Consider the following 1,153,433-nt stretch of genomic DNA (forward strand, 5'->3'; position numbering starts at 1 on the left):
CATCCTACGAAGAAGGAAGATAGCATGGACCTATTTTACAGATGGGGCATTGGGAGCAGAGAAGAGCCCAGATTTTAGCTTTGGAGCTGAAGGAGGTGCTCAGGACACACAGAAGTTGATGTAGTCCCAGGCAAAGGTGTCAGTTTCAAATAGGCACTCCCACAAAGATTAGGGATGGGGAGGCAAAAGAGGGAGATGCCGAAAGACACAGACCAGGAGCTGAAACTGACCAGCTATGCCCCCAAGTTGTATTCCTTTCCTCCTGGGCTAGACTACACATCCCATCTTCCCAGCTCTCAGATGTGAACATGTGATTGAGTTCTGGCCAACGGCATGTGGGCAGAAGGGGAAGTTACAACTTTCCAGGCCATTGAAACCTCTTACAACACTCTCTGTGGAGCCTCCAAAGCGTGGGTCTCTGCATCTCTGAATAACCGCGTGGAACAGAGCACCTCCTACCCGCCCAGCTGATCGGGCTTCACGGATAAGGAATAAACTTCCATTGCATTAAGCCAGTCTGCATTCCAGGCTGTTGGTTGTGTCGTTAGTTTACTCTGAGTAATACAAGTGAAGGGTGAATGGGGGCTGGCAGGCACTCTGGGTTGCATTTTGATCAGGGCACTAGAACATCCACTTCTTTGTCAGTTCTTGTGGATTTAACTTTGCAACTTACAGAGGCAAGAGTTTTAGCTGAACAAAATGCACAACCATGTGAGCCCCACATCGAACAGAGAGGCCGCACTGTGTCACTGAACGCAGGCTGCACAGGAGTCCGCCCAGGACGGCTGCAGAGCTTGTGCTGAGCCAGAGTTTCCTCGGAGCTAAGAATAAACAGAAGTTCCGGCGCATGGTGCCAACGACGGGCAGGGCTGGCTCCAGGCTGGACGAGCCCTGAGCCCGGAGCTCGGCAGGGGTCAGTTGGTGGGATGGGACCCGAGCTCCCCTGGGCCCTGGGCCTCGTGGCCCAGCCCATCTGGAAGCATCAGTTTTCCCTAGTGCCCATCTCAGGCAGGAGGAAAGAGGGTTAGAAAGCCAGGGCTGAAAGTTCGGACAAGCCAGAGTGGTCCCTGCAGCCACGAGGGTGGGCTTATGGAGACACTGGGTCTTCAGCCTCCCTGCTCAAAGTACTTAGCTGGGACCAGGGTGGGAAAGGCCTTCGTGACACCAAAGTGCTCTTGAAGGAGGCTCAAGAGTTTGGTGCATCTTGACTCCAACAGGGTCAGAGAAGACCGGGGCTCTCAGGAAGAAAACTCACTGTCTTAGTCCTTAAAGAGAAGGGAATGTGAAACTGGATGTGAAAGTGCCCGGGTCTGCAGCTCGAGTAGGACTGGAGGGCACTGGCATCTCTCCTCAGTGCCTCCCAAGAGGGGAGGGCTGACATCCAGCCAGTGCCCACCTGCAAGGGTGAAGCTGGCGGGTTATAGTGTGACTGGTGGGGGCCTGTGCTGTATGTCGATCAGAAGGGTCACTCATGGTCCCTCTCTCCATCCCTTGGAGACGGCCAGCTGCACTGCCCGGGATTGGATGGCTCAGTCTCGTTTGGCCTCTGGTTAGAGCCATATTTTCCATCCAGCTCCTCCAGGCATAAAGCTCACATTTTGGTACGGGGCTCCTCCCTCTGTTTCTCAGTCACCTCAGGATTTGGAGGGGAAAGGAGGCTGGTTATTGAATTTCTTAGGAACCCCACCAGGCAGATTAGGGACCCTGAGGCTGAGGCTCTGTCGGGCTGGTCCCGCCCTGCAGGTTCTGAAGACAGGCCTGGCAGGCTCAGCTGTCCAGATGCCCCCACCACGCTGGAGGTGGCCTGTCCCTCTGGCTCATCTGGGAAAAGGCATCTCCACAGCACCACCCAGAAGTCTAAACCCAGCTGGTGGTGCTGGGCGGGTGGCCAGTGACCCGGACAAAAGCCAGAGAAACCGGCCTTGCTCAGCACAGAATCCGCCCTCCCTTCCTCTTCTCCTGGAGGGTCCTCAGCTTCTCCCCGTTCCCAGGGACACTATGTGCCCACAAAGACTTGAAGGGCGATCTCCCCCTCCCCCTACATCAAGAAGAGAACATTTTAAAAATGTTTTTATTTAATTAAAAAAAAGACAGAACTAACAACCCAAAACCAGTAGTAGGTACAGAATTCACAGGTGCTTAACTGGTGAAACACACAGGGGCTGGATGGAGAGGGTAGGGGTGGGGGGAGTGTGAGGAAGGAGGCTCAGACCACCGCCTCCCGCCGTGGGCACAGAGTCTCTGAGTGAAGGGCGGGGGAGCTAGCTCCACTCCCTTCCCCAGGGAGGCCCCTCCGAGATGCCCGGGATGCCCGAGGGGAGGGGGTGGACCAGAGCCCGGGGCGGCGGTGGGGAGAAAGGCTGTGAAGACCAGAGGGTCTGAGGTTGTTCTGCTCCCTGCTCTTCTGTCCCTCCTTGTCACTTCCTTCTACTTTCTTGGTCCCTAGAGTGGGCCCCGCGTTCTCTGCCTGGGACTGGGCAAGAGGTAGGATTCATTGGAACACAGCTTTCTCCAGGAAATGATAGAAATTTCCGGGGCAGCAGGTGGGAAGGTGGCTGACGCAGAAGAAAGGATGAGGCTGCCTGTTTTTGGAAGTGACAGAGGCAGAGTCTCGGGGCCTGGCTGGGGGATGTGTCCCCAGATGTCGCCCCCATCCTTCTAGCCCAGTGAGATGGTGTCATGGCATGGAGAGGTTGAGGGTGGACAGGTGGGGGCGGGACGGGGTGGGCCCACAGCAGGGGCGGGCCACGAGCCCTGACACTCCAGCATTCACTGCTGTACATGCTTGAACAAACCACACAAAGCCAACCTCAACGGGAGGGAGGGGTTTCGAGCAAGTGCAGAGGGGCCCCCGGCACGCAGTCCGTTGGGGGCGGGACATGTGGAGATACCCTCAGTGGGGCAGAGGAGGATGGCGATGACCATGACCTGGATCTGAACTCCTAGGGGCCGAGTCCACCCAGGGGGGTCCGGGAACAGATGGCTGAGGTAAGAATTTGCTTGTCACTTCTAAGTACGACAGCTACCGGGATCACAGACAACTGCTCGAGGATGATTACCAAGTCTCAAAAAGTAAGAAAGGGTTTGTCTTTAGAAAGCACGTGTTTTATATAAAAGAAGGTCAGCTCCATGTTCAAAAAGGATGCTTTCCTTTTGAACCCGGACATGCTTCCACGTTCTCTGCTTGCTTCCGGAGGGGGAGAAACGGTTGGGAAAACGTCAAACGTGGGACCTGCCGCCTGGCTTCCCACGTGCTGGGACGTCAGGTCGGCCTTGCATTCAAGCGTCCTCGCTGAGCCCTTTCAGGTGGTGGCGGAATAAATCACACTCATAGGATTTGGGGCAGGTGCTGCTGCTGCTTTTTAAGAGGGGATGAATGTAACTTGCTCTCCTGGTATTTGCAGTAAGTCGGGATTAGTAACCACCCAGGAAATGGATGTTTGTTCTGATTCTTTTTGGTTGCCGTTCAATAGGCCATGGGTTCTGTTCCCAAACACCATGGGGAGGGGAGAGGGTCTGTCTCCACAGCCCCCTACCACCACCATGAGGGGCAGAGCCACTCCTCAGGCCAGTGGGCAGGGGTGGGGAGGATACAGCAAGAGGCCACTTGGCCACCTTTCCTCTGACCGGTGGAATCTTCCAGACGCTCAAGTACAGTCAGTGTGTTCTGCCCTTTCTATGTGAGGCAGAAACTTCCAGGAGCAGAGAGGAAAGCCAAAGACAGATTCTGGCCTTTACCTCACGCCCAGGCCAGCGAAGGCCTCCCCCTTTGCTGAGTCCTCCATGGGCCTCGGTGTCCTCAGGTTGAGGGAAGCCGGCCCAGGACAGCACAAAGGCCAAAGCACCAGTTGGCCACAGGATCACTGTTATTTCGACAATAGGCCACTGCCCGAGAAAGAGGGACAGACAGACAGAAGAGGAAGGGGGCAAGCTTCAGCATCCTCGCCTCCAGCTCACAGACACAGGAACTTCAAGTTCAAAAGCAACCATCCAGCATTCAGAGGCCCCCTTGTGCCCCGCGAGGCCCTCCCCGTGGCCCAGCGCCCAGGCTGGGAGGGAAAACCCGGAAAGTCTGTTCTTCCGCCAAGATTTGCTTCCAAGAGGAAATAATGGCTCGATTTTGCTTTACCAGGTTGCTCAAGGCTGCACAGCCTCAGGAGAGCTCTGGGGCCTCCTGGGAGATTTCAGAACCGTGGGGCATCCCAACACCCTTTTGGGGGATAAAGTTAGCCTTCTCGCTTCCAATTCCCGTCTCCGGGGAGGGGGGGGCTTCGCTCCAAGCCAGCCCGCGATGCATTCTGGAGACTGGGGAGGGTGGGGTTTGGCTTCAGTCCGTCCGTCTTAAGGGTCGGCCCCCCCTGCAGGATACAAACAGCCAATCCGGGGAGAGGCCGGCGCAGAGAGGACAGGGCGGCTCACACCGGGGTGGTCCGCCGGTTCAGCATGCTGATGTGCACGCCTTCCTTCAGGTCCTGCTGGAAGAAGTCGTGCACCTGTAGGAAGCCGGCCTCCTGGTCGGGGCTGTAGCTGGCGGCCGTGGTCACTTTGAGGGGCTCCCTGGACAGCGTGTACATGGACAGCTCGCCCATGGGGATGGCCCCGGCGATCTTCAGCCCTACCGGAGACGCGTCCCTGGAGGGAGAGGCCTCGGTGGACCTGGAGCTGGACCGCGAGCGCCGTCGCCGGTACCTGTAGCTCGGCATCCTGGCGTAGGGAGACGAGGAGGGAGCCTTGAGGAACTCCCGTTTGGTCTTAAATCTCAGCTCTTTGTTTTTCTCAATGTAAATGTTTACAGCCAAGACGCCCACGGTCTCGGCCACAATGAAAGACAGGGCTCCGAAGTAAAAAGACCAGCCGTAGTTGTAATGGTTTTTTTTGTCTTCGTCGCGTTTGTCGCTGGGGTCGCCTGTGTTGCTGGAAATGTAGACGATGATGCCAATGATGTTACTGAGGCCTGGAAGGGGAAGCAGGAGTGGGGCGGGAGGGAGAGAGGTAGAGGTTAGACCCCAGCTGGGCCGGGGGGCGGGGGACGTGGCGGGGGCCCGTGGGCAGGGCAGGGGCTGTGGGCGTGGCGGGCCCGTGGGCGTGGCGGTGGGCGGGGCTGCTGACCCCTCCCCGTTTGATAGGTATTTCTTTGTTCTGGTTGCTACCTTTTAAGTAAAAGCAGTTAATTTTGAATGGGTAATAAAGTACAGAGTTCTGGTGAGTATAAGGTAAAACACAGGCTCTTAGCTGCCCAGCTCCCCTCCTGAAGGCAGCTACTGTTAATCTTCGGTATATATATCCTTCTTATAACCATATCCAGTCTCTCTCACATACATTTATTTTTTTCTTTGCACAGTACTCTTTAGCCCCCTTTCTTTTTACTTAACAGATAACCTGAGAGACGATTCCCTATCAGGACACGAAGCACTGTCTCTAACTGTACACGGCATCCGCCGCAGGGACATCTAACCAGCCCTCTGCTATGAGACAGCCTTGTGGCTACACCATTCCACACACGCACGTACAACTGTGATGAATTCCCTGAAGAGAAACTGCTGCCTCATCAAGCGTGTGCATTTAAAAACAAACTTTTATTTTGGGATAGTTTTAGACTTACTGAAGAGTTGTGAAGTCAGTACAGAGAGAGCCCCTTTCCAACTCCCCACCCAGTTTCCCCATTAACTTCTGACATGCTATGTCCACGTGTCACAACCAGGAATCCTGCCTCATACATTCCTACTCACTTACCCTCCAGCCTTTCCTCGGATCTCACTGGGGTCTCCACTAATGTCCTTTTTCTGTCCCAGGATCTTGAGTTTAGTTATATTTGCATTCAGAGTCCCCGCCCAAGACCCCTCCATAGAGGCAGAAAATACCTCAACAGCCTACAAGTTGTGCTATCAAACTTCTGGATCTTTGCTGATGTGGGAGGTGAAAGCTGTTGTTGTGTTTATGTGATTTTCTCTAATTACAAGTGAGGTTGAGCAGAACTGAGCTGCCTGGGGGTGAATCCAGGTTCTCCCAACTCTCAGGTCTGGAACTTTGGACAAATGACCTTTCCGTGCCTCAGGGTCTTCATGTGCAAAATGGGAATACCAGTGGTGCGCACTTCACTGGCTGGCTGTGGAGATCCAATGAGTTACTACGTGCAAAGCACTTACAGCATGCCCGGCACACAGGGAGCCTGCTTTAAGTTCTATTACAGGCTACTGTGTTGTATCGTAAAGTAGCGTGTTGTGTTGTCTATGCCCTGCCCAGGTCCTTTGTCCATTTTCCTACTGCACCGATCTCACTGTAGATGGGTTAGCATGTTTCCTGCTAAGGGACCAGAGATCCAGCCCTGAGCAAACTGGCTCTAAGTCTGGGCCCCTTGCCCCTTCTGCTATGTTCCAGAAGAACCCTCCCCGACATGGGCTTTCATGCTCACCGTTTGCTTCCTTCCCTCCCTCCTCTCTTGTCCCTTCTCTCCCTGACTCCTAGCTTGTCTTTCCTTTCCCACCCCGTATTCTACACAAGTCACAAGAACGCTCCTTAAGTCACATTCCAGCGGATTCTGTGTTCCCAGAGAAGTTGCTGCATCTTCTTCCGACTCTCCCAGCCTTACCTCTCCCTAGGCTGATCATTCCCCATCTGGAATTCTTCATAGGCCTGTCTCACCTCACTGCTGGGGCTGGAGTGGCCTGGGGCTGGGCCCTGCACGGGCCCCAGGGCCTGGCTGCCTCGGCCCACAGTCAAAGCTCCATGAACCAGGGAGTAAATGGGAACAAATGAATGTCCCCTTGCTGGCCTGCCGCGTCCTCTCCTCTCTGGCTGGATCCTTGTTTTTAGCTGAGTGTCTCTGGGCCCTGGGCTCTGTAGTCCCTCTGGTGATGTGGCACCTCTGAACACACCTTTGAAATGATTCCTCCTGGGGGAATGGGCAGCAGTGGGGGCACCTCACTTTGAAGACCGACCACCCTGGCCTCAGCAGTGTCTTTGCCACCGTGTGACTTCAGGGAAGCTGCCTGAGCCACCTGCCTGCCTCCTCAGGAGCTGGGATGAGGGGCTTGTGCTTACGGAGTACTGGGCACTCGTGTTAGTGTACGTCCTCTTTCCTTTCCTCGGGAACGGACGGGGGCAGCATTCAAACGTCACAGCAGGGATTTCCGTAAGGGCCCACACCTGGAGAAATCTGACTGCTTCAAGGAGAGGAAAGAAGGGATGGGGCAGGGAAACTGCGTGGAAGAAGGATGCTGCTTCTTGGTAAGGAGACCCTAACTTCCCAACACATGCGTGTGCGCACACACACATGCACACACACCCTGACACAGACATCCCCCCTCAGATACACACACGCATACATTGACTGCGCTGGAAGGGGACGACAGCTGAATGGGTGTAGAAGAAAGAGCATGAGAAGCACAGCCAGGAGCCCCAGCTCTGCTGACCTGCCTGGGAGATCTTGAGCCGGTCTCTGAATTGCTCTGGCCCCTCAGGTCCATGATGCAAAAGGAAGTCATCTTCCTTCTCCAAGGGAACACAAGAAGAGATGGAGATGGGATGACCTCTGGGGACCTACAAGGGCCAGGCACCTTTCGAGGCCCCTCCCTGAGCTCAGCAAAGGAGGCATGACCACCAGCTACTGGGATTCTCATGGTCACCCTCACAGTATTAGGATGCGAGACCAGATGCACAGAGGGCACAGGGCCTCGGCCCATCTCCGGCCACCTCCCCTGTACTGCTCCACCTCACCAGTCCGATGCAAGAAAAAAGAAAGGTGTTTTAAAAGCACAAATATTGTTAGGACAGTGTAAGGAGCTATGGCAACAATTTAGGAAAGAATTGCTGAGCATCTTAACATTTCTCACATTTATTCACTGGAATGAGGCCTACGAAGTCAGATGGCTCCTGTTGCTCCAGACAGGACAGGGACCTCTGCTGCACTGTTATCTTCACTCCTCAGGAGCCACCCAGAGTCCCAAGGATGCCACTGGCCAAGCTTTGTCCCGCAGACACCTGCTCCACGCACCCACCACCCCAGCCACTCAGGCCAGAAAACCCAGGTTCTCTGCTGAATGGTGAATAAACACTGACCCATCTCCTGCCTGGATTTCTCCCATGTCTGCAGTGTGAGGGGAGAGGGGACAGGCATTGAATTGTCTGCATCCAGGCTTGGAGAAGCAACAGTGTAAAGCCATTTTGTTTGGTTTGGTTTGGTTTTTTGGGGGAAGGTAATTAGGTTTATTCATTTATTTATTTACTTACTGGAGGTACTGGGGATTGAACCCAGGGCCTTGTGTGGGCTAAGCAAGCACTCTACCACTTGGACTGGGAGTGTGTTACTGTTACCCACAGCTCTGTGGGTTTTCATTGGGTCGAGATAGGGGTGGCATAAAGGTGTTGCCGCCCATCTCTTAGCCAGGAGAGTTGGGCAATCAAGATGGCCCCAGTGAAGGGGGGGGTCTGCCCTGCTCCCGCCCCAGCCCTCTTGCTCACCCTGCCCCAGGCACACTGGGCTTCTCTGCTTCTGCACCCTTGCTAGCCCTGTCCCCCCCTCACCCTGTCTGCAGTTGCTCAACTCCTTCAAGTTTCCGTGAGTCCCTCTGGGTACTTCCCTGACGCCCCAACTCAGCCAGGCTCCCCGGTACAGGCTTGTAAGGCACTAGGACTGCCCTTTTGTGGCATTTTGCACACCTTATTATTTTTCCAAATTGAGGTGAAATACATATGACATAAAATTAACCCTTTCAAGTGCACAATTCAGTGGCATTTAGCACATTCACCGTGTTGTGCAATTACCACCTCTACCTGGTTCCAGAACATGTTCATCACCCCAGAAGGAGATCCTCATATCCATTAAGCAGTTGCTCCCCACCCCCTGCCTGGCCCCCTGGAAGTTTGATATTAATGACGCCCAGTGATCTTATGGTCGACCCGCTCCCCCAGCAGGACCAGTACTCAGTACAGCGGGGACCAGAGTGGGCAGCTCACCTGCAGCCACAAAGAGGATGCCGGCACTGAGCACGATGTTGTTCTTGCGGCTGTAGAACCTCCCAGCGCCGATGCAGAGCCCGCCGAGCAGGAGCAGGATGGTGCTGAGAATGGGGAAGACACTGGAGGCACGCACGATGCCTGGGCCGACGGGAGACAGAGCAGACAGGGTGGTGAGACCAGCTGCCCTCTGGGGCAGGGCCAGGGGCGTTGGCCAGAAGCCCCAAAGCTCTCAAGGCCCTTCCCCTTGACTCTAAGACTCCCGGCTGGCCCTGGAGACCCAAGGTGGATAGGGAGCCGAGGCGGGGACAGTTGGACCAGATCCAAGTGACAGCCCAGGCCTGCTGGTCACCCCCCCGGACGCCAAGTGGCCTGGAGTCATATCTGTCCACGTCTCGCTTGGCCTCTTCTGGGGTGTGGGTCACACTTCTGCCAGCCAGGAGGGAGGAGTCAGTGCCACCAGGGGAGCCACCACAACAGCCAGGAAAACACAGTCGGACAACACCTCACAGCCCACTAGGCCCTTTCCTGGACACCATCTCCACGAAGCCTCCAGGAGGCTGGGGAGCGGCAGGCAAGACAGGCAGCTGCAGTGGGTGGCTGAGGACACAGGCTTCGCTTGAGTGGGTCTGGGTAGCCTGCTTTGTGACATGCTGGCTGTGTGGCTTTGGTCACATCACCTAAAACTGGGCTTCCCTGTTAGTGGAAAGCAGTTCATAACAGCACCCACATCCTGCAGCTGGTTTTGCACACCTAAGGGGCTCAGCACAGGGCCTGGTCTTAGCATGCACTTCTGAAGTGACAGCCTTTAGCGCCATTGTCACCGTCGTCACCCCAGGGGACAGACGACGATGCGGAAACTCAGGACCTCCTGAGGTCACAGAGAAGGAGGCAGCTGGCCAGAGTTGGAAATCCATGCAATGATGTCCAACAGAGTAAGATCTGCACCTTTGCTCTGCTGCTTCCTGGTGGGGTGGGTGACCAGGGCATCTAACTTCTGACCACCTCGGTCCCCTCTTTTATAACCGGGGGAGACCAGTAATACCCACCTGTAGGGGGCTGAACTGTGGCCCACCCCTCCCCAAAAGCTATGTCCAGGTTCTAACTGACGGTACCTATAAGTATGACTTGAGTTGGAAAAAGGTCTTTGCCGATGTGATTACGTTAAGGATCTCGAGATGACACCATCCTAGATTAGGGTGGGCCCTAAATCCAATGACAAGTGCCCTTATGAGGGAGGAAAAGACACAGGCAGAAGAGGAGACACAAGGGGAGAAGCCATGTGAAGACAGAGACAGAGAAAGAAGTCATGTTGCTCAGGACAAGGATGCTGGGGCCACCAGAAGCTGGAAGAGGCAAAGAAAGATTCTCCCCTAGAGGCTTTGGAGGGAGGACAGCCCTGCCAACGCCTGACTGAAGACATCTGGCCTCCACACTGTGTGACAGTAAGTTTCTGTTGTTTTAAGCTACCCACTCTGTGGTAATTTATTACGGTGGCCTTAGGAAAAGGATGCACCACCTGCGAGGGTTGTGGTGAGAATTTGATGGAATAAGGCACAGAAAGCACTTAGTAGGGACCTAGGGGATGCGGGTCCCCCTTCCTTAGCATCTGGCTGGGAGGAAGGGCGGGAGGAAGGGAGGGGGCATGTGAAGAGGAACCCCGAGCTCAGCCTCCCTGCCGCGCCTGCATCCCAGCCCAGGAGAAGTCCCGGCTCCGTGGACCCTGGGTGGTCCCGGCAGGGGACAGTGAGTCAAGGAGCACTGGCAGGCCCCCCTCCTGAGCCAGCTGAGCTGGTTTCAGCCTCTGAAGGCAGCATTTGTCTCCTTCTTTGTAAGCCCACCAGTGTGTGCCCCTGCCACACAGAGAGGGGTTTGTTTGGGGCATTAAATGAAGCTCTTCTCTCTGCCACCTCCTCCTCCTCCCCTCTCTGCCTTCTTGAAGTTGTGGGCTCTGGGAGGAGGTTTCCTCTGCGCTTCTGAAATGGGCCTCTGAGCTGTGCTGGCCAGAAAAGGAGGATCAGGTCCCCCTCGATGCCCTTGTTCTGCAAACGGGTCACAGGAGAGAAGGGAGACTGGACCCTCCAAAATCACTGAGGTCGGGCTGGGCTCAGAGCCGCCCATCCTGCCCAGGTTCGTCATGTGAGCGCTGTCCTTTGCCACATGAGCTCATTCTGGGGCTCTGGGTGTGCAGGCGCCAGCCATTGGTGCAGGCTGGGTCTTGCGCAGAGCGGGGCTGATGTCCAGCCCATGCCCTGGGGCCATGTCAAGCCCTGGCGAGGACCTGTGTTTGCTCAGAGGATGAGCATCTCCTTCTAATTCACCCGCAGGCACACCGTGGACTCCCAGTAGCCCTGACATGAGCACTCCTGAGGCTTAACACAGAAACCATCCACCCAACCAGAAAAGTGGAGCCTGGAAAAGGGGAACCAGGCCCAGGGCAAGTGGGAAGGAACTCCTGAGGCCAGTGGGGCCGGTGGAATAGAAATGGCAGGGAATCAGGGAAACACAGATCGGATGGCCGCGGTGCCCGAGACCTTGGCCTGTCTTGGAATGCTGCCTCCTCCCTCTGGCTCCAAGCTCACAGGCACCTGCACTCTGAGCTCGCTTTCAGGCTCAGTTCTCCCTGCCTCCGCAGCCCCTGAGTGGAGAGTCGGCTGCACTTTCCACCCCAGTTCCACCAGCAGCCGACATCACACGCCCCGAAGCCATCACCCCTCCTCCTCCTTGAGTGTCTCTGGGCTGGTTAATGAACCCAGTCGGTCTCCCCACATTTCCTTCCCAAATGAGCTTTAATTGCTGATGTGCTGTCGCCATCATTTTATTTTGGAAAATCACTGCTGGGACCCTGCCACCCCCCCAGCCCTCACGCCCTGCCCCAGGACACCACTGCCAGAGTTTGAGGACAGCGGGGGCCTGGAGCTGGATCGGTGAGTGTGGGGCACATCCTTGCTTTGCTCTTCCAGATCCTCGGACCCCCTTTCCCCATCCTGCTCTGGGCCCAGGGAGGCTGATGCCAGGGACCAGATCATCGGGGTCCCCTCATTCTGGCTTGGAAGGAGAGCAGGGGAGACGGTTATTCCTCTGGCTCCCTTCCTGCGGACAAGGATGAGTGGCTGCATTCCTTCATAAAGGCCACACTCCTGCCAGGCGGCCCTGTCCTCACAGCGCCCTTCGTCCAGGTGACTATACCTGCTTCTCCCACCTATTCAGGCCGAGGGGTGTAGGGCTCCTTCTGTTGCTAACCCCCTGCAAGTTTCCCTGAGCCCTGCCCACCCCTCTGTAATGAGTCCTTCACTAAATGACCTTTCACCCCATTTGAGCAGACCCTCTGCTTCCTGCTGGGACCTGGGAAGCCGTATCATCTGACCTCTGGGCTGATGTGTCATGAGGCCCATCCACCAAGAGATTCCTGTACCCTGGAGACCGTGAGGGGACAGGAGTGGGGAATAAAGAGGAAGAACCAGCAGAGGCAATTCCCATAACCTGGGGCAAGTTCAAGTGGGAAGTGGGAGAGAATGGTTTGTTTCTCCAGTGCTTCCTTCCCCACAGTCCCAAGGCTGGTCGCTGGGGCATATCTGCCCTCAGAGCCTTAAGAACCACCCAACTGCCCTGGGGGGTGCAGAAGAAGGCAGGTTCTGAGTCAGGGTTGGTTTTCAATTGAGCCATTCTGGCTGGGCTGAGCACCAGCAGCTGCCCTAGATGGCTGTGCAGGCCATGCACTGTGCAACTCACGGAGTGTTATTTATATAATTGTCTATGCAAATAACATCCCTTGAATTGTGCAGTGTGCAACCTGCACAACCATTTGTGGCAGCCCTATGGAATAACATTTGCTTGGTTTAGTATTGACTCCCAGAAAGCAGAAAGAGAGGACAGGTGGGAGGAAGAGGAGAAGGTAAGGGAGGAGAGATAGAAGGCAGATCTGGCCAAATTATTTCAGGTTCTGGGCCTGGCCAGAGCATCCTGACACTGCCCCAGGCTCCATGGGAACCACACGCTGTTTCATTTCACTAGATGACTCACAACCAAAATCCTTTCTCTTAGAAAAAACGATCCATAAGCAGGTGCAGAGTGGATTGTGCTCCCTCTGAGGATGCTGGTATCGATTCTCCATAAATGCAGCTGGCCCCAGCCCCTGGGGGAGCTGCTGGGAGCAGCTCTGCGTGTGTCTTGGCTAATGCAAAAGGGAAAAATGACTTCAAAACGGTGCTGATTTTTCCATTTCCAGGTTCATTCCTGGGCTGTGGCTCCATCCTTCCTCCCAGGGAGGTGTCCACAGGCCCAGGGATGAGATCAGGATTTAGGGCATAGTGCTGTTCGTCCTTTGGGGTTCAGTATAGTCTGTGACTTCTGGGTTCCCATCTGGGGGCCAGCCCAGCCACAGGACCCAGGCAGGGGCAGCTCACGGGCAGACGTGACAGCTCGACCAATTGGTGCTGGAGACACTGAGGACCCCCATGTCCAAGGCTGGTCCTGCTACCTCCCTCACCTTCTTCCACAGGCTGCCTGGCACCCACTGGGCTTCCTCAGTGTGTGACTTAATCTGGGTTTTTAAGAGGAGAATGCTGGGTGGTGTGGGGAGGGGTGGGCGATCCAGTGCTGGCAGGGCAGTGTCCTTGGGGTGTCAGAGCCCCCAGGGATGCTGGGACTGGGCATGCCTGTCTCTAACTTGCTTGCCAGGACTGGCTGCAGCAACCACTCCTCTGAAGACAGCCATGCCCAGAAGCCCCGGGGAGCTGGGATGCCCCAGCCTCATCCCCTCTTCCCAGGCCCCAGTCTCCCCGGGCATGATCCTATCAGCCAAGTAACTCCACTGGGATGCCCAGCCTTGAACAAAACGCCATCCTCTGAATTAACAATTCTGAGTCAGAGAGGGAGTGACAGGAGCACCCAGAGAACAGCACCCCACCCACTCCCACGGGTCCATCTCTCCTCCAGCCGCCTACCCGCCACCCGCTCCTGCTCGGCACATGAAGGAGGGATTCTCGACACTTACGGAGGAGATACTCCGAGCTGTCGTGGTCATAATCGTTGTCCTCTGGGAAGTGATTGATCCGGAAGCAGTGGCCTTTATAGATCCCTGGAGGGAACGAGAGGAGAAGAGCGTGGTCAGTGTGCGTGGGCTCCACGTGCACGTGCTGCCTGCATGCCTGGCTCTGGGCGCGGAGGGAGAAGAATGATCCGGTCAGGGGTCCTCGGGTCTAGTGGGGGGGGGGGGATGGGCACACACAGAGAAGAACTGCAGAGGGGAAAGTGCCCAAAGGTGACCGTATCATTTCCAGTCCACATTTGGACACCTATGAGAGTGAGGCCACCATCAGTAACCACGCAGGGACAAGAGGACTCAAGCAGAAATTCCTGGGCCAGCAGGACAAGAGACCCCCTTATTCAAGGGGGCTGCAGAGCCAAGTCTTGAAAAATGACAGTTTCCCAAGGGGATGGGGAGGAGGCCTTCGAGGCCAAGGAAGAGGCTATGTATTTGCCCAGGGTGGGAAGTTCTGGAGCTGAGAAGGACCTGTATAGGGGGAGGGGCTGTGACTGAAGGTGGGGCGGATGCTACGGGTCAGGTAGGTCAGGATGAAATCTGCCCCCATGGTGTCTGTCTGTCTGTCTTTCCCTCTCTCAAGCACACAATTATGGTGAATCCCTCCTAAGTTACACATCAAATATGCACACAGTTGGCAACGTGATTCTAATCCCCTCACTCAGTGTGATAGAAGGAAGAGAAGATGGAACAAGAGAAACTGCCAGAAAAGTCGAGACCCTCTCCTGCCTGGCTTCCCCTCCCCGCTCGGAGAAGTTGCCTTACAGGGTGGGAGGCAGGGTACCCTGGATAGTTCTGCAGGAGGACCGCCCAGTCCTCCCTTCCAGAATCTCCCATCTAGCTCTCCCAGCCCCCACTCTCTTGCTGTCTGGGAGCGGCCAGTGCAGAAGTGGACACAGGTGGAGGGGGTGCTTGGGGGGTCGGGCTCTGCCCGGCCGGCTGACCCCCTCACGCCAGGCTTGCCCCCAGCTCCTGCAGTGCCCGAGTGGGGTGGGGGGCGGTCTCCACCAGAGCCAATTCTTGTTCTGCAGCCGCTGCCAAGCGTCTCACTGGCCTTCCCACGCCCAGCCCGACCTCCTGGTCGGGAGCACAAGGTAGGGAGCAGGGCCTGGGCCAGACCAGCGTCCGTCTCGGTGCTTCCAATCGGGAGGCCTCTGAAGAGCTGGGGGCTGGCTGCTCTTCCTCCTGTTTACCAGTCAGCCGGCTTACCAGCTCTCCCCAAGCTCTCCCCTCTGTCCGGCTCCTTAGCTGCTGCCTTCAGGGAGCTGGGGTGCTGGGTAAGGACCCCTGCTTCCTGAAGACCCAGGGGCCTCCAGGGCGATTGGTGGGCAGGTGGGGCTTGGTCAGGGACAGCGGAAGACAGTGAACTCTGTGCCAGGTTAAGTAGGAACAACTTAGTTACTCCCCCTCAGTCTCCTCATCTGTAGAATGGGGATGACCACAGGCCTTATCTCCTAGGCTCTTAGGAGGATCACCTGAGGTAATACTTGAAAGGCACCAAGACGATTCTTGGCCTCAGGTGGTGGATCAGGGAGGCAGGTTGCTAAGGGACTCAGAAATCCCCCACTCTTTACCCAAGGGGTCTTACTCTTTTGTGAGTGGTTAAGTTGATGGAGAATCATGAGCGTCTGTGAGCAAGAGGAAACAGAACCAGGACAGGCTGGTGTCAGGGTGGCCAGAGGTGGCAGATGCAGAGGCTCGAGCGGGCCACACCCCAGACTGAAGATGTTCATGGAGATACTGAACAAGCATTTTCCAGGGGCAAGTGGGCTAGACGGAGCCCTCTGCCCTTCCTCCCTCCTCCCCTGACCTCTGCACACTTTTGGGGCTACCTTATGGGTCTAAACAAAATCACCAAGTCCCCCATGCTTGTTGGAACAAGTCGAACATTAAGAGGGTGAAAAAGAAAAAGTAAACAATCCCTCTTCAGAGTTGTTTTGCAAAGGTCAGCAGCCTGCTGTGTCTCCCCACATCTTTCTTTGTGATGTGCACCTACACGTGTGCATGTACACAAGGCTTCCCCTTGTTTCAAAAAAAAATTAATATTTTTACATGGAGATGTTGATTTACACACAGTTGTAATAAACAATACAGAGAGATCCCACATACCTTTTTCTGGGTTTCCCCCAATAACATTTTACAAAACTACAGTATCACAACCAGGATACTGACACTGTGACAGTCAAGAACATGCCACCAGCGCAAGGATCCCTCATGCTGCCCTTTTACAGCCACACCCACCTCCTTCCTGTCCCCTGCCTTGGACACTGACCCATGGCAACCACCAAGCTGTCCTCCCTTTGTATGGTTTTGTCATTTCCGGAAGGTTCTATAAATGGAGTCACACAGCATGTGACCTGTTGGGACTGGCTCTTTTCACTCAGTATAATTCTCTGAGGAGTCGTCCAGTTGTTGTACATATCAATAGTCTGTCCCTTTTCCTTGCAGAGCAATATTCCATGGCATGAATGTACCAGTTTATGACACCTGGATTGTTTCCACCAGTCACAGCTGTGGCTTCCAGCTGTTTCTCATAATGCTGCTATGAACAGTCATGTACAGGTTTGGGGGTGAACCTAAGTTTTCATTTCTCTGGGATGAGGGCCCAGGAGTGCACTTGCTGGGTCATACAATGGTTGCACGTTTAGTGTGATAAGGGCCAACCTCACTGGTTTGTGGAAGAGCTGCCTCCCTCTTGGAATTATTCAATACACTTTACTCTGTAAACTGCTTTTTTCATTTACTGATGTATACAAACTTCTCTAGGTTATACCCATAGATCTGACTTTAAAAAACTTGTCTTCAAAAAAACCCAGTAAGTTGATACTAATCCAAAAATTGCTGGAAATCTTAGAAGGAAATAGCAGAGGGGCTTGGGGACCAAAGCTTGCTCTAACACTGATAACGCTAAAAGAAAATGGTGCTTTGGCAGAGATGAGGAAACCATATATTTATATACTTAATCGGAAAACAAAACTCAGGTTTTGACACATTCGCCTGCTTATAGACATGTGAGTTCCAAACGTCCTTCCAATACATCATGCTAACCTCCACTCTGCGTTTAGGGTGATATTTTGTATTTGGTAGGAATTGTAAATAGAAATCACACTGTCCAACATATTAACACATTTTTAAACACATTCTTTTTAGAGGCTGCATGACCATCCATAGTTAGGGTTTATCAGTTTGATTACACGGTAGATGAGACACTTTCCTTTCTCGGGGCTCTGGCTCCCTCCACGTGGCGTTCTGCTCAGAGATACGTTGACGGCACATATTCTGCCTTCGCTCTTCCCCTCAGCAACGCCTCTCCTTTTCTTTCCTTTTTCCTCTCCCTTCCTCCTCCCACACCAAGCTCTTCTGCACAGACTGAAGGAACAGGCATCGCTATGGGTAGAACTGTGTCCCTCCCACCAAAACTTTTGCGGGTGTCAGAACCCCTGGTACCCATGAATGTGACCTTATTTGGAAACAGTCTTGAAGATGTAATCAAGGTAAGACGAGATCACACTGAGTTCATGCAGCCCTAAATCCAATGACAGGTGTCCTTACAAGAAGAGGGAAATCTGGACACAGACATACATATGGGAAAAGCCCAAGTGAAGACACAGATCAGAGCGATGCGTCTACACATCGAGGGATGTCGGGGACCACAGGCAACCACCAAATGCTAGGAAGAGACAAGGAAGGATCTATCAGAGACTCAGAGAGGACAGGGCTCTGCAGACACGTAGATTTCACACTTCTGGCCTCCAGAACTGTGAGACAATAGTAGTCTGTTTCTTCTAAGCCACCCAGTTGTGACAGTTTCTTATACAACAGCCCTCGGAAGCTAACACGGGACAGGAAGTGCGGCGGGCCTCGTTCACTCGTCACTGGAGTCCAGCCTTGCAGGAAGGCAGACAGACCTGTTAGGTCTTCCTGTGCCCTGTCAACTGCAGGGGCCCTCAGCGATGTCTAAGAAGCCACATGTATGGGGCATCTGTAAAAGCATCTTCTTGTTGGGTGTACAGCAAAACTCATGCACTCTCTCGGGCTTAGGCTTCCAAAGCACTGGGGAAGGTTCCTGAATCCTCCCCCTCTACTTACTTCCAGCCAGCGACGGGGACCTTACCACCTTCTACAGCATTCTCTTTTCAAACAGCTTTAGCTTCAAGTTCCTGAGAGGCCATCTACTTCCACGAAACTCCATCCACAGGGATGACTTATCATCCCGGGGAATAAAAGTATCCATCACCTATCAAGTGTCAACTCTTCAAATCACTGAAGAGAGGAATTGTATCCAACAGCATGGAAGGACATGCTAGTTTTCCAGCCGTCCAGGATTTGCACAAAAAGTGAAGCTCAAAACTGAGGACCAGAGGTGGCTGGCCAGCTGCCAACAGTTGGGACCAGATGAGTCCCCCAGCCAGACACTGTTACCAGGCTGGAAGCCTGACCCCACCCCCATCAGCCTCCCCACTACCCCCATAAGAAGTGGGGGCTATGGGAGAAGGGCAGGAGTCATTTCGGCACACGGAGTGTGAAAGAGATTGCTCCCCACCCCTGGAATCAAGAATGTAAGCATTTCCCTTAAATGAAAGTCCTCCCTGGGTCAAACATCTTCATTTCCTTCAGCCATTTCATTATTGAGGGTTCCAGATCTTTCTCCAGCCCCATCCCCTCCTCTGGGTCAGCTCCCAGCTCCCAGTGCTCAGAAGCACAGCACTCACCACCAAACCCAGCGTTCCGGGCTGGGTCTGACCAGCCCAGAGCACAGCAGTGTTGTCCCCTCCTCTTCTCTAGACCCCGTGCTTCTGTTAATGGGACCTGGTGTTCCCAGTGACTCAGTCTCCTTGGACTTTTTTCGCGAGAGCTGCCTCACTTCCTCCAACCTGTTTTTGTCGAGTGGAGTGTTCAGTCCTAAGGACTTCACATTTATCCCTGTCAAATTTAATTTTGTTAGTGTTGGCCTCAAGGCATTTAATAGGGAGAAAATTAATGGCTGATGTGAGAAGTAAGAGAGAAAGCCGTTGCCCATCCACTTCACGTGTGTTTTCTCTCGGTGAACGCGCCATTTACTGTGTTCTCTGTCAAGTGACATTCAGGGCGGCTAATTTTGAGATCCCGGACTGGCCACAGTGCAGGAGTACCAAGGTGTGCTGAGGTCGCTGGCTTGTGCTCCCAGAGACCCGGCGGTCCCCTCCTCCTGAGGGTCAGGAAACCACTCGTGTGATTTCTTTATCTGTAAAACTCGGGAACCACACCAGAGGGAGCCCCTCCTGCTCTAGGATTCCAGGACTATTTTGTGGAGAAAAAGTCCAGGAGTCTGTGCGTGTGTTAACATCTCTATTCATTGACATACGTCCTGTTAAAGGTATTTCAGTAGGCATAGGAAGCATCTGGAAAGAAATATCCTAAAATGTATCCACAGTTTTACTTCCGAGTGAATTGAAATTTTCTCCTTTACATTTTCTCTGTATTTTCTGAATTTTCTACAACGTCTGGAAGTGAACCAGCCAGGCTCACTGAAAGTGAGAAAAAGAAACCGAATCTTTGATTGTAAGGCAAGTGTGGTGTTGTGTCTGAAGGAACCACAGGTCCGTCCAGATGTGGAGGCTGGGGAGTGGGGTGGGAACCGAGCGTGGGTGACATTTTAGCCTCCACGGGTGAGTCTCCCTACTGATTTCCTTCTGGACTGTGATGATCATGCCCTGAGGTTAAGCCCTGATACGCAGCAAGGGTGACCGATCCCCAGGACTCAGGCAGGCATGGGGACGCAGCACTGTCAGCGCTGAAACCAAGAGAGTCACAGACAAACCAGGACAAGTTGTTCACCCCATGAGTCATTTCAGCATCTGACTTAAGCTTCCATAATAGGCCACCTCAGAGGTCCGTCGTAATTCAGGGAATCCTGGAGAAAAGAACGTTAGAGGGAGGCTTAATAATCATGGCGCTCACTCGTGTAATTCCTTATCGCTTGCAATGCATTTTCACAAGCCCTACTTCATCAGATCCTCACCGACACAAATGGCAGCAAGGCACACCCATTGAAAGCATACTTTCTGCCCCACCTCCTGCGTCTCTGCCCATCGTTTACTCCAGCCATTCCTCAGTGCAGCAGTCAGCTCCATGCGGGTGTCACCTGCTGCTGTCTCGATTCAGCTGCTCCAGTTATTTCTTGCTTTTTGCCCACGGCACTGGGTAGGTTGCCCAGGGGAGCTGCAGCGCACGCATGCGCGCAGGTGGAACTGAATTTCGAGGGATTGCGCACCGCCCCTCCCCCACTGCCCCAGGGTAACCTCTGAGCTGGAGGATGGGAGCTGGTGGGTAAATGTTCCCTCAGCCTCACTCTCCCAGCCCTCCCCCATGCCGGCTCCCCAGGATGGCCACCCAAGACACAGCGCCTGCGTGCACGCCCTGGGCTCAGGCTTAGATGAAAACTAATGTGCCGAGCACGGTCAGTGCATCAGCCCATCTCATCTTTGTAACAACACGCCTTTGAAGATGCAAGAAAGAGGCTTAGAGGTATTGAAAGCCCTGTTCTCCCAAGCCCCAGCGCAGAGATCCAGCTCTGAGCTCTGAGGCAAGCTGCCTAATGCGGTAAAGGAAAGACTTCTTTGCCCCATTTTCAAGAAGAGGCTCAGGGGATGCCCGTGGCAGAGCGGCAGCCCCTGGAATCCAGCTTCTTGATGTCTCCCCAAGTGTTCTTCCCACAGCACCCGAATGCTGCCTTTCCAAGAGCCCTCAGTGAACGCAGGAAAGGGTTCTGATGCAGCGTGGGTCACTGGCCTTCCTCCCCAAGACAGATCAGGAAGTGAAACCAGGTAACAATCAAGGGTGCTGGGTAAGCTTCAAGAGGACAGTTTCCTGACGGTGAAGCAGGAGGCAACGGTGTCTCCAGACCTTGGAAAAGGCGGCTCTGGGTCAGTGGGGTACATGGAGCTGGGGAGGGGCAGGCCAGGCATGGCAAGGCCCCTTTCGGCTCCAGGACAGGGTGACTGTGACTAGAGTCGGCCCTCTGTATCTGCAGGTTTCGGCTGGTATCACTTCCGGGGGCGATACGAGCTGGATAGCCGGAGAAGGGATACGAGATGGTTTGGATCTTAAGTGGAGGCTGAGCTCAAAGCCAAGGTTGGGGCTCAGGTGTGGGGCCCACATCCGGGAACAGATGCTTCTTCGGGGGTGGCTGCTCAGACATGTGATTTCAGAACATCCCCATAACCCTGGTCAATAAGAGGCATGGAAGAGCCCAGATGAGGCCCAGCTGCTGATGGAGGCTGCCTAGACTGGAGGAGGAGGTGAGGGTGGGAACCACATGTGGGGCCAAACCTTCCACCAGCTTCGTTTGAATCACATGTTGGAAAATAATCAAACCACACTTATTTTTCTAAATAGCTATCGATTTGGATTTTGTAATAGTTCAAAGTGGCCATCTCGTAACTAGTCCAGATTAGGATGGTTTCCCTGGACTGTACACTGTGAGCTGGGTCATCTGTGCCAGCCACAGCCCTGGTCTAAGGGCCAGATGCACCAAATCCACATCTCAGGTGGGGCAGTGGGAGGAGCTCAGAGCCTGCCTGCGTCTCCCACCTGCTGCCAATCACCTGCTCGAACGGCTCCTCCTCTAATGTTTTCCCAGGGCTGCTTAATGTATGAGCCTGGTCCCCTGACCCTAACGTCCCATGGGAAGGATGGGAACAGCCCAGCAGTAGGGCTGTATGTTTCCAGGAGGATACAGACCTTTTCAGAAAGGACCCAGGGCTTTGTGGAAGAAGTGAAGAACTGAAGGATGCAGGGTTTTGGCTGGAATGATGGGAAAGAAGGTGGAAGGGAGAGTGTTATCCTCACAGTAAGAATAATATCAAGGATTCCCTTAGCATCTGTTATGTGCCAGGCTCTGTTTTAAGCACCTGACATCTATGAACTCCATACTAGCCCTACAAGGTGGATAGGATTACTGACACCATTTGCTACTAAGTGCCCTAGCTGGGGTTTGAACCCAGGCTGCCCGGCTTCAGAGTCCATGCCCTTACCTCCCACACTGTGGAGGCAGAAGGGCACGCTGTGTTCTCAGAGCTACAAGCAGTTTTGATTGGCTGGAGCATGACGGGAAAACATGGGTCCCTGACACTCCTTATTGGTGGGAAAACTTGTTTTCCCAGACTTTGGGGCTAAGGGCACCGGCTCATGTTTGAGGCTGGGTTAACCTTTTATTGAAAGTGGAGATGCTGGAGCAGGAGGGATGGCAATCCAAGACCCCACACAGGTCAGGACAGCAAGTGGTCAGGGATGGATGGACATGAGAGCAGAGCTTGCCCATGGCGGCAGGTTGATTTTCCAGAGGTGCCGATGTGGACAGAGGGGCGCTACAGTGGTCCGTACAAGCAAAAGGTACAAAAGCGGGCAGGCAGGCCAGCCTTGTGCTCTGGAACCTCAGGTGGCCTGGCCTGGCCTGGCCTGGGTGGAGAGCAGCAATGGAGAGGCAGAGACAGAAGAGGCTGGGCTAGTGGTGGTGTCCTGCAGGTGGGCTGAGGAGATGGGACTTCGCTGTGTGGTCTCCACGAGGGTAACCTGGGGTTGAGGCTCTGTAGGGACAGCCACTCCCGAAAGGAGCTGCACGGGGTAAGGGCAGCAAGGAGGTATAAAAGAAAGGCAGCACAGGGCAGAGCAAACAGGGAGCTTGTTTAGGGAGACCCTGGTTCTTGTCCTTAGATGTGTTTACAGAGCCTGGGATGGAAATGAATGGGCCAAGATCATTCTGGCACGGAGAGTCAGCGTGTATTGTTTCCAGAGCTGCCGTAACAAAGTACCACAAACCAATTCAGTGTTTCATGGTTCTGGAGGCCAGAAGTCCAAGATGAAGGTGCAAGCAGACTTGGTTCCGTCCCAGGGCTCGAGGGAGCATCTTCCAGGCCCCTCCCCTGGCTTTGGATGGTGTGCTGGCAATCGTTGGCATTCCTTGGCTTGTAGACGCATCACCCTGATTTCTGCCTTCCTCTTCTGCACACGTGTGTGTGTGTCTCCAAATTTGCCCTTTTCATAAGGAAGCCACTTACATTTGATCAGGGCCCACCCTAAGGACCTCATTTTAACTTGAATAATCTCTATAAAGACCCTATTTCCAAGTACAGTCATATTCTGAGGTACTGGAGTTAGGACTTCAACACAGGAGTTGGAGGGGACACAGTTCAGCCCATGAGACAGGGTTGGGGCAGAGGCCCTGGCCAGGCATCTGGTACTCCAAGCTGCCACCAACAAACCCAGGCTCCATGTCTCTCCCACCCCTCCAGCTCTTTGCCCTGCCTTGACTCCAGCCCCCTATAACTCCCCCTCTGAGCACCCTTCATAATTCCTCCACTTCCATGCCAGGCTCCAGAGGGCCCTCCTAATCACTGTGATTTCCCAATTGGCACACGCTGGTGTCTCCTAAGAGCTGGCCTCTCTCCAGTTGCGAGGAGGCAGTCGGCTGGGAAACCTCTCCAAGGGTTCCTACAGAGAAACTCCGGGCTTAGAGCGGCAGCCTGGGCTGGGCTGGGCTTCCTTGTGGGAGCCTTAGCTCCCTGGCTTGTAAGTGACTCTCTGTAAGACCCCGTTAAGCCATGATGACCTTCAATTCCTTCATCCAACTTAGACTTTGGAGCACCTGCTACGCCCTAGACGCTGGGGACTCAGAGATGTGGCAGAGCATCTGCTCACTCAGAATGCAGGCTCTCTTCTTCTTGGGCACATGGCTACACTCTGTCTCTCAGCTTCCTTTGTAGTGAGATGGGGCCATGTGACCAAGTTGGCCAATGGGATGCAAGCAGAAGTGATGTGTGTCCTTCCTGGAGAAGGCTCTAGAGAAGTGGAGGTGCCTCTCCATCTCCACAGCGTCCCTCCACCAGCCCAGGGAATGGTGGTGCCACAAGACAGGAGCAGCCTGGGTCCCTGAATCCCACTGTGGAGGAAGGCCATCCACGAAGAGGACTACCCACTTTAAACTGCTCCACGAGCGATAAACCCACTTCTATTACATTTCAGACAGTCTACATTTGGGCGTGTTTCTGTTACAGTGATAATCAATAATACAAGGGGACAGCAAGGCAGGCAGGGTCCCCACCACCCTGCAGCTTTCCCGGCGCACAGCCACTCAGTGACCACTGAGGAAAGGAGGAGGCCAGAGTTTCAGAGAGCACGTCGTCCCAGGCTGCAGAGTCTGGAGAGCGTCTCCTGATCTGGAATATGGAGAAATGTTTTTAGATCTTTCAGAGCTGAAGTGAGGCCCAACGAGCCCCATGTAGGTCAGAGCATTTTGAGAAGGTTCAATCTTGATGATGCGGAGGGTGAGGATGTAGTTTTTAACCCCTCGTTTCTTGGAGATGCCTTCAGATGAGAGTGTTTCTGGACTGTAGTTTGGGGAGGAGCCCTCCGTGTCCTGTCCATGGCCAACTGCCTGGGATTCAGAGCCCGGGCAGTCTCTTTGGGCACCAGCTCCTGGGGTAGATTCCCACATGCTCTCTTCTCCTTTCTGAAGTGAGCTTATTAGATCATTGAAGTGCCTCATTGTCCCTCCAGGATCTGTTTGGGGTCTTTCTTTTGATGGAGACGTGGCTCATCTATTCAACACTTTGCCCATTCTTTTAATTCAGTATCCATTCATCTATCGATGCCAGGCTCTGTGGGAACCCAAACTTGGGTCCTGCCAGCGAGAATACCTAGCCTGGCTGGGGAGGTGAGTGTCCGCATCACCTTAGAACAGGAGAGCCAGTGACACGTGCTATGAGGCTTTCAGAGAAGGAGGGCTAAGTACTGGACAGGGTGTCTGGGGCAGCTCTGGGGAGCGGTGAGGAGTGGGTAGGATTTGACCTGTGGCAGCCCAGGTGGGGAAGGCGGGAGGGAGAAGCCCAGAGGTGTGTCTGGGGAGTGAGCTTCTGAAAGAGAGCGTGCATGGGGAGTTGGTGGGGGTGGTGCTGAAGCTGAATAAAGCAGGTGGAGCAGCAGTCATAGAGGGGGTCTGGATCACCCTGGAAGGATCCTGGATTCAATGCCATTGGCCCCAAGGTGCCGCTGTGACTTTCCTGAAGCTGGAAAAGTCTCCCCATGACTAATTCAATGACCGCCAGTCCCCCAAGGCTCTGCACGTCTCCGATTCTATTCCCAGGCTGGCTCCGTGGGAATGCGACCTGTTAGGTTTGAGGGCCCTACCCTGGGGCCTCATGGGCATCTTATTTCAGTCCCAGAGGAGCCCAGCTGCCTGGGAGATGCAGGCTCGGCTCTCCCAGGATTAACAAGCTCTCCCTTTATTGCTCCCCCTCTCACCGCAGCGCCCTGGGAGGAGGGACACATTTAAACTTTGGCTCAGAGTCACCAGCTTCCTGCAGCTGCCAGACAGACTGTGGCATCCTCAGTGTCCACGCTGCCAGGAGCAGGGAGCGGGGAGGTTGGCAAGGGACCTTAAATGCAGCCCGCCTCACCCCTCACTCACTGTCAGTCACAAGGAGAGAGCGTCTTGAGCAGTGATGGGCCCTGACTTGCACTGTTTCTGACCCAAGAGAGGAGAGTGGATTCCCCAGAGACCTGGCCCCTCCTTCAGCTCTAGTCTGTATCCAGGTGGCGGACAGGGGGTTCCATCTCTCAGATACTTCGTCTCCTCTTCAGCAGTCTAGGTGAGCTATTAGGTCCCTAAGGGTGTTTCCCCACTGGGACAGTCGGAGTGGGGCTAGAGGAGGATTTGGGAAAGAAGTCACCCTTGTTGTCATCAGCAACAGAAGAAAGATGGCACCCGTTTCAATGGAGCTGGGCTCTAGTTCAGTGTCCAGCGGAGGACTGGGGGTCTGTCTGAACTCGTTCCGGTTCAGGCTTCTTCCCCCAGGATTCACAGAGAGAACTCTATTTCTGCCCCCAAACTCTGTCTCTTTAAACCTGGAACCTGGAGATCACAGTTAGTCTGGTAAATGGAGGCACCTCTAGAGGTCTTGGACGCCAAGGATATTATGCTGGGACAGCTGGGCAGTGACTCAGAGGGCAGAAGATGGGGAAAGAAGGGGCGGGCCATCGGCTTGGTGCTCAGCCCATCCTGAGTCTCTGATGTACCCCTGGGGTACACCTGTGGGGAGCCCCTTTTTCTGGGAATGTGTCTCTCACAGAGTCCCCCCGATGGCTGCATCGCATGGCCCTGCTCCAGGCACACACCTGGCCCAAGCTGGATCAATCAGATGCTCTCTTAGGAGTTTGGAGTTTGGGTCAGAAGCAGAGGAGATTCAAGGGCTAGGAGACTCAGGGGAGCTCACAAATGAGGTGTTCTCAGTGGTCCATGATGCTAGTTACGTAAGTTTCTGATTCTCCCCTTCCTCAATCTTGACTGTTAAGCTCCTTTCATCCCTTTGGACTCTCCGCATTCTTCCAATAAAGTCTTCCTTTAGGACCAAGTAAGAGGAAGTTGGTTTCTTGCATCCAGGAGAGCCGTAACCCCTAACCACCCACACCTTCATCGGGGGTTCCAACCAAGAGATTCCAACCTAGTTCTCATGGGCCGGGGCCACACGTCATTCCTCAGGGCGGGTCTGTGATGCTCTTACGAGGTGTGAAAATGAGTGCAGGTTCCCAGGAGACCACAGAACCCAGGGGAGGGGAAGGGGACATAGTCTTGGGGAACTGGAATGCTGAACGCCAGTCTCCATGTTCCCACGTGGAACCTGTGAATTTCAGCCTCTTGGGAGCTCAGTCACCTGGGAAAACCCTTGCTGGGCTCATCAGTTAATGGTTCCCTGTTTCCTCATCTATTGAGTGGGGATCCTCACAGACCTTGTGCAGCTGCCATGAGGCATTAGGGAAACAAAAGCATGTGAGGCCAGCACAGAGAAAGCTCCCATTCGTGGTGGTTTCTCCCCCATCCCCCTAAAACAAAGGCTTCCTACCTGTTCCCCTGAAACAAAGGCTTCCTACCTGCTGGCGGCCCACGAACTAAGCCCTTGACCCAGGTCTCCTCCCACAAACGTGACGCCACTTCAAGAAAGGCCTGCTGTGAGGACCTGAGAGATGGCTCTCAAGCACGGGAGTCCCCATCCTCACGGCCCAGTTCCCTGGCCCTTGGTGGGAGGTGGGACCTCAGCCTCACTCTCTCACCATCCGCTATCCTTCATTTTATTTTGCAAATTCTCCAAGAACACAGAGCGCCGGCCTCACGCATCTTCCAACCCCTTGCTCCAGAGCGGACGGGATTTTCCAGGCTTCCTGCCGAGATTCATAATTGAATGGAGTCAGAGAGATTTCCCCAAGAGCTCGTTTCTCTCCCAACACAGGGAAATGAGAGTTCAGTTATTGTCTCTCTGATTTTTCTACTTGATTTTTCTGCTTGATAACTGCTGCCTGTATGAAATCTCAGTACCAAGGTTTTGGTTTTTTTCCCTTCTTCTTCGTTGTTTCTTTCATTCTTTTCATGAGCAAATATGAAGCTCCAAGGGGCGAAACAGCTCTGCAGGTTCCAGGCTTTTCCAGGTTGGTTTGGCTCTGCAGATCTTTGGAAAGCTGTGCTCCAATAACCTGAAAGTTTTAACTGAAGGGCTTGCGTGAGGGAAGGAGATACACAGAGCGGAATCATAAACTTCTAGAAGGAGACCTTGGGACCATCTACTTCATCCCGCTCACTTTACACGTTAAGAGCCTGACCCCTGGGGAGATGAGGGGCTATTTCCAGAGGGACAGGCTGGCTGGTGACAGAGCCAAGTCTCTTGACTCCGAGTTCAGTGCTCTTTGGCCCACCCCGCACCGCCTGCTCCAACGCAGAGGTTCCCAACCAGGGAAGAGTTTGCCTCCTGGGAGATGATGCCTGGAGACAGTTTGGACTGTCAGAACTTGGTGGAGAGGGGAGACTGGTACTACTGGCAACTAGTGGGTGGAGACCAGGGGCGCTGCCAAACATCCCATGGTGCACAGGACAGCTCCACACAGCAAAGAATGGTCCGACCAAAAATGGCATTAGTGCTGTGGTCTGTGATACAGAAGTAGCCTGCACAGACCTGAATCCTCCCTTCCTAAGCCCATGGCAGACGTTGCTTATCGCTCTTCTCCCCAATCACAGTCTAAATTCCCAATGCCGTGCCCTGTGCAGGGGCTACAAGTCGAGATGATACCTTTGGATCATCCCGAGGCCAGATACCATGAAGATGGTAGGTTCTGAAATCATTCTCTTGGGTCTGAGTCCTGGCTCTGACATCTACTAGCTGTGTGATCTGGGGTCCTAATTAATCTCTCTGTGTCTCACTTTTTCCCATCTGTGAAATGGAGATCATAAATGAGAAAATTTTCAGAGGGCTGTTTAGGGGATTAAACAAGTTAAGGCAGTCTTTCAATGTCACCGTGCCTGGGACAACGTGGAAGCTGCTATGAGGGTAATCAGCCCTGCTCTAGTGACAAAGAGGCAGCTGGTCCTATCAGAAGGGAGCAGGCCAGTTTTGTGCCCTATCAGGACTGACACGGACTCTTCCTTGTCCTCAGATACCCATGACATAGCGGCCTTCAAAATGGGCAAAGCCCCCTGCTGTTAGAAGGCCCAGCAAGATGACCCAGCTGTCCCTTAGTCCTGTGACCAGTGGGCTGACAAGAGCTGGTTTCTGTTCATCACGGACTCCCTGCAAAGCCCCGTGCTAAACTCTTTACATTTTCTCGTTTAAGCCTCAAAATAACCTATGAAACAGGAGCTCCATTTTACACACAAGAAAGACAAGGCTCCGAGAAGGCAAGTAACTTACCCGAGGTAGCAGAGCCTCAAGCAGCCAAGTTAGGATTCTCACCTGCTCCCATCTGGCTCCAGAACCAGAGCTCTCCCCACGGTGCTGCCCTGCCTCCCTGTTCTGTTTGAGAACCATAGACGGGAGACGGGAAACAGGAAGATGGGAGGCAGAGAGAGCCAGTGTCTTGAGGGGCACACGCTTGCTGGGTCACCAGCATTTTCTGACAGGCAGGTGGGGAGGGATGAGGGGCAGGCTGCTGGGAATGCAGATCCACTTCCTGTATCTCCCCAGGGTTGGGAACAGCTCCTCCTGGTCAGCCAGAACCTGGGTTCCAACCCAGTTTTCAAGTCCCCTGTCACTGCCGCCGGCACCCACAGTCCAGAGTGCCAGGTTAAAATTCTCCCTCACCTGCAGGGACCCTGATGCTTCCAGGTCACTTGGTGAGGAGACACCGAGCCCTGGGCTTGGACGGGACTCAGCACCTGGGCTATTCAGCCGCACCCAGGGCCCTGTCTCTTTGTCCCCAACCCTCAGAGCACCGGATGTCCTGACTGTGCTCGGTCCACTGCCTGGTGATGTTTCTGGAAGGGCTTCATTATTGCTGGACCTGGTACCTTCCATTCTCTCTGGAGCCAGAGAGAGCATGTCAGTGCCATCTCCCCCCACAAGGACCCCTCCAGTGCTGGTGGAGCAGCTGTGGATTGACAGCCATCCAGTCCCCCCTCAGTTCAAGTCAGCAACCACCGTGCCGAGGGCCTACCGTGTGCCAGGCGCCAGGCGGGACACTGGGCCACAGCGGGGAGCGAGCCAGACTCTCTTGACTTGGCATCACCAAAGGTGCTGGGGAGCCTGTAATGGGGTCAGGGAAGCTGCCCAAGGAACTGGCACTGGAGCTGGGTCGTGAAGGACGAGCAGGAACCGGCCGCGGGAAGACAGGGTGGATGAGCTCCAGGCAGAGGGACTGGCACTGCTGAGGCCCGGAGGGAAGAGGTAGGCGGTTGGAGCACATCTGGGGAGGTCAGAGGAGGTCCATGCGGTGGCTGGAGGTGGAGGGCCTGGGCTGGGGGCAGAGATGGGAGATGGCAGGGTCTCGGAACCAGAGGGAACCTTGAAGTTTTGAGAAAGTTCTGTCCCTCTGCATGGTGGGGGTACAGAGCAGAGACAAGAAGGCAGCTGGAATCCAGGCTCTGGGACGAAAGTCTCACTCACAGTCACCTGCTAATTTGAGGCAGAGAGGGAGGATTCCCCAAGGTGAATTCATGCCCACCCCTATCCGGCTTTAGACTAAGCATCCATCGCCCCTGGAAAGCAGCCTTGGCTCAGGGACACTAGTGCCCTCTCCAAGTGGCCTCCCCGGGCTGCTTCACCCACTTCTTTCCGGCTGTGCCCAGACTCAGGGTCTGGAGGACGTGGCCACTAGCCCCTGCCAGTCCTCCTGTGCCCCTCCCTGTTCATCCCAGAGGCCACACCCACACCCCTGTCTCTGTTGCCAGCTCCGGGTTCCAGGGCACATGTCCTGTGCCTGTGGTCCCTCCCCTGCCTCCTGGACCTTTCGTTCCCAGGGACAGCTCACTTTCCTCCACTTCCTCCAGGAGGTTTGGAGCTGAGGCCTGGGGCCTTTGCTTGAAGGCAAAAGAGAAAAGTAAACCAAATGTAAAACCCAGCTTTCCTCCCTCTCAGCACAGCAGGGCTGGTGAGTGGGGCGTCGGCGGGCTGGGCCTCGGCGGTTACAGGCTGGCTGGGAGCGAGAGGATGATGGAGAACCCCCCGGGAACAGAGCAGAACAATTGTCGCTGTGAGTCAAGCAGGCTGTTTATGGGGAGGATGAAAGTTAATGGGAAGCCGTGCTGCAGCTCCTCACTATTAAGCAAGAGAAATGCTGGCGAGAGACACAGAGACAGGCGGGAGCGGCTTGGAATGCAGTGGGATTCTGCCTGGAGAGCGCGCGGGGTAAGGCTGGTGAGGGCCCATGGTCCTCACCTGATGAGGAAGCAATCTGTGTTTGGACATCACTAAATGTTACCTCCTCTCTGGGGGCTTCTGAATCTATTACCCACCACTCCGTCCCAGGCCCACTGAAAGTCGGGGGAGAAGTCGGCCCTCTCCCTAAGTCATCGACATAAAGCCTGGCTCCCCGGAGGCCGCCCAGTCAGACAGCCTGAACTGGGAGCCTCCGCTACCCTAACAGTTGCAGTTGCTCTGGTTTCTTGCTAGACTTTGCAGATGCACAAGGGACACAGGACCAAAGCCTGCAGAGGGGAGCCTTCTGGGGTCAAGCAGTTGTTCCTGTGCTACCAGAACTCCTGTGACCACCAGCAGCTAGCACACATCAGTTAGTTAACATGCTTATCAAGTGTTTATGTTTTAACTCATTTTGTCCTCACTACAACCCTCTCCTGTGGGGCTGCTATTGACTCCATTTTACAGATGGAAAAACTGAGGCCGTGAGCGGTTAAATGACTTGCCCAGGGCTGCCCAGGGTAGAACACAGGCAGCCATCCCTCAAAGCCTCAGCACTGAAGCCACTCAGCCCTACTGCCGTCACACACGCTCTATAACACATTCGTACAGGCACCAGCTGGCCAGGAGAGGGTTGAAGGAGGCCCAGCCCATACAACGGAATGTCCCACCAGCTCCCCGGACCACCTCGGGAGCGCCTGCCTCTCACCAGCTTCCGTTTCAGGCCAGGCCAAGTAGACAGAGATCCGCCCGCTCTCCACGACCTCGCCATGGCTGGGCTTGCATAACCTTTCTCTTAACTGGTAACCTTGTCACTGCCTCCCTTGAAATCACCTTCCTTCTGGTGACACGGGACTCTGACCACAGCACCATAGATGATTTTCCTCCTCCCCCAGGAACAAGTCTGGGCGTGCCAGCCATCATGGGCTGATTCCTGCTGACCCCGCGTCTCAGGGCTGACCCCACGAGGATTCCTGGTTCCTGTCATGCTCTTCTGAACTATGTTCTGCTTTCGGTTCTCCCCCTGGCCTGGAGTTTCCTCCCCCATTCAGCCTTGTGAACTCCCAATGTCATCAGGGCCAGGGCCGCCCCTTCCAAGAAGCCCTCCTGGACCTGCTTCCCCCTTCCTTTTGAGCACTATAATGTGCACTTCCCTATCACTGCAACTTCCTGCATTGTATTTAAATTGTGTCTCCCCGCCTGATTCAGGGGGCCAGGTCTGAGAATTGTGTACCTTTGAATCTCCAGCTCCTATTCCCATCTGCCTGATAACATGCCAGAGGAACGGCACTGAGCTTCTGTCTCCATAAGGGGCTTCTGTGGGGCTGGAGAAGTCGGCGGGCACTGCTCTCTCCTGGCTCCCCCTGGTTCCAGGTCCACGTGGGAAAAGTGGAAAGAGCATCCACTCTGCACTGTCACCCGTCTTCCACACCAGCGGGTGATCACCCCAGGGTTGCCCCCAGAACGCCCCATAACAGAGCTGAAAGGCACTGGCAAGAGTGAGAGATGCCAGAGAAAGGCGCTGCTTGTCATCGACCCTCCTAGGTCAACACATCACTCCAGGAAGCACAAGCCGATTGTAATATGATAAACACGACTGTTCTAGAGAAGAACGCCCAGGAGCTCTGCCCTCAGAGAACCACAGCGGAGATCCAGTGTGACCGGCTGTCAGACAGGCTCCACTTTAACCCACTCTAAGACCAAAGGTTGAAATGATGGCCACAAGGAAAAAGGAAAAACCCCAAGGTCTGTCTGGATCCAACACACACTGTCCTAAATTCCCAGAGTCTTGATGTTTCAGAAAAAACGCTGGCCCCCACGGAGAGCGGCGGGCAAACGGCAGTGTGGACTCTCAAGTCCCGCCCCTGCCCGGCCTGGAAGTCCTGACCCTGAGCCTCCCACCCCCCACTTCCCACCCCTCCCCATTCTTTGCCGGAGCCGCCGAAAGGCCCCTGCCTCCCCCCCCACCCCCCCCCCCGACCCCTAGCACCGTGAGAAGCCGCCTTGCGCGATGGCAGGGCACTCATCACTCAGTAAGCCATTTCCCTCCCAGGTGAAATCTGGATCCAGACATAGGAACAGCACATGCGTCAGCCCCCGGTAGAACCTCTCCCTGTCTGCGGACGGAAACCCGGGATGCCCACTGCCAGCGGTTCACACGACAGCCGGAAAATGAAGCTCGTCCCGGTGCCTTGACCCAGGGCAGCGGTGGCGCGAGCCACAGCCGGAAGCCAGCACCACGCCCGCGGAGGCCTGAATAGTTTACATCTAATGCCTCTGAGTTATGGGCTTTATACCTTTAGATACCAGAATAAACTTGATTTGAAATCGGCCCCAGGGGACATTTGTTAAAGAGAAATAAAGATGTTAGATTGAGTCTACGGCACTTTGCAAAGTGGCTCTCTCCACTGGCGTCCACTAGGCTGTGAATTTCTGGATAATCTAGGGGAAAGGTGGTTCCAGCCCTCGCCATATCAATGCTGTGACTCCCCAGTTCCTCACCGCCCCCATCTGGGAAATATCACTCTTTTACTCACCCCCTAACCCCCCATCAGCCTCTTAGAAGGAAGGATGGGGAACCCGCGAGCTGGCTGGGCCGGTGTCGGCCTCGCTGCTGTCATATTTGTTGCCTGACATGTCCATTTCACAGAGGAGGAAACTGAGGCTCCAGGAAGTGCTATGAAGAGCAAGTGGAGACAGCCAGGATTTGAATGCAATTATCTGGTTCCATAGTTGCATTCTTTTACTTACAAGACACCCAGCTCCGTGGTCCATTCTTTTACTTACAAGACACCCAGCTCCGTGGTCACTAGGACTAGGCCACTCTGAGGGCCAATTTGGCAGTCGGCTGAGTCTATCACAGGCTGTTCAAGTTGGGACCCTCTCCATGCCTTGTTTTCCTGCTCCAAATAGCCAGGATAACCCCAGGACCCTCCTCTGAGGGTGAAGATTAGGTAAAAGCACGAGAGGACCTTGGCACAGTGCCTGACGCACCTGCTCCGTGTGTGTCTGCCCTTAGAGGAAAAACACTTTGTAACATTAGCCTTGATCTTAAAATGCTTCTTTCTTCGAACGACAGGATGTGTCAAGCTATCTGTGTGCGGACAGGCATGTGGGTGAGAGGGTGCATGGGAGCTCCAGCTGGGATGGTGATGCGGGGGAAAGGTGGATGGACGGGTGTGCACCTGTCCCAGGGCCCAGCCCAGTCCCAGCGAGGGTGAGACGCTGCCTTTTTCCCCCAAATGCATGCTCGTCGCTCTGAGCGGACAAGGATGTCAGGGTGCGACCCACAGCAGGAGCAGCCCAGAGTGTCTTCCAGCAGCCGATGACAAGCCCCCGGAAGCCAGTGGCCTGGCTGGCCCAGCCTCTCAAAGCCCATGTCTCCAACTGAGCTCTAATTCACAGGGCTGCTGCCAAAGCTCATTAATAAATGATGGAAAACCTCTCAGCAAATGTCGAGCCCTGAAACAGTGCCGTGCGGCCCCCACGAACGGCGCCAAGCAGCCTCCGGGTGGTGAGGCCAGCAGGAGATCACTCACGACCAGTCCAAGCCTGGGCAGTGAACCGGGGCCGGCTGTTGACACGTGGGGCCGCTGGACCCAGGGGTGGGCGTCCCCTCTGGGGCTTCCCTTGGGGAAGTCAGAGGCAGCCAGGTTCAGATGCGAATCGGGACTGCCAGCTGGAATCGAAAAGGTCAGCCTGATCAACGTGTTCTCTGACTTGTCTGGGGGGCCGGAGAATCGAGCAAGGAGAGGAAAGACTCACAATCCTCACTGGGAGACCCCCTGCCTGGCCTGGGGGCAGTGAGGGTGTAGGACCAGCAGGAGGCATCTCCAACTCTCTCCCTAGAGACCGGTCCTGTTTCAGCGCCAGAAGCCCACTGTCCCTGTCCTCACAAAGCCTGATGTAGGGAGGCCTGCTGGGGGCAGTGGGCTCCCCTCAGAGGTATGCATTTACATTCTGAGCCCCTGAACCTTCTTTCATAAAGGGCCTCCAGGTGCCCCCACAGACAAGGACCCCATCTTCCCGAGAAGTCCTGTTTGGGCATGGTTTTACCCATGGTCCAACCAGGACAGATCCAGATTTTGTTGGGCCCTGAAGTTTGCAGTTCGACAGGCCTTAAAAAGAACACAGTTACAAATGCACAGAATCCAGGCCTAGGAAGGGAGTCTGCAAGGGAAGACCTGAAGCTTTGGCCTCTTGAGCATCACGGTAACCCCACTTTGTGCTGATTTTGTCCGGAGAAAGCAATGTAAACAGCACAGCCCCCCCCCCGAGCTGTCACCTTCTCACCCCACATCAGGCTCCGGGGAGCCTCAGGATGCCTCAGAGGGGTGCACACCGGCAGCTCCTGTCTGACCGCCGCCCCCCCAATCCACCCATTGTAGGGCTGCTTCTCGCTGGCTTCTGTACACAGACCCCTCTGTCTGAGAAAGATCAGCATGGTGGCAGGCAGGGCTGGGTCCCTTTTGAGCAGCTGGGAGGACCTTCTTATTTGATATAGACCCTGTGCCTGGGAGAATCAGTGCTAGGTTGAATGAATGAATGGAGGAATGAATGAATGTGGTTAAGTCTTCGCGGGGAAGGCTGCCTCTAGGTGAGTCTTGAAGGATGCACCCAGTGGGGTGGGCAGGTGGCTCCCCCCGGGGAGGACCCACGGGCATCCCAGCAGGCGTGGTGGGAGGTGAGGCTGGAAACACAGAGCAGACAGTGGGATCTTGATGTGGGGCCCTCCTTCGACGTGGCAAAGCTCAGCCTGCAGATCGTGACTTCGTACCTCCGATTTTTGAGTGCTTCAGCATCAGGACCAGTTTACGCCCTAAACATACAAGGTTTCTGGCCCTCGGATGGCAAGATGCCTGGCTGGTTGTTCAACTCCTCCAAGAATCATGAACGTGTGGTCAGGAGCTGTCAGGTCCTCTCCTGGACTAGCGTTTGGGGGCTACACGGGGGGGTGGGGCCCATGCCCCATCCAGGTGGGAAATCCCTGCTCCGTACGAGACTCTCCTGAGGGTCACAACAGAGAACATGCTGTAAGTGCCAAATGGACAATGAGTGGTGACACAAGAGAAAAGACATCGGCCACCGACCCACACTCCTTGCACCACCGCCTGGCTCGGCACCTGGTGGGAAGTTCGCCCCCCACCCGCCGTGGGATCTGGCATCTGGGAGGAGGGGAGCCACGCTTCACACTGTTTGGGGAGGTGGTTGTTTTGTTTGGGGATCTCATTTCAGCTTCACTTTTCTCCAGACGAGCTGCAGTGATTCCTACCACTTGGGAGCAGGGGAGGGGGCAGCAGAAACTGTAAGACAGGCGTGCCCTGCTGGCGATCAGGCTGGAGCCCGGCCAGGCCTTCTGGCTCCAGGGCCAGGTGCCTTCCACGTGCTCTGCCCATCCTGTGTTTTCCTTTGTGAAGGAGATACTCTTGCAAGGGGAGGGGAGGGAGCCACCGTTTCCCGAGCTCTTAGCAACGACCAGTGCTTGGCGGTCTCCCGATCCAATCCTCCTAACACCCCCTTGAATCAAGTACTATCATCCCGCTTTTGTAAATAAGGAGAATGAGATTTAAAGGGTGTGAGAGAAAATTCTCCAAGGTCACACCCCAAGTCAGGGCCAGGGCCAGGCCCCCAAGGCAACTTCAGCTTGGTCTCCAAGTCAACTTTGCCTGACCTTGGTTGGCAGAATCCTAACATAGTTCCCAGAATCCATACCCCTTGGTGAGCTCGCCTTGAGTGTGAAAGGGGTGATTAGGTCATGTTATATAAGGCTCCACCGTGGCGGGCTGGAGGGGGAGCAGTTAGAGCGACACTCCTGCCGGCCTGGAAGAAAGCATACTGCCATGTCGTGAACAGCCGGTGGGGCCGTGTGGCAAGTTTCCGTGGGCGCCCCCAGGAACTGAGAGGCCCCTGGCTGATGGCTGGCAAGAGAACGGGGCCTCGGTCCTACAGCCACAAGAAACAAATTCTGCCAACAACCAGGGAGCATGGGAGAGGACCCCAAGCCCAGAAAGGAACGCAGCCCACAGACACCTTGATTACAACCTTGGGAGACCTGAGTAGAGGCGCCAGCTAAGCTGGCCTGGACTCGCAACCCACAGCAGCTGTGAGATCCTCGATCTGTCGTTTTAAGGCACGGAGCTTGCAGTAATTTGTTAAGAAGCATCAAAAACAAATATATTTCTCATCCAAACAAGCCCGTTTTTGCCTTCAGCAGCCCCAATCCAGCCTTGAAAACAGCCCTGGATCCAGAAAGAAAGAAAAATATTCACGTTGCCTCAGGAAAATTGTTTCATCTCTCTGAGACTCGGTTGCCTCGATTGTAAATGGGGATAAGACCGGTCCCTACAGCAGAGGGTTGGTGGGAGGATTAAATGAGATGATGTGTCTTTCTTCTCAGCCTACGGAGTGAGCTCTTAACACACAGTTGCTAACAAAACTGACTTTCTTTTCTTTGAGGTTACCCCCTCTCGGAGGGGGACACGGGCAACAATTCAGGAGGCTGGCTGATTGGGTGGTTATTCGCAGAGTTGAATGAATTTCCGTCAGTCCTGCCGTAACAAAACACCAACAAACCAGGATGGCTTAAAACAACAGAAATGTATTCTCTTCCCCTTCTGGAGGCTAGAAGTCCAAGATCAAAGTGTTGACAGGGCCCTGCCCTCTCTGAAAGGTCCAGGGAAGAATCCGTCCCGTGCCTTTCTTTAGCTTCTGGTCCTTGCCAGCCGTCTTTGGTGTTCCCTGGCTGGTAGCTATACCACTCGGATCTCTGCTTCTGTCTTCACGTGGCCTTCTCCCTGTGTGTGTCTCTCCACTTCTTCTAAGGACCCAGTCTATTGGGATTAAGGCCCATCCTGATTGAGTATGATCTCAACTTGATCACATCTGAAGGACCCGACGGCCAAATAAGGTCTCGTTTACAGGTACCGGGGTTAGGACTTCAACCTTTTTGGGGACACAATTCAACTCACATCACACCCCAGTGCTAAAGATGTTGGGAGTAAAAAGCCCTCAGCTTCCTCCTTTTTCCTCCTCATCTAACTCTCCTGCTTTTTCAACGCTTTATCCAGGACAGAACCCGAAATGGGAAGCCTCTACCCAGAACTTTCTTGAAAGTTCTGTCCCAAGAGAGGTGAGAAGCTTCAAATCCCTGGGGACCCTCTGAAGTGCAGTGGGGACCGTGAGCTGTTCGGTGCGGTCCGAGCGATGGGAGAGGCAGGGGCCAAATGAATCAGAGAGACGATGGGCGGCAGGCCCTGCAGGGGGCCCGGCCGACCTGCAGGCAACAGGCAGACAGGGCAAAATCTCCACTGACGGAGCTGGATTTCTAAGGACACCAGAAAAGCGGCCTCCTCACTTCAAATAAAAGCTGGTGCTGCAGATTCCGGTGGCCGCCTCCTCTTTCCCCGGCTCCCCTGTCCTCTGTCGCGCAGAGGGCAGTGTGCAGGAGCAAGATGGATCTGTCCAGCGGCTCAGATGGCCAGATTGGCCGAGCCGCGGGGCACAGCGGAGGAGAGCGCTCTGAGCCTTGATGCTTGTGCCCCAGCCTGGTGCTCCCACCGCGGCCACGGTACAGGGCGGGCTGCAGGCAGATGCCTTCCAGACACTGTCACACAGTTCAGGCACCGGCACACGGGGACCCATGTGGTCAGGCTGTGTCCTGTTGGGCCAGTGGCTCTGTGGCCCTACTGTGTGCAGTTGCACATGCCCTATGCACACACAGGAGTGGTGCGATCACAGGGCAGATGCACGCATGTACTACAACTCTGCTTCCTCCCTCGCTGCAGAGCTGTGGCGTGCACACGCCAGGGGCGTGGCTCATCTCAGCACGCCGCTGCCGTACACGAACCTGCACACGCAGACCAATGGTAGACACTGCTCACCATCCACACGGGTGCCTGAGAGTCCCTGAATCCCAGGGAACTACACTCCCCAGGCTCCCTTGCCCTTTGCCTTCAGGGTGTGGCCAACCAGAGGCTCTGGAACATGAGAGGGCAGAAGGTAAGGAGAAGTCAACATAATTTCCTCCTCTTCTTTGGGTGGTGTTTGCGGCAGCTGCAGCATCTCTTCTGGGGGCCCAGTTCCTTCTGGGAAGTCCCTCTCTCTGTGGTCTCATCTTCCTCTGTGATCTAAACACCTGCTGATGGCCTGGCCTCTGGACACTGGTGAAACCACCTCCTCTTGCTTTCTCTCCAGTGTAGGGGTGGCAGGTGTCCCATGGTACCGGTATTAGGCATCTTAGCTCTTCCATCACCTGGGGCATCAGCTCCCTCTATTAAGTTTCCTCTGTCTAAAGACACAGAGTGGCCTCTGTTTTCCTGGATGGCCCCTGGCTGATAAAGGAATAGTAACGGCCATTTACTAAGCACTTAGAACATACCAGTGACTCCTACACGCATTATTATCTCCTTGAATTTTCACATGGATGGAGGATGATGTTGATATATGGACTCCATTTTGTAGATGAGGAAAATGAGGCTGAGAGAATTTAAATAACTTGTCTGAAAAGAAACTCCCATTTGAACCCAGTTGTAATGGAAAGAACACAAGCTTTGGGGCAAACCTCATCTTGCCCATTTAGCGGCCGTCTGTACGCAGGCAAGTTACCTATCTTTCTAAGCCCGCATTTCCTAGTTCCAGGACATGTCCACCCCCACCAAAGGGAAACCCTGTACCCATTAAGTAGTTACTCCCATTCCTCTCTCCTCCCAGCCCCTGGCAACCACTAATATGCCTTCTGTTTCTATGAAGACGTTGGGTATGTTGTATAAAAGGAATAACACAGTATGTGGCAGGTAAGCGTTGGATTGTGTCCCCTTTCTGCCAAATTCAGATGTTGAAGTCCCAACTCCCAGTACCTCAGAATGTGGCCTTATCTGGACATAGGGTCATTGCAGAGATAGTTAAGGCCCTTAGGATGGGCCCTAATCCAATATGATCGATGTCTTTATAAGAAGGGAAAATTTCACAACGCACACAGGGTGAGCACCCTGTGAAGATGAAGGCAGAGACCAAAAAGCCAAGAAAAAACAAAGACCCCCAGCAGCCACCAGCATGTCGGGGAGAGACACAGAGAGATTCTCCCCTACAGCCCTGGGAAGGAGCCAACCCTACTGACACCCTGATTTGGGGCTTCTGGCCTCCGGAGCTGGGAGACAATACATTTCTGTGGCTCAAGCCACCAGCTGGTGGCCCTTTGTTACAGCTGTCCTTGCGTTTGTGTGTGACTTCTTCCACGTAGGGTAATGTTTACAAGGCTCATTCACGCTGGAGCGTTTCCTGTCACTGTGCTCCGGGTCCTCCAGGGCTTAGTTCTGGAGTGTTGATAGCTAGGGCCGCTAGACCATAAGCGGTCACTCTCTCCTAGCGAGCACTGCGGGATGGAGACGTGACCTGCGTGGGGAGGCCCACTGGCGTGCACAGTCCTTCCAGGAGACACAGCTGAGGAGACCTCAGTAAGAAGCTGTTTCTTCATGGTCACACCTGGGGGGTCCTGGGGTGCAGAGCTACCCCATATGCTGCTGAGAAACAGCTTCCAGCCTGCGTGGCTCCACTCACTGCCCCAAAGAAGTTTCCACCTGCATCCAGGGGGTAGGGGTCCCCCTAGGGTTGCCTTGCAGTGTGTTGGTCTGGAGCTTGGCCTTGGGAGCCAGACTGCTTGGGTTCAGATCCCAGTGCCAGCTCTGCCACTTGGGAGAGTGACTGTAACTTGCTGTGCCTCAGTCTTCCCATCTGTGAAATGGGTATAGTTAAATAGCAAAGAAATCAGCTCAGACATGAAAGCCTTGTATGGTCTTCTATAGACCAGCTGCTGTACAGGGCCCCGCTGTTCCCCAGACACGCCCTGAGCTCTTGCCCTGGAGCTGGACTTTTCAGTCCCACTCATAAAGTCCTCTGTTCCTCCCAGTGTCCTGTCTTGCTTGGTGACACAGCATCCACCCTGTCACCCCAGGACGAGGTCTCCCCTCTCCTCCCCGCGTCTCCAAGACAGATCTCACATGCATCCTCTCTGCTCCATTCCAGTGTCCTCGTTCAGGGCTCATCGCCCCTGGGCTGGACTCCTCCAGAGTTTTCCTCACAGGTCTCCCGGCCTCTAGCCTGGCTCCCTCCACTCCATCCCTCAGAGCAGAGCCACTCCTTGCCCGGAGGTCCGAATGCAGGCTCCTGACACGTGTGAAGGACGCCAGCTTCCAGCCCCACCTTCCTCCCCGACACTGGCTCCTGGGCCTCCTCCTATACTGGGCTTTTTGTTTCAGCAGACCCAAATCTCTTCGGCTTTTAAGAACCGACTGTGTCCCATACCTCCCAAGTGGCTCACTCGGGACCTGGGACGCGGCAGGCACGTGCTAAGTCTAGAACGCCTGAGCACATGCCCGCTTCAGACCTTTGCCTGTGCTGGTGCTCTGCCCGGAACCCTCGCCTCCTTCCTAGTTCCTTAATGAACTCATGCTCATCTTTCAAAACTGGCTCAGATGACTTGGCATCTAGAAAGACTCCTGTGCCCACACCCCGTGCCTCGGATGGCCTCCCTCTCCCCACTCTGTGCGACTACAGCTCCTTGGATCTGTGTGTACTGTCACATTTCCGCACGGAACTATAATGGATTTGGGTGTCCTGCTGTTTCCCTTCTGATTTCTTCGAGGAACAGGATTCTATTTTTCACCAAGGTGCTCAATAAAATGTCTGTGGAATGAATAAGGATGAACAGATGAGTGAATGAATGTGTGAATGAATGAAGACGTGACTGCACGTTCAGCTCCCTCTGCCTGCAGACTCCTGCATGTTCCACAAGACACAGAGCAAATGTCACCACCTCTAGGAAGCCTTCCGTGATTTCTCTCTGGAATGGAGAACAGCATGACAAGCTTCTCTTAACCAAGGATCCCAGAAGAGCCCCATCCACTTAGGGACCATTAAAGGGCAGGCCCTACCCTATTCACCATGGTAGCCAGAGGGATCCTTTTGGAACCCAGGTAAAAGCACGTCAGGCCTCTGCTCCAAGTCTTCCACAGCTCCTCCTTCAGAGTAAAAGGCTAGGTCCTTACCAGTGGCCCCTCTCTGACCCACATCTTCTGCTCCCTGCTCCAGACACTCAGCTCTTGAAGGCCCATGACACCTGCTATTCCTCTGCCTGACCCAACTGTCCCAGACACCTCTGCAGGGCTCACCTCCTCACCTCCTTCAGGCCTGTCCCTTCGAGGCCCACTCCAGCCACTCTATCATCACAGCCTTCACCCTGATGCTCCCAGTTTTTCTTGATTACTGTGTGTCTCCCCTGTGACAACACAGTCATTAACACGAATCGCTCTTCTATTTACTGCTGGGAAAACTTTCCCTACTACCTAGAATGCTGCTTGGTAAGTAGCAGGCACCCAGAAAATGTTTGCTGAATGAATGAATGAACTTTTGGATGCCCATGATTCTGTCCAGGGGCTGTTTTTTCAATTCTCAATGAGTATTTGCTAGATTTTAACACAGACTCAAAGAATGTATGGGTGGAGAACTGGGGGAGGGGGCAGGATGAGGACTGATGGCAATGTCTCCGAGGGCAGGGTACCAAACAGTTTTTCAAAACCACAGTTGCAGAGTCGAGAGAGAACAGTCTCCCAAGGGGTTCTGCGGGTTCCACGAGCGACTATCGACCATCAGGCGCATACAGGTGGGAGGTCTCGTCATTCTGAGCAGCTCTGAATCACGCAACTCGCTGAAAAAAGGAACATCATTTTCCTTTAGCAGGTCAAGCAGACCAAGCACAAAAACAGTTGCTGAATGAATGCCTGAATGAAGAAGTGAATCTTCGCATCTTCAGAACTGAGCACGGGTAAGTGCACACGCTCCCGATGAATATTTGCTGGATTGACGAGAACTGAAGAAAACAGAGGCCAGGAGGTGGGGATGGATGGGGGCAGGTGAGGGCTGGTGGCAGGCCACCTGAGGGGGCTTTGTCACCCCAGACCTGTACTTGTCTGTTTTTAATTTTTATTGAGGGAGAGCAATCCTAAGAGTGCAGTTTGATGGTTGTACGTCTACTCTGGGTAACCATCACACAAATCAAGATATAGACCATTGCCATCCCTCTTGCCCCCTCCCAGTCCATCCTCCACAAAGGGAGCCACGTTGCTGACTTCCATCACCCTAAATTAGTTCTGCCTGCATTTCAACTTGATATGAATGGAAGCATACAGTATGATCAGACTCTGTTTTTCTATCTGCCTTTGGTGAGTCGGGAGTCACCACGTGAATGCCAACAATTGGAATCTGGGTGTGAAAGCGTGCTGGCAGGTGGCATCCCCTGCAAAACGTGGGTTCCGGGGGTTTGAAGTGCACAGTTACTGCCTCCTTAAAGGAGCTGTCTTGAGCAAAATGATTTTCACCTTCTTTGCTGAGAGCATCCCATCTTAAGAGCCGCCCTCGGTCTGACAGCAGAATCTTTCCTTTCCAGGCTGCATGAGTCAGCCCCGAGGCCCGGCATCGTGCGCTGTTCTGGTCACGATGCTGTGCCCACCTCTTCCGAGAAGCCTGCCGTGCCAGCCTGGCCCACAGCCAGCGTCTGGCAACCACTGAGCTGCACCTGTGGGGATGGGTCTTGCTCTGTCTTCACATGCAGCCCTCCTCCTCCCACCTTCCATCAGCATCAGCATCAGCATCAGCAGACTTCGCTGTGGCCCCTGGGTTCCCAGAGTCACCATGGCAGGCTTGGGATATTTACGAGACACTGAGCCACTCCACAGCCCCTCCTCAGGGAGACTGCTTCTCTTCCCTGACATGCAGCAGGCACAGGAGACTTTTCAGCATGGGACTGGAGACAAAGCTGGCCATGGGTTTTAGAGTTGGAGCCCGGGATGCAAATGCTGGCTGTGTCCCAGTCCAGAACACCTGCCTCAGTCTCCCCGCCTCCCACGAGGGAAGTGTTCCCCGTGCTGTGTCGTAGGGATGAAAGGAACTATGCAAAGTGCCTGCACATGAGAGGATTTCAGATGTCACAGCTATCGCTGTCACGGCTCAGTGAAGAGGAGGATGAAATCTGAAGCTAGATTGCGTGGATCTGAATCCTGAGTTCAACACGTGTTTGCTCTGGGGTCTCAGGCAAGTTGTTTAACCTCTCTGAACCTCAGCTTCCCCATATATACAATGGAAGTAGGGAGAGTATCTACCTTATGGGGTGGCTGAGGATAAACTAAACCATGAATCTATCTATCTATAAAGTGTTTGGGACAGTTCCTGGCACATAGTAAAGGCCAGATAAGCGACAGCTTTCTCTCTATGCAGATGCCTGATTAACTAATAGTCTGCTAGATAATTAACAGAATTCAATCATAGTTGTTACAGGGATGACATATGGAAAGGTCTTGAGATTATACATATAGTGCTCGGTACACAGTGAGCACTCACAGATGTTTGCTCTGATTTTAAAAAGAATCTGTGCTGTGGATCCTACACAGAGAAGTGAGCAGGAGGGTGTGGGATGGATAAGCAGGTAAGGGTGGGGGTCGGGGGACAAGGGCTGTTAGGCTTTGCAGGGCTGGCCTGGCCCCCTTCCTGCTTGTGGGCAACTTGACAACCCACCTCTGATTAAGGGGAGGGTCCCCCACGGAGCTCTGGACCCCAGCACCTCCTAGAGCTCTTGGCACCAGCAGCCATGCCTCAAAGGCTTGTTGCTTGAAACCCAGAAAAAGGAGCTAGAGAAAGCACCCAGGTTTAAAAACAAAAAACAAGAGAACCAGGTAAATTTCCTTCCCGACCCTCCAGAAATGGGGAGACCGAAGGACGGCATAAACACCACTTCTAAGCAGATGAAGGGCGCTCAAGGCTGAAGATGAGTGCTTTGTTTTCAGCTCCGGGAAAAACTGAACAAGAAGGAATAGACCTCGCCATCAGAGGCGTGGAGATTTTGATGAGACTCGGGAAACAACTTTCCAGCTCAAGTATCGAACATCTCAGCCGCAGACTGCTGGACGTGGATGCCTCTCTACCCATGCACTGGCGCTTTTATCTTAACTACGACTGCGGCTAACGGCTAAAAGCAGCGCTAATGAGCACCTGGCAGCAAGGACCCCTGGTAGCTGATTCCTCATCATTGATTGGCATTTGAAGGGTCAACTGACTCACCGAGACAAAGAGCAAGGGATGGTTCACAGCAGCGGTGCAAGTCACAGCTGACACCGCCTTTCCTCCAATATTTGCCAGGCAAAGACCTTTTCTAAAGAATTTACACAAATGGAATTGGCGATGGAAAAACTCTGAGACAGAGGAAGCCTTTATCTTACAGCATTTGAGGTTTTTTGTTTTTTTTTTTTTTTTTTTTTTTTTTGGTTGGTGCAACGGAGCATGCTTAAACTTGCCACAGGGAGATTTTTCAGGGAAAAATAAAAAGCAAGCATCTTCTGTTCAAACTTCATTGGATTCATATTTTAAGAAACCTTGGCCTGTCTGGTTCAGGCAGAAAGATTCCCCCGAAGGAAGATTTCATGGCAGAGTTCTTATATTAAGTGCTTACTTTTACATATGTGATAAAAGTTTGTAAGAGCATATATCTGGGTTTTATTTGCTGTTCACTTGTTGTAGTGGTCACTTTGGGCAGTTTTATTGTATGAGATGGATTTCTAGGAACGGAAACCCAGTGTGTAAATCGTGCTTACAGGAAATAAAGATTCGACGGTGGATAGCTTGAAAAGGCTTTCATCCAGGAATCACTTTGGTTATAAGTCAGGGGTGGCCTGTAATCAAACACTGACAAAAGGTGACTGGGCGTGATGCCTGGAACGTGTTCCTGGATGCGTTTAAGATTGAAGAGAACAGACACCATCAATGCTGAATGAACGTACAGACCCATTCATCTGCCTGAGGATTGGCGCTTTTTAAAATTAAGTATCGGGTTTATATACACTCCCTCCCCAACACAATAGAAAATTTGAAAAAGACAGAAGGCGATAAGTCACTCAGAGTTCCCATGACCATCATTTAAAAAATTTCTTTTGCTGAATTTTTTTCCCAGTATTTTTTTCAGACCTCATAGAACAGCCACAGCGGTATTCACATCTATTCTGTACCAGGTGACCTTTAGAGGTTTCACATTTGTGGGTTTTTGATTCACTCAATTTGCTATTTAATAGAATTCCCCTCATGTTTAATAACCCTCTTAATAATCAGGGAGTTAAAAGAATACATTTTTATCTACTCAATGTCTCCAGAACTTTCAAAAGACCGCCTTGAACAGGAAGTAAGACAGGGCTTGTGTGATTTAAATATGGCAGACCAGAAAGGAAAAGGGGGAGGAATAATTAGAAACACAAGTTAGAAAGAAAGAAAAGGAAGAGGGGGAGGGAGGAAGGATGGGGGCTGGGCAGGAACAAATGAACCCATAGAAGGGGGCCGACTGGTTGACCAGGTGGACGTTGTCCTGGTGGGGGCAGTGGAAGTGGAGGGAGCCCAGACAAGGACCCTTGGGCACATCGAAAGCCACCAAGTTGGAAGAGGAGCTGACCAGCGTGAGGATGGGGGACAGGCCAGGGACCAGCAGGCAACTGCCTGAGAGATGGAACCCCAGGACCATGACCACCAGCCCCAAGTGGCCGCCAAGGTGCAAGAAGGAAGACCCTCCAAATGGTTAAGCAAACGGGGCCTCTCCACCCACCAGGCATCTGGCCTTGACTCACACGCAGGAGTCCGTGGGCAGAAAGATAACGAAAGCTATTTTTCATGCAAGAGGAGTCGGACATCAGGAAAAATCAGAGCCCCTTTGTATGACATGCCAAACTGCTGAAGCGAGAAAATGTCTCGGGCGAGGGCTCAGATGCGAGCCGGGAACAGCGCGCTCGCCCTGGGGAACCCGGCCGTCAATGCGCGCTTGTTATCGGGCCGGAAGCAAGCGCCGGGCGGCCTCCCCCCGCCGCACGGCCGAGACGAGCTGGTGACACGGCCTTGGCTGGACTATCCCGGCCCTGGAAGGAAGCCTGGGTGTCCTGAGATGTCCTCAGGGAGTCTTCGGGGAGCCACGCTCTTCTCCCAGCTTGCGGTGTGGACTGGGGGCTGGGGTCTCCCTCTTCTGAGACCCCCCCTCACTGTGGGCCCCCTTCCCCTGTAGCCCCCGCACAGCGCATGCTTTGCGTTAGCAAGTGAGAGTAGCCACCAGGCTTCGGGCACCGTGCTCCAGCCCCAAGCCAGATGCTGACACAGCTCGCCTCGGCTCCTGCCAGCAAATCTGGTAGGTGTTGCTAACACACCCATTTTGCAGAGAAAGCAACTGAGGCTCAAAGAAGGTGAACTGGCTGGTTGGAGGTCTCACAGTTAGTAGGAGACAGAGCCTGGACTCAAACCCTAATTCGCTCCGGGATTGGGGCCCTCCACCACCACAGCCACGGCCATGTCCCCCCCTCCCCACCCCGCCCCAAGACGCCACTCATAACAGCTGCTGTGTATTCAAGTCTATCCGGAGGCAGATGTACGTGGAGTCCCGCGGGCATTTCCCATTTCCCAAGACCCAAAGAGACAGGCCTTGTTAGAGCCCCCAGGAGGAGGCCCTGACATCCAGATGTGTTCTGATGCTCTGCCCGCACCCTGCACTGGATTCTGCTGTGTGTCTTTTCTCCTGCAGGTTCCCCAGAACCAGACAGTAAGTTCCCCAAGACCTCTCTGTACCCACAGGGCCCAGCACGAAGCCAGGCACTCAGCAGGCCGCCCATAAATGCTAACAGAGTGACGGAGTTTTAAGTAACATTGCTCTCCATCTCCAAGGCAGCCCCAGGCCCTGCATACTGGTTGTGGTGGCCCTCGGAGAAAATGAGATGGTTCCAGCACCCACCTCTGTTCCCTACCCCAGCCACCAATTTCTGTGCACTCAGGACCCTCCAGTATCACCTCCCCTCCAGTTCCAGCTACCCCTGCCCCATCCTTCCTCCAATCAAAGTCTTTTCTCAGGATAGAACAGGACACCCAGGCCTGGCTATGTAATTTTGAGGGTCCAGTCCTGTGCAAAATAAAAAACATGGGTCCCCTTGTTCAAAAATGATGAAGATTTTCAAGATGGTGACAGCAGAGCATTAAATGATGTGTAATGTGCATGAATACAGCCCTGGGGACACCAATCATTTTTTCACATGACCTATTATTACTCAGATCTGGATTTTTCTAGGGCAGTCTTGATTTAAAATTTTCTGCATCCCCTGCCTCCTCCTCTGCCATCTCGCCACCAAAACTAAGCATGTCAACACTTCAAGATCTCAGTAACACCTCCTATATTGCCTCTCATATCTACAACAACACGAGAAAATCTGTCCTATGCTCTTTTGTGTAGAATTTTGGTTCAGAAAAGACAAATGCCACAGTGCCGTTCATCCTGTTGGGGAACCAGAGGCAGCAGGGTTCAATGGTCCAGCCTGACATCTCCTCACAAGGGGAGCTGTCTCCACCCAGCCAGCAGGCGACCCCCACATCCGTGTCTGCAGGCCAGCCCTGCCTCTGCCCTGTAGAGAGAGGGGTCTCCCAGCGCTGTCACTCAGCCCATCCAAAGCCAAGCTCTCTTGTAACTCCCCACCCCCAGGACACTCCTCCTTGGTTCTGTGTCTTGGGGAATGGCTCACCGCCATGGGGTGTCTACCATAATATCTCCATCTTACAGATGAGAAACAGAGGCTCAGAGAAACGAAGGAATTCGCCCAAGGTCACAGAGCTAATTCAGGGTAGGTTGCAAATGCAGGTTTCTTTGACCCCCATTCCCACCCCCAACCCCGGTCCTATTAACCATCACATGGACTTAGTTCAGCGATCACCTTCCCTGACTCCCTCCTGGACAGGGAAGCCCCCAGTGGGAGATGACAGAGAGGTGTGTGGGGCTAGATCTGCAGGGCTTCAAAGATCAGGGAACGAGCCTGACTTTATCCCAAGTGGGATGTGGTCCCATTGATGGGTATCGAGCTGGGGAGTGACATGATCTGATATACACTTTTATAAGATCTTTCTGGCTGTGTGTGAAGAAGGGCTAGCAAGGGGGTGGGCAGGAGGGACAGTGGGAACACCGGTCAGTGGGGATGCCCACTACTTGGGGCATCCAGGCGAGAGATGACAGAGGCTGGGATCCAGGTGGAGGGAAAGCCGGCAGGTCTGGGGAGGGCTCTAAGGAATCACGCCAGGATGTCACAGGAAAGGGGTTATTAGTCTTGTCTCTGTGGTGGCCAGCACTGTGCTGGGCACAAAGCAGGCTGTGGGAGAGGCAATGGGATGATTCTGGCGAGGTGAGAACACACTAACCAGCAAAAGTGAAAGCAATGGCTGAGGCTACCTCAGGCTACCTGAGGTGTCAGGGTGAAGGGGGCCAAGCCAAGTGTTTCTAAGAAAATGAGCCTGAAGTCCTATCCCCTCTGCAGTGCCTCTATGAGAGCACAGCCACGCTGTTTTCCACAGTACTTTGCCAAGTATCCTCTCATCGGATATTCACACAACCCTGGGAGGGAGGAGGAGGACATGGCAAGGATGGAGGAAAGAGGAGGAAGAAAAGATGGAGGGAGGAAGGGATGGGTAGGGGGATAGAGGCAGAAAGGAGAGGGGAAGGATGGAAGAAAGAGGGAGATGGAGGTAGAGAGGAGGGAGAATGAGGGAAGGATGGAGGAAAATGTAGGAAAGATGGAGGGAAGGATGGAGGAAGGGAAGGAGGGAAGGATGGAGGGAGGAATGAGGGAAGGAAGGAGGGAGGAATGAGGGAAGGAAGGAGGGAAGGACAGAGGGAAGGATGAGACAAGGATGTGGGGAAAGACAGGTATCATTTACCAATCTGACAGCTAATCAGAGGCTCTAGGAGGCTAAGGTATATGCAGAAGATTGTGCAGATGGTTAGTGGCAGAATTAGGACCAGACCACAGGTCTCCTGACTCCCACCCTGATGTTTCCACACTCAGCTCCCCGTTCTCCTTTATCCTCGACACTGGAGTTCACAGCTGTAGTCTCTGTGCCTACCAGGAAATGGGATGAGGGGATGAGTGCCTGGGTGGCTGCCATCACCACCCTGGGCGCTGCCTTGATGCCAGACCCTATTTCAACTCTTAACTGAGAACCCTCAGGTTCTGATTTTATGGTTCCCAGAAGCCATTCAGAGCAGCTCTGCCTTTGAGAGGTGATGAAACAGTGCTGCGTTCTACACCGGCTTGAACATCCCCAGGGATGCTCAGCTTCTCCCATTCCCAGACCTTGGAGGCCTGTGAGCTGACCTGGGGCCTCACTCAGCTCAACGGCAAAGGTTGGCTGACTTACTTGTTCTGGGAAAACTTCCAAGTTTCAGGAAATATGGAAATAGGGAGAAGGCAATCATACCTTGAATATCTACAAGATGCCAGGTGCCATGAGGGTTATTTTGCTGTGTTTTCTTATATTTTTTGCAACAATGCCAAGGATTGATTCGATGATGATGCCCCCGTTTTACAATGAAGGAACTGGAATTCAGAGAGGTTGGGTAATTTACCTGAAGACACACAGCCAATTAATGGCACAGTCTAGACTCAAAGCCAGGTCCACATGACTTCAGTGCTAGATATCTGATGCTGCCACTTCCATGTGGACTAAAAAGGGTTGGCAAAAGTGAGTTGACACAAGCACGCAGCCCGTCTGTTTCCCCAGGGCCAGGAGGTGACAGAGAGGCTGACGGCAGGTGAGCTAGGGAGGCTAACAGTGTTTAATTATTTGTTTTTCTTCCAGGCTCTGGAGCTGAATTTGAGTCCAGAAACTCCCCTGGATCCTTCCATACTCTCTTCTGGAGATGGGGCAGCGGCGGGGTGGGGGTTGAGGCGAGTGGGGAGACACACAGACGGCACTTGCTGGCCACCCCGCCTCTGTGGGCTTGGCACGGTCGGAGGCACAGAAGGGCTGGATGCTGTAGTGGGGGGGGTGCTTTGCTTTGGGTCTGCAACCTCAGAGGTGGGGGAGGGGAGTAATAGGTGGGGGAGGGGTGAGAGCAGCTCCAGTTAAAGTCCAAAGGCCTTTCCAGCCCAAGGCCCTTTGTGACTGGGGGACCTAAATGCTTGAGGAGTCCAAGGACAGACTTGGGGTTGACTTTATGGAGGACGTTGACTTGAAGGACAGATTGAAGTTCAGGGGAGGATGTGTGGAAGGAGGGATGATGGAGAGATCCTGACGTTTTGCAGAGCAAAATAATCAGAGGCTTCTCCTGACCCAAGCACATCCTTGGCTCCAGCAGCCCAGCAGGGCGGCTCCCCTGCCTCCATCCTGGCTCCAGGGAAGAGGGAGGGAAGGAGGAAGAGGAGGAAGAGGAGAGGGCCTGGTGCCAAGGCCAGGCGTGGCTAAGGGTGAAGTCACACCCTGCATCCTTGGGCCGGCAGGGAGCCTCGAGTCTTCAAAAGGAGGCACCATCTGCTTTGCAAAGACCCTGGAGCTTCATTTGGAGGGTCATCTGGACCCCAGCCCCGTCTTGATGCTGCAGGGGCATCAGGGAGCCCTCAAAATGCAAAGGGGCAAAGATGTCTAGCCTATGCCTGGACGGCCACCCTCACATCCCCCACGTGTGGGCAGTTGGCAGCTAACTTCTCCGTCTGACTTGCAGCCCCCACCCAGGAGCCTGGGGGCATAAAGAGGCCCCGGCAGACTCGGTTCCACCCAGGGTTCTCAGAACAAGCACACCATTTGGGGAACGCCTACTCTGTGAGTGTGTGCTCGGTACTTCCACGTTCCCTGCCTCATTATTCCATCTTCCAGACACGTAAACAACTCAGAGAAGTTGAGTAACCTACCCAAAGCTACACAGCTACCTGCAAAACTTGGATTTGAACTGAAGTCTTCTCTCCCTCAAACCTGGCCTCCTTCCTGCATCTCATGCTGCCTTTTCAACAGAGTCCGTCTTAATGGGACAGAATGTCCCTTCTACAAGGAGATGCAGGGCACATTTCTTCCAGGCCTCTGTATCCGAAACAGCGTGGCTTCTCTTGAGCCATTATTTCCTTTTATTATACGTGCCCCGTGGCCTTTACCCCTGGGCACGTTCTCCTCTTCGTCCCAGAGGCGAGTCTGCAGCCCACCTCCGACAACCCAGCCAGCCTTTACAGCAGGTGTTTTATGCACTGACAGCACTCAGCCGTCATCTATTTTCCTTATTTCATTCTAACTTCCATCCCAGTCCCTCACCTGTTTCGTAATTTATCTTGTCCTTTCCTTCCTTCCTTTCTTTTTCGGTTGGAGGAAGAAGAACTAAACAAACAGAGTAAAATCATGTGATGTCATGTTCACGGCTTCAAAAAGTTTCTCATATGAAGAAATTGATCTATTAGGAAAAAACGTCCTTGGTCTGGTGCCAGGTCCTGATTTGCAGCTCAGAAAAGATGGTCTCATGCAGTCCTTCCCAGAGCGCCCTGGGGGTGAAGAGTAAGAACTGTGGGGGGAACTTGAGGGTGGACGTAGGCAGGCCCTGCCTGGCCCATCCTTGGGGGTGAGAACCAGTCTGTTCTCATTTACAAGCTGTTCCCTGGAGAACCAGCGTGCGCACACACGCTCGAGACTTAACCGTGCTGTGGCAGCAAAAGGCCCAGAGGAAATGAGTTTCTTCCTCTTCCTGCACTTCTGGCTGCCTACCTCGTGCTACAGTGGCCTGTTGCCCAACCTTCGCCCAGGTGCCGGCCCGAGGGGAGGCTGTGCGGGCAGAGCCCTAACCAGGCAGCCCCCACACCTGCTTCTGCTCCCCGCTCTTACTAACCAGCCGTGTGACCTTGAGTAAGTCGCTTTGTCTGTCCAGCTTTGAGGTTCCTTTGCTTGCAGAGTGTGAGGATTAGGCCACATCAGCAGTTCCCATCCCCATGGGGACACATGCTGGGGTGTCACAGGCAGGGTGAGCTGGGTCACCGGTGATTCATTACTTTTAAGAAAGGAATGGAACTGGGCGCCCTTGATACCTCCTAAAGCTGATGCCAGGTCATCCCCTTAATAGAGATGCTCCCCGCCCCCCGCTGGCGGTCCATGCGTCTTCTCCAAGGAAAAAGAAATGAATGGAGTTCTTATTAGTTACCAGGAATTAGACCTGCCCTTGCCTTTGACCTCAATGATGCTTCCCGTAGAGCAGGGGGTTCTCCATGGGGGGCAATTTGGCCCCACCCAGGAGACATCTGGCAAAGTCCGGAGGTATTTTTGGTCGCTATAACTTGGTGGGGGGCACTGTAACTGGCTTCCAGCTGGTGAAGGCCGGAGACGCTGTGAAGCCTTCTGCAATAAACAGGATAGCCTTCACAACAAAGAATGATCCAGCGCCAAGTGTCAAAGGTACCCAGGTTGAGAAATCCTGCCCTGTCGTGAGGGGCAGTGGTGACGAACCCACCACACTTGGACTATGAGGAGTTACTGTGGTTCTCCTGAGTTGCACTCCACTCCACTCGGCCCCAGCCTCCCAGTCTGGGCACCCGCAACAATGTCCAGACTGGTCTCCTGGTGGCCTCCCCTGCCTTCCAGAATCTCCACTCCCCACGCGCAGCCAGCAGATCTTCTGAAAACAGAAACCAGATCACTTTACTCTCCTGCCCAAAACCCTCCAGAAGCACTGACCCCTCATAATACGAAGCAAATAAAGCAGGCTCCTGACCTTGACCTGGAAGCCTCTTGCAGACCCCTATGCAGTGATGGAGCCCCGCCCACCCCTGCTCTTCGCTCATGCTCCTCCATCCTCACCAGGTTCTTTCCTGCCTCAGGGCCTCTTCCTCTCCCTGGGAGCTCTCCCGCCAGCCTTCCTCTGACAGCTCTTTCCTGTCCTCTTGACCAACAGCCACCCAGCACACCCCCCTGTCTGTTTTTGTCAAAACACTCATCAGTACCTGGAAGTGTCAGCTACCCCCTTAGAATGTCAGCTCCAAGAGAGCAGGGACCACGTCTGTTCTGTGCCCCCTGTGACTCAGAGCCCCACACGTCTGACACAGAGCAGGTGCTCAGTGAGCATGCACGGGGGGAATGAATGAATGAATGAATGAATGAATGAAGGATGCCCAGTAGGCAGGTGACATATCCTTTATATGTATGTCTTAACAGAGAAAAGGTTGAGAGCCACTGAACTAAGTAATCTCCAAGGCTCTTCCAGCTGGAGAACCCAGCTTTCCATGAATCCACTTTGAGGCCACGCTGAACCTTGTTCAACCTGGAGGCTGTGGGTGGGGGCTCTCTGGCAGGGGCTTGTGTGGCAGAAAGTCAATGGTGGCAGGAATGTTCCTGATCAACCAGGCTCCACTTTCAGATGAGGAGACAGAGGCCCACCAGGCTCTCCAACACTCTGGATCTGATCATCTGAGGCCCCTTCCGACTGTGCTTCTGGGACTATGTGCAGAAATCCCCACAGTTTTGGCTGTCTAAGGAGATGGATACAGGAGATTTATTTTAAACAGCTGTTGGTTTCCTACTGAGCCCTTCTGAAGCCCCTGACATAGGGCTCCTCCAAAGCTGGCTCTGCAGTGAGGCCATTAAGTCAGACTGTGGTCCACCAAGATCCCCAGCTTCTCTTCACTAAGTCAGCTGGCTCCAGCTGGTTTTTCCTTATAAGAAGAGAGAAAAGAGTAAAGGACACAGGAGGGTGAAGAGACAAAGCAGACACGAGAAGGGACTGCCAGGGCCCCTCCTGAATGATTAGAGAGTGAGCACCAGCCGTAGAGCAGGGACAGGAATGAAGAACGTCTGTTATAGACTGAATGTTTAGGTCCTTCCCAAATTCATATGTTGAAGCTCTAACTCTCCAGCGGTATTCACAGGTGGGGCTTTGAGAGGTGACTAGATTTAGATGAGGTCACGAGGGTGGGGCCTTCAGGATGGGATTAGTGTCCATTCAAGGAGAGACCAGAGAGCTAGCTCTCTGTCACATGTGGACACAGGGATCAGGTGGATCCGTTTGCAAGCCAGGAAGCAGCTCTCACCAGGAACTGAACCGGCCAGCACCTTGATCTTGGACTTCCAGCCTCCAGAACTGTGAGAAATAACGTCTGTTGTTTAAGCCATCAAGTCCATCGTGTTTCATTACGGAGACTGAGCCAAGACAACCCCTCACCTGCCCCCTCCCAAATCTGTTCAACCTCAACTGTGATACAGACAGTGGACAGCATCCCTGGTGCCAGGAGCCGTGGCCTTCTTAAGCCTCATTTTCTCCACTTAGAAAAGGCAGGTGATTAATATTTACCTTGAAGACTTGCTGGCAATTACATGAACGAATGCTACGTCCTGCTTGAAGGTCTTCAATAAGTGATGGTTGTTATGATCGACTCGGGAGGGCAAAGGAGGGCCCGCGGGTGAGGTAACCAGCTGGCAAGCTCGCAGCTGTGGGAAGGAAGCCTGCTTTCTGCTCTCACCCACCTGAGCCTGACTGGACAGGCTGCCTGGGAGTTATTGCAAGAGAAAATGAAAGCAAACACAGACAGGAAAAGCACCCAGCCCGGTACCTGGCCTGGAGCAAGTGGGGAAAGGATGTTATTTGGATCCAAACATCCCTGAATGATCCTATGTCGGGAGTGTGGTTTAAGGCAGGGCTTCCCAGTGGACCTGTGTGAAAGGGTTCCAGGTGTGCTGGAAGAGTGGGCCCCTACCCCCACCTCTGGGGACCTGGGCAGGTGCCCCTGAGGTAGTCACGGATGGTGGTCCTCTCCATCCCCACCCTCACGGTGCAGTGTAATAACTTCTCTTTCTCTGTGCCGCGGTGTGGATAAAGTCTGGGCACGCTGGTGTGAGAGATGCTGCCCGGGTAAGGGAGGTGAGCATGACTGGGGCAAAGGACCCTCTCACTCTCTAAAATATCTCTAAACCTTTCCCAGTTAGTGCCCAGGGCAGAGCAGCTACGGGGCGGGGCCATCAAAGGCTCGGAGAGCACTGTGAGTGTGCTGGGGAGCATGGAGGACATGGGAGGGGAGGGGTGCTGCCTAGGCTGAATTTTGCCAGGACCATTTATTCTAGACCCAGAGCTCTCCAGATGGCAGCACAGAGATGGTCCCATGTGGACCCTGGTGTCCAGCAGCCCAGGTGAACACTCCGGGGCTGACATGGGTGTGGGGGCTTTGCACGCTGATATGAGCTGCTACCCTGGGGCGCAGGGTCTCCTCCTCCCCTCCCATGTCTGTATGAGGTCTCCTGTCCCTGACACATAGCGCATGCTCCAGAATGCTTCTACCTTCTCTACCTTGCCTAATTCCAAACTGCATTCGATATTGAACAAACATTGGTTGGTGGTAACTTTGATCGAAAGTCCACAAAGATTGATGCCTCCTTTCCCATGGCCCCAGCTTTGGGCTCAGTGTCACCAAAGATACAAAGAAAGAAGGAGGTGGGGGTCTAGAGGACAGAAGGAGCAGATGGCTCACTGTGGTGGCAACAGGCTAGTCCAGAACACGGTGGAAGAAGAGAGAGAGAAGAAGAGAGCGTGTGTTATGCAGTTTCTGTATGGGTTGTACAGCCTCACTTCTAAGTGCCTTCACACTGCCGCAAGCCACCCTCAGAGCTGGGCTCCACTGGGTAGTCAAGTACTTGGTTCTATTTTTAATGGCAACCCAGAAGATGTTTGGGGAAGGGCAGGATGACATGGTGGGAAGAGCTTTGTAGTGAGACAGAGCCTCAAATCTGGCCCTGCAGCCTCTGGGCAGGTGCCTTGCCTTCTCTGAGCCTGTTTCTTCAGCTGCTGATGGTGGGGAAGGCAGCTTCCTCTCAGGGCTGTTGTGAGCACACCGTGCGGTAACACTCACCAGGCTCTGTGTCCTGGAGGATTCTCACACTTGTCTACTAGGGGGGCAGCGGGGAGACCTGGCTTTGGGGGCAGTAAAAGCTGAGGTGATGTCAGCCCTGGTGAGGCTGGGAGGAGCAGTTCTCTGCACGCAGCCCTACCAGACTGTGTGGAGGTCTTAAGTACATAGAGGGCTGGGCTCTCCTGACCCCGCAACATCCTTTATGGGAAACAACCAAAGAAACTGGATCTGCTGTTTGTGAGTTGCTAGCAAACCCTTCAGCGTCCCGCTGTCACAACTGGTGCTTTATTAGCTGCCTGCTGCAGTATTTCCTCAGCTTCAGCATAGAGGTTTAATCTTTTCATCTTTTTCCAGCTAATGCTTTGGGGTACTTTGTTAGAGAGCGGGTGAAAATAATGCATCGTACACACAAAAGCCAATATTGAGGTTGCCATGCCCCCAGGGAACGGCCTGGGGTGTGTGTGCTGTCCGGGTCTCAGCCTGGACGCTCGCTGGCAGGTGGCAGCATCATAGATGTCAGACGGCTGTTGGACTCTGCGATGGGCTTTTATGAGATAAGCTGGCAGGTTCCACCCAGGCTGAGGGACTGTCACGATGATTCTAGTGCAACAGGGAATCCGGATCCAGCTCTCCCAGCTCCGGGTTGGTCTGAGGATGTTCTGGCCCTTGGAGGTGGCCCGGGTTGGCCCTCAGAACCCCTGAGCTCTAGGTGTGTGTGTGTGGTGGGGGGTGACAGAAGCAGCCCAGTTCTTTCGGCGAAGTCCCCCAGATGGCAACTCCCCACCCTCCCTCTGCCAGCGGAGCCAGCTGCCCAGATCAGCTTGGGGCTCTCTTGATGAACATCGAGTGCAAACGGCTCGAGGCAGCTGGCAAGATGCTAAGTGCAGCATCAATCCTAATTAGGATGAGAAATTAATAAAGGAGGCATTCGAGCCACTCTGCAGAGGCCAGGCTTGCCGGTGTGGAAGAGTTAGTTCCAATTTCAACTGGGAAACTGGAGGGCCTGGGGTCCCCGTGTGTGTCAGGCTGATGACAGTGGCATGACTTACTGGACCACATACACAACACCGTGGAGCCTGTGTGGTAGAACAGGAGGGCCCCGGAGCCCCTGTTCTGTGTCTAACTCAGGTGCTGTGGCAGGTAGTGACGTGGGTACATCCTCCAGATGAGAGGAGTGGGTGTTCATGATCTTAGCAACTGCACAGCAAAAGTGATGTTTTTCAAAAGAAAAGAGGAGGATGTGATTGTCGGCCCACCAATCCTTTGTGTGGCTGTATTTCCTAAACTATTGATTGCACATTCTTGCTCCTGGAAGACTCCACTTAGCCCTGGCATTAAGCTCCAAACTGCAAAGGGCAAAGCCTCCTCACTTGGGAGCAAAGGCGGGGGGCAGAGAGGGGGCAGGCCTCCAGGTGAGAACAGGCATGATCTAGGGGGCAGAAGAAGGGGGCAAATTCAACCTCACCAAGCCAACCCAGCCAGCTTCACAAAGCCTCTTTTGACATGACTCCACATGCGGCCAGAAAAGGGGCCATCTCTTTAAGAGCTCCCTTCCAACCTCCACGAAAATTCAACCACGCTCAACTATTTGCAGAGGCTGTAACTGCAGTAAGGAAGGCTAGGTGTGTGGGAGAACTTCCCGAACAACTGAGGGGCGGAGTTAACACTCGGGGAAAGGTTGGAGAAAAAGAGAAAACGCTGTCCAAGGATTTTTGAAAGGAACGTTCTGCCAGCTTCCCCCATCGCTTTTCCAATCTGAAAGCCAAGACCAAGCGGCGGACCCGTCCACAACCTGGCTGGGATCAGATCGCCCCTGAACAGCCACCTGTTAGTTCAAGTTCCGCAGCAGGGCGGGCGGGAGGCGCTTAAGTCGGGCGCATGTCGCCATTGGAGGCGTCCGGGCCCCTCCCCCGGAGGGAGCGGTCCCCACAGTCCCAGGGCACCCAATCCCGGCCCCCAGAGGCATTCCATCCTTACAACACGCACCTCTCGCCGTGTCGCGCATTTGGGGGGAGCAGCGCCCCGCCCCTCTGTCCTGGACCGGGCGGCCACGCCCCTCCCAGGCTGTTCTCAGTCCTAGGGTCACCCCTGCGCATTCCTGTTCTATTGCTGATTCCCTGCCTTGGGACGACGACGGAGCGCTCCCTGCCCTGGTCGGGGGAAGACTCGGTGACGCTCTTCTCCCTTTCTCACAAAGCAGGGAGGAGCAGGCCATTGGCTCCGTGGAAGAGTAGGTGGCGGAGCAGGGTCTCCGGCAGGCGTCAGGCTTGGGCGACCTGGGTCTCTCAGAACCGTTCGGAGCCCAGTCCCCTACTCCCACCCCTCGGCCCGGGCCTGGAGCGAGCGCGGAGCAGCCCCGGAGCTCCCCGCCCCCGGCCGGCCCCGCCCCAGGATGGCCAGTTCCCATAGCAATCGCACAGACACCGGTTGCCAAGCAACCTCTCCCCCTCCTCCCTCCCCTCCTCTCCCATCCGCTCCCCCCAACCCCAGCGTCCTCCCGCCCCCTCGCCAGCCTCCACCTCCCCCGGGGGCGCCGGCGCGGCCCCTCGGGATCGCTCCGGTCTTGGGCTGCGCGCGCGCGTGAGTTTCGGTGTGTTTCATTGTGTCTGTGTGCGAGGGGGTGTGCGTGTGCCAGTGGAGAGTTTGTGGGATCGGTGTGTTTGGGGGCGTCCGCAGCCAGGAGGGCCCCCGAGGTAGTGCACAGCTGGCCGCGAGGAGACCTGCGGGTTCGCTCTGGCTCCTTTGTGTCTCGCGTGGAGCCACTGCCGCGCCCACCCCCTTCCCGGCCGGCGCCCGAAGCAGGGTGTGTGTGTGTTTGTGTGTGCGCGCGCGTGTGGGGCGGGAGGTGGGGGGTGCCAGGGCCGGACGTACCTTCGATGCAGCACACCCGCCACAGCCCCGAGTGGGTGAGGTCGCCGCGGGCGCGGCGGGGCGGGGGCCCGTCGTCCATGGTCAGGTTGGTGCCGTTGCAGATGTGCGCGCTGGAGTAGAGCCAGTAGTCGGTGCCGATGGCGATGGCCATGAGCGAGAAGGCGGCGAAGGCTCCGGCCGTGGTCAGCAGCATCTGCAGCCCGCGGTCGCATCGCACCATGGTGGGCGCCTCATAGTCCGCCGCCCGCCGGCCCGGCCCGCCGCGCCCGCCCGCCCTCCTCCCTCCGCGCGCCGCTCCGGGGGCGCGGGGGCTGGGGGGCCGAAGGCCGGGGGGCGGCGCCGCGCAGCGCGCTCCGACCCCGCGCCCCGGGCGTGCCTGCGCTCCGGCCGCTCCGGGGCTCAAACTCCGAGGCGCGGCGGCGAGTGAGGGTTGCGCGGGCCGCCGGGCGGGTTGGCGGCGACCGGGGGCTCCTCCCTCTCGGCCCGCCCTCCCGGCTCGGCCCGCGCCTCCTCCCCGCGCCCTCCGCGCCGCCGCCGCCGCCGCCGCCGCCGCGCTCCCGGCCCGCGCCCCGCTCCTCTCGGCGCCGCCCCTCGAGCCTCGGCCCCCACCGGGTGTGCGCTCCCCTCTCTTCCCCTCTTCCCCCTGCCCGGATTGCCTCTCCCTCCCCGCCTCTCCCCTCTCCGCGCTCGCGCGCGCTCTCTGCTCCTTTTCCAGGGTTCATTCACATTATCAGAGCGAAGGAAGCCGAGGCACGGGTTCCCCAGGAGGATCGAAAAGAAACCGCTTTTGCAGCCTCCCCACTTTCCCAACCCAGGACACCCCGCCTTTCTTAAATGGCCCTGGGGACTCTTGAATATGTGGCGTGTGTATGTCTCTGTGTGTGTGTGTGTGTGTGTGGTGTCCCTTCTTCCCTATGCACGTATCTGTGCTGCTACCTGGTGATGAATGTATAGGGTGAGTGTGGGAGTGGGAGTGTTCAGGTCAGAATTCCAGAAGCCCCAGATGTGGGTCACAGCCAGGAGGCATTACAGGCCAAGCCAGGCCCTGGCCACTTCCCTCCCCCACCTAGGTGGCTCTTGCCCCCACCAGCTCCTCCAGATCCGCTGGCAGGGGCTGCAGGACCCTGACTTTGGGTTGAGGGAGAAGGGAGGTGTCAGCCAGAGGTCCTTTGGGAAGAACATGAGATCCCTGTTTATAGAGGGTTGGTGAGGCTTGTTGAAGTCGAGGCTCTCCTCCATTACCCCACTTTTGATGGAACATTACTGCCAGCCCAGGAACACCCCAGTTGTACTGGATTCCACCATCTCAACCCCCAGCTGGTTCCCTCTGTCTCCCAGCTCCCTCTTCAGTACTTTTATTTCTTTTTCCCTTTCGCTCTACTCAAGCTTAACTGGCTTTCCCTCACCTCCTCCCTTTATTGCCAGCTTCTGCCTCAAGCACTACTGACTTCACTTAATTGTCTTTGCTGCTGGCGTTTTCCCAATCTAGACACACTCCCTTCTCCTCGAAACCAGTCCAGGCTCCTCCTTCAAAACCCAGCTCCACACTCTCCCCTCCAGGAAGCCCTCAGAGACCAGCACTTGTGTGTCCAGCGTGCCTTTACTTCATACCTTCCCAAAGCTCAGGTCGCATCACTGATGGATGTCTTGTGGCATACAGTGCTGGACCCCAGGAGAGACTGTATATATGGTGAGCTGCTTTCCTTTTGAAAGATGCAAATTTGACCTCCTTTTGGCACTGTCCCTGGCCCCTACTACCCAAAGGAAGTTAATTACCCCACGCTAGAGTTACTGGTTTCTCTTCCATGTGATTGTGAGCCTTTCCCATATCTGACACATATGAGAAGTGTTTAAGAAATGTTTGCTGAGCGAGAAGTCTTTCTTGCCCCCTGGAAAATTATAGTCTGATTGGAGAAAATAGAGCATATAATTAAGAGGGGGAAAACTCCAAGAGAACATAGCCCGAGGAGCAGACTGGATACATTACTTAGCATTTGTTGACCCCTTCTCTTGCCTTTGGGGGTGTCTGTTCTGCCTCCTCCAAGTCTCAGAGGACAAGAGTCATCACCTGTATTTTAATTCCACCCACCTGCCACCTGGTCCAGGGTTCTGCACCCAGCAGGTACCCAATGTGTGTCTGAAGGTGTGCACCAGGCATGAGCTGACTTGCTCTGACTCAGAACAGGGCTGCCTACCTCTGTCCCTAACATCCACAAGTATAAATTCTGGGTTCTGTTCTCAGAGGCTCCCAGAAAGATGGATTTCAAACTTCTCTTTTCTTCTCCTTCTTCTTTGAAAGGAACAAATCTTTGCTTCAAATTCAACCTTAAACAGAAGGCCAGCATAAACAAACCAGGTCTCCCACCAGTGAGCTCTATAGGTAAGAGATGGCATTGCTCTGGTTGAATGGGGGACCCAAAATACCCATATCCGTCCACCCACACCACCCCTGGCAGCCCTCAGAGCAGCCCTGTGAACCTAGGCTTCCATGAAACATGGAGTGAAAACTGACATCCTCAGTCAGTTCCTGGGTCACTTGGGGACAACCCCTCCATGCTTGCAGGTTTCCTCGGGGACCTTGAGAGAAACAAATGAAAGCCAGATAAATGGATCTGATCTGTGGGGGTTGGTGAATGGGGTCGGTAGCTTCCCTCAGTATCCTCTTAGGTCAGAGAGATGACACCAGGGTGGTGGGGTCCTCCTCCAAACAAGTGACCTTTGTATCAGACCCATGAAGACACAACTCTTTATCAAAGCCCTGTTAGACCAGCTCCCACCCCCCTGTTCTCAGAGGGGCTCGTGGGAGAGTTGAAAAAGCAGGAGACTAAGAGCCAAGACTGTCACTGTCTCATGCTGACTCCGTGACTGACTAACAGGGTGATCTTGGACAAGTCAGAACCACCTGGGTGAAAGAAAGTCCCCAGCCCCCCCTTTCAGAATTGTCTTAAGGGTCAAATAGAGTACCTTGCACACCACATACACTTAGCAACCCTTTGTGGAATGAGAAGTAGATGTTCCATTTTCTACCTTTCTTTGGAGAACATCAAGCTAATTACTTAACTTCTCTGTGCCTCGGATTCCCTGGGAGTCAGCAGGGGGATAACAGTTAGAACAGCGATACATGTAATATACAGCCCCTAGACCGCGAGTCACTCATTCAAGATGCCCCACCTTGGAAGATCCTAGCTCAGATCCCAATGACTTCAAGGCCAGAGATTTCCAAGGACACTCAGTAGCCTCTTGGCTCTTGTCAAGTGGTGCTTGACAGTGTTATTTTTACCTGTTAATTCACTCGAGGGCAGGGGACTCCAAGGGGGGCTTGGCGGTTTCCCTTTTCTCTCTGTGGACACCCAGCTGGCAACCATGCTGAGTCCTGAGATTGTGAGGATGTAGACTGTGGAGTCAAATAAGGTCTTGACCGCCGGCGAAGGATGCTGGAGCAAACTCAAGACTGTCTGAGACCATTCATCATGCCTGGGTGAGCACAATTTAAATCTGGAAATTTCTGCTCAGCCGGATTAGAGAACTCTAAATGGCAGTATTTAACTCCTGCCTGAGGTCCTTGGAGTTTCTCCCATGTGACATTTCTTGATTAGGGCGTGGGGGGGGGGGGAGGTGGGAAATATGTCCTTCACTTGCTCGGGAGAAGGCTCTGGATTGCTCTTCTTCTGGAGAGGCTGGATGCTTGGCATCATTCCCCAGGGAGCCACTCAGTATGTTTTCCTCTTGGGGGAGGGGATAAGTCATCATACATAGTATTAACTCTCTGGACAGCCGAGACGGTGGAGATATTTAGACCAGGCTTTCAAAGCCATCTTTTGCAACACAAAGTGGTTTCTATCCCCCTCACCAGATCATTTGGGTAATTACCACAATTCTTCGCTTTACTTTGGTTGTGAAGATAAAGCTTTAATGAGCTCAGAACCCTCTGACAATCCCAACTCCAGGGTGAAGCAGCCGGGCAGTGGCTGTGGGAGAGGAATACAGTATTAGGCGGCTCATGCTGTGTAACATGCATGTCAAAGCCGCCAGGAGGCTGCATTTGCAGTCATGGGGAGGAGGAAGGGAGAAGCCCTCCACCGGCGCTGGCGAGGGGAGCGTGGTCGCATTCTGCAGCAGCGGCTCCTAAAGCCTTTATTAAAAGCTTTGCTTTCTCCCTTTGTCCTCCAGAAATAATGACCTTTGTGTGGCAACTTTTTGTAATATCTCATTTCCCTGCCCCAAGCAGATGGTTCAGCTGATTTCGCAAGGCTTAATAGGGGGATTTGGGGAGCCTGGGAGAATATCTCTGGTGAATAAACAGAAAGAGTGATTTTGAGTTTCTATAGCAAAGGGTTGGGGATGAGTCTTAGAAGGTTCCGGGGCTTGGCTCAGCGTGGAGGCTTATCTGCAACCCATCCAATCTGCTCAGAATCCAAGAAGAATGCCTCCAGAGCCTAGACCTGCCAGCCTCCCCTCCATCAGATTATGCACACTGCAAAAATGACTTTTTTCTTCTTCATCTTCAATATTCCAGCAGATTCCTTTGAGGGAGATCAGAAAATGGTACCTGGCCTTATGTATTCAAGTTTATTCCATTTCATTTGCTTATCACTTCTGTCCCATACAAGGTGATTGGAGCTGAATACGCAGCATTCTGTTTTAGCTCTGCCGCATAAAGCGGTGGCAGGCTCACGGTCTCCATGCCAGGCCAGCCCCTAGCAGTGCAGAGGGAAGGGAAGCAGCATTTAATGAGTGGCCTCTGAGTGGCAGTCCCCCTGTGTGCATCAACTCATTTAATCGCGGCAGCAACTGTAGAAGGTGGATGCCTTTCCCCGCACTTTGTAAAGGATGAGCCTGCAGCTAAATAGAGAGTAAGTGACTGAGCTGGGATTTGAACCCAGCTCTGCCTGAGCACAGCCTGACTGTCAACTACACACTGCCCCGAACTCCTTCTTCTTGTATTTATCCAGATGAAATCAAGTTCAAAGTCATATGGGGGTGGAGAGGTTAGGACATGTCTCTACCTTGCAACCCAGGTTGGGTGAAGCAGGCTTCCCATCTCCTGGGAAGGTAGGAGTGAGCTGGGCTGCTGGCAGGTGCTGGAAGCCACCACTCTCCTCCTCTTCCTTCCTGGCTCTTACCCCCAGGGTCCATCCTGGTGTTGGCCAGAGTGGAGGGCAGGGAGCCACCCTGATTTGGGGCCAGTGGCTCCTTTGAGACAGCTCTGGCCTCAGACTGCCACCCTCCTGGGCATGTGGGCTAATTCAAAACCTGTGTGTTTTCAAACTGGACTCCATTAAGACTGCGTTCGGGGTGATCTCCCCAGCTAGATTCTGTTCGGGAACCAGCCCCATTGGCAGGCATATTGATATTAACAACCTGACTCGGCCAAAGCTTCCGGCTCAGCACGCTTGACAGTTAGCGGGTTATTCTGAGAACCTTCTTTTCAAAACACTCGACAGGACAAACAGGCTGAGAGGTTCCTTTGTCCGCAGCCAGCCTCTGAAACTGAGCTGAGGCTCAAAGGGTTGAGAAGAACTCCAAGGAGGAAATTGCTGGTGCAGGAGGCACAAACGTTTGAGAATGGGGGTGGAGAAGGTGGTCAATGATGGCACCTTCTGCAACTAGCGCAGATGGTTAGTGCTTTTACCAAAGTGGCGTTTTTAGTCTCTAAAATATAATAGCCTGGTGCAGGAGCTCGAAGAAAAGGCTGCATTTCCTGCAGAACTTTGCTGCCAAGTGCCCTGCTGCTGAATGAAAGGTTTGGATCCGGGTAGGTCTGGCTACTTTCGACTTCTGAACGCACCCTTCTTTTCATCGCCTGCCTCCTGCGGCTCCAGGCTGCCTGCTGGGGTGGGGGCTGCAGCCACTCGTGGCCTTCTTGGAGCTGTGCTTGTCACTGGATGGGAGAGTTTGCTTTCTATGGCAGATGTCTTTCTGAATCATGGGAAGCAATGGGATGTTTGCACTCTGCCTCCTCTGTTGGCAATTCCCACTTACTTTGTTTTACTGAAGAGCTGCTGAGTCTTTGCTGCTTTTCTCTCCAAGATCTTTTCTTAGGAGAAGGAAAGGGAAGGTCATTGGAGTCAGGTCAACCCAGCTTTCTAGTTGTGCTTTGCCATGTGCAGCTGTGTGGCTTTGGACTAGTGGCCGCACCTCTCTGGGCCCCTCTAAAATGGGGAACCAAGCATCTGCCTCCTGGGTTGTTGCACAGATTAAAGAAGCCCAGGCAAGGCGTTGACACAAGGATGCTAATAACTAATGGTTCCTCAGCACCCCATAAACACCAGGCTCCATGCTAAATGCTTGCTGTCTATTAACTCATTTGATTTTCCCCAAAATTCTTTGAGGTAATTACTAGTATTGGTCTCATTTTACCGAAGAGGTAATGAAGGCATGGAGAAGGTAAGTCATTCTCTAAGGACTGTGCTGTGGGGAGCCCGATTTTTTTTTAATTTACTTTCTTTTTTATTGAAGAATAAACAATCAGTTTACAATGTTGTGTCAGTTGGGAGCCCGATTTTGAACCTCAGAGGTCAGGCTCCAGAACCCACACTTGACGTATATATGTACTAAATAAATGGTAGCGTTGTTATCTCGCTTGTTAATCCTCCCTAAGAATTAAGTTGAAGTTACTCCGTCAACAGTCACTGACTTCACCAGAGTCGTGCTCCCTTTGGAACAAAGACCATCACCTGTTAATTTATGTAATCCAGAAATATAGGATTGCTCTCCTTGGGGCCCTCTCTATTGGTTCATTTTGTCCCCTTGGGGACCTATGAATGTGGATCATCTTGGTGACAAAGACATTATTAAAATCTTTGCTGTCCTTTGCCAAAACCCTCTTCAAAATCTCCTTTTGGCCAGAGAGCTGGGCTGGTGGCAGCCAGTGGTGTAGGAACAGATCTGATGTGATGTCCTCAATGCTCCTCAGCCCTTGTAGGGCTGTTGTCAGATCTGAAGGACTTGATGTGTGAGATGTGTGGTCCCAGCTGACACAGGCCAAGTGGGTGGTTGGACATCAGCAGATGTCATCACTAGATGGACATAACATGAAGTAAGAAATACTATTTACTGTCTGGATGAATGAGGCAGCCGGGACTGCTGGGTTCTCTCGAAGTGGTCTGTAGAATCACCTAGGTTTTCTTAGGTGTGTCTGCCCAGAATACCTGCTTCCTGGCAAGAGGGCTGTGCACTGGAAGACCTTCTCCATCCTGCCCTGTCTCAAGGCAGTGCCAGGCAGAGTAAATTCTCAGACACTTGCATCTGGCTCCACATTCAGCTGGATCTGATAATGGACCATTTCCAGCTAAACAGAGAATGGAAAATGAATTGACTTCCTAGAGGAGTTATTTTCAATGCTCTAGATCTTTTAACATTCAAGAAGTATTATTTGACTGGTGCTGTATCTCTAGAGAGTGGGGATGGCACCTGCCCCTGCCAGGTGACTGAATTGCCTTCCCACAGCTTCTACCAGAGGTTCTGTGCATCTCAGCTCCCTGACCTGTTGCCCTGTTGGGTTCCTCTTTGTGTTCAGCTTCAACAATCTCTGTCCCACAAGATGAGTTCATGATGGAATACGATAAACAGAAGTTCTAATTTATTGAACAGTTAATGTTCCCAGCACTTTATAATAAGAAAGTTGTTATCCCCATTTTATAGATGATGAAACTGAAGCTTCAAGTAACTTATTCAAGGTATCAAGGCTAGTAGATAGAAGAGCTAGGATTCCAGGCTAGGACTGGCTAGAATATTCTTCCCATAGGTCATTGGTTTTCAACCCTAGATACCCTTGGCAATGGCCTAGGGGGACTTTAGAAATACATGCCCCACTCCCAGAGATTCTGACCACTCTAGATATGTCTTGGGGCATCAGTATTTTTTAAAGTTCTTAAGGGATTCCTAATGTACGGCCCAGGAAAGAATCTGGGCACAGGGCCATGATGGCTTTGGACCCAAGTTCTCCTGGAAAGTGTTTGATTTTCAGCTGAATTCATTGTTGGCACGTACAGCCTGGCTTAGTCTGTGTGATAACTAACAGGGAATGGTGGGCTGGGGGCTCCTGGCATCAGCTGGGCTGGCTAAACCCTCAGGTTGGCGGGGAGGGCAGCTGTTAATCTGGTGCAATCTGGGAGATTCTGTGAAGCTCTCCCTCTGCTCCCAGGGTGGGTCATGCTGTCCTGCCATTTGTCTGCCTTCCCACCCAGCAGGTGGGAAATACTCATCAGGGAGAACAAGGGAAGGCTCTGCCTCCAGAAGGCCTCCTGGGATGGGAGAGCCTGGGGGCACAGGGACCAAACTAGCACCTTCCCCGCTAGCACCCTGCCCCACTGGTCACTGGAACCTGCTCTGGGGAGCTGGTCACCACCCCATGGTTTACCTGGGAAAGCCGAGGAACGCTGGCTTCAGATCAGAGGGCTTGAAGGATGAGAGGCAGATGGGGATGCTTCTGAAGGTCTCGTACTTGGCTCGCATGGGCTGGGGGCTGTCAAGTGGACGTACCCTGCTCTCTCCGGATGCTCTGACCCTGTCCACGGGGCATCCCAGAGCCAAGTGCCCGGGCTGGGGACTGTGCGGCTGCCGGCCCCGGGCTCCTCCTCCCTCTGCCTCGGCCAATTCCCAGCAAGCTGCCCGCTGCACTTGCCAATGGAGCCAGATGCTGCTTTGGGGAAAATACCTTCTGGAGTTTGTTGTCTGAGCCCTCCCAGCTGACACCCACGGTGGAGAAGATGTGTCAGGATAAATGGAAAATCTCTTCATAAATATTTGGGAAAAAAAAAGCAGAAAGGAAAAGAAAAAAAGAACTAACCCCAAACTCCGAGCATTCGGGAGCACCTTAGTGGTTGCTGTTAACAGAAGGGGGAAGCAGGTCCTTCACGTTCATCAGTTTGTAGTAGGATCCCAGCAGGAGCAGCCGGGGGCCGGGCCTGGTTCGTGCTGCCAGCAGCCAGGGACCCCTTGGCTTGCCCTGTGGCTCGGGGGGCAGGACGGGCCCGCCCGGGTCTGCGGTAGAAGCCATGGAGCACACGCAGATCCTGAGCTGCCCTTTATCCATAATGCATAATTGTGTCTTTAAACCCAGCCACCTTGGGACTTTATTACAAGCGGAGCACAGGCTAAAGTGGCTTTTAGGGGAGCCCCCGGGAGAAGAGTAAGGAGGCCCGGTGGGGGGGGGGGCGGGCGGAGTTGCTCACAGGGCGGTGCTGATGCCCCAGAGAAGAGAGCCGCACGTCCCATGGGGGCTCGGCTGCAGGAGACCAGGAGGAGCCACCGAGCACATGCAGACGCTCAGCTGCCCTTTATCCGCTGTGCTCTCGCTGCCCACATCCCCGCCTCCCTGCTTCCTCCTGGCTGGGTCACCGTCCTCGCTGCTGCTCGGGAGGACTGACGACCCCTCCTCTAGCTAAATTATCTCCTTCCTGCGCCCTTGCGACCTGCATCCTCTCCAGTGATGCCCTGTCCCCTCGACAGCCGGAGGGATCTGGACCAATGCTAATGACTTCACTCCTCCGATGGAGACCGCATCCCAGCCTTCCAGGCACTGAGAGTCAAACACTAAGGCCCAGAGCTGCCCCCCGTGGGCCCGGCCCTCCTGCCGCCCTGAGTCACACTCAGCTTCCGTTGAGGCTGGCCGCGCTGGTCCCCTTCGGTCCCTAGGACTCGCCAAGCTCTTTTCCAGCTCAAGGCCGTCACCTACCAGGCTTGCTCTCTGTCTACAAAGTTCCTTTTCTACTCGTGGGTCTCAACTCTTTGTCTTAACTTAAATGTCACCTTCTCAGAGAGGCGCTTCCAGACCCTCCAGCCTGCTTGGAGCGCCTGTTTCTTTTCCCTCGTGTTGTCTTCTCAGCTCTTACCCGCACCAGGACATAGGGACTGAGGGGTGAGATGTTTCATGTCTGTCTTTTCCACATATGGTGAACCCCATGAGGGGAGCAGCCACGTCTGTTCCCTTCGACTCTGACTCTCCTGCAGAGGTGTTCCGTGCATGTTTGCTGAGTGAAAAAATAAATGAATAGCTTCCCTGAGCCACGTGGAGGAGGCGGGGAGGAGTAAAGAAGAGGTAACATTTAGGTGGCAAACTTCTCCCCAGTTCCTCTAAGTTATTATCTCGCAACAGCAGGCTTGGAAATGTAATTACTTTGTTTTTATTTCTCCTCCAAAAGCCTTGTTTTTCAAGTGTTTTTTTTTTTCTTCCCTTCAGAGTAAATATGGGCATTAACCTTCATGGCAGCAGATGGGGAAAGGGTCGAGGGTTTAGAGCGTGCTTGTGAAAGTCAGACCGCCGCCCCCCCACCCCTGGCCGATGGAGCAACTTCTTGTCACACAGAACATTTGATGAAAGTTAAAAAGCACTTGCAGAAATAAATTGGTTGCTGTGGCAACCAGTCCTGGTTCTCCCCCAGAAGGAAAACATAGAAAGAGGAAAGGAAACAGAAAAAAAAAAAAAGTCAGCTAACTTTGGCCTAAGCTTGAGAAAAGGAACTGTCCAAATAAAATTATGGGACAATATTGTGAAATGTCTCACATGAACAGCATAAAATGACGCTGGCATGCTTGCCTCTGCTTGGGCGATGGGCTGTCTTCCCCAGCCTGATTCGTCATTTGCATGGCTTCCCCAGCTGGCTCCTGTGCGCAGCAGAATGTTCGATGCCCACCAGATTACGCCTCCTGACCCTCTCAAAGTTGCATAGTTTAATACAGCTCTGTATGAAAACGCTCCCTGAAACTTGCTCTTCAAAGATACCCTGTGCCGGGTCCTTCGGGCATGAGTAATCAACTTCTAAAAGCTTCTCGTGGTAAATTCAGATTTTTATCTATATATGGTTTCCCAGGATGGAATCCACCCACTTGTGCTGGGAGAGTTCACCGCAAGTGTCAGAATGGGGAGTGAAGTCTCAGAGGTGATTCTCGGGGGTGCATTTGGGGTTCATGGGGAAGGCAACCTACTTGTGGGGGGACGGGCAGCAGTGGGACACCAGGGGCAGGGCTGTGGAAGGATGGGTGCAGGCACCCCCACCTGGCCATGTTGGTGATGAAATGCAGTGGACCTAGTGAGCGGACAGCCCAGCCTCAGCTGGTTTTCTCCGAGCTGATTATCTGTTGAGCATGTGATTCCAAAGACGCACTTTTAAGGGCTTCCATAGTGATCAAAAGGCACAGAGAGTGTTGTGTTCGTGTTGAGGCTCTTGGTGGGTGGTGGTCCGTGAAGTTTGTAGGCTGATGTCACTCTTCCGCTTCGTTCAGTGTGCGTTTACTGAATCCCCTCTGTGGGAGACAGAATAACTGTTCCACAAGGAAGCCCATGTCCTAATCCTTGGGACCTGTGCGTATACACATCTTAGAAGATAGAAGGGATTAAGGTTGCCGATGGAATGAAGGTTGCTAATCAGATGACCTTCAAATAGGGGGATTATCCTGGATTATCTGGGTAGGCCCAAAGGAATCACAAGGGTCCTTAAAAGTGAAGAGGGAAGCAGAAGAGGAGGTCAGAGAGATGCGATGTTAAAAGGACTCAGCCCACTGCTGACTTTGAAGACAGGCAGGGACATGAGCCGTGGAATGTGTGCAGGCAGTTCTAGACGCTGGAAAAGGCAAGGAAACAATTCTCCCTAGAGCCTCCAGAGAGGCACATGGCCCTGCCTTGATTTTAGACCAGGGAGACCCATTTTGGACTTTTGAATCACACAACTGTAAGATAATCTGTTGTTTCAAGCCATTAGGTGTGCTTTATGACAGCAGCCCCAGGACTCTGATATGCCTTCTAAGTGCCAGGCCTGGCACCAGGTTCTGGGGAGACAGAGTCAGGGAAGTGTGTTCTTATCCTCCGTGGTGGGAGGTCACCATCCAGAGAGGGGGATCGCCCAGGAAAATCAGCAGTTGAGGCCCTATGAGTGGGTGTGTTCTTCGGGGGGTGGGGGTGGCAGAAGGCGGTGCTCAGGGAAGCTTCCCTTGGGGAGTGGGGTGGATGGGAGGATTGGCCACTGAGAGAGGGGCGGGGGGAGGCAGCCCAGACCAGAGAGGGGATGAACCAGAAGGGCTGACCAGGGCTGGGAAAGCCGCAGAGAGACACAGCACTGTATCTGGCCTGGTGAACTCTGCTAAGTGTCTAGAATTTCCTCCCAAGAGCTGCAGGGGAGCCTCTGAAGGGTTTGAGCAGGAAACTGACATGTTTTGATCAACCTGACCAGAGAAATCGGGCAGAAGCAGAGCAAGTCAAAAACAGAGCCAAGTGGACCAGAATAAAAGCTCATCAGGGCACTGGGCTGAGACGGGTCGCCCTGCCTTCCTCGGAGGAGAGTGAGGCCTTTCTCGCGGGAGCCCTACCTTCCCCTCCGCTCCCCTCCTTTCGGTTCCCATCCCAGCTGAGCCTGCGTCCCTTGGAGGTGCCTGACCTGCTTCAAAGAAGTCGTCAGAACTCCGCAGGCCGGCCAGCTCCCCTCCCCTCCCCGCACTTCCCTCTTCTCATCAGACAAGGGCACCGAGGAGGGAAAAAGGCAGTGGAAACGCAGCTGTGGTCACAGGCTGAGCGCTGGGTGTGCCGTCCCTTCATGAATTAAAAGTAAACTGTAAAAGTTGATTATTTAAGGCATAGTTGCCATTATTTTTCTAATGTGAAAAAGCAGGGATGAACGCTGGAATGGATAACCAGCCAGAATGGAGAGAGGCGTTTAATTCATTTCAGGAGCTGGCTGAAAAAGCAATCTGCGTGGAGGGGGCGCTGCCTCGGGCCACGCCCGGCCGCAACTGGCTCTCCCAGGCCGATGCCCCAGGCCTGGGTCTGGGTCTGCACGGGGCCAGGAGCCTGTCCTTGATGGGCTGAGGTCCAGGCGGCAGGAGCCTGGGAGGAACAGCAGGTCGGTGCCCTGGTGCTGCTTGAGGGCATGGGCTGGGCTCTCAAGCTGGCTCTGGCTTCCTGTCTGGACCTGCCTGGCAGCCAGAAGGGCCAGTTGGACAAGTGGGAGATCAGTGGAGGACCTCCATCTGGGCTCTGGAAGGTTGAGGTCAAGTGCAGACAGCTCAGCTAAGCTTCTCGTCCTCAGCCAAAGCCACGGGGCCCACTTTAAGGAAGAGCCCAATTCATTCCTCCCGTGACTGAGCTCAGGGACCCTCTAGTCCTCCAGTCCTTTTGAGCAAGTCCCCACTGTCCCCTTTGGCTCTACTAACTGGGTCCTGTCTTGTCACTCCCTTTCTAGTTTGTCCAGGTTCCTGGGCCATATGAGGACAAAACTGAGTGATTTAAAACCCACGGTGCCCCCAGGTACTCTGTATCATACATACAAGCTCTGTACACATGTTCTCCTTAAATCTCCCCAACAACCCTGCGAGGTGGGTATTCTGATTTTACCTGAGAAGCTTGAGGCTCACAGTGCAATAGGCCAGAAGAAATCCGCCTCCGTATCAGGTCTGCTCCTTTAGCTCTGACCCTGCGCTCTGTTGCCTGTGCTTAGCAGTGCTGGTTCGGCACCTTTTGGAAGAGAACGTTGCCGATAGCGTGAAATATACAGGACTGTCCATTCTTATGGCCCTGACCTTTAAGAGTATAGCACTTTTCCATTCATACAGAGATAAAAAGTTGCAGAACAGACAATAACATTTGTCTTGTTGGAGCTTTACAGGAACACTGTGACCTGACCTACCAGGACAGCTGCAAGGTCAAGGGATTCTGACCCCCAGAAGTTTGCAACGACAATCCCTCCCCTTTTTTAGTCTAAAAGAAGCCTGCATTCTGGCTTGAGTAAGACGGTTCTCTAGGCCATTAGTCCCGCATTTTCTCGGTTCGCTGGCTTTCCAAATAAAATTGCTATCCCTTGTCCTAAAAACTCCTCTCTTGATTTATTGGCTGTCCTGCAGCAAGCAGTATGAACTTGGGCTCGGTAACAAAGGGGTTAAGCAGCTCTCTATTTACATGTTGTTAGTGGCAGAGCCAGGATTCAAACCCAGGTCTCTGTCAATTTCTAAGCCAGTCTCTCGCTTCTGTGCCACTGGCCACCATCCCAACCTCGACACCACGGTCCCCAAGGGTCCTCCTTGGACCAGTCCTGGGGTGAGGCTGCTTTAACTCAGAGGGGGAGATTTCTGGTGTTTGGTGCAGCCATGTTCAGAGGCGGCATTTTGCGGCTGCCTTCAGAGCTGGGTGGTCTCCCAGCCAGACCGGCGTCCCAGGTCATCACCTGGCTGCCAGACTGACCAGCAAAATGCAGCTGGAAGGACTGGCCTTGCTCCTGGGTTGGGCTCTCTCTTTCCCAGCCCTTCTCTCCTGTCTCCATCTGGCTCATACATCTCTTACCTGCACCCTGTAGCACCAGGCCTAGAAGACACCCATTTCCTTTGCCAGAAGCCCCATTCCTTCATTCGTCTGTGCTACAAACAGCGATTAAGCTGAGCTGAAGATACTAGTCAAAGGCTGGAGCCTGCCTTTAGAAAGCTCCCAGCCAGGAGGGGAGACATAGAGGCAAACAGGTGATAGCAAATTCTATGTACAAGTGCTGTGATGGGCAAGGACAGGGGCTGAGGGATTCCAGGCTGGGTGGAGGTGTGAGGAGGCAGGGGACACTTCCCAGAGGAGGGGACATTTACACAAACTTCCCACATGACGAGCAGAGCATAGAGGAGACAGCACGTGCACAGGTCTACACGAGGAAGGGAGGAACGTTTGGGGAACTGCAGGTGGCTGGGGGTGGGGGAGTGGGGTGCAGGCTGGCAGGAGAGGAGAGGGCTGAGGCTGGCAAGGAGTTAAGAGCTGGATCGTAAAGAATTTTGCATCTTTTCTTGAAAGGGTGGGATGTCATTGAAGGAACTTAGAAGCAGGAAACTAGTGACATGAGTAAAATTTTCAGAGATGATGCTGCATCAGTGTGGAGCAGAGAGCAGAGGGTCCCAGAAGGAGCCCCTGAGCTAGGAAGCGGCAGGCATCCAGGCAAGAGAAGGTGCTGGCGTGGGCTGGGCGGGGGCAGTGGGGATGGAGCAATGGGAAGAGACTTGAGCTTGTACGGGGGTGGGGGGAGGTGGGGGCAGCACTGAGAGTTTTTCTCTGATAGAGATTTCCATAAAGCTGACCTAAGAAGGAAGCAGAAGAGAGACAGCAGCCACTTACATTCCAGACCCCTTCCCGATCCCTTCTGGTCCCCAGGACACGCCGCCGTGTTTATTTTCTTGCCCTGCCTCCAGCTCTCAGGACGCGTCACTTGGAACTGAGTGAGCAACACCCTCCCAACACTTGTGTGATTCATGGTCCCTGTGACGGGCGCCCGGGAAGCTGGCGTGGCCTCTGTGGCCGCTGGCGTCTAATTGATTTAATACATCAGCTAAGGAACTGCTGTTTCCTGAATGGAACCTAAAATTGCATTGACTCTCCAGCTGCAGCTGAGAAGGACTTCACTCCAACAGTCCAAATGCATCAACAGAGGTGGCGCCGGGGTTGCTGGGACTGTCACTGGAGTTCATCACTGCGCCTTTGATCTGTTGTCTCCTGTATCTCCCCAGGGGGAGGCACAGACACAGGAGGAAGCAAGGAGCTGCGTGGGAGGCTCTTTAGAGGGTGACAATGGTCACTTGTAAGAAAACAGGTCCTCCCCATAACCCAGCGCGCGCGTGCGCGTGCACATACACACAGCGGGGCTAAGATAATGAATGTTCTATCAGCAGCTCTCATCTGAAGGGAACTAATTGATTCCAATTTTCATTTCACCAGGTCCCATAATTCTTTATTATGCCTTCTTTTATGACTTGGGAGGCTTTGGGGCCGTGTGGCTATGTAACAGGAGGGCTGTGTAATCCACACGATAATCATTTATTCACCAGCAGGACAAATGGTGCTTTGTGTCATTAAGAGGATCCCTGGCTCTCGCCTCATCACTCTTTCCCATCGGAGACAGGTGTGTCAACCTCAGAGCTCCTTAAGCCATCTTTCCCTCTGAGAAGGAAGAAGGGAGCAGGATGACTCAAAGGAATCTCAGAGATTCATCCAAGATCGCAGCCACCTCTCATCCAGCATTCAGAGACAAACGGTAACGTTTCTGAGAAAACCATGCCTCAAGATGGTTCAGCAATGGCAGGTGGCTTGAAACAAAATTTATTCCAGGAGGAAGGACTCAGCTTTGTCTGCACCTTGGCAGGGTGTTCTGCTCCCCAGAGCTGCTGGGCAAAGTTCCAGGAAGCCGGGTTATTAAGCAAGTTTTCCAAGACTTGGGTCATTGCTGTTCTCACTGCAAAAATACAAAATGTCAGCTCCTCCCTGCAGCTGACTTCACAGGTTCCTGAATGCGTGGCCCCATTCATTCACTCACTCATTCATTCTCTTACTCCACACACATTTATCAAGTCCCTGCAGTACGTCAGGCACTGAGGGGACAGAGATGAATAACACACGTGGCCCTGTTGTCAAGGAACTGACTTTCTGGTCAGGGAGGAAGGAAAAAGCAAGGCAGTAAAAGAGCAGTAGAGTGTGGTGTGAAAAGCGAAAGAAACAGGTCCAGAGGAGGGTGTGACGAACCCACCGGGATCTGGGCCGGCCTCCGCGCTGGGGCTGGGGGAACAGAGTATGCGAAGGCCTGGGGCATGTAGCCAGGTGGCGACTTTAAGGAACTGTTAGCAGAAGTTCAAGCAGAGGAATGACTGAGGTTTGGTGAGCCAAATCATGAGGGCTGTGTCTACCTTGCTAAGCAGTTTAGCTTTTATTCTGGAGGCAGTGGGGAGCCAGTACAAGTTTTGCAGCCAGAAAGGGACACTATCCAATGTGCACTGTATGCATTTTAGAAAAAGCCCTCTGGCTGCAGTGGGGTAAGGCTTTGGAGAGGGAGATGGGAAGGCATGTGATGTGGGCAGTGAGCATGCAGAGGAGAGGAGGAGACGAGATACCAAGGAGACAAAAATCGCCAGGACTTGGTGACTTCTGAGACATAGAAGGTTGAGGCGGGGCATGGATTTCATTCCTGGGAGTCTGGTTTAGGAAGCTGGATAGATAAGGTTACCCTTATTCATTTTGAGAATGCTTTTGGCAGCAAGACATAGAAACCTAACAATAACTTAAGCAGTAAAAGCATTTAATTACCTCACATCCTGAGAAGTCTGGAGGTGAGCCATCTAAGGCTGGGTTAGCATCTCAATAGCATCATTAAGGATCTAGGTTCTTTCTTTCTGCTCCCCCATCCTCAGTGTATTGGTTCTTTAACTTCATGGTTGCAAGATGGCTGCTGCAGCTCCAGACATTTCCCTGGCATTCAAGACTGGAAGAAGACGAAAGAAGTAGTCACAGCAATGTCTATTCCCTTTTATTAAGAAAAAATTCCCAGAATATTCTGCCTATAAGTCAATGGCCATTCGTAACAGCAAAAAGGTGGGGAAAATGAGTTTTTAACTTTTCCAGCACCAGTAGTGGAGGCAAGTATGGAAGAAAGGGACTGGGAATGGGTATTGAGTTGGCAGTGTCATCAACCAAGATGAAAAAGTTAAGAGGGAAAGGCAGCATGGCCCCATGCCCTGCAGTAGGTGGGCCGTGGGAGAAAAAGCAGCTTCTACCCGAGATACGGGTTCTGGGTGGAGGCGCCTGGAGCACTGGTTTCAGGTCTATTTGCCTCCCATCCACTCCTTACCCTTACCCTGCCCTGAATGGCTGTGATTCTCTGGCTCCCAGTTCATTCTGCCAGTGGGAGGCATTGGAGGAGACTGGAGGGCCAGAGGAAGGGCGAAGTCAGGGTCTTACTCCTCATTCCTCTCTGTCTCCAGGGCCTGCATCTCCTGCTCTGGTTCCAGGGTCCCCTTGTTGCCACCAGGCCCTGCTCTCTGTCCGTCCATCCCAGCAGTGGGGGTGACTCCCCCCTTGGCTGATCTCTGGGTGCCCTGTCCATCACAGTGTGGCCTCTCAGCTCTTCAACCTCCTGTGTAGCTAATTCCCTGGATTCAATTCTCTTTATTTTAGATACTCAAAATGGTTTATGTTTTCCAGGAACTTATCGGAGCCACCTGGCTTTGAAGAGGCTGGGGGTATGGGCAGGAGTTTGTTTCCTGAAATAATGTCACAGGAGGCCCCAGTAAACAAAGATGGGAGGAGAAGGTGGCGGACGAGGCTGGGTCTGAGGAACAGGGAAGAGGGAAGGAGTGTCCTGGGGTTGACGGAGATGAGCGGCCTGATGGAAGGAATTCACGGTTGGGAGCATCAGTGGGTTAGGGGCGGGGGATGCGGGATGCAGATCCAGCTGCTTCCGGGCTGTACTGGAGTCTGTAGTCCTTTGACATCCTGGAGTCAGTGCTGATGGAGCTGCAGCCACTCTTCATATGCAGAGTGAATTCAAGATGCTGCGACAGCCCAGCATGCATTGATGGACGGAGCAAGGAAACAAGGCAGAATTTCTACATTTGCATTCTCTGTTTGGTGACCTACGCATTTGCTTCCTGAGGATCTGCTAAGATGTGGTGACAAGAATAAGACCATGGACATCTCTGACAAGGCTCTGATAAGGCTCTGGTGGGGGAATGCATGCTCGATTATACTGTCAACACAAGCAACTCCCAAATCTCAGTGGCTTAACGCCACCCAAATCTCACTCATGCTATGTACCCACCTGAATGCTGGAAGGGAGGGCACTTGAAGAGTTCACACAGGGGCACTGCTCCTCTGCGTCGCCCAGGGACTTATCTGGTCACTCGATCCATGAGCACTGCAGCTGTGCACTGGCTTTTAAAGCTTCTACCCAGGACACCTGTCACTTCTGCTCATATTGTGTTGGCCAAAGCAAGTCTCATGCACCCAGAAAGAAGAGAAGTGGAATCTTTGTGAACAGACCTAATGAATGCACCCCATCCCAACAGAAGTGCCCTGGAGCTGCCCACCCATCTGCTGCTGCTTGTGGAGGTGAAAGTCACTCACACTTTAGTAACAATTAGAGCACCTACCTTGTGGTAGTGGCTCTGCATGTGTCCACTCGAATGTAAGCGGCGTGGGGGCAGGTGTCTCCATCTATGTTGATCATTGATGTATCTTAGGCACCCACTGTGACCAACATGTTAGATGCTCAACAAATATTTGTGAGATGAATTATTAACTCATTACACGGCACAACAGTCCTGATGAAGTAGAGGTTATAATCATCTCCATTTCCCTGGTGAAGAGGCTGAGGGTCAGAAAAGTTAGTAAACCCCCGGGACTCAGAAATCAGCGCCGGAGCCCCTGTGGGTCTGGAGAGCACATTTCCTCTCCTTTGTGAACGTTTCTCTCCTTTGTGGCAGGATGCTGCTGCCTCCCTGTATCAGTCTGGAAATTTCGTCCGGTGGGGGATCACTTGGCCATCCCCATTCACTTGGCTTCTGTCAGGGACCTGCTGTGTGCTGGGCACTGTGTCAGCGCAGACCTGGGCCCTCCAGGAGTTCCCAGCAAGCAGGATCCTCCAAGACAGGGCTATCTGGGGATGAGGGAAAACCCACCCCACGGAAACGATGATGGGGAAAGACAGCATCTCAAAGCCTTAACAGCGACTGGCCTGGTTTTCCCAGATAGTTTATCATCTTGAGTAGAACCAGAAGTCCATGCTTTCATACCTCTGGCACATCACCCAGCGGGTAGCCGTCTGCTGGTTTTGCCCCTGTGGCTTTTGCTCCCCATTTTGTGGGGTCACAGCACCCTGTCTCCCCAGGAGGACCTGGTCTCCCCTGATTGCAGCCTGGTGGGGGGTCTGCTGACCTGGGTGCCCTGCTCTCTGCTGGCCAAGGAGTGGGGTCTCCTGAGGCTGATGTGAAGTCATGGAACCCCTGCTGGTGCTGGTTCCCTGGGGCAGGTGTCAGTGGTTTCCCCTGACCTCCCCCCCCAATTTCAGACCCTCTCTGGTTCTTGTTCCCAACCCCACTTCTGCGAGGAGCCCCCCATCCCTCTCTGCAGTGTTCAACCAGAGTTTCCAGTCTGCCGCGTGCAACTGGCTGATGTATGCAGGGTTGCTAATTCCAGAGCCAGAGGGCGCCTCAGAGACCATTTGATCCAACCTTTTATCCTACAGCTGAACAAATTGAGGCCCAAGAGTAAATGGAAGTGTGGAGAGTGGACCTGATGGCAGGTTGCCTGAGTGCCTTCTATGACTCAGCGCTTTTTCTGAGCATACCGGACAACTCAGTAACCCAATACGGGGGCTAGTCCTCCCATTCTAGAGACAGGAGGCCAGAGCACAAAAGTGCCAGTAACTCCCCAAGTCTCACGGCTGCAAGGTGGCAGGGCCAGCATCTGCGTCCAGGCAATCTGCTCATCTTCCTGTTGTGGCTTCCCCGAGGCAAAAGATGGCACAGAGACTGGCCCCCATGGCTCCTGTGTCCTGCACAGGATCCATCAAAGGTCTTCATCGAATCTGTGGTCCACAGGCTGCTGCCAGACTCATCCATTCCTTCCCTCCCACCCTCCTTCCCGCCCTGTTCCTCTGCGTCTGGCAGGGCCCCTACTTCTCTGTTTTGAAGGTCATTTCCTGAAAGCCTGCTGAGCAGTCAGGGAATGGAGTTGTCCACTACCACCATGGTTGAGAGACCGTACCCACCCCCACATGACCAGGGAGCAGCCCTGAGCTGCCCCTCGGCAGGGGGCAGGGGGAGGGCTGCCTCCTGAATCTGTAGGAGCTGGAAGGCCGGCCAGATTTCGAGGGGCTTGTAAATCGGCTGAAGCTGAGAGCAATGGGATTCATTTACATATTTTAAGCAAAGGAGGTGGGAGGTGAGTCATTCTGGGTAATGTGTGGAGCTGGGATTGGCAGTTGCCAAAAGATGGGAGGAACCCAAGTGTCCATCAGTGAGTATTCTATCCCAGTGTATGTATAAACCACATTTTGTTTATCAATCATTCTTCAGCTTGGAAAAGCAAGGCACTCTGGCACATGCCACAGCATGGATGAACCTTGTAGACATTATGCTAAGTGAGATAAGGCAGTCACAAAAGGACAAATCGTGTATGATTCCACTTACATGTCAAATCCATAGAGACAGAAAGTAGAACGGTGGTTGCCAGGGGCTGGGGGTGGTATTGGAACGGAGAGTTAGTGTTTCACACGCACGGAGTTTCAGCTTTTACAAGGTGAGAAGAGTTCTGTGGATGGGCGGTGATGGTTGCATAACACTGTGAATGCACTTAGAGCCACAAAACAGTACACGATGGTTAAGATGGTAAATTTTACATTATGCCTGTTTTACAACAATTAAAAAAATTTTTTTTAAAAAAGGAGATGGTTACAGGGGGGAAAAAAGGTGTAATATCCTGGTTTTGATAAAGTAGGACCGATATGTAAGATGTTACCCCTTGAGAAAGCAGAATAAGGGGTACAAGGGACCTGTCTGCAGCAACTTCTTCTGAGTTTATAATTGTTTCAAAATCTTAAAAAGGTGAGAAAAGGGGGAAAACAACTCTAGAAGAAGGGTGAAAGATAAACCCCATTCCTACCCATAGACTTTCGCCCCCTGGTCTCCCCAGGAATCCACTTCAGTCTCTTACCCATCCTTCCATGGCATTTTTGCATATGCAAATACAAATAAAGATGATCGTTTTTCCCTAATGTTTATACAAAATGGTATATTAACATATCCTTCTGCCCTCGGCTTTTTTATCACTTAATAAATCCTAGAAATCCTTCTATTTCAACACACTGGGGGCTTCCTGGTGATCTTTAAACATGCATATAACTCCATGGCATAAATGCACCGTAATTGATTTAACTAGTCCCCTTCGGGTGGGTGCCTAGATTGTTTGCTGGTTTAAACAGCACTGAACAAACAACCTTGTGCAGATGCCATCTTTCACTTCTTACGTCCCCAAAGTGTCACAGCTGGGTTTTTTTGCTCTCTTATCTCATGATCGAGGGGTGGTGCTCGGGAAGGCTGCCTGCTGCTGGAGAAAGATCAGATCGCCCTGGGTTTGAATTCTGGTTCTGCTCCTCACCAGCTGTGTGACCCTGGGCAAGGGCCTTCCCCTCTCTGGGCCTGGTTTCCTCACCTTAATGTGGGCGTTGATACAGGACCTGCCTCTCGGGTTGCCCGTCTGTCCTCAGCATGGTGCTGATGTGCGTGTATCACTGTGGGCGTAAACAGGATGCCAGACCTTACTGCCTCGGTGTCCATAGATGTTTCTGAAGTGGTAACTGTGCATGTGACGATTTTCAAAGGAAATCTCCAAGGACCTGCTCCACCAGGCTGGAACCCTCTCATCCAGCCAGATAATAAAACACCAACGAGGGACAGAAGAGAGACAGCCCTCTCGTAGGCTGCTCAGCGGGTGCCAGCCCACCTCACTCTCCCTACCAAGGTTGCCCACACCAAGGATTTCCCAGGAGCCTCCTGATTTCAAAGGGGGGCCCCCTTGTCAGACCTCAGGTCTCGGTGTCAGTTGGAAAATATGCTTCCTGAATTCAAAGCTCCCCCAAGGCAGGATTCCCAAGTCTGTCCCAAAGGGAGGGGAACTGGCTTTTTCTTTTCTGCCTGATATCAGAGGCAGGATCTGAGACCCAGAGCTGTTTCAGAGGACGTTCTGGGTCTCTGTCAAGCTGGAGGATGGCACAGTGTGAGATCATGAGGACTGGACTAGGCAGACCCAGCAACACATCCCTGTGCACAGTGTGACCTTGGGTAGGTCACTTCACCCTTGCGAGCTTCATGGTTTTTAACTGTAAGATGGAGACTACACTACTTGGTACCCTAGGAATTCAGTGCATCACCTCACTGAATCCTCACAACAGCCCTAGGAGACTGGCATCTTCAGCAATCCCATTTTGCAGATGAGAAAACTGAGGCTAAGAAAGTCCTCTGGTAAATAGCAGATGCAGAAATCCCACCTAAGTCTGTCTGACTCCAGAACCTGGGCTCCATCCCATTACAGGCTTTTCCACCAACCGAAGGTTTTATTCATCATGAAAGCTAAGTCCACGTGGCCAGCAGGTGGACAGTCGGCCAGAGGATGGAAAGCAGTTCCGAAGCCCATGGGCTTGGAGCTGCCTGCTATTTCTGAAGGTGCCGACCGACTCCAAACAGCCAGAGTCCGTCCCCAACCCTGGGCCGGCTGGTAGCGAGCTGAGGAGAGATACAGTTGGCAAAACACATTAGCATCTTCCTCTCTGCTAATTAGTTTTGTAAAAAAATTATTTATCTATTTATTTTCACCAAAGAGCAAGTGAGGCTGTGGAAACGTGGTGACAGATTTCTACATGAAAAGGAAAGGAAAGGAAAATGCCACTTCACCAAGAGGTGGGAATCAACTCCCACGTGGATAACGAGCAGGGGTCTGGGAGGCCCACGTGCAGGGGGGTGACTGGGGCAAACAGCAGCAAAACCCAGGCATGAATAAGGTGGGCTCCACGCCCCGGGGTCTGCAGAAACATGCCCACGCCTTGGACAATGTTTGCCTGACGGTCACGTGGCAAACGGATGTGGCTTTAAAGGCCGTTCCCCACCCCCATGCCCAGAGTCGTGCTGTTCTCACTGCCTGGAACACTCTTCCTCACCTGTCTGCCTAGAAAATGCCTCTCCGTCTCTCAAGTGCCAATTCAAGCAGCATCTCCTCTGGGGAAAGATTTCAGACCCTCAGGAGTAGAATACAGCCTCCCTCAAAGTTCACTTCTAAGTCCCTTTCCAGGCCGTCCTAGCACTTGTAAATACATTAACCATCTCTGGATTCCGGGGGCGTCTCATAATTGCTCTGCGTGGTGCCTGGTAAGTGCTGGTTGAAGAAGGGACAACTGGTACAAGGCGATGGCTGCAGGCTGAGCCGGTGAAGGAGGGCACCCCAGAGGAGGGGGCTTGGAGGTAGGTGTTGTGATTCTGGGATGTGGCCTGGTGGCAGAGAGGGTACAGCTTAGCACATGGCACTGGCTGGCTCACAGACCCAGGGTCTTCCCCACAACAAGTAAGCTTCCTGAGGTCACCTTTGACGGTGTATCCCAGTCTTGGCACTGGCGTTATTTGCATAGCTGTGTTTTTGAGAGACCTCACCAGCACAGGTGTTCACCGAACATTTGCTAAGGAATGAACGAAGATGTGGTAATACCACCAGAAGACACTCGGCCAGGAGTCAGCCCAGGTGAAGATGCTGGTCATGATCTTTCACTCTGTGTGAGGCTGGGCCAATCCTGTCCCCTCTCTGCGTCTCATCTGTTGATTTAAAGTGCCAGACTAGGTGCAGTCTCTAAGATTCCTTGTGTCTGTCATGGTGAAGACAGCCCCTCCTATGCTTGGAGAGCTTCCTACGTTATGAGTTCCCCTCCCCACCGCCCCAGGTAGAAACCAGAGCTCACGTTCCCAGCCTCCCTTGCACAGAGAGGCATGGCTTGCAGCTGTCATTCGGTGGAGAGAGGTGGAGATTTCAGGGGCAGCAGCGGTGCAGGCCCTGGTGGTGGCGCCCATGCAGGGCACTCCTGTGCTGTGAACATCTCTACTGGAAGCCAGTGATGGAACTTGCTGCCTCCTCCAAGTCTGATTCCCCAACCTCCTGCAGAATTTATGATTTGCATAATAATCCTTAATAAATTCCTCTTTGGCTGAAACCAGCTAGAATAATGTCCCGGTGCTCACACCTGAGAATTGTGATGGAAGTGCCGTCTGACTCAAAGACTCCATCACTCCAAATAGGAGCCGGCGGTCTAAGACTAGGTTTTATAACAGAAACACAGAGTAGCTACTCCACTGTATTGATTTACAGCAGGTCTGTTACCCAGCTCTCATTAGCCATTAGCACATACCTCCTGGTCATTTTCAAAAGCTTGGGTAGCTGTGTCTCTAAGAGACCTCACCACTTCAAATCATCAATTTGGAGAAAATGTCTGAGGCCCATGATTTCGACCTTCCCATCTGACTGAGGGCCAGGGCCAAGGCTATCTAGTTTCCTGCCGAATGCGATCAGTTCACACAGGACCAGAGAAGGACATGCATCACCTCTCTAGGAAAGCTCATTTCTTTACACATACAGGTGTCAAAGATGAGGTGCTGAGCGGGGGCTGAAAGCAAAGCTTTTGGAATTTGATCGCCCTGAGTTCGAATCCCAGCCCGACCAACCACACACAAGCTGTAGAACCCTGGCCGCGTAACTTAAACTTTCGGAGTTTCGATTTCCCTGTGTACAAATCAGGACGGTAATGCCTGCTTTGCTGGCTGTTATGAGGTTGTTGATTGTTATTCAATGTGTGTGTATCCTGCAGAGCGAGTTTCTGAAAATGAGCAAATATATTTTTCCTTTTTTTTTAACAGAAAAATAACAGCACACTATAAATGGTATTCTATATCTTGCTTTCAAAAGACTTACCTATATCTCTTGAAGATGATCCAATTTCTGTGTATAAGATCTTTCTTATTCTTTTTTGTGGCTGCATATTATTCCATTAGATGTGTCATAATTTGAGTCCCTGTTGATTGCCCCTCATCTTTAGCCAACACAAATAATGCTGCATAATCTTGTACGTACGTCGTTTCATATGCGCTCAGTTCTTCAATGCTGATAATGGGCAGGTGCATTTGTAATCTTGATGGATATTGCCAAGCTGATCTGTACAAGGTTCTACCATTTTATGTCAATGTAAATTTTCCCACATATTATAAGAGAAGATTCATAAGAGCTTTCAGTATTCCTTCTCCTGTGAACTCTCTGATCAAGCCTTTGCCTAGTTTTCTACTGACTTGTAGGCTATGTTCTTATCGACATGAAAGAGTTTTACCTTCAGTGGGGAGTTTGCACCCTTGCCCTTTGATCGTCTCTCATTCCTTATTACAGAGTCTAGAAACAGGGCATATTTAGTCTTCTGGCCAGAGTTGTCCTTCTCCCAATGTTAGGACATCCAATTAACCAGGCAGATCAAATAGTGGACTTGAGGATTCATAAGGACTTCTTAAAATCGTAGAGGAAAGAGCACATCACTCTGCTGCCTCCCGATATAGAGCAAGGACACCAAAACTCTTTGCTCGGTGTGTCCTTAGAAATGTGCTTCCAGGAGTCCGTGGGGCTGGTGCTGACTTTTCTTCGCAGAGGCCTTTTGGAGTCATGGGCTCTGTCCCCATCTACAGAGCAAAGCTTGTCACATTTGGGTGCTTAACGCACCTTTGCTAAGCATACTTTCTCATCTCAACCCACCTGGAGGCTGGCTGACTGTTACAGCGGAGAAAGATTAAGAAATTAAGATTCTGAGCGTTGGAACAAAATAGTGATGGTTTGGGCACGGTTCCAAGTGCTTTGTATCATCTCACGTAAGCCTCTTAGCGACCCTATCAGCCTTACTTTACAGACATGGAAACCAAAGTACAGAGAGATCAACACTCTTTCACAAGTTGTCACAGCCGACACACGGAGAAACCAGGGTCCAGCCTCAGGAAGTCTGGCTCGAAAGCTGGTTCTCTTTTATACTATATAATTCAGCTTATCCTGCCCGGCGGAATATTTTTGTCTTTGTCCTCAGGAAAGAGAATGACTATTCTAGCAACTGGCGAATAGGGTTCATCACGTATGCAAACTCTGACTGCTTAGTTGGGGCTGCCTGGAGCACTGGCTTGAAAAAGACCCAGGCTTGTTGGCAGGAGGTTGGTTGATTGATAATGTCTGCCATTCAGAACAAGGAAGTGGCAGGAGGTTGCCTCATATTTGCTGTCTCTGGACTATTCCATGGAAATGTTTAGATCCCGGGTTATCCCATCAGCCCCACCTTATGGTGGGCAGTCTGAGCTCCCTCTCCCCAAACGTAAACCCTCAACTCCCTGCTCTCCAGCAACCATACTCACCGCTTTTGCATTTCTGTGCTCCCTGAAACAGTCTCTCCCCTCATAACCTGACTGTAGAACTCTTGCCTCCCATGTGAAATTACCCTCAACCCCAGTGATCTTTATTTTCTTGGAATCTCTCTGTGTTGTGATGTGTGGTTCGGCATTTCTGTATGTAGACCACCACTGGACAGACCCCTTAAGCCGGGAGCCAGTGGAGGGACAGGAATCCACCCTTAGTCTCTGTCTCCCTCAGAGTCTAGCACGGAGCCTTGTGCAAAGCAGATACTCAAAATATACTTACAGAATAAGTGAAAGAATGAATGGATGTTGTTCTTTAGATGTTTCACATTCATGCATCTTGCCAACTTTTTGTGAACTGAGGTAGTGTCATCTAATTCTTTTGGGTTTCCCATGGAACCATGGCATGGACAATAATAATTTCTTAAAATCTGTTGGGACAGAAACTGAACCAATAAAACCTCCTTCATGGGGTGGTTATTGAGTAATCTGAGTGAGACGGAGAATAATAAATGCTTATAGCAGGAACTCAGTAAATATTTGACTGTTACAAATAGTAACAATGATAATAATGCCACTTATTGATTTAGTCTGTCTTGACTGTACAGAAGCTATTTATTTCATGTATTATTCAGTGCTTTTATTTCACTGTCAATATTAATATATAATTTATATCAGTTAGCTCTGGCTGTGTAACAAAACCCCTGAAATTTAGTGGCTTAAAACAATAATGATTTATAGTATGTAATTTATATCTCAATAAAGGTTAAAGAAGCAACAACAGAGAACCTATTTTTTGCTTAACAAATTAGAAAGTTTTTGGTTTTTTTTTAAAGATAATGTTCTAAGGATACCCAGGGCTCCTTGAGACTCTTTCAGAAAATCTGGGAAATCAAGATTATTTTCATAATGATTTTAAGATGCTATGTGACATTTTCTCACTAGTGTACTATGGAGTTTTCCAGAAACTCCATGATCTGTGATATTGTGATATAAAATCCAGACATAAGAATCCAACATCTTTCATGAAGTCAGATGTTACAGTTGCAAAAAAATGTAAAACAATGCACTCTCTTCAGTAATTATTTTTGTTTTATGAAATATTTATTTTTCATTAAATGTATTTTGTTAACATTAAATGAATTTATTGTCATTATTTTAAATGAACTGATATTCAAAAAATCTCTGTGCTTTAATTTCTAAGATGGTTAGTATTACTAGAAATAACACACATCAACAAAAGCTGTTTGGGATCCTCAATAAATTTCTAAGAGTATAAAAAGTCCCCCAAATCAGAAAGCTTGAGAAATACTTCTATACAGCAAAAACAAAACGTGGTCCAAAGTCTTGAAAAATGGAGCTTTTCTTTAATTCAGCATTTCCGTTTTAAAATAATTTGCCCTAAGAAAATAATCAAGGCTATGTCTCAAACTATCTCAGCAAGTATATTCATCACCATGCTATTTAAGAAGCAGCAAAATGTAAGAACAGTGCACAAGTCCATCCATAGAGGATTGTTTCAGGAAATTACGACAATGTAATACAATATATACAGTTAATCAAAAAGAATATTGCAAAATAGTATTTTTTGGTAACAAAAAATGTTCATAATTCATTGCTTTAAAAAAAAGACATAGAAAACAAACTTATGGTTTCCAGGGGGAGGGGGATGGGAAGGGATAAATTGGGAGTTCGATATTTGCAGATACTAACTTAATATATATAAAATAGATAAACAACAAATTCATACTGTATAGCACAGGGAACTGTATTCAATATCTTGTAGTAACATGGTGGAAAAGAATATGAAAACAAATATATGCATGTTCACGTATGACTGAAACATTATGCTGTACACCAGAAATTGACACAACATTGTAAACTGACTGTACTTCAGTAAAACAAATATATTTACAAAAAAATACGATGCAATTCAGTGTGTGGAACGTGATCCTATTTTGAAAAAGTAGCACATCCAGATATGCATAAAACTAAGAATACAAAATGTTAACAGTGGTATTATGTACTTCCAAGTTATTCCATAAAAACACGTATTGCTTTCTTAATTGAAAAGCTGGGGCAAAATACATTATTAAAGATTAAAAAAACAACCATGATTTCTTTAGGCCACAATTTTGCAACTTGGTTTACCTCAGCAGCTCTAAGATCAGCTGGGTCAGACTCAGCTGACCCCGGCTGGGTCTGGGTCAGGCCCTGGCTGGGCGTACTTCGGGTGTTTGCTCTTAGCCACCAAGTAGCGAGGTGGTACTGCCTCTGGAAGTCAGCTGGCATTTGGACGGGGTGAGGGCGGTAGCCTGCGTCTCTCATCATCCAGCGGGCTCCTTCAGATGATGGCTCAAGTTTCCAAGAGCTGCAGGAGTGGAAGGACCAGAAGGTGCTAGACCTCTTGAAGTTTAAGCCTGAAAATCACGTGTCACTTTCATTGTATCCCAGTGCAAGACCAGGCCAGCCTAGATTCAAGAGGCAGCGAAATTGATGACGTCACCTCTTGATGAATGATGCTACAAAATATCGTGGTGCTTTGTGCAGGCTACCACCCAGTGATGCCGAAGACCCATCCATCAGACAAAGATTTACTTTGTCATGCACTAGATACATGGTCTTTCGTTCCAGGCGGGGAGAGACACACGCATCTCCTCTGAATACAAGTTCACACACCCCAAGTGCGGAGCACGCAGTAGATGCTCGGGAAAGGAGAGACAGAGCTGGTGCGGCCTCAGCTCCTCCTGCCGACCGCACTAACAAGATTCACTGTTAGTCCCCTCGGCGTGGCGTGCCACATGGCATGCGCAAGTCATTCAGACACAAATTCACATGAAAGCAAGGAAGGATTTCTTCTAAGACGAACAGACAAGATGCTGAGTTGTCACTGGGCGCAGCCTGATCCAGTACAAGGAAACTGCTGCCTGCTCCACTTTCTAGGGGAGAGAAAAAAGCGAAGATCTATTCATTTAGGAGAAAATCATTATTCTGGGTTTAGACAGAAGCAGACAAGCATATGAAAAGAATACATTTCTTTGGTGTTGCCACTGATACCAAGTCTAGACGCTCCAGAAGACAGCCTTGCTAGGCTGAGCTTCACAAACAAGCTTCAGAGAGAGAGGGAGGCTGGAGAAAGTGGGGGGGGGTGCAGGGAAGGGAGGGAGGGGAAAGAGGTGGGAGGCGTCAAATCTTTTCACCTCTGGGAACAGAACACAGAGTGCCTCTGAAGATATTGGTTTACTTTGGGTTTTTTATTTATTAAAAAAAAAATCGATGACTTCTCCAGGGAGAAGGTGTTTGGAGCAGCTGCTTCTGGATCTGCTGTCTGCTTCTGCCTCTCCGCCCTGCGCCTTCCGGGGCAGCCACTCATGGAGGCAAGACCACACAAGCGTGGTCACAATCTGTGCCACCCCAAAACCAGACTCTCCCTCACTCTCAGCAGAGCACAGTTTCCCATGGAATACAGACAGATGCCCAGGGAGGACCCTGTTCTGTCCTGGTCCTCCTGTGATGGATAAATGCAGGACACCCTGCGTTTCTGGCAAGGAAGGAGGAGGGGGCTGGTTGGGAGGAATGGAGAGGATGCAGGCTGATGAAGCCCCCGAGGCAGGACTGAGTGTCGTGGTTCAAGGGCATGGACTCCAGGCCCTGACAGCTCTGCCACTTACTAACTGGGTCAACTTTGGACAAGTTACCAAAAGCTGCCAGCCTCCCTTTCCTCATCTGTCAAATGGGAACAGCAGTCATATCTATTACCACCTAATAATTGTACATTTAGTATATAATACTAAGTATTAAAGCATATACAAATGGCTCAATAAACAGCGGTATTACGGACTGCGTTTATGTACTCCCCTCCCCAAATTCATATATTGAAGCCTTAACCCTCAATGGGATGGTAGGTGGAGGTGGAGAAGTAACTCGATTTGGGTGCAGTGATGGGGGTGGAGCTGCCATGATGCGACTGATGCCTTTACAAGGGGATGAAGAGAACCAAGCTCTCTCCCTCCACCACACAAGGAATCCTGGAAGAGAGCGCCCACCTGAACCCACCACGCCGCCATCCGGCACTCAGACTCCGCAGCCAGCGGGAGTAATGTTGGATGTTCAAGTCCCCCAGTCTGAGATATTCTTATAGCAGCTCAAACTAAGACAAGTCGTCACAGTGCCATAGGACACTGGCATGTGTTAGGGTGCAGAGAGGGACCCCAACATTCAGGTCTTTGTGAACCGCCTTGGCTTTGGGTTCTCCCCCCTAGACATGCATCCTCCTCACTAATCCCCCAACCCCAGGGGTGGGAGGGTTCCAGCTCCAAGGACACAATGAGATCAGGAAAGGTGGTTCACGTGTTTATGCCACGTTTTATCAACGGAGAGCTCTTGAGAGCAGAAAGTTATTCCCTTGGGTGACAGTGCGCATCCTGTCCCTGGGGATATTCAAGCAGAGGTTGAGTAACCAGTTGGCAAGGATGTGTAAGGGGGAGTTCAAGATGGTGGGTGGATAGATGGTGCCTTTCCATGTCTCGATCCATAACTAGGGAAGCAGTGCCTGATGTTTAAGTGTTTCTTAACTGATTCACATCAGTTTTACTGATTCATGAATATAACTTGTGCTTCCCTTGTTTGCATCTGAGTCCTCACTGCCAGAATTTCTCCCCTCCATGAGTTTCTCACACTTGTCCCTCCCCCATGAGCTAGTGATGAAGGCCTGGAAATGTCCACTTTCACAATGACCTTGGAAAAGCATCATTCTTTGCTTCTTTGTTTTGTTTTAAAATTACAACTAGCACTGTGTTTTCCTTTGTGGGGAAAAAAATATTTTAAATGGTAGCTAGGATCGCAAGACATGTTAGCAGCATGGTCCAGACACATTGCAGGTTAACCCCGGTTTTGTGGGCTGGACACAAACCACAACTGAAGGAGACCGAAGAATATTGTAAAGGGCCATTTCTACTGGAAAATGTTTTCCAAGTTCTAAACCTGCCCCAGATCAGTCTGTTGGAAGGCGGGAAGTGTCTGTAGATGAAGTTAGATACAGAATTCAGGTCAAGGTCATGGGTTTCGCACTTGAATGGCCCAGTTGACTTTTCTCAAACCACAGGAAGCTCCTCTAGCCTAGACTAACATCTTCCCAAGAAGACCCAGGCAAATGAGTCCTAGTGGCTGAGCCCATCTCATGTGTCCCATCCTATCCCTTGCCAGCCCAGCTCAACCCACCTAACCTTGTCCTTCTCCTGGAGAAATAATTTTGAGCACCTGCTCTTTTGGGAGACACTCAGTTCCCCAGACCACCAGCTATCAACTGGGCTCACCCTGTCCCTTAAAATCCAGATGAGATCTGCTTGAATCTCCATCCCACCTCCCCGAGCCTTTTGCAATTTTCTTCCGACTCCTGGTTTCCTCTTGTTATCTCATAGGATCATCTGCGGCATCACCCTGAGCTTGATCCTCATATAGATCATTGTCCTTTGACCTGGGGTCCTTCACAAACGACCACTCACGGGGGTCACCTATGACATGGCCTTTGGTGCTGTACTCAGGGTATTGCCAGAGGAAGGCACATCTCAGCAGTGCCAGAAAGATCACTGGAAGTTGGCTTTGCTGTTTTTAGTCGTTTCCACTAACTTGAGCTGCACCATCCTGCCTCTTTCATGCACCGTGGTCCCCCACACCCCTACTCACTATGCACACCCACCACCAGACTTCGTTATCCCTGTCTAATCATTCCCCTGGTCTTCCTCTTCCTCCCCAAAGTGGTTGATCCCAGCGCTTTCCTAGTCAAAGGCAGCTCCTCCTTCCCTAAGACCAGCTCTGTTTCCAGCCGTGGAGTAAGTGTCTTCCCCCTCTCCGCTACCACCGCACTTGGGAAGAACAGTACATAACAATCAGACATTTACTGGTTCCAGTGTGGCTTCTGGGACAGTAAATAAAATTGGATCTCTGCCCCAGACTGGTCAAGGAGCCTTTGGAAACACAGCTCCCATCCTGTGCCAGCAACCACCAAGAAACCAAAGGATGACCCACGGTCCACGTGCCCCTTTCATGAGGCTGGCCAAGAACCAGCACCCAGAATGACGAGTTAGAACAGAAGATCCATTCCCTTGGGGTCGTGGCTGCAATTGTCTAAGCATTTGTTTCAGACACACAAATAACCAATTAAGATGCCAGAGTAAAGGCTATGGGGACTGAACGGGTCATGTGATTTCCTTTCTTCACAGCCTAACAAGTTATTAATTTCATCCCAATTAAGGAGCCATTATTTCTTGAAACCCAAGTATGCAGGCCTCAGCCAATTTCCAGCCCATTGGTTGGGCTCTCTCTTCACTATATTACCTGTTAGGACCCCCCAGTTCTGTGGGGTCGCCACGTGGCTTCCCTTTCTCCCAATCACATCAGGCTCGCCCTACACCTTCACTCTCCTCTGACCAGTTAGGGGCCCTCACCCCTTGGCTCTGTGCCCAGCTCTGACTTCTTCACCAGTATTTCCTTTAAGTGTCATAGCAGGGCACCAGGCAAGGAGAAGGAATTAAACTGGTTTTCTGCCAGCCAAGACCATGAGTGGCCAACCAGTTTATTTCTTATCCTATGGGTGATATAGAACTATTGGAAGTCATTAGATTTGTGTTGTGTGGGGGTCACACTGATGGAGACAGAAAGGAGGGACTGGAATGGGAACACGACTAGAGACAGAAAGGCCCAGAGGCATCCATGGATATATCATAGGATCAGATTTGGCTAAAAGGAATAAAGAAAAAAATTCAAAATAATAGTTTAACAAGGTAGAATTATACTTCTCTTTCATAGTCCAGAAACCTGGAGGAATGGCTAGTGTGGTTCTCTTGGTGTCAGGGAGCCAGATTCCTTCTATCTTGTGGTTCCTCTATAGGTGGTTTCCATTCGCAGTCATTTTGTGATCCAAGATGGCTGCTGGAGTGCCAGGCATCATGTCTACATTCCAGTTAGGAGGAAGAAAGGAAGGGGAAAAGGAAACACACATCATCCACTTAAGGACACTTCCTGAAAGTGAAAATTATATACGCCACTTCTGTTTTGAGTGGAACTTAGTCACGTGGGTTTTGCCTTGCTACGAAGAGAGAAGAGGAAATGTCGTCTTAATTCAAGGCAGCCAAACATCAAGGGTTCTGTGACTGTGGAAAAAGGGAAGAACAACAGACCTGGCTTTAGCTGGGAGCAGCTCCTATTACCTTGACCAAAGGCAGCCCAGTGAACATATGCCCCTTCCTCCCTTAGAGGACATTCTCTCCACACAAACAGGGCTGTGGAATCCAGTTTGATCTTCTGAGCGAGTGCTGGGCACCACAGGGGATAGAAGATGGACAGGAGGCACGCTTGATGTCTCATCTTGTTCACAACTGCATGTCCTGCCTGTTGAAAGAGCGTAGGTGGGCAATAGATGTTTTGTTTTGTTTTGTTTTAAAAGACTTTTTTTTTTTAAAGAAAGTTTTAGGTTCACAGTTGAAAGGAGGGTACTTTGAGGGGAGACAATAAGAAAAATTACTCTGGCCAATGTAACTAGAGAAAACCTTTCAGAAGGATATTAGGAACACGGGGTATTTGGGGAGTGCTGAGGAGCCGGGTGCCAACAGACATCCCCAAGGCCGGGAAGCCGCCTCGGCTCTGGCCTCCATCTGCTGCCTGGATGTCTCAGCTTCTTTGTCTGCCTGGCCAACTGGCTGCTCATTCTCTGTGGTTCCAGCCCAAGTATCCTCTCCTCTGTGACCCATCCAAGTATCTCTGACGGTCCCCTGGCACCCAGTCACTGTGTCACAGCATTTAACAGCGAGAGCGGCTCCCCCGCCAGCACTGGACCGTGGGCTCATGGAGGGCAGGGCCTGCAGGTGCTTTTTTCCGGCTGCCCCTGGTCCAGCACAGCGTGGGACACACTGTCGGGGCTGCCGCATGTTTCCAGACAACTGCTTCTCAAGCACCAGCAGAAATGATTCGGATTAATCCTAGAACGCCACCCCCTGACTGCTCCTGGACTGTCCTGAAGGTAGGTCTTGGTTCTGGGTGTTGGGCCTGAGGGAGTGGGTGATGTTGAGGTGGGAAAACCAGGCGTTTGGAGTGGCGGTGGGAGGTGTGCTGGGTTTCTGGGAGGGGGGACGCCTGCCTTGTGAGGTGTGTGTGTCTTCAAAACGTCAGAGCAAACTGGGACCAATAGTTCCTAGAGAAGACTTCGGGGACAGGATCGCGTGGCGCGGGTGTGCCTTTCTGGACAGGGGTGAGTCTGAGGGTGAGTCAGACCCCTGGGGCTGTTCTGGGCACAGGAGCTGCAGACATGCAAGTGTGTGTGCTTGTGGGGTGGGGGGTCCGGGGGGTAAGACGCCAGGCTTGGTGCTTGTGCATTTGCTTCTGTGCGGAGGGACGAGGTGGGCATGCCCTTCGTATGTGCAAGAGGGCCGGAGAAGGAGGGGCGCTTGGTGGGGGGTGGGCGGTGGGCGAAGCAGCAGCCCCGGAAGAGGAGAAGGAGAGATTAGGAAGGAGCAGAGAGGACGCACGTGAACTCAGCCTGTGAGAGGCCGCTGTGAATCAGGGTCTGCACAGAACCTATATGACCTTTCTGAACGTGAGAACCGCTGGGCTCTGTGGGTCCTGTGTAGATGGTGGATGAGCGGCTCCTTATTTGGGAGGTAAATTCGTCCAGGTGTCGTGCAGTTTGTGCACAAAGGGCACGTTCCTGCTGTGGGTCCTGGTGGATGAGCTGAGTCTCGGCTGGACGCCCCGCAGGTTCAGGCGCTGGAGACCCCGAGCCGGAAGGAGGGGCTGCTTCCCCGCCCGCCTCCCCGCCTCCCGCGCCGCCCGAGCTTACCGCGGGGCAGCGGCTCCCTCTCCTGGGCCCGCGAAGCCCGCGGGAGCCCAGGCGGCGCGGGGTGGGGGGGCTTTGCTGGGAGAAAGGGGGCTTTCACGCCAGCCCTGCGCTGGAGGCTGCTCCAGCCTCCCTCTCTTGCCGCAGGGCCTCACCCAGCCTGGGGCGCTGGTGCCCAGGGGAACCGCGGGCTGTGATGCCCCCAAGAAGCTCTTCCAAGCTCCCCCAGGTCAGGCCACCCTTTGACCCCCTCACCCTCCACCCCAGCCAGCTCTGAGAGGTAGGCAGCCATTGGGCCAGCAACAGCTGGGAGCTTCCTAGGAGTACCAAATCTCACCTCCTCCCCGGACCTCTGCATCAGTACCTTAGGTGTGCGGTCCAGCCGTCTGTCCAGCCAGCTTCCTGGGAGTTTCAGACTCTTGGTAAAGTTTGTGAAGCGCTGTTCTAGACAGCCTAACGGAAGTGCAGGGGGGTGAGGGCGCTTGCCCATGGTTTCTCACTCACTCACTCATTCATTCAAGATTTGCTGAGGACCTAATATCTCCAGGAACTGGTCTGAGCACAGAGGATACACATCAGTGAGCAAAATGGACAAAAGTCCCCAGCCTCGTGAGCTTATATTCTGGTCAGGGGGAGACACTCAATGTAGAAAATTAGAAAGCAAAGCGTGTAGAATGCTAGGATATGGAGGAACTTGGACCAGGGAGAGGAGTGTCTGGGCTGGAGAGGCAATTTTCAATGGGCCGGTAAGGGAAGGCTGGCCAGGGTAGTGAGGAAAGTCTTAAGGAGGCAAGAGGAGAGGGATAAGCGTGGCAGATATTGGTGGGAAGAATTTTAAGGAGAGGAAGCAGCTGGAGCAAAGGCCCTGGGGCAGGAATGCTGAGGGTCAGCAGAGCGGGGAGGAATAGCTAAAGGGGGAGGGGAAGAGCATGAGGTCAAGGAGCTAACAGAGGTGCAGGTGCAGACTTAGAACTGGGTCTTACCTTCTCTTTGCCTCTGTGTCCCATCCAGACCTTGGACTTGTGTGTTTGGGGACAGCCTGGGGATCCAAGCCCTGGTGTCATAGACCATCAGGACCCAGAGTGAGATGGGAGGAGCAGCATGGACGAAGTTCACCAGGCTCCTGTTTGTGCAGGGTGAAAATGGGTCTGCAAGGAAGCTGGGGTGCAGACGGAGGCTACAGCAATAATTCAGGCAAGAGATGTCAGGTTGGTGGCTGGGACCAGGGTGGGAGCAGTAAAATGGATGAGAAGTTGTCGGATTCTGTTTTTTCTTTTTAATTTTAACTGTGGTAAAACCCATATAACATAAAATTTACCATCTTCACCCTTTCTAAGTGTACAGTTCAGTGGCATTAAATACATCTGTTATGCAGCCATCACCAGCATTCATCCACAGAACTCTTTTCATCTTGTAAAACTGAAACTCGACCCATTAGACACTAACTCCCTGTTCCCCTCTCACCAGGCTCTACTTTCTGTTTCTGTGAATTTGACTACTGTGGGCACCTTATATAAGTGGAATCAACTTAGTATATATGTTTTCAAGTTTCATCCACTCTGTAGCACATGTCAGATCTCCTTCTTGTTTAAAGCTGAATAATATTCCATTGCCTGGATGAACCACATCTGGTTCACCCATCCATTTAAGTGGACAGCTGCTGGATGAATTCTGAAGACAGAGCCAAGAGGACTGGATTGAGAGAGGATGGGGAGAAACAGAACAGCTAATAGTGACCCCAAGGATGGTGCTGGCATGACCGAGATGGGGAAGACCAGGAGGATTAGCCTCCGGGGGAGGACAGAAGTTCAGTTTGGGGCAGTTACATGAGTGACGCCTGTTAGCTCTGCCAGTGGGGGTGTCAACCAGGCAGTTGGGGTTTGGGGCTCATAAGAGCAGTCCCTGGGGACACACATGTTTGGGAGGTGTCAGTGCATGTACATACGTGCATGGCAGGTGGCGTGTAAATCCGTGAGACTGGGTGGGGTCCCCAAGGAGCAAGTTCAAAGAGAAAAGGTCTAAGAACTGAGCGCTGGGATGCTTTGGTGCTTACAGTTCTCAAGAGGAGGAGGTGGAGGACTCAACAAAGGAGCTGGAGATTGAGTGGCCAGGAAAGGGTGGTGTCCCGGAGCCAGAGGATGGACGTACTTTGAGAAGGGAAGCTCTTTAAGTCCCATGTATCCAAAGCAGTTGCTTGATCTGAAATTCTGGAGCCACAAACCCTGAGTTTAAAAAGGCGACTGTCAATCAAACTAAAAAACAAGTCCTAAAGGTGTGAAGGGAGCCCCTGTTTGAGGCCCCTTGGGAACATAGGTCCTATTTTCATAAAGTTTTTTTATTCTATGCGTGTAGCCATTAAGAATACATGTGTGTTGGAGTGATGATTATATTCAAAATAAACAATTGCAGATACTATGAGCTCAGAATTAGTACTTGATAAACATACATCAACGCTGTTGCTTTAGAATAACATTAAAAAAATTAACAGACTCTGGTTCCCTGACTCTAACAGACCTGAAAAGACTAAGTTCGTAATATGTAAAACATTATGTAAATATCAGTTATTAACATTACTTTCTCTTTTTTTAACACCTTTATTGTGGTGTGGTTCCTGTACAGTAAACGACACATATTTCAGATGCACAATTTGATGAATTTTGGTAGATGTATACACCAGTGAATCCACCACCACAGTCAAGATAGCTAACATTGCCTTCACTCCGCAAGAGGTGCAATTTTCGAATTCCCGATTTATCCCTCCCCATCCCCTTTAACTCCTGGTAACCATAAGTTTGTTCTCTATGTCTGTGAGTCCGTTTCTGATTTGTAGATACATTTTCATGAATGGTTTAAAGCAGAGGTTCACAGTCCCCAGAGGGACAGCGACTGATTGGCAGGGTCTCCAAGTCCACTTGGAGAAGCAGTGGCTGCCGCGTCCCGAACATACAGGCAGACCTCAGAGATGCTGGAGGTTCAGTCCCAGACTACCGCAACAACGCGGATAACGCAAAATTGGAGATCAAAAAATACCTATTTCCACAGACTGATGAGGAATGAGGTTGTGAAATGAATTTTGAAGAAGAATTGCTCTTGACAACTTTTCTGAAAGTTTTACTTGGAAATTTACATTTGTCAACCTAAAACTGCTCTAAGAAATGAAGCCTATTAATTGAAAAATGAAAAATTTTTAAATTCAAAAAAATTATACTGGGGTTATAATTTCTTTATTTTCCCCTTGACTACCAAATCATAATGCACACATTCAGTAAAAAGAACCCAAAGAATCATCTATATCATTCAGATTTATTTTAAAGCTGCTTTTAAAGAACGAAACAGTTGTACTAAAAGAGGATTTTTGTGCCCCTTAAGGGATGACACTTGCCTCCCCCAGGTGCAGAAAAAGAGCACCTAGTTTCTGGTTCGTGCTTGGTTAACCTTCTAGGGCCTGGGCAGGGGTAGGGGATGGGTTTATGGTCACCAGGGCCATTTCCGGTGTTTGTTATCAAGACTCCATGCCCTGGGAAGCACACACATGCAGTCATGTGTTTTTGGAGCCCTTGGGGCATGTCACAACGTTAGCTGGAGCAGGGGCATGACCTTAAATAATATCCCATCTCCATATCTTCTGTCCCTTCTGATTAAGGCAAGCCTCAGTTCTGCTCCTCCAGCTCTGACATCCCAGCCGCACTTGCCAACCTGCCCCTTTAACAGAGCAAGGCCTGGTGTCCAGAACTCTCAGGAGGCAGCAGTACCTGGCCATAAATCAACCATGAGATTTGATGTTCCCTGGATTCAGGTTGATCCTAAATTTCTACTTCTCTTGTGCATGATATTGGATATCCATGTACCGTATGGCATTGATGAAAATTTTTCTTTTAAATGAAATGCATTTAAGCAAACAAAGTTGGTTTACAGAAAAAATAGCATTTCAAGTGGTATCTAGACAGGGCAAAAAAAATACATACACATGTACAGATACATATGTAGTTTGGAGCTATTTATTTACCTAGGGGTTATTTATTTGTTTGTTTACTTATTTAGGAGTTGAGAGCACCTACCTGTACAAGTACAGTCTCTGAATTGCAGGGGCTTTAAAAGAATTGCTTTTCTCTCTTACACCTGTGGACGTTGGACGCACCAAGTCTGCGGGCTTGGTCCATGCAGTTGCCAGATCTTGCCACTAGATGGGGCTTCTCCCTTTGTGTCCGAGCAGGAGGCCTTGACAATGGCTCTGCACTGTGTTTCTTGCTCAGAGAGTTATGCCACCATTTTCTGAACTTAATCCAAACCTTTATTACCAATAGGTTCCACAAATGTTCCCTACCATACGGGGCTCAACCCAAATGTCCCCTCCTCGGAGAGGCATCCCCCCCCCCTTCCGCCTGATCTTATTTTATTTTCTTCATGGCACCTGAAGCTACCTCCAGTGGGTGCTAAGGTGGTTGGTTACTGGGTTCCATCGCCGTCCCCAGCCCCGCCCACTGGAAGGCAAATTCCCGGAGGGCAGGGGCTCTGACTAGAACAGCTTCTGGCACGCAGTAGGCACTCAGTAAATACCATTCAATGGCTGAATGGGTGACCCTTTGGTAAAAACTTAGTTGAAGTTGACAGGTGACCCTGGAGGATGGGTGTTAGAGTCAGGTAAAATTGACTTCAAACGTGGGGCTCCTCCACCTGCTAGCCAGGTGGTTTGGGACAAGTTGTTCGGATTCTCCAATACTCCATCTTCTTGTGAGTGGAATGGGGAAAATTGCCATTATTTCAATGGGTCATTCTGAAAATAAGATTGGAGACCACGGACCTCAAGTGGTCCATCCAGTGTCTGACACGTGGTTGATACTTCACAAATGTGAGTGATTCTCCACCCTTTTCTTGGGGAATAATTCAGAATAAACAGAAAATTCATGCTGAAAATGTGATAGCATTTTTCTCTGCTGCGTTCTCTTGCGGAGTGTTCAGAAATAGACAATTAACTTAGAATACCGTTTAAAAAGGACAGATGCAGACCCTTGTGAACTAACCTGTCTGGCTTGGGCAGAAGTTTTGACTTGATCATTTTTACGGAAAATGGTTCGGTAAGATGCTTTTTTCCTCTCCAAAAATACCAAGTAGTGTGCCCAATTTTTATAATCTGGACCCTTCCTCCAACCCTAACCTCCATCTCTGATGTCCCTCCACCCTCCAGCTTGCTGTCCTGGGCTTCCCTCAGGTTCTCAAACCTACCTCAGAGCCTTTGCACGTGTCAGTCCCAGCTTGGAAACATCTGCCTGAGGTCTTTCCCGGGAACTCTTATTCATCAGGGCTAGGCTTAAATGCCACTTCCCCAGGGAAGCCTTCCCTGATCTGAGCCCATTAGATCAGCTGCCCCCTTTAGGCTCAGCTTTGTTCAAATTTGTATTTACTTCCTCGGTGTCTAGCTTTTCCATTACCTGTTGACAGATCACTTGTTAGTGGACAGTATCTGAATGTGGAAGCGGTCTGGTTCTCAGCCGCAGTCAGAGTATCCACAGCACCAAGATGGCTGCTGCAGAACAGCAGGGTAGTTATGCTGTACCCCAGAATATGCCAGAACCTGCCAGAACCCACATCTGTGCACTGCACGTTTCCATGGCAACCAGCTGGGTCGTGGTGCGGAGCACTCCTTTCCCTAAACGGGCCCCCATGTTAATTACAGATGTGCCTCTATTAAGGCAAGAGACTTAAAGCCATGGTTTGTGAGTTCATACAACTGGATCCCACTGTCAAGAAATTCATTCTCAAAGACAGAAAGACTTGTCTTCGAGAAGGTGAGTGCTGCGTTCCCAGGTGGAGGGTTGGGAGCCCCCAGATAGGAAAGCCTTCAGCCCTTACCCCTGTTCTCAGCCTCCTCTGACGCTGCCTCAGACACCGGGCTCGCATCTGATGCCCAGCCATGCCCTGCCCCGGCCTCTCTCTCTGTCCAGTCCTTCCCTGCTCTCTTCCTCATTCTCAGAGTCCATTGGTGGTGAAAGCTTTTGGAGGTAATTGCTAGATTCTCCACGTTTTTCTTCTTTTCTGGTTTGGATGATGGGATTTCAGAGCAACCTGCAATGTTCTCTGGCCAAAGAAGTGTCTCCATGCATATTTGCAGCTTAATTATCAGCCTCCTGATTGCAGCGTTCTCCCAGCGGGAAACACCTGTTCTGCCTTTGGAAGCTTGGCATTTGGGTGTGTGTGTGTGTGTGTGTGGCAGCAATCTTTTTTTTTCCTGCTGAAAATTTTCTGTCCAGGTAAATGCGTTTGAACAGTGGTGATGCATTTTGGTGCTTCATCTTTTAAAGAAATAAATTTCAATCATCTTTGGTCTGCTGTCCCAAAGGAAAGCCCTTTCTCTTAGAAGGAGTGTGTGCCAGTGATTGCAACTAAGAAATACCATAGGCATGGCTTTCCCTCCGTGTTGGTACAGGCCAGCAGACTTCCTGGGAGCTGAGATCAGGCTGGGGATGCTTTCTCCTCTCCCCAGGCTCCCCAGGGGTGGGTCCCCCTGAGTCTGAACCTCAGGATGTGAGTCCTTCCTATTCCCCGTTGAGGACACCAGGAATCAACAGAAAGGTCGTCTGCGCTCAGAGTGAATGGAGACACCTTATTCTGCCTCATTCTGTCCCTTCCTCCTCCCACCCCACGCCCTCCAGCCTCTCCCAACTCCACCCACACCATCCAGCCCATCTGATCCCTCTTGGTCCACCCATGGCCTCTCTTTAGTCTCTGCCTCTCAGACCAGCCTCTTGACTCAAAACTGTTGACCACTCTGCTGGGTTCTGGATGCCAGCCTCCCTTCTGGAAACTTTCTTCCCCTTAGCTCCCCACCCTGCAGCCGGAGAGCCCACCCTGCCCCTTCCCAGTCTCCATCCAAGCTCCTGGAGCCCAGGCTGGCATTCTATTTCTTAGAATTTGCTGATTGAACAAATTGTCGGTCCTTAGACTGGCCTCTGATGAAAGTGACTCCTTCATTAGGGACACAGATCTTTCAAGAGGTGTGATGACATTAGCTAACATTGATTTTATTCTGTGCGGGGCCCTGGCTAAGAACCCTTTACAGGTGTCTTCATTTAATCTCCATGACAACGCATAGAGTGATGCTGATTACCTTTTTGTGAGGCGAGGAAGGGAGAGCATGGTGGAGCCTAGAAACACAAGCCATCTGATTTCAGAGAGTCCAGAAAACCGAGATGTTGTGCGTCCTGAGGGCTGACCTCGCGATGTTGCTTCATTTGGGTTCTCAGATCTGCATTTGGACAGGTCTCTTTTGACATCATTAAGGGGATGCGTGTGAGTTCCTCAAAATTCTTTAGTGTCTCGTCCCAACCTAGGTCTCCACTCTCTGTGCTCCAGCCTCAGCGAACTCACAGTTCCCAGGCACATGGAGCTCCCCCACCCTGGGAGGTGTGGCACAGAATGCCCCCTCCCACCAGGAAGCTCCCATTCCCCCTTCACCTTTGCAGAGAGTCCCAGTACCTCGCCTGACATTTCCCTTCTTTTGTCCACTGTGGTCCTTTATACTGACCTCCACGGCATCACTGTTTATTCCCTATCGTGCTGACTGCACTGGGCTGGGAAGGGCCCTGCAGGAAATACACAAGAATTCAAGGGTGATGGGGCATCAAATCACCAACTTGCTGGCTTAGGACCACAGTTTCCAAACTGTGTCCTGCAGTGCCCAGAGTACTGCAGGGAACTCCTGGGTGGTTTTAGGGGAAACACAACATCTGTCGGACTACTGCTATTAAGCCTGCCTGGAAATGGCCTTCCAGCTTTGCTTGGGGTCTCTCTGAAGCTGGCAAAGCAGGGGCCGTTCTTGGGCCATTTAACCAGGGCAGACTCCTTAGAGGAAGCTTCTGATGTGTTTGTTTAATGCCCTTTGGAGCAGAGGGCAAGCCGGAAAGCGCAACAATGTTCATACTCACGGTTTGGAGATCTCTCTCGAAAATGAAGATATGATTAAAGATACGAAAACGAAAATGTGGGAGGGTTGGCAAAATGTTCCTAGTGGATGTTTTTGTTGGAATCAACCCAGAGGTCCACAGGGTTTTCTGCCTTCGTGCAAGCAGACGTGTTATTTAGAAGCAAATGCATGTCAGTTAGTGTCAAAGCCACTAAGGGAGTTAGCTGGCTCCACTCCACCCCAAGGCAATGTTGTAAAGAGAAGGAAATCAATAAATTGGCCATAAGAGGGCAGAGTTGTTAGCTTTTTTCTTTGTAAAATGGGGAAAACATTCAAGATTTGAAAAAAAAATGTTTCTTTGTGGGTGCACGTTCTAGGTTGAATGGACAAGTGCACAATTTGATAAAGGAATGGGGTAAAAGCCAAGTGCAGACTTTCAACTCCAAAAAACCAATATTCCAGGTACAGGCTGGTAAAGACCAACTTAAGGCCTGGAACTCAACTTAGGTTACAAGCTTATGTCATTTTCTTAACAAACCAAACAGACAAACGCACGACGCACACACATTGAGGGAAATGGTGGTCTCCAGCAGTTAGCACTGGAGTTTTGAATCAATTCTGAACATGACATTCAAAAGAGACATTGCCATCTGGAGGGTGTACAGGGGGCAGTGACCAGGATGATGAAATATCCCAGAGTCACAGCACCTCTAGATTGGGAAGGGGACGTGGACATAGTTTACCCGGAGAAGACATGACCAGTCAATGGGGACCAATGGCTGCCCTCAGATGCAATGCTACAAAGCTGGATTTATTTGATGTCATCCTTAAAGGCGGAGCAATACCAGCGGATTGAAGTGACTTGAGATAGAACTATGTGCAGCAAAGAGCATCAGCAATTTTAACTGTCCACCTCCAGAGCTGCCTCTGCGGGGCGGGTGGGTGCCGAGCGGGAGGTCAGCACCACGTGGGGGCGTCCTGATATGCGCGCCCAGGGAGGCAGCTGCCTGGCGTGTGAAGTCGGTGCAGACTGTGCTGCCCTCACTGAGGTGGGCTGGGGGCAGGGGACTCCCCACCTCAGCCCATCCGGTGTGAGGGACCTTAATCGTCGCAGCTTGAGCGCCTTCCCCACTCCCTGACCTGAAGAAGAGGAGCCGGGGCGCTGAGTAGAGGAAAAGGGAAGATGTCCTCTAAGGCTCGTTTCTGCGGCTCTGAGAATCCTGTCGGCCAGGCTCACGTGCAAGCACCCTTGGGAGATTTTAGCAGGGATTATATAATTATAGCGAGACCCTGATGCAGGTTGGATTCCCAGGGGAGCACGGCGAGAAAGAGCGGACGTGCTGGCAGGAGTTGGGGTCGGGGGTGTCCTTGAGCCCAGGGTTGGGCGGGGGTGAGCGCAGCGGCGGCGCAGGCGCGACCCCTAGGGGGCGCTGGAGGCCGACCGGCCCTGCGGGGTTCCTGAGTTGGCCCCGGATAACCAGGCCTTTACAGTCCCAAACGGAGCTGTCATGGATGTGGGCTGCCCCAGGAAGGGCATGACCGTGGGTGAGGCAGTTCCCAGAGTAAGGCGCTGGTGGCTGAGGGTCTGGCTGCAGGCCTCCCAGAGGCAGGGACAAGCCCTTCATCGAAGGGGGACCCTGGCGGTGCGCACAGGATGACCGCTTGGTAGTAACAGTCGCTGTCGTCATCATCACAACTGCCCTGCTCAGCTGTGAGCTTCGCAAGAACAAAGGGAGAAGATCTTGGCTTGACCACTGCCGTCTTCACCCCCAGCTCCAAACCCGAGCTTGGCTCTCTGGGGAAGGCCCTTGATGGCTGTATGCATACAGACCAATGACCACCTTGTACCTACAGCCTTTGCAGAGTCCTTTGTTATGTCTGTAGCCTGTAACATAGAGGCAGCATCATTCCTTCCATCGTATGGACGAGATGGAGGCTCAGAGAGGTGAAGGCACATGGTCGAGTCAGAACGAGGACCAGGCTGCTGAGTGAGGACAGGGCCCCGTGTGCGGCAGTGCACCTGCCCCTGCCACCATGCGGCCACCCTCACCAGACAAGCCAGCCTGGTGACCAGATCTGGGCTTGGGCCACCCCTTCCTGAGCCTCCATCCCCCTGCCCTGGCCCAATGTCCTCACGCCAACTCGCCGGGGAGCCAAGCCCCACCTCTCCTCCATCCCACCTGCTCTGCTCTCCCACTAGAGATCCTGGCCCCGGGGCCGAACTGAGGCAGTGGACAGGCCACAATCAGGGACACACAGAGCCTGCTTGGGACAGGGCCAACTCTAAAAGCCATCATGCCACAGGCAGGTACTTTGATGTGAGGTGTCTGTAGAGAGAGCGGGAGGGGGAGGTTGGGGGGATATTGGTCAGAGGAACATTCAGAGCAGGGCAAAAAGCAAAGGACAAAGGGCATAGGTTTGGGGATTGGTCAAACCCAGGCTTTCACATCTACAAGCCCAGTGACCTCTCCTGGACTCAGTTTGTTAATCTGTCCAATGGGAATAATGGCACTTCATTCGATTTTTCCGAGGATTAAATGGAGTTCCGTGTGTCAAGGGTTTGGCACATAGTAGGTGCTGAAGAAATCTTCATTCCCACCCTTTTCTTCTTTCCCAAAGAAACAAAGAAGTTCTGGGAGCTTGCCGGGGGCCTCTTTCCTCTGCAACATCTTGGCAAGAAGGAAGGAGAAGGCCCACAGGAGCAGAAGAGAGACAGCCCTGTGTTTAGGGGGGCACAAAACCGCATGGGGAGCTCCAGATTGAGCTACTGTATAGGAGTAATTATGGCTGCTATTTTTGCACATTTGTTTAATAACGTTAATTCGGCGACAGCCTGATATTATAACATCCTCCTCCACACAGGGGTGGCTTGAGTTCCTGTTCACCGGAATCCATTTGCATTTTTCCTATGGGGTTTGGGACTCGGGAGCTGGTGACTCACAGCTGGAGGGGGCCTCCAGGAAAGGCCCCTCTGCATATGGGGGCGGGGGCCGTGGGGCGTGAGCTCCTGGCAGTGTTGTCCTGTGACTGGTGAACTTGAAACCCATCCAGCCTCCCTGGGAATGGCCTTCTAGCCTTGCTTGGAGCATCTCCCAAAGCTGGCAAAGAAATGGCCATTCCTGAGTCATTTAATCAGGGCAGACCACTTAGAGGAAGACTTGAGATCCGTTGGTTTAATGCCCTTGGAGCAGAGGACAAACACAGGGACCAGAAAGATTAGCAACATGAATATTCACGGGGCGGAGACTGGTCTTGAAAATTAAGATAGGACCAAAGCGTAGCTCCCACAGGAGGGTTGGCAAAACATTGCTAGTGGATATTATCAGTGGGAACAACCCACATGTCCATCCGTTGGGGACTGGGAACATCTAAATATATACATATATATGTATATATATATAAATAGATCTATAGATATATATAGCTGCAAAATGATGGCTGAGGTACAGAAACCAGAGAGCAGATGAGGAGAGTTTTCTCTGGACAGCAGTCTTTCAGCTCATCAATGAAGAAAGAGTGAGATTTGACAGCCAGCATTTTGCAGCCACCAGTAAAATAATGGACCTGAGCCATGACTGTCATCAGCCACCAATGTCACGAAGGAAAGACAGCCGGATGGTTCGTGCCTCCTGAAGGAGTGTTATTGCCAACAGATCTGACCTGCATCCTGTCAGACCTCAGGGTCCACGAACTTATTTACAGAAGGAACAGAAGATAATATTCATTGACACCCTGGGGATACAGTCAGATGGGAAACTCTACGGGGCAAGTGATGGGGGATGAGATGGAGAAACCTACAGATAAAAAGAAACGTGAGGGACCCGAAAACCATCTGCAGCATGAGGATACAGTATGGTGCTTAATAAACGGAGAAACACAGATACTTACGCCTGTTTTAAATAATACTTGGGAAAATCTGAACATTGATCTAGGTATGTGAAAGAATTAAGGAATTATTAATATTTTAAGGGTGCTATTAGTCGCATTACATGGTTTTAAAAGAATCCTAGCTTTGCAGATACACAGTGAACTGTTTACAGAAGAAACAGTGTAACGTTAGGGATTTGTGTGGTCAAATTAAGTGCGCACGTATCCTGTGAGGCATGCATTCCACTTTTTGGTTTATCCCCCCCAAATGGCCACACGGATCTGTAGAGGAGACCGATGGCTGTATTTTAGCATCTCTGTTTGTGAGTGGTGGGGAGTCAGAGGCAACCTGACCCAAGCGGAGTTGCTGGAGGAATCAGGGTTGGAGCTTGGAGATGAGTTCACGACTCCGACTTTCCAATCCCATTTTCCTGGTGTCTGTCACTGGGATTTCTCCCTGGGATTTAGGCAAAAGACAGTGGATGCCCACTGTGGTGTATTAGGCGGTGGTTAGAACAATGGACCACAAGTTCACGGAACAAAACAGAAACGCCATGAAGCAGTGCTGATGGAAAAAGCGAGAAAAAGAATGTCGTACAACAGGCAGTACCATTTATTCAAATTAAAACACATACGCAAAAATCAACAGTGCACACTTGAAGAAGCACATATGTCTAAAAGCTGCATTATTAAACACATGGGAAAGGTTGCTCACGCGGTGGGAGGGGAGCGGAAAAAGCGAATGAGTGAATGAATGAATGAATGAAAAACCAAGAGCCCTGCCTTGCGCGGACCAGTGACAGCTGTGCACCACGAACTGGAGAGTATGATTAACTCAGACTCTGCTCTGAGGGTTGGAACAAATAAATAAATCACGTAGGACTGCCTGGGGTAGAAGCTGGCATATAGTAGATACCAAATAAATGGTAGCAATAACCAAAATAATAAGTAGGACTAATTCAATTATTGTCGGTAAGTCCTCAGGGTGAATTAGTAAGAATACTTTGACTATTTTCCCCACCTCTTTCCTCTGCCTCCAAGCCAGGAAAGAGAGGCCGTCGCGGTGTCTCTAGGGACGCACAAGGGCCATATGGACTCTTCCCGAGGGGGCAGGTTGGAAGGAAGTCCTTGGAAGAGGTCAGGGAGGAGTGCCCACTCTGGGGACAGCCCCCGTGCCTGGGAAGAAAATGAGTCAGAAAGTGTAACTGGTGGTTTCCTGGGGTCGTGGGGACCAGGGTTCCTTGCGGGGCCTCGAGAGATGCTGGCGCGGTATTTCTGAGGACATTGGACACCTGCCTCTCTGAGGACCCTCGCACCTCCCCTGGGTCGGGCTGTGATTTCCACCTGCCTGGGAGCCTCTGCACCCACTCCCCACTGGATTTCTCAGCAGCCCTTGGGGACATTGAATTTCCCACCACCAAGCTGAGGGGCTCAAAGTGAGATTTCATCTGATTTAGAAAAACAAGGTGACACTCATCACATTTAAGTGTGGTGAAGGCAAATTCATTTACACTCCACTTTTTTTCTTTGCACCTCAGCCAGCCACCAGGATGGAAACTCACACATACGGTGCTTCAGATGTTGTGCTGAACAAACGGAAGCATTCCTTCCTCCTCGCCAGCTGATGGGCTGAGACTGCCGGAGTCTCACCTCCCACGGCACCCCCACTGGCCACTTGCTTCATGGTGCCCTGGGATTCAGCCAGGAAAATGGGATTCAGAGACCAAGTCTGAGCGCAACTTCTCAGCACTCTGCCTGGATCAGGTTGTTGGGATGCGAGAGGTGACCCCTGGTCACAGCCTCCCCTGTCAGTCCACACACGTGCTGAGCCTTCCTCCATGTGTCAGCAAGCAAGGAGAGTGTGGTGAGTGTCCACCCCTGACTGGACCTCAGTCAAGAAAATCTGGAATTGCTCTGCAGCCATTTCCAACATTGCTTGTGTGAAAATGGAAAAAAATATATATGTATTGGTCTCTGCCCCCAGTTGCTGGCACGGAGCTCCTAAAGGCCTTGGAACTTCCTGGGTGATAGGAGTGTCTTTTGTTCTAATGAGGTGACTCTGGGTGGGCTCCTGGATGGCTTCAGGTTGCGGGGCTGGTCACCTGAAACCCCAAGCCATGATCAGAAGCTTGGAACTTTCAGCCACCCACCACCTCCAGCCTCCAGGAAGGAGAGAGGGGCTGGAGGCTGAGTTAATGATCGATCACGCCTAAGTGACGAAGCCTCTGTAACAATTCTAAGGGACAGGGTTTGGAGGGCCTTCCAGGTTGGTGAACACAGCCCCGTGCTGGGAGGGTGGTGCGTGCCAACTCCAAAGGGACAGAGTCCCCTGGGCTCAGCGCCCTTCCAGATCTCACCCTATATATCGCTTCATCCGATTATTACTCTAAATCCTTTTTCATATTCTTTATTATATAATAAACTGGTAAATGGAAGACAGTATTGCCTAGAGTTCTGGGTACTATTCTAGCAAATAATCAGATCCAAGGAAGAGTCATGGGAGCTTCTAATCTGTAGCCAAGTCGGACAGAACTTGTGGGTAACCTGGGGACCTACTTCTTGGGATTGGCATCTGAAGTGGGGGCAGTCCCTTGGGACTGAGCCAGGAACCCGTGGGGTCTGTGTGTCGGCTGTGAATTGGACTGTAGCACACCCAGCTGGTGTCACCAAGAATTGCTCGGTGTTGGGGGAAAAAACCCACACATCTGGTGTCAGAGGTATTGTGTGCGAGTAAAGGGAGAAGCAGTGAGTTTTTCCTACACAAGTTGGCATCATGTGTAGGGAGGGGAGACAAGGAGACGGGATTAATCAGTAGCTTTCAGGGGAACAACAGCTCACCTTTCTTTCCCGTTTAATGAGAGCTTTCCTTCTCCATCTATCTTTGGATGGAACCCATTTCTCTGATTATGGAAGTGGGTGCCTTGGCCACACTGGGCATTTAGAACTGCAGACAACATTTGAGACAGCACTTGCCAAGCACTGCAGATATTACTGACTGTGATCGTGAGCAAGTCCCTACCCATCCTTAGGGCTCAGTGTCTTCCTACGCATAGAACTGAGACTGTCAAATGAGATCGTGCTTGCCAAGCACCTACTACGTGCCAAGCACTCTAAGAAGGGGGCTGTATGCGTGTTGATGATGTGGACATCTGTGATGCCTCCCTGCTGGAGCTGAAGCTGGAGTCACAGTGTCTAAACTGACATTTGCGAAAAACTGTGTCTTGATTCAAGATGGCGGATCCATTTTCCCCCAAACCTACAGCTGACCTTGTAGGACGTCGTCTATCTGTTGCTCGTCCTGGAACGAGCAGGGCAGAGGGCCTGTTGTATGGAAGACCCAAGGGCAGGGCCCCCCAAGCAGAAAGTCTTTGCTCCAGAACAGACAGGGAGATCAAGCCTGACGTACACGTGAGGTGGGCCCTGGGAGGGTGTGTCCTGTCCAAGGTCACAGAGCAGAGGTCTAGGATCCCAGCACAGGGGTATGTGGGAATCCAGAGACCTTATCCTGCCGGAAGGGGAGGGGCTACAGCCGGGAGTACTGGTGCTGCAGGTGGCAGCCACTGAGCCACACCACCATGACTGAGCTCACACGCACAGGGCAGGCTGCGTCCTGGCCTGTCTGGGCCTGAGCACAAGTGCGTTCTGCAGAATCCACTCATTCATCCACTTTTGTGCCCACTCGCGACACAGAGTACGTGTGTCCCAAAGGCTGATTAATTTCCCAAGGGTCGTATTAGCATATGAGGGTGTGGGTCTCATTTGCAGGTCCCCCAACCTTGAGTGTGGGATGAAAGTCAAGGCTGGGGGTCCTGCAAAGGGGACCCACACCGCCATCAAGCAGATGGCCTCAGCCCAAGGGACAGCCCGTGAAGGAGCAGTGCTCCTGTTGTGGCTATGCACAACTGTGCATAGCTGTGCTGACTCCCCCCACCCCCACCCCCGCCACCCGCCACCCGCCACCCGCCCTGCAGTTCTCAAGGCGGAATGCTATTTCCCCTGCCCACCTTTCCCTTTATCCACTTGTGTTGGTTAACTGCATGTGTCACCTTGGTTGGGCCGTGGTACCCAGATACTGTTCTGGCTGTTTCTGTGAAGGTGTTTTTCAGATGTGATGAACATTGAAATCAGTGCACTCTGAGTAAAGCAGATTGCCCTCCTTAATGTGGTGGGTCTCATCCAATCAGTTGAAAGCTTAAGCAGAACAAAGATTGACCTCCCCCAAGCAAGAAGGAAATCTGTTGGCAGACAGCCTTCCACCTCAAACTGCAACTCTTCCCTCAGTTTCCACCTGCTGACCTCCCCAGGGGACAGATTTTTGGATTTGCCAAGCCTCCACCATCACAGGAGCCAGTTCTTTAAAATAAACCTCTCTATATGTACATTCTGCTGGTTCTGTTTCTCTGGTGAACCCTAATATGCTACTTTTGTTTAGGGATGAAGGATAGTTACCCAAACATTAATAGAAGGGCTCCCTGCCATACAGTCCTCAGGAACATCACTGATACACTGGTGTGGTGCTGCCCCAACTGCTCCCCCTCAACTCCGTGCAGCCCTGATAACAGATCATTTCATTGAAGGTCTTCTCTGAGTGTCTGTCGTGGAGGAGGCGGACATCACTGACTAACCCCTGGAGCAAGAAAGAGGCTGGTGAGTTCCAGGAGAGAGGGAACAATTGTCAGAATTGTTTGAACCACCCGGCTGGTAACCCCAATTGGTTTTCTTCCATAATTCATCAGACTTTGGTGTATTAATGTCTCCCTCCCATATTTTGAGGGTGAAAAAATAAAAAATCGTCAGTCTTTTTTTTCCTCCTGGGGAAATAAAAGCTCAGAAAATGTATTGGGGAAGGTGTCCTAATTAATGGCTTCTGAGTTGAGGTTATACACTTCAGTGTTTGATAAAATCTTGATTGTGGAGGGGCTGCCAAGAGGCCCCAGTTCTCAGCTTATAGACAGAAAAGAAACTGTCACCATTGCACAGGAAGTGACACATTCACCCATCCCCCAGGAAGGAAGACAAGGATCCAGAACCTGTTCCTAAGATACGTGTAAATCGCACATTCCCAGGGTGGGAGCTGCCTGTCTCAGCTGGACGACAAAGACCCACCCGAATGATGTCACAGTCGACAATCAGCTTTGTTCAGGAGTGGATTCTATTTTTTTCCATGTGCACAAAAACAAACCTGGTACAGTGACAGAGAAAAAGTGCTTTAGGGAGAGAACAGTGCATTTGAGGAGCTAATTACATTGACAAAAATTGGAGTTGAGCACATCTGAACAACTGTCCAATTTGGAAATGCTACCTAATGGTCTCCAAGGACACTCAGTGAGTCCTTTGCCACGGGGAAGAATGTGGTTTCCGTATTAATCTATAAATGGGAACCAGGGAGTACAAGTCACGGCAGGTACCGACGGAGTGGAAGTTGGGGATAGACAGGGGGTGAAAAGTCACATGTGGGGGCCACGTGGTGCTTCTCCATGAGGCTGAATCGTTAGAGTTGGGGCAGGGAGGGGAGCTTGGAAATAGTTTAGGCCGAGTCCCTCAGAGCAGAAAGGCGTTGCCCAAGGATCCATGCTGAGATAGTGGCAGAACAAGGACCAGAGTCCACATCTCTCATGTCTCCTCCACTCTCAGCAGAATACTCCAGAGGCGAAGCAGCCTGCCTGGTCTGGGCTGAACTGTGCCCCCCACGTGCCCCATGTTCACATGTTGGGACCCTCCCCTCCACGCTTGGAATATGGCTGTGTTTGGAGATGGGGCCTTTAAGGAGGTGATGAAGTCAGAATGAAGCATCAGGGAGGGTTCTTAGCCAAGCTGACGGGTGTCCTTATACGAGGGTATGTGGGCACCAGGGGCACGCATGCACGCAGGCAGGAAAAAACAAACAAACAAAAAACGATGTGGAGACACGTTGAGAAGACAGCCATCTGCAAGCCAAGGAGAATGGCCTCAGAGAAATCAAATCAGCTGCCCCCTGGATCTCGGACTTCCGGCGTCCAGAACTGTGAGAAAATAAATGCCTGTGGTTTAAGCCTGCCAGCCCGTGGAAGCCCAAGCAAATGAATGCCTTGCCCTTCCGAAGTCTGCCTGGGCCAGAAATGCAGTTTTCTGTATTTCTTTCCAGAGCCCATGTGTTGCCCACGGTGGCTTTTTGTGCCGAGAACTTGTCTTAAAGAGAGCAAGAGAAAGGGAGAAAAGCTGGCATGGCAGAAACACACGGCGGAGAGCCCAGCGCTGTTCTGTTACTCAAAACCTCCAATCCAAAAGTGGGAATGCTGAGAAGATGCTTGGAGATCTGAGGGGGGTCCCGTCCTGCCGTGGTCCTTTCACCAGTTTCCCTCTGAACTTCATGGCAGGTGCTACATACCTCCCAGCTCAGGTTTCTTACCAGGAAAATGGGCATCACGCCACCTCGTCTTCTGGGGAATCTGTATGCCCCATACCCAGGGAGCAGACGCTACCCTGTATCAGGATTAAGTTGGCAAACCCCAAATGCTGACAGGCATCCTCAGGAGAGCAGCTGGATCATTCTGAGTCTGGCTTGTTCAGACTCAGGTGTCAGCAAATCCAGCTCCCAGTCCCAGGCAGCCTCTTTCAAAGCTGCCTTCTCCTTAGGTGGTAAAGACATCTGTCTACATGATTATATTTCAGGGTTTTGGACTGAAAATAGTGCTCATGGAGCAGGGACAGTATCTCTAGCGCCTGAAACAGTGCTTGGTAACATTAACTAGGACCAGCCAAATTTTGAAATTCTCATGGTCAGAGTCACCTCTTTGGGTTAAGGCATGAAAGACCCGTTAAATCTGTTATCAAGGGGCCAGTCATATTAAGACATCATCAGCCATTAACACTTCTTTGTGACTCATGAGAGTGGCCTCAGACCCACCCTTAGCCCCTTAGGGACAGAGGCTGGGGCAGCTGAGTTCTACCGGGAGAAGAAGGAAACAGATTCACAGGCTGTGGGGCAGAGGGGAGGTGGAGAGCACAGACAGGCATGTTGTATGCAGGGATGTGGGTGACAAGAAAGGAGAAAGGATTTCACGAGGAACACTGCTTGACGATGCTGAACCAGTCAGACCTCACATCAGAGTCACCTTTTGGCCCAATGGCCCAGATCATGAACGTGAGGGCCAGTACCCAAGTCCAGCTGGGTCTCTTTAAGGGTCTTGGCATCTCGGAGCTGGCCTTGGCCGGGACCATGAAGCTGGGTGTGCGGGGATGAATTCATAGCCGTCACACCCACCTCTCCCAGGAAAGGAGAGAGCTGCTGGAGTGATTGGCACTCAAGGGGGTGGGGCTACACCCATGCTCTCAGCCAATCAGCTTGCTCGCTGGTTCCAGGCTCCTGATATCCATCCTGTGGTAGTTGGACCTACTCTAGGGGAAGCAGGGAGAGGACAGGGGTCAAATGACAACAGCTAAGCATGGGGCAGCCTGGGCCTGTCAACCAAGGGCCTAGGGCTCACAGACCGACAGGGGAGCATGGGAAGGCTGCCTGGCCATCCGTAGTCCATGGAGGGAGGTGGCGGCGAGCCTCAGCATGGGGAAGAGGACATCTGGTCATAGTCAGGGCACTTGAGCAAGGCTGGGTAGTTGCTGTTCATCTGCAGGGAGGCATCGCTGGAGATGTCGGAGGGGCTGCGGCCCCGGACCCAGGCGTCCGGGTGTAGGAACTGGCCTGAGTAGTCAGAACAGTTGCTGAGACGCGGGCGGTAGAAGCCGGGGTGAGGCCTGTACATGTCATCGGCGGTGTACCTCTTCATGAACAGGTACACGGACATCACCCCGGCACTCTGCGGTGAAGAGAGAGCAGAGGAGAGCTGGCTGCTGGCGGGGCTGGCCTTGGACACCGCCAGGAGAGCAGACGCAGTGGGGACGAAGGGATGCGGCTGGGGGATGTCCCAGGGAGGAGTGTGACAGAATCTTGGGATGAAGGGCAGTGGAGTGGGCGGGTCCAGGAGGCACGGAGCCTCTCCCTCCTCCCCGCTCAGCCCGGGCAGTGCCCAACTCCCCATACCCCCTCCACCTGTTGGAAGGGGTTTACCTCTGTTAGAAGGAAGGAGATGGCAGCGAAGGCGAACGACCAGCCGTACTTGTAGTTGAAATAGGTCTCTGTGTCCTTGGTCCTGTTCAGCATCTCGTCGTTGATGCTGGAGATGTAGAGCACCAGCCCCACCACGAGAGACAGGCCTGGCCGGACAGCGGGGGCTCAGCGCAGAGGCCTGGGGAGTTTGCGGCCGGGCACCCCCCCACCCCCGCCTCCTGCGGTTCAGGGAGGAAGCCACCAGCCTTGTGGGGACCGCGAACTCATTCTGGAGTTCAAGGGGAGCCAGAGTTCTTCTCCTGAGGACTCTCTTTAGACCATTCCCTTCTAGAAAGCGGACAGCTGCAGGTAAGAAAGCTCCCTGTCCAGCCACCTTCTGAGCCACGGGGAGCCCGATGGTCCTCACCCCGCCTGCCCACTAGAATCACCTGTCAGACGTCCATGCCACAAGCCCCGCCCCCAGACATGCTGAGTCCCGTGGCCTGGGCCCGGCCTGGGCACTGTACTGCCTTGAAAGCTCCCCAGGCAACGCTAATGTGAACTAAGGGTGAGAACCACTAAGTTAGCAAGTGACTTTTGCCAAACTGAGGAGCAACAGGCTCTTCAGCCAGGGTCTCCAGTCCCAGGATAGATGGTCACGTGACCATGGAGACCATGTGGTCCATGGAGACCATGTGGTCCATGGCCGGTGCAGCCCACCCACCACGGGTGTGCAGGAGAGATAAAGAGGGTTCATCCAGGTTCTGAAAAGTGTCCAATCAGGAGGCCAGTGGCACCCAAACTCCTGCTGCCATTGTGCAAATGACCGATTCAGGCATCCATCTCATCAATTACTGACTGTAATTGAATCAGGACGTAATTCATTACTCTGTTTTGCACTGTTAGGGTGTAATTCCATTCCCATGATTAAATGAGGGAATTCTGAAGGATGAATGTTAAAAGAAAACAGCTGGGATTCAAGCCGTCCCCGGCACTTAACTCACGCTGGAATCATTGCTGGCCCAAGTGAACCCTCTCGATGGCTCTCATGAAAACAGCTTCATGGGACCCGGCTCCCCCTGAGATTTCTCATTCTGTTGCCCACGGCTGAAAAGACCTCAGGTGCTTCAAAGCTACTGTGTAGCCTTGACTAGTGTGAAATCCATAGAAAGATCAGGGAAGAGCTTAACCCTGTCTGTACCTCCTGGATTCGGTGGAAACACAACCATGCAGAGGGTGGGCTGAGGACGTTGCAGGTGCTCAGTAAATATTTGTTGGATTGATGGGTGGAAGGATGGATGAATGGATTAATAGATGGAAGAATGGATGGAAGATGGGTAGCAGGGTGGATTGAAAAAAAGATGGACAGATGAATGAAAGAAAGGATGGATGGATGGGAAGGAAGCAAGGAGAAAGTCAGAAAACCTCTTGGGCATCAGGTGTTCTGATGCCACCTGGCTCCCAAGCTATACTGACAAGAAAATGTTGGGGAAAGGAACCTAAAGTCGCTTGGGAGTCAGGGGGCAGTCAGAATGCCTGGTGCCCAGCAGCTCTTTATCCTCTTCTCTTTCCATCCATCCATCCATTATTCAGGCCATCCCTCTACCCATCTTCCATCTATAATTCCTCTCTTATCAACAAGTCCAAGGCTCCAGGGCACCTAAAATACATGCCCTGAGAGCCACGCCTTTGGCTTGATCTCCAAAAGAAATTCCTCAAGAAATTGCACAGGTCACCTTGAAGGGGAGAAAGAGCCTAGCTTCCTTTACCACATTTCCTTCCTGTCTCACTCCCCACACTCCCTGTAGTGATCTCTCCCATCCCTGTGGTTCCCTCCCCTACTCGCTAGGCTGATAGCTCCACCGCTGTCTTTGGTATCTTTTGAAGTCCATGAGCCCCAAACCTTGACCTCTAGCAGCCTTCTGCCTCCAGATGTCACGTGGACATCTCAGGCTTTGCATTTCCCACTCTAAGTTCACGATCTCTGCTCCAGATCTGCTCCTCCTCCTATGACCCCTAGGTCAGTGATGCAACTCATCGTCCACCTAGTGTCCAAGCAAGAACTTGGCACTCGCCCTCGACTTCTCCCCTGAAATCTTAGTCCTACTCCTACTGAGTCTACCTCCCAGGCAGGCCTTGAACCCTCTCATTTCTCTCTTCTCTCATCCCCTCAATCTGGGCCCCCATCCCCTCTCCTGTACTATTGAAACAGCCTCTCACCCACTCTCTCTGCCCCCTGTCTTGCTTCCCTCCCTCCTGTCATTCCCCAGAGAGGTCATTCCAAAATCCAAATCTGTCATGCCATTCCTCAGCTTAAAATCCTCCTGAGGCTTCTCACAAAGTCCCAAATCCATAAGGCGACCTCAGGTACCTTCCCCAGGCTCACCTCTCACCACATCCCGCCTTGTGCTCCCACCGCAAGGAGGAATCATTACGCTTCATCTCCCCAAAGCTTCATCCTCTCTCTTCCCTCCAGGCTCCACCCCACCCCAATCTCACACTCTTTACCTAATTCCGACTCAGCCTTCATCTCGCCTTCTCCTGGAGTCCTCCCTGGCCGGCACTTGGTCTGAGTTCCAGCCACTGCTCCTGGCCCCCACAGCAGTCCTTGCTGACCGCTGTCACAGCCTCTTTCACTGCAGAGTTCATGTTTCCTGTCCACTTGTTTCTAGCTCCTATTACACTGCCCTTCTAGTAGACAGTGATTCCAGCTCCCAGGATAAGGTCTGGCAGATATCACAAATGAATGAATAAACACATGGATAAATGAAAGAAAGAATGAATGATGCAGTACAATCTGGAGTCGCAGGAAGACAGATCCATAAAGAAGGAACCAGGATGGGCCCAGGCTATGGAGAACAGGGCATCCCTGGAAAGTGAAGGGGAATTTAGGGATCTCCAGGGGATGGTAGAGGTCTGGGAGGTGAAGAGGCTATTATTCCAAAGGCACATTGTCTTTCTCTTTCACGCAAAAACATGAGGACATAGCTCTTCAAAAACAGGAATACTCATCAGTGGGAACTAAGGAGGAGGGGTGGTGATGGTGCAGAGTGAGGAGGACCCGGGGTTCTAATCCCAGCTCTGCCCGGTGAGGGGGCCGGTCAGGTCACTGCTCCTCGGAGGTGCGGGACAGGCCCACGGTCATCAGCAGCCTCCTCCACTCTGACTCAGTTCTGCCTGGACCACTGGCTCAGCTGGTCCCGTGCCAGGAACTGACTCACCGCCGTGACCAGAACTTCCCAGAGCAGAGCTGGTTAGGAATCAAATGTCACAAGTCCAGAGTGCATGAACGAAAATGACACGACTTACCAGAGAGGATGAAAAAGATGCCGGAGACAAAGGCCAGGATGGTCCTGTGGGGACGGATGTGTCCGATGTTGCTCAGGATAAACCCAATGAACATGAAGAAGAGGCTGACCAGAGGGAACGGTGTGGCTGAGCGAATCATTTCTAATTAAGGGAGGAAAGGACGCTGTCAGCCTCAAGTGTCTTCCCCGCAGCTCACCCCTGTGAGTCAAGTGTTCCTGGTAGTACCTGCCAGCCGGTCCCCAAAGCCCCCACCCTGCATGGGCATCTTGGTCTCCGTCCCCTCCTCGGGTGGTCAGAACCAGCTCTGGTGAGGCAAGGCTGTGACGTCAGTCTCACTGGGGACCAGAGAGCTTGCTTCGGTTCCCTGGGTGCTATGGTGTGAATGTTTGTGTCCCCCACAAAATTCATTTTGATAAACCTAGCACCCTGTGTGATGGTATTTGGTGTTGGGGGTCTTTGGGAGGCACTTAGGTCATGAGGGTGGAGCCCTCATGAATGGGATTAGTGCCCTTAGAAGAGACCCCTCAGAGTTCCCTCATCCCTGCCTCCATGTGAGGACACAGCAAGAAGGCACCGGCTGTGAACCAGGGAGGGGGCCCTCACCAAAACGTGAGCACGCTGGCACCTTGATCTCAAACTTCTCATCTCCAGAGCTGAGAGAAATTAAATCTCTGTTGTCTCTAAGCTGCTCAGTGTGTGGTATTTCATTATAACAGCCCAAACGGAGGAAGACACAGGGTCCAGATGCCTTCTCATTTGCTCAGGTCACAACACTGGGAGACTCCAGCAACCTGGCACCACCACTGGGTAAGTAAGTGGCAGAGCTGGCTCTGGTGAGCTCAGGCCAGCACAGCCAGCTGAGTCTAAGGGCATGAGCTCTTGAGAAACGAGCTGGTCACCCTGACTCTCCCCTCTGCCCGGCTCTGCTCTGCCCACCCCATGGCCTGGGCTGGAAAGTCTGAGGCACCTACTTAGAACGTTGACAGTGGACTCGGAGGTCAGCTGGGTGTTCATGGGCATCACATACTCTATGGTGAAGCAGCGGCCCCGCTCCTCGCCTGTGGAGACAAGCATCCCTTACATTTCCAGTTCCTCCTTGAACATGGATTTGAAGTTAGCAGATTCAAGTGGTATTTCCAGATGCTTCTAGGATCTTTGACCCATTGTGTATTTATGCCTGGGCTGGATCCAAACCCTAGGGGGTCCTGTCCCTGGCTGGTGGCCCCCACTGGGGGCGGGCGCCCATCCTGACAACATATCTTTCCTGGAGAAGCACCAAGAGTCACGTGCAAAGCAGTCAGCACTGCAAACTCAACACGGAGTCAAAGTCTGGTGGCCGACTCGTCACTTTGGGACAGACTCCACTGATGACGGCACATGGCTGGCTTGGGTCCCCAGAGCGGGTGTCATGGAGCAGAACCCCCAAAGCCTTGTCAACCACTTTGGCGGTGACTTCAGACTCTGCTTCAGATTTAAGCAGAGACAGATACACACAGTTTAGGGCAGTGGGAGGGGAGGTCAGTGTCAGGTGCCATTCCCAAAGTAGACTCAGCATGTCGCCAGGAGGCTAGGCCTTGAGGTGTCCTCTCTGCTAAACACTGGTGGGCACCAACCACCACCCCATCCCCCAGGGCCCGACCATGACGCTGGGAGGACCAAGCGCTCCCTCTGCCCCGTGCTCACATCGGTTTCAGAGCCCTCCAAGAAGGGGTCCGCGACCCACGACCCTGCGGTGTTTCTGGCCAGTCTTACAGGGCGCGGGATGCTTTTCTTGTGCAGGCTGGTTTGGGGCCACAGGAGCGGATAAGGACAGAGCACTTGGAGTAGCAACTCCAAGGGGTCCAGAGAAGACCTAGCAAGCGGGTGGGAGGCCCAGATGGGTGGAGTCCAAACCCACACCATCTTGCCGGGAAGGCCTGCACTTGTGTTTTCTCTCTGCCATGTCACGGACACAGGAACAGCGAAAGTGCTAAGTGTTTCCCATCCTGCCAATGAGTGGAGACAAGTGGCACTGAGTCAAGGAGATGGTACTTGGAGTTGGGGCCTTTGGGATGTGTTCAAGTCATGAGGGTGGGGCCGTCATGAATGGGTTTAAGGCCCTGATAAAAGAGATCCCACAGAGCTCCCTCGCCCCTGCCGCCACGTGAGGACACAGCGAGAAGGTGCTGGCTACGGAGCAGGAAGAGGGCCCTCGCCAGAACGTGCCCATGCTGGGACTGCACCTCCCTGAGTCCTCATCTCCTCGTCTGTAAAGCGGACATGGTAACAGGTCCTGCCTTGCAGTGCCGTGGGGAGACACTGAGGCCCACGATTCAGCGAGCTGAGGCGTGCAAGGGCGTTGGACCTGTGCGACGGCTGCCTCACAGCCGGGGCATGGAGCGTGGGGAAGCCGGGGTCACGTTCCCCTTTCAGGTGGGAAGACCCAGGTCCCAGGAGATGAGAGGACTTGCCTAAATGGACATCAAACACTGGGGCTGGAGTTTGGACTGGGTCCTGATCGCTGGCAGGAGCGTTGGCGGGAGTGCTGCCCGGAGTTCATGAGACTCACGCGGTGTGAACTGCCTCCTCCTAGCAGGGACATCTCTCCCCCGGGGGGGGGGTCTCATAGGCAGGTTTTCCTGGTGGCGGTTGCTGCTCTCTTGGGGTGGCGGGGAAGGGCTGTCCCCAACCCCAGGCACCCTTACCTGCAAGGAAGCAGACTCTCCAGAGGCCAGAGTGCAGGGACATCTTGATCTCGGTGCTCTGGTTCTGGGGCAGGACCACGCCCTCCTCCAGGTACAGCCAGTAGTCGGTGCTGACGGCGATGCCCAGGAGGCCCAGGCCACACACGGCAAAGACGCTGCTCAGCAGGGTCAGGGCCTTCCTTCCGCAGGCACTCATCTTCCCGACGGTCAGCGTGCGGCCCGCAGCCGCGGTGCCAGCCGCGGTGAGTGGGCTCTGGGGGCAGAAGAGACGGTGAGCAGGCAGTAGCAGCCAAGGTTCTGAGGAGGCCACGGTGAGGGGCCTTTGGAGGGTAACTGAGTCAGCCGGGCCAGGCCAAATAGATGACTGAAAACCAACAGGCCAGCTCCCTGGATGTCAGGCCATGGTGCCACCTCCTCCCCACTAGAAATTCACAGCTTTCTTGACAGGCCACTGCAAGGGGCTGCCTGGTTCTCTCTGGGAGACCCCCTGGCTGGATAATGCCATTCATTCACTCATTCATTCAGCAACCCATTGTGCCCGACAGGGGAGACAAAAGGATGAACCTGACGTTATCCTTGGCCTCAAAGAGTTCCCATCTAGAAGACAAAGGCACCCTCAAGGCAGCCGGGAATGCAGCTTGGTGGGGGCTGTGGGAGAGATCTGCCCAAGAGCCCGGTGGGGGGCGGGCAGGGAGGAGGGATGGAGGCATGAACTCTGCTGGGGTGGGCTTCCCTGGGATGAGAGGGACTCTGAACATGAGTGCATCCTGGCAGAGAGCAGCGGGGCCCAGGCAAGGAAGTGGCAGGAGTCTGGGGGAGAGGCTGAGGGGTAAAGAGGGCAGGCCTCCAGGAAGGTGTCTTCCTCGTGGATTCTGATCAGCTGCAGACCCGGGTGGGTCATGGGAAAGAAGCCACACCCCAGGCCATGTTCAACAGGCCATGTTCAAACCCACCTCATTGTCTGACTCGTGCCTGCCCAGCATGCGGTGTTGGCAGGAGCCAGCTCTGAGCCAGCCACAGAGCCGACACAAGGTGAGCCACATGCACACCTACTGATACCTGCCTGGGCCAAGCCCTGGGCTCAGAGATGGAGCTGGGAAAAGTGAGGAGTAAGGCAAGCAGATGCCGCCCCACAGAGCCCACAGCCCAGCTCAGAGCTTCTGAGCTCTGGCTGGAATCTGGAATCACCCGGGCAGTGTCTAAAAGTCCTTAATGCCCGGGTGCCTGTCTGAGAGATTCAGATGTAACTGGGCTCGTGTCAGGGCAGTGGCATCGTTCTGCTCCCAGTGGTTCTAATTGCAGCTCAGGCTGAGGATTGCCCTTTGCTGTTTGAAGTGTGGCCATTGGACCAGCAGCATCCACATCCCCCAGAAGCGTGGTAGAAATGCAGAATCCCAGGCCCCTCTGACTTTCTAAGTCAGAAGCTGCATTTTAACACGATCCAGGTGAGTCGTATACCTGCTGAAGTCCCAGGAGCACTGTGGCAAGCAAACAGGTGACTACGGTACAGTGTCGTGACTGCTGTGGCCAGGAAAGCTCAAGATATGGTCAGAGCCCAGAAGAGGGTCACCCAGTGGGGCTAAGTGAAACAGCAGAGCTATTTCTAGAAGAGGGCAGGGTCTGGGGAATCTCCCTTAAGCCGGTCATGCTTGCAACAAATGTTGCCAGGCTGGGAGCAACTTTCACTGGCCCCTTGCAATAATGCAAAGTCAGAAATTTTGCAACAGGATGTTAATGTTCAGGGAAGAGTCAGGTGCCACAGCACCTGTGATGGGAAGGCTCAGGCCATCACCCTCGGGGCCCCAGGGGTGGCCCAGAAGCCCTCCCCCAGGCACGGCATCGAATCTCAGCTGAGGAACAGGTGGCTCTCGGCTCAGCCAGCTTAAAGGGGACAGAAACCACACTCACGATGATTGATTCGTCTGCAGAGTCTGAGCTTGCTGGAAGGGCAGGGAAAAGATGGAAGGGGAGGAAAATGGGTGCTCTTTGCAAGAAGAAGGCACATCCTGGCCTAGATTCCACAGCACCAACCCTGCTCTATCAGCTGACAAGGGAGAGAATGACCCCCGTGCCGGCTTCCTGGAGGCATGTGAGTGCCTGGAAGCAAAGGCACGCACCTACCAGTCCACCAGGCTGGAGAGCACAGGGGTTTAATCCAAGCCCAACCCTCCTGCACTGACTTTGACAAAGAAGGGGAAAATAAACTGCAAAACAGCCAGCCCTCCCCACTAAGCCAAGCCATTCTGCATGCAGTGGTGGGGGAGGCGCAGCTGGATAGCTTGGGCCCTGACTGGGTTACAAATATCTCATACAGCACCTACGGTGTGAGGTGCCCTGTGATGGCGGCCATGGCAGAAGCGAAGGAATCAGAAGCACTGTCAGAGTTCACAAGCCAGAAAAGCATGAAATGACTGCATCACGACCATGACACCAGCATGGGCAGTATTACAACCGGTGGAACCTTGGGTCCCGAGGAGGACGTGAGGGGTGGCAGGGCAGGCTGTCTGGAGGTGCCTCTGGGAATCAACTACATGGACTGCTGGGATGGGTAATGACACGGGTCATGATCATTAGGGTTTTTCTAGCAGTGTCCTAAGTACTTTCACTTATATTTGAGGCTCACGAAACCCCAATGTCTGCCAGAAGGAATGGAGGTAAGGGAAGGAGAGAAGAACAAACGGGTAAGTTGCCTGAATGAGAGTAACAGCCCCATAAGCGGCGAAGAGCCTTGAACTGAGAGTCAGGACACCTGGACCTAATTCTTGGCTCTCTCACTAAGTAACTGTGCAACGTTGGGAAATTTGCCTTTCTGGGATCCATTCCTCTCCCAGGTAACCTAGAGGAAGAGGATAATAATAAAAGCTAAATTACATTGAATGTTTATCATTGCACTCTGCTCAGCACTTCATTTTAATCTTTACAACCTTCTTATCACCCCCGTTTTATGGGTAAGCAAACTGAGATTCAGAGAGGTTGAGAAACTCGCCCGAGATCACTCAGCCAGCAAATGGTGGTGCCTACATTTAAACTTCATCCTGCCTCAGTCTTGAGACCTTTCCAAATGAGGGTCCATGGGGCAAAACTTCCATGGAATATTCTAGCAAAAGGGACTCTGGTGAAAAAAAATCTTGTGGAAACACTGCATCTAGATCTTGAAGAATCGCACTGCACAGTTACAGGTTAAAGGCTTGAAAAGTCTGTTTAGCTTGGCTCATCCCAGTGTTTTCCAAACTTACGTGACCACACAGTGGTATTTCGTTCTGTGAAATCCACTTAGGGGACAGTGCTGTCCCCCCTTGAAGAATAACAGAGCAAAACTGCTGGGAGAGTAAATGCAACAGCAGAGGTGGACGTGCTTTGCAAAACCTGACGCCCAAGCCTGGTGTAAGGCATTGCTATTAGCCAACAACGGGCAAAGCCCCTGGTTTTGCAGAGTCGACAGATCAGGGCTTCTAAATACAACAGCTAGCGCCGGTCAGAGCTGAACAGCCAGTTTTAATGGTAAGCTTGTCAGACAGAAAAGATTCAGATCTTGGAGATTTGGGAAGGTGAAACTGGGGAGAAGATTGGATCTGAATCTGTAAAAGCAAGAAATAAAAGAAAAGGCCCAAGTTGACCCAACCTGCCAAACTCTATAATAGCCAAGCTTGAAGCCTGGAGTGAGCTTGGGAAAACCAAAAAGTCCCTTTCCAGAGCAGGGAACCCATTTATGGAACTCCACACAGAGCGGAAGATAACAACCTCACTCATTAAGCAGTTGAATTTACACTTCAATTAGGAAATATTTTTTATTTGTAAATCAATCATCGTTGACTGAGTACTGAAGAGCCCTTTACGGTACAGTATCTCATTAGGACCTCACAACCACCCCATCAGTAGGGAGTACTGGCCCCATTTCATGGATGCGGAAACTGAGGCTTAGAGATGCTAAGCAGCCTCCAGACATCACGGGTGCGTGGCAGACTGAGGATTTAAACCCAGGTCTCAGTCCAAAGTCTGTGTGGCAGCTACACTGCCTCCCTACAGAAGAAATAAACAGGTTCAAGAAGTGTTGGGATGAAGAGGCACCCCCAGGGTGGGCCACTAGGGAATCCAGACACGTACGTGACACAGAATTTTGGAAGACTGTCTTTGCCAATGGCCAAGTGCTACTCAAGATCTGTTTCTTGATCCTACTGGGCTTACTGACGGGAGTCACCTGGGCGTATCTTTTCATATCGATTTCCTGGAGGTGCGTTCTCACTCAGCACCTCTTAGGGAAGGAGGACTAATATTTCCCTCACACCACACAGAAAGAAATCAAGGCCCAGAGGGGAGACTTAACCTGCAATCACGCAGGCAGTTCTGTAGATGGAAAAGAGTGTGTGCTGAAAAGAGTTGGAAGGCTGATTCAGTGCTTTTTTCTCTGTGCTGCACGGAAAAATCGTAAGGCAGAAGATGAAAATGACTGGCGCCACCCCACGCTGAAATCAACACCATTATTAACATCTTAGGTCACTGCCTTCCAGTCTTTCTTCTTATGTAACTGTGCACATATTTTTCTACCCAATGTCCTCAGTTAGTGGGGGCAGGGACAGGAGTCCCCACAAAGATCCTCCACTCTAGAATGAATTCCCTGTTCCCACCTAATCATGCTCAAGTCTTTCCTTTCACATCGCTGTTCCTTCTTTTCCCATGAATTCCACCCCCCTCTCTACAACAGTTATTTGATTTTTCTGCTGGGGGAGGCAGGCATATTTGGTAAGTTGCTGCCATAAGGGAAGATGTTTATGTTGTAATATTACACAAATAAAGCTGGATGTGGAAGCACATATTTAACACAAACTCTACTGTGAAAAAAAATTCACAGACTGGGAAGAAATAAACCAAAACATTGACCGTGGATGTTTCCAGGTAATAAGGTTATATATATTTGATTTCCTCTATACTTTTCTGGGCTCAACAAAGCTTCAAACAGAATACGTATTATTTTTAAATTCAGAGAAGAAAACTAAAGGCTAGATTTGTCAATTCTCCAATCACTGCCCTGGTAAACAAAACGCAGTCCCAGCTCCCAGGGGAGAGATGCTGAAATGTAGTGTCATCCTTTGGAGCTTGGGGCCTCGAAAGCACGGCAGCTTTGAGCCTTTTAAGATGATTACCCAGGTGCCATTACCTCTAAGTATTAGCTTGTTAATTATCAGGAATTAATAGTCACTAATTACCATCCATGACTAGCAATTAGGGACAAATGTCTTGTGGAAATTAAATCACAAATGGCACATTTCCCTGCCCAAGCCAATAATAAAAGGACTTGCAATGAAGTGCTTAAGTACTTGGAGGTAGGTGAGGGTACAGGCGTGAGGGAGGGCCCAGTTAGAGACCAGCAGAGAGGAAGGATGGGGTTTAATTGGAGAGAAAGGGGGAAGAGATAGAAGGACAATCCTAGGCAGACACCCTGGTCTCCATTTCCAACTAGCCCAGAGAAAACCCAGTGACATTTGATGAAGGGTTTGGGGTCCAGGGGTTCCTGTCAGGGCTCCTCAGCCACTTACACCTGCTGCTCCTGTGAGCTGGTCTAGTGACTCAGTGTCAGCTTGGCCAGCTCCCAGCAGGAGAACCTGGTGACCAGGGCAACCCCCAGCAGTCCTATGATCTGCCTGCTTCCCAAGGTGCTGATCCCGTTTATTCTATGATGGTTAAAAAGTGACCGCTGATTCTCTGACTCTCCTTTCATTGAGAGATGGGGTCCACACACATCTCCTCCACTTGAGTCTAGGCAGGTGTGTGACTGCTCCCACCAGTACACATGCTATGTGACTTCTGAAGCTGGGTCATAAAAGGACATGCGGTGGCCACCTAGTTCCCTTGGGAGCTCAGTCAAGGGGAAGCGGCACCCAGGTAAGAAGTTCTACGACCCCGAGACCCCCAGCCTTTGGAGCAGGGTTTCTCCACCTCGGCCCTATTGACATTTTGGGTTGCACAGTTCTTTATTGAGGGGAGCTGTCATGTGCTTTGCAGGATGTTAAGCAGCTCCCCTGCCTCTATCCACCAGTTACCAGCAGCACCCCAAGTTATAATCAATAAAAATGTCCTGGGAGGGGGCAAAATTGCCCCTGGTTGAGGAAACTGCTTTGGTAACCATGCACAGGTGTTTGGTTGACAGCCCTGATGAGCTCCCAGCCAATAGCCATCTTCAGCTGCCAGCCCCAGGATTGAGCCATCCTCGACATCCAGCCCAGGTGAGCCTTTGGATGGCTGCAGCCCCAACCAACATCTGACTGCATCTGCATGGGAATCTCCAAGCCAGAACTGCCCAGCCGAGAACTTCCCAAATTCCTGACTCAGGAACTCGTGAGTGGAATAAGATTGTTGTTTCATACCACTATATTTTGAGGCAGTCTGTTATGCAGCAGAAGTTATCAAAATAATGTCATTACTCATTTATTAGCAACTCCTTCTCACTGCCTAAGTACAATATAAACCCCAGGTGTGACTGGCCAGAATATAATTTAGTAGTGGGGGGCCTGAGGGTCACAGTTCAGTCCTTGGAATGGACAGCTCTGTCAGGGAGTGAATGGCACACAGTTTGGGATCAGGCGAATCTGAGTTGGAATGCTGGCTCTCCCTTTCACATCCTGGACATGTCATGTGATCACTCTGAACCTCAGTCTCTTCCTCTGCAAAACAGGGATAGCTTTATAAGGGTTAGTGTGAGGATTTATAAAAGTGTAATCGAATAAGGCTGGGCCACCTCATGCCATCTCAGCACAATGCTGCAACCAGAAGGTAGCACCACTTGACTCCCAAAGAGCAGTGAAAAACACAGTGGATTCAATAGGGTAAATCTGTTTCTGAAAAGGGGCAAAAAGGCCCAGAGTTTCTCATCATGGCAGTTGGTCCCTGCAAAATATTCCTAATTCCCCCTGCTCCCGGCCAATTTTCAGCCCCCCGTCTCCTTTTTCATCTCCAAACCAACGAAGGCTTTTGGAATGGAGAGATTTGAGGAGCAAAATTGCTCTGCATAATGATGTAAAGGATGTCTTCGTAGGGGGCACAGAGCCATCTCCGTTAACATAGATGTTAAATATAGTATTATCAAACATGTATCAAGTGCTTATGAAGTGTCCGACACAACAGAGGCTCAGCACCAGAAGGGAGTGCGTCACCTGAAGCCTGGAGACCTCCAGGCATCATCACTATTCCACTCTCCCAATTTGGGATCCTTGTCCTCCACCAAGTGGTCATGAAGTTGCTGGCCGGGGGTGGGTGAATGGCCTGTTTTCCATACTGGCCCCACCAAGCTCTCTCTCCGCCACATTGCTGAGGCCCTTTGGAGAATGTGAACATCGCCAGGCAAAGATTCACTGGCCTTTGACAAAAGCGAGACCCAAGGAGTCTTGCGTTTCAAGCACTCCCTGCCCCAAGAAGCCACAGCCAGCCCATCCACCAGGAGTCCAGGCTATAGAGCTGAGGCTGCAGAGCTGCGCATCCGAACCTCCTGGAGTGAAGGTCAGTGTCTAAGCAGACTCCTCTGGCCCTTGGTTTGCCAGGGGGTTACTGACGGGCCGGTTTCCATAGAGGACAAAGAGGCATCATGACCACTCACCAAAGGTCACTGCTCTTCCTGAAAAAGAAGCAGCTGGAGAGACTGTGGCCAACACTTTATTAAGGTTCAAGGGGCCTCTTAAAGGACCCGCAACGTTTCTCCAAAGGCGTGGCCACAGGTACCAAGTCAAGTGGGAGAACACGGAATGCTAATTAAGTAGTGATAATGGTAACCATATCATTGGTATTATAATCTCTGCAGAATTCTTCTACGTGTTGAAACAAATGTGGCCATACTGCACACACCACAATATAACCTGATTTTATTTTACTTAATATCGTCAATATTTTCTGTATTAGTAGCTACAGAATATACATTCTTTGATTTGGATATACCAAAACTGATATGACCACTTCCCTACCATGGAATGGCTAGGCTGTTTACACAAATTTCCCTATTGTAAACAATGGTGCATAAGCATCTGTATAGCTAATATTTGTGGACATCAGCAAGTATTTTCACAGGATAAGTTTCTGCATGTGGAATTTCTGGGTTAAAGGGTATGAAATGCCTTGGCACTCTTGGAAGTATTGTCCAGACTTGCTGGAAAGATTTCAAAGGCATTTTCACCCCTGCTACTTAAGGTCCAACATCAGTTCGCCTGTGTGGACGCAGAGAAGTCCAGACTGTCCCGGATAGAAGGAGACCCTCCCCTATCTCTGCTGAGAATAAAGGAAGCTTTGGAACCTGGGCTCAGCTCAACCCTGATGGCTATGCTTCTGCACCAACCTGCTTTTCAAGACTAAGGCTTCTGTACTATCACTCTAGGGCTGAGCGGGGTTGAGCCTGCACTGGCAAGGGGACTAGCAGGGGTGCAGAGGGCGAGTAGTCCATTCTCCTCTTTGAAAGCCCAGCTCTAAGTCAGGGTGTCTGTACCCCTCAGTGGCTCTGCGTCTCTGCCCATCAGCTGAGCCCATCCGGGGCACCTGGGTTAGGACAGGAGTTCCTTTTCCTCTATTCTTTATTTCCCAGCCATCCATCCCTTCCATGGCTCAATGAATCAGATGATTTCAGATTCAGCTTCTGGCTGGAGAGGCACCCAGTTTAGCAAGCTGTCTCAGGATTTCATTAAATGATTCAAGTGAAGACTCTACTTCACGTGGAGCCTCCTCATCTGTAGAATGGGACTGCAGTAATGCTTTCTCAAAGGGTGGCTTTGGGTACTAGTGAACTGATACATGTTAACGCGCTGAGACGGGAAGCACTTGATAAGGGAGGGGTGTGGGGGGTGCTCCTGCTCGCGGCTGGCTTAGGAGCTTGCAGATAACGGAGACCGTTATTTTTGTTTCACGTGCCTGCATTACGAATCCATGCCGGGCACAAACATTTACTGAAGACTCACAGAATACGGGCGTTAGAACAGGACAAACAGTGATGGTGATGTGAGAAGAAGGATGACAGTTGCTGCCCTCTGAGCATCCCTAATCTCCTTCTGATGCCTGCCTCGCTAAGTCTCATTATTATTCTTTTCTTACATCGAGGAATCCGAGGCTGAAGACGTGGTGGTCACCCAGTTCCTAAGCAACAGAGATTCAAACCTGGGTGTGTCAGGCCTCTGAGTACAGACTCTGTGCCTTTCTCCCCCATGCAGAGATGGAGACCAGCCCTGTCTTCCGTTTCATCGATACATTTAAAAAAATTCTGCCTCCTCCCTTCAACAACACAGACGTAGGTTCTTGAGCAAGCCTGTCTGTACCTGGGGCTTCTGTCCTGCCGCCAGCCATGAACCCTCCCCTCCGCCCAAGTCACACCCTGGCTGCTTCGCACTTCAGGGACCGCAGCAGCAGAGGAGACGCACCAGCCCACCAGCAGATGTCCCGTCCAGTCCTAAAGCCAATCCCACAGTGAAAGGAACCACCCCCCTCAACTTTCACCCCAACAGAAATAGATTTTTTATCTTGCAGCATTTGTGGAAACCAAAAATCCCCTTTAGAAAAGGTAGGGAGGGTTGCATGCTTCCTTTTTCCTTTAGATTCCACTTAAACAGAGGGGCGATAGGGGTTGCAAACTACATAATTCAGTGGCGTGAAGTCTTAATTGTTGGCAATTAGAAGCCCGCTCGTGCGGCCGCCTCCACCCGGCTGCCGGGTGCGATAAAAGCTGGCAAGAAATGAAAAACAATTTTGTTCCCTGTGTCTTAATATGTGTAGACAGGAAAAATGTTCCGACTTGATCTAATTTTGGTGACACTGGCCATCCAACAGACCCAGGCTGCAGAAGCCCGCGGAGAGAGCTGACCCAGGGTTTTCTCCTTTCTCAGCATCCTGCTTCTCAATCTGCTGCTTCCTTCACCTAATGGACACTCTTGCCTCCCCGATTCCTGCGGGCTGACGGTTATTGGACCCAGGGAATGTGCCAGACGCAGCGCATAGCAATTTACACACGTGACTTCACTTAATCCTCACAACAACCCTTGCAGCAGGCACTGTTATTAAGACGGGGATATTTAATACTAGTAACTTCTTCATACGGTTATGAGGACTTAACGAGCGAACACATGTAACCAGCTTAAAACAGGGGCTCCAGCCTGGTGCAGAGTGAGCGCACATAGTTCATCTTAACCGCGGTCATTATCCCATGACGGGCTTGGTGGTTCAGCCATCGGTCTAAGTTCATCCAGTTAGAAAGTGAGAGAGCTGGGATCTGAACGCCGCAATCCGGCCCTGTTACCCGCTATGCTAAACCGCCTCTCCTCCATCTCTCAGCCTGGTGGGCTGCTCAGGGAAGTTTGCTTAGCTCACCACGTTGGAAACTCTCTCTTCCAAAAAGTCCAGATTCCTGGCTGTCAAATGGAAATGTCATTCTGTTTTTTCCTCAACATTATTAGCCTCTTGCCCAAGATAAAAGGGCTCAGAATTTCAAGTCTTTTTCTCCTTGGCCTTTGCATCACTTAGGTGGATGGACGAACCAGATATCTTCCTAATAAAATAGTGATTATGGAGGAGGAGGGGAGGAGGAGGAGGCCAGGAGAGGGAAGAGAAAGAGGAAAAAGAAAAGGAAGCAACTGAGCGTGTCCTGCCGGACCCGCCAACCGAGTTATTCCTGGTTACACCCAACCCGTCCACGCTTAGAATCAGTATTTATGTTTCAAGAAAGACATTGCTTTTTCTGCTGATTCCTCCTTCTGGGAGAAGGGAGGACAGAGGGTTGGGGAAGCATGGGGAGGAAAAGCAGTCTGGCGTTAGAGAAGCTACCTGGACCACACTCAGCAGCCAGCTCGGAGCCCCGCAGCGGGTGTGCCCCTCAGGAGAGAAAGGCTGGCGCAGGGGGACCCTCGCAGGGCGATTACCGTGGCCTGGCCATGTGACAAAGCACCAGGATGTGCTTCTATAAATACCTCCTGCCAGCACCGTTTTCCTCTCTTCAGCACATTTTACCGTAACTCGAGATGCTAGTGATATGGAGCGCACGCGCCCAAGCCTCCCCTCTCTCCGCCACCCCGTGTCCCCATCCTTCTCCCAGATACCCCAGCCCTACTGCCTTGAGTCCCAGGCCCTGAGACAGACAGAGAGCTGGACAGGCTGCTGTGGGTCCAGGAACAACACCCACAAGCCCAGCACTCCAGCCCTCCCAACGTTAGTGCGAAAGGGAGCTGCCGTGCCAGCCGCTGGAGGGTGAGCACCTTGAGCAAATGGGCAAGGAGAGGAAAGCACAGGACAGCGAGATGCGTTTCACTGAGGAGCTCATCCTCCGCATGAGGCGTTCTGCTTCCTCCTCCGCCCACCCGCAGGACTTATGATGAACAATGTCTGAGCCAACCCAAGCTCCCCAGGGGCCTGGTTCTGAGTGTGCTGCCTCGGCCCTGGATGGTAGCCCGGACGCCCCTGGAGGATCCTGGCATCGACCCCACAAGTGTGTGTTTCCCGCACATGACTTGTGACTCTCAAGAGCTGAGAGCAAGGTGCTGACAGTGGTTTAAAGAGGCTTGAATATTTCCTGACTGGATGACAGACATGAAGGCCTGGGAAGGGAACCAGGGCCAAGAAGAAGGGGTTTCACCATTTGCCGTGCCCCCACCCCCAGGAGATGGCTGATGGCAAGCGGGGGAGGCAGGGTTCGCTGCTCTGTATGTTTCTCAGCCAGGGACACCAGCTCACGGGCCACTGGACATGGAAAGGCACTGGTCTGGAAAAAGAAGCAAGACGCAGGACCGGCTTGAGCCCGGCTGTCCCACTCATAACCCCATCAAGCCGGCCCGCACGCCCAGGCTGGCTGGTCTGGCTTTTTGTCCTGCCTCTGCTGCAAGAGCCGGGGTCTCTCAGAGCCTCATCAATAATACAGGGATGACTGTTTCCTTACAGAGCAGCGGTGAGGATTCCACGACGTAAAGTAGGTCACGGGCTCTCAGCAAATGCTCATCTTCATCCCTTGATCCAGAGAGGAAGCAAGGCTGCCCACTGAGGGGGCTGACCCCAGGGCAGAAAACACTCAGGGTAATGAGCCAGGGCAGGTGGGGGCGGGAGCAATGGGGGAGGAAACTTGCGTGCAGCTCAGTTTAAAACCAGCCTGGGTGACTGAACAAGGCAGAGATCGGGGTGGGATTTTGCAGGGCCGGAAGCACAGAAACCCCCAGAACCGCTAGATCGGAAAGTGCCTGCTCTCCAAGAGGTCAGGTCGAGGACTGAGAGGAGGAAAGGGAGTGGTGTCCCCAGGACCTCCCCCAGATTCCCGACAGGATGGGACAGGATGCAACCCCAGGCCTTTGTACCAGTGGGCCAACCCCTGCTGCCCATCAGAAAACTAGGGAAGTTTTAAAGAACCCCCAATACTTCCGGGTTGCTTCCAAGACCAATTACTTCCAACCCTCTGGTGAGGGGGGGAGGGGGGGAAGGGGTGGGGCGTTCGTGTTACTTTTTAAATTCCAACATGCAACCAAGGTTGAGAGCCACTAACCAGCATGGGGACCCTCACAAGCCTGGAGATCTGCAGACCCCACATTCACGGCTGGATTTCAGTACAGTCTGGACTAGCCGATATGGCGGCCACTAGCCACATGCGGCTCCTGAGTGCTGGACACGTGGCCAGTCTGAGTTCAGACGTGCTGTGAGTACAAACACACACAGGGTTTCTAAGACGTCATGTGAGGAAAGCATGTAAAGTATCTCATTAATGATTTTCTAAAAGTATCAGTTACATATTGAAATGGTATACTGAACTAAAAATATATTCCTTTTACCTATGTCTTTATAAATATTTTTAATGTAGCTTTAGAGAATTTTAAATTGTATGATGTGGTTCACATTATATTTCTGTTGGACAGTCCTAGTCTAGAGACTAAGTCAAAATGTATTTTTTATAGTTCTTCTATTTGTAACTTTGTTACATCTATTTTTTGATAATAATTTTCCTTAAACTTCACCTCGTGATTCCATCTGTATAACATTCTTGAAATGACTGAAATAGAGAAATGGAGAATAGATTAGTGGCTGTGGGAATCAGGGACCGGAGAGGGGAGGTGGTTAGTGTGGCTATAAAAGTAACAGGAGGGAACCTTGCGACGTGATAAAAGTAACAGGAGGGAACCTTGAGACGTGGAATATTCTGCCTCTTGACTGCATCCTTGACAATACCCTGGTTGTGCTACACTTTTGCAAGATGTTACCATTGGGGGAAACTGAGCAAAGGGTACATGGGCTCTCTTTGTATGATTTCTGACAACTGCATGTAAATCCACAATTTACCTAAAAAATAAAAGTTTAATTAGAAAGAAAAAAACCACCTCACCTCTGAAACAACATCTTTCAGGCTCTGCTGGTAAGAGAATTAAGTAGTGTACCTTTTTGGAAACCAGTCTGGCAACGTGCATTGGGTGTTAACCATTTCATTTCTCTTGGTCCCAACAATTCTACTTTTGGAAACTGCCTCTAAGGAAACAGATATAAATGTAAGTACAAAAATACACAAAGATGTGTATTCACTGTTGTCTGTAATAGCAAAATCCTCAAAACCACAAAAATGCTTTTCTGAAAGAGAAGGTTTGTATGAACTATGGTTTCTCCACTCCATCTACGATTATGTAGTCATTGGTGGAAAATGTTAAATGATAAAAAAAAAAAGTAGATTACAAAATATTGACAGCTTGCTGAATTGTAAAAACAAAAATCTGTTAGCATGTGGGATGACAAATATAAAAATATTTGTAGTCGTTGCTTTGATAGCAGGATTAAGGATGAACTTGTTTTTCTGTTTCTTTTATTATCTTTTCTACATTTTTTGACACAACATGTTTATTTTCCTCCCTTAGTCTGTTAATGAGGTAAGCTATGTGAATAGATTTCCTAATGTTAAATTGTTCTTGCATTACTGGTGTAAATCTTGTTTTTGCTGTGATATATTGTGTATTTGTATATATATGTGGGTGTGTATAATATATTTATTTTCATATATAGTTTGTTAACACTATATTTATGACATTAGTATTTCTATTCATAAGTGACCTATACTTTTTTCCCAAAGTTCTGTTTAGTTTAAAAACACAATAAACCATTACACACATACTATTTTGAGGCTAAAATTAAAAAGAGAGACAATGCTAAGTGCTGACAAAGATTTGGAGCAGCTGGAGATCTTACGCATTGCTGGTGGGAATGCAAAATGGTACCGCTATGTTAGACGTTCTTATAAAGGTAAACATGCCCTTGCCACACAACCCAGCAATTCTACTCCTCCGTGGGACTGCAAGAGAAATGAAAATTATGGTCACATAAAGACTTCCACTGAATATTCCTAGGAGATTTATTCGTGATAGCCCTAAACGAGAATCAACCCACTGTCCATAACTGGTGAATGGATAAACAAATCATGGTGTATTCACATATCACAATGCTACTCAGCAATAAAAACAAATGAACTACTGACACATACGACGTGGATGAACCTCAAATGCGTTACACTAGGTGAAAGAATCCAGCTGCAGATACGTACTGTACGATTCCCTTTATGTGAAATTGTAGAAAAGGCAAAACTGTAGGAATAGAAAGCAGATCAGTGGTGGTATCTCCTTGGTTATTTTAAACACATTGGACTTACAGACTTTTTCATCTGGCTCTACAATCAAGTTCAAGTTCCACAACTGAGGTGCTAACGTCCCCATTTGCTGTCTGTGCTAACTTCCCTGGGTAAACCATGTCCTCAGTGGTTTGTAGTTTTTATTGTGAGCTCATCTTCAGCAGGGCTTTTTTTTCCCTTTGTGGGAATCCTATGTACTCTGGGCCTGGACAAGCCCTGGAAGGCAGTTTTGAATCTGATTCAGCTGGGTGAGTTAGGGATTCTATCAGTCCAGGACCTATTTTTACAGTAAATTTTAGTTGAGGATTTCTCCCCTTTGAGGGTGTTATAAATTTCAACTTTGTATCTATGGGTAGCTCTGTCTTTGCCCTTAGATTTCTTCAAGGAAAGAGTTTTCTCCCCTGCCTGGAGCATCTGGACAGAGTTAACATCCTGGCAGCTTTCTTGGGCCTTTTTCATGGAGTGGTCCTAGGGGCAACTTTTGGCCTTGTCAGGGCCCAAGGTCACATCTTCCTGTCCCCGGGTGGGCATTAAGACTTTAGATTTAGCTACTATGACCTTATCTGGGTCCAACACACCCCGTCTCTCTTGGTGTCAGCTTATATGTTCGAGGCTTGGAGTCTGAGTTCCTTGAAGATTTCCATCTTTCTTTTGAGGCAACTATGTATTTAAAAATCTTCCTAAGTGCTGGCAGTTGGATGGGTATATGTTAGCTGAGCCTGCTCTGTTGTCAAAACTGGAATTCTCTAACTCAGTACCTACTTTTCATCGCCCCTTTTTTCCTAGGAGTGGTACCAAAGAGCTCCACCCCCCCCCCCAGCCAGCACTATGGAGTCAGGAAGAGGAGGGAAGACTGTCTCTTCTTCTTCTCTGAATTTCACACCGTGCTAAAACAGGCACAAATTATTTTTCCGATTGAGGTGTGCGGGTATGTGTGCATATAAACTTTCATTTAAAGGTTAACAAAAGATGACCTATATATAAAGAAAAAAAATGTATTTTAAACCAGAGCAGCTTCATGACATAGGAAGGCTGACAGTGAATTCCCCCCACGCCCTCCCTGAGACAGTCTTCCTGCTTCTTCCTGGGGCATCAGCCAGCCAGCCCCAGGCTTTTGCAATGTTCTATTTTTGTTTTCATTATTTAACTATGTCCCATATACATGGCTCAGTGGAGTGCTCCTATAGCTTAATGGACAACTGACCTCTGTCCGCAAATTCCCAAAAGCTCAGCAGGCCACTCATGGGGTCCTTGGGCAACTTACCCCAGTCAATTCCAGTCCAAGGCTGCAGAGCAGGGATGGGGATGGGACTGCCCAGGAGAGACCCAGGAAGGGGTGAAGCAAGTAGCACACACCAGAAAGGGAGAGCTGAGGACAGAACTGCAGACCTGTGGGCAGTGCGCACTTGTAGCTTGCGCTTAGGGGATGAGCGGCTGGAGGCTGGCTGACCATCAACTTGTTTTTGCACCTCTGTTGGTTTGCTTATGATTTACTGAACTCAGCTCCTGGCCTGGCTGGCTAGGAGCTATGCTGAGATCCACCCTTTGGAGGATTAAGGGGTTTTAATTCTTCTTCTTCATCTCCTTTCTAAAGTATTTAATTGCTAGACCTTCCCAGTGATCTCAACTGTATCTTCTGACCATCCAACCCCATAAAGGTCACACACTTGGGAGCTTGGAAAACAAATGGGTGAGTCATCAGGCAAAGAGGAAGAAGCCATGGGGCAGGAGTGTTTGTTGATTGACTGATTGACTGCATTGACCTTGACCCTGGCACTAAAGATGTTTTACTAAATGCTTTCATACGGATTTGTGACCTCATTAGATACTTCCATCGAGCCTGGGACGATGCTGTTACGGATGGCAGGATCCATTCTGCAAGTGAGAAAACCACGGCTGAGACAGGTGTCCTGCCCAGGGAGGCTAGGGCAGGACCTGAACTTGTGTCTTCTGAGGTCCAGGCCTCTGCCTGTGTTCACCCCATCCACCCCACTCAGCCTTCTGTACCCTCAGCTACCTCTCTGAAACCTTTTTACAGGACATTGCTCCAGATCCCCCGGGCAGCCCCACCTCCACCCTTGCTCTTCAGCCTTGAACTGAAATTGACTAGGGTAAGGTGCCTGAGGACCCTGTTAACGGCCTGCTGAGCTCCATGTGACTTGGGCATTTGCAGACAGAAATCAGTTGTCCATTAAGCTATGGGCTTATATCTGCAGGAAAGGTGGGCTCGGGGCTGTGGTAGTGGTCCTGCTTCTGTTTATATGACCCCCTCCCTCATCAGCCCACCCAGATGGTGACCTGTGTACAGACCCTGCTGAGAAGGTCCCAGCATCACGAGCAGAGAGGAGCCAGGACACCCCAGTCAGATAAATGCATGGCCCGTGCACATTGATTGAGAACTTGTTGTCAACCCCAGTGCCAGCAGGCGATAGCTGGCCATTAAGGGAGCACCACTGGGTTCACCAAGCTTCAAGATCAATTAATATCAAAACCGCAACCAACATTTTTTCCATCCTGCCTCCGCAGAGGGAAATGAAGCACAGGAGGCACAATATAGAGACATCATTCTTCCTTATTGATTTCCTCCACTCCCTCTCTATTCCCTCCGGATTGGAATGTCTGTCTCCCTCCTGATGAATGTGTTGTTGTGGAAAAGATGAGGAACACGCATCGTCCGAGGGGCCCAGGGACCCACACTGGGCACAGGCGGAGGGGGGTGAGGTCAGCCAAGGGAGGGAGGCAGGAGGGGCCCGCCTGCACTTAGGAGGCAGCAGAAAAACTGCCGCAGGCCTCCCGCCTCTGCCGTTCCCACCCTGGGAAAGGGCCAACCCAGCCTGGATCGGCTCCAGGGGCCCCCGACCCTGAGTCCTGGGGATTACACTAGGGAGTCCAGGGCTCTGTTCTGGGGTCTGCCTGGGGAAGGCACCCTGCAGACATAAAAATTCCTACCTGCCTTGGGCTCAAATACCTTCAAAGCTGAGCTGAAATCCAAGTGGTACAAATAGCATTATCAGCCAGTAACACTTTAGTCTGAATTTGTGGGCAACTCATGCACAGAGCCCAGTTCACACCTGGCACTGCCATAACCTACTCTTAAAGCCCAGCTCTGGCCTTGGCCCTCCAGCCCCCCAACTTTTTTGGCATCAACTGTTTTTCCAACTGTGTGCTCTCAGCTGGACATTTTAGTTAACCCTGCAGGGCCTCCATCTTCTCATCTGGGCATCTGAGATAATACCCCTTGGTAGAGGTGCCAAGACAATGAAATACAGCAGTGTATGTGGGGCTTGGGGCTTGGTACAGTTCCTGGCACACGGCAGCTGCCCCCACCCCAAGCTTCTAGAAGTTTCTTATGGGAGTGGGATGAGGCGGGGGGTTAGGGGTGTCTGGAGATCTGGAGCAACCTCCCGTGGAAAAGTTTCAGAGGCAGCTGAGGGTGCAGTAGGCTGAGTGGGGTCCTGACCTACCATGTGCCTGTGACGGTGCTCAGAGCTGGGGACTCAGAGGTGGGGCGCCAGGCCCGGCCCCCACCCTCAGAGAACCGAGTCCAAGTTTGCTGAGCCCCTAGCCTGGGGTCCTTCTCTTCGCATCCTTGAGGGCAGTCAATGCCCCCAGATCAACGGAAGCAGCATTATTCATAATAGCCAAAAGGTGGAAATAACACAAATGTCCATCAACTGATGAATGGATAAACAAAATACAGTATATCCACACAATGGAATAAGATCCAGCCATGAAAAGGAAAGAAGCTCTGATACACTCTACAACACGGAGGAACCTTAAACATACCACGCTAAGTGAAAGCAGCCAGACACAACAGACCACCGATTGTATGATCCCATTTATAATGTCCCAAGCAGGTAAACGCATGGAGGAAGAAAGCAGACAAGTGGTTGCCAGGTACTTGGGGAGGAGGGAAGGGGGAGTGACTGCTTAATGGGTGGGTTTCCTTTTGGGGTGACGAAAATATTCTGGAACTAGACAGTGGTGACAGTTGCACAACATTTGAATGTACTAAATGCCACTGAATTCTGTATTTTAAGATGGTTAAATTGGTAGATTTTGGTTATATATATATTTTACCACAATAAAATCTCTACAGATTGCATCTATTTATATCAAAAATAAGACTCACCACAATTTAAGGAGCATATACCAAAAGTGTGTGCATATAAGCAATTATGGGGGGGGTTGCCAGGGGCTGGGAGGGGATTAAATGTGAGGTGATTGCTCAGTAAACTTCAGCAGTTACTCCTCGTGTAAGAGAACTCCACTCTGCTGGCCACACCCTTTCCACACTTCCCATCGTCTGCCATCCCTGAGACGCAGGTGGGATGGGTTTTTAAGGTCTTGCACATTGTGCACATTGTGGAGCAGGCGATGCACTGCCTCCTGGAGCAGCCTGAGACCCAGGCACAGGACTCTAGAACTCGCCTTTCATGCCTGGTAACTGACCCCTGCCAGGGGGCCGTGATCAGCACCGGCAAACACAAGGTCTGTGGGTCAGGGCAGATCCACAAGGGGCAGAGGAAACACCGGGCAATGATTTCAGAGACCAGTGGGAGGGAATGCTGTCCAACAGCAGGCAGTGAGCACCCCCTGGGGAGCCCTGGCCTATGAGGTAGGGGAGAAGAAAGAAATGCTGGCCGTGCTGGGGGCAAGTCAGCTGATGTGGGGAGGGGTGATGCCGCAGAAGCACAAACAAGGGCCTGGAGCTGGGAACATCTGGGAGGAGGTGACACCTGAGCTGAGTCCTTCACATCCCCTGGTCCCTGTCTGGAGAAGCGTTTGGGTTTTAAATGAAGGGAAGGAGAAGGGAATTTTGGAAGAGTTGGACCCTGTGCCCAGCGACTTGGTTACATTTTCCTTGTACAAATCCCAAGGGTCTCAGAAAGCATGTCAGGCTCTTTGGGTTCAAATCCTGGCTCCGCCATTTATGAGCTGGGTGACCAAAGGCAAGTTACCTGAACTTTCTGTGCCTCAGTTTCTTCATCTATAAAATATGGTTCATGACCATGACCTCCCTGAGTTAGATAAGGCCAGTGGAGCACTGAGCATGTCCCAGGGTTGGACATATGCGCAGGAGCTACTGTCATTGTACGCACTCCCTTTACACTTGCCCGTGGCTTTGGGGCCAGGGTCACTGACGAGATGGTCTATAAGGACCCATTGGCCTCCTTCTTTCCCAGCCACAGACTTCAGCAGAATCCCACTCAGGCATCATGGAGAGGGTGATGGGTTCTGTGTCCACAGGGCCAGGAAGACAAAGCAAGTGGCCACCATGTACAGAGCACCTCGTGTTGCTGCTTGACGTCGCATGAGGTTTGTTGTCTCCCTTTTAATCTTATCACTGCACCAGCCCTATGTGGAACTCTCCCCCCTTCACTTTAGAATTAAGGAAACTGAGGCTCAAAGAGGTAAAATAAGTGACCCAAGGTCACACGGAGCGGTCGAGCTCCAATCTGTCCACTGCCCATGGTTACAGCCCCACGCCAGTGCTTCCCGCCCACCCTGATTCCTGGACATGACAGTGAGGCGTATCTCGTAAGGATTAGACAGCAGGAGGCTTATGCAAGACTTCACACACAATAAGCACCCAATGAATGTTAGCTTCTATAACTACCTTTGCGGCCAGCACAGCTGCCTCCTCCTGGCGGGAGAACGATCCAGGGACCTGTGCTCCCCAGGGGGTCTGTCTCTGGGAGGGCCAGTGCAGATCTGCCGCCCGGCTCATCATCTCAGGACCCCACGGTGTGTGGGTGCCCCACTTCCAGACCTAGGCTCTCTCCCCCAATCAGGATCGTCCTTCCTGCCCAGCTGTGCCCTCCCCCACAACCCCGTGCCAAGTTGCAGAGAGAATTCCTAGGGCAGCTGTCGGACCTCTGCTTGAAAACCCCTGCTGGATAAGCGATTCCAACACCGGCTTATTCCAGGGGCTCCTGCCTCCCCCAGACTCAGGACCAGGCTGGCAGCTGGCTCCTGCGTAGGCAAGGGCGGCACCCTCCACACGACCTCGGCTCCGGTGCCAGCTGCCTCAGTGTCTGCCCTCAGGCACGGGTCTGAGTCTACAGCACCCTGTCTCCCTCCAAGAAGGGCTCATGGAAGTCCAGGCTCTGGAGCAGGAACGCCTCCTGCAGCATCCCTGCTGGGCTGTGACCCAGGCGGCCTGGGCTTGGCCTCTGGGAACATGGGAACCGCCCCCCTCACTTCATCAGGCGACAACACCAAGTGAGCATAACTTTGCCCGAGATAATGCCAGGGCTGCTCCCAGTAACTTCTTTTTCCTGCCAATTCAGATTCTGCTCCTTGGAATTACACACAACGGGGCCCAAATGTTCTGCCATAAACAGGAACTATTTCAATGACGAGAAATTAAAACAATAAACAATGAGGGTCATTAAAACTTCAGTCCCCCTCCTTCCAAAATGTAGCTCTTGAAATGTCCGGTCTCCCCTCTCCGCTCCAAGTCTTGTCTCCCCCTGATCAAGGCCTGCACTTGCTCAGGGAATGGCTTGCAGTGGCACAGTGAAAACTTGCCCCTTTTAGCTTTGCAGAGACCTAGGTTCCATCCCTGCTTTGCCACTTATCTACCACGTGGTTTCAGGCAAGTTGCTTTCTGCCACTGAGCCTCTGTTTCCTCATCTGTGCAATGGGGATAATAAAGCCCGCTGCCCAAGACTGTCGTGGGGATTTAATTAAACACTGCAAGAAGCAGCCGGTACAAACCAGATGCCGCAAAAGTGGTGGGGACTATCTTGAGCCACTATCTTCTGGAAATGTCCGACATCAGTCTCTTTCCATTGGCCTGACATGTGGGACTGAAGACCATACTTTAGAAAATTACACGGCCTGCTCCTGGGCCCTCTGTCCCACTCACCCTCTGGCCTGCCTGCCTGCCCACGGCCCCTCCCTTTTCTCCAAGCACTGCCCCTCTGCCCTGGGAGCAGGCCCTAGAGAGGCACACGGCTGACTGGTGTGCTCACACCCTTTTAAGGCCTTCCGTGGCCCGTGGTCTGCAGAGGACATGAGCGGGGGAGCCTGGGTTTGGAAGGGCTCTGAGAACCCCAGTCCTGCCTCTCCCTCCATTCCTCTCATTCCAGGTCCTCGTGAAATCAGACCTCAAGTGCCATCCCTGGGCTCTAGGACGTGCCTGGGGCCTCTCCATCGACTCCTCGCTTCCGCTTGAGCTACTTGAGCAGAAGGAGCCCTCGGGCTTTGGCCCCTGAGAGACCTGGGTTCAAATCTCCAACTGCCACTTACTAACTGGATGACTTGGGTGGGGGGTTCAGCCTCTCTGAGCCTTGAACTTCTCAGCTGTCAAGTTTGTTCGTGACCAAAAAAGTTTTTTAAAGACCCCACTCACCCCAGACGCTCCCTATAATTTTATTACTGTCATCTCCATTTTACCAAGGAGGAAAGCTGAGGGAGAGCAAGGAGCTTGGTCGAGGTCCCTCCACAGTGAGTGGTGAGGCCAGTGCAAACCCTCCAAGGCCGGCGTGCAGCACCCCCGCCCCCCACCGCCCAGCATCTGTACATTTAAGGATGCTTCTGCAGACCAGCTGCTAAACCCCGCTGACAGTGCGGGTGGGGGCATGGCAGGTGGTTAGTGGGGTAGAGGGGGCCAGGAGAGTGAAGGCGCCCCTAAAGCACACAAGGGAAGTGGCGCCCTCTTCTGGCCGTTGCTTTTTGCGTAACGAAGCCGCCTTTGATTTCCGTGTCCCTCCCTCCACACCTCCTGCTCACTGGTGCCTTGTGTTCAGGTTTTTTTGTTGTTGTTGTTGTTTTGTGTGTTTTTTTTTTTTTCAGAGTCAAGGCCCCGTTGAGCTCTAGAGGGACTTGCCTAAGGCCACACAGTAAGAGTAGCTGGGCTCCAGCCCCGGTCTCCTGATGCCCACCCCTAGGCCTGGGCTGTTCCCCCTGACTCTCCTGCCGCGGCAGCGGAGATGCCGCTGGGCAGGTGCAGAAAGGGCCGTCCACCCATTCTGCTCTTCTTCAAGTGCATCAAAGATTCCAGCAGCGAGAGTTCGGGGCTTCTGCTGGGTGGGGCCTGCCTGGCCGAGTCAGAGGGCCTCGGACATCCCATCATCCCGGGAACCACAGACCACGGGGAGGACAGAGCCACCTCCGACAGCCACTTGCCCAGGAATCGGACGGGGCAAATTCACAGACACACCACACCCCGTGGGGCCGATATACACACCTCCTGAGCGGGGCTTCACACCCTCTCGAGCACATGTCCACACACCTGTGTGGCCGACAGTCCTGGAAACGCCCTTCCTGGGGTCTCCCATCACATCCCCAGGGAAGACGTCCCTGCGCATGCGTGGACGCGTTACCAGGGACTCGGCTGCCCCTCCCCTCAGGGCTCCTCTTTTCTTAGCTGTCAACTCTCTGGGGTAATTTCTTTCCCCGAGTCCTCTACGGAATTGAATCAATCATTTTTAAGGGCAGCCAGTGTCTTCTCTGGGGTAATTTCTGAACCTACCATTTTTGTTAAGAACCTATTTCTGACATGAAAAAGTGAGAACTTGCCAATGGATTCACTGAGACTCTCTAATGCAGAGTCCTGGGGACTCAGGAGTCACAGAGTCTTGTGTCAGCCGCCCCAGCACCTGCTCGACCACACAGCAGGTCTGGAGCTTGAGCCCCGCTTAGCTCCCAAGAGGAGCGAGGCCAGCATCCTTGGAGGAACTGGGCAGAGCCTGGCCCCGAAGGCCCTGGGAGATGATGACTTGGAAAGGGTGATCCCTCCTCCCCAGCTCTCGGGGCCAGGGAGGCAGAGGGAGCATTTAACTTCCCTGACCTCTGGAGATTTCGGCTTTGACCTCACCAGATGGTGTTGCTGCAGCTCAGCGAACAGATGCATGAATCCGGAACAGGAGCCCATGGCTGAGGCTGGGAGGAATGGGGGGGTGCTGCCTGCCCTCTGGCTTCCTGCTGGCACAAGAGCACGGACGGACTGGGAGGCCCCACGAGAGATGGCACAGACAGACAAGGGGACAAAGGACAACGCACCACTGCCTACAGAAACCGAGGCTAGTCCAAGGCCACACACAGCTAGGAAGTGACTGGGCTAGGATTTGAACCCACTTCTGTGTGGCTCCAAAGTCCTAGTTTTAGGATTAGACAATAGAGCATGGAATGCTCGAGTTTATGTCCCAGTGGTACCCCCCACATCACTTGGCATTTCTGGAAATAACACCCACCTTACAGGACTGCTGCGCGTATGCGTGGAAAAACATCTGGGATGGTGTTTGCACCTAGCAGGTCATGAGTGCACCCTGGCTCTCCTTTACACTCACAGACAAAGCTGATGTCCTTGCAGGGCCCTCATGCCCATGGAAGCTTGTCGGACTGCTCCCCACCCAGCCACGCCCACCGCCTCCTGTTCCTGCACTCTCTCTCCCTATTGCCTGGAAGGCCCTGCCCCCAGGTCTCTGCTCCTCCTCCCCTCCTTCCTGGCTCTGCTCTAGTGCCACCTCACCAGGGAGGCCTCTCTGAGTCCCCTTTGAAAATGACACCTCCCCACCTGACCCCAACACACTCTAAACCCCAGCCCCGCCTTGTCTTTCTCTGTAGCATCTGCACCACACAGCCAGCCAGCTAGATTCCTTCTTTAGCATATGTGTTGTTCGCCTCCCCCTTTGGAATGCTTGCTTCTAAGGGAACAGGATGGGATTTGGTCTATTTTGTTCATAGTTGTAGGCCCAGTGGTTCTCAACAGTGGACGACGTTGACTCCCAGGGGACATCTGGCCATGTCTGGAGACATTTTTGGGTGTCACCATGCGAGGGGGGTGTTCCTGGTATTCGGTGGGCAGAGGACAAGGAGGTTTCTATAGTCCTACAACGCACAGGAAGCCCCCCAATCCCTCCCCCAAATGCCAATGGTGCCACAGCTGCAACCCTAGTACTGACAACAGTAGCCAGCCTGTACACAGTAGGTGCTCAATAAATGATTGATGAGGAACAAAACTACTACTATCATTGTTGTCACCATTATTATTATTTAAGTACAGATACAGTTGAGAGTGATCATTTAGGAGTTCACGGCCAACGGGCCGTCCTGGTGACCTATAACTTCTTCCCTCTGGTCTGAGCTCCGCCCTCAGCAGCACCCACAACGGGCTGCCCACGGGGCATGGCTGGGCCATCGTGGGGCAGGACCAGTCCATGCTTCAGGCCCGCTGAGAGCCCAAGCGATGCCAGCCTGCCCCTCCTCCCAGCAAGCCTGCCGTGGGCTCCTTCAGCGGACACCATCAGTTCTCACCCCCACGCCCCCCCCCACTGGAAAACTCAGGACCGTGTGCCCAGCTGGGCCAGGAACCACTTCCACGAGCCTTTTAGATGATCCCATCCAAACCCTGCACCCCTGGGCCTCCCACAGCCCAGGAGACTGAGTGAATTACGACCCTGTTTTTGCTCTTTTCACGATAAGGTCATGGGAGGGGTGCGGGATGTGGAGGGAAGCAGAGGCGCTAAACCCTCTGCTGGCCCAGCTCAGCCCAGGCCTCTTGCAGACCTAACAAATTACCACTGACAGTTTCACCAGCGCGACTAGCCCGGGCTCTCCCTCTGCAGAGAACACCACCAGAGAACATATTAAGCACCATGCGGCTGTGTTCTCAGGGGAAGGGAGAACAGCGTGAAAGCGGAGGCCGCTTCGGCCTGGGGCCTAGTTCACGGCCCCACCCCAGCCACAAGACTGGAAGGCTCCTCCGCTCCTTTGGCAGGCCGCCCACCCCGCAGTCCCGCTGAGAATTCCCACTTGAGATTCACAGCTGTCCCTGCCTGCTGCTTGCCCCCTGCCCCACCTCCCCAAGCTCTTCCTTCTCCTGGGGGCCTCCTTGGGCTCACAGCTGATCTGCAGAACAGGCTGACAAAGTACCATTTCTCTCCCACTCTCTGCACCTTCTTTTTCCTCCCCTCTCCCTCTCCCCTCACAGGTCCTGAAAGCTTTTAAACAAGTCACTGATGCTAAGGTTTAGCAGCTGACTTAACTGGGTACAAGGCTGTCAGCCGAAGGAATGAGTCTCTAATGGTGGAATATTAGGCAGCAGATAGCTAAGCTTGGGAAAATAGGGTGACTTTTGGTGGGCAGGGGTTTTCCTGGTGTCCCTGAGGTCACATGGAGCTGGCTCCAATTCTGCCAGGGAGGAAGGCTGACCCAAAAACCCAGGATGGAATGAAGGAGCAGGTGTGTGCCCAGTGACCACCCGGGGAATGAGCCAGGAGGCTATGTGGGACAGGCCCAGGATACTGATGGCTAGAAGCCTGAGTCAGAAGTGCCAGCTCCCCCAGAGGTAGGGCTGGGTGGAGACTGGGTTCCGACTCTCCCATCCGTGCTTTCTGCAAATCCAAACTCAATCCATGAGCTACCCTGATGCAAAAACTCATGCCCCCCACCACACAATCCAAAGCTCTGAGGATGGCATGCGGGATCCTGGCAGCACAGTCATCTCTCAAGTCCTGTGCCTGAGGGTCAGGCTAGGGGCTGAACGAAGCAGAGAGGACCGGCCCTGGTCATGTCCAGGGAGCCCAACACTGACATCTGTGTCCTCGATTTATACCACACCTCTGGCCTTGGTCTACAGATGAGGAATGAGCCTCTGTGACTTGGCCCAGGTCACATAGTCAGTGACCCAGCTGGGGTCGGAGCCCACATTTTCCACTGTGACATAAAGCCTGCCTCCTTAGGCCAAATGTGACCGATTCAGGCAATCTTCCCCAGCTTTCCTCTCCCCTACACTAGGTCATGGAACTTCAATTCATAGCCTGAAAATGACCAAGGTCTCAAAGCCTGCTGCCAGCTGGGGGGTGGCGCGGGAGCCAGAGTGTAACCCACCCGGATGCCAGGCGTCTCACAAACAGGATGTGTGTGGACAGGGCAGCCCTGGCTCTATCCTGCCCCTCAGGGCATCCACAGCCTTCCACACCTTAAAGGGAGGCTGAAGTCTGGGGTGGAGGATGTCTCAGGTGCAGCTACAATTTTCACCCTTTGTAAGCACCCTGGGAACTTGACCCATGATGAGATGTCCCCAGATATCTCCAGCTGCCAAATTAGCAGAGGAATAAGACAGAGCCAGGCAGGCAAGAGACTCTGGGAGGGAGCGCTGGCTGGGGGGTCAGCAGAGAGGAGCAACCAACCTGTCACCAAGATGCCCGTGGTCCTGAGATGTCCTGAAGGCAGGACATCAGATCTGAGCCAAAGTTCCCCCACATCTACTTTCAGTGCAATCTGGGCTGTTAATTATTCAAGCCCTGAGGATTGTGGAGATGACAGAGTGGGCCTGAGATGGCCGAGAGGGAAGGTCCTATCTTGTGCTCCCTGGGACGGATATGGAGCAAGAAGAGCCAGCACTGGTGACAGCTGGAATGTGACTTCTATTAAACTAAGACAGGCTCCCCCTTGGAGACCCAAGGGTCCAAGGCTGCCCTTGTCCAGTCGCTGATAATTCAGTATAAAGTGGGCGAATCCCTGCCCTTTCCTGAATGAAAGCGTCCTCAACCATAAAAAGGGACACTGATGTGCCTGGCAGGTCCTAGGGGCCAGTGAGAGCACACTGCCCCACCACTGTGAGCAGGCACCAGGTCAGCACTGGAGGGGCGCAGAATATGAGCCTCTTTGGCCCCCAGCCAGGTTCCCAGGAATTATCTCTTCAGTCCCTTTCAGTCCTGGGAAGTGACAATCTGACTTCATTGAAAAATTTCAGCACACTGCATCTTCATCAGTTGCCAAATTAGGATGAGGGCAAAGAGACAGGTCAAGTCATTAAGATGAGGAGTGAGGCTTTGGAGTGACTGAGGAAATACTTCGGTGTGTGCCTGGGGGGTGGATGTCTTACACTCAGCATTTGCCTGCAGGTCCCCCAGAGCCACCACCCCTTTCTCCCCTGCGAGATCGTCTCTGTGCTGTGGCATCCAGCAGGGACACTTCCTCCTACCCAGCAGGACCGGGCATCCTTGCCATCCCCACAGCCAGGCGGGAGGCGTCCTGGGATGGTCGGTGGGACCGCTGGGGAAGTGAGGCCACTCGGCAGGTGGACAGCCTAGGTCAACAGGTGGTGGTGGGCTTCCCCTTCCACGCTATACAGATAATTGCTGCCAGTCCTATTGAAGTTTGTCGTGGGAGTCTGTCCTCCGCTTTGCAGTGGGCAGCCCAGCAGGGTCCACAAAGAGGGGGTGTCATCACCTCCCTCGCACATCCCCAAGACAGACAGACACACAGACACACACACACACACACCGCCCAACCCTACCCCTTTCTTCACCGCGATGGGCTAGGATGCCAGCACGCAGGGGACAGTCTGGCCCCAGCCCCTGGCCCCACGGTAACCGGAACGACCCGGCGCAGTGGCCGAGGCTCTGGCGGGAAATCCTCTGTGGGGCCCCCAGGAGGGGAGCGCGGGTCTCTCCCGGTCTCCCCGGCTCTTACCTCGCTGGACCCGCAGGGGCACCTGACCCTGCTCGAACGTCCCTCGCGGGCTCGGTACCGCGCCAGGCTCCCGGGGGCGCCCGCCCCGTCGCGTCCGCACGAACCGCTCCGCGCCAGTGACCGTGGCTGCCACCGCCGCTCGCGCCGCGAACTCGGGGAGGGAGGGGCAGGCAGGGGGCGGGGCCGCGGGCGGGGCCTCCCCACCCCTGCGCCACCCCGGCGCCACCCGGCGCTGCGAGCTGCCGGCGGGCTTTGAGACCCTGCGGACGCCGGGTTCCGCCCCGGGAGGTGAGCGCATCTGGGGGAAGCACCTAGGTGGGGTTTGCAGGTGGAGAGCTGGGGGCTGAAGTAAGGGAGAGGAGGCTTTGGGAGGTCGCACAGAGCTTGGCTGGGATGTCCCTGGCTTGAGTTGGACTTACCTTCAATTCTCAGCTGCCGCTGCTCCGTTCAATCATCATCATTGTTATCATCGTCACCAAAACAACACCCCCACCACCACCAGCTAGTATGTAGTGATCACGTCCTGTGCCCCAAGCACTGTTCAAAGCACTTTGCACCGATGAAATCATCCCTCCCAAAAAATCCCATTTTACGCATGAAAAAACTGAGGCACAAAGTCATGAAGTGATGTGCCTGACGACAAACGGTGGAAAATGGAGGAGCCAGCGCTGCAGCTCAGATCTGTCTGGCTCCCGGATCTGTACTTTTGAAAACATCACTATGCTTTCTTTCTCTGTGACATTAGGTACATAGTTTGCCCCTCTGAAGTACAGAATGGAAATATGTGTACAGTAAATGATAGCAACCCCAATTTTTTAATTTCTTCTTCCTTCAGTGTGTGTCTCCTTGATTCTCTGGGCTCTGGACACACAGTAGGTACTCAATAAATGTTTGTTAATCTATGAGTAATCTGAAAGCTGCAGCTGGAGCCAGGGTGGCCTGTCCAGCCAGGTTGGATGGTAGAAGCCAGCAGTTAAATGTTTCTGGCCTGAACACTTGCCCATCTTCATTTCTCTGTAATGACAGCCTGTCTGACATCCTTGTCCTACACGTTTGTGTGGCTTACTTGCAGACCAGCAGCGTCTGCCCTCTGCTATGAGCGAGCAGGGTCACCCTGCAAGGATGAGCTTCCAGGAGGTAACCCTGGTCAGCCAGGCCATGGGGAGCCTCCACTGGAAGGTATGTAAAATCTCTACAGACCATGAAGTAGTCAAATACATGGAATGTGCATATGTTTGAGGACAGAAGTAAGATAATGAGACATCATCAATGAACATATTTGTTGAAAACTGTAAGACAGCAGCCCCACCAGAAGCCCTTATACTGCTAAAATCTCCTGACCTGGATGTCATAGGACATTGTCACATGTGAATGGGGTCATGAGGAGTTGGGACAACCTAAGGTCTTTGGAAAGAATGCACCAGGTTCCTATTCACAGCATTTTAGGCCTAAAAAATTCCCAGCTTTCTCTCTCTTCTCCCACCTTTCCCATGAGTGTTCCTTCCTACCTCCCAGAACCCCCTAATGGAGAGGCCTCTCACCCCACTGAAGGTGTTCACATCTCTCAACTAGGATGGGTTCTCACATTTCTCAAACTCTCAACCCTCATCACCCCTAAACTCTAGCAAATGTGTAGTTTCTTCTGCTTGGCTTGTCCTCTTCACTACTTGGAAACCTTCTATAGATCCTTCAAAACCTCATTCTGTTTGCTCCTTCTGACCCAATAATTAACTTTTCGTTCCCTCAGTCTGGCCCAGGAGCCTCTTGACTAGCTCTCCCTTGTTTAGCACTGGTGAGTTTATTGTCAGTCTCCCCAGCTATGCTTGTGAGTGCCTTGAAGGCAGAGGTGTGGCACATAGTAGGTGCACAGTTAATGCACTGCTGAATGAATGAATCTAAGTAGGATGAATTTCCCAAGACTGAAGTTGTCAAGTCAAGGGGAAAACCACCCAGCAAAGCAACTGGTGGAGCTGGATGAGTGATACGAAAAGATGAAAAGTGGGCATAGCAGCCAAGAGATGTGCCTTTCTCAAGATCTGCATTTAACATTCCCAGCAAAGGCCAGAGACAGTTCACCAGGATAATGTTTGCACAAACATCTAACACAGGGGCTGGCAAAGGAAGTTATTTTCCCTTCCTCTGATGTGGTCTTGAAGATGAAGAGAAGGTCACCCACTAGACAAAGCGACGGGAAGGCAGTTTCAGGCAGAGGGACTAGCATGGGCAAAGGTATGAGAACATCAGTTACACTCAGGGAAGTGCAAATGGTCTGGGGCAGGTTGGTGGTGGAGGGCGGAGGAAGATAAAACTGTGCAGACACGTGGCGCCCAGAGTGAAAGGCTTTTTGTTTCTTTTAAAGAGTTTGGACCTCAGGCTTGGAGGCCTGTGAGCAGAAAACCCCAGGAAGGGAAGGTGGGTGGGCACCAACACCAGCGTTATTATCTGACAGTCGGCTGGGGGCTGGTTGAGCTAATGAGACAGGCAGTGGATGGTGGCGTGGGCGGGAGCCCTGCTTGCCAATACAGCTTGTTTGAAACGCTCGCTGTAGACATGATGGGGAAATGCTGTAGGTGTTAAACCCAGCAGCTGTGCTCGGGGACCTGGGGACTCCGGGCCTGATGAATAATGGAGCAGCCCTTCCTCTCTGGGCCGCTTTTCTCTCGGTTCAATAATTCATGCATTCCCTTGGTTGAGGAGTTTATAAAACCTCAGCCTTTTCTGAATCCTGAGCCAATCTGAGCAAATCTGATGGCTTCATGCATTAGGTCTTAATTAGAAACACACATACATGGGAGCACACTCAGCAGCACGCGCCTTGTGTTTACATCCAGTAAAATGCCCAGCTATGCCTGCGAGGACATCAAGGAGGGGAGGAGGAGGAGGAAAGGTCTGGCCAGACCCCTTGGCGGTGGAGGTGGGGGCTGGCTGCCCTGAGAGGGACGGGTTGGTTGGCACGGTCCACAGGAAATACATTTTTGGGGTAGGAGGCTGTTTGTTTTGATGCTCAATACCCTTTGAAGTCAAGCTGGTCCAGGGGACCTGCTTTGGCCAAGAAATATGAGCAGAAGTGACATGTGTCTCTTCCTGGTGGAAGCTGTAGGAGCCCCTGAGTGCTCTGCCATCCCATTTTCCCTGCCTTTGGGATTGTAGAGACACGAGTCAGGACGGAGCATCTGTCACTCTGAATCTCCGAGTCATTACACAGAGTAGAATTTCCCTGCTGACCTGTGATATACACACAGCTTGAGCAAGAAAAAAGAAAGTTTGTTGCGAAGTCACTAAATTGGAAGGGTCGTTTGTGGCTGCTGTACAGGGAGGTCTAACCTGACTCAGCTCTCCTGCCCGCCTTCCCTTTTTTGTGCCTTCTAGGGACCCCTGATCATTCACTCAGAAGCATATGGGTTATGGTCTCAGTGTCATGAGGCAATGGTGTGGGGACCCCGCAATTCCAGGTCTAAGTGGTCACGAACACTGGTGGGGATAATGGGTAACAGACAGAGGAAGGCTCCTTCAGAAGTGTTGGGATGGAGATCAGAGTTTCTCAGCAGATTCAGATGGAGTTTGAAATGGGCATGGACTCAAGGCTTGCGGGGTTTCCATGTGTGGGTGTTACGGGGAGAGGGGCAGTTGGAAGGAAGGGGAGAAGGCCCGGTAAAAGTGTCAGAGGGTGGGTAAGGGCGTGGGCAGAACTGGGCAAGGCCAGAGAGAAGGGAACTGAGCTTGATGTACAGTTGCTCCTGTGGAGGGCTGATTAATAATAATAATGTTAGTATCTATTACCAGGAGTACCAGTACTCTGCTAAGTACTTTCCATGTGATGGCACATTTGGTTCCCACAACAACCCTAAGAGCTAGGACGTTAGTGCCCTCTATTTCCAGATAAGGAAATGGAGGCTTAAAGAAGCAATTTGTCCTAGAAATGGCAAAATGATAATGCTCAACGGAGGATGGCATGTTCAGGCTCCACCTGTATCTGTGTCGCCCATGTCATGAGTGGGGACCACAGCCAGAATCTTTAGGCTGGATGTCAGGGCCCAGGCATGCAGAATCTCGTCTCAGCAGGGAACTCAGGGAGCTGTTTGGGACCCACACGTTTCGGATGACTGGGCAAACAAAGAACGCTGGGGTGACAGGGTCACTGGCCACGAGAATATTCAGGGCTCAAAGGATACTGGGCTCCAAGAAGCAAGAGACTGAGTCTCTGTTCTTCCTCAAGGGGGATGCTGGGCCAATCAGCGATGCTTCCTGGCTAGCTGGTCGGCAGGACCTAGAAGGCGGGCTGTGCTGAACCGCCAGGTGAGATGGCTAACTCACCTGCTCTTTCTTGCCCACGGATGCGTGGATTCAACCCCGTAAGTTTCCCTCCTCTCCTCCTGGACTTGACTTTGCTGGTGAAGGAAGGGTTGACTGGGACATTGGGTCTGCCTCACCCAACCCCCTGTCTTTCAGACCTCACCACACCCCTCCTTTTCTATCTCCTCTCTCTCAGGTCAGTCTGAGCTGCTTTCCGCACTCCCAGCTCGTGTCCCTCTCCTCCACACAGTCCACCAAGTGGCTTGTCAGGTTTTCCAATGAGGCCTGCTAAGAACTGACATCTTTTCTTCAGTTTGGATGTGCTCTCTCCTCCTCTTGGTGCAGCGGAGTGTGAAGCCTGGGAGTGTTCACACGGCCGTTCATGTCCTTGCCGGGTGACCGAGCAGGCGCCTGTATTCCCCCCACTGGCCGTTCTCCAAGCTGCCCTCCCTGTCCCCCAAGACCAGCTGTTCAGCCTCTGCTCTCATAATTTGTCCCCTTGGCAACTAGATCATTGCTTATAAAACAGTTCCAAGGGCAGGGGAACCCGTCAACCAAATGAAGACTCTTCTCCATTCTGACCGCTGAGAAAGTTGCTGGGTGTTAAAGGAAATGGCATTAAAATGAGGGTCCTGGTTGGGGCTGAACACAGCAGGGGCAGGGCAGGCAGAAGAAAGAAGACCGTGGCAGGAAAAGACTGAAGGTGGCCCCGGGAAGATGGCCCTCAAACACCTGGACAGGTCCCTGCAGGACTCAGGAAGCAGGTGGTTGGAGGAGAATCTTTGCAGAAGGTAGTGATTGCAGCCCGATAGTCAGAGACTTTTTCTTGCTCTCTGCTGATCCCAGGAAAAATTCTCTGCCTGGTGACTCGTGCCCTTGGGCCTCAGGGAGACAACAATCTCATTTGAAAAGTTAATCCATGCCAGCATCAGTGCAGATTCACACGGGCTAAGGTGTTAAATAGGCCAGGTGACGTATGCACATTTCCTTAGAGAACATCCAGTGATTCCATCTCCATGAGAAGACCGACTACAGTGGTTGGAAGTGCAGCAAGCTTGTGGATGCTCCCCGGGCAGGGGGCAGCTCAGCTAACTGGGCAGTGGCGGGGTAGACAGCCGTACGTGGTGTGGGAGGGCACCCACTAAGGTGGCGGGAGGGGGTGGTGAGGAGAAAGGGAGGCCAGGAAAGGAGAGCTTGGCCATGCATTTCAGAATAAAGAAAGCAGGCCCAGGCTCCAACCACCTCCCCTCTTACCTGGCTCCTGAAATGACAGAAGATTGCACTTTATATAGCTATTTCCTAGCTTTGAAGTTAATGAAAAACAAAAAACAACAAACTTTGAAAGACAGGAGGGAGGTTGGTTTTCTAAGCAGGCAGCATCTCGGAAGGAAGCAGTGTGGGTCACTGAGGAGCCAGCCAGAGGGGTGGGGGCCAGATGGGCCCCCTTCAGCCGTGACAGTGTCCTCCAGCCCTAGGTCTGCTTAAGAGACCCTCTGGTTTCCGTCCTGGGCTGCGTCAGACCCCCTCCCCAAGGCAGTGATTAAAGTCTGAGGAAAGAACAACTTTCTGGGGGGCAATCTGGCAGCAGGTATCAAAAGCATTGAAATTGTTAGTGACCTTTGACCTAGAAATCCCTCTTCTACGAATCTAGTGATCAGTATTCATCACAGCCTTATTTATGATAGAGAGGAATAGGAAACTCCCTAAACAGCTACTATACAGGAATCAGTTAGGATAAGCATGTTTATATATGTGTATATATATATATATATATATCCCACAGAATGGAATACTATGCAGCCATCAAAAATCAAGTTTTCAATTTAGAGACACAGAAAATACTCATAGTTTCTAAATATTATTAATTACATATATACATATATATATAAAAACACCACATATATATTTATTAGTTAAATAAAAATCAGGGCACAAAAATATTTATATAATATGATCTACTTTGTGAAAAAATAAAATTATACATATACACATGCTGTGAAAAATAAAAAGGATTCAAGGAAATACACCAAAGTGTGCACAATTATTAATCCTGGAAGAAAGGGTATGGGTGATAATTATATTCTTCATACTTTTCTATATTGTTCAAAAATTTTTTACTATGAATATATGTATATTAATATTACAATCAGAAAAAATAACATTTGCTGTTATTATTTTAAATTAAGGTTAAAGAATGCTTTACACAAAATGTACCATTTTCACCATTTTAAGTGTACAGTTCACTGGTGTTTGCTAGGTATATTTACATTGGTGATGGGGAACCATCACCAATCATAAAAAAACAACATTCTTAATGTAACTTGAAACTTGAAGTTTTCTGTTTAGATTGAGGCAGAAAGCTGGAAGCTAGAATTTTCAAATTGCAACATGAACCATCTCCTGAAGTGGACTCAGACATAAACTAGGGTCTGCTCCACAGAAACATAAAACTGACTGTAGCAGTCAGGAGTGTTCTGGTGGCAAGTGAGAGAAAACCAGGCAAGGGGATTAACTGACTTATGTAACTGGCATCTGGACTGAGAGAGGATGGTGGCAACGGGTCCTCAGAGGAAAACCTGGGAACAGACGCTGGAAGAAGGGGCAGATGTTTTTCAGCAAATCAGCAGATGCTTGCCACACAGACGTTAACAGAAGAATTGTTTGTACAATGCCCAGGCTGGTAGAACTATGTCACTAACAGTTTTAAATAAGAATTTTTTATTATTGAGGTGAAGTTCACATCACATAAATAAACCATTTTTAAGTGAACAATTTGGAAGTACATTCACAATATTGTGCAGGCACCACCTCTGTTTAGTTCCAAGACACTTTCATCACCCTTAAAGGAAACCCTGTACCTATTAAAAGCAATTGCTTCCCGGTCCCCCTCTTCCTAGCCCCTGGCTACCACCAGTTTGCTTTCTGTTTCGGTGGACTTACCTCTTCTGGACATTTCATACAAATGGAAGCTTCCAATATACCGCCCTTTGTCTGGCTTCTAACACTTAGTATTATATCTTCAAGGCTCATCCACACTGTAGCATGGGTCAATACTTCATTCTTGTTTATGATTAATATTCCATCATATCGCAGTCTGTTTATCCGTTCACCAGCTGACAGGTATTTGAGCTGTTCCACCTTTTGGCTATTGTGAACAGTGCGATTATGAACGTGCATGGACGTGTATTTATTTGGACACCTGTTTTCAATTCCGTGGGGCACATACCTCATAGTGGAATTGCTGGATCTTACGATAATTCAATGTTAAACTTTTTGAGAAACTGACAGACTTTTCCACAGTGGCTAAGCTGTTTTACATTCCCCTCAGCAATGTATAAAGGCTCCAATTTCTCCACATTCTCTCCATTTTTAAAACTAATTAATTTTTTTTTTTAACCATCGCCATCCTAGTTGGTGGGAAGCATATGACGCTGATTTCCAGGACGAGGAGTCTGAGGAGATGGGTAGCAAAGGTGGAAATGGGAATCAGCAATGGGCAGAGCTGGTCCCAGAAATCCTAGCAATGCTGCTTTGCCAGCGGCTCTGGCTGTCCCTTCACAGTAGGCAAAGGTCTGCAGGATTCACCTGGGCTTGCTTCTAGCAAGTGGGTCTCCCTCTGGGCACGACAAATTGGCCTCTCAAAAAAAATAAATAAATAAATAAAATAAAGGACCTGCTTCAGGTTACCTGAAAGCCTCTAGATTCTGGAAATCTTGATTAAAAATGACATCAGCCATCACTTGCAAAGGTCATAGATTCTGCTCATATATGGGGATAGAAAAAATAAAATCTCCTTTCTTTCAGTCATTATCACCTACTGGCAAATGTCTAAAATTTCCTGGCGGGTCTTCTGTGCGTTGGTAGGAGAAAGTTTAGCTCAGACTGTGTTTCCCGCCCTTTTTCAAGATGCTGATAATTACGGGTGGTCCGCTCGGTTAAAGGGACGAGTCCATTATCCACAGAGAAGTGTGAGCATGAGCCCTGGTGTGAGATGGGTCTGAGATTAAATTTCCTCTGTCTGCCACTGGGTGACTTGGGTAAATTACACGATCCTTCTAAGTTCTGGTTTCATTATTTGAAAAATGCATGTAATGCCTACATAACACCACCTCGAGGGTCTGTTGAGAGAATAAAAGAGTCAATATATTCAAAGTGTGCAGCACAGGATCTGGCAAAAAGTAGCAACTTTTTATTACTATTATTTAGATTTTGATGCATGTTCAGTTATAAAACCTCACAGGGAGGGGAGTGTTTCTAGATTGTTCATCTACTAAAGTGCCAGACACGTTCGTGAGAGCAGGCGTTGGCAGCCCGGGAGCACGGGAGAGGCAGGGAGGGAACGCGGGGAAGCATGCCCTCTGGGCACCATTGGCCTACTGGTACGGATGCGCCAGGACCCCTCTAGGGCCCCCTGGGAGGGTGGGGGCTGGGGAGGGAGGTGGTTACTCCACCTAGAAGGAAGGGTTAGGGATGTTAGCTTACATCTCTCCCGGTTGCGGTGTCTCCTGTCAGTCTGTTGGCATCGCCGAATGCCAGCCACCTATGACTACAGTCGGAAGAGTCTTGCCTTGGGTCAGAACCATCTGGTATCTTCCCTAAACTTCAGAAGTGATGGTCTTTGTAGGAGGGTAAGCAGTTTTTCCACTGATAAGTCAGGACAACCACAGAGGACAGAGAATCTCTAAATTACTCCTTTATTCTCATGCTGTCAGGGGAGGATGCAGACCGCCCCCCACCCCGACCTTCCCCAGGGGGAGGAGGAGGCAGCCGCAAGTTCCCTGGAGGGGGACAAACCCTAGCGCCTCAGGCTTCTGAGGGTTTCTCAGCCTCAGCATTACGACACTTCCCAAAGGGTGGGGTGGGAGGGGTGGGGCAGATGGCAGCTCTCGCCAGAAGGGCACAGATTGCCAGGGGGCCTTTCAGCCCCGTCTGCTTTGGGAGGCCCTGGTTTACGTCCTCCTCGGCAGCAGGATTAATAGATCTCTGATTCACTTTTATACGTGACCTGGTGTGGACAATTAGTTACATAGTCACCGTATCACCAGGCACCAACACCATCCACCGTTCCCCGGACAAGGGGACAGTGTTCTGCTCCTTTTGAATCAAAGCCAGGGGACAGGTGAGCGCCAGGTGCCTGGGGAGGGGACGGGAACCTTCACAGAGACACAGAAACCACTCAGGGCCTTTGGGACCCAAAGCCCCTCCTGACTCCCCAGAACCATGACTCTGTGTTTTCCCAGCCGAATAACATTTCCCAACACCTCCTCTCTGGCCTGGAATCTTCTCTTCAAAGTTAGTTTATGAGTTTGTGGGGTTTTGTGTGTGTGTGTGTGTGTGTGCTGTTTTGTTTTGCCATAAATTGTTCTTGCTGCAGCAGCGGGTTTTGTCAATGATCTCTGGCTAAGAACTTCTGGAAAAATCACACAGAAAGAGGCTCCCTCAGACCTGAAAAACCCTCAGGAGCCCTTTGATGTGGAGCTGTTCTCTCCTCACCGCACCCCGCCACCCCCCCAGCCCAGGGTGGTTTGCACAGGCCTTCGGAAGGTTGTCTGAGACGGTTCACAGGATTCACGGTGTCTCAGGCTCTCGCCTAAACCAGCCCTGGGCAAAGGAGAATGGAATTCCCGTGACTGGCTTACACCGTGGACATCCACCCCCCGGGGCACTGGAGGACCCTGGGAGCACATGGTTACCGCCAGATCAGCCCCAGACTGAGTTCGGTTGGCAAAGAAGAACACAGAATGGCTCTCAGGCAGGCCGCGGACGTGAACCGTTTTTCCCATGGGTTGGGGGGCAGCTACACCAGTTAAAGCCCATGCCCGGCCCTGGCCTCTGCTCAGAGGAGGCCTTTCTCTGCTCATCTCTTTGACAACAGGGTGGGCTGAGGTGGCCGTTTTCAGTCAAATGGCTACTCCCCTCAGTCACAGATGACTGGACCAGATGTGGGCACTTGACTCCCCCAGCTGCCACCCCACGGGCTTGTTGGTGACCAAGGACATGGCCTGACCTGAAAGAGCCTGAGCCCACTGGTCTCCCTTCTTGGGTGGGGGAGGCGTTCCAGGAGAGACCCGCTGTGGAGGAGACAGGCAGAGGTGTGATCGCCTTACAGTTTGAGAAAACAGACAGAAGAAGCAAAAAGCACAGTCAGAAGTTTCCATCCTGTGGGCTTCCGTTTATGTAACACTCTTGAAGTGACAAAATTATAGTGGTGGGGAAAGAGCAGCGTTGCTAGGGACTGTCGTCGGGGGAGAGGGTGACTATGACGGAGCATGAGTGAATATTTCTTTCCGGATGGAATAGCTCTTGATTAGATCTCAACTCTGGTGGTGGTTTTATGAATCTATGTGTGTATTAGAATTTCAGAGAATTTCTCACACATACACACACACACGGAGCATGTAAAGCCTGGTGAGATCTGAGTATGGTCTGTACTTTGGTGAGCAGTGCTTTGCTAGGTCGATGTCCTGATCTGATGATGTGCCGTGGTTATGTAAGACGGCATCATGGGGAACACTGGGTGATGGGTATGTGGGAGCTCTGTATTATTTTTGCAAATTCTTTTGAGTCAAGTGATTTCAAAATAAAAGATCTTGAAAGAAACAGAGAAGCTGAGATGCTAACATGAGTGACAGGAAAAAAAAAATCCACCTCTTGGAACTGCCTAGAATCCAGAGATTTCCAGGTCCTAGGTGGGTCCATGTGTATATTTATTGCAAAGCAATGTGTCTGAGCGGAACCAAATCCTAGTACATTAGCCTTCATGTGCATTTTTGATTATTTTCGTAGGGAAAAAATAATCCCCCGCAGCTAGAATTGCTGTGTGTAAGCACATTTTTAAGGCTTTTGTTACTTCATGCCAAATTGCCCTCCAGAAGGATTGTACCAATTTATATTCCTACCGCAGTGTCTGAGAAGGCTGGCGTCCTCAACTCTTGCCAAAATTGGGTTTTAATCTTTAAAGAAGGCTTACTCTTTGCCAAATTGATAGATAAAACTTTGAATCTCATTGTTTGTTTGTTTTTTTCCTCCAGGAATTCTAAATTCTTGGACCAAGTTGGACCAGATAATCGGCTACTTACCTGGAGATTTGGGTTTATTTATCTTTTTTCTCGGTCACTTTCATGATGTTGCATTTCAACGTTAGCCCCTTAACTTGCTAGAGGTCACCGAAAAACAGGGCACCATGTGAAATGTGCTGCTGCATTTATTGCTATAAAAAGCCCAAAACATTGTTGAGAACATCATTTCTTATATTGCTCAGTCTCTCTTTTATTTTATAAAATCACACCTGAGAAATTTCCTTTGGAATCCAGTGTGAGGAAAGGCTTTCATTCCTGGAAGAGCATATGTGCTTCCTCCTTTCCAGTCATGAGAACTCTGTAACTGAGCATCATTTTTTCTATAGTCTCCAAATTTTCAACAAGTATGCATTTTATAATAAGAGCCTTGATTATAAATAGAAGAGAAAAAGATACGAAGCAGTAATTTGTCTTCTTGAAACGCGTTTTAGAATGAGAGTATCCCTGCATCAAAAAAGCAGCTGAAGTGGCTTCTTGCCTCTCTCTCTTACAGCAGCAGGGCCCTGGAAGGCTCACCTACCTGCGGTATGGTGTTTTCAAAATACCCTAAATCCAAAGTGGAGTTTAATTCCTCTCCCCTTGAGTAGGCACCGGACTTAGTGACTTGCTTGTAAGAAATAGAGAATGGTGGAAGTGACAGTGTGTGACTTCCAAGATTAGATTGTAAAAAGCCTTGTTTCTTCCTTAGTATGTCCTGGATCAAAGTGGAATATTATACAGCTCTTAAAAATAATTGTGTGGGGAAGGGGGTGGGAAGGGATACATTGGGAGTTCGAGATTTGCAGATACTGACTCATATACATAAAATAGATAAACAACAAGTTCATACTGTATAGCACAGGGAACTATATTCAATATCTTATAGTAACTTATGGTTAAAAAGAATATGAAAATGAATATATGTATGTTCCTGTATTGCTGAAGTATTGTGCTGTACGACAGAAATTGACAGAACATTGTCAACTGACTGTACTTCAATAAAAATGTATTTTAAAAAATAAAATAATTCTGTGGAAAGATCTATATTTTGTAGTGGAATCTTCTTTAGCTGATGTCCACCAAAGGACCTACTGGATTAACCGACCATTTTTTTTCCCCTCCGCAAAACGCTAAATTATTCCCATGGCTGAACATGGAATAATTCCCATGCTGAACATCTTATTTTCTTCAAATTCCTATTTTCTCGTAACTCTGTGCAATTGTGTTCTCACTGGGACTTGCCGCAAGTCAGCCAATTCGCTCCGCAAACATTCGATGCTGCTATATTGTTTTTCAGTTAAGTCATTTAGCAAATGCCACATAACACTGAAGAAATACAAGTGCAAAGAATAGAGTTGTTTCAATGAAGACAAAATAGAATGTTTTAAGAAAGAGAATAAGAATGAGTTTATTTTTTTAAGTGGCTCTAGAGCTAGGTGTGGGCAAGGCAACCAGAGAACACTAGAAGGTATTGCCAACTTCCAGAAGGACTTTGCATTCAGGTTGCTTTGTGAGTATTTTATTCTGTTCAGAGAAACCCAAATTGGCAAATTTAAGTCGGGCACAATGGGTGTAGTTTATGCAAGAAATGGGTAGGGCCCTGAGAGAGAAGACCTCATCCTTCCTGAATGTTGGGCATTTATAGGCTCTAAGGTACACTAAAATGTTTGAAGTATGCACGTTTCGGCATTTGCTATTCCTGCTTTAGGTGACCAGCTGCACATCCCAGTGGAGCCTGATACGAGGGCTGCATTGTCCCATCGTGAAAAGATCACAAAGTAATGACAGTTAAGTGAAGTAAGCAAGTTATCAAGCATTTCAAGTATGACAGTGGTTACCTTGGGATGGGGGAGATTTTCTTTCTCTTATCTGTATTAGCTACAAGAATCCAGTGTTATTTTTTATACATTTTCAAAAGAAGTAAAAACATACCCCATAGCCCTCTGCCCCACTCAAGTCCAACCTTTCCTCCCTGGGCTGCCCGTGGCCAAAGAACTCAGCCCTTCTGTTCGACCAGGGTCCTTAGTCACTACATGATGCTCGCCTCGCCTGGCCAGCCTTAAACTCTCCCTCCCTGCACTCCCTGGGATTCACCCGCACTCATGGAATTTCGATTGTTTTTGGCTTCTGGGGGGCCCCCAGCCAGGGCTGGCCAGTGGGTGCAGGGTGAACCCCAGGGCCACCCAGCCCTGCCCACCAGGTTTCTCCTTCCTCTGGGGCCTCTCCGTACCTGCCGGGTTCTGAGAACCATGGTGCTATTTTTCTTCCTCCACCCATACCTAGACAGCTCAAAAAAAAAAAAAAAAAAAAAGTCAGGTGAAGGCGGGAGAGAGGCTTCCAGAAACGGTTCCAGGAGAGTTCCAGAAGAGCCTCTGGTCTCATCGGCCTCAGACTCAGCTGAGGGACGGAAACTTCCTCTTGGCGGTGGGGTGGGCTTTGAAGGAAGCCATAAAGGGAGAAGGTCGTGCACCCCCAGCCAGGCCACCTCTTTGGTGAGGTCAGAACTATTGGAGAAACCTCGCTGTGGTGCTTAAGAGTTACGTAACTGGAAGCTGGTCAGTTAACTTGGGCCTCAGTTTCCCCACCTGTAAGATGTGAACTGTGGCTTCTATTCCGAGGAGTTGCCATGAGGATTAAGCGAGATGATTATGTGGAAATCAATGCAGAGGGTGCCAGAGAAGAGTCAGTCCTTCCCCTCCCCCCTGTTTACTGACTTCTGTATATTTTTGATCTCCCCTTTCCATCCTTCTCTCCATCAGACCACAGCCTCCTGCCCTCCTCCTCCAAGAAGTCCCCCTGCATGGCTCACATCTATGCTCTTCCAATTGGCTCGGTTTGCATGGTGTTGCCCACCCGGAAATCGTTACTTAACCTCTCTGGGCTTCACGTTCCTCTTCTGTAAAATGGGTCTGATAACTAGGACCCATCTCAAGCAGCCACTGTGGACTTTAAAAAATGCACGTGAAGTAACCAAAAGAGTGCTTGGGGCGCGCTTTGGCCCTCACTCGTGGGTGTGTGTGTGTGTGTGTGTGTGTGTGTGTGTGTGTATTTGTGTGTGTGTGTGTGTATTTATCATCTGCATTATATCTGGTTTTTTTTTTGCCACTTCCCCCTCTGCCTAAGCCCATCACTAGCTCTTTCAGTTCTTTAGAACCACATTGTACGTTCCCTTCTCCTGCCTAGAATAGGTCTCTCTGCAATATATTTATTGAATTAGCTTTTTTTTTTAAAAAAAAAAAAAGCATCTTGGGGAGACATCCAGTTCTGCTTTCTTAGGGCCAAAAGCACCACTTGCGTACTCCCTGCAGGCTCAGCCTCGCTCCCTGTGATGTGTTCTCGGAACGCGGACAGACTGTGAAAGCAGATGGGTTTGGCCTTTGCTCATGTGAGTTAGCATTTTAGCCGAACCGCAATTTCACCGCCGGAGCACACAACAGGCCGGAGGAAAAGCTCAGGGCTTTAAACAATCAGTCATTCAAATGTAGCCGCAGTAGCCACTGCTTCTAGATACTGGTGGATGGCAGAGATTGACAGTGTGGGTTTCCCTGGCATCAGCTCATGAAGAGTTTTTGAGAGCTGATCTTTACTTCATTCTTGTGTGTACATCTTGTCTCCCTAATTAGGCTGTAAACACCATGAGTGCATGGTTATGGTTTGGGTAACACCCCGCTAGGCTCAGGTCAGTAGACCAGGCAGGAGGCTCCTGCGGGAGTCAGGGTGCGCCGTGGACAGGGCCTTGGACCCGCCAGGGGTGTGTGAGTGTGTGACGGCGGGGGAGACGCAGGTGCAGAGGAGGGACATCCAGCAGCTCTTGCTGAAGCTGAGTCTAACGCCTTACTCTGTGTTCCCTGAACTGTATCCTGTCTACAGGCCTGCCCCGCAGGGAGCCCCCTACCTAAGCAAACCCTTAGAGACCCTTCCGCCACCCACAGCAAGGGGCACTGCTCATCATTTCAGGGCAGGGTCAGGTAGATGTGGAGCCTCTGCGGCCAGAGTGACCCAGGCTCCAAGTCATCCACGTGTTACAATTTTACCCTCATTCTTTCAACAGACGTTCACTGTGCAGCGGCCCGGGGCCGGCCTGGAGCTTCCCCGGCTGCAGAGGGGCCGGCCGGCTGGGGACTGTCCCCCCGGCACTCATCCTCCAGGGGTCTCTGACTTTTCGGCCAGCAGAGCTGGACCGGGGGCAGCTGTGCCTGTGGGTGGGGCAAGCTGGGCCTTGGCAGTTCTCTGGTCTTCCTCCCACGCTGCTCAGCTGTTCCTTCGTGTGAATACTGAATTCCTATTTTCAGAACAGCCATCTAAGCCTGCCGGGGTGCCCGCACGCCCCCATTCAGCTCTGTTCCTCGATGCTGAGGTTGGTTCATTAATTATTCACACCAGGAATCCCCCAATCAGCTGACACATGGCCCCCTTTCTCAAAAAGGGCTAAAGGAGAGAAAAACCCTACTGTGCTCTCTCACTGCAGTGTTACCCTCTGCTTGGTCACAGGGGGACTGCGTCCTGTGCTCCCACCCTTGTAATGAGAGCTAACACTCCCTGCGTGGGAGGCTCTAACGCTCCAGACAGATTCACGTCCAGTCCTCCCCGCAGCCCTGTGCAGCAGGCACCATTACGACGATCTCCTTTTACAGACGAGGAAACGGAGACACAGGGAGACACAAACAACTCAGCGCCCATCAGACAATTACTAAGGGGGATGCCAAGCAGGATGGCTACAGAGTTTTGCTCATAACCACCACCTGGGCTGCCTCTCCAGAGATGGGAGGCACAAGGGATGAAGCGATGTGGGTCTATGCGGAGGAGGCGGCCACGGGGGCCAGGCCCACAGCCAGGATCTGGGCACGACGGGGAGGATGTATGTGCCGGGAAGTACAGGACCATGTCAGGCTGAACCATCTTCTGAGTTGGTGATGACCTGCCAGCCCAGCCAGAAGCTGACCTGGGTCGGACGTGTCAGCTGTGAGTGGGAGGAGGAAGGGACGGGTTTCCAGGACAGCTGGGAGTTGCAATCTCGAGATTAGTGGTGTATCACATGCCGATGGGGCTGCCTGGCTACCTCCAGGTGTTCAGGTCATCCCCTTGGCTTCCGTGGGGCCAGGAGGACCAGCCCCATTTGATGGGGGCCTCTGGGGTCGCCCCGCAGGGGTAAGTCACAGTCACTGGCTGCTCACAAGGGCGCTTTGCAGCGAAAAGGAAATAAAACAGAGCTGAACCAGACGCACAGAAAATAAAGCAGCCCACTGGTGGGGGCCGAGGGCATGCTGATAAAGCCATTGTAAGCCATCCTTCACACCGCTACTCTGCTAGGCAATGTGAAGCCGTATATAGATGTGAAAGCAACCAGCCCCCAGTGAAGTTCAGGCCCCCCCTGGAGCCAGTGACCACACACTGCTCTGAGGGCGCTCAGTGTGCCTTGTGCTCTCAGAATAACTCTCCCACTGGCTCTTGTGTTGGCAGCGGAAAGACTCTTAACTTCGGGCAGATTCAGGGTGACCATGGCAGCTTGGGGACAGAATATTAGCTCGTGGACACTGGTACTTGGGTCATCTACTTCATGGGCTGGAGCAAGGCCTTGAGGAAAGGGACCGCAGGACAGGTGGTCTGGTACAGCATGTGGGGAGGGGCAGGACGGGGGGGCTCTGGGTGGGGAGGGAGGAGGTGGTAGGGGCATAAGGCCGTAAGTGTGAGCATGTGAGCAGAGAGGAGCCCCCCAAAAGGAGGCAAAGGAGCCAGCAAGGGTGACTTTGTTGAGCCTGACCCTTAGCTTTTCAAAATAGTTTTCTTTTTGTGTTACTGGTTTTTAATTCTTTTTGAGGCTAATCTGGAATCTTCCCTGTTTCGCATTTGAAAATTTCCAATTTTCCACCCGTGAACAAATACAGGACGAGGGCTGCTGACACCAAAAGGGCTGACACCCTGATGCCGAGGGCACAGTGCAGCCAATGGGATGTGTGAGAAATGTCCATTTCGAGAGAAACATTCCCAAGATTAGAACTGAATTCCTTCTGGCACCCCTCCTCCAGTGGAAGGGGGTTATCCATCTTTGGACGATCTCCTCACCAGCTGCAGTGTGCCCTCTGCAGTTTGGGGGTGCAGGGACGCAGGCTCCACGCAGGCAGGAGCTAGGCCAACCGTCCTCTCCAGCACATGCCCATGCCGGGCACAACTCCATGAATGATTAAATGACCTGCTGCTTTTTCATCCCAGTAACTGTTTGGGTTTCAACTCAAAGCAGGATGTATTTGAAGAAATACAAACAGTGAACCTCAACGAAGAGGCATGCGTGACTCAGGAGAGAAGATGGGGGTGTCCGCAGAGTGTGTCCAGAGTCAACGCTACACTTGCTAGATGAACACTTGATGAAAAATAATTGCGAAGCCACAGACGGATGCAAATGAGACCAAGTACATGAAGGAATGATCATTATCTTTATTCATACGCACTGGCTTCCAAACTACAATGAATGTATCTAACAAAGCATAGCATGCAAACAAAGATTAGAGGTTATACGAATTACAGCAATGCAGTAATTTATACATCCATTTCGCCTGCTAGAAACCAAATGTTATTTGACAGTTGAATGGCCTCTACGTTTTGTCGGTAGGTGCTTACACAGAAGGAAAAACTTCAACCTCCATCTCTTCCTCTTCCTCCTCCATACAAACTTGGGGTCTTACGTTTTTCAATGAATGACTTAAGCATGACATGTCCTTCTCCCCCCCACCCCCAAATCATGTAGCAAAAACAATGATTTCAAATGTTTCTGACCAGCTATAAAAAATATTCTGAAAAACCCTAAGAGAAGAGATGAGAAGTGAATTTTTAGACTCAAAAGAATAACAGCCTTCATGTACGATTTTGAATCTAATTCCCTCAAGAAAGGAATCACATTGTTCCAGGAAGAGTTTCAACAAAAATCTATAAACAATCACAGGAATAAATACCCAGAGGAGACAAAGACACAGTTGTTTAATCAGAAATGCAAAGCCACCGTTTTGTCTTATTTTAGAAAAAAAGGGTTCTTATAAAGTGGACTTGATACCTATTTTCTGAAAAGTAGGGTTCTGTGTACTCACATAAGGGGTGACCGTGCAACAGATGCCGGCGGGTGCACTTCCTGCCGCCTCTTCCTTCCTAGGGACATTGGAGCATTTTGGAATTACCCAGTGGGCAAAATCCTTACAGGGCATCACTGAACTTCCACTGAATATGAGATACCCGGGGACCCGAGGGGAGAGGAGACAGAGCTGAGGAAGCACCACCCCTCCATGCCAAAAGGGGGTTGCAGACCTCACAGGGCAAGAAAGGGGGTTCCAGGGGCCCCTGGGGAATGTTGTCCTGGAGCTGCACCTGGAAGGGGGACAATAAAGCCATCTTTCCTGTGGTCCCAAAGTTTCTAGACTTTAGACAGTTGTCCTCAGCATCTACTGAGAACACGAAGGACATCATTCTGCCAACACGTTCCACCTGAACTCCCAGTCACGGTGATGTGGACTTCATACCCTACTGGTACAGGAAAATCCTGCAGTGGGAGTGCAGGTCAGGGGTGCTCTAGCTGACTCCAGGTGAGTCCCCCTACAGGCTCCATGTGGTTGGAATCTTATGAAATTGTCAGTAGTTTTATTTTAAAAACTCATTTTTAAAGAAGAACCGAGTTATTAAAGTTCTCTATAAAAAAGTACAAATAGCCCAGTATATTCAGACGTTCTATTGGAATTCACAAATTAATTTCTTCCATAAGGTTTAAAAAGTCTTTGGAACTTGTGGGCCTTAGTGTAGGGTCACTGTAAGGCTATTTGATGACCGAGTTGGACCTGCACAGTTATCAGCTGACACCTGATCACACAGATCAGAGGCCCTGGGATCCTGATTATTCAGCTTTTAACCCTCCCGAAGAGACCCCGACTTGACAGAGTGAACAGCATTGTGGTTGACGCCATTTCTAGATGGCTGCCTACGTCCACGTATAACCCAATTTTCCCATTTTCCGTATCTTCCAACAGCAGAAACATCTAGCATCCCCTAGACGTGCTGTCTCAGCCTTATTGGGAAATGACAGAAATATTTACAGTCTGGTATATTTCATAAAAATGTAACCCAAGGAGCTCAAGGAAATGTTTAAAAAAATATCCCCAACACTCCTTGTCGAATTAGTGTGGAACCGGAGTGCCCCTTTCCGTCACTGGAACTGCCGTGCCCTCGCTGCTCCCGTAACCCTTAAAGTCATCACTGGTGGGTCCCTGCCGCAGCATCATGTTTCCCGACCACGGCTGTTCAGTGTGCTCAGTGGGGGAACTCCTGCCCTGGCTGGGCTTAAAGAAACAGGGAACCGTGTGGCAGGCACACACGAGAGACAGGTGCTTCGTAAGACCAAAGTGAGAAAATGACGGTCAGGTGGTGTCTCCTTTCTGAGGCTTTTAAAAGCATAAGACTCTCACTTTGCCCTCCTCTTCAGGGCTGAGAAAACAAACCCTAGTAAAAAAAAAAAAAACCTCAAAATTTCTCCTGCTAAGTGGACCCAGGGGGGAACTGGGGTGTTAAGCTGTTCCCGTGACGTCTCCGTTTCCATCCACCCTCAGCTGCTGTGATTCTCAGCAAAAAGCCACGGGGGCAAGTATGGGGGAACCTTCTTGCAGGACGGCCCAGAGAAATGAGAGCCACTTCAAAGGAGGGTGCGGAAAGGGGGCTTCTGGGAGCAGGTGAGGATGCTGTTGGCATTTGGGAGATGTTTTTTAAGGAGGAACAGACGTTGTCCCTGGCAACAAGCTCACTCTCAAGGACCAGCAGACAGTGCCTTTCATCTACACCGACAACTTCCGATGGAAAGCCACTGGAAACAGCAGCTTCCTTTCCAAACGCCCGCTCCCTCCTGGCCTCCTCCTACTGCAGGCGTCCTTCTGCAGTCAAACCCCCTCTTCTCGAAACTCATTACCGACCTCAGCCTCCAGCAACCTTCCTTCTCAGAACGTCAACAGGTGGTCCTTGGACGGCTGCACCCTCCTTCCAGCAAGTCACCATGCTCTGCTCAGGCCTGCGGCTCAGAGAGGGGCTCAACCACCATTTGCTGGCCTCTAATTTCCTACCAAAATCTCTAAGAAGAAAGCCTGACACATCTCTGGAGAAGAGACGGGCGGTGACTCTGCGTGAACATGTACCAGGTCATGGGGATAAAAGAGGAGTGGATGTGACCAACAGCAATCACTCCGGTTCCTGGGGTCTCCTACCAACCTTTTGAATTAGCTCCTGCCTCGCGTGAACTTCCCATTAACCTCTGAGGGCCACACCTGGCAGGACACTCCAGCTACTTCATTCAAACCAAGCCCCGGGTGGGTTTAGACAAGATGCCAAGAGAGGAGGGCAGCCAGCACGCTGCCTGCAGCCACAGAGGGAAGGCCCGCCCTCCAAGGGAAGCGAACACAGGGCAGTTTGAATGGCCTTTCAGAGTCACCATGTCTGATGGAGACCCGGATTGCGCTAGGTTATCCCAGGGGCCTGGACTTCCACCAGCCCTGCAGTGCTCAGTGGGTGGTACTTCCTAAGTGTCCCTCAGTGACTTGACCCTTCAAGGCATCATTCTTATTCCAACTCTTTAAAACGGCAGCTCCTTCCCTGTTTTATTTCACATGATGCTCAAGAAAGGGAACCATGCCTCCGAGTTTTATAAATCGATTCTGCTAACGGTTACTCGCATGATGGATTCTTTCAGCAGAACTGTCATGGGCTGCTCTGATTTTAAAGCATTAGCTTTTATCTAAATTCAGGACATAGCAACGTACCAAACACACTGCAGCACGTTAACACTGGCCCTGATTTTTACTGTTTTCCCTTCAACTTTGTCCTCAAGCCTGATGTCTCTCAGGCAAAGGGCTGGGCCCCACCCCTGACAGGGCATCATCTTTTAAAACTTTGCCACAAATTCGGAAAGGATAAAAACCAGCTGAGGTACTGAGCATGTTCCCGAGAGAAAGATGAATCAGTTGGAAGTGTACTGGCTGCTGTGTGAGTGAAACCCGGAGCCTGCTGCTGGCTTAAAGCAAGCAGGCAGCCCGGGGCTCGGGGATGGATGGTTCACGACCTTGTGAGCTCCTTTCTGGGACCTTCCTCACCTCCAGAGCTGGGCTGGGGACCCGTCCTGCTGTGGCTCTGTTCTGGGGCAGGGGGACAGGCTCTTTTGTTCCTTAGGCTCTTTCTAAACCCTTTTCTATCATACCCAATGCGGTTCATGTGGGGAGGAAGTGTCCCCGAATGGGCACGGCCCAGCAGGACTACAGCGCTGGATGTGCTCGGGCCCCTTTTGAGACCTGAAGGTTACGGCCCCTAAAAGATGGCAGAAGAAGTTGCTCTTTTCTGGTCTGACCCATTCCCTGCTCCATCTCTGCCTCCGATCCAGCGTTTCCAGCACAGAGGAGGCCTCTCAGCTCTAAGACCCCTCTGTGGCTGTGGGCGACCTGAAATCCAGGCAGAGAGCCAGAGAGTAAACATGAGAAGATGCTCTGCCGGGAGATACTTCGGGGGAAACAAGGGGAAACAGAACAGCCCCTGCAAGGACTGATAAGTGTGTCCACTGTGAATTTGCTCTAGGTGACTGGCTCTGTCGAGGACCTTGTTGGGATGGTGTTTCGTTACAGAAATGCTCCTCGCAAGGCCGGAATGGCTGGTTCTAGCAGCAGCTGGGAGAAAATCTGCAGCCTCCCAAGAGCGTGCATGGACAGCCCCCGGGGGCTGGCTGTGCCCAGGGGCTGCCAGGGGCCGACAGCGGCGCGCTCCGGGGCAGCCAGGCGGACCGCGTGCTTCTGCTGCGTCCACGCACCAGGGAGGGAAGCTGCCTGTCCCTCCTGCCCTGACTCACCAACAGCCACAAAGCTGAAAGGCAGAAACAAAACGGACAGAGTGCAGCCCAGGGGCCGTGACAACACGGTATCTACACAAACATACTAGGCACACTGGAGTCAAACGTTCCCCGCTGCCCCCGAGGAAGAGTGCTACGGGGGACCAGAAGAGAGGACGGCCTTAAGAAGCGAAGAGGGAGTCTCATCTCAAAAATAATCCCCTCAAGCAAAACTTCTGTCTGCAGATAGAATCAAATATTTATATATAGGTGTATGATTAAGCCTAATTGATCAGGTAAAGTAGCCATTCATTTTCGAAATGAGATCTACTGCAATAAAAAATTAATAGACCCGATCCAGCGCCAAGGCAGGGTACGTACGGAGTAGGGGCGGAGGGCGGGAGGAGGCACGGCAGCAAAGAAGGAAGCTAAAACTTAACCATAGAAGCAGATTAGAAACAAGAGCCTTCACAAATATAGCACAGTGGTGTCTTATAAAATTAGTATAATACTCTCTTTATACTTGATACGATTATATCAATAATATAGATTCCACTTGTTATTAAGGTTTATTATAAACATGCAAAATCCATTGCATGATGCATTTGCAAAACATATTAAAATCCTTCTAGCGATAAAACATCTTCGAAGTGATAACACATCCAGGTTTCCTGAGTCTACAGCTCCAGGGGTGTCATTCAACATGAACTGGAAATGGGGGACCAAAACTGTACCGCTGTCCATCCCTAAGAGGACATGGAGGGCTGGAGACGGGAGGGCAATCAATGCTAGGGACTGAGGCTAGAGTCAACACTTGGATGAACTTACTATACATCGTACTCTCATAAACGACACCACAGCCTGTTAAATAAATAAGTACAAAAGGGGGTGGGGCGTAGACACGTCGGCTTCTTAGGAAGCAGGTAGCAAAATACCGGTGTTGGGTTGGGGTGCAGGGGGGGAGGTTGGCTAACAACACTCGTGAGTAGTGGCATGATTGCTGATGGCACCCTGGGTCCAGAATAATCTCCCAGAGATTAAAATGAACATTACACACACACTGGTTTAGCCTTGATCTGAAATGATTTCACATGCTCCTTTAGCAAAGTCCTCAGAAGATTTGGCCTCTTAAAAAGAAATGCAAGTATCAAGACAGTTATCAGCCACGTCGGGTACAAGACGACTGATTCCCCCAAAACCCATCTGAGGTTTTCTTCCTCTCTTTTTTCTTTTTTTTTTAAAACTGGTAACCGCTGGACCATGATTGGGTTACAGCTGTCAGTGTCTGGGAACAGCGAGCGCGCAAGTGCTTGCCAGGTGGATTCAGATTCATCCCGGCCTCTCGGATTCTAGGGACTGTATCCATCAAGGCAGAGAACAGAAGCAGAGGGTGTTTCGAAGCCTCCCCCGCCCCCCAGTCCCACCTTGCCCACTCCCTGGGCTCCCCGCTCTTTTCATTCCAAAGATGTCTTGGGTGGAGATGCTTCCAGCTCCCTGGACTGGGGTGGATTCATTTTAGCATCTCTGGTCGGGGAATCTGGATGGTGAATATCAGCAGAGGATGTGGGGAACATATCAAATTGTACCAAAGAGGGGGGGCAAGAGCCCATCTGCTTTCCAGGAAGGGTTACCCTACAGCCAGATGTGACCTCTACATGATTAAACTGGACACTGGACATGAGATCACCTTCCGTTGAGATAATGTTTTCAGTTGTGAGAGAAAGAGACTCTCAACAGCTGATCACATCTGGACTAACAACCCTACAATTTTCAGGCCTCCATCTGGAACAAAAAACAAAGCTGTGGCCTTAAAATTTTAGGGTTGGGGATCATTGCCCACGGCTGGGGCCGGGGCCGGGGGCTGGGGAGGCGTTTGCTCTCGGCAGTTGCGTTTCATACTGCGCTCTGGAGGATGGGGTGCACAAACTGGGGGTTGACATACGAGAACCCTTCGAAATCAGACTGGTCTATGTTAGCGATAACCAGCTGATCAGGCGGTGTTAAGACAGGCTGCCCTCGCGTGAAGAACTTGTCAAAGTTTTCTGCTCCTTTGCCGCACTGTGGAGAGAGAGCAAGAAGGAGGAGAGGTCAGTAAGGGAAGCCAGGCGGCCGCTCCCCGGGAGCTCTCTGCAGGGAGGGGCGCGGCCCCGGGGGGGCGGGAGTCGGGGCTGGTTAGGCGGGAAGAAGTCTGGAGGACCTGCAGGCTGACCGGATTCGAAAGCCAGGCACAGCAAGCAGTAACCGAGAGTCACGCGGCTGTAAATCGTCAAACACCCCTGGAACTGAAACCCTAGGTGCGCAGGCAGTGCCGGGAAGGCAGCAGCAAGGAGACAGCCTCTTGCCTTTTGCCTCCACCTCACAGAGCCATGAGCTGGGTGTCCCACGCACAGGGCCATCGGTCACGCTTCTACATCAAAAGGCTGGGATGTTGGTGGGAATAGGGGCTGTTACCCCCGAACCGAGAGGCTGAGAACACTGTCTCACGCACGTCGGGTCCTTCGCAACCATGTTTGTAATAAAGAAAAGCCGTGTTATTCTTGTCTTCCAACTGGGAGGTTCTAAAAACCTCAGCCCCTAAACTAATCTTCAGCCGGCACAGGGTAGGTGCAATGGTAAGCCTGGGCTGTCTGTTCTCAAGCTCAGCCGGAACTCGGCGGATCGGGGTTCATCTGGTCGACTAAGAGACAGGTGACCACGGAGCTCATTTGTTGGTGGTTTTTGCTGGAGGTCTGCACCGGTGCCCTGAGCGGGCAGCGTCTGCCGCCTGTCTCAGATATTCCTCTCCTCCTGGGTCCACCAGGGTGCTAAATGCAGGTGGGGCTGCAGGCAGAGCTGCCCTGGTGGGGCTGCGGGGTCCGAGAAACACAGCAGCTGAAGCGGCACTGCTTGAGAACCCCACCCCAAACAAGAGTAAAGGTGTCTGCTCACTTTCCCAGCCACCCAGAAGGGTGTGGCATGCTGGAGTCCCAGGGTCCCAGGGTGGCTGAGACAGAGGGTGCTGGGAGGGGACCCAGTGATACGAATCACAACTTCCCACACATTGCAAAGGACTGACTTCCCTCCCTCTCCCCTGGTACTGCAGGGCAACATGAATTGATTCTGAGTTAGCAGAAGTCTTCCACTAGCCAGGCATTCCTGCATCTTCGACAGAGGTTAGCTCGAGGTAAACTGTGAAGTGGGGTCCGCCCCGTTTTACCTGCAAAATGGGGGGCATGGTCGTGCCTCCCTCTCTGGACTGCTACGAAGGTTGCACGTACGGTGTTTTGTGTTTCGCACGGAACCCAGCACGTGGGGAGAGCATAGTACCTCCTGGGGTTACTGGGCGATGCCAGCTGAGTCTCACAGCTCACCTCCTCTGCCACGTCTCTGCCCCATCTTCTAGAAGGTTTCCTTGAGAATCCAGCTTCATTATACTCTCCCCATCCTCTCATCATTAAATAAAACCTGCTCCTAAGTCCCTGCCTCGGAGGAAAGCATGTCACGATTTCCAGGTGAGGTCTTCATACCAATAGCTTCCCTTCCTGCGGTGGTTTTCATTTTCGTAAGCCACCACCTGCTTCTTAACTGGAGGAGAGTTCAGACCGGTGACTGTTGGGTGGGGATGTGCAGAATGAGAGGGGCAGGGGGATGGTTTTCGGCCCCTCCAGTCACTCTGTAGAGGCCCTACTATCAGCCCTGCTCATCACGCAGGTCCTGCCTCCCGCACAGGGGACGGTAGGCCTTTCGCTTCACGCTCCACGTTTCCAGGGCGCTCTCCTTGGATGAGCACAAAGCGCCTTCGAAGCAAAGGTACAGCGGAAGCCGAGCCTGCAGCCTCTCACATGCACAGGCCATTCCGAACTATTCAGAAGGCTGTTCAAGGGAGAGAGAGGGGCGTGATGTTTCTTCCCATGAATTCATCAGGGGTCTGCACTGGATTTGTCAGTAAAACCAGCCAACCAACAGCAACCAACTTCCACAGAGCACCACATTCAGACGCGGCTGCTAAGATGATAAAAGCCAGGGACGCTGCTTCACATCACCCCCCACAACAAAGAATTGTTGGCCCAGAGGTCAACAGGGCTGTTGAGAACCCTGAGATACACCAAGAGGGCGACATGAGGCTGAGTGGGTCCCAACGTCAGTGCGAGGACAGATGTGACAGCCAAACTCGGAAACTAGCCATACTTGAGACCAGAGAAGGGAGAAAGTGCAGAAGTTACAGGCAAAAGTGTCGTAAGCAAGTATGACAGCCTTGGTGGAGTTGGCTTTGAGTAGAACATCGTTTGGGAGCCTGATTATTCAACACCCATTGCCCGGAAGACTTCACGTGAATCTACTGGAGGTGCTCCCCGTGGCTGGGACATGTGCTCCCTTAAAAAGGGATCACTTGCATTGCTTTATTGATTCCTGGCCTTCACTAACTATGCAAAGATGAGCAAGAAGGAATTTATCAGAAACAAATAAAAGGGGAAGTCTCGAAGAGGAAGAGGACGGTACGGTATGATCTCTCTCCACTAGCTGGAGATCTGTTCGTGTAGCTCTGGGTTTGTCCATCTGTTCCATGAAAAGACTGCACAGGTCTTTGTGCAATCATAAGGGTCAAAGGAAAGACTGACCCTTTCCTCTGAGGACCACCTTCAGTGTACTCACAAATCAGCTTCCAAGGGGAATTTCTAAAAGCCATGGCTTCACTGCCGAAGAAAAATAAAAGACAAAGTAAAAGAAGAGATCCTAGGATCTTAAAGGGGGACCACATAGACATCGACACCGAGAAATCTGGTGATGGGGATGACACTTGAGGACATGAAATTCTAAGGCTGGTGTCCAGAGGAGAGTTGCTCCCAAGGGCCACTGTAGCTTGTAAAGCCAAGTTTTGTGACACGTGGGGCAGAAACCCTCACTGTGTCAGGCTTCGTGCCGTGACCGTGCAGCTGGCTGGAGCTCAAGGGGGGCCGCGGAGACCAAGGCAATCCCAGCATGGCTCCGTGACCGCCCTGCACGGGAACGCGACCGGTGGTCTGGAAACGGCACCGCCGCAAACCCCCTCCCCTTCTTTCTCACTCTCGACCACTTTGGAATTTCCCCTGATCCCAAAGAGAGAGAGAAATCACGTTTTAGCCAATGAAAATCTCTGTTAAACCTGCTCACTTAGGTGGAGAGGAACTGAGGTGGGGACAGGCTTAGCGCAAGCAGAGAGCAAAAACTCGGTGTCCGTGAGTGGATGTCAGAAACCAAGGGGGAGAGCCGCCCCCACCCACGTAGCCTGAGGATCAGCTGGGATCCAAGGACTTTTTACGCTGAGAGAGATCACACCAGAAACAAGATGCTCCCCCCAACCCCAGCGGGAGAGGCGTGGGAGAAGCATGGCTATTTTTACCGCAGGTTCAGCTGGATGAGAAATAGCGCTTGTTTTTCCACCACAGAGGGTAGCAATGAGCCCTCCACAACCCCTACTGAAATCAGGCCAGAAATAGACAATCTCCTTTAAGCCAAGTTGGAGACCCTGAATTACTTGTTTTTCGAGATATCTGTGCAAAGAGCTGCAACTGTTCTTGTACTGCCACCACCACCTACTGAACGGGATAATGAAAACCAGTGCTCCTTGGATCCTTGGGGGCATCAACAAGCTATCGTCTTCTGAAGGCAGAGAAGATTCTTCCGACCACCTGGGAGCCAGCCTAACACAAGGCCATCCGCTTGGTGGGCAATGGGCCTCAGGCGTCACCTCGAATCTGAGAGGGAGCAACAAGAGGGACTAAAAGGTTTAGGGGGGATGGTCTAGTGGAACCTGTGGATGCAAGTGACCGGGTGGTGGTGCCAGCGAAAAAAGAAGCTGGCCTGATTGCAGACATTCTCCTGGTGCCCCTCGGGGATGAGCGGGAGGGTGATCATCGCGGGAAGCGCAGCGTCCTCTGCAGTCTGTGACCGCAGGCAGGTTGGGTGGTTCGCGGCCTCAGAGCTCCAGGCCCCCTGACAACCCCCAGCAGCCAAGGACACACTCGCTACTTGTGAGCAAAGCCTCATGGCTGGGTGTGCACTGTCTTCAGCTCCAAAGACCACCCTCACCTTTCACCAACTGACGCTTTTGCCCCCCGGAAGGCGAGGCCTGACACAGCAGGTGGGGGACAAAGATGTAGGGGAGGAGGGCGGGAGGAGGCAGCCCAGATCCGGCTGGGCCAGCACATGAGCCCGGGAAGCTCCTCTGATGCTCCCTGAGACCAGATGACGTCTGTGTTAGTGCCGTGTGCGACACCCAAGGGAAAACGGGATGAGGCGAATCACCTACCAGAGGCCAAGAGCCCAGGGAACGGCTTAGGGCAACACACTGCGCCCCTTTGTGAAGATAAAACGGGGATGTGAATGTCCACCTTCCGTGGCGCCGTGAGGGCCGAAGGAACGGTGTGGGTGCGACCCTTTCTGAACGATCAGGTGCGATCCAGACCTAAGATGCAACATGAGCGGCAAGTGCCTGGCATGTAAAAAGGCACGCGATTAATATGTGAGAGATGAACGAGCTAATAATGACCTCCCTGCCTTAGCTCTGAGTTCAGGGCTTAACTCTTTTGTTCTCTGGATGTTCCTACCCATTTGGTAAATTCACCAGTTAGCAAAATGAATCCAGGGGAAATCAGCCCAGGAAGAGATGGGCCCCAGGTGGAAACTGAGATTTCAACGCTCCCCGATCCAGAGCCCCGTGTGGCAAACGGGCCACTCTCAGGCCTTTGCGTTCTGCACGAAGAGCTGCGGGGAAGAGAGTGAGCCAGCCCCGCGGACGCCGGCCTCTCAGCTGTGATTCTCACCTGTGAGAGGTAAGGTACAAGTGCTGGTCACAGTCGTGTCCTTTACACCTTGCTGTCTCAGTGATGCAGAAATTAACCCCACGGTCACTGGCGTGGGAATCACAGGGAGTGTGAGCAGCTCGAAAACACTGCCATTTCCAAGCAAAACACCAAACCAAACTCGGGAGGGCAGGAAGAAGGCAGAGCAAAGCCAGAGGAAAGGTGAGTCGCCAAACTAAGGGGAAAGGAAACTTATCAGGGTGCGGAACGCCTCTGGGGATTACCAGATGCAGCAGGGATTAGGGGAACCTTTACCCGAGTTCCGTGTCCCGGCTTGGGGAACTGGCCACAGCCCTGCGCCGCGGTCTTGGCCGGGGGTGTAGTAAGAACACCGCCTGTGTCTGTGTGTGGCTCCCTGATTTGCGGTCCTGCGCTGTCTTCCTTTGACTAAATACTCAGCGACATAAATGAGCATTCTGCTCTGAGCCTCCCGGGAAGTCTTGTCCACACTATAGAACCGTCCAGCGAGGGGGCTGGGCCCCTGGGTGGCAGCCGGGCTCTGCCCTTTCTAAGAAGATCAGCATGCTCTGGGTGGGAGGAGGGAGGGGGGCCTTCCGTGCATGACCAACGCAAGCAGGAGCACACGCTGAGGGTTAAAAGTGAGGTTAGTTTGCTCATCAAGTCACCCAAGATTCTGCAAATGTGCTCACCGAAGGCCTGGATGCCCACTGAAGCCAGTGCATTTTGGTACAGAAAGTCTGGAGAATAAGAACGGACAGAGGAGAGCATTTGGAAAACAAGTCAGTGCCTGGCCTGGGAACAAAAGGAAAGGAGCGGCCCGTGCAAAGGATGCTGCACACCCACGTGAGCCGGCGTGGCGACGCCTCCGGGGTGGACTGTTGCGTGAAGGATGCAAGGTGTGCAAAACAGAGCGCGTGGTACCACCTCATCCGTGTGTGTTTGCCCACATGGACAACTTTCTAGACAGTTACAGAAATGATGGTGAGCAGTTGGAGCGGCCACTGGGGAGGGGGAGGGACCGTTTTCTCATTTTATGTCCTTCCCTACTGCGTAACTGTCTGTTCAGCACACAGAGGTTGTATTTAATAACTGTTCAGAAAGGGACTGGGACCCCTTTCACCTCCTGCCAGCGTTACCTGGGATGAGAGACTGGAAACAGGCTGTGGTTTCTTAGGCAAAATGAGACAAGACTCATCTCACCTGCCACCTTCGAGCACATCTCCGAAAAGGCCCATTCTGGTCTGGAGGGAGCTGGTTTCATGGATGCGTTTGCCGACAGACACACGGTTAAATGAGCGGGTTCTTGCAGGTGTGATAGCCCCGTGTGTTTGAGGGCAGAGGCTCTGCCTTGTGGTGGCCTGTGTTCTCTGAAATAAAAGCACGCATCCCACTTGTTCTTTCCTTATGCTAATGAAGGGCTTTAGGGCGTTCAAGGCTCCTTCTCCAGGAACAGCTGTGGTAATGCCCAGCCCTGGGGGAGACCTTCGCTTCAGACCACGGGACTTGTCAGTTCACACAGGGTCTGCCTTACCCTGTCACCCTCCGCGGCAGCTCGCTGGGCCGTGCGAGAGAGCTGCTTGTTTACATGGATGGTTATTATAGAAGTCTCATTCCTTCCTGTTTTTCCTTCCAGCAGAAAAGCATTTGGGAGAGTGATTACCAAGGAATGGGAAGGCTTCTTGCATCTAATTAACCAAGTCGAAGATGCTGTCTTCGACTGGTTTCGAGGCTTAAATCAAGCCAAATTACATCACAAGATGGCAGACTGAAGTCTCCCAAGGCTGGTTAGTGTTTGTATGTTGTCGGCGAAGTTCCCTGAGTCTTGAGAATCTTGATTTTAATTAGCATCACTGCCGCGGGTTCCACGGAAAGGCCAAGAGAATGAACCTACCTGCTAACCTGGAAGAAGTGATTAGATGCTGCCCGAGGCCGCCCACGGACGGCACTGATCACTTGCACAACCACCCTGCGGCCTCCCCTCCCTTCACCTGGGTAGCCGCTGCTCCGTATAAATAACTTTTCGGAGCCATTGTTAAAAGAACATAGGACTATGAGATGTCCTTAGTTCTAGGAGACACACACGGAATTACTTAGGTGTAAGGAGGCATTCTTTAGGTGTCAGTCTGCAGGTTACTCTCAAATGGTTCCAAGAAGAAATTGCGCGTATGTCTGTACCCACACGCCCTCATCAGAGGTGCCGGGGAAGAATGACACAGCAAACGTGGTGAAATGTTAACATCTGGGGACTCTGGGGAAAGGGGACGCAGCAGCTCTTTACACTGTCTTTGTAACTCTTCTGCAAGTCTGAAATCAACCATTATTTCAAAATAGATTTTAAAAAAAAAGTTAAAAAGGAACACTGCACTGACTTTGATCATCAAGCCATCATCAAAGTCTCTAAACAAACTAATGATCCTGTGAAATTAAGGACCTCGAGGCGATCAGGAAAATGAACTTTGCGCATCTCAGCAGAGAGGCACCAGCGCTGGGCTCTCCAAGTGCCTGTCTCCTTAGGCTCTTGCTCCAAGGATGACAACGATCCGATGAAAGTTCTTTTCTTCTTCTTTTTCTGTCTCTTTTTGATAAAATGACGACAGCAACTTCCCAGGAGGGCTACCTGTGAGAGGCAGGCCTATTTCCAAAGTGCTCTGCTCATCCATCAATTCTGGGTATCATTTCTTGGTGTAGATTAATTCCTCTCTCTCTCGAAACTATTTAAGTACAGTGAATGGTTTTGGCCGGCCTATGAACTGGCTGGTCTGCTCCTTGGTGCCAACGGATAAATTTAAAAAAAAAAAAAAAAGAGCCATCAATGAAGCCTCCACTTCCAACATCTGTATAAACTCTTACTTATCGTGGACGGGCCGAAGGCTGTTGCTGGACGTTCTATTCCCGTGAACAGTAAATCAGAATAAAAGAATAAAAGAATAAAACTTTGAGTTTTGTAAAACTCAAAGTGACATTGGATCCGAATCTCAGGCTCACGTGTGCCTCTGGGGGCAGCCTGCAGGGACCCAAAACCCGGGCCTTTTATATTTTTAAGGCAAAACAGAAAGAAAGAGCTTTCCATCTTCAGGGAGTTCTCAGGACGCTGGGATGGACACAGGCTGGCGGCATCCTTCTTTTATGTGACATCCTTGTTGCAGGATGCCACGGGAGGTGGCCCCGACCCTCTCATTTCTCACTCAGTAACTGAACGTTAACACTTTCGAGGACAATATCCTTTTTAAACTTGAAAAAAAAAGGATCCTTCCTCCATGGGATCTTCTGGACACGAAGGAGCCTCTTTCTGTTGACTTCAGTTTGTCGTTCAGAACATCAGCCAAGTGCTAAGAAGGGTCTTGCTTTGCTGTGTTTTCTTGAAGAGAAAACTGAAACCAGCTTGCTGTGTGCTTGTTTTCTTGTTTCTGTTTTCTTCCCCACAAAGGAGGAAAGGAAGTTAGCTACGTGGCTCCCTCCTCTCCAGGAGAGAGAGAATCACAACACAGCTGTCTGTTTTTGCTTTGGCTTTTGTTTTTCAAGATAAACCGGTACACACAAGGGATGGCCCTGCTGTTTAGAAAATCATCTTCACCTTCACATGGGGACGCGGGTTCTCCCACTGTGGGTGGCCCCAGGGCAGGCTCCTCCCTCTCGACTCCCACTTCTGTGCCTGCGATGCGAGCAGGTGCACCTCTGAGCCTCTAGACCTGCACCCGACCGAGGGGGAAATGGCCACAGTCCCACCTGACCCTGGTCACCCTCCGCTCTCCACCCTCCTTTATGTGTGACCTTAAACAGAACCCAGGCCATGGCTGCATGGCAGATGTCGCTGTGAAATGGAATGGTCTGCGCGGAGCCTCCTTGTTCATCAGGTACATCGTGAAATGCACCTGGGCGGCAGAATTCCGCACTCTCTAGGCAGTTGGGTGTAGCTTCAGTGATGTCACTTTGGTAGGCAGGAAAATGAAAAAATCCAGGACACTATGGAAACCTCAGTCCGTCCAGACAAACTCTGCCCAGGGAGCGAATGCCTCTACTCTCAGAGACAAGTCAGTGATTTCGGAATAATCTTTCACTAAAGGGTCAAAAAAAAAATAAATCAAAAGTAAAACAATGAGACTCCCAAGCTTACAAGCACAAACTTGATCTCCAGACGCACCCTGCAGATAACCGTGGGCACCTGAAGTCTTATGGCCGGTATTGACAATAACCAAGGCCTTGATTTCACGGGAGCCAGGAGCTCACTGTCCTTAATCCGATAAATCTCAGGGAAGATGATTCTCCAGCATTTGCTATGAAAGCATGGAGCAGGCTTCACCAAGACAGCCAAGTGTAGCCAGCCGGAGCTATAAACTTGTAGAGCAGAGGAGAGCTGCTCTCTGAAGTGGGTTCAGCGCGCACGTTAAGCGAGGGCCTCTGGCAGAAATCGATCTGCCTGGCTGTCTGCCTGCAGCGACAGCCAGGCTGCTGCCTCTCTCTCGAAACACCACAACTGCCTGTCGGAGAACACTCAGCTCTGGACCTTCGCTAGAAACGCTTCTGAATTTTTAATTAGCTCTGGAGGAGGGAACTACACTTTTTTATTGAGGAAGTTGGGAAACCACATCACAGGATAACTCAGAGGCAACTGGGTCTCTTCTGCTGCGGTCCTGCTAAACCCGGCAAGCTGGGCAACCTCGATGGCGAGCTGACTCAGCGTTGTCTTCTTCCGGGGCGAATGGCCTCTGCTGCCCCTCGGACTGCTCCCGGCACGTGGTGTTTCCGCCTCGGCCTGGCACACGTCCTCAGAGTCTGCTGAAATGCCCCGTTCACCCGAGATTAAGGGCCACGCTCTGCTGCCACCAGGCAGGGATGAGCTCTCCAGGGACTCCAGGGACCAGAACTTTCCCACGCTACCCCCTCGCCCTTGACTGGCTCCTGCTTTGGGACAAGATGTCTGCCGCTCACTCCTGCAGTCGCTGGCTCCCAGCCTCCACCATTGTTTCTGCCTCCCTCTGGTCCTTTTGCATTTTTTTTTTCCCCTAGCTTCTTCCTTTTCCGTGTACAGATTCTCCAGCGCAACGTGGGCAACTCACTGTGAGCGGAAGCGGTCTCTCCCACCAGAGCTCTCGCCAAACAGGCCTTTAACCTGAAACCTTCGGTTTTAGGGCCTCTTCCCATGATTTCTGCTTCTGTGTGTTTCTGGGGGGACTGTTTCTTCACGGCCAGAGGCAATTTATTCTTTATTTAAACCAGCACTCAGTTGGAAAATGAGCAGCAGCAGCCCTCCAGGAGTAGGCAAACACACACGGCTCCCGGCTCGACTGCCTGCCACGGGGTGTGACTGCGTGTCCAGGGACTCCTGTGGCCCACAGCTGCCGGTGCCAAGCCACCTTCCCGTTTCCCCTCCACCTGAGGTCAGGGCCACAGTATCCACAGCGCGTGGGAGGTGATGCAAAGAAATCATCTCTTCTGCAAATGCAGTGGGAATAAATGGAAGAAGACGTATATCATAGCTGACTCTGCATCATGTCATTTCTTTCCAGAAAGTGATGGACAAGTCGCTGTGTTTTGCTCAACACGTAAAGCAGGGTCAGTGGGGGTCCCTACAAGGCTCCCGTGGAGAAGCTAAGCCGCCTGTAAGATGCTGTTGTGTACCTTCCATGTTTAATTTGAGAAGGCTAAATAGATATGAAAGGGAAGAAGGAACAATCCCAACAGAATGTGCTACTGAGGCGGTTTGCAGCATCATTCATCACTGTCTTCATCTTCCACCCCGTTAAAACCAGCTTTTGCAAACTGGAGGGCTGGGATCCTAGGAGGGCCTCCTGCCATCAGCGTCCAGGCCTGGCTGCAGAGGGGAAGGGGTGGCCGATACACAAGGGCCTTCCTTGAAGTGATGATTCAGGAGGAAGTCAACTGACCTGATTCATTTCAGTTTTTCTTCAGTTGATGCTAAAAATATCTCGGAAAAATAAAATTCGTGGGCTTGCCACCAGCAGTTTTATTCTTGGAGGAGAGGATACATAAGCAGATTTGACGAGGAAGTTGCTGCTCTAAGAATAAAGCTGTGTGCCACCCACTCGGGAACTCAGCACCCCGGGAGGGTCCCCTTTGCTGGCTCATGGGCACCTGTCAGAGGAGACAGATTTGGGCCAAACCCCAAAACCAGGGATGCTTCTAAAGCTGACTGTGGAATAAAGGTGCTCTCTGTGCAGTCCCAGGAGACCACCCAATACTGGCCAAGACGATGGCAGAGCTGGAAGGCACGGATGCACTCGGCTCTTAGAAACGGGATGCAGGGAAAAGCAGCCTCCTTGGGAAGCACTCACTGCAAGTGGCAGGCGGCGTGAGTGAGGGGGCTGGTGTCTTAAAGACTCTCAGTTTATCTCCAGAGATATAAATGTTAAGACGAAACCTTGGTGCAGTGGCGAAAGGATACCAGGGCCGAAACACTGGAGTTTGCAGCCAGGTTCCACCACCTACTAGCTGTGTGTCCTCAAGCAAGTTGCTCAGCCTCTCTGTGCCTCACTTTTCTTAATTGTAAATTGGGGACAACAGTAGCCACCTCCCAGGGTTGTTGTGAGGGTTAAATGAAATAATTTGTAAAGCACTGAGATCAGGGCCTGGTGCACAGTGTTTGCAAATAAACAAACAAAAACAGGGGCGATTTTCTAGGAAGTCATATAGGAAGAATCTGAATGAAGGTGGCAACGCCAGGGACAGTGGCTGACATGCAGGTAGTCCTTGCAGCAGGGATGGTGGCCAGTGTGGGAACTGAGCCCAGGGCCCGCTGGTGGGCTGGCTGAGACTGAGTTATGCTGCCATCCATGTGAGGCAAAGCCAGGGTAATTGAAGACAAAGGACAGGCCCTGTCAAGGACTCAGGGCAAGGAACGCAGCTCTGCAGGGCGTGCGAGGCCACGACGTCCAATCCCCAAAGCAGGCCTGCCCTGGTTCTCTCATCGTGCTGGGGGCGCTCGGTAGCCCTACTGGACGGCATGGTGGCCACAGGCCCCCCTTACTTTCAAAGTCAGCAGGAGTCCTGCTGCTCAGACCACAGGAGCAAGGCTGGTACCTGGCCGTTCTTTTCAGCCTGCAGAAGCCAGGGGTCTCCAGCCTCCTCTCTCCAGAAAAAAGGGTAGGTGGGACCCCATACCCCGAGATTTGGGGAAACCAGGCTCAGGCAACAGGCCGCATCCCTGACTCACCACTTTGGGCTTAAATGGCGGCTGGATCTCCCTGTTCTCTAGCTTCTCCCAGTCGATCCTCCGGAAGAAGGCGTGTTCCCGGACGTCCCTCTCTCCCTCCGGCCCACAGCCCAGCCGCTTGCCGGGGTGCTTGGTCATCAGCTAGAAAGGAGGAGAAAGAGGATCTCATGGGTAATGTGGTGACCAGAGTTGACAATACTGTATTGTATAACTGAAATTTGCTGAGACTAGAACTTAAGCGTTCTCACCAAAAAAAAAAAAAAAAAAAAAAAGGTGATGTGAGGTAGATGTATTAACTCCATTGTGGGAATCCTTTCACAATGTATACGTGTATGACTTGATACGTATATCAAATCATCATGCTGTATAAATATATTACCATTTTATTTGTCAATTACACCTCAATAAAGCTGGGGGGATAAAAGAAAGGAAAACAAAGGATCCACCGAAAAAAAAAAAAAGAAAAAAAAAGAGGAAAATGGAATGCCAGATGATAATGCTTTCCCTCTTGTCCTTTGCCACCAGCCCCAACAGCCACCAGCCCCAAAAGGGACGCCTGGGCAGCGTCGCAGGATGCCTAGCAAGAAACTCAGTGGCTCCCACCGAGGGATGCCAACTCACAAACACAAGAAGTGCGGGCCTTTCTATAGTGATTTTCCTGTTGTGAAAATGGGGAAGCAATCTGGACCCACAGCCAAACACAAGAAGAATTTAAATAGCTATCTTTAAACACTGTTTCAGAGCTAATGCCATTCTGTATGTATATTATACGATGTATATAAAAAGGCACACAATCACTAAAAACTGTGTGTGCTGCAAGGATCACAGGCCAGCATCACGTAGGAGGCTTTGTAACAAGCATCGGATGCCTACTCACCGCCTGGACTCGATCAAAGATTCATGGTTTGGAAAAGTAGACGCTGTCACAACACAGGTGACGAGTTAATTTCAAACCCAGTGGTGTGGGTAGGTGGTGCCTCCGCCATCTCTCTTAGAAGCGTGGGGAAGCCATCTCCCCTGTTGACCCCCTCGGTCCATTATTATAAAAGGAAGCCAGATCTACTCACGCCTTTGCAGATGGAGACAGCCTCCTTGGACAAGGACTTTGGATACGAAACGTTGTGCTCCATGATGGACTGAAACAGCTCATCCTCATCTTCGCCATCAAATGGGGGCTGTTCCCGGAAAAGAGAGGGATGGGGATGGGAAGATATCTAGGCTGAGTCATCATTCATTACCACGGCCCCCGAAGATCCAATTCAGTGTGGAGAAACAGAGCGGGGGTTCTCTGCACGCCACGGGCTGCAGGTTAGCTCCGTGAATCTCTGGTTAGGTTGGCGGCTGTGTGTGTTTTTCATTTTTTCCCTCTGTCCCTTTAATTATCATGCCTGGGGCAATCCAAACCAATCTTGAGGGAAAATGTTTTTGAGTAATGCTTTTTAATGATTTGCAAATAAATTATAATCAGTCCAAGACTCTTGTAATTATGTGTTAAAGAAATCTAATTACGATCAAGTGAGGTTACGGAGGGCCCTGGGTTCAGAAGGTGGGGGAGGGTGGAGAGTGCTAATGCCTTTGGATTCTCTAGGAGGTGGTGAAGAGGACTTGCCCTGCCCCAGGTCTAGGAATTCACACCAGGGCCCTTGTGATGCAATGGGGAGCTGCTCTATAGGGGGCCTGACGCCTGCACAGAGGCAATGAAGAGAGCTTAGCTTCCACTGGACACCTCTGTCCGCTTCTACTGGGTTATGATGCCCACATGGAGAGCGAGAGGCATGGTGCCACGATGGGAGGTCATGGCTTTAAAGTCAAGTGGATCTGGACCAGAATTCAAGCTTTACCACCTCCTAGTTGGGTGGCCACAGGCAAGTGACTCTTTAAGACACAGTTTTCCCATTTGTAAAATGGGACTCCCTGGTGAATCTGAGCCTGATATTTCGTCTTATGCCCAGTAAGTGCCCAGTGAAGGGTGCTTAGAGGTCCTGGTCAGAAGGCAGATGAACTGCCTTGGTGGGGGCGGGGGTGGGCTATCAGGGTCTTCAGGAGGAAGAGGTGGGCTCAGGATGCTTTCTAAGCTTTATCCCCCAGCACGTCTTTAATCCCAGAGGTCTAGCAAATTACCTGTCACCTTGGTGGGATGGCACACAGCAGAAGTGGGTTTATGGGAAATGTCTTAACATTCCTCTTTGGCTCGGCTAACCTTGAGCTGAGCGTGAGACATGCAGACCCGGGGCTCAGCCCTGTATAGAGATTCCCCCTAAGTTTAATCTTGTTAGATTTTCCTTCCATTGGAAAAGAGGACTCAGTCACTTTGGCTGACATGGTTAGGGCTCAGATAATGCCAGTGCCTGGCTTAATTTTAAATGACATCATGGACCAAAGACAACATCCAGCATTTCGCCCTGAGTAAGAGAGAGCAGCCGAACCAAGCAGAACCCTCCCTACAAGCACTCAAGGTCTTTCCAACCCGTTCATCTGACCTCCAGCCTTCTTCCTCCCTCCCAACCCCAGCCCTGGATAGGAGCTGGGAGTGGAATCAGCACACAGGAGCCACACCCACCCGAGGGAAGGAGGCTGGGTCCATAAAGAACTCTACCTGGGGACCAGGTATGGGAGACCGGGGCTGGCGCCTCTTACTTTCTATTTATTTTTGTCTAGGCATATAAATAAACAGGTCTCTTTTCCAGTTGTAAGTGCCTGGTGTAAAGAATGTTTAATTTGGTCAAAGTACTCAGGTGGCTGACATCTAAAAGTGGCTGGGGTGTGAATGACTCAGACCAGAGTCGAAGACCAGGTAAGCTTCCCTGGGCAGAAGAAACAGGGCGCCTGGGGCGCCCACAAGGCAAGCCAGTGCGGGGCAGACACCCCACTGGGGAGCGCAGGCTGTGTCACTGGCGGGATGTGTCACTCCCACGGACAGAGCGCAGAGCAGGACAGGCAGGGGTGGGGGGTGGGGCTGTACCCCGCCAAGAACTACAGCAGACGCCAGTCCCACTGTCCATCCTGCCACATCTTCTCTGCCTGGTAGCATCCACCTACTTCTTCTGAACACCTGTTATGTGACTCCCGAAAAACAGGCAGTTATTTTCCAGTTACACTGTATAATTTGGAGTTTCTTGCTTTTCACGGACTGTTGCCAACACATTTTCTCTGTAGCTATCAGTGTTCCCAGTCAGGTTAACGCCGTCACCAGAGACTGACTCATGTGTCCATGGGCACATGTCTAACTGCTTCCAGCACTGTGTTCTCATAACGAATGCTGCTATAAACACCTCTGCACGTATCATTTTTGTTTTCTTCTCCGAATTAGTTCCTAGGACTAATTTCCCAGGTGTGGGCTTATGCAACCAAAGAATGTGAACATTTTTACGGCTCTTGTTAAATCTCTCCAGGTCACCCCTGGAGCATTCTGACAGGTAATCGCTTGCTCTCAGGCCCTGGTGTTGAAGGCAGGTCAATGGTGAAGTGTGACCATTACATTCACTTCCAGCTCCTGAGCCTGGGGACCACAGGGGGTGATGTAGGATGGAGGTCTTCAGTACAGGACCATTTCGGATTGCCTCCCTTCCCCACCCCCCAGTCCCTATGATTCGTTCTAGATTCCCACCAATCTGGACTCAGTGTTTCAAGCTAAGTTCCCTGTTAGCGATAGACTTGGCTCAGTGTAAAAAATTTCTGAACCAGGGGTGTCTTCCTTAGTGATGTGTAATTTGTGGATTTTAAACAGGTTGAGGGGTGATGGTTCTTCACTCTTCCCAAAATGCTTCCTAAATCACTTCCCTGCCGTGTTTACGTGCAGATCACCGATGACCAGGGGGAGGGGTGCGAGGGCACCCAAGGACACTTTCGGCTGAAGTTCTGGGATAAGGGACCCATTACCGATCCATCAGGAATGAAGACAACACACAAACAGCCCCGGCAGAAAGGCACATAAAGAGGAGAAGGCCGGTCCCTTTATGATGGATGCCCGGGAACGCTCTGAGCTGCAAGACGCTCATTAGAGGGCCGGGTAAATACTGTTTATGCCTGCAAGTAATCATATTTGTCAAGCAATCCAGGAACTGAAGGAAGACTCAGGCTGCTTTATACTTAACTGTCCCCTTGTCTGCTGACAATAAATAAACCAAATGAGAAGAAAATTGCAATAAACTATCTTTTTTTTTCCTCTTCTGCTCATCTTCAGCCCTCTGTGATGAAAGAGGACACATTTAGACCACAACCCTGACAACAACTTTAAAATTAATCTTCCTTTTCCATAACAGCGCCCCTTTCCTCTGCTGGGCCTGGGGGGGCTCCTGCAGCTTCGGGGGGCCGTGGGTAACAGTCCCTGAGCCTTCGTTATTCTTTCTGGGCTGAGTCATGGCCCGGGAAGACGTTTGTGTGTGCACTGAGGAGTCAGAGAGGAAGATAAGGAGGGGGATTCTGAAATGGAAAAACTGTCCGTGGCAGGATTTAGATTTAGAGGAACCATGATTGTGCCTGAATGTGGGATGCCTTTAAAATGTCATAATTAAAGAGTGTCAGTGTTTTAAACAGAGATCACGAAAACCTGAAGGGATCATATAAGGCAGGCTGACTGAGAAACTGGCTGGGAACTAATGAAAACATGCCAGGGTGTTTTTAAGGAACCACTGGGTGCAGGAATCTTCAAGTCCAGGACCTAAGGGACGGTCTGCAAATGAGGCAGGACTTGAAAATGCACCCCAAAAGGGATGTCCCTGCAGGAGTGCGGCATTTCCTGGGCTCCCCCCCAGGGAATGAAGTCCCAGGAAGGCCTGTGGAGGGAGGGAGGGAGGGAGGCCGGGGCGGAGGGTGCGGTGGGGGTGACTGTGCTGCAGGCCTGGGTTCCAGTCTCCTGCCGGCTCATTTTCCATCTTGTAAAGGGCCCTTGGAAACAGCTCCGCTTGTTGGCATATGCAGATGTGATCCTTAATGAAAGCAGGGTTTGTTTTCTGGGCTCAAGAGTCAGAGCATTCTAGTGGGATCAAGGAGGGGAAATCAGCTTTTTTTGTGTGCCTCCGAGAACAGCAGAGCTCCCAGGGAGGGGCCAACAATTCAGTCACATTTTATTGTCAAAATTCGAAAGAGGGGAAATTAACTTCAGGAGTAGGCAACTTGTGTTTTCCCAGCTACTGTCTCACTGACGATGGTTCTATGTAACCTGCTTTTCTGTGTTTACAAATTGAGGAGGTATTTAGCCTAAGAAGAATGATTCACTGGGAGGGGAAAAAACCTAAATAAATCATATAAAAATAATTTAAAAAAAAAAACAGCGAGTCTTAACATCATTGAGAAATAAAGACCAAATTTAGGTAGAACCTACTACCTTTCAATACCAAAAAGACTGCTTTAATACCTATAAGATGTTAGACATAATGAGAGAGAGAACGGAGAGGTCACCAGGGGTCCCCCACCCAGGATGAAAGCCAACGGTCTTGGGATGATCTCTAGGCTCCCATGACCTGGTGCCCTTCCTTCTTCTCTGACCTCAGGCCTCCTACTGCCACTCTGCTCCAGCCACATTGGTAGCTTCCTCTCCATTCCTTAAGCATAGCTGAATGCTTCTGCCCCAGGGCCTTTGCACCTGCCATTCCCTTTGTCTGGAATGCTCTTTGCCCTGACACTTCTGGTCTTCACTTCATTTTCTACACGAGGCCCTCCCTGGCCATCCTAGCTAAAAATTCAACCCTCCTCCAACACAGCATCTTCTTTCCCTGCTTTGTTACTTTTCTTCATCACTGTTACAGGCAACCAACTGATCAGAATTTTTTTTGAAAATCCAAAACATTTTAAAAAGCACAACTTGAATTTCCCACATACTGGCAAATGCTTACATGGCATTTCTATTTGGACTTACAACCATGTGTATAGCATTTACATTGCATGAGGCATATTAAGTAATAGAGAGATGATTTAAAGTATATTAGAGGATGTGCACAGGTTAATGCATATGCTACGCTGTTTTATATAAGGGACTTGAGCCTCCAAGGAATCTGGTATCTGTGGAGGGGGTCCCAGCACCAGTTGCTGCAGGTACCGAGGGATGAACGCACGCATTTTCCTCATCTAAACTGTCTACTCTCTTTCTCTAGAATGTAAGCTTCATGAAGGCAAGGATCTTTGTCTGTATTGCTCACAGGCATCACCGTGCACATTCAATAAAGATGCACTGAATGAATAACGGATGAGTCAACGGATGTAACATGTCAGAAAGTGTGACTTTTTTTCAGGAGCAAAGATTCAAAGATTTCTTTGAGGGCAGTTCGGCTGCTCAACCTGGGGACTCTTTTCCAACCTCTCTTACGAGGACTCTTAGCCATGGAGCATCACACACTCTGGCCGACCTGAGCGCTGGGAGTTATGAAAAGCCGCCGACAACGGAATCCTTTGTAGGGAATATCGGCAGAGATCCGACGGATGCTCAGCACACCTGCTTCTCCGTGCTGAGCTCACAAGTACACAGCACGTACTTCCCAGCCGCTTGTGTCTCAGCGGGGCTGTGGGGCCGGTGGGACACAGACGGGAGAGACGCCTGCCACCTCCAGGTCTGGCCCCTACAACACTCCAAGCAACTCTCCCCTTGCTCCCTCTTCAGGAGGCTGCAGTAGAGGAGTCTGAGGTCCTAAAAGATGCTGGAGCCAATGGATGGAAGAAGCCCAGGTCCTGGAATGATCCTGGGATCGGTGCTCCCCCTCCCCCACCTAGGACTGTGCCAAGAATGTAAAAGACTCTCCTGTTGTTAATGCACTGAGAGTTGGGTGGGTGGCGGCGGCGGGGGGGCAGTGTTTGTCAAAGCAGCTAATGTGACTTACCCTACTAAATGCAGATATTAAGATATGAAGGCTGTTACATTAGAAAGAGCCACGTCAGGCAGTAATGCACTTGGTTATCTGACGCATGTCACACTGCTAGGAGAAACCTAATTTGCCTTTTTCCAACTGGAAGTTCAGCCTCACTGGACTTTTGTAAAAGTTACAATGAGCTTCCAAGGGAGAGATAAGGGGAGATGGGAGAAGCTGTTAAACACTTTAACTGGCTTCTTCCCCTAACAATAGAACCGACTTTACACATGGGCAGCAGCTGGGGTAACTTCTGCAGAGAAACTTGCAGTGACCACTGACCCAACCCCAGTTCGGAGATGCTGAAAACTGAAAAGGCCACCGTCCTCATCAACGTGCAGGGAGCTTGTGCGTACGATGCGAAAGCTGCACTGTCTGCACTCCACGGCGTAGCTTTCAACTCGGGTTTTCATGATTAGAAGGTAACTTTTGTACGTACTGAATATGATCCACTCTCAAGGGGGAGTTTCTCCCTCTTTCACCTGGATCAGGACATTCAGACCAGCATCAGACACACCACACTGCCAGGCCCGGCTAGCACAGTTCCAACACAGCCGAAGTCTTCACGGCGTATGGCAAATAGAAACACGAAAACCCAGTGAAACATTACCTGCCCAGCCAGCATTTCATATAACAGGACGCCATAGGCCCACCAGTCCACGGATTTCCCATATGGCTGATAAGCGATTATCTGTGTGAAAACAAACACACCAATTACACATTTAGTGGCCAATCAAAAAGCTTGTGTTGGAACAGGTAAGTCAAGCATGCAGGCATTTACACACTCAGTTCATGCACACGAGGTGATGCTGCAACATGTGTCCTTGAGTTTTGAAGAGGGCCCTTCCAATCAGACGCATGGAGAACTACCCGCCCCGTGATTCACTGCTTGAAACCTGCTTTGGGACCCCTCTTCCGAATCCACCTGGAGATGCCACCGCACTGTTGGAAGGTAGACTGAATTATCTTCCTGGGTGAAAAATATTTGGGCACTGAGGTGGATTTAATTCTTGGAAAAAGCCAGAGGTCATTCAGCGCAAAGGTCTGATGAAATAAGATGATCAAACCATGCAATAGAGTTTTGCTGGAAGCAATAAACGTGATGATGATGATGATGATGACGACCAAGAGGAGGAGGAGGAGGAATGACTGAAGGAAAAATTCTAGTTTCCTCGTGTCGCACGACAGGTACGAAAACATCTGTGGAAGGACTGAAGTTTCAAAATGTTTTAAAAAGAGACATAAAACATGATAATCAAATGGAGTATCTGGACCTCATCTGAATCTTGATTCAAACCAATCAACTGTAAAAAGACATGGTGAAAATTAAAATGCGGTCTTAATTTTTGATTTTTTTTTTATTGAGGTATATAGTTGGTTCACTATGGTGTGTTAATTTCGGGTCCACAGCATAGTGATTCAGTTATACATACACACATACTCCTTTCCATAATTCTTTTTCATTATAGGCCGTTACAAGGTATGGAGTATAGTTCCCTGTGCTGTACGGCAGGGCCTTGTTGTTCATCTAGTTTATATGTAGTAGTGTGTATCTGTAAATTCCGAACTCCCAGTTTACCCCTACCCCTCCCCTTTCCCACCCTGGTAACCGTAAGTTTGTTTTCTATGTCTGTGAGCCTGTTTCTGTTTTATAAATAAGTTCATTTGCGTCCTTCTATTAGATTCCATATATAAGTGACACCATATGGTATTTTTCTTTCTCTTTCTGGCTTACTTCACTTTGGTCTTAACACTTGATGAGACTGAGGGATTATTGCTAATATAGTTACATGGGATAAACAATACGGTGATTGGTTCCAAAGTGTCCTTTTCAGTTAGAGATGAAGTACTCATGGGTTAAATGACAGGATATCTTAGATTTGTTTTAAATGCATCAGGAAAATGGGTGGGGGAGGTCGAGACGAAATAAGTTGGCAAAGTGCAGGCAGCCGGTCAAGCTGGGTGATGGGTCCATGGGGACCTTCCCCTGTGTTCCCTCCTCAACCTCTGTGACCATCAGAAGTACCAGCGTGATTCTATAACCTCTCCTTGTGGAAGACGGTGATACTGACTTTGGTTTCTAAGTGTGGCGTGGTTTATTTCCACACTGGCTTCGCTGGCAGACAATTTCCAGACCTATGGATCATGCCCCAGGATTCATGGGAAGGACATACTGACAGGTGCTCAGCGCAACCATTCTGCCATCTTGCATACAAACTGGACTTTGGAAAGTTCCAGGGTATTTTGTTAAATGGCTCACTATGTCTAGTTAAATGTCCTGGGACATAAGCTAACTTCCCGAATGTCTGCCCATCTCCATTCCTTTAACGTATCACTATCATCTCTCCCGATGGCACGGGAAGTACACGTTCCCCGGACTTGCCTCCGTGCGGGCGGGAACAAGGGGTACATGTTTGAATTTGGAAGCTTGATAGCTCGTTTCCTTGACAAGAAAAGGATTGCCAGAGGAACCTACAAAGAGGCCTTAATTTCTTTTGAAAACTACATTTGTTCTTTTCTTAACACTTGGAAAGTACACACAAGAAAAGCCCCAGAAGCCTTAACAAAACGAGGCTCTAATTTATTCCCTAATGACATGAAATGATGGAAGGCATTCCAGTTCCCAGACAAGACATCACTGCCTCAAAGCCTACCTGGGCCAAGTAGAAGAACAACAGAAATTCTCCTTGGGAGAGTAAAGGTGCACTTGCCAAGCACCTACGATATATCACTCTACACACATTAGGTGTAATCCAATGAGGCAGAAATCATTATTATTCTCATTTTACAGGCAGCAGAACTGAGGTGGAAAAGGCTTAAGAAACTTGCCCGAAGCCAATCAAGTAATAAGTCGTGCTCTGAATATTGACGTATTTGTTTTAAAAATACAATGTATGGCTTTCAAATACATGGAATTACTCACCTTGGGATTAACAAAACATAAATCAAAGGGCTCTGAGGGTTCGTTTCATGAGATGTGAAATCATTTCAGTTGGTTGTAACTCGTATTTCAAAAGCACTTGAATGAAACTTGTTCTTGTAACTATATTAAAACCAGTCCCTGCCATCTGTTTTCATTAATCAGTGGTTTAGTTTTTCTTAATGTTTTAAAAAAATTGAAGCGCAGGTGATTTACAATATGATGTCAGTATCAGGTGTACAGCAAAGTGATTTGGTTATCTATATATACATGTATATATCTATATTTTTCTGATTCTTTTGCATTATAGTTTATTACAAGATATTAAATATAGTTTCCTATGCTATACAGTAAAACCTTGTTGCTCTACTTTAGTTAGTTTGCTTTTAACACAGGCTGAGCTGAGGCACCATTTCTACACATATTTGTCTTACTGCCCAGACCCCTCTCTGCTCTGGTAGTGGAAGGTGCCCCACTGAGTTTGGAGAGCTGTCAGAAGTCAAGGGTGTGGAAACCGTGTTTCCGGTCAGAATGATTCACAAATCCAAAGAGTCATGGCCACCTGAAGTGTTTGTTTGTTTTGACTCTGTCAGTCTTGGTCCAACTTGCTTCTCATGTTCCATTTCCACAGTGTTCCGCTCTCCTGACTGGTGCTGATCACACCTGCTCCTTCCCCTCCCAGGCTTACAAAAGCAAAAGGCCAAGGGCCAGTGGCTCGTGTTCCTTGGTGACGGCGTTCGTCAACCCCTACAGACTGCCAGCTCTGCATCGAAACTACAAAGTCCCTCTGAACATCGTGATGCCTTCACCTGTTAATAATGGGATGAGATCTAGAATTGGGCCGGAGCACTTCCTCCTGGGGAAGTTCATAGTCTATCACCCCTGCCTTGTGCACTGAATGAAAGGAGAAAATTCAGAGACCTAAGGTACAGGGGATAGGGTGCAACCTCACCACTGCATATAATTCATGTTTAGAACGAAGCATACTTCCCCTCAATGATCTGCTACTATTAATAAATACCTCCAAATTACCCAAAACCTCACTGCAAAAGGGGAACAGTGTTAGAGAGCCCCACCAAAGAGAAACATTTCAATGCACCTGATTTAGGATGTTGGTTACACTGTGTCTTGTGAGCTCTCTAGACCTGCAGCATCCAATACAGTAGTTACTAAAGCCACATGTGGCTACAAGCCTTGGAAAGGTGGCTAGTGCAAATGGAGATGTGCTTTGGGTGTAAAATACACATTTGAGTCGGAAAACTTAGTATCAAAATATGCAGAATAACTCACTGATAATTTTGCATTTTGGATATACTGGGTTAAATGAAATATATTAAAATTAATTGCACCTGTTTCTTTTTTAACTTAAAAAATGTGGCTGTTTAAATGCAGTTTTGGCTTTGAATTTTAAAATTTCTGTTGGACAGTGCTGGTCTAGATGGTCTGAGTTCCACTGGCCCCTACAACGCACTCTAGTTCCCCAGCTCTCGTTGGCCTAGGGAGGCAGCTTTAGGCTAAAGACAGGGCTCAGGGACCACAGAATGGATGGGGAGGCTCTCCTGTGCCTGTTCCCGATGGGGACAGGAGCAGGTGTCTCTGGCACTTGGAAACTTGCAGCCACGCCTGGAAGATGCCTGACATCCTGCAGCCCCAGGCAAGGGGCGCCACGGCAATCTGGTTCCCACTGCAGAGAAACTCACAGAAGGAGAGCCAGGCTTGGCAAAGAGGGCTCGAGCTGGCCGACCTCCCTGTGGCACATGGAAGGCTGAACTTTCGCTTCAGAGACAGACCCCCCAACGGGGCCACTGTCATTCAGTTTCACTGCTGTTTGTCATTATGATCATTATTATTATACTTCCAGGAGCCAACTGCCCTGGGGGGATGTCAGGATGTTACAAATGGCTGCCTGTCTTGTAAAAGTGAGATATGAATGAGCTTTCTTCCAGCCCGGGCACAGGACCAGGGATGAAGGGGGCGGAGGGCAGCTTCTGGTCTCTTATGAGGCCAAAGGCCTACAGCAGCTGGAAGGATGTCGCTCCAGGGCCACCCACCCTTCCACTTTCTGCCAGGGCTACACACTCTGAGGCCTCCCGAAGCAGACGAGGCTTCAGCAGCTTTTCTGAAGAACCTGGGGGCAGCGTGGTAAGGCCTAAGGTGCCCCTGGAAATCGTTAACACTGACTGTAACCAACGTCACCATCACGACTTTCAGGAAGTGCCAGGTTCTTTCGCTCCATTAGCTCACGTAGCCCCCACGAGACCTCAGTGGGGTGGGAGCATTCCACTTCAAAGATGAGGAAACGGGGTACAGAGAGGTTATGTAGTTTGCCCTAAGGCTACACAGCTAGTAAGTGGCAGAGCCGGGATGAAACCCTGGTCATCTGGCTTTGGCATCCACAATTTGGACCATTTTTCTAAACTGAAGTTTCATCGGCTCTTGCTGTGGTTCCCTGGACAGCTACGGTGGGAACTGGGTGGGAACTGGCCCAGTTGAAGTGACTCGTGCCAAAAAGGGGTTCAAATGCTTAATTGGGTCAAAACAGCCAAGATGCCCACTTCAATCCGGAAGCCTGGCTTTGAAGGCTTTGTCATAAAGGACCCCGTGAGACTAACGTGTGCGAGGAGGCCCGCGCTCCCACGCTGGGCTGCACTGGGCTGCTCTGCTCTTCCCTTTCACACTGTGTTTACTCACTGACCGCCCCAACCCCGAGCCCCCTCTAAAATAAATGGTCTGACTGCAGAAGGCCCTTTGCAGGCTGCATTACAAAATAACACCAGCTTTTACGCATAAAACCTGTTCAAGGCCTCTTACTGTCTCAGGGAAACAAAGACTATTTCTTCCTTTCATCAAAAAAAAAAAATTTAATGGAAAAATTATGGTTGTTTTGAAAAACATCCCAAGGCGAGAACATGGGAGACTAGAAGCATTCTTCATGTCCCTGGTGGAGACATGGACATGTCAAAACAGCACCATTTGGGAAGAAAGATGATAAGCCTGAGTGTTTTCTGGGTGTTCTGTTCTGACAGTTTGGGGACCTGGAGTTCATTAACCGTCTCCTCCACTCCCTGCTCCGGGCCCACAACCCCAGGGCCACATAGATCCTGGAACCTAACTGAAGAGAAAGAGACAAAGATGGATAAATACACTAAAATATGATCTTACATATCAAGGATCTTAGAAATATCAGCAGTAATTGAAATCTTCGGACAAAATGCATAATAGAAGCATTAAAATAAAACCAGAAACTGCCACCAGATGGGAATGGAAAGTCTGGACTCCAAACTATATATTTTCTATTTAGACAAAAATCGTGGCTCTATCTAGGATGGAGCGAACAGAAGATGACTTTGCCAAAGGTAATGAAAGTGCTTTAAGATCTATTCATAGCAACCACCCCTTGTGCCTTCACGGTTGTTCACTTTATACCCCGAGGATGGAAGGCAAACAGCAGGACGGTGTAAAGTGTAGGCTGCTCCCCTCAAAGGTGACAAGAGGATCAAACGGTACAAAGATGGTTTATAATTATTGACACAGGTTTTAAATAGCAATTAACACAAAAGAGAAAAATAAAAGGAAGGAAGAAATGAAAAACACAAAGTTGAAGGGAGGAGAGAATGGGAGAAGCAGAGCTCAAAGCCTGGTGGTTACAGACCATGTTCCCAGTTCTACCCCAGACCTTCTTGTGGCAGGGAAAGACCACACAGGCTGTATTTTTTTTTTTTAATTAATAGATAGTTTTAAAGAGAAGTTTCAGGTTCACGGCAAAATTGAGTGCAACCTACAGAGTTCCCATACACGCCTTCCTCCCTCTCCACCCCCACCAAGTACAACACACCACGGTGGTACCTTAGTTACAAATGATGAACGTGCACTGACACATTGTTATCGCGCAGAGTCCAGAGTTCGCATGAGGGTTCACTCTTGGCGTTCTATGGGTTTTTGAAAACGTATCATGATATGTGCCCAATGCCGTACCATTAATATACATAGTAGTTTCATTACGCTCTGCCTTCTAATTTTTTTTTTTGGTCTTCCTAGTTTTGCCTTTTCCAGAATGTTCACAGTTGGACTCATACCATCTCTCCAGGTTGTACTTCTCTGACTTAGTAATCTGTACTGAGGTTTTCTCCACGTCTTTTCATGGCTGGAGAGTTCATTGCTTTCTAGTGCTGATTTAATATTCCACTGTTCAGATGTATCTCAGTTTCTCTGTCCTCTCACCTACTGAAGGACATCTTGGTGGCTGCCAAATTTTGGCGATCATGAATAAAGATACTACGGACATCCGTATGCAGGTTTTTGTGTGGACGTAAGGTTTCAATTCATCTGGCATTTGGGTAAATACTTAGGAGCACAAATGCTGGATCGTATGGTAAAGACTATGTGTAGCTTTGTAAAAAACTGCCAAATTGTCTTCCAAGGTGGCTGAAGGAGCCACAGGTAAAATTCTGAATAAACTGCCAGCCTTCTGATCAGGCAGAAAGATGGCCCCTGCACCTGGTGTTTCCCTGATTCTGGAACGTGCACCAGCCAAGTTGGAATGTGACTGTCCCTGATCCTCAGATGAGGCATTAATCACACTGATTTACTGGGTGAGAAAGCATTTCTATTTCAAGTCCTTGTGCAAAAGCTCTAATCTCTTACTTGGGTTAATCTCTCTCCAGCTTCTCTGCAACATTTGCTCGTCACGGAAGAAGTCAGGAAGGTGACAATGAAACGACCGGGGCTGGGAAAACACCATCTCAATAGACAGGTTACCCCACTGCCTGACTAACGTCTATAATTTCTCGTTACATTAAAAAAAAATGAAATAACTCTTTAGATAATTTCCTCCCAACCTGATATGTTTCAATAACCTCCTTAATAGCGAGACACACTGGGGGTGTGATGCTAACAGGTATAGAGGCCAAGTTGGAATCCCACCCAAGCCGCACGGTGCTGGGCACCCCTCCTCTCTACCCTGGGGGCGGGCGAGCTCACGCCCAGTGACCACAGAAGGAACGCGGCAGGGCCAGGATTCAGTGGCGCCCACTCTGTGTGAGCCAGAGCCAGGAACGGGACATCTGAGGAACTGCCTCTGACCTCAGAGACCTTTATTCACTCCTCCTTCCTGTTCTGCTTGATAAGAGTGATGCTGCTGCTGACTGTGAAAATGTACAATATGTGCATCTTGGTTTGCAACAGAATTCACGTGGTCCAAAGCCAGGACACCATCCCGGTCTTGGGGGTCGGGGGAGGACGCTGGGGCAAGAGGAACAGACGCCGACATGCCACTTGTCTAAATACGCTTGTTACAAACTGAGCTACCAACTATTAAACATAACGTATTTTTTCCGACCACCCTGACAAGCCTACCCTCCCCCAGCAGTCTGCTCGGGCCGCCGTAACAGCGCACCACAGAGTGGCTTCAACAGTAGACATTTGTTTCTCACAGTTCTGGAGACTCAGAGTCTGGGATCAAGATGCTGGCAGGCTGGTTTCTGGTGAGGCCTTTCCCCCTGGTTGCAGGTAGCAGCCTTCTCACTGTGTCCTCACCCGGCCTTTCCTCTGAGGCCCCCTCCCGGTGCCTCTTCATCTTCATTGCAAGGACATTGGTCCTGTGTGATTGAGCCCCGCCCTAACGACCTCACTTAGCCTTAATCACCTCCTTGGAAGCCCTATCTCTATATACAGTTGCACTGGGGTTACCTTCAACATACAAATTGAGGGAAACATAATTCTGTCTATAATCCTTCCCAAAAACCGGGAATTCACGGACCCCTGAGATTCCAGTATGTGAAGCCCTGGCCCTCTCTCCTTCTCTTCCCAATCCCTCTTCACATCTCCGAGCCTTCTGCAACCCAGCCTGGGTGTCCAGGCTCCGTCCCACTGTCCTTTGCCAACGGCCATCCACTGAATTCGCCATCAGGCAGAGGCATGCACACACCTCTTCTACATGGAAGAGGCCCATGCAGGTCCTGGAAGGGAACTCTCAGGTCCCGGGTGGGCATGTCCCTCTGGCCCTCCAGCTCCCAACCCTGTAAGGAGAGCTAAGGCTGAGGAGGGCCAGGGGGAGCCCTCTCAAGTTAGGGGCGGCAAACTTCAGCCAAATCCAGCCTGACTCCTGTTTTGTACAGCCTAGGAGCTAAACATGGTTTTAAAATTTTCAAACGCAAAAGGAAAAAATGTAAAAAAGACTGTCAGCTTTTTGAGCCTTTTGGCAGGAACAGTTGCTCAAATTGGCAACATCTAAAATTTAGATTAAGGCGAAGCCTAAAATGTGTACTCTCCAGCCCTTAGCAGAAAAGGTTTGCTGATTCCCGCTCTAAAACACAGTCGGTCCTGTGCATCGTCGGGGATCGGAAACCAAGGAGCGGGTCTGGGCGGAGGCAGCTCACCTGCACCGGGAGGAGTGAGGCTTTCTCCACGGAGCGGCTGAGCTGACACCTGCAGCGCCTTCCTCTGGGGACCACAGATGCTGCAGGGAAAAGCTGATCAGCCCTGGGTTCAAAGATCAGATGTGCCTTGAATTTGAGCCATGGGAAAAATTAACGACTCTCTGCACCTTGGGTTCCTTATCTGGAAAATGGGGCTTGATGACACCAATTTTGCAGAACCGACTAAAGGATTAAACAAAGTCAGTGAGGTGCGCTGCACGCAGCAGGCATCTATAAAGGGGCAGCTAATCCACAAGGAGCTGGCCATCCACGGAGGAAGGCCTGGGAGGGGGCGGAATGGGCTGGAATTGTCTCATGGACCACAATATCACAGAAGGTACCAAATGCTCCAGAGAACAGGGCTAAACTCATTAAACTCTGAGGCCAGGAGAATGATGAGACAGTGAAAGAGCCGCGGGCAGACAATAAAACATATGAGATAATATAACCAACATAATTTCGAGAAGAGATATATAATTTAAGGAAGACCCACCCCCTCAACCCCACTGCTGCCAAATGCCTGGCCTTGGCTCTTTAAATATTTCTTGGAGGGAAAGTGGCTGCTTCATTTTCTCTTGCAATGCTGGACTCATTGGACCGTGACCTTACATAGAGCGAAATTGGCCTTTGATAGAAAGAAAGCCGCCTTTTGGTTTATCATTCTCTTTCTTTAATCAAGTGTGTTCTCTGCTCCCGCCTGCGCTGGGTGGGTGTGGGGTCTGTGGGGCTCGGAAGCCGATCTCAGAGGAGCCACCGCTGGCCCTGATTGGCTTCTCTCTCCCTTTCTCTCCATCTCATTTCCCCCCTTTCCTCTCGTTTGGCAAGTGCTAATTTACTGCCTGACTGCCAGGCTGTGTGCACCAAATGAGTCCTTTTCTCATTTAACTTTCAGATCCTCTTTTATTCTCTACCCACCTCTACAATCCTTTCCCCAAAGGTCAGGAAGTCTCCGGGTATGTCAATATTTTGGCACTTTGGGCTGTCTTGGGGTTCCGAGCTGATCTCCCATCAACCTTCAGACGCCCAGGGCCCACGGCACATGGCTTTCTCCAGTGGGTGAGGGCAGGCGCAGAGCCATTCTCTGCACTCCATCCCCTGCCATCAGCCTCTCCCCAGCAGTGGCCGGGGGATCACCCATCCAATTCCTGCCTTCAGAGTCCCTGACCCTTCAATGCCACAGCCTTCAGCTCGGTTCCACTGTAACATCTCCTCTGCCACCGTCACACCCAGGAAGGCAGTGTGCAGTACCCGTTCATCCCAGATACAGCCTGTGCCAGACCCTGGGGTAGGGGCCCATCAGTGAGCAAAAAGACAAAGATTCTGCCCTGTGGGAGGGACAGATAAGAAAGAAGTAAATACTTGAGTACATGACGTGAGCCACGGAAGGAGACCCGGGACAGGGGGTCAGGAGTGCCAGGGTCGGGGCTGAGGTTTGCAGTTTTAAATAGAGTTGCCAGGAAAGGTGACCTCCCTGAGGTGACATCTGAGCTAAGGCTTCAAGGAGGTGGAGGAGGGAGCACGCTGACACCCAGGGGAGGACATCCCATGTTGAGGGGAAGAGAAGAGCAAAGGCCCCGAGGATGGAGAGAGTGTGGCAAGTTTCAGCGGGCGGTGGGAGGGGTGCGGAGTGGCGGGTAGAGAAGCCAGGGCAGCTGGTCTCGGGAGATGGGGGTGGGGGAGGTGAGGTCAGGGAAGGAGAGGAGGCCAGACCCCAAAGGGTCTTGGGCCACTGGGAAGACCTCAGCTTCTCCAGGATGCCTCATTCAGAAATAAACCCCCTCCCCAGCCCCCATGCCAATGCCCTACCCTCTCTCACCCTCATCCACCCCCACCCCTAGACAAAACAAATTACCTCTTTAGGACTTCAGTTCTCCCATTCTGATGGACACCCGGCCCCCTTCCTGCCTCACTCACTAGTCCCACTATCTGGTCAGTCACGTCCAGGAGACTCTCTGAAGCATCTGGCCTCGCCCGGAGAGGCCCCAGCCCTGAGCAACCCCCATTCTCCCTGCTCCAGCATCTTACCCCCAGGTCCGCACCCCGCATCTCACTCTCTGAAGATGCAGGCCAGCCAGTAAGGATGACTGCAGCTCCCCTGCCACCCTGACCTCCCTGGCCCCCTGCACCTGAGGAGGAAGGGTCTCCCTACTCCCGTCCCTTCCTGGCATGCAGTATACTCATTCATTTATTCATTCATTCATATTCTCTCTGAGCATTTTCCCTTCAGCCTAGAAATATTCTCAGGTTTCTGCAGCTTAAATTCAGCTTCCCTCCTCTTGCCCTCCCTGAGTGACTGCTCACATCCCCCCCTCCCATTGCCCATAGAATCCCTCAGCCTGGCTGCTGAAGCTTGCACTTAACTCCATGCTGTCTGGCTTCTGCTCCGTGGTTACTGACACTGCTCTCAGGGACCGCTGAAGTCTTGTGGTCAGATCCACCCCCTCACCTCCTTGCGCTCTGCAGCCCTGCCACCTTCAAAGTCATGAACACTTACCTTTCTGGGTATCCAAGACTCTCCAGCTCCCTGCACGGAGCTCTCCTCCCTGTCTGGACATCCCTTGGTCTTCTATTTTTCCTCCCATCCTTAATATGCGACTTCCCCTCACAGGTGACCCATGACCCTTTCCAGGAAAGAGGTCACAGCTGATGGCCCTTTGGCTGAATCTCATCTGCCTGCATTTCTCTTAATATATACTAGAGCAACTTTGAACAATTAGGCACATTTACATAAAAACGCAATCTTCTGGCTGCCGTCAAGGGCAACACTAGGCTGGCATTCCCACAGGGCTGGGAGGAGAGACCAGGACCCCCTGGGAGAGGTCCCCAGCTCTCTGGACTCATCCAGCCCCCAACACCGGGTGACGAGTTTGCACATCTGTTTATGGCCAGCTGGCAGCGGGGGCGGCAAGCTCGCCCGCAAACTTCTCCCCCTGTGATTTTAGCCCTGGTGGAGTGCCATCTGTCACCGCCAAGGGGAATACTGTCTCATCCCCCTCTCTAAACTCACGTCTCTCCTGGGCCGCCATGGCCCACTTCTAACTGGCTCCAGCCCCAGCCCCAGCCCTTCCCCTTAGGCCCCCCTTTCCTGCTGAGCATGCCTGGACACTTGGTAGGCACTTGGAGGACGCCTGACTGACTGATGTCACCTCAGGGAGAGGGGCTTAAGAGTTGCTGGCTCGCTCTGGCTTCTGAGTGATCTGGCCAGTATTAGCAGCTAGAATCCAATCCTCACTCACTGCATCAGAGATGAAAGGATCTGATCGTGACTCAGACCCCTGATTCCAGTTCAGATGCATGCATGTCCATTTTCTCCTAGAAGACGTTAAAGAAAGAATGGTCTATAACATCTCAGTGCTCATTTTTAACTGCTCCTTCCCTCAAGGGGTTTTCTCATATCTCTGGAGATGATGCAACATGTGGAAAGAATACATAAAGTCTGTGGTCAGGATGTGTCGGGTCCAAGTTCCACCTCTGCCTCTTACCAGCGGTGGGATGTAGAGCAAATCGTGTAACCTCTGCTCGTGTATAGAGTGGGACAAATCAGAAGACGAGTTCAGAGGGCTTGGTACGGAGTAGACAGTCCCTACGTGATGGGTGACACCCTCCACCTGTGGTCTAATGGGACCCCTGCCGGGGTAAGTCTGCCCGGGAGGATTCTACCCCGTCCACTTTCAAAGAGCATCGGTCCCGCTGCAGCAGGAGGGCTGGCAGAGGGCAAACACTTTCGCTGCTGCTCTCCCCTCTCCCAGACAACAGTGGGCAACGCTCATATTCAGAGTCTGCTTCTTGGCTGCTGGGAGATACTTGACTTGTGATTGGATCTCGCCCGCCCAAAATAACTGACTTTCAGGCAGGGGATTAAATCCAGAAGAAGCTTTTGTTCGGCTTTCTCAAGGACTCTCACTGACCTCGAATGATTCTTTCTATGTCAAAGCAGAGTCCCCTTCATGTCAGCTTCATGTCAGTTTCTGATTAGAGCCCCTTTCGTGGGCGTCCACCTCAACTCCACACTCGCGTGTTAGTGCCATGTTCCGCCTTGGCTCATCTTCACTGGTTAAGGAGAGGCTGCAGCATTAATCCATTTCAAGGCTTTTGAACAAACAGCCATAAAGATTTAAGCCTTCACTTTGCCTATTAAGGAAAATGCCGTCTGAGATAATTGTTTTGTCCTTGCCTGACAGGAAGATTTACACAGACGACAGGATTATTTCAACCTCTGAGCAAATTCAGAAACTCTGAACCTGGATGGTCATTCTCGACATCGCAATTATTCCTCTGGTGAAATCTGCCACATTCCTGGACCTTATGAAGAAAATGCTTGCAAAACGCGAGACAATCTCAGTTATTATCGATTGAGTTCCCAAAGGAGTGTAGCTGAGTTTTCAACGAAAGTCACCTGGGATCTAAATATAGATTTTGGCTCCTGTTTGTGTCACCTCTTCTAAACTGCAAGCACTTCCAGGGCAAGGCTCCGGTGTGATCTGTTTCTGTACCCCACGCAGAGCCATGCTTGGCACCGCAAGTGTGCAGAATGCTCTCTGAATGCGTGAGTTGCTAAGAGCTTGCGTAGTTTAGTGTAGTGGGCAGTGCAAAGGTCTGGAGACAGCCTGAGCCTGGGGTTGAAGCCTGCTTCTGGCATTTTTCAGTTACGTGGCCTTAGACCATTACTCACTGCCTCAGGCACGTCATCTGAAACGCGAGCCCGACGTCATGTTCCTCTGCGGGGTTTGTTACAAGGACTAACAGAAGAAAGTCTACAGGTGCCTGGCACATAGTGGATACCCGATAAGTGGAGGGCACGCCCTGTATTACTGCTTGCACAGAGGATATAAGGAGAGGGATGAAGGCTTGCAGAAACTGAGGGGAGTCAGAACCAAAACATGTTATCCCGTGTGTATTAAGAGGCCCAGAGTTGATTTTCCACAAATCCCTCTCTGACGGCCTGTTCCCTGAATCCCCTTTTCTGATTACGTGTTTCCAGCATCCCTCCCTTTGACAGACATTCTCAGGATCCTTCTCTCTGATGGTCTTCCTAACATCCCTCTTTCTGAAGGATGTTCCCAGAATTCCACTGACTATGTGTTCCCGGCATCCCTTCCACTGAAAGTGTTCCCAGCATCCCTCTCTCTGACAGGTGTTCCCAGCATCCCTCTCTCTGACTATGTGTTCCCAGCATCCTCCTCTCTGACAAGTGTTCCCAGCCTCCCTCCCTCTGACAGCAGGTCCTCAGGCTCCTGGTGTGACACGGCCAGCCCCATGCAGGTGCAATCTTCTAAATAACAATCAACTTCTCAGTTCCAAGCGTCTTTTGCAGGCCAGCCTAGCCTCTGCTGTCCCCGAACAAAATGACCAGGAAGAGAGCAATGGCCAGAATCTTCTAGGAGAGGCTTCTAGAAGGCTGCAAGAGGTTCCCAATCCAATGTGGCAAGTGAGTCACGTGAACTGTAACAGCGGCAGGACCAACCTGCCTTTCGACAGACAATACTCCAAGTTACAGCCAAGCGCCGTATGAGGTAGACACTAGTATGGCCGTTTTACAGGCGGAGGAAGCGAAGGCATAGGATTTAAGCAGTGTGACCAAGTGGTAGGAGCGGTGCTCAGCAATCACGACTGCAGTTCTGGAAAGTGCCCAGCGGGGGGGAAAAACAATCTCAAAAGATTACATACCGTATGACTCAGTCATAGATCACTCTTGAAATGACAGCATTTTAGAATGGAAAACAGACCAGTGGCTGCTGGGGGTCAGGGATGTGGGGCAGGAGGGAGGCGGGGGTGGCTGTAAAAGTGCAGCAGGAGGGGCTGCTGCAGGGACGGAGCCGTACTGCCTCTCGACTTGGCGGTGGAGATGTGAACCTACACGTGTGGTCAAGTTGCACAGAACGAAAGAAACATACACACAAATGAGTTCAAGTTAAGAAGAAAAAGGGCCCAGAGTTACCAAGACATGTTAGAAGCATGTTCAGGTGTACTTGGTGGAGGAAAGTGGGGAGGTTATCACGTACTGTAGTTAGAGAGAAGGCCACCGTGAGTGTGGCAGGCTGAATAATGCCCCCTCCGCCAAAGACAGGCACGTCCGAATCCCCAGAATCTGTAAAAGGAACTCTTCAGACGTGGTTCAGTTAAAGACCTTGAGATGGGGAGATAGGTCTCGATTATCTGGGTGAATCCCATGTAGTCACAACCCTCCTTATGAGCAGCAGGCTGGAGGGTAAGGGTTAGAAAAGGCAGGGAGAGAGATTATAAGATGCTATGCTTCTGGCACAGAAGACAGAGGACGGCACCATGAATCAGGGTCTGCAGAAAATCCCCAGGGACTGGAAAAGGCAGAGATTCTCCCCAGAGCTGCTGAAGGGAGCGCAGCCCTCTGCCAACATTGACATTAACCCTGGGAGACTGATTTTGGGTTTCTGACTTCCAGAACCGTAAGATAATAAATTTGTATTGTTTTAAGCCACTAGGTTGACGGTTGTTAGGGCAGCAATACGAAATTAATACAGTGAGGAGCCTTGAAAAAAAGAAACTTCAGTTATTCGTAAAATTTCACTTAACGTGAAATGCTGTCATCTCTGGGGATATCAGACGGCTGCGGTGTTACTGAACATGGGACACTATGTGTTTGATCAGCGGAGACCTGGTCTTAATGGAGATGAAGTTCAAAGCCACCTTTATTCCTAAAACTGCTGCCATTCCCTGCCAGCGAGCTTCTACAGCATCTGGTGGGTGTTCAGCAAAGCTGGTACAGCTCATAATCACAGCCTGTTTAATACCTGTCAGCCCGTAGAAGGCTTCACAATAAATACTGCACCCGGAGATTGTATTTTGTACTGCAGCATCTCTCTAGCCGTCATGTTTGAAAAATATGACTATTTAATCTCATGTTATGCCAGGAGATACTAATGTGTGAGTTCTCAGGGGGCAAAACCCCCAATAGATTATGTATCCAAGATAACATGTCATCTTTGACCATGTAATTCAGAATTAAAGTTTCTAAGAAAGCGTTCTAAGCCTCTGTTTCCACACTGTCTAAGAATATAATAAGCCAAAAAAAAGCCCTTAACAAAGGAATGAAAATCAGCTTCGCTTTTGGAATACTGCTTATGACTGAGGGTTTACCAGGTACAAAACACTGTATTAGGCACGTTGAGTCCTCACCGCAACTCTACAAGGAGGAGAGTATTGTCCCTGACTTGCCACTGTAGAAACGGAGGTTCAGAGAGGTTAAGTAACTTGCCTGAGTTCCCACAGCCTGTAAATAATACAGTCAGGATCGAAGCCGACCTTTGTCTGATTTCCAAGCTCATGTCTTTTGGACTATTGCTACTGCCTCAGAGATAAATGCATGAGGCAGTAGGTTGAATAAATTGTGTAAAGCCACCCACAGACAAGAGGAGAGCTCTGCAAAGAGCTCAAGGTTGGTCTAACTTGGAGTCCATCACCCTCCGCCACGATGGACCTCAGTGGGGAATAGACGCTGTCATCCGCAGGGCTGTGTGTGGACAGAACGTTGGCTACATGGGGACCCAGGGTTATAACCCACCCAATCACTGGCATGCAGGGAGCTTCGTGAAATAGGCAGAAGATTGCTCAATACATGTCATAACAAAGACGAAGCAGCATGGTTGCTCCTGTAAACTCACAAATCCTGGAGCCACTCTGCTTAGAGCCACACGGACGTGCTCTTCCTAGCTTAGATGCCACGATCTACTCCTGTGTGCCGCTTAGATCACTGACCACTCTGATTGCAGAGAAAACAAACTTAGGTGACCAAGGGGGAAATGGGGGGATAAATTAGGAGTTTGGGATGAGCAGATACGTACTACTATATATAAAACAGATAAACCAAAGGATAGCACAGGGAACTCTATTCAGTATCTCGCAATAACCTGAAATGGAAAAGAATCTGAGAAAGAATCTACATAGATGCATGTATGTATGTCTGAATCACTTTGCTGTACACCTGAAACTTACACAACATGGTAAATCAGCTAAACACCAATAAAAATAAACAATAACAGAACAAACAAAATCACTCTGATTTTGCTAAAAAGTCATCATCGGAACCACCTTCTGACCCACTGTTTCCACGAAGAGTACCCTCACAAGCAAGACCCCTGCTTCCCCGCCCCACAGTGGTCCTGAAATTGGTTTGCCCATGTAAGACATACAGTTGCCCTAGCAACCACCTTGCACGCACGTAACAAAAACGGAAGTTCCATGAGACGAGACACATCCTTACTACACGCGAGGAGCTCTCATGCGTTCTTTTTCTATGTCTGCTCCACACACATCAACGGAGTGACTCACGGATGACTCTCTGTCCCACGAGGGAGCTGTGTCTGTAGTTTGAAAGCACTGAAACAAAGGAGAATTGGGGTCCTACCTCTGGGGCGATATAATCTGGAGTCCCACAGAAGGTCCTGGTCGTGACCCCATCCATCATGTGTTCCTTGCACATCCCAAAATCAGCAATCTTGATATGTCCTTCCGAGTCCAGCATGACGTTATCTAACTTCAGGTCCCTGCATGAGAGCGGGAGCGCGTCAGTGTCCTTCCCACAACAGGACATGGTTTGCTCTGCAGCCGGTGAGGTAGAGGCGCGTCTGAGCGGCTGCCATCTCAGTGGCACATTAGCTACAGGTCCCAGGAGCATGGGGACCTGGAATTAGTATCTACTTATTTTTCAATCTCTAGAGCCTAACTTGTGCTTAGCATACAGTAGGTACTTAAAAAATGCAGACTGAATGAATGACTAAATGACCGAACTGGTGATTCCCAGCCTGGGCTGGGCAGGTGAATCACTAGAGATTCCAATTTAGAGGGTCTGAGGAGATCCCAGTCGTTCAGTTTATCAGGATCCCAGACACAGAGAGGCTCAGACACACAACCAGGTTTGCAAAATCCTGGGCTTAGAACATCCTTATTGGGTCATACGTGTTCTTTCCATCCTGCCCAGTGCTGTATGGCCTTTTAATTACTTTTCAGTTACCACCGAAGACATTCTCCCTTCACTGGTGCCAGACTTTCACGACTGGAGGAATTTAATTCAGTCATTTCCTCTTGCCTCTCCCCTGCTCCCCGTGTTCTTCTGCTAAGCATCTACAACAGAAATTCAGTTTTCCATTGGTCCCTGACCTCCATGCCAAATAAAAGGCAGAGGAACACGCTGGCGGGGGAGAGAGAAGCATGTTTCCTTGGGGAAAGCAGAAACGAGATATAAAATCTTTTGAGGTCCAGAAATCACAAGGTGGTTCGGATTTGCCTGGAGGCTGCAGAGAATGGTGGGTCCCAGCAGGTCTCTGTGGCTTCGGGGGTTATCAATTCCGTGTTTTAAGTCCTCATCACAGGACCACAAGCCCACAGAGGTCCAGAGGTCCAGCACAACTCTCAACCGTGCTGCGGGCAGCCGAGCTTTGATACGCACCTGTAAATGATTCCTCTCTTGTGAAGAAAGAACAGCCCGATGGAAATCTCTGCTGCGTAGAATCTGCAAGAGAAAATGCTTGTCAGGTCGCTGGCTTGCTTCCTCTGGACTCCGGGGTACTTTTTACCCTCAAGATCAGGCGCTGAAAATGTACAGGAATGGAAGAGCCAGGACTGTCAGAGAATGCACCGCCCTATACACGTCTTCCAACTCTGCCATTTTGTGACTCCAACTTCCCCAAGGAATGATACAGCTAATCAAACCAATGAAGCAGCATTACTACCTGTCCACAAACAAGTGCTTCTTGTCTGGGGGTGGGTGGGCAGGTCATGCACTGCTTAAGAGAAATTTTGAATATGATCTTTTAAAGAGTGGCTGTCTGCTAGGAGAGTCTGTCAGGACTACGGTAGATTGGAGCGGATTTCCACTCTCCTAGTCATGGACAGAACACGTTAGTGTTTGAAAATACAGTTATGTCCTGGCAGACAAAGGATGGGGTGTGAGGAACTCTGCAGCTAGTTTATTCATCCAGCTAGTGCTGGGAGGAGTGGGACACACACCGTGATTCCTACCTGAGTGCACCCTTTGAAATAATTCATAATAAAAAAGCAGTTACTTACTGCCGTCACACTTCCAAATTGTTGATAGGTTAATATCTGAAGTTCTAAACAAATGCTGAAGGATGTTTTAAAATGTGCATAGTGTTTAGGAGCCTTTGAAGTTGAGAAGCCACAGAAGGTACCTGTGCAAACATCACACCCAGGAGCCTTAAACACGTGTGTTTACAGCAGCAGAGAAAGAACCCATAATGCTAAGGACTGAACTCTTAATGGGGTGGGGGTGGGGGCTCTGAGGACTGACAGGAGAGGGAGGGGGTGGAGGGGGGAGAAAAGAGGTGACTGTCACATGATTTTTCATGCTTTTCTATATTTTTAAAATAAAAAGCTTTCTGGCAACACAAATACAATGAAATAGTTCTAAACGAGACACCTGTCTGCTATGTCATGATGGAAGGTGGCTATTCTGCTATTTGCTCTTGACAGCTCTGTGTTGCCAAAAGTTTCTTTTATAATCCGAGCCTTTTCATGCTTTGTAACTAACAACATGAGAGAGGGGAAAAGGGCAGGCATTTCGGAAAATTGAGGAGTAAAAATAAAAATGGAATTCCCCTCCCCTCCTTCACGTGCTTTAAACTTGCCCGGCAAGAATTCCCTATTCTGCTTCAGTGAGTCTTCCCAGGGCAGATGATCCCACACACGCCAAAAGTGCTTCAGATTTATCTTTTAGACTGGACATGGGCCAGAACCCGATTAACATTTGCTAACTTGATTAATCAGGGTACACGCCCACTATGCATCCTCATTGAGGGGAATAAAAGGAATAAAACAGCTGTTTGTTTAGATTTGCTTCTGTTGAGTTTCCCGTGACTTCCTGGCCCCTGAAAAATGGGATGATTTTTCAGGTATCGAAGTCCCTCCTCTGGACAGATGACTCTCCGTCTCTCTCCTGTGCTGCCGACTCCTGCATCCCAGCATCCAAGATGTGTCTCACTGAGACCTTCCCAACTGAGCTTGTGACTTTGCCTCCAAACCACCTCCACCTTGATGGCTGCCCCCTCCCAAACCTAAAAATGGGCATCACCTAAAGAGGTTCCTTTCTCCTTACCCCCAGTCACCAACTTCTGGTTTTCTTCCTCAAGAATGTTTCTCCAAGACACTTGCTACTCTTTGGCTCCAAGATCAAGCCTTGATCACAGCTCCATTCTTTCTCCTCTACACAGACTTTCAATAACCCCCTTGCACCAGCCCCCACCCTCCCTCCCACCCTCTGGCTCCTCTTGGCCAGAGGGCTCTGTGAAAACTTAACCTGACGCTGCCAGCTCCACTGAAGCCCCTTCCAGCCTCTCCGGTTCCGCAGCCAGGCCCTCCACAAGGCTCGTCACCCAGAGCCCCTTTAGTTGTTCAGTGAGTGAATGACTCAATCAAGGGGGGTGGAATCGGGCGGCAAGGGGATACAGACACCTGCATCTCCAATTTACTGGAAGCAGAATAAACCTCTTCTCAGGAAACGTTGAGGTGGACCCTGTCAATCAACCTGCCCCCGCCCCTGCCACCAGGAGGTCACAGTGCTTCATCCCAAACTGGACAGAGCCCCCCCTTCCAGGCTTCCCCCAGCAGAAGTATCAGGTTGGGAGTCCCGTGTTGTCTAAACTAAGCGACTTAAAAAATTACTCACACTGCTTGTGGTTCCTTAAACTTTCCCACTTGTTGGATGTGGTACATGAGGTCCCCGCCGTTGACATACTCCATGACGAAGTACAGCCGGTCCTGAAGGCCAAGGGGAGACACGTGAGCCGGGCTCCTCCAGCCGCAGGGCTGGGCTTTGCCTTCTCGTTAGTAAGGCGCCGGCCGCTCTGGCAGGTCTGCTCGGTGGGGCCCTCCACAAGCCCCCACCCCGATGAAGAACAAGCAGTAAGCGCTATTGCATGAGGGCCTCGGGAAGCCTGACGTGTCTGCCCCTCTGGTTATGTACGCTGCCTATTACGGGAACGGCCTCCAGCGTTCTTCCCAGGACACATTTCTAAGTCAGGGACGGCGTGAAGAATCCACAAGGGCCAATTATTTCATATTAACTAGCGCGTCTGATCCGCAGGGTCTTGGAACAATGTAGTAGTAATGTATAGTAATAGGTTTGCCTGGATGCTTCTGAGAACAAATCTCATGAGTTAGGTTGGGCTTACAAACAATAGATGCTCAGTATTTACTGAGGGGGATGGGACTATACCTGGAGAGGTTGATCCAATGTTCTTCTGCATCCATATTATGCCCAAATATTGCTTCTGATTCTCTCCGTTGCTGATACGCTAAGTGTTGGCCCCATGAAGAGCCAACATCACAGAATGAGAAAAATCTGCATATTCATGAGGACACTATGCTGGGACAGATGGGGAGACTGGGGGGGGGTTTAACAGGGAAATGACTAACAGCACAGCAAAAGGTAAAAGCTGACCTCTGCTCTCTTCCAGAAACCATCACCATTTCACAGGGGTTATTAAACATTAAAGTAGCGCACAGGGAGAGAAAAAAAAATGATGGAGCTGGTGCTAACAGCCAGGAAACAGCCCTGGAAGCTTCAGTCTCTCACTTTCCTGTTAGGAACTTTAATTTTAATTTTATTTCTCTGCTTTGTAGCTTTCCAGAGCTTAATCAGGGTAACCAGAGTCACCGGATCCGGGCTGGGATTTTTTCCCCCTCTTCTTTGCATATTGCTCTCCTCTCCACTATGCTACTTGGGAGCTGCTGAGAGCCGGAAGCTGACGGGCTGCCAGCGCCAGGCTGACATGCAGTGGTGGCGCCTGGCTCTGCAGCCCCGCCACCCTGTCATTTGGAGATTCTAAAGTTCCAAAGCATTGAGGGGCGCTTCTGGAGAGATTTTAAAGGGAGACGTAAAAACAGAGAGTCAATCTCTGGCCAACAAAAATTGAAAGCAATGATGATCATAACAATGACAGCTACTGATGACTGAGTCCTTAAAAAGGACAGCCTGCTGAGGAGGGGAACGCCCATCTCTGGGAACATCTCCCTCTGGTCTAAGTGTTTATATTTCTTGTAGGTTACCTGCAAGCACCACGCCAGGACCCTGGCCCTGGCCTTGGTCCCATAATCGGCTGATTAACGCTTTGCAAATTTTTTTCTCCCCTATTTAGCTGAACTAGATGACAAGGTTCAGTAAACTTTTTCTGCGAAGGGCCAGACAGTAAATATTTGAGGGCTTCATGTGTGTATCTTGCAACCACTCAAGTCTGCCTTTGCAGCCTGAAAACAGCGGATGCCAGGTCAGTGAAGGAGCAGGGCTGAACCCCAGGAAAACTACCGATGGACCCTGAAATCAGAATTTCATCTAATTTTCACGTCACAAATAGCATTCTTTTTTTTTTTTTAACCTTTCTCGGAGCTCATAGACCATATAAAACAGGCCAGACTGCCAACCCTTGCTGTGTGCACTGAACAAGAACATACTCTTTCGTGACATAGAGTCCCCAAACCATCCAATGCAGTGGACCAGCGGTCTTAAAAAGCCAGGACCGTGACTTACGGTTTAGTATCTCTAAGTCTTAAAAACGTGTTATGTCTTTCCAACCTTCCTCACGGGAGGAAGGTGGACTCAGACCCTGAGGACGCTCTGGTTAGGGGCAGCTTTGAGGGCACGCTGAGTGCTGGGGCACAGATATGCACCCCCAGGGTCCTCACCACTGTCTGGAAGCAGGAGTGTAGCTGCGTCAGGAACGGGGGCTTGTCGAGCAGGGCCAGAACTCGCTTCTCCACCATGGTGCACTCCACGTCGTCATCCTGAATCACCACGTCCTTCTTCAGGATTTTGATGGCGTACAGTTCTTCTGTCCCCTTCCTGTCCGCCAGCATCACCTGAGAACACATGAAGGACAACCTGAAAACTCGGCACAGTCGTCTGGGACTGGGGATGGGAAGGAGAACCAGGTCACGTGACAGTTCAGATTTGTAAATGCGTGATGTGAGAAAATCAATAAAGTCCCACTTCATGTGCCGATCTTGAAATACTGCACATCACTGCCAACGAAATCCTACCCGCCTCGCTGTGTAATTTCTACGCTCTCAAGATGTGGACCCTGTAGGCTGTTGCCACACGATGGCGCTATTGTGGCTGCCGAAAGGAATACGCAACGTTATCTGGATTAGTCTTGAATTATGCACATCTTTCAGGAGCATCCTCTGAGCAAAAACGTGACTGACCTATATAAGCTGGTTCACAAGTTAGGAACCAAATCAAAAAAAAAAAAGGCAGGATCAGAATCAGTTCCTGGATTTATCATGAGATGTGGGATCAGAGAAGCCAACGTCGACATACAGGCTGATTGCTGTAGAAACCCACTTTGGTCTCTCCTTATTTTATTATTTTTTTTGGACGGGAGGGGGGATTAGGTTTTTATTTATTTATTTTAATGGAGGTACTGGGGATTGAACCCAGGACCTTGTGCATGCTAAGCACACACTCTACCACTGAGCTATACCCTCCCCCATCAGTATCTGTCAATTACTGCAATCACTTACTACAAGTGAATATATAAGTTTTAGTCGCGAAAATTATTCGTTGAACTAACATTCTGGAGCACCCACAATGTTCTGAACCCTGAAATGGGGACACACAGTGAGCCTTCTGTAACTTTTTTCGATACAGTTGTTTTTAATGACAGAAGTAGGAAACAACTGAGCTATTTGTACAGGGGGCAGGAACACCCAAAGGGCTGCTCTGGAACCCCCAGGGAGAGCAGGAATGATCCCAATGTTGTCTGCAAAAGCCGGGCCACATCACAGACTACGGTCCTCTTACCTTCCCAAAGCTGCCCTTCCCCAGCACCATGAGGAAATTGAAGTCTGTGAGTTTCACTCTGTCAAGGTTGTTGGAAGGCGGTCGCCTGTCTTCAGAAGGACTGATGACTTTGTTACCAGCAGGGCCAAGCTTGGCTTTCTAAACAAAAAGCACACAAGTGAAAACAATCAGCCATTTCTCCCCAGGTAAAAAGTGACAGAAAACTTCCTGACTAAGCTTGATGCCGCCTGGAAGGCGCGAGGTGGAATGCGGTGAGAAAAGGAATCTGAGGGTGATGAAATCTCTGTTCACACTCACCCTAAGGGCAACATTTGCGAAGTTGCAAAAAATTGCCCTTACCTCTCACCAGACCCCTCTTTTTATAATGTAACCAAGAATCAAGTCATGGGACTCTGTCAAGTGAAGGGTGACTCTCATCCTGGGATGTAAAAGTTAACTTCTTGGGGAAAATGGGGCTTCGCAACAGTTAACGTGATACAAGAAATAAACCGTGTACTGATGCTCTTCTTGTTTGTAGATTTTCCAATTTAAGATTAATCCACATAAAGGACACTTGTACCCATGCAAACAGGGAGAGGAGTGTCTTCTGGAGAGGCACAGCTTAAGTGTCGCCCAGAGAGACAGGCTGTGGGGAGAATGTATTGCTACTTTAAGAGGCACAGTAAGAAAAACAGACTTTTTTTTTTTTTTTGCCAAGAGTTGAACTCATGAGAGAATATGAAAATGAATACATGACTGCATATGCATGACTGGGACATTGTGCTGTACACCAGAAATGGACACATTGTAACTCACTGTACTTTAACTAAAAAAAAAAGACACAAAGAGATTAACTTTATTTGATCAGGACCTTCACAACAATGTCTGAAAAAGACTCAAATGCAATGGACCCGTTGCTCGGAGGTGCTAGAAACAGCTGAGGAGCATTTCCGCCCGTGTGAAGCTGCAATTCGGGCCGCCGCTATATGCTGGCTTCCCTCCATGGTGCCGTGGTCCTGCTCACGTGGCATTGCCGAGCTGTCCCTGCGCCTTCCTTCTCTGACACTTCAACTCCACAGTGTGGGAGGGAGCCTGGACGTTTGGACGTTCTCATGTAATCAGTGCTCCTTCTCTCAAGCCGTCACTGGTCAGGCTGGGGCAGCCACAGGGAAGCGCAGGGAGGTAGGTCGGCCACACAGTGACCCTCCCCAGAGGCCACGCCCGCCTGGCTAGTCCAGCCGGCAAGCCGAAACCAGGCCCTGGGAAGAGTTTCTCTGCAGGGACACTCCTCTGATGCGAGGACCTGCCGGCCCCAGACCCGGCTGGGATCTCTGACTTCAGAGCAGCACTGACCTCTACACTGACCATTTCTTCCTCTGAGCTTTTTGATGGACTGTTTGGCAACCGGCCTCCCAGCAGGACAAATAGACCTGCCCTTCCTGGCTCGTATGCCGTTGACAGAACTCCGGTCGTCATGAATGTAATTCAGACTTCATCAGGAGTGCAAACAAAAATCGATGTACCAGGGAGAAAGCTGAGGCTGAGAGCCTGAGGGCAGAGCTTTCGGCAAACCCACGGAGGCGTCAGAATGAGTGCGCTGACATCCTTCACTTACAGCAACGCACACACAACCTGGCCCAGCCAGATGCCCTGCCAGGGGCAGGGAGCAAACGGGAATCCCACCACAGAGACTGAAAAGCCGGATGTCTCCTGAAGCTTGAGATTCAGGGGAGCGAGGACATCACCTGGGGCTGCGGATGTGAGGGTATCAGCCCGCTGGTAATCCTCCTTGCTGATAACGATAAAGCTCAGATCTTGAGTTCGATCTCTCTCGTCTTGAACAGCCACATAAAGAAAGCTGATGGAGGCTCAGCTCTGAGCAGCAGCTGATGGGATGGAGATGCGAGGACTGCAGAGATGCCACCCTCCCGAGAAGCCCCCCGCCCCCGCCACAGGTGGGGTGCCCTCTCAGCCTTGATGACGTTTGTTTTCCTCTTTAGAGAGCGGCGGCCCAGAGTTCGAGGCTTGAATCCCAACCTCATCGCCCTGTGTGTGTGGCCGTGGACAAGTCCCTTAACCACGCCAAGCCTCTGGTCCACAATCTGCAAGACGGGATGGTTCTGCCGGCCTCTCCACCGGGCTCTCGGGAGGAGTGGATGTGAGAACGTCTGACACAGTAACTGGTACCCAGCAAGGGCTCAGTGCCTGGTACCTCATTTTTCTTCTATTCACCTCCACTTTCTCAGGAGGGCCTAGTGGAGGCAGCCCTGGCACAGAGTCTTTGCTCAGCACACAACTATGCCTGGACTCACGGGTCCTCATGTGGGAGTTTAGAATATGGTATCGTTTATTCTACAAATATCTGTGCGTCCATCATGCCCCAGACATGGGGCCAGCTCCTGGGGAAACCAGGTCAATAAATAGCCTCTCCTCTGAAGAACCTGCAGTGCAAAGGTACCTCGATCTACATCCCTGCTACTCAAAGTGTGGTCCGTGGACCAGCTGTATCAGCATCACCCGGTGGCTTGTCAGAAAGGCAGACTCAGCCCCCATTCCAGATCTACCAAATCAGAACATGCTTTTTTAACAAGACCCTAAAGTGATTCCTGTACACGCTTGAAGTTTGAAACATGCTAGTCTGAGACAATTAAGACTGTTTCTCCCTTAGACTCAATGGTCCCAAGACCGTTTCCACCTTCAGCAACTTTCAGTGATCATATAAACCAATGGCAACTCTGGTAAGAGCCCCGGACTTGGAGTCTAAAGAGCTTGGATCAAATCATGGCCTTACCCACGTTTGCTGTGTGACTCCGGGCAGATTACACCGCCTCTCTGGGTCTCGGGTTCCTCATGTGTAATATGGTGATGACAAGACCTCTGCATCCCTGGGCGACGCTGAAGATGAAATGAGGACTCCTTTTTGAAAGCTGCCACCCATCCCAGCACCTCACAGCACACCCTTCGCCCTGGTCCTCTTTCCTTTGCCCCAGGAAGGAGACACTGTGCTTCCCTCGGGCCCCTGGCACACAGTTGCTCCCTGACCGCAGTCTCAGCTCCAACTGCTCACCCTGATTTCTAGAGAATCCTCTGCAGCCCCCTACGAGGCTGGGTTAGGGCTAGCTAGTGCAAAAAGAGATCTCGACTTCTTAAAATGGCACAGAAAGCCTGTAAGGAGGAAATAACTGGAAGTGACGACACAGTGTTGCAAAATAAAGGGACTTCAAATATTGAAGTCTTAACATGGCTTTTTTTTTTTCAGTTAGACTAGAACACAGCGTGGGTTACTGGCTATGATTAAACAACTCAGAATCCAGGCTCCTTAGGTTCCTTGAAGGGTGGCAGATGAGCACGAGGCCAAGTCTGGTGCTAAGTGATGACTAGGGTGTGAGAGCGGGCAGTGCCTCCCCGTCGGAAAAGTTACTAGCAACCAGCACGTCTCTCGTTTCACACAACAGATGTATTCTTGAAAAGCCCTAACAGTTTGCCACCGCTGAAGGGGTTCACGGCATTTCTACAAAGCAAATCACACAAAGTGAGCTCAACTGTTGCAAATTCAGATTCCTTCTCAAAGGTTGGCGACGAACTATGTGCCGGACGCCTGTGTCTGCGGTGTCTGTGTGGACTGCTGGGGGGCTCTCCACATTCAGCTCCCTGTTGGGGACCAGGGGTTTCAAATTAAAGTCAAGAGGAGGGTGTACCAAATCGTGATGCTGTGTATCTATGGGGGGATGGGAATTTCGGGAGACATTCATTTTCCACTAGGCTGGACCACTTGCAACTCTGAGCTGCATTCTGACCTGCAGGAGTGGCTATTCCAAACGGCTTAGCCTAACACCACAGATCTTCTGCAACGTTTGCATTCTGTGTAATTATTACACATACTGGTATTGGTACGTGGGAAAATGGACGAGGAAAATACGAGGAAGCGTACATTCCTAAACTGCCCGCCTCTAACACAACAGCACCCCGCCTAGCAATTCTTCTAAGAGGTGCTGACTTATCTTCAGAAGGAATCCAAGCCCAAAGATCCTCCTACACTAAGAATGTAGAGTCTCAGACATAATTCGGAGGCTCCCAGTGGGTCTGTCCTGTAACCACGGGACCTTTGGGTAACCCTCTGAAGTGAGCTTTAATGTTTAATTATATTCCATTGCAGATGTGTCCATCTGTACCTATTTTGTGAGTGTCTTTTCAATAACAAAGTATTTCCTAGTATAAAAGAAAGACGTGGCTTTGGTGAAGGTTTTTATCACAGATGTTTGCAAAGTGTAAAGAGATGAACGTGACAATAGAAGGTTCTTCCTACTTTCTCAGATTCTGAAGGCCAGCAATGAACGGACATGGGAACAGACAGATGACTGTAAACTTCGTCTACAATAAACACATTCTGTTTTCAGGGCTTAACTGAACATCCCCGGCAACATAAGACTGATGGCGCTTCGGTGCTGTTCCATAAAGCAGGGCACTGGTAACAGAAGCAGCTATGCCGTATGTAACCCAGGACCTCAGCGCAGCATCTCGCCTCTAAGGTGACGTGTTCAGCTGCACCCACTGCGACGTTAGCTAATAGAAATCAGATGGTTTCAGAAGTCAACCACAAAGGAAGGCGTTTTCAACGGCACCGTTAACAGAGTCTGCCCTGCGTACTTCTAACGAGCCACGAGTCACGACATCTATTACCGCCTACTCAGTAACCGGGCAACGGGTTAAAACGATGCTACTTAGTGGGCATTACAGCCTCCTGGGTCTCAGTCACAGTAAATAAAATGCCTGCTGTTCTCTGGCTAGAGAATTTCTCATCCTCTGGAACACGCCAAGCACGCTTGCTGCCTGAGGGTCTTTGCGCTCTCCGCTTCCTCTGACCCAGACGGACAGGGACGTTCCCCCATCTCTGCTCCGGTGACCCAGAGGCTTCAGCCCGGCCCCCTGTCGTCCCTCGAGCTTTTCTCACTACCTGCTTATATATTTCTCTTTCTCTCTCTGCTGAAGGAGCGTGGGAACCACATCTGCTCTGTTCACGGATGTATCTCTGGGGTCCAGGAGAGAACCTGGGGCACGGTGACCCTCAAATACTTTTAGAATGAATGGATGAATGTGTCCAGAGGGAAGGAAATTCCTTCAAACATAAAATTTTTAAAAAGGCAGAGTTATTGCTTCTAAATAATTTCTGCATCAGTGCTGCTTCTTGTTGTAAAGGTAACACATGTTCATTTTAGAAAATTTGACAGACATAGATAAGTCAAAAAAAAAGAAAAAGAAAACAATTTAAAATACCTATTATTTTATCACCCAGAGATATCTACTGTTAATACTTCAGTGGATATGCTCTTAATCCTTTCTCTTCATAGTTTCTTATTTGACATACACAGATTTCTATTGTTTGTAACCTGTTTTTTTTCCCTTTGTATGATGAGAAGCTTTCTAAGCACTTCCACCGCCTGATTTTAGTGACTGCGTGATGATACTCCACTGCAGGGGATTTAACCATTTCCCTATTGTTGGACACTTAGGTTGCTTCTAATTTTCACTGTCATCTACATGCAGATGAAGAATTTTGTCGTCCAAGTCTCTACCTACGTCCCAGATCTCCCCAGGAGAGTTTCCTGACGTGGAACTGCCAGGTACTGGTTTGCAAAGACTGGTGCACAAGGCGAGACGTTCAAATCTGAGCACAGAAAGTCAGAGAGAAGAGGAGGAAACCCAAAGAGTCAGGGCAGCTAATTCCTGAAGGCACAGTCTTGGTTTCTTCTGGGTCCCGTGTCTAATTCTGCACTCGGAATCTCTAAAAGCACTTCTTTCTCACATCGGGCTTGGCGGATGTGTTTTATATCAGATGCCAAAACAAAAGCACATCTTCACTTCCACAATGTGGAGAGCAGTCTTGGAAGAGAGCTTAACAGTGATTCTTAGGTAAGCAAACCCCTGAAGTCATCCCCCTTCCTTCTGACAGCATTTTTTTCGGTCACACAGTCCAATCTGCAACTGCGACCCGGGGAGGCGTGGGGCCAGGTGAGTCCTGCCACACGCCTGCGTCGACACCTGCCCATCGCAGTTTTCACCTAGCGTCGGGAATCACAGGTGACCAGCAAATCACAGGTGTGCATCATTCGACTGCAGGGAGGGCCTCAGAGCCAGAGACCGTCAGCCAGAGAAGGGTCTTCGAGAAGGGCAGACCTGCCTACAGCCCAGGTGAACATGCTACTGTCCAGAAAGCTCACGCTGCTACCCAGGGCCGCTGAGCTGGGCCGTGACTGCCGTGCAGGGGGAAGAGAAGGATGCTTCTTTCCTCTAACCGGTCCCTGAAACAGGACCCTGCAGAGGGTCGCCCCGCAGAGGACCATTCCCTTGCGCTGAGAGCGGCCCCGTCTGGGATGGCATGAAGGAGAGGGAGCTTTTAGTCTTTGAAAGGAAGCTGGAAATAAGCTAATCACGGCCACCCCTGTTACAGATGATGAGGCTGACGCCCAGGGGGATCAGCTGATGTGTCTAAATCAATTTTCCTCCCTGGCCTCTGAGTCCAGAACTCCGGTTTTTGAATTCAGTGCTCATCCTCCGATATCGAGGGTAGGCAGATGTTTTCTGTAAATGGACAGGTAGTGGATATTTTTGGCTTTGCCAGCCAAATATGGTGTCTGTCGTGACTACCAACTCTGCCGTTGGGGTGTGAGAGCTACGTGGATGGAAGAATGAGCCTGGCTGTGTTCCAACAGAACCTTATTTACAAAACAGGCAGCAGCCAGGACTTGGCCCGTGGGCTGTAGTCTGCACATTCTTGCCCTGTACCATGCAGGTTCCCAAACCATTCATCCTCACTTGTAGTTAGACTTAAATAAAACATCCATCTCTCCTTGCTAAGCTGTCAGAACAGCAACAATTAAGAACCTCACATGCCCCTGAGTTAAATTACTCTTCAGTCTCTTCCATTACGAGCACAGGAAAGAGCTGTTTTGCAGTCAAACAATGTAGTGAGTTGGCAGAGCAAAAATTTCAGGGAAACAACATTAAGTCATTTTCTGAATGAGCAACGTTTTTATGGACACATCCACTGTCCACGGCTGTGGCCGCTGCTGAATTCACAGGCAGCCAGCAGGCCTCTGTTGTCATGGCAACCGAGCCATACTCTCAGGAGGAACACCGGACCCGTGACGTGTCAGCACTTTGCTAGATGTGGAAAGTACAAAGCTCTTGGTTCTTCTTGCACCGAGCGTTAGACACCTCTCATGTCCAGCTGTGTCATCTTTGCAGCCAACCTAGCCTTCCCCCGTCTCCCAGATCTGTCCCCGTGCTACTGGTCTCACCTGCCAAAAAAGTCCTGAAAAGGATGTTGTCCCCATCTCCCCAGTGGCTGAGAGTCCAGACTCATGTGAGGATCTGGGACCAGAATCTTTATCATTTCTAAGTTTTTCCATCTGGAAAAAGGCTGTCTTTCTTTTACTAGAAAGCACACCTTCGTCCAAAGCCCACCCTGGAGGAAGGCCTAATGGCCGCAGAGATGGCTGTGGTTATTGTCAGAGGATTTGGGCATTTAGTAATTTTTTGAAACCTGTATCCCTTTTCTGCTAAAAATGCTCCCCTTTGGGATTAACGCCAAGCTGGCTTTATGTTGGCTGCGGCGGGGTCAGGAGCCGGATGAACTCACGATGCGATCAAAGTAAATGGCTTTCCAGGCTGCCAGCTTAAAAGTGGGAAATTCTCTGCGCTAAGAACACAGAGCAGACGTGAAATGGGTTGGGCTCGAGAAAGCCAAAGTAGCCTGAAGGAACCTCTGGGACCTCGAGGAACCCTGGGCATCTTACCCTTGCAGCTTCACAATGAGTTCCTAAAATCAAGGGAGCACAGTTGTTTCCTAAAAACAACTGGGAGCACAAAATGGTAACCCCACCCTCATGTCCGTCAAAAAGTAAAGAGATGCAGGCACAAATTCGTCGCTATCTTTTGGGTGCAGGTGCAGGTTTTCATGGAATCTTTTATTTGCAAATCTTGACTGCCCTCTTGTGGTCATTATTTTCTGGATCAATTGCATTTTGACTGGGATCTTTAAGCAGAAACACACCCAAGGTTTACTACTCTGGCCCGCAGAGGTAAAGTTCACATAAACGCTGCGAAACGGCACAAACAAGACCCAAATTCTATCCTTCCAGCTCTGCCTTTATAGAGGATGATTCAAGTCTCTCACATGAGAGCTGGGCCTTTGCGTGATGCTTACAGAATGTGTACCTATGCCGGAGTGTGTTTTAGAATCATGGCGTGATTTCTGGAAAACAAACAAAACCCCAACCACTTCTAGACGTCTCTTGTCTCCTGAATCTCTTCCCAAAGCCCTGTCTGGACCCAGACTTTGTAAGTCACAGATGCAAGACAGGCAGTGAAGGCTGAGAGGGATCCTGGGGTGGTCCCAGAGGGCTGCTGTGTTTATCTTAAAGGCAGAAGCACAGAATAATCTGGGAAATAACAAAATGATAGTCACATGAGGGCAGAATTCAATGAAGAAGCCACCACTGGGGAAATTCAATTGGAGCTAAATGATCACATCAGCTTCTGAAACAACAAAACCCAAACCAAAACTAGCTCCCTGGGGAAAGTTCCAGACATTTGACTCCACTGCCCTTCAGCTGCTGCAGGAAAGGTGGGCAGGACCGGGCACCTTGACCTGAAACTTTATCCTCACGGAGGTTAACAAAAACAAAAACAACAACAAAAAAATTATGATCTTTTCCCCAAAATGCTGAATACGTTTGCTCAATTATTCAATTAAAATTCTTTTCCTAAAACACCTCTAATTGACAGCAGCAAGCATTTTGAAAACGGGGCCAACTGCAATTAAATTTAGCACAAAATTTTCATAATCGTTGATTTTATCCCATCTTCACTGAGTGTTTTTAAACAGCACCAGTTTTTTGTTTTGTTTTTTAAAAAAGAGGGACCTAATTATAGCTCGATGGGACACCTGCTTCCAAGACTGGCGGCAGCTGCGCGGTTCTGGGCGGTTCTGAGCTGTTTTCCGACAGCCCCCCTCCACTGTGGGAATCGGCTGATGGGGAAGCTTGAGGGTAACGTGAATGGTGGATTTGGGGCCCACCAAAGTGGATAAGAGGATGGGTTCCGGTAGTGCTGACCTCTCCGAGGCTTCAGTTTCTCCATCTGTAAAATGGACTAAGATCCCCAATCTCCTCCGGGGTGGGGAACACTCCCTTTCTACTCAGGAGCGGCTGCCAAGGCTGCAGCATCAGAAGGAAGATTCCTCTTCAAGGAAGTGGCAGAGAGGAGCAGAGATGACACAAAGGGACTAGGAGGACCTCTCATGAATGATGGGTGTGGGGGTGGGGGGGTCCCAGTTGCCCCCAGGGGACATGGCCGAGCAGCCCAGGGCATTTGCCAACAGAGTCTTGGTCTCCAGGACGGGAGGAGGCCTTTGAGGAGGAGCTTGGGGGAGGGTGTGTGGGCATGAGGTTGGGGGAGAGGGTGTTCCCTGCCTCTGAAGTGGATGGGGGCCTTGTGTCAACAGGCCAGGGAAGCGCCAGTAAAATGTAAACAAATTCACTTACTGTGACCCCACAGGTCCCCACAGGCTGCTGGGACCTGGGGAAGTGTGGGTCACAAAAGGAACACATCCCATAAGGAATGAAATCATGGTTTTCCCCACCCTCAAAGCCATCAGTCCTGTGCCAAGCTGGCTGCCCACCCGTGCCCACCAGCTGGAGTTGTGGACAGAGCCCCTCCAGCATGTTTCTTCTCCATCAACAGAGACCAAGGGTCCCCGGGGGCTGGCCATGGACTGATTACTGACAAGTCTATTTTCAGAAAAAGCCACAAGGAGAAGATTGGTTCCTGAGCCTGCAATGCTGCTCTGAGAAGAGCTGTGAGTGAGCAGGGAAGCCCACCTCCACTGCCCAGGCCAGGGTGAACCCCCACCTTCACTGACCGGGACAGGGTGGACCCCCACCTCCACTGCCCGGGCAAGGGTGGACCCCCACCTCCACTGCCCGGGCCAGGGTGAACCCCCACCTCCACTGCCCGGGCCAGGGTGGACCCCCACCTCCACTGCCCGGGCCAGGGTGAACCCCCACCTCCACTGCCCGGGCCAGGGTGGACCCCCACCTCCACTGCCCGGGTCAGGGTGAACTTCCCGCATACAGGGGATATTTTCCTTCTCAGGGAGGATAATCTGTTTCTTGCTCTGAGACCCACAAACAAAGGCACAGGAAACATAAAAACCATGCTCAACACGAAGCGTGCTGAAAAAGGCCTGCTGCCCGGCACCTCTTGATCCTATTTTTAAGTGAACTCGGGACGGTCTCGCGGCACTGCTGTGGGCGGGCTGGTGGGGGCGCTGTTCCCCTACGAAGGGTGCGGAATGCAAACCGGGGTCTCCCAACTGGGAGGCGAGTGGTTCCTTTAAATTGGAGATGGCTTCTCAGAAAACAGTGATGCCCAGCGGCTCTTCCGCGAGGGATGGACCCCGACCTGGCGATCCCTGGGGCTGGGAAGTAGGGAGGATGCTGAGAGGAACAGCAGCAGCAAACACTTATGCAGCCAGGCTTTGCTGTAAGCACTTTTTATATTTATCCCTTTAATCCTCTGAACAACCGAGGAGGGATGTACTCTAACCAGCCCCATTTCAGAGATGGAGAAACTGAGGGGAGAGAGAGGGGCTAAGTGGCCCCAGGCCACACATCTCGGGGTTGGTGGAGCTGGGATTTGAACTCAGGCAGCCTGGCGCTTCGCCACCACCCAGTGCTGCTTCCTTGGGGGTGACAGTTGAGAGTGGCGCTGTCCAGCAGGGGGGCAAAGCGGGGACAGCCCCTCCCCGGGGCTGGAGGGACCACCATTACCTGCCAGGAGGGGACCCAGGGAGGTGAAGCCCTTGCCCTAATCCTTTTTTCTGTGTTTTCTCTAATTCCCTTTCCAGCCACATTTTTTTTTTTCACCAGCTTTTCCTACATGTTGGGAAATACAGCCCTAAAATACGTATATTATTTGTCCCTGGAGTAACAAAATTTCCCACAGTAGCAGAGACAAAACCATGTTGTACAGGCACATTGCTCCACACAGGCAAGACATGTTTGGGTTTGGGTCACAGTTAGGATCTGTGGACCCAAGGGTGAGTTCATTTCATCAGAGGAGAGGTGTCCTCTGAAAGGACAAGGTATCAGGTGATGGGTGATTTATTTGCTTTTAAGCAGGCACCGTCTCCATGTCCTGGAATGGTCAAGAGGTGTCTGCCTGCTCCGAGGACGCACAATGTTTTTACTCTGAGGGAAGAAATCGCCCAGGGGCTCAGTGTACTCAAGAGTGGCCGACTTCTGGAGACGTGTCTCCACACTGAACACATCGTGTGACAGGGTTTTAAAGAACAAACAACAGGAGGGCAGTGACAAGAGGAGTCTTGAAAGGCAGACGTTCTCACACATGACAGTTACCACACTCTGTAAGATTTGTGAAAACTCAAAGAGTATTTTTCTTCTTCCTCATTTCCAATAACTCAGGGCTGCTAACCTCTGGTGGCCCCTCCAGGGGACATATTTGTAGTGTCACATACAAGTTTTAAAGATGAGAGATGGTAAAACATTATTTAGATGTTTTCTTTAGTGCAGTGTTTTTGAGAGTCTATTATCTGTTGATGCTAGCTTAGGGAAGGGGGTGGGATTTTCCCGTGCAAATTCTCCACCCAAGTATTTGAGTGATTAAATTCCCCTCTTGGTTCCAACACGAATGTGCTGTAACAATCCCCAGCCGATTTTAATGATTAACAAAAGCAGTGCACTGAGAACACAGCTGGTGCGTGGCCCCCCAGCCAGCTCCCCCAAAGGCAGCGGTGTTGTCAGAAATGACAATCGACCAGATTTTTAAAATAATTTACATGCAAGTTGCACAGTTCCATTGGGTCGTTTGGGGGAATAGGATGGTTGATTAGGTTACGACAATTAAGTGCGTTGGGAAGAAATAGAAAAAAATGACAAAAAATGAAATGTAGTGAGTAGCATTAAGCCAGCATTAAGAACGTCAGGACGATCTGATGATTTCAGCCCGTGATGTATTTACACTACACCTTCCAGATCGACGCACACACGTGGTGTAAGAACACCGTACTGATTACATGCTAATGTGGATGTGTGCTTGGTAAGACTGAAAATGAGTCAATCTGTGATTAGAAATACATATTAACAAAAAGGAAGGTGTGCTGTCAATTTAAAGATGCACTCTTTCCGCTCGTTTGATGCTTTCAAAACAGACTTGAACTTATCTTTCATCTCTGGTAGGAGATTTCAATCTTTCCTTGGTAAAATTTTAAAGGAACCTGATCTGAAGATGGGGGAGGGCTGGGCCACTCCCTGGGTGATCAACACACAAGGTTTTCCTGGCTGGAGGGCCGTGGCCGCCTGGACGGGAGCACACAGATGAGGACAGCAGTGGGTGTGAGTTTTCAAGCCACCAGAACACACAGCACATCCTTAAGAGTGGAGCGCACGGCTTGGGGCTCAGGCTTGGCAGGGCTATAAAAACCAGGGTGGACGTTTTTGTGGAAGGAAAGACGGAGAAGGACAGAGTGGTGGAGGCACTACCTTCAAGGAGCGGACGTCACAAACCTGGAAAAGATAGGAGAGGGAGGAAATGCTGCTAGGTGAGCAGGATGCTGCTCAGGGCTCGCCAGCTGCAGGGGAGCTGGGGCCCTTGCAGGGGCAGGAACGCTTTCCCGTGTGAACAGTGTCAAGCCACACGGGGCCAAGACCCTTCCCTCTTCTTCCTCGTGGCATTTCTACGGCCAGACATGGCGTCACGTCAACAGCTCCACTACATGCGTGTGTGTTTCTTTTGCTTCTGGCCAGTCGATATGGTGGGGTGATGAGGTACTGGGGAACCGGTTAATTAAGTGTCTGCCATAGTAACAGCCAGTTACCTTGACATAGATAGCTGTTATTCCATAAATGAGCATAAAACCAAACCCTCTTACCATTAAAGCTATTTGTAACAAAATCTATTTTTTTCTCGATGATGCAGAAGGCTCTTCAGAATCTGGAAGAGCCTGAGATTACTGGTGAAACATGAACTGGTTAGCCAAGCCGAGCAGCTGGTTAACCAAGCTCTGGTTGACCGAATGCCAGGTAACCAAGTTTTCCTCTTGAGGTATATACTTCTTGTAATCTTTTAACTTCTGTCTCAAATAACCCACCACGACTGGATAACTTTACTTTTTCAAGTACTAACGTGAGAAGAGCAAGTTGAAACCATCTTAATGGAGAATTCTATACACGCAGTCACAAGTCTACAGGTTGAGACAGTGCGTGTATCAGCTCCAGGGAAAAAAATGTGAGAGAGAGGCTGATCTTCTGACCCCAAATTCCACATCCTGAAAGGGCCACAACATCCCTGAGCCTGAGCAGAGAGATCAGAGACAAGCAGATTACACTTTGTACTGGGAAGGCTGCTAAGATAGGATGCTGGTCAAACTGTGAATTTCACATCTCTTTCAGACAGGTCTGAACCGACTATCTTCTATTACATCTTATAATTATGGTCCTTTAAATCTGCAATCACAACGTCTATTTATAATGATTCTCTAAATAGGCCATCTTTTTCCAATCCCCAAAAGCTCTATTTTAGGCTAGAGATCTTAATCCATGTCAAGATTAAAGGGAACTACCAAGAGCAAGAAAAACATCCTTACTGGAATCCTGGGGTTGGAAAGAACCTCAGAGGAAGCTGAAGCGTGCCTTTCTCCTGCACTTCTCTGATAGAGTTGCCTAATCTTGGCTTGAATCCTCTAGGTTCCGAGGTCTCCGGACTGGCTGAGATGCTTTGAGATGCACCTAACATGGCTTTAGAAGGGCCCTACCTCCGACTCCTGTCTGCAATAGGTCTCCTGATTCTACGGGAAGACAAAAACCCTCCAGCAGGGACGGACACTTGCACACACTTGCCCTGCAGCTTCGCAGCCTGCCAGCAGCCACTGGAAAGTTATTCTTAGTCTTCAATGGACCCAGAAAGAACTCTAAGCTGTATTCAGGCTTGGACATAACAAATCAACCCAAATCTCCTTCCTGGAAAAAAAAAAATCAAAGGGGAGGCTTTTGAAGTGAATCAGCCTGATTCCTCTGCACACACCTGCAGGAGCTCTGCGGGAACACTTTCCGGACCACACGCCCGGATGTCGGGGTGGGAGGTGAGGAAGCAAAACCCCTCTGCTCCAAGCGAACAGGTCAACGTCAGCCGCAATTAGCCTAAACGTTAACTACCTGGTCTTCAGTGAAGTGCTGAAGACACAACAGCCGCTGAATTCACTGGGTTCCTGAGCCATGACACTCCAGGACCCCACGTGGCTGGTTTGATGCGCCGGGGGAGAAGCACAGGCAAAGCCACAGTCTTAAAGCGCTAGGAGACCTCATTTAAGAACACGAACAAAAACCATCAAGAAAACTGAAATAACCCCCCCACGAGCACCCCAGCCACAGGCTCCCAGCCTCATCTCGGGAGCTGCAGTCTTGAGTTCTCCGAAGCGTCTGTGGTCCCAAGTTCATGCCACGTCACCTATGCGAGCCGTGATCTTTTCAGCAGTGGGGCTGGATTCATGTCCCTGGAGCTGGAGATACTGGTACCTGGACAGGGAACCGACTGGCGGCCTGAGTCAGATCCCTGCTCACCTATGTTAGCTACTGGGTGAGAGCTGAGCAGACAGTCTGCTCTCCCTCCATGGTGGGAGTCGGGAACATTATCCACACGGCGCAGACAAAGTAGAAGGTCCCACGTCCCCTGTGACTACTCAGCAGAATTCTTAAGAACAAGGTTCACGTCTTAACTCTCCACCCCCGGAACAGTGCTTGACACGGAGCAGACGTGGGGTTCACCAGCTGAGATTTCCAGAGCCACCCATTTCTGTGGCCACAGAAATGTGGGAAAGGAGCTGGTCCATCTCCAAGAGCGACCATATTCATCACTAGACGGGTTCTCCCTGACTGTTCAAGGGATCTGAGCGTGTAAGGGGAGGGAGGCTGTCTCCGCCCTGGACAGCTTCCACCACCTCCCTGGGTACGTGGGCTCGGACATCCTCCCCTGCGATGTGGAGGGAAGTCATTGAAAGGTGGATTCCTCACAGGGCCTGATGTTTAGATTCTGAAGCATTTGGAGCAGGACCCAAAGTTCTTACTCAGGAAACATGAAGGTGACCCACCTTACAGGTGTGTCCGGCAAGTGCACAGTCTTTAGTTTTGCATTGGGAGGTTTCACACCAGTTTCAAAGGCTTGAGAATGATGAAAAATGGGTAGGAGCTGAAGAGCCTGAGACAGAGGGAAGTGGAGGGGAGGGGAGGGTCTTTCTGAGGGACCATAAGTAAGTTCTGAGATGCTTGAAAGAGCATGAGGTGTGGTGGGCGGGGCGTGGGAGAGGTGAGGGGGGGTGCCCAGCGGGGCGTGGGAGGGGTGTGGGGCGGGTGTGCCTGGTGGGGCGCGGGAGAGGTGGGGGGGAGGTGGGGTGGGGCCCAGGACCAGGAAATGAGAGAGAAGCCTCATCCTAGACAGGAGAGCTTGAAATTCCTTCTGTGCTTCTGTTTCCCCACAAATAAAGATGGTTTCAAGCATCCCTCCTGGTTTTAATATTCCATTACTTCATTATTCCAGGGGTCAGTAAACTTCTGTAAAGGACCAGAGAGCACATATTTTAGGCTTCATGGGCCACAGTCCCCATCACAGTGACCCAACTCTGCTCTTGTAGCACGAAGGCAACCCCGGCCAGTAAGGGACTGAAGGAACACGGGTGTGTTAATAACACTTTACGGACACTGAAATTGGAATTTCATCTAATTTTCAAGTATCGCAAATACCACCCTTCTTTGATTTCTTTTCCCCAACCACTTAAAAGTATTTAAGCCATTCTTGGCCCACAGGCCATACAAAAGCCGGTGGTTGGGTGCAATCCCCGCACTGTTTGATGTAGCTACGGTCGGGGGTGATGGGGGTCTGTCCCACCGTCACATCCACTCTACCGGCATTTCTCAAACTTAAGTGGGCACAGGAGTCAATTTGTTAAAATACAGACTCTGACCCATTCAAAGTCTAGGATGGGGTCCGAGATTCTGCATTCTGAGTAAGCTCCCAGATGCTGGCCCATGCCCCACACCTGGAGCTGCAAGGATCCAGAGTGCCAGGGTAGCCACCGCTTCCTTTTCTGGGATGCCCAGGAGTTCAGGATCCTTGGGATCGACATCTGTAGGGACCCCGCCCCTCCATCCTAATTTTTTGTAGGACAAGTTCCTTGGGAAAAACATCCTGTGTGATGTCACCCTTACTCCAGGCTTTTCTCTTCAAGGGCCTTTTAACTGCTTCTGAGGTGCCTGAGGTGGACTGAGAAGGACCCGTGTCCCTGCTGAGTTGCACTGTCTGTGTTATGTTAACGGACACCTGCTCTAACTCTTCCTTCCAGCGCCTGTCAAAGGGAAGCATCCTTGGTACCTGCTGATCCCCTGTGGGTACCAGGGCCTGGGTCCACCTGGATACCTGCTTCTAACATTTACCGTCAGGAGTGCCCTGTTTCCTCAACCAGCAACGCCCACCCACGAGGCCAGCCCCATAGACACAAACACAAGGCTTTTCATGCCATTTTGGGAATTCATTTGATGGAACAGATGACCGGAATGCACTTTCTTTTTTTTTTTTGGTTTCCTAACTGAAACCACTTCCATAAGAAAATGTAAACTGAAAACATGCTGCCCTGCTATAGCATCAGTGTGTTCACCCTCCCTTACAGACTGATAACTAATTCTGTTCAGCTGCTCTTGGAGGCTTCGCGTTTGCTCTGTGGAGTGGCAGCGTTAACCTCTGTTGACAATGAGCTAATGAACGCGTGAAAATGATTTCCGACACTAAAGGGCCTTGTCCTATTGCAGTTTGCGGTTTTGCTCCTAAGACAGAGCTGAAGCACAAAGAGTGAAATAAAATCTCTTTTTAACTGTTGTGCATTTTATAGATTTTTCCCCCCTTAACATCCACACAGTTCAGAAAGTAATTAAGTAAGGTATTTAGGCGGTGAAAAAAAAAAAAACAGAATCCATAACAGGGCAGATAGATTTTCTGTTTTGTGTCCAAAGGGCAACTGAGACGTATTCTGGTTTCCATAGTAACAGGGGCAGGCCTGATCAAATCAACAAACAGCTACAATTTATCTGAGGGTCTCCAATGAGCTATTTTTTTTTTCTCATCCGAAGACTATTCTGAGTTAGATAGTCTTCAAAGACAATGGAGGCTTTTGGAAAATCCAATTTCAACAACAGAAAACAGAAGAATCCTTGCTTATATAACCGAGAACTTAGTCTCAAATGCAGTGATTTAAATATCTTAACTGTAATAGTAATTGGATCACATTTTACTTGTTAATCAGTAACAAGGAAAATCTTCAGACATTTCCCCCGAATAAAAAAAAAAAAAAAACGATCTATAGGTGACCTTCAGGCACCTGCAGCATCGCCAGGGTGGTGCTTCTAGGAGTTTCTGAACCTCTATCATGAACCCTGCAAAGCAGCTCATTCTCATAGACTATGATTATCAATTTTATTTTGGCTTCTTTTGGTTTAGACCCTGAAAAGGGTTCTGCGTGGTCACAAACACAAGAAACTGTGAAGACACAACATCACACGTTACTTTGACAGAAGCCATCGCTAATCCAGCTTTAGGTTCCGACCAATGGACATTCTGTAGAATCTGTTCAAACAAACCTTTCAAGCAAGATATTTCAGCCATGAAAAGTTAGTGGCACCAGTTCCCAAAATGCCTGTTAAAATTAACGTAGCTCATGCGATCACAGTCCAAGGTCCCACATTCACTATAGTCTGAGACGTAAAACGACTTTGTGTCTAGAAAGGCAGGCCAGAGGTGTTCTCTGAGCCTTCACTTCCGTGGCCCTCTGACCCTCTGCTCACGACTCTTCAACTAACCAGAAGATCTCAGTAGACTTCATCAAGGCATTTGGGATTATTACTAGAAATGTATATTATTAAATTACTAGATACCCCAAATATCATCCCAGCTTTGTTACATCCCTGTCTCTAATACAATTACTCAGCCATGCAAAAAAAAAGTTTATTATCTGTGCCCAATAATGGGCTCAGAACCTTGAGGGAATCTAACCTTTTGAAATCCAAGTCTCTTGGAAAGAATTGGTTTCTAAGCCTGGGGAAAATACTGTATATTAGAAAGTCATGGGTTTTGCATTTTAGTCCTCATCTTGCAACGAACTATTTTTCTTCATTGGGAAGAATGTTCTAGACTAGCTCTGTCCAATAGAAATACAGTGTGACCTACATATGTGTGACGCTGGGGATGGGACTCAAGGAAGGAGCCTTCCTTGTCTGGTGTTCCAGGCTTCTCTCCTCTGCTGTGGGGTGGAGGTGGGAGCAGACCACAAAGTGAAGGAAAAAACAGAGAGAGAGCTCCTCCTGGCAGAGGTACCTGAAGCTTCCCCCAAACCCCAGCTTCCATCTTTGCACTTCATCACCTTAAGTAGCATGAGGCCTCTTTGGGAAGAACTTCATTATTCTCATACATCTGTATTTTTTTTAAGAGCAGAGATTGCAAGCTGGTCCCCACTGGCCGAATCCTCCATGTGTCTTAAGACAATAGATGTGTGTTTGACCTACACAAGGTTCAAGCTTTAGTTAGCTGCTAAAAGCAAAAGAAATCAGAACACGCTGTATAATAATCTGGACATTTGGCTTCTCTTGAAGAAGCAGATCTGGCAGCCGTGACCCTCCCTCGTGCATGGCCACCATCAATCGGTACTGAGTAGCCAAGGCTGCCACCTTTAGATGGGCCTGCACTCGCCAGTCCTGACTGCACCCAACTGTCCTGCCAACCCTGAGGCTGGCTGTCAGCTGCCATTTATTTACATTCTCTCATTTATGTTCCTGAAGGCATCCAGACTCAACAGCCCCCACCCTCAAGTACTTGCCATCCACATCCTCTGTAACTAAGTATCAGTGAAACAAAGCACCGTGAACATTGTTATGTTTTACATCCTTTGGGATTCATTCTATCTGGATATGACTTACGTGCTTCTTGGGGATAAAATTTTATTTGGGAGAAGGAAACAACAGCGGGCGGAAAGCAGGACCATCAGAAGCCGGTTAGTGTCAACAGTGCAGTATCTCTGCGCACACACGTGCACATACGCACCAGAGGGGAATTCCAGGGAGCCCTAGTAAGCCTGAGGAAGGGAAAGACTCCAAACGGAATTGGCCACGTACACAGGCTGAATCTGCTACTATCGGAATCCCTCGAATAGCCAACAGGCAGGGGAAAAATTGTGACTTAGAACATAAGGCAGGTGCTCAGAGAAAGAATGTTCGTTAAAGCTGACATGCCTGGTAAGTAAAGAAAAGTAGGGAGGGAGATGAGAAGAAAGAGGGAAGTGAGGAGGGGAGAGGGGGAACCGAAGGAGGGGAGACAGGAGACGAGTCTGGGATGGAAGCAAACACAGATACCCCCTGGGAGGGAGAGAAAGAGCCGGCCTTTTCGAAAGAGCTGCAGCAAAATTAAGATGCTTACTTAATTACACCCAGACGACCTCCCAGGTTAAGACCCAAATGCCCTCCTGCCACTTGGAGGAGCACAAGCCGCTCTTTCTAATGAGAAGACTGCACGGACAACCTTGCCCGGCTCCCCAGTGACAGGCAAACCAATTTCTTATGCGGGAACCAACCATGCTCACTTCTGGGATATTTCCAATCTCCATTCTCTAAACGGTAATAGACACAGAATGTCAACAGCTTGCAAAGGAAGGTGATCATGCGACATGTATGCCTTTGAATAAAGAAACAGATTAACATTTAAATTACTTTTTGCCTTTTGGCCGGGTGACTGCAAAATTCTGGCCCCTCCCAACGTTAGGTTTCTAAAAGGAAAGGCGGTTCCAGTCATTTCTGCTGGTCTCCTCACCTCGAACTTCTGCCTGAGCTCCACGTTTCCTTCTTCATCCCCTTCCGGAATGGGCACGTTGTAGTACTCCCCTTCCTCCTGGTTAAGCAGCTTGTACCTTTCAGAGACACGGGAGGGAGGGAGGGGTGAGAGCCCCGCGCCGGCAGCGCCCCGGTTCAACCCCTCCCCTCCACGCCCCAGCCCGGCTGCTTCTGCAATCCATCCACGGGGAGATTACAGCCAGACAACTTCATATTCAGCGGTCCCTTCAGACCTGAACCAGCTCGTTTTCTGAATCTCCAAATGCTCTAGTATTTTCAGACGATGAACTCTTGGCTGACACACACGTACTCGGTCTCAGGCTTCCTTACCATCCACTGGCTGGCATCTTCATCAGCTCTGAAACTCCGAAGGAGAGGGACCCCATGAAGTCGTTCCTTGTTGTTCGATCCCAGTCCCAGATTTCTACGGACAGTCGTCGGTCTTTATCTGAAGGTTTTAATTTGCTACGAAAAAACACAAACACAGACGCATACGAGGTTATCTTGACTGTGTATTTGGGGGGTGACGTCACATGCTCACGATCTGAGCTGGTGCCTCTTTTTTTTTTTTTTTAATAATGTGTTCAGTTCTCTTCCTGTGGTTCTCCATCAGCAAAGTTGCAGCCCCTTGGCAACCAAAGCTCCAGACTAGGGCTCAGCAAACTACATTCCACAGGGCACATCAGAACCACTGCCTGTTTCTATAAATAAAGTTTTACTGCAACACAGCCATGGCCATTTGTGTAGGCACATGTTGTCTGTGGCTGATCTGACTCCAGAACAGCATCGTTGTGTACCTGCAACAGAGACTGTATGACCCATAAGGTCTAAAATATTTACTATCCGGCCCTTTACAGAGCAAAGCTGGACAGCCTCTGTTCTATACACTGGACAGCTACCTTCTGGTTGTGCACAGATAAACCGCTTCCTGTGTTCTAGTCTACAAAGAGGACCACTTGCTTGAGCTCAGCTCACTCAGTGTTTTCTGACCCCTACCTTATTCATGCCATTCCCTCCTCCCTTCCCCTCCTCCCTTCTTCTCTTCTACCATCTCTACCTCTGAAGTCCCAGCACTCCTTTAAGGCCCACTTTAAATGTCACCTCCTCCAGGAAGTCTTCCCTGCTTAGAGGTAAGAATAATCTTATTTCAGTGGCAACGGCCACTTCTATGGTACTCAGTCCATATTTTAAAATTTATTATTTAAATTCTCACCTACACCCTCCTCTAACCCTCAAAAGAACCTAAGTCCATTGAGAGCTGGGACACACTCTACATTTTTATATCACCTGTAATGTAAAAGAATTTTTTGTATAGAAGTTACTGATAATAATTGGTGGCCTGCATTGTGTAACTTCCTGGTAAAACAAGTCTCTATCCACGAAACGGGGGTGACAACAGCTCCCTCTCTAGCTGGAGTGGGAGAGGGCTTAGGAATGAAGCAATATTTAAAGACGTTTGTAACAAGCGCACATCATCATCTCTAACAATGTGGAGGGAGGAAATCCAGCCAGGAGAGAGGACACACTTACAATGTAAAGGATTCATTCCACTGGGGGTTTAGCGTCGAGCGGATGGTTTTGGTTTTTTGTTTGCTTTCATTCTTGGGATCAGGAATAAGTTTCAGCTTCACATAAGGATCTGAAAGCCCATTTGGATCCATAGGGATTAGATTTTTTGCATCTCGTACTGTGGAGAGAGAAAGAAGAAAGATCAAATGTTACAGAAAGAGAACAGACTGTATTGCCCAGTGTCCTGCGTCAGGACCAAAATGGATGAGAGACATCAAGATGGTGTTTGAGGGAGAGGACGTGAGGACCAAAAGCCTCTGACCCTCAACATGGGAAAAGCTGCTCATTGCCACCCTTGCCAGAGAGAAAGGTCCAGCCTGGAGACCCAGCATCCACCTGGTCCAGAAGGACCTGGGACATTTGGATGCTTGTCAGAAATGCAGACACCTGGGCTGTACCACTGCATCACTCGAGGCTCCAGAAGAAGTCATCTCTTTCCTGTGTAAAGGTCGGTGATTTCTAATCTGGCTGTACATTGGAATGGTGTGGGAGGGGGTTTAAAAATTCCAGTGCTTACAACTCAATTAGAATCTCTGGGCGGGGGGTGGCCCAAGTTTTTAAAAGTTCCCCAGGTGATTCAATTGCGCAGCAGAGGTAAGAGCCATTGGCGCTCACAGCTGGAAGGCAGGCTGTGCTCCGCGGGTGCCCTATGGTCGTGCTCCGCCAAGGGAGGGGGGCCCGCGTCCGAGCAGCACCTGGAGCGTCACCTGGGTGCTCAGGAGACACGCAGAATTACACTCAGAATCCTCAAGGTCACAAGACCCCCCCCACGTGACACTAATGCACATTCTATCTTGAGAAGTGCTCGTATGCAAACCCACAATAATTAGGAGGAAAGGCCGCTTCACCCACAGAGATGCAGCTGGCAGAGGCTTAGGACAGTGGGAGCTGAAGCCACTGTGTGTCAGTGAAGCCCCCATCTACCACTCTGAGGAGAAGGGACAAAGGCCTGAGTCTGCACACCCCAGAGGTCTTCCTCACCATCTTCCAGTGGCGTCTTCCCAACATGGCTGAAATTTCCCATCCTCAGGGCCCCTAGTTAGCCAGACACCCTCAGTACACATCTAACCAGGACCAGGCTCTGTAGCCTAGTGGCTTATACAGTGTGGCTCCTGGACAAGCAGCATCACCAACTGAGTCAGAACTCGGGGGCGGGGGTGTCGAGTGACCTGTGTTTCCCAAACCTCCAGCTGATTCTGATGAAAAGTTGGCGAACCACTACTCTAGCCTAAGTTTCGCTGCTAAATTCAGGATTTTAAAGAATTTTTTTTAAAAAGGTGCTAGAGTTGGCAGTGGACAGGGACAGAGGAGGAGATGGAAGGATGCTAAAGATACTGGATCTTTGGGCACAGCCCTGAGAGCATAAGTTCCAGATGGCTTTGTCCTTACCAGTCTGGGGACACGCTGAGTGCTGCCACCTGCTGGCCAGCAGCCTTACATCTTCCTTGCCTGGAAGCCGTATCGCAGGAAGGGGACAGGTGGGACCATATTCAAATGATCTGGGGAGAGTGGGCTGGCTCAGGGCGACTAACCACAGACAAGCCAGGCATCTGTTCCTGCTACTCCACTTATGCCTTCCAAGGATTTTTTTCCCCATAAGATGACATCTAACCTCATCCAGCTGCGTGTGGACAGAACAGAAGCCAGCATGCACGTGTGTGCTCTGCCGCTCAGCCCACCTGCTCCCGCATCCTGCCTCTATCAAGTAACCCCAAGTTCACGAGCCTCTGTTTCTCCATCTAGAAAACTGAACAGGGACATATTTCCAGTGGTCCAGGACTGTTGGGAGAATTAAATAAAATAATGTGTATAAAGTGCCTTATACTGTTGGCAGTTTGGAAAATGGTGGAAAAGAAAAAAAAAAAAAGATTGCAATGATGTGAGTGCCCACTTACTACGCCCCGGCCATGGTGTTTCTGACACACCCCACTGCCTACAATTTCAAAGTCTACAATGAGGTAGGAGGTCTCTAGGAGACCTGGCCACCTGAGAATTCCCCCAAATTCATGTAGGTTTTTAATGCGATGCAGAAAGGTCTACACTCTTAAAACAGCAACCCAAGTATCACAAACGATGAAAAATTTGAGTATAAAAATGAAGCTCTCCCACAATGGGCCAAAAGTCTCCCTCCAATTAAGCACTGGAATGAGAATCAGATACTTTTTAAAAGGCTGAAAGAGCTCCGGCACGTCTACCACAGAGGCTACGTCCCAGATAAACTAACGAGGAGCCATCAAGGCCGCCCAGAGCGCCTCCGGATGCAGAACGAATGCGGGGGCTGGCGTTTCCACCTGCAATTGATAGTCCTGGCAGCCGGCACACATCAAACAAGGCTGACCTCTTCTGAGTGGTGATGAGTTAAAATCTTGATGGGATTTAAAGCTGTGGGCTTCCGACTGAGCTATGGTCACTGAAGTTGAAAACATAAAGAGTTCTCAATTCCAGCTGTCACTGAAGTAGACCGTGGATCCAAATTTCAATTTCTTATCGCAGCGGAGAACAGCCCACCTGACGTGAGCCGGGACACCTGGATCAGGATTGGGAGCGACCAACTTCGCGTCCCACCTGCTCAGAATGTGGACTCTGGGGCCAGGCTGCCTGCGTCTGCATTCTGGCTCTGCCATTTTGTGTTTGTATAACCCTGGGCAAGATATTTAACCTCCCCGTGCCTCAGTTTCTTCATCCGGAAAACTGAGAATTATGTAAGTTCTCACATGTACAGTGCTCAGCACGGTGACAGGCACAAAGTACGCGCCCCATAATGATGAGGATCGTTGTTGTTGTTAATACAAGTTTCCGGCAGAGAACACAACCCCAGACACTTTGATGTCCAGAAACTGGACTGTCGGCTTAGGAACCGGCAGGCGAGAGCCGTGAAGAACAGTATGACGGGGAAATTTTCTCATGTGGTTTCAGCGGCGTGGTGTGAGCAACGTCTTAATCTACGGAGCAGCGCTGGAAGGTCGGACGCACAGGAGCAGGTGTGCGGGGGCTGGGAGAGGGGAAAGCTAGGAAAGAGAAAAGGAGAGCAAAACAGGTGGGGCAGTGGGTGAGACGTGCGAGGCAGGAGGGAAAGCAGGAGAATGTGATGAAGACGTGGCGCCAGAGGGCAGTGAGGATGCTGCCTGGCCTTGGCGCCTCGGGGCTCATGGCACTGGGGTGGGGGTTCCCCACCTCAGCTGTGCCCTGGAAACACCCGGGATGTTTTTGTCAAATACTGATGCCTGGGTCCTGCCTGCAGAGAGCCCGATTTAATGGGTCCAGGCTGAGGCCCAGGTATCAGCATCGCCCAAGCTTCCCAGGGAAGTCCTGGCGGTCGTTCTCAAAGTGTGGTCCCTGGGCCAGCATCACCTGAGGCATCATTTGCATCATTCAAGGACTCAGACTAGCATTTACTTTAACAAAAAACTGTACTGGCTTTTTAACACTCTATATTTTAAAACGTATTACTCGAAATTTATCACTATGGTAAGTGGAAAACCAAGACTGTCTGTCATAAATAGAAAGCACCCATACAAATAAATATGATGAAAATCCAAGTGTCCCTAATTTCTCCGTGGCCTGAGGCCTGCTGTCTCTCAGTTACAGAGGGGAAATTAACAGGTGAGAGGGTGTTAAGGATATTCCAGCGCCAGATGGAGTCTTTCTCCCGGTTACAACCAAGACTGAAAGAAAATTGAAACGGTAATCATTTTCTCACCATGTAATTTAATGCTTCTTAATGTCAGTTGAGCATCTTCAGAAATCGTCCCAAGTATGACCAAAAGTCAGAGCCCCTCACAGGCCCTGTGTCCAGGATGTGGAGTATTTCACAGCCCAAGAGCACCAGCAGATCCAAGAACTGACCAGCACAAGTCCCACGACTCATTTCCTGCCTCTCGTCTTCTACAAGAACCAGGATGTTTTGACCCCCAGAATTAAGACAGAAAAAAAAAATCATGCTCCCTTGATAAATTATTGAGAATGAGAGTTTTGGGTGGGGGTAAAGCTCTAACGTGCCAACTCCAGTTGGAAAGGTGGATGGTCTCTGCACACTGCAGTAGAGAAGCAGCCAGTCTCCCCTATAAACTCAGTGACACGACACTAATTGTGCTCCCCAGGGTCCGGCAGGCCAGCCCAGAGCCCCGTGGGGGACCGCACGCGGCAGGCGTGCTTCTCCCTCCCCATCTCGTTCGTCAGTTCCCCAGCCCCTGTGAGAAAAACACACTTGCTAAAGAAATACACCTGCTCCATGGCATTGGCCATTTCAGAACGGAGGTCTACTCTGTCACTGCCGAACTCGAACAGAGACAGAGAACGCTAATTCCGTCACCATCGTTTGACTTGAAATGATCAACTGTGAAGCCCAGCACTGAGAAAAACCAACCCGGGGCTGAAAGACTATAGAATTTCCTGATAATGTAAAGATACCATCTCTGGACAAAGTCCATTCAGATAAAACTATGGAGACTGAGAAATACCGGCCTGGTGCCCCAGAGACACCTGACATAGGTGGCTAGGTGAGCCCGGCACATGTGAGTTTTGAGTAAGCGTTTAGGCCTGTGCGCTGTCTCAGCGTGAGCTCAGAGGACTGGGCAGCCCTAGCCGGGCTGGGGAATCTAAATCGAAGGTGTAGATGGAATAGCCAACACTTAGGAATGAAGTCAGGGGTTTGGCCCAGGGCCTGCTCGATGGAGGGGAAGCAGAGGTGTGGATGCAGGCTGGCGGGCAGGAAGCAGCGACCGCCACGCTTTCTCAGGGAGAGGCAAGCGATAGCCGCAAAGACTTGCCGCCGAGTGACTGTCTAATGGGCACGGGAGGACGCACGGTGACTGTCAGGCCCACTCTGCTTGGGCACAGGCTGCAGATGGTGGCCGACTTCTTAGGGGCAGGATAACTGAGTGGCCAGGAGCATGGGCAGCTGGGTTCAAATTCTTGCTCTCGTGCTAATTAGCTGTATGATTTTGGACAAGTTACCGCACTTCTCAGTTTGTTCATCTGCAAAATAAGAGCAATAAAAAGTGCCCGTCTCATAGGGTTGCTGGGAAGATTCAATGAGGGAATACACACAAAGCACTTTGAAGAGGGCCCAGAGCAAATGAAGTGTCATGGGAGCACCTGCCGTTGTCACTCACGGTCATGCTAAAAAGTGTTTGCTGTCTTTCTCATCATCGTTGTCACCACGAGCACCATCATCCAGTCCTCCTGTCTGGTCCAGGAGGCAGGGTGTTTCCTCTGGGTGAAGAAACCAAGTATGCTAAAGGGCCACGTTCGCACAGGATTGGAATACCTAGCCCTCAGGGCTAAGCCAGAGTTCAACAGTCAGCTCCCAGCTGTTCCAAAATAGTTTGAGATTAAAATAACAAAACAGTTGGGTGCAATCCGGGATCCGTTCAGAGAATGGTCCAGATTGTCTCTTGATCCCAAGAAAATATGGAGTATAACTTACCAAGTGTAATAATGACCCGTAAGCTCATCATCTAACATGAAAGCCAACACCGCTGGACACACCTACCGTCCCCCCGCCCCTGCAACCCCACCTGCCTGCCTCCTGGGGATTGTTAACCTCACGCTGGGATTGCCGGCTGGGCTGGGCACAAGCCAAGTGGAGGCTCTGAGGGCTTCGTCTGCCACACAAAGTAACAGCCCTCTTGAGGACGCAGCTCCATCCCCTTCGCCTGCAGACGGGGATGGTCTTCACTGACCCATAGTAACCTGGCCCATCACAGAGTTTATACACATCTGGACGGCGACACTGTTCCGGGATGCACAAAGAAGTCAAGTGCCTCCAAATTCAAGGACAACACAGACCTTCAAATGATCTGTTTTGCTTTAGAAAATAATTCTCTATTTTCAGTGCCCTTTACCCCCCTCTAAGAGCACCCTTCTTCAAGGCTTCTGTTTAAAAAGCCAACAACACGCACAAAGGCTCAGAAAAGGGACTTGCTGCCAAAGTCTGGATCGTTCAGTGTGTGCTGACCCACGGACCCCCTCCCACCTCCATCCTTGCTCCACAGCAAAAGCAAGAGTAAAACAAAATTCTATAATTCTACCCCACATCATGCAAAAGCCAAAATTATGTTTCTGGCACTACCAACCCCTCCCCCCACACACAAACTCTTCTTTGTTTAAAATTACCAAGGGCAAAAGAGACATGAATGCAAAAATGCTGGGGGGACAGGTAAGCGCAGAGAACAGGTGAAGGGTTAGTGCCTGTGGTCAAATGAACCTGGTGTCTTTTAACATCAGGCGACAGAGTGATGGAGGCTCCGCAAATCCATCAACCGTGCCTTCAAGCAAACACAAAGCATCGATTTTGACAGCTGTAGCACCTTCTTTCAGAGAACTTTAGACCCGTAAGTTAATTTCTTATTAAAAATATGGTCACATTTGAACATAAGTTTCATGTCAGAGAAATCTGATGAGTTATTTTATTCCTAAGAAGTTTGCCTTTAAAGAGAAGGCAGAGATGAGCAGCGGAGTGTGTGAGCTCTCTCGTTTCTCCACTGAGAATGGCTGATTTCAATCACGTGGCACTGAGGGTGTAGGCTGGTCCCTGACTCCCTGGTACCCAAGAAGATAAGGAACGTGGTGGCGATGGGAAGGGACCACATTCCTGGAGAGGTTTCTCTGCGGCTGACACTGTTTTCAGCTAACTTTACGACAAAGAGAGGGATGCTACTCCAAGCCCATTTGCAGACGGGGACTTGGAGGCAGAGAGGAGAGGGGTTAGACCTGCGTGCGACACAAAGCTAACAGGTGGCCAGGCCGGGGCAGGCTTGGAAAATCCAGCTTTCCCTTGTTATTGGGTTAAAAATGACCCCAAACAAGACAAAGTCCCAGGGAAGAGGTAGTAAAACTGGCCTCAGCTAGGAGGGGATGGGAGAAGTCTGCCCAGGGGGATGGGGAGGGTGGGAAGAGACCACAACCCCCTCCACTGGAAGGGGGAAGGCCACAGAGGGCGGGGGGTTCAAGGAACACACACTTTGGGTTGAGCTGTGGGTGTGGCGCAGGGGCTGGTGGGAAGGAGGATGAAGTGCGTATTTCTGCCTTGGTGCCTTGAACCCAGCTGAAGGGACCGTGGCACCTGACTTAAGGACGGGAGTGAAGTGGCGTCTAGGGCGCCATTTTAAAATCACTTAGAACATTGGGGTGTTCTGGTTACTAAGTGATCTCGACAGCTGGGCCTCTGGAACACGCTGACACCTGCCCGAGAACCAGGAGCTTAGCCCTGGGCTAAGTAAGACCACAATGTCACCGAGACTCAGGGCCCAAGAGCATCCAGCGGTCGTAACACCAAAGAGGCCACCAGGGAAGGCTCTGCCTAGGCACACGCAGGAGCGATGCTCTGCATACACACGTCCTCTCTCATCTTTGCTGAAGATACCAACTCTAGGACCAACAGCACACAGAACACACACGGAGAAAAGGCAGCTGCAGTGGGTGTAGAGTGAGCCGAGTAAATCTGCTCTCAGGCAGAGATTTTTTTTTTTTTTTAACATCGCAAAACAAATACTGAAACTCGGGAAAATGACATTCCACAAAGCAGCATGAAATGTGTCCAAAACAGCGTTCGCTCCCCCCCGAGGGACGCTCAGAACGCCCAGCGTGTGCATGCCACGAGAGGCCTGCTGAGTGGGTGGGCCGTGCTTTCATTTTTTCTAATCCAATAAGCATTCACTAGCCTTATGCAGGAGAAATGCAATGAATGGAGTGGGGGAAAGGTTTGGGTTCATAAAATGTTTAGGTCCTGCCAGGTTAAAGCCTGCTGGCTGAGGCTAAGTGGACTGTATCGAAGAGCATTCTGCCTCAGTTGAGAGTCTAGAACTTACGCCCCCACTTCTGCCTGCCTTTTGCCAGTAGGATGGCACAGGTTATAATCTTAATAGGTATGGCAGAATTAGTTTCCTGTGACGGCTGGAATACACTGTCACAAACTTGGTGGCCTAAAACAGAATTTCACAGTTCCAGAGGCCAGAAGTCCAGCGTCAATGCCACCAGGCCAAAATCAAGGTGTTGGCAGGACCACGTTCCCTCCGGAGGCTCTAGGGAACAACCTGTTCCTTGCCTCTCCCAGCGTCTGGTGGCTGCTGGCACGGCGGGGCTTGTGGCCACATCACTGCAGTCCCCGCTCAGCCTCCACGCCAGCCTCCCGTCTGCGCGTCAGATCTCCCTCTGTCTCTCTTCTAAGGATGCTTGCGATTGCACTGTCAGCCCACCTGGATAATTTGCAATATTTTCCTCATTTCCAGACCCTTCACTTCAGCACATCTGCAAAGACCGTATTTTTTTTTTTCCAAACAAGGTTATATTTACAGATTCTAGGGATTAAGACCTGGTGTCTCTGGACGGTCATTATTCAGCCTCCTGCAGGTAGCGTTAAGGAGTCTGCTTTTTGGGGTGATGAAAGACGTTCCAGAGTTTGATAGTGGTGATGGCTGCACAATCTTGTGAACATACTGAAAACCACCAAATTGTACACTTTAAAAAGGTGAATTTTACAGTATGTGAACTATCTCTCAGTACAGATACTAGGTACCACTCACTGACAGATTACCACGTGCCTTACTTCACCTGCTCACTTCATCCTCACAATGTTCCTGTGAAACAACGACTCAGACGCCCATTTTCCAGATGTGGGAACCGAGGCAGAGATGTTCAGTAACTTGCTTGAGGTCAAGCATTTAATAAGCGATGGATTAAAGTAAACAATCTTATGGTTACCAGGGAAAGGAGGGGTAAGAAGGGATAAATTTGGGAGTTTGAGATCTACAAACGTTAGCCACACTATACAATAGATTTTAAAAAGTTTCTGCTGTACAACACAGAGAACTATGTTCCATATCTTGTAATAATGTTTAATGAAAAAGAACATGAAAGCAAATAAATGTATGTATATGCATGCCTGGGACATTGTGCTGTACACCAGACATCGACACAATGTAACTGACGGTACTTCAATAAAAAATAAAATAAAATAAAAATAAGTGATGGAGTCAAGAGTACCACTGAGTCCTGACTCGGCCTGAGCCTCCACCCCTACTCTGTCCTCCCGAGGCAGCCTCTGCACCCGGGGACAGCTGTTTTCAAAGAACAGGGGTAGCGGACTTTTTCTCTAAAGGATGAGATCGAAAATAATTTAGGCTCTGCAAGCCACAAAGCCTCCAGTGTGACTCCTCACGTGTGCTGGGGCATCGTGAAAGGAGCCACAGGCAAGGCGGAAACATAGGAATGTGCTGTGTTCCAATAAAACTTTATTTAAAAAAAAACAGGCTGTGGGCCAGATCTGGCCCTCAAGCCATGGTTTACTGATCCCTGACATAGATCCAAGACCCCCACCCCTACCCCTACTAGCCCCCCACTCCCGTCACCGACAACACACTGAGTGAGGAGAAACTGACACGGGAGAGGAGCTTCCTCTTCCTGGTTAGGACTCCGCTTCCTTCTGGTTCCTTCTGGGCCTCTTGAGCTCCGACCTTGTCCTGAAGCTTGGGAGGAGTCCGTGGGGGGGCGGGGTTGAGGAGAGAGGGTGTGTCTTCTAGCAGGAACTAGGATCCACTGTTGTTGTCCTCCGTCGCCCTCTCCAGTCTCAGCAGACCCTTCGGAAGCCGAACATCGCTCACATGTCCTGACGCTGGCTTCTCTTCCCCAGGCTGTGTTAGGCTTTCTTCCTATTCAAACCTGATTTGCAGCCTCCGCCCTGGAACATCTGATCAGGCCATGACCTGCTGCAATTTGCCAACCCCTCCCCCCTCCCCCACCACCTGCCAGTTTCACACCTAAGTGCAAACAATAATAAGGCATTGGCCGGGGCCATTCTTCAGTCATGCAGCAGCTGCTTCGGAAATTGGAATTTTAAAGGCGTGTGTGCCCATCAGCACTGGGATGCGAACAAGCTCCTCTGTTAGACGAGAGCCTGGCGCCGTCAGAGAGGCCCCGTGCTTTCTGGTCAATGTAGCTGCACCTCCAGAGCTAAGGGCTCGACCTGCTGAGAAAGTTGCCCTCCCCGCAGCCTAGGTGACTAGCTCAGGAGCATCTCAAGTGGCCGATGGGCTGCATCAGACAGAAAAAGGGAAGAAAGCCTCACTGCTCCCCGCAGCCCAGAGCAACGGTGGAGCACAGTCACACCACGGAGTTCTCGTGCGGCCTCTGGGCCAGGCTTTCCCGTTCACATTTGTAGGAAGAACGCCCTGTTCTCGAGGTTTGTTGTCGCCTTCACGTTGGGCCTCTTCTGACGGTGCTGCAAGGGGAGAAACCGTGTCTCAGACGCTGCCAGTTCCCTCACGCCGCTCCAAGTCAGCTCTGTACCCGGAGCCAGGAGCCAGACCTCCCCGAGCAAACGCTGGTGGGGAAACTGGTGGCGAGACAGATTGCTTCCGGAACAGGATTTACCGAACGTCCTTCCCACGAGATGTTTCGGGGGCGGCCAAGCTGTCGAGCAACAGGCAACGTTTTGGGACCGGGGGATCTGAGCTCCAGCCTCTAGACGCATCAGGGAGCCGAGCCCCAGCCAGAGGCGGGGGCATGTCACAAGGGAGCCAGGGACCCCGGGAAGGACCTGAGTCAGCAAGGCGGTCAGGTCAGCCCAGAAGGTCACCGCGGGAGAAGGGCCCTGGGCGGGCTCCAGCTGGCACAAGGGAGCGGGGAGAGCGAGCGAAAGCTCCCGAGTCACTTCCCGATGCACGCGGGTTTCAGCGCTGGGTGGTGACACGTCCACCTGAACACATTCTGGGCCAGAGATTCTGCCTTCTCTTCAAGCCATAAGCTCCTTTAACACAATATTACAGCTTCTAGGACCATTTTAGGGCACTTGTGGGTCCTGGTTGAGGACCTTAGCCGAATGTCTTCAGAGCCCGGTTCTCCAAGGACTGAGGGATCTTCCTCCTTTGCCCACAGCCTTTCAGAACCTGCAGACGGAGAGTGTTCCTCTGTGCGGACTCCTACCTCGCTGGGGGTGGGCAGAGGTCTGGGAGCGGTCCTGGCAACGCGGAGCAAGAACCGGCTGGGAACTGCTCTTGGGTGGGGGGCGTGAGTCAGGAGGTCTGCCCAGGGTGGCCGCACGTTTCTCCATGAGCTCGTGGGCGCCTACTAGTGGTCGAGCTCAATCTGGCAAAAGGAGGTATCATTTCCCCAACAGTTCAGGATGAGGAGTTACTAAGGAAGGTGAGAGCTGATGGTGAACGCATCAGACTGGTTTGGCAGAAAGGCTGCTTTGGCTAGCAGAAGCAAAAAGTCGCGCCCTTCCCTCACAAAGGAATCAGAACTGGGAGACTTTCTATCAGAGCTTGAGCGGCACAGTATTTTTGAGGCTCCCAATCTAGAGAAGAGGCCGAGACCCTGTGCTCTCTGTTATTTACCCTAAAATTTCTATCTGGATTTTAGGGACACTCCGTACTCCGTTCCACATTCACCCAGTGATGGTGGCAAGACTTAAGAGCTGGCAGCGGTTCTGAATGGTTGATTGTTAAGTATGTTACAGAGTTAACTGCACCCAACCCCTCACATCATTCAGTACTTAGGGAAACCCAAAGACCCGTTCACGCCAATGAGGCCACCAGTTATTCTGAGCCCCTACGGCCTAGTGCAGCACTGCGAACAGACACTCAGGGACTGTTTCCTAAATACCTGAATCTCTGCGCCGCTCCTGTCCTGGGCTTCTGGGTACACCCCTCCACCCTTTCCTTGGCACAAGACCCATCTTCTCTGACCTTCCGCCCCACCACCAGCCCAGCCCATCTCCACAGACTCACAGCAACTTGGGAGCAGGGGCTGCCTCATAGCTACCTGGGTATCTCCCCCGACCCCTGGGGAGGGCAGCACAGGGCCAGGCACAACTTGCGAGCGCCCCACGGACTCCTGCTGGGCTGGAAAGCTAAAGCACACAGGAAAGCCCGCAGACTTCTCGCGTCTGGGCTGCAGTTCACAAAGCATCCATTTGGAGGGACTCTCGGACAGGAAAAAACCTCACAGGCCTTTTCAATGGAGAATAAATCCAGGCCCAAAAGGAGTCCGGCATTTTTTTTTTTTTAACACTGCTTTGAAGGAAGGGTCACTGAGCTCACAAAAGCTAAAGGACATAAGACAGGGCTCCAGTTTTATGGGGAAGTATACCGAGAAGAGCCATTTACACTTGGGAAAGGGCCACTGCCACGCAGAACTTCTGCGGACTTCAGGGCAAAAATGCGAAGGTGTCATCAACCACAGTGAAGAATTTCTGTCTGGGTAACAATCAACTGTGAATCTGTGAACAATGTGGGTGCTGCCGGGTTTGCCCCTCTTGATCTAATTACCTTGTGTCAAGTCTGCAGATACCATCTGTGTCGAAACTCACAGAATCTCTGGTTTGAGCTCTTCCACGTTAAGTGACCCATACATTTGGTATTTGTTTCCTGCATTGCTGAAGCCAGAGGCGAGAAAAATGAGATACACTAAAAACACACCAGCTCAACATTCCCCGCCCCACTCCACATCACCCACCTATAAATCAGGATTCAGGGACACTCGTCTCCCCCTTTAGGGCCTATTTATTGAATGTTCTGTCTCATTGGTGAGACTCACTGTTCGGGGATAAGAATGTCATCTCGGTCCCAGTAAATCCAGTGGCCAGTCACATACCAGAAAACCTGAGTCAGCAATTCTTCGACCAGAGTCCCACAAAATTTATGAAACAGAACTTAGAGGAGTTTGGTGTGAGATGAGAAAAAGCAACATTTGGTCCTTGGAAATGAACCATAAAACGTTTCACTACTTTTTCTCCTACAGTTAGTGAAAATAACAATTTCTATTAAAATTCTAGAATGCTGACGTTCCAAAAGGAAGTGGAATCTGGTTTGTGTGAGGGAAATAATACTTTCCAGGTTATCAGAGCCTCAAGTGAGTCTGCATAAATATTATAGGAAGGCTTAAGAAATATTTATCTTTCTTATTATGAGAGTAGTGGATACACCCATCATACAAAAATGGAAATACCTGAAAGTATAAAGAAGAAAATTTAAATCACCTATACTTCTGCTGGCAGAGAGAACCCTTGTTGGCATCTTGGTGTGCCAGTCTCTTCCTTTGCATCTATCTATACTATTTATTTTTACAGCATTCACATCTAGGAACAACCTGCTTTATACCATAACAAGGCATGCTTTGAAATCATTTTAAATGTCTAACATTCCATCTTCCAGCTATATCATAGTTTATTTAATCCATTCCCTGTTTGGGGCCAATTTGTAGTTTAAAATTCTCCACCTTTATAAATGATATGGCAACTGATCATCTTCATGCATAAATAAATATTCATCTGAGTTTGATGTTTTTCCCCAGGGGACATTATTTTACTAGAACTGGGTCAGAGGGAACAAAACCATTCCAGACTCTTGACATACAGTGCCAAATCACTCCCCCCAAAGTCAAGCCGCCCAAACCAAACCTTAGGAAGGGTGTGGGGACAAAAGTTAAAAAATAGCATTGTGATTTTGACTTCCTTGATTATTTCTGTGGTTTAACTCCCCATACCCCACCCCCACGACATGGTTATTTGGCCGTTAGTGTTTCTTTTTCTTTGATTTACTCCTTGTTCAAATTTCCTACAGGGTGTTAAAGAATTTTCCCACCAGGTCAAAAGAGTTCTTTGGACGTGAATGAATGGCAGTGGCCCTTTGTTGTATTGGCTGCAGACTTCATTTAGATTTCATTAACTGCGCTTCTAGAAACACAGTGGCTGACGTTTGTATACAGTTAAATCCATCACACGGTCCCTTTTTCACTTTTTCCGTTTCTTTTACATTTAGAGGACGGCCTTTTCTTGTCTTCCCTTGCCTTTTCTGAAATCAGCCACATATTCACTTGTATTTTCTTTCATCAATTTGTTTCTTTTTTATATTTCACTTTTAAACCCATTTGAAGTTTATTTTGGTGCACAGTGTGAGGCAAGATCTGATTTATCTTGTCTTCCAAATGTTTAGACAACTTTCCCAGCAACATTTGTGACGTGAATCTCCACTGGATTCTGTGGCTTCTGCTGGTTTACGCTGGGCCATCTCTTTGGTCATATTCAACTTTCTGTTACTTTTGCCACAAGCCTACACTTGACATTGTTTCAAATTTCCAACCCGTTGTGAAGTACAGCCTTTTGCATCAAGGTGCCTAGTTTTCATGGCAATTCTCTCCTTCAGCTGCTTTTCCTCTGTTCACCTGAAAGCTCTCTGTCCATTCTTTATTCTTAGTGTTCACGGCTTTTGCTTTAGGTTTCTAGGGTTCAGGACACTTCCATCCCCAGAATATAACATCTTGGCATATTAAATTGTTTCCAGCTGAAGGAATCTGAGAAACAGCTGATGCAGAAAGGACCCTCTGACCTTTCCCATCTCCCATCTTAAAACCTTCACGTGAGACGCGGAGGCAAGAGACACCCTTATTTCTGAAAACAGAGGAACCCGGGCAGGGATGCAAATGCAGGGCCTTGCCAAGTCCCCTCTCTGAGCTCACTCATCCTTCTGTCCTAGATTTCCCCACAACTTTCCACTTTTCGTCAAGCCTAGGACAAAAACAGTCAGGTTCAACAGTTTCTTTGGGTCTTTATTTCCTTATGAAGGCTCCTGGGTCCTGTAAAATGTATATTAAATAAATGTGTATGTTTTTCTCATTAGTTATGTCTTTTGTTACAGAGCCCCAGCTACGAACCTGGGCAGGAAAGAAAGAAGATTTTTCTCCTTTCCTACAAGATGTAAATTTCACTAATAGAATATACATCACTGAATTTTTGTTTAAAAAGGTCTGGAAACTCTGGGCAGTTTAAGCCTGTATTTCTGAGCACAAGTATGTACCAGGCAAAAAATGCTCAGGACTTTGGATCTATTAAGCCCCCATAATGACCCTACTTGGAATCCACAGTTTACAGACCGGGAAGCTGAGACTGGGGGGATTACGTGGTACCTGGCACAAGGTTACTCAGCTAATAGCGGGCGGGGAGGGGGAAGACAGGCAGCTGGATTCCATACACTTTTAACGCCTACACTGAACTGCCTCTCCCACTTTTTTTTTTTTTTTTCATTTTAGGGAGGGAGGTAATTAGGCATTTATTTATTTATTTAAATGGGGGTACTGGGGATCGAATCCAGAACCTTGTGCATGCTAAGAACGTGCTCTACCACTGAGCTCTACCCTCCCCTCCACCTCGCCCCACTTTTGTTTTCACTCTTTACCTAACACCTTATCCAACTCTGTTACCTAACATCTCCTGGTTATTTGTTTTGTTTCCAGTCCTTTGTTACATGGTGTTTTATTTTCATTAACCTTTCCCAGAAATTTTAGAACGTATAAATCTTGCTTTAATTCCACTGATGACAGTCTTAAAGATTCAGGCCCAAACATTTTTTTTTAAATTCTGTTTCTCCAGTCATCAAGGAAAAGAGTAAACGAATCTTCGGAGCCCCTCCCTCCAGCGTGAAGACCTGCATGGCCGTGGTCTACTCCCCTATCCCCCCACACCACCACCCACCCCCATTTCTCAGTTTTGTTACCGTAAAACTACCTAGATTATGAGATTCTTAATCATGGTTATGATTGTCACATGATTGATAGTTTTCAATAAATTATTTTCCACATCAGGATGTCCAACTGATTTTAATGCTTACTGCTTATCCTTCTGTCTTAGGACCTCCCCATTCCTGAAGTTTTAATTTTGCCTCATTTTTGTCCTGCAGTCTTCTTTCGCTGGCCTTTAAATAACTTCTTTTCAAGAAAGGCATGCAGCTGATGTATATTCTGAGCCCTCGTATATCTGAGAATGTGCGGCTTGAATGGCAATTTGGCTGTGTGAGAAATTTGGGGGAAAATACTCTGTTTCTCCAAACTCTTTAAGTGATGCTTCCTTCTCATTGAGCTTCATTCTGGAAATAATGCCTAAATGGAGGTGGGGGTTCATAGGAGGCCTCAGAGAGGATGGCAGCTGCGGCTGCTCTCCCTCCCAGAATGTAGACACAACATTTTTCGTATAATTTTGGAGTCTTCCCTGACCCCCTAGAGCTGGGATGGGGTAGGAGTGAGGCTGGGGGTGAGGGGGGTACACCCACAGATCTGAAGTTCACATAAACATTCCTCCTCTACTACTTGGAGTTATTTCATCCAGATCATCTGGAAAGACGGAATCAGATTTGGGGAAAGATGATTTCTGCAGAGGCTGAAGATGAAGGAACTTGAAACCTGGGGCTATGATGAAGCGACTCCTCTTTCCTCAGGAAATGAGGGAAGCAAGAGTCATCTCTGGGAATCGACAAACCCCCGGCTCCTTCAACACTGGGTCAGAGCAGAGCTCTGCACAGTCCTCTGAAGGAGATGAGTAGCTCCTAGACTTGTAAGAACAGCCAGTGTCTGGCGTGAAGATATTCAAACAAGAGAGGAAAAGCAGAGACACTGAGGCCACCACTAGGAGAATCTGTGAAACTGGCCCCGGGAGAAGGGGCTGAGCATTTATGTTCAAGTGCTTCTGGCCCCAGGAGCACAGCTGCCTCTTCTTTGAGATAAATGTTAAATCTTAGCCTGACGCCATTAAACAGTTACCCGATTCCCTTGTCATAACTCCATCTTTGCCTGGCAGTGTTCCGAGTCCCCTGACGTCTGTCTACTGGTCAAGAAGGCAAGACCCCAGTGGATTCCTGCTACTGGCAGTCTACGGGACAGTGTTTTACAGGGCAAATCAATAAAATGGGTTTGTTATGAATTGTCTCCAGGTATAGCTTGACTGCACTGCAGAGAGTGCTTTGATCAAGTCTAAAGACACATACATGGCCAGTTTCCTTTTTCTCTCTAAATTAATAAAGTGGCATCCTGGGGTACTACTCATCAGGACTGTGTTGGAATTGGTCTCCAGGGGCCAGGGCCACCACTGGGTGAAACTTGGTGCCTTCAGAATGGAAGACCAGAATTGGCATCACCTGCGCTCCTGCCTTCAGATGCCGCTGCGTTTCCAACATGTATGTCTGTTTTGGGTAACAGAGTGCTCTGATCCTAATAACCAACCCTCCAACATCATCCCAAACATATGGACACTTTTTTTTGTTTTTGTTTTAAGAAAATTGAATCTGCCACAAGACTAGAGCTTGAAATACCCAGATCTGTGGTTTTCAAACGTTTCTGTGCATGAATCACGGTGGAGAATTCACGCACAACATACGTGCAGGTTCCACTCTTGGAGGGCTGGATTCAGGGTGTCTGGGGTGGGGGCAGCAGGCTGCATACTGAACAGCATCAAGCTTTGCAGCCCTGGTATGGAGGAGGGAGTGGCCAACAGACCCACCGGTCGGACTGCCATGAACCATGAAGGACACCTGAGCCACCCGAGACCCCCTCCGGCCAGTCCTACCCTCAGCCCCAAACCCGGCAGGGCTCCCTCTTCTCAGAGCACCTCCACCTGGAGGGGTGTGGGGAGAGCCACCAACGCTCATGCTCATCAGCCTGCACCAGAAACACTTTTGGTTGTGTTCTCGTGGAAATTCCCGGGACATGGAGCAGAAACGTTCTGCTCAGATTCAAGTTCGAGCTCCACCTTGTCACCTGGCACGTCCCTGACCCTCTAAGCTTCCACTTCCTCATCTTTAAAACGGAGATAACAAGCGTCTCACCCAGTAGGAACTCTAAGTATTAAACGAGATCATGCAAGTCAAGCCCTTGGCATAGTGCCCGGCACAAAGTAAGCAGTTAATAGCCCCCAGCTGGTGGTAGGTGTTCTTATCAGCATCATTCGGGAAAAAAGCAGTCGTCATAGGGACATGCTCTGAGGCCAGCTCTGTGCCAGGCACCCTTGGAGATGCAGGGATTCTGCACAGGAGGTAAGCCTCGTAAGCGCCCCGGGCACACGGGACCAACACTCCAGGAGGGATGGACCCTTCCACGTCCGGAGATGGCATATAAAACTGGGAAAGACTCTTGTTCTGAATCACTCTTGTTAGCAAACCAAATGCACACTCTCAGGGGTCCCCCCAAGAGCAGTGAATGACAGAGTGGCCTTGGGGACACTGCTCCCGGGCTCACAGCTGGCATGACAGCTCCAGGGGACAAGACTTTCAGTTCTGGGTCTCACTGAGGGAGCGTCTGTCTCACGCACTGACTAAGACAAAACCCATCAAACTGGGAGAGCCTGGTATCCTGCCTCTCAAACTCCTGATCGCACAGCATCAGGGCACTCCAGAGAAAAAGAGCTACAACAACACAGGGAAAGACAGTAGTTTGCTAAGAAGAGAAAGGCAGGGGCCGAGGGAAGGTGCCATGCTGCGGTCCTCTCCTGGCACTAGGGAGAATGGCTCCGTTTGTCATTCTGGCTGCGTCATAGTCTTCTCCGCGCCACACCCCTCCCTGAGCTGATGGAACACTTCTTTACTCAGAGAAACAGGGTGATGAGGCTACAGGGGAACTCGGTGGGAACTAGAACTTGGTCTGGCAGACCTGTCTCCATGAAGTCATTCACTTTCTCTGGGGAGGGGTTCAGCGTGAGTAACCAGGGAGGGGAGCGGAAGGGACCTCCTCCCTCTCTTCCTCAGCCGCCCCCTCGGTCTGATGGCTTCCCCTGCATCCGTGCTTAAAATAGACTGAGCTGAACTGAAAATAACCAAGGAGATTAAATTAAATTAAATCAGGCCTGGCTCCCAGGCAGCCGCTAATAAAATTATAAGCATGCACGTCAGCGTGGCAGACAGAGACAAAAGTGCTTGTTGATTCTTAATTTTTTTGCTCTGGAGTCGCTGAACCCTCAAGAGACAAAGCCCAATGAAACCAAGCTTCTTTCTATCGCCTTTACAAGAGGGGCTAAGTGCAGAAGAGTTTGGGGCTGGTTATAAGCAGGAATTTGTTCTTGGTAGCTTGCCTGAGGGAGCCCCATCTTCCGGGGGCCTCTGCTGGGCTTCCCTGCCTGGAATGTGCTGGCTGAGCATCGGGTATGACGCCTCGTTAGCCAGAGACAGTGCTCCTGCGAGGGCCTTGCACCCTCGGTTGGCAGGGCAGGGACCAACCGCCCCGCCCCGGGGCTGTTCCCATCACCTGCAGGACCAACGGCTCTCCTGGACTTTCCTGGTCACCAACAATGGGCTCATTGCTCATCAGGGGCTATTAGGGGCGGGAGGGGTTCATGCCAACCAGAGGCTGGTATTAGCACTTGTCTCCGGAACACCACAGTCTTCGGAGAGAGAGAGACGATAGTAAGTCATTTCCCTCCAGACTTTCTATCTGTTCTAATATTGCAGCCTTTAATCTGAGAACACAAAGCTGAAGATAAATATTCATTAAACTTACCACGGCAGGGCTAAGAGATTTTCACCTGCCAAAGCCTCTTATCACCTCACCCACAGTTTTCTTGTTTTTTGTTTTTTTTTTTTAAATCTGGATGTTCTCATTCCCATTGGGATCTTTCTCTGACTTAGCCCATCTGTCAACACTTTCGATGTGCGCAAGGCGACCACGTGCATCAAACCTAATGTGAGACTAAATTAACTCTGAAAAAGGCAGGACTGGGGGCCGAGCATCTTGGATGTAAAAGTTTTAATCCAGTGAGATGATGACCCAGCTGTTTGTGCAGCACTGAGCCGCGGTGCTGAGGCCATCAGCGAATCGGCACATGTCAGGTAGAGAGAGAGAGATGAGGAGGGAAGACAGCCAGCATGGGAGAACCCACGGCTCAAAGACTCTGCACAGGGCGAGGATTCCATTCCCCGCGAGGCTTGACGGTGGGGGCATCAGAGATCCAAGTGCTTTGGGGAGGACATAGCAGGGAGGGGACCTGCCACTTGGAGCAAAATCGCCACAGTTTGCAAACCGAGCAGGAGACATATCACTTCCCCGCTGGCGAGAAGGACTGACGGATGGCGGGGATTCAAGGGTAAAATGTCCCTTGCTTTTCTTTCCCCGGCTGAATGGAAGCTTGGCCTTTCTCGGAGAGAGAGGCGAAGAAACCAGAGGCATTGTTTGTGTGTCACCAGGGAGTTCGTTCTCACAGCTGGAATCCTTCACGAAAGCAACAGCTTTGGGGGTGAGAGGCGCAGGGCTGCCAGGAGCAAATAAGCAATCAGCCTGCAGGCGCTGCCCGGGGAGGGGGGGCGGAGAGTCGTTTCAGGCCAAACAGCCCCAAATGCAGGCTGGGGGGCTTTGCCCAGGTCCCAGGCCCTAATCAAACGTTTCCACCCTTCCTGGCCACTTGTTCTGCATTCTAACTGTGGCTCCATTCAGAGGACTCTGCTTCCTGCAGCAGGGACAGCCATTACCTCTTCTCCATCAATATCAGTGATGCTTACAACCTGGTGGGCTGTTTCACAGCTTCTAAATAAGAAGGGTGTCATTAACATGCCAGGTGGCTGGACTGGACAAGCGTTACCAAATCAAAATGTTTTCTTTATCTTTGCCTGTTTCTGGAAACTGGCCAGGCCCAGAATATGTTCGTTGGTTCCAAAGGGACTTAGGAGTCATACCCAACTTTCGTACAGAAGCTCAGCCACTGCCGCTGCCCTTTAGCTGTTTCACACATGTGCAACACAGCTGAGGGAACAAGGCATCGAAGGAGAAGATAGTGTCCTCACCCCCTAATCAACCCTGGCGAATGGCTTATGGAAGTATTGCAGTATTTGTTGTTTTGTTTGCTTGGCAACATCTGCAAAATTTTCTTCCCCCGCCCTTAACTGCCCTCTTATAAAACCCTGCCCTTCAGCCACAGTCCATGGGTGCAGGGGTGGCACACGGCCCGACCTGAACCAGTGAATCCTTCCCTGGGACGTCTGGATTCGTGCCCGACACCACAGGAGGGAGAGATGAAGCTGTAAGAGGCAAAGCTCGGGCCGTGCCTTCTGCAATGCGGAGAAAGTTAGCCTGCTATGAAACAGACAAACGCCAGCAGGACAGAGAAAGAAGAGGTGGGATACAGAAAGCCAGCCTCCGCTTCCAGCCGCTCCTATGGTCCCACAGAACCATATTCCCACCCCTGAGTTCATACGACACCCCAGTTTTCTCTGGATGGCTCTCTTTTCTAAGAGGGGGCTGAAACTTGGTTTTGCCCCTCACAACCCAAAAAACCCCACCTAATAGTCCAGCTCCCTCTCTGAGCCTTGGTTTTTATACAGGACCACATCGCGGGACCAAACGCATCCCAGACCTCATCCAGGTGCTGGGTTCCTGGAGTCTCCAACTCTACTGTCAGCTCCTCAAGAGGGCACACGCCGCCGGGCACCAGTGTTTAGCTCCTTCCTGAAATGACTCTCACGGCAACCCTAGAGCTGAAGGAGGCCTCGGGGTTCATACAGGCCAAGTGCCTTCGTTAGAATTTGCAGATGAGGAAAGGGAAACACAAAGTTTAACCGACGAAGCCAAGGTCCACAGCAAGTTAGAATCTTTAAGGTTCATCTCCTCAGCTTAATATGCAACCGTTCCACTCGCACAGGGCTCTTGCAGTTCAGAGAGTGATGACTCCACAGTGAGCCGTGGGCCGTGCTTGGGAGACATGGTAAAGGGAAAAACAAACAAAACCTCGGATGAGATGTTCCTGAGTGTAGCTGGAGTCTCACTGGGGTTAAGGTAGGTCACGAACAAGTCAGGACAGAAAGAGCTAATGTGTCAATAAAGTGATACACTCCGATTCATTGAACAATGTAACACAAATGTGACCGGGACAAATGTGGCTTATGCATGGAGGAACGGTCCCTAATACTGAGCATCAGTTGGTGTTGGAGCTGCGAGTCAAATCCAGTCTATCTGACTCCAAAGCCAAGGCCATGTATCCTCTGAAACCAGATCATTTTCATGATCTTTTAAGTCCACTGCATCCTTTCTTCACGGAGTGTTAGTCATCGAGTGGGTACCAGGAAAATTTTTTTTTCAAAAATAAATTGGCATCCTTCAGAAGCTGGAAGTTCTGAGGGTAACCAAGAGTCCCTGTTCTCTCTGGGTGGGGGATTGAAACAGAGCTCAGGGTCATCCTGAGTAGCTGGGAACGAGGAAGAAGTCATGAAGCTGGACCGTGCTGTTGAGAACGTGTAGTGAACACACACTTTTCTTTTTGGCCTCTGGGTAGATGCCCATGAGCAAGAGTTCTTCTGCAGGTGGTCACCCAGGGATCCCACGAAACGAGAGCGGCACATACAGCCAAAGAAATATGCCCCCACTCCCTGCACCCCGACTCCCAGCAGGGGGTGGCTACAGGCAGAGTGGCTTCACACAGGGAAAGAGATGCTGGTGAGGTATTTTCCAGAATAAGAGCCCTCCTCTCTCCACCTCCCCGCAGGGTGTTCAGCAAAACCAGAATTTCTTTCTTTGGACGACTCTCCCTGCCACCAGTGAGTCTAAGCGGGTGAGGCAACACTCCCTTCTCCTGTGACTTTCCCCAAATTCAGCGCCCCTGCCTTGAAAACTTTCACAGGAAGTTTGCCTCACATCTGTTCTTGCTTCATTATTCTAGGGGAAAAAAAATGCCTACTTTGGTTTCAAAAGGGACCCTGACGGTCTTTAATTAACCACAAACTCTTGCATTAATTACCAAGGAAAGTGGGTGGTAACATACAACTACTGTTCTTTTCAGGAAAGAAAGTCCCCCGTGGGGGATGCTCTGGGGCAGAGCTTCCTGCAGGTGGCCGAGCCCTGCTCTATTCATCAGGGATATTTTAGAACAACCCCAGGAGCTAACTTATCTTGTATTTTCCCCGGAAATCTGCACACTCTTTCCAAGTGGAAACGCCTAGGAGCTGAGATGAATATAGCCTGGTGTTTCTCTGCACTATTTTGGTGCTGATAATCAGAGTACGTGCATACCGTTAACTGGATGATTCCTTCAGAAAGCATTTGAAAAAAACATGTTTGTGGGATATCAGAATAGCATAATATTGGAAGGGACCACAAGGCAGTGGCTGCCTCTTCTAGCTTCTTGGTGGACCACCCTCACTCAGCCTTGAAGATGAAACAAATGAAGAGAGGAAGAATCTCTGCGTTTATCTGGGGACGTTTCCAATGGTGAACCGAACACTGGGTGCTGATGCGTTCCAACCTTTTGGTGGGGAACCAAAGGGACACTTATCTGCTTTTGTTTGCTCTCCCATCCTGACCCTCTTAACATTGCCTCCACTCATCAAAGAGTTAAAAGAAAGCTTCAGTGCAAGTGATTAAAAAGACATCATTTTCAGGCTTCTAAGAGATTCCTCACTTGGCCAATGCATTTACTTTCTAGAAGATGATCGAGTTCCTTGCAATACATTCATGGTAATTAATCTTGTGCTTAAATGACGATCCTATAATTAGAAGCAATTAAAATCCTGCACGAGAATGACCTGCTCAGTCAGTGTCAATGTCCCTGTATGCTAATGGGATAATCTTGAAAGAGGCCCCAGAAATAATTTGTTTCTCTTCTTTATGGGGATGCAGGTCTTCAAAGCCCATCTTTAAAAATGCTTCTTCATGTCAGGAGCCATTGAAGTCAAAGCGGGTGGAAGACTGAGGCCCCTATAAAGATTCCAGGGGCTTGATATCATCTTCAGCAGGAGAAAGAAGCCATGTCACTTTGAGCTTGGATAGATTGTACCCCAAGACAAAGGCAATGCCACATGAAGGAAATGTCACTGGTGACCCTTACCCCATCACCCTGGTCTTGCTGCCTCTCACAAACACCCAGGGATCAAGCACCCGGTGTGAAAAACCATGTTGGACCCACTGCGCAGAGAACCATGCAGGAATAACACTCCAAACCACAGGAAGACAAACTGCGAGTTAGTAGACATGTGACAGTCAGCTCTGCCACTGATGGGTCAGGATGAGGTACCACAGTCAGGATGTAAATAACGACACGTCCCTTTGAGAAGATGCAACCTCTTTCTTAGCAGATGTGTGTTTCTCCAAAGGATTCCAGAAGTCCTTTGGCTTTATGAACGAGGCTAAAACAGAATCATTTAAATATGATCCAGAAAGAGAGTTAAAAATGGGAAGAGTTACCTGGATTTAGGATGCAGGAACACGGTTTCAAGCTGTATATATATATATATATATATACATATATATATTTAATATATATATATAAACATATATATATTTATATATATATGTATATATATTTTTATATATATTATTTATATATTTGTATTTATATATATATTTATATATATATATATATTTTTTTTTTTTTTACACTGTGTCCATCATCATCATCATTCACTCAACAAACACGTCTTAGGCAGAAACTCAAGGCACGGGGCTGGGGTACAGGAGAGAAGACACCATCAGAGGGAGACCGACATGTAAATAAACACATAAGTGAAACCACATTATAAATGTTATAAAGGGCGTGGGGAGAAAGTGGGCCATTTGAGGCGGGGCATGAAATGTTAGGAGAGGTGTCATAAAGGGAGCTAGAGCTGAGTGTTAAAAAAAAAAAGATGTTCCTGGTGGAGCAGGGTAGACAGCACAGGCAAAAGTGAGGGGGTAGGAAACAGCCCGCCCCCTGGGGAAACAGCACGTAGCTTTTCCTTCTATGGGAGCACAGATCGCCAAGGGGTTGGGGGGTGTGAGGGAGGCAAGGTACTGGCTGTTGAAGGGCTCACACAGACATGTGGCCCCTGATATTAAGCAGTGTCCAATCAAGGAAGAAGACAAAGTAAACAAAGGCTTGGAAACACACCAGTCACCACCTAGAAGCACACGCATTTGAAAGGGGCCACGTGCAAGCACGCCTCTGGGACAAGCACGCTGCTAGCGGTTTTTCGCTTAGAGGTAGTTCCTGTTTTCTTTGGCAAAGGAAACACCTGGATGTTAAGCACTGGCAAAGCTAGAGGTGGGTTCTTCCGAGACTGAGAATTCGAGAGCAAGGACGAGGCTGCAGTGGGAAAGAACCAGGGTGGGTAAGAAAAAAACAGAGATGGCAGGTTGACAAGGATGTGGTAGGTCACACGTCGGGCCAATTCCCGCACAACCAGCACACGTGCTGAAGGGGGCTTTGTTTCCATTCTTTGTTGCTCATTTTAGGTCTTTACTTTAAGGCAGGGAAGAGGTCAGCCGGATTCCCTGCTGCTATTTTTATTTCTAGCCATTATTTCTGAGGGGAAATGACAGCAGAGTCTCACCCACGATGGCGTCCATGGCACTGCAGTGATTCCAGGAGCCATCGGGCCATCTCAGAGTAGTCTCAACTACTAACCTCAAGATGGAAACACAAAATTGCAAACCCTTTAGCAACAGTGTGGGCCACGTCTGTACTAAAGGGAAGGGACTGTGAACGGGCACATAATCTCTTATCCAGATCCAGGAGTCAGCTGTGTAAGCAGGTGGGAGGCGAGTGCCTGGGGACTGGGGACAGAGGGTCCTCCCCCCAGCAGCCGTGTGACTGGGGGCAAGTCCCAGGAGCTCTGCCAGCCTGTTTCCTTGGTTATAAAATGATGATGATGGTGATAGCTCTTTTCTGGAAGGCTTGTTGTGGTCATCGACAAGAAAGCATCCTGGTACCTGGAAGGTGTTCAATCAACGTTGGTTTCTCTTCTCCTAGGACCGAGGCACTCAGTCAATACCAGCGGCTTCTGTGGTTTGCACTGATGTCCCCTGTTCCCACATCTGCCCCCTGTGTTCTGACCGGCTGGCTCTCCATCAGCATACGCATCAGGAGCCTGGATGTTGGCTCACCTGCGGCTTCCTTCAAGCTGAGAGTGACTCCCACAGAGCACCTTTAACTGCTGTATCCACTACAACAAAAATCTCCAGCCTAACATAGCCCCACTTTTTAGAGGTTTGGTTGGTTTGAAAATTTTCACTGATGATAAACATTGTGTCACACGTGCCTTGTGTGTATGTGTGTAAACACACGTATTTTCAGCTTTTTGTTTTTGGTTTTTGTTGCACCATTTGGAAGTAAGTTTCAGGCATCAGAAAAAAAAAATCACCCCTAAAATATTCCAGTATCCCCTTCATAACTGCATTGCCATTACCACCCAGAAACGTCACGCTGATACAAAAACATGATCTCAAGTGCAGTCCAGAGCTGGACTCCCCCACTGCTCCTCAACTGTCTTATTTTCACGACATTCACATTTTTGAAAAGTCCGGGCTGCTTACCAAGCAGAACATTCCAATACCCGGATTTGTCTAGTTTTCCCTCACCTCATGATTTGATTCAGGTTATACAATTTTAGTTACAGTATCAGATAGGGGTACGATACTGTGTACTTTCTACTCCACCCCTTCAGACGTTGGAGTCCTATAATTTTCCCACTAAAAACATGCCAGTATTCCTTAGAGACACGGCTGAAGCACAAGTTGAGCCCTTCTGTTCCCAAAAGAAAGGAAGTATCGGAAAAATGGACGGGTCTCGTCAAAGGGACATGACGGGAGGGGGCTCCCACTGGCCACTTTTCGAACCATTTGAACAACAACAACAAAAAGACAGTAACCAAAGAACTTGTGAGCCCAAATGGCAGCTTTAAAAAGATGTAGGGGAAATGTAAAGGGAAAGCTTTTCTCTCAGATGAATGCCAGCTAATGAACACAGAAGGGATTACAGAGTTAGAAAATCACCACTTTGCAGCCATCCATGTAATAACTGCTTAAGGCTCGTCCGTGGATGCTAAAACTATCGGGTGAAAGGTTGCTGATCTCCAAGTATGACACCCAGACTTACTGATCATAAATTAAAAAGGTGCCTTTGCAGTGGAGGGATTGGATGAAGACACCTTAACTGGGTGGTCAGCTGCATCACCAGTAACGGACAGTCCGGAAACACTGGCACATGAGCAGCTTCCAAGCCAAAGGACCAGCCACACCAGCTGCATCCCTTCTGTGCTCCTGAGCTAGACTGAAATCCCACAGCCAAGCTTTTATTGACTAGAAATTACCTCCAACTAACACCTTTTTTCCTTTAGGCAAGTGGCTTGGTCCACCTCCTCCTCGCTGGCAGCCCCACACTGGTTATTACATTCCACAAGCTTAGTACAGGGGAAAGGACCTGTACTAAGCTTTCAGGCGACCATTGGGCTGCCTGCTGTGCCCCCTTTCCCAGCATCAACAAAGAAAGTCAAGGGTTGCCGTGAATCTCAAGGTCATGCCTGGAGGTCACGGTAGGAGACTGATGCCCTATTCTTGCTGAAAACACAGCCACCTGGAACTTTACATCCTCCTGTCTGAAAAGGAAGTGTGTGACTCGGAACTATTACCACGTGACTCCTAAGACCCGCGCCACCTGTAAGCTGGGATGACTCTCGCCCTAACCCCTGGAAGATGGAAAGACACCTCCCTCCAGCTCTCCCTACTGCTCACTCAAAATCCCTGGAATCTTGCACTGCGTCGAGCTTCCTGAACACACCACACCCTCCCATGGTGCTGCATCTTCACCTGAAGTGGCCTCCGGCTCCACTGTCACTACCTGTGTGACGCCACCTGCAGCTTCCTCGGGGCAGGTGGGGCACCATTCTCCCAAGCTCCCACCATGCTTACAGGTCCTGGGTGCACTGCCCTGTCATTCTTTTTCATGTCTTAACTCCCCACAGAGTCCACACATTCCATGATAAAGAATATATCTTAATTATCTTAGCATCCCTGGCACCTGGCAGAGAGCCTGACACTCGGCTAATAAATGTATGACAAATGCTTGAGTCAAAGAATGAGTGACTGTCATACGAAGCTGCGTCTCACTGCCTTGATTCCGCTGCAACTAGGCTACAGTAAGGTGGAAGAACACACTCAGAGAATATTACTGTTATTTTTAATCCACAACAATGCGATGGCAAATCTCAACAGCTGGGGCGGTGAGACAGAGACACTGAATCCAGAAGGTCGAAGGAAGGATGCAATCTGCAGTTTGCAAGGAGCTTCAGAACCTGCGGGAGGTCCTCCCCTCCCGGCTACGGAACCCGTTTTAGAACTTCCACCTCCGTGCCAAACTAGCAACCCAAAGCATCTGAGAAAAATCAGACTCTTCTGCAGAATAATCCACTTGTGGGAGAAACGTGTTCCTGAAACAGCTGTAGAGCATACAATATTTCTCCCATTTACTTACAACATTAAATTGAAAATTCATTCCCATGAGGGATTTTTTTTACCACTCCTCCAAACCAAATAAAAAGCACACAAGAATGTAGAAAATCTATTAAAATGGCATATGGATAGAAAAAAAAAATGAAACTGTTCAGATAACATCGCACCACTGCCCAAAGGCAAAAAACAAAAATACACCACGAAAGCGGAGGCCGTTCCCATACACACTGCACCAATCTCAAAAGCAAACTGATCTCTGATTTCAAACGGGTGACTTCCAGCCCAAAGCAGGAGTCCGCTGGGAGTTTCTATTTTGGGAATTCTTTTTCAGTTCGAGCAATTCTGCACAGGTAGAATGGAGATGGAACCAATGTAACAATTAACACAGCTGCTTAGGGTTTAAGTGGATTTTCCAAGAAATCACTTGCACGTGTACCATAAGCTTGGCTCACTATGGTTTATTGTTGCTATCTGTGTTTTCATCGAAGCCAGGCTAATTCCTCCATCCCATCTCAGCCCTCTGCTGGAGCTCTCTTCACCCTGGCCTCTCGAGTAACTGCCATCCTTCACCCTGCTTCTCTGTGGAAACCTTCCCTCCCTCCCTCCCGCTTCATCACCCCCTAGCACCTCCCAACTGCATGCTATTTGGTTCCCACCTAATTGAGTACTTAATTATGTGTGGACTTGGGTTGTTCTTTAATTCCTCCATGTGTTACTCTCCCCTCCCCTGGTTGTAAGTCCCACATTCAGACCTGCCATAACCCCAGAGAACCTGTGGAGTGCTCAATATGGGTTTAGCAAATATTTATGTGTTTCTCCAGGAGACTCTTGAATAAAAGAGACTTGGGAGGGTCCAGCCTGTAGGTATAGGAGTCAGACCTGGGCTCAAGCCCCAACCCTGTCACTTTCTACATCATAACTTGGAGCCACTTCCTTCCCTTCTCTTAGCTCGTTTGCTTATCTCAAAAATGAGAATAACATTACTCTGTAGGGGAGGGGCGGGGAGGGTACAGCTCAGTGGCAGAGTGTGGGCTCGGCATGCCCGTGGTCCTAGGTTCAACCCCCAGAACCTCCTTTAAAAAATAAATAAGATAAATAAACCTAAGTCACCTCTCCCCACCAAAAAAAAAAAATTTTTTAAAGGAACTAGGCACTTCAAATTAAAAATAAATGGAAAAGGAAAAAAAAACAAAACAAAACAAACCACTCCGTGCTGGTGTTTTTGAGGGGTCCACGAAACAATGACTATAAAGCACTCAGCACAGAGAAAGATCCAGGCTTCTGGACAGTAAGTACACAGTAGGTGGACTCAGTCAACGGTAGCTGTTGCTACGGAAACCATTCTCAGGACAAGCCGGTGCCTGGCCTGCCGGGCTGGGAGGCCGGTCACGTAGGAGGGGCTGCGGTGCTGCTCAGCCTGGGACTCCGTGCAGTCCTTTCGTACTGGCATCGGGAAGCCTCGTGTCTTCTCTCTGACTCCTTAGAACAATTTTGAGTGACTAACATAGGTACCAATTGTTCCACAGATTTGTCAGGCACTATTTTAAAATGTGACTACTTTGATTCTCACACTATGGTTGTGGAAGAATGTTATGTTTAGGGGGTGCTGGGTGACAGGTGCACAGGAACCTGGAACTACATTGGCAACTTTTTTTTTGGACCGTAAACTTGACTCTATTATGGTTTCTTGTTTATATTTCTCTTCTCGTTGAAGCCTGGCTAATTCTGATTCTGAAAATCTAAAATTAAACTAAAAGTTAAAAAAAAAAAGCTTCCTAATTAGTTATTTCCTTTAGTTTGGCTTCCTGTACTTAGGACTGCATTCCCCTCACAGAAATAACAACTGTATTTTAAAATTAGATTTGCTGCAGACCGAATGTTTGTGCCTCCTAAATTCGTATGTTGAAGCCCTAACCTTCTCAGGTGACGGTATTTGGAGACGGGGCATCGGGGAGGTAATTAGATTGTGAGGGTGGGGCCCCATGATGGGATTAGCGCCCTTATGAGACACCAGCCAGTTGCTTCCCTTCTCCCTTCCCCTACCCACAGTCTCCTTCTCCCCGCTCTCTTCTGTCAAGTGAAGACACAGCCTAAAGGCAGCCCCTACAAGCCAGAAAGAGAATTCTCTCCAGAAACCAAATTGGTGGCACCCTGAACTTGCACTTCCCAGCCTCCAGAACTGAGACAAATTCAGTCGACGGTTATTTGTCGTAGCAGCCTGATCTAAGACAAGATACCAATTCTTACTGGTACTCTCATGAAAACATCCCTACTTCTATCAATTGGATATTTATCCATTAAATTTACCCTCTGTGTGACTTTGGGCATGTTATTTCTTTGTGCCTTGGTTTGTTCAAAAAGTAAAGGGTAATAAAGTAAATTTCCACACAGGTTTAAATAAGTTGATTATGTAAAGTGCTTAGAAAGCGTCCCTTCTGTGGGACATGCTCAGTAGGCGTTAGCTGCTGTGGCCTTTATTATTATAAGACCACAGCTGCGTGCATATTCCTGGAGCAGAGCTATACCTCTGCACGAACGTACAGACTCGTTCTTGAGAGACTTGACCACCTGTGGCCACAGGTTGTCCTGGTTGGCTCTGACACGTGAAAAGTCCGTGTCTAACTCAGTGAGGCCGTCTTCCCCTAAGATGATTCTCAAGTTATGAATCAAGCTCAGCTCCTGGCGATGGTGGAGTTAGCCTGTGAGCCCTGCTGTCCCCACAGAGTGGGTGTTTTCTCTTGCACCGTGTACCCTGTGCCACCCCCGCCAGGGCATCTGGGCCTCTCTGTGCAGTCTTCCACCTGCAAGTCTCCTGGGGCTCACAGGAGAGACTGGAAAACTCAGGTAGCACCATACAGAGGAGGCAGGGGGCCAGTCTAGCACGCACAGTGCGTGTTTTGCTCTATTCAGAAGCATAACGAGAGCTGAACACTGGAAAACCCTGGCCAGGTATTCTTGCCTTACCGGGAGCTGTGAACCTCACAGCTGAGCCCTGACTGTTCACACGGGTGTCTATTATTCTGCCATCAGTAGCTCATAAAGCAGAGGAAAAACACTGCAACGTTTAGCCAGATGCTCCTCAACCACTTACCATCTATTAAGCCCACATTTTATGGTAATTTCCTTCTAACCGGCATGCTCTCTGCCCCCAGTACCTGACTGCTCATGGCTCCCAAGGAGTCTCCTTGCTCTGAGTGAAGGGTCCCCGGGTGTGTGCCACCCAAAAGAAGGGAGATGCAGGTGAGAACCACAGCTCCAAATGCAAGAGTGCAAATAGGATGGTTTGGAGTAAATAAACACCAAAGGTCAGCAGGCATGCTGCGTCTGTGATTGGGATTTCAAGCACCATCCGATCTTGACCACTAGCTGTACTGTGTCTGTTTCATAAGGTTTTCCAGCGGCAAAGCGTGTTAACCCTCTCTTAGCAACACCTTGACACCCTTTGCTTGATTTTCCCTGAATTCTTACCTGACAGGACAGCCCTGGGTAGAGAACTCGTCTATTTTTCAAAGAAAAAAAAAATGTGAGGATGTTTCCAAAAATAAGCTTTCCCTGGAACTGGCCCCTACCCTCCACCCTCATCTGTTTTCCTTAAACAGACCTTCTGCATCTTTTTTCTATAATAGCTTCAATTATTTACAACAACATTAAAGTCAGTTTTTCCATTTTTACGATAGCTTAGAATTCTCCAGTACAAATGGAAACATGGTATGTTTTCAGATCTAATGGAAACCAGGGTCCTCATCAAGGAAGAGGGAGTGTGTGGTGGTACTGGAGGGGCCCCAAGAGCAAGGAAACAAGGTTGACATCTGAGGGTCAAACCACACATCCACACGGCGGGTCGTCCAGTCACTGCAGAGACACAGAGTGGGTCCTGGGCCAACGAGACTCCAGGATACCTTAAGCGAGTGTGGACTTGGTGGGAAAACCAGTGGAAAACCCACCCCATGACAGTGCCCACCCAGACACGGCCCCGGGGAGGCAGCGTCCCAGCTGTGGACTGGGGATTCTGGCCCCGGGGACAGGCCGTCTGTGAGGGGTGCACAAAGTGCCATGAGTTGACACACAGGTTCTGAAGTCAAAATGCCTTGGTTCCAATCCCAGTTCCTCACCTACTCGGTGACACTACAAGGTTCTCCTCTCTCTGTGCCTCCATTTCCTTTTCTGGAAAATGAGGCTAATAATGAGGTAGTTGCGAGAACTAAAGAAATGAACCTATGTGAATTTCCTAGCACCGGGTCTAACACAGAGGTGGCTGCCGGTCTCATCACGGCGGACTCATCCGTCACGAAAGCCTGAAGCCCTCAAACATGCAGGTCATCCACCCAACGCCCCTTGTACTACTTCCACCTTCACCAATGGCACTGTTTAGCTGGCATCCCTGTCCCGTCCCCAGAGGGACAATACACCGGCCATGCTGCCAGAGTACCTCAAGCCACGTGGTGATTATGACTTTGATTGACATTGGGTATTCAGGAATTCGGTGGCCAGACCAGTCTCCTGGGAGATGTGTCAATGCGAATCAGTGGCTCTGCATCTGACCAGCCTGGGTCTCTGAGCCCTGCCTCGGGGTCAGCCTGGCCTTCACCCGAGTGCCCGCAGAGAAGCCACACACGCCTCAGAGCTGTACCGGCGCACCTCACACCTGTCCACGCACGCCTTACCCGTGACGTGGAGCTTTTCGTCGGTGACCTCGGCCTTCAGGTAGATCCGCCCCCTCTTCTCGGTGTGGTCCATCCCGCAGAGGCTGGGCACGTTGATGACACACTGCTTGTGCACGTTCATATCACAGGCTGTGAATCAAGAAAGTGAAGGGTGAGGCTGGGCATATGGACTCCAACCATCACTCCCTCGGTGTTTGGGTTGTACCAGCAGAAGCGAAAATGAGCTATCCTCTAACTTGATACTTTGCTATAATGTTTCTGGTGACCTCACGAACTGTCAGCAGATGTCCCTTCCAGCACAGGCTTCGTGTGAGTGACAATTTCCTTTAAATACCCGTACCGTATTTGTCCGGTCTTCACGGAAGCAAAATACACCCCCTGCCTGGTCTTCTGTGAATGCCTCAAATATTTCACACTGTATAAAATTCACACAGGTAAAGGCACACAAAGGGCAGATGAGTTAATATTTTATGTACACAGAGGCGAATACTATGCAAATTTTAAACAGAGGATTCCTTTTTTTTTTTTTTGCCAAAGAATTTATGCCTTTCTGAGCTCACCACTCAGAAAGAGAATCTGCGGGTTGAGTATAGAAATTTATGAAATTTTCCTTTCCTCGGCTAACTCTGCATTTCCAAGGAGGCTTAAGTAGATTGCCTTTGCTGCTGTTGTTGTTTTTAAAAGAACTAGTGTTTGATATTTGAAACAGGTCTTCAAATATTTAAATATTATTTCAAGTAAAACAAATACATGCCTTGCATGATAAGCCATTCCTTACAGCTGACATTCCGTGGGTGAGACGGGAGAGGGTTTAAAAAAAAAAAAGAAAAGATCGGCCTTATTGCAATGAACCAAAGAAACCCTGAAAAGAATCCTGTGTGCTGAAGACAAACATAAGACTCCGTGTAGGTGTTTCAGCTCTAATGTCCTTGTCCTTTCTGGCTTCCAGAAGGCGGAGGGGCCACTGGAACCCTCACACATCTTTGCTACAAGGCTCTTCTGTGACCTTTAAGGTGGAGCCTTCATGCCCGCTTCACTTTGAGTGTTTAATGTTAACGCGGTGAGGTTAATTGCAAGAGGCGTTGTGAATAACGGATATCTGCTACGACCAAACCAGGAAAATGGACACAATGAGGGAAGACTGATCAGCTGATTCACAGAAGTGGATTCTGTTCCCAAAGGTAACCGTTCAAAATCACATCCCTTGGATTCAGCCAATACAAAGGCTCTTAAAAAGCTGTGTGATGACTTGTGTTGATCCAATCCCATCTTCTGGGCAGAACGGGCAACTTAAAGGAGAGAAATGCCAGAGCCTCTGGAAAGGATACAGACAATGGGGGGTGGGGGTTGCGGGGGCATTGGAGGCTCGAGGGCCCGGGGTTGTATTCCTATCTTGGCTCTACCATTAGCGGCTTGTACCTCTTGGGAAGCTCATTTGCTCTCTGATTCTATTTCCTACTCTGCAAACTGAGCGGCGGGGCTGCACCAGTGGTTGCTCACTTTCTTTCCACCAAGCGGAAGTATCTGTAGTATTAAAAGCCTATAACGTGCAAGGGCAGGAGAAGAGAGTTCTTCTCTGCAGAAATTAGGGGCGGAGGTCTGGGTCCTGGCATCCACCTGCTTGTTCTCCAGGAAGGAGTCCAGGGAGCAGCCCCCCAAACGCTAGGACTGCAAGGAAAAAAACGCTGAAAACAAAACACACTGGTTGAGGTCAGTGCTTTTCAAAATATTTAGTAACAGAACCCATTTTATAAGCAAAAACTTAAGCACAATCGTCACATATAAACCAACTGAGCGACATATTATTAGCATACATTTAGTTAATAAATTCAAAGCTATACGTTGACTTACTCTAAAGACATCCCTGGATAACCAACAAATCCTTCTGATCCAAAACTTTTAAAATCAGCTGTTGGGGACGTTAGGTAAAAGCTCAGTTGCTAATTCATACAGAAAAGATATGCGAATAGTTGATTAAGGGCATCCTGGTCAGCTCTTCAGCTAAGTGGACGCAGCAGGAAAAACCTGGTGGCCTGTTCTGCCCCCTGCGTGAGGCTGCCAACATCAAGTCTCCAAGGTCACCTTCAACTTGTCAAGGTCAAGCGTGTAACACACCTGAGGATTCATTCTTCCTCTAAGTTTTTAAATAATTAAAAGTGTATTTACAAATGCACTTAGAAGCCACAGTGGCAGAATCCCTGAAAACTCTATCTTGGGAATCCCATGGGTGTCTTGAAACATAGGAAGCCACTGGCTTTGATGGCCACAAAGGTTTTCTTAAGGTATTAAATTCTGCAGCTCTGTAAGGTGAATCAGCCCTGTGTTGTGAGAAATTATCCACCTACCCTACAAAGTGCGTGTATCTTGATTTTTATGTACAGATGACCCTTGAATAACACTAGGTGGGAAGTGTGTAGGTCCACTTATACACGGATTTTTTTTTTTCCAATAAATACACAGTTGGTCCCCCATATCCGGAGGGCCGATTACGGGACTTGAACTTCTGCAGATTTAGGTGTCTGAGGAGGGTCCTGGAGCCAATCCCCCGTGGATACCAAGGGATGGCCATGTCTGCATGTCTTTACGTCAGGACACACATAAAGGCTTTCGGCTGTAAAAACATCGTCAATGAATGACAGTATGCTGATATTTCCATAACATTTCCCTGTTACTAGAAAAACAGGCTCAGTCATTACCTTTTCATGTCCTAAAAATTAAATTTTATTGAAAGAAATAAATGGCCTAAGGAAATCTTATTACATAAGAATAATCAAAGCAAAGAGTTTCCACAGACGTTTTTCTTTCCTCCCGGCATCGGGTGGAGAAACATACAGAACAAAAAGGCGGATGGAAGGGCCCCGAAGTCTTCCTCACTAGTGGTCTTCAGGGAGTTCATCTCTAGCTGCACCGACAGACATCTGATCTGTCCGTAAACACGCAGGGCCAGTGAACTTTAAGTAAGACGCCCTCCTCCTGGCTTTTCATTTTCATTGTGGTTTAAGTTTTAAGGAGAGCCTGCTGGATTTTTCCACAGTCCACCCACTAATTAGAGACACAGAAAGATAATAACTGTGGATGCTCAGTTTATTTGGAAGCTTAACCAAATGTGGAATCCGGAGGTGGGGAGGCTTCTTTCAACACTTGGCATTTGCTTTGGGGTTTGATAAGCCTGCATTTTATAGTGATGGAAGATTTCTACCACGAACAACTGTGGCAACACCAACTTCATTAAATTGAGCGCTTTTTCGGGGTTCATAACGAGGCAGTTAAGTCATTTAAGAAGCCACAACCTCGACAGTGGAGAGATTCTACGTTTTTTCCGTTGCGTATATATCTGAACGTATTCTACGGATGAGCTGGTGCTGAAAAGTTACTAAACCTTAAGTGCTCTGTCAACCCTACAGAGCCTCGCCATCTACCAGAAAAGAAAACTTACTTACTGTCGCATTTCATCCCCTGATGGATAAGTCCATACAGCAGTGACCCGCAGTGATCACAGAAGGTGGGGCTTCCGTAAGTGTGGATCTTAAACTTGTGCTTGCTCCTGGGGTCCTGCGGGGAGAAGAAGCACACCGCTCACTCTGGTCATGAAAGGACCACACTTTTGGACTAAGCCACGCTCAGGACCCTCCCGCCACCCCATCTTCACGTCAGGGTTCAGTGGTGCCAGACTGTGCACCATTCTCTGGGGTCGGACAGTGAGTGGCAGCAACTCTGCCACATCACATTTTAATAGGGTGCCCATTCTGAGCCATGTACCAGATAGCCACATTTCCGCTCCTTCTGGGGTGTAATTTGCACAAATCAGGGTTTCTAGCAAAGCTATTGCTTCTGGACTAGTGTCAAAGTGCGGGAGGGCAAGCACACTGTTTTGGACGCCCCAGTACTGCCGTATCCCCAGTGTTCAGCGCAGGCTGCAGCAGAGAAGGCACAGAACCAGGGTGCGTTTGTGAAGATGAACTGGATGACCCTGGATCCACTCAACAGAGTCTGGGCCATTTCCTTTTGGGCGAGGTTTCCAGAAATAAAAGACCAGATATGCACCCAAAACAACCGGGACATCTCTCTGCTTCTGCACTAATTCCCAAAGCACTACATGCACCGGCATGGGGGAAAGTCCAGCAGAATCCGATGAAGACTGTAAATGCCCTGGCAGGACCCCGCCCACAGCCTCCTGCTGCAATTTCTTTATCTTCTCCAGCGTGCCTTACAAATTACCGAAGGTTCAACCAGGCAGCCTTTTTTTTAAGGCAGTGTTTTTGTTCCTCAATCCACAGACAGATTATAGATAAGGAAGACAAAATTACACACAGCATACTGGAGTAATTAAAGAACAGACTGCCTGCATTCAGATCCCCAGCGCTGTTACTTCCCAGAAGCCTGACCTTGGACACATCACCTCTCCTTCCTGCCTCACCTATACAGTGGGAAATTAACAGTACTTGTCTTAACGTGGCTGTTCTAAAGACAAAACAAGTCGATCTTAGGCAGGTGCTGAGAAGGGTAAATCCACGGAAAGCAGGAAGCTCCTTTGCTCTTTGCACTCCTGTTTCTTAACATGTAAAAGTAGAGGGTGGAGCTAAAAGATCAATATATCCTACTTGAGCTATGAAACAATTTCACAGTCGACATGCCCCTATCAGGACCCGTCCTCATTAAATTCCTCCTCCCACATCATTCTAGTGGCCTGAGCTGTTGCCACTGACTGAAGGGAGATGGCAGGAAGGCTCCACTGTAGACAAGGTAAGCTTGAGGTATCCTTTAGGGTTTCTCAGATGCAAAGACACTCAAAGAAAGGTATTCTCGGCTTCTGACTTTCTATGAGCCTAGGCGCTGGTGACTGGCGGCAATCCCAAAGGTGACTTTGACTTCATAAGCCAACTGACCTTCTAGCTGACTTTGAAGGTCACCAATACACCAATGAATTATTGTGACAACTTTTTTAAAGACAGAAATTTTAAAATTCTGAAACATTTCAATCATGCAGAATCATATAAAGGATAGTGAATCAGACACTCATGTCACTTTGATACCTCTTAGCATCTCCTCTGATTTTTCACTGTATAATTATCATCCTCATTCTACAGAGATGTTACTGATCTGCAAAGTCACCTGGCTGGTGAATTTCAGAGATGGGATCTGACCAACCTCTGAGACTTTAACAGTGATCCCCCCACGAGAGCTTTCAGAATTCCACTCAGAATGAGGCCCTGGCTCCCAACATCTTTTTAAAAATTTGGATATTTCATAACACAGTTTTTCTGGGGAAAATGAGACCACCACCTGCTTTGTAAATAAAGTTTTATTGGAACACAGCCACACTCATTCACTGACATTTTCTGTGGCTACAATGGCAGAGTAGTCTAGACAGAGCCAACGTGGTCCACATCGTCTAAAATACTTACTAACTGGCCCTTACAGAAAAAGTCTGCTAATCTCTGCTTTAGGACCATGGTGTTCGAAGTTTGGTCCCTACATAGCACCAGCATCACCTGAAACTTGTTAGAAAGGAAATTATTTAGCCCCTCCCCAGACCAAGTGAGTCAAACTCTGCCGATGAGGCCCCAAGGTGTGTGTTTCAACACGCCCCGCAGGTGATCCTGAGGTTGGCAGGTCCGTGAAGGGCGGAGAGCCGCTGCTTTAGAAGGTTCCTCAACAAATACAGAGTAAGTGCCAGGTGCGCCCGGGTGTAAATGATTAACAGTGTTCTCCAGGCGGGTCACACGTTTACTTTTGAAATGTCTCTCAGGAGTGAAAAATCAGCACCTTCCCTGCAAGGTGCTTCTTCCTAGCCAGTAGCGGCTGTGAGCGTGGTCTGGAGAATGGGCTGGGCCTTCCACCACTCAAGCAGCGCACCGATCTGCCCAGTATCGCAGGACGTTGGGCAAAATGTCAAAAGCGCAGGCCAGTGTCAGTATCAATTAGAAGTTCCCACGCGGATAGTAAAGGTTGTAACCTACCGCGTGGAGGACAAACAGGATGCTCGGGGAAAGGACACAGCCGGTGTTCCCTGCAGGAGGAGGGCGCGTCAGCAACCAGCACTAGACAAATACGACGTGGCAGCGCACACGAGGCCCTGCGGAGCCTGGGCGCACGGCAGCTCCGGGGCAGCTGTCCTGCCAGTGGCCTGTCACGTTGATGTCTGTTGACGTGGCACACGGGTAACTTGTTTCACTTTTCAGGGAAATCTAAGGCTTGCTCATCCAACCCTCATCTGGCATCGTCAGGCTCCAACCGGCTGGGGGCACCGGAAGAGAGGAAACCATGGCTTCCGCCTCCTGCACAAGGCTGGAGAATGACCCAGCCTTGGAGTCCTCATCCCCTCGACATCCCATGAGTGGCCTAGGCTGGTGCCTGTGATGACAGTGACGACAGTCACAAGCAGAACACCTCTGCCTGCTCGTCGATCATCACTGTGTGCAGGTGCTTTATGAGAACCAAAACCTCTCCTACAAACAGAACACCTTCCCAGGATTCTGGAAACCTGTGTTCTGACTCCAGCCTTGATACAAACTCAGCAGCCTTGGAAAAGTCGTGTCATTTTTTTAAGAAGCAGAAATAAAACCAGTCTGTCTATGTCATAGCCTGGGGGTGAGGCTTGGGAACGTAGGAGAAAGGGCTTTGCAACCTGAAAAATCCCTGGACGAACACAAGAGAAGATTAATTCCAACAATGATATAATTGTAATAAACTCAACGTGTCCGAGATTTCCCAATAATACCTCAGTGACCTGGGCTTGAATGGGAAGGAACGAGAAAGCTAATTGACTCCAGCGATCCCAGGTGCCTCGAGCTGCGGCCGAGTCGGCCAGCAGGCCCAGGGCTTCCTCTGCGGTCCCGAGTTCCTGCCCTCTGCCCCAGGCCGGCCTTGCAGGGCAACGGCCACGCCGAGCGGTAAGCTGTGAGACCACCTGGCAACCCAGCCCGCCCGTGCACTGTCTCGGCGCTGGGGACCCGTCCAACTCCCGCCCCACAGAAACAAGCCTCAGGAGCATGGATGCTCTTTCCTGTCTGCTGCCTCTCACCCCGTCTGACGAAAGAAATCATGGTGAGCTGAAGAGCTGTGACTTCTGGCGATGTGCGGAGAGCAACTGTTAAAAACAAACAAAAAAACCCTTTCCAGCTCTCTGAGTTTCCATCAGTAGCCAGTAACTAGTGGTGCATTTTACTTCTTTGGGCCCTGAGTTCTTCATCTGGAACCTGAGGGTGTTGGATCCTGGATCAGGGTCTTTGGTGTGGGATTTGACAGAGCCCCCGAGTTCTGCGAGGTGCCTGCGGGCTGCTGAGGGAGGGAGAGGCAGGCCACCGCCAAGAGACAAACGTGAACATGACTACACTACATGATCGCTTCGCTTCTGTCTTACTTGGAGAAAAAAAAAAGGAAACAACAGACTTTACATTTTTTATTTCGAAATAATTGAAGGCTCACAGGAATCTGCAAAAACAGTACAGACTGTTCCCACACACCCTTCACCCCGCTCCCCGCAGCGATAACATCTTACATGACCACGGGACACGAGCAAAACCAGGACGTGGACACTGCTACAGTCACATTAATGGAAACAACAGACCTTTTTAGCATTTCTCCAGGTCTTCTGTGCATAATTCCCATGCGTGTGTTTTTACTGCACACTCACGAACTAAATACACTGTTTGCTGAATAGGAAATAGGGTAATATTTGCTGGGTGAATACCATGAACTCAACTAGAACACCATCAAAGGAGCATCTGTTGTTGGTTCATCAAATATATAAACCGCTGGATCTCAGGGGATGGGGTTGTGGGAGGACGAGTCTAAAGATTTATTTGAAAAGCAGAATCAGAATGCTATTCTCTAAGTACAGGGAGCACATGCTGTTTCTAACATTTTTTCTGATCAGTTTTCCAACACAAAAGCATTTTTTTTAACATTTTTTACTGATTCATAATCATTTTACAGTGTTGTGTCAAATTCCAGTGTTCAGCACAATTTTTCAGTCATTCATGGACATACACACACTCATTGTCACATTTTTTTCTCTGTGATTTATCGTAACATTTTGTGTATATTTCCCTGTGCTATACAGTGTGATCTTGTTTATCTAGTCTACAATTTTGAAATCCCAGTCTATCCCTTCCCACCCTCCACCCCACTGGCAACCACAAGTCTGTATTCTCTGTCCATGAGTCTATTTCTGTCCTGTATTTATGCTTTGTTTTTGTTTGTTTGTTTGTTTTTTGTTTTGTTCTTAAATCTGTTTTTACCTGTTCTATTTTCAATTACTCTCTTAATTTTTACTTCTTAATTCATTTCTATTTCTCTTGGGTTTTGATGTCCTGTTATTGATTAGACACAGGCTTCAAATACATCTATTCATCTCCCCACCCCCCCTTTTTTTTTAAAGGTTTTAAAAGGACGTCTCCACCCGATTAATACTCTGCTTCAACTCGCTCTTCTATTATTCATTATACACTGTTTTCAAACCCTCTTTCTCCCTTCTTTTAAAAATCTTTCTCTCTCTCTCTTATCATTTCTTTTTTTTTCTTTTTCCTAAGTTCTATTCATAAATAGGCATTAGATACACAAAAGCATTTTGAGGCACAGGCTGACTGAGGGCTCGCTCGGAGTGTGGTGCCAGCCCCCGGTCATGGGGCAGTGAAAGGTGTGTCAGCGATGGGCTTCCCAGATGATGCTCACAACCCAGATGGAAAGACCTCAAGGCAGGAGCTGTGCCCCACCAGCTCCACCGTAGGTGTTCTGACAGCCGCTGAGTCACACAAACAGTGAGTGCTGTGGTGTCCCCAGGAGGCTCTGTGTGGCCAGGGAAATGTGCAGAGAGGAGCTGAGTCTTAAGTGTCCATGGGCCACTTGTCCTCAGGTTGTGAGAGGCAGTGTTTGATGGATGGGGCCTTAGGAGTCATTCTTTCATCTATAAACCCTGACCTCCAATCCTTCACTTGGGTGATCCCCAGGTAGCACCCCGGCTTCTCTCATCGTGTTTTCACTGTCCCCTCCACCTGGTCTAACCATCTTATGCCAAGGCCCCATCTGCTGAAACACCTGAAAAGGCAAAAAAGAAGGCTGCTTCCTCTCCCAGGAAGCCACTCCAGACGTCAGGACCAGACACACTTTTCTTCTTTCCTCTAACCTTCCGGAGCATTTTATTTCCTTTACAGGCCACCTATGCATTCTGCTACTTATGACAGTTATTGCTCTGTCCGCCTCCTCCTTCATTTTCTCATCATTTATCACGCCCCCAACCCCCCCGGAGGACAGACATTGATGTCTAAAAGAGACGTGCTAAAGCACACTGCTGAATTTGCAACTGGACCGGAACCAAGGTTGGCAATTAAATTGCAAGCATTAGCATTATCTCTGGGCTTCCTGGAAACCAAAGCAAAAAGGGAAAAGAAACATAACACGTTCCTCTGGAACTAAAAAGCCTCTGGATGCAGAAATCTGTCTTTGCATCCTCTGAAGTCACTGTGTCTCACACACAGTGAACCCTCACTACCCATGTATGAAAGGAACCTCCAAATCTTTAACAGAGTATCCTTTCATATCTGTCCATCTGAGGATTCTTGATGGTCCTCCCCCATAGAAGGTATGGTAAGTCTGGCTGTACAAGTGCTCCAAAGACGTGTCTGGCTGGTATACACCAAATCTTCACTATGGCCAAGTTAGTAAGAGTCTCTCATTTAGTGCAACGCATGCAAGTCTCACTTTCTACTTCTCCAGGCACTGGCAACTGCTCATTAAGTGGAGTATGAAACCTGCTGTCTCATGTCACAAGCCTGACATTATACTATAATGAAAGCGGGAAACACTCAGCTCAGACACTTCTGTTGTACCCACGGCTGGGGGAAGAAAAGAAGTTTTTGATGAAACCGATTTTTAGAGGCACAAATGAAGTCTAACCCACAAATCTAAATCTAGATCTCTTAGGAGAAAAAATAACCAATGAAAATTTCAAGTTCTCCCGAGAGCCTCAGCTGGCCTGTTCTGCCTAGCTTAATTTTATAACATAACAACTTAACTGGAAACATATCTCAGCATTTCTACCAGGACGTCTCAAAGTCTTTCACCATCGTCACCATCAGCATCACCATCACTCTGTAACGTGCTAAATGCAAACCCACGGATCTTCGGTGCAGGATACTCTGGTGCTGACTGGGCTCTGCGTTTCCTAGATGTCTTCTGGTATGATCTACAGACATCCAGGAGGCATATTCCAGGCGAGTGTTAAGGTCTTCAGGGCTGGAGACTCACCTAGCAGAGGGCAACGTGAAAGCTCTACAAGAGTTAGAGCTCCCCCGACACCAGGAGGCAGGCGATCAATGATGCTTCTCCACGAGGACGTCGATACTGGAATCAAAATCGCTTCAAATGCCCTTTTAATCTGATGAGTAAAATAACGCCAGTCTTTGGCTAGAGGCTTGAATTTTCCCCCCATACCTGGCTGTCTCTGAAATGCCCCACGGGTTTCTGGTAAAGGACCGACAAGGCCGCCGCTGACGGCTGGAGTTCAGCCTCTGGGAGTTTCCGGGAAAGACCGCTTTTAGGGGAAGCCCTGGGGTGTGACCTGACTTTCTCAGTCGCACAGAGCACTGCGGCTCCTTCAGCTGCTCCCTCTCGGCACCAAGGAAGGATCCCCGCTTTCACCATCTGATGTGTTCTCACGAGTCCTACTTGTACGCCAAGCCTGGGTCTAAATGTCACCCACCTGCTGACTGCACAAGCAACACCGAAGACCCTGCTCCGAGGGGGAAGCTGGCATCATTTCTGTGATCTTAAATTTCTTAGGAAGCAGGTTTTTTTTTTAACTCTATGATTTAAAAAAAAAATCCCATTTAAAACTTTTTTTTTTGTTAACATGAGAGTTACGACCAAAACCAGATCATCTGATGAGGGCGATTTTATGTAACTTGGGTAGGATTATAATTATTACACTGGACACCGCGTGTCGGGGGAGCTAGCCTCCGACAGCCCTTCTCAGCCTTCGGACTCAGCCTGACCAAGTGGGCTCTGCCTTTGATTATACCAGTCTTGCTGAACGTTGTTGTAAAAAAGAACTCAGGAACTTCCATTTCTGGTGACAGTTAATCTCTGATCTTAATGTAACCCCATTTTTTTCTGATGAGTAACATTTACTTTACAGCTGGACTAACTTGTCAAACCAAGCTTTGCTGGTAGAAAGATTCTTACAGATCCTTTGCCCAGCTACACAAGATGCTGTAATCATTAAATGTGAAGCGACAGACTCTTTTTTTCCCCCTATATAAATCTCTACCAGCAAGGCTAAATACACCATAATTTACTTATATTATGGAATACTCTGTAGCAGTTAAATCAAATGAGCTAGGTCTTTTTGTAACAACACGGACAGATCTCCAAGATACATTGTCTAATGAAAAGAGCAAGCCACAGAAGGAAACATAAAATATAATGACATTTACGTAAAAAACAGATTAAAAAATAACCCCCAGACAGAGAACAATAAAACAGCTTTCCTCCAGATACAGCTACAAGTTAACTGCCTCCCGGAAAGTGGGGGGACACACTCGCTTCAGAGATAACAGTGAGAGAGAGGAGACTTTAAACGTGATCTAAAAGATTTAAGTTTAAAAAAATGAATTCATACATTATCTACGTAATCCACATTGCCATGCATCCCTGCTGAATCTATTTGGTTACATTTCACCTGGTTGACGAGATGCCATTAGTGGGAGAGTCTACACACGCGGAAGGAATTTGGGGCACAACTGTTACACCTGGTGATCAAACGGCTTTGTCTATAGCTTCTCTAGCATCTGCTGACATCACTGTGCAGATATCTGGTACCACCAGCCATCAATAAAGCTGAAATCTTAATTAAAAGCTCTACTGCAACCAACATCTCCCTACTCTGTAATACATTTCATATATTGTCATCATCTCAAGATGGACAAGCCGCCATCTTATCAATTACACCATCTTTGAAAGCAAGCCCCACACGGGGTGGAGATGCTTGTCCTCTGGGGAAGCTGCCAGCTGGCAATGACTGGGATCTTCCATCCTCTTCCAGGTGACAGGGCAAATGATGGGAACCAATACGCAATCTTTCACAGATGTTCCTTTCTTTCTTTATCTATATCATACACCTAGGAGTTCTTGGATTTCTCTTTCAAGGATCTACCATTATTTTTCCTTTTCCTAAAGTCATCCTGACTCTTCTCAGGGAAAAAAAAAATCATCTAAACACGATGTTTCTTTGTCCTTTCAATTAGGTGAGCTAATTAACCAGATTTATAATGAACCTGGCAGATGACAATCTTCCGAGGAAAATCTCAGGCTTAAAAGAATGTCCTATTTTTTTCGCTTTAAGTTTTTACTTTGAAATACTTTTAGACTCACAAGTCGTAAAAATAGTGCAGAGTTCCCAGGGAACCCTTCACTCAGCTTCCCTTCGATGAGAACACCTTACAGAACCATAGTACATGATCGAAATCCAGAAGTGACATTGGTACAATGCTGTTATGTGCATCTCACCAGTTTTTACCTGCACTCATGGTGTGTGTCCATGTGTACGGTTCTGTGAAGCTTACCACATTCACAGCCACAGCACAGAAGCGCTCCATCACCACAGAGAAGCTCCCCTGTATTACCTGCCTCTCTGTAGACAAACCCTCCCCCCATCCTTAGCCTCTGGCAACCACCGTTCTGTTCTCTAATAGATACACTTTTACAGCATTTTTTAAGGCATCAAACAATATTTATGCTAATGAAAGACTTGCTTAGCTCCAATGCCACAGTTTGAAAGGAAAACAAAACAGGAACACAAGGAGCATCTTAATTATGTGAACCCTTGCCAGCTCTGAACAGTTATCTGTCTCCTAAAAATTCATGGCCAAGTTTATACGACAATCTGAGAACAAGTCAGAGATAAATGGAAATGTATTTATTCAAGCGTCGCCAAGCTTTCGTCATCTTTGTTTCCTTTAGTAAAGACAGAATTGGGTTGTCGGCCACGTGAGGAACACTGGCTGTCGTTCTGAGATGGGGTGGGACAACTCTGAAGCCAACTAGTTGACCGAGGTAGACAATGTGCCCGAAACGCTACCCTTATTTTTGTCATAGACTTGAAAAAAATATAACCTTATTTGCAAGAAGGCTGATTTTTATGCCCCCCTCCCTACAATGTTTTGAGATTCCCACGCGGCCGGTATTTGCTCAACAGAAGAGGCAGAAGGTGTGTTCCTGTCTCTTTCGTGACGGCAAAGTCCAAGGCGTGCGGGATCCTTTCTTTAGGTGGCCGATTCCTTGTCCAGATTGCTTATTACTCCCAATAAATATTTCCCTAAAGGCAATCGCTCCCTAGCTATGTGAGATATTTACTTCCTGATGTTCAATGACCTCTGGGGCTACAGCCTTATTTTTTTTTAATGTGCAGCTTATGGTAAAATGTTAATTATTTTAATCACTTGATATTAGTAGTTAAATAGATTTCAATAGTCATTCAAGTATTCATTTATGTAGATAAAATCATATTTGTTATAATAATGTTACAAAACAGGAAGTAGAAAGAAAAAAATATACACCCATAAATATTTTGGTATGTTTCATTCAAGAAAGACATGCGTATGTGTGTTTTCTTAGGAATCATACTAGACTTGGTCTGCCATTTTTGTTTTACTTTTTTTAAAGCTAACAATTAATCTCAAACATCATTCCATGGTATTTAATATAAAGCAGAACCATATTGTGCTGTATGACAATTCATCATACAGCTGCACCGTATTTGATTTAACCAATCCCCAACTCCTGGACACTTAGGTTACTTCCAATTTCACTATTACAAACAGCATTACCACAAGCATCTGCGAACACACATGGTCCAAGTGTCTTATCAGCTTCTCGGAAGACAAAAGCCAGAAGTGGAAATCTTGGGCCAAAGGGATGAGCATGAAATATTAAATTTAAAAGCTATCCCACCGATTATAAGTGGGGGTCTGTTTTTGATCAAGACATTCTGGTTGTGCTGGATGGTTGCTGAACCTTCTAGACAAGCTTGCAAGTACCCAGTTTTCTGTCTGGGCTAAAAAGTGGCATGTGATTATTGCTTTTTACTTGATTTTTGTTAGGCGCAGGCATTTGTCCTTGAGTTAGGATTTCCCCATTTGCTCAGTGATGGCTGAGAGTTTCCACAGAATGATGGTTGACATGTTCTTGCCTCCAACAGCAGTTCCTCTCTCCTCAAGGATGTTCCTCCTGTTGAGATCCTTTCGTTCCTCTTCTAAAACTGGGAACTGACAAACAGCGATGGTCCAATCGTTTGGGGGGATAGTAAATCTCCAATGACTTGTCAGTTAAGCATGGCTGGTCTAAAGCCAGAAAGCAGCAGAACACATTACAAATTTAAAAAAAAAAAACCCTCAATTTCTAGCCTGCTAGTCTAAGTCTCTGGCACTTAGTTTTACACTGATGCTCTGGGTTCAGTTTTACAGATGTGACGGGGTGGCTCTGCCACCCTGACCTTCACCCTGACCTTCACTCAGGAAAAGCGCTCTCACAGGTGCAGCTGTGTAGTTCTTTTGCATCAAACCCTGCACAGCCCTTCCTCATTTTTGTCCAAGCATCTCTGCATTTGGCTGCTGTGTGCTGCCGGTTCTAAAGCATGCCCAGGTGTCCAGGAGAGGCATTCCTTTCTTTCTCGCTCTCCTTTTAAACAATAGGAGGCAACACTAATGCACTTTCCTCCAACTGTGACTTTAAGTGCATCCCAAGCAATGCCTCCTAGAATAATGACAAAATAGCGCTTGTTCACATATTGCCCAGGACGGCATCGCAGACCTCCATCCCCATGTCTTAAACCACGGGCATGTTTGAAGTTTGCCCTCAAAGCAGCAGAAACCTATGATGCATATTTGATTTGTTTGTTTGTTTGTTATTTAAATGAAACAAATACCTAACAAACATATCACTGGAAACAGGCTAACATTTCTACTCACAGCAATCAGTTCTAAGTGTTGCAAGTAAGGCAGAAACTCAGCGTGGGTTTGCCCTGACCAACGTTTAGCCCTCAGTGCTTACGTCTCCCCCTCTGCAAAGAGAGGCTGTGAGATGGAGCAGCAACAAGAAGGGGGAGGGGGCGCGGTATTTGGATGCACCTGCGCAGGTATCTCCTAGTGATGTTCTTTTCATCTGAGGATGCACGAACACTAGGATTGCCAGTATTCTAAAAGTTTTCCCCTCCCCCTGTTAACTGGCTAGAAAAAGTTCGCATTTAAAAGAAAAGGGGAAATATACCACAAGCAGATTTTTTTCGCCTGTGGTCTGCTGTGACCAATTTAAAGGCAGCTCCAGACGCCACTGTCCTCGCCCCCAAGCTCTACCTGTGTGCAGAGGGTTGGGAAATGGATTTCCAGTTTAACAGTTTATCCATCCTTTCTAAAAGGATGCTGTGGGGGAAATGGGGGTGAGGCCGGATAAATGTACAGAATCCAGCTTATGATTTCCTTTTATTTTGTGATATGGCCATGTAGGATCAAAGGGGGACGGTTCCCAGTTTAGAGATGAAGAAACTGAGGCTCGGGAAGGGAAATGATTGAAGCAAGATCCATGGCTAGTAAGTGGTAAACATCAGGATTTCAACACAGGCTTTTGACGCAACAGACAAATCTGACTCTGTACTCGATACTGAACCAAAAGCAGACAGAGACATAAATTGGGGGGAGGGTAGAGCTCAGTGGTAGAGCACATGCTTAGCGTGCATGAGGTCCTGGGTTCAATCCCCAGTCCCTCAGTTAAAATAAATAAGTAAATAAAGAAACCTAATTACCTCCCCCTCCCCAAACAAACAAACAAACAGGACATCAGTTGGCCAAGTAAGCTTATTCTGGTATCAGGATGAAGTTGATACATAGTACAGACACCCCAATTCTTTTTTTTCCCCCAAGTAACTCAAATGGATGTGGGGCAGAAGGCTGTTTTCCCCCGATGACAGGAAAAAAGATAAAACTTAAAGACGCAGTCTATCCTGAAGTAGAAATAAATGACAATGACACTTTCCATCCTTAGTGTCTCTACCACCGCACGTGTCCAAGCTGGAGTAGAAAGACAGATACCCTCGAATTCCACTAGAGGGGAACAGAATGACATCGAGGGATGGCAAGTCAGAAGGGTTTTCAAGGCCGTCACCATGAGAGCAGAGAGGAATCCCTCTGCCCTTGCTGGGCGGGGGAACTCGTGTTTCAGAGTGCGTGTGGCCCTCTCCTGCCCAGCCGCCTACTCCCAAGAAGTGAAGTCAGGCTGGAGTTTTATTCAGCCTCTGTGATACGTGCCACCCAAACATTCTGTTATTTCTGGAAAGCGATTTTTCTGTTATTCTTGACAAGGCACGGCATTTGATGGACAAACCGATGTCGTTTCACAAAGACTCTCATTGGTATTCTAAGAGGATGTGGTCTGTGCCAACAGGCATTTCAACGGGGAAGGCAGTTTGTGATATGGAACCCCACGGGAGACTTCCTCATGGTGTCCAGAAAGATGGAGAGTTTGTTCATCACACAAATGGAGGACTCCAGCCCAGGCGCTGTCCAAGGGAACCGTCTGCAGGGATGGAAATGCCTTCTAGCTCCCTGTCCAGTAGAGTAACCGCTGGCTGCATGTTGAGCACTTGAAATGTAGTGACTTCCACTGAGGAACTGAATCTCTAATTTCTGTTTACTTTTCATTCACTTAAATTTAAATAGCCACAGGTGGCTGGAGGTCTGTGTGTTGGACGATGCAAATTTAGAATGCCCCTCTCCAGAGACACTCTGTTCAAGACTTTGCTCCTTCTTCCTACTCCGCCTCAGAAGCACCGCGATGGCAGAGACCCCGGGAGGGAGCTTCGGACTCTCTGCAGGTAGCTGGACGAGCTAGACCGTTACTCAGGGGCTGCGCATCTCTCTTGAACTGGCTCTTTCAGGCGAACCCCTCCTCGCTACCCTAAGCCAGGCGTTCGATCCCCATAGCTAGTCCCCCAGGTGGCCGCCTTCCCACTCCACGGTCCACCCCGACTGGATGACTTGTTGTGACTCACTGCCCCCATACATCACTTCCCCGTTCAAAATGTCCTGGTGGCTCCCACTGCCTACGTAGTCCTGCCACGATCTAATTGTCCCACCTCCCTCCTCACCACAGACTCCCTGTCCACTACTCACCACCCCCAAGCTTGCCTTGGTGTCTTTGCTCACAGGCCTTCCTCCTCCTCTGGGAAAAGCATGGATTCTACACAAGCCTCAAGGCCCATTTGCAGGCCGCCTCCTCCCTGAGGCCTCCCTGACTGCCTCCTCCTACAGTTTCCCTCTCTTGTTACACAGCCTGCACCCACCCCGCCTACCATTTCCTACATGTTTATGAAGGATATTTGTCACTGATCAGTTCTCTGAATACATCCTTTATTTGTCTCCATCTCAGGGCCTTTGCACTTGCTGTTCCTCTGCTTGGAGCCAGGCACTCAGATCCTCATCACATGGATGCCTCTTCTGGTCCTTCAGGGCTCAGCCCCCCAACCTCCCCTCCTGCCCAGAGAGGCTCTCCTTCTCTCTCCTATCTAAAGGAGCCCTCCAGATACCCTGGATGTATTTCTTCTCATGACTTAATCAGAACTTGTTTTTCTTGTTTAGTTTTAACTTATTTATAAACTCTGAATTTTTTTTTCTTTAAAAATGCAAATTCCCTGTTGCCTTGTTCATGGCTGAGCCACTAGTACCCAGAACAGGGCCTGGCATAAAGCCCACTCTTTATGAACCTCTGTCGAATGAATGAATCCCAGTGGATGAAAAACTGAGCTCAGAGAGTGTATCTTATACTTTCTGGGAGCTCAATACATGTTCTCTGAGGATCATGACAACAGCGACACTTAACCTGAGCCACGGCCTTCAACCAACTATATCACAGGCAACACCCCTTTAAATGAAGCTACTTTTGTAAGTGAACCTTCCAGGGTCTCCAAACAGACATAGCACCTTTTGATATACATCTGTCTCTTAAAAAGCTGACCTCAAGTGTAGGCAAAAAGATCTAGCTAAGTTCAAATATTTCAGGATGGAAAATTAAGTAATAGTCACACTGTTACCCATTTAGGAAAATTCTAGGACTGGAAAATTCTAGAACTTTTAGCTGATTTCATTTCTGAATTTATGCCACTAAGAGTGATGACAGGTTTTCTGGGGGGAAGAGGGGGCACTTCAATCTTCGTTTACCAAAATAAATGAGGTGTGGTAAGGCTTTTCCACTAGTACAAGATGGGGAAGAAAACTGTTTCAACGTCTGCCCTTCAGGAAACAGAGAGAGAAGGCTGAATATGCAACATAGTTACAGTCTGGGCATTAAACTTCCTCGCAAATCAAGTTTGCTGGGAAAGCTCAGTGTTCTCCAGTTTATTGAGCCAATCGCCTGACAAATGTTCCTCTGACATTTTATTTTCTGGGGACGTCGGTTTCCCACATTAAAATGAAAACTGCAGTCCTCGGGAAAGACAACCCCATACGTCTTATGACAACTCACTTGAAGATTATTTGGTTACACTGTATTCCGTCCTTGAGCACCGAGGAAAAGAAATGAGCCGTCTTCTGGGCCACTGGGTCCGCTCTGCTGGGCTAACATTTTGGTTGTAAACATACCTATTTGTAATCAGCTTTCCTCTGTTACTGTTAACCTTGTTTCTTGGATTACAGATGGAGACGGCTATTGTTTGACAGCGTGCAGTTAACTATGAGCAACTCAGTATTCACACAGGCTGCCGATGTAGTGTTATGACTGTCAGGAAGGGTGTTTTGAAAGAACTTTCCCTTCTTTAAAGAAACTGAATTTAGTTTCAAACCCCTGCCAAGTGTTAATGCAGTGAACACCGCTGAGGAGCAGAAGTTAATTGGACACACCCAAACATCGCTTCAAATGAGATTTTCCTGACCATATGAGGAACCTAGATGTGGCTGGAGACGACATTTGTTTGTACCCTCACTTGCCATTCTCTGAGGTTTCTGTGACATTTTCTAAGAAAACACACCAGTACAAACACCAGATTAACCACAGGTATCTGTCCTCCTGAAAGGTGTATCCTATTTCATCAATGAAGCATCAATTTTTAATGTTTTCACTTAACTCTCACCCCAAGAGCCACAGACTTTGTAAAGAAATCTGGTTCTGTTGCAGAAAGATTTCTACTTCCTAAATGGAACAAAGGAACCTCCTGGTTGAAGCCCAAGTGGTCAAAACAGGTGGTATAATTTAATTGATTACACCAGGCTTTACAATAGTAAATTTAGAGCCAAGTACATCTTTAAGCATATGGGAAGAAGATAGGGTTTGTAGGTCCTTGGAGAAGAAATGATCATATTTTTAAATGCCTCTGTGGATAAAATCATGATTCTGATGAGTTTCTACCGGAAATGTTTAAAGACATCTGAATTGAAAAACTGTTATCAAGAAAATGCCATTTCATGGAACTCCAACATTCAGGCATCTCTTGGGCTGGCTCTGTGAGGTTTCAGAAACCTGTAGTCCCCCAGATTTAATTGCCTGGGACAGTTTGATTAATCCAAAATTTCAGGGAAAAGGGAGCCTCGTTTCATGATGAACAGCAAAATCAACCAGAGTTTTCTCATCGGAACTTTCAGCTCCTCTGCAGACAGGCTATGAGGGGTTAATATTGGTTAGAAGCAGATGCCACAGCTAGAACTAAGAAAGAGGCTAGCTAACCTTGTGCCGATGAATGGACAAAGACTCATTTTCCCTCCGCTGTGGGAGGACAGCTTCATCTTGGAACTTCTGGGCTTTTTTCAGACACTCCATGATAACATGGATTCCAAGCCTCAGGGCTATTTTGTTAGCTGCCAGATAGATCTATTTCCCTTTACAAAACACGCACAGAACAATTAAGAGGGAGGTTCGGCTGACACCGAGCCTCTCGAGGCACAGCAAATGCTCGTACACTTCCTCTGGACAGCTGCCAGGGAGATATCTGGCCAGGACACGAGCCGGTCGGTGTCAATGGGCTGTTGGAAACATGCTCACTTTGACTTCTCAGAACCACCCCGTGTCCACTTACTGGAACCTTGAAATCCCTCACAGCAGCAGACACTCCTAGGTCCCTGACCAACATCCATTCCTCCTCTTCCCCCTTTCAAACAGATCCCTGGTTTTTGTTGGAATGGCAGCGTGTGGAGCTAACAAAGCACGCTTCCCAGCTTCTCTTGCAGCTACAGAGGTGGCCGTGGGACGTCGCTCTGGCCAGTCAGACGTAAGCGTGAGTCTGCCGGCCATTTCCGGGACGGCTGTGCTTTCCCGTTGCAGGTGCGGCCCTTTCTCCGCATCCTCCTACCTGGAGGTGGGACAGTCCTTTTATGACCAGATGCAATGCTATTCCTCTTTGAAGATGGAGCCTCCTGGAAATGCGCTTAAAAAGGGAGCTGGGTTTTCTCATCATCCCAGAAAGACAGGCACCAGTGAAGAGAGGCTGTCTGGTGGGGGGCCGAGCAGTTCTGTGGCTTTTATCCACTTCATCCAGTCTTCACCGAGTCAGAAAGCAGCAGGACCGGTGCTTCTGCTTCTCTCTCGTGCTGCCGTTCACATGACAGCGGGACACGGCTCATCGAGGAAGCGCTGCTCTCTGAAAGCTGCAAGATCTGTTCCGTGTGGGACACACGTTTACGAAGCCATGTTCTCATCGACCCCATTGTGGCCATTTAAGGGAGCATGTGACAGGATGGCTGACTTGAAAAATTTTTTTAAATTACCCCAAAAAGCCTGTTTTCCTAGATGTTTTGGGCTGTTCCTAAGTAACAACTACCCACATCTCAATCTAGCCCCTTCCATTACATTATAACCTCATAATGGGATTAAAAAAGCAAAGAAAGGGAAAAAAAACCTCATAGTCTTCTGGACATTACACAGGAAGCTTCATTCTCACTTTCCTTCCAGAGGTTTAAAGGGGCTATAATAGACCCCTTAAAACACCTGCTTAATGAGGTTTTGCTTGAGACACCGAGTGGGGGGGGACTGGTTTTGACACAGTTGAGCTTTGCCAAAACACCGTGGCTCGGAGGACCCTGCCCAGCCTTGCCATCTTGAAAGGCTTTTATTTCATGGATGAAGATAAAGATATTCATTTGAGGGGCATATTACGCCCTGGTGTTGCATATACAAGCCAGTCTTAACGGGTATTTTAAAAAATGTCCCACAGGGAAGATAGGCCACCTGAAAGTGCCAGGCATCATCTGTTGCTCCCTCCCAGGGAGAAGGAAAAAGAGCAAAACAGTAATCCTAGTTAGATGGAGCCAGCCATTGTTCGCACTGTGAAAAGCTCTTCGGGCTTCAGCCTACACACTTGGCTTTTGGGCTTCCTCAAAACTTCGGCCCCTGGTAGGGTTGGCACCTGCCAGCGTCCTAGACCAGTTTAGAAGAGTTTACACAGATGACGAGAAAGAGTCGGTGAAAGAGAGGTTCCCATGTGCCTCCTTTGACAACCCGCTCATCCTTCCATAACCCGACCCTTCACGAGTCAGACTCAGCTGTGGTGGCCTTGGTGAGAAGCCACTCCATCTGCCATTTTGCAGCGTTACTCTCCTGACCCCCAGCCCTCTAGCGGACTCAGAGTACATGCCACAGAAAACTGCCACGACTTAGTTAAGGTTTTCAAAACCCGTAAAGCCTCCCCTTTCTCAGTTCCTGGGGGAAAGGTTCAGGGTATTTGGGGCTAATTACGCCCAAGGGCATCAATTTCACTCCTTCCTCACCTGTTTCCCAGGGAGAGTCTGAGGGTTCCAGGGAACTAAGATGATTGAAGGACGGTTGGAGGAATGGGAGGAAGGGGAGCAGGGAAGGAGGCAGGAACAGTTTCTACCCAAAGAAGGGGGCCCAGTCACTTAAGTTGTAACTTTCCTCTTTCCTCAGCAAAGGTCTAGGTCCCTCGCCCAGCCTCGCCCCTGTGGAAGGCAGACATGTAGGACAGGACATGAGCATCTCCCAGAACATGAAATCGTTTGAGTCACAGATTCCTCTATTAAAATTCACCAGGAGAGTCTCCAACACTGCAGTCCCTTGCTACTAGAGGTCTGCTGCTTACCTTTGAGAGCCAGAGAGCTGTTGAATGCCCAGAACTTTCTCTAAATTGTACCTGGTATTAATTTAACATTTTTTATCATGATTTTTTTTAAAAGTCATAATGGGTCCAAATATAATCTATTTGTTTTGTAACCAAAATCTTTGGAATCTGTCTTTATTGAGAACATAGGTGGAGAATAAAGATTGCTCATAAACAAAAAGGAAAAAAGTGAGTGCGAATGTATGAATAAACGATTAAGTTTCATGGACGCAATCTTAACATCTCCAGGGCTTAAAAATTAATGTAGCATTTCTTCTGATCCTAGGTGACCATGTCGGACCAACTGAACTTTCATGACACAATTATGTTTCCCGCGCCAGAAAGGTCCTGAGAAATTAGACCGCTGCCTCTTTGCCTGATAAAATCTCAATCTCGGTCTAAAACAATGAGAGTTTCCCTCTCACTGCAATGTAAAAAGTTCCTGGTATCTTGGAGGGTCATGAAGGTGATTTATTTCCAGAAGTCCTTTATGTTCTTTACAAGAACTTTACAAAGGCCAGCCCAGTGCTCATCCAACAGGCCTATGGAGTGTTGACCCAATTTCAATAGGGTTTTTAAAAAATGAGGGGTAACGATGTGCCCATCTATGGCCACAGCCGGGAGGCTGCCTTGAGTTTTCTTCCATATTTGGAGCCAGGTTTTGGTAGCTGGAGCCAGATCTGCCTGTGCTGGCTGCTCCAAGCCAGTTCACGCATAATTCACTCAAATGGATGGAACAGGCCCATGAGGGACAAACCGTGGCTTGTTTCCCCTGGTTCGTCATGAGATTTACTCTCTGTTCTGATCTCGGTGGCCCTGTAATCCTCCCCCTTTGATATTGACGAAGCTGGTGGAAGTCAGATAATGACACGAGATGTCTGGTGGCAGACGGACTGGGGCCCTCCTGAAGAACAAAGTTAGCCTTCAAATCCAGCCCATAAGCCGGGAGGGGGAAGAGCCCAAGAACTAGACGACAAACGTGAAGAGAAACAGCCCACACCTAGGTAGGTGGAAAGACATGAAAAGGACCAGATATTCCGAGTTTAAAACCCAGGCCATCATCCTGTCCCCATCAGGCCCTGAGATGACATAGCTTCTGAACATCTGTGCCCTTTGATCTTGGGCTGATTTCATTAGGAAGAGACTGAGAAGGACATGTGGTAATGCATTTTGGGTCACTTTTCAAGAGGCTGCAGTTTATAAATGTTCTGTGTTAATCAGAATTATAAGTGAGGAATTATTATAAAAATTTTTTTTAATATTGTGAGCTGTTCAGGCCTGTGTCCCTGTCTTACTCAACCTCCCATCCAGCCATGGGAAAGCTAGACTTCCTACTGCTATCAAGAGGCTGACCGTGGGCCCACCATTTTAAACTCCCCGGGCTTCCCACGGCCCCGGAGAGATTCTTCGCGGCCCCCAGCCCCTTCTCTCCTGCCTCTGCCTTCTCACTGCCTAAACTTCAGCCACTCTGCTCTTTCCCCCCCAGATGGATCCCTCTGGAATAGATGCAGACGACACTTACCACAGTTGTAACTAATTAATTAATAGTGTGATGATGGCTCCGAGCAAATCTGTCTCATTAAAGCGCACACTCCATCCAGTGGTTTCCACCACCTTGGGAGCGGGCTTTGGTAGCTGGGGACACATGTGCCCGTGCACGCAGCTCCCAGCCCAGTCTTGGCATAGATGGCAGAGGTGGACCGAACCAACCACCGTGCCTTAATCACCTGTGCTCCCCCTCACACCCCACCCCAGCGCCTACCACCGTACCCAAGGCACAGCAGATGCTCAAAAGACACTGAGGGAATGAATTGAAAAAATGAATAAATAAATCTCAGTGCCACAAAGGCTCTTCATCATCGCACCTCACTCATTCTACGTTCAGGGAAGGAGTTGATCGAAGACATTCAGCCCCTGGCATCCATGCAGAGCTACAATCCAAGTCTGATGCTTGGACGTACAATGTTTATCTACCCTCATTACTGGGATGGAGGTGGGGGGACAAGGACCCATACAGCCACCTTAATGTGCTAAATGAATTCTACATACTATGTGGATGTCTACATTTTTTTATTTCTCATTTCATTTCTTCTTACCCTAAAATTCATGGACAATTAGCAAGTAATGATGGGCTATGTATGGCCCAGCCAGATTTTCTGACTGGGCTCTCAGGAAACTGTGAATTATACAAAGATAAGTATATTCTTCTTCTTATCTGAAACTTGGATCCAGAGCAGCGATCAATGTCTTACAGCCTAAAATCTCACTCAGCAAAGTGGCTGAGCAAAAGCATTGAGCGATTTTTCTTAGTTTTGGATCTGTAAGTAAAACACTGAATGTTCAAGTCCAAGCAGTTTCAAGGGACCCTGAAGCTCGATGCTGGTCCCAAGTGCGGGGAAGCCAGCATGACATCTGGGGATAAGGGGTCAGGCACAGGGTCACGACTTCTGATGGTGCTATTTTCAATGCCTGTGATGCTCTGGTTTTGATAATTATGGTTTGTGGGTTTCCTTTAAACTGGAGGCAGCTCTGACAAAGCTTTGCTTCATTCTCCTAGAGCATACACAGACCTGAAAGGACCAACGGCTGCAGTGGGAGATGATCAAGACGGAGATGTGAATTACTCACTTTCTCTCAGGCTTAGAGCATAGATAGCCCCCCTTTATGAATAAAAAATCACTTACAAAGCTGTTGTCCTAAAGCAGGATGCTTTCACCCTAGGAACAGGGCTCCATATATGGTTCACTTCCCAGATCAGACTCTCAATCCCAAAGTGCTATGTTCAGAGCCCTTTTATAAAACATAATCTCATGATTACATACATTTTAGCTGGGCACACTGAGATCTGAAAGTAAACACTTCTCCAGCAGCTAAGAGTGGTCATGAGGTAAATGAGATATAAGTGAAGTGTTACATGGACTTCCTGAAAAGCTGCTTAAAGGGAGAGGCTTTTTTTTTGCCCTTCTGTGGCCTGCAACACAGAAATGTGGGCTGGAGCTTCAGCAGCCATTTTGGAGCAAAGGGGACCGTGCATGGAAGCCATGGGCTGAGATGGTGTAGCAGAGAGACTGAGCCTTGTTCCTGATGGCTGTGGAGCTGCTCTGTAAGCTCTGGCTTACCCTCCTCTATATTCTTTTCACATGAGAAAGAAACAAATACTCTTATTTAGTCTGCTATTATCTGAGATTTTTCTATTGTATACAGCTGCATGCAATTCTTAACTGATACGCCTATGAATAACCATGTCTTTATGGGAAAATGGGATGTCCACAATACATCTATTCCTAAACCTTCTCTGGCAGTAATGAGAAAAAGAACATGCACATACCTCTGAAAGAGCCAGGAAGAAAGCATGATAATAGGAACTGACAGTGTGGAACTCTTCCTATTTGACAAACATAGTATTTATTGGCCACCACGACTCCTCCCTTTACAGATGAAGAAGCTGTGAGGTTCAAGGAGCTTAAGAATCTGCCCCAAGCCAGCTGTTAGATGGCCAAGTATGAGCTACATCTTTGGCATGAGACAGACACAGATGTGGTTAACAGGTAGGAAGTGGTAACATTTTAAAGATCTTGCCGACAAATTTAGTAAAGTGCAATTATATGAGAAGCTAGAATAAAAAGAAGGTAACGTGACCTAATTAAATGAGATAATACATGCAGAGGTGCCTACCCTGAGGTAGATACTCCAAAAATAACAGCTCCCATCTGGATTTTTTTTTAAAAAGCCCTTTCTGAAACATACAAATACAACATTCTCCTCCCAATTTTAAGATATGTCTTATCAGATCATTTTGTTTGAGAAATAACATACATGGAAGCCCAAGATCACCTCTGTATCCGAAAAGTGAAGTGGCTAGGATTGCATTCTAGGTTGAATGGTGTCTCCTGCAAAATTCACGTCTATCCAGACCCTCAGGAGACCGTATTTGGAAACAGCGTCTTTGCAGATGTGACCAGTTAAATCAAGATGAGGTCATACTGGATTAGGACCTAAATCCAAAGGCCGGCATCCTTACTGGAAGAGGAAAGGACACACAGAAACACACACACACACACACAGAAGGAGGCCATGTGAAGGTGGAGGCAGAGACTGAAGTGGTGCAGCCACAAGCCAAGGGATACCAAGAATTTCTGGGGCCACCGGAAGGCAGAAGAAGCGAGGAAGGATTATTCTCTAGAGCCTTCAGAGGGAGCATGGCTCTGCCAACACCTTGGCTTTGGACGTCTAGCCTCAGGAGAGGCTCTCTGAAAGAGAATACATTTCTGTTGTTTTACGCCACCTGTTTGTGGGTACGTGCCACAGCACCCCTAGGAAATGAGTGGTCTGGAAACAGAGTATCAAAGAGCACTGACTAATGAAAGTGTAACACTAAGATAAATTATACTTTCATTAGTCAATGCCTTATATCTGAAAAATAACTCTGTCTTATGCAGACTGCTATGCACTTGACTTCTAGTTTCTGCACCTCAGCACCACTGCTGGGCTGTCCTTGACTCAACTCTTAGGAGCCCGTACCAGGCTCTAGGATGCTGGCTGAGAACTCTAAGAGCCAGTGTTCCACTTTGTTGGTGGTGATGTACTCGTTACTGAGGTAAGAAAAGGCTGTGTGTCAAAAACACCAGCAAACAGTGCTAATTAGATTTCGGGATAAGATTTGATTTCATCCCAGAAATATTGTGCACAATGGATACTTGTGTATGTTTGCCTAATTCTAAACTCCACGTTCTATTCTTCTGAAATGAACATAATCAACTTAAGTATACTTACGTTCGGAATCTCAAATGAATAAACATGACTGTGTACATACTCCATGGTTTTACGAGTCTGTGATGAAGAAACCCAATTATGATAATTTAAAGACAGAAACAATAATTTCCTGCAACTGTCTGCAAGAAAAAAAAAAAAAAGGTTCTCTTCCTCCGGAAAAATTCACAATACCCACAAATGAGATACTTGTCTCTTGAGCTTCCACGCAACTTACTTAAAAATAAAAATCCTCCAACAGAATTGTGAAACAGTCTCAACTGCACATATAAATTTCAAATTTATATAACATGTGAAAAATTCACAAAATATCAAAATGTTCTCAATGTTAAACAGATATCTCCACTAACTCAGCATTCCCCCCAAGAGACTTAGCACCTACCCTAACAGGCTGTAAAAGGACCCAGGATTCTATGTGTGTGCTATACTTAATATATTTTTGCAGTCAATATCTGATGTCTCCAATAACCAAAACGATTCCTAAAACTAGGTTATAAGGAACTACATTATAAGCCAATCAAACTTGCTATATCTCTTTGGTGTTTAAAATAATTGCTATCTTTCCATTCATTTTTCTACCCAGACAGAGACATATGCTTAAAACAAAAGCAGTACACTTAAAACTCCACAGTGAAAAGATAAACAACCCAATTATAATATGGGCCAAGGATCTGCACAGACATTTCTCCAAAAGAGACAGATAATGACCAATGAACAGACGAAAAGATGTTCATAATCATAAGCCATTAGGGACATAAAATCAAAATCAAAATCTCAATGAAAAACCACTTTCACACCTATTAGGATAACCAGAATCAAGAAGATGTGCTGTAGTAAGTATTAGAAAGGACAGAGAGAAATTGGAACTTTTATACGCTGCTGATGGGGCTGTAAAATAGTGCAGCTGCCTCAGAAAACTCTCTGGCAGTGCTTCAACATGCTAAACATAAGGTTCCCACACGACCCAGCAATTCACGTCCAGGTATATACCCCCTAAAACTGAAAACCCGTGTGTACACAAATCCTGTAATGTTCACAGCATTATTCACAAAAAGTGCGTATAACCCCGATGCCCATTGACTGATACCTGGATGAACCAAATGTGGTACCATAAAACGAGATATCATTTGGCCATTAAAGGAACGAAGCACTGATTCATGCCACAACACAGGTGAATCTTGAAAACATTATGCCAAGGGAAAGAAGCCAGTCACAAAAGACCATTTACGTCATTTATATGAAGTGTCCAGAGGAGACAACTCCATAGAGACAGAAAGTAGATTAGTTTTTGCTGGTGGTTTCCAGGGATGGGGAGAAGGGAGAAATGTGGAGTGGCTGCTAATGAGCGTGGAGTTTCTTTCTGGGGGGCTGAAAATATTCTAAAATTAGATTACAGTGATATTTGCACAACTCTGTAAGTATACAAAAACCCACTGACCTGTATTCTTTGAATGAGTGGAATTTATGCGAATTACATCTCAATAAATCCATGAAAAATAAAAAATGAATTGCTTTTTAAACTATTTATTTTTAACAAACAATAAAGCAAATTTTTTCATTCACAATTCAATTTTTTTTTTTTGCCATAACAAACACGGCTCCTATGACAATTCCTTCTCCACTCAATTATGGCATCTCCCTCTCTTTTTCTCATCTCTTTCTCTTTTTTTCCCCTTCCTCTCTTGGGGCTTCTGGTCAAATCATTCGGATAATTTGATGCATCTGCAACTGAACCGGCGGCTGCTTGATGAAGTCAGTAAGATGTATTTCTAGGACATGCAGCCTGACCGTGCATTTTGTTGACAGGCCTTGGAGAGTTCAGCCAGACTGACATTAGTGACCAGTGACTGGCAACAGGCTGTCACGGTCCTGCCATGTTAACTCGCCAGGCTGTGGCTGGTCTCTTCTGTTTCTGCTCTGGACCGGGCTGTTCTGTTCCTGAGACACTGCTTAAAAGAGACATGTGCTGCACCTCTACCCCATCAGTCATCCATTCTTCCATTCACTCACTTATCACTGGACTTTGATCACATCCTTTACCACTGGACTCAGCAGCAAAGGAGAAGCACCACGGTCCATGTTGGAAAAGCCCACGCTTATCCTGCAGACCCGCTGAACGACTGTAAACACATCTTTACAGAACTTTTGTGCAGAAACACATCTTGCCAAATTCCCCTGTGCTTAAAAAAACAGCTGAATCCTACAAGTCAGGTTTCCTAACGCTCTTTTAAATTTCAAGAAGGTTAGCAAAACAATCAGTTGAGGAGGCCAACAAGGCAGAAACATGAGTTCCAGGCACCACCAATGACCTAGGTGGCACCTTCACCTGCAGACTCCCACCTGTTGAGAGGAGAGCGGATTATGCCTCCCCAGCCTCCCTGATGATCAGGACCACCCGGGAAACCTGTTTTTAACCTTTTCATTTTGGAAAATTTCAAACGCAGGCAACGAGTAGTGCGAGCAATGAATGAGTTTATGTGATGATCTCTCGGCCTGTTTTGTCTCAGTGAGAACACCCCGACACCCTGCCTTCCTCCTGCCTGCCCCACTGGACAGCCTTGCAAGGACACAAATTCTGGGCCATACCCCATGGAATTCTGATTGATCAGGTCCATAATGGGACTGGAGAACTAATCCCCTCCCCTGAAAGACCAATGGCCTGGAAGACCCCTGAATTTCTTTCCAGCAACAAAATTCTATCAGCAGGGAATGTAAAAAGCAACAAATGCCAGAAGTCAAGTTTAGGAAACTATAAAAAAATTTTACATGCAGCGTATATACTGTATCGTGCATTAAGCCTTTGATAAAGAAGCTGATACTACTTGTTTCAATTTAAGTGTTAGACCTGGAGCCTCAAGAAAGAAAAGTTCTGCTCAGTGCAGTGTTCTAGAATTTAGAATTGCAAAAACAGTTCATTCTTACTGCTGGCTTGGAAGCAGAGTGGAGCCCACCAGCACCAAAGTGAAGATTAGGTACACGGGGAATACCTCACGGCACCCAGACGTCCGCATTAAACCAACTGATGCTCTTCACAGCATTCTGAGACCATCTGACAGAAGTCGGTACCAACATGTGCACGCAGTCGTGGACACCACCGCAACCCTGTTTATCGGCCAGGCAGAGAGTTCTGACTTGGTAGCTATTGTTATCTCCAACAACTTTATCTTTAAGATGACTCCCTATGACCATCTTAGCTTTCAAATGAATCCAACTTGCTGACGCAGCATCTTGTTCAGAACAAACCGTCCAGATCTTTACAGGTAGCTGCATTCAGAAGCCAATTCTTCAGCTTCCCAATAACTATATTAAGAGCCTCAGCAAGAGAAGATTTCACGCTGCATTCCTGCTCTGAAATCACAAAACCCTAAAATCCTAAAAATGAAAGGGATTTCAGGAACCACACAGCTACCCAAATTGAAAATGAATCTTTTCTTTTTAAAATACTGCTTTGAACTTCTTTTTAACTGGGGTGTCCGTACAATCCAAATGACAATCGTCCACTAAATTGAATATAAATGCAAAAGTGAGACTTGGTTGATCCTATGGGCATCCCAGACAACCCCTGTACTTACAGATCAGACGAGGCTGTACCCAGGGAAAACCAGGCTGCATGAGATCAGCTAACAGGAGGTGGAACCTAGAAGCAGCCGCTAAAGCTCTGAGCACATCCACCTACGAAGTGCCCTGAGCTGGCTAAGGAACCACACGTTGCTACAAGAAAAATTAACGTTTATATAGCTCATGTTCCTTGGCATCGATACCAACACATACAGGAGGAGAAAATGACATGACGTGTTTTCTAAACTGGACCTCAAGTGTTTTTATCTTTCAATAGGCAAGACTCCGATTTTTATTTTTACGAGTTTTAACAGAGGGGTTGGTATAGGCAGTCTTTGCTTCCCTCACCTCCAAAGATAAGCTTTTTCAAAGGTAATTCATAGCTCGCTTGCAGCAGAGTCTGCACTTGACTGATTATATGTCCGAATTTTTTTCCCACAAAACTATGCAAATTGGAAAAGCGAGAGAATCATTTAACCCTAGAATGGTTTGGCAAAGTAGAATTAATCCATGATGTCTTAAGCACATTTTTCTCATTAAGACAATACTGCTTCGTTCATCTTCATTTGCAGACCAGTCAAGGAAGCCTGCTTCTTTTGGTTTTTGCTGACTGAAATAACCTGCATAAAATAAATATTCTAGGGACTATATCTCTTGGAAATATAAAGTCTACTTGTAAAAATTTTTTAAAATGTTCTTCAAAAAGTGACTGCCTTCCAAAATAAGGAAGCGAAGAAAAAATTTCCCAGAATCCCACCCACTACAACACTGCATCATTCTTTTCGAAATTACATTTCCTTTTTGGTAATTTTAAACATGTCTCTTCTTGACAAGTTATACACAGATTAAAATTTTACTTTTTCATTTATTATTAGATGAATTTAGTCATGTTATCCCTGACTTTAGAATAAATTTTAAATGAATGCGTAAATGGGTCATACTTTGTGTCATTATTCTTTCATTATTGAAAAGTCAACACTGTGGTGGACATATTCGTGCATGTAACTCTACACTTCTGCATTTTTTTCTTAGAAGGTATTTCTAAAAGTAGGAAGGCCACAAGCTTCTTCGAGTTCTTGATATATACTGCTACACGCTTTCTAAGAGCAGTCCCAGTTTATGAAGCAATCTGAAACCTACTGAAATACTGCTTTGATATACTCTAATAGCAACTGACATTGTTGTTAAAAAACTTTTTTGCTAATACCTGAGAAATTTTTTTTTTAAGTTCAATATCTTTGTGAGAGGACCAGAATATTTTCTATTTATTTTTTAATTATATTCCCTCTATTGTGCACTTTTCTTTTTGAATTCTTTTGCCAATGTCTCTCCCGAAGTCCTTATAAATTTGTATAAGCTCTTTACTAGACTTCTTTAATTCTATTGTCTCCTGGTTTATCTTTGGTTTAGCCTTATTACACTTAACCTTTTAATCTCTCAAGTTTATTTTCATGCATGGTATGAAATGAGTGTCTAAATTCATTATTCTCCCAAATTACTAATGAGTTTATTCTAAATCTCATTTCTTTAGTAATCTTCCACTTCAATTGAGAAGCAGCAGTTTAGACAACAATTAAATTCAGTATCTTTTTTTTTTTCCTCTCAAGTAAGGTGAACATATCCTTGAAAAAACCTGAGTGGCACAGAAAGAAGAGACTGGAATCTTATTGCTGTCAATTTCTCACACAAACCAGTGACCACACTTACAGATGTATGCGTATGTGTATGCATATGTATCAGGCACACATGTATCTGTGGCTATATGTACATACATACATATATATGAATGTATATAAAGAGAAGGAAACATTTTGAGAGCAAAAATAAGAACTGGACAATAGCACTGACAGCCAGAACATTAGGCACGGTCTGGGTCTGATCAATAAAATTAAACAAATTGGTGGTGAGATGGAGAAACACACAGCCCTCTGATTTCAGCATCTGCATCATGTCAATTCACGTTTGTTATTGACCTGACAGATACTTAGCTTGAGACTTTCAATATTTTGTTGTTCCTCTTTTTGCCTTATTTTCTCTCCTTCACTATAGGGGACTCTATAACTTTGAAATCCATTCATTTGTTGATTCAACAAATATTTGCTTTTTTTATTTTTTAATTTTTATTATTATATTTTTTAAATTATTTTTTTAGTGGAGGTACTGGGGATTGAACCCAGGACCTCGTGCATGCTAAGCATGTGCTCTACCGCTGAGCTCTGCCCTCCCTGCTCAACAAGGGTTTGTTGATGCAGACTATGTGCCGGATACAGTTACAAATGCTGGTGAGACAAGACCAACAAGAACCCTGGTCTCACCAAACTTTCATGCGAATGGCCGTCCCCCCACTTCCCCCCCCAGACCCTTTAACAAGATGGTGTAACAGAGAATGACTTGTAATGCGGACAATCATGGAGGACCTGGGGACGGAAAGTAGCCTCTAAGTGTCACTGGACCACGGAGGGGGAGGGGAGATGGGACACAGTGGAGGTAGCTTTTCTGACCACCTCTACTTCACCACGACGCCTTCCTGACTGTGTGTCCCTGCCACGGGCACCGCAGCTCCTGCTGTATCTCTGCACATCTATTTTGTTCCCTGCTGCACGTGTCCACGCGCAGGCACCATGATCCTGGCCTTTCTCCAGGACCCAGAGCAGTGTTAGCATCCGTTAAGGGAAAGAGTCAGAGTCCCTGAAAGATGCTAAGGGATTCCACTCTTAAAACAGACCCTAACTGAGCTAAAGATCTAATCTGTTCTTAGAAACAATAATTAGTACATATATATAAACTAAAAAAAAGTGCAGTATACTGTATATATGTATTTACATGCAATATAATGTGTATGTGCAGTCGAAGTGTAATAATTCTACCTAATAAAACTGAAAAAGGAGAAAACAAAAAAAGAACGAAGAAACTAAAAACAGAACCTAACTGCACTGCCAACCCCATCTATGAAAACCCACATTTACTCGAATGCTGCTCAGTGGTGAGTATGAATGACACTGCTACGCTCATTCTTGTACTAGTTTTTTGCATGAATATATGACTTCACTTCTCTTAGGTATACACTTAGGAATGCAATTGCCGGGGCATATGGTAATCCTGTAATTAACTTTTTGAGCAGCTTTCAAAAAGGTTCCCATTTAATGTTCTCTCCAGAAGTTACGTGGGTTCCAATTTCTCCACATCCTCGTCAAAACTCGTTATTATCTGTCTTTTGATCATAGCCATCCCGGTGGGTATGAAGTGGTATCTCATTGCGTCTTTGATCATTAATTCTTTGGTGAGACATCTGGTATCTTCCCATCAATAGGGAAGCCATGTTCTGATGGGGAAAGCAGTTGCTCCTGGAGTCCCACTGGCCTCATGTCACCATTTATGAGTTGAGTGACCAGGAGGAATTCTAAAAAAGCTGGGCCACAGCTCCTCAGCTCTAAGGTGGTGCTAATGTCTGTCTCACTGCATTCAGCTCCTAGGACAGGGCCTAGCATGCAGCGGGCATCTAATAAGTGGTGGTTGTCATCATTGCCGTGCACTGGCCCTGTGGCTGGAATAAAATAATGCAGAGTCTGGTGCCCTGGGTGAATACAAGGGTGAATACAAGACAAGGTCGAGTCTGCAAACCCTGTGTGTACATGCTTCCAAGATAATGTTAAGGGTTCTAATGAGGGATTCACCCGAACTGTGGGACCAGGAGAGGAAAAAACGCCCACACCTGGCAGGGTATGACAGCTTCACGGAGTACTTCACCCAGACAAAAAGTCATGCTTTATCATCCTAGTTTCACAATCTCCATGCTTCTGCCAAAGAGCTGGCATCGCATTACAGTCAACACACTGATAAATTCAGACTCTGGGTGAGTAAAGGTTCATGAAATCCTCAAGTGAAATAAGAGTTGTAATTATTTTATTTTATTTTTCCAAGTTTATGTTTGAAGCTGACCCCAGATAGTCACTTCCTCAGAGGACACAGAAGACCAACTGGGAATTTCTTTTAAAGAAGTTAAGCCTGTGGGTTTGGCAAAATCAACTCGTTCTCAAAATCAAGACGATCTTTTGAGAAGCAGGTGCTCCTGGCGCGCCTCAAGGGAACGCTAATTAAGCAGCGTGTGAGTAGACTTGTACTTTGTCCCGAGCACATGCTGCTGAAGGGAATCCAGCCAACCATGCCTTCCTTTCACAGCCAGACAACTTCCACCCAGTAAAGGGGACAGGAGACCACCTTGGCTAATGCAAACACCCTTTGCTCCACTGTTTCCCTCTTACAAGTGAAAGCAACACCGGGCAAACAATATAACTGCATGGCCTTCGAAAATCAAGGTTTCTTTTAGTTAAGTAACTCCTACAACATTCTGGGATTTGCATACGGGTTTAGAAACACTCCGTCATGCCAGGAAGCCGTGCTCTCTCCTCGGTCACTTTTTTTCCTCACAGATGTCACCAACACTTCCCAGGAACAGGTTTTTCTTTGGAACTGATATCTGTTCTATTCTGCTTTCTCACAAAACCCTGGGAAATTCTGTTGACAGACATGGCTCACAACAACAAAATGATGTTCCGGGCACAAAAGCAGCTGGGGGCTATGGGTAGAATGGATGCAGAGGAAGGTCACAGCAAGAGGAGAAGGAAGGTGGTCACAAGCCAAGTGTCCACCAGCAGATGAACGGAGAACAAAACGTGGTCCATCCACATGACGATTATGATGGAGCCCTAAAAAGGAAGGAAATTCTGACACCTGCTACAAACAGATGAACCCCGAGAACAACGCTAAGTGAAAAAGCCAGTTGCAACAGGACAGACGTTACAGACGGCTCCTTTAATATGAGGTCCCCAGTGTTGTCAGATCAGACAGACAGAAAGTAGACTGGTGGTTGCCGGGGGCTGGAGGGATGGGGCAGACGGGGAGCTCCTGTATTAACGAGGACAGAGTTTCAGGTCAGGAAGTGAAAGGAGTTCTGGAGACGGATGGTGGCGATGATGGTACAACAACGCGAATGCACCTACTGCACCTCAACTGCACGCTTGGCGGTTAAAGATGGTAAAGCTTATGTTCTCTATTTTACCACAATGAAAGAAGAAGGGATAGGCCGTCAGCTCTCTCTGACTCCCCGTGCCCACTGCAGAGGCACCTCCAAGTGTTCACGGTGCTTTCGTTTCTAGAAGATCTAAATCGTTAGATCCGGGTGGCCTCTATGCTCTGTTAGTCCTCACACAATGAAGACCCTCACTGGCGTGTATTCCTGGCACCCACGAGACTAGTTATCCATCCGTAAATCCTGATTTAGGAAGGCGCCTCCTGGTTCCAGCCATGTACATCCATACCCTGGTGCCCTCAGTTAACTATAAAATTGTCCCCGTAGCCCCTCGGTGGTGTGGAGTGCAGCTGCAAAGGCTTCCAGATCATTGTTCCCCCAGAATCCCTGGATGTACATTACCCTGGAATGAGCTGATCCATTGATTTTTTTTTTTTAAAGAAGGCCTGAAGAGGGCTCTACTTACACAAACCTAAGTGTAAAAGGAACTAGATCTGAAATGCTTTACTTCTCAACCACCAAAGGAAACACAGACGAGGATTATTTTTCAGGCTACCTATCATTCTTGTCCTGAATAAAATATGAGTCACGTGAGGCCTTTGGGACAACAGAGTTCTCCTGCTCCCGGGCCCTCGAGGAGGCGATGTACTCAGGAAAGGGCTAACGGCCTGAATTCCAAGGAGGAGCAGCAGAGAACGATGCAGAGCAGCTAGCCCCGGCCTCCCAGGGACCCCATCACAGAAACACCTTCTGGAGACAGCTTCCAGCTGCTCCTAAAATATCCAGGGCAGGAAGGATTCCAGATGGCAGCATTAGAGTCAGAATCTCTAAGGTCCACCCTTAAACCTTGCTTCATATTCAAATTACTACTTTCTCTCATTCTATAGCAGCTAAGCCACAACATCTCTCGCAATGAAAAAGGGAACTGTTTTAAACATGGGGGTGCATGTTCAAATTATACTTCTCAAATTATATTTTTCTCTGGATATATGGCCAGCAGTGGGATGGTTGGATCATAAGGTAAGTCTATTTTTAGTTTAAGGAACCTCCATACTGTCCTCCGTAATGGCTGCACCAAACTACATTCCCACCAACAGTGTAGGAGGGTTCCTTTCTCTCCACACCTTCTCCAGCATTTATCATTTGCAGACTTCTTAATGATGGCCATTCTGACTGGTGCGAGGTGATACCTCATTGTAACTTTGATCTGCATCTAACAGTTAGCGATGCTGAGCATCTTTCCACGTGCCTGTTGGCCATCTGGATGTCATTTTGGAGAGATGTCTATTTAGGTCCTCTGCCCAGTTTTGGATTGGGTTGCTTGTTTTTTTGTTTTGTTTGTTTGTTTGTTTGTTTTTGATATTAAGCTGTATGAGAAAAAGGAACTGTTATAAGTTTAATATTTCTTTGGTTTCCTGCAAAGGTGAGACCACTTAATGGAAATGAAAATCTTCGCCTTGCCATGATGCATTCGGGAAGATGTCTATTACCCTAGAAAGGACAGGGATGTGTCGGGGCCAGCTTCACGGCACTAGGCATGAGGTGGAGCAGAGCTCTGAACAGCGGAACGGTGGAGGCAGGAGGGCCAAGGAAAACGCATCCCACGGAATCATACAGCCCTGAGTTACAGTTCTGACTTTCCTTGCCTGGTTCTTGCTTGCTTTTGTTTTGTTTTTAAACTTACCTTTATACGGCTCCAAGGAACCACAACAAACCAAAGGTACCAAATGAAAAATACGCCAGAAGGTACCCATCAAGAAGTAAGGTAACACTTCTCAAGCCCTGGGCGATGAATGACAGCCCCGCAGGCACCAACTAATCACAGAGCCTGAGAGCAGGCACACACGAGGGAAACGAGTGAGCCAGCTTGTTCACACGCGGCTGGGCAGACGGGGCTGCCCGTGGACGTGAGCAGGGGGCCAGCCACCACCCATCCCCACGGGCTGAGCCAGCTCACTTTCTGCCTCTTCTCATTTCCCAACTGTGAAAAACGAGCGTATTGCATTTCCAAGGCTCTGTGCTGTAAGTCCTTGAGCTCAGCAAACAGCGGGCTTCGTGGTAATAGATTCCATCTCTTTTAATGCCTGTTTGCTATGTTATTGCCGTGGGTTGAATTGTGACCGGCCAAAAAGATCTGCCCAAGTCCTACCCACTGGGACCTTGTGAATGTGACTTTACTTGGAAATAGAGTCTTTGCAGTTGTAATTAAGTTGAAGCTCTCAGGATCATCTGGAATTTGAGTGGGGGAGGTGCTAAATTCAAGTTCAGGGACTGATCTCTTTATAAGAGAGAGGAGAGGGAGATTTGAGATGCAGAGTCATAAGGAAGAGAGTCTTATAAAGACAGAGGTAGGGCCTGGAGTGAAGTCTCTGCAATCAAGAAATGCCGGGGACTGCCGGTCACCACTAGAAAAAGGAGACAGTGGTGGCATAGAAGGAACCAACTCTGCCAACACCTTGATTTTGGACTTTCGCCCTCCAGAACTTAGAGAGACTACATTTCTGTTGTTCTCAGCGACTGCACTGTGGTCACTTGTCATGGCGGTCCCAGGAAACTAACACAGATGTTAATTCCTTCAGTAAGAGTATTTAAAAAGGTTTCCACCTTGGTCCTTCATCTGGGGATGTGGATCAGTGAGGGAGTCACTAGCAATTTCATGGGCCCGCCTGGAATGACACACTTCTGTAGCAGAGCTGTAAGATGTCAGATGCTCTCTGCAGCGGAGATGAGCAGGGTTCCAATCTCATTTGTAATTTAAGTATTTCCCCCTGGAATTGGGGAAATTGCAAACAAGCCTGATCTTCCTGTGGTTTCCCCGAACGTGTTGGGTGATAACACGCTTGGTAACATGTCTTTCCTGGAGTGCCTGAATTCGCCCTTCACTAAAGTCACTCAGACCATCGGCATGAAGAAATAAAGACATTCCAGAAATTTCTTGCCAAACTAAAAATAAGGAAACCATCTGGGAGAGTCATCTACAGCTTTGTTCGTTCTGTCGAGCGTCATCAGGCAGGAGCTGAGTGCTGGTAAATATAGGTCTAGAACCTGCAGTCGTTGGACCATTCCACCCAGCTAACACGTGCCAGGACAGGCTGTCCCTGCTAACACTGGGTGACATCATCAGGTTTGGGAACTCGAGGTCTTCTTTAAACTGTGTCCTTGGATCTCCCCGTGAAATATGCTAGTTAGGAGAGCTGTGTTTGTGGGAAAGGGCAAAGACAATCCTCCATCACACCAGGCCTTCGGGTGGAATAACTGAGGTGGGACAGATGTGCTCTCACACCAACCATGCCCTCCTGGGCATCTGTTTTCCAACATGTGGGGGGTGTTTAATCAGGTGGACCGAAAATCGAAGCAGTCCAAGAAGCAGAAATTTCCTTTTCCCATTTTGTTAGAGGGAAAAATGATAAGGATCCAAAACATTTTTATGTCTATAGCCAGGACTGCTATTTGATTCCCCTCAGCAGCCATTCTCCTCTTCTAGTGATGGAAACCCCTCCCCAGTCCACCCCCAGCGTTTCAGCTGGCTGCCTGGCTGCTTGGCTAGGGACTCCCTTTGCCAGCCTCTCCTGCACTTAGATGTAGCTGTGTTCCTGGGTTTAGGCTGGAGGTGCTGTGTGAATCTTCTGGGTGTTGTCTTTAAGACATCAAATTTTAGTTTAGCTCCATCCCCCACCCTAACTTCCATGCAAACCAGCTTCAGCTCTGCAAACAAGGAAAGCATCCCAGCAAACGGACAGAGCATCAAGATGGCAGAAACTCAGGTCCCCGAGTGACCACGTGGAGCAGAGCTCCCCACCAACTTCAGGACTGCTACCAAACAGGGAAAGTAAACTCCCCTCTCAGCTTAGCCACTGTAATCTGGTATCTCTTGACTGGAGTAGCTTGGCGTTCACAACAAGTAATCCTCAGTGTTAGGCAACGTAAGCACTGAATAAATGCTTTTTTTACTTATAGTGTTCCTTCACTGGGAACAATTTAGGAAAAAACCACACTACTCATGCATCACAATTTGCTTCCACAAACTACAAGAACCAGAGTCTGTTTAAACAACTCAGTGGCCAGGAGCCTGGGAGGCTTAAAGGGAGCCTCTGAGGGCCCATACTCCGGTCTTGACTGAGGATGATTTGCTATGTGACCCTGAGCAAGTCACTGGTCCTCCTTTTCTTTATGGAGATGAGATCTCTGATTCCTTGGATGCACAGGAGAAAAAAAAATAAGAACAAAGGAGGAAGTTTTTCATGAAACCTAATTGATGCAACCCTTAGAAACATCATGAGCTTAAGTCCTTTCCCTTTTTCTTCCCTTCACCCCCACCTTGTTTTGAGGGGCAGTGGTGTTAAAAGGACTTTCTTTGATAAAACGGTGGTTTACCTGATGGTAACCTTTAATACCCTTACTTTAAAAAATTAAAAGTTGCCCACGCTAATGCTCATCCCATCCATTGAAAGATTGTTTGCTGGGCCGGGAAACTGCCAAATCTGGGACTAGATACCTTCAAGCCATAATACTCTGCGGTCTCTGGGAACACAAAGGCAAATTCAGAGAGAAGGCAACTGATGTTTCAGTGACAATTAAAAAAAAAAAAAAGAAAGAAAACCACATCTGCTTGCTTGTCAGAGATGATAGCTCTCTTGCCAAGGTGCTCAGATCTACATAGGAAAGTCCCTGTTCCCTGGAGAATCAGCCGTAGCCTAGCCCCGGGCCAACGCGGAAGGCACTCCACGTGGGGTGGGTGCCACTCGATGGAGTTTCTGCTCCCTTTCCTGTAACAGCAAATCACCTCTTCCAACCTGATGCAGAAAAAGCAAATCCTCATAAATTAAATCCCCAAAGCAGGGCACTTTTATCAGGAAGGAGCTATTTAGAAAGTTCCAGAATGATGAATGAAAACTTTATCTGAAAAGCAGAATTTGATTTTAGGCTGCTTTTAAGCTTCTAGGGAACAGTCTTCTTTTTTCCGTTCTAACAGTTTCCCTACAAGGATTAACAAGCTGAAAAATCATAATAATCATAAGAGCCTGCGTGAATAGGGCATTTACTACAGCAGGTCCTGGGTACGTACTTTATATGCCTCATCCCCCTTGATTCTCACAAGGCCTCTGGGAGCATCTAGATTTCATAGGTGCAGAGACTGCAGCACAGAAGGGTTAAGTCTCTTGTCCATAATTGCAGAGCTGGTACACGGAGAGCCGGGGTTTAAACCTGGGCTGTGTGGACACAGAGCTGCGCACTCCCCACAGTGCTCTGTGGAGGATGGTTCAGCGGGTCCTCATGACCGGCCACACCCCTGTTCAGTGGGAGACGTCCCATTTCAGGACCAGCATCCTCTCTAATGTCCTCTGGGAGCCGTTACTCATCTGATGCCCTGGTGCACACCCGAGGACATTAGTGATGCTGTTTATACAACATTTATAATAGAACTTGACAGCCAGCAAACCACTTTTCCATCCATCCCGCGACTTGAACCTGACATCCGTGAGGCAGATAAGGCTGGTGTCATCATTATTCCCGATTGACAGGGGTGGACGCTGAAACACAAGAGGTTATGTGACTCGTCTCCAACACAGGCAGGGCTGCACCTTTGGTCCAGGTAAACACTGTACGTGGTTTAGATAGAAGACTAAGGTGTGGTGAGGGCAGCTACATGGACCATCCCGGGAGAACTTCTGACTGTGACTGCCCTCCTCCCTTAACTGAAGACCAGCCTCCTTCCTCCTCGGGACAGTCCCCTCGTGTCTGGAGTCAGCCACCTTCCTAGTCACCTGCCTCTGCACCTGGGACCAAGATCACCTCAATCATTTCCATATTCCCAATTCACAGGAAATGCCTGGCACAAGACAGGTACTCAGCATGGATGAAGGGATGACTGAACCAGATGGTACCCCTTCTTCCTCCCTCATCACAATAAACAATTTGGGGCTATATTCCAAAGTCTTAGAAATGAGCATGGCTTTGATCCAGTAATTCCTAGTCTTAGATTTTTTTTTTCACACGGAAGTAAAGATACTCACAAATATCCATGTTCACTTCAAAGCTTCTTCAAAAAGAAAGAACGAAAGAAAGAAAGAAAGGAAAGAAAGAAAGGAAAGAAAGAAAAGAAAGAGCCTTTCTAATAATAAGGAATCTTTCCAAATCTCCAAGATATAAAGGAAAACTATGCAGCCATCAAAGCTGACACTGTAGGAATACATCCACTAGCCTAGAAAAGAGATTTCCAAAGTATTTAAGTGAAAAAGGTACAGTCTAAAACCATAAGTACTTTATGATCACTTTTGTTATTACATGATACTCAGAGTCATGCATGTACCAGAGAGCACTGAGCAGAATATTCATAGTAGTTGTCTCCTGGTTAGTAGAAATACATTTTTTGGTGGGATTTGTAATGAACATGATTGCTTCTGTATTAGGAAAAACCTGTCCCACTTTGGGAGGACGGCAGCTAATCGACCATTTGCTGGCTAGCCTTCATCTTTGAGAGGCCCCAGGAACTTATGACACTCTGAACCAGAAGCGGCCAAGCTTGTGTCCCCTGTGGTGTGGGTGGTGGCATCAGCAACTCATTACTGAAGCCCAGAGCACGTGAGAATGGAGAACCACCAGGGACAAAGGCGATGATTTAAAAAGGCAAAACAAAGACTCAGAAAGAAAAAAAAAAATGAAAACCTTGTCCTGATACCATCTCAATAAATAAGAACTTTCACAGTCCATTCGCTTCTTGTTAGCACAGCACAGACTGCAGGTGACCCCTGAACAACGCGGGCGTCAGGGGCACCAAAAATCCACAGGGAACTTCCAGTCAGCGTTGGTACCCCAGGTTCCTCTGTATCTGAGGGTTTAACTAGCTGAGGACAGGGCAGTACTGGAGCATCCGCTTCTGAAAAATATCTGTGTAGAAGTGGACCCACATACTTCCAACCTGTGTTGTTCAAGGGTCAACTGTAGTCTCAGAAGCAGAATAAACAGATCCTTTTACAGATGCTTCTCTTAAAGCTGGACTTGTTCTTTCCCATTTCTTGTTATTTTTTCATAAAAATACTTCAGTGAAAAATGTCAGGCTCTAGTCTAGATACTTGCAATTCAGAACAAAAAATTAGCACCCAGAATATGTAAAGTGCTTCTAACAATCAATGAGAACATTCCCAAAAGACTCAGAGAAAAAAAAAATATGCCAAGGATATATTTCACATAACAAATGTATGAGAAACTGCTCTACCTTCCCAGCCGTCAGAGAGAGGCAACTGCCGGCTACTCCACACCTGTCAGGCGGAAACATTTTGGTAAATCAGACAGAAAGCATTCACTGGTAGGGACTTGAGACAGCAGAACTCTTCAATACTGCTGGAGGAATGTAAATTGCGTTGGAAAGCAAGTTGCCAAACCCAGCACAAGAGACGCCCATCTTCAGGCCAGCAGTTCCCTCTCCAAGTGTGCCCTAGACCTAGGGAAATTCTCACATGCATGTGCAAGGAGGGCTGAAGAAGAGTGTACACTGAGGCTCTGTTTTAAAGAGCACGAACGCAGAAGCAGCCTAGCTGCCTAGCAGTAACGCAATGGATCAATTATTGCCGCCAGGTAACTGACAAGGACAGTGAGGGAACTAGATCTCTAGAATTCAAATGGATACATCGTAAATCTATACGTTTGGAAGAAGAAGAAAACAGGTTATAAAAGAATGTGTATCGTGTAACATAATATATGTAACATTAAAAACACAGAATGATGGTAGATAATTCGCTAGGACATTTATACGCATGTTGAACAGTTACACACGTGATCATGATGTCAACTTCAGGGCAGTGGTTATCTTGGTAGGAAGAGGGAAGGAAAAGAAGGTCGGGCAAGAAAATAAAATTTGCCCCAAGAAGATGCTGTTAGAAAGATGCTTCCCCAGGACTGTGGGAATGTGGGGATGGGGGGGGGCCCTCACGAACGCATCCTCAAGTTCATCCTCCACGGTTCCCGTCCAGGATCTTGCTCATTTTCCACCCCAGGAAGGTGGAAATCTCTAGGTTTCCGAGCAGACGCTGTGTGCTGACCAGACTCACCGAGACCATTTGTAATGGTGACATCTGGGCAACACGGCAGCCGGGAGGCTCAAAAGGGCCTTCTTCACTGTTAACTCTGCCTGTGTCTCCGCAACCCTCCGCTGTGGCCATGTGTCCGTCTAGGGTGCCAACGGCCCCCAGGCCCACAACCCCGTCACGACTGAGGCTGGCACGCTGTGGATACTTAGTCTGTAAAGTGGGATGATGAGGGATGATGACCGTGAAGAGCGTCAGACGTCACCAGGGTACCGGCAGCTCGAGACCACATCAACACCCTGCACTGCCCGGGGAGCAAGCTGCTGGGGGAACGTAGTGAAGTCCCTTTCTGTCATTCACCATCAGCACAGCCACAATCTCCAAGTAAGGGTGTGACCTCAGGCAGCAAAGGTACAAGTGGGGGCTTCTTCTAAACTAAGTTCTAAAGGGACCAGATACTGGTCCAGAGTTGAAAGGCTAGAGAAGCTTTTTTTTTTCCCTGATGAAAGGACAGTTAATTCTGTGTGCTGTGTCTCCTGCCGTGATCACTACCATGGGCTCACTTCTCGTCACACCAGCTAAAGATACAGTTAGGGAGAAATGATGCTACTTCTGCTCATTACCTGAACACCTGGAGTACTTTTTTTTTTTAACCAAGAGCAGTTTTTGAGGCCAAGCAGATTGAGTTCTTGGTCAACAGAGGATAAAAGCTATGGAAATTCAGGTGGGTGGCCACCTTGCGGTGGGTTTAGGTTCGACCTCCAGGGGCTCCCAGAGGCCTCCCTTCCACTGGCTCGGACCAAAGGGGTTATGTGCCACAGCAATGACAACCCCAAATTCCTGGCCACATCCTGGCCAGAACTCTCTGCAATAATTCACTGGGTCCTATCAGTAACCTGTGTCCTCTAGAGAAGTCAACTCCCCCATTTGTCCAGATTCTCCCAACAGAAGCATTAGCTGTCAGATGTCATCTGCCGGCAGACAAGAAAGTGAATGCTGAGGTCAAGGAGACGCTGGTTTCAGGTTCACCCACACCGACTGAGTTCCTGCTGGAAGCTGTGCACTGGGCCAGCGGCTTACACAGTCTCCCCCCGTTCTACCCGGAACCCAGTGGGGTAAGTAGTATCATCTCCATTTTACAGAAGAGCTGAGCCAAGGCTGGGAGGCATTTACTTAAGCCCTCATGGCCACAGGCTAGTGAATGGGGAAAGTGGCTCTCACACTTTTTCAAAGATAAGTCTGAATCCTAACCTCCAGTAACCCGGAAACATGACCACATGGCTGTCTCTGGAAAAAGGGTCTTTGCGGATGTAATTAAGGATCTTGCAGATGGGTCTTAAGTCCAATGACCGGTGCTCCCAGAAAGAAGAGAAGGATCTGACAGAGATACGTGAACGAAAAACACTGCAAAGCCATATCAGTAAACAAAGAATGCTGTGGCCATCAAGTCATCAGCTGCCACTGCCACCCCTGACGGTGACAGAGAACTCAGGATGCAGACAAGCAGGCAGCCCAGCCTCTGCAGCCACCTGCCCCCTCCAATGAGGGGACTTGGAATGTGGAAGGACAGGACACTGGCCCTAGACAGCTAGGTGCTTGTCAAGGAATGATTTCAATGAGCCCAGACATTTGCTCCCTCCCATACACAGAAAAGCACTAACCTCTTCAACTTGAGATGCCTGGTTTTTTTTAGTTAACAGTAATATTTTAATGTTCTGACTACCTGGTCTTTGTTGTAAAGCTCCTATATATCCTGGCTCCTCCCTGTCTCTTTGCAACAATCCCGCAGAGTGACTGAGAGGCTGTCATCCAAGGCATCCAAAGGGGTTTGACTCCTCAGACATGTCTGCCGAATAAAACATAACTCCGCCTTTAGGTTTGCACTTTTTTCAGTTGACAAGGCACGGGGAGAAAGCCATGTGATGACACAGGCAGAGACTGGAAGATGCTCTCACAAGCACAGAAACACCAAGAGCTAAAAGGGGCAAGGAAGGATCTCCTTGCCCTCCTGAGCCTCTGGAGGGAGCCTGGCCCTGCTGACGCCTTGATTTTTGGACTTCTGGCCTCCAGAGCTGGAAGAGAATAAATTTCTGTTGGTTTTTAAGCCACGCAGCTTGTGGTCATTGGCTACAGCAGCCCTAGGAAACCAATCACAGATACACCTCACAGATTTGCTTGAGGCCAAGCCAGAACCCAGTGGGGACGGAAGAATGCGGAGGGGAGGAGGGAGGGAGAGGCGCGGGACCTCGTGTGCAAACGCCGTTTTGCTTCCTCTCTGCCCACCCAGCAGACTTCGGCTTTGAACCCAAACCAAAATCAACCAGAGAAGCGAACAGCATGAAACGCCAGCACTCTGAAAATATGTTATCACCCGCTTCTTAGAATATTCTTAGCTAATTCGGGGCTTCAGGCTGTGGGTCTTAATTTTACGACATGCATCTCTGCAATCTTAGAGTTGCAATAAAGATACTTTATTCTGGAGAGAGACTATAATAGCTCTGGGTGCTTTTTTTTTTTATTATTATTCCCCCTTCCCTTTTTGAAAGGCAAATCCATCTTTTAAAAAAGAAAAATACTCAGCACTCATCATCCAACCACCTTAATGGGATTATTTCTCATTTAAAAAAATTATCTTTCAATTAAAATCATTTTCCTCTGCCCCTAACCAGGCAGAGTGATCTGTGTGTGTGTGGCTCATTTAACTAAACATTAACCCAGGAGTTGTTCGATTTCCATCAAGGATATGCAAGACCTGCACTGTAATTCTTTAAGAATGTTTCCCCCAAGGAAACTAACCATTAACTGCGATTTCCTTCAGAATGTCACTTTTAAGTCTCATAGGAATAAATTCATTTTGCACAGTACTTATACTTCTACCATCCATTCTTAACCCCTGCATTTTAATATCTTTATGTGCCCGCAAATAGAGAGGCCGGTTCAGGATAAGACATCTGGAGCTATAAAAAAATAAAACGAGACTGGATAGAAAACCATCAAATCATAAAGCAATACTCATGAGATATTTTCCCCCCAAACCTGTCATCCAGTATGTCACTTGCCTAGAGGTCATATACCTGAGAACCTCAGCTATCTTCACCAGGCAGCAGAACCAAGCAGTAAAGTACCCACATAGAAAACAAAAAATGAGAGCAAACACACAGGGCTTATTCTGTGCCTGGACTGTTTGAAATGTTCTAACACATATTCATCCATTTAATCCTCACAGCAACACTATGTGGTGGGCTCTTTTCTCCCATTTGACAGACAAGGAAACCAAGGAACAGAGAGGGTGAGTGACACAGCCCAAGACACACATCTCCTAGCTGGCAGAGCTGGGATTCCATCAGGCTGTCTGGCCCCCAAAGTCCATGCTCTTCATCCATATGTTGCATAAAACTCTCATTCCTAAGAGAACAGCTCAGGGTCTAATGCAGGGTCTCTCTTTGACTTTAGTTTTAGACTCCTCACTAGAAAGAGCCAACAGAGAGTCAACAGAGGGCTTTAAGGTAGGTGAGGGAGAACTTACAGCTCACATCCTGGTGCCACTAGGGGAATAGAAAATGATAAAATTTAGACACCCTAACACAAAAATCCTTGTGGTCGGGGGGAGTCTGACATAGAATCAAAGTACCCCTCTTAGCCATTTCTGTGGGAAGAGAAAAAGCAGTGACGACATACCAGGGAAATGTTGCAGAAGGGACAGAGAAGACCCCTGCAGGGGGAACATTAGCATCAAGGGTGATATTCAAAATATTACCCCCGGCACAGCCTGGGTACTGGTGCTCCGTGATCAGCCGGTCGGGATTCTGTCCATGAATAACCAGCACGGCCATCCCAGTGTGACCAGCTGAACATCCTTTCTGACTTTGATCCCCATTTCACAGGGCATGAAACAGACCCAGAGAAGCAACGGACCCAAAGAGACATAGTAACAGGACAGGGCCAGGGTTCCTACGCTGCATTGACCAAACCGAGTAAGAAAATGCCTCCAGCTCCTTCTGAGACCACAGATAAGCATTTAAAATTTTGAGAGTGATTTTCTTTCCAATACGGTTAAGGAGCGGGAAAAAAAAAAGGTGGAATGACATTTTGTGGCAAATGAACATGCTACGAACTTCACATCTCAGTGTCCATCAATCAAGTTTCCGGGAGCACAGCCACGCGCATCTGTGCGCGTCTGGTCCGTGGCTGCGTCTGTGTCCCAGCGGCCGAGTTTGGTGGACGCGACAGAGACCATATGGCCTGCGAGGCTGAAAATATTTCCTGTCTGGCCCCTTGCAGGAGTTTGCTGGCCGCTGATCTAGAAAATTTATTTCCAAGAATTACTCTTCCTCTGGTGATAAATAAGGCGGTAATGCAGTAATAAAACAATCGACAAGTAACACGCTCATTATCATTACTGAATTCCATCAATTCTAACGGGTGGCTTCGCGCCAAGCGTGTTCAGTTCTGTAATGAGACAAACTTTCCACTCATCTTGTTTCTATTATTTCTAGGAACATGTGCTAAATGGAGGATGAGAGGAAAAAAAAAAAAAACCCTCAAACACTCCCTGCTCCAAATTTAATCACACGCGGTGTGATTCCACCAGCATGAAGCTCAAACACAGGTAATACTAATCCAGGCCGTCCCTTCCTGGGACGGAAGCGAGCGGAAGGGATGTGGGGGTGAGGGATGCGGGATGCGGGATATGGGACGCTGGGATATTCTGGTTTTGGATCTGGTGCAGGTTACAAGGGTGGGTTCAGCTGGCTGAACACTGATACTGCACTTTCATAAAACACATATGCTTGAATATCAGCAAAAGCTTATACATAAAAATGGGCGGCCTCTTGCACTCGGCTGTGCAGATGCTAATGTGCTTGTTCGCAGACCTCTGAGAGGCTAAGAATGCATGGGACCCTGTGGTCTCATGCCAGACTGCACGGGCACGAAGGCCCATAAGGAGAGCCAGGAGGGTCAGCCTATTCCCACCCCATCAGGTCCCCCACGGCCAAATTCTGCTGGCTGCCAGAGCACAGCAAAGTCCTGGGGTCTTGGAGATCTGAGCAGGAATGCAGGGACCAGTAGGCTGTGCGTGGACTGGCCTGCTGTCAAGGAACCTTTTGACTCCTTAAGAATGTGAAGCTGGAGGAGGAATCCTGGTCACTTGTGCTATTAAGGGAATGGAAATTTTAGCTTTAATAACAGACTATGGGTACCCCACAGGGAATTTAATTTATTAAGGGTATAAAGTTCTTCACGACATTTGCTGAGGAACTGGCAGGGCAGACTCCTCCAGGGGACCACGGCAGCAGGTGTCAGGGACAGTGCTATGCGGCTCTGCCACCGAGGGGGCGAGACTGGGCTCCTGTCTGAATACGGTAAGGGAGAGCAGGAACTCACAGCCAAGGAGCAGCGTAGGGGGTCAAGGGATGGAAAGTTACTAAGAGGAGACCTCAAGGGTGGTGTGTCGGGGTTCTGGCTAAACCAACCTAATAGGATTCTTGCTGAAGGCAGGCCAGGGTGATCAGATACCCCTCTGGAGGATGGTGGGGGACAAGGAACCCGGCCAGATAATCAAAGGTGATCAGATATAGAGGGTGTGGACTTCTGGCTAAATTGACTCGACGGGATTCTTGCTTAAGCTGGACAATGCAGAGACGAGCCCAGAGGCCCACAAGTCAGAGCCTACTTGAGAAGAGAGTTTGGAGGAGAATGAACAGACTTCGGTCAAGGAGAGAATCTTCGCCAAAGCCACAGGTGGCTTACAGTGTGGAAGTCACATCAGAGTTGGGTTCCCCCCCCACCCAATGGTTTATCAAAGGCCTCACACCAGAGCCTTTAAGATGAACCTGAAAAGTCCAATCAGCCAGAGACTGGACTTCTTTGGAAATTAATTCTCCCTCTATTCCTTTAACCTATTTGAGCGCCCCCTGTGCGTGGGGAACCCTGAGAGATGGACTCGACAGGGCAACCCTGAGAACCCCAGCTTAGCGGAGGAGGGCCCCACACACAGACAGCGACCTGCACTAGGCTGCGGAGGACAAGCAGGAAGGGACCAGTGAAGGAAGGAGGGACATCCACCCCTCCCCATCTTTACCTGAACTAGGACGCGACAGCACGCAATTTCTCCTTGCTTCCCCTTCAATCCACTGCCGCCCAAGCAAACAAACGGGTCCCTTAAACGTGCAAAGTAGGTCGTGTTACTCCCTAAACTGCTGACAAGACTCCCTTGGCCCTGTCTCTGCCTTCCAGCCTCACCTCGCTGGTCTAAGCCCCAGCCACAAAAGCCTCTTTCAAGACCCTGACCCGCCCAACAGAGATAATGCAGTGATTACAGCATGGGCTTGGGATCCGGACCACCTGAGTTCAAATCCCGCCACCCTGCTGGCCGCTCTGTGCCTCCATCTCCACATCTGTAAAGTGAGCGTGAAAGCGCCTACCCTGGAGGGTGCTGTGAAGATTCTGTGAGTTAATCTAGGCTAAATCCTGAAGCCTCTGCCTGGCACAGAGCAAACCCCCGTAAGTGCGCGCTCTGACAACGACGGCTTCGGGCCTTGTCAGTCTCCTCCTCCAGACCTTCACATACCTCGGTCCTTGGTCCCAGGAAGCTCTGTCTTCAGACTCACACACCTCCCTGAACCTACTTCCTCCCAGAACGTCAGCTGACCCGCCACACCGCTGACTCCCGGGGTCTGCTGGTCACCTTCACGGCTCCTGCCACCACGTTCAGTTACGCAACAAATGCTGTGATGACCTGTCTGAAGTCTGTCTTCCCCACCTGTCTGTGCGCTCCACGAGGGGCAAGGCCGCTTCTGTCCACTGTGCCGCACCCCCTGCCCCCAAACAGGGGGTCACTTAGGTTACTCACTCTCAAACGTGGGCACGAGCGCAGCCGAGGTGAGAGCAGCAGCCCCGGCCGAGGCGGAGAGCCCTGAGTGCCCACAGCCCCCCTAGAAGTGCAAGCAGCCCCTTGCGGGGAGACAGAGAGGACACCCTTGGTGAGCGGATGAAGGTCAGCGTGGCGCGCCGTGCTCAGGGGAGCCACGGGAAGACCTGGAACTAAGGAGTCGGCGGGATGGCAGGTGTGAGCCACGGCGTGTGTGCTGGCGGTGGGGAGGGGAGACTGGGGCCGGCTGGGAGACTGTCACAGCAGCCCCAGACCTGGATGAGCACATGAACCACCCCTCTAGGATGGAGAGCTGGGGCCTGATCTAAAATAAAAGATGTAGAAGGGCTGGAACTTGGTGACTCGTGGACAGGGCTACTTCTCCAGACTCACTAGTAAAGGAAATCAACTTCATTTACTTTCTTCCCTATGGTTATATCTCACGCGGGGGGAGGGACAGTTTGTACAAACCATCCCAACCCCAAATGCGTGTGTAGCCTCACAGACATTCTTGTTGACCAGATGGCTGAACGGCTTGCAGAGTCCACCTTACCTAACTGGTGCATTTCCTAGCCTGTCATCATCTTAAGGCGATAAATATAAACAGACACAGATCCTTCTGTGCCGAATTCCTCTTCCACTTGGTCCTCCTCCAAGGACTTGAAACCGCATTAAATTGGAGGGTTTCTGAAGGCAAACTGTGCGGACGTGTCATGAGGGACGCCTGGCTGGGCTGCGGGGGGCTCTACCTGCCACACAGGTGGGGAGTCTTTCAAGAGTGCTGTGCTAGGTGGTGGGGGGGGGCGGTGCTACCCTGACTCTGCGATAAGATGAAAAGCAAATATCAAAGGGAGTCCAAGGATTGTTTTCTTACTTTGCAACAAATTCAGTCCGTCCCCATCCTTGCAGATGAAAAGAAAAATGGTTTGGGTCTGGTATCTCAGAGGGGACTGAGGGCAAGGGGATGGAGAAAGGTTAGTGGAGGAACTAGTCAGGGTGGAGGGGGCGTGTGACACCAGTGCTGCACTCGGGGCTGGGCTGCACTGCAGAGCAGGGGTGCAGGGCGAGTCGGCAGCTCACGAGGGGGCGCAGGGCAGCGGGGATCGGAAGTGAAGCTCACGGGATCAAAAACCATGACTCACGTGGCATCGGGGGGCTTGCTGGGAGTAGCCCCCTCCCTGCCCTGTCGCCCGCACCTTCACCTGGTGTCAGTCTCTGCTCTTAGGATAAACGTGACAGGGAGGGAACCTCACACTTTGGACCCCTCCTCCTTCCGCTCCAAATACATGCACACACACACAAATACAAAAAAAGGGGGGGATTTGAAAAAACATAGTCTACTCCCCTCCAAAATAAACATCTCCATGGGTTAGAAATGGAGCAGAAACCCAAATGTGTATCAGAGCTGAAGCCACAGGCCTGCTGGGTTCCAGGTCCAAAGGAGGCCCACCAGGATGGGCGGCTCCAGCTCCCGCAGACAGAGACTGACACGGTTTGGGTGAGGGGGGCGCTGGAGTGAGACCATGGCTGAGGCCCCTCCCTACCCCCTAGAGAACCCCCTGGCCCAGGCCACGACCCAGGAGGTCTCTGACTTCAGAGTCTTCATGGCTTTTATTCTCCTCTGGAAAGAGAGCTTGCACTTCTGAGGCTGGAACCAGGAGTGGAGCTCAGAAGGAGAAACAGAGGCCTTGACAATTGGACCAAAGGACGCAAAACTCCCCACCACTAGGACCCCGAGGGAAGACCCGCTGTGCCCACCCAAGTGCTCCGAACCCAAGGGTCGGTTTATTTCACCATCTTTTAAGCCCCCAGACTAAGACTGTTGAGCTCAAAAGCACATTGCTCTTCTCCACAGAGAGACAACTTGCCGGTCTGAGAAGGGAGGAGGGAGGGACAGCACACAAACCCCCCTAAACCCTCCGTAAGTGGGAAGAGCGTCTGGGGCGCCACACTCGGGAGTCAGCAAGGCTGCCGCCCTCCACGCCTCCCCTGCTGACGCCCCCACCCGCTCGTTTTTATTCGACTAGCCGAACTGTCGCATCAAATGAAATTTCAAGCCTGGTCAAGTCGTACATGGATATCCAATTTCTACTGTCCTGTGAGCAGCAGAAATGAAATTTTGGCATGTGGGGAGAAAAAAAAAAAGAGTCCTCGAGCACCTTGCAAAAATCAACAGGAAGCAAATTACATGCCGACGCAAAGAGCCATGGGCCCCGGCACTTCAGAAGGCATTTATTCCACATTACAGACAAGGTCCGGAATCATCCAAGCTCTTCCTTCATCTTAATGATACCGACAGCAGGGGCTTAAGTCTCTCTCACGCTTTAAATTAATTTCACAAGGCCAGAGTCCAAGCTGTTTCATGCTTTGTTCACCACCACAGAAGCGGGCGCTACTACTGTGAAATGAATTCCTTTCAGCTCACCTTCCTATGCACACGTCCTTCATACAGGTGCAACAGTGGTGCACAGCACGTTTGGTGCCGTTATGTTAACACTGTGTTGTGACTGATCTTCCGTGTTGTGGCCCCAGTCTTCCAGGCCACCATTTAGAATGGTGGCTGGCTTTCCCTCCAGTTAGGGGATGGCTCGGTGTTTCTAGCTTTAGGTACTGATACCAACACTAACGCCTAACATGGAGCGCTCGTTTATCCAGACGCTGTTCTTAAGTGTTACTCCATTTAATACGACAATATACAAGGTGAGAAGAGGCAATGTTGACTGCGTGTTTTCTGTGTGTCGGACAAGGTTCTAAGTGCTCTGCATGTTAAAAGTTCATTTGAATCCTCACAAAATATACTCAGAGGGACAGATTACTGTCTTCCCCATTTCAAGATTTAGAAACAGAGGCTTAGAGGTTGAGTGACCTGCCCCAAGGCACAGAGCAGGTAGACAGGCATTTGGATGCATGTCAACCGATGGACAGCCCATCCCCTGTGCAGCACACAGTTGTCCCCTGATATCTGTAGGGGACTGGTTCCAGGACCACCCCCCCACCTGCCACAGATACCAAAATCCATGGATGCTCTGGTCCCTTAGAGTCCACGAGTTCCACATCCCTGTCCACGGAGGACCCACTGCACCACCGCTCCACAGAAATGAGCCTTTCATAAAACAGCCTTTAAATTATGGATTCTTTCTTTAGTTAAGTAAACAGAAATTGCTAGGTCGAGACTATCAATACTAATGCTCCTGGAGACATTTTGCCAAATTCACTTCCAAAAAGACCAGATCCACTTACAGACCACAGACAAGACAGGAGGTTGCCATCTGCATGTCATCTCCCTCGCCGACCCAGGGCATTGCGATCGCACGGATCTAAGAAGTAGGATCCTGTTTCACACTGCTTTGGGACCCTTGGGCCCATTTTTCTAGATGTTTACCTACAAGTGGTGTTTCAGATTTGAGGATGTGGAAGATGTTGATGAGCTAGGTGTACGTTCTGGTGGGTGAATGTGGCCCTTCAACATGAAAAATGCTACCTAGGTAGCAACTCAGGAAAAACAGCGCCGAAGCATAAAGTCAGAGGAGAGTGCTGTGTTTTGTTATAAACACTTGTGAACATTTTTCGAATAATCTATCCCCTGAATTTTTGGTCCTTTTTAAATTTATTCTTCACATTTGTCACTGTTAGAATTTTCTATAATGAGCACAATCAGAAAAAAAAATAGGTGATTTCAAATGAGAGAAAAAGATGGCTGTTACTTACAGAATAATTTTTGCTTTCTGCTCTACTAGATTAATGGCCTGAGTGTCCTTGATTTCAGCACAATTAAGAACAGATCAAGAATTCTTGGGGGTGTCAGATATACAGCCAGATCTTATGGCTGTCCTTTCTTTACTAGTTCAAAATTCCTTTATCTTTTATTTTTATAACGTAAGGGCAATTCAGAAGTGTGGGCTCACCTGCCGACAGCTTGGCTCTTACATCAACCATTTGGAAGAAGAGTTGTTTTGTGTGTGTGTGTGTGTTTTAACAATTTTCTCACTTCCCACAGTTACGCCATTGGCTCAACTCATGAACCAAGTGTTTCTCTATAAGTGTCTTAAGAGATTCATGAAGAAGTTCCTCTGTAAACAGAATACAAGATTTTCCCCCCAAACTCATAAAAACAAGTGTGTATTTTTTTAAAGCTCCCAGGCCAGCAGTTCTCAAAAGCTTTTCAGACGTGGTGGAGAGATGTTACACTTCAGGTTAGGATTTCAAGAAAGCTGGTTCCATCTCGGATATGTTCCTAAAATTTTCAAAGCTGCTCAAACACAATATTCATTCTGGAAACTGTACGAATACAACTGGAGGTGAATGTATTAGCATGTAGAGGTACTAAGGGTTTAACTGATTTTTGTCTTGGGCCACAGGAGCACCAGATCAGAGCCCCAGTCCCCGAATTCCATCTCAGTTTTCATCATCATCAGTTTGCTGAACAGACGGTGCCCCAATTGGGACGGAATATCAGCGTACCATGAGCACACATGAGAAGTCTTCCCAGCACCGTCACTGGGAGTAACAAGTTACCCCAGCTTTCCACGGTGTCCAGCAGTCTCTTCAAATCTGAGTAGTAAAATATATCCACCCTCCCCACTCCCTGCTTCAAACAGAGCCCCCCTCCCTTTAATCTTTCTTCTATGCTGAGGTTCAATGGAAAGTTTTAGTTCCAGAAATGTACACCTGCCGCTAAACAACAATTTTAAAGACCACTGGCCTAGATCAATAGTCTATTTCCTGAGAATAACAATTTCCAAGGAATTCACTTAGGAAGGCTGTTCGATTAAAATCAGGTTGATTACACTGTGCTTTTTTTTTTTCTCCCTCTCAGTCCGATATATGTCTTCTGACCAACTTATTTGATGAAAGGTTCCAAATTAGCTTTTTCTTCCATCATGGAAAACATTCCAAATACCAATGATAAGAGTTACAATGATTATGCACCGTGAAGCATTTCCTCACGGGCATCATGATTTGCTAACAGGCAAATAACTGAATTGAAACGTATCTGTAATATACTGACAAAAATTACTTTAGAAATACGGGTGAAAAACCCTAGTCGATCCCTGAACCAGCTCCTCTTCTGTATGTTCAGCCGTCCCATGTGGTCTGCTAATAACAGGAAAACACAGAAATCAGTGTATGCAATTCTGTAATACGTCCGAGGTTAGGAACAGGAAATTTCTACACACTAAGATTTCCCCAGAATTCCTCCATCGCGTTGACTGGTTTTAACTGTGCTTTGGTTTCATGCCTCACACATCTACAGACATGCAATACGAAATCTAAGAAACATGTGATTAGCAGCTCCCTGGAACGTGTGAATTATGCAGCAGATTGCTCTCTCGTCACAATTTGCAAATCATGCACACAGACGTGACCCTGCTTTGTCTTCACAGCAGCCTTAGAGATGGGGGCTTGAGTTCCACATGTGGCTTTGACATCACTATCGTGGGGGTAGGGTGGATACCCCAGAGAGAACGGCCAGATGATCTGTCCCCGGTCAGGACTGGAAGCTGAAACTAGGCTTCTAGCCCAGAGCCCAGCCCACTGGATGCTGCTGCTGATCTGCTGGTGCAGATTTCATTCCCACCATCCGGGTTGAAAAGTTTATAAACTATTTAAGTACCAGCTCCAGACAAGCACAGCTATATCAAGACGTTACATATAACTGTAATAGGAAAACTGCCAAAACTTGTAAAGGATGGTGGGAAAGCCTGGAAAGAAGAGCTCAGCAGAGTCTTTCGTACCATGAGTAAGTGATTTAGCAACACCACAACCTCACTCTCCACTCCTTGGCATCTTTCACCAGCCTCCATCACTGCCCCGCAAGCACCGGGCAGACACTGTTGACAAACCAACCACAGTCGCCTGGGTGTTTGAAGGCATTTCTAAAACAAACTTTCTTTTAATCATGTATAACAGATTCCCCACGTGCACGTATTATAACGAACAGCCTGGTGCATTAGCACGTGAACCCCCTCCTGGTATCCACACCCCAGCCAATAGTCCAGAACCCCAGGGTGCCCTCCTGCCTCTTCTGGTCAACCACCCTCCCCCGCAGGGTAGTGGTTACCCTGAGGTCTAGCAGTATTGATGAGTTCTGCCTCTTTTTGAACTTTATATACATGTAGTCATAGAAAACACACAACTTTGGGCCTGGATTCTTCAGCTCGCTGTGATGTCCAGGAGAATCACATTTCTGTTGCGCGTAACAGGTTTTCATTCAGTGTCACTCAGTGTTGCACAGTGTTCCTTTGTAGGATCACACACCCACACAAATCCATTCTACCTGCAAGGGGCATGCGGGTTGTTTCCAGGTTAAGACAATTATGAGTAACGCTGCTCTGGACGTTCTGTACGTGATTTCCAGTACACGTATGTACGCTTCCTTTGGGTCAATACCTAGGAGTGGAATTGCTGGGTCACAGGGGTGGATGCTCAGCTTTAGCTGATGCTGGTGGTTTTCCAAAGTGGCTGGACCGGTGTAAACCCCACCAGCACCTCGTTCTCAGCACACAGCACTGCAGACCTTTTTATCTTGTTCTTGGGACAGTGGCAGAGATACCTCGTTATAGTTTCAATTTGCATTCCCCTGATGACTTATGAGGTCAAGCACCTTTTCGTATGCTTATTGTCCATTTGTACACCTTCCTTCACAAACTCTGCAGATCTGCTGCCTGTTTTTTCCAATGAACTATCTTTATCTTTTCTTCTTTTTTTTTTTTTAACTGAAATAGAGTTGATTTACAATGTTGTGCTAGTTTCTGGTGTACAGCATAGTGATTCAGTTGTGTGTATATATATGTGTGTGTATATATATATATATATATATTCTTTTTCATTATAGGTTATTATAAGCTATTAAATATAGTCCCCTGTGCTGTATAGTAGGATTTATTATACTTTATCCCTCCCTACCCTTTCCCCTTTGCTAATCCGTAAGTTTGTTTTCTAGGTCTGTTTTGTAAATAAGTTCATTTGTGTAATTTTTTTTATTCCACATATAAGTGATACCATATGATATTTACCTTTCTCTGACTTACTTCACTTAGTATGATAATCTCCAGGTCCATCCATTTGCTGCACATGGCATTATTTCATGCTTTTTTATGGCTGAGTAGTATTCCATGGTATATTACCACATTTCTTTATCCACTCATCTGTTGATGAACATTTAAGTTCATGTCTTGGCTGCTGTAAATAATGCTGCAATGAACGATGGGGTGCATGTATATTTTCAAACTAGAATTTCCTCCGGATATATGCCCAGAAGTGGGATTGCTCAATCATATGGTAAGTCTATTTTTAGTTTTTTAAGGAATCTCCATATGGTTTTCCATAGTGGAAATTGCACCAAATTACATTTCCACCCACAGTGTAGGAGGGTTCCCTTTTCTTCACACCCCCTCCAACATTCACCATTTGCGGACTTTGTCTCTTTTTCTTAGTGATCTGTAGAAAGTCTTTTATTCTGGACACAAGCCCTTCAGTAATTATAGGTGTAGCAACATGTTTCTCCATTCCCAATTTACCTTTCATTCTCCCAATGTTTTAATGCACTGAAACTCTTAATTGTATGTAGATTAATCTTTTCCTTCCTGGTCAGTGCTTCTTACATTCCACTTAAACACACATTCTTCTCTCCTTTCAGTTTCTAGACCCTTTCGTGTTTTACAGTTACAATGAGATCTAGCATCTATCTGGAACTGGTTTCCATGGAGAGTGGGACTTGGCAGGGGACGGCAGGGTGGGGGGTTGAGATTTCTTTTTTTTATATGGATATCATATGGACCCAGCCTCAGTTATCAAAAAAGACCACCCTTTTCCTCCACCGCTCAGCAGCTGAGGACATAGCTTTGACATGAAAATGTTGGCCTTCAATGTACACAAATTAAAAACTCCCGAAGGACCCAAGTTTTCAGTCTTCCATTCACCTAAACATCCTTGCCCAATTCCTGCAGCAACACGGACACAGAAGCCCAGACAGAAGGCAGGATTTGCTCTCCACTTTGCCATTTCACACACAGTTGTTCTTTTTCCTGACTGGCAAGCTTTAGACAACAGAATGGGAGGGAACGATTTTTAAATCATCTCAGAATGAAGTGATTATCATGTCGTTTCTTACCACAAGGAACTTCTGGATCTCAAAGCCCGTTTCTTAAGTTTCATTTTAAAAAACACCCCTGCTTCACTAATTCCACATCACTTCTTCCAAAGAGCTGTCTGAGGGAACAGCAGTTGGCTGAATGAGTTCAAGATAATCAGATTTCTGCAGTGCAGACCTTCTGGGTCTTTACTGTAAAATATGCATTTGAGTGAGATCCAGACTCCCCTGCCTTAAAGCACGGGTTCCTTCCTCACCTGCAACACCCAATGGCGTCGCCCAGCTCAGCTGGAGAAGCCAGTGGGGAAAAGGCTAACCTCCACAGGAAAGGCAGCTCTGTTTTTCCATTTTTTAATGCAGTTTAGTATAGTCATCGTTCCCTTTATGCATAGCGCTTTTTCTGGTCTATCAAGAACTCTCCAGGAAACACATACAAACAGGCATCTTCCGTGACATCATCACTGCTCTTTTTCCCCACCCACCAGCTCACTAAGACCCTGGTGATATCACAGTCAAGGCACGAACTGAGATTTTTGGACTCCTTCCCATCTGATTTTTCATTTCCAAGATATGAAGTGCTCCAAATATTTCTGAGATGAAGTTTTCCAAAACAGCATATCTTGGCATCAATTCCTCAAGTGTCTAACTTGGAGGTAACCTGGAATTCCAATCTTTATGTGTTGTTGTGGAGGGATCCACTTTTTATGTCATGAAACCTTGTAACCGAGGATAGGGCAGGGAGAGGAGGCAGTGAAGTCCTGGACTGGGAAAGGGTGGAAATGATGGTTGGAACAGAAAAGCTATCAACTACCACGTCCACCTTCCTTTTCACTGGAAACTCTGGTAATGGCATCAGGAATTGGTGTACGCTTGGCCTTGGGGACAGACCTGCCGTGGCCTGGTAGGACCTTTAACCCCCTTAGGGACTGACACCCTGCTTCATTCACATCCACAATTTGCTAACAACTCACCAGCAGGGGTCAGTGTCACTCACCAGACACAGCCGGACGGGCCTCTCCAGCCACACAGCCACGCTCTTCCACGTTCCAGAAGTGGTCTGGTGACGCTGTGCAACTTACTGGCCCACTTTGCCTTTTCACTTAGTCACTTCAGCACCCCTTCCCCTGTTTGCTCAAGACTGAATTTTATTACTTAAAGAAACGAGTTGCTTATACTCATCCTAAATTTTTCATACTGAACTCAATGAACAACTGTAGGCAGTTCACCGTATGGCATACCCAGCTCCCCTTGCCTCTGGTATTTACTTACGACAGCAGAAAGATTTGCCCTTTCCATGCTTTACATGTTAGGTGCAGAATGTACTCCCACTTGCAATGGAAAATGTTTGAACGTTAGATACTGTGACAATTTTTTAATGTTTCCACTTAGGCTTCGATGATCTAGGTGGTGACTTTCTTTTTTCTAAATTACACAACATCTTTTCATTAAGCATCTTCCCCCAAACATATCCCCTCTAAGTCCCTGGGAGGCTGGTGAGGTTGATACTCCACACAACCGAGCTCCCTTACCTTATTGTAAAGCAGGGTCCCAAACACTGGACAGCAAGGGTGCCTGGATGGACACTAGCAAAGAAAACCTGGTGCCAGAGAAAAGACTGAAGAACCAATTTGTAACTTCAATTCTGAAGGTGGTTCTCCATTCAGGGCTCATTGCTGAATTAAAAAATTAAAGATGATCGTAGTTCTTGTTGGTAAGATACAACTGTATTTACATTGATGATCCTTTTCCTTAAAAAAAAAATTTCCCCCATTAATCTAAGGCCCATAAAATGTAACATTCAGGAGGAAAAAGTTCTTACTTGCCAAAGCAGGAAAAACTGTTTCTAGGGGCAGCCATTATGGAAAACAGTATGGAGATTCCTCAAAAGACTAAAAATAGACTTACCATATGATCCAGCAATCCCACTCCTGGGCTTATATCCAGAGGTATCCTTAATTCAAAAAGACACATGCACCCCAATGTTCATAGCAGCACTATTTACAATAGCCAAGACACGGAAACAACCTAAATGTCCATCAACAGATGACTGGATAAAGAAGTTGTGGTATATTTATGTAATGGAATACTACTCAGCCATAAAAATTAATAAAACAATGCCATTTGCAGCAACATGGATGGGCCTGGAGATGGTCACTCTAAGTGAAGTAAGCCAGAAAGAGAAAGAAAAATACCATATGATATCACTCATATGTGGAATCCAAAAAAAAAAAAAAAAGAAGAAAGAAAAAAAGACAAACGAACTTATTTACAAAACAGAACCATATTCACATAGAAAACAAGCTTATGATTATTGGGGGAAGGGGGGTGGGAAGGGATAAATTGGGAGTTTGAGATTTAAAGATACTAATATATAAATATAAAATAGATAAACAACAAGTTTATACTGTATAGCACAGGTAACTATATTCAGTATCTTGTAGATACTTATGGTGAAAAAAATATGAAAACGAATATATTTATGTTCCTATATGACTGAAGCATTGTGCTGTGCACCAGAAATTGATAACACTGTAAACTGACTACACTTCAATTAAAAAAAAAAACCAACCTGTTTCTAAAAACCAGCTCTTTGTGTTCACAATACTTTCCTTCCAAAGAGTGGCCTATTTTACTGAATTATAGCTTTATCTGAAATTATGCTCTCTGCTTCCTCCCCCTTAAAACATAAAATATTCCTGAAGCAAACGGTACCCACTCCCTTCCACATCGACAGGTCATTCCATGAAGGAAGGAGTCCAGGGACTTTCAATAGATCTGAAAGAAGCCACAAGGAGATGTGGTCCAGGGGGCATCTTAGCCCAAGGGCGGTGAGGATGACACCCGCACAGACAGCGTCTAAGGACTCCACACATCTCACCCTACCGGCCGGGCCTCCCAACCCCTCCGGCTGCAGTAATTCATCTCAAATGTAAATCTGGCCATATCACCCCCCAGACATCCTCAGGGCTGTGTCACCAACAGCTGGGCAGGCCCCACGACCCTTTTGGGGGCTCCCTTTCCAGCGCCTGCATCTTAGCAGTTCCTCTAATATGACCAGATAACCTCTTTGTTTCTAAGCCCCTTGAGGACCAGGTCTGCAACTGCCAACTCTAAATTCCCAGGGTAGTCCAGTCTCAAAAAAAAGCATTAAAGCATATACATACAGTGGGAAGATCAGTGGGCTACAGTCAAAGCCTTAGCTGGAAACAATAAACAGTTTCCAGAAGTTTCTATGTACTGCTCTCTTCTCTCTCAAAGTATTGAGGCCCTTAGGCAAAGAAAAGAACCACCTGGTACAAAAACGAGGCTGCAGATCATAAAACCACCACTTTCTGCGAGAGCAATTCCATTTGCCTTTGTTTTGTACAGCCAGTCCCACATTAGAATTCTGCAACCACAATTCACAGTTTGCTCTTAGGAGCTGGGATTAAAACTCAGAAAGAGGCCAGGTGGGTGCCTCAGAAAATGGAGCCTCCCTGGGGACTGCTGGTGGAGAAAGGGAAAGGTCAAGAAATGTAAATAGAGAAGACACAATGCTCGCTGAACTTTACAGCAACTCCTTTCGCCTCGGAGCACCCGTGACACTGCACGGGCGGCTGCAGAGAGCCGGGCGCGCCTCTGATGAACTGGGCTGGAGACCAGGACCCCGAGGCCACAGTGCTCTCCCGGGGCATCCAAGCTGGGGAGAGTGACTCACCAAGTTCCTACTACAAGAGGGGAAGATGACGCATTCCCATTTTACAGACAGGAAACAGGCGGAAAGAGTAAGAAACAGCTGAATGACACAAGGGAGCATGGTAGACAGGGGCCAAGCATTGTTTTTTTTTTAGCAGACCTGCTCAACAGAAATATAATGGGAGCCATGTAGATAATTTAAATTTTCCTAGTAGCCACACTGGAAACATGAAAAGAAACCAGAACAGTGTAAACGTACTTTAATTCAGCATACCTAAAATACTATCATTTCCATACAAAAATCAATGTTAAGAAATTATTAATGATATGCTACACCCCTTTGTTTATGCTAGTCTTTGAAATCTGATGTGTTTCTCAGCACACACATCTCCAGTCGGACCAGCTGCATCTCAAGTCCCCCCACCCACCCCCGACCGCCTCATGGGGCTTGTGGCTTCTGGACTGGCCAGCACAGGTCTAGAGTCTGGATTATTCGGACCCTAAGTCCAAAGGGCAAAAAGAATGATATTTTTCATGGCCCTTCTCATCTCAGGATACCAAGGGTAAAATCAGGAAACCGAAAAATTTAAAAAGCTTACAGGATTTGGAAGCAACCAAGATGCCCTTCAGTAGGTAAATGGATGAACAGTGGCCCCTCCAGACAATGGAGTATCATTTGGTGATAAAAAAGAAATGAGCTCTCAAGCCATGAAAAGATACGGAGGAATCTTAAATGCATCCTACTAAGTGAAAGGTGGCAATCTGAAAAGGCTGCCTACTGCTATCATTCCAACTATGTAACCTCCTGGAACAGGCAAAACTATGGCCACAACAAAACGATCCGTGGCTGCAGGGAGTTGGGGGAGGTGGAGATGAACGGGAGCACAGAGGATTTTCGGGGCAGTAAAAATACTCTGTATGAGATTGTAATGATGGATACATGTTACGGTACATTTGTCAAAACTCACAGAAGAATACGATGCAAAGAGTGAACCCCTAATGCAAACTATGGACTTTAGTTAACATATCAATATTGGTCCACCAGTGATAACCGATGCACGACCATACTATGCAAAATGTTAATTAACGGAGAAAATTCCGTGTGTGGGTGGGTGGGGGCGGGGACAGTAATACGGAAACTCTCTACTTCCCAGTTTTTCTATAAACCTGAAAACACTGCTCCTAAAATAGTCTACTAATTAAAAAAAAAAAAAGGCTTACAATATGAGATAGCCACTCTAGTTACTGGTGTTTTAACCAAGAATCATGGGGAAGAAATTAGCATTCCACTTTGAATAAAAAAACGTTTTGTATAAAAATTTCCCAAGCTCATTTACGAGCACTTGGTCCACCCAGAGAGAAGATATACACAAGATGGACACACGCCCGTCCTTCACGCTGACTCCCAGGGGGTGAAGTCCTCACTAAATCCTCCTTCTGGTGCGTGTTACCACGTGTGTGGCCTCCTACAGCCGTTCTCCCCGCCCACATTTTGGTCATCTCCAAAATGGGGTCATAAAAGACACTTTTCAGGGTTGTTTTATTCAGAGCCTTTCTCACAGGACTGGACCGATAGTAAGTTTTTCAAAATAGTTCCACCTATCCTGGAAAATCCAGGACACCAGCTGGTCGACGCAAAAGACTCACGGGACCCAGAAGAATCCCGGTGAGCCTCAGGTAAGGGATGAGCTGGACCACTCGAGCCATTTCCCTTCTGCTTGTCCTCAGCACACTCTGGGTTCCCTCAAGGTTTCCCTCCCGGGCTGCCCTAAACGTGTCTCAGCAACTGCTATTTCCCTTTCACGGCTTTAAGCAACAAGGAAAGAATACCGAGAAGTTAGCCTGCGTTTCCAGGGTCGAACCCTTCCGAATTAGGGCAGAGGAGGTCTGTGGACACACCTGTCCTTTCACTGTTGTTTCACCTACCTTCTTTTTTTTTTATTGTGGTAAAATACATAACAAACTACCATCCTCCCCATTTTAAGCTGCTCAGTTCAGTGGCACGAAGTACATTCACACTGTGGCCCCACCATCGACCACCAGCGATGTCCAGAACTGTCATCTTCCCCGGCTGATACCGAATAAACACTAAGCCTTCAGTCCCCTGTGCCCAGCCCCTGGCAATCGCTGTTCTACTTGGTGTCTATGAATTTGACTCTCTAGGTACCTCAGATAAGTGGAATCATACAGTATTTGTCCTTCTGTGACGGGCTTGTCACTTAAGCACAATGTCTTCAAGGTTCGTCCATGTTGTGGCAGGTGTCAGAATTTTCTTCTTTGTTAAAGTGGAATAATATTCCATCACATGGACAGACTACATTTTGCTTCTCCGTTCATCTGCTGATGGACACTTGGGTTGTTTCCATCTCTTGCCTATGGTGACTAATGTGGCCATGAACATGGGTGTGCAGATCACCTCTTCGAGACCGTGATTCCAATTCTGATTCCCAGGAACGGAATTGCTGGATCACACTCATTTGTGAAAAGAGGCATCGTCTCTGGGTGTGGAAATGACACACCTTGAATGACAACATAAAGTCTCAAGGACTCACTCTCTTCTGATTGGAAAACACACATTCTCAGAGGTGTGATTAAAGCGTGGGGCTCACCCTGATTCAAGGGTAAAACGTGGCTTTTCCTGTTTGCTAAAGATCTTTAGAACTCAAAGTCGCATTGAGCGGTACTCTCTAGCTCAGTTTACACACTGACAAGGATATTGGATTTCTTCATTAAAACAGGCTAATGAGTTCTGTACTCAAAAATTTAAACTCCAGCTCTGTCGGTAAACACGAGATCTATTCTGCATTAAAAAGCTTGTGAAAACGACCGTTTTCTGCACATCTACTCTGCTGCTGCTTTATCAGATCAGTCTCATCAGTCTAATAGCAAAAGGTTTGGAATCATTTAAAATGAGAGGTTTTGAGGAAAACAGCAGCTCTTGCTCGCCAGAGGCCCACCTTCTCAGGCAGCTGTCTCAGCATTTCAAAACCTAGCAGGCTTTGGCTGAATCGAAATTTAAATGGAAGAACTTCCAGGGAAGATCTGGTAGAGGTGGGAAGTGAGGAGACAGTGGGAACCTGTTACTGGCTTCCTGAAGGCAGAGGCCAGGGTGGGTCCTTAGAACCCCCCCCCTTGGAGCCCCTCCCTCCCGGCTGTCAGACGTGAGGTTCTCAGACAAGCTTGCCCAGCTGAATTACCTAAGCGCTTTGAAAACCTCCAAGGCCTGGGTTTCCAAACCCAGACCAGGTGGAAGAAAAATGCCAGAGGCGGGGCTGGTCGGATTTTTAAGCTCTCCAAGTGATTTGAATGGACAGACTGAAGGTTAAAAAAAAAAAAAAAAACAGAGCTGGGAGATCTGTGTAACACAGCTCATAAACAGCTTTTTAGGTACATTCTCCTAAATGATTCTCAACTATTCTGTGTGCTCTGATGGACTGGGGAGGCTGTTCCTACTTATCAGATGGGGAAATGGAGATTCTGAGACGTCAGATGCCTTGCCCAGAGTCCTACAGGAAACTCAGTGCTGCAGGGTCCCAGCTCAGTGCCCTCCCACTGCATCACGCTGCTTCACAACTTGGGAAAACTTCCTGGTAAAACCCAAAACCCCCTCTAAAAAAAAATACACTGATGATGGTCCAGAAGCACAGACCAATTTTTGTCTTTTCCTGAGCCTGACTAGCAATACTTATGGAATATTCCTAATCTTGTCACAGAAATGGTGTCAATGTCAGTTTGTATTTTACATGTTCAATTACATTCTCAGTTGCTCATTTTCTTGATTTCCTTTGGGCCCAGCCAAGGCTCTCCTTGACAATTTCTTTACATCCTGGATTTAACCGTTACACGCTTCTTCTGGGCATTCAAATTCCGACTGCCCTCTGCGAATCTTCGGAGGAAGAGCCAGCCTCTGCCAGGTGCTCCCACCTTCTCAGCGCTCCAATTTGTAAGTGACTGATCTGTCGTTTATTTGGGAGAGCATATTCTCCTCTCTGAAGAACAGCCAACAGCCTAAATTAAACCATCAACTGCAAATCTGCAGCCGGAATCGTTCAGCTGTGACACCACCACCACAGTCCTCTGGAGCCCCCATCTTCATGCTCCATGGCTCTGTGGGCCATCTTACAGCTCAGGGCTTATTAAAGGGGGGAAGTAACACTTAAAAACACAGTAAATAGTGAATTCCGAAATCTCATCTGCTCCAGAGGCCAGGACTCGTTAGATCTGGAAACTGCTTTACTTCTCACAAGAGAGACTGGAGCTCAATTACCAGAGTCCGCACATGGGGGAAGGATCCTGGTAACACTGAGAGTCCTCTTTTAAGCTGTTTACTTGAAACAGCCCTGGGATTTTTGAGTGTCTTAAATAAATTAATTCTGAAACGATTTTTAAAAATTGGATGCGAGGAGGATTTAACGAAAATTTCCAAAAGTATCACTCAAAATTCTCAGTAAAACAAAGAAAAGTTGCTTCTGGTTTCTCTGCAGCTCCGCCCCTAACTGCGTGTCTTTGGTGAATACCTGTAACCTCTCCGGCCTCGGTCTCCTCAGCTCTAAGAGGACGGTGCTGGAGGGCTTCTGAGGCTTGCCCCTACTCAGTCTGATCAAAGGCTCCAAACGTGTGGGTCCCCGAGCTAGTCCCCTGCAGCCCAGAAGGATGCCCGGTGCTTGTGCAAATGTGAAGTTCCAGCGAGAGGGAGACCCTCCAGCATTAAGCCCCTCCTGGGGCTCTCAGTTTCCTGGCATTGCTTCCACCCTGTCTGCACTGGACCTGTCCGCTTGGCTCTAGTAAGACACTGTCGGATTTTAATTGAGAAGTGCGTCTGGCCCGAGGTGTGCAGATCTGAGCTGCACAGCGACTCCGCCACACCCATAATGACCCACAACGACCCACAACGTACTGACTGACCGCCTGTCATCTTTATTATCTTCTCCCGGAGCAACTGCCGTCACCCCACTGCTCTTCTCACATCCTCTCTTGTCCCGCCCTGCCCCCTTTTCCTCCAGGCAGTAGCCAGGGTCATCTCTTTGATAATCTCCCTCCCAGCCTAAAACTCTATAGCTGCTCCCTTCTGCTGCTCGACAAGCATCGAATCCTTCACCATGGCCGAAGAGCCAGGCACTTTCTACCCCTGCTCACCCCGCTCCTCTCTGCCCAGGATGCTCCACCAGGCCTGCTGTCCGGCTCCCTCAACCTGCGCTACACATCCTAGGTCTCAGCACAAAGGGCCCATCCCAGCAAAGCTGCGCCCACTGTCTAAAGGAAGCTTATTTACCATCAGTACACCTGGATGTTTCTGCCCATGTAGCACCTCACGTGACTTTAAATAATGTATTTGTTTGCATAGATGTTTACTGTTAGTCTTGTCACCTAAACCATCGACCCCAGAAGGGGAAGGGTCTGTTTACACTTCTCAGCGTCTACACGATGCCAGGCGTGGAGTTGCTGTTAAATAGCTGGTGCACAAAGGAACCACCAGGGAAACCACTGGCCTGGGCTTCAAACCCAGCAGTGAGGGGCCCGCCATGTTCCATGAGAACGTCTGAATGTGCAGCTGTTCCCATGTCGGCTCGAGCTAGAAAGTTCTTAAATATTTCAGCGTCTGGCAGCAGCGGGCTTTATTCAGAGGCGGGCGATGCATCACAAGGCTCCCCCAAGGCTCCCGCAAGGCTGGCAAATCAGTGCACTTGCTGATGGGCATCTGGACTGCACGGGGATGGTGCCCCCTGCCTGTTTAGAACATGGGCCTGCAACATGGGCTATTCAGATCCGGTAATACTTACTGTAGATGAAAAAAAATAAAATACCCACAAAAAAAGTACGTAGGGGAAATCATAAGGACAGTGGAGTGAAATATATAATTATTTTGCACATGTATATACACCAGGATCCAAACTGGCGTCTTACGGCATCTCTCCTGCATGTAAACTCAAAGTGCTGTTCCGTGGCTAACTCCCCACCCCGGGCCTGCAGAAAATCCACCAAGGTGGGGTCTCTCACCATTCATTAAGGAAACCAGTGGAAAAACAATGGCCAAAAATTCTCCAAATTTTGAGACTATAGGGAGAAAAACAGCACCTGCTGAAGAAACCTCTGTGGGCTCTATTACAAAGCACACTAAAAGAGATGCTGGCCCTCTGCTAAAATTGTTCAGAAAAGCCAAACCCTCATATAAAACAAACTGTATTTTGGTACCTATTACATGAGAGCTCTTACGCCAATGATTACACTTAACACAAGCATTTGGAAAGCCTAATGTGTCCCTCCCCACCCCAATTTTTAAGTCTTTTTAACCCATTAGACTGTGTATATCTTTTTTTTTTTTTGGCATCAGATTCTGTACCCATTCAAAGAGTAACTGTGGGACCATCAGTGATTTGTCTAGAAATGTCAAACAGGAAATCTGCTCTTTTAAGTAGAGTGCATGAATAAAATATATCACTAACAATTTTAGAACTGTAATTTGTATCAAGTTGTCTGTCTTTGTGCAACTTGCTTCGCAGAGCAGTCGCTGAATAATTCATTATGTCCTTACCCAAGTCCCTTAAAAAAAAAAACAGAGACACCACAGATAATATTCTATCCCTTAAATGAGTCCTACCCATCCCATTCAACCAGTTGAACAAATCTCCCTGCAGCACAAAGGGAAGGAAATTACTCCGTCTCTGAATGTCTTTGGAAACCAGAGGCTTAACAGCTTTGAGAAACCACCTAGACCAGTTTCCAGATCGCTGGCAGGTTTGCTGCAACAGTCACTCAAACTGGCTTCCTTCCTCGCCACCCTGGCCCTACAGGGTTCTTCCCTAGGGAGCATTCCGGAACACCCCGTCATCCACACCCACTGTCTTTCAAACGTCTAAAGACAGCTTTAAGGTCTTCACGCTCTCTCTCCCTTTGGTTAAATATTTCCATTTCTGTTGCTTCAGGAGTCAACTCTTTGTTTCTCTCCTTAAATCATGTATTATGGACTAAAATGGAACTGGATCGTTTTTGCCACCCAATGCCCAAGGAAACTATTGTCTTGACTTAAAAAAAAAAAAAGCAGGGGGGATCATCCTCAGACCACTGGCATTAACTCACTGGCAGAGGGATCCAGGTGCAGATGCATATTTAATAGATGTTTTCTGGTGATAAAAATGAAATCTTGAATTTTTAAAGTGCCTTTCAGTGAAAGACCCAAATGTGTTCAGAGTGGAAGGCTTCCAGGTAGTAAACAGAAACTCGATGCCTGAAGGTGTCTCCTGAGCCAGCAGCTCAGCCGAAAAGAACCCCAGTCTCAGGGAGGCGGCTCCCGGGACGGCTCGCCCCCGCCCAGCTGAGCTGGATGAACGTCTTCCTTTCCACTGAACTTTTTTTTTTCCCCCTTAAGAAAAAGTGGTAGGCAACCAAAAACTCATTTGGCAAAATAAAGAAGGCTCTGTATTTAATGACAGGAACAAAAAAATACTTACTAGCATTAACTGCCACGATATGATGAAGGAAATATTTTATGAATTCTTCCTGGATTCGTTAGTGTCATTAATGTCCCTGAATGTTACCAGTCATGATTATCTAAAAGACGCTGACATCCTCTTAAGTGCTCTGATGCATGGGAATAAAATACCTTCAGATGGTTTCTCTGCTTGAGAAAATTTACCAGCTGAGGTGAATATTCAAATCAAATCTGTGGTGGTTAAGGGTTCATTATTTCCGACATCAACGTGGAAAAATCAGCGTAGTTTTCAGGCATCTGGAAAACACGTCCACGTTCTTCCGTCGCTATTTGAAACTATGAAAATGACTCGACTCTCAGGCAACTTTCTATGAAAACTCTGGACAGAGAACTTACCCCAGAATTAATCATAATACCTAATAATGGAAAATTTAGTCAAAGAAGGATGGGCTCGTGTAGGTTTTCAAATTTATTTGGTGGGGGGTAATCATGTTTGTTCATTTATTTTAATGGAGTCCCTGGGGATTGAACCCAGGACCTCATGCATGCTAGGCATGCACTCTACCACTGAGCTATACTTTCCCCCTGGGTTTGTGCTGGTTTTGAAAGGGAAATAATTGCTCGACAGGTAGGTAAGGTGGGCTTAGCATGAGCTAAAGTACAGAGATGTGACACATCCATGTTTATTTAAAGGCAAAGAAATAGTACTTCAGTGAGAAATGAAGGTAGAGAGGTAGGTAGGGGCAAGATCATAGAGGACCCTGAGTGCCATAGTAAACTAATGAGATTTGAGACTGCTGAAGACAGAGGACAGGAAATAAGAGGCTTACCTTAGTAGCAGCAGGAACACAGGGGATATGGAGATGCTACAGAGGCCTAAGGCACAGCACTGGACAGAAATGAGGGGCAATGGAAGTAAACTACTGTAAGGGGCTTATTCTGTATGAGATGTAGTAATATTGGATGGCAGTCTGTGATGGGTTAAAGATGTACACCATAAATTCTAGAGCCACCGGTAATAAAAACCAAAGAGGTGAGGTTGTGGGTTGGACTGTGTCCCCCAGAAAGAGATCTTAAAGTTCTAACCCCAAGTACAAGTGAATGCGACCTTACTGAGAGACAGGGTCTTGAAGATGTAATTAAGTTCAGATGAGGTCAGAATTAGGGGGAACCCTAAATCCAGTGACTGGTGTCTTTATGCAAAGAGGGATATTTGGACCCAGGCACACACAGAGGAAAGATGACCACGTGAAGACAGAGGGAGAATCTGGAGCGATGTAGCTGCAAGCCAAGGAGCACCAAGGACTGTCAGCAACTAAAAGCCAGGAGGAGGCAAGGAAGAACCCTTCCCTGAAGCCTTCAGAGGAGCATGACCCTGCTAACACCTTTATTTGGGGCTTTTAGGTCTCAGAACTGTGAGAGAACAAATTTCTGCTGTTTGAGACATCCAGTTTGTGGTAACTAGTTATGGCAGCCCCAGCTAATAAGCCAACAAAGAAGATAAAAAGAATAATTAAAAATACTCAGTTATTCTCCCCAAGAAAGATAGGAAAGAGGGAAAATGAACTGAATGCACCATCACAGAGAGATGGCAGTGATCATTAAATGCAAACTACAATCCCATGTAAGTTAATGATAATCCCATTACACGTAAATGGTGTAAAGACTCCAATTAAAAGGCAAAGACTGTCACAATGGATCAAAAGGTAAGACCAAGCTACATGCCATCTACAAGAAACCCACTTTAAAGACACAGATATGTTAACAGTACAAGACTAGGAAACAATAAGTGTGTTAACACTAATCAAAAGGAAGCTAGAATGGCTATATGAACATCAAAGTCGACTTCAGGAAAAAGAAAAATAAGAAGTAGATTTCAGAGCAAAATTAACACACCTGAATAATATCACACAAGATCTAATTTACTTTTTTTTAAGGTGAAAGTAAATAGAGTATATTATTTTCTGATGACCTTACACATTAGTTCCTATTTTCCACCAGCATTTGCTGAATATTAGGATTCTTCAGGACACATTACATACTGAAGAGATTCCTAGAATGATCAGATTTTTAAATGTTCCCCTCTTCTGTGTTTGTCATTAAAAAGTTTTGCCTCATTTTCTTCCTTGAAAGTAAACAAAGCCAGCAACAAAAAGCCAACAGGCACTGACAGAGCCTGAGATGGTTAAACCATTTTTTCTCATTAATTCTTCCTTTACTTTAGCTCCGGCAGAGTAGCTATAGGTGCAAAACTCCTGTAGCTCATGGTAAGAAATGGATGATGTGATATCAAAAAAATGATGTTATGTCAAAAAAAATTACGCTCTCAATATAAGGATACAAATACATTTTTTCCCTTAAATTTAAAGACATAATGTGTAGATAAAGTCTCTATATTTAACTCTTGAAGCACTGACAAGTAGATGGAACAGTTTTGAAAGCTCAGAGTGAAAATCTTCTAATGTTTGCTAAAGACTAAACAAATGTCTGGCAATCCATAAATACTTGTTGATCGACTCAAATCATGTAATTTTGGGCAAGTAATTTACCATTTCCTCGTCTGTAAAATGGATTAAATAATAGGAATCCACTCAGGGCAGTTGTGAGAATTTACTTTAAAAAAATTATACTGTAAATTATCTTTGAATAAAGACCTAAAAAAGTACTAAAACAAGGCTTCATGTAACTCTTGTTGTAAGAAAATGTCCACATTTTCTGGATAATTATGTTTTCCCCTTACCTACTAAGTCTTCCTTTTAGGGTTTTTGTGTGTGTGTGTGTGTGTGTGTGTGTGTGTGTGTTTTGAGACAGCATGTGTACAAGTATTCCCAAAATGTATTTTAAGAAATCTGCTTTCCAGTGGGGCTTCTGTTCCTACACTAAGTGGCCTTGACCATCATGCCTCTGTATAATTATCAGGCCTGCTGAAATTTATTCCTGCTCTCAATGAGTCTACTATTTCCCTGTTCTCTCATTTTCTGCTTCTGACATAGGAAGCCACAGAATGGGCTATGTAACAGACTTTGGGTGCTGGCGATTTCTACAGTGTTGGGTGCATGGACTTCATGACCGCTCCTATATTTGCTAAATGTCTCACCTTCCCGCGTCTGACTTCTCCACTGCACAATGTTGCCTCTTATTAATACTAGCAGACATTGATTTCCTTTCATCGGTCCCAAAAGAGAGAGGTTGATATCATCAAAAGCCTTATCTCACAGTCACTTACATGCTTTAATGTTTTACAGTTTCTCATTATCTAAATAAGAAATCAAGCATGGCTTTGGTGAGAAGAGAAGGAAGAGCCACGTGGTATTTAAAGATTGCCAGGAAGCCAAGAGACGTTGGCATTCTCTTGAACGTTCGATTAGTACACTTGAGCTGTTATAAGGAAACTCCCCCCAAAGCATGTTTCATGTAAATACCTTCCGCTCCATACACTGCACAGAAATCTGCCATCACAGGAAAGAAACAGGCAGGTGACCATTTAGGAGGCAGAGTTTACGACACATCAGGCACTAAATCAAGCACACCGCATTGAGTATTTTACTGACTATAAGCAAGAGTAGGAATTACAGACATGTGTAGCTTTGGAAATTATGTGAAAATAACAGCCTAATTCAACTTTAATTGGACGCCTATACATGAAACAATAATTGACTCTTTATACCTGTAACTCTAAGGCATTTTATAACTATCACGTTTTTCCAAGTACAGTATTTTATTTGACAAGGCCTCATTGACTCATCAAATTCTACCGTTAAAATGCTACCCCCATTCTGAGAAAATTACATGCACACACTAGAATAAAATGACCTGCCAAATATAATGTCATTTAAATTTGATCAAACAAAAAATATCCATTAACCTGCACTTTATCATTTAATAGCATATTTTTTTTCCCAAGGGAGACAAACACAACATTTCACACACAATGGCTGGCGTGTGACTGTCAAATTTCTCCAAATCGTTCTCGCTCGCTTTTCCAGCCTTCGTCTCCTACCTACCACAGGCCTCTTTCGTGGAATCCCGTCCAACCGCTAGTTTTTGAATAGTCTTTGTAGTTTCTAACACTTTGCACCTGCCCAGAATGCTCTATCCTGCCCCCGGGCACCACAGTATCCCCTCACCCAAGTCTTACTGTAGCATCTTTGCAGGAAACCTTCTTTGGGTGTAAATAACCCCTCCCTCTCCTCATTTCCATGTACTCGGGGCTTCTTACATGGGACTCCTATGCTCTGGCTTTATTATGGCATGGCCACGGTTGACTGTTTCTCATCCACACACAGAAAGCCCTTTAGGCCAAGTGCCACCACTGTATGCCCACAGAAACCAGCACAAAACTTATGCACACAATGATGCTAATAAACATGACCTGAGTAAAATAACTGCAAATTGTACTATGGGAATCCTAGGCGTAATAAAAACAAAATATCCTATTTTTTATGCTTATACACAACAGTTTCTTATAACCTAGTAACTTTAAGGTTAGGGGAAAATGTTTGGCTTAGTCCACTCTGCATAAACTGTTTAAACATTAACTAGTAAGTTTTAAAAAGAATGAAATGACTCCTCCCCACCCCTGGGGCTTTATACAGACTCATAATAACTCCAGCAAGAGTTTAAGGCCTCTGTAAATGCCTGAAATTAAACTCCCACACAATGGCATTCCACATGGTGGATTATCAGCCTCACCTAGAACAAATATGGGCAGACTATCTCTAAAACTCTGCTGTGGGACCCAGAAATGTTTTAGGGGCTCAGACAAGCTTAAGGCTTTGACATTTAATTGATAACTGAGAAGCACACATTGATGGAAAAATTTTTTTTGAGTTTTATTTGGGGCAGTGGTAATTAGATTTACTTATTTATTTTTTAATGGAGGTACTGGGGATTGAACCCAGGGCCTTGAGCACGCTAGGCATGCTCTCTACCACGGAGCTATATATATACACCCCTGCTCCCACCGGAAAATCTTCACAGACTCAAAAAGTTATACACCACGTAACCATACGACGTTTCTACAGGGTGCACGTTTTTCTGCAGCCTCCAATAGTCAACATGGTATGAAGGGACAGTATTTTACCTAACTTTGAGCATAATTAGTCACTCCCTTGGTGGCTTTTGTGTACGGCAGGCACATGGAGTCTCCCGCACTGCCTAGGCCCCGGGAGACGGGGACTGGAAGTCAGCTCTGCCTTCCACACGTAATTCTCACAACTGTCATCTGCTGCCTCTGGATGTGCCTCTGTTTGGAGAGTGGCAATTAGTTTTCCTCCCTCATCCGAGTCCAGAAGGGTAAATGAGCTTTGATTCCCGGTTAACTGCTCTTCGTCTGTTGCAGAAATTAATTTAAGCCACAGAGGGAGAAAAAAACAGTTATGAGGGAGCTAAGCCTCCAACATCTTCCGGTTTCCCTTGGCTCTGCAAAGGTTCAGCGGTCCCTTTTAAGAACAACAGAGACAGGAGCCTGACTGGGAAGGCAGGGTGGCGCTGGCAGAAGCACCTTCCACCAGACCTTCTCACTGTGCTGCCATCTTCAGTTCACTCTTGCTTATCTCTGCCAGGCAAACACGGCACCCAACAGATTAAAATCTAGTTTTTAAAAAGAAGCCTCACTCTCGCATCCTCGTTCATCAGACTGTCTCATCAGAGCTATGACAAAGAACAGGCCGAACCCACCTGAGAGCCTATTAAAACCTTTGCCTTGTCTCGTGGCTTTAGATGTAGTTACTAACCAGCCCTGCGGTGGCCGGAGGAGGCACCCACGTGAGGCTAAAGAAACAGCCACTTCCTAGCTCTGCAGGGCTGTATCAGACACTTGCACAGGCTCTACCTTCTTTGGTTGTTCACCGCAAGGGGTGATGGTGGGGGGTGCTGCCATTTTTTTCGGCTGAGAAAACGGAGGCTCAGAGGGTTTAGGGTGCAATGTACCGGGATATACATCCAGTGGGTGTCAGAGCTGGAGATGAAACCACAGGCTAGTAACTACATTTACTACGCACTGGTCATAGGCCATCACCTCCACTCTCCACAAGGGAGGCTAGTCATCCCTCTTTCACACGAGGGACAAAGAGAGATGCAGGCAAGTGAAGGGGTCGGAAGTGATGGAGGCGGAAATGATTCGGCACAGGTCTAACAGACTCAACAGTCTGCCTCCGACAGTAAATCCTCAGCAAAAATCCTGACGTTCTAGACCGGCTGGCTTTCCACCCCTGGGGCCCTGGCGAAGTGCTGGAGCCCCCAGGGCTGCAGGACCCCCCCCACACACACACACCCCGCCCGCCGCCAGCAACCCTGCTTCTCAGCACAGCCCCCGCACCGCAGCAGCTCCCCAGCCGACGGCGCTGGGCTATTTATGACAGTCCCTGCTCTGGGAGGACGGTGTCGTTAGCTTATTCATTCCCCCCTAGGAAGCCAAACCAGCACACGCTGTCCGCTCAGCACCAAGCCCCGGAGTTCCGGGTTCTGCAGGCAGCTGCCTCCCTCTCCACCCCCTCACCGACAGTCAGGGCTCCTGACTCGGGCTGAGCCTGCTCCTCGCTGAATGTTACCCTTTGTCTCAGAAGCCCTGGGCTGGCTCTAACGGCTGGAAAGCCTGAACAACAATGATGAATCAGAGTATTTATTTTTGAGGTTTTCTCCAAGCTGCCTCTTCATCAGCCCTTAAATAGCAGCATTCAAGCTGCCACAGACGCTCCCAGAAGTTTGCTGGCCTGGGGTTCCCAACAGGGAAAACTTTGCCTTCCTGGCAATGGATGCAACAGTTTTCCGAACACCCAGTTAAAGGAAGGGTGCAAACTGAATTTCTCTAAGACAAGGCGGGTGGCCTATGTGTTTAAGCCGCTTTTTTAAAAAATTCTTTTCAAATCCCTCAGGATGCATGGGCAATGCTGGACTCCTAAGTGTGGTGACCTTTTCTAAAACTGTGCTTTTCACTCTCCTTTAATTGGAGCCACCTAAGACTATACGTTACATTTACTTGGTGCATCTGAGGCAGCTGGGGATCCAAGGCGAGGAAACACGTGCATTCAAATCAGAATTAAAAGCACCAGGCATGGGTACAATGCGGCTGTCTTCTGTGAAACTCTCGTGTAAAGCTGGCCATTCTTCTGAGACCGAAAGCTTAAATTCAATAATAAAACGATCAGACTTGAGAAGGGGAAATGTAGGAATAATTCACAAATTAGGTATCTGTTTTTTCTTGCTGCATCAACTGACGGTTAATCACAAACGGAAAGCTACTCTCCACCCAAAGCATTTATTTATACACACACCCCCCACACCCAGCTGGGTACTTTGAAGAGTGCAAAGGAGATTTTTAAAAGGAGGCGGAGATAGTCAAGGGGGAAAAAAACCAAAAAACCTGCACCGAAAATCTGAGGATGGCACACAGAACCATGATGATGTTGAAACAAAACAGCCTCCAATAAAAACTACTTTAGTACGTTGACCTATGCACAGATCAGCTCAGACGAATGAAGAGGTCAGGAGGGAGTGGACTCTTTTTCTGACAGCTTGCGATGATAAAAGGATCGAGTCTGAAGTCCAGCTGCTCATGTGCCTGTGCCTGGGATGAGGGCCCAAGAAAGAGAACATCTCGGCGGCAGCGGCTGCCCTGCTCTCTCTGGAACGGCCCTCCCCAGGGCCTGCAGGCACGTCGCCCTGCCTGCTAATTTGCTAACTTCAATGCTTTCTGGCTAAACGCAGAGTTCCGTTCTGCTGTGATATCTATTGCAGCCTACGAAAGGTCACACTGAAGTCTCAACCGCCACTCATGTCCATTCTTGGACAAGGACAGTATTGACAACTATGGATGAGACTGAAAAATAAAAGCAGCGACCACTTAACTATCTTCTGGACCTTCCACCAGATGCTCTAGGTCTGTTCGTTATTGAATTCTCACAGGGCCACCCCAGGGTTATGTATTACATCTCCCATTTTGCAGAAATAGGAAATAAAGGCTGAGACAGGTTAAGAGACTCTGAAAGAGGCACAGCTTTAAACGACAGAGCCAGGATCCCAAAACCACGTTCTCCACCTGGTTACACAGCTCCGGAACGGATCAGCCCTGGGCCCTCCCTGCTCCCAGAACAGCCCTCAGTAACATCAAGAAAAAGAAGAGACATCGTGGAGAGGCCCCTAGATAAGGAGGCCGTCTCTCAGTCAACAGAAAGATAAATATTTAACAACTCCAGAAATGGGGAAGTAGAGACGACTTCAATTTTGTTCAGGGAAACTTTGCTACAGCAAAGATGAGATGAGAAGATAAGGCTAGCACACACTGAGGAGAGTGCTCTCAGAACCGTGTCTCGTGGCTTCTCCAGTAACGCCTGTCTCTTGTGACATCTTCCCACGAATGCTGATTTTTAAGCAGCGCCCCATTTATGCAACATAAAGAAGCCCGACCACAGACCCCATCAAATCACAAACAGCACTTAGACTTTACGGATTTAGTTGCGATTCTTACCACCACCTCCTAAAATCCATCCTTGGAACAACAGAGCCACACAAGTTTAGAGTCCGTTTCAAAATTTTGTTTTATTTTCTCAGTGATTCTCACCTGTAAGATTATGCTCCCTGTGGCCTCAAATAATTTCTGCCACAAATTACAGTAATAATTTACTTTGGTTGAGGGAGCTTTGGAAAAATACTAATGTCAAAAAAGAAAAAAAAATTAGATTATAGCTTTCTGCCACTTCTGATATTGGGCAGGCAAGACTTCTTAACGACCTGGATGTATGCTCAATTACTACGAAGAAGAATGTTAAGATACGCTAAAATACTATAAACAAATTGACAGAAAAATAAACCCTTCCTAACCCCTGGGCAAGGAGGTGTGCCTTCTCAGTACTTTTTCCAGGACATTTAAGGCAGGTTGCTTCCAAAGGACAGAACTCTACTGGGTCTCATCTGAGGGAAGTTTTTCTAAAAGGTCTTGGATGTTTCCCTGCTCACTTGAAAGGACCGAGGGAAGGATCTGGAGAAAGGAGAGCTAAGCCCAGCACCCGTCGTGAGAAAGCACCGGGCAAGGCACTCATGTGTGTTTGCCCTTTAAACCCCATGGCAAACCTCTGAACGTTCCGTAGCTGAAGGATCTGCTGCTGCTGCTGCTGCCTCAGTGGTGGTGGCGGTGGTGGCGGTGGTGGCGGTGGTGGCGGCGGCGGCAGCTTCGACAGCAGCATCCCCCATCCTACAGCTCACAGGGGTTCAGCACGGAGCTCAAGGTCACAGAACCAGGAAGCGGAAAAGCCACTGCAACCCAGGTCTTCCGACTCTGAAGTTAACCGTGTTAAACGCGCTCCTAATGCCATCCCAGATACTTTAACTTGCATTATCTTTCTTTTCCCAGACGGTATAATCTAATACACACTGTAACCTCATAAAGCATTTCCTTAGGGGTTTTATTTTCCAAGCTGCGTGTTTCTCTGTGGCTCTCCTGTGAATGTGCCTTCCCAGACCCACAGAGGACCCGACCACATATATCCTACAACGGAACGCAGACGGGCTCAGTTAGCTAGTGCCCACCAAGAAGGTTCCAGCCTCTGGACGAAGAGCTCGTGTTTCTCAGACATCATTTTCCTACCAGGGCATTCTCAGTATCACAACAGCAACTGCCATCCGGAGCTGGGATAAGGAACAGGCAGAGGGGACCGCGAGAAGTGAATGCCAGGATTAGAAAAGTGGGACACATGCGAAAATTTTAAAATAAGAATTTTTTTTAAAAAGAGAGATGTCTTTAAAATGCAATGAGTCACGCCCAGGTAAGAAATGGAAATCCTGAGTATATAAATACCAGAGGGCATAAGCCATCGGCTATCCCAGGTCCAGGCAAACAGTGAGTGACCACAGGGCGGAGGCGGGAAAGAAAACCACCAACGCCGACCCCCCCAGCATGGCCCAGGCATGACACTATTTCTGGCACACATCTTCACTTTGATTTCCAATGCAGGCTTGTTTGTGTAAAGGAGGGTGAGTCAGGAAACAGGAGGTCTGGCCTGGATGACAACAGTCCCACTGTACGGGCCCCTCTTTAAAAGGAGGAGGATGGACCAGAAGCCTCCGTGGTCTCACCCTGTCCTGAGATCCAGGGACTCTGTTCTTCCTGTGGGAGGAAACAGAGAGAAGACAGTGGTCGAGCAGTGGAGGGGGGCCCGCAGGAACTGAGAAGGGAGGGACAGAGCCAGCTGGCCAGGCACCAGCTGCAAAGGAATTTGCAGAACCCCCTTAAGAGCCGTGTTTTGTGCCTCCTGCTCTGGTCAGGGGGCCAGCCCTGAGCTGATGGGGACATCTGCCAATAGGCAGAGGCTTATAGGCAGCAGGGGTGAGGGGGCCTGGGTCCACGATGGGGCAGGTTAAAGCAGAGCCCTGCCTGTTTATACTTCACTAACACTCCCTCAAGACAGCAACAGAGCTCTTTTCCTGCCATGGGTTGGCTGGAGGTAAGAGCCCCTGGCCTGATGAGCACATAGCTCAACAGATGGCCTGCATATACTCAAGAATATTTGAAGTCAGCCTCACCCTTGGTGAGTTCTCTCCCTCTGGCAAAATACGAGTGATGTGGAAGAGACAGGAGAGATGGGCAGTGACGAGGGGGTCAAGTGTGAATCCGCAAAGCAGACGGCTGTCACCCTTAGTAAATCCTGGATGAGTCCCTCAGTTTTTCTAAGCCACGGCTTCTTTTTGCTGAAAAGCAAAGAGGGTGATAGTGTAATCTCAGAGTTCGGGGACGACTCGAGGAACTCATATAAAACACCGAAGATGGCACCTAGTATGTAACACGCACAGAGTCAGCGCTAACTACGAGGACTTCGGATGGTGTTGGTATGAGTAACGGTAGTAAAGCGCTAGTGATAGTCTGGTCTCACTAAAACTGAAGCAGATTCAATCATTCGGATCAATGAGATCAGTATACGCCACTAGCTGATCCACGTCTGCCCCGAGAGAGTCTCCTTTATTCCATTGTCAGTGATAAATAAAACAGGTAGGGGTCAAATGACAAGTCTTGATGTTTGACCACTTCCCCTCATGCTAGAAATGTATTCTTCAAACACATTTGGCCCAGAAATTCAGAAAGATCAGAATAGTCCAAATACAAAACGCGAGAGGAAGTCAGACGTCGAGGGATGAAATGCAACTTTTATCAGATTTACAGAGAACTGACCAAAGGCCGTGGAATCTCCCCTCGTGCACCGGGCACCCCCGCTGTGCCCTTAGGAAGGGTACCAACTGCCCCACCGCAGAGCTCCCATTGGAAGGGAACATGCAAATACGAGTCTTTGGCTCCGACAGAAAATCACGGTCAGCTCCACTTAGAGAAGAGAGCAGTCCAGGTTAACGCAATCAAAACGAATCCTGCTCAGACGGGGTCGGGGGTGGCGGGGATCAGAGAAGGACCTTCATTTTGTCTCCAGTGACAGAAAAACAGACTGGAAGCTAAAAGTTCCACCTCCCACCCCTCCAAAAAGGACATGCTCAGTAAAGACGTCTGTTGAAGGATGAAAGGGTGGACTTCTGCCGCCGTCGAGCCCAGCAACCTTCAGACGACTTGTTTAAATGCCTCAGAAGCCGGCCTGTCTGGGCTGCCCTTTCCATCGGCCTCTGCGGTGGAACAAATGCCTCTGAAGCAGCAGAAATAAGCCTGAGCCATCGAGAGCGGCCCTTCTAAGTCAACGGCGGCCTCTCTCTTTCAGGACAAAGCTTGTAAGAGGAAACAGTTCTCCCAGGCCAGGGTAGGAGGCAGCAGGAAGAATATTCTCTGAGTCTTTCCTTGGCTGCTTCTGATCGACCCACTGGGTACTCAGTGAAAGCCTCACATGGGAAAAAGTGATGAGCAAGACTGGCCTGTTACTTAAGAGGAAGCAGCAGGAGCCTGACCCTTAAAACAGCCCTCCTCGGCATAGCCGGGTTCACAGCTCGTGGTGAGCCAGGGGCTGGCAGGCACACTCCCAGCTCCGGGTGTGAGCTATTCCAGGACACGTGGCCTAATAATCAGCAGGAGGCAAGCCCGTGGGGATCAGGACAGGCAAACGCTGAGCCTCAGAAAACAAGGGATGTGGCCAGATGCTCCATTGCCTTCTGGAGGCCAGAGGGGCAAGGCTCCTCTCAAGCCAAGGCAAACAAACCAGCGGAGGAAATGTTCCCTCTCTTAGGCAAACAGAAAGCAGTTGCATTGGTTATGAGAAGGTGCCAGGGGAGAAAAATAGCTAACTTCCTAAAGTGAAAAAAGAGCCTACCACTTTTCTGCATGGTTTTGGACATCCCTTTAGTATCACCTGGTAAGAGAGAAAGTGGAGGAAAGAAAAGGTTCTAAGAGACATGTCACCAAAAGCGTTAATGTTTCAAGTCTCTTTGGTGTTAAAATTCATTTTCAACGGGCTGAGGTGCTGCTGACCGCCAGAGGTTGAAGAGTTTTCCGGCCACGGATTTTCCTTCACTGAAACCAGGAAAGCAAACGTGTCTGTTTTGTGCTAAGAAAGCCCCGTTCCGCTCCACACTAGGCTGTGTGTGCAAACCGGCTCTACCCACGGGGGCAGTTTCGTCACTGGGGATAAACTGAATGTCACGCACCCTCAAAGGAAGGGTTCTTTAACTGCTGACTTTCGGGAGAGGCAGTGGAGGGGCTTGTCCACGGCCACAGCATTGACCGCCAGGCCACATCATCCGTGGGTGAGAACATGGGTCCAAGCCAGTCCTGAGAGTAAAGCCTTGTCCCCTGCAAGGAGGGGAGGCCGATGGGGTGCAACTGCATTCAAAAGACAAACAGAAGCTTATGAAAAAAGAACCAAGAGTACTTTAAAAAAAACCTTTTAAACGAACTTTTAAAGAACTGAGTCTGTTTGGTGAAAACCAGCCAGCATAAGGGAGGAGGAGTTACCATGTAATTTTTTTCAAAGCTCTGGTTGGCTCCAATTCCTTCTGCACAAAGAGGGTTGAGACTCCCAAGGGACTCCAGCCAGAGCTGGGTCTTTCGCAGAAGTGAGTAACTTGAGGGAGAAAACCCACCCCCAAGGGCAAAGCCATCTGCAGTGTTCCCTCTTGGAAATTCACCCTGACCTGCTTGGAAGCGGAACACAGGTCTCCAGAGGCAAAGGTGCTAAATGATGTGGGAATAAACCCGAGAAGGCGCGGGAGAGGGGGGCTACGTGAGCAAGGGGGATGCGCACAGTTGCCTAGCTCCTCCCCAGGGAAATCAAACTCCACCCCTGGAAATGCAGGCTCGAGGCTGTGAGAAGATCGCCCACTTTCTCTGCAACCCAGCTGGGAACAGGCAGACACCCCGACGTGTGGTACCCACTGGTTCCATGCGCTGAGCAAAAGGCCGAGACCGCTGATGCAGAAGTGGGCGTGAGAAGCAGCAGTCAGGACAGAAGTCCGAGACTCGGTTTGCCTCTGTTCCTGCTGGTGGGCAGAGGGCTAACCCCTCAGGGAGACAGCAAGGATGGGAGGCCACTGCAGGGTGGCTTGTGAAAACGTGGGCCAGGTCACCTCACAAAAGCTCAGGGAACCAACAGCCCAGCCATTATTTCTGCCTCCAGACACCAGGCACAAAAAAATCCATTCTCCTTAAGTTATGGAGCGAAGATAATTGAGTCTAAAGCAGAGCTTCTCAGCCTGGCTCCACATCAGGACCACCTGGGGAGTGCTGCTGAAACACTGAAGCCATCAACTCCCATGTCGGGGACATGGACTTAATTGATCTGGAGATCACGCAGGCCTCAGCCTTCCTTTTAAGAGCTCCTCGGGTGATTCTCAGGGATATTCAGGGCTGAGTAGCACTGGTCAGCAGAGCCCTGGGCAGGGATGGGGTGGAGGCTGTGCATCTGAATGTTAAAGGGGATCACCCTGCCTTTCAACTGGTTGCCCACCACACCGATGCACGTGCAGACCCTGCCAGGGGCTTCCCCATGGCGTATCTCCCCCGGCCCACTTCATCCTGTCTTTCTCAGAGCCCTCGGGTATTTGTTGAGTGAACAGGAGGCAGCCAAGTGTCCCACTGGGGCAATGGATTTTCCTGAGAAGATCCTAATCATCAAAAACCTAGGTGATCAATTAAGCTGCTGGAGGTGGTGTCAGGAGGACAAGAGAGGGCCCAGGGGGAGGAAGAGATAGAGAGATGAGGAGCCCGGCTGCTTACTCCACGGCCGGGGCAAGGTGGGGACACAGGTGATTTTTCTAGATCGCCACCATTTGTCCCAATACAGCTGTCCCTCGGTATTTATGGGTGATTGGTTCCAGGAACCCCTTCGGATACCAAAAACCACAGGTGCTCAAGTCCCTTATATAAAATGGCCAAGTAGTTGGTTGAATTGTGGGTACAGAGGACCAACTGGATTCTCACCTGTGAAAGGCGAGGGAGGAATACTAGCATTTGAGGCTGTGTGGCCGCACGGGAGCTGCAGCAGAGACCTAGCTAAGACACGCCTGGGTTCTCTGGCCTGGCTTAGAGAACGCCTGTGAGCAGCTCAGGGAGTCCGCTTCCCTCGTGCTTCGGATACACGCAGCCTGTCCCTCCAACTAAATCAACAAAAATACAGGAGATTTGGGAGTCGATGCCTCCCCTCACTTCTCTGCAACAAAGAACAGAAGATGCTGGGAAAACCTCCGTTTTATCCGTCGTGGAAACAGAGTCAAACCGAGGATGGTAAAAAACAGGCAACAGATGGCCAAGGTCCAGTAGTGCTTTTTTACCTCCAGCCATCTCTACGGCTGAAAAGATATGTTACTTGCTGTTTCTTCCGACCCAAGTATTTTTCAGTTTCCCCTGTTTTGGGGGAAGTCCAGTGAATGGCAAGGTTTACTCTGCCATCCACACCTGAGAACTGGAAGACTTCCTGTTGTGGTTCTTGGCTTAATTATATTCATGTGTTTATATCTCTTCTCTCCATTTCCCAAATCAAAAAATGGTCTCAGTTGGAATAAATGTATCCACCTTACATCTCCAGAGTTCAAAGTACTTGAAGACCTTCAAGGAGACAGTAAGGACCGGATACATCACACAGCAGCCAATCAGAGGGAACTTAACTTGTGACACTTACTTCCTGAGAACTTTTCATGGGTGCGTGAGATGGACAAATCAAAGCCATGGTTCCTAACTTGGGTCACAGTGACGGAAGGAGTTCTGCCTCCTCCCTGACTCAGTCTGCCTTTGCAATGTCGTGGGTCTGGGAGGACGGAGGACAGAGCAGGGGAAAGTGTGTGGAGTGAGTCAGCTGAAACATCATGTCTATTTGCTCAGCCGGCGCACCACCAGTATAAGCGGCAGCTTGTCTGGAGGCCTGAGAAAGAGTTTTGACTCTGAAGAATCCAGCAAATACTGGACCACAGTATTCAGGAACTTCACATGAAGCCACAGCCCCAGGGGACTCCCGTGAGGATGTTATCATAATGATCTTCACTTAGCGGCTCAAAACATGTAAAACCAGCCTTGGGAAAAATAAAAAGAAATGAAAAAAATTTCAAAACCTTCATTTTACCTGCAGGGCAAAATGCAAAGGTTCTGAGACTCTGGAATTTCACTTGCGGGCCACTCCCTGGAGAAGGAAGAGCTGGTCAGTGTGAGTCCACCTGCAGGTGCACGACCCTCATCAATGGTTCCGCCAGGCAAGGCAGGGGGTCCTTTCACCAGTGACGAACCAGGCTCTGCAAGGTCACAGGACTGTGGAATAGTGGTGGCAAGACCAGAAAATGGCTCACTGGCTTTAATAATCACTTGCTGCCTCTTCGTCTTAACCACTCAACCAAAATAAACTCATCCACCACCAAATCAAAACACACTAACCAACTAAAATATGTAAGTTTTGTTTTGTTTTTTTTTTTTACAACCTTCAGGTATCATTTTGAAACCCCTTCCAGTTACATGTGCTGTTTTAGTTGTTGCTAGAACAAAGGACAGCAGACTGAAAGGTTTAGAACAGCACAAGTTTATGATCTTACAGGTCTGGCGGTCAGAAGTGCGAAGTGAGCCTCTCGGGGCTATAATCCCGGTGGTGGCAGGGCTGTGTTCCTCCGGGGGTTGGGGTGGGGGCTGTTCCCTTACCTTTCCCGGCCTTTAGTGGCCGCTTACATACTCCGTGGCTCGCGGCCCCTTTCTCCATCCTCAGAGCACAGCATTTCCACCTCTGCTTCCCTATCCTTCTCTGAATTTGACTCTTGTTCTATTCTAATAAGGACTCTTGTGATTATTCAGGGCCCACCCAGAAAATCCCAGGATAATCTCTCCATCTCAAGAAGTATAACAGAGCCACCTCTGCAGAGTACTTTTTGTCGTGCAAGGTAACATTCACAGGTTCTGAGTGCAAGGATGTGGCCATTACTCTGTGACATACAGACGCATATCTATTACGTGGTTCCAACCATATACCTGCAGTGATTTCATATTATCTTTTTTAGGGAACACTGTACTGTAAACATTTTCCATACAGTTCTCAAGATTGTTTTTAAACTACGTAAAGTCCCATCCAGTTGAGAAAAATCCATGGTAAATATATGCTAAGGGGGTGGTAGGTATGATTATTTTTTTCTTTTAAATTTTCTTTGTAATATTTCACAAAAAAAAAATTTATTAATTTTTTTTTAAAAGAGAGTGAGAAAGATAAAAAGCAGCTCGAATATATGCTGACCCAGGAGGCTCGAGCCTCCCACCACAGCTTCGAAGCTGACGGGAGGAGGTCTGGGCAGACAAAAGTCTGCAGTATTTCTCATGGGAGCGGAGGTGAGCCGATCTGTACTTCACTCTACGCAAAACACAATCAGATTGTCTCTCAGCAGAACAGAAACAATCGCCCTATTGTCTCACACCATGAATGACCCACAGAGCCACAAAGCGCCAACAGTAAAGGCGGGAGCAGCAAAGGGCCCCCCCATCTGTATGCGCTATAGTCTCTAATTTGTCAGCTCGTAAACTGTGGTTTAAGGATTACAGCCTGCGGATGTAAACGGTATTGGCTGCCCCTGCCAAAATCCGGGGCCGGGATTACATTATCTCCAGATTTTACAAACTCATGCAAGAATCAGAATGCAACGCAAACTAGAAAAACCCTAAAAGGGCCTGGGTGGAGACTAGAGAGGTAGAGGTTATAAGTGAATTTGCTTCCCAGGAACTCTTCGGTCACATAATATATAAAACAGAGGTCAGCAGACTTCCTCTGTAAAGGGCCAGGTAGTCACTATTTTCAGTTTTGTGGGCCTGTCTGTTGCAAGCACTCACTCCACTCTGTTGCTATTATAGGGCCCGGGCGGCCGTATACAACACACACAGCGAAACATTTACAAAAACGAGCCTTGGGTGGGATTTGACCCAACCAGCTGTAGTTGGCAACCCTTGATACAGAAGGAAGGACAGGTGTCTTTTTGTTACATAAAGACCAAAGTATCCCCAAACTGTTTCTTCACCATCACTAAGGTCATCTTGAGCAAGTCCTGGCTGCTTTTAAGAGTTACTCAGATAACATGTTGTATTTCATTACTGGCCCCAACTCCTCCCTCCACCCTGTGTCCATGCCCTTCTTCACACGACTCTGGAATTCCTCCCATAAAGGTCAAGTACGTTTCCCTGCCTCCTGACACTGGGCTCAGCCAAGTGACGTGCCTCGTCCAACAGGAGGAGGCACAAATGCCGATGTGCCAGTTCCAAGCCCCGAAGGAAGCAAACCTGGGGTTTGCTTGCCCTCTTGGGCTTCTGCCAGCCCTGGGAGGGGCACACCCACGCCAGCCTCCAGCTCAAGGGAGGATGAGAGGCCCGTGGAGTGAGCCAACCCACAGCCCCATCCTGAGAGAGCAAGGTGCCCAGCCGAGCCCAGTGAAACCAGCCAGACCTCCAGTGATCTGCACACTGTTGGTGTTTCAGAGCCACCAACTTCCGGCGTGGTTTGTCAGGGGACCACAGCACATGCATATGGATCTATACCAATCGTAAAGCAAACCACCTCTTTATTTCAAACCCGCCCAATTCTCTCCGCAGAAATCATCTCCATATAAAGCCTCATTTCCTTCGATGGAACAATTTGCTGAATTAAAACGAGAAAACAAAACAAGAAATGTGACTTGTGGACAAGAGAGAAAAAAGCACATGGAGTGGCCCCGTCATGTTTCTGTTTAATTTATGGAGACAGATGTTCCTATGTCCCACTTTGGGCTGACACTACCAGGTCACCACCTTCATCAAACCTTCTAGTGAAGACACAAGTCTCAGTTTGCTGCAATCCTATTTGTCCAAAATAAGGTCAGGGGGTCATCTCAGACCCACGCCTTTCCACGGACACACCAACCCTCTGCAGCCCCACGAAGCAGGACCACGTGCCCTCGGAACCTTCTACCGTTCGATGACTGCTGAGTCACAGTCACCACCTCTGCTCATCTCTCTCCTCACAGAACGCACACACCGAGTCACCAGTGCTCAGGCGGCTCTGCTCCAGGAGCTACTCTCTCAGTGGATGATTTCAAACGTGAAAGTCACTTTCCCAAGCCAGCCTTCTAAGGACGATGTAATTCGCAACAAGTGGACAACACATCGACATCTCTATTAATACATCGCAGATTACAACTTTCAATTACTGACGATGAAAACAGTTTGTACTGATGCTGATGGTGAGCGTTTTGGGACTTTGGTGAAAACCGGTGCAGCCGCATCCATCTGGTGGTTGACTGAAACCAGATGGTCTACGATGACCTCGGTCACAGGCCTGGTGGACGATGCTGACTTGGTCTAGGGGGTCCTCGGCCAGAAAGCTCATTCCTGCTCCGCGTGGCCTCCCATCCTCAGGGAGGGTAGTGAGGGCTTCCCACTACGGCAGAAGTTCCAAGAGAGCGAGCAAGACTGGGAGCCATCAAGCCTCTCGATACCTCGGCTCATCACTCCCCACAGTGTCGTTCATGCTGCATCTGCTGGTCACAGAAAGTCACAAAGCCCAGTGTAGACTCGTCAAAGTGGAGAAACGGACTCCACCTCCTGACCGAAGACGGGCAAAATCATGTCAGAAGGACGCATGCAACAAGAGTGGGAGGGTTTGTGGCCATTTTTCACAATACACCATAGGTACCTAACAGTCACATATTCTGCTGTTTCTATGTAAAAGTGCTTTATAGTTTCCATGACCTAGGCTCCCTGCACAGTCACGTGGCATGGAGCCTCTGGGGAATCGAGGGGGAAATGATCTTGGATAAAGGAAGAACGACTCAGGTACCTGGGAAAGGTTCCTGTCACCTGGGACAACGGGGTAGGTACACTTCCAGGCTAACGGCACTGGAACACACACTCCATGAGCATGGGGATTCCGGTCTGTCTTGGTCCTCGACGGACCCACAGTGCACAGGAGGGTGCCTGGCCCACAGCAGAGGAGGAATGAAGGCCTGAGAAATCAAAGCGTGAACGCCTCGTAGGGGTTCTGAACTGAACGTGACGGAGTAGTTTCTCATGCAGGGGACATGAGAAGGACCAGCTCCTGACACGTGGGACGATACGAACTTACCAACACGGGTCACCTGAAGTCGACTGTTTACGAGTCAGGGAATTAGAATTAGAGCAGAGAAATGACACGCTAAGATGTTCCCACCTTAGTTTTCCCAAAGTGACATTAACAGCTTCTTGAGGCTAGAAATCCAACAAAAGCATAATGAAGTAGGCTTTATAATTCCAACGGAACAAAAATGCTTTTAGGAGTGGAAATTTCTATCTTTGTGACCTTTATAGTCACAAAGGAATGTGAATTTCAACCAACAAATTAGCGAAGTCCATGGTCTCCCACTGAACAACGGATGGCCGATAGAATCAGGGACCGAAAAGCAGAGACACACAACAAATGCTTTGGAAAGGAAGTGTGGCGAAGGTCACACTTTTCGCTGAACGTCGGATAGTGAACGTCGTCTGGTCCTCCTGCACCATTCCCCCGCTCCCCCCGCCACAACTCGCGCCAAAAGTGAGCCGAGGCCTAAGAACCTAGTTAGGGGCAGAGAGGGGACAAGAATTCAGGAGTTCAGAGTGAACTTTAAGCTCCTTCCACTGCACTCAGCTGACAGTTTTCAACGGTATAAACAAGCTTTTGACTATAAGCAACTAAAAATAGCCATTAGTCAGAGCCTTGTATTCCATGCGTTGACATCATCAGAAGGCAGATCTGCTCATTACAAGCCCCTCTGACGCTCACTCCGAAATGCCTCTCAAGTCACTGCCATCTTTTCTTCCACTGGCACCACCCTGTCTCCCCACCCAGGCCCACACTCTGTCTAGAAGGCTCTTGGCATCTCCCAGCCATCTGAAGGACATCACAGTGTCCCCTGGCCCCCAAAGCTCACCCAGTACTCAAGTGCATTCACGTTTCCCATTCGTCGGCATCAAGCATTTGTGAGAGCAGGGAGGGTGTTTTTCCTAATTCTTGTGCACGGTGCCCCAGGACGGAGCCGCTGACACACATTTAGTGAAGCACAATAGCTAATATTTACTGAATCATGACTCTGTGACAGGCAATGAGCTAACGAGCATTTTACATGCATTATTTCACTGAATTCATCCCCAAACTCTACAAATAAGTGTGCTTATTTACCCTATACACACAGATCAACGAACAGTGGTTCAGAGAGCTTAACTGACCTGTTCAAGGACACGACCAATCAGGGTGTCTGGAGTTGAGATTCAACACTGGGATGATTGAACTCTCAAGGTCATGCTTGCCAAGACCGGGTCCTTCCCATCTCAGACCTGCCTGAGCTTGGAGTGGGGCCCAGAGACTGCATTTTGGAAAGCACCCGGGGTGATTCAGAGGTGCAGCCAGGTGTAGGGGTGGTCACTGTCCCACCCTGTGCGGCCCTACACTGATTGACTGATCTTGCTTCTGTTTCCTGCAACCAGAGCGGTGTTGAAACTGGAGCCTGAGCCCAGGCCAGCCTGCCCACCTCTTCTCGGGTAGCGCAGGTCATCCACACCTCAGAGACTGCTGCCCTCTCTCCTGGACACCATCCCCTTCCACGAATCCTCCACCACCACTGCTGGAGACCGATGGAAACCAGAGGGCACTGGATCATTATTCCAGGAGTAGTCACAGAATTTAAGAGGAAGCAGCCTGGAGGGTCCCTGAAGGAAGTCCTGAGAGCACGGCCTGGGAAGGGAGCAGAGTTCAAGGCCCCGTTAAGTTCACAGTGGGTCTCACCACGGAAAATGTTCTAGGCCTTCTTTTGGGGCTTGACTCTTTAGTGAGCCTCCCACACAAGCCACATGTCAGCCAACGACAGACCCAGCCACACAGTCTCATCCCATTTTGCCAAAGTTCAGAAGAGACACTACGGTTTTCACAGCTACGCTCAGTAACCTGGGTATCATGAAACACCCCAGGCGTCCTTTTGGTTTGCCTGGAGCAGCTGGTCCCTCCTCTCTCTGCAGAGGACTCCGTGGGGTTCAGCACAAACCACCTGGAAGGAACTAATTCAGCCCCTTTGTAATACGAAAATACAATACCTACTAAAGACATATTTTCCAGGAGATCACAACCAGGGACTCCCAGTCGGTCCCGAGTTTTATCCTGCCCTCGGGCTCCCTCCTGCTCCCCCCACACTGTTCTCGCCTTTTGGCTCCACTGACAGCCAGGAACCGCTTTCTCCCCAGTATTGTTGAGACAGCCTCAAAGACTAAATAGTACTAACAGGAAACAAGCACAGGGATTTCAAGAAGCCAGAAAGGCAGGAGGTGCTTTATAAAACATAGGTGTTTGGTCCTGCCATGCTGGGTCACTGGCTCTGCCCCAGGTCACCCACTGTCCTGGGACGTCCCTCACCTCCTCCCAGGCTCATGGCCGCTGCTGCTTCTCCGGGCCCCCAGTCTGCCTCCACGTGGCGGAGGTCCATCTCAGGACCCCAGCAGCTCCCTACTGGACACCTTGAGGGATGTTCTGGTCCAGACCAAGAGACTCCTGGTCCCCCGTGTCCCAGTCACCCAGCAGGGGAGCTGAAATGTGGCCAAGGGAGGAATGAGAGAGACTGAAGGGGCCACGGGTGGAAGGAGGGGTTCTTTCAGAGCTAAATTTGCATGAGTCCCTCCATCCTTTCTTCACTTGAATATTTTATTTCAGAGAACATGCGGTATTTTGATGACTGATCTAAAAGTAGAAACCAGGCCTCCCGGTTTCCTAAGCCAAGTGTTCTCGCCTTTCACAGAGTAAAGAGATGAAACCATCCCTGACCCTGTTTCTTTTCTTACACACGTAGTATCGATCCGCGACGTCGGGAGGAGTGCATCCTCGGCGAGGAATATAAATCTGGCCGAGCCTGGCCTTCTTTTCCACATACATCCTTCTAACTTGGGGCTTCTTAAAGAATACAGACTGAGCCAGACTAGACTCATCACTGCATAATTGGATGTTTACTTTTAGTTGCCCTGATTAACCAAAAAGCAGGGGGGAGAGGAATCCACATTTCAAGTTTTCTTAGAAAAAAAAAAAAAGCTGAACCTCATCTTGTCATGTACACCATACTTAGAGATCCTAGAGACAGGACTGAAGAAAAAGGAAGGGTGAAAAGCAATTGAGAAATCAGAGGAAAAGAATTCTGAGGTCACACACTGCCATTGTCCTTACAGATGAGTTTACACTGGATGCTGACAACATGGGTCAAGACTAAAAATGAACTCTGACTTCGACGGTCATTGTACTCTGCATCCCCATCGCTACACTATACCATTAGGACCCTATTTGTACCCCCGCATTATATAAAAACATGAGTTAGCAGTTGCCAAATTCTTTCAGCGTCTGTGAATACACTTGCTAGAGAAACTGCAGACTGCTGCAGAAATCCTGCAACTGTCAAACATTTTTAGGACTTTTCTTTTTAAGGGGGCAATTTTCAAATCAAAATCAGCTGAAGCTACAGTTTGGTCTGTATCGAGCGGGCAAGTCCCCAGAGTCCTGACGCTGCTGCAGGTCACACAGGATCGGAACCATCTCATACATTAAGGCCCCTTGCCTCCTAACAGACCAGTGATGCCCTGGTCTGAGACTTTTAAATCACTGCCATTTAAACAAATAATACCGTATAGCAGATTTTTTTTTAAAGCAACAAAATTAGGAATGACAGACCCTGGAGAATTTTGCTGTGTCTAAAATAGCACTGCAAGTGGTATTGGAATCATTCTACTTTTCCTGTTAAGTCTGGGGGCACCAATCTAAAGCCCAGAAATCGATTGTCACGTAGGAACAAGAGTGCAGGGTACTAGAGATAGAGGGAAGTGTGGTTAATTGTTTCTGTAGCCCAAGCAAAAAGTAGAATAATAAATAGTAAATCTGGACAGCTGAAGTTTAGAAGGAAAAGGGGCGCTAAGTGCATTAACTTCAGTGAGTTGAATTTGACCTGCTTTTTGTCAGTGAGATAAATGCACAAAGCTTTTTTCATTCTCAGTGATCCTATCCTTCCTCATAGCTCAGAAATCCAAAGTCACCTTGCTCAATACCCTTCTGTACACGGTGGCAACAGCAAATTCTGTGAGTGACTGAGACTCTTATATGGCAACACGGACTGTGTCAGGGAAAAGCCATCCCCAGAAGCATGTCTGAGGGGAGGTGGTTCTCAGACAGAGCGCATCACCTGGACACGGATAGCTGAGCCCCCTTCCTGGAGTTGCCGACTCAGTGCATTTGCGGCACCTGAGTAAAGTCAGCCTTCCTCACCTGAAGGTCCTGCATCCACAAATTCAAGCCACCGTGAAGCGAAAATCTTAGGGGAAAAATTTTCCAGAGTTCCAAAAAGCACAACTTGAATTTGCCATGCAACTATTTATACAACATTCACACTGCCTTTACAACTACCTACATAGCATTTACACTGTATTAGATCTAGTGATGATTTAAAGTGATCTAGAGATGATTTAAAGTACAGGGGAATACAGGCGTAAGTTACATACAAATACTATGCCGTTTTACACAAGGGACTTGAGCACCTGCAGATTTTGGTATCTTTGGGGGTGGGGGGGTGAGGGATGACTGTACTGGCTTTTCTAACAAGTTCTAAGATGCTGCTGAAGAAACAGATGTGGGATCCCACTTTGAGAACCACTGCCCCTGGGAATACTGAAGGGCGTGGGTGAGTTAGCAGTTCCCAAGCACAAGGTCTTTTATCATCATCCCCCCACTTAAACCTCACTGCAATGGATGGGAGCATCACCAATTGATAGGTGAGGAAACTGAGGACCAGGGGGGCCATGGTATTTGTTGGCAAGTGAGAAGGCAAGAGACAAAAACCCAGGGCTGAGAGCCCACCACGCCTTCCAACTGCTCTACCCACCCAGACCCCAGTCAGTGGAATCACACACATCGTAAAAAAATACCTTCTGCTAACACCTGATTGGGCTACCTTACGATTTGCAAATCTGCCAGTAAAACATTCTAATTGGAAGCCTCGGAGCAAACAATGAGGCACAGCCGTTTCTCATCTCAGGAGCCAGTTTCCACCTCTAAATGGCTGTGGGGAATTTCTGCTGGAAATTTGGGAATTTCCAACAATTGTTTTAACTTCTGGCTTGCTCCTTTCTTGTACCACTCAGACTTCCAAAATCCTCTCTTCTCAGTAAGCCAACCCTAACTGGCACACAGTAGTGACCTGCCCCCAGCCAAGGATGTAACTCATCACCAGAACAGAAAAAAATATGTGCTCATTGCGTGTACCTTTTTCAAGGCTCCTATGGCTTAGGACCCTGATGTTTGCTTTGTTCATGGACGTCAAAGTGATGTCTTCTTTAGCGTAAGCTCCAAAAAAAAAAAAAAAAAAAACAGAGTTCCACGCTTTATACAACATGCATCGGGCACAACATTTAATAAAGGCTCTGTGTTGATGATATGACCTGCAGTAACTCTCCATTTCAGGGAGTCCCTCGCACTGTGTAACAAAGCAACTCCAAGATCTGTTTCCATGGCAACAGCAGCATCTCGCAGGAAAAGAGAGAGCAAGAGAGTACAGAAAGGCTCTTTTAGAAATTGCCACCAAAACACATACCCAGTTTAGGAGACTAAAAACAAAGATCTGGCCATGAGATTTGGGGTTAAAATCCTTTCTTCAACATACTCTCTAGTGACGCGCCTATTTTTAAACACCCGATAGGAACTGATTCAGAATACTATAAATACCACCCGCCTGCCAAATTTCAGGAGGTCTAAAATTAGGTTACCAGGTTCATCAATTTCCCTTAGAAGATTCTAGTAGAAATAGACCAAACCATTCTGGTAGCAATAACAGGGAAATGCTGATAATTCAAATCTACGGGAAATAAACTGCATTCATTTAAAAGCTTAAAAACTAGTAGCAAACTCCAGAACCCTAATTTCTCCCAAATAAAATTAAAATGGGAAGTATCTTATGAGAGAGGAGCTTCAGAAGGCCCTTCAGGTGATCTACCAAGCCACGTACAGAAAATAACTCACAGCCCTATGTACTATTACTAAATCACATCTTACAAATACGAGAGAAGAAAACATCACATTGTCCTTTTCTGTTGTGCTTGCGATCAGCCTCTGCCTGTGTGCCTTTCTCTCGTGGATGAGATGGAAATAAAATGAAACACCAAAACCATCTGAGTAGCCTTCTCCCCGCCAAATATTTTTTTTTCGAGCATAATTTTTCTTTCATGGATCAAAGAAAGAGCCTTCTTATACTAAAAATATCCCAGGACGAGAGTCAGAATTGGGACCTATTTTTCTTTTGCCTTAGCTACTGGGAGGTAAGGGTATTTCACACCTACGTGTGTACCAAGTTAATTTTAAAACTTGCCTTGTTTTTCTCCGGTTATTCTATTTCAGTAAACAAGAGGGGACGTGGCAGCCTCTTGCACTCACATTCACGCTGAGTATCCTGGCTGTTGCACGGTCCACACTGTGACCATCAACAGAGCTGCAAAACGGAACCCACATCCATAAGCCAGAATGTGGAGAGAGCTTCGAGAACACAGCTCGCGGGGAATTTTCAACCTCGCGTCACAAGCATGGAAGTCAGACGTCTAAGCTGGATGGCACTGGCACAAAGAACTGTGTGTCATCCGTTATTCTCAATAACCATCCATTCTGCGAGCTGGCTCAACAACAACCTGAGAGAAGAGTGTTGGTGTCAAGAAAGTCAAAACCGAAATCCTCTATAACATCAAGGCAGGGTCTCACTCATCTCTCGTCACTGACCTGCAAATTCAATCAGTGTCTGAGAGCCAGCCAAACCACCAGGTTCTGGGTGAGCACTGAGGACAGGGAGACAAAGATGGGCCTTTGTCCTCAAGAGGCAGCCACGTATGGGTGCAGACAGAGACAACTGCCACCCAGGGTTATCAGTGTCTTCACAGAGGTGAGCACAGGGAGAATGGAAGAGGGGTGGCTGAATGCGGCAGGGTAGACGAGTCCAGGGAAGGAGAAGGGTTGGTCAGGGGTACCGAATATGGTTCTTAAAGGAAGGCTAAGAACTGGTCGGGTGGCATGGGGGACAGCATTCCAGAGTGAAAACTCGGCATCCTTCTGAGCCTCACCTCAAACTTGAGAGAGGGTAGGGGCGCCATACTGCTCCTTCTGGGCAAAACAGAACTGGCCTCCCTTGCCCCACTCCTCAGGGCTCCCTGCTCCAGAAGCCCTCTTCTATTGCCAGTAACATCTACGCTTCGGAAGTTCCTCTTGGGGTTTACGCTAAACTCTACTTAAAACACCTTTGTCGTTGGGTCTGTCCCTTGGAGTTCCAAAGGCAAAAGTGTACCCTCTTTCTAGGATGGAAGGCAGCTCTTCACAGTGCCTACAGCTTATTCCTGTTTTTGTGCTGAATGCTCCTGACTCACTTTCTAGGTCTCTGTACTGTAGTTTCCCACCCATACCAGTTTCTCAGTACCTTCCTTAATGCCCGCTGTCCACACGGCACTTCATAATCCAAATGATTCCTGGTACCCATGGAGGATGCTCTGTTGCTACTCTGAATGCCCACAGCTGCTTCAACCAACAGTGACTGAAGCAAAGCAGGTGTATCACTCAATCAACCTTACTGATTATCAGAAACTATTATGTACTAAGAATATTATGACCGAATAAACACATTCTGGAAGCACAAAATATCTCACTATTAAAACAATGATGTTCCTTGCAAGGTAACTTAGAAGGACCATCACCAAACAGAAAGAACAAAGTTTTGTTTTTTTTTTTAAAAGGCAGCTTGTTAAAAACAAAACTTATCACAAGACGTCCTTATTCCTGTCTCCTTTCTCTGTCATCAACAGATCAAGAAACTCAGTTAACTGGATTGTATCGGAAATCCCTCCCAACATCACGCCAGTAACAATCCTTCCTGTGCTGAGATGAAGTCACGGCAACAGGATTACAGAAAAGGACGCGAGGCACCCCAGCTGGTGAGGGCAGTTATGTCTAGAAGGCAAGAGATCCTCAGCAACTTGAACACAGACTTCACCGTGAGCTGCCCACCAACACGCATCCTCCTCTTCCGTGTCACTGACATATCTTGATTTTGCTCTGGGTAGAAGTACAACTAGCTTCAAACAAAACCAGAACCTTCTGTTTTCTCTTCGGGGTGGTTATGTGATGCAGTTCTGGCCAACGAGATGTAAATGAAGGTTGTCGGACCGGGTTTCTTGGGGGAATTCTTGAAAAGAGAGTAGACTCAACACGCATCTGTGCTTTGCCCTGATCACCCTTCTCTTTCCTCCCGCTGGACACATGGAAGGGGCGGTAACGGAGCAGCCGTCTAACCACGAGGGCAATGAGGACGGGAATGGAAGGAAGAGAGTTATACGGAAAGAAGGATGAACTAAAAGGCTGGGTCGCTCCTGGAATCCCCAGTCCAGACATTTTGTTACATGAGAACAAAACCCCTATTTAGTTCAAACCATTGCTTGGTCAGGTTTTCTATTACTCATGTTCCAAATAGATACACTTAGCATGTGGCCGTCTAGACACATGCAACTAACAGCTCCGGCGTCACACTGCTGGGCAGAGAATCACCCTCAGACGGGCGGGTCTGCTGCATTCGGAGAACACTCTGGGAGACCACAGCCCTTGGCCATATTTCAAAGAATTATATGGATGAGACTAGAGAGGGGTGTAAACATGTCACATTAGAACTTTTCAAAAAACGGTACTTTTCCGACAAGATTAAATCCAGAAAGATAATGATGTCAAATCACCTTAGAAATCAGGATAACTTGATTTCAACTTCCAAGGGTCCTTTCTAGTTTCTGCTCCTCAGCACACAAATTCTTCCACAGTCCCCATCACAGGATTTATTGCCTTTATACTAAGCTTTTGCACCCAGCACCATACAAACATTTTCCTTGTCTTTATTATAATCATGATTCTTCATAGTGGCCCCTATTCGAATGCAGCTGATGTGTCATAATGTAGTTAACAGCTCCTCACTGCCCAGCAAGAATGTTAGGAGAAGAAACTGACGTCTGCAGAGGGAAATCTAAGAAAGAGGACACTGCACCCAAGCCAATACGCAGACATACCATCACCTGCGATGTGAACATCCTGTTAGATATAAATTATTCTCAAGGTTTTAAATTCAACGCTGATCACACTTAACTAGAACGACATTAAGAATCTGGTGGTTTAACTGGGTATTCCACTCCAGTAAGATTCATCATATACTTTTTATTTCCTAATGAATTTTATTGACCATATATCCTTAACGTTAAGATTATGAAGACTATGCTTTCTGTCCAGGGCGGGGAGATACATCCAATCACATAGCAGACTCCACTGGCGTGGTCCGTTTATTACTGTGTGTTGTGTGTGGCATTACAGTCATAGAAAACGAAAAATCTCCACTGATCCTGGGACGTTTCTTCTTAGTTACACTCTCGGAAGGAAGGAAACAAACCTTGTTAAGATTTTTCGTCTCTCTTGTACAAGTAAAATTAAAATGCAGTCATTCATCCAAGCAACAAATATTAACTGAGCACTTACTGTGTGCTAGATGCTGCTCTGGGTCAGACAGAGGAGTGAGACAACACCCCTGCTCTCATGGTGCTTCGTGCTGGTGGAACAGATAAGAAGTCAAAAAAAAAAGTTTCCAGCGGTGACAAGGAGGATCAAAAGTACATAAGGGAATAGACTAATGGAAAATAATGAGGGCAAAGTGGGATCTCCAGAGACCTCTCTAACGTGTCACCTGAGCAGAGACCTGAGCGGTTGTAAACGCACTTCAGGAAGACCTGGGCGTGCGCTGCGTGCACAGGGGTCCACCAGGGCCAAAGCCCCGAGGTGCAGATGAGCTTACCAGCAAGTCCTGCCGGCGAGGTGGACAGGAACCAGACCACAGTCACCCTGGGCCCTGCTGGCCGAGGTAAGGAGTGTGCATTTCACTCCGATGGTCGAGCAAGGCCACTGAAGGGTGCAGACAGAGCGATGCACTGATCTGATCTGCCTGACACACGCAGAATACCACCGGGCTGCTGCGTAGGGGATAAACTGCAGGAGACAACAGCAGAAACGAGGAGCCACAGAAAGATACTACTGGGCAAACCGCGTACTTGTTCAGAGGTTATTTCATTGGACTCTCCCATCGTTGGGCTCCCAGCTGGACAGACGCTTACCACATAACCAAACCAAAGCACATTATGTCCAGACCGACGGTGGGCACGTGGACTTGCAGAGAAGGTCTGTTTCATGTATGCATGTGATTCCTGTTAAAATTTTCAACGTGCCCCTTTTCTTCCCCTCTTTCAGCTCTGTACCTTAAGCTACTCTAAATTACTGGTTCAAAATGGGGAAGAACGAAAAAAACACCTGATTAACATGAATTACTGGAACCTTGGGGCATCATTCAAACTTAGCAAATGCAAAAGAAAAGCACCCTCCTTTTCTAGTTTTAAGGCCTGCTGTGTGAACTCCTCTTTTTCAAGCATCCCTGGTCTTTTGTGATTAATGTTAGTAACAGGAGAATGAGAACAAATGAGTCATAACACAGCTTCCTATCTAGAAACGTGAAATCAGCCTCCTCCTTCCATTTTCAAGTATGAAATTCGCATGTGTTAAACATTTCTGCCCCAAGACAACTCTGCAAAGCTTCCTGCCTTGAAAAAGAGGTGGGGAGGGACAAGCTAGGGACCTAAAATTACAGGCAACAAGCAACAAGGAAACTGCCCTGTCAAAGGAACTTGTCTCAGGTATGTTCATGACATGGGGAAAAAAAAACCCTCAAGTGTTGTAAAACGGTTTATAACCTGTGCATTTCAAAACAGATTCTTTCATGCAGCAACCTCAGAACAATGGAAGTTCCTCACCAGCATGCCTCTGAGTCATGAAGGGATTATTTACCCTGGCACAGGGACGCATATCACAGACACACACCTTTGATTTCAAACTGGAGAGATTAAAGGCTCCCAGACTCCTTAGCTAGCGGTTCTTCGCTTCCCCATTTCTCTTCCTCTTGAACTGCACATCGGTTACCAACCTCTCCACCTAGCAATTGCTTCAAGGATACAGATCTAAAACATGCAACTGACAAAATACGCATTTCTTTTTAGCAGGTTGTTTCCTCCACCAACGTTTAACCAAGAAAATGTTCACCAAGTTAAAAAAAAAAATTCTGGTCACACGCTCAGCAAGCACAGTTCAACGGGGATCCTGCATAATTTTATTAGGCTTAAATTGCAAGCACTGAAGAGTCCCTCAATACAAAAAAAAAATTTTTTTTCTTAAAGGAAATTCACTTCCCAGAGACTAATTTAAAATCAAGGAATGGCTGGTACTGATTCTGAAACACATGGAATATTTTACAGACATTTCACCCAAACCAAGAAAACTCTTTTTATTTTGGGATCAGAGAACTTTTTTTTCTTCCATTCACTCTTTTAACAAACAAAATGAGTGATCACCGGTGAGTGGTACACCTGGTGTGTTTATGTAGGTTATTCACTGAAGTAATCAAATAATCATGTCCATTCCAAGGTATGACTTCCCACCAAGGACACACTGAAGACCAAGACCACGTTCTCTCACCTCTGCATCTCATAGCAGCTGGCATGTAATACACCAGGCACCTCCATAAACATGCCATGACTTTTGCAGCGGAACTCCTAGCCCAGAGCTTCCAATGACTTGAGCTGTAAGTGGCAGGCTCACCAGACACCATCTCTCAGGTTCAGGTTAATTTGGCTGTTCGTATGTCATGAACTGTGTGATACTAGTAAGTCACTTGATGTGGGTCAGAAAAAAAAAATAAGGAAGCTATCATACCAATTTTTGATACCAACCAGTCAAAAGCTATAGCCCAAAGCCACCATTTTTAAAACTAAACTCCAAATAGGACAGTGGTTTGAAGTGGCTGTGGCGGAGGGAAGGGAAGCCCGTCAGGGGTAGCTCCCGCCCCCGCAAGGCGACGTAGCACCGAGGAGACATCTGTCCCTGAGCTGTGGGCAAGGTCAGTGCCCGCCTCAGGCCGAGCGACAATTAGCCAAGGAATTCAAGACCAGGTGAACACAACCGGGGCTCCAATTTGGTTTTCTGACCCCCGTGTGCTCATTCTCTTTGGTTCCGCAAATATTTCTCAAGGACCCATTCTGTGCCAGGCTCTCCGCTGGGCTTTTAGTTTTCAAAGAGAAGAGATACAGGATCTTGCATGAGGGAACAAAACTTTTTTTTTAAACCTGGGTATTAAGTAAAAGTGCCCCCGAGAAGCTGTACAGTGATTCCTTGGTGTCCCTCACTCTTCACACGCCAAGGTCCCCTTCAAACCTGGTGTCAGTTTATGAGACTTCCCCAAGAAAACCACTTTCCACCTTATCATCTGACCTTCTTTTTGACCAAAAATGGCACTACCCACTTTAAACACACCCCTTTTTTTGGATCTGGCTCCACTGGGCTTTTGGCAGCTTCCCCGAACAGTCTCACCGCCCTCTCAAAGGCTGACAGTTTGTCAAGAGTGGGGATTTTGCAAGGAATGTGCCCCTGGCCGTAGGTACCCGGTTGAGAGAGGAGGTCCAACGATGTCTGAGCAGTGGCAATGCTAGCCACCGGATTAAGCTGAAAAGCCCCAGGGGCACTCTCTTGAAAACTGGCATTCTGGTCCACAGGTTACAAAACGAGGCCCTGGCGGTCACACCACGTGGACACACCCCTGTCTTCTCACTGGCCACAATTCATGGGGGGTCGGGACAACGGAGTTCCACCCCTCAGCGGTCTCCTTGAGCTCGTCAGAACTGCAGATGAGTACACAAAAGTCCTGGAGGCTATTTTTAATTCTCAGCGAAATTAATTTGGCGCAAAAGTAGCAGGAGTCCCTTCCCTTGTAGGAAATACTTCTGTTACTGTGAATCTGGTACATAAAAGAATCCACCCACTGCCGAGCAGAATTAGCACGGGACTTTTTTTTTGTTGGGTTTGTTTCCCTGAAATAACTTCTTTTTAAGGTTCCCCGTGGCATCATGGCATGCGATGGAATGGTACCGGGGTGGGGGAGGGGGGAGTGCAGAGCGTGGTTTCAGGACCTGGCGACGGCCGCCCTCAGACGTCTGCCTGGGGAGATGCCACCGGGACGTGCAGAACACGCTGGGTCTCTGCTGCCTGTGCTCTCTGTACAGGTCCTCCTGTACATGCGTGTCACCTGAGTTTACATGCCACTGGATAGCAGCATTTGGCAAGAGATGTAACTCTCTGAAGCCAGGAGGGGAAACAGGAAAATACTGGCCTACTTGTTTTTAAAAAGAAATTTTGGAAAGTACTGAAATAAATTCTAAAAATGTCACCATCTTCAGGAAGCCTTCCTCATTCTTCCGCTACATAGATACTCTCCCTCTCCCGTGCCCACACTCAATAGCATTTTATTTCTTCCCCCACTAACGGCAGCTGTCACTTGCAATCTTAGAGTCTGATTATTTGCACGCTTCACTCATCCTTCCCATGACAGAGAAGGCACCAGAAGGGCAGGAATTGTCCTTTGCTCTTAATCTGACAGCATGAAGCCCTCAGTAAGTATTTGGTGATGGAATATTATTTAGGGGTGAAAACAGCTTTCAAGGCCACCAAGTTCAACCTTTATGTTGACAAAGAAGAACACCAAGGTCTAGAAAGGTTTTCAGTGACTGGGCAGGGCAGGATTCCCAATTCCCACTCCAGGACTCTCCTCCCCTCACCCTGAATTGTAAATGCCACTTTTTAGTGCCTGCGCGTTTTACAAAAATCTCACTTTTACTTTGTCGGTTCGGAAATATCAAGACATTCCAGACAGAACTGGGTTTTGTTCACAGAATTATCTTATTTCCCCATTAAATGTAAGCACACACTTTGAGAAAACAGAAGATTCGCTAATTAAATTTCTTTCTAAGTTTATTTTACATGTTTCGAGTTTTGTTATAAATGTAAAGGTTGAATTTTAAACAATCTAGCAGCCTCTTTTCTTTGCTCGGTTTCTAAGACACCGAGAAGAACGTGAGAACAAGAGAATCCTCGCGACTGTCATCAAGCTAAGAAGGCAGCTTTGCTCTCCGGACACACGGCCGTCTGCCCCGCCCGGCCGCGCACCAGATGCCGCTGCTGTTTGCAGCCGTTTGCGTAAGAGGTTCCAGCAGTTTTGGTTCTAAATCAGTCACTTTCAGTCGACGCTCTCAGCTGCTTCAAATGGCTCCGTTTCACGATCTGCACAGACTTGAAAAGCTACCCAGGTCAGATCTACCAAGTTCATTCATTCCTTCACCTGGATCCTTCCAAACATCCCGGCAGGTGCCAGCCAACTCCTGGCACCGCCTGTGCGGAGGCGGGCTGGCTCTCTCCCAGCTCAGGGACAGCAATGGCCCAGGATGTTACTTTTCAATCCCCTGAATCTACGCAACTGTGTGGCTCAGATGTAAGAAGTGCAAAGTACCGCAGGAATTGTTTCTCCCCAGACAGGACAGGGGCCCTGGTGAAAACACACCAGGCGAACAACAACAGAACAGCTGAACAAAACTGCAGACCAAAGCCCAGGGAGGCTTATTGCCGCCAGCGCTCTAAGCCTTTCAGCAGAGCACTCCCTCCCCTGCTCACTTTTCCAAATGTCCACACACCCAGCGCACAGGGTAAACCTTTCGAAGATTATGTTTCAATCGTTCAGCATTTGTGTCATTTTAAACACGTCAGCTAAGACTTTTTTCTCCCTACAACTTACGGATGGAAGGGGGCGGGGGGAGTGGTGTGTCTGGACACGATCTTCAGCAGCAGGACTGAGACTGGTGAGATTCTCTCCAAGGGTCATTTTGCAGCTTTTCTCACTTAAGGGGCACAGACTGAAACACGCTGAGCAGGGACTGGACGTGCTGCTGCAGGTGCACACACGCACACACACAGGCACATGCGTGCACACTGGAAGCCCACACGCCTTGTCTCTCTCCAGCAGGATGGGCTTCCTGAGCTGATGCAATTTAAGGGGAACAGAGATTGTTCTAAGAACAGGGAGTAGTTCCAGACTGAAGGACAAAGAAGCTAGTGAGCCAAAGTCCTTAAAAAAGGAGGGAAGAGGTCGGAGGAAGAGTCAGCTTCCTGGAGCATCCCCTCCGCCCCCCGACCCTGCCCCGCAACCCGCCCCTGGTCGGCCTCTTTCCATCACAGCCAGAGCAGGGACGAGAGAACCGTCAGGACAGGGGGTCCATGGCGGCTGAACACACAGCGGCACTTTGGTCCCGTTAGGAGAACAAAGTTCCAGTACTCACTCCCCAAAGCCAAACGAGGTGACACTCCCTCCACCTGTCCATGCCCTGGATCACATCTAAACTGGGGGGAGGGGGCGGGGGAGGGGGGTGGGCAGGAAGGGAGAAGAGCTATTTCTAAATATAGACCAGTTTTGTCTTATTCCTTCATCTTATAAGATCTTGTATGCCAGGCAGGGGTGCTGGGCAGAGCCCCGAGCTGCATTCTGAGGGCCAGCACCGGGAAACCCAAATCCTGCACCAACTCAAAATGCCTTTCCAACACCGAGTGGGAAGAGCGGGGCTTGTTCTGTGAGCCCCGGACCGCAGCCGCCTGCATCCCCGCTCCTGCTGTGAGTCCTGGCTCCCAGATTCACAGCATCAGTGAAGGAGTTAACTTCTCGTGTTCAGGTCTTTAAAAGTCTTTCCTTTTCCTTTCTTCTCCACTCAGGGTGCATGGGGTGGCACTTAAAGTCTCAGAAATCCTGGCTTTTATCTGCAGACATGCTGGTAGGAAGTTTCTGGGGTGGGGAGGGCTGAGAGATTGGCCTGACGATGTTCAGGGGGTCCCTTCCATTGAACCCAGAAGCCTTTTCTCCTCCAAGGCTCCCCGCACGTGAGCATCCATTCAGCAAGACTGCTCCTCGAGTCTTGAAGACTGTCTCTGCATGAAAGAGTTTTTAACTCTCTTCTCACCCGGTTACTGTCATCTGGGCAAGCTGAGCCATTTTTCAGTACTTCTCCTTTCCTTTCATCTTGAAGACGGCAGCGCAGGTGCAGTGTCTGTAGGTTTCACAAGGTTTGTCGCTGCTCTGGCCCCTCTGTGAATGCCTTGGAGTCTGCTGAGCTCGGCGGAGGCATTATAAAGCAGCACGTGAGCTGGGCATCTGAAGCATTCATCGTGGTATGAAAAAAGCTTTAGATTCCATTTTTAGAGGAAAAAAGTGCTTGGGGTAGTTTTTGCTCTTAAAGTGGGTTTCATTTTTCCTTATCCTTCCCTTTCTTCGACCTGGTCTTTCTCCTGCCCTTGAGCACTTTTCTAAACATTTGACCAGGATGGTCAATGGTCACACCGGGCAGTAGGTACCACTGTGCTCCTCTGACCACACAACCAGGTCAGGAACCTCTCTCCCCATCTCCCTTCATGGCCAACATCCTTGAATTAATCAGCCACAAACCTACCAGATAGTCCAGGGGCAACTTGATGCTGCCCTAGATCATTTGATTTTCTTTCTTTGATATGCCTCAGTCTCCACATGGATAGAGCATGGTTAACCTGGAAAATTCTTTAATGGCCCTTCCAGCACCATCATCCTGTGATTTTAAAACTTTCTCTACCATCCTTGGCTCAGCTTTGCGTCCTGACACCTTGCTTTTCCAACTTCCCCTCCAAGTGAGTTTGGTTTGGGCACCCTGCAGGTTTTTACAATAAATAAAAATCATCCTGCAACACCGATGGAAGTCACATCTCAGGCCCCGGCTGCAGAAAGCCCCAGTCACAGGTGTCTGAGCGCCAAGGACCAAAAGGCAGAACTTCCCCTTGGGAGAGAATGCACAGTCCTTTGTGAATCGTGGGAGGACTGGCTGATTTCTTCGTACTTTTTTAAAATAGTTCATGCACTTCTTTTTCTCTCAGATTCAAAAAAAAACAACAACTCATCTCACATCTTCAGTTCTGAGGATATTAAAACAGGAGGCTCAGCATTGAAGCAAGTTGACAAACACGAAGATGAGCAGGAACAGAACCCAGCTGATCAGACCGCAGGTGTAGCTCCCAGTGCATTTCAGAGCAGATAGCTCTGCGCTAGGCTTTCCACCGGCCCCGGGCTCTCCGAGCAGGGTGGCCGCCCAGGGATCATCCCCAAACAGGGTAAGAATTCTGAGCACGAGAGGGGTTGCTGAAGACAACTGACAGGCAGAAGGAGCAAGCAGAAGCCAAGGCTCTCCCAGGTAAACAAGTCTGCCCTCTGCAACCCGGCATGTGTTACCTGTCCAAGTGTGGAAAGCTAACAGAATTCATAACAAAATCACAGACATGATCGACCAGAGAGCTGGCCAACAGCCCCCTTCAGGAAGCGGATATGTCAGCATCTCACTCTCCTGGGTTCCCTCCCGCTTCCCTGCTGCTCCTCCTTGGTCCCCCCCTCCCTGCCTTCCTCTCCCGTCCCATCTGCCAGACGGAGTCCCTCGGAGCTCTCTCCTGCCTCGAACGTCTCGTCTCCTCCCTCTGTACGCTCTCTAGGCAAGATGATCCATCTTCTCCATCTTCCCCTGAACATCAAGCCTACCCTTTACTCAACCCATTTTCCACAAGGCAACCAGAGCAAGCCTGAGAAGATGTAAACAGGATCACATCGTTCCTACTTTAAAACTTTCCCTGGGTCCCCACTGCTCCTGAGATTGTCTCCAAAATCCCTCACCAGACATCAGAGGCCCAGCCTGCTCCATTTTTCTTATTCACTGGCCCCCTTCCCACATCAGTGCCATCTCAGCTTCCTCTCCCCTTTGTCTGGAATAGTCCTTTATAGGGTTCCTGGGGCCCCAGCACACGCCCACCATTCCCTTTTGCCTGGCACCTACTGACGCCTGAAGCCTGGTTTAGATGCTGTGTCCTTGGGGAAGGCTTCCGACCACCTCGAGCAGGTCTCCACGGTGAACCTGCTCAGAGCACCTGCATCCTGTTTAACGAGGGCTATCATAATGTCTATCTTCCCCCATACTTCGTCCTCAAGAAAGAGCACATAACCTCAAGAATGAACCAGTGGAAGGAGGGTCAGGAAAAACCCATTTAAACACCTGCCTGCACTCCCCACCCCCTTTCCCAGGGCCGAAATGGGAGAACACCAGAGAGAAGTGAGGAAAGATAAAATGGAAGGATGAAGTTTAGAGGAAGGAGGTGAAAAGACCACCACATGATGCTTCAGGCCCACCTTCAGAAAAGCTGGGGCTCTTCATTTGCATCTATTTTTATCTCCAAAAATGGAGACAATATTCTAGAACATTCCAGAAAAGGGTGGGGTAGAAGACACTAAATGGCGTTTTTTGTAGGTAACACTCGTGGTCCTGGGCTTCCTGGTCCAGGAGGATGTGAAACAGGATTATCTCTGAGGTTCCCTCCAGCTGCCACGTCCTGGGAGTCTTTGCAGAACGGCGGTGGCTCAGAGCCGGCGGCTCCGTCTGGATGCTGCCTCCGTCAGCATCTTCACTGAAACACGTCAACTGCCTCCTTACATGTGTCAAAACAACACAGAGCTGAATCCCTCAGACACGGGAAGAAGTCAGCCCTGCCTGCGTGGAGAAAGCCACTTGGAAATCAAAGTTTCCCGAAGGGAGCAAGTGCCAAAGGTAGGAATCACTTGGAGCAAATAATTTAAGCATCCGGGAGCAAAGTGATCCAGCGAAAGCAACTCGGAATAGAGCGTCTTCTCCCTCTGCCTCCCCCGCAATTTTTTTTTCCAGTTTAAATATGACTCCCTATGTACCAGCTTGAGTTCTCCACTCAATATACTTCACATACTTGTGTTTCCCAGGCCTCCAGACTGCTGATTCTGTTTTTTTCAGTCAACAAGAGACACAACAGGGCAGCTCAACCGAGACGGCCAGAATTAGAACACAAACACACGGAATAAGGTGTTCACACACTGGCGGCTTTGGAGACCGTTTGTTCAGTGAAACAGATGCTAACTGATTTAAGTCAATAGGTGCATTTATAACACATAATGAAAAGACACCAAGAATCCCAGGAAGCAAACTAGGAACAGTGTGTTACGTCCGCCAAGAGCCATGACGGCCCTATTACTTAATCGACTGTTAGAAATAAAAACGAAGGGTGATTTAGGTTCACTGTAAAACTTGTCAACACTTTCAGAAAAGAGCTGCATTGTGTTTGTGGAAGCTCTGAGTATAAATTGGGTGGATTTAGCCTCTGTGGGTGCCCAGCGTCAAAGTGTGCAAACAAGGTAACAGGAAGTTGTCTTCTGATCCGTAAGGAGTCTTGCCAGGGCTCCGAAGGACTCAATCTATTCATTAGTAAATGCCAACATTCTGTGAGACAATTTGGTAAGTCTTCCCATGAACAGGATGTGTCAGAACAACAGCTGTATAGGCATTCAAAAAAAAATTAAATTCGGAAACCTGTATTAACATAAAATACTCGTTTCCAGGCTACTTACATCAGTGTCAGGTCCTTTATCCGCACCCGGACAAGAAAAAGTAACGAACTCATGGCACCTCTTGTGAACCACAAAACAGCAAACTGGTGGAGAGAAAAGGAAAACAGAGTTAGAACAGCCCAGGTGGAACAGGCAAGCTTTGTTTTCCAAACAGGGCTACATGCGGCCCCAAGTCAGTTCAGTTTCACTACAGACAGTCTCACAAGCAGCGATTAGAAGGCATTTGAGACTCAGCAGCCTTTGGCATTGACTGGACTCAGAGATAACAGAACCACAAAATGCCACCACTGACTGGGCCCAAGGAGACCTGAGCCTTAGGTCCTCGTCTCTAAAGTTGAGACGGAGCGGGGCCAGAGACTCTAAGACAGTCTTCCCAACATATAAGGCAGGAATCAAAGTGTGAAGTATTTTGCGCTGTCCTCCACCAACACACATGGGTGTATCGATGTTCATACTTCATTGTGCTAACAGGGTATAACATTTATAAAGAGAATAACTTATTATAAATCACATGTGGGTATCCCTAAGTGTGGCTTGCAGAACTTCCTGAGCAGAATTCTGGGCTTTAAAAACTCAAGACATAAACCCAATCCACACCAAACAGCCCTGTGAAATGAAGAAAAGCTGGGGGACATCCTCACACCTTCTTTTATCTGCCTGCTTGCCTGTCTCCCACTGGGGAGTCCCCACAAACCTACCAAACCCGCTACATAGCACGTATTTTCCAAACCCAATATGGTTTTGGTAAGCATTTCTGAAGATGAGGCAATAAACAGACTATTACAGAAATAAGTCATCCGAGATGTTTATGAATAGCGTAATGTGGAGGATACAAAAAATAATAAAAAATAAATGACCTAGGTAATCCTTCCTCCAAACATGAGGTCTGGTTGCAAAGGGGACAACCTACTAGTCTACTGTTCTCTGCTGAACGCTGCCACACTGAAAGACAATGTACCCTGAGAAACGCTGGGGGAGCCCCGAGTCTTCACTGCCGGAGGGAGGCTAGGATTTCCCAGGTTCTTGGCTCTTTTCTTCTCCCAATGGTGATATTACAACTCCCGGCACATGTGTGTCAACGGGTGAAGTCAGCTGATGAGGGTCAACCACTTGGCTCGGTAGGAGAGGTGGGCAGGGTTGCCAGGAAGCCGAGATCCCATGAGGAGATCAGGTTCTGAGCCCAGAACCAAGCGAGGGTTCCGAGGGCCCCAAGTGGCCGGGAAACATTCAGAATTATTTCTGAGAAGCATTAGCAGCTACTGAGAGGTTTGAACCAGAGTAACCCGGACCAAAAGCAGTGCTTCTGAGGGGTAGATGGTGATGGCACGAAGAATCTGATGGAACAAATTTGGGCCATAAGGCCCATTTGAAGCCTCTTGCATAGTCTAGGAATGAAACTGATTGGCCATCATTATATCGTCTGCCAAGAAATGGAAGTGAGATGCCAGCCAGAGAAGGCAAAGAACTGATAGGACTTGCCAGCTGACCACAGACGCCATTGGCTGAGCACCCTCTTATGGGTCATTTTGATAGGCCATTTTACATGCATTATCCGCCAAATCCTCATAACACGACTTAATATGCTTCGACACTGACATTTTCTGGAAGGGAAGATACAGTACTGATCTCTAAGCATCTAGCATGTCATGAGCACATGATGTCTGCAGACAGAAGAGAGGATGAGAGAGGACAGATGGACGGACCAACAGAAAAGAGAAGGTCTTACGTAAAGTCACCCTCCTACTACATAGTGGAGCCATGATTCAGACTAAAGTTTGCTCTACCATGTCACATCCATTGACAGGAGCAGAAGAGATATCAAAGGTAATGCCAAGAGTCTGCACATGGGTAACAGGAAAGTGGGTACATGAAAAAACTATAAATGTATTTAATAAATATATGTAAGTATATATATACACATATGAAACCTAGATGTGGGTATGTCAGGAAAGTAAGATGAGGGATGATAGTTTTTTTTTTTAATAGTTTTACTTTTCTTTTTAAACAGTCTTACTTTAAGATGGTCATAATACAATGTCACTGTCAAAGCACACCTTTAAAAAAAAATTCAGGCATGGCATGAGCAGGCAGAACAGGACACAGGAGGGAGCCAACCGGATGAAGGTGAACGTCGCAGACCTCATCAAGAGCATCTCTGCTTCTGCAGAGATGCCCTGAGTGAGGGGAGTTCTCTGTGGCTGCCTGCCCCGCCTGAGCACCGCGCACACCTGGGCAGAGGGAGGTGACAGCACTGCACCAGAGCAAAGAGCCCCCCGGCTGCCCCGGGCAGGGCCAGGACACTGCAAAGAGCAGCAGTGTGCTCCCACGAGCCTTCAGCATGGCGGACTTGCCGCTCAGTTTCTGCTACAAGCATCTCCATTCCTACATGCTCCGTGGATGGCCGGCAGAGCAGCGCTGGGATGGCAGGAATTAATCTCATCTGCTCGCGCTCCCCAGACAGTCATCTTTCATTCACTGGAATTAGAGAGAGAACTCGCTAAAGGGAGAGGGTCATGGGAGCATCATTTCCTCATCATAGTTGATTACGGACATGGTGTTCTGAAGGGAAAAGCAGCTCTCTGATTCTCTACTTAATCGTTTAAACAATCAAGTCTTTCCTCTCTTTTTTTAAAAAAAAACTGCCTCTGCATTCAGGTGGGCACTTCAGAAAACCCATGTTTATCAAACCCCTTTGGAAGGCCAGTCTGCCTTTCACTCCCCATTTACCCAATAGGGCAATTATACGTCTCCAGCTGGAAGTACCTCTACTGTGCGCCTCAAAAAAAAAAATCACGTATCTGACTTGACCCCAAAAAGAGCGTGGCCCTCACTACACAATTTGAAAGAGCTGCTTTCCAAAAAAAAAAAAAAAAAAAAAACCCACCTTCCCCAAAATTACTTCTTCCCCAACCTGCCTTCCAGCCCCTCTCCTCCCACCTCACGTGAAGGTCACACATCTACCAGCGGCTGCACTTGGCCAGCAGCAGGTGGAAAGCAGGCTGCAGGTGACTGCAGGGCTGTTCTACATGAGTTACCTGGGGGAGGAGGACCCCGTAAGACCTGTTCAAACACTCAAGATTCAGACCAGATGCAGAATGAGCCCACGCAGTGGCCACGCCTGGGTGACTGATGGAGACAGAGCTGGGGACCTTCTCTGCTCACCCCACGCCCAGGGAGGGGAGCCGGCAAGAGGAGCTGCACATGGGCTGACTCTGGCTGGAAGCAGGGTTTGCCTGGGAAACGGAGCAAGGGCCACAGAGGTTCCAAAAATCACTGATGGAGGGCTTTGAACTTTGGTTTCAAGTTCCAAACTACGTTGGGTGATTTCCTCCTAAGACAATAAACGAGGAAAAGACTGAATAAAACAAGAGCATGCAGTGGGCTCACCTGGACTGGACAGCGCAGGCTTTCCTCGGGCTACAAATTAGGAGCTACTGTTTTTATCCTTTACTATTTGGATTTTTTCCTAATCATCTCACCACGTTATGTGGAGCAAGGGAATGGGGGAGGGGGCACGGGAGGTGGTACCTACCACACAGAATGCTTTCCATACTGATTTGCCTGACCTTGGCAGGCAAGTAGGAGGGAGTGGAGACACATGGCAGCTTCCTCCTGCTCCACGGCTTGTGTCCTGCAGCTGGACCCCCGGCCTGTAAACAAGCCTTTGCTGAAGCCTGCATAGGCTGGCCAATAAGACCAAGATGGAACCTCATTTTCGAAGACTCTGGGTCGCCTCTGATTGTGCAACCAAATGAGAAGCTTTAAAACACGAAGCTCTCCTGCAGCTTAAAGCCACAAAGTAAATCTTCAATTATTTTCTAAGCACAAAATCGCTTGCCTCTAATCCTCTGTGATATGCTTACGCTGCCCAACAGTGACGGACAACACACAAAATGCACAAGTCACACTAAGCAAATGACAGGAGAGGACAGGAAATAAGACCATGGGCCTGGACAAATAATGATTCTTAACAGTACCAGTTTTTAAAACTGAGAACACTCATTGCTACTGATCCACATCGCTTGCTGATCTTACAAAGTAAACTGAACAAAAGCTAAAGTTTTTGTCATCTGTCAAATGTATGTTTCAGACACAAAATAAATAAGACACCTGTGTTTGGATCAGGAATCCATAAAAATGGCTGCTAAACACAGGTGCGTGTTGTGATGCAGACATGTTGATGTTAATGGTAGTTCTCAATCAGGCATTAAAGAGAATAAAAACCAGCAAAGGGCAGGCTGAAAGCCACTCAGCGTGAGAGAAACACTCCCTCCTGACACTGGCCCCCGACCCGTGAAGTCGGTAAGAGCTGATTCAACCACAACGAGTCTTGGGCCATGAGACGCACGAGGTGGACCTGAGTGCTTTGTTTCTGCGTCAAATGTCATCACACAAATGGATGACCTGGGACTCCTGATACAGGACAGTGTTTCCCAGAGCATTCTCTTGGGCAAATGCTAAGTCCAGAAACATTTTCCGTATTCCATTCATGCACAGAGATTTACTTAAAAAAAACAAAACTAAACCAAACTAAAACCACGGTGAATTGACACTATATAAAAAGAAGTAACTTGTAATGACAAAGAATATGAAAACAAGTAAGTGTGTGTGTGTGTGCGTGTGTGTGTGTGTGTGTATATGTATATACATATATATGTATTACTGGAACATTGTGCTGTACACCAGAAACTGACACATTGTAACCGACTGTACTTCAGTTAAAAAAAAAAAAAAAAGGAATCAGCTGCAATTAAGTGCTTCTTGCTCCTCGATGCATCCATGCAGATTCCTCCCCAGGAATGCCACCAGCATGACCACACACACATCAAGAAGGTATAGCAATGGTTCTGACATGAGAAAAAAATTCAGTTAAAGGTGATTAGTCACCATGTCATACCCACTAGGAAGGCTATTATTAGAAGAAAAGAAACAATATGATGGTGAGTTTGAGAAGACAGGGAAGATATTGGAACCTCCGTCCACTGTCGGTGAGAATGTAAAACGGTACACTTGCTGTGCATGACAGTACAGCTACTTGTCTTAAACACAGAACTACCACCTGATCCAGCAACTCTCCTCCTAGGCGTCTCACAAAAGAACGGGAAGTGGATCTCACGCAGATATTTGCACGTGACGTTCACGCAGCATCACCGTGATAGTCAAAGGCAGAAACAACCTGAATGTCCACCAACAGATGAAAGGATTCACTATGGTCTACACATACAACGTAACATTATTCAGCCTTAAAAAGCAAATTCTGACCCACGCTACAACATGCACGAACCTTGAAAACACTGTCACGTGCAGTAAGCCAGACACAAAAGGACAATTACCACATGATCTCACATTTGTGAGGTACCTGGAATAGTCGAATTCATAGAGACAAAGGAGAGCAGAGGTTACACGGGGGGAGTGTGTGGGGAGAATGAGGAGTTAGTGTTTAACGGGTACAGATTTTATTTGGAATGATGAAGAGTTTTGGAAATGGACGGTGGCCATGATCGCACAGCACTGTGCATACTGAACTGTACACTTGAGAATGGTTAAACTGGTAAATTTTATGTTATGCATATGTTATCAAGATATAACTTAAGTAATGCATCAGCCGGGAGTGATACTTATACAATTATAAATAAGGGCACATAGTCTTGCTTAGGGGACTTTATGGTTATTTGTGTGTACAGTAGAGTTGGCTCCAAAACCAAGCATTTACTTCCATTTCGTAAGATTCTAATTAAAGTCCATGCCAGACTAGAATGGGGACACGCGGTAAAATTTGGTTTTCAGAGCAAAGGACTCCCATGATCGTGGGGGAATGGAGATGTGCTATTCTCACATCTCACACGGAGATAGTTAATGTCAGTAACAGTGATGGAAATATGGACCCTCACACTGCAAGCCTGGCTTCCCTACCAGATCCTTGAGACCCATGTCGCTTAACACGTGAAACACGATTACCCCCGTTTACACTTCACAGAGCCTGCCTGCCATGTTCACTGAGGGGAAAGAGCTGTATCGTTTTCCATTTCCCTTCAGACAATAATTTCCTTTCACCCTCAAGTCTTCGGTCTGTATTTCAAGTTCAGCTCATAGTCGTGTAAAATGGAGCATGCATAGAAACCCCGATATCCAAAACTAATGGGGTAAAAACCCATTATGTAACAAGCCCTGAATGCAAAAAAGGAACTTACTAAATTGAATAGTTTGACTTCATTTAGAACAGAAGACTGGTAGCTGAGCTGCTGCAAGTTCCTTTTTTTAAATACATAAATGGTTGCCACCGTGTGAGATGGTTTTAATTAAATTCTGCTTCGCTGGAAGGGATTAATGAAAGGTAACGTCACAGCAGAAGACAATGAAATCAACGTTGCTAAGGCAAAGTGAATTGCTTTCGGCTTTGTGGGGAAAGGAATCAAAAACTGAGCTTATATTATATTTGCATGTTAGGAGAAAATTATTGGTTTCAGATTCGTAACAATGAGAATAGTCTTCTTGTGTGAGACGCGTTAACGCTGTGTGAAAACAAATTAAATAAATGTGCTTTATCACATAGCGCAAGGAATGCCATTCTTCAATAGCACACTGATTCTGCCCCTAAGCATCTGGGCACGGATTCCGAATAAACCCTTTCAGAAACCCTAATACCCCACTTCTGACCAGGCAGCCCTCTCCGCTCCCACAGGAAGGGCATCCGTCACCTCCTCCTCAGCTTCCTTGTCTCCAATGTCACCAAGTCCTACTGATGCCTCCTTTTTTTTGCATTCCTCCCTGGTTGGATCTGAGATACATTTTGAAGAAGGAGCTGAGGGACTGAACACAAGGTAGGAAGGGGAAACCAAGGCAGCCCTACGCTTCTGGCCAGAGCAACAAGGCAAATGGCGTTGGCACTGTGCAGCCAAGAGGAGAGCCCTGAGGGTAGACAGAGCAGAGAAGACCAAGGAGGGTGAGAGAAACCAGATCTCGGTGCTGGCCGAGCACTCACCCTCCCGACCGCAGCATGCGACCCACCCAACACCCTTCAAAACTTAACTCTCTTTACATAGACCTTCACCTTCGTACACACCACATAATCTCATACACCTGGATACAGAAGAGCCTGTCATGCATGCTTCCTATGGTTCGTGACAGTGTGACCTGAGCTGCCCGTACCTGCAACTCAAAGGATTCTAAGTGACAGACGGAGAGTCGGCAGGTTGTGGAAGAGAATGGAGGAGACCAAGAGGTAAGAAAGAATTAACCTGGACTTCAGGATCCGCAGCCTCGGTCCGCCATTCACAGCGGTTACACTGCCTGGAGGAGAAGACTTTTCCTTGTGCTGTTGTTGAAACAGGGTGGGGAGTTCTGTTTCAGACAAGCTGAGCATGATCTCCTGGGGGATACCCCCACCCCGACAGGTGCGTCAGGCAAGCACGTGGAACTTCTGGGCTGGAGGTCAAGGACAGCTGGGACCACTGACCACGGGCTGAGGGGCATCTGCATGGTTGATAGCTGAAGGCAGGACCATGGACAAGAGCTCCCAGAAGCCGGGGGGAGTCCCGGGGATGGACGTCCACATTCATGGCTGCTGGTAGAAAGGAGGTGATGGTGGGAGAGGAGAGAGTCGGGAGAGAACAAGGGGCATGAAGGAAGGAAGAAGTTTACACAGGAGTTTAGAAGCTTCCTCCACAACCACGGAGAAGAGCTAAGCTCTGATGATGACTGGTCCATCACGGCCCGAGCCACACACATGGAAGAAGTCACACACATGACAGCATTGCACACAGCGACGGGTAACTGCCGACAGTCCCCCTTCGTGTGCTGGCTTCAGCTTCTTCCCATATTCCTCACTGCAGAACTGAAGGGAGTAGACTTTTCTGATATCAAATATCAATATACAATAATAAAATCTTAATATCTTAAGTAACTGTGGTATAAAGGCTTATCTGCTTTAGGGAACCACACACACACACAAAACTCTCTTAAAAGTGTGTCAAGTCATGAAAAAGCGTTTGAAGGGAAATCTGACGGTCTGATTTTGAAGCTTGAATCCTGCAGTGTTTCTGTGCCAATTTCAACATCACCTAAAATGAAACAGGATTGGTCAAAGTCAACAATTTCTGAAGCTGTGAGATGGGCATATGGCGTTTATCATTTAACTATTCTCTTTATTTTTGCAAGTTATTTGGAAATGTACATAATAAAAGGCTAAAAACAAGATAAAAGTGGCCAAGGTCTTTTTCTCCATCTATTGGTTAAAGGCCATTTGAGAAAGTATGTCACGATACTGACAGTCAATCAGAAAAACAAGAGCAGAGACTCGCACAATAAGTTTTTTATACCTAGCGTGTCAAGGATCATCCCACAATTCTTTCATACGATACAATTTATGATCTTGCAACAGTTGTCCTAGTCTGAAGCACACTCAGTGTAATTGAGTATTCTTTCTGCCCATCTCTCCTACCCTGAGTTGCCAAATGAAAGTGTCATCTGATCATTTCAGGCACTAGCAACACTGGTAGGGGTTGAACTGTGTCCCCCTAGCCCTGTAATTCATGTGGAAGTCCTAATCCCCAGTACCTTAGAACGTGAAGCTATCTGGAAATAGGGTTGTTGCACATATAATCAGTTAAAATGAGATCATACTGACATAGGATGAGCCTTTAGTCCAATATAACTTGTGTCTTTATTTTAAAAGAGGGGGGTGGGGTGTATTCAAACACACAGGAAGGATGTCCTGTGAAGATGAAGGCAGAAATCACGGTGATGCTTCTGCGAACGAAGGCATGTCTGGCTGCCAGGAAAGCATCAGACTTGGGGAGGGTCATGGAACAGAGTCCCCCTCACAGTCCTCAGAAGGCACCAAACCTGCTGCACCTTGGTTTTGCACCTCCAGGCGCCAGAACTGAGAGGCAAACTTCTGTTTAAGCACCACAAACTGGGGCAGCCCTAAGAAACTAATATATATGTGTCTGCCAATCACCAAGGCAGTTTCCAGAAAGCAATTCAATAAATAAAAACTGTAATCAGATGGGTGTGCGTGTAAGGAAACAGTAACACTCTGCTTCCCAAATGGAACCCAGGTTGCTAAGAGAAGGGAAAAGTCTTCAGTGTCCAGCTCAAGCTCCGTATGCAAGTCAGCTCCAGCTTTCACCTCAGTGACGTGAACCAGGGTGGGCTGTAAGGGCTTGGAGGCAATCTGTCCCTAAAGCTCCATGGGACAGCACATTTATGTCCATAAAACTTACCTACATCACCAAGGAAGACTGAGGACAGCTTTGAGTCCAAAGCAGTAACGAGCAATTAACAAACGAATGAATCAGAATTCGGTTCCCACTTCCACAGAGGGGATAAAAAAAAAAAGGTGCCCACAAAGATTATGGGCGACTGTCAGTAAGTCATTTCAAACCTACGTTGCTAATACGGAAACTGTGAAATTCAAAAATGCCGGAGGCATTTGTACAGACTCATTTGCTCACGATCATAAATGAGTTTAATAAAGTCACAACTCTTACAGGGTTCAATGCAGAAGTGTAATCAGAAGTCCCAAATTGAAAACACTGGCTTTTGCAGAAGTCCTGCCTCGTCCACTAGCTAGTATTTGCAGTCCAAAGCCTAACAGTGACCCTGTTTGTACAACGCTTGCTGGCTACACAAAGCCCTTTTCAGTCTTTGGAGATGACGCGACATACGTTTCCACACAGGTACAAAAGCGCCCAGAAAACAGACGCCTGGGATCCTCAAGGGACCAGAAGCCCAGGGAAGTAACCTTCAGCATTCATCTTCATGAAAGTTATTACCAATTCTAAAAGCAGTAAACGTCACTGAGAGTTTGAGAACAACAGAATCAGAGGCGACGTCAGGACGACCCTCCTGCAGTAGCTTTCAAACTGCGTTCCCTGGAAGTCTTCTCGGCGGGTTGGGCGGGTGAGAACTGAGGTTATGACTCTCCTCTGCCTCGATTCTTCTCTTGTTTAATCCTAGGCTACAGTTTCACCCTTAAGTCGAAGCTCTGAAATCCTAGCCGTTGCAAAAAGAGTCAACATCTTTAGCATGTATTTGCTCAGTCAACAAGCCGCTGGGTTGCGAGCTCAACGGCAGAAGCAAAGCTAAGAACCGTGTCTCTTTCTCTCTGGCTTGTAAATTTCACAACAGAGAACCAATTCACTTTCAAAGTAAAGTTGCACGCTCATCCTTTTGGCCACTCCTTCCTCAAATACTTAAGAAGCTCCCAATAAAAAGCCAGGAAGGCAGGCAGGCATGGAAGGACTTTAGGTTTAATAAAGCACAATTCTTTGGGGACCTCTGCCAAAAAAAAAAAAAAAAAAAAGAGAGAGAGAGAGATAGTGGGATGCATCTGAGAAGAGATGGAGAAAATCTTGAATGCAGTTTCAAGAAAGATGGTGTGCTTGGGTGGCCGGATGAGGAGTCAGCAAAAGAGCCCGGAAATCTGTAAGGTGGAAGCATCTCCGACAGGAAATTTTCCATAGTGTCTCTGTCACATGGAGTCAGGAAGAAGCTGACTGAGGCAAGCCTTATCAGAGCAGGGGCTGGAGGGCCACTGTCATGCACAGATCACGCTGTGGGTAGTGGTAAAGAGATACAAAATACAGGGGTTAGCAGAAAAGCAGGTAGTAAGGACACAGGCAGTGGGTAGGAAGGATTCCATTTAGTTCAGTTCTGGTCAAAGATTTACTGAGCACCAGCTACATCCCACTTAGGATGCAAGCCTCTGATGATGGTAAAGATCATGAAGGTTCAGGTCTCTCCAAGAGCTTCGAGTCAAAATTAGGTAATTTCAAGATCATAAAGTGAGTAAAGTCTTCCCAGGGTGGGCTGTGAGAGCCCCAAGTTCACGGAAGACTCTTGGCAGACATCACAGGGTTGTTGAGGCTGGAAAAAAAGACCAAAGGTCAAAGGACTTCCCCCCACCACATGAGGGCAGTCATCCGACAACCTACAGTAAAATCTATGTAAAACTATACAAAGAGGCCTGGGCCACTTCATGTGAACTCTGGAGACAGGCAGGTGGTCAGCGGGAAACTCAAGGGCTGATGGAACAGAACGTGATTCACATCAACCAAGAAAATACTACTTTTGGTCATGGTTCACAGAAGGAAATGAGGAAATTGTTCCAAATATTTTTGTAATCACTCTCAGAATCTAGCACTTTTTTTTGGTTTTTGGTTTTAACTATTACACGCAATTACAAAGCTCCCGTGGGTAAAGTTAGGGAAAAAGTGTTTCATATTTAATGTTCTTATTTGGCTTTGATTTCAATCAACATTGGAATGGGGGTGAGAACAGTCTCAGAATTCAAAGGAGGATGTTAACCTTTAGTTAGAAATTCAGGGTGTAATAAAAGGGAACATGGTACAACGTTACTTCTGAAATTAGAGGGCCACCACAATGCAGTGGCAATTTTTAATTCTTAGAGATAAATACATGAAGAAAGTTTCCCTAAATAAAATGCTTTCATTTTCTTGAGATTACATGGTACTTACAGGGACAAAAAAAAAAAAGTGTCCACATTATTATGTAAATTTTTACCCATCAAGCATTTCTTTCTGCTTTATCTTGGAGAACAATTCAAAAGAAGCCATAATATACTAATTACCTCTCTTTTATCAAGGATGTTGGGAACTAATAAAGCATCAGGGATGTGGAACACAACATAATTACAAAGCAATGAGGCCAGAAGTTTCCAAAAAGGAAAGCTGAAGGTGTCCAAGGGATTCCAGTGCCCCTGGGGAACTGTGGTGAACACCAGGGAGAGACTCGAGACAAAGGAGCTAGGAAAGTTTCTGTACAAATAAAGAAATGAGGCAGAGAGCAGCAGAGAAGGATAATTTTCTTTTTTTTTTTTTTTTAAAAAAGGCAACCTTACAAGGTGAATATTACATTTCCAAATTGCATGCCAGAAAATAGAAGGCAAAATAAGTCTAAAAATACGATAAATTGTTATCCAGAATTTTGAGACCAAATGCTTTTTAATCTACGCTTATACACAATACTTCAAAAAACTTACATTTGATAATAATTGTGATGGGGAGCTATTTATTGACTTTGACAGAGGTACTTTTTTTGCATGGGTAAGAGTCTATATAAAGACAGGCCATGCTGGTAAACGGGTTGTGCTTGAGGTGGTGTCTGTGGGAAGATTTTTTTCACTTATTTTTCCTTCTTGTTCATCTACATTTGTTCTAAGTTTTTCAACCATTAACTAAAAACACAGCTTTAAAGATGATACTCATAGCAACAAGCTATAAGATCCTGAAGTGCCTTTTGAATCATCATTAAGAGCACATTAGTAAGCGCCTATTTAGAATTGAGTTTGTCTTGTTACATTGTGAGCCTGCCGGGTATTTACCTGATCCAGTTCCATGACTCATGGAGCTGGATGCTCAGCCATGGGGGTCTACACAGAAATTAGAAAACAACTCCGAATGCTGGAGGACAGTAAAGGAGACAAGTACAAGAATCAAAAAGAAAAGAAGAAGACCAGAACTGTGATAACATCGAATTGTTTCCTGCTGAAAACCTTTTGGCTTCGCACACCAGCAATTCCATACTTTGCGATTAATTAAAAAAAAAAAAGATCAGATGTGCACAGAGCTGTGTGGCACAGAGATGTCTGTAACAGCATCCTATGCAAGAACTAAAATTTGGAAAGAAGCTAGAAGTCCAACAACAGAGATGTAGGTTTCCAGGTGTCCACCTGATGTGACACTCCACAGCCGTGAAGGAATCCTTACTGAAGCGGGTAAATGCCTGTGACACGTTACAAAACAGAAGAAAAGCTGGCTACAGAACAGAATGTCGCAAATTTTAAAATGCATGCGCTATTCAACTCATTGGTTGAGGGGACCGTTAAGTTGGTCAAGCTGGCTCAAACAAGAATTAACAGTCCACCAAGGAAGGCATTCAGGAAAAAGGTTTGCTGCATTTGAGAATGGGAGGCAGTCACTTAACAGGTTTCTTTTATCAGGTGATGAACAGTCTAACATAGATTGTGTTCCTGTTTGCACAACTCTGAAAAGACCTACTAGCAACCACTGGACCGTATACTTTGAGTCAGCTGCATATGTGAGCTACATCTCAAAGTTTTACGCTGTTTAACACACTATTTTTCTTTCAGTTTCATTGAGATAATTGAGATACAACATCATACAAGTTGAAGGTGCACAACAATGACTGGTGTTATTTATGACCTGAGCACTACAATGAGTTTAGTTAACATCATGTAGACACAAAAACAATTCTCCATGTAATGGAGACTTTATTTTTAAAAAAGCTAAAATCAAACAAAATAGGTACAACACCCTAAAAACATCGTCCAGGGGCAGCACTCCTGTGTAACGCTGAAAGTCATGCTCCTGACCTTTATGTCTAACACCCAGGTTTTAAAACGATTTTTTATAACATTAAAATGTTTTTATTCTTTTGAGATTTTTTTTCTCCCTTAGATTTTCTAGATTGAGCTTTTTTCTTCCCCCCAAGTTATCTGTGAAGTAGTTCTGTTCACGGAGACATGAAATGCGTTCTCAGGTGGTTTCCGCGGAGGGGGAGTTCGGCACAGAGTCTTCTCAACCTGGCAGGGCGGCGTCCTCACCCCCCCCCCCCGACTTACCGCAGCCGTGCTCCTGGGCACCTTCATTTCAGAAGCTCAATTCTCCCAACTCTTGAGATGGAAACGACGGCCACCAACCCTGCAGGGGTGTGAGGACCTGGCCTACGGGGCACAGCGGTCCGCTCACTGAGCTATCTGTCTTCTCGATCTCCAGATCAGAGAAAAAGCAAGCTCACAGCGGGGACGGGTCATTTCATGGGGCTCCACAACAATGTGACTAGACCGAGAAGGGAAAAGGGAATATTCTCAAAGGAAGGAAACCCAAGACAGAATCAGGTTGCCAAGGAAATCGATTGAGTAAGGACACAAAGTGAGCCGGAGCCTCGGGCAAGCGCAGCCCACAGAGGCCAGAGAGGGGGCTGTGCTTCCTCCCGCTCCTATAGAGAAAGGAGAGACACCAGGGAACCCAGACAGCCACCTCCTCCAGACTGAAGTCGGCAGGAAGACAGCCAGCCAGTGCCCCCCACCCCCACCCTGTGCCCAGGCCAGCCCCTCTCCACCCGAAGGCCAGGTGTTGATGGAGCCCGGGCCCAGCTGGTCTAGACCAGGCAGTGTTTTGTGGAGGCCTCCTCCCAGCCACACACAGCCTCCCCGGGAGCCCAGAGCCTCCCCAAAACCAGGCACGTCAGGAAGCTCGGCCAGGACAAGGGGAAGACGGGACACGGTGCAGAGAGGCACAGGCCACCAGCGACAAGCCGGCAGAGCTTGGAACCGCCACCCCATCCTCAACCCCGACAGCTGAAGGCCCCAAATGTGTGACCGTGTAAGCCTCAAAAAGGGTCAACCACCAAGGAAGGGAGTCTGAAACCATGGCCTCTTCCAGCCCAGGGATGGTGGAAAACCACATAGGATTAAACAAGGACCCGCCACGAGCAACTAGAGTATTTCCTTTGAATGTTCATGAACAGCAATCAGAATCTCTCACTGCACAGTTATATCTGGTAGCACTCAATTCCACAGACGTTAATCCATACCTATAATTTCAGCAAATACCTGTACCTGAAAAATAAGTTTAGAAGAGATAAAATGCATCGATTTTAGACAAGAGCTGGGAGGGAGACCGGCACAGGAGAGGCAGACACAGGTAACAGGCTTTGCCTTCTAGACTTGCCTGAACCCATGTAAGGCAAATGAGCAGAAAATGGGGAACCGGGAACGACAGTATGTGTCCTGGCCGACCGTTTAAAAAAAATCCCCAAATCCAAAACTAGACCAGGGTGACTCACAGGCTAGACCCTATCAAGATGACATCGAGTCATCAAGGTTAATTCAAACTCCCACACCTGGCTTCAAAACTACAGAAATGCAGAGAAAGAGAAAGGAAGTGGAAAGGCCAAGGCATTTTAACGGTGTAATTAACGAGGTGTGACTGCCCAAGGGCTACTAGGAGAAGGGGCTGCATTGACAGATGTGTATCGTGTAGGATGGAGGAGGCTGAGTTCCACAAGACAATTTCTTGTTCCTCCTGAGACACGGTTCAGGGCGCCAAGGCCCCGCGTTACCGTGGATGCAGTCTCTCCGGTTCGGGTTGTCTACAGATGAGGAAGGTGTGAGACTCAGAACCACGCCCTTGGAGGAACGGGGATCCCCTTCAAAGGGAAGGCTCCTCCTCCAAGCAAGCTGTTTGCAAAGACTTGACCGTCTGGTTTTGGCAGGAGGGATTAAGCTAGTTCTGTTTTTCCTTAAAGTGCAGAAATGCTATAGGACCAAAGAGTGGAAGTGGCAGGGTATCAGGTGTCAGCTAACCATAGGAGAGAATGATGTAAGGCCTGCCTGAAAATGGAACAGGCTTATGGGAGAATCAGGGGGTCACCAGAGCCGGCCGCTCAGGCGGAGCCAGGAAAACTGCTCGGCGCAAATCCTGGGGAGAGCGTTCCGCGACTCGGTGTGACCCAGATGACACACAAACTTTACACACAAATTACACACAAATCCTAAAACCACCAAATTCAATCAAAGCAATCAACTGCAATAATCCTATTCAGAGAAAGTTTTAGTCACTATTTAAACACTTAAGTTGAGAGAAATGAGCTTCTGGTACCAAAAAAAAAAAAAAAGCACATCTAAAGAGGACTCGGGGGGGAAATAAAGCCCTTCCTTCAAGCATGTGACAATACCTTGGGCACATTTTAAAACTAAAGGTAGAGTGTGAGTCTGGGGGCTGCAAACGTCATCCTTTTCCATCTGATTCACGATAGCTATTAAACGTGCTGAGACAATATTCCCTGGGCATCCGGCAGGAGAGCCACGTTGCCAGTGAGTTGCCCAGGGTTCCCATTAATTTTTAAAGCTCCCATGCATGCAAGCACATACACACAAGGAAAAAAAGAGACGATGTCACTGGAGATTTTGGATACCGTCAGTTGCACCACGAGTGTTATTTTTTCCTAATCTGGGCGTGTTGCCGCAGAAGGCTCTCCAAGTTAAACTGTGTCAGCGTTGGATCACTTGAACTGGTTGGTCACGTTTTTAAGATAAGGGATAAGAACAACAGCCTCCATAACACTCCAAGTGATTTCATTATCGATGAGGAAACAGCGCTTGGGGAGAAGGAAACCGCGGAGTCACACAGTTAACAAGCGGCGAGGCTGAGTTCCAACCCTGCAGTGTGGCTGAGGGCTCAGGCTTTTACCGGGACACCAGCTGCTGGGTTGGTAATCTCTCCATAACAGCAGTTATGGGGGGGGTCTTCCTTTTGGTGGTATCATGGTCACTGTTAGGCTCTGATTTTCCCCAGCTTCATGCTGGGATTGGAACAGCAGGATGGGGACAGACTGGCTGGGCAGAGGGGGTCCATGGTTACCGAGGGTCCGGGCAGCAGGGTGGTTCCCTTTGTAAAGAGCAGGCGTTCCAGCAAGTGCTGGAGCCCAGGTGTGACGCCAGGCCTGAAACAGGCAGAGCAGCTGCAGCGGAGAGGAGATGGGGAGCAGTGTCCCAGATGAGCAAAACCTGGACAAGCCCACGCGGTCCGCCCAGGTGTGACAGACCAGGCACGGGAACAGGGGGACCCCTCGGCCCAGGGAGGACAGCAGGTACAGGTACCAGAGCAATACGGACCCAAGGTCTAGGTGGAAGGCCTGGGGTGCAGGGGTGCAGCCCGCCTGTGTAGTCAGGTAGGGGTACCCGACGCTGGGGCAGGAGAGAATGGAGCATGGGGGACAGGCTGCGGGCAGCTCCCCCAGCTCTGGCCGACAGCCTCCCCTGTAGGAAAGAGGAGAAGACGTGGGCTTAAGGGCTCAGATGTGAGCCTGGTCAAGGACAAAGGGGCTCACCACCGCCAGCGATCAGGCAAGCCTGGGCTCAAGCACTTCAGATGGTGGAAGAAGCAGCCGCTGCCTCTTCAAAAGGCAGTTTCTCCCAAAACTGAAAAAACGACTCAGTCCTCGCACAGGTAACCTGTGATTCTCCAACTGCTTTATATTTGGGATCCACAGAGCTGGACCTCTTTTCCAAAAACCTCCTTTGCACGAAGGTGCCTGAGTAGAGGTTTTCTGCAGACACAGATGGGATCTTGAGTCTTGTTAATCTGAAGATGTTCCCTCCAAGCAACTTGACCTGAACTCTGCTGACTCTTCACTTCTTTTGGCAACTGAGCACTAAAACCCGGGGAGGAAATATGAGGTCAATTTTGTGGAAACACCTGATAATGGATTTCTGTTCCCTCGACAAAAAAAAAAAAAGGAAATTGGAGAAATGCTACTAGGATTCCTCGGCTATCAGTCATGATTTAGACTATTTCCACCCTGTAACCCTCAGTGAGCAAACACAGGGATGTGTGCACGCGGCTGGGTGGGCTGTGACCACAGCACCTGGAACCAGCGAGGCAAAGCTCAGGCCTTCCAGAAGCTTCCACCCCCATCCTGGGTCCTGTGGAGGTTGCCTCACTGGTGATGAACAAACTTCAAGCTTTATCCACCAAACTGATTGATTCAATTTTGATTCTTCTGGTCTCTCCTCTTTCTTCCCTAAATCCTTCAGAATGACTGAATCCGAGTTTGCCCCCGAGCTGCTCACAGTGACCCTAAAGGGAAGCCACCTTCTCACCCAAGGTCAAGTCCAACTTTGCCACACCTTTTTCATGAGAGCAAGTGGGGATGGGATGAGGAGGGCAACACAGCTAGACACGGTTTCCTCTGTGGATGTAAGAAATCAGATTTAATATCTTAGTGCTTCACCCCATTTTTTTTCTGAAAAGCAACTTTCATGGTTGTTACACATGCAAAAAATCTTGGAAAAACTGAACTATTTTCTAACTCATTCAGATTCACCAGTCCAAAAATGTGCTTTATGTTTGCCCTCCCCCAAAATCACAGAAGGCTGAAAAGCATAGCTCTGCTCTGTGACGGCAGTATTTTCCCGTGACTGTCCCGTCGATAACACATCACTGCAACCCAACTCCATTCAATAAACCTTTGCCAAATTCTCTTATGTGCCAGACGCTGGCCCCATGGGATGAGTAACGGACGGAGCACAGGCTCATCACTGTGCAGACAACACACGTTCCACGATGATCAGCTCTCCCACCGACGGACACGCTGTCCAGCGTGGCGGCCATCCATCACTGCCTGAGAACAGAGTTCAAGACCTATTTGCTACACCAGGGTGTCCAATCCTTCCCTGTGAGGTGTTACTTAGAGAAGCCGACACAAAATAAACTCTGCTCTGGTGAATGCTGCTCACAGAAATGCAAACATTAGGGAAATGAAATGTTAGGTCAGCAAACGCAAAGTGAAAACTCAAGTTCCAGAAATTAGAGGCCATGTCCAAAATAAGGTTCGAGTTCATTTATCCAACGTATCCTCATGCTCTAGAATTCATGGAACACTTTGTGCAAATATAACAAAATAAGCTAAAAAAATTGGTAACCAAATATAGGCCAGACACAAGGAAGGGTTTAGAAAAGGTGGTGTGTTTCCCCACTCCCTGGACATACAGCCTCCCAGGTGGTCTAATTTAGCCAACACTCAGTTGGAGGTGCTGGGGGCCTCCTCAGCCCAGGCGAGCAGATTGACGAGAAGGCTGCTTCCCGAGCCTGAGTCCATTCCTGCCTCTGACATTTGAGCAGTTTGGCGCTGGTTTCAGACTTGTGTGCTTGTCTCCCTCATCATCAAGTCCTCGAATGGCAAGTCCTTCAAGACCGTTTCCCAAAGGGCAGTTCTCGGTATTGAAATGGGGGGGAGGGGGACGTTCACGGTCTGAACTGTGAGACACACAGGGAATGACAAGGTCTGCACAGATCGGGGCCCCAGAGCCAGTGGGGGCAGGCAGCTCAGACGGTGCTCATCTCTGCCCTGAACACATGCAAACTGGTTCAGGTCTGTTAACCATCAGCGACTGACAGACGTCAGGGGACTTTCTTGGCATGTGACCCTGAGGTCTCACTGCAGTGCCTTCTTCCTGGAACGTGCAGCCAAACCTTGTTATCTTCTCCTCCTGTCCCCCCACCCCTCCAAAAAAAAAAAAACCTGTTCCCCACACCCCCCCAAAAAAGTGCCCATACGCAGCATGCAGCAACGGGCACATGCTGTGGTTCACCACCTCAAAGAGCGTGATCATTCCAAGCCGTCTTGAACCTTCCCCATGAAAAGCTACGCCAACAGTCTCTTCGTAGACTTCGAAGTTTACAGAGACTCAACAGACCCTGAGGCTGCTTTTGCCTCTAAGACTCTGGCCAGGAGGCACTTCCTGGCACTTCCCCTCTACTTCCAAAGCTTCTCCTTCCTAAAAAGCTATGATCACCTATGCTTAGGGGCTTGGAGATTTAACCCAATTGACCCTGTGTGTCTAGGACAGAAAGTCACGGCCACTCAATTCCAAGCTTATGAATATGCAGGCGGCTTCCCGTCCCACTTCCAAAAGCTTCCTCAACAGCCCAAGTGGCAGCATTAGGCAGCTTGGTGAACAATCTCCTGTGCAATATTCTCAGAAGGTGTCACAGCCTAGGAACTCTCCCATTTACAAAACCATACAATTGGTATGAACCGATGAAGTACACAGAATGATGGACTTCAAAACAGATGTTTTTTTTAAAAAAAAAAATTCAACTCCCCGTGCCAAGTGCTGTACTGTGGTTATCAACTGGCAGAGGGATTATGTTACTATTAGTTCTATTTTATTTTCTCCAATGAACATGTATTACTTAAAAACCTACATTAAACAGATCATCACGCTGGCTACAGAGCAACGGAAAATAGGGTGGAAGAAATGGGCTCCAAGCAAACCTTGTGAGATGAGAGCAGGTCACCTCTGTCTTTGGCCAATTCATGAACGACAATGAAACATCTGGAAGCCGGGGGAGAAGGGAGACTGTGCCTCTTCCCTGCAGCAGCTGCCACCAGGGGGCACTCCCTAGAGGAGGGGGTCACAGATCACCAGAACCTGGCCCCCACAGAAAGATGGGGGGGGGGGGAAACTGTGACCAAACACACTCTTGCACTTGGAGGAGACAAAGGCACCTGCAAGGGAAGTAAAACTAAGTGGAACCTGGTGGAGACTCTAATAAGACACCAGCCTCACATCCAAGGATGCTGAGCAGAAAGAGTCTAAACGGAACACAATGGTCCGACAGGGAATTAGGCTGAGCTACTCCCCCCCAGCATTTCTGCTAGGAAGAGAAACACAAGCAGAACCTTCAGGGACAGATGGGAAGGCAGTTTACGGAGGTAAGAGGAAGTGGTGCGTGGGAATCTGTGCTGTTCTCACTACGCATTCCACACTCACCACTCTCATGGTCCCTCCCTCCCCTCCAGGTCCCTTTCTTTGGGGCTCTTGCTGCCACGATGATGCCCTGGTTGTCTGGCTTCAGAGGACACCCTCCATTTGGAGAGTTTGCAAGTACAACCCTGGGCGTGGATTCCCCATCGGTTTCCCCCTGAAAAAAACTGTGCCCACAGGTCAGAAAACAAGCAGCCAAGGCCTGCAGGATGCTTGCTTCTTGGCCAGACACACTGTCACTTGCAAACACGGTGGACCTTAGGAAGAGACATGAGTCATGATTTGCTGGGGAAAAAAAACCCACGCATCCGCAGGAACAATTCAGCCAGCTGATTGCAAACTGCTGCAGGGAGACTGTCACCGTGAACCAGTGACAGCCGGAGACCCGCCGGCCACACCACAGGGGACACAAGAGTCCGCAGCTGCGGGAATACCCTGTAATGTGGCTGGAACAGTGTGTGCCAGGATACAAAAAGTAGTCTTTCTTCCAGCTCATTTTAAGAAATTGGGGGTTTGGGGAGCGGTATGTTATCTTCTCTAATAACTACACAGTGCAGACCCAGGAAAGGAAAAAGTCAGTCTATACTTTTATTTTCTGGAAGCCAAAATACCAAACGGAAAATCTGTACTTACTGGAGTAACTTTACCCTTTCAGAGACAGCCCATCTTCATCTTGGATTTTAGAGCATCAGAAGGAAAAAGTGTCACGAGACCGCCCAAGCTCCCGGGAGCAGCCAAGCAGCAGTGAACGAGGAGTTACTGAACGGAGAACCATTTCTGTGATCCACGTTTTCAGGCAAACGGAGCTACCAGCAAGGAGACACAGCTCACAGAGGCGATCCGTTACAACACTCCTCCGAGTGAAGTTTTCAAAAACTAGAGAAGCACAAGGATTCCACTTCAATTGTAAAATGCAGGCCACTATTCATGACAGGGTTCTTTTCCCTGCCAAACAGCACGTTGGCCCAGCTAAAGGGAGCCGTCATCCTCCAGGCATTTGGATCACACGGAAATCTAAGACGTCACGCCGTCACAAGGCCTCATTTACAGACGAGGACACGGAGGTGGTCAAGATGGGAGGGTCCCCTAACTCCAGGTCAGCCACAGGTAACACGCAATGAAGGCGCTGTCAGCCTCACCCACTCAACACGCTGGAGTCCATGAGACCTAAGTGCCCATCATGATGGGGTGGCCCCACGCCATGGCCTGGACGCGAGCTGGTGAACCGGGATGCACACGCAGAGATGGCCCCACGCCCACCTGGGAGCCAGGGCAAGCTGTGCAGTCCTCCTGCTCCAAGATGCTCAGAGAAAGAGGAAATGGAGTCACTGAATAGCTGTTTCTCTTGTGCATGTTCTGGGGGGAAAAGAGCTATCAGCCAACCAGTCTGACACAGAAGACACACTGTAAAACTTTCTTGCTATGATGATGACAAGTATGTATGATGTGGGACTAAAACATGATGCTGGACGCCAGAAACTGACACTGTAACTGACTAGACTACAATTAAAAAAAAAAGTGAATCACTCCATAGTACCAAATGCCCATCTCGAATTTAAACCAAGGACACGAGTAACTGTAGTCTTTTAATGAACGAAGAAGTCATAATTCAAATTCCCACACAGACTTTCCCTTCCCATATGTGGCGCCCTGTACCCTGAGAAGCGGAAGTAAGGTTGACAGTATTTAAAAACAATCGTCTAGATGTTTGTGCCTCACACTGAAACTAAGAATGCTATCTAGGTTTTATGTGGAATATTTATCAATAGCAGAAATTCCCTTTTTTTTTTCTTTTAAAAAGAAAAGACTCAATGTAACCAAATTCTGGCAAATAATACTTTGCCAAGAAGCCCATCCTGTCCTGAGTAGGGAGGAAAGAAATGGGAGGACAGGGAGGGAGAAGCTACTTGCTGCTTGCTCAACGGGAAGCACCTCCTGGAACACCTCAGGCCCCACCTCACCTCCTCAAGCGAAGACCAGAGGCTGAGAGAGGGCTCCGCAAGGCCACGGAGGCTCAGAAGCCTGCCGCTGGGACACGAGGCACCGCTCCGTCCCAGCTCAGCATCCCCGGGCCCGCCCTCCACCCACGCACGCGCTCTTCTCCCTCGTGCGGTTCACGCTCCAAAGCGCCACCCACCGAGGAGGAGGCGCGGGCTCGGGAGAGCGAGGACACCTGGACCCGCGCTGGCACCTCCAGTATTTCACGGACTCCTCAGAACAGGGCTCTGCACTGCAGTTACTCAAGCACAAAACGGCTGCTGGCGCGTGCTGGCTTCAGTCCAGAAGAGTGACAACAGCAAATGCTGGTAAGGAGTTGGAGCAACAGGAACCCTCCTTCCCGGTGGGAACACAGAATGGCATGGTCCCTGGGGAAGACTGACTGTTTTTGACAACTAAACCACACAGTTTACCGCACAATCCCGCAACTGCACTGCTTGACATACACCCAAAGGAGCTGAAAACCTACGTCCACACAAAAACCTGCACACGAATGTTTAGAGGCTTTCCTCAGAAGTGCCAACGCTTGGAAGCAATTAAGATATCCTTTAGAACATGGTTGGATAAACAGTGATACATCCAGACAATAGGATATTGTTCAGTGCTAAAAAAAAAAAATGAGTTTATCAAGCCACGAGGGAAAAAAAGGATGCAAACTGTATGAGTCCAACTATAAGAGATTCTGGAAAGAGCAAAACTAGGGAGATGATACAAGCATCAGTGGTGGCTGGGGTGGGTAAGAGGAAGAAATGAGTGGGACACAGGATTTTTTAGAGCAGGAACTATTGTATATGTTACGGTGGATACATGTCGATACATTTGTCAAAACCCAAAGAACATACACCACCAAGAGGGAACATTAATGAATGTCAACTATGGACTCCGAGTGATAACGATGTGTCAGTGTAGGTCCTTCGGCTGCCATCAATGTATCACTCCGGTGTGGGATATTGAGAGTGGGCTGGACTGGGGTGGCGGAAAGCGGGTACATGGGAAATTCCTGTACTACCTTCCTCTCAATTTTGCTACGAGCCTAAAACTATTCTTAAAAAAAAAAATCTGTTAAAGATGCTAGGGTCTTAAGGTTAAGAATTTAGGGTGTGGGTATAGCTCAGTGGTAGAGCATGGGCTCAGCATGGTAAGGTCCTGGGTTCCATCCCCACAACTTCCCATATAAATAAAAAATTATATGCGTGTGTGTGTGTATAAAAGAATTTAACCATGTAAAGTTTAATTTCCAGGTAATTACAAGTTTGCTCAGCCAGCTCACATGGTTCAAAGTTGCTGATCTGATTCACGATGGTTTTGCAAAAAAGTCAGGAAAAAAGCGATACATATGCCACGTCGGGTCCGACAGCAGTCTGATGTTCACGCTGCTGCTCTCCCGGTGACGGAGAAATGATGGAGAGCATCACGGAAATGTGGGCCGGAAGAGCTCCCCGGCTGCTGGGGGGTGGGTCAAGGTGAGTGAGGGTGAACAACCTCCCCTGACACCACCTCCAGAGCTCCTGGCCAGATGTGGCCGGCTCTTTCTAGTCTGAGAGTTAAAACAGATCCTGTGGAAATCATTTCTTACAATTGCCAGTGACTCGTTAAAAAATTTAATATCGGTATATGTGGGTGTGTGCACAGGTACATGTATGTATGTGTGTACAAATGTATGGAATTCTCCCTTCACACCCTACAGTTCATATTTTCTAGATTTTACCAACAATAAATCTCTGGGCTGTTTTTAGTAAGAAGATATATTTTTTTCCCCTTGAAGATGACATTTTATTCCCCTAAGCTATAAAACACTTAATATGTTTACAGAAAGCAGAAACTGTGGGTGGTAGGTAGGGGTGTTTGTGCTTCTGTACAAGGAAGTTGTCCATCACTGATAATGAAGACTTGTGTCTCCGCTTAGAAAAGAAGGTTCCTGAAAAAGACAGAACTATTTACATGCTTTAGTCAATTAAGAGAGAAGGTTGGTATAAGTGGTAAGTCTGTTATTTTGAGAAAGAAATTTGATATAATGGAACTGTTTATAGATATTACAGGTAAGGTTATAAAAACTAAAATCCCATGTCCTGCTGTGTCACAAGATACGCAAGTATTGGGAAAACGGCATTTCTACAACGAGAGGAATCACTATCTTCAGGTGACCGTTAGCTCCGGGACACCTGTTTCTGGTCTCCGCTTAAGCAGCACTCTCTCTGCCATCAGCGGACCCACTGGCTGCTTCTGGGAATGAGGAACCTTACGCTGCTCACCAGCCTCCCATTTCCGCCTTTGTGTCCTAGACAGAAGCTGTTTCCTGAGAAAATAAAAGGATATCGACAAAGTGGGCTGGGTCTCGCGCGCTCGTCTCGGAAACCACAGAGCACCCTTCACAGGAGGAACCCGCCTGCACATCCTCGGTTCAGAGTTAGGAGGCCTTAGTGTAAGAGTCACAGACGCTATCACACCCCCTTCGCCCACAACCAAGGTTTCGTTTTAAAAGATGAAAACACAGATTTGAGAAAGGAAACAGTGAAAACTGTTCATGGAAGACACACACCTCAGCCGTGCCCCACAAAACGTCCTCAGGCAGCAGGACGTCCTCACCCCACGCCTGGTACCCCCAGGCACCAACTCTGGACACGCCAGCTGCCAATAAGTTCACGTGCTACCGTGAAGCCTACAAAACGCTCCTGCATCAAGCCAGCAGGTTCTCAGGTCAATACGCATTAGTAATCTGCTATCGTAATGCAAACCGAAGGGCCGGCAAACGCTGCCTGCTATTAAGAAGAGTTAAATCTTTGGCTGTGTTTTCCCCAGGAAAATTTTGCATCACTTCTGCCGCTCAGCCCCTGCCTCGTGCATGAGCAGGCTGAACCTAAATTACCACATTGTGAGATGGGCACAAAGAACAATGGGGGCAATCACTGCACAGGAAGACAAGCTCATTCTCTCAGTCCAAATATTGGGAAATGAAGCCTGCCTGGAATTGCTCAGCACAGCTCACCCTCCACTGGTGTGTGTCCCACTGTCAGAACATCGGACTGTGGCTAGAGGGTTATCCACCTCTACCTTCACATGCAAGACAACACATGCACGTTGAGACTGAGCAAAACAAACCTGGAGGAAATCTGATTGGAAGAGCGTTTTTTTTTTTATTTTTATTTATTTTTGAACATACGGATAACACGTTAGCAGTTGAGTTTCTAATTCAGCACCTCTGCCTCAAACGTATTTGGATGTGCTTTTCTAAAGAACACCTACACCCATCAAGGCAATCTCAGGAAGGACTATACGTATAGAAAATATTTCTATTTCATAAAACCATTCCTGGGATAAGCCCCAGAGTAGGAGCTGGGACACGTGAAGCCTTTAGCCGCTGCTCTGATAATCCGCAGCCTCTCCCACACGTCAAATCCTGGGAATACTGTCCTGCCTCCACGGCAAGGGAGACGCTAAGAGCCTGATGGTCTGCCCCCCATCCACTGGTTGGGCTGGCACAAAACCAAGCAATTACATTCAAAAGTCCAATTTAGCTGGTTCTCCAAAGCCTGAGCAGAACAGATCACTGGGATGACAAGGCACAATTTCATTCCACTAACTCTCAGTAAGCACCAGCGGCCAGACACAGTGTGACTTTAGTATTTCTCCCCTCTTCCACTGCTGAAATTTAGACACAATAGAAATGCACAAAATACATACACACACAAACCCACCTTCTAGATATCGGGGTAAGGGATCAAACAGATGGCTTTGAAGGGGTGGCATGACTTAGTTTATTGGCCCTGAACGTACAATACTGCTCTTTTCAAACACTTTCATATACTTTCAGTGTTTGAACTGGATAAAATCTCAAGGAAGCTAGGTTTTCATTTTTTTATTTATTTATTTTTGAACACAGCAGTAAGCACTGTGACTACCCCCCACACCACGTTCAGCCCCGCTCAGCATTTCTAATCCATCTCCGTGAACGATCTTCATGAATTTCATTTACAGAATTCATTACATCCCATGATGATTGGTCCTGAGAATGCTCATTCTTTTGGACTCACTAAAAAAAAATACAACACTGGAGTTTTTATTTCAAAAATTATGGCAAACAGGCAGAGAGGAATGGTTAAAAAAATTTTTTTTTAAATCAACTTCGCTTGCACCCAGTGAGCGCGATGGAAAACCTGCTTTCATGAATGATTCATCCGTAGAGACTGCGGATGGATTACTCAAAGCCGGCTGACGTGACCCTTCCTGCACATGCCCCGTGTCACACAGACAAACACCACCCAGCAGGCCGCATGCTCTCACTCGGTAGCACAGAAAAAAGAAGTCAGGAAACAGGCAGAGAGCGATGCTTACACACCAAAAGCCAAAAAACAGCAGCAATGTCCCAATAGTGATTTGCTTAAAAGCACTCCTAAGAGAGTCAGATCAATAGGTACCATAAAAATAAGCAGAAACACCCTCCACCACAGCCGGCAATCACGCTTCTTCCTTGCCTCTCATTTCACCAAGGAAAGAACTGGACACAGAGACAGCATTGGAATCAAAACCAAACAAAGCAACATCTCATTTATCCAGCACCCTTAGAAGACAAGGCGTTCCGCCAGAGCAATTCTCCAGAAAACAAACATCCTGCACCCACCAAAATGTATAAAGTCACCTGGAACCACTAATCTTTCTAAAGAGCATTGCAGTGCACGCAGTGGGCCCCCTCGCATCCTTGGGTCCCGCACCTGCGGTTGACTGAACCCACAGATGCCAAAGGCTTAGTGTAAGGGACTCAAGCATCCGTGAAGTCTGGTGTCCGAGGCGGGTCTGGGAACCGGCCCCCGGCAGATGCCGAGGGGCTGTGCCTTCTCACACAGGAGGCCCAGAACACAGTTTCAGTGACTGCTCACTATCCCGTCCTGGGTTCTACTGTTCCAGTGAGCTCTTCCGTGTTCCCACTGAAGTCAGGCCGCCCTTGGTCACTATGCAGGTGTCCACACGCATGAGTGCGAAAGCTGGGCAGACGAGCAAACGTGCGTCCAAACCCCAATCCCACAACTCCGTAGCTGGGTAAACAACAAGTTACCTCACCTCTCTGAGCCTCTCCCTCCTCATGTGTAAACTGAGGGCAAGAAACCCCATGCAGAGGATCAGGACTCAGCAGGCTTTTAACAAAGGCCGCATCTCCCCTCCCTCCCCTCTTCCCTTTGTTTTCCCTTATCTGATGTAAACTGGGAAAGTCAGTAGCCAAACCTGTATGAAAATTTACGGTAGTGTAATTTTCAGCAGATTCTGAAAGGGTCCTTACAGGGGACCCTAGCAGTGTTAAGACGTCCCCTCAGAGGGCTTTATGACACGTGCTTCTAGTATTCAGTTTTTTTCATTCCAGAGCCGAGGCTCTGTTCCAGAAAGTTGTAGATTTTTTCTGCCTTCCGTCAATGTTTTAGACATAACTTTGTCTCAATGGCCTAAATAGAAAGCAGATTAATCCACACAAAGACCATAACAGAGGCAATGCCTCACTGTGTGATTTTCTGTGAGACGGGCTCCCTTTTACGGGTTAATAATATCTCACATTTTAAAAACTAAAATCGGTACCCCTCACCGACTCAGGAGCTGCCTCGCTGTGGAAGGCACCACCTTCATGACAGGACTTTGTCACGATTACAATACTTAGGTCAGGCTGCTTCTCCAAACCACCTTGATGGAGAGATGACGGAGATTATTAAGGACCCATGAAGGCACCAGACCTCAGCCCTTTACCTGTCAAGATGAAGACTGAGGTCTAGCAGGGTCCAGGAGGTGATCCTGGCAGCTGACTTCGCTAGTGAATGATAAAGGCTAACCTCTGAGAGCTCACCTGCGCAGCCTGGTGCCGTGCTGGGACTCAAAAGGCGTCTTACATCATCACCAGCCCATGGAGGTGACCCCATTATCACCACCATTTTAGAGAGGGGAAGATACTCCAAGACTCAATGAGTTAGAAGCCAAACCGAGCCACCTAGGTCCCCTAGATTTCCCGGTAGTAGGCCAACCTCTTCCCACCAAGAAACCCCAAACTCTTCACCCCAAACGCAAAGGTCCTACCCTCGGGCAGAGGCACAAATATGTACTGCTCTGATCCACAGAGGCCCCAAATACATGGCTAGGAACGCAGCTCTTCTCTTAGACAACTGCCCTAAACCAGTGTTGAGGTTACAAGCCAGAGAGAGGATCCAAGGTGACTCTACCCCTTAAATTCTTAGCAAAACACTACATCGCTCTGTCATTATGACTCTAGGCAAAAACGTTTTCCAGCCTAGTCACTCCAGGCACCCACACCAAACGCCTTGCTGGTGGAAGCCACTGGTGTTCAAGGCACACCTGGGGTCACTAAGCCAGCCTACAGCCCGTCTGTGTGTTCCCACTCTGCTCTCTCCTTTCAAGCACAGACCGCTGCTTCTCCAAGGCCAGGGTCTGCCCCTCAGCAGAACAGCGGCAGGCAGGGTGGAACAGCGGTGTGGTCCAGTTCTGTCCAGGCTCAAGCTGTCTGGTGCCCTAGTCTTGGAAGCCAGGGCTGGGGGGAGGAAGGGGGAGTGGAGGGAATTTTTTTGGGCTTTTGTCTTCTCCTCTGACAACTATACCTAACCTCGAAATCAGGCCCCACATCATCTCCAACAGCAGAGAAGGGAGCTTGAATCAAGCACAGAAGCTGAGGCAGGCACCTGGCCAAGCAGATGGCAACTTCCAGTCCAGACGCCCAAGATCCACGCCAACCCACTGCAGGAAAGACGGGGCCTCACACCTGGGCAGGGTCTCTGACTCTTCCAAACTCTGGGTCTGGGGACGCCAGCCTCCTGCAGCGACTCAGACAGGGAGGGCAGTCCGTGTAGGCCACCGACAGCGCTCAAACCAGGCGGGGCAGGAGGAAACCCAGCACCAGCAGCCGTGTGCAGCCTGTATCAGCAAGCGGGCAGAGAAGACACAGAACGATGGGCGGGGTGTTCGATTCCCAGGGCCGCCATGACCACACACCACCAACCAGGTGGCTTAACACAACAGGAACTCACCCTCATGACTCTGCAGGCCAAAAGTCTGAAATCCAGGTGTTGGCAGGACTGGTTCCCTCTGGAGGCCGAGAGAGAATTCCAGGCCCCTCCCTGGTGTCTGCGGGCTCCCAGCAACCCTGGGCATTCCATTGCTCCAGTCTACTGTCACGTGGCCTCCTGTCCTCATAAGGATTTCCTACAAGGACAATAGCCTTTGGACCCAGGCCCCACCCTAATCCAGCATGACCTCATCTTAAATTACACCTGCAAAAACTATTTCCAAATAAGGTCACCTTGTGATGAATTTTGAGGGGACACCATTCAAACCCAGCCCAGGGAGAAAGAAGAAAAGGGGAAAAAATAAAGTGCAACGTGAGGTTTATGTGAACGTCTCCCTCCCCTCCTCAGACATGCACTTACAGAGAGAAGGATTCGGGGGAAGGCGTGCACTGTAGTCTCTGCCCACCCGGAGTCTGCGGATTCTCGGTGGAAGGCAAACCCCACGCAGGTAAGCTCCCAGGCAGCCGCACTGCCGCGGAAGGGCTCTCTCTCGGAGGGTATTAAGACAGTGACTAGCAAGTTCGGTACAGCCAGACTTCCATCACTTTAAGAAGCTGATGGGTTATCTAAGGAAACCAGGGGGTTAAGATAGCCTTTGGGAACTCGGGAGTGATAAAACTTCCGGCCTGGCTGATGCTTCAGCATTTAACATCCCCCTGGCAGCTCTACCCCAAAGCGCCCTGGGGGACCCCTCTCCTCACAGCATCAACATAAAGCCTCCTGCTCTCAGCGCTCCCTGCAACTTTATGGTGTCTGTGCGGCGGTGAGAGGTGCTTTTTTATTTCATTTTTCTCAAGCACATTTGTGAAAATGCGTGGGGAGCTGACTAAACTTAATGAACTTTTCTCGCCGAAAAGAACTAGGTTCCAAATTTGGTCCTGTGTTGCCAAATAGTGTGAAAGAAGTCAGTGTGTGAAGAAAAAAAGAAGAACATTCCAATGGAGAAGTTGAATACAGGCAGTCCCTGAATTATTTATGCGGATCGAAAGATACTACTCATCCGAGAAAAAGAAAAAGTCCGCACCTGCACCCGGGCCCACCATCACCAGGCACCACTCAGCATTCCTCTGCCGTCTGCCTCCCCCCACCTCCCTCAACAAACCCCGTAACTTCCTGAGCCCACCGTCCCCCGGTCAGGTACCTCTCTGCCTGGCCCAGCTAACAGGGATGATGGAGGGAAAGGAGCCTTCCCCACCCCACCCCCCCAAAAAAAATCCTGTGCACTGGGACTTGGCTACACCTTGAAAACTTTAAGCTTGCCCAGATCCTGCATTCTCCAACCCCAAATACCTGAATCAGGGTTTTCCACTGATTGAGAGAAGAAATGTGTAGTCATTTATCGCCAAAGCCCATGCACTCACCTTGGTCTTCACCGTTCCCTGGCATTTTTAGATCCATGTCTGCCTTGCACTGGCCTGCCACGGAGGCACTGCACACCTGAGGCTGTCACCCCCAAAGCACGACCCCTAGGAAGCTGCCACATCGACCAAGGAGTCCGCAGGGCCTTTGCACCTGCTGTAGCTGCCATGTGGAAGCAGCTGCCCCAGTGAGGACAGCAGGCCTCGCTCGGCTTGGACAAACCAGTCAGAGGCTGAATGCAATTAACTGTACAATTGAGTCATTTCAGAGTAATTGAGCTAAAGCCACATCATGAAAACTAGGGCATGAGGAAGAATTGTCTGCAGAAAGAAACCAGACATAAATAAAGTCTCTGTAAGTATTGGGTTTGTATCCAATACTGACATCATAACAACTGAGCTTATCAATTAAAAAAAAAACTGACTTAGCTCGAATATATAGATACCACACCCTAGAAATTAAAACTTGGATGCCCTGGCTACTGGATCTGAAAAAAGAAGGTATTCCAACTCCCATTTAAACTAAATGATCATACTGAGAACCTCAAAAACATACCTGTTTCCATCTGAGAGGGTGTTAGGGCAAAATGGCAAGACCAGTGTTAGTCTAAGGAGAAGGAAGCCACAGTCTGATCTGCTTCCCGGTCATGTCCTGCTTTCAATCCAATTCAACCCAAAACAGATGACAGCAGTGGAACCGGAGCCAGCGGACTGATTCCCGACATCGTGACAGAGACAAGGGCTGATGGTGCAGAACCATGATGGGAGCTGAGTGCTGGTTCCCAGGCTCTTCTGGGATCCTCTCAAGTCCCCAGTCCTTACCACCCCCGGAGCCTCTACCCCAAACCACAGGATCCATCAGTGATTTCAAACTTGGGGTATTTCCACCTCCACGACCACCGAACCAATGGGAAGTGAGGGGAGGGATAATTTCCTGCTCCGTTTCCTAGGCCACAAACATCCCTGGCCTCCCAGACAGGACCCCTAACATGCCTCTCCCCGAGCCAACACGGTTAAACGTGGTAGTGGGCACAATACAACGCTTCAAGCACAGCAGGGGTTAAACAGGCCCTGTGGCTGAAGAACAAAGCTGCTGCACGTCCCATCATTTCTGAAGGACAGCTGTGTGCGCAGTTCAAGTGGTTACGGCACAAAGAGAGTCTGGAGCCCATTTGTGGGTTTGTGGACATCGTTTTAGCCAGGGGTGCACAGTCCCCATTCCTGAAGGTTTCAACGCAAGAGGAACACGCAGGGTGGGTTCCTATCTAGTGATGAGAACACCCCTCGAGGTTCCTGGAAGGCATTATGTCTCCAGGAGAAACGGAAACCTCAAGACAGCCATGTGGCCAGTTCCTCGTCCTGCCACATACAGCTGTGTTTCTCCCTCCTGTCCAGACTTCTCCCCTAGTTACACCTTCCTGGGCAACCTCACAAGGACACAGTACCCTTTCCAGGGGCGCCTAGCTCAAAGGCCAACCTCTGGAAACACCTGTGTTGCACCTGGACTCAGGTCCCCACTCCCATCCAGGCGGGGGTCCACCCTGGATAAAGGCTACACCGCCTGGGAAGAAGAGATGAAGGCTTTGGTGAGCTCACTGGAGGCATCCAGAGAAGGCGGCAGTGGAGACACTTCTCCAGACAACAATGAAACCGGTGGTTGTATTTTCAACACATCGAACCATCCAGGCCCCTGCGGACTGGAAGTTCACCTGACGCCTCCACTCCCTGGGTCAGTCTGAGAAGTGCCCCCACGACACGGAGGGGCCGTAAATGATTTCACAGGAAGGAGGGGCGTGCACTGTGAAATGAAAAGTCTGCTGGTGCCTGCGACGTGGGATGCCCTAATCAGATTTCCTTCCCAGCCATGTCCTGCTTTCAATCCAATTTTCTGGACAGTTCGATAGGGACAGAAACAGAAAAGGTATTTTCCAGGAGCAAATGACTTTGCTTTGGAGCTTTGGACTCATGAACTGGGGCAGATGGGCAGTGCTGTGCAAAGGCAGGCAGGATCTGCGGGTCCTCCGAGGCCTCTGCCTGGCTCCCACCCACCTTCATCCCCAGCTCCCGCCCTGCCATCACAGGGGCTTCACCTGCCAGGCTCCACTGGGAAGGGAAAAGCAAACATGAATGTGATCCAAGTACAACTCCTCCAAAATACCCGTTCAGCCCTCTAATGCTGCTAGAACACAATTAAAATCATCCTACTCTTGTGGACATAGCCTAATTAGAAAAAAAAGACGTGCGTTATGTTATTCAATAAAGTAACAAAATTCAATTGTATATGACCCGTACGTTAACACACAAGCCAAAACAAAGACCTCTTTCACTGAACTTCTCTCAGGGAGGAAAGTATTTCCAGTTCTGTACTTTAAAATTTTTTTGAAATTAAAGATCACTATTTGATACTAACTTCTAACATATTTTATCATGAGACTCTCCATTTCTAGACCAAGTCTGAAAAGAGCCAGTATTCACAGCTCAAGCATTAAGACTTAATACGTTGCTTCACCAGCCTGGCATGTAAACCTTCTTGTTCCTTCTGAAGATGCATACTAATGTCTAATTTTCTAAATTTCATCATTTTATTTAATTATTCTTATCTTGGCGGGGGAGGTAATTAGGTTTATTTTTAGAGGAGGTACTGGGGATGGAACCCGGGACCTTCTGCATGCTAAGCATGTGCTCTGCCCCTTGAGCCGGACCCTCCCCTTAAAATATCATTCTTTTAAATCAACCCACCACTTGGTTAATGAATTGAAGAGTCAAAGAAAGAAGAACAGAGATGGAAATTTCTTCTGAATCCACTGAACACCGGCTCCTCCTTTTCTCCCTGCCGCTCACCGCTGAGGCGGGCGGAGTAGGAGCCATGTGGTGGGTTGTTTCCCTTGGAGCAAAGCTCTGAAATTTCACTCAGCAGGAAACCTCCACGGAGCAGCTCCAAACAGAACCATGTTCTTCAAAAGTTAAAATGGAAAAGTCAAAATGTTTGACTAGGGGCACGAGTGAGTGGTTTTCAGTAAGTAAAGCAGCCCACCTTGTGCAAGACAGACGCAGAGCGGGAGCCCGCTGCCGGCCACGCACAGCGCCGCACCGCCGCCACCGGCACCCGCCTGTGCCCGGTCACCGCGTGACAGCAGGCGCCTCCTCTCCCCGGGGACCGCCAGGGCACAGGCGGTGCTCAGTGCGTGGATGAAGGCCACCTCGGTGGTAACTCATCCACCGGAGAACACGTCACCTGCCCTGGGACCTTCTTTTAATGCCAAGCTCTCGGCTCTTCAGTACCTCCTCTTCCTGGGACCTGTCTGTTCATCTCCACCCTAGAACCTTCTTGCACACAGAGCACCCTCCTTCCAGCCCCGTCAGACACTGGCCATCCCCGGGGGTGGTGCACAGCCCTCGTTGAGCAGACAGTGTTGCAGGCATTTCTGTCTTGTTTTATTTAGTACTCGGGACTAACCCTCTGGGGTGCTTCTATACCCACTTCATGGAGGAAGTAATCGAGACTAAGAAGGGATGTGTCCCCTTCCTCGGAAAGCCAGCTCCCAACATCTGCAGACTGGGTGGGATGCCCCACCCTAAGTCCTGAGAGCTTTCTCTCACTGTCCCCTTGACTATGTCCCTCTCAACGACATGAGGGCTTTGAGGGCACGGCATGGTACCCAGCATGTAACAAGCACTCCACTTAGTAAGTGGTTATTACAAGAACTAACAATCTTGTCCAAGGTCGCTGGTTTATGACAGACAAAGGTGTAACTCCAAAGTCCCTAGCCTTCCCATTCTTCCAGTGAAATTCCAGTAAGGCCGCAAATGATGCTTTTAAGGAAAAGAAAAAAAAAAAAACCTCACACTCCAAAGGATACTTCTCTGAAACTGAAAACCAAAGAAAAACGAGAGCTCGCTTCTTAAAGCGATCAGCACACAAATACCACACAGGCTGCCTCCAAAGTGAAGCCCCCGACAACAAAAACACACTCCCTACCCACACCCAAGGACTGATGGTAAGCGTTCGTTGGAGCGGGAGGAGAATTTCTCCTCCTTCCTCTGGTGCCACAGTCAGCACCCCCGCCTCCACACAGCATGCTGTGAGAACACACCCCCAAACATAAAAGCAACGGTCCCAAACCTAGAAGCCCCTTTTCCTTCCTAGAAGCCCGGCATTTCGACCCTCTCACCCGGCACCTGACATTCTGCTCTCAAAGGTATACAGAGGCCTCTTCCCTGGACTAAACTATTTCTGAATAATGGACCACAAACTTCGGCATCCAGCCCAGTGTTAGGGACACAGAGGGTGAGTTGCAGGGGGAGAAGAAAGGCCTGAGAGAACGGGAACAGGATCAGCACTGGGTGGGTTTGCGCCTTCGTCTGGGTGGTTTTCAAAGGCAATACGGCCAAGGAATTGCAAGAACCGTACCTCAGTTTCTCCACCTATCCATTCTGCAAGGCTCAAACAGCATTTTTAAATGTTTCGTGTTTTCCAAAAGCTGGGCGTCACTGTCTCCAGAATACTATGAACCATGCACAAAGGAAAAAAAACTGAGCATAACTGACAGATTCAATGAACTGAAAGTACTACTCGATTTGGTTGGTCTGCTGGCCAGAATCTCTCTCCCACTTGTCCACAGAGGTGCGATCTGACATGACGGTCACCGCACTTTTCAAAAGCACATTTTGGGGGTAAAGTATGCCTATTTTCATTGACTGCTTAAAGGGGTTTGGTTTTTTTCAAGGGGAGGGGGTGGCAAGAGGGTTGTTTACTTGGTCTCATTTTGGCAAATCAAAGAGCCAGGGAAACCCACAGTGAGGTCTCTTTGAAGCACAGACTTCTGTTATAACCGGAATAACCCACTCCTCATGTATTTGATCATGAAATTGAGATTTTTGGTGTACAACTAAATTTCAAAATAAAGGGTCAGCACAGAAGCACAGGGTGTTTCTAAAGAATAATGCATTTACGACAATACTCGCGCCATCCTAATTTGCCACCCTCCTTGCACGTCGCAGTTTAATGGCACTGAGCCTAATGGGTCTCAAAGAACATGACACAGCTGAAATGGCAGGCTAGCTTCCATCAGGCACCTCCGTTTCCAAAACCAACTTCCAGCTTTCACTAAGCTCCAAAAGCAGCAAAATTTACCGTTTCCTTGAACCAGAGCGTATTTTTGCAATACCACAATTATTAGGACAAACTGCAATAGGACAAAGACGGCTAATGATCCATGCACCCTAAAGTTAAGAGGCACTGAGTATGCACTCTAGCGCCGACCAGACAAAGTAACAGCGTGACATCAACAAAAAAAGGCACAGAAGGCAACAGAATACAAAGGCCATCTTCCACCAAGATTTCATTCTGAAGAACTGAAATTTTATGGTGTTCATTCAAAGGTTTAATTACATTCGATCCATTAACTTTCACCGAGTGCCTTCTCGCAGCCACACGTGCAGCAAAACTAGACACAAGAGCGAGTGAGGCAGCCTCACCCTGCGAATGCTCACTGCCCAGCAGAGGCAGAAAAATTACCAAATACTGTGGAAAGCAGGCAGAGGAGTGATTACTTCTGCTTAGGCCTTCAGAAGAGGTCAGCGGCTAAAGGAACTGAGCAAAGGGCTGAAAAATCTCCTCCTACTCAGAACTCACCTGGTCATGCCTAGACCCTTAGCCAAAGCTGCATGCGGGAGGCTGGGGGTAGCCTCCTGCTGGAGGAAAACAAAGTGGGACTTGAGTAGGACACACCTTAACTGCTTCCTTCTGTCAACACTCCCTCTCTAGTTAGCCCTGATGCTTCTCAGCTCTGTCACCATCCCATGGGCATCTCGAGGGTATGACACTTCCTGTCTACACATCACTAACATCTTAAGGTGCCTGTCAGGACACTCTCAGGGAACTAGTCCTCCAAATACAGGACTTACCCTCTTCATGATTTATTAGCCCATCTTTAATGGCTTGATATTGAAGCAATCCTGGAACTTAAGTCTACGGTAAACTCCTGGGGCATAAGACTACGGTAAACTCTTTTAAATTAAAAGGGAGGCATTTGCTAAGTGAAGTAAGTTGACAGGGAAATATCCTGTGCTCTCTTACATGTGGAATCTACATTAAGAAACCAAGCTCATAGATACAAAGAACAGATCGGTGGTTCCCAGAGCAGAAGGTGGGGGGTGGGAGAAATGAGTGAATTTTTTTGTGTGTTTAAATAAATTGAATAAATAAAGAGCAGTCTATTCAACAAATGGTGTCAGGACAACTGGATCTCCACATGCAAAAAGAATGAAGTTGGATCCCCTATCTCACCCCATATATGAAAACAAACTCGGAATGAATCACCTGCCTAAATGGTAGAGCTAGAACTATAAAACTCTTAGAAAACATAGGAGTGTATCTTCATGACCTTGGACTAGGCAAGGGTCTCTCAGATACGACACCCAAAGTATAAGCGACAGAAGAAAAAAAATGGACATCAAAATTTTAAACTTTTATGCTTCAAAGGACATCAATGAAGTGAAAAGACAATTCACTGAATGAGAGAAAACTTGCAAAGGTATCAGATAAGCGACTTACATTTCAAACATGTAAGAAACTCTTACAATTCAATAAAAAGAAACCAATGTAAAAATGGGTAAAGGATCTGAATAGACACTTTCTCTAAAGGAAAGACACACGTGGCCAATAAAATTGCAAAAAGATGATCAACATGATCACTAGGGAAAGTGCAAATTAAAACCACAGTGAGATACCACTTCACACCCAGCGGGATAGCTATAATCAAAAAGACACCAGCAAGTGTCGGCAAGGATGTAGAGGAACTGGAACGATCACGCACTGCTGGTCGAACTGTCCAATCGTGTGTGACTGCTCTGGAGATCAATTTCGCAGAACTTCAAAGAGTTAAACAGAGCTACCATACGATTCAGCAATCCCACTCTTCGGTATAAACCTCTGGAGACTGGAGAACATACGTCCACACGAGGGCTGTGGGCACCCTCTTCCACTGCCCGCCAGCGTAGGCTTGCCACCTCCTTAACTCGTCCCAACCAGTGCCTGCTTGGTTCTTTCCAGAAAAGAAAGAACACTGGGCAAGAGGCAACTTAATGAAAAAACTAACTATTAAGAATTTAATGAATGGATTATATATATGATAATAAGGCTGTTTCACTAAGAAATCAGTAAAAGTGATTCAAGAGTGAATTTCTCCAATCCAATTATTAAAAAGGATTTGCCTGTCTTTAGAGACACCTGTGTGATAGAGGAACAAGAGAGAAGTTTTTACCCTCTGAGCTCAGGGCAGGAAGATGACCCTCCTCCCTGCAACACACACACCCAGACCAAACCCTCCATTCACCTAAGCTGTCTCTTCATTCTGCAGATTCTGGGGGACCATCAGGCCCTGAGATGCCGCTTCACTGCAGCCCCAGGAGCACACTAGGTCCTCCGTTCCCTGGAGAGGTGTCCTAGGAGGCTGGACCAGGTGCTGCTGCCTCCGAGCGCCTGTATGCGCAGGCCCCTATGTTTCTGGATTCCACCCGACCACCAACATTGCGAGCAGTGATGAGTCACGACTTGCACAAACCCCAGAGCCCAGGGGAGATGGCATTCCGTAGCCCTTCACCGGAATCCAGAAGAAGGTTGGCCCGAACTCAGTCGTGTCAGAAATACAGCTGCTTAGGAAAACTAAGCCTCGATCTTTTTCTTAAACAGGATTAGACTGTATCCCCATCAGGGGCCAGTCAAGAGATGCTGAAAATGTCTGTCATCATCTTTCCTGAGTCAAGGTGACTAAGGAAGGATGGAGATTATTTCCGTCTTAGTTTAGAGAAGGTGGATCAGATCTGGGATCTCAACGCCCATGTCTGGCCACCAGGCTGGCCACAGCGGGGGTGACGGTCTCCATCACATCCCCGCCCCCACCCCGTCTTCTGAAGCGGGGAGGGCACTGGTGCTGGGAGGGATGGCTATCATTTAATAAAATCAGAAAGCAGTACCTTTTTCAGAGCCAAGGTTACTGGAGTCACAGAAAAAGCCAGGGCTCAGAAGTCCATCTTGACCCCTCACGTAAAGGTGATCCCAGCCCTGAGACAGACCGTTAAAACCACCACCACCCACAACGGAAGGCCCAGCCGAGCAGCATCCTCTACTAGTTACGGGGGACACGGGGATGGGCCGGGCGCGTGCACACTTCTGACAGCCCAGCACACTCAGAAACACCAAATGCAGGTTTAACAGGCATGCCGGAGCTCCGTCTCAGGTCCCCGGCCACACGCAAGGCGACAAATGAGCACTTCTGTGTAGAACTCGTGTGCGAGTCCTCCAAGGAGTCAGTTAATCATCTGTTCTCCCCCCAGGATGGTTTCTACCAGGCCTGTGCCCTAATAATGAGGGGAAGATTTCTCCTGATCAGGCCACCAGAAGCATCCCATTCAGAGGTAACTGTCTGAGTGGCCTCTCACCCCAAACAACTGGATTCCCTGGTGTCAACATCAGCCCAGACCCGCCGCCCCCAGCCAGCCTGGAAATGTCCGTGTCAGGTGCTCTTCTGTGCGGATCAGAGCTCGGTTTTCAGTCCCCTTTGCTTTCAGTCTTCCTTGGGGTTCAGGCCTAGAAGCGTCCCCCCGACCTGGACAAGTAGGGACTCAATTAAACCACAGGGAAGAGAAGAGAACCAGAGAAACAGGGTCATGGGCTTTATTTCAAGGCCCCCCCTCCACCCCGGCCAATGTCACAGTCCAGGCGGCAAGTTCAGGGGCAGGTCTCTGTCACCAAAACCTCAGGGCCCATTACATTGCCCGTTAGCACCTGCTGTGTGTGCCGTGGTTCCTGAGTAGCGGGGAAAGGTGCTCAAGGACTCCAGAAACTGAGTGGGATTTTCTCAAATGCTAAGAAAAGAAACAAGCAGGGAAGGAAATCATGTTTTGCTCTCAAAAGCTTTTTTCTCTCCACCAGGTGCAAACAAGGCTTTCAGAGGCGGGAGTACCTTTTGACAAATAATTCACAACCCCAAGTGCTAAAATTAAACTCCTACACGTGGGCAGACAAGGGAAAAACCCTTCCCAAAATGCATCGCCAGCACACTTCCTCCAGGCGGATCCACCAAATCCCGACCCCCAAGGTAAGCCTCTGCTCCCTGACATCCCCCCCCTTAACCGAAATGGCATAACACACAACCTCGTTACGTTTCAGAAAAACGGGGTGTTTGTTCCCTGAAGGTCCTAGAGGGAGGGCTGAGCCCGAGGCCTCATCCACACGGGCAACCGGCCTCTCAGGAGCTCTGAGAATCAGGTCACTGTCACCAGCCATCGAAAGACGCATCCCCAGAAAGAAAAGAACATCGCCAATCAAACCACAGACTGCTGGCGACAGTGAGAGGCCTCCAGATTCCAGGACATGGAAGTGCGAAAGCATGTGTCTTAGATCTGATGAGAGAGCAGGCCCAGCTTCTGTCAGAAGTTCCCGGGTTACAGGAACCAGACCTCGCGGGGCAGCCTCCGCACCCGAGAAGCTCACGGCAAATACGCCCAGGATGCCTCTTCCATCCGGCACCTTAACCCTCACCGAATGTGCGCCAAGCTCTGGGCCACGACGAGCACTAGGACTTCACATACTGATCCTGCGAGGGATCATGGTCACTGTTCCCCTTCCATGGAGTGGGAAACTGAGGCACAAAGGTTCAATGACCTGCTAAGGCCAGTGTGACTCCAAGCCCGTGGTGTCCCCTTCCGACCTGCACTGTGGGTAAGCCTGTCTCCGGGTGAAGCAGGCATCTGCCCACAAGCTCCCCGCCTTCCTGTGGCATCTCGCCAGCCCGATCCAGGGCTTTTCTGGCAACCAGGAAACCTCCTTTTTCATCAGGCTGTGGGTGGTCAGGGATTTACTATGAGCTAAACCCCTCCCCACACCATTCCCCCCTGCACCCTACCCTCTCTCGTCCTCTCGTTAAATGGGCACACGAGTCAAGCCGATTCCACTTAGCAGCGAACTGGCTACAAGGAACCGGTTCCCACCTCGCAGCCTGGTGCCAGCTCAGTTTCACGTATTCCCACAAGCCACAGCTCGTCCCTCACCAGGACTAAGACGGCTACTTGCAGCTGAAGGGAAGTGTATAACCCGTTTGGCGAGTTGCTAAGTTCCTCCCTCCACACTGTGGTGAGAACTGTCGGCAGCCAGAGCAGAAAGTTCGTTTCGTACACCACGACAGCTAAGGAGCCCAGCTTTCTTTTCCAGGCTCCGGAACCAAGGCTTGATTCCTTTCTAGGAGTAATTCGCCAACCACCTCATCAGAGCTGTCTCCCAGGTTAGTTCTCCTTCATTACATTCGAGTCAGAGAGCAGAGGGTGAGAGACCAGCCTGTGCATCATTGTAACACTGGTCTGGAGACCTGCCGAGAAGGGCAGCCATGCATCCGGCTGGAAGCAGAAATTCTTGATTTCACCCTCTTGTCCACCTCTTGCAACAATGGAGTGTGTCACTGACCGTCTCTGAGCTCCAGCTATTGGTCTAGTAAAACAAAAGCCGCCAAGCAATGGGCATTCCACGAGGTCTAACGAGACACAGTGTGGAACGGCCCTTTGAAAGCAGGACACTGACAGATGACCAGGCACAGGACATGGTGGGGAGGGTCACTGGCATCGTGGTTCTTGTGTTCAAAGCAACTCCAGTGACAGGTTTCCTGAAGTGTGAAAACAGTTACTGGCCCTTAGGCAAACAGGAATGCAGGAACTGCTCCTAGCCACCTAGTTCTGGAAGAGTTACCCAGAAAAGTGAGAAAAGCATGGGTACACACGTGTGTCGGGGGAAGGTATATGAGAAAAAGTAAAAATGGCGTACTACTGAGTACGTTAGCGTGTTAAATGTTGGGGTTCAAGGGTAAATACAAAGGTGGCTTTCGGCATCAGGAAGCCTGCAGTCTAACAAGGAGAGACAAATATGAATTAGATAATTATAATACGAAATACATCCTACCTAGGATGAACACCACGAAGAAAAAGTATGCGATGTTAGCAAATCAGAGAGGGACCCGAGATGGGGTCCAGGGAAAGGTGTTCGGAGAACAACGTGTCCACTGGGACCCAAGGAGAAGAGGCGGCCCTAACCCGTGAGCGGTGGGAGGAGCACCCAGGCTGATGGAAGAGCTCGCACGAAGACCTGAGACAAGGAGGAGGGAGCAGGGCACATTCACGGCACCTGCAGAGCAACGGAAGGTTCAGAGAAAGAGGGCAGGGGCAGATGACACGGGGCCAGTGGCGCACTCAGAGAATTTTGAACTTTGTCCCCAAAGCAGTGGGAAACATCTCAATGATTGTAAGTGTGGAGTGGGCCTGGGAGTTTTCAATATCACTCTCCAAAGTGGCAAGAGACTGGGGAGAGGGGGGCCAGGGATGGATGCAGGGAGACCAGCCGAGAGGCTGGGGGATTAGACCCAGCAGTGAGAGACTGACACGCGTGCTGTCACGTAAAAGTTACCCCTGCCAAAGGCGGGGCCGGGAAGATAAACTGGGTGGAACCTGGGGGGACAGTCCTGGGTGACGTTCCCGTCCATTCAGCCGCCCATCTATCCATCCAGCCAGCACCTTCCAAAGGCCACTGCACCTCAAGTGCGGTGTAGGATAAAAACCGCAAGAAGCCTACAGTCGGTTCTGATTCGTTCTAAGAAAACCTAGAGATTATGCCACTGGGATCTATTATGGTATAAATACACGCACCCCTCAGTCACCAGGGCTAAGGCACAGATCACTCTCGTGTGAATTAAGTGTGCTGTCTTCCCCTGAATTCACTGTGTCAAGAACAAAGACAACAAGGAAACAGGCTGTGTGTGGGGGAAAAAAAAACCAAAAAACAGCCCTGAAGCCATGACTCTGGCTCCACGGGAAGGCCGCTCACGGACACTTGCTTCCACTTCCGAGGGGAACGCGGACACATCCCCAGCCTGACCTCCAAACCCACCTGAACAGGAGGAGCATCGTTCTCTGGATGAGAGAGAAGTCACATGAAGCTGTACAAAAATAACAAACATTTTCAAGGGTTTTCAAAAAAAAAAAAAAGTCAGCAAACAGATGGGACTTCAGTTCATTTTTAGATACAGAAACAGACTTTGAAGAGAAAGAGGAAGTAGGTTCCACACTCAGGGAACAGCGTTCTCCTGTGCTAGAAAAAGAAGTTGGTGAGAGCTTCGAACTTCAGGACAGACCGATCTGGAAAGTGCTGGTGCCTTGGATTCCCTGGGACAGTGACACCATGTCATTTCACCCTCCAGCCAACGGGCCCTCAGCGGCTCTCACTGGACGCCCCCGCGCTCCCTGGCTTCAGGTTCCAGGCCTCAGGGGTAAGGCTCCCCCTGACACCAGCTCCAGACGAGGCTGTAGGTCCTGGTGTGTCTTAAGCTTCTATCAGGATTCCAGTTAATGGTTGAACGTCCACCTGCTGGCCGACTCCACATCCCGTGAGGGCATGGGGCCCCTTTCCTACCTACAGGGTCCACCGCGGGACTCCGGAGAATGCGAGTTTCAGAGGCATTTATTGGTCGGCTTCTTAAATGACCAGGTTAGTCAACAGTAACTAAGTTGACAAAATTTTTAATAATGGAAACTAGGTACAATCAGGCGTCTTTCCCATCCTGCAGCTTTGGGGGGAAGCTCTCAGAACTGTGGGGCCTGGACTTAGGTTCATTCTTTTGATTCACCTCTTCAGAAACTGGATCTTATCAACTCGATGCAGTCACCATCCGTCTCTGAGAGGTCAATGACTTCTGATACTTTAGGAGTCGATGTTTCTGGTCTTTCAGGGGAAAAGTACATTTTGGGAGGGAGAGGCGGTTAAAAAAAATAAAAAGAAAGAAACCCCAAGACCTTTATTTAGAAGGTACATATCAGTCGAGTTCTTTCTGGGAGTCATTCAGGGAACCCAGCAGCAGCAGAAGGCTATCACACTAATTACAGGATTTCCAGGGTACGTGGGAGGGATGACCAAAAAAAAATCCTTGTTGTGCTTTTTAAAACATGACAATGCTGATTCCCTTTCTCTGCCTCTGCTCATCAGGTCCCTCGGGTCAAATGGGTGAGAGGTTTTCTTGTCAAGGGATGAAAAATGGTGCTTCTCCCTGAAAAGAGCCTCAGCAAAAGGCTGTGTGCAACGAGGCCTGTCACAGCCTTTGGCGAAGATGCAGATAAGCAGGAACCCTGCTGCTCTGTTTCCCAACTCGGTGTCCGCAGACCTCGGACAGGAGGGACCTCAGACCACTCGGCACCAACATAAAAGGGCACCGAGAGGCCCCCTGGGGACTACCTAGCTACCTAAGAGAACGCATTTCAGAATGAGACAGCGCCAGCCCAGCAGGGCCATTTATGTCGAGAGAGCAGGAGAGACAGCTCTCCCACCTCCAAGGCGTGGGGACAGTAGCATCTAATTTATTACGAGTTGTTGGGAGGGTTGAATAAAATCAGGTCAGACACAATCTCGAACGACTTATGAGCATAATTGTTTCCGCACTGAGGTCCTCCCTAAATGCCAGTTACTACTGACAATAATGGCTTATCACTATTTGGGGGGGGGGCATTTGGTTCTCTGTTCTCCCCTTAATCTTCTCTTCTTGGTCTGGTTTAAATGAAGTAACGGTTCTAACAGTACAACTTCCCAACTTCCCATGGATGATCAGAGTTAGTCCAACAAAGTTCCCCAGACAGCCTGTCGTCTCTCTAAAATGCTCCTTTTTCTGAGCTTTTGGTAGGCAGGGAAGAGCCCAGTTGGACGGTGACAGCCAGCCTTGGGCTCATGATCTCACACGGACCCGGGTCCGGGCCATGTGCACACTGGCGACACCAGGGCTGCCAGCAGCCGGGGGCACTGAAACACCCAGATTTACCCTTTGCCCTCAGAGCTGCTTTGCTGATGGAGAAACTGAGAAAATGACAAGCGTCAGGGTCACTGCCACACGAGAACAGGACCCGGAGGGCACCAGACCCTCCGAACCTGTGGGTTCTTCTCCACCTGTCATGAGACTCGAGGGCCGAGAGAAGGGGACCCTCAGCTCTGCGGCTGCCGCCTCTGCCCCGTTTTCTCAGGACACTGCTCCCCGTCTCCTCTGAAGGTTCGGGAATTCTTTTTCCCCTCCCTTCCCCCAACAGCACGTCATCTAGAAGCCGGCTGTACAGCTGTACCACCACCTGATGTGCCTACTCATGGTGTCCAAACAGGAAGGGAGCCTGTTAAGGGGTATTTATAGACGTGAGTCGGTTCTTAGAAAGAACCGACAGATGAAGGATTTTCAGAAAACTAAAGATCAGGAGGGAGGTGAATTCACTTAGGGGTCTGGACTGTTTAAGGAAACACCCTACTTTTAGTCTCCTATTAAAAGGTGGAGAAAGGAGAACGTAGAGAATCATTCACTTCCTTTTAGGATTCATAGCATCCTGACCCAAGCTACTCTGGCGTTTCCTCTCCCTGAGTCCCACCTGCCCTGCTCCAGCCACAAACAAGGCACCTGCTGGTAGGAATGAGCAGATCCCTCTGTTTCCAAACTTCTATTTTCTAGGAGAAATGACTGCTTTAAAATAAAAGCTTTTAAAACTCCCTGAGTTACTTCCTTCCCAATGCTGGGAAGTGTAATGAATAAGAAATCTATTATCTGCAAAGAGGAAAAACCTCCAAGTTTAAGGTTTGAGAACCATCACCATCCACACCATTCGCAAATAAATTTTTTTTTCCTATAGAGAAAACCCATTTCCAAGGCCTGGGCTCCGGATGCAGCCCCCACCCCCGCACAGCCTCAACCAGGGCAAGGCGGCCCCTCGCCTGCTCACCTTGGCTCCCTCCTCTGTGTCATCATGCTGCCAGCGCCCCACCTGGACCCCTGGTAATCCCTACCTACATTTGTAGTTCTCATTTCTTGCCCGTCATGGGTTGCTTTCCACGTGTCTTTTAAAACACTCAACTCTCCCCTGTGGAGGGAGGGGCTTCTGTTAGCTCTGCAGCCTCGTCCTCTGCATCTCCCACCACGGTTTCCATATCCCTTGAACGCGTCTTCCAAATTATCCCCCAACTCAACTGCTCTGGCATCTTTAATCAGCGGTATTTCCCCCTGCCCCAATTTTCAGTCAACCCTTAGCGCCTGTTTTTAACATAAAAACCCCACTTCTCCGTCCTTGGTTGCCATGACAACACAGTCTCTTGATTTGCCTAATTCTCCACTTATTCATTGTCTGTCTTTCTTGGATTCCCCGTGGTCACCCACGAATCCACAGAGGGTAGCACCAACAGCACCATGTCCACCTCCATTTGGGTCCATCCCTCACTTATCAACCTTTGCCTTCATTTGTTAGCAAGGTCCTTTATTCTCAGTTTCATCATCTGCATCTCCCAAATCTAGACTGTCATCCTCATCCCTGTCTGATCCCCCACAAACGTCTCACATTTTCAGTAGGACGAATATGAACAGTGAAACAGCACTAACGTTTACTGAGTGCCAGACGCTTCTCAGCCTTTTGTGTGTGTTCTCATTTAGCCTCCAGAACCATCCTACAAGGTAGTTGACAGCTATCATGCCCATCTTATAAACGAGGAGACTAAGACAGAGAGGTACATTTAGCCACAACTGCACAGCTAAGGACGGGGGTTGGAACCCAGGCATTTGGAGTCCAGAGTCCAACCTTCTAACCAGGACATACACTTCCTCTTCCTCTTGGGAATACCTTCCCAAGTGACTCATTTCTAGCTTTCACATGAACTTCATCCAACATCAGTACCACCGAACCTCCTAGCCCCCAAGCTCTGGCATCCTGGAATTATTTCTCTTCCCTCCCTTTACTATTCACTTTTTGAACAAATCCTGAGGACTTTTCCCCCATAATGACTGGAAGTGGGACCCCAGCTTTTTGCTGCCAGCATCCCAGCCGGCCATCAGTTTCCTCTCACACCGCTGGGGCTGCTTCTTGCTGGTTCCCATCTGATGGAAAGTTCGCAGCAGGCGATGCCTCTCTTTCAACCACAGACTCACTCTAAGAGCTGCGATGGTTTCCCCTAATCCTTGGGGACAAATCTGCATTCTTATCTTATAACTCAGCCCCTCCAGTTCTAACCTCCCCACTGGGTTCAAAGCAACATGGGGCCTTCAGGGTGGTTGTATCAAGCACGCATCCTCCGCATTCTCAGCTCTGTACCACACTGATTTAACACGTGCCATTCAATCTGAAATGCTCTCTTCATTTTTACAGATCTAGCTCACAGTCACCGACTCCTACAAAGCCTTCCACGCTAGCTCATTAAAACCACTCTATGGGCTTTGGGCTTAAGTGCATATTGTTTTAAATATGTCTGTTCACATTTCTTTTGTTTTCCCAGTTTAAAGGATCCTCCCACTGAGGCTGCAGGCTGCTCTTCTGCCCTTTGCCACCACCTCCTAAGAGCCTCATCCATTGCTAGCATTTTTTTTAATGGAACATCGGAGGTGGCGTTGGTGGTCCTCTGCCTGTGAGCACACCTACACTTGCTCATAAGAACACAGGTGCACAGGTGCATGATTACACCAACACAACAAGCTGCCAGCTGTAAAGGGTCCAAGCCTTGTTATCACAACATCTGGGGCTTTTTGACAGCTTAAGTTGCACTTTGTAAAGAAGTCAGGGTAAGAAAGGAAAAGTCTCAGTTTATGCTAGGAAGTCCGTCCGGTGAGGTGCGGTTCCAGGCCCTTGAGTGGGTCTGATAAGGGACAGAACTGAGAAGGTGCATAAGCTTCACTGACAGTCCTAAGGTGGAAAGGAGGTCAGGACATGGCGCTCAGGCCGCAGACTCTGGACGCATCACTGGCCCATCTCCGCCCTAGTGTTTAGAAAAGTCTTCTTCTCGTTCTCAACTCAAGCGCACTGGATTCCACAGCAAGAGCCCGGCACCTGATTCCGCCTTTGTTTCGCACACACGTGGTCAAAGCTTACCCACAGGAACGTGGCCCACAGGAACGTGGCCGGCAAAGTACAAACAAATTTGAAAACGAGCATCAGGAAAATTACAGATCAAACCAAAAAGCCAAGCTGGAGACAGAAATAATGGAGCCCTGAGGCAGGGCTTCTTGGTGGCGGTGGCTGTGCTAACATTAACCGAACGGTCACCAGGTTCGAGGAAGGCTGTGAGAAGTCGGAAAGCTCTCACCACTGCGCTTTACCCTTCACAGTAGCCCAGGAGGAAGACGGTATTCCTCTAACTGAGGAATCGTTAGTTAGCATGACTACTGGGGGCCGTAACTTTAGCCAAGACACAGAGAAGTTAAGCAATCTGTCCGGGACCACACAGAGCTGGTCTGAAAAGGAGCAGCTACCAATCTGGTTCTGTATTTCCCAGTCACCAGAACAAAGACGGAACCAAATGCCAGAGTGGAGCACAGAAATGGGAAGCCAGAACAACTCCAGCAGTGGCGGCTGGGGCTGGAACGAATCGAGAACCCTCCTACTTCTGCACACACATCCCCACCCCGTTCACCGTGGACAGGAGCTACAAGACAAGCTCGATGCATCATCTCCGATTCACAAGCCATCATTTAAAGCCATTAATTTCCTTTTATTCAGGTCCCTCCCTATGCACTGTGGGGCTGTGATGTCTTCACAAGACCTGCATGAATCACATGATAAGCCACATTTAAGTCCAGAACAAAGGGACCAGCTTCCATTCCCACTCACAGCCCACCCCTTAAAGAGGTGAAACTGACAGCCCCACCAAGGGATGAGACGGCACAGTGCAGCCACTGTCCGTGGGGCCGAGCAAAGCTGCAGTCCAGATTAAGGACCAGCCTGCTGCCTTGCCTCCCGTGCAGGCTGCTCCAAACCTCAAGGCTCAAGCAGGAATAAGACCCATTTGCCCCCGAGCACCAGTGGCTAGCCACACACCCAGGATGGCCGCAAGATTCCCAGAAAAGTCTGGTGAGGAGACAAAGTGGTAGTGTCAAGGGGCCCCAGAAGCCAGGCTCCAACCCAGCTCCACCACCCCTGCACCAGGAACCCACCTTCACGCACCCCGCCTGCTCCCTCCACAAATGCAGGCAGCCTGACTCAAACAGAGCCCATTCACGAGGGGTTCTCAGGAAAGTTCTACAAAGACAACCCAGTGCCCAGGGCTCGCCATAGGAGGCTCTGAGTCAGACATTTTGGAAACACTCCCTAGGTGTCTGGGATGCGAAACCCCGGGGGAACCTGGGGCCAGAGGAACTCAAAGCCCATCCCTGTCTTCCAGCTCCTGTGTTTAGAATAAGCACGCTCACTCGGTGTTTCAGGGAACGGACCAGGGGAGAGGCTGGAAATAACTCAGCAAGGAGAGAGGCTGCTTTTGACTGTGTTTACAGGAAATTTCCGTGAAGGTAATTTCATTACGAGATGCCTCGAGGGCCCAGGGCAAGGGCTGAGGGGACGCGCTGAGCACTGGGGTTTCCTCCAGAGCACACGCTACTGGGAATATGCACACTGACTTACAGCCTCCGGAAAACATCCCAGTTATTGGAACACTTAATCTCTAGAGGTCTCTGCCTTTTTAAAAAAATGGAGGGGGGAGGGGGGCAGTAATGATATATCCAGATGAGGAAGAATTCTAATAATATATCCAGATTAGGAAGAATTCTTAATTCCAGCCGGCCACCTCCCTGTTTTCTGGGCTACCTCCTTCCGCTGGCTAATGACACACATCAGAGCTTGGCTTTGGACATTCCAACTTCAGTATCTTACAACATGCCTGCTTTCTCAGGCTGCCCCCTCACCCACTGAAAGGTACATAATATGCTAATCGGAATGGTGAAGGTTTGAGGGGGTCATCAATAGTGACTGGTCCCAGGCTTTCAGAAGGAAAATCTAACCTCTTTAGCAGTGGTGGTAGCCTCACTGTGTTCAATCAACAAACATCAGTTGCACACCTACTATGTGAGCAGTAAAACAAAGACTCACACACACGAGGCACAGTCCCTGACACTAAGATGCTCTACAGCCTGAGAACTTACGGGGACTACATTCTCCTATTGACCAACTGCAAGAATGTAGAAAAGCGACCTGACCTCCCTAAGCCTTAGTTTTCCTGAGTATTTAGTACAACAAAAACCAGACCCTTGCAAATCAAGTATTATCGGGGAGACTCTATAGGAAAGACTCTCCCTGGGGGTCCCTCCTGCAGCTTTGTCTGAGAAAGCACCAAAAGGAGGAAGGGGGAAAAAGGGCAGGGGGGGCAGAGCTGATCTCTAGTCATGGTGACAAGAAACCACCAGTTCAACTGATCATTGTCAACTCAGCCCCAGTACACACACTTCCGGGATCCCCACATCCTTGTCAGGAGGCCAGTCAACAGGTTCACCCACAAGACCTGGACGGTGAACACCCACTCACTCCCACCTGCCAGGGGCAGCCTGGCACCTCATGCTTAACACCCTCCAGAGGTGTTAAGTTCTGGCCCGGAGCACGTGTCTACACAGCAGAGCTCCCCCTTCCTTCCCTGGGTCATCAATCCACCCTGGTTCTCCAACGCTGAGTGGCAGGTTCTCCCCGCACTGTGCATCACAGAAACGCTTTCACCAACTTTTGGGGTCCATTACAGTCCAAGGAGGAAACGAGAAATGGACTTGAACGTGCCCTGGAAAGGCTGAATTGTTCCAAAATGCGAAGGGGATGAGAACATGGGGAAACTGTTACTGGTTTTCCATGTCCCAGGTCCTTGGGTCCAGCCAGTGCCAGTCTGGCTTTGCTGCGGATATAATTCTAATTCACTGAACTCCTGGCTTCCAGTGCTCACTGAAGATTAAAAACTGCCCAAGACGTGGGGCAGAGGGAAGAAGCTGGCACCCAGGGGAACAGAACTACATACCCGCCCAGCTCAGGAACTCACTCCATGTGGTCCTCAACTCTGTTTCAGATGGACTTCCAGTGTGACACAGTGAGGGAGGAGTGGGGAGGGTCCATGAATAAAAAATGTCAAGGGACCGGTGTTTGAGGGGTCAACCACAGCGACCCAGAGCAAGGCTTTCTCTGCAGGCCTCTGGGTGGCTGCAGAGAAACTCTGGCTAAGTATTTCTGATGTGATCACGTTTTATTCTGACAGTTTGGGTCAAGGACCACAGGAAGCAATGAAAAGTCAAATTGTTTCCCTGCAGGCAAAGGAAAAACACAAGGGCACCTTTCCTGAGAAACCTGGTCTGTTCCCTCAAGAAAAATATGAAAAGATCTGAAAGTATCAAAGGAAAGGGGGGGGGAGGCAGCAAAATGAATTCATTTCCACGACCACAGTCCAGCACAGCTGCACTGAACTCATTTACATTTGCTATTAAATGGCCCTAATAAATATGAATATCGCACCGCATAAAGCACAAAAGGTCCCCATTTGAAACATCTAAAAGCACGGAAAACAATGAACCAGTCCCTCAAGGAGCAGCGGTGACCTCAGATACATTGTTATTTTTCCCTCCCCTCGGAAAGACAATAAATTAACGGACAATTGTAACAAATCTCAGCCTTCGGAGAGCTAGTTATTAGCAGTGCGCAAACAGCAGTACATTTTCCAGTGTGGGCAGCAAGGGCCAGCAGTGACTGCACCGCAGACCTGCAGCCCAGACACCGCTCCCCAGAGCAGCGTCACCCTGTGAAGCAAATTAACATCCCACGTCTCCCTGGGTCCTGTGATTGTCCCCCAAAAGCCCTGCGCCAGGAGATAAGCTGGACTTTTCCTCCCTGCACAGAAGGTATAGGAATCATGAAAATGAACCAACCCAAGCCATCAAGCAACACCACTGGGAGCCTGGGCCTGTAACAGCCATCTTCAACTCTGCACCCGAGCACTTGGCCACTTCCAAGTGGCCCCAGGACCCACCCTCACTTCTCACCTGTGCGGGCCAAGGTCACAGGGCAACAGTAATGAGGCGAAAGTTAGCTTTGTTCCTGCGAGTTCTCTAAACCACAAATGGAAATTCAGCTTTACGGGAGGCAGACCAGGGATTGGCTCCCATCTGGAACGCTCCTCGGGACTCAGGGTGCCCCCGAATGCCCGCAGACCCAGCCTGCCCCAGATGCAGACCTCGCCCCTCAGAGAGAAGGCAGTGCTTGACTAGCACAGGAGGGACAGGGTGGATGCCTCTGTCAGCTCACCACCAGCCCAAGCAGCGCTCTGACCACACCTGGAAGATGCTGGCTCCCTGCAGCCAGTCCCCAGGGGCCTGAGGCACGGCAGGGGGTGTCTCTGGAATCTGCTGGGAGGCCGAGGCTAGAACCGCAGTGCGGCAGGGTCACACTCTGCTCCTGTATTTGGGGCTGCCCCCAAAGCCTAGAAGGTCAAGGGGCTTGTCATGAAGAGAGGCAGGAGATTTTCACTCCGCGTGAACTTCACCCAAAGCCTCGACAGGCACCGTGACAGGAAAAGGAAGATGAGGGCTGGCTGGCTCCCAGCAGCGCGGAAGTCATCTGGGACCGCGCTGGGAAAGAAACAGGAACGGCCCAAAATACAAATCTGTGTGTCTGCATTTTTATCTTTAGATAAAATAAAGTGTAGCCCACGGGTGCCTGCAGGATGCAGAAAAAAGCTGTGTTCTATCACACAGACCCGAGGGATGCTGGCCACAAACAGACGTATATTATACCTACAGTCCCTGAATCTGTGCAGAATAAGTTTCATTTTAGAAAACAGACCTTAAAGCACAAAAGCAGACAGAACCTCCCCCCACAACATGCCTGTAATAGTTCCTTCTCATCCATGACACACTAATTCTGCCATGCCACACTCTTAGGAACACGGACTCTACCATACTTTTGCCTGAATTTTGCAGGGAAATACAGGCTCGGGGTGGAAGGAGGGGAGATGTGTACATAGTTCCAGGGAGAAGAGCAGGGATCAGACAGGTGGCAGCTTCCTTCCATAAAAATAACCAGGAGCTGGACCTTGGGTAAGTACGTTAACATTGGTTTCCTCATCCAGAAGATAAACAGGCTGATGCAACCACAAGGGAGGTCTGTTCCCAGCCCTGACAGCCCATGCAGCACGCACACACCACCTCTCACTAATTGGTTCTTTAGATGACAATCACAAATCAAACCGCAGTAAAGTAGAAACTCCTCATGTACTAGAGCCATAATGATATAAACTCGGGTTCTGCTTCTGGAAACCCGTTTCATAACTACACCAGAAGTACCACGACAAGCAATGAGAAGGCAGCACAACCCAGCACATGCATTCACACAGGCTTATCAGGTTTACGAAATGAGCAGCATCAAAGCTGGGCTGTCAGTTTTCATCCTGGAGGGTCCTACTACTGTTACAGAGCTGGACTGACTGGGGCATCTTAAAATACAAGCCTTGTACAGTCAGGAGGAGTAAAACATTTAATTCTATATGTATTTATGGAGCACCTGCTGTATACCAAAAACCATGCCAGACGTCAGCTAACCCAAATCAGACATAGTCCCTCCCCTTAAGGAGTTTGGCCCTGGAAGAAAGTCCATCCCACGGGAGCAAAAAAAAAAAAAAAAAAAAAGGCATTCTTCATCACCCTCAAAGATCTTCAAACCACATTTTAATATAAGACACTCTCTCAACGAGCGTGAATACTAGCTCAACGTGCATGCGTACGGTTGGCTCGTCAAGTCTCTAGGTGATCTAAGCTCTAGCAGAAGTCGGATTGTGCCATCACTTCAAGAATCCCTTACTCCCTGTTTCATCAAAATTAAACACCTGTTGCTAGGAGCAGCCTTCCTCTTCAAAGGTTCTAGCTTAACTTCTCTGGAATACCTTCCAAGATTTTTTGAAAGCTCGTGTGCAGTTTCCCCTGAAAGCTGACGTGATGGGCACCATATCTGCCCCTGGACCAATCGAGTAAGTCATCCCTGGCGCAGGCTGCCCTTCCCCTGCACCTCATCTCACCTGCTCATCCATATCTTGAAGAGTTCAGTGCCTTTGCTACCATCCTTGCTTCATGCAGAGGTGTATGGATTCACCATCTGATCACACATCCTTGCCATCAAATCAATCTATCGGGTTCCCTTACCCCTGTTCACTCCAGGGCATCGGTGCCAACCGGCTCAGAACAGTCGCCAGCCAGAGAGTGGGACTGGCTGAAGCCCATCACAGGAGCTTGGCCACCACTGTGGGGACAACAGGTGCTCTTATTTACTATGAGAAAGCTCAGAAAAGTCAACGATCAAGTCAGTCATAAAGTTGGGGGAGGGAATAGCTCAGTGGTAGGGCACATGCTTAGCCTGCGCAAGGTTCTGGGTTCAATCCCCAGTGCCTCCTCTAAAAATAAAATAAGTAAACCTAATTACCTCCCCCGTCAAAATAAAAATAAAGAAAATAATCCTGGGGGGAGAAAAAAAACAGTCATAAAGTGAGGGTCTCCCATTTTCCTTCAGTCTTTGCCCAGTACCACAGGAGCAAGTAACACAAAAGCTGTAAGAATAATTTCACTCAACTTTGTCCTTGTCTAGGACCATCAGATTCAACATTACCTTTCGTATCTAAGATCAAGCTATGTCTTACTTACACGGCTGTTACATCTGGATCTTTAACTTTAATTTACGACAATAAACCTGCCTCCCCTTGGGCTTCTTCCTCCTTTTCATTTCCCTCTTCTGAAGCAGCTGCCCCTGGCCCTTGCCCTTCACCACCGTATTGAAACCGCAACTGATCTGAACTTGACACTGACTTCCCGTTCTTGGAAACTCTTTCCTCCTTGGTTTCTGAGGTCTGCTACTGAATCCCAAATGCGTATCTTCAGTCTGGACTCCACGTTTGACCTACAAAGCCCTTGTCTGTGCAGTGATCTCTGGTCAGCAGGAACAGAACAAGGCTAGCATCTCTATAGAGGTGGCGCTGGCTGCAGACAAACAGAAAAAACTCAAAATGACTGAAACCAGGAAGTCAGCAAGTTTTTCCTCTGAATGTCCAGATAGTAAGTATTTGAGAATATATGGCTCACAAAGCCTCTGTCACAATTACTCAACTCTGCTGTTAGAAAAGCAGCCACGGACAATATGATAACAAATGGGCATCGCTGTGTTCCTACAAAGCTTTAAGAAAAACAGGTGGTAGGTGGCCCATGGGTCATTGTTTGCTGACCTTTGCCTTAATAATGATTATTTATCTTACAAACAAGGAAAGCCTGAGGCAGGAAAATTCCACGTACGAAGGTCCTGTTTCCCTCTGCCATCTGACAAAGCTGGCTCTCCTCATGGTCACAAGACAGCTGCCACAACTCCAAGAGATACATTCACAGAAGGCAACATCCAGCAGAAACAGAACTGGCTTTTCCCTGTACCCCCTTTTAGGGTAAGAAAATCTTTTCCAGAAGCCACCTGTCCCACTAGCAGGGATCACATGCTCACCCCGATGGGATTCCCACGTCTGAGATCCATCGAGATTTACTACCGAGTCACGTGGGTAAGGACCCCGTCCCCCGACAAAGCTGGGCTCTGCCAGCACAGAAGAAAGGAGCGGCTGTCAGGGAGAGAACCAACACACACCGCGTCCACAGTGACCTTCCTCCTCAAACCAGCCACCTCGCCCTCGTAACCACCCACATCTTTCACTTTCCATTCTCTTTTATGTCTGTCTGTTCCGCCATCTCCCAGGCCTGGGCCTTCATTGCACACCTGGCACAACCCAAGATCTTGCTCCTTCTACTTCACTTTCCATGACAGGCCCTGTCTGACCGTTAGGAAACCGCACAGTTTGGGAGCTGTCCTAGTGTCTTTCTCCCAAACCCACCAAGGCTCCTGCAGCCAATAAGGACCAGCTCCTCGGTCTGCACTGGGGCCCGACCTCCCGCCAGCCTGTCCTTCCCCGATCCCACACCAACCCTCTGCTCTAGCAGGACTTGTCCGCCCACCGGCCCCTGCATCTCCTGGCTCCTCCTCTTCCATACCTTCACCCCTGCTGCTCTCCCAACCTGAAAGGTGCCCCCCTTACCCTCCAAGTAACTACACCTTTCGCGTTTCCCAGCGCGGGCACACGCTTAACAAGCAGTCACATGCAGGCTGTGAGGCTGGGCTGGACTCCCACCCGCTCCGCCGCTTGCTGCTACAGCGACGCCCTCACTGCAGCTGGTCACCCTTCTCCCTAAAAGCCAGGACCCACGATGGGTATTTCAGAGTCACTATAAGGACGAAATCTGCACCGGTGATACCAGCCCGGGCACGGAGTAGCTCCCTCCCATCCAAATCACATCACCTTTAAGAAGCCTTTGAAGACCATTCCTGCTGCTACAAATTGGCACTGTTTACACTGGGGTTAACCTATTGCTGGTACCTCAGGGCTTTCAAAAGCCCAAGTGACAGGCAAACACACACACAATCTGCTGTTCCGAATCACTGGGTTTGAAAAACACAAAACCTTTTCTAAGCCCCATGCAATCCTGTTTAGTTTCAGCATCAGGTCACCAGGCCAGAGAAACACTATTATTTTTTCCCATCCTCTACAGAAGGTCCTACGAATATACCTTCAAACCCATGTTTCAGCACAGCTGCCACTGTACAATCAGTGACACCCCTGACAATGAAAACAAACGGCCTCCAACGGCAGGTCGACAGGGAGCTGACAAATTTCCTCCACACAATAAGCAGCAAAATAGCAAGTCTCCTACCACAGCACCGGTGGGAAGTCCTGGCCTGGGTGGGCCGGACAAAGAAAACCAAAACCACCCTCAGGACAAAGTGCGCACAGGAAAGTGGACGGACCGGGAACATCGGTGAGAGGGCCTGGCGGCTACAGCGTTGATGTGAGATGAGTTTGGATGCTGACAGAGGTGGGAGGAAGAAGTCTCTCAGAGACGCCGCTTTTCCAAAGCAGTCAGGAAAGGGAAGGACCTGGCCGCATTCAGTGGTTCACCCAGAGCCCGTGCGAGTTACAGGTTTTATGAGCAACGGGACCAACACTCCACTGCGTGGACGTTCATATCTGAATGTCATTTACTAGCCTCTAACATAGAAACAGCACAGAAGTACATCGCTAAGGCCTTTACTTTGTATACAGGAAGAAGGAATCCTGGCGATGACGGATCCTTCATAAACTGATTTTCTGAGGTTAAGAAAGCTCCTTTCCCTATCGCTAAACTCACTCCAAGCAGTATTTTTAGAAATAGGGGAATTTCAGGAATGGGCGTTTATATCACATAAGCACAAAATCGGGGTCGATATTCAGAGTATCTGCTGTTCCTCCCCACCGAGATGCTGCTGAAGTGCGCAGGGCAAGCTGAGAAACAGCCCTCGACCAAGAAACGCCGCCTCTCCCCGAGACACGCAGAGGGAAAGCGCGGTGCTCCCCTAGAGCCTCCTCGCAGGAGCTCACGCCCTCCTTTATTTCTGCAAAGAGAGCGTTATCACGATGCTGCAAAGTGCCAGAGAGGATTGTTCTAATAAACAGGGGTTTTACGCTCTTAAACTTCAATGGGAACACTTGATCTATTAGCTAAAGTGCACTGCAGCTGGAGGAGGATTCACAGCGGAACGGAACAGCACGCTGTGTTTGAAAACTGACGTCGCCAGCACTTAAAAGACTGAATTCTTAAACACTTTCAGCTCCGGAGGAGCGCTCTTCGTCTAATTAGAGCTATCCACGTACGATTCTGGAGCTGTAAAGTGTACTTTAAATATTTTTTACTGCATAATGTGATTGTGTTTCTCAACTGGGGGGCAGGTCATTCAGATAAACCCTCATTATTACTGCAGACTACCTGGGAAGGAAGAAAAACAGGATGCATTAAATGCCTCCGTAACAGCCTGCATAAGGGTACACCCAGTGACCAAGACTGGCAGGCGGTGGCTCTTAGGGGACCATCTTGAGTCAGGTTAACGATTATTGAATGTAAATGATGCTTCTAAAGATACCTGGAAGCCAACGAAATCTTTCTCAGTCTTACCATTACATATTCATAATATGATCAGTAAACCCCTTGTTTCTAGACAATTCCGGGAGATTAGACTAAAAAAGCAGTCAAAATTCCAAACGTGTCAATCGCAAGTAATCAAAGATCCCCAAATATGGAGTCCCAATGTCAGGCACAGGTATTCACTACGGTGCATAAAAGGTTGCATCAGGCAGGAATCTGGGAAAAGAGAAAAATACTAGCTCCATTAACTACAGGGACAAAATCCTCTCTGCTCTCCAGGCAGACGGATACCATTAACCCGGTGTGATGAGTAAAAATGAAATTCCACTGTAAGTCTCCAACACCATTGCTAACAGAGGCCAGAGTTCCTCTCCTTCTCTGCAATATCACTTCAATCCAATGAGGTCAGAGCCCCATCTTACCTGTGTTTGCTGAATTTGAAATTGGCCATAAAGAATCCAACCGCCGTTTTAAGACTATAGCATCATGGTATATAAAAACAACTTGACACATGGTCTCCTCTGTCCTGTATTTCATGACGATGCTGTCAAGACAAGACTGGCTAGGAGACGCCTGTCTTGCTTTCTCTCTACTTTAGGATTCCTGTACAGAGCTCTGCAGTTGACAAAAATCATCACTGCCTTTGAGTTGGTTTTTTTTTTTTTTTTGCTGTTGTTGGTTTTTTGTTTTGTTTTTAACGAATTTGAAACTAACATGCCTTCCTGGCACACCTTTAACTTCCTTCCACATATGACATATATTTCTCCAACTTGCAGTGTCTGAGGGTTTACTCCATGGTCTCAGTGACAGGGACATCCTCGTATGAATAAAACAGACAAAATCAGGGGGAGGGCATAGCTCAGTGGTAGGGTACATGCCTAGCCTGCATGAGGTCCTGGGTTCAATCCCCAGTATCTCCGTCAAGAATAAATAAACCTAATCACCTACCCCTAAAAAATAAAAAATAAATTAATTAAAAATAAATAAATAAAACCAAACAAAATCCCTGCCCCGTGGAGTGTACGTTCTAATCCATGACACATCAAAGGATCATAAACTGAGCTGTTCTGAACTCACAGAATCCAAATTCAGGAGTCCCAGAACTACAGATTTCCAGCGCAGAAGTGAGCAGGGTAAAAAGTGGAGGATTGAAAAAAAAAAAAAAAAGAGTTTTAGAAATATTCATCCTTCTTAAGTCTGAAAGACACTCAGTAGATCTACCCAAAATTACCTTGGCTATTTACAAACTGACAATGGGGGTAAATGGTCAAAGCAAAGGGACGGCTCCTTCCTTCCAGAGAAATGAACCCTGAAGTCGGCCCCCAAAGCAGCACATTGTTAGAAAAGCCTGTGAACTTCTGTGACAGATTCTCCCCAAAGCCAAAGTTCCTTTTTCTTTGCTTTCCCTCTCCAAATTACTCAACCAAGACCTTTTGGTTTCACTTCTCTTCTTCCTGAGTAAAAGCAGGAGAAGGTGGTTTGCGTGTGAACTGAGATCAGAAAAGAAGTAAAAATAAGCTCTTTTGGATCCTGTGGCAAAATTCATTGTGTTACAGTGTTTTGACTGAGACCATAAGGTATTCACCTACCAGCTAAGAATATTTCCATTTTGGTATAAAATTAACATTATCAATAAGCTAGCATTCTGATCCATCCTTCTTTCAAGTTTAATTTCTCCTTGTAAGACTTTGAAACTCCAGAAAAAGGAGGGAGACAGGGCACAACGACATCACAGAATTCCAGAACTTCAGGCCAAAAGAGGCCACCTGTTTGAGTGCCATCTTGGTCAAAAAACTGGCCTCAAATTTTAAAGGCTTTGTCAAAATGGCCCATCAAAAATCTTCCGAATGCCTTCTCTTCCCTTTTGTTACTAGCTCTTACTTTCCCCAAAGTTTAGACAAAGCTGATGCTTTAGGCTCTAGGAACATATTCCCTAGACAGAGGAACAGTTTCCCTCATTCGACAAACACTGAGGATGTGGAATGTTCACTACAAACCTCTTGACAGCAGGAAGTGCTGGGCACGAGGGACCACAAGTGGAAGAGTGGATGGGTGGATATCTGCCTCGAAAACTTCCCCCCTCATCTCCCACGATTTCTACTTCCGTCTCCCAGACTTCAATAAAACAGGCTCATCCATGAGTAGAAAGTTCTCCCTCGGAGCTTTTAGAATCTAACGCAGAGAAACCCTGCAAGCCATCCCATCTTCTCTGATAAGCCATGTTCTTCCTTCACTCTGGCTCTTCCTTCCAAATGGGCAGATGTCACTTCCACACAAGACAGTAAAACACACACTTACTGAAATCCACAGAGGTGTGCGCTGAGCAGTCTGCACCGTCCATGAAGGGAAGGGACCACACTCCAATGTGGCTGATTTGGGGAACAGAAAGTATGTGCCGTGTCTGTGCAGGTCAATGCGGTGAGACAAAGAATGGCCTAGATTTCAACCCACTTTTTTTTTTTGGCCGTGAAGAGAGCTATTTTTTAAGATGGGAATTTGATAGAAGAACGTAGATTTCTATCAGGACCAGTCACATTTTTCACCTTCCTCCACCCAAGAGGCAGCTAAGCACAAGACCAAAACTTATGCCCGGGGACTGAGTCTAACAGGCAGCTGTCATTTCTCAGCGACACTGGAGGCAGGGGGACCCTCCTCACCTGGGCTGGTGTACAGATAAGCGAGCTGGGAGCTCTGCCAAGTCCAAGTCCGTTTGTTGAGGGCTCACTGGACTTAAAACCTCAGCTCAAAGCCATTAGAGGTAGAATGCCAAGATTCCACAAGTGTGGATGGCCAGAAGCAATCCTTGCAGCTTAGGAAAGGAGAGAGGCTGTTGCCAGGCAATGCAGGATGGGAACAACCAAAGGAAACACTGCAGGCAATGACAAGTCCCCTGCACGCGGCTGGGATCTCCCCAGGTAGGGACCGGAAGCTAGCACTCTAGCCAGGCTCTTCAGGGGCACTGGGGCAGCTACTTATCTATAGTTACACCTACACTGAATGATGCTATAAACTCTACCATGGATTTAATGATTTTCAAATTATCTTTTTATTGCCTTTGTTAAAAAAAAAAAAAAAGACCAGAGTTCTAGAACCTCTTCAGGCATGGTGACATGTGCACAAAGGTGATCCCAAACAAACCACAGTGGAGATGCTGGCACCTGAAATGGCAGCCCGTGGAAGTGGGGTACCCCATGCAATAGAAGGAAGGAAAGAGGTCAAGCACGCTCAGAGTCAGACTGCTGGAGATCCTATCCCCGCACCGCCTATTCCCAGTGATGTGGCTTATTCAGCTGTGTTACTTGCTTCCTCATCTGCAAAATGGGTCTAAGAACAGTGCCTGCTCAAGACTATTGGGCGGACTGAATGAATTAATCTATATTAAAATACCTGGCATGTGATCAACATTTATTACCCACTGTTATTACTGTCAGTCCTTGAAAAAGCTGGAAGGAGTCTAGGCAGGCCACTCTGGGGGTGAACGACCGGCTTACCTGGGAGTGCAGGTCAGCCCACAGCTGGCGGCCACAGGCAGCCACACCCCCACCGCTCCCACTCCTGTCACTTCCGTTTCTCTTGCCCCCCCACACCGTTCTTGTCCGCGAGGAACACACACGGGGTTGTTGCAATGCCGTGCTGTTCTACTTTCCGCACAGCCCACATCCCTCCCCTTTCTCTGATGTCCACTCTCAGCTGGTCTGGACAGCGGCTGCCCACCCTGCAGGGGTCCAGGATTACGCTGCCCGAGTGGTGGTCACGTGCAGCCTCGGTCACCCGCCTCAGAAAGCGCGAGTAACAGAGGTGGGCTGTGTCATGACGGGAGACTCAGCAAGTATTTCAGATGATTAAGAGAAACCCACAAATAGGGAGGAGATGCATCATCCATTCAACCAACATTTCGGGAATGCTTGCTGTGCACCAGGTTTGTGTCTAGAAGTCCCAAGGAGTCACCCGGGACAGAGGAACCTGACAGTGCAGGTGGCCTGACATTTATAGCAACCAGGCAAAGTCCCTGTCACTCAATCTCCACAGAATCCATCTGATCCTGGCGGCACAGGGAGGTGGGGCCAGAAAGCTTTTTTTTTTTTTTGTCTCTTTGAAGATAAACTGGCATTGTAGGAAGTTTAAGAAAATGTTTCATCTTTATGGAAATCAAAGAGAATGCTTTAAGAATGCTCTTAGAAATCTGCTGGTTTGGTTTCAGGACCTCTGACCTCTGACAAAGGTATTCCTGAATGAACAGCTTAAGACTCCCGGGGCTACTTTGGGCCCAAACGTTAATCATTTACAGCTGAGCAAGAGCAGGTAAACTGCCACTTTAGCGCAAGCTTCTCATCTCCTGTGATCACCGAGAGCTACAAAAGGCATTCTCCTCCAGCGTGAGCCAACCCAGAACCAACCTGGTGCTCATCTGACACACGGCTCCTCGAGGAACAAAGTCCACAGGTGGTGCTTTTCTACATGAAAAATTACACCGAAATTTAAATTAAGTGACGTGGGAGGGCATAGCTCAGTGGTGGAGTGCGTCTTCAGCATGCACAAGGTCCTGGGTTTGATCCCCAGTGCCTCCATTAAAAAATAAACCTAATTACCGCCCCTCCCTCCCAAAGATAGACTTTAAGTGACCGCATCTTTTCTCAATCACGGTTAAATGCCAACATCACTGAAAAACTCAGCAGAGATTATATGAACTTCACTACAAAATATAATTCATGTAATTGTCATTATGAGATCATACTGGTAGAAATGCAAATTATACAAAATATACCGGATTTCACGTCTAAAAAATTTAAAAAACAAAATACAGACGAGTTGGTCTAAAGAAATTTTACATTGCTGATTATAAAAGTAACCCAAGCTCATTTTAGAGAATTTGAAAAATGTATACAAAGGAAAAAAAAATCACACTAGCACCCAGAGACAAGCATTTTCCATGTTGGGATGTTTCCTCCCAGTCTTGTTTCCTGATATGGAAACATATTTCCTTTGTGGTCAATTTATCTAGACGATTGCATCCTGCCATTTTATTAAATACATCACTAACTCGTCCTTAAGAACAATTTTCGGTGGCTTCATACCATGTCATAATGCATTAAATCAGCCCCCGACGTGCCCTCTTTGTTTGTGTGATGCCTGGTGTCCACAGACTGTAATATCTGTTAGAATCACATTGCCACCCATAAACAGACACCAAGCAAACTTGGTAGCAAAGGTTCTGGAAGACTAGAATCACTGCCATGCTGGTCATATTACTTAAGAAATAAACAAACAGTAAAACGTCCCTGGTTACAAACATGCACAGCCAGGGAAGGGTAGGGGTGTGGGGTTTTCATAAGCTAGCCAAAACACAGAGACACATCCATCCTGCCACTGAAGTTAAGTGAGGCATGTGCCTGGCCAATTCACAATTCCACTCCACAAAGGAAGACCTCTGTCAGAAGTCAGAGGTTTTAAAACTCCCAAAGTAAGGACACCAGGAAGCAGAGCGAGCAGGGCTCAAACAAGCATCCCCACAGAAGCTTCTGGAACCATCGAGTTCCTGGTGGGGCTCCCCCATCCTCCTACAGCCACAGTTCTCAAACTTCCTGGGCTCACGGTGAATTCTACTAGCTACTCCTTGAAGTGACAGCTTAACTTCAATCATTAAAAAAAAAAAAATCTGACAAATGCGCAAGTCTGAATTACTAATTGGTCAGCCGCTTTTAAGTAGGTGATGTCTCAGGAGAAAAGCTGTTAGTTAAGCTGGTAACAAAAAACGGCTCGTCTTTTTTTTCTTAAAACCACCGTCCGTCAGCACTCAGCAGAGGTGCTTGCCACGTACGCCCCATTTCGTCACAAAGAATACCAACAACATGGAATTCAAGAGTTAGAGTCTAATCACTTTCATTATTTTTACTGCTTCACTGAGGACGTTAAGTGGAACTGGGCTGTTTTCATCATCACCACAAGCGTACGGTGGTGAATTTTACGACGGTGCTACTTGGCTGCAGTCTCAAGCCAAAGACCCAGCAGTTTTGTTCACTGCTACTTAGGCACCATCAAGGTAAATGTCAACACCATGAAACAGAAAAAAAAAACAAACAAAAAACCCTTAGTGTTACCAGGAAAGTAAGTTTGACCCTGAAGACCCTCTGGAAGGGTCTTGTAAGACCTCCAGGGATCCACAGATCATACACTGAGGACCTCTGGCCGGGGGGGGGGGGGGGAAGAAAACTAAGGCAACTTCAAGGTAGTTTTTCACTTTCTATTTTTACAGGGAGGATCTAAATAATTTTTAAATGTCTAGGCATATCTAAAAAGAACAAGCTAGCTCATTTTTAAGGACTGAAGGATTCTCAAACAAACAATCACAGAAAATTCTAACTCTACACATCGATCAGCTCACGCGGCTCAGTGAGAGATGGAAGCATCTCTAAGCCAAAAAAACAAAGCCCTTGGTGCAGAGGAAAGCACACATCTGAGGAAGTCATTTGCTGCCCAAGTTCAAGAGCTCAGCTACTCAAGAATGTCGATGAATTGGAACGAAATTTATACAACTGCTCTCAGAAACCAAGAATAGCAATAGATCACTTTTTTTTTTTTTAAGGCCAAGATGATGTTTCCTTTTACCAGGGGTATTTAATTTTGCCATTTTAGCAACTGTAAACTATCCTTCAAGCCAGGCAAGTGAAAACCTTTAGTGCACTTTTCAGTGACCAAGTCACAGACTAGCCACTTCCGGGTCTCCATTTGTGAATTCATTTATAAGGAGTTAAACTACACTGGGAGGTCTCCTGGCAATGCTTGCCAAGTATATGGTATAAAAATAATCCTCATACAAAGAAAAATGACCCTCAAATAATGGACATGTATATGATTTGGTAACTTTTAAAAAATTCCTTCTCCCACAAGACTGAGACTCCCAAGGCAGAAAGTCAGTAACATACAGGCTATGAGTTTTTGTGGAGGGGACTAGGGAGAAGCCGACCGGTCCTCACAGTCCATCCAGACTGCCACAACACCGGGCACATCGAGGGCGCCCAGCTGGGACTGGTGAGTTGAACAAATGCATGAAAAAAAATGAATGAACACAGATGGTTGACTGTCCAATAGGATCTGCCAACTGAGTCTGATTTCCATCTGGAGCTCTCAGAACACTAGGGACTTCTGATTGCATCTATTTAAAAAGGCCTGGAGAGCAAACATCCTTCGAAATAACGAACCTATTCTCAAATATTTAATTTTTTGGAACGCTGATAATTTCTCATAGTCCCAATACACGTAAGAGAGGATAAACTGTCTAGGGCTGTTGGATAGACAAATGGGCTATTGATTTCCTAAGTTTTCCTTTCCCAAGGAAGATGGATAACATTAATATAAATTATCATCCATCAACAGAACACTGTACACAGGATATCAAAATGAGGGTGTTTCCTGCCTGAATGCCACAGGGAAAGCAGAAGACACCCATGGTACCCCCTGAGATCTAGACAAGCATGCTAGATTTCCAGCAAATGAAGCAGAGGAGAAAGGGGGAAAAAACACTTAAGACTTTTTTTTTTTAAACCTCCTTTCACCCAACCCGTATTTCATGAGTGTTTTCATATTTTACAAGGGGACCTCAAAATGCTTTCTAAACTTCCTCCAGCCATCACTTAAGAGGTAACTCAAAAAACTCCCAAAAGGTAACAGTTTTCTGTTGTCTGCCAAATACTATTTCAATCAAAAGTGCTAGACTTCCCCCACATCAAACCAACAAGCAGCAAGCAAACTGGTTTGTATTTGACCTTCTCTTTCGCCCCTAATCGCTGGTGAAGGTAAAATAAAAGGGATATTTGCACTAAAAATGGATGCAGTAAGTCTAAAACCATTAAAAAAAAAAAGACAAACCAAAAAAATGCAACATCAGGTAACAAGTTATGGGCCTGGACACTTCCACCTGGACGGACACAAACACATGCATGGTGCTTTAACACCCAAGATGGATTTTAAATCACTGATTCCAATGACTGGCTGACATAGACTATGCGTATTCTCTCATTTTCACAAGCTAGTTCTCAAAGCTCGACTTGTAAAATTAAAATGTTTGACAACCTCCAGACTAAAATGCAGTGATGTGAATAAATCATACCATCACAAAGGTACTCATTAACTAACAATCAGTGGAATATAGTCAACAGAATCTCATAGCTCGAAGGTCTTTTAAACACTGAATAATCAGGTTGAAATTCTTTTCCTTCCAAATATTTTTCTTTTTGCATAATTTCAGGTTTACCTGCAAACAACATGTCATCAACCTATAGTTGCCTTTGACAGTCTACTTTGATTAGAGCATGTTTTCCAGTAAATCTTTCTTATGCCAAATATCATCCCTCTACCCAAAAGAGGTACAGAAAGTGAATGAGGGTCAATGCCAATTTTTATAATGTGTAATTGAGCATAACCTTCTTGGAGTCATGGGCGGTTCTAACAAATTAGATAAATGCTCAAACCCTTGTCCAGTCATTTCAAAGTGAATTTCAGCTTTTAAAATAATGATTTTGAACAGCCTACCCACTATTAAATTCTAAGAAACACACACAAGTGTACACTTATGTTCAAGACAGACCTCAAATGCTGCTTGGAATGTTCAAGAGCGAACACCATAATCCTTGGCATGTTAAGAAACAGTAAAATTCTGCTAATGTAACATAAAAGGCAACACTTTTGCTAACGTGCTAATTTAACTGTAAGGAAGAACTTTTTTTGAACAAGAAATGCAAAATATTCTCAGCAGAATCACACCAGCTTCTACATAAACTTTATTGATTCTCAGTCTAACAATTCCTGGGACATGTTTGGGTCCAAATAAATAGGTAGGTGGATAAAAACAATGAATAAAGAGATGACTAAAGATCACAAGTCATACATTTAACTCATTACAACAGGATGCCCACTGGACCAGTACATAATTAGTTTCATTGAATCTACACAGTAGTGTAAATACCCAGGCTTTCGTTTTCAAAGGAAGACCGTCTAGAGGTCACATGGGAAAGGCTTTCAGTCTCGAAATTCCTTTTCCTAGAAATAAAGTGTCCTCCACACATGAAGCTGCCAAGAATTCACCGTCAGTCAGAAGCAGAAGTGAGCTCTCCCTCCAGGCGTGATGAAAACCCTGCATGGTGTTCAGCTCTCTCCCGTTTGGCAGACGGCGCAGGGGATGGGAAAGAATGAAGGCGAATGGTCTTTACTTTGACCTCTTTGGTATCAGGCTCCCACCAACCACAGAAATTGGTGCAGATGATCAAATGCGTTTTTCAAATTTGACATCTTCACTGCCAGATTCCTACCTAACTTCAGCACGACAGATTCAGATCCACCAAAATCTTTTCTATGACACTGAAACACCCAGAAAAGCTCTACCCAGAAAATGTTTCATGAAGCTGCCTGGGCAGCATTCTCAGCCCTGCCATAGACTCCTGGCAGGAGAAGCTGCGTATTTTCCAGGCAGGATTCAGCAAGTGGTAATTAGCCACCTGGGAGCCAGTCTGATTCTGGATGCCAACCAAACCCTGAGGTGACCCAAATCAGCCTTTTGTTCATGGAGCGTTGTCAGCATCTGGAGTGTGTGTGTGTGTGTGTGTGTGTGTGTGTGTGTGTGTGTGTGACCCCAAGTCATTCTAGTCAAGAGACTACACCCATCAACAAATTTTTTAATTCAACATTGCTTTTCTTTCTTCACAGGAGATCTGTAGTCAAAAAGAGCAAAAAAACAAAAAGGGAAAAAAATCTAGGTACTGAAACCCAGAGGCAAATCTCTGTTATCCCGCTTTCTTAGACATCTGTAGCCAAAGTTTTTGGGTGTGCTTGGCAATTGGCACTCACTAATGGGCTGCTGCCAGCTCCCATCACTCAACCCGCTAACTCAATGTATGACAGAGCAAACTGGGGCAAGCATTCAAATCTGACAGCTGGCTGGAGAGCAGGGAAGGAATTTTTTTTTTTTGTAAAGAGGTGAGAGTAATGTATGCCAGTCTTCCTCCATACCAATCGTAACAAATGTCCAGAGGAAGCCCCCTTGAAACCCACGCATAGAAACAGCCACAGAAAACCTCTCAGAGCCCAGCAACGCAAACATCCTCCCAGCAAAATGCTTGACTTTTTCGAGTTAAAAAAAAATCGCTAAAGAATAGCACAGACAAGCCGTCTGCCAGGATTTTTCAACCTTCTCCCATTCAGACATTAGTGCCTATTGGAAAGGATTAATTTTACACAGGAAGGACAAGGGGTTGAATTATTGGATTACAAACCCTCAGAGAAATATGCAGTGCCTACCAGGAACTTCAAAATTCACATTTTTAAAGCCAACTAAATCTTGAAATGTCTGCTCTAACTGTGAAATTCAAATAGCAATTACACAGAGGGCTGGGGTAGTTTTTTTTTTTCCCTGATTATTAATGAATTTGCAGTAACAGAACACTGATGCTGGAAGATCTGGTGGTGACACTAAATATAGGCTGATGTTTCCCACGTGAGACAACGGCTGGACCGATGCAGAAAGCATCATAGCGGAGGATGGATGGTCCTTGAGTAAAATCCAAGGCAAACAGTAACAATGCTCATCACTGTGTCTATGGGCCATTTCAGGAAAACCAAAAGCGAGCAGCAAAACCGGGGACGTGAGGAATGCCACCTTAGGGACTGTGGGGCTGCCAGCCACGGAACCCTCCACGGCCCGCACGCGGCTCTGCCTCACACTCTGCAAGAAGCAAGCACTGGGTGCCCTCTTGGCAAAGTAACCAGAGACCATCATGCGGGCATTTGCTGTTCTGCGCCTTCCCTCCTGATCCGAGAGAAATGGATGGGCTGAAATTCCAGGAAGATGGGTTTCAATTACATCAAAGGAGGCCTTCTAGCTTCTGCAATATAGGGGCAGTACTAACAAGACCAACAGGTTTCAGCAATTGTGCGACATTATTGCTGCACAGAACAAACTGGCAGCCACCACCCTCCAGGAGCCCGTGAACGGCAACTTGCCCAAAAATCAATGCATAAAAGGCAAGCAAAGACCTGAAGAAACAGACACTAAGATGATTGCACAATCGCCCTTGGCACGGTCGGTCGGCAGCATAGCGCTGCAACGCATTATCAGAGGAAGTTGTTTTAGGCTTTTGTTTTTCCTGGAGAAGCCAAGAACAGGAAGTAGCCGCCTTGCCAGGATTATTTGAAAGATGGTGTTGCACAAGCAGAGGGGATGTTCTGCAGAGGCTTTTCCAGCAGGATAGAATGAAAGCTACCGACAAACAGTTCCTGAGCATGTCTTAATGCAGCGTCCTACCCTGGACATTTTAATTACATTAATGCCCATTACCTTCTTTCCAGGCATGCAGGACGTGAGTGTATGGAACAGAATGGGGGTGGAGGGTAAGAATTCGGGGTGAACACCGAGTTTGGTGCTTGCCTGCAGCCCTGCTTCTTGAAACACAAGAACAGCCAGCTGACTTTTAAACTCCTGTTCCCGCAGCATTGTGGACGCAGTGCTGGAAAAGCCACAGCAGTCCTTCCACCACAGAGCAGAAGCAGAGTGCTCTTCTCTGGGATATGCCTCGCTTTCCAGCTGAAACGACCACAATTCAACAACCTGCACAATAAATAGGGGAATCTTCTGGATCCACTGAAAATTAGTACTTATTCAAATTTATCATGCCCCATTTCTCCACGCATTCCATCTAAACCTCTGATTTCTTCTCATAATGTCATTATTGAAAACTAGCATTATGCTGCAAAGTCCTATTGCTTGAGCGGTTCATAAATGGATTTATGGCTGCTGCTGAGTTCTCTGAAAGACTCAGTACACTCTCCTCTCTCACCAGGAGCATTCATAAAGATATTTCTACATCCACAGTTGCCCTCCTGCAGAGCGCTGGGGTCTTTATACCTGGAAAACTTTCACTTAAACTGCTTTAATGGGTTCTAAGTAAAACACTACTTGCAGTGATTCATTTTTCCATTTGATTGGCCAAGGATGGCAATTACAGCCGACAGGGTAAATCTGTAAATAAACTGTGCTAGTATCTTAGCTGAGGGGTACAATGCAATATGAAACTCAGGTTTCTATTTGTCCATCACAGACACACTCCTACAGCAAGCACTCCCTTGCAGAGCTGTGCAGCTGTGTGCAAAGTAGTAAATTATCCGATGTGGGCAGCTCTTTCTGCACCCTCTCCCAGATCAAGGTCAGGAACACATCTCTGCAGGCTAGGTTAGAACACAGATATGTTTCGGGAGGTACAAGTCTCAGCATTTAAAACATGTAATATTAAACCACGTCACAATGATTTCAATATACTCCCAGCATAAGATTTGTCAGCAGGTATTGTCCATAAGAATGTCATGTGTGACATTGTTTTAAGTCACAAGACTTCGGAAAACCCCAATAGGTTCTTCTTGATACAACCCTGTTAAGGTAATAGTGCCACATCCTCAATCACAGCTCAAATCTCCAGTAAAGAAAATCAATCAATTCACAAATAGGAGTCAGAGGACCACTGCGTGCAGCAGGAGAAACCAAAACCACCGTTCCTGCAGAAGACATAACCAGGACAGGCGGGAAGGGGGTTTCAGCAGATGCAGGGGCCAGTGACGTCGCTGATGAAAATGAAGTCACGCCACAAGTGACTCATCACAAAAATTATCCTTGAAGCATCTTCCTTTAGGACTTAGTCCATCTATGTTTAGAAGCTTTCCTCTAACAATTCTGTGCATTTTACCCTAAAATGTCTCTATCATCAAACCATCCATCTTTAATCTCTTACAGATACTGATTCCACAAAGATTTCAGCCCACCCTCTCCACTGTCTTCTGTACCCCAGTTCTATGAATTACCTTTTCACCCTGTATCTTCAGCTTCCCCCTCACACCCATGAGACATTCTGAGTGCTGTGCTGAAGAGTGAGACGTCCTCAGGTTCTAAGGTGGGGCTCTCTTACTGCTTCTGCCACCCGGAGCCACTTAACCTCCCTGTGCCTCAGTCTTCTCATGAGTAAACTGCAGGTAATAACCACCTCTACATCTCCTAGGGTTGTAGTGAATCAGCAAGTTCATTCGTGTACAGAGCAAGCCCTCTATAATGATAATCATTTTAACAGTAACTGACCTCCGCCCTTCCCACTGAAAAGTGTATGAGTTAGGTCTCTCCCATCCTTTTAAAATAGCTTCCCCTGACCCTTTCTTCCACCTTTCCTATTTCCCTTTCCATCTTGGCTTCTTAAAAGAACACCTTACACTCAAGGTCTCTACTTACTCACTTAACATCTAACTGACAGCGGGAGGGTATAGCTCAGGCGCTAGAGCACATGCCTAGCAAGCATGAGGTCCTGGGTTCAATGCCCAGCACCTCCTCTAAAACTGAATAAGCCTAATTAACACCCCCCTCAAACAAACAAAAAAACCCATTTAACCGACATTAGCCTCCCACAACCACCAAGCCTCGAAAACTGAATCCAGGAGACTTGACTGTTGCATGTCTATGTAGCTGTATCCGAAGGAGCTGACCACCCATTCGGGAACGTTCCTATATTGTTCACCCCTGTGACTCTACACCCTCCTGGTCCACCCCTAACCAAAGGTTCACTCTCCAGCTCCTTTGACATCACAGGGTTTGGCCCAATGCTCACTGCACTGCCTTATAGGCTATTTTGAGGCTACCTAGTCCACGTCCATAGTTTTGGCCACAGACCACAAATCTGGGAGCTATCTTCAAATTTCCTTCCTCACCAACCAGCAAACGGCTGCTGATTTTTCTAAGTATTGTGTGAGCCCCCTCATTTCCCTCATCCCCAAGACCACTGCCCCAGTTCAGCACTCATCTCACCTGAAATTCGCCCACACTCTCTGCCTCCACCTCCACGCCGCCAGCAGAGGGGGGCGCTCACACCACTCAGGAGCTTCACTGGCTTCCCGCCTCTCATCAGGTCAAACCCGAGCTCCTGGACGTACACGAAGCCAACTTGGCGGGCCTCCCCTCCCGCCCATCACACCTCCTTGCCCCGCACTGGGGCCTCCCTTCCCTTCGCAGGCCCTCCCTTTGCTCTAGCGGGTCTGGCTGCAGGGTCTCCACTCACATCCCCACCTTAGCAAGCGAACTGCTCACTTTCCAAAGCTCAGCTCCGGCTTTACCTGCAAGAGGCCATCTTGATGCTCACTCTGCAGACTGACCTGGTTACCGCCACCCCTTCCCCCTTCTCACCTGGGCTCCCGCCTCACCCTTCCCTGCACACCTTCGTCTCATCAGCCCCTGGAGGGGAAGAACCGCGTCCTGGTCATCTTTGTGTTCTCAACTGGTACTCAGCAGGACTCACTATTTATGGGTCTGAGTATCTGCACCAAATGGTAAGTAAAAAAGTTAGAACTCCTTTTAGTTAAATACTTAAAAGAGGAACAATGCCTGGAATATTCTTGTGCAATCAGCACTCAGATACGTGTAGACGTTTTAAACACCCTCCCTTTGAGTCGGACAGCAGCAAATGTAGGTGAATCTCAAATGATGCTTTAAGACCTATTTATAAACATAAGGGAACTTGATATAATAGATATGAAATTACAGGTTGACCTCAAGCCCGCCAGGATGGCTATCACAAGACACAAAAAACAAGTGTTAGAATGTAGAGATCCCAACCCTTGTGCGCTGTTGGTGGGACTCTTAAAATCGTCCAGCTGTTATGGAAAGTAGTATGAGGGTTACTCAAAAAAATCAGAACTACCATATGATCCAGCAGCTCCACTGCTGGCTGTATATCCACAAGACCTGAGAGAGCCTCAAAGAGAGATTTAAATTCTCACACGCATGTTCACAGCAGCACTATTCACAACAGCCAAGAGGCAGAAGCAGCCCAGCTGTGCATCCGCGGATGAAGAGGTAAAGCATGGCGTACACATATAAGGAATATTATTCAGTCTTTAAAAAGCAAATCGTGATGTATCTAACATGGATAAACCTCGAGGACATTATGCTAAGTGAAATAAGCCAGTCACAAAAAAATACTGTATGATTCCACTTACGAGTAACCACAGTAGTCAAATTCACAGAAACAGAAAGTAGGATGGTGGTTACTCGGGGGCCAAGGGGAGGGGGGAGGAATGGGCAATTATTGTTTAATGGATAGAATTTCACTTTCACAAGATGGAGAAATGCTGGGGACCCAATGTGAACATACTTAACACTACTGAACTGTACACTGAGTGGTTAAGATGGTAAATTTTATGTTTTGTCATATAGAAAAGCAACTATGGGTTGAAGATTTGACAAATTCAAAGGGAACACCCCAAAATCTCATTTATTGCTTTAAAGAAATCATGCTTTTCGTTTGCAATAAAATTATATTCTTTAAAAAGCCGTAAGAAAATTCCACTTGATCACATGACCAGCAGTTCCTCACGCCCATTAGCATCATTTCTCTGTGCTTTCCACGGCCAAGCTGCCCATATAGTTCATCTCTAAACTGGATCTGAATCTACACGAGAAAATGCAGAACCAGGACACACAAAAATTCAACATGCAATAAAATTAAGTTTTTGGAAAGAGCACAAGTTTAATTTTTAAAGTAAACATAATGACTGTCTCCCTAGTGCACTGAAATCTCTGGAAGCTTTTAACAGCAGCAAGACCCTAATTACATAACCTTATTTTAAATGAGTAGATGAAATTATGCTGCAGTTTTACACATTACAAAGAGAACACGCGAGCAGCCTAACGCCACCCACCTCCCCGTCACCCGTCTGCCTTTCCCGTTCATTAATTACATGGGCTTAAGATTCTTCCTTGCTGGTTATCCTGAGCATGAACACGCGTCCTCCAAGTCACAGAAAGCTCCCGTGTTCCCGCCTTGCTTTCTAATCGCCTGATTAAACCACACGACGACCATCTAGTCCCCTACGGTTCCGACAGTTACTCATGGAACTTTCCTTCCCCATCTTACTTCTCTCCACACCCAAATGCCTTCCTCACTCCAACCAGCCCACTTCCTACCCACTTTTTTTCATTTACTCTTCCAAATTAGCCCAACATCAACTTTGATTTTTGTCCTAAGACATCCCAAAGGCACCCTGAGTCACCGTTTAATTGAAACATGTGACTGGGTTACAAGGGTGCTGTGGGACCACCTACCTGGTTCCCTCCGCTCCCCTCTGTGCCTGCATGCGGCGGTTAGAGTGTCCGGCTGGAATTCTCAGTGGCTTTCAGTGTCACTCAGGCTTTAATCTCTGCTTCATTTTCCTTCCAGTTTCAGGATACTGGGCCTGGACTTGGCACCATGGGCTTTGGAGTCAATTCAGTCCCCTGCTCTGCCCACTCATAGCTGTGTGATTCCAAGGAAGTCACCTAACCACTCTGAATTTCAACTGTATCACCATTAGACCGAAGAAAACAGAACACTGTTGCAAGGATTAGTCATGGAAATCAAGTGCTGAGGTTCACAGTCTGCTACAGAGCAGCCGAAAAAATGTCAGTGACAGTAGGCAGAAGATCCTCTGGGGAAGGAAACACAGGGGGCTCCAGTTCTCTGGAGCTTAGGACCGCAACATTATTCCAAGCTCCTGCATTGTGCAGAGGCCATGGAAAAAGGTACAGAACTCAGGAGGAACTACAGTCTCATCTTGAGGATGCAGCCGTCAACTTTGCATGAGGAATAAACGATACTATCCAGAACAGCCCCTTGAGCAGGTCAGTCTCCCTGTAACGTATTAGTGATCACATGTGTTAACGTCACCACAAAGCTCTAGGGTGCCTGGACGCATTCAAGTGCCCAGTATAAGGAGTTATCACAAAACTCATGTGGGGCACAGATGACTTACAGGAAAAAGCGATGAGAACCACCTATGACCCACCCACCCAGTATCTCTTAGTTACGCCTCAGACATTTGCTCTTGGTCAGTCAAGGTCAAGAGCTCCCAAACATAGGCTAATGGAAAAAAAAAGAAAAAAAGTAGAAAAAATGTCCTTCAACGTATTATCTTTTTTTATTTTAAAATTTTGCATCAAAATAGCATGCCTGTGCCTATCAATTTCACAAATTCCCTAAAAACTCTAAATCCCAGCACAGGTTGGACTGTGCAGAGAAATGCACACACACACACTGTAGGTAAGAATGTAAACCTGTGCTTTGTTTCTGGAAGGTCACTTAGCAGCACATTATCAAAAGCCCTTAAAAAAAAAAGCCTATATTGTTTGACCCAATAATTTCACTTCTAGCAATTTATACTGCAGTATGTAGATTTTCACGTAAGCTATACAGAAAGATGTTCACCCCAGCATTACTTACAATAGTGAAAAATGGCTAATTGGCCAATTAAAGTTAAATGGGTAAGTGATGCAGCCATCACATACTCTTGAGAAATAAACAAGAATGAGAACGTACTCCTGATGCATTAAGTATAAAAAAACTACATAAAATAGCATAGAAAGACAGATGTCAAGAGGTACAGAAAAAAGAGATTATGAATAATTTATTCTTTGGTCTTCTTTAGAGCCAGTTTGAAGAACATGTTACTTCTACACATGAAGACAGAGGAGGGTGACCTGTAAGAACTAACCGCCCTGTTTGCAAGGAGTTCCTTCCACTCCTTCATCCCACAATCCTCGTTTCCATCACACAGTATTTCCGAGACGTCCTTCACAAACCAACTCTAAACCAACTCCCTGGTTTGCGGCTGACCCAGAAAAAACTCAGACGGAAATGATTTTAATTCCGTTCAACAAGTAGTACTTCACCCAGCCAAACGGCTCTGCGGAGGTGGCACCAGAACTATACTTAGTAATCATGTCCTTGCTCAGGTTTAAAATTAATAGCTACAGTATTCAATGAAGAACGGTTTAAACCTGTACGGAAATGAAGCTAAAAACAGTCACGCTGCCAAGTGCCAGTGCTTCGTCCCAGTGGGAGACTTCTCAGGTTGAACATGCAGGTTGGTGGAATTTCTTCTCATTCAGGAAAGCAGTGGAAGAAAACAGGATCTACACCAACTTCCCTGTGCTCAAAACGCAGCCCCTGGGAGCCCCAGTGGTCCCTCCCAAGGACCGCGGTGCTTTCTGCTCCAATGTCACCTCCCGTAGTACAGAGGGACCTCTTATCGCCTGTCCTCGAGTATCCCATCCAGCGGTGTACAGAGCAAGACTACCCCCCCAAACTGTACTAATTATCTGAAATAAGATAAAAGTGACAATTCACAATGTGTAGGTTTATCGGCAAACAGATCAGTTGTAGGATTCTTCCCTTGTCCTCAGGGGATGGAACACTGCTTGAAGAGTGGCCACCGAATCTGAAGGGGACCCGAGCCGCCGCCCCCAGCACTCCGCACCTGCACTGTCCAAGGCCACCAGCCGCACATGCCTCCTGAACACTTGAAATGGGTCCAAGTTCAAAGGGAGATGTCACCTTGAGGTGACACACACACCAGATTTAGGAGACCGTGTAAAAAGAACACAATCTTTTTTCTATCAGTTATGTTACAGTAACAGATATACTGGATTAGATACAATACTGAAATTAGTCTCACTTGTTTCTTTTACACCTTTTAATGTGGTGTAATTTAAATTTAAATTTGCTTTGTATCTATTCAGCAGTACTTTCTTCAGAGCAAGCATCATCTGAAATGACCCTGTTCCACAGATGGATTTGCTGATTTACTGTGGGTCCCCTGGCCCCAGACAAGCCACGCTAGAACCAGACGCAGCTGTCCTGTCCACTGCTGAACACTCAGCACCCACGACCCAGGGTGCACGTCCCACACCATCAACAGCAATCAGTCACGGAAGGATGTGACTCAAAAACTAAGATCGATGTCCATCAGGCTCCCCAGGGCAGGCCAGCTACCATAACTTAATACTTCAGGTGCGAGTCTGTCCTCAAAAATCCACTCTCATGTTCTCCCTAAATGCCCCCACGCCCATCCCCGCCAGAGGCCCCAGGGGTGCCCGTGCCGGGTGTGGGAGGAGCACCCAGTCCCCATCCTGGCCCAGGATTTCTCAGCTTAGTCACCTCATGGTTTCTGTGGACCTTTGTGCTTAGAAAGAAAAGAACTTTTTGTTCGGGGTCAAATGCTAAACGGAGATCCTCCCCAAATAGCCTGTCTCCCGTGGTGCCAGACACACCCCTCTGGGGGCCCGCAAGCCCTTCTGAGCACAGCAGGTGTCTGTCAAGCGCTGGCAAGTCCAACCCCGGCGCTATCCTAGGGTGCCGGGTTCTAAAAGCCTATGACCTGAAAGGTCAGGCCCACCTCCTCCTCCCAGGTCGGGGCTCACTGAAACCTGGACTAGACACCTCTGGCACCTGGAGGGGTCCCCAGGGCACTGACGTGCGAGAGCTGCAGACCACCCCAGGTCACCGCACCGCTGGCCCCCACCCACTGGCCACCCACACTACACAACCCAGACTCTGGGGCCTCCAGCTCCAGTCGGTGGCAGGAAGTGGTGGCCCCTTCCTGTCCATCAGAACCACTCCTGTCAGTGGGGTGTGGGTGGGAGGGTTGCTTTTCTTTTTTTGGACCCCTACCGAACTAACAAGATTGCGAATTAGATTTGGGTAATAATGCAGATTGTCTGTGTCTGGGAGAAACACATCAATGAAGTGATGACAGCCAACGCCCCAGACCCAGAAGGGGCTGGACACCCTGAATGGACAAAGTACCCAGAAGCCAGAGCTGTCCTACGGTGCTCCCTGCCATCATCCCACATTTTCCCCATCTCCGGACCATGCCTGTATCTCCTCCCCGTGATCAATCGCTGGCTAGAATGCTGAACAGAGCCAGACGGTACTTACTCTCTCTTTATTCAAAAGGGGAGTTGAAGAAGTCAAATTCGAGACCCAGGTTTGCCAAGGGTGACCACCACTTCGCATGGTGCCCTGTGTTCCAGCCCTCTGGTCTATGTCTGGAATTAGCTCCATTTCACATGAGCTCTCGTTTCTACTCCAGACTAATATTACATAGTTACTTTCCATAATTTCCCCTCCATTTAGCAAAAAAAAAAAAAAAAGCCTCATTGGACTGACAGTGCCTTTCTCACTGGTCCAGTGTGTCTGCCTCCTGCTCACACCATGTGCACCTGCAGATATGAGCAAGTGCACATGGTGCTTCAGAGGAGGCCCTGCAGCTTCAAGGATGCAGTTTTAGATTTAGTAAAATTCTACATTCTAGACTAGAAACAGCAGAAGTTCTTACTGCTTGGAACCACCTACATTTCCTTTTACTGATAAATGTACAGGACTGTTAAGCATAACTACAAATTAAAGCCGCAGCTATTATGAAAATGCAGAAGGTGGATTTGTTCGCCCAGCAGACTAAACATGTTGCTGGTCTACACAGCCCTCCCCCCACCCCCCACACACTGATCAACGTACCAGTAAATGCAAGTGAAATTAAAGGCAGTTTTTCAATGACAGTCCCTGAGAGACTAAGAAAATAAGTGTGGTTATTACAGAACCACAGGAATCGTAAAAGCAGAAGCTCCAAATATGGTAAAGCTGAAGGAGTTTTTCAAGAAAGTAGTAAGCTCTTTAAAAAAAAAAAAAAAGCGTTGTACCTTTTCCCTGTTAAAATTTTAGACAGATACTGTAAACTTGCATCTGTGCATGGAGCTCAAATTGAATGTCACCTTTTCAATGAAAGCACTTCTAATTGTTCCAGCTTAAAAATCATTCTTCCAGCTCTGTACTCCCCAAGCACCATGTGTTCCTTGGCAAGATACCTTCTGATGGCGTCTCTTAGCCCTTTCACAAGGCTGAAATATTTAGGGGTGGGTTGGGGGCCACCGAGTCTGCAGCCTTCCAGACAATCTGGCAGAAGTAGGTATGTGTGCAGAGAGAGCTGGATGGATGGATACGGCAGGTGTGTCAAGTTGTTATGTCAGCAGACCCAGATAATACAAGTGTTTGCTACACTGTTCTCTCAAATATTCTGTCAGTTTAAGAGTTTTCCAAATGCAATTCAAAATTTTAAATGAAACCAGGGCTCAGTCACTGATTGCTAAATCAAGTAAAGAACTGTATTTCCCGATGACTAAATGGCCCCTTAGTGACAGAGTGAAGAAGACTACAGCAATTGTTCATTCAGTAAGCAGGGAAGCTCCCACCGGCAGGCACCACAGTAGATGCAGGGGATGGAACCATGAACCAGCCTTGGCGTCTGACCCCAGGGAGCACGGTCCACTAGGAGAAGAGATGGCCGTGATCACTAAGGCCCCACGTTCGCAGGTGGAGGCAAGTAGGAGGTGCTCTGTAAGGAGGGAGGGAGGAAGCACCACCTTTTCTTGGAGGAGGAAGAGGAAGCCAAGGGACACTCAAGGAATACATCACAGCCCATCAATATTGGCGGAACCAAGCAGTGGATGCATCACAGAGCCTGTGGAAGCTGAACGGTGTCTTGAAGCAACCAGCAGAAATGATCCACGTGCAGGGACGGGTGAGCAGCACTCCTGGCAGTGAGACCACAAGCAAAACCAGAGGGAGAAAGGCCTTTCTCCTCCTACCCGCTTCTCTGAAAGCCCCATCCCAGGACCCGACCACTCAGGAGACTGATGGAGAGCAATGAGCAGCAGGCTCCCGGCCAACAGGGTGGAGAGCGGGAAATGCCTGGAGGCTCTCATACGTACTTTTAATTCCCTGCTGAAAGGCTGGCAGAAGACGGGTCCATCTGATCTGTCAAAGGGGGAACTCCTGCTCCTCCCCAGGAGAATAAGCTCCTGACGGCTTTGCAAGTCATGCTGAAAGTTTCCAACAATGGAGAAGCCAATGGAAGCCCCTGGAAAACTCTTTTTGGGGGACCCCTACACAGGTGATCTAAACAAGCAGCAGCTAAGGTATAATCTTTATGGGACCAAAGGTAGGATCTGTCACCAAGAGGGTCAGTGTGATCATGACACGGGAATTCTGGAATCAAACTCCACAGCATTTGCCCTCTACCCTCTGCGAAAGTCACTGCAGGCGCTGCTGGCAGCCCAGAGCAACACATCTGTGCAGTTTAGTCTTTCTCTTTTTCAGATAAACAGCAGTGCTCCTTAAAACACAAAGAGCTGAGTGGGAGTCACTGCACGTTCTCCCTTTTCCTTCTGTTTGGCTGTTGGATCCAGGTTATCTCTTCCTTTTGAAAATTGTTTCTCATAAACTCATTTTCGGTTACTGTAGCCTGAGGAGTCCAGGAGAGCAAAACTATTAACATGAACGCTTATGTCATGACTGTAAGCATCCTAAGACACAGGAAATCTCTTGCAAAATGGTCCACTCTTCATGACTTGATATTGTTGCAAAGAACTTACTTTCACTTGGATTAGTAACAAATGCTTAAGCCATAATTTGTGTGCATTTCACGTGAGTCAACTCCTTACATATAACTTTTACAAAAGAATATTAAGGCTGCATATAAAAATGAAACTTTCAGGTGAAACTCGTGTCAGACAAATAGAGGACCGCCTTCAGATTCATCAGAGACCACCAAATGTGGTGGCGCTGTACCACCTTTGCTCCTGGGACAAGACAGACAAAGGTGGTCACACACTTCAGTAAGGACCAGAGCATCACAAAGCCCACTGGTGGTGCCAGACCTGCTCACTGCTGACCTCCCTGGCTCAGCATGACGATGCCATTAGTGACAGTAAGTGGTGATGCCAGTCACCATTTCCCTGACGTCTGGCAGGAATCAGATGCTGTTTTTCCATATTCATTCCCTCCAATCCTTGCAACAACCCTACGAAGGTGCCCTCCTGCCGAGCGGGACACCGAGGTAGAGCCCTCACAGGACACGGAGCTGGAGACGCGCCCAGAGTCTAACCAAGGCTAGCAACGCCCCTTCACAGATGCCCCACTGCAGAAGGCGTGTCTCCAGGGAGGCCCAGGCCCTAGGAGAGCCATTCGCCTCTCTCCCCTTCCGGCCAGCCTTTCCATCTATGCCAAGTTCAACTCCATATTTATCTCGGCACCTTCCATGCACAAGGCCTTCTGATGGATGTCCCAGGGAAGGTGGGGGCGGCGGTGGGGAGAGAAAAGTGGCGTTTATCTCAGGTTAAGCTCACAGCTTTAAGGCGAGCTGGATGGTGCCGCTGACAGATGGCTGTTCTACACAATGCTGTTTCTTAAAATTACGGTCACATCAATGGCTTCAACAAGCCTTTCACTGTGTACGTCCATCAATTCACTATTCTCTCCACCTTTTTCCTTCCACAGCTACTTCTTTCCTAGTAACGTCATCTGTTTGATATTAAATATCTTTCTGTTATTAGTCCCAGGTGAAGAATGCTGCCACCCTCCCAACTGAGACCAATGGCAGAGAAGGCAAGGCAACCAGGGCTCTGGTGACTGCTGGCACATTATCTCCAACTGGGAGATCTGGGCAAGTCACTGCTCCCCCTTGACCTCAGACCTCAGTGTGTAGGATGGGGTGGCTGCCCACCATGCAGGTGTAGACAAACCACAGGGGCGTGGGAACCCTTGAACTTGCATGCACTCTGTGTAAGCACACTGTGTGCATTTTTCTTAAGTACAGAGTTACAGTCTTCTCCCAATTCTGCAGAAGAACTACAACCAATAAGAGGTTAGTATTACTGACTCAGCTCTCTAGAATCCCATCTGTCTCTAAAATTCTTTAATTCTACAAAAGAATAAATGTCTATGATTCCATGGAAAGTTCAGCCTTCACCTCCCCCGCCCTTCTTCTCCACTGCACTCAGCCTTGTGAGGTCAGGAGGCTGACGGTCCAGGAAGCCACAGTGGGAGCTTCTTCCCAACTCAGGTTAATTTGCGCCTCATCCCAATCCAAGGTCACCTTCCCCACCCACTTCAAGCTCAGACACAGGGTTTCTGCTCCATTAGGTTAAAGCTGAGATGCCTGTTTCAACAGGAGACGACAGCATCACACCAAGAAAGGCTATGAGCAATGATGAGACAAAGGTCTAGACACCTTGGAACAGAGACAGTTTAGAGGAGGAGCCCAGAGCAACCCCGTCAAGGCTGAGCACCGCGGGAGGACGTGCTGAGGGCAAGGGGGTAGCAATCTGCAAAGTCTGCAGAGCAGGCTGGCTGTGCTCTAACCGCCGAGCCACTGCGTTCTCGGACTTCTGTCCACCTCCGCCCTGATCCTGGGGCTCCTTTTCAACAAGCTGCTACAATGGCTGTGGGGGTCCCATGGGGGTGGGGGGGGCAGACAGGAGTTCAGCTGCGAGCCCACAGCACAGCGGGACCTGGGGGGTCTCTGGGGAGATGCTGAGGACGAGTACAAGAGAAGTGGCAGCAAAGCCGGGGGAGAATCCAGCCTACAACCTCCGTTCTCTGCCAGAAGCTGCCTTCCCAACGACCCTGACCACCCCCAGCCCTGCAGGAAGGTCAAAATGAAGGGCCCCTCTGCTTGTAAGAGGGGTGTCACCAACTCTAGGGGACAGGAGTGCTCCCAGGATGCCAGCTGCTTCCCGGGGCTTGGCCAAGAACCCCTGGCTGCCTCTCACTTCTTCCTCTCCCCGCGAGTCTTCCCTTCAGTGGGGACAGCCAGCATTAGACCTGATCCAAGCCTGTGACAGGTAACGGACCCTGCCTCCCTGGGTGCTGCACGCGGAAACCTGAATGCTGCCCACATCGCTGCTCCGCTGTGATCCACCAGCTCGAGACACACATCGAACTGCAGTCTGGCGTTCCCCCCGAGTCTGCCCTCCAAATCTACCCTGTGAGGAGGAAAGTGAATTTAGGGCTGTTTTCCTGTTTCACCACAAGACATCCCAATGGGTCTCCACACTGCTCATCGAGCAGGACGTACCTGCTCACCGGCACACGTCAAGGAACTTTCAGCACGCAGGAAGGAACCTTCCCTCCCCTAGCCAAGCACACGGCACTGAAACAGCAAGGGAGCAGACTTCCACCCCGAGTCCAAAGATCGTGGGGATTCTCCGCGCTGTCATCAACTCTTCCCCCGGGAGAGCTGTACCATGCACTTGGCATCACAGCGGCACTGCATAAGCGTGTCATTATGGAGTCAAAACGAGACAAGCACAAGGAAGCAAGGAGGGAACTTGCTTGCTCGCAAGTCTTGTGTTTGAAAAAACACAGCTCTACCTTGTAAAGGTCAGAAGTTGAAGTACTAATGGATGAAACAGTAACTCAGGGCAACGTTTGTGAGACAAGCAGGAATACACATCAGAGTCTGAACTGCACATTTTGTTAACCAGCGGCCCAGCACATCCGCTCCGAGGGATTTATTCCAGGACAGTGTCCCGTGTGCACAGACGGACGCGGTCACAGCCGCAGCCAGGGCGGCGGGTAACGAGCGAGCACGGCCCACGGCCTGCGCTGAGAGCATCGTGAGCAGCAGCTCTTTATCCCTCTCACCCACCTCCTGAGGCGGCAGTATGACTGCCCCCACTTCGCAGACGGGAAGCCCGAGGACAGGGGGTAAAGCCACTTGTCTCACGTCAAAGGTCGAGCCAGGCCTCAAACCTGGACGGTCTAAGGACATCACTGCAGCTTTGTCTGACAAGGCGACACATAGCCCGTAAGGCCAGCGTTCATCCCTAGGCAGCTGCCGAGTCGACGGGTTACAGCGCACCCACAGGACGCGACAGTGCCTGCCAGACAGACTGCCGCGGGGCCAGGGGCGTCTGCGTGCGCATGCGGAACGAGGTCGGGGACCGGCGCTGCCGGGGAGAAAGCAAGTTGCGGGGCTGCAGGGCAGTCGGATACAACGTGGGTTAAACACACAGACGGAGAGTAAGACCGGTCTCAAGCACAGAGTTCTGACAGGACGCGCAAGAGAACTCGGCCGTGGTTCCACCTGTGCGATGGGCCTGAGACATGGGAGAGGGAACTTTCGCACTGTGCCCGTTTTTTTTTTTTTTTTCAAATCAAGAGTATGTAATCATTTTAATTTTTAAAAGTGTGTATACACAAAAGATGAGAATTGTATCAATGACACCAGAGAGGGAAGAACTTTGGGCTTCACGTTACAGCTATTTTGAGGTGAGGAAAAGGGCAAAGCCTTATAACACAACCGAAATCCCTTGCGTGTGTGTGTGTCGGACCCAGAACTGGCCAATCCTAGGTTAAAAATTAAAGTTGTGCACCCGACTCCCACAAAGACAGCATAAGCACTGCCTTCAGATGTCTCCTGGAGCAAATCAAAAACAAACCGGGAGTTGGGGAGGGTACAGCTCAAGTGGCAGAGCCATGCGTAGCATGCACGAGGTCCTGGGTTCAACCCCCAGTACCTCCTCTAGAAATAAATGAATAAATAAATGAATAAACCTAATTACCTCCCCCCTCAAAATTTTTTTAAATTAAAAACAAAACAAATCAGAGCAATCTCAATCCTTGAATAGGGCTCTTTCCTGTGTTAAACTCCAGGTTGCTGGGCTGAGGACAAAAAGCATCAGAAGGGTCAGTGAACAACACAAAACAAAGACCAGAAAGGAATGAACGCACAGGGACAGGCGGGTCCACGCCTTGTCCCCATCAGACAAGACACAACCCAGCTATGGACCTCAGTGAGCCCACCTAACCCTAAACACAGTCAAACTGCTACATAATTCAGAAAGACGCTGGACATGAAATAAGTTTTAAAAGTCAAAGGGGAAGGAAGTTCAAAATCTCAGGTCAGGCACTTACGAACGTCATTTAAGATGCTGGGAGAACCAAAGGGAAAAAGCCACTTTCAAAAACAAATATTGAAATTATCTTAAAGTTTGGAATGGTTCTCCCTAGAGAAGAACTAAAACTGAAGGCACATTAGGCGAAAGCATGACAGATGTTTTGTTCCAGAAAGGAAGAGAACAGAAACCAGAGAGAGGTTGTGTGTGTAGTTATCAGAAAGCAGACAAGAACATCCTTGCTTCTTGACAGTGCGTTTCTGAACTCCTGTTCAAGACAAATTACTATGCCGTAAGACAGGCTTACCACGGACAGTCATTTAATTGGGGGTTTTATTCCTAATTAACACTTTAAAATCAAGTTCTGTAAATTCTAACCAACACCAACAGCCCATCAAAAGGTAGCACTCAGCTATAACCCTGTGCCATCATTATAGCAGAAAACTATAAGTCCTAGAACGTGGGCATAAATTTATTCATTCGTGTTTAATTCATATTTGACTATTCAGCGCGCCAAGCAAATATACTCTATGAAACGCGGAAGACTGCTCAGTGTCCCACAAAGCACACAAATTACTCAAAACCAGGAACGTGTAACAGAACCCTAACTTCTAAATACGTTTCAACAGTAATTGTTTTGTCAAAAACAATTTTACCTTCTTAGAATTCAACAGGACTTTCCGTAATGCTTTCACTTTTTTTTTTGAAGTCATTTTCGAATTTAAAAGTCTTCCAAGAAAACGGGAACTACTGCCATTAATTTTCTTAGTAAACTTGCTTGAAGTCAAGCATGGGAGTCATTTTATTCAACAAAAATTATTCCCATAAAAACCTTGAGTAGACACAGGTGGTTGTCTCATGACTCCTAATGCGGGTGATGATGACTGTAAGGCCAGCGTGTCTTCCACAAGGTCTGGGAGAAAGTTTCTCCCACAGAACAGAACACTGTGAAAGGCTACTGCCAGAGAAATACCACTTTTTTTTTTTTTTTGGCCTATTGAATTCACAGAAAAAAGTAAGGCTTTTTTTCTGTAACACCAGTGCTTCATGCTGGCAAGAACACAGGCAAGCAGGAAGTCCATTCATTGCTAATGACGCTGAAATTAATACCACGTCTTTGAAAAGCAACTCGGAAATAGCTGCCGAGAACCACTGAAAAAATTCACCCCTTAGGAAAATACGAACACTTGTAAACCCTATCCTGCAGGAAAAACTAGACCAGAAAGAGCCAAACACACAACGTTGTTCATTGTAGTCATTCACAAGAACGTTTGAGTGCTCTCAGTACAGGACAGAAATACGACATGCAGAGTTTGGAAGACGATGGTAACCATTTTAATTAGGATGTGACACTTAAAGGTCTAGACACAGAAAACTAGGGACAGCTGACCCTTGAGCAACACGGGGGTAGAGGCACCAAACAACCCTTTCTACAGTTGAAAATCTGCGTATAGCTTAGAGTCGACCCTCCATGTACGCAGTTCCTTGTATCCAAGGGTTCTGTCAGCTGCAGATGGTGTAGCACTGTAGAATTTACTACAGAAAAATCTGAGTGAGCGCACGAAGTTCAAACCCAATTTGTTCAAACGTCAACTGTACAGAATTGTGTATAATGTGCATATTAATTAATGAAGGGAAACACAGCGACGTAACACAATTAGGAGTGGGATTATGCCTGTGTTGGAGTGGGATTCCTGCAGAATTCCCTAACCTCAGCACTCCGGGCATTTCGGGCTGGCTCACCCTCTGCTGGGGAGGGGTGGGGGGCTGTCCTGTGTATGCAGGATGTCAAGCAGCATCTCTGGTTTCTACCCATTGGATACCAATAGCTCCTCCCACACCCTTAGTAATGACAGTCAAAACTGTCTCCAGACACAGCCAAATACCCCCTGGGGGTGGGGGGGGCGCACAAAATTATCCCTGATGGAGAACCATTAGGTTTCAGCTACTTCCTTCTCTCTCTACCATCCAGTTTTTCTGTTTATTACATACATTTTAAAAAACAGAAATGGTACTATGAGAGCAGTATTTAGTGACTTATTAATTCAAAGCTAAAAGCCATTCCCTTTAATGCATCGCCTCCAATCAATAAGACTCGGGGTGGGGGGGGAGTCTCTCTCCTCCACCTTCAGCCAGTGGCCTCCTCGTCCACAAGCAGGACCCATCCCTCTCACTGCTCTGAAGGTCACGGCTTGGAAGACCGTAAGGTTTTTCTCCACCCAAGAAGCTCTCCCAGCATAGCCCTTCCTTGCTTCCCACACTTTCAAAAAATCCACATTTAAAAGTTTTTCCGTGATGGAGATGAACAGAGGAAGACAGGAAACAAACGTCACCATCTCTTTCACGACATCCAGGCTTTTGCATCTGTGCTCTCGGAGACCCTTATTCCGTATTGAGAAACCACAAAGTGCATCATCACGTCACCGGCACGCATTTCAAAAGGAGCTTCAAATCTTTCCCGAGTTACTATAGAGCTTTACAAAAAAAATAATGCAGTGGTATTCTGACCACATGCTATCACTTTTGAGTCAACAGGTCAAAGGAATCACAGAATTTCTTAAAAATGACTGTTTCTCAGAATCCAGCAAGCCGAGCAATAAAATGCACAAACTCTAAGACAGTGGGGAGAGTATTACATTTAATTTTAAATGGATGTATTGGCGAACTGGTATCTGTTTTGTTGCTCCATACTAAATAATTACATCTAATGGTAAATCCCTTTGAATAGCTTGTACAACAAAGTCCAAACTGGCCTCCAGTTACTTTTGCAACCGTATTACCCAAACCCTCTTCTCCTCCCTGCAAATTTAAACTTCTTGGCCCTCCTTCTCATGAGGCTTCTTGGTGGTCATCCTTACGTGGCTAAAAGAGGCTGGCTCATCTTCCACAAGCGTCCATCAGATAAACGCATCCCCTCCGTGGGGCGCCCACCCAAACGTACTCTGTCTGCTCTGCTCAAGTGGGAGCTCCTTGAGGACAGAGGTGGGAGCCCAGGCTCCAAGTGCTGACTTACAGTTGATCTCAAGCCAGCTCCCAAAAGCCCGACAGCTCCTCTAGCAAATCACAGCTTCTCGTGTTTGGGCTGGGAGAGAAAGAACACCTTCAAAGAGAATTCTTTCCTGAGTGTTCTTTTTTCTTTTTTTTTTTAATAATAAGGAACAAGTGTAAACTCCACGCCAGCGGCATGTTTGCCTGTTTGGTTTTGCTTTTAACCGTCACTGGCGCCATTCATGAAAACGCTAGCAGCACTTCATCAGTTACACAGATAGAAGGACAAGTAAATTGACATCAGGCCATTCTGCCGCTCAGTTCTACAACTAGGCCACTGGAACTAAGAGAAAAATATTGTGAAACAATGGAAACGTTATTATGACTTAAGTTATAAGAACTGTTTGTTATTCCTTTGCTGTTGGCAAAAATAATTAACAGAAATTCACCCAGTAATTCAAAGATGTTCTATTAGTGTTTCACATTCATGTGAGAAGTACAGGGTATACTGGTGGCCTAACTGTATACTGACAATATTAAAAATGGGGGGAGGGCATAGCTCAGTGGCAGAGTGCATGCTTGGCATGCATGAGGTCCTGGGTTCAATCCCCAGTACCTCTGCTTAAAAAAAAAAAAACACCTAATTACCACCTCCCAAAATAAATGTAGATTTAATAAGTACTCAGCATTTACTAAGCATCAGGCTCTATTCTAAGCCTTTTAATACATCAACTTGTCTAATCCTCACAACAATCCCAGGAGGTACGTACTATTAATTTCCCCATTAAAAAAAAAAGGCAATTATCCCCGTACACTGTTGGAGGGAATATAAACTGGTGCAGCCACTGCGGAAAACAGGATGGAGGTTTCTCAAAAAACTAAAAGTCAAACTATTACGTGACCCAGCATCTGGAAAAAAAAAACAAACAAACTTGAAAAGATACATGCACCCCAATGTTCATAGCAGCACTATTTACAGTTGCCAAGACATGGAAGCAACCTAAATGTCCAACCGCAGATGAGTGGATAAAGAAGTCGTCGTATAGATGTACAATGAAATACTACTTAGCCATAAAAAAGAACAAAATCATGCCACCTGCAGCAACATGGATGGACTTGGCGGGCATTACACTAAAGAATAAGTCAGAGAAAGACCAGTAATGTATGATACCACTTATATGTCGAAATTAAGGTATTTAACAAATCAGACTCAGGTATAGAGAACTAGTGGTTACCTGTGGGAAGGGGGAGTGGGTTGGGGGAGATGGAGATACAAACTAATGGGTGTAAGACAGGCTCAAGAATGTATCATACAACACAGAATATAGCCAGTATTTTGTAACAACTGTAAACTGAAAGTAACTTTCAAAACTACATCAAAATCAAATTTTATAGGCCATTATGAGGAACTTGAGTTGATGTGTTCCTTCCTCTCTGATTAAAACTACCGTCTATTTCTACAACTAGATGTGTAAGTGTGGGCAAACCACCAAGTCACATACTTTCAAGTTTTTCCCCCATGAAGTCAAACATAATTTTCTTCAATTCCTAGGAAGCAGCCCACATTAGCATTTACATTCTTGTTTTTCTGTGCTTTTTAATTGTTCACTGGGGGCAATGTCAAAACAGTTCCTAAAATGGATCTTGTCTTAGTAGTCAGCTCAATTTCAGGGAAAAAAAATTAATTTGAGACTGGGGAATTGATTTATTTCTCAGAACACTAAACCTGTAATTTTGGTATCCTGTGACTTGTCATTTCAACAGGATAGCTGAGGAGCATAATCCTTTTCAGAAGTCAAAGCTTTTTTTTAAATCCATTATAATACCTCAATAACCCTAACCAAAGATTACTTTTAATAACACAAGATAGAAAAGCCTCAAAATTTAACTCAAAATGAAGCCTAAGACCTAAGTACAACAGCTAATACTATAAAATTCTTAGGGGGAAAGAAATAGGAATACATCTTCCTGACCTTAGATTTGGCAATGGTAGCTTAGATATGACACCAGAGCCTAAGGGTCAAGAAAAATGCATAAACCAGACATCAAAATTATGTTTGTGATTCAAATGTCGCCAAAGATTACTTTTAACACAAGATAGAAAAGCCTCAAAATTTAACTCAAAATGAAGCCTAAGACCTAAGTACAACAGCTAATACTATAAAATTCTTAGGGGGAAAGAAATAGGAATACATCTTCCTGACCTTAGATTTGGCAATGGTAGCTTAGATATGACACCAGAGCCTAAGGGTCAAGAAAAATGCATAAACCAGACATCAAAATTATGTTTGTGATTCAAATGTCGCCACTCAGAGAGAAAAAACAGCTCACAAATGTTTGCAAGACATGTATCTAATAAGGGGCTTGTAGCCAGCATATTTACGAACTCTCACAAATCAAAGGACAAATAACCTAAGAACCTGAAGAGACATTTCTCCCAAGAGATGGTCAATGAACATGAAAAGATGCTCATCATCATCATCAGTCATTAGAAAAATTAAAATCCGAGCCGTGAGACTACTTCACACCTACTGGGAGGACTAAAGGACCAACAGTAACCAGTGTCCGTGGAACCCTTCCGCATTGCTGGTAGGATTCTAAAGTGGAGCGGCTTCCTTGGAAGATATTTTGGCAGTTTCTTGAAATGCTAAACATAGAATTAACATGACCCAGTAATTTTAGCCCCAGGCATGTCCCCAGGAGAAATGAAAAACACCTGTACGTGAATATTTACAGCGGCATTACGCATGACAGTCAAAAAGTGGAAACCACTCAAAATCCACCAATTGATGAATGGTCAGCGAAACGTGGGATCATCCACACAGTGGAATATTACTGAGCCATAAAAAAGAAATGAAGTACTGACGCATGTCCCTGATACATGGATGAACCTTGACAACAGTCTGCTAAGTGAAGGAAACCTGATACTAAAGGTCACATATTACATAACGCCATTTACATCAAGCATCCAAAATAGCAGATACAAAGAGAAAATGGATTCATGGTTACCAGGGACTGGAGGGAGTGAAGAATGGGAAGGAACTGCTAATGGGTGTGATGTTTCCCTCTGGAATGATGAAAATGTTCTAAAATTAGGTGCTGTAGATAGCTGTACAATTCTGTGAGTTTATTAAAAACCACTAAACTGTACACTTTAAAGGATGATTCTATGGTATACAAATTATATTCCAATAAGTCTGTTATTTAAAATTGGCACATGTGGCAGTGAAAAAGAAATCACAACTTTTACATTAAAACGTTGGGTAAAACTGTCTATCAATGATTAACTTTCCCTTCTACCCATTCACACCGAGCAGTGACTATCAGTAACAAGAAAGAAGGTGTGATACCTGGGTGCCACATCAGGTACCAGCTCAGACACTGGTAGACCTGGGACAATTCCTATTCCTCAGCCTACATCTTCTCAGAGGCCAGCAGAGCAGGAGGACAGACCATGCTCTGAAACCCTGAGGCTCTGAAACCATCATCTTTACCCTTCACAGAATTCGTTAACTGCCCAACCTTGAAAGCAACCAAGATGTCCTTCAGTGGGTGAATATATCAAATGTGGTACATTCAAGCAGTGGATTATTATTCAGCACTGAAAAAAGAGCTATCAAGCCATGAGGACATGGAGGAATCTTAAATGCACATTAGCAAGTGAAAGGTGGGAATCCAAAAAGGCTACCTACTATATGAATCCAACTCTGACATTCTGGAAAAGACAAAGCCATGGTGACAGTAAGAAGTTCGTGGTTTCCAGGGGGTGGAGAAGGTAGGGACCAAAAGGCAGAGAGGATTTTTAGGGCAGTGAAAATACTCTGTTATGATGGGCACACATTACACATTTGTGCAAATCCACAGAATGCATAACACCAAGAGTGAACTGTAATGTAAACTACAGACTTTGGGGATTATGTATCACTGTAGGCTGTTTTAACAAATGGACCACTCTGGTGGGGGATGCTGACAATGGGGGAGGCTACAGGTGAGGGAGGCAGGGCATGTATGAGAAATCTGTTCCTTCCTCCCAATCCTTCCGTGAGCTTGAACTGCTCTGAAAAAAAAATAATAAGTCTTTGGGGGGTGGGGGGGAACATTCTTTACAAGAGATTGAACTCAATCTCTCAACTGGCTTGGTATGTTTCCAGCATCTTCTCTGCCCCCTGTACCATCCAAAACCGGTAGGGGAGGGGGTTCAACTCACCGTTCCAGGTCCAGGCTGCTCTCCCCACACACACACAGTGAGGTGCCGTGCAGGTTCCACAACCAGAATGGGAGTTCACCAGCAGGCTCCCTATCCACCCTCTCCCAGATGCCCAGGACCGCGCATCAGACCTGCGTGGCTTACCCTGGAGCACGGAACCCAGCAGACCCACCTGCTCCCCTCTGCCACCACCTCCGCTATCTATGCCAGCTTTGCCCGAGGCTGAGCTCCTTATTTGTCTGTTCCCTTCCTCCTGTGCCAGGGCTCTAAAAACCGGAGTGTGCATCTGCTACCAGGAGGGTTTGCTCAGACAGATTCCCGGGCCCCAGCCTGGAGATGCTGGCTCAGCAGTTTCCAGCGGGACCTGGGACCTAGCATTTCCATCGAGCTGAGGCTGACTGTTCCGGGACTGCGCCCTGAGGAAGCAGCATATAGAAGGAACTCAGCAAATCTGTGTAAATAACAGAATATCTGCCAAGGTCATAAGTCATGCTTTACAAGTGCCCCGACACTTCGTGACCCATGACCTCATCTTACCTTCACAACTTAACACACTAGCCAGGCAGGTACCAGGACCCCTGTTCAGAGCTGTCTGAGCAACCCAGGCTTAGAAGGATTAAGTGACACATCAGGTCCCTGTGGTTCCAATGGGCAGGACTCGCCTGAGCGGCCAGGAACTGGGAGATTTCCGCCAGAACTACCTTGAGCCTCCATATCCTTACGTATCTCTCTTCCCTGCATCTGTGTTCCCCCAGTTTAGCATTTGGTGGACAGCCTGAAGGGTAAAACAAGCACAGAGGAAACACAACTATTTTAAATATGAGAGAAAAGACAACTTCAGGAACTTCCCCACCAAAGGCTTGAATAACACACCACCTCTCAAAGGAACGTGTGTGCCTTACACAGGATGCTCGGAATATGTTTGGATGCTTTTCCCCAAGACTTAAACCAGCTTCACCAAGGAGCCATGAGCTCACAGTGCAAAACGCAGACAGGTAAGGAGACCAATCAGGAGCGTGACTTGCTCCGTGTCTGGAAAAGCCACCCATCACCGCACGGCCCCCGAGTCATCATCCGTCTTCAGCCAGCAAGTCAAGCAGAAAAGCTGCCTGTTGTGTAAAGCCGGCGCCCTTCAAGTCTGTGGAGACTCGGGTGTTTCCAGGTGACAGGAAATAAATATTCATTAACCAGCCTTAGGTGCTCCTTTCCTCAAATGCCTATCACCTACAACTGGAATGAATTCCAGCTCTGCCCCGTCTTTCCCTCCATGCCTCGTCCTCCCAGGACCCCTCTGCAGAGCACATGGGTAAGAGCATAAACCCCGCCGTTCAGTGGGAAGTGCTCCCATGAAACTGCCACCCAGCTGGAGGCCACAAACCACGCAGAAGGAGGAAGGCTCAACACAAGAAGAATGAGGCTCACAGGTGCTGGGCACTCAGAGACTCAGAACGGCAGCTGTAACGATCTCATGACAAGACATCCCCACAGACCCTGGGATCCAGCTCTCCAACAAGGCCAACAAAGACTTGTTTGCTTGCTGGATTAACTCAAGGGGCTGAGGTGAAGAGAGGACTGGAGGTTGGAGGAGGAAATTAGATAGTGGAGGATCCTCTAGGCTGGACTGGTACCATGGTAACAAGTGAGCAAGAGGCCATGCGAACAGCAAAGGAGACCGAGCTGACATCTGCATGACCCCGACGGCAGCAAACCCAGGAGAGGAGCAGCAGGCCTCCAGCAGTCTTAGGAGGACCAAGTCCTCGGCGCGCCTGCAGAAGGGATGCGAAAGCCACACACGGTACCCTGCGCCACTCAGCACAGAGCAGGTGACACGGCAGGCCTGGGGGGTGAGGGAGCTGGGTCCAGCGGTGAGCGCTGCAGGTGGAGGAAGGGTTGGTGGGAAAGACCCAGGAGGATGCGAAGCACGCTGGGATGCAGCCTCACCCAGGCCGCACGGGTGGGGCAAAGCCCTCCCTGGCCCCAGAGACAGACGAGACCCGGCAGCACCCGCCAGGGGAGCACGGTCCCTGTAAGGATCAAGGGCACGCGCCCAATGCAGGAGAAGGGCCGGCGTCCCCACCGCGGGAGCCTGGCCCCCACACCCTGTCTCTGGAAGTGAAGCAGCCAAACAAAGCCACACCGGTCTCCTTGAACGGAGGACTGCAAAGGCCTGGGGTTCACTGATTCGATGCTAAAAAAACCCATTTAGTCCATTTTCTTACCTACACTCAAATATAGGTACCAAATGTAACAAACCAAGAGATCATCTGCCCTACACAGGAGGGAAACTGATCGTGAGAACAGGAGGGAAGATTTCAATGGCACCTCCTCTGCAGTGGTGAACTGGTTAGGCTTCCCTGTGATGGTCTCACGTAAACCCCTGAATGGCAGAGTAATACCGAGAATCAACCTGAAACGTTTAGAAAGCCATTAGGATTTTGTCAGTTTAAATAAGTATTACATTATTAAACTGGTGGTTGGGGGGGGGGATGACAAAATTCAGAGAAGCAGAGAAAATAAAATCACCACTCAAATACTGTGGATGTTTCGGCGTAGATCCTCATAAGGCCTTTAAGAAACGCTCCTATTGACGTAGGAGCAGTATCACACCCGTCAAAGCACAAGAGCTGTGGTGGCCACTCACGAGGCTGTGTGACCTTGGTTAAGTCCAATTCCCTCTCTGGACCACATGACCTCCATCAGCAAATAGGACTAACACTTCAAACTCATAGGTTTAGCGTGAGGACTCAAGGAAATAACCCATTTCAAGTGTCTGCCACACAGTAAGTACTCACTAAACAGGATCTCTGTTAATACTGACAATCATGTTCCTTAACCTGCTGTTCCCTTTACCCGTATATCAAATATCCTCCCCATGACGGCAGACAGACGTCTGCTTTTTCAGTTAAGAGCTCTGTATGCTACAGTACGTATGAGCCACAAATCGATCCGCCTCCCTCTGCTGCCCATTTAGATGGTTGCCACCTTGTCCCTGCGATACATAACGGGAGCATCTCGGCTCACCCGTCCAATTCACTTCTTAGGGGAACTCTCTAGGTCATTACTGAGAAAGAATATACTTAGTTATGTGGGCTTCGGCCTTTTTTTTTTTTTTTTTAGAGCGAGACTTAATGATTTCAGAATGAGTTAATCACAAAGAATATATCTAATAAAATAAAATGAAGTCACAAAGATTCAGTGAAGAGTCTCAGTTTCTTAAATGCTGCATAACCAAGTATCAACTCCCAGTAAAATGTGTGAGCAAATGTTATCCCTGCTTACATTCTAAAGAATCAGTGATTCACAAGTGCCACCCAGCCACCTAGGAATTTGGCTCCAAAATGTTCTTAATAAGCAGACTCAGTGGGTCTCTGCCTCTATATGCACCACATGCACATGTATCTTTAAGTCGTTTCCACTACTTCTCTATTTTGCAATTGCCCAGAAGCTGTACGAGCATGCAGGTAAACGGGCTGAAAACAGTGTTTCTCCATGTTTGGTCCACAGACCATCCGTGTCAGTGCAGACGCCTGGGTCCCACCCAGGCTGAGGCAGAATCTCAGATGCTGGGGTGGCACTTTTCAGTGATGCTCCAGGAGGTTCTCGTACACGGGGAAGCACGGCACGTGTCGCCCTCATGTGATGGTTAGCTGTTGATACCGCGCTACAGTCTCCATCTACATTTTCATCTTTCCAACTTTAGCCTCTGGATACAGCTTCTTAATCCTGCATTTGTTTAGATACTAAGCATTTCAAAATTCAGTTGCATTTAATAGAAGGTGTCAGATGCCTATTATGGGCCAGGGCTTGGGCAGGAACTTTCCAGAGGCCGCCTTGTGCCCCAAGGAGAAAAAAAATCCATCACCTGGGTTTTTAGGCAACATCACCGTATGTCCCAAAGACTTGGGCCACTAGACAGTAATTTTGTTCTACTGTATTGTCTGATGGCCTTTCCAAAGGCAGCATGTGAATCATAGATAAAACAGTTACACTGTTGCTCTGTCACCAGGCCCCATTCTAAGAACTTTCTATACTGGTTTAATTCCTTCGACAATCCCTACAGAGTTACTGGTATCATCTGCATCTTACGAAGAAACAGAGGGAGGTCCATGACTTGCCTGAGATCTAGGTTAGAAGTGGAAGAGCTGGGACTTGAATCTGGGCAGTCTGGACCCAGGGCTGTCCTCTCCACCGGGCTAGACTGCTTGTCTATGGTTCAAAGCCCGTCGCTACTTTCCACTGAGGAAGATCACTTTCAAAAATGGTCTCATGTGGATCTGAACTTCAGGAGAGTCCATCAGTTCTCTTCATTCAGGTCTGCTCAGCCTTGTTAGTGACTGCAGGGTGGGGCAGGCAGCGTGGAATCAGGAGATGAGAATTCAGGCTTCAGGGAAGAGGAGGAGGGAGTGGCTCAAGTGGTAGAGTGCATGCTTAGCATGCATGAGGTCCTGGGTTCAATCCCCACTACCTCCTCCAGAAATAATGAATAAAAAAACCTAACTATTACCTACACCAAAGTTGTTTCAAAAATAGTTAAAAAAAAAAAAAAAGAGAATTCTGGCTTCATTACTGATGCTAAGTGATCAACTCTCCATGGGTTTAAAAGGTCATTCTCTTTTGCCAAAGATGGGAGAAACTGGGAGAGAATAATTATAAAAATAATGCATAATCCTACCTTTTATTTACTACTTATATTATTCCCTCCTTCTATAATCATAAGTTTGTACTTCTTTGTTGGAGACAAATAGAAAATAATTCATTTTTCCCCCAGAGAATCACTAGGAGACACTCTTAAGGCAACACACAATCTGCACTCTTCTCTATGTCCCTGCCCCTCTGTCAGTGCAAACGGTAACACAGGGGCTGTGAGCTTCAAAATACGGCTCTGACCTAATGTCTGGGTCTGAACCCCAGCTTCAGCTACTTACTTCTCACTTTCAGGCGAATAATTAGCTGCTCTGTGCATCAATATTCTCTACGTAATAGAAATTGGAACCTAGAGTTATTCTGAGGATTACATTTGTCTCTACCAAGTGCCTACCCCACAGCTGATACCTGGTAAGCTCTCAGTAAGTGTTAACCACCCTGAGTTACTACCCCTGTCCCAAGTTCAGCAAGCTGATTTATTCACTGTTTCATCAACTGATGACGTCTGCCGATGGAGATACACAGGGACTGTCCTTACCATCGAGGAGGCTTTGATCAAGCACAGGTGACAAGCAGGGTGACCATATGTCCTGCTCTGTCTGGACAGTCCCAGTTTATGCCTGTTGTCCCAACTTAATTGCTAATCGTGCACCTCCCTTCACTGTCAGGAGTGTTCTGGTTTGGATGATAAATTACATGTTCACCCTCATGATAAGACACCAGAAGGAGAAAAACACTTGGCAATGTTTAACAGCAGTGATGTAAACAAGAGTTCTTGGGAGGGGGGTGGAGGGGGAGATGGACAGCAGGAAAGATGCCTGGAGATGGAGGAAGCCCAGGGGGCAGGGACGCAGCCAACTCAAAGGGAGGATGGAGCAGACCGACACTCGGTGCGCTGGCACCCCTCACTCCTGTTCTCCAAGAGTGGACTGTACCACATTCAGTGAAAAAGTGCAGTGGACTGCTTAAGGGTAAATGAGTCCACGGGTTCTGCTGGACTATCTGGGGGTGGGGATGGAAACTACGTGGACACTGAGTGAGTACTTCCAGGCCTCCAAGTTAAAAATGTCCAAGTTTATTAATCATTCATCTCAGCACCAGTTGCTTTAATCTGATCACCGTCTAGCCACAGTCAGCCCCTTACTAAGAATGCGAAGGGAAGAAATCACCTGCATGGGTTTCAGTTCAGCTCACAGGACTTCCCACCTCCCCAAACACCTCTCTTGCTGTTTTAGGCTAGAATCTCGGGACCTAGGACAATCTTCACATGGTCTTCCTCTGTACGTGCAAGGACCTCGTTAGATGGGGCTAGTCACGGAAGCTCCTTGAGGGGCAAAACCTTAGAGGATCTGTGATATCAAACCTCGGATGGAACCCCCATGTGACATGTTTACCTCGGCCTTCGCTTGGGGAGAACGTCTCAACAGGAGCTGAATTATAAACTATTTCCTCAATTAGAGATAAAATACGGCTCTGACCTAATGCCTATCGGCCACCCTTTCACAGCCTGTCAGGCAGAAGGTACCAGTCAAAGAACGATGGGACAGACCAGAAGGGCACGTCTGAGAAGAAAGGGCTCAGAATAAGCTGGCGAAACTCCCTCAATTGACAGACTAGGAAACTGAAACCCAAAGAGAGTGAGACTTTCCCTGGGTCAGATGATTTGGGCTGGGCCAGGAAGCAAGACCCAGACTTCTAACCTGCCCCCTCCACTCTAAAACCAACTAAACCAGCCAGGAGGCTCATCTCTTTCACAGTACTTTGTATTTCCATGGAACCTAACATTTTAAAACATTGTGTTCACGTGTCTTCCCTTCTAGAAAGAGGCACCCTTTCTATCTCTATCTTGTGAATGAGAAACATGAAATAGGTATGCCAAGGGATGCGTTCCAGGCCTAAAGACACTAGAATAGTCAACAAATGAGCCTCGATGGTCAAAACGGCCTGTGAGCTACCATCTGAATCAAGACACGTGGAATTCAACACAAGGCAGGAATTACCGGAACAAGCTTCACCGCCTTAAACACACGTGGCGGGCAGGACGGCTGGGACGCCGTGGCTGGAGTTCTGAGCTCACAACACTGACCCACCAGGACAAGTGCCAAGGATCGCAGCACGGCACCCTAATTTCAGTCACCCACCTACGATGGGGAGCTGCCCCGGGCAGGGCGCTTTATAAACCGGGAACTCACTGCGAGGGGACATCTCTTTAGGGTTTACTCCAAGCGTGAGCGTGCAGTCAAGTTTATGAAGCGCCTGTTCTGCACAAGGATCTTTCCTATCTCATCCCAATTTATCTCCACACGATTCTGAGTATCGTGTTGCAAATCGGTGTGGTCTCCACTTAGTAAGCGGGAACGCAGGACGCAGCTCGCACTAAGAACGTGCTGAGCGCCGTGAGGCCAGCAAGGGCGCAGCCCAGAGCCAAAGCTCATCTTGTGAAGCCAAGAACTGGTTTCCTGCTACAATGGCTTTTACTTAATCCAGCCAGTCATTTATTTAACCAGGGGAGAAAAATAGACTTTTTTTTACCCCACTTCCTACCAAGACTATCTTTTAGAATGACAACAGCTTAACTGACTTTGGAGGACTAAGAGCAGAATTCAGAAAGGCAACAAAAGGGCAAAGCCCCGAATTCTACACCTTCAAATTTTAAATTCATTTTCAGCTACTGTTTCAGGTGCGGTCGTGGCTTTTACTGGATACGTTCATCACCTCGGGATTTCTAGTTCACAGCCTCTGGCTTCCAGATCGTAATTTTTCACCTGCCCTCCAAGCTTCCATTAAGTCTTTCATCCCCCAGCAGCTTTTTCTAAGCTCAGGTTCCAGGCCGAGAAATTCTTGGCCAAGGGCCCAGGCACTTGGGAACAGTGAGTTTCTCTCTTTCTGCTCCCTAACATCGACTTCCCGCAAAGAACACTGGAGCCCTTTTTGTTTCCTTTAAAGAAATCAGAAGTTGTGAACTCAATATGGTCCTGTAAAAAACAAACAAAAAAACACTCACCACTTCCAAACTGTCTGCAAATTGAGGCCCATTATATGTGCTTTCCCTCTGACACCCTGAAAGCAACGTTTTCAGAAGATTTTAGTTTTGCCCTGACAAAACAATTCTGAAAACAGGGAGGGGAAGAGGGCCACCTGAGCCCATCACTTTGACATGAAAATTATTGTTACATAAAGGCCAACATGGAATAAAAGTCCCCAAAGCGCTTCTCCAATCATTGACTAATTTAGGTAAAGATTTAATTAAAAATTTTTGCTATGAAGTGCTTTTTTTTGAGACCGACTTTTGATCTTTCATAGGTTATCTCTGGCTTTGACCCTCAATCCTACTCAGGCAACAGTAATTTCTTCAGTCTACAAGAGCTACACGTGAGATTCTGGCCTCAGAGTGTTTTCCCTCCCCTCAAGGAAACCGGCCAACAGGGCCAGCCAGCTTCTGAGACGTTCGTTTTCTCCTCGGTGTAGCTTGCCTACGGGTCATTCATCATCCTTCCCTTTCCCTTCCAGTCCTGCCATCTCACCCCTTCCAATTCGTGGCTATTATTTAACTTCGACAAACTCCCTACAACTAATTCATATTCTTAATGCCGTTAATGGGGCAATTAGCGTCTCTTCTGGATTCACTGTGTGTATGATGCCTGGAGCAAAGAAAACTGCCCAGTCAGCTTCTAACCAGGCTCTGAAAATGAGAACACAAAGGCAATTTATTTTTAATAAGCTAGTCAGGTGCATGTCACCGTGAAAAGCCTAGCAGGGGGAGTTGCTTAAACCGAAAACAGCAAGTTTTGCCTCCGAGGACTCTGGCTACACCAAGAGGGGTCTGTTTCAGTTATTGAAAACCTTCTAGAACTTTTGGCTTCAAAAGCTTTCCTTCCGGGTTGCATCATGAACACAAAAGCCTCTGCGTTACTATCTAAAAGCTCATCTTTATAATAGTTGTCTCTAATACTATACATTTTTTTTTAAAAAGCAGAAATAGAGCTTTTTTTTCAGCTAGGAAGATAACGACAATCTGTGGGGATAGTTTCAGGGGCCCATTTATAGCTGCCACAGTCTTAATCATAAAGGCAACTGCCCAAGTACAAAGCATATAGACAAGTTTAACAGGTGTCTCCCGAATTCTCGCCAGAGAATTCTGTTCAGGACAAGACAAATGGCCTATTTCAAATGCATCCTGCACATAAACAGAAGTTACATGAGCGTGCATTACTGTCAAAGCTCAATTCATAACAAAGAAAAGCCATGGCTCAGATCATGTTAAACAGTGCGTAGTTGATCATTTATGTTAGGCATTGGCCTGAGTTTTACACTGGTGCTTAAGTAAGGAAGTGTGAGGTACTCAGGGAGCGTTAGCCGCCCGTAACTGCTTTCGCAGTGGACATACACTGAGTACAATCGATTTTCTGTCAAGGAGAATCGTCTTCAGTTTTAGAAGTATTTATTGAGCCTTTGGGATTACGTGAGACTTATTCTAGGCGCCATGAAGAATACGAAGAGAAAAGCAAGCGACAGTAGCCCTCAGGGCAGAGTAAAACCAGCAAGGAGGGGAGCCTAGCGGTTAAGAGCATGAACTCTTGAGTCAAGGGTGTTTATGATACGCAGCCTCCTCCGATGAAATAGGATTAAGCGAGATCATGTACGTCAAGTGCTTAGTCCAGGGGTCTGGGTCATCCGCTCACACCTGCTCCGTTTCCTCCTGTCCTTTAGGCTTTAAGAAGCCAGCGAGACGGGTAAACCTTCCTCCCCTGCCCCGTCCCCCCTCTCTTGCAGGGCTACTTAATGCCATGACCTCTTATCCCCACTGTCTTGCTCAACAGACACTACACTTTCAGCATGATGCTGATGGGGTCTTCCCACAGAGCCTGCCCTCACTCCCCCACCAAGCCTCCAGAAAACCCCACTGCAAAGGCATGAATCTCTTCCAGGAGCATCCAGATGCAAAGATAAATACTGCTTTTAAAATGCTGAGTCCCCTCTTCCAATGTTTGGGCTGTGTTTGTTTCTTATACAACTTAGAGACCTTTGGAGAGTCATGAACATGTACACAACAGAAATCACCACTTTTTAAATACCTGATACGATCAGATTTTACATTCCTCAGTTCTGAGGGAATCTGCAAGGGAGAAGGTACTTTAAACGGAAGGTCGCATGGTCTAAAATCCGAAGAGATCTGCCAAAGACCATGACGGGGCTGAAAAGTAGACATGAGAAGACAGAAAAATCACTGGCTGAGTGACGAGGTTAACCATGCACAAAAAGCAGCCAGCAGCCACAAAGTAGAAACTCCCAAATCCGGGGGAAGGTAGGAACGATCCCCCCTTGTCACGTGACAGCCTTGGCAGGAGGCAAACCCTCCTTGCTCCCACATTTCCTATACTTCTTGATCTTCTTCTAGGAGGATCAGCATCTTCCAGCCTCTATGCCTCTGCCTTCTGTTTGCTGTTCCCTCTCCTGCAATGCCTCTCTCCTTACACAGCTGCTTATTTAAAGTTCAAGTCATACCTCCTCCTCTTTGGGCTCCAAACCACTTTGGTTTTGGCCCCTTCGGTGACGTGCGCCATGATTTCCCTTTCGGGTTGTAGGTCATTCCCTCGCCTGTTACTCCCATGGAATTCTTTAAGAAGCCCATCCCTCACTTGTCCACGTCAGCACCTCTCCCTGCGCCTGGCCCAGCGCACAGCACATCAAAGATGCTCTTTAATTTACTGCGAAACTGAACTGGCTTTATTCGAACAGTGCTCCTTAATGAGTTTCCTCGTAACAAACACTATAAATTCACTAAATTATAGACAGTTTACCTCATTAAGTTGTGACATTACTTTTGGAATGTGAGCAGATGTTTTTACATTCAGATAGCTTTAAAAAAAACACACACACACAAGTAGAAAGGGCATGCCATGGCTTCATTTTTCTGATTTCCCACCATTATTGCTCATTCTTCTAAGATTCGTTCCATGCACTTGTCATGGGAAAAGACTGCCCCATGTAATGGGAACTAGTAAAATACAAGGGGTGCTGAGCAAAACACCAGCCAGCAGCTGTGCAATGCTTACCACACCCCTTGGACTAGCTGGTGCTGAATTCTGCAATGCCTTTTAATCTAAATGTTCATATCTGCAGAAATAAAACAAGTCTCAGTGTAACTGAAAGAACAAACTGCTGGGCACATCTAGACTGTCTCCAACAGATCATGTTTCTAGGACGGTATCATCACAAAACAAAACGACACGTCTGAGCAGCCTGCAGACCTCCAAGGCACCATGCTAGGATGAGGACAGAGAAACAGATCTGCCCACTGGGTAACAGTCTGTATTCACTGTCTTCTGTGTCCCAGGCTCATGAGACACCAAGGAAAGGCTTGTCCTCCCCCACCCCCCACCAAGGAGCTCAGGATGCAGTGACGGCATCAAACACCAGACAACTAGTTTTAGGACAGACGCCTCACACTAGAGGTTATGGGAAAACCGGGCAGAGGACAGGGAAATACCCGACCTGAAGAAACAAGAGGTGTCAACCAGGCTGAGGGCGGGGGCTGGGGCGGGATTCTACCCAAAGCAGCAGCAGTAAAAGGTGAAGGTGAGAGAGCTCAACTCCTAGACTATGTGAGTGGCTCAGCACAGCAGGAGGTGAGACTGTCAGGAGAGGAAGCCTCTGCAGCAGGACTGGGGAATCACCCCTCACTGTCCTGTGAGCCAGACTCCACGGAGTCGAAGGGAGCTTAGAACAGCGCCTGGCCCAGCGACCGTGCTATTGCCCAGCACTGCTGTGTGGACCACCACCATCCACACGGGCCCATCTGACTTACCCGATTTCTTAGTGGCAAGCTGAGGTCAGTCTACACATTTGGATATTCAAAAAGCAGGGACCACATTTAATAAAAGACAACTAGTTGAAAGGCAGAACAAGGAAGACCAGGTAGACTCCATGCTGTTAGCCAAGAGAAAAAAAAAAAAATCAACATGCCTGTCTCTAGAAAGAATGACAAGAAGGATAAAGAGATGATCTGTTCTGGCCTCTGAAGCCTCAAGATCCAAAAAGGATGCTGTAACCTAAACAGCTTGTTGCTTTCTGGGCTCCAGAGAGAAGTCACCAACAGACACGGGGTCAAGTTCACTCACTCAGACTGGCTTCCCTTTCGGGAAGATCCTCCGGTCTATGGCCCTGGGCCCAGCCAAGCGGTGTTCAAGGCCTTGGAGTCTTGCAGATAATCCTCGATGAAAACCACATAGTCACAGATCATTGATGGCTTACTATAACTTAACTTCCCTCCTATTTTTAATCATCCACTCAAAACAAAAAGGAAAACACAACAAAATGACGACTGTATCCCCGATTGCTTCAACCAAAAGAAGAAAGTGCTCCAAACTCATTCCCTGACCCCCTCCCTGCACTTCACTGAGACTCTTTCAAGTGTCACTTTGGAACCGACCAGCCACCAGCTCAGCTGTTCAAGCCCTGGGTTCAACTCGGAGCCGGAAGAGCCAAGAAGCTGCACCATCCGGTTCAGATGGACAGGGTGGCTTTGAGACGTTCCATGAAGATGTGCAGAGGAAGATGCTAAGCAGAAGCCCCCTTTATCGCTTCCGTCTGACCTGCCCGCGGGCTCGCAAAGCATCTGTGTCAGAGCCGGGCCTTCCCCGTCAATCACCCCGGCTCCCTGCCGCCACAAGCAAACGTTTACAGCGCCTCACCCACGTCCAGGTTTCTTCCAATCCATGTCCCACCTACTAACTCCTGAGTCGAGCTGGGGAAACGGGGCCATGACTGCCAAACGCGTAACAGAATACTGGGGCAAAGCCTACAAGGAAACCGCTGGCATTTCTCTTGTGAGCAACTAAAACTCGCCTGGAGGAATGATGCCTCCTGGTCTTTCCACCCCCAGTGTTGGACGGGGCTTCCCACCAACTAAGGGGACCTTGTTTGAATCAACCTCACTCAATACTTACCCTTCAGCCCATGCAAAAGGTTCTCAAGGTTTGCTGAAGTGAAACGCTGTGGAAGCTTTTCCAACTTACTTACTACCAAGAAGCAAAATCCACTTAGGGTCTTGGTCACCAAGCCCAGCAACATTTGAGAGGAAAAGTTATTTTTGAAAAGAAGGGCTTTTGTGCCGTTCCCACTACAGCTACAGAGATAACGAAACAGTCCCAAATCTACTCATGAATATGTCTGTCTTCAGAGACGTCCTGGCCATCACTGCTAGGTCTAAGGGACGTTAAATTTAAGGGGTGAAAAACAGAGCTAAAGAGACAGTTAAACCATGAGCAACGGTTTAACAGGAGTTAAATAGTCTGAGGCTACAAGAAATAATTACTTATTCCAGTTTCTGTAGAAGAATAATTGCAGCATGCCTGCTGAAAGTACTTTGAGTTTATGTGCAAGTTCATGCCTACTATAAATATTTCTATAATCCTTTTCTGCTCCCAACTCCCCGAGAGAAGCCTAAAAATCTGAAATATTTTTGGTGCTGGCCTAGAGTGAATTATAAGTATTTGGGACACAATTCACTGAGTTGTTCACCAACATCCTTCACACCCCTTATTCTTGCATAATCTGCACACCCCACCCCCACCATGGATGTTCTGCCAAATACAACCAAGTCTTCTCTTCAGATGACTATGAGCCCAAGAATAAAAGCCCTCCGGAATTTCAGACCCACATCGCCAGGCAGGGCCCCTTCTGTCAATGAGCTGAGGCCTTAATCCTGTCCGTTTTACAGCTACTGAGAGGTTTATGTCATTACACGGTGTGATACAGTCCGAAGGAGGCAGGGAAAGCAGTTTTCTGTGTATCAAATCCAGTTCTAAATATAAACCATGATTTTTTTTTCTTTAGGAGAAACTTGCTGGTCAGATTTAAAAATCACTAACAAATTCATCGTTTCTGATGAGTATATGTTTTCCAAGAATTAAAGTGAGACCTCTCCATGGCCACAGGCTGTTAAGGATGAAAGTTGGTGCCACTCAAGAATCTGGGAAGTTCTGTTTACCGAGGGCCATGATAAGTTTCCTAACATTGAAATTTCACACTTCTAAGTTAACGTGGCTCTTTCCAGATGCATGTTGGGAAAGGTAAACCTTGAAGAAAATTTTATACTGAATTTCCAAACAACTTTTCGTTTTAAGGTGAGCTCAGCAGAGACAAAGCCAACCACCAATGAGAGAGAGGACTAAGACTTTGTTGGAAGTTACAGCTCATGGCAAATTTTAGGCTCACTTCATTTGTCAAGGTGAAACATGTCCTTACCAGAACTGCTAAGGTCCTCTCATCCTAACACCCTGTTAAATTTCTTTCCAGCTCCTCAGACTGACATGACAGATGCACCTACAGAAATCAAGCAGAAGAATATGACTGTTCGTGTGAAAATATGAGACTTTTCTTTGTGTGAGTGGGGCCATTTGGACTCTACTCGTACCACATGAGTCAGCCACAGGGAGACACTGAGTTTATCTGAGCCGAGCAAATGTGCCATCACTGGAAGAGGGAGAAAAACAAAGTTTGAGAAGAACAAGGAGGTGCTGGTACACGCTTTGCATGCCGACGGCTGAGGAGCACTGCTGCATTCCCACGGGTTACTGAAATCTGTCGCAGCACAGAGAGCACAGAGGTCGTGCTTTTCTCACCAGGTTAGCTTGAGGCTTGTATCTTTAAGGACCCAGGTAGGCTAGTCATTTACCATCGATTCATTACTACGTGCAAAGAATGTTCTAGGTACCGGAAGGACAAAGGAGAACAAATCTGGTCTCTCACCTCAAGGAGCTGATTCATTTTGCAGCCACTGACACAAAGCATCCGTGAAGCCCACTTAGTACCCAAGATGACAGATTACCCAATTACAGTCAAAAGATCATCTGCCTTTAGGGAAATCATGTTTAAATTCAGCCCTCAAGAAGTCTAAGAACTCCACTGATGCCAACAAGTACATTTTACCAAACTTCTTTTCAAAATGTTCAAGAGATCAGATTATAAAATTGTAAAGTATCAAGTGGAGAGCAAAAACACGGTAGTTAGATTATAATTGTCTTAAATTCAAATTAGTATCATTATGCCCTAATTCTTGTTGCTCTTGTTTTCCTTCTAAGTTGATCAGAAGAAAATGTCCTCACACCAAGGAACTTACCTGCCATCACGCTACCGTTCACCGGCACTTGCAAGGAACCATTCAGAACCTCGACCAGGTTTCTCTTCCAAGCTAGAACAGACCATTCCCCGACACAGCATTCAGTGGGTCTTCAAATAAAACCATTTATTTTCTCATGATGGTCACCAAGTACGTACATATTAAATCTCAGTTTTCATTTATTATTTATTGGGATGTGTTGATGCCTCTGCTGCCTCTACTATCAGGACAGACCCGACTTTTACTCAGCGTTGACTTTGCATTCACAACTTAAAGCATTAAAAACTATAATGGTAATAAAAAACAAAGCTAAATTCAAGAGAGCTATTCCAAGACACAGTGTGACTGAGACCACAGGTGCCTTTGATGAGCTCCTCCCACCTGTTCTGAGCACCCACCCTCCCTACCTCTTTCCACCAATTCCTGTGCCCCTTGGTTAGAGTCCACACTCTACGGGTCTCTGAGACCCCACGTGAGAGCCACTAACTGGGAACTCTTACCTCCTAGCAGCCCTGTCTCCAATCACACAAGAGCGTCTTCAACACCCAAAAGGATTCATTTTAAGAGTTACTTTTATTACCCAAGCATCCATTTCTAGCTATGTCTTGTGCACTTTAAAATATCTATACAGTGTTTCATTCCACAAATGTGGTTCCTTTTAACAAATTAAAACCACAAAGACCGAGGAAAACGACAAAGTCAACTATCAGTTATCACCATTCAGGTTTCACCCGGAGATTTTTTCACCACTAATCATACCGCAAATATAATTTAATTTCTTGTAAGTGGCATGGTATGTTTCCATGACCTTTTTTTTCATATTTACCTTAAATGGCAATTTGGAGAAAGAATGTAGTCAACTTGAATGTACAGTACTGATCACTAAATCATTTCGGTTAAAACTGGACATAAAGGATGCTTCCCGTATCTTGCTACTTTAAGCAAAGCAGCAATGGGCAAGTTTATCACGCAAAAATCTTCCATAGTCAAGATTACTTCCTAAAGGATGATTCTCAGAAACTGCATAAGAGGGTAAAATGACTCAGAATGACGAAGATGGCCATGATAATGGTGCTGACAAAATATTCTAGAGAATCCAAAAAAACTTCACAGAATGAAGTGACATCGATGTACCCATCAGACTGGAATTTAGTGATGGGAATTCAAGACCCAGCAGCAGAAGCAGAAATACATCAGGCGTTGCAGCACCACTGAACACGCAGTTTCAATACTTAACTCCAAAAACCCTCGAAGTTTACCAGTCAAGCCTATCGGCAACAGCAGTCTCACAACCTCCCTTTCATTAGCACTTCTCTTGGTTTCCATTAGCACATTCAGCAGGGGTTTTAGAGGATCTGGGTTCACTGCCTGCTTGTGATTGAACTAGAATGGCCTCAATTTTAACGAAGCCTTTCCTGTATATATAAAAAAGGGGGCGGGGCAGGTATTCAATGAGAAAATTTGACCTCAGGAATTTGGAGAATATTGTCAGCAGATACCATAAAACGTGCTTACTTCAAATTAATCTTTCAGAAAATAATACGACATGCCAAAGATCATTTCAATTTTCAGTCTTTTCTCCCCCTCTGGCAACTAGGATTCATAATGGGTTGGTTAAAGTGTAAGCACGTAGGAGAAAGAAAGAATCCTGTTAGGAAGCTGCACACAGTACCAGTGATGACAATAAAAATTGTGTTTCCCCCTGACTACACTAGAAGATAAAAGAAACATCACAAAAAGGCAAAAGCATAAATGAAAACTAAATTTCTGCTTAATCATCCTTCTGCAGAGAAAAACATAAGCATTTTATGTGCAAGGCAGCATCATCTTTTAATAGCTATAGGACACATTACTATTACCCTGCTGCTTCTCGGCTGGAGAAATAGGATTAGTGGCCTAAGCAGGGAGAGCTTAAACTAATTACTCAAGTAGGCAGTCCTAGTGCAAAAAAAAAAAAAAAGCAGGAAAAAAAATCCCAGTCTTCTGTGGGGTAAGGAACCTCAGTGATCGGAGGCTGGTCCAGGACTTCAGACCACAATTAACATAAGAGGAAGTAATGCCATTTGCAGCAACATGGATGGACCTGGAGATGATCACACCAGGAGAAGTAAAGACAGAGAAACAAATATCTCAGCCCTTCTATGTGTCATCTAAAAAGTGACACAAATGAACTTATTTATAAAACAGAAAGACTCACCGACATGGGAAACAACGTTACTCAAGGGGAAAGGAAAGGAGACACAAATTAAAAGTTTGGAATAGCACATGCAAACTACTATATACGGAACAGATAAACAAGGTCCTACTGTACAGCACAGGGAACTATATCCAATAGCCTGTAATGACCTATAATGAAAAATATATATGCATAATGAACCTATAATGAAAGATAAATGTGTAACTGACTCACTAAATACCAGAAACTAATGATATTCTGAATCAAAACTATACTTCAATAAAGAAATTTTTTGAAAGAAACAAAGAGGGGTTTTAATCCTCCATTTTCAAAACAGACTCCAAGTGACAGGTCAGACTTAGGCTGGCTTGAGATAAACAACTTTATCTAGAGTTTCAGAATGGTCACCATACATCTATTTTTTATTCAACAGTATTCAGCAATCGCATTTTAGGCACTGTCTATATAATGATGTAGGACCCACAGCCCGATACAGGGAGCAGAGTATGTGTTGGTTTGGAAGTCAGAGACTAATTTTGCAAAAAAAAAAAAAAAAACCCTCTCATGTCTAAAGATGAGTATTAAGTAACTCTAACACAATCTAGAAACAGGCTGTGTTTGTGCCTATAATCCCACCCAAGAGCTCTTTCCACGAAAGAAACTTTCAAGAACTTGATGCCCGAAACGAATTTTTAAGACGGACCACGTGACATGCTTGATGGTAACACCAGCAAAGCTACAAGGGGCCTATTATCTATTTAACACTCTAACTCAGGACAACAGAAAGGCAAGTCTCACTGATACAACAATTCCCAGCAACTGAGGATGCTTCGAGGCCTGAAGTGAGATCCTAGCATTTGTTTTGAGATTCTGGAAAGAGCCAACCACGGCTGCAAAAACTCAGAGCAAGCCGTGAGAACCTGACACCACTATAATTCCTTCGCTCCAAATATTTTCCACATTGTTTCTGCTGGGGAATTCCTCAGTGCTTTCGTAACACGTCAGAAGGGAAAGCTAACTCCCGTTCTGAATCAGACGGCCCGATTACATCTGTTGTGTAAAGGAAGGGATACTGGTCATCAAACTGAGCGGACAGCCCAGAGGGGAGGTTACCGAGAGCAATTATAAAAATTAAAATAGAGATTATGATCAAAGCGAGCCATCGAAAACGGCTAAGCTTTGCCATGAGGTGAAGATCTGCCTGTACTATACTAAATGGAAAGGATTTCAAAGGTCAGATGTAGGACATGGCCCTTTAACCAGGGAACTTCATTGGTTTAATGCAATCACAGGTACCCAGCTGTTAAAGAGATCTCTTGAGAACACAGCATGAAAACAAAACTACCTTCCCTGCAGCCAGGTCAAGCTGGTTGACAATGTACATCAACTACAATGTCTAACATGATACTAAAAACAGATGACTGAAGGGTCACAGCTAAGAAATACTTCTGAAACATGAAGTGGGTGGATAAAACTATTTCCCCTGAGAAAACAGTGAATGTCCCTCATATACCATCTCTACCCGCTTCCCTCCTCCCCAAACCCCGATAAATGCACAACTCAAAAGACCAAACTCAAAATGTTCTTTTCCTTCCGGACACCCTTTTCCTCTCCTTTGCTCCAGAGCTGTCCATGGGAATTCGACTACTTTGACAGCATTGCTATTTCAACAACCCGTGGCATGCCAGAGCCCTTTCGGGCTGTCTGCACAACCAGGGGCCTGCTCTGAAAATCACACCCTGCACACGAGGATGGGTGTCCAGCTGGGGCTCAGGGCGACACGTTGAGTCCCCCAAAGGGAGCAGTGGGAAGCAAGTAGGAAACAGGGAACTCTGTGGCTTGCTCTGATTTCGGTCGCCTCGGTAGACTGTCTCCAGAATTCTGAGACGGTTCCCAGATGCTGGGATCTCACGTCAGTCCTTCAAGCTATTCATTCCCCAGACCCCTTCCCCTGTGGGCAAAATTCACCGGCTCAGGGTGGGCACCTGAGCTGGCTGGGCCAACCATGCTCTCTGCTGGGAATTCCTGTCAGCATTTGAACCTGGGGGCTGGCACACTCAGGACCCGTTTCAGAATGGGGCAGGGAAGTGAAAGAAAGCCCAGTGGCCGTCACAGAGAAGAACGAAGGCAGTTCAGGGAGGGAAGGGGACATGAGCCCCGAGGGACCTCAGGCTCAGCTCCTGGTGCCGTCAGATCCTGGTTCTAAGACCCCTGGCAGCCTGACAGCATTTCCTGTCCTTGACCCCCATCAAGTGCTCTGTGTGCCCTTACATAGCAATTCTACTTCCATGGCTTCAACTGGTTAGAGCAGGCATTTGTTTTCTGTAACCCACATGTCATCATCACATGCTTAATCCTTTAAATGCCAACATCTAATGACTTCTAACCCCAGTAGAAGAGCTTAGAAGACTGTTTCTTTAGCAGCATGTATTAGAATCTATTTGTTTTCAGTTTCAAAGTCTTTCATATTTCCCCACAGCCCTTTCTAAGACACGGTCACATGCATAGGAGGAAGTTTAAATAAGTATTAATAGAGTCACTCTCCCTGCCTTAAGTTGAGCTGTTAAAATCTGAAAGCCTTGGGTGAAAGGCTTTACTCACATCTTCAAAATTCAGGAAGAGTCTCTCAGGCTCGAAGCACATACCAAAGGAACAGATACGACGGTGAGAAAGCTCATTCAAGGCTCAGAAGCAGGGGCACCTAAGCAGCGGGAGTTCATACCATATGGCCTCTAGCCGTCTCCGTCTCGGCCCATTTGCTGGCGCCAACTGCAGCCTGAGCGGGGAGATCAGGGCGGCGCCGGGACTCTGTGGTTTCCCGGCCGGTAAATCTGGCTGTGCTTCTGCAAACCCCAACCCCTTCAACAGACAATGCGGCGACTAGCCCCCCGTGTAGCGGGCTCAGCGCCACGTAGTGGGGAGTACGGGGGCGATCAGCACAGACAGTGCCCACCAGAGCTTCTTCCATCAAACATTTACACTTTAGTAAGAGAAAACGGATCCACAGTTAAAATACACTGCAGCGTACGATGAGGCGAGAGAAGCAGGGTCCACTGCAGGACTGCAGAGAAAGAGCTGTCAGTTCCCCCGACTGGGGATGGAGGGAGGGGAGAAACCAGGACAAACCGTCCTCAGGACGCTCCGAACTTACTTATGGATGCGCATTTACCCGTAGTGACCACCCAGCCTTCCAAAGGTACAAGACAATCTTCCAATACCTTCATTTCATTTTTCTGTTTACTTTTAGGAAGAAGTGGAAGAAACTGTCTCCCCTGTCATCAACCTCCTCTGCTTCTTAAAGGTCCACTGACACCCACCAGAGGAGGAGCCCCGCTTCCTGTCCGGGTGCGCCCCGGGCTGGACGGACCCCTCACTCCGTGCGCACGCGGCTCATTTGGCCATCGGGTCCTGAGCCCTCCCTCTCATTGGAAATGCATGTTGCCTACTGAGCATCCAGGTTTTTCCCCTAAGACCGCCTCAACATGTGGAAAGCCAGTTCCCAACACAGAAAGAAGCAGCGTTATCACAAACTGCCCCATTTGTAACCCGGCTGGGCTGTAAGCAGACTCCTGCCAGCACCTGAAAGGCCATCGCTCCGAGGACACTGGCCCGAGCTTTAGTTACAATATCTCTTTTCACTGCCCAGCAGGTGCTCACCCCCCACCTTTCCCCGCACCCAGCTACCGGGTCGTGGGGCGGATTTTTTAACCTCTGTAACAAGACCTGAGAGGGCCACGGGACACAGAGCAGTGGCCTAAAAACCATTCGTTTCCAATTCCAGCAGCTACATACAGCTCACTTTTCATGTTTCACACACAGAAGACATGAACGAAGGCCCTAAAAATAAAGAGACACGGGGGGCAGCCAAAGAGATACCTAACACCCAATCAGAGCCGCGACTGAGGAGGGCACCAGCAGCTTTTGGGAGCCAGGCCAAACGCTCTCCTCCTGGGGGAGCAAACTCAGCACCGGTGCACAGTCAGCAGCCTGGAGACGGTGCAGGAGTGCGGGAGCCGGGCGACCCCGGGAAACCCTCCCTGACCCTGACCTGCCCACGGCCCCCACGCGGGCAAGCCCTTCACAGCCAGACTGAGTAGAGGGCGGTTCATGTGTTCCAGCCACCAGGCCAGGAGGAACATTAAAAGCAGAGGGAGAGAGGGAGCCAAGGATGTGACAACGTATTTGCCAACCTCTGGACAGCCCTGTACGCACTAAGACAGGTCTGTGTGGGAGGTTTCCTAGGAGCTACTGGCTGCCCATCCCTTTCCCAAGGAGTATGCAACCCTGCTGGATGCAGAGGTGCGTTCAGCCTCACGGGAGAGCGGCAGAAATGCAGCATCGGCGGGAACTTTGCCTCCTCTTCAAAGGTCTCATGAGAAACACTATGGGCAAACTTTAAATGGAAGGCACAAAAAAATATCTGCTCTACAATGCTGCCACAGGTATGACAGTTTATTAGACTTGTCCTCTGGACGTTAAAGGGGAATCAAATTACACACAGCAAGAGGGTCAAGTGTTCTCCACTTGATGGAAGCTCCTTTAGAGAAGAAACCTCAGCTCTTCAGGCTTTTTCAGCGGCTGGTGCACTTGGAACACTTCCTAAGAGAAGTTACTGATGCTCTTAATAAACTGTTACATTCCAAGAGACAAAAATTCCCAACCCCACCCCAGACGCATTCTCAGTTAAATACGACATTAAAAGTTTGCACAAAGTATCTATTTTGGAGACCTGTAATTTTTTTGACTGAGTAGTTTCGCTTTTCAACTAAGCGGCTGACTAAAGCAGGGAGTAATTTTACAACTCTGTTTCCCACATGTGGATGATTCACTTGCCAGATTATCCTAACTTCAGGCTTCCCACCCCCTCTGCTGTCCAACCTGCTCCGGAGGACATGTCAACTGCCTGCTCTTACAGGCTCAAGTGTGCAAACCGATGTTAATACACCAGAAACAAAAATAAAGGTGCGATGATGCTATGCCCTGAATGCATTTCTAAGATCAATACAAATCTTGAGTTGTGCACTGTTCTGGACAACTGATACAATTTCTATTAAGTAGGGATTTTAATGTGGTATTTCCAGATTCTTAAATCAGAGTCTGCTTCAAAGTATGAGTCACAGATCTTCAAGGATCCACGTGGCAAAACTATTTTCCTGATAACAGGTTATCTGCCCTCTTGCCTGTGTTGCCATTTGCCCTGAAGCTGTGTCAGCAATGGTGATAGGAAGACGGCTGGTACCTTAGCGTGAATCAAGGCAGCAGCCCCGTGCTGCGCTAACGGGCATGACATTCTATCCTACCATCAACTCACAGGATGTTCTTTCTAACGCCAGTTTCATATTTAAGAATGCCTTGATGAAGCATTAAAAATTCGATGATAATACCCTAGTGTGACGCACCAGGCACTTGAGCCTCACTCTGCATGTGATGGTTGTCACATCACCTCGTTTCAGGCAACACCACTTTTACTTGAAACAACTACCAAACTACGGTTATCCAGGCTTGGATACTTGGCAGATACCTCCTTGAAAATGGAGTGAGCCTGCCACTTGGGGGGAAATAACTAACAGTGTTTATTGCCAGTGATAAAAGTCAAGCTTTCAAGTGAAAAACAGTTTTAGAAAACTCACATTTACCATGAACCTGACAGCCTCCTCACACCTAGAGGGGTTTTGATCAGACTGATGGTAATGTTAACTAATTTTGATTTTTTTTTTTATAATGAAATACGTCGACGCTTAAAAGATTCGCAAGACTAAGTGAAGTAGTGTTTTCCAAACCAAAGAATGAGGTCACAGGCATTTCAAAGAGCCATTCAACACCCGATGCCGATGGGCACAGGTGGCCTGTTTCATACTCTGTACTGCAACTAACTTTTAAGAACTTGCCAACCATCACTTATCAAAGAACAATGTCTCCAATTATCTGAGAAGGCTGTTAAGACACTCTTCCGTTTTACACTTTACATGTTTGACGTGCACTTCCAACGCGACATTTCACAACACACTGAAAGCCAAATCAACTGAGTCCAAATGTGTTTCATGAAGTCAGAAGCAGACATTAGAGGAACTTCCGATGTGGAACACTTCTAAATTTTGTTTTGAAAAATGTGATCCTTTTTCATAAAATTACTTGATTTATCTCAGCATATAAAGGGTTTATCATTGCTATTTGTTATAAACAGAATTCTGTTTATTCTGTTTAATTCATCATTTTTAACTTCTAAGTTATCATTTTTAATGTCTAATATTGGTAGATAAAATCCACCTAAATAAAAGCTCTTTGGAGTCCCCACAATTTTTTAGTACCACTTTAGGGGTTCCTAAGACCTAAAGGTGTAAGAACTATGATCTTAATGTAACTTATATCAAAAAACTCAAAGTCAGTTCTTGTTTAATATTTCTAAATAAAAATGCTGTTCTGGTATCATAAGACAGACATGATATTTCTTAAAAGCTCGACTTTAACGTGTACTTTGCTCTTATCTCTTAAGAGTCTGTCCTTTTTCTACTAAAACCAACCCAACAATTTATATTTTACTGGCATTCACTTAGTTATCCATTCACAATGTAGTTATTGAGTCCTTTCAAAATGATCCCAGAAACGTAGCAATTCTGCCCTCGGGGAGCTTAAATTCCAGTGCCATTCATCCACCTGTCTCACTCAATAAAATGAACCAAGCACTATACTTGGCCTTCTCACAATCACAACACTGATACACCTGATGGAATTGCTCATGGGGGCTATGAATTTTCAGATGTTCAATTTTTGCTCATTTCCAAATTTCTTTGGAGTTTAGAGAGATCTTCAACCTAAATTTGCAGGCTATTGTTATATTTGTTTTTCCTGTCCACAATTTCATAATATAAGATAAAATGTCCTAAGAGGAAGACATCAGTTGACTATCAGAAGGACTATGGTCCATTCAGCTACTCCTGACGCTTTCTCCTCTTTTCCATGGTAGAGGAGTGGTCCCTTGCCCAGTAGCTCCGGGGAAAGCCAGCCTCTAGTTTTAGAAGGGGGACCTAGAAACCACCCATCTGTGCTAAGAGAAGTGGAGATTCCCTTACTTGGCAAGATGATCCAAGATGGCAAGGGTTTTCCTTGTCATCAGGCAAGTGACAGCATATATAAACCTTACTCTGCAAGTCATTAAAGCAAGATTCCAGGGAAAACTGAAAGGTAACTGTCCATTAGTCACACAGGCTGAACATAAATGAGTGCTTCGAAAATCCAACATTTTAACGAACTTTTTCAATCACAGCCTAAAAAAAAAAAAAACAAAAACAACCAAAGGCACTACCACAAACCTAAGAATTGGCTAGAAAACTAGTGAGGGAGGTGAGGACAGTCACACAAATCTCAAATCTGACTTGGGTATAGTAATTCTGTGAATCTCAGAATCTCAGTATTCTGTTTCCAAAGCAAGAGGAAGAGTTCCAAGGTATAAGAGTTTCTAAAAAATTCAGACAGAGAATAAAAAAGGGCATTTAATCCTACTCCTGGGGATATATATCCAGAGAGAAACTTAATTCAAAAAGATACATGCAACCCAATGTTCATAGCATCACTATTCACAATAGCCAAGACATGGGAACAACCTAAATGTCCACCGACAGACAACTGGATGAAGAAGCTGTGGTATATCTATACAATGGAATAGTACTCGGCCATAAAAAAGAATAAAACAATGCCACTTGCAGCAACATGGATGGATCTGGAGATTGTCATTCTCATTCTAAGTAAGCCAGAAAGAGAAAGAAAAATACCATATGACATTGCTTATATGTGGAATCTAAAAACTAAAAAACAAACAAACAAACAAAAACTAAAAAAACTTACTTACAAAACAGAAAGACACTCAAATATAGAAAACAAACTTACGGTTTCCGGAGGAGAAGGGAGTGGAAAGGGATAAACTGGGAGTTGAAGATTTGCATAAATTATTATATATAAAATGGATAAACAAGTTTATACTGTATACCACAGAGAACTATATTTAATATCTTGTAGAAATATGGTGAAATATATGAAAACAAATTTATGTATGGTCATGTGTTACTGAAGCACTATGCTGTACACTGGAAGTTGACACAACATTGTAAACTGATTATACTTCAATATATATATATACTCAAAATAAAAATTTTATATATATATACTTCAATATATACACATATATATATATATATACACATACACACACATATAAAAAAGGACACTTAGTTTACAGAAGAGATAGGAAATAAGTTAAAAGGGGTAATCTTACTTTAGGCAATTGCAGGGTCACTACACGAGAGAGACTAGAACAAACTGCAGGATGCTTAACTGGTATTTTCAGTAAAGATCTGAGTATAAAACAATAAAATACAAAGAACAGATGTCACTTCTATCAACAGGACTTGTCAATGCAGTGGAAAGCAGTGTGATTGGAGTCAAACAGACAATTCAAATCCCAGTCCTGCCACTTACTATCCACCATTAACTTACATTTTCTAAGCCTGCTTCCTCATCTGTAAAATGGGAATGCCAATACCAATCTCATAGGGATGATGATGTAAGTTACCTAGCACAGGGGTATGCTAATGTTACTATTCAAAAGGCTAAGCAGGGTATGAAAAAAATTTTTAAGTAACCTAATAACTGCTAAAGGAATTAAGAGGTCGATCACTGGGTTTGCATGGTCAGGGAAGACATCCTTAAAAAAAAAAAAAGAATGGAACTTAGGAGTGGTTCAAACTCCCTCTTTCAAAGCTGAACAGGAAATTTCCACTCATTGGTATTGTTCCTGGGCTTCAAGAGTCCATGACAAGCATTTATTGAACGGTCATTGTGATGAATACTTAGTCAGTGGTTCTTAACCTTTCTGCGTCACGGCTCTCCCCTGAGAGTCTAATGAAAGATAACAGAAGGAACTTCTCCCCAGAAAATGCTGACAACTTTTTATTCTAAATTAGGGAGGGAGAGGCCCTTGGAAGCACATTCATGGACCCTAGCTGAAGACATACAACGCTAGACGTTAAGAGGCTACTGATTTTAAAATGAAGCCCAAGGTCACCTGGTCCAGCTTCATGAGTCAGATGTACAATCAGGCTCCCCTTCCATCATGTCTTATCTCGGGGAATGACACCACCATTACCCTATCGCAAGCTCAGAATCCAGGAACCACCCTGGACACTCCCCGCTCCATATCTAGTCTTCCACTAAGTCTTGTCCATTTTTCAAGGGTGGCCTCTTATTTCCACCTCTACTGCCACCTCCTCTATCCAAGTCACCATCACCCTTTGGCAGGATTGCTTTAGTTGTACTGTAACTGGTCCTCCCATATTCCCTCTGGCTGGGTGTAGAACATAATACACAGCCAATGGTCAGTATGATAAGACAGTATTACCTCTCTACTCACCCCAGTTTTGGAAATTTAGAGTACAAAAATTTATTCATATCCCTAACACTCGAAATGATCTATTTTGAACATTTTGGCATTTTTTAAAATAAATTCAAGAATTTATACAATGCAGAGAAGGACATATGCCAAAATAAACCAACTCAAACACCAGTACACAGAAACATCATTAACATTAAGCAAGGACCATGCGAGGTATCTGCGTACATGGATGGATTGGTTAGGTGGACGGAGACAGATACAATTTTATAAAATGAGATATTCAATGTGCTAGTTCATTTTTAGGCATTAAATTTCAATTTGCTTGTCTGTATCAAAACAATTTTTTGTGTGTGATTTTGTTTAAGATCGAAAATGTTAAAAAAAAACCTGAGTTCCTTTTTTCAAGGACGTCCTTCAGTTTTAGGCAGAATCGGTTAGCTCTCCTTTGAAAGATGTGGACATCAGCATGCTAACACTTCCTTTTATTTTTAACTTTCACCTCCAGATTGTCCTTTAGTTACACTATGCTTATAGTATCTGGGTCTGTAACTTCTACATTCTGTCCTGTACTCATAATTCCCTTCATTGTTTGGCACTAGTTCTACCTACATGTAAATAGGTTCAGATGCTCACCCCACCTCCCACAGTATCTTCATCTCCAAATTCCTTGTTTTCATTCAGTTTTTAATTGGATGGGTTTCAGCGCTCCCTTAGAAGTAGGGCCACAACTGATTAGCCCAGTGCCACATCCATTGGATCCTGCGTATAATAGGTGGTTCAGAAAACATCTGTTCAATGGTGGAATTTATAACCACAGAACAGTTTAAAAATAGCTTACAATCTATTAAACCACATATATCATATCTGTGGCCCATAAGATAATCCTGACACTTGAATTCCTTGTCCAAGAGTCAAAAAAAACCAATACACTAGACATACGTTACAATGATACAAGTCACCTTCCTGTTTGAGATGTTCCCTTAATAAATTGCAGTAACATGCAAGGTGGCTTAAAAAAAAAAAAAACATTTAGGGCAACATGCAAAAGATGTTCATTCACGTAAGAAATATTCAGAAGATAAAGAGGTCAAGTTCAATCTCAAATTCCAAGCTACCACCACCCTGTGCTAGGATCATCCTGGCACAATCAAATATCTAGTTAATCATTTGTGACTGATTACCATTCTTAACTCATCTCACCCAACCCATTCCTTCCTTGTGTGTACTTCTCCAAATTCCAAAGCTATTTCTAGTTGTTTTAAGTGTTTAGCCTTCAGCAAGCTTCTTCCAAGGGGAGAGATTCAGAATTAAGCACTCACAATGCAAAGCACATCTCCCCACCTCGTAAGAATCACAGCCCACATTTCAAAACATGCCTCGCTCAGCTCTGGGCCTCTAAAAGGGTAACTCATTCAAAACACAGATTTTAAATTCTTAAAAACTGCTTAATACCCATCAGAATTTGCACCTTCAATAGTCATTGCAGGGAAAAAAAAATGTGACTGTGATCCGACAGACTGAAACTGAATTTGAAAAGTTTGCTTAATATTTACTGTCTGCTGCCAACAAGCAGGAGTAACATGAAGAAACTGGGAGGTCTGGCCATTTCCCAGAACTTTTTTATTAAAGAGTAAGGAAGCTAGCAGCCTTCTGGACAGAGATCTGGGACCAGCAAAAAAAAAAAAAAAAAGGTGCAGCAAGGTGTTGTTGGGACGTCTGTGGTTTGTCTTTCCAAAAAAAAGTAAAGAATTACAAAGATCCACGCAGGTGCTTTTTCAGATCTGTAACAGGGCATCTATCCTTCCTGCAGGCACAGAGGATTTAAGGACTTGATTGTCTGCCCTCCTCTGACTCCGGACTCCAGACACTGGACCTTGTGACAGGAACTGTCAGGTTCCTCCTGGGTCCTGTGGGACCGCGAATGGTCCCTTACCTGAACTGCCAAATAATTTGAGAATGATGCCTTCTGGCCTGACAGCACACAACTGCTCTCCCAATGATGAATACGAATGACTTTTGCATAAGGGGTTTCTGAGATATCCAAATTCAATTAGGCTTCGCCTGCTTTGAACAGACAACAGCACCCAATTGTGACATTTTTCTTTGCCCTCCACTGACCATGTTAAAGACCCTAATATTTATGCTTTAATTTTCCTCCTCTCTCCGAATGTCATTTACACACTCCCATCCTAAAGAGATGAAGAAGCCGCAGTTATACTCAGGCCTAATTCATCTTGTGGACAGAAGCAGCATGTCTCTGCTGACCCGTCTGCTACAAGAGCCTCTGGAACATTCAGTCACAACCTAAACCAAACAGGGACCTCGTTCTCACAAACTACATTTGCCACTGCTAACACCAGGATTCCCCCGTACCTTGCCAAAGGCCAAAACCACCCAACCTAGTCTAGTTCCCCGAGGCCCTGGTAATTGTTTGCCATTAACTGAGATTATCTTCAAGCAAAAGTCCATGGTTTTTGTCTAAGCAATTGTCTAATACAAGATATTATGGTGTGTAGCTTGCCTGTAAGGCTTAAACGTCTTTCGTGACCCCAGAGAGTTTAATGCAATTCACAAACAAGATGAAAGTATGTTTAGCACAGAACTAATCCATACCTTTTTAACCAAAAATGGTCCTTCCTATTAAGCCCAGAATTAAAGTGCACATCAAATGCTAAGGCTTACACTTTATGATTCAGACCTCTCGCTTTCACTTCTATTACATAATTTTATAAAAGCATTTGAAAACCTGACTAAGCATGCATTCATATCAAAATTGGCAGGTTCCAAGATGGACTCTTACTTCTGGGTTATTTTGTTACCTTGGGGGAACTTTCTAGTTTGAAGACTAAGTTAACATCAGGCTATTTCCGTAAAAATCTTTTTGTCCTTTTTGGTGGCCTTCAGAGGCAAGCTGCCATTCTTTGCTCAGTAACTGGAAGAAGTAAGATAGGGTTTGGGGTTTTAAGGCAGCAAAAGGAAACAGCTTCTATTTAAAGGTCTTTGAGGGGAAGAGAAAGGAGTCGAGGAAAAACAAGATTCCAGAGTTTACAGTTCTTTAGACGAACTCCAGAGCAGCTGTTATATTTCTTTCTAAGTTCCCCTCAAGTAGCAATGACAAAACAATATTAGGTTTTGAAGCAACAGAATAGAAACAAAAAATTCCTTTGAAGGAATGGTTTTTCAATAATTCTAGGAAAACAGGAGTCATACAAGACTTTTAGCGTAAGCTAAAGTTCAATTTAAGTTAGCTTCGAAGTGGTTTGTTTAAAAAAAAAACTTTAAGTGGAAGCTTAAGAAATTTGGGTTTTTACAAGAGAATCTATTTTTCTTTTCAGCCACTCCATTTTCAGGAGGCCCAATTTTAAAGGATGAATTAAGTACTGGGGCAAACACACATCGGGGACCACAATGCTAGCTCCCTGAGGCTGTGATGAAGGAAGTACCTTCTGGGGACTTTATAACACTCTAAGATCGCAACTCCAGTCGTAAGTGTTGCAAGTCAGCTTCAAAACCCCCAGACATCCCTCCCTCTCCGCTGATACTGTTACAGTAACTGTGGTAAGTTCTGTATCTGTTCCACTCCTTTTACTGCTAGTTATCGGAATCAAAACGGTCATCTACCTCCCAGCCTATCTTTCTTTCCAACTCACAGGCACAAACTCTGCCACAGATGCCTACGGAATGCCTGCAAGACAGTCCAGCCTGACTGAGCACTGTGGCAACTATCACTTCATAAAGCTCAAACGACAGTGCAGCTAGACCAGTGAGCCTAGGATGGTGGCCACAAGTATGTCCTTTTCCTTTCCTTCTATTTCCCTGAGATCAGGAGACATTTCCAAAGGCGGTAACCCAACGGCCTGGTGAATTTGTTTGCTATCTACAACCATGACTGACCAGAAATAGTTGTTGGTGTCTGAGAACCAGCTGTAAAAAACCTCTGCCAGGAAGAGCCAATTAAAATTAAAAAAAAAAAAAACTTAATCGTTCATTAATAGTCCATTCTACAAAATGTTTTCCCCTTCTTCCTACTGCAACCTCCTCAAAACACTGTCAAAGCCCTGAAGCAGCTGCAGAATCTCGGTTCATGTATATTTAAAAAAATCCAATCTATAAGACAGCTCTGAACAACTCCAAACGCCATCTGTTTAAAATGAGTGGGGGGGAGTGGTACGCCCTTAGCGTACCAAATTTGCTTATTGAACAGCTGCATCATGAAAATAATCCTAGAAGTCAAGAAAACCAATACGAGGAACATATAAAGCCCTGGCAGGTGCTCTCAGTGTCAGCCTTTGCTCATCCTCTCCCCTGGAATTAACAATTAATACCAATTAATTGTTATAAATTTTAGTATAAAGCAACATGAGTTGCTTATGCTAATATGCAGAGTGTGGCTTGCAACCAAAGTGGGCTTTTTACACAGTAAGTCCAAACAGCCGGTCCTGAAGTCGTCAGTTTAGAGCCAGGCAAGTTTGGTCGGTGACCAAAGAAAGCCAATGTTTTCTGGTGATTGCAACCCACACCTGGCAGCCCTAGGATGGATGCCAATTCCAAACCTCCCTGAACAGAAGGTGAAGTGTGAGGCCGGGTTAACAGCAGCACCCCAGAGGACTTTTCAAATGCCTAAGGACATCTTTCAAGAACTGGACAGTCAGCTGGAGGAATTCACAGACAGGGTTAAAACTACCTCTCCAAGAGCAAGTCACCTGTCACAACTGAGACTTTGAGAAAAAAAGATTTCCAAAAACAAATAGGTATCTATGCTTTTTACACATTGTAGCAACAAGAATTTAAAGACTTCTGGATTCATGGAAAGGCAAAAAAAGTCATTAGTCATGGGCTAAAGCTTCTGCAGTTAGGATTTCTCCCAGTAATCCACTGAAGCAAGCTCTTTAATGCCTAAAGTCAAAAGGCCAATGCCAACTTTTCTGGTAAATTTCCCCTAACAAAAGACATTGAGGTATATTAGAAAGAGATTGGGTTTCATTATCAGTTCACGCAGGTTTACATCCTTGGTCCACCACAAACAGTTGTTCTTTGAGCTTGGACAAGTAACTTACCTCTTAAAGAGGTGGTTTCCTAGCTTGTAAACTGGGCCAAAAAATCTTCAGATTGCGAGGACTGAAGTTACACGGAAGGACGCTTGGTTGTCAGAGACAGCTAATGGTTTATACTCCTTTCTCATTCTTTCCAAGCCCTCAAACATCTTGCGGTTCCCCATAGCCTCATCCCCCAATCTGCTTCCCTTCCTCCCAAGATTTCTGAGTGTGACTTTGCAGAGGAAGTGAAAATGATGATCTATTCTAATTAAACAGATTCTTATAAACAAAGCGGACCTACACATCAGAGTCAAACTTAGGAAGAAGGGCAACAAATGACCTAATCTCAGATTTCATACCAAGACCCAACCAGGATCCGAGGGATCTCGCACTTCCCCAAAATAAGCGCATTGTAAGCACAGATCAGAGCTTGAAGAACGTGGGCAGTAGAGACAGACTTAAAAGCTGAGTGACCCAGCTCAAGCACACGGCCCTTGACAGGAACGGACTGCATGATGCAGCCCATGCTAGCTAACCTAGCCCCAAGCACAAATGCCGGCTGGAGACTTGGCCAGCCCTCACGACTGACTCCATCCCACACTGCAGACACGAGGTGGTCACGGGCAGTGGGGCTGTCTCCTCCCAACTCTTCTACGTGCAGGGTCCTTCCTACAAAAGACGGTCAAAATCAATCACAGAGTTACTTCGGGCCGGGGGCAGGGGAGGGGGAGGGTGCACAAATGGACCTGAGAAGGGTAAATAATTACAATGTATGTAAATGGTAAAATGTTAGTAGTTTATAAAGCAACAGTAATCAAAACGGTATGGTACTGGCACAAAAACAGACACACAGATCAGTGGAATAGGAGAGCCCAGAAATAAACCCACACCCCTACGGTAAATTAATCTACAACAAAGGAGGCAAGATTATACAACGGAGAAAAGACAGTCTCTTCAATAAGTGGTGCTAGGAAAACTGGACAGCTACCTGTAAAAGACTGAAAATTAGAACATTCTCTAGCACAATATACAAAAAAAAAAACTCAGAATAGACTTAAATATAAGACTGGATACTATAAAACTCCTAGAGGAAAACATAGGCAGAACACTGACAAATTTCAGTGATTTTTTTTTTTCCAACCAGGTCCTAGGGTAACAAGTAAGAGCAAAAATAAACAAATGAGCCCTAATTAAATTTAAGTTTTGCACAACAAAGGAAATCATAAACAAAATAAAAAGACAACCTACAGAGTGGGACAGAATGGGAGAAAATATTTGCAAATGACATGACTGACAAGAGACTAATTTCGAAAATACACAAGAAGTTCATACAACTTAATAGAAAAAAAAAACCCAATCAAAAAATGGGCAGAAGACATAAATAAGACATTTCTCAAAAGAAGACATCTGATGGTCAACAGGCCCATGAAAAGATGCTCAATACCACTAATTATTAGAGAAAGGTAAGTCAAAACTACAATGAGGTATCATCTCACACCAGTCAGAGTGGCCATCATTAAAAAGTCTACAAATAATAAATACTGGAGAGGGTGTGAAGAAAAAGGAACCCTCCTACACTGTTGGTGGGAATCTAAATTGGTGCAACCACTTTGGAGAATAGTATGCACGGTCCTTAAAAATACTAAACACAGACTTACCATGTGATCTAGCAGTTCCACTCCTGGGCACATATCCTGAGAAAACTAATTCGGAAAGACACATGCACCCCAATGTTCATGGCAGCACTATTAACAGCCAAGACATGGAAACAACCTAAATGTCCATCAACAGATGATGGGATAAAAAAGCTATGGTGTGTGCATATGTATGTGTATACACACCCACATACACACTGGAATACTGCTCAACCATAAGAATGAAATAATGCCATTTCCAGCAACATGGATGGATCTAGAGATTATCATATTGAGTGAAGTAAGTCAGACAAAGAAAGACAAATACCCTATGATGTCACTCACATGTGGAATCTTAAAAAAAAAGACACAAATTCTATCTACAAACCAAAATCAGACTCATGGACATAGAAAACAAACTATGCTTACCAAAGGCAAAATGGTGGGGAAGGATAAATTAACAGTGGGGAGGGATAAATTAGCAGTTGGGGATTAACAGACACATTACCATATATAAAATAGATAAACAAGGACCTACTGTAGAGCACGGGGAATTACATTTAACTTTTTGTAATATCAATGGAAAAGAATCTGAAAATATATATGTATGTATATGTATAACTGAATCACTCTGCTGTACACCTGAAACACTGTAGATCAACTACAGTTCAATAAGATTTTTTTTTAATGTTAGTTTACTATGTAAAGGGTATTTAAAAAGAAGGTAACGTGCTGATATGGATCAAAAGCCTTAAGGGCCATACCATGCAGCCTAATTACCTCACATCTAGAAACTGATAGTAAGTATCTGTAAAGATAAAACTGATACACAACGATATTATTTACAAAACTGCTCAGATTAGTGAAAAATGGAACAAGGTTGTTGCCCAAAGAATATGGAAAAAGTTTCCATATAATGGAATATTATATCTATGTTTTCAAAGAATATTTAATGTGGGAAATGATCACAATGTATTCTCTTAAATTGTAGTATCTTGTACGTAGCGTACAATTTACCATCTTAACCATTTAAATGTACAGTTCTGTAACATTAACTTTATTCACATTGTTGTGCAAACACCACTACCATCCAACTCCAGAACTCTTTCATCTTCAACTGAAACTACCTTTAACCACTAACTCCCCGTTCCCCATCCCCTTGGAAACCACCATTCTACTTTGTCTCTACGAAGCTGACTACTCTAGGTACCTCATATAAGTGGAATCATGGTGCCTTCTATGGAGACTGGCTTACTGCGCTTAGCATAATGCCCTGAGCTGAAGCAGAGAAGGTCCCTGCATGATACGTGGTCTCCTCCCCAGCTTCTGACGGAGGCAGCCTTAGGTTCTACATGCTGACTTGCAATAGATGTGCACGGTGAAGGAGGTGCAGACAGATTTGGGGATTAACATACTGCTGTGACACACAACCTTCACAATCCTGACCCAGTGCAATGAAAGCATGAAGACAGTAAACACAGAATGCGGCACCAACCACACGGGAGAGAATAAATGTATATGGGAATCTTCAGAGGTTACAGAGGGGAGATGCATAGGGGTCTGATTTATACTTAAGCTCGGAAAAATGAATCAAGGTCAAGGGAAAGGTTGGAAGGACAGAAAGCAACCCAAACTGAGGCTGTCAAAATACACAGCCACTACAGTCGGACACCCAACCCCTCTTCCCCGATAGCTTGCTGCCTCCAGGACTCAGGTTAAGATCCCAGATTATTCTGATATCCCACGCCTGTCTATCACCCCAAAAGCACTCAAGAACAACTTATCTTCAGGTCTGTCTTCAGCAGCAGCATCCTAGACACACCCCCTTGTTAATTTATGGAGCTGCTTCAGGGATTAAAAATGCGAAGCAGTTAACTAAACAAATTTCTTAGGAAGAGAACAGAAGTTAACGGTCCTAGAGTAGAGTGAAGGCACAAGCAGGCTGCGCCTCCTTCATTCAGACCAGGATCCCCACAGAGCTGGAAGCCGTTAATCCTACCACCAGTCTCACCCACACGCACAGATGCGTCCAAAGTCATTTTCCCTGTTGCTGTTTTAAAGTCCGTCTCAACGTATTTATGAAATTCCGTAATCTAGTTAATGCCAGAGCACGTGACCCTCCAAATATCCCTTCTTCTGCAATCATGCTGATACCCTCTTAACAAAATACATGGAAATGGAGTTCAGACTCTAACAGAATACTCTAGCTTAATAAAAAAAAAAACTCTAGCTTAATAAAATCTCTCTCAAACACCGACAAATGCTCGCTTGCTCAATGATCCGTTTTATCTCTGATAGGATGAGGAGATATCACAGCTGTATGACCAAAAAAAAATTAAGTCCTTTTACTGATAAATACAAATGTCCTGGCTGAGTAAATAAAGGCAAAAGGGTGATGGCTGGGGTTCCTACCTCTCTGAGTCATGCACAAGTTCATTATCATCTGAGAACAGCTTATCTTCCCAGATGTTTCCTTCTGTATTAATACCCAAGAGAGATGGAGAGAGAGGGGATCAAACAAGATCCAGTTCAATGAAGACTGGGTGTTGGATGAAAATTTAAGAATTAAAAAACTCAATTTTGAAAAAAAAAGAAAGCTGATTGGTTGAAAGAGACATCTCTAGGGAGCCATAACCTCAAGGACAGTGCACAGAAAGACAAACTACCCTGATGAGCACCAGGATGCATTTAAACTGAACAGTCCTCAGTAACTGCTCAGAGAGCTGCTGTCTCCTTTATACTCTGCCCCAGGGCAACCAAGTTCCGCCCCCAAGAGCTCGTCAACCCAGCTGTTGTCTGTAAACTTGACCCTACCCACAGCAACTGGTCCTCCTCTTCCCTTGGCTTTCCTACACCACAGCCCCTGGGCTCTGTTCCTGCCCCCCCCCCACTCCCTCTCCTTCTGCAGACTCACTCTCATCTGATGGGCAGCGTTCCACCACGCTGACTGCACTTGCTTGGTTCCCTCTCCCTGGGAACGCTGCTCTCGACCATTCAACCATTTCCACCTGTGAGATGACTCACATCTGCCCCTCCCCAGCTCTGGCCTCTCTCTCGGTCTCAGTGCCTGCATCCAGCTGCCTTTCCGACTTTCCTCTCCTCCTCTGGAGATCTCTAAGGCAATTCTCATTCAACAGGTTCAAAACCGTGTGCTCTTCCCTGAAACCTGGTCTTCTAGCTCGTCACAGTGAACGTCATCACTGCCCATTCCACTGACACCTGCTCCTCCCTCCCACATCCAATTCATTCACAGTGGTGTCCAGCCGGTTTCACCTCCTAAAGAGACCCTGGGTTTGTCAACACCTCTCCACCACCTCTCCACTTTCAGGAACCCAGTCTCACTAGAGTGAGGGCTGCGCCTCCCAGTAAGCTGCCCCATCCACTCTCGCCCACGTCGAATTAGTTCTCCGTATAACAGCACATGCAATTCTAATCGGGCTACCTCCTTCCTTAACCTGTGATGGATCCCCATGGCTCTTAGGCCAAAGGACTGAAATCTTTACCATGGTCTATGACCCCTGCCTACCTCTCCAGCCTTCTCTCACCTGGTGCTACTCCTCATTCAAAACCCTCCAGTAACTAAGGACCACTTTTGGTTCCTGGAACAGACAAGGCCCCACGTTGCACGTGCTGGCTGACTTACCCAGAAGGCTCTTCCTTTTTCCTTCACCCAGATAACTCCTCTCCACGCTCTTTACAGCTCAAGTACTCCCTTAGGTGAGCTCTTTCCTGACACCGCTGCCACCCCTGTTTAAGTTAGACGCCTCTTCTTGCCATCCACTGCCAAAGTCCTCTGGCCTTTCCTGCACAATTCCGTAAGCTGTCCATGGTTGTCTGTCCACATTATGACTGGGTTAGTGGCAGGGTCCATTACTAGAGGGATCAGAGCAGAGTCTGTTTGGTTTGTTTGTATCTCCAGCATTAAGATACCCTGCCTGGCAGAGGGAGCGGTGGTAAGTCTCTATTGAGTAAACAGTCACCTAAAACTTTAGACTTCATTTTGAGAGGATTCTCCCAAGCTTGTAAGACTAAATATTCAACTATGTGATGACTTCCATTTCCAAAAACACGAGGCAAGAGGAGGCATAAGGAGAGAGCAGAAAGGATGAACTGAAATAGAGAATGAGGGCACGTGGATGGAGGACATAAGTTGACAGATCTGATTTCAAGTATATGGAAGTTAAAGAGACGACACAAACAGAGGAATCTTTTTCAATCAACTGGTTATCAGAAGTAAAACAGAAGTATCATCTGATACCATTTTCAACAAATCTCCCCTTCATCAAACTTTGGAATATCAAGAATTTACAGGCAGTGATAAATTAGAAGCCCACCTAAATAGACACCCAAAATATGAATCCGGTGAACACCTGGAAGTACACACCGCCCATTCTGAGGGAAGCTGAGGTTGTGATGGCCAGACACCACCCGACTCTGGCTAAGCTCAACATAATGGATCTCAGCAGCTCGGAAGAATGGACAGGGAAGACATACAGCAAACACAATTAACTAACTTGTTTCCATCCTCAGGTTAGGACAGAAGAAGGTTGCTCTTAGAAAGCGAAGTGACTGAATTATTTTCAACATAAACTTGTTCTGTGTATCTTTGAAACCTCCTCAATGCAGTTTGCTAGACTTGGCCGCACTTGTTTTATAGCATCCTTATATACCATCAGGATATGAGACAGGAAATTAAAGAGTGTGTTCTCTTCCACGTTTCATCATGAAAGATGGCGAGGCAGCAGGGAGGGAAGACGACATCGGGACCCACCGTGTAAAAACAGGGGGCTGTGTTTTCTAAAATATACAAACCCATGAAGAATTTACCTTTCAAAACCTCTTTGGGTGAAGCATCACCAAAATCCATGTGGGGATGAAAAGAATAAAGTGAACCCATCATCAAGATCCATGTTCCAGTATATTAACCCCAATCATTTGGTTGTATGATTCAGGCAACACTTGACAGGTGATAAAACCACCTTTCTTATTTAAGACATCTCCAGGTTATCTATGTAAAATGTTCAACCCTGGGCCATAACAGAAAGGCCATGGTGAATAAATGTTAGGTACCATTATTCCCAGCAGCTAGCACAGTGCCTGGTAGACAATATGTACTGAACATAAAATCAAATGAGGAGATAGAGGGCAGTCAGCCATAGATGGAGATCTTCGAGCCTTTTAACATCAACCGTAAAACCTGAAACTTCTCAAAGGCCAGCTTTTTTTTTTTTTTTTAAAGGGGGGAAAGGAGAGACAGGATGAGAGACAGTAATGGAAATTTTAAAGGTCAAATTTGCACAAATAGGATTTGGGCATGCAAAAGCATGCAGTCCTATAAACTCTAAGTAATCCTAGGGCTCTAGCTCAAAGGATTGTAAGCAAGCTCTCAAAAAAAAAAAAGGAAAAAAAATCCCAACTACCCACCCTTTAGGGCTTTTCTCATCTCCCTTCACTGTTCTCAAATAGTTTTAAGACACTCCCTCCTGACTCGCTGCCTCCACCATGAGCTCCTCCTCCACGCATTTCTGAATCCCACCAGCATCAAGCATCACTGGGGTGAAGGTACCATTATTTCAGGCTTACGGTTCCTACAAGATAAAACACAAAGTTCTGCTCCTAGTATTTATCTTGTTATTTCCTCTCCAGATTAGAAAGGGGCTCTGGAGTCACTATTTGGGTCACAGAGCTCTGTAAAAGGCCACAAAACCAAAAATAATGCAAATATACCAGATTTCAACTATTAGAGGAGTTCACATAAACTAGATAGTAAAAAACACTGGCCTGTACACCCAACAGAAATTAGAAAAAAAAATTTTAACATTTTACATGCTGCCAATGAAGAAAAACACTGAGGATCAGATCAGGGTTTTTTTTTTCTCATCCTAAACTAACTCAGTTCCTGGCTGAAGGCCAATTCCCAGCAACCAGTGGTTTGTTTTGCATGAAACTTTCAGCATTTCAATAATATTTTTAGTAAAAAGTTCAGTGCCATGGATTATTTTTTTTCAAGATAGTGTGCTTCAATGAAGAATTAAAGGAAGGGGAAGGGGGGGTGGGAGGGGATAAACTGGGAGTTTGAGATTTACAGATACTTATATAAACTACAAGTTCATACTGCATAATGCAGGGAACTATATTCAATATCTTGTAGTAACTTATGGTGAAAAAGAATATGAAAATGAATATGTATGTTCATGTATGACTGAAGCATTATGCTGTACACCAGAAATTGACACAACATTGTAAACTGACTATACTTCAATAAAAATATATATACACACAAAAGAATTAAAGGAGAGTGTATATAAACATGGAGAAGCCAGGTGAGCCGTGCTACCAAAGATCTCTAGCCTCAGGAGATCAGTAGTCGGGAGGACACTTGGAAAGCGGACGGCCTAGGAAGGACACATTTGGTCTTCCACGTCAGTATGTCAATTCCAGTCCACTGATGCGTAATGGCTCCTTGGAGCCCTGAGTTGAGGATTCTGAAGTTGAAATCAGCCATAGAAGCTGGCAGGAATGTCACAGACTTGCTATCCCCAATAGAGTCTGACCCCAGTGCAAAGAGGACAGAGGACTAAACTGGATTTAAAACCAGGATCATCTTATTCCCAGTCTAATACTCATTTGTCAGAGGAAGGTCTCTTGATTTTTACACTTTAACTTACGCATGTGGACTTCTTTTTTTTAATAGAAGTATTCTTTAGTACTCTTGTTTAAGCCATCCTTATCCAGTTGTATTTTAAACTCTGATAAGAATGAACAGACCCTGAGTCTTATGAAAACCCTCTTCCAGATCACCAGTTAGTACATGATTCTGCATACAACAGATCTAGAAATCGACCTTCTGCTTCTTCAAACAGAAAGACACCAAACTCATCTCTCATGTGCTTACTTTGCCCCCACATGTTTCAGTGCACAAAAACAACCAGAAAGCCCAACTTTGATCTTGTGTTGGAAAGACCAGAAGTATATACAGTCATGTGCGTGAGATTTAGCCAAGTAAATGGCTACGTAACAATTCAATTAGCAATTATTTCCACCACCCACAGACAGATAAAACCACATACGTGAACACACACCAACTCCTTGCCCACAGAAGCACTTGGGAAAACTACAGTTTGCATAGAGATGTAATGAACACCATCCATCTAGAAAAACCTCTGACAATCTACTTGTTCACAAGTAGCATGCAGTAGATGTTTCCATGTTTCACATTATATACTGTAAAACTTAAACCAATGTAGCTAATTAACTTCTCGATGTTGGATACTTTGGTAGGAAAAAATACCCCATGTTCTTTCCACACCAATATACATGTAACTAATATGCATGTGACCTTAAAAAGGCATCTTAAACTATATGACCCAAATTGAACTGGAGTCCAATCAAACCTCTAGATCCAGATGCCAATTTGCAGAAAACGCAGAGGAATAAGCTGTACTATACTAGGAGCATGCAATTACCAAGGCTCTGACTGTGAGAAACTTTACAGGACCAAAAACCCAGGTACCCTCCTCCCCCAGGTAAGTTACAAGGAAATGGGGGTGGAAGAGAAAGTTGCAGATTAGAGACTTAAGGACAGTTCCAATTATTTTTAAATGCACCACATTAAACATCTAGGAATAACCACTTGGGTGATAAAGCTAAAAGAAGTGCACACAAGTGATGGGTCTAAAGTCATGCAAGTAGTTACTTTGGAGGAAGAAATGAGGTAAATGGACTAGCCAAGTTCTACTACTTGACCTGGGTAGTCATTACAGCAACGCTGGCTTTATGGTAATTCATTAAACCATCCATCTTCTGTGTGGTCTTACATATTTGTGTTTCATTTACAACGAAAGGTTTAGAAGGTATGATCCAATTTTACTCCCTAAGGATGCTCTAAAGCTGAACTCTCCAATACCACAGCCACTCGCTACATGTAGCTATTTATCTTTAAACTTTAATTAAAAATAAACAGAAACAAAAGTTCAACATTTTGAGTGCTAATTTTCCAGATGGTGCTAGTGGCTACCATACTAGACAGTACAGATTATAGAGCATTCCCATCACACAAAATTCTTTGGCCAATAGTCTAGAGAACAAGCTGGCTTTCCAGATCAAGCTCTGAATTTCTAGCTCATTTCTCCAGGAAAAAACCTGGCAAACGCAGGAGATCCTTGACCTGCAGATGCTTCCACTTCTATTATTCTGCTTGTAAATAAGATTCCTGGCAATAAGAAGCGATATAAACCAACAACCACCCCGTAACCAGTGACCACCGGCAGACTCCACCCAGAGTGGCATTATGCCAATGCAACAACAGTGATTTAAAAAAACAGGATTGGTCTAATTCGTAATCAAGGAAGACATTTGAATGCACCAATGCATGGGCAGACTTAACACACCCTTACAACTGATTAAAAAAAAAAACTATTTACCTCCAAGACTAAAAAATAATTAGATGCACTGTGAGATCCAGTATAGGATCCTCCAAGAGAAAGAAAATTAGTGGAACAACTGGTAAAAATTCATGATCTGTAGTTTAGTTAATATTGTACCACTGTTAATTTCCTGTTCTTCATGATTATACTATGGTGATGTAAGATGTTAACATTGTGGGAAGCTGGGTAAGAGATACAGAAACTCCCTGTACCATTTTACAACTTTCCAGTGTCTAGAAATTAGTTCAAAACAAAAGTCTGAAGGAAAAACCTTCTTCCAAAGGCTTAAGGAGCTTAATGAGAAACAAACTCCAGTTGGAGCCAAGGATGGTTTAATCACTTGAGGATGAAATGTAGTTGGCATAAGTTTTAGTTTATAAAACTGCCAGTTCCCACTCACTGCCCCACCCCAGAATCCAAGATTTTTCCAGAAAATTGAGCTGAATTTGAAAAGGCTATTATGGCTATTATTCAAAGCAGGCATTAACTTCCACTTGGCAGCCGCACAATGGAGCAAAAAGGGTGGCACGGAAACTTCCCATTCTCAACACTTGAGTCCTATCAAATCTTCAAAATTATCCATATGTATCAAATACACGGTGATCATTAGAACTTCCTAATTCTGAATCTAGTTCAAAGACCGACTCTTGGAGCAATAGAGATGTCTAGGAGTAGGGCAGGGAAACTTCACCAAGGAAAAAACAGGAACCATCCTTTTTGGCTCATTTTTAAAGCAACTTAGGAATCTAGGACATGAAGGAAATTTTTCTAAGGAACATTTACAAGATGTGTTGTTGTATTTGGATTTAGATAGAAAATACTGAAGAAGGTAAGCATAAACATCCATGTTTAGTTTCAGTTCTGTCATTTTCTATATTTTGTGTATTTACGTATATATTTCTAAGATCAGAACCTCAAGTCAACAACATTGAAACTAAGGTTTTACTTCTATGTTTGGCTGTACAACTATTCAGAAATAATCTCGTTTCTAAGGATGGGGTTACTTATATTACAGAAAACAAAACCACCAAATAAACTTTGCAGTTACATTTAGTCACCCTTTGAAACTTGTTTACAGGGCTACTAAACATGTTCATTTCCTGATTAATACCAATCAATCTGTACATGTGTATTTTAGCTAATATATAAAGTGAAAAAACTAGCTCAGGTGTAACATCCCAATGCGCGATTAATAGACTAAGAAACAGCAACGTAGCCTACTCCCAAAGAATCCTGACGAGCTAAAATTAGAAAAAAATCAGAAAAAGTCAAAGAATATGTAATTTCAAGTAGAGTCATTTTACTTGCCCGTGAATTCTTGTCCAATACAAGTCAAAGTCTTAAGCATTTTTAATATTTCAAACAGGGTCTCTGTCATCAACAGACTTGGTTATCTAAACTGACAGATAAATCCACAAGCCTTACTCAGTAAAACTCCTAGATTTTAGAGCAAGATGCACTACACTTGATTCTGGACCCAAACAGGCAAAAAGTCAGTCCTCCGCACTTCTGAATGCGTGCAGAGCGAGAAAATGACAGTTTTAGAAAATGACAAAGTTTTCCATGCTAATGAGTCACTCAGATTGAAGAAATTAATGTGAAACTAAAGTGACAAAAAATCACTTTAGTGATCAAACACACTCAGCATGTGAAAAAGTTAGATTTACTCAAAAGAAGATTTCAAGGTTAGGCAGATGACTCACCGCGTGACCATTTTGTAATCCAACTATTAGATGTTAAATATCCATCCACAAGTTTTTATGATTATAGTTGCATTAAGCCCCTGTTAGAGGATTTTACAAGAATGATTTAAATCACTCCCTATGTTGTAAATAGGTAAGAATCAAGTTGTAATTTCTAAAGTTTTAAAAGTGAGACTCTCCCATTTTCACACTTGAAGATAGCTATGTACGGCTGTATATGCATTAATTCCACAACAGGAGGAAACCAACTGAAGCTCCCCTACTGCCACTTAACTTCAAAACAAATCCAAATGGAAGCTAACGAACACCTTTACACAAGCATGAGCCTAGCTTTCTTGAACCAACAAGTTTTATTCCAATTACAACAAACAGCACCACAAATCATACTTTATTAGAAAACCTGAGGGAAGGAAAAACAAGTGAAAAAAATGAGTCAAAGACATTGGCTACTTAACGGTATAGCTTCAGATACTAAAAAACTGTTGCAATTAAACAAAGACATTTACTAAATCAGCCTGGTCTCAAAGCAGCAGGACCACGAGCTACTTAACCTCTGCCCCAGCATCCACTCCTGCAGAGTGGGGACAGCGATGCATGCTCCCCGTAGGCTGGAGGCATATTCTAAGTATATGTCAGCGTAGTGGCAGTATTAGGTGAGCCTATTTGGTGAATTGAAATCCAGATGAAAATCCATCTTATGTTCCCATCTAGGGTACTCTGCAGCCCCTTCCCCCTTTTACCTAGGTTCCTGATTAAGCTTCTAACACCATCTCCTGAGTTTAGCCCCACAGAGAAAGAATTAGTACTGATAATGAACCAGAAGTTCTGGCTGAATAGATCAGTATGCAGTTTTTAGAAGGGCTGCTGGTTTTAAATGTAAATGTCTTGCTTCTTTATTATTTCCCTCATTAACGTGTATAAGCCTGTAATTACTCAGTGTATCACCTCCAGTCAGGACCTCCATGCTGTAAAACCCTGGACTTCCAACCCAATGCTGTCCATCATCAGACGTACCAGCTTGAGAATACAGAGATCCTTGGAATAGTGTCAAAGCAGCACACTTTCTAAAACAGTTTTCCAAGCATCAATACAATGCATCTTTCATGTGGAGATAAAACGCTTTAATCTCCTATGATGCAACATTTTTCTGAAAAATGAGCATGACAAAAATAAAGGTTAAAAAGAAACCACGGATTAATATAGAGGAACCAAGTGGGGAAAGGCATGATGTAACTCCAAGCACACCTCTCCAGTCTGTTCTTCTGTTTGGGGATCGGTGCTGGCAACATCTCCAATAGCAGGGCCTCCCTGAACATACCAGTCACTTCCATCCCTCTTCCGCTCATTTTCTCCCTTTAGACCATCCTCCCCTAGCTCCCCAATCAAAGGAAATTCTATGCATCCCACGAAGCTCAAATCAAAAGCCACCTCCTAACGAGCCCAGAAAATAACTTCCTCATCCTCACGAATCAGCAACTCCCAACTTGGTTCAGACTTATTACGATGACCTGTCTTCATCTGAGTCGCCAGGCTTTCTGACCCATGCCCCGGGGCATCTGGCACACTATGGATACAGCAGAGGTCCACGTGTCTGGCAGACCCTCCCACTCCCAGTAGTCAGCACTCAAGTGGTACCCAGTTGAACTCTTCATCCTTCCACACCTCCACCATCAAACGAGTGGTGTAACTGAAGTCTGACAAAGCAAAAGGAACTGTGAGGCTGCAGGGAACCCGGGTTAATAGCATAGACTCTGGACCCAAACAGCCTGGGTTTGAATCCCAGCTCTGTTATTTCCTCACTATGTGACTTTGGGCAAGCTACCAAACTTCTGTGCCTTGGTGCCCGTTTCCTGATCTGTAAAATGGGGATTACACTACTTACCTTTTCAGAAATGTTGCGAGGATCAAACGCACAATGAAAAGGACTCAGAACAGGGTTTAAGAGGAAGTGCTACATGGGTGATTGTTACTGTGTTTCACACACAGGAGAATCCCTACATCACAGACTTTGCACACTAGGTACTATACCAGACAACATCACGGCAACAGTCATGGTCTCATCAACACAATAATCAACACTTAAGAGTTAGATCATCTCTAAATAGAACTTGGCTTGAACTCGGCTATTAACTGCACCTTCCTCTTATCTCATTTCTCATACAAATTTGTCCAAGTTGGATCTAAACTTATTAGAGTACACCTTCAAGTCCTGTGCCTCTTCCCTTATTTACCTACCGGAGTCACCCAAGATAATACAGGTGGATCTCATATTTCCCAAAATGCCAAAACTAGAGATGTATAGATATTGGAGGGGAAATACAGTGAATGAAGGCATTAAAGATTAATTGCCTTCATGCTCTTCTCTGTGAACTTACTCAAATTCTAATCTTGTGCTGACAATTAATCCCCTCTATGCCATTCTCAATAGAAATCTATTTCCAGAAACCGTTTTCCCCTTTGTATAATTTAAAAGGGTTTCTTTTTAACGTGGCTACGGTAATTTCAAGTAGCCAATACAGAAATGTTCATGTCTCAGGTCAAAGTCTGACATGAGGTTTCAGTTTGGTGGAAGAGACTTGAAATCAAGGGTCTGTCATGGAAATTCTGACAGAGGACGGCGGCAGGGCCTTAATTCTATGCCACCAAGCCATGTTTCAGCATTTCCCTTAATGGCCTCATTCTTTCCTCCCCTCGTGTAAATCCAGGCTTTGTAAGTACCAAAAAAGTTTCCATTTGGCTCTGAAAAATGTTTTCTGCAGAACTGTTAGCATCTGAACCCCTGCTCCACCCTTCCAGGCTGGTAAATTCAACTCTCGTTTCTTTAAAAATGACAGCATTCTGAGCTTAACGGGGCACTTTTGAAGGAAAGTATTAAAGAATTAGACAGCTCCGAGATGCCCAGCCTGTCACAGCATTTAAGTTTTTCCTTCCAATGGAAAGAAGCTCGTCAAGGGACTGTAACAGTTACAACCACTCTCCTCCATCCTTCTCCCATCAAAGTGCAAAAACCTTTCAGGTAGAAGTTTTTAAAATGCCTGAATCAAGTTGAATTATTCTTCCCTCTGGAGCATGACAATTGGCTTTCAGCTATTAGCAACCTTGAAGTAAAAAATCATTTTAAATAACGGTACCAAACATACTGGAGCTGGTTTTAATTTTTCCACCCTGTATCCAAAGCATCTCCCCACCTCCTGCTGTGACCCATCATATGTTCTTGTTTTGTTTGTGGCAGTTAAGATTTCTGATGCCTCGGTACTTTTCAAAAGTTAGAAGGCACATAAAGTGCTTTCTTCCTACTATACCAACTCATCAGGTTTAATCTTACACATAATTTATAGATACAAGTTAAAATATAGAACAGAAAATTTTAAGTATGCTTAGCTTCAGAGAGTACTTTTTCTGAAGCCATCTAAAGAGCTACCCTAGTTGACATAACTAGATTATAAACTAGATTTTTTTTTAAACAATAGGCAGGCAGAAGTCACTGTGATCCTTCTGGCTATGAACATTCATATCATATCTCTAATATTTATATAATTTTACACCCAGCAAATATTTATGTACTGTCTACTGAGCGCCAGGCACTGCATTAAACACTGGAGACAAAGAAATAAGGCTCAGTCCTTGCTCTCAAGGCTGGCAGAGCAAACAGACAAGTACTAACAGGGTAAGGATCCCATGAAGGGGAGCGTGCCCAGAACGGCAGGGAGCATGAAAAAAGGTCCGAGTTAAACTTTAGCCTACAACTCACAGGTGAAACAGGTATTATCTGGGCAAAAAAAAAAAAAAGGCTGGGGAAAGAATCAAGAAACACTTCCTGGAACCCATAGCTTATTTACAGGGACTAGAGAGTGGGAAGAAAGCACACTTAGGTGAGTCTGAGACAAGACAGCAGATTTAAGAGCCTTAGCAGGCCCTGCCAAGGAGCTGGACTTCATCCTGATATAGAAGCTATGCAATTAGAGCTATTTTGAAAACAGAACAAAGGAAAAAAATGAGTGAGCTAAGGGTTCATGAGCCTAAAAACTTAAAATCTGAGTATCACCCAGGAGAGTGAAACACTCAGGATAGTAAGTCATTGTAAAATTAAAGGAAACGTAAAGTCAGATTCATCTGCAAAAATACTTATTTGGTTTCTACTGCATAAAAGGATGCGTAACCACTCCATACACCACAGCATCAGCTTCTGGAGGGGAATCTGTGTGAATAAACACGCTTTCACTTGGTGTGCTGAGTGAAAGATGCAACTCAGAAAGCCGTTCGTCAGAAATCATTTCACAACCAGTTTGTACCAAATGGGAATCCCCAATACTCCTTCTCCCCGCGTGTCCCACTCCTAATGAGTATGCATGCACTTCTGCGGAGGAAAAAAAAACCTGTTAGTTCTAACTGCCCACCACAAGCACTTTTCTGCATTTTAGTCACTGTGGACAATTTCATCTTTGAAACTGAAATAATGCTTTGCTGTGACCTCAGTGCAAAACCTCCAGAGTTTCGAGTTAAACTCACTTGCTCGCACCTGTCTTTTTGGAACTGTACAGATAACCAGGAGTTCATCTGTAGTTCTCATAGTGTCTAATTTGGGGGAGGGGACAAAATGAGAAGTGGGGTCCTGAGATGCTGACCTGTTTTGAAGATGGAAGACCCCGAAATAGGTCTTCAAGATCGAATGTCACCAGCAAAGGTGTAGGTAAAGTTGATTTTTAACCCTTAATGACAGAAAAATACAGAGCTTCAGTTACAGTCACAGGTGAAGAACAGAATTTGGTGTGTTCTTAGAAGGGAAGCAGCTTCAGATTCACAACCTTCATTCGCAGCGGCATACTGCAAGCATGTGAATCTGATCAGTTCCCGGCAAACAGAAACACCCGGTGCCGACCGTTCAGAGCCAACAGTCTGTCAATCGTGGACAAGACATCCGCGGGAATTAATTCTGACGCTGTCTCTTTAGGGGATATTAATCCGAGAGCCAGGGTGAGCAGTACATTTTAATCTGCGACATTCACCGAGAGGGAAAGAAGAGAAAAAGCAAGAAAAGCACGCCGAGGTTAACCAGATGTAACAGGCTAACTGGCACGTCCAATAAGCAGGTCACATTTTGAGAGGCTGTTTCTATCACTGTAATTAGAGGAGCGCTTGGGTCTTGCTAACTCTGAGGAGGAAAAAACAAGTTGGCTCATTCCTTTTCCAGTAGTGAAAGGAGGAGATAAGGCTGTCCCGGCTCTCAGACAACTGCTTTTAGAAGCAGCCAGAGCAGGACAGAGACTCCTGACTGGAGACAGACCTCCCAGGTTTGAATCTCAACTTCAACAATGAGGCCAGACAAGCTTACTTCTCTTTCTTTTAAGAAAAAAAAAAAAAGTGGACAAGGACCAGCTCTCCACCAGCTTCATGAGATGAAGTGAGCACTGAGCAGATCAAACCTACAGAACATCAAGCCGAAGAAAAATCAAAAGGCAAATCTGCGTCCTGTCATTTCAGCTCTATAAAGGCACACGCTTGTCTTCATCTCCGAGAACCTTAAGGAGGTTCCATGTCTTCAAGATCTATCCTGCACTTTCTTCTCCCCCGTGTTTAAGGTCCTTGGTTCTACCAGGACAGGAAGCAACTTCTCACAACGGAGTGGTCCTGGGCATCTGTGCAGGGTTGTACCCCTGCACGGCCACATAAGGATGGCGCAGAACCCACCAAGCCAAAGTGGGAATAACCCAATGAACCACTCCAGACAACTTCCCTGCTTCCACTGATGCACTATCTTGGAGAAGGGAAGGAGGTGGGAAATCACCCTACATGCTTTTTCACATCCTTATAAGACATATAATGCTTTCTAAATGGCACAGACTACAACCCCAGTTTTAAGGACTAAAACTTATTTCTTAATCTCTCAACTCTTACTTAACACTTTGCAAGTAAAACGATGAGTATTTTAGATTTAAAGCTAACTTACTCCACGAATATGTGACTCATCTGGACCATATGCACCTCTAGCTGAAGTATACTTAGCCACAGATATTTTATCTACTGACCAAAGCAACACACTTCATACTGAGAGCTAGAAGACGCAGTCTCCATCAGCTGATGGCTGAGGAATACTAAAAGCAGCCTCGAACTCCAGCTGCCATCTCCAGAGCGTGTGCTGCCAAAGGCACAGATGAGAACAAGTCATTCTTCCGAATAAGAATGAGACTATCAAACAGAACCAACGGGAAAAGTTAGAGAACATTAAGAGAAAACTTAAATATATTCTAAAACGGTCCGATGTTAAGATTGAGGCAATTGCTGAAACAGGAAACCCTGGGTAACTATTGTGTGATTAAAAGCACTGTCCTGAGCTAACACATCCTTAATTAAGTTACAACAAGAAGGCAATGGGTTAGCACAGGCATATTTGAAGTCAAATACAGATGACACATACTAAACAATTGTAACAAGGAGTTAGCACGCTACAAATAGACTTACCCTTGAAATGGATTCTGAGAATTAAAATCTGTAAATGCAATAGGGGAACTCTATTCAAGAGATCTGGTTTAATTCTTTCAAGCAAAGAACAGTGCATAGAGCACATTTTCACTGCTATGATTTGTCTGGTTCAAAAATCCTGAATTTCAATTAAGGAAATTCACAGGACAAATATAAATAGTTGAAACATGTTTCGAAACGTGCTCAACCTTATGCAGGAGACGGAACTTGAAAGGCCCTTTTCACCTACCACAGCAAAAATGTAGAAGACTTTACAGTATCCACTACTGGTAAGAATGGAGAGAAAGGGGTAAGCAAATGGAATATGAAAAATATAAATTGGAATCTTTGGAGATCAACTTAGCTGTGCTCATTAAAATTTAATGTGTATACACACACTTTTAGGTATCTATTGTAGAAATACACGTATTAGTGGTCCAAGAGTACTGACAGCTGTATCTGGACTAATAAGAACTTAGAAACAATTAAAATGTCCATCAGTAGAGACACAGGTGAATAAATCTGGTATCTCCACACATGCAACCGAATAAAGTAGAACTGACATTTTGAGATGGAAGGACATCTAGCGCCTACTGCTGAGTGAAAAATGTCGCAGGATGATTGCGAAATTTGATCTCTTTAAAAAGCATGTGAGTAAGTGAATGAATGGATGTCTTAGACATTATCCCTGAGGGCGAGAAGGGAAAAGGGTATATACAATTTCATTTTTATACAGTGTTTCTACAATTTTTGTATCACTTTTATAATTTAGGTAGAAGGGAGAGATGCTGACAGACTTAATCTGCTAATCCACTATAAATTCTGGGAATTTAGATGCTCTGGGAAAACCATTCAGGTCCTGCTGTAGCCTCGTGTGCCCACTCTTCAATGTCACCAACCAAATCTGCAGGTCGAAAAGGGACCAATCCTATCCTAGGATCTTTGTGTGTAGAAAAGGATAGTTTTTTAAAAAATAACATACCGACCTTCTCTTCGACAGTATCTAGAACATTTAGTAAACATGTTTCCTCTAAGTTTCCATAGGTTCCCCATTCAAACATATCAAAAATGACAGTAGATACGAATCATACTGGCCCAGAATCACAAGGTTACATTTTTAAACTTCCTAAAATCATGTTCAAAGACTTCAAACGTTGCCTATGAAGTTCAGGTCCACCACTTTGAGAACTGCAAAGAGCCACAGCTTCCTTTTATCTCTTATGAAGAGACTGGCAACGCGCCTTTCTCATTCTTTTTCAAAGGACTCTCCTGATTTCTCAGTGTAACTCTCAAAATAATTTATTCAATAGGGGTTTTAAGCACATTGCGAAGAAAAGTAGAATACTGATGAATTAGTCCACAAAATCCCTGCACCTAAGACATGTTTAGAAAATGCATATAAGAAACAAGCTCACAAATCTGCAGGGTTTAAAAGGCAACCAATTTACCAGAACAATTTTTAAGTTATAAAAAGTACACCCAGTGTCTCTAATGTGCTTAATATTAAACAGCATTAGGATAATATTTTCCAGGCTACAATGTACTTTCCACTTGCCCTAATAATAAACCTATGCCCAGATGGGAAATGTAACCAGAACTAAATAAACATAATATAGACAGTGAGCAGGAGAGCCAGAAGGTGGGCTAATGAACGCAGGATGCCTTCACAAGTGAAAGTGTTCTAAAAAAAAAAGTTTAAACAGAAGAGTATGAAAAGTTCAGACGCTAGATGTGCATAAAATGCAACCACAGGTCAGAGGAGGAAATGGATTTCTTTGTGGACGCAATGGATAGCATTAGATGTCTGTCACATTGTTAAGGTGAAGGAGTAATGTGCCTCGCCCTACAGCAGCCAGTCGTCATCAAGACATCTACACAACTTTTAAAACGTGCCATCTCTGTTCTGGATGACAGTTGGTGATCAGAAAACAAATTTATCACTGTGATGTATGGCCTACAACTAGGAGTCCAACCCAGTGCATAGGCAGAAGATGAACAAAAACAGGAAGAAAGAAAAGCCACACAAAGTGATTCCATTTTTTTCCGAACACCCACACACAGACAAGTCTCCGACAAGCATGTTCTTGGCAACAAAAATAAAGTTACAGGAAGGTTTTTTTCCTTCAAGAAAAAGGCAGCTCTATACGTAGATTACCAGGCAATACCATACGATTTTTTTTTAAGGCCCAAATTTACAGCCCTCATTTCGAAAATATCTAAGCAACATTTTTTTGGATCACAAAGCAAAGACGACCAGAAACACTGTTCCAGTTTGGAACGCTTATTTCACGTTGTACTTGAAAATGAAATCCAACATGGCAGCTTACCTTGGCACTGGAAGCCTTGTTTCCCAAACCCCCTGAAAAACAAACAAGAACAAGATTTCTTAACATTGTGTGTTGGATACCACACTTTAAGCCAGTTATGTGACAAAGCATCCTACAGAGTTAAAGATTTGTACGTGAAACCCAAGGACTTGACAGTAAAACATGTCTAACTAGCTAACTGGAGTACAACGCTGTCAATTCAACTTTGAAGAGGTCTGACCTCCCTAAAGCTCGCTGAACCATTTCAACGTATTCAAGGTTCATTTCCAGCTTTTCACACTTTGTTATCGATACTCAAATTTCAAGGCAAGAATATGACTACATTCAAAGTTGTTGGCTACAATATTCAAGTAACAAAAAGGACCTTATGGTCAAAAAAAAGTGGCTTAATACGGTCCTTAAAGACCAACTGAAAATTGCTTTTTCTCCCTAAAAAGACAACTAGAAAGTGGCTTCATCGTTTGCCTGTGAATTTGTTTAAAACAGTATTTGTCATCTAGAAGCTGCCAAACAGCACCACTCTTAACACTGAATTTTTGCTTAAAGGAGCCAGGTTTTACAAATATCATTCGTCTTGTTTGCAGGTGAGATTATGATCTAATTTTACTGAGAAGCAGTAGCACTTAAAGCACATTCAAAAGCTATTCTGCTCTTGTAAATTACTTTGGAGAATTTACTCTCTAAGCGGAGAACCCAGACGTGGACATTAAATTGCAAATACCATTCCAACTAGGATGAACTACATTAAAATCCTCAGAAGGTTATGAGTCCATCTCTTGCTTTACATAGCATTTTAAGTTTACAAAGCACTTCAAATATCTCTATGATTAGCTTAGTCCTTCCCCCCTCCAAAAAATACTTAAACCCAAATAGTTTTAAAATACCAGTGCTTTAGTATTTAGATGATTCGTAAATCAAAGGACCCAGAGAATAAAGAAAACTGGAAAATTAAAACCTGTTACGCAAATTCTAGACAATATTTTCTGGAACTTCCAAGTGGCTGCCTTACAGTTAAGTGGAGAAGGGGTGCAGGGATTACTCTGGGAGGAACAGGACAGGGTGATCTTTATTTTCCACTTCATGTTACACCTGTGACCTGACATGCCACAGCAGTTCACCAGGAGCTAACAACTGATAGTGGAAAGACTTTAGCCAGCCTGCAAATGTATGTTGCAAGTCCCTTTTCCAACTTATCTACTTCCTTCAAAAGTAATCAGCAGTCTAACTGATCCCTTTTAATGGGATTTCACAGCTGACACAGGAGGCTGAAAACACCCCCTTAACTAAATGCAGTATCTTCTCTGCCCTGATGCTCCAAGCACTTATTTTAATTTAGCCTTATCTACAATTACCTACTCCTTGGAGTGCAATTGCTTCATATGCTGACTACACGTTGGAAATCATTCATAGAGGTGGCTGTGCTTGTCATAAGTGTGCTTTTGAGCTGATTTCTAAAAAGGATTGGAAAAATTAAGCATTTATTAGCACTTAGAGATGATTCCCCAGGTGTGGTGCATTCAGATAAAGTCGACCATAAAAGGAAAATGAAGCACTTATCAGCACCACCTTTGTAGGATTTGCCCTTAGAGATGATTTTCCCCAGGCGTGACAGATCCAAGTAGCAGCATCCATAAGTTTTCCGGAGGGCCCCAGCAAGATACTTAAGCCACACAGCCAGCTGCTGTCAGGGAGCACTACGTGGCTGCCACCCTGGGGCCGCTCCCCAGCCTAGGAAGGGTGGGAGTTAAGGAATCCTAGCTACAGCTCATACTTAGGGACCTTCCTGCATCCAGGAAGGCAACCTGAAAAAACCTACTGCTCCTCCAACTAGAGCACCTGGACTTACTTTAGTTTCAGCTTTCTAAACTTGGGGGGGGGGGGTCGCCGATCTCTAATAAAAGTTCTGGTTAATAAAAGCCATGATTCTCTCACTAGGGAAAAAAAGCATACACACGTACACGATTTCATCTAGTTTTACAGGGTTCAGAGACCCCCTGAAGCCCATCCACTTACCAATTCCCCCTAAAGCTCCCAGGCACCCCCCAAGTTAATACCTGCGTTCACTTAAAGTTACCTGAATTCTGACACCTTTAGCCCATCCAGTGTTTTTCTTAAATAAGGCCTCTGTCCTCATCAACAGGGTTACAAGTCTAATCTCGTGTTGACAGGGTCTATTTTAAATGACTCCCTCTGCCCTTCTGCCATTTGCTTGCTCCGTTTAGTTCCCCCTCCCCCACTGCAAGCTTTCAACAGTTTGCTGCCTCTCCAACTCTCCGGGCTCACCCAGGAAAGTCGAAGTCTCTCCGTGCCCAGTAGATACAAGCTACAGTAGGCAAGGATCCAAGGTTCCAGGGGAGTTCAAGCCCGAAGGGAAACACAAAATACACACTCCCCGAATGCGCCCAGCCTGGCTAGCCAACAACTTGGACCGCGCCGCTGCGTCGCCGCCGCTCCCCCGCTTACTCCCGGGCGTGTTTCCCCGGGAAACTCTGCCCTCTGGATTCTAACCTCGCTTTCCTCTTCGCTCACTCCCCGGCAAACGGCTGCTCGCCGGTCTGTACCGGAGGGCGGGAGCGCCGGGGAAAGACGGGGGGCACCAGCCCGGTGGAAGGGATCAATGTCACTACCACGCCGGGCCAGCCTCCCTCCTGCAGCAAGGGGTGTGTGACCGGGAGGCTACTTCCCCGGGAGTCCTGTCCGCGTGTGTCAGTGGCCGGGGCGGCCAGGCGCGCGGGTGTCATTCCGGGAGAGAGTTGGAACTCCCGCCGGCTCTCCAAGTTCCCCGAGTGAGTTAGCCCCAGGTGGGGAGACGCGCCCGTACGGGGGGGGGGCGGGCCAGGCGAGGGTCCCCGGGGGCGAAAGGATCCCGAACTGAACTAGAAGAGGCTAGTGCCCCGCCGCCGAGAGAGGGGACCGGGCTGCCGGTCCGTGCGCCCCGCCCCGCGCGCACCTACCAGATGAAGTCGGTGCAGTGGCTGCAGAAGGTGGGCTGCTTAAAGAAGCGGGCGATGAATTTGTGGTTCTTCACCTCGTGCACGTTCTTCTGTCTCAGCGCCCCTTTGCGGGCGAAGCGGTTGGCCACGTCCTGAGACGCCGTGGAGTCGTTGGCCGGGAAAACGTCAGCCATGGTGCCCCCCAACCACCTCTTGCCTCCGCCGGGGAGTAGCAGCCGGGGAGGCCCGGGTGGGCGGGGGCGGGCGGGGGAGGGGCGGCGGGGCCGCGGGCGACCCCGGGCGGGGGGCGCGGGCCGGCGGCCGAGGTCGCGGCGAGGAGGCGCGGCGGCGGCGGCGCCGGGGGAGAGTCGGGCCGGAGCGGCGCGGAGCGGGAGCCGGAGCCGCTGGCTCGCTCGCTGGCCCCACGCTCACTGACAGCCCGGCGCTCGCGCTTCCTACTCTCGGCGGCAGAGGCGGCCCGGAGCGGCGCCGCCCACCGCGCATGCCCCGAGTGCGAGAGCCGCGCGCGCCTGTGGGGCCGCGCGCGGACGGGCGCGCGCGGCGCGGGCGCCGGAGGAGTCGGCGTCTCCGCGTTTTCGGAGCAGCCCGGGAAAGGTGAGAGGCTGCGTCGGCCCTGGGAGGGCCGGCCCGAATTTGGGAGCGGAGGAGGACGCCGGGAGGGGCGGGCCCGTTCGCCTCCGCCGCCTTCTTCTCTTCCTCCCTTTTCCTCCCCTTGGGCCGCGCGGCTCTCCTCTCTCCTCTCCTTCCGCTCCTCTCGCTCTGCCCACTCCCCTCCCGTCTGCCTCCTCCCGCTCCCGCGCTCTCCCTCCAGCTCATCCTCCTCCTCCTCGCAGCCCGAGTCCCGGGATGGGGCCTCGCTCCGACCCGCTCGGACGCTCACTTACTGCTCCCCGCTCCCTGTCTTCCAGGAGCCACCCGTGTTTCTCGGGCACGACGCCCGGGTTTTATCGGCTTGTGTCAATTTGAGGTTTCACCTGACTAAAACCTCCAGCCCCCGCCCACCACGCTGTTTTATACACGGCCCGAGAAAGGGCGCGAGTTTCAATCATGGAGCCCTGACCCTTTCACCTGCCTCCAGTGGTCGACCTGTATTTCACCTGAGTCTTGTGTAGACCTTTAGCTTGGTTGTTAGGATGGTTAAAGGACTTGTCCTGGTTGTTTATCCCGTTACATATTGGCTACCACAGTTAAAACTGCTGATAATCAGGCTTTCTTGATTTTACAAGTCCAGAACCTTAATTTAGAAATCGTTTTGCATTCTAAGCTAATCACTGCAATACTGACAGGTGCAGAGTGCGGCCAGTACATTTGTAAATTACCAAGTAAAACTGCTTGTGAAAGGGCAGCTGGTATGAATATGCAAAGGACGCACGTGGGGATGTACTAACTAATCACTTGCTGAATATTTATTAGTTCTGCCTGGAGGACGCTGAAATACATAAGGGAAACAACGATCTCCCAGCATTTCATTATTGCCTTATTTCGTTGTCAGATTCACTAAGTTCATTAAACAACTGCGTGTACTGAAGACATGGAGAAAAAGAACATGTTCAATCCTTCAAGAAGTTAAAAAAAACTTTTCTAAGATGCATACTATCTTAGGACATATCACATAAACCAAATGGGGCTATGATTTTTTTAAGTTTGCCCCATTGAATGCTTGATACAGGAATGTCTTTTTTATTTTGGCAGGTGTTACCTATTGGCTGGCCATTAATGGGGCATTCACTTTGCTGGCTCACTTACTGTCTCTCCTGTCGATAAAGTTGGTGCTTAAAGAGATTGCACCTGTTTAATATTCTGGTCAGAAATTTCTCCCCTGGTGGCGGCCCCCTCCAGTCTAAGGAGGCAAAGAAAAAAAGGAAGAAGCAAGGAAGGGAATAAAAAGCAGAGGGTGTCAGGAAAGTAGATCAAATTCTCTACAAAACACCATAAGCATCTCAAGCCATTGTTTACTGCTTAATACTTGTGAATCAAATGGAACGCAGTCGAAAGAACATAAACTCTCTCCTCACAGCCAACTGTATCTAAGACGGAGATTTTCCAACTTGTTACGTAGACAAGCTTCTTTCTGTTTCCCTGAAGCTTTGGTGTAAGGACAGAAGAAAAATATGGGGGAGTGGGAGGGTGGGGTTGGAGATAGTGAAGTCCCTGGGCTAAGTGGCAGGGGACATGAGCTGAGAACCAAATGGGCCTTGGCAACACCCTGGCCATCACCTGTGTCTGGGGTAGAGCGACTGATCTCAGACCAGACAGAGACAATATCTCTCTTTTCTATCTCAGGTTGTGGCTTGGCTTTGTTGCCTTGGTTATGACTGTTGTTCCTTGTGGGTATGGAGCGAACTAACTGGAAGTTCGTCGATTGATAGTTGGTCTGAGCTTGCCCACAGCTTAGCTTGGTTGTGGGGGCGGGGCTGGGAATGCACCTGGAGCAGGAAACCATCCAGCAGTCTAGCACGGCCCCCTGTAAGGACAGACGGGAATGTGGGCCACAACTGGCCCCGTAGCCCACCTGAGAAGGATCTCTGTGGTAGCACTAAAATGGAGGTGATTTCAGAAAGGGGAGCCCCTGGCAGGAGTGGTCACTTAGACCTGGGAGTTAATTATTTTAGAGTCTGCTGTATCACGGAGAAGTTGTTGGAAGGAACGGAAATAGTAGCCTGAACAGAGTTTGTGAGAACCCTCCTCTGTGACCCCTGCCTCTGAGAAGTACACTCGACACTCTTTGGAGAGGTGCTACCTAGACCAGGGGGGACCCAGAGGCTGCAGGCTGTGATCAAAGTCAGGCCACAAAACTGATGATTCTGCACCAGAGTGGTTTGCTGAAAACCAGGAATCTTTATGGTGCAACTGAAGTCTTGTTGCTCTAGGCAGATAACTGGTCTGTTTTCAGATGGACCAGGCCATTTTCATATTGAGCAATGGAACTTGCTTTTAGATGTGGAAAAAGTTTGATTCTGAAACGTATAGTGACCAAGATGATGTAAAGGCTCTTGTATTGCTCTGTGCACTGGATTCAAGGTTTAGGAGCTAAGTCAACTGTCATAAAAATAATTAATGAGGCAAGGTTAGCGTCAGGGTGAATGGCAGATCTCAAGAAGTGGGTAGAGAGGGATGAGTGAAATAGGTGAGGAAGACTGAGGGGTACAAACTTCCAGTTAGAAAATAAATGACATGGGGATGAAAGGTACAGCGTAGGGAACAGAGTCAATGACAGTGTAGTATCTTTGGTGACAGATGGTGACCAGACTTATCACGGTGACCATTGTGCAATGTACAGAAATACCGAATCACGGTGTTGTGCACCAGGAACCAACATAGTGTTGTGGGTCATTTATACTTCAACAAACAAACAAACTCATAGAAAATGAGATCAGATTTGTGATTATCAAAGGCAGGAGTGGTGCTGATGCAGGGGAATTGGATAAAGGTGGTCAAAAGGTACAAACTTCCAGTTAGAAGATAAATACGTACTAGGGATGTGATGTACAGCATGACTGACATAATTAACACTGCTGTATGTTATACTTGAAAGTGATTAAGAGACAGTAAATCCTAAGGAAAAAAATATTTTTTCTTTTCTTTTGTATCTATATGAGATGATGGATGTTCACTAAACTAATTGTGGTCATCATTTCATGATGTATGTGGGTCAAATCATTATACTGTACACCTCAAACTTTTACAGTGCTGTATGTCAATGATAGCAATAAACTGGAAGGAAAATAAAAGAAATGAGTAGAGATAAGGTCTGGCTAAGAAGGGGCTGTTTGGGGGTAAGTTAGGGAGCAGGGTAATATTTCATGGAGGTGGATGAGTCAGAAGCCCCCGTTAACCTCAAGGCTGCCAGAAGTTACTGATGAGAGGAATGGACAGACTTTCTGTTCACTGTGTCCACCTTGTTGTCCCTTTGAAAATGTGTTCCTAGTTTAAGAAAATAGAGTAACCTTCGGAAGGCCTTGACACAAAACATAGATTTCTAAGTGGGTATATTATATTCAAAGAAGACCATAATTCCCTAGTAAGTGAGAGAAGCAGAATGTAAAACAGTATCCAGAGATTCCATTTTGAGGGGGCTGAGGGTACAGCTCAGTGGTGGAGTGTATGCTGGGCATGCCTGAGGTCCTGGGTTCAATCCCTAGTACCTCCATTAAAAAATGAATAACCTAATTACCTCCCCTCCCAAAAAGATGAAAAAATAATAAATAATGTAAAAAAAAAAAGATTCCAGTTTTGAAAATGTCTGTACATGCATGCACACTCACGTCTGTATGAATATAAATACTCTTGTGCGTGTGCACACACGTAGACAAAGGTATATACAACAAAGTGCTCATTTAGGTGACTATCTGGGTGGTGGGAACATAAACATTTTTCTGTACAGGAAGAGATGCCTTTGGCCTAGGGCTCACATTTGGAAAGGGCATTAGAAACCATAATTTTTAATGTTTTCCTTCCATCAAAAGGAGGTATTTCTTATTTTTGACAGAAAATGTTTTACCGCCAGAACTTCGCTGTTCTTCCGTGGAGTAGAGACTGCTCCAATTTGAATGTGAATTGGTTGTGAAGTGTGTTTTCAGCTATGAAACCCTTACCTCCTTGATGCTAACCCCCCATGAGAAGTTAAATTCCTGCGTGGACTGCCCAAATGAGCTTCTTGGCATCCAGGATTTCTGTTTCCTCCCCAAAGCATTTTTTTCTCCACTTTCTGCGAGTTTCTGGACAGTAGCCATGGCACAGACCAGATGTGGGACTCAGAAGACCTGGGTTCAAGTGCTAGCTTCAGCACTTACTGGTTTGTGTAATTTGGACCAATTAACTTCTCCAAGTCTCTTATTTCTTAGATATTCATAACTACCCTAGGATTTCCTTAAGACTTTAACCAGATGATACATATATATAAGCGTATATAAATATAAATGAAACCAGATGATGTTTAGTAAATGCTAAAGTCTCATACAAACGCAGGCAGGATGGTTGTTCTCAGCTTTACCACCTCTGCATTTTGGAGAAAGTGAGTTGAAAGCTCTCCTCTTCCGGGCCCACTCTTCCTTCAAAATGGACAGATGTATTTCCCTCCACCCCCAGTGACTGTGAATTAGGAAGCAAGAAATGACCCATGGAAGGAGTACAAAAAATGGATCTTGGAGTTCACGTTTTAAACTCAGAACATTTCCTACCACCCTCACCTTTAAAGTGCTTTAAGAAAGGTTATGACACCTGGGTTCTTTGAAAAAAACCAGGAGCCAAAGGACTCAAGCAACTCCCATAGCCTTCCATTCACCTGTCATTTAATTGAAATGGGGCAGGTACTTAATAGTTAACTCATGATGCTTTCCTAAACGCGTCTCGGGGAGGTATCCACCCGTGTAAGTGTTAAAACTATGAATCCCGTGCACCTGTCACCCAGCTCCAAGAATGATTAATTCATGGCAAATCCTGTTTCATCTACCCCCTACCTTGTTTCTTTATCTTTACATAATAAAACCTTAAAATAAGTCATCAACTCTGGGAGGAACCTTTTAATGGCTATATGCATTATTTGTTGGTCCACAGATACATTTTGAAACTCACTGAATTGTCCGCTTTAAATTTACATACAGTTTATTGTAAATCGATGATGTACTCAACAAAACTGTAAACATTTCTCAAGCTAAATAGCTAAGTACACTAAAACAAATAAACAGAAAAACTGGAAAGCTAGCAGAAGGACCAGTTGGCCCTCCCACAGGACATTCAGTTGTCCTTACGTCGGGGCTAAGACATGCCCACTCTGTCCATTCAGTGTGAATCAAATTCAGTTGCAATCCCAAAGCACTCACGGAGCTCCAGCTTTATGACAGGTGCTCCACTAGACCCAGGAATACAACATGAAGGAGACAAGCTCTCTGCCCTCTGGGAGCCCAGACTCTTAAACTGATGTAACCCTAAAGGAGAGAGGTTCAGCCCTGGAGTGGAGTCTTGTTTCAAGAAGCACAGTCCAACAGGCGAAAGGAAATAAATTAAAATTAAAAGATTGTCATTCATTTTCCTCTAGGGTATGAAACAAAATCCAATTTATAACTCTCAACTGACTCTTTAACCCCCCTTTCTTTGTTCTTTCTCCTGCCCCGTATTCACTCTGACCTCCCACATTCCTTGTAACCTCTCAGAAACACCCTCCCCCCCCAAAATATTCCCTCCTTCTACCCACAGCTCCATCCGCTTTTCCTCCCCCTGCTCCACTTTACTGGTTTTTTTGGACTGTATTATATATCACTTTCAACAAAAGCCTCTTCCAACTCTCCCTTCAGGGTAAGGTCTTCCGCATTCTTTTTATGATTTTGCATCACAAAAATCTAGGAACTGGTTTTTAAAAGGGTAGGTTGCAATGAAAGTGAGCGTCAGGGTAGCTAAGGAGAGAGAGAGTGCTGGCAGTCACTGGATTCCCATCCATTTATTTAACAATGAATGCTAGGTGTTAGTGTATTGTTTTTATAATGACACAGTGGGGAGTCAAACACACAGAATCTCTGCTTTTGTGTGATTTATATTCTCTTTGGTGATTTGAGTGGGAGAGGGAAGTTTGTGGACACTTCCACCCAGGAAAATTTGGCTCATCTTCTCTTTTGCTGATCACCATCATTTAACACACATGCACAACTACCTTCAAAACTTTGATCGTGTTTGGGTTTGGATGTTTTATGCTGTCCCCAATGATGGAGTAAAAATAGCTCAGCTCCCACCAATTGGCACAGGGCAAGGATTCAAGCAGAACTTGGAGAAGCTGCTCAGAGGTATGTCCAACAAGGATTACTAGGTAAATTGGTAAGTGACATAGAATTCCAACTTCCTCTTGGGTGGAGGTTTTTCACAAGAGTTAGTACAGCAATGGCATGGTCCTTTTGAATGCACACTTAATATTTTTTGGCAAACTATACAAGCTGCAATTGTTTCTGTGGTTGGCATGGCCTTAGAACTAGAATGGTGACACTCCCAGAGCCTTGGAGTCCATTCAAACCTCATTCAAATTTCTATATAAGATGTGGCTCTAACAAATAGGAAGAATAGAAAAACCACTCAGAAACACAGTTTATTTAATAAATGCAGATTGAGCTCAGGCATAATGTGTTCACTAAATATTTATTACATGTTCGGGCACTGTTAGAGATATTGCGGATGAACAGTGAACAGAACAGAGTTTCACTGGAGATGTGGGAGGGGATCAGGCTTGTTTGGAGGGCCTTTAAAAGAGGGGAAGAAGAGAAACTGAAATCAGAGTTTAGAGGCTACTGTTGCAAATAAGAGTTTAAAAAAAAGGTGAGGGAGGGTGGTCAGTGAGCTCTAAATACATTTTTTTATGGGAAAATAAATTCATGTTTGTACAATAATGAGAATGACCCCAGAGAGGGACTAGTAAATAGATATGTCAAGTCATTCTGTTGATTAAATATAGTTGATAGGTACTGGGGAAGAAAAACTTTTTCTCTACCCACTTAGGTTCAGTGATCGGGGGCATGTGAATTAAATTGAGAAAAGACAAATGAACAGGAGAATGGACTGACTTTTATTCACTTACACAGAAGCAAAAATAAAAATGTTACTCAAAGGGATGGTTAGAGCTTGGGGCTCATATTCCATCTTAATAGGGGAGAGAAGGCACTTAGGTAAAAACAAATGACTTTTAGGAAAGACAAATGGGTCCTTAGGAGAATAGATGGGAAACATAGTATTTTTGTGACAACGACTGCTTAGGTGATCTCTTATCTTGGTGGTTTATCTCCAGTGATGAAAATTTTGAAATTCTCAGGGAGGGTATTTTATGACAGTGGAGTTCTTTTGGAAGGCTGTGCTTTTAGATAGAAAAGAAAAGTTCAGAGAAAAAGCCTCTTAACTGCACATCCATGATTCTCAAATGACTTCAGCTCAAAGTAATTTTAATGCCACAATGGTGTAAGTTTATATTTTGGAATCTGTGTTGGAGCAATAATTAAAAACAGCCCAACTCCATAGGAAGTCAGGGGAAAAGTCATTCCAGATGTCACAGTTCCAGATTTCCTTTGAAATGTCCGGCAACAACCTCAGCTAGGTGAGATGATAACCTCAGGTTGCAGATCATTTCAAATGTCTTCTGTTCAGTGGGTACATGTCTGCTTCACCTCCAGGAGATGGCAAATTAACTGTGTCAGTGACAAAGTAAAGCTGCAGTGTTTGTACTTTTGAGTTAAGTTTAGAAACAAGACTGTGTATACTCGTTTTCGAGAGAATTTGGCGTATTAGGGATTTTAACAGATTCTAATTTAAAATGTGTAGCTGAGTAAGAGATGTGGACTGATTTTAAGCTGAAATCTCCCTGACTTTGTAAGCAGCAGAAGATCACTTAAGAGAATTTTAAGACTAACCAGGTTTTTTTCCTTCTAATTTTATGGAGATCGACTATGTAAGTTGAAGGTGTACAGCACAATGATCTGATTTACGTACATCATGACATGATTATCACAGTAAGTTTAAGGAACATCCGTCATCTCATATAGCACCATTTTCATGAGTTGAATTCCTTAGATTTATAAACCTTTAAGTCTTAACGAGGGGACCTTGGTTTGCCAGAGACTTGACTGTTTATTATTACTATCATTTTCTTCAAGCATCTCTAAAGTGATTTGTAAACAAAAGAGTAAGATTTGTAAACTTTAAAGAGTTTAAGGAAGAACTGTATTTTTAAATCTGTAACATTAGCTAATTAAACCTGAATGTTAAAAATAGATCCTTCTGAAAAATAGATCCTTCTCTTAAACGTGAGTGTTAAAAAATAGATCCTTGTTTTTCTGGGCAAAATGAAAGAATGACAAACATGACCCTCAGGGAGATAAAAGCTCACATTGACCGTTTTGTGTGTAATTTTACCATATACCCACATTGATGCAGGGATTTTTTTCTGGTCCTTTTAACAAAGGTCTAGGAGCCATCAGGAAGCCCAGGGTTCATAGCTGGGATACTGTGTGCACGCACATTTCTAAGGGCGCTTGAGTTGCTTTCTTAAAAGTATGAAACACATATTCAGAGTGGGTTGAACTAAAGTTGTCAAATCTTGATTTATCACCTTTGAAGCTGAATGCTTCTCTTACAGTCTGAGTAGGATCAAAAACTGGTTTGAGCTAGGGGTGGAGAGAGTATAGCTCGGTGGTAGACAGTGTGCTTAGCATCACGAGGTCCTGGGTTCAGTACTGCCGTTAAAAAGTAAATAAGCCTAATCACCGCCTCCCCCCACCAAAAAAAAAAGAGAATAGCAAAAAAAAAAAGGTTTGCGCTAAATATGTATATAAATATATAAGAGGGAGACTAATGAAGGTTCAACATTGATGAAAATCTGGCCTCCCAATTGCTTCATAGCCTTAAGGAGAAAGAAAAACATGAGTGGAATTTCAAAGGCAGGAACTAAGTGCACACAGAAAGCATACTGGGCAGGGGAGGGTATAGTTTAGTGGTAAAGTGAATGCTTAGCATGCACAAGGTCCTGAGTTCAATCCCCAGGACCTCCATTAAATGACAAATAAATAAATAAGTAAACCTAGTTACCCCTTCCTCTCCCCCCACAAAAAAATTAAATTAAAGTTTTAAAATAAAAGAACGCATACTGTTTGATGAGAGCTGCTCTCTCACAGGAACAACAACACCCAGAAGAGAGAGCCTGGGGAGGTCAAGTCAGATGACGGTATTCCCCTGCTCTTTTGGGCCAATGAAATATAAATTTGAAATCCATAAACACTGTCTCAAATAAATACCTCTAGTTGCCATTAAGATAGTTTAGTTCTCTCTAGCTGACCTAAATTGATTGAATAGCAAAGTTTCACAAGAGAGAAACAACAATAAAAAAGAAAAAAAGCATTTAACAATTACCGAGGGCTTGACACTGTCTGAAGAATTATTTGAAACTCTTTGCGGGCAAGTGTGAACTCTTTCAATTCCCCCTTCCTTGAGGTGGGTGTTAATACTATCCTCGTTTAACCGATGAGGGGCAAGGGAGTACTGAGACACAAAGAGATGAAGTTACATACCCAAGATTGCACAGCCGGTAACCAGCAGGGCTGAGATTTGCGCCCTGGCAGCCTGACCCACAGCCCACGCCCTGAACCCATCCACTCAAAGGCCTACCGTCCACGGCCAATGCCACCATCATTTTCCACGTCAACCCTTGTGGCTAGTCAAGAGGAGTTCTCCCAAGTTGGTCCTCTCAAGGACAGAGTGGGAATTTTTTTTTTCCAGTTTAGGAGATCCTTTGGTGAGGAACTAAAGCTGCTGCTGACAGAATGTAAACATTGAAAGAGTCGGAGAGAAGGCAGTCTTCCATCTAGTGGTGCAAGAAGGCTGTGCTAATGGAACGTGGAGCTTCCTCGTGCAGCTCAAACAAGGAACAAATAAGCAAAACAAATATTTCACGGCGTCTGAGTCACCATCTCTTTGCTAGATTTTTTTTTCCTTTGATAGAGTGTATAATTTACCTGGGAGCATATGAACTAAGTGCAGATGGTGTCCAATGCTTGATACTTTATAACTCTACAACTATATCAATTTTAACCCGGGACCCTAAGCAACAAAGAATCATTAGTGAATAATAATGTCTTCTGTGCAAGTTAAAGAACTGGAGACTTGCATATGCTTTTGTGACTGTGAACTATCCCATATTCTGTCATTTTCTGTGCTCGCCAGTATGCCCTCCGGAGGATTCTCCTCTTCTCTGCAATAATTTAATTTATGGATAGAACATGGTAAAGAAAGGCCACTTTATGGACACTGACAAAATTAGCAACAAATGGCAAATTTGTTTTATGGTTTTTATTGCTTTTCCTCTGCCAATTCTCAAACACAGGCTAGCAAATTCCCTAGAATAGATACAGGTGTCTTGCACACAACAGTTCGACTCTCGGGTTCTGTATATGAGACTATAGAAAGACTTGAACAAGAAACACCTAGTTTCGTACCATAGACGTGAGTAACGTGTTGCAGATTGGAATCTACTCTTGTTCCTTCTAAGGTTAGATGTCTGACTGTGAAGACAAAGACACCTGTACAATAGTTTCTGTTGGGCTCTGTCTAAATAAAGATAAGCAGGCAGGCCTGGGCAGGCCATGGGGATGGCCGAGCTTGTCTCCCTTTTTCTCCTTCTCCGACCAGTAGTAGCAGACTCTCCACTTAGCTATCAAGTAGTTCCTGTCGTCCTGATCCCTGGCTTTTCCTCCTTGCCCCGACACACTCTGGGAGTTAATCTTCTTATGCTTAGTCTCCCCAACCACACAATTCGTAAAGTCCTTTTTTGTCCCGTCCTGCTTCATGGCACAGCATCTCAACTCCATTCATTCCACAGCCAGTAAATATTCCTAAAGCACCCACCATGGACAGGCACTGCGGATGCAGTGGTTACTCAAAGTCCCTCCTCTTATGGGGCTTCCATTCTGCTGGGCTGGGCTGAAATAAACCAACAGAACCCAAAACAGTGCCAGCCCTCTGTGCTTTGACCAAAACCATTCATATCTTGTTAACTCTATCACTTGATCTTATTTGCATTAAAAAAAATTTTTTTGATCCATCTATAGATTGTCTTTCTGGACTTTTAGAGAAATCTGCACGTGCTGGAAAGTGTGGGAAGACTTGGGAAGACGGGCAGCCCTCTTGCCCCTCATCGCTCCAGTTTTAAAGAGGGTCGTGGAAGCCCAGTCCTACTTACGGTGCCTATTAAGTGGGAGATTGTCAGAACAGGGCTCAGTCAGCCTCTTTTCTCTTCCCCCGGCTCCCTTGTTCTCGGCCTCTGCTGGGAGGCTGATTCTCAGGGCACAATGGTTTCTAAGGGATGTTTTCCCATCGCTCCCTTTTTGTGCTCAAGGTTGCAGACTCCAGAACCTGCTCTGCTCATCATAAGCACGGAACACTTTTGCTGCCCCTGTTACCTCGTCCAGTCCTCTCTCTGAGCCCTCTCTGCCCTTCCTCCCTTTGGCTGCCTCCATCCCTCCATGTCCCTGAAATCCCTAAGGTAACCAGTTGTCCCAGAACAGGCATCTTTATGCCATATCATCTGAAACATGGTAGCTAGAGTCCACGGCTCAGGGCTCCTGATTCTATTTGGACATCTTGCTTGGTCCTTTGAATCAGAGATCAAAGCCAAGTTTCTTGTCTTCGAGGAGCTCAGGGTCGACTTGTTTTAGTCCAGTGACTCATGATCTTTAGAAGATGCTCTAACTTCACTTCTGACTGATAGTCCTTAAAGGACCTTCCAGTTTTAAGTTCTCATGATTCCCGACTCAACCAATCAATCATCTTTAAACAAATACTAAGATGAACTTGAAGGGCTGTTGCCTGAACAAATTCTTTATGGAATAAAGAAAAGGGTTCAGTAAAAATCATTCATAACACTGCTAATTTATCCTTTCTGGAAATTGAATTTTCAGATGTAGGATCTCTTTTAAAAGTATGACTATACCCATTTGTACTTACTCCAGTATCTACAAAACACTAAATTATTGTGCTAAACTATCAAACACCCACCATTTTTGTAAAAGAGCCCTTTAGTGACATAAAATAGTTTTAACAATCACCAGTTCGCCTCATGTCACTTCATATGAGAAATAAATAAATATTTGTACAGTTGACCCTTGAACAGTACAGGTTTGTACTGCACAGGTCCACTTACACACAGATTTTTTTTCCCCAATAAATATGGTACCTATACTTTCACTTTATAGATCCATAAATTAACTAAGTGTGGGAGAAAGTATGTGTTCGATTAGAGATCACAGTACGTGGAATCAAAGGGACTAAGGTTTGAGTCCTGATTCAATTCAGACTGTTTCAGCTTCCTGTCCTTGGGTGAGTCATTTATAATTCCTTTGTTTCTGAGTCAGAGAGAGCAGTCTGCAGATTTTTTGCTGTGGGGGTGCCCCTAACTCCCACATTGCACAAGGGTCAGCTTATTTTAAGGAAGGATGCGCAGGATACGGAGAGAGCAAATCTTGTTATTCTTTCTTCTTACTGCAGTCTTATTGCCTGGAGGGACAGGCGAAATGGATGCCTATTTGTTGGGAAAGAGTCCACATGGGGTCCAGCTGCAGCCGTCCGAGGTGCCAGAGCTGTTCCTCATCTACGCAGGACCAGGCAGGGGCTCCGAGTGAACGGACCCCTGAACTGGAAAATCTCCACTGACAAACGAGGGTGCTGGGGCCAGAGGTCCTCAAACAACGTAAAGTGGAGAGTCAATGTGATTTCTCCTGGGGCACCCAGCTAATTATAGCCAAAAATGTTTTGCCTCAGATTACAGGAACCAACCCTCACCTCGATGGGTGCATGTGACATCCAGAACCAACCAGAGCGACTCAGAAGTTAAGGTGAAAACCTGAAACCTTTCCATCTGCATTTCTCCTTCAATGCGCTCAATGACTAAGATGCTTTGCAGCCTTACAACAGATATGGCAGCTTGAAAGAAAAGGAAACTATGTGTTGCTGGTGAACCTGTACAGATGGGGGGAGTGTCTCAAAACTGTGCTCTCCTTATGCTCCCTGTTTTTTCGTTTGAACTGGTTTCTGTTTTGTTTTTTTTTTTTAAAGAAAGCTCAGTTCTAAACGTGTGGTCAAATATAAATATTAGAGAAATATTTTTTCTCCCCGCTGCCTCCTCCCTTTTTATCCCCCAGAGGTAACCTCTGTATATACTTGCCTTTTAGAGAAAAATATTCATGTTGCACAACACAGTGTCGGAATCCAAGTTTTTAAAAAGTGACAGACAGATCCTTGAGAGGAGCCTCCATCTCTCCCACACCCCACGCTCTCTCTCTTTCAAAATGTCAGCCATTGGTTCCGTCAGACACTTGGAATGAAAAGATTAACGGGTATCAGAGCTCAGGATATCTTCTTCTCACTATGTCAAATAATGTCTTTTCATGTTCACTCAGCCTCAGAAGAGATCACTAAATAGTTGTTGATCAGATAGATTGTTTTTGGTTCATTAAAGAGCCATTTAATTGGAAAAATAATAAAGAGGCATAGAGCCTTCATTCTTGGCTTCCTTTACCACATAAAATATGCTGGAAGGCAGGTTTCCACATTCAGAGAGTCTCTGTGAAGGGGAGAGGATACAGCTTAAGTGGTAGACACAGGCTGAGCACGCACGGAGTCCTGGGTTCAAGCCCCAGTACCTCCCTTAAAAGTAAATAAACAAATAAACCTAATTACTTCCCCCTACACAAAACAAACAAACAAACAAAAGAATGTCTTTGGATGATCAGAAATGTAACTGGCCTAGAAAAAAGAGAGAGAGACAGACTGAGAAGCTGAGACTAGTTCTTGGAAGGACCTCAAGTGGATTCATTCCAGAGCTTATTAGTTTTATTATAATAATCCAGGTAAGGTCAAAGACCCTCTTTTACTTTTTATGAAAAAGTTTGGGGCAATAACAGTAGAAAATATCTATGTCTGTTAAAAACTCCATCAATGTCAAGTTGTTATGAAAGCTGCTACTCTTTTTGTCCGTCGTCCGGGAGATTCTATAAACGGAGGCACGTGGCCGTTGATTCCCACTCACCGTCACTTTGCCTGCAGGGTGAGCGCCCTTGAGGGCCTGGCCAAGCAGGTGCCTGCTTAGATGGCTCACGGAAAACCTAGACAGACAGCAGAGCACTTGGATTCCTCAATCTCTTCCTTATGAGGATTCCTACTAGCAGGTCAGGGGCCCTCGATAGAAGGACAGATCTGGACTTTCTAAAAACCAACCGGAATTCCCTGTCTCCTTTGTGAACTTGAACTCAAGTAAGTCATTAACGTTTCTGTAGCTCCCTGAAGGTACTTCACAGATCCTACAGAAAATAATGGAGAGAAAACATGTTTTGGAATCAGATAAATCCAGTTGTAATTCTCAATGACAGCCCACTTCACTGTGTGATGTTGATAGATTGTTTAGCTTTGGGGAGCCTCAATTTCCTCTTCTGTAAAATGCCCACAAAGGCTGCCGGGAGAATTAAGTGAGATGATGTACACGAGACCCCAAGTCCAGTACCGGGCATGTAGGAGGTGCCGATAAATCCAAGTTCTCTACTAAAGACATATACGTTGGGAATGGAAGAAAGAAAGGATTGTAAGGGAAGCGTAAAAAGAAGACAGGAAGGAGGAAGCAAGGACCAGCAGGAGGAAGAATGAGAACTTAACAAACAGCTTTCTGTCCATGGAGAAAATCCTCAGTGCTCAGCGCTCAGCTGCTGCGTATTCCAGAACCTGCTTCTCCCTCCTACGGTTCAGCCTTTGGCCATTTCATTCCTCATTAGCACCTTCCCAGGGAAGAAGAAGAGAGAGAAACCAAAGCTCAGATCAGTCAATTTTGCGGTTATCAAGTCTTGTCAGCATTGAGTTGGGAGAAGAAAAGATGCAGTCCAAATAAAGGTTGGGAGTTGTCTGTGGATTTCCATGACCTTTGTCTTTCTTTCTGTCTCTTTAAGGAAACATCAGTGTAGGGACGTCTGGGTGCTACAACGCCACATCCCCACCTTCCACTCCTTGTTTAACCCTTGCCAGTTATCTTCAGCCACACTCCACTCCCAGCTCAGGGCTCTGTTGCCTTTGCTCCTTCAGAGGTCATCAGTGACCTCCTGGTCACCAGATCATATTTATGGCCTTTTCTGAGTCTGAGTGGTTCCGGCATGGTTATTCCTGTAACTAACTACACCCCTAAGTATCTGAGAACATTACTGGTCTACCCAAGTCCACCTGCCCTTTATTGCTTGCTGTCCTATCCTGGGGGCAGTGTGCTCAGCTAAGAGACCACATTCCCAGCCTCCTTGGCAGCTAGAAGGGTCCAGTGAGATGTAAGCGGGATTATGCCCAGGGAAGGGCAGCCTGGAGGTTCATCAGCCGAGTCTTCTGGTGGCTGGAACCCTGACTGCAGCCTCCTTTTCCACCCAACCTTGGGAGACCTGAGATCATTAAGGAAACATTTTCCTAGGACTTAACACGAGTTCAGCCCTGATGAAATGCTCCCTCTTCCCGAACACGGGTGTGGAATAAGTATCCTGAGGGGAGTTGTGGTTCTTCCTCTGCAGTGGGTGGAGCTGAGAAGGGAAATGGAAAATCCATCTGGGAGAAGAGCGTTTCTGGTGAAGCCTTGGGTGTAACTCCTGGTTGCCCTGCTGGTGGCGGGGTGGGTGGGGCACATCCAGAGATGATAGAGCTGCGGGAAGATTATAGGGCCTGAAGCAGAGGAACCCACCCTCAGTACCAGCAGAAGTCAGGCTGGAAGGGGGGCCGTCTGAGCTGACACAGTAGGGAAAGATGCTGTTGCCCAGAGCATCTGAGGAAGCCCAGGAGGGTGGGGAGGCCAGTCAGCCTGAGCCCTCAGCCGGGGCTGGCACGCTGGTGCCGTCAGCGGCGCTGGATGGGATGGGAGGCGGTGCAGGAATGAGTGTGCAGCGGGTAGAAAAGCTGAGTAGGAAAGAATCAGTAAGGTGTAAAGGTCACCAGGGAACGTTCACGATCAGAGTAGGGCCCTAGGGCTTCGGTGAGTCACGGCGGCATAATACACAGCCCTGGCTGGTTTTGTTGTTTCAGTGACACATCTTCCTGGTACGCTGTGGCCACTATACTGGCTGGTCTGGAAGTCTGTGCCAGCTTATTAGTCACCTACTGGAAAGATTGTCTTAGACAGGAAATATCTCTAACGGATAATCCGCAGCAGAGTAGGGAAGTACGTAGCGGTCAGAGGGAATCACTGTGACTTCGGGCAAATTCTATTTCTCTGTTTTGGGCCTCAGTTTCCTTAACTATAAAATGGGAATAATAAAGCAGCTTTGTTTTAAGGACTACCTGAGGGCTTTTATTTAAATGGATCTCAATGAGTGGATGAGTGGATTTCAAACTTCAACCACCTGAAGAGTGTTCATCTTGCTAAATTTTTATTAAACTTTAAAAATTGCCTGATTAAAAATAATCTTTCGTGGGGAGGGGATAGCTCAGCGGTGGAGTGTGTGCTTAGCATGCGTGAGGTCCTGGGTTCAATCCCCAGTACCTCCATTAAATAAATAAGTGAGTAGACAAACCAAATTACGCCCCCCCCCAATAATAATCTTTTAATCTTTTCAAAATACAGGCAACAGGGCAGGGTCCTACCTTTAGTGTTTCTGATTTAATAGGTCCAGGTGAGTCCTGAGCATCTGCATTTTGAACAAATTCCCAGGTGATGCTTCTGCTGGTTTGGGGATCCCACTTGTAGAACCCATGCTTTAAAACATTTGGGCTCTTCCTGAGACTTACATGAACAGTTTTGATGAATGCCCTTTCTTCCTCCTGTTCGTACAATGGCTGTCTGTAACACAAGGCTTAGGCTTGTGCAATCAGTCTTTGGGCACAGAAACTACAAATCAGTGCTCCATACTTAGATCAGCCCGGTTTGTAAGAAAGTATCTATATATAGTGTGGTCTTTCTAGGGAAAGTCACAAAGCTAATAGTCGTGCAACACTTTCACAAGTATCCTTTTTTTTCATCTTCACCGAAACCTCATTTTGTAGATGAGGACACTGATTTCCAGAGAGGTTGAGTAACTTGGTCAAACTCAGCTGGCAAGTGGCAGAGCCCGGACTCAAGCGCAGGTCTTCTGACCCCAAAGCTACTGTTCTTTCTACCAAATGCTGCTGACCTCTTTTTGTTGTAATGATAACCTAATAGGAAGAAAGGTTCCCCCCCATTGTACCTTTCATGAGGCGAGTGGTTTGCTGCCAAATCCCTAAGTTGAAATACTGTCACTCCCAGCCCCCCACGGGCTGCCACAAATCACAGATGTGGCTGGTTTTTTAGTGTTTGTCCCCGAGGCATGCTCTGTGTTAACCCAGGAATAAGCTAAAGTAGTTCCTTTCATGAGAAATCCTGCCCCGTCTTAGACTTTCCTCTTTAACAGGGATGCCCCCTGTCCCATAGGACTACGTTAGAGGTGATGTTTCACAGATGAAAAAGTTTAGAACTTTGTTCAATCGATAAATTTGCTGAAAGGCTAATGGAAATTACATTCTATCCTGGGAAAAGGAGAGCCAACCCCTTCCGAGAGATGGGACGTGGGCAAGGCTGGAAAAGAAGCAGCTGGCTTCATTTGCAGCAGGATGTGGAGCCAAAAGACCCTGCCACTTCAGTGCAGTCAGGAAATCACAGTTTTGCTTTGAGGAGCATGGGAGGGAGGGCTGGATGAGGTGGAAGCGGACAGCCCCTGGGACCAGACAAACCTGTCTGCCAGTGTGGGCTCCTCCACTTCCTGGACAACCCTGGGCAAATTCCCAACTTCTCTGACAGCACAGACCTCTCAGGGCCGTTGTGGGGATTTAATAGGAGGATGCTAGAACCCCTGTGCCTGTTCTGTGCACCAAGCACGTGATCACCTTGTAGTGGACCTTCTGTCTCTTTTTTCAGTGGTGCTGTTGTTATCTTGGGTGTTTTTCTGCCTTACATCAGAACGTGGTTCTTGTTCGGAGATGAGTCTTGGGGGCAGCAGGCACTGTCTCCCTTTATCAGGGGGTGAAGTGGCCACATGCTCATCCCTGATTCCTGAAGAACAGGTGTGTGAACAGGTGTGGCCAGCGATGGCCTTTCCTATCTTAGTTGGGGTTGCCTGAAAACAGAGTGAGAGGTGAGGACTTGGGTGTGGGGAGTTGATGTCAGAGGTGATCCCAGGGGCCGAGGCTGCAGGAGCAGGGAGTGTACGATGGAGAAGGAGGCACCAGGTAAGGGTGTTTCTGAGCTGCGCACAGCTTGGGCCTGGGGGGCTCCATCCTGCTGGGAACCGTCTGAGAAACAACAGCGAGTGAAACTCACAGGTGTCCCTTTGAAACAAAAGGCTCGAGCAATCCCACTCCTACTCATACACCCAAGAGAAATGAAAACGTATGTCCACACAAAAACGTGTACCCGAATGTTTATAGCAGCGCCGTTCATTACAGCCAAGAGTTGGAAACAACCCACGGGCCCATCAGCTGATGAATGAATAAATAAAAGACGGCTAGGGAGAGGGGGCAGTGAGAAGTTAGTGTTTAATGGGCACAGAGTTTCAGTTTTGGAAAATGAAAGCATTCTGGAGATGGATGGTGGTGATTCTTGAACAACATTGTGGTTGTACTTAGTGCCACTGAACTGTGTACTTAAAAATGGTTTAAGATGGTAAAAAAAAAAAAAAGCCAGTGGGTTACTGTACAAATAAAGAACTCTATAAAAAATGTTATGGGGGAGAGGAATCATTCAGTGGTTGTGCAGCCATCCTCATGCGCACAGTGGGTGGTCTGGGTGCCATCTGCAAAACACCGTGATTGGGCTTCCTGCTGCCTCACCTCCCTGGGTTCTGCCTTTTCCAGGCCTCAATCTCCAGTCTTCCAGCTCCAGTCTTCCTAAAGAATCCATGCGCTCCCTGAGAGCCTTCCAGTACGTTCCTTCCGTGCTCACAGCTGCCGGAATCTCTTACTGTTACTTGTAGCCCAGAGCTCTGACTCACACACGTCTAGACTAGACCTTGCAAAGATGTCGTCTCCAGATGTTTTATACTAGAGCCCTTTATTAACTCACATCCTAGGTCCGGGCTTAATATTAAGAATGTGATTGTTTTTAGGCAACATTCAGGATTTTTTTTTAAAAAAAGATTTTTAATTTATTATTATTATTTTATTTTAATGGAGGTACTGGGGATTGAAGCCAGGACCTTGTGCATGCTAAGCACGCACTCTACCGCTGAGCTGTATCCCTCCCTGCTTGGCCTTTTTTTAAAGCAAAATTAAACAGGTCCAGCTGGTGATTCCAGAAAAGTGGGCTTGGGAAATGCCTGCTCTTGGACGAGGTGGGAGCAGGGTAGGGGCCACTTCCTTTCCGTCAGCCATCCGGTTAACACAATTGCCCTGACTGCAGGGCTGCCGGATCCTTCCCCTGACTGGCAAGTCAACCGTTGCTCAAATATGCTGAGGATAATGAAAAGAGAAGGGACCCATCCTGGTTCCCTAAAACCAGCCCTGGACTTCACGGCAGGATCAGGGAGAGTTACCAAGGGGAAAAAAAAAATAGGTCTTTAACTGGATTTATTCTCTCTACTCCTCACTTTCTTCTGTTCCTGAGAAGGAAAGACCAGCATGGCGTGTCCAACAGCTCACTGCAGGGGGAGCTGTAGGAATCACCAAATGGGAGCAGCTGGAAGGGAGTGTGGGAGGCAGAAACGACCAGAGCTGAGAGCTGTTCCCTCGGAGCACGTGGGTGCGTGCCTCTGGCGTGCAGCACCTTCATGCCGATCAAGGGGGGTGTTTCTCAGACCCCCCTCACCACACCCGGAGCAGCAATGCTTGAGAGTCAGGGAGGGACCACATCTTGGCAGGGACCAGGGCTTATCGGCAGCATCTTGGAGCCCAAAGAACAACTTGAAAGATGGTGACCATCATGGACTAAGGTCTCAGCCCCGTCCCCAGCCCAGTTTTCTAATGCCACAGAAGTCAGGGGACTGTATAACCAAGAAGAGGAAGAGGGGACCCTCTAGACTCTCTGGAGATCGAATTTTCTGCCAGTCACTAGGTAGGGGCCCAAAGCAATTTAAATTTGATTTTGAGATATAAAGTAATGGGACCTTTGGTGCAGCCGAATTCATAGTCAGCACATAACTTTATCACTTTTCAATTTCCACCCTTCACTGTAGTCAGTAATTGTACAGTCAAGTCAGGTGCATAATTCATTTCTGGACAGCAGAGTGATGTTATGTGTTTTTGATCAAATGGAGCTCAGTCTGAGCTCGACACCAGTCCACTCTCTCTTTGGTGTCCTCTCTTTCTTGGCTCCCTGAGGGGGCCTTCTGGGACCTCAGGATGGTGTCCCAGACGTTAGATCAAAACCCCTCCTCCTGCTCCCACAGCCTCTTGAACTACTTGGGACTCTGAGGCAGCTACAAGTCCCCAGCCCCAAACCTGGTAGTGCATCCAAATTGCTTGGAGGAGCATAAAAATCCATCCAGGTCCTGAAATGATGATGCCCTGCTGACTCAGCAGCTCAGGTGGAGGGCCGGGCATCTGTCTGTTTAAGCATCTTCTCGGGCAGTTCTGAAGTACAGCCAGGTTTGAGAACCATTGTCGTGGCCAGAGATTTTCAAGCTGCCTAATTCCTAACCACAGATGTGAACCAGCCAGGAGCCCCTGGGAAAAGTCTGGGTCTACGGTTCAACTTCCCACAAAGCCAATATGCCTTTGAAGCCCTAGTGTCCTGCCTTAAAACTCATTTAAATTCTGATTCCTTAAAGTCTCACTTCTGCGCTCTCTGCTCATTTTAATTTGATTTCAGTGTTAATATTGCCAGCTAGCACAACCCCCAAATTCCCCATCACTCACCACATCTAACCATTTCCACTCTCCAAGTTTCCATGAATAGACAAATAGGGTGCCAGGTGCTTTATTTAACTAAAGTCATCAGACCTTCCCAACAACATGCATGGATTTACAATTAATAATAATAGACATTATTATACCCATTTTACAGATGAGGAAACTGCAGCTCAGAGAAATGACACAGCTAGAAAATGACAGAGCTGCAATTAAAAATGTTTTATTGTGGTAAATATACGTAACATTTACCATTTTATCCTTCTGTAAGTGTAAGATTCAGTGGCATTCAGTACATACACAGTGTTGTATAACCATCACTGCTGTCCGTTTCCAGATCATTTTCATCATCCCACGCAGAAATTCTTCACCCATTAAAAAATAACATTCCATTCTCCCTTCCCCCAGCCCTTAGCAAATACTGTTCTGCTTTCTGTTTCTATGAGTTGGCCTATTTAGGTACCTCATATAAGTGGGATTATACAATACCTTTTGTATCTGGTTTATTTTATTAACCGTACTGTCCTCAAGGTTCATGCTTGTCGCCTGTGTCAGAAAGAGCTGCAGTGTGAACCCAGTTCTAACGAATTTCTGAATCCGTGCTCTGTCCACTTCCCACTTGGGCTCTTGAGTATTGAAAGGGCTGGGAGGTGGAAGAGGAATTAAGCATGTTTTGTTTGGTCACAGAGCAGAGAAATGGAATCGTCAGCGGCCGTTTTAGTGAGGCAAATTCCAACCTCAGAGGCTGAAAGGAACTTCTCGTCACTGGAACTGACTCAATATACAGTGGGGCCAACTCCCTAGGTACTGGATTTATTATCACTGGAGGTGACAAAACGCAGGTTGGACAACCAAGTGACAAAGAAGCTGATTTCTCCTAGTCCCCAGGATTTTGGTTGGGAGCAGGAAGGGTTGGAATAGAAATAACTATTTTCAATTGCTACTCCTGAGATTATTCTAGAATCACTTGAAAATCTCTTGTTAAATTTTAAATATAACTGATTTACAATATTATGTTAGTTTCAGGTATACAGCTTCAGACTCTTTTTCCATTATAGGTTATTACAAGATATTGAATATAGTTCCCTGTGCTGTACAGTAGGGCCTTGTTATTTATTTTATATATAGTGGTGTATATCTATTAATTTCATACCCCTAATTTATCCCTCCCTCACCTCTCTCCCCTTTAGTAACTATAAGTTCATTTTCTTGTCTGTTTCTGTTTTGTAAATAGGTTGAATTTCTGATTTGTAAATAGGTAAATAGGTTGATACAAATCACATGTAAGTGATATCATATGATATTTGTCTTTCTCTGTCTGACTTCACTTAGTTTAATAATCTCTAAGTCCATCCATGTTGCTGCAAATGGCATTATTTTATTATTTTTGTGGCTGAGTAGTATTCCATTGTGTGTGTGTGTGTGTGTGTGTGTGTGTGTATTGTTATCTTCTTTATCCAGTCATCTGTTGATGGACATTTTGGTTGCTTCCATGTCTTGGCTATCGTGAACAGTACTGCTAAGAACATTGGTGTGCATGTATCTTTTTAAATTTGTATTTTCATCTTGAAAAACTGTTTTAAAAAAAGGATTCCTGGATCTCCCTGCAGAGATTCTGATTCACTGAGACTCAAAGGTAGGTCTCAGGAGGTACAGTTTGGAAGCACCTTTGGAGACCTGGGATGCACACCAGGGTTAAGAGGGACTGGATTCGCTGAGAGCTCCCCCCATCCCAACACTAGATCTCCTTGATTCAAGGGCTGGACGGTCGCTCTCAGCCAGAGTGTCTAAGTTCCAACTATTTATTAAAAGGACAAGGGCTGCACTGAAACAGGCGCTAAAGGCTGTTAAAATCTGAGAAACAGAGGTCAGTGGTAGGCAGCTGCATCTGGATAATGATTCAAGCACTAAAGAAAAACATTAGAATGGCAAGTGCTCAAGTCCATTAACATCATGGGACATTGCCAGGCTAGGGAAGCAGCAATCATTCCGTCTCCTATCTACGGAAGTAATGGGACCCAGCTCAGCAGCCCTTTAGACCCTGTGGTGTGTTGGCCTCACCCTCCAGCTGAACTCTGCCCCATCCCCTCCCTCCCTCCAGCACTCCCTGGTCCCCACCTGTCCTCAGGGTGTGCATGTGGGGTGGAATAGAAGTAGGGGGAGAGATGCAGCAGAGGAAAGCAAGCACGAATCACCTGGGGATCTTGTTAAAATGCAAGTTCTTATTCAGTGTTGGGTGAGGCAGGGGGACTGGAGATTCTGCAATTCTAACAATTCTCAGTTGATGACTGATACCTGCCATTGCTGCCTCCTATATCCCTGCTCTGGGGACCACACTTTGAATTGCAAGAGTGAGGGATTTCAGAGGACAGGTTCTGGAATCAGAATGCCTGAGCTGGATGCCAGCTCTGTGTCGTCACAGTTGCGTGACCTTGGGCAAGATGCATAACCTCTGAGAGTCTCAGTTTCTGCATCTGTGAAAGGGGAGAATAATAGTACTTATGTCATAGGATTGTGAGGATTCCCTACAGTACAGAAAGCACTTGGCACAGTGCCTGGCACACAGTAGGAACTGCTCACCAGTACTAATGAGCAGACTGAAGCAAGGGAGTTGCTGGTGGAGCCCGAGCTGGGAGGAGGGGCAGCGCGACTTCCTGACCAGGAGCTGAGCTGGGCACTGGGTGTAGCTGTCTCTTCCACTATTTTGGCAGCCCACCCGACGTGGCAGCCCATTTCCTCAGGGATTCTGCCCCTTGTGAGAGCTCGTGGAAATTGCTGTTGCTTTATCATCTGCACTTTCCACGAGGCTTGTGCAGATGGTGCTGATTGAGACCCACGTTTCTGGTAGAAGCCACTTACGGGGTTCCCTTGAATTTGCTGCCACTGCATCTACTCAGCAACCGCGCCTCGGTGTGCTTTAGATCAGCCATCCCTAAATTGCTATCCTGTGGCTTCAGCCCAACCATAGAGAAGCCAGTAATGAGTCCAGCCTGATGAGCGATTCAGGTAGGAACATTCTTTTCTTTCCCCCAGTGAGATTTCATCGACTACCCAGGCAAGACCCAGCAGGAGCTCGGAATCATCCTGAGCTTGTTAGCAGCTCTGGCTTCCCATTGGCTGGCCACTTGCCACCTGTACCAAAAGATGCTCGTGGGACAGAACCCTCCTGCAACCCTGCTGACCTGTCCTTTTTTGCTGGTTTTCTGGATTCTCTGTACACCTCTTTGCCCTCTGTCTCCTGGACATTCAAGATTCTGATAGGTGGTCTGTTTGCTCATCTTTTATTTGTAACGATCAAAGCCTGGTGTAACTCATGAGCCAAAAAACCTGGGCTAGGATTGTTGCAACAACAACAAAATCTCGGCCAAGTGACCAACCCCACAGCAGCAACAACGGCTTAGAAGGTGTTTGAAGACACTTCTGGAGCCGCCTGATGTGGCCTTTTTTATTGTAGCAGAAGGATTGAAGGGATGAGTCTGCTCCTCCAGGATTCTCACCTGTTATTTCAGGAGACTGACTAACTTAAATCTGAGCAGTAGGCCTTTTCCATGTAGTTGGATTCAGGGCAGGACCTCGGTCTCTGCAGGGTGAAGTCTAGGGATGGGTGTAGCAAAGGGTCCGTTAGCAGTAAAAATGAGATAACAGGGAAGGGAGGTTCAGGAGTCCAAGGCCAACTGGGTTTTTGGCGATAGTGGCCTTGAGAAATGCAAAATTCTATGTGGATGAAATTCACAGGTCACCCATACCTGGTGACTCAAGAGACAAAGCATGTCTCACTTTAACTGTTCCTTACACAGATCTGTCAGAAATGCACTTCACACATCCTTGTATGGAAAACCCAACCTATTTTCAATGGCTCACCACCATTATGACAGTCATTACTCTAGTGACAAGTCCAAGGCGTTTGGAAGTGTTGACCCTTCCACAAAATAGCCCAGACCTTCAGCTTTTTATAACTAACTTGTTCTGCTTTTTCTGATTATAAAGCAATACAGTTAAAAGTTTTTTTGTTTTAAATTATTCACTTTTTAAGAGTCTTCACTTTCTCCTTCCAGACTGCTCATCTGTCCATTGGTTTCTTTTGGCTCCCTTTAATACACTTCCAGCAGCATCCGTCTCATTGTTTACTTTTCATCTAGATTTAGGCTGAGAAACCACACAATCAAGCTTATTACACTTGTGTGTGGAGGGTACCCTCAGGATAAACAAACACTTAGCCGATCAATGTCACTATTAGGGTAGAAGTTTCCAGCGGCTTATAGAAGGAGCTGTAGGCTGTGGAATCAGATAGACCCTAGTGTAGATTGCCTCTCTGACCCTTATGGTATTGGGAGCTTCCACAAAGGACCACATCATCCTCAGCTTCAGTTTCCTCAATGTGCAATAAAAATAATAACCCCTAACTCCCACGGCTGTTGTGAGGATTAGAAGAAACAAGATGCCACGCACCTGTTGTACTGTCTGGTTCATCATGGCTCCGCCCTCCCACGCCTCACTCCCGTGCATCACGACGCTGTGGAAGGGGAATGCCTCTAGGACAGTGGTTCTCAGATTTGAACTTGCACCAGGATCCCCCTGGAGGGCTTATTAAAATACAAGTTGCTGGGCCCGCCCTCACAGTTTCTGACTCAGTAGGAACAGGTTGGGCCCCAAGAATTTGAGTTTTGAAAGAATTTCTATCTCTGTTGGTGATGCTGATTTTGCTGGTCCGGGGTCCACACGCTGAGAACCTAGAACTGATCTAGGGGATGGATGGAGTTTGGTCCAAAACCTGTTTGGCTACTCCATGGTTATGTTACTTTGAATAAGTCATTTTACTTCTGTGGGCTGTGATTTCTTAGCACTCAATAGGTCTAAAACACCTAGCACGTAATAGGTCTTCAGAAACCTTGATTTTTCCTTCTTTTTTAAATTAAAAAAAATGTTGCTTGTCGGGGAGGTTATTAGGTTTATTTATTTAGTTAAATGGTGGTACTTGGGATTGACCCCAGGACCTCATGCCTGCCAAGCACATGCTCTACCACTGAGCTACACCCTCCCCCCTGCTAATATTTCCCTCTTTGAGACAGGATCCTTTCCTGTTCAGCTTAAGCACTTTTGGTGTCCCAAGGAACTACCACAACTCGATGATTTTGTCCCTAAAATTATGTACATCTCATCATAAACACTTTACAGATAAGACCTCTGTCATTTGCTCAGGGGGAGCAAAAACAGACTCTGTAATAGGTAGTAAATATTGGTCCTGTCTAGCTAGCTCAGGACATCAGTTTCATTAACTTCCCACCTGTTTACCTTTCAGGGGAAAGACAGATTGATTTAAAAATATTTCCCCCTGCAGACTAGAAAATGTTTTACAGACAAGCACACACAAATCAGCGAGGACTTTTTCCATTGGATATACGTGGGCGGTGGGCTGCGGGTGGGCAGCCAGCCATCCAAACTCACATGTCACAGTGTGCTCCTAAGTTACAAAGCAGGTACAACTCTAACTGGATTTATGCTGTTCAAATGACACACTCTCCAGGAAAAAAAAAATGTTTTTCTGCTATGAAATTGGTTTGCTGGGGTTCTGCCAAATGGAAGCCTTATCATAGTAAATATATCAACTCTAGTTATTCATTTCTGTTTGCTTGAAGAAATATTCTTATGTGACATACATATGCTCCTACATTTCCTTGTTGCAGCAACATGAACTAAATAAGTCACTTTCGCACATATATGCAACTCCAAGAGTTATTATCGCTAACTTGTGTTCTCTGTACCATTCACACATTTTCCATTCAGCTGGAGAAAAGGTGGTGTTTGGGTAATGGGGAAGAATCGAGGAGCAAAAATGAGGATCTTTTTAGTGTACTTTCCAGGAAGGGGAGGGAAAAAAAAAAAAGCCCAGGCTACCATCTGCTATTATGGATGGACTGAGACATCTCCATCTACAGAGATTCAATAACGTCCGACTGGTCCGTCAAGTCCATCTTCTGAATCTACATAACCAAATACAAGGCTTCAAGTCTTTGCAGCTTATCTGCAAGTCAGCCGTGGCAGACACACAGGGTCTGTTCCGCCATCTGGTGTTCATGGAAGGAAACGTCCACTGAAATGAGTTAAACTTCTAGCGTTGTCTGCCTTACTGGTGGCTGTGAAATTCACAATCGCAGTGAAAGGCAATTCCATCATCTTTGCCAAATTCCAATAGAAGACGATTTGAGAATATCTATTAAAATAAAAATGCGCACATCCTTGGTCTAGTGATTCTACTTTTATGAATTCATCTTATGAATATGATTATATACATGCACAAAGAAATGTGTATAAGGCTATCCCTGCAGCACTGTATGGAGGAGCAGAAGACAGGAAACAAGCTAAATGTCCATCACTGGGGTATGGTTAAATACATTTCAGTACACTCATATAACAGATGAACCCTGCAGCTGCTTGAAAAATAAGGCAAATCCTAGTGTGGAGGGTATAGCTCATGTGGTAGAGTGCATGCTTAGCATGCAGGAGGTCCTGGGTTCAATCCCCAGTACCTCCATTAAAAAATAATTTAAAAAGTAGACTTAATTACCTCCCCCTTAAAAACAAACAAACAAAATAAGGCAAATCCGTATTTACGGATATGGGGAAATCACCATTTACTAAGTGAAATAAACAAGATCTAGAAGAGTGTGTGTAATATGCTGACATGGTGTAAACAGACTAGCACAGAAGAAGTAAGTAGCACAGGGCATCTCTAGACGGATACCCAAGGAAGTGGTAACCGTGATTGAGAAGTTTTCCCTATTTACATTTTGTACTATGGGAAGAATTTTAAACACGTGTATGGAGATTGTAGCAACCATACAACAAATAGCCTTGTAAACATTCACAGGGAAAGTGTGGACATCTATACTTGTGACATTTGGAAATCCCACAAATGCAGTTTTGTACGATGTGAATATCCACGTGTACGTGGAGAAGAGCGACGGTGCCTGCACAAAGCCCTTGCTGCCGTCTTCCCATCTTTTCTCTTTTGCTGTCCCCCTCCAACTAGGGGAGCAAATGGGGATAGTCTGGAGTGACATAGGGCAAACCAGAGAGTCCAGACTGAACCAGCAGCTGACTGTACCAAGCTGAATGAAAACTTCAGAGAACTCTGACGTCCTTCCACGGCATTTTGTCGAAGGCAGTTGTGGGTTAGGTTTTGGGGAATTTGCCTTCTCAGAGAGTCTACATGACAATGAAAGTTGAGCGTGTCTGGTTTGAGAACAAAACAGGATGATGGTTTCCATGAAGGTAATCTACTCTGTCCTCCCTCCGGCTTTCAGACTCATGGGAAGGAAAAATCATGGTAGTGATGGCATTCAGGACACGCTACCCCAATATATGGGACCTTGACATTGAATATTTTAAGCCGAAAGAATTTGACAAATACTTTGTGCAGGAAGGACCTTCTGACCTTCCCGGAAGCAGGTCATAAGACATTGATGTGAGAGGTGCCCTCCACATACCCTGAGGACAAGGACATTCTTATCTCTGAGGTGAGAAAGGTCACCAGAGGAATCTGAAGGAATAAGAAATAGACCTGCTAAGTCTCCCCTAAATGACTACAGTTACTTCATATCCTTTTTATCCAATCCCATTTTTCCATGACTTTCCACTCTTCATCAAACTTAGCGTAAAAATGGTCAGGTTTCATCACTTCTCTGGATCTTCCTTTCCTTATGAAGGTCTTCCATATCACAGAAAACTTAAATAGATTTGTAGGCTTTTCTCTTGTCAATCTGTCTTTTGTTACAAGCCAAGAAAAGCAGAAGGAAAAGATAGCTTCCTCCCCCTCGGTAGCAAACTGGCCATTGCAAAGCCCACATTGATGTCTTGTGACTGAAATGTATGTTTATTTCAAGATAAAAATTTTTTTTTCTACTCTGACCATTGCTCTAATCTAGGTTTGATCGTGGCGTTTTGTTCAAGTCACATTAAATGAGGGCACGAGATTTTTATGTTTATCAAACAATAATGTGTTTGATAAACACATCGCAAGGACCAACATCTACGTGTGGATAAAAGGGTTGAGAGATACAGTGATTTCTTCCCCCAATTATAACTATGGGAAGCCCTGCTTCACTACTGGCTGAAAACTTAAATAATAAACTGCACTGGTTTGTTGAAAAAATGAATTTGAAAGAGGTTAAGGTGCACTATTCAATGGCAACCTTGAATTTTTACCTCCGACTCAGCACACAGCTTCAAAGGATATGACCAGAACATTGTCCTGGCCTTGGTCACCTTTTTTCTGCATCTTTGCCATTTCTGCCCAGGCCAGTTATACTTGCTCTTCTTCCACACTAATTGTGCCACAACTTAATATTCTGATTGAATTAATTTTTCTTACATTATGGATGAGGCTTAACGTTTCTGGGAGGCATTTGCATTTTCCAAAAAGATTTATTCACAGAAGCCAATTTCAAGCTGGTGAGTGTTGCCAGGGAAATGACTTTGACTCATCATGTTTCTTTACTCCTTTCTTCCCCCATCCATCAGCCCACAACTACTTATGAGGCATTTACTGTGGATCAGGCACTGTTCTAGGTGCTGAAGATGCAACAGGTCAACAGGTAAAGACAGTCCTTGGAGGGTCTGCACTCTAGGTGGGAAGACAGACAATACTAAGCAAATAAAGGTAATTTCAAGTGTCGATAAGTATGACGGAGGAGGTAAAGGAAGGCTGTGTGGTGCTGAGTGAATGGGGGTTGGAGCAGTGTTTTAGCCAGGCTTGTAGAAGGCACGAACCCCAAGTGATGAGAAGGAGGATGGTGGAAACATCTGGGAGAATAGTTTTCCACGCCTGGATAACAAATGCAAAGACTCTGGCAAGTTTCAGAGAAAGAAATAAGACTGTGGGTTTAAATACCATACATGTAACTCCCAGATTCATCTCTCCAGTCTACACATGTCTCTTCAAGTCCAGATTCTTACATCCAACTTGACTCTAGTAGATATCCCAAATCTATCAGGTAAAATGGATGGATTATTCCAATCACCTCAGCAGTACTTAGGGTGTTGGCTAAGGTGCTGTAACAAAAATATTGTCCTAGCTAAGATGCCAAATGAAAAAGATGGTCATTCAAATAAGATAGCAGCTTATTTCTCTCTAGCTAAGAGGCAGAAGGCTCTCTGTTGTGAGGTCGTCCAGGGAACTAGATTCTTTCAATTGTGTGTCTCCAGTATACATTTAGATAATATTCTTTTTGTTGCGGTTGAAGCAGGCTTACTACCAGTCCACAGAAAAGGAGGGAAAAAAGTAAAAAAAGAGAGAATATGTGTAGGGAAAGGGCAGCTTCCTTTGTGAGGATGCAACCTTGATGTTGAATATATCCCTTCCACTCACATTCCATTCGTCAGGACATGGTCACATGGTCAAGTGTAGCTGCAAGGGAGTCTGGGGAAATGGAGCAGGGCAAATAAATGAAGGGAGGCATGCTATGTTGAAGAAATTAAGTATGAGAACACATAGATACAAAGGGAAATCACGAATACCCTTGACAGACTAAATAATCAGCTGGATTTATGTTTACTTAGGAGAGAAGGGAAATCATTTGTAAAGATCCTTGATGTTTGTGAACGTTCATATAATGAGATGCTTTAAGAATGTCTCTCAAAATCCATAATCTTCTCAAGGGATCCATACAAATCAACATTGTTGGATGTCCTCACTCACTTGAAAGACTTAAATTTAAAATAAAGAGCAATAGCTCATATTTCTTGGAGATACGTATGCCTCTTACTCTCTTAAAAATAGTAAACCATTCTCCAAGCCTTCCTTTACTTCCATATAATTTAGACCTTTTAGAGCTTATAAAACTCCATGGGGGTTGATTTTTTTCATATTATACCTGCCAAGCAGAACTTTCCACATATAGTTTGTACAAGCAGTTGCTAAGCCAACTAATAGTACTACATCCCAATCCACACCTCACTCCCAAGGATATCAACAAAAGATAAGTCTTCAAATGCGTTGCTAAAATGGAGACACACGTTACTGCTAAAGCATTTCCCCTACTTACTGAGCTAAAACTATGTCAAACTAGAATTGGGCTCAATTTGTTGTAACATGTTGGAAGAGATCTCGTGTTGTTTTTTAGTGATCATTGCCCATTCACCTAAGTGTACACAAACCAACTTGTTTAACATTTTATAACACCAGACTGTGGATTTATGTCAAATTCACTGATGCTTGGTTTTTACTATCTATTGCTTTCCCTCCTGTGTCTTCCTCCTATTTACCATTTTCAAAAATTCCTTTTTCTCCCACCATGAAGTGATACAAACACACTACATAAAATTTGGAAATAGAGAAAACAAGAAAAACAGTCTCTTCCTAACTGAATTGCTTTTAATATTTTGGTGCATCAACTTCCAGCATTCTTCTATATATAGTCTACACATATCACAATGTTGTACATATATGTTTTTAAATAAAATGTCCATGTTATTAGAATGTCTTCCTTCCCATCCTATAATGTAAAGATTGATGACAGTGATGTTGAAGTCACAATTACAAGTTCATGTAATCTGGAACATATTTTCCTGGGTTTAGAGCTCTGAAATGCATTTTGGACAGCTGATTGCTTATACTGGTTTCTAGCAAACCTTTCATTCCATCTTCATGATGTCCAGTTTACCTTTTTCAGTGTGAATATACTTCTCTTTGCTGGATAAGCTGGAAGAAAACCAAAAATTAAATAACTGAGCTCTCTCTTTGTGAGTTAACATTGCACTCTATTTAGAACCTTCAAACATTGTAAAGTTGGATCGTAAATTGAGCTAACATTTAAGGAAGGCAGCTGAACAATATGAATCCAGATCCTTCAAGATGTTTTTTGCCCTTTGTCCAAGTAATCCCATATCTACAAATAAGATCCTAAGGAAATAATTTATTCGAAGATTTTGTTAAAGAACTCAGCTGTGGTGTTATTCATCATGGTGGAAGACACCACCTAAATGCCTCGAACAGGGAGATGGTTAAAATATAGACAATGGGAGATTATGTAGTTACTTATAAAAAGGCATGCTTTTAAAGGATAAACTAATAATCTGGGAAAGCACTTATGGTATGAAAATAAAACATAAAATTGTATGCTGAACATGATCCTGATTTTGAAATATAAAAATGCCAAAAAGACATAACTCTTTGTGGTGATGTTAGGATTTTTATTTGTTCCATATGCTTGTTTTTCAGACTGATTCTAATAATATGTTCCTTTTCTAATGAGAAAAAGAAACATAATCCCCATATGTATGAACCATCTTGTTACCAAATAAATAGACCTCTCCTGCCTCTTCCTGCTCTGACCCCCAACCTTTGTTATCTTTGCAGCTTTTGCAATTTTTATCTTATTCTGGACTTGGCTGAGGTCCTGACATTTCGCAGACTCAGTTTATGCTGCGTATGAATTCATTCCACATAATATTCCCCGTCTTCCGTCCTTTTTTATTTTTATTTTTTAACATGGTATTTTTATGTCTGAGCTCATCAGAGAACTTGGGAAGTCATAGCAGCTCCTCGGGCTACCTTTGCCTTGTCCTCTACATCAGATCGTTAGGGAAAGCATTTCCAGCATGTTGTCCTCAGGCCTCATCTGTTAACCCTCTTTCCCTTTTAGAATCTCTGGTGATGAGAACATACAGATCTTATATTTGGATTTCTTTCAATATGTGTTTCTAAATAGCATATGGCACCTGTGTGTAGGGTCCCAGTATTCTCTTCTTTGTGTTCCAAAGTGTCATGGCTTTTTTTTGCCCTAACTTGGGACCTCACATGAAGCAGGAAAAGGGAGAGAGTTGAGATCTGACACTTGACCCACACATCAGGACTGGCTGGAGGGCTGAATCCAGTGAGCCAGCTGAGAGGCAGACTCTGGAGTGACTGGCCTGAGTTTCTAGTAATCACTAGACATTACTTGGGTGAAATGATGACTAATGAATCTTAGAGGAAACAGCTCTACTATTTTCTATACAAATATGAATTCCAGGAGCAGGGGAGTCCAATGTTTGGTAAATAGCTCCTGGAAATGCTCGTTTAACATGTGTGAATTACATCCCTGCTTTTGTGTTTGTGGATTTCCATATGGACATATCTTTTTTTCTCCAAATGTGAAAATAGATTATCTGTCTCATCTAGTGATAAGATTTTAAAAATCAATAAAAACAAAATAAAACAAAAATCTGATTATTAAAAAAAAGAAGAAAGTAAAATGCCCACATTCTACCACCTAGAGCTAACTGCCATTCACATTTTGCAGCAGAGTATGGAAAGTAATTCTTTCTTTTGGTCTTTTGATCTTTATTTTTTCTAGTAATGAGTATCAATTCACTAAGTCTCACTGAAATCTGTCAGTTTTTTTGTGCCTTTTTGCACATTAAAAAATATGCTTTTGTGCAGGACCTTCTGGTACTTGAGCATAAGACATCTGAGGCATTGATATTCATGTGAAGAAAAATGTTAATGATGGCTAAATTTTTTCAAGCACTCAGTTTAAGCCAGGCACTTTGTAAGTACTCCGCATGCATTCTGATTTAATTCTGACAACAAGGATGTGACGTAGGTTTTATTTTCACCCCCACTTTAGAGAATAAAGCTTGACCATAGGCTGATACTTGCCCAAGATACCGCAGAGTCAGGACTCAAAACTCGAGTGTACCATGATTAAAGCCACTGTCCGTCATCAGGACACCACACTCCCTCCAGGGTGGTGGGCTTGTCCTCCTTCCCTGATAGAGATCCTATGAAGAACCAGTAAATATGTTCCTTTTCTCTGTTTGGTTCACATTCTTCTCCATAGACTCTGTATCCCAACTCTGGGCACTTTTCAGATCCAGTTGAAAACCTGGGCATCTGGGTTGATGCGTCCTCCCAGCAAAATCCCCTCCAGCTGCTGAGTAATGTCCTCAGTTCTCTGGTGGAATTCCATTCTTCTGGCATCTCAGGCCATGATTTGGGAAATAAAATCCTTCCCTCCAACTCATGCTTCAGGAGAGCAGTGCATCTTCTGAATCATCACGGCCAGGTGTACACGTGGTCGATTTCATACAGCTCATTTCATAAAAAAGGCTCCCACTCACTAACATCACAGAATGCAAGGCTGGTTTGGAAAGTGAGAATGGAAGATGAGTTCAGTTTGTGGTGTACTACGGTCTTTCTTGTTTCAATCCCTTTCTCTCCCACACTGCCCCCTTACCCCAATCGGTCTTCCATGCTGCTGTCAAGATTCTTTCTGAGCTACAAACTTGACTTGGGTCCTCCCTTTCCCTCCCTTCAGAATTAGTTCAAACTCTTAAACATAGCATATGAGAGCTTTCATCATCCAGACCCTACCCCTTCTCCTGTCTCATTTCCCACTATTCCTCACTTCCCACTATTCCCAGAAATATTCTGCTCCAGAAACATCCAGCTGTGTTGCAGCTGTTGGGGATACATCATGTTGTTTGATGCCTCCTTGCTCTGATGACTACCTGGAATATCTTCATCCTTAACCATTGTACCCCAGTCCACCTCACTCCCTCTGAACCGCTAAGCTTAAGATTCTTTAAGACATAATCCAAATGAAATATCCTCTCTGAAATTTCTGCAGATGCTTCTAAAAAAAAAATAAGTACCTTAGACTTTCTTTTATTATTTCATTTGTAGCACTGTACCCCGGTCCTAGTAAACTGTGAACTCCTTACAGACAACAATCACGTCTTGCGTATATCTGAAATTCCAGTGTCAACCATCAAGTATAGCTTAACAGGGGCTTAGGAAATGTTTGTAAAAGAATGAATGAATTTGTGGAATCCAGGAAGTAATTCACGAGAGATCAAGGAATCACACACTGTGGAACGTATTAAAAAGGTAATCTCACATTGGTAAGGGAGAGAATGATGCGGTAGAACCTTATCAGCTGAACTTAGCTTAGGTAAATATTCACATGCTGACTCAATGGGTCTTAATCCTCACTGTGATCGTGATTACCTGAGGACCTTAGAAAAGTCCAATGCCTGGATCCTACCCCCGAAATTCTGTTCAATTTTTCTATTTTTTAAAAAAACAGTCTGGAAGATTATGCTCTGCAGCCAAGGTTAAGAATAACTGCTCTAGACCGAGATAGACATTGCAGTGTATAAACTTAGTAGTTTCTTCAAGGTGAAAGCTGTTTGTATGCAGGAGCTCCCAGAATTCACACAAAGACGTCTCAGTGCTGACTTAGGCTGCCTGTGCATTTCTCGACACATGTAAGCATGCCCATTAAGCCCTGTGACATGCTCCGTTATCCCCTCTGCAATGTGTTCATAGTTCCTGATAGGTTTTGCTATGCTAGGAGCAGAGGCACTTGCATCTTCCCACTGAGAGCCTGTTGGTGGATACTGGCTAGAATCCCAGCCCAGAAAGGGACAGCATTCAAAGTGTTTTTGTTTTTTTTTAAATCTAAACTGTTGCTAAATGTTTAATGTTATGGTCAAAGTCTCTGCTTGTGAAGTAAATAAGAAAGTGTTTGAACATGTGATGCAATGTGATCTCAGGAATACACAACCTTGGACTCTGAATCTCTATAGTTTAATTTACAAAGTAGAGTAGGAAAAGATAAAGTCATTAAGAATTTTTTCCCCTTTTCCAAATTGTACTATAGTTGATGTGTGATGTTATGTTAGGTTCAGATGTATTTCATAGTGATTTGACATTTGCATACATTACGAAACAGTCATCACTGTAAGTCTAGTAAACACTTGTCTTCATACAAAGTTATTACAATATTGTTGCTGTATTCCTTATGCTGTATCCCTGTGGTTTATTTATTTTATAACTAGGGATCTGTACTTCTTAATCTCCTTCACCTATTTTATACCCTCCTTGTCGAAGTCTTTAAGAATTTTAAGTACAAGGTCTTATGTTCCTTGCAAAACAAATGTCATATATTCTTCAACCTAAGTGTCTATGTGGCTGTGTATCCCTGTTCATGGTTAGTAAAATGTAATATGCTAAGTGCAACATTAAATCCAAGGACTGGCTACTCTTTAGTGATGATTATAAACCCAACAATGCAAAACAGGCACTTGATTCGTCAAAATGCCTGGGATTTTGTTTTAATGGTTTTTCCATTTGCGCTGCCAAATTAAACGTTAATGGCAAGCTTAAATGTGTCTTTAAAATGTCATTTAACGTCGATTATCAGCCAGCTCTTTGGTTATTATATTATTAAGTTGTTATTGGAGTGTGAGCTGAACCATATGGAGAGGAAGATAGACCAGACTACACATCAGACACATGGTGCTAAAGCGATATGGAAAAATACATCACAGACTGGAAGGTGAGTGATTGCCTCTCATCTTAAGGCTCATCATGAAGGCTTTTCATTAGACCCATGTGTGTTTTTATAGGAGTTTCGGGAACATCTTGTAATTTTCAGACATTTTCAAGTGTCAAGGCACTCAGGACTAACAATAATTATAGTTTATTAATTGTGCAGATTACCATCCATCATGTTGCATTTAATTATACAAACAAGGGAAAATTTTACTAGCCAAAAAAAAAAAAAAAGCCACAAACACGTGGCTCCCTTCAAAACCTGTCAAACTAAGTTTTACTTTGCTGTTTCTTCATTTTCCTGATAGTATTATTTTTGCATCGTTTTCTAAAGTTCAGTAGCTGGCAAATGGGAGCTGGTTGCCCATGATCCTGTCCCTCTTCCTCCGTCTACCTCAGATCTTAATTATATAGAGCAACTTGGTCCCTCTTTATTACCTTTTTTCTCTTCTCCGCCCATCGAGGGAATTCTCCATGATAAAGCAGAGCCCGTGAGCGATCTAGCAAGCACAAACCCTTCTCCTTAGGAGGGGAAGGTGGAGTGTGTGCTTGTGTGGGCATCTATGTGAAGACTGTGATGTAATTGCAAGGGGGGAGGACCACCCTGATTTTATGTTCGAGGCAGTACACTGTTCTCCTCATCACAGAACATAGCATTCATTAGGAACATCATTTCAGCATCACTGTCTGACAAGAACACTTCTCAAACTGATGTGTCTCAAGGAACTTTAGACCTGTGGATGTAAAGCACCCCCCTACCAATGGAAACAAGCAAAGACTTTTCATTCAGAGCTTGCTATAGGAAGGGAGTCAGCCGTCATCGTTTGTGTTTGGCAGAGATTCAAACTCAGTTAAAGCTGTGGGAAAACTTTATGGTGGACAAAAGGGAACAGCTTCAGCTATGACCTGATTGAAGGCTGTTTGTCTGGGGGAGCTGGAGGTGGAATACCTAGCAGCCAGGCATCCTCGTGAGTGATTAAAGGAACATATTTGGCTTCCTCTGGTTGGTCCTAAGTTTGGCTATTGCTACAGAGACTGTGATTTGGCTTCCTGGACTGGTTGCTACAGAGATTGCAGGTCAGAGTTCTGTTTTTATACCTTGTCTGGCCATTGTCTCTTTGCGTATTCAGTCCCTTAGAGCAAATGCTGTGTAGGAGAAGTCCAGGGTCATGGATGGTCCACTCTGAGCCCTCCCAAGCAGCTTCACCAGCATTGGCCCATCATCTCCGACTTCACATCTTTTCTTCTTTGAGTCCTAACTTGTAATTTCACATCAACTTTCCGACCTCTCAAACAGATTTGGAAATCTGTCTAGACAGATCTAAAGAAGTATTAAGAATAGATGAGCAGGACTTTGGGTTGATTTGGTGTGAGAGAAGACTGAGGATTCAAGTGTAGCTCCTGCAGCTACCAGGAAGGTCGTGTTGCTCCCTGCAGGTAAAAAAGGAATCGGGAACAAATAGCCATTTTATAAGAGAAGATGATGAGCTCAGTTTTTTAGGCATTATAATTTTAGACGCCTCCGTGAAGATGTTCTTTAGAATCATCCATCTGGAACCTGGAAAGTGAATTTGAAGGTGTGGAGACAGGAACCCTGAGAGTAAGTGATGATCCTCAGTTTACAGTTCAAGGCTGTGGGTGGAGCAGGCACTTGAGTCTTTAGGTGTTCCATCCATGCCATACACAAAACAAAGGATGGAGAGTAAGAGGTCTGGACTAGAGACCCGGCAATCTGGAATCACCAGGATCGTATCAGAGGCAAGAATGAGCAGCCTTATGCCATTAGCATAAATGTCAGGAAGACAGAAACCATCGGCCAAAGGTTTCACAACAGATTTTCACTAAAGTGAAAAGTAAATGATTAAAGAATGTTGGTCTCAAGTTCCTTTCACGCCGTGATACTTTATCTTCTATTTGCAGAGATAAAAGTACATCCCCCAAAAGGTTAATCTTTAAGCACCTTAATATTTACACGTCCCTTTTTAGGAGAGGAAAGCCACCGTGGTTGTGTCTGTGTGCAGCACCCACAATGATTTCCCCAGTGCTCATCTTGTTCTCGAGTTTTCTCTGCCATGTTGCTATCGCAGGACGAAGTAAGTACTCTTTGCTTTTGGGAAAAAATCATTACTATATCCAACCCCCTCTTATATGCCAGAGATCCGTAATGCTTACTTATTCCCTTTAGGGTGGATGCTGGAGAGACTGGGCTGGTGGTTATTCTTTAATATTGCCATGCTTAAAGCTTCTCCATAAGATAGTTAGCTAGTTTAGGCCTCAGTGTAGTGACCTGTGAAATAAGGAGCACCAGCACCCCTCACGGGGCAGGGGGGAGTGTAGCTCAGTGGTAGGGTGCATGCCTAGCAGGCATGAGGTCCTGGGTTCAATCCCCAGCACCTCCGTTAAAAATAAATCAATAAACCAAATTACCACCCCTACCCCCCCCCAAAAAAAAGTAAAGAAGAAAATAGCACCCTTCAAAGCATCAGTGAGGGGATTGGATGAGATATTGCATATATCAAGTATTTGGTACAGAACTCAGCATACTTATTATTGGTAGCATGAAATATTTTTCATTTGTGTGTGCTAGCTGAGCCTAGAAATGCAAATATAGCTTTCTTCACCAACTGCTCTGTGCTCTGTTTCAGCCTGTCCCAAGCCGGATGAATTACCATTTGCCACTGTCGTTCCATTAAAACAGTCCTATCTGCCGGGGGAGGAGATCGTGTACTCCTGCCAGCGGGGCTATCAGTCCCGCGGAGTGATGCGGCGGTTCACCTGCCCGCTCACAGGGCTGTGGCCCGTCAACACTCTGAGATGCTTACGTAAGTCCAGTCCGTCTCTCACATCCTCCCCCTCCTTCGAATTCCGGCCGTCTTGGGGGACAACCTACCTTGTCGTGCTCGGGGTACATAAAGTCAGCAGAGCTGCCAAGAAACAGGAAGGCCTGGGGGCTTTCCATGGGAGAAGAGAGCAAGGGTGACAAGGGCCATTTAGAGAAGAGGGGACAAGAATAGGCTGGAACTAGGGGAGATTTTAAAAAGAGACTTGGTATGGTGAAAGGAGAGGGGATCACTGCAGACGTGAAAAGGGACGTGGAGATTACATTACAAATTATATTTATAATAAAGTAGAAATTATTAATCATGTACAGTAATATTACATATAATCATATACCATCTGTAAAACAGCAACAATTACATGTATATATATTATATATATGAATTTATGGTAGATGGTTTTATTTATTCTTTGGAATGTGATCTGTGACATCACGCTGGCATAATTTTTTTATGGTTGACTGTTGAGCAATCAACTAGAGAGAATTTCAGGCAATTTTAGGTAAAAGTCAAGCAGTAAAAATAATTATATGAACTTAACTGAGCTCTGGTTATTTTAGTTGGATGGGCATTGCCATTTGTGAAAACGATACATGTTCCTACAAGTGATTTTAATATGATTTTTGATTTAAAAAGAGAAAACATAATTTAAAAAATTTTTTTATTGAAGTATAGGTGATTTACAATGCTGTGTTAGTTTCTGGTGTACAGCATAGTGATTCAGTTATACATATATATTCTTTTTCATTATAGGTTACTACAAAATATTGACTAAGTTCCCTGTGCTATACAGTAGGACATTGTTAAAACATAATTTTTAATGAAAAACTACTGTAACATCATTAGGGAAAATTTTTCTTTAAATCAGCCATAACTTTGAAACACTAACAACTTCATTTTTCTTCATTTTTCAAGTTTTCCATGTGTATGTTTTCATCATTGCAGAGAGTAGATACCATTTTGTGTTTTTCTGTTTTCACTAACATTGGAAACATTGGCTATGTCTCTGTGGTCTTTGTAATTCATATTTTATTGGATGTCTTATATAGCTCAGCTGGATTTACCATTTACTTACCATTAATTAAAATAATACCATGACAGCAAACATTTAGACTGTTCGATTTCTGTTATTAAAAACAACAATATAATGAACAGCCTAGTGCACACATCATTTGACTTATTTTGAGTTATTTTCTTGGGATGGTTACTAGTAGAGTTACTGGAATGAAGGACAGAAATGAGTTTATATATTTTTATTTTAATAGGAAGTTCTGTAACTAGAAATTGACCTTTTTTACCTTTAAATCACAGCCAGAGTATGTCCTTTTGCTGGAATCTTAGAAAACGGAGCTGTACGCTATACAACTTTTGAATATCCCAACACGATCAGTTTTACTTGCAACACCGGGTAAGGACTTCTAGCCAACAGATGCAGCACGTTTCTGCACCGTTAAGCTAAACATCAAGATTGGTCCATATTTCATTTCTACATTTAGGTGGGGCTTGCTGAACACAAATCACTGAATATACACACACAGAGGCACTGAGGGGGGTGGGTATGAGCTGGAGGCTATAACAACTAGTGAAATATGGAGTCAGTACTATATTTAATTTTTCTGCTCCTGATTACTTATTGGAGGAGAATGTTGAAATTATTGAACCAGGGTGATAATCCTTGATAGTCCCTGGACCAAATCTTAGCACGAGGGTTAAAACACTTAAGTAATTGGACTTGGGATTTGGTTATGAGGCTAATTTGATTGACTGACCTGGTAGTCTCTAGAAGAAAAATCTATGGAGAGGGCTGGGATTGTGATGATATAGAACATTATTTCTCTTACTCCTCACGTATTGCAGTACAAAATCCCTAGGAAGAAAGCACTTTTGGTTGGTCATATAGCTCAGCTGCCTTGTGAGCAAATACGCCATCAGTGACACTGTCAATAGCACACTGGCTGTTGAGTAGGGCAAAATGTTACTGAAGACCCTTGTTTGCAATTAGAGATTAAGAAATACTGTGTGCGAAAGAGAAATGCAGTCCTTTCATCTGAGACACCAATTTACTGGCAGGCTTCATGCTGAATGACCTTGAACAAAATTGGCTTCAAGGACAATGTTACATCCGCAGTAGAAATAGACTGCACCGTTTTCACACGTTCAGGTCAGCAGGCTACAGACAATAAATAATAGAGATCACTCAGTTTGATTCACTTTTGTGATCCTGAAAAAGAGGTGGTTCTTTGCTTGAAGCGGATAACCTGACCAGCTGGTTAGAGCTGAAGGATTTGGGGTTTTGGCTTCTACACCCATCATCTCTGGAACACTCTCATTCTTCAGCAGTTCACCTGCAGCACTAGGCTGGGAGACTTGATGAGCCTTAGAGAAGAGTTAAGCTTCTCAGGAAACAGTATTATAAGATGGAAAAGAAGCCAATAGCATTCATCTGAAGCAATGCTCAATGGAAAAGACATCTGAGATGCCACTGATGGATTATTTTATAATTTAATGGATTAAATGTTTCCTTTGCAGGTTTTATCTGAAAGGAGCTAATTCCGCTAAATGCACTGAGGAAGGAAAATGGAGTCCGGACCTTCCTGTCTGCGCTCGTGAGTCTGTGGGTCTCACTTATAGGGAAGGTGACCAGTTGGTTTGCCTGGCAGTTTCCAGGTTTTCACTCTAAGTTCTACACCCTGGAAACCCCTCAGTCCCAGCTCAGTGGGATGGTTGGTCACCTTTTGGGGGACTGTTCATCCTGATACCTTACTCTACAAGATGAAACAACCACTTTGGAATGATAAGCCCTAACCCTAACCTTAACCGTAGCTGTAAACCTAACACTAACATTGAAACTCCAGGTTAATTAGATCAGGTTGACAGCGCACTACTGAGTCTCCATGTGAAGTTACTTGTAAAAGCTCTGTCAACAAAGTTACAAAAGCAGGAGGTATTCAGAAGGAGGGAACAAAGCTGAGCTAGCACCAAGAGGTCACTCAGATGCCACAAATGACTTGTACCAAGCTGCTGTCATCAGCAATTATTGCAGGATGGTGCCTCAGCCAAGTCCTTCACCAAGTCTGACTTCCAGACGCATCTTCCAAGGTAGCATCTGGATTAGAGACATACGGTAACCTAAGCATTGTGGTCCTGTAACAGGCAAATTAGTGGTGGCAAGACTTAAACTTACTACTTTTTTAGCTTTTTGACCGGTTCAGACATCTGATTTTCAGATCATATTTTCTTATTTGGCTTCTGTTGACTGTTTTACCCTGGCATTTGATCAAATTTTGCATTTTCTCAAGTAAACCTTTGGATTTTTCCCCCCTTTCTTTAAAGAGTATATTTGAAAGTCTCAACTATTTTCATAAAAATGATTGTTCTTTCTTTCTTCAGCTATAACCTGCCCTCCACCATCCATACCTAAGTTTGCAAAACTTAGTGCTTATAAGCCATTGGCTGGAAACAACTCACTCTATGGAGGCAAGGCAGTCTTTGAATGCTTGCCACACCATGCAATGTTTGGAAATGACACAGTTACTTGCACACAACATGGAAATTGGACTGAACTACCAGAATGTAGGGGTAAGTGCCATGATGAGACAAAACAATCATGGTCGTGTGGAATCTCTTTTTTGAAAAGGACTGAAAATTCTAGTATCATGGAGTGTTTCAAATGACGTTGTTCAATGAGTATTTGTTAGCATCTATCATGTGCCAGGTAGTGTGCTAACCACTGGGGATACCAGATGACCTCAGGAAAATGATAGATAATGCAATGAACTACCTGGAGCTGCCTGGTAAATATTCCCAGAGGAAAGTCTTAGAGGAGGAGTACAGAATGAGGGAAAGGCATGCCACCTAAGGGCACAGGCTGGGGAAAGTCAGGGGGGCATGAAAGAACAAGGTGTGTGCATGGATGTCTGAATATTATGGTGAGGATGGTAAAGAGAAGCCTGGAGTAAATTGAGGGGTCTTAAGAGATAAAGGTGAAAATTGAGTTGCAGTCAAATTGGTATAAGCTTCTATAGTCTTTCCCTAAAGTTAGGAATCATAAGAATATTTGATTTAAAAATATGTATGAAAATTCTTTCTCCTTTAATTTGACCTATTATTACCATCTTTGAATTTGTCAACTGCATAACAAGTAGACAAATTATAGAGTTTATCACGCACATGAGGAGTTATACCAAGGACTGTTAACGTCTCCTGTAGTGGATGGATAGACAGATATCTTTTGAATATTTTAAACACAAGTGCTTTCCAGCATAGGGAAACTATCAATAATAATATCTAGAAACCTTTCGGAGGACTTAACTCTGGGCCAGGCACAGGTCTCTTGCTGTATATGTGCCATCTCATTTAACTCTCCCAAGTCTTCAGCAGTGGGTTTTTCTTTTTTTCCTTTCTTCAAACATTCACATAAATACATCAGCCGTCAGCATGTTGTGACATTCTGTCTCTCTTTCTTTCTCTCTCTGAAAACATACTTTTTTTCCCTGAACCATCTGAAAATAAGTTGTACGCATCATGACACTTACACCTGAATATTTCAACAGCATGAATGTCCCAAGAACAAGGACCTTCTCCTATGTTATCACTGTAGCCAAGACATTTAACATGTTTTGAATTATTAGCCATAACAATTTAAGCAATTATAGTATATACAAATGACAGTATTTCCTTCATATGCAAATTGCCTCAATCCATCCAGAAGTATCCTTCGTACGTATGTTTACTTTTATGTGAGATCTAATCAAGAATCACACATTCCATTTAGATGTCATACCTCTTTAGTCTCCTTTAATGAAGAATGAGTCCCTGCCTTTTCAGTTGTTTTTCAGTGACATTGTTGAAGAGTACAGGTCAGTTGTCTTGTAGAATGTTCCATAATCTGAATTTGACTGCTTATTTACTCATGATTAGATTCAAGTTAAACAATTTCATTAAAAATACATTCCATCACATCAGAAGGCACACAGTGTCAGCCCATCACTGGTCCTGCCGAATTTAATCTCTTGGTCAGGTGGGCTGTGCTGGTATCTTCTCTTGGTAAAGGCATCCCGTCCTCTTTGGAATTAATAAGCTACCTGTGGGTGATACTTTGAGATTGCGAGAATACCCACTTTCTAGCAGTCTTTTTAGCATCCATTGATAATCAGTGACTCGGTCAATTAAGACATCGGTGGTTACAAAACAGTGGTTTTCTAATTTTATCTTTCCATCTATATTTATCAGCTGGAATTCTTCTATAGAGAAGAGTTTTTCTTCCATGGAAACTATTTCTTTTTAGTAGTATTATAAACTCATGGATTCTTTTTCATTCAATTTGTGGAAGAGCCAAAACTGATCCAAGCAGTCCCACTTGGGACTTTGTCCTCTTGAATTACCTAATTAGACCACCAAACAAGAGCTCTCTGCTCCTGCCTCCAGCCCTGCTTTCTTGTACCGGGGTAAATGGATTTGGGGCTCTGCCGCTGAGGATCTTAGGAAGGCCGGGGGCAGCACCATTTTTCTCCTTTCTGTTTTATGCTGGCTTCTTGTGTAGTCTGAAGACAATCATAAGAATTAGATTTATCATTTAAAATCCAAACAATGGTGTTCTAGTGTGCATGGAGGGAGCCTTTGTGTTTTAATTTCATGGTCTGTTTGAAAGAGACAAACTTTTTTTTTCTTTCAAACCCACAATCTTAGACTGTGTGGAGATGAAATTTGCAATAAATAATACTGCATGATTATGTGAATGCCCAAAGAACTTGGTGACTCATTACTTTACTTTCAAAGTGTTGTTGTTTCTATTTTAGTATCCAAGGTCCCATAAGTATAAGATAACTGGGACAGAATTAAGCGCCAGGGTACCCCGACATTGCATTCTAGTCCCAGGAATACCCAGTGATTCAATGGTGTAATAGACAGGACTGTAACTGTTTCATAACTGCTGGGTCACGCTGCTATTTATACTAATATGTCTTATTGCATAAACTTTTTAGAAGTAAAATGCCCATTCCCATCAAGACCAGACAATGGATTTGTGAACTATCCTGCACAGCAAGTACTTTATTACAAGGATAAAGCCACATATGGTTGCCATGATACATACACCCTGGATGGACCAGAAGAAGTAGAATGTAACAAATTCGGAAACTGGTCAGCACATCCAAGTTGTAAAGGTATGAAATACGGGTCTTAAACCATCTCTGAATTTATCCAAGGAATCACCTTTACTTGCCATTTTTTTGTTCCAATCATTTTCCACTTCGTTTCTCAGACTTGCTTCACAGCTTTTGGCACGTGAAAGTTCTGGGATTTATATGTGCATGGGGAAGCTTCATGCATAGTGAGTTTATTTGAGATTAAACAGAATAAAAGAAGCGTATCTGTTGTAAGCACAGATAATATGGTGGAAGGCTGTGCGGGCTTCTGTAATAAAGTCTGTCCACGAGCATCCCTTCTTTGCTTTGTTCTAGTCGAGACTCCTCTTGTGGCAAAAACCAGCCACACTTTCAAGCTAGTTCCAGGAGATGGGGGCTAATTACAAATGTGCAATGGGCAATCACATGGACATTGAAGATGAGGAAATGAAACACAGCTGGTCCTCCTGAGGGCTGGCACTAAAAGGCGGGAACTATTGCTACTCTTTCTATATCTCATTGGCCTCACGATCTCTCTCATATCTCTGTGCTTCTCTGCTTACCCTCCTTGAACCTGGCTTAATTCTACACCACTACCTCTCAACTAAAGGATTCATCATCACTCACTGGCATCTTTTCCCTGAGATGCTGGTTCCTTTTGAGTTGGGTGTCTGTGATCTGGTCAGTGCTGTGCTTTTACAAAAAACAACCACCTTGCACTGCACTGGTGCTCAGGTTGCTGTGGGCTAGACTGTTTAAATAGCAAACAAAATTAGGCGCTAGAGGCAAAATGACGTATAACTAGGTCGGGGTCCCCTAGAAGCAAAGCCTGAGCCAGGGATTCAAGTACTGTTGATTTATTAAGTGAGTGTCTTGGGAGAAAGAGAGTGAGGCAGGTAGGATGGAGAAGGGCACTGGTTCTCAGACTTCACTGTGTATCAGAGTCCCCTGGGGGGCTTGTTTAAACAGAGTTTCTGATTTGCTGGATCTAGGCTAGGACCTGAGAATTAGCATTTCTACCAAGTTCCTAGGTGATGCCAATGTTGCTGACCCAAGGACCATGTTTTGAACAAGTATGTGATCTCAGCTAGAGTCTAGCTTCAATTTAATCCCCTGGGAGCTCTGGATCATGAATTTTACCCCAAAGTAGATCCCATAGAGACGCTAGGGGACCTGCTCATTTTTATCCCCCTGTCAATCACACGTAGGCTGTGGGCTGCTCCCTTCCCTGACCCTGGAATTGTGGGCTGATGTGCATCCTCTCCTGGGAGCAGTGGCTCCCTTATGGCTGAAGGCAAATTTTCAGAGAAAGGAGCATTTGTGAGCTGTTATCAGCCAACACTCACAGTGGCTAGTAGATGGATGCACTCACTCAATAAGTGGGATCAGAGTGGGGCAGGGGAGGCTTACAGGAAATGGCAGTGTCTGATGGGGAGTTTTCACTGAAGTCTAGAATCTCATGATTCTGCGCTGACACTCCTTTGTGGCTACTATTGGGGTAGAAAGGTGATCTTGGAAGCCATGGTTAATGGTTCTATGGATAAAGAACTGCAGTGAACAATGATACTGATGTTATTGACTTTTGCATTCTTAGAAGCAATTTGTTTCAGGTCTGCTCATCTACGGGTTCAAATGCTTAGGAAAGAGGAAATGAACTCTTAAGTTTTGACTACAAATATTGTCTCTTCCAGCATCTTGTAAATTATCTGTTAAAAGAGCTACTGTGATATTTGAAGGAGAGAGAGTAACTCTCCAACAAAAATTTAAGGATGGAATGCTGCATGGCCAAAAAATTTCTTTCTTCTGCAAAAATAAGGAAAAGAAATGTAGCTATACAGAGGATGCAGAGTGCATAGACGGCACCATTGAGATCCCCAAATGCTTCAAGGGTGAGTTTCAACACTGGAACTTTTAGCGAGCACTTCTGCTTGCCCTTTACCATTTTCAGTTCTTTTATTACATAATGACTAAAAGAAGCCATGTCAATTTGGCCACTGGATTTTTTAAAAGAGTGGGGCAGAAGGAAACAGCAAAATGAAGCAGTAAGCTGCGTTCAGTTTCTCCACTTTCTCTTCCAGTTCTGTTCCTTAAAACTCAGGGTTTTAGGGTTTTTTTGTTTTGTTTTGTTTTTCTTAATGGAGGCACTGGGGATTGAACCCAGGAACTCATGCATGCCAAGCATGTGCTCTACAGTTGAGCTATACCTGGACCCTCAGTGTTGTGGTTTTATTTGAATGAATGTTGAGGTGAATTATGCCATCTTGTGTAATTCCAGATTATGCTTGAATAATAATAATAATTATTATAATAGTAATAATAATAATATTGAATGGAATATCAAATCATAATACCTCTTAGTTCCAAATGATAAAGAACTAACTCCAAATTACAAATTAACTTATGTCAACGGTAATTGGTTTATAGGTCTTCGAACATTTTTTCCATCCTCCAGCAATTCCTAGTGTTTGAAAAGTACCCATTAGAGCAAAGTATTCATTAGAGCAAAATATTTTAAGGAAGAGGATATTGTGTTTGTATGAGACAAAGAATGTATAATGGTCAACATTTAAACCTTTTAAGGTGTCAGGTTTCAGGTTTAAATATGCTTGTTGCTATGAGGGAAGAACTAGCTGGAGGCTGAAGCTGCTGCTGCCTCTAGGCTTAGAAATGCTTCAAGTATGTTGACAGCCCGGTATCAGCAGGCTGGTAGAGGGAAGAGTTGGGAGTAGATTAGAGAAGAGAGGGTTCTAAGAAGTGGCCAGCTTGAAAGAATGATGGGAATGATAACTAGCAAATAGTACCCACCTCACAGGTTTGATGACTAGAAATATTATCCATGACTTGGAATAAGTGCTCAGTGATACTAATAATGGTTACTATCATTGTAATTACAAATTGCTAGAAATGCACTGGATAAATTGTTATTGTTCGAAATATAGCAGGGCCCTGGTGAGATGTTCAATACTAAAAGTGACAAAGCGCAAGAATCCTAGAACATATCAGCAGAAAAAATATTAGCAGAGGATAATTTAAAAAACCAAACAGAGCTTTGTTAATGTATTTCTCTGGGCTGCTCTCTTTTTGAGTCTTCTGGCATAGGCAGCACTGTTAGTGCGTTGCGGAATAAATAAAGGGCCGATACGGGGTTTTTTTCCTTTTAATCTTAACTGTCAGAATTATATAGAACTTTTTATTTTCTCTTTGGAAACAAGTGCCTTATCATTTCCCCGATGCTTTCTTGAATCTCTTAAACCTCACACTAAAGGGTTTCGTTCATGTTATTAGATTTATTCTACCCATTTGTAAAATACATTTGATTTGGCTTAGCTATTTAACACATTTAAGAAAGGACTTGTTTCTCTCAGAATGTTTTATCTTTTTCTCCCCAAACAGAGCACAGTTCTTTGGCTTTCTGGAAAACGGATGCATCAGATGTAAAGCCATGCTAAGCTGGTTTTCAGATTCAAAATTAAATATCATACTTGTGTGTGTTTGTCCAAGGCACCTAATGGAACGGGAAAAATAAAGTGACTGAATTTATTGTGTCGGTCATCGCAGTGTTACTCACCGTGGCAGCTTACTTTTAGTTATATTACCTGGTTAAGAAGCCCAAATATTTGGAACATTGTCATTGATGTTCCAAATCTGTGTTCATTGCTATGGACATTCAGTGTTCATTGCTATGTTCATTGGCTATGAAATGGAAAGTGTGAACAATTACCTGGGTAACCCCAGTTCGCCCCCTCCCTAATTCTCCTCTTAAGTGCTTTCACCTAAAGCAACTGCAATATTTTTCATAGAATGGTCCGAAGACCCTTGCATCAGTATCACCTGATACTTATTACAGAGGAAAAAATACTGTGTCCTAGAATTTCCAAGGATGGCCCCTCCAAATGTGCATTTATGACAAAGCCCCCAGATAGTTATTTGCATTCTTAAGTTTGAGAAGCATAACCATAGAGGAATGCATAGACTCCCAGGTCAGTAGAACTGGATCTGAACTCTTAATGTTTGGTTTACATAATGCCTAAAAAAAATCTTCCCTTACCTGCGGAATTCTAGGATCCATCACTGACATTGCTCCTTTGTTTATATTCAACTTCCTTGCTCTTTTCTCCTTCCATAGCACATGCTGGCAAACCCCACCCCAGGCTCTAGCTGCCTTTTCTATGCCTGCACTGGAGCAGGTGAACATTGCTGGGAAAAAAAAAAGAAAAACTCACAATTATGCTAACAGGTCCCACCTGGATTCATGAACATAAACCTCATGTAAGCCCCTCGCTGTGCCTGGCAATCCTACCGTATTTCTCTAGTTTGTTTATCCCCCAACTGGCCACCTGGCTGTTTCTCTTCTCAACTCTCCTAAAGCCACCTTCTCTCTCCTCACACTGACCTGATGACCTTGGTCCTTATTTCAGTGAGAAAATAGAAAAGACCCCTTTTTAATCTTTCCACAACCAGATCTATCATCTCGCCAGCATCTGTACCAGGTTCTTTGCCTTCTGTCTTGTTATGATGGATGAACTCTGAGATCCCATCCAAGGGCAAACCTTATGCCCAGCATCCCATCTTATGTTTCCCATTTAAGAATTTTGCTTTTGTGATGAATGGTCTTCCATTTTTATTTTTTCCATTTCTATTGGAGCACTTCTGTCAGCATATAAATATGCAGTAATACCACCAATTAAAAAAAAACCTTCTTGTGACTTCACATCTTTTTCTAGCTACTGCTCCATCTCTTTACCCCTTGTTTTTATAAAAGTCCCAGAAAGAGTTGTTTATCTTTGCCATCTCCATTATATACTACCCATCACTAGTGTTAAGATTCGTCTCCCCCAGAGATACGTCCTCGGTGATGCTTCTTCATCAGGGCTTGACCTGCCCCTCGTGAGATACGGGCCAGCTCGCTTCTCCAAGATGCTTTTCTGCTCCTCCTCCTTTTACAGACACCAGATTGCCATTCAAAAGTTCCAAATTCCCATTACTTAACTTTCAAAGACAATTTTACTTTTTCTCCCTCAATCCTTTTCTGGGATATCGCCCCTCTTCCCCAGTCTCTCTCTGTCTCAACCTCTCTCGCCTTCTCCCCTCTCCCTCCATATCCCCTCCTTTCCCTTCTCTTTCTACTCTCTCTCTTTCCTTCTTTCTCCTCTCTTTGTGTATTGGCGGTTAGGTTTGAGAGTGTGTGGTGTTGGTGCCTCCCCTTCCTGAACCAAAAAGCCACATTTATTGATATTGCTGAACAAAAGAACCATCCACCTTGGATCTCCTCCCTTAGCACAACATTCTCTGTAAGTCTGTTTTTAAATTTTTTTTTAGTTTTTAAAATAAAAAATGGGGGTTACGTAATTAATTGTATTTTATTATTATTATTATTATTATTATTATTATTATTATTAATGAAGTCACTGGGGATTGAACTCAGGACCCCATGCTTACTAAGCACACACTCTACTGCTGAGCTATACCCTACCCCCTACATCTATAAATCTGTTTGTACTTTCTTATATACACTGATTTATTTCACTTTTTAGATTCCACATATAGGTGATGGTATATAGCATTTGTCTTTCTCTGTCTAACTTATTTCAATAAGCATAATACCCTCCAGCTCCATCCATGTTGTTGCTAATTGCAAATTTTTATTCTTTTTATGGCTGAGTAGTATTCCATTGTATGCTTATACCATACCTTCTTCATCCAGTCATCTGTCAGTGGACACTTAGGTTGCTTGCATGTCTTGGCTATTGTAAACAGTGCGGCTATGAACATTGGGGTGCATGTGTCTTTCCCAACTAGTGAAGAAAACAGGCAGAACATTCCTTGACATAAATTATAGCAATATTTTTTTTGGATCTGTCTCCTAAAGCAAAGGAAATAAAAACAAAAAGAAACAAATGGGACCAATATAAACTTAAAAGATTTTGCACAGCAAAGGAAACCATTGGCAAAGCAAAAAGACAACCTACTCAATGGGAGAAAATATTTGCAAATTATATGACCAATTAGGGGTTAATGTCCAAATATATAAATGGCTCATACAACTCAACATTAGAGAAACAAAAATAAGCAGAAGACCTAGATGGACATTTTTCTAAAGAAGATGTACAGGTGGACAACAGGCACATGAAAAGATGCTCAACATCGTTACTCATCAGAGAAATGCAAATTAAAACCACAATAAGATGTCACCTCACACCTGTCAGAATGGCTGTCATCAAAAAGACCACAAATAACAAATGTTGGGGAGGATGTGGAGAAAAGGGAACCCTCATACACTTTGGGTGGGAATGTAAAGTGGTGCAGCCACTATGGAAAACAGTATGGACGTTTCTCAAAAAACTGAAAACAGAACTACCAAATGATCCAGCAATTTCACTCCCGGGTATTTATTTGACCATATAGTTTCTTTTAAAACTGTTCTGCTGAAATTTTTAATAAGGATTCACCAGATTGAACTTTTAATAGATTATTCTGTAGAAAAGCTCCTGGGATATTGCAAGTTTGTTGAGGATGGATTTTTGCATCATTTTGTTCATCAGAAGGCATTTGAGGCTGCTGGATAGGCTTGGGTCCCCGAAAAATTAATCAAAGTAGACTTTAAAGCTTAAGCCATAGTAATGATTCCTCTAATTTAGTGATCTTTTCACAGAAAGGAAAATCTGCTATTTTTTCAGTCTGATTAGGCAATTTGGATTAGAGGAGCCCATCAGTAGACATTGCCCAATTGCAGCCCTTATGTTTAGTGATTTTGTGGTCCATTTAGTTCCATAAGTCGACTCTCTATTCCAAATGTTTTTCCTCTTAAATGCTTAGATCCCCAGGTTGCCTGTCATCAAAATTCAGCTGTACCCTCCCCAGCCAGTGCGCAGTGATCTCCCCCATGGGCTTATAGTCCAGGAAGTTAGTCTCCTCCCCCGACAGGCAGCCTGGTGAAGAAAGAATGAAATCATAATCACAAATTGATGGTTATCTTCCTACATTTTAACATGGCTGAATTGGGTCTTCCCATCCAATGTAATGGTGCTTAACTAGCAACCTCAGCTCCATTGAAGCCTGTGAGCTGCATGTGGCGCACAAGGTGTTCTTCTGTGATAGGCAGGTCCCTGGACTAGCTTTCTTATCTTGGACTATGGCAGATGGGCTTCGAAACGCAAAGGGATCCAGGTCTTAACTTTTCTCTCGTGGTATAACACTTTTCTGCAAGAAGCTATAGAAAATGAACGTTTCTAAGGCATTGACCAATCTTTCAATATGTAAGATCTCATTTCTGAGTCCCCAAACTCAATAATAAGTATTCACCAGTAGAATTTCCTATCTGCTAGCCTGAGAATAATTCCCCAACTTAATCCTGAAGTGAAGGATTTAAAAGCTGAAAGAAAGAAGGAAAGAGAGAGAAAGAAAGGAAGGAAGGAAGGAAGAGAAATAAAAGGAAAAAAGAAGGAAGGAAAGAATAGAAAAGAAAAGAGCTTGGAGTGTGCATATGTGTGTGAGTATATGCATGTGCAAGTGTGTGGTTGATGTGCACATATGTGAGTGTGTCTGAGTGTGCATGCATGTATGTGTACGTGAGCATGTGTGTGTGAATGTAATGTATGTGTTTACATGAGTGTGTGTGTGCGTGTGTGCATGACAACTAGTTCTTTGTGTGCTAATGCTGCCTCCTAGTGGCATCCATTGCTTCCAAACGTGCACACAAAACAGTTTGAAATGAAAAGACCTGGTATTGAAGTTTCCTGTGTCAAGCAGTGGGAAAAAAAATCTCCATTTATCTAACCTCCATTAATTCAATCTTCCCAGTCATCCCATCAGGAAGGTAAAGAAACTGAAGCTCAGGGAGGTTATATATCTTGGTTTACATAGGTAATGGAGCCAGACATCCAAACTTCAGAACTGTGACTTTTCTCTCATTCTTACGCTGCTAGTTAAGCAGTGAACTTCCCAGTGGCTTCCTGGAAATAACTGAGGTTCTAAAGTTGGAGCTTTACAGCCTGGAGAGGAGGGCTGAAATAAGGTGGTGGAGAGATCTTCGTATAGGTGAGGCTCTGAAGTGCCCTCGCAGGTGGTTGCTAGTTTGCATGGACCCTGGCTACAGCAGTATGTATACAAATCTTCCTCAACTTACCATGGGGTTACATCCTGATAAACAGAGTGTAAGCTGAATGTATCATAAGTCAAAAATGGATTTAATATGCCTAACCTACTGCACATCATAGCTTGGCCTAGCCTACTTTAAACGTGCTCAGAACACTTCCATTAGCCTATAGTTGGCCAAAATCATCTAACACAAAGCCTATGTTATAATAAAGTGTCGAATATCTCATGTAATTAATTGAATACTGTATCGAAAGTGAAAAACAGAATGATATGGGTACAGAATGAAAGCAAATGGGTTATTTACTTTCCTGATCTCGTGGCCCGGCATCACCAGCGAGCATCCTACTTCATATCACTAGCATGGGGAAAAAAAGCAAAATTCAAAATTTGAAGTTTGGTTTCTACTAAGTGCATATTGCTTCCCCACCATCACACAAATTGAAAAATCTTTAGTTGAACCATCGTTAGTGGGAGACAGTCTGTATCATTTGAAAGGAGGGAGGGCAGAATAGCCAGATTCTCTCTGTTAGTAGCCGCTAGCATGGATTGCCCAGGAAGGGCAGGTGGAGAAGCCTCACAGGTTGGGATGGAGCGGTGAATTCAGCTTAGTTCTGGCATAAGGAAGGAATCCAGAATCAATGTGTTAAAGAGTGAATATGTTTTCTAGTCATGAAGAAAATATACCCCATTAATGCTTGGTTTCTGCTCTCTTTAAATTACATCTGTTTGGGGTACAATTTATACTTTTGTGACCTATGAATAGAAGTTCTGAATCATTTCCTATCTAATTGAAGGAATTTACGGGCTACAGGATTATTCTGATATTTATCTGTAATGTGTTTATATAATAATACTCATTATTAGTGTTTATAAATTGCTTTCCATTTAGAATTGCTGAGTCATTCATGTATTTCAATCTAGTGAGAGTATCTTAATAATGCAAAATAGTGAACCACTGACTGAAATTTGGTTATTTAGAATATCAGCTTAGGCGTAAGTGCTGTGTACAGAGCCATTTGCTGATTTTCAAAAAATAAATAAAAATGTGGAAGATATGTATATCATGTAAAATTCCCCTCCAAATGGGCCAAGGACTAGAGAGATAATTTGTAGAAGAATAAAAGGAAAGGACTAATAGAGATGTTTAAATATTTCAGCTTTTCTAATAGTGGAAAATGCAAATTAAAAAGATTCTATTTTTATACATACAATTAGCACAGATTAGAAAAATTGTTAATGTGAGACAGCCACTCTCAGGGACTGTTGAGTGGAATTGCAAATTTGCAGAACACTGTTAGAAGGCAATTTGGCAGTACTGAACAAAAGCTTTCATTTCTTTCATGCCCATAGGAATATCTTTTATGGAGATAGCTGCAACTTCAGCCAAGATGTATATATTAAAATGTATTTATTGCAGTATTACTTATAAGAGCCAAAATTGCTAATAACTTACATATTGAATCACAGGAAAATAATTAAGCCAATTATGTTATATTCAAATGATACAATAATAAGTTGACATTAAAATGATCATATATATGTATAAGATTTGAGAAAATATTTACAATTGTTAACAGTGGTTATTCCATAATGGTAGAATTACATGTAATTTTTATTTTCTTCTTTAAACTTTTCAGTGTTTTCCAATTTCCTTACAATACCACTAAAACTTTTATAACCTGAAAAAAGAAGGGAATTCAAAAAATCCCAGCCTAGGAAGAAAAATTTTACTTCTCTTTTCAGTTAACTCTTGATTGCCTGATAATCCATCTGAGTGATCCAGAGTCACTAACATTTGTTCTTGTGTCTTGTACTTACTTTGTAATGTGTTTATTGTTCACAATCCTTCAAGTTACTGGATAACTTCACATTGAAGTTCTTGAAACCTTGATTCCAGAATGTCTTAGAGGAGAATATGGTGAATTTCACAGTTTTGTGTAAGTGTTTTTCAAAATTGAGCTATTTTTTGGAGAGATTTGAGAATATTTAGGAAGTAAAACTGACAGAACTTAAATCATCTTTAATTTCTTCACCTAGAGGGTCATTGTCCACGTGTGATCCACATCCTTACAAGTTGTTTTCCTCTCTCTGTGTGTGTGTAAGTATGTAAAGTGAATCCTAAGGTGAACACAACTATAAAAACCCAACATGCATATTTTTGCTTACATCACACACTCTCCCCCCGCATATATATATGCGTATAGTGGAAACAGTGACAATCTGCTAGTTCTTGAAAGTGTAAAGGAAAACTTTCTCAGCTTACTTTCACCTAAATATAGAAAATACTTTAAGAAATTTACTGTCTTAATTGTTTTAACCTTTTAACTCTAAGTTATATTTTTTTTCTGCTGCAATGATTTCTTCTCAGATGAACTGGACTTTGTTGCATTTTTTTCCCTTAATACCTTTTTTTTTCTTCTACTTTTCTGCTTGTGTTCATTTAGACAATGTTTGTCAAATTCATTTCATGTTCTTCCAGCATTGTGGCTTTGAAGCTCTTCACTGAGTGGTCAAATTCCTGCAATTGCACATGTGGGTTTTGCCTCCTTGATTCTCTGACTGAATTACCTACATAATCATTCCTTAGCTCTAAACATGTTTAAATATGCTTTTGAAAAACTAAACATTCTTAAAAGCATTTCATACTTTTTCTTTCCCTTAGCTTTCAAAATATGTCACTGAAATAATGAAAAACTGTTGGTGGGAAAAACTCTTACTTCCAGTGAGAGAGTTTGAAAAAGCTCCTTGGAAAGAATATGACTTCACTCTGGAAGCTTGAAAGTAACTAGTTACAAATGAATGAATCTTCTATTTTCTTTATATAAAATTGAAAAGATGCTTCAAGCTGTGTTTATGTTAGGTTTGGCATCACAGTGAGTGATTTGCAAAGATACTGCAGAAGGAATCCTGTTGTGAAATTACATGAAAAACAGTGGTAAACTGAATTTCATTTACGTGAATGTTTTTACAATTTAAATTTTATTTCTGCCTGGTATTTAGAAAATATAGTTCAGAGCTTTTCCAGAAATGTAATAGAAGACCAAAGAAAACCACAACATAGCTTTGCAGACAGGGAGGCTGCCCCGAGGTGGATGAAATTTTCTGGGAGCAGCAAAAATACATTTTCCACTTGATCTTATTATTCTGCACCGAATTGGTAAGCACAAAGCCTTTTTATTTTATTTCAGTATCTTCAGAATTTGGGGTAAGTTTTTTCAGACCTTGGATAGTTATGAATACAAAAAAAAAAGTTATGTTCACTTTCCCGTTTAATCCAGTGGCGTTCACTTCTGGGTTGTGAGATAGCAGGCAGTAAGTTCTCACTTCTTCAGACTCATTCAATGTCCACATAACGGGCGCACCTCTCTGAATATTCTCTGCAATCCCATTTTCTTTGCTCTTTCTGTTCTTTCTCTACGGCCTCTAAAGTGGTCCCAAACTACTCTCCTAGCGGGATGCCCGAGGGCAGCAGTGCCAAGACAGTGGTCTGGTTATCCTGGGGCCTCCGCCTGGGATAGGCCTAGGGGGCGCGAGGCTGGAAAGCGAGCCAGGAGGCTGCGAAGAGAGCCGGGACGTCGCCATGGCAACGCCGTCAAGCCCACGCCGCGACCCGGGGGGCGGGGCCAGCCAAGGGCCGGCGTGTCGCCATGGCAACGGCGCCGCGCACCGGCCGCGGCCGAAGGCGTGGGGAAGGGGGCGGGGAATGTGAGCGCGGAAGTCTCCGCCCCCGGCCTGCTGGGCGGCGGCGACCGCCGCGGCCCGCAAGGATTTGAAACCGTTTGGTGGCGACGGCGGCGACGGCGGCCGAAAGGGAAGCTTGCATGTAGGGGTGCCAGGTTCTTATTTTTCCGAATTTCCCTCCGGGGTCCCTACCCTCGGGTTCTCGAGTGGAATCTTGCGCGGGGTGGGGGTCGCCCCACCCGTGCGAGCGGGCTCGTTCGGGGAGGGGCGTCGCCCCGCAGGCCCCGGGCCCGTTCTCCAGGCCTGAGGGGGCGCGCGCCGCGCGCGGTGGCGCCGGGGATGTCGGGGGGGTCTCCGCGCGGAGCGCTGCGGTTTCCCTTGCAGAGTGAAATCCAGTCCGGGCACGGATGGGGAAAGTTCTGAGGAAAGTGGTATAAGCGGATGGAGCTGGTCCACATGACGGGGGTCCAAAAATTTGAGACCAGAGGTTTTGGCGCTTGTGAGGAGAAATCTGTGTACGGGACAAGGTAGGGAAGCGGCCTCGGCCCCGCGGCCTCGCAGGCCGCCTGCCCCGAGCCCGGAGCGATTTCTGCCCGCTCTGGCCGCAGAAGTTACTTCTGGGCGCCGCCCCGCTGGAGATGTCACATTCCCCTCAGGACTGGATCGCCGACTCTGGACTGAGGGCAGTACCGGTGTCCCGTTCCTTTGTAGGGACCGCCCGCTTGGGAAGGCCGTGTCCCAGCATCACGGCGTGTTTCTGAGTTTAAGGTTTCAAGAGAACAAGTTAAGTAAATAAGAGCAGCTTATATTCTGACCGTCGTGCGGCTCTTTTTATTATGTGTCCTTAGTAGTTAAAGATGCGGAAAAACAGGATAGAAAGGCCAAATGGAATGACACGAGCCTGTGCATCGTGGGCAGGCTGCCGCGGAGTGGAGCGCACGGTCTTCTGCGCCTTGTTCAGGCCCAGCTGCCACTTTCCGTGGGACCCTCGGTCATTACGTAACCGCGCTGGGCCTCAGCTTTCCTCCTCTGTGAAATGGCCCTGAAATAGTGCCTGTCTCCGGGGGTGGTTACTGGCATGTGTTTGTCAAGCGCACAGCGTGCCAAGGCTCCATCAGTGCTCTGGTAACTGTCCAAACATACAGATGTGTAAGCCAGATAAAACATGCACCTGTACACCGTTTTGATATAGTGCAGTACGAATTTCAAGTTCTCTTTAATTGACCCCGCCGTACATTTAAAATATGGTTTGAACAAAATCGGTTTTATGCAACTTTGAGAAATATTTTTATTGTGTTTGGCCAAAGGGCATGATCTGTGTGAGGTGTATTCATTGTTTAGCAGTGTGGCTGCTTTTTCCCCCGAGACCTTTTCATATTTTTGGCTTGCTTATGCTTTGCTGACTCCTGTGATAGTTAAGCACCTTGAGAAGGTCTTAGCCCACTTTGTAGCTGTCCACATAGACACAGGTTTAAAAAAAGACAATGCCGGTGAGTTAAGTAAAAGATATGATCCAGACATAGATTGTAGCTATACGCAAGAATCACCCAATTTACTTCTTTTTTGCTTTTGTGGTAATTTATGTGACTGGTAAGCACACTGTAAGTACTTTAAACCTAAGTCAAAAATATAGCTTTACTTATTTTTAATTCTAATAATTTAAAGCTGCAATTCTAATAAGCAGTAATAAAACTTTTTGATTAGCTGGAACGAAGCAGATGTTATTTATAAGATATAATTTGTGTAGCAGGAATTCCTTGAAGGTTTGAAACGGTAACTTTTTGTTGTTTTGTTCAAGAATAAATAAAGGATAGGGGGCAGCTGATTTTTAGCTTTTACTGAGTATCACATTGATTCTTTTTTGTGCTTTTTTTCAGTATTGCATGTCATTAAAGCAAATTATGATTCCCTTTCTACTTTTCAAAAAACTTCTTTATTAGTTGGAAATATTGCTGATTTATATTTAAATAGCCAAGAGGCACATGTAATGGACCTGAGAGCTAAGGATTTCAGAATTTTAATCTGAGCTTTGTGCTTAATTTCATGATTTGGGTGAGTCTTTTTACTCTTGAGTTTTAGTTTCCTCTAACATTGAAAACTAGCATCTCCTGCCAGTGTCAAAGATTTATTGAGAATTAGTGATTATTAGGAATCCTTTTGTTTTAGGCCTGTTTATGGGTGCTCTCAGGCATATATCTGAGTTTGTGGGCAGGTTGAACTGTTTAAGCCTGGGAGTACACTTCCAGGCCAGAGCTGTGCTTAAAATTCTGGGGTTTATGACTTTCATTTGTCTGTTCATCCATTTGAATAGTTGCTTTTCAGCTTTATGTTCTAACGTTCCAGCAGTGGTATCATAGCCTTCTGTCAGGAGGTACATAACTGATGTAGTTATGTACGAATGCAGCTAGTTATTGTAGGAATGCAAAACAACATCAACGAACCAGGTAACCCCAACCCAACTAACCAATCAGAAAATGCACTTAAATAAAATTTATGTAACCAAGTCTTGAATTTGAAAATATGTTTCTTCTACTGTAATGCAGAAGGGACAATGACCAGTTTTGGTAAGTAGAATTAAGGGTATATAATATTTCTATTCTAGAAGACCTATTTGGTACTCAGAACAGAACCTTTAAAAAAAAAACAGACAACTACAGGCATACCTTTTTTATTGTGCTTCACCTTATTACACTTCACAGATACTACATTTTTTACAGATTGAAGGCTTATGGCAATCCTGCATTGAGCAAGTCTGTTGGTGCCCTTTTGCAACAGCATTTGCTGACTTCGTGTCTCTATGTCACATTTTGGTAATTCTCACAATATTTCAAACCCCCTACCAGCAAAAAAATTACAACTTGCTGAAGGCTCAGATGATGTATAGCATATTTTAGCAATAAAATATGTTTAATTAAGGTATGCAGATTGTTTTTTAAAGACATAATGCTGTGGGAACACTTAATAGAGGACAGTGTAGTATAAACATAACTTTTACGTGTACTGGGAAACCAAAATAGTCATGTGACTCACTTTATTGTGATATTTGGTTTATTGCTGTGGTCTGGAACTGAATCTGCAATCTCTCTGAGCTCTGTCTTTATTAGTTACATAAAAGTAGGATATTAATCTCTTTCGTTAGCATTGATTTATCAATCAATTCTTCAGCTTCTGTTATATGCCACGTGATGTACTAAGATGTTAAGTCAGGGTCCCTGCCTTCCAGGAGCATCTCACAGATGGTAGAAAACATGTTAATAGTATGCAGATTTGTAGAAAAAAAGTAACAGCATGATAAATGCTTCCACACTGATGTGAGCAGTACACACTGAGAATGGAGCAACGAGTGTAGGGTAAGTGGGGCGAGCTTCACTCAGAGGTGACGTTTGAGCTGTATTTAGGGAATAACCTGTGAAAAGGCCATGTAATTGTATAAGGGCTTGGAGTGTTTGAAGAATGAGGAGTTCATTGGTGGTGAATGGTCATTGGTAGGTTGGCTAGCTAGGCAGAGCGGGGTGGTGTGTGTGCGGGAAGGGGTGAGAGGTGGGCTCAGTGCAAAGGCACTTGCAGGCCTAACTTTGGGTTTGGATCATATCCCATTGCAGTAGGCAGTCAAGACAGGCAGTGATATGCTTTGCTTTGTACTTAAGAAATCTGCTCTGGGGCCAGTGAGGACTAAAGTAGGGAACGTTCACAGCAGGGAGACAGGCTGTGGCAGGAGTGTAAGTAAGTGGTGGGGAGGGCTGTCTCAGAGAGTGGCAGTGAGAATAGAGAGACAGGCAGGCTTTGCGATATTTCTGAGTATTTGCTGCTATATAGCTCATGGGGTTTTAGAGAACGGAGGGGAAGGAGTCAGCGGAGATGGCAGGTTGTGAGGCGGTGAGGAGGTAGCTGACAGGTGATGGGGTACTGGCCGTAGGGAGGAGAGTTCATGCTTCTGACACAGAGGCAGAGCAGGTAAGACGGTGTTCTCTAAGAGGGGAGCTGAGAGGTGGAGGGAAGAGCATTTTCGGGTGTTACCACCTGACTATTCTTTTTCCTCTGAAGTAGAAGGTAAGATTTAAATGGAAAGTGAGAGGAGGCTGGAATGGGGCTTCAGGGGCTTTAAGATGTCTGCTGAGAGTTTTGTGGACTAGGAAGCGGTAAAAGACTCCTGAGAATTCTGAGGAGGCTGGAAGCTGCCTGACTGCAAGGCAGTGCCGTTTTTTTCTCTAGCAGACCCTTCGTTAAGGAATGAGGGAGGGTGTCAAGTGGTGACTGTCTTGCTGAGAAGAGAGAGAGATTGGGAGGGAGAGAGTTTTAGAGGATGAGAGGCTGATCAGATGGAAGGGTTTTGGTGGTGGCAGTGATGAGAATGGGGAGCACTGGTGTATTCGGATGGTGGGAGCCTCACAAGAGGGGACTTGGGGGTTGAGGTTGGCAGAGCAGTAGTGGGGAGGTGGCAGTGTGGATCTCAGTGACTTTCCCTACCTGGGCAGGGCTAGGGGAGTGAGCGAAAGAGTCCAGGACGCGCATGCTGGTGCCTGAGAGAGGGTGGGAAGCTGTTCACCCCTGACGGCTGTGAGGGAAGTCAGCCTGGCCGGTGAAAGTTAGGGTCTGCTTCCAGACTGGGCAGAGAACTTTCTGTGAAGAGGCTGTTGACAGTAAGATGGAGGAAACTGTGGTAAATGTTAGAAGCCAGTGGAGCAGAGGGAGAGTGGTGGTCTGTGGAACAAGACAGCTGATGAGGCACAACAGAGCTTTTTTCCAAATACATAGTTTGTAAGTTGAATAAATGACAAAGTGGGGACTATGTATAATGTAGAGATAGTCCGCATGCCATGCCTACCAAGACATTTCAGCACTTAGAGGAACATGTTGAGTGTTGGGTATATTTTTAACATAGGGAATTTTGTCAGAACCTACTTTTCTGATTTTGGGGATTTACCCCCTTTATATTCAGTGTTTTTCTTGCTGATCAGGAAGAAATAGAAGGACCAATGTTTTAAGTGTTTTGATAGGAATTAAAAATTTTACATGTATGTACAGTTAAAACCACTTATTTGGTATATGGTGTTACGAATTTTTACACATGCGTGGAATAGCTTCTTATAACCTCCTGCACAGACAGCATGCAGGGCAATTCCAGCACCCTGTGTATTTTCCTTGAACTACCGCTTTTTATTCAGACACCCCTTCCAGTGCTAACTGCTCTGAACCACTGATCTGTTCTCCACGCCTGTATTTTTTGCCTTATCTAGAAGGTCATACAAGTGGATATTGTCATATAGTATATAGCCTTTTGAGAATGCTTCTTTCACTTATCATATTACATTTGAAGTTTATCCATGTTTTTGGATGTATCAGCAGTTCCTTCCTTTCTGTTGCTAACTATTGTTTCATTGTGTGCGTAAGACCACAGTTGGTTTTCCATTTCCCAAGGAAGGGACATTTGGTTGTTTCCAGTGTTTGTTGGTTACAGAAGAAAAAAGCTGCTATAAACATTACATTCAGGTTTTTCTGTGAATATAGATTTTGCTTCACTTGGATAAATACCTAAGAGTGAGATTTCTGGGTCACATACTACGGGTATGTTTCGCTGTGTAAGAAATGGCTGAACTGCTTTCCAGAGTGATTGCACCTTCTTGTATTCCCACCTGCAGTGTGTGAGAATTCCTGTTCTGCGTCCTCAGCAGCTTTGGTATTGTTTGCGTTTCTAATTTTAGCTGTCCTGATAGGTATGTAGTGGTATCTCATTGTGGTTTTAATTTACATTGCTCTAATGACTAATGATATAAAGCATCTTTTCATGTGCTTGTCAGCTGTATATATTCTTTGGTAAAGGAACTAACTTTTTGCCAGTTATGTTTATTGGGTTGTTTGTTTTCTTGTGGTTGAGTTTCAAAAGTACTTTATATATTCTTGATATACGTCTTTTGTGAGTTACATGATGTGCAGTATTTTCTCCCAGTCTGTGGCTTATCTTTACAACTCCTTGACAGAGTTCTTTGCAGAGCAGAAGTTTGTTTTTGTTTTTGTTTTGTTTTGTTTTGGGTTTTTTTGTGGTGAAGGAAAGTGCAGCATTTATTGCAGAATGCCAGGCAAGGAATCCGGGGCAACTAGTGCTCGAAACACCTGAACTCCAGAAGATTTTTAATTTTGATGAAGTTCAGTGTATTGATTTTTTCTTTTATGGGTAGTGCTCTTAGAGTTGTATCTAACTTGGCTAACCACCCCAGATCATGAAGATTTTCTTTTGTTTTCTTCTGAGACTTTTATACTTTTACATTTTACACTTAGGTCTGTAATTTGTTTTGAGTTAATTTTTGTGTGTGAAGTGTGAAGTTTAGGTTGAGGCTTACTTATTTATTTATTTTTGCATGTGGATGCCCAGTTGTTACAGCATCATTTGTAAAAACTATGGTTTCTCCATGGGTTGTACCTTTGTGGAATATCAGTTGTCCACATTTGTATTGGTGCATTTCTGAGCTCTCTAGTTTGTTCCATTGCTCTGTGTTTCTTATCCTTTCACCAACACCACATTGTCTTGACTGCTGTAGCTTTATAGTATGTCTTAAAATCCGGTCATGTGAGTCCTCCAGATTTGGTCTTTTTCAGAATTGTTTCTGCTATTCTAATTCCTTTAACTTTGCATATAAACTTTAGAATCAGCTTGTGTATATTTACAAAGAATACTGCTGGGATTTTGATTGAAATTGCTTTAAATCTACAGATCAATTTGGAGATATTTAATACTAATGAGTTTTCTTTGATTCTTTTTCATCAGTTTTGTTATTTTCAGTGTACAGATCTTAATATTTTAATTTTAAATCTTTTACAGGCTGAATTATGGAAATGGGAAGTGAAGAAGAAAAATGGGAGAAGCTTGATGCGGAATTTGATCACTTTGTGGTAGATATGAAGCCGTTTGTTCTAAAATTACCCCATAGGTCAGGTAAGATTATGTTGGAAAATCAGATTCTAAAAATTATTTTTCTTTGTATTATTAAGTCAAACCAATGACCTTTCAAAATGGAAAGAAAACTGAATCCCTTTAATTAATAGTTTTCATCTTAAGCTGGTGTTGGATTGTTTTAATAGTTTTCATCTTAAGCTGATGTTGGATTGTTTACTTTGAACTGTTCAAGGGTAAATAGAAATTTAGTGATAATGTCCTACTAAACTGTGGAAAGGTCTTATTGTAAAACCGTTTCTCATTTGTCATGAGCTTAAAGTGCATGGATCTTTAAAGTTATCTACAACTGTTTTTTCCTGCATCATTTCCCTCCTACCATGGAAAAGTTTCCTCATTCAGGAGCCAACTGTCCACCTGTCTCTGACCCTTGTTTATTAAAGCAGAAAAGAATCTATTCTTCTTATATGCTTATTGGTTGATAGAATAAAATCATGTGTGAATGAGTTTTGTTGCTTTCTTGTCTCCAATTCCTAACCTGTTATCCTTAATTGTGGAATGAGAGTCTTTGTTTCAAGTCAGAGATTTTCAGGTAATTTTTAAGGTTTATCAGAGAGCAACTGAAGAGAGTTTGAGGAGCTAGGAAGATTCTCTGAGTCACAGTAGACATAAGGCTGGCTGTAAGGGAAAACCTGATTGGTAGCTTTTGAATGGAGGATTAGGAAACTCTTTTACCCAAGTTTTGTCGAAGTTCTGTTTCTCTGAGGTATCTGAGTGAAATCTGTGTTCACAATGAGAAACTAACTAAATATTAGGTATTTGTTCCAGGGAGCTGCGCTGGGAGAAGGGAGGGTAGCATCTGAGTTACGCGTTCTGCGCTCACCCATCGTACCAGGCAGGGCCTGCAGCCGCGCAAGTCCAGGGTGGCTTGTCATGGTCTTCCCTTCCTACCTCTTCTACCCCCGTCTCTTGCCTTGTTGGATGGTAACCTCTTCTTTCTTCCTCTGCTGTTCTTCAGAATGAATACTTCACGTCCCGTGGCTCATTCACAGTTAGTTGAATTAGTATTTAATGATACTTCTACACTGTATCCTCTTTTGATATTCATTACCTTTTTTCCTTCTTGTCCTAGATCTCCTGATCAGGATAAAAGTGTATTAAATCTCTCATTATAAATGTACTTTAAATCAAACTACCCTCATATTTCATCTTCTTTTAAAAATGAGTTTGGGGTACATAGAATTGGATTGATTGTAATCTTTGGTTCATGACTTATTGTCATTATGTATTGGTACATCCCTGGCCCTCTTTTATTTAATTTCATAATGAATACTCACATCCCAGTCAAGAGCCTGAACATTCATAATAACTTATGTCTTCTTATAGCTAAGTTCTATTTTTGATAATGGGTTTTCCTCAATATTTTAGATAGAGAGATGATTTTTTTCATTAGCCAAGTTGTTGTACTAAGTTCTGTTCATTTGAATATTGTATAGATTTCAGCTTGCTGTAGGGCTAATAAAATAACATAGTTTGAAAAACTGTACTTAAGTTTATCAGTTTTACTTTGTATTTTCTTTTTGCACAGAGTGTGCCCAATATTTCAAGAAGTTTATTTTGTGATTATATGATTTTCAAAGCTGAAAATACAGAAGCTTTTCAGAGTTCTGTAGTGATAAATCCAGTGTGAGCAAAGTAGTAAATCCGCCCCAGCGAATTTTGTAGGTAAAACAGTAAATGAATATGACCTTTAGAAACTAAGAGATTAACGCAGATTTGTGATTTGTGTTAGATATATAATCCTCAAATTGAGTTAGAGTGATAAAAGATTATTGTCCGAATAGTTTTCATAAGACCTAAAAACAATTCTGTGTCATGGCAAGGTAAGACAGTCAGGAGGTCATCATATATGGATTCAACTGGGCTATATTTTTAAGGTAGTTTTTAAAGGGATATTTTGCAAAATTGCATGTAAATATATAACCTTCAATTATTTTGAGAGGTTAAAAGGAAACCTTAAATAAATCAACCACAAATCCCTGAAAATTATCAGCTTTAATAAATAAAACTTTTGAGATTTAATTTTAGATTAAGTTTAAAATACTTAAGTAAATAAGATTGCATTTTATCTCTCTTTTGGTTTGTGTGATCAGAATTATAGAAAGATTTTTCAGTACAACTAAAATTATTTTAGAGATGATTTTACATCAACATTTTTGTCTCAGAAATTTTTTTGATAATAATTCTGATATTTTATTACTAGTTAACTGATAAAGTTAAACTCTATACCAGGGATTGGCAAACTGTATCCCCAGGACCACATCTAGGCTGCTGCCTTTTTTGTGAAGTTTTGTTAGAAAACAGCCATAACCATTTGATACACGTGGTGTGTGGTGGCTTTCTTGCTGCAGTGGCACAGTTGAGTAGTTGTGCCAAAGATTACATGGTCTGCAAAATCTAAAATATTTACTGTCTGGCACTTTATAGAAAAAATTTGCTAGCCCCTGCTTTAGACAAAAGCAGATGTTTTATGGGTCTTTAATAATTTTTCATTTTCTAAAAGATCAAGTCCCTAATAGCTCTTATATATTTCTAGAGCGGCAGAGGTGTGCCCTTTGGATCAGAAAACTGTGTGAGCCATCAGGAACGGGTGCAGGCGTAATGGGCAGGAAGAACCGAAACTTGTATGCAAAGCTGTTACTGCACATGCTCAAGCGAGGGGTGCTGGAAGGCCCTTTCACACACCGACCCGAACCAGGGACACTAAAAACTTTACCGTCATACATGGTAGGTGCCAGTGACCAAAAGATGTATTAGTTTATTTCCCTAAAAGTGTCAATTTATCATCCCATTTGGGAATGGTCCTATTATTAAGTTAGAAGTCCTAGATAATATGTTAGTTAAAACTGTTTTTTGCTCCCTGATTTAGTTTTTTCCCACCTTGAGCAGAAGAAATCAGCTATTGGGCTCTGAGGGGACTATACTCAATTGATTTAGTTATCCCGCAGTATTCTACAATATTTCTAAAAATCTAAAAATTAATTTTTAAATAACTGAGCCTTAATTTCCCACTAGTTTTCATTGTATTACATTAATAACAATTCATGTATATCGGTAAATTCTAGTTTATTAAGCTATTTATATGCATTATTTAATGTAGACAAGCGGTTGAATTGAGTGACTTCCAAAGTTCCTTTCTACTCTAGTAAAATGACAATAATAAGTTGGAGTTTAGATGTTATTTCCTATACTTCATTTGATTTCATTGTCAAAATCAGCTTTGTTACAAAGGCAGTTATAATTATGCTTGGGTGATGAATTGTCACTACCTTAGGCCTTGTAACTGTGAAATATGTCTTGGTTTGTATGGCTTTTGAATACTTAAGAAATCTAACTGGAGTACTAGGTATTTGTCGTTGCTGTTAGGTATATATTTACTTAAAAAAATAAACCGCAAAATTCTTATGCAGTGCATTTAAGATTTTACTGTATTTTATCAGTTAATTCAACATTCAGTCAGGAGAAATGCTGCACACTGGATAATAATTTCTATTACCTACAGCAGAGTGCCAAAAGTTTTAATGTTGTCACCAATTGTATGTTAAAGTTGGGCCATACTTTTGCTTAAGATCAGTAGTCTTTGGGATAGTAGTTACTTGACTTGATAATTGATTTTACATTGGAGTGACTATCTCATTTAAAAAGCAATTGTTATGCATGTTTGACTTGGGATAGAATGCCATGTGTCAGCCCTCCCTAGGGAACAGCCCCTTGGGGGCTTTTGAATAGGATGGGGAGAGTTATAGTTAATGCAGAATTAATGCAGAGTTTTATTCAGAAATGTGTCATGAAGCCCAGCTCACTTGAAGAGAAATAAGTGGGCTAAAGTCATTCTTCTTAATGACTGAAGGGAGAACATTTTCTGAAACACATTCAGATGTTGAAATATGAGTATATTGTACCACGTTTTCCCATTCACACTCATTTCATGGAATCATAGGGAAGGGCTTTATTTTACAAATAATAATGTGTAAGTCTTGAATTTTTCAACTAGTTTATGGCATGACCTTAACTAAATTCCAGGTCTTCAACTCTGTTGTTCCAAATTATGAAGAGATTGCTCATTTTTATTTTTTCTTCCTTTTTTTTCTTTTTCCTTAACGGAGGTACTGGGGACTGAACCCAGGACCTCATGGATGACAAGCATGTGCTCTATCACTAAGCTCCACCCCGTACCCACCCCCTCATTTTTATTTCTGATTTTTATTGATTATGATTTCTCTGCCTACTGATTGTGTGTGTGTGTGTGTGTGTGTGTGTGTGTGTGTGTGTAGAGTGGTCAATGATAACAGAAGGAAGTAGGAGAGCACATGATTTAAAAAGAACTTTTCATAAGGCTAATATTCCTTTTACAATATAAATAATTATCAGATTTATCTGTTATGTAATTTTATCATTTATCAGATTTCTTATACAGTGCAAAATAAGATGTAAATATATTACCCATTTTATGTGTTTTAATATTTCACTGAATGCTACATGTTTATATATTTTTATATAATTGAATTTAAGTTGAGTATTTGAAAGGTTGTTAGCAAACTTGAAACTGAATGGAAATCTTCACTGATTATTTCATTATAGTGCATTTTGAAAGAATAATTTTTCTAATTTTTAAAAATCAGTCCATCTATTTTGATGAACCAAATCCAGCACAAGCAAAAAGTTCAAGTCCAGAAACATTACCAGACTGGGTAATGGGTGAGCTGGGGACAAGTGAGCACAAATCAGATGAATCATGGAAGCTTTCTTCTGGAGAAGATTACTCTTTGATGCAGTCACCGACTGATGTCCACAGGTATGCTATGAACTGGGAATTTTGGATGGGTTTCATCTTTCATCATTTAGCCTATCTTCGAAACTAGTTCATACATTCCATTTTTCCTTATTTTTTTTTTATGGTAAGTAGTTGGTTTACTTTATATTTTTGTTAAAGTTGAGGACTATGAAGGAATGTTGGGTAGGTAAAATAACAGTTTTGCTTTTCCATTTACTGTATATTCAAGATTATAGTATGTTTTTTGCTACTTTTTGGATACCTGTTAAATATTTATATCTATTCCATTGCTTGGGAACTGTTGCCTGAAAACCTTAAAATAACACAATTCTCTGTTTTCCTTTATGACAAGCATGAATTAGGAACATTATCAGTGACTTCAGCAAAATATAACGTCCTGCATATCCACCTTGAAGCTTATGCTCAAGCATTTCTCTCCTTTTCCCTCTCATTGAACAAGATTTGTTTTGATTTAATAAAACAGTAAATGCAAACATAAATCCCATTAAACTGCGCTTTCTTGTTAGAGTACTAAGCTTAAATAGGATTTTTAGTACAAATGAAAGTAAACCAAGTTTTCTAAATACTGTTGTATTATAACTTTTGGCTTTTAGGAGGGATAGATTTAAATTGGACTTTTATCAGATTTTGAATTTTGTCTTTGGCATTGTTCGCTGAAATGTTAAAATATTGGACAGTGTCAATTGACGTGTACCATCCTTCATACTTCACTCCTCACCATTTTTTCTCTTGGTAGTTTTAATTTTTGGAATTTGATTAGGTTAAGAATGTAATCTTTCGTTTCTACTATAATTTTTTGGGTCTATTCCTTAATGGAATATAGGAATCTTATTAGTAATTTGAAATGTCTTCATAGTTGATGTAGTCTGGTTATATTTTAAGACCTCAGATATTGTGGTGGAAAAGAATAAATGAACACAAAGCAAGAGGTCCAGTCCATAGAAATTTTTTATTAGAAAGGGAAACAAATTAATATGGATTAATACGGAAAGGCAACAAAGGAAGAGGTGATACAATTAAGGACATGTTTCAGAAGAGTAAGAATGAATGAATAGATGAGTTCATAACAGGTGGTTTTACATTCTTATTTTTGCATTCATAGGAGATTTAGAAGTAGATGAGCTGTAATTGTGGAATTTTTGTTAGCCTTATAGCAGTAAATGGAGGTGTGAAGAGATTTTGGTCTGTATACAGAGAAAAATACAGTTCTTGGTTTGGATGCAAAATCCATCAGACATTTGCCAAAAAATTTGTAGAGTGTCCAACTACATACTGGATTCCTTTCTGGGTGTAATGAGTGTGGAGTTTACAGAATGAAGGTCAACTGAAGTAGGTTCTTACATCTTAAGAGCTTAGACCAGAGGTTGAAAATTGGTGATCTTCCTGGACTGAATGAATCATGTGAATAGATTTGTTTTGTTTGAGTTACACAGTATCTCTTAAAGATTTTTGAATCAGTTGTCACAATTAACAATTGGGGAATTTTGTATAAAAATCTAATTTTCTGGCTTATTTTAAAAAGTGGAGACCTAGCAGTCTTCCCCAAAGACAGCCATAGGTGGGAGCTAATAATACTTTTTGCTCCTTTCAAGTGTCATGCCTTAACTATTTCCTGCTAATTCCTGACCCTGAGTTTGAGGTCATTGCATTTATTAATGAGCTTGAGGGTTTTTTTTGTTTCTGTTTCTGTTTTTTAAAGCAGGGTTAAGAGGAAATGAAGTATTTGTTTTTCCATTTTAGAGGAGTAGGGAAGAGAGATAAGTACTGGGCTAATTTGAATGCAGTGGTGTATGTAGTTGTGGAGATATTTGTAAAGGTTTAGTATGCATAAAAGTGGGGTGCCCGATAGGAAGTAAGACTTGAGATCTCCAGGGAGTCCAGGTGAATAGTACTTTTCCTTTATCAGAATAGAGGATAAAGTTTGAGAAAATATAGTGAGAATATTCTTCAAATATTACTCAGTGATTTTTGTGAATGATGAAACCATCATAAAACCTCCACAGCTTTAACAAATAACATTTCTCTTTGTTGCTCACCTATAATAAAATGACATTTTAATGCAAATTACCTGAACATGAGGTATTAGTTATCAGTTACGTAATAAGTAGTTAATGGGAAAACACAAGCAGTCCTTCAGTCCTGGAGCTCGGTCCTTCAGATCTCACAACTTCAGAACAGCCTTACCTGGCACCCCGGTCTGTTTGGGTGACCCTTTTATTCACACCACAGTGCTATGTGTTTCTTTGTTGCACTCATCACATGTGCAGAGGTTTCACATCTGTCCTTTGTGCTAGACTGTAACTCTCATGAGGCAGGAACTGTTTTTTTCCTATTGGCACTGAATTCCCAGGCCGAGCACTGGGCGGGGATCTGTCAGGAGCTGCATGGGTCTTTCTTCTTGGTGAGTGCACGCGGGGAGGAGTGAATGGGCTATTAGGCACTGCCACACATTTAATCTGTACGAATCCCCTCTGAGACAGGTATATTGTGGCAGAGAGAATGGACCAGAAGGATTAAAAAAAAAACTTTTAGAAAAATTTGAGGGAAGGATAACTTTTAGAAGAAGTGGAGAGAAGTATGGACATAGGCTGTAGAGATGCCCTTCACATACTGTGAGGAACATAGAGACAAAGCAGGAACTGAAAAAGCCAAGTATCTTCCTAGTCAAGTGTTATAATTTCACTAAGGCTTAGGGCTGCAAAAATGAAACTTCTCACGGTATCTTTTCTTATATGCTATCCTCTCTTAATTCAGTTCAGTTTATTTTAAAATTTTAATTTGCATGTACATTAGTTAACCGATATTTGTAATTTTACATACATGAAGGCATTTAAAAGCGAAGCTAACATTTACTTTAGCTAAAGGCAGCACCACTGATTTAAGGCCAAATATGTAATGTGTGAGATCAGATCAGAAGTGATGGTGAAATCTATTGATGGTCTTTCTTCATATTTCTTTTCTAAAGTTGTTCCTTTACTCTGAGTGGTCATACTGTGCTAGTGAAAAAGTTAGAATCTGCTAGTGTTGACCTAATACATCTAATCAGTTCTGCAAGAAATTGTTTTAAAAAGTTTAAGAGGCTTATAATACTTGACACATGTATGTTTTTATAGTGAATAATTTATTGTTACTTAGAACTGAAGTTTAATGCTGCCTCATAAATTTTACAACCACTTCAACTTGTCCTTTGAAAAACCTCTTTAATCTTAAAAGATTTCCCCCCTTAGTGTTTCTTTTTTGATCACTTTATAAAATCCTGCTTTACTCAGACCTTTTTGTATGTGAAGTATTTCTAATGGCATTTTAGATTATGCTGTTTGTGTCCTAGCCTTTTTATATTATTAAAGATGCAGAGTCCTTTTGAAGCCTCTTTGTTAGGACTCCCTATTCAATGGAGATGGCACCTTTCCTTTACCTTTATCCTTCCTGTAAGGTACGGTATGTAGTCTCATTCTAGACACGTTAGAAGTATTATGAGATCATAGTCTAACAGGCGCATCATCATGCTTTTCCTCACCAAATACCCATTCCACACTAGTAAACTTAGCATTTCCCTTCAGACGGTTTTAACACAACTAGTCCTGACTTGGTTTTATTATTTACTTTCCTTTTTCGTGGTTCTTGATTTAAGGTTATATTATTACTCCTGGTTTTATTTTAGAAAAACCACTTTACAAATTGCAATACCATTTTATTAGAGATCTGTTATTGTATTTTTATGTCAAATATCTGCTTCTTTTCTTGACGGTGAAATACTTGGGTTATACTTGAGTTTGGACAATGGTTGTATAAAATGTTACTAATGAGACCGTAGACTTAGATCTCCTCCCTGTACGGTTTGGTTAATTGCATTTTAGTTCTATAGCCATGAACTATATCCATATAAATTACTTCATGGTCGTCTTTCAGATGCTTACCATTGAGAGCTGGTAAAGACCTTAATTTTTGTTGTAGTAGACAGACTTTCAGGTGGCCCCGTTTCCTGTTCTGGGTGTTCATAGCCTTGTACAATCCCTTCCCCCTGAGAGTGGGCAGGACCTGTGGGTTGCTTCTAAACAATAGAAAATGGCAGTGGTGTTGGGACGTCACTTCTGTGGTTATATCACAATATATAAGACTCTGTCCTGCTAGCAGACTGGCTCTAGAGTCTTACTGTCTTTTCCTTGCTGGCTTTGAAGAAGCAAGCTGCCACGAATCCTATTGTCATAAGGAACTGAATGCTCCTGACAACCATGAGAACGAGGGGAAGCAGATTCTTCCCTAGTTGAGCCTCCAGGTGAGATCCCACCTGTGGTCAGACCGTGATTGCAGCCTTGTGTGGCCCTAAGCAGAGGACCCAGCTCCACTGTGCCTGCACTTCTGACCCACAGAAACTGTGAGCAAATATATGTGCGTATATTTAAAGCTGTTAAGTTTGGTGATGTTATACAGCAATAGATGACAAATACAGTTTTTGTCCTCATTTTAGAAAATTACACCATCTATATACAATATGTGCTTGTAAATATCTCAGTGTAGAACTGTGAAGAGTAAAAAGTCAAAGTCCTTCTCTCCATGTTCTTCTTATTCAGCTTTCCTCAGGAGAGGTAATAGGCATCAGCAGTCTGGTGTGTGTCATTCTCCAGTACACACATAGCCGTGCATATGTAATTAAGAGTATAAATTGGCTTGTACTGTGTGTATTGTTTTTTTGTCACTTAACTCTGTCTTAAACCTGTGTCGTGTAGCTTGTGTAACCTTTTTACTGGCAGATAATAATCCATAGTGTAGATTTACTGTAACTTAACCTGCCTCTGTTGTTTTTGATTCTTTAGTTTTATAAAGAAAGCCTTAGTTAACTTCCTGGTACGTATATCATTATGCACCTGTGTGTGTTTGGGCTATTACTGACTCCCAGAAAAGGAACTGCTATTTCTGTAGCTAGGCACATTAACAGATTTAATGGATGAACTGTTGGTGGGATTATGAGTAGGTTCAACAGCTTGTGCAGAGGTAAACAAAGGTATAAATGGGCTGGTACGGAAAGATCTCTATGATATGTAAAGTTCAAAAGAAGTACATCAAAGTGTAGTAAGCTTCCATTTGTGTGTATGTGTGTGTATTTTAAAGAGGATATATGGACATATATATACACATATGCATGGAATATTTCTGGGTGCCACATACGAAAAATTGTTTTACCTTTAGGGAGTGGGAGTAATCTGCTATGGAAAGTTCAAACTTTTTGTTGTACATGTCTATGTTATTTTTGATAGTCACACACTAATTTTTTGATAGATAGTGTCAAGTTGCCCTCCAAAATACTATCTTATTAAAATGCCTAGCCATACATTAATATTAGTGATGCCCATTAATAAATACACTATATATAGCAAAAGACAGATTTAAACGGAAGAATGAAAATTTCCCAATAAACGCTCTCAGTGTTTGTGGATTCTGCTTGCTTTTCTAATTTGTTAAAGCAGGAACCAGATGAGGCAAGTGGTACATTTATGAAGCACCTACTGTATGCTAGATACTATTTTAGAAATCTTTTATAAGTTATCTGATTTCACCCTCTCTGTAATTCTTTGAGGTTGACATAATTGCTTTTTGTATTTATTAATGAGCTAACAGCTTCAGTAAGGTCTGTAAACTTTCCCAGTGATGGAGTCAGTGTTGGAATACAGGTCTTTATGATTCCAGACCCTGCGATCTTTCTAGTATACCATGTAGACATGAGTACTTTATGCAGCAAATATGGAAATTTTAATCCGTATTTTTTAATCCATTTTTTTTGTCTACTTGAGCTGCATCAGCAATCTTGGGCAATGGTGCCTTTGTTCTCGGTTATTTCTAGGTTGAGCTGAAAGGAGGCAGTTTGCCTGTGTTCAGATACCCCTTCCGACACTTGTCAGCCATGTGTCCTCAGGCAAGTTACTTAATTTTTCTGAAGTGCAGTTTTGTCATTTGTAAGGTGGAGATAGGGGTAGTACTGACTTCAGAGCTGTGAGTATGCAGCACTGCAGGTAAGGAGGGCCTTTGACTCGGGACCTAACACTGTGAAAGTGGCCGCTGTTGTGTGGTGGTAGTTATTTTAATAGTTCATACAGGGTTTGCTTGTTAGATTGACTGGTTTTTTTTTGGCTTCTCTAGTTAAATCTTATCTTCCCAAAGGCTATTGTCTTAAAATCCATTGGTCATTAATTATTTTCAATTAATAAAAATCATTTTGTGTTTCTAAGAAAAAGAAATTAATGGCTATGCAGAAAGATTCTGATTATAAGTAAGAATCCTGCACACTCTCAGAACAGAGTGGTAATAGTATTTTAAAAGAGGCTTTGAAGCAATCTTAATTTAGGTAACTCAGCAAGTCCCCTTTTCCAGGACAGAAGGAACACAGTGTGGCTGGCCCTGTTTTTTAACATTTTATCACACCATGTGTTGGAAGCTGCCTAAGTACTATTAGACTTTAGTTCATGTCATTGTTATGTATTTTTTTTTGTGTGCATTATCCCAAAGACAGACAAAGATAATAGGGTGTATTCTCTTACAGTTCCGTGAAAAAAGTTTTGAAGCTTCTTTTTAATGGCTTGTAATTATTTTTATGACTTTTCAGTGAAGGATGATGTGGTCTGATAGCTAATCACTAAAGTGCAGTTAGGTTCTGGGATAAAGAAAGATGAAAAAGAATGATTTAATACTGCTTATTATTTTTACTTGAAACTTTGATGAAGAGTTATGAGCTAGGAGAGTGCAAAGAGGAGTAATGTTGAATCAACCCCAACCTTAAACACTGCTTTACAGTGGAAAAAACACAATTCTGCTTATTGTAGAGGAATTCATTGGTGAAAAAGAAGGCATTTAGATTTTTTCAGATGCCACTTTATAAAGAACCATCATCTAGATTATGTAAAAAATTCTAAGAACAAGCAGACAGAATTATTACTGTCTGTTTCTCTGCCATATTAGATTTAGGTTAATGTGTATAAATTAAAGTTTTTATCTTTTAATTTATGTGATGTCCTCTAAATAACAAATATGTTCATACCTTTAAGAAAGGACTTGGAGAATAATTATCCTATTTTAAATGATCATAGAGGACTGTAATTTTTGCATCTTGCTTTAATGAGATCTTTCCCTGGGTTATTTGATGCCAGATTTTGTTTGGAATGAAGACTCTAATTATAGGCCTGCCCTTATGGAAAATATGATTTGATTTACAATGATCCTCTTTTTAATGTGGCTTTCCAGGAATGCATTGTGGCAAAAAGCTGAGACTGTAAGTCCTTTAAAAATGTCTCCCAGTATAGCTAGCCTTTCATTTGTTTGTGCAGTTTAAGAACATTGCCAGCAGATGGTGATCAAGTATAATGAAAATGTGCTTGTGATTGAGACTGTGCTATGTGAAAAGACATTTTTCTCTTTAAAAATATTGATTCAATTTTTAGTCTACATACTCAAACAACTATAGTAGATAGAATTTTTTTACTTTGTTAAACTCCACTTTTATGTGTAAATGGCACTAACACTATAAACAGCCCCTGCTTCTAAATTGTTGGATGAATTTATGGGGGAGCTGATTATTACCTTCCTTCCCAGGGATTCTTTATGTCCATTGGTGTAAATAAATATGGTTAGGATTACACATAGTAAAACATCCTTAAATGGTATTCACAAAAAGTACATTCATTTTATTTAAGAACTGCCTGTTGATTGGGCAAAGATATATTTTGCAGCAGTACATTACATGTATTCATTCCATACATCCATTACACATTCTACGGCAGCACAGTAGAGCACTCTGCAGTGGTGGAAATGTCCTATGGCTGTGCTGTCCACTGTAGTAGCCACTGTTCACGTATGACTGTTGAGCACTTGAAATGTGACTGAGGAGTTGAATTTTACATTTTAATTAATTCAGATAGCCATATGTGATTAGTGCCTACCAGAAGGGGCTTGGAGTTCTAGACTTGTGTCTTCTGCTGGGCCATCATGAAACCTGACCTACTAGATGGAGAGCTGCTGTCTAGGTGGGGGTGGGGTGGGGGTGGGGCTGGGGACTAGGAGTTGGGCATTGGAGCACACAGACAGCCTCTGCCACGGGTGAGACCATTATGCCATGCTTGCTTGCAATTTGTGGGTGTCTCCCTTCTTCAGTGAAGATCACCCATGATCAATATCCCATTGTTTTTCTGTTGGTCAGTCTAAGGTTTCAGAGGAGCTCTCCCTAACAAATCTTTTTGGAAGAAAGAACAATTAATCATTTTTCTTAAATTAATGAAAAATTGATCTTTTTCATTATTTTGTTTCATTATTGATCTTTTTGATTATTTTTCATTATTTTGTTTCATTATTTTGGATAGAACATTTAGTATGGTACAGATATGGTTAGTTTGATCTTTTTGATAGGATGGATACTTGTTAGGTAGACATTTAGCCTTGAGCTCTAGAAATAAGACTGCTACATAAATGAGGAGTGTTTCTTAGGATCCTCAGTGAAACAGTACATTTCATACACATAAAACTACTTAGCCACTCATTAATTTTAAATGTTAATATACTAATTAAATATCATTCTTAGCTGTTTACCAAGGCAAGGCCAAGTGGCAATAATTTGTAACTGAGGTGGAATAGCTTTGAAAATAATGGACTTGCACTTCTCTTAGGGTTTTTTCCCTCATAGAGTCTGATTTTTGAAAAATTTAGTCACTTTTTCCTTTAAAAAATTTTTAATGGGTGGGGCTTTGTAATAAGTATCTTTTTATTTCACAAGCAGATTTCTTTTTGTGAGATCATAGTGTTGAACACTTTAGTTTTGATTGTCCTTTTAAACAAAAAAGGATGACAGTAAACTTATATAAGTGAATCATAACACTTAATTTAAAGGGAATTAAAATAGTGATTATTGATACTGTTAAGCCAGAGATATGTTAATAAATATTGACTTAAATGACTTTTAAAGATGGTTTTTATTTTTAATTTTAAAATCGAATGTGTTATTTTAAAGTAGGAAATGGGAAAATACGAAGTCTTAAAATGTGTATGAATCTCTGGTCAGTTTTTAGTTTTGCCAAGCTTCTCATTTTTAAAAAGTTTAGTTTTGTTTTTTTTTAAATAAAGTTCCCTTTGAAAAAGTAAAATAAATATGTTGTGGATCATTGGAAGTTATTTTCATTTTCTTTCAGTGTTATTTGATACTTCACTGCGGTATTGATTGTTGCTAATAATTTTTACCTTTTGTTGATATTTAGCAATACCATAAGAAGACTATTCTGCAGATGGTATACCACAGTATTACCTGCTGTGCAGATGAATGCAAAGACATGAAATCTAAAGTTAGTTCTTATTTTAGTTTTCTAATCATTTATAATGCAGTAGTTGTGCAGTAGTTGTATTACTCTTAAAATGTTTTACAACCATGAAACGTAGCATACATGTAAAAGTGTATGAAAATGCACACAGTTTTAAAAAAAGTTATAAAATAAATATCCCTATACTGTTTACCCAGCCAAGAAATGGCATATTCCAGTACTCCAGGAGACCTTCCACTAGTGCCTCCTCTTCCCTTCTCCTGGAAGACCACTGTCATGTATTCTGTGGGAATCGTTTCCTTGCTTTTTTTTTTTGAACTTTATATAAGTGAAATCATACTGTATATATCATTTTGAAGCTTACTTCTTTCTCACTGTATTTTTCAGATCCATGTTAATAAATGTAGCTGTAGTTCATTCTTTGTTTTGTGGTAAACTCTTAAAATCAGTGTGTAACGTGTGCATCAAGACACCCAAATCTCAAGTGTAAAGCTTGATGAAGTTTTGCAGAAGGAATACATCTATATAACCATCTTCTAGATCGAGATAGAGAACATCACCAGCTCTCCAGAAACCTTTCTCTTGCTTCCTCCCAGTCATTTATCGTCCCTTCAAAAGGTGACCACTATTCTGTGTTATATCACCGTAGGTTAGTTTTTGGTTCATAAATTATTTTCACTCTTTTCTAGCTTCTTTTGCTCAGCATTATGTTGTGAGATTGGTCCATGTTGCTGCATTTAGCAATAGATCATTTTTTTTATTACTGTGTTAATGTATCACATTTATATATCCATTCTACTGTTGTTGGATGTTTGGGGTTTTTCCAGCTTTTGACTATTACAAATAATTCTGTGAACATTCTTTTACACATCTTTTTTAGTGCACATATGTACACTCTGTTGACTTGGAAGTATAATTACAGTAGATACTGCCAAAAAGTTTACCAAAATGGTTACAGCAATTTAACATTTCCACCAGTAGGATTTCAAAGTCTGTGACTCTTCATCTTTACCAGTACTTGGTTTGTCAGTTTCTTTTAGTTTTAGCCATCTAGTATAGTGGATGTGTCTTTTAATTTGCATTTTCCCTCATGGCTAATGAATCTGAGCACATTTTTCTATGCTTGTTGGCCATCTGGATAGCTTTTTTTTGTGAAATTCCTATTTGTCTTTGTTCACAGAAATAAAAAATGGTTTGTCAGTCTTTTCTCTGTTGATTTGTCACAGTTCTTTATATATTCTGGATACAAATTCTTTGACATATTTATGGCACATATCTTCTCCCACTTTCACTGGTATGTTCTGTTGAACATTATAAATTATAATACAATTATTTTTAGTCAGTTATCTCTAATATTGTTTGTGGGGTTGTGTCCTGTTTAAGCTTTCTTGCCTTCCAGTATTGTGGGGATATTTGCGTATGTCATCTTCTAGAAACTTTCCTATTTTACTTTTCTCATTTAGGTATATGCTACATTGGGAGTTGATTTTCATGTGTGAAGTGAGGTAGGAGTCGTTCCCCCACCCCCTCCTGTGGATAGCTGATAGCCATTCAATCCAGTATCACTTAAAAAAAATTCTTTCCCCACTGCTGTGGTTGGCACCGTTATTACAAACCAGAAAAATCTTATTTGTGTAGGTTTCTAGATCCATGTTTCCTCTGTTGGTCTGTTTGTCTGTCTATGTACTGATACTACACTGCCTTAATCACTGTAACTTTAAAATAAGTTTTGAATTTTAGTAGTGTAGTGCATGCACTGTGGCTTTCTTTTTTAAGCCTGCCTTGTCTCTTTTTGGTTCTTTCCCATATTAATTTTAGAGTTATCTTGCCAGTTTTTATAACACATACACACACATGCCCCTGTTGAAATTTTGACTAGGTATACATTGAGTCTGTAGACTCAATTTGGGAAGAATTAATATCTTTATAATATGAAATCACACTCCAAGCCCCAGGCAAGTCGTGCTCTGCTTTCTATCACTATAGTTTTACCTTTTCTAGAAATTCCATACGAGTGGAATCATGAGCTGTGTAGTCTTATGCATTTGGTTCTTTAGCTTAGCATATTGTTTTTGAAGTTCACGTGGCATTCTTTTTTATTACTGAACATTGATGCGTACATCACATTTGCTTATCCAGTCACTGGGTATTTGGATTGTTATCAATTTTTAACTATTCTGAATAGTGTTGCTATGGCCATTCATATGATATTTTTGTTTGGATATGCATTTCTTTTCTGTGGATATCTAGCAGTGAATTGTGTGATAAGTGTATTTTCAAGTTTTTTAGGGAATTATCAAACGATTTTCCAAAATGGCAGTACCATTTTACATCCCCATTAGCATGTAAGAATGTTTCAGTTTCTTCACATCTTCATCTCAGAGTTTTAGATTTTGGCTATTTTAATGAGCATGCAGTGGAATGTCATTGTAGTTTTAATTTGCATTTCCCTGAAGACTAATGATGCTGTGCATCTTTTCATATGCGCACTGGTCATTTGTGTACCTTCTTTGGAGAAATTCTATTCCAGTAGTTACCTGTTACCAACATACCCAATGTTCAATAATTACTACAGACATTTCTAAAAAGGAGGATAATAGGAGGTACAGAGGAGTCTATAGCAATTCTAAAATCCAGGTGGGCCAATGTTGGAAGTTCCTTAATTAAAGCTCAAGACTGAGGGATAATATTCCATGTCTCTTGGTCACTGGTCTCTTTGATTGCATCTTCTGAGTTATCCTTATTTATTCATGAAAGATAGTATGTGTTTGCAGTTGGGAAGTGTTTGCAGGTGAGTAGTTTTCTTAGTCTGCCTCCTTTCAGAAGAATTTTAGGGGTCCAGTAGCCCTTTTCATTCTGTACTCTGTCTTGTGCAGTCCAAGCGCAGTGATTTTCTGATACAATTTTCTCAAAAACTTTATAGACCTCCTGTGCATCTCATGTGTGTTCACTCCATTAGACAAAAGCCACATATACTAATCTCTTCAGGGTAAGTCCATTTTACCTTGGGTTGCTTCTCAGAAGATGAAGGACAGTGTCCTTAAGTTTTCCAGAAGCCTTATTGTTTGAGAGGCACATGCCCTTTTTAAAGATATCAATGCGTGAATATATAGTACTCTGATGTACTACTTTTGATCTTTTTTACCTTAATGAAAGGTTTTTGATTTATAGTCTTGGCTTTCTCTCTAGGCAGTGCCCAAACTTAGGTTGGGTACTACTTCTTAATTTAGTATATTTTGCCATCTGGAGAGACCGAGAATTTTTTAAAACCATGAAGTCTTGGTTCTTTATTCTTTAATTGTCCTTAACTTATTACTCTCCTCTTGAATTTTACTGTAAGCAGCAAGAAATACTTTCCTTGGAAATCTCCTCAGCTGTAACACCTATCCAATTCATTAGGCACATTTTTCTGTTCTACATGTTACTGAAATGATGGTGTGGCTTTCTACCACTGTATAGAAAGGGTTTCTCAGTCCCTCGTGAGCCCTCACTGACAGTGTCCTCAAATTCCAGATTTCTGTGAACAGCCTGTTCAAGTCAATTTTGTCTTTCTCTTACATGCTACTGAAAATCTTTCTAGATTCTAATACCTAGTTCAAAAGACACTTCCGCATTTTTAGGCAGCACCTCACTTCCAGGTACCCAAATCGTTATTCGTTATCTATTGCTGCATAACAAATTATCCCAAATCTTAGCAGCTTACAGCAATAAACATTATGATTTCATGAACATAGCTTAGTTGGATTTTCTGGCTCAGATTCACTTAAAAAGCTGCAATCAAAGTATTGGCTGGGGCTGTGATATCAATTGAAGGTTTGACTGAGGGGAGAATCAATCCATTTCTTTTCTCACTTATGTGTTTCAGAGGATTCAGTTATTTGTGGGCTGTTGGTCTGGGAGACTTAGTCTTTAATGGTTGTCATCCAGAGGCCTCACTCAGTTCCCTGGTTTAGAACTTCTCCATAGGACAGCCAGAATATGGCAGCTGGCTTCTGTCAAAGAAAGTAAGTAAGATGGAAGCCAGAGTCTTTTTTGTAAGATAATTTTGGGAGCAATAAATCCTAGGACCAGATGGCTTCACTATCAAATTCTATCAAATATTTATAGAATAGTTAACACCTCCTTAAACTCTTCGAAAATTGAAGAGGAGCAAATACTTCCAAGTTCACAGTGTAAGGCCAGCATTACCATGATACCAAAGCCAGACAAATGCACAAAAAAAGAGAACTACAAACCAATACTCCTGATGAATATTGATGAAAAAATTCTCGAAAAAAATTCTAGCAAACAATTCAACAGCACATTAAAAGGATTATACACCATGACAAAGTGGGATATATTCCTGGAATGCAAGGAAAATTTGACGAATGAAACTGAATCATTATTTTACAGCACATTAACAGAATAATGGGAAAAAACACATGACCATCTCAATGTATTAAAAATGTGACAAAATCTCAACATTTAAATCAGTTAACAAAATCATTTAACAATGATTAAAAATACTCAACAAACTAGGGAATAGAAGGAAACTACCTCAAAATAATAAAGGCTGTATATAAAAAGCCCATAGCTAACATCGTACTTAATGGTGAAAGAAAAAGCTTTACCTTTAAGATTAGTAATAAGACAGGAATGCCCACTCTCATCACTACTATTCAATATAGTACTGAAGTCCAAACCAGAGCAATTAGGCAAGAAAAAGAAATAAAAGTCATCAAAACTGAAAGAAAGAAAGAAGTAAAATAATCTCTGTTCACAGATGATGTGGTATTATATATATATAGAAAACTAAATATTCCACCAAAACTATTAGAACTAATAAACAAATTCAACAAAGTAACAGGAATACAAAACCAGCACAAAAAAGGTTGCTTTTCTGTACACTAAGAATGAACAATCTGAAAAGGAAATTAAGAAAACAATTCCATTTGCAGTAATATCAAGAAGAATAAAATACTTAGGAATAAACTTAACCAAGGAGGTGAAAGAGTTGTACACTAAAAAAATTATAAAATATTATTGAAAGCAATTTTAAAAGACACCAGTAAATGGAAAGACATACTGTGTTCATGGTTTGGAAGACTTAGTATTGTTAAGCTGTACAGTACTACCCAAAGCGATACATAGATTTAATGCAACGCCTATCAAAATTCCAGTGGCTTTTTTTTTTTCAGAAAAAGAAAAATCCTTGTTAAAATTCATATGAAATCTCAGGTGACACTGAAAAGCTGAAACAGACTTGGAAAAGAAAAAGAAAACTGGAATTCTAACATTTTCTTATTTCAATGCTTACCACAATGCCGCAGTAATCAAAACAGTATGGTACTCACCTCTCACCTCTCAAAATGGCCATCATTAAAAAGTCTACAGGTAACAAATGCTGGAGAGGGTGTGGAGAAAAGGGAACCCTCCTACACTGTTGGTGGGTATGTAAACTGGTGCAGTAACTATGGAAAACAGTATGGTGGTTCCTTAAAAAACTAAAAATAGAGTTGCCATATGATCCAGCAGTCCCACTCCTGGGCATATATCTGGAGAGAACTATAATTCCAAAGAATACATGTACCCCAATGTTCAGAGCAGCACTATTTACAAGAGCCAAGACATGGAAACAACCTAGGTGTCCACTGACAGATATCTATTCATAGATATATTTTATATACATATGTATATTTATATGTATATGGAATACTAGTTAGCCATAAAAAAGAATGAAATAATGCCATTTACAGCAACATGGACAGACCTAGGGATTCTCATACTAAGTGAAGTCAATCTGAAAGAATGACAAATACCATGTGATTTTACTTATATGTTGACTCTAGAATATGACACAAATGAACTTATTTATGAAGCGGAAACAGACTCACAGATGTAGAAAACAAATGTATGGTTGCCAAAGAGGGGGAAAGAGGTGGAAGAGAGGTAAATTAGGAGTTTGGGATCAGCAGATACAAACTACTATATATAAAATAGATAAACAACAAGGTCCTACACAGGGAACTATATTCAATATCCTCTAATAAACCATAATGGAAAAGAATATAAATTATATATATTCATATATATATACACATATATATATGTATATATATATATATATATATATGAATGAATCATTTTACAGCAGAAACTAACACAGCATTGTAAATCAACTATACTTCAGAAAAAACCCCCCAAAATAAAAAATGATGTGGTACTGGCATAAAGACAGACATACAGACTAATAGACTAGAATAGAGAACCTAGAAATAAACTCTCGCATATATGGTCAGATGATTTTTGACCAGGATACCAAGACCACTCAATAGGAAAAGGACAATCATTTGAACAAATGATGTGGCAAAACTGGATAGCCACATGCAAAAGAATGAAGTTGGACTCTTACATTTCACTCTATACAAAAATTAACTAAAAATAGATCAAATACCTAACAGTAAAAGCTACAGCTCCAACTCTAAGAAGAGAATATAGGGGGAAGGCTTCATGACAGTGGATTTGGCATTGATTCATTGGGTATGACACAAAAAGCACAGACAACAATAAACAAAACCTAGATAAATTGCACTACATCAAAATTGAAAACTTTTGTGCATCAAAGGACACAATCTACAGAGTGAGAAGGCAGCCTATGGAATGGGAGAAAATATTTGCAAATCACTTATCTGAAAAAGGGTTAATACCCAGAAGATATAAAAATCCCACAATTCAACAACAACAAAAGCAAACAACCTGATTAAAAAATAGGCAAAGGGCTTAAGTAGACGTTTCTCCAAAAAAGATATATAAGTGGCCAATAAGCACATGAAAAAAATCACTAATCATTCTGAAAATGCAAGTCAAAAGCATACTGAGAGACTGCCTTACATCTACTAGGATGGCTACTATAAAACAAGCCAACAAACAAAGTGTTGACAGGGATGTAGAGAAATTGGAACCCTTGTCCACTGTTGGTGGGAATGTAAAATGGTGTGGCTGTTGTGGAAAATAGTTGGAAGTTCCTAAAAAAATTACAAATACAATGATCAAATTACAAATATCATCCAGAAATCCCACTTTCTGGGTATATATCCAAAAGAACTGAAAACAGACTTGAACAGATATTTGTACACCCATGTACCTTGCATCATTATTTACAGTTGCCAAAAGATGGAAGCATCCCAAGTGTCCATCAGTGGATGAGTACATAAACAATGTGATATATACATACAATGGAATGTTATTGAGCCTTAAAAAGGAAGGAAATTCTGACACACATTACATGGGTTAACCTTGAAGATACTATGCGAAGGCTGATGAGCCAGTCACAAAAAGACAAATACTGTATAATTCCACTTATATGAGGTGTAAATTCAGAGGCAGAAGGTAGAATGGTGTTTGTCAGGAGCTGAGGGGAGAGGAGGAAGGGGAGTTACTGTTTAATGGGTAATAGTGTTTCAGTTTGGGAAGATGAAAAAGTTCTACAAACGGACGGTGGTGATGGTTGCACAACAGTGTCATTGTACTTACAACCACTGAACAGTACACTTAAAAATGGTTAAGATGGTAAATTTTGTGTTACGTGTGTTTTGCCACAGTTAAAAAGTAAAAAGAAACCACAAATTAGCAATATCAGGAATGAATGAAAGAGGAGGCCTCACACAGATCCTATAGAGATTAAGAACACAAGAGAATATTATTAACAACTGTAGCAGTGATAACTTGGATGAAAGAGAGACATTCCTTGAAAGACACAAAAATCAATGCTGATGAGAAGCAATGGGAAATCTGAGTAGCCTTATATCTACCAAAGAAATTTAATTTGTAATTACCCACCTTCCCATAAAGAAATCTCCAAACTCAGGTGACTTCCTTGGTGAATTCTGTCACCAAGAGGAAGAGATATCATCCAACATGATGTTTTTTTTTTCAGGAAATAGAGAAGGAAGGAGTCCTTCCCAGCTTATTTGTTAAAGTCTGTGCTACTTTACTTTTTCAAAAGAAGACGAAGACATGCAATAATGTAAAACTACATACCAATATTCCCCTCATGAATGTAGACTTAAAATTCTTAATTAGTATATTATATCCAGAAAATATAAAAAGGATATTATATCATGAGTAGGTGGGACTCCTCACATATGGAGAAAATATTGTAAATAGAAATATCTGAGAAATGACCTGTGTCTAGAACATGTGCAGAACTCTGAAAACTCAAGGAAAAGTAGACAAAACCCAATTAATGTGTGAAAGATTTTATAGATACTTCACACACAGTGTGGCTAATGTACACTTGGGAAAAGATGCATCAATGTTGTTCTTTATCAAGGAAATGAAAAAAGATAAAGCACAATGTGATACCACTACATACCCATTAGCATGGCAAAAATGGTAGAGTCAGAAAACCAAGTATGGCGATGATGCGATGAAACAAAGCCTCATGCAGTGTTGACGGGAATGTAAAATGGCACAACCACTTTAGAAGACAGTTTACCAACGTATAAAGTTTCAGGTAATTTACCACATGACCCCACAATTCTATTCCTAGATGTTAAGTCAAGAGACCTGAAAATGTTATGTCCACGTAAATTCTTGAATGTTCATAGCAGCTTTATTCATAATAGCCAAAATGTGGAGACAAGTGTCCATTGGTACATGAATAAAAAAGCAAATAAAGTTCATCCATATAATAGAATACTTTTAATCAACAGAAAGAAATGAACTTTTGATACATGTAACAACATGGCTAAATCTCAAAAACATCTTCCTCAGTGAGAGAAGCCAGACATACGTGCATACCGTTTGATTCCATGTATAAGAGATTCTACAAAATGCAGGTTGCCTGGGTTTGCAGGAGTAGATTGAGTCCAGAGGAGCTCAAGAGACCTTCTGGGTGTGATGGAAAGAATCTGTATCTTCATTGTAGTGGTTACATGAGTATATATGTTTGTTAAAACTCCTCAAAGTCTACATTTTAAATGGATATGGCTGTATTGTACAGAAACTATATTTCAACAAACTTATTAAAAATCATATCTAGGTGTAACTGAGGCTTCCCTGGTATGGCTTCTTCCATTCTAAATACCTGTGAACTAAAGTCATTAAGTTCTCTCCTTCCCAACCCCCACATACTCACCCACACAGTGGAGAACTCCCATTCAGAAAACCGGGAAACTGGAGACACACACCAATGACAATTCTATAGAAATTCTGAAATCTGGCCAGGTATTGGTTGCTTGTTACTTGATTAGGGTTTAGTGCTGCTTCCTAGAAGTGGTATTTGTGGCTTTCTGCTCTGTCCTTTGGGCTCTTGGCTTTTCCCTCTGAATTATCTTTTTTTTTTTTTTAAACCAAAAGAAATGATTTGTTTCAAGCAAATCATCTGAGTTTGTTTCTCTCAGCCTGCTTCCTGTTTGTAGGCGTTTGGGGAACCAAATACCTCTTTTCATTTTGAACTCTGTCCTTCCAAATGAAGAGTCTGATTCCTTGGCATTGAGGCTATGTCTTGTCCTTTGCCTTTCCTAGGCACAAAACTTCTTATAAAACGTAGCTTTCAGAAATGATCACCAGCACTCATTTTCAGCTTCCTCTCAAAAACAAGGAACTCCATCCTGCCTCTGGTTTCTTGGAGAGTTTCACTTTGTTGCTCCACTTAGAGGAACTTTGATTCCCTTCTGCTTCTCCAGTCACACTTTCTGGCTCTTCCTAGCTGTCTCTGAAACCAGAGCCTGGCTGACCTTCAGTTTCTATTCTTTTTATGGCATTGCATTTTTATATTCAAGTATAGTTGATTTACAATGTTATGTTAGTCTCAGGTGCACAACATAGTGATTCAACATTTTTATAGATTATATTCCACTTAAAGTTATTATAAAATATTGACTGTATTCTCCATGCTGTGCAATATATCCTCATATCATTTATTTTACACATAGTAGTTAGTACCTCTTAATCCCCTACCCCATCTTGTCCCTCCCCTCATCCCTCTCCCTACTGATAAAGATTAGTTTGTTATCTATATCTGAGTCTGTTTCTGTTTTGTTATATTTATTCATGTTTTATTTTTTATGTTGAACTCTTTTTTGGGGGTGGGTAATTAGGTTTATTTATTTATTTTTTTAATGGTGGTACTGGTGATTGAACCCAGGACCTCTTGCATGCGAATCATGTGCTCTACCACTTGAGCTATGCTTCCCCTGTTTTATTTTTTAGATTCCACATATAAGTGATAACATACAGTGTCATTCTGTCTTATTTCACTTAGCATAATGCACTTCAGGTCCATCCATGTTGTTCAGCACCATGACTTGCTATTCTGTGTGGCAGGCAACACTTGTTATTCTTTCTAAAGGATAACATAGTTAAGCTTTGCCTCCCACCCTCTGTCTCACCCTGCCCTCCAGCCCCATCGCTGTGAATTCGAGCTGTCTTGTACCTACTTAGAGTTCCAGTTAATTATGTTTCCAGCTGGAGTCATTATCAGTGGCAAGAAATGAAACCTCTGTGCTTTATGTCCTATGTTTCTTGTGCCAGCCAGATTTTAGCAGTGATACTGACCTCTTTCTTTAGTTGTCTCACCTGTGTTCACAAGAAGTTGGCTTCAGCAATGCCTCTGCTTTACTTGGCCTGCATTGGAGAGTGTTGTAGGGAAATATAATGAATTTAGTTCTGGGCGTGTAGAATTGGAGGTAGGGCTATTCGATTTGTATTTGTAATTGGGTTGGAGGCCAAGAGAGCAGTTTGGGCTGGAGATGTAGATTGGTAATCAAAGCTTCTTATTATTTAGAAAACTGACAACATATTGAATTGCCCAGGAAAAGCATATAAAAGAAAAATAGATAAGGTTAGATGTAGAACCTCGGGGATTATAGTATTTATGAGATGGGCAGAGAAAGAAAAGCTAGTGAAAAAGCAGTGAAAGAGATTTCTGAAAGATCAGATGAGAATCAGGAAAAACTGTTTCTATGGAGCCAATAAATGTGGCATTTTTGCAGCACTGCCCCTGATGTTGTAGTGAGATCAGCCAGGGTAAGGACAGATTACAGCTCATTTGTTTGAGCAACTAGGAGATCATCGGTGACTTTACTCACAGCACTTTCAGGATGAGTGGAAGTCAGATTGTAGTTGATTGGAAAGTATATGGCAGGTCAGGACATGGATCCAATAACTTACTTTGAAATTTTATTATGAAGGGAAAGTGGTAGACTGGGACAGAGGACAGCTATAAGTGACTTAAAAGGACACGTTGTTTTATGTATGCACCTTGTGTAATAAATAGATAAATGTTTCAGTTCTCTTTTTTATTAATATTTTGTATGAGAAGAATTACTTTTAATATTTTAACGTTTTTCAATTTTTAAGTATGGCTCTTTTTATGATTGTTTAATCTATTCTTAAAGAACAGGCCACTGCTTAGTATGATGTAGCAGGGCGTCTCTTCCCACATACTAAGTTATAAATGCTTCTGTCAGCTCAAGAACATTGGTTGACGAGATTATTTTCAAAATATTACTGTATTTTTCTCGTTTATTTTTAAGTATTTGTATCTCTGGGCTATTGAGTAGGGATATAAAAAATCAACAGCTTTCTTTAAAACAGATTTTTCAGACATTGTGAATTACTTAGTAACTAGTCTAAGAAATGTTATTCTGTCAGTGTTAACTGCTAAAGAACACACTCATTTTTAATCTTTTTGAACTACTGTCTGTCTTTTGGGAATTCTTTGGGTATTCTGTCTTTTGGGAATACTTAGTATGACCCACAATTTGTGAAAGAAATCCTGAAGTGGCTAGTGGTTGAAAGTCAGGGACTTTAATTCATTAAATAATGGTTAGTTTTCATTTTGTGTATCTTGAAGCAGCTGTTCTGAGAAAAGATATTTATGATGATGAAACTGATTGAAGTAGCCTGAACAAGAGTGTATGAGAGACTCCAGGCTGAAGTAGAATACTGAGAATGATATTTTTGTACTATATTTTATATTGGAGAAAAATCTTTTTGTCCAAATTCATCTGAAAACCTAAACTGTTTTCCTATTTATGCTGTACTTATCACATTTTACCTGAATTAACCTGGCATATTTTTAAATTTAAGACTTTGATTTACCTGTGGTTTCTGACACACTTTCAAATTAATTCATACTTTCAGCTCATGAAATTGTTGATTTGTATGTTTATTTGTTGTTTTATATATTTTAAGATTTCATGTTGATGTGATACATGAATCCAGTAAAACTTGCTAACCTTTCAGAACAGTTATCTTCTCTGAGAAGGAATGCTTCATTTTTTCTCCCCCTACACTTAGGAAAAAGGGGAATACTTGTGGTTTATTACAGTCCCACTTAACAGTAGCATTTTTTTGTAAGCAAACATGTGGCGTTTAGGTGACATTTTATTTATAGTTTAATATAATTGAAATAAAATGTGAGAAATACAAGTGGTTATTGTTTGTATTTCTTTTTTCTTTGCAATTGAAACATCATTGTTAATATAAACAATCATCTCATTTCCAAAAGAAAAAAAATTGGTAATCCTAGATTTGAATACTTCTGCATCCTGTGAATTCCCCCGATTCTGACTGTGACTATTTTGGTCTCCTAGTAGGGAACAATGCATTGCGAAGCTCCAAACCGGATCGCAGTCTATGAGTCCAACCTTCAGAGAAGACGGACAAATTATTACTCCAAAAAGTTGTGTAAGATGAGATTCGTTTGTTTTTTGTTTGCTTCTTGTTTTAAAATAATCCCCATACATTTTTAGTTTCGTGTTGTCAAATTCCAACAGTTACTTACAAACAATGAATAAAGTCTGATGGTTTTGGTGCACATCCTGGTTTCAAAGAAAGTGATATATTTGGTATACGCCACAGCATTCCTTCTGCTTTCCCAAAGATTCTGAGGCATCATGTTAGTCTGTCATTTTCCTGAACATTGAAGAATAACTTTGAAAAGCTTCATTTTTTTTTAGTTCTTTTTTCCTCTTTATTCAATCTGTGTGTAAAAACGGTTAGACATACAGCAGTCATAAACTTAAGCAACTGGGATTAGTTTGCAGTGAAGTAGGGAACACTGCCTTTCTGATGAAGGTGAACTGTTTACATTTGGAAATATGAATACTTTTCTTGCATTAATTGCTTAACACAGTTTTGGTTTGAACGTGGAGCTAATGAGCTTTCCAGTTAGCTTTGTAAAGGAGACTTTGCCTGCTTGCTATAGTCTTTTTTGCATAACTCTGGCTTGTCTTGGGTTACAAGGAGATCTTATGTGATACATGACTGTTTTAGCACATATTGCTCTGAATATAACTCCTTGCATTTTCTCAGGTATGGAGAGTTCAAGTTTGGAACTTTCAAGAATATTTTAGTGTAAAGAGTAACACATTTAAAATATTTGTGGATTTATTATCAATCATTGTACTTTACTCAAAATAAACAAAGGAGGTACATTTTTAAAGACATCCTCATTCACACACACAAAAAAACATACAAAAAGCAAGGGATCAACAGTAGAACAGTAATGAATTTTAATATAGTATATATAATAAACCCAACATTTTGTTCAATAGAAATTTGGCAACTCACTAAAATATGAAGAACATTTTAGTATATTTTTATCACTTCAGATAATTTAAATGACCATAGGTAAATAGATTTGTTTATTAGTAATGAAGTTTCCTAGAAGCATGAAGATGTTATACCTACAAATTAAATTTAAATTTAAATAACAAAAATTTTTAGCAGTACTATAAAATGTACATTATTATTTTATACAGCATTACCTTGCTAAGTTTTTAGATTTCTCAGGTCATTGTCCATTTCTGGGCACAGATCTTTGGCTCTTCTCAGTTAATCATAATTTTAATCTGGTTTGATAATGTGCAATGTAATAAATTATATGGAAGGGAAAAAACATGGAATTTTAATTTTGTTTAAAGTAAAGAATTACCATACCTATGTTTTTATGAGGCGAATCCAAAACTTATTTCTCTTTATGTTCAGTGGATGAATGAGAATTAATTTAAGAACAAAGAGCTTCTTGGACATTAACACAAACTTCCCTGTTAACTAATTTTAACAAGAGTAAATAATTCATCTTTTCAAGTGTTCCTCTATCCCCCTTTAAAGCTACTGTGGTATACCACAATTAAAACTTTTTGTAAGAGAACTTAAAGAGAAGAGTTTGGATTATTTTTTAAAATATTCTTTTGATTTTTTTTTTTTTGAAATCTAGTTACTGTGTGAATATATCGTAAAGGCATCTCATAGCCCTAAGCGGCTATAATAAACAGTCATTACTTAGAACTGAGAACTAGCTCAGTTGTAACATAATCCTTTCCTCTGAGGGCACTATAGCATTACTAAAAAAACACACAAAACTCTCATTACTCTGAATGACATATATTGTCCTGTTTTCTCCCTCCCTCCTCTTCCCCCTCCCCCGTTCCCTTCCTGTTCCTTCCTTCCTTCTTTTCCTCCCTTCTTTCTCTCCTTCCTTTCCTCTTTTATTTCTTCTCTCACTCCTTCTTCCCTCCATCCTGTCTTCCTTTTTCTCTTTTGTATTTCAGGAAGTTCATTCGAAAAAGTCTGCTCTTTCTTTGGATGACAGTGACATCGAAGCTCGCCTTAATAGTTGGAATCTTGGGGTAAAAAACATGTTTTATGTCTATATATTGATGTGGCAGAATCGTATTGTATTTGGAAAACATCTGAACTAATTGAATTCTAAGCAGTGACTATTATTGGATGTTAGACATTTTGTACTGTGTTAGCACTGAGAAAGACTTGGGGAACAGGAAAGAGAAATAACATCCCAAAGAAGCATAAAATAGTCCCTGCCCTCAACAAGCTGCATTTTCTTGTTGGTGAAATAAGAGATACACATATGAAACAGTTAAACCATACTTTAAGACCATATATGATCAAATACCAAAGTGAGTTATACAGGAAGTAGAATACTGAGGGGGAGGGCAGGGGAAAGGGTCAGAGAACAAGTCATCTGGTTTAAAAGAATTCTCAGGGAGACATCATGGCTGAGCCGCCACCATGGACACCAGTTTTCAGGTACAGAGGCTGAGGGGCACAAGTGTGTTTGGATAGGTGGAGGGGAAGGGAGCTAGAATTCAAGGCAGAAGTAGGTGTGAAGAAAGATGTGCTGGTGTAAGTCAACTGTCTGGACTGGATCTTTGGGATTTATGCAGAGGATTAGAGGACAGTGGTGTCAGGCTGGATTGTATCCGAGCTTTGAATGCTGAATTGAGAAGTTTAGCTTTAAAATTTTAGGCAGTAGTGAGCCCTGGAGGTTAATTTTTTCCCCCTCTACATTCTACCTTATGTATATGCTGTTTAAATGCTTTGAGGAAGTGAAAAGGGAGTTAATCAATTTTTAATGACACTTCATAATTATAAAAATAATTTACCCCTTGCAAAATTTGAAAAACGCAGAAAGTCAGAAGAATAAAACATGTTTTAAAATCTTAAACTGAGAGATATATTAACATTTTTTCACATATCTCTTTCCCTCATTTTTTTCTGTATTTATAAAATTAAAATTTAAACAAAACTGGGGTCATATTATAAATACCATTTTAAAATGTTCTGTTTTAAATTTGGTACAAGTTTATAATAGCTCTATTAACATGAATATTAATGGCAGCACTATTTTTTCTTTTGGGTGGATATTTCATAACTTATTTAAGCATTATGACTGTTTTTTGACATTTAGGTTGCTCCCAGTTTCTTAGTAATATAAGTAATACTGCAATAAAATTCCTTGAAAGACTTTTTTTATACATACTTGGTTGCTTTCTTAGGTTACGTTCAATCTTGGTACATTGCCCTCCAGAAGGTGTATACCAGTTTATTTTCCATCCAGCAGTATATAGGACTGTCTTTTTCTCGGTTCTTCACTGGCATGGGGTATTGTTATTTAAAAAAAAAAAACAAACGAAACCTAAAACCCTTGCTACTAATAATGGTCTTTAATGAAATCACTGCTTTAGGAATATCGACTAGGTGGTATTATGAAGGTTGTATTATAGGATGTGCTTAGAAATGAAGAAAGGGAACCAAACAGCTTTTAGGTATTTGTAGTGGCCTCCACATTGGTGTGATTTCTGTGACGATGGAAAGGGTTGAAAGGAAAAAGATTTCCAAGAGAATAAAGAATGCTTAGTGACTTAAAAGAAAGAAGAAGAAGAAAAAAGAATGCTTAGTGACTGACTGGTGGGCTGAACAGGAGGGCACCTTAAGATTTGGTCCTAGGAAATGGGAGTGTTGGCTCTCTGTCAGTTAACTGATTGTCGGATGGATGGATCCATTTTAGGGGTTTACAAGTTTTATTTTAGATTGGTGGAGTTTAAAGAGATGGTAAGACTCATTGGGAAGTTCAAGGTTTTCAGCTTCTTGAGTCTCAAGGGCTCATGAAGGAGTCATATTTTGTCGTCGTGGTGCTGGAGGTGGTGTTCACCCAGAGTCTGAAACAGCTTTAGTCTTTAGAGACTTCAGGGTGAGGAGAGCTGGGTGGAGAGAACAGAGTGAGGAGGGCTGGCTCATGCAAGTGGCCATAGTTAGAGGGAGGGAAATGGATAAGAATTTAAAGCAATGTGAATCTCTTTGTCACTTTGAGAATATGTTAATGAAAGAGAAGAGACAAATGAAATTGATAATGAGAGGGGAATAGTAAGTCAAAAGAAAAACATTTCACATTTGAAGGGGTAGAGGAAGTTGCTATTGGAGGGAGGTCCTGAGTTACTAGTGTGGGAGAGAATCAGACAAATTCTTTTTGCCAGAAAGCAATACCAAAATGAAAAATAAAATTCTGGGCTATGCTTTTAAACTTGCCTTTGCCCTTAGCCATTTGAAACTTCTGACGTACTTTTCTTAGCACATAGAGTACTTTTTACAATTATTTAACTGTTAAGAGATTAAATTTTTTATTCATATAATAAAATTAAAATAAAACATTATTTTGAGGTAATGCCTTAAAACTAGGACTGCCTGAGGTTTTGTTTCACATTTTTATTGTTCAAAGAATGTACCAACAGTGTAAAATATAAAAGTCTTGCACTTTTACATATTTATAACATATATGCATTAATCAGGTTGAACTATAGTCTCTTGATCGCAGTAGAATAATTTAAATATCCGGTATATTAGAAAGTTTAGATTTTGCTTTGATTTTAGTTTTGTATGAGAATGTGTGATGGATTTTTTCTCTTTCTTCCTCTGAATGATCAGTTAATAGCTAGTTAATTTTTGTGCTTTATACTAAGGGTACATTCTTTTATTGCTGGCATGCTTGTCAACACCTTCATCCTGATGCATTAGATGTTCTAGATTTTGAATTTTCTATTTTTTTAAATATTTTTCCCAAATATATTCTTTCTTTTCCCAGGTGTATGTTGATATTTCTTCTAGGAATACATAATTCAAGTAGAGATTTACTTCCTAAGCCTAGTAATTAAGTTTTCTTTCTGTGTTTTTTAAATTACTCTTTAACCTTTCTAACCTTTAGCTCCTGAGAAGTTTTCTTGCTTTGTTAACATATTTTATATATATTTTATGCTATCTTTATATAAATTTTTATTCTTTTTTCTTTTTTCCTGAGGATGGGTGGGGGACCAAGAGGAGGAGGACTCTCCCGGGCCTTCCATCTGGGTCAGCAGCCATCCATGCATTTCCACCCTGGGTCTCTGTGCAGACCCTCACACCCACCAGGAGCAAACAGTGAGGACTCTTTAGGTAGAATCTCTAAGGTCACATCTCTGGAAACAGAGTCCAAGAGCAGGATCTGGGCCTGCAGAATCTGTGCAGGGAGAATATCTGGACAGGCAGTGGAGGGAATGGGACCTGGCAGAAGAAGGAGCCAGGCGAGGTCATTGGGAGTGAGGCTCCCCCTGATCCTGTGAGGAGCTCCAGAGGGTGTACAACATCCCCACTTGGAGGTCAGGGCCCAGCAGGGAGAGGGTAAAGTTCCCTGTCGAGGGCTAAGAGCGCCTGTGAGCTGTTAGCAGCTGGGGATGCCCCAACTGTCCCACTGATTGTGGCTGTCCTCAGTGTGGCCGATTGAGAACTGTTCTAATCGGTCACCCAGACATAGCTGTGCCACTGGTGAGCCAGGAACATGAGTAGGTCCAGTTGAGATGAGTTGTTCCAGTAGATGAGCTGCCCAAGTTGCCCACCTACAGAGTTGAGAGCTAAATAAAGTAGTCGTAGTTGGAAGCCGTGGGTGATTTGTTACACAGCTAAAAGCTAATCAGTACAGTAGATGCTGCCGGTTTTCTAAAGAGATTGTGCCAGTTTGCATTCTCATCAGCAGCTTGTACCAGTTCCTACTCCAATACTTTTTCTTCAGTACTTGGTATTGTCACTTAATTTTTTTTTAGTTATAAAACTTAGCCATTCTTTTTTTTTTAAATTAGCTATTCTTGAGAGTGTTTAGTGACATTGCATTGTGTGGTTTTTTTAAATATGTGTTTTCCTGATGACTGATAAAGTTAGATGCCTTTTAATATGTTTATTGACAGTTTGGCTAGCCTTTCAGAAGTGCTTCCTTAAGGCTTTGCCAATTTTCCTGTTGGGTTGTCTGCCTTTTTCTTACCAATATATAAGAACTTTGTATCTATTCTTGGTGAGTCCTTTGGAATATAATATTATATGTATTTTCTTCCATTTTGTTGCTCTCTTCCATTCACTGGTGTCTTTGATGAACAGAAATTTTAATGCAGTTCATTTTCACATTTTTTCATCTTATGAAAAAATGCTTTTTGTGCCCTGTTTAAGGTCTTTGACCATTTTAAGTTCTTGATGATGTTCTATGTTTTCTTCTAGCAGCTCTGTTGGTTCACTTTTTCTATTTAGATCTATTTACCATTTGGAGGTGATTGTTGTATATGTTCTAAGATAGGGAGTTAAGATTTGTTTTTGTCCCTTATAAATATTCAGGTGACACTCCCATTTATTGAAAAGACTATTCTTTTCCTGTTGCACTGCAGTGGTATTTGTCTCATGCATTAGATGACAGTACATGTATGTTTCCATTCTGTTCCTGTGACTTATTTGCTTTTTTTGAGCCAGTGGATGGTGTCTATATCTGTATTTAATTTGTGCTCCTTAAATGTTTGTTGAAATTGAATAAACCAATGAATGAACCTTATTTGTAGCATTTCTTCTGTGGAAAACATTTTTTCAAGTTCTAAAATATTGGCATAAAAAAGTTATTTTGGAGCATAATTGATTTGACACTGAGGACTGAATTTATTTTATGCTATAGTAAGAGTTTTGGCATTTCTTCTGATGGATGCTATGACTTAGAAACGCTTATTTTAGTTGTTTTGCTAGTAGTATATTGCTCAATAATGTCCTTTCCTCTAAGACAGCTAAGATATTAGATAAAATGTCTTTCTATTTTTCTGGAGCCTTAGAACATCTCTATCTGATCAACATTAGTTAATCCATAAGGAGGTCACTTTGACCAAATCCTGATTAATTTGAAGAAACAAACTGACAGAACCCTTTGTAACCAAACAATTCTGCTAAAAAAACTAAACAAAATAAAATGTCAAAAGCCAGTTTTCATTAGAGAGCATTCAGATATCTGTATTCAGGTCTAGTTTAAATTATTATTTATTTTATTATTGTGATTCTATTTGTTTCTTAAACAAGAAATGCCCTGTCATGTGATTTATTCTTGTTATTGGAACTTAATTACTTTTGGCTTTGCTTTTTATATAATATTTTGTTAGACTTTAATGTTTCACATAAGTTCTTTTTATCCTCCATTTTGGACATTTCCTTATTGTGGTATTCTTTCTTGAGGTATTATGAGAGAACAAGAAGTCTTCTAAAAGAGCATGAAAAAAGTAAATGTTAAGACTGTTTACAGATTGCTTCAAGTCCCTGTTACTTGTGGATTACGAAGTGGGAACATTTAACTTCAAAGCACATCTGGCTGCTGTTATAAAATCAGAAAATAGTTTGCTTATTTCCCTCAAATAGACTCAAGAACATACTCTACTATGAATAATTCTCATTACATATTAAAAGTGGTTAAGAGACAAATTCAGTCTATTGTAAATGAATACCAACAATTGAAGATTTATACTTGTTTACAGTGTTCATTGTTGCTTTTAAATAATTAAAATAGACTTTTGGTCAACTTGAGAAGGGAAATTTATGATAACAGAATGAGTACTAAACTTCTGTATTTAATGGCTTTTAAAGATGAAGAGGATGAAATAAGAGTTACTTCTGCATAGTTGAAAGGCTACATTGTAATTAGCTAAACCAATATTTTGTACCCTGCTTATGAATGTAGAGCTGGGTAAAAATAAGTCACAGATGGTTTTCTTGGCTTTTGGTTTTAAATTTTAAGCTTAATTAGAGCTTGAGCATCTTTGAGAATTCTCTATTTCCCTCATCCTTTATTTTTCCCCTTATATTTAATTCTGCTTCATGAATTAGGGTTTTATATATTGCAGATTTGTGTGTGTCTTTGAAGGCCTTATTTCTATGCTGGTTTTCTCCATTCCAAAAATAGAGAATGGTTACTTACTTTTCATATATATACCTTCAGACAATAAATATTTATTGAGTGTGCTTTGCTGCCTGCTGGAAATTTTCTGCCTCTATTTTTCAAGAAGCTGTGTATATATAGTACAGTGTTATTTACTAAAGAATATGCCTCTTTCTCTACCATGATATTTAAGTAGATTTTATTATTATCTTTACCTAGTAAATGTTTCCCAAAGTAAATGTACTAATTCATACAACCCAACAGTGTTACTCCACATCTGGAACACTTTTACTGTCAAGTTTTTAATGTATGCCAATCTGGTGGCTGTAAAATACCATCTCTTTGTAGTATTACTTTACATTTTTCATATTTCTAAACAGATTGAACATATTTTCATTTGTTTTTGTCATTCACATTTCCTCATCTGTTAAATGTGGCTCAAGTTTTTTCCTATTTTTTTCCTAATGGATTGTTGTTCTTTCTTTCATGGATTTTAAAAGACCTTCTTTACACATATTGTAGACTAATTATATGTGCAAACATCTTCCAGTTAATGGTTTGCCTTTTCAGTTTATTTATAATATCTTTTTTAGAGATAAGTTCTTATTTAAAGTGATCAAAGTTATTGATTGATTTTTTGTTTATACTTTTTTGTGTGTCTTGTTTACAGAAATATTCTCAACTCTGAAGCCATAAAATCATTCTTCTTAATTGTCTTCTGAAAGCTTTATAATCCTGCAATTAATTAGAAGTGTTTAATACATTGAGAATTTATGATATATGGTGTGAGGAAGGGATCTACTCTTATTTTCTCCCTCTCATTGAACACATCCTTATTTGCTCAATAATTTGCAGTGCTATGTCTTTCATGAATCATATTCTCATATATATTTCAGTTTCTGTTACTTTCTAGTCAGTTTCTTTGACTTATTTCATTACTATAGTTTTATTATGTCTTTGTAAGACAACTCACGTTGATTTTTTTCTTTAGACATGTCTTGTATAGTCTTGTCCCTTTGTTTATTTAGATACATTTTATAATGATCTTATCACATTTTCCAAAAATTATATTGAGATTTTGGTTTGAATAAATTTAGTAACTAGATAAGTTAAGGGGAATTGACATTTTTATAGTGTGGAGGCTATCAAAAACATGATTTCACTCTTTTTATTTCAGTCTTAATGTCTTTCAGAAAAGCTTAATTATTTATTCCATAAAGGGTTTATGTATAATTTTACAGATTTACTTTTAGGAATTATATATTGTTTTATGATTATAAGTGATATCTTTGTAAAATAATCTTTTATTCTAGGTGATTTTTGCTAATTTACAGAAATGCAGTTGACTTTTACAGATTGATTTGGCCTCTGATAACTTTGCCAAGCTCTTACTTGGTCAGCCTCTATTTAACATCTTTCTGTTTTTTTGTCTTTATTTATTGTGTTCTTTATGAACTCCCTTAAATTTTTAAGAATTATGCTTGAATACATATTGTTCTCATGGTGGTGGAACATAAATATCATCAAGTATTGACCTGCAGGTGAGTGGCCTGCCTTAAGTGGATTGTACAAAAACCCTGATGAATCAGAGTGCTGCAGACAAGGGAGTCAAAAGGGGGACTGTATTACCATTTTCTTCAATTTCATGGACTTTTTAAAAAAAGTGATTCCTTCTGCTGACAGGTTTTGGTTTTAATTTTCTATTTTTATAGTAAGTTTTTATAGATATCAGATCCTTTTTTCTGTTCATGATTATTTATATTTGATTTTTTTTAACAAATAATAGCCAGTGATGATATGAGAGCAGTGGCTTGGGTAGTTTATTTCTTAGTTCAGGAAGGCTCTCTTCTCCTGCTCCACTGAGCTTCAGTTTCTTTAGTAAATGGAGCCTTCGTTTTGACTTGTCTTCTTCTGATTCATTGATTCTGTGTTGTTTCTGTAGGGCTCTTTTTTTCAGCTTCTTTTTTCTTTTTTCTTTTTTTTTCATTGTGGACAATCTTCCTTCCAAGGAGCCTCCATCTTCTGCAGAAGTGATTTCTTCCTAAGATTGTCTTCTCTGGTTCTTCATACTTTCCATGACCTTCTGGTTGTATTCTGGTTGCTATTATGGAGGTAAATTTAAGGATTCACACACCAAGTCTGCCTGGGAGTGTAGTGATTGAGACGTAAGAGATGATAGGTGGATGATTACAAGGGTTGGAGGGGTAGACAGAAGTACAGAGGCACCAGAAGACCTGCAGTGTTTTGGTAACCTAAGCCATTCAGGATTCTGGGAGGGGAAAACATGAGGTGAGGAGAAGTGGAGATGAGGCCAGGTAGTTAGGCTGTTAGAGGTTCACGAAGGTGTAAAAAAAACTTCTCTGCAAAGAAGTTCCCGTTTTATATTTTATTTGTTAGTGGGCCACTGAAAATATATTCTGCATTACTCTAAGAAACATATAAAATATTAATAAATATAGAAAACATTTTCATATAGCAGTTTACTTAAAACTCAAATATTAATGTCTTCATTTTATTTTTAAATTTTCAGATAGAAAATCCTCGGTACCTGAGGCAGAAGCCTATCCCTGTTACTTTGGTAGGTGAAAATTGCATTTAACTTTTCCTATGGTCAGATATTTTAAAATAATATAATCATTAAGTTATTCACAGAAAATAATGCATTATGAAGCATAGTATTCTTATTAATTCTATCATATGGAAGTGAATAAATTACATTTTTTTCTCCAGTGTTGGTATTCTTTTGGCATTAACTTCAGGCAATTTAGAATTTACTTTTGGATAAGCAAGGCCTGAAAAAGGATTGAATAATTCTTACTCTTTCAACAGATGACTCCCAAATTCAGCCTTAGAAAATCCAGCAGTCTACACGATGATCATTTACTCTCTCGAATGCATGAGAAAGAGGTAGGATTGAGATATTTCTGATGTATCAAATTTATTAACACGATTTTTATATTTTGTATGTTTTCAGGTTCTATTTAGAATAATGATGCATGGTAAGAAGAGGTTGTTGTTGGTACAAATATAAAATAATGATACAGGTTACATTTTAAAAAGCCTTTTTGAGAGTAATGCTTATATTCAGATGCACCTTCTCTGAAGCTGGTGTTTTGAATTTCTTTCCTTTTAAAAATTGTCATTGATTATTTTTGCAACTCATTCTAAGTCAATACCAATCATTTTTTCTTTTCCTTTTATTTTGTACTAATTCTTACTTTTGAGGCTGCTTATGATAGAATAATTAAAGTAATTGAAAGGACCTGGCGTCTTTTTGAGGTTTTTTTTGGTCTTTCATTAAATAATGTCCTTATTCTCTTTGATGACATCTTGGGTCAGGGGTACACATACCAAGGCTCCCCACATACATGTTGAAAGACGAAACACTTAAAGCTATCATGTATTGCATCAGGGATTCATTTTAAAATGTGTGTGGCTTTATTTTTTTCTACACCCTTGTGTTTTGTTTTTCTTTTTGGCATACTGTAAAAATATTTGTGGCATCATTGAGAAGTTTGCATGTAAACATCGACTTACTCCATATCTTAAAATATATCCAGTGTCTATTTTGGCTAAAAAAACCTTTGTACAGTTACACAGTCATTTCAGACTATTTTTGACAAAATTTTTTGATCATGCTTTTTCTCCATCCTAAAATATTTAAAAGTATATGCTGATGGAGAGAGTATAGCTCAGTGGTATAGAGTGTGTTTAGCATGCACGAGGTCCTGGATTCAATACCCAGTACCTTCATTAAAAAAAACAAAACCTAGTTCCCTCCCCTCAAAAAATAAAAATAAATTTTGAAAAAGTATATGTTGAGTTGCCCCATTAAGAGAACCATCTTAGTTTCATCTTCCTTTTAAAGTAGTATTTGTGATTATAAAATAATTTGTGGATTTTTATTAAAGAAATTTTAGAAAATATGGACATATGTAAAGAAGGAAATAAAATCACCAATAAAACCAACACCTAGAAGTAAAGACACTGGTAAAATATCATTGTATTGCCTTTCAGTCTTTTCTTTATGTATCCTATAAACATTATTCTTCCTTAGAAAATTGAGATATCATATATAATGTTTTATGTATCTTGAGTATTTTTATGCTATTAAATAGTTCCTAAGGATTTATGTTTAATGGCTGTATTATAGTTCATATTATAGAAGTATCCTCAGTTAGTTTAATTTATCCCTGTTGTCAAGTATTGAGGTTGCCTATAGTTTTCATGAATATGAATAATTCTGGGAAGAATATCCTTGTATCTCTCTCTATTATACATGCATTTCTAAATATTTCTATGGGGTAATGAGTTGTGTATTACATGATAAAATTGAAAAGATGGATTTTTATAATTTTATTACCATAAACAATTTAACCTCTAAAATGGAAGTTAATACTTGGAAGTCACATGAAAATTGTATGTGATTATAAGGTACAAGTAAAGAATGTATTATATGTGAAAATGAGAATGAATATAAAAAGGCAAATGTAATTAGGAGCCATTGAAGGCAAAGGAAAGTAGCAGTTTAGATTGCTTTTATCAATACAAAATACTAATTATATTTTTAATACAGAATGTGTAATTTTTAAGAAAAGTTTTTTCAATTTCAGGACAAAATTTTTTACTGTTTTAATTTCTTTTTTTTTTTACTGTTTTAATTTTTGATATAGAAAAATACCAATCATTCAAAGAAAGATATTCAGAATTTAGTCCAGGAAAAAACATAGATCTTCCTGAATTACGTGTATGTTCTCTATGCTATACATAATATAACTGTTAGAGATCATGATGTTTCCCCTGTTCTGATCACTAGAAAGATCAGAGATTCCAAAAAAAATCTTCAGCATCTGTAATAGTTTATGACATGTGTTTTTGTGTGCTGTCCTGAATCTTTGTTCTTAGTGGTCTCTTAGTGTTTCATAATCTTTCCAGTTTTTAATTTATCTTCTTTAATTTTACTGTATTTGTGAATATTTGTGTAAGTGTCTCACATTCTTTCTAGGATAGTATATAAATAGATGAATAAATTAAAAATCCATTTAAAAAATAATTTAAAAAAGAAAATACCAAACTTCTTTAATATTTTTGTCTGCTTTCCGGAGATAGTTTTTTTAAGTTTCCCATAGATACATCATGATATGTATAGCTATCCTTTAGAAGGATAATCTTATGTCTCCTTACTTAAGTCACTTTTGTTAAACATTTATTTGTGGAAATGAGGATAATTGCTTTTCTGTTTTGAAATTCAGCAGACTCTTGCACGTCCACAAAAGGCAACCCTGATGTGTTTTGTGCATATTCTCATCTAAAAGCACTGTTGTTGTTGTTGGGTGGTGTTTTAAAAATAATAAATAGCATTGTTTCCAGTGAGTGAAGTGTTTTTTTTAAATGAAATATTAAATATTAGATTAAATATTTCATCTTCATTTTCTCAACATCTACTCTTTATTTTTCAAGGTAATCATTGCTAAAAATTTAATGTGTATTCTCTTTAAAAGTTTCTAGGACTGTCTCTTTTTTAAAATAGAAATAAGAACCTAGGTCAGATTCTATATGCTGTTTCATTTTGCTTTTTTAACTTAAGTATATATTCTGATGATTTTTTTTATATCAGAAATATGGCTTCATGCTTTTTAGAAGTTGCATTGTATTTTATTTTACTGATGGACTACATTTTATTAATATAGATTTCTATTGAGGGATATTGATTATCTAGAGTATTTTGCTACAATAGACAATGTTTAAGAATATCCCTGTGTATATTTTTGTGTATTGCATGTTTATTCTCATGTGATAAATTCTGTAGGGTGGAATTGCTCAGTCACTTTAAATTTTTGATTGACATCAATAGATTGCCCTTAAAATAGGGTTATGTCTGTCTAGGACTGCAGGCCTGGAAGAGAATGGGGAGTGATGGCTACTGTGTATGAGAGTTCCGATTTTGGAGTGATGGAAAGGTCGTAAAAGTAGATTGTGGTGATAGTCGTGTAATTCTCTGAAATATTAAAAGACATTGAATTGTATACTTTAAGTGGGTGAATATTATAGCATGTGAATTATATATGTCTTAATAAACTATTTGAAAAAGGTTAGGTCTGTTTATACTTGCATCATTGGGTTTGAGAATGTGTTCCCATTTCATCATCAACACTGAATTGTAAACATTTTTGATTATCTATGAGATGAAAAATAGTATCTTGTTGTTTTGATATTTACATTGCTTTTATTATAAGTGAGAATGAACATACTTTTTGTCTGTTTATTGCCTTTTTAATTTCACTTTTGTGAGCTATCTTTTCTTATATTTCCGTATTTTTGTTAAATTGTTTGTCTTCATTGTGATTCCTAAGAACAATTTATATGTAAAGGAATTCAGGTTTTTGTCATGTATCTTGCAAGTATTTTTCTCTGTATGTCTTTTGATTTATTTGTTTTTTTTTAAATGTATACATGTTTTCTTTTCCAATAGTTGAATCTATCAATCTTTTGTCTATGGCTTGTGTTTTTTGTATCATGTGGAAAAACTTTCTTTTTCCAAGATTATGAAAGAAGTTAACTCGTATTTTTGTCTTTTTTAATCTTATTTTTATATTTAAGTCTCAGATCCATTTCAGAGGGTTTTGCTATGAGTAGTGATGATGATCTAGGTTAGTCAATTCTGTAATGTTATAAAATCAAAATTTAGATGGTTGAAATGCTTAATTAAGTTACAGAATGCAGTAAGTGTGGAGAGAATTGAGAGAGATGAAATTCTGTACAGATTATCTGTGTCATGAAACATTTAATAAAAGTTTTAATTCTGTTGATGACGCGTTGGTGTCCTAAAATATTTAATTGGCCTTTATAAATCAAACTTTATGGAACACAGCTTTCATTTTAAGTTTATGATTGTGTGAAAAATACCTTAGATGTTAAGTGAGTAATATTCACAATAGTATTTTATTAGAATTGAAGAACTGTAGTAGTTTTCTTTTGGTGGCTAAAAATACACCTATGAAATATTTTAAGATGAAAAAATGTTTTTCAGTTTATTGGAGCATTATGGGAAAACATGTTCAGTGACGGTGATCCTTTTATTTTAACCTTAACCTCATTCACAAGCATACTTGGACTTGTCTGCCTTTGTAATTGCTAACATGTTTCCTCTGATATCCACATCATAGACCTGTGTGACAGTGAGCCTCATCAAACAGTGGGGTTTTTTTTTTTTTTTTGTATTTTTAAAAAAAGATTTCTGACATAGATTAAGACATTTGGAAAACCGTTGTCACTGAAAATGAGACAAGAGACAATGCAACAAGGGGAGATCAATTTTCAGAGCAGCCATCAGTGTTCAGAGAACAGATGGTAGAAATTGCTCTTTTTGTGAAATAAAATAGAAAATTTCCTTTGAACTTCACCTCCACCCATATTGAATGCTCCCACCCATCGCCTAGAAGAGGATACTGCTTCTTTCTTACGTAATGCTAATTAGGCATTTTTTTCTTTTGCAAATCTACTAGTTAAATGTAGAATTTAAGTACATCCAAGAGGACAAACTGCACAGTCACTGACATAATAAATGAGAGAGTTGATATTTTGAAACATTTCTTATCAATACAGCATTCCAATACACGCAGTCTCACCAAATAAATAATGATCCAGAGGAGTATCTCTGTAAATCACATGCCGGCAGGGATTAGGTCATTGCCAGTGTCCCAGCAGCCTGCTGTCTGACCCCTCCCAGTCATGCTGTCTTCCATCTCCTCTAGCAGTAACCACTCTCCTGACTTTTCTGATAATTTCCCTCCGTTATTTTTGAAGTTGACTTCACCACCAGTGCCTGCATTCTTATAAATGCAATTATTATTTTTCAGTAGATTTTGAATTTCATTTAAATGGAACTATGCATTTATTTTTTGTGTCTTGCTTCTTTTGCTCAATGGTATGTTGGTGACATTCGTCCTTGTTCTGCCATATAGCTGTAGTTAGGTTCATTTACATTGCTGTCTTTTAAAGTGAATCTGCCACCATTTCTTGCCGTTTTGTCGATGAACCTGTTCTGATTTTTGGCTTTTACAAACAGTAATCCTTCGAACAATCTAGTACGTGTTTCCTGACACATGTGCAAGAGTTTCTCTAGGGCAGTGGTTCTCAAAGTGTGGGCCATGAACCCTGCGGTCCCCAAGACCCTTTCATGAGGTCTGTGAGGTCAAAATCATTTTTGTAATAATGTTTAAATGTTACCATTATTATTATTATTTACTGTATTGACATTTGCATTGACGTTGCAAACATGATGCTGGGTAACGCTATATCCCAGCCCACCAAATTGTACTGGTTGTCATATTCCTCACTGCCACGTGCTCACAGGGGAAACATGACCAGTTTTACTTAAGAATTTTCTCGATGAAGCAAGCAGAAAATTATTAATTTTATTAAATCTTGTACTTCAAGTATGCATCTTTTAGATGTCTGAGTGATGAAATGGAACTTTGTATAAAGGATGGATGGGACATATCAAAGTCCAGTGGCTGCCCAGAGGAAAAACATTTGTGTGCTTTTTCCAGGTATGAATTGCAGTAGCTGCTGTTTTTGTGGAATATCATTTTTACTTGAAAGAATGACTAATGGACAAAATGTAGTTTATTCAAGACTTGGATATTTGGCAGATGTTTTCTCAAAGATGAACAAAATGAGCCTGTCACTTCAACCAAAACAACTGACACTATTTGTTGCTAATGATAAAATTTGACCTTTTAATACAAATTAGAATTTTGGCATACTTGTATCAGTCACTGTGAGCTTGAGAGCTTTCCAATACTAAGACTTTTCCAATGAGATCAGTGGTGATATCAACCAATGTGAAGTTTTGACATTATGTAATGAAATTTTCAATATTTGGAAATCTCTATAACTCAGCAAACTGATGTTTTCCAAATGAGTAATGAATGATGTTATAAAGTCACGCATGGCTAAAGGATCCATTTCCAAATTCAGGAAAGGCCAACAGAACTTACTGTGATAGTAGTAAAAGTTTCAGATTCCACAGTGCAATTAACTTAAAAACCTAGCATTTATGAGTGTTCGTTTACTTAAAAAGAATTATCTACAATTATTCAAAAAGGGTATTAATATGCTCCTTCACTTTACAACTATGTATTTATGTAAAGGAACATTTAAGGAAGAACTAATTCCAACATTAGATAAATTCTTTGAGACAATAGAGATGGAGGGACTACTTCTCCACTCACTTCATGAGGCAGACTCTGACACTAAAACCAAAAAGAACATTACAAAAAAATTAAATCCCAGTAAAAATAAAAACATAAGAACAAAGTTTATTATCAATACATTGAGAAAAGACTTTTATTTAATAAATGATGCTGGTACAATCTCTCATTTACCTGGAAGAAAATAAAATTGGTCCTTTCCTCTAAAAACAAAAATAAACAAAAACAAATTATGGATGTACCTAAACTTTAACCTATAACTGCCCAAACAAAAAGTTTCAAAACAACAAAAATCTTGGCATTGGGAGATCTTCCTAACACAAAACCTTTCCAAACCTGGAACATATAAAAGGAATAATAGAAAATTTTCACTCAAGTGAAATAAGGACCTTGTAAGTAGAAGCAAGATCAATAGAAAAACGACCGTTTTGAGAAAATATTTGGGACAAACTGTGGGTTAATGTATACAGCACCAGGAGGTCTTCTGATTGACCGACTAACATGGATCAAAATTGTGAAAAGGCATTTCATAGAAGACCAGATTCATATGGCCCAAAAACATGTGAAAGAGACTGACACAGTAGTTTTCAGGGAAATGCAAATTAGAATAGTAATGAGATATCTACTCTTCTGGCGAAAATGTGAATTTACCTTTAACAGAGGGCAAAATCTATTACGATATATCAACAATCATTGGCTTGTTTTTTGAGAATCCACCCTGAGAAACTAAAGGTCCAGTGTGTCAGATGTATATATAAGAATGTTTTTGCATTGTTGTTTGAAATAGAAAAACACTGAAAATAAAGTGAACATGCATTAAGGGGAATAATTGAATACATTTTTGTTTTTCTCCTCATTAAGGAATAGTTGGTAGCAATTTAAGAGAATGAATAGAAACTATAGCAAGTGTTTTTAGAGAGATTTCCATGAGATATTGTTCAGAGGGAAAAGCAAGATGTGGAAAACATAATTTTGTGTGTGAAACATTCATGATAAAAATTATATATTGCTAAGCATATAGTAGTTTAAAGAAGAGAATTTATTGAGCTCTCATAGAACAGTCTAGGGTATATGGGGAGTGCTCTGCTCTGTGATGTCATCAGGGACCCAGGCTAGGGGGGAAGTTCTACCATCCTTAGCATACAGCTTCAGTCTCTGGATCTGAGGTATTGATTGCTCACAAATACCTTGTCTTTTAAGCACTTTCCTTATGAAAGAAAGAGGCTGGAAAGAAAGCCACTTAAAAAAAAATGTCTCATCAAAGTTGCCTGCATCATTTCTGTCCCATCATCTCCCTTGACCATGCTTATCTGTGAAGCAGCCATCTGCCCTGCCCCAGTTTGGCGTTGTTAGTGGAGCCCCAAAAGAAGAAGAGGAAAATAAGTATCTGGGGACGCTCGAAGTCTCTGCCCCAAACCCCAAACTGGTGTGTGCATTTTGCTTGTGTGTATTTGTATATGATTCTGTGAGTGTGGCGGAAGATAAGAAAATGTACTGAATTGTTAATGTCCATTTTCCATAGTCCATGCAGATGTTGATGTAGGAAGATATGGTGAGGAGAGGGAGAGATTCAGATAAAAAAGGAGATGAACACCAAGGAATACAGAAGAGCTAAACAAAATAAACAAAAACTCAGTATGTAATATGATTATGTCCATGTTTTGTGTAAATTATGTTCGTATATGATATATGAACAAAACTTTAAAAATTAGAAAAAAGAAAATGCCAGCATATACTATGCATGTTTAAATATCACTTTTTCCCTTAATGTGATGAGTTCTGATGAAATTAGAAGTTACCATTTAGGAGAGTTCCATACATCTCTAAGCACCAGTGATAAGATAACAAGAGAGGTAGACACATTATTTGTGCTACGTTTATAAATAAGCACAATGAATAACAATTGACATTATGAAATATTACAAATTAATAATTTGAGAGTAGAATACACTGGAGATATTAATCAGGAAGAATCTAAAGTACTGACATGATAATTTCCTCTGACTAGTAACTGATAGAATTCTCTAAAAAGATTGTAACAATTAGGTATCTGAGTAAGTAGAGTGATGATTATTTCATGAATCACTTCTTCTGTAATTTGCTGTGGTGATTGTTGAGATGTAGAAAGAATATATGACTAAGAAAACACATCATTCTGTTGTGTTGCTGATAATACTTTAGAAATTGCTGAGAAGTAGAGATGGTTGACTTCAGTAATATTTTTGACCTTTTACGCTTTACAATTTAATTGCTACGTAGGTACAGGAAATAAAGGCAGATGCAAATATTTCAGTAGCATTACGATGGCTACATTTTATACATCACTGAAAACTTGTAGAGTTTGTAGACTTATTCTCTGCATCAAAATAAGTCCTGTTTTTTTCTGTACATTTTATTCCTTTGACATGATTTAGGTAGTTGGTCAACATTAAAGCTTTGAAATAACATTAAAAGTTTTTCCTTGGCATTTTAAGATGTTTCAATGATGTTTATCTAAATAACTTTAATACATTATTTTCCTTACAAACTCATTAAAGTAAAATGCTATTTTGTTTTGTTATTCTGCTACTTTGAGTTCAAATGTTAAACACAATTTGCATATAGAAAACTGGCTAGTAAAAAGTAGGATTTTGAATAAGAAACCTGCTCTTCTGTAAGAGGGAATGTTGAATACCTGAGTGAATAGATTGATAAGTGTTCCTTTAAAAAAAACCCTTAGTCCAAAATTTGTGAAGAGTCAGCTGAGCAAAATGACTTTGCTAATTAGTTATACTGTAAGTAGGTTATTTTTAAACCCAAGGAAATAGTTTTACCCTAAGTAAATGAACATGTTTCATCAGCTTTATTCATTTGGTAGCAATGTCCAACCTCAGAGCTATTCCTTGAAGTACATACTTCACAGAAAGTGGGGCCCAGTGAACTTTGTAAATAGTTTCCTAAGCTGATTTTAAATAGAGATTTCAGAAATTGTCTTAAAAGTAGCTTGTGGGAAAGCTCTCTTGAAAGTGAAGCTGTCCAATTTTAGTTCCTTTGCTTTAGCAGTAGGTTATCCACAGAATGTCTTTCCTACACTCTACTTACCCTGTGGAGTTGTCACCATCTCTTGATGGCTTTTACTTCTTTTTCTAGAAGTGGGTGGTTTAGTCCTGGAATGCTTCTAGTAATTGTCTGAGTGGACCTTCTGGTCATATTGCCTAGGGACTTGGTCGAATGGGGTGAGGTTATCCTCCTCCATTTATCCCAACTGATTCTCATCATAAAATATTTTTGATGGGGGCAAATGGCCTAGAGGGGTATTTCAGTTCCAAATCAAATCTCACTGATGTTAGAAAATTGGTATCAAAATAGGAACAAATCTAATGAGGGCATTTGGCGGTGGAACAGGAGAGCACTCCCTTTTCTTGCAAACTGCTCTAAGAGGGGCTTCTCTGCTCATCCTCTTTCATGGCTCACTCTGCCGTAGCCCGACATTGGAGATTCTGTAGTTTAGGCTCACTTATTCGTTGTGTTTGCCGTCTTGGTTCAGTGGGGCTGCGGGTTCTACTTGAATCTCAGCTGTTGTGTCCAGGCAGAGCACCTGAGTGACACTGGGACTCAGCTTAGGAGGATGACAGTTTTTTTTGCGCTGCCTCAGAATAGTTGTTGTGTGGAGTCAGAGTTACTTGAAGATCAAATAAGTTGGCAGTGTTAAATTCAGTCTTTCAATTTCAGTCTTTTGTGTTAAACTAAACTAAGCAAGGCTATTTTCTGTCTTTCCTGTGGGGATGTATGTAAGATGCACACATATGTATAGCCATCCACATTTATATTTCTATCTATGTCTTGTATTCTGTATTGTCTTTTATTTACTGTGCTATTAAGATTGTTTCTATATTGTAATCTTGCTGATCGATCATGACTCATGCCCTAGAGTATGCGGCAGAAATACAGTTATTCTGTGGTGTCAAGGTAAAGGGAAGAGATACTTTTTTAATTAAAAAAACTTTTTTAAGGTTGTCAATAGAGAAACTTTCTTTTTAATACTACCCTTGTAATAACTTGGTGTTCACTATCTTAACCAAGTTATTAAACCTTACATTGGCAATATTGAGACAAACCAACCTCCTAATAAAGATGGAATGAAAAAGGACACGTCACTGTAGTGTCATTCTTGCCAAAATCCAATAAGTCTAATCATGAGGAAACACCAGATAAATCCGAACTGAGGGACATTCAATAACTGGCTGTATTCTCTAAAAATGTCAAGATCAAGAAACACAAAGGAAGGCTTTTCCTGATTAATGGAGATAAGTTGATATGACAGCTAGTGTATGACCCTGGATTGGATCCTGGATTGGGAAAAAATGTAGCTATAAGTGACATTGTGATAACTAATAAAACTTGCCTATAGACCATGCATCAGATATTATTGTGTTAATATTACATTTCTCAATTTTGATAACTGTTGTGGTTATAAAATCCTTTGTTTTAAGGAAATATACACTGAGCTTTTCAGGGTGATGCCTCTAACTTTCTTCCAAATCGTTCAGAAAATAACTTGTGTGTGTATATATATACATATATATATGTCGTTAAAGCTATAAAATGGTAAAGCGCATAAGGCAAAATGTATACAATTGGTGAATCTGGGTAAAGAGTATACGGGAGTTCCTTGTGCTATTATTGCAACTTTTCTTCAAATTTAATATTATACCAAAGTAAAAAGTTATATCAGAAAAACAGACTTTAGAAAGCTGTCTTTGGTTGCAAGAACAGAGGTTCATGAAGCTACCTAAAATAAACAGGAATACAGAAATTGTTTCGAATTCTAGTAGCCTAGTCTCATGGAGACTATTGAAATTGCTTACTTCATATTTCAGGTGTTGTGTGGCTTCTAGTCTTCGCTGTTTTGTGTATTTGCTTTGCTTTCTTCTGTGTCCTGGGTTTATCTGCTTTTTCTGGGTTGCTAGAACCTTTGCCGAGTAAATGGATGGCTACCTCTCTCTCTACCACTCATAACATTTATTATTTTTTTCTTCAAGTTTTATTGAGATATAATTGACATACAGTACTGTATAAGTTTAAGTTACACTGCATAATGATTTGACTTACATACATCATGAGATGATTATCCAGTAAGTTTAGTGAACATCTGTCATCTCATACAGATACAGAATTAAAGAAACCAGAAACAATTTTTTTCTTTATGGGAGAACTCTTAGGATTTACTCTACTAAAACTTTCATATACAGTGTACAGCAGTGTTAACTATATTTATCATGTTGTACAGAACATCCCCTAGTACTTATTTATCTTGTAACTGGAACTTTGTACCTTTTTGACTACCTTCATTCAATTCCCCCTCCTCCTGCTCCCCACCTCTGATAACCACAAATCTGATCTCTTTTTCTATGAGTTTGTTTGTTTTTGAGGAATAATTGACCTTCAGCACTGTGTTACTTCCTTGTATACCACATAGTGATTTGATATTTATATACATTTTAAAGTGATCACCATGTTAAGTCTACTTACCATCTGTCAGCATACAAAAATATTATATAATTACTGAGTATATTCCCCATACCGTACATTTCATACCCTTGACTCATTTATTTGTAACTGGAAGTTTGTACCTCTTAATTTCCCTCACGTATCTCTCTTCCCCCGACCCCCTCCCCTGTTTGTTCTCTTAATCTGTCTCTGTTTCTGTTTTGTTATGTTTTTTCACTTGTTTTTTTAGAATCCACGTATAAATTAAATCATACAGTATTTGTCTTTTTCTGTCTGACTTACTTCACTTAGCATAATACCCTCTAGGTCCATCCATGTTGTTGCACATGGCATGAATCTGTGTTATGTTTTTGTTTGTAAAATTTTATGATTTCATTTTGATATGTTGATTTGATTATGCACAGTTATCTTTAGTTCACGTTCATTGTTTATTTGAAACAGTAATTGAAAAATATGAAGTATTTTTCAAAAATTTTCAAGAAGTTGTTTTGACAGCACATTTCTCATATTTTAAAAGCAAAATTTTCTGAAGGTTGTAGACTAATATTTTTTGCATACCTGCTTTGTACCAAGCATTGTACAGAGAGTATGGTTACTTAAATGATGTCATTGAATGTGATTGTCATAACTCATTGAGGTAAGATAATTATTCTTAATTAGTAGAAAAGGAAATAGAATCTCAAAATGGTGACTTGCCCAAAGTCACAATAGTGGGATGAGAATGAGAGTTAGAAATGAGTTCTGTCGGAGTCCAGTGTACATAGTCTTTTAAATAGCAAGGAGTCAGGTGGTCAAATACTTTCACATTTAAGATGATCAATTTTATATTGTTGTTCTTAAAATCTGTTACTGCTATTCTTTTAATCCTAAGATGCACTCATTATTATCAACAAGCATTGGTGACATTTTTGCTGACTTTGCTCAGAACACTGGGTGTTAGTTTGAGGAGGGTAGGAGACGGTAATGAATACTAGAAAGGAGATAAAGTCATTGCTTTGAGGTAGTCAGAGTCTGTGAATCCAGGAGAGAGAACTGGAAAATCTGTGCGTTATCAGTAATGTGCCATATGTATGGACATTCATTCTCAAATTGTATTTAAGTGTATAGGTTAATAAGAGTATTTTAAATGAGCATGTAGATATGAGGAAAGAAAAAAGTAAAAAATTGAATAGAGGCTTAAGTGAAAAACATAAACAGGCTAAAATACCAAGTAAATTTGGCAAAATATCACCTTAAATGACTTTTTTGGGAGTCAGTGGGCTGGGATCGCTGATGAATCTGTATTCAGTATTTTAACTGCTGCCTGTCAAGTGAAATTTATTTGAAAGACTTTTAATTGGCTTGAAAATAGTCAAAGAATGTAACCAACATTTTGTTATATGTAGTGCGATGCTAGACTAGTAGCTGTAGGGTAAAAGTGGAAAATGATACTCTTTTTTATATAAGGAGTTGTTTTAATTGTGTGTTTTTGCCAAAGGGAAAAGTAAATTAATAACACCTTTAAAATATTTTCCTTGAAGTTGGACATGAAAACAAAAATGTTGGAGGCTAAATGTCATGAAGAGAAACTTAAATTGCAACAGAAACATGATGCTGATGTTCAAAAGGTAGAGTATATACCACTTACCATTTTATTAGTAGTGAATATTTGAAATATTCTAGGTCTTGTGATCATCCATCCATCCATCCACTTACTTATGTACTTACGATAGTGTGTGTTATAAGTCGAATTGGCTAAATTATTATCCTAGTAAAAGTTGATCTTTAACTTCATTTGCTAAACAAATGTACAAATTATAGTTTACATTACCTTTTAGTTCTTTATCAATTGTTTGAAGGCTGGTCTTATGGTCCTTTATCTACATTCTATCATTACCTTTCATAAAGGCTGAAATAAGTCATCAACTAAATACTAGAGTTTGTTTTGGTCTAATATGCTTTCAGTTTTCTGGCAATTAGAATTTCCTTTTTATTTTAAAAATAAACTCTTGGATATAGTTCTCTTTGGTAGAGACTGCATGCATTGTAATGCTAGTACTGACAATGTAGGCTTTTATTTTCAGTAGCGCATTGAGTTTTATGCCTTCCAGTATTTTAATTTGTGTTTTTAAATAAAATTAATTTTTCTTCTTAATGGGCAAAGCAGAAGTCATCAGTATATTTATTGTACATTGAATCTGAATTGATACTATATTTTAGTATGATTTTTAAAATTTAGTGATGTATTTCAGTACATAATAGAAGAAATTTTAATTCATGACAGTTGGTCCAAATAGAAACTTCTCATTGATTGTTTCAAAACTCAACCTATGCTTAATTTCGAAAATAATACAAACAGCTCAATAGCAAAAAATTAAACAGTCCAGTCTAAAAAAAGCAGGAGACCTAAATAGTCATTTCTCCAAAGAAGACATACAGAAGGCCAACAGACACATGAAAAGATACTCAGCATTGCTAATTCTTAGAGAAATGCAAATAAAAACTACAGCGAGGTATCACCTCATTCAGGTCAGAATGGCCATCATGAAAATGTCTACAAATAGTAAGTGGTGGTGAGTATGTAGAGAAAAAAGAACCCTCTTACACTATTAGTGGGAATGTAAATTGGTGCACTCACTATGGAGAACAGTATGGAGGTTCCTTAAAAAACTAAAAATAGAGTTACCACATGATCCAGTAATCCCACTCCTGCGCATATATCTGGAAAAGATGAAAACTCTAATTCAAAAGATGAAAACTCTAATATGTGCACCAGTGTTCATAGCAGCACTATTTGCAGTAACCAAGACGTGGAAGCAACCTAAATGTCCATTGACAGATAAAGAAGATATGGTATATATATGTATGTACACACACACACACACACACACACACACACTGGAATATTACTTAACCATAGAAAAGAATGAAATATTGCCATTTGCAGCAACGTGGATAGACCTAAAGATGATCATACTAAGTGAAATAAGTCAAAGACAAATATTATATGATATCACTTTTATGTGGAATCTAAAAAATAGTAAAAATGAGCTTATTTACAAAACAGAAGCAGACTTATACACATAGAAAACAAACTTATGGTTACCAAAGGGGAAAGGGGGGAAGGGATACATTGGGATTTTGGGATTAACAAATACATACTACCATATATAAATTAGATAAACAACAAGGATTTACTGTACAGCACAAGGAACTATATTCAATATCTTGTAATAACCTGTAGTGGTAAAGAATTATATATAATGTATATAACTGAATCACTTTGCTGTATACCTAAAGCTAACATAATATTGTAAATTAATTATGCTTCAAGTGAAAAAAAGCTAAGCCGATGGTTCTGCTTCACAAAACTAAGTGACAGAGTTGGAGTCAGGAAATTGAAGCCGTAGTGCTAGGCATCCAAGCTTTCTTAAAAGCTGAAAATACGTTAGTATTTAGTCAGGTGCATATTTGGCTTACCTTCTCTCAAAGCAACAAGAAGGAAACCACTGACTGAAAATTAGAAAAAGAAAAAATATTGTATCCATTTCCTTCTCCTTCCCTCTTTTGCATTCAAATTTTAAAGGCAAATATTCCCTTCTGCTCTTACTAGAATTTTACCTTTGTTGGAGAAAAATGGTTCTCTATCATAAATGTTGGAGATTCAGTAATATAATTTCAGTTAAGCATAATATATGTCCATATGAAATAAAATCTCTTGATGTATAAAATACTGATGTAGAAGATAAATAAATATAAAAATATATTTGGAAAAATCATGGTAATAGAGTTTGAAATAGACTTCTTGGTATGTCCGTTACAAAGATCTATGCTAAGAAAAACATTTAATAATAAAATCCTCTCCAGGAATTTCTCTTTAAAATAAATTCTGCGTGAAAAAAGAAAGCAATGCAACTAGTTTGAAATGCCAGGTAAAATATAAATAAAATCCTTGACCTTATGCCAGACTTGGAAAGTATATTCATCAGTTTGTTGCATGTATGGCATTTTCTAAGGATTAGGAATTGGGATGGAATAAAATTGAGAGTGCTTTATCTATTTGCATACATTCTTTTCCGTTTTTGCTTCTTTATGGACGTTAGGATCAAAATACCTCCTTTTCTTATTTACCAATCATTCTTAGAGGTGGGACCATAACCATGAAAGGTAAAGTATAATGCTGGTAATAAAAACACTAAGAAAAATTGATTAGACATTGGTAGATAACCTTTTTTTAAAAACTGAATTTGGGTGTGTAGGAAATATTCTTCAACCATAAAAAAAGTGAATATTCACGCTCCTGCCTCAATTTGGTTTTCTTTTTTCTCCTGGGTTACCACATTTATTTTCCTGCTTGCTAACTTTCCTACATTTTGGTTATTTCCCTAGTTTTGGGTTTTTTTTTTTTGAGTGTAGGTGTATTTAGAAGTATATAATCATAATTAAGTTTTTTAAACGATTGATTTTAAAAGTTCTGACAATGTAAATTAATGACGTAAAATAGTCATGCAACTTTTGACATGTTTTGGGCATACTTTACTGATTCTCATTAGCTATCTAGCAGAACTAGGTATAAAGGAAGCCTGTTACATCTCATCTTCCCATGTATCTGGAAATTCTTGTGGTTGTGCGTGAATATGATAGAAGGACACTAGTGGGAGATTCAGCAGTATGCTCACCTGAAGATGTTCTAGTCCAAAGCGGTGGGAAGGTGAATTGTACTTTATTAATATATCAGGTTTCTGGTGGCTTCTCTCTGCTACTTTATGACAGTTTAATCTCTGAGTTATATTTTAGAGAATCACCTAATGTATTATTTATGATCTCCTTAATAATTGGTATATGAAAATTCAAAGCAGATAGCATATTTCTTTCAGTAATCAATTGTTCTAGTGTATTTAATATTTTATCAACGCACTAAAGTGTAATCTTTACATCTTTTTTTGGGAAACAATTTATGGGATTAGCTGAGATAGACTTGCAGAAATATTGTGCTCATTTTTAAAAAATTATGTTTCATACAATATAGCATACTAAAATATTTTAAATTCATTTGTAGATTTTAGAAAGAAAGAATAAAGAAATAGAAGAAATGAAAACTTTATACAAAAAGAAGCAAAATGAAATGGAGGAGACTATTAGAAAACTTGAAAAGAAAGGTGATGTTGTATTGTTACATAAATCTTTTAATACCGTTTCCACTCTACTTTAGTGGTTGTAAAAGTAAAATTTTATTTTTTGACCTTTTGTAGTATGAGACGGGAATGTTTATGTGGGTTTCCATCAGTGTATTATGTTGATGTGAGCTTCCACGTGACTTAAGGAAAATTCTGTGTGTGTGTGTCTGTGTGTGTGTCTGTGTGTATGTGTGTGTGTGTGTGTGTGTGTTGATTTGGTTAAAGATTTGGAAGAGTCTGTGATTGTTACTGCTTAACTCTCTTCCTGTTCATTGGGCTGGAGCTGCCAGAGGTCAGTCATAGAATTAGAACTTTATGGCTTTCACGAGGCAGTCTAGAGAAATTGCTCCTTTTGGCCTAATAAAATTCATTACATTAACTATTTGCTTTATGCTGTGTAGTATATGCTAGTATTGTGATTGACAGAACAAACATTTAAAAAATGTTCCCCGTGTACACTTTCATTATGAAGGAAAGGAAAGCATGTAATCAAGTGTTAAATTGGCTATGAAACATTGAATAGCAATAGACAGTCGTTAGGGAGACTGTTGAAAATATTTTTTGCAGGAAGAGAACTTTACAAGTTTTAAAAGATTTGATTAATTGGAGAGAGGTGTTCCAGGTACTGGAATAGGAATGCTGATATTGGTAAGTTGTGGGAAGGATGCTACAGTTTAGTTAGAGTGGCTATTCTATACGTTAAGAGACAGATTGAAAAAGATTAAGACAGGTGACTTGGCATGACTTAAACATGACCTTGAACTTCAGATTTAGAAGTTTCAAGTTTATCTGTAGATGCTGGGGAGTCAGAAGATTTTTGAGAGGTGCGTTTTAAGACCTCATATTTTAGGTGGAGTAGCCTAGTAACAGTGGGTGTGCCCAGCATGGTGAGGCCAATTCCCCGTCTGTTATAACAAATAGAGGCAGAATGGAGGGAGGGAGCGAGCGCATTCCACTCACTAGAAAACGTAGTCTCTCACCCCAGCTCTGCTCTTCGGTGTCACCACGTGACATCAGCAAGTCTCTGGGCCTTGGCTTCCTTGCTATAAAACGGTGCAATTAGATAAGTAATATATGTAACGTCCCTTCAACTCAAGGATGTCGTGCTCCCATGCTTCCACAGTTTTGTGTGTAAGATGATAAGGGCCCAGAATATCTGAATGATGGCAGTGGGAGTAGTGAGAATGGAACTGAAGAAGAAATTTTGAAGGATTTGGTGAATGGTAAGTGATGAGTAAGAGGAAAGTGGAGAGGTGCTCACTTAGGGTTTCCATGTGGGACTTACTGACTCTCTCCCAACCCATCAAAGCTGAGTGTGTCTGAGAGAATGGTAATGCCCCTGAAATTTAGGGTGGCAGTTACAAATATAAGTTAATTAATAAAATAGGTATTTTTAGGTTTCTTTCCAGCTTTGAATGTTGGTGAAAGTAATGAGAAATTTGTTCAGGTTTTTTTCTCCAATTATCAGGGCTACAAAAATATTTTAAATTTATTTCTAGGTTTTTATTTCTTACCTTGATTCAAACTGGGCAATTTAAACATGCCTAAGGTTTAAAAATAATATTTCTTAAGTCTTATTGAATTGCCGATAGATCTTCATTTAAATTTGGATTTTGTGAAGTCAAGATAATAGATGCTAAAGACTAATATTAGGTTAACCTGGATTCTTCTCTTTTTCCCCTTATTTGTTGCACAGTTGAGACATAAGAGTAAAAGAAATTTCTATGTAAATGGTTATGAAAATTTTACTATCTTGAAGTAAATGACTAATGATGTAATCAATAAGCTGAGGAAACATTACATTCAAGCAAATACACAGCTGAATTTATTTTGCCACCCACGTGACATGAATATATTAAATTTTCACTGGAATCAGTGACAGTTTAAATCATTTTAAAAAAGAAGATAGATATTTAAATGATTTATAAGGGAAATCTTTTATATAATTTAAAGCGTATTTTGTTTCAGTCACATAAACTTTGGCAATGATTTTAATGTGTTTGGAACAACAACATATTGAAATGGTGGGTTCCTTTATGTGTTTATTCAGTACACATTGTTTTTGAGTGCTTGCCTGTGTGGCATTCTTTTGCTGTGTAGATAAAAAATTCTCTTTCTCCTGAGGAAATAAGCAAGTAGACTATGATAACACATAATGCAATAAGTGACTTAATGGAGAAATATATGAGGTTCACTGGAAATAAAGAGGAGCTTTTGCCCCTGCAAGAGGAGGAATCTGGTTGATGGATGGTTCATAAAGAAGGTGTTACTTGAATTGAGACTAAGAATGAGTAGGAGTTTTTCAGCAAGGAAGGGAGGGGCATTCCAGGCAGATACGTGATCGTATTTAGGCAGCGATGTATTAAAGGATGTGGCGGCAGGAATCTGCAGATAGGTTGGGATGCTTACAAGTTTACAAATACGGAAGTGGCAGAAGATGCAGTGGCCAGAAAGCAGTCAGATCTTAAGGAGCCATTTTCCATGTTAGAGGTTTTTGGCCTTTATCTTGTAGATGAGAGGAGCTGTGAAATGATTTTTAAGTTTGGGAGTAACATTAGAGAGGACCCACTGAAAGAGAATGATACTGAGGCCAGCACACTGTTAAAACTGTCTAGGGATTGAAAAATGGTGGCTTCAACCAAGGCTAGAAATGGAGAGAGAGGAAAGAATAAGAGATACTTCAGGAGAGAGAGCTGAGAGGACTTGGAGGAAAATGGAATTATCTATTAACTGGTGCACTATTTTTTTTTTTGTCATCAAACTCTTATGTGGTGGCTAGAATTGGTTTAACTGTGTTTTCATCATTTTTGACAGTTCAGACCCTGATACGTGAATGTCAAGTTATCAGAGAGACCAAAGATAACCAGATTGTAGAGTTAAAAAAGATATGTGAACAAAGTACAGAATCTCTGAATAATGATTGGGAAAAAAAGGTAAGCTACATACAATAAAATAGTAATGGAAAAATACAAAGGGTTATGCTTTAACATATTTAATTATAAAAATAATGGATGTTCACAGAATATATAGAAGACTAGAAAAAAATTATATCCTAGACTATCTAGAAATGGCTATTCATGTTTTGGTATATTTTCTTCTGGAAGTTTAATGGTTTATAAAATAGTTTTCATTTAGAAAATTTGCTTTTGTCTGATTCTCGAATTTAATTTAGATTCTGAATTTTTTGTCATAGCCAAGAGATTTTAGCAAAATAAGTAGAGATATAACAGGAAGATAGTTTATGAAAATTAAACCATTCAAAATTTGGATGTAGGCCACTGGATCATTTCTTTCTAGAAATCTCGGATAACACAATATTTATAGTATAAACTTGTTTTTGATGTGAACAAAATCAGTAGTGGATGGGTTGTTCTTAGAGGAGCATTTGATTTAATTAAGAAAAATATTTTCATAAAATTTCACAGTGCCAAGAGTAATGTAAAACGATGCTTATTATGAGTGAGTCTTACATACTCATATAATGCTTTCACTTAGGAACCCTTAGCCATTAGTTGAAGTTATAATAGGTACTTAAAAGAAATGAAATATGTTACTTTTTTGAGGTATTCTGTCATAAAGATCTCTAGTTAACTCCTCCTCCTGTTATTCTCTCAAGTAGTTTGGGTTCTGAATATTTTGCTGAGAGGGAGGAAAGCCTTCCTAAGCAGGCACTTGGCCTGATGTGTCCTGGAGGCGGTAGCTCCAGCGCTGGCCTGAGACGCGCCTTTATTCAGAGGGACAGAGTTAGCTCTTTTCTAGTTTTATTTTAATTTATGTGGTTTTAGCTTTTCTATAATTTTGGCATATTTTTGTGCACACTGCAGGTACATTGTGTTCATAGTGGGCCCCCTTCCTCCCTTTGCTGAACTCCCTAGTTCCTTATTTCCCAGTTTAAATTGTCAAGTGTTTGAAGAGAAAAGTCTGCCTTCTGTCATGTGCAAGGGTACATTTTATTCTTTCAGCTGGATTAGCTTCTCTTTTTCACAGTTATACAATCATTAGTGGGTGTGAAAAAACTGCAAATGTGGTTAAAGGTCTTTTTTTGTGAAGTACAGTTGCATGTAAATCTGGGCAGAGATGAATACCTGGTGCCAGCAGGAAATCTACCAAAAATTGATAAGCAGATGATAGATTTACTTTGTGATTTATGCAGTCATTACCAAAAGTTGGTAAATCTCTATGTGGACAAAGCGACGTGATATGTGTATGTGTGTGTGTGTATACCTCCTAATAGAAATCTCCATCCTCATCTCTCACTTTAAGTCCCACTTATCCAATTACCTAGTTAAGATCTCTTCTTGATTAAAATTCCATCATTTGCCCCAAACTCCTCCGTCTTCTTCCTTTGTTGCTAAAACACTCACCTCCTAAGGAATTTCCCTATTTGCCTATTTCCTAGGGTATTGCCATCTACTCGGCTTCTCAAAGACTCTTCTTTTGGCTTCGTCTCTCACATCTAATCGCTTGCCACTTCTATTCATTCTGTTTGTTTTGAATTCACTCACCAGTGTTCCTCCCCTAGTTCCAGACACCATGGTCTCTTGCCTGGATCTGCTGTAACTGGCACCTCATCAGTCCACACCCCACAGTGTGGCCATATTGATGATTTTTCTAAAACAAAAAGCTGGTTTTCCTCATAAGCATTTGTGTCACCCCAGTGAATGCCCTTAGATTTACAAGGGTCTTCATTACCGAGATGCTGGTGATCTTTCAAGCCTCACTTTTTGTCACAACCCTACTCTGATTTTTATACTTTTCTACTAGCTGGGAAATGGAGCATGACCACATGGGGCCTTCCCAGGACAGCCCCTCCCCCATGTCCTCTGCTTGTCACTTGTCTGTAGAAAAACTTTAGTCAAAAAATTAGTTTAATCAGACAAAAAAAAAATACAGAAACAAAGGAAAATAGTCAAGCAAAGCAAAATAATAATAGTTTAGTCATTAAACAAAGTCAAGGGCCTTTAGTTCTTCTTCAAAGGCCATGTCCTTTGAGCTGTCTCGTAGATACTGCAAACCCCACCAGGTGGAAGGAGTGAACTACATGATGACCAGCTAGATTGTAGCCATGACGTAAGCCGCCACAATTCCAAGAGCTGGCCTTAAAGAAGTGGGAAAAAACCAACCCTGGAACTGGAGATTAACTGTACTTAAAACATCAGGGTGACGCTGATCAGACCGCCACATGACTAACTTCAGTATGACTGTCACAGCTGACTGTGCTGTTCTGCATGCAGCCCCCTCCCTCCACCTGTACGCCCCTGAAACTCCCCTTTAAAAGCTCTTGCCCACTGATTGGCAGGGGGAGTTGCCTTTTATTTTCTTTTTATTTATTTATTTAAACTTTTTTTATTGAGTTATAGTCATTTTACAATGTTGTGTCAAATTCCAGTGTACAGCACAATTTTTCAGTTATACATGAACATATATACGTTCTTTGTCACATTCTCTTCCACTGTGAGCCACCACAAGATCCTGCATATATTTCCCTGTGCTACATAGTACAATCTTGTTTATCTGTTTTACATTTTGAAATCCCAGACTGTCCCTTCCCACCCACCATCCCCCTGGCAACCACAAGTTTGTATTCTATGTCTATTTGAGTCTGTTTCTGTTTTGTATTTATTTATTTATTTATTTTAGATTCCACATAAGAGCAATCTCATATGGTATTTTGGGAGTTGCCCTTTAGACATGAGTCCACCTTCTCCCCCAGTTGCTAACCTCCAGAATAAAGCAAACTTTCCTTTCTACCAACACTTGGCTCTTGAGTATTGGCTTTCGAGCGGCAAGCCGCAGGACCTAAGTTTCAGTAACAACTGTACAAAACTTTTTCAGTTATATCTGACCATACCATGCTGTTTTTAATCTATGGGCCTTTTAAAAAATTGAGTTATGATTCATACACCATAAAATTTATCCTCAAAATGTACAACTGAATGGTTTTCAGTATATTCATGAAGTTGTGTCACCATCACCATACAATTTCCAGGATATTTCTGTCAGCCCAGAAAATGCCTTGTACCCATTAGTAGTCAGTTCCCATTTTTCCCTCCTCCACCCTCTTGCAACTGCAAATCTACTTTCTGTCTATAGTTTTGCCTATAGAATCATATAATATGTGGCATTTTGTTACTGGGTTCTTTCACTTTTCATAATGTTTTTAATTTTCACCCATATTGTAGCAGGAATCAATAGTTCAGTCAGTATTATGGCCAAAGAATATTCCATTGTATTGATATACCACGTGTCATCAGTTTGTGGACATCTGAGCTGATTCGACTTTTTGGGTGTCATGAATAATGCTGCTATGAAAATTTGTGTACAAGTGTACAAGTGTGGTCATGTGTTTTCATTTTTCTTGGCTTTTGTACAGGGAAGAACACTGCATTTTCCTTTACTTGCACCCTCATAGTACTTCTGACACCAAATGTATGGGTTTTCCTTACAACAAGCAATTCTCTTCGACATCAGTTGGATGTCCTATAATTCAATTAAACTTTGACACTATTTAGCTAGAATTAGCATCAACAAATGCTAATCAAATGAATCTGCCAAGTTACAGCATACTTGTTTTTGCTAGTGTCATGTTTACACTTGTAGTCTCAATTGTAAATTCTCTGGATGAGTTTTAAAGGACTCAAGCTGACTTGCAGACACCCCTCCAACTGCAGAAGGCACTGGCCTTTTATAAAGCGATTGTAGGATGCAGCTGGGAAGGCACTATGGGCTCCTAATTTTTGACATTGAGTAGACGTATGTCCTAGAACTTTTGGGAGACCCTCTGCATGAAGAGACCACAACAACATAAGTATAACTACAAAATTCTCAGTGACTCCTTTAGCTCCCTTTAGCAGAGTCACTATGCATGTCAGTCAATAGCTGTGAAGTAGCACTGAAATTTAGGTGCTGTGGGCTTGGCTACTTATGAATACCAGACATAATACCAGTTTAAAATGTATACTTTCGCAAACATACAAATACAACATATCAGGGATTTGAGGGACCACTTATAAGTAGTCAAAGTTGCATGTGTTAGATTTGTGAAACCCATGGCTCTTCTGTATGGCTGTTACTGAGCCATCCTTGCTCTTCTTGTTCAGCCAGGAACTAGAAGAAAAGTTTTTGGGACCCTTACTGCTAGTTGGCATCACGTTTGCCTACGTTCTGCCTCTCATTTCCACCTCTCAGGGTTTTCCGTGTTCCTCCAATGTCTTCCTAGTCAAATAAAGGTCTCTGTGCACATGTCATAGCCTTGTCTGTCCTGTTTTGAATGGGAAGTAAAATATATCTTTAGACTGTTTTGGACTCCTGCTCTCCCCACCTGGAATGAGCCTGGGGTTGGATGCAGCAGGTAGGAGTTAGAGTTTGAATTCCACTCTCATTGAAATAAAGGAACGAATGCCCCCAAGGCTGGGAACACAGGTTTCAACTCCCTCTGGGAGCTGTTCATTGAACCTTGTTTTCCTTACTTTAGATGTTCTAGAGCTTCATTCATTTAAACAGTATGTACATAATCTTCATAAAGAAAGACCTGTGTACATGAGAACGTATTGTATACAATTCTCCCCAGAGAACTCTATTTGATTTATAGATGCCATCTTTGTGTCTACTTTGTATAGAATATGGAATGGATAAAAATAGCTTCTTGTTGGGGGTCAGAAAAAAGGATAAAGCATTTTTAACATAAGTTTTGTGCAAAATTTCATGCAAATGAAATGAAAATATGGATAATATCCCTAATCAATAACAATATTATAAATATTTCTGTTTTCTAGGTTCAGGCTAATACTAGTGTAGTTTAGCTGATGCACTATATATCTGTCTGATTTATTTACTATTTCTACCTGAGTTGGACAATTCCCTTTAATATTTGTTTATCCATTAAAATGTTCAGTTCAGGAAAGTAAACAAAAATTATTTCTTAATCATGCTCTTTATGTGGTATCTTTACTTTGAATGTTTATTTATGAGTTTCGTATCTTTTGTCACCCCATTAAATAAATAGAAAAATATAGGAAAACATCTTTTTCTGAATTGCAAGGTAGTCTATTCTGTATAGTACTGAAGGAGTGAATTCTTGATTTCACTTTGTAGCTCCACAACGCTGTAGCAGAGATGGAAAAGGAAAAGTTTGATCTTCAAAAGCTGCACACTGAAAATATTCAAGAATTGCTCGAGGACACAAATGTACGTCTGAATAAAATGGAGGGTGAATACATGGCACAGACGCAGTCCACAGTAAGTCTCCCCTCACCCTTTTCTTGTCATGTTTATAAACGATCTTCTTCATCTCCATGTCTGCATGCTTCCAGGATGTGTGCAGTGCACAAATTTGTGCACTGCACAAATAAGCGTGTTATAGAATTAAAAGAAAACACCCACCTTTCTATTTGACACAGACTTATATGTGGCAGTGGACAGTCTCTTGAAGTTTGCTGTGGGATTTCACTCTGGATTGTTTGATACTACTTATTTTTTTAAAACCCCCAGAAGCTTTTACAAATCCTTTTTCTTATTTTTTTCACTGATTTTCAGTCTAGAGATAATTTCTTTTCTTTCTTTCTGTATTATTTGTTTCATTCTTTTAAACTGAAGTCTTAATTGTTTTTCTGAAAATACATTAATGCTAGCATGAAGGAGATCAAATCAGGAGATAGGAGTAGTGTGACCAGTTTAAGACAGATTTTCTGAGTAGATTCATCTTGACCGAGGGACCAGACACAGGTATCACATGAGTAAACCCCAAAAGTTCCTCTCCTAAAAGGATGCAGAAGGAGGTCAGTAACTTTCTGCAAGGAAAGAAGGGGGACCCCTTGAAGAGCCCCCTCAGTGAGCACCTGGTTGCAGAGGGTAGGTCTGAGGGAGTGAATGTCTTCAGCGTTTTGGAAGCTCAGCTGACTTCCTAAAATACATAAGCCTGGAACAGGTAGGCTGATGGGCACGGGCATGAGGGCTGCTCACATCTGAGGCAAGTGCGCCTCATCAGTCTTGTTCTTAATACGACCTCATGGAATGGTACAGCCTTGTATCCTCAGCAGGGACGCAGTCCTCACTTACCACTCAGCCCACCCAGGCCAGCCTGGCTTGGTCCAAAGTACCTCCTTGAATTTAAAGCTGTCTTTATTGTATTGTATCTAATTGTATCTATTACACCTTTCATTTCAATTTTTATTTTTTTCATATCCAATATTTTAATTTTCTTTCTCTTTTTTTCCTCCTCCTCTTTTCTTCCTCCTCCTCTTTTCTTCCTCCTTTTTCTTCAACAATTTCTTGTTTTTCACATTGTTAGTATAATCTCTATCTTCTTAAATATATTTATTAGGCTCATTTAAAACTCTTGGTCCATCTGTTTTCATAATTTGCCTTCAGAATATTATATATTACATATTATAACATATATATGGTAAAATTATAGTTGCTATATATTATAATATTATTTATATATACTTTATTGCTGGTTTTCTTTCATAGTTTTCTCAGAGTGTCTATTTTGTGCCATGAGCTCATGTCCTTTGAGCTTATCCATTATTCTAATGTGACCTGGGGAAGAGCTGGATGAGCAGATCCTTGAGTGGATCAGTTATACTGTAAACAGTGAGGAAGGGGTGAGTCTCAGGGTAGACAGCCCCAGAAAGCACAGGACCACTGCTGAGCTCTCACTGGCAACCTCCCATCTGTAGCACACAAACCTCTCAAACCATAAGGAAAATGCAACTTTGGAAGGGGAGTCCCCCGGATTGGAATGTATCAGCCCTCAAGCTGTAGAGGCAGAGATGATCTTTTGATGAAGTAAGGTCTTATTTTTAACTTAAGTCAGATGTATCAATCTTTTATAAAGAGTGCTTTTTATGTCTTAAACAAGTCTTTTTCTAGTATAAATGCAGAAAGGTTCACCTATAGGTTTTACGGAAAGCTTTAAGGTTTTGCTTTTAATGTTGAGTTCTTAATCCATCTGGAATTATTTTTTTGTGACTGGTGAGAAGTAGGGATCTAATTTCATTATTTTCTATGTGAGTGACCTTCTTGCCTGCCCCTTCCCTTAGTTCCTCCATTTGAGCAAGCCCTCCTTTGGTCATCGATCTGCCATGCTATCAGCTTTCAAACTTGCATGTACCAGGGTCTCTATCCTAGCTGATTGGCTGATTTCTCTACGTCTGCTGGTGCCATAGTGTCATCATTATAGCTTCATAGTTACTCTTGATGTCTGAAAGAGAAGTCTTTCCTTGTCCATCAGAAGGGTCTTGATTACTCAGCCCTTTTCTTTTACATACACATTTAGAATCAGCTTTCCAAGTTAATAAAGAAAATAAAACCCTGGGGTCTCTTGAACACCTTTTGTAATGCTTCTTCCTGAGTCTTTTACATTTTTGTCATATAAAAAATGTATACTCTTGTTGTATGAAAAACTCAGGAATAAACATATATATGTCTTATAGCTTTTAGCTCTTAACATTCTATGTAATAAATATTTTATTACAGATTATTGTACCTTAACTAGAACTTGCAGAAAATGTTAAATAATGGTGATGAAAATGGATTTAAAAATAAAATGTTTTCTTTTGGAAAAGATATTCACATGTTCTCATTATTGAAAATTTAGGAAAGAGATATAACCGAAAAAAAAATTAATGTCTGCATAATAAACTTACTCTTATTGGAGGTCCATGAGAGTGCCAGTTCTTCTACATCTGGGGGCTGACAATGGGTGTTTTAATTAAAAGCACAAACAAACAAACAAACAGACAAGCCAAAACTCTGCCAGTATGATAGGCATATTAGTTTCCTAGGCTGCTATAATGAATTACCACAAATCGGGTATCTCATAACAACAGAAATTCATTGTGTCACAGTTCTGAAGGCTGGAAGTCTGAATTTAACGTGTCAGCAAGGCCATGCCCTCTCTGAAGGCTGGAGAGGAAGAGCCTTCCTTGCTTGTTCCTAGCTTGTTTTTTTTAATTGTTTTTGCTTTTGTTTTTGTCTGTTTTGTTTCATTTTGATAAAAGCCTTCCTACTGAGTACAAAGTCGTATCTCATAGTGATTGGTTTTGATTTGCATTTCCCCAAGATTAGTGATGCTTAACATCTTTTCATATGCTTATTGGCTGTGGTACATTATCTTTTGAGACATATCTGTTCAAGTTCTTTGCCCTTTTTACGACTGAGTTGTTTGGGTTTTTTTGTTGTTGAGTTTTAAGAGTTCTTTATATTTTCTGGATGCCAGACCCTTATCAGATACATGATTTTTATTTAGTTCCTTTTTTAAAGACTTTAACTCCAAATACAGTCACATTTTGGGGTACTAAGGAGTTAGGATTTCAATGTTTGAATTTAGAGTAGGACACAATTTAGCCCACAACAACTGTATAAATTAACAAAAAGATAGCATGATATAGAAAAATGAAAAAGCATGAGTAGGTTTTGGCTTATGCCAGTTAGCAGTATTTCAAAATTACATTTATTTATATACCACAAACATATATTAAGCTCCTAACATGTCCCAGGCATTACACTGGACACTGGAGACATAGCAGTAAACAAAAAGTCCCTTCCACAGTGTTCCGTTTCCATGGGGGTGTGACAGCCAATAGACAGCTACAGATATCCAGTAGCGATAAGCGGTGTGATGGAAGAGAAGTCAGTGTAAAACGTGTGTTGTAAATAGGGTGATTTCATCCACCAGGGGACAGAAATTGATTCTTGGGATTAAAAAAACTTGGATACTACAGTGGTTTGTGACCCTCCAGTAGGGAAAGTTTATAAACAGCCAGTCTATGGTATTAAAATTTCATGGTAGTAGGGATGATTAGAAGAAAACTCTCTAGAATGGCTTGTTAATTAATTATTTAATGACAATTTGAAAAAAGATTGAGCAACACTGGGGCGAGGGAGTGAAGTGGAGGCAAGTGCTTCTGTAGGTAAGGTGTTGGGGCAAGCCTTTCTGAAGGTGGGATGTTTACACAGAGACTTGAAGAAGCATGGGGAAGCCACGTGCTAATCTGGGGTATGCATTTCAGGCAGGAGGAACAGCCAGTGCAAAGATCCTAAAACTGGGATGAGTTGGGCAAGTTCAGAGAAGAGCATGGGGGCAGCGTGGCCGGACCTCTGTGAGCAAAAAGGAGAGTGGTAGGAAAGTTTGTCATGGGACACATCAGGGACAGCTTTGTAGATTATGGTGACTAATCGTTTTTTAAAAACAGCATTATTGAGGTATAATTTATATACCATAAAATTCACTTATTTTAAAGTGTACAGTTCAGTGGATTTTTGGTATATTTGTGTTTAATTTGTAATGGATTGAACACATGATAGTGATTCCATCTGACTGTTATTTTTAAACTATCTCATTCTGTGCAGAGAACCAACTGTGGGCGGCCTAGAATGGGATCCAGGAGACTGATTAGGAAGCTGTTGTAGTAGGTCCAGGCAAGGGAAGTGGGTGGCTTGGCCTTGGGTATCAATCTAGAGATGAGAACTGCCAGATGATGATACCATTCAGCGAGGTGGAAAAGGCTGAAAGTGGATCAGGTTTATTAGTGGGAAAAAAATCAAGGATTTATTTTCTGAGTACTCAGAATAATGATGATACTCAAAGTCATGAACAAAAACCAGATTTATATCAGAAATACATTTTCGCCATCTCAACGTCCTAAACTTTCACAAACATAAATTAAATATATTAAGTAATTTTAGAGTTGAGGTCTATGAAACATACTGGTTTCCTAAAATGTTTACTGCATCATTGTATTTTATTGATTAAATAACATTAAGAGGACAATAGCTTTCAAGGTGTACTTTTTAATTTTTTATAAATTTGGGATGTAAAGTGATATGTTGGGGCCAAGATGTTACTGTCAGAGAAACTTCATTCTGTTTTTAATGAAAGTTGGATTTAAAAATTAGCATTCAGACCTGTCATTAGGTAATAGTAAATATAGGGGAAAATGGACAGAGTCTGTCAGCAGAGTTGAATTTAAGAATCATCAAAATGAGGCAGATCTTGCTGAGCAGCTCTTGATTTAATAATTAAAAAAGGTAGAGTTCAAGGCATGGCTTAAGATGAAAGACGAGACTGTCACTGAGAATTAGTTTCCCTGTTTTGTTCTTTCAGGCTTTTTTCTTTTTTTGTTGGGTCTTGTTTTGTTTCAGTGCCGTTTGTTGTAGGCAGACATGTATCGATTATTAGACTTGGGTCTTTTGATATTGGCAGGGATTTTCTTGTGTAAAACTTGTGATTAAACATGTGAACACTGGATTTTTTAAAACAACATATTAGAACTTATAAATATGAAAATTACAACGAAATTATTAGATGCTTGGAGTGGCAACAGCTGTAAAATACAGGGCTCTCTTCATTTCAGGGTTTAGACACACAAAATCTGTGAGTGGTTTTGAGATCTTAGGCTTTATAGTGGAATTCTTTACCCTTTTCTGTACCACGAATGCCACTGGCAGTCTTGTGAAGTCTGTGCAACCCTTCTCAGAATAATATTTTAAAATTTAATGCAGTGTATAAGATCACAAAGTAAAGAAATTATATTGAGTTACAGTCATCAAAATATTGTTAGATCAAAGCCATGATAAAGTAATACTATGTTTCTAAGCTAATACGATAAATATCAATATTTAGCAGTAGGCCTAACAACTATTGTAATTCATGAATAATGATGAGGGTAAACAACATTTAGTGATTAACCGACATTGTAATGGACTGTAAAAATACTTGTGATTTCTGTTAGTCATAGGTATTGCTAATACTATGTTGGTTTGTTGACTGTATTCATAGTTGAAGGGAAATGCTGAAGGCCAGTTCGGGGACTGAAAATAAAGATGAGCTATTTTTTTTTCCATTCAAATTCCCTGACACTGAATTATAGTTATGAACCTGTAGCAAGTTTAAAGAGTATCAAGAGGCTTTAGGCACCTGAAGTATTGCATTAACTGTTATTAACTATTATTGCTCGAAGTGGCATGCGGTAATTCATGCAGCAGCTCCTCACTTTCTGGGGTAGCTGGGATTTGTCATTTTATAGTTGCCACCGGGGTTTCTTCTCCTAGCCCCACGATTATAATGAAGAAACTCCCAAATAGCACCTGTTCATCATTTTGACAAAGATGACCATTTAAAAAACAGATTTTGTTTTTTTTAGAAGTTTTAGATTTACAGAAAATTTGAAAGGATAGTGCAGAGAGTTCCCACATCCCCCACACCCAATTTCGCCTCTTAGTAACATCTTACATTGTTTTGGTACACTTGGTGCCATCAGTAACTCAACACAATACATTATTATTAACTGAAAGCCATAGTTTATTCAGTTTTCCTTAATTTTTACCTAATGTCCTCTTTCTTTTCCAGGGTCTCACCCAGGATGCCACATTATATTTTTTCCTTAGGTTCCTTTTGGTTGTGACATCTTCTCAGACTTTCCTTATTTTTCATGACCTTGACAGTTTTGAGGAGTACTGGTCAGGAATATTGTAGAATGCCCTGTATTGGAATTTGTCTCGTATTTTCTCATGATTAGACAGATTATGGATTGAGGCAGTAAGATCACGGAGGTAAAGCGTTAGTCCCCTCATAGCATCGAGGATACATGCTGTTATGACTTATCACTGTAGATGTTCAGCCTGATCACCTGGCTGAATAGTGTTTGTTAGGTTTTCCACTGTAAAGGCACTCCCCGCCTTACCGTACGCTTCTCTTTGGAAGGAAGTTACTGTGTGCAGCTGATGCTTAAAAAGTGAGGCGTTATGCTCTCCATACTTGGGGATGGTGTTTCTATGTAAATTATTTGGAATTTTTCTGCATACGAGATTTGGCTCTTACTCATTTATTAATTTAGTCAACCACTTATTTATATCAGTACAGATTCATGGATATTATTTATATTATGTTCTAGGTTACCATCCAGTACTCTCATTTTGTTGCTTAAATTGTTCCAGCTTCAGCCATTGGCAGATCTTGCAGTAGTCGCCTGTGTCTTTCTGACCTACCCCCATCTATGTGGACTATATGGAGAATGGTATTAGAAACCAAGATCTGTTTGCTAGGTGTACTCATGACTCCTGGGGTGTCATTTCTTTTATGTCCTCTCACCAGACAGAGTATTTATATATGTACTAACCTGTATATACATTTGGATGTCTATAAACATTAGTATATGTAGCCATTTGTATCTATATTATGCTAAACATAATTTCTTACTGATGCCTGTAACTCTAACCACTACCACATGGATTATTCTAGCCTTCTCCTCCCCTCTGTAAATTCTCAGTCCAACAGTGGAAACTTGGCCTCCACCATCATCCATCCACTTTCTGATTGTTCAGTTTCAGTATACACATATACAAGTATCAGTTGTTAATCTATATCCCCATGGGAACCAACTTTGTCAACTAGAGAACAGTGCTTATGTGCAGGTCCTTTTGCCTTTGGGCTTACAGACTCTACTCATTTCAGAATTGCTTAGGTCAAAACCTTTTCCACTATCCCTTCAACAAGGTTTTTTCATGTGTTTGTAATATAATTAGATTCTTTTGTCACAGCCTGCATTTCTTCCTGGGATCCCCAAACTACTAAATGATTTTTTTAAATTTGCATAAAATAAGGTTCATTCTTTGTGCTTTAAAATTCCATGGGTTTTGACAAATGCATCTTGTCATGTGTCTACCATTATAGTATCATACATAATATTTTCACTGTCCTAAAAATCACCTGTACTTCATCCTTTTCATCCCTTGCCTCTCTCTCTAGAATCTCTGGTGGCCACTGATCATTTTTACTGTTAGCAAAAATTAGTTTTTTGCATAGTTTTATCTTTTCCCAAATGTCATATAATTGGAATCATACAGTATGTAGCCTTTTCAGACTGGCTTTTATACATTTAAGGTTTCTTCATGTCTTTTTGTGGCTTGATAGCTCATTTCTTTTTATTGCTGAATAACAGTCAATTATTTGGATGTATCATAGATTATTTATCCATGTACCTATTGAAGGACATCTTGATTGCATCCAGTTTTTGACAATTATGAGTAGAGCTGTTATAAACATTCACTTGCAGGTTTTTGCTTGGTCATAGTTATCAAATCAGTTGTGCCTTAACAATTTCACTATAGGGTGTACAACCAAAATAAATAGGTGAATATGTGTACTATGAAACGTGTGAAAGTATTGATAGCAACATTATTTTTAATAGCCAAGTACTGAAAACAACCAGTCAATAAAATGGGTAGGTATATTCCACAAAGGAATACTGTTTATAGCACTGAAAATGTTTAAACTACCGCTACACCTCATAACATGGGTGCTGAATCTCACAGACATATAATATGCCTGACACAAAAGAGTACATGTACTCTGATTGTATTTATAGAAAGCTTCAAGAAAAGGCAGTTAATTTTTTGTGATAGAAGTCGGAGTAGTGGTTACTATTTTGTAGTGACTCATGGCTTTTGTCAGTTTGTAACGAATTATCAAAACTGTATACTTAGAGTGGGGGTTTAGCACAATGGTAGAGCACATGCTTAGCATGCACAAGGTCATGGGTTCATTTCCCAAGTACCTCCATTAAAAATAAATAAACCTAACTACCACTCCCCTAAAAAACCCCATCAAAAATGTATACTTAAAATTTGTTCATTTTTTGTTTATATGTGATATTTCAAGAAGCATTTTATGAAATAAGATAAAATATGTTGCTACTTTTGCCACAGGAGTTGAACTTTGAACTCTAAATAGTTGCTGAATTCTAATCCTTTCTAATTTTTGACTCCTATAGAATTTTAAACAACGTTTGTGTGTAAATCTCTAACATTTCTTATTCTGTCTGTTGATTATATAATTGAAGGCCCATCAGATATTTTATAATTTCCTAATACTTGTTGAAAATCATGTCTGTAATTCCTAACAAAATAATACCCTTTCACAAACTTTCTCTTACTTCCCAATGTGCCAATTCTCTTGACATTAGATTTTGAACCTGGAAGATGTATGATTTTTGCCACTTCTCATCTCCTTCATTTACTGTTTTACTTAATCATACTGCTTACTTCTCTGAAAGTTTTCTTGGACCTGCTCTCTTCCCGTCTGTTTCCACAGCTACCACTTGAGTTCAGGCCATTGTTGCCTCATTCCGGGACTCTTCCAGTAACCTGCCGGTTGCTCTCCCTGCCTCCTCTTGTTCTGTATTTCCACAAATGCAGTTTGTCCTGTTTTCTCACAACCAAGAACTTGAATTACTAATCTAATGCCTGTTATAACTTCTGTTTACAAGCCATGTCCATTCAAGAACTCCAACCTAGTCTTCCGAGTACCATCTTTGAGTTCACGATGTGGGAAGATACTCTTTGTCCCCAAGGTAATCTGTTTGTCGTTGTTCCTTCTCTGATCCTGCTGTCATAAACCCTGGAATTCCCTTTCTACATTGTCAGTTATGGCCTGAAAAATATGATTCTACACCAGCATCTTTTTTTTGGAATGGCTTTTTACTTCATTTTGAGGCCTCCTGTTTTGTATCCCCTCAGTTCTTTGTATTCGCTTTTAAAAAGATTATTTTGGCCAAATGTTATTAAGGTGTTTCATCTATTTCCATAGGCTTTCCATTGATATTATAAGATTTAAATATCTTTTATTTACTTTATGCTTACTTTGTGTAAGACACAATGTGTTAAGAATATGCTTTTAAAATAAATAATTAAGATAAATAATAAAATGAATAACTCATACATTTTACTTCTTGAATCAAAGTTTGTATCAGTGTGTGTGTATATAAATATTTGTTCAATTAACATAGCTCCTAATGCAGAAGCCACTTTTTCATTTTATATAATACTTAACTGCATAACAGGGCCTGGCCCTTTAATCCTGTCCTTACACCAGAAACCATGCCAGCTTCTGACAGTACTCTTGTTAAACACAGGTGCTCATTGTTTGAGGATTAGTATCAGAACCATCCTGTTTTTCTGTTTCAAACCTGCTGATATTTTACTCTTGTTTCTTCTTCTGTTACTCTCATCCCTCTTTTACCTTATCTTTCTAGTTTGATTGACTGCTAACCTGTTTTTCTACTGCTGAATGCTTTTCTTATTTTCCAGTCTCTGTCTTCCCTTTAGTGACTGTTCTGTTTGGCACAGCCCCACGACTTCTTACTTTTGTGCCTGCTTCACAGGTGGTACCAGCTTGATTGTATTTGCCCATTTCATGGGCTATTTATTTATATATCTCGTGTTCTATACATATAAATTATTTGAATTAATTGCTAAGAGACTTTCAGGAGGAATAAGTCTTTGACAACCTGATCTTAGTATGTTGGAATTAACATGAACATCATACATAAAATTCATTTCCAAAAGAAGTGAGCATGAGGAAATGTGTTGAGTAGTGTGGTAAAGGGGATGGTTCTAGGGCCGTTTTTTTTTTTTTTTTTTTTACAGTTTTTTTAGTGTTTTAGTCACAGCAGAATTGAGGAAAAGGAAGGTACAGAGATTTCCCATATATCCCCACAGAGCCTCCCCCATTATCCACATCTCACACCAGAGTGCTTCATTGTTACAGTTTATGAACCTACATTGATACATCACCACCCAAAGTCCATAGCTTACATTAGGGTTCACTCTTGATGTTATTCATTCTACAGGCTTGGAAAATGTATAATGACATATATGGACCTGAAATTATAGTACTATACATAGTATTTTCACTGCTCTAAAAACCCCCTTTACTCCGCCTTTTCATCCTTCCCTTCCCCTTAACCCCTGGCAACTGCTGATCTTTTTACTGTCTCTATAGTTTTGCCTTTTCCAGAATATCGTATACTTGGAATCATATAGTGTACAGACTTTTCAAATTGGTATCTTTCACTTGATAATGTGCATTTCAGTTTCCTCTATGTCTTTTCATGGCTTGATAGCAAATTTCTTTTTAGTGCTGAACAATATTTCATTGTCTAGATGTACCACAGTTTATCCATTCACCTACTGAAGGACATCTTGGTTGCTTCCAAGTTTTGGCAATCATGAATACAAAGCTGCCAAAAACAGCTGTGTACAGATACTTGTATTTACACAAGTTTTTACTCATTTAGGTAAATACCAAGGAGCATGTTTCCTAGATTATTTGAATAAAAAGTATGTGAGTATGGTTAGTTTCCTGAGAAACTGCCAAACTGTCTTCCAAGGTAGCTGGGCTACTTTGTATTACTACCAGTAATGAATGAGAATGACTGTTGCTCCACATACTCATCAGCATTTGGTGTTGTCAGTGGCCTGGATTTTGGCCACTCTAAATGGGTGTGTAGTAGTGTCTCACTGTTATTTTAATTTGCATTTCCCTCATGATATATAATGACATATGATATAACATTCTTTCATATGCTTATTTGTCATCTGTATATCTTCTTTGGTGAGATGTCTGTTTAAAGTCTTTGACCCATTTTTTAATAAAGTTTTTATTTTCTTATTGTTGAGTTTTAAGAATTTGTTGTACATTTTGGATAACAGTCCTTATACAGTTGCATTTTTTGCAATATTTTTCCCAGTCTGTGGCTTATGTTCTAATTCTCTTGATACTATCTTTCATGGGATAGGAAATTTTAATTTTAGTGAAGTCCAATTTATAAATGTTTTCTTTCTTGCCAATGCAATGTACTGTGAGTGTTATATCTAAAAAGTCACTGCCAAATTTAAGGTCATGTAGGTTTTTCAAATGTTATCTTCTAGGATTTTTATAGTTTTGCATTTTACATTTAGGTCTGTGATCTATTTTGAGTTAATTTGCAAGGTCTGTGTCTAGATTCCTTTTTTTTTTTTCCTGCACATGGATGTCCATTTGTTCTAGCACTGTTTTTTGAAGAGACTATCTTTACTCCATTGCATTGCTTTTACTCTTTTGTTGAAGATCAGCTTACTGTATTTATGGGGGTCTATTTCTGGCCTCTCTGTTCTGTTCCATTGATCTATTTGTCTTTTCTTTTAACAATACCACAGTGTTTTGAGTACTGTAGCCTTATAGTAAGTCTTGAAGTAGGCAATGTCAGTCTTCCAAATTTGTTCTTCTCTTTCAATTTTGTATTGGCTATTTTTGTCTTTTGTCTTGCCATATAAACTTTAAATGCAGTTTTTCCATATTCATAAAATAACTTGCAGGGATTTTGACTGGTATTGCGTTAAATCTACAGATCAAGTTAGGAGTAACTAACATCTTGACATTATTGAATCTTCTTGTCCATGAACATGGAATATCTCTCCATTTATTTAGTTCTTTGATTTTTCTCATTCTTTCATCAGTTTTGTAGTTTTCCTCATATAGATCTTCTACATATTTTGTTATATGTATTTCATTTTTTAAGGTGCTAATATAAATGGTATTGTGTTTCTAATGTCAAATTCCTCTGTTTTATTGCTAGTATATAGGAAAGTGACTTTTGTATATTAACCTTACATCCTGAAACCTAGCTGTAGGTCTTACTTTTCTCAAGAATTTTTTTCTCTCTCCCCCTCTTTCCCCTTTGGTACTGATAAGTTTATTTTCGATGTCTGTGAGTTTATTTCTGTTTTGTACATAGATTCACTTATATTATTTTTTAGATTCCACATATAAGTGGTATCATTTATTTGTTTTTCTCTGACTTACTTCACTAAGTATAATATTCTCTAGTGTCTTATTATTCCTTAATGTTTTATTATTTTCAAGAGTTTTTTGATGGATACTTTCAGATATTCTACTGAAATTTAGTGCTTTCAAATGATCATATTTTCTGTGAACAAAGACAGTTTAATGTCTTCCATCCTGATCAGTATACCTTTTATTTCCTTTTCTTGTTTACTGCACTAGCTACGATTTCCAGTATGACGTTGAAAAGGAGTTATGAGAGACAGCATCCTTTTCTTGTTCCTTATCTTGGTTGGAAAGCTTCTAGTTTTTCACTGATAGCTGTAGTTTTTTTTTTTTGTAGTATTTTTTCCCCATATTGAAGAGATTCCCCTCTATTCCTAGTTTACTGAGAGTTTTTATCATGAATGGGTGTTGGATTTTGTCAAATGCTTTTTCTACATCTGTTGACATGATCATGTGATTTTTCCTCTTTAGCCACTGGTAAGATGGATTACATTAATTGATTTTCAGATGTTGAACCAGCGTTGCATACCTGTCCAGGGGCTATTCTTTTTATTTCTATTACAGCTGAAGTAATTGGGGGTGTACTTTTCATATTTGTATGGTGTTGGAAGGAGTCATTGTCATAAAAAGATGGGCATAAACTTGTTGAATTAGAAAAGTCTTCCCATGATAGAATTCAGGAGGGACAGTTTAATTTGTTCAAACGGGAAAAAGATTATATATAAATATTGTTGAATGTGATGATTTAATCATTAGTTGCCATTATAGGACTGATATAGATACAAAACAAAATAGGGAAAGCATTCAGTGCAGTTTGAAATGCAAGAGCCAGAAGGTGATCATATAATGCCCCAGTCACATTGCCACTACCTATTAGAGAAAGAGGTAAAGACAGGTATCTATATCTATCTATCTGTCTGTCTGTCTGTCTACCTACCTATCTCTGTATATATTTATCACTGTTACTCTGTTCAATGATTTACAGACAACTGAAATCAAAGTTTGCTTCATCTGCTGTACTTCCTTCTCTCATTTGTTGAATAACTTTTCCTCTCACCTGTTTTTTTTTCTTTCTCTTATAGCAAATACTTTTATACTTTCATCTGATCATTTTCTCTCACGTCCACTGTATTCAGTATTCATATTATAGAAAGATGGCTGACTGGTTTTCTAGCTGGTAAGAGTCTTTTATCCTTAGCAAAGTCTGGAGACTTACTTATTGTATCAATTCAATACTCTTTGCCTTCATTTCCTTAACAATTAGGTATTTTCTAATAATAATGATCATATATTTCTTTTGCATTAAGAAAAAATGATTTTCAAAAATACTTTGAATATAAGGGGAATATCTTTATCCCTACTTTGAATTTCTTGCATTCTATCTCTACCTTTTATAACACACACAAAAAACCTCTTTGGTATAGTCTATGAAGGACAGATGTTTGTTATTTTCTCATTATAATCCTATTATAACCTTACATGGTGTGCTAATGTTTTTCTATAATGTGGCCAGAAAGCACTTTAGTTTTGAGTATGAAGTGGAGATTTTGAAAATTTAACAGTTATCCTGTTTTTAATTAAAAGAATTTATAGTCTACAAATCTGTGTTGAGTACTTACTACAAGCCAAACACTGATCTAGAAATCAACGGATTTATAGTGAACAAGCAGTGTCTTGAGCTTACATTTTACTGGGGAAGATAGACAACAAAAAACAAACAAATAAGTATATAAGTTTATGACAGATACTGAAAAGAAAAATGAAGGTTAATGAATGAGAAAGTAGAGTGGGAGGAGATGAAATCAGAGAGAGCATGATAATCACTTCATTCTCTGAGTAAGAAGGGAAATCATTGGAGAGTTTGGAGCAGGAGTATGATATTTCATTAATGGTCTAAAAAGAAGTTAAATAACTTTACTGTAACTGCGGCATTTTTTTAATCTATGTCAGTGTTATAGTGTGCCCTTTCAATTAGTATGTATTTCTCTTGCAGTATGGTGCTTAATATATTTGCTCTTTTACTACTTTAGTTCTGATTCTTAAGGTACTCCAGTGATGTAAATGTGAACCATCCTTCTTCCCTCTTCTGTATCTTTTGTTTGCTCTTGTGTTTAATTTTGTTCATTCCAGTTTTGCTTGCTTTCTACAAGCTTTTCCTTCATTCCTTCTTTCCTTCCTTCCTTCCTTTATTTATTTATTTATTGTCCCTACACATTCTTTTTCAGAGCTCTTTCATTTTAGTTTTCCTTTTCAAGATGCTTTCTTCCCCTTCCACCTTTTCCTGAGCTCTAGGTGTTCATGTTTTATTGATCTCTATCTCAGTATAGCTTACCTAAGATTTTATAGTTTTTCTCTGACTTATTTTTTATAGAGGTAAGGTTTGTTAAGTTTTAATGGGTAGGTAATCTTTTTGCATATTGTGAAAGATATTCCTTGTGACACACTTGGTATTGATTTTAATTGGTCACATGAAAGTGATTTTATTTTGTGAATAGTCATCTGTCTTTTGTTTTTTTCTGCCTTTCCTCTCATATCCTTACCACATATTTACATAGATTGTATGCTGGCCTATTTTTTTATTACTACTCATCTTTCAATATGCAAATTTCTTGCTTGATCAGTTATTTGAATACTGTTTCTGGGTATGTTTGGCCAAGGCTGTGTTCCACAGTAGCATGAATTTCTTACTATGCATGGATACATGTGATTCAATTCTTTGAGCATTCATTGCTCTGTATCTACAGTCAGGCTCCTCATAATGTCATTTCTTTTCCTTAATTGCTCTCAGTCATAGATTGCTTCCTGCAGCTTAACACAATGTGGACTCATCCCTCTGAGGTTTCTTCCTCTGGCCCCCATAAGTCTTAGCCTGCCTTGGAAGTTCTCCAGTGCCTTCCAATAGATTTCTTCTGTATTTTTTGTGGTTTTCAGTTGTTCTCAGTGGGAGCGTAATGTGTTTGTTGCAAGCTACTCCTTCATAGTTGAAAAGTTCCTTTTCCTATGATTTATTAAGATGGAGTTTCATTTGTGTTTCTAGTATATCTTGTCTCTTTTTGGTAATACGCAAGAGAAGAAGGAAAACGAATCATCTTTTTTCCACCATTTGAAACTGGAAGGCAAAAGATACATTCTTTTCTTTATTTTTTCCAGGCAATTAATATTTAGGAAATAAGGAGCATTTCGAATATTTATTGGAAAATGGAAACTGTCTTCTGAAAGAAATTCCTAAAGCAGAAGCATCATTAATAAAGAGGCAAAATAAATAGGGTATATAGAGAAGAAATCTGAGCATCTGAATGTGTCAGGCTCTGCGCTACAAGTTATATGTGCTTTTAAAAGTTAATCTATATACCATGTTTTTACATAAGATATAATTATTTCCATTTCTCACATTTGGAAGTTATGGCACCAAAATTTAAATTATATGCCTAATTCGTATTATAGTGAAGAAAGGATGAAATGAAAAAAGATTTGGGGGTTATACTGTTATTTAATGCTTAAATTTTATTTTAAATGTTTATCTTAAAATGAGTATAAAAGGATACTAATTGATTAGAACATCATCTTAACTTTTTCTGATTACTAACACTTCCTGGAAGTGTAATGTGAAAATGAAAATTTATTATCCTTTTAGCTAATGCTTGCTTACCCTAATATTAGATAAAGTACCTAGTCATAAACATCTTTATCCTAGTTGCATAAAGACGAAAAATTCAAAAGAACTTAAATATCAAGAGATAAGGAAATGAGTTAATTATGTGATAATTTTGAAGACTGTGGCAGTATGAAGTGCTTTTGATAAAATGGTAAGTAAATAAAAAAATGAATGAAAAAATTGTGTGCAAACACTGCAGCTATGTAATAAAATATTCCTGGACACATATGTAATATTACATGTATCACTTACATGATAACCCCTGTATTAAAATATTTGGGTTATGGATTTCCTTTTTAAACACATTATTAAATTTCTTTTATAATTTAAAAAAGTTTCCAAAACTTCAAATGAGGATCAAAGAACTGCTGAGTACTCACCTAAGATATAAATTTATTAAGTTGCATAAGGAGAATGGAACCTTCTTGAGGTTAGGGACTCTTCTATTTACTGCTGTGTCCCTAGATAAAATAGTGCCAGGGGTCAGTAAATACTCAATGAATACATGAATGAATGAAAGAGTGAATAACTAAAAGTATATAAACACAATGGCTTTAGTTTTATGGTAGAAAGCATTCCTTTAAAAAAATAATTTAGAGATTGGTCTAATTTTTATTAGTATGGTTTATAATATATTTTTTAATGTTCTTATCTCTAACCAGTTATATTTTTTTCTTCCAGCTACTTAATGAATCTTAATAAAGTCAGTCAGAGGCTTTCTTAATAATGACCTATTCTTTTAGAACCAGATGATCAAAGAACTGGAGTCTCGTGTCCAGCAGCTGACTGGAGAAGCAGAGAACAGTAATTTACAGAAGCAGAAGTTAATGCAAGAAAAATTGGAACTTGAGAGATGTTACCAGATAACGTGTAGTGAATTACAAGAAGTAAAGACAAGGTAATATCTGAAGTCAGATACCTCTCAGGTGTGATATTAACTCTATAAATGATCTGCTAAAATAATCACGCTTTGTGCCTTTAGCCTTGGGAGGTTTGCAATCTAAATGCCATTTGTTAAAAATTTTAAGTACTGTTTAATGTAAGAAGTGTACTGTTTAAAAACAGTTGATAAAAATGTGGATACTTATTTGATATATTGAAAGATAATGCATTTGGATTTGGTTGACCAAAAAGTCCATTTTAGACATTGATTATAAATGTTGGAAGTATATTTTATTCTTACTGCTTTTAGGCGCAACACACTGCATAAAGAGAAAGATCATCTTGTAAACGAGTATGAACAAAACATGAAACTGTTACAAACCAAATATGATGCTGATGTAAACCTTCTGAAAAAGGAACATGCTCTTTCAGCTTCTAAGGTATTATGGATGCTGGTAGATATAACCATGAAAAGTAGTTACTTTCTTTTCTCAGCATGTAACTGCAGGTAGCTATGTAGAAGCGAACTATCCAGCATTTAAATTAGTCTCTCCTTTGCTTTATTTGATGCTAACTGTGTAATATATAGTATAACACAAATATTTAATAAACTGAATTTTGCTATGAATTAATCCTTTTAAGCACCGTTTTTAAAGGAGGAAAGATAAAAATCTGAGAAATGCTCAGTTGTATTAATAATACATTTTTTAGAGTAGCTATATACATTGTTATCATTATTTTGAGATCTTGGTTATGCTTTAGTTTTCCTGTCGTCACATACACATATATGAGCCCACCGACACTCATGGGTACCGACACACTTCTGTGTCAGTTAATTGAAACTTTCCAAAAAGAGAATCCTATAGCTACAATTCTAGGATAGTCAATTACTTGATATTTCTTGAACTAAATGTTGCAGTGGCCTTGGTTTTAAAATTAAAACTTAAGAAGTTTTCTGTAAACCTGTTATTTTTATACCAACATTATACTTTCTTAACTTAAAGTATAATGGAGAATTTAATTTCCATTTGTACTTTAAAAGATTAATTTTTTAAGTTTTAAAATAACATTTTAAAATTCAGATTTGTAGGTAGTTTTAATTCTGATTGAAACTTTGGGGGAAAAAAGGTAAATTTATTTAACCAGAAGTTTGTAGAATGGTACAAAAATCAATATTCTGTTTTTTGTTATTTTCTTAAAATCTTCCTAGGCATCTGGTATGATTAAAGAATTAGAACAGAACATCTGTCAATTAAAACAGCAGTTACAGGAATCAGAACTTCAAAGAAAGCAACAACTAATGGTGAGTCCTGTATTTTTACAGAGAGCGATGGCTAAAGCCCACCTTTCCTTTTCTTGATGTGTGAGTATAAACAAGTCAATTAAAAAAACTCAGAAATGCAACAGCCATTTCTGATCTTATTGCATGGCATAGTTTTTCATCTTATTTATTCATTTTAACAAAAGTAGATATAATGGGATATACAGTATAAGGAACAGTACTTTTATTTGAATAATCTACTTTTCTGAAATTAGCTTAAAAGTAAACCTTATTTAAATGTTATTATTTTAGAATAATTTCCTCTCTTTAAATTATTTTCTTCCATTCTTCGTACCTTCTCTCTCTTTTCTCTTTCACATTTTTTAGATCTTTCCTTTTATCTCACGGTCAAAAAGTACCAAGCACTGGTATATAGCTTCAAATTTATTATTTCCATATTGAATTACTTTGTCATTTTTAAGTAATCTCCTGCTTCTAAGGGTGGAAAGTTTCTCTTCCATTGTAAAGTAGGTACTTTTGAGAGTAGTAATATCTTGAGGTAACTAAGGTTTTATGGGTTCCAACATAAAGCTATTCATATTTCCATTTGTAGTTTAGAAGATTGGACAGGTAGGGCTCTCTTAGTAATATACAAAACTCAAATAAGGTTTGTTATCAAGGAGACTGATTTATTTTGTTAGATTTCTAATTTTATTGGCTCTAGTGGCAATTTTGAGTATAATAAAAATAAATGTTTATTATTCACAGGATCAAGAAAATAAGTTTCAAATGGAGAAAAGTCATTTAAAACGCACCTATGAAAAAAAGGTAATATGTTCGGTGGGAAGCTATAAGACATTTAAAATAGCAGCTGAGGCAATTATGAATGAGGGCTGATGAATTCCAGCCCTTATTTCTAAGTTTATTTCAGCTAGCCAGTAATCAGATTTTGCTTCTTTATTTTTCATGTCTATAAACAGCTTCTTCAGTTTGATTCTTAATTATATCAACATTAAAACACCTCTTCTATGTTATATTTAATGAGTGAAGAGTATTATTATGTGAACTTCTCATAATAACCCTTTGAAGTTATATTTTCTTTCTGCCAGTTTAAAAGTATGATCTAATTGGTGGGGGGTGGTTTTTTCCATTGTATCATATGTGTAATAGGAACTCTAAATATTTAACCAAAGAATATAAAACAGTGAAAGAACTGTCTACTACTTCAAAAAAAATCAATTAAAAGTTGTTTCTTGTCATTTAGAACAGTGAATATTTCTACTAACCTATGCTGGTATCCTTGTTAGCGATCATAACTGGGGGTTTATTGACACACTGTTAACCCCTTTGGCAATAAAGTACAGAATTCTATAGGTTTGTGACTTCCAAGCTTCAGTTTTGAATTTGTTGTTTGCTGTGTAACTGTAGTTGAAATAGCAAAGCTTTTTGTTGCTGTTTTTGTAATTATTTACAGTTCTGACATTCACCAAATTAGTCCTCTTGTAAAATACACACAAAATGGAAAATGAGAAAAAGGATGACCCCTCAACTAATTAAAATACATACAGATTAAAATGAGACAGATTTTATATAGCACACAATACTTGAGACACTCGGTAATATGCATATAGTCACAGCAGATACTCATTACATGCTTTCATTTGGCAAAGTGTCATACTAGGGCCTGGGAGGAAGGAGAGGGGTTGAGGACGAGTTAGACATAGATTCTGCCCTCCAGGAGCTTGATGTCTAGGAAGAAGAATGCTTCTGTCCTTTGGAAAAGTGAGTATTTCTACCGACGTGCATGGACCTAAATATGTGCTCTTTAAGATTCTCAGTTTTCTTATTGCTAAAGGTTTTTTTCCCCTGCAGTTTTAGTACAGCTCAGTGCAAGGTACTGAATGCATTTCATGTATTCATGTATACCATGCAAAATGGTATCGGAGCAGGAAGGGGAAAAACTGCTTTCATTGAAATAAAGTATTTTTGTCGGTTTCTACTATTGAGCCGTGCAACTTCATAAATATTTGACTTACCAGAAGAAGACCATGTATTCCCACAAGCCTTGCTCCCCACTGTATGAGGCATCCACATCCTCTGGGTGTACTTGTCAGTCCATTGTTCATTCTTTGGGCAGATATCTGGCTTCCTGTCCACTAAGGAACACCTTCCTGGCCTCCTGCTCTGTTACACTCTGTGGTCAGCCCTCTTCCTGGGAGGTTGTCTCTGTGCACCCGTGAGACAGAGAGAGGGCCTGGTACCAAGGGGAAAAGCACACACTAACTAACTCACAAGGTTGTATTCCTACCCCCAAGTTAAGTCCTGCGGTGGACTGTCAGACACAGAGATGGGGCTGGAAGGATAGTCTTTCTCCTCCCACTGTCTTGTCTTGGCTATTTAGCCACGAAGTAAACCAAGGTTTCAGCCCCCCTGCCCGAGGTTCACACAAGGAACAGACTGTTAAAGCTCAGTTCATTCTTATCCAGTCACCTTCTCTTCTATTTCACTTCAGGGAGCAGACCTGATCCTTTTAATTAGGTGTCATACTACAGTTTTTCCCTTTCCATGAGCTACCAAGTGGCCTCACTTTTTAATAATGTAACTAGTTAAAGTGTGTTAATTGTTTTCAATGTAAACAAGACGTGTTTAAAATAACAGCAATCTGTAAAAGAGAAATAAGCACATTTGTTCATACTGCATAAGTTCTGACATTATTTATATTGGAAGAAAATGTTCCTCAGCATGTCACTTTTTGTTTTACAATTAATTCCATAATCTCCCCCTTTTAAATTGACATCTGTTCTTCTTTCTTTATTAAACCTGCTGTGATCTCAGTCCTTAAAGATCTGATGTCTTGTACCCCACTCAGGGAATATCCTTTTTGACTGCTTAGGGAGCTGACATAAATCTTACCTAGCCCTGGACTGTGTAACCGGATAGCCAAATGGGATGGATAAGGCTTTTGTTTGTAGACAGTGTTACAGGTGTGCACATTCAATAACTTTTGGTATAAAACTGAGTTGTGAAATCTGTTCAGGAGGAGGAAATGCCACCTGAATGACATTATTTCCTCATGCCAACAAGAAAACAGCATGAGAGATTCTAACTCGTCTTTGAGGTCAGAAAAACAGCGTCAGATGCTGTCCTTAATTTAAGCACACACACATTATCTAATGGTCTTTATTGATCTCTGGTGGCTATTGCCTGCTCTTAAGATCTTTGAACATCAAACAAATAATAAGTAGTAAAACTAAATGTCATTGTTTGATGAAGTGTCCTAATCTGTTAAATCAGGAAATGGTTAGGCTAAATGATTTTACTAGCAAGGAAACACCTGCCTCCTACAAATAACCTATTGCTTGTTTTCCAAACAGGCACCAGAGAGTTAAAAGATAGTGTTGTTTACCTAAAGAAGTTCATGAGGCAGATGTTAAGCTTGCATATCCTCAAGTGTGCTAGAATTGAAGTATCTACTTACAATAATTCTGATGGAACTTTGTTACAAATGAGATATAAAGTCTGATGGAGTTCAAACCATTAAAGATAGCTACCCCGGTGTTTGGCATGCATATATAATTCCTTTAATTAGGTTAAAATAGTTTAAAATTTCCACAGTTCTGCATATATTATGCAGTGTTTTCCAACTGATTTTCTTTAAGAGGACATGTGCCCTGAGTGAAGTTTTAAAAGATGAAATTGTGCAGTGAAATGATTTTTAGAAAGCATGCTGCCCAGTGCCAGGTATTTTTCACAGTGAGAAAAGGAGACACGGTGGGGCAGTCCCCTAGTCGACATGTGAGTCCGCAGCAGTTCTCTGTTCTTTTTTATGCTATGATGCTGGCCGCAGTCTATCTGTTTCCTTACATATAGCAGCAGATCTCTTTCTTACTTACACAAGGATTCCTTTCTTAACAACTTAAATTCTTATGCTGCAAGGGAGTGAAATCTACATTTAGTAAATATTCAGTAAATGTGCATACGGCTACTTAAATCAGTCATTTACAGCAAATTCCCATGTTTGAGAATATATGCTGTATCTTTGACTATCTGGTTTGTGTTTTCATTGTTTAAATTTATTACTTAAAATCTAAAAATTCATTTTTTTGATATTAACAATATACAATAGGGAAGAATTACAAGCAAATCAATTTACGTCTTATTCCCTGCTGCCATTGGTACATTAAAAAGGAGAAGTTCACAATAGCATTGTCTCTATCACCCACAACTATCTGGAATATTGGTAAAAACTAAAAATATAATCCAAAAAGATCCTTAAGCATTTAATACAGATATATTCAATTAAGAACAAACAGACAAACCCAGAGGAGCGTTTATTGACTATTCTAGTATGGGCCAAGTATTGTGCTGAGTGCTGGAGATATAAAAGTAAATGAGAAACAGCTTCGAGCTTTAAGGACCCCCACCCCCGCCCAAGCTCAGAAGTCTGTGCGTTGACACATGCATGTTTAACGCAGAGGGAAGGCTCTCATTCCCCCACCCAGATAGTCCCATTACTGCTTTAGAGCAATAAATTAGATCAAGGTGCTTGGATTAGCACAAGCCACATCAGGAAGAGGCAGCTAAAACTTGACAAAGGTTAAGACTGAATAGCGAGTGGTAAAAAGTGCTTACAAGAACTCAAAATTCTTAGCAACTCAGGGCGCATTTTCTGAAAAGGCACACAGACCATCTAAGGGAATTACTGTATTGTGGCACACTATAATGTGATTTTGTGTGTTTATAATGACTTTGAATTTTCAAGAAAATGTTTGTGTATAGAATATTCAATCTGAGAAGGTAATGATAATAATTGTTAACACTGCTGAGCATTTATTATGTTCCTAGTATTGTTGTAAGAACTTTACCTGGAGTAACTTAGTAACTCATCATGATTCTTAAAAAAATATATTCACTTTATCATCCTCACTTTTAAAAACAGATGACCGAGACAGAGTGTTAGGTAACTTGTGAGGGAGGAGGGGCAGAACCCCACACAGTCTGTCTCCAGAGCTCTCTCTCATAATCACCATGTCATGTTAGATAGATTTTTCTCAAAATTGGTTAATTTTTTTGGACATTTTTCACTTGAGAGGGTAAATCTCAATTATGCTATCATTATAGAGGTCTGAGTGCCAGGGAAAAACTGAGCAGGAAGTAGAGGGGAAACCTTTGGTAGCACAGCACTGTGGAGGCCAAGATGTAAGGTATCGTTGACTCGTCAGTAACTCTTGACGGTGGCTTCTGGTTAGTTTTCCGTATTTTGTGTAGTTTTGGAGAACCAGAGAAGTAGTCAGTGGGGAGAGAGCAAGCTTCCTTCTCAGCAGGAATCCCCAGCCCTCCGGGGATCTCCTGGGAACCGGGTTTTAGCTGCAGCTCTGAAGAGACTGCCACACCAGCAGACATGTAACTGAAATGAGGCTGTGCCCCCTGTATTTTTTTGTTAGGCACCAAATCTGAACAGATCATACTCTGTTTAAGAATGAGTAGGTGAAAGAAACCAAAATAGGGTCTGTGAAAAATACTGTAGAGCAAAGAGATGAGAGCATTATACAGGAGACTCCAAGAAAGGAGTTTCTTCTGGAAACATACTACTCCATAAGAAAACATGGAGACATTCATCAGTGGAGAACCAGGAGACATAATGTCTATGAGGGAGAAACAGGTGTCATGAGGAAAGAAAAGGATGAGGTGAAATGGAGGTAACTGTCACAGGACGGTCTGTAAGGATCCTAAAACAAACACAGCAGGAGATTTAAAACCCACATGGGGCTGCTTAGACCCGGGTAGAGCAGATGTTGGAAAGAATTAAATCAGTGATATGGAGGACAAACCTTTATCTTTTAGACTAAAAGGAAAAAGGCAAAGAAAACATTTTTTTTTGAGAAAAGAGATAGATATTAAGGCGGAAAATAGAAAACTAGTATACAACAATCGATATTCCTGAAGGGGGGCTCAGAATAAATGAACACAAAATGAAAGATATGAGGAAGCTTCTCTGAAGGTGTGTGTGTGCAAATTTAGAAGCTTCACCTTGTGTCAGATAAAAATCAATAACGAGATTAAAACCCATTGGAACTGCAGTACCAAGGGACTGGTTTCATAAGGGTCTAGGCCAGGGGGAGAGGAGAGCCAAAGTCAGTTGACTTTAGTCTTCTTCGTACAAATTTAAATGTCATAAAGTAATAGACCAGAATGCTGTGACTCAGTAATCTTACACACACACTGTCCTTCTTGTGTGAAGGCAGCAGCATGGCGTTCTGGGATATGTGAAGCCTCAGAGATATATCACTCAGGTATTCTTTTTGAAAATAAAATTGCTGGATGAGTTGCTTTAATCAACCTAAGGCTAAGAAAAAAAATCAAACCAAAACACTACAACAAAAAATACTCAAGAATAAAAAAGGAGTAGTGGCAAATGCCAAAATTAACTAAAAGGGAGATGAATTTAAATACTTATTGTGTATATGACATAAAACAATGCAATTGTCAAAAAATTCTTGAGAGAAAGGATGTAAAATTAAAAAAATGTTAGAACAGCTGTCTGGAACAACATTCCCAGATCAGTTGAAAGAAAACTAATGTGGATTGCTTCTCCTAAAAAGAAGTGAACACATGCTAAGCTATTATGTAAAATGAAGGACTCATAAGTTAATTTTTCACTTGCTGAATATTAGAGAAATGTAAGTTAAAATAATTGTGAAATCTGTATAGTATCACTGGTGAAATTAAAAACTGTCTTTATCTGTCAATCTGTCAGAATATAGAGGAATTTGGAATTTTAAAAAAAAAGCCATGTAAAAAGGAACACAAATCAAGAAGCATAAAGACAAATTGCATACATAAGAATATTTTGGTGATGGCAATAAATCCAGTAAAATCCTAAATTTTGCTCAAAAGCCAAATCTGTGTGATATTTACAAGAGATTTAAAATTGATTAACAGAGAAAGATTAAAGCAAAAGGATAGGTAAATTTGTATAAATGTCTCCTTTCAAAAGAGCAGTTTAGATAAATATTTAACTGTTAATGCTGGTTTCTCCTGTTAACATTCTTCACAGTTGTTCTTCCCCCACCTTCCACTCAAATAGATACACTTTTCTTTGTGTTTTTATTTAAGGGCTTTGGATTTTCACGTAAGATTTTATTTCAAGAGAGGATTTTACTGACATGTAAACACATGTTTCCAAAATCTCTCAATTAGGTCATCTCTGAATTTAATTTTAGGGCTTAGTTCTTTGAGTCTGTATATTAAAGAGACCAGATCGGTGTTGGAATGGTTCTGGTGCTTTATTAATGTATTTTCTCCAATTTAGCATGCCTACTATATGCTGTGATACATACTAGGGATCTAAGATAAATAAGGCAGCAATTTCAATCTTGAACCTGTTAAATTTTGGATGACAGACTCCCCCACTCAATGTCAGATAAAATAAATGTGCTCAGTATCCATGGGAGATTGGTTCCAGGACCCCAATACCAAAATTGGAGGATGCATATAAATGGCATAGTATTTGCATATAGCCTATGCACATCCTCCGATAGATCGCTTATATAACAAATACAATGTAAATGCTGTGCAAATAGTAGTAAATACAATGTAAATGCTCTGTAAGGGGTTGCTATGTGTAGCAAATTCTAGTTTTGCTTTGGAAACTTTCTGGAACTTTTTTTCCCCAAATATTTTCAATTTTGGTCAAGTTTGAGGATTCAACCTGTGTATAGGGAGGGCTGACAGTAGTGGCAGAAAATTTGCAAGGCAAGTTAGTTACTTTCTCTTCCTAGTAAGGTAGGTATTTATTGGGTATTTAAATTTTAGCATTTGAAATATGGGGGAACGGGTTTCCTGTCTTAATTCTCCGAATCGTCCACCCGTACCACCACCCTACATGCTCCTCTCTTGTTTCCATTTTTTCTCACCTTGGTGATCGCCGTCATAGTAGCCTGTAGAAGCTTGCTGAGATTCTCATGGAAAACCTCCTCTGCTCTCACTACTTTCACTTTACAAGTAGTTGATTTTATTTATTTATTTATTTATTTTACTAAAACACTAAGGGGGAAAAATACAAGAGAATTGTAATAGGAAAAGGCCAAAGAATATAGGATTTTTTATTTAAGTAAGTCTCTAATAGTTAACTAAATATAGGTATTTTTGATTACCACTGATTCAGTATTTGAGAAGGTTTGTGATTGTGTGCGTGTGTGTGCGCATGTGTTCTTCTCATTCCTCTCTCATGTCTTGTACTTTCATCCTCACCTGGGTTGCCAGCAGCTGTGTAGCCCCACCCCACTAAGTGACATGAGTCTTCTTACCTCCCCACTGGGCGCTGCACCCTTGTTTGCCCCACATGTGGAACCACAGCTGATGTTTTACTCTTCCCTTCCCTCCGGCTGTACCAGCATTTCCTTTTCATATTTTTAGGTCCATATAATGGGTCCATGTTCGGTATGTTTATCAGCATTTGCATGTGAAGAGCTCTCTGTGAAAAGAAATTTTCATTTTGTCATAACTCTTGTTGCCATCACACCTGTTCAAAGGACACCACACTTGGGAATGAGATTCTCTTGATGGGGGCTTCCTCCCAGACTCAGTACATGGTCATACAGCTCATTCTCAGAAGTGGAAGTATAATAACCTGTGTCATTATCTACTGTGTTCTCCTGAATCTTGTGAGATTACTTTCCTTTGGCTAATATATAATGCTAAAAAAATTCAAAAGTGATTCCTCACTTTTTGAACTTCTTACATATCAATTTATTTTACAGGGAATCCACATTCAGGTACATTCAGACTTAGACCAGAAAATTACTATTGAAAGAATAGTATTGAAATAATTCTGTGAAAATGATTATGGTTAACTAAGTCTCTGTCTTGAAAAATCTAAATCCAGTTTTATATTAAAAGTGGATTTAAGATTACTGTTTCATTGTACTTCTTGTCTGCGTAAACTTGACTTGTCTTCCAGTAAATTTTGTTTTTGTCATGTCAGGTTCATGACTTGCAGAGCGAACTTGATAAAGACAGAGAAGATGCTCAAAAGAAAATCCATAAATTTGAGGAGGCTTTGAAGTGAGTAAAACTGTAATATGTGTAATTTTTAAAAAAAATATTCTAAACTGTGAGACAAATTAAGTAACTGAAACCTAAACATGTTTTTATTGTAACTTTGCTATGATTTAGTTTGAGTCAGTTTTCCATCATGAGTATCTATTTTCAGAATTTTATTACTAGCCAGTGAATTTTTTGTAGAAAAGGAAAAAAATAAGTTCAGCTGTTTTTAAGTGATAGGAATGTAAGAAAGAGAACTTAGTGGTTTCAGATGCTTTTGTCTTCTTAAATGAAAACAGATTTAAAAACAAACAACAACAACAATAAGGTTTAGATCTTAGGACATTTCGAAATTCCTCTGTAGATTTTTTGGAGAAATTTAGGTAATGAAATGTTCCAGTTGTTACATTTAAAAATGGACTACTACTACTACAGGCATTGTTTGGGAAAGGTTTTGTCTTATGATACTTAAACTTACACATTAAAGTATTAGATTTTGTCTTTTTCATTCTTTTACTAAGTTGATGAGGCTCTACTTATCAATAGGTGTTATTCTGCAGTTTTTAGCTGGAAAACATTAATTGATTCAGTAAATATCGAGTTCTCACCATATTTCAGGCTGTGCACAGTTCCTTCCCAGGGGACCTCATAGTCTAGTTGGGAAGATATTCAAACACTTTGGCAGTTATAGTACAGAGTGATAAGAACTTTAGTAGGAGAATGGTCAATGGGGTACCTGACCCGAGAAAGTGATTTAAAAAGGGAAGCTTACTTGAGTGCAGTGTATCTGGCTAACTCCCAGAGAATCAGCAAATTCCATTTTTCATGCTTTCCAAACCCCCAAACAGGAGTAACTTACAGAAAGGCCAGAAAAGAATATCCAAGATCAAACAAACCTAGTATCAAATTCTTCCTGGGAAGTTGCATAACTGCTCCGTCTCCTTTACTTGGCTTGTGAGTAAAATGTCCCGGATGGGTTGCTGAATAGAAAGTCTTAAAACAATTTATGTACTATAACATCATAGGATATCAAATTTTTTTATCTATACCAGAACTTAGTGATTATTTGTTCACCGCATGTGAATTAGATGAAATTAGAAAAGAACTATAATATCCATTAAACATTAAGTCAAATAGCTGTATTTTATACTCCGACTCGAATAATGACACAGCTAGGGCATTCTTGCTTGATGAGCGGGGTGCCTTCCCTTTATCCCTCATTAATTCATTTTTTTTCCTCCTTACAATGTTTTCCTATTTCTTTAATGGAGGTACTGGGGATCAAACCCAGGCCCTTGTGCATGCTAAGCTTGTGCTCTGCCACTGATCTACACTCTCCCCCCCCGCCCTTAAAATGTTGGTTAACAATTTTCTTCATCTGTTCAACTTCCCACACTTCCCTTTCTTTTTGGTTCTTCCTGGCCTCTTTTGTCATTTCTTTATACTTTTTCCATTAGCTTGTTGATTTGTATTTTATATCCCTAAAGGAGAAGATAACCCCTTTAAATAAGAGCAAATCAACAGGTACTTGTTTAGAACCTACACTGTCTATTGTAGTATTGTGCTCAAAGAAATAGGAGGTTTAGAAGCTATAACTCAAGACATAACACTGTTCTTAACAATTTTATAGTCCGGTTAGACATTTGAAGTACTTAGAGTATTATATATTAAGTTGTTGACAATAAGTGCAATTGGAATTAAGAAAGTTTTTTTTTTCCAGTGGAATATTGGGAGTTTATGTGTAAAACAGAGTGGTATCTTTTACTGTTCACTGAGGACAGTGAAAAAATCCTGAGACCTCTGTAGTTTCTATAAACAACATAATCTATTTCTAAGCCAAGTAACACTCTTTAAGGCTTTAGAGGTCTTTACCAAAATACCAGATTTTACTTGGAGTTAAAAAGGCTATGTTAAGATTTTTAATAACATTCTCCTGTAGGCCTATTTCTCCCATTCCTTATGTCTTCATTTTTGCTAAATGTCTATACGATTTTAACACATGGAATAGCAGGAGTAATCTGGTCTGAAGGTAGCAGGATAAGCTGTGTGGTCTGAACTTCAAAGTAAACAGTGCAAGCTGGCTGTTTTCCCGAAGGAGAATATTCTGGGGGCAACTGCTACTACTTTTCAGTCTAAGAATAGTGTTAGACCCAGTTGGTCCAGAGACAGTCCCGTTTTTCTAAAAGACAATTATATGGTGTAGAGATTTGCCATGATCATTAGCAATTTTTTCTGTCATAAATATACACAGCGTGAAAAATCTCACTTTTAGAATGTGGTGGTATTCATTCATTTATTCATTCTTTCACTCAATTATAGGATTTGTTTCCTCTGTGCATGTTGAATGTATCGTAGAGAATATCATAGAACTGGAATCTATTACCTATGAATTAATATACAAATGGACACATGATAACTGTATTCAACTCAATCTTAGGTTTAGTGCTCAAGTTGATACTTCAGACACAATGGTTATTTAAGAGGGACATTGATTTGAAGTCAGCACTCACTGTAAATGCTAACTCCTTAAAGCAAATTGCCTACTTGTTAGTGTTTTTCAGAACTAAAACCAGTTTAATATTACTGCCCTACTATGTACACTTTTTATTCTACACATATTGTAAACATTTTTTGCTTCCTATTTCATTTTTATTGCAGAAAATAATTTTAACAACCTCCAGTAACTGAAATTTATCTGAAACTATAACTGTAAATGGTATGAATTGTGTGTGCTTATTTTTCATTTTTCAGAGATAGGTAAGTGGGAAACTTAGTAGACTAATGAATGGAAAATTATCATATGTAACAAGATAATTTACTTTAACTCTTTGAAGGCCTAACACTGAAAAAGCATATTTTTGGAGGAGTTAAAATCTATAAACAACGGATGTAGATAGTGTGGATTTGGTTTATTCCTTTTTGATATTCATATGTTTACCAAATTTGATTTCTAAGTTTTTGGTGCTATTAAAAATAGTAAAGCATTGTTCTCTGAGATATCTTACAAATTGTCTATTTTAAAACATTCAACGAAACATTACAAAGTTGTATTTTTGATTGATACCTCTTTCAAACTTGTCTTTGGTAGTAAAATACAAAACTATCTTGAAACAGATTCTGATCCATTTCAGCTTTTTTGCGTTGTCAAATTATAAACGTGATAAATATTTCTACTCTGACGCTAATATATATATAAGCTTTCTGTTTTTCACTTGGTGCTAAAAATAAGTAATGGTAATTTCAGTAGAATTTCAGTAATTGGTCTTTTGGTGATATGGTTGTAAGTGATCCTACAAGAAGCAAGCTTTTAGTTAACTAAAATACATTGTTTTGGTTGTAGTTGCTGATATATACATGTATATGTATATGTGACTGTGTGTGAATGTATCCACCACAAATAAAACTTTTATTGGGTTCAAAAAAATACAGAGAGATAAGACAAATTTAAATCTGGGTCATAATCTCTCAGGCCAGAGGCCTTTTGACATTACTAAAACAAGTTAATCATGCATTTTGTTAAAAGAAGGTGTCTCATGAAAACTGGATATTCCATTAGTCCCCTTTTAAATCATTATCTTGAATATTTGCCACAATTAGTTTATAATCCTGAAACATATGTTTAGCTAACTTTTTGCAAATTTATATGATACATAAGATGTAGATATATATTTGATTATATAAATATTTGCAAATATCTGCTAAGTTTGCTCTTACTTAGACTTCGCTGTAAATAAATATACTATCGGGAAAAGTGAAACAGTGGCTTATAATTTTTAAATAACTTTTTAAAACTAGGTAATAGAGTTCCATGGTTTGAAATATGAAAGATGAGGGGGAAAAGAGCATATAAGGAAAAGCTCCCTTTGGTACCAGCTCTCTCGCTACACATTTTCCTCTTTGGAAGGAGCAGTGCTCCCAATTCCCTGTGTATCCTTTCTTATGCAAACATGACTGTTCTTTCCCCATCATCTTTCCCTCTTACACTCTCCATATATCCTGATTTTTTCCCACTTATCAACATACCTAGGAGATTATTTCATATAAAGATATAAAGAGCTTCCCCATTCTATTTTATGTATTTGATATGATTTCTTTATTGATGAACACATGATGAAAATGCTTCCATTTGTCTTTTGGTACATATATGATTTGATTTTAACATTATATCTGCGATCCATTTGAAATATACCCAGTGTAGGTTGTAAGATATGGATCCTGTTGTTTTTGGTTTTTGTCAAATGGTTACCCACTAGCCTCAGTGTCACTTATTTAATAATCTAGCCTTCCCCTCATCAGAGTTCTGCTGCAGTTCCTTTGTCATTGGACTTGTTTCTGGACGTTCAGTTCTGCTCAAGAGACCTGGATACACTTGGACCAGTCCCATACTCTCTTAATTACTGCAATTTAAAAATAATGTTTAGTATCTAGTAGGACTTTTTATCCTGTTATGCTGTTTTTTTTTCCCAGAATCATTCCTTTTTTCTTGTTTATGTTTTTCTATTGGAGATTTATAATTAGCTTGTGTAGTTAAAAAAAATCCCATTAGTCTTTTTCTTAATATTGCTGAACATATGTAGTTCAACAAAGGAAGAGGTGACATCTTTTAACGTTGAATCTTTACGGAAGAACATGGTATGCCTTCCTTCACGCAGGTCTTCTGTGCAGATCCATAGCTATATTCTTTTTTTGAAGTAGACATTGTTTGCAAGGAATTTATGTTACTTAAATATCACAAGTTGATTCTTTTGTAATAAGCGTGTGTACTGGTATTTTGACTATTAAGATGCGGGATGTGAAACACAAATGTGTAGGTTGTTGTGCATTCTAGGTTTGAAGTTTCACACAGAGATTGGGATGTGGATTTTAAACTCTGCACTTTTGGTCATACCATGTACTTTTCATGAAGAATGTAAAACTCTTGAGAGCATCACTTGTTTTGTTTATACTTCTGTAGCCATTCAATGCCTTGCACATGATTTTAATCAAATTAATTTATTAATTCCTCAAAACATATATTTTATTTTAGGAAGTTTGTTGGTACTGAGTATAAAGTGCTGAACAAAGCAGGCAAGGTCTCTGCTGTGGCCACTGTACGTGGCTGCACAGATTTTCTACTGCATAATACACTGCCCACTAGTGTATTAATGCCCACAGTACACAGGGCACTGTTCACATGGACACTGGGCGATTCAGGTGTGCTTTTCCTGCTTCGCTTAATGACATAAAGTATTCTTGACTTCATTTTATTTATTTGGTGCAAAGTCAGTATTTCACTTTCTATTGAACTATTGTTGGGACTGCTGCATTGTTTGTAAAAGTAGAAATTTTGTAATGAGGAAAAAGAAGTGAAGTGTTTCAGTCATAATTTCAAGAGTTAGGATTAGTAATTTATAGGAAGTCCAGAATCAGTCTGCTTAACCTTCTATGTCCACAACATTTTTTAAAAACTCCATTGCCTGAGCACCTCCTAATCATCTTACTGCTCAGTTGGCCTCCCCTTTGCTGGTTACCATCAACTGGAATGTTCAGAGTGCACCATGCTCCTCCTCTGAGTGATTTTTTTCTTTGTGTGTGTATGCAGAATGAAAATCAGTGTTTATTCTTCTAGAGGCTGACCTAATAGAATGCCTTTAAAGCTACTCAACTTTTCCTCTGAGAGAAAACATCTTAGGGGTTTAAATACAAAGTCTTATTTTCACCATGGAATTTCTATCCAGAACTCTTTAGAGAGTTACTGATTTTTCATAGTGCTGATTCCAAATGGCATTATGAGTTTTAAATGCTTTCAGGATCATATCATTTAAATAATGGGTGGATATAGGAAAAGCAGATAAGAGTAATTTTTATTAGGATTTATTTCAGCAAGTAAATAGTTCCTGTGTTTATAATACATAGATTTAGTGAACTTATTACAAGAAATAACAAATAAAATATCTGTCTTTATTTCTAAAACAGACTGAAATGTATTATAGTATAAACAAGTATCAACATATAATTGAAATTAAAATATAACATAAGCATGTAAAAAAGAGTGGATATTATTGTAACAGAAATAAAGTTATTTCTGTATTTAAATTCTAAATTTGCTTTGACCTGAACTCTTTCAGGTGGTTTTGGGAGGCATTTGAGTTCAGTGTAGGTTAAAGAGCATGGCCTCTGGATCCAGCCATTATGGGTCCAAATTCCAGTTCAAATTACCAGCTGTGTTACCTTGGGCATGATGCTTAATTTCTGTGTGATTCAATCTTTACATCTGTAAAATGAGGATAAGAATAATATCTTCCTCCTAAGATTGTTAGGAGGCTTGGAAGAGTTAATATAAACATTTAGAACGAGCCTGTTGTATATGTGTGCTAATGCTAATTTTTAAATTTCTCATTATCTTATAATGGATACAAACAGGTTCTTCAGAAGGAGTAATCATTTCCTGGCACCAGTTTTCTTTTTTAACAGCTTTATTGTGGTTTCATTATTACCCCATAAATGCACCCAGTTTAAGCACACAGCTCATTGATTTTTAGTAAATTTAGAGTTGTGCAACCAAAACCGTAGCTCAATTTGAGAACACTGCCATCATCCCAGTCAGACCCCTCATGGCACCAAATTTTAGAAGGAAATTATCATGATTGATTTTTTTTTCTGACCAAAAGGAGTAAGTAATAAGAGAGAAGATCTTCAGTAGTTATTTCTGAGAAGATGCCAACTGGCCACTTCTTATTTTGACCCTCAGTAAAGCTGAAGTCATAATATTAAGATGTGCTTTGGCATTTTGTGGAGACCTGAGCTGATATAGCTCTGACATGTTGCTTCCAGGTGAACTGTCTGATGTTTTAACTTTGATACAAGGATGAATTAGGAAAATAGATTCTGTGTGTGTATGTAAATGCATTGAAAGGGCCCTGGAAATACATACATGCCAAAGCGTTTGGGGCAATGTTGATGTTTTCCTCTTTATATTTGTGTGAATTTGAATCTTTTCTGCTAAGACTATTGTATGTTACTTTGGTAGCTTAAAACAATAAAAGAGAAAAGAAACCAGTAAAGATTTTAGAAGGAAGAATTATAAACGTTAATAATAATTGTTACCCTTAATCAGTGAGCATGTGGGATTTTTAAAAATTCTCTATATTTTGTGTATTCTATAATAAATATGTCCAGCAACTCCTTAGAGTCTTGAGGACTTTCAAATCACTTAGCCAGCACGGGGTGGAGCAGGCTGGACACTCAAGACAGTCTCTGGAAATATCTGAACTGAATATTTTGAGGTTTTGATTGAAAAAAGCCTTCTATGTGTTTCTTATAGTAAATGGATAGTGATAAGATTGATATTCCATTTTTTAACAGATTAGAATTTTTCTCACTTTGACTGGAAAGACATCTTGCCACAGCATTTCAAGAGAGATTAGGAGCCAACAGAATATCGACTAGGAAATATAGCTTTTGAATAAGTATAAAATGAGGATATTTCAATGAAAGTACAAGGTGTTCTCCATGGAAGATTTTATTACATTTTAGATATGTTTTAAATTTTCTTCCTGTGGGAATTTACATTTAATGCACAGATTCATTTTCTACTTTTAATTTATCAATCTTACTTTGTAAACTTAAATCTGATTGTAGCTCACATCTTTTGATTCCTAATGTCAGAGCAGATTACTGTGCACTGGTTATCAATCCCAAGAGAGTAAGGCACCATCCACTGGTTACCGATCTCTGGGGAGGACTCCAACTATCTAGAGGAGAGCAAAGATCATCTCAATGCCAGCCACTAGGAATAGAAGTCCAAACACTTCTGCTAAGTGCATCTTAGTATTGGAGTCACCAAGAACACAGCGCAGTTGAGCACTGAATGGAACAATACTTTACTTACACAGACAAGAGACAGAGCAAGATCAGCTTCTGTAGTGGGCGTCGATCCCCCAGGGGCAATGGGTCTCTCCTGATAGCTGTCCCAGGGCAGTTTGCCTGTGCCTCCTGTGCTGTGGTAGAAAGACTCTGTCCCCCTTCTGTGAGAGCAGAGATAACAGTGGGGGGTTGGACAGGTGCCCTGTAATGCACACACTTCAAGCAAAGACAAAAGAGCATTCTTTGAGCTGAAACAGGGAAAGATATTCCCAGACAAGGTGATAAGCCCAGCACAGGCTTAATGGGCTCTTCATCTCTTGGTAAGGAAGTGTTCGAAACCCAAGGCCCGTTCTTATGTGGCTGAGTAGGAGTCGGAAGTCTGCGTGCCTGTGGCTGCCTTTCCTGACACCTAAATAGCCTAATATTTAAGATAGGTCAAATCTTGTGCCTGAATTGTGTACTTTAGGGAGATTATCCTGGCAGGAGTGAGAATATCATAAATCTGAGTGACAAGAAATTGGAGGCAGGAAAACAAGGAAGACAAAGCTACAGTAATAGTCCACGTAAGAGACACTGAACTCTGTGAAGGTGGTGAGTCGGTGACGAAGAGTATAAATATGATGTGCAGGAGAAACAGCCTCTCTGGAAATATTCAGTCTCACCCAAGCACCTTTATTTTATTCAGAGTCAGAATGAACTTTCACAAATAGTTTCCAAGAGATACACTGATGGAAAAAGTACACTGTTTTATATGCTTATTCTGTGCAAGAAGTAACTTAAGATTGGCGAGTAAATGGAAACACGAAGTATTAATACTGAATTTTTAAATACTGTTTCATGATTTCTGAAGATACAAATTTAATGATGTTTAACTTTTATGATTAATTTTTCCACCTTTATTGAGGTATACTTGACATGCAACATTGTGTAAGTTTCATGTGTACAATGTGTTTGATATGCTTATGTGTTGTGAAATGATTACCACCATAGTCCTAGCTAACACCTCCATCAGCTCACATAATTACCATTTCTTTTCAGTGGTGAGAACACTTAAGATCTACTCCATTAGCAAATTTCAAGTATATAATACAGTATTGTTAACAATAGTCACTATGCTGTACATTAGATCCCCAGAACTTATGCATCTTATAACTGGAAGCTTGTACTCCTTAACCAACATCTCTCCATTCCCCCTCCCCTCTGAGCCCCTGGTATCCACCATTCTGCTCTGTTTCTATCAGTTGGGGCTTTTTTTTAGATTCCACATGTAAAGGATACCATGCAGTATTTGTCTTTCTTTTTCTGACTTATTTCATTTAGTATAATGTCATCAGGGTCCATCCATATTGTTACATATCATTGTAGTTTATTCATTCTCATTTTTTTAGCTTCTGTTTTTTAAATTTAAGTATAGTTGACTTATAGTATGACATTAGTTTTGGGTGTACAGCATAGTGATTTAGTAGTTTTTGAAGATTATACCCCATCATAAATTATTATAAGATAATGGCTATAATTCCCCATGCTATACAATATAACCTTATTGCTTATCTGTTTTATACATAGTAGTTTGTATCTGTTAATCCCATACCCCTAATTTATCCCTCTCCTTTTCCCTTTCCACTTTGGTAACTGCTAGTTTTCTATATCTGTGAGTCTATTTCTGTTTTGCATATGTGTTCATTTGTGTTATTTTTTTAGATTCCACGTAAAAGTACTAAAGTACTGACATGTAGTATTTGTCTTTCTCTGACTGATTTCACTAAGCATAATATCCTCTAGATCTATCCATATTGCTTCAAATGACAGACTCCATTCTTTTTTTATGGCCAAGTAATACTCCATGGTGTGTGTGTGTGTGTGTGTGTGTGTGTGTGTGTGTGTATCACATCTTCTTTATCTATTCATCTGTTGATGGGCACTTGGGTTGTTTACATGTCTTGGCTGTTGTAAATAGTGCAGTTATGAATATTGGGGTGCATGTATGTTTTCATTTTTTATGGGTATATATATACCCAGGAGTGTAAGTACTGGATCATATGATAGTTATATTTTTCATTCTCATTTGTTAAATAGTATTTCAAAGTGAACATACCACAATGTATTTATCCATTCTACTGTCAATATCCATTAGAGCAGTTTCTAGTTTTGTGATATTATTTATTGTGCTGCTATGAACATTCTTATTATTTCTCTTTTGTTAAACACATCTGCACGTTTCTGTCAGATATATAGCTCCATCCAATTTTTATGTTGTGCCAAGAGAGAAACATATCTGGGGAGGATAGGCCTTTAGACTGTGCAGTGGCATTATCAACAAACCAGCCAAAGTTAGTGGGAGTTCAAGTTGGTTTGGGAGCAAAAGTAAGTTAAAGTGAGGCCTTTCCTCACTTTTACTTCACCGTGGTGTAATTTTGCACCTCTGATTCTGAAAACACAGTTACTGTATCAACTTTACTTGTTTAGGAGGAGCTAAGACACAAGTGATCTGATTCGTGGACCTGCTAGTTGTTGAATGGGTGATTATAAGCTAATTGAGTATTATGAGCAAGGAAAGAATGAAAATTTCTTAAGGGCTCATTGACCATATTCTTGATTTTTAAATATATTTCTCCCTCCCATGAAGATTTCTGTTATTGGTAGTTTTTTTTTTTGAAAATGTGTAATTTTATTTTCATATACCATTGCCTTTACAAGTACAATTTCACTTGCACATAGAATTATTAGAAAAATTTTTGATGTTTTCTAAAGTAATTCATGATGTTCTTGAATTATATTTTTATCTGACCTGTTTTGAAGCCAGCTCTCAATGCTAGTGTTACTCAGCAAGTGTTCACTGTCTGGTTTATTGAAAGTCATTCTATAAAATTATTTATCTATACAAAAATTAACAGCATCTCTTCTTTTGCCTGGCTTTATCTGTAGTTTTGCTTAAAGTGAGGACATTTATAAAGTAATTTTGAGGTGTTATTTTTCTAACAAAAAAGACATACAGCTTTTAAAAAACATAGTATTTTCTTGCTCAATATATGTGGTCTTTATAATCTCCCATTATGATGGATAACAGATTATTTACCCCTGAAGTTATATTTTTAAAGAAGTTATATTTTTAAACATAGGTGGAAAAGCTTTCCTGTAAGATTCCTTTAAATTGCCTTCATTTGTCTTTGGTTGCTTGTTTGTTGTTATAAATCAACATTTATAATATTGGTACGAACAGGGATTAATCTTCAAATAAGAATGCCTTAGAGTAAAGATGATAAAACTGCAAAGTTATAATGACAGTGTTTTTGTACTTTTATTTGCTAGAAACTAATCTTAAAAGAAGATTTAAATGGAATGCTAAACAATCTTGTGATTATTCAAAGAGGGAGTGGACTACATTTTGATTAGGTTTGTTTTTTAGTGGAACACTGCATACTGCAAAAATTTGGATGAAGATACAGACATTAAAAGCAGATAACCTTGCAGTTTACCCAGGAGCTTGGATTTGGACTTTTGGTAGAAAGGGAGAGGTAGGTTAAATCAGTCTTGTGTAGGGGTTTTAAAGCGCAGCTGAATAGTGTAATTCCAAATTTAGTTTTACATATTGCCAAAGTAAGGAACTGTAGAGTGGTCATTTTGTTTGTAGGATTGGTGAAAAATATCTCAAGGAATTAGTAGTGATGTATATTTTAAAATCAAAATAAATGGAATTAAGGAGCTCTCTGGAAAGAAGTTAAAGGAAGCCTGCAAACCTGTATAGTCAGTCTAAAGATTTCTGTGCCTAATAAATGAATGAAAACACCTTACAGGGTCACCTTGATAAGAAATTCTATTCTGTGTAGAAAACAATTTTGTATTTTTTAAGTTTTCTTGGAAGAGTAACTAAAAGTCAGTTCCAGTACAGTATGAACTTGTGTAACTTGTGCTTTTTAAAGAAGATGTGGTATTGGTTTTAACCAAGAATATATAAATTTAAAGACTAAATCTAAGTTTTTAGTGTATTTTTCCTGTTACTATTACCAAAATAAGAACAGATACAATTTATAATGTATTATTCAATCAAAACACATCAGATTTTTATATCTGCTTATAATGTTACCTCTGAAAACCTAGGTATTGTGTAGAGTTGGGGAGCAAGAAGATATTATTTGCCATGTATGAAATCATCTTAGATTTTATGTAACTAGAATTAGATTAATTATATCAAAGCAGGATTAATGTAACCAGAAATTGGTAAGTTATATTATAGTTGAGATATTTAAAAAGTTTATATGTCACTGAATTTAAATTTTAAGCTAATCCAAAAGAGAAATCCTTTCTTTCTACCATTGTAATAGAGGGCTTATTTTTAAATGAACCCATCCAAGGTACTTGGAGGGTGAACTCTGATGCTGACATTGTCCAATGAGAAAACTTCAGAGTGTCTGTTCTTTAGCTTTATTTTCATCACAAAACTAGTATATACTAGCTGTGGAAAATTATAAAATTACATAAAAGCACAAATAAGAAAATCAAAATAGCTTATGATCACATTATTTAGAGCTATTTACTGTTATGGCACTTTATTATTTTTATGGCAGTATAATTCACTTATAGTAATTGTTAGTTTCAGGTGTACCATATAATGATTTGATATTTTTGTACATTTCAAAATGATCACCATATTAAGTCTACTACCATCAGTCAGTGTACAAAGTTATTGCAATATTATTGATGGTATTCCCTCAGTGTACTTTATATTCCCATGACATTTATTTTATGACTGGAAGTTTGTATCTTTTAATGTCCTTCACCTGTTTCGCCCATCCCCTTACTCCCCTCCCTGCTGGCAACTACTGGTTTGTTCTCTGTATCTGTGAAGTCCATTTCTGTTTTGTTACGTTCGTTTGTTTGTTTTATTTTTTTAAAACCACAATGAGATATCACCTCACACCAATTAGAATGACTATTATCAAAAAGACAAGAAACAACAAGTGTTGGTGAGGATGTGGAGAGAAGGGAACCCTTGTGCACTGTTGGTAGGAATGTAAATTGGTGCAGCCACTATGGAAAACAGAATGGAGGTTCCTTAAAGAAATTAAAAAGCAAACTACCATACAGTCCAGCAATTACACCTCTAGATGTTTATCTGCAGAAAATGAAAACACTAATTTGAAAAAATATGTACAACCCCAAGTTCATAGCAGCATTTATAATAGTCAAGATAAGGAAGAAAGCTAAATGTCTATCCATAGATGAATGGATAAAGAAGATGTGGTATATACATACAGTGGAATATTGCTCAGAAGTAAAAGAGAGTGAAATCCTGCCATTTGTGACAACATGGCTGGACCTAGAGGGCATTACGCTAAGTGAAATAAGTCAGACAGAGAAGAACAAGTATCATGTGATTTCACTTACATGTGGAATCTGTTATGCCATTTTAATTACTCTGAATACATGTTAAATCTTGAGCTCTCATAGAATGAGAATTACCCCTTTAACACTCTATTCTTTATTTTTCCCCCACATTCCCTTCTTTATCTCCAAACAAGCTATTTTTAGCTATGTGCTCTTCCATCTCAATTTTAGAATCAAGTTTTACTAAAATTCTGTTGGAATTTTTATTGTATTTTTATTATTTTTTTAGATTAAATAGAATTAAATTTTTTTACTATATTGGTTTCCTCTTCTACAAATAGTATTTTTTCTATTAACTGTCTATTTTAATGTCTTTCAATAAATGTTAACATTTTTCTCCATATATATTTTATATATTTTTGTTAGATTGATTCTTAAGCGCCGTATAGTTTGTGCTACCACTTGTATTTTTTCTGAAAATTAAATTTTCTTTACTGGATCTAGCTGAACAGAAATAAATTTTTTAATACTGAGCTCCTGTATTTAGCAACTTTGCTGAATTTATTTTCAGTGTTTGTAAGTTAGCTTGGATTTGCTGTGTGGATAATGACAAATAATCAGTAAATAACTTATTTTTTCTTTCTTTTTCAATTTTTATGTTTTCTCTATCATCATCCTCACCTTTCTGCACTGGCTAGAATTTCCAGTAAAATGTTGAATATTGTGGTGAGTGTGGGCATCCTTGCATATAGGGAATACTTTAACCATAATGTGTAATTTTTGGTTGAAGGTTTTGGTTAGACATCTTATATCAGGTTAAGGAAATTCCCTTTCATTCCTAAGAATTTTTATATTTTTAAAAATTATGAATAGATGTTATAGTGTATCAAAAAGTTTATATTTTATTCAAATGATCATGTAACTTTAAAATGACTTTAAAAATGTAAGTTCTACTGTCTTGGCAAATTTTAATTATACAATACAGTATTATCAACTATAGTTACCTTGTTATACATTAGATCTTCAGACCTTATTCATCTTTTAAGTGAAAGTTTGTACTCTTTTACCAACATTTCACTATTTCCCCCATCCCCCAGCTCCTGACAACCATTTTTCTACTCTGTGTTTCTAGGGTTTTTTTTTTTTTAATTTTAAGATTTCACATATAAGTGATACAATGCAGTATTTATCTTTCTCTGCTTATTTCATCAAGCGTATGTCTTCTAGGTTCATCCATATTGTAGCAAATGGCAAGATTTCCTTCTTTTTAAAAAGAGCATAATATTCCATTGTGTGTGCAGTGTGTGTGTATGTGTGTGTATATGACATTTCCTTGATCCATTCATTCACTGAAAACACTTAGGTTGTTTCCATACTTTGCCTATTGTGAGTGACGCTGCAGTTAACATGGAAGTACAGATGTCTCTTCAAGATAATGATTCTGTTTCCTTTGGTGTATTTCCAGAAGTGGGATTGCTGGATCTTATGGTAGTTCTATCTTTAATTTCTAAGGAACCTCCATACTGTTTGGTAGTGAGTGTACCAGTTTTTATTCCCACCAACCGTGTAAAGGGTTCCCTTTTCTCCGTATCCTCACCAACACTATCCCTTGTCTTTTTGATAATAGCCATTCTAACAGGTTTGTGGTGATATCTCATTGGGGTTTTGACTTGCATTTCCCTAATGATTAGTAATGTTGAGCACCTTTTCATGTGAATTCAGGGTTGTTTTTTTTTTTTAAGGTCTTTCTTTTTCTTCATGTAGAAGTTGATCACTATAAACTTCCCTCTTAGAAACTGCTGTTGCTGCATCCCATAAGTTTTGGTTGTTACGTTTCCATTTTCATTTGTCTCAAGGTATCTTTTGATTTCTCCTTTGCTTATTCAGTAGCGTGTTGTTTAATTTCCATATACTTATGATTTTTTCAGTTTTTTTCTTTAATTGATTTCTGGTTTCATAGTATTGTGGTTGGAAAAGATACTTGATATGATTTTAATTTTCTTATATTTATTAAGGCTTGTTTTTTGGCCTAAATTTGATTTATCCTGGAGAATGTTTAATGGGCACTTGAGAAGAATGTGTATGATGCTACTGTTGGAAGGGCTGTTCTATAAATATCTATTAGGTCCATCTGACCTAGCGCATAGTTTAAGTCCAATGTTTCTGTATTGATTTTATCTCTGGATAGCTATCCATTGCTGAAAGTGGGGTATAGATATCCCTACTGTTACCATATGGTCTATTTCTCCCTTTAGATTTGTTAGTGTATACTTTATATATTTTCTTCTCATGTCTTAGGTGCATAAGTAATGTTACATACTCTTGATCAGTTGACCCTTTTATCATTATATAATGACTTTCTCTGTCTCTTGTTACAGTCTTTGTCTTAAAGTCTGTTTTGTGTGATGTAAGTACAGCTGCCCCTGCTGTATTTTGGTTTCCACTTGCATGAAACTATCTTTTTCTGTCTTATTGCTTTCAGACTATGTGTCCTTAAAGCTGAAGCAAGTCTCTTAATATGCAGCATGTAGCTGAGTTGCTCTTTTTTTTAATCCATACAGCCATTCTGTATCTTTACATTAGAGTATTTCATCCATATACATTTAAAGTAATTATTGATGGTTGTGGATTTACTGTTACCATTTTGTTAATCATTTTTCTGGTCACTTTGTAATTCCTTTGTTTATTTGTTCCTCTCTTGCTCTCTTCCTTTGTGATTTGATGATTTTCTGTAGTGGTATGCTCTGATTCTTTCTTCTTATCTTTTGTGTCTCTGTGAAGTCCAAACTCCCTGCTCCTCAGGGAGAAGCTGGAGGTTGAGAGTTCTTTCCCTATTATATGGCACTGCGTGGGGCGTGGTGTTTATGGCAAGAGTGTGTCTCAACTTTTCCTACTCTATTATGTGTAGCCCAGGTGTATAGCCACGGGTTGTTCCTGTGCCCATTAAGAACTGCTTCTTTGTTTGCTACAGCCCTGTGGGACTCATAAATGCAAGCCCCGCTGGCTGTCAGAGCCAGACGATGTGTAAGAGTTACTCAGCTAGTTTCTGGGTTTTGGTCAGAGGTAATTACTCCACGTGTAGCTGTACATTCAGTGTGTCTGTGGGAGAAGGGGCCTCCTGTGTTATCATCTTGGTCGACACCCTCTAATATGAAGTTCTTACTCTTCTTAAAACTCTTTCCTCTCTTTGCTTCCAAAGTACCAGAAGCACGTAATGGTTTTCTCCCTAACTGTTCGGGTACTCTTTAAATCTCCTTTGAGCCGAGTCCTCCTTTTCTACCAGGATTCTATATTTTAGAGTTCCCCAGTTTCAGTCCTTGACCGTCTTTTCTTCTCTATTTATACCCACTTCTTAAGTGATCTCATCAAGTCCTCTAGCTTCAGGTACCATATATTTAGTAAATTTCATATGTTTATCTCTGGTCCAGATCTGTCTGTTAATACTCCAGAATCTTTTATTCAACATCTTTCTTGAGTTATTTGTTTATTTTTTTAGCATCTTCTTTCCACATCCATTTTTCATTTTTATCATTTCTTCATATTTATAATTTTCTTCACTATATTTTATCTTTGTTCTTTGTCCTCTGAGTATGTTTAAGATGGTTTGTGACATTATTGATTTTATTTTCAGCACCTGCATTTCTGCTCTTTTGCATTTCCATTATGAATTTTTGTTCTGCTCTAAATTTTTCTTTTTATCCCTTCTTTATCTTTATCGTTCCTCATTTTAATCTTACTGAATTCTTTTTATCTTAGATAATGCTTAAGACTTTACCTCCTATTTAATTGAGACTGCCTCCTGTTGTTCAGATGCCATACAATTTTTCTGATATTTTCTTCTGGATATTATATTAGATCATTTTGACAGTAGGTTTTTCTTCTGTGTATCTAGAATGTTTCTTTTCCAGTTTCTATTCCTAGGTTCTGCAATAGCTTTCAGGCTCCCATTGGTACTTATCAACTTTGTTACTCAGTTTTGAACAAGGTAAATTTTGTTTGGTCTTGATATTTTATTTATTTAACAAACACTTATTGAATTTCTACTGTGTGTGCACTTTTGTAGATACCATCTGACTTTAGCCTCCTGTGTGTTTTTTGTTTGGATTTCCTCTGTTCCATGTTGACTTATATAATTTTCATATTCTCTTGAAGATATGCAGCTGGATAGGAAAAAATAATTTGTCAGCTACCAGTGAAGTTCCAAGTTTGTAGAAATTCTATAGAAATTCTGCTTTATTGATGAGATAATTTTTCATAACCTGTATGGTATGTCTCTGTTATTGTGAACAAATGTGAATTCTGTAGTTCTCAGTGTATTTTGAACTCAAGTTTCTTATTTTTCAATCCATCTATATAACATTAACTATGGAAATTACAGTTTCCTGCTTATAGTACATCAACATTAGTCATTTACTCTCAATCCATTTGTCTTCTGGGAGTGATTGGTTCTGAATGGATGTATATAAAATGTCGGTAGATGTTACTCTGATGTTCCCTCTTCATGGAAGAATTCCAGCTACTAAATTTTTTTATTTTTTTAGACACAGGGTTTTTGACCTGAGAAAGAAGGAAAGTGTCTTCCTACCTCATTTTTCTCAGCGTCTGTTTCCTGAGACTAATTCACATCTGCTCCCAGGTGGACCTTACAGATACTTCTTTATCAGTCCACTTCCACTTGCTTGGTATTTATTAGAGATTCCTCTCGAGTTCTTTAAGTGGGGTGCTTGCTGTTTATCTTAGTTCTTGTTGTCATTCGGATTTTTTTCTCCCATTTTTTTCTCTTTCTCTTTCTATGTATTTTAGTGAGCATTTGAGAGAGGCTGTTCAGGAGATGGTGGCCAGATGTCATTTGTATATGAAGACAGGAACAATTCTTATTTTTTGATAGAGTTCTTTTTGAAATGTAATATATACATTCCCACCCGTTTTATCCTTGCACAATGAAAACAATTTATGGTAAGTTGGCATCATCACTTTTGGAATCAATTATTGTGATTTGCTGTAGATTCAATTGTAGATTAGTTTGTGTGACTAAAATCTAAACACACAGTGACCTTCTCGTGACCTTGAAACTTGATTGAAAAAAGTCCTTGATCTCAGCTTGCTTTGTGGTGTTTTGCCTCTTTTTTAAGAGGATAGTGAGCCATGTGGAGCCGTATGACCTCCTGAGCAGTGTAACACTGTTAGCTTTCTGCAAAATTAATAAGTGAATCAAAGGCTGAGTCAGATCTCCCAAATGGTTTTTTCTCACTCCAGAAAATCATCATATTCTCTGTTGCCATGAGTGTTCTTTGATTTTTCACACCACTGATATATGCTTTATTAATATAATAGACCACAGTCAAACCCTTCTGAGTGTTTATCCCTATTTTTAAAATTACTGACACTATTTGTTCATGGAGTATATAGGGACGCCTTTGTCATTACTTTGTCATCACCCCCCCCCGCTCCAGTCGCCTATCACTAATTATATATAAAATTCGTGCTTTCTATTCTTGTAACTCCATCCCCAAATGCTCTTTCTAATTTTATTATAACATCTTTGTTTTAAAGCCTTACTTTCTTATATTCTGTTAAATTGCAAGGTATGTCCCTCACAATAATCCTTCCACCAGCTCTTTGCCTTCTCTTATAATGGACTGCATATTCTCCAACGTGCAGGCTAATTTAAGACCCCCTTGTTGGGTTTCACTGCATTGGTCCTTTTAACGTTTAGACAAGGGAAAGAATTAATCTTAAAACCTCCTTTCTTAACCTCAGCCCCTCCCTCTTCATCTGTGATCCTTCCCCCCTCTTTGCTTTGATTAAAAGTCAGTTTTCCTGAAAGAGTTGCTTATTGCCTCTGTTTTCTCATCTTCCGCTTCCATCTTCAGCCCCGTCCAGTCTGGCTTCTTTTCGCGTGTTACCAAACCTTCTTCCATGGTCACAGTCCCCCTCCAGCCTGGATTCTGTTCAGTCTCCCTTCCTTACAACGTTCTCTTCTTCAGGCTTTGTGGCACACATTCTGGTTTTCTTCCTTCTGCGTAATCTGCTTTGCATGTCCATTCTCCTCTCTGCTGACTCTAGATTCTGTCCTGCCCAACCCAAGACTGTGACTTTGGAAACCATTATTCTGTACCATCCTTATAGCAGTGATGTATGAAGGTATATCTTAGTCTCAGACTATTCACTTCCTTAATTTTCTTTATAGTACTTATTACTGGATGAGATTTTAGTATTTTTATTTACGTCTCACTTCTTAAATTCCACTTTTAAATTCATTTCCTACAGAGTTCCAGGATGTTGTTAAAGCCATTCCTTCTCCATTTTTTCTCCTGCATGATGTTCTTATCTTTGCTGCTTCTGTGCTTTTTGCTGGTCAGTTTTGTTGTTTGCCTAATTCAAGCTCATGCTTTCCAGTAGCTGTTACAAATTCCTGGGCTGCAGGTTGAGTCATTTTGCACATGTGTTCAGTTTGGCCTGCACAATATTTTGAACATTTTGAATAGGTTGTGAATATAATAAAATCCGAAGATTGCACGAGAAATTTGGATTTGGGGTTTCTCTTGAAAAACATGAGTTCTGGCAACACTCAGCCATCTTTTTTCGTGACAGTACATAGCTGGTGCTGACTGGATAGTGCTCAGATTAAGTCATAAAGGAAGTCACAAGTTTTCAAAGAACCATTGTTATAGAGACCACATTTTCTGTTCTTGGTGCAATTAAATTAGGAATAATAAACTGCCAGTTTTCTTTTTACACCCTCATGTTTGAAAACTTAAAATCGTACTTTTAAGTAACTTAGGTTTAAAAAGGAAATAACAATAGAATTTTCCGAATATTTAAAACTGAAAGATAATGAACATGTTATTCATCAAGTATTATGAAGTACCTCTAATCTGGTATCTGGACTGAAATGAGCTAAGCCTTGACCTCAAGAAGTGAGATAAAGACAACAAAGTGAATATGAAGAAAATATAAGAAATAAAGCTAAGGACAGAAACCAAGAAGTTGGAAGCACAGTGCAGAGAATCACCAAAAGCACTTTGAAAAGAAGTTAATAAATTACACAAGTCTTTACTAGACTGGTCAATAAAAGAAGGGAAAAGACTAAAAGGAAAGAAATTAACTAACTTTTAGGGAAAAAAGCCCAGCCCAGGAGCATAACTACTTGCAGAACAAGTTATTTTTGGCTCACTCTTCTCATTTTTGTTACCTAGACCCTGTAGGCATTTTGATTTCGACCCCTGCTCCGCAGTTTCAGTTACTGGTTGCTTTTTTTAAAAATTGAAGTGAAATTCACATAACATAAAATTAACCACTTCAAAGTGAACAGTTTAGTACATTTAGTACATTCACAGTGTTGTGCAACCACCACCTATGATTCATTCCAAAATATTTTCATCATCCCCAAGTAAAACTGTGCTCATTAAACATGTTAGCCCCCATTACCCCTCCCAGATCCCTGCAACCACCAATCTGCTTTCTGTCTCTGTGGATTTACCTGTTTTGGATATTTCGTATAAATGGAGTCATGCAATATGTGGCCCTTTACATCTGGCTTCTTTCACTGGGTAAGGTTTCTAGGTTCATCCACAATGAAGCATTACTTCACTCTTTTTTATGGCTGAATAATACTTCATTGTGTATATATAACGTAATTTTTTTCCATTCAACTGTTAGTTGGCACTTGGGTTTCCATCTTTAGTCTGTTGCCAGTGGTGCTCCTATGAACACTCATGTGCCAGTATTTGTTTGAGTATCTGTTTTTAATTCTTTGAGAATATATCTAGGAGTGAAGTTGCTGGGAGACCTCTTTGTTCTTGTGCTTGGCTTCTTCTGTTGTTCTTCAGAACGATCCTCTGACAGATGGCACACATATTTCCCTTCCCCCCCTAGTTCACAGCTGCTGCTTTAGCCCACAGCACAAGAGTCATTGAAAATTTTGTAAAGGGATTCTAGGCATTTGGTGAGAATATTCTTTTCCAGTGCACTAGTCTATTCCAGAATTGAAACCATTGATTAACCCGTTGTCTGATAACAGAATTGTAACTAACAGAGTTGAGTGTTCTTATGTGGTATTTCTGTTAAATTAGGCTAACAGTTAAGTTGCATAATTTATCCCTCTCTAATTTGAGGATATTTTGCCTGGATCTTCCTGGCTAGGCTTCATAAACAAAATTTTTTCTCTGCTAATCAGTGCTAAAGTTACTCTGACAGATTTTTACCTTCCATATTCATCCATGTGTAATCATCAGTATAAAAAAATAGTAAATTAAAAGCATCACCACTGTATGCCAAGAGAGTTACAATAGAATTATTAGATTATTACACCTGCTGGCTATTGGGCAGTTTGTGAGTGTTATAGCAGCTCATTTATATAGTAATTTTTAACATTTTTTTGTATTTTTGAAAATCAGAAAAATAGTGCCAATACTAGTAATAAGAAATCAAATCTTACAAACAAAACATAATTGAGACAAGACAAGTCATTGGCGTTGTATGTTGAAAGCATGGCTTCTTTAATCTCAATTAATTTCACATTGGACTTAAGCCTGTGTGTTGAAGTATAAAGGAAGAAGGCAAAATTAAATAACATATCTGAAATATGGGAAAAACATCCTCGATGATGGTAACTTCTCACAGTTACATTGGCTGTTAGCTGTTGGATCCTTTGGTTTCTTCATAGAGACTCGCAAAATAAGTTTCATCAGTAATAAATCTGTATACGCTACCTCTCAGTCTGCTATTAATTTTGATAGTAGATCTCTTTCCAATGGTACACACAGTATTCTAAACACAATGGCTTATATACGTGATGTATTTATTCTTATGTATGGTAAAAGTCATCCAGAAAGTTGCATTCGTATGAGCTGATACCTAGAATGGAGAGTGCAGAGTGTATGTGAAGAAACCTGTGAAGGTGACCCAGCAGGAACAGAAGGTACAGGAGACTCACGGTCCAGACTGAGAAGGACTGAATCCCCACGAGGGCTGGAGCAGAAGGTCGTGCTTTCCCCGCAGGGAGCAGGGGATGGGTGAAGAATTGGTAGCAGTGTGGTTTACGATGAAAGTGACATTGGAGGAGGATGTTTTCTAAATATTTCTCCAGCAATAAACCAGTTTTGAAGAAAAGATAGAAAATTTGCTGGTGGAGAAGAGAGAATTTCACTGCCAGAAGGAATAAAATGTTTCAAGGGCATGAATCTGGTAACATGTTAATGTCCGAGCCATGAGGTTAAGAGTCAAGCAAACAGATCTGATTTTTCTGAAAGATTTTGTCAGAATACAATAAACAGTGGATAAGTAAATGTCAAACCCTTCCACCCTTAAGAAAAGCATGCTTTTATTTCCTTACCGAATTTCCTTTATTCCTTCCTAGATCGTAGTCCCTGAGGTTTGATGTCATGCAATTTAACAAGAGAATTTAAAATTGGTGGCTTTGTTAAACTGAGGATCCTCTAGTTTTTTATTACTTGCTATGAAATGTATTCATTTTAGGTGTGGAATACACAAATGTGAAGAAACTTCGAAGAAACTTCCAGTAATTTGAACCATATATCTCTATTCTTAGTGAAAAATGAAAACACCCCAAAGGAGGTTTTATGTGGAGTAAACCAGGTCTGGAAGTGGTCTGTATTGAAAGACCTAATGGCCTTTTGATGTCTGATTCTTTGATTCGGCTTTTTCTTTTTAAAGGGGTGCTATGTGATTATAATTAGAAACATTTCAAGTTCTTTATTTGGGAAGTTAATTGCTCCTTAGCTTGCTCAGTTATAACTAATCACGTAGTTTTGAATGGTGGTAGTGTTTGAAATTATTACTAAGGAGATTCACCTTTTTTAGTAGAGAGAGTGCCAATTCATTGTGAAAGTTTTATCACATCCATAATGAGTAGTCATTCATTTTGTAGGTTGTGGCTGTGATGTGACCATACATTTATTATATATTTAAAATGTTTCATTTTAATGATTTTCTAAGTAATTAGTGAAAATATAATAATCTGCTTTTCTTGCAACTGGTACTATTATATTTGAAGTTGGAAATTATGGATAAATAAGTAGAAGGCACTGCCAAAATTTTATATTCGTTTTTGTTGGCTGACTTAAAAAGTATTCAGCTTTGCATTGATACAAACCTTTGTGTCATCTGAACAGTTATCCGTACATTTTGGAAAAGAAATGCCTAAAAACTCTGAATATAATTTTCTTCACAAAAATAGCTTTGTTAAATATCAGTGGTGGTGGTGGGACCCATCTGTTCTCTTTTCTCCACTCTGCTTGAGCATCTGAAACCATTTTAGATGGAGAGCAGTCAAAGTTTCCAGTTTATTGTAAGCATTCCTGAGCCCCAGTGAGCACACTGACATAACCCTCCCTCTAAGAAGCACGATGGAAAGCTTGAAGAGAGGACAGAAATATGCGGTGACCTTGTTTCAAGTTGAAAAGGAAATTTCTATTCTATTAAGTACTTCTTTGTGGGCATGTCTTCACAGAACTCTGCATTTATTCTCACTGCTCTAAATGAGTGTCACTATAACGGATGGTCAAGAGGCTTCTTATTGACAGAGACAAGTGTGACTATTTCACACAAGAGTTTTAATTTATGGCATGAGATTTTTAAGTTTATTGGATGATTTCTTCAGGAATTAAGTTTGCAGAACTCATTTTTTTTTAGCAGTGTATATAATGTATATATTTAGCCTCTTGAGTTTTACTATAATCAAACTTTACTTTAGCAATGGAATGTGGTGAAATAAATATTATCCTGGTGGGGAGTTGGCAAGCTGATAAAATATGGCAATACTTTATATTTAATGTTTTATAGTTGGCAAAATGATTTTAATATATATTCCCTTAATTTATCCTCAAAAGAATTTTATGTGATTGTTTGTTATTTTCTGCATTTTAAAGGGAGAAACTGAGGTTCAAAGAGATTAAGCAGTTTAAGAAATAAGGCATAGCAAGGGTGTGGCCGAGCCAGGACTTAAACCTAGGCCTTCCGCTTCCTAGTTTAGTGCTCTTTCTCTGATAGAATACTGACTTTTACCTTTTGTGCCTCTCAGTAGATTTCTTTTTGTGCTTTTTTAAATGACTTGATCCAAATAATTCATTGATGAAAACATATACTTGACATGTCATTACTTATTCTTGACTTAATTCCCAAATGAAAGAAAGTGTCCTGCCCACAGCTTCTGACAACTGCCCACCACTTTCTTGGTAAAGGATGACCTCCCTCTGTCTGCCATACTCATTGGATCTAGCATGAACACCTGATCCAAAGGTGGCAAATTCATTTTACTTTGAGGTGCAAAGAGCTTAAAGTCACACAGCTAGTAAGTGGAGGTGCCAAGATCGAAATTGTGTGTGTTTGACTCTAAATCCCCTATTCTTAACCATGTTGCTGTATTGCACTGTCCCTCCTCCCTGATCTTGGGAGTTTGGAACTGGAAAACCAAGAGACTAACTCAATCAACGCAGAAGCTGAAAACGTGGAAGGTTACTATGATCAAGATTGGCTAGGCAGCCATGGTGGGCCATACGCAAGCTCGAGGTTTGAGTAGCTAGTTGATGCCAACGGGAAAACGGAGCCAGATGCACAGAGAGAAGCCGAGAAGCTTTAAGAAGTGCAGCCCATGTGTAGAAAAGCTTTGTCTATTCTAGTTCCATCTCAAGAGAGACACTTCTCCGAGATGCTGCGTCTTTATAGTGTGCAGCTGTTTTATTTAGGTGATGTGAGTTGGAAGGTATTTTAAAAATTTATTTAAATAATTATATTTATTTAAAAAAATAGACTAAGTATGGCCCAAATACAGTGTGTATATATTTTTAAAAGACATTTATCTTAGAACAAATAAAGGCGAACTTCAATGTCCCCTCTGTCAAACTTCTCAAGAATTTGTACAAGGAATGTCTAAATTAGTGTGGGTGTGGCATACTTCTGTAGATTCCTTAGGCATATTAAGGAAGATTATTCATGCAAATAAAATTAATGATAGTACTTCATTAGAAACATCTAGGAGTTTATTCAGTAGGAATAAATTCTCAATGTAAACTTCTAAATCTGAAAAATTTGTAACATACTTTGAGAGAGATTAGAGACCATTAAATAATACCCATTTCTCCCCTCAGATTTAGAAGTCATTTGAAAAAATAAGAGAATCAGGTAGATGGAGTTGTGGTTTAGGTGTGTGTCCAGCGGGAGCCTTGGGAATCTTCCTGCCTTGGGTTAAATGCTCTCACCTGGTCACAGCAGGAGCCAGGAGCCTGAGCAGAGCAGAGAGCCATTCCCGGAGAGAGGACAGGATGGGGGATTTCAGGATTGCTTCCCCCAAAGCCAGCGGCTGTTAGTGTGTGCGGGAGAGAGTGGGATGAGAAAGGGCAGAAGTTCTCTTCTCGTCCAGAAGAGTGGATGGAAGTGCTTACTTTGTGGGCTGGATTAGGAGAGGTTGGAGGAGAACTTAACACAGTCCACAGATGCAAATTTAACCAAGGGAGCATCTTGTAATATTTACTTCAGATCCTTTTTGTTTGAAGGGAAAAAAAAAATGTCATAGCATACATACGGGTTTTCCCCTTTTCCTTCTTCCGAGATAATCACACCTTTCTTGTCCACATTTTATACTTTTACCAAGTCTTTTAAAGGCTGTATTATCTCCTTGAAGAGATACCTGATTTTCATTAGGATGAATTCTCTTTAAGGAGAGTTGTCTGTCCCTTATGTAAATAGACTTTCGATAGTCATAACTGAGCAGTCTATCACAGAGACCAGGACACGCAGGAATCCCACAGCTGAAATCACGGTCAGTCTCAAACGAAGACTCCCACTACATGTACTTTAAGTAGAACAGCAGAATTCCAGTAAACATATCAGTTGCCTTTCTTTTTCCAACTTACGTATTTAAGGCTTTAAATTGTTTTAAGAAATGCTTAAGTTGTGTCCTGCAAATTTTTATATGTATTTTTTTTGTGGTGGTTTAGTTACAAGTGTAACTAGTTCATGATTTTCAATATGATTTCTTATTAGACACTTAGAAATTACCTGTAAGTATTTCTTCTTTCCAAAGAAATTACTCAGCAGGCAGAGATAGGAAACAGATGAGTGTATACATCCACACATGCATATACGTGTGTGTGCATATATAAATATGTATGTATCGTTTTTATATCATATACATATGCTCATATGCATATCTACCACTATTTCTGTATCTGGCTAAATATATAAAAATCATGAATTCACACTGATTCCTTCCTTTGTTTTTTTCCTTCCCTTATTTGTTATTCCCTTTTCTGACAATGAGAAACCTGACTTCCAACATATATAAAGTTGTTTGCTCAAACCTTGAATACCAGGAAATGGTTTTTGAATCGATAAACCATAGCTCTGTGAAAAAGAAACCTAAAGCTATAGTTTAATATTTTTTTTGCATTCTTTTTGTCCTTAGCCTGAGAGTGTATGATCCAAATATTGTGTTCAAAAGTTAACTTGGGTATTTCTTATCCCTTCCCCGTCAGTGTGATTATGTTGTTAATTAATTGAAGTGCTGTTAGATTTTCTTACTGTTGTTGTTGGTATTTCGTTTTAGAATTTCCCTCCTTCATCCTTGTTTATTTCATTTACTTTTTGAATAAATGGAACATTAGCATGGTTTTCAAAAGTCAGGCCTGTCCTAAAAGGTAAATTGAGAGAAGGGTCCCCCCCATTCCTTCTGTCCTTTCTGCTCCGTTCCCAGCCTCCCCTGTTGAGGTGTGCTCCATCAGTCTCTGGCTGATCCTCTCTGTGTTTGTTTTTGCACAAATGAGCACTTACATGTATATCTCATTATTTGATCTTCATTCTTACACTTTGCTTTTTTCATTTTTTATTAACTGGGAGTCATTCATTTTTTTTTCCATCAGCACAGTATGTGAGTGTGGTGTTGAATTATAGTTTGTGCAATTGCTGTCCTGCCTATGGGCATACGGGTTGTATCCAATATTTGTAGTGACAAATGATTTTGTAATAAATAAACTAGTAGAATATGTTTTTGTATTGCTTGAAATATATATTCAAGGTCACTTTTTAGGGGTGAGAATGCTGGGTCAAAAGATAAACATGAGTATTTGTTATATATTACCAGATGCCCCTTCATGAAGGGGTACTGACTGAATTTCTGTTGGTTACATATTAAAATGACTTTTGACCTGCAGCCTCCCGAGTAGAATGTGTCGTTACATTTGAATGTTTTTGAAAATCTGATAGGCGATAAAGTTTTTCAATATAGTCTTAATTTGCAGTTCTCTTATAATAGGTGAGAGTAAATATTATAAACATATTTTCACATATTTAAGGGCCATTTTAACAGCTTTCTTGAATTATAATTGAAGTACAATAAATTTCACATATTCAAAGCCTGCAGATTCACTTTTTGCAATGTGAATATGCTTGTGAAACTACCAACACAAAGAAGGTGTTTATGTGAGTGTAGAATTACTCTTGCCCCTATGTTACCTCTCTGCCCACCCTCTGCCTTCTCCGTGTGCAGGCAACCACTAATCTCCTTCTGTAACTGTATTTTAATTTTAATTTCAAATTTTAAGTAAATGGAAGCATACAGTGTGTATACTTTTTGGTCTCACTTCTTTCCTTTGGCGTACTGATTATGAGATCGTCCATGTTGTACTGTATATCCATAGTTCGTTTTTAAAATTTTGAGTAATATTCCATTGTGTGGATATACCATAATTTGTTGATCCATATACCTGTTGATGGCCATTTGCGTTGTTTTCACTTTGGGGCTATCATAGATAAAGCTTTCATGAACATTATGTGTCCAAATATTTGTGTGGACGTTTGCTTTTTGTTCTCTTGGATAAAAACCTAAAAGTCAAATGTACAGATCATAAGGGAGATGTATGTTTAACTCTTTAAGAAACTGCCAAACTCTTCTCCAAAGTGGTGGTGCTGCTATCTTACAGTTCCCTCAGCGATGTATAAGAGTTCTAGTTCCTCCACATCCTTGCCAAACCTTGGTATGATCCGTATTTCTGTTTTCACAGTTCCAACAGGTATGTACAAGTGTGTCATTATGCTTTTGCATTTCCCTAGTGACTAATGTTGAAAAATCTTTCCATGTCCTTTTTTCCCATAAGTATATCTACCTTGGTGAGTGTCTGTTCAAATCTTTAGCACCTATTTTTTTAAACTGGGTTGATATTTTCTTATTATTGAGTTTTGAGAATTCTTTGTACATATTGGATACAAGTCCTTTAATAGATGATTTGCAAATATTTTCTCCCAGTATGTGGCTTTTCTTTTCATTCTTTTAATAGTTTCTTTCAAAGAGCAGGTGTTTTTAATTTTGATGAAATCCAGTTTATTTATTTGTTCTTTCATGGATTGTGCTTTTAGTGTCATAGCTAAGAAATCTTTCCTTAACACCAGGTCACAAAGGTTTTCTCCTGGAAGTTTTATAGTTTTAGGTTTTACATTTAGGAATATGACTCATTTTTTAAGTTAATTTAGTATATGTTGAGAAGTATAAATTGAAACTGCTTTTTCTCTTTATTTTATTAATAGTTGCCTTCTATTCCTTTTAATACATATAGAATCTGTAGTGATGTAACTGCTCTCATTTGTAATATTGTCAATTTGTACTGTTTCTTTTTCCAGATTAGTCTGGGTACAGGTTTATCAATTTTATTAATGTTATCAAAGAACTAGCTTTTGGTTACATTGATTTTTGTCTAATGTTTTCTGCTCCAATTTTATTGATTTCTGTTCTCATTATTATTATTGTCTTTTTTTCTACTTATTTGTGTTTAATTTGTTATTCTTTTTCTAGTTTATTAAGGTGAAAGCTGATACCAGTGACTTGAAATCTGTGTATTTAATTTTTGATACAAGGATTTAGTTCTATAAAATTTCCCTCAAGTACAGCTGTAGCAGCATCTCTCTAATTTTGATATATTTTATGTTCATGTTCAATAAGTTCAAAATATTTTCTAACTTCTTGTTTGATACAAGAGTGTTATTTAGTTTCCAGTTATTTGGGGGTTTCCTAGAAATCTTTCTTTTTATAGGTTTTAAATTTAACTCCACTGTGATCAAAGAGTATACATTGCATAATTTGAATCCTTTTAATTTTTTGAGAATTGTTTTATGTTCTAGAATATAGTCTATTTTGGTAAGTGTTCCATTCACTCTTGAAATTAATACGGATTCTGATGTGGTTGAGTGGAATGTCTATAAGTGTCAGTTAGATCGTGTTTGTGATAGTGTTATTCAGATCCTGTTTATCCTTGTCTATCTGCTTTCCCTATCAATTATTGATAGAAAGCAATATTGAGATCTTTAATTGTACTTTTGCTTGTCTTTATTCATCCTTGCAGTACTATAAGTATTTATTTCTTGTATTTAGAAAATTTGTGTCATGTTGATATTTTGAGTAATTATTATACAATGAGTTTTTTATTGTTGGTAATATTCTTTGCTCTGAAATCTTCTTGGAATTATATTAATGTAGCCATTCCAGCTTTCTTTTGATTAGTGTTGGTATAGTATATATTTTTAATATTTTTAGTTTATTAGCCTCTTTATTTTTAAAGTGTGTTTCTCATGGCAGCATGTAGTTGGCATCTGCTTTTCAACCAGTTTGATTGCTTTTTACTTGGGATATTTAGACCATTTACATTTAAAGCGACTAATGATATGGTTTATTTTAGATCTAGCATCTTACTATTTGTTTCTGTTTTTCCTATATGTCCATCATTTACCTTTTTTTTCTTCCTTCTTTTGGATTGATTACATATTTTTTTATGAATTCTTTTATCTCCTTTATTGGCCTGTTAGCTATAACTAGTGGCTTTGCTATTTAGTGGCTGATTTAGAATTGAGAGTATACATTTCAAAGTCGTCACAGTCTACACTCAAGTCACATGAAACTAGTTCATGTATAAGGATCTTACAGTTATTTACTGCCATTTCCCACCCTGTGACCTTTGTGTTATCCTTGTCATACGTTTTACTTTTACATGTCACAAACCATACACTACACTGTTATTATTTTTTATTCAGTGGATTATTTTTAGAGACTTAAATAATATAAAAAAGTCTTGCTGTACATCCCTTTGTATATATCCACATTTCCATTTCATGTCATTATCCTTTAGCCTGAAGGACTTCCTTTATTTATTTATCTGTAGCACAGGTGTCCTGCTATGAGTTCTTCCATCATTTGAATGTCTGAAAGATATTTGCACAGGGTATGGAATTCTAAATTGAGTTTTTCCTTCCAGCAATTTAAGGTGTTGTTTCACTGTCTTCTTGCTTGCATTGTTCCTACTGGGAAGTCTGCTGCCATCCTCATTTTTGTTCCTCTGTAATTTTTTTAGCTGCTTTCAGGATTATTTTTCTCTTTGTCCCTGGTTTTGGTGCAAATTGATTACAGTGTGCCTTGGTGTAGTTTTCTTTATTTTTCTTGTGCTTGGAGTTCTTTGAGTTTTGGATCTGTAAATTTATCATCTTAGCTAAATTTGAAGAACTTTTGACCACTATTTCTTCAAATATTTTTCTGTTCCCATCTCTCTTCTCCTTAGGGACACTAAGCACACATATGCTAGTTGCTGAAAGTTGTTACTGATGCTTTGTTTCTTTTTTATTATTCTGTTTTCCTTTCTGTGCCTTGTTTTGGTTAGTTTCCATTGCTATGTCTCCAAGTTTGCTCATCTTTTCTTTAGTAATGCATAATCTGCGTTTAGTATCAAGCATTGTTTTTCACCTCAGACATTGTAGTTTTTCTGTAAAACTACAAAAATTCTGTCTGTAGAATTTCAGTATGAGAAGATGATTCTCAGCATCATCACAAGCCCTTTTTTCTGTTCTCTGCATTTTAGTCATATTGGCTCTGGTTCTCTTCTTTGTATGATCAACAGTCTTCCCCTTTCACAGCTTCTCCATTTGTTGTCCTTTATGCTGGACTGCCCTTATCCTCTATTTTCTTTTACCCAATTCTTCTCACCCTTCAGTTGACTTTAACATCACTTTCTTAAATCCTAATTCCTAGGAAAGGTTTTTTTTCTCCCTATTATACAAACCCTTAATACCCTATATTTCTCCTTTGTTCATTGAATTGAATATTCATTAATAGTAATGCATTAATTCATGGTTTTTTGCCCTGCTAGACTGAAAGCTTCCTTAGCACAAGAACTGGTTGTGATTAATCCAGTGATGTCATCTCAACATCCAGCAAGGTGCCTGGCATATAATGGGTATTTAACACATTAATGGTAAATGAATTAATGAATACCACATGGTAGCAAATTAACAGATGACTGAATTTATCATTAAGCACATGTAAGATAATCACTGGAGCCTTTGGAAAAATTTAGTATGAGGTGGGATAAAACGGTGAGTGAAACATGGATATATATTTATCAAAAATGATTGTTATTTTAAAACTAACATAAATCCAGGTAACATACTTTTATGTACTTATCAATAGAGTTTTTGTAATCAGTAAAAATGATTTTATATTTTATTATATTTCAAAGAAAACTTTAATCCTATCTTTGGAAATCTTTTGCCCCTACCATATTCATCTTCCATTTGAAATAAATAAAAATCTTCTGATGGAGATTTGCTTTTTTCATAGAAAGTATGATGGTAAGGAGGAAAATGAAAGATATTTACAAATATCTAATACAAATATGTCTTTTACAAATACATATACATTTATATACATGTGCATATGTACCTTTTAAACATTCTTAGTACTGATCTTACCAAAATGACATGCCCTTTGTGCAGCTTTTCTGTTTTATTCTAGGCACAATGAATTCTTCTAGTCTTTGTTTGCTCTTAGTGTGGCGTTCATATCATTGTGTAGCTTTCTTACCTGAAAATAGTATAGAGTCTAACTTCCTTCCCATACTGAAAGCAAGGACGAGGTACTTCTAGCACCAGGCACAAATCCTGGCATACAGTAGGTCAATAGGTGTTAAGTAAATGCTTGGTAGACATGTTAGCTTTCAGGTGTTCAAAAAGGATTTGATATGCAAATACTGCTATATGAGGATACATTACAGTAAGGACCTAGTTGTAACTTCAGTTAATTAAACAGTGATTTAGTAAAACTATATATGTATGTGTATAAAATTATATACACACACACACACACACACACACATACACATACATATACATATACATATACATACACAGATTTAAAGAACTAGAACAACTTTTGACTTTGCAATCAGATGGGCTGATTTAATTTCTCATTCTGCCATTTACTATATAATCATAGACAACTCATTTAACTCTTCTAAATTTCATTGTTTTCATCTGTGAAAAAAGTAAATAATTTTTATAGTTATAAGAATGAAATGAAACAGTATATGAACTGCTCTAAACTGTAATGAGCACAAAAAAACACTCAAAAACTGTTCACTCTTTTGTCATTTGCAAAGATGTTAAAATTATGGTTACACTATAAATGTTATAGTTTAAACAGCATCATTCAGTAAAAGTACTGGAAAATATCTATTGTGACTTTAAAATATATTTCACGTAATTTAGAAATCATTTGTGATAAGTAGAAAACTTCCCTCAATGATAAACACTACGTTTATATTTGGTAAATAAGAGAAAATTTGCCTGCTTGAAGTTTGATCTACTTGTGCACAGTGATGAATGTAAGTGAGAATATTTGGCAGCTACTTTGAAATATTGAACTGCCCAGGGACAAGGCATGGATGATGTTTTGAAGGAAATAAATATTTCAGCTTCACATTTCAGCCTTTCTTCTTTATTCCTTTGATCTGGCTTTGGTTTACTTATCATTCTGCTTGAATGACTTCACACTGCCTTTTCCCTCTCCCTAGTAACCAGAAGTGGTCCTGCACCGATTTCAAAATATTTAGGCTTTGTCATTTTATAGGATGAACATGTATTTCCTTTTTATTTACTGATACACTACTGCCTGTAGAATAGGATAAATTGGTGGATATGTATGTAGCTTTGCATGTATGATGTATAATTTATATATGGAACTTTTAATCAGTACTTTCTTAAATATAAGTAACATGAAAGGAAGCAACATTAGATTTGGGATTTATTTTGAAGTTTAAAGAGTTTAAAGATTTTAAAGGAATTTTCTTCACTATACGTTGAAGCTGTTTTATCTTTAAGGATCATTTTCTCAAGGTTTTCTAATTTCACCATAAAAATTTCAATTGCTTTTTTATTTGCTGAGGTAGAGTTCTTTTAATTTACTTACATACCCATATTATAGGCAGACAGTTTAGCACAAAATTATTATGTAAAACTTTATTTAAATGTTTCATTACATTTACCTATATTGCTTTGTTTTACACTATCCACACAAATTTTCTGATCTTCTGAGACTGATTTTCTTATACACCCTCACTGCCTCTTTCCATTTTTTGTATTCCCATTGCATTTACAATTTGTCACAAAATATATGTAACATTACACTATTTGATTTTTTGTTGCATTTTTCTCTTTCCCTTGATCAGATTGTAATCTCTCCAGTATAAGAACCATTTCTCTTATACTTCTTCTAATGTTCTGCAGTATTTCACTGAGAAGATTTTAGAGTTTGCTGCCAGGACCCTTCCCTAAGCTCCTGGAACATGACTAAGTTACTGAGAATGTAGGAGGTTGATGCCAGGATGTGTTCTTTTGAATCATGATTCAAATCCAGTTGACTTCAAAGGATTTATGGACCTCCTAGCTCCAATCCATGTCTCCTTAAGAGATTTTTGGATAGTTGAAGCAGATTCCTCATTCTTATTTATAAATAATGTGCTTTAACCAATCACGGCTCTTCTACACTGAAGTTTGACCCTGGGGGCATAGCTTTTGTAAGCCTAAATCATTGTGAGATAAGTTCCACAGAACTTCTCTACGTTGTTACCTTCCTTTCTCTAGCTGGTTTAGTCCCAAATCGTAGTTTCATTGAACCTTATTGTATACTTGCCCGAAGCTGTATCAATGCTGTCCTGTTAGAGCCATGGTTGTGGCTCATCTACTTCTGACTTTGAGAACTGCTAGCTTTCTTTGTTCTACCTTTACTCCTACTGTCTGTAAATCCACTCACCCTGAAAGGCTTCTGAGAATGTGGTGCTGCTTCATGGTAGGATGGAGATTCCTGCAGTAGAGATCTACTTTCTACAGACTCATCTCTTCCATTTAATGCAGTGGAATAAAATCTCTCTGAACTCTCTCCTTCTGTCTTTCAAGATCCTGTGTTCAAACCTCTGTTGTAATATTTAGTATTTATCTTTTTCATTTACTTGATGGGGCCCTCTTAACAAGACAGGTTTCTCATACAGCTTTGTTCCTTAGTATAAGTCAATGGCTAACATGTAGTAGATCTTTACCAGTGTCTGATGAATGAATCAGTAAAATGTTGAAACATTAAGGCTCAAAATGTTATGTTCTTTTAGGAGGAAGAAGAATGGAGAAAATCTTCTCAGATTTGCTGTGGCCATTTCGAACATCGTTTTGTTACTTATCTTTACAAATACTCATTTTATCTTTATTATGTTACAAAAGATGTATTTATCTTTGGCTTTTTAGATTTTAATGGATATATGCTAATCTAATTTGCAGCCTACTCTGTGACTGAAGATAGCACTTTGTCCTTGAATATCTTGAGTTGGAGTAGCACCAGGAACACCCACAGTATGTTTCAAAATTGTGGTATATGTCTTTGATGTGAGCAATGCAGAAATGTTTGGCCACACGATTTCCTTATTAGGCCTTAAAACCTTCCCATAAAAAGTCACCTTAGCTATGACTTGGCATTCTCCTTTAATATATGCTCATCTCTGGGGCTCCCTGAGTTTTTTGATAATACCTCCTTCTTCATTATCCATTGCACAGTTCTTTTCTATGTTGGCTTCTAATCTTAGGAACTTACCTTAGAAAAACTAAAGCTTTATTTGGTTACTTCTTTCTTTGACAGGTCCTAGCAGTCATTGATCTCCAGAAGGGATCAATAAACTGCAAAGAGCTACATAAGCATATCATCATCATCATCACCAATTTAGGGTTCTCTCTGAGTCTTCTTTCTCTAGTTCAGAAGCACCTGTAAGGCACATGCTGTAAGGACAAGTAAATTCTTGGTGGTAGAACCATTATAATCGTCTGCAAGCATTGTGTGACATTGAATTCTCTAGAAAATTGGATGATAATTGCTTTATCAGGTTATTCTCCAGTATCCTACACCCTCTTCAAAACTCAAATTCACAAACACCTTGAAACCAGATGATACATACGCAAGTTGTCTTCCACTTCATGGTATTTGATAACCATACCTTCTGGCATGAAGTACCATTGAGCGGCTCTCATTCAGGCATGATTTTGTCACTCCAGGGGACATTTGACATGTCTGTAGACATTTTGGGGTTGTCGGAATTGGGGATGGGACATTGTCACTGGGACCTGGTGAGTAGAGGCCAGGCATATTGCTAAGCATATCACAATGCACAGGACAGGTGCAAAGAATTATCTGGCCTGAAGTGTCAACAATATTGAAGTTGAAGAGTTTATTCTGTTCTGTGGTTTCGTTCTTGTCCCATCTAGATGATACACATTTATCAAACCAACATTGAATAATTCTATACATATAGTATGCTAAAGGTCTGTAATATAAATAAAAGGAAGATACTGTTGTGTCTCCACACCCTCCATTCCCCTGATCTAAAAAAGATTTGATTATCCTGGAAAAGATAGATACATACATTTACAGCTATAACAGTGTATATAAAATGCTATAGTAGCAGCATAGAATGGATAATAAAGAACCTAAAGAATGAATAGTAATCTGCCAGTCAAAACAACCAAGAAGGGAGGTTCCAGTTCATATTATGACCAGGTAAGCTCCAATCAGACTAATCCTTCCACAAAAATAAAGTCTGTGCAAGATACAAAATATGACTACCTGAAGGCCCTGGAGAAAGAATAAGCATAAAGAGGTAGTAGAAGGGAGTACACACTTAGATGGAGGAAAGGTGAGCTTCCCATTTCTGTAGTATTTATCTGACCACATTTGATGTCATGTGGGACAGCTAGAATGTGGATAGATACTTGCTCTCTTAGGGCTTAAAGAACCAGCTGAAAGAATGGACAGTTATAGCCACTAGCAAACTAAGATGGAAAGACACCCAGGAAATAAGAGAGCCAGAGAAGGGAAGCCCAAATTCTTCATGTGATGTCAGTTCATATTTCTGACTGATCCCTAAAATTCCGAACAGCCTAAGACTAAAAGAGTTGAACTTATAGATGAGCTTCTGCATCCCACAGGGGAGACAGAATTTATATTGTGAATTCAGCCAAGTTGACTGCCTGCTATAAACAAATAATTAAAATTATCAATCAGTACTATTCAGAGGAACATAACCAGAATCCAGACTCTCTACTATGTATCATTCATAACAGATACAAGCCAAAATTATTTGACATATGAAGAGTCAGGATAAGAAATGACCTATTTATTTTCAATCAGGATAACATGACCTTTTTATTCTCAAAAGATAATGCAGTCAATGGAGACCACCCCAGGATGAATTAGATGCTAGAATTAGCAGGTAAAAATTTAAAGTAGCTCTTGTAATTATGCATAAGGATTTTAAGCAAAATTGGTGGTAATGAATGAAAAGCTAAAAAAAAAGTGAAAAATATAACATTTGAAATTTAAAATGTGGGGTGAATGTAACAACAGAATGGAGATGACAGTAAGATTCAATGAACATGAAGATAAATCATTAGAAATTACACACTCTGAGCACAAAAAACAAATTTACTAAAAATATAAGTTGCAGGGACTCACAAGACAATAACAATGTATGAAATTAGTTAATTTGAGTTCCAGAAGTGGAGGGAAGAGAGTAATAGAGCAGAAAAACAGTTGAATAAATAATGGCCAGAAATCTTCCAGTTTTCATGAAAGACATAATTATACTAATTTAAGAACTCAGTAAAGCCCAAGCAGGGTAAATGGAAAACAAAACAGAACAAAGCAAACAGCAGTTGTTATTATCTCTGTCTTGTGATTATAGCCGTTCTAGAGGTTGTGTATTAATATATCATTGTGGTCTTGACTTGCATTTTCTTGATCAGCAATGGTATTGAGAGTCCTTTCATGTGCCTATTGGCTAATTGTGTATCTTTTTTGGAGAAATGTCTATTCAGATTCTTCAACTATTTTTAAATTGTGGTTTTTTTTATTATTGATTTGTAAGAGTTCTTTATTCTTCATACAAATCTATTTTCAGATACACAACTTGCAAATATTTTCTTTCATTTTGTGGATTTCCTTTTCACCTTTTGTTAATATTCCTTTCAGCACACGGTTTTTAAATTGCTGGTGTATATTTATCTATATTTCGTTTTCTTGTTTTATGCTTTTGGTATTATATCTGTGAAGGCTTTGCTTAGTTCAAGGTCACAAAGATTTACTCCTGTATTTTCTTTCTAAGAGTTTTATATTTTTAGCTCTTACATTTAGGTCTGTGACCCAACTTGAGTTAATTTTTGTGTATTGTGTAAGGAAGGAATCCAGCTTTATTCATTGGCCTATGAATACTCAGTTGTCCCAACACCATTTGTTGTAAGACTATTTGTTTTCCCATTGAACTGTCTTGGCACTCTTGCTGAAAATCTGCTGATTATCAATGTAAGGGTTTATTTCTGGAATCTTTTTTTTTTTCTGGAATCTTAATCCTGTTCCATTGATTTATATGTCTGTGCTTATGCCAGTAGCACGCTGTTTTGATTAGTCTAACTTTGAGTAAGTTTTGAAATCAGGAAATGTGAGTCCTTCAACTTTGTTCTTTCTCAAGATTGTTCTGCCTGTTCTGGGTTCCTTGCTTTTCCATATGCATTTTAGGACCATCTTGTCAGTTTCCATAAAATGTTCGGGGATTGTGTTGAATCTGTAGCTCAGTTTGAAGAGTACTGTCATCTTTACAATATTAAGATCACTTCTAGTTTCCATTTTACCGTGTTCCTTTCTGGCTTTTGATGTATCAGATGTTTAGATGTCCACAGTGTTTACCATTTATAATAAGAATTTAGCAGAGACCATTAGTCCTCGCAGTCATGTGAAGAAGAGCCCAGAGAAATCTATTCATTTATCATGCTTAGTGAAGGTATTACTTTTAGTGCCTTCAAAGTCATAGTTGTATCTCAGTGTTTTTAGCTGACTTGCTCTAATCAGTTTCAGGACCAATAGCAGCCATGAATATAGATGATGTAGTACTTGAAAGTCGTTTTCCAGCCCAACTGGAAAGGGATTGGAGAATCTTCTGGCTGTTTTTCAGCCCTGTTTGAAGTTTTTTGTTTTGTTTTGTTTTTCTTGGAGTTTCCAGTGGAGATGCCAAGCTGGCAGCAAATGAAGTATACTGTAACATGAAGCCGTGTAAATATACGTTGGATCACTGCCATCATTATCAGAAGTGCTGGTGCAGAAATGTGCAAGGGAAGATTTTCAAATTAGAGTTGGCCTGTACATATAAATGTTAGCTTTTAAAGCTCAAGAAATACTAAATTGTAGTCCATTAGTCTCCTACATTTTATTGCCATTTTGGAATAATCATGTACTTCAGAACATCCTTTAATCTGACCTGGCTTGTGGTTGTATAAGAATGTAGCTTCTTTTTTCTTTATGCTTTATATACTGAGGCAGGGAAAATTTACTGCATTTTATAAATAAGTCAGAGTTAAAAAGCAAATATTCTTCCCACCTTTTTATCTTCATGGAGGCCAGCTTTAAGGCATTTGAATGATGCGTTTATACTCGGCCCCACAACTAATTCCACTGGAAAAAAAATCTTCAAAGTCACATTTTTTCTTCTTTTTTTACAGGACACACTATTTGGAATCATGGTGTAAGGAAATACTGTTCTTATGTTAGTGAGGAGCAGACCTTTCTCTCAAGTGCTGAAAAGTTTCACTTCTGTTTCATTCCTTTGGTAGAAATTAAAATGGATCCTTCATTACAATGAATATCATCTCTTTACTTAAATTAAGGCTGATAGTTTGCTTATACTAAGATAGAAGGTTCCTAAATATTAGTGGAGCTCAGGTTTAACTGGACAGAAACATCGATTTACAGTGAGCGACGCCTTCTTTGATATTTAACATTACTACCAAATTAGCTGCCCAGGTGTGGTGGGACTGAAAACAAGCCGAGAGGTTTCACGCATTTCCCTATGCTTGCTATTTCATATAAAACAATATTTGCTATTTGTAAATCAGGCTACAGATGCTCAGTTAAAAGGAATGTGCCTTATTGCTCTAGGTTTTATTTTAACAAACAGTATTTTTTAGAAACAGTATTTTTAATATCGTCTCAATATATAGCCGATACTGGGTAAAATTTATAACTTTGATTTATCTTTTCATAAGTCAATTATAAAGTAAGGAAACTAAACTTGGTAGGTAAGAAGGAGATAATATAGATGAAATATCCTATTAAATTTAAAGTAGTTACATTAGCTAGCTTAGGTGAATTATTGGGCAAAAAATGTGAAACAACTGCTTTTCAACATTCATAGAACAAAGCTGATATTTCAGCCATAATTTTAAATTATGTGATATATAAATTTTAAAGTTTTCAAATACTGTCCAGTGTGCTTTCTCTTCTATTTATGTAGGCTGAGGAAGCAAAGGTAAACCTTTGAAATATTGTAATTCTAACTGTGAAATAGTCTTCCCAAGTGTGTTTAGGAGGGCCTCAAAATGTAAAGAGTAACAGGGATGAACTAATTACTGTAGCGTTTGGCAGAGAAGCAGCCCTTGCATCGCCTGACCCCAGCCCACTGCATGGGGACGTTAGTCATCCACCACAGCAGCCTATTCCTGTGAGCCTGATCTCACAGTCCTTTTAATAGATCGTTCTAGGCAACTGCTTCCAGTCACTGGGGTCCATCAACCTGAGCAAATGTCCGTCAAACATTAGTGACAGCTGTCCATCACCTCCATCTAGGCTGTGGTACCCAGTATGATTTATATGACTTCATCTGTTTTCATATGCTATTTTAATATTCAAATATTTGAATATTCAAACAAAATATTCCAGGTTTATATCGGGGAAATCCTATATACAACTCAAGACTTGTTTTTGAGCAGCATAGTATAAGGGTGATAATGCTTCAGGCCAAATTAAAATCCCCTGTAGCCGTCAGAGTGCTCAGCCTTTTATGTAGTGATGGCCCTTGACTCAGTCTTCAGTATGACATCCGGTTATTAATCACCTTTGTCCAGCTGCGTTATTAACATTAAGGGGCAAAAAAAAAGCATCCTGAATATAAAGGCCTTGGACTTTGGCAGCCAGTTAATGTTAAAGACATTCTGTTTTAACAACATGTCAGAAAAATGGAGGGCAGCACTATATTCGGGTTCCTGTTATGTAGTCAACTAACGTGGACAACTTGAAGAAAGAAAAGCTGTAAAAACATTCCCAAAGCGTATGCCGCATTGCTGTAAAAAGCGGCAACCACAAGCTTTGTCGGGCGTGCTGCATGGCCGGGGATGGCTTCTCTCTCATTCAGGGCCTCACGCCTCTTGGGACAGAGTATTAAACCCTGTAGGTTATTAAAATGATGGTTATGCCTGTAAAACAGACACATAGAAGAAAAGGGAGTTCAGTGGAAAGACTGCATAGTTTAAGCCAGAGATGTCTTGATTATCATCATCTTCAGGTAGAGGATGTGTAGCATGAAGAGATAAACAGACATAAGTGGTACTTACAATGAAAGATACGGGAAGGGTGGATACAGAGTTTGTTCTTCCTGGCCATCTGCAGGGAGCTGCTTATCTGCAGATAAAACACGCCCATGCATGGATGTATGTTTTGGAGGCAGGGGGATCTCTATATGCATTGCTGCATTTTACAAAGGGACAGGAGAGGTGACACTTTTTCTTATCAATCTTTCTGCCATTTAAGCTTTGAGAAAAGTTGCCAATTTGGGGGAAATTGGTATTTTATGTCACATATATGTCCTTATTGGAAAACCTAGAAATGATTAAGTGTCTTAAAGAGGATTTTAAACTCAGGTCTGAGTAGCTCCAAAAAGCTCAAATTACTTTTTACCTACATCTTAAAAGATAGTAGCATCATTGTTTGGGAAATGTCTTTCCCCCTCATTATGATGTTTCACTAAAATTTGATTTATGTGAGTTAAATTACCCCATCTCCCCAGCTTTCTTCAGTATTACAATGAATAATAAGATAATTTTTATATATGTATAAACTTTCACATTTAGGGAAAATGAGCCAAATTGGTCTTACTTATGATACACTAGCCATTTGGGTGGCTGCCCCAAAATACCACAGATTGGGTAGCTTGTAAACAACAGAAACTTATTTCTCACGGATGTGGTGGCCGGGAAGTCAAGATAGAGGCACCGTCATGGTCATGAGCCAACCTTTTCCTGGTTCTTAACTACCGCCTTCTTTCTATGTCTTCACATAGTGGAAGGGGCAAAGGATCTCTCTGGAACCTCTTTTCTAAGGGCACTAATCCCATTTTGAGGGCACACATGCAGACCATAGAATATGACATCTGGAAAATCAGGAAAGCAGCAAAACAGCATAGCCAACAGCAGGAGCTCTGGAAGCAGGCGGCCAGGTCTCGATTCCTGCTCGACCTGTCACTAGATGTATAGCCTTGGAAGTATTCTCTATGTCCCAGTTTCCTGTTCTGTAAAACCAGGGATATAATAGTCTTATGCAAGTTGACTGTGGGAATAAATGAGAGAAGACATATCAAAATAGTTTGCACAGGGACTGTACCTACTTAGAGCTCAGTAGTAGTCAGTATTGACTTTCACATAAATAACCTAAAGCCTTTGTTTTTTATTTCTTTTATCACCACGCAAAGATTTATCTTCCTTTGTTGAACCTTTTTGATTACTTAATTTTAATTCAAGGTGTTACAGAGATTCCTATTAGTAATTTTTAAAAAATGAGACAATTTCACATACTATAAAATTCATCCTTTTAAAGAGTACATTTAGCAGATGGTAGTATATTCATGAGGATGTGCAGCCATCACTACTATCTAATTCCAGAACATTTTCATCACCAAAAAAATCCCCCAAACCCCACAGGCATTAGCAGTCACTTCCCATTCTCCCTGTCCTCCCAGCCCCTGGCAACCACAAATTTACCTTCCATCTCAATGGATTATCTGTTCTGGATATTTCTCATAAATAGAATCATACACTATCTGACCTTGTGTCTGGCTTCTTTGCCTGTGTACAGTGTTTTCGAGGTTTGTGTTGTAACATGCATCACAACTTCATTTCTTTTTGCGGCTGAATTCCATTGCCTGGATATACTGCATTTTGCTCATCCATTCATCAGTTGATGGAGACACATGATTGTAAAAAGTTTTAGTTTTAGGGAAATCTCTGAAAGTAGTTGTGTCCTCCTCAGAACATGTTATATGTTGATGCTCTTTCTGCTCTGAGACAAATTATGTTATTGTCAATTTTTTAAAGGGAAGATTTATAGAATTGGGATCCAAAAAATTGAAATCTGAATTTTATTTTAGGGAAGGTTAAATATTGTTCGTTGATTTGAGCCTAGTTCTTTCATTTTATATTTTAACTCTGAAGCTTTTCTGAACTTTTTTAGGGAAAAAGAGGAGCAGCTAACTCGTGTGACTGAAGTTCAGAGGCTGCAGGCCCAGCAGGCTGACGCCGCACTGGAAGAGTTTAAGCGGCAGGTGGAACTGAACTCAGAGAAAGTCTACGCTGAAATGAAAGAGCAGGTGAGGAGGCCGCTGCGCTGTCTTTTTTGAAAGTCATTCTCTCAGTGGGAAGGTATATTCTGATCTCAGGTATGACAGAAACATGTTTACTTGTTCAAAACACTTTGTCAGAATTAGCCATACAATTGGGTCAGGGATACAGAATAAGAAAGGGATATTAGGCCTGGCAGAGGAGGGCACCTGTCTCCACCAGAGCCTCAAAGGAAGAGGTGGCTCCCAGCAGCCAAGAGCAAGAGTCCCAGCAGAGAGGGCTCAGCCGGCAGACTCCCCCTGCTCCCGACAGAGCATGGGAGGGAAAGGGGCCGTGGTGTGCATCTCTGGAGGGTTTGGTCTGTGCTCCTCCCGGGCTGCTGGTGGCACTGGTCAGTGGTTTCTTGCTGGCAGTGAGTGGAAAGAGAGAGGTGGACAAGAAGATGGGTCCTCCTTCCTCCTTCAGGATTCCTTGATTCATCCTTAAAGAAATGCCAGAATAACCATTTTAAAGTCCTATCTACAAATGTGGTAACGCTTGAGTGTCTTGCTTTGGGAGCATGGATCCGCCGCCAGGTGAGGTCCCATGACCGGTTTCTGCAGAACAGGGCCTCAAGCTGTCAGCATCTGTGTTTGTTCGTGCACCATAAATAGCATTATGTTGATCAGTTACAGCACATTATCTTCACCTGGCAGTTCAGGAGCACAGAGGCTGTCTCCAGCTCTTAAACAAGTGGTATGTTTTATAGTTTTGAGGGAAAATTAAAAATTATAAAAGAATAAAGAGAACAAACACCTAGGCACCCATCTGAAGAATCAACAATTTTTAACACTGTTTATTTAAACTGAAATGTTACAGATGTAGTTTCAGTTTGCTTTGCTATTATTCATCTCTAATCACGTTACTCTATCCTCTCCTGAGAAAACCTGTATAATTATTTTAGTGTGTATTATTTCAGTGTATTTTGTACTTTCATATGCATATATGATGTCTGTGTATATCATATGCATGTATTATATATGCATATGTGAAGTATATGAATATATGCATATATAATACTTATGCTTCTATGTTTTAAAAGTTAGGTAAGTAACTTTTACAGATTTTATGTATTGTTTGCTCTTTTACATTCAATTCTGTATATCTGTGTCCTATCCATGTTGATTGAGTTCAATGCTTTAAACACTGAGTGTATTTTATCATACGAATAAACTGGGTATTTAGTTTATTTTCAGGTTTTCTTGATTAGAAAGAATGTTGCAATACTTGTTTGTGATTTGATTTTCAGCTGGAGTTACCTTCCTCGGGAGTCCCAAGCACACACTGGTGGTAGAACTGAACCTACAGGTTAACTGACGGAGCTCTATAGGGTTTACCAGTTTGGAACTGTGCTTTCTTGTTGCTTCCTTGATTCAGATTTCCACCCCTGCTGAGCTGTGGGATTTGGGTCCTGAGAGTGGGGCCTGAGATCCCTTCTCTCTGTTTCCCTGCTCCTCGCCTTGGGCAAGGGCTGGATTCCTGCTGAGAGTCAGGTTGGAAGGTGGAGACTTTCAATCCCTGTTACATGAATGTGCATCTCTTCCCAGCTCCCAGCTATGATCAGAGCCCAGGCCCAAGAAAGTACATCTGGCCCAAATGGGCAGTGGAGCTGCACAGGAGACTCTTTGATCAGCTTAACATTTAAAGGAATACAGAAACTATTGAAGGAGAGGGCCCCTGGCAAGAAATTTTAAGTATACGGTGAAGAAGGCTAAAAAGGGGGCATTTGTAAGTGCTAAGGCTGATAGTACAACTTTCTGGCAAAAGCTGAGGCCATGACAGGCACCTTTGGATCAAGAAATGCACTTCTTGGGGTTGATGATATAATATTAGCAGATTATAGAATTTATGGATAAGTAAGGAGGAAAACAAGCAAACAACATGGGACTTCTGAAAACATTTTGTAGAACAAGAAAAAGGCGTTTGTATCCAGCAGTCACAGAATATTTCCAAAACCAATCTACTATAGAGTTTAGGGAAAAAAAAACCTCTCAGAAAAGTAATACCTTTAATAAGAAGACATGATGTATACAAAAGAGGCCACACTTACCAAGTGAAATTAAGGCAGTGAAACTGGATACATTCTTAAAAAAGAATTGAACCTCAAGGAAAAAATGAAAATCATACAAGCTCCTAGGCAGGATGAAACTGGCAAAGAACTTAGAGAAACAATGGAGTAATGCTTCAGAGTTTTGAAGGGAACAAGTTGTGTCCCAATTTTATACATAACTAAGGAGTTTTTCACTTGCAAAGTCAACAGAAAAACATTTTCTTAGTAAGATTTCACATACTGTATGCTGCTTATTTCTTTTCTAGAAAAAAATTATATCAACACATCAACCAATTCAGAGATGAAGCAAAAGACATCCCACCTATGGGGAAACCATCACATTAAAGGATGAGTAGAGAACAATGGAATTTAACAAAATAAACAAATTTAACTAATTGTTAAAAATCTGGTTGTAAGATAGAATGCTAATGTTTACTGACTCTTGAAGGAGAAGGTATATAATGTAGAAAATACAAGTTTGATAAAAACAAATCTAAATGCCTAGATTACATAAATAAAGTTCAAGAAGTAAGTGGATAGAGAGGAGCACAGTATGCCAAAGCTCTGCCATGAATAGGTGAGATTCAAAGGATTCTTAAAATTAGGAAAATGTATGTTAAAATGTATGTTTATAAACATAAGCATTAATAAAATTAACAAGATGTTACATTCTCATAAAATTTTTGAGAAGATAAAAGCAAAACTTGAGATATTGCCAAAGGAACAGAAGTAGAAATAGAACAAAATGTCCAAAATAAGACAGAGCATATAATTATAATAGTAAATATTAACAGGTTAAAATTTTCTAATGAAAAGAAGGTATTGAGTAGTTTACTTAAATCTGAGTATATGCTATTTATAAAAGCTATGAGAATTATATAAGTATATTTTATCACTTGTATTCAGAATAAAAGAAAGTAAGAATATAATATTATACAATTTAGAATCAATACAAGTCAGTAAAATGGACAAGGGAATATATATATATATTTTTTTTTTCTTTTTTTGAGGAGGGTGAAGAGGGTTTTATTTTGGATATGTTAAGAGCAGAGAGGGCCTTTCTTGGTTAGGTTACCCCAAGGGAATATATTTTTGCATGCTTAAGCCAAGAGTACTTACAATGGAAAAATTGGAATGGAATAGTCATGGAGTGACTTTAATAATTTTTTAATTTTTTTAAATTTTTCTCCATCTTTGACAGCTTGGGGCAGGGAACAAAAATCAAGCAAATAAGTGATTAAAATAGCAGTTTATAAATCAGCTAGACCATAAAGAAACACTCAATGTATTTCTGAAACTTAAAATGACAGCACTTTTTTTTTACCACAATGCTTAGTAAAACCAGAAATTAAATTTCAATTAAAATTGCTACATCAGACTTCACCAAAATTAAAAACTTTCGCTCTTTGAAAGACATCATTAAAAAACAACAAAGGGAAAGTAAGGCAAGCCAGAGAATGGAAGAAAAGGTTCACAAATATTTCCAAGAACTTGTATCTAAAATATAAAAGAAATCTTACAGCTCAGTAATAAGACGACAGACAACCCAGTTAAAAATAGGCAAAGTATTTGGACATCTCAAAGAAGACTAATAAGTGCATAAAAAGATGTTCAGTGTCATCATTCATCAGGGAAGTACAAATTAAAACCAAAATGAAATGCCACTACATGCTTGTTAGAATAGTTAAAATTATGAAGATTGGTTGACAGAGCCAACTGTTGGTGAAGGCATGGTCAAATGGAGCTCTTCTACACTGCTGGTGGGAAAACTGCCAGTTTCTTAAAATGGTAAACATACATGACCATATGTCAGCCATCCATTCCTATGTGTTTAACCAAGAGAAATGAAGCCATATCCAGACACACACTTGTACACAAAAGGTGCCTGCAGTTATATTCACAAAATTTGAACAAACCAAGTATTCCTCAAAAGTTGAAATGGCAGTCATAATGCAGTAAATACAATGGAATATTACTCAGGAATAAAAATGAATGAACTACTGATACCCCAAACAACATAGATGAGTTTCAAAATCTGGCCAAATGAAAGAAGCTAAAACAAAATAGTACATATTCTATGTTGTATTACTCTCTGAGTGATGTTAGAATTCCCTAGGTAATGTCAAACTTTTTGTTTTAGCAGATTATCAACCCAATTTGTTTCAGAGCAAAATTCTTGTCTCATCTTCTGTGAGCAGGTTCCAGTTTCAGTTAAGTTCCAAAGCCTTTGCTCTAGTGTGTTGGGTTTGTTTGTATTGTGTCACTCAGGACTGAGTCTAAGAGTTGGGTAGTGATTTAAATCACTCCACCCAATGACTCCAGGCACTCATGGAACATTCTCCAGGATAGACCATATGCTTGGCCACAAAACAATTTTCAATAAATTTTAAAAGGACTAAAATCATACAAAATGTGTTCCTTGACCCCAATGATAATAAATTAGAAATGAACAATAGTAAGAAATCTGGAAAATCTCCACGTATTTGGAAATTAAATGACATACTTACGAATAACTTGTGGATCAAAGAAGATATTATAAGGAAAATTACAAAATATTTTGAACTGAACTAAAACAAAGATACGGCATATCAAAATTTATAGAATACAGCTAATGCAGTACTTAAAAAATGTCTATAGCTTGAAATATCTATATCCAAAAAGAAAGTTACCAAATCAGTAACCTACATTTCATCTTAAGAAACCAGAAAAAGAAAAGCAAGTTTCTGCTCAAGGGAGCAGAAGAAAGAAAATAATAAATATTTTTATATATTTGCAGAAAGCAAAGTACAAAACATTAAAATAGAGAAAACCAATGGAGTCAAAGCTGGTTCTTTGAAAATATCAACAAAATTGACAAATTTAGCTTGACTGATGGAAAAAGAATTTTAAATAAGGAGAAACAAATTACCAAAGACAGGAATGAAAGAGGAGAGGACACTGCTGTTGATCCTACACAAAATGAAAGAATTACTAGATGATATTTTTAAAACCTTATGCCAACAAATTATACAACTTGGGTGAAATGGGCAAATTCCTAGAAAGGTGAAAATTACTAAAACTTTCTCGAGAGGAGAAAGTCTGAATTGTCCTGTAATAGATAACAATATTTAATTAGCAATTAAAAATCATTTCACAGAGAAAATCCCAGGACCAGATGACTTCATTGGTGGATTCCATCAAATATTAAAGATAAAAAATTTTAGTTCTCCGAAAACTCTTTCAGAAAACTGATGAGGAAGGGACACTTCCCAGTTCATTTTCTAAGGCCAATACTACTGTAATATCAAAGCCAAAGAGACTGCAAAACTATAGACTAATATGTGTCAACGCTGTAGACTGCAAAAACCTTAATGGGATTTCAGTAAACTGAATCTAGAAACACATAAAAATGATTATGCAGAAAGACCAAGTAATCCAAGGTTGTTTTAAGATTTGAAAATCAGTTACTATCACACAGCATATTAATAGAATGAAAGGCAAAACCACATGATCATCTTAATAGAGGATAAAAAGCATTTGAAAAAATTTAACGCCATTTATGATTTTAAAAAAATTTTTGGCAAGTTAGGACTAGACACAAGCTTACTCAGCCTAATAATGGACATCTATGAAAATCCTAAGCTAAAAAGCTTAATGTTGGAAGACTTACTGCTTTTCCTCCTAAGAACAAAGAAAAGATGTCTGCTTTTGTGACCTCTGCTTAGCATTGTATCGGAGACTCTAGCTGGTCTCCAACAGGTGGAAAAAAAAGACATACAGATTGGGAAGGAAAAAGTACCGGTGTCTTCAGTTGACATGATTCTATAAGGTCAAAATCCATAAAAGAAACACCTGAACCAATAAATGATTTAAACAAGTTTGCAGGGCACAAGATCAATATACAAAATACAGTTATACTTCAATATACTAGTAATGAAATATTTGAAAGTGAAATTAAGGAAACAATTTAATTTACAGTGACATCAGAAAATAAAATATTTATAGATAACCTAATGAAAATTTGAAGACTTACACATTGAAAACTATAAAATCCTGCTGAGAAAAATTTTAAAAGATCTAAATAAATGGAGGGCTCTTCTGTTTTCATGGATTGGAAAACTCAATGATCAAGATGACAATTCTTCACAAATTGACGTATAAAAATTCAGTGCAATCACTGTCAAAATCCCAATACACTATTTGGGTAAAAATTGACAATAAGAGATGTTTATTTTCCCTAGTAAATTTTTAAAAAGTAAGTTAAAATAGCAATGAGCTATTTTTCAACCAACACATCAGTAGAAGTCCATGGCGGCCTGAGGAAACAGTGACACACATCTCTGGTGGAAGTGTAAAGTGATACAATCTTTTTAGAGGATTGGTTTAACCTTGTGCTTATCATTTACCTGTTCTACTTCCAGGACTCAATTTTTCAGGACTACAGAGTGTGTAAGATGTGTGTTCAAGGATGCTTATTGTGATGTTATTTATTAATGGTAAAAAATTAGAAACCATGTGTCAAAAAAAAGTTGGAGAGAATGTAAAAATTTGTAATGTCTTTTAAAGATTAAAAAAAAGAAGAAGTCTCAGAGTTGTGTGGCAGAACTGAAAGCTCTGGAGATAAAGTCATCTCGGGAATCTCGGGAACCATTAAATTAAAATCCTACCCAGCCAGCTGCAAAGTGAGACTGCCGTGAAATGAGGAAAGCCAGGGATGAAAGATAGAACGTGTGCAGTTGGTTCTGGAACCACCCTTTCAGTTGGTCCACCCTCCTATCTGACTGCTTTGTTCTGTGTCAGGTTCGTAGTGTCTTCTATCTAACATCCCAGCTCTGCCCGCCCGTTCTACGCTCCCATTTCTTGACCTTTAGAGTTCACTTCCTCTTACCTTCTAGGTGTCACATCTCTATGGACTGGTTAAATGACCCTAAACCTCGCTGATGCATGCCTCTGGGATCCCTTTTCTTCTCCCACGTACCCCACACCTGTGTCCTTTCTTTGTAAGCAGTCTTCACTGATCTGTCCAGTGGTTTTATATTCAGACTCAGTGAAAAGTGATAGTGATAGCAGTTGGTGAGCAGGAAAGCTTTTGATTGTTTTCTGTTTGAGAAATTTTTTTTATGGTTTCAGTCATAAATAGTTTTGCCAAGTGCAATTGAGTATCTGAAATAGAGAAAGCACCTTTGGTGCAAGTATAATAATGAAGAACCCCATTTTTAATGGACTCCTCATAGCTAGGCTTATTCGCAAATCAAATAATGCTCACATGGCAAATTTTAACAGACATTAAATAAAATATATGTGTCAAAACGTGGTAAATTAGAAGTCTTCTATTCCAGATTATCAGTTGATTAAAAAGTGCGAATCTAATATAGCTCAAATTCTAAAACAAACTCAATCAACAGATGCATTATTTGGAGAAACAAATGTTTTCAGATTTTTCCATAGTCTGTATTTTCCTTTTCTATTGTTGTTTTGAACTGCTCTTTTCTCTTTTCACTGAAATCTTTTGTGTAAAAGCCAGCAGAGCTTAGGGCATCTTTTTCCATTTGGAAACTACTGCAGATAGCAGACAATGAGAATTTGAATTAAAAAATAAAAGCTTTGAGTTTGTTTTTGAAAGCAAGTTGCTGTTTCAAAAATGAGGCCCATGAGAGAAAATGGAACAGAGTTAAACTTTCAAAAAAAAATTGCTTCACACTGTTTCTTTCACTTTGAAGAACTTTTTATCTCATTTAAGATTGCTTAAATAACCTAATTTTTACTCCAATGGTGAAATCCATTATATGTGTTAATTGTCAGCAATTAGTTGTGTAAAATATACATATTTTAATTGTGAAAATGTATTACTCTGTTGGAATTATTTCTGTATATATATATACATAAATGTCTTTTTTTTAAAGAAATAGTGCTCTATATTTACCTATTCTCTGTGAAACAAATACATGACTGAAAAAGACAGCTATGTTTTTTGAAGTATTGGCAGCAATTCTAAAATGAAACTTTTTCATCTTGTAAACCAACTGAATGTCAGCTAACGACTTTCTTCTGGGGCTTCCACTAACCACTTGACTTTTCTAGTTAATTTTTCTCTTCTTGAAAAGACATCCTCATTAGGTGATATTTGCTGCTAAATATCTGGCTTTAAGTTCTGCTCCTTTTTCTTTGCAGCCATCAGCTACATGGTATTAGCTTTATACTTGGAAAACCCACTGGTTTGCTATGAAAACAAAATTCGAAAATGTTGTTGACTAGTGAGATTGCTTCTGGCTCCTAGTACTTTTGAAACTGGTTAGCAGTTTCTTAAATTCTTAGAGATTGTAAGTTTAGTTCACTATCTCATTATTGCTGTTGAATTAATGAAAAAATTCTCAAGTTCCAAGGAAGAAAGAATGCCTTCTGGATATATTCATTTCTTTAAATGGAAATGGATAACAAATAGACTTAATGAAGGAAGGAGTCATCATACAGGCCATTCATTGGGACTTAACACCTTTGTCCTCTTGTCCTTTAAGGGTCATGCTGGCTCATGTAATTTTAAATAAGTTTTTTAAGACCAATTTTAAGATAATGAAAGATCCAATATAAATAGAATCATTTTCTCTCCATTGCTTTTTGATAATAGTGGAGAAATCTGTCTACCCTTTTAACATTTGAAAATTTCTTTAGGTGAGATTAGGTAGCAGAGGTAAAATTCAGTATCACTGATGAACATAGATGCAAAAATCCTTACCAAAATATTAGCAAACAGAATCCAACAGCACGTAAAAAAGATTATACATCATGATCAAGTGGGATTCTTTCCAGGGACACAAGGGTGGTTCAACATACGCAAATCAATCAATGTAATACATCATATCAACAAGAGAAAGGACAAAAACCACATGATCATCTCAACAGATGCAGAAAAAGCACTTGATAAAATTCAACACCCATTTATGATAAAAACTCTCACTAAAATGGGTATAGAGGGAACATATCTCAACATAATAAAATTCTAGTACTATATTTAAATGTTTCAGTAGAGCTTGTGTTGCTGATTAGTCTGTTCCAAATGACACAACTTCCAGAGAATAAGTATTTGGCTTTGAAAAACAAAATTAAACAAACAAACAAAATAATTAAAAGAAATCTTAACTTTCATCCTTAAATACTTAACAGAGTAGTGAGTGAAACTTTTTTCTAATAATACTCATCAATGACAGATCTCTTTTGCAGAAGAAAAATTAGCCAGAAAAAGATCTACTGAGAACATGGGATCAGGAAATATGTCATTCTTTCTATAATTGGCTGATTTGAAGGGTTATTGTGAAGGTTAATTGTGAAAATAGTAACATTATTATTTTTAATACTTCAGCAGTTTTATTGACTTACTAGCCAAGGATTCAAAAGACTTGATTTCTTCTTTCATTCATATATAAAAATTTTGTGAATACTTGCTCCATATTGGCCATTGTTGTAGATTGTAGGGATTCAGAGATTAATAAGATGTATTTGTGGCTTGTGTGATAGACCGATGCGTAGAAGTGCGTGATTATAATTGGTGGCATAACTAGTGGAATATAGAGGTCGTTTAAGAGAACACAGAGGGACATATAAGTAGCCCAGTAGATTATGTGTTTATCTGCAATTATGGCATCTTTGTGCAACTGTGAATTTCTCAGATACTTACATGTTAAAATGTTATTGGTAATGGATTTAGTAAAATCACTAAATACAAGGTTAGATATGCAATTTGATTTTATTTCTATATATTAGCAACCAACAAATAGAAAATAAACTTTGAAAAAGATGTCATGGTATCAGAACCACTTATCGAAGAATAAGTCTTAACAAAAGAGTGAGGCCTGTATTTTGAAAATGAGGAAACGTTACTGAGAGAAACCAAAGAAGACCTAAACAAATTGAAGGATATGTCATGTGTATGGATTTGAACTCTCAATGTTTTAAAAATGTCACTTTTCCCTAGATTAATCTATAGAATCAACAGTTCTAAAAATCAAAATGTTAGCAGTGCTTTTTGCAGGGCGGGGGTGGGCAGTGAGGGAAACTGGCAAACTGATTCTAAAATGTCTGTGAAAATACAGAAGGCCAGGAATAGCCATGGCAGTCTGGAAGAAGAACACAACTGGAGAATTTATCCTGCCAGACAGTGAGACTAATATCAAGCAATAGTAATTAATAGAATGTGGTTCCAGCACAAGGATAACCAGTGTTTTAGAAGAAAGAGGAAAATAGGCTCACACGTGTATGATCAACCCGACTGATGTCAGAGGAAGTACTGCTATGCAGGTGGGGAAGAATGGTCGTTTCAGTAAACGCTGCTGTGCCAGTTGGATAGCCACGTGGGAAAAAGAAAATCCTGCCCCTAATTTTATCCCATTCACAAATTAATTCCAGCACTGTAGATACACAAGGGATAGATAAAACAATAAAACTTTCAGAAGAAAATGTAGGAGCTAGGCAAAGATTTTCTAAATAGGGAACAAAAAGGCATAAAAACAAAGTAGTTAAATTCATCAAAATTAAAAGCTTCTGTTCATCAAAAGAGACCCGTAGATAATGTGCAGCATACTCAGGGTGGGAGAAGATAAACGCAATTCAGATATTGAACAAAAATTCGTATCCAGAATTGATAAAGAACTCCTACAAATCAATAAGGAAAGGACAGGCACCAAACATGTGTTAATTGATTTTCTCTGTTAAGGATATTAATTTCTACTGAGTCTTTAGCCAAGCACAGAAATAATTGTTTATCTGTCTTTCTGCCATTTGTATCTATCTGTCTGAAAATATTTGAAGGACGATTTCTTATGGTTTATCTAATATGGTTTAAATAAAACAAGATATATTTTGAATTGTATATTTCTAAAGAATTGTATAATTGTCTAGTGTGAATTATACATGTCAGATTACTGAGAACATAACAACACAAGAGTACTTGAATAGAGGAAGAGCAATAACGTATATGACCATATTTGACAGAGACTGCCAGATGTCGGTCCAGTGTCCCTTCCTACTTTCTTACTAATGCGATAGACCCCTGATTTTATTTAGGGCAACGTTAGACACAGTTTTAAAACTTCAGTCTCTTACCTTGCAGATGGAGTTTGGCTTTTAATGTAGTTCTAGTGAATGAGATGCAAACAGTGTAATTAATTTGCTATTGACAAGAGCTTGCAAGGAAGCCCCTTAAAAGAGTTTTCAACTCAGCTAATACGGACCCTTTGCCCTTGTCCCCTCACCCTTCACCCTTTGCCCTTCCTTTCCCAGATGTGCAGAGCTGCAGAGGCCATTTTGCAACCATCATGGGAAGCTGAATTGCAGAGACCTTAACCCTGACATCTTTGAACTGCCAATATAGCAGCCTATTTCTGAACTTTTTGTTACAGGAGGAAAACACAAAGGGCCTATGTTGCCTAAGCTGTGGATACTTCGTTTTTTTTCTTACATGTAGCTAAAGTAATGCTTGAGGCACCGGAAAATTCAACATCTTTGTTTACCTCTTTTCATTACCTGTAAACATTAAACATTCACAGAAATACACTCAAGCCCTTTTCTGCTCCTAATTTGATCACTCTTAGCTTTTTGGAAGCCAGAGTTACATAAGAAAGGAGTGGAGTTTTTTTCCCCTTACACTTGAAGTTAAATGGAATATGGAATGATGTATGATGAAGCAGAATCTTTTGTATCCATGGCAACTGAGAACCCTGTGCTTCTATACAAACTTCAAGTATTTTACGAGACTTGCCTTTTGATTTTTGCTTTTAGATTGTGGAAGGAGGATGGAGTGGGGTCTTGCGTTTTCGGTCAGTATAGAACACCATTTTCATATAGCAGTTACTGTGGACTTTGAATTTTTCTTGATGTTTAGATATAAAGGTCTTTTCATGTGCTTCAGATTTCTGTTTTGATTATAGAAGATAATTCTATTTTTGGGAGGAAGATACTCTTTTTTTTAAATGAATTTACTACATAAAGCTCTTAATTTTTATTTGAAGTATTTTACTGTTTTAAATATTTTAATGTTTATTATTTCTTTTTAGTATTCAATCAGTGAAGCAGAATAAGAAAGAACCAAAAATCGATTTCATAAGAAGATCTGTCGTAAAAGTACTAAATAAACCAGATCTTCTTTGATCTACCTTTTTTCTTTCTCTTCTGTTTTTGCCTACTCTCCTTTCACCCTTAAGAATTTAATACATATTTATTCTGCATACCATAGCAATTCATAATGAAGATACAGAAGAAGGAATTATAAGTCATGGTTTCTTTTATTTGGGAGCTCATAATGTAGATGAATAAACAAAGCTCACCCATTTGAAACACTCCCATACTGGAGGGAAAAACACAACGTGCTAAGAAAATGATGTTAGGTCCTAGAGCGCAGAGAAAAGGTCGATGTTTATGTCAGTTGGTGAATGAAAGAGCACCTCAGAGAGGAGAGGAGGCTTGAATCAACCTTGAAGATTGAGTGTTTGGATGAGGGAAAATATGGGGGGGAACAGCTGTGACTTGTTTGGGAAGTGCCCAGGGAACTGAGGTGGAGGCAGTGTGGCTTGCTGAGGACAAATTAAGGGGACTCTGGTAGAGGTCTGATGTGAAAAGCACTGAAGGAGCTAGAGCCTTGAAACCCACATCTTGAGTTAGAAACCAGCTAAAACCAAGTGGGCTCGACTGTGCTTCGTTTAATAATTCCTTAGCAGATTTACTCTTGACCACAAGGCTGAAGTCTCACGGATTGACGTCTTAGAGCTCTTATCACTGAATTTACAAGCTGATGACTTAGTATTATCAAGGTTGCAGTCTTCGGTATTTACAAAGAAATACTAAATGTCATGCCATAATCTAGATACTCCAGACTTTGATGTAAGAACTGGAAGCTGAAAGGTGGTGTTAGCAAGCAGCGGTGGGCGGCAATAGACATTTTGTTCTCGTCCAGTGACACTGGTGCTTCTCACTGAACAGCTCTGCTCCCCAAACCTTAAAGTTTAATCTGGATAAGTGCATTTGAGTGTTTTCCCCCCATATTTAATGCGAAAAACTGAAGGAAGTGTTTTCGTGGTTTATTCCTCCTAATACTCATGTTTTATCTAATCTTAGCACTTACCAAAAGGTAACCTGAAAGGAAGACATTGTGTACAAGTTGAAAAGGAGAAATATCTCAGCATATCAGTGAAGCAGAGTAGTAAGAATACAGAGTGGCCAGCGATAGAATGGTTATCACATTAACTGACAGTTGCCTCAGAAAAATATCTTCCAAAGTTAAACTCGGGGTAGAAAGACAAATACTGTACCACTTTGAATTAAAGGTGCCATTTTCATGTTACTAAGCTGAAATCTCTTACTCTGTGTAAGAATGTCTCTTTCCTGTCACATGTAAAAGAGCATCTGGTAAAAGTGAGGACAATAATATATCATCTATCTAATATTCTAAGCAACAGAAAACATTACATAGATTCAATACTATGTTAATTTATATGTGTTGTAAAGAATTTGGTGCTATTGTTGAAGATTGTTCATTCAGCAAATTTCAAACCAAGTTTGGTCCACTGTGTCTTTTTATTTATTTATTTTTGTTGTTTTCCATTTGATTAGTATTTATTGAGTCCCTATATGTGCCAGGCAGTGTGCTAAATGGTTGAGTGAATGTGGAGTTACAGTCCATTGAGACAGACAGACATTAAAAACAGCCCTAATGAATAAGTAAGTTGTATAGTATACCATATATCCTATGGTAACAAAGAAACAGTAAAGGAAGGAGACTGGGAGGACTTGGGGGTGGGGGCGGAAATTAAAGCAGGGTGGTCAGGGAGGCCTCAGTACAAAGGTAACATTTAAGCAGAATTTTAAGACTTTGAGAAAGAAGCCATGTGAATGTCTAGGGGAAAGTTTGTAGACCCCAAGATGAGAGCATTTCTGGCATCTTTTAGGCCAAATAAGGAAGCAGGTGGGCTGGAGTGGCAGTGATGGTGGAGGTATAGAGCAGCAGTGAGGACCTCAGAGCGGAACTGGGATTGGATCATGTAAGGCTTCATAGAGCGTGGTCGACTCTGACTTTTTTTAAATAACAGCTTTATTGAGATATAACCATATACCAACAATTCACTCATTGTAAGTGTACAGTTCAGTGATTTTTTAATATATTCACAGAGTTGTGCAACCATTGTCACAATCAATTTTAGATTTTCGTCATCTCAAAAGAAACCCCATGCCCTTTAGCAGTCACCCTCCTACCCACCTTCCAGCTTAGGCAGTCCCTAGTCTGCTTTCTGTTTCTACAGATTTGACTAGTCTGGAAATGGTCTTTTCCGACTGCCTTCTTTCACTTAGAATACTGTTTTCAAGGTTCATCCATGTTGTAACATGTATTAATACTTCATTCCTTTTTATGGCTGAATAACATCCCATTGTGTGGATATGCCACATTTTGTTTATCTGTTCATCAACTGATGGACATTTGGGTTGTTTCCTCTTGTTGGCAATTATGAATATTTGTATATAAGTTTTTAGTATGGATGTCTATTTTCATTTCTCACCTATGAGTGGAATTCCTGGTTCATATGGAATTTATATGGGCTCATGTGGTTAAAACTCTGTGTTTAATCTTTTGAAGAACTGTCAAACTGTCTTCCAAAGTGGCTGCATCATTTCACATTCCCACCAAGAGTGTGTGATGGTTCTGATTTCTCCACATCTTCACCAGCACTTGTTGTTATCTATCTTTTTGAGTATAACCATCCTAGTGGGTGTGAAGTGGTATGTCATTGTTTTAAATTGAAGTTGCCTAATGACAGTGGAGTTGAGCATCTTTTCATATGCTTGTTGGCCATTTGTATATCTTCTTTGGAGACATGTCTTTCCAGTTCTTTTGCCCAATATAAAATTGGTTTTAACTGCCCATTTATGATTGAGTTGTTAGAGTTCTTCACATATTCTGTGTATTCTAGATGCAAGTCATTTTTCAGATACATGGTTTGCAAATTTTTTTTCCCATTCAGCACACAGCAAGGCCTTAATAAAATCTTGTTGACTAAATATCTGGCTGTTCAAAATTGTATTTCCATTACAGTGTTACTGTAACATTAGAATTTAGTTAGTTATATACCAATTGTAGTTTTCCTAACTTAAAACTAATAAAACATATTGAATTGGCACATCTTTCATTATTTTATCATCTTTAAATTCAGTATTATGATTGATGAGGTGTTGAAAACCTGTTATTTTAATGAATGGACAAATGACAAAAATACGGAATACCATTTGTCATGTAAAAATTTAATATTTGATTTTTAAATTTTATAGATGGAAAAAGTGGAAGCAGATCTAACTAGATCCAAGTCTCTTCGTGAGAAACAATCAAAGGAGTTTTTATGGCAGCTGGAAGATGTCAAACAACGGTATGAACAGCAGGTTGGTCCTTCCTTTTGATGATGCTGTCTGATTTTCTGATGTACATGTAATCTCTCTTTTAAATATCTCTTTATATCACAAAATCTCTGTATGATGAAAATACTTAATAAGGACCTTATTACCAGTGTATTTGAAATATTTAAAATAATATTTGTTTCAGTAGAATCCAGAGATGGAGATTTTGAATCTCCATAAACTGAATGTTTAATTGAAACATTTACTGTGAATCTTCAGTCCTTCTATTCCTGTCAGAGGGTGAATTTGACTTACTCATTTATTTAATAAATGTTTTGGCGCGCCTACCTTGGGCCGGACACTGTCACCGACACTGGGCAGAGCAGTAAGCAGGGCCAACAGGGTTCCTTTCCTCATGGAGCTTGGATTTTGGTGGCAAGCCAGCCCATAAATAGAAGGTGAAACAATTTCAGAGTGAGTTGCAAAGAGGGAATGGGGGTGTGTGCCTAGACCTTGCCAGGTAGAGGGTGGAGGTGGGTTACCAGCATTGGTGAGTGGGCAGGGGACCTTGTGCTGAGAAAGTTAGGGAGGAGCTAGCCATGAAATCTCTGCAGGAAGAGTGTTCCAGGCTCAGGGAACAGCAAGTTCAAAGATCCTGAGATGGGAGAAGCTGGGAATGTTTAAGAACAAAATGACACTAAAGGCTAGTTTGGCCAGGAGCCTTGAGAAGAGAGATGAGGGGGAGTGAGGCTGGGACCAGGACATGCAGGGAAGCATACGGAGCTTAGATTTTGTTCTCACTACTCTGCCTCTTACTTATTCATAAAAAAGGTTTTATTTTCATCTTTTAAAAAATACATTCCTGCTGATTCTTGGAATATTTAATTAAGGTGGCTGTTAATTTTTACTTGTTTGTCTAAGTTGCTTGTCTTGTTCCTTAACATCTAGGAAAACAGTGATTAGCTTAGTCAGTTAAAATTTTTTTCTAAAGACGATATTTGAACCTTCTTCTTCTGGAAACCTGAGTAATTTTTTTCATTATTGTATTTTTAGTCCCTTATTAAGTGGGTACCTCATCTACCATTCCTATAGGAATATTTTTACATGTGCAAGATGATATATGTTCATGAAGGATTATTTGGAATAATGAAAAAAGTTTATAAAGCCAATGATTAAATAAATTATGCTAAATCTAGACTATGAGATACTGTCATTAAAAATATTAATATAAACTATATGAGCCAACATAAATTCCTAAGACATAATGTTATAGAGGGGAATAAAGCACATCACAGAACAATTTTTATATTATGATCTTTCTTATGTATACATGTGTCTGTATCATATAGCTAGATATGAAAGTTTAGCTTTAGAATTTTAGAATGCATGTCTATAAAATGGGCATGAAATTATAGGTTAGATTATAATAAATTGAGACTGTCGTTGTATGCTTTAAATAAACTTTTACTTAAAATTTCACAAACGGTATGTGCCATGCATCACTTGCATAATTAAAACATTAAGGTTATGAATGTAAAGAAACAATAGAATAGAATAAATATAGAATATTTATATTATATCTATAGTATTGTAAGTGGAAAATAAATTTGGATTAATGAAATACAAAATCAATTCAAACAATTCATATACAGTATAAAATTACCCAAGAGATAAAAATCCTAAAAGATAAGAAAAGACATAGAAGAAAGAACAATAGCAGATTGTTTTCTAAGATGCCAAAATATGGATAGCTTTAGATTTTCTAACTGCAAAAGCCAGTGCAAAAGAATTATTTTAGCAGGATTTTTTTTTTTAATGATGTAAGAATGAAGTATCTGATTTCTGATTAATAGGTGATAGCAACTGAAAGTCATTCTGATATATGCCAACTTAAAAATACATTTCCACTGAAATATACTTTCTCTAAAGAGCTATAGAAGGTGTTTTCCAGAACTTTAATACTAGAATGGAGGTTGCTTGGGAAACTAGCTTTAGAAATGAGGCATAGAAATTTATACAGGAAGTGGAACCCACAAGTAGGAAGGGGGGAGGGGTAAGAGGGAAACTGGGGCAATAATTCATCAAATTTAAATAAGATTATCAAAGGAGGGCAAGAAATGTTGTTTGTTAACATGCTGGAGTGTAGACCCGAGGCGATTTGGGGGCTAAAAGCAGTATTAGAAGCACTAATAAAAACAAGCAAAATGTCCGTTCCACCGTGTAAACTGATGAAGAAACAGGGGAGAGAGGAAAACCAGCAAGTTTAAAACTCTCTGGGACACAAATACTCATCAGAAGCTATTGTACTGCAGGGTATGTATAAGGGGTTGAAAGTTCTCTGAGAGTTTTTAAAATTATATTTTCATTTTGATGGTAACCATGTGGATGACACATTTATAACCAAGTGTAGCCAAGTAACTTCAGTGTCTGATTTGCATTTATTTTGTGATATTTTTGGCACAACTCTGGCCTTTTAAGTTGGATGTAGTAAGTGAAACCACGGAAGAAACTTAACATTTGACTAAATAAAAGTTACTTTAAGTTAAAGAAAACAAAGAAATAATATTTGCAGCAAATATGATAGACAGAGAGTGATTCCTTTTGTTAAATTAATAAATGTATAACAAATAAAAATAAGATATAAATAAAGTAATTAGCACAAATTATAAGAAAATCATTAATGCCCCAATAAATGACCTGGCAAAGGAAAGAAACGTACAAGAAATAAATTGAGTAAATGACCACGTAGAAACATCCTCAGCCTTGGTGTTAATAAAAATGCAAAGTAGAACCAATAATGATACATCATCCAAAGTTGACAAAAGTTTAGTAAAATTAGTACTTTCATATGTTGCTAGTGGCATTATAAATTAACATAGCCAAAAGGATTTTGGTAGTACCCACCAAAAGTCATAAAAATGTTGATACCCTCTGGCCCAATTGTCCTTAACCTTGAAAATCTGACAGAAATATTCAAGTAATGAAGTCAGTTAATTTTTAGATGTTGGAAATCGTGGTTGATTCTTTTTCTGTGAGCTCTAATTTCCACATTTTGATAGTGTCTTTTTAATGTGACTGTCACTTTTTTAGTGTAAAAATAAATGTATATAAGCTCATTTGAAAGAATGTTAAGCTTCAAAGGTTTTTATCAGAATTATAGGTTTTAAAATGTACGAAATGTTTGTCTTTTATCATCTTGGTCAAACATATTTAATAAGGAAAATTGATTAATTCTTTAAAGATTGATACTGTTAATAGAAACGATACACTATTGAATCAATTTTTCTGTATTTCATTTTCATGAAAAAGAGAAATGATATAAATGTTATACAAATGTGTAACAGAAATTTTTTAAAACCACTCGAAGATCTCTGATGTCAGTGCAGATTTCACCCATTTTTATTCGTCCTTTGTCTGTAGGCCTGTTCATTCTAGCCCATGTTGAGAGTGAAGATCCCAGGCAGTAACTTACTAAAGGAAAGATAAAACAGGAGTATGAGCTAGTAGGTTTTAGGAGAATATTCACTGATGTGATAGTATAGAAACTTTTTCAAGCCTTTTTTTCAGCAGAAGATTCTATTAACTGGAACAGTATTCCCCTTGACCACTCCAAATTAAGGTTTTTACTGTGAAAGTTTGTCACGAGAAAAGACAGACATATAGTTGAGGTCCCTACAAGCCAGCACGAGTTCACTGAAAGTGAAGCCGATTAAACTAAGCTCATTTCCTTTTTGAACAGGGTGGCCAGGCTGGTAGATAAGGAAAGAGAAATAGATGTGATACATGTGGACTTCACTGAGCCCTCTGACAAGGCCCTTTGTGAAGGCAGAATGGGACACGTGGTTCAGCTATTGGTACATTTATGTGGTTAAGTGCTAGTTTAAAAGGTCGTCTCTGAATGACTAGTGTCAACCTGAAGTGAGATTTCTAAGTGGGTCACTAGGTGATGATAAGGAGCAGTTTCCTGCTTGCTTAGATTTCAGAGGAGTAGTTCACATGTGGGAAACGGAAATCAGTTTTCTGAAGCTTTCAACAACTGAAATTAAGAAGATTACATTTTGGGGAGCTGAGTATAAAATGCCATGCTTCGGTTTAGAAAATCATCTGCAGAAAGTATGTGGCGGGGGAGGCGTAAGGTTGTAGGGGGTGGGGGCGGCAAGGAGGACGAACCCCCTGAAACAGGGGACGAGTGGGAGCTAAAAGATATGGACTCCAGTGTGTACATATCAGGTCATATGAGGAGTAGTCGATCCTGGTTGCCAGATTTTAAGTAGGACACTGACAAACTCAAACATGTTCAAAGTAGGGTTTCCAGGAACACAGAAACGTTTAGAACTATGTCAGAGGGAATATTTCAGGAAATAAGAATATTCTGCCAAGAGAAGACAAGACTACAGAGAATTGCACATCTATCTGTTTTTAAATTCAGGGTCTGTAATAGAGGAATGTTAGGATTGGTTTGTGTAAATAAAATCGTAATAGCCAACAGTCAGTAGGACCTGCTCCGGGCCAGGTGCCGTTTCTATGTGCTTTACGTGACTTCAGCCACTTCCCGTCTTCGCGGTAATCTTGTAAGGCAGGTACCTCTATTCATTCTTGCCATCTTCCAGTTGTAGAAACTAAAGCACATCCAGTTAAGTAACTGGTCGAAGGTCCCACAGTTGATAGATGGTTGATATGGACTCCCTGTAGAGTTCCAGGGGGCAGATATTGAACCTCTGGGCAGAAAGTATCGTGAGGAACATTTTGAGTTATTTCAAGGTAGTTCTTTCCTAAAGAATTATTCAAATATCTAGTGGTTGGTCTTATGAGAAAGTATGTTTCCCAACCTGAGCATGTTGAGGTAACTGCCCTGAGTGTGGCGGGTGGATGCTGTGCGTTGTGGGTGGGGAGGGGGCCCTGCTGCTAATGTCACTTCCAGATCCAATGTTCTGTGACTTTCCATCCCTTGTTGATTAGACCCTCCACTCCTCTGTGGGTCTCTTGACAGATGTAGCCGCTCCGGTTCCATCACAGACTTAACTCACTTCCATTCCTCATTGCAGGGTTTCTGCCTTCCCAGTTGCCACTCAAGTACAAGTGTGGCAACCTTTCTGTTATTTTTGTCTTACAAATGGAAACATAAAAATCTAAAAATCTTAAATGCTGTGGTTGTAGCATGTCACACTGGAAGGGGATTTAGATGCTGATCACCCAGGTCCTTGCCTCTCAGACTTGGGTAGGTGATCCTGGGGTAGCGAGTGAGTGCCCACCAGGGTGAGTGTGAAGCTTGCTGGCAGAGCATGGATTCCCAGAGCATGGATTCACTAGATTATTTTGTGGGGAAGCAAAGTAGTTTTACTATTGGGGTAACATTCATATTAAAACAAACATAGACTTTTCCTGTTTTGTAAAATGCAAAGTTCTCATGAATTTTTTAGATAAAATAGGACATTTCAAAGAAACTTCCAGTTTGCAGAAGCTGCTTCAGGCTGTGCCCTCAGATCCCCTGGGAAGGGGTACTATTCATTTTCACTGCTGTGAGGGGTACTTTGGAAGAAAAGTTTTAGAAGCACTTTTCTGGTCTAATACGCACATTTTATAATGAGAGAATTCACATCCAGAGGAAATGAACGACTTAGGCCTTCTGGGCCTCAATTTCCTTATTCAGCTGTAATTTTTAAGTCCCTCCCATATACAAAGCATCATGCCAGGGACAGCAATGAAGTGAGAAAAGCAAAGTGCTTTTTCAAAGTATTTTAGCCAAAATGCACGCATTAAGTGTGCAGATGTGGAGAGAAAAACATCAAACACATGGGATAAACACTCACACAAATATCCTGTAAAGCCCAAGCTTTCATCAAGATTTCCTGTTTCTTTCCTGTATAACCCATTGGAACAAAAAGACAATTCTAATTGTCTTTTCACAAACCTCATTCAAGTTGGAAACAAACAACAAAGCAGGCATGCTAGGATTTCCTGAACTATGGAGATTTTTTTTGGCAACCCATCATATCATTCTTTAATCTTAATATTTTATATCTTCTTTTTTCACTACAAAACCTTTAAAGGGAAATGTAGTTCAACAGATAAACAAGTGGTCAGATTCCCCAGAAAGAATAAATACTTATTGTTGGCAATTACCAAAAGCACTGAAGGGCCAACCTCTTACAAGTTACCATTATTTGAAACTTAAAATAATTTGGTAGCAAAGACAAGTCAGAAATTATACAAGATAAGCAACTGGGAAATTTTAAGATCAGTTGAGATATTTCAAAAGCAGATAGCATGCAATTCCCAGTTTTTTTCCTCTGTAAATAGTTTACTTTTTTAGTTATCTAGATTTTTTAGGTAATAGAGCCTGAAAACATAGACCTCTTTTAAATTAGATTGGTCTACACTGGAATAGGATATAGCAGAAAGCAAGAGAGAGCGGAAACAGAGGGTCCAGTTTCTCAGCGTAGGTGGAGGTGCTGGCCTCGGAGGGGAGGGGCCTCGGCTGTACCTAGTGGGAAGCGGGGAAGGGACGGAGGCACGGAAGTTTGTAGACGCTATTACTGGAGGTTTTCCTTTGTGAGATGGGGGGAATATCGTTTGCTGAGACTGAAGGAATTACATGGAGGGGAAAGCGGACGGAAGTGGGAATTATTTGAAATTATTTTGGTGATGGCACTACTGATATGGGTAGAAAAACTTGGTAAAATTTCTGTTTGATATTGTGATCCCAGATGAGGTTGATGACCATGAATTTGTGGGTCTGCCTCTTCGAAATGGATTTTCATATGATTTATTAATGTCTACAGCTAGTACACTGCTGCTAATCTCTTTGTCTTGTTCTTCTTGCTCACCTCTTCATACTCTTCTTGAAAGTCTCTTTTGCTTGTCTTTCCTTTTTCAGTTTGTAGTAATCGTTGAGCCTCAACTACAGTCACTGGGCTCCTCATTGGCGATCAAGACAAATGCAGTGCCTGATCCAGTGATGCTCCAAGTCTTTTGAGTTATTTTTTCCCCACAACCACCTAATCCAGGGAGTGCAGCTGTGTTTCGCGGCACAGACGGTCCTACAGGAAGCAGGCAAAGCCAGACTCCTGGCCTCTTGGGCTTCCAGCGTCAGAGAGGGACCCAGGCTGTGAAGAAGCAGAACCTGGGCCCGTGAGTCCAGGGCACGTGTTGGGAGCTGGGGTTCATGGAACAGGTGTTGATTCTTGGTGAAAGGTGCTTAGGGCAGGGTCTCAGCTTCCTTTCTGTAAAATTTCCTGGCTTGGAACTTTTCTCATGTAGGTTAAAACAAGTGACGCTGTTACCTAGAGTGAGAATTAAGCAGGCAAAGATGAGCAGTTTTTTTCAATGACTGTAGTATGAAGTGTAGATGTTTAATTTTAGGGATATTCATTTTTAGAATGTTTCCCAGATAGTGACAGGGCTGACTGATGATACCATTGTCCAGGTACCTAAAAAATCTAAAGTCGAATAATGTCTTTCCAGTCATTCATTACTCAAGGCGTATTACTGAGCAACTACTTTGTGCTAAACACTGTTCCAGGGGCTTAAGACATGGCAGTGAACAAAACAGAGTCTCTGCACTTACAGTAGGGGAGACAACAGCAGCCACCCCAACCTTAGAAGGTAATGTAGGTGAGGTCATGGTAGTTGCCATGAAATAAAGCAGGTGTTCGTGAGTGAAGGGGCTGTTTTTATATAAGGTTGTTATTTCATCTAAGATGTTATTTTAGGTAAGGTTGTCAATGAAGGACTGAAGAAGTGATATTTGAATAAAACCTGAATGAAATGAAGGAGGAAACCATACAAAACCTGAGATGAGGAAAGAATGTTTCAGGCGGAGGGAACAGGTTGGTATGTGGCCGGAATGGAGTGAGCTGGGGAGAGTGGGTGGAGCCGAGGTGAACTTATTGTAGGGGAGGCAGGAGAGGAGGCAGAGAGGCTGGCTAAGACACCGTTGTGATAGATTGACCAGAGGTTACTATGGCTTGTTCTAGGGTGGGAGTGGTGGGTGATAGCCAGTGGTCAGACTTAGGATAGATTTTACAAGCAGGACTTGTTAATGAATGTGAAGTAGAGTGTGAAGGAAAGAGGGGACTCAAACATGAGTCAAGTTTTCCAGCTGAGCAACCAGGTGAACAGTGGTGATAGACATTGACACAAAAGAGAAAGAAAAGGAAGTCCCGGTACTGAGCCAAGGGACATACCAACAATTAGGGATGGGGAAGAGATGGAGGAAATAGCAAAAATGACTGTGAAGGAGCAGACAGTCGGGTAAGAGGAAAAACCAAGAAGATACGATTTCCCATACGCCATGTGCAGCGAGTGTTTCAGGAAGGAGGAAGTGAGTAACCAGTTGTTTTAGGTGTTGCCAAGAGGGGAAATTAGATGGAGACTGAGAAATGACCATTGGATTTGGCAAGGAGGTCTTTAGCTGCCTGACAGACCAGTTTCAGTAGAATGTGGGAACAAAAGGCTGAATGATATGGGTAAAGAGAGGATGGGATGTAAGCAACCCTTTGAGGAATTTTGAAAGAAAGGGAGCAGAGAAATAGGGCAGTCACTAGAGGGTTGTGTAGGATCAGGGGAAAGGTTTTTAAAAATGAGATATAGTAAAAACATATTTGTTGATGAGCATGATCCAATGAGAAGAAAATGTTGATGATGCAGAGAGTGATGGGATAATTGTGAGAGCGACATGCTTAATTTGGCAAGAGTGGATGGAATCCAGTCCAGAGATGGAAGGACTCACCTAGCAGCAAGGCTATCTGTCCGTTCAATTCAGAGGAAAGGCAGAGACTACGCAGGTAGACAGGCCAACTTGGTGATAAGATAGATGAAGTCGTTCTCTTCTGACCACAGTCTTCTCTCGGTATCCTTGGGGGACTGGTTCTAGGACCCCCCTTGGATACCAAAATCCACGGATGCTCAAGTCCCTTTTACAAATTGATGTAGTATTTGCATATAACCTATGCACATCCTCCCATAGACTTTAAATCGATTATCTCTAGATTACTTAGAATAAATTCAATGTAAATAGTTGCTAGAGCACTGCAAATTCAAGTTTGCTTTTTGGAACTTCCTGGAATTTTTATTTTTCCCAAATATTTTCAATCCTTGGTTGAATCCACAGATGCAGAACCTACGGATAGGGAGGGCCAGCTCTCCTTTTAGTTCTGATGGCTCCTGAGTGCCACAGGTTCCATTCAAAATGATGAATAATGATGATGCATTGTAGGCAGTGTGAGGAGAGTATGAAAAAAATAAAGTCTTCGCCCATATGCTGGAGGAGTTTATAACCTGATTGATCAGTTCGTCCTTCTAATTTTCAGACTAGCTGGGAAACTCTGATGATTTTTATTTTTCACATTCATTCCACAGCAGTGATATACTATAGATTAAGTCATACTAAATGTGTTTTAGAAAAACAGACATAAGGTAAAATAAATTAAAATACACAGTTAAGACTTTTTTTTTCAGAAAATGTTGAACTCTATCTAAGAGGGTATATTCTTTGTTAATGAATTTTCTGTTTGAGTGGTTTAAGTAAACCGTCATTAAACCATGAAGAAATATCTTGAAGCATCCAACTCTGAATCTTTACTGGGTTTTAACTGAGATCTGGCAGATAAAAACACAGAAAACAGTAGCTAAATTTTCAAAAAGTTTTAAAAGCCCCAGATAGTTCCTGTCACTCATCACCTACAGGTGCCGGCTAAGTATTTTGAGATGTTAGCTGGGAAAGCAAACTGCCCAAAGCAGTACTTGCTTCCAGCACAGGCAGCACTGATGGACCGTCCTTCTAATCTCTTGGTGCTTCCAGCCTTAAGCTCTCAGCGCATCCTGGGCTTTGGGGCTTCGGCGGGCATTGGTCCAGGCTGTTGAAGGTTGACTGTCGAGGAGAAGGAATGAAACAGCAGCATAGGCTGGCAGATCCTTGCTGCATCTCTCATAGCAGTTAGCACAGCAATCTTTAACTTCCAGATAAAGAGAATTTGGGTAACTACCCTGAACTGTTGATTGTCAGATTTCATGGACGGCTCAATTTGTTGTAGCAAATACCTAATCCTGGAGCCACAGGGCCCCCCACAGATGACAAATTCTATTTCTGTTCTGGACACACTGCTGACTTTTTATTATTTCTTTTGGTGCCTGTTTCTATTAACATGTTGTTCAGAAAGTCAGACCATACTGTAGTAGTTTATGTATTGAAAATGTATTTTTCCTTTGATTCCAAAGGGTTGGAGTCTTTATCTCCCATGAAATGGAATGTCAGATAGCACATTTTATATCGTGTAAGTGCAATTTAATAGAAGACTCTAACATATTTTAGTGAGGAATCAGTCTAGCGAAAGGGTGCTAATTTTATAGTAGACTGTCTCACTGGAGCTAAATTCCTAGAAATCTAGAGAATTTAGTAACTTATTTTGACATTTCAGATGTGCTGTTTTGCTATTGCAAATGGGAATCTGCTCAGAGACATAATCTGATGATGTCAAGTCTGTAGCTCATTAAGCAAACAAAAAAACAACAACACAGGGCATGATGGACTTGTCTTTTAGTGTGGATCTTAATGCCCCGAGTCTTGTCAACTACATAAAAGTCATACTAAATTTCACAGCCAAGAAGCAAAAATGTTTCACAGGAAACCCTTGAGTAGGATATGAGCTGATGTGGAAGTGTTACCTGACAAGCCCTGTAGAAAAGTCCTTGACTTTCAGTGGCTAGTGTTTTAAAACAAAGTGCCTTTTGAACTATCGTTAGTCTAATGTATATACTTGTTCACAATTTTGAGCTGACATTCATCTATCTTTTGAAATATGTGGCATGTTTACTATAGCTCGTGATTTTACTAGGTAGTGACCTTCTCTGCTACTCCAGCCACACTGATCCGAGGCGGAGGTGCCAGAGTTGCTTTGGCATAGTATTGAGGGTGAGGTCAAGATTCTCAGGAAAATGAGAGTATTAGAATGGTTCGTTACTTCCGGCCAGATAACCTGGCCCACGGGAGGGCCTGTTAACTGCTGTGATTTCATCATAACGTAGTTGTTCCCAAGAAGAGCATGTAATTGTTGTAGTCACTGTTTTTGCATGCTTCAGAGTCACTGGACGTTCCTTTATTTTTGAAGGCTAGCTTGGCTGGGCATAAAATTCTCTGCTCTTCCTTTCTTTCCTTGAAGTTCTGTACAATAGTTCTACTGCTTCTTGGCACTAAGAGGTGCTCTGAACACAGCTTCTTTAGTCATCCCTTGGTTGTGTAAATTTTCATCCTCAAGCTTTTTCTATTTCCAGAAATGGTTTAGGTTCTATAATCTTTGAGTTTTTCCATGTTTGAGTTTCGTTAAGATATTCTTGAGCCATTCTGTCCCTCGATCTGAATCAGTTTTTCTTGTTATACAGTGTGCTTTGTTTATATATGCATTTAGCTCTTCATTCATTTCAGGGGAATTTTCTTTATATACATGGATTTTCTTTTTCCACTTTTCCTCTGTATTATCTTTTCTTTGTCTCCTTCACAGACCTTCACTATGATTATCTCAAGTCTTTTGTCAATATCAGTGATTCCATTTTTAGCCACATTTATTCAACTCATTGTTTCTAATTTAGAATTAATTTTGTGATGGAGTTATTTGATCCTTGGTTAATTCTGTTATTTTATCTTCTTGTCCCTGAGTTCTTCTTCCATTGCACTCATGTTCTTATTAAGTTCTCCCATCACTCTAATTGTTTCTGATTTTTAAGGTGTGTTTTCCTCTTGTCCAGAAGGATGGGACTTCCTTGCTCTCTTCCTTCCTTCTCCACCCGTCCTCCTTTTTGGGCTGAGTTCATTTTTTACCTGGTGTAATGTTTGTATACTTGTGCAGACATTTTTTTTCCCTTCATCTTGCTTGTTCTTAAAATGTGCAGCGCTGTCCAAATCTGCTATTTGTTCTGGTATAACATGCATGAATTCTCTTTGACTCGTTTTCTACCATAGTTTTCAGCCCGTCTGTCTGTCTTTGAATTTCAGTTTGAGGGCATGGGTATTTTGTTGCAGTTACTTTTCAATAGCTTGAGATTATTGATAAAGATGGAGGAGGAGAACTTAACTGGGATCTCTGAGCAACTTTTGTTAGAGAAACTGATGTTCGCTCTGTCTCTTAACATTTTGTTAATGTCCTGCACCATGATTTGCTCTTTGTATGGCTTTTTTCTTTTTTAATGGGAGCTTTGAAGCCTAGCTTTTATCAGAAAGAATCAGCCCCAATTTTTTACTTTCCCAGTTTTATTCATTTCTTTCCAGTAGCCATTTTATGCCATACAATTACCATTCTTATCCCCCGACTCAGGCAGAACAGGGAGAAGAGAGTGATTGATATTTAGTCTGTTTCTCTCTAAAATTGGAATATTAGAAAATATTCCTCAGCATTATTTCCAGCAGTTCTTCTGTGGAGGAAGAGGACCAAATACTGTGTCTCCCAAAACCGTGTCAGGATCTTCTCTTTCTTGATTGTCACTTTTGAAAGTTACGGCCGAGATACTATTCCGTGTTTCTTGTTTGGTTGCTGCCAGTGAATGTTCTTTTGTTTTATTTTTAACATTTGTTTTTGTTTTCCAATTTTCAGCTTCCTCTGCTATCTTTACCTAGAAGTTTCAGTGCCAGGTGTGTTCAGTATGAGGCAGAGGTTTCCTTGGAACACAGTCATTCCCTTGCTGTAAAACCATTCCAGCAGCAGTGAGTGACTGTCAGGGTTTATAGGGAAGATTCCTAGGTCAAGCAGCCTCCAAATCTCTCCAAACTCTTTGACTTTCACATTTCTATTCACTTGAAATTAGAGTCATTATCACTGACATATGGGACAGCACTGCTCCTGGGGCCCCTAACTGGAGACTCCTCCCCTCCTCCTTTCCTAGCCAGGAAATGGGGGCGGGGCATGGGGCTCTCTTTCTGCTTCCTACAGCTTTAACTTATTCTTATAGCAAAGCTTGCAGAATATAGATTATGTCATTTGATTACATTTGAAGTTATTTTAGTTAGTATTTTGTACCATGACTCCTCCTTTTTAATGTTTTGTACATTCTATCATGTCTGTAATTTATTCTGGTTTTAGAATTTCTGACTTTGAGGTGTGTTATTGGGATGTGTTGATCTTCTATGTATTGTGTACTGAGAAGTCATGACTTAATTTCATCCCCTTTGTCTTATTAAAAGGTGTTCAGGCCATATTTGCTAGCACTAATTTTGCTATAAAACAATTACCAGAACTTAAAATATATATTCTGAGACCTCTGGAGACTTGGATATCTAGCACTTCCTCTTGGTCTCTCTCAGGGCCTGGATGTGCTCCTGCCCATGGGCACTTGCATGAAGCCTGAGTTGGAGAGAGGACACCATCATCAGACTGCGGCGGGATTCAGTCTGTGATGGAGGGCTTTGCTTTCAGGGACTTCAGAACTTCAAAGCTTCACTCTTGAACTTCATGTTCAGAGTGTGTTGGGGCGTAGCATAGTGGGTAGAGCAGCCTCTTATTCATCTCCTGTTTTGACCAATAAAAAGGACAATTTCACATGAGTCAACCTAGTAGTTTCTAGGCAATAAAGCCATTTTATCACCCAAACCCTAAACCACCAAGCTATCAAGACCAGCCTCACAGAGGATAGCAGATGCTACCAGATGCGTGCACGTGAGGCCTAGTTTCTTCCCTTGTCCCTGGAAGACATTGCCAGTTTGCTTTAATACCTGTAAGGTGGGCGTTACAAATATAGTTACCTGGCCCACAAGGATTAGAGAACTTAAAGCCTTTCCTCCTATGTTACAGAGAGCTCGTATTTACCTGGCCTTAATTAAAAATTCCTTGGTGATGGTGCATCCTCTTCCCCCTTGGCATGTATTATGGTTCCTGGACCACCCTGACTTAGAGACCTCATTTGACCACTCAGCATTCATCCTTGTGGATGCTCTCTGCTTTTACATCCTCCACATTTTCCATGATGTACCACCTCCCAGTCACCAGTAACTCCATTACACATTATTGCTGGTCAACTAAAAGTATCTGGTAGCTCAAGGTAAAGAGGATATGCTACTTCGTGTTTACCTTTGAGATGTACCCACATAAAGGACCAAACTGGAAAACCCAAAGAACTCTTTTTTAACATTTATCTACATGAAAGGGGCTAGGAACCTTGAATTTTAACACAGATCCACCTTGATGGTGGCATTTGTGGTTATGAATATCGTCATGAAAATATTTCTGGAACATTAGGGTTCTTCTCCTGGATTCTACCATTAATCTGCCATTAATTAGTCTACCACCCCTGCCTGAAATTGCCGACAGCGAGGAAACCTAGGCAAAGACTAGAAAATTCTCATAACATCTAGAAGTTGGCCAAGCAGAGTTAGATTGAGCAGACAGGCCTTCACTTTCAAAGGCTCCAGCAACATTGAGATTTGTTCATTCACTAGAGTCACTAAGTACCAAGTCCTGACAAAATAGCAAACTATTTCAGTCATTTAATTTATGAACATCTATCTTTAGGTTTCAAATTCTATTATCTCTATTTCATTTGTTCCTGATTTTTTAAAATGAATAAACTGGAATTTGAACATGAGCAGAGTCACTGATCAGTCTCTCAGAACTCCTCAAGTAACTCGGAGAGTTTCTGTGGAAGTGCATCATTCCAGAGCCTAGAACGGGGCAGTGCTATTACTAATGATTGCCATAGTGAGTCCAGGTCACGTGTCTTTTCTTGGGGGGAAATTGCTGTAATTCTTCTGTCTTAATAATAGGTCAATTGGTTACTTTCCCTTAGACTATTATAAAATATTTTGCTTTGTATCAATTTTAAATTGTACCCATTATCCCAATTTTTTAAGCCTTTTGAGAATCAGATCTCAGAGAACTTTTCATTTCCTCTTATTTCCTTTCAGTGTGTTACATATTTTAATGTGTTTTACTAAAGTTTGTAATTTTCTTATTATAGCATGCAATAGTATAACACTGAATAGAAATAATAATGTGTCTAAGAATATTCTAAAAATATCCTAACTCAGTAATTCATATACTTGGCTGCCTGAAAATGTTGCAGTAATATCAGTAAAATTAAAAATTTTTTTTTATTGGGATTAGCTTTGTAGTTATGTGAATCAAAAGAGTTAACCATGCACATTTATTTTAAATAATCAAAGAAAAATTTTCTTTGCTACTTAGTATAGTATATAAGGAGAGAATTTAGATATATATATTTTCCTGTATATTGCCAACAGTAGAATACCATGGAAGAAAGATCCCTAAATTTTTAACAGACATAAATTCACTAGAATGCATCTTTGTTCTCAGATGCAAAATAAATTTTTCCATACTATTTTATACACAGTTGTATTCCAGTAAGTGTATGTATTCAAGAGTTCGTATACTTTTTTTTCTTCTAAATAAGTGTAATAAATTTGTGAGTGGCCAGAAATTTATTGTTGATTTTCCAGCTAAGAAAAATCACAGTAAGAAAACAAACATTTTGAAACCTACATTTAAAAGCAGTTTTAATCTGTGTTTTGATTCTTAATTTGCAATTAGAGGATGAGAATTTTAAATCTCAAAAGAAAATAAGTTCTGAAATGGAGCTCAGCATGCACGCCTGGAGAAATGAATGCTATCGCTTTAAGATAAGGTAGTCTGGTGATTCATTGCACGAAACAAGATCGATTTGGAGCAGGCTCCTACTGTTAGCTTTTTTGAAGATGGATTCTCACGCCGAAAATAACACAACATATTCTAGATAACAGCAGTTTTTTCCCCTGAAATCCACCAAAACTGAAGAAAAATCCAAGTGACTGTTCTTAGCAGCTGTGTGGCCTGGAGTTCACTGGGGAAGCTGGCTTCCTGCAGTCCCCTATTCATCACCTGCTTCAAAGACAGCCTGGCTGGCTATAGTTTGCAGGCCAGGTAGGGTGCCATTGTGCACAGTCTGGGAGGATTAGTATCAAAGCTGCGGCAACCAGGCCCTTGGTCTCGGGCTGCCATTCAGTCTAGCAGGGAGAGGCTAAGACTGGCCAAGGTCACAGTCTCCAGTGTGGAGTGGACTGGGAAAGGATCCTGAGAATAGAATGCTTTTTATGAAATCATGGCGCAAGCTTGCAGCACAGCAGGTGCCCTTCTGGAACACATAACATCTGTTTATGTTGGTATACCGTAGCTGACAACGAGATAATAGAGCTTTGAAATTTATCATTTTAATAAAAAAAAAGACAACTGTATATACAATAATCCAGATGCGTACTTAGCTTCGATCTTTTATTTAAAAACCATAAAGAAAACTGACCGATTTGACTGCTGCTTTTTACGTGTATATGTGTAAGCAAAAAGCGAAGCGTACTGACTGTTAACCATTTATAACCACTGCTGATCAGTAATACCCGAATTCTTGGGGAGGAAATACCTAGCATTCAACATAATTTTTTCCAGTGTTCAGGCATTTGTGTCAACAGATTGCAGAAGGATTTACTGAATATTCCCAACTGTCTTGAATATTAGGTTTAGATCAAATGCCCCCCTCAAAATGAGAGTATTTTAAGGGTGAGGTAATAATGACGCAAAAATAAAATTTTCAACTTGGACAAATTAGAGAAAAATTAAGCTGCCCATGAGTTGTCATGACGACAAGGATGTTCTGTTGATGAACTGTCCTCCTCATTGTCCAATCAGATAGTAGAGCTGAAGCTGGAGCATGAACAGGAGAAGACGCACCTATTACAGCAGCATAACGCAGAGAAGGATAGCCTACTCCGAGACCATGAACGGGAAATTGGAAACCTGGAGAAACAGCTTCGCGCTGCCAACATGGAGCACGAAAATCAAATCCAAGAGTTCAAGAAACGAGATTCACAGGTAATTATCAATAATATTTGATAAAACGGGTATCTATTTTTAAAAAGTCATCAGCGTTTCATGTTTTCTTCTTATTCTTGTTGATGCACGCTGTTTGATCATTTGCAAAACTGACATATAAATGTGATTTTTTTTGTTTTCTCCCCACCCCCCTTTTTGGGGGATGAATAAGGCTTTAACTACAGAAACCACAGGTAGCCAGATTAAAAATCCCATGGCGCGCTATAACTTGGCCCCTTTTTTATAATCTTGTCTCAGTTCCTTTCATGATGGATTTTTTTAAGGTATCTGCCCCTTACCCCTCCCCTCAGCCTTAGCAAATCCCTATGAAATATATCAGCCTCACTCCTTGCTTTTTGTTTTAATCTCTGTAGGTAATCGAGCAGCTGTTGTAATATTTGCTTTTCCTTCCTAGTGTTGCTTTTTTTCATTAGACTCTATATTTGATTAGATTACTCAGATGATAATTGATAAAAATGACCCTAGAGAAGGGCTATTTCCCATCAGGTCTGTCGCTTTTTCCTACATGCACATACACATGCCTCCCAGCCTCCATCTCTGTAGTCCCTGTTGGAAGCCATTTGGCAGAATAACCCCCAGCTGTGGTAGCATTTGACTCTTCAAACTTATGGATGAAATGTGCACTGTCAGCATGGAAAATTATCTTTATAAATTTCAGATGAAAAAAAAATCTTATTGGGTGTGTTTCTTTGTGGTACAATACATTCTTTAGGGTATATATAATCAAAGGCCTTTAGTGTATCCTCTTGAAGAGGTTGCTGTGAAATTTTATTAAAAAAAATTGAAGAGCAATTGATAACAATAAAAAGATAATTTTCTTTTCTAATAAAACCATATCATATACTAGGTCTAAATACCTCTTTCCCATTGAAATCTAACCATATTATCTACACCACACATTAGCTTTTTCTTGGTTATCCTTCCTCCCCAAATAAAATAATTTTTAAACAACGAAATAAACCTTCTATTTATTATAATATATGTTTAAACAATTTTATCATTTTCTAAACATAAAAATACTACTGGTGAAATAAGATGTTAATGTCTTGAGTGGAGGGCGGGAGGCGGTAAGGCAAAGAACAGGAGTTATTGGTTAATTTTCATTTGACCTTGAGTTGTCTTTTACTTTCAGATAATGATGGGGGCAATATAAATATATTCAGCACAGGGTTTTTTGTCAATAATATACATTTATAGAAAAGCTATTTTAATTTGTTTTATGGGGGTTTGTTAACTAAAGAGGTAGTCATTGTAGTAGCCATGGTACCAGAATAGTCAGGTGGTTCCTGTTAAATCAATGTGTGTGATATTTTTGCCACCAACCTCTTTAGAGCCTTTATAAAATATATGCTGGCCTTTTGATTGTTAGTCATATAATATATTAAGAGTATTTTCAAACCTTCATTCTCCTTCAGCGATGATGTTAAGCCTAACCATTGTCTTCTGTGAGAAGGTATTTGGGTTCTGAGTCAGTGTAGGGTCTGTTTGCATGGAACAATTGAATAACTGATACAAGAAATACTTCAATTTATACAATTTCTAACTGTTTTGGTGTTCTTGTGGAAAGCCAACACAAGTGGAGGCCAAACTTAGAGGAAATCTTTTTCATCTTGCATATGTCGTATCTGCCATATATAGGGTGCGGTTCACCCAATGATAACAAAAGGGAAATTTTAGAATTATTACATATAATTAAGCCACAGGGAGAGTATAATAAGGTTATTAATTGAATTTCTTCTAATTTAAGTATTAAGTATGAGGACAATTTGACCACCTCAAATACTGTAGCATACAATTATATTTCTCAGATTTTCTGTCTGTCTTGGAACAATTGGAATTGCTGTCACGGGAATGCTAGTAAGCAGTGGAAACTTAAGCTAAATGATCAAATACATTCTTTATCAAAATGAAAATGATTTTCTGTATAATCTATACTGAGTTGTTTTTAGAGAACATATTTTAAAAAAAAACTTTTATCAATAAGTTGTATTTTAAAAATCTAGTCGTGTACCAAAATGCTAATAATTTGTATCCATTTTTGGCTATTTATTGGGGGTATTCATTCACAGTTTCCTCAGGTAAGTCCTAAATTTTCCAGCTATATCTTTTCTTGATTGTGGTCTAAGTAATCTAATGTATAATACCTTTTAGGTCATGAATTCCATTCACAAATTAAAAAAAACAAAGTGGCATATATTTTTTAAAATAGAAGAGTCTTTTTAAAAAATCACTGTTTTGTGGTTTGATGCAGAACAAACACAAGTGTCTTAAGCATTGGATTGTGTGATTTTTTATTTTAGCTCCAGGGAGGCATTCAATTTTCAGTTCATGTCTGGCTGCTCCCTTTTACCAGTGGAGGCCATTTTGTAAAAAGGACTAGTTAGAATACTTAACCAGAAGAGGACCAGTGAAATAGCTGTTTTGGATCCTATGGCTTTGTTCGCTGCTTTTCTTCTGTCAGAGTCTTGATTGCAGGCAATATACTAAAAATCTACTTTTGGTTTCTTTAGAGTATGTAGTATATTGCATACTAATAAGAAAATCATTATTTATAAAGTACAGTTATCTACCTTAAGGTAAATCTTATCAACTAGGAGCTCCCTTTTGGTGAATATGCTACATAGTTATTGCAGGTTAGTTGTTATTCAAGTAATTTCTGTTTTGTAGAGAAACAATAAGCTATAGTAATACAACGAAGAACAGTTAAACATCTCCCTCTTTTTATTTGGTGCAGTTAACTAATTATTCTATGCATTTTTATATTTTTGTTATAATTCCTTGATTTTCAGTGGTGGGATATTTTATGTTGTGATACTTTCATTTGCTAAAATGCTCATTAAGTTTTACCACCCTCGTGTAATATGTTCAGTCTGGTATGTATCTGAGGTCATGATGTTTAAGAAAAAGCATCCAGGTCAGTAGATATCAAGACATATAGAAATTCACAACCTCATTATTACATATTTCTCATTTGCCAGATCCTTCTGACTGCGGTTGTTTTGGAGAATGATTTGATTGATTCCAACATGGTTTTTTTTTTAATATAAAGAAAATGTATAGTTTTGTTATGATCGTCTTAGGAAGGCAACTTCTAACATGGTGGTCCTCCATGTAATTCTTGTTTTGGTTTTGAACTGAAATGCAGTGAAAGAATTTCTGCAGTTTATCCCTTTGAATTAGAAGAAAAACAGAAGACAGGTTCCTTAATCCCTTGGTTGTTCTTTTAGGACCCTGAACCACTTAGAGGTTACTTGATCCTTTTTGTTTGTTGCCGAAGTGAATGGTGTGTAGGAGTACTGTAGAGACTGTCACAGAGAACCTTTGTGATCCACCCCAGAAGTGGTGTCACCATCTTGGGACAGCTGTCTATGTGACCTATGGAGGGACAAATTGAGGAGTCAGGGTAACCACAGTAGCCACTGTGACCCACATCTATATAATACAAGCTATACAGCATCCTTGGAGAAGGTTATCAGTGGGATCTGGAGTTTATCAGTGACATCTGAAAATACATTTAACTTAGAATTTGTATATAGTAAAACGGGTCTTGTCTCACATTGGCATCTTGATGCCTTTCTTGATTCCGTAAACTGAGGATCATGATCCTAATATGAACTATTTTCTCACAGTAAGTGGACAGATCATCTGAATTTTGCCAGATTGATTCATAGTAAGAGACTGCATATATCATTAATTCTAAAATGTGGGATTTTTAGAATTCCTCTTCTTTATCTGTTCTACTTTAAAAAAAAAGTTTCCAAAAAAAGATATTTATGATAGGACAGTTTTAAAAAATCACATCTCAATAATATGACTTTATTTACCATGAATTTGGGAGTTTGGGCACAAGATAAAATGTCGATTTATAAACTGGGTGTGTACGTGTGTGCTAAATAAACACTGGCTATTATTCTTCACAAATTACTCAAAGAGCAAATTTAGCAAAATGTATGTTCTGAACATTATTGTCGAGCCTACGCATGGTCTTTGGGCTTTTTTTTGGCAGGGGTTGGTGGGGCAGCATTTTTTCTATTGAAAACATTTTAATTTCTTTATATCCCGAGTACTTTCAAAAAGGATTTTAGGCAGCATTTTATAATAAACCCACACTTATACAGGTAAAATATAACTGAAAATAATAATTAAGCAATAAATGATATTAACCACATCAGAAAATTCATATTTTTAAAAAATGCTCCAATTAAGTACAAGTTTTAGCTCTGAGCTTACCTGGAAGCCACAGTGAAGAGGGAAACATGCTGAATTGTGAAATTCTAATTATCTAATGAAAGAAATCGTACTGGTTCATTTGTTTTTCTAGCTCTCAATTCTGAGAGAAATTTGTGACATGGGACTTAATTTAAAAGGCACTGATCAGTATAACTGATGGTGTTCTCTATATGTTAAAACATTTGGAAATAAAATCTAGTGGAAAAACCTTTGATTCTTTAAAAAACTTTCACAAAACGTAGTTAGCAGGTTTTATTTTAATGTGCCAAATTTTCATTTTAATTACTGAGTATGCCATTATTCTCAAAATTAAAAAACACAGCTGCTTTGAGAGATCCCATTTTGTAGGTATCATGAATCCAAAAAAAAGTATATTTTAAGTCACAAGCCTAACAGTTTCTAACTATCACTTTATGACTTCCAGAAATCCTTACAAAACACCTTTAGGGTATAAAAATTAACAACTTGGCTGAGATTGGAAGTAGTTTAAATTTAATGCCTTAATGTTAATTTCCAAGTGTCTCACTCTTTTTCTTGTGTTTGTTTCTCTTGTCCTCTGAATTTATACTATGGAAAATTGTAAGAAATAATAAAATCAAACGGTAGGTTAGTCCAGGAGGATAGGATAGTTGTACCTGTACCAAAATGGTTTACACCTTACCTACATAACCAAAATAGTATTTTATCATCAATATTTATTCACTAATATCATTTGCTTTGTTGTGAGGTAGTAAATGTTTTTTATTTCTTTGGGTCAAACTGGACTGATTGCTTGGATGAACCAAGTTATGTATACTGTATTTTTACCCCAGTGAAATGAGGCTGTTGCTGTTCATGTAACCCTGCTTTTTTGTTCCTCTCTTCTCTGTGGTGACACACACGGTCACATCAGAGTGGTTGCCTGGTGTTCCAGCTGTGTACACACCACACTTTGATACTTATCCCCTGATACACTGAGTTATTTGTATTAGGGGGAAAGAGGAGTGGAATTAAGTGTGCTTTAAGTATTAAGTGGGCTTTGCTGCAATGTACATACTGTCGAATGTCAGACATTAGAAGAGTTGATGGGAAAATGTTTTTAAGAATTCACTTTATTTTGCAAAAAGAAAGTAAGATTTTTTTCAGTGGACTTATAAAACCACACATTAAAAATTTCAATTTATTTTCTTTAGGTGAAATTTTATAGTATTATCTAAGTGCTGTGTTTAAGATAACCCAAGAACCCAACATTTAAACATAAATAGAGGTTTTCCCCACTAAGCCATTTTTAAAAGCCTGTGGGAGAAGTATTATTTTTCTGACATCAAAAACAGGCTATTCAGGATTCTCCAAATAGGAAAAAGGCCTTCTTTTATTTTGACATAGATGCATTGATTGAAAGATCTTGTTTTATTAGCATCCGATAGTGATGTGTCTAATAGTATTACATATGAACTGATAATATATTTGTTTAGTTCATTGTTATATGTATTACTGTATATAAGAATACTATTTCTTAGTTACATAATTAGGAAAAAATATAGAAAGATGCCCTTGCAAGTAAAGTCTACATTTTTGTAGGTCACCAGCTTTCTTTTTTCATTATAATTCTAAAATTCTGTAATTATTTTCATCTTAAAAGCATAAAAGTAGCATACATAACTATAATTAAACCATTATAAATAATTCAACTTGGTCTTCATTGTGGAGAAATTATATTAAGTTTAAAAAACAAAACAGGCTGAGACAAGGAAATTGATTTCTCTAAGAATGATCCATTTGTAGAAGTATTATACAGTGTATCTTTAGTCTGTGCATATTTTTAAAATGTGGCAGTTACCATGGAAACCACATTCTATGGCATGTGGTCCACTTTTAGATAAAGAATATTCCTTTTCAATACAAACCTTCCAAATAATAACATAAAGTATTCCCTTTGCATTCACAGCTTCATGTCAATCGGTAATGATTGCTTTAAAAAATCTGTCCTTTGTTCTCGTTATACTTAATAGATTTTCAAAGGAATATTTAAATTGTTCTTGAAGAAGTAATAATTAAATGCTGGAGATATTTAAAATACGGGGTATAATGTGATCACTCTGCAGTGGTGAAAACTGGGGAGATTGCAAGGGAACACAAGTCTGGGTATACAGTGTGTTCCGATAGACAAGAAGCTTTTAGTCGTTTCGAGTGTCTTAAGTATCCAGAAATACTGTAGTCAGATTAAGTATTCGAAAAAGATGACCACATCCAATTATTTTCAGTTTGCACATAAAGATTCTGTGGTTCAAGGACATCATCTTGCCCAAGGTTACAGAACTAGCAAATCAGGGCTTCTTAATCTTAGTTCAGTGCTCTTGCTTTATCTCACAGCCTCTTCCCAGAAAGATTTTAGATTTTTGGAAAGACTTGGACATGGCAGAAAAGGAAGAGGGTTATATGTGAATCTCTGCCTCGCGTGGAAGAGAGGCTGGTACTCTTTGTTCCCATGCTGAGAGTCTCAACGCAATTTGCATTTCTTCCAGTGATTTGCTATACTTGACGGTTGCTGCAAAGTCATAACTGAATCATGCTGTTTGAGTTCCAGTTTTAGTAAGCAGTCCCTCCTAGAACAACACTGATTTATTATGCTTGTGTATGTGTTTAACAGCAGCAGCAGCAACAAATATTAATTGTGTGCTTCCCATATGCCAAGCTCTCTGCCAGGTCCTTTCAGTCATAATAACTCATTCAACCCTTCCAGCACCCTATAAGGATTACATTTCCTGCTTGGAAACTGTTTTGACCTCCATACCTGGGTCAGAAGATGAATCTATGTATTTCCAGTTTATCAATGAGAAAAGACTCTGGGAGTATACATAAATTGCCCAACGTGACGTAACGGAGAGTGGAGCTGAGACTCGAGGGGAGTCTCCTGCCCCATACGCCTGCTTATGTGTGAGTTCATTGTCTCTGAATTTCATTTACTCTGCACAAATTCCATTATATTTTCAAGTTGAGATGGTTAATACATTGCTTGATTTTAAATACTGATACCTATAACCCAGGCTATGTAAATCCAAATCAGGTTTTTGCCAGTAGTTTTAATCTCTCCCCAAAGCCACCAGCCATGGCTCTGTCTCTATTCCAAGACAAATTCAACTCTGAAGAGATATGCGTTTCTTCATATTTTATTTGGAGTAGAATTCTTTCCCACAAATTTTAGAATTTGTAGAATGAAAAAATGAGTATGTTTTTGAAATGAGTTCCCTTTTGGTTTTCACATTATTACTGAAATAAGAAGCTACGTCCAGAGTAAAAATCCAGTAAGCTTTTTAGGTTAGTGGGACCTACCAATCTTTATAAAAAATTGCTTAGGAATTTGCATTGAGTTATTGGTGAAATGTGGTTTGTTGTGAATAGTTTATTATAGACGAACATCTGTTATATTCGCATACTAATTCAGAATATTACATATGATCCATTCATCTTATGGAGTGAATGTTTTAATCCCAAAGACTTTAATTTTTCCTAAAGGAATCCATTAAAGGATCCTATTGCATGACAACAGCTAGTCAAAACCTTTTAGAAATGAGGTCAAAGTGGTTTAGTAAGTTCAGACCCAGAGACTTTCTTGATAGAAGTCCGAGGAATAATCAGAAAATGTATTTCTTTTAGAATCCTCAAAAACAACTTATGTTGATGTAGTTTGGGCTTATTCTAGAGTAATTTTGGTCAAAATGAAAAGCTTTCAGATAAATTTTTTTTAACGTAAATACTCCCACGATAAATCGTTGTTCCACATGCTGAATGTCATTCCCACTGACATAAGGAAAAATGCCTTCAGTTATTTTTAGCTCATCGCTCTTCCTTCTCTTCTTCACCTCCGCCTAAATGAAATTACCAAGGATGTTGGCAGAAGTTATCTGTGCGGAAATATTGGATGAATAACTCTTCTTCCTTGATGTCTTGGAAAAGTCATTTTTGGGTTTCTGACTCAGTCAGTTCTCTAAGACACATCCTTGATGTCTTTATTTGTATATTTGAGGTAATTTTTTTGTGACAGACAAGTTGAAGCCAGAGTGCAAGAAATGATTGGCAAAATGGTGATATCATCAAATGTTCAAAGAGCTGGCGAATTGAAGCTCATTAAACTGTCATTTTGTCTTCTATTCAGGACTAATTGGAATCATGCCTAGTTGCAGGATACGAAAGATATTTAACACCTGAGCATTTTTCATGAGAAAAATGACAGAAATTGATGTTAGAGAGACCTTAAACCCCTGTTTGAGGAGTAAAGCAAGGCATTACATGAAAATAATAACCTACTTTCAAACTACTTTAATATTTGCATGCAGAAAACATTTGAAAGACGTTGTCATTAGAAGGAAACTTTTAGATAATAAAAAGTGGCCTCACTGAGACCTAAAGCACTGAAATTGGTGGATTAATGTGGAACTTGAGGTCATATTTTTCCATTGAAACAAATATTAAAATTGAGTGAAAATAGATTTTCTTCACTTGTTGTAACAATTGTTTAATATTGTTACCTGATCTCTCAAGTACTCTGGGATATTTGTGTACTGAGAAGTTGAGGAAAGATCTCAAGAAATCAGAAAGAAACGATACACAGTTAGACTTGCAGGGTTTGAAATTGTGTTATTTTTCCACTTCATTTGGATTTATTTTGCTTGGATATGAAGTTAAGGCCGGAAAGTGGTAGTAATATTTGAGAATGAATTAATAGCGTCATCAGAGAATGAAGTTTGCTGAAGTATGGGCTTGGGTCTGGGGTCTCTTTCGTTGTTAGTGGGGGCATTTGCAATGTAGTGTTAGGCTTGGGATGTGTGTATGTGTGTGTGTGTGAGTCTGTGTATCCTACTGATATTATTACTCTGTGGTACAGAGGAGCTTTCAGTGAACATGGAACCAATGGTCTGGCTAGGCCTAGCATCTTAAAACAAGGGAATTTTCCAGTGGAAGGACTTGAAAGTTGTAGGTCTTTAAAAAGGTTAAAATTAAACTGGTGATTCATTCATCTTAAGTTTACTTCTTAAGTCAGTATTTATTAATGCAACAAACCCCAGATCTCTAGGGTCAAGTGGGACCTTATTTATTTTGTTATTTGCAAAGATGTCATTTAATGTACAGAATGCATGTGTTCACCAAATGTTTCCTGAAAAAGCTAATTTTCTGTAATGTAAATGTTATCCTCACTTGTTGGGCAAGTTTTGTAGAAGCTCCAGATAAAGTGATGTTGGCATGTGCAGCAAGAGGAGTGGAGTGTGAGAGCTGAAAACTTTTTGTTCTTCAATTATTCAAAAATTACTGCCAAAGCTGTCGTTAGACAAAAGCCATGAGTTCTAGAGGTACGGTGTGTTCCCAGCGCCTATTAAAGTCAATTGTGACTGTGCACGTTCTGGTTCAGGCTTTGAGAAACATGGAAATGTACCCTTGTACTTTTCCTTCTCTAACCATTTTTAGTGACATGCAGCAAATATAATCTATTACCATAAAGTTGATGTTTCTTTAAAAAAAAGTACTTCAATTCAGAAATAAGAATAGTAGAGTTTATCTTCTCATAAAAATTGTGACTATTGTGGGGATAAATAAGGAACTGGAGATTAACAGATACACACTACTATATATAAAATAGATAACAAGGACCTAATGTAAAGCACAGGGAACTATATTCACTATCTTGTAATAACCTATAATGGGAAAGAATCTGAAAAAGAATATAGATATATATGTATAACTGAGTCACTTTGCTGTACCCCTGAAACATTGTAAATCCACTATACTTCCAAAAAATGTTTAGATAGGAAAAAAAGAAATTAAAAGAAAATCATAATTATTGGTAACTATTCTGATTTCTCTTTGAAATCTTATTGTTCCATATCAATATTGACAAAATGGAATTCTGTGAGTTGAAAATTTTTACAATTGTGACTCTTTAGATAATATATAAATCAAATTTATTTACACATAAATTTTGCTATCTGTAAAATTAATTAGGCAGAATTATGTTAGCCTTATGACATAGCCTTTCTTCAGCTTGATTCATGCATTCAATAAAGATTTTTTGAGTGCAGTTCTGTGCCAGGTCCTGGGGATGAGGGAACACACCTTTAGGAGGTGCCTTTCACAGGAATATTGCCCCAGAGTTGTGTAGGGAATGGTCTGTATTGTCCTAGAGGGGTTCCTCTCCAGGGTACAGAAAAGAACAAGATAGAGAAGTCCTCTGCTCTAACGGAACTTATGCTTAAATGGGACAAGACAGATGATAACACAAAACACAAATCAACAAGAAGAGCACCACACAACAACGACTGTTCGGTGGAGAATTGGAATGGAGAGACCTGAGACCGTGCCTGGGTGACTGTGTTAGCTGGCCATCAGAGAGGCCTCTCGTGTGAACAGCTATCTAAGCTAAGAGCTGACTGATAGGAGGCCAGCCAGGCTGAGGGGACAGCTGGTGCCGAGACCCTGCAGGAGAATGAACGAGGTGTGCTCAAGAAAAGGAAAAGGAGACCTGTGTGGCAGAAGCATGGCAGGTGCAGGGAAGGGCAGGGCCTTTGAGGAGTTTGGATTTGATTTTAAATGTATTTGAAAGACAGTTAGAGGCTTTTTAGGTAGCAAGGTGACATGATCTGATTTGTGTTTTTAAAAGGCCACTGTGATTGTTGTGGACAGTCCTGGATGTCTGTATGACTTACCTTTTGAGTCAATAGGACTTGCTCATGGATAAGGGATGGGGAGTGAGGGAAAGAAGAATTCTTTAGAGTTCGGGTTTGAGCAGCTAATTCGATGATGGTGTCCAATAGGAGGACAGTTAGGGGGGAATAAAAGCAAAAAACAAGAGTTCTGTTGTTGCCAAGCTAAGTTTGATCTACATCATAAACATCCAGATGGAGAGCGTCACATGGGGAACTAGAAATGCTGATTGAGATTCCAGAAATAAGAATTTGGACGTCATTGCAAGCAGTATAATTAAAGCAAGGGCCTAGATGCAAAGATTAATTTCTTACCGAATATGAAGACAAAAATGCTGGTTCATACCACTCTCCACCACTTCCTGGCTTTATGAACCTGAATAGCCTGCTTCATATCTCTGATCATCCATTTCCACATCTGTAATATTTACTCTTTCAGTTAGTGTCATCTGCTGAGCTCCTACTATGTGTTAGGTACTATAGTCGACCTTGGAATAAAAAGGAATGATCCCTGCCTTCCAGCTTGTAGTCTTTGGGGAAACAGGCGTTGTGCATCTGTCATGCCAGGAGGGTAACATGATTCATTCCCCTCCTATGCAAAGAATGCCTTCCTTTAACATAGAGAAGGGGTGCATCAAGTCCCCATGAAGGCACCCTTTTGCTGATAGTACCACCTGATTGGTGTGATGATTTAACCAGGCCATTGAAGATACTTAACTCACCATTCCTTGAGGTGGAGGGAGATTAATACCCTCCTGGCTTCTTTCTACTGTTTGGAAACTTTACCTACATGCCTGCCTTGTCCACCGTGTGTGTAAGGGACTAGTAATAACACCAGCACGGAGATGGGCAGTTCTATCCTGTGACCTCCTCTAGCAGGTCTTCCAGAGTTAGACATATGTCCAGCAAAGTGCGGTAACGTGATGAAGGTGCTTTGATCCCAGGTAAAGAAGAGATGGAGTCACAGAGTGACATAGGGTCTGGGAGGTGATCAGAAAAGATTGCATTAAAGGAGGTACCACATACATTGCATTTTAAAAATGAATAGAAATTCATTATGCAAATTAGAATAGGAAAAACATTCTAAACAGAAGGAGAAGTGTGATCAGTACCTGGAAAATACTCTATACCTTGTTGACAAGCTGGGACTGGATCTCCTTGAACACTGGCCTCCAGTTTGGGGTTTATACTCTATCTGTGCTGCCATTTCTATGTCTTCTCTAATTATTTAAAACAGTGCTCTCCCAAATCAGGTCCATTAGAATATAGGAAGAAAAAAAAAACCTTCCATTTATGTGTTTTTGTATTTCATCTATTTTGTGCAAATTTTTGTAATGTACGTAATGTATTAATATGGTATTGTTACAGATTTACACATATTCATGTGTGCTGGGTTGTATGCTCCAAATTTTTATGATAAGAGTGTCCAATAAATAAACTGAGAGATCATAGCTGTCAACAATCAGAAGCCACTGAAGAATTTTAAGTAGAGGATTAAGAATTGTAAGGCAGTGAGATTAGATGCTGGGTGACTAGTTCAGAGTCATCCTAGTGAGAGGTAATCCTTAGCTAAGGAGAAGGACTTAGCTAAGGAGAGGAGACCAGAGTTGGGGTTTGATGTGCCACAGAACACGTAGGTGTTGATGTCACTTAGGCTAGTGGAAATACAAGACTAGAGTTCAAAGGAGAGCCTCCTTTGGAGAGAAAGATTTGGGAGTCTCCAGGATGGATGGCAGTGAATACCAACTATGAAGATGAGATCCACGAAGCGGGGGGGATAGAATGAGGATGGACCACACTCACTGCATAAGAAAAGATGGAGGAAATAGAACTGAGCAAGAAGACTGAGAAAGTGGGTTAAGAGTAACAAGGGAGCCAAGAAAAAGTGGTATTTCAGGAAAAACCACCACCACCACTGACAGCAATGATAATGCTTAGCTATTATTGTTATAATTCCTGGATTATTGTGGGAATTTGAAATGGGCAAACTTTTTGAACAGCCCTATAAATGTTAGTTTACTCATTTCAATTTATGAACTGCGGCCATTTAACATAAACGGACTACTGCACCAGATGAACAACAGTCTATGAAGACTGACTCCACATCGCCTAATCCTGCAGCTGGACATGGACTTCGAGATCAAGGAGTGCAGAGATGGAAAGCATGAGACTCCAGTGCGGTTAGCAGCAGTGCCTGGCGTGATTTGCTGGCAACACTAACCAGGCTTCTGTAGTGACGTGGAGAGGATCAACCACACATCCAGCTCAATGCTTCCAGTCCCACTGCCGCTCCTGGGAGCAGTGAGGTTGCAAGTCCACAGAGAGCCTTGCCAGGCTGGGGACAGAAAGGCTTCACAACTCACCTAGAGAAGCAGGGATCAATTGTCAGAATCACCCAATGAAGCAAAAAGGAACAGGTTTTATCTTGACCTATGCAAGAGCCAAGAGTTTGAGGATCTGAGATCAGAGGGAGAACCTATCTTGCATCAGCTGACAGAAGATAAGGAGCTTACAAGCTGCTCTGAAGCTCCCCTAAAATGCCCAGGCTCGCTCTTGGCTGTAAGAAAGCTCCCACTGCAGAATAGTTGCCACCACGCCTGGGATCCATCAGTTACATTGCTTGAGATATCTCTGAGTAGAATGCGTCTGGGCTGACGAGTGTTCTCCCTTGTTTGCCCTCTTCTTTATTTCATGCATTTGCCTTGACTATGTAAGTCATACATGCATTTAAATATTCAATATGAATAATAATATACAGTAAGATGACTTCTTGAATAGGTAATTCATGAGCACTTTTACAATTTGGATGACTAAAGACATATGGTAAAAGAATAAATGATTTCTTTTAGGATGGAAATATATGTCCAAGTGATGATTCCTTCATTCATCTCCTGGTTCATTCATTTATTGAATACCTTCACGTACCAGTCACTGTTCTAGGAGGAGGGACCCAAAAACAAGTAAGACAAAGCCCCCCTGGAGGGGTTCACAATCCTGCCAGCCCGTTTAACAAGTACGCAAAACACTGCAAATGAGACAATTGCTGTTATCTGGTTGTCTGCCCAGAATTCCGAAGGAACCAGTGAAGTTTTCAGAGAAGGGAAGATCTGAACAGCATTAAGGTAGAGAGGGAAGTAGCTGTCATACTACCATTTTAAGAAGTTGTTTCTAATTAAATTACTCTCATCAAACTGAAACCCATCACACTGAAGAAAAGGGAATTTTGATGGATGGAAAGAGTGGAAAAGGAGAAGGAAGAAGAATATTGCAGGAAGATAACTTCCTGGTGGGACGCCATAGGGGAGTTGCCGCCCGAAAACTTGGACTGTCTGGAGGTGGGGGAGGGGTAAGAAAAGATTTAGGAAGTGCAGGCACAGAGGTAGGAAGATGCTCAAGGCAGTCTTCACCTGCTTGGAAGTTCTGCCTAGGATTAGTAATGCCCCAGATAGTCGCCTGGAGACACAGAAGAGGCAGTAGCCCCTCCCTGAGGAAAATAAACCCCAAGATGCTCTTGTCCTCATTGAAAACCTGGGGGCAGGTGAGAGGATTGCAGGTCAGCTTCTTTCGTGTACATCTGGAGGTCTCCTGTCTGTCAGAGGTCTGCTCTCTGAGTTGGGGAGCTCCTGACTCCTCCCCTCGGCTTCCCAGGTTTGGCCTGCTCCTGCTTCAGAATGTTATTCCCTCTCCGGTACCCCAGTCCTGCCATGGTACCCCATCTGCTGAACTGCCTTCCTGATTGTCCTTGCAGGACTGGGCTAAAGGTTAGCTTTCAGAAGCAAACAGGCATATGCTTAAGGGCTTGACCGGTCATGGTCATGGTCGTGTAAGATTACAACATAAGGAAGGGGACAGTGCTTATAAGCTGCAGCTCGTAGCTCTATAAAAATTTCTGCAGAAATTCTCAATGAGAGATGACCTTGTTTTAGTTTTCTCTGGGTGTCATTTATTTTGAAAAAGAGAATTGAGCACAATGTTATGTGTTAGACACCTTCACATGCTTTCTGGAGGAAGTAGGTATTATCTCAGTTTTTACAGAAGGAAGACAGACTCAGGCTGTGCAGCGTGTAAGTGTAAGGGCTAGGATTTGAACCCAAATCTGCCTGACTTCAAAGCCCGTGAACTCTCTCTCCCCTGGACCACCTCATGATATCAATTACAGGCATACCCGTTGGTGGGAAAGCCTTTTTTTGCTACTACTCACTAGTGACTTGTGGTTAACATTCATGAATATTGTGAGGGTAATTTCACAGAACAAATCAAATTGTCATGTCAGAACTATTTAGAAGGGCAGAGAGTTCGGGGACACTCTGAGTCCCTCCCCTAAATCCTAGCGAAGTGTCCCCTAGCATTTTACACAGGGTACTACAGCCCTTTCTTTTTGAGTAGGCATCAATGTCATACTGTAGTTATGGCTGCAGTTTTTCCCTCTAAGCAACTCTTTCTCTTCTGAAACCCTATGGCAGCCCGTGGTTGTTTAGATTGAGCTCAGGAGTGTTTTTAAACATTAATTTGGTTTGACATGACTTGGTGCACAAATTAATTATTCAAGCACATATTGTTCCATGTACATGAAAAGAATGAAGCTGTAGTGAATCGCATTCTAACAACCACATGTGAATCCTAATGTTACTAGCAATAGACTATTAAAAGAACAAAAGCTGGCAACATATAGCAACTCTGAATTTGGCCAGTCCCACAAAATTAGCATAAATATGTGAAGCAATCAGAACAGTTCGGGACTTCCTAGGAAAGTGTCCCTATTCTTATCTAGCTCTAAAAGAATGTAGAATAAACTATTCATTTAACTGAGGATAAAAATATGTCTGCTATGCAGTTATAATCATGTGTCATTAATCAGAAAATACTGCAGAAACTCTGACAAATTAAAAACACAAGGATGTGTCTGCAAGGGTTTTTTCAGCCATTAAAAAGCTGCTTCACCTCTCAGGCGAGCTCTTTTATGGCAACTTCTTGCTCAGTGTACTGACATCTTCAAAGGCTCTGACATCTGTCGGCCTTTGAACTACCATTAAAAAATATTATCCCATTTCCATTCTTTTATGCCCATTTTTTTAATTATAGCCCTTCTTTCAAGTTGGGAACATGGTTGGTTTAAATGATGCTGTCCTTTCGTTTTCAGCCACCCAGCTGCGGTTTGAATAAATTGATGTAGAATCAAAGGCGGGACTTTAAAGGAAAAAGGTTTGATGGACTTGGACTCCGAACCAGATGAGGTTTTATGATGAAAAGGGTTTAATCCCAGCACAGGCATTGCTTCTATCAGTTGAGCAGTACAAAGCAATTCATATATATAGGTTCACGCGAAATGATCTATTTTTTTTAACAGCACAGATCTCTTCAGGACTTGCAAATGTGGCATTAGCTAATATTCAGAGAGCTGATTTCCTTTCATCCACCAGAAGCTTATGATTATAGTACAGTTCTCGAATTGGAAATGAGAGCTGCAACACAGATTTAAAGCTGTGCTGTCTGATTTGTATTCAATATACATGTCACTGCGGGACAGGCTAGTCTGGGCCAAGCTGGTTCAATACAAGGAAAAACAGTTTCATCATCTGAGATGCTTAGTCAAAAATATCACCAGCTAATTAAGACAGCAGTCTCATGACTCTTAGCGAGGTGTTGGGTTGATTGGTATCTCTTAAAATTTGACAAGAAGGATTGAAGACGCAGCCTCTCTTTTATTACATATTCTTCTTGCGGTGTTAATGTGTTCAAGTGCATTGCATGGTAATGAAGTGTAATCAGTTAACTCAAATCACCTTTTTAGAAAAGGAAAACACCATAATTGTAAAATAATGACTTATTTTGCATTCAAATACTTCCCCTCATCTGATTATTGATCTGAAGCAAAAATCATTTCTGAAAGCCGACTTGAGCTTTGCTCAGTAAACCACTTAGTGAATGATAAGTGTTATCTTGAGCCAAATAGTTCAGGAATTGGATAAGTAGTTTAGGATAATTGCAAACCTAGAACATAGACCTAAGTCCATTTTAAAATAAAAAATGATTTTTACAAAAATTTCTAATAATAATTCAAGATAAATTATACTTTTAATCCATTAGAAAAATTTCTTAAGATAGTAAGCACTGGACTTACATTAGAAATGTGCTATTTCTCAGAGGAAAAATATGGTTCTTCCATTTATATGGAAGTTTTAGTATTATTTACTTATACAGATTTGATCATTCTGCACCACTATTTTTCATCCTTTTCAAATAGACTTTCTATTTTAAACTACAAATTAGTATCCAAACCGTAGCTTGAAGAAATTCTCAATATGTATCATTTTACTTTAGCAAAACAAATGTCAACTAGAAGAGCAGTACTTTCATTCTTATGTTACTACAATCTGTAGTCTTCCTTATATTCTAGGATGTTTCATTTTCTTTTTTTTTTTTTTAACTTCTCCCTTCTCCTTAGGAGAAAACATAGAATGATACACTTTCATGTAAGATTTACCAGGAAATACATTCTGCCTGGCCCTTACATATTTTTGTAAATTCTTAAGTTCATGGAATTACTTGGAGGAAGTTGAATTTCTCTCAGTATAATCATTGTTTTCCCTTCTGGAATCCTGTTTCAGCTTCCCCTTTTTTTATTATGCAGTGACCAGCCAAACCTTTCACTGCTTTTAACCATGTAGTAAAGTTTTCATCATATATGTATCCCTGTCACTCTGTCCTACCAAATTATGCTTGTATCTTCCCAGTGAGCCATAGTTTCCCACTTGTCTCTCCCACTTCTCCATCTTAGTTTCTTATTTTTCTTCCAGCTCCTCTGTCTTACAGTAAATATGGTAGTCTGCCCACCTCTTTTCTTAATTCTTCTGTTAAGAAACCATCTACATTTCAGTGGCCTTAAACAACAACTATATACAAATAATCTCAAAGTTCCTATCTCATCTGAGAATTGGACTCAAATATCCAGCTGCCTCTTGCAATCTTCTTTTAGCTAGCTCATTGACACTTTGGATATCACATGTCCGGAGCTGAAACCTCCACCTCCATCTTCTTTATGTCTCTGAATAGCATTACTGTATACTCAGTGCTCAAATCAAAGCTTTGAGGTCATTCTTGAATGGCTTACCTTTCTCTCTATCCGTCAGTAACTACTGCAGATTCAGCCCCCCACATAGATCTCTAATCCATCATTTGCTTCAGTCCTACCCACTGCTCTAGTCCGGGTCACCACCGTCTTTCACCCAGATCTCCTCAGTACTCTTGTAACTGATAGTCTTGCTTTGCTTCTTGTTCTTTTCAGCAGCTATAATCATGATTTTCAAAATGTATATTGGATGAGAACCTCCACCCCCTATTTAAAATCCTTTAAGAGCTTTTATTTAGAATAAAATCCAAACTTCTTAGCATGGCCTACAGTACCTTGCATGATCTGGTCCTATTGTTTTAGCCTTCAGACTTTGGCCCATGCTGTTCATTGGGACTGGAAGGCTTTTGCTCTGACCCTTTGTATGATCAGCTTCTTATTTTTTAAGTCTTAGGCTAATTGTTAACTCCTCAAATAGGCCTTTCCTAACAACTCTATCTAAAAAAAGGCTTCCTTTCATAGTAATACAGGCTTTCTTCAAGAAACAAGAAAAATCTCAAATGAACAACCTAACCTACCACCTAAAAGAATTAAGAAAAGAACTAAACCCAAAGTCGGCAAAGGGAAGGGAATAATAAAGATCAGAGAGGAAAGAAATAGAATAGAAATAGGAAAACAAAAGAAAAGATCACTAAAACCAAGAGCTGTTTTTTTGAAAGGATGAACAAAATCAATGAACCTCTAGCCAGGATCACCAAGAAAAAAAGTGAGAGGACCCAAATAAACAAAGTAAGAAATGAAAGATGAGAATAACAATTGATACCACAGAAATACAAAAAATTCATAAGAAAATACTATGAATGGTTATATGCCAACAAATTGGACAACCTAGAAGAAACGGATAAATTCCTAGAAACATACAGCCTGCCAAAATTGAATCAAGAAGAAACAGATAATTGGAACAGACCAATCACTAGAAGTGAAATAGAATTTATGATAATAAAATTTAAAACCTCCCTGCAAACAAAAGACCAGGACTGGATGGCTTCATTGGGTACTTCTACCAAACATACAAAGAAGAACTTATACCTGTCCTTCTCAAACTCTTCTAAAAGATTGAAGAGGAGGGAAATACTCCCTAACTCATTCTATGAAGCTACTATAACCAGATACCAAAACTGTACAAAGACACTACAATAAAAGAAAATTACAGGTCAATATCTTTGATGAATATAGATGTAAAAATTCTCAGCAAAGTATTAGTGAACCGACTCCAACACTATATAAAAAGGGTCATACACCATGATCAAGTTGGATTCATTCCAGGGTCACAAAGATGGTTCAGCATACACAAATCAATCAATGTGATACACTATATTAACAACAATAAAAAGACAAAAACCACATGATCATCCCAATAGATGCAAAAAAAGCATTTGATAAAATTCAACATCTATTCATGAGAAAAACTCTCACCAAAGTGGGTATTGAGGGAACGTATCTCAATATAATAAAATCCACATATGACAGACCCAGAACCAACATGATACTCAAAGATGAAAAGCCAAAAGCCTTCCTGCTAAATTCTGGAACAAGACAAGGATGCCTACTCTCACCACTTCTATTCGGCATAATAGTGGAAGTCCTCGCCACAGCAGTCAGACAAGAAAAAGAAATAAAAGATACCCAGATTGGAAGAGAAGAGGTAAAATTGTTCTTAAATGCAGATGACATGATACCCTATATAGAAAACCCTAATGACTCCACACAGAACCTAATAGAGCTGATAAACGAATTCAGCTAGGTAGCAGGATGCAAGATTAGTCTACAGAAATATATTGCATTTCTTTACACTAACAATGATGTGTCAGAAAAGGTAAAAAGACAAGCCTATTTAAAATTGCATCAAAAAAAAAACCCTCTAGAAATAAATGTAACTGAGGTAAAAGGCCTATATGCTGAGAACTATAAAATATTGATAAAGGATATTGAAATTATTCAAAGAAATGAAAAGATACCTCATGCTTTTGGATTGGCAGAATTAATATTGTTAAAATGGCCATACTACCCAAAGCAATCTAAAGATTTACTGTGATTCCCTATCGAATTACCCATTACATTTTCAACAGAACTAGAACAAAGATTCCTAAAATTTATATGCAACCATTAAAAGACCCAGAATTGCCAAAGCAATCCTGAGGAAAATGAACAAAGCTAGAGGAACAACCCTCCCAGTTTTCAGACAGTACTGCAGAGCTACAGTCATCAAAACAGCATGGTATTGGCACAAAAACATATAAATCAGTAGGAGAGAACAGAGAGCTCAGTAATAAACCTGCAGACCTACGGTCAATTAATCCATGACAAAGAAAGTAAGAATATATAGTGGAGAAAAGACAGTCTTCAGTACGTGGTGTTGGGAAAGCTGGACAGCTTCATGTAAATCAGACTAGAACACTCCCTCACACCATATACAAAAATAAACTCAAAATGGTTTAAAGACCTCAATATAAGACGTGACACCATAAAACTCCTAGAAGAGAACATAGGAAAAACATTCTCTGACACAAATCGTACCAATATTGTCTGAGGTCAGTCTCCCAAGGCGATAGAAGTAAAAGCAAAGATAAACAAATGGGACCTAATTAAACTTACAAGGTTTTGCCCAGCAAAGGAAACCATAGTTAAAATGAAAAGACAACCCACAGATTGGGAGAAAACAAACGATGTGACTGACAAGGGCTTAATTTCCAAAATATACAAATGTTCATACAACTCAATTTCAGAAAAATGACCCAATCAAAAAATGGGCAGACATTTCTCCAAAGACATACAGATGGCCAACAGGCACAAGAAAAGATGCTCAACATAGCTATTAGAGAAACGCAAATCAAAACTACAATGAAGAATCACTTCATACCAGTCAGAATAGCCATCATCAAAAAGCCTGCAAATAATAAATGCTGGCGAGGGTATGGATAAAGGGGAACTCTCCTATACTGTTGATGGGGATGTAAATTGGTGCAGCCACAATGGAAAACACAATGGAGTTTCCTTAAAAACTGAAAAATAGGGTTACCATATAGTCCAGCAATGCCACTCCTGAGCATATATCCAGAAAAGACAAAAGCTTTAATTTGAAAACATACACCCCAGTATTCATGGTGGCACTATACAGTAGCCAAGACATAGAAGCAACCTAAGTGTCCATCAACAGATGGTTGGATAAAAAAGATGCTTTATATATATATATATATAAAGTATATATTATATAGTGGAATATTACTCAATCATAAAAAAGAATGAAATATTCCCATTTGCAGCAACATGGATGAGCCTAGAGATTATCAAACTAAGTGAAGTAAGGCAGAGAATGACAAATATTATATGACATCACTTATATGTGGAATCTAAAAATAATACAGTTGAATCTGTAGACAAAACAGAAGCAGACTCAGACACAGAAAACAAACTTATGGTTACTGAAGGGGAAGCGGGAGGTAAATAAAGAGTATGGGATCAACGGGTGCAAATACTAGTTTGCACATAAAATAGAAAAGCAACAAGAATTTATAACACAGGGAATGATATTCAATATCTTATAATAACCTATAATGGAAAACTGTCAGAAAAAAATACATAACTGCATTACTTTCCTGTATATCTGAAACTAACACAATATTGTAAATCAGGCATACTTCTAAATAAATAGGGCTTCCTCTATCAGAGCACCTTGTTTGTGGACTTCTCCCAGTTTATATTTACATATTTGCTATACTTTTGTCTATTCCCCCAAATGGACTAATGAAAGGGCCCTTATTCATTTCCCTCACTTCTGTATACCCTATACTGAAAAGATTCTTGGTACGGACTGTGGCCTCAACAAGCATTTGTGAACATGTGTGTTAACGAAGGCAGATGCACTGATCCATACAGCACGAGCCACGGGAAAGCCGACCTGGTCTCCCTCTGAGGAGCCAGTAGTGGCTCAGAGTTGGGTGCGGTCACAGGGGAAGAGACTAAGGGTTGGCTTGCTCTCAGAGAAGCCCACCAATTCGTGATAGCCTTTTAGTTGTGTTTGTTTGTTCTTTGGTGGATGGCATTGTCAGTGTACTTGTCATTCCCATCTCTTTTGAGTTCTCACAAAATTTCTACTGTACCATGACAAAAATACATGCTTAGGGTTAGCCCATAATTACTGCAGTGTCATTATCACTTACTTGTTTGTACCTTCCAAAGACGGAACTTTGCCTTATGTCTCTGCATCCAAAGAACCTACCAGAGGGCCTGGCCCAAAAGCTGATGCTTAATCAGTGAATGAATGAACACAAATCAATTTATTTTGCAGGGATCGGTCTAGGTCTGGGCTTTGCTTGTTCCCATATCGTATTTTTTAACCTTCAGATTTCTAAAATATGCAGCCAATGTTTATTAAATCTCCAAATAGTATTGACTTGAGAGCATTGGTTACCACTTTGGAAATATGATTAAAATGACAGAATATTCATCCAATGTGTACTGAGGACCTCTTTAGTTCCAGGCACATTGCTGGCTTTAGCAAGGTGCAAAAAAAAAAAAAATGAGTAAGACACACTTAATCACTAGGAGAAAAGGACAAAGAAACATAAATAGAATAGAACGTGCTAAGCACAGTCTTAGAGAGATAAGGGGGCTTTATGAGCCATGAAGAAGGAGACCTTAGCCATTCTAAGGGGCATGAGGCATGGCGTAGTTCCATCTTCCAGTGGTGCATATACCTTGGCCACTGCTCCGTGCTATTTTCTTCAGATTGAAAAGAATATAATTTTCCTCCTTTATTAGTTCTTTAATGTCTTTTGGTAAATACAAAGTTATTTTATCTCCATATGGTTTCTCCCTGCAGAGGTGGCCATGTCCATAAAGAAGCAGAAATCATCAATAAAAGTTCTCTTTTTAATTCTTTGCTAAAAGCCACCACAGTCAGCCAAGGAGTGAATTATGCTCCTGATTCCACAGCATTAGAAACATGTTCCTACATATTTTAATGTTCCTCTCCATTTATTTTAAAATCTTCAAAGTGTGGAAGGTCAGTACAGAGAATGCCTTTAATTTTGTTGTCGTCTTGTAGTGGTCACTGAGATTGGCGTGTTTTTATCCTAGAGACTTTCTAGGTGTTTCTCTGGTACATAAACCGAATTCAGTGTGCAGAAATCCACTCGGATCCCACTGAAGTGTTGCCACTCTGAGGACAAAGGCAGTAACTGTGTCGTGGTGTACTGTGGTACCCCAGAGCCATCGCTTGCTCTTTTTATCCACGTCCAATGAGGATGATGTTATAATTAAGGATAGTTAGTTGGCAAAGGGAACATAGTCTGAGATCATCTTCAGGAACTTCTTTAGCTCTTTTCCAGGCAATAAATTAACTTTTAAGGGGTAAAATAATAAGACGGTTGTTTGAAGCTATGTCTGATGGCCAAGGGGAAAACATACACACATGGCACGTGTGTGCTTGCACGCGCACACACACGCACACTGAGCCTTTCTTCTGCGTTGCCTTGAAGTTATGTGTGAAGTTGGCTGCATCTGTTCTCATAAAAATGACACAAAGGAAAAAATATGTCAGTTACAATGAAGTAGCATGGCTTTATGTTCCAGAGGCCCTTTGGCTTCCTATTCCCATTTTCTGTTTCTGCTGTAATCAGACTTTCTCAATTGAGGTTAAGAGTGTGGAATTAATACATTCTGTTCCTTTACTAGACAAAGACTCTGAGGTTGAACAATCAGGAGATTTTATCATTTGAATAAGAAACGTTAAGACAATTAACTGGCGTTGAGTACTGCCCATATGCCTCGTACTGTGGTCAGAGGTGTGACAGCCTCGCCCTCAGCAGTGGGTACTTCACCCCTCAGAGTGACAAGGTGGTTAATTGCCCATAGCAAGCTTGTTCCAACTCTAAATCAAAGACCTCAAGAACATCTTCCCGACCCTTATTTTTTCTTTAACTTTTCATTTTGTCTTTTCACTCAGTGTTTTTGTAGATTTCTTCTCTTTATACTCAAGAATCATGTTTCAAGCCCTAAGAAATCTTTTTATACTTTCCTATTTATTTTCAGAGCCTCTTGTTTTCATTTGATAGATGTAATAAAATTTCCTCTTTCCAAGGTTATGAATTAGAATTTTTTTAGTACCATTCCCTGAATTACTTCTTTCCCTCCAGGGTTGGTTATTTTATCTTTTAATTTATCTTTCATATTTATTTCTCTTGGCTTTTCTTTTGCGCTCGGTAGTTCTTGCTCTCTCTTCATATTACAAAAGATGAATATTGTATTATTTGCCTGTTGCTGTTGTAACAAATGAGCACAAACTTAAAACAACAGAAATTTATTATCTTACAATTCTGAAGGTGGCAAATCCAAAAGTAGTCTTACAAAACTAAGAGCAAGTTGTCAGCAGGGATGGTTCCTTCTGGGGATTCTAGGGAAGAATCTGCTTCCTTGTCTTTTCCAGCTTCTAGAAGCCACCTACATTCCTGCTCGCGGCCCTGCACCCCATCACTTTCCTCTTGCTGCTGCCTTTAACACTCTGCCTCCGCTCTGACTCTGACCCTCCTCCCTCTCTCTCAGAAGGACCCTTGTGATTGCATTGGGCCCACATGTGCTCAGGGTGATCTCCCATCTCCGGATCCTTAAGCGAATCTGCAAAGCCCCTTTTACCATATAAGGTAACCTATTCATAGGTTCTGGGGATTAGGATGTGGACATCTTTGGATAGAGGGGGCCATTATTCAACCTACCGCAGACCGGATTGTGGGATAGCTGATTTGTTGTGTAAATAGAGTTTCTTTCCTGCCTCAACACCTAATATGTCTCTACCTGAGAGGGAAATCAGAGTGAGTTCTGGGATGGGGCTGGTGACATATGGACTGAAAGATGTGTTAGAATCCAGGCCCCTTAAATGCTGGAATGAGGAGGGCTTTATTCTGGGTTTGTAGAATCCACACTGGAAGCCTTGGGTTTCCCTGGATTGATTTGTTTTGTTTTGTTTCTTTTTTTTAATTCTTTTTTTATTTTAGGGAAGTGCTGTGTGATTTTCACCTAGTATGCAATAATCTGCAGGTTGGGCTGGGGCTTCTCCCTCTGTGCTCAGACCTTCAGGAGCTTGTTTTCACCCTCACGTCTCACTGGTGTCTTTCCATCTTTGCAGTGTGTGAGCCCAGAGCCTCTTGAGAGTGCTGGAGAGACAGAGGGGCTCCACCTCTCCGGATGCCTCCCCGTTACCTTGGTTCTCACAGCTCGTTTTATCCCTCAACACCTCAGTATCCTCTCGTCTACTTTCTGTCCTGCAGAAGTGTGCCGAGAGCTCGTCTCCACTGGTGAATGTCTCCCAAACATGCCTGTTTCTGTTCTCTGTTTCTATGACTGAATTTGTTTTGTGCATCTATAGTTTTCATTTTACTCATAATCAATTTTTTTGAAAGTACATTTTGCATTTTACTTATTAATCTTTGCTTATCTTTTTGACAGTACTAAAATGTGTCACATTACTGTTTATTTAATTGAAGTCTAGTTGATTTACAATGTTTCACATATACAGCAAAGTGATTCAATTATACATACATATATTATTTTTTGAGATTCTTTTCCATTATAAGTTAGTACAAGATATTGAATATAGTTACCTGTGCTATACAGTGGGTCCTTGTTGTTTATTTTATATATAGTAGTATGTATTTAAGTTCACTTCTTAGCAGTTCACTAAATTGGTTAAAGGTCACTGAAAGAAGAATTCTTAATATTTCATAATATGCACTTAAAGATGTACAAATATTCATGCGTATAATGACTAAAATACTGCATTCAGGGGATGGATATTGTTTTAAAGTTTTTGCTAATTTTTATCTGATAACAAAATAATTTGATACTTTTTAAACTAATGGCCTTTGAAATTGACTGGAATGAAGGATAACTAGACATCTTAATAGAAGAGCAACCTGTTACTTCCTTTGAAATTTCACATTACAAAGTAGTGCTGCTACAAAGCACAACATTTGGGGCTTAATTGTGCTCGGTGGTGTTGAGGTTTGGATTATTCTGGAAACAGAGCCTGATATAACAACTAGCACACAGGTGGTTTATTTGGGAGGGAATTCCAGGAATGTGAGGTGAGGGAACGGGGAGAATGAAACAGGGAAGGGAAAATCCAATAAAGGGAGCCTTACTAATCAAGTTACTACTCAGAACAAGGAGTTCTCCATTCCATTCAGGACCCTGGGTAATCTTTCAGAACATACCATGGAACTGTCCCACTAAAGAATGGGAGTCTAGAGCACTTATCCATGGAATCTGGATCCTTTTGATTGAGGGTGCTCCTGAAAGTCATCTGCTCCTTCACTTCCTGGCCACACCTGTGCTTCCTGGCCGCACCCACACTTCCTGGCCGCACCTGTACCTCCTGGTCACACCCACACTTCCTGGCTGCACCTGTGCTTCCTGGTCACACCCACACTTCCTGGCTGCACCCACACTTCCTGGCTGCTCCTGCACTTCCGGCTGCACCTGCAGTTGGTCTCAGTGGCCTTCCTTTGCTCTGAAGAAAGCTCAAGGTGGAAAAGTTGAGCCACATGACAGCCCACTTGAGGTAGAATTAGGTATAATTTGCCTGCCTCAGAGGGGCTGCAATCATATGGGTCAGGGAGACCTAACCCAGGACACTGGAAGCATCTGGACTTGAATGGAAACAGTGAAAGTGGATCAGAAATAGAGATGCATCTTTCTTTGCACAATAGAGTCTTCCCTACAAAACTGCATTAAAATAACTTTCAAAGATTTGGATCATGTTTATTTAAAACATACCCAAAGAAGCCCAAAATAATCATGCCACATAAGTTTACTTCCTATTCCTCACAAGGCCCCCCTTAAAATGACAATAATGGGACACCAAAGGCATAAATGTACCACAACAAAGAAAACATGAGGGTGGCCATCGGCAGACGAGAGACTGAGACACATTCCTGGAAGCTGTGCTGAGATGGCCAGCTTCTAGCTACACATGAAGAATATTACAGCCTAGAAAAGAGACTGTCTTCCTCGTAAAACCCAGGAGAGGCCCAGAGCTCCGAGATTCCAGAAAGGAAGGGCAGCAGAGGAGATGTGAGGCTGAAAATAGGACTCATTGGCATTGGAAGCAGCATACAAAATAGGTGATCTATCTCCACCATGAGCCCAGAATGGCCAACATTTATTCCTGGGCTGAGGGAAGTGTGTGAACTCTCCGGGAAGAGTACAGGGAAGCTGGTGTGGAAAACGACGCCTTGGAGCAAAGCCTTCTGCTCCAGAGTGTTCTCAGGATCAGTGCTACAACAGCATCCTCTCCCTTGGCTCCCCCTCAAGCAGTGAGCCCTGTAACATGCAGACTCGGGCTCCACACACACACACACACAGCGTCCTCCTCCATCTTGAATGTGAACAGGCAGCCCTGGGTCAACTGACATTTGAGCATGAAGCAGAAGGACTTAACAAGCGGATGACTCCAGAGAAAACAAGGTACTTTGGGGAGCAAAAAGTAAATTTAAGGAGAGCAAAACTGTAATACCAAATGCAGTATGACACATAACAGAGTAGGCTGTTGTGAAAATGTAGGAATTGAAGGAATAAAAAAGCACTGTGAAAATTAAAAATTGCTGTAATTATTGGCCAAAACTCTTGTTGAACAAATCTCCCACAAGAGAGAACAAGAAATAGAGACAAAAAGTTGAGGATAAAGACATGTTTTTAAGAAGTGAGACATAGATATTAAGCCAGGATGCTCAGTAGTTATCTGATGCTGAAGAAACAGAAAATAGAGTGTAGGAGTTATTGCGAATGCAGTCATAGTAGTGCCGGTCACAGGGCTGGCGGATGTGTCTTCAGATTGAAAAAGCTAGTGAGTGCCAACATAATGAATGGAAAAAACCTACATCTGCTCACATCACCACTGAATCTCAGAACAGAAGGAATAAAAGAAAGATCCTAAAACCTTCCAGGGAAAGATCAGTTCTCCTGCACAGAAACAACGTAGATTGGCATCATATTTCCAGTAATAAATGGTAAGATGTAATAATGGCTTCATTAAAATCATGAAAGGGAAATTTTTTTAAACCAGATTTCTGTACATAAGTGAACAATCAATCATGTTGGAGAAAGACATTGCAAACATGCAAGAATTTGTAAAGTTTATTTCCTGCATTTCTCTGTAAGTTGCATAGATGTTCTTCAATAAACTAAGGGACCAAATATAAAAGAGAAATGCAAAGGATTCAAGGGAACACTGGACCCGGACAGGAGAGGAGAAAAGGAAAGCCCTCGAGAATGGGTACATGATGAGTCTAGAAAATACCCAGTCCAGATTGGAAGCAATGTGGAGTGAAGGAAGGAAAATATGTGTAATCAAACAAGCCACTGGATATATAGCTGAAGGAAACAAAATCACTATCCTGAAGAGATATCTGTGCACCCGTATTCATTGCAGCGGTATTTACAATGCCCAGGATAAGGAAACAACCTAAGTGTCCATCAACAGATAAATGAATTGAGAAAATGTAATACACACACACACACACACACACACACACACACACACAAATGGAATACCATTCGGTCATAAAAAGAAGGAAATCCTGTTATTTACTACAACATGGATTGATCTTGAGGGCATTACGCTAAGTGAAATAAAGAAAAAGACAATTACCATATGATCTTGCTTATGTGTGGAACCTTAAAAAAACAAACTCATGGAAGCAAAGAACAGATTGGTGGTTGCCAAAGGTGGGGATGTGGGGGAATTGGGTGAAGATGGTCAAAAAGTACAATCATCTACTTATAGAATAAATAAGTTCTGGGGAGGTGATGTACAGCATGAATACCATAGTTGGCAATAACTGTATTGTGTATTTGAAAGTTGCTAAGAGAGTAAATCTTAAAAATTCTCATCACAAGAAAAAAAATTAGCAACTCCATAAGGACGATGGAGAGGGAGTGATGGTGGATGGTATGAGGAAGCTAAATCTTTATCTTTCAAAGGAGGAAGTAAACAGGTAGAGAATAAGTAATTCATGAGTGGTATAAAAGTATGAAGATCATTATCAGAAGAGTTAAAAACACGACTGAAAGAAATAAATATGTCTGCCTCTGGGGGTGGATTGGAGATGGGAACTCAAAAGCGGTACTGGACTGTTTTCATTAAGAGCGCTTCTATACCATTTGGCTTGTTTGATTATACATATTTTCAAATTTTAAAGAAGCACCTGGGTGAAAAAAATTCATAAGAAAACTTTTGTCAGTACAACAGCCTAACCTTTTCTGTTTTCATTTAATCTTTGTTTTCTGAGGTGTTCCACAGAAAAAGATTCACAAATGGGCTTGGACAAATTTCTACCTTGTTCATTCATAATGTACTTTTTCAGAGAAATGTGAAGACATTCAGAAGACATTTCGCATTTGTGCCTGATGTTTTGGAATGCATTTATCTCTCATCCTTTGAAATATCTCGTGGTACCATCCTTTACTATGTTCTTAAAAGAATGATCTGTAAAATATTTCTGTCATTTGTGCAACCAAGTTATATACGTTTTTAAATTAAGAAGAGAAGGATAAGCGTCAGTTGGAGTAATAATTGGGATGAATAGCTTAAGATCGCACAGGGAGACCTTATCCATGTTCCACGGTGGGGGTCATAGATGCTTTAAATAAGAGTGACATGTTTTTCTGATGCCAAAGTGAAAACAGAACTCAGGCATAATTTCATCAATACAGAAAGGGCATTAGACGGCTTCCATGATACAGTAGTCAGTGTTGTAGTGAGCTGAAGATACGAAATCTAAGTGGAAGGACTTACAAGAATGCTCAGAGAAATACACCCTGCATGAAATACTAGTGGAAGTAAGTAGAAGACTGATTGAGGCAAGACTTTCTTAATAAATCTTGAATATCTTGTTGAAACGTAATTTCATGATGCAATAAAATTTCAGGTGAGAAGCAAAATATCAGACTTTAGTAAAATAATATTGTTTCAGATGGGTACTTCACCAATGCATGGGAAATCACTCCACGTGGAAGAGACTAACATGTGCTTTTCCCCACTGGTGTTATTTTAGATTTCTTTAGCATTGACACGTTAGTTGAATCATTTTTATTGATCCAGCCGGCAACTGTTTGAAAAATAAAATAAAATAAATAATGGCCACTTAATTAAACTTTTAAGGAAGTGCCCCAGTCACTTGAGTCTAAGCCTCTGTGCAAATTTCCATGAGTTCTAGAGCAAGTAGCTTTAAATAACCAAAGCACAGGGCTGTCTAACAGAGCAGGTGAGGAAAGCTAGGGTGCCTGGGAGCCAGTCCTCATTGCTGCTTGCAAGATTTGTGAGCTAAAAGATGGCTTAATCCAGTCTTTTAGAGCACCCATTTAATCATTTTTATGGAAACGATAATGCCTCTATTTATTATAAGGATTCCAAAGAAATTTGGGAAGCTGCTTGTAAAATTTTGAAGCATATAGAATACAAACACACAGACAGACACAATGATTTTCTAAAATATAGAACTGAAATGCAGAGATTTATTTGTTATGGTTTGTATTATGTGTAACATTTAAATTAACAACATCCACTTTATTATATACATTCAATGGTAGTCGTAGAGAACTGGGAAAATTCTTTTCCTTATGACTTTTGAAACTGGTATACAGCATATACTGACATTCAGGGCATCTTGTATTGAACGAGCATAAAGCAAACAAAAACCCCTTTATTTAATTTTCTGCTAATAAAAGTAATATGTGCCTTCTGATTTCTTTGATCACATTTTTAGTTGCTTCTGCCTCTTTATTGGCTCCTTTGCTTTGGAATGCACAGAATAAAATTAAGGTCATAAATAGAGTTCTGTATCCATAGCAACGAGTATTTCTGTTTCAACACTTTGCAGGTATTTATTTTTATCCTATTACTTTCTTAGAGTTTGCTGATTTCTTTGGGGGATAAATGACTCAATAAATGGCGTGAGAATAAATCTAGTAATTTCAGTACTCAAGGAGAAAATAGAGGAAGGAGACTGGAAACCCAGGTAGCTAGGAATTACTATGGACCATTAAATTATTAGGAGGGTCAGAAACTCAGGTAGGTCAGTTTAGGAGAATGAAGTCAGATCAGGAAGTCAGGAAAATGTTTTCAAGAGTCCAAGTAGTTAAAACAAGAGATTAAAAAGGATGTAATCACATATAGTCAAGAATCTAATCATGACAACAGACTTGGGGAGTGAGTAAGTAACTTCAATTTTGGAACATGCATAAAACCAGAAATCCAAATCCCAGATTTTGAAGCAACCAAGTCTCAGATTGAGCATAACAAAAAGGATTAGTCAGGCAAAGGAGTCTGACAGGCCACGACCAAAGTTCATGGCTGTGAGCCTATCTTGGAGGAAAGATCTATTTTGGCAAGAGTCCTCGTGGGTGTGACCTTCCTTAGCAGGGAATGATCCGATCCGGCGAGTGAATGGGCAAGTGCAAGCTTGTGCCTTAGGTTGAATGGGGGAGAGATGATGAAAAGATTTTCTGAACCTTTTAAGTTAATAAACAGGAAAATAATTTCATAAATCATATACTGTCAGGTGACTGTTTTGTGCACTGAGTACAACAGGCAACTTAACAGGCCTTGGAAACTTGAATACTGACTAGTAGAAGTTATAGATAGTTATGTGGACTTTTTAATCACAGAATGGCATTAGAAGCACTCTGCATTAAATTTTGTAGAAGATTTTGTTAACAAAACTATCAATTTTAAAATACATTGGATATTTATTAGTATTTATTGGAAAAAAGCAGTTCACATATTTATCAGAAATATTAAGCTAATTTAAACACATTTATTGTTGATGTTCATCTCTAAATTTACTTACAGCATTTTTTCCTGTGGATTTTGAAAAATTTTTGGTATCCATGATCTTGATTTAGGTAGCTTTTGTTCCTCAGTTTGTTTGTAAGAGTGTTATTATTAGGATCAGTGGGCCTGTAGCCACGTGTTTGTATATCTGAGATGTGTAACTTTACTTAGATCTCCCAACTGTCTAGTTTTACCAGAAGCAAGAATATTATGTTGAAAAGAGTTTGACATTGTATTTGGTAAAATGATTCCTTAAAAGTGGTGGTCTAGATCTATCTATAAATTCATTTAAAACCTTTACTTTCATATTATATCATTGTTATGAATCGTTTCTAATGTTGGTGTGCCAATTATTATATAACTATACCTTTTGAATATACACTTGAATATATTGAAGAACAATCTTTTTTTTTTAAATTGAAGTACAGTCAGTTACAATGTGTCAGTTCCTGGTGTGCAGCACAAAGTCCCAGTCATGCATGTACATACATATATTCATTTTCATGAAGAACAGTTTTTTTTACACTAACTTATATTGAGGCTCATCTGAAAAACAAAACCTCACAAAAATGTTAAGTGAAAGTAATTTTAACTGAGAAGGCTAAATTATTTAAGAAATTAACAATGATATATTTTATGTTTATAAACAGAGGCAAATAATATCACTGTGGATTTAGTTAGTACATTTTTTTCTAGTTATTTGCTTTACCCATACGATTTACTTTTATATTAAGTGAATTCATTTTATGAATGGAGAAGTAAAAGCAGCAAGTAACGGTTCATGTACAAAAGTACAAACTATTCCAGTAAATTAAGTTATTGTTGCAGTTTTGTGGGGTTGTGGTATGGCTATCAGAATCATCTGGAGGCTTTCATGAGTGGGATGGATTAAGAGTGAGATAATCTCCCTTTCTCTTCTGACCCTTTACCCTACACATAATACAAGGTATTCTAACACCTAAGTTGTCTTGGGGAGGCCCACGTGGGCAGTAACTTTACCTAGATCTCAAAACTGTCTTTTAAGGTCAAGTTGGCTTAGGAGGATACTGTGCTAATGTGCTGAAGTTACCACCAATGCCTTAATGGCTTTCCAAATGCATGCTTATTTTGAACTTCTTTCAAAATTCCTAGAAGTAGATCTACCTAGAATTACACTTTTCTGCAATTAGTGAAAAGACAGAAATATTAAAACTGGGTCTCCTGGTGTTTACATGGTACTGACTTAAAACATTATCATGTGATTTTTCTGCTTTAGTTTCTGCATGTCTTTAAAGAATTAGTTGTATAAAATGCACACAGTGCGCCCACAAAAAGTGCACTTAATTGGAAGGAAATGCCATTAGAAGTAATAATAAGGGAGGACGCACCATGTCCACGGGGCGGAGTTTGACGTGGAGTCAGCGTCAACTTGCATAGGAGGCAGGGCTCTCCTCCCTTTCGTGGGCTCATTGTTATAAGTTCGGGTGTTTGTGTTTCAGAGTGTTCTGGATTTTCCTATATTTAATTAAGCAGCCAAAACTTCGGAATACGTTGCTTCAGTAAAATCGTATGGTTGTTAGCACAGTAATTAGTGTTTTCTGAATGTCACTAGTGTAACGTTTGGGCTCCTGTGACCTTAGTGTGTATAGAATGTTTGGATAGAATGGCTAATGCAGAACTAGCAGAAAACCTAGGTCAAAACTTTACTTTCCTGACAAGCGGAAGTATAGTAAGTGGGGAGAATGTTGAAAGTCTGCTTTCCAATTACTTGAATATCATTCTTCATAGAAGAAGGTTTCCAGTGAAGAATTCAGCCTGAATTTTATTCTTCTTCCAAGGCCAAATAGGTTACCTGTGACTCCTGGAAACACTGTCCAAAAAAGAAAGAAAGAAAGAAAAAAAATCTTTTAAGTGTTTCTAGATGTTGCAAATAACATCTTCCTGAAATGTAGTCCTGTTCATTAGCCCGGATGTTGCACCAGTGTGGGTTGTGGATAATACATCTGTGTTGGCTTTTTAATAGTTATACTTTGCATTCTCAAGATGAGTTTATTAAAGTGTTATTTGGAGATAGTGTCTTTTTAATGTCATCATTCTCAAGTGGAATATTTCCACTTTCATAATTCCATTTGAGTCTAGAAAAAATATATATGCATTTTGTGCTTCTGTTAATTGTTAATATATCTAATCCGTTTAAAAATGCTCATATGCAGTCATTTTAAGAATAGTAGGCATTTTGTTTGCAAGTTTCCAAAATAGGCCAATGTGGTATGAACCTCCTTTTCTCCCTTTTAATTGTAACTTAACCTAAAAGCAAATTGCTATGGGTTTTCACTCACTTTCCTCAAGACCTATTTTCAATTGGATGATTTGGGTGGTTCTTTTAGAATAAAACCAGAAATTTCAACATCAGTTATGAATTTTTAGTAGTACCATCATTATTCACAGAAAAACAAATGCAGCCATAATGTTTGCCAGTTCATGTGACTCATTTCATGTTCTACTTCTTGTTTTGAAGTTTTTTTCTCCAGATAGGCATGTAAATTAATGAGTGCTTTTCTTTTATATTTTACCCTATTTCTTTCTTTTTTTTATTCTCTACTTACAGTACTCTTCTTTTGCAGGTAAAAAATATATTTTATTTCTTGACATAAGCCCTGTGTAGTATGTTCCAAAACTAAGTATAAATTGTTCTAAAATTTTTAATCAAATTATGCTTTTTCTGGCCTTTCCTATAAACTCTATCCTCTCTTTCATCATGTAATTTAGTAATGTTGTGATCAATGATACCACATTTTGGTTTTGTGTATGGAATTCCTTCCAGAGCTAAGCTATTCTTTTAGAATTTAGGAGAATGTAAGCCCCTTTCTCATTTTTACAAGCTACAGAGGTAATATTTTCACTGAACTACAAGGTGGGTTAATGATTATATTTTTAATTACTAGGTCTAATAACTGTAGAACAAGAGTCCAAAAACACAAGTATACTTTAAATATGCTAAAACGCATATTGATCTCAGAGAAAATTTTGAATAACTGTAAGGTAAATCTGCTGGCTCAGTTCTAAGTCTCTCTCAATAACTGAGGGATTTAAAAAATATTTTCCATTTGGTAGAACATAGGCATTATGAGCCAAGAAAGTTCTATTTGCAGCCTAGATGCAGCAGTTAATAAACAGGTAATATGCTGCCTTAGAAATCTGAAGACCTGGTTTCTTATCCAGACTTTTAAGTGACTTTACCTCCATCTCTTCATATGTCTCTCTTCTACTTTGATCAACTACGTGTCTTCCCTATGATATACAGGAACACACTTGAAAAGCTTTTTAGCCCTATAAAAACACTAAAAAGTATAAACTTTTATTTATAAAAAGTCAGCCAAAAAATGTACTCACATATAAAATAATTTTATAACACTTGGCTTAATTTGAAATTATAAATTTCCAAATATGTTAAAAGATATATTGTACATTATAGGATGTAATTATACAGTAAGTTGGCTTTTATTTTAAGTATTTAGATGAATTTCAGTTTTTAAATTATAATAAACATAGGATCTCAGGTAAGATGTAGTTTTATGCATGCTATAAATTTAATCTCTATAAGATGACACCTCTATAAAACCTTTCCAAATGCTGCTTTTATTGATCCAACAGTATTTTTCTAACATATTCGACAACTGATTTTTAATATATATGCTGTCTTTCCTTGAAGTCTGAATAACCACTTTTATGTCAATTATATACCTGGGAATGGAGAGAATTTATTTCTGTCTATTGTGTAACGGATCCAATGTTGTTTCTTCCCATATAAATAACTTATCTTAGCAGTTTTTAGGCTAGTTCGCACTCCCCCCAGTAAACCGCAGGCCAACTCTGTCCCATGTGTGCTCGTTTCTAGGCTCCCCATTATGTTCCATTAGTCAAGTTTTTCTACTCTCTATGGTGATACTACATTGTTAACTTAGTAACATTATTTTAGGTCCTAATTTCTGCTATGGAATGCCACACCACCTGTCCCTCTGTAGGAATATCATGATACTGTGTTCATCCCTGTACACTTTAGATTCCGCTTGTCAAGTTTTTTTTAAAGCTTTTGTTGGAATTTTAATTGGGCTTGCACTGAAGCTGTAGATCAATTTGGGGAGAACTGATGGAGAGACTTTCCATCACTGTGATATGTCTCTCAGTTATTTATGTCTTCTTTAATATCTTTCAAAAAGGCTTATAGTTTTTTCTTTAGACTTCTGCACATCTTTTGGAAGACTTATTTCTGAGAAACTTATATTCATTATACATAGTTGTAAATAGTGTTTTATACTTTTTTCCAGTGTATAAAAGCTACAGGTGATTTTTAAACATTGATCTTTTATTCAGATGCCTTTCTAAACTCTTATTATTTCTAGTAATTTGTACATTCATTTTGCATTTTCTCAATAGACAGCTATAGCATCCATAATTAAAGACGGCTTTGTTTTCATTTTATTTTTTTTCTTGTTATGCACTTGCGAGTACAAGTAGTGGTAGCAGGCATTCTTTGCCTCTTCCTGGGTTTAAAAGAGCTGTTTTAAAATTTCACAATAAAGAATGAATAAAATGTGCTGAGTTTTTGGTAAATACCTTTTATTTGGTTAAGAATAGTCTCTTCTATTCCTATTTTGCTATGAGTTTCTATGATGGAATTTTATCACGTTTTTCTGTATATTGAGATAATCATATGACTTTCTTTTAATACATTAATGGAATAAATCATATTATAGATTATTGTTTAACATTAAACCAGCATTATGTCCCATCCAGTTTTTTCACAATGTATTGGATTCAATTTGCTAATAAATGTTGGGAAAGATTGACCTGAAATTTTTCTTTTTTGGACATGTTAATTGATGTTATGCTAGCCTGAATAATCCTTCTTTTTCTATTCTCTGAAAGAATTAGTATAAGAGTGACTTACTTGTTTCTTAAATATTTGGTCGAACTGGCCAATAAAGCCATCTGAGCTTGATATTTTATTTCTGGAAAGACTTTGACTACTATTTAAATTTTTCTGATAGTTATAGGGTGCTTCACATTTTCCAGTTTTTTCTAGTTAGTTTGGTAAATTTTTTGTAGTTTAGGATTTTTTCTTTTTATCTAAATTTGATATTTATTGGCATTTATAGAATTTTATAAATGTTCTACTGCCCTTGCATTCTCTGCAACTTGGTGATTATTTATTTTATTCTTATACATTACTGCACTTGGTTTGCTATTAATTTACTTAAGATTTTTATGTCTGGTCCGTGACTAAGCTGGCCTATAATTTTTATTTCTCTTCCTATTCCTGTCATCCTTTGGTATCATATTATGACTTCTGAAGTAGTTTAAGTGTAGATATCTCATTTCCTATTCTCTCGAAACGTTTGTAAAAGATTAGAATGATCCATCTCCTGGGGATTTTTCTAGAACTCATCTATAAAATTATCTGAGCTCAGTGTTTTCTTTGTCAGAAGATTTTTAACTGTTCTTTCAGTTTCTTTAATTAGATTGCTTTAGTTGATTGTTTCTTCTTTTGAAATTTTATATTTTCCTAGGAATCTGTTTCACCTAGGATCTTCAATTATTGGCATACTATTTTTATAGTAGTATTGTCTCTTTAATCTCTAATGGTTCTGTAGTATGTCCTTTTAAAATTTTAATATTAGTTATTATCTTTTTTCTACATAATATTGCCATACTTCATTCTCATCCCTCATATTGTTGATTTGTGCCTTCTCTCTTGTTTGCTTCATCAGTCTTACCAGAAATTGTTCTGTCTTGCTCATTTCTTAAATCAGTTGCCCATTTCATTAATAGTCTTTTAAAAATAAATAGCATATTAAGGCTATATATTTCCTTCACTTTCATTTCATCTTTCATGATTTGATAAAAAAAAGTTCATTATCAATCATTTCTAAGAATTTGAATGTTGTAGTTTTATTTTGATTAGAAAATATGTTAACACCAGTCAAAATTTAAAAGTCATAAAAATAGGTACAATAAAATATCTCCATGCATTCCTGTCAGCAGTACCCCCCACATTTCCACCTAAAACAGTGCAAATGTAAAGTGTCCTGTGTCTTCTTCCAGAGATTAGTTCTAAGTGCTTGTAATTTTTATCTTAACTTCATTTTGAACCATGAATTATTTAAGGTGTATATTTTAGATTTCAAAGTATATGGGAAATTATTTTGGTTTTGTGTTGCTATTTCTGTCATGGATTTTAATTTAAATGCAATCTTGTCAAAGAATATCTTTGACACCACCAATTTCTTGCAACATGTTAACACTTGAATTTTGTGTATGTGTGTATGGGTATAATGAAATCTTTTACTGGAATGGTGGACTTGACCATTTTCTCCTGTAGTTCCACTAAATTTGTTGTATATATTTTAAGGTTGTTTTAGCACATGTACAAACTTAGATGTGTCTCCCTGGTGAATGACATTTTAAAAATCATTTAGTGATACTTATTTTGAGAGTGCCTTTATTAATATTTCATTGTATAACTTTTTGCAACTCTTTAGTTTCAGTCTCTTCATGTCTTCAGTGTGTCTCATGAAAAACATAGATGAATTTTGACTTGTTAAAAATTTAAATAGGCTTTTTTAAAACCAGTTTTAGATTTATAGAAAAACCGAGAGGATAATATTAGAGACTTCCATTTATCTCACACAGCTTCTCCTATTATTAACATCTTATGTTAGGATAGCGCATTGCTTACAGTTATGCACCAATGTTAATACATCATCATTAACTAAAATTCATACCTTATTCAGATTTCCTTAGTTTTTTCCTAGCATTTGTTTTTCTGTTCCAGATCCCATCCAGAATATCATATTAACTTTAGTTGTCATATCTCCTTGGTCTCTTCTTTGCTATAATAATTTGTCAGATTTTCCTTATTTTTGATGATCTTGAGGTGTGTCTATTAGGAATTTGTGAAATCCCTTTCTACTGTAATTTGGAATTCTTCTGCAAGGAAGACTTGTCTCCTCTCCTTTATTTATTTATTAAATCATTTATATCAGTATGTACTTGTGGATATTTATTTTATCTTTGGGATATAATCCAATGCTTGTTTCTCAGATTGTTCTAGCTTTAGCCAGTGGGAGCTCTTTCAGTTGGCCCCTTATCCCTTTGATATACCTCCACCAGTGTGCACGCCCTTACTTCTAGCACAGCAAGATGTTCCAGGCTTGTCTTAGGTATTTTCTGCCCATTCTTAGAATCAGTCTTTTGTCCAAAGACTACTGGTTCCTTTCATTGGAGGATGGAATTAGAAACCAAAATCTGTTTCTCCCCTTCTCCTTCCGCTTTTAAGTTTTTCTCTTTGTATTTTGTGTCCTGCCATTTTATTGCCTGTTATCTAGATGTGGATTTCTTTCCTTTCTTTCCTTCCCCTCCCCCCCATTTTCGCATCTTACTTGATACTTATTCTGCTTATTATTTCTGTGGAGTCTTGCTTTTCCTCAGTTCTGGAAAGTCCTCAGACATCATCTTTTCATACTTTCTTCCCTTCTCTCTCCTCTCCCTCTGGAACTCTAGATACACATTAGATCTTATTTTCTGTACTATGGCTTCAAACATCTCACTGTTGTTGTTTTTTTTTTTTCCCCCTGATATTACTTGCTGCATTGTGCTTAATTTATGAAGCTCTCCCTTCTGTTTCACTGTTTCTCACTTTTGCTAGGTTTCAGTTGCCTTAACTCATCCAGTTTATCTTTTATACAAAATTTTTTTTTTTTTGGAAATTATGTTTGGTTCTTTCTCAGATCTGGTAATTTTTGCTTAATTTCTTCCAGCTTACTCATTTTGTGATTCCATCCTTTGTTTCTTTAAATATTTAATACATGTTTATTTTGTATGTTTATTTTATATTTTTTCTGATAATTCCCATATCTGAAGAGCTTGCTAGTGAGAATCTATTTCTGTTGACTCTGACCAACTGGGTTTTTTTTATTTTTTGGATGTAGTAATTTTTTATTATAAGCTCTTTTTTTTTTTGAATGTAGTAAATTTTTTTGGATGTAGTAATGTTTTTTTGATGTGGTAATTTTTTATTATGAGCTCATTTTTGGTGTAATCTTAGTTTGTGGGAAACTTGGAGACATTAAACAGAAGAAGCTTCTCTCCAGAGGGGATTTGTTTTAGCTTCAGGTGGGAGCTGATAACACTGCTGACCTGAAACCACTTGAGTCCTGTTCTAGGATCTCTGGCTTAATGGGTGGTGTCCCGTTCAGTTACCACATTCCTTTCCCCTCAAGTTGCAATGCTGATATTTTCCCTGAGAGATATCTTGCCTTTTGATTGGGCTTCCTGCTCATTATCTTGGTTTTGGCACATGCAGTTTCACATTTGTGTAGTTTTTGTTTTGTTTTTCCCTTTGGGTGTTTTCTTCCTACAAGCAAAGAGGAAAAACTGTATTTTATGCAGGATTCTGTTGTTTCATCTCACAAGGGTGCCTCAGCATATCTAGTTTGGCAAACTACTTGAAGTAAATATCCTAAATCACCAATATGCCTCACTCTTCCTTGCCTTCAACATTTATTTAGTCACTTAGTTCCTTTAATTCTACCTCTGAAGTTGTATTCCCATTCATTCCACTCTTTCCCCCACTGCTGGCCTTCCCATCTCCTGAGTGTGTAATCTATTTTGCAAAATGCCTCCAGATTAGTTTTTCTTGGTACAAATCCAGTGGTATTTCTTGGGTCAGTATCCCCACATACCCTGCTCCAGAAACCAATTTAGGCTTCTTCATTGCTTCTTCAGTTCCCTGAAATCCAACTCTTGTAGCTCATGTTCAAAATCCTTCAATAATTGCACCAAATTTCTCTTTTCTGAGTTTCCTTGCTTCCTCTTTAATGCTCCGTTTTTCTTCTTCCATGTGGCTCGTTCTTTCTGCCTGAAATGTCCAACATCTATCCCTGTCCCCACATGGTACTAATTTATCTCTTAAGGTCCATCTCAGATGCGTTCAGTTTTACTCAGTTTTCCAGAATCCTTCCAAGCTCACAGTAACTGCTCCCTCTTCTGACCTCTTACAGCACTTTGTCTTTATGTATGGCTCTTATGGCGTGCGTGTGTGTGTGTGTGTCTTTGTGTGTGTGTAGCGTACATATTATAATCTAAACTCTTTAGGGAAATGTTTTTTCTGGAAGTCACTTATCACAGCGGCTTCCACATCATAGTCCTAACAAACTGTGAATTATTCATAATTATAAATTATAGAGTGGCACATGGAAAATATTTCAGCTTGTGGTGGTGATTGCTCATAAACTCTATGAATGTACAAAGGTAACCTAATATATCAGTAAGTTGTTAGTGTGTCTTTATTCCAAAAATAACTGTAGAATAATTTTTCACTTTTGAAAATAAGATAAATGATTATTTCTTAACCATGAATATGTCCATAGCTTAGATACATTTTGCTTTCATGAAGTACATTTAAAATTTTGTTTGGTATAATAATCCTGGCCATCTATAATCATTTATAAGATGTTTCAACTTCTCACTTCTTTTCCAGAATTTGTCAGATTCAGAGTGGTTTCAAGAATCATTAGCTTTCTGAGGAAACTGGTCTATATTGTTAGGGTGTTTTGTAATCCATTTCTTATCGTGGTAACATACACATAATATAAAATTTGCCATCTTCACCAAAGTGTAGAAGTCAGTGATACTAAATACAGTTACATTGTTGTGTGGCCCTTACCACCATCCATCGCATCACTCTTTTCATCCTGTAAAACTGAAACTCTGTGCCCATTAAACAATAACTCTCCTTTCTCCTCTCTCCCACTTTATACTCTATCTATATGATTTTGACTACTCTAAGTACTTCCTATAAAGAATCACTCATAATTTGTCTTTTGGTGACTTGGCTTACTTTACTTAGCATAATATCCTCAAGATCCATATATGTTGTAGCATATTGCAGAATTTCCTTCCTTCTTAAGGCTGCAAAATAACTCATTGTATGTGTAAACCACATTTTGCTTATCCATGTATCCATCGGTGGACATTTGGGTTGCTTCTACGTTTTCTGGCCTCTATGTTTTTAATTGAGAGTTAGCTTGAGTAAAAGTTGTCATTATGGTTTGTCTCTTAGGGACACAACTTTTATTAATTTGTGAGTTTTAAAAATAATTCTGCTCTTTCGTATTAGTCACACTGATGAAATTTTGTAGCTCACTATAATATTAAAGAAAAATGAACACATCTATTTCAAATTGATCTTGGCAGTTTCACCACTCTAGCTATCAGCACATGCTAATGATTGAAATATTAAATACCTAAGGGAAGGCTTCAGCATTAAGTTCTTTCATTTAATGTTTATTTCTTCCATAATTAGTTGATACATTTTTCAGCATAGTTTTTCTACTTGAAAAATCACCATTGGAATAAAGCCAGTGCATATCAGTGTTGCCAGCAATGTAAAATGCCTTCCTGTAAGTTACTATTACATACCTAGTCAATGCACAGAAGGAGGGAGCACAGCCCTGGTGGCCAGGGTGTGGAGGAACAGGTGCAGGCATATGCTGGTGTTCACTCCGGAAATGAATTCAGTGTTTCTGTAGAGCAATTTGGGAAAAAAGTAAAAAATTATTCTTACATTTTGACCAAATAATTTTGATAATTAACCTAAAAGCAAAATATTGTAATTTATTCACAGATTTCTCATATGTAATAATGAATAACTGGGAACAAGGCAAATATTCAAAATAATATGATTAAGTAAGTTATGATAGATCATACTGATGAAATACCACAGAGCCACTAAAAATAACAAATACACTAATAAATAAGAATAAAGATGTAAAACCAGGTGTGGGAAAACATAGAACAGCACCTATGCAGTGATTATACCATTAAAAATATTTTTATATACATTAACAAACACTGAAATTCAGTTTGGGATGGTGTTAGTGCCTTTGGAAAACTAGCATTTTTTGTTTTAATTTTTTGTAAAGATTTAATGCCTATGACTGGGATGTTAACTTTGTACTAGTCATAGTGAAAATTAAGGATTAGAGGTACACAATAAGGATAAATGAATAAAATACATACTACACTGCTTAGAAATACCATTCTTTATGAGAAATTCTCACTACTTTGACACAGTATAGTGTATGATTGAAAGCAAAGGCTTTCAAATCAGAATGAACTTGGATAAAATCTTTCCATGTCTCTTATTCTCAGACTCCATGTCTTAGTTCACTTGGGCTGCTGTAACAAAGTACCACGAATTGGGACAGAAATTTGTCCCAGCTCTGGACACTGGAAGTCCAAGAGCAAAGCACCGGCATGGTCGCATTCTGATGAGGGTTCACAGCCAGCATCTTCTCTCTCTGTCCTCACCTGGTAGAAGGAACAAGGAATTTCTCTGGGGTCTCTTTTCATAAAGGCAGTAACCCCATTTTATAAAGGCATTTATTACTTCCTAAAGGCCCCACCTCCTAGAATCATCACTGTGGGCATTAGATTTTCAACATACGAATTTCGGGGGACACAAACATTCAGAACATTGTGCTCCATTTATCACAATATTGTCACTTCCTCTGTCCTCTTCAGATCTCAGCTTCTCTCTTACATTTCCTATCTCTGCCTTTTCCTGGTGTCTTCTGGGAGAGTCCTTCAATCTGATCATCTTTTGCAGTTTATAATTCCGTTCGTTGGCTATAGCTCACTGTTTCTTTCTCCCGTCATCGCCACTTTTCCCTTAGTTTATGACTTCTTATTCCTGCTTTATGTCTCTAATTTCTTTGCTTACCCTTTTTAGTATACTTTTATGCATATATACTCACATATGTATGTATATATAAATATTTATTTATTTATTATGCTTTTTAAAAGTTATTTAACCAACTGTTCCAGCTGTACTGCTTCAGATGATGTATGCCATTTAGTTGTTGGGTTTTTTGATAGTTGTTTCACTCCTCAAGAGATTTTTAATTTGGCCAGTGAGCTAATATTCCCCTGGAACTATCAAACAGTCTAAATGGTAACATCTACTGGAAAGAGCAAAAGGCCAGGCTTTAGCTCTTGACTTGCTGGATGAGTTTACGGAAGGAGGGGGGAGACTGCAGACCCTGAAACAGAGCACTCCACTGCGGCACCTCTGCCGTTCACAGCTACTCAGGAAAATCTGCTGTTCAGGAATTCATCTTTAACCTCTTGGAAATAAGCATCAATAGGAGGAGGCAGTTTCTAAGGTTAAATATCATTAGTTCTGGAAATTGGAGCGGGCAGTGTGGAAGAGTGAATGCCCCAGAAGTTCTGATAAGTCTTCACCTTTTTCTTCAACTCCTCACCCCAGCGAGGCATTTGCTTGCCTTGGTCTGACCAGTTATTGCAAGATCACGTTGGGTTCTTGATTCCAAAATGGCAATGGGACACTTAAGGTTGTCCCATGGCAACAAAAGGGAGAGTCAAGAGCAGAGAACAAAGCATTCTTTCAATGCCCCTTCTTACAGCTTACAATTTCCTGGTTTTCTTCCCAGGCTGCAACCCCTTCCCTTCCACAGACACATAGTCTGCAGTTCAGGACAGCCTTTGTTCTCTGCAGGAGCTCCTCTAAGTTTGTTTTTGCTATTGTTTTTACCGTTGTGGTTGTTGTAATTGTTAATATCCCAGATTCATGCTTCCTGTGGTTTCTCCATGGTTGATTCTGGGAAACAGAGTCCGTAGCCCATCCTCGTCTGCCATTTTGAGATGACTGTTTTTTAAAAGAATATTTTGCCTCCTAAAAACGTAACTGTTATCACTCCCTAAGTCTATCAGCTCTTAGAAGATTTCTTCTCTATTTCAGAACATGATTAAATAAACCATCTCTTTTCTTACTATGTCCAAGTATGGCATTCAAAGGGGAGGAATCATAAAACGGGGAATAGAGAGCAAGAGGCTTTGTTTTCAGGATAATTTGTCTATAGCTGTCCACCAATATACAAATGTCACTGCATCTATGCAACAGGGAAGCAGATGCACTTTAAAACATTGCATACTTTTTCTTGCCTTTTATATAAAGTCCTCTTGTTCATTCCCCTGGGACCATCCATCCATTTCAAATCAGCTGTTTTTTCAGGGAGGCAGAATAAAAATGGAGCACCCTATCACCCCCAATCCTGGGGCTAAGGTTTGTTATTTAAACCCTTTCTTCTCCTCCAACATAAATGTGTTTGACCATCCATCTGTAGTTCATGTCTCTTCCAATCTAGTGTAGATGGGCAGGGTCAGTAGCTAAAATTCTGTGTACTAACCACAATCCAAGATAAAGAAAAGTTTTGTATGTTAATATCTATCATGTTGGGTTATGTAATATCTATCATAGTAAATAAAATAATCTACATAAGATGCCTGGTGCAAAATAAATACTCAAGATGCTAGCAATTATTATTTATCATGTAGAAATTATAAAATTGTTAACATCCAGAATAAATGATAACAGGATTTTTATTGAAAATAGAGTAATCTCTTATTGTATATATTTTGATTTGGAAAGCAACGTCATTTAGCTTTGTATTCTTAATCCCAGCATCCTAATGTAACTTTTGTCATTACTGTCACTTTTGGATTTTCTGATTTCCAGTCAGGGGAATGTTGGTTCATGCAGAGCTTGCTGAAGTACATCATACATAGAACAATTATTGTCATGTTTCAGGAAGTGTTGTGTTCACAGCTAATGCATCAACAGCGATAATGACGATGACGGTGGCGATGATGGTGATAACTCCCCTTAGCCTGAACTATCTGTTCATCTGGCAGCACAGCGTCCTAGGTTCCCTGATCTACTTTTCCTCTGAAAAACAATTAAAAGCCTAGATATGATTTTTTTAAAGAACATCTTCTTGAATATATTCACAAGATATTAAGTTGAGGATACTCAGATATCAACATCTAAATGAAAACAGAAACCCAGAGGTGTAGGCAGAGCACTGAAGACAGTTCTCACCTTGGAAACCTTTTCTAAAACTGAGTGAACTTGAATTTTGGGGGCGCTTTTTTTGGGCACAGCGGGTAAAAACAAAGCCCAGGGTTTGCTTAAGGTGGGGAATCTAGGATACTGCTGTGCACAAAGCTGGGGCACCAAAGGGCCACAACCACCGTGTGTGGGTGAGTTAGGAACCAGTGAACTAGAAACGATGTTAGCATTGTGGTGGGGGGTGCCCCTGAAAATTCATAGCTGTAAGCCAGTTGTCAGGAGCTGAGAAAAAAATATGAGAGAGAGGTTCAGTGAAATGAAAGAATGGAAAAATCTAACGTACATCTATGTGAGTTCATAAAGAGTGGAACAGAGACATTAAATTAATAGATTATGCCTGAGAATTTTCCAGTACTTACAAAAACAGATTCAGAGGAATAGCATGTCCCAATCAGAATAAATAAAAATATATCTACACATATTACACATTTTTTATTTCTCTACACATATTTAGAGAAATAAAAATATTGAAGAACACAAAACACAAAGAGAAGATCTTCCAAGCAGAGAGATAAAAGCAAATTATCTTCCAATGAATAGCAGCTGACTTTTCAACAACACCCATAAAAACATTTTCAAATTAGTGGAAACTGAGAGTGCTTGCCACTAAACTTCTTCAAAGAACTCAAAGGATGCACTTGGGGCTAGAGGAAAATGGTTGGATGGAAGGAAGGAATGATGGAGTAAGACAGTGGCAATAAACGAATATATCTAAGCAGTTACTGACGGAATAAAATAATTAGCAGTATTGAGTTGATAAAAACAAAATAAACTGAAAATAACAACTCTCGCATATAAGTATGGAAGAGTGCAACAGGGCTTAAAATGTCCTGAGTTTCTTTTTTTGTTTAAGAGGATATAAAAATAATTAACTTTAAAATTTGATAAGTGAAACTTGGGTGTTGAGGCCTCTTACTGTGAGCACTGAAAGAAAATATAGTAGATCACTTCCAAATTAGAGAGGAGAAGGAAATTGAAGGAGCAAAAAAATTTATTCATTTAGAATAAAAGAAGAAGAAGTAGGGAGAAAAACAAAACATACAAAAGGTAGGGCAAATGGCCCCAAATAAGAGGAAAACATAAAGGCAAATACGTTAGCATGTACAAACGAATGGACTAAGTTGGACTAAATGCTCCGTTTAACAGACAAAGCTTGATTTAATTTTTTAAAAGAAGTCTTAAAAGTAAAAATATATGCTATTTATAAGACAAATCTCTAAAATTTGAGGATACAAAAAGGTTTAAAGTAAAAGAGTGGTTAAAAATATACCAAACAAATGTTATCTTCCCTCTGAAAAGCTGCTATTAAAATCTGTTAATCTCAGATGAAAGTGTCTTTAAGGCAAAATCAAAAGAGGCTGAGCATCACTATTTGAAAACAAAAATCTAATTAACAGTAAGATATAGAACTTACATGGACCTTAAAACCTCAAAATACGTAAAAGAAAATTTAACAGAGCTACAGAGAGAAATAAACCTACCATTAGAGTGGGGGATTTTAACACATCTTTAAGTAATCGATAGCTCAAGTAAAGAAAAAAATCAGTAAGACATAGAATATTTCAACATAATAAATTTGAACTAATGGATTTGTATGGAACACAGCACCCAACAACTTCAGAAAATATAGAGTACATATTTCTTCGCAATCATTGAAGAAGCTTTAAAAATTGTATAAATGGCCATCAAGCAGTCTTAACAAATTTCAAAGAATTAATGTGATACAGACTTCATTCTCTGGCCACAGTGCACTTGGAAGTGAATAACAAAAAGACAGTCATTAAATTCCATGTCCTAAGCTGATTGATGCACCCCTAAAATTTTATATCCATCCAGAACCCTTGAACGTGACTATTTGGAAGTAGGGTCTTTGCAAATGCAATCAAGTTAAAATTAGGTCATGCTGGATTAGGGATGAGCACTAAATCCAGTATGACCAGTGTTCTTAAAAGAAGAGGGAAACTTGGACACAGAGACAGACACTCAGATTCACCTGAAGATGGAGGCAGTGGTTAGACTGATGAACCTACAAACCAAGAAATGCCAAGGATTGCCAGCAAACACTAAGCTTGGAGACAGGTATGGAACCAATTCTGCCTCAGAGCCTCCAGATTGAACCCACCCTACTAACACCTTGGTTTCTGACTTCTAGCCTCTAGAACTTTGAGACAATAAGTATTGTCTTAAGCCACCCAGTTTGTGGTACTTTGTTATGACAGCCCTAGGAAACTAATAGACCCCATATGTTTGGGAATTAAGAAACATACTTTTAAATAGATCATTAAGTCAAAGAAAAAATAACAGTGGAAGTTAAAAAATGTTTTGAACTAAATAGCCATGAAAAGCTCATATATTTAAACCTGAGAGATTAAATTTTAAGCAATAGTTAGAGAGCTATTTATAGTCTTAAGTTTATAAATCAGAAAAAGAAGAAAGGATAAAAATAAAAGAGTTAAATATCCCAAATAAGAGATTAGAAGAATTAAAAAACCCAAGAATGTAGAATGAAGGACTTAACAGAAATAAGAGCAGAAATCAATGAAATAAAAACAAAAATACAATAGCAAGTACTAGGTGAATCTCAGAAGCATAATGCTGAATATTTGAAGAAGCAAATTGTAGAAGAATACATGTACTATTCCATTTACACAGATATTCAAAACAAGGGAAACTGACTGTGTTGTATATGGTGACATGTTTAAGGTAGTATCTGCGTCTTAAGTGAGAAAGAAATGACATAGAACTGGAGAAGGAGGGAAGGAAGGCAGGAAGGAGAGAGATGGAAGGAAGGAGTGAATTTTTTGTATGTTTGGTAGCCTTTTGCAATTTCTTTTATGACTTTCCTCCTTATATCCTCTGCCCATTTTTCCATTTTCAAAAACAAGGTCATTGCTGACATGGAGGCGCAAGTTCACAAGTTGAGGGAAGAGCTGATTAATGTGAACTCACAGCGCAAACAGCAGCTGGTAGAGCTCGGTCTTCTTCGTGAAGAGGAGAAGCAGAGGGCTGCACGGGACCACGAGACTACCGTCAACAAACTGAAGGCTGAATCAGAAAAGATGAAAATAGAGCTGAAAAAGACGCACGCTGCTGAGACAGAGATGACGCTGGAGAAGGTAAGATACCCAACTGGGATTTTTATAGACAGTTGAGACCCATGTTTGAAATTCACTGCTGCAATCCTTATATTTAATTTCCAAAAGGTGGTGGGCATAGAATAACTCTTTAAATTTATAAACTGCTCAAATGAGCAGTCCAAGTATCTTGCTGTCTGTCTAAGGGAGGTAGGTCTCCTAGCTTTTCCCTTGACTTTCATGGAAGGGATTGTATGGAATGGCTCATTCCACAGTAATTAAATAGACATTCGATAAAACAGTGTTCTAATATTGTCAGATATACTGATTGGGGTATTTGGGCTATAACCCTGAGTTTTTCTAAGTTAAGACTAGGTTTCAGGTCTTTTCTATATTGTCTAATAGTCATTTCTAGATTTTACAGCTTTTTATAACAGTGTCACATAAATGATGACATATTTTCCCAGATTGATATTTGAAATGAAGAACTCTCTTTAGAATTATATATTTTTAAACTGTATGTCAGTATGATGTTTACACATTTTGAGTTGACTTATATTCCAGATACAGTTTCAAGTATTTGTCCGTTTGATGTTCTAGAAAAGTGTAAATATTTTATTCGGGTAGAAAATGTAAATTGCTATTAATCGTAACAACTGTAAATTGCCCCTGTTTAAGACCGATCTATATCATAGGATCAAGAAACTTGGAAAGGATACCCTTTGCCAAGGGTATAGTAAGAATCTTCTAATTTTGTTTATTTTTTCTACCTCTTCTTCATCTTTAAATGCTGAGTCCTCACCAAGCATACAACACCATTCTAGGCACTACTCCATCAATTTTACATAGATTGTGGTCCTAAGGTGCTTACTTTATAGTAGTAGTAGCTTAAATTATCTGAGAGTCAGATTTTAAACTTTGCCCTTGGCAGCCAAGCTCTGAACTCAGAAAAAAATAGAAAAGGTCTCTAAAGAGGCAGGAGTGAGCCTGGCTTCTTACAGGAACATTAAGGAGGTCGATGTGGCTGGAGATGATGATGGAGGAGGAGAAGGAAGAGGTGATGGGGTCAGGGAAGAACCTGAAGGGATGTATGAGGCCCTGGTGGTTTTTGTAGGCCCTTGAAAGAGCTCCGCTTTGACTCTCATGAGTAGAGAAAGCTTGGTGGGTTTTGAGCAGAGGATCAACATGACCTGGCACATATGAATGAGATTTCTCTGACTGCGCATACTGAGAATAGACTGCGCATCTGAGGGCAAAGATGGGAGTAGAGAGACTAGTTAAAAGGCTTCTGCAGTAATTTAGACAAGAGATGATGGATGCTTGGGCCTGGCCCGTAGCTCTGAAGGTGATGACTGATCAAATTCAGGTTATGTCTGAAGGTAGAGCTGATAGGGTTTGCTGTTGGTTCTGATGTGGAGAGGGAGAGGGTGGAGGGAGAGAGAGAGAGAGTGAGAGCTAGGAGTCCAGAGTCATTCCAAGGTGACTTGCTGGAGCCAGTAAGCAAATGGAGTTTCCCTTTGCGGAGAGATGACTATGAGAGTCATTAGTGCATGTGAGACACGTCCCAGCTGAGATGCCTTTTATACATCCAAGTGAGGATGTTAGTGATAATTCCATCAAAGCAGTGAAAAGTAATCATGCTCTGATGCTAAAATATACCAATTTTCAGGAATTAGGGGAACATTCTTCTATTTGTGTATTCCGTATCTATCGATAGTTTTAGCCCTGTGACAATAGCAAAAGAGAGACCAATGGGGAGTGAAATGGTGTTATACTCACCTTTCTTGGAACTGGTACACACCCCACCTTGGCCTCACTCATCTCTGCCAGCAGTTCAAAGTATTCACAAGGAAATGTTCTTAAATGGCTCAGACACCAGGGCACCTCGAATTAAAAAAAAAAAAAATGAACATAGTAAAGCCAGACTTATAAAATGTACAATTCATGCTTTTATTTTGTTGCATCATATATTCACATTTTACATTTTTTTAATAAATGAAAATTTTCAAGTGGAGGTTTATATGTGTTACTAATTGACAAGTTACAGTTAATAAGAGAAATTAGTATTAAAAACCATCAGTCAGAATGGCTGTCATTCAAAAATCCAAAAATGACAAATGCTGGAGAGGCTGTGGAGAAAGGGGAACCCTCCTACACTGCTGGTGGGAATGCAGTTTGGTGCAGCCACTATGGAAAACAGTGTGGCGATTCCTCAAAAGACTAGGAATAGACTTACCATATGACCCAGGAATCCCACTCCTGGGCTTGTACCCAGAAGGAAATCTACTTCAGGATGACACCTGCACCCCAATGTTCATAGCAGCACTATTTACAATAGCCAAAACATGGAAACAACCTAAATGTCCATCAACAGGTGACTGGATAAAGAAGATGTGGTATATTTATACAATGGAATACTACTCAGCCATAAAAACCGACAACATAATGCCATTTGCAGCAACATGGATGCTCCTAGAGAATGTCATTCTAAGTGAAGTAAGCCAGAAAGAGAGAAAAATACCATATGAGATCGCTCATATGTGGAATCTAAAAAACAAAAACAAACAAACAAAAACAAAGCATAAATACAGGACAGAAATAGACTCATGGACAGAGAATACAGACTTGTGGTTACCGGGGGGGGGGGGGGCGGGGTAGAGGGTGGGAAGGGATAGACTGGGATTTCAAAATTGTAGAACAGATAAACAAGATTACACTGTATAGCACAGGGAAATATACACAAAATGTTATGATAAATCACAGAGAAAAAAATGTGACAATGAGTGTGTATATGTCCATGTATGACTGAAAAATTGTACTGAACACTGGAATTTGACACAACAGTGTAAAGTGATTATGAATCAATAAAAATGTAAAAAAAAAACATCAGTAATTTATTTGGCACATATTTCTGGAACATATTCTAGATCCCAAAGGCATTACCCCAGGCACTATAGGATTACACAGGAAAAAGAGAAGAAAAGGCAGTGTCATTAAGGAGATTATACAACAGTAGTGATAGGAGAGCACACACGCATCCATGGATAACTGTAATGCAAGGTAGAGTGTGAGTTGGGGGGGAATTAAGAAAATCAGGGAAAATTAACAGGAAGAGACGTCATTTGAACTAGGTATAAGTAATTTGTAGGGTTTTGATGAGTAGATACGCAAGGTGGCATTCTAAGCCAAAGGAGTAACAACAGCAAGGGCAAATGAACCATGTATGTGGCATAGAAGTCACTCAAGGAGAGTGGTTAGTGATCAGGCTGAAAAATAGCTCGGGGTCAGTGCAAGTCTCCAAAGCTGTGATGTGTTTCAGCTTCATTGGGTAAACAGTGAGAAGCTACTGAAGATTTTTAAGCAATGAAGTGTCAAGATGCAAGCGATTATTAGGAAAATCTCTCAGTCGGTGTTGGCAAGGTGCCATAGCGGTAGAAGTAGTTGGCGGGGACTGGATTAATCCAGGTTGGAGGCCCCTGAGGGCACATTAGAGGTGAGGGAAGGTAGTCAGAGTTTAGCAGTGACAATGGGCCAGGGGAGACGTGTTTGAGAATGAGCTCAGAGATGGCACTGATTAGACTTGTTAAGTATAAACTCAGCCCTTAATGAATGGGGAACGTAGGGGAAGTTTCTGGCTTGGGGAGGAAGAGGATGAACTTGGGCAATGAACTTCAGTTGTATTTGAAGAGCCATCACAACACCTAGTTGTGATGTTCACTTGCGACCGAAGGACTACTTGTATATAATCAAAGAAAAGTCAGGAGTAGAAGAAAGAGCTGTAGGAGTCACCCACAGAGAGGGAGCCCGCTCAGGAGAGGAGAACAGACAGAAAACAAACAGCTGTGAAAGACTTCATTTAAGAAGTCGGGGAGGAAACAGTCAAAGAAGGGTCATTAAGGTAAGAGGAATATGAGAAGATTGTATTTTCATGGAACTAAAGGAAGAGAGTATTTGGAAAGGAGGATTGTCAAGAATGTGACAGAAACTCAGGGAGGAAGAGGGTGGAAGAAAGGTCACAGGATCTGAAACTGAGAAGTCACTGATGATCTTGGACAGAGCCCTGAAAAATGATAGAGTGAACAGGAACATGGTTGCAAAAGACACGTGAGAGAGGAGTGAGGACCTGGGCATTGGTGAATACGCTATTGTTGGGGGAAATCTGATACTAAAAGGAAGGTGCAGTTCCAGCGAGCAGCAGGAGTTAAGGAAAGTGTATGTTTAGGCTGAAAATGTCTTGAAATACTTGAGAGGGACTAATGGAGAGGAAGAGGGTCATGATGGAGAGAACTGTAGATGACTGATGGCTTGTGGTCTGGGAGATGAGGGTGCGAGTGGAATTACCAGCCGCGGCCCAGCCTCTCCCCTTGGCCTTGAGGATCCAGCTGCATAAGACGAGGGTCTGTTCCTGGAACGTGCCTTGCTCTCTCCTGCCTTCAGGTCTTTACTCTTCCGCCCCCTCTGCGTGGAATGTTCTTCCCTGCCATTTGCTTGTAGTCATCCTCCTTTTCATCACTGTGCTCTCCGCAGGATGCCCTTCCCTCACCTCTCCATCTAAAGGCTTGCCTACCTCTCCCACCTACCTGTCCCCTCATTGTCTTCATCACTCATCTTACTACCAGAATTCATCTTTTCATTTTTCCACTTGTTTATTTTCTGTTTTCCCCATTAGACCATAAACTCATGAGTACGACCTTGTCTATCTTGTTCGTTTCTGTCCACGTCTAGAAATCTTGGCACGTGGCAGGTGCGCACCTGGTATAAATTAAGCTAGTTAATGACAGGAGCCGTGACTTTCAGGGAGGGATGGAGGAAGAAGAGAAGTGGTAAAGATACAAAGGAGTTCCATAGCAAGACTTGAGAAGAGTGTTTATCTGATATCATCTCCATCCTGAGCAAAGCACCACAGTAGTCTGCTCAGAGTGAGGAATGTTAAGAAAAGTGAAACACCGGGGTTCAGGCTGAGGAGTGGGCCAGAATGCAGCTGAAAGGAAAAGGATGTAAAAGAGTTGGCTCAGGTAGAATTGACGCTCTGCAGGTAGAGGAGGGAGTAACGGGTTGAGGCTGGAAGAATGGGATGCCCCGGAATTAAACTGAGAGCCCAAGTAACACGAGAAGATGGAAACGAGGCTTTGACATGGTCGTTTTAGCTGACGTGAATAAAGATGCCAAGGAGGTGAATTAGAACGCAGGTATCTGGTGCCCTCAAGAGAGTCTGGGGAACAGGATGAAAGCATTAAATGGCTAGCGCTTAGTGCTGTGAGTTTGGTTTTTGTCTGGATGGTGGAATTAACCAGTCCCAAAGTCCCTATGATAAAATCCAAGTGCTGAGTTTCTGCTGTGAAGCGTGATTTTTATTTCCGACGGATGAATGCTTTTCCTTAACTAGTGAAAGGATTTCCAAATGCAGGGAAGAACTGAACTGTGAGTTCCCTGAAACAGTCCTTGTGAAAGACTCCTTTCTGAAGTTTCAGGCTCATGCGTGGTGCCTCGTACACAGTAGATATTCATAAATGTTAAGCAAGTGAATAAAAGAATGATGATGAACTGACAAATTCAGCGTGGCAACTATCAACGGTAAAAAAAGTAAATTAAAACCTGTTACTGGTTCCTCCAAATTTGATTTCAATCCATTATAAATACTTTGGAGTCACATCTTTATATTCAAATATTTGTTTAGTATTGTTATTTTGTTCATATTAGTAATAAATGCAAAGCATAAAGTTTTTTAAACATAGTTTTAATTTTTCTACACAAAATTAGTAGACATTTGAGTTCTTACTCTAAAAATTTGAATTAACGTTAATAAACTGGTAGGCAATTCTGTTGCCAGCCTGTTGTGCCACTGTGCATGTTCCTTGAATCCGTCTCACTGTGTCTGGTAAAGGGCTTTATGTTTTGCTATGTTTAAATAAATCTGAAAGTTAAATATTTGCTAGCATTTCAAAATCCAGTCAGAAGTGAGGGGTTTAGAAATAGATTTTTCTCTCATTAAGTATAAAGTTGACGTTCAAAAAGGAGAGAAAAACCCCAGAATAATAAATTATCTAAATGTAACCTTCCCTGTGGGTCTGGGTTGTTTCAGTAGCACGTACAATGTTAAGGTTATAAAAGAATCCTAAGTCCAGAGCCTACCTGAGTCTCTGTCAGCAGCAATTTAGACCCAGATGATATCTTCAATGGTTTTGAGTTAAGAGAAACATGAAATACCTCCACAAGGTCAAAATACTTGAAATAGAGAATCCAAGAGAATAAATGATTGACATTTGCAAAGTGAAAGCTGCTTTTCCAGCCTTTTAAAATCTTTTCAAACCAAATTGAAACAAAGTCCATAAAATATGAACCTTTGAAAAATTGAAGAACATTACTAAATGATGGTAGTCAGTAATTCTCAGAAGTTTTATTAAACCTTTGGTAGTTAAAATTTACCATTCCTTCAGAAATCTATCCAGCTATTTCAAAAAATAACCTTTCTTGAAATAGAAGATATTTTAGAAAATATGGAAAATAGAGAAGTGTAAAATTCCTTATTACTATCACCACCCACAGAAAACCAACAGTAATAATTTAATGTATGTATCAATAGCTGTATTAACTTAGCTGACTGAGAGCATACTAAATAAACAGCTCTGCCTTTTACTTTTGAAAAAAAAGTTTTGTCTAAATTGATGCAAAAATTAACATCTTTATACAAAAAAATTTGCCAGCATTTCAGTTTTTTTCCCTTAGTTTAATACCCCAGTAGAATTACAGGGTCAAATTCCTTTTCCAAAAGGTTGTACTAATTTATATTTTCCCTAACAGAATATCTATTTTATCTAGTTCTTAGTATTAATATTTTTCTTTATTTTTCGGTGAAAAACATTTATTGTTTCCAATTTGTGTCTTTAAGAGTGAAATTGAACATTTGTAATGGATTTGTTATTCATATTTCATTTTTTGAGAATTGTCTGTTCATATCCTTTGTCAGTTTCTCTTCTATTAATGTCCTAGTATTTTTTTCATCGCTTATATAAACTTGTTTTACATTTTGGATGATAAAACTCTCTGTGGCAAGTATTTTTGGCGTCTGCCTTTTAATTTTGTTATTTAATTTTATGATATACAAAATTATTTGTGTTTCGTGTAATCTACCAATTCCTTTGTGAAATCTCCAGTATAAGTAGATATTTTAAGCTTCATGATTTGATATTTTAAAATATATGAACACACATCAAACATTTTCCACACTGTTCTTTACTAAGTAAAAAGCTCTTATGAAATTGACATAGTATTTACCAGCTTGGGTTCCTGGTCTATAATTTTAATGGTATCTGAAGGATTATACTGGAATTCTGCCAGCCTGAAGTCATAAAAGGCTTTGAGCAACAATTCAGCATCTTTTTCAAATTTAAGAAAAGCTCCATATGGCATAATTATTCAAAGCTAAGGTCATAGAAACTACTTAAACCTTTGAAATTTATAATTAAAGGATTAATATTAACTTATGAAGACATTGTCATTTTGGCTTAAAATGGATTTCTAATCTCAATTCTGTTCTTTTTACTTTGATCTTTTCCTTGACTTTTTCCTTTGCTAAAAATGTGAAGTTTTGTATCCTTAAATTTTTAAATTAAATATTAAACTCAAATAATTCAGGTTTACAAAAAGTGATTGTCAGACAACATCCAGTTTGATTTTTACAATATTCCACAAATGCTGATGAACTTCGAGTTGGCATGGTGTCTTCTGGGTGTATAAGCCACAGCTTGAAATAATGGACTTTAATGATACCTCTAAACATAACAATAAATTAATCTACAAAAAAAAGAAACTTGCACAAAGGGAAACTTGGAAAACTTTGGGTGTGTACATGATTTGAATATGATGGATTGGTGTTCACTTATATTAAGGTTTAGAATTTTAATATATCTGTAAATGACCTCAACTGTAAACCACCTTATACAAAAACCAAGACTTTTTGTCATTTTGACAGTATATGCAAATCAAGCCAAACCAAATAGTTCAGTTAAATCAGTTAATGTATGTCCTTATGTAACAAGAGGAATTGTGTGTTTCTTAGAGACTCAGTTTTGCATCAGTCTCCAGCTCTTTCCTACTTTTTCTGATTCGGAGTAGAATCACAGTGATTTCCACTAAAGAAATACTGGAATCGTGTATGGAGTGTTTGCTTATTAAACAAAAATAGGAGAGTATCTATCATCATTCAGCCTGGAGTATTTACATTGTCAAGGTTTTACCATCCCCTCCTGAGTGGGGCTGCAGAGTCATGGGTAGAGATGAAAGTGCACTGCTCCAGTTGCAACAGCTTTCACTGTTTCCTGGCGAATCTCTTGCTCTTTCTCCCTCTGCCTCTGCTCCATGTTAAAGAGCACTCCTGTTTTCTGGCAATAAGGGAGAGCAAATCAATAGCTTAACTTCAAAGTCTAGTTTCCCTAGGCTAGGGAGCTACTTGGAGAAAATTAAAAGACAGTGTATTTTATATTAGGGTTATTTGAAAACAAAATCTAGAATTATAAATGAATCATTGTTTATTTTTAAAGTTAAACATTTAAAATTTGCAAGATTAATGCTTGTCATTCTGTAACCTAACTTCCTAATATTCTAATTGCACCATTACAAATGGGAGTTCTGCCAATCACCAGATCTTGTTGGTTTTATCATTTTGGACTTTCTTATGGGAAAATTTTTACCTAAAATAAAGGGGAAAAAAAATCTCTTAGGTCAGGACAACAAAACATAGTACTTTGACTTGAGAAGCTATTGAAAATAGAGCAGTTTGTTTGCCATCTTCAGAGATTGAGATCCAAACTAAAAGAATTGGGAGCAAGTAAAATGATCAGGTATTTGTGCCCAAAGGGCTTTTATGCATATCTTTATTTTTGTGGGTATTTTAGTGTGTGTATGTGTGTTCAAATTAGTACAGATCGTTATACAATTCTTTTGATCTTTTTGGCTTCATGGGCAAACCTATGGGTGTCTGACTGATTGATCAATTTAATGAAAACCTGTTTGATACGCAATATTATAATAGTTTCATGTGTACAACATAGTAATTTGACATTTGTATGCATTACAAAAATGATCAACACAATACATTTAGTTACCATCTGTCGTCATACAAAGTTAATGCAATATTCTTAAAAAAATTATTTATTTATTATTTTTTAATTGACATATAGTCAAATTACAATGTTGCGTTAATTTCTGGTGTACAGCATAGTGATTCACTTATACATATATATTCCTTTTCGTATTCTTTTTCATAATAGACCATTATAAGGAAATACAATATTATTGACTATAATTATCCATACTATACATTATATTCCCATTATTTATTTTGTTTTATTGATTATTATTTATTTTATGACTGGAAGTTTGTACTTCTTAATCCCCTTCACCCATTTTGTGCCATTCCTCAACCTCTCTTTCCTCGGCAACCTTCAAAACTATCCTCTGTATCTGTGAGTATGGGTTTGGTTTGGTTTTGTTTGTTTATCTTGCTTTTTAGATTCCATATATGAGTGAAATCATGCAGTATTTGTCTTTCTCTGATTTACTTCATTTAGTGTAAAACTCTCAATGTCTATCCATGTTGCTGCAAATGGCAAGATTTCTTTATTTTTATGGTTGAGTAGTATTGTATCTAAATGTATCACATCTTCTTTATCCATTCATCCATCGATGGCTACTTAGGTTATTTCCATATCTTGGCTATTGTAAATAATGCTGCAGTGAATATAAGGGTGTATATATCTTTTAAAATTAGTTTTTACTTTCTTCAAATAGAACCTAGAATGGAATTGCTGGATCATATGGTAGTTCTGTTTTTTAATTTCTTGTTTTCCATAGTGGCTGCACCAATATACATTCCCACCAATAGTGTACGAAGGTGGCCTTTTCTCCACATCTTTGTCAGCACTTATAATTTCTTGTCTTTTTTTAAAATTTATTTTATTTTTGTTATTTATTTTTTGGAGGGGAGTAATTAGGTTTATTTATTTATCTATTTAATTTTAGAGGTGGTACTGGGGACTGAACCCAGGGCCTCATGCATGCTGAGCATGTGCTCTAGCACTTGAGCTATATCCTCCCCCACTCTTGTCTTTTTAATAATAGCCATTCTGACAGATGTGAGGTGATACCTCACTATAGTTTTAATTTGCATTTACCTATGAGTTGTGCTGTGGAACATCTTTTCAAGTGTCTCTTGGCAATTTGCATGTCTCCTTTGGAAAAGTGTCTATTCAGATCCTCTGCCCAGTTTTTAATCAGTTTGGTCTTTGTTGTTGAGTTGTATGAGTTTTTTATATATTTCAGATATTCATCCTTTATCAGATATATGCTTTGCAAATATCTTCTCCCATTCAGTAGGTTGGTTTTTCGTTTTGTTCATAGTTGACTTTGCTGTGCAGAAGCTTTTTAGTTTGATGTAGTCCCATTTGTTTATTTTTGCTGTTGTTGCCTTTGCCGTTGTAGTAGCATCCAAAAAATCATTGCTAAGACTGATTTCAAGGAGTTTACTGCCAATGTTTTCTTCCAGGATTTTTATGATTTCAAGTCTTAGATTCAAGCCTTTAACCTAGTTTGAATTTATTTTTGTATATACTGTAAGAAAGTGGTCCAGTTTCATTCTTTTGCATGTAGCTGTCCAGTTTTCCCAACGCCATCTATTGAAGAGATTGTCCTTTCTCCATTGTATATTCTTGCCTCCTTTGTCATAAATTGACCATATATGTGTGGTTTTATTTCTAGACTCTCTGTTCTGTTTCACTGATGTATGGGTCTATTTTTAGATCAATACCATACTGTTTACTTTTTGATTACTGTAGCTTTGTAGCATAGTTTGAAATCAGGGCACATGATACCTTCAACTTTGTTGTTCTTTCTCAAGATTGCTTTGGCTATTTAGGGGTCTTTTGTGGTTCTGTACAAATTTTAGAATTGTTTGTTCTAGTTCTGTGAAAAATGCCATTGAAATTTTGGTAGGGATTGCATTAAATCTGTAGATTGCTTTGAGTAGTATGGACCAGAAAAAGTGCAGTTGGCTTATACCTCTTTATCTTCACTAGTCATCAAGGAAATACTAATTAAGACAAGATACTACTTTTCACATATTGAATAAACACATTATTTTAAATAATACCAAGTGCTGTTTTTACTTAATAATACCAAAAACCATAGATGCAGAAATTCTCTAAAATGCTGTTATTGCACATATAAATTGGTACAACCTTCTGAAAGCCTTCGGTAACCTACATTATTGACTTTTAAAATATCCATCTCTTATGATTTAGTAATCTGTTTCTTGGTTAGCTTAATATTGATATCAAAACCCAAGAAAGATATCTCTCTAAAAGCAAGTTAATCTTACTCATGAATATTGTAAAAAAATTCAAATCAAATATTAGACAATAGAATCTAGTAGTGATTTAAAACATCATATACCATGACCATATGAGTTTTATTCCAGGAATGCAAAGATGGCTTGATACTAGGAATGCTATTAGTATAATTCACTAAATTGATCAATCAAAAGAGAAAAATTTGTATAGTTTTCTCCATTTTATTCACAATGAGCCTGAGCTGCTGTTAAAAAAAGAACCCCAAAATATGGTGGATAAATGAAATTGAGAGTTTATTTTGCTCTCTCATAACAGTCTGGTTTGAGGGTGGAGCAGATTCTGAGCAGGTCATTTAGGAACCCAGGCTGGCTGGTGGAATGGCTCCATCATCTTCAACATGGAACTTCCATCTCTTTATTAAATGGTTCCAGTTGTCGCCATTTCCCAACCAGCAAGAAGAGGGAAAAGGAAGATGAGGAAGACAAGTAATTTGCTTTTCAGGAAGTGCTATGGCCATTGCATATATCATTCTCACATTCCACTGGAGAAATCTTAGTCCTAGGGCTGCACCTGGGGAAACAAGAACTTGTTAGCATGTGCAACATTAAAAGTTGGGTGATTGTTATTTTTAAAAAAGAAGAACAGGTGCCAGGGGACAATTAGCAGGCCATGGCACATTCTTAATGCTTTTAGCGTGTAATATCTATTTTGTGTATCATGGTCCTAGATGCTTGATAGCGAAATGAACAAAACAGGCAGATATTCCTGTCTTCTCAGAGCTCACATTCTAGCAGAAAAAACAGACCTTAAGCCAAGAACATCCTACGTAAGTAACATACGTAGAATTTTAAGAAGTGTCTAAGTGCTGTTGAATACAATGATAGAGAAAGTTACAGGAGGCTCTGGAGTGCCAGAGTAGGGACCATTTAAAGCATGTGGTCAGTGTTGGCCTCACTGGTAAGGTCAGTGATGGAGCTGAGTTAGCCATGTAGATATTTGGAGGAAAACATTTCTGATAGGATGAACGGCCAATGCAAAGACTCCCAGATGGGAGCGTGGCTGGTGCGGTTACAGAACAGTAGGGAAGCCAGTGTGGAGAGAGCGGAGTAGACAAGGGAGGGAGAGTGGGAGATGAAGTTTGGGGGATCCCAAGGGTCCTGAGCATACAGGCCCTTTGAGGCTGTTGTAAGAATTTTAACTCCGAGTAATGGAAGAAAATTAGGATATTATGCCAAGGAATGATATGATCTGACTTAGGCTTGAAAAGATCATTCTGGTTGTGTGAGAAAAAAAGGTGAGAAACCAATTAGAAGGGCACAGCAGTAATCCTAGTGAGAGATGATGGGGACTTAGACCAGAGTGGCACCAGTGGAGGTGGTCAGATTCTGGGTATATTTTAAAGTTGGAGACAACACAACTTTGAGGGATTTGATATGGGATATGAGACTGACAAAAAGTAAGCCACTGATAAGCGTATATTTAGGGGGAAAATGGAAATATGCTAGTTCATTTCTTTGTGGAATGGCTTTATTTGTGATTTTTAAATTGTTCAGTTTTCTAAATGTCCTATGTTATAACCACTTTGTAAGCTGAACAGTGATGTACGATAGTCACCATCTAGTTATATTGTCACCCTACCCCTAAGCCCCAGGGCATCTTCAACCTGCTTCCCATTTTCTGCCCCTGGGATCAGAGTCACAAGGAAAAGGATGTGCTGGCCCTCAGGCCTGGCCTTACATCAGCTGACATCAGACACTGAGCAGTATGATTGTGATGTCACCAGCCCCTCTCACCCCTGCCTGACTCCCTGTCCCCTGACCAAATCACCTTTCTATCACGGCAGGGAGGCTGCGCCCTCATTAGCATCAAAAAAGCAGCTTTGCCTGTCCTGCAGCCTGCTCCTAGGGCTCTCGTCTTTGCTTCTGAAATCTTCATGGGGGCCAGAGCAAATGTGGGCTTCTCTGACTTTAGACCCCTCATCTCCCGAAGAAAGTCAAGCCCAGGGTCTGCTAGGGATGAAAGGAGGATGTGGCAATGCCCCCGAGACAGAGCTGGCTGGTAGTCTGAGGCCCCTGAGGGACACAGGACCATCTGGCCTCAAAGAGAAGAAGGTAAGATGAGACACCCTCTGTGTTCCTGAGACAGGGATCTTTCTAAAAGGCAAATGTCATTCCTGGGTTGGAGCAGGCACTGGCAGTGTAAAAACAGCCTTCCCCTCAAGGAGAGTTATTTTAATGGGGCAAGAATAATGTAACGAATGAAACTGTGATGCCATTTGACTGAAATCAGAGCCATCCTAGATCTGATGGACAGTGTGACCTGAGAAACCCCCGAGAAGGTGTCTGGACGTTTGTCAGGGTGGAGTAGGAATCAGGCAGAATTGCAGGACAAGGTAGCTTGTGAGCAAATGGCATTTCCATCTCCTGCTTAAAAACTTAGTTTCATTGCCCACAGCAAAATGAGTTTGCCACAGCTCCTTAGCTTTCTGACCAAGGATTTATATAATCTCATTTCTCCTCTTCTACCTTTCTTTCTTTTTCTTCTTATTTATTTTAATTACCTTAATTTTTTAATGTACAGTTTAGCAGCATTAAGTACATTTACATTTTTGTGCAGCCATCACCACAATCCACCTCCAGAACTTCTTTCATCTTGCAAAACCTAAACTGTAGGGAATAAACACTAATTCCCTATGTTCCCTTCCCCCAGCTTCTGGCAGCCTTCTTTCCATCTTCTATCTCTGTATATTTGACTACTCTAGGTACTTCACATGGGTGGAATCAAACAGTATTTGTCTTCTTGTGACTGGTGTTTATCACTTAGTGTGATGTCTTCAGGGTTTATCCACGTGCTAACATATGTTGGAATTTCTTTTTTTTTTTAAGGCTGAATAACATTCCACTGTATTTTGTTTATCCATTCATTCCATCAGTGGACACTTGGGTTGCTTACACCTTTTGAATGCTGCCATGAACATGGGTACACAAATGTCTAAGTTCCTGCTTTCAGTTATTTGGGGCATATATCGAGAAGTGGAATTGCTGGATTATGTGGTGATTCTATTTTTACTTTATTGAGAAATCTGCCATACTGTCTTCCATAGCTGCTGTACCATTTTACTTTCCCACCAGCAGGTCACAAGGGTTCCAGTTTCTCCACATCATTGCCAACAATTGTTTTCGGTTTCCTTTGTTTTTATAACAGCTGTCACAATGAGTATGAAGAGGTATCTTCCTTTACCTTTCTTAACTGTCTCTCCCACCACAGACACAATATGTGCTGTGCCCAGCCCAGAGGACTCCCTTCTGTAAACAAATAGGCTGTAAACAGTCTTTCTTCATGGCGTTATACGTGTTGTTCCCTCTGCCTGGAAGACTCCGTAAACTCATTGTCCTCATTTAAACATGTTACCTGTCCCTGGCTTCCTCCTTCCTACACCAACTCATAAGAAATCATGCTCTTTCCTATACTCCTGTAACTCTTCATTCATTCCTCTCTTTTTAAAACATTTTTATCAAGATATAATTTACATACAGATAATGTATAATTCTGTAAATCTGACAAACCGTCTCCACAATCAAGATAACTGTTCCATCACCCCAAATATTCCTCCAGACCTTTGGTGTCTCCCTAATTCCTTCCCCTTGCCCCCACTCCTGGTAACCACTCATCTGTGACTATAGATTTGCCTTTTCTAAAATGTCATATAAATGAATCATTCATTCAACATAGAGCCTTTTGAGTCTGATTTCCTTCCTTTAGCATCGTGCATTTGAGATTCTTTCACGTTGTGTGTAGCAGTAGACCGTTCTTTTTATTGATAATAATATTGCTTGGGTGTTTATACCAGTTTGTTTATCCATTCTCCAGTTGGAAAATATTTGGGTTGTTAAACATTCACGTGAAGGTTTTGTGTGAATATAAATGTTTAATTTCACTTGGGTAAATAGCCAGGAGTGGGATTGCGGAGTTTTATGTTAAATATATTTTTTAATTTTATTAGAAACTTCCACACGGTTTTCCCAAAGTGGCTGTGTTGTTTTGCATTCCCATCAGCAATGTATGATAGCTGCAGTTGCTCTGTGTCCTCACCAGTATGTAATAGTCTTGTTTGTAATATTATTTTAGCTACTCTAATAGGTATATTTCATTGCATGTTTATGTCCCTAGTAACTGATAATGTTGAGCATCTTTTCATGTGTGTATTTGTCAGCTGAATATGTTCCTTGGTAAAGTTTTTATTTAAATATTTTTCCAATTTTATATTCAGTTGTTTATTTTCTTATTATTGAATTTTGAGAGTTCTTTTTATATTTTAGATACAAGTCCTTTAAAAGATACATGATTTGTAAACACTCTTCACAGTCAATGGCTTCTTTTCATTCTTTTAACAGTGTCTTTCAAAGAGCACAGGTTCTTAATTTTTATGAACTCCAGTTTATCAATTTGTTCTTTCATAGGTCGTGCTTTTGGTGTCATACCTAAGAAATTTTTGCCTAACCTAATGTCACAAGGATTTTCTCCTATTTTCTTCTAGAAGTTTCGTAGTTTCAAGTTTTATATTTATGTCTGTGGTCCATTTTGAGTCAATTTTTGTGAATCGAGCCAGATATAGATTAAGATTCAATTGTTCTAGCATAATTTGTCGAAAAGACTATCTTTTCTCCATTGAATTGCCTTTGCAGCTTTGTTGAAAATCAGTTGACCATACATGTGTGAAGTAACTCTAATTTATTCTACTGATATGTATTTCTCTCCATTTCCAATACCAACTGCCTTAATTATCATAGCTTTTATAGTCAGTCTTGGAGACAGGTAACATGGGTTGTCCAACTTTGCTCTTTTTCAAAATTGTTTTGCCTGTGATATTTCCCTTTGCTTTTAGAATTGGTATAATCAAGTCTACACAAAATCCTGCTGGGATTTTTTTTTTTACTTGGAAAAAATTGAGATCTTAATGATAATGAGTATTCTAATCCATGAAGTTAAACTATCTTGTAATTTATTTAGTTTTCTTTAATTTCTTTCATCAGTGTTTATTGTTCCCAGCATATAAATGTTGCATTTATTTTGTTACACTTATACCTAATTATTTCATGTTTTTAACTGTAATTCCCAATTGCTCATTACTAATATATAAAAATATAGTTGAGTTTTTTACAGTGATCGTGTATCCTGTGACCTTCTAAACTCAGTAGTTCTAGTTGCTTTTTTGGTAGATTCTTTAGAATTTCTACATAATTAGATGAGTATCTGTTATTTAATAGTTTTCCATATGAGGGATTAATTTTAATTTAATGAAGTAGCATATATCAACATATTTTATTTCTCATAGTAGCATGTTTTATTATTAGACTGGTAAATTTTAGAAAATGACTTCTCAAAACAAACCTAACAAATGAAAAGTCAAATGAAATCACACCAATCGTAGAAAATACATACAGAATATGGAGGCAGGAGCATGTTTAATTTCCCAGTTTATTTTATTGTGTCCTATGACATATATATGATTTTTTAAATAACAATAATATACATAAACAAATTGTAGGCCAAGTAATAGGTATTTTTTAAGTACCTCTTTTTAAGATACAAGTTATTCTTGGTCCTGACTCTCCATATTAATCATTCTTTTTAAACAAAATGATTTAAAATAATAGTTTATGCATATGTTCTAAATATTGGATTGGATTGAGAGCCTCTACTACTTAAATATTACAAAATTTTTGCAAAAGCTACAATATTGAAATCAGGCCCAAAAGATATTTCTCCTACACACACACACACACACACACAAATGGGTGAAAAAAAAATCCACCATTGCTTGTACTATGTCATTCTCAGTAACTGAATGTCTTTTTTAAAAAATACTACTTCAATAGTGGAGAAGTTTTTTTAAAGTACTGGAATTCTCAAATTATGTAGAAAAATCTCTTTAACTCCCATGTCTTAAATTTTAATACCCTTTAAAATATTTTATTTCTTTTAATTGATTAATTAGAACATTAGGGTATATTTTGAACTTTATATTCTGATATATAGAGATATATAGAGATAGATAGATAGATCGATCAATCTAGAGAGAGAGAGAGAGATTGCACACTGAGATATATGTCCAAAAAAGTTACTAATGCATACACACACAAGCATATGTCCACAGAGCACACTGATCAGTCTCAGTAATAGTACAGGCTGCATCATTAAACTATGGCTAAGACACTAACCAGCCAGGTGTAGAGGACTGTATGCTATTTTTAAAATTTTTCACAATGTATTACAAATTATTATTGGAAAAAAGAAAAGCTACATTTTTAAGTGTGTGCAGATGTGAATTTTGGCTAACAGAACTGTTTTTAATATTCATCTATGGTATTTTCTTGGCAAAGAAAATGGACATTTGTTCCCACTGCATGAGTTTAACACAGCAGTAGACATCCAAGGAATACTCTAAGGAAGCAACCCTGGGTCATGGAAAATATCTCATAAAACATCGGTATCTTTGAATCGTATTTGTGACAGTTGCTTTTATTATTATACTTTATATTATTATTGCATGAGGAATTGTAACAGATATTTAAAGAAGATTTTAAATATTTATAATTTAGGCCTGTATTTCTATTAATTATTGCCATACTAATGTAGATTATGGTGTTTATTTAACCCAGATCACCTTATTAAGTTGAAGGAAGTTTCATGCATTTTAAAGACTTCCTGAGAGCAAGGAATTATTAGAATTGCCATATACAGATCATAACTAATGGTCCATTTAATCCTGTATTTGGTGTTGAATAGCACAAAGAGGGGGTAAATGGCTGATGTAAACTTACTAATCTTTAGTTTCCCTAATTTGTGGGTGAATGAGTCAACATATATTTAACAAGCATTTACTGTATACTTAGCTCAGTGCTGATCAGAAAGAGGAATGTAAATCTGTCCGTGTTTTCTGGAAGCTTTTATTATTGTGATGATAATCAGAAATACAAGCATAAAAGAGCTTTAAAAACTATAAAACTATACATAATAAAGTTCCTGATTAGAATACAATGCTAGAAATCTGAGGTCTGTGGTAATCAGAGGCTGGAAGTTGGTCCTTGAAGTACAATATTTGAATTGACACTAGACAAAAAGAATTTTCTGAGGCAGTCCAAGGGGATAAAGTGGCAAGCTAAGAGCTTCGGATACATTGGGGGAATATCAAGCAGTAAGTATCAAAACTCTACTTACAAAAAAAGATAGAAGATACATTGGGGGAATATCAAGCAGTAAGTATCAAAACTCTACTTACAAAAAAACTTTTTAAACTTTATTTACACTTAATGAGAAGTTTACAGAAATAGTGCAGAGAATCCCCTTACACCCTTCACCCAACTCCCCCACCCCAACCATGTGAGCATCTTATTTATTCATAGTATGATCATTGAAACCAGGAAATTAACATTGGTTAAAAAAAAAACATTTACATTGGTAAATGTACAGACCTTGTTTGAATTTCACCAGTTTTCCTACTAATGGTCTATTTTTGATATTCCAAGATCCAACCCAGGATCTCACATTGCATTTAGTTGTCATACGTTTTTCATCTCCTCCAATCTGTAACACTTCCCCAGTCTTTCCTTATTTTTCATGACCCGGACACTTTTGAATAGTGCTAGTTATTTTGTAGAATGTTTCTCACTTTGGATTTCAAAGATGCTTCTCACTTTTGAACTCAAAGATAACTTTTTAGATGCAAGCCTTTTTAGAGTAAGGAATCAAATTTAGGGGGAGATAAAAGAAAAAAAATAACATGATACTAGAGTTAAGGTTAGTGAAAAAAAACAATGAATGCTAGGAGGGCTTGTATACCTCCTAGAGAGGGACCTGAATTTGGCTGTACATTTTTCAGGAACAAATGTAAAGACAGCAACATGATTAGAAAAAGATTCGATGCAAGTCATTAGTCAAATTTCTGGAATTGAAATCTTCAGAGAAAAATTTACTAGGGGTTCTCATGAAGAAAAGAGCATGTAATGTGGTTAACATCCTCAAAACATTCTCATGGAACATAACATTTTTATGGGATATTTTCTTAAAATGGAGGTGTAGTAGGCATTATTTTGAATTTAACTTTTCTACAAACAGAATGATAATCAGAGTGAGATGTAGTGTATTAGAAGTCAATCTGAGCTCCAGAGGTCCTTAAGAACTCACAAACTGTTACATAAAGTTTGTGAAATTATTTGGGGAACAAACAAATTATTGACTAGATAGATTTTACTTTAGCAAAAACTGAATCTGTGCTATTCGAATTGTGATGTGCTAAGTAACCAAAATCTTCTTATAACAGTACTTTCTCTGGAATAGAAATCATTTAATCTCAAACTATGTAAAATGGATTAAATGGAGATGGCCTCAAATGACCTTTTTATAAGATAGTCCCACAACATTAACCTTGAAGAGAAAGTTAACAGAATTGAGATTTGTCAAGCATTTGCCTTATTTGTTGTAATTCTTGAGAGACTTTTTACTACAGATTTTGCTTTTTCCAAATTGAAGTATGGTTGGTTTACAATATGGTATTTGTTTCAGATGTAATTCATAGTAATTCAGTATTTTTACAGATTATACTTCATTAAATGTTATTACAAGAAAATGGCTATAATTCCCTGTGCTATATAACATATCCTTGTTGCGTATCTATTTTATGCATAGTAGTTTGTATCTCTTAATTCCGTATCTCTAATTTGCTCCTTCCCCTTTTCTTCTCCCTCTGTTAACCACTAGTTTGTTTTCTGTATCTGTGAGTCTGTTTCTGTTTTACTATATGCATTCATTTATATTATTTTTAGATTCTACATATAAGTGATATCATACAGTATTTGTGTCTAACTTCATGAAGCATAGTATTCTCTAGGTCCATCCACATTGCTGCAAATGACAGAATTTCCTTCTTTTTTATGGCTGAGTAATATTCCATTGTATGTATACACCACAACTTCTTTATCCATTTGTCTGTTGATGGACACTTGAGTTGCTTCCATATCTTGGCTATTGTAAATAGTGATGCTAGGAACATTGGGGTGAGTGTATCTTTTTAAATTAGTGTTCTATTTTGCTTCTGATGATAATTTAGTCCACTGGAACTGAATCCTGAGAAAAGATGCAAAGAGAATTGAGAAGAAGAGAAAAAGTGTTCATATGCTGCTTCAGTTGTCTCTCATTAATTTTCTATTTCTAAAGAACTAAAATTATTTAAAATTTTTACATTATCTTAAAACATGTGACTTTTGATCTGCAATGAAGACTTTGCTATTTTTAACCAAAAAACTTAAAAATCCCCTTCACAACATTTATAAGAATGACTGTCTACCTGAGGTATGCAAAATAAGTGTATTTGTACATTTAGAACATTTTTTAGTGAAGGAACACTAAATGTATAGTTACTTCTTTCATGTATATCACATGAGGGTCTGAATCTGTGGATTATTTTGTAAATTGCCACATCACCAGTTTAATTTGGTTGAACTTAAAATTCAAGGTAAGCATTTACCGTGTACTTAAAATATGAGCTTGGAAATGTGTTAGGGACCAACGATACAAAGAAGAAAAGTTACCATATAGATTAAAACATAAAGGATTAAAATATATTTTAACATAGTTTTTTTTTTAAAAATCACAAATTAGTTTATTTCCCATAAAATGTAGCTGAGAATAAAACAGCCCCAACATAGTATCAGCTCAAGTTAGATAAAGAACTAACCCAGGGTAAGTGGACTGTATTTGGCAGGGTTTATAGAATTTCCATATTATCTGCCTTTACTAGGTTACATGCTGAAAATAAAGTACTATAAAAGTTTCCAGTCAGACTGATGCTTTGACATGACTTTTAACTACCCTGTACTATCTTTTTAAAATGTGTCTTATATGGCCAAAGAATTAGACAGCATGTTAATCAGAAATCCAGATGGGAAGATTGAGTTTTGTTTTTTAAATACTATTTGAGAACTGAGGAATAGAACCAGGTCAAAATTGTTGAAAGTTATAAACCCAATCTTTACTCTTCAAAAGCTATAAATAGCACAATTTTTGATAGGCAATTCTTGGGGAAATCTTAAGTTTTAAAAATAATATGTGCCAGGACTTACCTGAGCATAAAGGGAGCCTGATTTTTGCTTTGATTAGATTTCTGAAGAAGGAAAGAAAGGTATTTTAGAAATTATTTTGTAATCTTTTTCAAATAGCTATTGGTTATTTCAACCTCACACATCTTTTTTTTTTTTTAATTTTTACTGATGTATAATTGACTTACAGTATTATACTAGTTCCAGGATAGTGATTAGTGATGTTGAGCATCTTTTCATGTACCTGTTGGCCATCTGTATCTCTTTTGGAAAAATGTTGACGTAGGTCCTCTACTCATTTTTAAATTTTGTTGTTGTTGTTGTTGTTACAATGTTTTAGGAGTTCTTTTGGATATTATTTTGTATATTAACCAAAATAATGTTTTGTTGATCATTTCCTTTGCTGTACAAAAGCAGTTTAATTTGATGTAGTTTTATTTGCTTATTTTTGCTTTCAGTGCTCTTTCTAAGGAGACATTCAAAATATTGTGCTGATTTCAATATCAAAGAGCATACTGCCTATATTTTCTTCTGTGTGCTTTATGGTTTCAGGTCTTACATGTGAGTCTTTAATCCATTTTGAGATTATTTTTGTATACTGTGTGAGAAAGTATTCCAGTTTGATTGTTTTGCATGTAGCTGTTTAGTTTTCCCAACAGCATTTATTAAAGAGGCAGTATTTTCCCCATTGTACATTTTGCCACCTTTGTCATAGATTAATTGACCATATAGGGGTTGGTTCATTTCTGGGTTCTATTCAGTTCCATTAATCTGTGTTTCTGTATTTGTGCCAGTACCATACTGTTTTGAGTACTATAACTTGGTAACATAGTTTGAAATCAGGGACCATGATACCACCAGCTTTGTTCTTCTTTCTTAACATTGTTTTGGCTATTTAGGGTCTTTTGTGTTCCCATTCAAATTTTAGAATTATTTTTTTCTAGTACTGTGAAAAATACCATTGATATTTTGATAGGGACTGCACTGAATATATAGATTGCCTTGCATAGTATGATCATTTTAAACAATTTTCTTACAACTCATGAGCATGGTATACCTTTACATTTGTTTGTGTTATCTTCAATTTCTTTTAACAGTGTCATAGTTTTCTAAGTAAAAGTTTGGTTAGAGTTATTCCTAGGTATTTTACTCTTTGATGCTATTGTAAATGGTATTGATTTCTTCATTTTTCTTTCTGATAATTCAGTTAGTATATATATATAGAAACGCAACAGATTTCTGCATATTATTAATGTACTTATTGTGGATATAGATGATTTTACTATTTTCATCTTTTAACGCTCCTACTTTAGAAGTGGTTGATCTACAACCTTTCTTTCCTGCATATTTGCCTTTACCAGTGAGTTTTTTCTTTTATAATTTTCTTATTTCTAGTTGTGGTCATTTCCACTTAGAGAATACCTTTAACATTTCTTGTAAAGCTGGTTTAATGATGGTTTAGAGCTTTTGCTTCTCTACAAAACTGTTTTATCTCTCCTTCAAATCTGAATGATAGCCTTGCTGGGTAGGTTGGTTATATTTCCTGGTACTGGAGAAGTGGTGTTATGTAGGAGATGTCCTGTGGGGTCCAGCAGCATACTCCCTTTGAGCCACCAGAGCTATATGCTCTAGGGGTGCCCCCTATGTGGGTTGCATGGGCCCTCCTGTTCTGGCTCAGTTGATTACTATGGGTGTGCTTATAGAAGGGGCTCACTCCCAGCCCTGGTAGCTGCAAGGCCCTGCTACAGCTGCATGTATGGCCTGGGGTATCCCCATGGCTGGTGTTGGCCTGCTGGAAGATCAGGCCAGATTCCAAGGTGGCTGGCTTCAGGACTGGGTTTGGAGAGCCTGGGGCTGGTGCTGGCCTGCTGATGGGCAAGGCTGAGTTCCTTTGCAGCTGGATGTTCAGCCTCTGCTGAGGGGTGAGGGATGGGTCCCAGGACTGGTGCCAACCTGCTGGTGGTCAGGTAAGCCCCTGGTGCTAACAGGTTAGAGGGAGAACTCCAAAATGTTACTTGCCAGCACCAGTGTTCTTGTGGTGTAATGAACTCTCAGAAGGGCTGCCACCAGCATCTATGTCCCTAGGGGTAGCCCAGGTTACCTCCTGCCTCTCCAAGACAATCTCCAACATCAGCAGGTGGGCTGACCCAGGGTCTTTTCAAATTATTGCCTCAGCGCTGGGACTGAGAGCATGTGAGATTTTACGTACACCATTTAAGAGCAGAGTCTCTGTTTCCTACAGCCCTTTGCCTCTCCTGTATGGAAGCCCCACTGGCCTTCAAAGCCGGATGTTCTGGGGGGCTTGTCTTACCAGTGCAGGACCCCTAGGCTGGGGAGCCTGATGGGGGGTTCAGATCCCTCACTCCGTAGAGAGAACCTCTGCACTTGTGATCATCCTCCTGTTTGTGGGTTGTCTGCCCTGGGGGTGTGGGTCTTGACTATTCTGCATCTTTCCCCTTCCTGCCAATCTTGTTGTGGTTCCTTCTTTATATTTTCAGTTGTGGAAAATCTTTTTTGCTTGTCTTTCATTGTTCTCATAGATAATTGCTCTGTAAATAGGTATAATTTTGGTGTGCGTGTGGGAGGAAGTGAGCTCAGGGTTTTCCTGCTCTACCATCTTCTCACACACCATCACATCAAATATTTCAGCCACTGTTTTGTGATAGTTTTAATTAGATAATATTTTGGTTTTGTTTGTATAACTTAGGTGGTTTTTTAACCACCTAATTAAATGAAGAGCATTAGTCAATATGCTGAATATTCACATTTCTATTTAATTGCTAATTAATGTGTAACAATCCCCTTTAATAATATTTGTTTATAAACTAACCTTTACTTTTATACTATATCCAACATTATTTATATATTTTATATGTACATATACATAAATTATCAATTACATTGTCTGTTCACACACAATATATTTTTAAGTGAGGTAGAAAGAAACATGTTAGGGAACATTTTATTTTTTGCTTTCACAAATACTCACTTGGTAATCTCTGTATTCAAGTAGCTGTGCCAATTTTCTCTACAAGAATTATAAATAACTTCTTCTACAATCTCTTTATGGAATTAGCTTAAGGGTAATGAATGAGTAGATAAACAAGTACATTTTAAACCAGACGACTACACTGGTGAATTTTATCAAACATTTAAGACTGAAAAATTGTTCTCTACACTGGAAATTGACACATTGTAAGCTGGGTATAACTCAATCAAATAAAAAATAAAGAATACCAATTTAATACAAACTCTTTCAGAGAATAGAAGAGGAGAAACACTTCCCAACTTTTCCTATGAACTTAGCATTACCTGATACCCAAACTAGACAAAGATATGGAAAGAAAACTGCAGACTACAGGCACAGAAAAATCCTTAACAAAACATTAACCAACCCAATCTAGCAATATAAGAAAAGGAGAGCACATTATGGTCAAGTGGGTTTATCCCAGGAATGCAAAATTGGTTCAACATTCAAAAATCAGTGTAATTCATCATATTAAAAGACAAAAAAAAAGAAAAAGAAAAAGAAAAATCACAATAACATCACAGTAGATGCAGAAAAAGGATTTGACAAAGTCTAACACCCATATTATGATAATAACTCTCAGAAAACTAGGAGAAAGAGCAGATACCAAAAAAAGGAAGATCCATAGGCCAAAGTATACTTAACGGTGACAGACTGTATGATTTTTCCTTAAGACTGGAAACAAGGCCAGAGTGTCCAGTCTCATCCCTTCTGTTCCACTTTTTACTGAAGGTCCTAATCAGTGCATAAGTAATAAGTAAATAAATAGCGTACATATCCTAGAAAGGAAAACGTAAAATTGTCTTGATTTGCAGACCACATGTCATCTACATAAAATAATCAAAAGGAATTTAAAAAACAGAAAATTAAAAACCCTACTAGAACTAGTAAGTAAATTTAGCAGGGTCACAAGGTACCGGTATGCAAAATCAATTGTATTTCTATGTCCTAGCAGTGAATGATTGGAAATTGACATTTTAAAAATCAATACTATTTACGATAGCAAAACAAATATAACATACTCAAAGTATTTGTAACAAAAATCAGTTTAATAAATATGTACAAAACCTATACACTGACAACTACAAAACATTGTTGATATAAATTGAAGAAGACCTATATAATAGATAAATATTAAATTCATGGGTGAGAAGATTCAATATCATTAGACTGTCATTTCTCCCAAATTGATCCATAGATTAAGTGCAGTCTAAAGCAAAGTCTCATCAGTTTTTTTGTGTTGAAATTAATAAACTGACTCTAAATTTCATTTGAAAATCGAGTCTGGAAAAGAACAAAGTCGTATGACTTACATTTCCTGATTTCATGACCAACTATCAAGCTACAGTAATCAGGAGAATGTGGAATTGGTATGGGAATAAACACATCAATTAATGAAACAATATAGAGTCCTTAAATAGACCTATACATTCGTATCAATTGGTTTTTGGCCAGAAATTGTGCTAAGATAATGAATGGGGCAAGGGTAGCCTTTTCACACATAGTTCTAGAACAGCTGACTATCCATAAAGGGGCAAAAAGAGCCTTTACTTTCACCTCACACTTACACAAAAGTAATGCGAAATAAATCATGGACCTAAACATAAATGCTCAAAGTATAAGATCCTAGGAAAAAACCTTAGTGATGCCAGTTCAGGCAAAATTTTCTCTTACTGGACTCAAAAAGCATGAACCGGTGAAAGAAAAAAATTGATAAATTGGACCTAATCAAAATCAAAATCAAAACTTTTTCTTTTCAGAAGACTCTTTAAGAAAATTTTTAAAGGCAAACCATGGACTGGGAGAAAATATTTGCAAAATATATATCTTATATAAATGATATTTGTCTAGCACATGTAAAGAATTCTTACAAGTTAATCATAATAAAACATTACACTTAAAAAATTCAGGAAGTCATTTAATAGACTGTTCACCACAGAAGATGCACTATAGTAACTGAAATTTTTACTATGTTGTTGAGGCTCTGGGTTTATCTGATGAACCCATGAAAACTGAAATCCAGGCAGATCAGAATGTGCACAGCAAGGGCTACCTGTATTTTAAAAACATAGTCGCAGCTACTTTCGAAGTTAATAAATTTCATGTGTTTTCATTTGTACTAAGTGTCAGACAAGGGACACGTCCTATTTTATTTGGGGGAGAGCACTGCACGGTGAATGTGTTGACATCGGTATTAAACACTCTTTGTCCTAATTGCCCTTACCGAGGGTAATGAAAATGGCCAACATTTATTGCATCAAGCGTCAAGCATAGTTGTAAAGGCTTGTCTCATTGTCTCCTCTTACAGCAAAGTAAGTACTGCTACTCTCTTTGTGGAGGCTTAGGTAGGGTCAGTAATTTGGAGAGAAGAGATCAAACTCAGTTTGACTCTAGGACCTGTGCCCTTCACGACTGTCATACATGCGGTGACAATATGTGTGGTGACTGTGCTGAGAAGGGAAATACAAGGAGCTCTGAGAATATGCCAGAGGGGACAACTTAGCTTTGAGACTGAGACAGACTTCTCTGAGGAAACAGTGCTAACACCTCTTTAATAAGAATGAACGCTAAACACACATACAGGAGAGACGTGGGTTCTAGCCAGGCGTTTGTCAGCAACTGGCTAAGCAGTCTAGACCAGTGACGTCTCTGAACAAGAGCCCATCCTTCACTTACACAGCTACTGTCTTTTCAAGTTTCAACTTAACGCTTTCTCTCTTCTATTAAGAGAAATGGGCACCTTAGTGGATAAAGATATTTATTATCTGGGTTTAACTATGTTTGCAAATAATTACTTTGTTTACTGTCCTCTTTTCTGTTCTCATTTCCACCCCAATAATTTGATTAGAAAATTTAAGATTTTTTAATAGAACTGTTCTTGTTAAAAATTGACATCAATGTCATGAAACAAATTAACTACTTTCTCTGTATTTTCTTAAGGTCAAACAACACAGATTCTCTGTTTAGCATTTCCTTGTGCTCAAATTCTTAAAAATAATTGATGTGATTTAAACAACTGATAAACATGTACTGCATTGGCCTAATGGCAGGAGGTATTTATTGGGTGCCTTCCATTTGCCAGGAACTTTCACACACTTAAATTCTCACAACTCTTGGAAATTATTACTCCCTTAGAATACTTGGAGATACTAAGGCTCAGAGGAATTAAGCAGTTTGCTCAGAGTTACACAGCTACCGGGTGCAGAAACAACATTATGATTCCAGCGTATCTTACTCCAAAGCTTATGCTAGGAATCATTTGCTCCCAGGCCATTACCAAGCTCATCCAGCCATCTCTTGGCTCAGATAGATCGCCGTGAGCAAAAGATAGAAGAAGATCTTACTTCATAAGACCATTGGTTTTATGAACCAGTTCATACCTACTGTCACATTCCTCATTCCCAGATGACTCTGATTTGCATTCCTAACTGCTCATTACCCACACCTTTTATTCACAGTTCTTCTTACCTGTGTTTCTTATTTCTACCTTGATTGGTCTTGAATGTTTGGTACCTGACTCATCTTTAGCTCTCATTTGTTCACTCTGAACTTGATCTCACATCCATTTGACTTAATGTACCTTTCCAAGCAGAAGTGTTGGTCCAGATTCCTGGGCAAGAACCACACCTCTTCCTGGTGTTTCTATATGGGATGACCAGAAGTATAACCTTCCTATAGCATCCTGCTAGTCACCTGCACTCTGTGGTATCAGAGGAAATACTCAGTCAGGCATTATCTTTTTAAAATTCAAGTATAGTTGATTTACAATATTGTGTTAACTTCAGGTATATAGCATAGTGATTCAGTATTTTTGAAGATTATATTCCATTACAGGTTATTACAAGACAATGGGTATAATTCTCTGTATAATACAGGATATCCTTGCTGCTTATCTTTTTTTTTTTTTTTTTTTTTGGATGGAGGTACTGGGAATTGAACCCAGGACCTTGTGCAGAGGTAAGCATGTGCTTTACCACTGAGCTATCACTCTCCCCACAAATCTGTTTTATAGATAGTAGCTTGTATCTGTTAATCCCACACTCCTAATTTGTCCCTCCCCTACCTCCTTATCCCCTTTGGTAACCATAAGTTTTCCTTTTCTACGTCTGCAAGTCTGTTTCTGTTTTGTATATTGATTCATTTTTGTTATTTTTTATATTCCATGTATAAATGATATCATATAGTAATTGTCTTTCTCTGACTTATTTCACTAAACATAATATTCTCTAGGTCTATCCATGTTGCTGCAAATGTACTCTTTTTTTTCACTCATGCATTATCTCGTTATCTGAAATTTATGTTCTGGATTTTTGCTTTGTGCTTTAATTTGCACTAAAGTTTTTACTTTTATATGAGTAATATCTTTGTTCAGTAACAGCTTCAGAAAAGCAGTGTCTGCTTTTGCTTTCAATCTTAAAAATGTTAAAAAGAAGCTTTCATCTCATATAAATTCTAAAGTTTTATACATTCAGTTTTAAAAGTGTTAGTTCCCTTTTTCTAGTTTGCATTGACAACTGTAGAAATTTCTGTCCGTTTAAATAGCAGTGCTTGAAAGTCACTTTGACTTTTGAAAACTGCCAGATTGCTTATCACTGTCTTTAAGAGATTAGGGATGCTTGTTTGGAAGGTTGCTTTTTTCCTAAATAAAACTGAAGTTTTGTTGTTCCATTGTAATATTTCATTTTCATCTGGTTGGTTTCTATCTGGAGATAATATATAACAGGAACCAAAAATAGTTCAATAAAAAACCTTCAATTATAAATGGGTTGACTATTGTTTGATGGCTTTAGGTGTCCTTGTCAGCTGCATTAGACTGCTGCATTTGATAGATGTGGAAGAATTTTCTCTGGGCTCTTTGAATCTGTGCTAGAGCAAGAATTCTATTCCTTTCTTAACTGTGAATCAGCTACAAGGGGGAAAAGCCATTTTTTCCATGTAAATATCCTGCGAAGCAAGAAAACGAAAATGAAGGGAGAGTAAGATAGTTTTCAATAAGAAAGGAAGTGCCTTTTTCATATGAATGTGATTGGAAAATAGCAATGAAAACTATCTATTAATGGAGAGAAATTAAGAATGGTTTTACACATATTTTGTTAGTAAAGTGCCACTTCAATTTAAAGCTGTAGACAAAAATAAGGCGTTCTCTTATTGTAGAAATGCATGGCTCTTCATTGAGCTTTAAGTTATCAACAAATTAATGAAGTTAAGAGCAAAATTTTAAAAACTCTTATTTAATTAAATAACATTTTTCTTATGAAATTTAGATACTGTTTCAAACACTTTCTCATTCATAGGGCTTTACTTTCATGGCTGTAATCTGAACATGGTTAAACTGGTACAGAAAGAGCAAAGCATGTCTTGACCCAAATCATAATAGTCCATAACCGAGATAACATTGGATGGATGGGCCCATTGATGAGAATCCTTACAACGCAGTGACCCCTCGGTTACTTTAGCTCATCACTCCTCTCCTTAGCTACCTGCTCATGGTTATGACCTAGAGTCTTTGCCCGTATCAACTTCAAAATCTTGGTTTCAGGCATTCCACTCTCTCTACGTGTCTCAAGCCTACCCCCCGCTTCTAACTCACTTAGTTTACTGTCCTCACTCTAAGAGATTTTTGCCCCATGGGAACTTCTAGTCCATTAACCTCACCACTTTTCACTTTCCATCAAGTTCCTCATGCCTTCACTTCCCAGCTTAGATTTATATTCCATCAATGCAATCACTCCTTTAAACTACCCTCAACTTCCTTGCTTGCCCCTCTTTTCCTCCACTTTCCTTACTTACAAATCCCCAACCCTGGTTAAACCAGATACTCATGGACCCGACTCTTGTAGCTAAATGGTTGAACATGATTCAAGAGAAGAAACACTTAGTTAAACCTAAGGCCAAAAAGCTAAATAAGGTGGGCCCTCAGCACTTCATAGTTAATTCATTTCCCCCCTATCTAGGAAAATTTCATACCTCTCTTTTTTCCTCAAATATCCAACACTTCCTCTTCATTCCTTACTCTCACTGAAAACTTCTATTTCACCAGAAAAGTAGGAGCAACAGAAGAGAAGCACCTCATCAGCCCATCCCATATCCACCCTCCCACTGCATCTGCATCCTTATGTTCCACCTCCCCTCCTTTCAAAGGCATAGTTACTTTACTTAAGGAAATGTGTACCTCTGTAAGGTTTTCACTAGTGCCCTGCACTCCTCACTTCTCCTGAGGACTTTTTAATCATTCATCTTTTTTCTCATATCAACATTTTTCTTTCCACTATATAATTTCCAAAATCATAAAAACATTCTATAATATTTTAAAGAATTCTTTGACCACAACCAAATTATGCAAAGTTGTACTGTGGTAGCAAATTGACCCCAAAATCTCAGTGGCTTAAAAAACGTTTATTGTTAACATAAATCATAAGAAAATGCTGTTTATGTAGGTCTAAACTGGTTAATTATCAATAATATCATGTGATTAAGTAATACGTTCCCAGATAGTAAGTCCAATATTGTTTGACAGGGAGACTCCACAATCTTGAATATCACCAGTCACCCATGGCTAGAGAAGCCAAGACATGAACTCATACCTTGTGCTTTGGTCCTGAAGTGACACATATTCCACTCACAGCCCTTCAGCCAGAACTAGGTAAAGGGCCCGCTGACCTGCAAGGGCTAGAAAATGGAAGTGGGAGGGGAGAGTGGATATTCAACAAGCAGTGAATGCTCTGCTGCACTCCAAATCCCCCCTCAACCCCTCTTGCATTTTCTTTCCTGCTTTTCTTTATAGCCAAACCCTCTACCAAGGCTTGTCTACTTGCTCCACTTTCTCATATTCTCTTTTTCATCCATGTCGCTGGGGCTCTTAGCCACCCGAGTAACATTTGTTGATCAACAAATGACCTCTGCACCAAATACAGTGTTCATCCTCAGTCTTCATCTCAGTCGACCTTTCAGCAGTTTTGACACCATGGGTCACTTTCGCTTTCATAGGCTTTGATCACATTAACAGTATCACTCTTTCCAGGGGTTTCTCCTGTTTGTCTACCAGCTCGTACTTCACCTCCTGTGATGGCGCCACCTTATCTCCATGCCTCTTAATGTTTCTTTGCTCAGCCCACAACTGACCGTGTCCAGTCCCACAGCTTAAATGCCATCTACATACTGCCAACTTTGTTTGTATCTCTTGTTCTGGTCTCTCTCTTGAGCTCCAGGCTTGTCTATCCAGCCTCTTCCTAGACATCTGCCTGGCAGTTCTAACAGGGATCTCACACTCCCCATTTCCGAAACAGAACTCTTGATTCTCCCCCAGGCTTCTCCAAGTCGGGAAATAATATTCAGAGTCACCCTTGACTCATGTCTTTCTTTCACACCCACTTTCTGTCAGAAAGTCCTGCTGACTTTGTCTTCAAAATACATCCCACATCAGACCATTTCTCATTGCTTCTACCATGACCACCCTAGTTTCAAGCACCCGCAGCTCTTCACTGGGTGTTACAGCAGCTCCCACCTGATCTCCTTCCTTTCTCATTTGCTGTCTCATAGTCTGGTCTCCACACAGATTCCCCTGCTCACTACCCTACAGTGGCTCCTCATCAGCGTTAGGACGAAATGGAGACTCCTAACCGCGCCCTCAGGGTGCAGTGTGATCTGGCCCCTCTCACTTCTCCAACTTGTCCCCTCGTCACCCCACCTCAATTACAGACCCAGCACCTGGCTCTCTTACCATTTGTAAATACGCCAAGCTTATTCCTACCTAAGGCTACACTTACTTTCTCCCTTTGTCTGGATTTCCCCTTCAGATCTCATCTCTCCCAATGACCAGCTGGTTCCTGCCTAAATGTTAGAGTCCCCTCTCACTTCCGGTGATCGTACACCTTTTCTCTCCACATTACTTTTCACTTCTTGGGATTTGTTATTGTTACTGGTTTATTATTCACAGTTGTTTCTCCTGTGCTGGGGGCAGTGCCTGGCACATAGTGCTCATCCAATAAAAAGTTGTTGTTTGCAAGGATGGATGGATCTGTATTGTCTTTTCAACTCTAGCACCCCAATTAGACTGAAAAGATTTCTTAAAGAATAATTCTTGGCCCTTGATTTCACCAGCCGATGAAATTGACACAGACATTTCTTGCTCTCTGGAAACAGAATAGAACTGCTTTTGTATCAAGTATAATTGGAATGAACCCATGAGGAAGCTTAAAATTATGAAAATAATGCAGAGCTGGTAAACATTTGAAACAGGATAACTAAAGTGATAAAGGAAATGAAGCATCTTCCTTGTGAAGATTTTTTTTTTCCAAGTTTTCATTTTAGGTAGAAGATTGAGAGATTCTGTGATCACACTCTCTAATCTTCTAGTACCATGAATGGGTTAATTCTGATTATTTTCTCAACAAAGTACTGTCTAGAAGAATCTGAAAGAGATAGTTTCAAGATAAATGAAAGGAAGTACAGGAATGCCTCGTTTATCAGATATTGTCCAGGAATAAAATGTTCCACGTGTCAGTTTCCAAATAACTACAATGTAACGCCTACGTATGTGCCAAAACTTACATTTTGAAGACTGCGTTTCTAACATACTCCTCTACTCTTTTAAACAAGAAATACCAAAACCATCAATAGCCCTCCTGACAACTCGGAGTCATCACTGTGAGCGTTTTGGTGCCACACACAAGATTCCCTACAAGAAATGTGCCCCACACGGTCATTCTGGTTCTCTCTGCTTTTTGTAGTTCTGCTAAGCCCTTCCTGTTCTTTCAGTTGTCACTTTATTCTGGTGGCAGCTGCTTTCAATCTGTTGACTGACTTTCTACACTCAGTAGCACGGGCAAGGGCCGCAGGGCAGCTCTTAAATAATGCACATGATCGTCACTGGAGCTCTGACCTCTGGGCAAGTATTTTGGCGGTAGTAGAAATAGTAAAACAACATTAAATGCGTTGAAATGATGGTGTTGGTGAAGACCTTTAAGACTCTTCCTGTCACTGTAAAAATTACTGATGCAGTCATGGGCTTGGCTAGATGGACTGTGGACCTCACCTAGTATGGTTGTGTTTAATCTTACTCTGTTAATGGCATATCAAAAGTATAATTCATACTTAGGATGACCATAGGCCCCAATTTCAATGCCTTGTTTCCTCAGTGTAATTCTTAACACCCCATTCACATTCAAAAGTTATCCAATTTTGACAATAAATTATACATTCACCCATATACATATTGTATTTAGAATAATTCACAAAGTACTATTAATTTTCTTCATTCAGCCCAGAGTATAGCTGCCTGAAATTGGGAAATAAAACTCAAATAAGGGATTTTTTAAATGATGACATCAGAAGTATACTTTATGAAAAATTATGCACAATATGCTAAGCAAGAAGAAATGAAATGTGAATTGAGGAACTTTTTCCTGACATTTAACTATGAAACTGTATATCTCTTCTAGAGGAAGTTTTGGCCGTTTATATAATATTCCCGACATATGTGTTGAGTAATTAGATTTCTTTGCCTACATTTGAAGTGGAAAAATATGTAAAATTTGTTATTTTTGATAAATTTGTTAAAAAGCTTTATAGACTTAGAATACAGAACAGTGTCAGGAGCATAGACAGCACATCTAATTTTAATAATACAGAGAAAATTTCTTTTATGTTTATGAATCAAAGCTTTTCTTGTGTTTACTTAAATTAATATTTCTTTTGGCTTAAACCAGACAAAACACGTTTTTAGAAATTATAGGTAATTAATCCCAACTCTTCTAAAACATATTAAAAAGTTATTGAAAAGTGACAAATTCTTTTGGATGAGGGTTCATTTAATGTTTAATTTCTTTTATCTGTGTTAAGTAAGCATCTGGTCTACCAAAATATAATCTCAAGATATTCACAGCTATTAGCTTGAGGTTAAACACGTGTTAAAAACAGAATCGTTATTTCTGTCATTGTGGATTTGTCCCCATCTAGGATATATTAAATAATTCATAAATTTAAACTATTTTTAAATGTATTAAGTATCACTAAATGTGTGAAAATTCAGAATTAACAGAAGTGCTTAATGTTTTATAAAAGGACTCTCTTGATTAGAACACTACAAAAACGCATTAAGGCATTTAATACAGCAAAAGTTTGCCCAAGAACAGTCAGTATGTGAAACATGATATGCTTAGATATTATTGTGCTAGAAAATTGTAATATGAATGATCCAGAAGTTATTTTTATGAAATTCTCTATTTGGAGGGAGTGTGGAATAGGGTTTTTGCCTTTCAGGATACCATGCAGTATTTGGTTAAATAGTCACGTTAATACTTGAAAAAATATATTTTGAGAAAATAATACAACCCCTAAGTATTTAGTGAAAAGTTTTCCTTGCTAGATGCAAGTTCATTTTGCAACACATTAATTAAATTCTGAAAATTTTTGATGCAGTTACGAGATACTTTCCCTTTAGTCACATATTTACCACTTTTTTCCATTTAAAAATGACTCATGATAGAGAAAACAAAGACGAATATTATGTGTGCACCAAAATACTTCTCTATATCATCTCCATTCCTTCATTTATTATTTTTTCAGTTATCTAATGTTGTAAAACAAGTCATCACAAAACATAGTGGCTTCAAAAAACATTTATCTCTTAACTGTTCCTATGCGTCAGGAATTGGGGAGCTGTTTAACTGAGTGGTTCTGGCTTGGGAGCCCTCATGCAGTCAGACGGGGACTGGGACCGAGGCCATTTGAAGGCTTCTTCACTCCCATTTCTGGGTTGCATACAGGGAAGACTCAAACAGCTGGGGCTCCTCTAGCATCTCTCCCTGTCTGTGTAGCCTCTTCACATGGCAGCTTCAGTGTAGCTGGACTTCTCACATATTGGCTCACAAGTCCCAGTGCTCATGTCTTGAGACAGAGAACCAGGTGGAATCTATGTCACCTTTTTAACCTACCCTTGGAAGTCAAGCACTGTTATTTCCACCTCATTCTCTTGGTTGAGGCAGTTACAAAGTTCTACCCAGTTTCAAGAGGAGAGAATAGATCTGATCTCTTGATGGAGGAAAGTCAGCACTGTATTGTGAGAACACATGGGAAGATGTATGTGTTGGTGCAACCATCTTTGGAAAATTCACTTTGCTACACAGATAAGGCACATAACTGACTCTGATGTGCTTGGCACTGTGATGATCCTGGGAGTAAGATGAATAATGTACAGTTCCTGCTCAAGATGCTTATAGTCTAGTGAGAGGATCATCCATATAAATAAATGTTATACAAGGGGATAAGTGTATTCAGATAAGAGGTATTCCCACTGCAATTACACTCCTAGGTACATCCCAAGAGAACTGAAAACATATCCATGCAAAAACTTGTACAAGAATGTTCATAGCAGCATTATTAAAATAGCCAAAAAATAAAAACAACCCAGTCCCCATCTAATGATGATAAATAGACAAAATATGGTATATATATCCATACAATGGGATATTATTCAGCCATAAAAAGGAATGAATTACTGATACATGCTACAACATGGATAAAGCTTGAAAATATTGTACAGGTGAAAAGAGCCAGACATTAAAAAAAACCCCACATACTGTATTATTCCATTTAGATAAAATATTCATTTGGATAAAATATTCAGAATAGACAAGGTCATAGAGACAGAAAGGTAGATTAGAGGAAATTTCCAGGGGCTGAGGGGAGGGAGAAATAGAGAATGACAGCTAATGGTACAGGATTTCCCTTTGGGTGATGGAAATTACGCTGGAATTAGACAAAAATTTGCACAACTTTGTGAACAGACTAAAAATTGCTGAACTGTACACTTAAGAAGGGTGAATAAGATGTAAATAAGTTATATACCAATTTTTAAAAAAAGAAAATGGATAATGGAAGCAAGGGCAATTGGTAATACTGAGAAAGGAGTGTGTCAGGAAGTGGAAACAGTTATGAGAGGTTGACTTCACACTGACATCACACAAGGACAGGTTTCTTATCCTCAGTGTCTGAGGAATTATTTATGATTCACCCAAAAATAGATCCCTCAGTATATCTTTCATTTGTTCCAGTTGCACTCGGAAAAACATACCCAAATTAAACATCTTTAAACAAAGAATCACTGTAGGAAAATCCATTTGTGAGTATGTCAGTGTTTATGTGCCCACGTGTTTCTGAAAGGTGGTAAAAGGTAGATAGCATGTAAAGAATTCAAAATGCCATTGTTTCCTTTGGTTTAATTTTCTCATTTTCCCTAATGCAAATTTCTCCTTCAGAAAGAGGCACAAACTAGCATAGCCCCATTTCACTTCCTTTGTCTCCTCGATTATTGTAGTTGCATTAGGACTTTTAATAAAAGCAGCAACTCTCTTTGGCTGTTGCTACAATTATCTGCTCTGCTCTTCTGGTTCCTTCTCCATAGTCCCGGGAGAGTCATCTTCCTGGTGACAGCTCTCCTCATGTCACTCCCTGCTCACAAACCTCTGATGCATCCCGTTGCATCCAGAATAAAATCCAAACTCCTTGGCCCAAGTCTCCTTAATCTGGCCAAAACCCTGAATTTTTGGCTCTGAAGTCAGGGTTGAGTGGGGGACAAACAGAGTAGCTATAACCAGTAATGAGGCATATCTGGGTGAAGAGGAGGGACTAATACATTGGAAAGTCATCTTGGGGGTGTTGGGAGCATTTTGTTTAAGCTGTCAAAGACAGTGTTTCTTACCGGTAGATGTTCCTAAGATCTTCCGTTGGCAGCCACATATTTTATTTCAAATGTGAGGGAAAATAAGAAAACAAATGTTTTTTAGGAGATTGTGCATAGAAAACATTTTCTTTTTACTTCATCGCAAAATGGAAGCAACGCTGGAGAATACTACTACTAAAATATATTTAAACTTTGTAAACCAAGTGGAGAGGGACAGACTTTGAGTATATTTGGGGTTAAAACATTCATGTTATACCTTTGACTGGTCAAGAAAATTTAAAAATTTAGTTTCTGCCTATTTGGCTAGTAAATTATTTAGTTCACAGCTTTTGATTTTTTTTTAATTTAAATATTCAGAAGGCTGGTGGCCATTTTAAAAGACTGAGTCCAGTAAAGCACTCCAGAATGAAGTCCGGCTCATGACACACTTGCATATAGAGTTTTATTTGTTCTTATTTGAGGGTGAATTGAAAACCATAGTCGGACAGTTCCTCAGAAAAGTGCTTCAGGGTTTTTAGTAGCTTTGGATTTTGAAGTAATTAACTATAACCTTTCCAAACAAGAGAGAGTAAAAATTCTTGGAATTTTTCCAAGTTCTTTTCTGAGATTACAGTACTGGAGATGAGTGCTTATGACAAATGATATGTATTCAGCATGTTGAGAAGCTGGTTTAGAATGTGAGCAAGGAAATATAATCATGGACAGAACATAGGATAACAGAAAACCTCCTCCAGAACCTAGGTCTGCTATGATTTCAGTCTATGTGAGTCATATAACCCATTCAGGGACTCTGGCAACACTGAGTTTCTGGCCCTGCAAAGCAGGGGATCAGACTGTGATTCATGGTGGGGTCAACAAGTTGGATGCATGTCGTGGATGGTATCACAAGACGTGCTTGAGTCCTCATGGAAGCCAGCTGGCCAGCCAGCCTTTCCCAGCAATACGCTAACCTCGGTAAGGTTCTTTTATTCAAATGTCTACAAGAAGACAGCAAGTTTCAAATTTCTGAATTGAAGTTACGAATCTATGATTTGTCTTTCATAACCAAGTGTCCTGGAGAGGCAATAAGAAGTGACTCCTCATTGATCGGGTCATGGGCTGACAAATTAATAAAGATCCAAGGGGTGAGGGTCTGGGAGAATTTTGTTGAGAAACTGCAGTGCTGGAAAACCAGTGTGGTTCCAGAGGAAACCTGGAGCTCTGAAAACCCAGCTGGACCTCATGGCTGAGGTGCCATATTCATACACCACTAAGGCATCTCCAGGGGTGCTAGACAAGTGAGCTGTGAGCATCTCCCATCCTCTCCCACTTTGTTCAGGAGCATGAGACCCTCAGACCTATGACCACCCCCACCACCAGAACCATCATGACCCTCTAAAAGGTGGTCTCAAGGATCTTGGAAATTCTGAATTGAAAGAGGCCTAAGGACCATCTGGTCTGACATTTCCTTCCCTGGATGCAGACTCCCGTTCAGAGAACAGGAATTTTGGAGAAACATAAGTTCTAGCAATTCAAAAGCAAGTCGATTTCATTACATATAGTGCCTAATTATCTTACCTATGCTTTTTCTATATCATAACCAAATATAAATTTACTTTTTTTAGAATCTTCTAGATTTCCATATTTGTGTTTCTGCACTTATTTCAAGTTAAATGGAGAAATGTAGTCCTTTTCTATGAGAAAAGAACATTAGTATGCGACTAGTCCCACATTGTTTAATGGGAACAAAAGCAAAATGTTCCAAAATTATTTTCTTGCAGCTACAGAGCACGTTTAAGGAATAAAAATCTCCTTCATTAAATGCACGAGAAAAAAAAGAATTGTTTTGAAGTTCTTATGATCAGCTTGTATAGGCTTCATTGTAAACTGATACTAAAGAGCCCCCATTATGAGCTGTATATTTTGGTGCCAGAAGGTTTTTTTTCTTATGCTGAATTATTAAGTTCTGTCAGCTGCTGGGCTGTCATATAGAGATATAGTAAATCACATTATATTTTGTCATGGATTACACGGAGCAATAAATTAGGGAATAAAGATCAAAGTTGTTCCACAATCACATCTGAGTGTAGGAGGGATGTTTAACCTGTAGAAAACTGATTTAGGTGAAGCTGTTGCAGTTCTTGTGTGAATTTGAAATGAATTTGGATATTTGGTTGAAAATGAATGAGGATCAAATCCCAGAATGACTTTCCATTTTTATATTTAGTTCAGAGAAGTTAATTCTAACACCTAGCTACACAATTTGAAATAGATAAATAATTACATGCCGAGAGTAGTGGACTCAGTGAAAATTGTATTTATGGATTTTAAATTGCTTTCATATTAAATAGTATACTCCATTTTGTTTTTGTTTGGGATTTGGGGGGACCACGTAATTAGTTAAATACGCTTGTCAAGTAATACTGTCTGACTCCTTGGAACTGACCGTTTGCTTTTTACTGCATTGAAAACCGTTAAAAGTAAGCCAGCTTAAGATCACTAAGCAACCTTGATTATTTAGATCTTGGTGGTTGTTATCTTTGTTCTGTGTTACCATAGAAACCCTTTCAAGGTTATCAAAGTTGATGATATGCATTCATTTAAAACAACCAATCTCAACTTGTTGGGCTCTTTTTACAAAAAAAAAAATCACAGTAGAAATGAGATAATATAGCAGAATGGCAAACAGAAATTGTATGCTTTATATAAATTATTGTCCTAATACATTTATTTAAGAAAGTGCCCGCAGTCATATCCTCAGTTAGCTAAAGCAATGAAATGGCTGATTATCAGAATTAACAGGGGAGCTTTTCATACAGATTCCTGGGCCTAAGATCCTGATGATTCTCAGTCAGTTTAGAATCTCAAATAACATTGTTCTTATTTCACCCATTTTCTCCTACCTGCTTCCTTCATTGTAATCCTGTTTGGGGAAATATTTTCCAGTTCTACAGGCTATTTACAGACGTTTAAGCTTTGCAAAATTATTTCTCAAGATTTTGGTTTCTTGTTTAATTTTTAGTCTCCTATTGTCTTCCTTTTATTTATATCTCTTTCTCTAGTGAAATCTATAAGATTTACACTAACACTATAATAAATCAGACATTAGACATAAACTAATCACTCCCAAAAGTCATATGAGGATTAAGAACTCCCCGTTCTAAATGAAATCAGAATAACGTGTAACTGAGATATAGATATGAGGTACTGCAGTGCTGATTTTTATCTGAAAGGAAGTAAAAGGCCAGTTGGTGAATGATTGCATCAGGTGTATCCCCAAGGGAGAGTGTTAGACTAAGATGGAGAGTTTGGTAGTGATACTGCAAAGACCTAGTTGTAAGAAATTGAACAGTTTGAAGAACTCAGCATCTGTCACAGGGGTTGAGGGGAAAACCCTTCCACAGAAGATCACAGAGATTCTATCGTCAGGCCCCAAGCACTTCTAAACAGGCCTTTTCTCGTGTCCTCTGATAATGCTGTGATGCTTGTAAGTCCAAGGCTCCCAGATTGGAGCCACTATTTTAGACCATCACTGTGAAAAACCAAAAGCAAGTAGAGCTTTCAGAGAATGACCTGAGCCCATATGTTTACTACCACTTCCGTGCAAAGAATCCAAATTGCCGAGGACTGGTGAGGTTAAGACTGCAGAGAGAAAGGTTCAGGATTCTATCCCTGCTGCTTCAGTCTTACTGAAGTTACTGAGGCTACATGAAGTGATCATACTCGGGTTTTACCTAGAATACCAGCTGAAAGGTGGCAGGTGGATATATATATCGGGCAGGAAAAAAAAGCAGATAGAATGGAACAGAATAGAATAGTTAGAAGGCTATTGTGAAAATTCAGGAAAGAAAAGGTGAAGATAATAGAAGTGAAAGTTGGCAAGATTATCAAGGTGAAAAAGGAGGATTCTAGGAAATTCTTCTAAGCTTCTGATTTGGGTGACTAAATGATGGTGCCGTGAACTAAGATGAGGAGAAACAGGTTCAGAGAAAAGTGATTGAGTTCAGTGGGGACAGTTGGTTGAGTGCCTGTTAGCCATCTGAGAGAGCAGGCTCCTCTGTAACCTGTGGTTGAACATGAGTCTGGATCTGAGTGCAAAGGATGTGGAAGTTAAGAGAGAAGAGTTGAAATTCATATCAACAAAAAGGTGACTTAAAACTATAAGAGTGAATTTTTTAAAAGATGAATTTAATAGGGAAGAACAAATGACATGGGGAAATTCTTATTTAAAATCAGCTAGAGATCAGTAAGCAGTTATAAGAGAGGTAGCGGGAGAATCAGGACGAATAATGTCATAGATGCCAAGGAAGTAGGAAGTAATACAGTAAAATCAAAATTTGATCCTTTGAAAGACTAGTAAAATACAAACTTTCTGGAAGACTAATCTGAAAAATAGGAAGAAGGCACAAATAGACAAGAGAGGAATTGAGGGAAATGACTACTGATCCAGTAAAGATTGAAAAGATGATAAGAATATGAGTACTATGCCAATCAAAGTAAAAATCTGGATAAAATGGAAAAATTTCTAGAAAATGTGATTGAATGAAGAAGAAATAGAAAACCCTAATAGTTCTATAAGATTTTAAATAGAGCACTTAATTTTAAGTGTTTCATCAAAGAAAGCAACAGGCTCAAGTGATTCTATATTCAAATTCTTATCAAACTTTGAAGGAACAGATAATTCCAGTAACATACAAAGTCTATCAGAGGAAAGAAAAAGGGAATATTCCCCAGTGCATTCAAGGCCGGACAATCTTGATATGAAAATCAGCCAGAGACAGTAAAAATAAAATTACATACTAATCACACATTTAAATGTAAAATTTCTAACAAAAAGTTAGAAACAGAATCTAGCAGTATATAAAAATGATCATGACAATCATTTGGATCTAATGCAGGAATTCAAAGGTGAGTTAATGTGAGAAACCCATTAGCATAATCCATTGCATTGCCAGATGAAAGGAAAGAATCCATATGACCATCTCAAATGAAGAAAAAGCATTTGGTAAAATTCTACCCCATCTGTGACAAATAATGTTAATGAGCTTGAAATAGGAGGTAACATCTTAACGTGATAATGAACAGCAATCAAAACTTAGAGCAAACATCATTGTTATGGTGAAACGTTGGAAGGATTCCTTTTAAAATCAGGAAAAGAGAAGGATGCCTACTATTACTCCTGCTGTTAAACATTGTATGGAGATGCCATTAATCACAAGATAAGAAAAAGAAATAAATAGAATAACAATTAGAAATGGACAAGCAAATCTGATGTCAGAAATGACCAATAAAAGAATTGGGTAAAGATATGGTAGCATTTCACAGAAGTGGAATTATAAGTAGCCTGTAAAGATATGAAGAACACTCATATCATCAGTAATCAGAAAGGAAAACTAAGACCCTAATGAGATACCATTTTATACATTAGATTGACAAGAAAAGAAATCAGGCATCCAGATTGGAAAGGAAGAAGTAAAACTATTCCTATTCACAGATGACAAGACCTTATATACAGAGAAATTCTATGGATTCCACATCAAAACAAACAAAGAAACTACTTGAAAAAAATGAGTTCAGGGTTGCAGAATACAGATCAACATAGAAAAATCAACTGTATTTTGATACACTAGCAATTAACAATCTAATAATGAAATTAAGAAAACGTTTATTTAAAATAGCACAAATTAATTAACTACTTAGGAATAAAATTTAACAAAAGAAGTGTAAAACTTGTACCTTGAAAACTGCAAAACATCCTGGAAAAAAAATAAAAGAATACCTAATAAATGGACAGGCATCCATATTCATGGATTGGTAAACTTAATTCTGTTAAGATGTCAGTACTTTCCCAAATTGATCTACAGATTCAACACAATCCCTATCAAAATCCCAGCTGCCTTTTTTTGTATAAATTGATAAGCTGATCCTTAAATTCATACAGAAATTCAACAAATAGTCCTGGGCCAACTGGGTTTCCACATGCAAAAGAATGAAGTTGGACCCCTACCTCACAGCATACACAAAAAAATTAACTCGAAATGAATCACAGACCTAAATAAAAGACCTAAAACTGTAAAATTCTTAGAAAGAAACAATGAAAGAGAAAAATGCTATACAACTCTTACAAGAAAACCTACGAGCAAATCGTCATGACATTGGACTAGGCAAAGGATTCTTAGATATGACACCAAAAGAACAAATAACAAAAAACAGATAAATTGGACTTCATCAAAATATAAAATTTTTGTGCTTTAAAGGCACTATCAAGGAAGTATAAAAACAATTCATAGAATAGAAGAAACTCATTGCAAATCATATATCTGATTAGAGTCTAGTATCCATACTATATAAAGAACTCTAGAATTCAACAATTTAAAAAAAACACATTTTTAATTGGGCAAAGGATTTAAATATAAATTTCTCCAGATCCAAAGAAGATATATAGATGGCCAATAAGCACATGGAAAGATGCTCAATATCCTGAGTCATTAAGGAAATACAAATCAAAACAGCAATGATATACTGCATCATACCGCTAGGATGGCTATAATCAAAAAGATGGGAAGTAGCAAGTTTTAGCTAGGGTGTGAAGAAACCAGAACCCTCATAGCTTGCTGGTGGGAATGCAAAATGATGTAGCCACTTCAGAAAATAGTTTAGCAATTTCTCAAAAAGTTTAATGTAGAGTTACCACATGACCTAGCAATTCCACTCCTCGGTATATACCCACGGAAACTGAAAAAGTATTTCTCAAACAAAACTTGTGCAAGAATGTTTGCCGCAACATTATTTTATAATGGCCCCAAACCAGAAACAACCCAAATGTTCATCAACTGATGAATACAGAAACAAATGTGATATATCCATACAATGAAATCTTATTTGGCAATGAAAAGAAATCAAGTAATGATACATGCTACAACATGAGTGAACCTTGAAACATGCTAAGTGAAATAAGCCAGTCACAAAAGGCATGGATTGTATGACCCCATTTATGTGAAATGTCCTGAATTGGAAAATCTGTAGAGACAAAGAATACTAGTGATTGTCAGTGGCTTTAGGGGAGGAGAAAATGGAAAGTGACTGCTAATGGGTGTGGAATTTCTTTTTGAAATGATAAATATGTTCTGGAATTTGGTAGTAGTGATGGATATACATCTCTATGAATATACTAAAAAACACTGACTTGTGCAGATAAAAAATGTGAACTTTATGAAACATGAGATATATCTTACTAAAGCTGTTATTAAAAATAGGAAATTGACAATGCTAAGTATGGTTGAAAGTGTGGAACAAAAAGAATGCATATACCGTGGTGAGAATATAAAATTTTAGTGACGTCTTGTAAAGTTGAACATTTGATTTATGAATCATCAGTTCAGCTCATTGGCATATGCTCTAAAAATGCACAAATATATACCAGAAGATACGTACTGGAATGTTCCTAGCTTGTGGAGGAAGAAACTTGAAAAGTTCAAATGTCCATTAACAGAGGAATGCATGATTTTGATCTGTTCACACAATTGAATATACTAACACCATGAGAATGGAGGAAATAGGACTGCTTCAAATGAAACATCGTGAGTGAATCTTAGAAACAGTATTGTGTGAGAAACAGCACGTTTCAGGGAATTACGTAGAGCACAATTGTTTGTGTAAAGCTAAAAAATAGTAAAAACCAAATAATATGTTAGAGGTATTTACACATACGATAATTTTTTAAGCCAGGCAATAGGTAAAATTCAAGATAGTGGTTAATTCTCAGGGGGAGTCCAGGGATGCGCTGGGGTAGGGGGAAGCACTGGCATTCGCAATGCTAAGTGTTAAGTTGTATGGTCTTTTAGGAGGGTTCTTTATTGTATTTCATAAACATACAAATATTTTGTTGTTGTATGTGTCAATTATTATAAATTTAAACATTTATAAATAATAATTATTAGCAATGTCAAAAGCAGCAGAACCCTCAAGTCTTGGGTACATGTCAGGAAGAAAATTGCAGGCAAATAGTTATTTTTATGGACTCAAAGTGGAAGAATTAGGAAAAAAAAAGAGTAACTAGAATTGACTACAAGACTTCCTGATAGCTGGCTTTTCTGATAGACTGGCCCTACAGTTTTGTAAGCTTATAAGTTCTGTCTTGTTTCCACTTTATCCATCAAAAAATGCAGCCACACCTTAGACCTCAGCATTGCTCAGCGAGGTCCCCTCTACGATCTCAGGCTGTCAAGTGCCCCTTTTGATCACTCTTGCCTTACCTTTTATTTTTCCTGTTCCCTCACGCATAGAGAACCTGGTCTTTGTCCTCATTCCAGTGCTTACTCACCACTCTCTGATCCCTTGCCATCTTGAACGTCCACCATTCCTACATTGTCGAACCTCAGCCCAATTTAATCTTTATTGTCCGCTTTATCTGCACATTCTAAAATAGTGCCCAGGGAAGTTAAATAATTTGCCTGTGGTCACACCACCCGGGTTGGTTTAACTTCAAAGCTCATGCTCTTAACCACGGGCTCTACTGCTTACCGTTTTGCAACAGTTGTTGGAATAGTCAATCAAAGCAACCTGAGTTGATGAGAAAGATGGTTGGAGTAGCTCTGAAGGTCTGGCTGATGGGAAGTTGACCTGTATAGCAACAAAACTAACTGAAGACCTTCTGTTTGCACACTGAGTAGGGGATAGGGCATGTTTTATACAGGCATCATACTCATTATTGTCAAAAGTATTGGATTTTATTTTTCAGTGAATTGATATGATAATCCTCTCAATACAGTTGACTCTAGAAAACGACATAGGTTCTAGGCCATTTTTAATAAGGAAGATCTAATGACTAAATCTCAAGAATGTCCTCTCAGCACCTTTTCCAAACTTCCAAATTACCCAGTAAATGAAACAGAGCTTCTGTTGAGGATTAGGATTACTGTTTTATATTGAAGTGCCTACAAATCTAACATAGCAACTTCCTATAAACACATTATTTTTAAAATTCCCAATTATTATTCATTACATTTTTTCTTCTACAGTGGGCCAAAAAGTAGAAAAATTTCCAAAATGAGTAAAATATTAGTGGGATTTATGAGTATGCCAAATCAGGTCATCTATCTTCTACACTGAAGGCTTATTTGAAATAATTTATTACTTAACCAATAATTCAATTAATATATTAATATCATCACTGGACAGTGTCAACATTTTTTAATGTCTGAAATCACATATTTGAAATAGATCCTGTATCTGCTTCCTAAAAGTACTATGCCAACAAATGTGGCCCTCATATGTAAATATATTACATTTACTTAAAATGTATATTATGTATGTTAAAATTTGTTAAATACAATAGTCATTTTCCTTTAACATTTGTCAAATCATGCAACGTTAGATTTTGGTAAAAACATAACAGTAGCAAAGACATAAAAATATTATACAAAGTAGAGATTCTTAAAAAAAAATTAATTGGCCCCATTTACATTTGGTCTTTGATGATAAATTCTTTTTTGCACATCAGAGAATAGTTGCCTCTTCCCTAGAGCAAAGTAAAGTTTTTTTTCCTCCCTCATTCTCTTAAAGTTTGTATTTCTGCCCAAGTAATAAATGAGTTTCAGTTTCTGTGGCCTCCGCTTCAGAGAGCTTCTCTGAGGGTGAGCTTTTGAAATATGATTAGATCTTAATTCTTTAACCATTTCCTTAGGCTTATTTCACAGTTTGCTTTCTTATTCAGTGAGTGGGGAGGAAATTCACGTAAACCTTATGTGATCACTTACGGGTGTTAGCCACGTAAGTGTGTATGTTGCAATGGTGAGAAAAGTCAGTCCTTGTGTATTACAGTGAAGGCAGAAAATCAACTGTCCCATGGTATTCTTTAGGTTATCTGTCATTAAATACAGATTATTTTAGTCCACAGTATTCACCACAATTACTAAACCTGTACAGAGGATATATCCAATACTAATTTGGCATATTCAGAAATAGGCCCAAATTCAGGAATATGAACACTTTCTCTGAGATTGGGTCTGCCAATAGTTACTGAGTAGGTATTCAGTAGTGGTATTGATAATGATGCCACAGCCCTCTTCCAAAACTGTCCAGTTTCTTCCTTCTTCAGTAGAGGATGTATCTTCTCCATGGAATTCTTACAAAATCAATAGGCAGTGACAAAAAGCAAAACACTTGGAGTTCCTAATTATTAATGTGATTCTGGGTAAAGCAACTATATAAAATGACTCAATCAGTTTTCTAGAAATGAATTAAAACTGAAGCATCATTAAATATGACATTTGCTGTTTAGACTAGGTTGCCATTTTCTCAAGTTAAGATTTATATGTAATGATGGAAAAGAAAAAGAATTCTTTAATTAAGTACCCTTTCTTGTAATGATTCTATGACATGTAACCTTGACTCGAAGTAAGATTTGTATGTTTTAGGGTGCAACATAACATAAAGGAACTTTATCTTATTCATGTTTGTATTCTCACCTGGCACAGAGTAGGTATTTGACAAATGTTCATTTATTTCCTGCCCCAAATTAGAAATGTGATCATCAGAAGTGATCTCCTTACTTGTCCTCAATTAAGCAGTTGATCTTGAAGATTGTCATATCAAGAGAATTAGTGTGATCAAGTCATGGACGGATTAAACCTTTTCAATATTCAGTTCAGTAAACATTAAGTGCCCATTGAATGCAAAGCGATGTGAATATTTCATTAAATGTACAATAAGTAGAAACTTTATTATAATTTTTAGTCCATTCTGAAAGTTAAAGAGTATAGAGGTGAAAGTAAAGACAGTTCCTTAAAAACATTGATATTCTGTTTGAGGAAGCATAGGAATCTGCAAAGCATAATTATATACAATCTTTAACTTAACTTTCATGTTTTTAACTAAGTAAAATTTTATCATTTAATATGATGTTAGGAAAAATTATCACTATAACTGCAGGGTGAGAAAAGTAATATTTTTCTCTGAATTGATATTAAATTATATCTTTAAAAAGTTAGTTTCATAAACCACTTTCTTGTAATATTTGGAATATCTCAATGTCTTAAAATATTTATGGCATATAAAATAAGTTACATTTACCAAGGTGAGAAGTGGTGTGGATGCCGTTGCTCTCAAACATTTATGCTCAATTTCCATTTTACTCCAAATTATCTTTCATCTCCTCTTAGAAGAGATCATAAAGTACGGTAAATCATGTTTTAAAAATACTCTAAACTTTTCCACTCTCCCTCTCCCTCCACCTTACCTTTCATATGTTAAGTGGAGATGAAGAAATTGAAAGCTATCCTCTTCTTCAAACACTGTCAAAAATCCTACCAATTCAACCCATAAATACTCTTTTCTTCATTAATTCATTAAACATTTTCCAGGCAACTACAAAGGGCAAAGCAATAATGCCAAAGCCACAAGCTCTGTTCATAATCTGTTAGGAAAGATAAGACATGTTTTCAAAAGACTATAGAACAGTCATGCAGATTACCAGGACTGAGGACTTTGTACACAAAAGGAAGAAAACCAAATCACTTCTATAGGCTATGAGCAAAGAAAATGTCAGCATTTGAACTGATCTGTGTATGCACACTGGTAGGATTAGAGAAAAACATGATGCTTATGGAGGGGTGGAGTCTACAAAGCAATGAGGTTGTCTGGAAAATCCCATTAATCCATATTAGAAAATGTTTATTCACTCATTCAGCAGATATAGGTTGTACTATATGTTGATCTTGGGATGTATCAGTTAATAGAATAGACAAAGATTCTGTCTTTGAGGAGCTACCCTAACAGCGTAAAATTAGTGTTTGGGGTGTTGAAGCAGAAAAGAGATGTGGGCTCTGCATCGCTGAGGACCTGGAGTGCCAGGCCAAGGAGCTTAAACTTGGTAAGCAAGATTCTTTAGCAGGAGAGTTATCAACAGGGATTCAGGGTGGATTAGAGGTTGGCTAAGTGTGAAGGCAGGGAGGCAAGTCAGGAAAATATTGTTGGCATGAAGTTGAGAAAAAACTGAACTGGGTAAAGCAGAGGAAATGTTAAAGACCAATAAACTGAAAAAACAAAAGTCATGGTTTAAACCCATGAAGAAGCCGAATGTGGTTCCACTGTAAACACAGTGAAACCATAGAAACAGTGCTATTTAATCTTCTTTGGGTCATGCACGCCTTTGAAAATCTGGTGAAGTCCTTAGATCCTATTCCAGAAAAATACAACATATCTAAAACTTTGTATAAGATTTTAGGGGTGTCTGTGGACTTTTAAAGCCTATCCATGGACCCCAGGTTAAGAATCTTCCCCAGGTTAAGAGGAGAAGGAGAACTTCAATCACCAAATACTTATCGAGCACCTACTATTTACAAGGCACTTGACATGAGCCTTGGTGTGGAATGTGTAATGTGTTGTTGCCAGGGGGACGCCTTAGATGGAAGTGGCTAGTAGGCAGTTGGAAATCAGAACAGGAACTCAGGAAATATGACCAGTAAATACAGCTGTATTTGTTAGGATCAGAATCATCGGTGAGTGACACAAAACTCCAAATGCTAGTGGTTTAGACCAGATAGTTTATTTCTATCTCACATAAAAGGCTAGACTAACCATTCAGGTCATGGGCTGCCTTACCATTGTGCTGTCTATATAGCGTGGCCCTCATCTTTGTGGTCCAAGGTAACATCTAAAGCCTAGGCAGTGGCATGGAAAGAAGAATCAAAGGTCACATTCATACTGCCTTTTAAGGAAGTTTCCAGAAGCTTCCATGCAACACTTCCTCTTACAGGGGCAGGACTTGGACACACGGCCACGCATAGGAGTCTGCATAGGAGTCTGAAAAATGCAGTCTTCATTCTGGGCAGCAGATATCCAACCAAAAATTTTATTCCAATGGAAGAAGGTGAAAGAGCTTTAAAAATACTTCTTCCGTACATTGACTTGGTAATTCCACTTACTGGACTTTATCTTAAAATCTAATCAGTACTGCAGTGAAACATTTATGTATGCAGATGTATCTCACAGTGTTACTTTTAATGATGACATGTTGGAAACAATCTAAATATCCAGTAATCGAGGAATGGTTCAATAAGCCATGTTATAGCTGGTCAGTATCTGAAATAAAAAAAAAGAAAGCTGACTTTATTGCTTATTATAATAAAGGACAGCTATGCTTGTCAGGCACTGTCTCTCTGAGCAAAGCAGACTGCTGATCTTGTAGAGGAGTTAGGGGTAGATTAGACTTCAGGGATGGGGAGGTGGTGGCTTGACATCATCAGTAGAAGCATGGTGACTTATGTGAGACTCACTGATTGGCTGACCCTTGGAGCTGTGTTTGTTGGAGTGAGTCTGTTTCTGGCTGGCTAGCTTTCAGAAGTGAGGAGTTGACACCTCTCGCTTGGCTGCAAAGGTATGTTCACCAATTCTTGTACGTGCCTTTTAGTAGACAAAGACACTCATCTATCTTGGATAGTATACCTAGGAGTGTAACTGCTGAGTAAGAAATTTAGCATCTGTTTAATAGATACTGCTAAATCATTTTCTAACCTGGTTGGATGAATTTGCACTTCCACCAGTAACGTGCTAGAGTTCTACTTGCTCCACATCCATATTATCCTTGATAGTGTCAGTCCTTTCAATTTTAGCCATTCTTAGGGAGTGCATAGTGATGTCTCACTGTGGTTTTAAATTGCATATCCTGGTGAGAGCTGGTGTTGAATACTTCTTTACAGGCTTATTAAACATTTGGAGATCTTCTGTGAAAGTGCCGTTAAATTTTTCTCCTCTTTGTAATTGGGTTGTTCGTCTTTTTTAATTGATTTTGGGGGTTCTTTATATATTTTAGATGTGAATCCTTTTTCAGATGTATGTATTGCGACCGTCTTTTCCAAATGTATGGCATGCATGCTTACTTTCGTAATGAGTTTTTATTGAAAAAAATTAATTTTAATAAAGCCAAATTTATTAATTTTAAAAAATATGTTCACCAAAGTGAGTTGAACAGCTTTAAAACTAGTTGTGATAACTATTTGTTACTGTTGCTACAGAACATTGTCTTTTCCTCAGTTTGTGGTGTGGGAACATTTTTTATTCTCAACTCATAGAATGAGATACTAAGTTTTTAAAAATTGTGTTTTGAAGCGGGGAGGGTATAACTCAAGTGGTAGAGTGCATGCTTAGTGTGCATAAGGTCCTGGGTTCAATCCCAATACCTCCTCTAAGAATAAGTAAATAAACCTAATTACCTCCCCTCACCAAAAAAAGAAAAAAAAGAATAAAGAAAAATATAAAAATATTGTTTTGAAATAATTTTAACTACATGGAAAAATTTATGATATAATGCAAAGTGGCAAAACCAATAAAAATGCTTCTGCATTCCTGCCCATCTCTGACTTCTTGCCCCCGTGCTCCACATGCAGACGCTGTCCTGATGTGAATATGCACATTGCTGGCCATGTTTGATGGTGCACAGGGTCTTTGTGTGTCACTCTTGCATGGCTCTGTCTTCCTCTGTTCCCTCATCCATGCTGTGCGGGGATAGACTGGAGCCTTCTCAGGGGAGGCTCATCCTTCCTTAGGCCTCAGTGAGCTTGCTGTTGTTTCAGGTTCTTATCCAATGTGGTGGATTAAGGGATGGTCAAACATTAATTCAAGCTTGGAAGGAGGGAGTCTAGACTTTATGAGGCTTCAAGACTCACTAGTTTGTTGTCTATAGCTGTGAGTCTGCTTCTTTTTTGCTATACTCACTAGTTTGTTGTATTTTAGATTCCACCTAAAAGTGATATCATACAGTGTTTGTCTTTCTCTGTCTGACTTATTTCACTTAGCGTAATACCCTCCAAGTCCATTCATATTGTTGCAAATGGCAGATTTTTATTCTTTTTTATGGTTGAGTAGTATTTCAGTGTGTGTGTGTGTGTGTGTGTGCTACATCATCTTTATTCATCTGTTGATGACCACGTAGGTTGCTTCTGTACCTTGGCAATTGTAAATAATGATGCTATGAACATTGAGGTACATGTATCTTTTTGAATTAGCTTTTTTTTTTTTCCGGATATACACCCAGGAGTAGAATTTCTGGATTATATGGTAAGCATACAGTGCCCAACTCGGGGGAGGTACTCAAAGTAACTGTGTAAATCAACTACACTTCAATAAAAAATAAGAATTAAAAAAAATAATAATAATTTTAAAAAGGTGATTCGAGAATTACTAACATGGAAAAAAAGTGAAACCATTACAGGGATATATCAGGATTTCAGGGAGGACTGTATGTGGGGTGTGTGTGTGTCTGAAAAACTAGCCTATTTATAATCACATGGAAACAAGTCAACATAGGAGAAAATATTGCTGATGTGAAAGGAAGGGAAATTGGGGAAAACTAATGGTGTAAGTCTTTTGACTGTGGTAAGAAGTAGAATCCATGTTTTGGTAGACGAACATTGCTCCTTTAACCAGTTATCAGGATGCAATTTCTGCCTGTTCTGTTTTCTGGAAGAGCTGATGTGGAGTGGATTATTTCTTCCTTAGATGTTTGGTAGGTCACTAGTAAAGCCACTTGGGTTTGAATATAGGGGTGTGTGTGTGTGTCCCATATAGTGATAGAGAACTCTTTGAATTTTCTATTTCTTCTTGAGTTACTTTTCATAATTTGTATCATGTAAGAGATTTATGCGTTTTGTCTAAATTACAAAAAATTTGACAGTGTGTTGTTTATAATACTTCCTTATTGCCATATTAATTATCTGTAGGACCTGATAGTGATGTCCCCTTTCTCTCATTCCTGATGCTGGTAATTTATATCTTCTTTCTTTTGTTTCTGATCAGTCTATCTGGAGGTTTATTGATTTTACTGATCTCTTCTCAAAAGCTTTTGGTTTCATTGTTTTTCTCTTTTGTTTTCTATTTTCTATTTCATTGATTTCTACTCTTATTTTTATTATTTTCTTTCTTACGCTTTTTTTGTCTTTAATTTCCTATTCTTTTACAAGCTTCCTCAGGGGAAACTTTTATCACTTATTTTAGATTTTTTTTTTTTGCTAATAAAATAACTGAAAGCTAAAAATTTCCACGAGGCACTGATTTAGCTGAATCCCACAGATACCATGCTTTCATTTTAATTAATTTAGAAATATTTTCTTATTTCCCTTGTGATTTCTTCTTTGACTCATAGAAATTAAGCGTATATTGTTTATTTTCTGGACATTTTAGAAACATCAAATACATTTCTATTATGGATTTCTAATTTAATTTTATTGTAGTCAGAGAAGATACTCTGTGATTTCAATCCTTATAAAATTTATTGAAATTTTTTGTATGGTCCAAAATACGGTCTTTCTTAATTAATGGTCAAGTTGTTTGACTGTCTTTTTCAGATCATCTGTATCCCAATTTTCTACTTTTTCTGTTAGTTCCTGAGAGAAGAGACTAGAAATCCCCTCAAGTATTGTTTGTGGATTTGACTACTTCTCCTTTCAGTTCTGTCGGTCTTTGCCTCATGTATTTTGAAGCACTTGACATTAGGTACATAGACATTAGGATTGTTATATCATTTTTATGAATTAAACCTTTCTGTCATTATAAAATAGCCCTCTTATTTTCTGCTAAGCGTCTTTGTTTTCAAATCTACTTTGACATTAGCATAGACACTCCACTCTTCCTATGGTTAGTGTTTGGATGATACAACTTTCTTCATCCCTTAAATTTTAAATTTTTAAAATATATGAAGTATTTATATTCAAAATACCATGCAGTTAACACCTTTTAAATCCAGTCTGACAATCTTTGTTATTTAGATGGAATTTTTAAACCATTTATATTTAATGTAATTATTGATAGTATTGGATTTTAATCTACTGTTTGGGCTATTTGTATTTCTACTATTGGCTTATTAGATATGCCTCTTAACTTTTTATATGTACTTTACGATAGTCTGCTTTCATAAGCTATTATACCAATTTACATAAAATTTAAGTATCTTAGTACATTTCCCTTTCCTTTACCTATCCTGTTTCTAATAGATTGTAAAACCTCACGATATAGTTTTATTATTATTGCTTTAACAGCAAATTGTCTTTCAAAGAAATTTTAAAATGAGAAAAAAAGATAATTATATTAACACACATATTTTCTATATAAAGGGCTCTTCATTCCTTTGAGTTGATCTGGGTTTCCATTTGATATCATTTTCCACCTGCCTGAACAACTGCCTTTAACCTTTTATGTAGTACATGTCTGCTAGTGATAAATTCTGTCAGATTTTTGTTTGATGATATTCGTATTTCATCTTCAGTCTTGAAAGATATTTTTTCTAAATATCCAGTCCTAGATTGACAGATTTTTTTTTCTTTTAGCACTTTAAAGATTAATTAATGTTATCTTCTGACTAGTTCAGTTTCGGATGAAAAATCCTTATTCTTTTTAATGTATCTTTTTGCTGGCTGCTTTCAAGATGTTACCTTTATTTCTGTTCTTGCAGTTTTGTTATGATGTATCTTGTTGTGGTTTTCTTTATGTTTATCTTTTTGTTCACTGATCAACTTGTGGGTTTATGGTTTTCTTCATATTGGAAAATTTTCAGCCATTATGACTTCAAATATTTTTCCAAACCTTTCTCCTCCTGGTATAACAGTTACACATATGTTAGCTGATGTGATATGATTTCAGAGATTACTGAGACTATTCATTAAATTCAGTCTTTTGTCCCTCTGGCAATCATTTGGAAATTAAAAATGCTTTTTCTTCATATTCACTGATCTGCCAAATCTGTTGTTTATCCCACCAGTAAAATTTTCCTTTCAAATAAATATATTCCTATGCTCTAGGTTATTTAGTTCTTTTTTAATAGTTATGTTTCTCTCTTCATTATATTTAAGTTTTTGTCTAAATATTTGAGTCTGTTTTTAATGGGTAACTTAATGTCTTTGTCTACTAATTCCACCATCTCTGTCATTTCCAGGTCTATCTCTGTTGACTGATTTTTCTCCTGCCTATGGCTCACATAGTCCTGCTTCTTCTCATGTTTGGTTATCTTTTATTGGATGTTGGGCACTGTAAAATTTGCTGTTGAATGCTGGATTTTCTTGACTTCTTTTAAAAACTACTGGACTTTGTTTAGGAAGCTGCTAAGTTACTTATGGATGACCAGTTTGATCCATATGAGGCTTGTTTTAAATTTTGTTAGAGCTGACTTAAGATTGTCTTTACTCCAAGGCTGGTTTAACCCCATGACTAAAGTGTGACCTTTCTGGGTGTTCTATGAGGACTCTCCATTCTGGCTGGTCAGAACTCAAATATCTCTCAGCTTTGTATGAGCTTTGGGAATTGTTTATCTCAAAGCTCACCAGTCACTTTTCACTTGGCCTTGTAGGACTTAACCCTTTACATGCACAAAGTATCAGCAACAGACTCAAGGGGAAACCAGGCAGATGTCCAGTGCTCTTTCTCTGCATAGCTTCCTCCCGTCTAGTGCTCTGCTCCCACAAATTCCAGCTTCCTCAGCCTTCCCAAACTCCAGTCTTTGTTTTCTCAGTTCACAATACTGCTACGCTCTGCTTTGATTCCCTTCCCCTACGTTCAGGCCCAGAATGTGCCTCCCGGATGAAAGCAAGGGTGACTGTGGGCTTATCTCATGTGTTTCCCTTCTCTTCACATGGTCACAGTCCTGTGCTTCTTGTTTCCGACATCTTAAAACAGTGTTTCCTTTATCTTGTCCTGTTTCCTAGCTGTTTACCGTAGCAGATCAGGTATGGTCCCAGTTACTCTATCATGGCCCAGATGGAAATCATGAATTTTATTTATGCTTCCAAATTTTTACCTTTCTTTTGAGGTAAAATAAAGAGATTTTTCAAGTTTGAAAATTCTGTAAATATTTTAAGTTAAATTATACACAAATATTTGTTATGATTGCTCTGAATATTTTTGTTGATAAGGTAGTAATGCAGTTGTATGTTAACATCTGGCACCAGCTGGCCATAACTGTATTCATAATGCTTGAAGAAGCTTCAGATGGATGCCTACAAAGCTTCTGAGTAGAAAATACTGCATAATAATCTGAGCTTTATGCTATGTTTCAAGAATCTGGAAAATACCCTTTCTTTTTAATCCTATAAACAAATATTTTATTCAAAAATGTAATGCTATTATATTTTAAGGAAATTTATCTTTACAAGATCTGGGCTTACTTTAAATATAAGTATTCTAGAGGAGTCTCCTAATTTTCTTCCTTCCAAACCACCTTCCTGGAAATCATGAATGCCTGAACTTTCACCATTAATAAAAGGAAATGGAAAAAAAAAAGGGAATGAAGGATTTTTTTGAATGAAGACATATTGCAAAGTACCTTGCAAGGAAAGGGTAGCAACTGAGATGATCAACAATGATTGACACCTTGTGAAAATTGTTTGGTTTGTTCCTTTCCAGTAGGGTTTTAAACCCAAGATTTTTATAGGAATTACATGCAGAAAGTGGACCCACACACTATGCTCTTTAACAGAGAAGAATGACCCAAGGAAGAGGCTCTAGAACAATAGAGGAGAACTGAGTGCCTGGTCGAGGGTGGAGGGCATGGCCAGCACACGTGGGAACAGGGAGAAAGAGCCAGAGATTAAAACAACAGCAGCAAAAAAGAAAACAACTTTCTCATTTCAAGACTATGATTTTCCTCTCATCTGTTATTCTACATCTGTTCACGTCATGCTGCAGACGATTGAAAGTCGTATTTCTATATAGTAATGATACCTGTAAAAATAAGATTTGGATTAAAATAACTAACCCTAATCTAATCTTATGTATGGAAATGTCCAGTCAGTACCATCCTGAGAATAAAATTATTCATGTTTTAGAGACAATTGGCGTGATAAATTAGCTTTAAATTTTCAACCATGCTGAACTAGAGCTTTTTAGGTTTATTTAAAAGAAGTTCAGAAATGCAGGCAACTGTGATTTTGGTTCAAATAAGTAGTAAAAACTCTGAAGGTTGATAAATTAATTTTATTTATTCAGTCATTCTCATTATTCTCCAAAGTGTTGACTCTGCTCCATTTTGCTATTAGCAAGTTCTAGAGGTATTCATCTATTACCAGTTGGTCTCACTTTGAATTTAACACTGTCATTTCAAGTGGGCCCTAATAACCACTGTTACCTACAACTCCTGCAAAAGCCGTCTCTTCCTCTTGTGCTCTAGAATCCACCCCTTCTCCTTCACTCAAGGACATGCCTCCAGTAAATCTTTGGCATCATCTATTTCTCCTTCTCTGCTGCCATTTCTTTCCCATCATCCTGCACACATAGTGTTCTCTTATCTTGTAAAAAAAAAAAAAAAAATATATATATATATATATATATATATATATATATATCAGACCTTTCTTTACTCACTTCTCCTGCAACTTCCAGCCCATTTCTCTCTCTCTTTTTTTTTTCTTTGTAACAAAACTCTGAAGAAATCGTCTTATTTGCTCCAGTACCTCTCCCTCTAATCCATCTTTCCTCCTTGCCACTGTACCAGAATTGCTTGTATCCACATCACCAATGTTCTCTACACACTTAAACCCTCAGTCCTCACTTGACATGACTTCTCTGTAGAATCTGACACAATTTAATAGTCTTTGAAACACTGTCTTCATCTGGCTTCAGGATTCCCTCTTATCCCATTTTCTTCTCTCTCCAGCTATTACTTCTGTTTACTTTCCTCCTCATCTCCAGTCTACTGACATTTGCAGGCCCAGAGCTCAGCATTCTTAGACTTCTCTATTTGATGTACACTCAGTGCCTTGAGGTCTCATCCAGTAGCATAGTCCTGTCTGCCACTTATATACCGATGATGTCTGGATTTATACTTCTAACCTAGACCTCTTCTCTGAACTCCCGACGTGAATATCCATATATCCATCTCAACAACAGATGTCCAAAAGCCATCTCCAGACTTAATATTTCCAAAGCTTATCTCTTAATCTTTCCCCCCAAATCTATTCCACGCATAGTTTTTTTGATGTAATTTAATGACAACCCCATTCTTCTAGTTGCTTAGGACAAAAATCTTGAAGTCACCCTTGATTCATCTCTTTTTTATCACAAAGCATATCCAATTGGTTCTACTTTGAAATCTTTCTCAAAATCTGACCACTTCTCACCACCTCGTCTGTTACCATCTGGATTATTTGCAATAGACTCCAACTGGCTTCTTTGCTTGATTCTTTCCCAAAACCAGAGCCAGAGTGATCTCATAAATACTTAAGTTAAACCGTGTCACTCTTGTACTGAAAGCTCCTCACTGACGCTCCATTTCACTCAGATTAAAAGCCACATTCCTTACAATTGCCTACCACACTGTGAAGGATCTGGCCCTTCATTCTCTCTCAGACCTCATCTTGTCCAAGGGAGATATTGCTCGCTGATCCAACCACAATGGCCACCTCACTGTGCCTTGAACATGCTATGCCTGCCTCTGCCTCAGGGCCTTTGTACTGGCTCTCCTTCTGCCTGGAGCACTCTTTCCCTAGAGTCCACCATGGCTCCCTCATCTTCCGCAGGTCTTTGCTCACATGTCGTCCTCCCATTGAGACCTTCCCTAACTTCTGTGTTTTAAAAATTGTAAACTCCCCCTACGTTCCCACATCTCTCATCTCTCTCTCTTGCTTTATCCTTCTGCACAGCACTTGCATCATCTAAAATATTGTTGCTTTGGTAAGTTACATGTTTACTCTCTAGTTTAGAAGTTCTGGGTAGAGAGAGGTTTTTGTCTGTTTTGTTCACTGCTGTAGTCCCAGTTGCCTGAAATGGATGAATGAATTGGATAGTTAGTTGTAAAAGGACCTACTTGAGTTTGTAGGGCTCTGGGCTGGCTAGCCACAGACTCATGAAGAGTCACTGCATCCGAGACACAGGCCATCCTCCACTAACCAGCATCTCTGGGAACAAGGTATCAATCTTTATGACACTATAATTTTAGATTTATATATAAAATTTATATTTTCTAGTAAGTAAATATTTTAAAGCATTTAAAACAGTGCATGGTAGGAGCTCTGCAAGTGTTTATTAAATAAGCAACAAATACTTTATCAAGTGTTTTGTGATTAAAAAAAAAACAAAACTACCCAGTGTATTCAATGGGATTATGGATGCAAAGAGATTTATGGGATAAACTCTATATATAAAGAATTGCTTTTGAACTTCAATTAATAAAACACATGACTATTGTCTCAGTCAACTTGGGTTCTATAGCAAAACACCATATATAGGGTGGCTTATCAAGAACAAAACTTTATTTCTGACAGTTCTGGAGGATGGAAGTCCGAGATTAGGGTGCCGGCGTGGTCGAGTTCTTATAAGAGTCTTCTCGCTTGCAGACTGTCATCTTCTCCTTGTATCTTCACATGGCAGAAGGAACTAGCTCTCTGACCTCTTCTTATAAAGGCCTTAATCCCATTCAAGAGGGCTCCACCCCACGATGTAATTACCTCCCAAAAGCCTCACCCCAAATACCATTACAGTAGGATTATGGCTTCCACATATGAATTTATTCCTTGTCCATCTCTGCCCTCACCCCTAATTTGCTCTCTGGTGAGGTGGAATGAGAGAGGGCACCCAGCAACAGCTGAGGGCTGAAATAAAAACAGGATTGTACAAAAATTGCCATCCTGAGCATCTAGGCACCCTTCTGAAAACACTGGCAGCCAGATTTGTGCTGCCAGGTAGTAAACTGGAGGATACGGCTCTGGGCAAAGTGGTCCAAGAAGAATGTCCACTCAGATAGTGGCATGGGAGAGTCCAGGACCCCTTGTGATCCCTGTGATGACACCCACCTGTCCCCAAGCCTGCCCCTTTTAGAAGGCCACACTTTAAATAAGAAAAAACACCAAAGATCACCAAAAATTGAGGAAGGTTTCTAAAGTGAGAAAGAGACCAAACCAGGCTGGCAAGGCAAATAAATAAAATGAACTAAGAAAAAAAAAACACTCTAGAGAGCAGAAAGAAAATTAAAATATGTGTGTGTAGATCTAGACATATGGGTATGTACATGTATATATGAAATTAAGAACCTCAGGAGAAATAGGGAGGCATTGTATGAGAGGCGATATGCAATGTGTTCTAGCTGGAAAGCACCCATGCCTTACAGAGCAGGATCGAGTCCTGGCTCCATCACTTCCTAGACATGTGACGCTGAGCACCTTACCTGAGGCAGATTACTGTGCGTCAAGTTTCCACATCTGTAAAAAAGGGGAGTGAAGATAGTACTCAGAGAACAGCAACAACAACTCTTGGAAATCACAATGAGTACGGCAGAATTTTTTTAAAAAATCCAATACAAAGTTTAAAATTTAAAGTTGAGAAATTGCTGCAAAAGATCACAAAGACAAAGTAATGGAAAGTAGAAACAAGACGAAAAAAGGGGTGATACAGCTGAGAGGTCCAGTAATCAGAGCTGCAGAGACAGACAGAGGCGAGAGAAAGAGACAAACGGGGGGGAAGAAAAGAGAGGAAGTTAGGAGAGTAATGACCAAACCCCTTTCTAGAAATGAAGGACACTTACTGCCTGCACAATGGATGAAAAAAAAACAAAAAAACAAAAAACCCAGTCTAGGGCATGTTGCTCTGACATTTCTGAACTCTAAGGATAAAGTGAAGGTCCTGAAGGCTTCCAGAGAGCGGGAAAGCAGGTCACACACAAAGGATCGGAACTCGGGTGGCACAGGCGATAATAGAGTTCTAAGGAAGGTGGACTTATTCTGGGAAGGCCACCCTACTTCCGGAGCATAAAAAAAGTGGTTTGATTTAGATACATTTGTCACTTCAAAAAAGTGTTCTTGTGTTAGGCAGAGTAGTGAGTCAAATCTTTGCTCAGTAAATCTGAAAATCTGTCTGCCTCCGTCCAGGAGCATCTAGCTCTTTCATCTTTAAACTAAGGGAAAGGGTATTACGTTTCCCTTGTACTTTTCCTCCCCCTCCGATTCCCTGTCCCCTCGTCTCCTCTCCCTTTCCCTGCTCCCCCTCTGAGCCCTCACACTTCTGCTGGGTCTATTTCTGTCTCTCCTCCCTTTCTCTTTCTCTCCACAGAAGTCTGTGTTTGTCTAATAATTGGCAGGAGAGATCTTTTTTTTTTTCTCTTTTGCTTTTTGCTTTTTAAGTGATGAATAGTTGGCGTTAGATCAAAGACAAGCCCTGTGGTTTTCTGGCTGCCCCAGAAGGGCGGTGCAGCTGGCAGCCATCCCAGCTGCCTGGTGATAGGCATGTGGAAGAGATACCAAGCTCACAGGTCACTGTGTGTGTGTGTGTGTTTGTGTTCGTGTGTTTTTCAGGCCAACAACAGGCTCAAGCAGATTGAGAAGGAATATACTCAGAAGCTTGCCAAATCTTCACAGGTAAGAACGTTAAAGGAAAAAAAAAAGCAAAACCAAAACAAACAAGAAAGAAACCTACACATAAAAGCATTTGTACTTTAGAGTTAAACTGAATTCTTTTCTGTTTTGTGTGTGTGTGTGTGTGTAGATTAGTATATTTTTTATGGATATATAGATAAATAAAATAAGCTTTTCAGTCTTAATTTTTTTTTTAAATTAGGCATATTGAACCATTTGAACCAACACACACAAACACATCCAGATGTTGTAAAACCAGCCTGTGTACTTGAACAAGCCCAGACTGAAACATATTTCTCAAGGGCGGGAGATGTACACACCTACATTTGTGATGTCAGCAGTTTGATACCATCTGGGCTTCTTTGTAGAATTCCATTTTGCTTCACCTGAAGACTGCTTAACAGCAAAACTCAACATGGCAAATACACTGGGTTTAAATTAGCAGCCAACCATCATTTGGGGGAAAAGAAGAATTATAATTAATACCTTGCTGTATGTTGTTGCTATGGTAGTTTTAGTAGAGGACCAAAAATGAAATGCTTGTCTCTACTTGACGTATGATGCTCAGAGTCCTTTTTCTGGAAAAGTTGCTATAATGACTCCCATAGTGTCACCCGGGGAATCCCAAGCATTCCTTAGGCATATGAGTAATTCTGGAATACTCACTAATTTTCATCTGATGGGTAGATTAAGCCATTTCATTTTGCGAGCATCATATCTAATGATTTTTAAGTCAGCTTCTCTGAGTATTTTTGCCATGTGTACTGTGATATGTGGCAGTAAACTGAAATTTATTTACCTTTTTATGGGTTCCCGCACAGTGCTAGTAATAGCAACAGGACAACAAAACGTTAATAAAATTGGAATTTTATGGGGCACTGATCCTATTGACTCATTCAGTCTTCATTCACAGTAACTCTGGGGTTAGGAACTTTTAGTGGCCCCATTTTTCCCCTTGAGAAAACTGAGACTCAGAGAGGTGAGGTCGCACAAGTGACCATGCGACTAAGCCAGGACCCAACCTGTATCCGACTTTGGAATGGAAACCCTTAACCTGACACCACCAGTCTGGCCCAACCCCTCACATTTTTAATATGGCAAGACTGCTGATAATTATGAAATTTCTTAGGTTCTGTAATTATTTCTAAAATGCACATGTATTGTATAATTCACACCCCATTAGGAAAGCAAAAAGTCTCTAAGAGAAGACTTCTGTGTTTATTTAAAAGATGATGATGAGGTCTTGATTGCCATTATTCCAGGAAAGAACATGGGGAAATATCCTTTTTAATCCACTGAGAAAGATTCTTATAATCAAAAGACATCTTCTGGGTCCAAAAGCTAAATTAAAACATGAAAAACAAACCAAAAAAAAACCCACCCAGCTGGCATTCCCTTACAACCTGCTCATTTTCCTATTACATGGAGGAGGCAGGCCGAAAGTGAGATACAAGATAGCTAATAAAAATGCTTTAAGAACTAGAGTGTAAACAGGAGTATTAAAGTTTATCTAAAGGAAGGTGTGAAGAAGCCTGATTAGTCCATATTAAAGCAAATTAGATGTAAGTTAGTGTGGGAAAAAAGCCTAAGCTTTGGAGTCCGCAGACCTGAATCCGAACACCAGTCCCACTGCTTCTGTGACCTTGAGCGAGTTACCCGCCCTGTCTGGAATTCGGTTTCCTCACTTGTAAAATGGGGGCGTAGCACTTACCTCATAGGTCAATGTGAAGTATTAAGTGATCCAGTGCCAAACAAATGCTTAGTATAGAGCCTGCTACATGGTAAAGCATTTAATAACTGTTAGTTTTTCCGGGAGCATATTAAAATTGCAGTAGAGAAAGAAAGGGAGGGAGCAAAGAATGACACAGGTATGGAAGGAGCAAGAAATTATTTATTTTAAATACACTTCTGGGTGTTCAAGGATCAGTGAAGTCTCCCTCCAAAGTTTGGAGAGGTGTGGGGTCGCTGAATATTTTCCCACATAAAGACATGAAGGAGACAAGGAGGAAAAATCAGTAACAACTGTCATATCCTTTACCCATCATTTCATAAGTGAAAAGTGCAATACAAAAACAGAAAAAAATCTTAGAAACATAATAAAAGTCCATCCTTCTTACATTACGAATATTTTGTTAGCTCACTTCTAAATACACATAAGTATTTATATGCATATAAATATATGTGTCTATTTGTCTGTGAACTGGCATTTGAAAAATACCGGTCTATAATCTAGTCAGTTCAGAGAAACAGATTGTTTGAAAATAGACATTATGAAACAGACCTGTGGATTGACTTGCTGTTTTCCAGTGATGGTTTGCTGGAATCTCTAACACATATCTAAGCTGAGGAACATGCCAGGAGCAAAGCTGCGTAACTGTTTATCAGATTTTTAAAAATCCCTCTCTCAAAAAAAAAAAAAAAGTAATAAGATGAATGCATTAGTAATGAATACACTGGTGCCTAGGAAATCATCAGGTTAAATTTGGAAAATATTTTAAATATCTTCCTCCCTTAAAGGAAGTTACTTAATCTTTAAGATTTTATCAAGCTTTTAGACCTAGTAGACCATGTATGCTAAGCCCTTGGCAGGGCCAGGACTGTGCCCCTTCTGGGATCCTCAATGTTCACGTGACGTCAATGTTTGCATCGTCTCTGGGCACACTCCCAAATACAATTCCCTCAGAATCACATATTTGTTCTTTTTTTAATCTTAATATTACATATTAACCTTGCCTTTTCATCTTTCATGCAGTTTTCCCCACTCAACTGACTTCCCCGGTGGCCATTTTTCAAAGAAAAACATTGCTACTTTGCAGGAATACAGGTAGCTGTGGGGAACACTGAAGCTGAATGCCAGCCGAGCCCCCCATTGCCAAGGGGCTGGCTTCCCCCGCACTGCCCCACACCCCTCCCGCTGATGCAGATTGGTGCCCGCGCATGAGCCACGTGTCCCACGTGCCCCCAGCCTTCATGTCACCCTCCAGAGTGGCGACTGGAAGGAAGATACGCCCCTCTTCCACTCATTTCTTGAGGGTCTTCAATGTTTGCCAAGCCTTCCCAAGCTTGCCTTGTCTACTGTATTTTAAAGAAGAGTTTTATAAAAATCTCAAACTATACTGTGATCTGAAAAACAGTAGAGTTAAAAATGAAATCTTAACCTCTTTAGAATCCTGTAGTTATTTTTAAGACCTAATAAGACTGTTAACATTTATGCAAATGAGAAATTGCTTAACAATAATGATTAACTCTTACAGCTTTCTTGGTTAAGTTGCTTACAGTATTAGCCCCAAATAGGTTTCCTTTTGCTTTCTAAAATATTAATTTTTCATATCCATATGGAAATGTTCTAATGCACTTTTTTCTCTGAAGCTAATACAGGGTAGACATTTAGTTGAGTGGTGGCGTTTTGGTTCATGATTTTTGATATGATTCGATCAAAACTGATGGGTTTTGATTCGGATTGTATAGATTAGTTTTCATTTTTCTCGGAAACGTTTTACATTATTCTATGAAAAGACTAGATTAGCTCAATATCATTTGCCAGGGAGTTATTTTTTTCTTATTTACTATGATTGTAGTTCCACCACTTAAACTTTTATCGAGTGCCGGTTATATGCACCGAGCTAAGGTGAAGAGTCTGTTGTCTTATACTCTAGGTCTGCAACCAAGAGTTTTGTTCCTCACCTAAAGCATGTTAATCTGGTTAGTGTGATTACTTCTCCATCTTCAAGTAAATCTGAAATCTGTTTTTAAAATTATCCATATTTCAGTCACCTCTCTAAATCTATATTATTGTCAGTCTATCAGTTTATCTACTTATCTTTACAAGGTATTTCACCTGAAGTGTTTTGACACTCTCCCTGTATCATCTTCATAAGTTTTAAAAATAACTTTCCAAAGATAATCTCATTATCTCCCCAAAGGAATCTCATAATCTCCCCCCCCCCCGAGAATGTAAGGTTTCATTTTTTACACAAAAGCATGCTCTCCTCAGGACATCCTGGTCTTTGCTCATCACTCCTCCCAAAACCTGCATTTATTTCTTTTTGATGTACTTTTGTCATAAATCTTTTGAAAAGAAGAAATCCATGTCTCATGTCCTCGTGGTCATTTGGAAAGCCCCCAGATATTTTTATCTTCAGTTTTGGTCAATTAAAAGCTAATCTAAAACATACTATTTTGTAAAGACACGAAACTACTTTGTGCCTTAAAAATGCATTTTGTGATTGTGATAGTGGATATATGAATCTATACATGTGATAAAATTGCATAGAACTAAGCACACACACACAAGCACACACACACACACACTGAACGCATTACAGAATTAAACTCATCACTTCTACCAAGTTTTAGTTTACTCAACTTGAAACATTGCAATAGTCATTGAAATATTAAGTTATTTTTACTATTTGGCCCCGTGTTCCTATAAAATATCAATCTTAAGTTTCATGTTGGGCCAAGGAACTCTGGCTCTTTCTTATCTCTGGCTCCTCTTGCTCTGTGACTGTGAGTGAGCTGATTATTCTGTGCCTCAGATTTTGACATTTACTCTAAGAATTTAACCTTCCCTGTTTCATAGAAGTGCTATGAAAATTCATTGAATTGATGCCAGAATGAAACCATTTAATCAGAATTCAGAAAACAGATGAAAACATCTTCATTCCTAGTAAATGAATTCCTCTACTCATAGCAGAAGGTTCAAGTTTGCATTTAAAAATATTAACATTTTGTCATTTATTACACAATTGTCTTAAAATATTTATTTACAAATTCTAAGTGTTAAACTTTGTTATAGTGAGTTTGCTCACTTCTAAAAGCATCAATGTTCCATTTTTTGGTAAATATTTATGTCACTAGTAACAACTAATGTTTCTCTAAGACTTGGCATCTGGAAGACTCCAGACAGTTTCTATGTATTGCCTTATAACTCTGTAATCTAGTTTTATCATCAAATAATAGTTGGAAAACTGAGCTTCAAGGGAGATAATTAACTTGTCCAGTGTTTCTCACCAACAGCATTATATTCTAACCTGGAACTAACTTCCTTTTTATATTAGAAGAAGCCACCATTTCCTGCTTTTAAAAGGGCATCGCTATTGAATTTGAAAGGAAATGGGTGCATCCAACCCAAAGGAAGAGCAATGCTCTCAGTAAACCTGTCAAATAAAAAGGTCCCTCATCAGATTGACTTTGGGAACGTGGCGGGAACTCAGTGATGGAAGAGAACTAATTCTCAAATGTAGAGAATGCTACGGGAGTCTCTGAAGTGACTCTTTTGAACCAAAAACAAACTTTCATGAACATACATCAGTGAGGAAGAAAGCCACCTATTTGGAGCTATAGCCTATAAACTCTTTAATACCAAAACCGTGTTTAAAAGAAAGGCAAAGAGTAGCTAGTTAAGAGGAATCCACTATACAGCAATCAGTCTGTCTGCACAGTTCAAATCCTGCCTGTCTCCTGGGTGGATGTCATCTTCAGCCATATAAAATCTTTGACCTCTTTCTATGCCTCTGTTTCTCCATTTGTAGAAGGTGGGCCATGGTAATGCTTGTCTCACAGTAGTAAATGACACAGAAACTCAAGTGCTTAGCACAAGATGTAAACATTAGTAAACACTCAAAAATGATGGTGTAGAATTAGGTAACTATGAAGAATGAGCTCTGTTTATTACTTTCTTTGGTTATTATAGTTCAAAGTATCATGAAAGGCAAAATAGTTGTTTTCACTCTAATAAGTATGCTTCTCAGTAAAAGAAATTCTGACACGTTCCATATTTTTGAGATCACAGATGTTCTTTCCTCTGATGAGTAAATATTGTGGAATGTTATAGTGGAAGTGGCTTCCAAGTATATTTGGTTCAGCAGTTGTTCACCATTCACAGTTTTATTAGTCTTTTATTGTGTGGAATTTCAGGCACTAAAGTGTGTGATATGTTCATTGAAAATATTTAGTTTGTGGACTAGCGTTTTGCCAAATCCCTTCTTCTGTTAAGCATAAATACATATAAAATAGGTGCCTCTCACTGAAGAATCTGAAGCTATAGCATGCTGTTTTCATTTTAGATCATAGCAGAACTTCAGACAACTATTTCCTCTCTGAAAGAGGAGAACAGCCGGCAGCAGCTTGCTGCAGAAAGGCGGCTCCAGGATGTGATGCAGAAGTTTGAAGATGAGAAGAAGCAGCTGATTAGAGATAATGACCGAGCAATCAAGGTAATCTGAAGACTTCAGTAACCAGTGGTACCAGCTGCTTTAATATAATTAAAAGGAGGGCTGGAATCCCAGCAGTGGGCAGATGAATGCAGGTATCTGGCTTGTTCACACAGCCTGCATAATTCCATTCACTGGACTCTACCTTTGATGTATCCAGTGACTCAGGCTGACTTCCCTCTAAGAGATCACATGCCAGCATAAAAAGTCATTTTTGGCAAGCCCAGTCCATTCCCATTGAACAAATATTTGAAAAATACCCTGTCCTTTCTCTTGAGAACCACTTTGGAACTGTCTCTTGAAATTAGCATGACTGTTTTAGTCCAGTACTGCTGGCTAATAAATTCAGAAGTCAGCTTCCAATTTACCTTCTATTCTTTGCCCACATCCTTTCATTATGTGTTCGCATAATGAGAAATAACCTGTTTGAGGTTTGGAATGCCAACCATTTGATGTGCTTTGACATAGTACAGGGTAGATGTGTTGCTGCTGAGAACCTAGGTTGTTTCCAAATGGCTTCAGAGAATCACACCTTCAATAGCAACAGAAAATTCCCTGGACCCTGATCCTTTAGGTGACAGGCAGTTAGATCTCAAAGTAGTTTTTTTCTTGGCTTCATAGCAGTGAATATTATTAAGTGTCTACATCATGCTGTGTTTAATCTGTGAGGATAAGCGTCTGGAAACCTTTATAAATAAGATTTAAAAGAGAACAGAACTTTTTCTTAAATAATTCCCAGCAAAAGATTATTTTTCGGTGATTTTACTTTGTTATAACAATGCTTAAAGCGTGTAGAGTAATCGTACAAAGCAGAGGAAAATAAAAGAAACATTTGGGTTTTATCACTGCCCTTTTCTGCCTAATCCGTCCATCTTTCTTTTCTATAGCCCATTGCAGGCAATCTGAGTAATTTAGGCAAAAGTCAGTGTTAACTTAAATTGCTATTTTATATATAGCCTTTAAGCCTGGACAACACTGAATAGAATAAAAAACCTTAAGATATGGACAAAACCTTGGAGGCCATTACATCGAGACTCCTCGGTTTAAAAGTGAGGATTTATTTTGTTATTAATGAGATTTTCCCTATGTTTTTCCATCCATGAGCTTTTTTCCCCATACGTGTGATACGAGACAAAAAAAGATGTTTTTCATATCCTGGTAATTTTTTTAAATCTTTGAAACTCTTTTCATTTATAAATGTAGAGGAAGTACTCATGGATCTGCATGACTCTTTTGCTTTGCATGAACTGAGTTGACTACTTTGTTTAAATTCGTTAGTTATATAAAAATTTCATTTTAAATAAATTTCTTTTCCACTTGATATCCGAATACTAACTGGTAGGTAGCTTCCAAATTTTAAATAAATAATTAAATCCCAAAATATGCAAAAGGGAAAACATGAATTTACTCCGTAATAACATGGTTTCTAGTATTGTCTCTTAAAGATTTAAAAAAAGTTGGAAGAAATATAATTAGTATAATGGCCTATTTTTAATTGTTTTTGCATTTACCTCCTAAAAGGGAAAAACATTCTGATCCTAATTTCCAACAAACTGTCAAATCATAAAGACTGAAGTTGAAGTTAAAAGATGGCAGTATATATACATATATATACATATATATACATATATATATTGTATTCTATTATATTTATCACATCCAAAACATAGGTACCATAGGTACTTGAAAATAATTAAAATTACAACGTAGAGAGAATATAGTTGACCTTTGATTCACTCAGACGGTGTATAAAGTGAATGCCTTTTTTTTTTAACTAACTACGTAAGATAATTCATTATCACTCATTGCCTGGCTTTCTTTTTAGGCTATGCCACAAGCAATAACAGGAATAATAGCTGATATTCATTTTCAACATGTACTGTGTACCAGGCCCTCTGCCAAACATTTTCATTCACCTCACATTCCATTACCTCATTTAAGCCTTATAAGTAATCTTTACGAGGAGGGCATTTCTGTCATCCCCATCTTACAAATGGGAAAACTGAGGCTCTGAGGTTAAGTAACCAGCCCTAGGTCAACTGCTAAGTAACTGTCAGAGCCAGGTTCGAGTCACAGTCTTTCTGACTTCAAAGCCTCCGCTATTAACTATTACACCATCCCTCCGTCTCTGCATTCTGTCTGTGAAAGTGTGTCAGTGACCAAGTGCATAAGTGGACCCGAATACCCTCACTCGAATTTTCTGTCTGCCTGAATGGTAGCAGCACTTTTGCAACAGTTGTCTGAGTTAGACATTCTAATTATATTTGAGTGTTTTATAGATATAGATACACAGAGAGAGACACGGTCACCACGAGGCTTGCATTTGGTTTTCTGAAACCAAATACATTTGTCTACACAGACATTAAAATAAGCGCATATGGACCTAATATTTTGTAGTGTTTAAATATTGGCTGTAAATAGTGCTGTAAAAGCAGTGGGCTCGCTCACTGTGAAATGTACTCCACCCCACTTTCTGGGTTGATGATGCACTGAGCTCTCCAGCTGGTGATGGAGAGTGGAGATGGGCACTCAGTTGGCCAGAGCTTCTGACCTTTCATTAAAGTAAGTCTTTAGAGAAAAACCCAGGTATAAAGCAGGCCACTGAAATCCATTTGAAGGGCCACCCGTCTTGGGTAGTGGAACTTGATAAAACATTCTGGAGAATAATCTGGCGCTCCCTATCATTATTAAATTGCCCGGGAGACATGCCTAGCCTTTGACCCATTTCCAGAATGTGTCCTAAGTGGCAGTTAAAGAGTTGTACTAAGCTTGAGCTAGCCAAAGAGATGCTCATTCTCACATTCGTTCATTTCTCCTAGAACTGTTTATCGAGCTCCCATTGTGTGCTGGGCACCCATGGTACCAGCATGTTCTGTCTCCCTTCTGTAGTTTATTTTCCACCAAAGCACATCAGCTGAAAACCATGCAATAGTGAAAACGCTGTTGGAGAAGCGTATTTAAGAATCTTGAAGATGTTCACAAGATAGTTTTCAATGACAAAGCAGTTTACAAAACATTACATACATATGGGGTCATCTTTGCAAAAAAAAGAATATATAAAGAGAAAAAGACTAGAATTGTGTATCAAAATTTTACTGGTGGTTATCTCTGAGTGATGAAATTTGTGATAATTTTCTTCTTTTATCATAGCTCTATATTTTAAATTACAAAACCACTTTTACGATAAGAAACAATAAAAAGTATTTGGTAAAAAACAAAAAAAAAAGGAGAAGCCTCACTCTTAAAGGGATCCAGTGGAAAACACTGAGGGACTCGTGGTAGCAGATCCTCACAGCAGGAGTGATTCTTGCTGTTTAAGAACAACCGATGAAGTGAGGTCTTTCATAGACCAGAATTCCTGAGTGTAAAAAGAGTTATAGAAGCAAACGCGTTCACACGAGTAGATTCTTTATGCTGTAAGATACCCTCTCTCGAGAGCAAAAAAAAATCGTCTTTATCACTTATTTACTGCTTGAGTTCACTCCTTACCTTCCGAGTCAAGCTTCTAAAAAGAGTTATCTCTGCTGCATATCAAATCACCCCAAAACTTGATGGTGTAAAATAACACCTGTGTTATATGCCTACGAGTCTTGGGATCATAAATTTGGGCAGGGTTGCTTTGGGTGGTTCTTCTGCCCAGTATTTAAAGTCAACCCAAATCTCATCACCCAGAAATAACCGCCTTAGCACTGACATGAACATCACTGCAGATGTCCTACTACATGTAAGGAGAGACGAGGAGGAACTCTAAATGGACTTACAAGATGGGTTAATATGCTTGATTCTGTATTTTCACTAGTTTTAGGAACATCTCAAGTTAATTTTACTACAGTTCAGCAGATGAAAGAAGAGTTAAACAGAAGGCACTGTTGAACTTTCAGATAGAATTTGATTTGTGGCTGAAAGATGAGTACATTCGTACGCTCACATGTCCTCCTATCACCCTCCTTGCCACCTCCTGCCTGGGGTCACGTTATAGCTTTACACTGTCCAGGTTTATGATATTTACAATTTGTTTTTAACCAAAACCTTAATATTCATGCGCTCTTTAATTGATATGGTGCTTACCCGTAGGCCTTTGATACCACAGCCTTTTACACTTCCATTCCCAAAGTTTTTACTTTGATGTGGTTCTTAATTGGCTGGATTTCATGGTCAAGTACTCCCTTCAAGACTCATGGCACTATCTTCCCTCAGTTTTTCCACGTTTAAGAATGTCTGCTGATTAACCTTTATGTTGGAATGACATGTTAGATGGGCAGAACATTCTTGTTCACATTTTTTCCCACAAGAACTTAAACATTGCTCATCTAGCATTTAATATTGCTGTGGGGAAGGCTGAGCAAGATTGAAGTGTTCCCCCAGGTCAATGATTTGCTTTTTCTGAGGGATTCTTGAAGAAGTCTTTCTTAACATGTAAGTTTAATAGATTAACCAAGATACATTCAGTAATTAACCAGGATACCTCTAAATGTTAAACGTTCAACGTCGCACGTTTAAACACAGTGAATCTCCCCTTTGTCAGTAACACTTATTTGTAGTGTCTGCACTTTCTGGAACCTGAGGGGACAGGGAGGAAGAGCTGGGGTAGAGATGTGGGTGCAGTCTGGTTGGGGTGACTGAGTTCATGCTACCTTAATGAGAGAGAGCATCTTCTAATCCTTTGTGGTTTGAATTATCCCAATTTGGTGTGTATTCCTGAAGTCCTGACACCCTCACTTCCCTAGAAGATAGACAGCTCTGATTTCTACCAGTTTTTCCACTGCATCCATTATGCAGTCAGAAGAGGGAAGAGCTGAAGCTACTTACAGTTTTCTCCTCTTCAAATTTGGCAATGTTAATATTCTCAGGATTTTGTTAACTCACAACAAAGTAATGACTTGGGGGAATTGGGTAGATTTTGAAGTTGAGTCACTGAAATGCTGTAGTGTCTCCAGAATCATGTTTTTTTTCCCCCTTGACCACAATCCTTTGAGGGTTTTTTGTATTATATCTACCTTACTACCCTATTTCAGTGCTCTAGTGCTTTTCTGCTCATTTTCACTCTTATTTACTCACTTCATTTGGTGTTGGGAGAGAGAGATTCAATCTACTGTCTGATCTTAGAAACCTGTTTGACGTCTTTATAACATTTAACAAGGAGCCTGTGTTAGTCAGCTGTTGCCACAATGCTGATTAACAAACAATCCCCCAAACTCAATGAGTTGTAATAACAAACATTTACTTTTCGTTCAACAGACCTGTGGATCATTAGTGTGGTTTGGATTCAGGCTGTGGCTGAGTTTGACTCCAGGCTTTAGATTGGGTTCATGCCTGCTCTACTTGTCTGCACAATCTCCATGGACTAGTAACTGCCTGGCTATCTTCCCCATGGTGGATTACAAGAGGGCAGAAGGATAAGCATGGAAAAAAGTCCCTACAGCCTTGGCTTTATTTCCATCCACATCAGTGGGGTGGGAGATTATATATCCACTCCAATCTGAGACCACAAACATCTATGAACAGGACTTACTCTGCCATGTAAACAGTCTCTAACAGCACCCTTAGCTCCATGGTGGCACTTTCCCAATTCATCTGCTGTTCTAAAACCCTCTTTCCCATTCCCTGTCTCCTCTTCCTCTTTTTAATACTCAGATATTCAGGTTAAGCCAAGCCTCATCTATTTTCTCTGGATGTGCCATCCCTAGACAATCCAGCCCCTCATAAGCTTCCATGCAAACGAATTGTGAGTCTTGACCTCCACCCAGACCTTCTCTGAGCTCTCCATCTGTATCTCCAACTCCTGTTGCATGTTTTCACTTGGAGGACCCTTAGGCTGCTCTAACTAGATTTATCATAAACTGACTTTATCTTGCTCCCACTCTTCTTACCCCCAACCTGTTCTTCTTGTCTTGATTATGAGAATTAAAGTGCCACCATCATCCACTCAGTCACTCAAGTCAGATTCTGGAAATCCCCTTGAATGAATTCTTCCTCTTCTTTACCTGCCCAAGGTCACTTCCTAGAAATAACACTTAATATTTCCAAATGCATTCCTCATTCCCCAATCACAAGTTCCTGCCTTCTTAGTCAGACCTTCCTCGTCTTTGACCTTGCCTGTTACAATCCCTTTTTTGTAGAATCACTGCCATGAGCTTGACCCTCTCAAATGTATCCCTCAAACTGTCGATAAAATGACCTTTCTAAAACACAAATATGAGCATGTGGTGCTTTTTAAAATCCATCAGTGGCTTTCTGTGCCTACAGGATAAAATCTATACTTGTCAGCATGGCAGACAAAACCCTTCATGATCTAAACCAGTGGTTTTCAAGGTGTTGTCCTCAGACCCCTGAGGGTCCCTGAGATCTTTTCAGGGGCTCCATAAGGTCAAAACTATTTTCATAATAACACAAAGACATCACTCGCCTTTTTCAGTGTGTACACATTTGCACTGATGATCTAAAAGCAATGGTGGATAAAACTGCTGATGTTTTAGCAGGAACCATGACGTTGACACTGAATTGTATGAGTAGTCATTATTTTCTTCACCAGCACGTACTTGTGCTTTGAAAATAAAAAACAAAACAATAAAGAGTATTAATTTTATTAAATCTCAATCCTTGAGAACACATCTTTTTACTATTAAGAGGAAGCATGCATAAGGCACTTCTGCTGCGTACACAAGTAAGGTGGTTGTCTCAAGGAAAAGCAGCTCTGCACTTGTTTGAGTGAGACCTGAACTCTAGTCACTTGGAAGGCAAACTGCGCGTATTCCGTTTTGAGTATCTGACAGAGGTTTTCTTGAAAATAAAGGAAGTAAGCCTGACACTTGAAGGACAATGACTGACTATATTGTTGTTAATGATAAAATTTGAGCTTTCAAGCAAAAATTAGGAATTTGGAAAACCTGTACCACCACTGTAAGCTTGACAGCTTCCCAGTACTTAAAGACTTTTCTGTCAGGATCAGTGATATTACTAATGATATGCATGGGAAGAAAGGGGAAAGAATTAAGTAAGGGTATCAACATTTGGAAGATTTTTATAACTCACTGAACCAGTGTTTTCCAAATGGCCAATACCCGATGTTACAAAATCATGCATGGGGGAAAGATCCATTCAAAATACAAAAGGGAACAATGGATCTTAATATAACAGTACACAGAATTCACTGATCAGAGTTTCAGAACCCTCACTGTAACTAACTTTTTAAAGAAACTACCACTTTTCAAGTTTTGATACAGTCCCAAGGAATACCCACAATCATCCGCAAAAGTTACTAAAATACTCCTCCCTTTTCTTTTCTAATTGCTTACCTGTGTGAGACTAGATTGTCTTCCCATATTTCAACCAAAGCAACATAATGCAAGAGATTAAATGCAAAAGCAGGTAGGAGACTAGCTGCCTTCTATAAGCGAGACATTAAAAAGACTTGCAAAAGCATAAAACAGAGCCACACTTCTCATTAATTTTTTTGCTTTGGAAAATAGTTCTTTTTTTATTTAAAAAATACATTTATGTTCACATAATGGCTTTATTACTGTTATTTTTAAATGAATTAATAAATATTTTCATATTCCTTCATTTTAATTTCTAAAGTGGTGAATGTCAATAGATATAACCCACATCAACAAAATCTCCTTGGGGTTCTTAAATTTTTCAGAGTGTAAAGGGGTCCAGAGACCAAAAACCTGGAGAACCACTTGTCTAGTATTGCCCTTCCCTCCACCATATCAACAGGCAGCCCTCTGCGTTCGTGGTCTCTGTGATGGCGTGAGCTCCATGTGAAGTCCTTTCCCTTTAAGATTTAAATGTCATCTTTCTGTGAAGTGTCAGAGTGAAAAGCTCATGCCAGCTTTGTTCCTTCCTCTAGGGAGGTTTTCGCTGCACTGTAATGCGGGGGTCCCCACTCCTTTATGCAAAACCTGGAGGTTGAATGAGTTTTGCAGATCAGGATCTGCAGATTCCAGGAAGGCGACACAGTGCTTTTACTTTATCTCCAGGGGGGTCTGGGACAACACGCTGCACCCAGACACAAGTGCATAGTGAAACGTAGGACTACCCCCCAGTAAACGGGACAAACAGAAACTACGTCAGTCAGGTTTTGTTGCCTCACAAGTTAACCACAACCTTTCAAAAATACTCTGTGATTTTAAGAGGATTTTCAGATTGCAAAGAGGAGATCGCGAACCTGCATTTTGATTAATTCTCTTTCTCGCCAAGTAGATTCTAAGCTTCTTGAGAGCAAGCACTTACTGCAGTGTTTAGTTCTAGAAATGGAAAGTTCTAGAAATATGCTGAATAAATGAATGATGTTAGCTCATAAGTCAAGGCTCTGAAAACTATGTCACTTTATTCTCATGTTATTTTATTGAAGGCAGCAAGCTTGCAAATATTCTGTGATGGTATAGCAGATAGGCAAAAATAACTCAGATCCTTTGGCAATAGTGATTTATTTTGCCTAATAGACAGATTCTAATAAAATATCCTACACTTTGTTTGTATTATCCGGGAGCATAATTTCTAAGCTCCAGTACCCCAGGGATAGGCCCGCATAAGGCTGTACACCAAAGCCAAGTTATCTGAGTGCTAGTTAGCACTCTCCACTGAACTCACAGAAGTTCATTGGGGGAAATTGTTAGAAATAGTTCTATAGAAAGACTGTGGAACATTCTTCTGGCATCACTGCACCACCAGGGCTAAGCCCTTTCTTTGAAGCTAGTGTATTGAAAGTTCCTCACTGTGAAGCCAGATGTCCAAGCAGAGATTTCATATCAAGGAGAAATGTTGTAAAATTTTTGCTTGCAGGCATAGAAAAAAGATTTTAAAGCACTGATGCTCCTCTCCCTTGGCCACTGACTGGAGTTCACGAGAAAAGGTCGGCTGCCAGTAGGACATCTAGAAATCTGGTCTGTGTTACCAGAAGGGCTTGAGGGAGGGGAAAAAAGGAATATTTCATAAGATTGGGCAATTCTCACTGTGCTAAAAGCTTACAGGAATCCATTTCCCAAAGAATAAAATTACAAACCTCATTGTGGGGTTTTAGTAGCATTGAGAAAGAGAAAGAAATCTCAATGCCTAGCATCAGATGGCTTTGTTTGGGACCTGTTCATTATTTAATTCTTGTCTCCCCTGCATGCACGTCCTGAGGGCGCAGAGGGAAGTGACATTCTCTTTGTGCCCTCCTGAATTAGAATTAATAATGCTAAGAATAGAAATGTATTTTCCATCCCACCCAAGAAGGCTCGCCTGCTCACTTAGAAAGGAAGACAGCCGTTCAGTCATACTAGCATAAAGCATAAGTGCCATTTTCCAGGAAGAATGTTCTGGAAGATAAGCTGGGATACAGCGTGGCAGCGAATGATGACCTTGCTTCCTAGAGCAAGGAGAAGCAATAACAATAAATGAGCAGAGAAGAAATGAACAGCCCGCCCTCTTAAGTATTTACCCCATCCCTTTCCTTCCAGTTCTGTTTTCTGGCAAATTTTGATTTTATTTAAAGACAGTTGAATATTGTTCTGTGGAAAAAATCCTTCAAGCACTATGAAGAATATTTTTAGCCCCTGGAACATTGTCTTGCATATCCTAAGGAGTCAAATAGGTTTGTTGAGTGAACACATGAGTGACTGAGTGATTGAAAGAATACAGGCCAAAAAAGATTCTTCTTCACCAATGGCTAGGTAAACGTTACTCCTAGGAAGTCACTAAGTGATTCTATATGGTCAGTTTTACTATTGCCTGATCCAAACTACGGACTGCTTTGGTTAATCAAATTTTGGAATATAGATGCATTATTTAGTTTTTTCTTAGTATATAAAAATAGTTTAATCTTTAATAATTCTGAACTATATCAAAAACTATTTCAAAGTCAGTATGATGAACATCGTGAGCACTGAAATATATGATTTCATCATTATTTAGGTATCAACAGCTAAAATTACACATAATGATGTGTATTTACACGTGTATATTCAAAAGCACTGGGTTATATAGAATCCTAATTATTGGAAGACTTGATAACAATTTAATATGTTAAGTTGATTTTATTAAAAAATTCAATTCAGATGGCTCTTTACTCTAGAAGGAGCTGAGTTTCTCTTCAATCCCTTGTGACCCTTAACAAACCTCTCTTTTACCACTTATTAATATTGAAGTCCATGCCTTTTCCTTTTAACTAGCACAATATTATCTCTTGCTTCTCAGGATTTATTCCTAAAGAATTCAACACTCTGCTCATGTCCTCCTGTGCTCCATCCCCCCGACTTCAGCCTGGGTGACAGCATCACCCAGTTGGTGTGCTGGCACGGATTGTTCTGGCTTGAAGGGGCCGATTGTTACATTGTCAGGAATTCTGCCAGCTGGAGTATGTGCACCATGGAAATCGGTGCGTGCTGCTACAAATATTTTTTGAGAGCCAGTTATTAAACATTCACCAGCCTACTGCTGCACACAGTGCCCTTTCCCCCACTTTCTTGATGAAGCTGACTTCCAGCTCTAATCCCCACAGTCATGATGACACTCAGCCTTCTCAACACAAGGGTGGAAGGACAGACAGGTGGATGGGAGACATTCCACTGTCCTCCGTGATGTGCTTTCTAGCTACTGAACAACCTCTTGCTCTACTTTTTCCTGATGTATGAGTCAACTCTTCCAAATATTCCCTTGAAGTCCCTTTTCTAAGCCCAACATAATACAGAAAGTTTATGAAGTAACCTAGTACCTCTTTGCTAAGTTTAGTGGTGTTTTCCCACTTCTAACCATCCTCTGACTCCATGTAGCATTTGACTATATTGACCAAGAGTTTTCCTTCTAGAGATTGGAAAACTGTTTTCCGTAAAAGGGCTGGATAGTAACTATTCTAGGTTTCGCGGGCCATGGGTTCTCTGTCACAATTCCTCAGCCTTCGCTATTGTGTTATAAAAGCAGCCTTAGACAGTAGGTCACCGAGTGGGCATGGCTGTGTTCCAATAAAACTTTATTTGAGAAAGCAGGCCAGGGGCCAGATACGGCCTGCTGGCCATAGTTTGCTAACCCCTGCTCTAGAAACTCACTCTTCTCTGGTCTACTTGTCTCCTCTGCTGGTCTCTCTTCCTCCTCATCCATGTTCCTCAAGTCTGTGTCCTGGGCTTTGCTTCTCCTGTTCCCTTGCACGGTGAGCTCATCTCCTCTGTGACTTCAGCTGTCACTTGTATAGAGATGCTTCCCAGAAGCCTCAGCCTGGTTCCTGGTTGGGTCCCGTATCTGACACTGCCTGTAAATCATCATCTTTTGGAGCGTGCACTACTATTTCAGACTCAGTAACTGCAGCATCAAATTATCATCTTCCCTTCCAAATTGGCTCCTCTTTCCAATCTGTCAGGGTTACCCCCAGTCTTTCTGTTTCCTGTTAGAAACTTTGGGTTTGTCTTCATCCTCTCTTTCCTTCATCCTCATTTATCTCATGTGTATCACCAGCGTCCTAGAATATATTTCTTATTCCTCTGATATGACCCTGTTCAGAGCCCTTCTCAACTTGAGATTGATTTAAAACAGCCTCCTCTCAGCTGATGTCCCTGCCAAAAGTCTCTCAGCTCCAATCCAGTATGAAGAACTCTGCCAGAAAAATCTTAAATCACTGGTTTCCCTGCCTTACAAAGAGTACTTAGAAATCAATAGAAAAAAACTAACAAGCCAGTGGCCCAAAAGAGCAAAGGATAGGAACACAGAATTCACAGACAAAAAGTACTATCCAGCAAATATGTGAAAATACGCTTATTCTCACCCATTATTAAGGAACGTAAATCAAAACTACGAAGTTTCGAAGGGCCTGGCTGCCACTTTGTGGGCATACATTTTAAAGAGAAAATACTCAATGATGCACTGTTACTGGAAGTTTAAATCAGTGCAGCCTCTTCGGAGGCCAGTGTGCGGGTATCTACTGGCATTTTAAGTGCACATAACCATTGGCTCAATAGTTCCACTAATTGGAATTTATTCCATGGATGTACCTGCAAGGATCTACCATATCCTTGTAGCATTATTTGAGCAAAAAGCTAGGAAGAAATAAATGATGGTACATGCAAACACTGAAATATTGTGAGGCCATTTTAAAAGAATGAAGTAGACCTCTCCATGAAAGTGAGACAGGATGGGCAACATGTAGTAAGTGGAAAGAAAACAGAATGTTACATATATTTAAAATTGCCTGACTGGGTTTCAAAAATGGATGCCTGGTTATTCTGGAGAAATAAGACTTTCGTTTTTCGTTTTATAACTTTTGATGATGTTGTAATTTCTTACGATGTCACATTACTCAATTGAATTTAAAGGATCAGTTATAATGATAAGATCAAACTCTTCCTGCCTGGCTTCCAAAGCCCATCCAGATTTCTCAGTGTTCCTCAACACGCGTATTCTGTTCTGGCCACGCTGGTCCTCTCGCTTTCCGCGGCTCATATCTGCCTTCATCCTGCCTTCAATCAGGCCATGCGCCTTCCTCCTCACTGCAGCCTCCACTTCAGCCCTCTGGCTTGTCGAGTACCACCAAGGCCATCTCCAGTTCCTGCCTACCTCCTCCATGAAGCTTTTCTGACTGCCCCAGGCCCTGGGGAACCGTACACTCTCCTGAAGTTCTGTCATTAATGCTTAATGATTCTCTTCTTGTCTCCGGTTTCTGCATAGAACCCATGGTACTGGGCACCCAATAATAAAGATTTGGTTGATTGGAAGAATACAATCCCTAGGTATCATATGCGAAATTTTACGTCTGTTGTATTTTAAGGCAGCTTTAAGCACATCGGCACCAACTTTGCAGGTAAAAGAAGCAGAGATCCCCACACAGACTCGCAGATGTATGGTCTGCAGTTAAAGAGCTGAGCCTGGGGGTCAGCAAACTCTTCTTTTAAGATGCAGGCGTCCTTGATGTGTTCTAAACCACTTGAAGTAGTTCGTGCTCTAATGTGAAACTGTTTAAGCAGAGTCTTTCTTCCTAACAATTAGATGAGCTGTCTCACTTTGACGGACACAGAAGTAGTATGTGGAGGAGGAAGTGGGGAGAGGGGAGCCAGAAGGAAATTTAGGAGCCTGAGGAACAGAGCTGGCGGGTGTATGCAGGGTGAGGCGGGCAGCCTTGAGGACAGGCCGCAGTGGAAGAGGGGAAATACTTCGAGGGTTTTTCTGACTGTATTTCACATGATGCTGTACTGACTTGTACAGATTGAGATACAGGTGTCCTTTTAAAAAAGGAAATGGAATGCATGTATATATGTATGTGTGTGTATTTGGGTATTTGTGTGAATATACTTTTCAAAAAAAGGGAAACTACATCTCCGTATGTATGTACATACAGGTGTATTTTCCAACAGTTATTATACATTCTTAGGAAAAAGTGAAGCTACAAATAAACAGTGGTATTATCATAACTGTGATTCTGCAGCAGTGTGCATTATAAATCATGGGAAAATTTTCCGACAAGCCTAGCTCATTTTGCTTTACACTTGTAAGGAGTTATTTTTAGGGGATTTGTTGCATAAAGAAATGTATCATGTACAGAGTTAACTTATAGCTTTACACAGAATTTCTAAGGGACTAAATCAAAATTAAGACATGAATGAAGATAAACCAAGTTTTATGCATATATTGTACTTTTCAAATGCATCTCATTGGGAAAAAATTAACGTGATGCTGTCATGCCAGTGGAAAAGACCAAAATGTTATTTCCAGGGTTGTCAGTAGGAGTCTGTTACTATCACAGCAGCAGTAGTAGCAGCTGAAACTAAAGATTTGGAGCAAAAGAGATCGGGGTGGTTGGTGGGTTACAGGAATGCTTTAATGTTGGAAGCACAGAGGAAAGAGTGGAATTAAAAACAAAGACACAGCCCCCACTTTTTTCAAGAGAGGCAAAATCCTTTTGCTTTCATGTCTCTGTCACTTGCTCCAGGATTCTTCATAAAGCCCTCTAACCACCTAAATAAATATTCATATGGCTGCTCGACATCTCATTAATAAAACAAGATTTGGTGGTAAAATATTTCAGAGTAACATATGATTTGCATCTCACCCTTGTTTAACTTTAAATCTCAAGCAATTAATAAATTAGACTCAAGAGCTTTTTAAGAAGTAACATCTTACATGCACCACAAATTGCATTATTTTTATGTGTAAATAATGATGAAAGGAGAGATTGTTCCTTTGATGTCTATAAACTACACTGTAAAATATGCAGAAAACATTCTTGAGTTTAGTTGCAGCCAAAACAAATAGACTCGTTCATAAAACAAAGCAGAAGCATTCTTAGAAACAAGCATTATTTTTTCTTCCCAATTGCTCTTTTTCCATCTTATATTCTTGCCATTCCTTGTGGCAGATTCATTCCAAATTTAAAACGATGCTAGCCTGCATTTCTTCATCCATAGACCTGGGTCCTTCTCAAGTTCTTCACAGTAAACTTGTCTTCTCGTAGAGTTCTGACCTGGCCTCAACTAGACTGCCAGTTTTCGTGCAGTGAATCATTTTTGTCAGTGGTATTTCATTGTTGCTTTTTTTAAAAAAACAATTATTTCAAATGTTAGCAAATACTGGTGTTCCTTGGAGAGATGTATTTTGCTTTCTTCTCTGTTTTCCAAGCTGGCTTATCTGGTTTCATTTTATTTTTAAATAGTATCTGAAAATCCTTGTTTACAAAGTCTGAATTTGACCTAATTTTTCCTTTGGTGTAGTTAATAAACAGCACGGTGTTGTAAGTTCATGTCTACCGTGGGAAGGATACAGAAGTGGTTTGGGCTCCTGTTAGAATATGGAACAGGTCCGTTATTAACATCACAAGATGGTTTGTGTTCTCCATCTAACCATGCATGTCTTCTGCTTTGAACACACCTTACAGGGTAAGATTAAATACTAGGTGGATACCCTTAATTGGAGAGGCCAAAGATGCAGGCTTGACCCAAATTCCCTCCCAGCCTAGACAGTGGATGTTCTTCTGTGGGATCGACTTTGCTGTGGCCCCTGTTTCAGCCTTGCTAACAAGTCTACCATCTCCCTTCTTGGCCTAGTGCTTTTTCGTTAAAACTGATCCTGATCTCTGATCATTTCAAATAACAGTCTTTGTCTGTCAGATCCCATGTTACATTTTCTCTAGCTGAATTTTTATTCTGATTTCTTTTCTTCCTGATGGCAGTTTTCCACTCAAGTTCACCATCTCCCTGTTCTCAGACATCATGTTCTCATCCATCCTTCCTTAATTCTTAACAGAGTTTAATGAGCAGAATATTAAATATAGTCTATTCGTGCAAAACTGTTTCCTTTATACCTACGAAAATCATAGTCCTATATTATTTTGTTGATTAATAGAATCCTTTTTATTGAACTATAGTTAACTTACAATTTTGTGTTAGTTTCAGGTGTACAGCAAAAAGATATTAAGTTCAAATTCTTTTCCATTATAGGTTATTACAAGATATTGAATGACTAGTAGTACATTAGAGTTGAAAAGAATTTTAGTGAATTGGCCTCCTTCACCTCTCGTCTCCCCATCATCATCCCCCATTTCACAAATAAGCTCTTGAGCCCACCTGAGGGTAAGGACCTGGTGCTTTCCACATGGCTCTTGGCAGCATCAAGCCTTAAACCGAAGACTTCCAGGTCTTTGATCTTTCCCACATACTCCATGTATTCAGACACACATGGAAATGGAAATAAAATAAAGTATATTTTACTGTAAAATATATATGAGCTGCCAAAATGGATGAAGCATCTTCCCCAGTCTTCTATGGTTCCTTGTGACTCAAGCAGGACTTGCCCTTGGCTTTCAGAGTGGAGCTCAGCAAAGCCATTTCTTATCTGAACTGTTTAAGAAATGTTTCCTTGGGTAGTCGTCTTTGTTGCTTGCTGTGATTTTTTTTTTTTAATTATCACCAGTTGTCCTTGGAATCAGAATGTTCAAGGCCAATTTAGAAAAGAGGTCATGATTTGAAAAGCAACTTTCCAGAACTGTACCTAATTTAAAGAGCATCCCAAAGGAAGGAAATGCTGACGAATAACCATCTCTTGCAGTCCCATAGATCTGGAGGTTCAGCGGACGCTTAACACGATTGATTTATGAGGAGACTGAGGAATTTGTTTTCTAAGAGGAAACCAATTATTTTGAAAATCCATTTAGTTCAAATGGCTTTATTTCTGTGATGTCAAATGATCAATGACTGAATAAAAGGAGGCAATACAGCAGTGTTCTTTATTTTCGGAAGGACACTAACACAGTGCTGTGAAAATGACAGGCTCTGTGTTACCCTGAGTAGTTGTTCAACCTTTGCCAAACCATGAAGTTTTACACGAAACCAGATCTTTTGGTTACCACTGTTTCATCTTTCTAAGGCTCGAAGTATCCTCTTAGATGCTCTTGCGTGTGTTGCATTTCAGAGAGCTGTAGGGCTTGATGACATGGATTCTGGAGCCAAGACTGCCTGGGTTCAAATCCTGACTCCACCATTTAGAAACCATGGGACCTCAAGCAAGTTCCTCTACCTCCTTGTGCCTCAGTTTCCTCATTTCAAAAAAATGGAAGTTACAATAAAAGTTGTAGGAATTGCTGTGAGAAATAAACGAATTACTACTTGGAAAGCATTTAGAATAGTGCTTCTACTTAATAAGTCCTGCATAAGAATAATTGTTCAGTTAATTACTAAAAAGACCCTATCCAGTAAGAGTTGAGATGTGTTCAAATGGAACCCATATTACATAATCCTTTCTTTTTCGTTGGGTTGGTGGGGGGTGGTGGTGAAGCTGATCAGGTTTATTTGTTTATTTATTTAAATGGCAGCACTGAGGATGGAACCCAGGACCTCCTGCATGCTAGGCATGAACTCTACCACTGAGCTATGCCCTCCCCCCTTAAAAAACGCTTTCTTGATCTTCATTGGGTTCCCAGGGGCCTGGGGATGCAGCCCAGATGCTGTCCCAAGGCTTACAAGACTTCATGACTGCCCGGCTTGTCTCAGCCATCTCTCCTCTCTTCCCTCTATGCATCCCACACTCCCACCATACTCATCTTGTAACTCTTCAAATGGGACAAGCTTGCTCTTCCTTCAGCTTTTGCCCCTTCCCCTGTCCCACTCCTGCTCATTCCACAGGTCGCATCTTAGATGTCTCGGTCCCTAGTAAGACTTCCTTGGCCGCTGCAGCCTCCCAAGACTGGCTTTCGGTCCATCCTTTATCCTACATCTCTCTGAGGCAACCCATTAATAGCATTTCTCTGAATTTTTCATTTGGAAACACTTGACAAAATTTTAGGGCTAAAAGAAGAATCATACTTACAGACTTCCCTGCAAGATAAGAATGTTTTCTGGTCTGTCCTCTTTCGATTATCAATCCCCAAGCTATCTAGAAGCTCTGAACTGTTGGGTCCCTTCCCCTGCTCCTTATGATGTTTATCCAAGTTTCTGTTTCATCATGTTCAGGCTGGATTATTTCATGACAGAAAAATTCCTTTCATTTTATCAATAAACATAAACAAACATCCAAAAAAAGTTAAACGAAATCTTCCCAAAATAAGAATCAATAGAATTTCATACAAATGCATGTTTAACTACTAATGAAATGGACAATTAAAATTAAGGGGCCCATGAAAAGAGGGTGTCTTCCTAATGGGATGAGTTGAAGGAGACACTTGGCAAAAATTTAATCATTGATTATATTGTGTAGAGAAATAGTCAATATTTGGTGAAATTAAAGTAGCAAATGCAACTTCCAGTTAAGATACAGCAAAATATCACCTTCACACACGAACATGTTCATTTAGTCAAGCATGGAGGGTCGAGATGAGTCAGATTTTAGATTAATAGAGAAAAGTTGGTCAGGAAAAAATATTTACAAGCAAAAAATTTTTTTGCTCCCTTTGGTTTTTAGAGTGAGATTGCTACAAATGCTTATAAGGTCCGCCCGCCTAAATGACCGTCAGTGGACAGGACAGAGCAGTCAGCTTCTCTACTTTTCTCTTATTTCTTCCTGGCCAGGAAGTCAGGGGACCTTTGAAACACTTTCACCTTCAGCCGCCCATACCTTCACTTGGCACAAAGGCTCTAGCAGCTAGTTTTCCAAGAAATAGTGTGCAGGAAAATTAAAACTTGGAAGCACGGAGAGTCTGGAAAAAGATTTGACAAAAATTTTTTTTCAAAGCAGTCCTTTGTATTTATCATGTGTGCCTCCTATGCTAGGGGACACTGAATGAGAATGTGTACTTTCAAATATCTGCCTTTAGGTTAAGCCCTGGAGCCCAGAGGAAGAGCCAGGGTTCAAAAGCCAGAGAGGAAAACCGCTAATCAAAAGAATAGATAAAAAATTATGAACAGTGGCCATCATATGGCATTTCTGAAAATCATCAAATCAGTTTCAAAACCTTATTTTTGTTCTATCTCTAGTGTCTTTTTGGAGTTTTTCTCTCTCTTCTGGGACTGACCTGTTTTCATATCTGTGAGATCATTATAGTTTAAAGAAAGTACAGGTTGGGCTGTCTGCTGCCCATCCAGCCACTTGCCTGAGGCACATGGCATACTTTCAAAGGCTGTTTCTGGGGGCAAGGCAAGTTTTTAAATTCATAGTAAAGACTTTTAAGTGTGATGTAGTAAGAGGTTCTAAAATATACATATTTATTTAGCTGAGCAAATTATATTTCCCTGTGAGAGCCCAGTTATAAAGGTTAGCATTTTCCTAGAGATTCAATAAAATGAAACATGTAAATACAAATTTTCTTGCAGACGAGGATGTCTTCAAACTTGAATTATTGGCACCGTTGTTTTAGAGACTGGCTTCTGTAAGTTATAAATGCAATTTTTAACTTAAAAGTTATGGCGGTAATAAATAATTTCGAGAATCCAGACCTGTGATCATGATGTGACTCCCAGTCTTCCATTTCCTGTAACGTCCTTGCCCCATCGAGTACCCAGCAAGGCCCTCAGAGTCACATTGTCCCCCGAAAGGCCCCTTTATGGCATTGTATTCTCTGTTTTTCCCCTCATAGTCTCGTGAGCCCATCTCTTATTTCCACCATTACCCCCCAAATTTTGAATCGATTACATACACACTACCAAGACCATTGTAGGGGAAGCTGTGTCTCTTGCATCCCAAATGGAAACAGGTTTTTCAACAAATATTGTAATAAACAGTGGATACTGGGTCTCACAGTATAATTAGAACAGTATATTTCATATACATAGAGGTTAAATAATCTTTTTCAGGTTCAGTTCTCCCCCCAGATAAAAACTTTGGCTTGACCCTGACTCCTCGAGGACTTTTCCCTCTTGACCTCTGGGACCTGTTGCGAGCAGAGCTATGCCAATTCTCTGTGCTTTCTCACTGTGCGTTCCTTTCTTATTCTTTGCTTTTTACCTAGCGTCCAGTTCTGTGTTTGACAAATAGGAAGCACTCAGTAAATTTTTGTTGAATGAAGAAATGAATTTGGCATTTACACCTACCAACTAATAAAACCATACTCTTGGAAATGATTGACTTCCTCCTACTTGTTTTTATCATTAGCAGTGGTAGGAGTGGTTGTTACTGTGATGGTGATGGGAATGGTATCAATCAGGAATCTCCCCTGAAACAGCACTGGATTCTGACAACCACCTCCTTGAAATCTTCCCCGTCCTTGACTTCCCAGATTCCACACTCCACTGAAAATGTCTTCGGTTGCATCGTCTGACTCCTCTTCTCTCTGCAGGAGCCCTAAGTATAAATTCTGCTCCAGTGCTCTGTGATTTTTCTTCTCTATTTTATCCCCTCAGTAAACTCAATCACTCCTACAGTTTCAACTGCAGAAGAATCACGGCTTTGAACTCCTGACCCTGATTTCCCCTCCAGTTCCAGACTGAATTGGCACCTCTGTGTGGCTGACCTCTTGGAATCTAGAACTCAGCATGTTTTCTCCCAACTCTTACTACTCATGTCTTAAATTATGCTGAGACCTTCAGCTGACTTTTTTGCTTCCTGGATTCCTACATACATCAGTCGTTTCTGTGCCTTAAATTAACCCTCCCCTTTCTGTTAGCATCACTTCAAGCTGATGTATGCTTATTACCTCCCCTGGACACTTTCTGAGTCCCTTGCTCCCCCTGGTCCAGCTCTGTGTGCTACTAGAGTGTATCTGCTTTATCAACCAGCCGTATGTCTGAACAGACCTACTCACATTACTCTCCTACCCAGAAGCTGTCTACTAGTCCTCACTGCCCAGAGAAACACAAAACAAACAGTCGCCCAGCCTGCCTGCCCTCGTCTGCCTCTCTCCCCAGTAGGTACCCTCAGCGTCAACTGGAGTGGATTCTTTTTCTTGCCTAAATATACCCACTGTTTCCTGGTATATAAATCTTTGATGGTATCATTTCTTTCACCAGGTCAGGATGTGGGATTGCTCAATTTAAGACTTCAGACATGCACCAATTCTAAACAATAAGAAAACACATATGATAGCCATAGAAAGGGTTGTCAAAATGGAAGTGAATTTAAGTTTTTCAGAGGAGAGAAAATGAAGGAACTAAGAGAATGACTAGGGACACAGAGGGCTGATTAGTGAAGACACTGAGCTCATAATTGTAGGAGTTGGGAAAGGGAAAAGGCTAGGACAGCTCATGTTCTGAATCCACAGATAAAGGGAGAGGAGTAAAGTGACAGGTGTATATACTACTAGGTAACATTCGTCTTCGTGTATATAGCCGATGGTTATCAAGTCAGTGGTAAGAATTTTGATGTTGTGTAGACCCTCCCTCCACGAAAAAAAAGAGCATTGTAAAATACCTGGTTTGTTGACTTTTTTACTCTTTGATCAGTTGGGTCATCATAACCCAAAGAAAATTAGATGTGACAAACAATTACCTAAAAATGCTACATATGTACATTGTAGGCAAGAATATGAATATATCTATGCATAGAGAGAGAGAGAGACGGAGAAGGATACTTGGGACTCAAAGAGACATATTCTCTTGGGAAAAATCAAATCCTGTTTGAAGAGAAGATAGACGATGCTTGCATAGTATAGGTGAGGAGTACTGACATTCAAAGACTCCTTTAGAAGGGTGGCAGAGAAGCTGGTATGATCAAATGAGGAGTGGCCAAAATTAGAGAGAAGAGATAGTTTAACTGTTCTTCAGCTGCTTGGAGAGGGACTTCTGGAAGAAGGAAAGTAAACTGACTTGACATAGAAGGAATTCATAGCTAGTAAAGAATTTGAAGGATAGGAGTGGACTGTATTCAAGAAATCTTCGAGTTCTGCCATCACCTGAACGTGTTTTGTAGGAACCAATGTCTAGCACAACAATCTGCTATAGCTCTGAAAATAAACTTGTTCTTTGGATGGTATAGGTTTTCCTTGAATGGCTGTATTTAGATTCTCTTACGTTTTTGTTTCTAAAGTTAATATAATTTGTATCCTTTGCAGATTTGGACTTGCAGTTCCCCAAAATAAAGATAGCAATTTGAGAAGGCTGTGTAATAATTTTAATTCTATCAGCAGGTTCTAATTGTCCACATACCTGGTGACACCCTGGACCACTACTAACTGCTAGGAAGGCTATACTGTCTTCCCAGCCTTTGTAATGCATTTCCGTCAAGCGACCAGAATACTCAGTTGCTATATATCATCTACCTACCTTACTATAAAGGTCAGAAACCAGGAAAAAACACAAGAAAAGTGAGAATGATTGATGTATGGAAATTATAGTGTGGTTTGGGTTGTCAGTGTGCTCTGTTTTGAAGGCTTTGAACGCTTTCCCATTTATTTTATGCCTTGAGTCTGCCTTCCAGGTCTTCATGCCCAGTTCTCACCTCCTCCCTGACCCAGCGTTAGCTCATTCAGCCTGGCATAGGTGATTTGGGGCATGAACTCAAGCTTCATTTTAGTTGCATGCCGCTGATAGCAGAGCTCCAAGTCCCACCTAGTCCTTGCTTTTGAATATCCCCCAGTGCACCCACCTACACAGAGGACAGACTTGCTCACTTCTTCTCATCAGAAGTGAAAATTAGAGCAGAGCCCAGACAGCCCTAACCCAGCTTACTTTCTAGTACTATTTTGGTCACTATTTACATTTGCTGGTGAGAAAGCAGAAGGCTTTTTCTGTTGCTCCAAACCCTTCTGAAACCCCATGGCACGGCAGAAATTATATGTTTGCCTGGGCTTTGCCAGTCAGATGGAAGAGGGCGGTAACTACACACTGAGGGTGGTGACACGGATAACCCTGTCCTGTTTTCTGTTACTTCTGCAAGCATTTTTTAATGTGCCGTATTTCAGAAGTCTCTGGAACTATTCCTGCCTGGGATACAAGCAATGTAAGACATCATTTTCTCCAGGCTACTTTCCACCTGACATATAAATACAGAATACTTCAGACTCCTCAGAGATCTAAAAGAAGTAGATAAAGAGGTATTTATTTTTTGTCCTATTATTCATCTTCTGTGTGTCATAGCCATTAGTTAGAGGGGGAAAATGTCATAATTACCCCATGAGGGCAAGAAACATTCATTTTATGCCCTGATTTCCCTCGCTTACAGCATCTCGGTAATTGTTCTGTTGAGCACAGTGGCCTTTTGATACATATCTGTTAAATGAGCACAGGCAGAAAGTGAGACTTCTGTTCAACATGCCTCCTCTTTGCAGAAGAGAGAAGGAGGAGCAGAGGACCACTCCATCTAGCAGCCCAAGAGCAGTGTGCAGGGAGAACTACAGCGAAGAGCTGATGTCCAGGAGGCAAGGTGAAGGCAAATGATGAAGGATGTTTCCAAAAGAGGATAAAATATAAGAACTAGGATGGTGAGGCCAGGATACACCTGAGCATCCAGTCCAATCTCAGTCATCATCAGGGATGTTGGTGTACTGTAGGAGCCCCTCCAGGACCACCCTGCTGGCTCAGGTCCCGGGCCAGAGATAAACAGGAACTGAAAGTACCTTGATAATAAATCATAAGATGATATTCTGGAGTTCCTTTGAATGTGTCTTGCCTTAGATCATATTGAATTAGGAACAAATTAAATTCGTTGAGAATGATCTATGTGGATTATGTGTGCAAATTAAAGTGACCATAGGACTAGAGTGATGTGAAAACTCAAGGCCCCTTTCTGAGTTTTCACCAAAGGACAGGAGAAGAGGTGTCTCTATGAAGCAATACTGAAGGAACAGTAGGAGACAGAGAGACGGAAGCTTTTATGATTATCCTCAGTGGGTCCTACAGGTTCACCATGCTGGTTTCAGAAGCATAGGGAAAGAGACATGGGAAAAAGATGTTAGGCTAATAGAGGTTATATATGAGTGCAAGGATTATGGAAATTTTATTTTCTTTATGCTTTTCTTTTTTTTTTCAACTAGAAGGTATTATTTTACAATCAGAAGTAAAACATAAAAACTGGGGGGGAAAAGAAATAAGAAAACACAATTTTTAAAATTGATCCTGGAACAGAGTTTGACCAACTGCTGGGAGATTGGGAGGCCTTAGCTGTTCTGAAGCCGGACCAGCAAGCCATGCTAGCAGTGAATCAATGAGGAAATAGAATTTTTAAAAATTAATTTTAAAAAGTCAGATTTCCTAGGCCACATCTTTTTCAAAGATACCAATCATGTAATGCACTAAAATGAGTTCTGTCAACTTTGAAGAGAAACAACACCTTAAGCTGTAGGTGTTTCATTTGTGGCATTTCATTTCAGAGAACCTGTGCTAGCCTTACAGTTTCAGTTACAGGCATAATTCATTAGCAAAAGAAAGCCTTTGATGAAAAGTTAAGGTTGAGCAAATGTATTTTGGCTCCATTCTGCCAAGAAACAGCCTTGGTTTTTGCTTTAAAATATTTTTTTTTACTATTTGCATCCCTACATTAAGTGTGCTGGGTCTTTTGATTCAAGCTAGTTCTTGTATAGTTCATGAAGTCTCAATTTACAAATTACACACTATTGTCTTTTTGTTAAAGTTACCTTGAAAAGTATTAAAACATTATTAAGTGCTTCTCTTTGTTATTTATCATGTACTACTCGTAGTAATTAAAGGGAAAACACTTACCTTCCTGACAGCAGTTACTGTTAATTCAGTAATTCACAAAAAGTTTTAATTCTTCATGTTCACATGGGAAACCAGAATCTTAAAAAAAAAAATCCAGTTAGAAACTTCTGAAACTTTCGTCTTTAAAAAGCAGCATAAATCATCAAATTAGATGCTTCATAATTTCATCATTAATGTATTCTTGCTATGTATTTAGGAGCCTAAATGTTCATGTTTATTATTATACATTCAGATTGGAATTTAGAAATAATACAAAGTTTCTCTACCCCTGCTATCAGTAAGTTTTATTTCCCAACAGAATGACTTTTTTTTTTTTAAATACAGTGGTCTCCAAAGTCCTTCACTGCCAAGAACAGCCCCTGCCCTCCTGGAAAATATGACTAGAAGAAGATACAGATGCTGGTTAAATAAAATGGCCCCAGAAATATAAGAATGTGATTCCAATGGGGATACCAAGGAGAGGCACATGGTGCTATAGGAGTACATCATAGCAGACCTGATTGGAAAGGTTTCTCTACAAGAGTGACATTTAAGCTGAGATTTAAAGGCTGTGTAGAGAAAGATAACGGTTAAGTGGCAAAATCATACTCATGTTCCAGATGGAACAGAATGTGCAGAGCCCTGTGATGGGAGAGAGATGGCACAAGAGAGCCAGTGTGGCTGTCGCATGAGGAATGGGCAAAGATGGTGCAAGATGAGGGTTGAAGGGGAAGTAGGAGCCACACCAGGCAATGCCTTGAAGACTATGTAGAAATTTTTTGAATATTTTAAATGGCGGAAGACATGATCAGATATTACACAGCAGGTCTTGATTGAGCACTTCTAATGTGCCAAGCTCTATTCTGGCTCCCTGAAGTTCAGTGGTGAGCAAATCAATTCCTGGCTTTCCTAGAGTTTTCTAATAAAAGAGAATAAAGAAGAAAATTATCAGATTATGGTAAGTGTTCTGCAGAGACTTAAATGTGATCAGGTGGCCAGCGTTGGCTGCATGGTCTCAAAGGGTCTTCTTAAGGAAGTGATGTGTAATCTGAGACTGACTACAGGCAGGAGCTGACCGTGTGAGGAGAAAGTATTCTTGAAAGAAGAGAAAAGCCAGTACAAGTCACTAAGGTGGTAATAAATTGACAACGTTCAAAGAACAAAAGGGAAGCAGTATGTGGCTGGACCAGACAGGGCAAGAGACTGGTTCAAAAAGAGGCCTGAAGGTTGGGTGAAAGCCAGGTCCTGTAGGGCCCTGTCAGCCGTGAAGGAGTTTGGATTATGATTCTCAGTGTAATGGTAAGCCACCGGGGAATTTTGAGCAGATGGGAGGCATTTACACTTCAAAGAGATCAAGTTGACTACTGTGTGCAGAAGGTATAGGAGTAAGATGAACAGAGACTATTGGCTATTGAAGTTGTCTTTAGGTGAAAGATGGCCATGGCTTAGAGGAGGGTGGTAGAAATAGAGGGGGAGAGAAGTGGGTGTGTTGTGCATGCTTTAAGGTAAACTCAACAGAACTTAAACTGATGAATTGGATGCAGAAGAGGAAGGTGAGGGAAAGAAAGGAATCGGTAATACCTTCTAGATATGCCTTTTGAAATAATTGACTGCTTCACGGACAGTAGACTGATGGAATCGCAAGGAGTAAGTAGAGACCAGATAGGAAGCCCTGATCATATAATCCCGAGCATGTCAGTGGAAACGGCATAAAGTTGACCAAATTAAAAGGTGTTTAAGAGATTGAACCCGCAGGGCTTAGTGATGAAAAACAGGACTCTGTGGGAGGGAGTATATGGAATAAAAGCAAGTCGTCAAGGATCCTTCCTGAGTTTTTGCCTTGGATAATTTGATGGATTGCATGGGTGACAGTGGTGCTGTTCTTTGAAACAGGGAAAAGTCAATGATCAGGAGTATTATTCTGGCAACAGTGAATTGGAAAGAAGAGATCTGTGAATGTGGCCAACATCCAGATGAGAACAGGAGCAGTAACAGCAGGGCTGGAGAGGAGAGACATTTACAAGGCAGGTAGATGACTGAATGAGAGGTTAAGGGTAGGGAAAGTGCAGAGGTGTCCTCAAGGTTCCTAATTTGGAAGACTGAATGAATTTGGGTTCTGTTAATCTAGATCTGAATATATAGGAAAATATATAGGTTTAGGCAAAGGGGTGGGTGGGAGGATGGGGGAAAAAGTACCTGCTGGTTTTGTACCTGCCAAGCCTGGGACATGTGTTATTGATCTCTAGGAAGTAATTATATATACTTACCTTGAGTTTAAGCATTGCACAAAAGCCTGTCACCTCTTTACCAAATTAAATATAAACTTGGCCTGGCATTCAGAGCCTCTGTGCTCTGACCTTGCCTCCCTTTTCAGGACTTTACATATTCCAGGGCTGCTCCTTTGGACTGCATGTTCTTTGCTAAGTATACACCCATTTTCCTCTTACTTAAACTTTGTTTAAAATTGAGGCATAATTTACATAAAAGAGTACATTAGTTTCAGATGTATATCATAGTAATTCGATACTTACATACATTTCAAAATGACGACCATGGTAAGTCAAGTTACTATCTATTTCTTTTTTTTAATTGAAGTATAATCAGTTTACAATGTTGTGTCAATTTTTGATGTACAGCATAATGTTTCAGTCATACATGTACATACATATTCACTTTCTAAACTAAAAATAGATTTATCAGATCCAGCAATCCCACTCCTGGGCATGTATCCAGAGGGTTTACAACAGCCAAGACATGGAAACAACTTAAATGCACATCAGCAGATGACCGGATAAAGAAGTTGTATATTTACACAATGGAATACTACTCAGCCATAAAAAATAATAAAATAATGCCATTTGCTATTCGAAGTAAAGGAAGCCAGAAAGAGAAAGCAAATGCTATTTCTTTAGCAGATAATTTTCCCCCTTTCCTGCCTCTGGCTGTCAGAGTTGTAGCTATTATTCAAGGTTTTTCCCAAATGCCACTTCCTACCTGAAGACTTTCCTCATCACCTTCTGCTTCTTCCCCCCAGGTCATTTTATTGTATGTGAGTTTTTAAGATTTCTTATGAAAGTTTGCAAACTTACCCAAAAGTAGAGATGTTCAACAATTATTTAGCCACATTTATTTTATCTTTTCTCCTTTTTTTCTTGGCTAAAATATTTTAAAGCAAATTCCAAACATCATGTCATTTTACCCTCTGGATTCCAGAATGCCTCTCAGAGAACATGGACACTGTCTGACACAGCCATGGTGCCACTGATAACTAAGAAAATTAACAGTTCTCTATGAGTATCATTTAATACATGCTTCATAATCAGATATCCCCAATTTTACTCAAAAACACCTTTTTAAGTTGATTTGTCCCATTCAAGATCCAAACGAAATCTGAACATTATGTTTGGTTGTTATAGAGCTCATGTCTTTTTAAATCTAAAGCAGACCTCTCCTTACTTTCTGTTCCGTGCCATTGACTTCTTGCAGAAACCCAGTCAGCTGTCCTGTAGAATGTCCCACATTCTGCATTTATCAGCTTGCTCCTTTGTGGTGTCATTGAACTTCTTCCTCTGTCCTTCCTTTTCCTTTTGTTCTCTCAATTGGTTGCTTTAGACACTTACTGTGCTTTCCTGCTTTTTGTCCTTATCACATACCTTCTCTGATAGTGTAAGCTCCTTAAAAGGTTTCACTCAACGTTTTGCTTCCTATATGATGTCTGACACATTGTATGTACTTAAAAATATCATTCACTTAAATTATCTAGACAGAGTTTTGATTCCTCTTGCAAAAATGTGAACTGGAGGTATACTCAATGTGAAGATATTTGTATTAGGAAGTAAGTTACCAGAGAAATCTCAATAATGTCCATCACGATTTCCTAATTTGTACTGAAAGAATTACAGCCTAACTTAAGGTGGCACATTCTTATATCTGAAGATGCTTACCATTTGGAGCATAAGCACTTAACAGTTTGGCATTATAGAACACTTATATGAAATTTCCAAGTCTCTTTCACCGTCTCTAGGTCCATATAGAAATGATTTCAGAACTCAGCTGTGTTGTGCATTCAGCATGAAAACTAGGTCACTAATCATTTTTCTGATCAGAGAATTTAATTTTGCTTAGTAGTTCAGAAATCAAACTGAAAGACTGACTATAAAAACACTATCATATGTATGCTTTGTTGTTAATAACTAACTGCAATCCAAGCTCTAATAACTAAAAGGGAGTGGAAGAAACTTCAAAAGGTTGCATGATAAATGTTTTTGACAATGTGTCAGCTGAACATTAAACAGGATCTTTGTAAATCCTCTCATTCTAAGTGGTTTAAACGAAAAGTTTTAAACTTCTTCCTTCATAAGTATTGGCTCCAGATACAGTATCCTAAGGTTAAAAGAAAAGAAAAGAAAAGAAGAGAGAAATGCTTTATCTGGCGTATATAATTTCCATCCCTCTGTGAATGGGAGTGCCGGAAGCAGGCTCACCTAAGGGTCTCTTCCTTCACATCTCAGGCGCTTTTCTCTTTCATCATCTAGGAATGTGCCAGCATTATGTTGGACTGCCTTCCTTTCTAACCTGATATGACTACATACACAAAGTTATAGAAAAACAAATGAAAAATGTCTAAGGAGTAATACACTCCTAATGGCATTTTCCAGATTGTCTCATAATGAGAATACTCTTGGTCCTTACATGGATAAAATGAGGTCTAGAACTTGGAAGGAGTATATGTATGTGCGCGCATGTGTGTGTGTGGGGGGGTTAGTGTATCAGAGAGAAAATATGTAAAACAAAGGAAGCTTCTTCCTGTGAGTATTAACTTCCGAGGGCTGCCATAGCAAAGTACCAAAACCTGGGTGGTTTACAGAAAGTGGTGGTCTCCGAGTTCTGTGGCCCAGGAGCCTGAAATCGAGGCGCCAGCAGAGCCACGCTCCCTCCCAAGGCTCTGGGGAGGACGCCCGCCTTGCTGCTTTCGCCTTCCGGCGTCTCCCAGTGATCTGCGGTGCTGCTTGCAGCTCGTGGATGTGTCACTCTCTGACATCCGCGTCCACTGTCACGTGGCCTGCCTCTTCCTCTGTGTCTCTTCTCCTCTTGTAAGAACACCTGTCATTGAATTAAGGCCCCACTCTATCCCAGGATGACCTCCTCTTAACTAATTATTTCTGCAACAACCCTATTTCCAAATAAGGTCACATTTTGAGGCTCGGGGGTTAGGACTTGAACATATCTTTTGGGGGGGTTCGTTGGCATCATAATTACTACTGAGTCTGTGACATAGAAACTTATTTTTCTTCCTGCTTTTCATACATTTTAACTCATTACATTAAAGGCTAAATATATTAAAACCAAATCCAAATCATTAGGGGTCATTGGAGGCTTTTGAAGGGAGGTAGCATTAGCAGAGATTGAAGGACAACATTCTAGGTAAGATGGGGAAAAGCACAAAGGCCCATAGAGCAGGGCAGAGCTGGGCCTCATAGCCACGGAAGGCGGGAGGTCGAGAGGCAGACAAGGCAGGTACTCAGGCAGCCTGCTCTCCCCATCCTCGGGGGAGGCTGACCTGGGGCCGCATCCTCTCTTCCTGACTTTCCAGCTGGGTAGCCTCCGGCGGCCTCTAGGAGCCTTAGCTCCTGCCTGTAATGTGGGGCTTCTATCCCAGGAGGTTATTGTGAAAGGAAGTGAAGTCCCAGCATGGTGCTTGACACGTAGGAACTCACATGTTAACTTCGACTCAGTATGTTGAGCACATTAAGAAAAATGATTAAGAGATTCAGAGCGAGGTGGAGGAATTTCAAACTTGATGGGGTAAGAGAGAGTCAGGCATTTCTATTCTTGAATATGAAGAACGACATTAAAAGATAGCTTCTGAGAAAAGAACTGTCTTCAGTGGTTGGCAGGATGACACGACTGGGGAAAGTGGGGAAGCCGGTGTGCAAAAAGGAGAGTCATTTCAAATAGAAATGGAAGGAATCCGGGCGAGTGACTTGGAGGGAGCCCTGAAAGAAAGAGGACTCACAGCTGACTGTGAGACTGACAGCCAGGGGACTGGAAGAATGGCTGTGTCACTGATCAGCAGGACAGTCGGGAGGGAAGCTGGTTGAGGGGGATGTCATGAGTTTGGTCTCGAACTCTGAGTTGGAGTTTGAGATGACGGTGGTGACAGCTGTGTGATGAGAGAGGCAGTTGGAGATGTCAGATTAGAGGACGGTGAGAGGGTGTGGAGGTGAGCTTTAGGGATCAGCAACAGGGAAGCCCTACGTAGAACTGGTGTTACCAGTTGGACAGGGAGAGCTGGGTGTCATGGTACGCATTCAGACTCAGACTGAACTTGTGATCTTCTGCCCCTAAACTGTTTCTTCCTCCTCTGTTTCTTTTTTGGCACCGTACTCTAATGGTCAAGCCATTGGCATTATTATTACTTTTGAATTTCGTCCCAAAGGAATTTATTGTTTCTCTTCCTTACTGTATATTTTAATTCTACTGTGTTCCCTGTTTTAGTAAATGGCAGCAATTAGCCACCGATGCTGGGGTCATTCTTTAAACCTCCTTCTCTCGGACCTGGCACGTTCGTGCTGTTACCGAGCCCCATAGCTCTGCCTTCTGGCTCTACTCCCACCGCTGCACGGAAGCTCCCCAGGGCTGTTACTTCTGGCCAACTTTTGTCCAAGCCAAGCTCAGGTCCCACGTGATATCGCAGTGGCCCCCTTGGTCTCCCTGCTGTGACAGAGTGAACACCTAAGGCAGATAGATTGTCCTACACGTTTTATGCTCTGTAATCTGTAAAACTGTGCCTTTTAAAAGTTTTTTTTTTATTTTTTAGAGTTTCCAAAGCATCTCTCACTGACTCGAAACGTGCTGTTTTTCCTCACTCTGTACTCCCAAGCCTTGGCAACATACCTGTGCCTGGTTTTTTCACAGGTGATTATGAGGCTCACAGGTTCAGATTCCTGGCCTGGCTCCCACCATACATTGAGAGGGCTGCGTGCAAACAGGCTCTTTCCCCTGTTCTGTCCTGTAGATTCACACCCGCATCTTGCCAAGACCCGTTAATGGCCTCCAGACGCCTCACTGCCCCCACTTTCCACATTGCTTCCTGGATTGTCGATCTGATCATCGGAGGCCATTTTGTGGCTCCCCATTACCAAAGGATAGAATCTGTGGTCCTCTTAGCCCACAAAGCCCTTCCAAGTAACCCCAGGCTGCCTTTCCTGGTCGGTTCAGTGTCCATCGTCCGCTTGCCCTGCCTCGTATGCAGCCACGCCTCCGGTCCACGTAGCTGTGCCTTTTCCACTGAATTGAATCTGCAGGGACCCCCCTTCTCTCCTCCTAGCAAACTTCCTCCAGCCATACGTTGCCTCCCGGCTGAAGTCTTCTTTCCCTAGTGCTTCTCCAGCATGTGCTGCGTTCCTCCTGTGCTCACCCTCCACACTTGGTAAGGCTTCTCTTTTCACTGTTTACGTGATATGATTGTTACTCCTGTATAAACATATACACTAGATTCAGTGCATTTTGAGGGGCACGTTTGACACAGGGCCTAGTGTATGTTCAGGTTACAGACATATTTTTATTAATGTATGAAACTGATTGCCTAAACAACACCATTTAGAACGAAGAATGGGGAGATAACAACCTTGTTTGGGAAACATCCACAATTAAAAGAGAAGAAGAGGAGGAGGGGGAGGAGGAGCAAAGAGCATGCTGAACGAGAGAGGAGGACAGCCAGGATTTTGTGGTGTCAAAGGGAAAGGTTTCTGGAAGCAGGAAGTTCTAACAGTGCCCAGTGCAATGGAAAGGTCAAGGCAAGTGAAGATGTGGGAGAGGCCATTGGAATGGCAATGAAAGGGTCAATGCTGGCCTTGCAGAGAGCGGGTTTCATAAGGTGTTGGAGACCAAAATCAGGTTACAGATGAGGGGAAATGTTAGCTGATGGCGGTGGAGGGTGGGGGATGGATAACGTAGTTAGATGCTGGAGAAGCATGGCCATCGCGCAGTAAAGGAACATCAGGGTTAAAAGGACTGGAAGTGGAACTGGTTTCCCATTCAACATATGTTCTCCTGTCCAACGTATGGAAAGCAAGGAGACCAGTTTCTCAAGGGCCGCAGGGTGAGGACAAGCCAGGTTAGATGCTGAGAAGGGCTCAGCAGAAAGGGAGAGGTCACCAGTCATGACTGACCCTCGCCGGACACTGGGTCCTGTCCAAAACAGCCGTCGGGACACTTGGTGCATGCCGAAAGGGTCCTGATAATTGGTCCCGTCTCAGACATTCGGCCCACACCAAAAACGTCCTTGAAATTTGGTCCTGTCGAAAACACCCATTGAGACATTTGGTCCCTGATTCACTAAATAATACAAACATTTAACGTTAAAATTTTACTGACGTTATTTTTATTGTCATTCATGATGATTTTGGATTTTATATTTATTCCTGTTCTTCCTCCTGAAGTCCAGCAGGATCACTCGTAAGTCGATGAGCAATTGCTCTCAAGTATGTATCGACCTGATTATGGGCGTTCTATTTGTCTTACCTGTTAACAGTTTTGGTTATATGAATTTGATTCTGGCAGTATCATTGTGAGGTTTGTGGCCATATTTGAGTGTGACCACCAAAAACCTGGGTTATAACTTGTTCACTGCTTTGCTGTTTGTCTTTTAACACGTCAGTAAATCTCCAAATTGAACAATGATGCCCTACTGTCAGTTTCTGAAATTCGCTCTGCCAGTCTTCCACTGTGTGGGTCATCCTGTGATCACCAGTTAGTACTGATGTACAAACAGACCAAATTTCTGCTGGAAATCTTGGAACCTCTGGTCTTCTGCCTCTGCCACACTTCCCACAGGCATAGACTCTCAACATAATCCCTTAGGGCATCTAATTTTTCTTCCACATACATACTCACAAGTTTCATTTATCTACTAAAGGCACAAATGGAAATTTAAACAACATGGATGGACACTTACAGGTGTGACTTTCCTTTGTCATACACCCCCGTGTAAGACCCAAAGAAGTTACTCTTTGCCACAATGATTGTGAAAGGTGAAGCAAACATCCTCTTGCTTGTGCGCTTGGTAGGAGCACTCAAATCACATTCATATTTGCTGTCTTGAAATCCATCATGCACAGTGCTGATTTCTTTCCTATGCAAATACAAGTACTTTCTCATATATAGATATATATTTTAAGTGTCTTTTTGCCTTTTCATTGTTAGTGCATAAATCAATGGCAGAGTATAACCTGATACCACACCATGCACAGTAAATAATTGAGTCAGCTGTGTTGGTACCATTGAAGATGCCATCACTGAATAATGTGGTACCGTGCTTAAATATCAAATGTTGTCTGAAGTTGTGTAAGTAAGAATTCTTTCACCATCTTGAATACCAGAATCATGCATAAGAAATGGTTTCTGCATCTGGTCACTTGATGCCCATCTGGAACTTCAATTCCATGCAGTGCAGTTTGGAGGTCAGTGTCTGTTCTGAATTCTACCTCCTTGCCCCTTCAATGAGTTCCTTTCTGATAGCACCATCACAGCCTCTTCACCATGAATATCACGGAGAGTTCTGTGACAGTTTTGCGTCTGATTCTTCTTCTGCATGTCATTTTACCCTGTCTGGGTCTTCCTTACTTCCCCTTCAGCATCAACACTGTGCTGATGTTTTCCTGTCCCGTCTTGAATGATTCTGATGTTGCCCAAATCCTGACTAGTTGTACGTCAGGCAACACAGACTCTCCTCTCTTCACAAGAGCCAGTCCCTTTTGCTCCTATCTCTGTTAAAGGAATGGAAATGACACCAAAAACCATCATCACGTAGCACTGGCTTTTCTTTTTGTGAGAAGACCTTTTCTGCCACGTTCAACTGAGAGCTTTCAAATAAAGATTTTATGTTGCCAAGCGACCGAAGAAGGGTTTTTCTTTTGTACCTATCTGACCAATGACCCCTGGTTTACTGGTAGGGGAACCCTTACTAATGTCTTAGGGATTTGACACCCAGTATGGCCAGGCTGGATCAGCCAGTGTGTGGGCATCAGCTAAAGGCTTGGTGGTGTACGCTGACCAGCAGGTATGTGTGGGAGTCACACCCCCTAAAACCTCTCCAAACAGCAGCAGATTCTTCCCATGGTCTGCTGTGATCGTACTCCTGTTGGACACTGATTCAAGGGAAGCATCATGCATTAACTCTGGACAATGGGATAGTTGTCGAAGGGCTCATTAGATGCCTGCTATTCCCCTCACGGTGGCTTCACACCTGATCTGTGTGTGTTAGGAGAGGACCCCTGTTCTCACTCCTCCAGAGCAAACAGTCTGTAGTGTGTCAGTGCATTCACCGCCCCTGTTACATAGTGGCTTGACCGAGGTCCTCCTTTCAAACGCCACTCTTGCTGGACAACCGCCACATCCAACCAAATGCCCAGTGACGTATTAATACGCCGTGTGTTGCAAGATCCCATCCATGACTTGCCATCCTCTGTGCATTTCTCTAACTGTAGGACTCTTCTTATACTAACACATAGTTAATTGTAAATCCTGCTCTTCTGTAAGAGTCGAACCCCAACCCATCTGCCTAACCCCGTGTGCCATTACCAACTAGGCTACTGAGGCAAGAAGGGTTATTATTGGTAATACTGCCACAACACAATTACTGGACCAGCAAAACATGAAGGTATATTTATGTATTTATCCTATAAACCAAAATGTAAATACACGTTATGGGCTGTTAGAATCCAGGGACATTTTCTAAGCATGGACGTTTTGTTAGGACCAAATATCAAGGACCTTTTGGCATGGACCACATGTCTCAGTGGACGTTTTGGACAGGACTAAACATCTGCTAATCATGACCAACCCCTCAGAATTTGAAAAGAGAAATGAGAACACTGATAAATGCATTCTCTTGAGAAAACGAGAAGGGACACCCCTTCTGACGTTTGAGGAGCAGACTGGTAAAGCTCTGACATGTTTATCTAGGGACAGAGTAAGAGGAAATGTGGTTGTGTAGTCTGAGGGGGGAAAAAAGAGATCTGGAGAGATTTTAGTGGGAAGACCTCGACTATTCTCAATGAAAAGTAATTTGTTCTTTTCTTCTTTTTTTATTGAAGTATAGTCAGTTTACAATGTTGTGTCAGTTTCTGGTGTACAGCACAATGCTTCAGTCATACATGAACATGCATATATTTGTTTTCATATTCTTTTTCACCTTAAGTTACTACAAGATATCGAATATACTTCCCTGTGTTACACAGCATGAACCTGTTGTTTATCTGTTCTACGTATATCAGTTAGGATCTGCAAATCTCTGACTCCCAATTTATCCCCTCCCATCCCCCTCCCCCAAAAGTAATTTGTTCTTTATATAATTGGTTGATGTTACCAATAAATACTGTTACCATCGTGTCAACACTGTACTAAGTATTTCAGAGGTCACTTTAAAAATATGGGCAAGGTTGTTACCCTTGTGAAGCTCATAGTCTAAAATGAGAAAAAAAGAAGGTCAGATGAATTCATAATACAAAGAGGTATGTAAATATAGTATCATGTAGGGGACACACTGACTTATTGAGAAATCTGACTTCAGTTTTAATAGAGGAGAAATTCACGGTTAGTTGGAGGGGAATTGGAATGATGCTGTAGGCTCAGGGGATTGCATGTGTGAACGATTAGCCGTGTAAGAAAATAAAAGTTTAAAGGAATGGCTTACAGGTGCACCCTCTCCCTCCAGCTTGCGCAGAAGAGGGGTGGTCTGTGAGGCTTTCACAGGTTACACTCTGTTCCGCAGAGACTGAACTCCAGTGTAAGTGGTTATCACGCGGGCCAAATGAGGAAATTCCTCTCTGATCCTGAAAAACCCTAGCTGTGGTTCTTGAACTTGATCCTAGATTTCTACCACCCGAGATAAGAACTTGTTCACAAGTGGAGCTGTCTGGAGTGACAGAGCAGGGGAAATGTGCTTTGAATTTCCGGGGGAGAAATATACTGGCTACTTTCAGAGGAAACGCGGGTAATGTCAGGACGGTCTTTGTGTGACTAGGAAACATTAATGAGGTGTGTTGGGGGATTCCAGCTTCCTTAGATCATCAAAGTCTTGGAATAACATGATTTCTTTTCCTGGAACCTCTGTTAAGACCAGGAAACACTAACTTTTTTAAAAGTGCGGTTTTAAGACTTTTAAAGGAAGTTATTTAGGAATTTTAAAGGACTGAAAATATGTGAGAGAGAGAAGAAAAGAAAGAAAAAGTGGAAAACTTTTGAATTTGGTGAAAATGCTACCCTTGTTTTTATATTGGCCACAATACTTTGGCCTTTTATGTTGAATCAGTAGCCTAACAGATACTGTAACAATAGCTCAGATCAAAGTGCAATTTCTCATTCATGCAGTTTGTTGGAACGACTAAAAAGTTTCCACCTGAAAGGAATTTCGCCTTATGTGAAGAGTAACACGTGTATTTGGTTAAAACCCCCAAAGACCTCCCTTTCTTCATCCCAGTGTCACAAGACACTGAATTATGAGGGTTAACAAAAGAAAAAAGGTACTTGCGTGAAATGTGAAAAAAAAAAAAAGATTAAAAACCCGAGCGCAAGCCATTAGGAAATAAAATTGTCCTGTTGTGTTTTGAATACATTAGTGGCCTCTGCAGTAACTGTGGTTCTAGTTGTCCTTAGATCTACAGTGTGAACCCCTTCCCCATTACTGTAGAATCACTCATAAAACTTTTTTATAGAGTCTTACTCATTCTGAGTAGATCTGAAGAAATCATTTTAAAATAAATCTTGACTGGCATTTCAGTTGAAGAAGGCTTGCTGCTTTTGTTCGTAGATTTAGCCTGTTTCGAAAAAAATAAAACAGAAAAGGAGCTACAGTGGCCTCTATAAATAGGCAGTGAGACCACCCAGTAGAAACATCACTCTCTGCTTTTGTGTCATCTTCCCCAGTCCCAGATTTATGTCTCCTCCGCTGGGGGTAGGACTCGGTCTTCTTGCTGGATCCCAATTGTTTAAGATACGACTTAAGAAAAAAAAAAAAGAGTCTATAAATTTAACACCAAAATAATGAGATTTCATTGTTTCATTTAACATTCCCTTAACTTTCGGTTAGCAGTAGTAGAAAGAAAAATATTTGCTGTTTCTGTGTCAATTTACCTGTCAAAGAAAACCGATTCACCAGAAGTACTGTCGGCACCATTTGTAAACTGAATTGAAGTAATGCTGCTTAAACAAATGTGGGCGTTATTTAAAAGGCAGCTAAGTTTCAAATGACAGTTCTCCTCCCCTTTGTAATTTGTGCCTCTTCTCTGTGGTCATCTATCAAGTGTCAGTTCTGTTCGATGGATAAACCAGTCAGTGGAAGACGGTTTATATCAAGATTTGATATTCTTAACAGATACTTTACGACACAAACTTTTAAATCATATTACATGTTTTTACTGGAAAACAGGCCGTTACCATTTTTTTTAAACCTGGAATTTTACTGTATGTAAATTATATCTAAATAAAAATTTAAGTAAGCCTTCCCTGTCCAGTTACCTCTCTTTAGGTCAAAATATGAACACCCTGCTCCCCGCTTCCTTTGCTTTATGTCCAAAATACACATGGGGAAATCCTTCTCCATCCCTCCTACTCACTGAAGGATGAATGAATCATCTGTTTTCTCTGAAGTAAAATAGTAAATCCAAACCTCATGAAAGGAAGGATATGGTGACATCATGTTTTTTAGGCCAAAAAAGCTTTAAAATAATTTTTTTTATTCTTTATTATGGAAACTTTCAAACATACACAAAAGTAGGGAGAACAGTATGAAGAACCCATCACCCACCACCCAGCTTGAGCAGTGTGCCAGGCTGACTTCTTTTTGGCAGTATCCTTAGCACAAATACTCTGCCTTTTTCTCTTGTAACTCCTTGGCTGTGTGGAGCTTGCTGCGAGCCAGGCCGTGTCTGCATGTCACCTGGCAGAGACTCACCCGCTTCCCTGATTCTTGACCACAGACTTCACCCAGAGTCCTCAAAATCAGCTTTACACTTCTATAGGACAAAAAAAAAAAAAAACTTAATCCACAGTCTTTTTCTTACACATGCTTTAATGCAGTCCCTTTAAATAAAAGAACACTGTAACATTCAGGGTTCCCACTTGGGACAGAACCCAGGAAAGGTGCCATTTACCCTTCGCCTCTCAGTGGATGGCAGGCACAGAAGAACGTGCCCGTAGACCTCGTGATGCCTTGAGAAAGGCCAGATACAGGGATTTGCCAAGACTTGACAACACAGAATAAGCCAGAAATGTAAGTGTAAAGCACACTGAATTTCGGGTCAGTGAGAACTGGTTCAAAACCGCTTAACCAGTAGGAGAGCACAGTTATACAGTCTACCTGTCGGAGGATGGCAGAGTGTCCCCAGGCCACTCCGCTGCCAGTGTTTCCCCAAAAGGTGATTCCAGAGAAGAGTGACTTCTATACTGTTGATTCTGTTTTGATTTGCAAGTGGATTTTTTTCACATTCCTCACAACTGAGGTTTTGGTAAAGATGGGAAGGTGGGGAGTTCGAGATCATATTCTCCGGTGAGAACGTGGAAAACAGATACTCTGGGTGATGAGTGGAAGCCGAATTTGCCAGCCTGTTGAGAAAGGGCAGTAAGGCCATAGCTCAGACATGTCATCTCGGACGCCCACCCTCCACCCCCCATCCCCAGCCCCGTACAAAGACCTGGCTGAGAGTCTGGCCAAAGGTAAGGTCAGAAATCTCTGGAAAAACTTTTGGTTCTACTAAAATACGAAGTCTGAAAGCCTCTCCCTGTCATACTTTGTGCCCTGGGAACATTTTGATCATATCTTGTGTATCATTACAGCACAGTATTTCTCCTTTCCAATGAAGTCTTCCTTTATTGAATAGCTTTTAACCTCCTTCTACTTTAAATGAACTTTCATTTCATTGGTCCATGATTAAAAGGCATGTATCTGCCATCATTTCATGTTTGTATAATTGGTGCTACAATTGAAATACAAGAGGAACTTTGTTCTTTAGTAACTCACGTAATGCCTTAACGCACGGCGTTACGAGTTGAGTAGCTGCTTTGAATCGTGTTTATAAATTTTATGAAAATAGCATTGACTATAACACTCTTCTTTTTTCCCACGTGAACATAAAAGCCCTCCTACGGTCGCAGGAGCCGTTCAGCGGGCCGTTAGGACCGCAGCTTGTCCTCACCCTGGAAAGTCCATTAACATGTAAAATCTTTCCCACTTTAATTTGCTCTAATTATTTTCATATTTTAAACAAACAAATCAAATTGTCCTACAACAAGCTCCCTTTTAAGGAATGTGCCATGCCCTCATTGTTCTTCCGGAGCTAATTATGTCACTTACGTTTTCCTTCTGGAAAATGTCATTCTTTGTTCCTAAGCAACACAAAGCGCTCTGAAAGTTGGCCCAGCGTAGCTTCCCACAGCAAGCCTAGCCGACTCGCATGACGTTTAAAGGCAGGTTTAATTGAGAGCAAAGAACTGCCTTCCAGTAGCGATGCAAGTTAACACAGCAGAGCTAAGAAAGAGGTAATTCTCTTGCAGAATAAACAGTTTGGCTTTTCAACTTGGAATTTGTGTTATAATTTTTGACCCAATGTTGGACGTTCCATTCTTTAATTATCTTGGGCTTTTCTCAAGAGTAAAGTAAAAGTTGTGCTTTGTGTGTGTATGTCAAATGTCAGGTTTGAAGGTTTTCCAATAAAGAAGCCACAACTTAAAAGAAAGTTCCTGCTTGTGCTTTGAGTAGTTGTGGTCATGTTCACAGGGTCCTTATGTCAAATTCTGTGGCTGAAAGTCTAATGACCTAATAATTTTTTTAGAATGTGAGGCCAGAAACAGCTGTCAATATAAACTGTCGTTCTCCTTTCATCTGGTGCATTTTAACTTTTTTGGAAGTGGAATATTACTTGGTTACTCTTCAGTTTTTTAAACTGATTTTTTAATAGAAATTAGAAGTAATTTCTAGACATACTGCTTTCTCTGATTAACCTTAGAAAGATGACATGTTTTACATTTTAGTTCAACTTATGAGCAAATTTGAAAAGTGGTACCTTTTTGAAAAGCAAATGTAATTTCACTTCTATTTTGATGATATTGACAAAATATAGTAGATTTAATTAGTCTCCTCATTATATGAAGTACAGAGAAAGGGGCAGCTCTGTCACCTGTCCTCTGGGAAACCCTTCTGACCCCACTCGCATCACGCTGAGCTCTCCCCGGTCGCCCCTGCACCTGGGATTCTCACCGAGCCTCTTGGTCTCCTTGCCCTCTGCCACTCACTCTTATGTGGGTTTCAGAACCTCGTCTCTTCTTACTGACGTCCCCGGGGAAGTGTTCCATCTGCGCCTCTGTCAGAGACCCCTCTCCACTGTTCCAGCCCACCTTCCCAGCGTGATCAGTCCCCTTTGAAATCCCACCAGCACCTTCAACTCAACTTGTCAATGACCACCCTGCCCCACTCTGCTCTGACTGGCTCCTCGTCCCATCCCTTTGTCAGTTCTCTGCTCATTCAGGGTCAAAGCCTTGTGGTATTTTGAATCCCTCTTTTCCCTGATGCCCCATTAATGGTTCTGCCACATCCCCCTCCTCCTGGACCCGCCCTCATGGCATCTGGCCCTCGCCGTTATAGCAGCCTCCATGCTTCACCCCCCAGCTTCACTCTGCAGAATTGTTTCCTCAGGATTCAAGGGGAGAAGCCAGTCGGGGCATGAACAGGGCCAAATACTGCCATGGAATGAGGAACAGCAGTGGCTTCTGGCTCAGGGAAGTGAGGGATAGGAGTGGGAGGCAAGGATGATGGGGGCTGAGAGGGTGGGAGGAGGGGACGGGCACGGAGTGTGGGCTGCCCCCGAGGGTTTGCTGGCCAAATGCAGGATGCAGATGAGGCAGGAGGTAGGGAACGATTTTTTGTTTAAAAGACAAGGGAGATGCATGTCTCTTTTATTTTTTCTGTGAAATGAAACTAAAAACAAAAATCAAGAGAGCGTTGGTTTTTTGTTGTGGTAGAAACCAGACAATATATTATTTACAAATAAAAGTAATATATATATATATATACATATATGTGTACATAATATGTATGTGTAAAGATAGAGATCTTGGGAAGATATATTTATATGTTCCCTATTTTAAGAAACATAATAAACTTTAGTTTACGGTGCCATATTAAGGACAATTGGAAGCCCTGATGATTGAAGTAAATTTCCTCAGGAAAATAGTTCAGATATGTGTTAGTTCCTTCCCAAACACGGATTCAGTGTCATGTGTGCCAGGCCTTGAGTGGGTTTAGCACGAGGCTGGCAGATGTGAAGAGGAGAGAGCCCTGAGCTTCAGGTGCCCCCAGTCTCACGCGGACGTGGAAACTGATTCTCTTAAACACTAGATGGATAAAAGCCCAGAGGAGGCCAGACTTGACTCTCGGGATAGGTCGGGGATTACACCATCCAGGAGCAGCAGATGGGGCAGCTTCCAGGCAAGGAGAAGAGATGGATTAGCATGAATTAGCACAAACGTACTGAACCTGAAATTGGTCAAGATCTGGAAATTCCAGCCTAGAGCCTTCCTACTGGCCATGTGGACCTGAGCAAGCTGTTCAACCTCTTTGAGCCTCAATCATGTCCTCTCCAACACAGAGGAAATAATAAATGCCTACTGCACAGGTTTGCAGCAAGGGTTAAAAATGAAGCCCACTCAAGTCGATGATAGCTCTTGTTGTTAGCGATCGTAGCAACGACACCAGCACGACACCGGGGCTCCATACGGCTCCGCGCGACCCGAGCCAGGGGATGAAGCTCCCTGAGTACCACGCGCGGGGGGTTGAGCTGTATCTCAGGCATGCGGAGTGTCGTTTAAGCATTTCAGTGGGGGAGTGAATAATGAGATTTCGGTTCAACACGGTCACTCTGACAGCAGTATGAGGAAGGACTGGAGAGCAGAAAAGAGTGGGAGCGGAGAAACAGGGACAGATATTCTTCCCAGTTAGTAATCACCACTCTCCCTGATTTTGTCACAAGCTGATGACAGCTTACTTACTGGTTAAAAAAAAATTATCAAGAGGGAAAAAATGCTATTTGGTCAAAAAGCATAGGAACAATTGTATTCATCATTTTGGAAACAGACCACGATAATAGAATTATAAACAAAAATAGAGAGTTTCAAGCTCATTGTCAGACTTGGTTGATTTATGGATTTTATAATCAAGTATAATATCAAAGAGCCCCTAACACTTTTAACATCATTCTCAAACCATTATACTCTTTTAATTAGAGGTTCTTAGCCTGGAGTTCCTCCGTGGAAATCACAAGCAAAATTAGAAGCATATTTTTCTATGTGGTGAGTGACAACATAGCATTCACCAGATGCTCCAGTGGATCTAGAACTCCAGAAGAGGCTAAGAACCACTGTCTATACCTATATGTAGAAAAGACTGAAATTGCACTGAAAGAATTTTTAGTGGATATGGCCTTAGACATTCTGCCTAAGCTCCAGACTGCTGCACGTAGCCGCTACCCAACACCTGCGCTTGGATGTGTAACAGGCATTCCAGACGTAACATATCCCGGGCTCGGCTCCAGATCTTCTCCCCTGCACCTGTCCCTCCTTAACCTCCCCCAACTGCAGTCTTCTACCTGCTCAAACCGCAAACTGAGCTCCTGGGGTCTTTTTTTTTCATGCTCTACGTCCATGCCTCAGGACTGTCATCTCTATCTTTGAACATGTCTTGAATCTGACATTTCCCTCACCCCCAGCTGCTACCATCCTGGTCCGGTTCTCCGTCACCCTTTCCCAGTATGTTTCAATGGCCTCCACCCTGCCTCCCTGCTTCTCCCCGTATCCATCTTCAATCTATTCTTCCCAGCAACCAAAGCAACTCTGCCCACAACCCTCGCATATACCTTGAATAAAATGGAAAGTCCTCGACTGCTCTCTGAGGCTTCACGTGACCTGATGTGATTTGACCCCTGCTATGTACCCGACACTGTTGCTCCTCTCTGCTCACCACATTGGCCTTTTTTGGTTTCCTCCAACTTGCCACCCCAGGATCTTTGCACGTACAGGGTACCCTGCCTGGAAGGTTCTTCCTGCAGATTTCCATGTGACTTGCTCTCTCTTCTCCTTCAGGTTTTGCTCAATTAGCTTTTTTTGGGCCATCTGTTTAAAATTGCAGCACCCCTCCTTGCCCGACTCCAGAATATCCTCCTCCCCTTTATTTCCCTTCTGCACTTGTCACCGACATGTATTATACTTACCATTTGCTTGTTGTCTGTCCCCCAGGATAATGGAAGCTTCATGAGTGCAGGGAATCTTTTTTTTTTTTTTTTGGTCTGTTTTCTTTTACTGCTTTATCTAGAGTACCTATCACAGTTCTTAACATTGACCAGAAACTCAGTAGTTTGAATGAATTTTATTTTAAGAATCCATTTAGCATCTTTGCAATCACCATCCCATGTGTTCCGCTCATTGTAATTTTCCATGTATTATGTCTGTAATTACATCGGATTGTTTGATTGGATCCTGTTTCTTCTCTAGTTCACCTATTTACTTAAAATGGTAATTGTCATAATGATATTTATTGATCTCTGTTGTTCCTAAATTCCTCCCAGATTAACCTCTATTTGATTTCCAGCAGCTACTTGGCAACTGAAAGAATTCATCTCTGTCTGCTTCTTATAGGCTCCTCAAAGTCCACGCATCTTCAATGGCTTAATAAAGAAATTCCTTTAGGGTTACTGTGCTTTACTCAAATTACCATAGTGTAATTTTGAAAAATGTCATGTTGGTCCAATATTACAATTCCTAGCTGTCACAACACTTTTCAGAGTGTGTGTGTACCTTGCAGGGGTACTAACAGAGCTATCTTAATTAGCAATAGCTTTACGCTTTATTACATGCTTGTAGGTCTATGCTGGGAACATAGGAGTTATTTTTATAAGATAAACTGACACCTGCTAATGTGTCTGTTTTGTAAGTTTGGAATTTTTAATACTAGTTATTCCTAAAGTAGAAAACATCTGGGCCTGAGAAAACTCTTTGGAAGAGCAGGAATAGACTAGAGATCTGAAGCCTTTATAATACCAGTTCAGGTAATAAAACTCTTTTTTTCAAGGGCACTAATTTTTAATGTGTTGTGTTTATCTTACATTGTTTCAGGCTTTACAAGATGAACTAGAAAACCGCTCGAATCAAGTGCGATGTGTAGAGAAAAAACTGCAGCACAAGGAATTGGAGTCACAGGAACAGGTACCCTCCCGCCTGGCCGGTTTGTTTGTTTGCTTTCTTTAGGTCAAAGAGCTTATATATGTCCTGTTTCCACTGGGATGCTTTGGCTACAAGTAACAGAATGCTCCACCCTTGCTAGGCATAAACAGCAAAGGGATCTATTGCCTTACAAAACCGGAAGTCTATAGGTAGGGCAGGCTCTGGGCAGAGAGCCTTGGCGCCCTGGCTCTGCTGCTCTCTCATCCTCATGGCTCTAGCTCCTGTGTTGGCTTTATCCTAAAACCAATTCCAAGGTAGCCACAGCCGCTCCAGACATCCCATGCAGATCTAGTAATATCTGGAGGCAGAAAGGGACTGTACATTTCTGGGGTCCCCTTCTGAAAGGTAAGGAGACCTGCCCCAGAACCACCACCCAGACTCACCTTCCTTTTCATCTCACTGGCCAGAACAGATCACATGCTCAGCCTGGCATGTCCAATCCCTGACAAGAGGACAGAGGGTACCAAAATTATTTTATTTTTTATATTTTTAAATTTTATTTTATTGAGTTATAGTCAGTTTACAATGTTGTGTCACTTTCCAGTGTAGAGCCCAATTTTTCAGTTACACATGAACATACATATACTCATTGTCACATTCTTTTTCATCGCGAGCTACCACAAGATTTTGCATGTATTTCCCTGTGCTCTACAGTATAATCTTGTTTATCTATTCTGAAAGGGTACCAAAATGAGCCGAGACCAGTTAGGACCTACCTGCTGGTGCTGGAATTACAGGAGGAAGGATAACATGAATGAGGAAGAGGGTACCGGATGTTGGCTATGCAGCCGACAGTGTCTGCCATGTCATCATATTAAAGCAAATGGGCATTATTGTACTTAGAGACATAAATCATGTTTTCTTTTGAACTTTAATTTTCTCCTCTTTTCCATTATGTTAATAAAAGTAATTTAATATAACCAGAATGATCTGGCTATGACAATAGCTAATGACCTATTTCATTTTCAAATGACAGCATCATTTTCATCCAATTCTTTTAAATTGAAACTAAATTTAACTAAATTTAAACTATAAAGTCGACAACATATCCTAAGATCATAAGTCTTAATGGAACTTTTTATAAGTGCATTGACGTCAGGCTGACAGTCTTCTACGTGCCCCAGTCTTCATGGACGGAACCCACCGTAGGTATTGACAGATGTTTACACTTTGGCTGTCTCGAAGTAAATTCAGTACAGGGATCTTGGGTTAGGTCATTGTGACCTTGTCAGAGGAGTAAGCACTGAAGTAGGACTGGGGGGAAACTTTTGTCATCTCTGGAGTTGTTCACAAACAGGACCCTGCAGTAGAGGATTGCACAAAACGGCAGGCGTAAGCCTCTAATAGATGCCGAGTAATAATGCTTACTGAACTGAGCTGACCTCCGACAGTTCCTTCTACTGTCTAATGTGTACCCTGCATCATATAGAGTCATGTATGGACATATGTATCATGTATCTAGGCTATGCATTGTAAACAGTGTATGTCATACAGTTGATAATAGGCTAATGCTAGTATGAAAAATTAATAATAACTGTGTTCATCGAAGGCCTACAAGATGAGAGACACTGTACAAGAAACGTTACACATATCAGTTCACTTATCCTGCAAATGACCATATAAAGTCCTCCCCATTTCCCAGCTGGCACACTAAAACCCAGAGACGTTGAGTGACTCGTCCAAGATGATATGGCTAGTAAATAGTACAGGTGGCTTCAAATCCTGGTTTATCTGAATTCCAAACCTTTGCTCCTCTCATGACTGTTTTTAAGTTACAGCATTTGTAGTTCATAAAAAAGCTGCATAGCAGTGACAGGGAAAGTGGATTTATTAAGGTTGGCGGGAAAACAAACACACCGCCCCAGACACCTGGCACAGTAGACAATGCCATTAGCTCTCAGTGGGCAGAGAACAGCAAAGAGCAAAGGGGACTGAAGCAGAGCTGATTTGGCCACAGGTGAAAATGCCTCCTTAAATGGCAGCCTGGCCTTCAGGTGGGACCGGCACAGGCTTAATTGTCACTGAGGTCAGCTGAGCTCCCCTGGCTGGCTGGGGTGCCTGTAACTCAGATGAGACAAGCATCTTAAAAGCAGGAAACGGTGCTCCCTGGAGGACTGGGCCTTCTCCAGTTTGTGATAAAATATGACTTAAGGTAAAACTTTGTTGACATCACTCTAATTCATGGCAGAACTTCACACAGAAAATTCCATAATATATTGAGAGTAGGGAAATTAAGAAATCCCAAATGAACAATAGGGAAGGATTCAGGAACCACTCTCAGTCTTATTTTATTGACTTCTTTTTGATCATCAAAGTTGCTTTCATCTTTGTAGTGACAATAGCTTTCTAGACTATTTCTTACACTAATTCCTGATATCTTCTCTTAGGCTGCAGTTTAGCAAAGAAATGTCAGGAAATACCCAAGGGTGAAGTTGAGTATTTCATAATCTTTGCAACCATGAAAGTTGGGTTCTTTCCACAAGATTCTAGGGTATATAACGAAGCAAAAATGCTAGTTGTTTCAGTAAAACTGAAGACCCAAACATGGGCACTACATAGGTACTATTCATCTCTATTTAAGTTGATTTAACTTTTATTTTATCTAAATTTGACCTTTCCATTTGTGACACTCATAGAAGTAGTCAATAATAATTCGACCTACAGAAGTATCGTCATGTACAGTTTTTAGGGTCTGCTTACATCATGCACTGACTGAGGATATTTAAAATGTGAAATTATTTGTGATTTTCTTTTTTGCATCTGTCAAAGCAGTTGCCAGATAACAGTAGCTAGCCTGACATTAGCCAATCAAACAACCAAAATGTGTGCAAAACAGCTTCTTGGAACTTTTCTTCCCTTTCTTTTCAACCAAATATTGTTATCCTGATACTATTTGCATAAAGAATCAAAATTGAAACTGGCAGAATTACAAAACACAATTTCCTGGGCTGCTTTTATTTTAACTTGCTTGCTTTTTTTAAAGAGGGGGGAGGGGAGTTAAACTGTTTCTGTTTTTCATTTAAGAAAAATTCCTGTGTTTTGATTCTATAAAAACAAAAAAATGAATGAGGCATTCCAAAAGTTGTGTTTTTAATTAAAAACAAAAACCTGCTTCTCAGCAGGTCTTGATGGGTGGTATCCTTGCTGCCCACCACTTGCCTCAGTGTCATCAGCTGTCTCCTCTAAGTCCCCGCCCTCCGCAGATCTGTCGACGGAGTGCCCAGGGCAGGCTCGTTCATCGTGGATACAAAGGGTTAATTCGCTCCTTATGTGGAGTCAAGATAACACAAATAGAATTGGCAAATACCAATTTTCTATCTAAGTCAGCCTTCCAGAGACATATCTTTCCTGTAATCCATAAATAGTAAATTAAAAAAATCATTCTTTTTATTCATACCAGGAGTTAATAATTTCTAATTTCCGATAAGATCCGAGCAAGAATCCCATAATTGCAGTGAAGGAAGGGAGATCAGAGTTCTGATCAAACTCCCTCAGCATGCAAGGAAACCGAGTCATCAGGAAAGTGGCAGTGGCAGACCCAGGGTAGGACTGGACGCAGGCTGCCCACTCCGGGATCTTACTTTCCATTATACTGAGCACTGTGTAAAATGGACCTCTGCCATGTAACACTTGGGTTCAGATTATATATAAAACTTAATCTCATTTTCGGAAACAAACAATGTTTTATTATTCACAGAGAGATTAAGTGATTTGCTAGTCCTTGCCAAAATAATTCAGTCTAATAAATTACAGAAAAGAGAGGGAAGAAAAAATAGTCTAAAATTTTACTTGGTGTTCTTAACACCATACAAAGAAAGCATATAATGATCACAAAGGCGTTAAATAATGTCGGACTTGAACCTAATATAATACAGATAATAATATACATGTAACAAAACCCCTACTTTGAACTGGGTGTTTTAAGTTTTGAAAGTATGAATAGCTTTGATTATACTGATCACTCACTTTCCCAGAAGATTATTTTAAATAAATTAGTGAGCAGAAACAATACTTCAGGACCTAATAAATAAAATACAATGCTGTGCATTTCACAGCAAGGTCGTACTTTTTTCACTCAACGTTTCCCTCCTTTGACAGGCGTATTGTGTTCAACCATAGCAGGTACTGAGAAGAAATACAGATGAATAAGTCATAGTTCCTGCCCTCAAGGAGTTTACAGTCTAGCAGAGCAGAGGAGATATGTATCAAACGTAGGTTTCAGGCAGGGAATTTAAAGGAAGTTCTTTTTCTTCTAAAAGATTTAGAGCCTCAGATCACAGGCTATGGGAAGGACGCAACATGGATGCTGCCCACCATCTTCCACCAGCACCTGTTGAACTGAAGTGCTATAGGGCCTTTCTGAGTTTTATCCTCAAAACAGTCTTGCCCGCTCCATGTCCGTTTCCTCTGTGCTCATGTCGCGCTTTCTGTGGAACTCCGTTAAAGGCTTTCCTGTCAGACTCCCTTGGTAGATGTTTGCTCTTTGACAGTGGGTCCCTGAGCTGGGATTGTGTCCTATTTACCGTTCTGTCTCAGCATTTAGCCCAGAGCCTGGCCCATGTGGTGCCCAGTGAGTTCATGGCAGAACAAAAGAAATGAAGGAGGAGGGGAGGGGGATTAGCAGCATCACACGCTACAGGGAGTTTGGGGATGAAGAGTTCCAAGAGCCACTGACCTTGAGCAATGATTGGCAGATTCTTCCTAATGCATCTCTGAAACGTATTCTAAGTGGACTTCTCTGCACGTATTCTTGTCCATGTTGAAACAAATATGAAAGATATTCTTTTATAACGTTCATCTGGGATGAGCAGGATTACTGAGCCTTCTCCTGGCTTATCTGTGGACCCTTGGCTATTTCCCCAGACACTCTGCACCAAAGGATTCATAGGCCAGGGAAAACCAAGAGGGACCAGGATACTCCAGCTCCTGCCAGCCCACCTTTCCTCTTTTTTTTCCCTCCAGTAATTTTTTCCAGCTTTATGGAGATAAAACATACAGCATGATGATTAGATATGCATTGTGGAATGATTGCCACAATTAAGTTAATTAGCACATCCATCACCTCGCATAGTTACTCTTTTGTGTGAGCTGGGAAAGTTTAAAATGTACTCTCTCGGCAAATTTCAAGTGCACCTACAGTATTACTAACTGTAGGCCCCATGCTGTACGTTAGGTCCCCAGAACTACCTCATATCTGAAGGTCTGTACCCTGTGGCCAGCAGCTCATTTCCCCCACCCTCCAGCCCCTGGCGATCACCATTCTACTCTGTTTCTATGAGTTCGACTTTTTCCTTCTTTAACTCCTTAGATGAGTGAGAGCCTCTTTCTCTGCCTAGTTTATTTCTCTTAGCATAACGCCCTCTAGGTCCATCCCTGTTGTCACAAATGCCCACCGTTCTGCTTGTCCCTAAAGCAGGACAGACTTCCCTTGCAAATCTCTTCCGCAAAAAATGCCCTCAGAAGGCCAAAGCAGGAAGAATACCAACTGAGTCCTTTATTTTCTCTACAGGTAAATTTAGCATTCGGCTGCTTCCTTAAACCCAGGTTCCTGGGTTTAAGAATAAAACATGGTCCCTGTGGTACCAGTAGCTTTGGGGTAATGTTAAACATTCTGGGAGTGTCTTAGCTCCTTCCGCCTGTTGTACCATTACAACTGTTATCATTTGTATTCCCAAAGACTTCATTGGCCTCCCACAGTGCCCAGTGATCTATCGGGGAGTAACGTGAACATTAGGAGAACCAACATCAATATATTTAAAGCTTTCGTTGGATAGCACTGCTTATCTTTAAACCACCTCAGACATCATCAAGGGTAACCAACAAATCCAGAGGGTCACCGGCAGCCTTACAGAGGAAGATGCTTTGTAGACAGAAAATCAATTAAGCAATAATCATGACAATTGTTAAAAGGAAGATTTGGTCTTTTACAGATTTCCAAGCCTTTAATTTCCATTTTCCATCATGGATTTTCAAACTTCACAGTGTAAGCTGCTGTTGGCTAACTCATCTGCAGTGAAGTCTATTTAAAAGTACTAACAGCTCAAAACTATGCTTTATCCCTAAGCACATTATGAAAACAGGAATAATAATTGAAACAGAAATATAATTCAAAGACTTTTATTGACTTTTCATGTTTAATGGTTATTATTCTGGCTTGTTTCAAGTAATTTTAATAACACAGTTTATTTACAAAATTCAGGCTAATTCTTTTGTTCCCATGCCAACAAAATACGTTTGTTCCCAGGCAGCTGGTATGAAGCATCATTCTAAAATTTGAGTTGTTGCGAGGGACAGAACCACATTTAATCTGGGCCATGTCTTATTCTCAATGAGAGTTTGAATACTTGCCCCTGTTTTCTGAAAAACACTTGAAGCGTCGTGTCAGGGACGTAAGTATTTTCATTAAAAGACACATCTCATCAAAATATTCCTTATCAATCTGCTGTTCTAGTAGATTTTAGTAGTAAAGCAAGCCAACCACTTGTACCTAAAACCACCACTAAAAACCAAACATGATGATCACAAAGCCATTTTTATGGAGAGCTTGAAGCAGCTCTTCTAGGGTGAATGGGCTCTGCGTTTCATCGTTGCTTTCTTGAGATTCCCTTTGTTTTTAACTTCACTGGAGGAGAGAGGAGGCGGGTCCCTGGTGCTCCTGCTGCATGGTTTTAATCCTCTGCTTTGCTGACATATCAAATCCAAGTGTCAGCAGCAAAGCAGCCACTGCGTCATTGCAGCTGTTTTTCCGTGAAGCATTTTCTACATTGCTGAAGGTGCTCTTGGTCCGTGCATGTCCGTGAAGGCTGGGGACAATGAGGATGGGGGTCGGGGCCGCGGGACCGAACAGGGCCCTGTCCCGGGGCCGCCAGGGTCACAGCTGGGCTGCGGCTGCTCAGGGCTGTGTCTCGGCTTTCACGCCTGTGACCGAGTCATGTGATAATGCATTCTCACTTCTTTTGGTCTGACCTTTTTTTAAGGTAGTTTTGGCTTTAACTTTAGTCTTCAAAAAAATTACTTTCTTAATCAAAAAATGATTTTATCCAAATGATTCACTCCAAATCAGTAAATTATGGAGGCCCTCAAAGAAAAAGCAGAAACAAAAGCTTGAAAGCAAGTGGGGTTCTCTACCACCTTTTAAAATTGGTGGACAAGAAAAATGATCAAGCATTAACCTGGGTAATCGAATATAGTCTCCCAGGAAGATAAAAAGGAGACTGCATCCCTGAGCAGTGTGCTATCAAGGCTCACTTTTCTGGCAGCTACTAAGCACTGAGTTCATGGAATTGAGTGAGCAGCTGGAAAGAGGAAGTAAAAGAAGAGATAAATACAGAGACAGTAAAACAGGGTGGGTGAGTCAGCATGGTAACAAGGGAAACGTTTGAGGACTATTTATTGTGCTTGTCACGTTCAGCAAAGAGTATCAAATATTCTAAGATGCCACTTACTTGCAATTCCTTTTCTACTGTAGTCCAGCCAGAAAAAGTCTCCTTTTCCTGTTGAGGAAGGGCTATTTTGAGGTAGAAGCAACTGAAGTTGTTTACTGTCAAACAAATGACAGAGCAGAGGTATTTTAGAGGCATCAGATATATACCAATTTGAATTAGAAATAAGGAAATCAAGGTGACTCTTTTTTTTAATACAAAGGAAAATTCAGAAGTTTGAAAGGCCATTTGAATATACTTGCCTTGTAAATCACCTTTCGGGTTTCTGTACAGAATTAGAGGACATAGTTCTGATTGGAAAAAAATATTATTAAAAAATCTTCAAGTGCAAAGAATGATTTATTGAATCAAATGGAAAAATTAGAACTAGTGAAGAATATAGTGTCATTGGTACTATTAAAATTTTGTGAACTAAGAGGCTGATTTTGAATCAGGCAACCCAGTTCCTGCTCAGCTAAGAGCTTATAGAAACTACATGAAAAACTTGGTGTCCTAGGAGCTTCTGTTCTTGTAATAAAGGGAAACACTGAAGATCCATTTTTGGTTTTGTACGTCAGGTTTATGCTCAGGTTTTTTCAGAAATGATGCAGAGTAGTAGAGAGACTACGATGGGAGATTTTTAAATTTTTGATTAAGAGATAAGAGAGGAATTTGCAGCATGTTGGTGTGGGCCCTGACAGACTCATGTCGGGAGGGCTCTACCCCGCTCAGGTAGCTAGTGAGGCGTGTGGAAAAGAGGGTGCAGACATCAGGCTCGGACACCTGTGCTGGCTCTTGGCAGCAGCAGAAAGTGATCTGACGAGGGGTGCATCAGACCTGGCACTCCCTGTGGAACCAGAGCAGCAATCCATCTTAGTTTTCTACCCTTCAGCTTTAAAATTTTATTTGAATGAATGCCTCTGCAGAAATAATGGGAAAATATTGGGAAACTAGACCAAATGATCCCAGATGCTTCATTTAGCACATAAGATGTTGAGGTTTTGCTTGATTTGATCAACAGAGGAAAATAAATGAGATGGTAAATCAGAACATGCCATGATAACTAAATGACAGCTCAGAGTAAATTCTTTTTCTAAACGCCTAAGTGATACTTTCAACATTTCAGTTCAATTCAACAAATATTTTCCTGAGTACCTATGATATATCAGGCTCTTTATTGGCCTGATATATGTCTGTGAACAAACTGAACAAAAATCCTTGCTCTTGTGAAGCTTACATTTTAATGACAGGTTCTTCATAATCTTTTGCATTTCTATATAAATTTTAGGCAAGACTGTCAGTTTCCAATAAGTCTTCCAATCCATGAACATGGTATATCCCTCTGCTTTATTTAAGCATTCTTTAATTTTTGTTATATTTGTATCGTTTTATGTAAAGCTATCTTGCACATTTTATGTTAGATTTATTCCTATGTATTTGACATATAATGATGCCATTTTAAGTGATATTATTTTAAAAAGTTTATTTTCTCACAGTTTGTTGCTGGTATTTAGAAAAACAGTTGACTTTTGTATGGATTCCCTTTATCACATTTAGGAGGTTTCTTTCTATTCTTACCGAGAGTCTATTTTTCTTTTTAAAATCATAAATGGATGTTTCTTAAAAAAAAGCTCTTAAATCTTTTTTTTAAGAAACATCCTTTTTTGGAGCCTTTTTTTCCATCTGTTGAGATAATTATATGAATTTTGTCCTTTATTCTGCTAATGAAGTGAACTTCATGTTTTGCTGGATTTTGGTTCGCCAGTACTTTGTTTAGAATTTTTACATCTATGTTTATGAGTGAGATTAACCTACAGTTTTCTTTTATTGTGATGATCTTACTTGATTTTGGTACCAAAGTTTGCTGGTCTCATAAAACAAACTTGAGTGTTCCTTCTTTATCTGTTTTCTGGAAGAGTTTGTATAATATTGATAATTATTTCATCCTTAAAATATTTGGTAAATAGAGCCATCTGGGCCTAGAGTTTTCTGTGTTTGAAGATTATCAGTTAATTATGGATATACTTTCTTTAGTGATTATAGTATCAGATTTTCTAGTTTAACTTCTACCTAATTCTCTCTTCTCTTTTCAAGACTATATATATATATATATATATATATATATATATGTATATATATACACACACACACATATATATATGACCCTCTAACTATATTTCCTATGTTCTGTATTAATTCTGGTTGTTTTAAAATCTAGCTTTTGGTTCACTAAGTTTCTCCTTAGCTGTATCTAATCTACTGTTAAACCCATTCTTAATTTTGGTTATTATATTTTTTCAGAGCTAGAATTTCTACTTAGTTTTTTTTTTTGGTTTTGGGGTTTTTTTTGGTTTTTTTTTTTAGTGTTCTGTTCTATGCTAAACATATTTATCTTGATTCTTTTAAAGTCTAGGGCTGATAACCATTATCTGGACTTCACTTGGTTCTTATTTCATTGTATTTGTTTCTCTTGGCTTTTGGTCATTTTGTCTTGCTTTCTTGTGAGCCTAGATACTTTTGATTGAGTGCCAGATATTTTATATTGAACTTTATAGGAATAATTTTAGACCTAGGATGATGATAATTTCCTCCAGAGAGAACTTACATTTGCTTCTAACTAGGCAGGTAGTGGCACTTGCCATCTTGAATAAACAATCCGTTTTCAGGGATTGAGATGATTTGAAGCTAGACTTCAGTTTTGGAGAGGTCTGGCCTATTTCCAACTCACTCCTGCTCCTAGCATGGGATTATATCAGGCACTCATCTTTAGTGAGCCCTGGAATGCAATTTATGTCTCCATAGCTTCTTTTGTGAGGCTGTTAAAAGATCTGTTCAGCTTCTCAACCTCTCACCAACCAATCTAGAATTAGCAAAGGCTACGATGTTAAAATGTCCCCAAATGTCAGACTTACAAGTTCTCTTGATTTCTATCATCTCCAGCATTGGCCACATAATTCTTCCCTGCCTTGTTAGTTTCCTAATACCTTGAAGCAGACTTGGAAGAAAAATAATTCCATTATGAGAAGCTTCTATTATGAGAAGTGGAAATCTGCTACAGATCTTCCTTGACTTATGGTGGGGTTACAACCCAATAAATCCACCATAAGTTGACAATATTGTAAGTTGAAAATGCATGTAATACACCTACCCTACCAAACATCATAGCTTAGCCTACCCAGCCTTTAACATGCTCAGAGCACTTACATTGGCCTCCAGTTGCACAAAATCATCTAACACAAAGCTTATTTTATAATAGTGTTGAATATCTCATGCAATTTATTGAATACTGTACTGAAAGTGAAAATTTTCAGAATGGTTTGTATAGATGCAGAATGGTTGTTAACATACTGGTTTTTCACCCTTGTGATCACATGACTGACTGGGAGCTTCTGCTCATTGCCACTGCCCAGCATCACAAAAGAGTGTTGTATCACTAGCCCAGGAGAAGATCAAAATTCAAAGTATGGTTTCTACCAAATGCATACCATTCGCACATCATGGTAAAATAAAAAATCATTAAGTCAGTCCATCATAAGTCAGGGACCATCTATCTGTATTTACATTCCTATGAATTGTTTGATCACATTCATTGCTAATCTGTTCTGTTGATTTGTTTTTCAAGTTTGATTGATACAAATTCATTTTCTTACTTATTATGTATGCTAATGATTTGTTAAATAAGTTGCAAGTACTTTCTCCCAGTTGCTTATCTTTAATTTTTTTATTTGGTATTTTAATTTTTTGAGAACATTGTCTTTAATTTTTTCTTTATGATTTCTAAGCTTGCTTAGGAAGGTTCTCCCTACTCCAAGATTATAAAATATATTCTTTTATTTTCTTCTAGGACTTTATGCATTTAACTCTTTAAGCCACCTCAAATTTATTGCTGTGTACCATGTGGTATAAGGATTGCAATAGCATGTTCCCCGAAGGAGATCCACTCCCTAATCCCTGAAATTTGTGAATATATAAGTCACATGGCAAGAGACTTTGCAGATACAATTAAAGAATCAATGACCTTAAAGTAGGGAAGTTACCTCAGATTATCCAAGTAGTGAGCTCAATCTAAACACATGGCCACCCTAAGGGCAGAGAACTTTCTCTGGCTGGAGGCAGGAGAGATGAGGCAGAAGGGGAGATTCTAAGTATGAGGAGCATCCAATGCACCAGTGCATATTCAAGTTGGAGGGGGCGACGTGAGGAGGGTTGCAGAGGGCCTTCAGGGGCTCCCAGAAGCTCCCAGCTGAGAACCAGCAAGGCAATGGGGGTGTCAGTCCTGCAACTGCAAGGAACTGAATTCTGCCTACAACCTGAATGAGCTTGGAAGCAGATGCTCCCTTAGAGCCTCCAGATAAGCGTCTAGGCCAGCCCACACCTTGATCCTGGCCCTGGGATACCGGAGCAGAGGGGCCCGCGGGGGCCCGCAGACTTCTTACTCACGGAACCGGAAGGTGATGGATTTGTGTTGTTTCAAGCTGCTGAATTTTAGGTAATCTGTTACAGCAACCATGGAACGCTTATGCAAGGACTTTACCTTATTTTATTTCCAAATAGATACCCAGTTATTGGTACCATTTATTAACTGAGATATTCTTTCCCCCACTTATTTGAAATGCTACCTTTGTCAAAAATCAAATTTTTCCATGTGCACATGAATCTGTTTGGGACTTTGTCGTCTTTCCTGGTCATCCATTTCCTGGGCCAGCATGAGTCATATATGATGGTGCTTAAGAGCGTGGACTCTGGAGCCACCGGGCCTGGGCCTAGGTCCCCGCTCTGCCACTTCCACTTCCTTTCTGTAAAAATGTAAACAAATGAGTTTACTTTTTTGCCTAAGTTTGCCTGTTTTGAAAATGGGTTAATAATAATGCCCACCTCATAAAATTGTTGTGAAGATTGTCAGTTATTACAAGTAAGCCCTTTAGAAGAGTACTAGGACATAGCAAAGTATTATCTGTAGCGGGAAGTTTTCCCTCATCCTTTTTTTCACATTTGCCTTAGTTATTCTTAAGCATTTGTACTTTCTTATGAATCTTGGAATAACTTCCATGTTTTAAGATCTCAATAATTGTTTGATTGGAATTGCTCAGTGCAGTTGGCCCACTCTTATTACACCATCACGAATTGGTCTGGGAAGAATTAACACCTTTGTGTCTCTGCATTTCGTTAGGTCTTCTGTTGTATCTGCTGCCTATCCATCTTTCATCCCTCCACGTTTTTGTTATTGCACAGGCTGGGGCTCTCTTCAGAGGAGCACTGAGGAGTAGGAATGATAGACTGTGTCCTTGCCTTTTACTCAGCTCTGATGGAAATGCTTCTTAGGTTCTGCTCAAGTGTTCTGGTTTCTGATAGTTACTCTTTGTTGGATTTAGACGCACCACTTTCATTGTAATTACTTGTGTACTCGTTTTGCCTTTCCCATTAAACTAAGACTCCTTTGAGGGCAGAGGATATTATTACAGTAGGAATACACACACGTACATATATATATATGTATATACATACCTGTATATTTGTTGTGTGTATTTTATATATATCTGCCCTGTGGCCAACTTTCACCACAGAGAAGATAGAGTTTATCTCGAGTTGGTATAGGGAACTTATACCAATTAGACAGATGCACAGAGGGCCTCAGTCCTCTTGCACATGTGAAATAGAAGCACCGCTCCCTTCCAGCTTGTCCTTTCACCAGTCACAGAGTGACTTCTTGGCCCACTCTTACCACACCATCGTAGCGTCTCTTTAGATACAGAGAGGAGCCTCATCTCCGAGGAAAAGGACCCCCTCTGTAGGGAGTCAGAGAGAACTCCTCTTACCGCATGTGCTCACTCTCTCCCAGTCCCCCTTCTGGAGCTGACAGACTGCAGTCAGGGGGTGTCTTTTCTGTGATGTCACTCTGTGGTCTGACCTTCAGATTCCCAGCCCGCTGACTACTGTTTCCCATTTTGCCACCTGCTTAGAGTATTTCCCTTTTCAGCCAGCTGCATACTGTTTGTTTTGCCCACCCTCCACACAGCCAGACAACCTCAAAAGGCATCTGAGAAATGCATTTCCCTTTAGAAATAGCAGTAAACAACTCTTTATGTATTTGTATATTAGTCTGTTATATCTCTTATGTATATATTCTTTATAGTTGTAAATTACTCTTGAGGACAGTAATGTGATGTAATTCCTCAGTCATTTACATTAAGCTTAATCTTGGTACCTCCCCACCCCCATGCCTAGCCATGGCATCCACACGGTGCTTTGCACGGGGTGCGCATTTACTGCTTGATCAGTATTTGAATAATACATTCCATACGTTTTTGGATTGAGTTGGCTGACAGATTTATTATTCTGAACTAGTGTCTACTTCATTTTCATTAATTTTTAAAACTGCTAAATTTTTGCTTATGCGTATACTGACCTTTTTAGTGAATCTTGCCAAAAATTGATTGTAGCATATGTGAAAATTATGTTAGTTAATTGTTACCGGTTCCACTTTGTGAACTATGGCATTTAGGAGCATCTAAATCTGGCGGAAGGTGAGATTAGGTTGAAGCTGGAAGGACACATGAGATGTTTTAAAATTGGCACTTTGGGGTATTTGGTTTTTAAACAGGTGACAAATAATGATAGAAAGTGTTTGCATTTGTGTTTACAAAGATGTTGCCAGAAAATAGAAAACTTCCTGATAATTTAAATTATGAGTTTTTTTTTTTAATTCCAACTGACTTAGAACAACATACAGAAAGTAACAATGAGTTGACCTGCCTGTCAGAAAAGTCTGGCTATGATGTCAACGCCACCATTGATCAGAGGATAGAGTGTATTTTGAAAGTGATGAAATGCAGGATTTCTAGACCCTCTTTTAAACCTCAAAGAAGATATGCCTCGCTGAAGAGAGAAACGACTTATTTTTAACAGGAGAAGGCTCTTATTCATTCAACAAACGTTTACTGAATAGCTGCTGTGTGCCAGGCACCATTAGCCCTGGAGCCTGAGTGAGACCATCTTTCCCTGGAGGAGCCCATCATCGAGTGGAGGAGATTCTCAAAGTTCACTCACATTGGCTTGTTGACACGCATCGTCCTGGTTCTCTGCGCCCTTTCAGATCCTGCCTTTACAATCTCTTCTGTTGACTTCCGATCTTTGGCACTTCCCCCTTATCATAGGTAACCTGTTTTCTGGTCTCCATTTCTTACTTCTTCCAGCTTTGTACTCTCTCCTCCTCAGCGATACCATCTATTCCCATGGGCTTCGGCACTCATTTCTTGCAGTGAGTCCCAAATTTCTACTTCAAGGGCACACGTCTTCTCAGACTAAGTCCTGCCTTTGTATCTGCGTGGTGACCCGTGCATCTCAATCTGGCGTATCAGTCTCTAGGATCCAAAAGCAAGGTCTTGAGAAAAAATGCTCCCCGATGCCAAATGTAGGTTTTCCAGCTGATCTAACAACTGGGGTTCAATGTCATAACATCTTCAAAAAGAAAGAGAATGAGCCGCTAATAATAATCAATAGTAATAGGGTTCATCTTAATACCAGGCAAAGTCAAGCTAGCGGCGTGATGTCAGTGAAGACCGACGGGCCAGCTGCCCCGCTCCCAAAGTGCTTCCCCTACCCACTTGCTGGAAACTGAAATTACGAAGGCAAAATTTTAGGTTCTCAGGGACCAGAACTTTATTTTTTCAATTAGAGAGACTCATTAGTGCAAGTTATCCCTCCAAATGGTCACCCCTCAGAGCCTTTCCCAAAAGGCAGTTCTGCTGGGAATGAGTGGTGAGAAACTATGAAAACACTGGGCATCAGAACAGGGTGAGGAGGAGGCAAGATTCGTGTGGCAGGGAGGACAGAGGAAGGAGAGACCAGGAACAAAGCACCGCGCGACCGTCTCGCATAGTGCTGGCCTGAGAGTCAGAAAGAGCCCGTCCAAACCTGTCCTCCGCTAACAGGGTGGCACTAAGTCTTAACGGGAATCAGTAGAGCTGAACTGGGAGAAGAGAAACCTTCAAATGTTAGCAAAACTGGAGCGAAAAGGATCCCCTTCTGTTGCATCCCAGGAAAGGAGGGGAAGTAGATCTGTCTTTGTGTTGTTGTCAGAAGGCGCTTTGATTCTTTTTCGGCCTGTGTAATCCCAGGAATGTTGCTCCCCAAAAGCCGCGTGCAGTCGGGTGGTTTTAAGAGTTCTCTTTGCCCTTGTGGTTATGAATTATATAGACTTTTGGTGCTTAACTACAAACAGGGGATTTTCCAGGTGGGGGATCGGAGTTATGAAAAGAAAAATGCTGAAATACAAGTCACTGGGGTAATAAGGTCTCTTGGATGTGGGTAGAAAGTTCCTGACTTAGAGCCGAAGGCTTACTGTGTATATTGAACAGCTCAGCATACCTGGAGGGCCCTGGGAATTAGTCAGAGAACAAGGCAGAGGTGGTTTTGATGTGTGAATTGTTTGCAAACCAAAAATAAATTTTTTAAAAATAAATGGCCTTGTCACCAACTTTTAGCTTATCAAATGGGGCGACTGTCCTGTGAAGTGTCCTGGGCATCGGGCCCCAGTCTGAAGGGCAGCAGTGGCTGCTGGGACAAGCCTTCCCAGGCGATGGCAGACTCTGCCAGCCCGTGATGTGTGTGTGACTACGTTGTCATCTGTTTTGTTCTTCCAGGTTTTACCAGTTACTCAGTATACAGATATTACAAAATGATCTTACTTCTTTTTCCATTTCATCTGGTTGTATGAAATGTAAAATATACTCGTTCCTAAAATTAATTAGCACCCTGATTCCCACTGCTGATTTTTCGCTGCTCTTGGATTCTTCTCAGCAGGCACTTGTGTGTGTGTGTGTAGGGATGTTTTTTACATGCAGACCCTTCATATAATAAATTATAGAGGGACAAGAGAAGGGAATATGGGATTTTGGAGTTTGGGGGTATTTTGTTATTGTTTTATTTGTTTGGTTGAGTTTTTTGTTTTGTTTTGTTTGGGGGTGTTGATTTGCTTTTGTTTCTGTTTTTTGCTTTCTAGTACATCTATCTGAGTGGGACCACAGTTGTAGTCAGTTCTATCACAGATACCAACTCAGAAAATAATCATTTTATTCCCTCACCCCATGGCCCTGAAGTTGTGATTACTCTGTGTAATTCACTGGGCTTCTACGCTTGGTTCCCTGGACGCTTTCCCAAGCTTGTTCAACCATTAGCCTCCTGGACTTCTGGGTTTAAGTACTGTCAGATCAGATTTAAATCACAGGTTAAAGCTTGGTGGGTCTATCATTGTCCTCAGTTTAAGAAGTATTATAGAGGTCACGACACTGCTACAAAGAAGGTGGCACCCATCCGTCACTTTATAAAAGGGAACGCCGCGGTATGTGTTACACCGAAGGCCCCAGCCCCACCAGCCCCAGGACCCAGAGAACCAGCAGTGCGCTCGTTTCCTCCACTCTCTCTGTACGTCCAGGGATGGGCAGTGCAAAACCAGATGTAAACTATTTTTCAAATACTCCTCTGACTTAGCATTAAATTTCCTTTAGACCAGATGCCAGTGTTTAAATAATATCCTGAAGGATCCAAAGAGAAGGAATTACTCATCGTGTTTCATTCATATAAAATCTGAAATAAAGGGGGAGAAAAGTACAAAGAAACCAAAGTACCTTGGCTATGCTTTGCCAGACTATAATAATTTGAAAAGAACATTGCCTCACTCAGAAGTGAAGTGTTCTTTTTCTTTAATTATCAATTAAATTTCCCATTGTTTGTTATTAGAGCTTTTTAGTAAAAACAAAGACAGACCGTTGTAATTTCTCTTGCAAAGCAGCTTGGTTATGTTTTCGGGAGATTGGGCAACACTGGCTTTAAAGTGGCTCTGTCCTTTAATCACTTCCATTTACTTCTTTTATTGATTTATACCTTGCTCGCTGCAATTACTGCTTTGATGGCCTGCATCAATTAAGACACACAGCAAAGAACTAAACTCTTGACTTTGAATAAAGTTATTTTCTGTGGTGTTCCCTATGTGTTGCCAGAAGCTTCACCAGGTCCTGAATTACAGGGCCAGTCACTGGCAGATGATCAGCAGTATTGGCTGCTGGGTACGTAGGTCTCCCATAAGACAGCAGTCGTGTGAAAAAGGCCCCACACAGCGTAAAACAGAGGCCAGCGAAAGGTTTGCCAGCAGTGGGAAAGGTCCGGTGAGATTAAATAGCATGAATTTGTAGTTGGCCGTATCAAAATAGTGTGTGTGTGTTGTTGTTGTTGTTTACTTTCTGCAGCAGCAAAAGATAGCCTCAGGATGGAGGAAGCAGGTGGCAAGGAGTACCCAGAGCTGAGGTTTGGCCCAGAGGACCCAGCAGTGTTAAGTCAGCAGGAGAGTTCAGGAGAGAATTGTCCTGTCAATTTGGAAAGTAGGGAGGCTGTGGGTAACCAGTCATGCTGATAAGAGTGAGGAGTTAGACAAGCTCGTTGGAAATGCAGAGGTTGGTTTGAGGGTCAGAGCTGAGCAATCCAGTCCACTCAGTGGGGTGTGGCCGTTTAAACAGCGGCCATCATTATGTGGCTGGCTGGCTGATTGGGCCAGCAAAGTCAAGGAAGGCCTTTGGCAGAGAATCTCAGCCCTGGCCAAATAATCCATTAGAAAGAGCTGGTTGAAACTCACACTGCTTTAAACAATTAGATTTTTTGCTTCATGTAACTGAGAAGCAGTATTGGCTTCAAGGGAGGCTTAATCCAATTACTCAGATTATGTGACCAAAAGCCGGTTGCTCTGTCTCCATTTTTTTGGCTGTGCTTCTTTATTGTTGGCTTAATTCTCTGCAAGTTATCTTCCTCGTGGTTGCAGGATGACTGCTAGCAGTTCCAGGCTCAAATCACAGGAAAAAGAAAGTTCATTGGCCCAAACTCCAATCCTAGCAGGGACCTGGAGCAGTTGGTGGGGGAAAGGTGGTTCATGCGTCAGCACTGGGTTAGTGAAGTCAGCCTTCGCCTGGGTCCTGAGCCCCCCCCCCCATACTGGGTCTGCACTAGTAAGAGAAATCCTGCTGTTTCCAGGTGCTGGGCTTCTGCTACTAACATCCCTCCCTTCCTTACCTGTGTTGCTCTTCAGCTTGTGAGGGCTGGGCTTGCAAATGAAAAAAAGGCTGAGTGACACAGCAGAGTGGGGGTGAAAAAAGTCTATAGTGTGGAAACAGGAGTCATTAAAATCAAAGTGGTGTTACGGACTGGAGAGTCTATCCCCCCCCCAATTCAGTCTGGAGCCCTAAACCCCAGTGCGATGGTATTTGGAGATGGGACCTGTTGGAGGTAATTAGGTCCTAGAGTGGGGCCCTTGTGATGGGATGAGTGCCCTTGTGAGAAGAGAGATCTCGTTCTCTCTCCACTACGTGGGGACACAGCAAGAAGGTGGCTGTCTTCAAGTCAGGAAGAGGCCCCTCGCCAGAACCTGCCCTGCTGGCACCCTAATCTGGGACTTCCCAGCCTCCAGAAGTGTGAGAAATAAATGTGTACACCACCCCATCTATAGTATTTTGTTATAACAGCCTGATCTAAGACAGGTGGGAACCAAGAAGCCAAAGGTACCCAGATGGTTCATCTGTAAGGATCCTGAATCCCTGACAGTGTCAGCAGGACTGAGAGGAAGACTCTGCTGGGAATCTCGACATTGTCTTGGACTCTGGATTCTCCATCAGTCACTATAACCATTTCCTTACCAAGCTGTGTCATTTCTGCCTCCAAAATGTCATTTTTGACTCTGTTCATCTTTTCCATCCTCCTCACTTCTCCATCCTCCCCACTGACACCTTTGTTCAAATCCTAATCACCTGTGTTTGGATGAAATAACCTCTCCATCACTGGCCTCCCTGCCTCCCCTCTGTGAGTAATCTTCCTTAAATACCACTGTCATCACGTTTTCCCCTGCTTGAAAATACAGCTGGCTCCCACTCCCTAATGGACTTCTCTGCCAGATTTCTAAGGGTCTCCATCGTCTGGATTAATTGACAGTCCACTATTCCTTCTAGGCAGTCCTCAGCACCTCTAGTCAGGCCCTTGCTGAGTAGGCTCTGGGCGTCCATACCCATCACATTCACCTTCCCCGTGGCTCATGCTTTGTTTCCTTCACTTGGAATCTCCTTTCACCAAATTTCTGCCCATTCAATTGACATCCTTTGCCATGCTATGGGTGCTCAGCTAAATACTCACCCTCTCCCTCAGACCTTCCCAAATGATTCCATGCCACGAAGATCTTTTTCTTTATCCAAATTTCTGTTATACTCAGTTTCCTCATAGCTGTTTGTAGACTAATTTTGTTTCCCAAGAAAACTGAACTCTCTTTGAAGACAGGTTTTAATTGTTCCTTTGTGCTCCCCACAGAGCATAGACTGGTAAACTGTCTATTTTAGGGGCTCAGCATTGGTCAGGGGAGGTAAAGAGGCACACAACGTGTGTGTCCAGTTCTGGGCATGATAGGCTGGGCTTCCCGGAGGCAGCTCCACCCATGCTGGCAGTTTCCCACCTAACCATCCACCAGGCTCTCCCGCCCCATCGCCATCGGCATGGAATCATTTAAATTAAGTAGCACAGGTTGCTCCAGAAATCCTGAGATGGCGGTTTACAGACCTCTGTGCCTGAGACCAGCCATCCTTCGATACCTTGCTTCTGATCCCTAGACAGCCACGCTGGCCACCCACCTTCTCCCAGACTTCTTAGGGACAGGTGCCACGTGTGACCCAGAAGCACAGCTGAGCTACACTCTGGGTAGATGAAATTAAACGTTCCAGACGAATCTTCCAGAAGTTCTTATTCCATCAGACATTTAATTCCCTTAAGGGACGTTTAAAGTGTGTGTTAGCCTAAGTTCACAGTACATCAGCCCTTCTATTTCTGAGATCACTGGACCAAGGTCACAGAAGCCACTTTTAGGATGGAGACTTGAGCTTATCTGTCTGAGTATGTTAAATCTTCCTGAGGCCAGAGGAAACAAGATTAATTTTCTCAAAGAAAATCTTTGAGAAAAGGATTTTCTCGAAGTTGGGGAGGAAAAAAGGTAGCATAATGCAAGATAAAATAGTATCCTTATCCCCCAAATCTTAAGCTTGTTGCTGCCAAGGTCGATTTTAAATACATATGCAAGGTAAAGAGAGGGAGTGAAGCTGCTGTGGAGTTCTAGGGTACCACTGGGTGCAGCTACACTGGAAGACCCCTCTGATAGCAGCCTCCAGTGGATGCAAATAAAGCAAAAACAAACCCTCCCGCATTCTAGCCGAATAAGAAAAGGCCTTTTCTGTTCGTTTTCACAGAGAAATGAGGTAGTTGAAATTTCCTCCGTAATATGTTTTACCTTGAGGGCCAATAAACTTGAAGAATAATATTAGTCATAATATCAGCATCCAATATTTAGGATCTTTTTCTCCCAAATTTTTTTGGAGAGTGATTTTTTTCCCTCTGTCATTGAAGTAAAAAGCTGTCCCAGTGAGGACTGCATAGCCTTCGGCCCCCAGCAATGGTGGAGCGATTTTTCCCTTCGTCTTTTTACTCTGAACCGTGGATTCTGCTCAGACATCATCAGAATAGGATTCTAGATTTCAGTACATTTTTAATATTAAAGCAGTATCTTCAACTGAAAGAACAAACTCTTCCTGCTCTTTATTTGACCTTTGTTGGGTTGATGTGTCGTAGAAAAAGATCTGGGCAACAGTTTTACAAAGAATGCATGGAGACATACTCCTGGAAGAATGCACTGGTGAAAATAATGGCGAAGAAAAGATTAGACGAGGAAGCCTCTTGCTCAGCCTAACAGACTGTTGCTGTCCTCGCACAGTTTCTTAAGGTCGTGTTGGTTTTGTCTGAGTCGGGAACAATGTACTTAAGTTTTCTGAAGATACTTTAATGGGACTGTTTCTAACAGAAATTTTACATTCACGTCTGTCCAGGCGGACCAAGCCAAGTTAATATTCATTACCACTTTATCTGATTTGTAAAAATAGAGACCACCATCTCTCATAAAAGACTGAGCGTGAACTGCCCTCTGGCCGGCCGTTTCCCCATCTCACCTAACACAGGTGTGGTGCTGGTTATGTGAGCCTAGATCTGTGTCTTCGGCTATGTTCTGCTTCGTGCAAACTCCAGCCTGCATAAGAGGCAGGCAAAAATGCTTTTATGTTGGCCCTCCCCCCGAAAAAATCCATAAAATGTTTTCAAACTTCAAATGAGTAATGATGTAAACTTACCTTTTAAATGGCATTGATCTCCGTGAAACATAGGACTTGTTCTCAGGGAACCCATAGTCTAATAGGAGAAAGCATTGTGTAATCAAGAATTATATTATGTAAAAAAAAAAGAATTATATTATGTGATATTGAAGTAAAAGAAGGGGCGTTGGGGTAAGGAAGACCTAGATGTGGGTGCTAGTTCAGCTGCTAATTAATTAGCTGTGTGACTGTGGTAAGATAGGAACTGCTCTAGGCCATTTCTTCATGTGGAAAAAGCCATCAAAGTACCACATGGAATTAGTAGGGAGATTAAAGAAAATATAATGTAATATCACATGCAGAAGAGTGCAACACGGCGCCTAATACATGGAAAACACTCGGTGAATATGCATCGCTGACGGTGATGGCAATGATCATCATAACAATCGTAACTGTCAGATGCACACGTTTTGAGGCATCGTAGAGGAGGGAGTGGTCGCCTGGACTGGAAGACTAAGGAAAGGTGTCCTGGGGAAGGTTCTATGTGATTACAGTGAGGAACAGAAGGGACCAGAACAATGTGTGCGAAGGCATGAGGCACAAAATGGCATGGGTTTGGGGAAAATGCCAGTCGTTACTGGAGTCCAAGATGTCCTGGAAAGTTAAGCTAAGATCAGCTCGAGAAGGTTCTTAGGCCATCCATGTGTGCCAAGGAGGTTGTCTTTAATCCATAACTAAAAAAAAAAGTATTTTTATGATGGGGGAGTCTGGGGCAAGTTGATCAGATCTGCATTTTAGACAAATTGGTCAGCAGTGCAGAGAATCAGTGGTCGAAAAATCTAGAAGCAGTACAACAGCAGTAGATTCCTTTCCCTGTAACAGAAGTCAAGATATGTTAGTCTCCAGTCAGGAATCTTGAGTTTTCCCACTGTCTTCAGAATAAAGCATAACCCTTCGAGTCCTAACCGCATGACCTCCACCTGGCTCGCTCAGCCCGTGCCCACTGCACCACCTCCGTCCACCGCCGACCACCTGACAGTCCCTAGACGTGCCACACATGTCCACCTGTATGCCTCCCACTCTCCCCTCACCCAGCGACTTCTTTTCCCTTCCATCCATCTTGAAAGCTCCTACTCATTCTGCAGCACCCAAAGCAGGTCTCACCACCTCCATTATCCCCCTTAGAGGTCATCAGTCTCTCCTATCCCTGTCTTTGGCCTATGACACTTCAATTATGTCTTTACATAGCTCCCTTTTACATGTCTCGTGTAAGAAGTGTAGGCTTCAGGAGGACAAAACCCATTTCACACGCACTTTGCCTACCCCACACAGAGCTGGGCCGAGTAATCAGCCGTAAACGTTGGCTGGCTGCAGCCCTGGCCGTTGGCATTCAGAAAGCCTAAATGAAGTCTTTTGACAACTTCAGTTCTCTAACTTTTAGTTGAATGAAAATTCCTTTTATCTCTGCTGTGTAGAGGTGAACAACTCATGAATTTAGTCAGTGACTGTTCACAATGGTGTTGTGAAATGTTCTGCTGTGAGGTTGTGCGGTCTCTGTTCCCGTTCGTTGGGAGGTAAGGGGATTCGTGCACCAAATCCTCATTAGTGTTAATTGGAGCTGCCTAAGTAAATCCTGGGCGCACCAGGGGGACAATGACCGCCTTTGTGTTCTTATTTTGTGTTTTGTATAGAATGCCATATCTGGCGAGACATGCCTTCTCAAACTTAAGGAGATAATTGGTACTTTGAGGGAGAGATTTAACTTATTTATAATTGTCAAGAGTTTAAATATGCAGAAAAGAAAGAGCAGTCACGGCTTGCCCCTTTTAATAGATGCTCTCAAGCCAGGTCAGAAATCTCTAACTAAATCGGGTATTTTGAATGATACTCAACTGAAGGTTAGATATGAACATTTGTATTGTCATTTTTGCTTTAAAAATAAGAAATGACATATTTATCGAGTAATTCCGTCTCAAACTCTAATTGTAGCATGACTGCTCACCAGAATCTCTTGACTGATAGGCTGTCTGGATGGCCCTGGGTCATGTGAGGTGACGGCGCGCGAGGCAAGCGATGAAGATGGCCCTGGTCTCTGGGCCGCATCTGACACCTATTGCCCCCTCCCTGTGGGACCAGGGCCATGCTCCCCACCCCCTACCTTCTCTGGCCGTCCTGATCCTCCCTCCTTCCACTTTTCCTGCGTCCCAAATGCTGGAGCCTCTCGGGGATGAGTCTTTGCTCCTGGGCAATTCCTAGTCCCTCCTCCCCTCTGCAGAGAGCGCTTCCATTCCCAAGGCTTCAGCGTACTCCTCTAGCGCGGGATCCTCAGGTATCCACTCCTGGCTTTCCTCACCAGCTCCGCTCCTCACCTCCTCGCGTGTGTCTCCCCCAGACCTCAAACCACGAAAATGCAAACCCACACTGTATCTTCCACACACAGACCACTCCCTCCACCCATTACCCTGTCTCTACATCACGTGGCTGAGACATAAATTCTCATTTAACTCACCTCTCCCTTTTATTTTTCACAAGCCAGTCAGTTGTCAGCTTCTATTATACGGACTTCGCATAGCCATCACCTCAGAACAAGATCGCCTCACTCCCCTCGACCTCCCAGCCACGCCTGCTGTCCCCTGAATCCCAGGCCCTCCCCCGCCTCCCAGGAACAAGGACATGTCAGGTCTCCGTCCTGACAGTTGCTCACTGTGAGCCTGCATCCTCATCTAGGAAATAAGTATGATAATATCTATCTCCCAAATTTTATGCAAGGATTAAATAGAATCTCCACAATATGTAGAAGATTATATAGCAGATCTTAATACAGTGCCTGGCATCTGTCAGGTGTTTGCAAGTGTTGGTTTCTCTTTACTGTCTCTGTTTTCTACATTAAATCTAAACTTGTCAGCATGTCTTTTATTGCCCTCCATAATTTCAAGGTCCCACCTACCTATTCAGATGTAGCTTTGTTCAGTCAGTAACTCATTAAAACAATATTTACTGAGCATTTACTATGTGCCAAGTGTTCCAACCTTACTTCAGGGCACAAAGAGTAAATATCAAATGGCCTCCAAACCTCCAATCAGCCTTACTGAATGTCAGTCCCAGTCCCTAAGTCTTCTTGGGCCTTTTATTAACAAAGTCAGTTAAAAGTCTCAGGAGTCTTCTTTCTGCCCTTGGTGGAGGGTTTGGTCCCCTGCTGATAGACCCTGCCTTTTCAGGGAGTCTAGCCCCACCAGAAAGGGCTGGTCCCCTCTCTTTCTGAGATGAAAGCCAGGAGCTGTAAGTAAACGTGAAAACCATGTGCCCTCCTGTGGGTGTTTTCTCCAGACCCTTTCAGAGATGTACCTTATGGAGTAAAGTGGGCAGTCTGCTCTCCTCTGACTCGTGAGAACTCACCCTCCACGTGCCCGTGTCGCTCAGCTGCCCAGACTTCCCCAGTCAGCCCTGCTCATTCCCTGCCTCTAGAATTCCTGCTCAGATCATAATCCTTTAAACCTTACATCAGCCTTTCTTTGAAGTGAGGGAGTGTTCACAGTATGTATCACCCTAAGTGAAGTGAAGAAAAATAGTAGGAACAATATTATTAAGAAGAAAAACTTTAGACGGAGAAACCAAAAGATGTATTCTAGTGAGGAAGGAGCTGGCATTTAATTTGGGGGGGAGGGGGAGAAGCATGAGTCATTTAATATCACAGCCTTATAAAAAGTCTGATAGTGAGTTAGGGGGAGGAAACTTAGAGGAGAGAACAGGGCACGGACGAAGCAAACTCCCCTCCTTCAGGGTGAATCTCCCAGATCACTTTTGATCTCAGCAGCCCTGTAAGCCCTGGTGTTTGCCTCCGATTTTCTCAGCTTTGAAGCTGGCCTGCTTATTAATAGTCACCGTGCTGATTAAGAGCTGCAGTGCTGTGATGACGGAATCTGCTCTTTGTATTTTGAGAAAGGTTTTGTGATGAGTTTACTCTAGACATTCTGAAAAGCCTGTCATCTTAAGACAAAGACTGACTTAACACCAACAGTTGTGTGCTCTTGGGTTTTGATTCATTCATTCACTCAGCAAATATTTAATGAGTTGCTCCCACTGTGCCAGGCCCCGAGCTGAACGCCTGAGCTGCAGAGGTCAGCAAAACAGACACCATCCCTGACCTGTGGTGCTCACAGTCTGGGGCGGGCGCCCGCCAACTTTCTGGGAAGAGCTAGCTAGGAAATGTTGTAGGCTTTACGGGCCATAGGACCTCAGTCAAGACCACTCAGCTCTGCCAACATCATGGGAAAGTAGCCATCAATAATACTTAAACAAATGGGCATGGCTATGTTCCAATAAAACTGTATTTACAAAAAAGTAGGTGGCAGGCCTGATTCGGTCTGCAGGCCAAAATTTGCTGACCCCTGGTCGAACAGATGCAACACACAAATGCATGTTAATATTTTGTATGTTCTGCCTTGTTTCGGTTAGGACTATTTTGGTTGCAAGCTACAGAAAATGCAATCCAAACTGAAAAATCAAAGGACAGGGCTAACTTCGGGAGCAGACTGATAAAGGGCCCAGTTCCGGTCTCTCCAGCTCTCTTCCTCTGGATTGGCTCCACTCTCAGACCGGCTTTCACTGCTTGGGAGCAAGATGGCTGTCCCAACCCTGGAATGACATTTCCCGTGTGAAGTCCAGAGGATGACAGTTGGTCCCATGACTCTGGGTGGCTGGTTACCTGAACTTAGATCATATACTTAGGTCCTAAACAGTCACAGCTCGGGGGAACATGAGGTGACGATTGGCTGGGCCCCAGTGCCTACTCCACCCTGCGACCACCAGTGGGCCGATGTGGGGGAGGGGGGACCCCAGTGACCGGACGACTCTTGAGTGAATGAACGCTGAGGGGCAGAGCTCGCCATTATCCACTGCACCTGTGAAATGCTAAATGCGCGCCTCTGGAGGCCACATTTGTTTACTGGAGCTCTGTCTCCGTCAGGAGGTACAATGTACAGCCTATGTGCAAAATTGCACTCAAAATTTTAATATTCACACGTGTTGATTTCGTGTCACACCCTCAGTCTTTTTAGGTATTTAAGTCTCTGATTCATGAACAGATTTGGGCAGTTTCTTGGTAATTTTCTGGCCTTTGACCGTCTTACCTGTTTTCCCTCTGTTTCTACGTCAGTTCTCAGGTAGGCGTTCCCACATTTTCTTTTTGGTGTCAGGAATCTTTTCAGCTACCAGAGTGGATTGAGAACCTCTAAACCTACTTAAGTGCTGGGTGCAAACCATTCTTTACACTCTCAGGCCGCCGTTTTCTCCACGGTACCAGAAAGTGGTTCCTTCTTCCTGAAAACCTAACCCTTTCCAAAAACAAGTGCACGCCACCTGTCCGCTCGCGGGTCGGCAGCGGCTGCACCGGTCAGCCGCCCCCTCCGCCCCCGTCCTGAGAGGCCCAGGCCCGCTGAGCAGCAGGCTTGTCTCCTTCAGGGTGGAAACCGGTCCCTGTGAGCAGGGGACGGAGGACTCCCAGGAGCTGCAGCCGCAGTTTGAGGGGACGCCAATTGGAATAAAGGACAGTAAGATAAAACCATACTGAAGAAAGGGGGGGAATGAATATTTTGAAGGTTGTTAAGAGAATTACGGCGACTTTGACATTTTCACTTCTGACTTCAGAACCAAAGTACACAGGCTGTGCTGGAGAGCATCTTTCTTAAAAGGGATCTCTTGGCAGTTGCTGTGGCAACACATAATACCTTAACCCCAATAAAAATGGAATTTCTTAGAAGGCAGTGCATTTTTTCTCAGCTGCACTAGAGCATTTTTTTTGCACCGTCTTTTGCTACTATTTCTTTCATTCTTATTCTTCAAACCACATTGGAATTCAGTATCAAACCTATACATTCTATATATCATTCCCCTAAAAAGCCCGTGCAAAACCTTTTTATTGCACAAAAGCCCATGGCTCAGAATTCTCCACATTTCTGTTTGCATTGCTCTGTTTGCATATTCAATCCCTCCATTGCCTCCCTCCCCGTGCAGTCTCCTACCCACCTCTTACCTGGCTTTCACTACCCTTCAGAAGCCCAGTGTCTTTGTGATGCTCCCTACATAACCCCTACTGCAGTGCCCACCCATGTTCACGCTCCCTCAGAGCATATACTGTGCTGCAAACTTGTCTCTTGTTATTTCCCCCATCTCCAAACCTCTACAATCTACCCACCAGTCAAACTCAGCTTGCTTTATGGCATTCAGCTAAGCCAGGTGTTAAATGCACAGGGTTCTGAATAAACGAATCCACAGTGAGTAAAGCATCTTGTAATGTCCCTTCACCCTCCCATAGATTTCTAACTGGTAGAAGTCCAGGCTGGGTGGAGAGATAGTTTTGAGCTGAGATCCAGACATTCCTACCCCAAAGCCTGAGCTCTGAACCCCTGCACTTTACTATATTAAGTTAAAAGGCAGGTTACAATCAGTCTGTCCTTTTGTATAGGAAGGCTCTATCATGTCATGCTACGGGGCACCCCTCTGCCCCAAACCCTCAACGATGATTAGTAAAATATAAAAAGAGAAAAGTAAAAAGATATGTTTGGTATGAAAACCAAGATGAACATCCATAGGATCAGAAACAGAACAGAACCCCAGGGTGGTGAGGCTGAAGCTGCCGGTACAAGGTCCCAAGAGCAGCGGCAGGCAGAGGCAGCTGGGAGGAGAGACCTAGGTAACCGGGCCTGGAAATGCAGGAAGGGCCCCTTGCCTTTCAGGTAGATGACAAGAAACTGTCGCAGCTTGAAAGCAAGGGCTGTGGGGTGAGCCCTGGTTTCTGAAAGGAGACTTTTGACAGCTGTTGCTTACCTGTAACAAGGGGCCATGGCTTATCCAGACACAGCCCCATCACCAGGTCTTGAGAAGCTCCCCCGGCTGGGTGCCTGGACCCACAACACCCCTGAAATTGCCACAGAGCAGGACCCTCCAATATCCAGAGTTTCAGATGGAAGCTGTGGCAAAACCCATGGGACAAGAAAGAATAATCAGAAAAATGAGATACGCCCTGGGTAAGAAAAAGCATGTGGGCATTTGGTGAATAAACTGAAAGCAAGCTAAGATGTCTGATGCTCCAGAAGCAGGGAGACTGGGGTGACAGGACAGTGAGAGGTGGAGAAGGGCAGGATCTTGTTGGCCACATAAAGGATTTTGATCTTGACTTTAAAGGTGGAACAAATTCAGTTCTAAAAACAAAATCAGCATACCAATATTGCAGTAGTCTGGGTGCAGAATGAGGAATTGTGGACTAGGGTGATCCCAGGGGTGACGCAGACTAGTGGAGAGACATCTAGGAGACAGCATCGATAGAGTTCTTAGTGAGTTTCCTTTGTCTGCCGCTGAGCTGACCCCAAAAATGCTTGGTTGGAATACGCTTTGTAAAGTAATATTAGTTAAGGTCATATTCCTGATCTTCACTCTTACTTTAAAACACAATACTGACTGTGCAGAGATGTGTTAAAAAAAAAAACAAACAAACAGGATTTACTAATGGCAATGCAAAAAGTGGCATTCACCGTCTCTCACCTCTTTGAAAGTGAGTTTAGTATGGGGTGCGTTGATGCTTACCATAAAGTAACTTGTGTTTGAAACACCATCCCCACATTGTCTGTACAAAGCTACCATTTCCATCGTGTTGTTTTTACAGTAGGAGGTTGATGTATTTGACAAAGTTTTGACATACTGACATAACTGATACTGTGTTTCTCAAATAAAAACACCCCTACATGTGCTACTTCTCCCGTCTATATTTTTGATGAAATCATAGAGTTCCAAGGTTTGATTTTTTTTCAACATCACTTTGAATTTTTATCTCCAGGCACCCTCTTGGCTCAAGTCAACTTCATATTCTTTACACTTCATAGACTCTTACTTATGCAAATGAATATTTATCTGATGAGACAGGGTATAAGTTTTACCTAATTGTAATGCTAACCTCCAGTTACAGTGTTCTTGGTCTTCGTAGTCTGTTTTTAAAATCAAAGGAAATACTGTCAGTGTTGTGCCTTCCAGGGAAAGGTGGGCAGTCTGTTGCCATGGAGCAGAACACAGCTCTCGTTGGTCATGTGGGTACCATGTTATACATACACCATTTCCACTCAGCCTACATTACAGGAATGTCATTGTTTGTCATGATGTCCTGAGTTGCCTAATTCTCCTTCACTAAAGGAAAGGCAGTGAAGGAAAGTGGAGAGAGAAGTAACCATTGTGGAGAGAAGGGAGCTATGTCTGTTTGGTGTGATGTGGTTGTGGAACATGGAAGAGCAGATAATGATACACATGGCTTTTTGAGGGCAGTGGGAGTGGTGAGGTGGATGGAAAGGAGCCACAACTGTCTGGGAAATTCCTTTCCAGAAGTACTCAAGTGAGAACAGTCTTTGAATTCTTCTGTGTTTAATAAACATCCTTCACTGGTATAATTGGACACTGTGTATGAATAAAATTTAATATTCAAATCTAATAATAAAATCGATTTGTATGTGAAAAAATTTGATCTCCTTTAGTAAAAGGAATTGTATATATGTCCAGCAAACCTTTTGCTTAGATCAATTCAACTTCCTCTTGTTTCTTACTCTGTTGTAAGGCCAGATTAACACCAAAAAAGAAATGTGGGAAGACAGGAAGGAGGGAGAGTGGCATGTGTAACAGTGAATAGTGTGTGATTAGTCTATAGATAAACGTTATCCTTCCCTGATTATTTCCCGTCAAACACATCCCGGGTCAGAGGTGTGGGCAGCAAAATAGTAACAGGAGTCGAAAGTGATATAAAGGAATATAAGCTAATTCTTTCCTTCCTCTTTCTTATTCTGCCACAGGACAAACTTAGAGATAGCCTTCACTGATTGAATTTTAAAGTGTGCACTTCCGTGGGGGGTTTGTGGGAGTTTTATTTTAGGTCCAAATGTGTACTGCAATTGTACAGATTTTTAAAAAAAAATTAGCCTTATCATAAATCCTTGGTGAATTAAAATTTTAAACCAATGGGAAAGTATGGGGAACCATACCATACTGGAACCAATTGTTGTTGACATTGTTGTCATTTAAAACATAGAGTGAAGACTAGCTGGATGCCTGGAAAGATGTCCGCCAGCCCCTGTTATGCTAGGGAGAGCACCAGTGTGCTGTGGATAAAGTGCCCTGTCTGGTTGTGTATGTCAGAGTCTTTTCCTTTGGAGATGAAAGAGACATTTCAGCATGTGGAAAGACTGTGTGAGAAATTGCAGAGCATAGTGCTAAGAATATGTGCTTGAGAGTCAGACTGCTTGAGTTCAAATTGTGGCTTACCCCTCTGTGCTTACCTCATTGGGTTGTCAGAAGGTTTAAACACTCCTTAAAACACTTAGAATTGAATCGGCACATACGAAGTACTCAATAAACATTTGCTGGTAGTAACGTCATTAACCTCATAAATAGAGTAAAACAGATTGGTTAAAGTTTTCCATGACTTTATTAAAGTAACAGAATTCTGCCTGGTATAATGATGATTAAACTCAGGATTTGGATTTAAGGGTTCAGAGTAGTAATATTTTCCCGATTGATAGTCTCACCCATAGGTGAGGTAATTTCAGATTTTCCAAGGGCTCATTTTAAGTTCACTCAGATTCACCAAAATCAGAAAAACAAAGAAGAAAGGACTAGACAGAAAGTAGAAATGCCAGGGTCCTCAATAAAGGTTGGAAAATACAGCATATGGAATTTTAAAAGTGATGGGAGGGATAGTCGTGATCACAGAACAGCCTAGCTCACACACAGCCGTCTGCTGTCTATGGCCTAGCCTCCGAGAGAGGGAGACCATCAGGTGTGAAAAGTGAAGTGGGGCAAGAGAGTGAAGAGAAACTGTGAGCATCAACTTAAGGGCTTAAGTTCTTGGCCATGACTTCCAAAGTACTTGAAAACTAAGAGGAGATGGGCCCCAAGAACAAATGAAATAATAAGCTTGGTCAAAGGGTGTTGAAGACTACGATACGGAATCATAGCTGTGGCCTGCCCTGACGTACTCCCCCTTTCAGCAAATACTTGGTTCCATTCAAAAATGAGGTTTAATTTTTTTTAAGAAAAAGGAACTAGTATAAGATCCTTGCTAGATGAAGAGAGAGAGAAAGAAGGAATGTAAGCAAAAAGCAGATTAGAACATAGATTAAATGGGCAATTACCCAAGAAATAAGGAAGAAGGTTCAGACAAATTACAGTTCTTTGAAACAAAGAGTTCTTCATAATGTCAAAACATTTACAAAACACATTGATAGATCTCTCTGTCAAAGAAAAAGATGGAGGGGAGAGAGGAGGGAAAAAAAGATATGTTTAAAGATGATAGAAGTTAACAGAGATGAAAAGTGATCTCTCAGAGCTTAGGGAAAATGGTAGCTAAAATCAAAAGACTACAGAGATTGAAACCATATTAGAAGAAACAAAAATAGGAAAATCATAACTAGAACATCTAAGAAAATATGGTGAAAACACAACATGAAATGAAAGTATAAAACAAATATAAAATGATAAGAAAGTAAAATAATAGAACAAATTATAATTATGGAAGATTGTCAAAGAAGAGCCAACACATGCAAAATCTCCGTTCCTGAAGTAAAGAATAGGAAAAAATTTATATACAACCTGAACATATGTAACTATAATGGAGAACAATTCTTCTAACAGAAGAAACTTTTCTTCAAAGAACTAAATATAAAGGTAGAAAGGGCACACATGGTGTTTCAGGAAAATTGATATAGAGTCATTAATACCAAAACATATCCCAGTGAAGTTACTGAATCAAGGGAAAAAGAAAATCATATGGGCATCCAAGCAGAGAAAGACGGTCACATTCAACATGGAAAAAACAGAAGCCTAGCTTCAGACGTCACCATAGCAACGCCAGAAGACACTGGGGAAGCATCTCCAAAATTCTGAGAGAAAGAAAGAGGGACAGAAGCATTTGTATACCCAGCCAAGTTGTCTTTCAAATGTACAAGCAGTGGGCAGACATTCTAAACAAACAAGGGTACAAGAAATAGAGCAAACGTGAGTCCTTTTTAAGAGTAGTAGCTCAGAATTACAGAGCCAGTGTTGAGTGATAAGAATAAAACAGTCAATATATAATAGTCTGTGAGCCCTCGATAAAGGTTGCCCCTAAGGTCTGTCTTATAAATAATGTGTTTTGCTCTGTGTTTGCCTTTCATTTGAGTCAGCTGATGAATCTAACTATTGGACTGAAGTCCAAGATGATAAAATGGAAAAAAGCAAATACTGTATCAGTGGGAGAGATCATTTTTCATCATTTCTGGTTTTCCTTTAGGTATAAATCATAAGATTGTAACATACATCAAAAAAAACCCTACTTTGCCAAAAATTGAAAAATTATTACCTAGAACATTTGCCATGGGATTTCAGTAATAAACTATTAGAACACATTTCTTCCTTAATTTAGTGCAGTATCAGAAAAGATGGATATTAAAGGCAAATAATTTTAAATTATCCTCAGTAAATCCATAGATTGTCTAACTGAACTCAGTTGCACATCCTTCCGTAGTATTACTACCTTATTTTCAGGTGTGTCCACTGAATCATTTGTGGGCTACGCTGCAGTTCAAGTTTAATACCAGTTAAGTCACACACAACACATGCAGCAGATTTTTTAATTCCGTTGCACCTCAGATTAGGAGGAAGAAAAAGAAACAGAGCTGAAGAAAGACATGAAAACAGTCACGCTCACATTCATGGTCACACTCATACACTTCTTCACCCTGCTCAAGCATATTCTTCCAAAGACTTTACTTCCACCTTCCTCACCTTCCTGTTTAGAGCTTTAGCTTTTAGAGAGATGAATGGGATGAGCCAGCAACTTTTTCTTTACTAGCTCAGTGACCATCAGTTGAGCAAGAACTGCTGGGGCTCTGGAGGCAGAGGGAGACTCACGAGGCAGAGATACTTGTGACAGCAAGGGCTCTCTGGTAGAGGGGAGGCTTGGAGACACAGCTGTGCAGATTTTCCTTCATTTGTGTCTCCATACTCGTACGGATCATATCCAGCACCCAGGCACCTAGACAGTCTGGGGGGCTCTCTTAATCAGACCAACAACATACCATGAATTGTCCTCAAATCACAGTTTAGTATGATCACAGTCCACATCCTGATCAAGAAAAGGATACAGGGTTAGCAAAATGTGTACATCATGGCTAAGAGGAGAGAGCAGGTGTTTTACTTACCCAGTGCTGAAAACTGTGCCGGCAGGGATTTTAAAGAAATAAAGTGTGGCTGCAGGGACTGTCTCTCCTAGACCCTCAGGGACAGGCTGAGTACCTTTTTCACTTTGTGACCGTTTCCCCTTATTTCATCTTTGTTGTCTGGTTTCTGACCACATGTGTCAGACGTAACTTTGTGATGAATGGATATTATTCTGGGATTTCTTAAATTCAAAACAATCATTTCTGTGATCAGCAAGATAAGCTTTTATTTTTTTTCCCTTTAGATAACTTACATACGACAAGAATACGAAACAAAATTTAAAGGGTTGATGCCAGCATCTCTAAGACAAGAACTTGAAGACACTATTTCCTCCCTAAAGTCACAGGTAATTACTAGAATCAAGGAATTTTTCAAGGGTTTAGGTGATGTGCATATCTGAATTCATAAGTTTGATTCTAAATTGATGCCAGAAATCAATGTGATGTCTTAGCATAACCTAGTTCTCAGGATGAATTGGTTTTGGGTTTTTTTTTTTTCTTACTAGTTTAAGAACTCTTTGTCTCAAGACTTTCTTAAAAGCATCCTTGAAATCGAAAAGTTCAGTTATGGTTACTTTTATTTACAGTCCACATTCCAATACAGACTCACCCTTTTATTCCTGGTACCATTCCCAAAATGCCATCACTTAGCACACTGCTAATTCCTTACTGTGTGAAAGGGCAGAGAAATAAAAAACATGGCTAAGTTGGAAGCATTTTTATTCTGGTGTATTTTTTATGATTATTAGAGATAATGAGATGCATTTTAAGATCCAGGCAGGATAATAACAAGGCATTCAAACAGTCAGGTTACACATTTCTGCTGCAACGTATAGTTCTTGGTACAGTGGTTTTATAACATGAGAGAGAAAACTGGCTTAAATTTAGATACTAATCAAAAACTTCCTACAGAAGTTTTCTCTAAAACAAGTTTTATATATTGCTGTATATATTTTAGATAGCATTAGTTTTATATAATGCTAGTTTAAAAAAAAAACTAATGAGTATTTCAACTCCACATGAGAAAGAGTTCACATATTCCCATGTCTAACACACTTAGAAATTCAAAACGTCCTTTTTTTCTGGGAGAGCTCCACAAGGGAAAGATTTCGTTGCTCTCTGTGCCAAGAATGATGCCTGTCACAGAGTAGGTGCTCAATAAATTTGTTTACGAATAAAACAAAGGATGTAGTTTGATGGTATTCACGTTAGCCGTTTATGTCGCATAAGGTGAATGCAGAGCAAATGTCAGCCTTGCCTTTTATATTCCCCTGAGTAAAAGTCTCTTATCTGAAAATACCAACCTCTAGGCAACCGTTAGCGATTGCTTCTGTAGTCTCAGAAGAAGTTTTGCTGTGCTAGCTCCTACGTGTAAAAATAAGTACCACTGGAGGGTGGTGACTTAGAAAGGGTTAAGTCATCATTATTGACATGAAAAGCTCTCTTCGAGGTGTGGTTTTCCCATTAACGTCGTAGGAGAGCTTCCTTAGGGTCAGCTGTGTAGGACCTAGCACCTTTGGAGGAGTTTTTTTAAGAAAGAGAAGAAAGAGTGAAATCTGATATCCACCTGCAGGGCTTCTGTTATCATTCATATCATTTCACTGTAATAAAAACCACTTCAGCCTCCTAAAACTGGATGTTGACCCAGAAGGAGAGTGCTGCCAGCTGCGTGAGGGCCTCAGCCTTGGCAGCTGCGTGGAGGAGGCGCTGGCCATGTAGTGAGCAAATTTAGTTTGAAAGCACAGGTGCCTGTGTTTTTGAAAATTGTTGGAATTCCGATTGCAAAGCACGGTGGGGGGCGGGGAAGCTGAATCGGTGCAGTCCTTGCATCTGCTGAAATTATCAGTTGTCCTGGGGGGTCATGTGAGCGACTGGATAAAACTAAGGCCAGGGTTCTATGACAAATAAGCAAAACCGAGGGGGCCCCTTTGATACGTACCCACTTAGAAAACCTGTGCTTTTCCGGCTTCGAGCACATTTTCTCTCCTGCCAGCTGTGCCGTCTTGCATAACTATGTTTCAGAATCAACCGTTGCCATGGTTTCAGTGCAGCCCAAAGAGGCAAGAGTAAACAGTTCCGAAGTGATCAAATACCCCTGACTCTCGATTACATTAAGTCATAGGATAAGTTATCCCCAAATCATTTTTATTTGGTTGTATAACGTGCTATCGAATTTATACCTGATAGAAGTAGCTTTAATAATATAGAAATTTATACTTCGAAATAACCCAACCACGTTGTAAAGGTCTGACTTGAGAGAATATATTTGGCAATTAAGTTTCCTCCATCCCCAGCCCCACAAGAGTACCTGTACTAGGCACTTTCTATTAGTCATTTCATGTCATCCTCATAATTTGGGGAAGGGGCTGTCATTAACCCTGCTTCACAGATAAAGCGTCGAGAGCATAAGGTAATTTCCTAGCACCACAGAGGCCAAACCAGGAATTGAACCCATGTCGGCCTAACTCCAGACAAAGCTCAGGCTCTTTCCACCACACAGTACTGTCTGTCCAACCTCAGGGAACCCCCGGGATGGATTAAGTTTTCTCGTAGGCAGTAATCTTCTTTCCACTCGCTCATTCATTCATGAACAAGTTAAGGAATACCAGCTACGTGCCCAGCCCTATAAAAGAAACTAGAGATACAGAGATGAGTGAATGAAATCCCTGCCTCAGAAGAGCTCTCAGGCTTGAGGGAGAGAGACGAAAACAAATAACCACAAGGGAGTTTGAAAAGTGCTAATAACAGAATCAGAGCCTAAGGAGGAGAGGGCCGCTGATTGCCTGGGGCAGGACCAGATGAGCTGCGGGGGAGGAGTCGAAGAATTCAGTAGGAGATGTGACTTTTGAGCCAGACAGTGAAGGATGAACAAGAGGCAGTTAACCAAGCATTCCCTAGAGAGAAAACGACCTGTGCTGAGGGGCCAAAGAGGATGAGAGACGTGGAGTATAAGGCGGCGACGGAGGGGTGGGCGTGAGGAGAGATGGAGCCGCAAAGAAGGGCTGGACCGGAACCAGACGGTGCTGCAGTGCGCCCTGTGAACCTGGTCCTGTGGCCTCTGAAGGCTTTTCAGTAGGGATGTGATGTGATCAAACGTAAAAAACACAACATGAACACTCAACAAGTCCTCTGCGTTTTATCCAGGGAGTCATCTGAGTTTAAGTAAAATCCTGCCATCCTGTGTTTGCACAATATTGCCCTTTAAGCCACGTTCACCTCTTCTCATACAAGGTGTCTTTTCTAGGTTAACTTCCTGCAAAAGAGAGCAACCATCCTTCAAGAGGAACTGACCACGTACCAAGGCAGAAGGTACAGCCTGGGATCAGAATGCCTTCTGAGTAGTTCGTGTGGTCTGCGCCTGTGAGCCTCCTGGTTGGACATTAAAATTTGTATTAAAATGCTTAAACATATCAATTCTGAAAACAAACAAACAGAAAGACTTATTTTTAGTATAGAGCCTGTCTTGGGGAAAAGCCCGCCCCCTCCGGTGATCACAGTGCTTCATCGGTGCTGCCAGCACGAGGTGCAAGGGCCTGCCTTTGCCTGACGTGGCGGGGCCTCTCCTGTGGAGGCAGGACAGGACACTGTCTTGAAGCCCAGTTGCAGGGTTAGGGAGACACTGTCTTCCTCTTAAAACAGTGAGATGGTGCAGTTCTTCATACCGTAGCCCACATCCTCAAAGCCCTACATCTCCCGTAGGCTTGGCTCTGTTGCAGATGTTTTCCAGACCAAAATATATGGCTCAGTGATGCTGCAACACTTGCCAAGACTTCGGTGCCCCCAGAGCACACTTCTCAGGGTGCAGGAGATCCTTCTAGTTAGAGGTTCGCAGAGGCATCACTGACACAGATCACGTTTACCTCCTCTGATTCAGTCTACAACCTTCCCCTTAGTGCAGAAAAAGGCCAACCCCTTATTTGGCATTGAATTAAAAGCAAAAACTTTGAATACACACTACCACATATACAATAGATAAACAAAGATTTACTGTCTAGCACAGAGAACTATATTCAATATCTTGTAATAACCTGTCATGGAAAAGAATTTTTTAAAAAAGAATATATAGGTATACATCTATACATACACTGACTCACTTTGCTGTACACTTGAAACTAACACAGTATTATAAATCAACTATACTTTAATTAAAAAAAGAAAAGAAAACCTTGTGAATTGTTCGCTTTTCAAAAAATTCTTTTGCTTGGTACAGATATGACTTGATCCCTTTAGGTGTAAATGATGAAATTTTGGTACCAGATATCCTTTTTAGCTTCTGTCCGACTTCTGAATTAGAACCTGTTTTATTACTGACATGTGTGTTGAACCTAGAGAAAGTCATCACTTTGGGGTTTTTGATTTTCAGGTAACTGCACGTAGACTTAATGGAGTCACACAGGAGAGTGGTGGATTTAACCGTCCGGGCAGCGCTGTGGATTTCTTCCAGCAGGTTTGAAGATTTGGATATTGTAAACCGTGAGATCAATGGCATTTTTTTTAAAACTTAAATGTAATTAAGAACATAAAAACATGCATCACTCGTACACTCATGGGGTAGTTTCATTAAGGTATTTTTTTTTAACATTCCTTTATTTCTGATATCCATATATGTGTGCCAGTGAGTGTGTGCTGAGACTTGCTTATATTTGGAAAAGAAATGATTTCTGGCTCTGCCTCGTTAATCCTTTTGCGTAGAATTTTACCAGTTGCATATGATCAAAATCACGTTTGTAGTATCACATTCAAAATTTTAACATGTTCACATTTGTTTTCATGTTGGCATACTATTAAAATATTATTTTGTACTTATCAGTTTTATTTCTACTTTTTACTGCACCTCATTTGCTAACATAAATATGACATGTGCATGGGTATTTATTTTCCCCCTAGAAAATACTGTCACTCTCAAATTGTGCTATGGGGAAAAATACCTTATGTCATGTCAAAGATCAAATCCGTAAGTACCACATTTATTTAGAATGAAAAATCGCTGGGTCGTCTGACATCAGTCTAGGTACATGTCATGTTGGGCTCCGATCTGATCCTGGGACTTCCGGTTGCAGAATAGTGTAAGAATTGTATATAGCAGCTGCGGTTTTATTGTGATTTTCTTGATCTCTGACTTGATGGTTGTTGTTTAATTATAATATCAACTGAGATTCCTCAAGAAAGTGGAGATATGTTGGGGGGCATCCCTGGCAAGTGATGGCAAAATGAGCTTTGATTGGTCCCATTTTCCTTGTTGAGAGAATATGGTGTCAGCTCCCATGGATGGATGGGAGCTAGCCTCACCCGAACGCTAGTAAGCAATTCTGTGTGGATCGGTCAACCCTGACTTACCAAGGAAATTCTGAATTGCAGAGGATGGCTGTTCCGTGTTCTTTTTGACTGTGTTGTGGTGCGTGCCATGGGCCCTTTGAGACATTCTGAAATCTGGCCCATGGGCGGGGCTGTAATCATCTGATTTACTGTGAAAGGACAGGGCAGAACGTTTATTTACAGTTTTTCAAATTCTTTTCTCTTTCCCACGCCCATCTTTGTTGTTTGCTGCCTGAGGATTAATTATCCTTTTTTGTACTGTAACTGAGACATGGAGATGATAAGGAAGTAACAGGTTTTACAGCCACTTCCAAAGCTAGGGCCTTGTGGCCTGCTGTCAGTGAGAGGCCTCAAATCCTTGCACTAAATCATTTCTGCCTGGTCACCACTCTGCCTGGTCGTGTTCACCCAGACACCTCCTCCAGAAATAAGTCTCTGTCCTTTGAAAGATCGGATTTTTTTCTTGCATATACAATAAATTATAGCACTGGCTTCGAGAATATTGGGGAAAAAGCGAGATTGTACGAGATGCTTTTAAAACTACCGAACAAATGATAACAGTTGGTACTATGATTGAGTACTTGGAAGGGAAAGATTACAACTACATGGTTAATTTCAAGTACTTTTGTACAGACTGTGAAAAACAGGTTGAAGCTCAACAGATTCCATTAGGAAGGTTATTAGCTGCTTGAGGTGAAAATACTTTGTGAATTGCATTGTGTGCTGGGATTGGAACTCCCGCTCGAGAGTATTTGTTTTTCATGAGTAAATATTAGTAGGTGTTTTGGAAAGTTGCCTGCTATGCTTTCTTTTCCTTATTTCAAGGGTTATGAAATTACAAACACGGGTGAACCTTTGACATTACCCAGATCCTGTTTCCCTTCTGAAGTGTGTCATATGCGTCTGGGAGTACACGGACTGAAACTTTAGGCCAGTTCGATTAAAGGTGATAGGAATTAGGTGGCTGACACTAATGTTTTTGTGAACATTCTCTGCTAAAGGAAGAGAAGGAAAAATTGCACTGGGCCTGTTTCAAATTCCTCACTGAATTGAGTACCCAGTCTATAAATGGCTACTGGGAGATAAAGCAAGTGCTCAGGAAATAAATTATAAACAGTGTGCCTTATTATAAAATCATCTAAGATGTCATCCTTTCTTTTATCTGGTGGAAGATCAGTTGTGCCTCACAAGTACCTAGTTTAGTTACATTTCGAGTGGGTTATATTGGCTGCTGTATCTGAGTCAAACGCTTGTGCTTTTTATATTTCAACATGTAACTGTCAACAGGTGGTGGCTGGTAAACGTCTGGAAGAAGCTGATCAGGGGAAAGCTGTGGGGTCGCGGTGTTCTCGGGTGTATGTCTATCCGGTTGGGGGTCGGGCCGGGGAAGGGTTCACAGGGGTGTTCGCTGTCAGTCACCAGCATGTGTCATGATTTGGTTGGAGTCCACCAGTTCTGCGTCACCAAACAGTGAGCCATTTCAGGGGTCTGACCTCTGGTTTTTGCCACATCCCCACTCACCAGTCAACTCCTCTGAGGGCAGCCCTCCAGGGGCACAACAGAGAAAAGAAGAGGACAGAGAGAGAGAACGGAGGATGGAGGGACCCGCTTTATAGTGTGGGCAAAAGAATTGACTGTGACTCAAGGGAAATAGTTCAGATTCAAACCTTATCCTGTAATGTCCCATAGTAACAGCGATTGCCTCAGAAACGGGCATGTGCTGACAGTGGTGAGCAGCCTCATTAAAGGAATCTGCAGAGAAAGTGCAGAAAGAAGAAACTGTGAGTTTGAATTAACAATTAACAGCTTTCGTTCGTATTGAAGTGCATCAGCAGCCACGGAAGGCAGTGGTGTCTTAGCTTTCTTTCTCAGAGTAAAAAAGCAAAGGTAAAACATCAAACATGGTGGGAGGAAAGTTTCAGAACACAAGGTCATTTTAATTCATAGTTCCCTTAAAAGAACTATCTCTTCTCAGCTTTCATATTTTGTTCAGAAAAGTCGTCTCTTTTAAGCCTCGTCATTAAAGACGGTTTGCTCTTTAAAGTGAATTATCAAAGGGGGTAGAAATTGCAAGTTACTGAAACTAAAATGCATGATCAATTTTAAGTCTGCTAACTAAAGCTTACTTAAAATTGGATGTGCTTTTGCCCTGGCAGCCCCTTTGATAAAACCAGAAAAAGATACATGGTTGGTCAATTCAAAGTCGGAAAAGGAGATAATTAGATAAAACTTTTTTTCAACCATTGAAGTGGTTTTTGGATTTGGAGGCTTGACCAGGAGGTAGTGGCATGGGCTGGAATAGTATTTGAAAAGGAAGAACTGAATATCCCAGATTCTGACCTGTGTTAACATTCTTCGCTATGGTTTTAAGAACTGAGTCAAGCCTTAGATCATATTATTTACCTCTCAACGGAGGAAGGAGAATGGAATTTGAAACATAAGATTGAAGGAATTTTAAAATCTGGATCCTTCACCAGTATCTAGTTCAGTTGAAAATTCGTGTTTCTAGACATTTCTGTCTTAAACAAAGATTTCCATCAGGTGAATGTTTTAAAACCAAGGCCCAAGATGTTACCATAGATTCTGCTGTTTTTAGAACTGAGCTTAGTCTAGACGTCAGACTATAAATACTTTTATACCCTCTTTGAAGGTCTCCCAAGTAAGAGAGCTCTTACAGAAAACAGCTAGTTGGACCCAAAGGCTTTTTCCTGGAACAAAAATAGGGGGCTACCTAGTTGAGCCCAGTGTATGTAATTAGCTAAACTGGGGGTGACACGAGTGAATCCATTTTGTCTGTGCGCCTTCACTTCAACTGGAAAGGGAAATTAGTCCATAGGTGGGGTCTACCGATCAGCTCTGTTTCCTTAGGCAATTCTCTTCACCTACTCAGGCCACACTTTTCTAACCTATGACATAAAGACTACATACAGTTAGACCAACATCTCCTAATAGGTACCATTTCAATCCTCTAATTCAGTGTTTCTCAAACTCGTATTCCATCCATCCCTGTTCTGTATGGTTTGTCTTCAGGTATTCGGATGTCACCTTTATGAATTGTGTCGTGCTGTATCTCCCCTTCAGCTGCGTAAGACAGTAATTTTTTATTGTGTCTCTGGTTGCTGAGGGTTGATGGGTGCCGGCAGATGTGGGCTGGGCTGCAGTCATGGGAGGCTTCACTCACATGGCAGCTGTGAGGAGCCCTCAACAGGAAACCCATCGAGAGACCAACCCCAGAAGCCACCAGCCATGTAAGGTCCAGGCCCATAAGTGGAACAGCATCATTTCTGCTGAACTGTGTCAAAGACAGAGGCCGCCCAGAGTCAAGGAGAGAGGACAACAAATTTCTTCTGTATGCATAGGGAACTATAGTCAATATCTTATAATAACCTTTAATGAAAAAGAATATGAAAACAAATATATGTATGTATGTATGTATGACTGGGACATTATGCTGTGCTCCAGAAATTGATGTCTTGTAACTGACTATACTTCAATTAAAACAAAAAACAAAAAAACATAGAGGACAGAGACCCCAGCAATGGCAAAGTTCCTTTGACCATCTCTTTGGTAAAGAAACCTGACTTTCTTTAATCTGGAATCTCCTAAAATGGTTTGATCCATGGAATCATTTTTTAGGTTTTTCTGTGGACCACGTAGCTTATTTCAGTTAGAGTTCTGTGAGATGTTGATTAGAAAAGTCCAGATCTAGGATGATGGCTAAAAAGTTCCTTCCTGTTCAAAAACTCTGTTAATCTCTGTTGTATTTCTACAGTTGTGAGGGATCTGGAAACACTGCTTAGGTTAGGAAAGGAAGGCCATATTTTCCTCTGTGATTCTTTAGGAAGATGGTAGCAACCACAGTTGAACGATTCTTTCAGTTCTTCTCTGTTCGGGGCTCGGTACGCATTGTTTATTGTAATTATCTCGGCCAGTGTGTTATTATGAAGGTCCACCGAAACACATACCCTGTGCTTAGCCGGGTTTTTCCTTCTTTCGTGGAAATACCAGGCACATGGAAGGATGTGGACTTGATGAGCCTGTAAAGGAACATTTCCTGAACCACAGAACACTTAACAACTAACTACTCAGCTAAGTAGAGCACAATCGCCCAGATAAACAAATGAATCAGCCTCCTAATTGCCCCGTTAGCTTTCTCACCACCGCTGAGTTATCTCTATTGATCCACCTTATCCTAGCTCCTGTATCTTACTGTTCTCAGCCTGAACCTCGGTGGGGCTGGGGTGGGGGTGGGGGGGCGGCTAAACTTGAAAATGAAGCCAAGCGCCCAAGGACAAGAGCGAGGCCACCATTCCGCTGTCTAACTCTGGATCCTACTGACCGCTGCAGGTCCCTGGATGGTCGAGCCGGCCTGGTGATGAGCCCGTTTTGAAAAAGATCAAAATGGTTGGTCTGAATGGCATTTAGCCCTGTACGGCAAGCAGGACCTGGCAGTTTAAGGGTGAAAAGGAAAACAGAAGAGACATCGTTTCCTTAGGAAGAGGAAATATTCTCCTGACAGGCTGGCAGAGGGTCCTGAGACTCTTGGGTCTTTTGCAGAAATAGCCTGACATCTACGGTGATTTCGCAAAAGCCAGTTTGCATTTCCCAGCCTGGCTTCCCACGGCTTGACTGAGGCTGCCACCGACCTGCCTCCCACTTGCTCTTCGAGTGGTGCGTGAACTCTGCTCGGGTCCGCTTTCCCAGCTACCACCGCGTCACAGTCCTGTGTGAAATCCTTTTACGGAACTGATCGTTTGGCCCACACCACCGTGTTTGGAATAAAAATATTTATCGAAGCCTGGCGCAGGGTTCCCGCATGAAGCCCGGGCGGGGTTGCCTCAGCCTGTCTCCACCTGCTGCTCCACAGAGTTAAGGATCTGGTAGCAGTTTTCTGCCTAGAGTGATATTTCTTTCGTTAGGGAACCTTTCTTTGACTGAGTTCCCACTTATGTTATCTGATTTTCTCCTTTGGTATTTCGATTTGTGCGTTTGGGCATGTGAACTTGGAAACTGCTAGAACGCAAATTGGATTCAGGGGATTTTTTTCTTTCTTTTAAATTGCTTTCTACAATCTTATTTGGAGTGTGTGTGTGTGTGTGTGTGTGTGATAGTAAATCCATACACTGTCAAAGGCCTATCTATACATTTTTTTCTTGTGATATGTTTCTGGTAGAATTTTTTAATAGGCTAATTAAGATGGCAAACCTAAGTAGGCCTCCTACTACTGGCCTCTGCTTTTAGGTATTTTGCCTACCACCACATGATGCTCATTCTCTCTGCTTACTTCTTGGTAGAGGAGAAAGATTAACTGGCCCCGTCTCCATCCCACATTGTAAGTATTGTTCTCTCTGTGATAGAACATCTAACATAGGAGGAGCATTTTCACTTCGTGCAAACTGGAAACTGAGCTCAGCTCTTCAAAACTTCAATATATTTGCTCCAAAGTTAAATGCCCTGCACATCTTTGCTGGGTGTCTCATCTGTCCCAGAGACAGAGCCCGGGACTATGAGACATACAGAGATGAACAGGACCTACTTCCTGCCGATAAAGAGGTTGTGATCCAGAAGGGATGATAAGACGTGTATAGGAAAAGAAAGAGAATACGAAAGAGGACATGATCTTTCTATCAGAGAAATGCCAAATGTTATGGGAATTTCAAGAAAGCAGTAATATTTTGGAATCAAGTCCCATAGGAGAAGGTGACCTTTAAGCTGGACATTGGAATAAGAGTAGGATTTCAGTAGGTATAAATGTGAGGAAGGATATTCCAGATGGAGTCGTTCAGATGATCTAGGGTAAAAGTAATACAAGAAAAAAACGTAAAAGGTGTTGGAGTCAGACTATAGAAATCAGAGTGGACTGATCCCCTCCAGCATGGCCAGACCTCAGCCCCTGTGGCTAAGGGCTTTGGAGTCAGAGGGACCTGGAAATGAGCAAGTCGCGTAGTCTCCCTGAGTCTGTTTCCTAATCTTAAAAAGTGGAGGAAATAATAGAAGATGGTTATGAAGATTAAATGAGATAATACATGTAAAAGGCCCAACAGGCAATAAGCATTGAAGGCTATTTTTATTTTCTGACACTTCTCAATAGTTTCATGAGATAAGTATTCATTATACTTGAGGAAACCGAAGCAAAGAGAAGTTTGGAAATGTGCCCAAGAGCACATTTGTAATATGTGATGAAAGCAGAAATTGGAACCCGTGTCCCTCTTTGAGCCCCTCTTTTTAGTTTCTTCTGCTATATTGTGTTGCTTGCATGGATGAGGAGAGGTCTGGAGTTTTACTTTATAAGCAACCGGAAACAATTTAAGAGGTCTGAGCAGCGGAGTTACATCATCCGAAATTGCTAGATGAGCATCTGTCTAGCAACAGCACCGGGGGGATAGCTTACAGGAGACAAGAGGCTGGAAGCAGAGAAAAGTCAGGGGATGTGCACATGTCCGTAAGCTGGACCAGATCCCCAGGGAGAGAAGCTTCTCTCCGTGAATGGAAAGTAGGTCAAAGATTCAGTAGCTACCATGGCACCTGAATGAATGAGATGACTGTGAAAGAGAAGGAAACAAAAACAGGGCCAAGGTTTCTAGCCTAAAAAGATGCAGGGCACAGATTCGAGTGGAGGGAGAATGATGCCCTTGGGTTTGGACATTCGGAGCTTCCATCGGGTCATTGGAAACCTGGGTCAGTGCCCAGAGGTTTCTCAATCAGGAGCATGTGGGTGAGGGTTGATGCTGAGAGAGCTGACAGTGTCTTAAGAAGGGGAAAAGCTTGGGAGAGACAGCAAGGAAAGGGAGAGGGACAGGAGGGGACCCGGAGAGAGTGTGCCATTTTGAAAGCTGAAGAGAAGAGTTTATACAAGAGAAGTAGGAGTAAGGAGATGGCTGGTTGCACAGTGAGACACAGGATGCTTCTAGGAGGATTATAAAATCCACTGAATTTGCCCTTGAGGAAGAAGTCAGGAGTGCAATGAGCCGATCGAAATTCCTTGAGGGTCCAAGCTGAAGGGCATAGTGGCTCCCAGACATCTACAGTCCCGAGATAAGTAGTGGAGAGCTGGGGACAGAGCACTGATAGCTCCTTAGGGACTGGAGGCAAGGTTTCCACTTTTGATGCTAGATAACAGTTTGCAGTTGGCACCAGTTCCCCCGGACACTAACCCCACAGACACACTGGAGCGCGTGCAGGCCTGGCCATATAGGAGTGGGTATCCTGGATTATTTACAAAAGGTTAGACACATGTTTTTGAAAGTTCAGCTCTTCTCTCATCATACCATCTGCATGCACCACTTTGTAAATTTTGCAGTGTTGTTAAATGAAGTTAGCTGTTTTTCAAACCAGCCCTTGGGAGAAACCATAATAATAAAGTTTATCGTCCTCAAGGGACATTCCTCTGCTTTCAGATATTTTTTGGTTCTGATCCTTACAGATAAGGAATTATCATTGGTTTTTAGGCATTTTTATTTTTATAACAACAACCAAGAAAAAGTCAACTTGAACTTGATTTTCGGTAGAACTTAACTTTAACTAATATACTTGGACACTTTTTAATGTTCAGCCTCCCCCCAAAATAAAGAAATAATAGTTAAGGAAAACCAGGTGAATGATTGTGAATATGTTTTGGGGAGAAAGGAGACCGTGTTAAAGACAGAGTGCTGTAAGGGCAGTAAATGGGCTGTGGTAGTGAACGCCAGGAGATGAAACAACTTCTTAAAAAGGGAGATTAAACTTACTAAAATTCTGGAAATATAGGTAAGACCTTCTTACTACCTAAAAGCATTTTTCTTTAGTACATTTTGTAAATGTTTAGCATAATGACTATAAGCCATAATGTCTTCCTTTCCTTTTTTTTTTCTTTTTGTAGTTTGACACCCAGATTTTTTTCATGCCAACACCAAAAACTAATACGAACTTAGGAAAAATATGAGGCAAGACTTTATAATTCTGTCCAAATAGATTATGGTCTCTTTTTAGAGGGAGGGCAGGGAGGGATTTTTTTTTCCTACTGAGGAAAATTGAGAACAGGACATTTGGTCACTTTATAATTTCCAGCAGGGATTGGGAGGGTGTAGATGCTTTCGATTTGCCGACTGTCCTCTCCCGTGGAAGTGACGAAGGGAACCCAACTTTGCCCGGTGCCCTTGAGCCGTTGGAAGAATTCAGTCAACTCAATTTGGCCAGGCTGCGACTTCCCCTCCGTGCAGAGGTCTTGGCCCTCGGGGGGACCATCTAGAGATGACCAAGGTGCCTGAATGTGCCACCACTAATCTAACTCTGGGTTTCTTTCTCAATAATAGAATATGCCCCTCTCTGCTACAAAAGAAGGAGAGGCTGGAACCCAGCCTCCGCCTTTTAAGCATGTCAATATTCGGCTTGTCCGTTGCAGAGATCAGCAGTGTAGACAGAGGGAGACTTGTAGACAGTGACTCAGGGTTTCTCTGCTGCTGGTGTCCTAGAAGTGGTGCCACTCCGGCTAACTGGCGTCAGCTAAAAGCACACTGAAAAATGCCTCGGGTAATTATGAGCTTGATTTTCGAATACTTACCGCTCTGCTGCCGGATAAGATGTGCTTTCCACCAGGCACATCGGGAACAAATGGAGAGGATTCCAACAATATTGTGGCAAAGTCTTGAGTTTTGTTCCTAGAAACGTATGTAAAACTGGGAGTAGCATTTATCTTCAACTGAAATGCCTTTGGACTGGAAATACAGTCTTATTTCAAATTACCTTCACAGTAATACCATCTCAATCATTCTATTTTAGATAGTTAAATTTTACACTGTACTGCCTCCTTGGTCTTAACGGGTTTATCTGTGATTATTCCCCTAAGGGTAGCTGAATTTTACATAATACCTTCTGACCACAGAGAAGAGAAAGTACAGTTCTCCTGTGCCTTCACACAAGTCATTAAATATTTTATTGTGCAAGTATCAGTCACAATACTTTACTTAAGACAAGAGCTGGTCCTGATAGACAAATTCAATTTCTAACACTGGTTAAATTGGCCTTTAGGCTAGCCATTTAAACTCTGTATGCCTTAGGTTCACCCATCAAGATAAATAGACAAGAAAAAAATGACTCTAGGATTATCAGATTAGTGATGTGTTTAAGATATAAAAGTCACAATGCAGAAATCACTCAGGCCATCTTGAAAGAGAAATGCCACAAGCAGCTGCTATGAACAACCCTTCGCTTTCAACAGCCTGTTTTGATACTGCCCCTGCTTTACCATCTTCTCTTCACCGGACTCAGACCACTAGTAACCATCAAGACATGGATTTACAATAGCCTAAATCTTGGATGTACAGTCTGCCCCTTCAAGGTCAAGGTTGATAGTAATTCATCTGACTCCACCTGCAGCTTAGGAAAAATACATCTTTTTTGCAACACTTCATTTTTAAAAATTCGAGTATTGAAATATTTCCATTTCACTCTTTCTAGGAAAAGCAAATGTGATGTGTGGATTCTTGAATTGACAAAAGGAAAGAAAGGTTTTAGAAATAAAGCATTTAAGCAAAAGGAAGACATCTTATTTGACTCCAAGCACAGTTTTGAAGGACACAACAAATATTTGAAGCACACGTAGAGCCAATTCCTCGGTTATAAGAGAATGTGATAGGATCATTTATAAAGTAGGAAAAGAATTGCATGGCAAACTAGAAACTAATCACATGCAATGAATCCACATGCCTCTGATTCGAGCAGTAGTTTGAGCAAAAGAACCATTTCTGTCCTAAACACAGAAGAATAGGAAGGCCTTTTCAGCACCACCAAAGCAGTCTTCATCACTTCCGGAAATGAAGCTGTTGGTTTGATGTCAAAGTACAGGAAAATGCTCTAAGAACCTATTCAGAAGCATCAAAGAACTCTGCAGAAAAGTTCATGAGAGGGAGCAGCAGAACCTTCTCTCCCCCAGCAGTAACCCCTTAATGAATTTCTGTATCTGTCTCCATAGTAACTATTTTCTAGAGATGACCCAAATTTTGAACACAGTTCCAAGGCCCTTGGAGCGATGAAAAATATTGAGACAAAGATGCCTTTTTCTATCCAACGTCATTGGACTCACATTTTAAGAAAACTCATCCAACTCAGCCCACGAAGAAAAGCCTTCAAAAAGGAACATGTATGATTTAGTGTGTAACTTCACTGATTTTTCTGAGATCAAAGGTCAGCTACTGAGTGACCAGATTAAGTCTAGAACCCAAGTTTTTAGTTTCAAAGTTCATACTTCTCCCCCTCCTGCTGCTTCTCCCCTCCGCATCCACAGCACACAGAGAGCATCAGACACATTAGTTTAACTTTATGGTGAAATGAACCAAGCCTTTTTTTTTTTTTGGACAGTGATCACACTTGGCCAATATCCATTTATTAGTTTCTTCAGTACTTTGTATGTCTTGTGATTTATAAAGGCTAGAAATTCTAGCCCTTCATCGCCCTGGGAATAGCGTCTGTTTGAAAATGTGCTATAAGGCATCAAAGCTTCATTTCATAAACCATCTGATAAGACATTTTATAGGAGAACAACACTTGCCAGAGTCCCAGAGAGTGTTATGTACAAGAGTCTGCTCTTGGGCAAGAGTGTGAGAAACGAAGAGGGAACTGGGGGAGAGGACTCCTGGCATCACTTGCAAATGCTCTCTGGTCTCAAGCTATTCCCCTTCCATGCCCAGGCCCTCAGTTTCTTCTTTTCTCTCGAGAGATTCTTTTCTGGGTAGTGGAGAAAGGGTCCATGAGGAAGCCATTGCCTTCCAATGTTATCCATTGCTAAAACCAAATAAGGAAATCCTTTCTCTTTGGAAGTTAATTTCTTTCCCATTATTTGCAACGCTAGAGTAACCATCTGACCTTCCCTTCCCCCTTGGAGCTAGTGGGTCCTCATTCCTGCAAGCCTTTGAGCAGCGGTGTCAGGGAAGCGGTAGGTAGAATGAGAGATTGCATTATGCAAGCCTTTGATCTGTATCTCGCGGGTCCTTTGTAACTCCAAGATTTGATGACAAAATCTTAGGGTGCAGATAAGTAGCTGTACTTGTGCAATAAGAGGGGAAAGTGTGAAGCAAACAGACAGATCCTTGACATCCAGCCAGAGAGCCTCATATGGGGACACTACGAAAACTGGATGCCTTCAAAAAGACCCTAGTGCATAAGGATCTGGCTTTCCCATCGCTGACGTCTCTGATTTTCCATTGCATGATGATGGAAACACGACTGAAGTACATGAATAGGTTGGTGCTCATTCCGGGGCAATCTGAGATATCTCTTGAGAAGAAAAGAAACAGAACCTCCTGTTCTCCCAGCTTGGGTCTCCCTGTCACTGAAGACAGATTCAAAATGTCACATCTCAGGTTTTGCTTGAAACAAAATGCTCCCAGATGGCATAATATGCATGTCACCTCTGGGGGCCAGCAGCTTCCAGACCCCTCAGGAGTCATCAGGGGGCAGGGCTACCTCAGAATAAGCCAGGCGTCCTCACCTCTTTCATAGTTTGCACAGAGGTTGAGGAAAGGGGACGCACACAATTCCTCAAGAGAGCTGGTTGTGTTTACTCTTGAACAACATAAAACGTGCCAATATTGAACCACAAATATTCATATGTTGATCAGTCCCAATGGGAGATCACCTATTTTCAGAGGCCAAGCCACTTTTATGGGCATTTTCGCCTGAATCCTCACAACCATTCTGCGAGGTCAATGCCACTGGCTCTTCTTTACAGATGGAGAAGTGAGGCCGAGAGGCCATCTCCCAAAGAGAGACAACCCCGTTGGTAGAGCAGGGATTCGAACCCAGGTCTTTCTGATGAAGACCTTTCCACAGGCTGAGATGAAATTTTTCTAACTGAAAATCAGTTGGACTTTTCCAGCTTCATTTCAAAGATCTGTTTTGAAGAAGCAGAAAGTGTTGCATTAAATCTGCAACATACGTGGCCAATTCAGATGCCTTCCCTTCACTGGCGACATCTCTGATGGGTGATCTAAGAACTGTGGTGGCTTCCCAGTATTAAGTGGCCCTTGTCTTTATCAAGTTGGCCAGTGTGCCAGGAGAGAGGCGGGGCTAAGTGTCAGCTACCTTCCAGCCCACTTACTATGAGATTTAATCCCCACTGTCTTCTTCCTCAGGATGGAGAGACCTGCCCACAGACACCAGGGAGACAGAGTTTGAGAAACTTCATCCTAAGGGACCACGAAATGATAAGCATCCCAAACTCTTGTGTTTCTGTGGAAGGGAGAGGAGGGAGGTTTGCCGACAGAAGAAAAGCAGAGCTGGAGGATATCCTTAGGTCTAAGCCTGTTGAGATGGATGGGGTAGGGCTGCCATGGTGAACTTCATGAAGGGGGAATTTGGCCAAGTTCACAAAAGCGGAAAATTGCAGAGCTAGGCCTAGTCTGACCTCCAGCTATGACCTTGGAGATTCATCTGGTCTGTCGAATTAGTGGACAACTAAAATGCCTTTTCCTTTCACTTGTTAGAAACAAAGGGGAATTAACATACCACCATTATTATGAGAAGGCTGACTTAGGCACAGGAAGTGCAGGGCAGGCCCGGGTCCTGGAGGTCAGCTCAGATGGGAAGACGATTCTGGACGGAGTCGATGTAAGGTGGAAGGGAGAAAATGCAGAGTGGCGCCAATATGTTTGGCCTGAGCAACGAGAAGCATGTAGCTGCCCTTAAATGAGATGGGAAAACCGCAGGTGGCGCGGTTGAAGGGACCCTTCAGGAGCTCAGTTTCAATCATGGTAATTCTGAGATGTCAGTTCAGCCTTGACTCACGCCCATCATGTTTGTAACGCGCCTGGCACAGCCTGGGAGGAGCTCAGTAACTAATCGCCACAGTTTGCATTATCATTGCTGTCGCTCATGCCACTTGCTCCACCTTGAACCGCGCAGTGGTTAGCGCTTTAGACTAAAGGTCAAACAGATGCCACTGGCCCCTCATCCTTCTTGCCATGGTGATTGGCTCTCTCCCCTCATGAAAAAGCATCCGAGGAAGGACCCTGGGCTCCCTTCCCTGGGGATCTCAAGCCCAGCCTGAGCAGCCCCTGACCACCTGGAAGTTTCTTTACGTCAGGACCTTGAGTGAAAGGGCGGTGACTCAGCCAAAGGCACACTGCAGCTCTGAGCATCCAGCCAGGGCCCCAGGCAGAAGGGCCATCAAGACCCTCTGCTCTCTGTGAACCAGAGAAAGTTCATAGTCTCCTCAAAGCTGGAGCTCATGACCGCAGAGAGGGATCTGGGTCACAGGGCAGGGGCCTTATCCTTTGAAGATAAGGAAGCTAAGACCAAATTACAGGAGGGACTTACCCATTATCACACAGCCTGTTGGTGGTGAACATAAGATTAGATGTAAAGTCTTTAATCTACTGTCTACCACACAGCTAGTTTCAAATGGGGGTGAATTTTCCATAGGTTGCTGTGCTTCTGGGTAAAACGGGGTTTTTGTTGTTATTGTTTTAAGAGCATGCTATAAGCCCTTTGAGAGCAGGAATTCAGGTCAACGCCTGTTGACCTTTGATTTTGTGCAAGGTGCTTTCTTGGCCCTGGTGCCTCAGAAGTATAGATGATGTGTGTCTGTCCTATAGGATCCCCAGTGTTTTCCTCCATGCCCTGCTGCTACAGATGCTTGGGAAATTTCAGGTAGGAGTGCGCCCCGCCATCTCCTTCGATGTCATGCTCCTCACCACCATGACCTTCGCACACACCCACACACAGAGACATACATACATTCCAGATGTTCCCAGGCACAGGAATCTCCTTGACGCCACAATTTTTCTTATTTCTTTGGACAAAGGAGGATGATCATTGTATAAAGATTAAGGGGATCAAGATCATAGAGATTGTGTCACGTTCTGGTTCCCAAAATGGTGCGAGTGAAGGATATCAGTGATAAACTCTTGACAAAATCATTTAAAAAAAAAAAACAAAAACAAACCTGTTTGGAGGCACTGGAGAGTGGCCAAAATCAGGCATAACTGGAGGTATTTAATCATTTAAAGAAGAGAGCAACACTCAGAGCCACCGTCTTGTAGATCTGCCCCCTGAGGGCAGTCACCAGTCTGCATGACATGGGGAGACAAGAACTCAAGCAAAAGCCATAGGCTTATTTTTTTGAGGTATCAGAAGACATCTCTGGGGCTGCCAGAGTGTCCAGAAATTGAGGAGAAAGCCAGGAAAAGAGGGAGCCACATGTGGGGAACCTCAAAATCTGCCTATGAACTTACTCTGGTTCTTGGCCAATCCCAGAACAGTCAATGGGTGAAGAGACCCCAGGGAGCACAGAAAATGATAGCTGGGAGGATGAAAGAGCAGAGCCAATATTTCAGCACTGCTGCCACAGAAGACATAGATGGTTTAGAGTTTGAGTCCCATCCAGTTAGCTGCCTGCTTAAAAGAAAAAACTACAATCTTCAAAGGAAGATAAAATCCAGGCTCTACAGCATTTAAAGCACAATGTCTAGCATACAATTAAAAAACAAAACTGCAGGATGTGAAAGGAAACAGAAAATATTATCTTAGTCAAAAGAAAAAGCAATCAAAAGCAACTGACCCCAGTATGACTCACATGTTGGGATTAGCAAACTATGACTTTAATGCAACTTTTGTAATTTGTTCAAGGACTTAAAGGAAAATATAGTCATAATGAATTTAAGAATGGAGAATGTGAGGTCAGAAACAGAATTTTTTTTAAGTCAGAAATTCTAGAACTAAAAAATATATCTAAAATGAAAACTACTATATGGGCTTGACAACAGATTAGAGATAGGGAAGAGAGCTCAATAAACTTAAAATTAGATCAGTGGAAAGCATCCAATTTGAAGAAAAGAAAAGGTATATTGCAAAAAAATGAGCGAAGCCCATGATTTCTGGAGCAATAACATGGGTTCAGAAATATGTGTAATATTTGAAAAAATAATGGCTGAAAATTTGGTAAATCTGGTGAAAACTATTAAGTTACAGATCAAAGAAATTCAGCAAATCTCAAGCACAATAAACAGTACAAAGAAACCACATCTAGGTGTATCATAGACTATTGAAAACCAGATAGAAAGAGAAGATCTTGAAAGCCACTAAAGAAAAAAGACATTCTAACCAGGAAACGATGTTAAGAATCAAAGCTTACCTCTCATCAGAAACACTAGGGGCCAGAAGACAATGGATCATCTATAAAGTGCTGAAAGAAAAACTGTGAGCATCGTTTTAGATTGTCCCATCTGCCTGACTGCTTCTACAGCTTGGCTTGGAGAACACTAGATATGTGGTTAGTTCTACACAATTTTATCACATATGTATCTATTTTGTTTCATTTTGTTGGGTTTTCCCCCAATAGATATTTATAGTCTGATTAAGAATACCAAGGAAACATATAAGAAAAGTTAGAATATATGTTTAGGGAATGTTTTTGTTTGGTTTTATTTAGCTTTTTTTTACTGTGGTATAACTTATATACAGTAAAGAACACACATTTTAAGTGTACAGCTTGATTAACCTTATGTATGTGTACACCTATGTAATCATCACCCAGACTAAGATGTGAAACAAACCCATCATCCCAGAAGGTATTCTGTGCCCCTTCCTGGTCAGCGCCCACTACCAGAAGTAACCAGCAGTCTGACTTCTATCGCCAAAGTTAATTTGCCTGTTTTGTACTTGATATAAATGGAATACAGTACGTCCTCTTGTGCCTGGATTCTGTTGTTCAACAGAACATCTGTGAGTTTTAGCTATGTTACTGTTTATATTCGTAGCTAATTCATTTTTATTGCTGTGTACTATTTCACTGTATAAATGTCCCACAATTTATTTACGCATCCACCTATTGATGGATATTTGAATTCTTTCCAGCTTGGGGCTATGATGAATGTAACTGCTATGAATACTATTGTACCTGTCTTTTGGTGGACATGTGCAATCATTTCCCTTAGATATGTACCAGAAGTACAATTACTGGGACATAGGACAGACTTATATTTAGCTTCAGTAGATACTGCTACACAGTTTTTCAAAATGGTCGAACCAATCTACACCCCTGTCAAAATGTATGAGAGTTCCCATTGCTTCTCGTGCTTGTCAACACACAGTATTGTCAGTCTTTTAAATTTAAGCCATTCTGGTGGAAATGTGATGTCAGCTCTTGTGGTTTTCATTTGCATTCCCCTGGTGAGTAATGATGTTTTACCTGTTTGTCATCCCGGCAAGCAGCATGGACTGGGGCATAGAGTAGGTACTCAGTGTTTGTACCTCTACCCTATCTCACCTTTGCAGAGAAACCATGGGACAGACTTTTCAGGAGTCAGAATGGGAAACTGGGGAGAAATATAATTATCTCTGACCTTAAGGCTCTGACCTTTTTTAACTGAAGTATAGTCAGTTTACCATGTTGTGTCAATTTCTGGTGCCAGCATAATGTTTCAGTCATACATGTACATATATATTGCTTTTCATCCATATGTATATTCCTTTTCATATTCTTTTTCATTATAGATTACTACAAGATATTGAATATAGTTCCCTGTGCTATACAGTAGAAACTTGTTGTTTATCTATTTTATATATAGTAGTATCTGCGAATTTCAAACTCCCAATTTATCCCTTCCCACCCCTTTTCCGCCCTGGCAACCATAAGTTTGTTTTCTATGTCTGTGAGTCTGTTTCTGTTTTGTTAATAAGTTCATTTGTATCTTTTTTTTAAGATTTCACATATGAGTGATATCATATGGTATTTTTCTCTCTTTCTGGTTTACTTCACTTATAATGACAATCTCCAAGTCCATCCATGTTGCTGCAAATGGCATTATTTTATTCTTTTTTATGGCTGAGTAGTATTCCATTGTACATCTATACCACAGCTTCTTTATCCAGTCATCTATTGATGGACATTTACATTGTTTCCATGTCTTGGCTATTGTAAATAGAAGTCTCTGCCTTTAAAATAGAGACAGTATGTCTACATCTTTCTTCTAAGGGACCTAGAATTGGGCATTGTCATAGGATCCTTCTCAACTTCCCTATACAGTGAGATCGCTCAGGACTAACCCTATAAATTGCCTATGAGAAGGAAAGAGGCTGTCCAAGTTCATTATATCAAGATGGTAGCACAACTAAGGCGAGAACAGAGGTCACCTGGTTGAACATAAACCCCAGGCTGATCTCCTGAGATACAGAGTCCAAGGCGAGCTACACCTGGTTCCTCCAAGGACCCATCCACCCCAGCACTGTTGTGTTTAGGACAGTAGCCTGTTGCCAGGTGGCAGGTGCATGGAAAGCAGCTGCCTTGGCCTTGGCCCTGGATTGAAATGACTGCATCTCATCCCCACCTAGATATTAATCACTTTGCAAACCGCCAGCTCGTTGCCAGCTGCATTCCTTGACGGCCCATGTTTTAATAAGGCCTGAGCACTCCTGGTAGGCTGGAGTACAATGTGTCGATTCGCCAGACAGGATTACAGGAAGGGCCTTTCTTTGCTGCACTAGGCCCGGGAGTTTGTGTGCGTTTCTGCCCCAGCGCAGCATCTCCAAGGAGGCTTTCGCTTTCTGAGAAGGATGCTACCCACTGAGCTATTCAGAGTGGGTAAATGAGAAAATGGGTTAATAAAATACATGCTAGAGAAAAAGAAAATAAGATTAGGGGGCTGATGTTTGGGCTGAGAGTACTTTTCTGGGCTCCAGGAAAAATAGAACAAGATGATTATTTTTTTTTTCGGCCAGAAGGACGTCATGCCCAGAACACTACCACTAATCCAATTTTCCTGTTCTAACAAGTATTTTATCAACACCTTTTTAAAAGTTCAGTTCTCATACTGACTAGCCACTAGTTCTACTTTATAGATGTATTTTCAGTTTCTTTGGCAGAATTGACTCTACAATGCTTATTTGCCCTGATCCAAGGGTAGTGGGGTATCTGATATCATTTTCCTACCATAACCACAATTTGGGGGGTTCCCACTTTTAATGGCCCAAGAACCTGTGAGTTTATTTAGAGTCATTTAGGTAGTGCGGACATTGAAAGTCAGCGCTGAGTGCCTGGCCCTTCCCAGCCTGATTAGAGTTAACCTCGTTTGGTGAACAGACAGTAATCATTTTTCTCCTTAACCAGAAAAGGAGGAAGGGAAGACAGAGCGGAGCTAAGAACTGAGGGTTTTCGGCAGTCAAGACTCTTTCCTAAACTTTCAAGCTGAAAAGGTTTTTGAAGAGTTCCAAGCATGTTTTTGCAAGACGTTAAAAAAAGAAGAAGAAAGGTTAAATATAAAAATTGAAGTTTGGCAGGCAGTATTCCCTGAACTCAATGCATTGCTTGTGGTATTTTTGAAAAAAGAAAAGAATTTTGCTTTGAAAATGTCATACTCCAAAGAAGTTTTTGTAAGTTATTTGTAGGGGAGCTGACTCCTATTTAGTTGAATGGGTGATTTTGACTGTTCCTTTAAAGATATTTCAAACTGTTCCAAACAGTCGCTCTCCTTTTTTTTTTTTTTAAAAAAACAACAGAAGACCTACCAGGAAAACAAGGTAGGAAGGAAGACATTTCCATTTCAATGGAGAAATAATAATTAGAAAAATGTTATGACACCAAGGCTCATGCCTGATAATCTTCTCAAAAGATATGGAAAGAGATGCCATTCCACCAGCTGGGCCCAGAAAGCTCCCCAGATATGAAGCCAGCAATAGGGTGATTTATTGGAACTTCAGGGAAGTTGCCACTGTGCTATCAACACGACTGTTCTAGAAAAAGAACTCTGCCTTTATTCTTCCCCCTAAGATGGCCCGACTTCCCTGTCCCCGTCAGGAGGTGCTCAGAGTGGGTGTCCTGTCAGGAGTCCGACTTCTTTCCCTTTGCATCAGGGGACAGGCATGGCACCCAGGCCTTCGTGCTCCGGTGGTTCTAATAAGGAGCCTGCTAGAAATGGATGGCCCCGCAGGCCGTGGCGAGGCACTCGGAAAGGGAGGGAGCAGACTTTTGATAAGAGGGGAAAACATCTGCGTGTGAAGGGACAGGTTGTGGCAGAGCATGACTATGACAGTGAGAAGAGGCGTGACCACTCTGGAGCAGCAGTGTGCCCCTCGGGGTGATGGCAACTATCTGCTCTTTTCCACGTGGATCATGACACATAGAACGTTTTTTGCCAAAAGAGGCTGTGGAGGTGATCTGGTCCAACCCCTCACTTTACAGAAGAAACTAAGAGACAAAGAATTTAAGCCGCTTGGCCAAGGCCACATGTCTAGCCAGGGATAGGTATGACTGAGCTGCTCAAATGGCCCCGACACAAGGTGAGCCCTGTAATAGATGCGGAGTATGGTCGGCCCGCCAGATCTGCGGGTTCAGGATCCGTGGCTTCTGGGGAGTCATAGCTTCGGTCCGCTGAATCCGCAGATGTGGAACGTGCGAATGCGGAACCTGCGAATACGGAACCCGCGAATACGGAGGACCACCTGTACGCCGCCATTATAAGTTTGGGATTTGAGCACTCTGGGATTTGGGATTTTGGTAAGCCCGCGGGTTCCTGGGACCAACCCCTCGCCGATACTGAAGGACTGTGGTACTCTCTAAGTGCTAAGGCACAGTTCCCAACACACACCATAGTTGCTCATGAGTGTTAATGGAAACAAATGAGTGGACTACCTCATTAGATTACCTGCACATACGCTCCTCTCAAGAGCAAAGGCTCGGGCAAGTGCATGAAACACTGGGTTCCAGCAAATATCGCTGTAAAGAGAATCCTATTTTCCCATTGACTTCTGTTGCAAGACCAGAGTCACTGTCGTCCTGGTAGGGCAGGGGAACCCTTCTGATTGGTTCAGTCCAGTAGAGAAACATCAGGACTAATAAAGCTTTGATCTCCTCTGGGCCCCTTCCCCTTTTCCTGGTGCATCATTAGCGATTATGCCCTACTCAGTCATGTTTGTGACGGGCCATGGAGCCTAGACAGGATAGCTCGGGTGGATGGCGACAGACCCATCACAACTGCTAGACGAGCAGGCAGCTCTGCAGGGTCAGATTCCACCAGGAAGGCAGGTCAGTGTATAGTCTATGTGCTTCGTCTCCGGGAGTGGCATATTGCTGGCAATTTGAGAACCTGGTAGCACTTTGACCCTTCCTAAATTAAGAATGCTTCCTTCACCTTCATCTCCTCTTCTGTAGCTTCTAATGCCAAGGATCCCCAACTCTGAACTTCCTTCCTCTCTTCCTGAGGGCTCATTGCTGGCAATGTCTAATAGAATTGGGTTGCACTTCCAGGCTGTACCAGTAGGTGTCCCTGTTTAACACAGGATGGACTTCATCTCATTTCCCCGAAAATTGGTCACATCCGTTCAATAAAATGAATCATGTCCAATTTTGATAACCCTGCGAGATTATGCTTTTGGTAAAGCAATGGTCACTGTAGTTTTCCTGACCAACAGCAAGTTTGCCACGATCTGTGACAGCAACCACGACCACGTGGTGGTGACCACCTTGTTCCAGGCAGAATTCTAGGACCTGAAGATACAAAGGGAGAGGCAGTTCCTACTCTCAAGATGCTTCCAGTCTTGGGGGCTTACATGAAATCCATTCTTAACTGGGCTTGTGCACCCAGAACAATTATTGGAAAAATAACAGAGTGTACTGAGTGCCTGCCACAGCTCGCCAAGGACACTACACCACCTCTAATGATCACAATTCTGAGACAGTGATTCCCACCCCCAGCCCCCACCCCCCACCCCATCTTACAGACTAGGAAATCTGAGTGAGGTGCTGACTCAGGCTAAATGATGGCTAAAACTTCATAAAGCCGGGTTCCTGGGGTGGTGGGTGTGACTCACCGTGGGGTCTGTGAGTCTTAAATTCATTCTTTACTTCCACAAAAGTGAAAAGCATTCTGGATTGTCCCCCCTCTTCTCCTCCCATACATGCACGTGAGCACACAGGCACACAGACACACAGACACACACATGCTCCCCACCTCCCCTCCAGTGGGTGACTGGAAGCCGAGGAAAGGAAGCCATCCATCCTTTGAGTGCTGACCTGAGGCCTGTTTCTGCTTTGAGGCCAGAGCCTGGTGGAAGCTTATTAAAAAGAATGTCCCTGGCTGTGGGCCCTCTCACGCCTCCAGCAAAGCCACCTTTAATACAGCCTGTTCCTGACACCTACTCTCATCACACGCTCAGCCTTCTTCTCTGAAAGCAACTTGAAAGGAAGGCCTTTTACTGGGTTCCTAAAGTAAGACTCTCCCTGTGGCCTGCAGCATCTTTTGGAGAACCCTCTAGGTGAATTCAGGTTTAGTTTCACTCGGTAATGAACATCCATTGTCTCCTGCTACAGAAATGTTTCTCACACTGAAAAAGAAAAAAAAAACAGCAAGGTATAAAGGGGAAGTATGGGCACACCCCAAAGGGAAAGATGGATAAAGGATGCTGAAGAATCAAGCCAACCCCTGACCCCAGCTCCCCCAAAGCATTCGGGTCACCATGCTGGATTCTTAGGACCTCTGTGCCCGCCCAGGGTCTCTCTCCACACCCCTTGCTGCCCAGCTCCATCCAGCAGAATTACATAGCAGGACCCAGGGTTAGACCTTCTCAAAACCAATAATTAAAAATAAACTTCATATCAAATCTTCCTTTTATGAAGGAGAGAACACTGGAAGAAATGTTCTCAAATGTATTTTAGAAGAATCCAGGCCATTTAGAAGCTTAAAAAAAAAATCCATGCCCACCGTAAGTTTTTCCCCCCTCTTATTATAAACAACCCCAAGCATCTTTACTTTCCAATGTGCAAAGATTAGAAAACCACTAGAAAATGGAAAATCCGGCAGTGAGGAGAAGAGATTGCAATGATTCCTAATGTGGGCCAATTTGGGTGTCCGGGGCTTTCTAAATCTTTTATTTCTTCACAGTACAAATGTTTGAGCAGTTGTAGTCCTGGCAAAAATGCAAATGAAACCCTCCAATTCAAGGAGAGGTTCCTCCAGGGTCTGCCCAAATCATACTAGAAAGCAGCTTTTATGTATCTAGAATAATTACACTTGATTTGAAGAAGTTTGTTTTTTGTTGAGCTAACTTTAGCATCGATGCTAATTGGGAGCAGACGCACCCGCCGCAGCATCCCAGACTCGGCCGCACCTACGCTCACGTAGAAGGATGCGAACATGTTAACACAGATGGAGCACATGGGAGATAATCACTGCCCGGCATCCACCAGCCCTGCATCCACCCCAGTTTTCTGTGATTTCCCATTGGCTGGGCCCGGGTCATCTGCCCCCTCAACTGGGACGTCCCCACTCAGACTCCCACTCCCCACCTCCATCCCCCAAAGCAGAATGGCCGGAGCCCCTTGGCTCATTCTGAATGACATGCCCACATTGGTGACCCCTCTGGTTCCTTTAAATCCAAGAAATGGAAGAGTGACCTAAAAGATGTGAGGGCTGAGGCTTTGAAGGATTACTCTCTTAGAGAAAAAGTTCAGTCCCTGGGAGAGAAGCGCCCTAGGCCTTTGGAGAAAGTATGAGAAACATTTTGATCTTTTCACACAAACCACTCTACTTTTTCAAAACCTGCTGCTTTTTTTTTTTCTTTTTTCTTTTTTCCAGAGCACTCGCTGAGTATGTGTATCAATAAGATAAAAGTAAAAACCCGAAACAGAGGCGTTTTGAAATGAAAAACCCAAGACAGGCTCATTTCAAATCGAATCGGAAGCGTGCACGTCGGGGTCTCAAAGCAGTTTGTCCTTGTCCCCAGCCAGAGCAGGAGGGCCTGACTCAAGTTACTCTCAGTGCAGCCATTGCTCCTGGGCTGACTTGGGGGTGGGGGGCACCAGTCCCTCCCCCCACCACCAAGTTTAAGGAGGTTTAACTGCCTCCCTTAAACCCAGAGCACAGTGGCACTCAAGCCCCAGAACCCAGGCCGAGGGGGCCAGGTTCAGAGAGGCCTGACATCTGGCAGGCAAAGGGCAGACCTGTTTGTCAGACCCACCCCCCGCCAGGGCTTCTCCCCGCCGCCCACCCCCCATCCCGAGCTCCAGGCTGCATTGCCAGAGGAAAGGTTGGCTCTGAGGCTGAAAACACTGTCGGGGCCTAGCAGATGGGGAAGGGAGCTTTCCAGATGTTGCGCACAATAAAGCGACTTTTTATTTTATTATTTCTTTTTTTAATGAGGAGAGAGGAGTTGTAACAGGGGCAAAAAGTGAGCTTTCAAATCTTCAGTTGGCGGGGGTTTGTGCATGTGTGTGTCAGGCCGGGGGAGAGGGGTGGGCTGCTCCGCGGAGGGGCAGACGCTGGAAATGTCACATTGAAACCCGGGCTGGGGCTGCTTCTCGTTACAAGGAGACCGCTCCTTGGTCCAGCGCAACTGGGGAACGGCAGACACAGCCTCTTCCCCTCTGTGTTTTCATCTTCTTGGTGTAGACAAGCGTTCCAAATGGGATTAAATGAAAAGGGAAAATGAAACACACATTGCCAACGTTAGTAAGCGCCCCCCCCCCCGTTTTCTTTCCTCTTTCCTCTCCTGCTGTATCTCTCTCTCTCTCTCTTTTTAAACAGGGAGAGATAGGCAGCATAATGATCCTGAAAGTGCTTCTGCCTCCAGGAGCCCAGAAAGGCTTTTGCCACAAAAAAAAGAGTTGTGATGTTTTCTTGCCCTGATGATGAAGATCTGTGTGCGACCGACTTCCCTTTTTGGTGGGAGACGTCTCGATGAAAGCGCCCCCTCTCTCCGACAGACTCTTTGGGGGGCAGATCTTTTTAACAAGCCATCGCCTGGTGCATGAATCCTTGGTTCCCTTCCCCCTTGTACAGTGTCACGTGCCATGACAGACATCAAAGTCCTAATTAAACCCATTCTTTAATTGTGTCTTTTTGCTTCCTGACTTTCTCTCCCCCTTTGATAAGGGCTGCCCTTCTCTGATGGCCCCCAAATTAGCCCTTTTTCTTTATTTTTCGGAAGATCTGAAAATTACTCAGTGGGGTGTTGTTATGAGGTTCGCCTCCTTGCTTTTTTTCTCCTGTGCGTTGGGGGACACAGCCCTTCCCCCTGCCCCATCCCCCACCGTCCCCAAGCAGGCCAACAGTTAAAGGGATATTCACACCTTTTCCCCTCCTGGCTCCTCTATTCTTATGAAGTTTCCATTGATTATTGTCCTGAAATTCCTTGGTCCAGTCATAGATAAAAGGATAATGACTTCAAAGGGAAGAGTTAAGAGTTTAACCCCAAGCTAAGAGAGTGGACAACTAGATAATTGAGGGTAATAACCCATCACAGACTTGCTTTCAAAGGATCACCAAGCTGAACTCTCAGGTGGCTTTAATTTTATTAACATTTGTAGCCGCTGACTTGAGAAGACTGGTCTGGAGTCATTACGAGCTTCAAAGCTCCAGGTAACACTCCACCAGGCCCGGGAACCTGACATCAATTTGGGCCTGAGCGCTCCCCGACCCAGGATGGCAGTGATTGCTGCTAACCCCAAACTTCTCTGCCAAACCACAGACCCAGAAACCCCGGGGGTGGGGAGGGGCAGCGCGGCAGGGAGATCAAAGGTCCCGTTTGGGCCGCCCCCCCCCAGCCTTTTCATGATGGCAATCAAGAATTCAAATCAAATGAAGACACTTAGCACAAAGGGCTGGAAAGACTTCCTTTTCCACTCTTCTGGCAGGTTTTGTAGAGGCTGGGGATCCCGCTTCCCAAGTAGCCCAGATCCACTCTGTGCTAGTCTGGAGCGCAGGCAGTGAGTGGGAGGAGGGCTTCCACCCTCAGGGGCCTTTGGGGGGGGTGGCCCCTCTGCCTGACCCCCTACGCAAACACCTCCCCTCCCAGGTTAGGTGTCTTTCAAGCATCCTGGCATCTTCTGAGATGCCCCTGGTGTTCACGCAGAGAATCAGGCCTGGCAACCAGGCCAACATGCATTTTATGAATGAGAAGATAGCGTTTCAAAAAGTGAGATGACTTGCCTCCAGATCACCAGCTAACTGGTAGTAGCAGAACCAAACCAGAGACAGAGCTCTGACTCCCACAGCGATGGGGCCGGGGTGGAGGGACCAGGAGAAACGAACCAGGAAAGTGCCCAAGGGAGATGACATTTAGCCTGGACATTTGGAGCAGTCGTCGCTAGCCTCCCTCCGCAGACTCTGGGTTGCCCTCCTGCTCTGCGCACCTGCTGGTGGCCCTTCAACCCCAAAGGCGAGAGGGGGGCCTCTTCTTGGTCATTCTGGCCCCTGCTGCCCCGTCCCCTGACTTGTGCTGATCATCCAGCTCCGGCTCCCTCCTCCCGGCTTGGAGCAGGGCTCCAGAGCCTTCCAGGTCACTGGAATTACGAGGCCTTCTCTGTCCCTGGCTTCGGGCTGTCCTTTTGGCCGTTGGAAGTTTAACAAAAGGCCTTTGAAATGGATCGACACTTGCGCAGCTGGCCAGGCAGCTAGAGCCTCTCTCTGCTGACCGAGGGGCAGGGCTCTCTGACCACATTCCTTGGCAGGGTGGGGCAGAGGGTCCTGTCAGAAGCTGCCTGCAGGCCTCAGTCCCATGAACCCCTCTCTTCCTGGGCTGTTACACAGAGCCACCTGAGTCCCCACAGGACCGAAATGTCCCAGGCCACTAGGGCCAGCAGGGTGATTGCTACTGAGTGTGCACTCTAGTAACCTTTCCCTCAGTGTGTGCAGAGCACAGGGGGCGCTGGACAGCTCTCAGGGGCATGGGTCCCCAGTGGGCCTGAGAGGACCACCTGACCGCAGCTCATCCGTCTGCAACCCTCATGCCCATCTTTGCCAAAACCTTTACTCAGGAAGCATAAATGACTGTTAACCTAGCAGAAGGGGTTGCAGCATCTCAAGCTACAACCCAAACTCCTGGAGTGGAGTTGCGTGCTTGGGTCTCAGGTGAAAGAATGGGGGCGGAGGCAGAAGTGAGCTGGGGAGTCCTCCAGAGTGCCCACCGTTTGCAAAATGACTGCCTTGGGGAGATAGGGCAGCCAGTGGGACCAGGGAAAGGAGTGGCTGTGGCCAGGAGCCAGCTGGCCCCTTGATTTTAGCAGCTTTTAACACCTGACATCTAATCACTTGGTCCCCAGTAGCATCTATCACCTTGGTTACACACCCTCCGAACTAAGCCACTGGGGATTGCTCGGTCAGTTCTTTGCATTTGGTTTGTTCTTGGAAAATTACGATGAAATTTCAGTGTAGCCTGATAGTGAAAAATTATATATATATAATTTGTTCAGAGTCCAATCCAAAGTTTTGGGGGTTTTTTAATCATCTGCTAACTTAGATATTATACTCTGCAGGCTACATACTCCTGTAGAGAAGAGAATTTGGGGGTAACCAGAAACATCCGTAGTGTGGCCTGACCTTTCCATGCTGGGAGCTACATGGACACCCTCTGCGTTCTTTTGCCCAGAACCCCTTGTCAGCCAAGATGTGCCTGGGGTTAGGGTCACAAGTCCTTGGCTCTGAGACAGAATAAGTCCATGTGTGAAACTGGATGCTGGGAATGTGAGTATGGCCAACCTTTGATTTTTATGATGTTGTAACCCAGATGTCTTAGTTTAGACACATCTGTGGTGTGTTGGAATATGCCCAGACTTTGAAGTCAGAGACATGTGTTCAAGTCCAGACTCTACTATTCACGGACCAGCTCAGCATGGACAAGTCCTGTAGCCTCTTCTATCCTCGGTTTTTCCAGCAGTGTGTGATGAAATACAGTCCCCTTTAGCCAGGCACCTGCCTTGTGTGAAGTTCTCGGCGTGTAAAAGAGAATGAATCTTGTCCTTGACCTTAAAGGGCTTAGGGTATAGAGCTCTGGGTAGAGACTTCCGTGCCGTCCAGAGGGATGAGGACTTGGATGTAGACACAAGTGTCACAGGAGAGCCTGGCCACCCTGGAGCACCAGGGTTCCCCCAGGGAGATGGAGCACAAACCCTGCCAGAGAATCAGACCTGTCAGGTTCCACAGGTGTCCCCGGACACGTATTACAATCATAGTTTTGATTTTTTTTTTCTTGCAATCTTGAGTGTCCGAGACAAGTAGTAAATGGGCCTGGGGCACAGATTTCGATGCTTTAGAGGGAGCTGTTCTGCTTGTGAGCCTACCAGGGAGAGGACACCAAGGGGCTGCCAAGGGGAAGGGGGAGCGAGTGGGGTTGCCGAAGACATCACTCACAGTGCTGATTTTCTGAAAGAGAGAGGCAATGGCTTCCCTCCTCATTCTAAAGGGGAAAAGGTTAACTTTGGACTGAATGGTTCTGGAGCACTGTGCAAGGCTGGTCTAGCCCTGGAGGGGTCAGGGCAGGACTCAGGCTTGACCTGCGGGCACAGTGTGTCTGGCTGGGCTGGGAGGATGGGTGGGGAGCTGGCTCTGGGCCTGGTGAAAGGCTTATCAAAGTCTCATTGACTGTCTGACTTTGATCTCTATCTTGCAGTCTGAAGAGGCAGCGCAGATGCTCAGTGATTAATTGCCTTTGGGAGGAGATCACGTGCCTCGTAGGGACATCTTTGGTATCTGTGGCTTGTAGGGACAGACCAAGGTCTCTGTCAGTATCCCGCCTGAGGGTCTAAGTTCTACCCTGTGCACCTTCTCACCACTTGCAAGAAGCCTGCAAAGGCAGCTGAGGCCTGGAGGGGATGTTCAGTAAATATTACTTTCCTCCCTGCCTGCCGGTGTCTGCCGTGACTCACCATTTCGGAAGTGGAATATACCTGAACATTCTTGGAGATCTTTCCCAGGCTGGATTCCCGTTTTTATCTCCATAACAATCTTACAGGTGGGTTGGGCAGGTGGAGCCATCCTGGTTATGGGGATAAAGGGCACTGAGTCACCCATGGATGGGGACCTGCCCTTGCCCCACATTCAGGTGACCAGTCAGTGGCAGCCCACGGACAGACTCCTGGGCCCCAGAAAGTGGGATCAGCATTTCTTTTCTCTGCCCCTTTCACAGCTGGGAAATTGCGGCTTTTAGTCCATAATCCTGGAGATGGATTTGGACTGTCCTTGACCTTCTAGATTTGAACCCTGTAAGTTCTTCCCCAGCAGTAACTCCTGGCCAGGCATGACTGGGACCAGTGCTCATGGTTTGCACAGGGAGCCCTTGGGCCATCTCAGGCTGGAGCAGATAACTGTAACTCAGTGTCTGCGCTCAAACCCCTCACCTCCCTCAGGCACCAGCTTCTCCCTGCTTTCACTCTCAGCTGGCCCTCCTGATGGAAGCTGCCGGAGCCCACTGCCTGCAAGCTTGGAGAGCAGGAAGAATCCCCTGTCCTATCCCCCAGCCCTTAAGCAGTGACTAACAAATGCCAGGGCAGAAATACCCCAGCTCCCTTGTCCCCAGGCCAGGATGACAGTGAGGGCTGGCCTGCACTGGCTCCAGAAGCACCTGCAGAATGAACCAGTCCCCTCTGTGGGCACTGCTGGGCATCCCGCCCTTACCAGTTTCTTCCTTTCCCCAGGCCACCTCCCCACTCCCCTGCAGGAAAACCTGAGACTATTTCCTAATAATTCCCATGAATTCCCAGCTCAGGATCTGCTTCTGGGGAGCCCAACCTAAGACAGTTCCTGAAATCAAATGTAAATATCTAACCAGGAATGACCTCTTAGATTCTAACGGACTCCCCTTGGGGTCTCTGCTTCTGGAATCCACACGCCTCATTGCATCCAGCCCGACATTCCCACAGAAGGCACTTTCTAAAGCACAGCTCAATTACATGGCTTCCCCACTAGCTGATTAAAACAGTTTCTCTATAGAGTTTCTCTAGAAAGTCAAGGCCGTACTCTGTAACAGAGGCTTCAGTTTCTCTTTGATTCGGTCATGTCAACTCTACTCTCCACCTCTGCACACTTAACGTGTTCCGTGCTGGCGTGGTAAGCTCCTACCGGGAGCTGTCCCCACTCCCGGGGAGCTGTCCCCATTCCCAGGGCTGTGTCCAGCTCCAAGCCTTCGATCATGCTGTTCCACCTTCCAGGGCTGCCCTTCTCAGCTTCGATGAACTGGTCCTGCCTGTGTCATCTCATCCATGGTGGGCTCAGCGCCCTCTCTCACAGCACCCCTGCAAGCACCCCATGGGCCTCTCTACCTTGGCCCTTTGCTGCTATTGTTACCTCATCTGCTCCTGTGTTTATGTCTCACGCCATGAGGGCTCCTGGAGGAAAAAGCCTGTGTCTGACCATCGCTGACATTCATGTGCAGACTGACCTGTTGGCGCTCCTTGAAACGCTGCGCTGTGAGCTGAATTGTGTCTCCTCTCAAGTGCATATGGCGAACGCCTAACCCTCAAGATGATGGAATTTGGAGGCGTGGCCTTTGGGAGGCAGTTAGAGTTAGATGAGGTCCTGAGGGTGGGACCCCCCATGATGGGATTAGTGCCCTTTTGTGAAAAGGAAGCAAACTGAGCTCTCTCTCCCTCTGCCTGTGAGGACACAGTGAGAAGGTGGTCATCCATAAGCCAAAGTTCTCACCAGGGACCAAACTGGCTGGTACCTTGATCTTGGACCTCTAGCCTGCAGAACTGGGAGAAAGAAATTTATGTTGTTTAAGCCACTCAGTCTCTGGAATTTTGTTGTGGTAGCCAGAGCAGACTAATATCCCCAGAGCACAATGTAAATAATTCTGAGTGAATACCAGAGCACCTATACTGGGGTTCAGCGCTAGGACCTGTGGGAATTTTTCTTTAACGACAGGAGAAGGAATTAAGGCATTTCTGCCCATTAATTGTATCTGCACGTGACGGCAGTGCTACCACCCATTTGTTTTAGGATATCCTGGTCCAGGCATCTCTGCAAATCAATGGACTCGCTCGCTGACCGAGCCCTAAACTTGGCCTCCTGAGTCTCCAGAGCAGAGCCCTGGGCCTCCCCAGACCTACTGATGCAGGTGACAGGGGCAGCCTGCAGCGGCGTCTGGCACCACTGGGCCTGGGAGCTAGAACAGGTCTAAAGCCGGACTTCAAATGCTCTCACTCCATGATCCCACTTTATCTATTTTATCCCACTTTTTCTGTCCTACTTTTAAATTGTATGTATTATTTGCTTGTGCTATATGGGGTCAACAGTGAGGCAGGTATCCCCAGAGCTGAACAGTGTGGATCCATCAGAGATGAAAGCAGGGAGGCCAGCCTGGAGGAGCCATTCTGAGCACTCCTGCCTGGAGTGGACATTAGCTTCACCTGCCTGGGCGTACCATCACTGTTTTTCCCGGTTCTCTGAGGGTCGGCCAGAGGGGTGGGTGTGCACTTTCTTTATTCTGTCTTGAGCGGGGGGACTGGGTAATAAGGGGTCTCCTGGACCCCACCTGCTCCATCTGCACCCCTGGCCACAGAGCAGCCCTCAGGGCCTCCCGGGGGCGCCGCCCACCCTTCCAGCGCCAGCACGTTGGCCGGAGCTTTGCCGTCTCTGCCAGCAGCCAGCGCTGCCCTTGCCAGGAACTCTTAACTGTGGTCCCGCAGCCAAGGCTTTGTAGCTCCTTACGGACAGCGAGGCCGTGTAGCGTCCTCCTCAGCCGATCCAGGACCCGGGGGGCTCCCTTGCTCCCAAGGCCACCCGCCCTTAAGAGACAAAGCAAATCCCACTCTGGTGCTCATGACCCTTGCAGGGGTTCCCCCAGGGCCCCCCGAGGCAGAGACCCAGCCCCAGCCTGGCAGGAAGCTTCCTCAGCCTTCCACGCAGAAAGCTTTGGGAACAGAGGCAGGAGAAGGGTTAAGTGCTGGGCTGAGGCTTCAGTGTTCAATTTCTCTATTTCCTGTTGATGACATTATTGTCTTCCTACAACCATTGACACATGTTGCTTTCATCTGTTTCATTTCAAGACATGAGTACACTCGCTGGAAACTATGCTTAATAGCTAAACTCAAAACAGTTGGATTTCCTTTCCTTCTCGACTCTTCGCTGGTCTGCTGCATTCTCTGGTGGGTTAGTTTTTCGGGTGGTGGTGGCGGCTTGGGCTTTTTCCAGTCACCATTTTTAACCCAGCGAAGAGGGGCTTCTTGGCCAATTGCCTCAGCCCCTCTGTTACATGTGGGATGTTTCACTTGGGGGCGGGGTGGACAATGGCTCATCCAACCCCTTGTTGTGGTGGTTGCACGGCGTCTCCTGGCCCCTTCCTCCGGCCAGCTCCCTCCACTGCCTGTCAGGACAGCACTAGCCTGTTCAGCTAGAGGATGGGCAGCTGGGGTTTCCTGGAGGTCGCTGCATCCTTGAGCTTCACGACTCATGGCCTGGACCTTCTGGATGGAGCCACCAGAACAGAGAGATGAGCCTGTCAATCTGGACCCAAGGACTCTGCGGAGCAAACGGGCCTGGCGGCCTGGGCATGGGAGCTGGACAAGTCCCCCCCGGCCAGGACTCGGATGGCACGCAGCCGTTGGAATCAGGCCAGCCTCGTCTGGTTGGAATTGGGTTTGAAACACGTTTCCAAACCTGGTTGCAGCCACTCACCCACTCCCTGGGCCGGGACGGCATCGCCTGTTGACACAGTCTACAAAGTGAGCAATCCGTCAGCTCATGGAAGAGGCTGGAAGGTGGCCACCCACTCAGCCTGGGGTGACTGCTCTGAGCTCAGCATGCCCAGCCTCCACCAGGCTCGCCAGAGGATCTTGGACATTTTTCCTATGGGGAGGCCAGGGAGGGGGTGGGAGGCGAGGGCAGCTCAGCCTGGTTCTAAGATGGAGGGAGGCAAACATTCACAGGATACATGGACTTGTATGTCCCGTCTCTCGTTTTACCCTCCCTGTAACCAGGTGGTTTATTCCCACTCCACAACTGAGAAAACTGAGGCTCCGAAAGAGCGAAAAAAATGTGCCCAAGCTTACACAGCTTTTAAGTGGTGAAGTAGGGATATGAGCCCAGGCTGAGGTCCCCCCAGGAGCTTTCTTCTGACTGCATCACACCTGTTCTCTTCCCAGCAGCCTGGAGTGCAGGGTGGGGGTGCCACCCCACAGGGCCTGCCTGGTTGCCCTGGAAGAGTCCATAGGCCTCCCTCTCCTCCCCTTCCCCCACTTCACCCACTCTGGGCCTTTTCTGCCCAGCAGTCTGCATTTCAAGCAGGTAGGAAGAAAGTTCACCAAAGCTAATAGGTAGGTGAGTGTGGCTGTGTGCCTTTTATCCAGGAGGAGAGAACGTTTGAGGCCACCCTACCACCCTTTTCAAGTCTGCAGACCTGGCCAAGAGTCTGAGGTAGCAGAAAGGGTGGAGAACAACCCCGCGAGGGGAGCAGCCTGTGCGGGGAACAGACATGCCAAAGGGGCCATAGGGCCAGGAAATGTATCGCTCTCATCAGCTTAGAGTCACTAACAAAAGTCCCCTCACTGAGGAAATGGAGTTCAAATTCTATAAAACTAATTATGTATTTTCTGCCATTTTCTCGTATGGTATTTCCAGGTGGTTCGTTTTCTGGTTCGTGTGTGTGTGTATGTGTATGTGTGAGTGTGAGTGTGGGAGTCTGTGTAAGGCAGTACAGAGACCTGTATGCAGTCTGAGGATGTGGTGAACATGACACCAATCAGGCCAAGCTGTCTTTCAAAGATGCCATTTCTGAGACGGACAGGGCTCTGATAACCTGTCATGGAGTGTCTGATGCCGAAGCTCCCAAGTGGAGATCCTGGATTGCACCGCATCCAAACTGGCCTTGAGCTGCAGCTCTTCTGTAACCCTGGTGGGATGCAGCCAGACCAAGCTTATTTAAAACATTGTCCAGGTAGAAAAGGCATTCCAAAATGGTGCGGTCTCCCAAGGACGTGATGGACCCATCTCTTTGGTGGCTATTTTATTAAAAGTAATGTAAAGTCACTGTATAAATTTTAGAAAGTCCAAGATAGCACTATTGCTCGGCTGCAAGGACCAGAGACCCACAGAACTGACCTAAAGGGAAAATGGGGGTGCGCTGCAAGAACACAAGTGGCTGGGAGTGGTGGGGAGCGTCTCTGTCGCTCAGGACACGGTCCCTCCCTCTGGGACCTGCTTCCTCTGCTTACCTTTGGTCCCTGCTCTCTCATAACTTGAACAAGCACCCGGCCCGTGGCAGCCATTCCCCCAGCCTCGCCCTGACCCCCTTCCATAGTTTTGGGTCCCACAGAGCACAACTTTCGCTTTGTCTTTCAATTCAAACTTCTGAACTCACGTGAAGAGCTAAGCAACGCAGATCATCTTCCTAAGCCTATTACTCAAGTCACGCGAGCCCGTCAACCTGTGATTGGCTGCCATGAATGACGTGGCCAAACGTAGTCCAATCAGCTTTGCCTGCGATGGGGGTGGGACCACGTGATACAGGACGTCGCCATCTAAACCTGCCCCTCCCTCGGGACGGGGCATCGACTCCCACTAACCCAAATACGAAAAATTATCCATAACGCCGCCTTCTACTAGTCGGTGTTTTTTTTCTGTACATTTTACCTTGCCGTAAATGTCTATACAACTTTTGCATCTTGCTTTCTGGATTAACTTCATACCTTAAGCATTTCCAATATCATTACAACTCCATTACCTTTTTTTTTTTTTTACCATTTTTTGGTTTGTTTTAAGTTTTTAATATGATTTTTTAATGTTACTTTACATTTACAGTTACTACAAAATATTGGCTATATTCCCCGTGTAGTACAGTACATCCTTGGACCTATCTCACGCCCATTAACTTGGGCTGAGCCCACACATTTGTCCTGGAGGGATGTTTACGCAGCAGCTCCTTCCAGCCAGGGCGCTCCCAACTGCTCCGGAAAAGCATCTAAGCAAGTGGAGCTGCCATCTTCCAAGACAATGGCCTGCCGTGAATCCCCTGCCTTATCAAGAGAACCCACCTCTCAGAGAGCAGAATGCCCCTGAACTGTTTACTTACCCTCTCTGAGCCTTCACCTTTGCCTGTGGTGGCATCTCTGTGCCTCCTAGAGAAGGGCTGGGAGGAAGGGAGAGACCCACGCCGAGCCCTGTTCTCTCCCACGACCCTGTGTTCACACCCAGCTGCACTGCTACTTACTACCGAATGTGTAACCTTCCTCAAGAGTCTCTAATCCTCTAGACAGATGGCTTCGTGGCTTCCCCACGCTCAGAGGGCACCCCCCCCCACACACTGTATAGCACAGGGAAATATACGCAAAATGTTATGATAAATCACAGAGAAAAAAATGTGATAAAAAAAAAGAGGGCACCCCCCCCCCATCCTCATGGGTGTAACGCTCTTCTGTCGCCATCTTTAAATTCCTAGTAATCGTTGAATAAGGGGCCAAATTTGTGTTTTTTACTGTGCGCTGCAAGTGAGGTAACAGGTCCTGCTACAACCTTTTCTGTAAAAATCGGTTGGTAATAGTGGTGGTTGGCCAAGGGAGGGAATGAGGTGATTGCCTTCGCTGGGGGGCTTCCCCTCCACCATCTTTCTCTGTCATCGCCCCACAGCCCTCGGCAGGGCGTGCTCTCACCCACTCCCGTCCTTTCCAGTCCCCTCCAAGGGCTTCTCCCCCTCGAGCTCCTCTATCTCCATGGACTCTGCACCAAGGAATCAAATATCTCGGGCACAAGGACCCAGACTTGGAAATCATAGCTGTCTCCGCTGCGCCCTTGCAGCCCTTATCAGAAAGGAAACTGCTAACGATGCTGTCTCTGGTTTATGGCAGCTCCGCTTGCTTTATGGCCCTTTTACTGCCCTCAGCCCTGAGGGTTCAGACAGTGCCGCTCTTTGTGAGGGAAGATGGCGCCAGGGAGGGAACCATCGCTGGTGGATGTGGCCCACCTTCCCTCTGGGGACAGGCCTTGGAATCCCTGTAGCTGGGCAGGGCCAGTCTGTGGTGATGCCTGCCTTGGCCCAGCAGCCACACTTCCAGGACCTAGTATGCTCACCCTTCCCGGGTCTCTGGGGTCGACTTCCTGGACCTCACTGACCCCTGAGTAGGAAAATGATACTCAGAGCACTAGCAGTCACCGAGCTGTCTCGGTGCCAGTGACGGTGGCAGGCACCTTGCATGAGTGATCTTGATGCTCACGACATCCTGGCTCCATTGGGTACCCAGGGCTGAAACATGGCAAATGAAAAAGAGCTTTAAACTGTCAGTCCTGAATAATGCTTACAAAATGGTTGTTTATCCCTAGTTCCATTATGCAGATGGAGAAATGAAGGCTTAAAAAAGATAGATAGATAGATATGGAGAGAGAGAGATACATATGGCTTATTCAAGGTCACAGCTTCATGGTGGTAGAATCAAGATTTGAAACTTGATTTATCTTTCTGACTCTAAAGTCCCAAGGGTGGCGCTGCTTCTCATCCATTAATTCCTCTGGTCCTTCTTTCTTTCCACTGTGCTGGTTTCAAGAGAAGTGGAAGGCCAGGTCCTGGCAGCTTTGATAGCTCCGTGTGGGTCAGATTGTCCTGACATGCATCCCTGGACAAATCTGGCACCTTATATATGCAAGACAAAGAGTCCAGTGCAGGGCATGTGCAGAAGTGTGGGGGGAAACATACTTCTACAATGGGGGTGACTCTGGCTTCCTGCCTCTGTGTGTTTCCCCCTGTTGTCCCCATGTCTTCCCAGCCTTGGGTGCCCCTAGGTAAGACCCACCTCAAAGAGTACATTTATAGGGGAAACAACTTCTAAATTGGGTGTTGAGGTTTGAGGGGAGCTAATAAATAGCACCCCCTTTTCCTGCCCAAGGGCACAGCGAATTGAGAGCAGACACAGGAGTCAGCAAGCAAAACGTCAGGTTTGCTGCTGCTCAAGTAAGTGCACAGAAATAATCAGCAACAACTGGCTTCCCAGAGCCAGACCCTGAACTGGGCACATACACCACTGGATACTGGTTTGGAGGGATGACCTTGAATCTTCCCCATCTGACCTGCCCTGTGAAACTGAGGGCTTAGAGGGGCAGAGCGAACCGGGGACACTCTGCAGGTCTATCCCAAAGAGAGAGGGCAGACCTGGAGAGTCTCATTATCTAATGGGATGGGGGTCAGGGGGGCCTCCCCCACCTGGAATCTAAAGGAATGGAGGGCAGGCATGCTCCCCTGCAGGGTGAGCTGTCAGGACACAGCCCCCCAGCTGGCAGGCAAAGGCCCTGTGTCCAGGAAGAGGGATTGGCAGACGCGGTCAGTGAGGAGCCCTCCCAGCGTCGTCCATCCCCAAAGCCTTTGGAGGCTCCGTGCTCTTTACTGCAGTGGGCAAGGCCGAGCATGAAGGGTCCAGGTCTCCCCTCGCCCTCTCTTGCCCCTGCCCATTCATTCATCCTGAGTCAGGAGAACAGGGCCCAGAGTCCCTGTGCAGGGTCCACGGCACCTAATGCAGTCATCCAGCCCCACTCACCAGAGAGGAAACTGAAACCTGAAAACTGATGGCCAGCAGTCCCTGCAGGACAGCCAGACGCCCCGTGAGGTGCTCCCAGGATGAAGTCACTCCTCCCGCTCTGCCTCCTTTCCTTTCATAGCATTAAATGCCCACCACACAGGGCTCTGGGCTGGCTTCAAAGACAGAGATGCAGGTGGGCTTGCGTGTGACTTCCATGCCTTTGGATGATGCTCTGCCGAGGGGTCTCTGGGAACCCAGGGCCAGGAGCCTCCAGGACGTGTGGACCAGGCACACACAGCAAGAGGAGAGCCCAGCAGGGATGCTGAAGAAGCTTTCGGAGTCAGTAGTCCAGCATGCGGGAGCGCCAGAGGGTCAGAGAGGAGCCTGGAGAGGCTCAGTCCTGAACTCGTTCGTCATCTTCCTCTAAACCTCACATCCACCAGCGCGCCGCCAGACTCACCACAACCCCAAGATGTTACGCCAGCCGTATCTCAGAGACACACTGAGGCCTTGTTCATGGGTGAGACCACCAGGATCTCACTCGCTGTACTTCGTTGGGAACCCCTGGCCGACAACGGAAAATGCACCCTGGCAGGAAGACTTGACACCGCCCCAGCGATACCCTTTTAACAAGCCTTTTCTCTGATGCAGAGTATGAATGAGGAATGGAATCACTACCGAAAAGATTCGATGAAACACAGCGCCGTGCGGGATTTACAAAGAGAGGAACAGAAGTGCAGACAGATGGCATCATAAACTTGGTTGTCACATCTCGGTCGTTAAAAAACTGTTAATACAGAGAGAACCGGCATGCAGGGAAGCATATCCCTTGCCGGTTGTGCAAAGCTCTGCGGAAGGCTGTGAGAAGGAGGGCGCTGCTGGGAGGTTTGAGAAATGGGGCCCAGGGATGCGCACCCTGGCTCTCCTGACCTCACCCAGTGGGGCCTATCTTATGGCTCTTGTGAGGAGCAGTGAGAATTATCTAACAACTCAATGCTGTTCACAGCAGAGCCCGTGGGCGCCGATGCTGTGCAGGATTGTACAAAGAGTGGTGGACCATTTGCAAACACCTAGAAGTCATAGTCATCACAGCCAGACTTGGACCCAGACTCACAGTGAAGTCAGCCAGCTGCAGCCAGGGGAGCGTCGGAAAGGTGAGCGGCATCTGCCGGCCATGGGAAACCGTTTGTGCCAGAAAACTGATCACTTACATCTTTCAGAAACAGAATTTTACCATCTAGAACCTGGCCACTCTAACACCACCTTAAACATGCCATGATTTTATTCCTGTTTTAAAGTTAAGGGAAGAGGGTGTCAAACAGCCCCAAAGACTTGCAGGACATCCTTACGGGGGTGCTGGGCCCCCAGCCGGGCCGCTCTCCTCAGTCCCCACCCCCACTGCCCAGATGGCTAGTCCTTAGTGCTCACTGGTCACCAAATGAGGTTCTCATCACTTTATTGTGTCACCTCATGTAGCCCCCATGACAACCCCCGTTACTGGGACTTCAGTTTCTCTCCTTTTATGTTTGGGGGAACCAAGGCCCGGACAGGTGATAAGCTTCCCGTGGGGGAGCTGAATATTTTCCCAGGCTCCGTGTTTAACCACTGAGCCACAGTCCCCTGGCCCATAGTCACACTTTAGGATTAAAGGCCGCACCCCCTTCCCATTGCCCACGAAGCCAGTCTGCCTGCCTTGCCTGTCTCCCTGGCTCTCAGTTTCTGTGGGTTTCCAGGAAAAGACAGCTTCCTCCTACCTGGGGCCTGAGCAGGTCCTGTTCCCAGCTGCCCCCAACCCAAGCCCACCGCTGGGGTGGAGCACTGATTCTAGGCTCGATCTCCCCCAGGCTTCCTGGGCCCCAGGCGATCAGCACCCCCATCTTGTGCCCTCTGGCCTCTCTTGCCTGGCACTTGTACAAAAAATATCAAAATAGCTATCAGGTTATTAAGTCGTCCTCCTCCCACCCCCCACCCCCACCCAACAGCCCCGGACCAGCTGCTGAGAGCTGGCACTCTGACCTGTGACCTCCCTTCCACTTTGGGGACTCGGTGCCCACAGGTGGAGGTCTGCCTTCCTCTTCCCATCCAGATACCTGAGAAAAGGCACCTTCTTCTGGGGCAGAGCTTCCTCCTGAGGGCACGGAGGACCCTCCATTGTCTTGTAGAGTTTAAGGTTGACACCTTTTCACAGGGAAATTCAGAGTCCGGATGACCTGGGGATGGTTGGAGAGGAGGAAGGGAGGTGGCCCTGGTGGGGGTAGAAAAGGTCAGGGCTCTGGTGGGGGATGGGGAGGACCAGGTCAGTCACAGAAAAGCCAAGTTTTGGGTGAAGCCCGACCAACAGAAAGCCGGCGGCCGCCCAGGAAGGCCCAGATGGGCAGAGGCCTCAGGGCCGCCCACACCCGTGCCCTCCCTGATGGCAGAGTTGACTCTTGCCTGTTGGTGGGTCTTGGCCTCTGGAAGCCGTCCTGCAGTTGCGGGCTCCCCCGCCCCGCCTCGGGCGCCAGAGAAGACACTGACCCCTGGACCCTCCCCAACTCCGTCTCTGCAGGAGGCCGTCTCACACCTGCCCTCACACCTCGCTGCCAAATGTCACCCTGACCTTGGACTAGAAGCAGGTGGGGAGGAAGCCCCTTGCTCACTCCCTTCTGGTGACCATATTTTCTGACCCCAGATCAAACCACCAGATCATGATCATTTTCTGATTTGTGAAATAATGGATTCATGTGCAAAGTTTTACAAAGGTAAACAGACTTAACACCTTGAACAAATTGATCTTCTTGAAAAAAAAAAAGAAAACTTCAATTCTGCAAAAAAGAAATACTCCGCTCGGGGGAGGGGAAACGATATTACCAGCTCTAAGGTTGGTCTTCTGACCTCGGGCATCTGTTGAAGTTGGTGGTATCTTTCCCTAGTTCTTGCTTGTCTGAAAAGGTGGACCAGCACAGGGCTTGTTTATTCCACTTCATTTTTTTCTAACATCCCCTAAGCATTGGGGTGATTCCTTGAGATTATCAAGACAGGTTTCATGGTTTCAATAGTTTCTATATCTTTTTCTATGCTCAAAAGTTATTGGGAAAGTTTTTATCAAAAGAACATTAGTAACAGGAGGTGAGGTTCAGTTCACACATTTTAATTTATTTGGGGAATACTAATGCATTTGCTAAGAAAACCATTAAGTATATTCAGCAGATAACTTCTCCTTGTTTGTTCAGGGAACACTCTCTCCCAGTACCCATCATCAAAATGATCATCAAAGAACAGAAAAGTCTTCTCCAGAGTTGTTCTGGGCCACCCCGTTCTGGAATTGCCCCCCCTCCCCATCTAAGTTCATTGACAGGAATTCTGAGAATTATACAAAGATCATCATCATTCAAATACTCAGTCCCAAGCCCTTGCTACTTTTGGCACCATTTTAATCCCAAAGATACTCTCATTAGCATCTTTCTTTCAGGTTCTCCATGACTCCAGAGGGAAGAGTCACTTCCCTCATCTAAATCTGAAAACAATAACTAGCAAATAATATTCATATTTACCTTCTAAGATCAGTAAGTTCTGTCTCTCCATTTGGGGGGAAAAATCTTGGGAAAACTTCAAAGCAAAGTAAGTGTTGCTTATTTATTTATTTATTTATTTTTATTTATTGGAATATAATTGATTTATAATGTGTTAATTTCTGGTGTACAGCATAGTGATTCATTTACACATATATATATTCCTTTTCATGTTCTTTTTCATTATAAACCATTACAAGGTATTGAATATAGTTCCCTGTGCTGTACAGTAGGACCTTGTTTATTTTGTATATAGTAGTTAGTATCTGCAAATCCTGAGCTCCCAATTTATCCCTCCCTACCCCTTTCCCCTCTGGTAACCAGAAGTTTATTTTCTATGTCTGTGAGTCTGTCTCTGTTTTGTAAATAAGTTCATGTGTGTCTTTTCTTTTTTTGATTCTACATATAAGTAATATCTGATATTTCTCTTTTTCTTTCTGACTTACTTCACTTAGTATGAGGGTCTCTGGGTCCCTCCATGTTGCTGCAAATGGCATGATTTTATTCTTTTTTATGGATGAGTAGCATTCCATTGTACATATATTCCACAACTTTATCCAGTAATCTGTCGATGGACGTTTAGTTTGTTTTCATGTCTTGGCTATTGTGTTTATTACTGCTCTGAACATTGGGGTGCATGAGTCTTTTCGAATTAGAGTTTCCCCCAGATATATATAGAGTGGGATTGCTGGATCATAGGGTAGCTCTACTTTGTGTTTTTCAAGGAATCTCCATACTGTTTTCCGTAATGGCTGCATCAAACTGCAGTACCACCAACAATGTAAGGAGGATTCCCTTTTCCCCACACCCTCTGGAGCTAAATGTTGTTTTTGAGTGTGATCAGATGTCACTATCCTATATCACTAAAGTCTCAAAACGATTTTGGTGTTCGCTTCATAACCTATTTGGAGAAATTTGATATATTTTTATAGAAACTTCCAGTAACCTTTGAAGAACTTCAAACATGTTATAATTACTGCCAGTCTGCTTGTCACCATTCCTCAAGACTTGGCTGGGTAGGAATCAGCTTGCAAGATCACTCCATTGCTGGTAGCAGGCCTTGCCTCTCTCCACATGGGCCTCTCCACATCACAGGACTGCCTTACGATCCTAAAAAAGTGCCTAAGATAAAAGTCACAGTCTTTTTATAACCTGATCTCAAAATGGACATCTTATCCTGTCTGCCATGTTCTGTTTGTTAGAAGTAAGCCCCACCCACACGCAGGGGAGGGAGTTACCCAGGGCACGAGTGCCAGGAAGCAGGGATCATCAGGGGCCAACTTAGATGATGCCGACCACAGCTCCCCTGGATGCAGCAGCTGAAGGCTTGACCCTGGTAGGGGATTTCCAAGACCCCGCTCCAGCACCCAGCTTGGCGTATGTGTTGATTGGCCCATGCACGTGTTTCACCAGTTGTTAACTCTTTCACACATTGCCCTTGTCCACAATGCAGTTCAACCATGTGTTAAGTCCCTACCTCATGCCAGGGGCTGGGCTAAGGGATGCAAGTGTTGTAAAACGTGGCCCCTTCCAGGGAGTTCACGGTTGAGTGTGTGGCCACTTAAGTATCTCAACCCAAGCGTTTTGCTAGAGGGGAGGCCCAGGTGTCCCGGAAGCGTGGAGGAGGGGCTTCCGGTCCAGGTGAGGATGAGTCAGGCTAGGAGTGAAGAAGCCAAAGAGGGTGGCCAGCCGGCCAGGGTACTCTCGAGTGTAAAGACACAGATGAAAGGGAAGTGGACCCTCCACGTGGGGGTGTCTTTGTTGGACACAGGGGCAGCAGCAGGAAAGAGAGTGGGAGGTCGGCCTGGCCGACCACCTCCCACACCAAGCTAAGAGCTTTGTTCCTCGTCCTGAAGGTTCCACGCAGCCAGGAGAGGATGTGAAGCCAGGGATGACGAGGTCAATTTGGGATTTACCACGCTCCCTGGGGTCACAACACGTAAGGGGCCCCAGGGGCAGGGGGCTGGAAACTGCGGGCGGGCGGGGGAACAGTCAGAACGTTTTGCTGCTCCTGGCAAGAGGCGAGAAGATTCAGAGCTGGGTGGTGGTTGCAGGTCCGGGGAGAAGGGAGTGATTTTAGGAGAGGCACAGTCTACAGGGCTGGGTGACCGGATGGGGACATATAAGGGAGATGGAGGAGCTTGGGCACAACTCAGGTTTCTGACTGAGGCAGCAGCGGATGGGGGGGTCCCTGCCCAACAGGAGGATGCCTGGTTTCCATGAGGGACAAAGGAGGTTCCATTTTAAGAGTGTTAAATTCGAGACACCTGTGGCCGTCCTGTCCAAGGTGGGGATAATGAAGGAGGTCAGTGCAAGAGGGCAGGGCTCTGGGGCAGGGAGGCCCTGCTTTCTAGAGAGTGGAGCCTAGAGCTATAGATGGAGACAGGAGATGGCTCAGAAAACATGTTAACGGGGAAGGGACCCAGAGAAAGAACTACAGGTGGGGGCTGAGGGGCGGGGTAGGAAGGAGGAAGAGGTGTCTTGAAGATCAGCAGGAGAGGGAGGTGGCCATCATTAGAATGTTCTCCAGGTGTTCTGGGGCAGCCCAGGACCCTGCCATGCATCCCAGGCCACCGTGGCAAGTCCCCTACAGCCTGAGAAGCCAGCCAGTAGCTTGCAGAAATGCCGAGAGCAAATCAAGAAACACTGACATGAAAGAGTAAAGGAACTGATTTCAAGCTTGGCAAAACTTCACTTTCCAAAAGTTGTTTAAAAGGAGCAGGATGAAACTTTAGGCGCGCGCGCACACACACACACACACACACACACACAAAGAAAGAAGAAAAGAAAAAAGAAAGTCTGTGGAGAGAGCTGAGGAACACAGACCTATTTATTTGCAAAGTTTCCCGTGTTGCCAGTTGGAGTGCTGACTTGACGATTTTTTTTTCCCTATCTTTTACTTCTTTTTCTGAAAACAACGTGTGTGTGTGTGTGTGTGTGTGTGTGTGTGTGTGTGTGTGTGTCTGTTTCACACCCTGGAGAAGATAACTTCAAAAATCAGAACCTCTTTCTGGATTTGTTTTGATATTGATGGTCTCTTCTGGTTACAAGCTCCGGCCAACTCCTAAAAGCCAAACTCCAAGACGCTGCCTGGTGGGATGCCAACAATCCCAGCAGTTTGGAGCTCCATTTATAATAAATATTAAAAGCACTTGAAAGTACATCAGATTAGGATGTTTTAAACTATTGTTTAGCTTAACTTGTGTTTTAAATGTAACAGAACAAAGATGATAACTTTATTAAAAATATGTTTCCCCACAGTGCTTTCAGGGATAGGATTTCCTAAGGAAACCTCACTTTTTCGCCTGTGGCTTCAAAATCTCCACCTTGACATTCCCAGCCCCGCCCTCTGCAAAGGGGAGAGGAAGCAGGGAGAGAGTGGCAGGAAGCTGAGCCCACCTTTCCTGCTCCCTTCCTCCTTCAGACTCTGTACAAGCCAATTCTCCCTCAGGTGGACCAGCCCCACTGAGATGCTCATGGAAACATCTGTCGCCAATAAAGACTTGGTGGAACGTCCCTCAGTCAGGCTGAAGGGAGCCCAGTTCTGGGGGCAAGGCTGTCCACTGGTAGGGGCTGAATGAAGTATGCTTTGGTGGAAATTCCAGCTGAAATCCTGTGATGCTTCTTTTACAAAAGCATCCTAAATTATATTCATTAGCCCTGCCATGGAAGCCAAGGACCCAAGATGCTCAGGACGCCCTCTTAGGCAGCCCTGCCCTGGGTCTCCTCGCCATGGTGTGGAGGAAAAGAGGATGATGGACCAGGAGTCAGGACCCTAGGAGGTTCTAGTTCAGCTCCAAAATGGGCCAAGGAATCTTGGGAAAATCTCGTCGCCTCCTCTTGGCTTCATTTTCCTCATCTCTTCAATGATGGGTTGGATTAGATGACATTTTAAGGGCTCCTCCTGGCTTGAAGATTCTGATACTTCTTTTGGGATCCTGGATAGGACCGCCTTTGAGAGCTGGCAGACAGGCACCGACCCCTTTGCCACCTGGCCCTTCTGCTCCATGGGGAAGACAGCAGGACATCCTTGGTCGGCTTCCAGATCCCCACCCACTGGAGCAAGACTTCTAACTGGAGGGCATCTTTGCTTTGGAGATGGGAATTTCTTCCCAGAAAGGTGGCAGCCTATTAAGGAACCAGAGTGACTGCACAGAAATAACCAGCACGTTCTGAGCACCTACTGTGCGCCAAGCATCATGCTGGGTGTTACTGATAGGTGCTCCTCACGGCAGCCTTTTGGGGGGGTGTTCCCTCCGCTTTCCAGGTCAACACAGGGGGACTCCATGGTTAGGTGGCTTGCAGTCTTTGGAAAGACGACCTGTGTGTCTCTCCACTCTCCCCTCCCTAAACAAAGCTACATTGTCTAAGGCGGCACTTTTCCAAGGAAAGAAAAGACAAAGTCACTGAATCTTAAAGAGCAATGTCCTGGGTCTGAGTGCCTCTGAAGCTGCAGCTGTTGTGACTTCCCTCCAGAGGGGTTTTTGTCGGGCTGACTAAAGATTGGAGATCTGGCCAGATGCCTCTCAGGGAGCCCTGAGTTTTCTGGGATTCTAGGATTTCAGCCCAGTACATAATTCCAGAAAAGAATTACTCTCTGCTTTATTAAACTTGTCTGCACTTAGGCAAAGTGCGCTGTTGTTCCTCTGCAGGGTTTTTCTTTAAAGGAGTGGGGAGCGAGCATGTGCAGAAATCCATCACCTTGCTTTCCAGTTTCCAGGCAACCGTGCAGGATTACAACCAAGTCACATGATGTTGCTGCTGCCAGGGAGAAGGGGAAAATGGAAAACTGTGCTATCTTGAGAAGGGCTGGGTATATGCAAAGGACTTTGGATTCTCCTCCAGAGATATTATCAACAAGTAGTCGGAGACCTAGAGGCTTGAGAAGGCTCCCAGCTTCTCAGTACATGGCCCAGCCCCATGGCTGGATGGGAAACGTACCCCCAGGGTACAGGGAAGGGGTGAGATGGGGGAAGGGGTGTCACTGCCCCAAGGTGACCGGGCACCTGTTCTGGAAACCAGGCTCTCCAAGGGGTTATTACTGAGAGAACCAAACTGGACTCAGCCTTGCTCCTGTGTCCCCATCTCTAGTCCCTCCCTCCTGTTGCTGCAGCCACGGGATAATGAGGGAACAGGAGAGGCCTCTGGTTAAGCTGAGCCTGTGACGATTAGGGCGGGCTGAGGGGCATGAAGGGTCGGTGGGGACGGCTGGGAGGGGAGGAAAACCACCCATGAAGACCAAGTTTCCACTTCCTTTTTTAAAGTCTCCTCTTTCTGATCATTGTTTATTTTGATTTTGGATGTTTTGATTTTTCTATCTCCCCTCCCCAACAGCGTGTGTGCGCACGCACACAGGCACATACATACACGTTGCTGTAGTTTATATGGTAGACGCTTCTGTGGCAATTCATCCCCCTCTGTATACACTTTTGTTCCTATGATAACACCCTCTGTGGCCTCAACCACCCTCCTTGGAACCATGGGGACAGCTTTGCTTCTGGCTCTCTTGGGGTCCTGAAGGTAGTGGCTGTGCCCTTGGGCCATGGGTCTCACCCGTGTATCAGTATTCTGAAAGGCCAAGCTGTTAGATGGAGCCCATCTAAAGTGGACTGGCTTCCAGTGTCCTTGAACCCAGCTGTTGTCCCAAGGCAGAGATGTCATCTGGCCAGTCTTTCACTGGCCTTCCTGGTTTGTCCCAAGGTAGCCACGTTTCACAGCGTGGCCGCTGGCTTTATGCCACCTGGCTACCTCGGAAAGTGAGCCCGGAGGGGCTGACCACGGACACAGAGAGGCAGGTCTTGGGGAGGGAGATGCCACCTGCCACAGTGTCCGGAAGCTGGAAAGTCTGGAGCATGGCTTTGCAGGAGTTCTGGTCCCTTGTCCCAGCCCGAGAGCACCTTTCCTGCTGCTTGCCCTTCCCCATCTTCTTCCTCTTTTCCTGTAGAAACCTAAAGAGAAAGAGAAACACCTTTCTTGCATGTTTTAAAGTTCTGAAGGCCTAATGACAGGTTAGAGGCACCTCTGCATTTAAGTGGGTTTGCCATTCATTCAGTTCAATCAAAAAGTAAATAAAGGAAAAGTGAGTAGAGTTGGAGAGCCAAAGCCTCCCACTGCTCTGAGGATGCTAGGCTCTTCCCCTCACCTCTTGAACAACTTTGGTCTACAGCTTTATGTTTTTTAAGAGGAGGAAAGGCCAAGTTTTAGCTCATCATATGAGAGAGCTTTCTAAAGCAGTAGAGGAGTAAATGCTCTGGGTTCGTGGCGTATTTTCTTATTACTTTAAGTGAGAAGGTTGTACCTCTTAAACATTATTGAGGGAACATCGGGAGGGATTCGATGGTGACAGTGGGGTGAGGGGTTCAATACGTTAAAACAGAGAGTTGATGGAGGGGAAAAAGATATTCCATGTCTGTTTAATATGTAACATATGGGAAAATGGGGGATGCTTCCAAGAGACTGTTGGGTATGCAGTTGAAAGCAGAAGACGGTCCATGTGTGTGCTAGGAGGGTCCTGATGGCCAGGCTGGGAATTTGGGGTTAAATCTTCAGGGCCACGCTTCCTGACGAGGTGTCAGGGCCCATCTCCAGCACTCAGGCCTATGCGGACAGATTCACACCTCCTTCTTCACACATCCACAAATGCACGCACCTGGGTCCTAACTCACACTCAGATACAGGAGCGCACAAGCAGGCACATGCCTTCTGCGTCCAGGTCCGCGTTCGTCCTATGACACTTGGCGAACCCATCCCAGGACTAGTATCCTTTTACAAGAGCCCTCAAGTCCAGATTCCCAGGAAAACTTGAATAGAAGTAGAAAAGCGTTTGATGATAGGGGGAAAAAAGTCTGCCTGCTTGCAGTTCTCGTGATGGCCAGAATGCTACAATAAACTGTTGCTTTCCAGAGCTGGAGAGGACAGGGCAGGCCGGGGGAGGAAGCCAGAGCAAAAAGGCCAGGGAACTTGAAAGACGCAATCAGAACTCTGGCTGAGAGCGCCCGGGTGGCCGCGGGGGCCTGGCAGGGGGCGGAGGAGGGCCGGGGAAGGGTTAACGCGGGAGCTGAGCGTGCGGCGGGGGCGGGCCGGGCCGGGCCGGGGCGGGCGCGGGGAGCTGTCCCTTTAAGGCGGGCGGCGCGGGCCGGCCGAGCGCGGCTGTGATTGGCGCGGCGGGATCACTGGCTCCCCAAGCCCGGTCGGGGGGAGTCGGCTGGAGCCGGCTGCGCTTTGATAAGGTCCTGGCAACTCAGTAACAACCCGAGTGCCGGGAAATAAAAATAACCCCTCATAGCAATGGATTTCGGGGCCGCCCGGCGTCCGAGGCGCCCGTCTTCCCCGCCGAAAGCTTTGCTGTAAAAGGTGGGGGTGGAGGCGCGGCCCCAGCAGAGCCGCTTCAAAGAAAGCCCCCCTCGGACCGGGGGCGAGGTCGCGCCCAGCCGCGTCGCGGGCGCCGGGGGCGGGAGGGGGTCCGGCCCGGCCGAGACCCGGCTAGGAGGGGGGCTGCGAGCCGGACGGCCCCGAGGAGGGGCGGCGGGGGCACGGGGGACGGCCCGGGGCGCGGCCGGCGCGTACCTCCCTTTCAGGACCGTGCGCTCGGCTCGCGCCTTTGAAGTGCACAGTTAAATCCACAGCGCAGTTTTTGTTGGAAGCGCCCGGAGGACATTTGGTGCGCGGAGTGACTGCTGGAAACAGGACCTGTGTTGAAAGCCGGGCCGGGCGGGGGCCAGAGGGGCCGTGGGCGGCCGCGGCGGGGGCGGAGGCCCACTCGGATCTTTTGCATAAAAGGGGCGGCGGGGCGCGCCGCTTCCCCCTCCCTCGCTGGTGGATCTCCCTCTAATCCCGGGATTGTTGTTTCCCCGCACTCCCTCCCCTGCCGCGCGACTCCCCATGTTCCCCGACGCCGGGACCGGCCCGGGGGGGCCCGGGGCTGCCGCTGCGAGCCGATCCGGGGGCCGGGGCCGGGGCCCTGCCCGGGGCGCCTGCGAGGTCTCACTGCGGAGCGCGCGCGCGGATCAATGGTGAGTGCCGAGGCCGCGGCTGCGGGGCGGCCCGCGCGCTTTGATGTGCCGGGCGGCCCTTTGAAGTTGGCAGGCTGGCTATTTCGGGGCGCGCTCCGGGCGGGCGCAGAGAGGAGCGGCGGGCCCGGCGCCCAGCGCTCCGGGGGGCTTGGCCCGGCCGCCTGGCGCGCCCAAGCCCCCTCCCCAGCGTGGTGGCCCGGGTGGCGGGGGCCCAGGCTGAGAGACTTAAGCAAGTGGAGGCTGCTGCGGGGGCGGAGAGGGGGCAGATCCCCCCCGGGGGTCCCATCTTTGGTTGTTATGGATGTGAGTCGGGGTGTGAGTGTGCGCCGGAGTGCCTTTGGAAGATGGGATGAAAGGGTGGTGGCGCCCCCCGTTTGCCCTCCCCTCCGCCCCCTCTCCCCCACTTCTCCCCCCGCCTCATCCTCCCCTCCCTACTCTCTCTCCTCCCCTCCTCCCCTCCCAGCCACTGGTCCGCGCTTAGGGGCCCCGAGCGCTGGCCGAGGCTCAGTCTGCGCGCTGGAGCGGCCGGAGCCTGGGGCGCCCGCGTCCCCCGCGTCCCCCGCGTCCGTCCTCTCGCCCGGGCCCCGCGCCCCCGGCCGCCCCGGCCCCTTTTGCGGAGAGACAGAGACTCTGCGCGTCGCCATTTCTAGACTAGGCTACTGCTTTCCGTGCTTTTTCTGCGGGCGCCTCCGCGAGTGGCGGCGCCGGGGACCGACCCGCGCCCGGGCTCGGGGTGTTGAGCGCGCCTTCCGGGGCTCTGGCCCCGCGCTCTGCGGCCCGCTCGCCAGGGCTCTGGACGTATTGGGTTGGATTTGGGCCGGGGGTGGGCAGGCCAGGGGGGCTCGGCGGAGATGAGAGCCGGGCCTCGGGCCGCCTTCGTCTTCCAGGTAACGGGGCTGCCCCACCTCCCCTCCGCCCGGGTAACGCGCCGCTGCCGGCGGAGTTGTCCAGCCCGGCAGCCTGCGGGGCCACGCACACCCACCCCGAGCCCGGGATCCCCAGTCTCTGGTTCAGGGTCGTGCCCCATCTCCCGGCCCGCCCCTGCCCTCTCCTTAGTTTGATCCTTCCCTTGCTAAGGAGAGCAGCTTGTTTATTGGTTAGATAAGACTTTCTTCTTTGGGGGAAAAAAGATACAGGCTTGTGGTCAGTAGAGTTTGGGATTCTTGGCACTGGCAGTGGTAGCGTGAGACCCGGTTTTGTAGGGTTTGCGACTCCGGTAGGTTGGGGGCGGGGGGCACGGGGGCGGGGGTCCTGAGGCCTCTCTGCTCTCTCGGAAAGTTTGAAGATCAAAGTCTTGTCTGAGTGAGTTGATTTCTGGTTTGGGGGAGCCAGGAAGACAGAAGTGTAGACTGAGTCGGATTCTTGGAGGGAGGCGGGGGCGCAGCGAACATTTACATCAGGGTCGGGGGGTGGGTGGTTTCCAGCTGGGAGTCTGGGAGCCCATTCCGCCCTGTGCTGGGCGGGCTTCTTTTTGGTGGAGAATCTTCTGAATTTTTAAGGAGTGGGAAGGGGGAGTGCAGAGGGAAGGGGTGGGTAGGAGGAATGGGAACCAGATGCCGGGGAAGGGCACGTTTGGAGCTCGAGTTATCTGTGTGGAGAGCCGAGTGGGGAAATTTACCGAAATTGGTTTCACCTGCACACAGCCCAGCGGCTCCGGGTGCGCGTCTCTGAGTTGATGCTATCCGGGAGTGGGGAGGGAAGGATTGGGGAGGGAAGGAGGGGGGAGCGGGGAGGCGCGGGCCTGGCTGTCCTGCGTGCGCCGGGGCCGGGTGGATTTTTGGAAGGTGGTGTCTTACACCTCCCAAGCCACTCCGCCCCACCTCCCACCCTCCCCGCTCACCTTCTCCGCCCCTTCCCGCCCCCCTCCCCAAGTGTGCAGGGAGCTCAGATTTCGCCTTTGAAAAAGCAGCGTCTGATACTTTAGATGAGCACCTCGCAGATAGCTGGGTTGCTTGATTTGAATTTGAGGAGTTGAAAAGCCTGTTTACTTTCTTGCTTTGATGTTGGGTAGATCTGGTTTTGATTATATCAGTACCCTTTTCTCTCCCTCTGCCTCCCCTCTTCCTTTTCTTCCCAGAAAGGAGGCTCAGATGAGTCCCTGCTGACTTGAGAGAGAGAGAGACCACGCTGATTGCTGAGAGGAACTGGAAGAAGGAAAAAATTTCCTAAACTCATTGAGAAGAACTCACAAGCCATGAGTAGTGCTGTGTTGGTGCCTCGCCTCCCAGACCCCAGCAGCAGCTTCCGGGAGGATGCTCCGCGGCCCCCGGTTCCAGGGGAAGAAGGGGAGACCCCACCGTGCCAGCCCGGAGTGGGAAAGGGCCAGGTCACCAAACCCATGCCTGTCTCCTCCAACACCAGGCGGAATGAGGATGGGTTGGGGGAGCCCGAGGGGCGGGCATCTCCGGATTCCCCTCTGACCAGGTGGACCAAGTCACTGCACTCCTTGTTGGGTGATCAGGATGGTGCTTATCTTTTCCGGACTTTCCTGGAGAGGGAGAAATGCGTGGATACCTTAGACTTCTGGTTTGCCTGCAATGGGTTCAGGCAGATGAGCCTGAAGGATACCAAAACTTTACGAGTAGCCAAAGCGATCTACAAAAGGTACATCGAGAACAACAGCATTGTCTCCAAGCAGCTGAAACCAGCCACCAAGACCTACATAAGAGATGGCATCAAGAAGCAGCAGATTGATTCGATCATGTTCGACCAAGCACAGACTGAGATCCAGGCGGTGATGGAGGACAATGCCTACCAGATGTTTTTGACTTCTGATATATACCTCGAATATGTGAGGAGTGGGGGAGAAAACACAGCTTACATGAGTAACGGGGGACTGGGGAGCTTGAAGCTCGTGTGTGGCTATCTCCCCACCTTGAATGAAGAAGAGGAGTGGACTTGTGCTGACTTCAAGTGCAAACTGTCATCCACTGTGGTTGGCTTGTCCAGCAAAACTCTGAGGGCTACAGCAAATGTGAGGTCCACAGAAACTGTTGAAAATACATACAGGTAAAACCTTGGCAGGGGGTGGAAGTGGGGTGGGGGACTGGAGGATGAGATGGACGTTGCAGATGTTTTGAGTTAAGTAGGATGGATGGATGAATGCGCTGCTGAAGCTGATAAAGTTCTGTCTTGAGCTAGAACCGCTGGTCAGGAACCCTTTGATCTTGCTTTTCGTTGTTTAAAGGGGAGGGAGAGTGATGCACACACAGCTAAATGCCTATAGTCTTCCAGTGCTGACTTCAAACAGTGGCAGGCAGTATTCATTAATGCGGGTTACTTATTATCCTGGGCCAGTCTTAGAAGGGGTTGAGAGAGACAAGAGAAGAGAGGGAGGAAGGGAGGGAGAGGACAGCAGTTTTTGATGCTGCTGAGTCACCAGATACACTGAGCACCAGTTTTGGAAGGGGTCATTCACCACTAATCAGTAGAGAGTAGAATTTATGTGGGCAGGGAGGCTGCTGGGTTGTGGTGGAGGCACAGGAAATAACGTGTGCACCCATTGAACGTGGGGGTAAGTGGGATCTTTTGAACTTTTATGTTCATAAGAGCCAGCAGTTGGCTTAAGAACTGAGTTTGTGGTTCTCTTTGTAGAATGAGATACTGACCCAACAGGAAACCCTCCTAGTGAGGGAAGGCCCTGTGACTTTCCCCAATGAAGACCCCTTAGCCATGGAGTCTGCTGATATATTAAGCTGGGTTTTTAATGTTTGCAGCCCAAGGGTCAGACCCCAGTTGATTATTTTGTTGCTTTAGTGCCGATGGAGAAAGGGTCTTGGCCAGGGAGGACTGGGGCCTTTGGAGTACCTTCTCTCTGAGGCTTCAAAGACAAACAGCCCTTTATAGAATAGCCAAGTCTTAAGGTTCTTGACCTTTGGCGGCGACTTCAGACCTCCTGTTAGAATGAGTTTTTCTGTTTCTCTCTCTGCTCTCCCAAATCCAAAAAAGAGAACTGGCCTCTTAATTCTAGGTTGCTGCTGATGGCTGGCAGGGGGAGGGGGCCAGGCACTGGGCTGCTATCTGAGCAGCTTATCTTGCTGTCCATTGTGTAGTTCTCCGTGTGTTAGGGCAGAGGGATGCGGTCCAGCGGCTGTCTCTGTGGAGACTGCCCTCTCTCCGTAGGGTGGGGCCTCCAGGGTCGGGCAGCTGGAGGAGGGACAGGGTAGCAGGGTCTGAGCCTAGCAGCAGTGTGGTCTTGGGGTGGCCTTGGCAAGGAGGGAAGGGATTGTACTCGAACCACCAGGGGGCTCTCTCACAGCCTTAGGCTCCAGTCTCTGCATGCACAGACATCTGGTCCACACCTTAAGTGGCAATGGATTGGCTTTTGCAAGGAAGCAAAGGATCACGTGAAAGGAGTTGTTTCTGCGTCTTTAAGCTTCTGGGTTCAGGTTGTTTCCGAGAGAGATACTGGGTCTGGCTTCTGTGGCTGGCAGTCGTCAGGCACTGAGCACCTGCCACCACTGCCCGGTTCCATTATGTGAGCATTTGGGTAAACCTCCGCTGGCCTCCTTGCTCTCCAGTTTGGCAGCGGTGGCTGGGACTACTTAAGGCCTGTGGTAAGGCAGCTTCTCCAGGGGCCTCCTGACAGTGGGGCTTCTGTGTCCCCCAGTGTCAGGACCCAGAGTGCCAGCCTTGTCAACAGCGCCTTGTGTGGTTTTGGAGATCTTCAGGAAGACCGCGCTCCCCGGGCGGGACCCTGCTGTGACCCCGCCCCTTTGTGGGTGGGCCACAGAGACCCAGCCCTCGAGCGCTCCTCCCCACTCCAAGGGCCTCAGCTGGGATATTACTAGGATTAAACTTTATGGAGATGACTCTTGTGGCGCTTTTGAGATCCTGAATGCTGGGGCCAAGGATCCTTTGTGTTTCAGAACTTGCCTTTTTGGTTATGAACTGTGTGGGCATTGTTTATATAAAGATGACACCTTTTGGTTGGCCTCTTGTGTTTCCACACTAGATTCCTCTCTGTGTGTGTGTGTGTGTGTGTGTGTGTGTGTCTGTGTGTGTTTTCTCCCACTGTTGGGTTGAAATGATTGCTATATTTTACCTGGAATGCACATGTCTTCAGTGGGCATTGTCAGAGAGAAATTAAAACATACCTGAATTTTTTTTTAACATGCAAGATATTCAAGGGTACATATCGTGTGTTAGGAGCTGTCCTGAGTTTTTCAAAGACCTGAGTTCCAGCCACTACTTACCATCTGGGCTGAAGGCTTTGTGAACCCTGTGTGGCATCTGTAAAGTGAGTGGGCACCATCCCTTCTGTTTATGTCACAGGCTGCTATTAGGATCAAAATAATAAACATGAAAGCCCTTTGTAAAGAGAAGTGTTTTGAACAGATGTAAAGCATTCTAATTAGTTTAATTTAACAATGCTATTAATTGGCTCTGTGGAAAGGGCAGCTGGGTTCAGGTATCACTTTCAAAGAGTGCCCCTTGGGTTCTAGCCCATTGTGAAGTTAGAGGGTATACCCCCTCTCCCACATCTTAACTTTCTCTTCTTGTTGAACTGAAGTCTGTTCCCGGCTGGTTCCTGGGATGTAGGGGTCCTTTCTAACGCTTTCAGTCCCCTCCCCAACCCAGTCCCCTCACTCAAGGTACCTGGCCTGCGGGATGGGCTCAGTCAGTCAAATGAATGAAACAGAAAGCAGGAGTCCTGCTGAGGGTCTCCCTTTCATCAGCTGTTGAGTAGCAGTCTGGGCAGCTGGATGCCAATAGCACGGGCTGGTCTTCCAGGCCCTGTGTTTACCCTGGGCACTCAGAGGAGTCTCATTTTTAATGACTTGTTTGTGTCCTTACTGATTTGGTGTCAGGTTTAATATAAATAGTTGGAACGGAAGAGCAGGAGTTATCCTCAGAGGAAAGGACTCTGGTTTGCGAGTGGTTGAGTGGGATGCCTGGGCTTTTGATGGTCACTATAAATAGCCCAGAGCAAGAGTGACCTGTTGGCAGCAGCACGTGTCAGAACCCCAGCACGCAGACACAGACACGGGCGTCGAGGTGCGTGCGAAGGGGGCTGTGGGACTCGGAGCTCAGCCCGGCGTTTATTTTGGGCAGGAGGAGACGGTGTCATGCGCACAGGACGCTCTCTGTGCAGGTCCTCGTGTGCTCTGGCCCAAGGCGGTCTCGTCCGTCTCGTTGGACCTTCTCTTCGGGCCTCACTTAAAATAAGCCGGACCCAGCAGATGGCCCTCTGCTGGCCCCCAGGGCGTCTTGTGCTCTGAAAGCACCCGCTGATGAGGCCGGTTTTTGTGCAGAGCCATTGGAAGCAAGCTTGGCTTCAATTATCAAAGAAAATGATGCCACAGGAAAGATATGCTGGAAGCAGTAGCCCGCAATTAGAGGATGAAAGCTCTGATGAGGGCAGTTTGCTAAGATGAACTTGTAAAAGTTTGCCTGTTTTCAAAAGGCCCCGTTGCCTGATGCCATCTGTGGGCCAGGCCTTGCACTGAGGCACCCCACCCCCCACCACAGTCATGCCTTAGAAAATGCTTGTGGAAGGGAGTATTGCCTTTTGGGCAGTGACTTTGTGAGTAAATTGTCAGAGGGCTTTTGAAAAGAAAAGCCTTAAACGCAGGGCCTTAGAAAAAATACTTTTTAAGTTGCATTGTCTTGAAAGGGGACCCAGAAAGGGGTCCCAAAGGTCACTTCTATTGTGCTGTCTGTATGGGGCTTTGCCCTGGTGTGTGGGGAGGGGGCAGGGGCCACAGCATCCCATCTAGATAAGAGATAAGAATGGGCTGGAGGTGGGGGGGAAGAGCTGCATACTTTTCCCTTCCCTTAAGTTCCCAGGAGCCTCTGCTACCTGACAGCGGAAAGCCCTTTGCATATTGAAATTGCACGCCTAGTCTGTGGGCGCATGCCCAGTGCAAAGTCTGTACCATGGGCCTCCACTCTCCGGAGGAATTTAAACGCCTTGCAGCAACTGGGAGCACAGCAGTCCTGAAGAAACAATCAAAGAAAGCATCTGGGTACAATTACTGTAGCCTGGTTGAGTTTCTTGCCTCCTTTTTTTTTTTTTTAAAGCAATCACAAGAAAACATCTCTAATTCATTTTCTTGAAATTATGCGATGATTTTGACAAAATTCTGGATTCTGGGAAAAAAAAATCGAGTCTCTGCCTCTGCCCCGTCTTGTTATGATTGTAGGAAAATCCAAATACTTTATTGCAGTCAACTGAGCTCAGGGCAGTATATTCCATTTTTAATTACTGGTCACACAGTAGCCCTCTATTTTGGAAGGGAGGGAGACGAGTTTATTTTGGGATCCACGTGTTGGACAGAAAGTGCAAAGCTGTGTGCACACACACGCACGCACACACGGGACTTGAGTGGGGAGCCTTTTTTTGTTGGGGAGGGAGAGGTCTTGACTGAGTCATTTTCTCCCTGCAGAGGCCGACTTATAACCCCGACACTTGGGACCTTGTTGATGTGTTAATACCACAAAGATAACAACAACGAAGGGATGGGAAGAGTGTTTGAATGCTATTTAAGGCTGTTTTGGCTTTTTTGATCTCCTTGCTATGCCTCTGAGGTGGAAAAAAAAACTCTTTAGCAACCTCCTCGGTCCCAAAAAAGGAGGTTGAACCAAGTTTCGAGCTTCTGCCATGTGCCCCAGACTGCCCGCAGCACCGGGGAGACCCATGCAAGGAAGACAGTCTGGTCCCTGTCCTCATGGAGTCTGTCGTCTCCATACACAGGACAGGCACTCAACGTGTGAATACACCGACCCTGTGTAATCATAAGTCATGCTCCATGCCGCCCCAGAAAGTCTTGTTTTTGTTGGTGAGTGGTTTTTTGGAGTGTTACTCTGATCCCCCCAAATTACAGTGCCCTTGTCGGGCCTTTCAGAGAACGTGCAAACACCGTGCAGATGGCTGTGTCTGAACGGCGTGTTTTTGCTCGCGGGTAGCCCATGTCCATGGAGGCGGTGACACCCCCATGGTCACCCAGCTGGCCTGGAGCCACACCGGCACCAGTGCTCCACTTCTTGAATTCTGTTCCCTATTGAAGGGCTTCAGAGCTTCCTCATTACTGCAAGATCCTGAAGATCGGTATCTTGTCCATCCTGCTTTGAGGCAGGAGCTCATCCAAGCAGGTGGCGGGGGACTGCGGGCTGACTTAAAGCTGGGTGATTCCATAACCCACTGCACAGGTCTACTCGGACTGCTGAGGAGCGCTTTCTTCTGGGTGTGCCATTCAGCGGCAGTACCAAACAACCATCCTCTTCCTTTTGGGTTGCCTTGTCATCTGTGAGACTGTTTTTACTAGGTCATCCCCCATCCCTTCTCTTCTCCAGAAAACCAGCTGCCTCCCCTTGGCTGTCACCACTCCCTCCTCTCTCTCTTGCCCTGGTGTCTGGATACCCCATGCTGAAGACGTGGGGACCAGTCCTCAGTCATGGAAGGTCTTACCAGCCTCACGTAACCATCATCAAACATCCTAGGAGGTGGTCAGGCCTCTCACCCTCTACAGATAGGACAGCAGGGCCAGAGTGTCCAAGTGACGGCTCAAGGCCACTTGGCCCAAGGAAGTCAGCGGGTTCAAGCGAGATGTTCCTGTTTGCACTTGGGTCAGTGCTACATCAAATAACGTTTCCAAGCTCCAGCTTTCCGTTTTGGCCTAACTCAGTCCAGCAGAGTCAAGGTCGTTGCTACCATCAGCTCCTCCAGGAGTCCGGTGTGGGTTCCACATGGCCAGGTCTCCAGCAGGTGGTCTCCGACAGCTCCACTACCTCCTTGGGTAGTTGTGAAGATGAAAGATGACTGCGTAGCAGACCGTCACTGGGCACCTACCGGATGCCAGGGGTGTCGCAGTGATGAAAACAAGACTCTGCCCATCCTAAGTGTCCAGTCCCGGGTGGCTCTTGGTTGGGTTAGATAATTTATAAGGTTCACTCTGGCTCTGAAACATTAACGACTGAGTGTCACTTTTCTTGTTTGCTTTGTCAGTCCAGTTGGAGTACAAGCTCCCTAAAGGCAGGGACTGCCTCCTCCACTTTCTTTTCCAGCCCCACTGCCTTACCCCGTGGGGACCCTCACATGAGTTGTACCAGTAGCTCCCTGCCCACCCTGCCCCCACCTCCAGTCTAACCTGGTGCCTTCCCCCCATCCCATGTGCTGCTGGGAAGCCTCAGGCCCCTTCTCTCCCAGCTGCTTCCTCACCCAACCTGCCCCTCTCCCGCCCCAGTCTGGAAGGACCTTTCACTGCTTTTCCCTTCCCTGGTCCTCGAATTCCTTCTCACCCATCAAGGTTCACGTTAGGAGGCAGAAAGAGAGGTTGTGTGGGAGCCAAACACATCAGTCCCACACCCACTGGCTTCAGCTCTGTGATCCACGGCAGGCTGCCCTGCTGGTAGGACCCCCCGGGAACACAGCTGCAAGACGGGCCCAGAGCCCCCTCCCCACCATGTGGCTGTGGGGACTAAGCGAGATGGTCTGTGTAAAGGTGCGCCCCTCTCCGGGGCCTGTGGTAATTGTCTGCCTCCCTTGGGGCACCTCCCTCCCCCCTCATTATGGGGACACACCTACCAGGCCCTGGGTGTCAGGAGACCAGAGACCGGGGCTGGGTCCCCTGGGAGACCAGTGTGGTGTTGGACACAGAGTAAGCGAATTGGAGCTTGGAGAACACGGGCAGAGAAGGCTGCTTTGACCTTCGGTGGGTCCCTTTCCCCTGCCAACCCCAGGGCCACCTTTATGGACCGGCGGCAGGGGCCTGATGGAGAAAGTTCTCTTTTGTGGGCCTTTGCCTTCTCCTGGGACTGGTTCCGTTGCTGTTGGCTTGGACTTGGTGGGCCTGGCGGAGTGTGCCAGGGTCTTTGTAAGGGCAGCCTCCCACACCTGCAGCCCGCCGGCCACAGAGGTTCCTTCCTTCCTTCCTTCCCCAGCTTCGGCCCCTGGCTGGTGACCCCAGAGGAACGCAGCCCAGCAGGGGACAGGGCACACTGGTTGTTCTGGGAGGAGATCAAGAGGGCAAAATGGGGAGGCAGAGGCCACTGAAACAAAAGGGCGGGAGACACCAGAGGAGGGTCCGGGCTTCGCTTCGAAACAGCTGAGCTGCTCATTTTAATCCTGCGGGCCTCAGTCAGCCCCCGGGGGCAGGGGGGCTGGCTGGGGAGGCCACGGCAGAGGCCCGGCTCAGGGTGGGATGGAAGTCCTAAACACTGTCCTGAGCCTCTCTGTCCCCTCGGTCAGCTCACTGGGCCCAGCGTTGGCACGAGAAGGGTATGCCCAGCCTCCAGCTCTGCCTGCATCTCAAAACTGTGCTGGCAGACGCCAGGCTGGGAGTTTGGAGGTTTAGATGTCTTGGGGCCCCCAAATTGTATTCTTCTGGTACAGGCTTGGGTGTGGGGCCAGAGATGGGGAGGGCACCCCACCACCACTGACTTCTTCCCCTTGCTCGTTCCATCGCCTCCCCTCCTAGAGCAGAGTCCTCTTCCTTCCTCTCTGCAAGTGTCTATTCAGAACTTGGTAAGATCCCCTGGGCTGCCTCAGGGGTCCTGTGGCCCCTGACAGACCTGCCTTTGGGGGCAGAGAAATCCAGCATGCTTTCTTCCCGGATGAGCTCCTGGCCCTGGACAGCAGGTTGGCCTTGGACGGACTGCAGGATTGGCCTGGGGTCACTGGAGACCCAGGTTTTTGGTGAGAGTCAGGGACGCATTGCCACTGTGCTTTTCCCACAGGTCCTTCAGGAGGAGCGACCCTGTGAACCCATACCATGTAGGTTCCGGCTATGTCTTCGCGCCGGCCACCAGCGCCAATGACAGCGAGATATCCAGTGACGCACTGACCGATGATTCCATGTCCATGACGGATAGTAGCGTGTAAGCATATTCTGGTTTCCCCACCATGCACGCGGTTGGCAGTGTGGCCCCGCCAGGCCAGCTGGGCAGAGCCGTCAGCCATCCTCACCTGGCTCTGCCCACCCCATCTGTGTCTGCTGAACAGTTGTCTGATGGGAAGGGAGTGTGCACATGGGGGCTGCTGGTTTAGGAGGGTCACATGGTACCTGGGTAGTGTTAAGCTTAGAGCCTGGAAAAGGAAGTTGAATGATACTTTAAACAGAAGAAAAGGTAAGCAAAGGTAGAAAGTTAAGGTGAGTATCTGTAGATTCCATGAGTTTAAAAGCCCATCTTCTGGTTCTTATTTTGCCTGCCTTCCCTGTGGGCGGGCATGCTTGGCTGGTCTTGAAACCCAGGTAGCCCGTCTGCAGAACCAGCAGGTGGGAGACAGGGTGGCATTGGAAGGGTTTGTGTTTAGGTGTTGATTGCTTTTCAAGGAAAAGACATTGAACGGGGGAGTCAGAAAGCCAGAGCTCCCTGCAGGGCCACTCTGTGTGTAATGCTTCCGCACAGGGGTGCTCCAGTGGGCGTCGTTAATTCAGTGAGTGTTGGTGGGCCGCCTCCTCTGTCAGCTGGGGGTTCTGCCCCTAAGTGGGGGTTCTGTCCAAAGTAGTATCTGATCTTGGCTCTTTTGCAGATGGATGGCTGGGATTTCTGAAAGCAATCCAAGCCATCAGGGTGGTCTGATGAGGCCAGCAGGTCATCGGGCAGGGTCATGCTTCGAGTTTGAGGTCATCTGAGGTCATGCAGTCGTGACCTCTGTGGATGGAGAACAGTGATTCTCTGTGAGTCTCAGGTGGGTGGGGATTGGACTGGGGTGGTGGAAGGGCATCCCCATCTCGCGCCAACCTTGGAGACTCTGATTCAGGAGGCTGGAAGGAGGTGGAGTCTGGGCTTGGGCAAAACTCCCCAAGAGCGAGTCTCTCGATACCCCGTTGAGAACCACTGTTCTAGAGCTGGTCTTTGAAGGCTTTCCTCCAAATATTTTGGAGTAGGATCTTCTGCTAAGGGAACAGTTTTGAAAGGCAAGCCCATTGAGCTGTTGTAAGTCCTGGCGTACTTACTTCAAGTTTGTTCTTTTCAGCTTCCCAAAACTGGACTGTCTCTTCTTCCAGTTTGTTTGAAATGATCTGGTTTCTGTTGGCCAACGATCTATTGCTTGGCCTGCGGCATGGAACCAGCTGGAAGGAAAGATGATGAGGTTGGTTTGGGCCTCTACTATTGATTTTCCTGGTGGCTTTTATTGTGTTACCTCAGATTCCCCTGTTAGTAAAAGGAGAGAGATCCTTAAGGTGAAAAGTTCCATGTTAATAAAAGAATAGCACCATGGCGTGAGTGGAAGTGAAGGGAGGGGACCCATCTTTCCTCCGACATGAAGAAATGAGGGTTTCCATAGAGGTAAGTTTTCCGTATCGACTGAACTCTTTAAGTATCGTAACTTGAAAAATATTATCCTCTGATGGACATATTTCTTAAAATATGTTTTTGTTCTGTCTTTATTGAAGAGTGTTAAGACAAGGCGTAATTTCTTTCTTGATCCAAATAATTAATCCCAAGATCTGTTTTCTTACTACATTGTAATATTCTCTCAGAATACAAGAATATATTGCGCTTTCTGCCCCTGGAGATTTGGGTGCCTCCTCCCCACTTTTTCTTTTTTAATACTTTTTCTTTTTTTTGCTTTGTCATTCTGTCTGCTGTCAATTTTTGCCACTGCGGGTTTCTTTCTAGCAGCAGTTTTCCCTTTAGCTTTTAACTTATTTGTGGATTTGTGGGAGTCAGCGTTATGTGTAAAATAAGAGTAAACTGGATGTGAATGAGGGCATTGAGTGAAATCTCCTTAGTCAAATGTAGTTTACTTAAGACGCTGAGGCTTCTGTTTAGTTTTCTTGGAGATTATTTTTGGTTTGCTTCCTGGCCCACATCATGGAGGTGTTATTCTGGGTTCATGATGGGATAACTTGAGTGTAGTCCCCATACACATCTGAGCCTCACAGGACCCAATCAGGAAGGTTGGCAGTCACTTGTGACTTCTGCAGATGAGGAAGAAGTGCCCAGTGCTCCCATAACTGCTCGTGTCAGAAGCACAGCTCAGATCCAGGCCAGACGTCGGCCCCTGCCCTTTGCCTGTTCCTCCCCTCCCTGCAAGCGTGAAACTTTCCAACATGACTTATGTTAATAGGACCAGTTGATAATGAGACCTTTGAGCCACTTTGAGTTTCTTTTATTTTTGTTAGTGATCACACTGCTTTTTTTCTTTTTTTTTTTTTAACTGGCTGGGGGAGGGGGAAGAGGGAGCAAGTTCTAACTTCTTCCCTGCACCCTCTGCCTTCACACCTCTTCTTTTATCCCCTTCCCAGAAGAAAAACATCCTCAGTTTTACTGAGAGGTGATTTTAAGCTCTTGCCCTTCCCTTCCGGTTTTGAGCTAAAGCACTAGTGGACTTACAGCACGTAAAGCAAGGAGGAAGCCACTTTCAGGGCTCAGAGAAGTTACCTTCGCGAGTCAGCGGTCCTGGGTAGCGGGGGTGAGAGTGTGAGCCAGTGAGATCCTTTTTGATAACAGAGACAAAGGGCAAATCCCTCCTTTAGCAGCTTTCTCTTTGGGGGACAGTAGATGCCCGCAGGTCCCAAGTGGCAGAACCTCAGGGCATGGTCAGCCCCTCCCTTGGTGTAGCTGCCCTGGATCAGAGATGAGTAAACCAGGATGCCAGTGCCAAGGGGGAGGTACCTGGGGGCCCTCAGTGTTGGAGCTGATCTTCCTGGTGTCAGCGCTGCGGGGGGGGGCTCTTAGTCCTCTGCCAGCCTAGTGGGGAGGTTATCAGATGCCGCCATCACAGCTCTGCTCACATGGGCATGCTGATACCAACTGGGAGCACATTTCCCATCAGCAGGGGGCTGTCCCCCTCTCAGGAGGCATTTGTCTGGGGCTGTTGCCTCATGCTGCCTCTGGTGGGGGACAAAGGGGTCTCAGGACAAGAGCCCATCAGATGGGGTGCGGGTTTGAGCTCAGAGATCCCTGTGGGTCCCTGGCCCTGCCTGCTCCCCTGCCCGGCCGGCTTGGCAGGCACTGAAGGCCCGGGCCGTGCGAGGCACTTTCTGGCCGGCTGGCCCTGGGTGTGTGTGATCTGCCCAGTGTCGGGCGGGTCACCCGGGATTCCCAGGGCTGGGATTAGACCCCCTCTTCAGAGCTCTGCCAAATGTGGGCCTGGCGCAGATGAGAGCGCCGGGCAAGAAATAAAGTGTGTGGGGGATGAAAAGCTGAACTGAATCGCTTTCAGCCCATTGTTCATCCCGGGAAGCTTAGAGAGGATAAGAGGGTAGCAGGCCCCTTTGAAATTTCCTTGAACAAGTGAATAGGAGCGCCCCATAAAGCATGAAAAAGAGCCCTGGCTGCTTCTCCCTGTCACAATGGCCAGAGAGGGGCTGTGCCGGGCTGGGAGCGGGGCTGGCTGCCCTGCTGGGAGTCGGGGAGGGGACGCGGCTGCAGAGAAGGGGAGAGGGGGTCACAGGCGGCCTTCAATAGACTCCAGAAGGTTGGAGTTCATTAGACACAGGCCCAGGGAAGCAATCGTCTCATTTGCGACAGACCCAATTAAGTCCTGGGAGCCTTTGCAAGAGGCCAGGGAGGAGCTGGGCTGGACCGCCCTGCCCTTGGTTATTGCAGGGAGCCGCACAGGGGCCTGGAGGGACCTAGCAGGCAGGGCCTTTAAAGTGTTCACTGCCTTCTCCCAAAGCCCACTGCTGACTTCTGTTTTTCCGCGAAGTAAAAAGCCCTGTTAAAGATGGCTGGGGACTTGGGTCTTGATAGTGGGCCTCTGAGAAGGCTTGTTTTTACGAGCCTGTTGCTCTGAAACCCTACGTTCTCGGAAGAAATGGCTTTTTAATTTTTTTTTTTTTTGAAAGTTAGCTGCCAGACTCCCAGCAAAGTCCTCAAACCCAGTCCTTGGATCGCTGCAGAAGGATTGTGGGGCCATAGGAGGATGAAGCCGGGTGCTGGGGACGTCACAAGCAGCTGGTTCTTGCCGCCCAGGTGTGGTGGCTTCTCTGTTCCAGGTGGCCAGAAATTGCGAAAGCTACGTGGGCAGCATGGGGACGTCTCCCTGACTTTTCTCATATGCAGAGGGCGGTGCAGGTGTATTTATTTTTATTTCCTTATATCTTATTTATGGGTTTACTTCGGGAGAAGCATCCGAGGGAACTTCAAATATGGCCTTATGTTACAAGCCAGGCTTTTGATGTTGGCTGTGATGAGAGGCGGTCTTCGGAGTGGTCGCCAGATGGAGCTGCAAGCGGACGCACGTGCGCGTGCGTGAGTCTGCTGTTTCCAAGCCGCCGGGAAACGACGTTCAGGTTACACCAGGCACCGCCGAGTCAAAAGGCTAAGCTAATTGTCTCGGCTTAAATGGCAGCTAAGCGAAGTCCACACTTCAAACCCAGTGCTGCCCAGAAACAGCTGGGCCCGGCAGCAGGCTTGTTAGCTAAAATGTTTATAATTAAAAGAGACTGTATAGGGACCAAAACTCGGACACACTTCAGCTCACAGTTCTGAGGAGCCAGGGAACTGATCGCAGACTTCCAGGGCCGGGAAAAGAAGGAGAGAGCCCCTTCCCTTGGAATGAGGGGCTGTTTTGGAAGAAGATTCTTGGCTAGGGGGAGAATGAAAGCCACACTTCCTTGAAGGCGCCTGTTAAGCCCCTTTGAGCCTCTGCAAGTTGGAATCTCCCTCTTCTGCTCTGCTCACAAGTGTCCTTTCCTGCAGTTGGATCCTTCACCTGCCCTGGGTGTAGAAGGGCGGGTGTGTTGGTTGGGGAAGCGTTTAGAAAAATCACTGGCTCCCCTGGCCTTCAGATGGCCAGTCACCTGCTTCCCCTACCCTTCCTTTCAGCCCTGCGTCCCCCAGTTCCCTTTTCTTACTCCTGCTTTATATGGGAGAAGAAAAAGTCTAAAAGCCTTACGACTCATTTCACCTGGGAGGAAAGGGAAACGAACAAAGCTGCTAGGGGACACTCAAGGACAGAGTCTTGGAGGGGATGGATGGGGTCCCTATGGGACTCCTGGAGCCCTGCATGTGTTACAGTGGTGTCCATGGGGCGCTTGACTCACACACCCCAAGATTGTCCAGAAGAGGCCTGGAACAGAGCCATCCTGTCAGTCCCGGGAAGAGCTGCTGGTCAGGAGAAGGACATGGGCATTGTCTTGCAGCCCTGAGGCAGCAGAAGTTGGTGAGATTAGCATGAGACCCAATCCCTGTCACCTCACGTCACCCCAACCCCACAATTTTAGGTGCGAGGCAGGGAGATGGTCACTGTACCTTGGGAACCACCGGCATGCCCCATAGCCAGCAAGTACTTAGTGGTGGGGGATGACTTGCCAGCATGTTCCCCAAATTCCCACTCACCCCTGCAGAATGTCAGGTGACTCCGTGGGGCTTAGGAAATGGTGCTCCCATCCCCCCTACATTCAGACAGTCAGGAAGCTTGGCTTCTCCAGTTGGACCTGGAACTGTAGGTTGTTAAGGACCCCTGTTCTGGAGTCCACCAGCGGCTTGGAGGAGAAGCCTGGATCTACCTCCTGACTATGACTCCAGGAGAGCTGTGGACCATTTCCGGTCACATGTGAAATGTGGTGAATTAGAGCATTTGTGAGAATGAAGTTGGATTATCCATCAAATGTGTCTGACCCGCAGTAGGAACTCAGTATATGGCGGGGCTGGCAGCCTTGGATTGGAGTCACCTGGCATGGCATTTGATTACTGGTCAAGCCAGGCATGCTCGAGGAAGCCTGCCTTCCTCCTGTGTCTTGTAAATGATCCTGGGGTGAAAATTTTTGGTAAATAAGCTCCAGGTGGTTCAGCAAGTTTCTGGACTTAGAACCTTTTATACTACTTGGCCTTCATGGGTCCAGTCAAGTTCCAGGCCTTAGTGAGTAGGAGGCTCTCTGGGAGACTGGAGCTCATTGGTCAACCAGCTAACCATTTCCAGAGTGCACCATCCACCTTTCTTTGGGACAGGACTCAACACTTCCATGTAAGTCCTTGCTTCATGTTGATCTGTCTTCTCCCCTAAACCCTCCATAGAATTAGTCTTTATGTGCTTCTTAGCCAGAGTTTGGCCAACAGGTCAGTTCCTCACCTACCATAATCTGCATCATCATCATCCCTGAGGCGGCCCCGTTCTCCAGCCCAGGGCAGCAGACTTCCGGAAACTGCAGCCACTTTGAATTCTAGGGCCTTACAGATAAGGAGCTGGAGGTCAACCAGTTAACCCAGGCTGCTTCTGGGTATTTTCAGGCATGGCTGATTTTCACGCACTGCCAGAAGTATTCTCCTTCCTCCCATCTGACCGTGAGCAAAACTCCAGGGAAAGGGAAATAGCCAAACAGCTAATTTCAATATTTACAGCCTCAAAGGATGATTCAGTATGGAAATGTCTGAGCCCTGAGGCTTTTATAAATAAGTGGCTTCCAGAAGGAACAGCAATGGGAAAATAATCACACCTTGACCATTGACTGCTTTCCAGAACAAAAGTCTTTTTTAAAAAAAAAACCATGGCAACTCCGGGTCGTGTTTTTAGTGAAGACTAGCTGGGGTGGAGTTGTTTTTGTTTGTTTTCAAATCTTTTCCATTTGCTTTTTTAAAAATATAATGATAAAGTACTTAAGACAATGGAATATTACTCAGCCACAAAAAAGAATGAAATAATGCCATTTGCAGCAACATGGATGGACCTAGAAATTATCATATTGAGTAAAGTAAGTCAGACAGAGAAAGACAAATACATGATATTACTTACATGTGGAATCTAAAAAAAATAATACAAATTCTATTTATAAGCTGAAAACGGACTCACAGGCATAGAAAACAAACTGGTTATCAAAGGGGAAAGGGCAGGGAGGGATAAATTAGGGGTTGGGGATTAACAGACACACATTACTGTATATTAAATAGATAAACAACAAGGATCTACCGTATAGCACAGGGAACTTTATTAAGTTTCTTGTAATAACATATAATGCAAAAGAATCTGAAAAGAACAAACATGTATATATGTGTATAACTGAATCATTTTGCTGTACATCTGAAACTAACGTCATAAATCAACTACACTAAATAAAAATTTTTTTAAAAAAACAAACAAAAATTTAAAAACTTAAGGACCCCTACTGCCTTCAGGTCTCTGCCTAGAAGTCACCTTCACGGTGAGAACTTCATTGACAACTCGCCCTGCCTCCCCGCCCACACTTTAAAATTGCAGCTCTGCCCTCCCCCCACTGCCCTCTCCCCCCCTTACCTGCAGTGCATTTCATCTTAGTACTTACCACCTTCTACATACAATAGATTTGCATTTTTATTCTTGCTTCCTGCCTGTAACACTCCATTAGAACATAAGCTTCCTATGGACAGTGACCTGCATTTTTATTCCCTTCCTTCACTGCTCTCTTGCCTGTTGCCTAGAACAAGATCTGGCACACAGTAGGTACTCAAACATCTGGATGAATTGCACAGAATACGTCAGAGTAGGGACTTGCTCTTTGTGCCCGCCTTGGTCATGTGGCCGAGAATCTGTTGGTTGGGGGTGGTGGTAGGGTTTGGAGCTGAGGGAAGGAAGGAGCCCAGAGATGATTGATGAAAGGAAGACATTTGGAAACAGCTGGGAGGTTGACTGTTGGAGAATTACACATACCTCCAACCAAAGCCTGGCTTAGTCATCTGTGGGTCAGATCCCTATACTTGGGGCACTCTGCCCTGGTATACTCCGTAAGGCTGTGACTTCCGGATTTGGGGTAATAGTTGGTGCTGACAGACTCTTAGAAGAATCCAGGGGGTCTTAACACTCCCCTGCTTAGCGCACCTGTAAAATAAGGGAGCCTTCATTCTGCAGTGTACCCAGTTCTAAGACAACAGCTGAGACATGAGCTCTTTCCAGGTTTCTTGCGTCTGACAAGAAGCCAAGTTTCCAGGGAGGATTGATGGGCAGAACGTTTGGCAATTGGATCTCGGATTGCTCTTTCCCTGTGGGAACAGCCACAGTGCCCGGAGATGGGTTGCACTCCCATGGAGGCATGTGGCCCTGTCCTTTGGCGGGATCTCACGATGGCTCGTGTGAGTCAGTCCATGTGCTAAAGCATCCTCATGAACCTGTGGGTTCTGTCTTTTCCTTCCCTTAGAGATGGAATCCCGCCTTATCGTGTGGGGAGTAAGAAACAGCTCCAGAGAGAAATGCATCGCAGCGTGAAGGCCAATGGCCAAGTGTCTCTACCTCATTTCCCGGTGAGTGGAGTCTGGATGGGGGAGGGAGCTGTTGCCCGCCATGTTAAGTCTGGAAGAAAAGGGCTGGCAGGCAGAGTAGGGGGGTATAGGGAAGGCAGGAGGAGCAGTGCCTGGGATCCGCTGGGGGAAAGGGAGGGAAGGGAAGGACCACGCAAGAGGTGTTACGAGGTTCATTGGGATGTAACAAGCTGGCCAAGGGAAGCTCAAGGTGACCTACTTGACCTTTTGTATTTTCTCAATTCAAAACAGAAAGTTTTGTATGAGAAAGAAACCATGCAGTTCCTTTCCAGAAATCAAAAAAGGGTGAAGGGTAGGAGATAACCCATGCTTTGGGTTGGGTTCCCGCTAGAATGGTCTATTGTGTTAACTGCCATTTCCACAGAGCCCAGAACAGTGCCTGGCACATCATAGGTGCTCAGTAAACACTTGCTGATGGGATGAAGGAATGAGGAGGCCAGAGGAATCTGCCTCCCATGGGAGGAAAAGTACATCCCAGGGACACTCTCCTCGTGTTGACTGTGTGGCTGGGTCACTTCAGTCATCTGTTTCTCTTTGTACTTGGCCATTTCCCCTGCTGACTTCTGAAGCCCTGGAGGTCAGCTGCTCCCTCTTGTCTGTTTCCAACCCCAGGACTTTGCTTAGGACCTGCTGTTGAATCTGCACCCAGTAAGTGCTGAATGAATGAAGTATTTGGAAGTGAGGATCCCAGGAGCAGATTCTTCCTGTGATTGAGATGAGAGGCCAGCATGGTGTGAAGGGCTTTTCTGGGACCTCCCCTTCTATTTCCAAGTCCTGGAGAGCAGCCAGCCTGTGGCGCCCTGTACCTAAGAGAGCCTCCCTGTCTACATTTCAGGAGCCAGGCCTCTTGCGATACCCTGAGATCCAGGTTGCAAGGAAGCTAGCTGTTCCTTAGGGAGGGGAGGACAGTGCCCAGCTTAGAGCACACCTCTATTTATGAATCCTTCCTGCGAGCTTCAGAGAACCCAACTGGGGTTCATCGGTTATGTTGCATTTAGAAAATTAGCTCGTCGAATTGCTAATCCCATGTTGCATTAGTGTGTGGACTGTTGTTGGAGCAGCTTCTCTCCAGAAGCTCCTTGAATGGTCCAGGGCAGACTTGAATTTGTCAAATTAGCATATTAACATCGCTTTTCTGGGGTCTTCCAGCATCCCTCTCAGTAAACCCCAGTGCTCCCCCACCAACAACATTGGTGCTATATCATTTTTTGACTTGGTGTGGAGGGGGGAGGTAGGTGTGTTTAAGAAAAGTTCTGTAGCCCAGGCTTGTAAATTAGATGATTTCGTCCTGGGGTGTGCAAATCGACTTTCTCCACGAGGCAGCGCTTTGATCGGGGGCTGCATGGAGCCAGCCTGTGCGAGAGCGGCAGGCTCCTACAGATGGGCCTCTCTCCCCTCGCTTGGTTCTGCAGCTCAGCGGTTGCCGTGGCGAGGCCCAGCTCCTCTGCTGGGGGAGATGCTGGCCTCTGCAGGTTGGCTTTCGGCTGTGCCCCCCAGCCCCCCCCAACCCCGGCCCCAAAGAAAAGGGCCAAAGCAGGAGGGAAATGAGAGAGAAGAAGGCAGAAGCACCAAGGGGCTGGGGGTGGGGGCAGAGATGACAGGAGGAGGACCGAGAGCCTGGCGGTGGGGGTTCTCTCTGTTTGCTGCTTTTGGCAGGCGTTCTCCGTGCCTTTTTATATTCCATACTTGATTTGGAGATGTTCCCTTTTCCCTTGATAGACCAGCTTCAGGCAGCCAAACTCAGCAGTGTTCTGCTACTAGCCTGCAGCAGCTTTCTTCATTTTCTCTACAAAGAGATGGGGAGGAGGGGTGGAGAAAAACGAGGGGGATCTAGGGCAGTGTCAGACAACACCACCTCAAAGGTGCCCAGTGTGCGGCCAGGAAATAAATTACCACTTCTTCTGATCTGGGCCGTGTGACTCCTCTCTCGCGCGCGCCCCCCCCCACCCTTCCAATCTTATTTTTTTTAATTTCCCACTCCCTTTCTGTTTAGGCTCTACTTTTTATTCCTTGAGTTGGGCTCTCTCCCCTCCCCATCTCAGAGAGCTGCTTTTTTTTTTTCTTTCTTTCTTTCTTTTTTTTTTTTTTTGATGTTTGACAACAGTCTTTGAAGATTTCCTACTTCAGAGTAGCGACTGATGGGCTGGTTGTACTACAGAGAGAGCAAGCGGGGCCTCTCGGAGTGCGACCAACTGCTCCTGCCCAAGGCAGGCGCTGGTGGGGACCATGGCTCTCCATGAGGCCACGGCGCCGGCGCATAAAACCGCCGAGCAGCCCGGGCCCCCGCGCCGGCCGCTCTCTGCGCGGACGGCGATGCGGACGTGGACGTGGAGCCGCAGAGCCCATACCCAGGCCCAGGAAGCCCCAGCTGCCGGGCGCTGGTCCCCTAACCATGCCCGCTCCCTCTTCTTCCCGTGTCCTGTAGAGAACCCACCGCCTGCCCAAGGAGATGACCCCCGTGGAACCCGCCACCTTCGCGGCCGAGCTGATCTCCAGGCTGGAGAAGCTGAAGCTGGAATTGGAGACCCGCCACAGCCTGGAGGAGCGCCTGCAGCAAATCCGAGAGGTAGTGCTGGGCCGGGGCTGGGCAGGTACCACCTCGCTCCTCCCCCTGATCCACCAACCTGCCCTGGGGGCTGGGGGCTTCTGCTGACTGGGCGCGCCCCCTCCTGCCTTTCCTTCCAGGATGAAGAGAAGGAGGGCTCGGAGCTGGCGCTGAGCTCCCGGGAGGCGGGGCCCACCCAGCACCCCCTATCCCTCCTGCCCTCGGGCAGCTATGAGGAGGACCCGCAGACCATCCTGGACGACCACCTGTCCAGGGTCCTCAAGACCCCCGGCTGCCAGTCCCCAGGTGTGGGCCGCTACAGCCCCCGCGCCCACTCCCCGGACCGCCACCACCACCACCACCAGCAGTGCCACCCGCTCCTCCCACCTGGGGGCAAGCTGCCCCCCGCCGCCGCCTCCCCGGCCGGCTGCCCCCTCCTCGGGGCCAAGGGCTTCGTGACCAAGCAGACGACGAAGCACGTCCACCACCACTACATCCATCACCACGCCGTCCCCAAGACCAAGGAGGAGATCGAGGCCGAGGCCACCCAGCGGGTGCGCTGCTTCTGCCCCGGGGGTGCTGAGTACTACTCCTACTCGAAATGCAAGAGCCACCCCAGGTTGCCGGAGCCCTCAGCATCCGAGCAGTTCGGGTGAGTGTCGGGGAGACCCGTGTGTTCCAGCTGGGGCTTCTCCCCCAGCCAGAGCCCCGGGGCGGGTGCGGTGGAGGGCCGGAGGTCACAAGCACTTAGCTTCCAGGAGGGCGGCCCGGGTGGGGCGGGGCAGGGGGAGCAGGTGCCTGGGGCTTTCATGTCACCCCACCCGTCCCTCGCCCACCTGTCCGCTCCGAGGGGCCCTGGAGATGGAGACGTCCCGGGGTCTCCGGGATGGATGTGGTTCTTGGTTCCCCGCAGCGGCAGCAGAGGCAGTACCCCACCCAAACGAAGTGGGAAAGGCACGGAGCCGGGCCCGGCCCTGCCCGCCAGGGAAGGAGGGGCCCCCGGCGGAGCGGGGGCGCTGCAGCTTCCCGGGGAGGAAGGAGACAGGTCGCAGGATGTCTGGCAGTGGGTGCTGGAGAGCGAGCGGCCCGGCAAGCCCAGGCCCCATAGGTAAACACCGCCGCCGCCGCCCGGGGTCGCCGCGGAGGCATTGCGGGGATGGCTATTTTTGCAGTTGGCCAAAACCAAATGGGACTGTTTGCTCCTGCCGTCTTAATATTAAACGTTGGACTGAGCAGACCACAAAAATGCCATGTTTAGGCAACGCCCCTCTGTTCGTGTTATGGCAGTTATTTTTTTCTCCCTTCTCTGAAGGCAGAATAGAGAGGTTTCTATCGAAGTCACATTTTCCAGTTTTTCTAACCCCGTTTCTTTCCTCTGCTTTCTTTCTCGTTCCTTGTCCAGTGCCCAAAGCACAAAACGGGCCTACCCCTTGGAGTCTGCCCGCGCAGCCCCAGCGGAGCGGGCCGGCCGCCACCACCTGTGGGGGGGCGGCGGCGGGCACCCCCGCACGGCCCCCCGCACCCACCCGTTCGCCCAGGACCCTGCCATGCCTCCCCTGACCCCGCCCAACACCCTGGCACAGCTGGAGGAGGCCTGCCGCAGGCTGGCCGAGGTGTCCAAGCCCCCAAAACAGCGGTGAGTGGACCAGGCCGCAGAGGTCAGAGGAGAGGCAGGGGTGGGGCTTGGAGGCCGAGGGTCCCCTTGCCAGCCTCTCCAAGTGGTTCCCTTTAGTTCCATTCCTTCCGAAGAGCTAACCAGGGTCTACCAAGTCATGCCCAGGAGGAGGAGAATGAATTTCAGTAATTCCTTACAAATCCCATTTTTAATGAATATCTCAAGCATTTAAGGCTGGTAGGATGAGCTTGTAAGAAGCCATGACTGATGGGGAATCTGGAGCCTTCAGGCCTCTGCCTGGGCTGGCAGTGTCCAAACCTGGGCTCCCGGGGTGCTGAGCATGGCTGTTCCAGGCCTCCTAGAGGTCCTGTCAGCACAAGGCCTTGGTTGGGTCTCCCCATGGAGGGAAGTTGGGTCTGTCTGTCCTTAGGCGGCCAGTGAAGGGAGTTCTCTGCTTCCCATTTGCCCTGGGGACAGCAGGCTTCCTTCTGAATCCTTCATGTCCCCAGGTGCTGTGCAGCAAGTCAGCAGAGGGACAGGAACCACTCCTCCACTGGTCAGCCAGGAGCCACGTCCTTCTCCCACCCAAGCCTGGCTGCAGAAGAGTGAGTGTCATTACCTGGCGTTGCTGGGATCTGCCCATGTTTTGAGGGTATTTGCTGTCTGGAGTGGTGATTTTTGAAGACCTTTTTTAGTCTATAAAATCACCTTGATCTTAACATTCTCGACAAAGAACAGTAAACCCAGATGTTGCCGAAAATTAGGATCTTCGGAAGTCCTGCCTGCACTGAGAAATGCATCGTGACTCGTGCACAAGTGTTTGTTCCTTCCTGAAGTGGTAGGTGGGTGGCTCAGGGTGCTTGGGCTCATGTGAGTCACAGGCTGAGACCTGAAGCCATTAGCAGAGGGATAAAAGTCACCCAAACCCAGATGGAAAAAGTTGCCTCTGTTCGGCTAGAAAGTTAGCAAGTTGGAAAAACATCTGTGTCACACTGAGTGGGAAGATGATTCTCCACCGTCGCAGAGATGGAGAGAGGGTGACCTTTGTTGTTTGGCTTGGGGGAGACAAAATATCTTCTCTAGTCGCGTCACTATTCCTCTCGTGAATTTACACTCTTGCAAGGTAGACAAGGCGGCCTGGCTTCGTTTCATTCCAGAATGGATGGTGCATTTAAAAAGTAATCAGCTACAGAGATCAAAAATGGTCTAAATCATTAAAGTTTTCTTTCTTAGCTTCTTCATCGTGAGCGATGTGCAGCATGTGAAATGAGGAGACCTGCCCCCTGTTTTAAGGGGTTGACCTTAAGCCCATCAGCTGTCCAGGCCTGCAGCTTTTTTTTTTTTTTTTTTTTTTGGTTGGTTTTTAAGCCGCTTTGACTGAGGGCTGACCCCAAGAGGGCCCTGGCATTCTGAGTTCATGCCATCCCTGGGTCTGTCTCTACAGCAAACCCTGATCTGGGTGTGGGTCCCTGTGACTCTGAGATAGTTTCTTGTGTCTCCTTTTCATCAGCAGGCACCCCGTTTGTGCCCACCTGGTAGAGACTGCTCTGTACCCCCATTTGGTGGAAGGAAGTGGTCCCTTCCTGTGTGCCCCATCGCAGATGGCCTGGGGTAGGACTGTGTGTCCACCAGGAGGGGCTGCCCCTGGGACATGGGGGCCCCTCACCCAGACACGCTTGGAGCATATGGCTGTAGCCTCACTTTATCTCTGAAGACAGTGTTTGTAAAGCCTCCGTGTGTGTGTGTGTGTGTGTGTGTGTGTGTGCGCGCGCGCGTGTGCGTGCACATGTATGCATACTTACTGCCTTTAAATGCTGAAGTTCTTGCTTTTCCATCTTATTTTCAGTCACAAAGAGCCAAAGAAACTGGCAGGGGTCCACGCTCTCCAGGCCAGCGAGCTGGTCGTCACTTACTTTTTCTGCGGAGAAGAAATCCCCTACAGGAGGATGCTGAAGGCTCAGAGCTTGACCCTGGGCCACTTTAAAGAGCAGCTCAGCAAAAAGGGAAATTATAGGTAAGAACTCGGTGGCTTCTCTCTGCTCCAGAGTTTGTTTGCTCAGGACCAAGAGCCAGAGTTGCTTCCCTGGCCTGGCTGGACGTGGCAGGGGCCAGGAGGGAGGGGGCCCAGGAACCCCTGGGGAGCCTCTGGACTGGGCTGCCTGATGCTTCACTTCTGTCTCGTCTTCCTCTTCCCCTCACCACCCGCAGAAATAACACAGCAGCAGCGGGGAGGGCTCTGTGGGGACCCGGACGGGCTTTTTCAACCAGGTGAACAAGGCTCCGAGGAGGAAGGAGACAGCTTGCTTTGTCAGGAGAGCTGGGCTGAGGCCATCTTGTGGAGTGGGGTGTCGGGGTAGAGAGAAGGAGAGGACAGACAGACAGACGGATTGATTAGGAGACAGAAAGCCTGCCCTCCTGGCTGGATCTAGAAGACACCGTCCACACTGAAGGCTCGGGTAAGGGCAGAGACCATCGCCTGCACGTGTAGGCCACCTTCTCCTCACTCAGCCTCTCTGCCTGGAGAACCACCTCATTCTGTGTGATGAGTCACGGGAAGGATGCACTTTTGTCCGTGACAGAACAGGCAGGACCTGTGGGTGGGCACCAGGGAGACAGGGCTGGCCGCTCTTCCTGCTGGATTGCTGCCCCCCTCCCTGCCGGGGCCTTGGGAAGAGAACTTGCCCTCCGTCTGGGCTCCCCTTCCCCATCTACACAGTTGCAGGTGCCCACCTTGGCCTCCCAGGGCCCGAAAGGGATTCAGGAGCCAAGAGCTGGCTCAGCGTGGGGCAGCTAATTCCTTCACCTCAGTTTATCCAGAGTCCTACCTGCGCCTCCTCGGCTGCCTTCCTCCGGAGGGAACACGTGGGCTGTGCTCCGCTGTATCTGGGGCGCAGCGAGCAGGGGCGGAGGCGCAGTGCCCAGGCACTCAGGGTAAAGAGGAGCACAGCGATGGCCCAGAAGGTGCCAGTGCACTTCGGCCTCGAGCTGGGGATGGGAGCGGAGAACTCTGAGCAGCACTGAGCGACCTGCCAGGTGGTCACCGACTCCCGGACCCAGGCAAGTCCACCTCCAGGCCCTGAGACCTCGTCCCTTCCAGAACAGGCCCCGCACAGCTTCACCGGCTGCCTCCTTCCGGGGCTGATCTGGGCAGGGGCCGGGGCTGACTCCTTTTGCAGGTGAAGGGATGGGGCTCAGGGGGTGGGACCCTGCAGGTGACTTGGTGAGCAAGGTGTGGAGCTGGACTTAGATCTTTCCCTTTTACACCTGGGCAGAGAGAGTTCTGGAAATAAAGCAGAGGGATTGGGGAAAGGGTCTGGCTGCTGCTGCTGCAGCTTTTTCTATCTTGAACAGACACAAGGTGAAGCTAATCACACAAGTGTGCCCCTCCAGGGATTCATTTTGATCTCTGCTCTGACTCGACTGGACTTTGAGTGGAACTGCAGGTGACCTTCAGGGGAGAAGGGCCAGGGAGCGCGGAGCAGAGAGGCTGCGGGAGCCTCCCCATGCTCAGCCACCCCGGCCACATCTGGCTCTGATTTTTTTTTTTCCTAAGGCACACTTAATAAGCCTGTCTTTGAAGCCTCGGCCTCCCCTTTAATGCACAAAGACTTGCACAAATGGTCGACTCGCAAATTCTTTACTGATTGGATCAGGCTGTGGCGAGGCCCTTCCCAGCCTCCTTATCTGTCTACACTTGCTCCCTGGGCCTGAGCTGGACCCGTTGCCCTCCTGGGTTGTGGGGGCACTGGGTGCCATGGCTCGCCCTCCCGGTAGGGGGGGCACTACCCCATTCACTCTACCCAGTAGCCCCCCCAGCACAAAGCCCAGCGAGGATGGAGCTGGGGAGTGGGGGACCTGGGCTGTGTTGGGTAATCTTACCATGGCAGGGGTTCAAAAGGAGAACAGTGCCTCCAGACGTGCCAGATGCTATTGGTGCCAGATGTCAGAAGAAAGCAGAGTTTGCCACATAAAGCATGTTGCAGTGGAAAAGCCCATTTCTTGGAGAAAATGAGGGCAGCCCAGTGCGTTTGAAGTCTTAGAGGGGTGGCCCGGGTCAATGTGGCCTCTCCTCCCTGGAAGAGGTTGCAGTCATGTGAAAGGTCATGGCGGGTCTGCTCCGAGAGGCCGAGAAAGCCCCACGTGGTGAACCCGAGCGGTTTGGGGCTGGGGGCCGAGGGGCATGACTGGGGTGGTGGTGGAACTGGAGCGTCTCTCTTGGAAACGTGACTTTCCCCCGCCGTCCCCAGGCTCCTGTGCGCAGTGCGCCTCCCCGGTTCCTCCCCACCTCCTGTCGGGCGGCCCCAGGGATGCTGACCCCCTCGAGCCGGCCTGTCCGGCCTGATGCTCTCGCTCAGCTGGGGATGCCAGAAACTAAGACCCTTGACTAAATCCAGCTGTTTCACTTTATTTAGCCTTATCTCCCATGAAAGTATTTGGCTTGCCTTCATTAAAGAGGAAAGAAATTTAGCTCTAACCAGGGGGAATTAAACATTTTTTTTTCTTAGAGAAAAGACAAAAACAAAAAAACAGCCGTAACCTTGAGACACACAGTTCCATTTTGAGTTTTGAGAAACTGTTCACCTCCCCACCTCGGGGTGGGGGGGACTGCGACCCTCCCTCCACGAGTGGCCTTTACTGCCTGAAGATGCCAGCTTGCAGGGGTGCGTTTAATCCGTCTGAGGGGTCTCCCTTGCTGGGAACCGGGAAGGATGAGGCCTTCGTGTAGTTTCCTCCGAAGGGGCTTGGGGTGGGCCTGGCCGGGAGGGCAGCACTCTCCCAGTGTGACTCTCCGGAGAGACGCCGGTCATTTGTGTCCATACAATTAAACAGGCTTAAAGAGAGAAGGCTGGGATGGGATAAAAGGAACCTCTAATCAACGGCGTAATAGAAGGGCCTTTACTGTTTGACCCTGGTGGGGTGGGGTGGGAGAGGAGGGGGGGAAACGGGGAGAAGGGGAGAGTAGCGTGGGGCCGGGGCTGTCTGCAGCCCTGGGAAGGATGGGGCTGGCCTGCCTCCTGCAGCGGCCACAGAGGGAGCAGCCTGTCCCCGGGCTGCGCCGTAGACTGGCCGGGAGAGTTGACACTTGGGCTCCGGAGGGTGGGAGGGATGAGGTATCAGCCTTCCCCAGGCTTATACTGGATCCAGGTGGCTGAGTCTGGGGTCTCTGGCAACCCCCTTCCCTAAGCTGCTGCTGCACGTGAACTCTGGGCATGCTTTGACCTTTCCCTCCCCACCCCTCCCTGAAAAAAGGGGTGGGGGAGAAACAAGTAGCTCTGCTCTGCAAAACTCTTCACCGAGTGTGGGGGGCGTGTGTGTGGGTGTGCAGCGGGGTGACAACTGCAGCCTCAGCGCTGTTTGCAGGAGGAGGGGAGGTGTGCCCAGCCTGCCACCTCCAGGGTGCCTGCCTGGCTCTGCCCTCCGGCCAACCCCAGATGGCATCCCAAGCCAGATACGGGCAGAGATCTCCCTGCCACCTGCTGCAGCAGCATTCTCCAGATACCTTAGTCCTCCCGTGTTGAGAAACTTTCACCCAAAGCAGAAAGTGCAGTTTTCACCAAGATGCACTTTGGGTTTCCCTTTTAAGGTATTACTTCAAAAAAGCCAGCGACGAGTTTGCCTGTGGCGCGGTGTTCGAGGAGGTCTGGGACGATGAGGTGGTGCTCCCCATGTATGAAGGCAGGATTCTGGGGAAGGTGGAGAGGATCGACTGAGCCTGGAAGGCCTGCCGCCGGCCAGCGGTGGGGCCGAAGCCCTCCCGCCCGGTCTTGGACGTGAGCGACCGGGACACGACACTTTGAAGGAGAACTAAACCAATGAAGTCGAAGTCTAGGGGAAGAACCTCGGCCACTGGGCCTTCGGGAGGGTGGGGGGAGGTTGGTTTTCATTATTCACGGGCTGGGTACTGAGATAAGAAAAGCCTGAACTATTTATTAAAAACATGACCACTCTTGGCTGTTGAAGATGCTGACTGTATTTGAGAGACTGCCATGCATAATATATGACTTCCTAGGGATCTGAAATCCATAAACTAAGAGAAACTGTGTATAGCTTACCTGAACAGGAGTCCTTACTGATATTTATTGAACAACTGATTCCCGCCCCCGCCCCCAGCCCCAGTTTATGGATATGCTGCTTTAAACACGGAAGGGGGAGAGAGGAAGTTTTTAATTGTTCTATCTAAACTTTGGAGTTGAGCTCGGTGTGCATTAATGATTTCTTCATTAAAAGAGGAATTCAGCTCTACCCTGTGTTTCTCCAAGTGAAGATAGACTTTCTTTTTTTTTTTAATGGTGCCCTTCTATTGACACAGAAATCGGTGCATTTTTTCCCCCGATGCTGCTCTATTTTGTCATAAAGGTCTTTGATGAGGATGCAAGTCACCGCCATCTGCGGGGGCCATCGCGTTGGGTGGGGTGGTGTATTACAGTGGGGGGCGCTGACTGGGGCCCCGGGTTCATCTTGTAACTTCTTGTATCTCCTCACCACAGCTCAGCCCCCAATGGCTGGGGCCTGCTAGAACCTAGTGGTGCAACTTGTGCTTTTATTGAAATGACAATTCCGTGGAGGTTTTTTTTTTTTTTTTTCTAATCATCCTTTGGACCCCCAGCCATCCTGGAACTCCCCCCCCCCCGCGCTGCAAAGAAGCGAACAGTTGTCGGGGGGACACTTAGCAGCGCATTTTCCTCCAGACGCCTTCATTCTGACGTTCGGGTTTTTATGTTAACTTAATCTGTAGTCTGTTTGCCATCATTACCTGTACTAGACGTCTGTATATATATCGTGCGGCAAAGGAGTATTAATCCACTGTCTCGAGTGCTTGACTGAATCAGTACAGTACCTGTACCTGCACGGGGCCCGCTCCGTGTGTCGCCCTATATTGAGGGCTCGAGCTTTCCCTTGTTTTTTGAAAGGGGTTTATGTATAAATATATTTTATGCCTTTTTACTACAAGTCTTGTACTCAGTGACTTTTGCCATGGCATTTTGTTCTACTTATACTGTAAATTATGCATTATAAAGAGTTCATTTAAGGAAAATTACTTGGTACAATAATTATTGTAATTAAGAGATGTAGCCTTTATTAAAATTTTATATTTTTCAAAGTATCGGCCTCGTCTTTGCACCCCCGGGATGGGCAGAGGCACCTCTCTGTGTGTGAGTGAGCATCCTGGCTTGACTCCCCGCCTGGCTTGAGCCTTTTCTGCTTGACTTGGAGCTGTTCTGACCCAACCTGGGCCTGAGCTGGCGTTTCGAAAAATGACTTCTTCAAACACACCCATCTGCTGCCTGGCCACGGTTTGCTTGTCGTGGAGCAGGTGTCGACAGCCTTTCCCCTGATCTCCCCCTCTCCCGCCTGTATTCAGCCTCGTCCTGTCCTCCCAGGCAGATGGCTACAGTCTGGCCAGGTAGGTACAGGTGAGAAGGGGCTTGGATGAGGTCCCCCCAGGAGTCCTTGCGTTTCAATATGTGTCTCAATAGGAGGTGGGAAAACCTCTGAAAATGGTGTGCGGATCTAGAGTGTTCAGTGTCCAGTGTTCGCTGGGCTGTGTGGCCTTGGACGTTGGCGGGCACTGAACAAACACATCTCCCCTCCCTGAGTGCGGGGCTGTATTTCAGGTGCGGGAGAGCAAGTCCATTTAAAGGAGTCCTACGATCAGACCCTTTTTAGAAATAAAGGGTCTGTGATGGCAGCTGGGCTTGGCCTCATGCTGGGGTCTGCGGCAGACCTGGCTGGCTTTCTGTGCCTGCTGTGAACCGGTGCGGGGCTGACCAGATGGGGGAAGGCCGGGCTCCCAGCCGCGTGGGGCTGGGTGCTGGCGGCTGGCGTGAACTTCGCAGCCCCAGCGTGGCCATTTGCTGGGGCGGCTTCTGGGGGAGTGGGCGAGAGGACCAGGGAGTCTGGGCTGTAGGATTCCATGACCGTGGGCCTCTGGATACAGGTTGCTGCACCTCTCCCCTCCTGGCTGGAACTGGGGCCCCCGAACCCACTCCCAGAAGTATAAGTTTCTTTCCAAACCAGAGGGATGAAGAGAGTGAAGCTGTTGCACGTGGTGGTGACGGGGGGTTATGGCTTTTCATCTTCGGGCCTTTTGATTCATCCCATGAGAATAATGAGGTCTCCCACAGGCTTGGGGTTCAGGCAAACCTGGACCCAAGTCTCGGCGCCACTGGCTTCTGGGGGACCTTGGGCACCTTCCAAGTGGCATCTGTGAGCTAGAAACCAGACGCGGTGACCGATCACTCGTGTTTGGACCTCTTCGAAAGGGATCTGTTTCTGCTTCTCATTTTAACAACTGGTGCTCTTCACCTGGCAGGGGTGAGCTTCTGGGATTAGGAACCCTTCACGTTGTTTGTAAAATCACCTGTGCCTTCCTCGACAAGAGGATCTATGGTTTTATTAGAATGTTCAAAAGAATAAGTTAGAGCCCCTGGCACCCTTCCTCCAGCCCCTTGGGTCTCACCTGGGAGCCAAGGGGGCACGGCCGCCCACCCCATACCTCCCCCGCTGATGCTCTTGTGCTCTGGGATCTTCCTTTCCTAAATCCTGGCTTCAGGTCTGATTCACCTACGGGGTCTTCATTTCCTAGGCGCTTCCGAATGATCTGGCCTTGTTTCTCCGATTAACTGTTCCCCAGTTCATCAGAGGCGGGCCCACTTTGGGCTGTATCACACTGGGGGGGGGGTCGTGGTCTCCTCATCCACTAAGTGGGGACAATAAATGTGCTGGTGAAGGGAGGGACGTGTCCTGGGACCTCCCCCCGGGCCCCTGGAGCACTCACGGCTGCATCCTCACTACCTGCATTATTACCAGCTCCTCGTGGGGAAATTCCACCCCTCCCCCTCTTCCTGCTGCAGCATCTGGGCTCCGGCACCCTGCTCCTCATGCCCTGGCAGCGAAGCTGGAAGTGGGGGGCCATGTGCTGACAGGCTGCTTGCTTGGGAAACGGAAACTTTTCAGCTGGAGCCTCGCTTTGTCCCCAGCTCATCTTTAAATTTTTCTTTATTAAGTCTGACCTTACACAGTACTTGGAAGTCCTGTGTGGACCCTCACCTAGCAGGGCTGTTCATGCAGAGATGTGGGTTTTTTGGAAAAAGAATCCTGTTTTATTCTCCCCACAACCCTAGGATATGTTAGGACCACAATCATGCTGTCGAAAGGAAGGAAATTGGAAATTACCCCCAAGAAAATAGTCCAGTCTATTAGAATAACTAGATAAGATCAGTTTTTGTTTATTTTGCTGTTGTTGGTTTTGTTTTTTTTTTTTGGCGGGGGGGGGTGTTCCTCTTTTTTTACCTTTAGTAAAGAATTCGGTTGAACAGAAACTCCCCAAATTACATAGAAGCTTTAGAAGAGTGGTTTACATCTTCCTTAACAATTATTATCTCACTTTATCAACCGGATTTTCTAAAAATCTGAGACTGAGCCTCTGCTGTGTTCTGTGACATGTCTCAGAAGTGGGCAGTAGTGATTTAGTTTGAGACACACACCAGCACAAAACAAAACAAAACAAACAATGCATTTTGGTAAATGTTGCCTGGAGTAGTCAGCCTGATTTGTAGAGTCTTTAGTTCCAAACAGGTAGAATTTGCACAGAACTTTAGGGCTGGCCACTTAGGAGGGGGTGTGTGTGTGTGTGGGTGTGTGTGTGTGTGTGTGTGTGTGTCAGGGGTGGGGAGGTGCTTTAGAAGGTACCTGACACAGAAAGAACAACTATCCCCTGAACAGAGCCTCCTTCACCTCGTCCAATGCCCAGTTCTGAAAACATAAACCCCCTGTGCTCCGTCCACACTGACTTTTATTTCCCCTAAAGGGGCTCAGCTGCTCAGGGCCTTTGCATATGCTGTTCCCGCTGCTGGGCACCACCCCCTATGCCACCCACCCCACCAAGCGCTTCCTGAGGTTGACTCCTTTTCAGCCCTCAGGTCTTGACTTAAATGTCAGAGGTCTTTCCCGACCATCAGATCCGCATATATCATCACCTGATCCTGTTCATCATAAAATATCTTTCATTCTTTCACTGCACATTCTTAGAATCATGCAATAATTGTTTAATTGCTTACTTACTCATCCATGAGGCAGGAATTAATGTTTTTATTACTATTATCTGTGTAACATCCAGCATAATGCTTGGCACCTATTAGGTCCTCAATATTTGAGGACTCAAAGGAAAAAGAAAATAAATTTCTTTTCTTAATGGAGATACTGGGGATCGAACCCAGGACCTCATGCCTGCTAAGCATGTGCTCTACCATTGATGTTTACACACCCCCCTAAACATTATATAGTAGTGCCACCTAAAATCCACATAACCACTATTAACACTTTGCAGTATCCTTCCAGATTAAAATACACACACACACTCACACGCATATGCATAGGACCATATAGTATATACAATTTTGTGATCTGTATTCTTCAGTCAAAGCGTGTCTTTGGCATGTGTCCATATCAATAAATATTTTTCCATATTTTTCTATAACATGACAGAAAGGTATGGCTGAACTATAATTTATTTAACTCATCACTTATGGTTGGACATTTATCTAGCTTCCAAATGCTGCAATTATAAGCCACAGAGTAATGACGTTTTCGTAGTCGATTGGTAGAGAGCTAAATGGTCTTCAGTATTAGGATGAAGGTTTTTCATGAAGAACTGCTGGGTCAAAAGTCCTTTTTAAAGGCTTTGGCCCCATCCTGCCAGACCATCCGAGGCGGCAGCTTCCTTGTCTGTGAGCCCCCAGCACCTCACAAGGCTCAAGTCAGGTTTGTGCCTTCAATTTCCATCTCAAGCCTGGGATAGTCTAGGCTCCCCTTAATCAGAAATGAGCCTGTCTTTCTGCTGTTACTACCACTTACCAGCTAGGGAGCCTTGAGCAACGAACTTCCTCTTCTTGGGTTGGCCTTTTTGGACAATGAGGCGAGTCACCAGCATCCTTCAGAGCGCTGGTGGAAGATGCTGAGGTGTGCACAGTTCTCAGAAGGGAGTCTGGCCTGTGATGAGGGTACATGTCTGTTGCTATTACCTCCCACTACCTGGTCCTCATGCCTGACTCCACGCAGCCCTCCTTCCTTCCTTCCTCTCACCTGTGCTGTGTGCTGTGCAAGCCCCGCCCCCTCCTTGCTCCTCCCCTCCCCTTCCCCAGCCTTCTCAGCCTGTGCTCACCTCTGCCATTTTTTCCTTTTTCCTCCACCAAGTTGCAAGCCACTTGGAGAGCAAGGATCTTGACCTACAAGAGCTTTACAGATAGGAGGTCACCCTGAGTGAGAAAGAAAGTGCCAGGCAAACGTCATCCAGACATCACATGACCACACCACCCTCCCGAACCCCACATCTCACTTCGCTCTGTTTTCCCAAACTCGACTTTGGCCCAAATCACGTCATCAGGAGCCCCTGTTGCTGAGCTTTTCATGGTGTTTGCGTCAGACACGGCCCAGGGAGAGGATCAGAGGATGACCCGACAGTCTCAGGAGCTGAGGGCTGGCTTTCTCTCCTACCCTCTCCTAGGGATTTTAACAAGAGGAAACTGGAAATCAGCCCCGTACGGTGTTGTCGTTAGGGTTGCCAGATTTAGCAAATGAAAACACAGGACGCCCAGTTAGATTTAAATTTCAGATAAACAATGAATCACTTTTTAAATATAAATCTCATGTAACAGTTATGATATACTGAAGACATATCTGTTATCTGAAGTTCCGAGCTAAGTGGGCATCCGGCCTTGACCTAGCAACTCTGCCTGGGGTGAATGTGGTGACTTTCCCACTCGACGCGCCTCTTGACTGCTAACGGGCTTTCTTGTGCTCCAGAGATTGGAAAGCTGAACACTCCATTTCCCAGACTCCCTTGTGTCTGGATGTGAAGTGGTTTATCCCATCTAGCTTCGCTCAGTGGGAGGCAGAGGTATCTTCCTTCTGGCTCACCTGCTGACTACGAAGTAATGGAGACATGGGCTTGTTGTGGCCACATGGGTATCCGTTGTCAGCAACCTGGTTACCCAGGGGCTTGGAGCTGGGAGACACGACCCGACTCTCTTCGGCGGCGCCCAGCCACCAGCTCATGGATGTGCATACGTGTAGGATGTGTTGGACCGGACTTACAGCAGTGCATCCATAGACATACCCTGGACCAGTGGGCTCTGTAGGGTTTTAGAAGTCAGGACCACAGGCTCAACCTAGTCTGTTGTTTACACCTTAAATCTCCAAGCATCTCATACCCTGTAGCAGTTTACTGTTCTGTTCAAATGCTATATGGGTTTGGAGCTGCTGTAACAAAGCACCACGAACTGGGAACTTAGAGCAACAGAAATGTACTGTCACACAGTTCTGGAGGCTGGAAGTCCCACATCAAGGTGTCTGCAGCGCCGGGCTCCCCTTGTAACCTGTGAAGCCTTCATTGCCTCCTCCGGCTTCCTGTGGCCCCAGATGCTCCTGGCTTGTGGCTGCGTGACTCCAGTGTTCACATGGTGTTCTCCCTGAGTCTTCTCATGTCTGTGGCTGTGCCCAGATTTCTCCTTTTTATAAGTCGTGTGGGATCAGAGCCCACCTTCATCGCCTCGCCTTAGCTTGATTCCATCTGCAAAGATGCTATTTCCAAATAAGGTCACGTTCTGTGGTCCCAGGGGTTAGGACGCCACTGTAACTGTTTGGGAGGGACACACTTCAACCCATAACAAATACGTAGTCTCCTGACTGTTAAAACTCTCACACCTACCATTTCATCTGTCCTAGCAGAAAAACAAACAAACAAACGAACAAACAACCCACAGATCTTTCCAAGAGTAAAACTTGAGCCATCGTCTTAAGGAGAAACTTCTGACCACATACAAGACCTTCATGCTCCCGCTGCCCGCCCGGCACCTCAGTGACTACATCCTGCCTGCCTGCCTGCCTGCCTCCGCAGACTCCAGCTGGATAAGCTTTTCTGAAATACATTCAACGCCGACTGCTACACACACCTCTGGTTTTCATTTCCACTTAGCCTGGGTCAAACTGGGGAATCCAGGCTGCCCAAGTCTTTGCCCATCTGATGTAACCAGGATCTGAGCCTGTTCCCTCTGTGCTTGTGGAAGGTATGACAGGATAGAAAGTGGGGGATGCAACCATCACTCCAAAAAAAAAAAAAAAAAAGGATCTTGGCTACTAGGATATAAAACCCCGACATAGGTCATTGGGAAAAATTATGGAATTTCTGCCTCCAAAGATTTCCAGGTTGAGAATATTGAAGTCCATGCACCTCTTCTGGCCCGGAGGCTGCATCCTGGGCTAGATGACCTGTCCAAATCTCTTCCTCTCTGAGATTCTGAGTTTGGCACAGGCCTGGGTCAGTCTACCGTATTTTCCCAAGGGAAGGGACCAACTACCTGGTTGCTGGGGACAGTGAAGAGGGAGGAGGGTAGGTTTTAGAGGAAGGTTTCTGTCCTGGCAGCGACCTGCACTGGTAAAGTGAGCCTCAGCTCCCACCCCCAACCAGGCAGTGGGCGCTTGGGTGTCTGCTTCCACAAGGGTGAAGTCTTTTGTGATAAGCAATTGTGTAAATGGTTTGTGAATCTTGTCGAGCACTTGGCAGGCTGAAGACGGCGAGAAGCAATTAGTCTTCTGATCGACATGGTTTGTCAACATAAAAGGTTTGGGTTGAAGCGCCTCCAGATGACACCCACCGCTTGGCAGGCCTTAGATGGCCACCGGCCCTTGTTGTTCATTCATCCTGCCCGAAGCAGCCCAGGGGGTGAGAGGAGGGGGTGGGGCGCGGGCTGGGGGAGGGGCGCAGCTGCGGTCCATCTGAGGACCCCCCCCCCCCCCCCGGCAGGCAGCAACCCTGCGCCATGGGAACCTGGGCTTCTGCTTCCAGACTCAGCCTCCTCCTGGAGAAGCAGAGACCCCTCCCAACCTCTCTTTAAGGGAGCACGGCTGCTTGGGCCACCTGCGTCCCAGTCAGCCAGAGGCCAATTATCCAGACAGAGGGATAGCCAGGTCCCCAGGGTAAGGGACAGAGAAATGGTGAGAAAACAAATTAAATGGAAGAGTGGATTGTGATAGTAAACGTCTGGCTCACAGAACATTTGACGTGAGTTGCTTAGAGATTTTTCCCTTAATACGTATTTTTTCGCGGACCACAGAAATAGAGTCAGAGTAGAAAAACTGGAAAAGACATAGAAGGACAAAAAGGACCCCTCAAATTCATCTATAATCCCACTACCCAGAGATACCAATTGATCATATTTGGATGTATTTTCTTCCAAAGGATAACATACTCTCTTGCTCAGTAGTTTTCGAGCATCTCACGATTTTTTTAGGAGAAATCCCGACATGTGTGAAGACCTTTATTGTTCCAAGTTGCCTGTGTGCGGCCATTTCAGCAGACCACCCTGGTCGCTGTGCCGACCTGCCTCGACTCCACCACCTGTACCTTCTTTTCCAACAAGACGCAGAGCACACAGCCTCTCCGACTTGGAGGCAGGAGGCAGGCTAAGCCCAGCAGAGACCTCAGACCCCCCCGGGAATTGTAGACCACTCTTCCGGACTGGGAAGGGATGGCTTGGAGCTTCCCGCCTGCCTCGCCTTAACCCTTACCTGCTGGGCGGTGCTGCTTCTGGTCACACCTGCTTGATCCGTCTGCTGCTGGCCGGGTTCCATCACTCCGCGTCTGCCACTTGGTATACCTGATGGGGTCTTGTTTCTGACCCTGGGTGATTTGCACCCTTTCGTCCCCAACACACATTGTCTTCCAAGCCACCTCCTTCTGAGCATCTCCATAAATGATACCAGTCTTCTTGCAGTGGTCCCCACTGCAGCTGGCTTGTATTTGTCTCCTGATAATAGCACCTTGGTTTTCCTTTGGGGAACATCCCTCAGCTACCAAAATGGCACGTGATCTGGCCAGTTATATGTTCCATCTCTCTGGCTATCACGATTGGTTCAGGGATGGACGTGTGACTTCAGTTGGTCCCGTGAGATTCAGCCATGGGACTTGGGTCAGGAATTCAGAGAACGAGGTGTTCTTCTTATATTGGGGCTTCTAAAATGGTAGGACAAAGTCCCACAGCTTCTGGGATTTCCCACAAGGTGGAGAGTGCCCACCTGGGGTTGGAACCAAGGGAGAAGAATTCAGAGCCATAAGAGGAAGGGGTGAGAGGCAGAGAGAAAGACTGACCAACTTCTATGCCATCACCTGGATCCTTAATTCAACTGCTCAAATATGTGGCCTTGTGAGCCACTACATCCTGTCATCTCTCTTTTTTTCCCCATATGTCAATTTGACTTGGGTTTTTTTTTTTTTTGAGGGGAGGGAGGCAATTAGGTTTATTTTTTTTATCCATTCCTTCATTCATTTATTATTATTTTTTTTAATGGAGCTGCTGAGGATCGAACCCAGGACCACGTGCATGCGAAGCACGCGCTCCACCACTGAGCTATCCCCTCCCCCTGACTTGGGTTTTGTTATACTCAATCTAAAGAATTCTGACTAATAATGCAACTCCTGTCCCAGGAGTGGGTGGTTAGGTTCTCAAGACCAGGAACATACAACACATGGGGAGAGAGAGGCTTGAGAGGGGAAACTGGCCACTTTGAGAAACAGGATGGAGTCATGAAGAGACACCCCAACTTCAAGTTATAGGGGATGCCATGTTTAGATACTTACAACCAACGACTTGGGTACATAATGGCCTTTTTAAAAAAGTGACTCCTTGGACCTGAGCCCGTCTGGCTCTTCCCTGCTGAACAGCCTCATTGCCAGCATCAGCAACACCTCCTGAGAAACACCATGTGCCAGTGCTGGGGGTGGAGGTGGGGATACGGACGATGAAGACGTGGTCCCTGCCCTAGAGGACCCCCCACTTCTGGCATTTTATAATTCAGTGTCAGAAGTTGCCTGAGTAATGCTTGTCTGGCGACCCAAAGGAGGGCACCTCCGCTTGACCTCCCCAGAGGGAGGTCACTTCCAGGCCACGTGGTATAGGGTCCTCGGAATTGATCAGGAGAATCCTGGGAGAGGGAACAGCTTTGGGCAAGGCCAGCGGGTGGGAAAGAAGAGGAGCTGGTGGTGAAGGGTGCCTTGGGGTCTTCCAGACTGGGTCTCTACCCCAAATGAAGGTGGGTGTCGATTGTTCTGGGAGAAGCTAACCCTGGTGGGGGGTGTGGAAGACGGATGACGGAGAGGCAGCAGCTTCCTTCAGCACATCCTGCCCTGCTTCCCCTCTCCCCTCTCCCTTCTCCCCTTTCCATCTTCCCTTGCCTCTTTTTGATCTCTTCCTCTTCTTTCTCATCCCCACGTTTCCCCTTTTCTCTCCCCATCCCCTCCACCCTCTCCCCCTCCTCTTTCTCTCTCCCTCTCCCAGTCAAATTAGGGGCATAATCACACGGAGTTTGGGGCGAGCCCTGGTCCCTGCCCTCCAGCACCTACAATCTCTCACGGGCTAATTTTGGCCAACAGACGCCCCTCCCACAACTCCGGTCATCCCCCACCCCCAAAGGGGACCCTCATGGCAGGGATACCCTCTCCCCAACCCTGGAAGGGCGGTGCTGAGCCGGGAGAGCCCGGGGCCCAGGGAAGCTGCCGGCACAGAAGGGAAGTGAGAACCAAGCTGACTGCTTGTTATTATTTTTCTCCCCTGGGGGCCGAGCAAAGTCTTCTGGGCTCGGAGTCTTTATAGATCCTCACTCCCTTGGCAACCCGGCACTCCTGTCCAACCTGGAGTGTTTAATTACCAAGGAAAAGAATGATTTTTTTTTTTTGCCCTGAGAATCCATTTAATTATTTGATTGCACAGTAACCAAAGAGTGTGAGAGGCCTGTAGCCAGAAGGGACTTCAAAGCAATACCTTGATGTTGCTGAGTGGGGCATTAATGGGTTCTGAAGGCAGGCGATTGCTAAAGAGAGGGAAAGTATTCAAAGCGCCCCGTGATCCTGCCAGCAATCTCGAAAAATGCATAAACACTGGAATGCTCGCCGGAGAGGGAAGGCGAGTTCAAAGGGACTGGGAGAGTTTTCATGTAAAGTTTAGAGTTTAAGGCGTGACTGTTGGCTACGGAGCCTCAGCGTTTGAACTCTTGTTTATTAAAAACAGTTTCCCAGCCATTCAGCGGGTTCCCAAAGACAACAGAGAAATGCAGACTTTTTTTGGTGTAGAAGATTTAAAGGCTTCATTGATTTCTACCTAGGGTCTCCCCCTCTCCCCACCGACCTCCCCCCAACTCTTTTGTGCTTGCTTTTTTTTCTTTCTTTGTTTCTTTCCTTTTCTTTAAATCCCACTATCAGAGGGGGATGGCAGCAGGGAGAAGGGGTGGTCTCCTCCCCCAGTTTTACCCAGGGGAGCAAGTCGCCCTGCCCCTTGTTCTGCTGGGAGGATGGGGACTGAGCTGATGACTCCCCAGCGCCCCACCCCAGGTCCCACGGGAGCCCTAGGAGCCAGGGTTCTTTCTTCACGGGTGAGGGGTGGGGGCGGCCTAGACTCTCAGCTCTGGCCCCTGTGGCCCAGCAGGGCTGCTGAGTGTGGGGGTCTCCACCTCTCTCCATCCGTCCTTGTGTCCCAGCTTGATGGAGGGGAGCTGTCGCCAGCATCTGTCCTCAGAAGGGGCTCAGGGAATGTCTTCAGCTTTCCAGGTCTGATCTCCTAGCCCAGGGACATGGGCCAGTACCTTGTCCTGACCCCACACTGTTCCTTGATGAGGAAAAAATAGACATCACAACATAAAGATAATTTAAATAAATTCCAAGAGGGCCCTCAAGCCGCAGGACTCTGGCTCCCTGCTCCAACGCTTCCATTTTGCTGATATTGACCGAACTGGACTTGGGATCCCATCTGATTGGTCTCATTCATTGTTTCCCAGTGCCTGGAGGGAATGAACTTCATGGGCCAGGCTGGTACCCAGAAAGCTAGAGACAGCTCAGGGCAGAGCCACAGCTCCCCAGACCCTCTGCTCTTTGGGAAATGGTCCCCTCTTCCCACTTGGCCTTGCCCGCAGGGAGGGGGTCAAGGTGCAGGATGTTTCAGCTCTGCCTGGGGCTCACCTTGGGGCCCCTCGAGCAATCCTGTCTTTTCCAGCGGATTGCAGGAACGTGAACCATCCAAAGGCACACGGAACAGAGGCTGTGGCCAGACTGTCCCCAAATTAGGGCTTCTCTGCCCTTCCTTTGAGGACATGGCCAACATCTCACACAGCTATATTCTGCCATCCAGCTTTATTCCAGTATAAAGAACAGGTTTTCTTAAAAAAAAAAACAAAAAAACAAAAAACGTGATGTTTTGTGTAACCAGAAGCCCCTATGCTACCAACTACAATTATCCTTTAAATCACGATATGGAATGTTATCCAGGCTCTCCCCACTCTCAGTCCCACCCCCTCCTCTGTCTTACAGGAAAATGGATCTTCAGGGCAGTTGCAACTGTCTTTATGACATAAGAGGAAAGATCATAAATTCCAAACCACAACGGCCATGTTCACACCCACGAGTGTTCTCCTTTCGGTATGAATTTCACTTCTCTCTGAGTCAGAGGCAGTGCTGTGCTGGCAAACACTGATCCACCACCACTCCGGGGAATAAGCCGTGATTCGTGGCACTTGCCAGTTTCCGTGGTGTAAAGGACCCCACCACGGTCAGTTTCAAACCAGAACCTGAGGTCAGCTCTCACAGGCCAGTGTGAGCTAGCTCCAGGACGCCACGGCAAAGGGCGCCAGCGTGACAGATTCGGAGATGCTCACTGTAGAAGCTGCCTTGTCTTCATCATGCCTCCTTCCCAAAAGCCTGTGCCCCAGCTAAAAGGTTAAAGAGTCTTTTGGTTTTATTAAAACATCTGTGGATGTAGAGATAAAAGCATAAAGAATGTGGGGCTGGGACAAAGGCTGTTAACACGATGTTTCTGATGTCAGGCACCGTACGAACGGCATGTGTGCAAGTGGATGTGTGTATGGGTCCATTGACATGCCGATGTGTGTGTGTAATAATAGAACATGATAATACTATCAGTTGACCAGAGGACTTCTTTGTTCTTGCTCCACTCCTGGTTGTGCCCTTCTTGAATTCTAATTAGAAAACTTAGATTCAACTTTGTAGGATGGGAGGCGCTTTCCAACTGCTGTATCTCAGGTCCCATCCAGTAAAGAGAATATCTTCAGTACTGAGAGATTTGCTCAGGTGATTTACCATTAGAACCATGCACTTTTAGTTACCTGATGGCTGAGAAAAAGTATTTCAAGGTAGCATTGAGTCATTTTTTTAATCAATTTTATTGAAGCATAATTTGCACAAAATAAAACACTTCTTTTTGCTACAATCAAGATATAAAACATTTTCTTCACTCTTGTCCTCCTTTGAGGACGACCCTCACTTTCCTACCGCCCCCAGCCAACAGCAATCACCAATCTACCTTCTGCCATGATAGGTTCGTTTAGGCTGGGTTTCTCGACCTTGGCTTTGGGCATTTTGGTCAGGTAATTCTTTGCCCGGGGGCTGAACTGTGCATTTTAAGAGGTTGAGCAGAGCCCCTAGTCTCTGTTCACTAGGTGCCAGTAGCATATACCAGCTTGTGACAAACCAAAAATGTTTCCAGATATTTCCAAATGTCCCTGGGGGCAGAGCAAAATCATCCACAGTTGAGAAGTCCAGAATTTCAGAAAAATGAATCACACGGTATGTACCCTTTGTGTCTGCTTGTTTTGCGCAGGATGGTTTTGGAGATTTATCCCTGTTGTGTGTCTAGCCTGTTCCTTTTGACTGCTGAGTATTAATCCACTCTTTGGATGAACCATAACTTGTTTATCCATTCACCTGCTGATGGACATTTGAGCTGTTTTCACTGTGGGGACCTTATGAATAAGTCTCCGTTGAATATCCATTTCTACGTTGTGTGAAGATAAATTTTCCCTTAAGCAAGGAGTGAAATCATTGGGTTGTATGTAAGTATGTTTTTAACCACAGAGGAAACTGCCAAACTGTTTTCAAAAGTGGTCTGGTCATCTGGTCATTTTATTTTATTTTATCTATTTTTATTTTATTTGTTTATTTTTTTATTGAGTTATAGTCATTTTACAATGTTGTGTGTAGTTTTTTTTTTTTTTTTTGGTCATTTTATATTTCCACTAAGAACGTATGAAAATGGGTGAGAGTTTTCTGGTTGCTTCACACCCTCTCTTCCATTTGGAACGATCAGTCTTTTTAATTCTACGTCTCCCAGTGCCTGTGTAGTGTATCCCACTGCATTTCTCTGACAACTAATGGTGTTAATCACCTTTTTGTGTGTTTATTGGTTACTAACATAGCTTCTTTGGGGAAATACCTGATCATATCTTTTACCTATTTTTAAAATTAGGTTATTTGTTTTCTTATTATTGAGTTATCAGAGTTCTTCGTATATTTCGATTACAAATCCTTTGTCAGATGTTTGTATTCAGATGTTTTCTACCAGTTGGTGGCTTTCTTTTCAGTTCTTCAGTGGTGTCTTTGATGAGTAGATATTTTTAATTTTGACGAAGTCACATCTATCCATTTTTTTTTGATAGTGCATTTTGTGCTTTTCCTAAAAATATCTTTGCCTATGCCAATGTCAAAAAGACCTTTTCCTATTTTTCCTCCAAAATTTATGATGGTTTATAGTTTTTACAAAGTTTAGCTCTGTGGTTGATTTTGGGTTAATTTCTGTCGATAGTGTAAATTTAGATTGAAGATTCATTTTTTTTCTCATATAGATATCCAGCTGTTCCAAAGCTATCTTTTTCTTGCTGAATTTTTCCAACATGCTCATTTCAAATCAATAGACCACAGATATGCTGGTCTATTTTTGGGCTCTAGTCTGTTGCATTGATAACTCTGTCTTTCTTTAATATCAATACCACACTGTCTTGATTCCTGTAGCTTTATAATGTCAGCTTGTCAATTTCTACCCCCAAAACTCTGAGATTTTGATTGGTACTGAGTTGAATCCATAGATCAGTTTGGGTAAAACGAGTATTTTGACAAAACTGAGTCTTGCAGCCCATGAACACAGCATATCTTGAGGTCTTCTTTAATTTATCTCTGTAATGTTTTGTTGTTTTCAGTGGACATATTTTGTTAAATTTACTTCTAAGTATTTCATGTTTTTTTAATGCTATTACAAATGGCATTTAAAAATATTGTTTTCAGTTTGTTCTTTGATCGTGTATAGATATAGAACTGATTTTTTATTTCGACCTCATATCATGTGCCCTTGCGGAATTCACTTAGTTCTGTTAGCTTTTTAGAAATAGTTTCCTAAAGATTTTCTAGGTTCACAATCATTTTAGGCACTGATGAGGATGTGCTGCAAAATGTGAAATAAAGGTTATGAGATCGAATATGCTTGCTCCTTTCCAATCTTTTGTGGAAAATTTCAGTCCCTCAGTATTAAGTTTGATGCTGGTGGTAGGTTTGTGGTAGATAGTCTATCTCAGACCGAATATGGTCCCTTCTCTTCCCATTTCCTCTGAATTTTTATCATGAATGTAAGTTTTACTTTGTCAAATACTTTTTCTACATCTATCGATTTGACCATATGATTTCCCCCCTTTGTTGTGTTAATATGATAATTTACATTAGTTGGTTTTTAAAATGTTAAATCATCCTAGTAGAAGCCAGCTCAGTCATGATGTATTATCTATTTCAATTATTGCTGAGTGAATTGCTAATATTTTGTTAAGTAATTTTACATCCACATCCATGAGAAATACTGGTTTATGGTTTTCATTCTTTGCAATCCCTTTGGTTTTGCTATCAGGCAACGATTAGCCTTATGGAATGAGTTGAGAAGTGGTAACGTCTCCTCTATTTCCTGAAATAATTCATGAACAACTGACATAAATCTTTTTTTTCATTCATGTTTGATTGAATTGACCAGTGCATCCATGTGGCCTGGAGTTTTCTTCGGGGGGAAATTTTAAATTAAAAATTTAATATCTTTAATGGACTAAAGCTGTTTCTGATTTCCTATTTTTTCTTGGGTCAGTATTGGTAATCTTTGTTCTTCAAATAATTTGTTCATTTTATCTAAATTGTTGAATTCAGGAAATTGATACTTCCTTACTCTCTTTTCATTCTCTATAGGATTCGTCATGATGTGCGTCTTTCGTGTTCCTGATAATGGTAATCTGTGTGTTCTCTTTTCTTCCCCCTTGATTAGTCTAGCAAGAGGTTTACAATTTCATTGATATTTTCTAAGAATTCGCTTTTCACTTCATTAAGCTTTTCTATTGTAGATCTATTTTCTATTTCTTTGATTTCTGCCCCAATTTTCACTACGTCTTTTTTTCTGCTTAATTTGCTTTTTTTTTAACAGTTTCTTAAGCTAGAAGCTTAAACAGTTGATTTTCAGATCTTCCTTCTTTTCAATTATAATCATTTAAAGCGACCATTTGCATTTAAGCATTGCCTTAAGTGCACCCTCCAAATCTTGATATGTTGGGTTTTCTTTTTCAGTCCAAAATATTTTCTAGTTTCTTTAAAAGAAATTAAGAAGTCTTATTTGACTTTTCTTTTTGGATTCATGTGCTATTTAGAGGTATGCTGTTTAATTTCCCAGTATTTCAGGATTTTCTGGAGATTTTTCTCTTTTTTTTTCATTCAGTTCTGTTGTTGTCAGCAAATACAACCTATGTTTCCAATCCCTTTACATGTATTGATTGCTGTCTTAATGGTATAACAAATGGTCTGTCTTGATAAATGCTCCACGTGCATTTGAAAATAATGTGTATGCTGAACAGGGTGTTTTATTAACGTCAGTGAGGTCAATTTGGTTCGCAGTGTTGTTCAAGTCTTCTATTGCTTCACTGATTTTCTGTCTGTTTGCTGGATCAATTCTGAGAAAAGAGGTTTAAAAATCTCTAGGTATAATTATGGCTATCTTTTATTTCTCCTTTAGTCCTGCCGATTTCAGTGTTACTCATATTGAAGCTCTGTTTTAGGTGCATACACATTTTGATTCTATGTCTTCTTGATAAATTGACTCTTAAATCATTAAGAACTGTTCCTCTTTATCCCTGATAATATTCCTCGTTCTCAAGTTTATTTTGTCTGATACTAATATATCCAGCTTTCTTATGCATGTTGTATCTTTTCCCATCCTTTTATCTTTAACCTATCTGTGTCTTTATACTTAAAGTGTGTTCCTTTTTTTTTTTTTTAATTGAAGTTTAGTCAGTTTACAATGTTGTGTTAATTTCTGGTGTACTACAGTGTTTCTTATACACTTTACAAATAGTTGGGTCTTTTTTTTTAATCCATTTTGGTGATAACCTCTGCCTTTTAATTTGAGTGTTTGGAGCATTTATGTCTCATGTAATTATCAACATGATTGGGTTTATATCTCTACCACTTTAATGCTGCCAGCACATCAGGACCAGGTGGGGTTTGGCATAAAAGCCACCCTGAAGACATGGAGGTACACTTCAGGGAATCCCTTGGGTTTCCTCAGAGCCCCAGGCTCCCCGTCGGTCTCCCTCTCCCTACTTTGTCCTCTGGGGTTTGTGCTTTCCTAACTTCATCTGGTTCCACCCTTCAGTGCCCCAGGCAGGAGGGACCACACTCCTGCAGTCATGCCTCTCCTCTGGGTGGGCTGGAGATCAGACCCCGCCCAGACGTCTGGGGGGTGACACAGAGTGATAACGAGGGCCAGACAATGCCCCGCTCCTCACCCCACCATATTGTATTCAAAAGAGAAACATATGAAAGTGCACACTAAACTACAAAGTAAATACATAGAAGTCAATAATTTCTTTCCCCATTTCAAAGCTTTTGGGAAGCATTTAAAAATTAGCTGATGGTACCCTGCTTTGTAGGTGGCTGTCTAAGCACATGCTTAAACTGCCACTGGGAATCCCAACTTGGCTGATGGCATCCATTCAATGCCCCTTTGCTCCTACCCTCCACCACTGCCATCATCACTGCAATCAGTGTCCTCAGTTGTGGACATGATGGATTTATTTGTCACCTTGCAGTGCCTCCCCTGGGGAATTTCCTTGCCTCACTCCATGTGATTCTGGTAAGCTGTCAATCATAGGACCCCACCTCCCCTGTCAAAGGAGTGGGTATAGGGTCCAGATGGATCTTCTAGTGATCTGGCCATGTGCTTGGCTCCGGGATAGACATGGCTTCCCAACCTCCTTAGGTTGTTGTTTTTTTTTCAAATCATATTTACCTTTGAAGCCATACAAAGTATATGACATGCTCCTTTTTTTAACTTAATATTATATTGTGAGCATATTTGTGTATCCCTAAATAGTCCTTGAAAATATGATTTTTATTGGCAGTATAATTTTCTGTCCAATATATTTATGCTAAACTATATTAAACCAATTTCTTATTTTCAGACACTTAGGTTGTTCTCAATTTTAAAGTCATCATGAAGAACTCTGTGATTAACATCTTTATATGCAAATCTTTTTTTCTTAATTTATATTCTTTTTAAAATTTTTTTTATTTTTTTGGGAAGGAGGTAATTAGGTTTTTATTTATTTATTTATTGATTTTGATGGAGGTACTGGGGATTGAACCCAGGACCTTTTGCATGCTAAGCACGCACTCTTCTGCTGAGCTATACCCTCTCCTCTCCCTTAATTTATTTTCTTAAGAGGCATTGCTAAAAGTGAGAGTGGCTAAATAAAAGGATATGAAAAGTTTAATTCATATTAGGAAGCTGGCCCCAGAAATGCTGTATCACTTTATATTTTCAGTAGCTTTGAATCAGAGTCCCTGTTTCTCATACCCCTACCAACGTTAGATATTTAAGTTAAAAAAATATAATTTCATTGTTATTTTAGTTTGGTTTTTTCATTAGTTTTTTTGGTGGGGGGAGTGGAGAGGTAATTAGGTTTGTTTGTTTGTTTTTAGAGGCAGTACTGGGGATTGAACTCAGGACCTTGTGCATGCTAAGCATGCACTCTACCACTTGAGCTATACCCCCCAATTTCACTGTTATTTTGGTTTGTATTTATTTTATTACTCGATAAGATATACTTTTTACATTTGCATGTCTTCATTTGTAAATTACATATTCATGTTCATGAACTTTTTTCCAAACTGGGATTTTACTTTTTTTTCTTATTAATTTTTAAGAGGTCTTTATATATTAAAGACATTTACTTTTTCATATGTGTTCAAATATTTTGTTTTTCAATCTATATGATTGTACAGTTTTCTTTTTTTTGAATTTTGAAATAATGTATTTTTTTCATTTATTTTTATTGAAGTACTGTCAGTTTACAAAGTTGTGTCAATTTCTGGTGTACGGCACAATACTTCAGTCACATAGGAACATACATACATTCGTTCTCATATTCTTCTTCACCATAGGCTACAAGATGTTGAATATGGTTCCCTGTGCTATACAGAACATTTTTCCTTATACCTATAGAAATTGTTTTCTTTCACAGAGAAAAATTTTACATTTAGAAAAAGTATTCAAATCTTTTTCTCCCTCCATTACATGTACTTCAGATGTGTATGTTTAGAAATGCTTCCCCACCTGAGCTCATAACAATTCACTAATTTTTTTTCTGTTTCTCTTACCAAATTAAAAAAAAACTATAAATGTTGCCATTTCGTCTCTTTCCTTTGTCTGCCTTTTTTAGGTATCCCATTTTCTTAGTTGGTGTTTTCCTCCAGGACTATACATCCTTAAAACGAAACAATCAGGGTATCAGCTCCCTCGTAAATTAAACCCAAATCTTCAAAGGACAGAGAAAAAGAAAGATTGCCTCCTTATTAAGGCAGCTGCTGGGAAAACTGGGGCATTAGAAGTCACTTCCATCTCAAGAGCTACCCCTTCCAGCTTCTGGTCACGCTACTTCCATGGGAAGATGAAGAGGGAACGACCTCACTGTCTCTCTCCAGCCCCGGGATGGTGGTCTTCACAGATGGCAGTCCAAGAAGGTCAGGGATGGTGACTTCCATCGGGCCTCAAACCAGTGATTTGTCCTCTCCAGTCCCCTTCTCCCCTGTAGCCCTCTCCAGCTGCTCGACCGCACAGCACCGGCTCCCGGGTACACCTAACAGTGTGAACTCTCAGGAGAGGGAGCAGAAATGGGAAGAAAGGACAAACATGCTTTAAGTGCTGTGTGGTGTCTGTCTGTCTGTCTGTCTGTCTACAGAGAGATCGTCATTTTAACCCTACAACTACAGCTAAATTGTGTGGTCAGCAGCATCCAAGGCTATGAGATGCTGAACAAGAGGAGAGGAAACATTCCTGCAGCATGGTTCTGGGAAGTCATCAGACAGAACCACTCCCGTGGAAGGACTAGGGCACGGGCAGGAGGTGGGGACCCTGAAAGAGCAGGGGAGGTGGGAGGCGTAAGGTTCAGGCAGTGTGACTCTGAATTGACATGAACTTGTATAAAGACAAACACAGAGGGCCCAGTTAAGAGTGAGCCATTCACAGAGCCGGAGCGAGAAGGCAAGACTGGCAGTGTCCCACACTAGGGCTCAGAGAAGTCAACTTTTCTTGACTGCCACTCAGCATCTCCTGGAGAGAGTGAAAAGGCCTCCTCCACCCCTCACCTCATTCATGTGACCCAAGTCCGTTTCAAGTACTCACTTCCGTTCCTCTAGAGCCCCCAGCACAAGGGGGTTCTGGACCCTTCAGACAAGCCAAGTTTCTGCCAGTTTGAGATAACATCCCCAAGGAATAAAGTTTGGCAGCTGGAGGCTTGGGAGATCTCAGCATTGACAAACAGAGACAGTCCCACCAATCAGTCAAAGGCAAGCTGCTTTCCCTCCAGTGAAGGGAGAGGTACAACTGGGGGGCGTGGCTCCCTGCCTGGGAAACTAGCACAGCGCAGGGGCCTTGTGGGGCTAGCGGCTGGCGTTCACCCCCTGCAGCATCTCGCTTTGCTGAGCCTTCTCTTCGGGTTGGGGCAGCGCGGGCAGGAAGCAGCATGCATGCTGCCTTTGGAGGCCTCCAGGCCTGCTCTGAGGCTCGCTGTGTTCTAGATGGGGCAGCCCGGATTCCCGCTCTAGATCTTCCTAGCCCAGGGGCCAGAGAGCTGAGCAGCCTCTTATTACAAACTTCAAAGAGTTCTTTGTTCTGTAGCTGTGGACCAAAAATTCAGGGCAGTGTCTCTTGGCTGGTTGCTTGGAGGTTGCTGGGAGAATCCCTCAGCAAGAGAAAAAGAGGTTTGGACCAAGATCACAAGAAGAAGCCAGCTCTTTCTTGCTCTCTGTTCCTTGCCTGGAGAGAGGCTCTGGCCACTTCTCTCCTTTTTTTTTTTTTTGTCCTAAATGAAGAAACAGCTTTAAACTCATTTTGGTGCTCATCAATACAGCAGTGGGGGTAGGGGTGGCGGGGCACTTTAAAACCTACTGATGCCTGGGCACCACCCCTAGAGATTCAGACTGAATTGAGGTGGAGGTGGGACACCCCAGGGGATTCTAATGTGCCCCCAACATTGAGGACCACTGGCTTTAACTCTGCCTTTATATGTTTATCTTTAATGATGGAGACGGAGGTGGGCAGAAACCTCTTTCCACCTGGGCAGAGCGGGATGGGGAATGCATTCTTCACTTGGAGATCAGTCTACAGTTGAGGCTCTGGATAAATGGGTCCTTTAACCTGCTCTGGCCCAGAGCAATTTTTTTTTTTCCTTCTGTAACCAGTACCGTCTAAGGCAGGGCTAAAGGATGGAGGATGCAAATATAACAGAAGCATCTCCCTGCCTCTGAGCTCTTAATGTTTTTTTTTTATTCTCCACAGAATCACAAACCCTGATTGGGACTTTCAAGGTGTGGTTCCTCCAACCAAGCTTGCCCTGACCAGTCCCTTCCTTTCCCACCTTCCTTCCCCCAGGGTTTCCTCTGCCCTTTTGAATTGGAAAAGCCTTTATTGGAGTTTCCATTCCTCAGCGGTCCAAATAGAAACAGAAGCTCTCAGGGCGGTGTGGCTCTTCCCTCTCCTCTGAGCCCCCAGGGCCCTTCACATGAGTCTGGGGTGCTGATTCCCAGCCTTAGTTTTCTTTATCTGTAAACGGGGGATAATAATATTCACTTTGAAGAGTTGATGTGATGGTGAAAGAAAATGAATGGAACACTTTTTCTGGACCAGGCCATTTTCTAAGTGCTTTATTTCTATTAACCCATTGGGTTGTCACAAAACCCTGTGAGACAGGTCCTGTAATTACCCCCCTGTGACGATGGGGGAGTGCTCCCCTCCCCCTTCCTTCTGTCCCCTGAAGCACCACTGACACGTGTCACTGAAGGCTGGGGTTGTGTGTGGTGGGGGCACTCTATAAACTCAAGGTCAGACATCCCTGCTTTAGAACCCTGTCTCCCCTCTCCCAGCTCCTCCCACCCCCCCAATCATTCTGTCTCCTAGGCTGCCGCTTTACTCTGCCTTTCTGGATTAAGCCAAAGGGTCTTGCTTTTCTCTTCTAAGAAGCCTTGTCAAGGCATCTCTAAGGGTTTTCTTAAACATCTTACCTGTAGGATGACTCATCCCCGACCTGGAAACAGGGATAGTCACAGCCAGTGTTGGGTTTGAAAACTGCTGTCATCTTTCTACAAAGCATGGAAGGCCCTTGACATGGAGCTGAAACCCAATAAATGCTACTTTCCTTCCTTAGGACCTGGACCTGCCCCTGGAGAGGGTCCGAGTCCTGCCTCCTCCTCCTCCTCCCTCCTTCTCTGACCCACTCTCTCCTATTCAAAAATGTTGATGAGAAACTTTGATTTGCGGAACCCTGGCCAGGCAGGAGGAACAGGTCCTGGATGGCTCACCCCTGGTCCCCGTAGGATGGCCACGCCCAGTGTGATCAGTAAACATAGGCACTTGCAAATGGTGAGGGGCACAAATCAGGAATTCAGGAAAGGCTTCACCAAGGCGCTCACACTAGTAGGAAAATTCAGCAGACAGAGGAACAGGCATCCAGGCTAAACAAGGAATACTGACCAAGACCAGGAGGTGCGGAAGAACTAGAGAGATTCAGGAACCACAGGAATTGGCAGGATCCTGGGACCTTGGAGAGGAGAGGTGACAGACGAAGGCTGGAGACCAGGCCGGGACCCCACTGAAGGACTTGGTGCCTCCATCCAGCAGGCTGGGTTTTCAAAATGAGACTCGAAATCCATCCTTGAGGAGTGAAAATTAATGGAGAAGGCTACAACCAGCATTAAAAAAAATTAAGAGTAGAAAATACGAATGCGCTGTGTGTAAACACTGGGCGATTTTGTGTTTTGTGCGGATGATATGTGCAGGTGTAGACTGGGCCTCCATGGAGAATGCGTGTCCTCCGGGGGTTGTCCCAGTCTGAGGTCGGCTGCAGTGGGTCACAGCCCCAAGGAGGAGGGTCTGGGGAATGTTCTCGCAGCTTCCGGGTCCAGCTTGCGAGCGGGAAGGGCCCCGCCGCGCCCCGCACCGGTGGGCAGCTGGCATTTCCCGAGGCCGCTGGCCGTTTGAAGGCTTAACCGCGGCCTGCTGTGCGGCGGCTCTTGCTGAGTGCAAAGCATTTTGGAGGGAGAGGCGGTGGGCGTGCGAACTTGCTGCTTAATTAAAACAGGGAGAGGCTGACAAGAGGGACCTTCTCGTGGTGTTTGATCTCTCTCTCTGCCCGCCTTCTGACTGGAGGGGGGAAGAAAGCTCTTTCCTACTCTTTCTTCTTCGACCTCTTCCGTCTTTCCCAGGCCTGGCAGGTGCCGCCGGGTGTCCAGTCCTCCCCAAAGCCCCTCCTCCTCCTCCGTCTTGAAACGTCTGGGTTCGGGGTGCAGTTTATACACAGGGCGCTGTTTGCGGGACGGATTCACCATTCACCCTGGGGAACGACTGTCGTCTCGACCTGCTAAGGCGTTTTTAAAATATATCTGATTTCCCTCCAAAATAACATAAAAATGTGTCATGGCAAATTAGCAAAATCTCTGTTATTTGGCAAAAGCTGAAGTAAATAGGTGTTGGGGCAAGTAGGCTCAAGTTCAGGCTCAAGTTCAGGTTCTGGTTGGGTTGTCTGTTACCTACGGACTTGGGAGGGTCAACTTCTCCGAGCCTCTAATTCCTCGCCTGTGGAATGGTTTACTGTGGGGCCATCTGAGCTGAAGCAGGGAAAGGGCAGGGTGGAGCGCGGGCTGGGGTCGCTCAGTTGCGCTCAGACGGTGTTGTGACCTAGATGTCAGGGTATGTGCCTCTGTCTGTCGGTCCTCACAGAGAGTCAGAGCCAAGAACAAGATCACTCAGTTCAGCCCTTCATTTTGCACAGGGGGGAGCTGAGTCTGGAGACATGAAGCGATTTGGCAGGCTCGTGTGATTTATACATCAAATAGATTATAACCTGTCTTAAGGCCTCTTGGTTGAGTCTCTAACTGGGATCTCTGGAGGGTGGCTTTGAAAATCTCAGAAGCGTGTATTCTGATCCGCCCCCCAACCCCCAGCCCTTAGTCGTCAGGAACACACCCATAAACACAGCGATGTGTGGGGTGTGCAGACCATCGGGTAACGAAGGTCTAGTTTGGCGCAGAGTCTGACTATTCACAAAACGCTTTCATTTCCACGTCTCTTTATCTCCTTCCCATAAGCCGTCGGCAGGCAGGGCCGCCAGCATCAGCCTCAGCACCAGACTTCGGGAATCGGAGGCTGAGTGGACTGACCGTCCGGTGCCAGTTCCCAGAGCTAACACAGCTGCAGCACTCACCGGCCCTAGGGACTAGGGTGTGAATATATTCAGAGGGCCACCATTCAGCTCACTGTACTAACCAGCCCTGGGCACCCTGCCTTAGGGACCTCTTTGCAGCTGCTGCTAAGTGTTCTTAATGTCCAAGACGGTTCTGGTCAGACATTCTCAATGGGGTGCTGGTAGATATTTAACAACTGACTCTCTGCATTAAAAAAAAAATCCTGATTTGTAGCAAATGCCAGTTTCTCTGGTGTAAATTCTCCCACTGTGGCTGATCTTAAGCCACAATATGACTCAATGAACGTGAAGTTGGGGAGAAGCACCGCCAGTATGCTCCAGCACACCGCTAGCCCGTTTTCAGAAACACATCTTGCTGGTGTTCTGCTTGGCTTTCATTCTGCAACATGCCACCTGCTTTGTGGCCAAACACCCCACACAGTGGAGACGCTGGCTGAGTTTCTGGGACCCTCTCTTCCCTGCCACCTCCTCCGTTCTCTGTCAAAGATTTGATCAATTCCTGAGATCTTAATGGAAGCACAAGGATTATCCTTTCCAGAGATATTTGAGTTTTTGTTTGTTTTAGTTTGTATTTTGAAATAATTACAGATCTAGAAGAAGTTATAAAAAGGAGAGAAAGAAACCCACAGGTGGCCTGTGTACCCTTTACACAGTTTTCCTCAGGGATGACATCTTGCATAACTTTGGTACAATAGCAACATCAGGAAAGTGACATTGGTACAACCCACAAGGCTTATTCAGATTTCCCCAATTTTCCTCGCACTCATTTTGCACATGTGCATTTCTATGCAATGTTATCACATGTGTAGATTCATTGTTTTGGGGTTTTTTGTGTATAGGGGGGAGGTAATTAGGTTTATCTGTTTATTTGTTACTTTTGGTGGAGGTACTGGGGATTGAACCCGGGACTTTCTGCATGCTAGGCATGCACTCTACCATCGAGCTATACCTTCCCCTCTATGTATAGATTTATAACCGCCATCTTAGTCAAGATACAGGACTGCCCCATCACCAAAGGCTATCTGGTGCTCCCTCCCCCACCCCTTATAGCCAGGCTTCTCTTCTTCCGCACCCCTAACTCCTGGCAACTAGTCATCTGTTCCCTTCTCTATAACTTTGCTATATCAAGACTGTCTCACATAAATGGAATCAAACAGCACATAACCGATTAAAATTGGGGTTTTCTACTCAGCATAATTCTCTTAAAAACCATCTAAGTTGTTTACCTGTCAATTGCTCGTTCCTTTTTATCCCTGAGTCGTGTTCCAGGGTTTGGATGTACCTCCAGTGCACCTACTGAGGGCATTTGGGCTGTTTCCAGTTGGGATTGTTACGGATAAATCCGCTGTGAACTTTCCCGTGCAGGTTTTTGGGTGAGCGTGAGTTTTACCTCTCTGGGATGGAGGGTACCACAGCTGGGTTGGACGTTTATACGTGAATAAGGATCAACGCCTTTGAAACTTGAAGCTGTGAAATCCTGGAGGAGGGAGGTCGGACACAGCAGGGGAGGGAGGATATGTCTGAGCACTGGATTCTGCTGGAACTTCCCCGACTACTCCACGTACTGTAACTTCATGAAGATAGTGGGAGATGCCTAGACTGTCCTAGAACCTGATTTGGAGAATTGCTGTCCTAGATGTTAAAACATGGGCCTGCTACACAGGGGATCCCCCCCCCAACAAATGAGAGGGGCAGCTTCTGGAATAAGGCCATCCCCTAAACTCTCCCTCACCCCATCTCCTCTCCAGCCTCATCATCCCCATTTCCCCGTTTATCATGCTTCTTGCTTTTATCTGGGGAACCCCCTTGCTGTCCCCCAGCCACCTGGCTGGTGCTCACATTCACTTCTACTGTCGGCCTCACCCAAGACCCCTCTTCTTCCCTCTCCTCCTCCAGATCCTTCCCTCCCGGAAGCCCGCCCTGGCCTTTCCCAGCCATTCCGATTTCTCCTTGCCTTGATCTTGTACTGGAAATAGTAAGTGGCTTTCAAACATTCTTTGAGTCACAGATCCCTTTGTTCAAAGGAAATTGTACCCAGAAATATACACAACTGAAACTGACAAAGGCAGAGCCCTCAGACTAAAGTTACTGCAGGGGTGGAGGGAGCCCCTCCCGGCTGGGGCTTCTTCCCTCTCCACCCCTACCTGCCCCTGGAGAACCCCACCCCTGGGGGCTTCAGGACTCCTGGCCCGGGTGGCAACTCGTAGCATTTAACGAGATTTGAACAATTCATTGTGAATTTCTGGGTTCTCTAGGATTCCCTCTCCTGTCTGTCTTGCTCAGACGGCAGTGGTTCTTTTCCCATTGAGATCTTGTCTCTCTCAGAGTGAACCCCCATCCCTCCATCCTCCCGATAACCCAACATTCTCAAGTCGCTGGGCACCAGGAAATACGCTCAGTGGGGAGGGACCTCAAAGGCCGGGCACAGGGCTGCAGTCAGGGACCGTGCCAGGGCTCTCATTCCAAGGTGTCTCATCTGATTCTAACAAACGTGCATCAGATGCCTGCTGGGTACACAGCACTGTGCTAGTTTTGGATCAGGAGCAGGAGGACAAGAGTAAGATGAGGTTGTTGCCCCAGTGGAAGAGAAAGGCAGGTCGGGGTGAAACAGGGTGGAGGTGGGAGCATCGTGCTTAGAGGGCTGGAGAAGGCAGTTGACTGACTCAGAGACCAAATCAGGGCGTGGGGACACCACGGTCCGAGGGGGCAGCATCTCCCGGAGTCCGTGGGGCCCCATCTCATCTTCCCAACCACGTTCTAAGCCCCCGATGGTAGTAACTGTAGTTCCCACTTTTCCTTCCCTTCGCAGACCCTACGTAAAACTGTGCTCCGTGTAGCAAGCATGGCTAACACGTCCTGAGTGCCTGCTCTGTGCCAAGCCCTTGACGTTCATTCCTGATCCTCATGACCATCCACTGAGGAAAGTACCATCACAAACCCATTTGCAGGTGAGAAAAGTGAGGCTTGGCCTCGTGAACCAGCTCAGCCCAAGTCACACAAAACTGAGAGGCAGTTGAGATTGGACCTCCTGAGGTTTTGACCCCTGGTACTCACACTTGTCCCCTGCTGGTTATCCAGGCTTCATTTAATTGGTTTAACTGCTCTTTTTTTTTTCAACCACCACTCATTCCTGGTGAAGCTCGGGCCTCTTGGGGCCGCCTCTGCTCTCGGGAGAGTGTGAACACCCCCGATGGGGCCTTTGCGGCAACTACTACAAGACTGAGAACATGTGTTCCCGCTCCGGGGGGAGCCCAGGATTTGCGTCTTTCCCACGATAAATCGACAGCTGGGGGCTGGTCACGTGGCAGGGCATTCCCACACTGTCATCTCCATCCTCATTAGACTGATGATTCTGAATTCTGTCTTTACCATCGTGGGGAACCCTGCCCGGCTCCCAGGCAGCTGGAGGAAAAGAGGCCGGAGGAGGTGACTCAGGAGAGAAGAGAGGAGCGGGGGTGTTTCAACCCTCACACAGCAGCCCTGAAGCCAGGGGCCGAGCCTGGCCCTGTCCCTGTTGGTCCTGTTGCCTTGTGGGCTCCACAGACCCCTGGCTGCGGGTGACAGTGAGAGAGTGTTGGGCCTTCCCAAAGGGACGAGTCAGGATACATAATGGACAAAAGAAACGAGTAAGGATGCATGCGTTCATCGCCAAGTGCTCTGGAAAGCAGAACAAATGGGCCGAATGGAGGCGCACGACTTGGCGGGGGGTGGCAGGGGGCATCGTGCAGGTGACTGTGTTAAATAAGAAGGTCGGTTGTAATAAATAAGGGAGGCCTCATGGAGACTTGCACGTCATCCAGATAAGATGTGGCTGCGATGGGGGAGCTGACCATATGGATATCTGGGAAGAAGTTTCTAGAAAGAGGAAACAGCCAATGCAAAGGTCTCAGGAACTGTGTCTTCCTGACAGAACGGAAGCTGCCTGAGCACAGGCACCGGCTTCTTCAGTGAGGGACCCTCCAGCCTGGACGTGGTGCCTGGTCCAGCTGGGCGCTGGAGGAGTTGCTGGAGGAGAGAAACTTGGTCTCCTGGTGCCAGCAACATGGGTAGCCAGCGCGGAGGGGCAGGTTGAAAATCTCTGGCTTGGGTCCCCGTCTCCATCCCCCCGGCCGCCCCAGGAGCCCCGGGAGGATTTCTGCTGCAGCTCGGATCCCGCGTTTGGTCCTCCTCCACCTCCTTTCGCCTTTCCTTTGGCAGGGTCCCTCCCGGCGGCCGCTCTCACAATTCTCCCGTCTCCGTGTTGCCGCCCTCTGACTTGGAGCCCTTATCACATCCCCCCTTTGTGTGGGAGCCAAGCTAAACATATTTGGGGACTGTTCTGCTTTTTTCACATTTCCTCATGAGTCAGTCTCTCCAGCTTTTTAATCATTTCTCCCCCCCCCCCCATGAATGGTTGGCAAGGATCAGGGGCCCAGCTCTTGGGGAAGAGACACAATCACCTCCAGCTCGCAGCAAAGGCTGGGGCCGGAGGGCCTCCCATCCACCTCTCCTGGAGGGTGGGGTCCCCCGGGAGTCGGGGTGGGGGCCACCCGCCAGGTCGGAGAGCCCCCACCCTGGCTGGCTCGGTGCCCGGCCTCTCCTCTCCAGGCTTGTGCAGCGAGGAGGTACCTGCTGACTTAACAAGACGGTAAAACCAGTCTCAGACTGAGTTTCAAAAGACGGGTGCCCAGCCGGGGGTGGGGCGGGGAGGGTGCTAGACGAACCCAGTCCCCCAGACCTTTGTTGAGCATCTACCGAATGCTGGGATTCAAAGTTACAGAAGATGGCTGCGTAAACAAGTAATTATGATGAAAATGTTAAAGGTGATTTGAAAGAAGTTCTTGGGCTGGGCACCCAAAGTGGGGACAGACCCATCGGCTTTCATGACAAGAGGAACGGAAAGGCTTATGGGGCATTTTAGTGCAGAGTTAAGCAAAGACTTTAGAGCTGGATAGGTCTGGGTTCGAATCTTGTCTCTGCTACATACTGGTGGTACAATCTTGGGCCGTTTGCTAACGCTGGCTAAAAGAGTTTTGTTTTCTTTTGAATTTTTTAATGAGCTGTAGTTGATTTACCATATTGTGTTAGTTTCAGGTATACAGCAAAGGGATTCAGTTGTGTATATATATATATTTCATATTTTTTTCCACCATAGGGTATTACAAGATATTGAATATTGTCCCCTGTGCTGTACTGTAAATCCTTGTTATCTGTTTTACATTTTTATATATGGTAATGTGTATCAGTTAATCCCACGCTCCTAATTTATCCCTACCCCCTCCTTTCCCCTTTGGTAACTGTAAATTTGTAAAACTTAGTTTTTTAACCTATAAAATGAAGGTAATAATGCCAACCACATAGGCAATAACTGGCAGGTGTCGTGATGGTGGAAGCAGTCATCCTCTGCCCCTGCTCCCTGCTGCTCAAATTGCGGTCCAGGAACCCTGCATCTGCCTCACCTGGGAGTTGGGAGCAATGCGGACTCCCAGGCCCACCCAGGCTCATTGAGCCGGAAGCAGCATTTTGACAAGATCCCTGGGTCGCTTAAGGTTTGGGAAGCTTTGCCCTGCGGGTGATGGGATCTTGTGAAGCCCTTGAATTTCCATGTGAAATTGTGTGATATGGGCCTAGGCGCGTTTTTCTGAAGCTGAGAGTCTGCCACTTTCATGGGATTTTCCAAGGGGTGTTGGGACTGCCCAGGTCAGTTTTACATTTTGGGTGATTCCAGTGCAGGGTGGATGGGGACAGGAAATTTTCATAGGGTCTGGGTGAAAGACAATGGCAGAAAGCAGAAAGGAGAGGGCGTGGGAGGAGGGGACAGGTGTGATAACAAACACAGGAGACACTGTGGCCTTTACGTTGGGGGGTGGAGAAGGGAGGGGTACGAGCTGTTGAGATTGACCCCCGAGTTTTAGGCATGCGTGATTGTGACTACATGGCTGCACTCTTCACCCGTGCAGGGAATGTGGGGCGAGGCAGTTTGTGAGGACAGAGGGCAGGTGTAGAAGACGTATGGAGACGGGAATGTTCTGGGTAAACCAGAAGCCACAGACCCACCTACATGCTCAGCTGGAATCAGTGCTGAATAACCCAGAGCTGTTGACCAACCACACCAATGAGCAAGCACAGTGGGTAGTGGGTTGAATACTGTCCCCCTCCCCACCCCAATTCACATCCATCCAAAACCTCAGGATGTGAGCTTATTTGGAATTAGGGCCTTTGCAGATGTAATTAGTTAAGATGAAGTCATACTGGATCAGGGTGGGCCCTAAATCCAATGGCGGGAGTCCTTCTAAGAAGAGCAGAGGACACAGAGAGAAGCAGGCCACGTGAAGACAGAGGCAGAGATGGGAGTGATGTAGCTAGAAGCCTGGGATTGCTGGGGCCCCCAGAACCTGGAAGAGGCGAGGAGGATTTTTCTTTAAAATTTTCAGAGGGAGCACAGCCCTGCCAGCACCTTGATTTCAGACTTCTACCTTCCGGAACTACAAAAGAATACATTTCTGAGCAGCACTATTTACAGTAGTCAAGACATGGAAACCACCCAAATGTCCATCAACAGATGATTGGATAAAGAAGATGTGTATTTATATATGTGATGGAATACTACTCAGCCATAAAAAAGAATAAAATAATGCCATTTGAAGCAACATGGGTGGACCTAGAGATCGTCATTCTAAGTGAAGTAAGCCAGAAAGAGAAAGAAAAATACCATATGATATTGCTTGTATGTGGAATCTAGGGGAAAAAAAAGGGCACAAATGAACTGCTTATTATTTATAACTTAGATGACTGATTTCTTGAATATATGAAAGCACACCCGACTGTCCTTTATGAGTAAATTACTGCATTCTGTTGATTCTTATTTTGTGGTTGGCTGTATACCTTTGATAACTGTGTAAGTTTAAGAAGCTAAAGCTCTAAACTGTTCTTAGAAACTATGAACACTACATATATGTACATTTTTAAATGAAAAAAAGTACTCAAAATGTAAGACAACAAGATGAAAAATGCTCAGTTTCATATTCAGTTTAGTTTCAGGGAAGCTTTTGAGAGTTATTCAGGGGAAGAAACGTACTATTTACTGCTCAAAACTTTAAAAATTTCCTATTTCATATCTAATATACAGAAATTAATAATGAACCACTGCCAACAAACCTATACAAATGTCAAGGCTCTGCCTTGATTTGAAGGTCCAAAACAAAAGAACATTTCTGTTGTTTCCAGCCGCCCAGTCTGTGATTGCTACAGCGGCCCTAGCAAGCTAATACACAACGTAACTTGAACAGAGTGAGGTACTTACAGCCCGTATTTCAGCTTCATTCTAACCATAGTCCTTCTTCCCATCTGGCAGGCTGAGAACTCTGAAAAGAACGGGAGGGTGAGTTTCTCGGACCATATTTCTTAAGAGCGGCCACAGTGGAAGAATTAGTGAATGAGACACCTTTGCTTGTCTTGGCCTTGGACTCCAAACGCGCTTCAGGAACATGGAGGGGTCCACAGAGCCAGCGCTGGAAGACACGGCCAGTGCTTCCAGGTCAGGCGTGTGGCCATGAACTTCCTCAAGCCCAAGGCCCTCACCTGTCAAATAGGGGTTGGGGATGACACGTCCCTCGCTGACTCCCTGGGCTGCAGGGAGAGCGGAGGAGAACGAATGTGGAGCTCTTGGAAGAGTGGAGGTGACCTCGTCCAAGAGGGTCTGGAGGAGAAGGCACCTGGAGTCCAGGGCCAAGACAAGCCAAGGCGACCACAGAGCAGATGAGCTCTGCTATTCCCAGCACCACCATGGCTGCTGGTGTTTTAATTGCCTCCTGTTCATCCCCCTAGTGAGGGAGGGATTCCTGCCCCAGGGTCATGGCGATGGTGGGATACACACCACCTGGCAGGGGAGAACTACCCTAGTTTGTGAGGCAGTTAGCATCACAGCCTGGGGGAGGAGGACACTGCACAGGGGGGTTGCACCTGGGCACAGAGTGGGTAATCAGAGCCTTTGTGGTATCAAGAGGGTGAGGTGCCCCTGGTTCCTGTGGGAGGATATATTGGCTTCTTTGACTAACTCATGGATAGACCGGAAACCAAAACAAACCACTCGAGGATAAGCAGGGACTGCTCTGGTCCCCTCCACTGGGAGGGTCGTTTGGCTAAGGGACCTTATCCATGGGAGCAGCCCAGAGTGGGGAATCTACAGCCCATTCAACACCCTCCCAGTTTCCCCAGATGTCAAGGGAACACATCACATTGGGCCTTATTTTAGTCCTTCCTCCACAGCCAGGCGAGGGGACGGGCGTAGCAAGGGCTGTACGTTCTGCCCTCTTGGTTGCCAATGCTTCCTCATCCCTGGAGATGGTGCTGGATCAAGTCTCCTTGCCTCAGATGTCCAGGCCCTGTTGAAATTCAGTGGTTGCATGAATTCAAAGTTGGTTCTTGCCAACACATCTTGGAAATTTCACATGACACTGAGGTTCTGTTGTGATGGGGTTTGTGGTGACCGTTTGTAATGGGGATGTCCTGATCGGCTGAAACTTCTTAACGGACTGCAACTTTCTCCATTCCCTTCCGACCTCTGTCATGGCGATGAAGCCCTAGCACCTGTGGCTCAAGGCCCAGCTCAACCTTAGGGCACCTAGGAGCCATGAGTGTCCTGGCAGTGGTTCAGAATCTAACCTCAGAGGGCACGAGCAGCCAAGTCACTCAAACCTGAGGTCTTTGTTTTCTCATCTGCATCAGTCGGTGGGTGGCTGGGGCGTGTGCACCTGTAGTATTATGCCCGTGACTGTCGGACAGAGCAGCCCATGCTAAGAAGGCTGATTGTTCTCAACCGGAGCAATCTTTTGGTTTTGTGACTGCAGGGCTGATGGACGTGTCTGGGGTTAAGTGCCCATTGTGTGCAAAGCCTCATAACCAGTTGTTAAGGGGGTGAAAATAGCTCGAAGTTGCAGCTGCACAAATACAACATGTACCCATGGAAGAGACCCCGGATTCTTGTGTGGCTGCGTGTAGAGGTGGGCAGATCAGAAAGACAGCCTTCGTTTACTTCACTTGACCCTGCTCCTGTCTAAAATGGGAAAGGAAGCCTTCAATAGTTTTCATTCTTTAGTTATTAGCCAAATAAACCCAACGCAAAGTAGCTTAAGACAAGATGGGGGCTTTTCTCTAAGGATATTGGAGTCTCTTTTGTAAATCGAAGACAGAATATAATTGTTCTAATGATCTATTGCTGCAGAATAAACCACCCCAAAACTTACTGGCTTTGAACAACAGTAGTCATTTATTGGTCCTCAATCTACAATTTAGATGCGCTCAGTAGGGAATCTCACCTCTGGTCCATTTGGTGTCACCTGGCTTGGTTTTAGTGGGGACTGGACCGTCTGCTTTCAAGGTGGCACACTCCTGTGGTTAACAGGCTGGTACTGGCTATCACTGGTTGCTCAACTGAAGCTGAGGACTAAGGCTGTGGTTCTTCTCCACCCGAGCCTCTCCAGGTGGGTCTGTTCTCACCGCATGGTGGCTGGGTCCCATGGATCCGGGTCCCGAGAGAGAGAGCCACGTGAAAGCTGTATCGCCTTTTACGAACAGTTCTATACTGTGCTATACAGTCCATTGCCACTATCCATGTGTGAAATGTGGCTAGTGTGACCGGGGACGTGAGTTTTTAACTTTATTTAGTTTTAATTAATTTTACATTTAAATAGCCACATGTGGCTGGTGGCTGCTGTATTGGACAGCTGTCCGCCTCTCTTGGGGGGCTGTGATGGGCTGTTCTTCCCTCGTATGTCCATGCTTCATGGAGATGGGGAACTCTGCCCATGTCTGGGTCACACTCTATAAGCAAGATTCATCTCATCTGAACTACATGAGATGGGTCCCTAATCAAAAGAGGGTTTCTATATCTGAAGAGGGAAGGGACCTGGGCTGGTGGAAACTCTTATCTCCCCACCACCCAGGCCACCCACAGTGTGCCATATACCTCACTGAAGGGAGGAGGGGCTGGGGATGGTAGGAACGAGCATTCACTAGGCAAACATTCATGGAGACCCTTAGTTTCAGGCACTGTGTCACCTGCTGAGAACACACACACAAAAAATCATGACAACAGCAAGAGCATAAGACCCTACTTCTCCCCGAGATTCTTGAAGATACAATCACAAAACAGGGCATAAAGCCCAAAATAGAGACGGATGAACACATTGTCAGAGGGACAGCTAATTTTGTCTTAATTTAGCAAAAAAGCAAGCCCTGATTTTCCGTAAGTTTGCAAGCTGCTGATATGCTGCAAAGTGACCTCTGTATATTTCCTGCTTCTGAAGGCAGTGTTAAGAAATTGCTTCAGTTTTAGTTTTAAAAAAAATCAGAAAGCCAAGTCCAGTATTGGAGAAGGGCCAGTGTCTGGCTAGGCATGAGTTGTCTAAAAATAGAGTGGAGGCTGATTAATGAATGTCTTTAACAAGATCAAACCTACAAGATGTAACAACACAGCTGACATGTGCTCTTGGGGGACTTTGCACTTTTTTGGGGAATTGCTCAAAACAAGGTTACCCAAGAACTTGGCCCGCATGCCCACTACTCCACTGAGCTTTGGGTCATACCTGGCTGACAGTAGTGCAGAGTGCAGGGCTGGCCCCCCACTCTTCTTGGCCTCCTCTCCCTGTCCTAGGCCTGTTCCGTCAGCATCTAGCAGCCCCTGTCCTCACCCCATCATGCCCTCTGTGGGGTCAGGGTTGGGGGGCGCCCTGTGGCCAGCTCCTTCCACCTCCCAGAAATCCGCTTGGTTAGCCTAGCTCTCCATGCATGGGCATCCCTAGGCAGTGGAACGTCAGAAGAATGGTTCTGCTTATTGAGGGATGTTTTTTGACTCTTAACCCATTTAATCCTCCCAATGAGCCTATGAGGTAGGGCCTTAATAGCTCCAGTTTACAGATGGGAGAACTGAGGCACCCAGATGCTAATAGCTTACCCAGGGTCCCAGAGTTCATAACGGACAAATGGGATTTGATTGCAGGCACTTGGTTCCAGGGTCCCCACACGTTCAACCACTACCCACTGTTCTTGATTGCCTCTACTGATAGATACATCCCTGTCCCCATTTTACAGATGGGGTCGGGAGATGTCTAGTGGTTTAGGGAGATAAACACCAAGGTGAGTGGGATCTGGACTCTGACCAGAGGGCTGGTCTGGGCTCTGCATCCATTGCGCTCTGTGACCTTGGGATCGTCAGCTACCCTCTCTGAACTTCTGTTTTTTCATCCTTACCCTGTCGAATTTATTTATTTTTTTGTTTGTTTTTGAGCTTCTGCCCCACGCGGGGCCTTGCCCTGCTCACTCCATACACAGGATACATTTAACCCTTCAACAGCACTCCGAGGCTGAGGACACCAGGGACTCAGCCCAGTTTATCAGAGGGTCCTGCATAGTGATGGGAGTCAGAACCGGAACCCAAGTCTGTTTGGTCCCAAAGCCCCTTGGTTTTCCACTACTTGACAATGAGAGACTCACGTGAAGGACTAGGTTTAAAAGCTGTAGGTGGAACCATGCTGTGCCATCTGTCAGGGGAAAGGGGCTTGATTCTGATGATCAGCCTCAGGATTTCTTTGGGGGCTGTGGGGTGTGCAAAGTGACAGCCCCGTTACCTTGTGGTCTCTTCCCCAATGAATACTAAGAGAAGGTCTTTATGGATGGATGGAGGTCAGAGCGAGAAGTGGGGACAGGAGACCTGGGACAGACAGATCCAGGTCACCAAAGCTGAGGGAGGGAGGTGGACTGTGCCGGCCTCCATCCCCCACCCCCCAGCAGCCAGCACAGGGGTTTATGGTACCCTCCACCCTGGCACCTTGCCTCCTGGGTGATGGATGTTGTTTTCTGGCCAGCGCCTACCCCTCTGCTTTCCCTCTGATTTTCTATTTCGAAGCCCCTTCAACTGCAGAGAGAATTCACTATGTCTCTTGAGGACACTAAAACCTGGAACAAACAGTCTCTGATAATAAATGTCTCTCTCTCTCTCTTTTTTTTTTTTTTTTTTTGCGAGGGATCAAAAGCTCTCCAGGCACTTTCAGAGTGAGCCAGCGAGCTTTGGCTCTCCAGCGCAGCCTGGGATGCTGGACGGCTCAGAAGGAAAGGAGCTGGGAGCACTCGACTTGGCTCCGGTGGTTCCTGGGCCCTTTTTAGCGAGAGCAGGGGCCCTGTTGAGCAGAGGGCAACAGGCAACGGAGTGGGAAGAGGCTGAATGCCAGGCCCCCGGGACTGAGAAGCAGGGAAATGTTCGTACTTCCCCCCAGGGGACCTTCCCTGGAGGCAGTGGTGCCCAGCGCAGGGTAACTCCGCCTGGAGGAAGGTGGCAGCCTGGGACGCTGATGGGCACATCTGGACAGTCGTAGCTGCCTCCCTGGGCAGCTCGCAGGCCTGGAAGAAGCTCTGAATGCTGAGTGTTGACAGGCCCGAGCTGGAGGATTCCAAACAAAGGTCCTCAACAAGAGTGAGTCGTGTTGCTGAGGATCCAGCACCATATCTTAAATGTTTTCATTATTATTATTATTAATTATTATTATTATTAAATTCTTTAAAAAATGTACTTGGGGGCAGGAGGTAATTAGATAATTTATTTATTATTACTATTTTTGCTTAACCAACAGAAATTTATTTATTTATTTATTTTTTTTAAGGCAGAACTGGGGATTGAGCACAGGACCCTGGGCGCGCCAAGCACGCGCTCTACCGCTGAGCCACACCCTCCCAGTACCAGCTCCGTCTCTCTCCGCGCCGTCCCTCCCCAGGCAGCTGGACCTGGCTTGGATGCTCTACGCCTCCACCCAAAATATCCTTCCGCGGCTTCGCGTCCACTTTGGAAACCCCTCTTCCTTCGCAGTGGGGTCGTTAAGGGCTTGGGCTCTGGAGCCAGGCAGCCTTGGGTTTCAGCCTTGTTATCCACAGGCAAACTGCTCATCCTCTGCATTCATCGCCACTTGCTGTGTGATACGTCACCCCCAAAATGGAGGGTCTTTAAACAAATTATGATCTCACAGTTTCTGTGGATGAGGAACTGCGGAGTGCCCCCCCCCCGGGAGGTTCTGGTGGTGGGTCTCTCGGGAGGCTGCAGTCACGATGGCAGCTGGCCTTGGAAGATCCGCTGCCTGGGTGGCTCCACTCACAGGCTGGCGGGTCCGTGCCGACCATTGGCAAGAGGGCTTCATTTTCTCGTCATGCCAGCCTCCTCACAGGGATGCTGGAGTGTCTGCATGACACAGCGACCAGCTTTGCATCCCCAAGATGGGTGATCTAAGACAAGGTGGCAGCGGCCACGTTCTTTAGGACTTAGCCTCAAAAGACATGCGCGGTCATTTCCACAGCATCCTGTTGGTTACACAGCTCAGCCCAGTATCACGTGGCAGAAGGTTGCACAGGACGAATACCAGGAGGTGAGGGTCATTGGGGGCCATCTTGGAAGGTGGCTACCATGTCCTCCTTGAGTTTCAATTTCCTCAAGGGAGGGGGGGGCTTCAAAACCAATACTTCCCAGTGTTGTGGTGAGGAGTGATGACATAAACAAAACCATCAGGCGTGGTGCCTGGCACAGAATAGACACTCAAAAAATTATCGTCATCCTTCAACAGTAATACCAATGGGAATAGTCTTCCTCCTCTTCCTTGACAGAACGGCACTTGGGTTACCGTGTTGCAAACATTATTCTGGGTGCTTTACCTTCATCAGCTCATTGAGTTTCACAGCTAGGTACTACTCAAGTGCCTACTGTGGGAGGTTCTATTCTCACCTCCATTTTACAGCAGGAAGTGAGGTCACGAGGCTGGTGAGTATGAAGATGAGACTGAAACCCAGGCAGCCTGGCTTCAAGCCCATACTAAGTTTAGACTAAGTCCAAGACACCCTTTCTCTGAGAAGCCTTTCTGGAAGCATCTTTTTTTCCCGCATCATTCATCGCTTCTTTCTGCCTGCTTTGTCAGTCCGGATGGTGTGGTGACCCATATTGGAAACATCTGGCTTGCTCACTCCCACGATGCGTGACCCTTGGCAAGTTTCTCCTCGCTCTGATCCTCAGATTCCTCATCGATGAAGTAGGGACATGCACCACATCCCAAAGCTGTTGAGAGGATGAGAGCTGTTGAGAGCATAAAAACTCGTGAAACCACGGGTCAAACCAAGAAGGCCACTTTGCTCAGTTGTGTTGGTTTGGAATGACCAGCCCTTTTCACCATCTCACCCCTTTCCCTGTAACAAAAGCTGCACTGATTTCTTCAGGACACTCAGTGAGGTGATGGGAATCAGATGGTGAAGGTTCCCCACCACTCCTAGCCTAAGACTGGCAACTTGAACTTGAGTCAGGCTGGTTGGCCAGCACCAGCAGCTGAGCATAGGGGTGGGAGTGAGGGACACCCTGATTCTCACGTTCTTAAAATCCCTGGGTTGTTGGTGGATGGAGGGTCCCCTACTGAGCTGGAGATGGGGGTCCTAGAATATCTGTGTATGGTCCTCTTCCTGCTTAAGCCTCTGCTGGGCTTCAAGCTAGGGACCTTGTTGGGGTCATTTCTGTCCCACCAGCCATTCCTTAGCCCAGCCTGATGTACAGTACGCCCTCCGAGGGGATGCAGTGCAGGGTACCTGCAGAGGATGTGGTACACAGAGCACAGTGGGCACTCAGAGGATGGCGTGCTCTCAGGGTCACACCGGGGAACTCCTTCAACCTTGGTCACCAGCTTATTTGAATGCGGATGTTAAGGTGGCTCGACCTTACATTGGGTTCTTGTGAAGTTTCAGAGAGGCCGTTTTGGACTTTAGACAGTGTTGCATAGACGTTCGTTAATAACAGTAATGATAAATGTCATTGGAAGAGCAACTGGATTCTGCTGAGTGTCCGGCGTGTTGGTCAGAAAGCAAGAGGGAAACTCTGGCAGCCTCAGCCTTGCCCACCCTCCTCCTTCTCTTTCAGCTCCCCCGGAATCTTGGAAACAAAGTGCCCCTTTCTTTGGTTGGAGAGTCCGTTGCTTTGGGCCTCCCGAGGGCAGCCAGCCCCCAGGCCTCTCAGCAGGAGTCCCCCAGTAGACAAGGCCTCCCTGTGACCTTTCACCTTTTGGCCTCTGGGTGAAGGACCATTAACCAAACTGCCTTCCCCAGTCTTTTGTGGAGGAGAGTCCTTTGTCCAGCTGTCCTCTAAAAAGAAACATGTGGAGTGGTGGCTTCTATCCTGAGGCTGCGTCTGAGCCTTATGACACCATCTTTGTTTGCCCAGCCCTTTATCATTTATAAAATTCTTCCATGGGTGCCATCTCATGAGGTCATCAGAGAGGTTATCTGTCTTGCCCAAGGTCACTCAGCAAGCGGTGGCTGAGACAGGACTGGCTTCCGGTCTTGTGATTCTCTGACATGTCTCCATCGCTCTTACCAGGTTGCCAGGCAAGAGGAGGGAAGGGCTTGGGGAATAATTCAGAGGGAGACTTTAGATCTGCCCCAGTTCTGACCCCTTATGAGGCAGGATTTCTAGATGAAACTAAAGAAAGAGAGTTACTACTTCTATTTATTGAGCGCCTTCTTTTTCCAGATGCTTTACGTAAGTTACCATATTGGTTTCAATTTAGTCCTCATGGGACTGCTTAATAGGGATGTTTTACTGCTTACATAGGAAGAAATGACTACTGAGAAGCCATGGACCAGAACTAAGGCCACAGAGCTGTCGAGGAGGAGCAGCGATTTGTACCTTGCTCTCCCCAGGATTCTGAAGCCCATCCCACTTCCGCCACCTCAGAGGCCCTGGATTGCTGGTTCCATGCATAGCAACCCAGAACAACTCGAGGACAGGCCTGGCGTTGCTCAGAGGATAACAGGGATTTTTTTTCTGAGTCACAAATCTGCCACGACCTGCACAGGGTCACGGGGTCCAAGAAAGAGGTGCTGGCCCCTCTGCTGTCCACCAGCTTGTGGACATGAATGCTTTAGGACGCCCAGCAACACAACAAATACAATTCAACCCAATTGGCATGTGATGGTCACTTATTCTGAGCCAGGGAAGGGACTCAACTGTATCAGTTAGGATTAGGTTCAGTGGCAATGAAGAGACCTCAAATAACAGCAGCTTAAACACAATGCCAGTCTAGTTCCTCTCTTCCATAAAAGTCCAGAGGAAGATGGTCCAGGGTTGGTATGGGGGCTCTAGGAAGCCCTGATGGACTTAGACTTCTTCTGTCTTGTTGATTCACCATGTATGCTCTCCATTCCCACTGTCCCCTGATGGTCTAAGATGCCAGCTCCAGCCATCATGTCCATCTTTAATAGGAAAGTGAATGAGATGAAGGAGAAAGACAAAGAGTGTGCACCAGCATCCTCTTAATGATGATTCCCGGAAGCTGCCACATGATACTTATGCCTCGATGCCATTGGCCAACCTTGGTCACATGACCACACTTAGCAGCAAGGGAAAGTTGGGTGGCCATATGCCCAGCTAAAAATTGGGGTCCTTATTACTGTGGGAAAACTGACCATCAGCATTATCCTGCAATGGTATGTTTAAGCTTTTATCGTAGATTTTTACCTTCACTACATTTTACCTTCTTTGTCTCAACAAATCTGCCATTTCATTCTTTTTATTCCTTTTCTATAAACGAGAAGACTGATCATCAGAGATATTAAGATACAAGTTCTAGATCACCCAGGAAGGAAATGGTGAGGCCGGGCTTCAAGGAAAGGCTTGTTTGACTTTTAAACCCGGCTTCACCATTTCAGGCTTAGGAGTTGGAGCTACCCCAGAAGATAGCACACCTTTTCTCCCAGCGTTATTAAAGAAATTATACCACTTTTATTTTGTAGCTTTTTAGAGTGGAAGGAGGTGACTGATACAGATTTTGGATGCTGTTATAGGATGGATATGTCATTCCCCCCCACCAATTTATATGTTGAAGTCCTGGTCCCGCAGTACTTCAGAATGTGACCTTATTTGGAAATAGGGTTGTTGCAGAGGTAACTGGTTAATTGGGATGAGGTCCTACTGAAGTAGGGTGGATTCCCTGGTCCTATGTGACTGGTGGCCTTATAAAAAGATGGCCATGTGAAGACACAGAGATACAGGGAGAACGCCACGTGAGGATGAAGGCAGAGGTCAGGATGATACAGCAGAAGCCAAAGAAGGCCAGAAATTGCCAGCACATCATCAGAAGGAGAGAGGCATAGATTTCTCCCTCCTGTCCCTCAGAAGGATCCAGCCTTGCTGACATCTTGATCTTGGGTTTCCCGTCTCCAGAACTGTGATATAATACATTTCTGGTATTTAAGTCGCCCAGTCAGTGGTTATTTGTTATGGCAGCTCTAGCCAGTGAATACAGTTGCAATGTTTTGTCCACAGCTTCACCATAGAAATTATTCAGATATTTGTGAAGAAGTGTCAGATTTCCAGCAAAGGGGAACCTTGATTTCTTTTATAAAACAACCGAGTCCCTTTCCTGTGGGCTGTTCCCAGGTTTCCTCCAGGGCCATCAAGTTCAAGGTGACTTTTATTGAATGGCTTCTCACGTTCCAGGCACCGAGCTTGATGCACAGCCCAAAGAAACCAGATGAGACTCAGAAGAAATCAGGATGCTGCACTTAACACAGAGGGAAGCCTTGATCTTGGCACTGGACCTCTCTATTTTAAGCTCAGACATTCCTGGTCACTGGCTCCCTCATTGCCTTGGCGCTGGGTAGGGTGAGACAAGCAGGTCCCAGTTTGTTTGCTCCTCTGCCGGATGAGATCAATGTACCCAATACAGAGGCTGGTGTGCCAAGACCAAGTCCTCTCCTGGTGGGCGGGTAGTGAGCCAAGTTGTCTGGGTGTTTGAGTTGCTTCATCCATGGCCACTTATCTCCCTGGCTTAGAGCACGCTGCACTCATGAAGCCAATGTCCCCATGTCCTCCAGGGATGGTTGGAGTACCCTGCCCTTGAGTGCAGCCTGCCCTCCTGACCCAAGTGGCTGATTTCCAGGCAAGGCTGTGCACTGCTGTGGTACTTTCTTGCTTCATGTTTCGGAGATCTATCCCATCACCCTAACTCTATTACATGGCCTGGATTGTGTGTGTGTGTGTGTGTGCGTGCACATTCTGAGAGAACACAGATTAGTTTTCCTCTTCTTAAGAATAGCTATTACACATACCAGTCAGCAACAAAAAACCCCAAAGAACCTAATTAATAAATGGAATAAATGGGCAAAGGACTTGAATAGATTTTTCTCCAAAGAAGATATACAAATAGCCAATAAGCATATGAAAAGATGCTCAACATCACTAATCATTAGGGAAATGCAAATCAAAACCACAATGAGATACCACTTCATGCCCATTAGAATGCTATTATAGGGGGAGAAAATGCACACACACAAACAGAAAATAACAATTGTTGATGAGGATGTGGAGAAATTGGAACTCTTGTACGTTGCTTGTGGGAATGTAAAATGGTACAGCCACTGTGGAAAAACATTATGGTGGTTCCTCAAAAAATTAAACATACAATTACCATATGATCCCATAATTCCACTTCAAGGTATATACTCAAAGGACTTGAAGCGTATGTGTATATACCTGTGTTTATAGCAAGCAGCATAAGTCATGATAGCCAAAAGGTGGAAACAACTTGAATGTCCATCAACAGTTGGATGGATACACAAAATGTGGTGCACATACACAAAGGAATATTATGCAGCCTTGAAAATGAATGAAACTCTGACATGCTACTGCATGGATAAACCTTGAAGACATTATGCAAAGTGACATAAGACAGATACAAAAGGACAAATACATGATTCAGCTTATGGCAGGTCCCTGGCATAGTCAAATTTGTAGAGGATGGGAAATCGAGCAGTGGTTTCCAGGGACTGTGGAAAAGGGGACGTGGGAGTCAGTGTTTAATGGGCACAGAGTTTCAGTTGGGGAAGATGAAAAAGTTCTGGAAATGGGAGGTGGTGATGATGGTACAACTTATGAATGTGCTTCATGCCACAGAACTGTACACTTAAAAATGGCTAAAATGGATAAATTTTATCTTATGTATTTTACCACCATGAAAAAGGAATAGCTAGCAATACTCTCTGCCATTTATTGAATGCTTATTATATGGCAGTCTCTGGGCGAAGCACCTTACATGCTCTAGCTCCCCAAGGTATTTATTGTTTTCAGCCTCATTTTAAGGATGTGGAAGTTGAGGCGTAAAGGGGTTCAGTCTCTTGCCCAGAACCGCATGGCTAACAGCAAGAAGTGGATTCCAACCCAGGGTCTGAGATCCTACCTGCCTCATCATACAGTCTCCTAACTTCATCGTTGCGTCTCAGACTCTGCCTTGAACACAGCAGCCCTTGTTCACCTCCGACCACTCTGGAGTGAAGTAGAGACTCCAACAAGTCACCAGAGCTCACCGGATGTGGCTGAATCAAAACTGTCCATACAAGAGGAGCTCAGAGGTGTCAACGTTAACCTTTCAAAAAATTAAACACATGACTGAGACTCATGTAGTGAGTGTGGGTCCAGGGCTGGGACTAGGGTGAGGCAAAGGCTGCTCCCTCGGGGCTCCTCCTGCCTCATAATCCCAGCTTTGCACGTATTTAATGTGCTTAATTCATGAATGAGCAGGATGGTAAAGCTGATTGACCAGAGTGTACGAGACACTTAGTATATGTCGTCATTGCAAGAAGGACTGCTGGCGATGACTTTACTAAGTTAAGTTCAAAACTGGTTGGTGTCCTACAGGGCAGTAAAGCTGTGACCTTTTGAGGCTGTCTTTTCCACTAGACAGGAATCACTGGCATCTCTACTGGACAAATATTGTTTCTTATAAATTGGCATCTAGAGTCTGGATCTTAATAATAAATAAGAAGTCAAAATGACTTCATATTAAATGACCCTCTGGTATTGCCCAGATCCACCTTCCAGACCTAGCCCTGTCCCCCAGCCACTGAAAATATCAGCTGCTGTTGGTTTATGGTCTGTCTCTCACTGGGAATTGCCTGAAATGGAAGGCAGCTGTCTCCCCCAAGGTTATACCCTCCTCTCCCCACCCCCTGGTTGGTCTTGAACAGGTGTTTCAAAGCCTAGTTCTCTTGCCTCAAGGGCCTTCCCAGCTCCAGAGTTTTCCAAGGGATGGGCGGAGGTCTCTGTGGCAACCACACTGCAGGTCGGCCTCTCCCTGACCCAGTTCTTCCTTCCTTACTACCTTACAGGTGTACCTCCCTCAGACAGCATCCCACTGTAAGGCTGGTGCACGCATCTCCTGGTCCATCTTTGGCTAGTCTGTCCGTGTCCAGTCTAAGACAGGAGGGTTATTAAACAATGCTCTAATGTGACTTTGAAAAAGCATCAAGTCATCTCTTTGCCTTATTTCTAAGTTTTGGGATAGTTTCTTCTTAACAGAAGTTGGTAAAAATCTGTGGAATGAACAGACAAGAGTGGGTGGAAGAGGCCCAGTGGAAACCCTCCCCCTCACCTGGAAAAACAAGTCTGGGTCCTTTGACGGGGCCAGAACCAGCCTCCAGGCCGAGAAGTGTTTACTGGGGCTGTTCTCTGGCAAAGGTGAGAAATCTGACTGGTCAGCAGTTGGTGTGTGAGATCAGGTGAGATTCTCCACCTCCAGAGAGGAGCGGAGAAAGCGTGCTTAAATCCTCAGGGGGTTGTTTTCAGTTGAATAAAACAGCCTGATTGAAAAACCGGCAGAGCCTGAGTGCAAAGCCTGTACCCCCTCTGCTCCGAACCCACCATCTTCCTGGGGAGCCAGCGTAAGCTCACGGCGAATCAGGAGGCTTCAGCTCCTGCCTCTGCCTTTTCCTTTCCGAGACAAAAATAAAGTTCTGGAAGGTGCAACTTAAAATAGACCTTTCATAAAAGATTCATTCCTGAACAAGAATGTCACGACAGCACGAAATGTGCAAAAGGCTCCAATCTGAATTCCACTCCAAGTATTTGGCAGTCGTAATTTTTAACATTTCCCCACAAAAGGCACTTTTCAATTGCAGGAGAGCAAGAAAGATCAGTAGGGATCAGGGCCAGGTAACTTTTTTCATGGGTGAGGGGAGCTGGTTTCAAGTGTTAGGTACTGATCTAAGGCATTTTGGAGAATAAGTATGAATATTAAGTGGATTTAGTTTTTTTTTTTAAAGCCCAAAGCCATTGTAGAAAAATACCTGGAAAGCAGAGGCTCAAATGAGGTGTAAATTACCTCCAGGAAAAGCCTAATGAGCCATTATTAGGCACCCAGTCATTGTGAAGGGCGCGGGGTGTGTGCTCTGAGGGTTTTAGAATGATTGTGTCCATAGAACCACTATGAGCCTGGGTGGGGATGGCTGAGGGTCGTTCCGTCCGTAGAGGTGTCTGCATTCGGGAACTGGCTCCAAAGCTGACTTTTCCAGCCCCCACAAGGGGACCCCCCCTTGGGAGCAGACAGACTCACTTTCCACCCAAGTTGACAAAAGCAGCCATTTCTGGGCAGCCTCTCCACCTCCATCTGGATTTCTTCCCCTCATTTTCCCCCGATCACTTTACCATGCTGACTGGCAAGTGGTGTGGTATGTGTGTGCACGTGTGTGTGTGTGTGTGTGTGTGTGTGTGTGTGTGTGTGTGCGCGTGCATGCGTGCAGGGAATGGCGGTCTTATGGGAGGTTCTCTTTCCTTTACCTTGGGGACTTGACATGATATTAGGGGCATAACTTAAAGTAGGCTCATTACAGCCTTCTGCAAAAGGGTCCCTCGGTCTCCTTCCTTGTCTCTGGAGGTGCTGCTTGGGGTCTGTCCCACCTCATGTCCTTACCCAGGATAGTTCCCTGTGTCCAATGTCAGAGCTGTATGATTTCCAGTGTGCCTGAGTTCTCTGCTTCTAGAAAAAAGGTCTGGAGAAGTAAATTTGAAAAATGGCACAGTTGTGTGTATTGATATATACACACAACATATGGACACACATATATGCACATGTGTCTATATATATACACACACACACATATATACACGTGTCTGTCTGTCTATCTGTCTATCTATCTATCTACCTATCTATCTATGTATCTATCGCTCCTCCCCTACCCCTCCAGACCGGAGGAAATAAAACAAACCTCCTACATGTTTGAAGTGGTTATGGCTCTAATGATTCCCAACAGCCACTGGGTTTTATTTCTGATCCTTGATGGGTGATAAAGTTAATTGCTGCCCTTGTCCACAGGTGTGCTTTCTGGAAAGTTTGGGAGGAGGCAAAAAGAACACTGATAAGTCACTGAGGTTTGGTTCCAGGGATTCTTTTTCAAGAAGAGAGACCCAGTGTTGGGCGGCCACCCAGGTGGAGGCAGACACAAGCAAGGGGACCCTGAGCAAGCGCAGGGGACCCTGGCACAGGTCGGGGCCGGAAGACCCTCGGGGACAGGCTCTGGGCCCAATGTGGGGATGCTGCCACTGCCAGACACCAAGGTGTGAGGAAGGGGCAGAGAGGCAGCGGGGCAGGGGCTGGGCGTGGCGCCCTCATCCCTGCGGAAGCTGGGGCAAACCAGGGCTTGCTTTGAGTGGAGTTGGGGCATGGCAGATGGGAACAGAGGCTCAGACAATGAAGGATCATTTCAGCCAATGGGGCTGTACTCCAGACAGGAGTCTAATAGAACCCCAAACTCTCAGCTAGGGTGACCAGCTCACCCTGATTGGCCCAGGACTTTGTGGATTTTAGCCTCCCAGGAACCTTACCAGTCCTGGGCAAAGCTGGGTATCGGCTGACCCTGGTGTCATGTGGCCCTGCCCCACTCCCGGCTCCAATGAGGAGCTGCAGGGCCAGATCCACCACAGAGGAGGCTCCTGGGAGCTCAGGGTGACCCTCGCAACATCTCGAGTCCATGGAGTTAGGCATATTACAGAGGGACCCAGCTCTGCCCTCTGGTAGCAAGCGGCAGAGCCACAAACAGAGGCGGGAACCCATCCCTGAGGTGGGGGCTGAGCGCACACAGAGAGCCTGTGTGCACTCACAGCACAGTGTGACTGATGCTGTCCCGGTGGGGCACAGCGGGGAGCTGGGGGGACAACAATTTTATTTATTTAACAAATACTTGTCTTGCGGAGTGCTCACCCTGCCAGGCACTGTTCTAAGTTCGTTCACAATTATAAACTCATCTAATCCTCTCAGTCACCCTGAATGGACGCTAGAAACCCAGGTTCTCAATTAGAGGCAATTTTGCTCCCCAAGGGACATTTAGCAAAGACTGGGGACATTTTGGGGTTGTCACAATGGCAGGGGGTGGCACGCATCCATGGGGCAGAGCCTGCGGGTGCTGCTAGACATCCAACAATGCACAGGACAGTCCCCCGCAACAAAGAATTATCCAGCCCCAAATGCCAGTCATGCCCCGGCTGGGAACCTGCCAGAAGGAATGGGAACAGTGGGGGCCCGGGAGGCACCACCTAAAACCAGTGGTCTTCACGGCCCCTCCCTGTCCCCAAAATGAGTCGAGTGCAGTCCATGCCTCGGCTGGCTTCTTGCTGTCATTTCCTAGGTTCATCCAGGTTTCGGGTCCTCTTCCTATTCCCTGTTCAAGCAGCTGAAACTTTTCTGGCCATGCCATGTGCCTCTGTCCCGGTTTGTGAAGTGAACTGGATTTTACAGCTTTTGCCCTTAAAAGCCCCATAAATGGCATTCACAGCCCTTACCGGGGCTGAGGGTGGCCAAATCAGTAGGCTGAGTGAACTTCGCGGGATGACTAACACTCACATGCCCCCTAGAGTGCCTCCAGCCTCCGCCAGGCTGCGCAGATCTGCTGGCCTGGGACGAAACCAGAGTCCAAACAGGCACGAAGTCACTCCCGGGGAGCACCTCCGAGCTCTCGCTGGCCGGCTCCTCGCTGCAGGCGGGCACTGAGAGGGAGGCACCTCGGGGACCCCAGGCTCCATCCTTTGCCTCACCATATGTTGCTGTTTTAATTTGAATTAGCTGAGGTTAAAACCAGAACTTTCTCCTCGGGGCCATGAAGCTTAGCTGCCTTCAACTGGAAGGGGTTTCAGAGGTCACACCATGTCTCCTTAATGTACAATAAGGTCCTCCCAAGCCCAGTTACATGATCTGTGGGGGCCAGTACAAGATGAAGGTGTGGGGCCCCAGGTTCAAAAGTTGACAATTTTAAGAACCTCAAGACTTCATCTGCAAGAGCCTTAAACCGCAAATAGGACCGTCTGAATGTGACCGCACAAGTGGCGTGCCCACGAAGCCAGCCCCACTCCCAAGTCGTTTTGTGGTCCATGACCAGGTGACAGTGTGCCCCGGTTTACCTGTGACAGTCCTGGGTAACCACTGTTATCCCAGTGTCATCATTAAGAGTTTCCTTTCATGCTCAACACGATCACGGTTTGGACAACAAATTCTATGCTCACCTGACAATTATACGACCACCTTCCAGATAATTGTTCTCTCATCTTATTTATGTTATAATGAATGCCACTCAAAATCTAGCCAGCTCATAATGTTATTCTTGGGACAAAGTGATAATCACCCTCTGCAGTGGCTGCCGTGATTGACGAAGCATGTGTTCATATGCCAACCTAATTTCATCCTCACAACTAGATCTGCAGAGCAGGGCGGCTTATATTCATGGCTGAACTAAATGAGGCTTAGAGAGGGTAAGCGGTCTTTTCACGGGGGCCCCAGCGGCTCATAGGTAGCAGATCTAGAATCCAAGCCTGGATGGTCCGATTTCCAGTTAGGGTGACCTATTGTCCTGGTTTGCCTGGGACTACAGCCATTTGACAGGCATGGACATTTTAGCTCTAAAACTGGAAAAGTTCCAGAAGATTAGGCCAAACTGATCACCCTATTCATAGTCCATCATTCCGTGCTGCCTTCAGGAATAATTTTTGAATGAATAATATTATATTAAAGATCCCTTGACGATCCCTTCTGGGGCTGGACTTCCGTTTCCCGCTAGAGGGGTCTTGCCATGCCTGGCGGGTGGGGCATGAAGGCACGATGTTCTAGTCAAGAAGGATTCCTAGACTGGCTGCACCTCCTCCTAGACTTCTGTCTATGCACATGGATACACATGCCTATAAAACACACCTTTGGAATCTGACTCAGTGATATTTTTTCATTTACAGTAGGGATCAGTGCAGACATTTCCTGTAAAGGGCCAGGTAGCAAATATATTTTGCTTTGCGTGCTGCACGGTCTCTGTTGTAACTACTGTGCTCTGCCATTGGTGTGTCTGTGCTTCAATAAAACTTTATTCACAAAAAAACAGGCAGCAGGCCAGATTCAGCTCACAATCCAGAGCTGGCCCATCCTTGATCTGTAGCATAAACAGCTTTCCAGGCCAACTGGTAAAGGATGAAAAGAAGATTTGAAAACCACATGACTAGGCTGCTCTGGGCCACTAGGAACTCAGAGCTTCTAAGTTCAATGGTCTCACCATTGCTCAGCTGCCTCTCTTGTTCCCCTCCAGTGCTGCTCGGAATCTTTACCACCATCCTTGAGCCCAGCCTGCTCCACCCCCACCAAAGCCTGGCCCCTCACTTTTGGCAGACACTTTCTTCTTAATTCTTTCTGAGGAAATCCAGGTTATCAGGCTGACGTCTCCCAAAGTCTTGCCTTCACACACTTATCTCAGTCTTGATCCTCCCTCCTCTTCCCTGCAGCTTCAGAAGGAGGATGCTCTTCCTGCCCTTTGAACCCCGAACCAATCTCTGCCCACCTGCTGAGGGTCCTAAAGTATCATATAAACACACACAAGCCTTTTATCGTCTTAAAATAACAACAGCCCCCAGGCTCCAAACCCTCTCTCCATCCCCTGGCCCCATCTCTCTCCGCCCCTCCCCTGCCAAGCTTCTTGAAAGAGCTGTCCCAGCCACCACAGCTATGTCATCGCCTCCCATCACCTCTTTGTGGACTGCATGCTGGCTGCTGGCCCTACCGTTTCACTGACACGCTTGCCAAGGAGGCCAAGGAATTCTTTGTTGCAAAATCCAATAAGCACCGTTTTGTACTTCTCTCTCCAGACCCCCCTGCAGTCTTTGACTATCAACTTCTCCTTAGAAAGCTTTCCCCTCCCTTGTCTCCTAGGACACCTGTCTCCCCTAGTTTTCTTCGTACCCTTTAAAAGTATTGTCTTCTGGGACTTAATACTTGGTCTGTTTTTCATTGGATCAACTCCTCTCAAGTGATGCGCCCGGTTCTGGAACCCTAGCGACCACCCATATGTTCATGCTCTTCCGTGAACATCCCATGATGATTCCTGTCTCTCTTTCCAGCCCGGAGTTGTCTCCAAGCCCGACCCCCCACACACACACACATCCGGTAAAACCCACAGACGTCTCCTGTTTCATCCTTGAAACACTGCCATCTCGACACAGCTCAGGGCATCTCAGCATCCTCCTCCCACGTGCCCGATACCCCTCTCACCGACCAGCATCACCAGGCACAGATACTGATGCCGGGACCCTGGGAGCCACCTGTGACTCTGCACTCTCCCGCCCTTCCCACTGCAGCTCCCCGAGCCCCGGCACGTCTTCGCCCGAATCCCTCTCCAACCTGAGTGTTTCACCCCATCTCCATCAGTGCTGCTCCGGTGACCACCGTTCTCGCGGGATGACTCCAGCAGCTTTCCAGCAGCTCTCTCTGCCTGCGAACTTGCCGACACCACCTGCTGCACTGCAGCCAGAGGGAACATAAGTCTGTGTGCACTTTGGAGCCTGCCACGGCCCGTGGGCTTCAGTGGCCAATCTCCTTGGCATTCATTCAGTCTTTGTGGAATCTCCAGCCTCACCTTCTTTACTCCCTTCCTTACTCTCCACTCCCACTTCACGTGGACATTCTTTCCCATTCCCACCTTCTCCCTCCTTGGCTTCCTCTTCCTGAAAACCTCCCCAGGGGTCCTGCTCCCGGCTCCCTGAGCTGCCTGCGCACATCTTAACCATTGCTTTCATCACATGGCTTTGCCGTTATTTATTTTCTTCCACCTTCCCAGAATGCGTGTTCCCAGAGGGCAGGGACCCATTTTGCCTGGGGAGTCCCAGGGCTTAGTCCAGAGCCTGGCATCTTGTAGACAGGCCGAAGAAATGCTGTTGATCAAATCCATTCAGTTCTAGGAAGGCTTACAGTTTCATGCACGTGGCTTGAGGAGAGTGACAAAGTTTGTGACTTCTGGTAGGTACATGTGACTTGGAGTGGGGATGAGGGAGCAAATCTGAAGTTTGGGTATAAATGCCTGTTAGCTGTGTGACCCCGGGCAAGTCATTCAACCTCTCTGAGCTTTTTTTCTTTATCCATAAAATGCCATAAAAATAGTTTCTAAATGCAGATATAAACTATGATATATAAAACAGATAAACGATAAGGTTCTGCTGTATAGCACAGGGAACTATATTCAATATCCTGTAATAAACAATAATGGAAAATAACATGAAAAAGAATATATATATATATATATATATATATATATATATATATATATATATATATATACACACACACATACACACATATATACATATAACTGAATCACTTAGCTGTGTGCCAGAAACTAACACAACATTGTAAATCAACTACACTCCAATAATGAAAAAAAGAATAGTTCCTGGAGATGTTAGGAGTCTCAAATACGAAAATAAATGTAAAAGTCTGTTGTCAACTGTCAAGTTGTTGGTAGCAATTTGGAGGATGGGATGAGAGTAGAGCAATTCTCTTCCCACAAGACTTGTCTAAAGAACCAAGACCATTCGTGGGAAATTTCGTGTTCCTATTTTCCCCTACACCTTCCTGGAGGGTGAATTTCTCAGTGATCAGAAACAAGTCTTGGATTCCCCTATGTCCCCCCATACCTAGGGTATTGCGTGGTCAAAGTAGGTGTCAGTGAGTGGTTCTCACGTGGAGGATGTATGGCATTGACGTTTAGGGGCCAGGTAACCATGCTGGTTCCTACTTTGTTGTGAGGGGAGAAAAAAAACAAAGGGAGGCAGTGCTGGATTGGGGAATGGTGGACACCCACTGGTTTTGATTTCCAGCATTCATTTACCTTCTCCTAATGATAGGACCCCACTTTTTCAGAGGAAACATTCATCCCATGCTGTCAGATCTCAGTCTGGAGATGGAGCTGACTTTACCTGTTCTGGGTACAGGCATGTAACTCACGCCTGGCCAATCAGAGCATTGTATTCCTCTGGCCACTAGGATACGCATATGAACCTATGAGAGCAAGTGGGTCTTAATGAGTATTTTGCTGAGACTTTTCAGGAGAGTGACTTTTGGCAGAGAGAGTTGTTGGACTCAAACCTGGGAGGATGTAGGCTTGAAAATTGGTACTGTGTCACCATATGAAGCTTGAGAATAAAGCAAATATGGAGTAGATCAGAGAGACTGAGTCCTACTGACATCTTTTGAACTCCTGGATCAAACCATATCTGAAGCTAGTGTGTCTTTTCAGTTTTCAGTTATCTGAGCCAATATCTCCCCCCTTTGCTGAAGTCAGGGTAAGTTGGGTTCTCTAGTATCTGAACTGAGACTGAGGGCGATCTGATCCATGGTGCAATGAGACAGCTGTGGCCAGGGAGAGTGTATTTTCAATCTCTCTTACCTCCCTGGTCTTTTTGGAGGAGCTGACGATGACAGAGCCTGTGCAGATTCAGGGACTGATCACCTCCAAGATCGTTTATAAGGCAGGATGAACCTAAGAGACTATCAGGGAACTCTATTGACTCTGAGGTCCCAGAAGTCTACACCACTGCTCAAAGATGGTAATTTCATACCTCCAATTAATGCTGCAAAAATCTCATCTGGATATGGCTCAACTGCCAGCAAAACCTTAACCACTGGCTCTGCTTTGGTGTCAAATTGTAATTCGGCCCTTTCATCTTCCCCTGCCGTTCCTTCTGTTTTTCATTTCTCCTGATTTCTTTCTTTGGGCTTTTGATCTGTTTTCTGTTGTTATCACTCAGGCATTTCATGCCTGAACTTTCCAAGTCTGTGTAATCCAACCATAACAACATCTGGGATCTGTGGTCATGTATTAACGTCAGTGCCCCTCGATGCTTCGGGACTGGGTGCTTTGCTGGATTATTCTGTACCTTTGTTCCACGAAGCTGATCTTCCTCCGAGCCTCAGCCCCAGGATTTCCCAAGGAGCCTTCCAAGGTGGGCAGGATGTGGAAGAGCTCTTGGGGTATTTGCTTTGCTATCTTGTCTTACTTCTTTCCGCCACCAGTGTTCTTCACAGCCCTTTGTCTCTGATGATTGGCTCCTTGGAATCAGGCTTCCATATCTTGGAATGTCCCTTCAAACCACCCAAGCCTTGGACTGGGTGTGTCAGACCTGGCTGGAATGGCTGGAATGATCATTCTGCTTCTAATTGGTCATTTAGTTGTGAACAAGTCACCTAACCTCTCTGGATGTCAGTTTCTCTGGAGCAAAATAGGGATGTTGGTTTTAAAGTACAGGATTGTCATGAGGATCAAATTCAATACAATCATTTATATAAAACACTGCTGCGTCATGGCATTCAGCCCCAGGACAACCCTACCGAGGAGATGTTATTATTCCCATTTGACAGATGAGAAAACCAAGGCTTAGGGAAGTCAGTCCCAGAGTTTGCCCCTCTTCTCTCCCCCATGCTGCCTGACACATCGCAGAGACATCAGCCATCACTTCCAGCAGAGGAGGGGCTGTGACCTCTGGGTCTCTCCCTCCTCCACGCTGATGTTGTTATGGCTTTTCCGATGACACTGTCACAACCTGGTACTGGAAAATAGCAGCTGCTCACTAAGTCCAACGATCACATTCCATACCTGTGATAACTGAAGCTCTGGAAGGGACGGAAACCAAATTCAGACTTGAAGGAAGACATATGCCTTGGGTAACAGAAAGACCTCAGAGGGGCTGAGGGCTTCTCTCTGCGTCTCCTGGCCCTCTGTGTGTCTCCGTCTTGTCTACATCCCTTCTACGTGGTGGTGGGGTGTTCCTGGCAGTGCTGGGCTGTCTCCATCAGGCTCATAAAAGCCCCAGGAGGCTTCGCTGGTCCTCTTGGATCACGTCCTCATCTCCAGGACAAGCAGCGTGACCAGGCCTGGGGCATGAGTCCACCTGGGCGTGGGGGGAGGAAGTCGCTCCACCCCACCCACCTTGACTCAGGCAGCGTAGGGACACAACAGCGTCAAGGGTCTCCTTTGTCAGCTTGATGATTCTGTTTCCTGAACTTGGTTCCAAGCTGTGGTGGCACCACCTGCTTGGGTCTCATCCCAACTAATACTACCCGTGACATCACCGATTTGGGGACATTTTTATATTTTTATATATATATATACACACACACACACACACACACACACACACACACACACAGACACACACACATATATATTTGTTTTATCTACTACTTATTTTTCTAATATGAAAATTCATATGTAACTATGAAAAAAAAGCTCTACCCATATATTACCTAAAATAATCTTTCATTCCACCAGTAGCTACACCACACTCTGGAAAACACCGATCTGAATTCATCCTTTTACAGCTGGGGAAGTTAGGCCCAGCCAGCCAAGCAGTCTACATGTGGGCAAACCGAAAGTGACAGACACGGGACAAGAAGCCTGATCCTTGCTTTTCACCTGTTGTTGTTGCTGTTTAACTCCCCAAAGCAACATGGTCTAGTGGCGCTGCCACCAACCAGCGGTGTATCCTTGGGCAAGCTACGTAACGTCTCTGTGCCTCTGTGTTCCCACCTGTAAAATGGGGACAATGATAGTGTTCACGTCATAGGACTGTAACGAATATTAAATGAATGAATATTTAGACCCACTAGGGCAGAAGCTGGTACACAGTAAGCATTATATATATTTGTTAATAAAGAGGACCTGGCGTGTGGTAATGGTAGATACAAGCTTGTAGTCCATATTCCAAATTCCCTGGGTGAAGAATTTGGATTGTTCATTATCACTTTTTTCGGAACCTCATTTTCACCAATGGATGCAGTTTAAAAAGCCACCCCTAGGACAATTAGGGTAGACTTCACTTTACAGAAAACTGACATATCTAAGAACTTAAGAAATGCTTTCTTCAGTTCTGATTAATCTTCTAAAGCTTCTCTGCAGCCCCAGACAGTCTGTCAAGCTACTAAAACACCAAACACAACTAGAAATGTTCTGAGGGGGTTCAATTCAAGGACTCATGAGATGATTTTTTTTTTCTTAAAAGAAAAATTTCCTTATTTGGGGGAATAAGTTTGTGAGCACCCCCTGACCACACAAGGGCCATCGTAAAAGCAGGGACATTTCAAAGATGCCATGTGACCAGCAGTAACAGGGTGCCTTTTCTGGCACATTCTCCATTCTAGATGTTATATCACTAGAAATTTTATCTTTCCATCTGAATTCCACCAGAGAGAACAGCAAAAATCTTATTCATAATGACCTGTCTCTTTGTGAGGAAGTGATCACGTGTGCAGGAGTCGGGTTGAAATTCACTCTGAGTTAGCAAACATCCTCCTTCTTTACCTACACTTCCCCCACAACGTCCAGAGACACTGCTGGTTGTCACGGCCGAGGGGGCGCCCCTGGCATCGAGTGGATAGGGACTAGGGGTGCTGCGAAACTTCCTGCCCTGCACAGGACAGCGCCCCGCCACGAAGAGTGAGCCACCCCAACGTCAGGAATGTCCACGTTGAGACACCCTGCCCCGAATCAACAGCAGAGGCCAAAAGGCTGCAAAATCTAAGAGTCCAAATGGAATATTTAAGACTGAGTTTTGGTTTCTAAAGGCCCCCGGGGATTTAGATGGACTTGCTGGCATACAAGTGATGTGCCGAAATGCATAATATTTCTGTCCTCCTTGAAGCAAATTCTGACTAGTCTATCCTGGATTAACCTGATTTGATTTACCTTTGGGAAATGTTTACAACAATGTCTCCTTGCTGAACAGTTCTGGCCTTTCCCCTGTGAGTTTCTCTGTAAGTGGGCTTTGTCCATCTTCTCGGGGACAGAGGACACCTGCCAAGAGAGGAGAGGCGAAGAGCCACCATTGTGATTCTGAGCCGCCCAGTCTCAGGCTCCTTTGAGTCCAGTGCCAGCCTTGGCAAAACCCACCACCCCCCAAACAAATGCTGTTTAAAAATCCGAAGGCAGCTGCTAGGGAGGGAAGTCCAAGACGGCAGAAAGGGACAGTGGCGCTCCGGCTGGCTCTCTGCCCACTGCGTGTGGATCAGCCAAAGCCTGGTTCTCCATCCTTTCTGTGCACAGCCGGATGAAAGCCAGGGTCCGCGAAGGCATCCTGTTTGTGGAGAAGCGGTGTTTACTCACAGGACGGCCCTGGAGAGCCTCGCCCAGGCCTCCACCAAATGTCCAGAGCTGGAATTGCCCAGCAAGGACAAGACTGGCGGCTCCAACACAGCATCCTCAGGGACCCAAAATGAGGGTCAAGCCCCGATGAGCACTGAGTCCCAATGGGGAACTAAACTGTGTCCTTGGGTGTCACTGACAGGCGAGGGCTCAGGAGGGGAGAAAAGTGGAGGGTGAAAGGGAGAGAGGGGTGCAAAAGAGAGAAGAAAAGGGGCCATGCCGTGCGGGATAGCTGAGCAGGGTCAGCTAAGGAGCAGGCTGGCCGGGCACGTGCGACGGGAACCACCACCGGGTCAGCCACAGACGGGCAGTGGGTGGTGAGACCGAGGGACTGCCCTCTTGGTATGAATCCCATCGCTGGGACTTTTTATCCATCCTGCCTCCCTCTGTCCTCAGCAGAATCCCGACCTGTGTTCCTCCCCTTGGCGGGGAGTCTTGACTTGCTGTTTGGACCTCGGTCAAGCTCTATCTTTAGGGAAGGGTCAGTTCCCAAACCCTCACCCTGACTGCTCTCAACGACCCAGAACCCAGGGCTGCCCGCTTAAGGGGACAAAGAGTGGGTTCCGCCTCCAGGATAGGGAGGCCTCCACGTGTTCTGCCAGCTGTCCCTGGCCTGGGCAGCCGGGGCCCTGTCTGGGGTGCTGGCCGACTTCCCTCCGTGCAGTACAGCCAGCAGCAGGAGGCCCCCTCCCTCCACAGGCCTGGGGATGGGGTGCCCCCCACCAACCCCACCCCAATCGCAGCCACTCCCTTGATTAGGGCGCTTCAAAGGGGCTTGAAAACATTTCCATCCAACTCTACAGCATCAAAGAAGCCATGTCCATAATCCCACTCATCAATCCTATGCATTATTTACATTTCTCCAATGCCCTTTCCATTTTTCGTCTGTGAAAGTGTATGTTTCTATGTAGTTGTAATTGTGGGGCATATATATTTCACTCAGCATTATTTCCTGTATATTTTTCCAAGGTTCCGCCTAGTGCCCATATTTATTATTTTTGCAACCACCTAATAGACCACTGAGCTAATTACACTGAAATTTACTTCGTGTTCTACTATAATTGGATTTTCTTTCGCTTTTAGATTTTTTGCTGTTACAAAGAGGTAATAAACATCTGTATAGAATCAGACCCCCTCCCGCCCTTTTTTTTTTCTTCTTGTTTTGAATTATTTCCCTCAAGTAAAATTCCCAGGAGTGGGATTACTGGGTCAAAAGAGATGAACATTTTTATGGCTCTTGATATATATGGCCAAATTATTTTCCCAAATGACTGTATCAATTTCCATAGCCATAAGAGATGGGTAAGAATGTTCCAGTGGGAGTGGGGGCAAGACTTCAAATTTTCAAAATAGAGTTTATTGGGGTTTTTTTTTTCCCTCTTGCCCATAATGGGGGATTTTAAACTTGTGGCAGTCCCCTGGCTTTGCTTTAAGTGGTTTCCATTTATAAATGCTATTTTATATGAAAATGAAGATATGTATGTATATGCATGACTGGGACACTGTGCTGTACACCAGAAAGTGACACACTGTAGCTGATGGTACTTCCATAATAAAAAACAAAAACAAGCCCCTCCTGTTATTGTAGCATCTCTAATGCTCTCACAGGTGATCTCTTTACATTCCTCTAGTCTGTTATTAGAAGATCCAAATGTAGGCATTGGGGGTGGAGAGGAGGGGACTCATCTGAGAGAGAACGGAATCAGTCAGTGGGGCTCGGTGATTGAGTAGGTGTGGGTAGGACCAAGTGCCGCAAGGACGAGAAGGACTCTCAGGTCTCTGGGTAGGATGCCTGGATGGTGGTGTCTTGAGCAAGACTGGGACCAGAGGAGGAACCAGTTGGGGTAGAAGCTGGTCATAATGGGAACTGCAGCTGGAGTCGTGGGCTGGTGGGTGGAAGAACAATGGAAACCCACTGGAATATCCAGTTTAAGAAGAAAACTGAGAGATTCAGTCCTAGTAGATATGAAATGTGATTAGTTCCTTACCTGCCACTGTATTTCCAAATCTATTTCTCCCAGTCTCTCGCCCCAGATCCCAATAAGGGCAGGTCTAACGATCCTGGGCCAGTTAAAATTCCAGAGCAGGAGACCGCTCCTTTGGAATCAGCGTAGAGTCACCACCATCCATTTCTCCCTTGGATGGTACTGATTTTGGGGGCTTGTGGGTTTTGCCAAGGGAACTGTATCAGTGGAGTGTGTGCAGCCGCTGTAACGTTATTAGCCACACTCCTAATTAATCCCTGAGAATCTCAGGCATATTTCTTTCTGTCCTTGGCTCAAATGAAGGTGTGTTAACAACTCCTTGCCTCCGAGTTCCTAAATGAGCCCCACACCCTCTGCCAGCGATGCTATAATTTCATCGAAATGGGACCCTTTCCCTTTGATCTCCTCTGGTTCTTAAATCCAGCAGTTGTGTGTTCGAACATCAATAGAAATGGGGTTTCAAGCTTCCTCTTTCATTATCTTTCTCAAAGATTAAACAAGAGAGAGAGAGCAAAAGGGGGAAAAAATGTCCTAAGCTTTGTAGATGAGGTAATATTTTTATAGTAATTTCTTTATCTGATTATATCAGAGCAACAAAGATGTTGTTTCGAAATACAGGTCCGCCCCCCTCTCTCCATTTGAAAGGTGGCTTTTCTTAAAAATAATTTTAAAAGGCACCCACCTCACACCACCCTCCCCATCGTCTACTGCCAGTGCTAGACGCCTCCTGCCCTGTCCAGGATCGTGGTCAGGGAAGATGTCTGGGTGTTCTCAAGCTCTGGAGGTCTGGAGGTGAGTCTGAAAGCTCTGTGGGTCAAGGATGAGATGCAGTCTTTCCAAGGAACTACCCTATTTCTCAGAAAGGAACTTTCTGTTCTTGGCAGTGCGGGGAGAAGAGGCTTCTAGATTAAGAATAATTAAATATCTGACCCACGACTCCCCAAATGCCTGTGGCTTCTCGGGCTTTGATGTGGGCAGCTTACTGTAGAACGGAAAAGTACAGCTTCTTCTCAAAGCCTTCCGCATCTGGGAGTGAGGAAGGCAAGGAGTGAGGAACTCCAGGGTCTCTGGCTTGAAAACAGGCAGGACCCCAGCCAGAGTCTCTGGGCAGTGGGGATGTGCGTGAGCATGAATCTTGAAGTCATAACTGCTTCACGTGGCCCATGCACGGCCCACACCCTCTAACGTCTGCCAGTGTCCGTAGCCTGATCTCGAACCCTGCCGCCTCTCACTTCACTCATCCCCCTTGGTCTCTCCCAACTCCTCCTTCTCGCCCTTTTTCCTCCCGCCGTGAAGCCTTTGCATGGGGCTGTTGTCTCTGCTTAGAATGCTTCCATGTCCCCTCTCTGTCTACATGTAACCTCTATTCGCCCTTCAGCTCTCTGCCCAACTGTGCATCAGTAAGGGGAGGGTGAGCCACGCTACAGTAACGACTAGCCTTTGAAAACTCAATGGCTTAACATAATAAAAGCCTGTTTCCTACTGCTGTTAAAGTCTGATGTGTCTTCAACAGCTCTCCCTAGTGACTCTCCGAAGCAGTCCTGCAGGGATCCGGGATCTTCTGCTATCTGGCTGTGCCATCTCGGAATCGAAAAAGTAAGCGTGTAGAAGGTTTGCATAGGGGATGTCTGATGGCCAGGTCTGGTGATGGCTTACCTCACTTCTGCTTTTATTCCATCAGCCAAAACCTAGTCACACGGGCCCATCCAGATGCAAGAAAGGCTGGGAGATGTCGTCATGTGTGCTTGGGAGGCAAATGAAAGTCTGATGACCTTGGAGCGTGGTTTCCACCAGAAGTGTCAGGTAAGCCTTTTGTGACTTCCTGGTGGGATCTAACAGGTTAAGGCGCCCATTTCCTCTGTTTTTCTCTCCTTCGGAGCACTTTTTACAACGGTACTTTTCTATCAGTTTGTGTGATTATTTGGTTACGTATACTGTACGCTCCCTGAGGCCAGGGACCTATCATACCTGCCTGGAACATAGCAGGCATTCGGTATTTTTTGTATCAAGGAATTTGTCCATCAGTAGAGTGTCCAGAGTCTTGAAATTCAGATGCTTCCCTGGACCAGAACAGAATGGAAGAGGGCAGGAGAGCCTTGGAAGGACGTCTTTCTCTTTGCTTTGAGGCGCATAATATAAGGGGAAACATGCATTTCAGGTGGGTGGGTGGGGTTCTGTGTTAGCTATCATGTTAATCAGTGTTCGTAATTGCAACCAACAAAATTCACTCTGGAGAACTTAAACAGAAAAAGAAGCTTATTAAAGGATATTCATAAAAACGGGAGAGGTCCAGAGAGCCGAGCTGGGGGGCTCTGCTGCCCGACACAATGTCCCTATGACCCTCAGCACTGATCCAGGTGACACCTTGGCCACTCCTTGGGATGACACCAGACAGAGCCCCAGACTCCACTGCAGATACAGCCTCTGCCCCTGGCAGCTCGGGGTCTACACTGGAAACCAGATATTTACACAGCCATCTTTTACTAAACGGATTCTGGGTGGCGCCTAATTCTTGGAATCGCTCCTGAAGCCGTGTCCCACAAAGGTGTTTCCGATTGGCTGAGCCTAAATCACATGACCAAGCCCTCGCTGCAAAAAAAAATGGATGGGAAAGCAAGTGTCTTGGGGAAATGCAGACCACGAAGAGGGAGGTAACCCAAACACAGGAACATAGGGAGCACGCTCAAAGGCAGCGGGTGGCTTTCAAAACAACAACAGAAAAGGTTACTGTTTACACAGGAAGGTTCAGATCAGTTTGGAGCCTGGAGTGGGGTTTGAGATGACGTTAGGAAGGCCTGGAGGAACTAAACAGAGACTCCTAGAACCAGTCCAAGTGCACTGAGGGCACGCCATGATTTGGGGTGGGCGGGGGGTCTCTTTTTCAAAGTTTAATGAAAAACATAGGGCTAAAGAACTAAAGGTGGTGAAAATATACTTTCTTTTTTACAGACTCTAAATATAAATTGTTTCAATCCTTCACATTGTTTTCCGCCAACTTGCTTTGTTTTCCCTCTTGAACTTATTTTTAAAAACCAGACAACAATAAAAACACCGAGGAGCAGATGGTGGGGTGCGAGTGGGGGCACTTAGGATGGTCCCAGCCCACCCCGCTGCCGCCCAGGCTTGGATCTCAGCTGCTTCTGCCAGAACCCAGTCCCTCTGTTTGCATCCGGCATTAAAACAGCCTGAACTAGGTCCCTTGGTCGTTAGTGGGGTGCTGGGAACCCAGCAGCACAAAGCTTCCCCTTCTTCCTGCCTGGCAGGACATACTTTCAGGAATGCCGTGAATGCTGGCTGCTGTCAGCCCCGGGCATCTTCCAAAGGATGCTCAGTGAGTAGGTGGCGGGGGATACTGATTGCATTGCACTGACAAAGCCTTGGCGTCTTTGCCAAACCAGCAGCAGACAGAACACACTGCGGGTTGGACCCGGACCTGGGGGTAAGTGAGGGGAGGGAGTCTTAAGACTGTGAGCCTGGAGTCTGGCTATAGGCCATTGTATCAGAATTACCCTTCAGACAAGATCCATGGGAGAGAGAACAGATCTGTCTGAAATGGGTTAAAGCAAAGTGGCGGGAGTGGGGAATGACAGAAGACCTACAGCCCAAATTCCCTTAGATAAGCCTGCAAAATCTGGAAGACACACAGAAGAATCTGCCCGTGGAAGGTCGTGGGTTTCACAGTGGCCTGAGAATGGGAAAAATATTTATTTTTCCCAGTCTCATCTTGGCCTGTTCATAATGCTCCTGGGAGAGACGCCTGAAGGCCCCCTTCTCCATCCTTCCTCCTGCTTCAGTTAGGAAAGGCTAGCTTGTGCTGCAGTAACAAAGCCTCCGCAAGTCTCATTGGCTTAAAAGAGCAAACGTGTGTTTCTCCCTCACTCCACACACTCAGCGCGGGTCGGCAGGTGTTCTGCTCCGGGCGGATCTTGCAGCCACTGCCATGAATGTTACCAGCCCCTGTGGCAGAGGAAAGGGAGGAAGCAGTGGGAGGCCTTTCATGGGAAGTCAAGCGCTCCAGCATGGAAATCACCCACTTCGTCTTGGGTTAACTGGCAAGAACTAGCTACCTGGTCCTTCCCCAACGACAAAGGATCAGAAAAGGCAACCTGAGATGTCCAAGAGCTGGAAATACAGGGTAAAAAGCCCTTAAGACTGCTCACTGCACCTTCTCCTCCTCCTCCTCCCAGGATTCTCTCTCCTCTTTTGATCCCTCTGGTCTCTTCATGGGGTCCCCTTCCATGAAGGAGGCTCAGGGTCAGGTTTTTCAGGTTTTAGGTACGCATCTTACTTCCGACCTTCAGCACTAATAGAAGAGGACGTTGTTGGTTTTCCAGAGTAAAGCATCTCCAACTTAGCTACGTCTTTCTTTTGCTCTTTTTGACGGCTTCTCCTAGCATGCCTTTGGTAAATTGTTTTGCTGGGAAAGTCTTCCCACGTAAGGCATCTGACGTTGTGGAACAGAGACAGGCCATTTTTGCTGTGCCACGGCCACATTGCTGCCCATATAATCTATTTCACTAAAGACTTCCAGGAGCCAGTGGAGAGAGGCAAAGAGAAGTGGGTGAGGGATTAAAAAAAGTCTTAATGCATTTGTAATGTTTTTCTCTTAGAATAAAAGACATGATGCTTATAAATCACTAGCCTGTTTCTCTGACCCTGGTTGGGGTATGTCATCTGTCTCCACGACAAGCTGTGTGATGAGGTGGAAGTTCACTCAGGTGTGGATTTAAAAGCAGTATGCCGACCGTTCTCACAGTGTGGTCGCTGGGCTGCCAGCAGCAGCACCACTTAGGAACTTGTTAGACACGCACATCCTCGGGTCTCCTCCCGGGTTTACTGAATCAGCATCTCTAGGGGTTGGTGTTCAACAATGATACTCACTGAAGTTTGAGGACCACTGGGGTATGCCGTTGCTTTCTGTGTGCGGACAAGTACCTACCTGAAGCTGTCCGGGCTCTAGTTTCCTCATCTGCAAAATCAGAACTAGGAACCCCCCCCCCACCACATGATAAGCCCGGGGGCTCTTGGTACAGAGTATCTGGTAGATGGTAAGGTCTCTTTCCACGTTCTTTCTTTTCCACTCCTTTTTTCCTCCCTGTGGCAAATTGTTCTTTCCAGAAATGGTCACAACACTGTCTCCCATCCCTCACGTTTTCTCCTACACTGTGACAGTCCTCCCATTAAGGATTTCATGTCCTCTCTCTTAAACCAGGGAAGACTTTCATGACTGCTGGTCTCACTCTGTGACAATAGAGTATGACCCAAGTGAGGCTATGTGACTTCTGAGGTTAGAGTATAAGAACTCCATGTATTTCAACCTTGCTTTCTTAACACAGTTGCCTTTGGCTCTTGAAACCCAGCGCCATGCTGCGAGGAAGCCCAAACCAGCCCATGTGGAAAGATACCAGAGAGACACCCCTGTGTAGGTCAACGAACAGCCCAGCTCAGGTCCCAGCTGACAGGTAATATCAACCGTCAGATGTGTGAATGATGATACGTTCAGATGATTCCAGCTCCTGGTGGTCATCAGACATTGTGGAATGGGAACAAGTTATTCTCCCTGCCATGGCCAAATCACTGCACATAGAGTCCATCAGGATCATACAGTGCTTGTTTTATGCCTGTATCCTTTGGGGTGGTTGGTTCTGCAGCAGCAGAAAGCTGAGATGCTCCCCTGATGTTGACCTGGGAATTCATCCACGGTGACCTACGGCATCCCAGAGAGCAGAGGCAGAAGGTGACGGAGGGAGAGAAATGTGAAGAAAAGGCAAAGCTCTGTCTGCAGGAAGCCTGAGGCAATAGAAGTCTGAAAAGTAAACAGTAAGGGGCTGAGGTGGTCAGAAGTGCTTAGTTGCTGTCCACCAAGAGATGGTCCCTCATAGCGTCTTCCACAGGCTCACATTGATTTCCAGGGCTTGGGAGGGGAACCCATGGACCACATGTCTAAATAATGAGACATTAGAAGGAATAAATCAAGCCAACAAACTGCAAAGGATGTTCCCTCCTTCTCTCATGATGTAAGTTCAGAATGACCTGGATGGCCAGGTGCAGATTCTTGGGCTCCTGGGAATTCCTTGCTGGAAGGTGAATGAAAATCAGACCCCTGACCCCTGATCCCTGACCCATCTCCCTTTCACTTCCCACCCTCAGCTCCATCCCAGGCTGTCTCAGTGTCCTCATTTCTAAAATGGGGCTCCAGATGCTGTCACCTTCTCAGCCTGCGATGAGGATTCAAAGTGGTAACCATGTGCTGGCATGTAACAACTGCTCAATAAACTGGAATAATAATAATAGTATTTTGACATTAAATATTTCAAGTGCTATCATGGAGAAGAAGACTTTGATTTATTTTTTATACTTCCTGAGTATGTAATTAAAGACCAGTGGTGGGAAGTTACAGAAAAGCAGATTTTGGTGCAACCTAGAAAGATCTTTTTATGATAAGAACGCTCTGAAAATGGGTTAAAATCCTTCAGGAAGTAGAAATGTGTCAGGTGGGAGCTGGATTTAAGCAGCCTTAAAAGTTCACTTCTGATTCTGACTCTGTGTGAAGTTATATTTTTACTCTGGGTTTTATCCAACGATCTGTCTTTGGGACGCACATATCACGTGGATCAGTTTCTTAGATAGTTAACCCTTGGTGCTCAGGAATCAGGTGCCCACAATTTACATATCATACCATACATTTAAGGAAAAGCCTTGGAAAGCTTTTGGAAAGAATTAATATCTTGTGCAGCTGTAATAGTTAAGGTGATTGTAAGTCAAGTTACTAAAACTCACTAGCTTACCGAAAAAAGGCGACTTTCCTGGAAGAATACAAGGGAATAACATGGAATCCAAGGAAAAGCTGAACTCCGAGCGGCAGGAGAGGAAAGAAAGTGGATGGAGGAAGGGAAGTGCAGGGCCACCTGGAACTGGGAACTAAAACATCCTTGAGATGTCCCCCACCTGCATCTTTCTGTCTTGGCTCCATTCATCGTTCTGTCTGTCCCCTCATGGCCTTTATCTGGCAGATGGACCACATCCAGCCCAGCCACCCCGGCTCCATCGGTTGGTATTATACAGCTTCAGCCACCAAAAAGCCTGGCTCTCTTTCTCAACCACAGCCTCACATCTCTCAGGATTGCACTGTGATTGTCCCAGCCCACACCAGGCCCCTGCCTTTGACTAGTCACATGTGGCCAGGAAGGCAGTAGAGATCTCTGAAATTGTTGCTTGTGTGACAGTCATGCAGGGGGAGGGGGTGGCAGGGAGGGGGCTGGAGGCAGGACTGGGCAGACCCAGGCACTGTCCAGCTCACACATCTTAGACCTCTCTGCTTGGCCTTTGGCTCTGATGGCTGGGACTGGTGGAACTTGTCCTTGGACTGGGGTGGACTCTCAGTCCCTCTAACCCGGGAAACGCTTTGTTAGGAGTCAAATAGTCTCCGAAACAGGCTTTCTAAGATAAAAGCTGCTTCCAGAGCATTCTGAACCGCTTCACCCGCTGCTCTGACAGGCCTGTCTTCTGATGAGTGTCCAGCAGGTGTCCGAGAGTCAGGCAGACCCTGTGGACTAAACTGCCCCAACGTCCCGGTCCACGGCCAGCGGGCTGTGCTGTAACCCAGACACCAGGGTTGATCTGGGGCGAGGGGTGGCCAAGGTTGGCAAGACGTTCTCTGAGGTGCTGCTTGCTTTCATGAGTCAGGGTTGGGTCTAGGATTTTCCTGATGTCCCAGGGTTTTATCCTCATGGAAAATTTAAAATCTCACTCCTCCTTTGAAGACCCAAAGCTCTCTGCAAAGTCTTTGGAAGGAAGTCTGGGGTGAGGTCTGGGGTGAGGTCTGGTTTCAGCCGAGCTTGCCTGGACGTGGGGTTGGGCTCACACCCCTGCACCCTGGAATCTGGGATTGGGTTTACGAAATCAATAAGTATTTGCATGTGTGTATCTCACACGTAAATATCCACACAGTTACAGGCAGACCTCATTTCATTGTTCTCTTTGTTTCATTGCGCTTCTCAGATACTGAGCAGACACTGAGGTTTTGTTTTTTCATTTTTTGTTTTGTTTCATTTTGTTTTATGAAGTAAGGTCTGTGGCAACCTTGTGTTGAGCAAGTCTGCCGGCGCCATTTTCCCACAATTTTGTCACAATTTTGGTAATTCTTGCAATATTTCAAACTTTTTCATTATTATATTTTTCACGGTGGTCTGTGATCAGGGATCTTTGATGTTACTACTATGATTTCCTGAAGACTCAGGTGATGGTTAACATTTTTTAGCAATAAAGTATTTTTTAATTAAGGTGTGTACAATTTTTTTTAGACGTAACACTACTGCACATTTAATAGACTACAATCTAATGTAAACATGACTTTTATATGCACTGGGAAACCAAAAAATGTGTGACTTGCTTTATTGTGGCATTTGCTTTAGTATTATAGTGGTCTGGACCTGAACCCACAATATCTCCGAGGTGTGCCTGTACACGCAATATACACATGTATATGCACACATACACACATGTATACACACACCTACATACACAAACATACCTATACGCATATGTTGTTTAAAATCGTGATGCTCTTTCCACACTTCTGTGACCCTCCCCTGAAGGTCTGCAATCCTTACATTTCCCTTGGTGGATCGTGGCAAACCCAGAGCCCAAACAAAAGACTTGGGTGGGGGCTGGGGGTGGGGTTGGCTGTGGGGGAGCAGGGTGAAGGGTGGGAGTGAGGGTGTCATTCACCATTTCCAGGTCAGGAGATGTGTTCATGGTGGGGCACGTCCCAGCATCTCAGAGCCCTACTGAGTGCATTAGGACTTGCTTTTTATCTCTGGCTGGCCCTGTGTTCTTTGGTCCTAGTAGGCTCACCAAGGCTATGGCTGGAAGGAGAATGCAGAACCAGGCTCTCTGCCTACCCATCCTCCAGGGGAGGTTGGAGGAGCAGAGGAAGGGGAGGTAAAAGAATGCCGAAGACATAGAGGAGACACGGGTGAGCGATCTACTTTGTTTAATTTCCTTCTTTGCCTGTTCAGTTCCCCCTCATCCTTAATGTTTATGGATTGGGCAGTCAGCATCTTCCCCACCAGGCTTTCCCTGGGATAGCCACCTCACTCTGATACTCACGTACCAGCCCTATGTGAGCATCCATCCTTTACCCCAGCAGGGATCTCTCCTCAGTTTTGTGGCTCCTAAAATAACACAGATTTGAGGAGATTTCTTTAAGAAAAAGAATCCAAATAATGAATACAGAATTAGGTATGAAACAATATATTTATTTAGAAAGATGAAATAAATTCCTCCAAAATATAAACTTTTAAAGCTGGAAAATGCTATGTATTTTTAAATGAACTCCCTGACCCACCTCTATAATCTATTTTCCTACATCTTTTGACTTCATACTCTTTGACGGCCTCTTTGTATGACAGTGATTTTGTAGTGTAACTTTCCATAGGGAAATTAAAGAGACAATGCAGTCTTTCCCTTTGGCGGGTTGACTGCAACGTGATTATTATTCAATATTGGAACACATCAGACATACAACTTCACATGCTTGCTGTCTGTGGTACTGTTCAGGGTCTGGGCCCTACAAACACAGAATTCTGATAGCTCCTATTTCATATAATTCCCACCAAAAGAAGAAAGCATGTGCATTGTGCACAATGCAATGCATGTGTGTTGATAATTGTGTAGGCTACATCATTGGATTGGTCCCATCAAGAAGAGAGAGGGCTTCTGTTTTGACCAGACATGGGTGAGAATCAGAGCCTTCACTTAAATTTTGCACATCTGATGATTGGAAGTATTTCCCATGGATTGGCTTCTGGCTCTGTACATTTTAAACTTTATCTCTCCTCCACCATCTACAACTGCTGGTGCCCATCTTTCTGGGTGGGCACAGTGAGTGGTAGACTTCTTCCTGGAGGCCACTGCTCCACTATCAGGGCTAATGTTGACTTCACTCCATGGGGAGGTGATAGGGAATTTTATATATATATTTGTGTGTGTGTGTGTGTATATATATATCCCACGGAATTGAAATGCTTTCCCAATTCAGACTCTTGGCTGGATCCCCAGAATGTCAAGGTCACTCCAACACCAGAGGGCATGAAAGGTAATGAATTGGAAGGCAGGTAGAGTGGAAAGAGGCAGCCCTAGCTGGGGTGCCCCAAGAGCTTAGCACGGGGCCTGGCACAGAGGAAATGCTAAACACATGTTTGTCTAATGAATGAATGCCTTCAGAATGACTCGCCTCTGACTCTCTGAGGGCCTGGGTAAGTCACTTACCCTCCTCTGTCTCTCCATCTAAGGCAAGAGGCTATTAATGCCTACTTCATAGAGGTGCTGGCAGAGTTAATTAAAGTTCGCTAAGTGCTTTGAAATCCACGGATGAAAGGCCCAGTAGGGGAGAACTTTATTATTATTCTATGTACATCTTAAGAAACGTATGGTGATGATAGCCACCTGGTACTTTTCATCTTCAAAGTGTCCTCCAGACATTAGCCAATTAAACGTCACAGTCTCCTGCCCAGTCGGTGCGTGTCCTCCGGAGGGGGAACCATGCGGTGAGGAGATGACTCCCTTCCCCAGCTTGACCACCAGGCTGTGGGGTTCCAAGCCAGGACCCCAGCTATCCCAGCTCTTCCTGCTGCAACCTTCCCCTCTGGCTAATCTTTCACCTTCGTGGCCCCTGGTCCTCTCTCCTGCCCAGGCTCAAGTCTTTGAAACCATTTTACATCTTTCATAGCGTGCGTGACGCTATGCATTTTATATCATCAGTTCTAAGATGCATTTTTTTTCCACCTTTGAACACCCCTGAAATCTGTGTGCATCTTACCACTGATGAAGGATCATAGTTCTGTTGGAAGCGTTGTTCTTCTTACTGGTACATAAACTAACAGCGTACCCCACAATTGTTGTCATATGTCAACCAAAGTTGAAGCACGGTATTGCCACTCACTCTAGAACTCACAGCTTTGTAAGTTTTTATAAGAACCTCTCCTTTCCCCATTCCCATTATAACAGTAATACATGGGCACTAGGTTATGTAGAAATGCAGATAATTAAAATAAAGAAGTGACAACAGTAATCCCGTCTCATTTTTTTTGTATACTATCACAGTGTAACGGTTACAGAAATAACATACTTTTAACTTTAACCTGCATTATTAACATTTTTTCCCGTTACTTCCTTAGGTTGAGATACTCAACAATAAATCCAGCTTTGGTCTGTAGCATCTGCCAATTTCCATCGTATAAATTCTCAGAGACCGATGCCAATAGCATGTTACTGTGTTTCTTTCTATGCTTTTCTCATTCCTTTATTGCAAACATTTCCCTCCTCTGCTTATAAAAATAATGTATGCCCATAGCAGAAAAATCAGAAAACACAGAAACCAGTATAATATAGAATTCCAGTCACTGATAATCCCACTGCCCGGAATGACTACTATCAAAGTTATAGTAACTATTATATTTACATATTACACAAGGAAGTCGTGTTAATTATAAAATACAGAGTAAAAGAGGAAAAAAATCTACAGTTAACTTTCTGATGAATTTCTTTCCATCATACACTTGTATTTGTCTTTATTTCCATCTGGAAATAGGTATAGCACTGTTTCTATGTATATACACACAAAGTGCAAAACATTAAGTGTGTATGTTTCCTGATTTTTAAATTAACCAGTCAGCAGAATTGACCAGAGCTGATCATATGTATGTTCTGTGACCCAGAAATCCCATCCCTGTGTTTGTTTGCAAGGTACCTCAGACTGGCTGGATTAAACAACAGAAATGTATTTTCTCACAGTTCTGGAGGCTGCAAGTCTGAGGTCCAGGTTGGTTGGCTTGGTTCCTTCTGAGGGCAGAGAGACCTTTCTCCTTGGCTTGTGGACAGTCACCTTCTCCTTATATCTTCACATTGTCTTTCCTCTGCTCATGTGTGTGTCTAACTCTCCTCTCCTTATAAGGGTCATACTGGATTAGGGCTGACCCCAATGACCTCTTTTTCACTTAATTACCCCTGTAAAGACCCTGTGTCCAAAAACAGTCACATTCTGAAACGTCAGGCTTAGGATTTCAACATGTGAGCTTTCGGAGGGGACACAGTTCATCCCATAGCAACAGCCAAGTGCATAGATCTGCAGAAGGCATGTATAAGAATGCTCATAGCCACTTTACTCATAATAACCCCAAGCTGGAAATGTCCCTCAGTAGTAGAAGGGATAAAAAATAAAAAGTGTTACCTTCATACAATGGGATGCTACACCACAATAAAAAAACTACAGCTACACATATAATACGAATGAATGTAACAGAGAGAAGCCAAACACAAGACTCCATACTGTTTGATTCTATTTATATGAAGTTCAAGGGCAGGCAAAATCAGTGCGTGGTGATAGAGGTCAGAATAGTGCTTCCCTCCTGGAGGGTGTTGAGTGGGAAAGGGAGTCCTGGGGGGTCCTGGAAATGTTCTGTCTCCTTATCTGAATGGGAATTACACGGGAATTTATATATGCAAAAACTCATGAGCTATAAACTTAAGATTTATTCTTTATGTAAGTTGCACCTTAATTTTTTTTTAAAAAAGCTCCTGCATAAATTTTCCTGTATCACTAAGTATTTTTCCAAAACAGGGCCTTTAATGGCTGCAAAATGTTCCATCTTCGTAAGAATGGCTAACACTTAACATGGGCCAGGGACTGCTATAAGGGCCTCCTGTAGTGACTGAATTAATCCTCACAAAACCCTAAGAGGTAGGTGACCAACCTTATCCCCACTTTACAGATGAGGAAAACGAGGCACAAAAAGGTAACTTCCTCAGGCTACACTACGGGTAAGTGGTAAAGCCAGGATTTGAACCCCAGCAATCTTACTGAAAGGCCAAAGGCTTAACCACTCTACCATATTGCTTTCCTGACCAAGTATCATGGCTGCCCCCCATGCAAGCAAATCAAAGTTGATTGGATTTAGTTGGCTTTCCTTCTGTTATTGGACATTTAGTTCAGTTCCTTTTTTTCTTTTAATTACAAAGAAAGCAGCTGTGAACATTTCTGCATGCCCATCGTTTCTTGCATCTTGATTCTTTCCACAGTGTAGAGCCCTAGGTGGATATTAACTGGATACAAGACTGCGAACGTGTTAAGAGCGCTTGCTACAAATTGCTAATTTGTTCTCTCAACTAGTTTGTATTCCTGCAGTTAGTTGCTAGTTCTTGTATCTCCACAAGACTTCCCATTTCTTTCAGGCCTTCTGGGAGAGTCCAGGTCAACATCCTTTCTGTCAGTTGATTTATGCTCAGAAAAATTAAAATTGAAATTCTATCTATCCATCGGTCTGTGTTTTATGTATATGTTTATTATATAAATGCAAATGTATGTGTGAACACACACACACACACACACACACAATATCCTTCCGGATACGCCTTCTAACTTTGGTTTCAATTATCTTTGAATGAAAGGCCAGAGGAAAGAATCTTTGAATGATCTGCACCAGAATTCCCACGCATTGTGATGGATTCTTAGAGCTTTAGCGATTTAACCCCAAGTGAAGAATGGCCGGCCCTTTGGTAACAGGAGCGAGTGTGGTGTCCAAGGAATATGTAGGTATTTCCAGCTATCTTTTATTTTCTAGTTGTTCACCTTCATGCCTACCCTTTGAGGCAATCTAGTCTTACTTCTTGGTTGGTGAGACTGAGAAATTCTTTCTTTGCTTCCAAGGAACTTACTAAAGGTGGCTACATCAGGGTTCAAATCACATACAACAAATGCCTGATAAATCCCTCCACTTACTTTAAGAGATTGTATATATTAGCCTGGACTCTACAATGGGCCAGTTTTGTGGTGTTTTGTTCAATTCTTTATTATATACACACACATACACACACACAGTAAACAAACACTTGTTGATCAGCTACTGACACCTGGGTAGATGATACACACCTTGTGAGCTGGGCTTCTTGTCCTGCTCTGATGGCGAAGGGCTCCTAGAAGAGGGTGCTAGGGCCCAAATGAGACGAGGAATGGCTTGATGTTTGAGCTGAGAACGTCAAAATCCCCAAGTATGTGACTTTTGCCATGACAGATCATTTCCCTACCACATGCATTGTAAAAATCACTGCACTGCTATCTTACCACCAGTTGCTTCAAATAAATAACACCTCTTTGTCTTTTCCAAGTTCCAAGTGGAGAAAGAGAAAGAGAAAGAGAGAGAGATTCAGTGATAAGAGCTGTGTTAGGAGTGGCTCAGAAACCGAGCCACCAGGGGCTTGCTAATTGTGCCCCCTGAGTTAGACATCCCAACACACTCTGACTCTGGCAGAGCTGTGGACCCTCTCCTGCCACGGCAGAGAGCCTTCCATGGGGCAGAGAAGGGAATCGAATGCGTTGCCACCATCATTCTGTGGCCAAAGTAAGCCCAGGAGGCTGGCATCCCAGTTCCTCCCGCAGACCTCACTGATCAGACCAGCCAGCCCTGAAGCCGGGAGGAGACACGGTGGGACTAGAGTCCGAGACATCGCGCTGGTGGAAGCATGAAGCCAGGGGAATGGAGGCTCCTCTGACAGAGCCCCTTAGATACCCCTGAGATCACATTTCCCGTGACAGTCAAGAGCCCTGGCTGAGTCTCAAGTGGGCTGTCAACCTTCCCAGACACATCAATGCTGTGCCATTCATTGGATGTGCAATTTTTATGTTTGTTTTGTTTACAAAGAAGTGTGTGTATCCTGTCCATTGCTATCACCAAGATTCTACTATTTATCTAAATTTTCTAGAACCTTCACATCCTCAGGCCTTTTAATTCCACTTAACTCCTTTTTCGTTTCAGGGTTCCTTCCCAGACACAAAGAGAAGTAGGTGGTGGCGCTGGCAGTGGTGGTTGGGGGTCGGGGTGGGTCCTTCCTCCATCGTCATCTCGCGGGAATAACACACACGGGAGGAGATAAGCTTCCAACGCTGGGCTCACCCGCTCTGCTTTCAGGGGCTGCGCCCGCGGACCTGCTGCGTCAGGTCTGGGGAGTCACACGAGTAGGATTCACACGTGTTGCTAAGTAATCGTGCTCGGAACGCTGGGCTGTCTCACGAAGGGTCGCAACAAGAAGTACGACATCTGCAAATGTCAAGGGTCTAGAGCAGCGATTGGCAACCTTCTCCAATCAAGGATCAGATAGTAAATCTTTTCAGCTTTGTGGGCCACATGGTCTCTGTCCCAACGACTCAATTCTGCCGTTGTAGCGGGAAAGCAGCCACAGACAAGATATAAACAAACGTGCATGGCTGTGTTCCAGTAAAACTTTATTTACAGAAACAGGCGGCCAGCTGGATTTAGCCCGTGGGCTGTAGTTTGCCCTCCCTGGTTTGGGCACTGAGTGCATCTTTCCTGAGCGCCATTGATGGGAAAATAGAACAGAGCGCAGTGGCCAGAGGGGGTCCTCGGTCCCTGCTCTGCTATTGAACAGTGGCTTTGGGTAAGTCACCGAGCATCTCCGCAGCAGCTCAGCTTCCCCTTCTGTAAAAGCATGGGGCGCATCTGCACCAGAGTTTGCACACTGGCACTCCAAGGTTGCGTCTGGCTCACAGATGTGCGCTTTTTGGCTGGTGGAGTATCCAAAACATTTTGGATTTGTTTCCAACATTTCAGATGGGGAGATTTCATATAAAAGTCCAGATTTCTGGCTGCTCTTGAAATATCAGAAAATCTGGCACCCCCTGGGCCCACATTCTCTGGTGGCAGCCCTTGCCCAGGGCTGAGAGCAGAGTCCGGTCACTCTGGCTGGGCGTGTACCCTGGGAACACAGCAGCCTCCCGCTGGCCCGCTTCAACCGTTGCTGGTGTTGTAGTTTGTGATACCTGTAGGAGATGCCTGGTGCCTTTGACTTTAATAATCTCGTGTTTGCTAGTTAGTCCAGACCATTACGTCATTGCTGTGCCCCAGACACCTGCCTCCTCCGTTTTCCCCTCCCTTTCTCCGAATTCCTTGGTCTCTGAAATCCGCGCAGTGCCAGAGAGACAGCACTGCCCTAGGCTAGGCAAATCTGCCCATCCGTCCCCTGGTCCCCTGGCCCCACCTTTAGTTCAGGGTTGGGTATGTGAGTTCCAACAGTGCATCAGAGTGACTCTCTGACTTGGCTGGAACACTGGGACAGAGATGTCCCCTTCCTCTAGGGGGTGGGAGGCGGTGAGTGTGAGACCTTCGACTGCTTTGAAATTTTTCTTACATTGAGGGAAATCTACCCTCCACCAAAGACTCCTGTCTTAGTCAGTCTGGGCTGCTGTAAGAAATGACCACAGTCTGGGTGACTTATGAACAACAGAAATTTATTTCTCACTGCTCTGGAGGCCGGAAGTCCAAGATCAGGGACTGGTAAGTCTTTTTCTGAGCAGCAGACTGCCGACTTCTTGTCTCATCCTTACATAGTGGAAAGAGGGCTGGAGAGGCTCTGGGCTGCCTTTGATGAGAGCACTAATCCCATTCATGAGGGCTTTTCCTCATCCCTTGATTGTCTCCCAAAGGTCCCACCTCCTAAAACTATCACATCTAGGCTAGGATTTCAACATATGAATTTGGAGGGAACACGAACATTCAGTTCATTGTAACCACAGACAGGAATGGGTGGATACATACCCTACGCCCTAGCCCCTGGGGCAGGATGACTTGAAGACACATGCACTGCACTGTCTCCCCGAGTTCTCCAGTGGCCCTTAGTGGTCACTTTCTTGACAACACACCCTGTGTTAGCTGCCTTCCCTTTTCTGACTCACTTTACCACTCTCACTAGGGTTTCCTGGAGTCATCTCCCAAACAAATCATTTTCACCAGAGTCTACTTCTCAGGGCTCTCAAATTAAGACAGCAACATATTAGAAGGGGCAGAGAAAGCACATTAGAGACAAAAGCAATGGGGTCCTTGTGGCATTTTGTATGTCTGGATCAAACCACTCCTGAAGGCCACTCAACCTTTGCACTTTGCATTATAAGAACCGATAAATTCCCAATGTTTAGACTGGCTTGATATGAGTTTTCTGTCACTGGTATTCAAAAGCATCCTACTTGTTAGATGGGGATTTATCTATCTAACTAATCTAAATGATTAACTTTTTTGACATTAAGTTCCAGACCAATGAATTCATGCATGCAAGCTTCAGGACCAACAACACCTTTTCATATGGAATTTTCTTGGGCTGCCTACCTAAAATGATCTTGAACTTTCAGCTGAGATGTTGTGTATCCACAGAGTTCCACAGAGGCCTCATGACGGCCATCAGGAAACTTCATTTATACACTCCTTGTTGTAAAGGTGTACATCTTTATTTATCTTCTGATGAAGGAAACACAGGGAAGTTAGATGAGCTATCATGGTATTTGCTGGTTTGGAGCGAGTGCTGTGGAAATGGAATGTACAGAAACCTCACCGTGCCGCCTGGGGTGGAGGTGACCCACCTAGTGGGATGAGATGAGATGAGATGAGAGGAGCTCTGGGTTGACAGTGCACTTCGTGATCCCTCTGCCTCCTATTCCCATGGCTCCAGGGTCTACCTGGCAGAAAAGAGTGACTCCGAACTGAGTTGTGAGGACCTAAGAGAAGCCAGCCTTTTCAATGATGCTGACTATCCAAAGAGGTGAAGGCTCACCCAGCTCATGTGTGCCAAGCTTCATGGTCTTGCCTTTCCCCCTGGACCTGCTCCTTCTGGGGGGTCACATCCACCTCACTCTAGAAGCCCCCATTTAGGACCAAACTCAGGTTTTTATGCAATCTGAAGCTTACAGGATTTCTTGAGGGTCCCTCTTTAAGAGAAGGAATACAAAATCATTTTTAAAGGAGAATTTTATCAGACATGCGTACAGAGAGTTGCTTCCTGATTACAGCCTTACTTTTTCTCACTAGACATTCTGGAACCTCTTGTTCCTGCCAGCCCTCTGAGGGACCCAGTTGCGGGAGAGACCCTAAAGCTTAAGTTTTATTCCCAACAGTGAATCCTCCTCTCCTCACAAGAGGAAAAATGAGGGGTTCTGTGTGTTCTAGAGACCTCGTTCTTCTGAGCTTTCCAGCCCCACTTGGAAAACATTTACCACACAGCTAGCTCCCTCCAAAGATGATGCAGAATGGGAGGCCAGCATTGCAGAGTCCCTCTCACAGGTTGCCTTGGTTACCTGGAGGCTTTTATCTCGCCCTTGAGAGAAGGGCTTTCAGCCGAGGCACAAAGGGTGTCTCCGTGAGCTCAGTGACAAGGATGTTGGGGACAGGGAATGATGCAGAGCCAACTGCACAGACGGTAAAACTCTTGGAAGGCCCTAGGCTCGCCCCAAGATTTCTGCCAGACTGAAATGACATCATTCTGAAGACCAGGAGTCATCCAAGTGCTCTCCATCTGAGCATTTGCCGCAATCACAGTCGACACCTGAATGTCACTCCCTGAGGGCTGGGAGTTCTGTTTCTTAAGGACAGAGTCCTCAAGGCCCAGAGCAGTGTCCAGCCCATTATAGGTGGATGGTAAATATTTGTTGAATAGACGAATGCATTGGTTGAGCATTTACTGTGGAATGGGAGCTTGTCAAGAACGTTGTATGTAGTATCTCATTTAATCCTCGCCACATCCCTCTGAAGTAGGGGCTGATCTTGTCCTCCGACAGAAGGCACAAGGGAGGCATAGCAATGGGAAGAACTCCCCGAGGGGGTCTCAGAGCTGCGGTCCCCGAGGCCATACTTGGATCTGCATTATCTCCCACTGTGTGGGAGGTGTGTGACTCCCCGGAAGGAGATGAATCAGTCCCCAAAATGTTGAATCACACAGCAGAACACTGACTCCTTGCACCCTTCTTCCAGTCCTCTTGATTCCAGGCAAAGAGGAAGGCTCAGGCAGGGGCGAGAGTGGCTTTAACTCCTCTCAAACCTGCCAATTTCCCCACTTCAAACAGCAGGGAGAAAGGAGCCGAGGCTGAGAACTCTCAGCTGAAACAGCACCCAGGCAGAATCTAACTTGATGCTGCTTCATCCCCATTGCCTTCATCAGCGACTAACACCAGTGTTGGGATTTGCTCGTAAAGGTTCTGGGAGGGTGAAAAAACCACCGCCTAAAAAGGGAAACTATGCTGCTGGTGGGAATGGAAAACAGTATGGACTTTCCCTAAAAAACTAAAAATAGAGTTACCATCTGATCCAGCAATCTCACTCCTGGATATATATCTGGAGAAAACTCTTAATCTGAAAAGATACATGCATCCCAATGTTCACAGCAGCATTATTTACAGTAGCCAAGACATGGAAGCAACTAAATGTCCATCAACAGATGACTGGATAAAGAAGATGTGGTATTTACAAACAGTGGAATATTACTCAGCCATAAAAAATGAAATAACGCCATTTGCAGCAACATGGATGGACCTAGAGATTATCATACTAAGTGAAGTAAGTCATACAAAGACAAATATCGTATGGTATTACTTATATGTGGAATCTGAAAAAAAATGACCCGAGTGAACTTATTTACAAAGCAGAAACAGACTCACAGACAGAAAATAAACTTATGGTTACCCAAGGGGAAACAGGGCAATTAGGTTTAGGGCATATAGGATAAAGTTAGGAGTATGGGATTAACAGATATATACCACTGTATATACAACAGATAAACAACAAAACCCTACTGTATAGAACAGGGAACTATATTCAATATCAATAATCTATAACAGAAAAGCATACGGAAAAGAATATATATGTGTATATATGTATACATATACAGATACAAAAACATTTTGATGTACACCAGAAGGTATCACAAATTGTAAGTCAACCATATTTCAATTAAAAAAAAAACGTTGCTTGCACGTGCTAATTTATCCCCCCTTCATTAAGCTTGCAACCTGGCTCAGCCCCGGGGCAGAGCTTCTCAACCTTTCCGGGTGCAGATCCCAACAGGCAAGGTTTTGTTAGACCTGACTCTGTTGTCTGCAAATTGTGAATATAATGTTTCTGTCCCCAGTTCTGATGCGCAGAGCCACTTCCACCTTCGTACTTCTTGTAAATTACTGCCTTAGAATCATTAATAACAAATTCCAACTCTTTCCCTAATCATAGGGACGCTCTAGTGGAGTGTGTGTCAGTGATCGGGGGCTCCTCAACCATTTAATTCAAGTTCAATGTAAAAAAAATTAAGACTGCTTTAAAAACTGTACTGAAAAGCAAAGCAGCGAGTCTACCCACGGGCGTCACCCGCCAAATCGTAACATATCAGAAATCACCAGTGTCTTAACGCACTGTCTCTGGGCGTATATTTGAACTTCTTGCCAATGTGTCATTGATTAGAAAGAATGAACTGGTCTTTTTCTAAACTCAGGCTTGGCAAATTGCTCACACAAAATTATGCAGCAAATGTAGGCGGGATGCAAGCACATCTGCTCAGTGCATGTTCTTGGCGTTTCCTTATTTTCAGTTGCACAATAATAAGTAAACATATCGCGTGTCCTCCTGATCATACTGCATTATAGATTTTTTTTTTTTTGGATTTATTCTAGGAGGGGTCCCTCTCTCACTTCTGTATCTGCGATAATAAATGGAAGCCAAGGTTACAGCTTGTACGTATTTCAATTTGGAAATAAGATTTCGAGCTACTTCTCATTTGAGTCTTTAGATCAGTTTAATTAAAGAGTATGCTGGAACTGCAAGGCAGGTTGTGTAAAAAAAACAAACCTCTTATCTGTGCAAATCAGCAGTCTTGTGTTACTGTGTAACCAAAACAAAAATACTGAATTAATTTACACACTGGATGCTGAGGCTGGTTGAAGAATGAATTGTCATCTAGATGAGGGGTAGGCAAACTTTTTCTGTAAAAAGCCAGATCATAAATCTTTTTGGTTCTGTGGGACATGCAACCTCTCTCACGATTACTCAACTCTGCCTCGTAAGTCCTAAAGCAGCCGCAGGTAACAAGGAAAAGCAGCAGCATGGTTTCGTTTTAATAAAGCTTTATTCGTGGGCCCTGACATTTGAATTTCGTATATTTTCACATGTCATGAAATACTGTTCTTCTTCTGGATTTTTTTCCAACTACTTAAAAATGTAGAAATCATTCTTAATTCATGAGTCCATCTCTTAACTATAACCTCTATAACCCCAAATTTAACACTGTTTTCATCCATTGAAACAGCCTCATGATGAAAGTCTGGGAGATGCAAGAGGATATGATTGGAAAGGGGTGGAAGGATCTCAGATCCTGGCAAGTTCAACTTCTTGAACTGGGCAGTGATTATATGGGTGTCTATTTTATATTTATTCATTAAACTGTACATTTAAGTCCCTTACTTTACTATGTGTCCATATGTAATATTTTACGATGAAAATATTTGAAAGTAAATAACATAAATTAACAAATACAAAACATTGTGATTCTCTTGTGTCCTTAGCAAATGTTATTCATTTGACTTTATAAAATACATTAATACTAATTTAATTAAAATGGCAATTTTATTTGATATATTGAGGTTTCATGCAAGATTTTATTAGAGAAAAATAATTCCACTGCTAAAAACGTTTGACGACTGCTGTTTAATCAGTGCTGTCCAGTAGAATCTCCTGCAGTGATGGAAATGTTCTCCGTCTCTGCTGTTCACATGTGCCTGTGGCTCCAGCATCGGACAGTGCAAGTTTAGTTTATTTTAACTTGCCCTTCCACATTATAATTTGATATTTATGCATGTTTGTCTGGGTTCAAATCTCAATTGCACCATCAGGCAGCTGTGTGACCTCGGGCAACTTACTTGACCTCTCTGTGCCTTAGTTTCCTAGTGTAAAATGTAACTAGCGGTAGTACCTACCTCATGGTGTAGCTGAGAGGATTAAATAAGAAAAGTTTATGCGCCAACACCATGCCTAGTTTACACTAAGTACTTAGTGAACCTGCCATTATGAATTTTGTCAGCTTCATCCTCAGAGCAATCTTATGAGGTTTACAGAAGAGGAAGTCAAGCATCCCACAGCTAATAAATGGCAGAGCTGGACCTAAATCCTGGTCTGTCCAGGTTCTTCTGGATCCCTTTGATTCCCAAAGAAATTGACATTGCACTATAGCATAATGATCACCTTTATAACGATTTGAGGGGCAGATCAGTGTATTCACATAAAACAGGGTGGGTTCTGAACCTTCGTAGGTGTCCCTCTGTGCTTGTGTGAACACCCATTGAGTAAATGAAATTAAAAATAAAAGTCGTAGGCAGTTGCCTGTGGCTTTAACCCTCCCAACCTTGCCCGTTAGCCAGGCAACCTCCCTATTGGCTAAAAGTTAAGTTACGAGGAAGGAAAAAACTAAAAGCTTAACTCCAGTTACAGGCCAAGCCTTTAAAAATTGACTTTGACAAGCTTGTTTTCCCTTGAACTTTTCCCATGGCCAGCTTTCACGGATCGGAATTACACTTGTCCTGAAATTCATCCCAGGGACTCCGCACCACATTTGTGCTAGTGCCCCGCTTGTAGTGGGAGGAGTTAAGATCGAGGGATAAAGGTCTTGGGGGTCTGAGACTGATGTTTATGACTCTGTCTGTCCTTGGTGCCTTTGATCTGTTATCCTGCATGGATGGTGCAGCCCGCATTGTTTGTGGGAGTGATTGAGTTTTTTTTTTTTATCAGATTCCTACACACAGAATATAAGGGTGGAGAGATTACAGGGCAGGTTTGGAATTCGGATGGGCTGGGTTGATTGTGTTGTGGGAATTTGTCAAGTTTGAGTTTCGCTTATGGGGGCTAGGTTCTGGGTCTGGGAGGGGGTGGGGGACAGTGTGGATCTTTATGGGGACTGCAGGCTCGTGACTTGGGCTCATCCACATGGCTCTCACGGAGCCCTAGGCTTGGTGCTCTAGGGCTGGGCCATCAGGCCTCTGTTGGGGGCCCGCCCTCAAGCTGCTTCAACAAAGAGCTGGCGGGGGCTCAATGGGCAACTGTTGGCTGAGTCAGCCCCGAGATGCGGACCTTGGCATATGGCATCGCTCCAGCCATGGCGCTGATCCTCTTTGCCCTGGCCACCGGCGTCTGGCCTGCCTGGATCCCCACCGCACAGCGGCCTGTCATGGCAACAGCTGGGGGGTGGGGAGAGATGCGGCCCCAGCCTTGCCTGACGGGCTGAGATGGATGGGTTGCAGACGATGTGCCAGAGGGCCCTCACTCCGTCTCTCCCTGGGGTCTGTCGGGAGGCTGGGGTCAAGGCTTGAGGAAAAGCGGGAATTCCTCACTGGAGGGGCTGAGAGCTGGGGAACTGGGATACTAAGGGTGGGAGTGGGGCAGTTAAAACTCTGAGCGTCCCTAGCCAGGTATTCTGCTACCCACCCCACATTTGCATCCTCATAGAGCAGGCAAACTGAGAAATCGGCCATGGGATGTTGAATTCTGTTAGAAATGCCTTGAATCAGGGAATTACCGAAGTGACCCACTTGGGCCCAAGCTGAGCCGGGCCCAGCTGAGCCAGCCCCAGTTCCTGGGCCATTGACCTTTCCTTCCCTGACCCCTTCCCTGCTGAGAAGGAGAGACTCTTGTCAGGTGGCCCGTTTGTCTGCTGGCACCTTCACGGTTGGTCTCGTCATCCTCTGGGAGGAGCTGAATGGATGTATTTGACTTGCAAATGAAGGGTGTGGGGAGGGGGTGGGCGACGGGGAATGGTCAGGGCGGAGGGTGGTGGGTCTGTGTCCTGCAAGTCAACAAAGTGGCTCCCAGCCCCGGCCTGAGTTTGCTGGTGAAGGATGTGCCTGCTGTTCTCTGCCTGTATCTCTCCAGGTTTTCCGCTGTCAAAAGCATTTACGTTCAGTAGGGAGCAGAGAGAAGACTGGATTCCTTTTCTTGGTCATCTGCCGACTCAGGAATGCCAAGCGCCGTTTTTGGCACCTAAATCGTAACCTCAAAGGCTGTACTACTAAATAGTAAGGAGAGGAAGGACTGTTTCTTGTGGTTGCTCCCAAGTTCACGGTCTGGTGAAGAGCCATGAACTGAACTGTCCTAAACCAGCGAGGCTCAGTTTGGGCTTACCCTACTGGAGGCACCAAGCACTTTCATAGACAGGCAAATGCGCCTCTGTGTGGCTGCAAATCTGGGCGTAATGGCTGGGAGCCTCTCCAGACCTTTTCCGTTTTTGATTCTCGTGGTTTATACGCATCTGTTTGAAACCAGGACCTGTGTGAAAGTGGACCAACATCTGATAAGCTGATCACCTCCAAATTAGAAGCCTCTAAAAATTAGGAAAACAGAACAGCCTTGGAACCAAAGAAGGGAGCCTCGCTGGAACGAAGGCACAGAGATTCAGCCCAGAGTCGTGGGACTTTGTTGGGATCTCTTTGATAGGACGCCTTAAATGGAAATTATCAAATGGCTCTTTAAAACATGCACCCTTTGGTTTCATTAGCCTACTGTAGATAACCTTTATTAAACCTGATCTGAAATTACAGCCATGGCCAGTGCTTCTTTGATGCTGTGGCTGTTTCATTTCCTGTTTATACTATGATACACGGTGCACCAGGAGATAAAGCACTTCTGAAGGATATTAAGACATAAAAGTCCCTTGGCTATTTGCTGGCACTGTTTTGATGTTTTCTTGCTCCCTAGAAATTAGCATATCCTTTTCAAAGGCTGCCTCTGATGAGAGTAATCCTTTGCCATGATGTATTTGCTAAAAGTCATCAGTGATAGTGTATTGTGTAAAGAAACGACACACAAAAGGCATGATACTAGATTATGGATAAGGAGGTAACTTGTGTAACGGTTGCTTTTGGCTTTTCTAAAACGTATTTTGACACCATAAATACACTGGGCTTAGATTAATAAGGATAGAATGCTTCTGAGATTTTAAAGAAACTCGTACAGAGCAACTTTGCCAAGGAAACACTAGTAGGGGGCAAAGTTGGACATTGGTACTAATTTCACCAAGTTATGTTTTATCAAGACATTTTATTGCCTTGGAAATCAGAAAGGACTGTACACTTTTTGTTTTTCCTCATTTTCAGAGCTTAGAGTTAATGAGTAAATACTGTGCGGATAGAGACAACGTGGGAAAAATGGTTTGCCCACATACCAAGGATTCTGTTTTAATTCAATAAGGGAAGAAAGAATGAAAGGAAGACAATTAGGAAGGAAGAAAGAGAAAGAGATAATAGAGACAGAGAAAGACAGAGGAAGGTGAGAAAGAAAGATTTCTTTTTTTAAAAGAGAGTCAGGAAGGAAAGAAACAAAGGGAGAATGGGGGAAAAAACGAAAGAAAGCTAAGAGAGAAAAAGACAAAAAGGTTTTTTAAAAGGAGGAAGAATGAACAAGTAAGAAGCAAAGATGGAGAAAAGAAAGATGAAAAGAACAAAAAGTAAGAAAGAAAAAAGTGAAAGAAGGAAGGAAGGAAAGAAAAAAAGCAAAGACAAGGAACGAAAGAAAGAAAAAATAGAAGGTAAGGAAAGAGATGGGGAGAGGTGGGAGGGAAGGAAAGTTCTGCTGCCCTGCATGTTGCTAAGTTATTCCACGGAAGGGATCTGGCAAACTTCACTCAAGTTGAAAGAACATTTAGGAAAAGCATTTTTAATTAACCTTATCTGAATCCATCAGTTGACTTATCCTTAATCTAAAGTTAGTGATTCTGGGAGTTTAAACTTTGAAGGAGGGTGAGCTACCATCTCCTGGGTCATTTCCACTTCTAGGCAGAACTGTGTCCAGACTTCTGCCAGGAAGATCATTCTCAAATTTTGATTCTTTCCATTACAACTCAGTGGCGAGAGGTACTTCACTGTTCTTTCACAATTACTGAAAAGTATGGAAGAACAAAGCAGCATGTAGCACTCTGGCTGAAGAATCTGTCCCTTGGACCGTTCTTCTCACTCTGATGTGACTGTCAATTAATAGTAAGCAAATATTTAAGATGCTCGCAGCAGGGACATTTTCTTAGAAATCTGCATACTTTCAAAAATGAAATATTTCAAGTGTTCAGCTTTCTTTTGTCTGCTTCTCCATGCATTTAACATGTGTTGGATTTTCCGTTTAAGAATCAAAATTCTTTTCCTAATTACGAGCATACTGCGTTTGAACTGTGGTTTAGAATATTTCTTTCTGGGATGTTTGATCCCATCTTGGCTGGTAGAAGACCTAGGGCCAAGGAAGGGGTATGGAGAATGGCACTGGGTACCATACCTCCTTCCATCGACAATTTCTGAACACCTTTTGTCTCTTATCCTTCGAATGGCTGCATCGGCACAAACTCATCTTTAAAAATGTAAAACTAGGAAACAATCAAAGATGGGGGATCCACTCACTGACTAAGATGGGGCCCAGGAAAAGCTACTCTTGTGCTCACCAACCATCACATCTGTATCATCATTAAGCACCTTTGATGCTTGTTCTAGATGAACAAACCAGTTATCAGTATTCTTGAGTAATGACCAACAGACTCAATCTACTCTTTGATCCGATACTGCGTTTATCAAGAGTTTTGTAAAGGAACTAGTTTTGCCTTGCATTACAGTTTCTGGAAGTGAGAAGCTGGAAGTCTGGATATAGCGAGGGAATTAGAAGATTTGTTAGCCTTAGTGCTCAGTCCACGTGATGGAGTCCACGCTTGTTCTATTTACTGACTGACCCGGCAATCTCAAGGGCAAGACAGTCATATCCTGCTCTTCCATACCAACTCCAAGTCTTTCCCAAATGCCGATTTTCCAGCTTGGAAGGACTTGCTCACCCAGCAAGGCTTTCCCATTAGGAAGTCAAATCTCTACACTCAAGTCTGTCTCTGTAGACGATAAATGACTGGGGCTGGTCCCACAACTGAAGTAGGCTATGGAGGTGCTTCTCAAACTTCCTGTGGTTATTTTGTTGTTTTCGTTTAATTTTCAGTCCATCAAAACCCAATACATGGTCCTGCTCTGCAAGACTAGCAGACAGCTGTCACCATGACGACTCACCATGGGAGTCAAACACTTCCAGAAATGCTGATACACTGTTAAGTGAGACAAGCCTACTATCTTGTGCTTGGATGTCTTGGCAACATCAGATATCCACAAAGGTTTCTAAGTGCTCACTCTCAAATTTCCATACTTACCTCATCGGGAACAGTAATAAGAGTTTGTGAACCAACGTCAGATCTGGGGGACCACACTTTGAGTGCCCTGGTCTAGAGCAGGCATTCCAGACCTTTTAATTATTAAGTGTCACCAGTTACTTGGTTACTTACAACAGAATGGATGCCTAATGTTATTGATGATGGAAGGGGTTATAATGGTAGGCAACACAAGAATTCTTCATCTGGGTCCTCATCTTATCAGTGGATTGATGTGGATTCCAAGCCAGTCATGAGCTATGACTACTGATGTATCATTGAGACTTGTGGAAATGGTGAATTATTACAGTGCTTGGGGATTGTGATTTTTACAGACATAACTGGCGTTTTTCAATCTTGCCCTTGAATAATTTTTTTTTAATGAGAAAGAGGAAAGGCAATGACAAAAACAGTATGAGGAAAAATGTTATTTGTATGAATACCCCAAGGAAAATAAGTAAATTCTATGTATTATTTTCAGCCAAAATATCAAGTTTATCTTTGCTCATTCTTCAATAATCATTCTTGCTTTACTGAAATTATCTGTGGTGTAGTGATACTGGGGAGAGAAATCAACACTCACTTTTTTTTTAAAGTTTGTTATTCTGAAAAATTATGTTAGCCGATTTTATTCATTTTCCATTGTAATATGACCAGTTTTGATATCTTTAACTTGGCTAGATCATAACTTCCAGACTTATAAAAGGTTTTTGTGAAAACCATGCCCAGCCCCCAAAAGACTACCCTATTGCTGTTTCTTTCACCCCAGCATTAAAAAAGTTAAATTGCATGCAGGGAAGCTGACACTTGAGCATTCCCCGTGGCAGTATTTTGCAAGCGAGAAATGCCATGTCATGTTTCGTTCGTAGCAGGATCCAGCCCTGGATTCGGGGCAGGGGGTGGGGGGAGCAGTCTTTTTCCCAACCATCTGGGGCCAACAGAGGGGTCTACACAGCTTGATAGTTTATCCTCCTCTTGGTCAATTTCAGACCTTCTGAGAGATTGGGGGCCCTGAGTGGTCTTAGTACCTTCTTCTTAGTACTTCATGGGGACACAGGACAAAGCTGGGAGCTGGCTGCGCCTGGCAGCCATGTTTCACGGATCTTTATCTAAGACACATCCTGGAGGAGACGCCTGCAGTCTCTTGTGCCCTGAATATAACTGATACATCAGACTCTGAGGAGTTCACAGGAGGAGTGGGGAGCACGGGTCCCAGCTGGACATTCTAATTTGAGGAAGCTGTTCCCTTCCTCCACATACCTGCTTCTTCCTCCTCCACGTACACAACAAGCTTCAGGGGATGTCGGAAGACTATTAATGAGTTCAGTATCCATAAAGGTCTTAGGGATGTTTGGATGTGAGTACAAAGCGCACTTACCTACCTTATAGGGTTATTGAGTGGATGTGCTAATTAATGAACAGGGATGCTTTGAAAATGGAAAACACTACATTATAATAATTGGCGAGTTCCTTCATGTCTCAGCTTCCTCATCCACAGAATGGGGATAATAACACACATCTCATGCGGGTGTTGGGGAGATCGATGTTAACTTTGACCTGCTTTGTGCTTTCATATTGAGGAATGATTTTGACAGTGTAGTGCAACTTTCAATCAAGATGAATCCTGTGGTCCAGACTTGTCATTTATGTCTCTCCTTCACTGAGTAGGTTAAAGTGAAGATGCTATTTTTGCTTAAAAACTGACAAAGGAGAAAGAGGAATGCCTTTCTGAAAATTTGTGCTTTTTAAAAAAAAAATTGCTCAAATTGCATGAGAACGCAAGTGTTATTTTTAGCCTCAATGGAAAGGACAATCAGAGAAATAGGACCAAAGCCACGGAGTATATTCCACTAAACCCCCAAGGAGAGTGTGTTATTTAGGATTAGATTTCTCCACAAAAGGACAGGAGGCCCCAAAGAGCAGTATCTTCAATGGTGGAGAAGCTTAAGTTCATTTTTCTCACATGACGAGTCTGGAGGCTGACTGTCTATGTCAGATATAGCGGTCATTTGCTTTACAAATTCCTCCAAAACTTAGATGCCTTCTAGTTCACTGCTCTGTCATCTCTTAGGGACCTTAGGGTCCCTAAGAGCCTTTCAGGAGATCTCTGAGATCAAAACAATTTTTATATAATATTAAGATGTTACTTGCTTTTTCACTCTCATTTTCTCAAGGGTGAGCATTCAGTGGAGGGTTTGAGAGATTATATGATGTGTGATGATATTGTTGCTCTGAAGGCTAATGGGATATGGGCTTGTGCATGCTTGCTTTTGTTTGTTTTAATGTGTAATACTATAAGTATCAATAAATGTAACTTACACAAGTAAAAACTTTTGGGGGAATCTTTAAGAATGTTTAAGAATGTAAAGGGGGTCCTAAGACCAGAAAGTTTAGGATCACTGCCCTATGGTGTGGCCCATGTCCTCATGGACCAAAAGTGTTGCTCTAATTCCGGCCATCACATCTTAATCCCAGCCAGCAAGAAGGAGAAAAGGGAGAGGATAAGAACATACTCCCTTTCTTTGAAAATGTTCCGAGCATTAGCACGTAACACTTCCTATCATTGACTAGTCCTTAGCCAACTGCAAGGGAGGATGGTCAACGTAGTATTTAGGCTATATGCCCAGTTTAAGAGGGTGGGGAGAGGATCCTCTCCCTGAGAAAGTAGGCAAGAAAGACTATTAGCAGCCTGTGCTACAGGTGAAAAGTACAAAAACCATATTCTTGCTCTTGAGATGTGGACACACCGCCATCTGTGGAGCCCAGATGGCCTTCCTTTCACACCAGGCAGATGGTCTCGAAGAAGCTCATATATCTCAAAGCTCTTCCCACACACACACATTTGGTTGCACATGTTGCTCTAATTTTCACTCACCCTTAAAACCTGGCTTGATCTGTGAGATGCTCTTGAGAGCTGAGCTCAAGGGACCTTTGTGATCTAGTACACATCTGAGTCTCTCTGGCTAAACAAAGGCTGTAAAGGAGTTGATGTTTTCCAAAAGGGGGTCATGCTGAAGCTTAATGAGAAGGACCTGGGAGTGAAAATCCTTTTACGTGGTAAGAAATCTAGAAGAAAAAGAGCAGTGAGTCATGCTGTGCCTGAGCCGGTTAACAGGGAAGAGCAATGTTAAGGAGGCCAAGGCTGAGTGGTCGCCCTGGCCCAGAAGGACCAGATAGTTTTGTTCAGACTAAATCTGTAACCTCGATCAATCACCCATCTTGCAAATTGCTCCTGTTTATCACAGGACAGACCGAATAGAGAAGCATGAGTGGTTCAATTCAATCCATCCCCGTGTTGGAAAGGGGAGCTCTGAGTGTGTGCTCTGTTGAAGATAGATCCATAGAATGACCTTTATCTTGACTATTGCAGGGAACTGGAAGGTCTATTCCAGAAGTCACACGGGGCTACAGGGATGCTTCTGTACCTAGGGTTCTCTTTCTCCTAACTGATCCCATGCAAAGCCTTTAGTCCTTTGGCTGGAAAAGGAACCCAGTTTGCCCATTTTTTTTCCCCTTTGGCTAGTGTTATTTCTTGAGGTTTTCATGATAAGTGACAAAAATGGACATGGTTCTCCTGCTGGTATATTAGAGGCACTTAAAGAGTATTTGTGGATGTGAATGGACATTTCTTACTGTGTAATTCCACCATTTTCCTCTACTTTCCTTTTTTACCAAAGATGAACTACCTTCCCTGAACCTCTGGATCAACGTCTACTGGGAGACAATCTTCCAAGAATGGTCCCTGGGGATCCCAGGATGGGGCGTGCTTTGTCACACATTCAGGGAACGCAGCTTTCTTTCCATCCACCCGTCCGAGTGCCGATAGGCTCTAGGGGGTGATTTTGAGCCAGTTATTTTGCAAGACTGAAGCCTGAGCATCAGTGCGATCTGAATGTGGGCTGTGTTGAGCTTAACATTATAGAAGCAAAACCTTGAACGCTTTTAGAAAACCTAAGCTCAGAGTCAAACTCGTGGAGCAGCAGGTACAGGCTGCCAGAAACAAAAGGGACGACAAGACAAGTGGTCTCCTTTTGGCTTTTGGAAGGAATGGTAATTATACCCACCCATCCCCCCCCTTCCTCTAGACCACATCTAAACAACGCCAGGCATCTTGCTCAGGTAGCAGACGTTTGCTCCTACAAACCAACCCCCGACTGGAGTCCTCTAACCTATTTCCAAAGTTGTCTTTCAACCCGGACCATTCAATTCTGTCTTTATTCCTCGACTTCCATCCATGCGGCTGTGGCGGTGCTCTCTGGAGAAGAGAGGAAAATCAATGGCTGACCTGCCTACAAGCAGCACTCGGTTAACCTGGCTTGAAAGGCAAGAGCCTGTTTCTTTCTGCCTCCCCTTGGCTGTCGCTAACACTTTACTTCCCTCCGAAAGAAAACACGCCAGGACTTTGCAGCCCAGAGGGGAAACCTGGGACCTATTCAATAAAAGAACTTTCCCAAGGGTCTCCGATGCTTCGGGACACAGGCTCACTGGTGTGATGCGGAATGGAGGCCACGTCAAGTTTCTAGATGGCTGAAGCCTTCCTAACCTGACTGGCAAAGGAATCCTAGAGTTACTGGCTGAGCCCGACTAAAGTAATGCAATGTCTGTGGCGTCGCTAATGCCAGTGGCCCCTCTTAGAATTAGTAGCACAGACTGTCGAAGGATGTGGCTCTACATTCGGAAGGCCTGGGTTCCGTGTCCGCCACTGTCATCCTCTAAACATGGGACTCTGGACAAGTAAGGTAGCTTCATGAAGACTCACCTTCCACATCTGGGCAAAGGGGTAATAAAATCCTTACTTCATGTTTGCTGTCATATGAGAAGGACTTTCTGAGCCTGGGCTGGGAGAAGCTCCTCCACAGGACCGGAGAACCAGGCGGGTTAGTTAAGTTTGCTTTGGTTGGAGTCTGGGGGACAGAGCACATAGACTTGGTGACCCCTCCTCTTCCTAATTCTCTTAACTGAGATGTCTGGTTGGGAGGCCACAAGTCTTCCCATCACCTCTTCTTTTTATACCCACCGTGGTAAGTTAAAAAAAAAAGGCAGCTGGACTTTTCTAAACAGGAATCCTTACAGGCCCTTCCAAGGCCTCCCTCTTAAGTTGGTGCAGTGTTCTTGACCATCCATTGAGCTGCACAAGATTGCTCCCTCCCCTCATCCTGCAGTCAGTGCCCTCTCCCCCCACACTCCACTTCTACTTCCATGGCCTCTATTAAGTCATGCTATTGTTCTGGGATGACAGTATATAAAGAACTCTTAAAAGTCCATTCCTCCAGGGAGTCTGCCTGGATTGACTCCTCCTTTCCCTTATCTACAGCTGGAACTCCCTTCACTGCCTGTCTGCTTCACACCATCTTGGTTCTTTGTTGATAGTTTACTTCCTTGAGTTGTTGCCTGTGAGTCTCAGATGGTAAAATCCTGGAGGGCAGAACCTTGGCTCTGTGTAATTTTCTGGGTTCGCCTTTGATGATTGGTGATAAGATGCTGTGGCCTAAAGGGGTGCTTTGCTTTTGATGAGTGAAAATGAAAAGCAGGGGTTTCCACACCCATGGTTACTTCCCGTCAGGGTACCTCTGTCCCAATCTGCCATCACTGCTCGTGTTTCTCCCTCACTTTCTCATTTCTTCCAAATCATATACCTTGAAGCCCAGGCTCCTTGAATCCATCCAGCCCTCTCACTTGCTCATGGGCACCCACTTCCTAGAGTCAGCTCCTGTCTCAGGTCCATCTTAACTAGCATTAATCATGAGGTTCATCGGCCAGGCTAGCTAAAGAACCATTCCATCCCTGCATCCTTAGCACCGAAGTTCAGCCCTCACTTCTATGCACCTGATTTTCTGGTTAGGGAAGGTGGGTTTAACGATGATATGGAAGGCACTAGTTTGACACCAACTCTGGACAGAGAAGATGTTGTAGTTCCAGTGCTGGGTCACAACTCCTCGCCTTTGCTTTGAACTTACAGTGGCGGGGTTGGGGGGGGGGCGCAGGCTTCCCGCCCTTTGATTTTGGCCTTTGCTACATTACACGCACTGACCGATGAAATGTTAGTGAACGTGACAAAAGCGGAGACTAAAAATGTGCTTGTGTGACTGATCTTGCCCTTTGGTGCCTCTGCTCTCAACATGAGAAGAGTGACCTTTGGACAGCTGTTGATCCTTCAGTACAGGCCCCAGAATGGACCCACACTGAGCAGACTTGAGCCCCACCCATAGTGAGAAGCCAAGCTCAGCAGGACTGCAGCTTGAAGGAGAGCACTCCTGGCCTGATTCTTCCTAGATCAGCCAAATCCCAGATGCCTCCAAGACGGGTGAACAAGAATAAATGATTCTTGTTCTAAGCCACTGAGTTTTAGGGTGGTTTGTTATGCAGCATTATTTTGGCAATAGCTAGCTGAGACAGATGGCAGGTAGGTTTCCCCTTGTAAATCAACTCTGTTCAGTTGGTAGAGATTGAGGACTGGGTGGCGAAGGATTGGGAGACCAATCTGGGATAGTGTGAAAGAATTCCAGGATTGATTAGTGATGTCTGCCACAGGAAAAGTAGTGGCACAAGTGCCATATAGCTACTATGGGTCCAAAGCCTCTCCTGATGACTAACCTTGTGGCCTCCCAAAGACATGTAAGAACATAGGAATTGAATAGAAATTGGCCTATTGAAAAGTACTAATGTAGGAATAGATGACACATACTCTGGTGTTTGCATATTCATCTTTCAGGCTATCCCCAGTATGCAAAGGCACCATTAGCACACACAGCTTCTTAGAAAAATGCACCTCTTCAGGGCAGATGCAGACTCAGATATTCCAACTTGAGCAGTTAGTCCTTTTGTGGGGGGAAAAAAGGGTTATCTCTTCCTCAAGGTAGATGGGCCCCATGCTAGGGCACATGGCTTAAATAGCATAGCATGGACTGGATTTTAGCCCCTAGTCACTCCCTTGGTTGAGCATTTTTGTACAGTGCACAAACTGTACCACTGTACATGGCAGGCTTACCAGCATAAGCTGGGATGCAAATAAAACAAAAAGAGGAAATAAGATGAAAAGAAAAAAATTCACCCTTCTAGCCCCATTCCTTTGGATTTTTGAATGAGTCATCTTAGCTCTAGTTGACCTTGGGTTTCAGGCCCAGAGTGCTTGTATATTCAGGGTAGTTGGAAGAATGGTTTAATTGAAGTGGATAAGCTTACTACTAGACAGACGTGTTCTATTCCAAAAGAGGAAACTTCCATCTCGTTGAATCTCTAGCCTGGAAATGTTGGAAAGTGCTAAGCTGAGAACCAACTCCCTAAAATCTTTTGCTCACTCCTGCTTGTCAGGTACCTCGGAAAGTCAAACATCTTAGGGTAAAAAGATCCTCTTCTGCAAGGTAACTGAAAACCCAAGTAAAGACTGACCCTGGGAATTAGATTGCTTGAGTTTGAAGAGCCAAATAAAAAGGAGTCACATCTGGTTCCATTTTTCTTGTGAAATTATCTCACACTGACCAAGTAGGTCCTTTCCTGAGTATATAAATACAGAAGACACACACATGGTTGTTATCAAACAGTATTGTGCAAAATTAAATTGGCTACTTTATGGTGAAATGGAGAAGAATGGCAGGCATTTCAAACACATGGGTTTCTCTTCGTTGGGTCTGGAAGCAATCACTCATGAAGACAGCTACTTTATCTGCTAGAGTGTGGGCCATTCTAGAAGGGACATCAGGTTGGGTTAAAACCAGTGACATGGTCAAACCTGAAACAGACCAGAGGTACACAGTGCCCTGATTGCCCCGATTGCTGGGGGAAGGTAGTCTGAATGAATGACAGAAATTGCCCGCACCCTGCGTCCCAAGCTGGTCTTTCGGACGAGGTCTCTAATGTGCTGACCATATGTGAACTCAGGGCCAAAGGGAATGGACTTACCGGGATTTTGCAATTATCTTTTGGTCTCAGAGACTTGCTGCATTGTTGCTACCTGGCTCCCATCCCCAGATTGTTCCAGAGAATGCACAATAGATGAAAAGCAGAAATCAAGGAAAGATCCTAAGCTCTAGCTGGGACAAGCCTTGAAATTGCTCCATACTGAGCCAGAGAAGAGAATGTTAGAAGCGGGGTGGGGGTTGCTATTCCCAGCTGGGCATTTTGGCGAGACCATCACCTCCAGCGGCCATTCTGAAAGAACATGAACCCCTCCCCCGATGAAGTTTCCCACAGGACCTGTGTGAGCAAAAGGATGGTGGTGGGCGGTGGAGGAAAGAGTGAGACAATGAACTGCGAGGCAATAAAAGGTTACGAGGCTGGGAGAGGGAGAGGGCCCATGAAATCGTTTCCCCGACCCCTCTGCCTCGGAATTCCCAGACGTTCTCATTTTTATAGCCTGGGCTGAAGGATAAGGAGCGTGCACTAAATTGGGATCCATGAATGGTGTGTCAGTCGGCCAGAAAGGAAGCACGCTGTGAACTGTCCCAGGGACGAGAGCTCAGTCCTTGCTCAGAATTCCCTTCTTTTTAACCTTACTCTTTCCAAACTTACTGTCCTGGTCAGAGCTTGTTATATTCCAAACTGCCCAATTCTCCACACCACCAAAACAGTTACAGGCTCTTGCTGTCTCCTGAAGGACTGGCAAGGAAGACGACAGTTGAGGATGCCAGCCATCTCTCAGAGTATGTGGAATCTGGGTTTGAATCCAGTTCTTGGAGAGATATTTCTGGCATGTATATTCTTGTAACATTCAAAGAAGACCGTTTCTAACAGGGAGAAGAATTGGAGAGGAGAGTCTTTTCCTGTCCCAGGGGATTAAGATGGCCATGTAGGGTCCTCCCTTGAAATAGAAGGCAAAAAATAGAAATGGCCTATATAAGCCCTGGGGAAATCAGAACTTGGCCCACTGCCTTGTAATTGGAAGATGGGAGACATGGAAAAATTTCATTCATTATAGTTTAGACTTCTCTGAAAGGGTCTGGAGGAGTACTTAAAAGAAAGAACCTATTTTACAAGATGGAGTTTTCCATTTCCATTGGCAAGTGGGAGCTGTGGTGGTGGGAACAGCATAGCAGATTTCTTTAGGTAAAGTGTTGTGAACTTGAAACCTAGGAGTGCCACTCTCTTAGCAATCTGGCTTGGGGTGGTTGGAAAGTCAGTGGCTGAAGAACCTGTAGACAATTGTGCAATCAGCCAATGTGAATCTACGGCTCTTGGTCCTCAGTGGTCCACTGACTAGCATCACTCAGCCTAAGAAGTCTTAGACTTCATCTATCACTTAGCAAGTTTCCCTTCTAATGAGCCAAGAGAATGGGTCTAGACTGGCCCTATTTGTGATCATTTAGTGCACTCAACTTAAACATTTTATTTTAGGAAGAGCTGTCAGATCCTTTGCATTTGCTTTTTCCCATTCAGGAAAAAAAAATGGAAATTATAACCCAGGTCACGCTTTTCTGAGTGTGGATTAATTAACACTTAAGTGCTTGCTATTTGTCAAAAGCTGGCAGCCTCAGCCTGGAATGCCTTTTGCAGAGCTGTGGTGAACCAAAGACAAAAGGAAGGGAACAGGCAGAGAAGGATGGAAGACCAGAGGCAGGATCTGAAAAGGGGTGGGGTGAGGAATGGAATGTCCAGTTAACTGCCCAGCTTCTGGCCCCAACTCTACCAGACTGATGTCCTTCCTACCCTCAGCAGTGGCCGATGCCCTTCCCTTTCAGCCCCTAACACTTACCTCCATGAGGTGAGTCCAGAGTGGGCTCCCTGCACCACCTCAGCCCCAGGGAATCAGGAGGCTGTGCCTGACAAGCTTCCAAATTGCCTTGAGAACTTGAAGCCACTCCAAGAGTGAGAGGAAATAAAGTTTGGAAAACATCAGCAAGAAAATGGCCAGGTTATTCCACCTCATTTCTTCAGCCTCTTCTTGGCATGAATTAGAGAAGACTAGCCTGATGAAACTGCAGGTGTCTAAGAAGAACTTTGATTTTTCTAAACATTCACTGTTCTCTTTTATGCAGTCAGAAAATGGGCAAGAAAATTGAACATGTAAATCTTTAAGCAAACGTGTGTGTCAGAGAGTTGCCAGAACCCCTTCAGAGGAGCAGATGATCAGAAAAGATACCCACAGAGGAAAAACAGAAGACGGAAATTTCCAAACAGCATGGCTCCTCACACCGGAAATGGACGCCTCAAGCAGGAAGGGGCGGGGCTTCCCCGAGAGCCAATGGGAGGCCTGGCCTTGCCCGGATAAAGATGGAGGACGTTGGTGAAGACGGATCCGGGTGTCTTTTGCTCTAGGTCTCACATTCCCTGAAGAACAGTGGGTTAGAATGATGGGGGAGAATTGTATCTGCTTCTTCTGTCTTTTCAAATCTTGAAATTGATATCCTTGAACGCATGACTTTCTCTTTGAGGGTCATGACCATCATGAACTGAACCTTCTCTAGAATCTCTTAGGAAGACAGCCTTGGGGAAAATGGTGATGATCAAATTTGGTTTTGTCTCTCTTTCTTTCTCCTTTATTCTTATATCCATCCCTTTTAATAAAATACCTCATACCAAAAAAAAATCAAATAGGAAATATAATGAGTATCAATGAAATATAAAATTCTAGGAATAAATTTAGTAAGAATTTTGTGCAGAACTTATAGGAAGAATGTTTAGCCTCTACTGAAGAATGTAAAGAGGATGACTAACTAAATGGAGAGACATCCTTTGCCCCTGGGTAAGTGGATACAATCTTAAGAGGTCCTTTCTCCCTAAATTATTCTGAAATCTTAACACTAATTGAAATCGCATTAGAGTTTTGAGTACTTGATAAATAATCCTAGATGATGAGGGAGAATAGAAAGGTGAGAATGACTAGGAAATCCTTCAAAATGAAAGAAAAAATTCAAGGTGTAAATAGCCCTCCCAGATAATACAGCATGTTATAAAAGTATAGTGATGTATACAGTGTCATACTAGGAAAAGAAGACAGATTAATGGAACAGATTCGAGTTTCCAGAATATACCCATGTAAATCTCAGAATTTAGTATGTGATAAAGGGCATTTTCAAATGAATGGGGAAAAGATAATTTATTGAGACAACCGGCTAGCCATTTGGGGGAAAAAATGCTATCATCCCCACAAATGCATTCCAGATGCTTTAAATGTAAAAAATAAAACTATAAAAGTACTAGAAGAAAGCATGGGTGAATATTTGTAAATCTTTGGATGGAAACTTCTAGGCATGGAAAAAATGCTATAAACAGTAAAGAAACAGATTGAAACATGTGACAACATAAAAATTAAAAACTTCTGTATGACAAATACCATAAACAAAGTAAAAAGCAAAACACAAGCAGGAAAAATATTTAGGACACACGTCAGAGGGTTAATAGGCCTAATACAGAAAAATGTCTTACTAATAAGAAACCAAGCAACTCAATGAAACTATATGTGTGTATCATGCTTCAAGGTTGATAAAATCGTTTCAAGTTTGGGTTGTCAGTCAAAACAATATTTGGGATGCACACTGAAAAGGCATTTGTTGTTTATCTAAAACTCAGATTTTAACTGGGCATCCTGCATTTTTCTTTGCTAAAACCAGAAGCCCTATCTCAGACCAGTGATCTCATTTTGGCCCTGGTGTAACTCAGGGAGGTAGAGAAAGAGAAGTTAGTTAAGCCATCTAACAGCAGTTTCCTCGTCTGTCAAGTACAGTGTGAGAAAACACTGGACAACGTATGATTGGAACTTAGTGTAAGACCTCAGGAGCATTCAATACATGTTGGTTTTCTTTCTCTTTCCTTTTACATGGGGCTCATTTTACAAATGAAAAACCTGAAGTTCAAAAAGGGGAAGTGAACCCAGGTTCATCCAATTCATAGGATAGAATTAGTCGCTGTACTCCAGGTCAAAGTACCTCCTTCTCTGCTCACTGCTGCCCTGTTTCACTGTGCTCCTTGGGTCCTCCCACGTCCTGATGCGGCTCTCTTACTTTTAGTTCTTAGATCCTGTTGGACCTGATCTCCTTTTCTCTATCTTGGGTGTCTGACCTTTGTCTGCTACCCAGTCTATCAACCTGGTAAGCTCGTTTGTGCTAGAATAGTGGTTCTTCACCTTGGCTGCATGTTAGAATCGCTTGAAAGGAGATTTGAACACTCCAAAGGCTCAAACCACATCAGACCACTTAAATCAACTCTGGGCATCGGGTCCAATCTTCGGTGTTTTTTCCAGCTCCCCCAGAGATTTCAGGGTGCAGGCAGGGTTGGGAATTCCTGAGTATTCATGGCTGATCTTGACACTGTAAAATATTTGCCTATGAGATGATTTAGTCCAAAGCTCTCATTTTATGGATGAGAAAACCAAAGCCCAGAGAGGTAAAACAACTTGGCTTGGGTGGCCCAGCCGATTAGAGAGGCAAAATGGCAGTGAGAACCCAGGCCTTCTGATTCTCATCGCTCTGTCTATTGGAGCATGTTTAGACAAGGTGGTTCTTCTCCAAACACACACAACCTTTGTTTTTTCAAGAACCTTCGGCCACAGAAAGAATCTAGGACTCCGGTTTACAGTAACGGAGGTATCTGACTGCCGCCCTTGGCCACCACCCCACAAGTTTTGTTCCATGAATTGAATTCCCTCCACCCTGATCCCCATTTCCTGTCTTCTCAGTCCTTGGCTCCATCTCTGGTGACCATTTCGGCCCTTTCCCTCAAGTGGGCAGTGTGAACAACTCTCCCTTGGCTCTGGTAGCACTTTCAATGCATCCTGGCTCCTGAGGACAGTGTGCTCCTCTCCCGGGCGCTCCGCTCCCCTGAGCCAAAGCTTGCATTTCCTGATTCAGTATCCTCTTCAGGCTTCAAGTTCTCTGTCAAAACTTACCTCTGCTGTTTATGCTCAGGGTGCTACAAGGTAATAAGAACTAAGCTGATAAGCTAATTTGCCTTGGGTATTCATCCCTGTTCATTGCTTAGCCATAGAAAAATAAAACATTTCTGTTTCCTCTTCACTGTTTTCCTGCTCAGCAAATCTAATTGGGTTCTGTCTGGGGCCTGTGGTCCGTGGACCACTGAGCAGTCATGGAATTCAAGGGGTCCGTGAACATGGCTGGGAAAAAATATGTTTTCATTTCCATTAACAATAAAATAATGTGTTTTGCTAAACAATAAAATATATCTTTCTTTTCACAAACTTTTGGCACATCCTTCAGTTATAAATGTAGACAACAAACCACAGTAATCCTCATGGATCTGTTACTGTGCTGCCTACAAAATGAATAGATATTTTTGTATCATGTTATAGTTGTTGCAAATATCTTTCAGCGTCATTTACGCTCATCACCACTCTGAAATTGTGGTACGTATGAAACCTGTGGCTGGAGTTTCTTAATGTGCTAACGACAAGTACACAGAGTACTGTGTCTCCATTTTAAAATATTTTGATGATTGGTTTTCAGTGTAATTGGTTGTCTTTGCAATCCTGTGTATTTTATTTTCTGCCTTTAAAAATATTCAAAGTATTTTAAAAGCATCATTCTGAGAAGGGCTCCGTGGCACAAAAGCAGTTCCAAAGCCCTGGGCCAGCATCACCGGGTGACGTGTGCAGTTAGAGACGGTCTTTCGGAGCCTCTGAAGCTGCATCAGTGGCCGCCGCCTGCGTGGGCGCCATCTGCGTCATCAGTCGTGTTAGGTCAGGGCTTGTGGAAAGTTGGGCTCGTCTGAAAAGCTCAGCCTAGAAGATTTGTCATCTTTGGGGCAGCTCCACTTGTTTGAGAGTCCAGCTTCCTTCCACAACCTTAACAGGGAATTACATATTCAAGAAGGATGACCGGCTAGCATGAGTCAAAGCTCTTTTGGTAGCAAAGGGCAGAAATGCATTCATGCCGGCTCAGAGCAGGGTTTCGAGGTGCTGACCTAGAGTTCTCATGGGACAGAGCACGTGGGGGCCACATGGGGTGGAGGAAGCTGCCCAAGGCCAAGGTGCCTACTTTACAGTCCCTCCAGAGCCTCCGGCCGTCTGCTTCTTCCCGCACATCTGCTCCATGTTCTCTTTTCTGATTGGCCTCCTCTGTTTCCCCTTGAGATCTGCTGTCCCGTAACTTCAGCTCTGGCTCCTTCCAGTGCCCACTGGGGCCCCGATACCCCACGGCCTTGCTGCCCAGCTTCTCACAGCTAACTGACTGTGCGACGTCCCTGCACCGTTGCAGTCAGGCAGGGTCATGTGACTGCATCTGGCCAATGGGTTGTGAGAGGAGGGGAGCAGGTGACGTTTTCCAGTCAAAGTCTTTAAAAGCCAGTGTGAGCCCTTTCAGGGCTTCCTTTCCCTGACTGGTGAACCCCCGACACCCCATGTGGAGATGACAGTGAACCTCTGTCATAAGACGGCTGAACTTTCATCAGCCTGGGGCCTGAGAGAGTCTGTGGAACAGAGGATTCTCCTGCTCCCCATCCCCACCCCACCCCCACCTGCAGTGGAATGTAATGCTAGGATTGAGCACTTGAGCAAGGAATAATTTTTTTTCCATACACAAAGATTTTAGAGTGATTTATTACTGTATCATGCCCTATCCTTTCATGACTAATAGACTATTTCCTATTTAGCTATAAATTGTTGGGAGAAGAATCTGAGTGGCCTGGCTTGGGTCAGTTGTTCACTTATGGTCCATTAAGAGGTAACTGGGGTAAAAAAGAAAGAAAGAAAGAAAAAATAAAGAAAATGACAAACCCTTAAAAAAAAAAAGAGGTAACTGGGATAGAGGTGAATCATGATTGACATGTACGTGCCTTCATCACTTCAGAGAGGAGTTTGTTGGAGGAAATATTACTATTAAGAGAAGAGGTATCCATGGTCTTTAGTGAGAGATGCAGTCAGAATTTAGGAAAGGGGAATACTGTAACCCGCCAGCAGGCTGAAGTAGACTGGGGTGGTTATGATGGGTGTGCCAATTACGTAACCTAGATTCAGGGTTTCTCCACAGTGGCACTATTGACACTTATACTGAATAATTCTTTGTTGTTGGAGTCTGTTCTGTACATTGTAGGATGGTGAGCAGTAACCCTGGTCTTTACCCAAGAGGTGCCAGTACCACACTTTCCCTCCCACTGTGACCTCTCCAAGTCATGACATTAAAAATGTCTCCATTGCCAATTTTCCCTGGTGGTGGTGCGGTGGGGGGAAGCGGTAGGCAACAAAGCTCTCAGTTGAGAAATTGCTATCCTATAATTTCTGGGACAGTCAGATTTAAGACATAGTTTCCATGTATATTCCTAGTCATAAGATCACTTTCCCCCATTTTGGGTTCAAAAATTAAAGTCATATTCATAATGAATTTGTTAACTTAGCTAGGGAGTGAGCACCATCAACTTTTTGGTGTCTTTTTTTTTTCCTCTATTAGTAAAAAAAAAAAAAAGCCCTATTTAGTAAAAGGAATGACCCCTGCTACCTTTCTGTTTTCCTAGCACCTACCCTAAGCTACTTTTTTTGAGTAGGATCCACGTGCATTTCCAAGCCTACACACCACTCCACTAGGAGCTCTGCAGGTGACCGTGGACAGGTTGGAAACTTAGCGGTGATGCTGAAAGGACCCCAATGACTCCACACGCACTCTTTCTCTCAATCAACTTTTCCTTTAGATGAATAACAGAAACCAAATTTAGTTTCTCCATGAGCTCTCTTGTTGTTGAATTTTGTCAGAAGACGACACGCCCTTGTCGCTGCTTTAATTGGAAGGGCCTCCTCTCTGCTCTGCCTTAAGCGAGACATGTGAGCATAATAGACAACATAAAAAATAATCATCTAGCAAACAAGATTCTCAGAGGGCCTCTGGTGTGTGACCAGTTCAAGGCGGCCACTTGCTGACCAGTAATTAGCTTAGTCGAGGTCTGCACAGTAGACCCAGTGAACCACAAAAGGCAACTGTGGGGAAGAAGGTTCTTTCTTGAAGGAGGCGGGAGGAGCCTTTCTAAGACAGGTACCGCCCAAGCCTCTTCTGTGATCTTGCATGATCGAGGTGGAAGGTGGATAAAGGCAGGAACCAACAGGCTATGTAAGTGCTTGCACGCACTCATTCATTCACGCCTGGCCCAGCGTGAATTTATTCTCTGTGTCAAAAGGCCTCTGCGATTTCCTCCCCCTCAAATTCAGAAGTGATGAATAGGATGCTTTCTGACTTTAAATGCAATGGAGAGCTTTAAAAAAGATGGAAAATTAGCAACATATGGACTGAAGAACCCAAAGAGACCCAAAAGGGAAGGAAATGCCTGAAAGAAATTTCAGATGTCATCATGATCCTGGGGCCAGCTTCAGGATGGGTTGGTGGCTTTGTATGGTTAGGAAAAGGGCTCGGGGCCTCTGTGCCCACCCTGACTTGGCTTCCTGTCTGACTCTTTTCTTTTTCTTCTTTTCCCCAGGCTCCACCAAACAGGAACAAACATTCTCCTGCTCGAAATGGTCTCCATGGAGTCCTTTGGACATTCTGACTGATGCTACGAAGATTGAGACCCATTTTCTCAAGCACGTTCCTTTCTCTTCTTTTCTTCAACGTATAACACCACTAGTCCTTGATCTTGTCCTCAAACTTTTGCCGAAGTGGTTTAAAAAGGCAAGTAATGCAGTCAGGTCTGTTCCTAGATAGATGCCCCTGTTCTGCTTGAGGATCATGGCAGTTGCTCTAAATCTGCTATGTTAGTCTGATCTCTGTCCATTGTGAGGATCAGAATCCAACTTCAGCTAGTCTGGACAGGAACATTAAGTTTCACATAACAAACCATAGGAACCGTGGAGCTGGCCCCTGGATCAACTGGATCTAGAAATTTAAACAGTCTCAGGGTGCCCTCACTCTTGAACTTGGCCTCTTGCTTCTGTTTCTTTTCACAGGTTGGCCTCATTCCTACCTATTGCATGTGGGCTCTCTCCACACAGCAGGAACGTGTCCCCCAGGGGCCTGGATTCTTCATGCACCAATTTAGCAGTCCCAGCAGAAAGACAGTTGTAACTCTCACCTGCTCAGTAATACAAAAAAACTAAGGAAGGACTCTGATTGGACAGGCTTGGGTTATGAGTCAGCCCTGGACCAATCACTGTAGCTGAGGAGATGGGGCTCTCTGATTGGCCATTTCTGGATGACAGTCACTTTCCTGCCTCTGGGGCTAGGATGGGCCATGAGAAGCGCATAGTGGGAGGTTGGGGGAGCTGGTCTCTAAAGGAAGGGAGGAGTTATAACCTGGGTAATAGAATAAGGGATGCTGAGCAGACTTAAACAGCATGTCCATTAAATTGGTCATCAGTTCCCCGGTGTATAACTTCCCAGGGCTCCTGTAACAAATTACCACAATGTGGTTGTCTTGAAATAACAGAAATGTATTCCCTCACAGTTCTGGAGGCCAGAAGTCCAAAATCAAAGTGTTGGCAGGGCCACACTTCCTTCAGAGGCTCTAGGAGAGATTCCTTTTCTTGCCTCTTTCAGCTTACGGTGGCTGTCAGCATTCCTTGACTCGTGGCTGCTAACTCCCATGTCTGCCTCCTTCTTCATGTGCCCTCTTTCTCTTCTCTGTCTGTGTCTCCTCTTCGGAGAAGAACACTTGTTGGATTTAGGGCCCGTGTGGATATTCTATGATAATCTCAGCTCAAGATCTTTAACATAATTACATCTGCATGGACCTCTTTTCCAAATAAGGTCATATAGCCAGGTTCCAGGGATTAAGACATGAGCAATCCCTTTGAGGGGAAGGTGTCCACCGTTCAACCCATTACACCCAGTGCAAGGTGCCCTGTCAAGAGGCAGGGAAGCTTTGGGACTGGCTTTCCCACCCACATACTGTGAACTTTCCTACAGGTGCCCAAGTCCCATTTTCAAACTTGCCAGCACACCCCAGCAGGAGGCAGATGGGGACCTGGACATAGCTGTTTCATGTTAGCTTTTTGTGGTACCTCTTTCCTTGCCTCTCTTTTTTTTTTTTTTTTATCTTTTTTTCTTTTTTATTATCCTGGCCTGTTTTATTCTCTAGAAGTATATCAGGTAGTTAAAATTCTCTCCTGGCTGTCTTTATTGGGCAAATAATTTAAATCCTCTGAGCCTCAGTTCTCTCATCTGTAAAATGGGGATAATAATAGCACTTGTCTCATGGGGATCTGAGACTCAAATAAAGAAATCCACACAAAGTAAATACTCCATAAAGTCAGCTATTATTACAATATACAGGCAGATCAGATTTTTGAGTTTCTTTCTTTATTCTCTAGTTTTTCTGGCTACTTCTCTCTTTTTCCTTTAGGTTTCCTTTCTCCAAGTTCTTCTCGATTTAGTGCAGAGACTCACAAACTCTGGTGTGCACCCAAATCCCCTGGAGGAGACTTAAAATGCACAGGGCTGGGCCCCACCCTGGAGAATTTGATTCTGTGGGTCTGGGGCAGGTTCTGTGCCCCTGACTTTGACAAGTGCAGTTCAAATGCAGCCAGACTTTGAGATCCCTGGGAGTGAGAGAAAGGTTCAAATCCCATGGTCCATTAATTTACTGTACGGTTGTGGGCAGGTTACTTGACCTCAGTTTTCTTATCTTTAAAATGGGGATAACAGTACCTTCCAGCCAAGGTCAAATGAGAGCATGCTTACAGTATCTAAAATATCTTACAAAAGAATGGTGATAAGACCCAATATCGCTGATGCTTTAAGAGTTTTGGAAACTCAAACATACCTTATTACCTCATTTAACTTTTTCAAATAATCTGTAATTTGGGGGCTAGTTTCCACCATACAGATGCGCAAACTGAGGCTCATGGGGTGACTAGCGGGCTCAGATGAGTCAATATCCGAAAAGAACATGGTCAGCAGTTTTTGCCTTTATTCTAACCCTCGACCTTTTTGTCCCATCGCGGCAACCGCCCTGCAGGCGGGGTTTGGTGTGTGGGAGGGATGCGCTCTGGGCTTCTGTTCCCTCTTTTCTCTAAAGGAAAATAGAGAATCTCAAGATCAGCCTCTGGTACAAATCAGTTCAGCTTACAGTTTAGTTCAAGACTAAAATGTCCCAAAGCACAGGGCTCAAAGTCCAAAAGCAGGTCCTTGTTGACCACACTCTAACCAGGTGATCGGAGGGTCCCGCCTTCTTGCTGGGGCCACAACCCCGGGAGAAGGGAAGCCCAGTGGGCCGCCCGAAGACTAGGGCACAGGACACGACCTCAGAGCCGGCAGCCCCGGGGTGCAGCAAATTCAGGGGGAAAGACGGACCAGGCCAGCTCGACAGAGTGGCGCTGTTTTCTGCCGAGAAGAGAGTCCAGCTCCTGGAGCAACCTCTGGCTTCCCCTGAGAGCCTGCTCCCCATGACCACCACCTGCACCCCGTTTCCCCTGCACCTGACTGAGTGGTTGTCCCAGAGTCCTCCCGAGTTGCTCCACTTCTTGGCAGGCCTCTGTGACTCCTGCACTCCTGACCCGGATGTTTGCCTTCCACGTGGCTTGCAGACCTGGCTGCCTCAGCTGGGCTCAGCCTTGAATTCCTCCCTGGCTCCAGCTCAGAGCTGCTCCACGATCTGTGTGTGTGTGTGTGTGTGAGAGAGAGAGAGACAGAGATTTACTGATTTACTTATGAATAAAGTAGCTAAAGCCTTTCCAAAAAATACTTTATTGATATATAACTCATATACTGTACAGTTGTCTCATTTAGAGTCTGCAGTTCAATGCCGCTTAGTATATTGACAGAATTGTGCAACCATCACTGCAGTTAATTTGAGAATATCTTCATCATCTCAAAAAGAAACCTCCTAGCCTTGAGCTACCACTCCTGTGCTCCCCAACACCCCAGTTCCTGGCAACTGCTAATCTCCTCTTTTTCATAGATTTCCCCATTGGGAACATTTCACATAAATGAACTAATACACCATGTGATCTTTTTTGTCTGCCTTCTTTCACTCAGGATCATGTTTTCAAGTTTCACTGAAATATTGTATTATGCTTTGGCACCTTTCTTTTTCATTGCTAAATAATATTCCATTATATGGATATACCACACTTTCTTTATCCATTCATCAGCTGGTTGACTTCTAGGTGATTTCCATCTTTGGATTCTTATGAATAATGGTGCTATAAACATTCGTGTACCAACTTTTGTGTGGACATCTGTTTTCAGTTCTCTTAAGTATAGAGCTAGGAGTGGAATTACTGGGTCACATGGTCATTAAAGCTTTTAATGTGTTCAAGACATGAAGATCAGAGCTTGTGCAGGGTATTGAAGGTTAAGACCCTCTACCGTACATGAGCCATCTAAAAAGTTATTTATTTTTTGTCTGCAGATATTTTGTATCTGATGGGAGAAAGGGGGAGATAAATGAGCCCCAAAAAGATTCAGAAGCACTCGCTCAGACTTCAGAATAAAATACAGAATGCCTGGACTAGTCTCGATTTTCCCACCATTTAGCTGAGTTGGAGGATGATGGGATGTGGCTTTTTCATATGATTCTGTCTCTATGTTTCCCTTTAGCTTGTTTCTTTTATCTAATGCAGAGCTCTTTAAGGAAGCATTGGAGGAGCCCAGATCTGGGGTGCTCACGGAAGTCTTTTGGGGTTAGCACAGGAACCTACACTCCACGGGAGAAGGACTTCCTTCCAGGGACTATGTCTGCATGGAGATAACCCACTTGGTCCTTGTGGAGGACAGTCAGATTAGGTCACTTTTGAGGGCAGTAATGTCTCTAAAAATTTTAGTTCATATTTTTTTTAGCATAAAATGACTACATACTGTAGGCGTTAAGAGCACATTTGGAAGTTGGAGAAAAGCAGGTGAGAAAAAAATTAGACTTTGTCCCACCAAAGTTTTAAATAATTTGGGTGTTTCCATTCTATTTAGTTTAGTTTTTTTTTATGCATAGATTTTATTGTTACATTCTTCACTCCGCTACAGGGAAATAGATTTCACTGCTTATGGGTGACTCCCAATTTTCCACAACGGAGGACCTTAGGAGCACCTTCTGGTGGAAGGAGAGGCTGGAGGATGTTTTGAAGCTGTGTTTGCAAAACAAGCCTGTGTGTTTACTTGGTGGTACAATAACTGGGGTAGCTTTAGGGAAGAGCTGCTCGAGATTGGGAGATGTCAACTTCACACCCACCATCAAAGGGAGGTCGGGAAATCCCAGGCCCACGTGTCCACTAGAGCCACACCCTCCTGGCCAGAAGCCAGAAGCTCTCCTCCTCCAGGCACCCAGCTCCGCAGTCCTGCTGCCTTGGCTGAATGGTGCTCCCGTCCCCAGGGCCCTGGTTTAGGGTGACTCTCGGCTCTTGTTCCGGAACTAAAGTTCCTCACTTCAGCTTCTTGAGAGCTTAGATAATTCAGTGGCTTCAGTAGCCCCGGTGGCCACTTGGTGTGACTTAGTATCCGAAACCAGACACAAAGGGAACCACAGGCACAACTAAAGACACAATTTTTTAAAAAAAATTTTTTAGAGGGGAGGTAATTAGATTGGTTGACTGATATTTTTAGTGGAAGTACTGGGGATTGAACCCAGGACTTCATGCATGCTGAGCACACACACTCTACCACTGAGCTATGCCCTCCCCACAAGACACAATTTTTTTAATTTAGGGTTTTTTTTTTTTGAGTCTATGGCTTGTGTCATATGGTTGTGTGTGTGTGTGTGTGGGTGTGGGTGTGGGTGTGGGCATGTTTCTTCCAGTTATACTGAGATAGAACTGACACCCAGCACTGTAGAAGCTGACAGTGTACAACGTGATGACTTACCCACATCACGAAATGATTACGATAAGTTTGGTGAACATCCACCACCATAGAGATACAAAAGAAAAAACGTATTTTTTTTCTTGTGATGAGAACTCTTAGGATTTACCCTCTTAGCCACTTTCGTATATAACAAATATCAGTGTTAACTACATTTAAGTTTTGTTTTAAATAGGGATCTTTTCGAGTTCCTTCTAACCCTGAAGCTCTGGCCATACTGCCGAGACTGAGCAGATAAGATAACTGTCCTCATAAAGTGTGACGTGCAGCCAGGGCTGTACACGCAGGTGACACGCAGAGCTGCCATGAAACTGTGTGGTAATCAGACCCAGGCGACAGCATTCTGCTTAGTCAACTCTCAGGCGTGGGGATGTTACAGAACCAATGCTTTTTTTTTTCTTCTCTCTGTTACTTCTCCCAGATTGACCCGTGGTCAGCACAGATGGCAGGGGTTTTCCTGAAGTCCCGTGTCCTTGGAGACTGCGATTCTTGCCCCTTTTCTTGCCTCCCCCCCTCCTCACTCTCTCTGCACGTGCATCCTGTCTGTGCACAGGAGTTCTCCAGCTCTCTTCCTGCGGCCCGCCCTCCTCCTGGGCTGCTGGTAGCTACAAGAGCCAGGCAGAAAGGCGTGAGGACCAGGACGCCAGGGATTGCCTGATCACCTGGGAGGTAGGGAAGGAGAGAAATTAGAGAGAAAAGGCTTTGGATCTCTAGCACCAGGTGGAGTGGTCTGGGGGTGACTCCGAGTTGGGGCCCAACCACCTCATCCAAACTCAGCCATCCTTCCTGTACAACCCGGAAAAGCCCCTGCCCTTTCCGGAGCTTACTTTCCTCGTGAGGGGATGGGCCCTGGATACACCTGACACCCTTTTCAGCTGTAATAGTCTGCGATGGAGATGGTGAAACGGAAGGGGACCCAAAACCTGGCAAAGTGTTTCTGAGATGGGAATAGAACAGAAACAGCCTTAGGACAGGGGTCCAGGGTTTAGAGTCCTCTCTCAGCCAGCAACTAATAATGGCCTTAGACAGTCCCTTGTCTCTCAGTTAACTTCTTCATAAAGGAGAAATAAAAATACGTAACCACGTGCTTCTCAATTTGGCAGCCCAACACCCATGGAACGGCAGATGGGAAAATGTAAAGAAAAGGATGTCAGGTGACTCAGCGGTGGCGCGAGCCCTGGAAGTAGGGGTTGGTGGGGGGTGGGGGGCAGGGGGCTGCCTCAGGGACTCACTGAGACGCTCCGTCTGCCTGGAGGGTCTGGCAGGACCGCCTCTCAGGGCAGAGATGGCCCAGCATACTGGCGTTGACAGGCAGCCATGAGGCTCAGGAGGGCAGATGGGAACCAGGGCAGCGGTCTCAGTGGAGAGAGGATTCAGCCTTGGGGTTGGGGGGTGGGACATGGGAAGAATGACTGCGGCGGGGGGGCAGGATGGGACCTATTACTGGGACTGTCTTCAGTCCAGTCCGGGGAGAGAGGGGTAAGAAGTGAAATGGCATAGTTATTCTAGAGTCAGAGCGCCAGGAGTGTTCTATGAAGTAAAAGGAGAAAACCAGGCCACCCATCAGGCCCGTTTAGGTGATTAGAACATTTAAGAATGGATGTGGGCAAGGCTGCAAACCAGGCAGCACGAATGGCCTCCAGGGCCACCTGGTCTACCAAGGAGGAGCCCGGCCACCTGGGCACCGGGCCAAGGGAGGGAGGGACTGAGACGCTGGGGTTCCCGTGTGTCTGGTGCAGGCTCAGCCTCACAGTCGGGCATTGTTCTCCGCACCCCTTTGTTGTCCTTTCCCAGGCGCCAGGCGGGTGGAAACTGGGGAGGCATAGGTTACCCAGAGATAAAGTCTTTTTATGAGCTTCCTGATTTAGCTGAGAGAGGAACTCGGCCAACTGGCATGGCTGATGGACAATCCCCTCTACCTGGTTCCTCCTGGGGGAGTGAAGTTCTTCCCAGTTCAAAAGGAGCGGGGGCGCTGAGACCCTCTGGGGGGGCTTGTGTTGGGACTCCGGGCCCTGAGGCCCAACCCATCGGGACATCGGCAGGTGAGAGGAGCAAGCTTGTGTTCCTCCTGCAGGGATCAGCCCCACCATTCCAGCAAACGCGTGCTCGGAAGACTCCAGCCATCACTTCTAGTGGCGTACAGGTCATTTTCCGAGTGGCTGCTCAGCCAGCATGAGTGGGCCTGGGGGACCAGCAGTTCTTCAAAGCCTCATCTTCCCGGAGCAAACTGCTGCAACCCAGCTTTGGAACCCACAGACTAAGACCCAGCTGTGGGTGCCACGGCTGATGCTCCGTTAGCCACCTGCTGGGGCTCCCTGTGGGCGGATCCCACCTCCCTCACCCTCACCCTCTTCTCACCTGCAGCCCGCCAGCTTCACCATTTTATTGATAGCAATAAAAACAGACTCTACTACTGTGATTCTGATTTTTCTTTTTGCTCACCAGGATGCAAATAGGAATCCCCAGATTCATACTTACACGCAGAAGAAAATCAAGGCCATTGTTTACAAATGGGTTTTATACACAACATAGACCCATGTAAATTTCAATGGAAGTGCTCCAGCAGATTCACATCTGTCCTGGGGTGCCCCGGGGGTGATCCCGTGACAGCTTTCCTTCACCCACGTAGATTTCCCAGTGCATGTGGGGAGACGGCTTCTTTCCCTTGCTTCCGTTTTCTGATCGATGTGCATAATGCTTGGGAATCAGTGAAATATTTGCATTAGTATTGCTGAATAGATTTTTCACAACCCTCTGAGTGAGGAAGAAAGGATTCTTTCCAATTATGCAGGATGAAGAAACTGAGGTCCAGAGAGGCTAACCGACTTGCCCAGAGTCACATAGCAGAGCCATGCCTTCGCTCCCCTCACATACCACGTGGGCTGGCTCACCCATCGTTGACCTAAACCCATGCACCTTTGGAGTCCACATGTGATGACGGCAGATCATCTCCCTGTCCAGGGAGCTACATTTGCTTAAAGTAAAAGAGAGAACTGTCACCTCACAGAGCGTGATGGCCATCCAGTCTTCTGAGAGGCCCTGGCCCCAACAGTGTCCTCCAGGGGCTCAGCCCTACCCCTTGGAGAAACCATCCACATTACAAGAGTGAAAACAGCATTATAGCAGGAACGAACTGCAGCTTCCCCACCTTGCTCTGGTTTTCAGGTCTCTGCTCTGTTGCTGATGGTAAATATCTTAAGAAAAACCAGCTTCGACCGCAGCTGTCTTCAGGGATATGTGTACATTCAAGATAAGGTGAGTTGCCCCAATCACTTTATACTAATTGTTGAGGAATCGGATATTCATCTTCAAACACGTCCCTGTGACCCTCCCAGCCTCCTCCTGTGCTGATTAAAATAGAGCTCTTTGCTTATGAAACCCCCCAGAACTGTAGCATTTATAGTCATTTTTTTTCCCCCGTAGAAAACCTAATTTCCAGACGGTGTGCTTCGCCCCAGCAGGCCTCTGTGTGGCTTAGACAAACAACGCAAAATCTCCAACAACCCCTGCAAAGAACTTGCTCCCTGCCATACGGGCCCCATTTCATTTCGTTTGCTTTGCTCTGCATTTGTTTTCTTTTTAAAATTTTTTTTTATCCAACGAATCATTTTGGGATGGTTTTTGTCTTACGCTCCCCCAGTTGTACACAAATTCTAAACTGTAAGCTACTTCTGGCTTCGCTACTTATGAAAACCACTAATATGCCTGGCTGCTTTGATGTCTGCTGAACAACAAAGAGAGAGAGTTACTCTGGGCCACTGTAATCCTTGATTTGTCACTAAGTTATGACACCCAGCAGAGCCGTGTGACAGTGCAAATCAATCATCCCGTGTGCTCGGCGGGGCCTTCCCTGCCTCCCGCCGAGCCTCTGCAGTTTAATTAGCTTTTTTCACACCGCCATAATGTACATCTGCAGCTTCAGCAAGAAAAGAGACGGAAGAGAGTTCACTGCAAAGTGGGGGCCTTAAAAAAAAAAGTTCATATTGTGGAAAAAAAAGTCCGCAAGAAGAAACAACAGAAATCTTTGTGGTTTTTGCTTCAGACATTATGCCTGAGATACACAGGCCCAGGGTACTCAGTATTGTTAAATGTAGACTTTAAAAAACAGCTCCATGAAACCGGTTATGGAGGGACTATCTGATGCTGTTTAAAGGGCTTTTTCTTCTTTGGGGGAGAGTCCCTGCCTTCTGTTTCCTCTCCAGCTCCAACACAGTGGATCATGCAGAAATTCTTTGCACCCCAGCCCTCCTTGAGCCCACCAAGGTTCAGGAGGCAAGACTTCGATTGTGGCCAAGTTTTGCAAAAACTTTGCATGAATTCTTCCGGTGAAGCGGTATCCATGAGTGAAAAGCTTGTTGCTCTGTTCATTTTGCAGTGATAAATAACGCCAGGCAAAGAATAAAGCCAGGAATGAGGCCGAGAAGGTCGGGAGTAATTGACGGGGACGGCAGGGGTGAGAGCAATTCAGGCTGCGGTGTCAGACACGGAGTGACACTTTTGTCCTGGCCCAGGAGGGAGGTAGACAGATGAGATCGGGCTGACTCTGAGTCTGTTGGGGGTTTCAGGAAGCTGTCTGGTTCCTCTGGAAAACCTTCTACCAGTGAAAGGGGCGGGAGACAGCCAGATGGCTTTCCTTACTGGGTTTGGGGTGGGTTAGGGGTTGGACAGCTTCCTCCCAGAATTGTCTTTCCTTGCCTGGCTGGGGGAGTTGGGCAGGCTGTGGAGTAAAGTGGCGAGGCGTCACCTTGTCACCACCCAGCATCCCCTACTCAGGTGATGCCTTGTGTTACTGGCAGGGAGGGGAGCCACGTATCTGAGGAGGCCAGAGCCCGTCTAAAGGGGGCTACGCCCACCCATGCTGGATGGGCTTTAGCAAGAGCCTGGCCCCTCTTTCTTCTGTCCCTGTTCCTTACTCCTTGGCACACTCGGTGGATAGGCAGACTCTGACCGTGGGCGGCCCTTCAGAAACTGAGCTGCCAGCCTCCCGTGAAGATCCTGGCCCAAACTGCAGCATTTCCTGCCCCACATCAAGTCATAGGGTCAGCGCTAAAAACAAAGGATCTTAGCAAACCCCGAAAAGGCGTGGAGGAAACGTAAATGCCGATTGCTGAGTGGAAGAAGCCGGTCTAGAAAAGCTGCATACTGTTTGATTCCAACTCTGTGACATTCTGGAAAAGGCGGAAGTATGGAGACACTAGAAAGATCTGGGGTCGCCACGGATTGTGGGGGGGGGATGCATGAATAGGTGGAGCACCCCGGATTTTTAAGGCTGTGGAACTCTTCTGTCTGATGCTATAATGGTGGACACATGTCACTACAGGTTTGTTCACACCTCGACAATGCATAACACCCGGAGCGAACTCTGATGTAAGCTCTGGATTTTAGTTAATTATAGCGTACTGGTATTGGCTTGTCAAGTGTAGCAAATGCACCACACTCATGTGAAGTATTAACAGTAAGGGAGACTTACTCAGGGAGGGAGAGTAATATGAGAATTCTTTGTAGTTTCCACTCTTTTTTTTTCTTTTTTGGTAAATCTAAAACTGCTCTAAAGGATAAAGTCTATTAATTTACATCTTAAAAACAGGACACAGAGACAAAAGCCACAGAGGCAGGAGGGAGAGGATAGGTGAGCCAGGGGAGGCGTCCCTCCCACCTGGGATGTTTATTTTGTAGTTAATTGCCAGAGGGCATGCACTGAAGCCTGTAGTTACCTGCAGAACCGTCTTTCCTCCAGGAACAGGCTTCCTCCTGACCTTGCTTTGAGCATTTAGTGCCTGTCACCTCGCTGTTAATGATGCTCGAAACTTGAGTCTGTCCCCCATTGCCATAAAGTAAGTGCCCCATTTTCCTGTTATGGGTGGATGTACAAAGCGTTGCCATAAGTGGAGTCGCCTTCTAAACTATACCAAGAGAATGTTCTCTGGTGAAGTCTTCATTTCAGAGCAGAACATATTCTTTGAGATCATGTGGTCCAACCCCCCTCCAGAGAGGTTGAGCAACCTGACCAAGGTCACACAGCCAAGCCCGAACAGAACTGAGGTCGACTTCAGGATTCCCGACTCCCCAGCCTGTCCAGCGTCCTTCCGCGGGGTCGGGCGGGTGAAAGAGTCATGCAGGTGTGAAGGCGGCATGCTGAGCTTCGCGGAGGCCAGAGCACAGTCCTACACCTGCATCACTTTACGAAGTCCTCTAGCCTCATCGTGCCTCTGTAAACCTTCGCCTGCACAAGCCCAGATGAATTTCCTTGTCTCCAAAATGGCCACACCCATAATATCAACTCTCAGCAGCAGTTATGAGGATTGAGGCGTTTTGTAAAACAGACAGTGTTTGTCCTGCGCCCGTAAAGGCCACCTTTGACTCTCCCTTCCCCCACTGCAGTGTTATTCCAGAGGGGGATTACATATTTTTTCCAGAGGGAGATCATATATTTTTTCCAAAGGGAGATTATGTATTTTTTCCAAAGAGAGGCAAGGCAGTTACTGGTTATTGATTCCAGGGGAACAGTGCTCTGCCAACATGATCGTGCCCCCGAATCACTGGGGGACCTTGTCAGGATGTGGGTCCTGACTCCACAGGCCTGGGGCCGCTGGCCTACCCTCGGGGTGAAGGGGCCGGATCCCTTCAGCGGTTTTCTCATTCACAAGAGAGAGGATGTGGAGTGCCCAGTCCAGGCCTGGCTTCTGTGTTGGGGACAGGGGGCCGTGGGGTGAGTCCCTGCCCCTGATGGAGGGAGGGACAGGGTCAGAAGAGGCAGGGGAGCTCCCCAGGGTCTTGGGGATCAGCTGTGGCGGCATTCAGCCCGGCAGGGTTTTCTGGCCCCCTTACTCATTTTTGGCTCCTGCTCAAGCTCAGACCAGGAGCTGGCAGTCTTGCCTCTTCCCCTCGCCTACCTGAGGGCCTCCCCCTTCCGTCCCCCCTCCCCAGCCCACCCTCACCCCCGCCCCAGTGTCTGACGCGGGATGTTCAGCCGCTCAGAAGCTCAGCTGCGCTAGACACTTCAAAGACTTCCCCACCGAGGGGCTGGGGCGTCCTGCGAAGGCCTCGCAGCACTGGGGGGTCGGCTTCAAAGATGGAGAGGAACTGGGGGCCCGCCCCCCTTTGGAGAGGCTTTATCACTTTGGGGGTGATTCCCTTCAGGAAGGGCCTTATCAGCACAGAGGGGAGGGACGTCCCCTTTGAAGGAAAGCCCTGTTTTCCTGCCCCCCACCCAGCCCTCTCCTGCCTTGGGGCCAACCCTCACCCTCTTCATGTCCTCCTGGCTCTGGAGAGATGGGGACTGGAAGGGTGAAAGGAGACGCAAGCCTGGCTCTGCCCGTGTGTGACTCCCCAGGTATGTGCTTGGACCTGGAGAAGCTAATGGAGGCCGGGGAGCTCACTGAAGACTGGGTCTGCATGAGCATCTTGTCACTGCCGTGGTTTGCAGTTCCCAAGGCAGGGCCCAGGGCGGAGCATCCAGTGAGGACACTTAAAGGCTGGGGGCTCTAGGCCTCAGCCTCTCCGGCCTATTGGACCGGACAAGCCTGCTCTGTGCGAGATATTCAGTACCCTTGACCCAAAGGCCAGAGTCCTCCCCTGACGTGCGACAATCAAAATGCAGCCCACCCAATTCCAAACTCCTCTCCCCTGGCCGAAGGGCTCCATGGTGGTGGAGACCCCTCCCCAGTCAGCCAGGCAGACCTCATCTCTGCGGGTCACACACTTGAGAATCCTGGAGCAGAACTGGCAGTTAAACCTCATTTCTGTGGCTCCTGAGCGTGGTGGCCTGTCCACCCAGGACAGCACAGCCGGGGTCACTGTGCTTCCTGCTGCCTTTCTCCTCCAGTCCCTGCCCCCAACACACACACACACACACACACACCACACACACACACACACACACACACACACACACAGAGTCCCCCCACAGCCCAGGTTTCCACGTGGGCTCCTCAGAAGAAATGCCCTGCTACCCTGCAGGGGACTCTTGCCTCCTTGGAGCAGCCTGGGAAGGAGGGGGAGATGTTGGCATAACCCTGTGCCCTTGGGGACAGACGAGACAGTGAAGGCTGGAAGGCGAGAGGCCCATGTTGCCTGTCACCAGCCCAGACAGCAGCAGAAGAACACAGGGCAGAGGGCTTAGCTAGTTAGTGACTTAGCTATAAAATATAATATAAATGTAATAACCTATAATGAAAAAGAACATATGTCTATATATATAACTGAATCACTATGCTGTACACCAGAAACGAATACAACATTGTAAATCAACTCTACTTCAACAAAAATGCGTATAATATAAAAGAGGTTTTTAATCTAGTCCCCTCCCCACCACGTGGAAAAGAAAAGTAATTCACGCTTCTGTAGAGAATTTAGAAATCATAGAAAAGAAAACGATACTAAATCAAATCACCCACAATCTCACTGACCCCCGAGAGAGGATCGTTGTTACCATTTTGTTTACCTAATCATTTTCCTAACCATCTATTGTCATGGTTGGTTTTAGGTGTCAACTTGGCTGGCTCTGTGTATGAATCGTGCCTTTTTATTTGCTTTATTCCGACGCCTCAACATCTTGGGACCTTGCTGCCCGTGGAGGGATTGCCCCTGCCAAGCTTTGCCAATTTCTAGAGATAGCAGAAGACCCACCCGCAAGCACGCCTTTCATATCCCAACCAACGAATACAGAGCCTGAACCCACAACACCTCTTTTGAACCCACACTCAGGCCCCCTCTTCCCTGCCCTCATCACCCCAGGGCCAGCTATCAGACCACGAGGGACAGCCCCTGTACTACAGAGCCCGCTGGAATTATGTCCACTAGCCAATCCAAAACCTGCTCACCCTGCCTCACGTGCTCCTTCTTGTGGAAACCACAATAAAGACTGCTACCCGTGCTTTCCCGCTGCTCTCTCTGCCTCCTGACTGACCCTGGTACTTCTCTGTGTGGCCCTTCCACCCTCCCTTCTCTTGGGATAATGCATGATACACAACTGCCTTTTCAATGGTAACCATCTCCTGATCTGTTGGCCTTGCCACACCTGGATAATAGTAAAACCTAAACTTTAAAACACGGTTGCTATAGTCTGAAAGTTTGTGTCCTCCCAAAATTCATATGTTGAAACCCTAACCCCCAAGGTGATGATATTAAAAGGAGAGACTTTTGGAAAGGTGATTAGTTCATGAGGGTGGAGTCCTCATGAACGGGGTCAGTGCCCTTTTAAAAGAGGCCCTAGAGAACTTACCTGCCCATTCCACCATGTGAGAAGCTGGCAGTCTATAACCTGGAAGAAGGCCGTCACCAGAACTGGACCGTGCTGGCACCCTGATCTTGGACTCCCCAGCCTCTACAGCTGTGCAAAATAAATGTTTGTTGTTTATAAGCCATCCGGTCTGTGGTGTTTTGCTGTAGCAGCCCCAGTGGGCTAAGACAAGGATAGCCCCCAGTTATTCAGTCAGACACTAATCTAGGTGTTACTGTAAAGCGGTTTTATAGCTGTGGCTAACACCTAAAATCAGCTGACTTGAAGTAAAGCAGATTATCCTTTGTGATCTGGGTGATTCTCACTCAATCAGTTGAAAGGCCTTGAGAGCAGAACTGAGGTTTTTCCTGAGAAGAAATTCTGCTTCAAGTCTGTAGGATCAACTCCTGGACATGCTACGTTTCTCTGGAGAAATCTTTGTTTACTCTGAGATCATGAAGAGGTTCCCCTGTGTTGTAACTTTTATATTAGATCAAAATCTACCTGGAATTGATGTGTTAAATTGTGGTAAAAACACGTAACATAAATTTACTGTCTTAACCGTCTTTAATTGTACTGTACAGTGGTGTTAACTATATTCATATTGTGCAACAGATCTTTAGAACTTTTTCATCTTGCAAAACTGAAACTCTACACCATCTCTCCATTTCTCTTCCCTGCAGCTCCTGCCAACCACCATTCTACTTTCTGTTTCTATGAGTCTGACTACTTTAGATACCTCATATGAGTGGAATCATACAGTATTTGTTTTTTTGTGACTGATTTATTCCACTTATCATGATGTCCTCAAAAGTCTTCCTGGTTGTAGCTTAGGACAAGATTTTCTTCTTTTTTAAGGCTGAATAATATTCCAGTGTATGTATCTACCACATTTTGTTTATCCATTCATCCATTGATGGACACAGATTGTTTCCATATCTAGACTATCGTAAATAATTCTGAAATGAACAGGAGAGTGCAAATATCTCTTTGAGATGATGCTTTGAATTCTTTTGGATATGTATGCCCAGAATGGGATTGATGGATCATATGGTAATTTTTTTTTTTTTTTTGAGATCTCACCATACTGTCTTCTATAGCAATGCCCCCTTTTACATTTCCACCAACAGTACATAAGGGCTCCAATTTTTCCACATCTTCTCCAACACTTGCGATTTTCTGCTTTTTTTCATAGTAGTCATCCTAAAGAGTATGAGGTGAAATCTCACTGTGGCTTTGATTTGCATTTCTTTAACAATTATTGATACTGAGCATCTTTTCATATACTTGTTGGCTGTTTATTTTATCTTCTTTGCAGAAATGTCTATTCAAGGCCTTTGCCCATTTTTAAATTGAGTTACTTTTATTTTCTTTTGTTGTTGAGTTGTAGGGGCTCTATCTATATTCTGAATATTAACCCTGATCAGATATATGATTTGCAAATATTTGCTCCCATTCTTTAAGTTGCATTTAAATTTATTGGCATAAAATTGTACTCTCTTCTTTTGTTAAAAATTGAATGCCTTTAGGATTTGTAGTGACGTCTTCCTTTAAATTTAATTCCTGATACTGGTTGTTTGCCTTCTCTTTTTTACTTGATTAATTTTATAAGGGAATTATCAATTTTATTAGTCATTTTAAAGAATCATCTTTTGGCTTTATTGAATCTTTTATGTTTGTTTCCTATTTCATTCATTTCTGCAAATAGCTTTATTTCTTGTTACCTTCTCCTTTGAGGGGGTTTAATTTACTGTTCTTTTGTCTAACTTTTTAAGTTTGATACTTAGATCATGGATTTTCAGGCTTTCTTTTTTTCTAATGTATGAAAATTAGAAAAGAAAAAAAAAAGTAGCTCCCTCCAACCATCACTTTAGCTGCATCATATAAAATTTCTATTTCATTATCATTCAGTTAAAAACATTTTATTATCTCCATTGTGATTTATTCTTTTACCTATGGATTATTTAGAAGTATATTTTGTTTAATTTATAAACAAATGGGGATTTTCTATTTATTGTTTTGTTATTGATTTCTAGCTTAATTGCATTGTAGTCAGAGATTTATTATGTATGATTTTAATAGCTTGAAAATTATTGAAATTTGTTTTATGACCCAGCATATAGTCATTTTTAAATCCCTTTTTTCATGAATGCTTGAAAAAAGTGTACTTGCAATTGTTGATTCCAACATTTCATGTGTATCCATTGAGTCAAATTTGCTACACATGTTGCTCAGATCTACTATATTCTTTTTTTTATCATCTTTAACAAATCTACTATATTCTTGCTGATTATTTGTTTTATTGTAACTTCAAGACATATGAAAATCTCCTTTTATGGCTATGAGTTTACCTGTTTTCCCTTGTAGTTCCAAAAATTATTGCTTTGTGTATTTTGAAGTTATCTTGTTTGTTGCATGAACATTTAGAATTATTACATAATTTGGTTGTGAATTGAAACTTTTAGCTTTTTCAACCTTTTTGTCTCTAATAATGCTCTTTTCCCCTTAAAATCTACCTTGTTGTAATAGAGTTACACAAACTTTCTTTTTTTTTTCCCTGTTCGCATGGTTATCTTCATCTAGAGAGAATTTTCATTTGCTTCAACAAAGTTCTTGGGAACCTTAGCAGCATGGCATCACCTCAGTCCAATTTCCACTGAGATTATTCAAATGTGGACTACGGCATCCATCACCTATAGACAGCATTCTTCTGTCTATATTGCCATTGTCTCTTTCTCTCCCATCTGCCTATCAAACTCGGAAGTTATCTTCCAAAGCCTCGAGCCAGCTTTAATGACTTTTCTAGAAAGAAACAATCATGACCTCCCCCATGTTATTCCTTCACCCTGTACGGACCTCTCTCACTGTACTCCTTACCCTGGGTTTTAATTACTGGTTCACGTGTCTGTCTTCCCCAATAGACTCAGCGGTCTTTGCCCACAGGCATCTCATCATCGTGATATCTTTCTATTTCCAGCAGCCAGCACGTAGTAGGTGCTCAAGAAAACACGCACTCACGGCTGAATGAAGACAAGAAATCATCACCATTTTAGAGAAAAGGAAATAAAACCCAGAGAGTTGAGACAGCTTGCTCAAGGTCACACTGGGTCAGCCGGGCTCAAAGCCAGGACTTCTGATGCCCAAGGCCAACCCTACTTCCAACACCCAGAATAAGCAAAGCCCCTTGTACCGGGCCAGCCTCCGTGAGCTCGCAGAGAGCCAACGCCCCCGCGGACCCCCCAGCTCCCGCCGCTGCGGACTCTGCACCACCCCGGCCCCGCCCACTGCCCACCGCTGGCTGCTCTCCAGGGTCCCTGTCTGCCATCCTCCTCCCTCCAGGGAGGCTGAGTCACAGGGATCCCAGGGAAGTTTCTGGACTCCGCTCCTGTCAGAGCTGGCCACCAACCTCCCTAATGATGCCCGTGGCAGAGTTCACCAAGATAAAAGGCATCCCTCATCTCCAGAGCCAACAGTTGACTTTGGCCAACAACACCGGGAACGCACACCCGACGTTACTTGAGGTGTGGCCCTCAGGGGGAAGATTTTGCAGCGAGAAATGGTCTGTCCTTCCCAGGACGTTTTTCTGGAAAGCCTCAGGTCCTGAGAGGGAGTCACTTAGGCAGGCAGAAAGAAGGCTTTCGTGGGTTGGGTTTTTTTTTGCTTTTCTTGTCTTTTTTAACCTTCTGCTTCTGACTCTGCCCGTCTGTGCCTCTCTCTCACCCCCCGAGATTTCTCTTCAATACTGGTCATTCGTGGAGTCGTTGCTGCCCTCTCTGCTTGTGACTGGGGAGAGAGCGGAGCCGCCTCCCTCTAATGAGGGGCCCTCCAGGCCCCACTGCCCTCATTTTTGATACCTGGGGAGAGGATGTTACAGACAAGGGGCAACTGGATCAGAAAGGCCCCGCTGAACAGACATCACAGCCAAGCTCAAAGAGTGCAGGAAGTCGACGGAAGAACAAAAACATTTACAGAAGTGCGACAGTGTAAGGGGAAAAAGTACTAGCAACTCTAACAAGGTCAATGGTGAGGGGAAAAAAAAAATTTTTTTTTCTTTTTTGAAAGGAATTGCTGAGGGAAAGAAAGAAAAACCTCAAAAGGGGGCTGAGAACTCGGCGTAGGTCCTGCTGGTTGGTTCCTGGAACATTTTCCTTGATATCTTCCCATGAAACACTATTTCTCCAAGACTTCAATACGTTGGAAAAGTTTATGCAACTGGTTACAAGGAGGGTTAGAAGTTGTGAGTCACCATCATCAGCTCTGTGTGTGTTTGCTTTCAACACCGGCTTCCTGTGGGACCACATGAATGGAGCCTTTTTGGTTCTTTGGCATGTGCTGAGGCAGGGTGGGGTGGGGGCGCCCCGCCAACCTATTTCAAGGGAGTGTGGGGCGCCGGGCCTCTGTAGCTACTGAGAACAGAACACATGGACTGACGTTGCCTTGTACTCTGATTCCCGATGTCAAAGAACCACAGGGAAGGTATAGGTGGCACTAATGCTAAGTTCTGTGACTTGGGGCGAATTCCGTAAGCACTCCGAGCCTCAGTTTCTTTACCTGTGTAATGGGTATAAAACAATCTCCTTTGCAGGTTTATTCTGAGGAGGATGACATTCAGCCTGCAGGTCACAGGGCCTCCTTAAGGAGCTGCTACTCTTTTTTTTCTCCCTTGTAATTATTTATCAACGAAAACCAGAATGTTAAAACAGATCCTCTCAAATCTTGGGCTTCTGAGCTCATAGAAAGGGCCCTTATAAGCCTGCTTCCCCTCTTTTTAATGGGACAGGCGGCCCGTAGGTCTTCGGTGGGCTACTAAATTCTACTTTCTCCTTTTGTGGGTTATCTGTGTGCAAATATTTTAATCTGACTTCCTCTGGACACCCAGAGAGCTGTAGAATTGTTCCTCTTTGATCCCATTAGTCATACTTTAAATGATGCAACTCGTTTGAATGTCACCCCAACAAAAGTACTTGCCAGGTGGGGCTGCTGCGTGCTTACCTGTGTGAGAGGGAAGGATGGCCACTTCTTACCAAGCCCCTGCTCCACACCCGCCCTCGGCGGCTCCTTTATCCACTTCCACTCAATTCAGGATGGAGCCTGGTGACAGCCTCCCTAGCCAGCTCCTCCCTCCCAGACCCCACTCTTTTCTTCAGGGTATTTGTTTCCTTCAAACAGACCACCAAACTTACTTATTTAAGGTTTATTGTTGGTTGGCCCCGCCCCCAGAATGAAAGTCCACAAGGGTGGGACTTTTTTTTCCAAAGACAGTTTTTAATTTTAGAATAGTTTTAGGTTTACAGCAAAGTTGCAAAGATCGTACAGAGGGGCCCTGTGCACCCCACCCTCCATCTCCTCTGTTGTTCACTTCTTCCATAACCACGTACTTTGTCACATGGAAGGAAACAGCGAGGGTACGTTGACGAAACTGCAGGCTTTATTCAGATTTCACTAATTTTTCCCAAATGTCCAGTTTCTGTTCCAAGGTCCCCTCCAGGATCCCACACCGCTTTTAGCCATCATGTGTCCCTAGTCTCCCCTTGTCTGTGACAGTGTCTCAGACTTCCCTTGTTTTTGGTGACCTTGACAGTTTCCAGGCATGTTGGTCATGCGCTTTGTACAGTGTCCCTCAGTCTGGGTTTATCTGATGTTTTGCTCAACTCTACTGCTGGTGTTTTAACCTCCTAATGTGTCGAATCACAAACCCAGTTTTTCTAATGTTACTTAGAAACGTATTTCTATTTCTTACAATTGTTATTGTAATTGTATTATGCAAGGGCCAGTCTTCAGACACTAACATTATAAACACGAGGAATAAAGTTGTTTCCTTGAACTGGAAAAAAAAAAAGAAGAACGTATTTCTAGAATAATCTTTACGCCAAGTAAAGCTCACTACTTAATCTTTTCTTTCTTTCTTTCATTTTTTTATTGAAGGAGAGTCAGTTTACAATGTTGTGTCAATTTCTAGTGTACAGCGTAATGCTTCAGTCATACATATACATACATATATTCTTTTTCATTATGGGTTACTACAAGATATTGAATATAGTTCCCTGTGTTATACAGTAGAAACTTGTGTATCTATTTT

General features: G+C 44.4%; 6 protein-coding genes, 3 long non-coding RNA genes and 1 other non-coding gene across 29 annotated transcripts; 5 read left to right on the plus strand and 5 right to left on the minus strand.

Annotated features, from left to right (window-relative positions):
• Positions 1–2,055: 2,055 nt before the first annotated feature.
• Positions 2,056–59,738, minus strand: CACNG4 (calcium voltage-gated channel auxiliary subunit gamma 4). Its single transcript, XM_072939442.1, has 4 exons — positions 59,205–59,738; positions 13,952–14,035; positions 8,956–9,096; positions 2,056–4,954 (listed from the first exon to the last, which is right to left on the minus strand). Exons 1-4 carry the CDS (start codon positions 59,422–59,424, stop codon positions 4,416–4,418), a joined length of 984 nt encoding a protein of 327 aa, XP_072795543.1. The 5' UTR covers positions 59,425–59,738; the 3' UTR covers positions 2,056–4,415.
• Positions 59,739–111,626: 51,888 nt separating this feature from the next.
• On the minus strand, positions 111,627–148,650 carry CACNG5 (calcium voltage-gated channel auxiliary subunit gamma 5). The gene is made up of 6 exons (XM_006199331.4): positions 148,536–148,650; positions 120,509–120,761; positions 118,796–118,882; positions 117,825–117,965; positions 114,537–114,682; positions 111,627–114,285 (listed from the first exon to the last, which is right to left on the minus strand). The coding sequence occupies exons 2-6, from the start codon at positions 120,702–120,704 to the stop codon at positions 114,028–114,030; spliced, it is 828 nt and encodes a 275-aa protein (XP_006199393.1). The 5' UTR covers positions 120,705–120,761; positions 148,536–148,650; the 3' UTR covers positions 111,627–114,027.
• Positions 148,651–166,294: 17,644 nt separating this feature from the next.
• PRKCA (protein kinase C alpha) lies at positions 166,295–524,632 on the minus strand. Of its 2 annotated transcripts, XM_015235211.3 has the most exons (17): positions 524,204–524,632; positions 521,250–521,281; positions 378,041–378,123; positions 273,165–273,276; positions 269,725–269,853; positions 237,083–237,239; positions 235,883–236,017; positions 235,533–235,629; positions 215,634–215,771; positions 214,517–214,690; positions 212,502–212,593; positions 210,267–210,329; positions 209,226–209,364; positions 192,120–192,200; positions 185,738–185,845; positions 184,671–184,811; positions 166,295–172,775 (listed from the first exon to the last, which is right to left on the minus strand). In XM_015235211.3, the coding sequence occupies exons 1-17, from the start codon at positions 524,374–524,376 to the stop codon at positions 172,611–172,613; spliced, it is 2,019 nt and encodes a 672-aa protein (XP_015090697.1). In that variant the 5' UTR covers positions 524,377–524,632; the 3' UTR covers positions 166,295–172,610. The 2 variants fall into 2 exon arrangements, with proteins under 2 accessions (XP_015090697.1, XP_072795544.1); XM_072939443.1 differs by lacking the exons at positions 521,250–521,281; positions 524,204–524,632 and adding an exon at positions 378,999–379,079.
• TRNAA-AGC (transfer RNA alanine (anticodon AGC)) lies at positions 215,246–215,318 on the minus strand. Its single transcript has one exon. It is a non-coding gene; the product is annotated as a tRNA-Ala (tRNA).
• LOC140686185 (uncharacterized) lies at positions 404,200–407,413 on the minus strand. Its single transcript, XR_012059794.1, has 2 exons — positions 407,107–407,413; positions 404,200–404,388 (listed from the first exon to the last, which is right to left on the minus strand). It is a non-coding gene; the product is annotated as an uncharacterized lncRNA (long non-coding RNA).
• A 23-nt stretch (positions 524,633–524,655) lies between the features above and the next one.
• On the plus strand, positions 524,656–573,354 carry APOH (apolipoprotein H). The gene is made up of 9 exons (XM_072939444.1): positions 524,656–524,797; positions 562,836–562,942; positions 563,495–563,671; positions 564,998–565,094; positions 566,216–566,292; positions 567,077–567,265; positions 569,671–569,850; positions 571,503–571,700; positions 573,205–573,354. Exons 1-9 carry the CDS (start codon positions 524,685–524,687, stop codon positions 573,258–573,260), a joined length of 1,194 nt encoding a protein of 397 aa, XP_072795545.1. The 5' UTR covers positions 524,656–524,684; the 3' UTR covers positions 573,261–573,354.
• Positions 573,355–581,608: 8,254 nt separating this feature from the next.
• On the plus strand, positions 581,609–952,797 carry CEP112 (centrosomal protein 112). 9 transcript variants are annotated; one of them, XM_072939445.1, is made up of 27 exons: positions 581,609–581,731; positions 588,407–588,520; positions 591,075–591,265; positions 593,161–593,333; positions 615,208–615,301; positions 617,170–617,247; positions 625,648–625,695; positions 625,947–626,024; positions 639,343–639,429; positions 642,861–642,960; positions 645,793–645,911; positions 651,073–651,216; positions 667,988–668,142; positions 668,437–668,566; positions 669,337–669,429; positions 670,156–670,215; positions 678,374–678,453; positions 721,235–721,370; positions 736,715–736,822; positions 753,436–753,618; positions 802,358–802,588; positions 863,944–864,006; positions 870,072–870,221; positions 914,342–914,431; positions 948,502–948,603; positions 951,501–951,565; positions 952,620–952,797. In XM_072939445.1, the coding sequence occupies exons 2-27, from the start codon at positions 588,415–588,417 to the stop codon at positions 952,621–952,623; spliced, it is 2,868 nt and encodes a 955-aa protein (XP_072795546.1). In that variant the 5' UTR covers positions 581,609–581,731; positions 588,407–588,414; the 3' UTR covers positions 952,624–952,797. The 9 variants fall into 9 exon arrangements, 6 of the variants coding, with proteins under 6 accessions (XP_072795546.1, XP_072795548.1, XP_072795549.1 ...); XM_072939446.1 differs by having other exon boundaries at positions 581,624–581,744; XR_012059798.1 differs by lacking the exons at positions 914,342–914,431; positions 948,502–948,603; positions 951,501–951,565; positions 952,620–952,797 and adding exons at positions 892,810–892,904; positions 894,524–895,136; positions 896,072–896,141.
• A 47,649-nt stretch (positions 952,798–1,000,446) lies between these two features.
• Positions 1,000,447–1,031,697, plus strand: AXIN2 (axin 2). 8 transcript variants are annotated; one of them, XM_072939453.1, is made up of 11 exons: positions 1,000,447–1,000,654; positions 1,003,391–1,004,322; positions 1,011,991–1,012,131; positions 1,020,318–1,020,420; positions 1,022,864–1,023,004; positions 1,023,124–1,023,635; positions 1,023,897–1,024,091; positions 1,024,386–1,024,619; positions 1,025,108–1,025,203; positions 1,026,445–1,026,612; positions 1,030,183–1,031,697. In XM_072939453.1, exons 2-11 carry the CDS (start codon positions 1,003,508–1,003,510, stop codon positions 1,030,307–1,030,309), a joined length of 2,532 nt encoding a protein of 843 aa, XP_072795554.1. In that variant the 5' UTR covers positions 1,000,447–1,000,654; positions 1,003,391–1,003,507; the 3' UTR covers positions 1,030,310–1,031,697. The 8 variants fall into 8 exon arrangements, with proteins under 8 accessions (XP_072795554.1, XP_072795559.1, XP_072795555.1 ...); XM_072939454.1 differs by having other exon boundaries at positions 1,000,511–1,000,530; XM_072939451.1 differs by lacking the exon at positions 1,000,447–1,000,654 and adding an exon at positions 1,000,965–1,001,313.
• Positions 1,031,698–1,043,033: 11,336 nt separating this feature from the next.
• On the plus strand, positions 1,043,034–1,050,658 carry LOC140686338 (uncharacterized). 2 transcript variants are annotated; one of them, XR_012060073.1, is made up of 3 exons: positions 1,043,034–1,043,358; positions 1,044,146–1,044,225; positions 1,050,174–1,050,658. It is a non-coding gene; the product is annotated as an uncharacterized lncRNA (long non-coding RNA). The 2 variants fall into 2 exon arrangements; XR_012060072.1 differs by lacking the exon at positions 1,044,146–1,044,225.
• Positions 1,050,659–1,090,127: 39,469 nt separating this feature from the next.
• LOC140686339 (uncharacterized) lies at positions 1,090,128–1,095,717 on the plus strand. Of its 3 annotated transcripts, XR_012060076.1 has the most exons (5): positions 1,090,128–1,090,246; positions 1,090,968–1,091,050; positions 1,091,136–1,091,257; positions 1,093,347–1,093,589; positions 1,094,791–1,095,717. It is a non-coding gene; the product is annotated as an uncharacterized lncRNA (long non-coding RNA). The 3 variants fall into 3 exon arrangements; XR_012060074.1 differs by lacking the exon at positions 1,093,347–1,093,589; XR_012060075.1 differs by lacking the exons at positions 1,090,128–1,090,246; positions 1,093,347–1,093,589 and adding an exon at positions 1,090,481–1,090,572.
• Positions 1,095,718–1,153,433: the final 57,716 nt, after the last annotated feature.

The sequence above is a fragment of the Vicugna pacos genome, chromosome 16 (assembly GCF_048564905.1).
Source record: "Vicugna pacos chromosome 16, VicPac4, whole genome shotgun sequence".
Taxonomy (NCBI): Eukaryota; Metazoa; Chordata; class Mammalia; order Artiodactyla; family Camelidae; genus Vicugna; species Vicugna pacos.

What these genes read in the sequence shown, in the direction of transcription:
- CACNG4 (XM_072939442.1), bottom strand. Translation starts at nt 59,424, where the DNA reads ATGGTGCGATGCGACCGCGGGCTGCAGATGCTGCTGACCACGGCCGGA. An exon ending in GCGGGTGTGCTGCATCGAAG is followed by an intron (nt 14,036 to 59,204) that starts GTACGTCCGGCC and finishes CGTTCCCTCCAG; the next exon opens with GGATCTATAAAGGCCACTGC. An exon ending in CAGCTCGGAGTATCTCCTCC is followed by an intron (nt 9,097 to 13,951) that starts GTAAGTGTCGAG and finishes CCGTCGGCCCAG; the next exon opens with GCATCGTGCGTGCCTCCAGT.
- CACNG5 (XM_006199331.4), bottom strand. Translation starts at nt 120,704, where the DNA reads ATGAGTGCCTGCGGAAGGAAGGCCCTGACCCTGCTGAGCAGCGTCTTT. An exon ending in GTCCACTGTCAACGTTCTAA is followed by an intron (nt 117,966 to 118,795) that starts GTAGGTGCCTCA and finishes TCCCTTAATTAG; the next exon opens with AAATGATTCGCTCAGCCACA. An exon ending in CATCTTTTTCATCCTCTCTG is followed by an intron (nt 114,683 to 117,824) that starts GTAAGTCGTGTC and finishes CTGTCCGGCCAG; the next exon opens with GCCTGTCTCTCGTGGTGGGG.
- PRKCA (XM_015235211.3), bottom strand. Translation starts at nt 524,376, where the DNA reads ATGGCTGACGTTTTCCCGGCCAACGACTCCACGGCGTCTCAGGACGTG. An exon ending in CACTGCACCGACTTCATCTG is followed by an intron (nt 521,282 to 524,203) that starts GTAGGTGCGCGC and finishes TTTGTTTTTCAG; the next exon opens with GGGGTTTGGGAAACAAGGCT. An exon ending in GGAAGGGCAGCTTTGGGAAG is followed by an intron (nt 214,691 to 215,633) that starts GTAAGAGGACCG and finishes ATGTGTTCTCAG; the next exon opens with GTGATGCTGGCGGACAGGAA.
- APOH (XM_072939444.1), top strand. Translation starts at nt 524,685, where the DNA reads ATGCCCCGAGTGCGAGAGCCGCGCGCGCCTGTGGGGCCGCGCGCGGAC. An exon ending in TTCGGAGCAGCCCGGGAAAG is followed by an intron (nt 524,798 to 562,835) that starts GTGAGAGGCTGC and finishes GTCCCTTTTTAG; the next exon opens with GAGAGGAAAGCCACCGTGGT. An exon ending in AGCACATCCAAGTTGTAAAG is followed by an intron (nt 569,851 to 571,502) that starts GTATGAAATACG and finishes TGTCTCTTCCAG; the next exon opens with CATCTTGTAAATTATCTGTT.
- CEP112 (XM_072939445.1), top strand. Translation starts at nt 588,415, where the DNA reads ATGGAAATGGGAAGTGAAGAAGAAAAATGGGAGAAGCTTGATGCGGAA. An exon ending in AAACTTTACCGTCATACATG is followed by an intron (nt 591,266 to 593,160) that starts GTAGGTGCCAGT and finishes TTTAAAAATCAG; the next exon opens with TCCATCTATTTTGATGAACC. An exon ending in ACGCTGAAATGAAAGAGCAG is followed by an intron (nt 721,371 to 736,714) that starts GTGAGGAGGCCG and finishes TAAATTTTATAG; the next exon opens with ATGGAAAAAGTGGAAGCAGA.
- AXIN2 (XM_072939453.1), top strand. Translation starts at nt 1,003,508, where the DNA reads ATGAGTAGTGCTGTGTTGGTGCCTCGCCTCCCAGACCCCAGCAGCAGC. An exon ending in GCCTGCAGCAAATCCGAGAG is followed by an intron (nt 1,023,005 to 1,023,123) that starts GTAGTGCTGGGC and finishes CTTTCCTTCCAG; the next exon opens with GATGAAGAGAAGGAGGGCTC. An exon ending in TCAGCATCCGAGCAGTTCGG is followed by an intron (nt 1,023,636 to 1,023,896) that starts GTGAGTGTCGGG and finishes GGTTCCCCGCAG; the next exon opens with CGGCAGCAGAGGCAGTACCC.